At 37.7% G+C, this 1153433-nt stretch overlaps 1 protein-coding gene and 1 pseudogene across 1 annotated transcript; one reads left to right on the top strand and one right to left on the bottom strand.

Annotated features, from left to right (window-relative positions):
* Positions 1–435530: 435530 nt before the first annotated feature.
* On the bottom strand, positions 435531–435802 carry LOC123834539 (small ubiquitin-related modifier 2-like; annotated as a pseudogene).
* Positions 435803–474328: 38526 nt separating this feature from the next.
* Positions 474329–1132452, top strand: LSAMP (limbic system associated membrane protein). The gene is made up of 7 exons (XM_045902916.3): positions 474329–474937; positions 817451–817683; positions 894276–894401; positions 1082753–1082887; positions 1092309–1092429; positions 1092802–1092950; positions 1124607–1132452. Exons 1-7 carry the CDS (start codon positions 474783–474785, stop codon positions 1124702–1124704), a joined length of 1017 nt encoding a protein of 338 aa, XP_045758872.1. The 5' UTR covers positions 474329–474782; the 3' UTR covers positions 1124705–1132452.
* The last annotated feature ends 20981 nt before the right edge of the window (positions 1132453–1153433 follow it).

Below are 1153433 nucleotides of genomic sequence, written 5' to 3'. Positions count from 1 at the left end.
ATTGTGGAAGTAAACTGTGCCCGCTGGAGCCAAACAAAGCTAGACACTGCCTTTCCGATTTCATGTTGATACTTAATACCGTGGAATTGGGGCGAAGTTTATCAAGCTAATCGAATAATGTGAACGGTGCTGTTCACATTATTTAAAACCATCACTCTTCCCAAAGCCATCAAACAAAGGAAAGAGAAACTGCGCATGTGTCCAAACAAATCCCAGTAAGCATGGCTTTGTTATCTTCTCCTCCTCTTCACCTCTGCAAGAGTCACCCACATTCCTCTCCTCTGCCTTCACATATCGCAGAGCGCGTGGGTGGTGAGCAATCTGTTGCGGTGCCCGAGGGCCGAAGCTGCATCAGATGGGGCCCTGAGAGTGGTGGAAAGAGGCCAGCATCGGAAATGTGGCAGGAGCATTTCACAGGGTGTTTGAAGTCCGGAGCTTTTATTGTCCTTTGCAAAAAGAATAAAAGGTTTCATCCCTGCAGGCATATTGAGCTGTCCTCACATAAAATCTAAATCCAAGTTTGAACGCACACCCTCCTTGTCTCTCTCCCGCCCCAACCCATCCTCCATTTTATTTTGCCATGCTTTATAAAATCTCTTGTCCCCCTTGTTTTATAGACTGCCTCCTAACCAGGGACATCTCCTTTCCTTTTTGAACCAAATACGTTCCAGTGCTTCACTGAATCAGCCTTCTTGTCTGACTTTGGGCAGCACAAATACTGCCTGTGGCTATTGTAAGCTTCCTGGATCCCTGGCTTCTCACTCATGACAGGATGAAAAGACAGGGTAGAAAAAGCTCCTTTTTTTTTTTTTTTTTTTTTTTAAGATGTATTTATTTATTTGAGAGAGAGGAGGCATGAGCAGAGGGAGGAGCAAAGGGAGAGGGAGAGAAATCCTCAAGTAGACACCCCCCACCCAGTGTGGAGCCTCGATGTGGGGCTCAATCCCAGGAGCCTGAGATCATGACCTGAGCTGAAATCAAGAGTCAGATGGTTAACAGACTGAGCCACCTAGGCACCCCAGAAACAGTTCCTTTAACTGAGAAACCCACCATGCTAAAAATAAAGCAGCTAACATGTAATAATATTCTTCGCAACAGTCTTCGCAACAGTCTCCGCAACAGGCTGATGACGGACAGCCTGTTTTCATGTTGTTGTTGTTGTGGGTTTTTTAACTTTTTATTTTTCAGTCTCTGAAATTGTTGCAACTTATGAAAATTAGTCTGTATTCTGTCCTTGTTTAGTGCCTAGCAGGTAGGTTGCTTAAGGCCCTGGAGTTAATGGAATCACATTTTCAGTATGTTTTTATAAAAGAAAATGAAACAGAAGACAAAGGAGAGATAAACTCTTTTAAGACACAATGTATGCTTTGGTCCTTTAGCACTTTAGCAATGATTAGAACAGAAATTACTAGAATAACATGAATAGTAAGCAAGAGGCACTTACCTATTTAGGATTCATGAAAACAAAACAAAAAACATCATAGAAACACCTGTCCTGGCATATCCTTTTTAGAAGAAGAAGCCTCATTTTAAATGGAGCTTTATAAGTAAGTATGAAATTCCTCACAGAATCAATTCTTCAATAAATATTTCACTATGAACATTGGCATAGAGTTTCTATAGAAAACGGCTGTGTTTTTGAAGTAGGCCATCTTAAATCATGAAAAGAAGTGGCCAAGAAAATAGAACCATGGCCAGAATTGAAAAGAGACCACTTTTTGTTCTTTACCAGACATTGCCAAATAGTAAAAAACAAAACAAAACAATAACAAAACAAAACAAAGCAAAACAATGACAAAAAATAAAGTAGAACAAACAAAAACACTAGGAGAGACAAAGGAGATGATGGAGAATAACTTTTTTCTGCTACTATTATTTGTTCCAACACTAAAATACTATCAGATAGTTGGTAGAAGAAGACACCTCAGTAAGATACGGTGTTAAAGCAAAAGTAGTTTTATTTCTTTGGATGGACTTATAGTGTTGAATTAGTGAAGTGTCTGTTTTAATTATTTTACTTTAATAATCATTTGTTTTAATTTATAATTAGTTAAGATCATTCTTATACTCTCTCCGAAGTTCCTGAATATTTGAAATTTGGGGACCTACTTGTTTTGGAAGGAAAAAAAAAAAAAGATTAATGTGAAGAGAATAATGATGAGCCAGTCTTTCTCTCTGCTGAGAATTAAGGATCTAGGTTCCCTACAATATAAGAACATTAAGGGACAGCTTCTTGACAAGAAGAAGACCCTGGTGTAGGTGACTAATCAAGGGGATCATGGGGCCTTTCTCCATGGAGTTCTCTACCAATAGGAACGAGAAGCAAATTGCTAGGGCACCTGATGATGTCAGCTCCCTGCTGACTAAAGCACCTTTGACTCTCAGACCCGGTGCTGGTCAGGTGTTATCTTGGTGGTGGTCGGAAGACTGGCCAGAGGTCTCTCCCCTTGTGTACCGATTGAAGATCTGATTGAAGATCCTCAAAGAGAAAATATTTCTGGAACTATCCTGTGCCCTTTATGGTTCTATTTTTGCTTTTCTTCAGTAAGGAGGGAGAGTGAATTTCTGGGCCACCTTTATTTACCTGGTAACTTTGCATTTCCTTGCTAATGGGGAGGTGAGAAAGGCTGGCTTTCTGAAGGACTTTCAATCAGCAACTGAATGGATGCATTCTGCTACGGTGTACACCCTCTATCTAGCACTTGGCTTTTAATTTTCACATCTGAATTATGAAATGCTACCTCTACTAGCTACTGCCAGGAGCTGGGAACACTAATATTGATGTCCAGAAAGGTTGGAAGCACAGCCACAGGATGATTTAAAGATGAGAACTATCAGAGATAGCATCGGAGTAAATAAATCCACTATCCAGTGTGCTTACCTTTTCACTCCAAATTTTGAAGGGAATTTTTCTAAAAGAAGGAGAAAAATCAACATATGATCTGAGCCCACTAAGTCTAGCACAGAAATGTCTCCCTTTTCTCTTCCCAGCCACACTCATCTCTTACTATCAACATGCATGATTGGCATGGGCTGACTGCAGCAAGGTGTATCTTGCAGCAGCAAATGATATAAATAGAAAATACGGAGGAACAGGAGAGAAGGGCAGATTTGGCCAGTATATGAGTTCCCTTGCAGTTTCATACTCCGTTATAACCACATCAATGTACAGAAGGCAAACTGATGCCTGTGATGTTTGGGAACCATCTGCTGAGCCTAAGGCAAATTTCACATTAAAACCCAATTTCAGTTGTGACCTAAAAATGAGGGGAAATGCTGTGGTTCTGAGTGAATTCCACTTTGAGTGTCTTATCTCTGCTCCTAGCATTATGCAGTGAGACTCGTAAGGCGGGTACCTAAATGAAACAAAAGCCAAGGGAAGCAAACACAGCTCCCAGTCCCCGGTCGCCGCTCCAGGATTTGTACAGCTGTGGTCATGTCCACAAACCAGGCTCAAGAACTGATGTGAGGAGCCCCCGCTCAGTGGAACAGAGCATTGCTTCTTTTCCATTTTCCACCATGACTCCACTTCACATGGTTTTATTTTCCATCAGGGGCAAAAGTTAGGAATCCTCATGTAATTATGGGCAATCCAAGAATACTTTTTTTTTTTTTTTTTTTTTTTTTTTTTTTTAAGGAAAACCAAAAACAAGCACCAAGAAATGAGGGCCAATGTAGACTCGGTTCTAAATTCTCTTTTAATACCTATTTTTCTTCAGGCCACTTCCCTTCTCCTTTTGGGACTAAATAAAGGTAGATTACAATGCTCCTGACTTTGAAGGCTTCTATCATGTTGAGGAGATAAATACAAAGCAATAGAAACTATATAAACATACTGTAACACTATAGCTTGAATAAATTGGTGCTTAGATGTAGACATGCAAAAGTCTTTAGAATGGAGGTTGAGAGGCACCTGAGTGGCTCAGTGGGTTAAGCATCTGCCTTTTGCTCAGGTCATGATCCCAGGGTCCTGAGATCAAGCCCCACATCAGGCTCCCTGCTCAGCGGGGAACCTCCTTCTCCCTCTCCTCCCTGCTCATGCTCTCTCTCATCTCTCTCTCTCTCAAATAAGTAAATGGAATCTTAAAAAAAAAAAAAAAAGATTGGCAGTTGAATCAGAAATACCTTCCTAGAGAAGGTGAGCATTTTTTTGTTGTTGGTTTTTTTAGAGGGGGGAAGGGCAGAGGGAGAGGGAGAGAGAGAATCTTAAGTAGGCTCCATGACCAGTGCAGAGCCCAGTGCAGGACTCGATCTCACAACCCTGAGATCATGACCTGAGCCAAAATCAAGAGTCTGACACTTAACCAACTGAGCCACTCAGGCACCCCAAGAAGGTGAGTATCTTAAAGAATGCAGTGGGGGTGGCTGGTGGCTCAGTCGGTTAAGCGTCTGCCTTCAGCTCAGGTCATGATCTCGGGGTCCTGGGATCGAACCCCATGTCTGGCTCCTTGCTCAGCAGGGAGTCTGCTTCTCCCTCTCCCTCTCCCTCCACCCCCCGGCTTGTGCTTACTCTCCTTCTCTCTCTGTCTCAAATGGATAAATAAAATCTTAAAAAAAAAAAAGAAAGAAAGCAATGAATACAATTTAATGACACAAAATGGAAGACTTGAGCATCATGTGTGAACCCACCATCACTACCAAAATTTCTTTGCACTTGCATCGCCGCAGTGCATGGAAGAAAGTTGCAGAGCCCTAGCTCAGTCTCTCATTCACCTAGACTCCAGAGTAGCAACAAAATCAAATAGTTGAAATGATTGTAGATCTTTCTATTAGTAGTTCATCACAATCTACTTTAGTACTTGCAGGAAGAACCTTGCCAGATCCCCCTATAAACCATTGCTTTCCAAACTTGACTGACTATGCGAGTTACCGGGGAATCCTGTTAAAAAGCAGATTCTGATTCACTAGGTTTGGGGTAGGGACTGGGCGTCCGCATTTCTAATAAGCTGCCAGGTGATGCTGATACTGCTGGTCTGTAGATCACCCTTTGAAAAGAAAAATATAGGGCAAACAATGAATCCCTTTATGTATATATACATAGAAAACTTCCACAGTGGGTTGTGTGTGTGTGTGTGTTTGCGCACGCATGCACATATGCATGTGTTAAGCTGGTGATGGTGATGGGGGTACTAAAATTGTTGAGCTGGAAGTCTTCTGAAAGCATGCTCTGGCTTGGGAGCACTGTACATGGAGTCTACAGCATTTGGCATTCCAGTTCCCTTATTAAACAATGTCATTTCATTTTGGTCAAAGCCTGGAAGTCTTGTACGGGGGTATCTGTGACACTTTCATTATTATTTTCCCCCCTAAAATCTCAATAGAGGAAAAACTGGGATTGCATTATTAGATGAATTATGACTAAAAATTCTATTTCCTCTTCTGTAGAAATAAAAATGTGTTCAAAACCCCTTCAGAATTCACTGCTGTGTGTCCGGTGCAGTTTCTGCAAAGCTACTTCAGGGTCTTTCACAAATCTATATAGACTTAATCGCAAGGGATTCTGTTTTGACAGCTCTTTCAGTCTGGCTGCTAAGCTTTTACAGGACTTTATTTCACAGTATAGCATTTTTGTCGCCTTTCTACCAGTTTAGCATTCCGTGGTTAAACAGAACTTTTTGAACACCTATTTTGTGCAAAAAAGCTGCCGGGGACTAGAAAGATGCATAAAACCTGGTCAGGCAGACCTAGGTTCAAATTCCAGTTCTAGCATGTACAAACCGCGTGACTTTGGGCACATGTACATAGCCAAGGTCTCAATTGCTTCATCTGTAAAGTAGGAATAATGATGCTTATTTAGAGTGGGGAGATGCATTAAATAGGTGATGGGGATTACGGAGCGCACCTGTAATGAACAAAGGGTGATGTATGGAACTGTCAACTTACAATATTGTACACTTGAAACTAATATAACACTGTATGTTAACTAACGAATTAAAATAAAAACTTAAAAAAATAATAATGCCTATATATGTAAGGATCACACAAGATAATTTATATAAAGTCCTTAGCATGGGATCTGTAAGGACTAGTGATGGTGACAATTATATTATTATGTACCTACACTGAAAAATGTCAAATCCTAGCCCTAAGATCCCGAATACTCTGTTACAATATCTCATTGTATAGAACATATTCTGAGATATAAATAATCCACTTTATAGAGTGTATGCATGAGTGTGTGTATGTGTGTCTTTTCTATAGTCTATAGAAGCTGACACATAGTGTTATAACTTTGGTTAATATTCAGTGGAAGAATTTTACTTGAGAAGAAAAATGATGGGGAAGGGTAAGGCTTAGATTTATGAAATAATTATTGTGCTAAAAAGAGCTCCTAGAAACTTGGAACCTTTATATTACTGAAGTCTTACTTCATTATTTCTTTCTATAATTAGACAAAAAGTGTTGATTTTCAAGTAGTAAATGTTTATTTTGGTTTTATTAACCTAAACTAATTAAAGAAAAGAGAATTCCCGAGGTGAGGTGTGAAACCTGGTGAACTAGCCTAAGAGAACAGGGACCGTGTTGTTTGTTCAGCCTTATTATCTCTAACATCTAACATATGGTACCAGAACCATATTTATTGAAATGAGTTAAACTAGATTTTTCACTCATGGTTAAAACATTTATTTTATGTGCTTGTGTGTGTATGTGTGTGGGTTGCGGGGAGACCTGTATTTCTCCATATAACCTTTGAAATGATTTAAAGCTAGAATAAATCTTAAGACCCAGCTGAGAAAGCTTAGTTGGGTTTTATGACATACCAGCACTTTTGCCATGGGAGGGATGGATTAAAATGGGGCAAATGAGTAGACCAGGGCTGTTTGAAACCTGCTTTTTATGATAAGACCATGGAAGAATATTTGTGGACTAAATGAGTTAGCATGGTCAGAAATTGCTTATGAAACAAAAGCAATAATATACTCTTCTAGAAAAGTTCCTCCACTTGATGTGTGCACTTGGACAAACTAGTTCACCTTTTCAGGCTTCAGTTTTTCTGTGTGTTAAATGAGAGGACTGTACTAAAATATACACAATTTGGGGCACCTGGGTGACTCAGTTGGTTAAGCAGCTGACTTCTGATTTCGGCTCAGGTCATGATCTCAGGCTCGTGAGATCGAGCCCTATGTTGGGCTCCACGCTCAGCAGGGTGTCTGCTTGAGATTCTCTCTTTCCCTTTCCCTCCCCCTACAAAAGAATAATGAAATAAAGTATACACAATTTATTTCTATCTCTACCATTAGACAGTTAACATTTTTTATCTTTTTTTTTTAAAGATTTTATTTATCTATTTGACAGAGAGAGACACAGTGAGAGAGGGAACACAAGCAGGGGGAGTGGGAGAGGGAGAAGCAGGCTTCCCGCGGAGCAGGGAGCCCAACGCGGGGCTCGATCCCAGGACCCTGGGACCATGACCTGAGCTGAAGGCAGACGCTTAACGACTGAGCCACCCAGGTGCCCCCATTTTTTATCTTCTATTGAGCAAGGCAATTTGACATTTAAACTTCTGTCCTTGAACTATTTTTTTGAATCTTAAATGCAGTAACTGTCAAAGACAGTTAATCACACTTGTGGATACTATTATTGTTTTTCCATTTTACGGAGGAGGAAACACAAATAGGTAAGATAAGTTGTCCAAGGTTATATATGTATAAAGGGGTGAAGTCAGAATTTGAATGTGAGGTGGTTTGCTTTAGACAATACACTTTGAATCTGTGTGCGGCGCGGACATCTTCAAAGTTTTTCATGGTGATGGGTGGGCAAGCCAAGACAAGAAAACATGCTTTAGCCCAATGTGTTCCAGAGATGCCAAGTAGATCTACTTGATCTCTGTAGAATAGAGGTGTTAGGATATGAGGAGAAATGGTAGAGTGATGCCAAAGAGAATGATGACAACTATTGGAGCGAGAACATGGTGGAAAGAGTTGAAGTTTATCATGAGACAGAACTGAACTCTAAATACTAGTTTTGCTGCTTTCCAGATATAGGCTCTTTTAATGGCCATTTAACTGCATCTCAATTCTCTATCTGTAAAACAGTCATAATATTATAAACTTCTCAGGATTCTTGCCAGGGTTCAGTGAGATTTTAGACATATAGTGTCTAGTGCCTCTACACTGGGGACAGGGGGAGGTCATGGGAGAATCATGAAGATTCACAAGGGTAGAAATTAGATGTTCAAAATGGTTGTTAATGCAGTATCTTAGAACACATTTGTTGTTGTTATTCTTTGGATGTGTGATCTAAGAGAGCTTCCTCTCCCCATCTGTATTATAAACACCTTGAAGACAAAGGCAGGTCTTTCATGACCTTTGTCTGTCTTTCTGTGACCCCACAAAAGCCAGGTGGTACCAGGTTCGTGGTGGCAAGAACTTAATGAATGCTTCGTGAGTGGTATTTGGAGGGTATCCTCATAGCTCTGTGTATCGGAATAGATTAGAGAGAGAGTAGGAAATGGGAGATTAGCTGGGAGGCTGCTGTGAACGAGAGCGACATTTCCATTTTAAACCTACCGAGTCAGCAGTTCAGGGTGTGTATTGATTTGCTTTTTAAAAAGAATATTAATTTCCCTTTTAAAATGTGGGTGAAAGACTAAACAAATTGGGCCTTGCGTTTATTTACTAAGATGCAGTCCCTGATTATTCTCCCCTTTAAATCATCCCACTGCCATACTGCAGGCCCTTCCAAACATTAATATTAATGTTGCCTTGCTTCTGGTAGAGGCTGGTGAATGTGGAATTTCATAATTCAGATGTAGACATGAAAAGGGTCTCACAATTTCAACTCCAGTGTCTGCACTGTGCCATGAGAAGGAAAGGAAAATTGGAGTATACAAAAAGGATTTGAAAATTGATATGTTTTAAAGATGATTAATGTTCTAGATTTCTACTTGTCAAAAGAATGTTTAATATCCAGTTTCTGTTCTGATCACACTTGTGTTATGTGTGGACTTGCCTGTTTTGGTTGAATTTATCCTTTTGTTCATTCATTCAACAGGTATTTATTGAGTGCCTGGTACTCACCAAACTGAAGATGGTCATGAACCCAGCAAAGCCCCTGTCCTCAGGCACAACTTGGAATCTATTTCTCTCAGTCCCATAGAAACCAGCAATACAAGGTCAAACTGTAATTAATTCATCGAACTGATGATTGTTAAGCACCGACATAAATCAGGTGCTGTGCTGAGTGCTGGAGCTATCTGACAATGAATGACACTGAGTCTCTCTGAGGGAGCTATCAGTCTCATGGAAGCAATAGACACACAGAAAGAACACAGAGGGTGATAAAGGGTGTACTGGAGGGTAGCAGCAGTTAGCTAGGGGTAAGGAAGGGAAGGGAAGGGTGGGGAAGGGGGAAGAGTGTGGAGAGTGCCAACAGAATGAAAATAGAAATGAGTATATGAGCCTGAGAGTGGAATGTGGAAGTCAAAGGCAAGTGATGCAGGAGGTTGGAAAGATGAGCAAGATTCTGGAATGTGCAAACCTGATATGCCCCATCACAAAACTGGGTCTTGATCCCTAACTGCAGGATCCTTGAGGAATCAAGCTCATCCTGCTTTCTTTCTGCACCCTCAGTGCCTAGTGGAGGCTAAATAAGTATTCAGGGAAGGAATGGATAAGCTGGTGTGTGAGGGAGGGGGATGGTGATGGCCTGAGCTGGTTTTTCATTCAGAAAAAGTACTCTGGCTCATAGGGAACAAGGCTGGGGCCAGTGAGCTTATTAGTGGACCAGTGCATTAATCCCAGAAAGAAAATATGGTGGTTTGAGCTAGGATGGTGACAGTGAGAATGGGGTTTTCTGCCAGTCAGGAATAGGAACACTTTTTTGCAATCTTCTGTGTAGTTTCCATATGTTTATATTTTTTGTTTTTGATTTTTGTTTGCTTTTTGGTTGGTTGGTCTTTTGCAGAGTTCTCAAATTTGTATTTCCTTTTTTCTCCTGTCTCCATAAAGAGTTCCCCGCCCCCCTTTCAAAATGTACTTGCTTGGTCCCAATATCGATGTCAAGCACCCAGCAGACACTCTAAAGACAAGTTGTGTTTTAGTAATTGAGCATCATCTTGAATATTAATTTTCCTTTTAAAATGTGGGTGAGGGCGCCTGGGTGGCTCAGTCGTTAAGCGTCTGCCTTCGGCTCAGGTCATGATCCCAGGGTCCTAGGATCAAGCCCCGCATCGGGCTCCCTGCTCCGCGGGAAGCCTGCTTCTCCCTCTCCCCCTCCCCCTGCTTGTGTTCCTGCTCTCGCTCTCTCTCTGTCAAATAAATAAATAAAATCTTTAAAAAAAAAAATGTGGGTGAAAGACTAAACAAATTGGGCCTTGCGTTTATTTACTAAGATGCAGTCCCTGATTATTCTCCCCTTTAAATCATCCCACTGCCATACTGCAGGCCCTTCCAAACATTAATATTAATGTTGCCTTGCTTCTGGTAGAGGCTGGTGAATGTGGAATTTCATAATTCAGATGTAGACATGAAAAGGGTCTCACAATTTCAACTCCAATGTCTGCACTATTCGATTCCACAAACATTCCCCTCTTAATGTATCTCGTTTAGATAATCACTATTAGTTTGATATTGAGTGTGTTTCAGAAGTACTTGCTAACCCTACGATCTTTAAGTCCCAAATCTATATGGGCAAAACTCTTCATTAGGCCCTGCTTTTCTCCAATATGGTCTGTTTCCTAGCTGCAGAACCGATTGAGTGGCAGGACACCTCCCTACACTCCTAATGTCCTGCTTCTGTCTTCTCTTTGTTGACATATTTCCCATTGATAAAACGAGCATTCTTAATACTCTCTAGTAATGACAGTGGAATTTCAAACCCCTTGCAGTGGGAAGTTATTTCCAAGCCAACAAAAATTTCCACATTTCAGATTGCCATGAAGTTTCCAATGCAAACCATTTACAAAATGTTTCTGCGGGCGCCTGCGTAGCTCAGTTGGTTAATAGTCTGCCTTCAACTCAGGTCATGATTCCAGGGTCCTGGGAATGAGTCCTGCTTCTGGCTCCCCGTTCCCTCTCCCTCTGCCCCCCACCCCCGGCTTGTGCTCTCTCTCTCAAATAAATAAATAAAATCTTTAAAAAAAAAATTCTGGAGACAGCTGAAGCAAACTATTAGTGCCATGAAGGGGGGGAAAGTTCTATGGGGGATTAACAGAGTCTTGAAAGTATCTCCCTCAAATGATTTTTATCTCTCCCCAAAATTAAATATTTATGCAGATGTATCTATAATGAGGCCATGCTAATTCCTGCTGTGAGCTTATGAGCTTTCTTTAAGCATGGAGAGAAGTCATAAGACACCACAAAAAAGTATTTCTTTCTTCCCTCAGTGGCTACTCTAGAGGTCTGACCAATTCCGTCTCCCATTGTCATTGGATGGCTTCCCCAAGAGGAGAGGCCAGGTCTGTGTCTGGGTTACAGACAGGAGGAGGGCAGAAGAGAGGGAAAAGGCTGAGGATGGGAGTATGACTGGTGGGCAGTGCCACTCAGCCTATTGAGACGACATCCGCCTTGTCACTGAGTGGCAGAGGCCAACAATTTGCACGCCATGATTAGTACAGGAAAGCAAATTAAATAGTTATTAAAGGGAGGCAATGAATTGGTACCTGGCAGTAGGCTGTGAGAAGATCTGTCAGTCTTATTTATTAATTGAAAAAAAAATGCCTTCAGGGGAACCTTTTCTAAGCATGTTTACTTAGTTACACTGAAGGCCCAGTGTCTTAGTAAGTAACCTATCATTATTATTAGCAGTAACAATAATAATAATATAAATAACAAATATTATTTTCTCTGGAATGGTAAATCTTGGAGGGTATTACTATTATTACTATTATTATTGCTTATTAGTGTGAGAAATGTGTCTCTCTCAGGCTGGGCTCTAATTACCATTTTTATGAGTACTATATATTCTTACACTTAGGCAAACAGATTTGTTTATGAAGGGCCTTTCCCCCGCCCTGCATCACTACTCTGAAGCTTAACTATTTATGAGGCAAGCATGCCAGACTGAGGAGAGGGTGATACATGTCATCAGTGGAATTTTACTTTCTCAAATAATGAGAAGGTAGCTGCAATGTCACTGAATGCTCAACAGCATATAAGCATGGATTTTGAGTTTTCTTTCATCTATTTCACCCAAGCATAAGGTAGGCAATGATTAGCTGTACTGTGGCAGGGATATCAGTGTCAGATAAGAAAATGGACTGTCCTTTATGGTTCCCTCTAACTCTGAAAATCAACAATTCTGTGTTTGATGATGCCATACGAAGAATGCCCAAATGATCAAGAGAAACCTGGGCCACTTCTGGAAAAATAGCACTGCTGGATTCCTGCTTCAATAATTATAAGGAGAACTTCTTTTACTGAGCTTCCTAACCCTTGGCCAGTGAGGGCAATGTCAGGAGCACTCCATCAAGCCTAATGTTTGGGTTAAGGAAAAAAGTTAAGGATTATTTTCTTGTTACTTAGGATGTTCTGTGAACATCTCAGGTAGAATACAGACATGAGATATGCCCATTAGTCACCTAGGAGTAACTAGGTGAGCAACTATAGCAGCTGAGAGTCAGAGTGGACTGAAAAGTCAGGGGTGTTTGCGTCTGTCTGTCTTTTCATCTTATCTCTTCTTTCTCTTTTGTGTGCACACACACACCCACACCCACACGCACACACAGAATTCTCTATTTTCTACTCTTTTTTCCCTATTTGTTCCCAAGGGAGAGTTTCTTTACCCTAATTTGTACACAACTTCCTTTCTTGTCCTTTGTCAATAAAGGGAAGCACCTACTAGGCCAGTGCTTCTGTTTTATTTCAACATTAGTGTGTCTCTGAATCACTGGGGATTTTGTTAAAATGCAGGTTCTAATGTAATACATCTTGAGCGGACTTGACATTTCAAATTTCTAGCAAATCCTTAGGAGATGGAGATGCCCTATCAAAGCACATTTGGAGTGAGAAGGCTCTAAACCAGCCTACTTATATTGTTTACTTTGTCCTTTCTAAAAAGTGACTAAGGAATAACATAATCTTCTTCCTGTCTCTCCTGGCCTCCACCGGAAGTGGAGTAAGAGGGGTAGCTACATGGGTGAGTATAAATGATTCACAACAGAAGGAGACAACAGTCAACTAGGGCACCAGCTCTCTTCTCTTGCCTGACAGGTATGGTGACTCCCATTGGCCAAAGGCAGTGAACGATTCAGAATCATATTGGTCCAGTAGCCAAAACTGTTAGTAAAAGTAGATTAAAGCTCTAAAGTCTTTAGATCCTATAGACTCACATAACCTGAAAAGCCATATTGCTCAAAGATCTCAAAGCATATGTTTTCTTATGCAATTAAGAAGCAATCTTTTGTAACACACACTACCAACTTATAAGAATTTTGACAGTAATTGGTATGTTCTGCCCTATAATTTTATTTTTTTATCATCTTAATGTTCTTCCTTGCAAGGTACTCTAAAGAACTGTGCAAAAATGGAGAAAGAAAGATGGAAAGAGAAGAGAAAAGTTGCGCCATTTAATTTAAATTACCACTCTCAGTGGTGAGAGGGAAGGGTAAGGGGTCCAGTGTCAGACTCTAGAAACTCGGGGATGGCACTTCTATGGTTTATAGTGAAAATCTATGAAGGGGGAACTCAGGAAAAAGAAGATGGAAATAAGGAAAACGCAGGGTTGGAGAAAGTTCATAGAGAGGTAGAATTGAAGGCATATTCTAAAGGGGATGATGGAGAAGGGAGCAATCCAAAGGAGAGTACCAGGTGCTTTGCCTGATGGTGGTCAATTCGATAACCTCCCTGGTAAAAGAGAGTGACCAGGCTAAAGAAATGAGTTTCTATTTTGAATGGTATCTTTCTACATGTAAAATTCTGTTTCTGCAAAATATATTGAGGGCAAGAACTTCATCTTATATTAATCTCTGAGTCTTTCTCTCTGACTTTAAGAGAGAGAGCCCACCATGATATTAGAGCCTAGTGTGGTACTTGACATGTAATAGATGCTGAATAAGTGTTTGTTGAATGTAAGGATGGATAAATGGATGGTAAAATAGCATCAAAATTCTTAGTTGTTATCAAATCTCAATGTATTAAGTATTATTTAAAAGAGATTTTGAGCTGGTACTTACTGTTTTAGATAGATAGATGATAGATAGATAGATAGATAGATAGATAGATAGATAGATAATTACTCTCTGTAATGAAAGAGAATTTAATCTATGTCTTGATTTGATAAGAGTGGGAGTGAGTGGGAGAATAAGGATAAGGCATAGATGATGTGGTTTAAAGAAAAACAGATACTCATATTAAATGTTCTTACCATATACAAACAACAATAACAACAATGACAAAAAAAAAAAAAAACAACAGCAGGAAGCTTTCGGAGATGATGGGTATTTTTTTACCTTAATTGTAGTAATGATTTTACAGGTATATGCATGTCTCCAAACTCATTGAATTGTATGCAATAAATATGCATGATCTTTTTTGTATATCAACTATACTTCAGTAAATCTTTTAAAAAAAAATGATAGAGGAGACTGAAGAATTCAAACCAAGAAAATAAAAAGTACTTGTCTCTCCCATACACACCAAAACAAACAAACAAACAAACTCCGGTACTAATCCCTTTAATATCAGTGCTTTATTAATGACCACCATCATTGAGGAGGTAGAAAAGAGAATTCTTACATTCCTTGGAAATAACAAGGAAGGAGACAACATTTGGCCCTCTACTCCTCCATTTTCAAAGAAGATAAACTACAGTTGTCTACTAAGCATCCCTCCAAAGACTTTTTGACATTCTAGAATCCTGACATAAGATTGTGGGATAGGGAAATTTCATGAATATTCTTTGAATTAAGGTGGTGAAATCAGTCCAGAAAGATTCTTGCTAACTCTATCTCTCCTGCGCACCTTCCCATCCCAAATAAGAACAAGGAGGCAGCAAAGGCATCACTCAGTAAAGAACACTAGTGGGAGCTGGGACAGAGCTCAGTGTATCCCTATTTACTGGGACTCTCAGTGCCTCCTTGCATCTCAGCCACAAAAATACAATGCATTTCAGCATAAACTTGTAACGGAGATCAACCATTATCAACCGAATGACAGTTGTGAGAGGGACCAAAGGAGGGACTCCTGGGGAGATATTCCAGATCTCCCCTGAGACATCAGATTTGGGTTTATATCCTGAAAGAAGATGCAGGTGCTTTTCTTTATGACCAAAATAATCTTTGTAATATTCCACATGCTGTCTGTTATCTTCTAAGTTTCTATGTTTTCATATTCTTTTGCATCTCCTACTAAGAAAACTTATTGAATACCATTTCAGTGATCCCTCCAACAACCTTGTTTTCCTAATCTGCCCAATTAGTGATATACATAAAGGTATTTTTGAGAAGAAAGCCCACATCTTCCTGACTGCCACCTTTCATACTTCAACGTTAGGCCAGTATAGGTCATCAGCACAGTACCCCCTCTGAGGTGGCTTTGAGTGAGGCCCCAGCAAGCCCATTTGATTGCTTAAGGTAACAGAGTTAATTGCCAGACTCAATGCTTACACGGAGAGACAGGCAAGCATGCCTTGCCAGCTTACAAATACATGAAAATCATATTACCCAGCTAACCGGCTAGATGTGGTTTGGATTTGTATCCTTTTTCTAATGCATACCCACAGGTGGAAGTGTTAAAGATGTGACAGTTGGCTCACACTGAACATATCCTTTTTTATTCTAGAGTGTTTTTAGCTTCATCTTTAAAATTTGTTGTTTATTTCATTTTCTTTGTTTGCAGGCTTGGGAAATTCATCATTTTCTCAGAGAAAATCAGATAGTGAACATAAATCATTTGATCTCTAGGTCATTCATTTTAAACCATCTCAAAGTTCTCACTTCCCAAAGTTCTTATCATCTACTGACTGAGGAAAGAATAGATGGCTACACTTTTCTTGCAGATAGATGGTTATTCACATAATCTAAAACCCCACCAGACAAGTAATTATACATCATCTTCCCCTTGATGCCTTCTACCAAGAAGGCAGAGACAGAGGATGTTTCAGGTGAGATGGTGAAAAGGGCCAGAGTCCTACACTGAGAGCTATGTCCTGCTGTCTTTACTTACAAAGGAAAAAAGTGCTTTCATCAGAGACTTTCCTTAGCAAGTGGGCACTATATCTGAACAGAAGGAATAGATAATATATTCATTTCTCCTTAAAACACAGTTCTAAAACAAAGTAGCAAAAAGCATAAAATAGTAGGAATGTACATCAACTAGTTGAAAATTAGAATAATTTAATTACCATGGCATCTACGAAAGTCATATAACCTCTTTAGGCCAAATATTAAGTCTTTTTCATTAGTAGAGTGGAGAAAATAATAATTCTGTTCTCCAAGTTTTTTTTTTTTTTAATTTTTTGAGGTGGGGGGAACTAAATGATATTAGCTCAGTAACTTGAATATAAAAGTACTTACTAAACATTAATCATTGTTATTTTATTTTTGTAAAGTTTTGAACTAGAATATGGATTCAACCTTTCATTACTGAGTATTTGTGGGGTCTTTTTTTTTTAAAGGTTTTATTTACTTATTTGAGGGGGGAGGGAGAGCACAGAGGGAGAGTGAGAGGAAAAAGCAGACTCCCTACTGAGCAGAGAGTCAGATGTGGGACTTGATCCCAGGACGCTGAAGTCATGACCTAAGCTGAGGGCAGATGCTTAACTGACTGAACCACTCAGGCCCCCGTGGTTTTTTTGGTTGGTTTGTTTTTGTTTTTGTTTTTAATCAAGGCCCTATGTTTGAGAATATTTTCATACCAGACATACTGTATTAATCACGTAATAATTAAATTGCCTCCTATTTTTAACTGTTTCAAGACAGAGCTATCAATTACAGCTTCAGATGTTTGTGATAATAAGTGTTAACGTGGAGTTCATATTCCAATTCAAGGTAAAGAGGATGATATTTTAACTAAAACATGTTAAACTATGTAGTCTTATCTTAGATGAATATGAGCTGATTAGTGAAATACATGTATATATATGTATATATCAAGGACCTAGGTGTTCAGAGTACCTGGTCAAGAATGCATGTCTGCAAAGTCATTTTTATAACTAAAGCTCTATGATCCTGTGGTTGAAGATTCTTGGCTGCTATGTAGAACCAAGCTAAAGATATATGATGTAATTTCAGAGACATTGGAGGGTATTTATACCCCTTCCCAAATTGCATCAATTGAATGGCATCTGTAATTTAGCTGTATCTTCAGAAACAGGATCACAGTTAATGCAAGAATAATAGGAGAAGCAATATTTTAATCGGCTATTCAGTTAACATTTATTGTAGGCTAACTGTATGAAGCCATTAGCATATATTATAAATGAAATATTTGAGCTAGGGCAGAAAAAAGGTGAGCAAAAAGATCTTTAAGCAGTGTATGCCTGAGTGGTAAAGGACAATGAAGAAAAACACAAAACGAGGATGGAACATTGCGCCAATTTCCTTGCAAGTGACCAAGGTTCAAGACGTAGGGATTGAGTCATTAGGGATTTGTTTTATGAGTAGGAATTTGTACTTGGGGCTGATTTTGTCAAAATGGTCTTTCTGTAATCTGTGTGTACAGGACATTTTAAGAAGTGTCCTCGTCTGCTTTTCAAAACACTGCATGCCACTTCACCATACCGGGCCACATAGGTACGGCAGAGTTCCTGTGCTCCAGTCGATGGGGCAGGGCAACAAGACCGACTCCAGCATTTTCTCTACTTCAAAACCCCCAAAGGTCCTGGAGCTGATGCAGCTCTGCAGCATGGGGAGTAGGAGCAAACAAGGAGGAAGTGGCCCCTACTTCTTGTCTCTGTTCACAGTAGGAGCTGTGGATAGAATGGTGGAACATGGAGTTTATTCCCTGACTGTCACTGGTAGCAGGCACAGCTCTTCTTGTGACTGGTGCACTCTTAGGTGCCTGTCATTGGATGAAGAGGTGAGCCTCAAACCCCCACTCCTGTGTGGTGGAGCCATCGGCTGGTGCACAAAATAATGAATCAAGAGTTCTAAGTCCAATCAAAATATGTTCTTGAAAGAGTCCAGACACATAGATTAGCTGCGTTTGAGAGAAAAAGCTTCCACACATCTATCTACTCATGCCTTTTGTAGGTTCTCAAGAACAGGTTTGTGGGGTTTTTTTGTATTGTTTTGTTTTGTTTTTGGTTCTTGCTTTTTTTAAGAAATCCTTCCTTCTTTCCTTCCTTCCTTCCTTCCTTCTTTCCTCCCCACCTCACTCCCTCCCTCGCTCCTTCCCTCCCATCCTTCCAGCTTTTGAGTGCTTTATTTCCAAACATCCAGAAAACATTTCAAAGCTCTGTATACTGACTTAAATATGGTGATAGAAGCATGAATAAGAACGCAATCCTGCCTTTCACCACTTTCTCTGCTTTCACCATTTCCTAGGAGAAGTACACTCACATCAGCATACTGTTAGATTGATGTGAAGCACTCCCAATACGTTATGTGCAAAGTACAGAGGAGGAGAGGATTATTAACTCTCCCAGAGTGCCCAGTAGTCAGGAAATATGTCAGGGAGGAGGTGTTCTCTGAAAAGAGGCTGAGCAGAGGTTTCCAGGGAAGATGAAGAGAGGTGGCAAAGGTAGAGCATCTAGACGCATGGAGTATTTGCGGAACTTCTAGTAATCTGGCATGCTTCCACTGTGTGCTGCTTATGGTAATACTTCAGAAGGCCAATTCTGTCAAAGAGGTGTGGATCTGGTTGGGAAAGACTTTGTATATGGTGTTGTCTACTTGTGTTATCCAAATGATAAAGTAGGACCGGTATGGGCTGAATTGTGTCCCCCCTCAAATTCTACTTTGAAGCCTTAACCCCAGGTACTTCGGAATGTGACTATATAATGGGAGGAGGGCCTTTAAAGAGGTGAATAAGTGAAAATGAGGCCATTAGGGTGGGTCCTAATCCAATCTGACTGGTATCCTTCTAAGAAAAGGAGGTTAGGAAACACAAGGAGACACCAGGAATGTGTGTGCACAAAGGGAAGACCATGTGAAGACACAGGGAGAAGGCAACCGGCTGCAAGTTCAGGAGAGAGGCCCCATAAGACACCAGACCTTTGTCCTCAACTTGTATCCCCCAGAACTGTGAAGAAGTCACCCAGTCTGTGTGTGACTGTAGTTTTGTTATTACAGCCCTAGCCAATTAATACAAGGGCCTTTATCAACAAAAGAGGCATTTTCGAACAGGGGATAGGTAGGTTCAAGTAGGGCCTTTAGAAGCCTTTAGAAGTTGCTCCTGCGATCCTTTAATTATCTTAATAATCTGAAGTTGTTTCGCTTACCAATCTCTTTTTTGGACTGTCACAAAAGAGAACTTATTCTGCTATTTTAACCAAGAAATCAAGCGATCTAGAAAGTGAAACCCAGCATACTCAAACCAGTTAGAGCCACATTTATTCAGTAGACCATGCAATATTCCCCAAGGGGGAGAGATGTGATTTTCCTCTGGCAAGAGGAAGAGAACTATCAAATCTGTAATAAATAGAAATCCTTTTACCTTTCACATATTTTCATAATTTCCCTTGCTGCTCCAGCTAATTAATTATCAATGCTATTTGTGTTTAGACAAGGAGGTTTGTCTCCTTCACAGCCCATCTGCTTCTTGGTAACCTTGCTGTGAAGTCACTGCAAAGTAGAGTTGCTGATAAAACTATCATCTCCATGGCAACCTGCTGCTATGTCACAAACACAGGAGTGTGACCTCACTGAAGTTAAAAGGAGAAATCAAACTGGTGTCTGTTGTGTGAAGCGATAAGAGTTTTTAATCAGACACACAGTTTAGTTATTTATTTATTTTTCGGAAATGCAGGAGAGAAGGATCCTTCTAGAGGAATGTTACTGCAATAACCTTGCTGCTAATTACCAAGTATTAAATGGATGCTTTCATAGTAGGAGGTGCAATCTAAATGTGCAGCTGCTTATACTTGGGTGAAATGTTCTATGTAAATATGCTGATTCAGAGAGATCTGTTCTGGTCCCTAAAATACGGATTTCTCCCTTCGTCAGTTGCCTTTGCACGTATTTCACTTGGCTTCTTAATAATGGCAATTCACTACTTAATGACTTGCCAGATCCAATAACCCATGGTATAGGCATCGTCGTCTCTATTTTATACATGATGGAACTGAGGCTTAGCAAGGTGGAGGGACTTGTCCAAGGGCACACACCCTAGGTGGAGTGGTGGAGCTCAGCGTGGAGCCCTGAGCTATGCCTACTAACCCAGGCTCTTCCCCACTGTGCTGGATGCCTGGCTATGTGCCATTTACCCCTCAACATAGGCTTTGCAATAGATTCTTCTTGCTGGAAAGAGTTTCCAGTATGACAATTTAGTTCCATCAAATCTTACCAGTTGTTAGACTGATGAAATTTTAGTAATAAAAGAATTGCAGGATATCAGAATTGAGTTTGTCTAATTCAGTTTTATAGATGAGAAAACTTAGTTATATAGTAAAGGACTTTTACCCAAAGCAACTCAAGGATTATCTGCTGCCCCTTTGACCATTTAGAGTAACAATTATAAGCTGTTCATGTGAAAGTCTGTGTCCATCCCACTTTCTCTAGCAGGTGGAAATGACAGTGGTAGTGGGCTCTCCATCAGAATGTTCCTGGCGGGTCACCCCAAATGCCCAAACAAGGCACTTGTTCTCAGAAATCTGCAAGATAAAACCTCAGTTCTAACCAGATGGCCTCTTGAAATCCCTTCCTATGTAGACAATCTGGAGCCTGCAACAGGAAAAGCAATGCAAACAAACAAAAAACCAGCAGCAGAAAAGTATAGATATGGTTTTCAGTACCAGTTTTGTGATTCCATTTACTTCCTTGACATGGTAATTTACAAGGAGTCAGGGTTCTTTAAAAAATCAGCTTGAACTTTTTCCTTAAGGAAAAGTAGTACTTCATCTATTTTATTAACTGGGATTAACTGAGTATAAATTAAATTAAGTATGGGCCTAATTCAGTGATTTTTCTTTTGTTTACCTCCATGGTTCTAAACAGATTAGTTTCTCTAACATCCAACTAACGAGACCTTTATTTATCCAGCAAGCATCCTATGACTGTCTTGTTATACATCTCCTAGCAAAGATGACACTCCTTGTATGATATTTATCAAGTTGAGAAAGTAAGCAACTTCTTCCTGGCTTACTGCACCCATGTGTAGCGCAGCAGGTACACTGAAAGGGAATTTTGACATGTAGCCACAGAGTGTATCTCCAAAGAGAAAGAGCTAACGCACGAGTGAGAAGGTGAATCTTGAAATCGACCCACAGGAACTGTTACCATAAGTTCTGATCAGCCTGCTATTTTCTTCCTTGGATGGCTGCTCAACTAGTTACTCAGTTGAACAACGCAGGCAGTAAATATTGTAACCTGGAAGTGCTGCATCTCTCCAGCTGTCAGAGGGCTAAAGCAACAACATTCATTGGGCATTTGTTGTGTGTGCATTTACCAGACACTGGTAAGAGGAGACCAAGAGAAGAGTGTGCCCAGCCAGGATACTGTAGTTCTTTACAATATTATGGGAGATAAGCAGGACCCAACAGAATCCTAACAGCACAAAGGGACACAGAGTCAAAGGTTACACTAGTTGGCATGGTTTGGTGTTGATATAAGTGCTAGGTGTTGTAATAAAATACATCAGACAAACCCTGTATTAGGTAGTGACTTTTTTTTATTATTATTTTTTTAAGTTAACATTTTTTTTTTAAAAAAGATTTTATTTATTTATTTGACAGAGAGAGAGCACAAGCAGGGGGAGCGGCAGGCAGAGGGAGAGGGAGAAGCAGGCTCACCAAGCAGGGAGCCCGATGCGGGGCTTGATCCCAGGACCCTGGGATCATGACCTGAGCCAAAGGCAGATACTCAATGACTGAGCTACCCAGCCTCCCCATAGGTAGTGATTTTTAAACAGATGATTGGAGAGGGGTCTGGGTGGCTCAGTCAGTTAAGCATCTGACTCTTGATTTCAGCTCAGGTCATGATCTTGGGTCCTGGAACCAAACCCTGCATCAGGCTCCGCACTCAGTGGGAAGTCTTCTTGAGATTCTCTTTCTCTCCCTCTCTCCCTCTCTCTCTCTCCCTCTACCCCTCCCCCCTTGCTCTTTTTAAAAGATTTATCTTTTAAAAAATTGGAACATGTTGGAAAGAATATAAAAAAATGCATATTCTGAGCATTTAGTATGTGTCAGACACCACACTAAGCATCTTACATTCTTCTATCATTTAATCCCTTCAACAAACCTAGGACATGGGCTTTCCAGTTTACCTATGAGAGGACTGAGGTTTGAGGGGTTAGGTGACTTATGCAGACCAGTAGGCAATACATTGGTAAATCTCAGAACCTGTGTATTTCAGAACCTACCAGTTTATGACAAATTTATGTCTCCTGGAAAGATCCAATAGGAAAATGGCAAAGATACAGCACAGAGATGAGAATAAGTAGCATCCTATAAAGGATGGTTCAAATCCCCTTTATTCCATTCCCCTCATTTGGATTGACCTAGGCATAGCAGGATGAACTGACCCCTACAGTTTTACCGTGATTCTTTTTTTTTTTTTTTTTTTGGTAATACTAGAGAAAGATGCCAGCACGGGTTGCTTGAAAGTATTCTCCCTCTTGGAGTCTTTCACCTTTGACACACTTGCCTTTTAGAAATTAACTGAATTGTATAGAAAAACTCAGCAGGATTACTATATCGATAGAATTGATAGATTGTATTTTTTACCTACATACCTGGGTCCTTAAAGCTGCAGTTATTTATAAGCTGTTGTTTAGACATCTTTTCCATTTTATAACATTTATCGATCTAGAACACTCCTATGTTTTCCATTATAAATAATTCACTCAGTCTACTTGCTTGTACTATTGTGTTCTCATTTATCTCTGGCAACATTAAAGAGAGAAAGAAAAAAAAAAAAAGGACAGTTAGGAGACTTCAACCAGGTATCCTTGTAGCTGGATGAGTTAGATTTGGAAAAATGGGAGCAGAGATTACTGGTTGGCCTTAAAGTTCAGATTATAAATTGGAGGCAACTAGAGGCTCCCAAACATTGGAGGGAAGGGTACCCTCTTGGGTGTATAAACATCGGAGTGCATTTGCCCCTTCAAATCAGTATTTTTGTATCCTTTGGGTAATACCTAGTAGTGCAATTGCTTGATCATAGAGTAGTTCTATTTTTAACTTTTTGAGGACGCTTCATACTGTTTCCTAGAGTGGCTGCACCAGCTTGCAATCCCACCACCAATATCAGGGATATTGTATGAACTAAAAGAAGTGGTATTTAGCTTTACTTTAACTATATAAGCTCATAAATAATTTCTATTTCTAAGAGAAAAAAGCAGAAATGGGGGTGAATTATATATATGCAGTGTTGTGTAATTTGGTTTTTTCACACAACACTGCAGCTAAGACATTAAGTATACATTACAAATAAATTTATTTCATTCATTTTAATCACAGCATAGTGATTTACTCACTTTATTTTTATGGATGTAGATTATTTCTAGGTTTTGTTTTGTTTTGTTGGTGTGGTTTGTTCTGTTTTGTTTTGCTACTACAATGTTACAGTGGACCTCTTAATACATTATTTTGCCAAATTGGTGAATACCTCTGTAGAATAAATATCTAGAAGTCCAAATGTCAGGTCAAAAGATAGGTAGGTTTACATTTTTATAGATATTGCCAAAGGCTATACAAAGAGCATCAATTTAAACCTCCACCAAGATGTATCTAGTGTTTTAATATAGCTCTCTTCAGCATAAGGTGATATCAATGTTTTAAATTTTTACCATTTAGATGTAAAAAAAAAAATTAGGTTAAATTTCTTTAATTGTGAGTGAGTTTGAACATTTTCTTATATTGAGCATTGGGGTTTTGTGTTTCTGTGCATTGTTAGTTCATGTCATTTTCTCATTTTCTTATCAAATAGTTTGAAGATTTTATCTATACAATTGTTTTAATATTGAAAATATTAGTCCCTAGAAGATCATATGGGCTAGACATAGTTTTCCCAGTTATCACTTGTCTTTTGACTTAGTTTAAGACAATTTGGGGAGTGGGTAGGAGTTTTAAATTTATAGAAATTTATCATTTTTTTAGATAATTTTTTGGTTTTAATTCTCAACCTCAGGAATTTAAGGGGAAAAAATCACATATTTTCCTTCTGTCCGTATGTAATATCGTTCTTCTTTTGTTTATATATTTATTGATCCTTCTATGTAGGATTTATTTTAATGTGAGATATAAGAAAGTGATCTATTTTTTTAAGCCACTAGCCAGTTGTCCCAACAACATTGCTATATAATTTACCTTTTGTTCACCTTTATCATGGAGTAAATTCCCGTAACCATTTATCTCTGTATATGATTTCTCTTTGCATTGTTCTTCCGGTAATCTGGGCCAGTACAAACTATTTTAAATATTATAGCTTAGTATGTTTTAGTAGTGTCAGTTTCCCTTCATTGTTATTTTTCATAGTTATCCTAACTTTTCTTTTCTCTTTTAAAGATTTTATTTATTTATTTGACAGAGAGAGACAGCGAGAGGGGGAACACAAGTAGGGGGAGTGGGAGAGGGAGAAGCAGGCTTCCTGCTGACCAGGGAGCCTGATGCGGGGCTCCATCCCAGGACCCTGGGATCATGACCTGAGCTGAAGGCAGACGCTTAACAACTGAGCCACCCAGGTGCCCCATCCTAACTTTTCTGCATGCATTCATTTTCCATATAAAATTTGATATCATCCTGGTGCTTGGATTGAGATTGTGCTAATTTTATAGATTAATTTAGTGGGAAATGCTATCATTTCAATGTTGAGTCTTTACGTAAGCATAAATTATGCATTTCCATTTATTCATCTTTAATTCTGTGAGGTGACTAAAAATAGTACCTTTTTAATATATTCCTTTCTTATTTTCTTCATAACCTCTATAAATATTTAGAGAAAACTATGTTGTTCACCTAATGTCTAATGTGTTTTGCTTTTCATTACTCATTCCGTTTTCCTGATATCACTGTTTTATCTTCTCATTTAACCTTGGAAATATCAAAATTTCCAGCAGTGAATTAATTCTTCCTAATTCTGGAGAGCCTTTTAGCTGTGGAAGGTGAATGACACAGTATTTGAATAGTGGCTAATATTATCAGCGGCGTGGAGTGGCTGTCTCTCATTGCTTTTTACTAGTGTACAATCATTACTAGTGCAGGATTGAGTGACTTGGATGAAGTTTACTTAAGGATCACTGTCATTATATATTTATGAATAACTGCAAACTCTATTTAGGATAAGCCATTCCCTGAGAATTGACATGCCACATCAGGGACTGGATGATAGAATTCCTAGGCCTGTGTTTATGGCACTAACAATCTGTTTCATAAGCCAGCTTGTGCAAGCTAATGATCACAGTCACTAACCATTCTATTCTCATTTTAATAAAAATTGCAAAGAGAGGAAAGAATAATAAGAGAAAAAAGGTGATGGGCGTACTGTGTAGGCTATCTGTAAACAAATAAAATCCATTTAGCCTTGTTTGGAGTAACAGAAAAACGTGCAAACCTCTAGTAGCAGTAGCAAGACATTGCCATTTACACTCATATGGTTCCCTGTATTCTGTCCCTTTTTTTCCAAAAGAGGGTAAAATGGTATTCCTGCACAGAGTTGGTGGTGGTGGTGTGTTTTAAGGAGAAGGGTGGGGCACAATCCCTAAGGCCTTCTGAAGCTATTCAAATACCCTAGTGTTCTTCTCCATTATGAGACTGTTTATTTTGTCAGGTAACAATTTTAGTTACAGTGGAAGGTACTCTGATTTTTGGGGGCACACAGAGAAACAAAGGATTAACTTAGAACTATTGTCACTGACCAGGCTATACAGCTTTCTAAGGGTTAGAAACCAACAATCTCTCTGCTCCCCCGACCCCATCTTACTCTTCCTCAATCTTACCTTTTGTTCCTGTGCCTGTTCCCTACTATCAAGTTCAGCATTGCCAACCTTGACACGTTACAGTATTGTAATTTATAAGAAATATATATATGGTCATTTAGATGACCAATTATGTATTTCTCTTCTGTATATGATCCTCTCCAAGGTTCCTAGCTCACAGCTCCTAAAACTGTTGGAAATTCCTGTGATACGGCACCAAAGGTATCTTTTGTTATGTTAATGAAGGGGACTTTCGGGCCTCACCTGAGTGCTAAGACTGGTTGCCAGGACAACCACTTGATTAAAGGGTCAGAGGGGCTGGAGGTTGAATTAGCCAGCGGCCAATGACTTGTCAGTTATGACTCACCATGAAGCCTCACATAAAACCTAAAAGTACTGGGTGTGGAGAACTTCTGGGTTGATGAACCTGTAGAGATTGGAGAGTGGCTTGCCCTTTTCCTATACCGTATATGTCTCTTCTTCTGAGTGTTCAATGCATATCCTTTATTGTGTGCTTTAATAAGCTGGTAAACCCAAGTGTTTTCCTGAGTTATATAAGCCACTCTAGCAAATTAAAAGGATCTAAGGAGGAGGTTGTTGGAACCTCGAATCTATAGCCAGTTGGTCAGAAGCACAGGTAACAGCCTAGGGCTTGCAAATGGCATCTATAGTGGGGGGAGGGGCAATCTTATAGAACTGAACCCTTAACCTTTGGAATCTGATGCTATCTCCAGCTAGATAGTGTCAGATTTGAGTTGAATTCTGTGACACCAAAAGGGTGTCCAAGAATTGCTTGGTGTTGCTGGGGGGTCCCCCCACACATTGGGATTGGGTCTGGGAACCCTTAAAAGACAGGCTGATAAGTGGGTTTAGTCTTAGAACAAGATGAATGGAATTCTTTTTGGTTATTTGTTGGGAGTCTGATGTGTCTTAAATCTTTATATTTCCACTAAACAAAGCCAGAGCTGGGTAAAAGTCTGATGACTTTTATTATCTGAAACATTATGATGTAATATCACCTACTAAATGGTTCTGTTGGTGTTGCCTTAGGACACAGGGATTGGGAAGCCTGAAGAGATAAGTATCAATGGATATGTCCCATCCAACCGTTTCTTGTTTTGCTAATGTAGGATCACCGCAGTGCCAGGGTGGGAGGAAGTTGGGGGCCAGGGATACTGATAGGGTGCCCTAACACTACACAAGAACAATGACATTCTAAATCAGAATGTTTGTGGGCTTCCTGGTGCTCAATATGGTAAGGAATCATTTCTTAAATGATGGCTATGTAGTTTTCAGATGCTAATTAGCAGGAATGGGTATCTCTCATAGAATTTGTATAGTTTCTCAGGAATAATGAAGAGACATGCATTTAATTAAAAATGGGAGAAAATACAGATCTATCATAACAGCCCAGAATGAATTACCAGAATAATTTGGGAGTTTCCAGTTCTCTCTTTTGGACATATGGACAAGTATTAGGCAATCTTATAAAGAATGTTCCTGGAGAACATATAGCTGTTTTTCCTCTCACCTGGCAGAGCTGTGAGTCTGCTGTCTGGGAATCCTGTAGGACCTAAGACTGTCCTTCAGCTGTCTAAATCTATTTCAATAACAGAAATAATGCAGAAATAAACAATCAGAACAATAGCTTCTGATTGTCCCCCAGCACCATTTCAGATAAGTCCCATGATAATATCCTACAGAGATGAGACATTCAAGGAAAGTTAGGTTTAGCAGTCCACAGCAGAATCCAGAATAACAATAAAGCTATTACATCACTTTTTAATTCTCTGTACAGTCTGACTCTAGAAAAAATATGCCTCATATCTTTCCTTTCTCACATGAAAGGTGATTGGTAAGTAAATCTAATCATGCTACTAAGGTCCCATCCATGTTTTTCTTGGCTCTTAGAATAATGGAACGTCTTAACTGGGCCAAAAGAGTCTTCCATAGTCAGGTCTTTACCAGTATCTCCAATCTCATCTCCTCCAGGCTCTTCTTTACTTTCTGGTATCCAGCTGCACTTGCTTCTTTAGCCTCATATAGTCATGTTACTTCTTATCATTGTAAGGCATTTCATGTGACATGTCCTCTACCTTTCCTTCTTCTGCTTTTTACACTGAGACACAATTTAGATCTTGGGCTAAGCATTGATTTTTTGGGAAGGCCCTTGAATGTGGCTGAATAGATCAAAAGCATTATAGATTTGCAGAACACCGAATAGTTTTCTATGGTGGCACTTCTCACTGTTGCATTTTCATATTTATTTGTATGGTTTGATCCTTGTCTACTTACCCCTAGACTCTAAACAAATTTGAGAAGAGAAAATGTTTCTGTGTTGTTCACTATTGTATTGTTGGTGCCTATGATGGTTATTAGAATGTAGTAGGTGCCCCAAAAAAGGTGTCAAATGAACATTGACTTTTAACTCATGTCTGTATCTCCATCGAAAATGCTTAGGGTCTTTAGGGAGCAAGAAAGAACTCCTGCAGAAATATATCACTGGCTTGGCTGCAGCAATATAGGATGTGGGTGTTCTCTTTTGCTCTTAATGTACACCATCCACAGAGCTGAATGAGAGATGCTGAATTCAAGAGTGGTGACTCGGCACAAAAAGAAGCAGCATAATCTAACAATTGCTTAGGTAACACTTGAAAAGAGCAACAAAATAAACTTATCAAAGAATCATAGAAGGAAGGAATGTTCAGTATTATATAAGAATTATCTGCCTCCTTTAAAAAATGAGAAGGTAGAAGCCTAGCAGTGGAGAATTAGGACAAGAATCAAAGGTTCTTTACATGTAATGCATACTTTCTTTGTCACACCATTCTGTTTTTCTAAAAAAAAATAGTTGCTCTCTGAGATACTTAATCCTTAAAAAAGAAATTGGGGGAAAAAAGTCAATGCAATTCATATTCTGTAAAAAGATAATCTCTGTAGCCCTGTTTTTCTCTTGCCATACAAATGCAAAAATAATAATAATAACTGAATATTATCTCTGAAACATAATATGTGGAGAATGGCAGTCACCCAAAAAAGCTTTTACTGTTTCTAGAGTATTTGTTTGGATACATTAAAACTTTTTTTTTTTTTTAATGTAAAAGGCATTTCCTCTCTCTGCTCCCTCTAAATGAGAGAGGATGGACAGGATTTATAAATCAGGACCCCATTCAGAAGCTAGCCAGTCACCTAGTCAGGGATCCCCTGGACCTGATGGAAAGTTTCACTTTTGCAGGAATCCAGTTTCAGAAGTTCATTTCTGCCAAGGTTTTCAGCTTACACATCTGAATATAGTTCTTGAAAATATAGTAATCTGATGTCCCAAACTCTAAAGCTGTATTGTTTCTTTAATAAAACCCAAAACATTAACATTGAACTTTATTATAGAATGAAGTCCCTCCTAGGAAATGAAAAATACATTTAAAAACATGTGTGAACAATATAAAAATAGAGAGAAGAAAAAATAAATCATCTAAATCTTCTATAAGAATAAGGCAACATCTGAAAAAGGGACTGTGTTATGTATATAACTTGGATGATTGGGTTAAATGCACCTCTCCCACACACACACATGCATACACATACCTTTGAAAAAGACAGAAGGAAAAAGAGTAACATGATTCTTGTGGATGTTCTTTGTATCTCTGTATTCTCCAAATTTATTTCTTATTAATTATTTTATAATTAAAATTACTTTTTTCACTATGTCATTTAACATGGCAAAAGAAACTAGAATGAAATCCCCTTCCCATTTCAAACTTTCCATCGCAAATCTACTAATCCAGGTTTGATAGTTTTGTTCTAAGCTAAACCCCAATTCAACCAGGGAAGTTTGGGTAAGATATTGCAGGGATAGTGCCCAGAGAAAGCATTCAAAAAGCAAAGCATGTTTATCATAAATTCCTCTTAACCAGAGGTGAATTTATTGTCAGGCTTATGATGCATAAGCTCCTCATCCCCCTGGAAGGGATGTTAGTAATGTTGTATTCCTAATATTGAATTAATTTTCTAAAAGACCCTCTTCCCCCAATGTATAAGTGTTATGTTCCACAAAATGTCATTCTGATCCTGCTTTTAATCACGAAAAAGAAAGTATAGGAAACTCTATCTGGTAATTCCTTTTGGCCATTAACATGAATCTCAGTGAATGAATATCCTGTGTCTCATACTTTTGACACTTTCAGCCTTGAGTATCCTGAATAAGTCCATGTCTGACTGTTCTCTTAGGTTATCTGTTAAGTACCATCCGCATATGGTCCAGCCAGTAATGGATTGCTCTGTAATGAATTGATTTATCCCTAGAAATATGTTTCTTGGATTTCCTCTTATTTCCCCCAAGTAGTTGATATGTTTATGTCTATTTTTTTTTCTTTTTAGGCCACATGTATGAATTCTTGCTCATGTTTACCTACAAAGGAATGCTCCCCTTCTATATCTATGGCTTCTGGCTTTAGGCAACAATCTGCTCAGTTTACCAATGCTGCCCTCAGTGATAATAAATCTGAGGGCAATATCTCAGTATGAAAGCAAGTTGGTAACCTCTCTACCCTCATGTTTCATAATGGCTTTCTAGAAGACAAAAAAAAAAAAAAAATCAATTTCTGACTCCTAATGGGAGGTCCTTTTATCTTTCTCATGTCCTCATTGTCTGTTTCTTTTGTCAAAGCTCAAGAGGGGTAGCAGCAGATGAGGAGAAGTTCTGTATTACATTGACTCTCTGGCTCTGTCTTGGGTCAACTTCAAAGGTGCCATATCTCTAGGGAAACGTGAAAAGAATTCTCTATTAAGAAAGAAAGAAAGAAAGAAAGAAAGAAAGAAAGAAAGAAAGAAAGAGAGAGAGAGAGAGAGAGAGAGAGAGAGAGAAAGAAAGAAAGAAAGAAAGAAAGAAAGAAAGAAAGAAAGAAAGAAAGAAAAGAAAGAAAAGAAAGAAAAGAAAGAAAAGAAAGAAAAGAAAGAAAAGAAAGAAAGAAAGAAAAGACTTTACAAAGGCAGCCTTTAGTGGAGATGGCAAATGGTCCCTGGAAGAGTCTCCAAAGGTTAATTCTTAAATTGAACTTGACATCTACTTGACACTGAAAGATGAAAATGGCGCTAGTGAGACACTTTCTTGCCAGAGAGATGCCACTGTCTTGGCACAGTTTCTAATGAGAGGCCACATTTAAAGCAGAAATTTCTGTCTATACGAACTGGCAAGACAAAATGTTCATGTAGCAATGTGGCCAGTGGAAGCCATTCCCCCAAGGGAGCCAGACCTCTCTGTCCAAGGAGCTAGAAACGAGTAGGACAATTCTTTTGGATACATTCTTCTTCTTTTTTTTTTTTTTTTGTTATTCCCTAAATTCAAGGAGAAAGGACTTGAGGTTCTTTATTATTTTGAATCTTCCTATACCTTCCTGCCAGGCATAGTAATTCCGTGATAATATCTCAACATAAATGGATCTAACAACGAAACTACTCTGATAAAGGTATGTATTAGATCTTGAATACTTATTATGTGTCTCTGGTCCTGTTTCTGTGGAGATTATATATATTGAGATTTTATATATATGTATATATATGTATATGTATACTTATATATTTATATATATTTTTATATACATATATATACTTAATATATATTATACATTATATATATTAATATATAAATATATATATTTTTAAAAGTATATGATCTCCATGCAATTTCCATTTACTTTTCACACTAACTCCATGAGGCAAATATTGTCCTTTCCAGTTTTTCCAGCTGAAGAAACTGAAGCTTAGGGAAGTTATACAACTTGTTTAAGATTTATCTAGTAAGTGGTAGATCTGGGATCAAAATGTGACCCAAGCACATGTCCCATAATGCAAGTGAGATTTGTTTTCTTTGCCACCAGATAACAGCAATTTTCAGGGCATGCTTATTGGTAGAGAAAGTATCAGTCATATTATGTCCATACTACACTCACAGAAACCAGTTAACAGAAGTAAACCATGAGAGTCATGCAAGATTATGCAAGAATCATGCTGGAGAACTAGATGCTCCAAATGTTAGTGCGGTGTTAGCACACAGAGAGATCGAGTTTCATAATCAGAGCACTCCTATGCAAAGATTACATCTTCTCATTGCAACCCAAATCTACCTTTGCTATTGAGAATTTCTGTTCTTGCTAATGGAAGTAATGTATGGGGCTTCTGAAAGAAAAGGAGAGGGAAGGAGAGATGGGATATTCTATCTAGATTCAAAATCAGAGTGTATTGTGACAGGAATTGACCTGAAGGTATTGTACCAATTAGTGACAATAAATAAGAGTGACTGGGGACAAAGTTAAAGCCTACTAAGTTACATTTTACATGCTGTATGGGGAACCTGGGAAAGACAGGTGTGAGCAGATTATGGCTAGCTCAGCAGGTTCTTAGAAGATGGTGGATTCAGAAAACTTCAGACTTGCAGTTATGCCTTGAGCTGTATCTAATGGACACTGCATTTGCAATCTTTGGGCTGAGCAGATGAAAAGCGGTGGGTGTCAGAAATGGGTTCAGTATTTGCTTTCATGCCTCTTTGCATAGCTCTTAACCTGTTGCAGATCATGTTTGAAAATGAAGGACAAAGGTGTAACAGTAGTTCCCTAACAAATGAGAATATTTGTTTCTGTATGCATGTTCAACTCTAAGTTCATTTCTATGACAAATTCCCTAAAATGCAGTAAATAATTTACAGTGTAGTATCACAGCAACAGCAGGTCTGTGTGAGTTGGTTGTCGATTTATATCTGAAATAAATGGCAACTTTCAGAATGAAGGATGGGCGCGGCAAGATGTGTGGGTCCATGTGCTCACTGTTCCCAGGCTGTGTTTCTGTGCCAGCCTGGCTTCGCAGACACGCTTGACTAAGCCTCCAGCAAGCACGGTATGTGTCCGTGCCTGGTCTGTTCATGAAGTCATTTCAAAAAGTGCATGCGGTGTGACCTTACACACCACACCCACCTGCTCACACCTCACAGAAGGGTGGGGGGACATGCCAGGATAGCATTTCTAGAATGGAAATCCTCTGTTCTATCTCTTCCAGAGAATAAGCCATCTGTTGGTTTTTGTTGTGTTTTGTCCTTGGTTTTATTGTTGTTGTTTGCAGGGGGTGTAGAGGAGGGACAGGCATTCCTTAAACATAACTGGGAGGGAATTGGAAGTTATAGTGACTTCTTAAACAAATTTTTTTAAAAAATCCTCCTGTTTCAGCTCTATTTTTACCTCCCTTCCTGTGTTTCCAGGTGCAAAAATACCGAGTCCTTGAAGTGGGGGGAGTTGTTTCTACAGGGCAAATTTGGTGTCCTCTTAGATTTCTGCTCTTTTAGTTAGAATTTGGCCTTCTCAGCTCAGTTTGTATCAATTACTGCTAGGCATTCTGCTTTACAGTTTCCCAAGTTTTGCTGAACTCATTGCCTCATTTTTTCTTTGTGACCTTTATGCCTTTATTTATGATTTTTTATTTATTTGAGAGAGAGAGAGAGCATCTGTGCATGTGCATGCAAGTGCAAAAGCTGGAGGAGGCATCGCAGAGAGAGAAGCAGGCTCCCCGCTGAGCAGGGACCCTGATTCAGGCTCCATCCCAAGACCCTGAGATCATGACCTGAGCCAAAGTCAGATTCTTCAACTGGCTGAGCTGAGCCACCCAGGTGCCCCATCTTTATGCCTTTAAAATATCTTTTTCTCTTTGTGTCATTTTAGTGAGGTTTTGGACATAAGCAGAGGTGATTTTGTGTTCAACTTGCCATCTTTAATAATTTATTCTTTAGCATGTATTTCTTAAATCTTAATTTTTCTTTGGGGACCCTGCTATTATACTGTAATATAAATCGCCCTGAATTTTAGTGATACGACAGAGATGGGTTAGATGAGTTTTTGAAAATGCATTTAATTCCTCACTGGCCAGCTAGGTACAGCCACTGAGAAGCTGCCAATGAAGTAGAAACTGCTGATTACCTCACCCTTCAACAGACCAAAATTTCTGGAGCTAGACCTGGGACTGGGAATTGTCTTTATTCTCAAAAATATATGCATCCCTTATTACTAGGCTAGGAGATGTAATGGATCATTTTAAAAATGATTGTTCTCATTCACTTTGCTATCCATGTCCTCAACTGTACAGAAAGTATTGATGTCATTGCTTTGATCCTGAGGATAGTTTAATTGTATTGTGTGCCTAGATCTTTTGCTTATTATATAAAGAACACTCATTGGTAAATTTAAAGAAATACAACTGACTCCCAAAAAATTAGAGTTGTAGAAATAATGTAAACCAAATTACACATAGTGAAGTTTGTGATAGACACTGACTCAAGGACAATATCTTATGGGAATACTAAAAATTGAAAAAATTGATCTGAGAAAAATTACACACATGAGAAACAAATGGCACAAAATATAACTGAGAGCAGCTAAAACTGTATATAGTAATATCTCTTATTGACTAAAAATTGCTAGAAAAATAAAATATTCTTGACAAAATTTAGATAGATCTGCCAAAATGACTGAAAAAAATTGGATTTGGTAGAATTAACAAACACACATGAAGCACAAAAACCCTACATGTAAAACGCAGAAACTATAATTGATGAAATTCAATATGAACAAAAGACCTCTTTCAATTATTCATTGTACAATTTACATAGAAAAACATCAGTCACAATAAACACAATTTTAACAAAGTGAAAATGAGAATGAAAAATGATGGAAAAGGTTTAAAAGCATCATATAGAATATTGATCAAAAAATGTAAATGATAAATGGAATTTTGTTCAGCAAATACTATCTCTGTAAAAAGTCAAGTGTTCATAGAATCTTGATTTAAAATGTTTGTGTGTATAACAAGGTTTTAAACGTCCTTGCTATCAAAATCTCACTTGTCCTTAACACATTCTCAAGCTAGCATTCATGGCTAGAATATTTTTTTTCTATAAAGAATGTGGTATGAAGGCATAGGCAGAAAAGTACAAGAGTATGTGGTCAAATTCAGTGCCTGGCATTGAAGCTCACCATAAGCTAGAAATTGTGCCAAATCCAGCCAAGATCCTGGCTCTCTCAGCAATCTGACTCAGTTTGAGAGAGACATGGCTGGGATAATGTTTGGCATACAATAGGACTTCAGTAGTGTTTGTTGAATTATGTTTTACTGGATTATCGCAATAGGGTATGTTCAGTCCTTGAGCACAATTTGTTTGTGGCCAAGATCATTGTTCTCTGTTTCTTGACATGTTTGTATGTTCCCCAGTTCTGATTACTCCTACTTTCAGCCAGTGCTGACGTTCCTCCCCCTGCGATCTGACCCATGGATATCTCCTGATTCACGGCAGCTCCTTAGGCCAGATGATGTCTGTCCCCTTTAACTCCCAGTTTAACCTCTTTGTTTAAGAAATCTGCCTCGAGACTTGTTTTACTTTTTATCTTTTTTTCTGTCCATCATCCCTTGTATAGTATCCAACTTTGTGCTAGATACTAGACAGGCTATGAGTTGCATGCAAATGTATGATAAGAGATAAATCTTAAATCTATAAGTAGCAATAAATAATAAAATAAAAGCAATTTCACAGCCCTAAAGGGAAATTAGGAGGTGAATAGTCAGAGCAAATCATAGTAAGATGTATTGCCTATGCTCAAGAGTGAAATGGCCTACACAAAGGCAGACATTTTGGGCAGCAAAACTATGTTTCTTGGGCAAGCTTTCAATGTGGCTTCATTTTTTGTTTGAGATGCAATCCCAGGACACAAAGGACACCTGTGTGCAAAAGCAAGTATATAAACATATCCTATGCCAAATATCAGTTATTTGAACAGTGTCATTGTGGATTATACTCATTGTGTTGTCCTTCCATTCATGTGAATCTTTGAAGATTGGATCTTGTTAAAACTTCTTTAATCTTGCTATAAATATGTACATATTAAGGAAACCTTATGAAAAGAGAAGGCATTCCTAATATGGATATTTATGACTGCTTTGTAAACAAGTGTGGGTTTAAAAAAAGAAAATATTGTTTGTGAGAATGTTTGTACTGTGTTGTTAGCAGAAGGAAATTAAAAAAAAAAAAACCTGTAATGTTTTTAAACAGTCAATTCACAGTTCAAGAAAAATACAATACATAAATTAAAAAGCATTACATTCTACCAGATAGAGATACTTATAAGAAAAGTAGAACTTATGACTTAAAAAAGCATTAGAGATCATTTAGAATAATTTTCCTATGTTAAAATGAATGAATTGAGACCCAAATAGGTAAGAGGGCTTACCCAAGCCCAGGAAGCTTATGAATAATTGTCTATTTTCTAGGACAAACATATTGCACATAATAATCACTTTCACTTAAAATAGATGTTATTGGTAATTCACCTTCTGTTACCTAAAACAACATAAAGTATTTAGTTGATGAGTCATCTCAGAAGCTGGATGAATTTGGGAGACAGAGGAAGGCAGGTAATCAACTGAATGAACAAATAATATATGGTAGGCATTGTGCTAAGTTCTTTATTGGAGCTTGTAGAGACTTGTGCAACAATGGAAAAATTCATATCTTCATATACTTATTGATGAGAGGGTTCCGTGTTGAGAAAGTCCTGAAATAAATATTGGAGTTAGGATTTGAACCTAGATCTCTGCCTCCAAAGTGCATTCCACTAAACCACAGTGCTGGGAGATAATTCTCCATAATTCTGGCATTTCCATGTCTTCTGAGCCACTGGAAGGACTTTTGTTTTACAAACAACTTTGGAAGCCAGAATCAGTGTCTTTTTAAAGACAGAGATCCTGTAGACCTTCAAAGATAGTAAAGTCTCCCACCTTTCCCCAGGGAATATTTGCTTACTTTCTAGGGGGAAAAACAAAATAAAACAAACAAACAAACAAAAAATACTAATCTTTCTCTCCAGAGGGGAGAGACAGGTTTGCCAACATCCCCTTGTAAAATTAGCAATTTCTTGAACTCAGTGCTTCCAGGCTGTGAAACAGCCCTGAGTGTGCAACAGTTGCCTGGGTTCATTCTGCATAGCTCCCAGGGAACTTGGGGGGCAAGGGAAAGCGATGTGAACATACTGTGTCATGAGTAAGAAATTGTCCAATTTCATGTTGGTTCATTGTCTTCTTACCGAACAAACTTATGGAAGTGTGGTGAGCAACTTTTAGGAGCTGCTTGACCACTTGACACACACTATTCTAAACCATAAATCTGTCTGCCAAATTTGAGGAAAGAGATCTCATTTATTACTTGACAAAATCTGCTCACTCAGACAAATCATTTAATTGTGAAAAAATATATGACATTTCTTAGGCCCATTGGTTATAGCTTAGATTCCATGAAACTCATTAAAAGCCAAGGGAGACAAAATAACAAGCATTAATGAGATACACTAACAAGAGAACAGCAGTTATTTGCTAATTTAATTTAGTTAATTTGCAATTTAGTTAATTTCTAAAAAGCTCTAATTTTCTTTATGATTTTATGTCATTTGTTATCATATAAGAGATTATTCCCTAAGCATTTCTCTTGTACTCCCAATCAGGAAGGTGGCAAAGATTTCTAATCAAATGTCCATCTTTTGCCAACTTTGTTCTTTTTTATGCTACCCCTTCCCAGCCTTCTTAACCAAACAAAAAATCCACTTCTATTTATACTTTCAATTATTGGTAAAGGGTAATCATCTCTATCACATGACCCAGGTGACAGCTAACTAAGATGAATATATTAAAAATTATTTAATCTTTCCTCATTAACAAAATAATTCTCTTCTCATATTACAGTTGTCTTTTGGTGAATTCCTTTTTATTGAATAGAATCTACCAGCATTATAGTCTCTAAATCTGAAAATATAAATGCATATATATGCTACTCAGTGTAAGCCTTGGCCCTTTTGGCTGCCAACTCACATAGTTCTGTTGAGTACTGTCTGTTCTTCTCCATGAATATGTGCCTACTCTGCCCAAACCTGTCACTCCCCCACTGCTACCCTGAATCTGATGAGTATGTGTCCCCCCACTTGCCTGACCTATCCTTGGGGAGCTGTACCCTCTGGAGCAACGGTTTGTGAGGAGAATGGAAAGAAAAAAAAAATCTTTAAACAGATGAGTGAAATGCAATTCTCCAGTTTTTTCAACAACGACTATGATAAAAGGAAGATGAATATGAGGGGCAGGGAGAATTGTTTATGTCTGAACGAGAGTTTGTAGTTAATTTCTTCTCACTGAAAAAGTCTCTGGCATGAATCAGACCATGGCAAACTGAAGCACTCTATTTCTACTCCATGTCAAGATAATTAGCTAGTTTTTCACTATGGTGAAATTAAAAAAAAAAAAAAAAAGTCAAGACATGGGAAATGAAACAGCCAGGTATTCTTTCTTTGTACTTTGTTTATACCTTTGTGCCAAGGGGTGAAGCAAATTAAAGATGAGGTCATTGATTTCCATGGTATCCTTTCAAGGGAGGACAATGGAAACTATTTATTTATTTATTTATCTATCTATCTATCTATTTATTTATTTATTGTGTGTGTGAGAGAGAGCACTTGTGAGCCCACATGTGAGGGAGGGCAGAGGGAGAGGGAGAGAGAGAATCTAAGCAGGCTCCATGCCCAGCACAGAGCCTGATGTGGAGCTCTGTCTCACAACCCTGCGATCATGACCTGAGCTGAAATCAAGAGTTGAACACCTAACTGACTGAGCCACCCAGGGACCCCAGAAACTAATTATTTTATAGATGTTGTTGGGGAGAAAAATTTTCCTCTACCCTTCAAGATCCTCTGGCTGGTCTAAGAATTAAATTGACATGGGATAGACTAACTGGAAAAAATCAAATTTAATTTCTTAGCCAAAATAAGGTATATGTCATCCTGAACTAATAAAAGGGTAGAGGCATGGGACTTCAAAGGGAAAGGAAGCCATTCACAAGAAGATAAAAAACAGTAAATGTTTGGTAAACAATTATTTGCTGAGCCATACAGAAACAATGGGACATAAGGAAATGATTTTAACAAACAGACTTTGCTAAAGTTCCTCCCTGTGTACCATATCTAGTTCATATTATACTATAGTTATCTATGGTGTTAACTCCCTTCCTGGATGGAGCAGGTCATCTATCTAAATTCTTTTAGGCAGTTAAGGGGAAGGTTAAAGTTTTTCCTGAGTCTTTTGGAACTTGATCATTTTTAGCTCAAAATAACCTACATGCCAAAGGTGCACATCTTGGGACAATTTTTTCTGAACCCCTACAATATTGAGAGAAGTAAAGAGACCTCTCTGTAGCCTGCATAATTCATTGGTGGTGGAACCCCAAACTTCAATTTAAGTTTACAGTTGCTCATGGGTTTAAGTCAAGTCCTACAGGAGACCTGTTTCAGGAAGGGAGCATGTCATTGAGCACACTTTGATGCATTGGTGTTTTTGGTGTTTTGTGATTCTTTCTTAGTTTCACCAAGATTTCCAAAGAGGCATGGCAAGGTCTAAGCAAAACAAATAAATAAACAAACGAACAAATGGAAAGGGATTCTCACTGGAATAAAGTGCTATTGTCAGTGCCTGATATTTTCAAGTTTTTAGAAATATCACAAAAAAGAGCCTTTCCAAACCTATCAGTTTCTTGTTTGATAAAGTGGGAAAGTGCCCTACAGTGTCTGTTAGAACTACCATGCTTGTCATCACCTCACCAAATTCTCTCCATCTTCCTTGAAATCTTCCTTGGAATGCAGTTCCTTGTCAGGATCAGGGGAGAGAGGAGGCAAAGAAATTGGACATAAGGCTGTAAATAAAACTAAGAATCATGCTAGGTGATTTTAAAATTGTGTAAGTGAATTTTACTTCATAGAGTTCCAGAAATAGAGAACCACAAAAGGTGCACAGTCTAGCAGGATACCTCAAGTAAGTCCCAAAGAGCATATAAGTGGATACAACAGTTGACGATAAGCAATATGCCAAAAATAAATAAATAAAAACATCTCTCCCTTCCAAAGGTAAAATGGTCAGAAGAATTAAAGTAGGAAAAAAAAAGTTGAGCCAAAAATACTAAAGAAGTCCCAGCTCTAGTATTGCTGTCTACTGTGCTTTGATGTAGTCTGGGCATGTATACTAGAACTCCTTCTGGGTTAAACACACACACACACACACACACACACACGGAAATGTGTATAAAATTCTGTCCCTGCCAAGTTCACCCAAAAAGCATACTGGATAAACAGCTAATTATGAGCACATGAAACCCTCTTAGGATGGAGCATTCAACAAGCCCTGCATCAGAGCCAGCAGAGAAGTCAGCAGCAAGACCCAGTAATGAGAACTGGAGAGTGGAAAACCCTTTGCACCGAGGACTCAATAATTAATCAAAGCAAATAATTCTAACGAAGGCAGCAGCCACAGCAGAACACAAAGGAAGCATTTATGGAGCTAGGTTAAATGTAAGAGAAAGGAAAGAAGAAAGAAGCTCAAAAGCCATATTGCCTGTGAATGAGAATGTTAGATGGCTAAATATTTGACTTTTCAAGGTTCCTGAGAGCTCGGAGGAACAGAAATTCATGCTACACATGAACTATGTTAACCTTCTCTTTTCTTCAATACACATGTATACAGAGCTTAGGAGTTGGATGTGGTGGGGATTTAATGCTCAATGACCCCAAGGCCTGAATGCTATTTAATGAGAGCTGGCATGACAGCCCAGCCAAGAACCAGCCTAAGGTGGGCTTTTTATCACTTACCTCCTGTCACCTAGTGATTCTTGGTTTTCTATATAACAATACAAGCAAAGCACACATGCATTTATATTGTATTCATATATTCACTCATTAATCAATAATTGAGGAACTACTATGTGTGAAACCAAGGCCAGCATTGTATAGACAAGAGACAGAAGTGTACATCAGAGTCTCAGCTCCTAAAGAAGATATACAATATCAGATTGAGTTTAATGCCATGAGAGAATTGGACATAAAGTGACATGAAAATTCAGAAGAAGGCAAAATCAATTCTTGTTTGGGAGAAACCAGAAAAGGCTCAAGGGAGGATGTGGCATTGAAGTTGAAACTCAAAGAATGTTTGGAATTCTCTAAGGAAGCTCTGATAACTTCAACAAAACTCAACAGAAAAAAGGAGAAGTTAAGTATGGTTATGTTGTCTTCAGTCATGTGAGGCTGTTCTCCTCCTATCTCCTCCTATCTCTCTCCTATCTATCCTGTATAGCCACATTTATTCCCCACAGCATTGTAAAATAATCTGAAGCCACCGAACAAGTAACAATACGTGAATTGTATGTTTCAACAGAGAATGACTACTGGGAAAAGCGGAAGGGAAAACTGGGGAGCACTTTTATTTTGTTAGAGTAAGTGTTTTTTGACAAACTTTGAGTTTGTCACTGAGTATGCAAAGAAGTGGAAGACCCCTTTTGATGGCCACTTGGTTACTTAAATGGCCGTAAAACCACTTGAAACTGTCTTTGGGGGCCGACTGTCCTGAATTAGTTCTTCACAGATGACATAAAATAGCAATTTCTCCTCTAAGAACTTGCATTTTGAGGGAAGACATATGTATTTGCGTGTGTCTGTGTATGTGTTCACAGATGTAAATTAACACCGAATATATTCAACTGGTGGATATCACTTTACAGGTTGTAAAGGGTTTTCACAACATCTTATTCAAGTCTCATAATAGTTCTATGAAATAGGCTGGGCAAATATTATCATTATCTTCATTTAAATAAGGTCAAGGAGAGGGAACTGTCTAAAGTCAGGCAGCTAGCAATGTAACCACTCCAAATATATTCATATTGGTTTGAGTTGTTTTTAGCAATAACCAGTAGGAGTTACTCCGCTGTTATTTCATTTCCAACCATGTTATGTAGCCATCTCAAAGTGTCTATTTTTGACCAGATCTTGGCATGGCTGATGTGTATAACAAAATCTACATTCTGATTAGACAATGGTTGCTTTTCAGATTTTTGTCTCAAAAGTCTTAATAATACTTCACACCCAGATATGCTCTCCAGAGGTGGCAAATTAAGAATTCTTCAATGGTAATTTGGTCTACATAGCCCAAACGCTTCCTTTCCAACTCCCCCCCCCCCCCCCCCCCCCAGGCAGGACTGTAGTAGAAACAATTTGAGATATCTGTAAGAGGGCTATGGAAGACATTACACACATACATTAAAGTGTTGGCTGTTTTCTTTTTTTTTTTTTTTTTAAGATTTTATTTATTTATTTGACAGAGAGATAGTGAGAGCAGGAACCCAAGCAGGGGCAGTGGGAGAGGGAGAAGCAGGCTTCCCACCAAGCAAGGAGCCTGATGTGGGGCTCGATCCCAGGACCCTGGGATCATGACCTGAGCTGGAAGCAGACGCTTAACGACCAGCCACCCAGGCGCTCCTATTAGCTGTTTTTTTTTTTTTTTTTTAAGATTTTATTTATTCATTTGACAGAGATAGATAAGTGAGAGAGGGAACACAGGCAGGGGGAGTGGGAGAGGGAGAAGGAGGCTTCCTGTGGAGCAGGGAGCCCAATGCAGGGCTCGATCCCAGGACCCTGGGATCATGACCTGAGCTGGAGGCAGATGCTTAACGTCTGAGCCACCCAGGCACCCCTGTTTTCTATATGTGTGCCCAGACCATACTTTAGCCTGCTAGTATGTATTGCAATTACCTTTGGCATGGAGCCTGGAAAAGGAATCAAACCTAGAGTGTCCTCACCTCCAATTCCATCAAAGTCCCCTTGAAGTTACTGGTGACAGTGCTGCATCCTTGATCTTGGATTCTCAAAACCCATGCAGAATGTATCACCGCATGTACTTGCAGAGCATGCTGACTTGTGGTAGCCCCCACACATGTTCAGCAGAACCTGTGGTTCTGTATTGTAAAAACCTATCTGTTGGGGTATATCTAAATTGCCACAGGCATGTTATGATGCTCTCTGATGTGGCTTTTTTCTCTAGTTGTGAAGAAACAACCAGATGTCCTTTCTTTTTTCTTTTCTTTTCTTTTCTTTTCTTTTCTTTTCTTTTCTTTTCTTTTCTTTTCTTTTCTTTTCTTTTCTTTTCTTTTCTTTTCTTCCTTCCTTCCTTCCTTCCTTCCTTCCTTCCTTCCTTCCTTCCTTCCTTCCTTTCCTTTCCTTCCTTCCTTCCTTCCTTCCTTCCTTCCTTCCTTCCTTCCTTCCTTCCTTCCTTCCTTCCTTCCTTCCTTCCTTCCTTCCTTCCTTCCTTCCTTCCTTCCTTCCTTCCTTCCTTCCTTCCTTCCTTCTTTCTTTCTTTTTTTGGATGCCTCCAGTTCTTCCAGAAGCCCAGGGAAGTTCCAAAGGCCTCTGAGTCCTTGCGGAGACTCTGGGGTAAGAGCTCAGTGAGAGCTTTTCCTTTCATGAACTAATCAGAGGGCAGAGGGCTAGCATGGGTCTCTCTCCCCATGCTGGGTGCCTGTGGGGATTTATTTTGGGAGTAGGACCACCTAGTGGGCAGTCTGGCCAGTCATTTTTCTTGGACTGAAAGGTTTGGTAGCTGCAAAAGTACAACCCATGGGAGTAACAATTTCTGAAAGGGGAAAAAATAATGTGTTTCTCAGGAATCTTGAAAAAGATTCTGAATCCTATCCCAATCCTGGAAGAAAACCCTCCCACTTTCAACACTTTGCAATATTGATCAACACATGCTGTGAAAATTTAACAGAAGTTAGGGTCACAGGAATTATTTGAATGATTATGCAATTCTACTTCTCTAAAAAAACCTTTAAAAGTCAGCAGAGAGGGGTTTCCCTCCTAAGAATGATAAAGCTACTCTTCAGTTATGAAAATCACACATCGTTCTCTACCTGTCACAAAGGATTAGCATCAAACTGGAGAAAGATTTAAAAAAGAACAACAACAACAAAACCATTTTTCTCTTTCTCCCCATTAGTCAGCCTCTTCCACATATTTACTTTTCTTTCTTTCTTTCTTTTTTTTTTTTTAACTCAAGTTCCTATTTTGAACCTGGGGCATGCCTTGTGAGATAATGGAGCCTCCCTACAGGGTGCAGTTGGGGATAGATCTCACTGCCTTGCTCTCTTTCATTTTCCTTTCCTGGTAATCTCTAGACTATGGATTACACATCAGAGATCATTTTTCATAATAAAGCTTTCTCTAGGGCAGTTTATCTTTTACCCCTTTCCCTTAAAATTCTATGGTTGATTGTGCTTCTGATGGAAAATATTCAAGCTGTTAGCTTTTCAAAAGATGAATTTAAGGGATTAAATTAGAGAGAGGAGGAAGGAAGATACAGTGTAATTGATAATTAGGTGAACTTCACTCTAGCCTCCTCAGGATAACTCTCTGGGCTTTGAGGTAGATTTTGGAGAGTAATGAGTTTTTATCCGAAGCCCACTTTGTAGCCAGTTGGAGGCTTGTTCTCTCCTCTCAGTGTGAGCTGTCTTTCGTAAAAGGCTTATCAGTGGTAATGGGCCAGGCATTCACCCCTACTCCCCACACTGCTGCTGACTGCTGACCCAGACCGTGCACTGCCATTGAATAATGAGGCACGGATCAAATAGAATTTGGTCTTATCAACCCACATAAAGCCAAGAATGGGAACATTTTCACAAATTATTCAGGGACAGCACCTGAATTGCTGTCAGCCAACTGGATAAATTAGGGGAAGGAGAAGGATAATGTCCCCTCTCCTCAATTATTCAGGTAGTCTTTTCTGGTCTTAACTCCTTTTGTAGAGATACAGCCTAAAATCCTATATAACCTTAATTAAATTTAAGATAATATTTTGGCTTATTTTGAATGCTGGGCAAGGATTCTCCTGATTATATCATTACACAATCAGGCCACATCTCCTGTGGCCAAATACAGTGAGAAATGACAACCGTAAGGCCCTTGGAGCTATATGAGGGAAGATCTTAAGTGTATTTTACCATTTTGACCATGATTTTTCTTGAAACACAATAAAATCCATAACTACATAGATTTTAACAGTAACATGGCCTGCTGTTTAGCTAGTGTTTAAAAAGCATAGACTGGGGCGCCTGGGTGGCTCAGTTGGTTAAGCGACTGCCTTCAGCTCAGGTCATGATCCTGGAGTCCCGGGATCGAGTCCCGCATCGGGCTCCCTGCTCGGCGGGGAGTCTGCTTCTCCCTCTGACCCTCCCCCTCTCATGCTCTCTCTCTCTCTCATTCTCGCTCTCAAATAAATAAATAAAATCTTAAAAAAAAATAAATAATAAATAAAAAGCATAGACTGTAGCTAGATCATTTGGCTTCAAAACCTGCCCTGGCCATTTTTGGCTATGTAGTCTGAAGCAAGTTACTTTACCTCTTGGAGCTTCAGTTCCCTCATTTGCAAAATGAACATAAAAAGAATACTTCCTTAGGTTGGTTACTGTGAGGACAGACTGAGATAGGACTGAAGTGACCAGATCTGGTTCACTCACTAGATTTTTCTGTCGATATGGTCTTTAATGAAAGAGTCATGCATGGTCTTATGTTCTATTCCCAAGTACTTGACTAAAAATTTTATAGCACAAACTTAATGATCTTGATACTGCAATTATCATTCCTAGTTAAGACAGAGTGATCTGTGATTCCAGGGGTTTACTGTGGGAAGTGGGTATCATATGCTTTTGCTATCAATATAAACATCAGTTATGCTGTTTTCAATACAAGATTGAAATGTGTTTCTAGGCAGCAGTTCTGGGGAAACTTTTAGCTAGGAAACACTAGGACTGCAAAATTCTTGAGGTATAGAAGATAGGGAACACTGCTCACATCAGTGCATTCTTTAGAAGCTCTCTTGTACTACTCCGAAAGTACCTTCTAGGTCCCAATACTTTTAGGATTCATAGTCATTAGTATTGAATCCCTTACTCTGAGCCATACTGAAATCTAATTCTCTCCAAACCAATGATCATCCTCATCTCCTGATCCAGGACTTACTCTCCCATCACCCCCTCCTCCACCCTTCAGACTTTGGAATTAGTTCCATAGATAGGAACAACTTTTCTTCCCCAAATGCTCCATAGATTCTCTTTGTAGAGTCACTGTCTTAAACACAATTCATAAACTAATTATCCAGCCCCTGGAACACTATGCCTAATATTTCTCTATGTGAACATTATTTCCTTTGAGTTTGCTTTGACCCCTTTAAGGATATAATACTTAATATTGATATAGGTCTATCTAGCCCTTTGTGTAAGTCTCTTAGTTCTATACTTACCTCAGGTCAACTGAACTGAGGTGCTTGCTTCTTGTCCATGTTCTGTAGGGTAACTTACTGTTCACTTGCTTGCTTGCTTGCTTGCTTGTTTGTGGGAGAGTGGCCTCTCTTTCAGCTTGGTTCCTCTGAGTATCCCAACATAAATACTTGTATCAGTTATGAGAAACTAGGTTATACTACATTAACAAATGACTCCCCAGATCCTAATTTCTTAGAGTAATGAAGTATTACTTCAACTCACTCAGCATGTTTAACAAGGGTCTGTTGTGATTCTATTCCATATCACCCTCACCTCAGGACTCCAGCTGATGGAATAACTTCTCTCTGGAACGTTGCCAACATTTGGTTGAGAAAACCAAATCATGTGGCCCTGTCTTACTTTAACTAGACGGGAGTGTATAATCCTCCCATAAAGAGGGGGCATTCTGGGCAGGTTACCAAAGATGAATGAACAATAATGTGAGTTGCCACTGTACTGAAGCAGGTTGTTATAACTATAGGAAAGACTCTACTGCAGACTTGAAATTCTTCAGATTCCTAACACAGGAAGCTCAAATTCTGGCTTTTCATATTTCCAAATGACACGAAAAATGGTAAAATCCAGTGATACATAAATTGTAGTTTTTAAGTTAATAGGGAGCTTACATCTTATTTTTAAAAGAATCCTTATTTTAGAATTTCTTTGAAAAAGGATAGTGACTATTAGAGGAAAATTACACACAATTGCCCCTCATTTTACCTCCTGCTTCATCCAACTACAAAAGATCAGAAAAAGCAAATCAAGGTCATTCTCTAAATCGTAGATCTTTTTGATATTATATAAAAAACTGGTGTAAATACACCATCAAAAGCTGAGCTTGGTTGTAAAGAGAAAGCACATATCCAATGAATTTATTCAGATCAAATGGGTATGGTGAAAGCTTTAAATAAATAACTGATGAGAAGGAAATACTTAAAGTAGCTAAAACAATGAGAGTAAAATCTCATGTGAACCCATGGGAAATATAATGTTATAGTAGGAGAAATGACAACAAAATTAAACTAATAAATGAGAAGTACATAGTATATCAATTCAGTAACTGCAGTGAATGTACTATTTTACTTTCCCAATAAAGTGGCTTATGTGTTATCATTTTTTTTAGAAACAGGAATAAATATTGAGATTTTTAAAAGCCAGAGCTTTTTCAAATTTTTTCAAAGAAATCAGAGCGATGTAATTGACTTTTCAGGGACCATAGAATATTTGTTTATTAAAGATTTTGTAGAAACGAAGGTGTTTCCAGCTCAGATACTGGTTAGTTTCAGTGAACTGCAAGAACACTGAATAATTTGGACCTTGGTGAGACAAGACTGTATTCCAGTGAGAAAGAAAAATAATCAATTTCTATCTCTAAACCTCTTTAGACATTCAAAGGCTTTGTTATTATGTCATATTTGTAGTTTAGTATGCATGAGAGATTAGTACTTAGTGTATAATTTGCCACTGCAAATAAAATAAGACACAATAAATAGTTCACAAATTGTGGCAGTCAATGGCAAATGGTTTACATAAGGAATCACAAATCTCTAAGTTCAATAGTAGACAAGGGAAGTAGGAAAATCATCAGAATAGATGATGGGATGTGTGAGTTCACCTGTATTTGTGTTTTACCCTTGCCCAGGAAAGTAGAATACCCTTTTTAACTAATTATCCATCAAATATTCCTAGGAGCAAGTTGCTATGACAGATGTTTCTAACTCTGTTTTGCATACGGGAAAAATGAAGAAGTGAGTTAGGAAGAAGTTGAGATATAAAAACAAGTTGACCAACAAAGTCTAAAAGCTCATCTGTTTAACTCTGGCTTAATCCACCCAGCAGTCCAAATTCACCTCCATTAAACATAACCCAAGAGTGACTGGTAAAGTCTACCTTACTTATCTACAGTCTCCAAACTGAATCATCTTAATAATGCAATTGCTGATGGAGGATTAGCAACCCTAAATCTCTTGAAGTTGGTGAGCTGTCATGCGGCAAAAGGCTAATTAGAGGGGCCTTGATAGACTTCAGAGGGAAGTGTGGCCACACTTGTAATACCTCTGTGGCAGATCTGGAGTTCCAAGCGCCTTAGAGATATTCTGAAATGTTTTGCCATTTGGGAAATTAAAATTTACAGTGACAAAATGGCATACGTTAAAAAAAAAAAGGCAAAAGAATGACTTCAATTAATGGGTCAGCCTAGGGAAATGGATTTTTTATTTGTTAAGAAACAAGGGACTGAATAAAGATCCATCAGTATACAGTACCAGGTAATTCTAATTAACTACTGTAAGCAAGGAGTTTGTCTCAGTTTAGGAGCATGTGGGAAAAAGCACTTTCTTCTTTATGCACAAGCATTATCTAACATTCTGCAAAGGAGAGAATCTTATCTTACCTGGAAATCTTTGGTGGTTCTTCTCCAGCTAATATTTTCATTAATCAGGTATTTGATCAGGTATTTTCATTTTCAAAATACTTTAAAATCTTAGATTTTATTAAAAAAATAAAACTTCCTTGATCATTATCACTTTCTTCTTAACAAAGCATGAGTAACATAGAAGGAAGCCAGAACTTGGGAAGGTAAAGAATTGGCATGAGATCAATTTGGAGCTTCACATTGTGTAGGAATTTAAAGACAACTGTGTCACCTGATGGCCCGTTTCATCTACCAAATTTGTATCTTCTGTCAACTTTTAGTCTTTTTATTGAAATGGCAATTAATTGAAAACTAAATTTTGAAAATTTAATAAGTAATCATTTAATTAAGTTTAAAAACTGCCCTCTACATTTCATTCAAATTAGAGACATATTGAAATACTCCAAAAGATGACTCTTAGCATCTATTTTATAAGTTTCACTTCACATATCAAATATTTTACCATTTGTCTAAATACTGATCAGTTTATTGGCTATGTCACATTTTGTTGTGTTAACACATTATAATTTATTGACCTCTTCATTAATGTGAAATACTCAGTTTATAGTTTATTTTTTTCAATATTATCAATAACACAGCAATAGCCATCTTTATTTGCATGCTAAATTATTTCCTTAAGATAAAATCTAGGAGAGAAATTATTGAATCAAAAGATATGACTATCCCTGAAGCCTTTTTGCTACATATTTTTATTTTTATTTATATAAGAATTGACCAATTTATAATGCCAATGGCAATGAGTTAGTGTATCATCTTCACTACAACCTTGCTAACAATGGGAGTTCTGTTAAAAACTTGGTACTTTTTTAAATGCAATATAATGTTTCAGGTTCACTTAAATTTCCATTTCTCTGGCAATTAAAGAGTGATAGTAAAGCTAATTAAAGCCACTGGAACCATTAAAGTGGTATGGGTTGTTTTTGGGTTTTGATTCTTTAAGTTTAAAATTTAGTTACAGATGGATGAGTGTAAAATTTAGTTTCAGGAAATCCATGAATAGAACTTGTTATACAGTGGCATATCACTAAATAAAATTATTTATAAGGTTGAACTGCCTCAGTCTCATATAAAAAGTACCAAAAGAATCTTGTTAAAGGAATGATCTCATTTTAAAAAGGCTTGAAATGAATCCATTATGACAAGGCATGGACCCTGAGGGCATGACTGCAGTATTTTAAATTTTATTTGTCTTTGATTGAAAACTTGATTTTTTTTTAAAGAATTTTTTATTTATTCATTTTAGACAGAGAGATACAGAGTAGGAGCAGTGGGGAGAGGTGGAGGGAGAGGGAGAAGCAGACTCCCCACTGAGCAGGGAGCCTGATGTGGGGCTCGATCCCAGGACCTGGAGATCATGACCCGAGCCGAAGGCAGACGCTTAACGACTGAGCCACCCAGGTGCCCCTGAAAACTTGATTTATTAATAGCATTTCACTGATTATTTTATCCATGTGCATAGGGTAATTCATTTTCATCTTTCTTTCCAAAAGACCACTGGAATAAAAGCTTATTCATTCATTTGTTTGTTTGTTTGATCTTTCCCTGGTTTCAGAATTTATTGATCTCTGTGTAAGAAATTAAAGAAAAAAAATTAAATACTAGGATAAACTCTGTGATAGGCACTTTAGGCAGAGCTCAAAACTCAGAGTTGGGTCACTTATTTTGTAACAGTGATATCTCACAGTTTTGAGGGGACCATTAGATCACTAATGGGACCGAGGATTGAATCCCCTCTGAAGTATTTTTGTTCAGTGATCACAGAACCCATGCAGAAACATCTCTGTGAAGTAGGGCTCATTGTCCTTTGGTAGTTTTTACCTATTGATTCTTTGCATATTCAACTTCATTTCATCTATCCCGTCACCCTCATTTAAAACATAAATGATAGTCAGAAATGCTGCATAACCACACCACAGGTATATATTCATATTAGTATGGAGTTTTTGGTCATATCTGACCCCTAATGCCTAATCAGTTGAATTTATGTCATGTTGCTTCTTGTCTTTGACAGCATACATTACAAATCAAAATGTGCTTTCTCCTGACAGATTCTCATATATTTGAAGGCACGCATGCTGTCTTCCATGAACCTCAATACCTATAAGGTGAAATATTACCACACTGTTCAACTCTGCCTCATCTGACATTTTTTTGAACCTCTTTTCCACCCTGATTTCACATCAGTTTGCCAATTATCCTCTTAAATAATATGTAATATAATAATAGCAGATTCTTATTACTGTAAACCATGTGGAGTGCTAAAGTCCTTTACTATGATAAATATCTTATATCCATTTTACAGATAAAGAAAGTTGGGTATAGGGATTTTAAAACACACAATATTACAAAACCAGGAATTGACAGGCCTGGGATTCTGGCCTAGGACCATCGAGCTCCAAAGCTCAAGTTTTTAACTACTGTCCATTTTGAGATCTCTGGGCCTAGTGTCAGCAGTACACCTCATTCTAGGTACTACTATTCTATTGTGCCATCCAAAATTTCCTTCAGAACTTTTTACAGTTCCATTATTTGTAGGTTCATGCTAGGCTTACTATTGCCTGAATTTGCCAAATCCTATTTGTTTAGTGTTATTTTCCACATTTTTTCCCCATTAAACTAAGTCCTCTACGCTTTGTATCTGATATGAATGAAAGAGTTCTCCTTTATCTCACTTTATATATGAAGGTATCTGGGGTTAATATAATTAGAGACACCCAGAGCCTGTCACTAAGCTTGAAATCAGATGCAAAAATCGTGGGACACTCCTGTCATGGAGAAGATGAACAGTTTTAAATATATTCTCCAATAAATTGAAATTCTTGATTGAAATCAAAGTGTAGATAACTAGCATTTTCCCTTGTCAGCAATTGAAACTGGTTAGTTGACTAGTTTCTTAGATACTGTGATGATGGGTATTGAAAAATATAGTATTAAACAGAGGATTTTGTAGTACAAAAGTAAAAATCAAAAATTTAAGATGATGCTTTATGTATATTAAGGAAGATCTGGTGTTTACAGGCGGCCTCAGTCTTACTAATTTTTCAAAATTTTGCTCTCTGTATTTGTGTACTTGGGGTCTTTTCTTCACCTTATATTTTTCTAAGTCTTTTGATAACAATACTAATTAAATGTTTTTCATGTGTAATTCCTTCACAAGTTGGGAGAACATATGTGAAGCAGTTTGTCACATACCAGCATAAACACTAGTGGCAGTCCTAGTTTGATAATATTACAGGAAGTAGTAATAGTAGTATCTTGTGACTCCATCGGTAATTTACAGGACTTCCAGTTCACACCTGCAAGAGTCCTGAAGCAGATCTGGCCACTGCATCTACCATCTTGTGATCTCTCCCTTAGCCTCTGGACCAAAGCATTTTTTCTCAAAACCACAGCACCTTAATTCTATATGTAGATGAGTTTATATTGCCTTGATTTTTTTTTGTTTATTTGTTTATTTATTTGTGTTTGTTTTGTAGATTTTATGCTGAGAGTGAGAAGGGTAGCAGTTGGATTTGAGCCAAACAAAAGCCATGAAGAAATTATAAAATGCCCTAGGGTGTGTCAACCAGGGTTATGTAGTGTAATTGGGAATTGACAATGGATTACAGTTTATACTGAAAACCAAAATGCACAGTGGCACACATCTGTATGGCTACATGGTCTTCTTTAGCAGGATTTAGCAGTCCTGGTGTAGAAATAGAAAATGTTTTTGTGGAATTGGTACATAGATAGGAATTTACATAGAGGTACAAACTAGGGGACAAGGCATAAAAAATGCTCCAAGGAATGAATCCAGGTGGTAGAAAGGATTGAAATTGGGAGAAAGCCGACAACAAGAAAATTAAGTTGTCAAAAGATTAGAAGTCTCAACAAGATCAAATAGTAGATCTAGGGAGGCTGAGGAAAAGCCCGAGGGGTATGGGTAAAAAATAGAAGACTGAGATGTGTGACTTTGAGGTGGAGTGAAAGAGTGGATGGAGATCATGAGAAAGCCCAGAGTGAAGCTCTAAGGGTACTTTGCTAAGATAGAGAGGATGGAAGACACTCAGATACTCCAGAGGCCATACTATTGAACAAGTAGAGATGGGAAATAGACTATTACCTGAGTAGGGAATGACATTGTCTAGATTAGAAGGCAGGGAAATGCAAAGATTTGGAAATGGCCAGAAAACAGAAGACACATATATTCATTTAATGGGAACAGACAACCCTTATCAATAAATTTTATACAATCCTACCCTCCTCCTCCTCCCTCCTCCTTTTTTCTCCTCCCTCCTCCTCCTCCTTCCTCTTTTCTTCTGAATCTTTTGACTGTCAGTTGTATGAGAAAATAGCAATTCTGATTTTAAGGCCAGATAAGGCTCATGAATTTACAACACAGCTTCCTAAACAAAGATGGGGCAGGTTAAAATACAGGGCTGAGTATTGCTATTAATGCTTTTAAAATGGCATTGTGTGATTGGTTGTTCAATTGTATACATTCCCCAAAGTCACTTTGTACAGAGAATACTTAACGGAAAAAATGATTCCCACTCTCAAAGAATAGCTTATCTATTACCTTTCTTCCCATTTGGTCAATATAGTAGAGTTCAAGAATCGTAATTTTAGTATATTACAAAGAAAAATTATTATAATTTCTAATTTGCTAATCTAATGCTTTTCCCATGATGTTTTTAAATGAATATAAATTTATTAGGTGACAACTGATGTTTGTTCTCCATGGCCATAGAAAAGAAGAAAATTCAGATAATTCACCAGATACTCCTTCTTGTTTTATTCTCATATCTATACATCTATATATCTATGTCTATATAGCTACCTATGATTTATAAAATTTATAAAATACAATTGTATTTAATTATGCATAATTAAATATAAATAGCAATTATTAATTTTATGGAATATAGTTATGTTTTTATGATATAAAATATATATAATATATATAACTGATGGAATTTTTACTGGATTTAGGCTACCAGCATTATTGTATCTTCCCGGAATCATAAAATCTGCCAGTGTAATGTTAGATTTTATTTTAGATATTATTTTCTTGAAGTTTCATATTACTAATTTTGTTCTGTTCTTTAGTTTTCTTCAGGAATAGCATTACTCATTTCTTCCCTTAGGAACAGAATAAGCTATAGAAATGTTCAAATCTACCGCCTTCTACCCACAATGGTAACATATGTGCATACATGTGTATAAGCTTTGGGGTTCCAGTTCACCACTGGAAGTCCCCAGGAATGGCTTCGCTGAAAATGAATTGGCATTTCAATTTGGCCCAACTTTCACCCTAAAGTTAACAATTCTGTGCTCACATTTCAAAAAGGTTTAAAGGACTGCTGAAGATGGAGTCTGATAAGCAAATTTTAGTATAGTTCTGCTTGCTTTCTCATTTCTCTTTTTCTCTTTTCATTTTAAATAATGAAGGAGATAAGGCTGGAAAGGTCAAATGCTTTAGGTTTTGTCAGGCAGTTTGGGATTTCTCCAGTGAAGAATACATCCCAATTCCCTGGAATGTCAAATCAGCAGCTTAGTCGGTCACTAGAATCAGGACAGATGGGATCCCCCAGGAGGGTTTGCCCCCTCCCCTTCTTAGCTCACACAATTAAAACTTGAAACCATAGATTTCTTTGACCTCACATTTGTTTAAAAAAAAAAAAAAACTATTCTTTTTCACCTTCAAGAGAATTCAAGCCAAAGATCTGAAAACTGTTCCTCTAGAGAAAGATCAAGAAGGGAAGCAGATGAAGCAGATGTGGAATATGATATTTTTATACAGGTTATTTAATTCAGAAGTTGTAAATAAATGTCCATTGTGTAGAAAATTGCATGTTAAAAAAAAAAGGAAATTGCATGTGGTTGATCAATAATGTCATTGCTGATATTGGGATCTGATGATTGGCCTGAAAAATGTGGCTTGGATACCCTAGGCTATTACCCTGACTTGCTATAAGATTTTTTTGTATTGAAAAGTTTCACGAGACTTAGTGTTTTTTTCTTCTCTAAAATGTAGAGATAAATGGGAGCATAACATGATTTTAGAAATAGCTTATGAAGACAGGTTCTTGTCTGATTGGCTCATGACAGTGCCCAGCATCATACTCGATACATAAAAGTTCTCAGTAAGTGCTTATTAAACAAAAGAATGGATGAGTTAGTTGATTTTTGGTTAGAAGTCTCCAGTTTTGTCATAGACAAGCCAAATGGTTTTGTGCAAATTATTTAATTCCCTTTGTGTAGCTTCTTCCTCTTAGAGTTTCTATGGATATTAGGAAGATTAATAAGGTATTGACCCAAAGAATGTTATTAATTCACTTAGGAACACAGTATTTTAATCGTGTTAATATTATTTATCTGTGTATTACAATTATTGATCATTTTTGGAGTCCTGACTGTGTCTATCATACTGCCATCTCCAGTTTCAACCAAGACATCTCAACACAGAATTTTTTGAAAAATGTTCTAATAATAGTATCATTTGTATTGCTGTTGCTGTTGTATTGTGGCATAAAGTCATGACTTACATATATTTCTAGCAGCACAAAAATTATTCAAGTTCCAAGTATGTACTGAATACCTATAGCATTCTAATTACTGTTTGAATCACTGCGGATATAACAATAAACCATAGACAAATCTCTGAATTTACATTCTAGTTGGGGATGGTGGTGTGTAAAAAGATAAGAAGGAAGAGAAAAAAAGAAAAATATAAAAGGAAGGGCTTAGAAAAGATAAATAGAGTAAATGTGACAGAAAGTGATGGAGGGTGAATTATTTTAGATTGGGTGTTCAGAAAGATCTCTCAGAAAAGGCATTTGAGCTGAGCCTGGAGGTATGTAAAGGAACCAGGGCAAACATCTTAATAGAGAATGAATCTGGAAGGTTCTAGGAACAGCAATAAATTTATTATCACTGGAACACAGAAAACAGATGGATAATAATATATGTATGTCTGGATTTAATGCACAAATGAAAAGGTACTGAATTTTTCCTGTGTCCCTTTGTAAAGCTGTAGAAGAAGTAAAAGCTGTACGGAAGAAGTAAAAAAAACTAAAATAAAATCTGAGTTTCGGAATTTATTTCCAGTACAGTGTTCCAGTCTACTTCTTGGATATGCTGGGGCCTCAATAGACCAGTCCCACTGGGCAGTGGGCAGTAGTCTGACAGCACATAAGCATGTGGACATACTCTGCCTTTATAATTAGAAAGTGTTCTGAGAGAGGATTGAGTTTGGCTTGTCTTTTGTGCTCTTTCTCTCAAAGTAAAAGGAAGGTGAGGCTGTAGCAGGGGTTGCTAAGAATGGGAAAGTGGACTGTGAGTACCTTGGTATGTCTCTGAAGATGAAAACATGTTCTTAAATATGCTTGGTTGTCTTAAAATACTGTAAGGGTAAAAATAAATGCATTTCCCATAAAAGAAAAGGAAATGCAGTTGGGATTCAAATACATCATTAAATGCTAGCTCAACTATTAAGGGGAAAATATAAAATGTAAATTTACATTTTTTATCATGGAAATTACAAAACATAAAGAAAAAATAGTGTAGTGAGCCTGTATGTCCCTACTACCTACTTCAGCATTCATTAGTCTTTCTCCTATGTCCTTTCACCTAACCCTCAACTCCAGTTTTTGTCAGAACACTGGAAGGCAAAATCCTAGATATGACATAATTTCACACATATACTTCATTATGCTTCAACATGCTTTAATGCACAAGGGCATACTTTTAAAAATATTACCACAATGACATTATCACACCTAACAAAAGTAAAGATATTTTGTTCATATCATTTAATAACCGCACCATATTCAACTCCCTAATCATCTTAGGTGTGTCTTTTTGTAGTTGTTGTGTTCGAACCAGGATCCAAAAAAAAAAAACCCCACAAGGTCCACACTTTGAATTTGGTTGTAGTCTTTCTTAAATCTAGTCTATAATAGACCCTCTTCTCTAAATTTTCATTTGTTTCAGAAATTGGGCCATTTATCTTGTGAAATAGCCCATATTCTGGATCTGTTTGATTGTTTCTTTGTGCTGTTGTTTAAATTATTTCTCTGTTCTACTTATCTCCCCTAGTTAGAGCTTGATTAGACTCAGAATCAATGATTTTTTTCAAGAATATTTTATAGCAGTGATTAGTGTATCTGCATCACATGTGAAAGCAAGCACTAAATAGCTGGTCATCACACTTTTAGTGATGCTAAGATCAATCAATGGGTTCATGTACTGCTGGCCTGGTCCCATCTATTATAATGGTTCACATCAATATTTTACCTAATAGTCTTAGTATTCACTAATGAGCATTGTCTAGGCCATTATTTCATTAGAGGGTTATAAAACAGTGTTTTTCAATTGTATGATTCTATTTTCCATCTAGAATTCTCCTATAAAGAAGAATTTTTCGGGGCACCTGGGTAGCTCAATTGGTTAAGCATCTGCCTTAGGCTCAGGTCATGATCTCAAGATCCTGAGATCAACCCCACCCACACTCCCCCCACCCCTGTGTAGGGCTCCCTGCTCAGTGGGGGAGTCTGCTTCTCCCTCTCCCTCTGCCTCCCCCGCCTCATACTCTCTCTCTCTCTCAAATAAATAAATAAATCTTAAAAAAAGAAGAAATTTCCTCATCAATTATTTGGTTACCGTGAATTATGCTATAGTATTTTAAACTATCATTCATGGAGTAAAACAAGCCAGATGAGCAGTGTAGTAGATACAGAATAGTGATCTATCTATTTATTTTAAGATGCTTCCTCTGGCTGAGAACTTAGGGAGGCTTTACAGAGAAGCTGGTGTTTGAGTTGACTTTTTCTTTCTCTCTCTCTTTCTCCCTCCCTCCCTCTTTTCCTTTCTCCCTCCTTACCTCCCTCTTTTCCTTTCTTTCTCCCTTCCTCTCTTCCTCTCTCACCAGTATTTAGAATGGCCAGATTTTTTTGTGATGATGATGGTGGTTTTTAAATTTGGGCATTTCTTGTGTTTATATAGGGGCATCTTCTTGTGTTTTAAATTTTTGTTTCTACAGTGGCTAATGGTGTTTAAGCATCATTTCATGTGCCATTAACCATTCATATCTTTTCAAATCTTTTATTCATTTCTTGTTGAATTGTTTGCCTTCTTAAAATTAACTTCAAAAGTTCTTTTCATATTCTAGATATAAGTTCTTTGATATATATGAATATATTCTACCAATCTGTGGCTTGCCTTTTGTTACTTAATGGTGTCTTTGGAGATCAGAAGCTTTTAAAATGGACAAAGTTTAATTTATTATTTTCTTGTATGGCTCATGCTATTATGTTCTGAGAAATTTTATCTACCCCTCAATCACAAAGATTTTCTCCTAGGAGTTTTAGGTTTTACATTGAAGACTGTAATCCAATTTGAGATAATTTTTGTATATGGTGTAAAGTAAGGGTAGATGTTCACAGTTTTTCTATACAGGTATTTGTTTATTGGAAAGTCTTTTCTTATTGCATTACCTTGGCATCTTCGTAAAAAATCTATTCACATATGAATTTGTTTATTTCTGAAGTCTCTTTTCTCTTCCATTGATCTACGTCTGTCTTTTTGAAAATACCCAAACTCTCTTGATTACTATAGCTTTATCTTTTATAGTAAGTCTTAAAATAAGGTGGAGTAGATCTTCCAACTTTGTTCTTCTTATTAAAAATGGCTTTGATTATTCTAGATTATTTGCATTTCTGTACAGATTTTAAAATCAACATCAGTTTATATATATAAAAAAAAGGAACAAGCCTGCTAGAATTTTGATCAGGATTAGATTGAATCCATACTTCAATTTGGGAAAACAATGCTATATTTAATAGTAATATTGAGTCTGACCAATTAGTTATTGGCAAAGGCACTATGTTAATCAAATAGAAGAAAGAAAGTATTTTTAACCGATGGTTCTGGAACAATTATATACTCACATTGGGGGGAAATGACTTCTATATCTACCTTATTCCATGCCCCCAAATTAATTTGAAATGATAATACTTTTAAATATGAAACCAAGAACTGTAAGGTCTTTTGAAGAAAATAAAAGCAAGTAACTTTGTTACCTTGTAAAAGGCAAAGATTTCTTACATGAACTCAAAAGGTACAAACTATAATAGGGAATAAAAATCTTGATAAGTTAGAGATCATCAGAATTAAAAACATCTGCTAATCAAAAGACATCATTAAGAAAATGAGTAAGCAAGTCACAGCCTAGAAGAAAATATTCAAAATGAATTTCATGCAAATAAATAATACCAAGAATATAGAAAGGACTCCTAAAAATCAATAATAAAAAGACAAACAATCTAATTAAAAATGAGCAGAAGTATTGAACAGATAATTTACAAAGGAAGATATATGAATGACCAGTAAACATGTGAATAGGTGCTTAACATCATTAGTCATCCTGGAAATGCAAATTGAAAACTCAATGAAGAATGCAAATTGAAACTCCAATGAGATACCATTTCCCACCTGCTAGAATAGCTGAAATCATAGAAAAAAAAGACAATGTAAAATGACACTGAGGATGGATCAACTTTACCATGTGCTGGGAATGTGTAAAATTGTACAAGCATTTCTTGAGAACTGTTCGGCTATTTCTTATAAAGTGAAATATACCTCTATCCTGGAGTGCCATTTTAATTCTTATCTCTGCCTCCTATTGGTAAGAGAGGCAGCCCAGGGCCTTGACATTGTTCAGGGCTATGCATAAACCTGGCTGTATCTTTTATTACCAGGAGCTGATTAATGCGCCTCTCTTTTCACACAGTTCCAGGGCCTCAGTTAAGATTGGGAAGCAGGAGACATTAGTACCCACCTATAGAACTATGCCAAAATATGCTCAGCTTCTACCTAATTGAGCCTCCTGAGACAGAGAAGATTCTCAACATATAAGGTAGACTGACTTCCGGGTCATTTTTTAGCTGTAGTTCAGAATGACTCATGTTCTTTCTTTATTTACCATGTTTGCCATGAGGCTGAGGACTAACCAGGTGACTGCTGTAGGCAGCAGAAGGCCTGAAACAAGTTGAAGAAAACAGGGGTTGAAGAAGGAGAATGATGAGAGAAAGGAATAAAAGGGGTAAAAAAGAGAAGGCCATGTTGTCCTGGTAGGCAAGGGTTCATGCATTTTAAATATTTTAAGAATAAAATAAAAAGAAAAAAAAAACTAGGTTTAATTAGTACTTGGCCTAATTTATGCTTAGCGTGTGATCTGTTTAGTTGAATACAGGGTATTTTCCTGTAGAATTCCCATTTCTGCAATTGTGCCACTTTTATTTTTTTAATATCATGATTCCCACTGGTTCCTGTTAGCTTCATTTTGTTGATTTCTGATTACTTCTTCAATTTAACAATGTCATGTTGAATTCCAATACCATCCTCTGGAGTACTGCCCTCCCTGAACCTTCCTAGGATTCATTTGCAAGTTTGGGAATAAACTCTATTACCATTTCATGGTTGAAAATATTAAATATGTAGTTTGAAATGCATAATAAAATTCCCTAAACTATTTCAAAGCTTCACAAACATTAAGAATGATCAAATCCATAGTGCCCTCATGATTTAAGGCTTAGAATTTTTATTTTGTACTAAAACATCAGACCCTGATATTATATAAATTGTTATTTACACAGCTAGAAGGAATTCTGGAATTCAGTGTCATTCCAGTCTAAAACTCACATTAGGGAGTCAGCATCACTTGCTAATTAGGGAATATGAGTAGAGCTATACCTTCAAATCAAATTTACACAGAGATGTTTGTTAAATAACAAATCAAAACTGCCAAGCTAAAGATTTTACCTTATTGCAACATGTAAACAGATTTTATGAATTATAGTCTATTTGAAATATGTGAAACATTTTAATTCACATCTGATGTTTAAAATATTTTCTCAGCGAGGAACAGGTGTCCATTGCACTTAAGCTAGCAGCTCCATTTGTTAAATCTGACAACAGTTTTAAATAAAAAGGGAGATTGTCTCATTCACCTCAAATTTTATAGTGACATGCTGAAAGTCTTCTCCCAGTCTTGCTTCATCTGCTATTAAGACACATAATACTTTCCCATTCTTCCCCTCCAGTGTAATTTGGAGTCTTTTCAAAGGCTGCTTTGCCACATGAGGCTCCAGTGTCTCCTGATGGAAGAAGCGAGTCATGCGATGCCAGGATTCCTGGTTATTTTCAGTTGGCCAAAAGCTGAATGCATAACTTGTTCAAGTTGAAATCTCTGAACACCTTTTTTAAAAATCCGGTGTGCTACACATTTTCTAAATTCTCTTCTCATGAACTGTGTTCCTTGATTCACTAATCATTATCCTGCTTTTCAAAAATGCAATGAATTATTATTCCTTAATACACAAAGCACTACTAGAATATCACTCATTACCAATAAAGAAGATACATAGAGGGTCTGACACTCTTCCTGATGATGATGATGTTGATGATGATGATATAATAGCTAAGATTTATTGAATGTTATGTGCTTGGCACTACTCTAAGTGACAGGCATATTCATGTAATCTCACACTAAATCTCATTTACAGTACAGTAAGCTGAGCAGAGAGGTTAAATATCTGTCTAAGTAAGTAGGTGACAGAGTAGAGCACTAAACCTCACCATCTGAAGCTGGAGTTCATGTACGACTACACACCTTGCCTCTGGATGATATGGACTATGGGTCCTAAATTGGGAAAGGTACTTTCTGGTATCTTAAAGTTGAGAGAACAAGGAGCCTAAGTTAAGTAAAAATCTTTCATATCACTTGAGTCTAAAAGTTGTAGGCATCACATTGGCATTTGTGAGGAAAGATAGGTGGATTGGAAGAAGGACAGGCTGGAAGTATTTAGGGAAGGCTATTTATACCTATTTCCTTATGAGGCATACAATTGTCAAGTGAGAAATAGAAGTAAGTATGAAGTTAGATTTCATGAGTCCAGTAAGTTACATCTGGATTTTGTAAATATCTATATGATCTCTTAGCTACAGTTGAAAGGTACATAAAATGAGAAAGAAAAGTGGATGCTTTTTATATACATGTGGGAACATGTGCTCTTCTGTTATTTTTGTTAAATATAATTTTAATTACCTTATGATATTTCATTGAACAGATATACCAATACTGAGAAATTTTCTTTCTGTAAGATGTTTAGGTCCTTCTAATTTTTTACTATTATAAATAATGAAGTTAATGAACATCTTAATCTATAAGTCCTTTGTTTGGATTCATAGAAATGCATTTGTTTGATCAAAGTTTATAGCACTTCCTAAGGCTCTTGATACATTTTATAAGATGCACTTTGTTATTTTCCTGCTGGAAATAAAATAGTAGCAATGGGTAAAGCATTAGCTAGTGGGCTAGGTTCAGGAGTCCTGTGATGCTTTTCAGATGTTACTTGGCATAAGAAAGTTATCTCCCACTGTCCTTTCGAAGTGAGATTCAGTGATCAGGCTCATATTTTTGCCAGGAAAGATTACCTGGGGAAATCCAATACAAAACTTTAAACAAACGTCTGAGAAACCTATTATTACTGTCTAGCCTCTGACATTGTATCTTCTCATGGAGAGTTGGGTATAGTAATTACTTATGCTCTTTCTTCAGGTATCTATTTGAAATTTGTCCAAAAATTGCACAGCGTCTGTGTAAATTTAAAAAGTAATTTGTGTCAATACTGCCCAAAATTCTTTTTGACCCTTATAGGAGCTTCAGCTATTGAAAATAATATTGTATCATATGATGTCAGCTTTTATAATTGGATAAAGTTATACCATTTTATAGATTAGAAATAAATGAGTTAGGTTAATACATATGTCATTTATTTATATTTTGCTATAAAGACAGTAGATTTTGAAAGTATTTTATAAATTAAAAATAATATAATATCCCTAAAAAAGTTTGATTGTTTTATATCCCTTCTTTTTCCAGTATGTGGGACTGAGTTTTCCATGACTAAGTGACTTGCCCAAAGGGCACCAAGTTCTACCAGACTTCAGCATTTGGTTTGGCTGATTTTTAAACCTACTCATTTAACCTCAGAATCTTCCTTATTTCATGACTATGTGTGAGTAGCTAAATTAAATTTCATGTTCCAAAGGGAAGTACAATGTTTTTTGAACTAAGAAAAACCCTTTTAAGAGAGATGATAGTTTAGTTTCTTTGAGTCATCTTTATGTTATTGCAAAGCAGGAAGTTAACTTGCCCTAAAAGTCAAAACGGCTCTTCCTTTCCAAATTTAAATACAGCACTCACATAAAAATGAGTTCAGAGACCAAAGAGAAGTTACATTATTAGATATAGACTTGAACTTTCAGGATGTATAAAGTAGGGAACATTGGTTTTATGGAACTTGAAAATAAACATATATGAAAAATTGAGATTGACAAATATTGGTAAAATGATCTTTGCAAACTAGACCTATTGGTTGTTTTAAATAGGGAAGGATGCCTCAGCTCCTAACACCATAAAAGTATATATTGGAGGTGTTACGTACTGAATGTTTTTTCCCAAAAAAATTCCCATGCTGAGGGTTTACCCCCAGTGTGTATGTGTTTGGAGATGGTGTCCTTAAGGAAGTTATTAAGATTAAATGAGGTCGTAAGGATGGGGTCCTGGTGTGCCTGGGTGGTTCATTCTGTTAAGTGCCTGCCTTTGGCTCAGGTCATGGTCCCGGAGTCCTGGGATGAAGCCCTTCATCAGGTTCCCAGCTCGGCGGGGAGCCTGCTTCTCTTTCTCCCTCTGCCACTCCCCACCTGCTTGTTTTCTCTCTCTGTCAAATAAATAAATAAAATCTTAAAAAAAATAAGGATAGTGTCCTGATCTGATAGGATTAGTATCCTTATAAGAAAAGACACCAGAAAGCTTGCACTCTCTCTCTTCTGTGCACACCAAGGAAAGAACATGTGAGGACAAATCAAGAAGGGGGCCATCTACAAGCAAGGAAGAGAGTTATTTACCAAAAATCCAATTGGCTGGGTCCTTGATCAGGAGCCTCTAGTCTCCAGAACTGTAAGGAAACAAATTTCTATTTTTTAAGCTACCATGTGTGTGACATTTTGTTATGGCAAAAGAAACAGACCAATATAGGAGGTTCCAGAGCAGAGGAGAGTCTGTGGTTTGGGTTAGAGCTGTGGGGTTCTTAAAGTAGGTGAGTTATGTTCTATTAGAACTTCCTTGTATCCTTACATATTGTTTATAGTTTTGTGTTATTGTTTAATACTCTTAAGAACCCTTTTGTTTAACACCTAGTGCTCCATTCAGTACGTGCCCTCTGGGTGTTATGCGCAAACAATGAATCATGGAACACTACATCAAAAACTAATGATGTAATGTATGGTGATTAACATAACACTAAAAAAAAAAGAACGCTTTTGTCTTTTTCTTCCTGAGTAGTCCATGAGAATAAAAGGAAAGAGATTAACATTTATCAGACACTTAACGTGTGCCAGGCACCATCGCACATGTGTTTTCTCATTTAATTCTTAGAAACATCTTGCAACTTAAGTATTATTATTCCAATAATTATACTTAAAGAAATGAAATAACTTTCCCCCACTGACACTTATCTAGTTCATGGGCAGATTTGGGATCCAATCTCATCATTTTTTTTCTCCTATGAAACCATAGTATTTCCATTATGTAATATCCAGGATCCAGTGAGAAAATAGAAACCACCCTGGTATTTCTAATGGAGGGGATTGAATGTACTGGGAATAGAAGAATTGAAAGCCCAAATAGAAGGTGATGAAGCTGCCCAGAGAGTAACACAAGCAAGGCATGGCTGCTACTGCCTGTGAGCTGGAGGATCTAAGGGAGTAAGCGGTACTGCTGGAGCCCAGGAGCTTCCTAGTGGAAGCTGTTCTGTGACAGTTGGGACCATGGAGGAGAAGTTGTTTAACAAGAGCTCCAGCTTCTGCTCTGGACACTACCCAAGCCGACTGAGAGGGAGGAAGTTGTCCTGGCTTTTCTGCTCTCTGCCCTCCGGTCTTCTGTCAGTGCTTCTCAGTAGCCACACCTCCAGGATTCCAGAAAACAAAGGGCTCAGGAAATATGATCTGGACAAGGGCAGAGAAGGAGCAGATAACAGATCTGAAAGCAAAGCAAATGGCCAAGACAGGCTACGTCACATTGCCATCTAAGTGAGAGGGTCTTAGATCATATATCTATTTTGTATTCCTCTCAAATCCCAGTGAAGAGCTATGCTTATGGGTTTCCCAGTGGTACAGACATGGGCATACAAGGGAATCTGCCTCTAGTAGTTAGATATTCACTTTTGGGCAGGCATGGTGCCTCAATCCCATCTGAGTATGTACCATCCTGAAAGAGGTCTAGCACTAATAGTAGTAATTCTGTGATTGAAAAAATAAATTGTTACATGCTTTTCAAAAAAAAAAAAAAGAGCTATGCTTATATTCATGTCTTTACACCCGAAAGGGTCTCACTACTTGTGTAGACTTTCATTTTACACATTTCAATACCATGGTCCAAAGAAAGTAAATTTATTTAGTAAAAGTCAAATAGCAAGTAAATAGCAAAGACAGAACCAAATCCAACAATTCTAAAACCAAGTACAGTTTCTTCCCATTTCACCATGAAGAGCTCAATAAGCACTTGTCAAGTTGGATTGAAATAAATGGAGTCAACTGAGGTAATTATGGTAAAAGAGAAGTCTTTTGGTAAACAAAGTCTTATGGTAAAAGAAGAAAACTTCCAAAAGCACAGCCATGTGTTGCCAGGTATAGTCCTATAAACACACTGTACAGGTAAAGAATATTCCTGGCGAAACCATCATCCTGAACCTTTCTTTCCTTAAATTATTGCTCATCTTTTTGATATTTTTTCTCTATATAGTTTTAATCTTGTCCTTCAATCAGTGGAAACACAATATTATCTTTATTTTTATTGTTGCTTGATTTGCTTAAACATATCTATTCTAAAGTTGGTGATCCTCAAAAGTATTAATATAAAATGGGAGACATTCCATAAACCAACCACATGTAGGCAACATTGATTTTTTGTTCTTTTTTAAGATTTTATTTATTTATTTGAGAGAGAGAGAGAGAATATGAGTGGGAGGTGAAGAGAGGGAGAGAGAGAAGCAGACTCCCCGCTGAGGAGGGAGCCCGATGTGGGACTTGATCCCAGGACCCTGTGATCCTGACCTGAGTCAAAGGCAGACGCTCAACCTACTGAGCCATCCAGGTGCCCCTGTTCGTTTTCCTTAAATGAATATGATTTGAGCATCGTCCTTAGCTAATCACATCTGAGACTAATCTCCCCTTCTCCCCAGCCTCCCAAAATATAGAGATTGTAACACCCACCCAAAAGTCCCTTTAACCCAGAGGATAAATATGTTTATTTCACTTCATAAAAATTCATAGTGATTTCTTCTTGGCATTCTTGCTATATTTCTCAGTAAATATGGAAGGGAGGGGGTTATATTTGTGTTTTCTCAGCACTGGCCCTGGCAAAAGAAAAGAAAAATGAGAGTTTATTTTGTACTCTTTGTGTTCTCTTAGCCCACCAGCCCACAATCTCCCAAAGCACAGAATATCAGTTACCTCAGGTATGGAACTCTAAATAGATTGTCAACTACAACTGGTATATTAAAATAAACCCCAATCTAAGACTTCCTTCTGACTTCCTCTCTCTGTCTCTTTCTCTGCTGAGAGAACACCCATATATTGCTATCAGTTCTGTCCTGAAATTATAGTTTGGAATACAGATAATCTTGATAAACCATCATGCTGGGTCTGTGATGTAAGTCTACTGTAAGAAGCCAGTATCTTCTCCCTGCCCTCACTCTCTCATAGCTCATGAGCTCTTCTCCTCATTTCTTTGTGGCAGTACAGCATCATCCCTGTTGTCCTCCACAGAGAGAGCTACTCTTTCTATTGTCCAAAGATTTAGGAATATCCGTCTTCTGACTCACTCCCATCATCATATATATACACACACAATTCTTTAGCCCTTTCTCATATTAAATAGTGGCTACGGTCCATTTATATGCAGAGAAAGAAATATGTGACTAAAGAGAGTGAGTCCACTGGTTCTCTATATGGTAAATTCCAGGGGTTACCAGTCATAGAATGGTCTATGTGAACTGCATCCCCATAGAGTTGTGCAGTACACAGCCATTTGCATAAACTACAATGAGAATATCTACTCCCAGGATTTGTGCCAAAGGATATCAATTTATGGGTATAAGTGGTCTTAGGAAGTTAAGTGAAATGTAAACAAAATCAATAAAGCTTTGTTTAGCTTACAGGACAGGTATAACTGAGATCTCTGTCTGTATGCCAACACCTAATTTCCAAGTTCTGCCTAAGGTCCAGATCCTGTCTGCCAGGCATCTTGAAAGTCCATGTTTTTTCTTTGTATCCAACTTCTCTCTCTCGTTTCATTCAAGATGTATTACCCTTTGGCAGCTAGTCCTAAGCTTGCTGACTCCTCTTTGTTCTCTAACTGTCCTCTACCTCCCACTGAGCCACCTGAGTTCATCTTCCATCTATTATTCCCACCACATAGAAATATACATTATATCCAGAAAGAGACAAAGGTCCTTCTTGCTTATCAGCTATCTACTAACCATTGCTCATATAAGTAATTACATGACAGGAAAATGAGTATACCAAATATATATATATATATGAAAGTCAGTTGCTAGCATTTAACAAAGTTTATTTTTCGTGAGAATCTGTAGGAACAATTTTTATTAATCAAGTGTACAAGGTATCTACCCTTTAAATTATTAATAGAGAACTTAGAAGGCATTAACTAACTGGTAAGGTCCCACGGGTACCTGCTTGTGTTGAAAACAATTATAATTATTCTCTTTGTAGAAAAAAAAATAAAAGGAAAGAATTAACTAGCATTTATCTTCACAATAGTTCATTCAGAACTGTTCACAGTGGTATGAATTATCCTGCCCTTTCAATCTGCCTTTCCAAGAAATTGAAACTGAAGGGACTATCTGAGTATATGGGCCTGCAGCAATTTAAGGGAGGTGCCTAGGTCTCAGGGTCATAAGTTCAAGCCCCACATTAGGCATGGAGCCTGCTAAAAAACAAAACAAAACAAAACCAAAACCAACCAAACAAAAAAACCCAGGTGTGTTTAGTAAACCTACTCACCTTTGGTATATAATCTGCCTGATAACAGTGATCTGTTGAAGTGTCCTACCAGTGACATAACTTTTTAGTTCTTGAGCAACACCTACAGCATTTTATATGAATCTCCATACAGAATACTTGTTATGGTCTATCTATAAGCATTTTACTTTGCGGTTGGATACTAATACTATCTTAGATGTTTTCATCTTCCAGCATCTTTATGAGAAGCTTTGTTTGTTTTTTGTTGATGTTTGTTTGTTTTTGAAGAAATGGGGAAAGTGAGACCATTTTCATAATGAAGTGATTTCTTTTTTTTTTTTTTTTTTAAGACTTCGGGGGGAACAACTAAGGTAACTACAATAAAGATGCTGGGCAGTTAGCTAGGTTCACTCGTTGACCATGCTATTTACTACTGTTGATCAATTTATGTCACAATTTTATAACTCAACAATATTAAAACATTTTATACATCAGGGAATTTCAAGTTCATTTGTGAATTGCCAAAACTGCAAATGTTAAATTCATAAATGCTTCAAGTTTATTGGTTTTGAGGAGGTTTCGAATGTATCTGGCATTCACCTGAAATGGCCACATCTAGCCTTTTCCCCATTACATTCTTAATGTCTCTAAGGTGAGTAACTCCAGGCCTCTGTGCTACTCAGGCCATTTATGACCTAGAGCAACAGGAGGAAAATTCTCCCTTCTCAGCAATAGCTATTCTTCCTTGTTCTGGGGTTCTTAAAACAAAAACAAAAAAATAGGAAGGAAAAAAAAGAAGAAAAGGAAGAAAGAAAGAAACCTACCGTGGGGAAGCCTGAAGCTGCAACACAAATAATGATTATTCCTGTCAAGGTTTAGCTGTGGTTGCTAAGTTACTGGACTGCTCTGAAAAACCTTAAAGTATGGGACACATTAGGAGCTCGTTAAGGTCCTGGTGACTTGTGGTAAATGTACAATTTGTCTCTGTGCTAAACACACTTCAAAAATAACAATAAAGAAACCCACATGGCTTAAAATTTGTGACCTTTCTTTTTCTTATTTCATTTCTCCTCCCCCTCACCCAACATCTCATAGTCTGGTGTTCTTACAAAAGCAGCATTACTGGAAAAATAAACAGAAGCATTTTGCAATGGATGGGAGCAAGATATATTAGCTTAAAGGCCTTGACATTTAATGAAGGTGTTAACAGAGAGAATCTTATGAAGGGCTGAGAAAAACTACACGTGAGATTCCATACTAATTGTTGACAGTACAAGCTGCAGGGCCATCAGCTCACTTTGGGAGAGTGCCTATAGTGTGTCTGCACTAGGCTACAAAACCTCTTGGGGATATGAGGCATTTTACTGTATTATCTTATACTTGTATCCATTTTCTGTTTATCCCATTAACATTGTTTTTCCAGTTCGTAGATCTTGGAGTAAACCTAGAGACTTCTAGTTGCAGTTCAAAATTATGATATGTGGGAAATATCACATTCTTGGCAGCGCAAACTTGATTATAGTTTTAGTTTACTAAACCATTTCCATGACTGGTTGGGCTTCCTTTTCTCCCTTTACTGCAGCCATGTTTCCACTCGCACTATTAATGATGCCTTTTGCTGCAGGTCTCAACTTCCTCATGTTTTGACAAGATCGTGTTAGTGAGGACAAACTAACTGAAGGAGTGCAGTTGCAGGAAATGGGTAGGAGAGAACAGGGTAAGCAGGGATAAAATGTGGGGCCAGAAGAAAAGGGGAAGAGGAAGAAAAGAGGAGGTGCCAGAGGATCTTTGGGCATTCTCTAGCTGTTGCAAAGCTGGTCAATTGCAAAGATAGGAAGTAACCATTGTGGATTTTCCTGTGAATACCCAAATAATTTAAATTATACCCTACTAGCATTTGGGAATTGGCTCTAAGAACTGAAAGTAAGACTTACAAAGGAGAATCAATCACATTTCCTGTGCTAACTTTATAAACCTACTTTAATCTTTAGTTGTATTGGTCTGCAGTCAAGGATATGATTTGGCTCTGAGAAAACATTATAAGATGTTTAAATCTGAACTGCTTTAAAAGGAGAATCTTTTCATTCTTGTGCCAGTAATCAATGGGAAATCAAACAGCATTAAAAAAAAAAAGCTCAAATCAAAGATAACTCTGGATGAAATTCTTACCTCATTGTTTTCATATATATATATATACATACATATATGTGTGTGTGTGTATATATATATGCATTTGTGCATGCATACATACATCTTTTTCTTTCTTAATAAAGTTACTTTTATAAGTTACTGCCACACATAGCCATTAAAATCACTTTGATTTTCTTTTTTTTTTTGGCCCCAAATAATGATCTGGATTCTCTCAAAGCATTGTGCTATTCTTTTCAGATAAGCCACATTCCAAAATAACTCTCCCATTACCCTATAGTTCTTCAAAAATCATGCCTTCATCTGTGACATGTCCTTACATTAAACAAAGTTTCCAATGAGAAAAGAATATCCACATCAACTCTCATTCCCCTTAGTGAGAAAAACAAAATAAAACAGAATGTATCCTCTGGAAGGTGAAAGATTCCATGTACCATCAAGAACAGACCCTAATTCCTTTCTCAGTTTTCCAGCTGTATCTGTTATTACAACATAATGTTCTCATAACTAGTGGGATTTTCTGTTGGTTGGTTGGTTTTAGAAAGTATTCATGATTGTAATGGACTGGGTTAATTTATTTATGATATTTGTCTGTCCAGCACACCATGTGTTCTGTTAATAGACATCATTGCCTAGCCACAGGTATAGACCTGTAACTTAGATGTGATGGTTACCATTCAAACAGAATCATACAGAATTCTTTCTGGAGTTAATATGCGAATGTTGAGAGAAGAAATTTCTCTCTTTCCACTGGATTTGCTAAATTGGGAGGATGTGAATCTGGTTAATGGTCACCATCTTGGAGAAAACCTTCTGCTCCAGCATAAAGCCCAACAGAGACGAGCAGTAATGAAAGGCAAGCAGTGTGACTCCTGGCCGCACAGGATCAAGATTCCAGTACCTGAAGCTCTGATTTCACCAACTCTCTATCCTGCTTCATCAGTTTCCCCACTCCACATTCCCACCAGCATAGAGATATGATATAATACTTTTCATCTTAAAATCAGGGCAAATAATAATAATAATAATAATAATAATTTTATAGCACCCCCAACCACTAGCCCACTTCCCTACATACTCTTCAAAAAAGTTGTCTCTGACCACTGACTCCAATTGTATCCCCTTTTTCTTTGTAAGTTTTAATTATGTTATCTTTGGTTCATTCATAAGACTATATGCAACACATCTTACATGATGAAGGACAATAATCTAACTTAAGAAATACAACATCACCACTTTTGTTTCATATGCCCCTGTGTTCCTTTATATCCCATTCCATTGCCTTCCCTAGAGAAAAAGTTACCGCCATCTTAAATTTTGTGTATGTCATTCCTTTTTAATTATTAACAGCTTTATCCACATAGTTTTCCATAAACAACATACCATTTCCCTTGACATATTTGTCAGACTTTTGTGTTTATCTCTTCACTGACACTGCTGTTGGTCTGGTCACCAGCCATCTTCATATTGCCAAATTCAAAAGAAAGCCCTCGGTCATCACTATCTTGACCTATCAAGAGCTCTTGACATGCTTTATTGTTCCCTCTCTTTTGAATATTTGCTTTGACTTCTCGGGAAGCACCCTGTGTGGTCATCAACTTCTTCACTGAGGGATCCTTCTCAGTCTCTTTTGCTGGATGCTCCCCATTTTTCTAACTTCTCTGTTAGAGTCCTAGGGCTTAGACTTATTTTTCTATACTCACTTCCTGGGTGATCTCATCCAGACCATAGCTGTAGAGTTAATGACTTCAAAATATAAGTCTCCAGTTGTAAACTCTTTCCTAAATTATAGGTTTGTTTATCCAACTGACAGGTCTGTCTCACTGGGAAGTTCAGTATCATATCAAACTTATTATGTATAAAATCAAGCTCTTTATCTCATTCTTCCTCTGTTATTTCATTTCATTTTTTTAGTTGCTCAATAAAAATCTCTGAATCAAACTTAACTCCTCTCTTTCCTTCACACTCACAGCACACATTCTAACCATTAGCAAATCCTATTTTCTTTGCCTCAAATGTATCCAGAATACAACTTCTTTCTACCACTCTATTGTTACCGTTCTGGTGCAAATTACCATCTTCTCCTTATTACTCAGGATTCTCTAGAAAGAGAACCAAGAGAATGTAGATATAGATACATAGAGACATGGACATAGGTGTATATGTGAGATTTATTATAGGAAGTGGTTCTTGCAGTTATAGAGGTCGAGAATTTCTGTGATCTGCTATCTGCGTACTGAAGAAACAGGAGAGCCGGTGTTGTAATTCAGTCTGAGTCCAAAGGCCTGAGAAGGGGGGGGTGGGCGGCGGGGCGGGGTGGGCAGATGATGTAAGTCCCAGTGTGAGTCCAAAAGCCAAAGAATTGGGAACACTGATGTCCAATGACCAAAGATGGGTATCTCAGCTCAAGCAGAGAGAAAGAATTCACCGTCCTTCTGCCTTTTTGTTCTAGTCAAGACCTCAAGGGGTTGGATGATACTCACCTGCATTGATGAGGGCAATCTTCTTTCCTTAGACTACTGATTGAAATGCCAATGTCTTCTGGAGACCTACTCACACACACATACACACAAACACCCAGCAATAATGTTTACCAGCTAGCTGAGCATCATGTCTCCCTTGGGTTATTGCAGTTACCGAACCTTAATTTTCTCTTTGCTACTCTCTATAGTCTTTTCTCCATATAATAGACAGAGTGATCTTTTAAAAACATAAGTCACCCCATATCCCTTCTCTGCTCAAAACCCTTCACTGCTTGCCATTTTGCTCAGAAAAACAAATTAAAATCCTTAACACAATCTAGTGCCTGATTCCATTTCCATATCTGCCTTCATCTCCTGCACTTCCCTTCATATCTTCTGTTCTAATTATTCAAACCTACGTGTTATTTCTCAAACAAGCTGAACCTATTCCTGTCTCATGCCCTTGGAACTTATTATTCCTCCTGCATGACAGGCTACTTCTGGACTACCTCATGACTCTGCCTCATTTCATTCATATCTCTCTTATTATGTGGCAACTCTTTCTAAAGAGTCATTCTTCATTCTCTTTCTGTCCTGCATTATTTACATTATAGCACTTATCAACTTTGCATATTTCTGTCTCTATCTATCTCTATATATAACTTATTTGTTTATTGTCTAACATGAGGTTCTCAGTCAAGACACTATTGGCATATTGGCCTGAATAACAGTCATGGTGGCCTTACCTGTACATTATGGATGTTTAACAGTGTCCCTGGCTATATTCACTAGATGCAGTAGCAACAGATGTGACAATCATCTGAACATTGCCAAATATCTTTTAGGGGATAAAATCACCCCAGTTGAGTACCACTGTTCAAAACCCAAGTGAGTATAAGCTTCAAGAAAGCAAAGACTTTGCATCTGTATTATTGATTGCTATATGACCAATTCACAAGTGCTCAAAAATATTCATTAAGTGAATGGAAGTATGGATTCTATGAGTTATCTCAATATTCTTCCCATCAATATGAACCAACAAGTACCCTTTTGCCTATTTTTAAAATTTTATTTTATTTAAATTCAATTAATTAACATAGAGTGTATTTTTAGTTTCAGAGGTAGAGTTCTGTGATTCATCAGTTGCATGTAACATCCAATGCTCATTACATCACATGCCTCCTTAATGCCCAACACCCAGTTACCCCATCCCCCCACCTCGCCTCCAGCAACCCTCAGTTTGTTTCCTATAGTTAAGAGTTTCTTACGGTTTGTCTCCCTCTCTGATTTCATCTTATTTTATTTTTCCCTCCCTTCCCCTATGATCCTCTGTTTTGCTTAATTTTATTTAAAATGGCTTTTGTCTTGTACAACCGAAAGATTTGTCAGAATATTTGGAAAATATAGAAAGAAAATACATGGCAGTGAAAAGGAGTAAATTTTCAAGATGACAAAGATCAATTGTTTAAGAAAGCCAGATTTGTATGTTAATGCACTGGGATAAAAGTGGTCTTGGGTAATAAGCTTCAAAAGGGCAAATTTTCTACGGTTAAAATAGTTGATTCTTCAATGTGTACTGTGTGGAAACAGACATGTCACTCATTACACTTCTCTTAGTAAATACCTTTTGTAACCTACTAATCAGATTCGTCTCTGGGCATCACTATGTTGGAAAACAGTCCATCTTCCACTCCTTCTCTAATCCTGTGCTTAAACACTGTTATAGTACATTTTTTTTCTAAAGTATCCTTGGAATATGTACATGACTAAGTCAGCAACTTTGATTTTGAGATGTTCATAGTTTAGCAATAGAGACACAGGTACACAAATAGTTAAAATCAACTGTGGGAGATGTTTTACTAAAGATGTGTATCTATCTCCATAAATCTCTATCTGTATGTGTATCTATATTCCTGTCTGTAAGTGGAAGCTCACAGGACAAAGCTGTTAACTGCACCTGGGAAGATGAGCAGGCATGTTCAGAGAGGAGACATTTGCCCTGGGGTTTTATGCAATGAATAGGTAAATGATGAAAAGATGTTCACTTGGTGAAAAAAGGAAGTAGACTATTCATGACAGAGAGAATGGCATGTAAAAAGGATTGGAAATGTGATGAAATTTGATATGTAAAGGGAATCCTGAGTGATTATGTGTAGCTGGAGTATACAATGTGTGAGGGGGGAGGCCTGAGAAAAGAAGGTGAGATGAAGGAGACCAGTTCTTAAGGGCCTTGTAAGTACCATTCACATGCATGGATTTTTATCCTATAGGTGAGTTGTATCCACCCCACATTTGTGGGGAAGAGAGTCATATGTTAAGATATGTATTTCTGGAAGACCACTCTTCATCTCTGCAGTTAGTATATGGTGGGGAATACATGACAGGAAGGATGTCCAGTTAAATCTTCCTTCTAAGGAAGGAAGATAAATAATCAAACTAAACCAGGAGAAATGGGGATTGAGAGGTGAGGGTAGATTTGAGTAATATTTATATGTGTGAATCCACAAGTCTAGGCGATTGAGAAAGCGCGAGAGAGAAGAAAAAGAGTAAAAGTTGTCCCTGAGGGTTCTATCTTGGGTAATTTGAGAATGAAGATATTGTGGCAGTGGTCACATGGAGAAAAAGAAAGGCAACCTACCCATGATCCCTTCATGATTAGGGCAATGCTTGGTGTTCAGATATTTCCTAGTTGCCATGAATACTGATCACTACTATTCAAATGGGAAATTCAGATGGAGCAGGAAAAAAAATATTAAACATCTGGGGTATCTCTGTACCAGTGTCATATTGTAAAAGACAGTGTGACTTTGAAATCTTGATCCTGAAATCACAAGGCAGACTCTTAAAATATCAACTGTCTTTGGCTGAACCCTTTTAAAGAAATGACTCCCAGCTTTCCATGTTTATGAACTCCTTCATGGACAGTCACGGCAACTTATTTTCTTGGCTTCAGCCCGTCTCTTTGAGTTCACCACTTTTATGTGTGTCTCACTCAATCTACATTATACATGTGACTTGGCAAGTCTTAGGTATGTGACTGTTAGTGAGTTAACACTGCCACCTAGCATCTGAAAGGAATCTTTGTCTTCTAACAAGAGAATCCCTGTCTCTCCTCCAGGCGTCGTTGCCGGAACTCCTACCTTGAAAAGAGCTTGCTTACGATTAATTAGCATTGCAGGTGAAGAGCTTCTAGTTTTTACATCAACATTTCAGCATGCTGTGCTAAATGTCTGGAGTGTCCGTCACTGAAAAGTGCCAGAGAGAAGTCAGGACAGCTGTGTGTTTGTATGTATACTGTGTATGCACCTATGTTCCACTTCAGGATGGAAAGAGGGAAGAAAAAAGCGCAGCTGGACCTGTGCAGGAGGCAACAACAAATCACCAAAGAAAGGCATAGGTGTCAGGAACGGAACAGGGGTTGGTGAGGCAGAGAGGGTGTAAGGAAATGGATGAAGGGGCAGGAGGGGAAATGGCTTACGCAGGAAGAGGAAAGAAAAATGTAAATATTTTGAGTCCTAGAAGAAGGAAGAACATTTTCCAGATCTTTCCTTATTCTCTCCTCTCTCTGCCTTCCTCCTCCTCCTTTTTCTGTACCTCCCCTTTTTCTCATCATTCTTTTTTGGCTGAAGGCAAGGGCTCATTGCAGACTTGCTGGTCATACTACATAGAACCACAATTTCTTGGTCAAGACCTGGCTTTTTTTTTTTTTTTTCTTTTATTGATGTCTATTTCTTGGATTTGAATACAGTGTTTTGTGTGCTTTATTAATTTCTATGTGTGTAATGCATGAACGGAAGATAGTTGTTCAGGTCAGTCTAAAGGTACCTGAAGGTTCTGAACTCCAAGCAGAGAGTATTTGTTGTTAGGATTTTACAGAGATCACAGAAATATGCCCCTTATGCATCTAGGTGTCTTTGCAAAGACTTTTCTGAAAGCAGATTCTTCATGTACTCTGAGCTGGGTTTAAGAACATTATTTCTCCCTGCTGCCCTCTGCCGTGACAGTTTGATGTTCAAAGTCTTTAAAGGTTTGCTTTAGGAAAATGTTTATACCTCTGAAAGAAAGTATCCAGGTCCTGATTCCTATGGTGTTTTCTTACCAGCAACAAACCCGCGCCAAACTCCCAATTTGTCACTGTCTGGCTTACTTCCTGGGTGGCCACCTTTTTCCTTTTCCTGCTTTTCTCCTTTTTACACTTTCTACAGGGTAAACAACCTATTAGTTTAATCACCTAACATTCATATTCCCTGTTTCTCATAACGTATGTGTTTGTAAGTGTATGTCTGTGTGTCTCTCTTGGGCCACCATGAAGGAAGAACTGATTCTACTCCAAAGACCTGGCAAATTCCCATAGTAAGAGACCAGTCAGGGATAGAATTCAGGCTGTTTCCTACACTGACCATTTCTACCCTTTTTCCTTCTGTGACTGTCCTTGGGCCTTTCCACCTGTCTCCATGGCATACTGTGTTTTCATTTCCCCCCCAAACTAGCTCAGCACGTGACCCTCCTAATGCTTGAGAAAACCATTAATGAAATCAAGTCCAGAACGTTCCTTTGCATCAAGCCATCCCATATTATTCCAAACACCATTTTCTTTCTTAAATAGTCTCCTATATGTATGTTACTTTTTTTTTTTTAAATAACATTCAATCAGGCTTCTGTTCTTGGGCTACATCAACCCCCTTATCACCTTGTGGTCATGGAATACTCAGAAGTCAAACTGTATGTGTCATGCTTATTGCCCTACAGTGTTACCTTAATTGTACTCCATGGGCAGCAAGCTTTTTTCCACACTGGCCTCCCCCTGCCATCCCTGTAATCTCCATATGAAAATTTCACAAGAACCTAAGCTCCTATAACCGGGGCTGCAGCAAAACCAGCTGACAACAGAGTTGCATTGGGCAGTCTAACAATAAGAATTAAAATCATTCGTCTTCTTTCTTCCCATTGGCAGCCAGGGGAGAGCTGGGGGGAAAGGTTATGAATTGCAGCATTTCCAAGGCAACCAGAGAGAAAAGGTAGAAGGTTGAGGACTTAGGAAGGTAGTGACACAAGTTAAGGAATGGGTCAGGGGTCTCCTATTTTGCATGGCAATTCTGCACTTGAGTAATTTATGCTTCATTCAGATAAATGTATTACATGCTTTGGGTTTGGTATTATAGTGACATAGTTTGCTTTGTGATAGTGCTGCATCGATTTAACCCTTTATGATACCACTTGGACTCCTCTGTTCTGATTGGATCTAGTGGCATATTGATTAACTTAAGAAACATCTTTCTTAATGGTTTGGGGAAATCCATTAATTTAAATTACAGTTTCAGATTTTCAAATAGATTTTTAGCATTGTGGATTTGGGGGGGGGGCATGACAACAACTATCCCTCTCTCTTTTCTTCCCCCACCCTCTATTGATCCTGTGAGAATTCTAAACAGCATATGTCTCAGTGTCTACAAATCGCTCAGACAATAAAATGTTTATAGTTGAACTCCACTCAATGAAGTGTGTCTGTTATGAAAAAAAGATTGTTAGTTGGAGCTGGAAATATACAACAGACACCCACAGGAAGGCATACAAGCACAAATCACATGACGGCATACAGTTTTTCATACTGAATTGCTGCAATGAGCCGTTTAGAATGATCAGGATCTGAAGACAATACAGGGGCGCCTGGGTGGCTCAGATGGTTAAGCATCTGCCTTCGACTCAGGTCATGATCCCAGGGTCCTGGGATCGAGTCCCGCATCGGGCTCTCTGCTCCTTGGGAGCCTGCTTCTCCCTCTGCCTCTCTCTCTCTCTCTGTCTCTCATGAATAAATAAATAAAAATCTTAAAAAAAAAAAATGAAGACAATACAGAATTCATAGAGAAAGGCCTTCAAAGATTATTTTGTACATGACACTAAAGCCAAAGGTTAATTTTTCTCCTCAACTTCATCCAGACATTAGGGTCTATCCTGAAACATGAAAATGGAGAGGCTTTGCAGTGTTTATTTTATAATGTCTTTCTTTTTTCTTATTTATTTGTTACACACCCTTAAAGAAGAAAGCTTTAAGTATAGAACATAAAATTGGGTATAATTTAAACATCAGGGGTAAAGAGTGGGTTTCTTCTTTATTTAAGCTTCTTAATGCTCCTGAGATTCCTTTTCCTAATCTATGAAATGGAATGAGGGTGCTTTCAAATCTTTAGTTACAAATGAAATTATAGATAGTTATACTCTTTTCTGCAGTTTAGTAGTTTCCCACATCACCCTTATCCTCTATAGCATATGCATACATAGCATTTTTTGAATGCAGATGGCACAGTCTCTAGAGCTATAGAATGAAGGTAGTATTTATCTCAGAATTTCTATAGCTCTGATTACCTAAATATACTAATAGAAAAATTAGGCTAAGAAAAAACAGTAACTAAGCAAGATGTTCTCCTACTCATAGAGGGTATTGAAACTTCAGAAAACGTATCAACCAACCTACAATTACTTGGGGAAAGGCAAAAGGAAACTGGGTGTAGACAATTATATTTACATATTTTAGTCTTTTGCCATGACATTCGCAAATGGTGAATTTCTGAAAACAGGAAGATATACCAGACTTAGTTTATAAGCCACCTCAGATATACATTTTCCCTGTTTTCAGGCTGAGGCAGGATTAGAGGACATTATCCATGGGTCTCTCACAATTCTGCAAGTCTTATAGGCAGAGGTTCCTTGGTTCCACAGATAAAGGTAGTTTCTCCCTTCAGAGCAGGAAGCAGGTTTGCTTAATGTCTGTTTTAATAAAGATCATGTCTGTCTCCAGGGCAAAGGTCAGGCAGGCTTACTGTCCATTATAGAAGATTTGAGTTCACTAAGCTCTGAGTTATGCTCCTAAAATGGGACCTACTGTGTATTCAAGTATAACCTGACCCCCTTACTGACCCTGCAGGAATTGGGGCTCAGGGATGCAGGAATGCTGACATCCTGGCTAATGATATCATTGCCAGTAATAAAGTCCTTCCTCTCTTGCCGAGTGGCCCCATGTCTTCTGCCAACATTTATGAAACTGAGGCAGGCTAATTTGTTAGCTGGCAAGAAGAGTGAAATATCAGACCTGTCATAGTTCTTGAGCAGCAGCTTGTACTTTTCCCTTAGTCCTAGGTCCAGGTCTCTACAGCTGCTGACCTCACCATCACGGTCTATGAGGTCTATGTGGTGCCGGCTCAGAGCCCACACTTTGGCAGCTTACTGGCTAGCCTGGACCTGCAGAAGGACATGCTTGGAGACACCAAGTGACAAAGTTCAGAAGTGCAAGAAAGTTAATGCTCCTTGAGGTGAACTTTGCTGCAAGGGAGAGAAGGGACAGGGAGGGAGCCTACAGATAAATGTATCTCCCTATCTCCTCTTGCAGGTACTCTTCGGAGATGTATTTTTCTCTTATCACCTTTCTAAAGGTAGTTCGTATGGCCAGCTCACTAATGTCCTTCTTTATATTTGTCCTTCTTCCTTCCTTCCCTTGCTCCTTTCCTCTTCATTTCTGCTTTCCTGGGATTAGATTCTTTAACAAATAGTAGCATGTAAGTTTTTGCCACTGGTTTTGTTTTCTAGAGAACCCTGGTTAAGAGAGAGATTTAGGATACTTGTACTCCAGTGCCTAAATTTTTGCAATTAAAGTAACTATGAAACAAAATTATTTTAATAGAAGGCAAATATGTGTGCAAATTGGCTAGCTCTCCATGCAAGCTTTTTAAACATGAGAAATCTGGCAGAGTCTAAAAGGTGGCCTTCTCTTAGGCACAGCACCAGGGCCAGCCTTCTTAAAGACTGTGTTGTTCATCTTCCTATGATAAAAACACTGCCAAATAATATTCTTAGTTGATCACTCTCTGCAGCTTTAGAAATCAAGATTTGATGTAGTCCATTATTATTATGATCGTTATCATAGTTTTTTACAATGTGTCTAACCAATAAGATAGTATGAGCTTCTGAATTATTTAGGGGAAATCTTCAATTCTGGATTCCAAGAAGATTCAGATGTCTTGGTTTTAGGTCTGTATTCGTATTGTCTGTGACATGGATGAGATTTGAAAATTGATGCCCAAGATGTAGATCATCAGAAGAGGGATGAGAAGACCTATATAGATCAGGGGTTAAAAGATGGACTTGCTGTTTGATAAGCTTGAGTTCAAATGGTACTTTCACCTCTTCCTACCTGTCAGTATTTATCAAACACCTTCATGTGCTGTTATGTGTTTGATTATATCCCCCCAAAATTTCATATGTTGAAGTTCTAACTCCCAGTACCTCAGAATGTGACCTTATTTAGAAATAGGCTTGTTGCAGATGTAATTAGTTAAATTAAGATGAGCTCATTAAGATGAGGCCTAATCCAATATGACTGGTATCCTTATAAAAAGAAAACACTCCAGGGGTGCCTGGGTGCTCAGTCAGTTGAGTATCCGACTCCGGATTTCAGCTCAGGTCATGATCTCAGGGTCCTGGGATGGAGCCCCATGTTGGGCTCTGCACTCAGCAGGGAGTCTGCTTGAGGATTCTTCCTCTCCTTCTCCCTCTGGCCCCTCCCCCATTCCTTCTCTCTCTGTCTCTCTCTCTCTCAAAAAAACAAAAACAAAAACAAAAACAAAGAAAAAGAAAACACTCCAACATAGATATATACAGAGGGGGACTGTCATATGAAGATGAAGGCAGGGATGAGGATGATTCTTCTACAAGCCAAGAAAAGCCAAATTGCAAGAAAACTATGAAGTTAGTAGAAAAACTAAGAAGCTAGGGGAGAGGCATAGAACAGATTCTTCCTCACAGCTCTCAGAAGGAACCAACCCTGCCAATACCTTGATCTTGGACTTTTAGCCTCCAGAACTGTGAGACAATAGATGTCTGATGTTTAAGTCACTAACTTTGTGGTACTTTGTTATTGCATTCCTAGTAAACTCATACATGGGCTTTCCATCATGCTCAAAGCAAGACATATAGAAGTGAACAAAATATAGTTATAGTACCTGCTCTCATGGAACTTACAATCTAGTATGAAATAATAAATAGATAAACACAATATAATTATACAATATAAGTATAAATTGTGATGTATTAGGAGAGAAAGAAAAGGGATACTGTGGGGGAAAATTGGTGTTAGGGACCAGTGGTTACTACCTTAGATGGAAAGTCAGTAGTGGTTTTTCTCAGGATGTAACCTCTAGGTAGAGAACTTCCATTTAAAGAGACTGGGGGTTAAAGAGGTTAAAGTGAGAGAGGTAACCACATGTGAAAGCCTGGAGACCAGTGAGAGCTTAGAATACACCAGAAATTAAAAAAGCAAAATATTTCTATTCTCTATCCTGTTGTGTGAAGGAAGAAGGGCAAAAAATAAATAGAAGTATACCAAGGTCGCATCACTTAGGTTATCCAGTTGGAAACCATTCGAGGACTATTTATTTATTTACACACCAATATTTTATGGCATACTATATTATTATACCCCAAACTAAACTGATGTTATAACGAAGCATGATTTATGCATACAATCTCAAAGTATCATGGTGCTTTATTATTTGGCATTCCTTTTCTCCCTAAGTAACATCAGTATACAGAAAAGACTGGCAAAAACACCAGTTCTGTGTGAAATATGTGATACCTGTTAAGTTTAACATAAAACATGACACTTAAAAGCAAATTGGTGACAAATTCCTGAGGCTGTTTGTTCATTCCCATTTAAACCAAGTTACCTGCTCCATTTGAGGACTTTAAACAAGGGAGTGGCAGAATCCGTTGTATGGGTAAAGCCTTATTCTGGCTTTTGTTCAGAGGACAGATGGAGAAGACAAGAAGGAAAGAGAGTAGGTCAGTTGAAAATCCATCCCAGCAGGCTAAATGAGAGATCAGGGTGGCCTTCACTAAGGTAAATGCATGGGAGATGGAGAAAAATGGGCAGTTGGAAGATTTAGTATGAAAGAAAAACCAATAGAACTTGGTAATTATTTGGGTTAGGGGAATGAAGGAGAAGGAAAAAATCAAGATAATGTCTAGGTGGCTGGCTTGAGCAGATGGTTGGACGAATGGCAATGTTATTTGCTGAGAGAGAAAATGGAGGAAAAAACAAGTTTGTATTCTTGTGTGTAAAAGAAGTTGAGATAAGACAGAGGAGAAGAATCAGGAATTTAGTATTATAAAGTTGAAGCCCCTTGAGATAAATAGAAATGCCAAGTGGGCAGATAGTATACAAGTTTTGACTTCAATGTAAAGGTCTGGCCTAGAGATAATAATTTGTTTTTCATCAGCCTATAAATGGTGCTTAACATATGGGAATGGCTAGGAAGAAAGTGTAGAGGTAGAAGACAGAATGTACACTTAGGCCTTGAAGTAGATTTTAGGCAGATTATTTAACCCCTTTGAAACTTAATTGTCACCTATAAATGGGAATAACATTACATACTCTTAAAGATATGTGTGGGTTAAATGAAATCATATTTATCTGAAAATGCAATGCAAATCATAAGAACTGAATGTATGGTGGTTATTATTATAATCACGTTATTATTTCTGTTTGGTACTAAAAAGATAGAAAAGATGAAAGTAGAGACTAAACAACAGAAAAAATGTCTTTTGAGAAACTTCAATAAATAAGAGAAATTAACTCATTTAACTCTAAAATGCATATCAGAAGCAAATGAGGATGGGCCCTGAGATGTGGCCCACTGTATTTGGCTATCAGGCCATTCCAGAGAACTACTTTGCCACCATGGCAGAAATCAAATGCATACAAAGGAATGAATTTGAGTAGTTTTTAGAAAGAGCAGAAGGCAGTTCAAGTGAAGATTTTTCAAATGAAAGGCTTGTGTGTATTATGAAAGGGGGAGAAAAAAAGGTAACTTAAAGGGGAAATTGAAGGTGTTAAATGATGTACTTAAAGTCTGATTTAATTGCTGCAAAAGATATTGACATAGGAACCAGAGACCCTCCACCGGGACTGAATTTGGACTCATATCCTGAGAGGCTGTTGGTCTCTAGCACTGATAGTTATGATGGCCACATTGAGGAGAGAGTAGTTTGAAAATGGGTAGCTGGGTTCCTTGTGAGTGTGGGAAGGCAAGAACTTTAAGGATGGTAGAAAGGAAAGAATAAGACTAACCATTGAAGTAGGTGGTAAAGAAGGAATACTTTATGCCTAGGAAGGACTTGAAGGCCTGAGTAAAATGGATGAGACCGACAATTGTAAAAAGGTTAAATTTTAGTAGGAGAAGAGGCAGGTAAGAAAAGAAACAGATTTTGGACCCCAAATTCTTATAATAATGGTGTGCAAATTCCTGGGTGAGTGAGGTCAGCAGAAATAAATGAAAGCTTGAACAGTCATGAGATGACATTGCTACTTAGATCAATCACATTGGTATTGAAATTGGAATTATAGTAGTAGGGACAGATAACTTTGTAGTTATTCAGATAAAATTAGTCCAGATGAAAGGTATACTTAACTAAGATAATGCATGGGAGAGCTTAAAGCATGGGTTTAAGCAGGTAGAAGGCAACTCTTCATGTAAGTGTGAGTGCACACTGAATTAGAAGGGACCAATAGGATCACTCATTCATGTGAACTTCAAATTACATGAAGTTGAAGGAAGTTTATGACTCAGTGGTTTTTAATTATTTACATGGTATAGAAGAAGCAAACTGACTCTGTTCAAAGACTATATCTTCTTTTTATTTTTTAATCCCTACAGTCTCCTATTAATGTTAGGTACATGACAAATAATGATTTTGGTATGAATGAAAGAATACATGTCTGGCCTAATGCCCTATCTGTGGATGAGCTCAAGCACAGACTAGCCAACCACTGGTCCCATACTGTAGAGGGAATTTAAATATCAGATGAAAGAACAGTGGGGCCTCTAACCAGTAAGATAAAATTCTCAGACACTTTGAATCTAAGAATTAGTAGATCAAGGCCAAAACTAAGAGTGTATTTTATCTGTCACAAAGACCCCAGATATTAAAAAAAAAAACATGTCTAGACCCAAATGGATGTGTCCTTTATTTCCCTCCAAAACCTACCTAAGAAAGCAAGTTTCCCATCATAAACTAAAGCATTTCCTTAAGAAAGTTTTGCTTTCTCAGGGAATTTTTTTTTTAATTAAAAGGATTATCTTTTTAGAGCTTTCCATGAGAGAACACTTTTTTTAGAAAGGGGTGTTAAAAAAAATCTAAAATTCTATTTATATTTGAGGCATTTTCTTGAAACATGCTTTAAAGGATACATATCTCTTTTGAAAGGGACAGGAAACTCAGGTATAAAAACACTAATAAAACTCTTCTCTGCTTAAAGAGCATTTCCTAAATAATATACTTTTTTTTCGAGGGACCATTGCAATGCTGAGCATTCATGGCACTGTTTCAGACCCAGGAAGTTAGTGATATTTTCCTGGTGAAATGTCAAATGTGAAACATCAGTCTGTTTTATAGAAAAACAAATTAAGTGTATTATTTAAGTTTAAGTGAAATGAGTTAGAATCTTATATTCTTCTACAGCAGTGTTTTCTTTGCCAACTCCTACTTTCTGTGATCTCCTAGCTATAAGAAAAAATGCTATATTAATACAATAAAAATGGTATTGAAATTAAAATAGCAGTAACTAACATTTGTATTATACTTTATAGCTATCAAGTCATACTATCACATCTCATTTATTAGCTATCTTGTGAGCCAGTATCATGATTTTCATTTTCATTTTACAATATGGAGGCTCAGAAAGTTTAGAGTTGCCAGAAGCATATAGTAAGTAAAGAAACTGGGACTATGAACTTTTCTGGGTATAATTTTTTTTGATGTTTCCCCTGTAGCTGTTCATAATTATACCTCTAAATTGGATACCTTTGGTCCTTTCTTTAGACTGCCAAGGCAGAAAACAGTTTCTCCTTATCTGAGCTATAAAGTGTCACCAGAAGAAAAGTTAGAAGATAAGTCCTTGAATCTCTGGTAATACAGTAACATTTTATTTTAGGGATATTTTGGGGCATACAGAGGGCTAGACAGATTTTTATTCCCTTAAAACCTTTAAGCAAAGGTTTTGGGAAGAGATCACCAGGAAGCATCAAACATACTCATTTGTCAAACCTACAGTGTCTTCTGTTTCCAGGAAACAGAACTTGGTAATTCTGTCCTTTCTGGAGTACTATGAATAGTGAAATGAGTACAAACTTAGGAAACAGACAAAACTGAGTTCATATCCCATTTCCTCCATTTATTATCTGCGTGGTCTTGGAAAAATTCTGTCACTGAATCTCAGCTACTCATTAGTATAATGGATGATGGAATTTCCTTGAATTAGAGATTTCCTTCCTCTTGGATTACAGGTAGTATGTATAAAGAGACCATCATAGGGACTTCCCAGAATGCTATTCAGAACATAGTGATTGCTGGCATTTCTGCCACAGGTCTTGATAATCACCCTCTTGTTGTTCGTGGCTTTTTAATAGCCAGCCCTAAAAATGGGTGGATATTAGCATTAGAGACAGCAGTCCACAGACTCCAAGAAGGATCCCTTCATTTCCCTAGTTGTCGACCCAATGCTTGTCCCCTCTCTCACCCCCACCACAGTAACAGTGGCAAACTAAGGGCCACTATACTGTTTTGTAACCCTTACATGTGTCAGTATAAGTGCTTTTATGTGATCTGGTAACTCCTTATTACTGTAAGAGCATCCCCCAGAAATTTCAGGACCATCAGGAGGCTCACGTGGTGCAGTAAAGGCCTTTCTTCATATCTGATGACTCCAGTGATCAGAAGATTTTTCTGATGTGCTGAAATCAAATGAATATAACTTGGACTACCTGAACCAAAAAGTAAATAATTCTTTGTGTGCGTTGTCTGTAGCACCATGGCATCATAAAGCAGAAAGAAAAGAAATGAGCCTTGAGATAATTTGTATTGTTTCTGGGTCTTTTCCATTCATGAGGTACCTGTGATCATCAGCTGTGCCTGAGAGACACAGGTATCCTCAGAGCATAGGGCACAGGCATCACACTGCATAATAAAAAGAGGATCCTAGCAACGGCATCAAAGCAGATGTGTTTTTGATTTACTTTAAAAAATGTTTTTACTATAGTTTTTTTTTTCTTTTCTTTTTTTTTTTTTTGTAAAGATGAAAGCTAATAGAATGGCTCCCCCGAAATACATATATTAATGGAACTAATCAGGCACCATGAATTCTAACGTGTATTTTATACTGATTTTGTTAAAAATATTGGATATCACAGAAACCAGTGTAAGGTGTACCCAGAGCTTCTCAGTAGCAGTCTTATTCATTGTAGGGAGGAAGAGTTTAGTAGATCAGAGTCTGGGTTTGGGAGTAGACTGCATTGTACTGACTGTGTAACTGTGGGCAGGTCACAGCCCTCCCTCAGTCTCAGTTTCTACATGTGCAAAATGGGGATAATTATGGAGCTGTTATCTGAATTCAATAAGATAATGTATGTAAATAGCTTAATAAAGACAGGCATATTGTACGGGCTCAATTAGCAAATGTCAGCTGCTGTTATCTCAGCCATTTATTTCCTCAAAAGGTATTTATTGTATTCCATTTATGAATAAAATTTGAAACAAAAATGAGACAGTAAGCCCTTGATCTCAAGTAGCCCACCCTCAAATCCTAAATGCCCAAATAGAGGAAGGCATGCCCAGAGTTTGGAGGCAAAAAGAATAAGGGAAAGCTCGCAGTCCCAGGGTGGCAGGGGAGGCTTCCAATCATCCAGTATTTTCTTAGTGGGGAGAGAGATAGGGAATCACCTATAGCAGGGGTTGGCAAACCTTTTCTTCAAAGGACCAAATAGCAAATATTTTCAGTTTTGTGGGTCATTTGATATCTCTGTTGCCACTACTTAACTCTGCCATTATAGTGAGAAAGCAGCCATAGATCATACATAAATGAATGGAAGTGGCTGTATTCCAGTAAAATTCTATTTGCAGAACAGGTCTTTATTAGTCAGGGTTCTCCAGAGAAACAGAACCACTTTATTTTATTTTATTTTTTTATTATGTTACGTTAATCATAACATAATAAACATGTTACATCATTACATTACATCATTAGTTTTTGATGTAGTGTTCCATGATTCATTGTTTGCGTGTAACACCCAGTGCTCCATGCAGTACATTCCCTCTTTAATATCCATCACCAGGCTAACCCATCCTCCCACCCCCCTCCCCTCTAGAATCCTCAGTTTGTTTCTCAGAGTCCATAGTCTCTCATGGTTTGTCTCCCCCTTCGATTTCCCCCCCTTTCATTCTTCCCTTCCTGCTATCTTCTTTTTTTTTTTTTTTAACATATAATGTATTATTTGTTTCAGAGGTACAGATCTGTGATTCAACAGTCTTACACAATTCACAGTGCTTATGATAACACTTTATTTTAAAGTATAAGCTCATGTAGTTATGGAGCCTGGCAAGTCCAAAGTCTATAGGGTAGATGGATAAGCTGAAGATCCAGAAAATGCTGGGTTCACTACTGCAGTTCAAATCCAAGAGCTGACAAACTGGACACCCTAGGAAAAGAGCCAATGTGCAGTTCAAGTCCAAAAACCATATGCTACAGAATCTTCCTATTGCCTTTTGTTCTCTTCACATTAGGGAGGGCAATATGCTTTACTTAGTCTACTAATTTAAATGCAAATCTCTCCCCAAAACCTCCTTCAAGTTGACACATAAAATTAACCATCACACGGCCTCAGCCAGATTTGACCCACTATAGTTTGCCTACTTTTGATCTAGAGAGAGAATTCTTTCTGATCAGACTAAAGTGGGAGGAGACCTTTTTCCCAAAAGCAATGGCATCTGATCCCCAGTTACTATTAATTAGTCATTGAGTGCTTTGCCACACCTCAAGGCTTAAAACCTGAACAGGGTGACTAGAATGGTCTGAAATGGGATTTAGTTACCTCCAGATAACTTCTTCCCATTACTGAGAATGGAAGGGCCACTTGGCCTGAGCTTCATATTCAAACAGGAGAGAGTGGGGAGAAAGAAGCCAGAACTCATTATGGGGCACTGCATTCTCCTCTGGTAATGGGACTTTGGACAGTGAAGGGAGGCTAGCAGAAGGAAAGGATGATGTAGCCACCTTCCCAAATGGAGTAAAGAAAGTTGTGTGGGAAAAGGAGCTTCTCTCCTTAATTCCAACCTCACATTGATTTCTTCAGAATAATACAGAAAGACTCATCATGTTTGGGTGGGAGTCTGAGAAGATGAGAATGTTGGTGAGGTAAGAAAAGTAAAAGATAACAAAGCAGAAATGAGAGCAAGGGAGAAGAGAGGAGGGATGTAAAGTGAGGTGGGACACCATGGAAAATAAGGGAAAGGGGAGAAAAGGTGATCTTTTACTTCACTTTTTAAACTTAAAACCGACTATCTTCCTTGGATTTTCTATTTCAAAAACAAGTCTTCTCTAGCTCAAAGGGTGTTAGAGGGCTTAATTCATTTAAATTGCAAAGCATTTCAAGACTCTCAGATGAAAAGTATTATTGAAGTACAAAGCTCAGGTCCATTATTAATGAAAGCAGTCCTTCATAGCACAGTCTGCTTCAAACTTGCTCTCTGAGAATGCCTAAGGTTAGTGGTAGATGGCCCTCATCTAACAAAAGAATCAGACAAATGGAGGTATGGGTCTATTATAATCACTGTATGAGAGCTTTGTCACAATTGTGTCCAACACTAGCTTGAAGAAAATGTCTTGGTATGGAGGTAGATGCTGTGCATCAAAGTTGTCCTGAAGAGTTGAATGAGTGGAACTGGTATAAAGCAAAGCACATGTTCAATACCCTGTAGAAGTTTACGTTATTCAGCCCTATGCCAACCAAAAAGCTGTGGAGATTGGGGTGTCTGATATTTTTCTAAGTAAATACAAGGAGAAGGGAGAGAAGGGAAATTCCATGTCAGTGTGTTTTCACAAACACAGGATGATTTATACCACTGCCCTTTCATTCATTTTTAACAAATTTACTGAAGAAATTAAGGAAAGCCTATAGTAAATTTGAAGTTAAGCTATAACCTTTCTGCTGATTTATGATTGAAGTATTTTTTTATACTGATTTTCCTTCTGTCCAGCCCATCTATACTGTATAAGTATTATTTGTACAAAATATTTCTATGACTTATTTGCATGAAATTCTTTGTAGGATAACATGAGATGCAAATAAGCATAATATAAATAATATTTATGTAGGAAATAAGAGGAAAACCAGCAGCTGCCAATCCACAAGAGCAAGCCTTGGTGAATATTTGAGGCAGTATCAAAAAAACAACAACAACCAAAAACAAAACAAAACAAAACACAAAAAGCAACAATTCACTGTCTTCAATCTTTCTGGGAAATTTCCTTCGTATTATCTATGAATGTTTGGTGTTCCTTTGTGATCTCTGATTATTCCTTTCTTACAGCATCTTGATCCTACTTCATAGACTCAATAGGCTAACTTACATCTGTGACACTAAGCATTTTTTTCTTTATTGCCCTCTGTTTCCTTCAAGTTTGTGTTTTCTTTTTCTTCCCTTTTTGTTTTGTTTTGTTTTGTTTCTCAGTTTTGATCTGTATCTTTCAGGTCAGTCTTCCTCAATATCTACTGATCCATTGCTGTCCATTCATATTTAAGAACAAGGTATCACAATTCTGATTGGAAACTGTAGTCTTTACCTTAGAGTGGTCAGCTGAAGGAGACTCCTACTGTTGGAATCCATAGGTCTTTTCTCCCAGACAACATTTTCCCTAGGGGGAAGACTCTGATCTACTGCCTGGAGGGTATAAAGCAAAATGTCAGGTTTCTCAGAGTTGAGCTGGGTGAGCAAAGAGGACTAAGGGATTCTCATAATTCAAGATGTAGATCTCATAGTTCAGTGTGCAGATACTCATTTAATTCTTATGATTTACTATTTTATCTCACCTTCAGCTTTTTCTGATATTTTACAGCAGGGCTTCTCAGTTTCTGCCTTATTGATGCTTAGGGATCAGATAATTCTTTGTTGTTTAGACCATCCTGTGAATTGTAGGATACTAGCAGCATCCCTGACCTCTACCCGCTAGACCTCAGTAACATAATCCTCCCAGATTCCCAATTTGGACAAACAGAAATGTTCTCTGGGAGGCAAACTGAACCTCTTTGAGAACCACTATTCTGAAGGAAGCCCTCTTATTCAAACACTCTGGAAAATAAGTGTTTTTTTTTTTTTTTCTAGTATGTATCTGTGTTTGGGTGGAAGACTGGGCAGAGGGTGTAATGGTCATACTATGAAGTGTGGATCTAGGGATCTAACCATATATACACTTTCAATCAATCTTTATGTCTTTATCCAAATTGAATCTTTAGAGATAACTGCTGCCTATTATTCCAGAAAATTTCCTGGGTTCTGTAACAGGTATCACCTGTTTCTTGGATTCCATCTTAAAGATTCCTACTCCTCTTTCATCTGCTAAGTCAGTAAAGAATTGTCCATCTGCTTCTAGCTTCCAATTTTTTAAATATGTCTTAACTGTGGTCATTTCCTCTCCTATTAGTCTCTTCATTTTTGATGGTTGAGAGCGGGTTTTTCCCTCCTTTTAACCTCTTTCTTCTAATTCTTGTAAGTTTGAAGAAGGAAAAATTATGTGTGCTCACTGTCATGTTTCTGCATGAATTTTCAATATTCAAAGGCAGACCTTAAAATGTTTGTGTTTATAGCAGGCCACTTTGGGTTATACCCAAAGAACCTATGAAGTGCATTTTGCTTTTCTCTGGGCATTATTACTAATAGAGGGACAAGAATCCATTGTATGTGCATGAGCAGGGGTGCTATAGACTGAATGTTCGAATCTATCCAAAATTCATGTTAAAACTTAATCCCCTATGAGATGGTATTTGGAAGCCTTTGGGGGTGATTAGATCATGAGTAATCCCATAGAATGGGATTACTGCCTTATTATAAAAGAGACCCCAGAGAGATACTTTACCCCTTCTACCATGTGGGGGCACAGGGAAAAGGAGGACATCTATGAACTAGGAAGTGGGCTCTCACCAGACTCTGAATCTCCTGCACCTTGGTCTTGGACTTATCATCTTCTGGGAACTGTGAGAAATAAATCTGTTTATAAGCTACCAGGTCTATGGTAGTCTGTTAGAGTAGCCTCACAACAACTTCTCGAGGTAGGGCTCTGAGCTGGATTGCAGAAGCTGAAACTAGAATCTCTATTGTCAAAGAGTACGTTCTTCTGAAAGTATTAGACTCACCCTTTCATGAGAAAGAAATTATAATTAAGTCTTTAGGAGTAAGAGAATCTCAAAGACCCATGCTGTTCCCATTAGGTGGTGAACATGGTGCTACATATGAATTCATATTTCAGAAATCAAATTCATGCATTTTGCTTATTAGTTTAAAATTCAATTAGTTGATCTTAAATGTCTAGCTCAAGTCAGGATCCATAATTTTAAATGCCAATTTGGCCACCTGGACGACTCCACAATTTCCTCACAGAAATTTAGAAAACTCTTTTTTTTTTTGCCTGTATTGGTGAGGTTTTGCTGCATTAACAAACCACTTCAAAACTTAGTAGCTTAAAACAGCAATCATTTTTTTTTTTTAGCTCAATATCCTGCTGGTTGATAATTTAGCCTTTGCTAAACTGTGCAGTTCTGATCTGGGAGGGTGCAGCTGATTTCATTATTGTGGCTAAAATTATCTGGGGGTGACCAGTTTAGAATGAAATTTGTTGGTGTGGTAGACTAAATAATGCCTCCTGTTTATAATAATGTGAAGATGTCCACATCCTGGTTCCTGGAACCTGTGACTATATTATATAGGCTAAGGGATTTTGTGGATGTGATCAAGTTAAAAATCTATGGAGATGGAGAAATTATCCTGGGTATCTTGGGTTAGCCAGGTATGCCCAATGATGAAATAATGAATATCCTTATAAGGGGGAGGCAGACATGCAGAAGAATGAAAATGGACCGTTTCCTTACACCACACACAAAAATAGACTCAGAATGGATGAAAGACCTAAATGTGAGACAGGAATCCATCAGAATCCTAGAGGAGAACACAGGCAGCAACCTCTTTGATCTCAGCCTCAGCAACTTCTTCCTAGAAACATTGCCAAAGGCAAGGGAAGCAAGGGCAAAAATGAACTATTGGGACTTCATCAAGATAAAAAGCTTTTGCACAGCAAAGGAAACAATCAACAAAACCAAAAGACAACCAACAGAATAGGAGAAGATATTTGCAAATGACATATCAGATAAAGGGCTAGTATCCAAAATCTGTAAAGAACTTATTAAACTCAACACCCAAAGAACAACTAATCCAATCAAGAAATGGGCAGAAGACATGAACAGACATTTTTCCAAAGAAGACATCCAAATGGCCAACAGACACATGAAAAAGTGCTCAGCAGCGCTCAGCATCAGGGAAATCCAAATCAAAACCTCAATGAGATACCACCTCACACCAGTCAGAATGGCTAAAATTAACAAGCCAGGAAACGACAGATGTTGGCAAGGATGCAAAGAAAGGGGAACCCTCCTACACTGTTGGTGGGAATGCAAGGCGGTGCAGCCACTCTGGAAAACAGTATGGAGGTTCCTCAAAAGGTTGAAAATAGAGCTACCCTGTGACCCAGCAATTGCTCTACTGGGTATTTACCCCAAAGATACAAATGTAGGGATCCGAAGAGGTACATGCACCCCGATGTTTATAGCAGCAATGTCCACAATAGCTAAACTATGGAAAGAGCCAAGATGTCCATCAACAGATGAATGGATAAAGAAGATGTGGTATATATATACAATGGAATATTATGCAGCCATCAAAAGGAATGAAATCTGGCCATTTGCAACAATGTGGATGGAACTAGAGGGTATTATGCTGAGTGAAATAAGTCAATCAGAGAAAGACCAGTATCATATGATCTCACTGATATGAGGAATTCTTAATCTCAGGAAACAAACTGAGGGTTGCTGGAGTGGTGGGGGGTGGGAGGGATGGGATGGCTGGGTGATAGACATTGGGGAGGGTATGTGCTATGGTGAGTGCTGTGAGTTGTATAAGACTGATGAATCACAGACCTGTACCTCTGAAACAAATACATTATATGTTAAAAAAAAAAAAAAAAAAAAAAAGAAGATAGTAGGAAGGGAAAAATGAAGGGAAGGAAATTGGAGGGGAGACAAACCATGAGAGACGATGGACTCTGAGAAACAAACAGGGTTCTAGAGGGGAGGGGGCTGGGGGGATGGGTTAGCCTGGTGATGGGTATTAAGGAGAGCATGTATTGAATGGAGCACTGGGTGTTATATGCAAACAATGAATCATGGAACACTACATCAAAAACTAATGATGTAATGTATGGTGACTAACATAACATAATAAAATTAAATTAAAAAAAAATAAGGGGGAGACAGAAGGAGGTGCTACTACAGAACAAGGGAAGGTAATATGATGGTAGAAGCAGAGATTTCAGTTATGAGCTTTGGAGACAGAGGGAAATGCTATAAGACATGGCATACAGGCAGACATTAGAAGCTAAAAAAGGTAAATCAATAGACTATCCCCTCAGAGCTTCAAGAAGAAACCAGATCTGCTGATACCTTGATTTTAGCTCAGTGATTCTGATTTTAAACTTCTGACCTTCAGAATTATAAGAGAATAAATTTATATTGTTCTAAGCTACTACATTTGTAGTAATTTATTACAGCAGCAAAAGGAAACTAATATAGCTGAGATGTGTGGAATGACCAGGATCTCTCTCCAAATACACTTCCTTCCTTCCTTCCTTCCTTCCTTCCTTCCTTCCTTCCTTTCTTCCCTCCTGCCTCCCTCCTCCCTCCCTCCCTTCCTTTCTTCCTCCCTCCCTCCCTCCCTTTCTTCCTTCCTTCCTTTTTTCATCAGTTCTTTCCTCCCTCATTCTCGTCTCAATATACATCCTATCCTCTAGGCCTACTGAACTACTAACAGATCCTATAGCATTGCCATAAAATCTAGAAACATAGATAAGAGTATTTTTTCAGGGGCGCCTGGGTGGCTCAGTTTGTTAAGCATCTGCCTTCGGCTCAGGTCATGATCCCAGGGTACTGGGATCGAGCCCCACATTGGGCTCCCTGCTCCTCGGGAAGCCTGCTTCTCCTCCTCCCACTCCCCCTGCTTGTGTTCCCTCTCTCGCTGTCTCTCTCTCTGTCAAATAAATAAATAAAATCTTTAAAAAAAGAGTAGTTTTTCATTACTTATATTTATTTCTGAACACCCTGGCTTATTTTTTATGAGGTATGTTAAATGTGATTTATTCAGTGAAAATCAGGAGTGTAATTCATCTAAGGCAATGATCATAGATGCATATGCAAGGATTGATAGAAACATTTCATTAATGCAGCACATTCATTGCAATTTTGTATAGCCCATTTAACCGCACCATTAGTAAGGTGTATCACACTGAACATTCCATGTGGTTTTTTCGAATATGTATGTATTTTGATGTAATATCAAGAATCCATTTGTAAACATATGTATATTCATTTATGTTTAAAGATATTATAAATACCATGTAAAATATGCATAATGCTTCCCTGTGTGAAATGCGCTATCCCTTCTTGATAGCTTTTCTATATCCTAGTTATTCTTCAGGACTCAGATCAAATACTAATTTCTTTATGAAACACTTTCTTATCGCTCAGTCTCAGTGACTACAGCATCATCATCTTGCCCTATTCCCTTGACCTTTTGAATTTCAGCAAGTGGAAATTGAAACCTCTTCTATGAAGGATTAGTAGCTCATGATACATATATTAAACAGAATTTAACTGCAGCATCATAGATGCTAATGTCTCAGGAAAAGTAAAGTCTAATTGGGAGTAAATAAGCAGGAAAGCTAGTCCTTTGAGAGTTAAATTTTCCACACCAGGCAGATAAGTTCCTCTCAGATAATAGAGAATTGCAGAAGTTAAATCATATGCATGAGAGAAGCTCTCAGTCAAGTCCATCACCTGGTTAAAAATAAGCCTAGGATGCCATCATTATACATTTATTTTTTATCTAGGATCTTCCCTTTCCCATTTAAAATCATTCTCCAAATCTTACAATTTCTATGAAGTCTTCACTTACTAAAATGCATCTCTGTTCAATGTTCACAATTATCTGTACTTTATCCATTTTTTTCTTTTTATTCATAATCATTTGGAGGCAGAGACTTACATTATGATATATTCAGATAGTGCAGGGTGTATCCACAAAGCTTCATGTATAATCATAATAACAATAATCTGTATCACAGATGACAGATACAGAATTGCTGTTCCAGACCTCAAAGTTTCAAATCAGAATAAATAAAGCTCTATGCATTTCATTAAAACATTTCTCTCAGATCTGGTTTGTGGAGCATAGATAACAATCTGCCTATTTCTGCAGTGATTTTTTTCATTGAAAATATGTCTAGCAATTTCTAATGCATGATCCCACAAACTTAGTTTGCATTTAGTAAATAAAGTCAGATGTTTTATAAAAACAGTGAATTAGTTTTATGGTACATGAGCTTGATGGAATATTACATAGCCATTAAAATGATGAATGTGCAGACTACCCAGATACATGGAAAACTATATACTGTGAGAAAAGTAATACACAGAATGATTATATGATCATTGCTACTGTGTACATTATTTGTTATATGTACAGGTTGGAAGAGGCCACAGAGCAATATAAATGCTTCTTTTCTTAGGGAGTTATGATATTTTTTACATATTTGAATTTGTTTTTAAAGCAAGAGGTTTGGGGCACCTGGGTGACTCAGTCAGTTAAGCGTCTGCCTTCAGCTCAGATCATGATCCTGGGGTCCTGCAATCGAGCCCCACATCTGGCTCTCTGCTCAGTGGGGAGTCTGCTTGTCCCTCTCCCTCTGCCAGCCTCTCTGCCTACTTCTGATCTCTCTCTCTCTCTGTCAAATAAATTAATAAAATCTTTTTAAAATAAACAAAGCAAGAGAATTTAAGTAGTATTTATTGAAATAATCTATAATCTTCTTGGTCATATAGATAATTATAATTTATGCTATGTCCATAGAAGTAAAAAGAGACATTTTTTGGTTTGTTTGTTTGTTTATAAGTAGGCTCCAATGCAGAGCTTGAACTCACTATCCTGAGATCAAAATCTGAGCTGAGATCAAGAGTCAGACACTTAACCAACTGAGCCACCCAGTCACTTCTAAAAAGAGAAGTTTAAAGGCACTTTCTTACCTGTAAGATAAGGACATTGGTTAAGATCATCTCTGAGGTTTCTTTGATCATTCAGTATCAGCCATTCATTGCAATGGGAAAGAAGTTTTCCCCTTTATTTTCATGACTGTAAGGGTAAATTATAAACACTGTTTTTGAAGTCAGACCACTGGTTTCATATTATCCCTCTACCACCCCATAGCCACTAAATATCTGATCCAGGAAAAGTTACTTACCCTTCTTAAATCTTGGTTTCCTCACCTAAAAGTGGAGGTAATAAAACTTTACCTTATAATATTGTTGAAAGGAATAAATGAAAAAAAGCTTATAAAGTGAGGGTTTTGCACAGAACCTAGTACATATTAAGCTTTTAATAAAAAGTAGTTATAAACACATAGCCCAAGGCCACAACTGATTTACCAATACTTTTTTCCCCAAAGAAAAACTAAAGAAAGAATATTCCTAGGAATAATATTCTGCAATGTTTAGGCAACTCTAGGTGAAATGTCAACCAACAAGTTTCTTTTATTTCCTTAAAAGAGTTGTTTTCATGTATTCAAACTTAATTCATAATGAAAGCAGATTTTTGCATGATGGCTGTAGTAGGTGACTTTTCTGATGGTAGGGCTTTGTGATAAAGTTGCAGACACCGTGAGAACTCATTGAACATTTTGTGTAAATGGCACTTTTTGGTAAAAGGCACTGGAATTTGGGACTAAATGTCTTCAGATGGAATGTCAATCATAATGCATTCAATATTAAATATTTGAATGGGTCATCTGTTGGAGTTTGTCATTCTATTCTCCATCCCTCTTCTATAGAGCATATCTAAAATACTGGGCCTGTATTTTGAGTATGCTTTATGTCCACATTCTGACTGTGGTTTAGTAGGAGGGTACAGTAAAGGAAACAAACAGGTAATCAAAAGACTACTTAAAATATGGTCATATTTCTACACAGTTTTATGCTTTACACATCTGTCTTATTAGCCTCATTGTCTATATATAGTTTAGAAAAGTCCTCCAACTTACTAAAAGGATGCAATTAAGGACCTTCTGAAACCATGCAAGGGAAAGATTGTTTTCTCTTTCTTACTGAAAAGGTTTCCAGCTCAATGTCTTCTGGGGCAAGATTTGATCTTTCCTTACCTCTGTAAGGCCCAGTTAGAGAATAGGCAAGCATTCTGAATGGGGAGCTCTCCCTCTCCAGAGCTGGCATTCTCAGATATGTGAGGAATAATTAAAAAGCCTAGGAAAGTTGAATAGGAATAAATCATTTTGGCTTATTAAATCATGAGGCAGAGAACATAGACAGGTCCAGACCAGCCAAAGCTGGAAATAGCTTCTTAAAGTTTGTAACAGCTGAATTTAGGACAAAGGAAAGGCGGTTCTGCAACTTTTCTCATCGGCCCCCTCTCTTCAGGCTAGGTTACTGCCCTCTTCAATGCCCATCATTCACTGTATTATAACAATCTGTCTGCAGACCACAATGAATTTCTTGAGATTAAGGACCAAAGGCTTTTTATTCATCTTTGTTTACCTAGTATCTACTTCCTAGGGAAATTAACCATAAACACTTGACTACCTCAAGAGGTAAAGGAGTCAAAAATTTAATTAGGTTTAAAATATAATGATTCATCTGTAATGGCTTGAGAACATAGCCCTTTAGAAGTTGATGGTTTGGACTATTAACATGATTTGAAAAAAAAAAAAAAAATCCTTTATGCTTCTGTCAGAAACAGAACTGGGCTGAATGGTGTTCTTTTGTGCCCCGGTACTCTTTTCTGATCTATGACTTTAAGTAGTTATTTAGGTTGATTTCCAGTAGCTTGGGATATTTGTGTAAAATACAGCACTTACCTAGCCTGCACACTAATTAGCATACGCTTAATTTTTCTGGACCTCAATTCAGTCACCTATAAATTGAGGCCCCAGGATCAGATTGTCTTAAAGATAGGATTTCACTCTCCAAATGTTTTTCCCTGGTGATCCAAAGGTTAGATTTTTAGGCCATGTGCTGTTTTTTTGTTTTGTTTTGTTTTGTTTCCTTTAATAATAGTAGGTTCCCCTGCCCCACTCACATTATAACACCTGGACTTTAGCATCCAGCTCAAAACAAAAATAAGCAGTGAAGAAAGAAGATGTTTTCTAACTCAGTACTAAAATAACAGGGGCAAGGCTGAAAATAAGTATCTAAGAAAATTGCTTTTTGTGTTTGTATAATTGTTTTTCAAGTTTGCCTATTGTAACCCTTTTTCATTTTTAAGAAAATGTTATAAAATTAGAAGGCTTTCTATTTCCTTCTGGCTGCTTTTTTTTTTCCCCTCCCATCTCATGCCAGAAACTGTATTGAAAGCAATTTTAACAGACGTAACTAATGAAGGGCTAAATATGTGTACATGATGTATTGTAATTTTATAACCAGGAGTTCTTCTGGATCTCTAGTCAGCTCTCTCCTGGATGGCTATAGAGTTTGATCACTCTGTATTATATTAGTTTCCCCATTTGCAAAATGGACAGGGATGTATTTATATATAATATATATATATATATATATATATATATAATACTATATATATGTAATATATGCTATTGTGATATATGCCATAAGTAATCAATACTTGTCCAACATATTAACATCCCTTCACAAAGGCACAGCAACATACAGTATTGTTGCATTGCCTCTTTGTGTCCCTGTGGCTGATTTGCCTTCAGCAGCTGGGGAAGTAGTCTTAATTCTGATTTGCTTTGCTGTGGACAGATGGACCTCATCTTTCTTACTTTACTTGAACTAGATTGCCCTCTCGGGAACTTTTTCTTTATCTTTGAAAATCCCCAAACCTCAAATCTCACCACTCAGATATAAGTGATAACAAAATAAGCAAGCAAACAAAAAAGGTTTAATTTAAAAGACAAAATCAATAATAGCTTATCAATGTGAACAGATTATATTATTTGGCAATGTTACCTATCACAACAACATGTAAAGAATAAACTACACACTTACTACCATGTCATTAACACTGTCTACTCGCCCTCTTTGAGATGCAGGTAACAACTAATTGAATATTAACAGCAGCGCATTCCAACAGGGTGGACAATATGGAGCAAATCAGTTCTCCCAGTCATCTAATTCTGTCCATTGCTGTGGCCACTTATTGTTCAAGGTGTTTAATAGGCTTACTGAAGCAAATAAAAATGAATGACATCGATTTATCATTCTTTAATTTTTACTAAATACTTCTTGAATGTATGATATGCCAGGAACAGTCCCAATAGAATACTGGGGTCTTTAAGGAACTTTGGAAAAAAGGAAAACACAACTTGTTTTCTTCCTATCTTTATAAAGGTGGAAAATCTTGGTGGGGCAGTTTATAAAACATGAAACTTAGGATATAGAGTAATTTAAGAGCATGGGATTTTTTTAATCAGACAGACCAAGGTCTGAACTCTACCAATGATTTTCCCAGGTAACTTTGGACTGAGTTATATAATCTCTTGAAACTTCATTATCTTCATTTGTGTATAAAATTCCATTTAGTAGTCCAAAATTAGTTAAATGTTGACAAACTAATGCATGACTCAACTAGTAAAAGGATGTTTATAAGATGGTGTGGGGAAGACACGATTAAAATTTAGAGAACTTGCCCAATAGCAGAATTGGTTAAAATCCAAACATAGTACTCTTTCTACTATACTCATGTTATAATAGGATGATAGTCAAGCAAAGGAAGAGTTTCCCTATACATTGCTAAAGAAAGTGTAAATTGATAATATCTCTATAGAAAATTTTGGCAATATTTATCAATATTAAAAATTCATGTATTTGTTGACTCAGAAATCCCACTTTTGAAAATTGATGCTACAAATCTTAAGTATACACGTATGATGTAATAATGGACATACTTAGGTGTTAGGGCTGAGAAATGGTTGGATGTGTGACAGGTATAGAGGAAGGTTACCTTATAAAATGTAGCTTTGTAAATGTCAAAAAATTTAGCCAGGTGAATATGTTTCATGTTCAAAATATATTAAAGACTCTGTTCCAGTTTTTGATAACTTACGTTAGTGTATTCACATGGAAATAATAACTTATGGTTCCATAGAAAAAAATATACCAAGAGTATATGTACATGTCTGAGGATGTATGTATGTCATGTATTTTATAAAATTATTTCTGAATATCACTGATATTAAAATATTTATTTTAGGAAGACTTAGGGAAATCCCAATAAGAGAGGGAAGGAGGCAAATAACCTGAATTGGGAAATGGGTGTTAGGACTAGTTCTTTTTCCTAACTTTGTCTATATCTGTGCTGCTCTCACAGCCTGTTTAGATATACCCTGGTGAGCTTCAGTACTCCAGCAGAAAAAGGAGTTCTCCAAACTAGTGCCTACATAGCGAACATGGAACCAATTTAAAGTGTTCAGCACCCCATCAGCTAAGATTTAAAGCTACCATTAATGAATTTACTGACCATATGTGTGTCCAAAGGTTGGGGCTTCTTGGACAAATGAGGTGCAACAGCAGACACATCAAATTGGGAAATGGTATGTCTATCATTCTGACATTTCCTACCCCTGTCTTGATCACATCCACTGGCATCTGTTGCCTTCATTCAGACACATACTTCTGCAGTATCAGACCTACTTCCATAATCCACACATAGGTGTCTTATAAAATATGAAGATCAAGATGGCAGAATCTATAAGCATTCAAATAGGTTTTTCATACTTGCTATCCTACAATAGACCATACCACACCAGAGGCAGTTTGCTATTATTTTGACTGTGATTATTGATAAATATAATATTGATTCTTGATTGTGCTTCATATTGTCTTTGAAGTCTTTTGATTCTATGTTAGAGTCTTGATTCTGTAGCAAAATTCCCTGCCTATTGGACTTAGTCATTTTTAGATCAACCTGATCAAAACTGCATTTCTGACTAAAAAAATGCAATGATGTAAATCATTTGGTGTTCTTATTCTTACACAAGCTACTTTCCCTTCCAGGTAGTTAAAGATAAATACAGTGGAGCAGAATTATGTGTACAATTTTTCTTAGGTTGTCCAGATTTTAGTGTCTGTCTTCTTATAAGGTGGAACTTCATGTTTCATTTATTCCTAATATCAACAAATATATCTATTAAAATGTGTTAAAGTTAAGGAGGCATACTATTTAAAATATATATATATATATGCTGTAAACCTTCCAGAAATCTCTCTACTATTCAGTCCTAGAGATGTAATGGTATCTTACTGGCACAAATAGTTCAAATGTCTAGAGATCTGGCTAGACTTTTATTCTTTCCTTTCATAAGAAATACCATACTAGATTGTATTCCATCAACCATAAATGTACTTTATGAATGGATTAATTTTAACTTTACGAGAGTTTTCCTGCCTACTTTAGAACATAACCCCATAAAAGAAGTGATCCTATTGTATACAATGTGGCATCTTGACAGATTCAGGCATGTTTATCAGAGACCATATGCCAGGATGACCTACCCATCATTAAAGGACATCCATGTCTCAACACAGCCATTTGCTGCCAGTGTCATAACTCAACAACTTTGTGTCATATGGTGTTTTAAGACTTGTATATGCAGTTAGAAGAAATAAAGTTTCTATTCAGTATTTTGTGGACATATGTGTTCTTATATTACTTAAAATATTACACAAAGGCATTGACTCAAAAAATAAACCACATGTTAAAATAGTCAAAACTCTCTATCAAAAGTGCTATATGACATCTTTTAATGACCTGCAGATGAAATTCCATAGTGTATGAATTTTGATACAACTGTAGTCAACATCGCAGTCTGTGCCTATGGGATTCCACAGTAAAGACCAAAAAAAAGGAAAGCTAAATGGTACACACATATATTTTTATAATCTTAAGACATACAAATCATTAGCTAGTTTAGATGTTTGATTTTATTATACCTGGATTTTTGCCAAACCATCTGTAGTTACGAGTTCCAGTTGATTGGTTTTCACAGAAACTTTCTTGTTCGAGGGCAGATACTGCTCAGTTTTGCCTACTTATTTGAACATATAGCTCACATATGATTTTCCCCTGAAAAGAGTCTCCACTATTACAGGATGATTATTGCTTAGTCAGCTATTCAGATTCTCCTGAAATTAGTTGTTATGGGAAGAGGAGTGGGTGGAAGATAGATAGACTCTAAGGAACTCTTTAAGGAAAAAGTTGAAGCAATCTTCAGTGGGAAAAGGAGGAAATATTACAAAGAAATTCTTTCTGGAATAGATCAATAACCAGAAAATTACCCTTTGAACCTATTGTCATAGGAAATCTATTTAATAATATTTTCTCTCCAGAAGACTAATTTTTAAATGGACTTATATTATCTATTTTTCTTTTCTTTTTTTTTTTTAAGATTTTATTTATTTATTTGACAGAGAGAGAGAGACAGCGAGAGCAGGAACACAAGCAGGGGCAGAGAGAGAGGGACAAGCAGGCTCCCCGCTGAACAGAGAGCCCGATGCGGGGCTCGATCCCAGGACCCTGGGATCATGACCTGAGCTGAAGGCAGCCACTTAACCGACTGAGCCACCCAGGCGCCTCTTGACTTATATTATCTAATGCAACTTTTTCACACAAGTAAAAACAAGCCCACAAAACATCATGCCAAAGAAAAGAAGAAACAATGGTTTTCTTGATTTTTAGGGAGAAAAAATACACACACATGCACACACCTTATAGGAAAAAAATGAAATCCCCATTTATTTATTATATTCAGAATTAAGGTTTAATCTTATGTAGTATACTTATATTTACATAAATGGAAGATAAATTAAGGAAAAGATAGTATGAAATAGAGGAAATTATAAAGTGTAGCAAAAATTAACTATATACTACTTACATTTAATAACAAGAGTTAAGAAATCTAAGAATACTGTAGTTATCAGGGAATATATTTTTTGGCAATTTCAGGCATCTAAATATATCTATTTAAAAGCACATCTTTATTTCTCAGTGTCTTTAAACTCAACCTTATTGAGGTTTATTTTATATACAATAAAATTCACTAATTTTAACTGTACATTTTGGTTAGTTTTCATAAATGTATACAGTTGTATCTTCTCAACTGGAATCATGATATAGACCATTTCCATTAACCTAAGAGTTGCCTTATACCCTTTTGTATACAAACCACTTCCCTCACCCCTAGTTCCTGGCAAGAACTGATATTCCCATCACTATTGTTTTTGCCTTTTCTAGAATTTCATATGAATTGAATAATACAACATATTCTGTTTTTTGGCTATCCTCTTTAACATAGTGTAATGCTTTAGAGAGTCAACTATGTTGTTCCGTTTGTCAGTAGTTAGAATATTTAATTCCTGAAAGCTATCCCACTGTATGGATATACCACAAATTGTTTATCAATTCATCAGTTGTTGGACATTTTGGGTTTTTCTAGTACTTTGCCTGTTATAAATAAAGCACCTATGAAAATTCAAGTACAAATCTTTTTGTGATCATATGTTTTCACTTTTCTGGTGTAAATGCTTAGAAGTGGAATTACTGGATCATATGATAAATATATGTTTATAAGAAACTAGTTTTTGCCAGAATGGCAAAACCATTTTGCATTTTCACCAGCAGTGTCTGAGCATCCCTGTTGCTCCACATTCTCACCGATATCCTATGTAGTTCTTGATCAGTGCACTCTTTTAACCGTGAACCACAACAGTAAGAATTTCATATTACATTATAGACCATGATGCATACACACACCTGAAATGTTTTAGGAAACAATATTTTGGTTTACTACAAAGAAGGTAATCTGAATTTTATTTTCTATTTTATTATATCTTGCTAAAAAATAAAGATGCATGTCTTAACTACTAAACTAATTATACAACTTACCAATAGTTTGACCAATAGTTTAGCATAGCTCATAATTTTGACACACTAATACATAGCCACACAAATATCTAATTTTAGGTTGTCATCTTATTTTTATAATGAGACTATAGATAATATAAATGGTTTTTTCCACCAAGGATCTGTTGCTTGAGATTAGAAGGGAAAGCTGACTGAAGGATTAGTCTAGGTTTGGGATTTTTCCAAATAGATGAGATTGACATAAAACAAGGCAGGAGATTGACAGAAGGCGGTTGAACTTTACATTGAATCAGGGCTGGTGTGTTAGTGGTAACAATCCTGTACCACAAGATGGACCACACTGGCCACGGTTTAGAGCCATTATCCAGCCATCACCCTCAGCCACCAAAGTGACTATCTTTTCTTTTCACCTTTTCAAACGACTTTGCCTCAGAACCTGTGTCAATAAAAGGATGGGTTTAGAAAAAAAAGTTATTACAATGGTTAAAATTTATTTAGAAAAAAGACTGAAATTATTATCTAAAACTATTAGGTTTAGCCATTTTAGTTATTCATACATTGCCCTTAATCTGTTTTTCATGTTTTTTCAGGAATTAATTATAGTAAGGTGATCAGTGACTGAAATTCAAGAGGCTAAAGATATTAAATGAGGTTGTATTAGAATGATATTCAGTTTTAAGACAATGGATTCATAAAAGGTAAAAAATATATATTTTCCTGCATAACTCATGAATTTTGTTTCATTTTTTAAAATTTGCACTGACCTCTGCTTTTCCTCTTAAAATTTACCAACATTGTTTCTTCCACTAATGAATATTCAGCTAAAAACTGGTCTTTTTAAGGTCTTATATTAAAGTAAACTGTATAAAGTTGCAGAAATCATTAGTACACTGATTCAACATTTCAGATTAGCAAAGGAACATGGTCCAAGGTCACTGAATAAATTATACTGTATCACAAAATGAAAATTACACCCTGACATAGTATGATTTTAATAAAAAATGAAAATGGGATTTATGACCCCCTTTCTTCGGGCTACTAATGTTCATTGCCAAAAGATGAATCCCTTCTGTGACATTAAATGTGAGATGGGCTACAGAAAATGTTGTGGACTAATTTACTTGCCAAGAAAAGAAGCAAAGTGTATATACATGCATGTGTTTTTATACCCATCTGCTATCATGGTGGAGCCAAATATATTTGAGGCAAACAAATCAGGCCAAATAAGTTCATTTTTCTTCAGTACAATAATGGAAAACTAATGAATAAATGAGATGCAGGTCTCACAAAATTAACAGAAGGAGAGTAACTAAGCTGGTTAGGAAGACCTGACAGCCATGTGAACTGCACCATGGAAAAATAATTGAACATAGCCCTTCTAGGAATCAGTGGTAGCCCATGGTCAGTCTGGAGGGACATGTATTGAGTCTCTAATAAGAAACCTCCAAATATAATATTAATAAATACTGTCATTAATAACTCATAGAAGCAAATAAAGGAATATGAAAAGCATAATTTAAAGATGGAACAAGTGTAAGGGCACTGTAACATTATCTGAGTTTGGATCAGCATACATTATACCCTGATTAAATTTGAGAAATTGGTTAAAATGAAGATGATGAAATCCATTTAATACAAATGTAAAGTAGCTTGGTGATGGCAGATATTAACAACAGATGCCCTCATTCAGAATGACAAAAACTGAGACAGACTCTGTAGGATGGTTGGATGCATAGCTTAATGAAGCTGTTAATGAGATAAATTTTACTAAACATGTCATGGAGGAATATGTTCTCTGGCAGTTAGTATTTTTATTTTGTCCTAAGGAGAAAACATTAGTTTACAAACTCTAAAATTTCTAGATGCTGCTCGTTAATTGCTTTATTAAAACCCTTATTGACAAAGAAAGATATTGCAAAGCACAATTAATAAAGAGCATCCTTCTACCAAAGCACCCTTTGCCTTTTTTAGGATAACCTTTCCTTAATACAATGTTTGCTTGGCACTGCTCCATCTTTACAACTCCTGTTTATAAAGATTGTCTTTTCTGCTGCAACCCATTGGGCCTTGATCTATACCTCTGTTTCCATTTCCAGCCTACTTACTTTCTGAAGCCCCTATATCCAAACTATTTCTGCATTTTGATAAAATATTTCACTTTCAAGATAATAAAAATGTCCCTCCTGTCTATGCAGTGTCTTTTCCTAAGACTTCATTTTCCTTTGAACATGTGGCGTCAGTGGCCCTCCTCGTCTTCTTTAAAATGCTGTTCTCTTTTACTTCTGCATGCATATCCTTTCTCCTCTCTCTTCCCAACTCTGACCCTTCCTTCCTGGTCTTTTTAAGAGCCTCTTCTTTTTTTCTACCTACTAACAATGATGTTTCCCAAATCTGTGTCCTCAAATATCTTCTTTCCTCTATACGCTCAATCTATTGTTGCCTTTACTCTTCAGGAATAGAGCTAACACGCTGTCATTATCTAATGCTCCAATCTACATCTCCAGCCTTGAACTTTTTACCATAGTCTTAATTTAGTAACTTATTCCCCTAGCTTAAAATATATATTTATTTGAATTTCCATATTTCAAATTTAATACTTTCCCTAGAAGCAGGATTCTGTTTGTAATCATTTTCGTACTTACTTATATGAATAGAACCACTATGCTCCCTCTCTGCTGCTCTTGACTCTTTCATTTCCCATTCCCCTCATTTATTCCTATCAAGTCCCTCAGATTAGACCATGTCTCTCCAGGTTCTGTGTGGTCCCTGTGCTCCATGCACTTCTTACACAGCAGCCAATTCCTAGGAAGTCTTTCTACATAGTCTCAGTGTCTTAACTATGTCCAATCCCCATCCAGCCTGCACTCTGCTGCTCACACAAATCTCCTTAATATACAATTTCTACCATATCACTTTTCTGATTAAGAACTTTCCATGGTTTCCCCAAACTCAATGTATCAAATCAAAGATCCTCTGACTATAGTTCAGTGTCTCACAGTTTGTCCCCTTGTTACCAGAACAATGTAATTCCCCACTCATCTCCAATGTAGAATGTCTGATTTAATTATGCCATCTTCATGTTTATTACTACCTTATGCTTTAGTCATGATGCTTTTCTCATCTGACATAACAATAATTTCAAACCAAGATTTACTTATAATTATCTGATAGCCTGTGATTTATCCCCAAAATGTAAGCCCTTTTTTTTGTTTGTTTCAGAAGAAAGGGTGAACGATGCCCAGTTCCATAGACATTTTTTTCTTTAATTTTTAGTTTACTAAAGTCACTACAAAATGGTCAAGTTATTCAGAGTTACTATAATTTTAATTCCTAAGCAAAAATGAGAAAATATAGTTTGCTGAAGATACATAGTATTTTGTATCATTTTATTATTGCTTTTATTAAGAATGCTATATGTGCCAACATCATAAAGCTCCTACTTCACATGAAACAGAGGATTGGTATGCATAGAATATTACAGAAGGATTTGGTGGTAGTTGTTATAGGTACAACATCAATGTTATTTTTTCATTTTTCATTTTTAGTTACAGAAAGTTTTGCTTTTACTTCCAAATCAGTGTTTAGCTTCATCATGTATCATTTAGTTTGTTGTGAGAGGATTGATTAATCCTACAGTATGTATTGATGTATATTGTTATTAAAAAAATGTTGTCTGATAATTATTGTATTACTGGACTTTAAGACATATATAGGTTGCAGTTAAAATATGAATCCATGGGGCGCCTGGGTGGCTCAGTTGGTTAAGCGACTGCCTTCGGATCAGGTCATGATCCTGGAGTCCTGGGATCGAGTCCCGTATCGGGCACCCTGCTTGGCAGGGAGTCTGCTTCTCCCTCTGACCCTCCTCCCTCTCATGCTCTCTGTCTCTCATTCTCTCTCTCTCAAATAAATAAATAAAATCTTAAAAAAATATATGAATCCATATACCCCTATTTCCAAGTGCATACAAAATTTAAAAACTGTATATTGGTACAACATTGTTTTCCCCCACAAAAGGGGTAACAGGTGGAGTAGGCCTTTTGCCCTGTGTAAAAATAATTTCAGAAGCATTGATTTAAAAGATCTAACCAGATTTTCTTGTTTAATAGTTCCTCCTACCCCAAAGCTTGTTCACAAATCTCTTATAAAGTATATGTTCTAGGCTAAACTTGTTCTTCCTTTCATTTTAAATATAGTTTTTGCTTATTATTTAGTCTTTTGGATTTGATGAGGGCAATAGAGCATACTAGCAAAAAGCAATGTCTTTGTAGCCTAACCTAGTATGATGTTAGGCTCTTCTGTTGTCTAGTGTAAAACTGAGAACATTACTTATGGTCCCAGTTTTCTCATATCTAATATGGGATATTGCTTACATGTGTGATCATTTGGGAGCACTAAATGAAGCAGTGTGTAGCATAAAGTAAGTCCTCAATAAACATTGCTATCAATATGTTTTTCCTATTGAGCCCACCAGTGCCTGGGACTAAATATTCAGTTCACCTTCATTCTTGCATAAGTCAACTTTATTTGGTCTGTAGGTTCAGAAACTCAGTTAAACAAGGACGAGGTATTAGAAGTATACAACAATATTTCACACAGGTGGGAAAATATCCTGTGAGGAGGAAAAAAAAAAATGGGCCCAGGGATTTGATAGCTCTCAATTTTCTTTTCCTGTCATTCATTTTTTTGCTTTATTATTTGTATTCACTTTATTATTCACATTCACTTTATTATTCTTCCTGTTTTCAGGCTGAGTTTCTTTGCTTCTGAGTCTACAGAGTGAAAAATATGGCTACAATAGCTTGTGAGTTTTCTGGTTCCCAGTCTGCTCAACCAGACAAAGAAAGATGACATACAAACCTAGTTCAGAGCAGCCAGTTGGTCCAACTAGAGGAAGAGAGGATTGTCCTAGTTCGAATATTGGGCCCACCCTGAATCTATCATTTGTGGTAGGGGAGAATACTTTTACATGGACATGGCTGCTTCTGCTATAACCACATATATGGAACATTTCCCAGAAAATGGGGCCTTTTTCAGAAAGGAAATCATGAAAGCTGGCTAAATGACTTAATAGATGTCTTTATTGTTATCAATTCTTGCTCACTCTTCATTCCCAAGCCCAGATCATAGCTACAAAGGCCCATCTTTTCCTGGGAGGAGAGGTTAGGTATCAAATTATTTACCTTTTTCTACGTATCCAAATTCTATTCATTCTTAAGATCCAGCTCACTTAACAATCATCCTCCATTAACACTTTAAGATTATTTACTGTCTAATATCTTTTCAAAAACCTCTGAATATAGAAGTAGGTTAATAGAGTTCATAGAACATATAACACTAATTTACTCTCTTATAATTTCAAGTCTTTGGGCTATTTTCTTTCTATTGTATTATCTGTCTTTGTTATAATGATATATAAGATACATTTTGTGTATTCTGTATACGAGTCTGGGGTAGTTTAAATAAATGACCACAAAATTCATTCCCTCCTATCTTGAGGTGAGGTCTTTGTCTTCTACCCTTGATTCTGGGTGAGCCTATAATGGCTTTGACCAGTACAGTATGATAAAAATAAAACCATGTGACTTCTGATACTAGGTTATAAATGACAATATAGCTTCTACTTTGTCTCCTGAAACATTTGTGCTGAAGTCCTGAGCCACTATGTAGGAAGTTCTACTATCTGCATCATGCTATAGAGGACATTAAGCACTGAGAGGTCATATTTAAGCTTTATAGTTCCAATCCAGGCACCAGGCACATGAGTAAAGGAATCTCCAGATGATTCTAGTCTCTACCATCAAGTCACTCTCTGCTTTTGTGTCTGCTCCCCTATGGGGCACACTCTGAGGATCAGGGACAAGCCACCCCCACTGTGTCACTTGCAGATTTCTAACAATCAAATGCATTAGTATACTAAAATAATTGTTTAATGCCTTTAAATTATGGGATAATTTCTTGCACAACTATAGCAACTACAACAGTGTACTTTGTCAGTTAGATGAACTGTCACGCCTTATAGCTTGCCTTTTTTGTTTTCTTTCTTTTTTAAGTTTTTATATTTCACATACAATATTGTGTAAGTTGAAGGTGTACAACATATTGATTCAATACATTTGTATGGCAGTATGATTGCCATAACAGCGTTAGTTAACACCTCTAACACCATTTTATTCTTTTAATGATAGCTCTTGATGAAGACAAGTCTAATATTCAGTATTATTATTATAAAGATTAATGTTATAGTTGTTCTGTTTGATAAATGCCTTCCTACCGCAAGGTCAAGAAGATATTTTCTTATATTAACTGTTAGAAGCTTTATTGTTTTACTTTTATTTTTAATCTGCAATCCAATTGAAATTAATTTTTGTATATTGTGTAAGAGTGAAGATTGATTTCTTTTTTCTTAAAATTTTATTTATTTGTCAGAGAGAGACAGAGAGAGAGTGCATGAGCCCACACAAGCAGGGGGGGATGGCAGGCTGAGGGAAAAGCAGGCAGAGGGAGAAGCAGGCTCCCCACTGAGCAATGAGTAGGCTGTGGGACTCCATCCCAGGGCCCTGGGATCATGCCCTGAGCTGAAGGCAGATGCTTGACCGACTGAGCCACCCAGACGTCCCAAGATTAATTTATTTTTGCTTATGAACATCCAATTGACCCGATATTGTTTATTTAAAAATAATCTTTTTCATTTATATTTGAGTTTATTTCTGAATTACCTATTTTCTTCCAGTGGTATACTTATCTTTCCATCTTACTGTATCTTTATGTCTTTATATATGATTGCATAGTTTCTTTGACTTTATTTTTTTTCTGAGAAATTCTAGTTCTTGACTATTTTGGGCTTTATATTTCATATGAAATTTTAAATCAGCCTTTTGCTTTGCACAAACATACACATACAAACACTTGTTAGGATTTTTATGGCAGTTGCATCAAGCCTATGGATCAATTTTGGGAAAATTTATATCTTTACAGTATTGGCTTTTTCAATTCATAAACAAGATTTATTTCTCTATTGGGGTATTTTTAGTTTCACTCAATAATGATAATAGGATTTTCTGTGTAGAGGTATTACATAACTTTTGTAAGAGTATGCCTAGATATTTGACTTTTATATTATTTTTTAGAATTTTTATTTATTTTTTAAACTCCAGTATAATCAACATACAGCATTATATCAATATATTCCATGCTCATGGATTGGGAGAAGAAATATCATTAAAATGTCCATACTACCCAAAGCAATCTACAGATTTAATCCAACCCTTATCAAAATACCAACTGCATTTTTCACAGAACCAGAACAAATAATCCTAAAGTTTGTGTGGAACCACAAAAGACCCCAAGTAGCCAAAGCAATCTTGAAATAGAAGAACAAAACTGGAGGTATTTTTCATTTTTAAAGAGTGTTTCATTTTCTATTTTATTCTGATGGATTGCCTTTTTTGTTTTGTGTATGTTTGCATGTATTGATCTTGTACAGTGAGTTTGTTAAATTTGCATATTTAAAGTAATTTTATTCCAAGATGCTTTTAGATTTTCTTCATATACAATTGCATTGTTTAAAAATCATAATGCTGGGACACCTGGGTGACTCAGTGGTTTAAGCATCTGCCTTCGGCTTGGGTCATGATCCCAGGGTCCTGGGATGGAGTCCCACATCCTGCTCCTTGCTCAGTGGGGAGCCTGCTTCTCCTTCTACCTGCTGCTCACCCTGTTTTCTTTCTGTCTCTCTCCCTCTCTGACAAATAAATAAAATCTTTAAAAATTTTTTGAAAAATAAAATAAAAATCATAATGCTTTTATTTCTTTTTTTCTAATTTTTTAAGTTTATTTTTCAGCCCTAACTAGGACTTTTGTTCCAATATTTAATAGAAATCGTGATATTATTATGTTAGTCACATACAGTACATCATTAGTTTTTGATGTAGTGTTCCATGATTTCATTTTCCTTTCTTGAATTGCCTTGTCATATATACATATTTAGTGATCATTTCTCCTGAGGCTCCTCTTAGTTGTGACAATTTCTTGAATTTTCCTTGTTTTTGATGACTTTGATAGTTTTCAGTATTATAGATTAAGTATTTTGGAGAATAGCCCTTGTGTGGGAGTTTCCTATTTTTTCCATGCTTGGACTGAGATAGTATGTTTGAGGGAAGAAGACCACAGAGGTAAAGTGCCATTCTCATTACATCATGTGAAAGGTACATACTATCAATGTGATTTATCACTGTTGGTGTTAACCTTGATCACCTGGCCTGAGGCAGTGTTTGTTAGGTGTATTCTTGGCAAACTTACTCTTGTTTTCCTCCCTTAACATGTTGTACTTTCTGAAGAAAGTCACTATGTGCAGTCCATACTTAAGACCTATGGATTTATACTCCTTAAAGGTGGAATATCTACATAAGTTGGAATTGTTCTGCACAGGAGATTTGTCTATTCTCCCCATTTATTTATTTGTTTAATCATTTATTTATTTTGGTATGGTCCCCATCCATAGTTATTTTATACTTTGGGTTATAATACAATATTTATTTGTTGCTCAAATTGTTCCATCTTTGACTCTTGGGAACTCTTTCAGTTGGATCCTATATCACTTTGACACACTAACATCATTGTGAGGGTTTTTGTTGTTGTTTTTGTTGTTTATTTGTGTTCTGAGCACTATAACATAGTCCAGGCTCATCTTGCATATTCCCTTCCCCTGTCCTCCACTTAAAAAGATTTTCCAAGGAAACTTGCTTTCTTTTATTGGAGAATGGTATTAGAAACCAAGAATAGGTTGTTAGGTGTGTTCTCTCATATCATTTTTGATAAATTATATTTTTCTAGGTATTTTACCTTTTGCCCATGTTATCAAATTATTGGAACAAACTTGTTTGTAATATGTTCATATAATGTCATGTGATCTGTAGTGATGTCACTTTTATAATTTGATATTATTTGTACAATTTTCTTTTCCTTGAATAGCTTTCATAAGGTATATAAATGTTATCTGTGCCAAAGAAACAAATTATGGCTTTATTGAATCTCTCAATCATATGTCTATTTTCTATTTTTTTTTTTCTTAAACTTTTGGTTATTACCTTCTCCTTGTTTCTTTCACTTTGATTTTCTATTCCTTTTAAATAACTTTTTGAGACAGATAAGAATATAATTAGTATTAGTTTTTCTGTTTCTAATAAGTGGGCTTAATTTAAGTTTATACATTTTTCTCAGAGCAGAATTTTAGCCATACTTCACAAGTTCTGGTATGTTATACTTTCATTATTTGTTACTTTAAAATGTTCTCTAAATTTCAATGTAATTTTTTTATCTATGGGTTATTTAGAAATACATTGATAAATATCAAATGTATGAGGATTTTTTATTATCTTTTCATTGATTTTTAGCTTAAGTTCACTATAATCACAGACAGTAATTTCTATGATTTTTAATAATTTGATATTAGGTTTGTGTGGCCCATTTGCTTTATAGCCCAGGATGTGGCCCATGGGTTATACATATAAACATATGTATTGTGCAGTTTGTTACAGTGTTATATATATATGTCAGATTAAGTTTATTAACTGAGGTAATATAGACAAAATTGTTTTAGAAAAATGGTAGGTATATCACATCAGAAATATAGCAACACCACCTGCTTTCTACATTTTTGTAACTTATAACTTTAACCTCTTAAAGGAACTGTGAAGCTTTCTAGGCTTGCTATCAGAATTTGGCCAAGTGCTATTAAGGCAGTAATGTTAGTCATTGCATACAAATTAATTGAGACTCTAGGAGGGCCAAGCAAAGTGGGGAAACTAGAAAAAATTCTTCTAAACTGACAATACTTTATTTTCATGCATGGTTTTATAGATCTGACTGTTAAAATGTTGCTTACGTGTTTATCGTGACTTCCATTAAAAAATATTATTGCAACATAGAGACTAACCACCTCCAAACAGGAATGAGAACTAATATTTGTAAGCAATTACAGATGTCACAAATTTCATTGTGTTATTCTATTTTAATCATTCTAGCAATTGCAGAGGTATGTGCAATTATTTCCAAATATAGCTAAGGAAATATAAGGACTTTAATTTCTTGTCCAAGATAATAGATCTAGTCAATGGCAGAGCTGGGATTTTAACTAAGGGTTCTGTTCCCAGAACTTTTATTCTTTGGACTATATTACATCTGTACTGAAAAAGGGATTAAGAAAATATACAACCCATCTATGTAGTATGGAAATAATTCAAATAGCAGGAAGCAATCCTGAAAAGATGTGTTGATCTCATCCACTTTACTTGTTTCTCTCATTTTTTCCCTCTTTTCTTTCAGTCATAAAATTTTAAAAATATGAAATCAGGGCTGAAGATAAACTTATCAAAGAATATTTTGTTAACACTTTAACACTTGGTGAGTTAAGAATATTAATAATATAAGCAGCACTTAAAATCTGTTGATAAAGATACATGAATGTAACTTCAAAATTTTTTTTTTAATTTCATGCTCTATTTGCCAGAAAGGGTATCAGTTTAGTTATTCAATTTTAAAAATGAGATCTATCTCTTCAAGAATGAGTATATAATGGAAAGCCATATTTTTAAATGCCCTCCATCAAATGACAAGGGAACTTCATCCTACAAATTCCTGAAACACAGACCAATGAAGAGAACTGAATGAAAAGTGAGAGATTGTGAAAGCAAGTTCAAAACACAAGGATACAGGGGTGCCTGGGTGGCTCAGTTGTTAAGCATCTGCCTTCGGCTCAGGTCATGATCCCAGGGTCCTGGGATTGAGCCCCACATCAGGCTCCCTGCTCTGTGGGAAGCCTGCTTCTCCCTCCCCCACTCTCCCTGCTTATGTTCCCTCTCTCGCTGTGTCTCTGTCAAATGGATAAATAAAATCTTAAAAAAAAAAACCACACACACACACAAGGATAGAGACATTAAAGAATGAAAAAATATATATATTCAAATAACAAAAAAGGAAAGAAGAAATTAAGAAGAGGGGAAAAAGAAAAGAAAGAAGAAAAACAGAGAGCTAAGGTAAAAAGTCCCAATCCTCAGTGAATCAACATCTTCCCTTCCCTTCACCTTATTTCTCTTTGCCCACTCTCATAGTTACCAAAGGTTATTTTTTAAAGTGTAGATATTGTGCTGACTGTTATATGGACTAAGTATACTGGTTCTGTCCCTTGTCCTCTTGGGGTTTCCAAGCCAAATAGCAAGTTTTAAATATTCTTACATTTTATGTAGGTGACTGTTCAGATGCAATTCAGATGTAAGTCCAAAGTCTATTATGACCTACTAGTATATGAAGTGCAATTGGTAGTCTAAAAAAAAAAAAAAAGAATGGAAGAGATGTGAGAAGTGGAGTAAGGATGGACATAATACCATGAGATGAAGTTTGGAGGTAAGAAAGGAGAGGACACTGAATATATTTGCAGGAAATTAAATGAAATAAGTTACTTTAAAATCGAGTTAGGAGTCTGGAGAGTCCAGGGCAACCCCAGTCATTGCCCATCTGGGGGAAGAAAATGGGAGGTATCAATGTAATTCAATGCAAGGGTAAGTAAGAGAGAGTGAGTGATGTGTGAGGTCCATGGGAGGGAGGAAGAGTTGTGAGTCAGGAAAAGAGGGGAAAAGGGTGAAAAAATTGTGAAAACACAAGTAACTAGTAAATTAAAAAAATAGTCCTTAAGCCTGTGATTTTCTGAATAACTGCTAAATTCAAGGAAAATTATATGAGGAAGATCAGAAGAATTTACCTTTCTCCTCAGGCTATGTCCTGTTTTGTTTTCAATTTACTGATCTTTCACTTGAAGAACTTGTAAAGCAAAAAGTTCCTTTTGAGCACAAAGCTTGTGAAAATGTGCTACAGTCAGAAAGAGGGACGAGAATATACATGCTTTAAATGTGCCCCTAAATGGTGTTCAGAAGCAATTTCTTTACTCAACTATAAGACCAGAACAGTTTCTGACTTTAAAAAGTCAAACAGCTGAAAGAGACAGCATGAATGGGCTGACACATGCTTAGCCTCTAATGAATGAATGATTCAGGTATTTCAGGAACAAAGATGGTGTTTCCAATGGTTGTTCTAAGAAAAATTATTTTTAATAGAAACAAAACTTCAGGAGTATTTAATCTTTTGACTTTTCAATTCTATGTATTTATGATTGCACCCTCTATACCCATACACTGTAATCGATAATTTGCCAGATGGGATCTTCGTCCTTTGAGATGAGTTTCTGTGTTGGAATTTTGAGGTATGTGTTGTGGGGGTGGGTGTATGTTTGTGCATTTGTGCACTTTGTCATGCAGTTTGGGAGCTGAAGCTGTGACATTTTTATTTTCTTGTTTTGCAAAGCTGTCTTTATGCAGGCAAAAGCCTAATGACTTTTATGCTATTATTGTTTTCAATTAATTAGAAATATCCCCCACTTTGTCCATTGCAACGTTTCTCACTCTTATTCCCTGGAGATTAATGGGGGCAGATCAGCAAATGCAGATGATTCTGCAGCAGGGATGCCAGATTCATTTTCAGTATTCAGTTTTGAGCCAGCATATTGGTTCTACCTGCTGCTTGGTGTTACAGTCATTACTGAATTTAGCAGATGGAGGGGGAGAGTTTTAAACTTGAGAACACAGATGGAGAGCAGACTTCAGAGAGAGGATTATTGTAGAGTTTAGTTAAAGGTTGTCTCCATCCAAAACAAATCCTTAGAACTGGAGTGATTAAGGTCCTTTGCCTAAGCATAGAGACAATGTAACAATTAAAAACAGTCAACCATCTGAGAAACATGTTCCAGTCAATGGTTTCAGGTTATCCATCAAGAATTAACCAAACCTAAAAAACTGGTCTAGCTTTTTTTTTTAAGTTTCAAAAATGTGTCTTTAAAACTTTTCCTAGCAGTAACATTACACGTAATTTTATTTTTTATAGCTAATGGGGATTGAGAGGAACAAGGTAACATGGGAAAAGGTATTGGCTGCTTCTTAAAGGTCTTTTAGATTGGTATTAACGTAGGGAGTTTACAACTGCTTATAATATGGCTAAAAGTCCAGCAGATCCAGAAACCTCATCTCCCAAGAAATAACTCACATTAATTAAACTCATAAGAGAATGAGATATGAAGCCAAAAATGACAGTTTACAAGTACAGGATTTTTTTCTACACAGAGAAATTTTGTCCCTGGGAAAAATTTCTTGGACATTTGTGGAGTAAATTTCATAGCTATTTCCACAATAAGGATGACCTTGCTGATAGAACTGGACTGTTAAAATCTGTCGGAACTATGGAGTAGAATAGTCATGTAGCTAGTGGATTCTGGAGAGCCAGACTGCCTGGGTTTGAGTTCAGCTCTGCCATTTACTAGCTGCATGATTTAGATTAGATTAGATTAGATTAGATTAGATTAGATTAGATTAATATTGTATTAAAAGAGAGCCTATTCAAACACTGTTATTTATATATTAAGTTACATTATATATGTTATATATATATGTATATGTGAGATATACTCTAAAGATATATATATCCTATAGATTATAGATGTGAAATATATAGAGATTATAAAATATTATAATTATAATGTTATATAACTATATATGTATAACTATATATAGTATACATATATACTATATCATTATAGTTATATATACATAACTATATATAAGTTATATAAACTATACCATCATTATAATTATGCATATAATACATTATTATAATGTATTATAATTATAGGATATATCATAATATATTACATTATTATAATATTTTATAATCTCTAGATATTCTAAAGTTATTGCCTTATTTCAAGATTTAAAGCCTTGCTCTATCATTTAATTGGACAAGGCCTTGGAAAAGATCTCTCTAGCCCACTTTTCACACTTCTAAGTAAGAATATGAGCAAGAGTACCTACCTCAGAGAGTTGTTTTGAAGGTAGGATGACTTATGCATCTGAAGCACTAGGAAAGTGTCTGGCACATAGTAGTTGTCCAAGAAATATGAATAATTATTATTGTTCTCCCCCTAGACTATATTTAGAAATACATATCCATTGTTTTTCTTTTCTAATTCTAAGTTTTCAGAAGGTATCTACCAATTCTATTACCTTCTTTTGCTCTTTCAGTAGATAACCTGTAGACATTAAAGACACTTAGACTTCAGATTTTCCTCTCAGTTATCGCTTGCTCATATGGACAAGTTTCTAACATTTATAGAGCTTTATCTGCATGTGTGCATGACGTTGTTTTAAAGTTTCTTCATCCATAAACTCATTTCATCAGCATGTATCTCTGTGATAGAAGTACTGCCTCATACTTACTTAATGGATAGGAATTTAAGAATTGAAGGAGATAAGTAATTTGACTAAACACTTTCAGCTAGGATTCACACCCACAACTTTCAGATCCAGACATCTTTGTTAATACCTACCACACTATGGTGGGAAGCTTCACAGGATCTTCAATGTACTGGTGATAGGAACATGCAGTAAAAAGTACTCCAAAATGTGGAAGAATTAAATGGTAGTGAATACAAATCAAGAATTGCAGATGAAATAAACTTCATAAAAGCAAGTTGAGGTTCAAATAAGTATAAAGTCCAAATTGAAAAAAAAAATTTAATTCCAGTTAAATCAATACAAGTATTTCAATCTAAGATAAAAGCTCTAGCACATATTATGAAAATGTGGCCCATTCATGAATAAAAGTATACCGTTCACAGCAGACCTATATAGTGTCATAAACAATAAACATAAATGAGTTTTTTTCACACAGGTAATTACATTTTAGTATTCAAGATAGATTTAATTCATTACATAAAGTAATAGTATCTTGCATTATTATATATTTTAAATTAGTCCAGTCTATTCATTTCAATTCAGTTCAATTAAATTTAATTCAATTTTATCTGATTCAATTCTATTTGATTCAATTAAAGTCAATATGTATTTATGGAATACTATTACATACAGGTATTGTGCATGGCTAAACCTATGGGTTAAAGTAAGGCACATGCAAAAGAAAAGAATAAAGCATTTTGTTTCATTGGTTTTGTTTTATAAAAAATATTAAAAATTTTAATCACACACTTTTTTTACCAATTTGAAATATAAAGCCTTCTGAAATAAAGTACCTTATAAATATGTTTCTGTTTTATATTATCACCTCCTACAGGAGACAGTAAATGATGAGGAAAGAAGGTGAAAACACATGGAGTTAGGCACACATTACTGCAACCAGTGGTGAGCTAGTAACGAGCTCTCCCTGATAAAAAAAAAAAAAAATGTCCTGGATTTGTAATGTTTGCTGATTTCCCTTTCACCATGGCCAGTTGCAATCAACTACTGGTCTGACAATCAGCTTTTGAAGTACCTGAATATTTCACAAATGGCTTTCAGGAGCCATTTCAAGTAAGAATAGGTTCCAGCACACCACTACTGTACTTTGTGTTTCCTTGATGGAGGCAGATTTGGCCATTATCCTCTGTCTTCTCCATTAGACTGTAAAATGCCAATGATAGTATTTGAGTCTACTGTGCATAGGTTGCAGTTCTCCATACCTGGCCCAATGCCTGGGATAGATTAGGCTCAGCATGTTTTTTAAATGAATTGTGTCTACACTCTGGCCCCCTACACCAGAGAATTCATATCCCAATCCTCTTCAGGAAAGAAGCCTAACTACATTAATCTTTCATTCTCTGGGTATCTGGTATTAAAAAGAATCCTGATGATCACTGGTACTAACTTCCTCCTACATTTATTTATTCAACATACTTTAATTTATGTACCTCCCCAATATGGCAAGAATAATGATAAATTCTACATAAGGAGATGAAAGCTATCAAGCTCTCATGAAGAAATTCAGTCCAGCCAGAAGGAAAGACAAGCAGTGACAGGTAGGGCTATGCCCATGAGAGAAGCATGCACACGGGGCTATGGAAACAGCTGGCTCTAGCCCAACCTCTGCAGGATGATCCCAACTTGTTTCATTTAGTTCCTTTTATGCCGTCCCATGCCTAGTACTGTGCTTTCCTGTATGTGCTGGGTTAATATTCACAGATTAAATGACTGACTTTTCACCCACTTTTTGTCTCAACAAGGATTCCTCTCTTTCAAAAATTTATTAAAAAACATAAAATCTCTAATGTCAGGGAGTCAAAAATATACTTTCTTATATCTATGGACTCAGCTCTTGTTGGAAAATTATTTAAAGTCCCGAAAAAAAAAAATGATTAGCCTACTCACACCATCTAGCTTTACCAAGTACTACAGCTGATCCCCAAACAAAATGATTGCCATTCTTGAAAGAACAAGGCACTGTTATGGTTATCAAATAAAAAAGGACTTTATTAGCATCTAAATATGTGGATATTAGCTCCACAATTTAGAACTAAACGAAAAGCTTGACACGTTTTCCTCCTCTCTTACAAGCAAGATGAGGGAAATGTCAAGCCCATCCTAGAATAAATTTTTATAAGCAGAGCATTTCTAATGTTCCCCATATTTGCAATAATATCAGGGCTCTTGTCCACATCTCATTCCACATTTAGCACCTGTAAAATGGGGCTTGTAGTTTATTTAATTAATGCCTTTTTTTTTTTTGTCTAGCTGGAGGCAAAATGATTTTTAACTTTCAACCAGAGCTATATTAATTATGCTCTTACCTGCTGGTGGAATTGTGCTAAGTGAAGTACCAGTTAGTCTGAGGTGGCTCTTCCTCTTAGAAGAAATGGAGCCTCCTCTCCATTCAGGCCTGCACTTTCCCCCACTGTCTAAATCAGCATCCGCCGAGGCCCCTAGTTATCTGTGTGCGTGCCATATTTCGGCCTCATCTCATTGACTTTCCCATTGGCTGCGCGTGGCCAGATGCAAGAACAATTTCATTCCCACTTGCTTAAAAACAGGGTTTTGACTGTAGCCGCTACAGTCAGATATGATGTGCACTTTATCCCTATTCTGCTCTAAAATTCTACTCAACCATCACAGAATTTATCAAAGATGGGCAAAGGAAAAGGCGAACTTGACAAACCAAGCTGGAGAAGCAAAAAGACCTGAATCCTATAACTACTATTGTTACGGGGATAACCAAAGATAGAACATTCCTTTTAAACCAGGCATTGGGGCTAATGGCTTAACACTACAAACTCTCAGCCCATGGATGAGGATCAAGCTGACTCATAAAATGCATTCTGTTCAGTTTGCAGCCCTGTTGTTTCTCAAATGGCCTTCCCTGGCAGGAACTGAGCCTGGGAAGGGAAGCCACATGTGAACACTGCACGGGGTGGGCAGAATAAGCCTGCATGTGAGCAGCTGCAAACAATCCATTTTAATTCCAAGTCAGTGTTTAAGGACCCTGGGTGTTATGGTTAGAGAGGTGGAAGGGGGGGCGCGGTTTGAAGTAAAAGTGGAATTGGATTTGGCAGGCATGTATTTTCCTACGGACTGTGCTCAATTCTTCTAATCACAGTTATTATGAATGTTTCTCTCCAATTTATTCCTCATGTCACTTTGTGCTTTCATGTTCTCCCCACCATCTGCTAGTCTAGGCTATGGAGAGTAGTTTTTGATCCTACAAATAATAAATTGGAAAGGTGATTACTCTTAAGCCATATAAACACACACACTTGAATATCCCTGGCTTCTGCCCACAGGGCTAAACAACTGGGGACATCTGACAAAGGTTAGAATTATCTGAAGTGTGCAGTGACCTTGGTCATAATCATGTAATTTTCCAAATACAAATGTCTGAGTTTATCATAGAATTATCTATAGCTACGTGACCCTGGGCACTTGCCTCCATTCTCTGGGCCCCAGTCTCTCCTTCAACAAACCAGGCATAATCCCTAAGGTCTTCTCCAGGTATGCCATGATCATTTGCATTGTTAACTTGTTAGCAGGCCATTTTGACAATGGGGATGAAGTACAGAAATACAGAAGGATATTTGATTAATTTAATTTGGACCATTTTCCTGCAACCTCTATTCTATGTGTTAATCCACTAATTCTAGCCACCTTTCCTTGCTTTGTTCTTTACTTCACTGCCCAGAGCCTAGTCTTTGTGTTCCCTCCATTCTCAACCTCTGGAAGCCTGTGTGTGTTTTTGATTGGGGTGCACCATGATTAAAATTGATGTGGTGACAGGGACCATTTCATTTGTCTTTTAGTCTCTGAAAACTGTTTTAGCTGAGATAATAAAATGCAATTCTGATATGAATGAGTTTTTAAAACTTTAGAAAAAGTTTCCCAATGCAAAGCATATTAGCTCTGGTATCCTGGCCAAAATCCAAATGAATAATTGCATTGCTCCCTACTAAATCTTTCCTGTAGTTTTAATTGGAGATGACATTCTTTCTTTCTTTACCTCAACTAGTGTCTATTGTTCTTGAGCATCTGTTAAAACTTTGCTGCGTTTCATGCCGGTGGAGAATTCTTTGCAGTAGTTATCCTAGTATTAAATGGCCTCTTTAAATACACCCTATTTGCAGTTTGTGTGTGGGCGTGAGCAGGTGTGGGTAGAGACTTAAATACAATGATTTATAAAGTGCCTTTGGATCCTGGATAGAAAGGGCAATTTAGACCTGGGTTATCAGCATTATGTGAAAAACATACTTCTGTAAACCAGTTACTAATTACACAATTACCTTTGGTGGCACAAGTAAAAAATGATGTGATGCTTTTCAGCAAATTCTAGTTTTAAGTAAGTAATTCTTGGTGACAAATGATTAATTGTATTAAGTGGTCTTTACTAGATGCAATTTAGAGTAAGTCATTTTCTAAAACACACACACAAACTAAAACATGATAAAGTAATTGTAATCTATAATAAATTTGTCTCCCTAGAAGGAATTTTATACAGGGCAAAAAAAAAAAAATACTTGATTATTATTTTCCTTTTTAGAAAAGCATTAGAGTATTTTAGCTGTATAAGGAAGGTGTAGAGGGAAAGATGTTACATACTAATGAGGTCGAGTGAAGTTTCTCACAGTGAAGTGATATTCTCCTGAATCTTATAAACAAAGATACTCCTCATAGGGGCTAATCTGGGAACTGATAATAGTTCTGATTTGAGAACAGCTGCACCTAAGGGACAAGTAAAGGCATATGTCACTACTGTCATGAAGCAGTTCTTCCTGGCATGATAAAACCAAACTGTGACTTCAGTTTTGGGAGTCTAAATTTGTACAGTGATACCCCAGCCCATAGATCTACTGATTAATTCTTATAAGTGCCCAACGGTCCTTCAGAACAGAGACACAGTAGAGACCATGGAGGATGCAGTTGACTCTGCTAAGTTTAAGGGATTCGGGGTTGTGATTTTTCCCCCCTAGCTCTCAATTAAGGGATATAAGAGAAAGAAATCACTAGTTCCCTCTCTCCAATGGGAGAGATGAATATTGGTGCTTATTTTCTTGTACCAAAGAGGCAGTAATACGTTTATATGGGGAACATTTTATTCTGGTTTTAAAAGAGATTTAAAGATGCCCTATAAGATCATCTTTCTCTGGCAGAATAAGGTATCTATTCACCTTAGTGAGCCCATATGGCAATTAGACAATCTGGTGAAATAAATCCCCAAGTCCTTTCCTCAGTGGAGATTATCATATTCATAGTTTACAGAGAACAGGGAGCCTGTGGCTCTATTTTTTAAAAAATGAATGATGTCTACCTCATCTTACCAATCAATACATATCATAAAATGATGAATTGGACTGTAGTGACCAGGACTGATTGTCCTGAAATTAATGGATTAGCTATATCCCAGCTCAATGTGCTCTTCAGTGTAGGGTCTAATATAATGTCCAGAACACTGTGAACGTTCATAGTGGCGTTGTTTTATAACTAAAATTGAAAATATGAGTTGCTAGTGGGGAGGGAGAGTAGACAATGTCTTTGGTAGAGTTAGATGCACCCTCACTAGGCATCTAGTAAAAATAAATTCAATTCAAGTATTTATCCATTGACTTTCTCCAAGATGTCAAGGTGTTGAAAGCCCCAGCTACATGGCCTATCCCATGAAAAACATTTTTGTATTTGCATAATATTTTCAGAGATGTTCAACTCATCCTGAGCCTGAAGGGATACGGATGTTCTCTGAATATTTTATGTTGCTTTCATTTTCTACAAAGACTTGATCTAAATTGCAAGATGGAAATGGATGTGCAGTGGATGTTTGTCATGGGCAGTTAGCAGATCTTTCTGTGATGAATAAAGTAGGAAAATCCCAAATGTAACTTTTCTTATTTGAATTATAATGATCTTGAAAATGATCAATGTTTGAATTGCAGAAGGAATTTTCTTTTTTTGTGTGTGTTCCTTCTAGACCATTTGACTTATTCTTTATTTATAGATAATTGAATATAAAGAGATTCTTCACATTTCATACAGAGCTTTATTCCAATTTTTTTTATACTTGAGTTGATTGTTAATAGGTCAGTCAATATTAAGCTTTAAGTTCCTTCTATGGTCTCTTCAAATCTCACTTGTCTTCTTACTACTGATTTATTCATTTATTCATTCAGCAAATATTCATCCTATGCTTGAGAGGTACCAGAGACATATGGTACCAAGAAAAATAAAGCATAATCTCTATTCTCAATTGTGTTTCTGTTCATATCCTGTTTGGTATTGGTATTTTAGAAGGCCATCACTTTAAAAAACAAACTTTTCTTATGGGATGTTAAAGTAATTCAATTAACTATTTTTTCATGAATTATTTCTGAACTAGGGCTCAAATAGAGCGTTAGGGGGTAATTCAAGGTATTTTTCCTTCAAATGAAATGTAAAATCCATGGTAATCATTTATGACCATTTAAGATTCCATGATACTTGGCTTTGCAATGATAGTCTCCTACCAGTTCCCTTTGGGAAATTATATTTCTCTTTTCTCTATTTCCTTGCAGGTTCAATTTGTGAGAAAACCTTGAATTTCTACTTTTTCCTATTGTACAGAGATGCTCTTGTTGACTGTTGTTATAATGTATCCATGATGTCTAACATTTCAGTTACCAATAAAGGATCCTGGTGGTATACTAATTATGATGAACTGAGGGCATAACTCTCTGCTTGTAAATAGATTCAGTATAGTTCATTCTCCTGATTTCAGAAACAAAATATGAGATGTATCAAGTCTTCAAACACTGACATCATTACACCAGTTTAACATGGGGTATCTATTCCAGATCAATGTAAATTCCTCAACCCAGCAGTTGAGTTACTTACTCATATTTACTCTTGATCCTGTACATCCCATGTGGAAGTTAATATGGCCTTTGCCTTTCACAACACTGTATCCATCTATATATTAGCCTAAAATGCTTTCTTTAATTTTCTCTACCTATTTAATTTCATTTTTTTTTTTTTGGGGGGGTAAGACCCAGCTCTAATCTCATCTATTCTAAGAAGTCTTTCCTTAATTATCTTATGCCACAGTGATCTTTCCCTTATGGTCAATTCTCTCAGTAGTCTGACCCCATCAGCCTAGAAAAACAAAACAAAATGACAAAAAAAAACAAACTCCTTTATACTTGGGCCTTTGGAACTATTCTCTAGCTACTTTATAGTCACTTTCACCCATCCATCATCCATCCATCCATCCATCCATCCATCCATCCATCCATCCATCTATCCATCCATCCATCCATCCATCCATCCAACATCCAATGAATGCTTAGCATGTGCCAGACTTTCTGCTAGGTTCTGGTGAAACAGTGCAAGGGGAGAACCTAGCCTATGCTCTAAAGAACTATATAGTCTAATAGGAAACATAGAAAGTAAATATTCACACCCTGCCCCTGTCTCAGCTCCCAACTCACCCAAAAGATTGAAAACAATTCCATCAGTAACAGTAGCTCTTCATGGTAAAGATCCTCAGGGATGATTAAATGTATTGGGGCTTAGAAATGAAAAAAAATATATATTCTCTCTTGCCCCATAGTCCTGAAGTTATAGGATAATAGGGGAGTTACCAAGAGCCATTACTCTGGGGTATTTGGGGTACACGTGTGGCTTAAACTAGTTCCTCATATTATTCTGGATGGTTGTGGAAGTTGGATGGGGCTTGTTACTAAAGAAAGGGACATGCAAAAAGGAAGGTACATATTATTAGAGTTACATATGATTTCCTTTCTCCATTGGAATAAAAGAAAAATGATATTGAGATATTTATAAAGTTCTTTGGAAACATATAGAAGGAGCAATTATCTCAACCTGGGGGAGTGATGTATCTTGATATTGGGGAAGAGTGATCATTTGAGCTGACTCCTGAAGAATGCATAGGAGCTCACCAAGTAGATAAGAGGAAGGGAGAGAGCTAAAGGGGAAGCCATTACAGGTAGAAGTATTATCAGTAGTAGAAGCTTGATTGCTGTTGCATTAAAGGGATTGCAAATCATTGCTTATGACCTGAGAACAGGATGTAAGTTAAAAAATGACAGAAGAGCCAAATTAGGGAACAATTATGAAAGGCTTAAATGTTTTGCAAAGGATTTGGGGATTATTTAGAAAGTCACTGAAAAATTCTGAACACAGGTCAGCCATGAATTTTGGAGAGATCTTCTGGCAGCAGAATAGGGCATGGATTAAGAGTGAGGGCAGGGAAACCAGGTGAGATGCTCTTACAGTTATCCCATTATTTCCTGCTGAGCTGAACTAAGTAGAGAGTCTTGGAATAGGGAGAAGGGGGTGGGTTTAGAAGATAAATGGTCATTGGTGACTTATTGGGCATGAGCATGAGGTGAGAAAGGAGTGTGGGATAATTCGCAGGGTTTCCTCTTGTTCCTCACAGGTCTGTGAGTGGTGCCATTAAGTAAGACAGACATTTCACAAACAGGAGATTTTTTGGGTGATTTGGGGGCAAGTAGTCTTTCCCCAACTAGAATGTACTATTCTCAAGGTCACTGACCTTTTCTTTACTTTTTTTTAAAGATTTTATTTATTTATTTGACACAGAGAGAGACAGCTAGAGAGGGAATACAAGCAGGGGGAGCAGGAGAGGGAGAAGCTAGCTCCTGGCTAAGCTGGGAGCCCAATGGGGGCTCGATCCCAGGACCCGGGGACCATGACCTGAACTGAAGGCAGACACTTAATGACTGAGACACCCAGGCGCCCCAGGGACTTTTTCTTTCATTTCTTTTTTTCTAGCCATTGTGTAGTACCCAGAAATTGTATTAACAATTAATTGCTGAATAGAATAAAGAAGCACAGATGAACCATTAGCATTTTACTAAGGGGCACACTGAAGCATAGGAAATAGTTAAGAGAACCACATGCACATTTGCATTAAATATGCATTACATTTGCATACAATTTGAGTAAATCTGTCAAAATAGTTTCATTTTTCATGTGCATTTTAAATATTCAAAATATGTTGTTGATGCCTTTTAAAGAAGCGGATACTAATATTAGACAAAACTTCAGTAGCAGGTTTCAGACAAGAAGGGGCAAACCTACTACTTATTTACTCATAACCAGATGGCCCCAAAGGGTTATTCAATCTTCTTTCTAATGACTGTTTGTTACATTTGTGATTAACACAACATTGGTTGGAATTTAGCAGTGATCTGGCAAAATTCTCTTTCTCTTGTCTCCGACAACCTCCATTATATAGATTAGTAGCAGTACAGTTCAGTTACTGGCAACCTACTCATGGGAGGGCTTGAAGAGAGTTTGTCTTGCAAGGAGAATATAAGATTGTACCCTCCTCTCAAACTGTGGGGATCTTACTCTTTTGTCATTATTTGAATCTCTTTAAAAGGAGATGGACAACTATTGGGAGGATTCTTTGCACTGAGTGGAAGGTAAAATAGATGGGTCGTTCCCAACAGCAAGTTCTCCAACTGCTTGCCAGTCTGGCTATGTTAGCATCACCCAAAGACTTACCAAAAGACAGATTCACACTCCTCATCCCTAGAGATCACTTCTTGATAGAGCTGATGTAGGATTTTGACATGTAGTTTAAATGCTCTTCAGATAATTCTGAGGTAGTGCCAAGATTGGAAATCATTAAAAATAGATGAACTCAGAGGGCTCTTCAGATTTAATGGTTTCAGGATACTTCTCAACACCTGCCTCCAACAGAGCAGTAAAGAGACCTGGCTGTGTCTCCCACTCCTCCCAAAACCTGAGAAAGGCTCTAAGGCAGAAACACGTTGAAGTATAATTTAGATTGCTCACTGAACCACTGTGATTCAGAGAGCATCATCCCAGGTTCCATAAACTCAAGGACCCTCTCTCTGACTATGGTAACACTAGTTAGGTATCTTGAGTCTGTTGAGCCAAGCTTGGGCCTTATCTCTGACCAGGCTACTGTATACAATATACTTATACTCATCTAATAATGTTTGAGCTCTTTTCACATAACTGCCAAATATTTATTCCATTTCTTCCATCCTCCCTACCTTATTTTTCCCCTTCTTCCTAATATTTCCTTTCTTCTGTCAGTAGAAAATTAAGAGTGTCACTTGATATGAGTAGTTTATTGAGCAAAAAATAAATTATTGGAGAACAAGGAGACTTTCAACCAAAAGTGGGTAAGAAGCTCAGTTTAAAAAGTATGAATGAGGGGAGGGGGAAAGATGGCAGAGGAGTAGGGGACTCTATTTCAACTGGTCCCCGGAATTGAGCCGGATATCTACCAGACCACTCTGAGCACCCATGAAACCAGCCTGAGATGTAAGAAGATCTGGATCTTGACAAACGGAATATTGCAGGTGGTTGGTTTTGAGGTATGAAGCGGAGAGCCATGATTCTGCCGGCAGATATTGGAGGATAAACGGCAGTGGGAGGGTGCCTGGACGTGGGGATCCTACACCGCCGGTGAGTGACAGCCTCGCGTGCTGTGGACGGGGCACAGACTCGCAGACCGGTAGCATTGGGAAAGGACTTTAGGGCAGCCCCCGGGGTGGAAAACCAGACCGGCGGGGTCGCACGCACGCGAACCGCAGCCCCCTGGACAGAATCCGGAGTGAAGGTTGCACGCACGCGAACTGCAGCCTCCGAGACAGAAACCTGGTGTGCCAGGGTCCTGCCGGTGAACTGCAACCCCCAGGGTGGAAACCCCAAGCGGCAGGGTCCCGCGCACATGAACTGCAGTCCCCGGAACAGAACTCCAAGTGGCGGAGCCCCGCGCGCACGCGAATTGGGAGCAGCTGGGGTTTTAGAAGCACAAAGGGCAGAGACGTGCCCCGACCTGAAGGCAGGACTGGGAGCGCTGCTGAGGCTCGCACAACCCAGGACGCTGCAGTTTATAGCAGCACGGACAGAAACGGAGACGGTGTGGCCTGGAGAGCTCACTGAAGAACAGACTGCAGTCTCTCTGCTCTGAGGCAGAGGGTTGGAAAAGGTCTCTTCTGCTCTGACTCGGGGAGGAGACGCAGAAAGCCACCAGGGAAAGGCACCAGAGAACAAAATCCCCAAAGACTGATTCCCACTGAGCCCATCCCCCGCCACAGGGGTGCAGGGCAACTCTGCCCAAACAGGGTTGCCTGAGTAATAGCACAGCAGGCCCCTCCCACAGAAGACAGGCTGGGAAAACAAGAGGCCAGCAACCCTAAGGTCCTAAGAAAACAGGTGCATCTTGCTTGGGTTCCGGTCAATAATTTCAACTCTATACATTCCCTCAAACACCCATCAACAGAATGACTAGGAGGAGGAGCCCCCAAAACAGAAAAGACTCAGAGATTATGGCTTATGCTGCAGATTTACAAATGGATGCAGATATAACCAAGATGTCGGAGATGGAATTCAGGCTAGCAATTGTGAAGACAATGGCTAGAATGGAGAAATCGATTAATGGCAACATAGAGTCTCTAAGGGCAGAAATGAAAGGTGAATTGGCAGAACTTAAAAATGCTATCAATGAGATCCAATCCAATCTAGATAATCTAACAGCTAGGATAACTGAGACAGAAGAGAGAATAAGCAATCTGGAAGACAGTATAATAGATAAAAAGGGAAAAGAGGAGGCCAGGGAAAAACAACTCAGAATCCATGAAAATAGAATCAGAGAAATAAGTGACACCATGAGGTGTTCCAATGTGAGAATAATTGGAATCCTGGAGGGGGGGGCGGAGAGGACTAGAAGATGTATTTGAGCAAATCGTAGCTGAGAACTTCCCTAATCTGGGGAATGAAACAAACATTCAAGTCCTAGAGGCAGAGAGGACCCCTCCTAAGATCAAGGAAAACAGGCCAACACCCCAGCATGTAATAGTAAAACTTGCAAATCTTAGAACCAAGGAAACCATATTAAGGGCAGTTAGGGGGAAGAGATTCCTTATGTACAGAGGAAGGAACATCAGAATAACGTCAGACCTATCCACAGAGACCTGGCAAGCCAGAAAGGCCTGGCAAGACATATTCAGGGTACTAAATGAGAGGAACATGCAGCTAAGAATACTTTATCTGGCAAGGCTTTCATTTAGAATGGATGGAGAGATGCAGAGCTTCCACGACCGGCAGAAGTTGAAAGAATATGTGACCACTAAGCCGGCCCTGCAAGAAATATTAAGGGGGATTCTATAAAAGGAGAAATACCCCAAGAGTGAAATTTACAGGAACAATCTATAAAAACAACGTCTTCACAGGCAACATGATGACAATTAATTCATATCTTTCAATAATCACTCTCAATGTGAATGGCCTAAACACTCCCATAAAACGGCACAGGGTTGCAGATTGGATAAAAAGACAGGACCCATCCGTATGCTGTCTACAAGAGACTCATTTTGAACCTAAAGATACATCCAGACTGAAAGTGAAGGGATGGCGATCTATCTTCCATGCCAGCAGACCTCAAAAGAAAGCTGGGGTAGCAATTCTTATATCAGACAAATTAGATTTTAAACTAAAGTCTGTAATAAGCGACACAGAAGGACACTATATCATTCTTAAAGGGTCTATCCAACAAGAAGATCTAACAATTGTAAATATCTATGCCCCCAACATGGGAGCAGCCATATACATAAGCCAGCTGTGAACCAAAATAGTCATATTGATAACAATACGTTAATTGTAGGAGACCTCAATACTCCACTCTCAGCAATGGACAGATCATCTAAGCAGAAAATCAACAAGGAAACAAGAGCTTTGAATGATACATTGGACCAGATGGACCTCATAGATATTTACAGAACATTCCACCCTAAAACAACAGAATACTCATTCTTCTTGAGCGCACATGGAACTTTCTCCAGAATAGACCATATACTGGGTCACAAATCAGGTCTCAACCGGTACCAAAAGATTGAGATTATTCCCTGCATATTCTCAGACCACAATGCTCTAAAACTGGAACTCAATCATAAGAAAAAATTTGGCAGAAATTCAAACACTTGGAAGCTAAAGTCCACTTTGCTCAAGAATGTTTGGGTCAACCAAGAAATCAAAGAAGAACTTAAACAATTCATGGAAACCAATGAGAACAAAAACACATCAGTCCAAAACCTATGGGATACTGCAAAGGCGGTCCTAAGGGGGAAATACATAGCCATCCAAGCCTCACTCAAAAAAATAGAAAAATCCCAAATTCACCAACTAAGTCTACACCTTAAAGAACTAGAGAAAAAGCAACAAACGACACCTAAGCCATGCATTAGAAGAGAAATAATTAAAATTAGAGCAGAAATCAATGAATTAGAAACCAGAAACACAGTAGATCAGATCAATGAAACTAGAAGTTGGTTCTTTGAAAGAATTAATAAGATTGATAAACCACTGGCCAGACTTATCCAAAAAAAGAGAGAAAGGACCCAAATTAATAAAATTATGAATGAAAGGGGAGAGATCACAACTAACACCAAGGAAATAGAAACAATTATTAGAAATTATTATCAACAACTATATGCCAATAAACTGAGCAATCTGAATGAAATGGAGGCCTTCCTGGAAACCTATAAGCTACCAAGTCTGAAACAGGAAGAAATTGACAACCTGAATAGGCCAATAACCAGTAACGAGATTGAAGCAGTGATCAAAAACCTCCCAAAAAACAAGAGTCCAGGGCCTGATGGATTCCCTGGGGAATTCTACCAAACATTCAAAAAAGAAATAATACCTATTCTACTGAAGCTGTTCCAAAAAATAGAAACAGAAGGAAAACTTCCAAACTCATTCTATGAGGCCAGCATTACCTTAATCCCCCAACCAGGCAAAGACCCCATCAAAAAGGAGAATTTCAGACCGGTATCCCTGATGAATATGGATTCCAAAATCCTCAAGAAAATCCTAGCTAATAGGATCCAACAATACATTAAAAGGATCATCCACCACGACCAACTGGGATTTATCCCCGGGATGCAAGGGTGGTTCAACATTCGCAAATCAATCAATGTGATAGAACACATTAATAAGAGGAGGGAGAAGAACCATATGGTCCTCTCAATTGATGCAGAAAAAGCATTTGACAAAATACAACATCCTTTCCTGATTAAAACTCTCCAGAGTATAGGGATAGAGGGAACATTCCTCAAGCTCATAAAATCCATCTATGAAAAACCCACAGCGAATATCTTCCTCAATGGGGAAAAGCTGAGAGCCTTTCCCTTAAGATCAGGAACACGTCAAGGGTGCCCACTCTCACCATTGTTGTTCAACATAGTACTAGAAGTCCTAGCAACAGCAATCAGACAACAAAAAGAAATAAAAGGTATTCAAATTGGCAAAGAAGAAATCAAACTCTCTCTTTTCACAGACGACATGATACTTTATGTGGAAAATCCAAAAGACTCCACCCCCAAATTACTAGAACTCATCCAGCAATTCAGTAATGTGGCAGGATACAAAATCAATGCACAGAAATCAGCTGCTTTCTTATACACTAACAACGCAACTGTAGAAAGAGAAATTAAACAAACGATTCCTTTTACAATAGCACCAAAAACCATAAGATACCTTGGAATAAACCTAACCAAAGAGGTAAAGGATCTATACTCTAGGAACTACAAAACACTCATGAAAGAAATTGAAGAAGACACAAAAAGATGGAAAAATATTCCATGCTCATGGATCGGAAGAATAAACATTGTTAAAATGTCTATTCTACCCAGAGCAATCTATACCTTCCATGGCATCCCAATCAAAATTCCAATGACATTTTTCAAGGTGCTGGAACAAACAATCCTAAAATTTATATGGAATCAGAAAAGACCCCAAATTGCCAAGGAGATGTTGAAAAAGAAAAACAAAGCTGGGGGCATCACCTTGCCCGATTTCAAGCTATATTACAAAGCTGTGATCACCAAGACAGCATGGTACGGGCACAAAAACAGACATACAGAGCAATGGAACAGAATAGAGAACCCAGATATGGACCCTCTACTCTATGGTCAAATAATCTTTGACAAAGCAGGAAAAAACATGCAATGGAAAAAAGACAGTCTCTTCAATAAATGGTGCTGGGAAAATTGGACAGCCACATGCAGAAGAATGAAACTCGACCATTCTCTAACACCACTCACAAAGATAAACTCAAAGTGGATGAAAGACCTCAATGTGAGACAGGAATCCATCCAAATCCTAGAGGAGAACATAGGCAGTAACCTCTGACATCAGCCACAGCAACTTCTTTCAAGATACATCTCCAAAAGCTAGTGAAACAAAAGCAAAAATGAACTTTTGGGACTTCATCAAGATAAAAAGCTTCTGCACAGCAAAGAAAACAGTCAACAAAACAAAGAGGCAACCCACAGAATGGGAGAAGATATTTGCAAATGACACTACAGATAAAGCGCTGGTATCCAAGATCTATAAAGAACTTCGGAAACTCAACACCCAAAAAACAAATAATCAAGTCAAAAAGTGGGCAGAAGAGATGAACAGACACTTCTCTGAAGAAGACATACAAATGGCTAACAGACACATGAAAAAATGTTCATCATCATTAGCCATCAGGGAAATCCAAATCAAAACCACACTGAGATACCACCTTACACCAGTTAGAATGGCCAAAATGGACAGGGAAAGAAACAACAAATGTTGGAGAGGTTGTGGAGAAAGGGGAACCCTCTTACACTGTTGGTGGGAATGCAAGTTGGTACAGCCACTTTGGAAAACAGTGTGGAGGTTCCTCAAAAATTTAAAAATAGAGCTACCCTATGACCCAGCAATTGCACTCCTGGGTTTTTACCCCAAAGACACAGATGTAGTGAAAAGAAGGGCCATATGCACCCCAATGTTCATAGCAGCAATGTCCACAATAGCCAAACTGTGGAAAGAGCCGAGATGCCCTTCAACAGATGAATGGATAAAGAAGATGTGGTCCATATATACAATGGAATATTACTCAGCCATCAGAAAAGATGAATACCCAACTTTTACATCAACATGGATGGGACTGGAGGAGATGATGCTAAGTGAAATAAGTCAAGCAGAGAAAGTCAATTATCATATGGTTTCACTTATTTATGGAACATACGGAATAACATGGAGGACATTAGGAGAAGGAAGGGAAAAATGGGGGGGGGGGGAATTGGAGGGAGAGATGAACCATGAGAGACTATGGACCTGAGAAACAAACAGGGTTTTAGAGGGGAGGGGGGAGGGGGCATGGGTTAGCCTGGTGATGGGTATTAAGGAGGGCACATACTGCATGGAGCACTGGGTGTTATACGAAAACAATGGATAGTGGATCACTACATCAAAAACTAATGATGTATGGTGACTAACATAACATAATAAAATTTAAAAAATAATAAAATAAAATAAAATAAAATAAATAAAAAGTATAAGTATGTTGTTTTGTTTCTGTTTTAATTGTGATTGGTTACTAGAATCTTATATTTCTTGTTATTGAATAAGCTTACTTGCTTGTAGTTGATTGGCTAGGAAGGTGTAGGATTGCACTGACATGAAGAAAGCTTGTTTTGTGTGAGGTCAGAGCCAGCATTTCAGGGAAATCAAGGCAGTTTAAATTTTGGTTACTTGACTGTGTTTGGTCTAAGGGTGTATTTCAAACTGTGGCCTCTGTTCTGGTTTTTCTTGAATACTTCCTTAACAATGGGGAGCAAAATATTGAGTTAATCATATATCTCAAGTCTGGCCCACTTTCAGCTTTGCCCTGTGCATGGCCTTCTCTTTTACTTATATTTTCCCTCACTCTATTCTCTTATTCCTATCCAACCATAATCACCCATGCTAATATGTTAGATATGTATTCTTAAGTATATGTTTTTGTATAATAAATAATGCTATTTCTGTGGGTCATGTTACATAAATTACATTCTGCTATGAAGTCTCTACTTCTTATTTTTCCCCTTAGTACAGTTTTTAGGATCTATTCATTTCAGGGTATTTACATTTAATTTATTTCTTCTCATAACTGCATGGTATTCTACTGGATAACTCCAACACAGTTTTCTTATCATATTGATGAACATATAGATCAGCTTCAATTTTTTACTAACATAAGCAGTACTGAGACAAACATTCTTGTTCAGATCCCCTCTTAGATCTTTGAAAAAGTTTCTCTAGATATATGTCCAGGAGTTGCTGTGTTGGGGGCAGCAGGTTTAATGAATCTCTCTAAGTACTTCCAAGTTGCTCTCCACTACACTGTGGAGTTTATACTCCTACCAGCAATGCTAAGGGTTCCCTATTTCCACCTCCTGCCTGACACTTGGAACTATTCAAACTTAAATTTTGCCAATCTTATCAGTGCTAATTGGTGGCTCAGGCCTGCAATTTTCATTTTTCTCATTATGATGGAGTTTGAATGTGTCTTCATATATTTTTTAACCTCATTCATTTGTCTTATGGGCTCCCTGTCTTTCTTTTCATTGGTTTTAAAGATTTCCTTGGGTAACCAAACTATTAATCATGTGCCATTTTATATAGAACAAGTGTCTCCTCCAAATCTTTCTCTCTTCATTAAATGAAAGTTTAAAAAAATTGTTGTATTCAAAACCATTCATTTTCTATTTTATAGTTTTGCTTTTTGGATCTTATTTGGGAAGTATTTCTCCATCCTGAAAACACAGAGATATTCCCCTCCATTTTCTTCCTTAAGCTTTATCTTTTTTTATTTAGGACTTTAACTCATTTTGAGTTCACTTTTCAACATGATTTGGGGAAGGGATTAAGGTTTATTTTTCTCCATTATTGTGAGCCAGTTTTCTCAATACCATCTACTAAAATGAGATCTCTTCCCATTGATATATAGTGCTATCTTTATAAAATTTCACATTACCATACTTAGGAACATGCTTTTCCATTGCAGAGATGTATCTGTTTCTTCATTGGTTCAGTATTTTTTTTTTTTCATTGCTCTTTATTATCTGATGGGATAATGTCCCTCCTACTTTTCATTGTCAAAATTGGCCTTATTTGTTTTGTTTATATATATTTATTTATGTATATTTTTTCTCTGGGTTTATATGTATGAATGTTTGTTGGGTCCTGCAAAATACCACGTTGGGATTTTTGTTGGGACCTCATTTAATTTATGGGCCAATTTTAGGAAAAAATAATATCTACATAATAGAAATTTATGCTATTTTTAACATTAATTGATACCTTTATTCAATTATTACTTTTTTAGGGGGGGGAGGGGCAGAGGGAGAGGGAGAGAGAAAATCTTAAGTTGGCTCTACACCCAGTGTGGAGCCTGACACAGAGCTCAATCTCAAAATCCTGAGATTGTGACCTGAGCTGAAATCAAGAGTTGGGTACTTAACAGACTGAGCTACCCAGGCACCCCTATTCAATTACTACTTTATGTTCTTTAAGAGATTTTTAAATTAACTCCTTAAATGTCTCATGATCTTAGTTAATATGTTTCTAAGTATTCAGCATAAAGTTTCTGTAAGTTTCTGAGATACATTATTCTTCATACTAAGGATGTTCTCTATTTTCAATTTCCCAAGCTTTTTTTAAAAAGATTTTATTTATTTATTTGAGAGAGAGAGACAGAGATAGTGACAGAGAGCATGAGCTGGGAGGAGAGGAAGGGAGGAGGGAGCCCTACCCAGAGCTTGATCCCAGGACCCTATCATGACCTGAGCTGAAGGCAGATGCTTAACTGGCTGAGCCACCCAGGTACCCCTCAATTTTCCAAATCTTAACCGATAGATTATATTTGCAAATAATTTTGCGTCATATTTTGAGATAGCTATGTGGTTATTTTCCTTTGCCCATCAATGTAATGAATTACACTGTTACCTCACTGATGTTAAATCATCCTTAACTTCAAGGATAAATATTTTATTTTTTATTTTTATTTTTATTTTTGGGGGGATAAATACTTTCTAGTCAGAATAAATATTGTTAACATACTCACAATTTTGATTAGCTTATAGTATTTAGAGTTTATTTATGAGTGTTCAAAATGTAAATGTAATTTTCATTTCTTGTACTGTTTTCTTTTAACTTTTTATTTAAATTCCAGTTAGTTAACATACAGGGTTATATTAGTTTCAGGTATACAATATAGTGATTCAACACATCCATACATCACCCAGTGCTCTTTATGACAAGTGCCTTCCTTAATCCCCATCACCTATATAATGTTTTTATTTGATTCTTTGAATTTGAATAAACCAAGTTACTATTTTTTCCATTTTTTAAAATACTTGTAAAATCTAAGAATTATCTGTTCCTTGAAATTTTATTAGTATTCATCTGTGAAATCACCTGGACTTAGGTTCATTTTTTAATTTTGTTCTATTTTTTGATTTTTTAAGAAAGAACATTTTGATTACCATGTCATTTAACTATTTATCTATTAAAGTTTTCTATTTTTTTCTTGATCTGATTTGGAAATTTTCTACTTTTCTGATATTATACTTTTTGTTTAGATTTGGAAATTTATTATTATATCGTAGTCCTTTATAGACATTTTATTACTTTCCTCATTCTCTTGTGTCTGTTTCTCACTTTCTATCAATGACAGTCCCTCCTTTCCTCTCCCACACTCTCCCTCTCTCTCTCTTTCTCTTACCCCAGGCCTCCTTCTCCCTCTCTCCTATGTCTATCTGCTTTTGTCTCCCTTGCTCTCCCTGGAGCTTGCTCCTTGCTAGTATTTGTGCTCAAGTGCTCTCTCTCTTTCTCTTTCTCTCTCTCTCTGTCTCTTCTATTTGTGAAGTTTCTCTATTTTATTAATTTTCTCAGAAAACCAACTTTTTTTATTAATTATATTTCTTTTCACTTCAGTAATTTCTTATAATTATTTGTTCATTTTTATGTTTTTGGATTTACTAAATTCTTGAGTTTAAATGTTTAGTTTATTTGTTTTTCAATTTGTTTTTGTTTTCAGATAAAAGCACTTAGAGCTACAAATTCCTTTTTATGTTACAAGTTATTTTTGCCTACCCATTTTTGAATGTACTGTTTCAAATCCCACTTAAGCATTTTCTGTTTTGTTTAAATAATGTTTTTAATATATTCCATATCTTTTTTTTTCTTTTTTTCTGCTTATTCTGTTGATTTCTGGGAAGTGTGTTTAAATCTCTAAATACATAGTTGATTTATGTCATTCTCCTCTTAGTTCTGTTAGCTGTTGGTTCATATATTTTGGGGCTATGTGGTTAGATGCATGTACGTTTATGCTTGTTTTATCTCTCTAGTGTGTTTTTTTTTTTTTTTTTAAGATTTTTATTTATTTATTATTTGACAGAGAGAGACAGTGAGAGAGGGAACACAAGCAGGGGGAGTGGGAGAGGGAGAATCGGGCTTCCTGCTGAGCAGGGAGCCCAATGTGGGGCTCGATCCCAGGATCCTGGATCAGGGCCTGAGCTGAAGGCAGATGCTTTAATGACTGAGCCACCCAGACATCCCTCTACTGTGTTTTATATAATATTTCTTTTTCTTCATAATTATATCTTGAATAGGCTCATATGTTCATTGGCATAGAATCCCTGGATCTCCAAAGTCAGGAGCCTTCATTATCCTTTTGTCCCTCCTCACCCCTACTGTGATCACAGTTTCATAGCCATATATTAACAAAGCCAACCAGAGAAGCACCTTTATGAATAACTCTTCCTAACTTTTCTTCCACCATTGCCCAGTGTTCATGTGCTTCCTAAGTCAAGGAATAAATTATGCATATGTGTATGAAGAAATGAATATTGAATTGCCACCACTAATAAGCACCTCACTCCTCCATTCTGAGTGGAGAAGAGATTTTTTTCCCCCAATGGTAAATGGCAAAATATGCTAACACCTGAAATGTCTCATTGTTTGCAGCGGAGTGTAGGACATGGGCTGATTGATATGAAGGATAAACTCAGGCATATGGCATGTTACCTCACTTTTTCTACACCTTTTCCAAAGTAGGTGTCATTTTTCTCCATTTTACAAATAAAGGAAAAGGTTCCTTGAAGAAATTTTATTTGCCCGTTGCCACAGAACCAGTAAGTGATGGAAGTGAAAGAGGAGCATAGGTCATTTTGACTCTGAATTTCACATTCTTTGAACTAGGCCAAACTGCCATTTTCTCTCCTATATCAAGGGAATTTGAGGTAAGGGAGTCCCTTTATGTCAGGATTTTTGAGAGGTTGGAAGTCAGAGTGAAAAGACTTTGTTTTTACCCTTTGGTTTGTAAGTAGCTAGGGTAACTCTGTACAAAGAAATACAGAGAAGATAGGATTGCCTAAAAGCCAGAATTGATGACTAGCCTAGCACTGCATTACTGAATGCCTTTCAAGGTTTTTCTAAAAAAAAAAAAAAAAAAAAAAAAAAAAAAAGCAAGAGAGAAATTCAAATTGTTAAAGTTAATTGCAGGATTAAATTGCCATTTGTCAATAGGAATGTAATTTGTATTATAAATTACAGGACTGTAGCTTTCAGGCATATTTTATCAATATGTTTCCAATGATTTAATAACAGTATTTCTCAAAATAAGCCAAGCCACTTTTTTCCTCTTTTTAAATGAACATGTTCAGAGGGTTTTCATCAGTGTGCTAGCCAGCTCTGCAAAATTTCTAGTAAATAAATTATCACCAGGAGGCTCAAAATCCATTACCATAAAAAAAGCCATTTTTCCCTCCCTAATCGATTGCCCACTGTGCGACTGCTAATGGGACCATACACACATGTTGTGCAGAGGGAATTCATTTTCAGGTTCTCTCTCTTTTTTAGAATTTATTTTACAAAGAATTTCTCACTAAACTCATAAATTAGTCATTACATAAAATGAACACTTCAGCTTCCAGCAGGAAAAACGTTAAGGTTGTGCACCTAGAGATATTTCCAAGCTGGTTCCCAAGGAAATTGAGCTTACACTAGGTGCTTTGCAAACACGATGGCACCTGCCTGGGAGAGCCAGCCCTTTTCTTGCTCCCAGAACGACAGTTTACCTGCTTACATGTCCCTGCAGGCACACACATTTCTTATATGTGCTGATAGTCTATCTGACAAGTGCACTGAGCAATGCTGACCTTTGAACTTAGAAGTTTTAAAGTAATCTTGGGGCAGATCGATCTATTTTACCAAGTTATCTCCATTGGTTTCCACAATCTCATCTTTTGCCTACAATCCCATTCTTGTATCTTTCACACATGATCTTGTAGTTGAGTAAATCCCAGTTTATAGTCCTCTATAAACTGAGAGCCTGGGCTACCAAATCAGCCCTGCCCATGCACAGAATGGCTGATCTTAGGGACTAAAATAAGGTGAGTAGCATGGAAAAGGCCTCTCTCCCCAATTTATTCCGACTGAGAGCTGTTAAATCTGAGATTTTATTTAGAAGTTATTTCTTCTAGCCTCTCCACTTCCTTCTCTTAACAACTTAGAATTCTAAAGCTAGTAGCAGATGTAAATTCAATTATTTAATCATCTTTAGTTCACAGATGGTTTGTCTTGATAAAGGTGATACTCTAATAAGAGGTAGAGTCTGGAATTTAATCTACATTTAGTAATTCTTTATTTTTGAATGAAATTGTTCATTTTTGGGGGGAACATTTAACTATTAGTGGAGTTAAGCCAGCCTAAGAAGGGATGCCTACAAAAATGGGTGTGAGGTGAAGCTAAGTAAGAGAAAGTGGGCCAGGGACAGGAGGAAAAGAAACATTTAAAGGGGTTTAAGGGATGGAAAATCATAGTCGACACATAGTAGACTTAGGCAATTTCTCTGTGTGTACAGACTTGGCTCTGCCTGTCAACATATGCCTTGCTTCTCTTAAAATGTTTTAACCATTTGCTTATAATAACCTATTTTTTTTTCTCATTTTTTCCTTAGGTAAGTTGCTGTTCCTGCTTTTAAAAACAGTATTGCCCCAGAAAAAGTCAGATATATGGGCCGGGTAACTACTATATCATGGCTTCTCTACTCTCCATCTTTGGGTAACTGCTTTTTTTGTCTATTTTTTTCTTAGCTCGAGACTTAATTGCACAGAAGTCAGGGTTTGATGGCATAATCCTTATATGAGCCAAATGGTCATTTATAGACTGTTATACAAGGACTACAATGTTCGTTCGCATATTTATGTTTACTATCCAGTTTCTTGTGAGTTTCTCACTGGGTATTGTCTGACAGATCTTGATGAGGTCTCAAAAACCAAATGACGCTCCTTCCAACACTTAGCCATACAAAATGGTGGTATTCAGATTTTATAGTGGAGTAAAACAGTTTATTTTTCTGTACCAAAGTTACACAGCTAATGTCTTAGATGTATGTTGATTAATCAGGAATTCTTTGTATGGTTATGGTCTGGCATAAACACTCATGATATATTTGAGAAATTCTTTTGCCTTTTCTTTGCAATTCTTTAGTTATGTTACCCTTTCTGATAGCCTCCTGTTTATTTTACTGTTCTGATAGACGTAAGATTCAGTGATTGATGATAGATAGATAGATAGATAGATAGATAGATAGATAGATAGATAGATAAAGGAAGAACACCTGTTTACTTGAATGACTACTAAGGAATAAAACTGTGACTATTATTGAAATATCACAAAAATCATAAAGATTTGTAAAGGATGGAGATTTATAATTGGTAGGGATTTTTTTTTTTAGCAATGGAGATATTTAATGTCCTGTGATTCTGTTCTGATGTGTCATACCCAAAACAAACTAAAACATTCACTGCAGCTTTTCTAAGTACAAAACTCCCCAAACATATTTTGTTACCAATGTGTGCGTGTGTGTGTGTGTGTATTGAGCCTGGATCCAATCAAATCAGAATTTTAAATGGAGTCAACCAAACAATTTCTAGATTGCCAAAATGGTCGGCCTAAAACAGGAAATACAAATGTAAATCACTGAGTCCTGAAAATAGCCACAGATCCTTAACAGTTTGAAAATAAATAGCTGTAGTGGGATTTATGGTATTAAAGCTTTGGTCTAATTACAAACATTAATTTTCTTTAGTAGCATTGCTATAGCAACTCTATAGCTAGAGGGTCTCAGGCAAGACCCAAATTATATATCTTAGAAATCCTTTCCTCAGTTATTAACACCTTGCATTATTGAAACTTTAAGGTATTTTACATTCAAATGGGCTTTCATCAAGTATATAATTTGTTTTCTCTTTTAAAAAGTTTTTAACCTAATTTAGATAGAAAATATTTCCATGTTTAGGTTTCACTTTATTCCCTATTTCTCAAATACTACCTCGTTTCCTTTGTGTTTAGGCTTTTAACACCACAGGAGAACAAATTTTAAAATATATATTTCATTGATATTTTCAGAAAAAAGAATTATGTTTGCTTTGGGAACTTTAACAGAGAGTTTTCTGACTCCTGTGTAATTATAATCTCAGTCTTAATGATACATTAGCATATTTTTGCATCTAATCTATAAACAAATGCAAAACGCTATAATAACATAGTCTTGAGTGGCAAATCTAAAACCATGGAAGTTAGGTAACCCTTAAACATAAGAAATAAGAGTGAAATATATCTCTCTCTACATATAACATACATACATGCATATGAGGAAGAATAGCTGAAATTGTCAATGACTAACATTATTTTAAGTTGTTAAATAAACAAATATAATTATCCCTCTTTACATAGTACTGGTGAAATTGCACATTAAAAATAAACTTCACTGTAGACTATCTTTTTATCAGGGATGTCCAATTCAATAATTATTTTAAAAGTATCTCTTTATTATTGGGAGCTATGCTAAATACTCGAGAACAGATAAATGTAAAAATAAAGATGTCGTTCCCAAGTAGTTCTTAACAGAGTGGTAGAGAAAAGCAAGGTCTATACATAAAAATAATATATGCATATATTACATACTAGCTACATACTATATGCGTATATAATGTAAATTAGATTATATATTTTATATGTATGTTATATGTTATATTATATATACATATGTTTATTACATATTCGTATATGTGAAGCATAAGCAGAGTGTTGTAAGTACAAAGAGAAAAATAATATTTTGGACTGGAAAATAGGAGAAAATTTATGAAATGATGCCTTGTGAGCCTTGTGATAGGAAGATGGATAGAAATTTAAGGTAGTTTAGAATCATACTAAGGTAGTTTAGAATCATACTAGATAGAAAACCCCATGAGCAAGACCCAGAAGAGGAAAGGGCATTTTTGGGAAACCAGATGAGTTCTAAAAAGAGATTGTTAGGAGATGTAATTGCCTTAAAAAAGAAAGAGAGAGAGGGAAAGAAATTAGATGACATAATTCTTAAATTCCCAGAATTAATTAGGTATTTTTGATGCATATGGCCTTAAGGTTATAAGAAACTTAATTTCATGGCATTCTCCTCTTTTTGATTTAATACTTTACCCTTCATAAGAATCAATACACATTTGACAGTGAGTTAATTATCCCCACTAGAATATAAGTTCCTCCATTGGTTTATAAAATCACTGAGAAAGAGATTGTACAGTTGAGGAAAAAGCCATTCATCTTCGTATATCTGTTTTTAGCTAAATTCTTTTTATGTAGTTTACCTTAAATAACATTGGTTCATTGTCTTGCAAAGACTTTTTTTCACTGTCTTGACTTCTTCTTCTACCAAGCCACACCTTACACTTTCCTCCCTGGGTTCCCAAACTATTTGACCATGTGCCCTAGACCAAAACATGGAACCTTGCAAATTCCTGCCCCAAAGCAATGGTGCAAAGAACAAAAACTCTGAAATTGGCCTATCATTGAAACACTTCACCATTACCCTGCAGTGTAACTCTGAATAAGTTCTGTAATATCTCTGTCCTTCAGTTTCCTTGTATATAAGATGGGGATAAAAAATTTACAGTTGTTTTGAAAGTAGAAATTAATATATCTAAATAGATTGAAATATGCCTGGCTCATAATAGCTATGTAAGTGCTTGCTATTTTCCTCTTTGAATGCTAAAGTATTCAAAACACAGCTTTTGTTCAAATATAGTAGAGGGTCTTTTTAAACATTAAATATAATTAAATATAATAATTCCTTGGAATTAGTTAATAAGTGAAATTTATAATACATACGATATTCCTGTCTCAACAATCACTGAGCCTACATATATACAGAAACATTTCATTTTAAGTAGAAATGTGTCTGAAGTAGTTTTCAAAGAATAAAGCTAAGCCAGAGCAATTTTAGATGCTGTACCTTATGCAGCATGTCTTTGCCTACAGCTCAGTGTTTTATTCTTAGCTAATGTGCTGTATATTTGTTCTTCTGGCCAGAAATTGTACTAAGGAGGTCAGACCTATCTTTAATTCTCTTCTGGTGCCTCTCATTTATACTTATATTGCCATTCCTAACAAACAATCCTGTGTCACTCAGCTTTTTTAGTATTTCATTCTGCAATGATAACTGAGAAGTATATTTGGTAATAACAGGTATTGCTGCTTTCATTTGTCTCAAGTGCTATTTCCGTTGTCATCTATTGCAGTTTAATGACCCAAACCTTGATAGTACTCTGGGATGAGCTGTGTGGTAGGCAACACTTGAGTGAAAAGGAGAGTCTGATCAGTCACTCAATGAGAGAACATGGAGGTGGGAGGTACTTTAGAGCAAGATTTCCAGAAGACAAGGACTCTAATGGGGATGTTTTCAATATTGTTTCCCTGCTCCACTACAAATAGCAGGAAAATATTGAATAATACAGTTCACTAAAGGTTCATATATTTTATAAGCAATTTTATCAGAAGTGATGTTATTTCTCTAAAGAGCATTCTTATTAGTCTTTGGATTGTGCCAGAAAACCGTGAATATGTCAAAAATGACACAATCACTTTCACTTATAGTGCAGGGTGCACCAAATCAAATACTGAACCAGAGGTAAAGTACACAGAGTGATTGCATTTAATGAAGTTCAGCTGCCTTTCCCTTTACTTTGGAAAGTGAGAGAAGAATGTTCTTGAAGCAGTATCTGCTTGAAGAAGTAAAATAGCAGAATATAATTTAGAACCAAGAGTAAGGGTTACCATAGAAAAATTCTAGGTGTCAATATGGATGAGATGACCACTGGAGAAGCAGTGTAGCAAATAATAAGCATAGAATTCAACCTCCCCCCCACCCCCTAGTTCCTAATTGAATAATGTGTAGCGGTAGAGTTTCATTATAATACTTCAAACTTGGGATTGATTTCCTTGGGGAAAATAGCTATAGAAAGCTTTCTGGGTTATAGATAATTTTGTATACACACAAAAATATTTTGTAGAATTTGTTATTTGAATTTAATAGTGACATTCACCAAAATTTTTCAATTCATGATGTTACAGTCCTTTTAAGACTATACCCTGGCTGTATTTCAAAGTGCATAGTGTGTATGTATGCATTTATTTACAGTAGATACAGAGATGGATAGATAGATGATAGACAGACAGATAGATAGATAGATAATATATAAATCAATTGGTCCTTTTGTCTCAAATTCATTTCCTACATTTCCCCCTGCTCTGCTCTGTATCACTTGTACCTGACCCTACCAGCTACATTTTTCTGCTTGATTTCTTCTATGTTTAGCCAATGGAAGGCACTGGTGAAGGTTGGCAGTGAGAACAAATGAGCCGGGCTATTACTGTCCATCTTGGTGGCTCTGCATCTCTTCCACAGTCCTAGCTCTCATAGGACAGCCTCTATTGTGATTGCAGTTTTCTTTGGGTGGCCTGACTCTCAGGCCCTGGTAACAACTGCTTCTCCCTTGGATTCCGGGGATGGCAATATCTTTCTTCTGTTGCTCATCTCTCATTTATTTTATCATCTTCTGTTTTGTTTTTAGCCCTTCCTTCATCATTGTAACTTCTTCCCTGGATTAAATTTCCTCTAGTGAATTCCATTTTCTTGATTATGCTTATACTGATTCTATTTGTTGATCTTAGAATTTGGAGGCTCTGTATAAGTTTAATCCATAGCCATTTCACAATTTAAATGGATAGTCAGCCTTCATGCAGGTCCCAGCATGTCCAACTTACTCTCCTTAGATCTTTCTGTTATAAGGCATAACTTCACCTGTGATACCTCCACATTAGCCTTGCACCTTTTCAAGCATACCCAGTAATGCTTTTATTCTATTATTTCTCACTGCAGAAGCCAACCTGATTGGAGAAGCAATTTGCTAATGTGCTTTAAGCCATTAAAGAAAAAAAAAATGTTCCAAAGAATGTGATACTGAGAAACTCATAGAAGTTTAAAGAGTAAAAAAAGATTTGGAAAAAAAGAGGATTTGACTTTTTTTTTTTTTTTTTAATGGAGAAGAGTAAGCTTCATTTACACCAGAAAGGTTGGTAAAGCATGGATGCACTGATAGGAAATGGCCTTCTGGATAGAAAAAGAACATGAGAAAATGAGTATGTAATAAACATAGGGAGCCATAAAGTTCTGAGACTGAGTAAAACAGACTGTGAGTGTGGGAGCCTAGGGGAATAATGGTGGTTAACTGGAAGGAAGCACTGTGAAATGTATATAAAAGAGCTCAAAATGGCAGGTCTCCAACTTCCACTGAAAAAGTAGAGCAGTTCTGATGGAGTGAAAATGGCTGGAATGCAGAGTGACTGGAAATTCATGGAATGAGGAGTAAGTTTCTAGTTATTGCTGAGGGGTTGGTTGATCATTAGGTAATGAACCACAGAATTGACATCCAGAAAGTTAAGGTGAGGATGGCCAGAATTAACCTCTGTTGGGCCAGGTAGAGTGCATTTTCCTCTAAAAACTCATTTTTTGAAGTATTGTATAATATCTTATGCTCTAATGAACACCATAAGATCCTATAGGTTTTGGAAAATAGACTCCATGGCATGTGTTAGTTTATTGAAAGATGAAATAATGACATTTTTTTCAGATTTTTAATATAACATATCCAATACATATTATTTATTTTAGATGAAAGACATATTTACCAATACCAAAGCATCAATTTAGATACTGCACAGCCAGTGGTAGGGGTTATTGTTCTCCTTAAATAACAACTATTTGCAGTCTGATGTACCTTAAAAAATATTTTTTTCTTATAAACTCTTCAAATCTTCGAAGTTTCTGATTATAAAGTAACACTTGGTAGAAGTATCCTGAAAGCATTAAGTCAAGATCAGAAAGATTTGCATGAACCTGACACTTCTGATCACTTGTGGATGATAATACCAGATAAATTCAAATTTAAAATGAGCAGTAGACTCAGTGCATTTTCTTTTCAAGTTGCATTATAGTACAAACTAAAATTTAAAAAAGCTTATGAACTACTTCATAAACTTTTTATAAATATTATGTTCATATGTTATGAACATATGGTCATACTTATGAACATTAGTCCAATGTTAGGACTAATATATTTATTACTCTTTTTATATCATTTTGTTTTATTTTTGTTTTCATCATGATAAGTGCACTCTTTAATCTCCATCCCCTATTTCCCCCATCTCCTCATTCAACTCCCCTTTGGTAACCTTCAGTTTGTTCTCTGTAGTTAAGAGTGTTTCTTAGTTTTTTCTCTTTTTTTTTTCTTTTGCTCATTTGCTAAGTTTCTTAAATTCCACATATGAGTGAGATCATACAATATTTGTCTTTCTCTGGTTGACTTATTTCTCTTAACATTACACTTTATAGCTCTATCCACGCTGTTGCAAATGGCAAAATTTCATTCTATTTTATGGCTGAATAGTATTCCATAATATTATATATATATATATATTACATCTTCTTTATCCATTCTTTTATCAATGGACACTTGGGATGCTTCCATAATTTGGCTATTATAAATAATGCTGCAATAAATATAGGGGGTGAATATATCCCTTTGAATTAATGTTTTTATATTTTGGGGGTAAATACCCAGTGATGCATTTCCTGGTCTACAGGGTAGTTCTATTTTTAACTTTTTGAGAAATCTCCGTACTAATTTCCAGAGTAACTGCACCAGTTTGCGTTCTCACCAAGAGTACCGGAGAGTTCCTTTTTCTCCACATTCTTACTAACACTTGTTGTTTCTTGTGTTGTTGATTTTAACCATACTGACAGGTGTGAGGTGATACCTCATTGTGGTTTTGATTTGCATTTCCCTGATGCTGAGAGGTATTGAGCATCTTTTCATGTATCTGTTGGCCAACTGTATGTCTTCTTTGGAGAAATGTCTATTCATGTCTTCTGCCCATTTTTAATTGGATTATTTGGTTTTGGGGTATTGAGTTGTATCAGTTCTTTAAATATTTTGATACTAATCCTTTATCAGATTATTCTTCTTAGAAATTCATAATGAATCTTAGAGGCCAAGTAAAGGGCTAATTTCCTTTAAAGATCACTATATAAATTATTTAATTTTAGATGCCAGTTTTTTCTCTGAAGTCTGTTAAGCCATTATGTTTATGAATTTGATGGTCTCCATTACTTCCTTTGGCTTCTTTAGCTTGACCTTCAAACTATTAGTTTTAAGACTAGAATCTCTTCAAGAGATAGATATTAGAGATTCTTTCATCCTTCTGTCTTCCTTCCTTCATACAACAGAAAACTACTTCTGAATACTAATAGGAAAATTTTAGCCCTAACAAAGTGTCTTGTTTTATCCATCCATCCAATAAAAACAAAAACTCAAATCTCAGCAATTCCACTTATTAGCTGTGTGACTCTAAGCAGATCACGACTTGGGAATCAAAATCTCCTCAAATTTAAAATATGCAAAATGTTGTCTACTTTTTAGGGTTGCAGGAGGATTAAATGAATATTGCAGATGACAATGCTTTATGGACTTTAGAAAAATATATCAATATTAAGAAATATATCAATAATACTTTTAAAAATTAGTTTCTACTATATGAAAAGTATGGGTTAGGCTCTGTTGGGGAAGGTAGAAAATAGGACATGACTTCTCACCTCAAAAAGTTGATAATACAGTTAAGTTGAGCTAGTCAATTTGCTTTATTTGGTTGATAAAGCCAAATGAATCCCTGGGAAGTAGTGTTTTAGGAGGCTAACACTTGTCTTAAAAACTAGGGTTGCTCTTTGATTGTTCATCTAGGTAACAGTTTGAAATCACATTTTTAAATTTATGGAAATCACATAATATCAGGGTTGAAGCAAATTCTAGCAAGCTTTAGTCCAACATCTTCATTATAACAAATGATAAAACTATAACCTAAGTAAATGAAGATATGTGTCCACAGTCACTCAGCAAAGTAGTTGATGAGTCAGGAATAGAATTCAGTTCTCTTAATTTTAAGCACAGAAAAATAGGATTAATCATTTTACTTTTACTCATTCCAAATTCTATTGATCTGTACTTTTTATATTCTCTTATGTGGCAACTTTGAAGATGTATCAAATGTATCAAAAGAAAAATGTATAGAAGAAAAGAGGACTGATAAACCTAATGGTCCTTTGTTGTAGGACTTACTGAGAAACATAATCCCTCTTCAGAATTGACCATTAGAAAAAATAGGTCAAACATACTAAATTGAGAAGTATTCAGTTTTTAGGAAAGCTTAATATAAGTAAATGATTAGTATTATATGACTGTTGTGTGCAGGACTTGAGTATATTTAAGGATAGGCAAAATATGTGACTTTGAATTATAAATGGTCATTCCATTGGCTTGAAAATCCTGGGAATTATATACTGGTGAGTACCATACTGGTAGAGAAATTAGGATAATAGGCAATAGAAGGGTATATCCAAAGTAAATATCTCACCTTAATTTCCAAATAACCCTTACTTCTATATCTCCAGGTATGTATAAGATACTACTAAGTTTATATCAAAAATTTCCATTACTGTGCAGAATTAATAAATGTTAAACATTGTCATATTTACTTCTGGTTGTTTTTATAAATAAAGTATTACAAATTGTGTAATGTTCTTTTTCTGATTCCCTTTAACAATTTATTTGTAGCCCCATGTGTGTTTCTATAAACCTAAATGTTTATAGTTTCTACTATTTGCTGGACATACAACAGATGCTTAACAAGCTTCTTGATTCTAATTTGAGAGAACACGTTACTTTTCTGATGCCTTTTAAAAAATTACCTTTCTGATTTTTGTGTTGTTTCATATTTCATCTAACTTTTAATATCCAGGATTCTAAATTATATTGAGAAAGAAAAATAAAATTAGAGGCACTGGAAGACAAGGTACTTTTCCCATTTTACAGATTCTTACTTAAATAGCTTCATTTTCCCTTCGTCTCATACCTTATTATAACTATTCTTTATACAACCCTTACTTGAAGATGATGGGGATAATGATGATGATGATAATTATAGTTGTCATGCCTGGATTATTTCTGGGAATTTGAGGAGAAACCAGAAGAGGAGAATCGGACCTGAATTGCTTTGGTGGTGTCTTATCCACAAAGGCAACTCTTAAATTTTAAGTTTTTCTGAAGTAAGGAAGATGTGTCCTTATAATGAATTTCCTAAACTCAATTTTAGGGATAATTGAACAGAAAAATATTGGAATCATGGTGAACTACATATGAGAGAAACCCCCTTAACATGTTTTTGGTCATTGTTGAAATAATCAGACAAGTGTTCTGATTTTTAATGTTATAGCAGGCAAAAAGAAAATGATACAATGACTTCTTTGTATCTTCATGTTGAAAGCTGGAAAACAGTCTAGTTTCAGTTTGACATGAAATGTAGGCCAAGTTCTTGAATATAGATTGTGCCCTAGTTATTTATACTTCTTTTTGGGGGCGGTGGGGGGGGGCAATGGCTGTATGACTATAATGGGTTGGCCTCATGACATCTTCAAAGGCCAGTAGGAAGCTGGGGAGCCAAAGCAGGATAGAAGCATCTGGACTAGTCTGTAATAAAAGATCAAATAGCACATGTGTTTATATGTGTTTGTTTACCAACTCCCAAATTAGTACAACTCAAGATATTGATGGGTCTGAAAAGGCATCTACAGTGTATGCATCAACAGAGCCAGAAGAAAACAAATCACAGAGAGCATCCTGTGGTTCTATTATTTTAGTTTTCCTTAAATCTATGTTAACTAACTGCTTTGATTTTGTTCCTGCAGGTACTCTGTTCTGTTAACCTAATACAATGCTATTATAAAAAACAAACTTAAAAACCAGGCTATAGTGTTACCATTGAGCTATCTGCCCACCCACTCAAGTAATGGAATATTTGGTTCTGTTAGAACATGCTTTTATTGAAGAGTCACAATGCTCTTTACAAATATTAACTCATTAATTTGCTTAGGCATCCCTCCGTGGCTCCTAGAAAGTATTATTTTTCTCAGTATTTATGTGTCTGTTCTTGGATGAGAACCATTGAAACACACTCGTAAAGACCCCCTTCCTTTTCAGCATCTCTCCTTTGTGCCCTCCACATCGACTCATCCACTAAGCACAATGTTGCAATGCCTACATGCACTGGTTGATGACCGAGAGTGAGACTGAAAATTGGAAAGAACGTTGCCACTCCACTCCCAACCTTACCTTCCTCCAAATTTTTCCCTGGCATCCAAAGATGAATGCCAAGGGCATCCTGTTATTCTCTGTGTAGCAATGGCATTCTGAAAGGTCACAGAGTAAGAGGAGGAGCGTTTCTTGCTGTGAATTACTCTTGAGATGAAAACTGCGTTTTAATCTAAATCTGTGGTTGTATAGCTATTCAGTTGGTGACTATTTGGGATGGCTTTGGCATCGCTTCTCGGCCTTTTGGCTAAGATCAAGTGTGGGATAGCTTTGACTGGAGTGGTAGCAGGAATCCAATTCTGTGAGTCTGAGAATGGACTCCCATCTTGCTATAATTGACTGCCATAATGAAAGGAGGAAGGGAAAATACCACAAGTGTTTAATATCTAAGCAAAGTGTTTTCAGATCTGCTTTTTTTTCCCATCAAACATCAGACATACACATGCTAGGAAATATAATAGTTGCTATTCAGTTTAGATCACTTTAACCAATTTTTTTCATTTTTCAAGCTTAATTCATGCTGTAGTTTTTCCATTTACTGCAACAAATACTTTATCTGCTTTCAAAATAAGGTAAACAGCATCAGCTGGTGGAGGCATTGGGTTTATTCTTCATTACATCTCCCCAAGGCAGAAAAAAATAAAAGACTTTAAGTAGATGTAAATGCTATTTACAAGGCTGACAGATGCTGAAACTTTCTTCCCATTTGTCCTGCTGGAAAATAGAAGGTTGAAGTTAATACATCTGACAGGGTCTTTCTCAGTCCTGTGTTTTGGCCATTCACCACGTCCTATTGTCTTTCTCTCCCATTATGTAGTAAGGCAGGCAGACCAGTTATTGTAGGAACACATTAGCTCAATGTATATGTGTTTGGGCAGGTTGTAAACACATCCCAAGTCAGAATGACTTGTGGAAAAGACAATGCCAAGTGAGTGGGATCATCAGCAAATTTCAAAAGGAGAGGTTTATTCCTTGTTCCATTCCATCTTTCATTTTCTTACTCAATAAAAACTGAATACCATAGAGTGAATATAAAGAAAAATTCTAAAACTTTGAACCCTTCTAATAACCCTCAGCCTTTCATAGGAGACATATAAGAAATAAAACAATGATCTCTGTGTAGTGTTCGATGGGAATTCACATGTTTTAAAGGCAAAGAGGAAGGAACCCTGACTATGTCTGAGGAGAGCTGAAGGATTTCCTCAGAGGTAGAAACATGTGTAGAAAGTCTCAAAGCATGAACTCATGCAGTAGATTAAGAAAAAGGAGTCTTTCTAGACAGCAGGATATACAAATTCACGGATGTGTAAGGGAGCATGTTGTGTCTCAGGCAAATAGTTTGGTGTGAGTGTGATTAAGGACTACATACACCTGAGAGAGTGGCAAAAAGTGTAGTTTGCGAGCTATGGAGAGGTAACCTTTAAAAGTCCTTGGATGTCTTGTGAAGGAGTTGGATTTCAGTTGTGATGAGAGGTGATCTGGAGAAGTTTTTAGGTTGAGACAATTTCAAAAGCTCTAGTATCTGATGGATATGAGTAGCAGCTAGTAACTATTCCTTTCTTCAACTTCTGGTTAAGCTGAGGTTGAGACACCCCGTTTCCAGAACCTGGTTGGGATGGATATGATTCATCTGCCTCACTTTGCTGAAGGAGCAGACTCGACCAAATGGAAAAATATAAAAAGCACTTCATAATCTTTAAAGAAATCTTATGAGCTGGACTAAGGCTATCGCAGTAGGGCTAGAGAAGGGAGAAGCTGGAGGGGAGTGGTAAGGGGAAAGAAGTGGCAGTACTTTGACCATGACTCAGTGAACCATGCAGGTTCAATGAAGATGAGTAGATGATTATTCTGAGAAATGTAAGTTGGGATACAGAAGGTAGCATTTCCCGCTCTGGAAAAGAGCAGACTTGTAGAAAAACTGTGGTAGGAGAGAAACAGCTTAGAATCCTACATTCAACTGAAGTTGATGGCTCACACATAGTTCAAAGTATCTAATTGTCCTTGATGTTTCTATAGCAGCTTCATGATAGGTTTTAAATGACTTTACTTCAGTAATAATGTTAAATGGGGCTTAGGTAACTCTTTCAGTTCCTTAGAATTGTAAGACACACTGTGGGAACAAGAGCAAGGGGGCCTCTAAGTTTATGCTAATAATAAACATAATTTATAAATAAATATTAATAATATAAGTAACAATGTAATGAAATATAATAAGCTTGTGTTAAGCATATTACATATATTATCTCATTTAATCCTCTCAATGATAGGAGGGAGGTAGTCTCATAATGACCATTTTATGGAAAAAAGATCTAAGAACCAGTAAGGTGGGATGATTGCCCCGGGGTCTCAGACTATCAAGTGGAATAAATGGGATTTAGACCCAGACTTGGTTAAAAAAAAAATAGAGTGGAGGTGTGCAAGGCTGACTTGTGTATCGATAATAACCCACAGTGCATCAGGCAGCCTATCATCATGAAGCTCCCAAATAAAAAGGCTTTTTTTTTCTAAATTGTTTCTTTAAGAAGTCTAAACTTATTAAGCCAGAGACAGAGACAGAAAGAGAGAGAGAGAGAGAAGGAGGAGATGCAAGGAATTTGTTTAATATATAAAGACTTCAAAAACTACCATCTGATTAGAGTATATCCCATCATTCTATCACAGGTTGTAAGGAGAGTATTAATTAGTAGTTTGGAAGATAGAGCCGCCCTTGAAGCAACCCTTAAGGAAATAGCTCAGGTCATTCTGCCAGAGCTTCTACTAATGAGCTGCCCTTGCTCACTGGAGATGTACCTAAAAGTGGCCTCCAGGCTATTCCCATAGGCATTGCCACTAACATCCCGGTGCCAAACAGAAAAGCTGTCTGTAACCTGCTACATGAACTCTCCTCACTAAGGAGAGCTGGGGGATGGTACCTACTATCTATCTGTTTATCTATCTGTCTGAACACATAATTTTTGGCATCTTGGTTTCACTAATAGTAGAAAGTGAGTTTTTTTAAGGTATATTTGACAGTGAGCTTTCAGGTATGATGTCAAAATCTATCCTGTCTTCTTCTTCCCAGTGGTTCTTTTCCTAAGACTTATGGTGAGAAAAGAAATGTGCTCTAATATCTTGGCTTAAATCCAAGCCAGGAAATTCTGTTAAGCCTCGAAAATTAATTTCTCCAACACTTTCAATTAGTTAAGAAATTCTTCTTCCTTCCCTTCTTTAGGAAAGTGGAAGTGCCTGTCCTACTATCTTCCTTTGAATTCAGAGGCAAAAATGCACTTGTTGAGAAATACATTTGACAGCGGGGGGATTGAAAGAGTCTGCAGAGATGTGAGGTTACTGCCGTATTTCTGTGAAAATCTATAGCCTAACCTCTGGCCTTTTAGGGGAAAAATAACATGCTCTTTCTACAATCAAAGTATCCAGTGGTGCCATTACTCCCAACACAAGGAAGTAAACACATAAATAAAATATTAGTAGTGATTATAACAGCATGTTCTATTTATTTTAAGTCTGTTATCATTTTCAGTAGCTTGAACAAGGCATCCTGAAATTCACCAAGGCATTTGTGCATACCTTTTTCTGCAGGAAATTTGTACTCATTGATCTAATTAAGACTAAAAGCAGTTGAGCTCTACTCAGCTATCATTATGGAATATCTGCCTTATGTTATGTATAAGAAATTTACTTTTTCTGACTTTCCTACCCCCTCTTCCTTTTTTCTCACCCTTAAACAGGGATATTTGTGAAAAGGGATGTGTTTTGAGAGAAATTAAAAGTGATAATGGAGAGAAAGGATGCCCAGTACCTGAGCAGGAAAGACATGCAGAAGGGAAGCAGTAATGGAGGAGGATTATGAGAAAATTAAACAGATAAATTTACAGAAACACCAAATAATTCTTTCCATGAATTTCTGTGTCTCTTCCCATTATTCTCTTTGAAGATCATGAGCCCTGTAATTCCTCTCTGTCTTTCTTGTTCTCCACTGAATCTCCACAACTTCTAAAACAAATCAAATCAAGAATTAACCTTTTAAGCATGAAATATATCTCTTTGCTATGCCAGACATGTCCTCTCTAAATCATTCTGTGGAAGAAGTCTGGGAGATCTGCACAGCTCCAATCCTCACGTGCGGATTCAACTCAGGAAGTGCTAGCAGTGGCCCCCCTCATTTACCATGATGGCCTTTCTCTGGCTGAAATACTGTTTTCCTACAGCCTTAAGTAGGAACGAGTGCTTCAGATAACTTCCTCATGCACTGTACAACAACACCACAATTATAAACCTAGCACAGTAGCAAGGTTATAGGCCCAGAGGAAAGAATGGTAAAACATAATTATTTGTGAGTAACAAAGTAATTCCATGGCCTGAAGCTGTTGAATTATGCTAAAGCTAAAAATCACAAGGGAAAATATCAAGGAGGCAAGACAATCCCAGGTTCTTAGAACCTTTCCCATCTAGCTTTGCCAAGGCTGCTCCCCGTACAGAACTCAGAGCTGCTGGTTCCTCGCCATCTCATCACCCCCTGCCACAACAGTCATGAAAATAACAATGGCAACCATGTACTACGTGCCTAATCTATGCTAGGCAAGGGACACTGTTCCCACTAATCCTTCCCTTAGCCCTGCAGAGTTGGTACATAGATAGCTGGTATCACTGTACAAAGGCTTTGAATAGCATGTCCAAGGTCACAGAGGGAGGGGTTGGAACACTCAGGAATCAAACAGGGCATCCTGACTCAAACTCTGCTCTTGCCTTGACTCAAAAGGAGAGTGTAGCCAACCCACAGGTCTTTGATATCTTCCCATTCTCTGTAAGTAGCTTTGCTCTAAATGCATGTGCTTCTAGAAAAGGAGAACCTAAGGCATGGGGAGAGGATTTTCCTCTACACTAATATACTGTGTGTGTGTGTATGTATATATGTATATATGTGTGTGTGTGTGTATATGTGTGTATATATATATATTTTTTTTATATATATATATAATGGCCCATTAGAAGACTGCAAATCAAAACAAATCAAATCAAGAATTAACAAGTTAATGTCAAATTTCTAAATAAGTGTGATATAATTCTTAAATATATATTTATGCCAATATTTTGTGATTTGATGGTTTATACAATGTCTTATTTGTATAAAAGTACATTTTCATAGATCAGATTTGTATAAAGTGGAGAATAACCATAACCAAAAACAAAGTAAGACTTGGGATTTTATTGAAGCGTGTTTGGCCCTGGCTCTTTATCCTCTGCTTGGCAGTTGCATGATCTTGTACCAGTAGTCTTTGAATATCTGTTCTGAGTTTCAGGTTCCTGGGCTATAAAAGGTGAGAGAGTCCATCTGCCTCAGAGAGCTATTGTGAAGCTTAGGTATATAATAATGTAAAAACATCCAAACCAATACCTGGTGTATAGTGGGTGCTTAATAAAGGCTAATTCAATCTTATAATACCTAAGACTGTTTTTATCCCCTTGGGATTCATAATGACCCTGTTGAAAATGTAGTGCTAAAGTGACAGTGGTCGAAGCTCTCCTTTTATTCAGAGCACCCAAAAGTGACCACAAAGGTCTTCCTCCTCCTACTCACCTGGTAGGTGAAATGAATTATGAGAAAATCTCATTGGTGGACCCCCACAGTGGATGGACTTAATAAAGAAAGGCAATGCTTCAGAGAATCCTGAGCACTTGCAGACTCCGAGGTTGGGAACATCTAATGTCAGAGAAAGCAGAGCAAGCAATGATAGAGTTGTATGATCAAACCCATTGCCAGACATTAATCGTGGTTTTTTTTGTAATTGTCAATTAATCTATAATTTGATAGTAGAACCCAGGATTTAATAATAAACCTTAGACTGAACTATCCAATTAAGAATATAGAGGCTCAAAGGAATGCAAACACATGACTGGATTTACTGAGAGACTAAGATGATTTTTAGCAGAGGGACCAATTAAAATATCCTGGAAAGTGGAAAGAGATTTAGATTTAGATTGAATTAGCCTTTATTAAGCACCCACTATACACCAGGTATTGGTTTGGATGTTTTTACATTATCATATACCTAAGCTTCACAATAGCTCTCTGAGGCAGATGGACTCTCTCACCTTTTATAGCCCAGGAACCTGAAACTCAGAACAGATATTCAAAGACTACTGGTACAAGATCATGCAACTGCCAAGCAGAGGATAAAGAGCCAGGGCCAAACACGCTTCAATAAAATCCCAAGTCTTACTTTGTTTTTGGTTATGGTTATTCTCCACTTTATACAAATCTGATCTATGAAAATGTACTTTTATACAAATAAGACATTGTATAAACCATCAAATCACAAAATATTGGCATAAATATATATTTAAGAATTGTATCACACTTATTTAGAAATTTGACATTAACTTGTATTGTTGATACTTTTTAAATGAAGAACTTTAGAAAGCCATATATTTTAAAGGTATCTATGAACTGCTGACTGGCAAGGAAAGATGATTTTTTATTCTTTTGCCAAGCCTCTTCTATTCTCTTAATTTCTTTTTCCCTTATCTAAAACTGTCACAGATCAAAACTCAGAACAAAGGAGCAGAATATAAATTACTGTGCTTGGGTGTGGGATCTAAGCTAATAAGAATCTGTCTTAAATTGACTATAACATGCAAAATTTGGGAAGAATAATCCTAAGCATCTCTGCTCATTGCTCATTCCATGGAGAGCAATACACTATGCTTGGTTTTTCTTTCTTTTTTTTTTTTTTAAAGATTTTATTTATTTATTTGACAGAGACAGAGATAGCGAGAGCAGGAACACAAGCAGCGGGAGTGGGAGAGGGAGAAGCAGGCTTCCCCCCAAGGAGGGAGCCCGATGTGGGACTCGATCCCAGGACCCTGGGATCATGACCTGAGCCGAAGGCAGACGCTTAATGACTGAGCCACCCAGGCACCCTATGCTTGGTTTTTCTTAACTCTTCCTATCCTGACTAACCATCATGAAGAGTAGTTGATTAGAAAAGCAGAGTTGATTCATTTGGTAAATAATTAAGAAGTAACTAAGATGCACCAGGCTTGTGCTAGACTCCGGCTAGGCAGACACATGTTAATTAGACAAGGATCACTGCCCTCAAGGAGCTATAGTATAGGTCAAATTAAACAAGAGGTACAAATTAAACAACCAAACAAAAAAACAAGTCCATGAATATCTATATTCATCATGACTTCTGTGGCGAAGAGCCCTGATTGTTGATGGGAACTTGGCCATGAGAAAAGAAGGAAGATGGGCTGAAGCCTTAAGAAACAAGTAGGCTCTGCAGAGGAATGGGCTTGAATATTTGAGGAAAGAAAGGAGGCAAAAGTGTCTGAAGTGCAGTGGGCAAAGGGAAAGCAGCATGAGAGGCTAGAGAATCCAGGAGGGCCGACTCTGGCAGACCACCTAGGCCACCATAGAGATGGGATCTTATTCTAAGAACTATGAGCAATCTTTAAAAGCGTGTAAGCCAGAGAATAGCAGGGCCTGCTTTATATATTTAGAAGCTCACTTTGGCTGATTGAATCTGGAGAATAAGACAATATGGATATCCATAAATGGTCTATCATATTGTATTATCCAGACACAATGGCTGGATTGGCTATACCAGTAGCCAAAGCAAATGAAAACAACTCAGGGCCCAATTTTCAATAGTGTGAGGGGGCAGTTCCTGACAGCTATAACTGGCGAGGGAGAAAATATCTAGGACCACTGTAATCACTCTAAGGCCGGCCTGTAATTGAGCAGACCCCACCTTTACCAGAATAAAATTAGCATGTGACTGCCCATCTGCTAGTTCTTTCTGGCTGCATGTATTCTTTGTGATTTTCTTTCCCTTAAAAATAGCCTTAAGTGTTTTGTTTTTTGTTGTTGTTTTTTTTCCAGGGAAAAAAAACAAAACAAAACTCCTGTATGTATCTAGGATAGAGTTGGAGGAGAGTTATATAGATGTTGATTTGCCCTGTGGCTATTTCTTCATCAACAATATTCCTAAGTTATATGATAAGATGATTTTTTTAAATTTTGTTTTATTATGTTATGTTAATCACCATACATTACATCATTAGTTTTTGATATAGTGTTCCATGATTCATTGTTTTCATATAATACCCAGTGCTCCATTCAATATGATAAGATGATTTTTAAAAACAAAACAATACAATGTACTTGACTTCTCTGACCACAGAATCTTAACCTAAAGAATAAAAAATCCTGCCCTACGAAACTAGGAAAAATAATAGGAGAGATGAATTTTACAGCTTGTCAACTGAAATATAAACACTGGTATGCTACATGTGTTTTTGCTCATTGGTGCACATAGTGTGTTTGCTAATAGGTGCATCTGGCAGAACTATACTGAGAAAGCAAAGGGATGAAGCAGATGACAACTCTTGGGACAGAATATTTCCTGCTTCTGCTGGGGTCTCAAACTGTACTTTCTGGGCAACAGCCCGTGGTGCAGCCTTCACCTTGACCCATCTCCAATGTGATGGCTTCTTCTGCGTTCCACTCTAGCTAAGCAGTGGTAATATTAGAAAACAACCTGATACACCACCTTTTAAATCACTAAGGGGGCATTTCTAGCCTACAGTGTGACTCCTGCAGGGATTCTGCATTATGACAGAAGACTCCTAGAGCCCAGACCCTTACCCTAATAAATAGAAACTTCTAGTGTTGAAGCATCTCAGGGAGAGACTAGTGAGAATGTTTTCTGGGGGCAGCTAACTTGTGAGCTGCTCTCCTCTGATCAGATTGCAGAGCCAAATGGTTGTTCCATATGCCTGGGAGGCCAGTCCTGCTGCTCGGGGTTCTAGATGGTTTGTTTTCTGCTCTTGCTTGTGTGCTCAGAGATGACAGCAGCCTGTCAGCACTGGAAACGGGCCAACAGTCAGTCAACTGGCAAGTATTTATTAAACACCCTAGAGTGCATTGCCCTCTTGAGGCCTGGTCTGGTTGTAGCTTCTGTACTTTTCTGTGAGCCATACTTTTCCTGGCATGACTTAGCTCAGGGAGGTTTTCCATTTTGAATGCAAATGTTTATGGGTTAAAAGCTTATTTAAGTGTCCCCTGGGTAGGTTGGGTGGGAGACCAGCATTGCCTCCTTGTCACACATACTCTATCCAGAGCCAGTTAAAGACCGGAAAAATTGCTTGAGGAAGCAAATGGAAATTTAAGAGGTAGAAAGCAATCAAGGCAACATTTTCTGAGAATAGTGTTAAAATCATGATTGGGAATAGAAATAAATATGAATCAGTCTCTTTTTCCTTATAAAATCATCAATATAATTTCCTGACTATCTGGGATGGTTTGGGGGATGGGTGGGATAAGTTACCATGTTAAGAGACATGTTTTGTATTTTTTCCAATGTCATGGAATTGTTCTTCTCACAGTGAGTGGATCTAGCTGATGCCTGACATCTGAAGTATATTAGGAACAGAGAAGACTCAAAATAAAAAGTAGTGCTTAGGAGTCCATGGTGAGGGACCCCTGGGTGGCTCAGTCAGTTAAGCAGCTGCTTTCGGCTCAGGGATCGAGTCCCACACGGGGCTCCTTGCTCAGCAGGAAGACTGCTGCTCCCTCTGCTTGCTGCTCCCCCTGTTTGTGTGCTCAATCTCTCTCTCTCTCTGATAATAAATAAATAAAATCTTTAAAAAAAAGAGTCTATGGTGATATTGGCAGGACACGCCTTCCTGAACCACTAAGCTTGTGGATGTAGGGCTGATGGCTGAACATCACAGTGCATTGTCCCTTGGAGGCAGAGAGCTCCCTGGCACTGCTGATATGAGTGCAGAGGAGATGACATTTCTTAGCAAGGATACTGACCTGAGATGCTATGACACTAGGGTCTTCCTAGCTCAAAGGAGAGAAGGCATTCTGTGATTGATTGGGTAAGCACGTGTGTGTGTGTGTATGTGTGTGCATGTGGGTACATGTGGGTGTGTGTTTCATGGTAGCTGGAAAGAGTCTGAGTAGACATCTAACTAAAAATCCTGCCTAGGCAAAGAAGTGCTGACAAAGATGTTCCTCCATTGACTTGATTCAGTTTTATTCAAAGTTCCCCATGTTTTTCCTTAATGTTAAAGTTGCCTGCAAAATATTTGTAGGATATGTAAATGTCTCTCATATTTACTTTCTCTTCCATTTATTCAGGTCCACATACGGAAGAATTTTTACCTTAACATCTTCCAATCTGTTCTTTTCTCTTAGTCCCTGATGCTTTAGCTCAGCTCTGGTAGTTTCTTATCTAGACAATTTTAATAGCCTTCCAACTAATTTCCTCACCACCTGTGTCACCTCTCTCCACCTTATCCTTCTACTACTGCCCAAGTGATTATTCTAAATCCCAGATCTTGTTGAATCACTTTCTGCTTAAAATCACTAAACGGTTCCTAATAGCTTTAGCTATTATCTAATAGCTAACAATAATATCCTTTGTCGAGACCGACCCATGTCGTAAGACATTATGCTAGACATTTTCACAGGAATTCATGTGTTGAAACCCGCCATTTCCTTGTTTTAGATGCTAGGATTAATTTGCAAACTTCAACATAGGGAGTTAGTGGTAAGATTCAGAATACCAGGAGACAAAAATCAATCAAATGGTGTTCTAGTACCTTTACTTTCAATCCAAAACAGTATTAAACAAATATCAAGATATTACCCATGTAATAGGCTGAGACCTATTGTCATTTACCACATATCTGAGTCTAGGTATGGGATGACTTCCTAAGGGGAATTGCTCAATAAAAGGGTTTGTATGATTTTTCAAATCAGAACCATATATCCAGATTGCCTTCCCTAGAGGTTTCCAGTTTATATTCACACCAGCCATGTGCAAGTACCCTTTCACTCCTCTCCTAGTGTTCATCAACTACTTGATTTTTGCCTCTCTGATAAATGAAAAATAGCATCACCCTGTAGTTTTAATTTGTGTTTCTCATTACTTGAGGGAGGTTATATAAAAGGGGGAACCTGGCCAATGATCTCCCCGAGCAGTTGTGAGAGAAGTGCTACTATTATTTAGCTTTTTATAGGGAGGAAATTGAGTCAAGACACTCTGTAGCTTAATTCTTTAATCTGCTATCATTTACTAATTTAGTGAACTTCTAATGCTTACCTATTATATTCAGAGTTGTATTCAATACTGAATCACGTGGGCTTCAATATTCCCCACCTCCATATCTTGACACTTGCTGCCCTATCTGAAATGGCCCCCCATTTCCCAATCAGCTAATTTATCCTTATCCTCCCAAGTCCTTGTGTAAGCATCAACTTCCCCAGGAAGACTTCCCTGACTTGCATCATTCTTCTCTATGCCCCCATAACACCCTTTTCTGGCCTCAAGTCCATCTCTTAGCACCCTGCATTATAGTCTTATTTTACCGTAAGATCCTTGGTGGCAAGACTACCTATTATTTGGCTTTGTTTCCCAAATACTTGGCCCAAGGTCTGGCACATAATAAGTGCTAAATATGTGTTTGTAGAATCAGGGGAAAGAATAGATGAGACACTAATTGAAAGTTCAAAGAATGAAAAATAAAACATAAATTTCGAATATTACTTCTTTCCTCTCAAGATGATGCAGCACCACTTAATTGTGAACATAATTTTATTTTCTCAAAGACTATACTTTTTAGAAGCTGTCACTTAAGGTATTCAGGCTTATTCTTTATTTAAACAGAAAACAGAAAAGGTCTTATATTTCAAGAGTTTTCAATTGTCTTAGGGACTTGAGGAGCCCTCTGAAGTGCCCTGAAAGAGACAGTGGATTTGGGGGGTTCTACTTGCCCTCCACACCCCCATCCCCTCATACTCACCTCATCTCTTTAAACAAAGTGTCGTCTGTTTTTCATCTTGGATTCCTGTGTAAACTTTTTTAATAGAAAGAGTTCTGTGTTTCTAAGATGTCTAATAGTCTTTAGAAGAGAAGAAAGCCCAGGTCTTTAAAACAGGGAATTTGGGTTGTAGTCCTGCCTCTGTCTTTGGCTAGCTTTGTGGCCACTCTAGCCGTTTACTCATCTGAGGCCTAGTATCTTAATCTGTGAGCCGAATCCTCTAGAACAATGTGTCTGTTTATATCCATATAGTATACCTAAAGATCTAAACCTTCTCTTGTTTTGAATGCTGTAATTAAAATTTTCTTTTTTATTTACCACTTTGTAAAACCCTGCAAATGTTTCCATCTTTTAAAACACCATTAGTTTCCAGTGCCTAATATATTAAGAACCGTTTGTGTGTGTGTGTGTGTGTGTGTGTTGTTTTGTTTGTCCTCACCTTCAAAACCCCTAACAGGTGACTCTGTACCAAGCCACACCTTTTATCTCCTTGGTCCTCTTGTGTGCCTGTTCATCACACTGGTATTCAGTCACTCAGACTTCCTTTTTTTTTTTTTTTTTTACTTGCTTTGTTAGACCTGGAAATTCTTTGCTTTTACTTCATTTATTTATTTTTATTTTAAAACACTCTACCATTTAGACATGGTCCATGAAATCAACTCCATCTGACTCATTAAAGGACAATGTGTATCACTTCATTGTTGTTTTACTCATAGGTCAAAACACCCTATCATGATAGACCTCAATACAAAAAAAAAATTCTATTGTTAGCATTTACTTTTTATGGAAAAATCTCTTTATTGTTTAGGTCATATTGATCATAGATCACAAGCTCCTTGAGGACTAAATTTATGTTTTAAATGCTGCATAAAGTACACATAAAACACTTACGTGCATGTGTGTATTTATAGCTTCCTGTGTCTATAAGGACTCAGATGTAAACTACAAGGGCTAGAGGATTCCTTGTTTGGAATTAGGGATACTTTGAAAGTAAAATACAATTTAAAAATTATTCTTAAATATAGGTTTCTTAGTTCTTTTCTATTATATCTCTTCCCCTGTAAAGGAAGAACATCTGTAATTTAGTGAATATCAGTAATGTATTTTCAGAAGAAGTTCCCTCTACATAGTGATAATATCCTGGAAAGGGGAAGTAGTTTGTGGAGTAGAAGGAAAACCCACTTCTGCCATTTCCTTTGTTCATCTGTCATTGTTAAAAAAAAGTCTGTCTCAAGGACACTTTTCACTACTCCTTCTCCAAATTTTAATCTTTTTTGCTATACTTGAAAAACACTGACCTAAGTTCTGAAACAGTCCTAGATGGCCAGGCCTCTGATGTGACAGGTCCCTATTAATAAGCCAGGGTGGCCCCAAGAGGCAGGCTGACTTCCTCTCTGGGGGCCCAAGTACTTCTACAGTGGTTCAAGTAGCTCTTCGTCTGTCCCCCACCTCCATCTAATGAGCTGGCTCTTCTCTTTATCTGGGACACCTCAAAGGCTTCACTTCCCCTGGGCCACCATGGCGAATGGCTTTTTTTGCTATCATTTTTTCCAGTGAGGGTGACACCTCTACCTCCTATGGGGCAAATTACTCTCTCAACTGCAGTGTCTGTCAGTTTCTATGGCTCCCTTTCTATGTCTCAGAGAGCAGCAGCTGTCCCTTACTCACTGGGATCCATACTGTGTGTCACCACCTCTTATAAAGCCGAGAATCCCTCCTCTTGTCTTACTACTCACCAGCAGGTTAAATTTCTGTCCTGGAAAATTTCAGTAACACATCAGCTGTGAGTAGGCTAGACAACATAGTCTAGCAATGCAGTGAAAAGAAACTTTTTCAGTAGGAAATCACCCTCTTTAATCATTTAGTCCTAAGAGTGTAGCCCAACACAAAATGACCTAGCAGACTGAATAAATACCCAGAGCCCTGTATGCTCACCCCTGGCATTCTTCTACTCTGCCTGACATTGGATCACCAATAGATGGAATGAGCCCTAAGGTCCTGGGCTCAACGTCCTGAATGCTGAATCGAGCAACAGGAGGCAGAACATCGGTAACCCTAACCACTCACCACCGTCCTTTCACTATCCTCATGTGAGGGATCCCTCTGATTTTATGGCTTAATTTATTCTACAAGTTTCTTTTCATTGATAAATCAGAAAAGGCAATACTATTCTACACACATTTCCTAAATAACAGTATTAACTGAGCCAGATTCTTAATGCCATTATGTGGGTCTGCAGAGTTGTGATTGCAAAGATGGTGTGACGTGTGGAGGAGAGGTGGGCAGAAAAGAAGGAGGGGGAGGAGAACGGAGAGAGACAGACACAGAGACACATGTGCATGCCATACACACATAGAGGGCCATGTCACTGGAGACCTTTAGAAAGCTTGGGGAGTATGGAGGCGGGGGTATCACTGGGAATTGATTTGGATTTGGATTCACTTGTTTGAAATATGTTTGCATAGAGACAAAACATAAGACAGGAAGAAAAATAGTTACTTTTAATATTTTCTTACCTGTTATGGACAGGAGATTGACCTATATCACAGACACAGGTTATAGTTTTAATTTGTTTTGTTTGTTTTCCTTTTCTTTATAGCAGTCAATCTACTTACTTGCGTCTGCTTCAAGAAGTGCTCATATTATAGGTAGTTCATCATCTGTAGGGTTTAGCACTGCTTCCTTCTTCCTGGTTGCCATGTTTTATTTTGCCCAAATTGTGATCAAGACAAAACTCAGGAAGACTTTCCGTGTTTGATGCAGAATCAAACTGAATTTTTCTCTGGCTATTGCAGTTACTCACATACATCTCTCCACATTTCTTATGTACCAAAAACATCCTGTGAGATGTTGTTTGATACGTGCAAGGAAACATTTAAAGGCGCTTCTCCAATATTCACTGTGACACCGAGGGTCCCAACTGACCTGTGTGTGGTAAATTCTTAAGATGCTGAGGTTTAAATTACCTGTAGGCAGTGAAATATCAAAGCTTTGTTTCGTTCCAAATCAGAAAACTCCCAGAAGCTCCTCATTACTAATATTTGGTTGAGGTTTTAAGATGTTAATTACAAATAAAGGCACATATAAATCATAATTTGGGTCTCTATGCCACTCTAATCATAATAGTACAATTTTAATTCTTAATACTCAAAACACTTAGATGGAAGTCAGCAAGTCACTCTACAAAATATTTTCTACCCTAATCACCACCCCCACCCTCCATAAAGAATTGTTAACCTTAACAGCAAACATATATAGAATTGAGGGCAAATAAAATTGGGGAACTTATCACTTGAGTTAATACTCAAAATTACATGCAAAATACAGTTGATTCTCATTATTTGGATTTGTTATATTCTATAAAATTGCCATGAACTATGAATTAGCAAATACTGAACTATCGCTCATGGGGTAAATATAAAATTAGGTTCCTACGAGCCTTAGGTCACAAGTGTTATGTCAAATTATGAATACATAACTTAGTTTTATGTGTGTTTCTGTTTAAAGACCGCTTGTTAAATATATGTTGTTGATTCACTAACACTAAACTTACACCAACAGCACTGTAACTCATGTATGAATGAAATTTATCTAACTCACATTCTGTAGGCAGATCACATCTTCTTGCAGAACAATAGCAGCCCTTCAGCACTACACTTGGGTGCCATTGTAAACAGCAAAATCACCACCACCAACAACAAAAAAAACACAAGAAAGTGAAAAATGCAGCACTAAGCAGACTACAAAAAAGACTTTTGTTTATAGGATGAGTGCTGAATCAAAAAGGCAACTTAGCTGGGAACACTCATGTGTGTTGGTCATCTCAAATTTTTCACTATTCTGCATATGTCTACAAATGATCATAAAAGCAGTGTGTGTTGAGTTGGGGATAACAAATAAATTCTAATGAGTAGGCCAATTCACAAATAATGGAGTCCCCAAATAATGAGGATCAACTATAACTTACAATTGAGACTGAAGGCCGTGCAGCGCCTAGACAGTTCCCACCCCAAAGACCTCCATGATCTGGTCAATCTCCTTCATCTTCCAGAAAACCCTTCCCTGGAACAGAGGCTTCTCCGGATAGCTATGGGCTAATAAATAAAATTCACAAGTACTACAGATAGCCGATACCTATAACTACCCATCATTCTATAGATGCTTTTGACTCAACCCAATTCTTATAACATTCAGCTTTTTAAAATTTTCTTTTTTTCTACTTAACGGTTTAAAATTTTGCTTATCATTGCATTTCAGACCTTGCCTATTTCTGTCTTACACCTGCTTTTCCTTCCTACCTGAAATAATCAATAACCACCTTATCGCTTATGGCTCTCTAGAAGGGTGCCCTTCCCAGCCACCTGAGCCAAATGCAGAGCTTCACTTTTTCTCAAGGTATTTTAAAGTGAAAAGTATGTTATAAGTACACACACACACACACACACACCTTATAAGCATATATGTACATATATACATATATACATAATGAAGAAGGGAGTTATATTTATAAGAAATAGCTGAGAGATTTGAATTTACTTCAGTATTTCATTTTAAAATAAGAAAACATATAAAATCTAGGCTGTGTAATGTAAGTTCTTTTTCCTCATGTTAGTAGCTGAAATTGATGTTTAAAAATCAAAAACACTAAAAAAGATGATAGACTAGAGTTCTATCCAATAATTCTTGGGTAAAGTGCAGAGTTCTTCTTGACTCTGCCAAATGAGACTCCAGAGAAGGCAGAGAGAACAGTCAGAGAGGACAAATTAGATAGGTAATCTCACTGAAACTTCTTTAAGAAGAGTGACTCACTTTTTTTTTCTCAAAAGATGGAATTGTTTCATTAAACTTGTCTCTGTTTTCCAGTAGCTGTATGGCTTAAGGGGACTTTTATAAAGATTTCAGACATCCCGATATAATTATTTTCATACTTTTAACCTCTCCTGATATTTCTTCTGAGTGACCTGAACAAAAAAACGTCACTTTCTTGATGCCACTGGTCTTATTAAACTGTGTCTGTGACTTCCTGTCTCTCATACATTTACTGCTTGGAATTCTAGCTCTTATTCCACCTGGTCAGGGTTATTTCCTCTAACAGAGCAGTTCTCAAACTTGAGTGAGCATCAGGATCACCTGAGAGCTTTGTTAAATGCAGATTCCTAGGCCCCAACCCCAGATTTTCTGATAAGTCTTCTGGAGTGGGACCTGAGAATTTGTATTTGTAACAGTTTCCAGGTCCTGCCAACACTCCTGGCCCAGGGACACCACACTTTAAGAACCACTAACCCTAATACACCCTGTTCACTCAGATGTTTTAGTACAATGCCTACCACATTGTAAATACTCAATAAATGCTTGCTGTATACTAGTTCAAGTTTCCTACTATCCAATAAATATGTCATTTTCAATCCTGTCTTTGTTTAGTTGCCCACACTTTATAAATAGCCTATTTTCACCAAATCTTTGCCTGCTGGGTGGGATCCATCAAGATCCATCCCAATCAATTTTCTTAAAAACTTTGAAGTCATCACTAACTCTTTCTTTCCTGAATATACATTGATCCATGCCATTTGCTTAATTTTTTATTATATATTGGCATAAATGCACCCTAATTTGTGTACTTGGTAAAATATTTTTTTCATCTCAATGAGGAGGCTGAGGCCCTATCTGGCACCTGTTCTATCCCATCACAGGGTCCAAAAGAACTATTGAATGGACAGCATGGATTCTTTGCTTTTAGGTGCTGAAATATGCAACTACTTTGAAGGCTGTAAAGAAACTGGTAAAGCTATGTATTTGTCTAACGAGAAAATAGAGGGTGAAAGTAAAAAAACATTCAATGTCTCTTAAAGTACCAAAGGAAGACTTAAAAAAACTTCAAAACTCTCTTGTCAAATTAAAATCTGCTCTTTACCTGTTTCTTATTGAAAACTTTGAACGTTTTGAATCTCAAATCCTACTGCAGAGCTGAACCTCTTGTCTTCACTGTAAATGTTTAGCATATATATATATATATATATATATATACACACCGCATGTGAGGTAACGCTAGTGATACACATGTATATATGACTTACATGTTTTAGAGGCTCTGTTTGCTTTCCTTGAATTCTTTATCTGTGTCTCACTATCAAAATCAAGCAAAGGGTGTGGAGAAAGGCAATTTCAAGGAGACAACTATTGCTGTTTCCATGACTAAGGATTGAAGTATGTACTGTTAGGATTTGTGGGCACCAAGCAGTATTTTATAAAGTTCTCCATAGTTTTTTTCAAGAATACTGAGAGTTTCTAGTAAAGAGACTTCTCAACCTTTTTCTCATGTTTTGAACCCTCTCCTTTCAAAAGAACCATACAAACAATTACCCTTTGCATTAAGCAATTGCTCTTCAGCAAAGTGCTAATTCCTATGCATTTAGATGGCTGACTGGTAGTTAATTTGGCATATAAGGGAATTACTTAAACAACATTAAACTTATCAGATACCTCCCTAGAAAGTAACTTTGGTTTAGCAGAAACTGTAAATTAATTCATTTATTAATTCATTCAGTAAATATTTACTGAGTGCCTATTGGTGCCAGGCATTGTATTAAATGTTTTGGAGGATAAAAAGATAGATTAGATATAGATTCTACTTTCAGTCAGCTTAGAGCTGGTAGAAAATATATGTTCATAAAGACCTACATTTTAAGGTAGAAAGAATTAAGTGTCATAAGAGAACTAGATGTGATGCATATTGAAAAAGAGTTCAGAGTCTCTAGAGGACCTTAGGAAAACTTGACAACAGAAACTATATTTAGCTTGGATCAGCAAGGATGCACATAGATGTGTGGAGGTAGGGAGATGAGCTGCCTTTACTAAACCGGGTCACTCTTCATCCCAATTGAATTCTAGAGAGAGGGATCTGCCCAGGGGTCAAGTGGAAGGATATGAATGTGGAAACCCCCTGGTTCAGTTTTCCTAGAATTCAAGGGGCAGCAGAAAGATTGGAAGAGCTGGCTGGTGCCAATTCAAAGAGGGCTGACACTGTTAGGCCAGGGACAATGAGGTTATGCTATGCATGATGGGAAGGGTGAGTGAAATGTATCGATCTGTGCTTTAACAAGATTCCTCTGGCGATAGAGTATAAATGGAATTGTCTATATTCTCACTTCTGGTATCAAACCTATGATTTTGATTAATCAGTCTCTTTATGGACCTTTACCCCTTCTGGATCTTGAGACTTGCAGGGATTTCTTGGGCAGTGTTGTTTTCCTCAGTAAGAGAGGGTCCTAGGATCCATGACCACCTTAGGAAACAGATTTTTCTAGAGGGTTACAAAGTAGATTGAATAGACAAACCTCCTGAAAGAAATAGATGAACCTCCTGTGACTCAGTTGTATGTACACTTTATGATTCAAGGGGTATACCATGGACTTTCAAAAAAACACTGAAAGAGAAAAATCAAGAGAAAAATCAAACACATTGTTTCCAGTAGCAGAGGTGATTTTTATCAAGCCCAAGTTGCTCCAGATTGTAGTCTGGAACTGAACCTGAAAATGGAGGAAGCCATACATGCACTAGGTAAATACTGATATCGTGCAAGTGACCTTTAACTCTCCTGTAGGGAAGGAGTCCAGCAAATACATATTTTAGGTGTTTTACATTATAAAGTTATTAGTGAGATCTAACAAGTTGCTGTTTTCACTTTATAGTAATGAATTATGAATGGTCAGGGTATTCATTCAAAGTGAGAAAAAATACATCCTCCTAGAAGACACTATGATTTTCCTTTCAACGTTATTTTGTACTTAAAATAAGATGAGAAATTAATCACAAAACTAATACAGTTGCTATCAATGTATTACTGGGCTGAGAAACTCAAAATCAGCATTCTAGTTTTGTTTTGTTTTTTAATTGATGCAGATTTGTGGAAGTTAGATATTACAAATTATAGAAAATAAATGTTTGTTAAACCTACCCGCACACATGAACAAAATGGAAAGTTATCCTGTTTGTTCTATAACCCTAATACACTTCAGCGAACAAAAGCTCTTGAGTCTTATTCATGAAATATCATTTTTTCCATGCTTCTCAAAACTCTTGGGGGCTGCTCTGTGTTGCAGCATTTAGATTTTCTTGCCCACTCTCCCCTGCTTCCAGACTACCTTTTTATCCCGGTGTTCCCTCCCTGCAGATGGCTTAGTGGACTCCTTTTTTCCAAAGGCATTAGGAGGGCTGTATCTGCAAAAGCAAATCAATCGCGCCCTCAGCTGGCCAAAGAAGTGGTTACATAGTGGTTACACGTTGCGATTCCCTGAGCTTGAGCATAGCAAGTGAGAATCTATTTTGAGATATGAAGATGTGCCTTCTTGTGAATTCTAAAGTTTAGCAATTTCCCAAGGCACACTCATTACTGTAGATATTATTACCCCTTCCATGGTATTTCTGGAATTATCAAGGAAGAAACGACGAATACACGCTGAGCTCCCCAAGGAATACAACTTATCACAGGCATTTTCCAGGCTGCCCGCTAAATGGAGTCAACAGAGGTTTAAGTTTTTACTAGGCCTATTGCAGGCCCATGATAAAAATCTCTGGAAGGGATAAGTGAGTGACTCAACTATTTCCCATTTGTCTCTCTAATTCACCTGTCTGCTTTTTTTGGCGGGGGGAGGGGGGGTGAAATCAGCATTAAACTGATTTAGTACCTTCTAAATCTACAGACAGAAATAAGCATTTGATGCTTACTGCCATTCCCCGACTGAATGGAAAGAAAGGAAATAATTTCCCACTACCCAAGAGGGATGCTTAGCACGCTGACCATGGATAAGAAGGGTGGGGGTTCTCCCTGCAGCCTAAGGCACCCCAAGTAACCAATCCAGCCCCTTCCACTGAGGAGGAGAGTGGTATTATTCCCAAGAGGACTCAGAATGTGCAATGACAGTGGGAGCAACCAGATCTCTGCCTGTGGCCTCAGGCTGCTTTGGAAAGAGAATCATGGACACATTCTTTACGGGCTAACAGGTTATAACTGGGCTGTCACTAAGAGCAGCCAGATATTCATAATCTCAATTACTCACATCACGTAGTCTATCATTTGCTATTTTTGTTTTCCAAAAGCCATTCACAATTTTAGCTTTCAAATGTTGCACTTTATACCTTAATTCAAACTGTTAAGTTGTGATGCCTACAATGTCTTCAACTAATTTAGGCAAAAACCTAGTGACCAAAGGAGAAATGTGGTGGTAAAGAGAGATAGGTCCCCAATTAAAGTTGTTTCCCTAGCAAGACAAATACTTATATTGACACTCTATAATTGGTCCTGAGGTTTGATAACAAGAAATCTCTGAAGAGTTAGTACCACCAGCCCTGACTTTCCCTCAAACTCACAACTGCCTCTTGGCCTTCTTTTTTTTTTCTTTTAATTGACCCTCTGTTACCTGAAATTCAACACTTTAAAAATGAAAATAAACATTTAAAAAATGAACAACATAGCCTTGTCCCTTATCCCTCCTCATCTTCCTAGCAAATTAACTTTGCCTGCTGACTTGTCTTTTCCCTCTGTGATGGCATCATTTTCTTCCATTGACTCTTCCCAAATTTTATTCCTTTCATCCTTCTTCCATTCATATCCCACCAACTCCACTCCCTCCACCCCCAAATCCCATCCAGACTCAACTAGGTATAAAACAGCTTTGCAGCTCAGTTTCCAGCTCTGGTCCCTGCATTCTAGCTGAATGCTCACTCCCTACTGAAAGAGAGTCAGTACTCTTATGTGGCTTTCAGTGCGTCCCAGATTTGGAACTCTGGTCTTCGCTGCAGAAGCTCCTACTCCATGATCACACCTTTGTGTGAGCCTGTCCCTCATGTAGGTTCTGTGTTACCTGGATTCTAGACTTTTGCCATGCAGTTCTCTCTACCAGAAATGCCCTCCCCTTCCTTTCATTTACTAAAACTATATCCCTCTTTCAAGAATGAGCTTACATCCTACTCTTTTCTGATAACTTCTCTGAATACCATGCCAAAAAAGAGATCCCATGATCACCTCATCTAGCCTTCCAGACCAAAAAAAAAAAAAAATTGCCACACCACACACCACACACACGGTACATATTATCCCTTGAACCTAACTCTCATTTATTTTCCTACATTTTATGCTATTTGAGGTCAGAGGCGATGACTCATTCATCTTTATATTCCATCAAACATCTAAACATTGAATGTTCTGTAAATCTGAAATAACTATTTCTGTTAGTAATTTAAACATATGTTTTTAGGAGAAAAATGCACTTATAAAGAAAATGCTAGGGACGCCTAGGTGGCTCAGTCCGTTAAGCGTCTGCCTTTGGCTCTAGTCATGATCCCAGCGTCGTCCTGGGATTGAGCTGCACAGCAGGCTCCCTGCTCAGTGGGGAATCTGCTTTTTCCTCTCCCTGCTCTTGTGCTCTCTCTCTCTCCCTCCTTCTCCCTCTCAAATAAATAAATAAAATGTTCTCTTTCTTGACTGGCTAGTGGTTTAATGGATATTTGCTCTGGGATCATTCATTCAGCTGCTCATTTATGTAATAAGCATTGCTTCATCAGTAAAACATTTTAAGAGAAAAAAAATTTAAAAAAAAGAAAGTGCTCTATGTTAATGTTTCCTTTCTGTAAATCAAGAGTTTCAAGTAAATACCTTGCTAAAAGAAAAACATACTAGCATCTTACACAGAAACAGGTTTTAAAGAGTGCTCTAATGCAATTATTTAGGGTGATTGCTTCAGTGAACAGTTTAAAATCAAACATAGTTTGATAAATATTGATCTCACTTATATGTAAATAGATACTTTTTTAAATAACAATTGGAATTTTCTTCCCTTGATTGTTTTTCAACTTGCATTCTAAAACTCATTAGGAGTAGCCAGGTAAGCTGAGCAAACCCTTTCTTTATAAACACTCCACCTAGCCCATATCCAAACACATATTTTGGAATATTGCATAACAAAAGAATGAAATTCTTCTGTATTACTTAACCCACCTGAACTGGGGTCTCCTTGATACGTCTGAATGGAACTGTGGTGAGATACTTGTCATTCACTAAATATTTACTGAGCAACCAATAGGTGTCTGGCACTAGTGAAATGGGGGTTAGCAAAACAGACAAGGTCCTTGTCCTCATTTTAAGCTTTATGATAGGAATATGCTTATTTTATTTTCTGTCAGAAATATCATTTTAGGAACCTAAATAATTGTTTAAGAAACAAATGAGGAATGTAAGCTAGTTAGCAACATTTCCCTTCTCTGCCTACTTCCTTCTAACTTAAAACATGACCAAGAACATATAATGAAAATTTAGTTTCACAGCAGGAAAAAATAACTGAAAAAAAAAAAAAAAGCTTATTATTAATGTTACCAGAGGACATTGGCTGAGTACATGTAATTCTATTTCTCTTCTTCTTCCTTCTCTCTTCGAATCATATAACATACCAATAATGCATATCCTAGATAGATGGAGAAACTAAGCAGAAAGCTTTATAAAAATAGAAATTTAGAGTTGAGAGGGGCCTTTGAGAGCATCTAGTCCAACCATGTCATTTTTCCATAAAGGAAAAGAAAACTCTGACAAAAAATGACTTCCTCAAGTGTTTGCAGTGAATTAGGAGCAGATTCCAGACCAGAAAAAGTCTTCAGATAACCAGTTCCGTTCATCTTTCTATAAACTACATTGTTCCTGACAGCTGCTTTTTTTTTTTTTTTTTTTTTCTTCATTCCATGCAAGCATTGTGTTGTTGGTTTTTTTTTTCTACTATGTCTAGCATACCTTTGAAGTCACTGTACATTAAGTAACAAAAATCTAGTCCATGCTATTACAAACCTCACAGCCTGCAGAGGGAGACTGGTGCAATTGGGCAGTTTGATAAATGTTGTAATGGAAGATTGCATAGGTTTATTTGGGGACCAACTAGAAGAACATTTGACACACTGTGGGAGGGCAGCTAGAGAAGGCTCTGTGAAAGAGATGAAACCCACACTGAGTCTTAGAAAAGGTGGATAAATTATAATTATTCACATGAAAATAAAGCCATAGGATGATACTCCGGGCAGAGGTAACAAATATACAAAGGCTCAGAGTATGAAATTGCATGGCAAAGTGCAGAGGATGTAGGGTCTGATGGGCAGAGTGAAAGAGAAAACACAAAATGTAGGTGGGGCTGTATCACCAAGGGTCTTACATGCTTTTATGAAGTTTTATTATTTTTTTTAATGGTGATAAAAAGTTTTTAAATTTTTTTCAGTAGTGAGTAGTGGGTATTAAATGATTAAATCTTTGTTTTCAAGAGATCATTACTGAGGCAGTGTAGAGGATAAGGGTTGGTGGGACTGCAGACAGAGAGATCAGGTAGGAGATTGTTTTAGTAATTCAAATGATGATAAACATGGTCTAAATCTCACCTTTATTACTTGTGTTGACTCAAAGTTAAGATGTGGGCATCGGACATGCAATCTGCCACAGTATAAACCTACAGATCCTTAATCTATGAATGAGCTTCAGAAATACGTAAGTCCCTGAAAGTCAAGACACATTTGATGCATATGGATATGTACATTTTACTGGGAAGACAAATATAGCATATTCTTACATACAGCATGAGAACCCCAAATTTTTAACAGCTGCTACACTAGGGGCCTGAAAGACTTGAAGTAGTTTCTTTCATGCCTAACACCCCACTTAGGGAAACCTAGTCTTCCTGGATAATTAGGTCAGGGTATTACATAGAAGAGAAATGGTTTTTGGAGACATGTATCTTCTGGCTGAAATCGATGTAGTAGATTTGTAACTGCAGAAGCAGTGATAATTATCATGACTCTCCCAGCAGAATTTGAGCTTCAATTTACAAAATTTCAGAGATAGAGTTTTTGGTGGTGGAGGTGAGAAAGCATTGAAAAATGTACATTTAGTTAGCATCCCTTGGTATAATCAGGAGTAGGTGGAATTTCTGAGACACAAATAGTAGCAGAGTCCAGTTTATCTTAACTCTTAATTTAGATTATTGGGATATATTATATATATATATATATATTTTTTTTTTTAATTGTGAGGAACCAGAATGTTTTGTGTTTCAGAAAACAGTAAAGAAAGTCAACAGTCTCAAAACAGTATGATAGCTTAACCTGGAGTATGAAATACTGCTGCATAAATGGCTTGTAATATAAACTGATAGGAATATTTTATGTCAACATCTAAATTGCCTGATCCTTAATCAGGGAAAAAACACTGAAGTGAGTATTTCTTTGGTATTGTACTGTGTTGCACATTGGATACTCTAGACATTTAGGAAAAGATGTCAACTGAGTGATACCAAACACAGATTGGGGCATAACTGCTACCTTCCAGATGCAGTGTGCATATTGATTGATTACTTCCTATACCATAAATCCTCAGTTATTGGGAATTATGACTATGTGTTTTAAACATATCTCATTTTCATATTTTGGAGAAATAACACATTTTAATGCTGAGACTTTTATTTTGTTTTAACTTTTGTTTAAATAATATTTTATGGTTACATACACATATATACACATATATATAATGTGCATGTGATATGTGTATATAAATATATATCCATAAAATATTATTTTATATATATATGCATATATATAATGACAAAGTAAAAATTTATAATAACCAACCTAAGGACTGGGATATTGCCCAAATTTGCATCTACCAGTATGTTCCTTTCTTATTTCATCCCCTTTCCTCTCCCCAGAGGTAGGTAATAATTATCCTAAATTTTGTATTTACTTTTTGATAAAATGGTTATGTATATACCAGATATATGTAAAATAGCAATATATACACACATATATCATATAATGTGTGCATACATATATATGCTGAAATAATAAATTACTTTGTTCTACTTGTTCTTAAGTTTTATAAAATAATGTTAAATATACATTGTTTTGTAGGACTTTCTCTTTTCACTCAGAATTATATGTTTATTCCTTATCAGTGTATAATATCCTATTGAGCAAATATTCTACAATCTTTTTATCCTTTTTTTTTTTGTTGCTGGACATTAAAATTGCAATGTTTCCAGTATAAATGCTATAAAAATGTTTTAATCCCATTTTTGCAGATAATTTATTACTATCATTTTCTTCATCTAAAATGGCAGTGTCTAGACTGTGAGTCTACTCTCTGTAGGTATAGATACTGACACTGTTTAATCTCAGGATTAATTCTAAGTTTTGTTTTGTTTTGTTTTAAGATTTTATTTATTTATTTGAGAGAGAAAGAGAGAGCACAAGCAGTTGTGGGGACAGAGGGAGAGGGATAAGCAGGTTTCCTGCTGAACAAGAAGCCTGATGTGGGGCTCAATCCCAGGACTCAGAGATCATGACCTGAGCCAAAGGCACATGCTTAACCAACTGAGCCACCAAGACACCCCTGACTCTAAGTTTTGACCTATTATTTTCTTCCTGGAAATATTTCTGTTGTCAGCTGACTTTTCTGTCATTCACTCATTTCCCATATTTGTACGATAAAGAAAGATCAGCTATAGTACACCTTTGGTGGTGCATAGGGCAGCCTTTCTAGAGAATGATGTATTAAGTCAAAGGCCAAAGCATCTTTCTTTCAAGAGATATTTTTGTGATCTAGAAAAAATATCCTTTACCGGTTGGGCAGCAATAGTCCTTTGTCAACAGTATGGAAATATTTTACCATCTCTAAATCTACAGAGCAGAGGTAGGGGCTTCCCCTCCTTCTTCTGTCTCATTTGCTTGGAGATTGTCAATTGGATGTGAAAGAAAAGTGCCCTTCAATACATTGGTCATTTTTTTGAATGTTTGGAAAAATGTTTATTCTGAGCTTATATCATATTTATAATCATCACTAACAATAAATCTTCAGCATCATCACTATTGCCACCCTCATCAGAATTATCTGTAAACATGAGACCTAGATAGTTTTTCTGTTCATAAACTGATCCTTAATTTTCAACTTTAAATAGAATTCTAGACATTAAGCAACACTCAAAGTTGAATCTTCAATGACATCACAACTCTTGCACTGTGAAATTGTATTTGTAAAAATATCAGATATTTTGAACAATACCTTGGTCCTCTGATTAATTTAAGGAGATGATATTATCAAACATAAAAATGTATAAACTTTAACAATGACCAACTCCACTGCCACACTGTATTACAAGCAAAAGCATGACTTTGTTCTTTTTGAGTAAATTGATGGTAATCACAAATTAAGAAAAATTGAACAAACCTGGGAAAAAAGGATCTTTGTTCATTCATGAATACACTCTATAAGCAGAAATTATTACATTATGATTACATTTTCTAGGTACTGAAATTTTGTTTTCTGAAATATCAGCACATTATACACACACACACACACACACATGCACAGACACTGTATACTATTATTTTGCTTAGACCAAGGGGCGGTATAGTTAACTGGCACCTACTTGAAATAGAATCTAATAATATTCCTGAAAGAGACCCTGACATAGTGCTGGGAAACTGCTCAGGGGATAGACTGAACTCAGATAAATATTCTGAAAAGCTCAGAAAACTTTTCTGCATTGTAGCTGCTAAATATTTCATAACATTTATTATATATTTTTTTTCTTTTTAGTGCTATATCTTTTTTTTTTTAAGATTTTATTTGACAGAGAGAGAGAGAGACAGTGAGAGAGGGAACACAAGCAGGGGGAGTGGGAGAGTGAGAAGTAGGCTTCCCGCAGAGTAGGGAGCCTGATGTGGGGCTCGATCCCAGGACCCTGGGATCATGATCTGAGCTGAAGGCAGACGCTTAACGACTGAGCCACCCAGGTGCCCCAGTGCTGTATCTTTTGATAACATGCTAAAACCCAGGTTCTGAAATGACACACGCATCCCAGACTCTTAACATTTCCAGTATGTTTATTTTGCTTTTTTGCATGGCATTGAATCTATATATTGGAGATATTGGCATGTGCTTTCATGAGAAAATACAGTGCTAATCCAAGCAGGGTTCTCCCTAAGTGTAACCAACTACAAGTGAGCTCGCTCCTCACTGAGTTCCAGGTAGAAACCACACCAGGTAGAGCTGTCAAAGAAAGGGAACTTTATTTGCAGCAAATAAGGAGACCATGGAGAATAATTTCCAAAACCATGACTCCCCAAGTCGGGGTGAGTGGGTTGCTTTTATTTAGGGTTAAGATGAATATTCAGAAAGGGGAGTTCTGTCATGGCGTGTAGAGTACCTAGGAAACATGCCTGTACATGCATGGCGTGATATGTTGATAAATTTTGTGCTCCTCTTGGGGAAAAGATTTTCACATTCTAATGAGGTGTCCAGGTAACTGTAGGACACTCTGTGGTCCATCTGCACAGGTATGAGTCGGTGGTAGAGCTCAAACTGGTCTGGATCCCCAGGAGCTCTTTCTATCATTTGCCTCTAAAGATAGGGTTAACATTCTGGTGAATAACAAGGGGGGTTAGTGGGGATCTTGCTGGTGACAGTTTTAACCTCATTAACCCTATGGGGCACAGTTTCAATCCTGCAAAAACAACTCAAGAATGTGTGTTAGGTCAATCTTTACTTTTGAAACAGCCCTGGGAGTTTTATACATTGATTTATTGTCTCTGATATGATTAGGCTATTTCCTGGTCTGGTGGAGATTGTTAGTTTTTGCATTCCCTTTGTTCCCTTAAAATCCTTAACTCCTGAGGTTTTTGCATTTCTTTGTTCTAACTCCGGCTAGGAAGTTCTGCGAGAGGTGTGCTCTGGCAAATCAGGCACAGATTAGAGAAAAGGGCTGGGAGCCTAAAATGACTTCTCTTGTGTCAGGAAAGATGTCTCATCTTTTTCTTCCCTGGGGACCTCTCACTCTTTCTGCTTACATACGGAAAATACAAGCTAGCGAATGGGACAGCTCTCCTTGCCTGCCTTCCCATTACATCATCTACAAATGTGCCTTCTCCTGCAATTAGATTATTTCTCTCCTCCCTGGTTATTACTGAGGAAGCAACCTTCCTCCTACCAAAAGTGCATCTCTCCAAATTTTTGGAATGTTTATCTGCTTCTCTATCTGAGAGACACAATTCCATCAGTTATTACACAAACATACATGCACATGCACACATATATACAATCTCCTAAGTCTCTTTTTACTTTACGTTACCGTTATTCTTTTTTTACTATATTATTTCATTAGCAATTATATAAATTCTAACAAGGCAAATAAACACAAAGCCTTGATTGCAAAGCTATGCCCTCAGTTCTACCTCTTCATTGCCCTTCACAGACACCCATGCTGTCCCCATCTCTCACTTCTATTCTCTATTGTCCATGTGTTTTTTATAGTATTTTAAATTTAAATTATGAATGATGTTCTCCCTTCTCTCATTTGTCCCTCTCCAACTTGGCTTCTACCCACCACCATCCCATTGACGTGTTTCTTGCTAAATTCACCAGCGACCAACATATGGCCAAATTCAACACTTTTCAAAACTCATTTTGTTTGACCTCCAAGCAGTTTTCAGCCCAGTTACTTCCGCCTTTCTTCTGGTGACATTGTCTTTCATAGATTGCATTCCATTGGATTCCATGACACGGGGTTATTATGATTTTATTCCCATATTTCTGTCTGCATCTCAATTTCCTTTGCTGGGTCCTTTGTCTCCTCCTAATTTCTACATGTTGGAATCCCTCAGACCTCAATTTAGGATACTCTTTCCTTTCCATACTATCTTGTGTTATCAAAGCCATCTTACCCATTTGTCTGGTTTTATGGACCATGTGTAAGCCAAGACACTGCATTTTCTCCTTCACCTCCCTTCTGAGCTCAAAATTTGTACTTCCAGTTTTTATGTGATATGTCTGCTTGGAAACAGAGGCTCAGCTGTACTTTACAAGTAAAATCCCTGTAATATCTACCCCTATCACAAAGGACATGAGTTTCAGTGCTCAGAACTGGTGGATAATGAAAGAGTCCTACTGTAAGTAGATGGCTAGAAGCTCTATGTAATTCTGAGAGTAAATAGCAACGACTTTGAGAGGAAATAAAGGGAGAATGTTTCCTCCTTGGTGCAACTCTACCATTTTCCTTCTTCCTTTTCATAATACTTAACAATGATGCTGATAGAATCTCATAGTTCATAAAGAACCAATAATGGTGTCTCTCTTGTATGTTCATACCCTTTCTTTCCTAATTAGCAGAGATTGTTGTCTAAGAGTTCTGGTATTTTATTCATGACTGTTCAGATTCATGAGAGAGACAGACAGACAGACAGACAGACAGACATAAAATAAAGAAAATAATGAATGAAGTTGGGAGGGCAAAACCCAGAGATGGAAAATAGCATAACAGTGAAAAGACCAGTGTGAGTCTGAGTCAAACATGGATATGAGATGCCATCTTTTTATTCTTTTCTCTGTGCCCCAGCTTACAACCAGTCTTGTCTTTTCCTTCCTTTCTTTTTTTTTTTTTTTTGAGATTTTGTTTTTTTAAACTTATAACCCTGATATCAAGAGTTGCGTGCTCCACTAACTGAGCCAGCCAGATGCCCCAGACCCAGTCTTTTCAAATTCATTGCTATGTAGCAGGCATTTCATCCTGCCTTGTCAATACTAACCTTGGGCCTTGGCGTGGCTCTTAGACTGGCTTTATGTTCTCAGCTTTGCTCTGTCAGCCATGCCCTTTATCCTGCCCAGATCTTTGAAGTATTGACAATTTCTTATGGCAGATATTCTTGTGGGGTGGCTGGCCCCTTCCTCGATTCTCTGGGTCCCAAGTCTTATCCTTGTTAGGGTGAGAAGGAAGTGAGGAAGATACTTTGTGACTTCTGTGCAGTGATAAAATGCCAGAAAATATAATAGTTTCCAGCCAAGCAAGGTTACTAGGTAGATACATCAGAAGAGACACATAGTCAATCTACACAAGTACAGCTAGGTGAAGACTTAGATGGATATTAGTAGTGACTGTCGGCTTGAATCCTTTTCCTCTTTATCGGGATCCATATATAAAGCATGTCTGTGCTGAAATTCTAAATGTGGCAGATGTCTGACTCAATTGTTCTCTTTTAGTTATTACATGTGACTAAGAAAAACAAATATAAAAACTCAAAGAGCTGTAAGGTGAAAGATAATAGGGAGTGAATGGCAGAAAATCATTACAATAGTCGATTCTTTCCCCCAACCCCACCTCCAGTGCCACCATTTTTAAACCAAACCTTAGTAACTTATATACATTCAAATTATCTTGACACCCTAGGGCCTCTGCTGGTTTGTTTCAGAATCTTGCTTTTAACACAATCATGCACTTGTACCTGGGTTAAAAAAATATTTTAAGGAAAGATGCTCTGTTGAGTTCAATTAAATTCAACAAATATGGATTGTGTGTCTGCTGTATATTAGGCATTGTAATAAGTACCAGGGATGCCTCAGAGATCAAAACTAATACCAACCCTACCTTTATGAAGCTTGTGGTCCAATCTACAAGATAGCATTTAACATGTAATTTCTAGAGACATTTATGTTAGCAAGGGAGAAAATCCAACTCAAGTGAGATGAACTGTAAAATAAAGATGGCTCTGGGATTTATTAAATTAATAACTATTATATACTTTGACCTCTCCTGGAGAGTCATAATTCATATTATCATGTTTGAAGCTCCAAGGAAAGAAACTATCTTAGTCCATCCAGGCTGCTATAGCAAAACTATCACATACTGAGTGGCTTAAATAACAAACATTTATTTCTCACAGTTCTGGAAACTGGGAAGTCCAAGGTCAAGGTGCTGGCCAAGTTAGTGTCTGGTGAGAACTCATTTCTGGCTCATAAAGCCATCTTCTTGCTGTGTTCTTACATGTTAAAAGGGGTGAGGAAGCTCTCTGAGGGCTCTTTTCTAAGGGCACTGATCCCATTCATGAGAGCTCCACCCTCATGACCTAATCACCTCCCAAAGACCTCACCTCCTAATATCATCGCATCGGGGCTTAGGATATTAATGTATGAATTTTGGGGGACATAAACATTCAGTCCATAGCAAAAACCTATTTAATGTGTTAAAGGCTTTTGTGGATAAAGAGTTATTCGGAGTCTGCATCTTAAGTTTTATTTAGTTTTTGTTATTATTTTGTTTTATTTTTAGAGTATATTGATACAGGGTGCATTTCTAAAGTGCAGTTCATGTTATATCTTAAAATTACTAGGAATGAAATATGTATCATACTTACATGCCATGCTTTTGATTACTCCAAACATTATAAACTCCCAAGCCTCAGTGGCAACACACTAATCCAGAGATTTCTTGTTTCTCTCTCATGGATTTAGTTGTATTTGGTGCTATTTGTTCAAGGCAGGTTAAGAGAATGAACTGTGTTCTCTAGGTTCAAGTGAGTCTTAGTCTCACGTATTTACTTCTCTATGTGGGTACGCAATGCTCTTTGTTGTGGAATAAAATACTCCAAAAGGGAGAAACATTTACAATAAGGTATATGGATTAACAATAGAGTATATGTTGAACTCTCAGCATGAAAGGTAAAAAATGAAAAAGTAGCACCATTATAGTGTATTAAAAGGTTGAGAGAAGGGAGTGGGAAAAAAAAAAGATGTGGCATAGAAAAAGAAGCATGTGTTCAATGGCAGGCTGTCCTGGATGGGGAGTACATGTATTTTATACTTCACAAAGGGGAAGGTGGAGACCAAGATAGATGGCTAAAGATTATTTCAATAAGCATCTATTGAGCGATTACAATGAGCATTACTAGGGATGCCTCGGAGCAGGAGCGGAGACAGTGGCAGGAAACAGACCTTTTCTCCTCCGTGTGTTCCTGGAAGGAAAGAAACCTGCAGCATTGTCTCATTCATTTTTACAGCCTATGTTTCTAGCATATTGACTTGTCAGAGAAGATACCAAATAGATATTTTCATTTGGGTAGACATTATCAGTATTAAGACAAATTCAACTCTGTTTTAGTTACTGTGAGTCACATGTTTCTAGTTAAATCCATTGACCTAACCACAAGAGGAAGTCAGAGAATGAACATGAAATGAGCATTTATTAACTACTTAGACGATCATGTTCTGCCATGTCAAAAAAAAATATGTATATATTGACATATATTTCTCTTTTTTAAGATTTTATTTGTTTGGCAGCCAGATAGAGAGCACAAGCAAGAGGAGCTGCAGAGGGAGAGGGAGAAGCTGGCTCCCCTCTGAGCAGGGAGCCCGATTCGGGACTCGATCCCAGGACTCTGGGATCATGACCTGAGCTGAAGGCAGAGGCTTAACCGACTGAGCCACCCAGGCACCTGACATCTGTTTCTTTTTAATTCTCATGAACCTAGGAAATCCTATTATTTTCTTTATTTTCTAAAATCAAGAAACCAAGGCTCTAAGAAGTTAATTAATTTACCTAAGGTAATACAAATAGTAAGTGTACAAACCGTGCTTTCAGTCTAGTAAGTGGAAAATTGTAATTTGACCCTGGGTCAGTATAACATAAAAACTCAACCCTTAAACTTTACAATCTAGTTAGAGAAATAAGAAAACAAAACAAAACTAACCTAGACATCTACAGTGAGCAACAGAGAATAAATCCTATTCGTAATAGATTGTTGCATTCTAGACTTTCAGAGAAGAGTGGTCTGTGTGCGCATTAATTAGACATTATCCTTGGTGCTCACTTCATTGGCCACAATCATACACTAAGCACAAGGAATTAGCTACTCAAAGCAGGTTAGAACTCACATTTGCAACTAACCATAGGTCCAGTAGAGGGAGCCTCCATCTCACAATTAAGTCTCCAACCACAGAAGGTGCAAAATCCTCTTTTCTAAGGGAACCCAGTGAGGTCCAGGAAAATAAATTATCTCTAAGTGTATTGGGGAAGAATTGCTCCAGTTTTAAAGCAGTTCACTGACTAGATGCAAATACATAACATTATTTGCTCATTACCTAAATTAAAGTTACTGAACTCCAATGGAGTGTCAGATGTTGCCTCTGATTCATTGTATTTTTCAAAGGCTAGAAATGGCCACTGTGGTCCTGGCCATTATTGAGGCTTTTTATTTCCTGAGGCTGTGCTGTGGCATCTCCTGGCCTCATTAATATAGTGACTAATGATACCAACTAACCTTCAATGGGTCTTCTTCTCCCATAATCTTATTTCATTGGATTCCTGAAGGAGAGAGTTAGATCAGGAGAAAGGATACAATAAGAAATAAATATGCATGTTTATGTGGATACATCCCTATTGTATGGAAATTTGGAAATAAAGAAATATCCTAAGGTAAGGTAGAAAAAGCAAATCTTAGTTTATTTTTTTAGTTGCATATTACCTAACAAATTCTCTTCTAAGTGAAAGGAGGGACTAGAAGACGGGGGGGTGCGGGGGGTGGCAGGTGGCAACATATGTTCTTTTTAGCCCGTATTTTAAGAGATTGCTATTATTACTACTATCATTATTATTTAGCTGTTTTCAAAGAATTTATTTCTTTGTGATATGCTCCCATTTTTTCCTCTGATTTTGTCTTTGTTTTCTCTCTGTTCCTTTATCCCATTTTCTCTTCCCCATCTTCTTTTCTCTTCTAAGACATCTATTATTTCTTATTTTCTTTTTCCAACTGCTTCATGTTCTTTAAGGCATTCTGCCACTTCTCATGCAAATTAACTTAGCTTTTCTAAACCAGCTGTCAGTTTTCTGAAAGTCTCCCCATTGTACTGCATCAGTTCCTTATGATTTGAAATTGTGTAAGGAAGAACACACCCAAATCCCACTTCTTGTTCCAAATGAGAAGATGATCTCTAAGAGGGCATAGTAGCTTCTGAGCTCAGGTTGGAGACCAAATGCTGACTGTGTCATTTGTCTTGTCTCTGATTGGGTAAAGTGGGAAGTAGGCACTGTTGTGCTGGGATTTTATATACATGAAATTTTGCTTCCAGGACAGTAAGAAAGGCTAAAAGAATTAAGGAGGAAAGATGAAAAGAATGTAGGTAAATGGTATTTAGTGGAGAAAAAATCTGGTAGTAGGGGCGCCTGGGTGGCTCAGTTGGTTAAGCGACTGCCTTCGGCTCGGGTCATGATCCCAGGGTCCTGGGATCGAGTCCCACATCGGGCTCACTGCTTGGCGGGAAGCCTGCTTCTCCTTCTACCCCTCCCCCTGCTGGTGTTCCCTCTCTCGCTCTGTCAAAAAAAAAAAAAAAAAAAAAAAAATCTGGTAGTAGAGGTAAAGCTAATATAAGAATACGAACTCTCTGACTAGCTGTGCTATTTGGTTCACAAAGCCTCAGTTTCCTTATCTATAAAATGGGAATAAAAATCTTCACCCACCCCACCATCACAAGTTTGCCTTGAGGATAAAATGAGCAATGCATATAAAATTGCTCATTAAGGAATGTAGATATAACCAAGAGTATGATTTTGCAAAACAATGTGATTACATGGTGAGTGCATAAGGCCTTGAAATCTGAGGTCCCGGTACCTTCTGCAGCACTTTCCAGACACATAACCTCCAGCAGAATTTCGAGGCAGACGCAAAGCTTTCAAACTCAAGTTCTGCTTCTGACCTGCTATGTGATCTTGGATAAGCCATGTAAACTTTTGAGCTTCTATTTCTATATCTGGAAGATGAGCATAAATAGTGCCTATTCTAAAGTTGACAAGATGGAATATGATGATCCATGCGGAAAACTGCTGCACTCAGAAAGGCAGGCCGCTTGTCACCCCTTTTATTCTCCAGCACGGCAAAGCCTTTTCACCCCTCCTGTAGGGATCTCAGTTCCTTGACCCCGACATACACCCTGCTCCTTGTACTGAGAGCTCTTCAAAATCTCCTGTCTATGCTATCCCCTGTTCTAGTTGAACGTTCCTTCATTGATCTTCTGCTGTACACAATGTACCAATGCCCAAGCCTGTCACAAATGGCTCTCCTGGTTCTAAATCCCAGTGTATCCTAGAAGAAGATGCAAACACTATCATCCTCCTGGCTCACCACAAAATCATTCTGGCCCTACGGCCGGTGAGGCACCTTTTTTTTTTTTATTATTTAATTTAATTTAATTTAATTTAATTTTATTTTATTTTATTTGGTTTACTGTTTTTTTAATTTTAATTTTTATTGTTATGTTAATCACCATACATTACATCATTAGTTTTTGATGTAGTGTTCCATGATTCATTGTTTGCATATAATACCCAGTGCTCCATGCAGAACGTGCCCTCTTTAATACCCATCACCAGGCTAAGCCATCCCCCCACCCACTCCCCTCTAGAACCCTCAGTTTCTCAGAGTCCATTGTCTCTCATGGTTCATCTCCCCCTCCGATTTCCCCCGCTTCATTCTTCCCCTCCTGCTATCTTCTTTTTTTTTTTTTCCTTAACATATATTGCATTACTTGTTTCAGAGGTACAGATTCTGATTCAAGTCTTGCACAATTCACAGAGCTCACCATAGGACATACCCTCCCCAGTGTCTATCACCCAGCCACCCCGAGAGGCTGGGAGGCACCCTTTTAATAGATGTTCTAGAACACTGACTGCAAAGACTATTGCAGAACTTTCTTGTCAGTGTTCCAGTAAGCACCACTTTGAACTGATTTAGCTTCTGGCTTCACTGAAATGATGGGGGCGATCTGGTGCGACTACCCCTTCTTTCTAAAATTCCTCAACCTTTGTTTCTGATGTGTATACTTTTCTTTCTTTTTTTTCATTTTATTTTATTAGGTTATGTTAATCTGTTTGCAACCTAATCTTTCACCATTTCTTCTCTGTCTCCTTAATTCTTTGTTATTTTCCCATTGCTGAAATGTGAACATTCCAAAGACTTACTCCTGAGTACTTCTATTCTCCTAGCTTTACTCAAATGTTTTAGTAAGTGCATCTATTTTTTTTTACTTTTTTATTGTTATGTTAATCACCATACATTACATCATTAGTTTTTGAGGTAGTGTTCCATGATTCATTGTTTGTGCATAACACCCAGTGCTCCATGCAGAACGTACCCTCTTTAATACCCATCAACAGCTAACCAGTCCTCCCCCCTCCCCTCTAGAACCCTCAATTTGTTTTTCAGAGTCCATCGTCTCTCATGGTTCGTCTCCCCCTCTGATTTCCCCCTTCATTTTTCCCCTCCTACTATCTTCTTTTTTTTTTTCTTACATTTATTGCATTGTTTCAGAGGTACAGATCTGTGATTCAACAATCTTACACAATTCACAGCACTCACCATAGCACATACCCTCCCCAATGTCTTTCTCTGATTGACTTATTTCGTTCAGCATAACACCCTCCAGTTCCATCCACGTCGTTGCAAATGGCAAGATCTCATTCCTTTTGATGGCTGCATAATATTCCATTATATATATATCACATCTTCTTTACCCATTCATCTGTCGATGGACATCTCAGCTCTTTCCACAGTTTTTCTATTGTGGAAATTGCTGCTATAAACATCGGGGTGCACGTACCCCTTCGGATCCCTACATTTGTATCTTTGGGGTAAATACCGAGTAGTGCAATTGCTGGATCGTATGGTAGCTCTATTTTCAACTTTTTGAGGAACCTCCATACTGTTTTCCAGAGTGGCTGCACCACCTTGCATTCCCACCAACAGTGTAGGAGGGTTCCCCTTTCTCCGCATCCCCACCAACATCTGTCATTTCCTGACTTGTTAACTGTCGCCATTCTGACTGGTGTTAGGTGGTATCTCATTGAGGTTTTGATTTGGATTTCCCTGATGCCGAACAATGTTGAGCACTTTTTCATGTGTCTGTTGGCCATTTGGATGTCTTCTTTGGAAAAATGTCTGTTCATGTCTTCTGCCCATTTCTTGATTGGATCATTTGTTCTTTGAGTGTTGAGTTTGATAAGTTCTTTATAGATTTTGGATACTAGCCCTTTATCTGATATGTCATTTGCAAATATCTTCTCCCATTCTGTCGGTTGTCTTTTGGTTTTGTTGACTGTTTCTTTTGCTGTGCAAAAGTTTTTTATCTTGATGAAGTCCCAATAGTTCATTTTTGCCCTTGCTTCCTTTGCCTTTGGCGATGATTCTAGAAGGAAGTTGCTGCAGCTGAGGTTGAAGAGTTTGCTGCCTGTGTTCTCCTCAAGGATTTTGATGGACTCCTGTCTCACATTTAGGTCTTTCAACCATTTGGAGTCTATTTTTGTGTGTGGTGTAAGGAAATGGTCCAGTTTCATTCTTCTGCATGTGGCTATCCAATTTTCCCAACACCATTTGTTGAAGAGACTGTCTTTTTTCCATTAGATATTCTTTCCTGCTTTGTCAAAGATTAGTTGACCATAGAGTTGAGGGTCCATTTCTGGGCTCTCTATTCTGTTCCACTGATCTATGTGTCTGTTTTTGTGCCAGTACCATAACTGTCTTGATGATGACAGCTTTGTAATAGAGCTGGAAGTCCAGAATTGTGATGCCACCAGCTTTGCTTTTCTTTTTCAACATTCCTCTGGCTATTCGGGGTCTTTTCTGGTTCCATACAAATTTTAGGATTATTTGTTCCATTTCTTTGAAAAAAGTGGATGGTATTTTGATGGGGATTGCATTGAATGTGTAGATTGCTCTAGGTAGCATTGACATCTTCACAATATTTGTTCTTCCAATCCATGAGCGTGGAACGTTTTTCCATTTCTTTGTGTCTTCCTCAATTTCTTTCATGAGTATTTTATAGTTTTCTTAGTACAGATCCTTTGCCTCTTTGGTTAGATTTATTCCTAGGTAGCTTATGGTTTTGGGTGCAATTGTCAATGGGATCAACTCCTTAATTTCTCTTTCTTCTGTCTTGTTGTTGGTGTATAAGAATGCCACTGATTTCTGTGCATTGATTTTATATCCTGCCACTTTACTGAATTCCTGTATGCGTTCCAGCAGTTTTGGGGTGGAGTCTTTTGGGTTTTCCACATAAAGTATCATATCATCTGCAAAGACTGAGAGTTTGACTTCTTCTTTGCCGATTTGGATGCCTTTGATTTCTTTTTGTTGTCTGATTGCTGTGGCTAGGACTTCTAATACTTTGTTGAATAGCAGTGGTGATAGTGGACATCCCTGCCGCGTTCCTGACCTTAGGGGGAAAGCTCTCAGTTTTTCCCCATTGAGAATGATATTCGCTGTGGGTTTTTCATCAATGGCTTTTATGATATTGAGGTATGTACCCTCTATGCCTATAGTCTGAAGAGTTTTGATCAAGAAAGGATGCTGTACTTTGTCAAATGCTTTTTCTGCATCTATTGAGAGGATCATATGATTCTTGTTCTTTCTTTTGTTAATGTATTGTATCACGTTGATTGATTCATGGATGTTGAACCAACCTTGCAGCCCAGGGATAAATCCCACTTGGTCATGGTGAATAATCCTTTTAATGTACTGTTGGATCCTATTGGCTAGTATTTTGGTGAGAATTTTTGCATCCATGTTCATCAAGGATATTGGTCTGTAATTCTCCTTTTTGATAGGGTCTTTATCTGGTTTTGGGATCAAGGTAATGGTGGCCTCATAAAATGAGTTTGGAAGTTTTCCTTCCATTTCTATTTTTTGGAAGAGTTTCAGAAGAATAAGTATTAATTCTTCTTTAAATGTTTGGTAGAATTCCCCTGGGAAGCCATATGGCCCTGGGCTTTTGTTTGTTGGTAGATTTTTGATGACTGCTTCAATTTCCTTAGTGGTTATAGGTCTGGTCAGGTTTTCTATTTCTTCCTGGTTCTGTTTTGCTGGTTGATACATCTCTAGGAATGCATCCATTTCTTCCAGGTTATCTAATTTGCTGGCATATGGTTGCTCATATGTTTTTATAATTGTTTGTATTTCTTTGGTGTTGGTTGTGATCTCTCCTCTTTCATTCATGATTTTGTTGATGTGAGTCATTTCTCTTTTCTTTTTGATAAGTCTGGCCAGGGGTTTATCAATCTTGTTAATTCTTTCAAAGAACCAGCTCCTAGTTTTGTTGATCTGTTCTACTGTTCTTTTGGTTTCTATTTCATTGATTTCTGCTCTGATCTTTATTATTTCTCTTCTCCTGCTGGGTTTAGGCTCCATTTGCTGTTCTTTCTCCAGCTCCTTTAGGTGTAGGGTTAGGTTGTGTACTTGAGACATTTCTTGTTTCTTGAGAAAGGCTGTATTGCTATATACTTTCCTCTTAGGACTGCCTTTGCTGAATCCCAAAGATTTTGAACAGCTGTGTTTTCATTTTCATTGGTTTCCATGAATTTTTTAAATTCTTCTTTAAATTCCTGGTTGACGCATTCATTCTTTAGTAGGATGCTCTTTAGCCTCCATGTATTTGAGTTCTTTCCGACTTTCCTCTTGTGATTGAGTTTTAGTTTCAAAGCATTGTGGTCCGAAAATATGCAGGGTATGATCCCAATCTTTTGGTACTGGTTGAGACCTGATTTGTGACCTAGGATGTGATGTATTCTGGAGAATGTTCCATGGGCACTAGAGAAGAATGTGTATTCCGTTGCTTTGGGGTGGAATGTTCTGAATATGTCTGTGAAGTCCATTTGGTCCAGTGTGTCATTTAAAGTTTTTATTTCCTTGTTGATCTTTTGCTTAGATGATCTGTCCATTTCAGTGAGGGGGGGGTGTTAAAGTCCCCCACTATTATTGTATTATTGTCAATGTATTTCTTTGCTTTTGTTATTAATTGGCTTATATAATTGGCTGCTCCCCTGTTAGGGGCAAAGATAGTTATAATTGTTAGCTTTTCTTGTTGGATAGACCCTTTAAGTAGGATATAGAGTCCTTCCTCATCTCTTATTACAGTCTTTGGTTTAAAATCTAATTTGTCTGATATAAGGATTGCCACCCCAGCTTTCTTTTGGTGTCCCTTAGCATGGTAAATGGTTTTCCACCCCCTCACTTTCAATCTGGGGGTGTCTTTGGGTCTAAAATGAGTCTCTTGCAGACAGCATATCGATGGGTCTTGTTTTTTAATCCAGTCTGATAGCCTGTGTCTTTTGATTGGGACATTTAGCCCATTTACATTCAGGGTAACTATTGAAAGATATGAATTTAGTGCCATTGTATTGTCTGTAAGGTGACTGTTACTGTATATTGTCTGTGTTTCTTTCTGGTCTATGTTACTTTTAGGCTCTCTCTTTGCTTAGAGGACCCCTTTCAATAGTTCTTGTAGTGCTGGTTTCATGTTTGCAAATTCCTTTAGTTTTTATTTGTCCTGGAAGCTTTTTATCTCTCCTTCAATTTTCAATGACAGCCTAGCTGGATATAGTATTCTTGGCTGCATATTTTTCTCATTTAGTGCTCTGAATATATCCTGCCAGTCCTTTCTGGCCTGCCAGGTCTCTGTGGTTAGGTCTATTGCCAATCTAATGTTTCTACCATTGTGGGTTACAGATCTCTTCTCCCGAGTTGCTTTCAGGATTTTCTCTTTGTCTCTGAGACTCATAAGTTTTACGATTAGATGTTGGAGTGTTGACCTATTTTTATTGATTTTGAGAGGGGTTCCTTGTGCCTCCTGGATTTTGATGCCTGTTTCCTTCCCCAAATTAGGGAAGTTCTCTGCTATAATTTGCTCCATTATACCTTCTGCCCCTCTCTCTCTTTCTTCTTCTTCTGGGATCCCAATTATTCTAACGTTGTTTTGTCTTATGGTATCGCTTATCTCTCGAATTCTGCCCTCATGATCCAGTAGTTGTTTATCTCTCTTCTTCTCAGCTTCTTGATTTTCCATCATTTGGTGTTCTATATCACTGATTCTCTCTTCTGCCTCATTTATCCTAGCAGTTAGCACCCCCATTTTTGATTGCACCTCATTAATAGCCTTTTTGATTTTGACTTAGATTTTAGTTCTTTTATTTCTCCAGAAAGCGTTTCTCTAATAACTTCCATGGCTTTTTCAAGCCCAGCTAATATCTTTAAAGTCATGATTCTGAACTCTAGATCTGACATTGTACTAATGTCCGTATTGAGTAGTCCCTGGCAGTTGGTACTACCTCTTGTTCTTTTGAGGTGATTTTTTCTGTCTTGTCATTTTGTCCAGAAGAGAATAGATGAATGAGAGAACAAAATGCTAACAGGGTAACAATGTCCCCAGAAAATATACTCTAAACAAATCAGAAAAGACCTGAAGCCAGGGGGAAAGAAAGGGAAAGAAAAAAAAAGAAAAAGAAAAAAAAAAGGAAAAGAAAAAGATAAAAACAAACAAAAATGGAACAAAACAAAAAAAACAGAATATGATCAAATATGATCAAGCTGGTGAACAGATCAGTGCCACACACTAGATTTTGGGCGTATTTTGGTCTGTTAGAAGAAAGTGCCTCCCAAAATTTTAAAGAAAGAAAAACTTATATATGTACAAAAATAAGGGTTGATATGATGAAGGGATGGAATATGACTGTAAAGATGAAAATTATAAAAAATTTTATAAAAGGAATTGATAAGAAGTTGTTTGAAAAAAGAAAGAAGAGGATTAAAAAAAGGGGAGAGAATGTGATCAGGCAGGAAAGTAGAACAAGCCATACACTAGAGATTTACGGTATATTTTGATCTGTTAGAAGAAACTGTATCTCAAAATTTTAAAGAGAGAACAACTTATATATATATGCCAAAAATAAGGGTAACTACTATGAAGGGATAGAATATGACTCTAAAAATGAAAAATAAAAATGTTTTTTAAAAAAGGGATTGATAAGATGTTGGTTGAAAAAGGGAAAAAGAAAAATTAAAAAAATAAAAGACAGTTAAAAAAAATTAACTCTGAAAGACTAAAGAGTCATGGTAAAAAAGCGATGGATTCTATGTGCATTATTCCCCTAGCGCTGGAGTTCTGCCATTCTCATTGATCGGTAAACTTGGTCTTGGCTGGCTGTTCTTGCTGATCTTCTGGGGGAGGGGCCTGTTCCCGTGGTTCTCAAATGTCTTTGCCGGAGGCAGAGTTGCCCCGCCCTTGCCCCCTCCCGGCTAAGTAATCTGCTCAGGTTTGCTCTCCAGGGCTTCTGTTCCCTGCGAGCTTTCCGTACAGGTTTGGAGGCGGAGAGTGAAAATGGCGGCCTCCCAATCTCCGCCCTGGAGGAGCTGAGAACTCGGGGCCCCGCTCCTCAGTGAGCCCCCAGAGAAAAGCAGTCAATCACTCCCGTCTCCCCAGTCTCCGGCCACACTCCGTGCTCACCCGGCCTGTGACCCACCATTTCTGTCTGGCACCTGACCCCGTGTGGAGTCTCCAAACCCAGCAGATCCCTGCACTGTGCTCCCGCGCCGCTCCTCCCGGGGGAGGAAGGGGAGTCTCCCCAGATCTGCCACTTGTTGGGTCCCTGCTGGAGGAGCAGTGGCCCCACTGTGCCGCGGATCATGGTTTATGGCAACCCCGAGCTGAGAGCCCGCTTCTCGGCTCTGTCTCTGCAGCCGGCTTCCCTGCTCCGATCCCTGGGAGCTCTGCCGCACTCAGGCACCCCTGGTCTTTCTGTGACCCCGAGGGTCCTGAGACCACACTGTCACATGCTTAGCCACTGGAGCGACATCCCTCAGTGGAGCCAACTTCTAGAAGTTCCGATTTTGTGCTTCTCAGCTCTATCACTTGCCAGAAGCAGTGGACAGAGGCGCCCTACCCCGCCGTCTATCTTCCCGAATATCGCCTCGGATTCACTTCTCCGTACGTCCTACCTTCCAGAAAATGGTCGCTTTTCTGTTCAGAGAGTTGTTGCTATTCTTTTCTTCGACCTCCTGTTGAGTTTGTAGGTGTTCAGAATGGTTTGATCCCTATCCAGCTGAATTCCTGGGACCAGACAAAATCCAGGTCTCCTACTCCTCTGCCATCTTGCTCTGCCCCTAAGTGCATCTATTTTTATACAGTCGACAATTGCTTTTGTCTAGATGACTTAAAGTCAGTATCTCCACTTTATTCTGTCTTATGAGCTCCAGTTTTTTATGTCCAGCTGCCCTCTGGACATTTCAAGATTACTCTCTATTGGTTACAATATAGTTTAGGAAAACAAGAAATGCATTATTCTGTTCTTAGAGAGTGCATTATTTTTCCATTGCTGCTGTAACAAACTCAACAGCTTAAAATTACACAAATTTATTATCTCACAGTTCTGTAGGTAAGAGATTCGGCACAGCATGGCTGAGAGTATACTGCTCAGAGTCATACCATGCTGTAATCAAGGTATCTGCTGCGCTGTGGTTCTCATCTGGGGCTTAGGGGACTTCTTTCAAGTTCACTGGCTGTGGAAAATTCATTTCCTTCTATGCTTTCCGTGTGGCCTTCTTCATCTTCAAACTAGCAATGATATGTAGAGTTCTTCCTATAATGCTCATCTCTGATTTCTTCTTCTGCTATTAAAGGTCCGTGTGACTACATTGGGTCTAACTGGATAATCCAGGATAATCACCCTGTTTTATGGTCTCCTTGCTAGTGACGTTAATGACATTTTCAAAGTTCTTTTTGCCATGCAATGTATCATAGTCCCAACTCCAGGGATTGAGTATGGATTGTTATTGGGGCCATAATTTTTCCTATGGAAAACATCACTGAAGACATGTCCTTTGCCTTTTACATAGAAGATTGGACCTGAAAAGAATACCAGGGATCACCTGAACCAACCTCTATTTTCTAGGTAAGGAAAGTTGATAAATAGACTGGCTGAGGTTGCACAGCGTTTAGTGACAACACCAGTGCTGTTCCCACTACTTTCCAAGTGTATCCCTTCCATCCATTAACTTAACCTATTAGAAGTCTCGCCATTTTTTATCCTGTTGAAATGATATTCAATCATGAGTTTTCATCTATTATAATAACTATCCATCTCAGCTTTGCATTTTTATTGAGTGGAACTTCTGATAAGAATACTAACAAAAGGGGCACCTGGGTGGCTCAGTTGGTTGAGTGTCTGCCTTCGGCTCGGATCATGATCCCAGGGTCCTGGGATTGAGCCCCATGTCTGGCTCCCTGCTCTGCAGGAAGCCCACTTGTCCCTCTGCTCCCCACTTGTACTCTCTCACTGTCTCTCCTTCTCTCTCTGTCAAATAAATAAATAAAATCTTTAAAAAAAAAAGAATACTAACAACATAGTTTTTTGAAAGATTCAAAAAGACCTGAATAAAGCAGCTAGAGGGAAATGGTTATGCAGCATGTAAATAGTAGTATCCTTATACACACAGGGGATGCAGAGCCCAGGAGAATTTAGCTGACACAAAGGAAGTCAGGAAAGTCTTCCTGCAGATGGGTTTTGAAGGCAGATAAAAACATATTGTCAGAAAGTGAAGAAGGTGCTGTTATGAAGGAAGAAGACACAGATGTGGGAGTTAACAAGTTAAGAGCATCAAGCAGATTGGATTTCATTTCCTGGAATGGAAAGACTCTTTTGAAGAATAAGACAGGGGTGATTCTGGGTCAATAAGAAGGAGGCATTTGCTAGAAGGCTTCAGATCTGAGTCCATAGGAAGGCATGCAGAGTGGTTTTTGGAAAAGCAAATTGAACAATATGTTCTAGCTGGCCATCTGTCATCTATGGGTAGGATGGAGAGATCCCGGAGAGAACAAGCCAGGAAATGGTTACAGGAATCCAGACGTGAATTAAGAAATGTGGGAATACTTTGGAAATGAAAAGAATGGACAAATCAGGGGAACATGGGGGAAAGCCTGGAAGGGTCTGTGTACTGATTCAATGTGGTGCACAAAGGAAAGAAAAGATTTCAAGTACAGGATTTTGAACCCTGCAGGGTTCTGGAGCATGCGTATGTCATCATCAGAGATGGGGGAATTTGAAAGATGGCTAAACTTTCTTTAGTATATGTATATGACCTCATTCCAAAGTTATTATATGTAAACTTGAAAGACATGATACAAGGTATCATTTTCATTCTCTTTTTTCCACTTTGTTTCCCACAATAAGAACAACTATTAAATAAATAAATACATAATAAAAATAAATAAAAATTAAAGAATAAAAGGATTATTTGGACTTTGTATAGGTAAGGAGGTTTCTGATATATATGAAATTGGAGTTTGAAAAACTTTTACAGAAAAATGGAAAATAGGGATGCCTGTGTGGCTCAATCAGTTAAGCGTCTGCTTTTATCCCAAGTCATGATCTCAGGGCCTGAGATCGAGTCCTGCATTGGGATCCTTGCTCAGCAGGGAGCCTGCTTCTCCTTGTGCTCTCTCTCTCTCTCTCCCCACCAACAAATAAATAAATAATTAAATCTTTAAAAAAAAAAAAAAGAAAAATGGAAAATACTTTTTATTTTATTTTTTTAAGCTCTATTTATTTATTAGAGAGAGTGCTCTTGTGAACTTGTGAATGGGGCGAGGGGCAGAAGGAGAGGGCGAGAGAATCTCAAGCAGACTCTCCGCTGAATGTGGAGTCCCCACACGGAGCTGTATCTCAGGACCCTGAGACCATGACCTGAGCCAGAATCAAGAGTCAGATGCTTAACCAACTGAGCCACACAGGTGCCCCAGAAGATATTTTTTTAAAGGCAGAGAATAAGGTTTGACCTTCCAGATGTATTATTGAGTTCTAATTTGTAGAAGTTTCTCTTAAATTCTTTTCTAATTGCTGCTCTTCAACTTCCACATTTCCACTCCAAGCAATGCCTATGCTTTCCTTCTTCATCAGTATCATAGTTGCATTTCCATAGGATTAGCGAGTGTATCTCGCCAGAGTTCTCCGGAGAAATAGAAACAATATTTATGCATTCATATGTTTGTTTATCTCTTTATTTATATTTATTATGAGGAATTGGCTCATACAATTATGGAGGCTCACAATCTGCTCTCTGTAAGCTGGAGATCCAGAAAGGCAGTCCTAAAGCCTAGGAACTGGGGGACCCAATCAATGGTTTAAATCCCCATCTGAGGACAAAAGAAGAAAAGATGAGATATCTCTGCTCAAACAGTAAGGCCAAAAAAAAAGAAAAGAGGGACAAATTCCTCCTTCTTCTGCCTCTGCTTCTTGTTCCATTTAAGCCCTCAATGGATTGGATGGTGCCAACCCAAGTTGCGTAGAATCATCTACCCTATGGAGTCCACTGATTGAAATGTTAGCCTCAACTGGAATTTTCTTCACAGACACATTCAGATATAATATCCAATCTGGGCACTTCATGGCCAGCCTAGTTGACATAAAATGAACTACCACAGCCAATGAACTGGGATAAACTGACTTCCTCTACTATTTTTAATAATCTGGCAAAAACTACAAAAATGTGAACGACTGGAGACACAAATGTTTATAAGGTAGGAAAAAGGTTAATGCCTATTTATATTCACATTCACTGGGTTATTATAATATACTAATCTCCTCCCCTCTGGTTTCCACCTCCATTCTTTTAAATGAATTTTCCTACAATCCCACTTCAATAATATGACTTTGTTAAAAATCAAACAAACAACTTTTTAAATTGCTCCTCATTATCTTAAGTACCTAACTCCCGTTCTTGATGTGACCAACTTTCTGAGATAGTTTTGTTTTTTTCTCCCAAAATGCTCTTACCATTCCATTTCTTCTTTAGAGCAAGTAGTCAGGCCCTGTCCTCTCTTGTCTCCGAGGAGGAGGTCTGAGGCAGTGCGATCAGAAGTTGCCCTCAAGGGATGTCTTCCCCTGGCTTTTGTTTTCTAAAAGTCAGAGAAGTGTAGTCTAAACATCCAGAGGAAGGAAAGAAAAAGCTAAAAAGTATCAAGTATGGATAACACTTAGGGATTTTGACCAATGTTGAAATCAGTGGGAAGTTGGGTGTATTGTGGAATGCATTCATTCTTGTGTACTTAAAAATCACTTCTGCCCAGATGACTATAAGTCAGTATCTTCAGTTTTGCTTTCTTTAACAAGCACCTGTTCTTCATATCCAGCTGCCCACTGGACATTTTGGGGGTGGGGGGAGAGGGCTAGATATCCTTGAACAAGTTTAGGAAGTTTCCTTCTCTTACCAACTGGCTTAAAATTTTTGTTATGGAATATTTAATTTTATCATAATGCTTTTTCTGTGTTTATTGAGATAATTACATATTTGTTGTCCCTTTATCTGTGAATGTAATAAATTAAATTTATAGATTTTCTTATAATGTACTACCCTTTGACACCTAAGATAAAATCAACTAGGCTATAGTTATCTTTACCACATACTTCTGAATTTTTTTTATTAGTATTTGGTTTAGAAGTTTTAAATCCAAGTTTTTTGAGATTGGTTTATATTTTTCATTTCTAATATGATCCTCACTTGCTTTTGGTATCAATGTTATCCTATGTTAATGAAATCTGGCAAATTTCCTCTTTTTCTATTCTCCAGAAAAAAAAAATGAGATTAAAATGAACTTTTTCTTGAAAATTTGATAGAACCTTCTATAAAACTAAGCTAATTTTTTTTCTTTGTAGGAAGATTTTTTTTTAACTGCTCACTCTGTATTTTAATTATTGGATATAGGATTCTTCAGACTCTCTAGTTCTTCTTGAATCAGTTCTGATATGTTGCATTTGTGCCAGATGTGTCTGATTTTCTTAAATTTTCAAGTTTATTGGCATAAAAGTGCTCAGATACTTTTATTATTATTACTATTATTATTAAAGATTTTATTTATTTATATATTTGAGAGAGAGAGAGAGAGAGAGAAACAGCATGAGAGGGGAGAGGGTCAGACGGAGAAGCAGGCTCCCCGCTGAGCAGGGAGCCGGATGCGGGACTCGATCCCAGGACTCCAGGACCATGATCTGAGCTGAAGGCAGTTGCTTAACCAACAGAGCCACCCAGGCGCCCTACTTTTATTATTATCATTTTAATCCCTGAATGCCTATTTTCTCTCTTTTTCTTGATTAGTTCTGACAAAGTTTTATCTGTTTTTTTTTTAGTCTTTACATAGGAATATATCTTACTTTGAGTAAATGTCTCAAATTTATGAGTTGGGTTGAATGTCTTTATTTTAGCATTATTTGCTTTTTTTATTAATTTATTCTACTATATTTTAAATCTTTTTTTCTATTTTGGGGGGTTTATTCTGATGCTATTTTTCTGTACTTTAAACTGGTCATTTAGCTCACATTTTAAAAAGTACCCTTGTAATTTACCTGGAATATAGTTGTATTATCATAGATGGGTCTTTCAAAGTATCTTTTTTGCCATACTGCCCCAAATGGAAGTCCTGGAAGTATAATTTCTTGAGCAACTAAAGCAAGAGAATAGCTATACTGAAGCGTATCTGTCCACACCTGAATATTACATTTAGTTCTCTTTACATAATTAAATGAGACAGTAACAAATGTCAATGCACAGTGATAAAAGTAAGTAGGGTGATGGGAGGTCTGAAATTCATGACATATGAGGAAATACTGAAATAACTATTGATTATTTAACCTGGATTATAATGGAGGAGGGGATGAGGAAGTTTTCAAAATCTTGAAGTGCTGTAGCGTGAAAGAGAGACTGAATGCTATTTTTAAAAAATCTTAAATGACAAAAATTAGTTTACCAGATAAAATTCAGAAACTAAATTTTGAATCAAGAAATAAATGACTATCAATAAGCTACCAGATGGTCAAAAATCCATTATCACAGGAATTGTTCAGAGGCTAGTCCACTATATAACTGAATATTGTGGTAGAATATCATGCATGATTTAGAGAGTGGAATTTGATACCTCTAAAGTTCCTTTCCAAACTTGGGATTTTATGATTTTTAATCTCAGTGATCATCAAAAAGAGACCCTGTATCACCTTTTGTTTCTACTACAGTTTCTAAAACTCCCTAAATGAGCTCTTATGGATACTGAAAATGAATGTATAAATAAATGAATGATTGAATGAGTTAATCAGTCATAACAGCAGCAAGTATATTAGTGGTCTCTCACCTTTCCCACCTTGTCTATAGTTACTGTGGCCATACACTTCAAAAGACGTGTGTGCGTGCGTGCATGCGTGTGTGTGTGTGTGTGTGTGTGTGTGTTAGACAAGTGGGAGAAGATCATCTGTTAAAATTGAGGCACTGGAAGTGATTTCTTATTCAGGGTGAGTAAAACCCTCTAATACTTCAATTCAGTGACACCCTGGGAATGTTTTATGAGTCAGGTTTCATCACCTGTTAGCAGTGGGACTGAAAGGCTGAACTCCTTTTGATGGATGACCCTTCAGATTCTGTCTTTAAGATAGTACCCTTGGCTCGCCCCTTCTTAACTACTCCCTTTGTGCAGTGTTCTGATAATCTCCCTTTTGCTGGCTCCTGAGTCATTGTACAACATCTGCTTTCTCTAGTAAACTGTCTGCCTCCTTACCTTCACTGTAAACTAATAGGACCAATCATTCTGCCCATTCTCAGTTTGGGGAGAATTTTCTCATATGTACTTTACCTTCTCTTGTCAACTAGTCTCCTTGCTTCCAGTTCACCCCTCTCACCTCCAATCTAATTCCCACTCAGCATCCAGGTGATCTTTCAACAACAAAAATGTTAGTGATGCAACATCCTTGTTTTCCCTTGTGCAGTGGTTGTGCATTACCTGATAAAGTCCCATATCCTTAGCATAGCCTAAGAGAGGCAACACAATCTGGACCCTCCCTACCACTCCCATGCCTTTCCTCACCAAACCCTATCTGTACAGGCTCTAAAACATATTCTTCTTTGATACCAATCATTCTTTCTGTCTTTTATCTAGGTCTTTCATAAGTCATTGCCTTTGCCTGGAATCCTCCCTGGTACTGCCAAATGAGTTTAATTTCGCAAAAAGAATTTGAAATAATGGAGAAACATATGGCAAGGGTAAATTTTAGTCAATAAAGCATATAAAAGATACAAAAGATGACTCCATTAAATGAACTTAATCTCCACTCCAGGCCATAGTCTTGCCACCTTCATCAGAATTCTTCCAGCACCTCAGTCATCCTGCTAGCTGGCTTCTCTGATTCCATTATACTATATAATACATTCTCTATATTTCCCCAAGAACATTTTTTTCTGGGTTTCCAATTTGGTTAAGGTATTTCCATGTTTAGATCCTTTGATACTATCTATAGTCAATAGGATAAAATATGTTGTAGACTGCCTGTTGTGTTCTCAAGATTCATCTTTCCCTTGTTCCTGGAACACTGACTACTTAACAACAGTACTTTTCCCAGCATCCCTTGAAGCTGCATCTAGCCCTTTGACTAAGCTCCAGGCAGTGGGATAATGAATGGAAGTGATGTCTGCAAGTCAAAGTTATCTCCAAGTACAGAGATTTTACTCTGTAATCTGGCCTGTTTACCTGTCTATTCTCATATTTTGCACTTTCTGAAACTTTACTGTGATTCCCAGTTGTGTTGTGTTATTGCATGCTTATAAATTTTTATTCCTCTGCTCACCTAATATGAAATACCCTTTGTGCCTTTCATCATCTTCAACATTTAGAGCTTCATCTCCTCCAAGAAGTCTTCTTTGTCTTCCTCTACTATTTCTTTTCTAGTCTTGGTTAGATGCCACCCTTGTGAGCTTCCACCCTACCATGCATACTAACATTTCTTATTTCTATATGTAGGATTTTAACTGGGCTAAAAGTTCCTTGAGAAAGCTGCTGTGTTGTATCCATGTCTATAGCTTTAATGCCTAGCAGGGGAAGTGATATTCAGTCAATGCTTAACTGAACTACTTCTCTTATTGACTTTGATATTACAAGTATTCTGGTGATGAAAGGAACAGAAACATCATGATGATTGAAAGTATGTGGTAAGGAGTTAGGAAAAAGTAACACTCTTCAAGAGACACCAATGTCTGCTTAACTTGGAGATCTAGAAGAAATCATTTTCCATTGCAAGAGAAAAGAATCTTTGATTATATATTTCTTTCTGCACTGGACTTCCCCAGTTGCATTCTGTCACCCACATTCCTTGCCTCCATTTTGCTCTTTGCCCACATTATGTTCATTCAGGCTTTTTCATAGCATGTTGTCATCACACTTAAAATTTTGGTGATCCCATTTCACAAAGTGCCACAATCCCATTGGGCCAAAGAAAGCAATATGATTCTATTTTTGTTTCCCCTCAAGCACAGAGGAGTGACCAGATTTGAGGTGAGGCGTGGCTGAGAACCGGTGGGGGAGAAATGTTTTGGAGGACAGATTCCTTTTATGGCACAGTGCCATAATGTCATATGTCATAATCATCACATGACAATCCATTTTCTTTTATATCAGATATTTATGAATCAAAATTTCTGACTAAGTGACTCGGATTGTTAGTAATCCATCAGTCCTCCTGGACACTGAGTTAAGATTAGCGTCTAAAACTTGTCCTCCGTGTTGCCTTCCAGAGAGCAGGGGAGTTTTAATCCTTAGTTTTTTATCTCCTCAAATATGGGGAATGATTTTTAGTGATAGTTACCATACCTCTAGTAGTTTTGGAATCTAAGGCCCTTCTGCTTCTTCTTCACACCATAGACATTGCACAAATATAACTTTCCTACACACAAATTTTAGCAAGAAAGCTACTCAATCGGGCGCCTGGGTGGCTCAGTTGGTTAAGCGACTGCCTTCGGCTCAGGTCATGATCCTGGAGTCCCGGGATCGAGTCCCACATCGGGCTCCCTGCTCGGCGGGGAGCCTGCTTCTCCCTCTGACCCTCCCCCCTCTCGTGTGCTCTCTGTCTCTCTCATTCTCAAATAAATAAATAAAATCTTTCAAAAAAAAAAAAAAAGAAAGCTACTCAATCATGCAAAATCGGTTGACCCTTGAACAACAAAGTTTTGAACCACAGGAGTTCACTTATATGAGGATTTTTTTCGATAAATACAGTACAGTACTATAAATGTATTTTCTCTTCCTTGTGATTTTCTTACTAACATTTTCTTCTCTCTAGCTTGCTTTATTGTAAGAATACAATAGATAATACCTGAAACATATAAAATATGTATTAATCAGCTGTTTATGTTATCAGTAAGGCTTCTAGTCAACAGTAGGCTGTTAGCAGTTAAGTTTTTGAGGAGTCAAAAGTTGTATGGAGATTTTCAACTGTGTGGGGCCAGCATCCCCATCGCAACATTGTTCAAGGGCCAACTATATCTGTATTGAGCACCTTCTCACTTTGTGCCTTGACCAATGTCTTAAATTCTTATTTTTCCTCTCCCCAACTTCCCTGTTGTTTTGACATTCTTGCCTGGAAGTTTCCAGCCCTCCCCAGAGTTCCTCCTAAAGTCTCTAGAGCCCTCTTTCCTTTTACTCATCAGGAGGCTCTTGGTTTTTTACTTCCACATTCAGGTCTAACTTACTGTGAAGATACTCCCTACCCAGGATTCAGGGGATACCCTTTGTCTTAGTGGAGACTACAGAGGTTTATTCCTTCCATTCAAGATTCGATTTAACTCTCAGGGTCTGAGGTTTGCCTTTCAAAGACACCAGGCCTAACAGAGCCTCCAATGCTGACCAGGCTGTGAGGCTATGGAGAACATTTCCCTCTTTCCTGCCTGCCTTGAGATAAAACTCCCTTCTGTCCTTTTATTCCCTTGCCTTCCCTCTTGTGTGGGTCTGTAATAATTGCTGGAGTGCTGGGAATTCATGCTAATAATGAGTTCTCAAGAGCGACTTTCCTTTCTCTCTCTCTCTCTCTTTCTCAAGTGGTTAGCTCTGAAAAGAATAATTTATCAAATCATTTTTATTCAACTTTGGAGGAAGAAAAAAGAGGAAAAGAGGTGGGGGTAAAAGCCCTTTTGCGGTTTTAATTGCTTTGCAGTGTCTGCAGGAGGCTCTGCTCCGCTTATCAAAGCCCACACAGCCGAGGCCCTGGGCTTCTGGCTCAGCACTGCCTCGCTGGAGCGCCTGGCTCCGCTGATGGACCAGATAGTGCCTTAGCTATCTGATGGCTGCAGTGCTTAGGAGGTTAATTCAAGTCATGAATTGAAAAATTTGGGAGGGTGCAAGGAAGGGGATAGGGGCTGTTTTTCAGAATTTTAAAAATTAAGATGAAAAAATGAAGTCTTATTTCTCCCTTTCTGCTTCCCAGGACTTGATGAATTTGTGTATTTAAGGGAGAAAATAATTTTTCATGCTAAGATCATAATATGAATTTGAGTATATTGTTTGATTTACCGTCATCTTTTTCTACTACTCGGGAACATCTCTGCAATATATGTCTCATGGAGGGAGCAGGAAATCCACGGGGGCATTTTAACTTGCAGAAGAGAAGGCTGAGGCACAAGGAAGTATTCCAATTAAGACATATAATGGGTTGTTTTAATGATATGTTGACAGGATGGTCACAATCTCTAGGAAAGCAGAATCGAAAAACATATAGTCACGTTTACTGTGAGAGAAATAGATGAGCTGTTAGATGGACTTATAAAAACAAGTGTTTTATAAAAGTGGCTTGGGAGCAGCTTATGGAATCATTATCAGTAGAAAGAATCAAAATTTGATATTTTAAACACTGATCTGTTTTACAGGTGGGAATGGGAATCAAAATTAGCTCGTGATTTTTTGTTTCCTTTCAAGATCTTATGTTATCTTGAGGTGGTACCAAAGTGCTTTGTGGGAAGGCATATAACTAATCAAGCACCAACAGAGAGAAGATATAAACTTGTCCATTCACTGTGCTTCACAACACTCTTCGTCTTCTTCCATAGTGGTTGAGAGAACCCACTTTGAAGCCAAGCAGCCTGCTTCACAATCTAATTCTACCACTTAATAGCTGTGGGATCTTAAGTATGTTACATAACCTCTCTGTGCTTCAGAGTTCTAATCTGTGAACTTGGGATAATTATGATCACTGCATCATACTGTTGTCATGGAAATTAGATGGGTTAGTGTTGTAAAGTGCTTGGAATGTCACCTGGAATCAAGCTATGCCCATGTCATGACAATCCATTGTCACAGTACAAAATAGACTGGCTCTCCCTCATTTAACTCTGCTATGATGTAGGTATTAGGCCCCCAAACTTCTTACCTTCTTGCATATTGATACCATACCAGTTCATTGTTATCAGTGTTACAAAGCTTTTGCATATAATCCTGATCATCATCATTATTACTACCATCTGCCCTTAGTGGGTATACATTCTTTTTTTTTTTTTTTAAAGATTTTATTTATTTATTTGACAGAGAGAGAGACACAGCGAAAGAGGGAACACAAGCAGGGGGAGTGGGAGAGGGAGAAGCAGGCTTCCCACAGAGCAGGGAGCCTGATGCGGGGCTCGATCCCAGGACCCTGGGACCATGACCTGAGCTGAAGGCAGACGCTTAACGACTGAGCCACCCAGGTGCCCCAGTGGGTATACATTCTTGAGTCAGATCAAGTACAGGAAGACAGGCCAGGAGCTAAAGGGTGTAATAGAAAGTGCATGGATTTTAGGATCACTTGGACCTGGCTATGTTCAATCTCAGCTTCTTTTCTCTGACTGTGAGTGATTTATTTAACCTTTGTAAGCCCCAGTTTCCTCAATGTAGGAAAACTACTTTGAGGATAAAGAGGATGATGAAGATGATTCAAAATGCAATCACAGCCATATCAGACTCCCTTTCAGAGGAAAATCAGACAATACTACTTATTACTGCAGAGTCTGGTATTATAGGTAGCCATTAAGAGAAAGGGCTTGTGTGAAAAAAAATTTTAAATAATATGTTTAAATATCTTTTGAATAAGATCATTTTTAGGTTTTATGTTTGTCAACCCAGTTAATATATATTTCACATTTTAAAAATTAAGGAACACTCTAACTACTATTCCGATTAAATTGTTTAATTGGAGGCAGAATGCAGGCTTATTGCTTGTCACTTATATCTGATAAAGAACCTGTGTTTTCTGGTTAATTCAATTTAAAATAAATCCCATCACTTTAAATATATTAGGAAAAGGGGGAAAAAGCCTTTCTCTCTTGAAAGCAACAATGGAGGAATCTATTATTAAATGTAGAAAACGATGCTAATACAACCTGATAGCTGAGATTTTACAACACAAAAATCAGGAAATTCAGAGTTCTGTTTCCCACAGCAACCATAACTTTTCTCCCCTTGAGCATATGTAACATTTCATATTACCAAATATGCACTTAACTCTAAATTATTATATATGCACAATGGGGCCAAATTATAGTTACCATGGGCACCAGAAATGTGAAATTCCTGATATTTGTGTACTTATGAATTTAAGTTTCAGTGGTGCTTTTCTTTCCTTCTTTTTATTTTATTTTATATTAGTTTTTTGTTTTGGTTTGTTTTGTTTTTTAAGAATCCTCTTTTGAAATACTGAAAATGTTGTCATAGCCTTCAACCTTGAGCTCCTTATTTGATTCAATAGCTATGTCAGAAAGACTACAGTAATTAAATCTTTCTGTGCATGAATTGGGGACATACTATAGGCAAAACCCAATTCTGTGCTCTTCAATTGAAAATTTATGCTCATTGCTCAATTCCTGCAGTTTGCAACTTCCTTCTTGGCCCTTAAAAACCATCAATCAACATTGATTAAGTTCAATGCCACAGTCAACAGTTTTTCTGTTTGAAAGTGGTATTTGGAGGAGCTCACCTTCAAGTTTCTATCATTAATATTCATTCACCGTCCATGTCCTGTCCTAATGTACTTATTTGATTAAGAAAGACACAAGTAGCCCTTTTACATTAAATTAGTTTAAGATATACATTTCAGCACCTCTAATCTCTCTTCATTCCATGTAATTAAGATCCAAAACACAAAAAAAGAACCGTAATAAACAGTATTAGTCACTATAAAAACCAGTTTTCTAATGGTGTTATTTCAGATGAGTTCTTTGGTACTAGAAAATAATACGCAGGGACATCTGGCCATAGTCTTTTGCCATCAATGACCCAGAGGGAAAGGAAGTTACTAAAATAGTCAGGCACTTAGATTCTAAAAATCTTATGGATCATTGGATTAGAAGTTGTGCTTCATGGAATTTGTCCAAAGCATCTAATCAGACAAGGGCACCAAGATATATGGTGCACAAGCAAGCATCACAGCATAGACTGTAATGTAAAAAAAAAAAAAAGAAAGAAAAGAAAAGAAAGAAACAAATGGGGATGTACAAAATATCTATAATAAAATAATACAGACTGGTTAACTAAATATTGACACAACACTGTAATAACCATCATTTAACAAGGAAAATATATACATATGCATGCATATATGTATATAACAAGGATAATACATACATATGTGCGTGTATATATTTATATATATGTATTTATGTATATATATAAAATTTGTCATGAGAAGAGTTCCATAATACATTGTTAAATAAGAAGTACAAATTTTGAAGCCTAAATACATTATGTAATCTAATTTGGAAATATGGGTATGTATATAATTATATGTATATGGTCACATTTGTATAGAACTTGAAAAAATGTCTGAAAAATGTCTATAAAATGTTGACAGTGATTATCTCTGGATGGTGAAATTTGGGGTATCTATTTTTCTCATTGTACTTTATCTGTACAGATGGAATTTTTCTAATAACCATATATTGCTTTCATTATCAAAAAAATAAGTCTGTGTATATGTAATACATAAGTATGTATACATAGATATGTATGCCTAATTTGATGTCTTTCACTATACTAGAGCAAATACACAGCAACCGCAGACTATGATATGGTCAGAGCTCATGTAATTTAACACTTGAGCCTTTGCTTTCTGACCAGGTGGTGACAGTTAATTGGCCTCAAGTAAAAATAGAATCCTACCTAAAGTCACATGGGTAGGTATCCAGGGATCATATACCTAAGGTTCACATTTTCAAGATGTTACACTTTTAGAAGAGGCTGGGTAAGAGCGGGTCCTGGAAGAGCCTGAGCATTTATTCACAACTTGAGTAAAAGGGCATTGGGAGCATGTAGGGTGGGAATATGTCGTAACGGGTGCTGGTTAAAAAGCCGATATAAGTGGATGAGATAGATATGAGCTGAGGGAAGCATTTTAGAGGGACTTGCATATGGTGGAAGATAAGCACAGATTTTAAAGATACGATTCAGATTGATTAGCAGAAGAGTGGCTGTCAAAAGCCTAGACTTACAGTTCAGTCAGTATTTATTGAATGCTTATTTACCACAAAGCCAGCCAAGCACTGAAGCAGAAATTTAGCAATCAGGAGTGAGAAAAGGAAGACATTTTGATGAAATGAAGAGATCGAGTATAATGAATGAGCATTGAGCCCATGCCTAGAACACCAAAAGGCAAGACTGAGCCACCTCAGCAGAAAATCTTCCAATGAAATTTTGCATGCTATCTTTCTTTCTTTCCCTCTTAGTGTTATTACCCTAATCTGAGCTGTTATTTTTCTTCTTAACTCACTTATGCAAAAGTTTTGTGTATCTACCATTTATCAGACATTGTGGCAAATATTTATTTGCATTATGATGACAAATAATATACAGCCCTGACTTAGAAGCTTACAATCTGAGGGGAGAGTTAGAGAAGTAAGCAGGTGCTCTTCAAGCATTTTAGCTGTAATGATGTGGAGAGATGCAATGGTAGCTATTAATTCAAACTGGTGGATTGAGATAGTTTTTTTTTTTTTTTCTCTATCTTATTTCTAGATTCCTTCAGTGGTTTCCTAATTGTAGGACCTCGCCTTCGTTCCATATGAAGCCTCTTAATGCTGATATTAGATTCAAATGTTCTAAAAAAAGAAATTTAAGTCTGTCACTTCCTGTTCATGAACTTATAATAACTATATTCCCATATACATTTTAAATTGAGTTCTTCATTCATTCATTTTTTTTTAAGACTTTATTTATTTGACAGAGAGAGACACAGTGAGAGAGGGAACACAAGCAGGGGGAGTGGGAGAGGGAGAAGCAGGCTTCCCGCTGATCAGGGAGCCCAATGCGGGGCTCGATCCCAGGACCCTGAGATCATGACCTGAGCCAAAGGCAGACGCTTAACAACTGAGCCACCCAGGCGCCCCTTCATTCTTCCATTTATTTAGCTAAGGTAGCTGTACCCCCCCACCCTGCACTATAAGCAGCACAGAGTTTGCAAAGATGAGTAATATATGGCCCCTGTTATCTAAGAACTTATGGCCTAGTAAAATGATAATAAAAATATACAAAAATGAGTACAATAAATGTATGATGCTATGATAGAGTGTATAGGGGACACAGTATAAAGGAAGAAATTTCAATTTCTGAGAATAAAACTAACAGAAAAGTCAGAGTTTAAGCTAAATCTTAAAATCAAGTTGGAGCTTACAAATTAAAGAACGGCTTTCTCTGCTGAAGGGTGAACACGAGTAAGAGTTTGGATAAATGAAGCAACCTGTAACTTGAAAGAGAGGTTGACATTGAGGTTGAGCTCAAGATACATGGGAAAATTAGTCAGTGGAGATGAGTAGAGGCTAAATCATGATAGGGTGTCTTTATGATACTAAGTAGTTTGTAATCACTGATCTCCACTAAATGTTTCTAAGAGAGTGACATGACCAGATCTGAGTATTTTGGGCAGTGTGGAACAGAGATCACTGGGAGGTGAGACCAGAAACAAGAAGACCAATTAAAAGCCTACTGTATTAATTTGGACAAGGGTACCGTAGAAAAGCTTCTAAGACATGTTAGTAAAGGGAGGACACAGAAGCAAGAGCACTTAAGGATCTAGCAATAAGAATCTGTGGGATAATTTCAGGATTTTTCATTTAGTATCTGGATGGATGGTTGATAATCACCATAGAAGAGATTACATAAGATTATAGGAGGCAGAGGGGATGATGAAGAGATGTGGGGAGGCAAGATAATGAATTCAGTCTTAGGTATGCTGAGTTTGAGATGTTTTGGGGTGATTCAAACAGACAGTTGAATATATAAATTTTAAGCTTAGGAAAGAGTTCTAGGCTAGAGGAACAAATCAGAAACCATATAAAAATTGCAACTGAAATCATGGAAGTTGATCTATTTACTCAAGAAATATTTAGTGGAAGTAAATTATAGGCCATAGATTCTTCTAGGTGCTGAGGATTTAGAACTGAGCAAAATACAAAACAATTTCAACTTCTTGTAGAACTGACATTCTTGCAGGAAGAGCCAAATGGTAATAAATAGGTAAAATTATATCAATGAGCGATAAATTGAGTGTGAGTGAGGGAATAGAGAGTGCAGAGGTGGTAATCATGGAAAGGTGTGCGATTTCTGAAAGGTCAGTCAAGGAAGACCTCACCGAGAAGGTGGCGTTTAAGCAAAGACAAAAAGAGAGGCAGTTGCTGCCATAGTCATGGGTAGAAAGTGTAAGCAAAACTGAATATGTAAGTTTTCAGATCTCTTTTGAACTTAAATGTTTGAAGATCTTTTTATGTAGTTGCAGTATATGTTTGGTGATGTTTTAATATGGAAGTATCATCGGAAAAATATTTATGCCTTAAGTGGAAATTATAGATTACTTTCTGGAATAGAGGAAATTACCAGAAATTTGAGAGGTTTACTTAAACAGTGAGAAAGGATATCTGAAAGTGAGGTGTTTTAGAAAACCATTCTTTTATGGTTTCTATCTATAAATCTAAATACAGATCTTTCTATCTCTATATATCTTCAAGTAACTGAATCATGTCTTGAAGTTCATATGTTTGGGCTCTAAACAAGTTTGCAATGGCCCTTTACCATGGTTAGGCTGTAATATTAGGAAACCTTATATTCTACAAGGGCTGAGATGGAAAGATCATAGAAGAGATGCCTAGAAACTTCTAAAACACACTTCTCCAATGCCTTAATGGTTTCTGTGTGTGTGTGTGCGTGCGTGTGTGTTTTATCACAAACCTTGATTGTAGATATTTTAAATTTACTAAAAAACTGTACAGATGTAGTTTAATATTTTCTTCCCAGTAACAAGAAAAACAAAATTTGTGATCATTTGTGATTAATTTCCAAAGAACTGGGGGAAAGTGTTAATCTTTTCTAACTATTTACATGATTATTTTGCATTTTTCTAAAGAAAACAGTAAGATTATGAGTGCCCAGCTTGGAATTATTCAAATATGCCCACATACTATATCTCCTGTCCTAACTGGACAAGTTAATTTCTAGGTGTAAGAGATGTTTTTCCAGAGATCTTTGTCATTTTTACCTGAAAGCATTAATTATATGTTATTTATTCTTGTTGACTAAATTGTTCTTTTACTAATATCTACATATTTATCATCATTTAATTTGGAAGTCACAGTTTCCTTACAACATTTGCAATGCATAATCATTGAGTATGAGCACAGTTATAAATCTCATACATTCGCATATATAGAAAAGATTAGCTGCTCATCATCTTTATGACTCCCAGAGACAATATCAAATTTGCTCCAGGCCAAGTGTGCTCCCTAAAGCCCAGCTTACACAGCCCACTTACACTCTTTCTCCATAGGACTGTCATTATGATGGAAATCCAGAAATCTCAAATTTTCCATTAACATCAGATATAAATCTCTTACTTAGCTATTTATTTCCTTCTATTAACCGGATTATTTGTGTGTTGATCTCAGTTATCATTGTTCCTTAAGAAAATAATTATCAAATACTCATCTAAAACTCTCCTTATGTTTAAATTTCCTTTTGCTGTTTCTCTCTCTTCTTTTCACATAGCACTTTTTTTTTCTCTCTCTCTCTCTCTACTTAGTGGAAGTGGACAGTTGGACACATTACATAACAACCAGTTTCACTGGCATAAATACCTCTCTTCATTATACTTATAGGGTGTAGGGAAAATTTTGATTTTTTAAAAAACTTTTTCATTCTTGCCTGTCAACTTTTCCCTTCAGCTCAACTCTGCATTATTATCCATGTGGGGGGTACATATGTATTTTCGTTATGCACATTTCCAGTGTACACTGGGCATAGTTGTTTTTTTTTTAACTACAAAGCCATAGTAGATGGACACTCCTGGAGTCCACAAAATGAGTTCATTGTGGGCCATGACTTGAGTTAAGCTGCACAGAGTTTTTGAGCTACACTATTAGCCACACCAATCCTACCCTTCAGTGGTGTGGAAAAATCAAGTGTTAACTGTATTTCGTTTTTGAATATTGTTATCATAAATCTCTCCATGTTCCTGGACTTCTCACACAGTATAGGGTGCTTCATCTGGCAAAGTAACTGTGGCTTTACCCTTTATTAAAGACTTCTTGATTTTAGGCATGAGGGAACCAAAGATAGTTGGTAGCCTACAAGCTCAGGATAAGCTATACCATAAATGCACAGCAAATATCTCACAAAGATACAGTAATTACCCAACAAATACCTCTTTGCTAAGCAATGAATTATAGAGCCCAATATCCTGTAATTACAAACCATTTATATTATCTGTTTAAATTACTGTGGATGCCACTTAGCGTAATCACTTTGGTGATTAATCAAACATTATGTGTGGTATGGAATGCTTCAGAGTTCACAGGTGTGCATATTTTTCAAACGCTTGCCCTAAAGTATCAAACCATAAAGTTGCTAGCATTTTCTTTTCCCCATATTTTGCAAAAATTTCTCTTATCCCACATTTTTCTTAAACCATAGCTGTATGTTGGCTTTGGAGACATTTAGGAATATACCACCTAGGTTTCAATGGTTAAAAAGCTTTGTTTTAGTAAGGACAGTTTTCAGAACCCCAACATGCACACACTTTGGGAGGTTAAACCAGAAATAAATTCCTCTTGCCAAATGTTTGTTTTGAAGTGAAGCTTTAGTGGCATGTTCAGCTTCTGTTCTCTTGTGTGAGACCTTTAACAACATTGTCACAGTGCATTCAAGAAATTGGGCCAAGTGCCTACCAAGGTGTTCCTTGGGCAGGGTACAGATCTGTCCTAAGGCCGTGAATGACAGGGATTAGTCTAGGACTATTGGTCTGAGCTCTTGCATTTTTGGCTGCCAAAGACTTTAGTTTAATCTTCCTGGCAACAGTAAGTAAGGGTCAAATCAGATTATTCTAAATTATGAGAATAATTTGAGAACAATAGCTGGCTAGGGAGAGAGCATCATGCAACTGAATTACAGTAAATTTTACAGAGTCTTGCCTTGGAAAGAATAATTTGATCACAAGACCTGCAAGTGACAATTATTACTGATTGCAGCAGGCCCCTCAGCAGTTCATATGGAAGTCTCCTTAGGCAATAAGCTACCTGATCCCCTTGGTTTGCACATGATTCAAATATGTGGATCTGCCAATGTTTAATTATATAGGAACAATAGCTAACATTTACTATGTGCCAGGCTTTATCGTAAGTGTTTTACTTATATTAACTGAATTGATCTTCACAATAACTTCATAGGACCCATACTTTCATTGCCCCATTTCACAGATGTGGAAACTGAGCGTGGATCTTTTAAGTAACTGGCTCATGTCAACTAAGTCGCAGAACTGGCTTTTCAATCCAGGCAGCCTGACTTCTAACTCCGTGCTTCTAAAAGTCTCTCCTTAAAGTCTCTCCTTAAAGTCTAAAATGAGCCCTGCTTGAAGTTATACTATCGATTGTAATGGTATGTTGCATCTCAACTGTATTCAATCTCAGAAGTCACATTCTTCCTGCCAAAGCTTTTGCAAAGCTCTCATTTGTGCAACCATGCAGGAGTGTCTTAGAGCCCCTAAATTTTATTACCTAGTGGTTTGGACCCAACTAACACCACTGTGTGCTATGACAGAATAGATCAGGGGATAAATAACTGGCAGTGAAACTCATTGGTAATTTACTGTCCCAGCTATCAGGTAATTTACTGGCAGCGTGACTCTGTGCTGCTGCATCTAGCAATTGCTTGCTTCCTCTTTTTGTCGTTGTCTTCTTCTTCTTCTTCTTCTTCTTCTTCTTCTTCTTCTTCTTCTTCTTCTTCTTCTTCCTTCTTCTTCTTCTTCTTCTTCTTCTTCTTCTTCTTCTTCTTCTTCTTCTTCTTCTTCTTCCTTCTCCTTCTCCTTCTCCTTCTTCTTCTTTCATCAAGAAAAAAGCACCACCCTTAGACTGTAAAAATTACAAAGTTGAACTTCAGACATTAGCAGTTTTCTTCCCCAGACTTAAAAAGGCAAGAATCCAAACCTGAAAAGCAACAAACTATTTGAGGAGAAATTTGATAGGAAAATGTTGCAGAAATCCTGGAACATAAAAATAACTAGTAGAGACAAGGAAGGTAAACTGTGGGGATGGAGGCAGTTAAAAACAAAAATATCTTTATTGGCACCAGGAAAAGAAAAGCATTTTTTGTTCAAATGAATTTGCTCTTACATATCTGCTTTTGGCAAGTGTAATAATAAGGCACATTTGACTTTAGGAATATAAACGTATGTACTGGGTCATGATGGACTGGCTTTTTATCCAAGGCTGAGGTGACAAGTACAGAGTTATGCTCAGGGGACAAAAGTAGAGAGAAGGAATTATAAAGTACTAATTATTAGAAAAGCAGAAAGTTAGGAAGCATGGGAAATCTGTGGAGGGACAGTGGAATCATTTTATTATTTTTGAGAAAGTAGGAAAGGAAGAAATTAACTAGTAAATTGATATGTCTTGAAAGTGGAGAGAAGCCTCTTAAAGGGACTTTTTTTCAGGTCAGACAGGTCCTAGAAAATAGACTGAACAAATTGATTAAAAGGTTTGCTGGAAACTCTTGACACCAACTTGAAGCTTAAGGTGTACAGTTAAAGCAATCCAACTCATTCCTGCATTCACTGAAACATGTTTACTGAAAATTAATACCACATAAGATACTGTGTTAACCACAGCCCCTATTCTCCACAGATCAGAATTTAGTGAAGGCAAGAGGAATATCCTCAACTAGTAGTGTTTTAAAATTACTATGTTAGAACACAAACACACGCACATGCACACGCACACACACACATACACACACACTGCCAAGAGAATATTGATATTGCAAGGAAGAGATAAAAGATGGTTGGGAAAGATTTAATGACAGAGGTAACATTATACTGGTCTGGCAGGTATACCTTTGCAGGCAAAAGGGAAGAGTCTAGTGCAACCTGTTGAGGACCAAGTGTGACCCTTTGGATATGTACAGGATCAACAGTGCTTAGTACTGCTTCCCTTCTGCCAATAAATATGGAGTCATTCAAGATATTTTTTGGTGGGCGCCTGGGTGGCTCAGTTGGTTAAGCGACGGCCTTCGGCTCAGGTCATGATCCTGGAGTCCCAGGATCGAGTCCCGCATCGGGCTCCCTGCTCAGCAGGGAGTCTGCTTCTCCCTCTGACCCTCCCCCCTCTCATGCTCTCTCTAGCTCATTCTCTCTCAAATAAATGAATAAAATCTTTAAAAAAAAAAAAGATATTTTTTTGGTAATTAGTAATGGATCAGGCCTTATGCAGGCTACTCAGGATACCAAGAAGATGCTGTCTCTGTTTTAAAAGGTTATGAACATAGTTGGAGTAAGATAATAGACGAGTAAACAGATAAATTGTGATACCACCAAATATGACTGATAAATGCAGTCAGAGCATTAGGGAGTAAAACTCTGCCTAGAGGTGACATTTGAACAAGTCTTAAACTGATGATGGCGAGTGAAGGAAAATATTCTAGAGTGAGAGAACAGTATGTGGAAAGGCCTGGAGTTTTGCTTTGTAAACCATAGTAACATGTAGATCCCACACCCAACTGCCACTGTTGGTTTTCCTTACACGGGCTTTATTCCAATACTGAAGGTCTCTGAGGAGAAATTATGCCTATTTGTCCTATCTTCTGTTGATTCCTTTTCTCCTAAATTAGAAAGTGGTACTCCATGTAGTGGACCTATGATCAGAATCTTCATTTTTTGCAGAATTATATTCCACTGCACCTCTCATTAAACTATAATTTTACATCATTTAAGATAATAATTTTGAAGTCAACCCAAGGCATCCTATGTCATATACTCCATCCCTTTAGCTCTATATTGAAATATTTTCCCTCCTTTCTTTGAGCTGTCAGCCTGCATCTTATTCCATGGTTGTATGTGTGTGTGTGAGAGAGAGAGAGGGAGAGAGGGAGAAAGTCTGCATTATGTATTTTTAACCTCAAATAAACATTTTGTTATAGAAAATTTCAAACATATTAAAAAGTAGATGGAATGTTATAAAGAACACTGCATTATTATCAACAAATTTCAATAATTACCAATTCATGAGTAATTTTGTTTCATATATATTCCCACCCCATCTCTCTTCTACTAATTTTGAAGTAAATCTTCATCATATCACTTCATCTGGAGATAGTTTAGTACATATCTCTAAAAGATAGATATGTTTTTATTTTTTTATTTTTATTTTTATTTTTTAGAGGGGCAAGGGGGAGAGAGAGAGAGAGAGAATCTTTAGCAGGCTCCATGCCCAGTGTGGAGCCTGTCACAGGGCTCAGTCTCACAATCCTGAGATCATGACCTGAGTCAAAATCAAGAGTTGGACTTAACCGACTGAGCCACACAGGCACCTCTAAAAGATAGGAATGTTTTAAAACATAACCACAATACTACTGTCAATCTGTAAATTAGTGTGAATAATGAATATTAAATATTCATTAGTATTCACATTCCTCTAATTTGTACATAGGTAGGTAGATAATCACAGTTGTTTTGTCTGAATCAAGTTCGAGGTCATTTCAGTTTCTTTGTGCTTAATTAATAACATTTCTTCATTTCTTTGGGTCAGTAAATGATAGCCTGTGAACCAGCTACAGCTTACAACCTGCTTTTATAAATAAAGGTTTATTGACACACAACTATATTCATTAATTTACATGTTTTCTGTGGCTGATTTCATGATAAGACTTTAGTGTTGAGTAGTTGTGACGAAGATTGTATTGTCCACAATGCTCAAATTACTATCTGTCTATCCCTGGACAGAAAGTTTGCTGACTCTTAATCTGTGGTTCCCCCCAACTCATTTTAATCTCACTTGAAATGAAAAATTATTCAGTATAAATGTCATATATACTTTGAGTACCAAACCTGGCTGTAGAAAGAATGTGCCCCACCTTTTAAAAACAATATAGCATCCTACAAACTACATATTCTTTTGAAGGTATATAGAAGAGAAACAGAAATAAGAAGGAGACAGCTTGGCTCAGGTCTTCACAAAGTGGAAGTAACTTGCAAAGGTTACTCTCTCAGGTCCCCAACATTATTCGTACTTGACTTTGCCAACCTACTCAAAGGTTATCAAGTCTTGGGGACTAACTCCCTTGTTTCTAACTCAGCTTCTTATCAGCAGTGATAAGATTTAATATTTAATTTGGAATTCAAGTGTATTTCTAGCACTGCTCTAAATACTTTACATGTATTAATTAATTTAATTCGTTCACACACTGTTATTAACTCCACTTTATAGAAGTGGAAATTAAGGCATAGAGAAGTTAATGGAAGTGCCAAGCTGACCAAAAATTCATGTCAGCTTGCCCCTGTATTTCCTCTTCTGTTAGAAAATCTACATGGGAAACCAGATATTATCATCAGAAGGTTGCTTGCTGAGCACTGATCAAGAGCAATGCAATTTAGGTAGATTTTCTTAGTGGTGAAATACGTCAAGATATACTGGTATAATCTGTACTCCATTCCATCAGAAGACATAAATGTGCCAACAAGAGATCCATATTTGCTCACCAAAGAACTCTCTGGCCTGGATAATGCTGAAGATACACTGACATCATTTCCTTGCCCTTTGGCTTCCTTTATGAACCTATGCAAACCATTCTTTCCTGTTCTTCAGGTTGGTTAAATAATGTGATTGAGTTTCACCTTTCATTTTCCAGTCCTGCTTCTGTAAGCTTTTGCCCAAGTCATCTTACTTAAACTTGAGCATTTCCAAATCTGCTTAGCTTCACATTTTATAAACTCTCTCTGGCACTTCTACAGATGACTAATCTCTTCCAGTCTGTGTTGCTTCTTACTAATTTCACTCTCAGTGGATAAACTGATTTCCATATTCTTGGAAGCACTTTACATCACCTCTATCTACTTACTAAACTCTTGAGAGGATCAACTCTGTCAGAAGGATTTTTAAAGATAGTTTATTTAATTTCTGAGTCCATAATAGTGTACATGAGCATAGTCAGAATTGGCCTTTTATTATCTACTCCAGAAAAAAGGGCAAGAGTTATTTTAAAAGTTCACAGATGCTCTTAAGTCTGAGTGCCAAATTTCCAAGACAGGACAGATCAAGGATGCTAGAAAGACAACTTGTACTTCCAGTGTTGGTATGAGTCCTGACATGGACAGTTTCTGCCTCTGTGCTTGTCAGGTTTCTCTGTCTTCAACAGGTGCAGCTAAAGTATAAACTATAGGACCATCCTGGCACCACATGGCCACCCAGACATTATTAGCAACTTTGTAGTCATTGCTATTTTCCTATTTTACTTCTCTGTGGACATGAAATGGGAATATGTGAGGGAAATTTGAAAGGTAGGTTTAGGAACTCAGCTACATGGTAAGGTCAAAGGAGTTTAGAATGATAACCAGTGAGAAATTCAACGTAGTGGTTATTACCTAAGAAGCATTTTAGAATTAAGTTATATGCTGTAATGTGTAGCAAAGTGACATCTTCTCCCACCTCAGTTGCTACCCCTGGGTCTAATATCTTACTACCTTGTGAAAGTGAAGTCTTAGGTGTCATGGAAAAGGGTCTATGTTCCATGGTTAAGTCTCTGTGGGACAAAGAGATATGAAGAGTCAAAGGAAGCAAAACAAGCAAGAGACTGAGAAAGCAGGACATGGGGTAGAGGGTTATGATCATGAGAAGAGCAGGTCCATGGATTCATGGGAATGTTGAAGAACATCAGTGGAACTTCCCATACATGATAGAATAGGTTCTGAGCCAATGTTATTTGGATTGAAAATTCAATACTGGATTATTTGAGCACTAAAATATGAAAATCAGGCAGTGGGTTTATGAAAGTTGGAGAGAGGACTGTTCATTAGCATATCTGAAAGAGTAATCTATTCTGGCCCAACATGGAGTCTTCTGATACCCTCCTATATGTCCTGTCTTTACATACTGGGATGGACTCATTCTACTTAAGGGGCTTCTTTTAATGATTTGAAGAAAATTCTTAAACATTGTGTCTTCAAATGCTGAAAGTTCAAGTGGAATTGTTTTCTATTGATTCTTGTGGATGTTTACACTGTACAATATTCTGCAAAATGCCGGTTGTCTACATTACTTAACATCTCAGGAATAACTTGTTTTTGCTTACTTCTCCCTAAAGATCCCCAGCAAACTTTCATCATTCCTTCTTATCCATATTTCTACCTTGCTACAAAAAAACCTTAATTTTTTTTTATTGGAATGCAAAATAAATACAAATCCTTCCCTCTCTCCCTCTAGCCCATCCCCACAGTGTAGAAATATGGATGCCATGATACTTCCTGTGTTAAAACTTTAAGTGTCATTCTTCGATCAAGGGTGAGAGATTTATAATTTCATACTCAATTCTGAGTTTTTATTTTCATTTTGACTACTGGGTACTTGGTGCTTTTGAGAACTGCTTTGTATAGGGAAAAAGATGATCACAGCTTTTACTTATTTCTAAAATGTTCTTACCCATTTATTGTATAGCTGTCAGATACTACAATAAGACTTCTATTTTTGCAGTTTCAACAGAAATGACCACTTCCTTTTAGTGAGACTTTTTAAACCATATCAAGTTGGTGGGGTTATGTGTCTTATTATAGGTAGGTTTGATAACACAATTACTCTGAAGGCACAGCTACATGAGGAAAATGCTTGGATTTTTTGTATATCAGGATGAGGGACCAGGCTATAATGGCAGGACAGAGCAGGAAGCTCCATGGAGGTTTCTATATTGTGCTTTCTTCCAGTGGAGAGCTGGAGAAAAATAAACCATTTGCCTGTTGCCTTAACGACCAGCATTGCTTGTGACCTTCATTGAATGTCTCTGCATTTTTTAGCAACATTGCTGAGTAGGAGGAATCTCCATGGATTGGAGAAGCATATTCTTGGAGACTATTGCACACAACCTAAATAACCATCATAATGCATAAGTGTAGAAAAAACACAAAGCTGCCTAATTGTAAGATTTGAGTTGAAAGAGAAATCTGGTGGTATCAACTGGGGCCTTTGGCTCTGGGGTTGTTGAAAAGGTTTTGTGTAGGAAGCACTGATTGGCATGATTATGGGTCCAGGAACCAAGCTGCCAGCTGTGGGCTGTGGCTATGGATATGAAGTGCTTCTGCCATCTTACCTGGGCTCTCAGAATGGGGATCAAATCGATGCTGGGGACTAGGAAATGCACTCAGTTTCATAGACCTTGAAGCAGAATAGGAAAATATCTAGATCAAAAAATAAAACAAAACAGTGGCTGAAACATTGCCTAATTATAGCTTCCTAGAGTCCTACGGCTTCACCTCCCCAAGTCACACAGCACTGAAATGGTTGAGGAACAGGTGAGGTGTCCCTGTATACAAATGGACTTGGTCTGACCCTGGCCAATGGCATGTAGCAAGACAGTTATCCTTCCATTCTTTACTCTTGCTCTCTTCCATTTGGCAGTGCTTTAGTCTCTGTCTGAATGTATGAAAGAATGATTTCTAAGTTAAACCAGAGAATCCTGTGACTAGAAGTAATGGAAGTGAACATACTAGGCAGTATTCTCATATGGGTTTCCTCACCCATACAGGGAACACTTGATATATTTCTTGGAAAATTGTGACAAAATTATTACAAAATATGACCCTACCTATATTACTCACTTTGAGCTTAGATGCTTGACTGTTTTAAGACATCTTTTTAAAGAAACAATTCCAGTGTGCACAAAACTACTGCCTTACTTTCTTCTTTGAAGGAGAACTCATACTTATAAAACACTGTGGCTTGCAGACAGAAATATTTCTACTTTTAGGAGTTGACACATAAGCACATGAGTGTATTCAGTTGAAAAGGGAATCTGAAATTAGAAATAAGAGTGCGGTAGGAACAGGACACAGGAACCAAGCTTCACATGAGTGAGGGGAGGGTGACTAAGTCACAAGCTTCCTTATGATCTGACGAATCTGCCTTTCCTCTGAGCCCACCATGGGTCCGGAACTCTTGGTCAGCTATAGATCTCAGAGGGCAAAAACTTTATTAGGAAACTAATTTTACTGTTTTGATTCCTTTCAATAATCACCAACTTTGGTAATCCTTGGATCCTGGTGAAGAAGCTATGAGTCAACATTATTCAACGTGGAATCCGTCTCGTATTCATTTCTTTAACAAATAACTGTTTGTGGTAGAAAGAAGATTACAAAATGGTTAAAAAGCAGACATGATTCCTACACTCTTGGAGTTTAGAGTCTAGTCAAAGAGGTAGACATTAAACAAGTGAGCACATAAAATAAGTACATAATTGTCAATTATATTAATTGTACAAAATATACATTTGTATCAATTGCACACTAATATGGTTTTTATAAGATACCATAGGACAAATCCAACCATTCTTTAGAGCAAAAAATGGTTATGTGTAGCATTAACTGCTAGTTGTTTTTCGCTGTCTAGTCTTCCCTTCTTTTGAAGTAATAGGGTTTTTCACTGGTTATGTGGCCACCCAGATAAAGAATACATTTCCAAGCCTTCCTTTCAGAAAAGTATGGCCCAGTGACTTAGTTCTGTCTAATAGAATGTAAGTAGGAATGTTGTATTCAAGTTTTGGGCTGTTTCTTTTATTATTATTATTTTTTTTATTATTATGTTATGTTAATCACCATACATTACATCATTAGTTTTTGATGTAGTGTTCCATGATTCATTGTTTGCGTATAACACCCAGTGCTCCATTTAGTACATGCCCTCTTTAATACCCATCACCAGGCTAACCCACCCCCTCCCCCCTCCCCTCTAGAACCCTCAGTTTGTTTCTCAGAGTCCATCATCTCTCATGGTTCATCTCCCCCTCCAATTCCCCCCCCATTTTTCCCTTCCTGCTATCTTCTTCTTCTTTTTTTTTTTTTTAACATATAATGTATTATTTGTTTCAGAGGTACAGATCTGTGATTCAACAGTCTTGCACAATTCACAGCCTCACCATAGCACATAACCTCCCCAATGTCTATCACCCAGCCACCCCATCCCTCCCAACCCCCACCACTCCAGCAACTCTCAGTTTGTTTCCTGAGATTAAGAATTCCTCATATCAGTGAGGTCATATGATACTTGTCTTTCTCTGATTGCCTTATTTCACTCAGCATAATACCTTCCAGTTCCATCCACATCGTTGCAAATGGCCAGATTTCATTCCTTTTGATGGCTGCATAATATTCCATTGTATATATATACCACATCTTCTTTATCCATTCATCTGTCAATGGACATGTTGGCTCTTTCCACAGTTTGGCTATTGTGGACATTGCTGCTATAAACATCGGGGTGCACGTACCCCTTCGGATCCCTACATTTGTATCTTTGGGGTAAATACCCAGGAGTGCAATTGCTGGGTTGTAGGGTAGCTCTATTTTCAACTTTCTGAGGACCCTCCATACTGTTTTCCAGAGTGGCTGCAACACCTTGCATTCCCACCAACAGCGTAGGAGGGTTCCCCTTTCTCCGCATTCCCACCAACATCTGTCATTTCCTGACTTGTTAATTGTCGCCATTCTGACTGGTGTTAGGTGGTATCTCATTGAGGTTTTGATTTGGATTTCCCTGATGCCTAGCGATATTGAGCACTTTTTCATGTGTCTGTTGACCATTTGGATGTCTTCTTTGGAAAAATGTCTGTGCATGTTTTCTGCCCATTTCTTGATTGGATCATTTGTTCTTTGGGTGTTGAGTTTAATAAGTTCTTTATAGATTTTGGATACTATGGGCTGTTTCCATAAAAGGAAGAGACAATGCCCTTCCCTTCTCCTTCTTCCTGACTGAATATGTTTATAATGATGGGACATAAAGAACATCTTGGACCATGAGATGGAAGCCACACTTTGAGAATTGAAGACTGACAAGACCCAACACTGTCAAACCACCATACCATACCCAAATCATCTACCTGAACTTTAATGTGAGAAAGAAACAAATGCTGTTGTACTTATCAATGTATAACCTGTATCCTAACTAATATAATATTCCTCTTCTCCTAATGCACTGATAATCAGTTTTCATTTGAAAAATCTTCATTGCACGAAAACAAAATGGCCATTTTGGAGGCATTTTTCCTAGTGAAATTGTCTAGGATATTCTTACATTTCTAAATTTATATTTCTCACCAAAATTACAACACTCAATAATGTGAATAAAACCCATATAATTTCATTTGCACAAAGCTCAAAAACAGGCAAAACAAATCTATGGTGTTAGGGGCCGTAATAAAGGAAGTTAACAATTCAAAGACAGCTCCATATTCTAAAGATCTTGGAGAACAGGGAATCATATGTCTTTGGGAAAAGAGCTGAAGAATCAAGAGATGGAGGATGAGATGCTAGAGAGCTGAGCTTAGACATCACATAATCAGGTTGCTTAGATTTGTGAGATGGTGAAAGAACTTTAAGTAATGGCACCCAAGAAGAAATCTCAGAAGCCTCTACATTATATAAAAATGTTTCATCTCTTTTATTCCATTCTAGAGAGAATTAACTCACTGGATATACTTAGAAGCATTAACTCAATTTAATCTTCATAAAATTACATTCTCAAATAAATTCTAAGAATTTTCAAATTCATGTGAAAGGTATTTCATATGTTCCTAGTCAACTGCATAAATGCTTAATTATATTTTTACATTAATTATTTAAAAGGAAATGATATGGGGATAGAATGAGAATTTCTTGATGCATTTAGCAAACCAGTTTGAATGATACTCCAGATGACAAATAATGGATTAAGTGTCACACATGCGATATATGTCCTTTCCATCTATAGTTCCCAAGAGTTTATTTGACTACTAATATCATGAGAGAGATTGTGTCCACTAAGGAAAATAAACTAAGGATAGAATCTACCATATTTATCTACCCCATGTATTTATTGTTTAAAATATTTTATAAAGTTCAGTAAGAAAATAGATTAATGACACAAATTTCATTGCTGAGGTCTGAGCACCTTAGTCACACAGCCATTAGAAAGTCCTGTACCTACATCAGAGGAGACAGTAAACTTGAAGTTCCATTTGTAAACTTTAAGTGAATTTAATGTACTTTTTCTCATAGCCTTGCCATCGTTAATGAAGGATGGCCACGTCCTTATGTCATCCGCTCTCTCCCATACTTTTATTCTTGTTCTAACCATCTAATTCCTCTCTTTCTATTGCTGTCTATTCCGAATTCATCTTTCTATTCCTGTCAACATGTTCCTCTTTGTGTTCTGGAATGTTAAACCAATGATAATTTAATTTTCAAACATACTCAACTCCTTCCCTTCACCACTTGCTCTAATTAAAGCCTGATTCACTCCCAAGGATATTGCTTACACAGGAAACCCTATAAGAAGTAGAGAATGATCATTTTGCCCGTGGATTTAGATTATCTTTGATGGTTATTGTTTATTCTCAACCAATATTCTCTGATCTCAAAACAAAACAAAACAGATCTCCCTTCAGTTCTCATGCCATCTATCTATTTTCTACTATTCTTGGTCTCTATCCTTCCAGCTAGTTTATTTCTCATTGCTCCACCTAAATCCTGTCATCATCCTATGTTGTTTTTTTTTTAAGGTTCCATGTGGCTGGTCAGTGCAACATTCTAATTTCCTAATTTTTTGGCTTTTTTGACTCTTATAAGTTTCAATTCAACCTCACTGCAGTTCTCAGTACTCACATTAATAATGGATTCAAATTTGTCATCTCTTAAAATGTTCATTTCTTAAATATTACATTTCAAAACTCCATTTCCTAACCACAACCACAACCTTCAACTTTCTTATTTCCTTACTCCAACTATCTTATTTTGATCTCATTTTACCCTCTGGTCCCTTAACTTATCCATTTCTCTCTTTAGATCTTCTATTTTAAAGATGGAATGAGGAATTAAGAACCCCAAGGTAAGCATATTAAGACTGAGGATTCCTGGTAAAAATTCAAGTATAGATATACATAGGCAGTTCAGAGCTCACAGGATAAATCTGGGTTGGAGTTATAATTTGGGAATATTCAGGATAGACATGACATTTAAAGACATAAGTCTGGATGAGATCAGCAGGGAGAAGTGTTGATAGAAAAAATGGGCTTGGGAGGAATACTGAAATACTTCATATTTTTAAGTCTGATGGAGGAGAAGTCAGCAAAGATGTCTGAGAATAAAAGAACAATGAGCTGGAAAGACACCAGGGGGGTGTGTACCATCACAGAAGTCTAGAGGAGAGAGTATTTGAGGAGGGAGAGTGTAATCTATTGTGTGGAATGCTGACTATGATAGAATAAGAACTTATTCTTGGAATATGGAACATGGAAGTTATTAGAAGGAAAAAAAAAGTTTGTTGAAATATGAAGTTGGAAACCAGATTAGAGTGAGCAAAAAGATGAGGGGTGCCTGGGTGGCTCAGTCAGTAAAGAGTCTGCCTTTAGCTAAGGTCATGATCTCAGGGTCCTGGGATTGAGTCCCCATCAGGCTCCCAGCTCAGCGGGGAGTGTGCTTCTCCCTCTCCCTCTGTCCCTCCTGCTCCCTCTGCTTGTACTTTCTTGCTCTGTCAAATGAATAAATAAAATCTTTTAAAAAAAAGATGAATAAAAGATGAGGAAGTTAGGGTATGAAAGAGAACAGGAAAACAGTAAGGGAGCCGAGGGAGATGATAAGTTAGAGGAGCTTCCTTCCTTCCTTCCTTCCTTCCTTCCTTCCTTCCTTCCTTCCTTCCTTCCTTCCTTCCTTCCTTCCTTCCTTCCCTCCTTCTCTCCCTCCTTCCCTCCTTCTCTCCTTCCTTCCTTTCTCCCTACCTCCCTTCTCCTTACATATGAGAGATACTGACAAGTTTGAGTATGAGTATGTTTGAATTTCATATGGGAATGATTTAGTGGTAAAGGAAGGGTTTACCAAGCAGTTAAGAAAGAAAAGATGAAGGAACAAAGTCCTTGAGAAATTATTTGAAGATAGAACTTGGTCTGCAAGTGGAGAGATTTTCTCTTTTCTAGGAGAAAGAATGTTTTTTATAATGAATTAGGAAGGCTAAAGATACAAGTTGGTTTTTTCTAATTTGTTACTGAGTGTGTAAAAAAAATTACCTCCAGTAGTTCATTTTATTAATGAAGTATAAGACAGGTCACCAACTTAGAGTGAGGAGAGGAGTGGGAATGGGAGGTTTGAGGAAAGTTAAGAGTTATGAAATAATATATTCAGAGAGGGGGGAAGCATATTTCTTGAAGAAAGTAATAGGATTTTGGCAGTGGTCAGGGTCCAAATGAGTTTATGGTCATGAATTAAAGTGAAACCAGTCAGGCTGGTTGTATGTTCTTGTTTCTCCCCTCCCCCAGCACCACTTAGCTGCTCCTGTACAGGCAAGGCAAAGGAGAGGATGGTTTCAGCAAGGTGGGGCATGGCGGGGAAGTAAATCAAGTGTGATGGAGAGGAAGAGAGAGAACGGAGTTAAGGCCGATCATAATGACTGACCAATGGAATTCAAGACAGATTACTAGTTGGACAAACAAAACTCCTGTTCCCAACCTATTTTTTATTTGCTTCTTTAGTCTATCAGTTTTTTGTTTTGTTTTGTTTTGTTTTTTTACTGTTTTCAGAACCTTTTCATGACTTTCAGACTTATTTAACACAAGTCTTCCTTGCAGAAAGATACCACATCCTATTTCACTTTTGTTTCATCATAAGAATAGGCATACTGTAGGTGCTCAATAAAGTGTACTGAATCAGTGAATAGACCATGGGGGCCCAACTCATCAAAAGTTTTACATTAAAATTATTATCCCACTGCCAGAAACTTATCACAAGAAATATTTGTTTAGTGTGAGTATTTACAGATACAGTAATTTTAGTGGGATTTTAATTTAGGTTTCATGTATATTCCCAATCCATCTGTTAATTGCACTGATTACATCCTCTGGCTGATTACACTGAAAATTGCTATCCATGCCTCAGGTCAGGCAATGAGAAAGTTGTGGGTTGAGTTGTGAGGGAGGATAAATCGGTGTGAATTGAAGTAACAAGCAACTGAAAATAAAGGCAGGGATGTTTGGAGAGAGTGTGCTGATTAGTAACCATGCTAAGCATTTCACCTTCAACAAAATCTAACTCAGTTAGATTTCATTCAGTGGGCTGAATGAAAGCCTAAATTGCTGACTTACTGCAATAACACATTGTTTCTTATAGTAAACTTAACAACTCTCTAATTTTTTTTTATTTTATTCAAGTATAGGGAACACACCCCTAAGTCCATCCATGAGGATTCTTACTGCAATAGTTGGTCACCAATTGTTTAAATTCCCCAAATGAGAGTCACTTAACTCTTTAATCTGACTCCTTGAATGTCCAGTGAACTTGTCTGTATTCTGCGAAGCAGTATAGCGTAGTCCAAGACATGCAAGGTTAAGAGCAAGTCCTAGTTAGCCTTGAGTATTACCTTACTTGAGTATTTTCTTGAGTATTAATCTTATCTTTAGGGAAGGAGGAAATTGGAAGGAAGGGTGAGAAACTAATAATCTAAGTGAAGATTCTCTTAGGTCTGGTGTGTTCTCCCAAATACAAGAGCCTTGCTTAAGGCCAGTAAATGAAACAGGAGAGAGAGAGAGAGAGGAATGTTAAGCTAATCTGTATTTGGCTGAGGAAATACGCTGAAAGTCACTATTAACCTGCATTTACACCTGCTTTGGGCCTTTTTGTATTTGATATTTTTAGCAGTGACTTGGATAACAAAATAGAGGGCCTGCTTATTAAATTTTCAAAAGTCTAATTTGCGAGGGATATCTCATATTCTGAATAACAAAATAAAACTTCAAGACTGTCAGCTTAAACAGGTGAGCTAAAACTAACAAGTTGAAAATCAGCGGGAATAAATGTGAAGTCCCACGCTTAGATTAAAACTTCCATTGCACAAGACAGGTTGGGGGAAATGTAACTTAATATCAGTTTATATAAAAACATTTATAAAATGACTTTTGATGCAATTTATGATAAAGAGTAGAGTGATCTTACACTGAGTTCAGAGATGTATAACATCCAGATTTGGGGAGGTAAAAATCAAAACATACTCTGCACCAACTCGATTACATCTGGAGCCTTATGTTTAGCCAATATATGTTAAAGGACCCATTGAAAACTGGATAGTAATTGGATGGTTAAAAAAAATAAATAAATCTGTATACTACCATATGAGTTGCCTAAACTAAGAGCAGGATATTTCATGGGGGCATGAGAGGCATCCTTTTATTTCAAGAGATCTTTTTTTTTTTTTTTTTAAGATTTTATTTATTTATGAGAGAGAGAGCGGGAGAGAAAGCATGAGTGGGGGTGTGGGGAGAAAGAGAAGCAGGGTCCCCACTGAGCGGGACCTGATGCTGGGCTTAATCCCAGGACCCTGGGATCATGACTTGAGCCAAAGGCAGACGCTTAACCAACTGAGCCACCCAGGCGTCCCTATTTCAAGAAGGCTTGAGTGGAAGTGAAATTAAACTTGTTCTCCAAAGGCCAAAACCGTCTTCATAAATTAGACTTAACTTTTGGCTCCAATTTAAGGAAGTTCTTTTGTTTGTTTGTTTGTGTTTCCCCCAGTAATTAAAGTGTGTTCGAGAATGAAAGTTCTGTGAAACAGGGATCACCCTGCTAGGATGGAGCCTAGAAGGCAGGCTGGTAGGATGAACAAGAAGGGCACACTGGTGTTGGGGGATGGAGGGTGGGGAAGGGGGTTTGGCCTGAATGTGGGTGGTCTTTAACCTCCCTATGATTCCAGGAGAGGCTATTAGGTTTAGAAAGTTAAATCTCGGTAGTGAAAATGTGTTACTTGGTATTAGCCATCCAGGCTGCTGAGTAGTGCACATAGGCTCTGTTTGCTGTTCGATTAGCTCATCCTTGTCTGATGGACAGGTGTTGTTCTCAGTGAAGCTGGCTCGGCTCTCTTTGTTTTGGTTGCTTTGAAGCAGAGGGACTAATCCCCTCTGGAGATATTTGCTTGTTTTTGCTGTCAAAGCAATCACACTTTTCCCTTTGTATCTCTTGGCTTGTTTTTTTGAAGTTTAGCTTCACAGAAAAATAGGCCTTGTGTTTCCTTGGTGATTCACTGGGTCAGGACGGCCCCTCCTCCACCCCTCAGAACAGCAGCTGATGGGTTCTTCATCTGGGTTTGCGTCTTAGCCTTCAGGAAGAAGAACGAAAGACCACATTTTGGGCCAAAACTTAAAAATTCCTTGCAAAAATATCTCTCAGATGTCAAGACAGGCTGGAGCCACTTTTTTTTTTTTTCCCCTGTATCCTTTCTTTCTCTTTCTTTCTTTCTCCTTCTTTCTTTCTACCTTTTTTTGAGGCGTCTTCTATATGAAAAAAGGAGGAAATGTTAAATGTCAATTTCTATTACAGGAATTAATGCTTTTATCAGAAAAAATATAGCAACTCCACATTAACCTTATTTGTAAAGCATCAGTGATCTACATGTGAGGCTTTTGCCATTACGGTTATGGCAAATTGACTCTTCTGGCTGTTCTTCTACAGGGCTCTGTAGGATAAGATTATTATTAGGGCGTGGACTTAGAAACATATTTATAAAAATTGAGCTTGAATTAAAAGAAGGAAAATGTTATAAAATCTTAATGTAAATGAAACTACAAATAAATGTGCCTGTTTTTTTCTTTTTTTCTTTTCTTTTCTTTTCTTTTTTTTTTTTTTTTGAGAGCGAGAGCCTGTGCAGGTGCATGAGGGCTAGGCAGAGGGAGAGTGAGAGAATCTTCAGCAGGCTCCATGTCCACCGCAGAGCCCAACTCCAGGCTGGATCTCACAACCATGCGATCATGAGATCATGATGTGAGCCGTAATCAGCTGTAATCTGATGCTTAACTAACTGAGCCACCCAGGTGCCCCATGTGCCTGCTTTATTACCTGAATGCATTCTGTTAATACCATATGAAATGAAGAATTTCATTTCAAATATAAATTTTCTCAGAAATGTACAAGGCTAGTCTGTAGCCATTTTTTTACTGCTATGTCATACAGCTAGAATGAAAATGTCCTATAGAATCTTGCTATTCTAAATGTAGTACATGGACCAATAGCAACAGCCTAATCTGGGAACTTATTAGAAATTCAACATCTCAGGCCCTGGTCCAGACTTATTGTATCAAAACAGCATGTTAACAGGATTCCCAAGTGATTCATATATATGTTAAAGTTTGAGACATACTGCTCTAGAACATATACACTCAAAAACTTGAAGTCATCTAACACCTAACAGGCAGAACTGACTTTAAAGTAGATGTCACTATTTTAATGAGAGCATCTCAGAAATGTTGTCATACCAAAACCATCCCTTGCTAAATTCTTTGTATTTAGGATAAATCCCATAGTTTTTAGAGTGAAGACCAATGTTTCCCCACCCCCAACTTCCTTATACTCCCCTAAAGAGTTTTATATGTTCTATATCAAGGGCACACATTTGTGCAAAGGTCCACAAATTTCAGGATGAAGAGAAAATTTTCTAAGAGCTCTTAGGTCTACAAGGAAGATTCTCCTGATTTAGGGGAGATCTTTTGTTCTCACTGGAATACTTACTTTGGGATTGATTCTTTTACTTCTTCCCCAATATACATTATGGTATAGGTACTTTGGGGTTTCCTAATGGGTAAGAAATGTGTCCTTCTTTCCAGCAATAATTCAGAAAAAACTAATAGGAAATCATTTTGTGGACCAGGGAAAGGAAGCATGACACAGAGAATATAGTTCAGACTCTTATTTATGCAGAAGTGTCTTTACAACTCATACATATCCCAGACCAGTTCATCAATGGGGATTTGGACCCAAAGCTCTAGTTAGAAACAATAACGTTCATACCTGGATTATTCTCTAAGGAGATCTCCATCAGAAACCGCACATGTGGTAGGTGGCTAAAAGGATTCACAACATGGAACCAATCAACAAAACACAAACAACATCTCTTAGTACATTTGAACAGCATCTCTTTAAAAAATTTGATTCATGTTATACAACTAATATTCTTGGAAGGCGTGGGGTACCGTATTATGTGGATCTCAACAGTTTGCTTTAATGAATGATCTGAGGGCTGCAGCTGACAGAATGAGGGAGTCAAGGCATGATGGAGCCCATCATCCAAGGGAAGAGAATAACCAAATAGGAATCATTTTCACACCAGGTCATCTATAGCATTAAAAGATTACTTACACAATTTTCCTCAGGTAATACTTCATAATCAATCTATTCCAGCAAAGAACAGCAAGAGAACAGGTAGGATGAGGACTGTTGCTTTCAACATAACTCCAAATACTTCTTCTAGATTGTGAGTGAGCGTAATCTACACTGTATTGGAAATCTGGAAGATAGAGTGTTGTGAGAGCAAACAGATTATTAACTCAAGGTTATGCATGTTTTGCATGTGATTTCCCCATTTGCCTCGACACCTATGAAGAAGGAAACTCCAGCTTTTTCTTATTTAAGATTAATTGGCAAGGTCATAAGGTCATTCTGTTAATTTAATGAGATAATGCATATGGAAGCACTTGGTAAACTAAACAAGACAGCACAGATATTATATGTGTACATGCAAACAGATTGCCATTTTTCAATGTAAGTCCACCCTGATTGCAACCTAAAAGCATGAGGTGCAAGCTGTTCTCTTTAGACTTCACTTTGTTATTTATCAGAACCTGCAACTGAGCAAACACCCCCCTCTTAGGAAATCTGTCCCAGTTCTTCAAATCTGTTCTTTTACTCTGCTTACTTTGTAGACCATCCTAAAAAGTTCCCTCTCCTCTCTTGGTATTTACATTTCTTCAAACACTTGTAGACAGTTATCATACAGCACCTCAGTTGTTGCTTTGCCAAGCTATACAGATTTTGTCCTTTTCATCTTTCCTCATAAGTCAGTGCTTCCATCTCTTTAATCATTTTTCTTGCTGTTCTCTGAAATCCATCCAATTTGTTGATATCTTTTGGGCATGGAGGTGCCAAGAACGGAGTGTACGGTGTGATTAAGGAGCCATGTCCATCACTTCTCAGCCAGATGGGACGGTTGTTACTTTAGAGGACATGTTGAATGTATATCGGGGCTTGAGAAAAAGGGAAAGGAAACAGTAAATCTTGAAAAAGTAATTCTACAATCCATTGTCCCTAGGGAAAATAAAATAAGCATTTAATTAAAAGATGTGTTTCTAGTTTTGTGACTAGCAGATGCTGTTTGGGTGAGAAAGGCAGAAAATGGCATCATTTAATAAGATAAGGAAATACTGTAGCATAATGTCATAAATTAGACTCTTTCTCACATTTGGGAGAAACAATGGTAAACTCTGAACAATATTATCTTGAGAAATGCTTTTCGTTATTTTACTCAATATGAAAGCAGAAGGGAAATTTGAATCAAGTCATTTAAAATATTTAACACACTTCTTCTACCATGCTAATGCAGATAATACCCGATTCATAAAATGTGCCCCACAAAAGAGATGAGTTCTGTAAATTTATATAGAGTTTCCATTAAAGGTTTTAGGTATGTTTTAAGATTTAGGTTTAGGTTTACTTGCAGGATGAATGAGAGATAAAAGTATGAATATTTGTTCTCTGGAAGGCCCATAGTTAATACTCAACAGCCAGTATTTTCTAGTGTATTAGACTGAAGTTGAATATAGATATTTCAGCCAGATGCTTTATTGAAGCTGAGTTTCACTGCAGCCCTAATTTATCTTCAGCATTTTGCTTTATGCTTATGTTTAAAGTCTTTACTGTACTCATTGAACTGTGCTTGATCATTAATAATGGCAGCTATCTTTAATGAGATGCATGTCACCCTATAGCAGGTGGTATGGTCTAATAGTCTGAGCATTGAATTATGAGTCAGAAAGGAAATACTTCTTATATAGGACGATATTGTAGAATGAGAAAAATACAAGTGTCTTAAAAATGGAATAACATTTGAAATGGCAACATGAAAAAAAAACAAGCAAGTTTTCCTGAATGATAATTATGCCCCCTTAGTTCCTAAAAAGAGAAATCGTAATTCACATATTGCTGTTATGAAATCCAGTAGAAGTTTGGTCAATAAAGTGCTGATATTTTTAGTTGAGATAGCCCATCTGTTACTTTGTGCTGTAAGGAAGAGGGAAAAAGATGGTTACTTCATAGCACATGCATTGTCTAGCATGAGAGCTGCCAGAGTAAGTTTGTGTGTCCTTATTTCTTAGAACTCTGAGAATATTTCTGAGGTTGTGTTGTCATACATACTATCCACATTTCACCAATGGTGATTCTTAGATAAAGGCCTTGTTAAAGTGATTATTCTTAATTATTAATTCATATCTTCCCTTTGATATTTTAACCTAAAATAAGGGTTTGAGAGATGGGAATGTAAAATCAAAATTGGGCACCTAGGTGTCTGAGTCTATTGCGCAAACTGGGCAAATTGGGCACCTGGGCCAATTGAGCACCTGGGTGGCTCAGTTGATTGGGTATCTGTCTTCAGCTCAGGTCGTGATCCTGGGGTCCTGGGATTGAGTCCAGCATCGGGCTCCCTGCTCTGTGGAGAGCCTTCTTCTCCTTCTCCCTCTGCCTCCCTCTCTCTCTCTGTCTCTCATGAATAAATAAAGAAAATCTTAAAAGAAAAAAAGATTGATGGGCAAATTAACAAAGCTCCATTATTGGATTCAAAGGAATTAAGGTCTGGGTTCAGTTCACCCAGCAATGGGAACTTAGGAAATGCTTGGAGTCTTTAGATAGAGTAATTATCCATGTTCTCTTTAACTCTCAGGGTAGATGGGAATACAGGAATACCCAGGGGAGAATAGCATGGGATGATAGTATGGAAACTGCTATACAGAAAAGCACAATATGTACTATTGTTTTTCATTGTGTGGTAAAGATAATCATATCTCCTTACATTTCTTTCATCTTCAAGGTTCATTCCTAGAATATGTTGCTTTAGAAACAGGATTCAACTCTGCAAGCATGTCAGTGTTGCTAGTAAGATTCAGAGGAGACAATGAGAAAATTGCTTGTATTGCGTAAAAAGTAGTACTTACATTCAGATATAATATTTGGAATTTTTAAAATTTAGTAGATAAATAAGGGACAGAAAATTAATCTAAACCCAGCTGGGGCTCTGTTATCTCATTGTATGACAACTGTATGGTTACCATCATTTTTCTGAACACTTTTTTTTTTTTTTTTCCTGATCACTTCTTAATGTATCTGGGACAGGAGGGATTTGTGCCACCTCCTCTCCTGCTTCTTCATCTCAGCTGTCTTTTCTGCTTAGTATTTTCTCTGTTTTGTCATATTTTGCTGTGCCGTGGCTCACTGCACACTTGTTGCCGGTGGGTCAGAGAGGCCCTGGGTGGCAGACACTTTTGTGTAAAGCTGAGACCCATTCTTCCACAGAGAAGGAGGAGAACGCAGGAGTAGGTCTTCTTTTATTCTCTTGCCAATTACTCTCCCCAACAATAGTACTTGAAAAATTATATGTGCATATATATCATACCACTAAAACATTAGGAAACTATTTTAAAATTAAAAATGTGGAGAAAATTTTAACTTGTATACTAGAGCATTCATTGTTTAAGAGAAACTACATCAAAAACTAATGATGTACTGTATGGTGACTAACATAACATAATTAAATTAAATTAAATTAAAAAATATGCATATATAATTTTCATTAAAAAAAAGAAGTGCTCAAGAAGTTAGCATTGGCTTGGGATATATCTGTGTGTACAGTCTGGTTTATAACATTACTGCCTTAGTCCTTGATCTTTCTACTTTTAAGAGGGGCTTTTCTTGTTTAAACCATTGGCACACATCTCCACCATATGCAGGGCACTTCATCCTCTATCCACAGGAACTAATCTTAGCCATCTTCCTACTCCTAGCAGGATATTTCTCTGTCTTTAATGTGGAATCTATTTCTAGAGAAGCAGCCTAGAATAGACTTGGGTAGCTTTTGTCTAACAGAACAATCTATGGTATCATCGGAACTCCATTTTGTTTCCCATGAGATCATAGATTATTTCATCAATATGTCCCTCCACCCCCTGCCACTCCTTTTTTTAGTGTCTAGAAGTTACTTGCTAAATCAGATACACACAAACATATACACACAGATACATACTCTGCTTGCTCAAGAAGGAAACATTAATTCTCAGAAACAGATCTTTCTGAATGCAAGTACTCAAACTAGTATTCCCCTATCCAAATTCATTCCACAACTATATATTTTATTGGCCTATACAGTTTTTGTTTACTTTAAGAATTGAAGATAGCATTAAAAACTGGCACATTTCATAGAAAGTTCAAGATTTATGGCTTTGCTTAAAAAAAACATAAGATTTAGATACACTAGACCAATGAGTATACATAACAAAATTTGGCTAAACTCAGTAAGCACTGCCTCCTTTAGACAGGAACTGTGGTCTTCTTTCAACCATAGTCTCTATTAAGTTCCTGTTACCACTCCCAACATGGAGGCCACGCTAGTTGTTCTTCATCACTTCATTGTCATTGTTGTTGTTTTTCCTGATCCACTTCGCTTAATTGACATTTAATTTAATTGACAATCTTAACTGTTCCATTATAGGCCATGGTCAAAACCCATAATTTTGAGTCAGGGAAAATCAGTAAAATGTTCTAATTTCTGGCTAAACCTGTTCAGTGGCAGTAATTACAGCTCAAATTTGTCATGTTTTCATCTATAACAAACCTACATCTATAGCAAACTTACATTTTTGAAACTTAAAGTGGAAATAATGAGTGAAACTAAAAAATCTAACCTGATCAAAATAATAATTTTAAAAATAAAGAAGGGGTAAAGATGTAGAAAGGTTTATCTAGAGGCGTCTGGGTGGCTCAGTTGGTTAAGTGTCTGCCTTCGGTTCAGGTCCGGATCCCAGCATCCTGGGATCCAGCCCTGTGTTGGGCTCCCTGTTCAGCGGGGAGTCTACTTCTCCCACTTCCTCTGCCTCTCTCCCTGCTTGTGCTCTCCATCTTGCTCACTCTGTCTCTCTCTCCCAAATAAATAAATAACATCTTTAAAAAAATTATCTAATGAACAGGGGATCACCATTGAAAACAATCTTAACTGTTCATGTGAGTAGGAAGGACAAACATATTCCATTTTTTCCCCAATTCATAATGTCCTTGAGTAGGCTCTACAGACAAATATATAACAATTCTAAAAATGCATGAGATTCCTTGAGGAGAGAGAAAGCAAGGTAAAATTCACATTTTCTCAATTCTTAAAATGTGAGCTACCTGGTTATGGTTGAGGGAAAAGAAATCATAGAATATTAGCTCTGGAATGGCCCTTGCTAACATTTACCTTCTTCCACACCTCAGAAACTACAGATAAAGAAAGCAAGAATCAAATGTTGAATGACTGGCCCATGGTCACACTACTTACCTTTTTGCAAGGTCTGGAATACAAGATCTTTGGCCAAGACATGGTACTGCCCTTGATCATTAGAAATTATCTCAGCACATGCAATCGGCTAAGATCTTTTATAATCTTTTATATCTGCAGGCTGCAAGATGTACTTTTTTTTTTTTTCAGTAAGACTTAAGTTGGTCAAAGGGCAGGGAAGATGGTCACATCATGGACTAGAGACAATCAAATTAACATGTTTTTGATTAGTATAGAATGCTTCACCTCTGAACTTGTTAAGCCATGAGACTAATGAACTGAGTATAATCCATTGCTCCTTTTACCAAAGCAACATGGTAGACAGAATGGAAACCTGGTAATAGCTCAGATTTAAGTTCAAGCTCTATGTAGTGTTTAACTTTAAAACTATGTCCAGGAAATTTAATCTTTCTGATTTTAGCCACTTTAACAGTACCGTGAAGAGAATGCTACCCAGCTTGGGGGACTGCTCATTTAGTCATTGAACAAGTATATATTCAACCCCTACTATGAGTCAGGCCTTCTTCTTAGTGCTAGTAGTGAGCCAGAAAACAAATGCTCTACCTTACCTTACCTTCCAGAGGGCAAGATAGGTGTATGAAATAAATAAATATCGACGGTGGTTCCTGGCATAAGGGCATGCTCAATAATACACATTTTTCATTCTCTACCCTATTTTCTCCAAAACAATGCCCCAAATCAGGAGACTCTCTGCTCCTGAGCTTCAGTATAGATTGGGAAAGAAAAGCATATAAATTGCCAGGGACAGAACTTTGTGAAAGCCAGCCAGAATCTAAAATAAGTATATTCCTACATGCCCAGCCAGCACGAGGCAGGTGTTATAACACAGTAAGGGTTAAGTGCATAAGTACCTCAGACTACATACTTCCCCATGACAACATGTGCAGTCTCTTCCTTATAAAATACAGAAGCAACCCCAATATTACTTGTATTTCAGAATTTTTCTGTTGTTCTTAGAGAGATATCACAGATACTTTGCTTTGTCATTGTTTCTTTGCATAACCGTTATAAGGCAGAGAAAGCGTCTCACACCTCTAAGATTGGGGGTGGGGGATTAATCAAGAAAAAACATCTTATAGCTTCTTTTGATCATCATCTGTGAAAAAGAGAATGAAGTTTAAACAGAATTAGGATGTTGGGAAGAGATCTTGAAGGCATCCAGGAAGACTAATGAGAGAACCATTTATATTTTTTTCCCCAAAGAAAATGATCTGTTGGTAATTGGGGAAAGAAATGAGAATCAGTTCTTTGGTAAGCCTCTTACATCTGTTATTTCATTTAATTCTCACAACAGGCAACCCAATAACATAAAATATAAATAATACAGCTGGCAAAATAAAACACCCATAATTTCTGTATAATTTTGGGTTATGCATGTTTTACCCCTGTTTGATTAGGAAGCCTATATTCCTCCACTGTATCATGAGTGTGATTCCCCAAAGACCATTAGCCATTGTTATATTGGTCTGAAAGTATTTGCCTGAGTTCTGTTTAATTTCACTCCAAAGTATACTTTCTTTAGTGTGATGTAGAGCTGTTTGATATGGTGAGGAATGTTGAGAATATTGGGTGAATGTCATCAGACATCTATTTCAGGCATGCTGCTAACTGCTGCATGGCGTGGCTTGAGGAAGCCCCTTGATCTCACTGAGCCATGGTTTCCCCACCTATGAAACAACATGAGATTAGAAGAGATTACCTGTAACAGACTTGCAACTCAACAAAGCCAGATCCTCAAGGAGTGTGTATGTGTGTTTAAATTAGTTTTACTTGAAGACATCTGACTGCCCCCACTCTTTCAGAATACTGGAAATATTCTGAATTATCACAAAAGCAGGGTTCCAATCTTTGCTCAGAGATATATATTTATTATTAATTCTAAAATTCCCCCCATACATACCTGTCATTGACACCAGCTCCAGGTAAAATGATGGACTAGGAAACAGGAGCCTATAGTTATGCATCTCTTGTTTCAGAACCCCAGATCCTCAACTACGAGAATGCTGTCTATTCCCCAGTATCTTCGTTGTTCTCATCTCCACTTTATCACTAAGCTTACCTTCTCTCAGCTATCTGATGGCTAACTCAGGCTAAATTATTTCTGAAAAATGTGCCATTATACTTTACATTCCTATATTGTAATAGTAGAAATCAAGGACTAAGTTTCAATTGCAATTTCAAGCTGTAGTGAAAGTGAGGGTTGTGGGGGGATGGGGAAGAAATTTCAGTGTATTTGAGCTTTCTGAATGGCCTCTATCAGACGACAGCAACAAACACTGATGGATTTAATTAATGTAAAGTCCCAAGAGAATGCCTGACACGTAGTAGGAGTTCAACAAATAGTAGATCTTCTTATTCTTGCTCTGCAAGTCAGCTTCACATATTATATAATCTACCCAGATTCCTGGTAGGTTTGTCCTCTTTTAAAATTCCCTGATTTCTTTGAAACCTGGGACAATGTTTTAGAGTTTAATGTATCAATTCTACAAATGAACTACTTTTCTCTTGTGCTTTCTTTTATCTTCGTCTGGCTCTTGCTAATCTTTTATTTTATTCTTCATTCCCGTGTTTTCTCTCATTTTTCTTTTGAATTTGTACCTTTTACATTTCCAGAATTGCTATCCCCTAATATTCTTATTATCCAGTCCACCTTGCTTGTGGCCATGGGGCAAAGTATATTCTCTTGCTCAGGAGAAAGTCTGGTAATGTGCAAAAGCACGATACCTGAGGCTAGGGGCAAGTTTAATACATTTTCTAATCTCTTCTCCTGTGCCCCTCCTCTGTCTTCCCTTGTATTAAAGTACTCAGAGTCAGGCTTTTTTTTTTTTTTTTTCCTGTTTTCTTTTCTCCTGCCTTGTTTTATTTTGTTTTGCTTTCTGTCGGCTTGTGGAAGACAGAGAACCAGGGATGTCTGATGAGCGAGCCTGATAATATGCGAGCAGGAAAACAGCCGAGGGGCGGGCAAGTACTGAGGAGCCTGCTGCTGCATTCATGCAGACCACGTGCAGTCACCCACTGAAATGAGATGTATTCACTTCTTTAAAAGTGCAGTCAGCTGCCTGGGGTTTGATTGCCCTCCTCCCCAGGTCTTTGGCTTTCTCATGCCCGGTGCTTATTCTCCCCTTGTGCTTTTCTTCCACTCCTCTTCTTTTCCTAGATAATTGTCCTCCCTCTGGATAGGTGGCAGTTGTAACTGGTGGTGGCAGTACTTCACTTGTTGGTCACAAACTCCATCATCTTAATTCCTGCATGAGAGCTCGGCATGCTTTTTCCTGTGAGGATTCCCATTTCACAGATGTTGACCCTGAAGCAGGCAATGGCAAACACCTTCTGCCTGCACTGCCCTTGTCAAAGTGATGAAGACCGAGGCCCTTTGGAATGCATAGCACACTCACTTTCACAAATGTGGACCCCTCATGTGAGCCACAGCAGTGTTTACCCAGGGGTAAACCTCAGATGTTTAGAACATCACTCTACAGATCTGGGTAAGCTGATTGCCAATGTGTTATACTACTCTTGCCTTCTGGGTAATATGATATTTATTTAATTCCTTTACTCTTTTTTTAGCTTCTTTTTTTTTCCTGGCAGAAAGGGTAGAAGGGGAAGGTAAAGAGCTGGCTTGGATGTTTTCCTTCTAGTAGGAGGAGTAGCTCTTAAGAGAGGAAACAGGTGTTGAAGTGCCTCTTCTCTTCCTTACCCTTACCCTACTTCTTATTTTCTCCCCTGTCTTCCTAGTTGGCAAGAGAGTCTGGCTTGTATGATTAAGATTTACAGGAAATGTTTCTTCCTCAGCTGAAGAAATATTTAGACAGCAGCAGAGACAGACTTGAACCCCCCACCAGTGGCAGAACTTCTGGTCCGATCCAGTCTTTCTCATGGGAGAACTGAAGCATGAAGGACGTGTCTCAGAAGTTTTAAAATTACTTTTAATCATCACAGTACTCTCCTCTTTGGAGGCTGGCAGTTGGGGTTTTTTGGTTTGTGTGTTTGTTTTTGTTCTTTGTTTTTTGTTTTTTTGTTTCCTCTTCACTGGCTTAATTTTTGCAGAATTCTGTCATTTACTCTCCTTTTTTCGAGGGTAGGTAAGAAGTCTTACTCTAGGTTATCAGGCAAGTGGCAAAAGATGCCATGCCTGCTCCATAGTCTAACTGGGGACCAGTGTTAAAGGAAAGGATCGTTTCAGGACATTGCGTTTATTCTTTGTCCAAAAACCAGGCCAGTAGATAAGGTAGCAGACATAATAAGGGACAAAAAAAACAAGTGAAATGCTTTACAGAGAAACAAAATTCTTTCCCATAAAAGAGAACATGAAGGAAACCTGGAGGCAGGTGTGCTGTGCAGGTATATTGTGGTGGTTTGAGCTTTCTCAAACACCAGAAGAGTGCTCCTCTTGGTACTCAGAGCACGTTCCTCGGCTAAGTGGCATATCCCCAGAGCTTGGTAGAAAGCACCTCCTCAGATCTTCTGATTCAGAATCTGCATTTGACAAAAGAGCCGGGCAACTTTGGGGCACGGCTAAAAGCAAATGGTACTTATTCTTCCTCTTTCTGCCTTTTTGTGCCTGGCCTTTTTGCCTGTACCTGCCCCTTTATTTCAGCACGTCCTTACTGAGGATTTTCATCTGACTTCTTAGCTTCTGGATCTAACAGTCTGTTTGAAATAAATTGCATAATACCAAGAGGGAATCAGTATTTAGCTGACAGAACACAATTGTGATGTCAGGCTAAGTATCTCTGGGGGTGCTGGTTGTGTATGCTGCTGGGTGCTCTGTGGTTAATATATACTTTCATTCTTGAAAGGCAGAAATTAGATCAATGTTTCTTCATTTCCTTGGGTTTAAGAGTAACACACGCCAGGATTAATAGGTCTCAATTTTTTTTCAAAACATTAAAATTTGTTCTATGTTGTCAGAACAATAAATCATTTACTCTGAGTTCTTCATGCTCAAGGAATAGTGAAACAATTACTAACTCTGGTTATAAGATTAAATCTTCAAAACAGCATTTGCTGATATATTCTTCGCCAGGAAGTATCACCATTTTCTTTGCTGGTTACCATGGGTTAGTAATGAACTCCTACAACTTGACCTATTGTTTGTTATTGCTTTATGCCAAGAAGACACAATGAAAGCATCCAGAAAATTCTCACCAGCTGTTTTCCCCAAGTGCCATGACACCATGTTTGTTCTGCATATTACCATATAATTAGGACTCTAACCTGCTTTGGCCCCTGAGTGTGTTGCTGTGGTGTTGAGGTCTTTCTAGCATATTATACTCAGTATAATAACTCAGAATATAACTCAGTATTCAGTCCTAGGGACTATTTGTTGAAGGTCTTACTCCCATTTGATATTAGCATAAGAAACATTTAGGATGCTTTTTCCTCCATAATTGAATACAGAGCCAAAATGAACTGGTATATTAACTGGTGAATTGGGATGGTATATGATTCAAGTCAGAATAAAAATCCATTTGGCTAAGTAGGTTCAACTCTGGGAGAATTAAAATTTCTTTCATTCTGTCATGTCTAACACTGTGACTGGATTAGCTGTGGTGTTTGTAGTTCAATATTTTAAACTTTTAGTCATTAATTGTACAGCAGAGGATTTGATCAACCTAGCAGAAATTTGATTTGATTTTTAATAGAATAAAAAAAAAATACCTCTTTCTCTATGTCAGGGGAACTCCATGAACACAGTAGGTACTCAAAAACACTGTTCTATTTCCTAGATTAACAATAAAGATATTGAAAGTCCACCCTGTTCATTAGTTATGCCTAAAATCAAAGTAATAGAATACAAGGGGAATTGTTTCTTTTCCTTAATATTAAAGATAATGCATCATGCTAGAAGAAAAATTCTAACATCAATAGTTCATTAATCCATTTCTAAGAGATAGGCCTTTGCCTGGAGCTATGTTGATTGACCTTCAGGGTAATTTTAAACCCCAAGCACCACATCTGAATTGGATTCAAAACACACATCTTTCTTGCTGAGCACAATATTCTTTTCAATTCAACAAGAATTTATCATGTGCCCAGCATTATGGTAGGCAAGGGAAATGCTAAAGATAGAAAATACGGTCCCTCCTCTCAAGACAACATATGCTATTTCATAAAGGAATTAGAGAGAATCTGAAAGAATACATAAAACTGAGACTTGTAAATAGAGATTAAGTCATTATCTGTGTCCAGTGAGCTGGCTCTGCTTCTACATGTCCTCTTTTGCAAAGCAGAACTCAAGCTACCTGAGCCTCAAATTCAGATTTCACCTGAACTCCACCGTTTCTCTTCTCACTTTATCCCATCAGTCATCAAGTCCAGCTGAATCTACTTTCTTACTATTTCTTGATTCAATATCATTCTCCCCATCTCTTAATGCTGCTACTTTAGACTCGTCTGCATTACCTTTGGCTTGGACCATCACAATAGCCTTTTACCTTTGTAACTGGTCTCTCTGACTCTGACTTACTACCAAAGCAGTTTCCTAAAACATACATCTAAAGTTGATGCTGTTGTTATTAATATGACCTATCACTCACAAGGTAAAATTCAGACCTTACGTTCTGGACTTAGACCTTCAGTTTCTTCTCTGTCAACATGCATACTAACACCCCTACATTCCCCCCCAAAACATATGTACCTGTTTCAGCATCTGAAGTTTTTCTCATCCTACTCCCCTGCCTGTAGTGATCTTTCTTCTCGTCTTTTTTTCCACTGGACAACTAACAAAACACCTTTCAAATTTCTATTTGAGAAAGTACCTGCCAATCATTTTCCTAAGCGGAACTGACCTTCTTTCTTTTGGACCCCACGCATAGGCTGGGCACAGTTCTGTCCTTATCCCTATCATGTCTTCCCATTCAGTTTGAAGACAGGATCCAGATGTTTGTCTTGCCAGCTCCAAGAAGAAGGAGAAGGATATAACAGGGGCCAATACAAGGCACAGGAGAGGATGAATGACAAATGAGTGCCAAGAAAACAAATGGTCAAAACATGATATTTCTGTGGAAGGATATGTGAGAAGAGGCTCACCTAGAGTATTACTTTCCAGTTGCTGCTGTAACAAATCACCAGAAACTTGGTGGCTTAAAACCACATGAATATATTATCTTCTGTTTCTGGAGGTCAGAAGTCTTACATGGTTCAACAGGGCTGCATCTCTCCTGGAGGCTCCAGAGGAGAATCTTTCCTTGCCTTTTCCAGCTTCCAGAAGCTATGTGTTTTGGTTTGGCCTTTTGCTGGCCTCTACTTCTGTTGTTACATCTCCTTTTCTAAGTGGTATACCACCCTCTTCCACCTTTAGTGGAATTTGTGATTATATTGGGCCCACCAATGTAATTCATGATAATCTCCCCATCTCAAGGTCTTATTTAATCACGCCTACAAATTTGCCATGTGAAGTAACATATTCAGATTCCAGGGATTAGGATGTGGACATTTGGGGGGGGAGGTGGCATTCTGCCTTCTATACCCAGGATTAAACCATTTCTTGGAAGTTGAAAATACTTTCTAGGCCCATTGCACTGAAAGGAAAATGGAAAGTAACCTTGCAGGTAGGAGACGACTGGTGTAAAATAAATTATAAATAAAACAAAAAACAAAGACCACCTGGGGTTCACAGGTAAATTTATGGGCTGATACACATGCCTACATATGCCTGATACCCAGTGAGCATGGATATATGCCTGCAGACACTTACACATACAATCATTCCTGATCCATCTCCAAGTCAAGGCCTTTCACTAATACTCCCTGGACTCCACTTTGTCCTTGTACTTTTTCCAAATTGTTTTCTTAAGATGAACCTTAGCTTGATTTCATGTGTTATGGTGTGCAATGGAGGTGATTTTCCCCAGTTGCCTCCACCCTAAAAAGGATTCAGGCTGGTAAAATTTTCTATTTCTGCAAGCTCACTTCAGTCTTCTCAACACAGCAAGGGATAGTCAGCTCTGTCTTATTCAAAAGTTCCTTCAGAAGTTGGTTGGAGCACTTGAGGGAAAAATGTGAATCTCTTTAGTTTGAGGTGGTTATGATTTTCCAAAGAGTTACTTGCTTTGTTATTCCTTTGAAAAACCTCAGGAAAACTTTCAATTGAATCCAAGCATCCTCATGGTCTGAAATTCAATTTGCTCATTGATATACATCTACCTTTAAGATTCTCCATCTCTCCTCTAAGGTCACAAGTTGTTTGGCCTGACTTTATTTTTTTATTTTATTTATTTTTTATTTTTTAATTTGTTCAGTTAGCCAGCATACAGTACATCATAAGTTTTTGTTTTGGTGTTCAATGATCCATTAGTTGCATATAACACCCAGTGCTCATCCCAACGCATGCCCTCCTTAAATACAGCTTTGTTTGTGCATGGTTGAAAGCTCCTCTGATGCTATTGCACACCTCCATCCTTGGCTGATAGATAATTGTTAGTCAGTCCGACAGTTGTTTAATTTCTCTGCTTCTATTCCCTTGAGGCCTGATGGCCCTCCCTGTCCCTATTAATCAGCCCTCTCTATATCGTGACTCTGAATTCTCTAAATGTGTGTTTGTGCACTCGTGTGTGTGTGTGTGTGTGTGTGTGTGGGTTGGTATGCTGAGAGCTAAATGTCTTTTCTTTTTCCACTTAAAAAGTGGATTCAGAATATAATAAGACTATGTTCTGAAATATCAACACTAATCCTCTTGCCTTGAAGGAAATGGTGTTTGGAATCTTGAAAGTCCTTTATCAGACTAAACTCTATTTCTCTATAACTGGGAATCTCCTTATATCATAAATACTTGTCATGCACATGTCTTCAACTGACAGGGCAATGCTTATCAATCATAAAATTTCCAAGATATGCAGATGTCTCCTTCTATTCTGTTTGTTCTGTCATGTGCATAGTGCACAGAAAGTTGGAAGCATAGAAGTGAGAAACCTGACTGGGTCACTCCCCCTATATCCTTGAAAAAACAAAGACATGTTTCTCACTGCTTTTAAGTAACAGATTGTTACTCATGCAAAATCAGTTAATAGTAATTATACACTCATTTTATTATGGGACATTGGGTGAGCGGAAAAGTGGCATGAGGTAACTTTCTAGCAAACTCAAATTCTGAAGTGTTGACTGAACTTGATTTTTGTAGAATGGCTAACAACCCGAGGGCATTATCCAGAGCTGCCAGTTATATATCAAGAAGCTCTCTGAATTTGGCTAAGCTTATTAGGGATAGCATTATCATTTATAAGAAAATTCCGTGAGGTTTTTTAAGTACTTGGAGTCCTCAAGCAATATGAAAAACACACACAGTGAACTAAGAGATAGGCAGTGCTTGGTCTCTGGAGAATGACAGGTTGTCTTGACCCAGGCTGGATTTGAAGCTGAGGTTCGAGATATTGCAGAGCTGAGTTTTAGATCACTGAGTAATCCCCTCTGGCTCATCTTTCTGCTTAGTCTGTGTCAATTTTTTTTAAAGTACCTGAATTACATTTTTATGTTGCTCTATAAATAAAGTGATTGTGACATTTTTAATACATTTACAGTTCCTGTAAGTCATTGCTCCTTTCACTTAATTGAAAGGCGGGTTGGATCATTTGAATTTGGTAATATGGTAACAAATGATGTTCAAATCCAACTCAGAAATAAACAAGCTCCTTCAAATTTAAGTACAAATGAAACATTAGGGCTGTTCGTCATAATTCAAAAGCATCTTTATTCAAGGAACTTACATCATTATATAAACTATCAGAGAAATCCACAAACAAATATAATAAACAGTTAGCTCTTTGAAAGTAGTCAGCCCATTTTATTTTTCTTTGTTATTCAGGAGCCCAATAGATTGGCATGCATTTAATTATGCATTCAACAAACATTAATATATGTCTATTATATGCCAGGGCTATTCCAGGGCTTAGAGATAAATAAATATCATAGTTCCTTTTTTATTATGAGCTATATAGAAAAAGCTGGGACAAGGTAGGATAGTGCCTTTGCCCAGCTTGGGGAATGACGAAAGATTTCCTAGAAGAGACGATTCCTAAGCTGAGTCTTGCAGGGGAGGAGAAGGTAGCCAAGCCAAGGACTGGGCATTCGAGAGTGGCCATTATGAGAAGTAGGAAAGCTTAACAGGAATGGAGTTTTCAGTGTGTGGAATAGGAGTGTCAAGAGATAGTTGTTAAGAGGTGGCAACGGAAGAATCTGAAGAGCCTGGGATAGCACATTGGTAGTTTGGCTCCTAACCTGAAATTCATAGGTAGGTGTTAGAGAGTTTAAAGAAGTAACAAAACGTGATGTGTTTTGAGTTTTAGGAAGATGACTCTGACAACGTTATGGAAAATAGATTGGTGTTGGAAGACAGTGCAAAACTGGAAGTAAGGAGATTAATAAGATATGTTTCAGAATCGAGAAGGTGGCTATCTAATCTAGAGAAGGAAAGGTAGGAATGTGGGGTGCAAAGGAAAGAGAAAAGTCAAGGATAACTTTTTTATTTTATTTTATTATTTATTTTATTTTATTATTTTATTATTTTATTTTATTATTATTTTATTTTATTTATTGTTTGCCTGAACATTTGAGTGGATGGCAACGGTATTAGCCAAGAGAGGGAGCAGTGGAAAAACAGTAGTGCTTAGGGAAGGAAAAGAGGTAAGAGAAGAGGAATGCCTTGGAGATTAGGATGATGTCACACAAGAACATGATAAATAAAATATTCTCAAACAGCAGGGCATTGCCTTTTTCTTTTAGCAGTCCATAACTTTCAACTCCTTCTAAATGAAATATACTTTAACCATACCATATTAACATGATAAACTCCTGTGCCTTTCTCGGTTATGTCCCTCTTAGCACATTTTTTTTCTCTTCTTTGTAATGTCCACATTTTTGCTTTCCTTTCTGATGTAACTGACACGCTACTTACCTCTCACGTCTTAGTATCCCTTGTATTCCTACAAGGCTAAATATTAGCATTAGAAATTCACCTGCAGTCTCCTTCCACCTCAATCTCTTATTCTATGAGTCTTTGGTGCAACTTATCAATACAGACCTTCTGTTTACAAATAATTTGATATGCCTTGGTCAGTATTAAGCTGACTACAGGAAGGGTCCAACAGGGGTGGGAGCATCTAAGCCTGAACAAGTTGCCCAAAGAAAATAACTACCCCCCAATTCTGCTTATGTATTTCCTTTATAAAGTTTAAGAGACGGAACCTTAATGAGCCATGGGGCAGAAAGAACAGTGAATATTCAGACTCCTCAACCTGTTTCTGGATCATGAACCATGTGAGTACCTTGAATTGTGCTAAAAATCATGGTTTTCTGGGCTCCTGAGTGGCTCAGTTGGTTAAGCAACTGCCTTCAGCTCAGGTCATGATCCCAGAGTCCTGGGATCGAGTCCCACATCGGGCTCCTGGCTCAGCGGGGAGCCTGCTTCTCCCTCTGACCCTGTCCCTTCTCATGCTGTTTCTCTCTCCCTCCCTCTCTAATAAATAAATAAAATCTTAAAAAAAATAAAAATAAAAATAAATAAATAAATAAATAAATAAATAAATAAATAAAAATCACGGTTTTCTGATAATTTTGCAACAAATGTCTTGATCATTACACAGTGGAATCAATCCCATGACAGATCTACCCAAATATTTTAATATCCTCATTATAAAAGAATGAGTAATAGAGGTACAGTGAGGAAAAATGAATTGTCCGGAAAGAAAAGAGGAGATCTACAAGTTTAAGAAGAGCAGGTAAACTTTGAAAATATAACTTTTGCTCCTCACTCAAAACTCTCTGCCATAAATAACATAGTATGAACAGAGATGTGCTTTTTAAGTGCACAGATGAAATCAAAGATGAGATATGATATCTGAGTCCCTCTGCACATATCCACTTGGCTGCCTCCCTTACCTCCTTGCAGTCTTTACTTAGATAATATCTTCTTAGTAAGGGTTTCATGGCCCTTTATTTAAAATAATTGTGTAAGACTGTTGAATCACAGACCTGTACCTCTGAAACAAATAATACATTATATGTTTAAAAAAAAAAAAAAGGGGAGGGCGCCTGGGTGGCTCAGTTGGTTAAGCGACTGCCTTCGGCTCAGGTCATGATCCCAGGGTCCTGGGATCGAGTCCCGCATCGGGCTCCCTGCTCTGAGGGAAGCCTGCTTCTCCCTCTCTCACTTCCCCTGCTTGTGTTCCTGCTCTCGCTGTCTCTGTCTCTGTCAAATAAATAAATAAAATCTTTAAAAAAAAAAAAAAAAGGGGAGAAGATAGCAGGAAGGGAAGAATGAAGCGGGGGAAATTGGAGGGGGAGATGAACCATGAGAGACAAACGGAGGGCTCTAGAGGGGAGGGTGGTGGGGGATGGGCTAGCCTGGTGATGGGTATTAAAGAGGGCACGTATTGAATGGAGCACTGGGTGTTATATGCAAACAATGAATCATGGAACACTACATCAAAAACTAATGAGGTAATGTATGGTGATAAACATAACATAATAAAAAAATAAATAAACTAACCCATTCAGCCTCCCCATTTCCTTTCCTTGCTTCATTTGGCTCCATTGCACATCTTTTTTAACTTTTTAATTTTGTTATATGCCCACGTCCCCCTGCCCAACTAGAATGTAAGTGCCTTGAGGCATGAATACGTGTCTCTTTTGTTCACTGCTATATCTGCAGCTCCTAGAGCAACACCTGACATTTGGTAGACACTCAATAAATATTTGCTTAATGAGTGGTCAATTGTTTTAGAGTTATTTGTATCTCTTAACATTTTTTCTAAGTTACTTGTGATTATTTTCTTCTTACATTTTAAAAAATGAACTAAAATTCATATATAACCAGGGTACCTCAGTGGCTCAGTTGGTTAAGTGTTGGACTCTTGATTTCTGCTCAGGTCGTGAGATCTTGGGGAAGTGAGATCAAGACCCTGTCAGTCTCTGTGCTCAGCTAGGAGTCTCCTGGAGATTCTCTCTCTCCTTTTCCCTCTGCCCCTCCCCCTGCTCATGCTTGCTCATTTGCTCTCTCTTTCATAAATAAATCTTTTTTAAAAGATTTTATTTATTTATTTGAGTGAGAGAGAGAGAGAGAATGAGTAGGGGGGAGGAGCCGAGGAAGAGGGAGAAGCAGATCTCCCTTCCAGCAGGTGATGCGGGGCTTGATCCCAGGACCCAGAGATCATGACCAGAGCTGAAGGCAGATACTTAACCCACTGAGCCACCCAGGCGCTCCTCTCATAAATACATCTTTAAAAAATAAAATAAAATTCATATATAACCATAAAATTAGGAATAGAAGGGTGATTGTAGTAAGAAAGATGAAAAATACGTTAACTAATTGATCTTAGAGGGTCTCCATCCATTTTTTTTTAAAGGGAGAAATGTGTTTCAAATAAATTTACGTTAATGTAACTCTCGTGATTCTTGACATTAGAAAAATGGATTTTTAAAGGATTTTCAACAAAATTCTTTAGATTTCTTGTGAAGTGTGTTCTGCAAATATGCATATAATGACTTAGTTCAGTGGAGAGGGAGTGTGGATCTTGTGAATATTTTGCTTCGGTTTTTGGAAGCTTTTTATTCTCATTTAAGTCATTTGGATAATAGTCTCACAGTTGTTCCCCACTGTCTGTTAGATTTAGAGCTTTTGGAGGAAGCCCAGAAAGAAATGAATGAGTAGGCAGAGTGTTAATTGATTACACATATAAGCAGAATATTGTCAATTTATTAATTTCTGGTTCATGCCAGTTTTTCAAGGGGTGGGGTGTAAAGGCATGCTGTGACCCAGATGGGCTGATTAGGCAGAAGAGGCCCAATGCCTTCTCCTACTGTGTCTTGCTCAATCTGAGCATTCACACAGATTTGATCATTAACTGCAAAACCATAAGACTGAATCAGAGAAGGAGGGAGAATAAAGAGAGGAGACTTAGTCTTTAGATACCTCTTACACATGTTTTCAATTTTGATATGTCTGTGTGTTCATTCATTTATTCAATGAACACTTTTGGATTGCTTGCTCTGTATCAGGCACTGTGCTCTACCTAGGTAGTAGAGGACTTCATTCGTTATTGGAAAAAATTGTTTTGAGCCCCTATCAGTGCCAAGCTCTGTTCCAAGCACTAATGATAGAGAAGTGAATGCATCAAAGTCTCTGCTTCTGCTGAGCTCACGTAATATGAACAGAGAATGACAATAAGCAAGTAAACTAAAATAAAAACACACAAATATCATCAGATGCTGGCAAGTGATACGATGAAAAATAAAGCTGGGAAAGTGGAATTGAGTGAGGGTATGGAGATAAATTTGAGAGGAAACAAATGGTGATATTATTTTTAGGGGTGGTTTTGTACTTGAGAAAGAGCTCTATTGATAAATGTGAGGGCCAGTTTGGATAGTGGTGAGATGGGGCTGGGGTTTAGGTATCATTGTAATTGTACCAGGCTGAGGTGGCAGTGGCTGGGTTGGGGGTGACTGTGAGATACAGAACAGTCTATATCAATATATAGATCTATATATGTATATGGATATATATGTATGTATATTTACCTATATATCATATACATGCATGTATATAGATCAATATAGAAGATAGATGATCAATAGGTAGATAAAAGATTGATATAGAGAGAATAAATATACAAAGAGGGTATAAGCTTTAAAAGTAAACTAATTAGGCCTCAGTCATTCTTTAAATCTTTATTGAACAGCTGCTTGATTTGGCCCATGCACTAGACACTCAGACGTATGGTACATGTGTGTAGATACACAAGAATTTATGTAGGGAGGTCTGTTGTGTAGAAAACAACATGGACTGTGTCTGCCGCAGAGAATACTTAGCAAATTCATGAATTTTGCCTGTCATGTTCTCTGTGTCTTCTCAAAAAAGATAATTCCTTTTTAGAGTGTGTTAGTAAAGGAAAATGTATTTTCATTTTAGAGTCATGTTTGTATTATATAAGCAAGTTTCCTTTTCTGGGCAGGACACAAAGCATGGTCAGCCCTACTTTTCCTCATAAAACCATCAGACTTTCAGTAAAGAAATTGCCTTGAGGATGTGAAGTGTTAGCTTATATATAATTCAAAAATTTACTGATTGTTTCCCTCCCACACTACCCTGTCAACAATTTAGCCACCAAATACACACACACACACACACAATAATCTTTTAAAAGGGTTCTTTAGTAGTGATGAGTTTCACTTCAAAATACTTTCTCTTCCCTTTAGATTGGATTACTGAGCCGAAGAGTAGAGAGTTTGTCCCTTTCTGACCAGGACATTGATGAGCCTCATAAATTAAAATTTATGTCTTCCCTTGTTACTGATGTGCCACCTGGCTCTTTTGAATTATCACAGCCACCAGATGAATTTTATACTCCATTGGGGGCTGTCCATGCTTGTTAAGGTGATATTTCCATCTCCGGCGTAGCATGGAATCTCATCTCCTCCTTGGTGAATAATCACAGTGCCCCATCAGCTATCTTTTGCTTCTTGCAGTGGTCCGTAAGTTTTGTATCCTCTACTTCTTAGAAGGCCAGTCGATCAAACCCTAACAGCCCTGTTGATTATCTCTATTTTGTATCATCTTCAGACAACATAAACCTCTGGTTTAGTGACATATATTCCCTAGATGAATTCTTTTTTTTTTTTTTAAAGATTTTATTTATTTATTTGACAGAGAGAGAGATAGCGAGAGCAGGAACACAAGCAGGGGGAGTGGGAGAGGGAGAAGCAGGCTTCCCGCGGAGCAGGGAGCCCGATGTGGGACTCGATCCCAGGACCCTGGGATCATGACCTGAGCCGAAGGCAGACGCTTAATGACTGAGCCACCCAGGCGCCCTCCCTAGATGAATTCTATTCCCATTTGGCTTTACCCTATTTCTATTCTTTTTTTTTTTTTTTTACCAGTTTCTATTATTTTCTATTTCTCTTTCTTCCCTCATTCTATTAAAGTCACTTAGGTTCACTCTGCTGGGAGATTTGCCTACATCATCACATTTAATTCTTTCAAGATAGGTATTTCTTTTCCTAGATTATAGATACAAGAAGGTTGTTCAAGGTCATACAGTTAATAGGAGAAAAGGCCAGAATTCAACTTGTATTATAGGATTCCCAAGGCCGTTTTTCCATACTGATACTGCTTCTTAGGAAAGCCCTCATTCTTCTAAACCTCCCTGTAGCATCTCAGCATCTCACAGCAAACTCTCCTGGGAGAAGAGAACACACCACAATTAACTTCAATGTCTTTCCAGCAACTTTCTTCTAAGTCGTGAAAGCAATATGGGAAGATAAAGAACATAAAATTTTGACTTAGGAAATTTGGTTTTGAGTATAAAGTTTTGAGTATGTTTTGAGTATAATTCTGGCACTAACTAGGTGAGGCAAATTCCTCTCAAGTTAAATGACATAGTACCAACACTGTCTTGGAGTTGTGAATGGACTGAAATGAGCCTACTTAGAGATGTCCATGGCAGTCTGACTGACTGACCCAAAGGCATAAAATGGCTGAAGATCAATAGTTTGAAATCTCCTGGAAGTTTCTGCAAATCAAATCCTCAGAAATACCAGGGACCCTGTCTTTCCTAAGCCATGTTTATACAAACCACTCAGTATATTGTTTTAAAGTAGGCTTCTCCCCTAACATATACCAAAATCAAGTTTTGTTGTTTACAACCCAGGGAATCTGACTAATACAAAACCCAACTTTCAATTCCCCATGAGTCTGATTCCCATGGTATCTCAGTGAGACAAGATTCAAGACTGCTACTATTCTGAAGCCAAAATGGCTAAACTGAGAAGATCATAGGCAAGGGGTTGCTTGTGAAACTATATGGTGGTCTCATCTCGTTGGGTTCCGGAGATATCATATTCTGTCCTTCTCTTGTGGCCTGACGTTACTAGATTGGTCATAAAGCTGGCATAAAGCTCAGTAGAGGGAACCCTGGGGCCAGCAGTAAATCAGACCGGGAGTAGATTCTGAGGGACATCTTTGTGTGATAAGCATCCCCTGAGGTTTCCTAGCTCCATGGGATGCCCACACTCAAGGAACAGAGAATGACAGTAAGTTCTAAGGTTGGTTGCTAACTGAAAGCCACTTTGATCCTCAGCAGTGTTGCCTTTTTTGAAAAGGAGAGTTAGAGGTACATATTCTAACTACTAGGCATCAGGCAAATCTGGGTAGGCAGAGGTAAAGCGTAACTCATTTTAATGCAACAGTTACTGCCAATTTGTGACTAAAGCCTGTAAGTCTCTACCCTTAAAGAGCTTCAAGCTCTAGCAACTGAGTAAAACAGGGAAGAAAGAGGTAAAGATTCTCCAAGAAATTTACCTTTCCTCTCTAGCACAATTTGCCTCATGAGGAATTTTTAAAAATACTTATTATAAATATCATTTTCTTAAGGTAAGCCTCAAATTTTGGATTGGTTTGGGTTTGTTGGTTTTTTTTGTTTTGTTTTGTTTTGGAAAAAAAAAACAAAGGGAGGTGTGTGTTTGTATGTGTGTGTGTGATGGCTTTGGTTCTGGTGTGTGATTGAAGTAAAATTGAAATTCTGAATTTGGTTGGGAAATGACTGGAGACTGTCTGATTTCCCAGCAATCGGTGTCACTATTCAACTGTTTTTTGAGTAGATCTCTTTTTTATTACTTCATGCAGCATAAGCAGTATACATGAGGCTGTCCCATATATGAAGAAATGGACATTCCCTTCATTTACAGAGATACTCGGTCTATTAAGGGTGCAATGATTTTTTGGATAATACATAAAGTCAAGATCCAGATGGCTTGCCAATATTAAAGATCTATTTTAGGCATATAATTTTCAGGTCTTAACTCATGGCCCCTTAGCCAAATCCAAATGCAAGTTAATTATTGTCTTTTTCTCTAAATTCCCTCAAATAATTTCACTTGGATACAGCACTCTTCCCTGTTGCTGGGTGGTAGTTCTGTTACTGCTGTTAAACATTTGCTAGGGCCTATCTGAAGGGTGAGTTAATGGATCCTAACCATTACTCACTTACCTCATCAGTTATGTGAGACTTGGATAATTCATATTTTGAAAAAAAAATAAATGAAAGATGTTTATGTCACTTAATTAAAAGATGGCATAAAAATCTAGCATTTCATAATTTGCTTAAAGAAAAAAAAATACAGATATAAGAAGGAAGTTAAATGGAGGAAGGGTCAAGTGAGTATTCCATTCAGGTCCATAGACTACATGGCTCTCATTTATGGCTGCATATTAGAGTTGCCTTCAATACTTTTAAAAAGACCAATACCCTGGTCACCATCTAGACCATTTAAATGAGAATCTCTGCAGTTGGAGCTTGAATATTGATATTTAAAATAGCTTCTTAGGTGACTCTAGTCCATAATCAGAACTGAGTACACTCACAGAATTCCTCTCTCAAGTGACTCAATGATTGGTATCACATCTTCCCCCCATTTTAAATCATTAGCCATAGAGAAGATAATGCCTAAATTATACATGCAAACTGTGCAAGTAAGCCTAACCTAAAAATTCATCACCATGCAATAATGTTAAGTTTCCTCCAAAATATTCTTACCTTCTTTTTGTACATAAAATAATCAGGACTCAGGTTGTTTCTATGCTGCATTTCTTTTCTTTTGTAAGAACTAATATAATTGCCAGCTATTTTAAATCTTGTCATAATAGTTAATCCTACTTTCAGTTCTTTTGGATGACTGCACAGCCACCTGGAAAGAAAACAACATATTAATTGATGAGACAAATCAGAGTTCAAAATGTCTCTTGAGTCAGAAGCTTCTGAGGACTTTGAAAGAGATCAAATGCCTGTGAATTTCTCCAATGAAATTAGGATTAGGGACACAGCCAATCAGTTCTGCCATGTCCTAGTGGCAGCAATGTCTGTATAATCCTCTATATCTCACCAAGCAAGCTTTTACTCATTTGATCCTTATTATAACTCTCTGATGTAGGACAGAATGAGGATCACTGTACCCATTTTATTGATAGGGAAACTGAACCTTAAATGTGGTTAATAGCTTTTCAAGTATAATTCTACTGCACTGTTATCTGCAACACAATGCCCCTGCAAATGGGATGCTTTCTTTCTTTACATTTATACTGGCATCTGCTTATATGTAGAAAAGCTATTGGTTTTTATACGTTGACTTTGCACAGACTCTTGTCAAACTTCTCTTATTGTTTTAATGCTTTTGCAGTTTTTTTCTCTGATTTTATAGATATATAAATATGGTTTATCTAAATAATGACAGTGTTGCTTCTGCTTTACATACCTATTTCTTTATCTTGTCTATTTATAGTGATCTCTAATCACAGAACAGTGTTAAATATTTGTGATACCAAATATTCTTTTCTTGGTACTAACTTTAATAGGAATGCAATTAAATGTTTTACATCTAAACATGATACTGGTTTTTATTTTGAGAGAAAGAAATTGTATGTGTATTTATTATATATGAGCTTGTAAGACATATGCATGTATAAAATGCAATATTAGCAAGAATCCAACTCTTATAACTCAACAACTAAAACACAAACTGCCCAATTAAAAAAATGGGCAAAGGACTTGAATAGACATTTCTCCAAAGATACACAAATGGCTAATAAGCAAATGAAAAGATTTTCAATGTTATTAAGAAAATGCATGAAGGAAATGGAAATCAAAACCACAATGAGATACTGCTTCATACCTACTGGAATGACTGTATTATATATATATATATATTTTTTTTTTTGGAAAATAAGAAGCATTGGTGAGGATATGGAGAAATTGGAGCCCTCATATTACTGGTGGAACTGTAATATATGCAGTTATATGTAATATATGCAATATAATAACTGCAGCCACCATGGAAAACATTTTGGTGGTTCCTCAAAAAGTTAAATATAAAATTACCATAGTCCCCAAAGTTGTTGTTGATATGACTACATTGTAACTATACTGGGAGATAGGGACTTTAAAGAGGTAATTCAAGTTAACTGAGGTCATAAGGATATGGCCCTAATCCAAAATGACTGGTGTCCTTATAAGAAGAAAGAGATTCCAAGATTGTAGGCTCACAGAGAAAAGGCCATGTGAGGACACAGTGAGAAGGCAGCCATTTGCAAATCAAGGAGAAAAACCTAAGGAAAAACCAACCCTGCTGCAACCTTGATCCTGGTCTTCAGGCTCCAGAACTATAAGGAAAAAAAAAAATCCTGTCACTTTTTTCCACCCAATCTACGGTATTTTTGTTATGACAGTCTTAGCAGACTAATACAGATATTTAAACAAAGACTTGTATGTGATATTTACAGCAGCAGTACTCACAATAGCCAAAATGTAAAAACAATGCAAATGTCCAACAATTAATAAATGGATAAACAAAATGTTGAATCTCCATACAATGGAATGTTATTCAGCCATAAAAAGGAACAAAGTACTACATACTACAATATGGGCAAACTGTGAAAACATTACACTAAGTGAAAGAAGTCAGACAGAAAGGGTCACTTACTGCATGATTCCATTTATATACAAAATCCACAATAGGCAAATCCATAGAAATAGCAGATAAACAAAAACAAAAAGATCATGTATTTTATTCAGATTTATTTGCCTAATGAGAAAGGTATGTGTTTTCTGAATATATGTTTAACATTTTTCAACATATTTTTATACATGATCTCTCTAAAAAAAAAGATTTATTTCTTTATTTGAGAGAGAGAGAGCACGAGCAGGGAGAAGGGGTGAAGAGAGAGGGAGTTGCAGACTCCCTGCTGAGCATGGATCACAATGAGGAGCTCGATCCCAGGACCCAGAGATCATGACCTCAGCCCAAGGCAGATGCTTAACCAACTGAGCCACCCAGGCGTCCCTATACTTGATCTCTTAATACAGTGAACAGTATTAATAGATTTACTCATTGGACCACCCTTGCAATCTTATAGACTCCAATTCATGTTCTACTGCATGCTGCTGGTAATATTTTATTTAGTATTTTGCATCTGTATCTATAAAATATATATATGATTTCTCTCTTTTGGTTTGGGACTAATTTGACATGTGTAAATATCAATGTTTTGCTAGCTTTGTAAATAGAACTTGAAAGTGCCCCCCTCATTTATGCTCAAAAGCAATTAAATAGTACCAGAAAGATTTTTCCCTAAGTGGCAAAGACTGGAAGTGTTTTTTTGTTTTTTGTTTTTGTTTTGGTAGTGGTGGGGGTGGTCCATGAGAAAAAGAGGGCAGTTTTTTAAACAAATTTTTCAATTTTTTTTAAAGATTTATTTATGTATTTTAGAGGGAGAGAGAGAGAGAGAGCACAGGAGCAGGGGGAGGAGCAGAGGGAGGGGGAGAAAGAGAATCTCAAGCAGACTCCCAGGTGAGTGCAGAGCCCCACGGGGCTCAATCTCGACTCTGAGATCATGACCTGAGCCAAAATTAAGACTCCGATGCTCAACCAACTGAGCCACCCAGGAGCCCCGATTTTTTTTCTTAATAGTGCACATCTTGCTAGGTTCTCCAGCTCTTCCAGGCCCCTTAAAAAAACAAAAACAAAAACAAAAAAAACCCTTAAAGAACCACTCAATGAATTTTCACTGAACATAACTTTGTAACCAGAATACAGATATTGAACAGAATTTTACCAGTGTCCAGAAGCCCTTTGGTACCCACTCCATTTGCTACCCCGCTCCCAGGGGTAACCTCTTTTCTTACTTCTGTCATCATATATTAGTTCTGCCTATTTTTGTTCTTCATATAAATGGAATTATACACTAAATACCTCTTGCCTGAATTCCTTCTCTTGACATTGCCTGAATTTTTTCTCTTGACATTAAAGTTGTGAGATTAATTCATATGACTACATTGTTTATTTATTCTTATTACTGTATAGTTTTCCATTATGTGAATTGTGAACATACCACAATATACTTTTTCATTCTTAGGTTGATAAACATTTTGAGTAGTTTTTAGTTAGATGCTTTATGAATATTTCTGTTCTTCACATTCTAGCATATGTCTTTCTTTAAGTTATGAGTGTATATCTATAGAATATATACCTAGAAATAGAATTGCTGAGTGGTAGAAAATGTGTACTCAGGTGTAGTAGATACGGCAAAACAGTCTTCCAAATGGCTATACAAATTTATATTTCTGCCAGTAGAAATGGGGGCTTCTAATTCTCTACTAACCCTTGGTAATTTCTATCTTTTTAATTTTAGTAATTCTGTTATGTGGATATTGCTGTGTATTGTGGTTTTAATGTGCATTTTTGTAAAGACTAATGAAATTGAACACTTTTAATGTATTTATTGGCCATTTGGGTAGCCTTTTCTGTCAAATTTTATTAAATCATTTGGTCAAATCTTCTATTGGCTTGTCTTTTTCATATTGATTATTTGAGTTATTTATGTCTTATAATTATGATCTCTGAGCCCTTTATTATATTACAAATATCTTCTCCTAGTCTCTGGGTTGCTATTTTATCCTCTTTTTGATGGCACTATATATATTTTTTCCTTTATGTTACCACTTTATTCTGGCTCAATTTTGTTTTGCACCCAAATTTTGTGAATATCGGTATACATTTAAGAAAAAAAGTATCTTAGGCTTCTTGTGCATTTTTCTGTGAATAGTTCCCCATTCTTATTTCTAATTTTGAGTTTCTGAGGGTTTTTTCTCTTATTTTATTGGCTAGGTTCACTAGTATTTTATTAGCCTTTTTTTTTCTTCCCAAACAAGTACATTTGGATATATTTATTGGTTTTATAGTTTTTAATTTGTTAATTTTTATTTGGCTTTTATCTTCATTAATACATTTTTTGTTTCTGTTAATTGTATTTTGTTGCTCTAATTTCTTCAGTTGAATAATTAATCCATGTATTTTTGTTCTTTCTTTTTAAGAGATATAAGAATTTAATTATATAAATGTTCTTTCAGGCACAGCTTTCTTTATATCCCTTCGATAGGATACATAATGTTTTCATCATTATTATTTTATAAAGTAACTATATGTTTAAAATAGTGACCAGAATAATTTAGGAAAGCAGAATCTTCAGCTCTGGTAAGTTGTCTGAGAATATTTTTCTCTTCACATTCAGCAAATTCTCTACCACTGTGACATGTTCATTCTGTTGGGTTCTGCCTTTCTGATCAGTAAGAGTTGCACAGGCTCCCAATCAGCTCAGCGCAGGTATAGTCTTCTGTGGTGGTTTAGCATTTACCCACCTGTTTTTACCTGCTTCTTCTCCATCTTTTTTCTGTCCACATTCCACCCTGAAAGCCATCCTACCTGCCTCCTAAAGTGATGGCATATACCAAGCCCCTCAGTGCTGTCTGCCCTCTTTTTGTTCTCTTCATCCCCAAGGAAGGAGGCCTCAGGATGCTCCTGTGGCCCATGTGTGAGGTATTCCAGTGAGAGATTGCTTTTTTGATCTACACATTAATGAAACATTCTTCATAAGTTTTGATCCAAAATTGTTGGTATCTACTAGTTACACAGAAGATGGGGTTTCCTTCTCCACTTTTCATTTACCTGCCAGCTTTCTGTGGGCTCCATGGGGAGCAGATAATTGTCCCTATCCTGCCATCTTCACCCAGACTTCTGCAAGTGTGTTTTACAGGTAAATTTTATAAATACTGTTTTTGTCAGAAAACACAGCATGATTATTTTAAGTGAGCGATGGTAAAAGATGTTTTCTGTCTCTATTATGATTTAATGAGGTGATCTTTCTCTCTCTCTCTGTACCTCTTTGTAAAGCAAGGTTAAAACAATAAATATATGTGTTCTTATGCAAACTTTTAATGAGGTGACAAAATAAATTTTGATTATACAAATGCTCCATGACAGCATCCAATTCTAAGCAAACCCCATATATTTAAATCTTCCCCAAACCACCTAATAGAAGCCTGGTTCCTATAACAAGTCCTTTCTGACACCTTCTTACTAAGACACTCCACAGTTCCTCATGGCTTTATTCTTTTGTTGCAATGAATTAGAAAACCTAATTTTTTTTTCCTAGTGTAGATGTTGCTGGTGAGTTTTAGCAGTGGGATGTTGACAAGTAATATATTTCTCTTTAATTCATAAATCTCTTCAGGACTATTAATTGAGCACATATTATTTGATATAAAATAAATTAATAGTAGTTAATATTGTTACATAGTACACATAGTTAACAATAAGAGCTAATTATAATAATATGTGAAGTTTATAGACCATTTTTACATATGTATTTTAATCCTCAACTACTCTTTAAGGTAACATTGTCTTTCATTTATAGGTACAATGGTTGAAGCTCAGCAATATTAATTGGAAGTTATAATATTAAATTGTTAATCTATGGATTTTATGCCCTAATATAGATACCTCTGAAATAGTTATTAATCATTTTAAGAAAGCAGTGAGGAAACTGAGGTTCAGAAAGCCTAGGTGTATTTCTAGTGGTTGCATACTTAGTAAGGGGCAAATCCAGGGCTCATCTCTAAAACTCACTGTTCCCCACTCCTCAGCTTTATTGAGATGCAATTGACATATAACACTGTGTAAGTTTAAGGTGCACAAGTACAACCTGTTGATTTGATACATCTATATTTTGCAAAATGACAGGCACCTTAGCTTTAGTGAACACCTGCATCACATCACATAATTACTATTTCTTGGGGTGAAAACATCTAGGTTTTACTCTCAGTAACTTTCAAGTATTTAATACAGTATTATCAACTGAAATCACTATGTTGTACGTTAGAGCCCCAGAACTTACTCATCTTCTAACAGGAAGTTCTCTTTGACCAGCATCTCCCTCTCCCCCACCCCCCAGCACCTGTTAACCACCCTTCTAGTCTCTGTTTCCATGAGTTCAGCTTTTTTAGATTCCACATATAATTGATATTATACAGTATTTATCTTCCTCTGTCTGACTTGTTGTATTTAGCCTAATGCCTTCAAGTTCCATCCATGTTGTTGCAAAAGACAGGATTTTTTTCTTCTCATGGCTGAATATATATATGTCGCATCTTCTTTATCCATTTATCCAGTGATTAACACTTAGGTTGTTCCCATGACTTGGCTATCCTGATAAATGCTACAATGAATATGGGAGTTCAGATATTTCTACAAGATCCTGTTTTCATTTCCTTTGGATATATATACAGAAGATTGCTAGATCATATGGTATTTCCATTTTTAATTTTTTGAGGAACAACCATTCTGTTTTACATAGGGGCTGAACCAATTACATTCTCACCAACAGTGTGCAAGGGTTCCTTCTTCACATCCTCACAAACATCTTATCTTTCGGTGATGGTGTTTCTAGCAGATGTGAGGTGATATCTCATAGTGGTTTTGATTTGTATTTCTCTAATAATTAGTGATGTTGAGCACCTTTCATGTACCTGTTGACTATTTGTATGTCTTCTTTGGATAAACATCATCATTTTCAGTGGCACACTAATAAATGCTGAGAGGGGAAGAGTGTTTCAAGCAAAAAAAAAAAAGACTACGTGGTGTTTTTGAGGATATAGGATACATATATTACTGCTTGAGTATAAGATTAGTGAAAGAGAAACTAGGAATGGGGCTGGGGAAATGAGCAGAGCAATAGTGTGTATGTATATTGTGGAGGATGGGGTGATATTGGACTACATCTGAAATAAAGTGACAAGATACTAAAAACTCACAAAGAAGGATGCCATGTGAAATTGTATATTTTTGAAATACTGCTCTGACTGCAAAGTAGAAAATGTATTTGAGGAGAGTAACATCAGTGATGAAGAGACCAATTAGGAGAGTATTTTAGTGCTTTGAGAGAAATATGATATTGCCTTGAATGACAGTGGTGACAGTGACAATGGAGAGAAATAGAAAGATTTGAGAGATTTATGAGCTAGATTCCATGGGATTCCATTATTGATTGGATTGAGGGGGTGGCAGAGTGAATGGAGTCAAGAATAACAACTAAATATCAGACTTAAGCAACTACTGGGATATGATAAATAGAAGTAAATTTGTTGGGGGACAGAATTTTAGCTTTGACATGCTGATTTTCAGAAGTCTCTGTGTAGAAGCACTTAATTATGTAGTTGGATATTCATGTGTAGAGCTCAGGAGACATCTGGGGTGTGTGTGGGGGGGGGTAGTCATCTGTATATATTTGGCAATTGATGCCATGAGATTAGAAAGAACTATCCTGTGAAGTTTCTAAGGCTGAGAAAAACAGAAGAACCAGGACCACACTTTGAGAAATACCAGTATTTATATAGTAAATACAGGAAGCAGAGCATGCACAGGAGATTGAAAAAGAGCATCCATAAAGGGTGAAGCCATGGGAAACCAGGAAGTTGGAGTAGTTCAAGCTAAGACATAGACCCAGATAACAATGCAGAATGGCATTGAGTTTTGTAGAGAGACTCAAGGATGTTGAAAAATTTTCCCTTCCTGTTCTTTTAATTTTTTCAATTGAGACAAAGGGCGTCTACAGTGTCTTCTTGGATCTCCCTTTCTTTTTATACTTTTCAAGTTTTTCTTGGTCCTTTGATTTTGTTCCCAATTCTGCCAATGGGTACTGGCTCCATCCAACAAAGCATACCCCATGGTTTTTGTGGTCATAAGACTGTCCTGGAAGGGAGTATCAAGTGTTTATTATGCATCTTCAGCAGATATTTCTGAAAGATCTAATCCTCAGAGCAGTGCATCTATGGCCAAAAACATCTTTCACTTGATAATATTGGTCAACTCACATAGCATTGCTTTCATGAGTTATTATGAGGAAAAATGTCTGGTTCCTATTCTTATCAAAGACACCTGTTCCTCTAGGAGTAAAGAGGAAGGACACAAGGAAATAAAGAGAAAAGGAAATTCTATATTGTCACTCTGAACATATATGGAGAGCCTATAGAGGAAATGGATCTTGTGGTTAGATCTGATTATTCATAGGGTGAGAGAGCTCATGGATGTTACCATACTCCCATCTAATCCCATTACATTTTCAGGCACCCCCTTGAAATTGCACTTTTAAGTAAACATCGCTTGTTACATATTAAGCTAAAGGAAATATATTTTTGTTATTATTATTGGTGGTAGTAGTAGTAGTTGTAGTAGTAGTAGAGTAGTAGTAGTCACAGTGGTAGTAGTAGTGATAATAATCGTTGTTGTCACACTGGAAGTTTTTGCTCCCAAAAGGTAGATTGAAGCCAGTTCTATGTAATTTTTTAACTTCTAGCTTAATTTTATAGACATTCAATTTTAACACTTTACCCAAAAATGGTGATCTTTAACAAAGTAGCATGGCTATTGGTATTGTTCTCTCTCCTAATCTATGTCCCACCCCACTTAATTTTTTGTTTGTTTGTTTTTGCTTCCCCTCACCTTATGATCCTTAGCTATTCTGATAGTTTGTATATATGAAGGAGGAGGGGGTGGATGGTATTGTTACTTTTTCCTTTTCTGGATCCTGATTATTTCTCATTTTATTTTTTCACTTCATTACCATGTTTTTCCTCCTCCTACTCCATCTCACAAAAGAGAGAAGGAGAGAGAGAGAGTGAGCAAGAGCTTTTTAATATGTTAAAAAAAAGAAAAACCTTTGAAATGATACCATCTCTGTCACTTCACTCTCACTTTTTAAATTATAAACTAAAATAAAATTTGGCATACTGATAAAAGTTTCCAAAGCTGCTGCCTCTGCTTCCTGGTGATTAGGTATGAGAAGTTTGCCTTTCTCAGTTCAGAGAAAAAATATGCAAATGATGATATTTAAACCAAAATGACAGTGTAGTAAAGGAGGGAGGGGCACATTTTTCCCCCTTTCTTCCTCACTCTTTCTCTTTTGTATGGCTATCTAGGGAACAACTGTTCCTAGATATATAACTTCTTGGATGAGGAGTTGACAATTAAGGAAAAGTTAATACACAACTGCACAGCAGTTCTCCACCTTGGAAAGAAAACATTACTGACCTTGACTCATCTATTCTAAATGTTCCTTTTTTATTCAGATGTTGCCTTAGGCCTGTGACTTTTCTGCATGGGCAGGAATCTAACATGTTTTTAGTACTTGTTATGGGCCACCCTTTATGTTGGATATTTAAATATAACTTTTCACTCAATCCATACAATAATCCTCTAAAATAGGCATCCTTATCCTTGTTTTCACACATGAAGAAACTAAAACATACTGATATGACATATTCAACATTAACATATCAAAGATTACTCACTAATAAGTGAGAGGTGAAGGATTGGGTCTCTTTGGCTTTAAGTTATATACTATTATCTTTTTTTAAAAAAGATGATTGATTGATTGATTGAAGAAAGAGAGAGTGCAAGCAGGGGGAGGGGCAGAGAGAGAGGGAGAGAAACTCAAGTAGACTCCCTGATGAGCATGGAGCCTGATGCAGGGCTCAATTCCAGAACCCTGAGATCCTGACCTGAGCTGAAAACAAGAGTTGGAAACTCAACTGACTGAGCCACTCAGGCACCCCTGTACTATTTTCATTATACAAGAAAAGAGATATGCTCAGGGTGGAAACTAAGGAATGGTCAATGTCTTCGTGCATTAATTTGTGTCTGAGCAAAACTGAACACTAAAAACAGATGTCATATCTATTTCAGTGACTCCCAATCATCAACATGGATGCTATCCAGAGGAGATGCATACATCTTGCACAGAGACTGGAGGGCATGTAGAGATAGCTTCTAACTGGCATATGTAGAGATTCCGTGGCCACTCTCTAGAATCTGAATCTGAGCTTTGAATTTCCATCATATACTCTGACATATTTATAGTCACAGTCAATTTAACTTGTCACCCAATAAACTGATGCAGTCATAAGTTTTAATATGTATACAGGCCAGGGATTGGGGTTTTCTGGTGTAAATAAGAATCTAGGAACTGTGACTTCACAAATATTGTGAATGTTTTGAAACTTAATGGGTAAAGGAGTAGAGTGTGAATGTAGTTTACTACACCTTGGCTGGATGTGATGTGTGAATTTGTCTGCATGTATCTAGAAGTGTAGTTCTCTGCACAGAAAAAAGCTGAAAGAAGAACTGGAAAAATGGAATGGGTAAATTTTCCAAACAATAGCTGTACTTGTTGAGTGAAAGCCTCTCAGACTGCTCAAATTCTAAATTTCCATTTTTAGGATGCATTTAGTCTTAAAGTGACACTAACTGAGATTGTAAGGATAATTCAGCCCTTAGGATACAAGCAATTTCCCTTTGAAACACTCATATGCAGTCCCTGCTGGATCCAGGAGCAGGCAGGGAAACTCATTTTCTCACTGAATAAAAGCTAATACTAACTGACCAAGGATTAAATTTTCTCATAGTCCTGATATCGCTTAAATATTATATATTTAATTAAAACTTTAGAGGAAGAGGGAGAAAGAAAGAACAAGGTATAGCCAAAGGATCTGGTGTCTGCTCCTTTGGGCTGCTCCTTTGGGCGTATGGCTGAATGGCTACAGCACTGATACTTCTGATGATGTTTAAAGGGCCACATGTCCTGTTCATATCTCATGGCCTCATTACTCAGCAGCTTCTAACGAAACTGTCTTTTTTGTTATTTTCTCACAAAAGTTCAGTCCTTCAAATGGAGGGAGGTAGCAGTCTATCTCTGTAGTTTAAAAGAAAATATTTGAGTAAAATTGGACATCTGTGTCTTTCATTTTATTATGTGGAAGAGACAAAACAAGGAAGAGACAGGAGGTATGGTTAGCTGGCACTTGGCCTGTTGTGAAGACGATGGGAACCCCAGCAGCTTCCTCTAGAGACAATGCATCTCTTTATTCTTTTATCAAAGAGAATTCATCATGTTGAAAGTCTAAATTCCTCTATAAAAGAGAGAGACCTGATGGCGCTTTTTTGTCTCTCATCACTCACTACTGTTTGATGTACGAGCCTTTTGAGAAGTAGGTAGCATTAGACCAGGAACCTAATACCATGACCGCCCCTGCCCCCACCTGTTTCCCTTCCTCCACTTCACCCACAGGCTATGGGCAGAATGAGAATGAAATCTTGTGAATTTGGAATATGATTCAGCAGGTTTTATATGAGGGAGAAAATGGAAGTGGTCATCAGGTATCAAGTATGGTTTCATGTTATAGGCTGTAGAAACTCTGTGAGATACAAATGAGATTCTTTATTAGACAAACTTGACCCAGAATTTGCTCAACATATTTCTAATGCTTGTACTTACACAAGTAATCATTTTGAGGACTCAAAGAGCAACAAGATTATAAAGGTGCCATGGAACTCTTTTTCCTTACAATTCACTTAAGGTCAGAGAAACCACCAAATTCATCGGTAGTCATGTCTTTAACCCCAAATTTGTGAGGATTTACCAGTCTTATGTCAATCAACAAAAGTGCCCCTTCAACATATGTGCTAAAGGTTACATGAAAAAATGGTTCCCGGTTCCTTTCAGCATTAGTTTTTTTTTTAATTTAATTTAATTTTATTATGTTATGTTAGTCACCATACAGTACATCATTAGTTTTTTGACGTAGTGATCCACGATTCATTGTTTTCGTAAAACACCCAGTACGTGCCCTCCTTAATACCCATCACCGGGCTAACTCATTCACCCAACCCTCGCCCCTCTAAAACCCTCAGTTTGTTTCTTGGAGTCCATAGTCTCTTATGGTTTGTCTCCCCCTCCAATTTCACCCCCTTCCTTTCCCTTCCTTCTAGTGTCAGCCATGCTATTCCTTATGTTCCACAAATAAGTGAAACCATATGATAATTGACTTTCTCTGCTTGACTTATTTCACTTAACATAATCTCCTCCAGTCCCACCCATGTTGATGTAAAAGTTGGATATTCATCTGTTCTGATGGCTGAGCAATATTCCATTGTATATATGGACCATATCTTTATCCATTCATCTGTTGAAGGGCATCTCCGCTCTTTCCACAGCTTGGCTATTGCAGACATTGCTGCTGTGAACATTGGGGTGCATATGGCCCATTTCACTACATCTGTGGCTTTGGGGTAAATACCCAGTAGCACAATTGCTGGGTCATTGCTAGCTCTATTTTTAATTTTTTGAGGCACCTCCACACTGTTTTCCAAAGTGGCTGTACCAACTTGCATTCCACCAACAGTGTAAGAGGGTTCCCCTTTCCCACAACCTCTCCAACATTTGTTGTTTCTTGCCTTGTCAATTTTTGCCATTCTAACTGGTGTAAGGTGTTATCTCAATGTGGTTTTGATTCAAATTTCCCTGATGGCTAATGATGAACATTTTTCATGTGTCTGTTAGCCATTTGTATGCCTTCTTTTTTTTTTTTTTAAGATTTTATTTATTTATTTGACAGAAAGAGACACAGCAAGAGAGGAAACACACACATGGGGGAGCGGGAGAGGGAGAATCAGGCTTCCCACTGAGCAGGGAGCCTGATGCGGCGCTTGATCCTTGGACCTCGGGACCATGACCCGAGCCGAAGTCAGGCGCTCAACGACTGAGCCACTCAGGCGCCCCTGTATGCCTTCTTTTGAAAAGTGTCTGTTCATGTCTTCTGCTCATTTTTTTTACTTGATTGTTTTTTGGGTGTTGAATTTGAGAAGTTCTTTATAGATATTGGATATCAGCCCTTTGTCTGTAGTGTCATTTGCAAATATTTTCTCCCATTCTGTAGGTTGCCTCTTTGTTTCGTTCACTGTTTTCTTTGCTGTGCAGAAGCTTTTTATCTTGATGAAGTCCCAAAAGTTCATTTTTGCTTTTGTTTCACTTGCCTTTGGAGATGTATTTTGAAAGAAGTTGCTGTGGTCAATGTTGAAGAGGTTACTGCCTTTGTTCTCCTCTAGGATTTTGATGGATTCCTGTCTCACATTGAGGTCTTTCATCCATTTTGAGTTTATCTTTGTGTACGGTCAAGTTTCATTCTTCTGTATACAGCTGTCCAATTTTCCCAGCACCAATTATTGAAGAGACTGTCTTTTTTCCATTGCATATTTTTTCCTGCTTTGTTGAAGATTATTTGACCATAGAGTTGAGGGTCCATATCTTGGCTCTCTATTCTGTTCCATTGGTCTATATGTCTGTTTTTGTGCCAGTACCATGCTGTCTTGATGATCACTGCTTTGTAACATAGCTTGAAATTGGGCAACATGATCCCACAGCTTTGTTTTTCTTTTTCAACATTTCCTTGGTGATTTGGGGTCTTTTCTGATTCCATATAAATTTAGGATTGTTTGTTCCAGCACTTTGAAAAATGTCATTGGAATTTTGATTGGGATGGCATTGAAGGTATAGATGGCTCTGGGTAGCATAGACATTTTAACAATGTTTATTCTTCTGATCCATGAGCATGGAATGTTTTTCTATCTTTTTGTGTCTTCTTCAATTTCTTTCATGAGTGTTCTGTAGTTCCTAGATTATAGATCCTTTACCTCTTTGGTTAGGTTTATTCCAAGGTATCTTATGGGTTTTGGTGCTATTGTAAATGGAATCGTTTCTCTAATTTCTTTTTCTACAGTTGCATCGTTAGTGTATAAGAAAGCAACTGATTTCTGTGCATTGATTTTGTATCCTGTCACATTACTGAATTGCTGTATGAGTTCTAGTAATTTGGGGGTGGAGTCTTTTGGATTTCCCACATAAAGTATCATGTCATCTGCAAAGAGAAAGAGTTTGACTTCTTCTTTGCCAATTTGAATACATTTTCTTTCTTTTTGTTGTCTGATTGCTGTTGCTAGGACTTCTAGTACTTTGTTGAACAATAGTGGCGAGAGTGGGCATCCTTGACGTGTTCCTGATCTTAAGGGAAAGGCTCTCAGCTTTTCCCCATTGAGGGTGATATCTGGTGTGGGTTTTTCATAGATGGCTTTTATGAACTTGAGGAATGTCCCCTCTATCCCTATACTCTGAAGAGTTTTAATCAGGAAAGGATGCTGTATTTTGTCAAATGCTTTTTCTGCATCAATTGAGAGGACCATATGGTTCTTCTCTCTCCTCTTATTAATGTGTTCTATCACACTGATTGATTTGCAAATGTTGAACCACCCTTGTATCCCGGGAATATATCCCACTTGGTTGTGGTGGATGGTCCTTTTAATGTATTGTTGGATCCTATTAGCTAGGATTTTGTTGAGAATTTTGGAGTCCATATTCATCAGGGATATCAGTCTGAAATTGTCCTTTTTGATGGGGTCTTTGTCTGGTTTGGGGATTAAGGTAATGCTGGCCTCATAGAATGAGTCTGGAAGCTTTCCTTCTGTTTCTATTTTTGGAAACAGCTACAGGAGAATAGGTATCAAGTATGGTTTTATGTTATTTCTTCTTTGAATGTTGAATCCCACGGAATCCATCAGGGCCCGGACTCTTGTTTTTTGGGAGGTTTTTGATCACTGCTTCAATCTAGTTACTGGTTAATTGGCCCATTCGGGTTGTCAATTTCTTCCTGTTTCAGTCTTGGTAGTTTATAGGTTTCCAGGAAGGCGTCCATTTCTTCCAGGTTGCTTAATTTATTGGTATATAGTTAGATAATTGTTGATAATAATTTCTAATAATTGTTTCTATTTCCTTGTGTTAGTCGTGATCTCTCCCCTTTCATTCATAATTTTATTAATTTGAGTCCTTTCTCTTTTCTTTTGGATAAGTCTGTCCAGTGGTTTATTGATCTTAATAATTCTTTCAAAGAACCAGCTTGTAGTTTCATTGATTTGATCTACTGTTTCTGGTTTCTAATTCATTGATCTCTGCTCTAATCTTTTTTTTTTTTTTTAAGATTTTATTTATTTATATGAGAGAGAGAATGAGATAGAGAGCATGAGAGGGGGGAGAGTCAGAAAGAGAGGCAGACTCCCTGCTGAGCAGGGAGCCCGACGTGGGACTCCAGGATCCTGGGACTCCAGGATCATGACCTGAGCCGAAGGCAGTCGCTTAACCAACTGAGCCACCCAGGCACCCGATCTCTGCTCTAATCTTAATTATTTCTCTTCTAATGCATGGTTTAGGCATCTTTTGTTGCTTTTTCTCTAGTTCTTTAAGGTGTAGAGTTAGTTGGTGAATTCGGGATTTTTTTTTTTTTTTGAGTGAGGCTTGGATGGCTATGTATTTCCCCCTTAGGACCACCTTTGCAGTATGCCATAGATTTTGGACCAATGTGTTTTCATTCTCATTGGGTTCCATGAATTGTTTAAGTTCTTCTTTGATTTCCTGGTTGACCCAAACATTCTTGATCAGAGTGGTCTTTAGCTCCCAAGTTTTTGAGTTTCCGCCAAATTTTTTCTTGTGATTGAGTTCCAGTTTTAAAGCATTATGGCCTGAGAATATGCAGGGAATAATCTCAGTCTTTTGGTAATGGTTGAGACCTGATTTGTGACCCAGTATGTGGTCTCTTCTGGAGAAAGTTCCATGTGCGCTCAAGAAGAATGAGTATTCTGTTGTTTTAGGGTGGAATGTCCTGTATATATCTATGAGGTCTATCTGGTCCAGTGTGTCATTCAAAGCTCTTGTTTCTTTGTTGATTTTCTGCTTAGATGATTTGTCTATTGCTGACAGTGGAATATTGAGGTCTCCTACAATTAATGTATTGTTATCAATATGACTTTTTATTTTGGTTAACAGTTATCTTATGTAGTTGGCTGCTCCCATGTTAGGGGTGTAGATATTTACAGTTGTTAGATCTTGTTGGATAGACTCTTTAAGAATGATATAGTATCCTTCTGTGTCTCTAACTACAGTCTTTAGCATAAAATCTAATTTGGGGGCGCCTGGGTGGCTCAGTTGGTTAAGCGACTGCCTTCGGCTCAGGTCATGATCCTGGAGTCCCTGGATCGAGTCCCGCATCGGGCTTCCTGCTCAGCAGGGGGTCTGCTTCTCCCTCTGACCCTCCCCCCTCTCATGTGCTCTCTGTCTCACATAAATAAATAAAATCTTTAAAAAAAAATTAAAAAAAAATAAAATCGAATTTGTCTGATATAAGAATTGCTACCCCAGCTTTCTTTTGAGGTCCATTGTCATGGGAGACGGATCTCCATCCCTTCACTTTCAGTCTGGATGTATCTTCAGGTTCAAAATGAGTCTCTTGTAGATAGCATATGGATGGGTCCTGTCTTTTTATCCAATCTGCAGCCCTGTGCCATTTTATGGGAGCATTCAGGCCATTCACGTTAGAGTCATTATTGAAAGATATGAATTTATTGTCATCATGTTGCCATTATTGTCATCATCCTGTGAAGACGTTGTTTTTATAGATTATCCCTGTAAATTTCTGTTGTAGATCACTCTTGGGGTCTTTCTCCTTTTATAGAACCCCCCTTAATATTTCTTGCAGGACCAGCTTAGTGGTCACATATTCTTTCAACTTCTGCCGGTCATGGAAGCTCTGCATCTCTCCATCCATTCTAAATGAAAGCCTTGCCAGATAAAGTATTCTTGGCTGCATGTTCTCATTTAGTACTCTGAATATGCCTTGCCAGGCCTTTCTGGCTTGCCAGGTCTCTGTGGATAGGTCTGACGTTATTCTGATGTTCCTCCCTCTGTACATAAGGAATCTCTTCCCCCTAACTGCCCTTAAGATGGTTTTCTTGGTTCTAAGATTTGCAAGTTTTACTATTACATGCTGGTGTGTTGGCCAGTTTTCCTTGATCTTAGGAGGGGTCCTCTCTGCCTCTAGGACATGAATGTTTGTTTCATTCCTCAGATTAGGGAAGTTCTCAGCTACGATTTGCTCAAATATATCTTCTAGTCCTCACTCTCTCTCCACCCCCTCAGGGATCCCAATAATTCTGACATTGGAACATTTCATGGTGTCACTTATTTCTCTGATTCTGTTTTCATGGATTTTGAGTTGTTTCTCCCTGGCCTCCTCTTTTTCCTTCTTTTCTATCAATTGGTCTTCTATATCACTAATTCATTCTTCTGCCTCGCTTACCCTAGTTTTTAGATTATCTAGATTAGATTGGATCTTATTGATAGCATTTTTAAGTTCTGCCAGTTCAGCTTTCATTTCTGCCCTTAGAGACTCTATGTTGCCATTAATCGATTTCTCCATTCTAAATATTGTCTTCATAACTGTTATCCTGAAGTCCATTTCCAAAATCTTGGTTGTATCTATATCCATTTGTAAATCTGTGGCATAAGTCACAGTCTCTGAGTCTTTCCTATTTTGGGGGTTCCTCCTCCTAGTCATTCTGTTGAGGTGGAATGTACAGAGTACAAATTATTGCCCACAACCCAAGCAAGAGGCACCTGTTTTATAGGGACCTTAAGGTTTTTGGCCTCTTGTTCTCCCAGCCTGTCTTCTGGGGGAGGGGCCTGCCATGGTGTTACTTGGGCAACCCTATTTGGGCAGAGCTGCCCTGCCCCCTGTGCGGAGGGGGGAGTGGAGATGGGCTCAGTGAAAACCGGTTTTTTGGGGATTTTGTTTTCTGGCAGCTTTCCCTGGTGGCTTTCTGCGTCTCTTCTGAGAGTCAGAGCAGAAGAGATTATTTCCAACCCTCTGCCTCAGAGCAGAGAGATCGCAGTCTGTTCTCCAGTGAGCTCTCCAGGCCACACTCTCCTTTTCTGTCTGTGCTGCTAAAAACTGCAGTGTCCCAGGTTGTGCACCCCTCAGCTTCCAGGTCGGGCACATCTCTGCCCTTTGTGCTTCTAAAACTGCCAGCTGCCCCTAGTTTGCATGAGCGGCCTGCCACTCCAGGTTTCAGCCCAGGGAGCTGCCCTAAAGTCCTTTCCCCACTGCTACCAGTCTGCGAGTCAGTGCCCTGTCCCAAGCGCAGGCTATCGCCACTGGCAGTGCAGGATCCTGACGGCTCCCTCCCCCCCTCTGTTTATCTTCAGATATCTGCCTGCAGAATCATGGCTCCCTGCTTCATACCTCAAAACCAACCGCCTGTGATATTCTGTTTGTAGAGATCCAGATCTATCTTCTTACACCTCAGGCTGATTTCATGGATGTTCAGAGTGGTCTGGTAGATATCCAGATCCATTCAAGGGAATGGTTGGAATAGGGTACCCTACTCCTCTGCCATCTTTTCCTCCTCCCCCCTCCCAGTTCTTTTTAGCATTAGTTATTTCTGGTCTCACACAAGCAAATAATATTTATTCTGACATCGACTGGTATACTGCAATTCAATTCTGGCACTAAAAAGTCAGAGTTAGTGTGAAACTCCACAGGTTTAAGGATATGGTTCCCACCAGGACTTGCTCTTACTTCAGATGCCAGCTGCATGTTGGGAGTCTGCAGGCCACTGGCACTTCCAACTGAGAGACTTCAAATTCATGGGCTCTTATGATACACCTAGATTCAGTAATTTACTATAATATCACATAGAACTCAGGAAAGTGCTGTATTTATAATTCGAATTTTATTGTAAAGGATAAAAATCAGGACCAGCCAAATGAAGGGATATATAGGTGAGATTTGGGAGGGCTCAAAACTCAGAGCTTCCATGACTTCCCCTCATGAAATTAGGGCGGGTCACCCTCCTAGCACATCAGTGCATCACTAACCAGGAAGCTCCATCAAGCCTGTGTCTAGAGGCTGTCTTGGAGTTTCATTACACAGGCATAACTGATTAAATCATCGGCCACATGTTCAACTCAGTTTCTAGCTTCATTCCCCTCTCCAGAGTTCAGGCTGCCTCAAAGTCCAACTCTGATCAAGGGGTTGGTCTGTCTGGTGACCAGGCCCCAGGCTGTAACTATCTGGGGGCCCACTGTAAGTCTCATTAGTGTAGTCTCATTTGTGAGCTAAGGGGTTCATGAATAACAAACACTTTACTATGGAAATTCAAGGGTTTCAGAAGCTCTGTGCTGGGAACCTGGGACAAAGACTAAACAATTTATTTATTATTATTATTACACAACAATGTTAGATCTAGATAGATCTTAAATATTTTGCAATTATAAGAGTGATTGTTGACCCTTGATTACAAAACCTGTGTGGCAGAAACAGAATGAGCCCTAGAACTGGGCTCTGTGCCTTCCTGCCATGTCTTCTGCTCCCCATGTCTCTCATTTCATTAGCTTATAGTAAAATGCCCTCCTAGAACTCTCTATCACATTCACATAGAAATGGCTGATTTGAAATTAAGCACAAAGTAATTCAACATGTGGTAGGGGTTTCTCTCTTCCTCTCTCCCTTCCTATGCTACAGCCAGAAGCCCCTTTATCTCATCAAAATAGAGAGATGGTTTCTTAAAGATAAGCATTTTGAGGGGAAAAAAGCTATTGAAGCATATGTAATATATGTGTTTTTTTTGTTGTTGTTGTTGTTTTTTTGGAAAAGGTAGCCCAACTTTCTAGAAACTGTAGCCAACTTTTCTGACAAGTTAAGTTTTTGAAAGACCCTTGACAGTTTCTGCCATTTTTCATTTTGTGATGTTCTTATTCAAACCAGTAATCCCTACATAAAATCCTGCATATGATTTGATTTTCAAGAGGATATAGAGAAAATGGCTTGTCCTTGATGATACACAGTTTAGGTCCATTTTATCTTACCCATCATTCTTTGAGGGAGAAAGACCAACACTTTCCATTTTCTGAGAATCCATCAATCTCATCTAAATGCCTAGATGGAAATGGTACTTAACTTGTGCTTTATGAACCTCTCTCTTGTCCTCAATGAGAAGAAAAAAAAAAAAATCTTCTTCTCTCTCTGCTGATCTAACCACAGAAGACACTTATGAACCAGCCTTGGTGTTTGCTTTCATAAACACATATGATCATATTTACACATTATTAGGATTATGAGGTTCCTACTGATCATTTGTGCTTGAAGAAAATTGTGGTTTTATTCATGGTCTATTTCTCTTTTGGCTTGTCTTAGATTGTTTCTACTTGCCTGCTCTCTTTGAGATGCTAAGCTTTCTTTTTATTTCTCTTCATCACCCATTCATCTTTCCTTCTTCTACTTTCCATCATCCCAAATATTGAAAGTATAGTGAGAGACTGTAGCTTTCAATATTATTAAAACATCAAAATCTTCACTCTTATTCTACAAAAAACTGCTACCTACTTTTATTGAAATATAATTGACATACAATATCACATTAGTTTTAGGTATACAACATAGTGATTGGACCTTTGTATACAATGCAAAATGGTCACTTCAATAACTCTAGTTATAATCCATCACCATACAAAATAAAGACAATATATTTTTTTAATATTTTATTTATGTATTTGGCAGACAGGGAGAGCACAAGCAGGGGGAGCAACAGGCAGAGGGAGAAGTAGGCTCCCTGCTGAGCAAAGAGCCCGATGCAGGACTCAATCCCAGGACCCTGGGATCATGACCTGAGCTGAAGGCAAAGGCTTAACCAGCTGAGCCACCCAGGCATCCCTTAAGACAATATTATTGACTATATTCCCCATGCTGTATATTACATCTAATGACTTATTTTATAATTGGAAGTTTGTACTTCTTAATTTTCACACATTTTGTGCCACCCCCCTGCTGTGCAACTACCAATCTTTTTTCTGTATCTATGAATCTGGGTTTTGTTTTGTATTGTTTTTTAGATTCCACCTTTAAGTGAAATCATGCAGTATTTATCAATTTACAGTCCCACCAGCCATGCACAAGGGTTCATTTTTCTCTACATCTTCACTAACAGTTGTTATTTCTTGTCTTTCTGATAACAGCCATTCTGATAAGTATAAGGTGATATCCCATTGTGGTTTTGATTTGCATTTCCCTGATGATTGGTGACGTTCAGCATCTTTTAATGTGCCTGTTGGCTATCTTTACGTCTTATTTAGAAAGAATATCTATTCAGATCTTATGCCTATTTTTTAATCAAAAATTTTTTATTAAGTTAATTGGGTTTTTTATATATTTTGGATATTATCCCTAATCAGATATCATTTGCAAATATCTTCTTCCACTGGGTAGGTTGTTTTTTTCATATTTTGATGGTTTCTTTCACTGTGCAAAAGCTTTTTAATTTAATGTAATCTCCTTTATTTTTGCCTTTGTTGCCCTTATCTTTGGAGTCAGATCCAAAAAAACAAAAACAACAACAACAAAAAACCCACAAATAAACAAACAAAAACAGAAACAAAACACACTGCTAAGACTGATGTCAAGGAGCTTACTGTCTATGTTCTTCCAGGAGTTTTATGATTTCAGGTCTTACATTCAAGTCTTTAATCCATTTTCAGTTAATTTTTTGTATGGTGTAAGATAGTGGTCTAGTTTCATTCTTTGACATGTAACAGTCCAGTTTTCCTAACACCCTTATTGAAGAGACTGTCCTTTCCCCTTTGTATATTCTTGCCTCCTTTGTTATTGATTAATTAACCATATATGCATGATTTTATTTCTGAGCTCTTTCTTCTGTTCTACCAGTTTTTATGCCAATACCATACTGTTTTGATTACTATAACTTTGTTTTTTGTTTGTTTGTTTTATACCTTTGTAGTATAGTTTAACATCCAAGAAAGTGATACCTCCAACATTTTTATTCATTCTCAAGATTGTTTTGGGTCTTTGGGGTCTTATGTGATTCCATACAAATTTTAGAATTATTCATTCTAGTTGTTTGAAAAATGACATTGGAATTTTGATAAAAAATTACATTGAATTTGTAGATTGCTTTGGGTAGTATGAACATTTTAACAATATTAATTGTTCCAATCCATAAATAGAATATCTTTCCATTTATTTGTATCTTCTTCAATTTCTTTCATTGATGTTTTATAGTTTTCCGTGTAGAGGTCTTTCATTTCCTTGGTTAAACTTATTCCTACATATTTTATTATTTTTGATGCAATTATAAATGAGATTGTTGTCTTGATTTCACTTTTTGATAATTCATTATTAGTGTATAGAAACACAACAGATTCTTTTGTATATTAATTTTGTGTCATGCAACTTTACTGAATTCATTTGTTCTAACAGTTTTTTAGTAGGGCCTTTAAGGTTTTATTTATATATAGTATTATGCCACCTGCTGTTAGGGACAGTTTTACCCTATCCTTTCCAATATGTATGCCTTTTATTTTTCTTGCCTAATTGCTATGGCTAGGACTAAAATGCTGTGCTGAATAAAAATAAAGAGAGTGGACATCCTTGTCTTGTTCCTGATCTTAGAGGAAAAGCTTTCAGCGTTTTACCATTGAGCACACTATGACTGTGGATTTGTCATAGTCTTTATTATATTGAGGTGCATTCCCTCTATATCCACTTTGTTGAGAGTTTTTATCTGAAATTGATGTGGAATTTTATCAAAGGTATTTTCTGCATGTATTAAGATGATCATTTGATTTCTATCTTTAATATTGTTAATGTGGTGTATCACGTTGGTTGATTTGCAGATGTTGGGCCATCCTTGCTATCCCTGTGGATAAATGCCACTTGGTCATGGTTGGTGTATGATCCCTTTAATGTATTGTTGAATTTGGTTTGCTACTAGTTTGTTGAGGATTTTTGCACCTATGTTCATCAGAGATACTGGCCCGTATTTTTTTTTTTCTTTTTTTTGTGGTGTCTTGTTTGGGTATCAGGTTAGTGCTGGACCCACAGAATGAATGTGGAGATGTTCCCCCCCCCTTTTTTTTTTTTCAGTTTTTTAGAAGAGTTTGAAAAGAAAAGATATTAAAACTTTTTTTTTTTTTTTGAATGTTTGGTAGAATTCACCAGTAAAGCCGTCTGGTCCTGGACTTTTATTTGTTGGAAGGATTTTATTTCTGATTCACTCTTCTTACTTGTAATTGGTCTTCAGATTTTCTGTTTCTTCTTGATTCTCATGGGTGACTTATATTTCTAGGATTTATTCGTTTCTTCTAGGTTGTCCAATCTGTTGTCCAATTTGTTGGTGTATATTCATATAGTAGTCTCATAAAACTTTGTATTTCTGTGGTATCACTTGCAACTTTTCTTTAATTTTTGGTTTTATTTATTTGAACCTTCTATTTATTTTTCTTGTCATATCTAGCTAAAGGTTTGACAATTTTGTTTATCTTTTCAAAGAACCAACTCTTACTTTCATTGATCTTTTCTATTGATTTTGTTGTTTGTCTCTATTTCACTTATTTCCACTCTGATCTTTACTATTTCCTTCCTTCTAATGTTGGGCTTCATTTGTTCTTTTTCTAGTTCCTTGAGGTGTAATGTTAAATTGTTTACTTGAGATTTTTCTTGTTTCTTGAGGCAGGCCTGTATTGCTAGGAACTTCTTTCAAGAACAGCTTTTGCTGCATCTCCTAAATTTTGGTATGCCATATTTCTGCTTTCATTTGTCTCTAGGTATTTTTTTTTAATTTATTCTTTGATTTCATTGATGACCCAGTGGTTGTTCAGTAGCATATTGTTTAATCTTCACACATTTGTGTTTTTTTTTTTTCAGTTTTCTTCTTTAGTTGATTTTTAGTTTCATACCATTGTAGTCAGAACAGATGCTTGAAAAGATTTCTTTTTTAATTTATTCAGACTTGTTTTGTGGCCTAGCATATGATCTATCCTGGGGAATGGCCCATGTCACTTGAAAGGACCGTGTATTCTGTTGCTTTTTATTTGTTTCAGAGAGGGGGAAAATGTGTGCACACACAAGTGGGGGAGGAGCAGAGTTAGAGGGAGAGAGAGAGAGAGAGAATCTTAAGCAGGCTCCACATTCAGTGCAGAGCCCAATGTGGGCTCAATCTCATGACCCTGAGATTATGATCTGAGCCAAAATCAAGAGTCAGACACTTAACTGAATCACCTGGGTGCCCCTATTCTGTTGCTTTTGAATGGGATGTTCTTATATATCTATTAAGTATTTCTAATTTAATGTATTGTTTAAGGCCAGTGTTTTCTTATTGATTTTTCTGTCTGGATGATTTATCCACTGATGCTAGTCAGGTGTTGAAGTCCGCTGTTATTACTGTATTGCTTTTGATGCCCCCCTTTATGTCTGTTAATATTTGCTTCATTTATTTTGGTGCTCCTATGTTGGGAGCATATATATTTATAAATGTTATATCTTCTTGCTGGATTGAGCCCTTTATTATTATGTAATGCCTTTCTTTGTCTTTTATTACAATCTGTTTTAAAATCTATTTCATCTAATAGGAGTATAGCTACACCAGCTTTCTCTTTTTTCCATTTGGATGTAATATCTTTTTCCACCCCTTTACTTTCAGTCTGTGTGTGTCCTTACTTCTGAAGTGAGTCTCCTATGAACAGCCTATAGATGAGTCTTATTTATTAATCCATTCAACACTATGTGTCTTTTACTTGGATTATGTAGTCCATTTACATTTAAAGTAATTATTGATAGGAATGTACTTATTGCCATTTTATTAATTGTTTTCAGGCTGTTTTTGTAGTCCCTTCCTTTCCCTTCCCTTCTCTTTTAGAGTTATGTTTATATTTCTTTCTCATTTTCCTCTGTGTGCTTACTATAAGTTTTTGCTGTGTGGTTACCATGAAGTTGACATATATATCCTATGTGTATATTTTAGGATGATAGCAACTTCCTAACTCTACATTTTTTTTTAATCTCTCACCCATGTTTTATGTTTTAGATGTCACATTTTACCACTTTTTATTTATGTACCCCTTAACTATTGTAGTTTTAATTTTACTTTTTATTTTTTAATCTTCATACTAGCTTTATAAGTTATTTACCCACTACCCTTACTACATATTCACCTTTTCCAGTGAGATTTTTATTTTCATATATTTTCTTGTTAATTAGTGCCATTTCTTTTCAGCTTAAAAAAGTCCCTTTAACATTTCTTGTAGGGCCAGTTTAGTGGTGATGGACTCCTTTAGGTTTTGGTTATCTGAAAAACTTTTCATCTCTCCAATTCTGAATGATAACCTTACCAGGTATTCTTGAAGTTCTTGTTGTTGTTTTCCTTTCAGCACTTTAAATATGTCATGCCACTCTCTTCTGGCCTGCAAAGTTTCTGCTGAAAAATCTGCTTACAGCCTTTCCTGGTACATAACAAGTTGCTTTTCTCTTGCTGCTTTTAAGATTCTCTTTTTATCTTTAACTTTTGACATTGTAATTATTATGTGTCTCGGTTTGGATCTCCTTGTGTTCATCAAATTTGGAACTCTCTAGGATTCTTGGACTTGGATGTCTGTTTCTTTCTCTTGGTTAGAGGAATTTTCAGCCATTATTTCTTCAAATAAGTTTTCTGCCCCTTTAAGTCTCTCTTCTCCTTCTAGGACAATTTGAATGTTGTTCTATTGGTCTCAAGTTATCTTCACTTTTTCAAAATTCTTTATTCCATTTGTGCTGCTCTGTCTTGGTGAGCTCCAATGCTTTGTCTTCCAGCTCCTTGATCTGTTCTTCTCTTTCATCCAGTCTGTGGTTGAACCCCTGTAGTGAATTTTTCAGTTCAATTATTGTATTCCTCAGTTCTTTGACTTCTGTTTGGTACTTTATTAAAGTTTCTAGGGTTTTTTTGTTTGTTTGTTTGCTTGTTTTTTGAAGTCCTCCCTATGTTCATCCGTTTTTTTGTTTTGTTTTGTTTTGTTTTCCTGAGTTCAGTGAGCATATTTATGATGACTACTTTGAATTCATTATCAAGCAGATTATTTATCTCCATATCATTAAGGTTTTTTTTCTTGAGGTTTGGTTTTTTCCTTCATTTGGATAATATTTCTGTTTCCTCATTTTGCTTGACTCTCTGTATTTGTTTGCATTTATTAGGTGAAATAGCTACCTCTTGCAGTCTTGAAGGAGTGGTCTTGTGCAGGTGATACGACTTCTCATTCACTTTTGTCCTAGTTCTTGTTTGTCTGTTGAACATTTATGATTCTCTAAACAGCCTGATTTATATTTGATATGTCCCCATTGTTGAGGGTGTGCCAAGACCTATCAGTGTTCTGAGGTAAGGAATCTCATTTAACACATTTTTCAAGCTGATTGGAAGCCAGACCCTCAGGCATCATCTTTTAAAATATGAAAATATATACAGTCCTGTGGGGCTACAATCAAACCCTGCTGGCCTCCATCTTGGGAAATCTGGTAGTATCCCTTGGGCAACAATTGCAAAAATTGGGGCTGCAGATGAATGTATTTGTTCCTTTCCAGGAGGCCTTTTTGAGCTGTAGTAAAGACAAGAGAGTGTGCAAGGATGGTGTATCCCTGATTACATTCCCTAAGAGTGTCTCCATAGCCTCTAGATGTGTGGAAAACCTAAAGCCTGTCCCTCAGGCTGAAGCTCTATGATAGGTAAATAGGCCTTTTTCACAGGAAGACTAGGGAGAGGTACGTCTGTCTGCTGTATGTACAGTACCATAGGGGAGTTGGCCTGCCAAATAACTTATTCTGTTTGTTTTAGTTCCTTGGAGCTCAGTAACACCAGCCGCTTGGGCCACCATAGCCAGGCAAATAAGAGGCATCCCCAAGTGGTTTTCACACACTCAGTGTCTTTAGCAGAGCCACTGTAAAGTGTAGGGGACAGGACACACTCATGTGAAAGACAGCAAGAAAATGTCTTGTCTGGGTGTACTCATGATCTTCAGTGATGCGGCAGGAGAGTGCCCTGTCTGTGTATGCCCAGAAGACTCAGGTTGGGGCAGGAAGATGCTGTGACCATCTGCACTTGCTAGCCCCAACAGGGTGCTGGGGAGTTTGAAACTGCCCTTACTGACTTGAGCAAGGGAGTGAAAAATGCCATGACCATTCACACTCCCCTACCTCAGCCAGGGAGCAGGAGATCACTACAACTATATGCATTCTCTAGCCTCAGCAAGGCAGTAAGAGGGTGCCATGCTGAAACCTGCCTGTCTGTGCTAATGAGGTAGGTGGAGAGCACACAAATGGCATCTTCCAGCATCACACATCTCCAGAGAGCCCCACCTGTCCTCTGTCCTTCCAGCAGATACCCCTAAACTAGCAAATGAATCTCCTTCACATACATTCCAGGTGCTTTTTTTTTAATTATTATTATGTTAATCCCCATACATTACATCATGAGTTTTAGATGAAGTGTTCCATGATTCATTGTTTGTACATAACAGCCAGTGCTCCACGCAGAATGTGCCCTCCTCAATACCCACCACCAGGCTAACCCATCCTCCCACCCCCCTCCCCTCTAGAACCCTGTTTGTTTTTCAGAGTCCATCGTCTCTCAAGGTTCGTCTACCCCTCCGATTTCCCCCGCTTCATTCTTCCCCTCCTGCTACCTTCTTCTTCTTCTTTTTTTTTTTTCTTAACATATATTGCATGATTTGTTTCAGAGGTACAGATCTGAGATTCAACAGTCTTGCACAATTCACAGTGCTTACCAGACCACATACCCTCCCCAGTGTCTATCACCCAGTCACCCCATCCCTCCCACCCCACCCCCCACTCCAACAACCCTCAGTTTGTTTCCTGCGATTAAGAATTCCTCATATCAGTGAGATCATATGATACATGTCTTTCTCTGTTTGACTTATTTCACTCAACATAATACCCTCCAGTTCCATCCACGTCGTTGCAAATGGCAAGATCTCATTCATTTTGATGGCTGCATAATATTCCATTGTATACATATACCACATCTTCTTTATCCATTCATCTGTCGATGGACATCTTGGCTCTTTCCACAATTTGGCTATTGTGGACATTGCTGCTATAAACATCGGGGTGCACGTACCCCTTCGGATCCCTACTTTTGTATCTTTGGGGTAAATACCCAGTAGTGCAATTGCTGGATCATATGGTAGCTCTATTTTCAACTTTTTGAGGAACCTCCATACAGTTTTCCAGAGTGGCTGCACCAGCTTGCATTCCCACCGACAGTGTAGGAGGGTTCCCCTTTCTCCGCATCCCCGCCAACATCTGTCATTTCCTGACTTGTTAATTTTAGCCATTCTGACTGGTGTGAGGTTTTGAGGTTTTGAGGTTTTGATTTGGATTTCCCTGATGCTGAGCAATATTGAGCACTTTTTCATGTGTCTGTTGGCCATTTGGATGTCTTCTTTGGAAAAATGTCTGTTCATGTCTTCTGCCCATTTCTTGATTGGATTCTTTGTTCTTTGGGTATTGAGTTTGATGAGTGCTTTATAGATTTTGGATACTAGCCCTTTATCTGATATGTCATTTGCAAATATCTTCTCCCATTCTGTCGGTTGTCTTTTGGTTTTGTTGACTGTTTCCTTTGCTTTGCAAAAGCTTTTTATCTTGATGAAGTCCCAATAGTTCATTTTTGCCCTTGCTTCCCTTGCCTTTGGCGATGTTTCTAGGAAGAAGTTGCTGCGGCTGAGGTCAAAGAGGTTGCTGCCTGTGTTCTCCTTTAGGATTTTGATGGACTCCTGTCTCACATTGAGGTCTTTCATCCATTTGGAGCCTATTTTTGTGTGTGGTGTAAGGAAATGTTCCAGTTTCATTCTTCTGCATGTGGCTATCCAATTTTCCCAACACCATTTGTTGAAGAGACTGTCTTTTTTCCGTTGGACATTCTTTCCTGCTTTGTCAAAGATTAGTTGACCATAGAGTTGAGGGTCCATTTCTGGGCTCTCTATTCTGTTCCACTGATCTATGTGTCTGTTTTTGTGCCAGTACCATGCTGTCTTGATGATGACAGCTTTGTAATAGAGCTGGAAGTCCGGAATTGTGATGCCGCCAGCTTTGCTTTTCTTTTTCAACATTCCTCTGGCTATGCGGGGTCTTTTCTGGTTCCATACAAATTTTAGGATTATTTGTTCCATTTATTTGAAAAAAGTGGATGGTATTTTGATGGGGATTGCAATGAATGTGTAGATTGCTCTAGGTAGCATTGACATCTTCACAATATTTGTTCTTCCAATCCATGAGCATGGAACGTTTTTCCATTTCTTTGTGTCTTCCTCAATTTCTTTCATGAATATTTTATAGTTTTTGGAGTACAGATCCTTTGCCTCTTTGGTTAGATTTATTCCTAGGTATCTTATGGTTTTGGGTGCAATTGTAAATGGGATCGACTCTTTAATTTCTCTTTCTTGTGTCTTGTTGGTGTATAGGAATGCCACTGACTTCTGTGCATTGATTTTATATCCTGCCACTTTACTGAATTCCTGTATGAGTTCTAGCAGTTTTGGGGTGGAGTCTTTGGGGTTTTCCACATAAAGTATCATATTATCTGCAAAGAGTGAGAGTTTGACTTCTTCTTTGCCGATTTGGATGCCTTTGATTTCTTTTTGTTGTCTGATTGCTGTGCCTAGGAGTTCCAATACTATGTTGAATAGCAGTGGTGATAGTGGACATCCCTGCCACGTTCCTGACCTTAGGGGGAAAGCTCTCAGTTTTTCCCCATTGAGAATAATATTCGCTGTAGGTTTTTCATAGATGGCTTTTATGCTATTGAGGTATGTACCCTCTATCCCTATACTCTGAAGAGTTTTGATCAAGAAAGGATGCTGTACTTTGTCAAAAGCTATTTCTGCATCTATTGAGAGGATCATATGATTCTTGTTCTTTCTTTTGTTAATGTATTGTATCACATTGATTGATTTGCGGATGTTGAACCAACCTTGCAGCCCAGGGATAAATCCCACTTGGTCATGGTGAATAATCCTTTTAATGTACTGTTGGATCCTATTGGCTAGTATTTTGGTGAGAATTTTTGCATCCATGTTCATCAAGGATATTGGTCTGTAATTCTCCTTTTTGATGGGGTCTTTGTCTGGTTTTGGGATCAAGGTAATGCTGGCCTCATAAAATGAGTTTGGAAGTTTTCCTTCCATTTCTATTTTTTGGAACAGTTTCAGAAGAATAGGTATTAATTCTTCTTGAAATGTTTGGTAGAATTCCCCTGGGAAGCCATCTGGCCCTGGGCTTTTGTTTTTTAGGAGATTTTTGATGACTGCTTCAATTTCCTTAATGGTTATAGGTCTGTTCAGGTTTTCTATTTCATCCTGGTTCAGTTTTGGTAGTTGATACATCTCTAGGAATGCATCCATCTCTTCCAGGTTATCTAATTTGCTGGCATAGAGTTGCTCATAATATGTTCTTATAATTGTTTGTATTTCTTTGGTGTTGGTTGTGATCTCTCCTCTTTCATTCATGATTTTGTTGATTTGAGTCATTTCTCTTCTCTTTTTGATAAGTCTGGCCAGGGGTTTATCAATCTTGTTAATTCTTTCAAAGAACCAGCTCCTAGTTTCGTTGATCTGTTCTACTGTTCTTTTAGTTTCTATTTCATTGATTTCTGCTCTGATCTTTATTATTTCTCTTCACCTGCTGGGTTTAGGCTTTATTTGCTGTTCTTTCTCCAGCTCCTTTAGGTGTAGGGTTAGGTTGTGTACTTGAGACCTTTCTTGTTTCTTGAGAAAGGCTTGTATTGCTATATACTTTCCTCTTAGGACTGCCTTTGCTGCATCCAAAAGATTTTGAACAGTTGTGTTTTCATTTTCATTGGTTTCCATGTATTTTTTTAATTCTTCTTTAATTTCCTGGTTGACCCATTCATTCTTCAGTAGGATGCTCTTTAGCCTCCATGTATTTGAGTTCTTTCCGACTTTCCTCTCTGTGGATAGGTCTGTTGCCAATCTAATGTTTCTACCCTTGTAGGTTACATATCTCTTCTCCCTACCTGCTTTCAGGATTTTCTCTTTGTCTATGAGACTCGTAAGTTTTACTATTAGATGTCGGGGAGTTGACCTATTTTTATTGATTTTGAGAGGGGTTCTCTGTGCTTCCTGGATTTTCATGCCTGTTTCTTTCCCTAAATTAGGGAAGTCCTCTGCTGTAATTTGCTCCATTATACCTTCTGCCCCTCTCTCTCTTTCTTCTTCTTCTGGGATCCCAATTATTCTAATGTTGTTTCGTCTTATGGTATCGCTTATCTCTCGAATTCTGCCCTCATGATCCAGTAGTTGTTTATCTCTCTTTTTCTCAGCTTCCTTATTTTCCATCATTTCATCTTCTATATTACTGATTCTCTCTTCTGCCTCATTTATTCTAGCACTTAGCACCCCCATTTTTGATTGCACCTCATTAATAGCCTTTTTGATTTCTACTTGGTTGGATTTTAGCTCTTTTACTTCTCCAGAAAGGGTTTCTCTAATAACTTCCATATTTTTTTCAAGCCCAGCTAGTATCTTTAAAGTGATGATTCTGAACTCTAGATCTGACATCGTACTAATGTCCGTATTGAGTAGGTCCCTGGCAGTCAGTACTACCTCTTGTTCTTTTTGTTGAGGTGATTTTTTCCGTCTTGTCATTTTTTGCAGAGGAGAATAGATTAATGAGAGAACAAAATGCTAGTAGAGTAACCACGTCCCCAGAAAATATACTCTAAACAAATCAGAAAAGACCTGAAGCAGTGGGATAAGAAAGGGAAAGGGAGAAAAAAAGAAAAAGAAAAAAAAAGAAAAAGAAAAAGATAAAGATAAAAACAAAAACAAACAAAACAAAACAACAACAACAACAACAAAAAAAACAGAATGTGATCAAATATGATCAGGCTGGTATATAGATCAGTGCCACACACTAGATTTGGGGTGTATTTTGGTCTGTTAGAAGAAAGTGCCTCCCAAAATTTTAAAGAAAGAAAAACTTATATATGTACAAAAATAAGGGTTGATATGATGAAGGGATGGAATATGACTGTAAAGATGGAAATTATAAAAAATTTTATAAAAGGAATTGATAAGAAGTTGTTTGAAAAAAGAAAGAAGAGGATTTAAAAAAAGAAAAAAGGAAAAGAAAAAAAAAAGAGAGGATGTGATCAGGCAGGGGAATAGAAAACACCATATACTAGAGATTTAGGGTATATTTTAATCTGTTAGAAGAAACTATCTCAAAATTTTAAAGAGAGAACAACTTATATATATAAGCCAAAAATATGGGTAACTACTATGAAGGGATAGAATATGACTCTAAAAATGAAAAATAATTTTTTTTTTTTAAAAAAAGGGATTGATAAGATGTTGGTTGAAAAAGGGAAAAAGAAAAATTCAAAAAGAAATAAAAAGACAAAAAGACAGTTAAAAAAAAATTAACTTTAAAAGACTAAAGAATCATGGTAAAAAAGCCGTGAATTCTATGTGCAGTACTCCCCTAGTGCTGGAGTTCTGCCGTTCTCATTGATCGGTAAACTTGGTCTTGGCTGGCTGTTCTCGCTGATCTTCTGGGGGAGGGGCCTATTGCCGTGGTTTCCAAATGTCTCTGCCGGAGGCGGAATTGCCCCGCCCTTGCCCCCTCCCGGCTAAGTAATCTGCTCGGGTTTGCTCTCGGGGCTTCTGTTCCCTGCGAGCTTTCCGTACAGCTTTGGAGGCGGGGAGTGAAAATGGCGGCCTCCCAATCTGCCCCGGAGGAGCCGAGAACTCGGGGCCCCGCTCCTCAGTGAGCCCCCAGAGAAAAGCCGTCAGTCACTCCCGTCTCCCCAGTCTCCGGCCGCACTCCGTGCTCACCCAGCCTGTGACCGCGCGTTTCTATCTCTGGCACCCGACCCCGTGGAGTCTCCAAACCCAGCAGATCCCTGCAGTGCACTCCGCGCGGCTCCTCCCGGGGAAGGAAGGTGAGTCTCCCTGGATCTGCCGTTTGTTGGGTCCCTGCTGGAGGAGCAGGGGCCCGACTGTGCCGCGGATCACGGTTTATGGCCACCCCGAGCTGAGAGCCCGCGCCTGGGCTCCGCCTCTGCAGCCGGCTTCCCTGCTCCATTACCTGGGAGCTCTGCCACACTCAGGCACCCCCGGTCTTTCTGTGACCCCGAGGGTCCTGAGACCACACTGTCCCGGAGGGTTCCACCCCCCGCTTAGCCACCAGAGTGACGTCCCTCGGCAGAGCAGACTTTTAAAAGTTCCGATTTTGTGCTCCGTGGTTCTATCACTTGCCAGAAGCGGCCGACGGAGGCCCCTCCCCCGCTGTCTATCCTCCCGAATATCTCCTCGGATTCACTTCTCCGCACGTCCTACCTTCCAGAAAGTGGTCGCTTTTCTGATGAGAGAGTTGTTGCTCTTCTTTTCTTCAATCTCCTGTTGAGTTTGTAGGTGTTCAGAATGGTTTGATCCCTATCCAGCTGAATTCCTGAGAGGAGACGAAATCCAGGTCTCCTACTCCTCCGCCATCTTGCTCCGCCCCCCCAGATGCTTTTTAAATTGGTACTTTTGTGCTATATCCCAGAGCAAGTGGGACATCATGCTAGCCCTTTAAAAAGAGAATCTCATTATTTTATAGCATTTTGGCCATCAGTTCTGTTGGTTTTTTAAGCCAGGAAGCTTCTCTCTCTGGTGTAGACCGCAAGGGTTGGGGTGTCTGATGTGAGGTACTCACCCCTTCCTCCTCCAGGAGAATTTCCAGAGTGATGAGATCCCTCCCTATTGTGTGTCACTATACGAGGGGTGGGGATTTTGGTGAGACTGTGTCTCCACTTCTCCTACCCCTCTTGATGTGATCCTTTTATCCTGTGTAATCCAGAACCTATTCATCTAGTTTTCAGATCTATTTCAGAAGGAAATGATCCATATGTAGCTGTAGATTCACTGTGTCCATGGGAGTTCAGAATTCTTCCTGCATTGCCATCTTGGACCCCTCTTCCTGCTACTTTTTTTTTTTTTTTTTCATAAACATCACCAATCATGTCACTGCTTTCAAAAATCTTTTATGTTATCCTCCATTAACTTTAAAATGAAGTACAGATTTAGTCTGGCATTCAAGGTCTTTCATAACAAGATTTCTCTTTAATCTTATACTATCATATATATAATCTGCCTCTAAACTGACCTATAAAGTGTTTCCTGGGTCCCTGTCAATGTTTTGCCAGTTGCTTTTATTTCCACTGTCTAAAATAACATCTCCTCAACTGATAAAATTTCATCATCTTTCAAGATCCAACACAAATATCTCTGCCAGAAAATCATTTATCCTGTCCATCTGAACTTCTTTTCTTCTTTTCATGGACAATAGACTTTTATTAATGACCCACTATATGTTAGGAAGAACATTAGTTACTAGAAATACAATTGTGAATAATTTAGCAGTAGGATTTTTTTTTTCCTTCAGTATTTTTAAGCCCAATGAGAGGCAAAAGAGAAGCATAATATTGTGCAAAGAATGCTATGATGGAAGATCCACAAAGTTCTATGGGGATACATAAAAAGGGAATTTGGCCCAGTCTTGAGCCATGAAAGAAGGATTCTATGAAACAGTGACATCTATGCCAAGACTGGGAATCAGAATTTACCACATGTAGGGATGATGAATAAGGATGAGGGAAGAAGGTTCCATACAGATGGAAAACATGTGTTAAGGCCCAAACATTTAAAAAAAAAAAAAAAGGCACAGAATATTTGAGGAATGGAGAGAATTTTTAAATAATCTGAGCACAAAACAAATTTAAAAAGTGATGAAAGCTGACAGTGGGAGGAAGTAAAAGTTTATAACAGTTGTTATCAAACTACGATAGGAAAGTTTATCCAGTGAGAAAGTGGTGTACAGAACAAGAAAGGAGAGAGCTAATTTGAAAAAATTTAGGTCTGAGAATCTTCAGTATACTGATGGTTACTAACTCAACAGCAGAGTATGATATGACTCAAGATTAGTATGAAGGAGTGTAGACCTAAAACATGAAGTTGAAGAATACCAATATTTAAGGAATGGTCAAGGAGTCTAAGCAGAAATGGCCAAAAGCAGGAGGAGAAACAGAGTGTGTGATGACACATCAGGAAGAAATACGGCTGATCAATAGAGCTAAATACTCCTAAGGACTTGTGTAAGATAAAGAATGAGAAGTGCCTGTTAAATTTACCCAAAAAGGAATCAATGGGAGCTCTGGAAAAAGCATGTTCAGTAGAACTAAGGGGTTAGAGCAAGACCGCCCTGGGTTGAGATGTGAGTGGGAGTAAGATGGTGGCACCGCAATTGAGAGCTGTTATAGGCAGACTGGCTGTGAAGAAGTGAAAAGGACATTGGCAACTAAAGGTAAATATGGGTTGAAAAGAGGATATTTTAAGTTATGAAAGAGACAGTATGTTTACATAACTACAGAGAAAGGTCCGGTAGAAAGTCGAAATTCAAAATACAGAAGAGAGGGAAAATTCTTATGAGTCTCAGAATAAAAGGTAAAGCAAGCAAAGTATTAGCCTTAAACAGGAAGCTAATTGATTATTTGTAACAACAGCAAAGGCAGGAAGTTAGGTGTGAATTCCCAGTAATGTGCAGGTTTGGGGGGCAAGGAGTGGGGAAAGTCTCTTTCTGATGACTTATATCCTCTCCAAATTTCCATTATATTTCACTTATGGCCCCTTCTAGCACTTGATACCTGTCCCATAAGGTTTGGGTTTACTTGTTCTATATCAACCAGATTATAGATCAGTGATGTCCAAAATATATATAAAGCAAGCCACTAATGTGAGCATATATGTAATTTTAAATTTTCTTGTAGCCAGATTTAAAAGGCTAAAAAAAGGAAATTATTTTTTTTTACTTTCTGAAAAAAATGCAGTTTATTTGTTAAAGCAGTTTTGGATTCACAGAAAAATTGAGCAGAATGTACAGAGATTTCCCATATATCCCCTGCCCCCAAACATGCATAGCCTCCCCATTATCAACATCCCCTATCGGAATGGTACCTTTGTTAGAATTAATGAACCTACATTGATATATCGGTATCACCCAAAGTCCATAGCATTTACATTAGGGTTTAAGGAGGTAATTAATTTTAATATGTTTTATTTAACTCAATGTATACAAAATATTATCATTCAACATATAATCTACATAACAATGGACATATTTCACATTCTGGTTTTTTTGTACCACATATTTGAAACCTGATGTGTATTTAACATTATATTAAATCTCAAAATAGACCAGCCCCCTTTCAAGTGCTCAGTAGGCAGATGTAGCTAGTGACTACTATATAGGACAGTACAGATAAAGATGGTAGGTACCATGAGAACAGATACTGTTACTTTCCTCTCCCTTTAATCTCTTTTGTTCACTCAATGGTTGTTGAATTGGAATTTCATAAAATGAGAACATCTATCAAAGTAGTCATAGGGCATTCAAGAATTTATTTTTTTTTAATTTTATTTATTTTTTGACAGAGAGAGAGAGACAGAGAGAGCAGGAACACAAGCAGGGGGAGTGGGAGAGAGAGAAGCAGGCTTCCCGCAGAGCAGGGAGCCTGACGCAGGGCTCGATTCCAGGACCCTGGGATTGTGACCTGAGCCAAAGGCAGACGCTTAACCGACTGAGCCACCCAGGCGCCCCTCATTTAAGAATTTCTTGAAGAATACTTAATTGATCCAGTAAATAAAAATCAGCAGTGCCTATGTAGTGTTTGTCAGCTTTTCTGCCAGAAAAGTTTTTTTTTTTTTCCTCTTCAAAGACATTTGGAAAACTGAGTTTATCTTCATGAAGGGAAATGATGCTATGTGCAGTTGTGTAATATAGATGGGATTAGGAAGCTTTGTGACTAAATCAGTCTCGGTTGCTCTACCCCAGGCTTTCAAACTTACGCCTTTCCAGAAGAGATTCTGATTCAGTCAGTATACATTAATACAGAATTCATCTGATTTGATATTAGAGCAGTTTTTCTTCTTTTCAGTAAACTACCATCTCCCTCACAGGTGGATGGTTTGGATGAGTGGAGGATGCGGGGATTGCAGGCTCCTTGCTACTGGCTAACGACATGCAAGAAGCAAATAAGCATCGAAGTTTCCTCTTCTCCAAGTAGTCCTTGTGCAGATGGAAGACTACTTCTCCTAGAGATACAGACTCTGGTACTGCCAATGTGCTACATGAGTGAATGAGTGACAGAATCATAAAATGTTGGAGTTAGCAGTGCCCTTAAAGATCATCTTACTGACACTTCTACACCCTCTTCTCCCAAGTGCTTATTTTATAAGGAAGTAGACGTACTACTGAATTTCTTCTGATACCGAAAGCAGAATTGAGGACTTGCATTGAGATTTTCCCTAGAATCACATTTTGTTTAAAAGTGTGGTCAGAGCAGACTGAATGCATGCTACACCCTACAGAATAATTCTGGGACATGTGGCTTATATATTTGCAACTGACAAAAAAAATCACTGACAGATTCTCTTCCTCTAAATAGTTAAGCTTTGTGTATTCTTGAAGCATCAAATGTGTCCCTTTAAATGGATTCTCCCATTTATTTTAAATTTCCTAAAATAAAAAAAGATCCCCGCTATGTATGGACTTCTTTGTCAGTTCCTGCCACTGTACTCCCAGCTGTGGCTACTGAAGAGCTCCCAACAGATTGCTCAGCTTTGCCTAATTCTTGAATCATTAAGATTCAGGCCTGGTGGTATATTAGAAACTAATTCTCTACCAGCAGGAATAAGAAAATTAGTCTGTAGCCCTATGCCAGGTGTCCCTTTTCTCCCAAGGACTGCATCAGCACCAAGCTGAGCTTTCTTTCTCTAATCACTACCCCTCCCCTTCCCTGTGCATTTCCATTCTATTCTCCTGAGCTGCCTGTCCTTCAGGGCCTCTTGCAACAAACCCCAAGTCCAGGCCCAGTTGTGTAGGCCTCTAGCCCCCTTCTCACTCCTGCAGATGTCCCCCTTCAGGGTCTAGATCCTATTCCCTGCATCGTCCGTTACTGCTGCGGTCCTGCTTAAACCCAGGTGGCACTCCCTGACAGCAGGGCTCAGTACCCTCACCTACTGCTGGGTATCAAGCCAATCCCTCCTTGGCCTCCCTTATTTCTCTTTCTTTAAATCAGACCTTTTGGAAAATCCAGCCTACACCTAAAGGATTCACTGTGTTATTTTGGATCTAGCAATTTGGCCTTCAGACTCTTCCCTTGGAGTATCATCACAGCTATCCTAGGATAACTCCTCAGAGCCTAGATTTCCTTGTTTCCAGAGAGTTTCCTCCTCCCAGCTCCTCTGCTGCAAGGTACAGCATGGCTCAGGCTGAAGTTAGGCAAAACTATCAAATCCTGGCCAATTCTTAGAAACAAAATAATAAATACTTGTTTGTGTTCTAGTATCTCATTTCAATGGTCACTAGGAGTCTTCCTGCAGGATTATTTTACTTTTAGTGTCTTTGATGGCTTCCTTACCAAGAAAAATCAATCATCTATTTTAAACATCTAGTTTAAAAGGCACTATCAAAACTTTGGCTTTTGTATAAGGCCCCATAAAGATCAGAAAAGAGATTCTAATACTGTGAGTTCTGTTTATGTAGAAATTACAGATACTCAGGGTTGGTTGAGTAAGAATGGAAACACACATGTGTGGTACTACTCTTGATTTTTTTTTTTTTCTTCTGCTTTCACCTTTTTTTTTTTTCCTTTTTCTTTTGAAATGGTAAGAAGAAACCCACTGTACAAAGTCAGGATAGATTTTTTTAGGTATAGAAATCTCAATTATCAGGACTATGCACACTAGAACACACCCTGACATCATATATTAGCCTGCAGAGACTTCATCATATATTAGGCTGCAGCAAAGAATGTGTTTATATAGCCATCTTGAAAATTGTCAGACAATATATCACTTGAAGGCTGTCATATAAAGTAAAACATTAAGAAGAATATTTATGGGTTTTTTGTGCTGTCCTAGTATTACAGCCCAATAAATCATTCTGCAGCATGTACCCCTCTTTCCTTTCTGCCTTTGTAAAAGTTGTGCAGTCGAACAGTTGGTTGGAACTTGGAAAGTCACAAGCTTCATAGAAACCTGAATTGGAGAGTGGTGATTAAAATGCCATCCTGGTGGGATGTTACTCCCTAGCCTGTGAGCACCAACCTGCACATTTCCCCTGTGTACACGTTGCACGCTCCTTGCATGAAATTAAAACTAGTTTGTTATGGGGAGATGGCTGCATAATATAAAAAGCATTCCAATTCCCAAATAGCCCTAGAAAACTGCAAATTAAAAAGATATCAAGTGGTACCAGTCATTTTGACAATGTACTGACATTGAACAGTTAGAGATGTCACTCTAGTAGTTTGGGTTTAAGAAGTGTTATTAAGGGGGCGCCTGGGTGGCTCAGTTGGTTAAGCGACTGCCTTCGGCTCAGGTCATGATCCTGGAGTCCCGGGATCGAGTCCCGCATCGGGCTCCCTGCTCGGCAGGGAGTCTGCTTCGTCCTCTGACCCTATCCCCTCTCATGTGTTCTCTCTCTCTCAAATAAATAAATAAAATCTTAAAAAAAAAAAAAAAAAAGAAGTGTTATTAAGTAAGTAAAGAGTTTATGTTAGAGCAGCTGTGAAGTGCTCTTGCCCTTTTGGGTGTTTTCTAGGTCTGTGTTGATTCCTGTGTCAGGCTCCATGCTGCCCTTGCTGAGTGGTAGGAAGTCTAAGCAAAAGTCAGCAGCTTTCATTCTGACAGACACCACCTTTTCAGGAGCAATAAAATAGTGAATAGTATTTCTTGGTGCAGTTTCTGACATTCCATCCATGTGAGCAATATTGTTGACTTGGCATTCAAAAGTAGCTTTTTTATGTTTTACGTTTTACTTTAAATATAATGTGAGGTTCCTGGGGGTACTCATTCAGCCAGAGATGCTAATGTATTCACAACTTAGAAGGAAGAGAGAAGGAAATAGAGTTGGGTTTTGAGCACCATTAATATTCAAACCAGAGCTTTCACAATAGGGACCCCTGGCTGACATGACAGGCAGATGCGTGGGGCAGCCACGAATTCTGGAGAGGAGAGTGCTACTCAGGTCCCCATCTTCATCTACATTTTGTCTCTGTACAGTAAGCCTTGCAAAAGAGAAACTGGTAAGTACCTCCAGGCTTTCATTTTCTTTCTCTTCCATGTGTAGTTGTTCATTTTTAAGGGATGGGAACTGATGTCCTTCTCTCATTTGAAAATCTCATATCTTTTCATCAAGGCTGCTAGTAATAACGTACAAAATACAAAATGCTACCACAGGACTAAAAGAAAGAAATTAGCACCACATGTAAAAGCTAGCTAAATATGACACAAATTTTCATATCTTATATTTTACTCTATTGTTTAAGAAGCCATACATAAATAAATAGAATTTTTCTGAAATGTCATGAATGAACATTGTGAAATTCAAGCTACAGGCTTGCAATGAAGACCTAGTATGACTAATCCATAATTCAATAGTGAGCATGATCCATGTTTCTATGATCCTACATGAAAATTGGGCATATATTTGTAATTGTTGGTTAATATGCTCACTTCCTTTAATTCCTATTTCCTTTAATTCTCCCAAGGAATTAAAACATGTTCCTTAGGTTTCCAAATCTTCTCTATCTAAAGGTTGTTCCTTTAAAAAAAAAAGAAAACACCGGGCACCTGGGTGGCTCAGTCGGTTAAGTGTCTGCCTTTGGCTCAGGTCATGATCCCAGGGTCCTGGGATCGAGCCCCGCATCAGACTCCCTGCTCGGCTGGAAGCCTGCTTCTCCCTCTCCCACTCCCCCTTCTTGTGTTCCCTCTCTCGCTGTGTCTCTCTCTGTCAAATAAACACATAAAATCTTTAAAAAAAAAAAAATACCGCGTATTTCAAGCCAACTTCCTTAATTAACTTGTAAATTTAGGTAAGTGAATAATATTGATAACAATTGTCAACATTTACCTTTAAAACCAAATCAGTACAACACAATTTGCATATGTAATATAAAACTTCATAAAATCAGAGTTTACATGCTTTTAGTAATTTGTGTATTACTCACAAACGGCATAGAAATGGAGAGAGTGCATGTGTTACCTAGGAATGGAGCTGAAGATAAAAGGTCATTTATTTAGGGCCTCCCAACACACAGGTCAAATTTGTGATCTTAGAGTTTTGTTTTCATTTTTGTTTACTGAGTTTGTGTTTGTAAAATAAATATCTGGTAACAACACAAGTGTTGTTACTCCCATATTATTATAGAAAATTGTGCAAAGAAGCTGGCTAAATCATTGTATCATCTCATCATCCTCAGAGTCTCCTATTAGCCTGTGAGATTCTTTTTTTTTTTTTTTTAAGATTTTATTTATTTATTTGACAGAGAGAGACAGGAGAGAGGAAACACAAGCAGTGGGAGCAGGAGAGGGAGAAGCACAGGGAGCTGATGCAGGGCTCTATCCTAGGACCCTGGGATCATGACCTGAGCCAAAGACAGACACTTAACAACTGAGCCACCCAGGTGCCCCAGCCTGTGAGATTCTTGAAGACAAAGACCATGGCTATATATTCTCTGTAATGTAATGTAGTGATTGGCATATAGTAGGTACTCAATGAGTTTTATTTATTTAAGAACGCAAGCCCCTTGGCTTTGGAGTCATACAGATCTAACATCAGAAATGGGTTATGTCATATGATTCAGGTGACCTTGAGCAAGTTATTCATCATGTATTGGTTTTAACATCTGAAAAAAAAAAATAAGAGAAAAAAAGAGAGCTACTTCTTAAGGGAATTTTAAACTTTAAGTAAAAATAATTTACATTAAAAGAGCTGGCACATTTTCTGAGCTCAAAATATGTAACTTCTTTCTCCCCTCCCAACCCTCTACATTGATATGGTAGGAACTGGAATTCAAATCTAAAACAAGAGAAACTTGCTAATACCATTGACCCTTGAACAACAGGTCTGGACTGTGTGGGTCCACTTATACGTGGATATATTTTGATAAATATATTGGGAATTTTTTTGGAGGTTTGTTAACAGTTTGAACAAACTTGTAGACAAACTGTGTAGCCTAAATATATATATATATATAGAAAAAGTTAGGTATTATTGTAGGAATATAATATATAATACATGTACAAAATATGTGTTAATCAACTGTTTATGTTATCAGTAAGGCATCAAGTCAACAGTAGGCTATTAGTAGTTAAGATTTTGAGGAGTCAGAAGTTATATGCAGATTTTTCACTGTGGGGGTTGGCATCCCTAATCCCTACATTGTTCAAGGGTCAACTGTACAAGGCTCTCCAATCTTTCCAGCAAACGGCCTTTCTTTCCTTTGATATATATAAGATATAAAGAGAATTTGTCTGGAATCAGGAAAAGTGAGTAGGCAGAGGAGAGGAAAGAAAGAAGGAAAAATGTTGATTTGGCCTTTGGAAATTTGATGGGTTGTTGGAGATGCTTATTTTAAAATGCCAGTGATAAGTACCGTGGATATCGGGCACAGCTGTGAAGCAGGTTGTTATGTGTCCCTGCACTACTCACTACTTTGCCTCTTCATAAATGAGTCTTGACAGTGGTGGGTGGATGTTATTCTAGCTATTTGGGTCTTTGAGGAGCTGAAAACTCTCAAGACAGTATTCTTTCTCATTTAAAATGAAAATAGCCAGGTACCTGGCTGGCTCAGCTGGAAGAGCATGTGACTCTTCATCTCAGGGTTGTGAATTCAAGACCCATGTTGGGTGTAGAGATTACTAAGAACTAAAATAAACTTGAAAAAAATAAAATGTAAATGCATAATCCAGGAGGAAAAGGTAAAAAAAGTATTTTTTAAAAATATAAATAAATAAAATGAAAATAGCTTTATTTACTTTTTCTCATCATTAAGGCAATCCATACATATACAGGTATGGATTAGGTACAGGGAGAAAAAAAGATAAAATAATCACTTATAAGACTCCTTTTCTGAGACAACCCACATTTAACACTTTGGTTTATATCATGTTTCAATATTTTTCTTTGCTAATATGGAAGAAAACTGAGCTATATGCTATAACACATTTTACTCTCTCCTTTTTCAATAAATATATTATGGAGAGGTTTCTATGTCAGCAAGAATAGACCTACATAACTATTTTTAATGGCCACATAGAATTCTATTGTATATTAAAATCATTATTTGTTTTTTTTAAGGATTTTATTTATTTATTTGAGAGAGAGAGAGCACATGAGAGGGGGGAGGGTCAGAGGGAGAAGCAGACTCCCCGCTGAGTGGGGAGCCCGATGCGGGACTCGATCCTGGGACTCCAGGATCATGACCTGAGCCAAAGGCAGTTGCTTAACCAACTGAGCCACCCAGGTGCCCAAAATCATTATTTGTTTAATCACCTCCTTATTAATGAACATTCTGGTTATTTCAAGTTTTACATTCTTGTAAACAATGCTTGTAAATCTTAAAAATACAATTTTGATATTAATTGATTATATTTTGTTATATAATTTTGGATTACATTCTCAGTTGAATTGTTGGTAGTGAGAGAGTACAAATTTGGGGGGCGCCTGGGTGGCTCGGTCGGTTAAGCATGTGACTCTTGATTTCAGCTCAGGTCATGTTCTCTGGGTTATGAGATTAAGCCCCATATTCCGTTCTGCATTGGCTGTGGAGCCTGCTTAAGATTCTCCCTCTCCCTCTGCCCCTCCCACCCCCACCCTGTTGTTCTTGCTCTCTCTCTCTAAAAAAAAAAAAAGAAAAAAAAAGAGAGAGAGTACAAATTTTAAATTATGATTCATTTTGCCAGACTGTCCAATGTTTCAGCCATTTTTCCTTTCCACTAGGGGAATGCTTAATAGATCCAGGTGCTGACATATATACATGGTAATAATGAAACACTCTTTGGTGTTTGTGAAATGTTTTCATATTCAGTGAATCATTTGGCCCTTGTAACTATCCTGTGAGGTAGGCAGGGCAGCTATAATATACCCTTGAGTAAATTGAGGCAAGCTAGTACATGTACTTCCTTGATGGTCCAACAAATGCTGCTTGAAGTTTGTCTTTCATTATCATCTCTTCATGGAAGTAGAATGATAGTTTAGTATATTTATAGTTCAGATCTATTATTTAAAAATCTGTGATCTCTGCTAAAGGGAAATAGCGGGTGCCAATTGGCCTTTCATTTGCATGTCATTTGCATCTAGTGTTTTGGGTGTCATTTTTACAGATATCCTCTTAGTCCTTACTAGAAAGAAAAAAACCAAAAAACACTTTTTTGGGTAAAAGTAACACTCAGACTTAAGTCCCATGCTGTTGAGGTACTTAATTACTGAGAAAGAAGGGCTGAAGCTTCTTGGTGAAATTTATTCCTAGTTATATTATTCTTCCTGGTGCAATTGTAAATGGGATTGTTTTATTAACTTCTTTCTGCTACTTTGTTATTAGTGTATAGAAATGCAACAGATTTTTGTATATTAATTTTTTCTCCTGCAACTTTACTGAATTCACTTATTCTAAAATAAGTCAGAGATGAAAAGGATAGCATAGGGAATATAGTCAATAAAATTTTAATAATGTTGTATGATGACAGATGGTAATTATACTTATCCTGGTGAGCATTGTGTAATGTATAGAATTGTCAAATCACTATGTTGTGCAACGGAAACTTTTATAACATTGTGTATCCACTATACTTGAATAATAGAAAAGAAAAGAAAAGAAAAGAAAGAAAAGAGAAGCTGAACCATGCAATGCCACTTTGCCTCTGTAGGCCAACTTCCCCATGGATTTTCTTACTAATAATGTCATCATTTCAAAAATGCTTATAAGACTTGATTTCCCTGTAAATACCCTGGCCGTAACCTGGATAAATAACCCTTCACTTAATACCCATTCCATAGCTGAGACAAGTCCGGAATATTCAAGCAACATCTTAGTAAGGGAAAGTGAACAGAGGATGTTTTGTTGTGCTGTTATAGACATTTGAAAATCTAACATAAATCACAGGTTCTCTTACTGATTAAACTATGCATAAACACTCATGCAGGAAGTCTGTATATTAATAAAATTCATGGATTCTTTAGTGTCCATATATGGGCCACAAATAATAATCTCTGTTGGGGATAATCTGATTTGAAAAACCATATCTTACTTTCTTAGGTTACTGCTGATTTCTTTATAAAAAATTGTTCTTTCTTGAGTGTTGCTAAGTAGCTAGCACCCTCCATTATATTCCTATATACCTAGACTCTCCAAAGTACAGATCAGGAGAAGCCAACATGTATTAGTAACTAAATTCAGGCCCCCTCTCCAACAGTTGACAATTTCTTCCCTGACCTCATCTAACAATCAATGTCCTGGTTCTACACAGACATCAGAAGAACAGCCATGTTTCTATATAATACAGCCATCCTAACACGCATACAACAAAAAGAGATAAATCCATACAGAGCTTAGAGGGGGAATACCTTCCATTCCTACTCTGGTTTTCAGTTTCCCTCAACCTCTTCCTATGTTTGATGTTGTTTCCTTTTTATTTGCTGAAAGAATTTAAAGTTCTACTTTATTGTGTTCTAAGGATTCTAGGATTTGAAAAATTCTTCCTCTCTGTATCTTAAACAGTTGCTAGGAGACACCAGCTAAACAACCTCTAAATCAATAAACCTGTGGCCTTATGTTTTGTGGAAGTAGAGGGATAGTGTGCCCCTATGGCAGGAGAGAATATACTAGAGATTGCTAAGCAAACTACTCAGAGACAAGAATTCCTAGTTCTTAGCAGAGGATGAGAGAACAGAATAATAAAGATGATTTTCTGAAGAAGGAACTTCTGAGATGAGATAGAAAACTGGGATTTGAGACAGAACTTAAGATGAGGGTTGGTATTAAAAGAAAGAAATTGCTTTCTGTAAAACCATGTAAAATTTCACAAGGGGACGAGTGAGGTTTGAGGTTTAGAGCATCTTACGAAGATGCTTTGCAGTCCAAATTGTGGCACTGAAGAAAGAAAGGAGTGTCTCTGTCTCATTTAGCAGTTTAGCAGAACAGCTTTCCCCATTTTTTCTATGTTTAAGTCTAGTGAAAGTTTGTTTATCTTCTACCCCTCAAAAAATACATCATGTTCACCGGGGCTTATAACATGGGTTCCCTTTTTAATGCTTCATAGTTTTAGGACAAAGCTACTGTAGGGTTTTGCTTTATTGTGTGATTTGAGTAGCAATAAAAAGACTGTCCCTCACTTTTTTGTGTTCACTCATCTGTCTATGCCTCAGTTTTCTCAATTATAGATTTTATTTCCTTGCCTATTAAAAGACTGTGACATATTAAGCACACACTATTTGGAAAGAAGGAAGGAAGGAAAGAAAAGGAAGGAACGAAGGGAGGGAGGGCAGGGGAGGAGAGGGGAGGGAGGACCCACTAAAAGATGATACTTCAGTTTTATCAGCAAATCCCATAGAGAAATTAGTTGCTATAGTTGAGCAGGAGCCTCAGCAAGATGAATGTTTGGATGAAGGTTGAAACCCTGAGAGGGGAAATAGGTTACTTCATCAGTTTTGCCAGAGGTCAATCAGGTCAGACCTCTAAGGATCATACAAATTCAGAGAGACCAAAAAGGAAATTAAAATATCCGACTTGGGAGGCCAATTTGGACTGTTCACTTATTCCAGCACAGCATTAGTGCTTTGTAGCTCTGGTCTCCACAGGCACATTCCACCTCAGTGACCCCCTAGTTACTAACGTTTTTAAAACTCCATGCTTTTTCACTAATTTAGGCTCCTGAATAGCATCTTTTCCAAAACCACACTGTAGAAAACCCCAATGCCATACAAACAGTAACGACCATAGCATTTTTTCACAATCATCTTGATACAAAAGATGACTGCTTTGTCTTCCATAAAGTTTTAGTGTCAGTTCATAAAAGGCTGCCTGGGCTTGCTGATTCCCACTGACCTCAGCTTCAGGACTTACTTAACCCGCAGCCCCAGGAAATCTCCAGATTGCTCTCCAGAGTTAGGTATCAGACTATGGTGTTAAATGTTGCAGCCTTGGGAGAGAGCTGGATTCCAACTGTGATGATGCACTGTCTAACATTTTAACTTTGGCAGGTAACTTCCCTGGTCTGGGACTAAGTTGCTCCATTTGTATAAGGAGGATTCATTCATTCTTATCAAGCAGTCGCTTACTAAGAACCTACTGTGTGTTGGGCACTGTGAATCTAGATAACCTTTGACTTCCTTTTTGATCTGTAATCCTCAGGCTTTGTCTTTCAGCCTATAACAGGTCTCATCACTGAGTCCAGTTTGCTACTGCTGATCATGATATGGTCTTTCTATCCAGTTAAAATAATCCTTATTTCCCAATGAGTATTTGAGGTTCTATATCCAACCTTCTCAAAGACCGGATGTTCTCTATTTAATTTCTAGTCTCCCCATGATCATTACTGCCATACTCCTACCTCCTAGCCCTTGCTTATTAGCTAGTATTGGAAACTCTAATCTTGTTTGTCCTTTTTCTGTTTAAAAGGATACTTTGGCCTCTAGCTCAACGTTCTTGAGATTTGCACCCTTTTTTTTCCCTGTAGTTGGTCAGAGTCTTGATCCCTGAATGACCATCCTTCCTCTAATCGACCTGGCCTTACTTTCATGCCACAGACTGGCACCACTGGGGGCATACTTGGTGCTGGCTTTCCCTCAGTGGAATGATTCTGCCACATTCTAATCCCAGTTCTGACAACATCCTGATTAAATATACCAACCAAAAAATGGAAAATGCTTATGGCAAATATTCAGGCAAATACAGCATACTTGGGTTGGTTTGTTCTTGCTGCTTATTTACATAGAAACGCCAAACAACAAGCACTCCCCATTCTAAAGGTAACAAACCAAAGAGAAGTGCCACATTTCTGTTTTCTCATTGTCCCCTTTTCTCTGCTTTTTTTTTTTGATTCTGTGTCAAATATCTGTGCATAGCCTTTTTAGCCTCCTAAGTACTGACTCTCTTTGGAGCTGTGGTTTTAGAAACATGCACACATATATATATGCAATTAAATGCAGGCTTTGACTTTTCGCCTGGGAAACTGGAAGGATAAGGTGAGCTAAGCTTTTAATTACAAGTACCCATTCTGGGAGGCAGGGAGTTTGAGCTTCTGACAGCTACTGCTGCTTAGCCTAATCCCATCTTTCAGGGAAGAAAAAGAAAAAGCCCACATGTATCTATCTACAAAAATGTTGACTTAATATATTCGACATTTCTTTTTATATTTGCTAAAGTAAACTCTGCTTGAAAACCAGAGAAAAAATACTACTGTTGTTGTTAAGGTAAAGGTTTAATGTACCTATGATTCTTTGATTCATCTTAGATTATTGCATTGTTCTATTTCTGTTTTCTTTAAGATTGTCTCATGATATACAGACATGCTAGTATTTTGCACTTTTATAACTGCTTTCATCCAATATCCCAAATCTCTTTACAAACACTAATTACTGTGATCTAATGTCACTGGAAATTGTTAAATATGCTCCAAAGAGGTTAAACACTTTAAATCCCGATTTACAAATTAAAAACTAGAATGTGGAAAAGCTAAGCTGCATTTGGGGATTTAAATAGGGTTTTGGTTGAAACAACTGGAAATGACAGCTGTCAACCCAATCCCCTAATCCTTGAACTCATTTGATATCCTACACTTCTTGAATTATTATACATGTAGGAAGACAGATTGCCATTGTGAATTCAGACACTGAAGATCTTTTTTTTTTTCTCTCCAAATAATATATAACACCTAAAAATATCATTGTGGAGTTGTGCCATCTCTCCAGGTCAAACTTTAAGATATTTCTTTCTTATGGAAGTCATGTTTCTTAAACCATGGATTGTAATCGTGAAATTATTTGTTACTTCTTTAGCAATTTCTAGACATCTGCTAACTGGATTCAGTTTTGTAAGTTTAAAAAAGATACACATACACACACATACATATATACACACATATAAGTATGTGTATATGTCTGGGTGTGTATAGGTACGTGCATATATCATATGTATTCATATATGTCATATAAATATATACACACAGAGAAAATAAGACAAAAAGATTCCCACTTAAGATCTTGATGTAAGGGACTAGTAGATGAGAATTTCTTATGTGTTATGCAACCATGTGTCAATATATTTCTAGCATCGCCTTCTTATTTCTAAAGACTTCTCTGTAGAGTTTTGGTGAAGCAGGAAGACATAACGTCTATACACACGAGCCCATAGTCTAACTTCATCCCAGTATTACCTTATTGTTTTCCTCTCAGCAAGAGGTGCTGCAGAGGCCAAACTCTAAGTAGGTATGCATAGACTAGAAAGGGTGTCTAAACAGTGAGACTGATCTGAGAATAGGTAAGGGGTGGCAAGGAATTTTTTAGGACTTTCCTAGGCTTGAAGTAAATAGATATGCCATTAGGAGATGTCTAAGTAGATATTTGGAGAATGAGAGTAAGAACATGAGGTATGTTTGGCTGTGTATAGATGGGGAAGTTAAAAGGCTGCCAATGGCACAAATACTGTGTGAGATTGCAAAGAAACCTTGCCAGTGCAATGTGCAAATGGTGCCTCATTTCCTCCTGAGCATTAGATCTTTTGTGTCTGAATCCATGGGACATGTTTTCCTACCTGGATGTAAATCGAACAATATTTTTAGATGGAAGTGGGTGACATTAGGTAGAAGACATAATGGTTGGTCACGCTTAAGAGGCCAATAAAACAATTTATTTAGCTACCAGAACACTCTTTATGCTTGTCAAATAATTGGAACAATTTATTTCCTATTCATGAACATCCTTTTATTAGAATCTTTTATTAATTTTTAAGTCTTATCAAGTACCCTTCCAGCATAAAGTGATGACTATAGCCTAATATCTCTCTAATAACAATGATTTCCCTCAAAATTTCCTTTGGGTTAAAAGATGATCTCAGATTTCATGATCTCAAATTCCACGTGTAGAATGCTATTCTGTAGGCTGAACTGATTCCTGCCCTAGTCTAATGTGAGGAAAATCCTAAAAGGTTTGTTCCAATTCTATGCTAAGTTTTGTCACATGATTACAGGCATAAATATCCCCAAGCCTGGAATGTGTGAACTCCAGTGTTCAGGTTTTCTGGATTGTGTCTAATAATTGGATGATTTGGACATAGATTATATGTGAGAATTAACATGAGTTTGAGTTATGTATGGCTTATGTCTGTATTTATATATACCCATCTCCCTGTATTTATCTTTATTATAGGAGCTAATGAAAGTAAAGTACATAAGAGTCCCTGGCCCACTGTAGCTCTTCAGTAACTATCACTGCTGTTTTTGTTACTGTTGTTTCATTTATCATTTTGTTGTAGTCATCATGTGACATAAAAACCTTCACAGGGAGGTATGAACTGTAATTGAAGAATACCTGCATGATTAGCAACCCTTAATATTGGCGTATCACACACCAACAGACACGCCCTAACTAACTTGTTCCCAGACAACAGTGCTTCATCTCACTTCAAATCTTGGCATCTTCCACTCTAGAAGATCCCTTCGTGACCGATAGCTCTATTTCTCAGTCTGTCTCCTGGGAAGGAGCTATAGGGCATTCAGAATGTGAGCCAATATGTATGACCCTCTAGTGATCTTTGAGTAACCAGTCTCTGTGGAAGGTGCATTTTTAGTCTGGCCAGTTATTAGCAGGATTCAGAGAGTCCAGGCTACCAATGACTCTCACTGGGGGCTTTTTCTTTGGCTTGACGAAGCCCAAAGGATTCCCACAAGCTGGTCCTGGAGATTCTGGTACTGTCTCACAGCTGCAGGTCCACATGAAAGCAGGCCCATGTCTCAAGTTACCCACTTTCTGATTGATGCCTAGGGGAAATGAAATTATATCTGGTGTGGAACTCAGCTTTGTACCAGAATGAATTCTGAGTCATATTCCATAAGCCCAGAGTTGTTTTCTATTATCACACACGGGAAGAACTTTCCTATCTTGTCACCGCCTATACAGCATCTTCTCTAATTTTTCTCATGACTGCAGTTCATCTCTCCAGTCTCCAAACTACCTTAAGACCTGCTACCATCATCATCTGTCCTAAGAATGTATATTGTTAACAGTTAGATTACATCTGCCAGATTCCTTAGCTCTCCACCAATTAATAGTGTTTCATGGCTATTTAGATCATGGACTTTGGAATCAATCCAACTCACTTCACATCTCTTCTCTAATTTGCTGGTGGTTGATATTGGGCAGATTATTTAACTTCTCTGAGTCTTCCTTTTATGGCTTGTAAAATGGTGATATTAATAACTGCAATTTAAGGAGTTTCTATGAGGACTGAAAACAATGGTATATGTAAAGTGCTTGGCACTAGCTAGCAGTTGTTTTATTATATGAGATGAGTATGCAGACACTTAATGTAATATTTTGGCATGGATAGGCACTCAATATCTCTGAGCTAAATATGTGCTTTAGGCCTTTTTTCCTTAGTCCCTTCTTCAACCTCTCTCTCCCTCTTCTAGGCTCTTTAGGATAGAAGAATGAGGGATCATCTCTGTCTTCTCTTCCAGCTGTTGGGGGCAGGAAAGTGTCAGGTTAGAAAGAAGAGAAGTATAAACAAATTATTATAGGAATTCTGAGGAGGGAGAAACTGATTCTGACTAGGAAGGGAGGTGTCAAAGAGGCTTCATACTACAGGTAACATTTGAGGTGACTCTTGAACGACTAAATGTGATTGCTTAATGACATAAAAAAAAAAGGAAGGAGGAAGACAGGAAATGTGATCACAGTCAAATACATTTGACATACTATAACTTGTCAGGTAGTAAGAGTGAGGTCAGCAAAGCAGCGACTATGTGCTGAGACTGTGGGTATAAGGGAAGCATTTGCTCAGAAGGATTTGGTTAAATATTCATTTACTGTTTCTTTCTTGACTCTGGAAGAGACCTCAAAGTCAGCAAGCAGAAGCCTAGCAGTTAAATTCATATTTTTGTTGTTGTTTTTAGGCATTTATAAAATCTGTTATGACATGGATTTTTCTCTCAAGAGGTACATTTTTCTAAGGCAGAGATAAGGTGGTTTGCAGTCTTATTTTCAAGGCACCCCACCCCAGTCCCTCACCACAAAAACAAATCTATCCACATTCAATATATTTGTTGAATCATAAATGAAAATAACAATGAAAGCATAAACATTCCTCTTTCCAAATATTAATCATGACTAACCATAAGTTGTTTGGGTTTTTTAAAGACATAACTAAGAAAAAACAAATCCTTCTTGACAATACAGTTGCTTGTTCTTGCACAAATGCCATTTCAAAGAGCATTATAAGAGCCACAGCAGTTGGTGTGAGAGAGGAGAGATTAGCAGGACTCCATTCCAGGAAAATCGTTATGGTGATCACTTATCACTTGTCATTACATATAAATCCTATTGGTCTTTTTGCCTCAGTTTCAGCTTGGACTTAACTTACACTTGAGAAATCACTCTTTATCTTCTCCTCTTCTAGAACTTACTTTATTCATCTGACTGGCTGCCAATTTGCCCTGACTATCCTATCACCTCCCTTCGGCTTCTCTCTCATTCTCTTCCCTAAAGCCAAAAGAAATAATAGTTTTGCACTTATGTTTGACAGCACATACACTATTATGTTGAACAGGATACCTTATATGATGCAAGGCATAAACAAGGTACTCGGGATAGCCTGCAGTAAACAAAATGTCATTGAATCACTCCTAAAAATGTTGTATTGATAGAATATTTAGAAATTCTGTAATCAATTATGGCAAAATCTGGCCTCCCCAAAATTTGTACTTGGATTTTGGAATAAAACTCTAACGTGGATATTATCTTAGGGAACAGATGTTGTCCCTTTCCTTTTTCATTATTTTCTTGCTCCCATATGTATCTTTTAAAGTGTATATATATATATTCTTGCCATACTCTCAAAATTGATTCCTTTTTTGGCTATCATGTACAGGTTTTTCTCCCTATATATAACTATTCCACCTCATACACACATCTATTCCTTAATGGAACTTTGGCCTGTAAAATAGCTGTAGGAGAAAAAAATCTCCAACATCAAGCTCAGCATTGGACATATAATGAGATCTCATTGTTGATTAAATGAATAAATGAATGAATGAAAATTAATAGCCAGGGATGCTGGGACCTATGAAAAGTGGAATTACAATAGAGTCTCTACTTTTCTTATATCCTTTATACATACTATATAGTAATAACCTGTTTTTTTTAGCAGTGTCTTAAAGACACTACTAAATTATTTTCATTAATGCATTAGTAAGTTTACCAGTACAGACATAGGAATAAACCTAGAATTTCAGGACAAAGTGAATAAACTGCTACGGACCATTGAACTTACTTTCAAAATGGCTATAGAATACAGTTTTATATTTGAAACACAACTACCACTGCTTCATTAAAATATATATATATGCACACATACACACACACATATATATATCTATAGATGATGATAGATAGATAGATAGATAGATAGATAGATAGATAGATAGATAGATAGATAGATAATGTTCCATTGAGATGCACCCCTAGCTCTCTAGGTACTATCACTGACAAAGGCCATATTCTTTCATAAAGTTCTGCAGCAGAAAGTTTCCTGTGCTAGTTTGCCCCAGAGAGCTGTAATTCCACCTTTCAGCTAAGGAATTATCCCCTGATCAAAATATTAAGAGGAGCGGCACTAGCTCCTATGATCAGGTCTTAACAGCTTAGCCTAGATCTATTTAGAATAACCTGGGATTTCCTTCCAACCAGGGAAGACAAGAGACAAACTTCAGTGGGTAGATGTATGAAAAGACAGGTTAAGGGTTTTGTATTTAAGTACAAATGGACCAGAATCAAACTTGAAGGCAGGCCTGGATGTGGAAATGCACACTCAGCGTTGGTTAGATCAGTGGATGATGGGTTTGGTGACCCAAAGGGTGAAGAAGTCCTGGAATGGCTGGAGTTATGAAGATACCCATTTTGTCTAGGGCTGAACATAAACACTTCAGTCAGGTGAATTACACTTGTATGTACATATTAATAAGATAAATATGTTCTCACTGCAAATGATAGCTTGTTGAAAATGAATAATATCTTCTTCTAGGCAGTAATTTATACTGATTTACTATTAAGACAGCATTCCTGAGTAAGTGTGATTTGTATCCTACATGACAGATAATCTTCCCTTTCTGTCTCTAAGAATATACATAGCATTCTTTACAAAAATAGAGTCAAATAGAGCAGGACTTCTGAAATCTTTGAGATCTCTGCTAATATTTAATGCTTCCTTAATTGAAATAAACTTAGTACTCTTTTTCAATTCTGCTGATTTTTTCTTAATATTTTCTAACCACCTAAAATAAAGAAGCCTTTTAAACCATGTTAGGAGGAATGATTTTACTTTGTTATGGAACTTTTATCATAACCTTGATGTCAAATGACAGGTAATTATTGAGCATCTAGTGTATACCTGGGCATTGGCTAAATCACACTTTGTAATTTACCAGCTTTAAGTAGGCAAAAAGTAAAGACCAGAGAATAGTCTACTTATTTTATAATAAATATAGAATGACTACAGAGAAGAGCTCTATTAAACAATTCATAATTAGAGCACCAATGATGGCCCTTTGTAATGGTGTAATGATTCTTATGCGTAGGCCGCTTCTGCTTTTTGGTGGTCCTGCAATCACATTCCACTTTTGCCCTAAGAGTTTCCTTATCTTTTTTCAGTATCCTTAATGTACACACTGCTTTCTACACAATCAGACCATTATTAGTCAGACTGTCCATGACCCATCCTCTCTCCTTAACCCACCCTCCACCCTCTGCTCAGTATTATTTTATTTCCCACATGCCCAAACACATGTTTTCTCCTTGTACTCATTTAGGTCTTTCTTGGCTCTTGTCCCCAAGAGCCCCAGGGTTCTATCATTTCTTTTTTCTTTTAATATTTTATTTATTTATTTGAGAGAGAGAGAGAGAGCATGAGCAGGGGAGTGGGGGAGAGCCAGAGGGAGAAGCAGACTCCCTCCTTGCTCAGCTCAGCCAGGAGCCTGACGTGGGGCTTGATCCCAAGACCCTGGGATCATGACCTGAGCCAAAGACAGATGCTTAACCGACTGAGCCACCCAGGTGTCCCTATCATTTCATTAATGACATCAAACCACAAGACTAAGAAGTCCATGAGGTTAGAAGTTCCTGTTTTAAATATTTTCCCATCCCTTTGTCTTCACATTGGGCTGTGCTTTTTTTTTCTTCATTTATTCTAAATTAAACTCTTTAGGCATGGATTTTACAAGAATTCCTCTGCTTCCTAAATCCCTAAATCTACTTTCTTTCCCAAATCTATAAGCCAAGTGTTACTTGTCAGGTCATTGATTCTGGCTTGAGAGCGGAGAAAGGAAAAGCCACCCACCAGATAACTTTCTGTTCCACTTTTTCCCTTTGTGAAAAAAGACGTATCTTGTGTCAGATTTTTTTTTAAGTAGAACTGTTCCTAAGGATAAAGACTTGGAAAGAAAGTGAACTTCTTAGAAGAATTATGCCACATGAAAGATGCCACCAAGTGCATTTTTGAGGGGCTTATAATGCATGTGCTAGATCTTTTCATCACAGTTCACAATAATTGGCATGAAAAATCAAATCAATGACTCTAGCTAAAGTAGATTCATTATTAAAATATATAAAGCTGGGGTGCCTGGGTGGCTCAGTTGGTTAACTGTCTACCTTCAGCTCAGGCAGGTTATGATCCCAGAATCCTAGGATCAAGCCCTGAGTCAGGCTCCCTGCTCAGTGGGGTGTCTGCTTCTTCCTCTCCCTCTGCCCCTCCCCCCTGTTTGTGCACTCTCCCCCCCTTCTCTCTCAAATAAATAAATAAAATCTTAATATATTATAAAATACCATTACATTTATCGAATGAAATAATGCAAGTACAGCTCAGATCAGTGCTGGGCATATAGAAAAAACTTAGTAAATGTTAGCTTTCCTTCTCATTTTCATAGATGTGGCTTTTCTACACCCTCAGCGTCTGGGTGTGTGTGTGTGTGTGTATTTAAAATATACCTAAGTATTTGTTTGTGAGGTATTATAGTAATTTTTCTTGAAATCTGATGATACTTAATGACCAGCATATGATATGACTTTATGAATTTCTTCAAACTTAGAGGTGCAGATCAGTACATTATGACCTAGATTGCATTAAAATAAAACTATGTAATGGGTACATTACATGAATGAAATATGTAATGGGTAGCGATAAGGCCCATACATTCAGTTCCTGTAATGCACAATAATTTCCAGTAACAATTTTGCCTTAGAAGCTAGTAGATATAGACCTTTCTTCTACATGCTTTTTGACTTTAGAATTAAGGACAGCCACAGATAGAACTTACATTAGCGTAGTGGTTGGCAAGTCACTCAGCCCAGCCCTCTTTTTGGTAAGCTTCCTTCTAATTTTAAACTGTTCAAAATTATATGTTTCAGCAACTACTTCTTGCCTCCTACTATATTTACAGAGTTTCTAATTCAATCCTTACAACTTCTAGGCTAGCATTTATTTTTGGTTGTTGAATAAACTAGAAGGCTATGAAATAATTGCTTTTGTTTAGATGCTTTCACAGCATTTCTATAAAATGTTTTCATAATACCCTTTACCTTCTTTATCAAATCCCAGTTTCATATCTTTATCTTTGAAATCTATCATCTCCCTAAGAGCGCTTTCCTTTATTTTAATCTCTATATTTGTTTTGCCCATTTATTTTGCTCATTATGAAGTAAAACTAAGGTTACAATAGCACACTTCTTGCTAAGTTCTCAAAGAAAAAACATGGATTAGCTACACTGCAAGAGTCAGAATTTAATTTAGAGAATTAAAATAATACATAATTATTTATAAAAGAAAGCTCTAAATAGACTTCAATGTACTTTCTATTAAGATCCAAAATGTTTTATTTCACTAAAATTAGCATTATTATATTATTCTTCTATGAACATAAATACAACTTGGATGAATTAAAAAAATAAAACACATTTTCTCAGTAGCCCCACATGCTTCACAACTTCCTAATTCATTAGAACACAATTAACAGGTCTCTTACAACACTGAATACCATCACATGCCAGGCTATGGTGAAGCAATGTGGTTCTCTAACTAGAATACTTGCAACTGTGTATAAATTTAGCTTATTCAAACTTATAGACTTTGACTACTACCTGACTCAAACTTTTGCAAAACTCTAGATGTCCCATTATTAATTCCATTTTTATATACTTATATTTTCATTTATCCCATCTGTTCCTTGGCCATGCATTCTAACTTTTCCAGATTTCATGACTTATTTAAGGCTTAAATGAAATTATTTATGTTGAAGTAATATTTACTGAAAAATATATTTCATTAAAATAAAACTATGTAATGGGTACATTACATGAATGAAATATGTAATGGGTAGCGATTTTCTAGATATTGGGAATGAAGAAGTTTAAGTAAAAAGTCCCTGCTCTCACTAATAAGCACTTATTCTACTTAGGGGAGATAATTGGTAAAAACTAAATAGATAAATTACATAGTAAGTAGGATGGTGTTAACTGCTGCAGAGAAAAATAAAGCAACTAAGAGGAATGGGGATTCTGATGGTGGTGGTGTTGTATAGATATGTGTATGTGAAGTGTATGTGTGTGAGGTTATTTTTACTAGGGTTGGCAGGAAAGGTTTTATGGTAAGATGACATTTGGGCAGACACTAAAGGAAGCAGTGGAAAAAAAAAACTGTGAAGCTCTGGAGATGGGTTTTCTATAAGAAGAGAACAGCAGGTATGAAGGCCCTGGGGGTGAGTCTGGTTGGTATGTTCAAGGAAAGTAAGGAGGCCAGGGTGTCTGAAACAGAGTGAAGGAAGGGAGTGTGGTAAGAGATGAGGTCTGAAAGTAACAGGGGGGGTCTGAGGGAAGGAAGATTATGTTCGGACCTCTAAGGCTTTTGTATACATGCTGACTTTCTTATAGGACTACATGATCTCCTTTGTTGTTTTTTTTAATTATTATTATTTTCTTTCTTGTAACTTAATGAAACAAATTTACCACAATAAAATGCACTAGTCTTAAATTTTCAGCACTAGGAGTCTTGACAATTACATAGTTGTGTATATCCATGTAACCAGTGCCCCCAATAAAATAGAGAACATTCATATCACACCAAGAAGTTCCCTCATGCCCTTTCCATTTAGTTCTTCCTTTTTTTTTTTTGTTCTTGAACTTACATAAATAGAACCATATAGAACATATAGTATGTACCCTTTTGTGTCTGGCATCTCTTGCTCAACATAATGTCTATGAGAGCCATACTTGTTACATAAATTAATAGTCCATTTCGTTTTATTGCTGTATAGCATTCTAATGTTTATTTGTTTATATTTTTTATGCATCCCTTTTCCTGTTGATGTAATTTGGGCTGTTTCCAGTTTGTGCTTGTTATGAGTAAGGTTGCTATGATGTCTTTTTGAGGATGTATGCTTTTATTTATTTGGAGTATATACCTAGCTGGGCCATAGAGTAGATGCATGTTCAACTTTATAGTAAACTTACAAACAGTTCTCCAAAGTGTTTTTCATTTTATACTCCCACTAACATTGTATAAGGGTTGTGGTTGTTTTCCACTGATATTGCTAGTAATTTTTTTTTTTTATTCATACAAGTGGGCGTGAAATGGCTTTTGTTGTTTTAATTTGCATTTCTCTTTCGGCTAATGATGATGAACACCATTCCTGCATTTAGTGATCATTCCTAAATCTTCCTTGTGACATGCTGGTTCATGGGCTTTCTCTGTTTTGTAAATGAGTCTCTTGTCTTTGTATTGTTGATTTGTGGAAATTCTTTGTATATGTACTCACAAAAGTACTTTTTTCAGATATATATATATATATATATATATATATTCTAAATATTTTTCCCAGTGTGTAGTTTGCCTATTTCATTTTCTTAATGGAAATCTTTTGATAAACATAAATTTTTACTTTTGATGAAATCTCATTAATCATTTTTGTTCTTTTCAGATCAGTACTTTATGTGTCTTGTTTAATATGTTTTCAAAGTTCACTAAGCTATTTTCTATTTTCATCTAAAAGTTTTATAATATTAGCTTTTACATTCAGTTTATGATGTACCTCATATAAATTTTTGTATATAAAGTGAAGTAGGGATTGAGGAGGGTTTTTGTTTTTTTGTTTTGTTTTGTTTTCCATAGAGATCATATCTTTCTAGACTTTCCTTTCCCCATGTTGTTAGCTCAGTGTTTTGGTTGAACATCAATTGATCATATATGCCTTACATTTTAAAAAGACTACCAGTTCCTGTGTTGACAATATGCCCTGGGAGATACAGGAAGGGAAGAAGCAAAGTTAACTCTGAAAAGACTTTTGAAATATTCTGAGTGATAAGCTTGGACAATAATGGCAGCAGATCTAATTTGGGACATGTTTTGAAGGCAAAAGAAGAAGATTTGTTAATAGACTGGATGTGGTTTGTGAGAGAAGAGACGACATCAAGGACACTACAAGTTTTTTGACCTGAGAAAAACAGTAAAAATATGGAGAGATAAAGTTGCTATTTATTAAGATGAGGAAGACTCTAAACAGTGGCAAAATCTAGAGATATACCTATGCCTGGACATGCTCATAGATGTGAACACTAATCATTACATTTTTTTAAAAACATTTGTGATTTGACCATTAGGTAAGTTTTTTTTTTTTTTCCTTTTTACTTTTCCTCAGGAATCTTTATGGTCATCTAGATTCTTATATCCAACTGCCTACTAGGTAGGAATGCATTCAAGTACCTCAAGATCGTTATGATTAAAACCAGATGAACCAACTAACCCCACCCTTGCTCTCTGCAATTTTTTTATTGGCTGGATGATGTTTAAGTCAAACAAAAATTGGAATTATTCCAGATGCTTAGCTTCCCTCTCCCTTACTATTATATCTAAATCTTATAATTTACCAAGCCCTAGAAAAAATAGAAAAATTAAAAATATATGAGAAAAAATAACCTTCATTTATATTTCCCTTATAGGTCTTGCCTAAGAATTTTTGAGACCACATTCATAAAAATCCACACTAACTTCTACCCCTTTGGTTTTGCTCACTAAGAAAGTCTGGCTCTGCTGAAGAGTAGTAAATGCAGCACATATTTGGATGGCCTGAGTTAGAATCAGAACTTGGTTAGAATTATTTTTCTACTTCTTCCTAGCTGTAGGACCCTGAGACAAATTAGGAACTGTCTTTGTAAAGTGAAGATAACATTGGTAATGACCTCAGATTAAGTTAGGAGCTATGCTTCCCAGTCTGGGGCAATATTCCTCCCAGGGGTATTAGGAAATGTTGAAACCATATTTAATTGTACAGCTGCAGGAATGAGGAAAGGGGAGTACTACTGGCATCTAGTGGAGGTAGAGACCAGGGCTGCTGCTGAATATTTTATAATGTACAAAGAATTACTCAGTTCAGAATGCCAATAATGTCAAAGTTGTGAAACCCTGGTTTAGATCTATAATTATATTTGGTAAAACATATTTATTTTATTTTTTTTAATTTTACTTATTTTATGTATATATCTTCCCCATTAGACTATATACCCTCCATAAGGAAAGACTGAGTTGATTTTATTCACCAATATATTCCCACTGCCTAGACTAGTGCTTGTACATAGTAGATGCTCGATAGAAAAGTTGATTGATTTCCATATATTTTATTCATGTGTCTGTTTCTCCACTGGATTGCACTCTCACTGAGGGCAAACCAACTATATTTCCATCAGTGAGCAGCAGCATAAAGCAGAGTGCCTGACATATGGCAGATGAGCCATAATATTTTTTCAGGTAATGAAAAATTATGCAGATTCTCTGGAATTTGAAAAAGGATGAAATGTGAAGTTAACACATACTCTTTTCTCGTCCAAAAATATTCTTCTAATGCAATTTTTTTCTACATTCTTAGACCAAACAAACAGCCCACAGGAGTAATTTGTGTGTAGTATAATTAGTCCAAGACTAAAAGATTTTGTTTTAGGGCAGAAAAGAAAAATAATTTTATTTCTCTATAAAATAATACTTTTCAGTCTAATTAGTCACATCTAAACAATAGAAGGAGGTGGTATTCTAAGTTTCAGAGAAGGCGCTCTCTTTCTCAGTGATCTTTTTCATGCTAAGAATTCACAATTTAGGAGTAACGATAAACATACAGATAATCATAATATGATGAGAAAGAAAAGAGACTGTGCCGTTGAGTTCTCAATGCCTAAAATATTGCCTGGTTTAGAGTAGGTACTGGCTAGCTGAAATTAAAAGAACCTGGTATAAGCCTGACAATAATAAAGTTCAATAAATGGCCACTTTAACTTTGCTCCTAATGGGTGAGAACTCAATGTGTATAAGCTTTTTGTGTATATATCCTTAGCATTTCTACCAGGTTTTTCATAAAGGACCTGGTTATGTTTACTGGGATATTAAGGGATCACCATGGTTTTAACTTTAATTTTTTTTATTTTTATTTTTTTTAATTTAATTTAATTTTATTATGTTATGTTAGTCACCATACAATACATCATTAGTTTTTGATGTAGTGATCCACGATTCATTGTTTTCTTATAACACCCAGTGCTCCATGCAGTACCTGCCCTCCTTAATACCCATCACCGAGCTAACCCATCCTCCCACCCCCCTCCCCTCTAAAACCCTCAGTTTGTTTCTCAGAGTCCATAGTCTCTCATGGTTCGTCTCTCCCTCCGATTTCCCCCCCTTCATTTTTCCCTTCCTTCTTCTAATGTCCTCCATGCTATTCCTTATGTTCCACAAATAAGTGAAACCATGTGATAATTGACTTTCTCTGCTTGACTTATTTCACTTAGCATAATCTCCTCCATGTTTTGAAGCTTTGCTGAGGATCAGTATGAATTCTGGGGAGGAAAGACAATGAAAGGAAATATACTTTCATTGGTTTTCTTCCCATATTCTCATAGATAAACACTATCCTTATCCAAACTAGACCAACTTTAATTGCCAGACCCTATCCCTTGGGGCTTCAGCTCCATATATTCTCTCCTCATGAAATTATTTTCCTCTCTCCTCACCTATCAAAATCCCACTTGCCTCTTACTATCCAACTCAAAAGTTACTTCTGCCATGAAGCCCAGTAGATCTCTCCCTCCTTGAACATCAATAGCATTCCATACTCCACTCTTTTTGAAGGTAGTCACAATGTACAGCCCACACTTAAAAAGTGGGGAGTTATACTCTCCCTCCTTAAGGGTAGGGTATCTAAATACTATTTGGAATTGCTCTACATGGGAAATTTCAGGGCTCTCCCAGAGAAGCAGAACCAGTAGGAGATAGATAGATGATTGATAGATAGATAGATAGATAGATAGATAGATAGATAGATAGATAGATATGATTTACATGCTTCTGGAGGCTGGCAAATCTAAAATCTGTGTAGAGTAGGTTAACACATTAGATATTCTAGAGCTGATGCTCCAGTCCAGAGAATCCAGACGTGGAACAACTTCTTCCAAGAAATGCTAGTTTTGCTCTCAAGGTCCTTCAACTGATGGGATTATTATCATCCAATCCATTATTATCATTGGATCATATTATCAATAATAATCTCTTTTGCTTAAAGCCAACTAATTGTAGATGTTAACCATATCTATAAAATATCTGCATAGCAGCACCTAGATTAGTGTTTAACTGAATAACTGGGCATTATGGCTTGACCAAGTTGACATAGAAAATTAACCATCAAAATCTTGTCTCTCTTATTTATTTATTTATTTATTGAATTATTTATTTATATCAGCATGGATTCATGGACGTTTCTTTTATACATCTGGTTATAATCCAACACTATTTTGTTTATGATATTGCTCAAATTGTTCCAGCTTTGACCAATGGTAGCTTTTTCAGTTTGCTAGCGTGTGCCTTTGACAAAATGTCACCATTTGTGTGTGCATGTGTACATGTGTGTGTGTCCATATGTGTGAGTATTTAGCACCTTCTTACTTTTAGGCACTACAAAATGCTTATCTTACATATTCCCTGCCCCAGTCCTAGGATTAGCCATTTATCCAAGGAGCCCTGGTTCCTTTTATTGGAGAGTGTTATTAAAAACCAGATTTAGATGTTAGATGTGCCTGTTGTTATTGGAATGTATTGTTTCTAACCCTCTCAACTCACAGAGCAAGGAAATATATGTGTATCTACTAACCCATACACACACACACACACACACACACACACCCCTATAGGTATTTCTATATGCTTCCACCTTAATCCATTACTACATGGATCATCCTAGCTTCTGACCCTAGCTTATCTGGAGACCCCCCGCCCCCGACTCGAACAGTAAGAAAGCTGGCTTCTACAATCTATCATCCACTTACTAATTTCAATTTCATTATACTTATATAGTGGTTTGAGAATTGTTAACCTGTACCCCCGTGGGAAGCAACTTTATCAACTTCCAAAGTAAGGTCATCACCTTTTCCCCAACCCTCTTCAGTGAGGTTGTTTCATACATTTGTAATACAGTTAGATTATTTTTTTTCACATTCTTTATTCCATCTGGGATCCTTAACCTTATAAATGATTTTTTAAGAATTTACATACATTAAAGTTCACTGTTTGTGCTACAAAGTTCTGTGACTTTTAATAAATTCATAGTGCCATGTATCCATTATTACAATATCATACAGAATAGTTTCATCACCCTAAAAAAAACAAAAACAAAAAACATGCTTCACCTATTCACCTCCCTGCCCCATCCTGGAATCCCTGGGAACCACTGATCTTTTTACTGTTTCTATAGTTTTGCCTTTTCCAGAATATTACATAACTGGAATTATACATTATGTAACCTTTCAGTTAAGCTTCTTTCACTTCACATTATGCATTTAACATTCATCCATTTCTTTTTGTGACTTTATTATACATTCCTTTTTATTGCTGAGTAATACTCCCTTGTGTGACCATAATACGGTTTTGTTTGTTTGTTTTTAACCTATTCACTTACTGAAGCAATATCTTTTGCATCTAATTTTGGGCACAGTGATATTTGATCAATAAAAGAATGGAGTATGGGATCGAGTGAGCAAAACAGTGTCTTTAGAACTTGAAGATTTAGAAAAGGGGAAGAACTTAACTCCTTTTATTTATTTTAACCTTCACTTCCTTCATGCTTATTCCTTCCTTTCCATCACCATGCCTACTTAACTGAGAATTTATTTCCAGCTGTTCATCAGTGAGGAGTGTAGCTTTTGAAGCTAAAAGAAAATTTTGTAGAATTGTTATACATAGCCTGAAATTAATCTGAAATTCAAGAACAAAGAAGGATACATTATCATACCCTTTGCAAGGAGAATGTATGGACAAAGCTCATTGACATAAAAAGGAAAAATGAACCAAACATATAGCCATCATGAATAATTGCAAGAAGATTACAATTATTATATTTTAAGATGCTGCAGTTAAAATCCCCATTTCCGGACTCTCATGGACCAGGACTTTAAAATATGAAAGTTGAAATAGATGGACAGGAGATAAAACACAGAAAGATGATAATTATATCTAAGCATTTATCTTTAACAGGAAATTGATGAAAATTGCACATACTGTGTTTTTTTGTTTGTTAATTCTGTGCTCAGAGAGCCTTAAAATCTCTCCAGGTTGGAAGGCAATACCCTTTATATATTGGAAACAGAATTTGTATTGGGGCACCATCTCTGAAGCAGGAAAGAAAACACACCATCCTCACTGAAGCATGCCAATTCCAAGGCTGATTCACATTCCAAATTGAGTTGTTTTGCCTTTTTTAGCTTTCCTTTGAATCTGTTTCCAAGCTATAATCTGTAGACAACTGTTCGCCCACATACCTGTGGTTAGGCATTGTGAGACAGCTTTACCTTTATTCCATATTAAATGTAAAAATTACTTTAATGCAGCACTGAAGTAAAAATGCTGTAGGCACTCCAGAAAATAAAAGCCAGAAATTTCTAACTTAATGGTCCTGCAGAACAAAAATCTCAGCTTCATTGTGTGTCCTATGCATTATCAAAATGTACATTTGACATAAAGCTGAAAGATAAATAAGATAAACCACTTTCATCTTACTACTTATTATGAAGGATTTGAAAAAATATATCAAGGGCAAGCCAGGGTCTTACTCTTTCCACGGTTTTGCTGGTGTGTATCTCTCTGGGCAGGGAGTTCTTAAGTCAGATTTCCGAAATGAGCACAGGAGGAAGGCAGAGATGAGAACTTTGCTCAAATGTACAATCTGGTTGAATGTGTCTTTTTCAGTTGTATAAATTATCAATATACTTTTATAGTAATTTTTAATACTTTTTTTTAATTGTGGAAGGTACTTTCATTGATTAACAATTGTTTATTGAAAGCCTACTTTGGTGGTGTCTGGCTGGCTCAGTAAGTAGAGCATGCAACTCTTGATCTTGGGTTTCTGAGTTCAAGCCCCACAGTGGGTGTAAAGATTACTTAAGAAATAAAATCTTGGGCACCTGGGTGGCTCAGTCGGTTAAGCGACTGCCTTCGGCTCAGGTCATGATCCTGGAGTCCCAGGATCGAGTCCCGCATCGGGGTCCCTGCTCAGCAGGGAGTCTCCTTCTCCCTCTGACCCTCCTCCCTCTCATGCTCTCTGTCTCTCATTCTCTCTCTCGCAAATAAATAAAATCTTAAAAAAAAAAATTAAAAAAAAAAGAAATAAAATCTTAAAAAATAAAATAAAATAAAAAAAAAAAGAAAATGAAAAGAAAGCCTACTTTGGCCATGAATGCTGATAAGTCCTGTACAGACACCAAAATTCTAGGTAGATAGGCCAGATGTAGTACTTACTTGGAGAAAATAGACTTATAAGATGTTAACAATAAGACAAGATATGATTAAGTGTCTGATAAATAGTACAGACCAGTTGTTCTCATGAAAAAGACAGTGGTAACATTGCACGAGAAAATAACAGGATCTCCTGGAACTATTGGTACAGTCAGAATATCATTAAGAACTCAGAACAGAAAAAACACCACCACCAAAAAAAAACAAAACAAAACAAAAAAAACAACCTCAGAAAAGAGAGAGAGAGCATCATGGGCCAGAGTATTTAAGAAGGCATCAAAAAGAAGGCAACTAAACCAAGGTATTATTAGATTGTGATTCATAACAAAGCCCACCAAAACTTAGTGGTTTAAAACAACTAATGTATTTAGTTTGTGACTTTGTGGATGGCAGGTGATTGTTCTAGTCCAGGCTGGTTTTGCTGATTTCTACGGGGTTTTTCATGCATATGTGAGCAGCCGGTGGTTTGGCTGATGGCTGGTAATTCAGGATGGCCTCATTCCCGTGTCCACTGATTTTATACTGTCAGCCAAGGTATTCCTCCATCATGCTAGCTTAGGCTCATTAATATTGTGAGCTCAAGATTCCCAGTGCAACAAGAGTGGGCAAGCCTTAATGCAAAACCACTTTTCAAGTCTCTGATCAAGTTATGTGTGCTATTGTCCCATTGGCCAAAGCTAGTCAAAAGACAAACTGGAGAAATAGATGACACATTTTGACCGAAAGAACTACAATTTCACTTTGCAAAGTGGTATTCAGGTGAGGATGGGGAAAGTCTATGGCCCTTTTTTTCAGTATAACACAGTATATCAAGCAGTGATCAAAGATGTAGCTTCAGTGGAGTAGAGTTAATGTTGAAAAGAAATGAAGAAACATAGTTGTTTGCCCTTGAATGAGCCACTGCAGGGTTTTGCTAGGGAATGAAGAGATGATTAGATTAACATTTTATGAATATTAATCTAAAAGTTGGGTTGACTATAGTTTGGAGGAGAGAGAATTTAGAGAAACATTCAATGCTTGTGAAAGCAGCTAGCAGTATCTGGCACCTATCGGTTGCTTACTAAATGATCCCTGTAACTTAATCTGAATCCAGATGTGAAGTAATTAGGGCATGCACTCTGGTAATGGTATGAATGTGATGCAAGTGCCAGATGTAAGAAACAATTTTGAATGAATTATTAGCATGCCTTGATTACTGATAGACTTGGGGGTTAGGGGAGAGAAGTAGAAGGAAATTAAAAAGAAAAAGATATCTTCAAGGTTTCAATCCTTGATGACAGAGGAAGATTGGTAATATATTAACAGATACAGAGAAGGAAGGAAGAATTCACTGGAATACATTTTTGTCTAGACACGTTAAATTTTAGTGGATGGTAGCATATCCCATTGATCATGTTCAGTGGGGCATTGGAAATATGAGTGCAAAGCTTGAGAAAGAGTCAGGGATATATGAATAAATATTATTTTCCATCTTCTACATAAGGATGATTAGAAAATGTAATAGTTGGATGAGGTACTCGAGACAGAATACAGAGAGAAAAACAGAGCATGGAGATAATCATTGGAGGAAAAAAAGAGAAAAGAAATCCAAAAATGATTATTCAAAAAAAAAAAAAAAACAGAGGGAGGAGTGGTCAAAGGATTGGGGTTTGGGGGTGGGGAACCATGTCATATAATGTCAGAGAGGGCAAAATAGGGAAGAGCACAAAACAATTTCCTGAGTTTTTATCAGGAATATTAGAAAATAGAAATTAAATTTTGTTGTTTCAATAAGAACAACAGTAACAGACAAAAGAGGTTGGCATGAGGTTGTCAGCAATGCAAAAGAACAGTCTAGAAAGATAACAGGCCAAACTCCCACTTGCAAGATACCTCTCCTGGATCAAGGAGAAGATCTAATCACTAACCTGTGTTTCAGTTCATCAACTTTGCTTATAATTGCACCATGTGAAACAGAGCAATTTGACATGATGAAAAGAAAATTTTCTGACCCAGGCAGATACATGGGCAGAGTCAATATTTTCTTCATTCATTTTCTTCTCATTTTCTCCTTTTTAAAATGATACCAAAGTTTGTTATTTACTAATGTTGCATGTATGTCCAATGTCTGCTCAGCCACTTGTTGATTATGAGCTACAAAGTCAGTGAAAGCAGACAGATTGTTAGGGCTCACTGTTTATGTTGTGGTCATTGTGGATAAGGTCCCTTAGAGTTGCACAACACAAAATGCATGTGACCACTTACAACAGCTTACGATGGAAGGAAGTCATCTCTGAATGATTTACACTCTATTGTGGAGGAAAGGCAGGCAGAAAGAAACACACACATACACACAGCCATTGGAAGATCCCAAAATATTGATTTTACAGAAAGATCAGGCGAAGGAATCAGCGACAGAGAGTTGTGCAAGAGATTCTGGGATGTTTTTGTTTGGAGGAGAGTAAGTAAAGAAGATACCCTGAAAGAAAGCTCATGTTAGAGAGAAGTAGATGACAAGGTCAGAAAACCAAATATGTGGGTCTCCCAATACCAGATTCCATAGTTTGGATATCATCCCTAGGCTATATAGAAATTTGAGGGATAGGAACATTTTCAGAAGAACTCAGAGTGAAGGGAAGCAGTTAGGGGATGCTTTCAGACAGAATAATTACCTTTTTTTTTAATCTTGAGAGTTTTACACATATATACATTTATACAGTTTATACATATATACATATAGAGAGAGTTTTATACTTATATACAGCATAAACTCATCTGCTTAGCCTGGGTAAGAATGCTGAGATGAAGTAGATCTAGGTGATATGTGCTTCACATTTATTTTACAATTTATTTCTGGATTCCTAGGGACATCTTGTAAATTGAATATTTTTCACATGAATCCTTGTTTTTCATCTTTGTAATGTAAGAAAACTTAAGTACATACGTTGTACAAAACTCAACAGTTATTAAAAATGAATTGACAGTGATCAGTGTCCAGCATATTGTCCTAGCATATTCTTATTCTTCTACTTCAGATTACATGATATAAGCTAAGACTGTCATAATCTTGTTGACTTGTTTAATTTGAAAAGCAGAGTTGTCATTGAATTGATATGAATGAATCAATAGCTAATCAGTTTAAATAGCAATTATTACTGAACATATTTATGGGAACTTAATTACTGTACAGTAGTGCCATGTCAAGTGTGAAAAAGCATTAAAATATACTAGAATGTGTCAACAGGCAATGTCAGAAAGTGCAACGGACTATGAACCCATTAAACTTTTATATTTTTATGCACTTTACTTGGACAAATCATCAAATCTCAGTGATAACTTGCAAAATATGCAAATTAGTAATATTGCACTTCCAAGCAAGCCACAACACATTCTTGGCCTATTTGTACATTCACTGTATTTAACACAACTTACCATCAGGGTTGCTGTTGTTGAGTACAGATTCGAGAGTATTTCATCTAAAATTCTGGTGATGATCTAGGCAGGTGGTGAAAACTATACCTATTTAAGCAATTCCATCTACATCAATCTTATTTCCTTGCCATATTTTGTACTTCATAAGCTAGTTTATTTTATTAGACAAACTTGCCTTAGAAAATAGGAACAATACACATGAGACAATGGAAAGGCAAATGTTCATGCAAAGGTTTGGAACTCTGTAGAGTGTTTAGCATGGCTGGGAAAGATTGGGTCTGAAGACTGAAATGGGGGCTCTGTGAGCAATGAAGAGAAGAAGAAAGTTCCTGTAGTAGAGATTATGAAAGTAATGCAAGGAGAAATATCCCTACTTCAGAGTTCTGAAATGATTTTAGAATCAGAAATCACAAGCATAGTCATGATAAGAAGGAAACATGAGAGATGTTTTCACAGCTCTCGGTTTTATCTATCTCTCTCCTGTGTCTCAGATGCAGACAGACACACATACCCCAAACAATGTGAGGATGCACACACTCCCAGACACACCCACATACAGAAAAGTACACATCCTCTTTTCTTTATAATTAAAGGCCAAAAAACCTTATTGCTACTCTTCTCTTTTCACTACCCCTCTCCCCAGAGTCTTCTGTTGACCTTTTATTAAAAACTCCATTCCAGGGACACCTGGGTGGCTCAGTTGGTTAAGCAGCTGCCTTCGGCCCAGGGCCATGATCCCAGGGTCCTGGGATCGAGTCCCACATTGGGCTCCTTGCTCAGCAGGGAGCCTGCTTCTCCTTCTCTCTCCCTCTCCTTGTGCTCTCTCTGTCAAATAAATAAAATCTTTAAAAAAACTCCATTCCAAATCCAGATCATCAGTTAGGAGGGAAAAAAGTCTTCTTCTATTAAATAGAATCTTTGTCTCCTATTTTGAATCAAAGGTGAAATAGGAAATAAAAGCAATCTGTTTCTTTAAATCATATTTTTATATTATAGTCTTGAGAGCTTATTGACAAGAACACTTGTGTCTTGAGGGCATTTATTTTGCATCCATTCTCTCCATAGTTTCTATAAGAGGTATGATATTTCTATATATTTCCGCCCTAATTAAAATGGTGCTTAGAAAATGGGAGGAGGAGTATGGAAAAGGTAAGGAAAGTTCATTTTAATCAGAAAATAAAATTTTAAAAGGGAAACAAATTGACTTGGCAAGAGAGGCAAAAATCAGAACACTTGGTGATTAGGAAAACCAGAAGGAAATAAAATAAGGTAGATAAGTTTTGGCCAAAAGCTAAAGGGCAACTCTGACTGATGCAGGTTTTCTCTGTTCGTGTCTCAGCTGCTCCGATGTTCACTCGGAGGTTTCATATCTTTTTTATTCCTCTAAAAAAAAAATGAACAACCTCTTGATGGATTGATTGCTGGAACAATTGCACATGTAATACAAAATGCTTCTCTCCAAAGTTTGAGCATTCTAGGGCCATGGAGATGCAAATGGTTGGGGATTACTGGCTCACAGTCAAAGTTAAATTCCCCCAGGCTCCTGAAAAATGGAAATTTACACCATCTGATCTGTACACTCAGTTTTTGGGAAAATATATACAATTCTGTGTCTATGTGCTCACATGATCTGTAACCCAAGAGTTTAGCTTATCATGTATTCCCCCCTTGACTCAAACATTTCCAAGATCCAGGCTTATAGTAACACTGTAGGGACAAGGATGTATTAGTTCTACTAACATACTTACACACACACACACACACACACACACACACATAAAAGGGAAGGAATTGTGAGAGAGTGCAATCACCAAGTTGGCAGTACTCAGAGTCTTAACTTTTAGAGTTACTGGACAAACACAAAAGTTTCTTTAAAATTTTCTTCCATCAAAAATATATATAATGATATCCACATAAATATTCATGTTGAAATATGCGATCAGGTAAGTAAAGAAAAAAGAAAAGCATTCTGCTAAATTCAAAGAAAATGTGTTCCAGAGACTGGAGGATATTATAAATAACATTTCTTTTACTATTTTGCACTGACAAAGTGAAGAGTAGGGCTTAAGTAGCTGGCTATTGAAAGTTGTTGATGATAAAGCTCTGAATTGTCCATGCTAACTCTCTAATGAATCAGATTCCCTGGAAAATCGTTCTTTTCTTTCTTCCACTTTACCCTAAAGATCTGATTCTTGTGTTTTGTCCATTTCATAGATAAGCATCTCATTCAAAGGGAAACAAGCTGACCTTAAAAATTGCAGCCTTGTTGGAATCAGTCTCCACTGAAAGGAGCTACTGCTGTCTCTGAGATCAAAAGTAGAACATGAAATCCATACAGGCTCATTAAAATCCTAGACTTCTTCAGGACCATCTGTAATGATGACAAGTAGTAATCAATGTGATTGCAATGTGTACTTAATGTTTCTTATATCAACACATGCATACATGTAGCATGGTTTAGAAAGTTTGGAAGTATTTCAAGACTATTTTGCTCTCAAAATTTCATGGTTTCTATTACGCGACATAATTGAAACGCATGATGATCTAGGTAGGAGAGGAGAAGCTGCTATTGTGACTTTTTCCCCATTGTGGGCTTTTTGGGTTTCAGCAGCCCAACACTCTAAGGCCCCAATGTGATACCCCAAGATACTAAACATAAGCTAAACCACTGTCTAGTGTTAACACCCAGAGATGATACACTAGCAAATGTTTCCTCTGGGAAGCCTCTGAAGATCCCAATTACTCTGAATCAAGAGAGAAGTCAGTCAGGCTTGAAGTAAGGGGCTTGCATTTAAAATCAGCAGAAAGGGAAAAGTGTGATGAACGGATGAAGTTTCTTGGCTTGTCAGAGCTGCTAAAAACTATTATTGTCAAACTTACCACCTCCTTTCTACCCCTCATTCTTTACGGTATTGATATGAAATACAATCAGATCCATTCTTCATCTTGCTGCAGGAACATGAGGTTGTTTATTGACAGTCTCTAAATTTCAATCCAAGATGTTATTTTTCAAGATAGAATTCTGGAGAAGCCCCTATGTCCCTCCTTATTCAGAATTTAAACCCAGAAGGTGGTTCCCAGGGAAAAGGGGAAAAAAAAGGAATGTCTACAGCTGTTTGCTGCCAAGGGACTTAATGAAAGATTGCAGGTACAACATCCTCTTTAATTGAATTTCAGCTTGTTTCACACATGGGAGTCCAGTTGTCACAAGGGAATTCTAAACGAACACGTCGTCCTTCGTGCTATGGAGGCCAGTGTAGTGGAGGATGAGAAGAGCATTATTCATGGAGATTGTCCATGCCTCCTTAGAAGGGGTCAGATGTCTGGAGTCCTAGAGCAGGGAAGCACTGGAGCTTTGCTTCCAGGATGCATTTGAGAACCTAGCCCGCCAAATGTTACTCATTCTTTAAACAGAACTCCTAGTGGCTGTAGTAAGAAAGTGTATGCATTAAGGAGGGCCCGTCACCTGGGTGGCTCAGATGGTTAAGCCTCTGCCTTTGGCTCAGGTCACGATCCCAGAGTCCTGGGATCAGTCCGGGGATCGAGTCCCGCATCGGGCTCCCTGCTCAGTGGGGAGCCTGCTTCTCCCTCTGCTGCTGCCTCTCTCTATCTCTCTCTCTGACTCTCATGAATAAATAAAACATTTAAAAAAGAAAATAAAAAGGAGGGCCCGTGATGTGATGAGTGCCTGGTGTTATACGCAACTGATAAATTACTGAACTCTACCTCTGAAACTAATGATGTACTATAAGTTGGCTATTTGAATTTAAATTTAAAAAAAGAAAGTGTATGGACATTCCGAGTAAATAATTTCTTCCCTGGCTTCTAAAACCAGCTGTCCATCAGTATCTTTAACATATTTAGATATCTTTGGTCAAGTAACTTTATTATAGATTGTTTTCATTTTTTAATAATGAAAAAATTTTTAACTATGATATAAAACATGTAACATAGAATTTACCATTTTTACCATTTTTAAAGGTACAGTTCAGTAGTGTTAAAGATGTTCACACTGCTGTATAACAGATTTCTAGAACTTTTTTTGTCTTCCAAAATTGAAACTCTCTACCCATTGAACAACAACTTCCCACATCCCTCTACCTCCAGTCCCTGGCAACCACCACTGTTTTGTTTCCATGAGTTTGACTATTTTCAATGCCTCGGGTAAGATGAGTCATGTATTTGTCCATGTTTTTTGTTTTTATCCAAGTAGTTGACATATAGTTAACACTGGCTTAGCATTAATTCCACAAAAAGTGAGTTATACTGTTGTAGCAACTTTAGTAAGTCCTAAGAAAGAAGTACCAGTCCTCATGAAACTCGCAATCTAGTGGAGGAAACTAATATTTGAATAGTCCCTACAGTGCAGTGCCATGTATACCATAACAGCGATATGTACACATAGTAATAGCACTTCAATTAACAATCTTAAATGTTTTTACCAAGATACTTTCTACCATGATTCCGGATCAGGAAATTTCTCTCACATTTTCATATTCTCACCCCAGGTCTTATTCCCTGAAAACTAAGATCATATTTATATCTTTCTATTAAAAGTCCAAGACTGCTTTTAATTTTCTACTCTTTATGTATTGATCAATAGTCATAAGTATTGTTTGTCACTTTTTAGTGTTGGAGAATCACAGTGAAAAGCACCCCCCATTCTACTTTCTCTATCAACTCAGCAGTTCTTTGTTCTAGCTGGTGTTATGTGAGCATTTTTCTTCATTCTCTTAAGATTTCATGTCTTCTGCCAGGCATTCTTCCCCACTCTTTGAGAAGTACTGTATAGTTTCTAGAAATCCCTCTGTTTGGTATTAAAAGTTGCTTCTTGACATTTTTTTTTCCTTTGAAACAACCATAGATTAATCTTCACTTTAAATAGCTACATTCAAAAATCTCTTCCAGAATACTAACCTTTAAATGTAGATGGAGATGCACTTGTACCCATAATTGCTACTCAGATTTTTAAATCATAGAGCTGAGGATCTTGAAGGAACACTCAACATGATTGGCATCAATGCTCTAATTTTGAAAATGAGGAAAATGAATCCTAGGAATAGGAAATGACTTATCCAAGGTCAAAGTCTCTAAAGATACATTCCAGGTTTCTTCTGGCTCAACCATTTGTTCCCACTTGGATCAACAGTGTGGGTAGCAAATGGTGAGTTTGATGAGTCTTGGGAGGCACAGCATCACCCCTTGTATAAGTGCTCTGGGAAAATAATAAACCTCTCAATCAGCCTTGGCAATGTACATAAAGATGGTTCTGTAAGTGATTGTGCTCATATCTTCCTCCTAAGGTCTGTGATAAGATGCCTTGAATTTATTAGTGCCAATAAATCCTCTTTAATATAATGTGGCTCATGGGAAGTAGCTGCTTCTTCAATTGCTATGAGAAGAGACATATAATAGCTTTATTTTAGGTAATACAGATTTTTTTTCCTATTGTCTATGTCATGTTCTTCGTCTAAAACACTGAATCTCCTTTACCCATTCATTCATCATTCCACAAGAGATCACTGAGCTCCTGATGCATTTCTGCCATTTCATTTGGCATTGGGCATAAAACAGTGAATAAGATAGACTTGGTCTCTACCTTTATGTCTCTGCTTTCAGAACTGTCTAGCAAAATTATTTGTGTTTTCTACCTGTATTGTTTCTTCTAGAAAGCCTTAGGGATTCCTTGTTTTGTTTTTTTTTTTTTAATAAATGTAAGTTTAGACGAATATTCCTCAAGCTTTTTTTACTGTGGCCATGCATAATTGGGATATCACATGTAAGAAAACTAATGTGACAGAGGCCTTGTAAGACACTGAAATAAGTTCCTTGTCCATTTCCTAAGATTGCATATTAAACCAAAGTTCTCTGCTCTAGAAATTACCAGTGTGAATTGTAAGGGTCAGTTGTTTGTTTGTTTGTTTGTTTCCCCCTAGACCTGTTCACTTGTGGGGTACTCATATATTCAGCAGTCAGAAGCTAGTTACATGGGCTGTAGGTAGTAACATGTCTATCTATGTATCCATAGTGCCTAAAACAGTGCCTGGAACATAGTAAATATTCCACAAATATTGTAGAATAAGTGAAATGAGCTTCAGAAAAGTGCTGGTTGTAGGCTGGCTAGTCATTTTTCTTTCTCACTCCCAGAACCGCCATTAACCTGAAAAGGGGTTACTAATTTGTACTAATTTGCATGAACTTTGCTGTAGTTATAGCCTTGTTAAGGAGTTTGTTGTTTTGTTTTTTTTTCCCCCTACAATATTCAATAATGTTTCTTCCACATCCTACTGCTTCCTTTCCTCAGCCTCTTTTCCTAGAGGTGGTTGCCATCCTAGAAGCCCGGACATGTGCCCCAGTTGAGTGAGACCACCTCAAGGCATCTCAGCAAGACTTGCTTTGGGGCAGGAGTTGGAATTCGCAAGAGAGGGCTGGGGCTTTCATAGTATAGCAAAGACCCACAACCTAGCACATATTCTCACTTTGTGTTTTATTTCTTTGCCTGACTGATGGACTAATTTAGAAAAGGTATGAGGCAGTGAATTAAAAAAATGCATTGAATTATTTTTTTTTTTTTTTCATTTAGTAATTACTGCACTGCAGCAAACAGAGCTGGGTCTGAGTGAATGCTGACATCTAATTTTCAGGTCTTGAATTGCTTGGAGAAAAGCAAGTCTCTGTTTTCATCTACTAACTTCTCTTTGTGAGGTAATTATGCAGAACAGAGTATGGTCCTGGGCGATGTTTAACATAGGCAGGTCATGACTAGACAGAAAATGGACACTTGCTTTTAAGATAGGAATAATTAAAGGCTCATAATTTTGGAAGAGCAGTGATGATGTCATTTAATAGATACATACTTGCAAGGAATTGCATGCTTAAAAGGCATGTGTTTTTCCACTTTAGATCATTCATAAACTGTCAACCTAATTTGGAAGCAAAGCTTATTTTCTCTCTTCATCCTGTTGTTGGTGGAGCATTTCTATCTCCAAGAGAAAGACTGTGGTTTATGCCATTCTATTGATTTTGTTTATTTGTAAATGTAGATAGATATATATTCCAATAGGTTGTTTTCCTCAGGTTCCAAATGAACCAAGAAGTTGGGAAAATGAGAATCTAAATGGAAAATAGCATGGAATCATGGATTTGGAATTTTAGGGGTATAAAGAAGTTTAAAGATCATATTTTAATTCCTTTTTTATACAAACTATATACTGCAAGAGTTAGGCAAATTTAACAGTGTGAGGAAACAGTCATGATACTACCATCACTGAAGACACCAGCCACAGTACAAGGGTCCTCAAGGTTACTCTCATTTCACATCAGCTGGCTGCAAGCTCAGGGGTTCCTACAACCAGTCTTAAGTTTGATAACTTGCTAGAATAACTCACAGAACTCAAGGAGGTGTTATATTTATGATTTCAGTTTTATTATAATGCAAGAATATGTTAGAACCACCCAAAGGAAGAAAGGCATAAGGAGTAATGTGAGAGGTTTCAAAACTTGAAGTTTTCATCATCCTCAGGGACACATTACCCTCCCAGCATCAACACATAGCAATACATGGAGTACGTCCCACCAAGGATGTTCACCTGAGCTCTAATGTCTAGAGTTTTTATTAAGGTTTTATTGCATAGGCATGATTAATTGAATTATTGCATTCTGTCTCTAGCCTCCCATTCCCACCTTCTGAACACCAACCATTTAATCACATGGTTGGCCTTGCTGGAGTGGCAGCCTTCATCCTGAGTCATCTTCTTAGCTATAAACTATCTAGGAACCCACTATGAGTCACCTCGTTAGCATAAACTGTCAGGCATGGTAGAGGGGCTCACCATTAATAACAAAACACACCTATCACTCAGAAAATTCCATAGGTTTGGAGGTTGCCTCCCAGGGGCTATGACAATGGCTAAATCTCTTTTTGGGTGAAGACAAATACCTTACCACACAAATGTACACATCCCAGCTTGCTTATTTGGTTTAAGGAAGTTCAAATACATCAGAGGAAAGACCTAGGTATCAAGGAAAGATCTCCTAACTCTTTGTCCAGAATTTTCTTCCCTATGCCCCAAAATGTTTACTAGAATATGAAATCTACTCTATAGCAGCTTTTACAGGAAACTATCTTGAAAAATGCTAATTATATAAAGCAATGGAGGGGTGATTATTGATTTTAGACTTGAAGGTTTAATTTGCATACTATGACCTCCAAGTGAGAATGGGAGCCTAATAAATCAAGACAAATCTGTTAGTAAAGAGAAAGGGGTAAAAAATGGAGAGAAGGTTCTATGGAAGGTAGCTGGCTTTCTGTTTTGGGACTCAAGAGGAACAAAGCAGGATAGCATTGTTTGGGTAAAGGTTAAAAAAACGGTGGTCATGGAAATTAGGGAAGACCATTGCTTTAATGAAACTAGGGATTTTGAACAAGTGTAGTTAAAGATGAAACTAAAGAATAACATACAGTCTGTTTATCTAAGTATTAAGAAAATAATCTACAAATATACTAGAGTTGAGTAACTGGATAGAAGACTTCAGAATTAAAGAATAGGTCCATAAGAACCCTCCTCACCTTGTTTTTATCCATTGAATGCAGACAGTGGGTACAGTGTAAAAATACTTGCATGATTGTAGGATCTTTTCTTTCTTATTGGTTGGTTACTATAAAAGCATATATATCACATGCTAAATTTTGTGTAAGAAAAGGGAAATAATAAAATATGCATGTACCTGCTTACTTTTACAAAGGAAGTATAGTAGATACAAACCAAGTAACTAAAGGAATTATTTATAATTATAAGGCATTGGCAGGGGAAACAAAGTATAAGGGGTAGGTAGGAGAGAATGTGAAACTTCTCTGATTTTTTGTACAGTTTGGACTTTTGAAAGTTTTTTGGTGTTCCTTATGTTCAAAAATATTAGAACAGGAAAAAGAAAACCAGTAACTGGCTACAGCCAGAAATAAACAATGTCACTTGTCTTTTAAATGAAGAGCATAGCCACATGTAAAGGAAAAAATAAAGAACTAATCCAAATTTTTAATATAATTATATATTTATTAAGATATAACTTACATTCAATAAAGTTCACCAGTTTTAAGTGTCCACAACTATCTTTCAAACACAGTGCCTTGACTGCATGCCCTCAATCTAGAGAGAAAAACTACAAACAAATCTTAAACTCTTATTTATCATTTTATTTGTTTGTTTTGGGTTGTGATGTGGATATAACAGTTTTGAAAGTACTTTGTGTGCACGGTAGGACTGAACAAAAGAGTAAATGTAGTGATGTTGGGGAAGTCAGAGAATATGGAATATGGAGTGAAGGAAGGCAAAGAAGAACCTGATGAGGTTAGATTGGAATTGGAGATACAGATTTCCTGTGTTTGTTGAAAGTGCAAGAAGCAATGATGCCTCAGGAATAATAAGCATAATTAAAGCCTAGATGTTGGTTTCTAAATGTAATTGTCCACTAAAAGGAACTAGGGCTATTGAGAGATATGGCTGAGTCCAGGAAGGAGGCAGGGAAGGTATAAGATGAACCTGTATTGTGGAATATTATGCAGCCATCAAAAAAACCAAAATCTTGCCATTTGCAACGACGTGGATATAACTAGAGGGCATTATGCTGAGCGAAATAAGTCAATCAGAGAAAGACACGTATCATATGATTTCACTGATATGAGGAATTCTTAATCTCAGGAAACAAACTGAGGGTTGCTGGAGTGGTGGGGGGTGGGAGGGATGGGGTGGCTGGGTGATAGACATTGGGGAGGGTATGCGCTATGGTGAGCGCTGTGAATTGTGTAAGACTGTTGAATCACAGACCTGTACCTCTGAAACAAATAATACATTATATGTTAAAAAAAAAAAAAAAGTAGGAAGGGAAAAATGAAGGGGGGGAAATCGGAGTGCAAGACGAACCATGAGAGACTATGGACTCTGAGAAACAAACTGAGGATTCTAGAGGGGAGGGGGGTGGGGGGATGGGTTAACCTGGTGATGGGTATTAAAGAAGGCACGTATTGAATGGAGCACTGGGTGTTATATGCAAACAATGAATCATGGAACACTATATCAAAAAAAAAAAAAAAGATGAACCTGTATCATTTGATTGTTTAGGAGGTGCTACTGAAAAAAAAAAAAGGCAAGCGTGTTAAAAGGACAGGAGCCAGCTTGAAGGGACTTCTATTGTACATATCTGGAGCAATTTCAATATTTGGAAGCATAATGAATTAATAACACACTGAATAAAATAGGAATCTATGAATGCATGCTGATCAATAATAGGTAAACAAACAAATAATGGGGAGGAAAGGAAAGCTCTTCCTAACTGATGACAACTGATCAATGTGGAGAAATAGTGAATTTGGAAAAATACTATTTGCAACAATCACAGAAAAAAATTGTTTTAGGCAAGGATTTTTAGGAAGAAAATTTTGGTGAGAAACAGAATATTTGCATAATCCCAAATCCTCCAAGGGGAAAAATAGTTATTATACAGTGAAGAAATTACACAACACTGTGACCTGGTGATCAAAATTAACATCACCAATGAGTGACAGATGGATAAGATGCCTTTAGATAGGATACCCAGGAAGGACACGTCCCTTATATAATACTCCAACTGGGCATATATTACCTAAAATGAAATTAAGAGGAAATATCAGATGTGACAACTAAATGCAATAAATAAGCCATGAACTGCTGGATCTTCACTGAAGGAGAAATATGCTAAAAAGGGCATAATTGAGTCATTTGATAAAATTGGAATATAGGCTGTAGATTAGATAAGTATTGTTAAATTTTGTGAATTTAAAACATACATATATACATTTATATACATATATATTATACATGCATATATAATATATATCAATATAAAATTATTTAATGAGAGAACAAAAGTGGCAAAGTAATACAAATTGGTAAAACTCGGAAATGTTGTACAGAGGTTCTCTATGCTAATTTTGCAAACTTCTGTAAGCTTGAAATTATTTTAAAATAGAATTTTATTTTATTTTTAAAGATTGTATCTGTTTATTTGAGAGAGAGAGGGAGAGCAAGCATGAGAGAGAGAGAGAGAGCACATGCACCAGTGGGGGGAGATACAGAGGGAGAAGGAGAGGCAGGCTCCCCGCTGAGCAGGGAGCCAGACATGGGGCTCAATCCCAGGATCCTGGGATCATGACCCAAGCCAAAGGCAGTCACTTAACCAACTGAGCCACCCAGGCACCCCTAAAATACAATTTTAAAAAGGAATAGAAAGGCTAAATTTCCAAGAAATGAACCCTAAAATTCTTGGCTATGGCAAAGTTAGGAAAAGTTTCTTATATCACTACCTTAAGATCCCTTTTTGAATAAACCCCTTTAAAAATCTTTCCTTTTCATATCAGACCAGCTGCCTTTCATGGATCTTGTCTTTTAATTTGTTCTTTCCTTCTAGTTTGGTGTTCCTATGAGTAATGCATGCGCTTCTTCTTTTGCTTCCCTTGCATTGTTATAATCCAAGGGAGGCTCCCACAAGAGCACAAGTGGGCATGTGAACAAATGCCTCAAGAGACTTAGGCAGATTCCCAGGTCATTCTTTCCACCAGGAACCCTTTCTCTTTCAGCTTCAAATCCAACTTTTCACTCAAGGTAAGCAACCAGATGGCTCTTTGCTTCCAACAGGCTCCAAGTAATAGGAACACACTTTACATCTTATATAGCTGTTGAGAATTAACAATCCTGCCTGGCCAAACTACATATCACCTCACATTTGGGATGCCACCAGCGGCTAAGAGAACTTTAGAGACATCATTTCATTGACTCTCCTATGGTCTTTGAGCAGTAGATAAGGAACAAGTATCACACGCCCCATCCTGCAGAAGAAAGAACCTACACTCAGATCTATTATGTACACTATTCATAGGCCCAGCAGAGCCTTCTCTTCAGAAAAGAAATATTTTGCCTATTTGACAACAATGTTTTGCTTTGAAAAATGCTTTTGAAGTTGTAAGATAAAATAAGAATTAAAAGGAAACAATTAAACATATTATTATAATGCATTTAATTCATGTCACCATGGATGGAATACCCTTATAGGGTATATCTGAGTCTTCATGTGTACATAGGTGTACATACGACCTCCAGGGTGTGATGCTGTGTGTGTATGTTTCAATTGTCCGCTAGACTATAATGTATTTGATTTAGCTGTGTCTCAAGTTCCTCTCAGCTCCACATTTCATTCTAGCAGGATCCTTTTTACATGGATATTATATTCTTCCCTATTATATTAGAGATCGAAAAGACAGTGGGAACACAATATAGAAAGGGGGTTCATCACCAATATCAGTATGTTTAGTAATAACAAATTATGTTTTTCTACATACATCACTGGAGGTCTTGAACATTGTTAACTCAAATTTTTTGATTCTTCTTTTTGTTCATGACTTATTAATAATGTTGATTTTCTGTCTGCCCTCTTGGCTTCACTTCCTTCTTTCACCCTTTCTTCAGCTTGATCCAGTTGCCACCCAGTTTTCTTCTAAAACACTTTGAGAGTTATTTGAGCCTCTGTATCTTCCTGAATTTTCCTCTGTATCTGCTTTTCTTCCTTTAGGCTTAAGACTGAATCTTTGAATCCGACCCTAAGGTCTAGTCTTTCTTCCTCAACTAACAGTTACTAGATATAACAAGGATACTGTGATCTCGGAGCAACTTCAGGGTTATTTCCAAGTTGTTTAGAATGGTTATTTTAACAGGGCTTTAATACAGTGGTCCTTAAACAGTTTTCCCCTGTAGGGAAATCTTATTTTGTGGCCCACAATTTTTACACTGAGATTTATTAAAGGAGTGATTATGAGATATTTGTTAATGATGCTCAAAAGCTAATTTCCCTTTCATGTAGCACACAACCACCATGTGCATGCTGAAGCTTGAGCTCTGGGTTTTGGTAGGCAAAAATAACTGAGACAGGTTTTGGTACAATTTCCCCCTTAACATTACTCCACATAATGTAGTGTTGCATACGGCCAACCTCATACAACAGTAATTCAGGGAAATTATTGATCTTTCAGTGCTAGACATTGAACTGATTGTGTCAACCAGTTTGCTACTCTATTTGACAAACATGTATTGAGCACTAAAATGAAGAGGCATTGTTTTAGCTAGAAACTAGATGTGGGGGATACAGTGGTTAATGAAATACTGCTCTCAAGAAGCTTGGACCTCATAGGAAAAGACAAATAATACACTGAACAGACAATGAATAGGGCAGCTTCAGGTAGTAATAAATTTTATGAAGAAAAACAGCAAAAACGGAGTGTTTTGTGTGATAAAGTGAGGGATTAAGGGACTATAAGGGAAGTATTAGATTGGGTATTCAAGGAAGTTCTCTCAGAGAAAGTATCCTCTGAATTGAGAATTGGATAATAAGGGGACTGCCATGGAGAATATAAATACAAAGTCCTAGTTGGTGCATTTGAAGAACAGAAAGTAGGCCAGGGTACCGAAGGCAGCAGTGAGAGAGAGGTGCAAGGTGATGTCAGAAAGGTTGGTAGGGCCAGCATGTGTTAGACATGGTAGACTGACATGAGGATTCCTGCCATTTGTGATTTCATGCTTATTTTGTATCTATGACAAACAGATACATTGGAAGAAAGTAAGTAATTGTACAGTGGGGATGAGACAAGGTAAGTTATTGATGTAAGAACATAGCTGTGCCATTTACTCTTAGGACAACATGAATTTTTACTCAGGCCCTTTAGCTAAAACATCTAGAGCCACTAAAGGAGGAATTGTGGGATCATTTTGGGGAGAGTTGGGCTGGGTTTGAAGATGTTGTGTCACCATATCCGGCTCTTGATGGTCTTTCAACAGGCTAAATTCCAACAGGCTACCATACCCTTACCCACAAGGAGTATACACTGGTAGTGGGAAGACTCCAATTTTACACAAAGACCAGAAATTGCATCTACTCTCCATTTCTTAATTAGCACAGAATGAGTTTTCCTGAAGCTTCCTCAGAGTAAAAACAGTTTACTTCAATAAAGTTTCATTCACCATGCTTTTGGAGAGGAACAGTGGTAGTGTGTTAGGAAAGAAAAATTCTTCCTCTACCCTTCAAGCTCTTCTAGCTGGACTAAGAATTAAATTTATATGAGACAGATTAACAGGAGGAAAAAAAAAAAAAAACAACTCAGTTTTACTACATGCTCACAGAGTCCCAATAATGAAATTGAGACCTAAACAAATGACCAAGGCAGATGGTTTTTATACATTTTACACAAAGAGACAATAAATTTATAAGGAATTGACAGAAATAGATAGATGATAGGTAAGTAGATAGATAGATAGATAGATAGATAGATAGATAGATAGATAGATAGATAGATAGCAGGGATGCCTGGGTGGCTCAGTTGGTTATTAAGCGTCTGACTCTTGATTTCAGCTCATGTCATGATCTCAGGGTCCTGAGATCAAGCTCCGCTGATAATGGAGCCTGCTTAAGATTCTCTCTCCCTCCCCCTCTGCCTTTCCCGCCAACAGTTTCTCACTCTCTCTCTCTCTCTAAAAACAAACAAGCAAAAACAAAACAAAAAAACAAACAAAAAAAGCAGATGTTTGGGAGCTTTAATTAGTAAGGAATTCTAAGCAAAATTTGGGCTGAGGTAATAGATTAGTGAAAAAGTAACAAGGTTTGTTTCTATAGCATTCTTGGATTTAAAATCCCTATCACTGGTGATAAGCATATACTTTTTTTTATTTTTTTATTTATTTTTTTTTACTTCTTAGTACAGGGAGGGTACTTTCTTATATGGGAGATTTGTTTCTGGCTTTCAGGGGGCCAGAGGAGAGTCTGAGTGTCCTTGAACCAGCTGTTTCTTAAATAACTTTTATTTAAAATAATTAGTATGCCAAAATAAAATAATCAGTATGCCAAAGTGGCACATTTTGGGGTGGTGACCCTTGGCCCCTATAGTAATGATAATCCCAAATGGCAACTAATAAACAATTTCATCTATATTTGGTTCTTAACTGTATTATATTGGTTTGGCATTGAGTTTTACTTTTTCATCATCTAGTAGCTATATCACTACTAGCCCAGTCACTTAACCTCCCCAAATCTCATTTTCCTCTTCTGTATAAATAGAGTAATAATAGTACTTTACCTGACAGGATTGTTGTGAGAATTATATCAAGTGAGATAATATATGAAGAGCCCTCAGCACAGTGCCTTTTACCTAATGACCAGACCACACAGTTAAAGAAGTTAGCAATAATAATAACCATTCACATTTGCATAATGCTTAAACTTTACAAGACATCTTCATATGCATGATGTCATTGGATGCTCACAATAAGTCTGTAAGGTTACAGTTCTTGCTCAAGTTCATGCAACTTTAAGTGGTTCAAAGCTGATTTTAAAATAAATCCCTATTCCTGAAGAGTAGGCATTTATTAGGAGGAAGGAGACAAGGGAAGGAAGAAATATGTAATGACTTAGAGCCCAACTAAGTAGTAAGGGGCTTCAGCGTAGGGTTAACATTTTTTTTATAGGTAATGTACAGAATAATGTTTTATGCATTGGTAATAAAATGATCAATCTATTTTGTGTGTTAATTAAATGTCATTAATGCAATACCTTTCATTCTCTTGGAAAAATCATGTTAAAGATTCATAGCTAAATTGTGTTCCAAATTAGATTCACACACCATTCATTAAGTGATGCAGATGATCTGGTATATTTCTATTTCAGACTTATTTTTCTGACACCCAGCCAGTTCTAGGAAACAACATGGCCCCTCTTCAACAGATATACAGCTACTTAAATGCTTCACACAGGAATGGAAGAAGGGTCTAATGCCCACTTCAAATGGCACAGAGGTTTGGAATGACATCACCAGCAGAAATGTATAATTAATGTGCTTCTGTGTAGTGCTTGGAGTACTCTTAATAAACCCTGTGAGTTGTTAAGCATTCAAACTGGGATTTGGCTAATGCTCTGGAACATTCCTCTTCCAGCAAAACTGTTTTCTCTCTTAGGATAGGAAGAGAGCCAAGTGGACCAGAAGTGGTGCTAAATAGATTGATAGAGAAATGTCTGTGGCAGAGATATTTTCCTGTGTTACAGTTATGTTGCCTTCATTCTCATCACCCTACCTTCAGACATTTTCTCTTTTATTCAAGGAACAGGAGAGACACCATCCTTAACAGCCTTGTTATGCCTTCAGGTCAATGCCAGACATTCAAGGGTCACTGACTTACAAAGGGAAGAACCAAATCTTTTGCTGCCTCAGGCGAAATATAGGACTGGAATGGCTCAGTGATCTACCTTTGTGTTTTTTCTTAGCCTGAGTTAACCTTAGGCAAAACTGTAAAATAGTTGAAGTCTGAAGTTGATCTCCGGTTTCTACCTTTCTATACCCCATTCCTCTTGTTTAGGGTATCTCCTGTTACTTAGGGCCTACACTGCAAGATACTTTGGGGAAGATTATAGAAGATAAAGAAAGTTATAAAGCACAGTCCTTCTCCAAAGAAACTTTTGTGACTGAAATAGCTAATGATACCATTGATGCAGGCTAGCTGGGTCCAGGAACCCAGAGGGGGTCCTACAGGACCAGCCAAGAGGATCTTTGGCTTTATGTAGCATAGAAATCAAAGACAAGCCTACAGGAAGTGGGAGCAGAGTTTGGTAAAGATCTAGAGAGATTGTAGATATGGATAGAGTGTCCAAGAGCCTCCAAAAAGGAAGGGGAATAAGTTTTGTCTTTCCTTGGAGCCTAGGGTTTTTATTGAGGATGATGGTCTAGTAATCCAGTAACAAGGACCAGTAGTTGGGGGTTCTCCATAAGTCACTTATGACCAGGAGCCAGGGGTCTTGATGAGTCAGTGGTCTTGGGATTCATGACTGCCCCACCCAGTCACTCCTTAGATGTTATCTATTGTGACAAAAGACTCCAAAGAAATTGTTAACTCCTTAACCTTTATAAGGAGGACATATATTATCTGTTCTATAAGGTGTGTATAAGGCGGGGGAGGGGTATAGGTCCTAGAAGGAACAGAATCAGGAAAAGGAGAGAAAAAAAAAAAAACAGTTTTCTTGAGGTCCCTTTGGTTTCCCTGTCTTACTATCATTTCTGGCACGGAGAAGGAGGGTCTCTTTACAATAGGAGAGTATTTTCCAAATTATATGCAGCTGACGACCACCAGCCCTGCCTAGGAGTGAGAGAAGGAAATGACCATAAATGACATGGCCTATGGTGATTTGTCTTTGAAAGAGCCACTGGGTTGACATATCATGCTGAATGTCCTTAGACCATTACTTACTTGTCTCTGGGGTAAAGTACAGGTATTATAATCAAGAATCATGGGCATGACAGAATTACCTAGCTTACAGCCCCTGACTGCTGCTCAAAATAAATGTTCTCTAATATGTGTTTATGATTTTGGTCACAAATAATAGAAAATTCTAACATAATTTGCTGTACCTCAGTTTGATTTATTTATACATTCATGTAAACTAGCTCTCTGAGCTGCTTCCCAGAATTCAATAGTGTAGTTACCTTCCCCAATAGCAAATAATGGCCAAAAGGAAAGGAAACTGAGAAATATGGAGCATACTTTTCAGCTCGAGTTATAAATGAGATATAGAGTCAATAGAGTTTTCAGTACTGCTGCAATGACTAGTGGGTTCACACATGCAAGAGGTCACACTGCTGAAAAGTAAGAGCATAAAACCACTAAGACTCACAGACAGTGACATCCCAGAGCTCAAACTTAAGAACCACTCATACAGGTACACACACACACATACACACACACACACACACACACCCCCCACTCACACCCCCTACCTAGATTCCAACCTTCTTATTTCAGTCTATCTTACATGAAAGTTGCATTACCTACAAGTTTGGAGTAGGCAAAATTTTTCACTACTGGTGTTGAAGTCTGGACTACATTCTTGTTTCCATTCCTCTTTGACCCACGTGCAGTGCATTCTAGAGAAAAAACAGACCTGGAATCAGAAAACTTGAGCTTTAGTCTTGACTTAGCCTTTTATTAGCTCTGTGTCCTTTAAAACATTACTTGTCACCTCTGAGCCTTAGTTTCTTTTGCTCAGAAAAAGCAGTTAATTATAGCTTGCAAAAATATTATTAAATAAACAATCTGCAAGTATATAATGCATATCAGAAAACTCCCTATAAACTACAACTCAAATGTTTATGTAATTGTATTAAGTTGAATGGAATTCAGAGGCTGTTTTTGTGACTCTCTTGGCTTGTGGTAAATGTTTTCACCTGGTGATTAGAATGGTTGAATGGTATGAGAGAAAATGAAGTCCATGTATCAGTTCAGTGTGTTCAGTTGCAAGTAACAAAAAAAAAATTTTCTTTGTAGTGATTTTTAAAATAAGGATTTATTTTTCTCATAAATCAAGAAGGCCAGATGAAGAGGGCTGCAGCTGTTAGTTCAATATCTTATTGTTGCCTTAGCTTATATATCAGCAATATTCTTAGACTTTCCTTTATGATTGTAACATGATGGCCTCAGGTCCAGATACTGGGTTCTATTCAGGCAGAAAGAAGAGTGGAGGTATGCCAGCCACAAATATACTTTCTTTCATCAGTAAAACAAAGACTTTCCCAGGAACCTCCAGCAGATAGCTACTTCCACTTCATTGACTAGAAAGAAGATACTGTGGCTACCTCTTTGTTCAAAGGGGACTGAAAGGAGTCCGTTTTCACCTATGCACAATGCTGCTCTGAGCCTAACGTGGGCTTTCTTGCAAGGTAAGGATAGAAAAAAGAAATTAGACAGTTGACTCATGGTATCTGTCACAAACTAAAACTTCAGTGAAATGTTTTAAAATTGAACTATTTTCCCCACCCAAGCACCAATATTGTCTTTACCTTGAGACTTCAGTCACCAACATCCAATGATCCAAATATCCCAGCTCTCAGACAGGATGACTGCCTTTGGTGTTAAACTTGCTTTTCTAATTACTTACTCTAATTGAGGAACATTTAGCTTCTTGGCACAGAAACCATCCAAACCATGTTGTTTTCTGATATGTCTGTAACTACAGAAATCAGCAAATAGGAAGAACGAGATTAGCAAGGCTTTGACTTGTGCAAACATCTAAGTTTACCAACAGTAGCTAATTAGTAGTTGTATCTGGATAAATAATAAATGGTGAAAGCATGGCAAATTAGCAACTGTGACTCCCATGCAGGCAGCTGATTTTAGTTGCATCTGTAAATATGGCAAGAACCAGTAATGTGCTTCCTATAAGTTCGGAGAAAAAGATGCATGCTGATGTGTGCATAAAAACTTTCTGGACATTTGATGGAGGTCATAGAGTCATAACCTTCATATCTCACCATGTTTACCCATGAGTTTGACAGTGCCTTTCTGTATCCATAGAGAAAAATGCAATAGCATCTATGTGGTAAGTTTATAGTACTCGTGTGCTAAGGATTCTGTTCTAGTCATATACTTTAAAAGGTGATTTCAAGGAAGAGCTAGTATTCAAAGGAGAAGGCAGTCTGGGAGGAAAAAGAAAGTGTAGAGAGATGTCTGGAACAGGAAAAATCATCTATCTATATTATTCAAAGGTCTAAGATGTATTTCTTTAGTTCCCTTCATCAGTCTTCTACATAGGTACAGAAATATGAGTAATACTGAATGCAGCTTGAGCTTTGGAACTACAAAGAAATTAGACTATGATATGCACATTTTTAGAGTTCTTAGTAAGGAGTATAGACCTGCATGGTCCACTTATCTCAAAATATTTAGATATTTATCCCTATGAAAATTAAACTATCTCTCAGCAATTTGATTTATAAATAAGAAACACGTCAAAATTTTCTCAAAGCTGAAGACACGTAATATTGAACAACTTTAGCTTTTCATTTTAATCACTAACATCAAAGTAACATCTGGCTGGCTTAGTCTAGTGCATTGATTTGATTGAAATCACGTCCTGTATTGGACATTGTAAGAAATCCTGGTTAGCATCCTTATAGACTTTTGTAGGATATCATCAGTCAGAAACTCATGGAATAATAGAATGGTTTTGACTACAGTTTACTCTGTGATTTCATTCCTAAATTCTAAACTACAGGAAAATAGGACTAATCCACTTTGCTTATTCACTTAAAAAAAATCCAGAGACTTTTAGAAGATCTGGAAAACTGTAGCTCCCCTACAAGTTGCCTCAAAAAACTCACCAAGGCTACTTGATAGGTTTTTGTGTAGCCCAGCCTGCCTTGTCCCCCTGATTACTAAAGTGGAACACAGACACAATAGACCCATTAGTATGCTAGTACTTACACCACTGTACTGCGAGCCACAAGAAGTTTTGAGGACAACACCAGAACACATCCCCTGTGCAGTTGGAAAACTCTAGCTCAGGAAGATTATGAAAAGCATTATAAGCCCTGGAGACATTTCCCCCTGGGGACTCTGTAGATAAAAAGCTTCTTTAGTAGTGTCCATGCACCAAACATGAAAACAAGCCACCCGCTTCAATGCTTAACTGAAGGAAATGGAGGTTGTACACTAATCTGCATCGGAGAAAACCAATACAAAGCATAGTTTCCATTTGAAATACAAAACCAGCCTGAGTGTGGGACAGTGAAAAATTGATTGGCCATGACCAGTAAAGTGAAATATAATTTATTTTTTGCCTGTCAACCATCCCTTTATTTGAGTAATCATCATGTCCTGTTCTCTTGTAACTCTGCTTGCCTGTATAGGCCCAGGAGAAAGTATCAGACTCAGAGCTGGCCAATTAGAACACCTCACCCCCTACCCTGACCATAGGGATTGCTTCAGGAGTGGTCATGTGACCCACCTGATGCCTTGGTGTCCTCGCCAGGCCATTCATGAAAGTTACAGGGCTGAAATGCTTCTTAGAGCTGTGTGTAACAAACTTCCCCTCTATATGGAAAGAAAATATGCCTGAGAGTGAAACCAGTAGAGAGAAAAACAAAGCTGAGAGACGAAGGGAGGGAGAAGGAGTGAAACAGAGACAGGGAGAGAGATTGATTATTAATAATTTGTGGAACTGGACCCAGATGTGTAGTAGAAACTAAATCTATATTTGGACTTTTATTGCCAAGATTTTTTTTTTCTCAAGCTAGTTTGAATTAAGATTCTCTCACCTGAAATTTTGAGTATATATTGTCAAATACACAAAATTGAAATTAACAATGAGTTCCAGAAAGCAGCTTGTAGATTCAAGAGGTTTTTAGAATACCAAAATGTCATCACATAGCAAGCGAAACCAGAGTCTGGCTTAGCTGTGGCCTGGCTAAGTGGGATATGGAATCTGGACCTGCTGATCTATCCTACCTGGCTCTTTCAGTGATCTCATCACTATTATTCCAGGTCAGACCTGCAGCAGTATCTGCCCTCATTGGCACCAGGCTCTAAAATAACTGACAGAATATTTGTTATGATGATTTGAACTCAGAGCCCAGAACAGTGGTAACATTTGAATACTCAATAGGAATGAGCAAGACTACATCTGTAGCTAGAGAATGAAATTACTTTTGCTAGAAGTAGTGAGAATTGAAGTTATTGTTATAAAAAAAAATCAATGAACATGAGTTTAGTGCTGTCAGTTTACGTGCTGCACTAAAATTTCGCGGTATCTCCTGATCTAAGGCAGGAAATTGTCCTATGTTTATCCTGAGGACTACAGATTGCAAGGAGTAGGTCTTTTGCAAAATTTTACTTAGGGTCCTAAAGTTGAGGGGCCCATTGCTTCTCTACTCCCAACCATTTAACCATAAGCAGTACTGGGTATAAGGGCTTCTATATAAATAGCATGAGATAAATGTGAATCCTGAATTGCGAATATAAAACAAAACCTAAGGAAAACCAAAACTGTCTACTTAGTTGAAAAAGAGATGACTTGCAGTGCTTATCTGTCAAAGCTTTTAACTAAAAAGCCACAGGACACAAAGGAAAGGGACGCTGCAGACCAGAGGTGAAAACCCTTTCCAGATCAGTTTCCCTTTGTACCTAGCCACTTGCTATGCATTAGTCCAGTGGTTTTTCTACTTAATAAGCATGTTGTGGGACTCATCTGGAAACCAGAGTCTTGTACACATTGGCTTTTTAACAGCTCCATGAGGGAATTGATCACAGATACTCTCTGGTTTTAACCTCAGAGCATGGGGTGGGCTTAGTTAAGTGCACTCACTGTCAATATTTCTCCCCCATACATAATGCAGAGCACATGCTCCAAGTGCTAACTGGGTAATTCAGAGTTCAGTACTTAGGAGAGTGAGAGAAGGAAAATCTCACGTTATGCTTTATAACCGTTGCTGTTTAACACTTAGATCAAAATCTTTAAGGCAATCACAACTTTGGTACATTTTACTTTTGCAAGAGTTGCTAGGAGTATTTTATTTTATTATAACTTACTCCCTATGGAAAAAGTAGTAGATGTCATTGGTGAATGCATTAAGTGTCATACTCTACATAATGGTTGTGGACCTAGTGGTGGTAGGGACAGAAGGTGCCTGTTGGTCTGTGGCATTCTTAATCACACACTGCTATAGATAGTGTCTATACATTCTGATTTGGCATCCACAGATAATTTTGTCACTGTTTTTCTTCTTTTAACCATAATATGTATACACATATATTCTCTGCTATATACATAGCAGAAAGGACTTAGATTATTTAGCAAGCTATGTTGATAGCCGCGCTGTGTTCAATACAGCACAAATAGTTGGGGGGTCAATTAGGAAACTACCAATCAAGCAGTCCTTTACCGGAAGTGAGTCTCATGCTTTAGGGCATCACCTGATTGTCTTCCAGAGTCAAAGCTTTATGTTATTTTGGGGAAGGGGGGCTCTTTCCAAAGGTAAGCAGATGGTGCTACTGGTGAAGCAATGCATGCCTGGGGTAGACCCAGTTGTGGTCCTGGGGGCCTCTTGTCTCCAGAGCAGCTCCCATGAAACAGAAAGCCAGGGATTTAGGTATCAGCAAAGGGTATCTCAGCACAGATCCAAGCCCTAGAGGTATGAGGGGAGCTTATTCTCTGCTTAGAATATATTCAGTTTAACCTCTTCAGGATCTCTGAGCACTTCATTGAGTCTAGCAATGCTCAAGGATTAGTTTGAAATCTTGCATGTAAGCAACAATTGCAAAGTCCCACAGATCTGGGTATTTTGCCAACTCTGTGAGTCAGAATTATTTGGACATATTTCAGACAGTCTACTAGTCTAGTTTCACAGAGATGTTCGTCACAATAAGCCAGGTATAAATTATAAATGTACTTTTTAAAGCAACTGTGAAGTAAGTGAGGTCTTTATTTCTTGATCTCTACCTTGTCCTTTTAAAGAGAGAGAGAACAGAAGAAAGAGTCAGGATATAGGATTAGAGCCAGAATCACTGCATTCAATCCCTGTGAACTTAATCACTGGGTGTAACGACCCAGTTATTAATATTCTGAGTCTTAGTTTCCTTTCAAATGAAAAATAATAAAAGTTTACATTTGATCTTGGGCTAGGGGTCAGACACTGTGACAACTAAATCTTCTGCTTACCTTAATTACAGCCCCGTAAGGTAGGCACTATCATTGTTCCTGCTACACAGATAAGGGCACTGGGACACAGAAGTTAAATTTTCTGTCTGAATTCACGAAGGTAGAAAGTGGTGAAACAGGGATTTCAACCCAGGAAAATCTGACCCTAGAGCCATTTTTATTTATTTATTTTTTTTTGCTAATTTTTATACTCTACTTCTAATACTACTAATTTCTTTATGAGGATGGTCACAAGCATAAAATTAAGAGTGTTCATGAGAATATTTTGTTAACTGGAAGGTGATGCATAGATATAGCCAACATACTATTTTTAGTAAAATCCAGAAGTCTCTCCTCCTACTCCTCAGTGATCTGCTGTTCCCTCCCTGCTAGAGCTCCTATTGTAATGACTCATTCCAGATGTTTCCACTGCCTATAGTTCTGAAATAGTTCTTCCCGATTTCAGTCTCTCAGAATTCTGCCCCTGTTTGAAGTCTAGCTAAGTGTCGTCTATGCTCAGAATATTGACCATCCCCGATATATTCGGTATATTTATTTTTCAGGTTAATATAATCATATTTTAATAGATAGTGCCACCCCAATATCTCAGTAAAAATGGTTTTCTTTTTTTTTATTTTTTTTAAAGATTTTATTTATTTATTTGAGAGAGAGAGAATGAGAGAGAGCACATGAGAGGGCGGAGGGTCAGAGGGAGAAGCAGACTCCCCGCCAAGCAGGGAGCCCCATGCAGGACTCGATCCAGGGACTCCAGGATCATGACCTGAGCCGAAGGCAGTCGCTTAACCAACTGAGCCACCCAGGCACTCAAAAATGGTTTTCTATTGGATAACATGATAAGCCTAAGTGAGGGGGAAGATATCTTTAAGTTAGTGGGGTTCTTCCATAAACTTCCTATAGAGAAATCAACTCTGTAAGCCAAGACTTCCCAGGATCTGGCCTACAGACCACTTACATCTGAATCATCCGGCATATATAATCAAAATTCAGACTCCCAGGCCCACTTAAGAATTCTGATTTAGTTGCTCTACCAATATTCTAAGTTGACTCTTAAGCGTACTGTGGCTTGATGCTCATTGCTCTATGTTAATTATAGATCCCATTCAATACTATCGTACAGATAGTTTTATATACTAGTAGGTATCTCCCTTGAGGGGTATCAGGGACAGGTTGCTCAGAAGAGTGTTGACTTTCAAGGATCAGCATAACATCAACTTGAAAAAGTCTGTGTGCAGCTTGTATGAAGGAGTACAGGAGTTGTAAAACACATAGAGTGCTTTATTCATTAAGAGGGCTCTTTTCCTAGTCAAGGGTCAAACAATATTTTCTTGTCTTAGTTTATATAACACCTTTCCTGGAATCAACCAATAAAGCAAACAAACCCAGCCGCTTTACTTAACTTTGTTTGTTCAATGGGTAGTTAAATCACTTGCAACTTTGTTTTCAAATTACTTTCATTTTCCCTGAAAAAAATTTAATAAATATGCAGAGATATGTATTTTATTTTTTTAAAGATTTATTTATTTACTTGAGTGGGGGAAGGGCAGAAGAAGAGGGAGAGAGTCTTAAACAGATTCTAAGCACAGAGCCTAACGTCGGGCTCGATCTCATGATCCCAAAATCACAACCTGAGCTGAAACCAAGAGTTGGTCACTTAACCGACTGTGCCACCCATGCGCCCCCAGAGATATTATTTTAAAAAGTAGACTTTTCCGATGTTCCTCCTGCATGCCATATGAGAGACAAGAGAGATGATAGAAACCTTCTTCTAGGTCTGACTAGATTCCAAACAACCAATGAGCAGGAGGGAAGGGGTCATTGCAGGTGTATCTCTCTGACATGGCACTGAATTGTAACACAGGAACTTTTCCTGTGACTAAAAGGGCAGGAAAAAAAAAAATCAACTGTCCTAGGAACATTGAGGTCTACCAAACTGTGTACTCTAAGCAGCTAGAAAAATCTGAAGTCTCTCACTTCAAAGGTGTTGAAAATTCTTCAAATGTAAATGCCAGAAAGTCAGGACCCAGAGCTGAAAGAGAAGAGCATGGTTTTTGTTTTTATTTTCAAAGGAGAATAATGTCTTCTGGAACCACCGTGAATATATTATTTTAAGTGGAGTTTCTATTTAAGGGTCTCTGAAGCCAAGACAAAATACATAAGGTTGATTGTGACACTCGAAAGCACTCTCATTCCCGAGGGTCTGCCAGTCATCATATGCCATGCCCATTCTCTCCCAGCTGTAAAAATCGGCCCCAGGGTGCAGTATTTGACACAGAAAGCTTCAGTCTCAGAATATTTCTCTCAACCCAATTTTCCTTGAAATTGGTCTGGCCATTAAGTTAGAAGACAGAAAATATAACCTTAGTGAGGGAGATACATTCACAGGGACATCTGCCACTCAAAGCCACTATATTTCCACAGGCAAGTCTGTCGTCCTTAAAGCACTGAAAGGCTCGTGTCCATAGAAGAGCATATGAAACATCAAATTTTGGCAACTGTTAGGAGATGAGTTCATGGAATTTGCTATAGATTTCTTTGTTTGAACAAATTGGGAGCTGCTCCCCTGAGAACCCACTAATAGCATTTTAAAGTTTTCACTGAGTTACAAAAACAAAGGGAATGATCTTGTGGTTCAGAGGCTACTATTCAATCATTTATTTACAGAGGCTTACTACAAAAAGTGCTTAAAAGCCCATAAAATATAAATAGCATAAAATAGTTCACACCTTTTGGAAATCTGTACATACACTTGATTCTCTACTAATGGACACACTTGGGCAGCTTCGAGGTTTTTAGCAGCTCTTCCTCCCTTTTGGTAGATGTTTACACACCAGAGGAACTGTTCTGTATCATAGCTGGTGTTCTGAGTACAGACAGGAAATCTTCAGGAACATATTGAAAATGGAAATCTGTTATTAAAATGAAATTGTTTTTCAAATTTCTGACTGAATGACCTTGGGAATGGTTCTAGAAAAACATTTTCTATGATCTGACAGAGCCCCTTGTTTAGCCCAAGTTCATCAGCCAATTGCATTATTAGAATGTTTGATGCTTACTTTTTCCCCATTTGAGCTGTAGAGGTATTTTAAGATTTTATTATTGTAAGGTATGTCTATGAGTTTTCACTGGATAGTTAGTGGTTTGTTTCCAGATTCCATGCACATGGGCTCAACAGAGACTACATTCCTCTGTTACTATCTACAGGGATCTGGCATCTTTCTATTAGCTACCCCTTAATGCTAGGGATATGATGGTAATGGGGAGGGTGCCAGGGCTCATATCTGAATAAAGTATCAGAGACAGCCTTTCATTTAACAAGGATTTTATGAGTGTCTAATGGGTGTCAAGCACACTTCTGGATGTGGGGGTACAATTGTGACCCAAAGCAGCAAAGCTCCTCCTCTAAGGGGGCTTACATTCTAGTTGAAGTAGAAAGATAATGAGCAGTTAAACTACTAGATATATAGTATACCACAGGGTGATATGGAGGAAAAACAAATTGGACATAAAAAGTGATGATATGAAAGAGAGCAGGTAGAGTTATATTACTATATTTTGTCAAACAAAGACATGAGCAATTGCAAATATGCACCTATATTTATATACCAATAAAAAGGAAAGAAAGCATCCAGTTATAATTGTAAGATGCCATCAGTTGTAAGATGCATCCAATTCTCAGAGATGTTCAACTTAAAAACAGAAAAGGTTATCTTAAAGAAATAATGTATATAGTGGGTTGGCAGGAAAGGCTGTACTGATAAAATGATATTTAAGCAGAGACCCAAGGGACTGGAGGCTGAATGATGTATGACTATTAGAAGGAGAGCATTTAAACAGTGAGACCAGCAGGTACAAAGTCCCTGAGGTGGGGACGTGCTGTGAATGCTCATGTTTGAGGTGTAACAGCAGGCTGCTGTGGCTGGCTGTAGGGAAGTAGACAAGGACCAGAGCCTGTAGGGCCTTCTAGGCCATAGTAAGAAATTTAGATCTTACTTTGAGTGAGAAGGAAAGCCAGAGGGGGTTTTGAGTAGATGAGGATGCAATCTGGTTTAGGACACCAAAGCATTACTCTAGCTGCTCTCCACTCTGGAGAATGGGCAATGGTGGAGAGCAACATGGTGGGAAGCTATTGAAATCATCCATACACAAGACGATGGTGGCTTTGACTAATGGGTACAGTGTTGCCATGAAGTTATAAGTGATCAGATTCTTGGTATATCTCAGAGTTACAGTCCTTGAGAACAGGAAGTTATGTATGACCCAATTTTTAAGAGGTATTATTCTCTAGGGATGCCAATCATGCTTGTTACACAGTTGAACGGATATCTACGGGCACTTCTTAGAAAGATAAAATTGATGGAATTCCATGAAGTAGTAGAATTTAGAAATAGAAAGTGATGTCCATGACATCTGGTGGAGTTCTGAGGGATCCCCCATCTCGGCATAGATGCTAGCTTAGAACTAGGGATTAAGAAGCAGAATTTCTCTGGAAAATGAGAACAGCCTGTGTGCCTAAGTAGTGAATACACTGCAGAAAAATAGAACCAGTTGAGATTGGATAAGGAAAAGTCCTGAGATTCTGTAAACTAGTATTTTTATCCAGCCTCATTGGTGATCCCAGTCCATATTGTTCTATGAACTCTATGCCAGGCAAATCGATCTTTTTTTATCTATTTTTATGTTTGCTTTATTTTTTTTAAAGATTTTATTTATTGATTTGACAGAGAGAGACACAGCGAGAGAGGAAACACAAGCAGGGGGAGTGGGAGAGGGAGAAGCAGACTTCCCACTGAGCAGGGAGCCCGACATGGGGCTTGATCCCAGGACCTGTGGATCATGACCTGAGCTGAAGGCAGACGCTTAATAACTGAGCTACCCAGGCGCCCCTATGTTTGCTTTAAAGAGTATGCTGCTTAGTAAAATTCCACTTTTTTTATTACTGAAACATAAGGGGTAATAGCGGGTGAGTGAAACAAATTTAACATTGGGGTCCACATACCTGGCCTGAGAGTCAGATTGCAACCTCTTGTGTACCTGGGCTTGGGAAATTTATCTAACCTTTCTGTACTCTCAGTGCCAACCTCTGGGAAATGATGCTAAGGATAATACCTTTGTCATGAGATCGATGTGAGGATGAAAGGAGATCACATAGTTTTGGCACCTAGCACAGTTGGTGAACATAGTAAGCTTTCAAGAAATAGCTATCATTATTGTTTGTACCATAAATGCATAAGAATATAAAGGACAACAATGCCCAGGAGACCAACATGGTAGCAGCAGTCATCCTCCCAGTTCGAGAACCAAGAGGAAATCTTCTGGTCTCTTACAGAGAGACACATCTAACTCCAAAGTGAATAGACAAGGATGAGTTCAAATTGTGGCTCTTCTCCTGCCTGAGTTTTCTTTTTCTTTTCTTTTTTTTTTTTTTTTAAAGATTTTATTTATTTATTTGACAGAGAGAGACACAGCGAGAGAGGAAACACAAGCAGGGGGAGTGGGAGAGGGAGAAGTAGGCTTCCCGCTGAGCAGGGAGCCCTATGCAGGGCTCAATCCCAGGACCCCAGGATCATGACCCGAGCCGAAGGCAGACGCTTAACGACTGAGCCACCCAGGTGCCCCTGAGTTTTCTTAACCTCTCACAACACTGTGATTTACATGGCAACCTTGGTTCTCAATCTAGTGTCGCCTTGAGTTCTGTGTCTCACGGAATCTCAATGTTAGCTGGTGAGAGTCTTTGAGTTAGTTATGGAACCAGGTGGGAAACCTAGAGAAATAACAGAAGACTTGCTATTGTGGGGCCCTTAGAGGATCTCTTTAGTGGTCACCTGAGGATCATTCCTTGTTTTAATTGTGCACAGTTGGTGGCATCTCAGAGAATCCCTGCTGAATTCGGCTATGTTGAATTTGTTGAATTAAACTCTTTGAATTCCATTTGGTGTCTCTCCTGTTCTGCCTTTGACTCTTGCTTTCTTCCTTCTGTTGCCTGCCTGAAGCATCATCTGGTTCCTCTCTTGCCTCTCTCCCTTTCATTTTCCATCTGTCTCTCATTTTCCCCCATATCGTTTGTCTCTACACATTCATATGGCACCTTTCACCAAAGATCTGCAGAGTTCAACATAGTTGTTACTTAGTAGGTTTTGTAGAGCATTCATCATTGTTTCCATCATAGGACCAATTAACTCCCCGCTGCCCTTCACCAACCTGTAGCAAGGAGCCATGCTCTTCCTAGTTAGTTTAAGGCTGCAGGGAACTAATTGTTCCCTTAGTCAGTGTGGTGGTAAACTCTTTTTATGATGTTCACAGGTTCACACCCTGCTCTTAAAAGAACCTATTTTTACTAACTTCTTGACTGATTACCACCCTGCCTGTAATCCACTCTTATGGCAGGAAAGGTACTGTCAAGGCAGCTCCAGGCAAAGTGGGATAATACAGGGTTTTGACACCTTTCAGTGTGAGCTCGGGCTCCCTTAAGTAACGGAGACAGCCTGCATCATTATTTTTAAGGAGAAAGATGTCACTGTGTGTGTTTGTGTTCACTAGTGTGCAGATTTGGGAGGCCATCATTTTCTATTTTCCTTGGATGCATTGTCAAGAGATGGGTAGAACAGAGTGGGCCCTGCCTCACATTTAATGCTACAGGGCCTTGAAAAATGTAGGCATTCCACAAAGGCTACAATTTACAATGTGTTCATGCCCACCTGTGCATTTGTTAGCTGTAGTTAACACCTGTATGCATTGTGAATATTAGAAATATTCACAAGAAATGCTAAGTGTAGGCAGGGCAACACATATTTCCAAAATATCTCTGCAACACCTGTAGGAAAAAAATCTCACGCTTTTGATATTACGGAAGCAAATATGCACAGTAAAAATGTTATCTTGTCCATAAAGCCCAATTATTGATTAGCACCTGCTTGTTCTCCCTGCACAACATACATCCTAAGATACTGCCAACAATGAGAAAGGCAGATTTGCCTACCAGTACCCAATATACTGTGGACGTACAATACATATTAAGCCACTACTGCTGCAGTAATTGAAATACAACAGAAATGTAGTAGAATTGATTTCCTGACACTATTTATGAGTATGTTGATTCTTTTAGGTGAATCACCACACACACACACACACACACATACACAGGCACAATCATTTCCTTTTCTACCTAACTCTCCTCCTCTATGTCCTAACCCTCTCCCTCCTCCTAACCCACCTTTGCCTCCATTTCTAACAGCTGTCTTTTCCCTTGGCCCTTTAATGTTTCTTTTACATTAAGTTATTTCAAATAGCGAATTTGAGATTGTCTTAATAACTTCCAATCAGTCCCTTGCTTCAGTTCTCTCTCCGTCTCTCTCAAATTCATCGCCATCTCTGATCCCACCGCCTCTACCGTAGGGCTCCATTGGCTTTGAGTTGCTGACCTCAGTCTCTCCTACAAACCGTTCATCCTTCTTAAGCTTCTGGACAGTCTTTTCTTTGTTGCTCTACCCCACACCACCAGTATGGTCCCTAAAGGCCTGAGTCACATTTTCACTCCAAGCCCAGGACTCAAAACCCTCTGTCACCTGCCCACACCATTCTTTCCCAGGGACATCACTTGTCACCCTTGCTTTGTGTCTCCCCTATTCCAGCCAAGCCCCGTTGCCTCACATCCCCTCACACTGACATGTATCTCCTTCATGGTGTCGCAGAGTCCTTGTACAGATTGTCCTGCCAGCACCCTGCCAATGCATGGGCTTCATTTCCTTTGGAGTGGCTCAAAGCTCTCACCTTCCTGGAAGTGTTTCCGGAGATTGTCATGTATCTCTATGTATGTTCTTCTGCTTTGCGTCATTGCGTTTTAGGTATTAACATGGCGGGCAGCTGGCTTTCATTTGTCGTACTGTTACCTAGCAGCCTTTCTCAAGGAATTCTAAATGTGCATTTTCTTTCTTTCCTGTGAAATTATAAATGATGCTTATCACTGACCTTGTTTACAAAACGTTCTGCATTTTGCTATGTGTGATATAGAATTACATACATAATAGGAACTAGATGAATGTTTCTTACCTAATTCTTCTCTTACTTCCTTACTGATAATATTCTTTGTGCTACTCTTTCTTTTCAGGTGGGTGTAAAAAAAAATCTCCCTGGCTAGATTATAAACCCCCTGAAATTGTACATTTTTAACTCTTTTATGGAGCTCTACACCCAATGAGTAATCAAAATTGTCTTGACAGACTAAATAATGAAATTAATGATTTCTTCCATTATTTATAAAAAATAATGAAATTAATGATTTCTTCCATTATTTATTTATAAAAAATATATTCTTCCACTATTCTTTTTTTTTTTCTTTTTGCTACTGCTTCTGTAATGTGTATTTCTGTCTTTTCCAAGGATTTCGGCCACTAATATTATCTTTCAAAGAAAGTGTTTAGCTCCTCGAGGGCAGGACTGACTTCTGTACCTGTGTCTTCACAGTGCACAACAATGAAAAAGTTGAGCTGAAAAAGTAGCAGTTACTAAGTAATAACTTGCTGATTAGACCTTAAAAGAGACAAGACTCTTGTTCTATTCAGTAAACAGCCTAACAAAGTCAGCAGTTAGGAACATGGACTTCGGAGCGAACTGCTGGAGTCTGAATCTGAATTCTACCCCGATAAGCTGTGTGACTTGGCCAAGTTACTAAACTTCTCTGTGCCTCAGTTCACATATTTGTAAATGGAAATTGCAATACATCCTGATTCACAGGGATATCATGAAGATTATATTGAGCTAATGCATGTAAAACACTTATTAGAATAAAAGCTTGGTGTGTAATAATTGCAAAAAAGTTATTTGCTATTCTATCTTGCCCTCAAGCACGATAGTCCAGTAGGTAGTTTTCAACTTAACTTTAATCTTTGATGACTAAGATAATCAGACTCTGCTGTGGAGCCCTTCTTATGAATAAATATTGTAAAGAAATAACAGTACTGTCTCATGATCCTTTTTCTGTACAGTGGTATTAATGATTGATCCTATTAATATAAGCAGTGCCAGGAATGCTAGTCCATAAATTAACCAAAAAATGAACAGTAAGGTTATAAAAGATCTTCAGAGAACATACAGAAAATACACCTTCAAAGTGCAAGTGAAACTAGCATTTAAATTGCCACTGCAGTATTCAGAACTCTCCATGAGAAGGGTGTATATAAGCAGACATTGGTATTTTCGGGATGGTGGCTCTGGAGAGAGGTGCTTTTCTAGAGTTCTCCTTGGGAAATTGTTATTTGAACTTATGCCCAGCATGGCTGGGTCACTAATGATATATCTACCCTCAGCCCAGAATTCCTTCCTCCTCCTATAACCATATCAGGCCTCCACCCACCAGACAAACTCTTATTCATATTTCAAAACTTAACTCATGTATCATTTTCTGTTTGTCCCTCTACCTCCATAAAAACAGTTCTCAAAGCTTCTTCCACAACTTACTCATGTTCGTATCATTATATTTGTTGCCTGTATGCTAACGTATTTGTTTACATGGGTGTCTTCTTTTAGCTTAGTTACTTTATGGACGGGGCTTTAGAAAGTCCTCTATCCTGAGTTGCCAGCCTAATTTCTAGTACACTTTAACTGTCCAAACAAAGTTTTTGTTTGTTTATTGTTTCATGCAATTTTAAAACCCTATATAAAAATGTTGTGGAGTTGTTGGATGGGAAATCAAAACAGAGAACCACTAGTGTAAATCAGTATTAATACGAAAAAAACTCTAACAGTAAATTAGAAAAGGAAAAAAAAAACAAACACATAAAGGAAAGATCCTTCAATGAAGAATGTGTCCTGAAAGAGACATATAAAACACTCTAGTAAAGGTCTATTTTCTTTTTTTTTTTTTTTTTAAGATTTTATTTATTTTTATCTGAGAGAGAGAGAATGAGAGAGAGGGAGTACATGAGAGGGGGGAGGGTCAGAGGGAGAAGCAGACTCCCCGCCGAGCAGGGAGCCCGATGCGGGACTCGATCCAGGGACTCCAGGATCATGACCCGAGCCGAAGGCAGTCGCTTAACCAACTGAGCCACCCAGGCGCCCGTAAAGGTCTATTTTCTATAAAAGAGTTGGAATGTCACAAAGCAGAAAAATCTTCAACTATGTTTGCTCATAAAAAAACTAGAGACTTAAAAGCAGAAGTCACAGAGCATTAAATGGGCAGAGTGTCTGGGGCAGGGGGCAATATAGGAATGAGCTTTAGGGTCTGATAGACTTGGTTTCGAACTCCAGGTCCAGCAACTCCTCATGTGACTTTGGGAAACTAATTCTAAATCCTAAATTAATCCTAAATTTCTTAGTCTTCGTTTCTGTCTGTGGAAAATGAAACCTACCTCTGAGGGCTGCTGTGAGTCTTTAGTATCCCAAGCTCAAATGCTTGGCTTCTGTAACTGCCAAATAAATGTTAACTATTGTCATCATTAGTGTAGATAAGATCCAAGTTTATCAGTGGAAGAAATGTAACATGACTATTATCTTAGTTCAAATTAGCAAAATTCTTGAGGAATACATCCACAGAACTTTATTAAAAAAGATTCACATAGATGTGCTGCTAGAAATGTTAATACCTGATATTCATATACTTACACACTCAGTGTTCATATATATATACCTTCATTTTCAGGCCAATTTATTATTACATACAATTTGTTGGTTTTTTTTTTTTTTAAGTAGCATATTTAGCACTGAAAAAAATAAGTCAGAGTGACTTAATGGTACAATAAATGATGAACTGTCTTTTCAATGAAATTAGATATAAGAAGTAGATAGTTTTAAATTTTATTAATTTTTTTAAAGGTTTTATTTATTTATTTGAGAGAGAGAGTGAGCACAAGTGGGGGCAGGGGCAGAGGGAGAGGGACAAGCAGAGTCCCCGCTGAGCAGGGAGCTCGACTGGGAAGCAGGGCTCCATCCCTGGACCTGGAGATCATGACCTGAACCGAAGACTGACACTTAATCATCTGAGCCACCCAGGCGCAGGCACCCCACAAGGTTATTTTTTTTAAGATTTTATTTATTTGAGAGAGAGCACAGTTGTGGGGGGAGGTGCAGAGGGCGAGGGAGAAGCAGACTCCCCACTGAGCAGGGAGCCAGACTCAGGGCTCGATCCCAGAACCCCAGGATCATGACCTGAGCCAAAGGCAGATGTTTAACTGACTGAACCACCCAGGGGCCCCATAACGTTTATTTTTAAGGGAAGAAAATTTAGTTTGTAACATGGTTTCATTAGCAATCTTATTGGTAAGGTCAAGGGACTAGCAACCTAGCAAAAACAGAATAAATTGTTTACCTCTTCCATCATTATAAATGTCCACTAGACCAAGAAGGTTGGGTCAACTCCAAGCCTGATGTATTGTGGAAACCTGATTGAAACAGTCTGTATCTGTTATGGAGATCTTCCTCCACACAATATGAGAATAAAATGTCACACAGTCTTTAGCATGACTGCATATTATTTTTACATTAGATTATTGTTATATGTTTTTTCAGAGCACCTCTTCTGAGATAGGTTTCACTTCCATTTTTAGAAAAATCTATATAGCAAACTTAGTAACTTTCCCAAAGTCACAAGAGAGCCAAGCAGAGAAAAATTCAGTGGACAAGGGTCAGAGTGTAACCTGAAACATTGTAAATTTTCTAGTAATTAGCTGAGAGGTAATCCTTAAAAGATAAAAGAAATGTGTGCCCACATATATAAGGATTAGGAGATATTTGGAAGCTTGAAACCTCCTTAGTAATGTATTTCTTTGTGGACACATTTATTTGTACATTATATCTCCTTCTTCATCCTCCCCCACCCTTTATTACAAAGGGTCTCCAAACAAAGTATCCCCATAAAAACATGACCTGTGCCCCTCACACTATTCTCCTGCTTATACACTCACTGCCTTCGTTTGACTGCCAAATCAATTGTTACCAGGCTCCTCCTGGCACTGACACAGAGGCCCTTTCAGTTGGCAGAAGACAAAAAAAAAAAAAAAAAAAGAAAAGAAAAAAATTATAAATAATTGTTTTAGTAGATTAATACTTCATTCATTAATACTCCTCCCTCCCCCACTTGGGAATAGAATAAGGTCAGACTTCCAACTAACAAAAATTTCCTAAATTTCCCACTGGCATAAAAAATATTAAAACTTTCTCGAAATGTTATAATACAGTAATGCCTTTTATTTCTACCTAATGCAGTTGTCTATGTTGAAATAATCCAAAGCAGTTTAATGATTTAAAAAATAAATATTATTTCTCATCTGTCCTTTTCTATATAACCTTCATTATATAAGATAATCACTACTGATATTCTGAAATAGAGCTAGCTCTAATGTTTCCTATGACCGTTTTCTTAAGATTGGTGCTCCCTCCCTTTAAATCTCACCAGAGACAACTTCCCCCTCTTAGGAGCAAAAAATAAATTCTCCCAGGAGGACTTATGAAAGACATCTGCTACAATTCCAACTTTCTCCAGTATCTATGGGGATCTTGAAAGCCCCAAATAGTCATAGGTCCTGGATATCTTGGAGCTGAATGCAATCTGCAAGAGATGTCCCAAACTAAAGACCATAAAGAAAGAGACTGTCTTGGGGCACCTGGGTGGCTCAGTCATTAAGCGTCTGCCTTCAGCTCAGGTCCTGATCCCAGGGTCCTGGGATCGAGCCCCACATCGGGCTCCCTGCTCCGTGGGAAGCCTGTTTCTCCCTCTCCCACTCCCCCTGCTTGTGTTCCCTCTCTCGCTGTCTCTCTCTCTGTGTCAAAATAAATATATAAAATATTAAAAAAAAAAAAAAAAAAAAAGACCGTCTTTATGATAGGTAGAGTTGTGGACAGAGAGGTTCTTACAACCTTGGGTGGGCCATTGGATTTAACATGAACTGCACTCTCAGATCCAGCAAGAGGTAAATAGTATTACTAATAACTCCTCTAAATTCATAATGTGTGCCTCTATATCCTTGGTGGACCAAAATAGATATCAGAGTTCTTATAATAGCCTGGTTTGTTTTGAGGTTGTTTTCACATAGTCTTTACTTCTCAGTAGCAGAGATTTCAAGGATGAGGAAAAAACTGGGGCACTGCTCACTTCATTTTGTCACTATGCCAAATCCTCACCAGCATGGAAGCCCTTCTGAGATTCTCACTGTCCAGAATACCTAAGTATGAGAGCTTTGTGTCTCTCTCCTCAGTCCGGAAGCAAAAATAGTCATATACCACACACAAAAAGTTGGCAGCTGCATATTTTGTAACAGAGTGTGATTTTTTTCTATTTAGTTTAGAGATGCCTAACAGAATGGGAAAGAAAAGTAGACAAAAATGCAATAGAAGTTGATTTAGAAGGTTAACTTGACATACTTAAAGCAGGTGCTTAGTTGGATATACTAGTGTTAGTTTCTACAGTTATAAAAGTATTCTTAAAGTGAAAAAGGTAGCAGGTATTGCAAATATTACCTAAATCCCTAAATATTCAAAATATAACAATTAGATAATCAGATAAGTTACTCACTGAGATGTGCAGATTTTACTTTATCAGTTTGAATTCAGAAAAAAGGAAAAAAGAAAATTGATATTTTATAATTGCACTCAACAATGTTAAATAACACTTGGATTATGTGTTGGTATTGGTATTGGTATTGGAGTGGTATTGGTATTGGTGGTATTGGTAGTGAAGTGATCACAACTACTATACCAGTGGTAGGGATTCATTAATTTGCCGTAGAAATATTTAATGTATCAATTTAAATCACTTCTGTCTTTTATGGGAAGGGGAAATAGAGTAGTTTCCCAGGGCACTGATAAGGAGAAACATGCAGCCTTCCACCCCCTGTCAAAACTAGTGATGAAACTGAGATTGTACCTGCTTAGTTTTTAATTGAACCAGGACACTGGCTAAAATTGCACTCCCCACTGTAAGGCTTTCCAAGACATCTCTTTCCTTCTCTTCCATCATCTCCTTCTCTTCCCTTGAAACCCACCTACTGCCCTTTCTCTTGGCTTATCAAAGAATGAATGTAGGCAAATACTCAGGAAGTGCCTATATAAGAACAGGGAAGGTGGTAAATGCCCGTCTAGGAATTTTCTCAATTATAAAAAAAAAAAAAAAAAAAAAAAAAAAAAGATACTTACTCCTCCTTCTTAACCACAGCCTTTTCATTAGCTTTCATTAGCTTCAAAGCTAAAGTGGATTTGAGCACCAGTCTTCTCTACATCACTAGCGCTCGTTGCCAATGCTGTAAAGGAAGAATGATCTCAGACACTCTCTGGACATTAGGAAAAACCTCCCAGGAATATCATAGTATTTTCTGAAGAATCCCCAAACTATTTGAAAGAAAAGAATAAATACATCACCAAAGAACTGCTGGGGGACAGTGACATTATTTGAAATAGATCTATATAGAAATATTAATATTATGCGATTTGTTAGAGAATTTCAGGACATTGAAATCATTATTCGCCTTGTGTCTCAGAGAAATGTACATATGCTTTACATATTCAGGATTTAAAGAGAAACTCATCTTTTTTTGCAAGAAAATTCAGTCTGGGTGGTTTGCATTCTGTCCTTCCTCCTTTGGGTTTTTGTGCTTATACATTTGAAACATAAATAGGAGAGAAATGCTTTTTAAAACTAATTTTTTTATGCTGTTATTTAACAAAACACATTTTCAGTGATGTTATCTATTTGATGACTTGTGATCAATTTTATTCTACTGTATCATAATTTCAAAATAACCACAATACTGATCTTATTAATCATTATTGCAATTTGAATTATTTTGACTTCTTTGTCAACCCACGATGTCTAATCTACCAACCAACCGCTGCCATTTCTCTGCTTTCTCCATCCTTTCTGTTTTTCTCTCTATAAAGGACGCCCTCTCCAGAGATCTGAATCATCACAAAGGCACCTAACCCATCTCTTTCCCCTTTCTGTGAGGTTTTCAATCTGCCCTACTCTCCACAGTTAAATGGCATTTAAAAAAGACATTTTGATGGTAATTCCCCATCTTTTAAAGCTTTTCAGGAGATCCTTTCTTTCAGTGGAATGCTTTAACCTGACAGTTAAGGCCAAAATTTATTGACCATAGCCAATTTTCCCATCTTTTCATGCTATTAATTTTCCATGAGTCCCTCTTTCTGGATAGAGTGTGGTGTACTGTCTACAGAGCATCGTCACCCCCTGTCTTTTGGATTCTACTCATACTGTGCTCAAAGTCTAAATTCCTGCCTCTTCCCCTTTGCTTATAAACATTGAACATAAGCCCCTCTTCCTCTTCCATGAAGCCTACTCTACCAGAACTTCTCAGAGTAATCCCATAACTCATGCCTTCATCATTCTCTCTGTCAGCTAATTTTCTCTCAGATTATTATGTAAATATTTGCCCTGTATACCATCTAAACTAAAAACTCTCAGCATTTCCCTTTCTTTGAATTCCCAAATCACCTAGAAAAATTCTAAGGGGTAATGGAGCGAATGCATAGATGAAACATATTATTAAAAAATATTTGATAATGAGATACCCTGATTTCCATTAAAATTGTATTTTAGTCCCAATAAACTACATTCATTGTTAAGATGTTAAGCATTCAAAGCAATGCATCAGTATCAGGAGTAAGCATTTGGTCATTTGTAGTTTTAAGGTAAAAAAAAAAAAGTGATATCGGTTCACATCTGTGTATTTCTCTTGTCAAATGTATCATTTAATAAACTGTGACACTATGTTTAAATGCCCCATTGTCATAACCCTATAGTCACTGCTTTCTATCATTTCTTTCCTTTGTACTATTTCTGGGTCATTTCAAGGTATAGTGGTAGTAAATTACTTTAGGCTGGTCACTTTGTGTTCCCCATCTATAACTATTCTAGCCCTATTTTCCATTCTATTATATAGCCTGCAAGTCCTAGACCCTCCCTTGGTCCTCAAACATATAATTTAACCTTTCTATGTAAAGATAAATATTTTCCTTGTCAAGGAAGATAATATAATCCATGTAAACCACTTGCTTACTAATGTCTATATTGGAAAAGTGAAAAGCCAGTTATTTTAAACCTACCTGTATTGATATGAAAAAGACTAATGGAACTTATGGTTGGAATGTAGGATGGTACAGCCACTGTGAAAACAGTTTAGTGGTTCCTGAAAAAGGTGAACACAGAATTATATATGACCTAATAATTCCACTAGGTATATACCCAAAAGAATTGAAAACAAGTATTCAAATAAAAACTTGGACGTGAGGGGCACCTGGGTGGCTCAGTCGTTAAGCGTCTGCCTTTGGCTCAGGTCATGATCCTGGGATCCTGGGATCGAGCCCCTCATCGGGCTCCCTGCTCGGCGGGAAACCTGCTTCTCTTTCTCCCACTCCCCTGCTTGTGTTCCCTCTCTCGCTGTCTCGCTCTCTGTCAAAAAATAAATAAAAATTAAAAAAAAAAAGTGTACGTGAATGTTCATAGCACAATTTTTAATATACAAAAGATGGAAACAACACAAATATTATCAATAGATGAATAGCTGAACAGATATCATTTATCCATACAGTGAATATGATTGGTCCATAGAAAGGAATGAAGTACTGATTGATATGCGCTACAATGTAGATGAACTTTGCGAGCATGTTAACTGAAAAAGCCAGTCACAAAATTACACATATTGTGTGATTCCATTTATATGGCATATCCACAATAGGTACTACTATAAAGACAGAAAGTTGATTAGTGATCACTTAATGCTTGGGGTAGGAAATTGGAGACAGAGACGTGATAGCTAAAGGTTATAGCGTTTCTCTTTGTGGTGATGATGAAAGTTCTAAAATTGTGGTGATGGCTACACACATCTATGCATATACTAAAACCTACTCAATTTTATATTTTAAGTGAGTGGATTATATGGTATATATTGTATGCTATATAAAAAACACTTTTAAGATGGAGCTTAGAACAAATTATTTTCTGTTTAGATAAATAGCTATTTACATTGAGGCATTTACTCACAAATAATGGAGGAGTAAAAAAACACAAGCAAGTTTCAGTGCTGCCTCCTGACATCCTAAGCCCATTGGAAAGGAAGTAGAAGAATCCCTGCCTTAATTCACATGAAGTGTTACAGTTTCTTTCCAGTTTAGGGAAACACGTGCTAATGTTAAAGAAGCCAAGTGTCCCAGAGAATTATATCCTTTGACCACATGTCAGAGGAAAGACAGGAGGTCTGTAAGGTCCCAGGCGAACAGAGTAGCAATAGCATGGTCCAAGTATGCATCTATCTACTGCAAATTGTATTGGAGAGAACCCATCAAGTCTCCCCTTTTTTTTAATGTTAGGAGGGTAGAGTCTGATACTTATTGCCAAAGGACAGCACTTGAGTGTCAGACAACCTAGTCACTTGGATGGTGACCAACTGTTTAGAGATGCTGGATGCTCAGAACTCTCAAGATGATAGCATCCTAAGTAAAAAACAAAACAAACAAAAAACCTCACTAGTCTTTTCAAAATATATAATGTTGTGCCTAAATTCAAGTTATTACATTCCAAAAATTTGTTTTTACTCCTCAATATTTTATTCCACTAGCCAGATTTATTTCTATGACTTGTAGCCTTTATTTCACAGAATGACCTATGATCAACAAAGAAAGTCACATTACACATGGTATTTACTTAAGAGGAAGAAGCTCTAGAGTGGGCCAGTTCCAGGGACTGTTGACCAAAGCATTGCACTATTGCCCCCACCCTTCTAGTTTCTGCCCCTGAATGATCTCATTTCACCAGTGAGCAGGATGATTTTTCTGCAATTGCATTTCACATGTCCAGGGAGGATGCCATAAATGATAATCTGGGGCTGCAACTGTTCCTGATGCTTCTTCCCTTTGATTCCATTCTCAAACGTGAAAAATAAGGAAATTATAAATGTAAACACCACCTGTCCTCAGTTGCAAATCATTCCCTCCCACAAGAGACTTTTTTCTGAAAACACAAATTCTCCATATTACACTTTTTAATTAAAAAAAATAGTTAAAGGTAATATTAAAGAGCTCTAGATCCTGATTTACTTTGTTGATTTCCCACTATTGTTTAATACATAAGATTATTAACATAAAGGCTAATGAAGCTTTCTGATGACTTTCATAGTATATACCCACAAGTGACATGACTTTCCTTTCCTTTCACCCACCCAAATTAGAGTAAAATATTAGCACACCAAAGAAGATTTTCTCAGTAAATATAAAAAGTGCCATCTACCTTTTCCAATGTTAAAAACTAAATAATTTAATAGTGTAACCAAAATATGTCACATGAGTCATATACTAATGTTATTACCAAGTACACTGGTAGCATCTATATAGGTCTGCATCTTCTAAATGAAAAATAGGGGCAAATATATACACAGGGCAGTTGGTACAAAACACTGCCCTGCTCAGAAATGCAGCTGTAGTAAAATTTCAAAACCATATACACACTGTATAAATTTTCAAATCTCTCCCTTTCCCTCTCTCAATCTCATCTCTAAGTTTCCACCACCCCTTCCACTCATGGTGTATTTAATGTAATGTTGATGTTCTGGTGTAAATATGTGTGGTGCTTGCGAATGCTTATGATTAGCCACAGTTGTTCAATCATACCCCTCCTGATACTCCTACACAGTCCACTATGGAATATTTGTGTGTGTGTGTGTGTTTCTTGGCAGTCATAGCATATGACTGCAAAATTGCTGGTTGGACAAATGACTTTATATTTATCTTGGGCAAAATTTAAAAAATAAAAAAATAAACAGCAAAACACAGAAATGTGCTCACATTCAAGCTCCTTCCATCTTCTGTCTCCTTCTCCACACACCCTGCACTATTGAATGGTGTCTTTGATTAGAGTACATGAACCAGAACAGAAGAATGGGCTCTTGCTGAAGTGAAGAAAATCTCGTTGATAATTCTTGCATTGTTTGCTCACTTACCTGGAAATGGCTCAAAGTACCTCAATATTAAAAGGAATGTGGAATTTTTCTCCTGTGCTTCCCAAGGTAGGAGTTAGGGAATACCAGGTTTCTGTAATCCTGATATGTAAAACTGTTGAAGTTTGCCCAGACTGAGATTAAATCAAGAGTAAAACATATGTTCCAGACCTAGCATAATTATCGGTGGTCAGCTCACTGAGAAATATGCCAACAGGCTGAGAGTTACTAGGTTTCCCCTTTATATTGAATCTTTTCTCATTTTATCCTTTTTTCATTGTTAGCTTTTGGAGGTTTATAAATTTGCTAGTCCACTGATGTTTTTTGTACCCCGCCCCGGAGTAAACTGTTACTATTCCCTTGTAATGAAAGAAGTTCATATTGTCATTTTATTTCACCAAATCTCCCAACCCCACAAAAGTCCCAGAGTGAATCAATCCTTCGTCCCTCTTCACTGTAAAAGAAAAGACAGTCCAATGTTCCACTGTGTTTTTTAACAATAGAACAAAATCTTTATGGTGGTAATCATTAGAGCACTGTGCATCATTTTGTTCTACAAAGAGGGGTGCCCTAGGATCAGGAAAGGCTCAGAGAGGCGTGAACGACACTACTATTTTGGGCATACAAATTGGGTCTTTATTATAGACTCAGAGGGTACCTTCCTGGTTATATAAGTACTTGAATGTATTTTATTCAATTTACTGGACTTGGAGGATTGAGTTAATCGTAGGAAATGTTGCTATAGATCAGACTTGATATTCACAAAAGAAATATCCCAAGATTTCATATTGTGGACATGTTGCCTAGCAGTTCTCTCATTGCCCTCTGCCACTCTCCCCAGTCAAGTGTAACAGCTACGGTAGAATACTTAGATAGGAGTGTGAGTTCCTGGGTTGCAGACATTTATATGGTGTTATTAATTCTGGTTGGAGCTAAATCCCTTCCCAAGTAGACCAGATTAGGGCTATGGATTCCCGCTACTCACAACTCCGGGAGAGCAGAGAACTATCTTTTCCTTCTCATCATGCAGAACACAAACTTATTTTTTTTAATTTAAGCTGATTTGCTGGAATTTAAGGGAATTTAAAAGGTTTTTCATTTCCCTTCCTTACCCTGACTTTTCCTCCCACCTCAGGGTGAAATTGTATTGCCATTTTGTGATGGAAATGTGATTGGATGTTATGTAAACTTTTTGTCCCTTATCTGGGAAGACTAAATTAGTGTCAGCCATAAACACATTAGTTCACAATAGCGGATTAGATTTCTGATAAAGAGAAAATCCCCAAAGAGTGGAGAAAAAAGATAATGATCTTGAACTACTGCAGTGGTGGCTGAAGCAGCAGGCCAACAAAGGAGTTGGGGAAAGAAAAGGAAACTATGAAGGCCTTGGATGCCCGTTGGTACAAAGTCTGGCTGCAAAGGGAGCAGGGAAAACAGATGTGACCTACTTTTTAATTATACCTCAGGAAGGCATCCTTGGGACTTAGTTCTGAGAAATTTAGAAACTTGAAACTTTTTTTTTAAAGATTTTATTTATTCATTTGAGAGAGACAGGGAGAGAGTGGGGGGGGGGCGGGGCAGAGGGAGAGAGACAAGCAGATTCTGTGCTGAGTGTGGAGCCCACGCTGGGCTCCTTCCCATGACCCTGAGATCATGACCTGAACGGAAAGCAAGAGTCAGAGGCTTAAGCGTCTGAGCCACCCAGGCACCCCAAAACTTGAAACTTTTATTATAAGGTTTTTATAGTAAATATTGGGGAGAAAACATGAGTCAAAGAAAAACTTTATATATGTATGTATATGTTATATGTATATACACTCATATATATGCATACATGCAAAGGTATTGGGTGGTTCAAAATATTTTTCTTTGTATAGGTCAGGTTTTGACTAAAAGTAAATGATAATATGAAGAGAAACAATTCTTGATTAAACAAAGATTTTCTATATAGAAGCAAAGTGACTCGCAGTCAAAATCAACCATTTCAGGCCAGCTACTACATAAACATAGATAAACAAGTGAATCAATTAACCAAACAACTATCTTTCATCCTTGGAGTTTGGAGTTCTCCAAAGACCTTGTGACTTTTGGGGGGGGGGGAGTTATTTTTGAGTTCTGATGCTAGTTACTTGGCATTCTATTCCCAGAATAAGAGTCCAAGTCAATTTTTACCTTCATTATTCATTAGAAACCACGTATAGCAATATATGTGTTCCAAAAGCATTTATTGTGAGCCTACTGTGGGCAAGGCAATGAATGTTACTAATGTACACATGAATTGCACAAATTTCCTGCCTTCCAAACCTTATTGTATTAGAGGGCAGATGTGTGAACACATATATAAAATAAATAACTGTAATCATCTATGCCTTGCTTGCTGTGTGCCAGATCCTGTTTTATGCACTCTATATCTCCCTCCCCCCTTCTATATATGTATGTACTTACAATCCTCAGAGCAGCTTTGTGAGGAAGACAATATGATTATCCCATTTCACAGTTAGGAAATTTGGGCATAGAGAGATTAAGTTAACTTGTCCAAGGTCACACAGCAATTAAATGGTCGAGTCAGGATTTGTACCTAGGCAGTTTAGCTCCTGAGTTCGTATTTGTAACCACAGTGCTATGATGGGAAAAAACATAAGGGATATAAATGTGGAAAGTTGTTGATGGGAAGAAAAGGTGTCCTCGAGAGAGATAAACATAAATCAATTCTTTACAAAAATATGTAAGAATGAGGGTGAGGAATGAGGGAAAAGTCAGGGATTTACTCTCCTGGTAGAGTCGTTTTTATTAATGATTTCTCATTTTGCAAAACAAGGCTTCTGTACATTACTAAACAAGGCTACTTCCATTCAGTCAACTGCACTTCAATTAAGAATAAAGGGAAAAATTGGTTTTCCTAATATTCCATGCTTAAATAAATTCAGTAGTGTGATGGAGGGAAAAAAAAATAGATACCCTGGTTGATCAATTACATGAGGTGGAGTGAGGTAGGGGCATCATTTGATTTGATGTACCATAGAAGTGATAAGAAAACATCTACCTGAGCTAAAATGTCTCCACTACTTATGCTTTGGTGGTACAGCATTTAAGGCAGCAGATGCTATCTGGAAGGGATAAGCCCTTTGGTGGTCATTAACACATTAGCTAACATTATGTTTATCAGCTCCCTAGCAGAGAGCAGAAAGCCAGAACGCTAGGCAAGTGAGGCAGAGGACAAATTGGATATGCCTGGTGGGATTCAAGAATTTGAAGAGGAGAAGAAAACTGGAAAGAATGGTCTAGGCCTTACGGGCTATAGCAGGCCCAGACAGACAACGATGACCAGGGCAGCGGAGCGTGGGCAAGGGCAATACTGAAGTCTCAGTTGTGTAAACAAATGTTGCACTCACATGCCCAGTAGTGTTTATCCTGGAAACGTGGTTTAAGGAGGAAAGGGGTAGTTTTTTTCCTTTTCCCATGTATGGGGAGCTGCAACATTCATCAGAAGGAATGGTATATGAGGAAACAAAGCAGTCTTTGGACACAAATTTCTTCCTTGACTGATTATATGTATAGTAGAGAAGTTAACACAATAGCACTAAGAGAACATCCAATTCTCTCTGAAGTTTGAAATCCAGGATTATTCGTGTAAATTCAGTCATCCCCCAATTAATGGTGTAACTGTCACACTTTTGCTGCTCTTGATGCCAGACATTATCTGGAAAGCTCTGATAATTTTCCCAAGAGTACATTGCACCTTGCAGGAACATGCTGACACTGAGTGGAACAGGTACCTCTATACTCCCTCTTCTCTTTCATGAAGAATGCCTTGCCCTTTCATTGCTTTATTCCCTCTCAAGGATAGACGGATGGATCCAGAGAATATATATGGCAAGAGTTGTCAGGCTTTGTAAACAAAAATAGAGAACATCCAGTTAAATTTGAATGTTGGATTATGATACATTTTTGGTATAAGTATATTCCATGTGAGACTTGAGATATACTTATGCTAAAAATATTTAGCATCTGAAAATCAAGTTTGATGGCATGGCCTGTATTTTATCTGGCAACCCTATTTATGGCAGATTACATACAGCATAGGCCTTTGGTGTTTAACAGAAGAGGAAATCAAATCCCAATGCTGCTCCCTAGGAGATGTATGTCTTTAGGGAATTTACTTAGTCTCTCTGAGCCTGTTGCTTCCTTTGAACAATAGATATAATACTAAATCTATCAAAGGGTTGGTGAGAAAATTAAATAAGCCAATACATGAACTCTGGTAGAAGCCTACAAATTGAAGTCTTATAAATGATGGCTCAACCTGGGGCCATAACAGCATTCAGAGGGTACTATAAAAACTAGTATTAATTATTAATGATGGAGTTTCATTTTTTTTTTACCTTCTGAAAGGGTTTTCACTATCTAGATGCATAATCAATATGTAATTTCTATGTAAATTCTAATATTTTTTAAAAACTGAAGGATTTTAGGGAGGTTTTTTTTTTTTAAGATTTTATTTATTTGAGAGAGAGAATGAGATAGAGAGAGCAAGAGAGGGAGGAGGGTCAGAGGGAGAAGCAGACTCCCCGCTGAGTGGGGACCCCAATGCGGGACTCGATCCCGGGACTCCAGGATCATGACCTGAGCCGAAGGCAGTCGCTCAACCAACTGAGCCACCCAGGCGCCCTAGGGAGTTTTTTTATGTAAAATATTTCAAATTCTAACTGAAAGCAATTAGTGCCAACTTTTGCAAATTCATCCTCTAAAAATTTGCTTGTTGCATGCCTGTTTGATCCCCAAAGTTGTACTGTCACTCTAACAATTACCACTCTCTTTATATCCTATCAGTGCATGTGAATTCTGCAGTACTGAAACTCCTGCCTCTTTATCTGTCTCTATGTGTCTCTGCCTCTGTGTCAGTGTCTCTGTTTATCTTTCTCTGTCTCTTACACACACACACACACACACCTGCCCTTGCTTGGGGAAAAAAAGAGCCCATTTGTCTGTCTCAAAGAGAATAGGGTAGGTGTTCTAGAGATTTTAAGTGCATTTTCTATTTCAAGAGGAGAGAGAGAAAGAAGGAAGGAGAGAGATAACCCCCAAGAAAGTCAAACTATCTATTTATTTAGTTATGTGTTTTGGGTTGCATTTTGCATTAATCGTCACCACACACAGAAGCCCTGCAATTTATTATTGGTGATAAGTGTGGACAGTAGCTATTATTTTCTCTCCCTGTTCTAAAATGCGGCAGAGTGGGACACTTAGATTTATGGAACATGCATAATTCAAAACTCTAGTTCTGGGATGGCTCAGCAGGAAGACTCCCGGTTATTTCCATATCCTTTCTTCAAAATTCTTCTTTACTTGCTTTCTTTGTTTCCATATCAGGGTATTAGAAATCACTCAAAACTCAGAAGTGGGAGAATCCATCATGGAAATCTAGCAGTACAGTATCTTTCACAAATGGGAATAACTATAAACCCCCTATTCTACAAAATCCACAGGAAAGCCCTGGAGGAAGAAAGTAGATTTTCATTGGAAGTAATGAGATAAGCACCCAATTCTCTAGCAAATCCCTTAAGTGTTAAAGACCCAAATGATGTAGTATCATTTTTGTTTTGTACCCCCCAACCCCAACTTGAGTGTGCCAGTAGCCAGGAATTATTCATCATCAATCATTTAAAGGTATTGTTTTTCACTCAATATCCTAGTTTTTCACACTTATGCAAGATACTTGAAAAGAAGAAAAACAAAACAGGAATCTAAGAAGAATATAAAAATACAAAATATAAAAATACAAAAATAATTAAGAAATGGAAAATAAAGTGTACATACCTAATATGCTGTATATATTAACACTGATGTATGTAATGAATGAATTTACAAATGAATTTATAAATATAAACCATTTAGAATTTTCAGAGTTCAATACTTCTAATTGCTACTAGTAATAGTTATCATTGTATTATGTAATTTTACAAGGGGCTCTATATAAATGAGAATGAAGTACGATTAAAAGATATTTAGCTTTTTGAGCATAAGAAATCCATTTAAAATGACTCTGGACTAATATAAGAGGTGGAAGCTCTCACAAGTTTGAGTTGGAACACCCACCATTGGGAGAACTCTGTAAATGTCATTTGGATGCCATGGTAACCTATGAAGAATCAATAGGATAATGTAATCTTTGGCTATAAACAATACAGAAGAGAGATAATATAGAGGTGTGGTTAGTAACCTGAGCTCAAGACTGCAGCTGTATAGTTCTGATTCTATTTGACAATTATTTCTCTAGCTTTTAAAAGGTTAGTTCTCCATCTGACTTTATTCAGATTTGTGAGACTTTTGAGTTTCTTAAGGGCAGAAGCCATCTTCTCATTCTGTGGCTCTTAAATGCTCAACTTTGTGCCATCATCCATACACTCATTTGTGTTTGTGTATGCCAAATAACCATTTACAGACACTTTATTATATGTCAGCCACCATGCTATATCTATCTATCCATCTGTCGATCAATCTATCTACAAGATCTTAGTAAATTCTCACATCACCTTGAAATTTTTTTAATTACTATTATTATCCCCATTTTTATATATGTTGAAAAGGTGGGGAAAAGCTTGGTTGCTCAATTCTTAAGGAATTTCTCAATATTGAAATAAGAGAAAATGAGGCTTTGGTTCACTGAAACCAGCAATTACCTGAGAGTGTTGCATGCTTTACTACAGTTCTCTTGACTGGAGGCTTCTGGGAATAACCAGAAATGAAAGTACTATCCAGTGGGTTCAGGCTGGATCCAAGTTCTGCCATGTGAGCTGGGCCCCTTCCCAGGCCCACTTCGGTATAGCATAGTGGTTAAAGACTGGGACCAGACTGTTTGGGGTTAAATTCCAGTTATGCTATTTATTAAAATATAGCCTTGAGAAGGTTACTCAGGTAGGAAGAGAGACAGTAGCCATGTCATGGGTTTGTTGTGAGGATTAAATGAAAAAATAACTATGTGGCACTTAAAGCAGTGCCTGGCACATAGTGAATGCTATGTAAGGTTTAGTTATTTTCACTATCTGCATTCTTGTATCCTGGGTAAATTGAGACTTCAGGATTTTCTCCATTGGGAATAAGCAGGCACTTTTAGACAGTGCAAGGGAGGATCCTGGGCTCTGTTAAATAGGGGTGCAGAGATATGATACAACCTTGCCTCTCCATTCCTGTCTTCTCGGGGCAGTTCACAATTTGCTAAGGAAAACAGGGATGACAATTCAGACTATTTTAATATCTATGATTCTACTTGGAGAAAATGAGAACATGCTACAAGTCAGATATAAAACAAAATCCAAGGTGACCTCCTAAGTGGCAATCTTCTGAAAAGAGCCTCTTCCAAGAGTTGCAATTTTGTCCTTCTATGGCCTATCACATTGTGGAATATTTTGCTCATCAAGGTAGGAAACAACTTTAAAACAGAACTCCTTCCTTTATGTCCTCCTTGATCGGTGTGTATGGATGGGTAGTTTGGGAAAAGTAAGGATTGGTAGAGAAAGAAAACAGAACAATTAGAAGCATTCTGAGAATGTTACCTCAATTGTTCCATGTTTGTATTAGAATTCCAGGTGAGATTAAGACCTCTGAGGTCAGTATTGGGTTAAGGAAGGTGGCAAATTAGTGGGTTGAAGCACCTGTTTGCAAAAAACTCAAGAAAAGTTATTGTCTGACCTGTGACCTATTTAAGAATAAGCTTAAATTAACATTAAAGCATAAATGAGTTTTTAGTTAGTGGAAAAAAAAGAATTGATGGGCTAGTTAGAAGTAGCATTTTAAAAATATAACTTGTTTTTCTGCTCACACTAGTAATTCATGTTCATTGATGCATATATAAAATATGCATCTAATCTCAACAACCAGATATAACCAATCTTAACATTGTGGTGCATAGTTTCTAACCTTTTTTCTTTGACTATATCCATCAGTTATATTAATATTATTTAACAATCACTGTGGCAATACAAACTAATATATAAATCAATATATAAATCCCAAAATTTTAAATTCCACTTAATTTTCTACACATATTCAGTTGCATGTATTACTGATGTGTTTACCAAGTGATACAAGCGGTGGTGAAATTTTTTCATTAACTCATTCTAATCATTTCCAGATCAGTTGTCTTTTAGAGATAACTGGTGCCCTCTGCTCTCCCAGGTGTGATCTTTTATTTGATACTACTGCCGACAAGGAAGTGATGCTCCAATGTGCATCATGACTTGACACAGCAAACCCTGTCAAACTCTCCTAGTGATGTTTTCACTGAAGTGATAATCATTGGGTGATTGGGGGTACCATTAATTGGAAAGTTTCTCTTACCATCCATTATATCGCCAATGGTACTTAATCTACTTGCAGTTTCTGCCAGCTAACAGAAATCACAATAAAAATATTCTTGCCCTTAACATACTGTTTGCTATGTTAAAAATATAGTAAATAGCTTTATTATTGACTCAATCATAAGCATCATTTATTGGAAAGTTATATTTGAATAGGTGGACTCCTCTTTCAGTCCAGATAAGTAGTGCAGGGGGGGCAATAAGAACTGAGATCTGTTGCTAGGTTTCTCGGACTGAAATTCTTGCTGTGCTACTTAAGTTTTAAAAAATGCTTTTTGTCTCCATTTCCTCATCTATAAAATGAATATTATATTCAACAGGGATGCTAAAAAGGATACTCCCACATGAGGCTTCCACTGGATCCCAGTGGAATAGACTCTCACTTGTCCTATCTATCCCTTAAGCTTCCTTTCTGTCTTTGGAATGTTGCCCATCAGTGTCTAAGACACAAGGTCAGTACAAGGTCAGTGCCTATAGCAGCTCCAGGTGGTTTTTTTTTGGTTTTTTGTTTTTTGTTTTTGTTTTGTTTTTACCTCTTCTCCCTTATTTCTTGGGTTTTCCAGAGCCCAAGTCCTTCAGAGATGAACCAGATGAGCATCAAACCCTTGCCCACCAGGACACTAGCCACCCACAGGAGTGCTATTGCTCCTATCAGCAACTGGCTGACAGGAGCGATTAATAAGCAACAATGTGGCGCACAGGAAGTCTAGACACAGGACTCCTGGGCAGGGATGTTGCATTTAAGAATCTTAGAACAGTTGTTATTTACCCTCTATATGGAAATATCATGATATTTTAGCAACTGCTAGGACGGTATTGGTGTGCTTATTGAATATCAGCCCTGTATACATGTATATATGAGCGACCATACTTCTATTAATATATAACACTATATGGTAAACCTTTTGTATAAAGCCATCTTATTTTGAATGATAAAAATGCCCTGAATAAAATTTGGGCCTTCTTTAATTTTCTGTCTTTTCAGTCCTATTCAGAGATGTGGATTTGGTCTTTTGAATTCTGGTGTCAAAGGAGTAAGTCATCAAAAAACATTTTTGGGGAAAAAAAAAACTATTCTTAAGTTTATCAGGCACTTTTTTTTTTGAGACATGAAGACTTATTAGAAGTCAATATGCAGTTAGAGAGAAGTATGAACAACTGACTTTGCAGAAAACACCATAATAACCAAAAAAGAACAGTAAACAGAAGAAAAGATGCTGTGAGTATTGGGCTTTTCAGAGTTCTCTTGGTTTATATTTGTGTTTTAAATAGAGAGATATTGTCATTGCCTGGACTTATGGTATGCAAATGTTATGCTATATCATTCATTTGCTTTCAACTAATTGGTCATGAATATGGATGCCATTTACCCTGTAATTAAAACATAGTCTAGTAATTTACACCTGAATTCAATTACAGCCTTAAAATAGGTTCTCCACTGAGATCTTACAAAGTAACTCTAAGTTATATTGCTCTTTTTCTCGTGCTGAGTAATAATATTGGCAAAGTCTTGTCCTACCAGCCATCCAATTCTCTTGCTATTGCACACAGATACTCCTGGAGGCTTCTTTCCATGTTTCAGCCTCATTAACCCTAGTTTGATTACACATTATGCTAGGAGAACATATATGCTACTTCCTAACTCATTAAAAAAAAAAAAGACAAAGTAAATATATATATATATATATGTTTATATTTCTATACTACATTTGCCATACTTCTGTTGATACTCATCAATGTTCAACCTATTTTACTGCATCTCTCCCCCCATAATATATAGGACTCTAGTGAACAGATATTTGTCCCATTTGTGTTGGCATCACTGTGCCAAGCATGGTGGCTTATGCATAGTAAGTACTTAAAAAAATGGGTTAATGTATGAATGGAGTGAACGAGAAAGGCATGCAATATAACAAATGCCACAGTGGATAAAATTATTATCTCAGTGCTTATTTTGAATGGTTGTTTTAGAAAAGATAGGAGGTATGTACTTAGGTAGAAGTATATAATTATTGTCTTTACTTATGTTTGCTTCAAAGTGTGAAAGATGTACTCTACATGCCTGTAACTCCCTCTTAAAAACACTTTACGAATCTGTCATTCATTATTTATCTAAACTTTTTTCTCCATCCTATGTCTTGTAGGAAAATAAGTTGGGATGTTTACTATTACCTTTGTAAAATAGCACTTCCTTTGATTAGTTCAAAGACAAACTACTTCAAGCCTCAAAGGGGATGTTCTGTTTTATTATTCTAGAATTTTGTGGACAAGGTCACTTTCATCTTATCCATAACTTGCATTGGTTTAGGGCTCATATTCCTCAGCAACCTCATCATGGCAGTAGGAAGCATTTTTAGAGTATGCGTCTACCGTCACAACACATGCACATCACTACTTGCTTCCATTCCTTTGCTAATTTTAAACACCCAGGTGTGTGTTTTATTTTTTGAGAAAAGATAACAAAAAATATGTATGCCATTTTAAGTGGGAAGGAGTATTATTCTGTTATAAGTACAATTATAATTTGGATTTTATTTCTAATCCCCTTCCTAACAAACAATAGTCTCCTACTGCTTATCTTTTTATCCTACAGGAACACTAACCCAGATTTTTCAAGGATTAATCAAAAGAGTTTCTAATATTCCTTTCAAGGTTATATCTACTAGGCCTGCACTTAATGAAAGGGGCATACTGTCCTTCTGAACATTTTTTTTAAGGTATTTGAACATGGGCAAGTAGAAGTTATTTAACCACTGTGTGTATGTGTGTGTGTGTGTGTGTGTGTGTGTGTGTGTGAAATCAAGAGAGCCTTTAAGGTATTTTTGCATTTTAATGTACATTGAAGAACTTAGAGTAACCTAAAACCCTAAAATTTTCCCATATTCCAAAATTTATAAAAACAGTAGTTTTAAAACAAGAAACAACAAAGATACCTGGGTATGTTCTCTATACTTTTTCACCCAAATGTATACTGATTGGTTTGTTTGCTATTAGTTTTACCTATACCTGCCTCCTTTCATCATTATTCCATTTTGTTATTGTTGTTGATGGTTAACAACCTTCAATTAACTAACAGTTGTTATAAGAGGCTTTAAGAAAATCTATAGAAATAATTGTTACCAATTTTTCTTTAATCACGTAATATTTACCTTCTTTTGGGAACCCTAGTTAATTAATGAGCACATGCCTACTGTTCAGTAGATACTATATTCGGAATATGTCTTAGTGTTCTCTGTCTCTTTTTAATTAGAACTAGAAGAAATATTTTAGAATGAAGTATGACCCCTAATAAAGAAAATAATTTTAAAAGAACAACAGCTAGCATCTATTGTGTGTTTCCTACGTATTATTTTAAGTGTTTTCTAAGCACTTTAAATGTTTTAAATCATAAAATCCTTTTAAACTTCACTGAAGCCCAGAAAGGTTGAGTAACTTTCCACGGGTCTCACAGTTAATGAATGGTAGAGCCAGGATTCAAACCCAGAAAGTCTGGATTTAGAGCCTGAGATTTTTTGTTTGTTTGTTTGGTTGAGAGAGATATAGATGGTGGGAAGAGGGAGAGAGAGAGAGAGAGAGAGAGAGAATCTTAAGCAGGCTCCACACCCAGCACAGACCCGATGCAGGCTGACACAGGGCCCACATGGAGCTCATACAGGGTTCAATCTCACAACCCTGAGATCATGACCTGAGCCAAAATCAAGAGTCGGACGCTTAACTGACTGAGCCACCCAGGTGTCTCTAGAACCTCGACTTTTAACCATTTGACGACCCTGGCTCTCAACTCATTTTCTTGTGGTGGATTTGAGACTATACTCTTCATATATATATCTTTGAGTGATATAAGAAGAATCCATTTTTTTCCACTTGAGAAGAAGTGAATCCCTTATCACTGTTTCTAACTTTGTTGCTAGATTGTTAAGTCCCAGAGAAATGTTTCTATGTGATAAATTTCCAAGGGTTCTATTTATAAAGTACTTATCATCAAGTAATAGTTACAATATTTGCTCTAACAGATTTTTTTCAGTGAATAACACATAGCAAAACCAAAATACCTTAACATGAAGAATATTTTGATTATACTTTCTCTTGGGTCTTCATAATTGTTACTCTTGGATTTTTTTCTGACTCTAATTCAGAGATGCCTCTCGGGGTCTTTTGTATACAGTAGTCATTCAAGAGTATTGCCAGGAATGAATGAATTGCATAAGTGACAGATAAATTTTTGAATTTTCTCAGTGATATTCAGTTTTAGAAATCTATCTCCTTTGCCCCTCAGATAATACAACTGTTGTTGCAACATCAGTGTGTACATTTAGCTCAGCATAATTTAAAAAAAAAAAAAAACATCCTTCGTAATCAGATAGATGTAGATTCAAAGCTCCAGCTGGCATAGTAATTACTTCAAATGGTCATAGTAGTTACTTCAGAGAGTTGAGAATTAAATGAGATAATCTACATGAGGTACTCAATACATTACCCACACATAGTAAGCATGACATTAATAGTATGTAACTACTACTCTTGAGCAATAGTAACAAGAACTGCTTTCAGATACTGTTGCTTAATTTTTCCCCTTTCAGTTAGTATGCTCTTAAAATATATTTCTCTTAACTAAATTTGCATAATGTTAACTGTAAATATTTTCTCTGGTATAGTCTTTTGTTATGCATCAGTTCATTGACCAGAGCGTCTTGCAGAGAATATAGTTCTGGATACCATTAGGTTTATGATGTATGTGTTTATTTTTTTTTATGATTAAGCATAGAAAATGGTAGAATACATATACTATGTGAGAAAATGAATGTTTTCCTTGGTCTGTGTGTCTTCCCCTGAAGGATCTGTTGCTATGGAGGATCTATCTGTCCCCATTCAGTCCCACATTGTCTTTGTGAACTCCACCAATTCTTCCTCACTCCTCCGAGATTGAAGGGCTATCATCATCATTCTAATACTTGCATAATGCATGTCCAATCTGCCAGTCTAAATGTGGAGAGCTGACATTCTGACATGTTCATGTGTTTATTCCAGCCAGTCCTCTAAACCCTGCAGGCACCTCTCAGCACCTCACCCTTGAGGAATCCATAAAGAGCTGTGAGTCAAAATTAGGTGGGCCAAAGAAGTAGGGGTATGAGACAAAGGAATGCTTACACGGGGTTCTTAACTCAAATGCTTAGGTTTCAGGTTCAGGAAATTACAAGAAATGCTTGGATAAAGATTATGCTTTTTCTATTCCCAAACATAGTACTGATTTGGCGGTCAAAATAATCATAAAAAGGTTGAGGTAGTATTTGCCACAAAACATTATAAGAATGGAGTGGAAGCAAGAATTGAACATTTGTTAAACTCTATGACAATCCAGATAATGAGCAAAGTATCTCTATACACGTTATTACATTTAAATCTCACACTAGTTCTACAAGGCAAAGAGCATTTAATCCATTTTGGAGATGAGATTTCTGGCCCACAGATGTTAAGGAGTTCATATAGCTGAAATCTGAAAAAAGGAGTATTTCTGATTCTAAAGCCCACAAATGCTTCTAATGCATAGTACTGCTTCTACAGGAACTTTGTGGATAAGGACATATGTCAACAATTAGGGACATAATTAAAGTCTTCAGGAAAGATACAGGGAGAAATTGTAAATTTCTATTATTTAGATGGTTCTAGGATCTCAGCAGAATGAGCTTACTCTTCCCACTGCAGTCTTCAAGAAAGAGAGGTTGATCTGTGAGTCATGATGAAAGGGAAAGGAAATGGTTGAGCAGTGGTTAGGAAAGAAATTTGGTCCACTTGACCTTGTATTGAAAGTTCTTACCTTGAAGTTGTCCCAAGTCTGCCTGAATAATGAGGGCTGTCATGAAGGAGACTGATAAAGACTGAATGTCTGACATTGACAACAATAACATTTCATCATTGGTAAAAATGTTCCACAAGGGGCTGATAATATACCTTGGGATCATGCATGACTTATTCACATAATGGCAGTGGCTCCCATTCAGAACAGCCTCTGAAGACAATGGGATATGGGCTGGCAAAACTTTTCTACTCCATCAGCAAAGACATCTTTGTCCAGCAGAGAAGCTGATGAAATAACACTACTTGAATCCTCTTTTGTGTATATCAGAAGTTAGAAAGATGAAAGTTTAAGGCAATGGTCCTATGTACTATATATATTGGTACATGAAATAGACTTTCAGAAGCAAAAAGAAGATAAAGGTCCTTTGGTATTCTAGAACTGATTGTACATCTCAGGCCATGTGTGGTATCCTTCGAAAATTAGCATAACCACCTGTGGATTTTGTAGAGTTCAAGTATGCAATGCAGTAGACATTTTTATCTGAAGATTTGGCTTTACTTTAAACTTTGTATAGAAGACATACAAGAAGACAGTCTCTTAGATTTATTTGATTGTCCAATGTATTCCTAAACATGCAATGATATGGAGAAGTGGGCATTTCTTTTATATGGGTAAAAATGTAAATTGGTACAATCATTTTTTTTAAATTTTTTTTTAAAGATTTTATTTATTTGAGAGAGAGAATGAGATAGAGAGCATGAGAGGGGGGAGGGTCAGAGAGAGAAGCAGACTCCCTGCTGAGCAGGGAGCCCGATGTGGGACTCGATCCCGGGACTCCAGGATCATGACCTGAGCCGAAGGCAGTCGCTTAACCAACTGAGCCACCCAGGTGCCCCGGTACAATCATTTTTGAAAGCAAGTTAAATATACTTATTAAAATTTAAATTTTTTCATTGATTCAGCAATTCCTATTATACAACATCCACACAGAAATAGTCATATAACTACACAAAGATACACATACACATATTCATTCCAGTGTTCATCACAATGGCAAAATAATTGTGAATGATCTCAATTAATAAGGGATTAATTAGATAAATTTTGGAAGATACATATACTAGATTATTAAACAGTTGATGTATAAAGAACAAGATCTATGTCTAGATATAGATAAATATCCACGACATATTGTCAAGTGAAAAAAAGCAAACTAAGAACAGTATAGTCTTATCTTATAAAATTAAAAAAGATGTGTGTGTGATTTTTTACAAAAACAGAAAATAGAGGTTAAATGAAAAAAAATTAAGAGGTCTATACTAAATAATTATTAGAGAATTATAATTATTATAGGGGATTTGAATTTACCCCATTATACGTTTCTCTGTCATCTTATTTTTCATAATAAATAAGTGCATATATATAAAACATATTCATATATATGATTTTTATAATCAGAAAAATAGATATGTATTTGTAAACAAATACTATAGAGTAAACAAAGGAAAAAGAGCAGAAACCTAGGCCTCGGGAAGCTTTTAAAGCTATTGACTGTGGCAGAAGTACATGGGTAATGATGTTAGGGTCTCCGGTGTGTACTAAGGAAAACACCATAAAACCTCAAAAGCACAAGTCAAAAATACCTAAGATTTACAGTTCTTTGACATTTCCCAGTTCTTCCTAAATAATTTTCTGAGCGTCTTCATATTTCTCTGTCCTCTATGTTTCTTGCTGACTGGTGTTCCTACCTGGCTCTTAATGGATCAGAGGATAAGCAGAAAAATCTCCTATAAGAAGAAAGTAAAACTCAATAGTTAGCAGAGAAACATTTGAGGTTTTGATGTCTGTAGCCTTGAAATTGAGGGAGGTAGGACTTGATGTCACTGCACATTTCTAGATAAATTATGAAGTATAGTATTCTTAGCAATGTCTGTTTTTGAGCTATTGTATGGCCAATGTTAAGAGAAATTTTTGGGGCGCCTGGGTGGCTCAGTCGTTAAGCTTCTGCCTTCGGCTCAGGTCATGATCCCAGGGTCCTGGGATCAAGCCCCACATCGGGCTCCCTGCTCGGCGGGAAGCCTGCTTCTCCCTCTCCCACTGCCCCTGCTTGTGGTCCCCCTCTTGTGTTGTCTCTCTCTGTCAAATAAATAAATAAAATCTTTAAAAAAAAAAGAGAGAAATTTTTAAGAATTAGTAAGAAAGAGGGACACCTGGATGGTTCAGTCAGTTAAGCGCCCGACTCTTTGTTTTGGCTCAGGTCATGATCTCAGGGTCATGAAATCAAGCCCCACATTGGGCTCCAAGCTGGGCGGGGAGCCTGCTTAAGATTCTCTCTCTGCCCCTCCTCCCTGTGCTTGTGTGCATGCTCTCTCTCAAAAAAAAAAAAAAAATTGTAAAAAGAAATACACATTTGTATTATTATTCTTTTTAAAAGGCTAGTTATAAAGAATTATCTGCTTAGAACCTTACATTTGGCTTCCATTTTTATTTTTTTAAATAAAATATATATTTGATTTCTAAAAAAAGAAATGATGCCACAACATTTGGGTGAGCTTCTCTAGAAATTGTTTCTTGAGAACCTAGAAATACACTCTGACCATTTCCAGAGAACCTGGAACTTCATACAGTACCTGTCTTTCTCTAAATTACCTTGCTTAGCATAATATTTTCAAGATCCATCCATATTGTCACAAATGGGAAGATAGCTTCTTTTCTCATGGCTGAATAATATTTCATTGTATATATGTATAACATTTTTTATCCATTCATCCATCAATGGGCATTTGAGTTGTTCCATATCTTCACTATTGTGAATAATGCTGTGATAAACATAGGAGTGCACATATCTCATAGAAATCTTGTTCTCATTTCCTTTGTTTATAAACCCAGAAGTGGAATTGCTGGATTGTGGGATTTAATTTTTTGAGGAACCTCCATCCCTGTCAACAATATATAAAGTTTCCCTTTCACCACACCCTCACCAGTACCTGTTTTCTCTTGACTTATTGATGATAGCCATTTTGAGAGTTGTTAGATGTTGTTAAACATCCATGATTTTGATTTGCATTTCCCTGATGATTAGTGATGTTGAGCATCTTTTCATGGTTGACCATTTTAATGTCTTCTTTGGAGAAATCTTTATATAGTTCTTCTGCCATTTTTTTTCCCTTGGATTGTTTTTTGTTATTGAGTTGACTGAATTATGTATATATTTTGGATATTAATGCCTTATCTGATGTATGGTTTTGAATTTTTTTTCCCATTCTGTAGTTTGTTTTTTCCTTGTGTTAATTGTTTCTTTTGCTGTATAGGAGCTTTTTTTAAATTTAAATTCAATTAGCCACATATAGTACATCATTAATTTTTGATATACTGTTCAATGATACATTAGTTGTGTATAACACCCAGGGTTCATCACATCGCGTGTGTAGAAGCTTTTGAATTTTATGTGGTCCCATTTATTTTTGTTGTTTGTGCTTTTGACACCAGGCCCTCAAGATTATCACCAAGAACAATATTGATGAGGCTTTTCTTCTAGAAGTTTTATGGCATCAGGTCTTATGTTTAAGTCTTTGATTCATATTTAGTTAATTTTTGTGAATGGTGTGAGATAAAGGTCCAATTCCATTGTACAACGTGGGTTTCTACAGTTTCCCCAGAAGCACTTATTGAAGAGACTATCCTTTCCCCAGTGGGTATTCGTGGCTCCCTTGTCAAGTATTAGTTGACAGTATATGCTAAGGTTTAAATCTGGGATCTCTATTCTGTACCATTGGTTGATGTGTCCATTTTTTTGTGCCAGTACCATACTGTTTCTTTGTAGTATAGTTTGAAATCTAGAGGTATATTACCTCCAGCTTTGTTCTTTTTTCTCAGGATTGCTTTGGCTATGTGGGGTCTTTTGTGGTTCTGCAGAATTTTTAGGATTGTTTCTTCTATTTCTATGAATAACATAGCATTTTGATGGGGACTGTAATGAATCTGTCGATGGCTTTGGGGAGTATAGCCATTTTTCTTTTTTTAAAGATTTTATTTATTTATTTGAGAGAGAGAGAATGAGAGACAGAGAGCATGAGAGGGAGGAGGGTCAGAGGGAGAAGCAGACTCCCTACCGAGCAGGGAGCCCGATGCAGGACTCGATCCCGGGACTCCAGGATCATGACCTGAGCCGAAGGCAGTCGCTTAACCAACTGAGCCACCCAGGCGCCCTACTATAGCCATTTTAACAATATTAATTTTTCCAACCCATGAACCTCAGTTGTCTTTCCATTTGTTTTTGTCATCTTCAGTTTCTTCCAGCAAAGTTTCATAGTTTTCATTGTATAAATCTTTCACTTCCTTGGCTAAATCTTTTTTAAGTATTTTATTATTTTTGATGCTATTGTGAATGGGATGGTTTTATTTCTTTTTCAGATGCTTCATCATTAGTGTAAAGGAATGCAATTGATTGCTGTATGTTAATATCCTATATTCTGTATGTTTTGTATCCTGCTACTTTACTGAAATTTTTATTAATTCCAACAGGTTTTGTTTTTTTTTTTAACTAATTCTTTGGGATTTTCTATGTATAGGATCATATCAGATAATGATTTTACTTCTTCCTTTCTGATTTGAATGCCCTTTATTTCTTTGTCTTGCTTAATTGTTCTAGCTAGAACTTAGCTAGAACTTCCAATATTAGGGAATGGTGAGGATGGGTATCCTTGCCTTATTCCTGCTCTTAGGGGAAACACTTTTCTCCCCATTGAGTATAATGTTAGCTATAGATCTGTCATATATGGCCTTTATTATGCAGAAAAGGCATTCTATATCCACTCTTTTAAGGGTTTTCATCATGAAAGAATGTTATCAAATGTCTTTTCTGCATCTTTTAGGACGTGATTTTTATCTTTAATTTACTGATGGGATGCATTACATTTATTAAAAGTAATGCTGGCTTATAGAATGAGTTTGGAAGTATTCCCTCCTCTCTGATATTTTGGATGAGTTTGAAGGAATTGGTGCTACTTCCTTAAAATGTTTGGTAAAATTCTCCAGTGAAGCTGTTGGCTCTGGAGTTTTCTGTGTTGGTAGTTTCTTTTGTTGTTACTGTTGCTGTTTTACTAATTCATTATCTGTACTTGTTATTGGTCTATTTGGATTTTATATTTCTTCTTGATTCAGTCTTGGTAGGTTCTGTGTTTCTAAAAATGTATCTATTTCTTCCAGGTTGTGTAATTCCTTGGCCTATAATTGTTCATAGTAGTTTCATGATTTTATGTATTTCTGCAGCATCTGTTATGTCTTCTTTTTCATTTCTAATTTTGTCTTTTTCTTAGTCTAGCTAAAGGTTTGTCAATTCTACCTTTTTCAAAATGAGTTTCATTGATCCTTTCTATTATTTTTCTGGTCTCTATTTCATTTACTTCTGCAAAAGTTTCTTATTTCCTTCCTCCTGCTAAATTTGGGTTTATTTTTTTAGTTCCTTGAAGTGTTAAGTTAGGTGGTTTGAGATCTTTCTAATTTCTAAATATAAGGGTTTGTTGCTATAAACTTTCCTCTCAGTATTGTTTTTTGCTGCATCGTACAATATTTGGTAAATTGTGTTTTCATTTCCATTTGTTCTGAGATCATTTTTTTTTAATTTCCCTTTTGATATTTTCTTTGACTCGATAGTTGTTTAGAAGTGTGCAGTTTAGTTTCAACATATTTGTAGAACATCTTATTTATTATTGATTTCTAGTTTCATGCTATTGTGGTCAAAAAAGATAGTGGATATGATTTCAGTCTTTTTTTTTTTGAGAGAGAGAGTGCAAGTGGGGCTAGGGGAGGGTCAGAGGAAGAGGGAAAGAGAGAATTCCAAGCAGGCTTCTTACCCAGCTAGAAGCTTGATCTCAGGACCCTGAGATCATGACCTGAGCTGAAATCAAGAGTCAGCTAGCTGCTCAACTGACTGAGCCACCCAGGCACCCCTGATAGGATTTCAATTTTAAATTTGCTACAGTTTGTTTTGTGCCCTATCATATTATCTATTCTGGAGAATGTTCCTTATGCATTTGCGAAGAATGCGTATTTTGCTGCTGTTGGATGGAATGTTCTGTATATGTCTATTAAGTTCATTTGTCCTAAGGTGTGGTTCAGTTCCGACATTCCCTTGTTTTTGTCTGATCTATCCATTGCTTATAATGGAGTACTGAAGTCCCTTACAATTATTGTATTGTTATTTCTCCCTTAAGATCTATTATTAATTGCCTAATATATTTCAGTGCTCAGTTGGGAGTGTATATATTTAGAAGTGTTATTTCTTCTTGATGTATTTACCTAAGGCTGGGACCCTGTGCTTGAAGTCTGTTTTGTGTGATATAAGTATGGCTACACCCACCTCCTTTTGGTTTCTTTTTGCTTTGAATAACATCTTTCATCCAGTTACTTTGAGCCTATGTGTGTGTTGTAAGCAGCATATAGTCGATTCTTTTTTTAAATCCATCCAGTCACTCTATGCCTCTTGATTGGTGAGTTCAAATCATTTACCTTTCAGGTGATTACTGATATGTAAGGATTTACTACTGCCATTTAATCTTTTGCCTTCTGGTTATTTTGTCTCTTCATTGTTTCTTTGTCCTTCTGTTTCTGCCTACCTTCCTAAGCTGTTTTTTTCCATGGTGATTTGCTCAGTCTTTTGGTTTTTTGTTGTTCTTATGTTTTGTGTTTCTTTTTTTTTTTTTTTAAAGATTTTATTTATTTATTTGAGACAGAGAGAATGAGAGAGAGAGAGAGCGCACATGAGAGGGGGGAGGGTCAGAGGGAGAAGCAGGCTCCCTGCTCAGCAGGGAGCCCGATGTGGGACTCGATCCAGGGACTCCAGGATCATGACCTGAGCCGAAGGCAGTTGCTTAACCAACTGAGCCACCCAGGCGCCCATGTTTTGTGTTTCTATTCTAGGTTTTTGCTTCGTGGTTACCTTAAGGTTTACATCAAATATCTAATAGATATAATAGTCCTTTTTCTGCTGATACCAGTTTATCTTCATTTTCCTGTAAAGTTTCCATTCTTTTACTCTTCCCCTTTTATACTTTTGATATCACAAATTACCTCTTTTTATGCTGTGATTTTTACTAAGATTAGAAGCTATAACCTTTATGCTATTGTCAAGAGTTTAGTATTCTAAAAAAAATTACAGTATTCTATCACCTAATCAGAGTTTTGTGTACTCTCATCTTTTCATTTCAGCTTGAAGAGCTCCTTTCAACCTTTCTTATAAATCAGGTCTAGTGGTGGTGAACTCCCTCAAATTTTGTTTGGGAAAGCCTTTATTTCTCCCTCATATCTGAAAGATAACTGCTGGATTGAGTATTCTTGGCTAGCAGTTTTTATCTTTCAATATTTTAATATGTTACTCCACTCTCTCCTGGACTGTAGAGTTTCTGCTAAGAAATCTGCTGATTAGCTTAATGGGTGTAATTTTGTAGATTATTGTATCCCCCTCCCCCCAAGGCTGCTTGACTTTTGACAGCTTTAAGATAATGTGTCTTGGAGAAGGTGATTCAGCATTGAGATAATAAGGTATTCTATTAGCTTTGTGGACTTGTATATCCAGTTCCTTCCCCAGGTATGGGAAGTTCTCAGCTTTTATATTTTTAAATATGTTTTCCACTCCCTTCTCCCTCTCTTCTCCTTTTGGGACATCCATTATCCTTATGTTGACTTTCTAACGGAGTTAAACAGTTTTCATAAGGTTTCTTCACTTTTTAAAAATCTCAGTTCTTTCCCTTCTTCCCCTTAATCATTTCTATATTTCTATCCCTGAGCCTACTAATTCTCTCTTCCATATGATCCGCTGTATTCCCAGGGCATTCTAAGGCATTCTTTATCTCATTTATTGAGTTCTTCAGCTTTAGAATTTGTTTGATTCCTTTTTAGAGTTTCAATCTCTTTGGTAAAGTACTCCTTCTGTTCATTAATTTTATTCCTGAGTTTATTTTATCACCTTAGGTTTTTTTTGTGTTTTTTTAATTTTTGTTTTTTTTGGTAGCTCATTGGTTTTCTTCATAATGGCTATTTTAAATCTTTATCAGCTAGATTGCATTCTCCCACATCTTTGGGTTCAGTTGCTGGAAAATTGTCAGTTTCTTTTTGTGATACCATATTACCATGACTTTTTATGGTGTTTGATGAGAGGTGCCTCTGGCATTTGAAGTAGCAAAGACCTTTCTTGTTGAGGCAATGCTTTGTTTATTTTAATTCTAACAGGGGCGCCTGGGTGGCTCAGACGGTTGGGCTCTGCCTTCGGCTCCGATTGTGATCCTGGGATCAAGCCCCGCATCGGGCTCCCTGCTGGGCAGGGAGCCTGCTTCTCCCTCTCCCTCTGCCTCCCGCTCCCCTGCTTGTGCTCAATCTCTAAAAAAAAAAAAAAAAAAAAAAATCAGTTCAACAGGTTGGTAGTAGGCACCTTCCTTTTGTCTTCCAGAAGGTGGTGCTATAGCACCAATTTTTAGTTTCCTTTAGCTGACCTAACCCTAAGGCCAGGACCCTATGCATATATATTTAAAAAACAAAACAAAACAAGTCTTGGTGGCAGAGTGGGGGCCAGTGTGTACTTAGCACTTGGGGCTCTGGGTATGCCCACAGCCTGGTGGAGAAATCCTCAAGTGGGTGGAAGAGAACCCCAGAGGTCCACGGGCAGTCCCTAGTACTTCCCAGGGAGACGCTTTCCAACAGTTCTCTTTGCCTACTTCCCTTTCCTTTCCTTTCCCCCCAGGCTCTGGGGTCTCTCTTCAGAGGGAGCAACTGGTACCTCCAGTTGCAGGACACGTGCCTGGGCATGTCTCCACTCACCATCTTCTCCCCCCACCTCTGTCAGAAAGGTCATGACAGCTTGCTGATGAGCCTGCCACTGCCTTCTCTGTGGTCACCAGCTCCACTGCCACAAGGTCCACTGCCCCTTCCCTTGCTCTGCCATCTCTGTAGTCCAGTCCGACCTCTTTCAGGTGCACAGATGCATGGATATCCATGGTATCTTTGTATGCTGTACACAGGCTTTGATTTTTTTTGTTTTTGGTTTTGGATGTCCAATTAGCTATAAATCAAAGGGGAGAGAAAAAGGGAACAGCTCATGCTGCCATGATGTTGACATCACTCTGAGGTATTTCTCCTTATTACTCCAACTCCTTTGTTTGAAAACTAGTATTTATATACTTATTTTGAGATCTTAAAAGGAGGTAACCATTTCCACTTCAGGCTAGATAAATATTAGGAACTCTTAAATTTTATCAAGGGACCCCAGAAGTAAACAACCCTGGGTAAGTGTTCTGCCCAATGTGTAAATCCAATAGTTAGCCAAATGATTCCTGAAAACAGGTCTAAAAACTGACCCCATATCTATTTTGAAATTAAATGGTTTTAGAATATGTATTTAACTTCTTAAAACACAGAAAACCCTATTTTTGTGGGGAAGATATGATCCTTTCCTAGATATCTGGAAATGACGTTGGTGGAGCAGAACTTCTTCTAATCGAAATGTTGTGCTATGGTTTGAGTTCCTGACACTATCAGTCTTGGACCCCAGGTGAGACTCTCTAAATGAAGATCATGACGTAGTTTTGGCTGAATGTGTAATAGAGAGCTTTACCCAATCTTTCTACATCTAAGTGCCATGTCAGAAACTTGTTAGGGAGAATGATTTTGTTGTAAGGCTGCAGGGCTTGTGGTAGTTTTGAATTCATTTTTGTGCAAACAGGGTGAGACAAGTTGTTATATCTGTACTAGCCAGAGAGATGTTGAAAGGGACTTATCAATTACTATACTGACAGGACCATATCATTTTGAGCACAGCCATAGCTAGGCCAGCTCAACCACAGTTAAGGTAGTAAATATATCTGCTTTTAAAATATTGCATCCCCAAATTTTGGACTGACAGAAATAATACTTGATGCTGTATAAATAACAGTGTAGGTCATGTACTACATATCCTCACTCTGGCACTACTCTTATTATTCTTGTCTCTTTGCTTGTCATTCTCCCAGGTAGTTTGTAAGCATCTTGAGGGTAGAGATCATGTATTTTTCATCTTTGTATCCCCAGGGTGTAACTTAATGCCTGGCACAAAGTAGGCTTTCATGTTTTTTGAATGAATTCAAAAACTGTATTAAAAGGCTACAACTAAAGACACAATCAGTAAGTATGGATGGACTGTGGATATATGATTTATTATTCACGTTTAAAATCTCTACATAATTTTATATACTAACTGGTTAGAACTACCAAGGAGGAACTGAAAGTTAAGTATTCTTTCTTGGAAGATATTGGGACAGTTATGTAGATCTTTCATAGATTTCATTTTATTGAATTATATCATCTCCCTAATCTCTTTGGGGGGAAACTCCAAATAAATTGTAACCTCAGTAAAGGTAGATCCCATACATATTTTGCCAACCATTTTATCTGCAGTGCCAACAATGGTGCCTGGCATATAATAGGTATTTAACATATAATTGTTGAATTATCACTGAGCATTTTTGTTGATTTACACCCAGTATCATTCTAAAACTAATAAGGGAACCCTTTCATAAATAGATACAAGTAGAAAATAAATGTATAAAAATTGGAGCAAAGGGAAATTGGATACAAAGAATAAGACAAATATATGAAAATACAAGAAATAATAGTCTTGTACAGTTGTTAAATATGAGCTTTTATTTTTTACTTTATGAATGTCAAAAAAAAACCCACAAAAGAAAAAACAAAAAAAGCAAAATACCCAAATCAGTAACACTGTAGCAGATGCTGTCAGTCCTCTGCACGTGTTGCCTAAGACTTTCAGTGTGTTCCCGCTAGTATTCAGGTGACCATTCCTGCATCTTTGCCTAGGACTCCTTACCCCAAAACTTTAGGAAGCAAATGAAAGTGCTGAGAACTTAACACCACAGAGTAGCCTCAATTGAAGACTAGCAAGAGTTGGTATACAAATATCCCTATCCCCCTATCACTTAGAAGTGACCCTTCTAAGGCACACGTTTTCTGGTTGTTGTTTCTTTAAATCATTTCCCACAATCTCTCTGTGGAAGTAAGCTTCAGTAGCCCACTCTGGTAGCTTTTTCATTTCCTTCAATTTTCTGTAATACCTCACTACTTCTTTGCAGTGTTCCCTGCTCTTTCCAAAAAAATTACTTTTATTCTAATCTTTGTCTTAGAGTGTGATTCTTGTTAAAACCAAAATAAGACCTATAAATGAAAATTATATTCCAAAGGTGACAAGGACAAAATAAGCCATATTGTCAGGAAGAACACTTTTCTGGGGAAAAAAAAAAATCTGCTTCATGGACACTCCTAGAGTGGGCAGTGGCTGATGTATGCAACAACATCTTTGATGATATTGATCAGGCAATGTCTCTGTCTCCTATGATCATGATGTCTTCTCATTATGAGAAGAATTTGAGGAAGGGAAAAGAACATTTGGTCCAGCTGCAGAAAGCAGAAATCTTTATTCTGGATTCTCTATAAACTGGTATTAGGATTATTCTATCTTTGCTCACTTGACTACCATTCCATTTTCAGCCCATTCCTCAAGTACTTTTTTCACTTTGGTTTTACTCATTTGAAGGCTGCTGTTCATTAGCTACTAGTTACAGCTTTGGCTGACATACTGCTCACTTTCAAAACCAGCCATCTGGTGTCACATGTTTTCCTTGCAAATTTACCTTCCAGAATAAAAGTTGTCATGCATGGTCCCTATGGAGATGAGCAGCCTTTCCTTTGTTTTCTCCTGGGGAAAGAAAAAGGAAAAGCTGATGTGCTGACACATCGAATATTTAAGCCAAACACTTCATTAATGTATCTATAATTTTTTTATCAAGAGTCTGATGGGCAGTGGTAGTCCATTGCATGCTTGCTGGTCTTAGACACAAGTAGTTGTCATGTCTCCTAAGCATCTGCCATACAATTCTAGCAAGTAATTCTGCTTGACTTTTTTAATACCCCTGTTTCTTTTGTCATCCCCTAACTCAACAAAAAGCAGAAAACAAGGTTCCAGGAAAGCAAGAGTTAATAAAGAATTGATTGAAGTGAGAGATTCAGACCATGCTTAGATAACTGAAAGTAAGCAGATTGTGCCATAGTTGGTCTAATTATTTTAGCTTCTTTGACATCTTGTTCAGAGTACCATAGTCTAGCTATGATTAATTGTTTGGCTATCACTTGTTAATATGGCAGGGTAAAAAAAGGAAAAACAAACAAAAAACAACTATGCTACTGAAGACTAGGCATGTCCTATAAACATAGTAAAAAACTTCAAAATGAAATATATTGGTGAATAATTAAGTGGTGACTAATCAGTGCAAACCACAAGTATGGAAAATTCAGCATTTTTCAATGCCTGTCACCCTCCCTACTCTCCCTTCCCCAGCTCTCCCTTCTCCTTTTCACACAACTGAATATGTGCTATCTTCGGTAGGTACCAAAGCTGTCAGTTTGTTTATATATGGTAAACGCTATAGCTAAATGTTAATGGAGGAACAACACTTGCCTCTGTCTAATTTAGGTAAGACAATATCACTCTGGATCTTAGAAAACAGATTAAAAGAATATAGGTCCCTGGGGGTGGAGGTCAGCACAGAGTTGGAGAGTAGGAGGACTATTTTAGGGGATTTTATTAATAATAAACATTTGCTGAAAACTCATTTAGTGCTAAACTCACTACTAAACCCCCTTTATGCTAGTCTGTGTTTAATCCTGACAATAATTTTGAGTTAAGAACTACAATGGTCCCTCCTTAACAAATGAAGGAATTGAGGCAGAGAAATTAGTTGTCTGAGAGTAAATGTTAGAGTTGGAATATTTACTCAGACTGATTCCAGAATCAACAGTCTCAAAGGAACCCCAATACTCAGGGAGCCACGTGAATGAGGCGATGGGTAGCTCATTGCAAAATGAAAGAAAAAAGAAATGAGAGAAGAGCATGAAGAATCTAGAAATCTTCAGTAGCTGGGTATGAGAAGAGAAAGATGTTAGGTTCCAGCACTTTCAGAAATTCCAACAATACCAAAGAAGAGATTTCCCAGGAACCCAAGACATTGAATACGGGATCAGGTCTAGGCATCGAAGTTGGATATTCAAGAAAACATTATTATCAACTAAGTAAAAAAATAATGTCTATACAAACTTGTTTAGTGTCATATGAATACATTTCCTGGATGTCATTAGCAACTTAAGAATAACTCCTTCATTGAGACCAGGTGTGTTGCCTTCCTCAACACTTGTTTCTGAGTTGTAGACTCACTTCTAGGAGGGTAAGAAAACTGAGGAGCAGGGCTAGCCATCCAGACCATGCTTACACAACATGGGGCAGCAAGTCAATTGCTCTTTACCAGGTTTTATATTAAATTTACTTCAAAGATTGTTTCAGATCTCAACTGTAATCTGTCCATGTTGGTAAGAACAGAACAATAACAATAACAAAATTTTATTTTGCTACATAATCCAGGTACTGTAGAGGAGGTGAAGAAGAATAGGAATAATATTTTTGAATGGAGTAATACTGAGTAATGAGCAGAGACCATTATCATAAGTTAATGGACAGGAGTAAAATAGGTTAATTTATGTATTGTAACTTTTACAGATGCTTTGTATGAAAAAGAAAGGTTCAAGAAATCCTAATGTGCTTTTCTTCTTTTAGTTTTTTTCATTGTATATTTACATATAAAAGTCCTGAAAACTCCTTCAGTAGAGAAATCCTACTAATTTTGTTTAACTTTCTGTTTCCCAAACATAATTCACCCATAGAATCTATTTTTTCAGAGAATGCCTTTTAATATCTAACTGGTGAATCTTAGATACAATTTTGGGAAAAATTTCTATGGTTAAATAACTTCATTTTAGAAAGAAATTAAGAGGTAATTCATATAGGTATAGCTATAAATATAAACATTTATTGAGTCCTCACCATATGGCAAGCAAGTATTCTAGGTCATTGGTAATAACAAAAATCCCTGTCCTTTTAAAGTGTCATGTTGCCTGTGACAAGTTGTCTTCTCTAGAACAGAACAGTCTCATTGATAAGAGACTTCAGTTGGTAATTTTCAGAGCATTCCCAAGAATCAAACTGATATTTCAAAGAAATTAAAAACTGAAGGGAACTTTTGATATCTCTTCAAATCTGAGACTTCAGATTTAATGAAGGCTGTATCAGGATGAGATATGATTCAGATATTGAGTTACATTTATGTAATCCAATATAGCCTTATAAATTAGTCACATTTAATAAACATTTATCTTGTTTTAATTGTCACTTTGTGTGTTTCAGTGGTCTCAACTCTAGTTCACTTCAATATTTAATAGATATGATTTTCATTTCTAAAGTAATCTGTACATTTTTGTTTTATTTTTACAATTCAAATTTACTTTGCCTACTTCTGCAAGATTTAAAGATTATGTTTTGGTTTTTTTTTAAGATTTTATTTATTTATTTGACAGAGAGAGATAGCGAGAGCAGGAACACAAGCAGGGGGAGGGACAGAGGGAGAAGCAAGCTTCCTGCTGAGCAGGGAGCCCAATGTGGGGCTTGATCCCAGAACCCTGGGATCATGACCTGAGCTGAAGTCAGACACTTAAAGACTAAGCCACCCAGGTGCCCTTAAAGATTATGTTTTGATCCCTAATTTTGAAATATTAATTCCTACATTTTCACAATTAAATCATTACTAAGTGACATAATTCTCTTCACATAACCCCCTCCCCCAAGTCTAGATACCCAGATGTGGACAGGAGCCAGCTTAAACTCTCTCCACCTAACTTGCTAACACTGCACCCTGCCTCCGCATTCTCCTACACATCTGCCCCATCCAACCTGCTTACTCAGCAGAAGTTCCTCCACAGTGGCTCCTGACACATCTTATTCTACAAACAGCCCAGAGAGTGACCTGTGCCAATTCCTGTCCTGGATAGAGGGGACAATAACCACATTCACCAGTTTGACTACAGCTCCAGCAATAGGCTGAGGGTAGACATTTGCTCTAATTGCTAGTCCGTCCACCAACAAAAATCTCACAGAGAACAGCACAAGTAGAGAGCTCTATACCTCATGGTCACTACAACCCCAACAGATGAACTGGGGGTAGCATCTGGTCTGACTGCAGGTCCTGTCCACCAACAAAAGCCTCCCAAGGTACAGTGCAGGGATAGTGCCCTGCAGTTTTCTGTGACTGTAGCACCAGCAAATGGGTGGAGGGCAGGCCTGGTCTGATGTAACTACAAACACAAGGCAGCCCCAGAATGGCCCCTTCATTGTTCAGGGACTAAACCCTGCCCACATCAGGCAAAGTGGGCCATTGTAGTTTATTGGACTAACAGCAAACACAGCTCAGCCACAATAGTAGAGCACACAAAACACACATAAGAGACACTCCTGAAGTGCCTGGTTCTGGTGAATAGAGGGCATTGCACTACAGGGCACCACAGGACCTCTTCTTCATAAGACTACTATTTTCAAGATCAGGAGACACAGCTGACTTTCCTAATACTAGAAAAAAACACAGAGTTTACAGAAAATCAGGAGACAGAGGAAGATGTCCCAAATGAAAAAATAAAATGAAATTGCAGCAAAAGAATTAAATGAAATGGAGATAAGTAACATGTCTAATAGAGAATTCAAAGTACTGGTCATAAAGATACTTACTGGACTTGAGGAAAGAGTGGAGAATCTGACACCTTCAAGAGAGAGATAAAATTTAAAAAAACAATCAGAGGTGAAGAACTTAATAACTGAAATTAAAAGTAGAGTAGAGGGAATCAGTACTATATTAGAGGAAGTAGAAGAACAGATCACCAAGCTGGAAGACAGAGTAATGGAAAGCAACCAAACTGAACAGGAAAAAAGAATGATTAAAAAAATGAGAATAGGTTAAGGAAACTCAGCAACACCATTAAGTGTAATAACATTTGCTTTATAGAGATCTCAGAGGGAGAAGAGAGAGAAAAGGGGGCAGAAATTTTGAGTAATAACTGAAAACTTCCCATACCTGGTGAAAGAAACAGACATCCAAATCCAAGACATACAGAGAACCCCCAGAAAAATCAACCCAAGGAGGTCCACACCAAAAAACACAATAATTAATATAGCAGAAAGTAATGATAAAGAGAGAATTTAAAAAAACAGCAGGAGAAAACAGTTACATACAAGGGAAATCCCATAAAGCTATCAGCTGTTTTTTGTTTTTTGTTTTTTGTTTTTCAGCGAAAACTGCAGGCCAGGAAGGAGTAGCATGATGTATTCTAGGTGCTGAAAGGAAAAAAACAGAAAAACAAAAAACCTGCACCAAGAATACTATATCCAGCAAGGTTAACTTTAGGAAAGAAGGAGAGATAAAGAGTTTCCTAGACAGAAACAAAAACAAAACAACAATAACAACAAAAACTTAAAAGTTCATCACCATTAAGGCAGCCTTACAAGAAACATTATAGAGAATTCTTCAAGTAGAATGTAAAGGCCATAATCAGGAGTAAGAAAATTAGGAAAAGAAAAAAAACGCACAGGTAAATACAAATGTAATATGACTAGATTAATCACTTATAAAACCAATACGGAGGTTAAAACACAAAAAGAGTAAAAATCAATTATATCTATAATTAATCAGTACAGGGACTCACAAAATAAAAGAATGTGAATTATGATGTCATGCACATAAAACATGGGGGAGGGGTAAAAATCCAGTGCTTTTAGAATGGGTTCAAACTTAAGCAACCATCAACTTAATATGGAATGCTATATATATAGGTGTTACATATGAACTTAATGGTAACCCCAGATCAAAAACCTGTAATGGATATACAAAAAGTAAAGAGAAAGGAATCCAAGCATACCATTAAAGAAAGCCATCAAACCACAAGAGAGGACAGTAAAAGAAGAACTGCAAAAACAACTGTAAAACAAGTAACAAAATGGCAATATGTACATACCTATCAATAATTACTTTGAATGTATATGGACTAAATGCAACAATCAAAAGACATAGGGTGATAGAATGGATAAAAAACAAGGTCCAAATAGAAGAAACTTACCTGACACCTAAAGACACTTGCAGAATGAAAGTGAAAGGATGGAAAGACATTAATCATGCAAACAGAAGAAAGCTGGGGTAGCACTTCTTATATTGGACAAAATGAAATTTAAAACAAAGATTGTTCAAGAAACAAAAAGGAGAGTGCATAATCATAAAGGGAATAATCTGATAAGAAGATATAATAATTGTAAATATTTATGCACCCAATCATGGGAACGCTGAAATACATAAAGCAGCTATTAAGAAATCGATAGTAATAAAATAGTATTAGGGAACTTTAACACTCCGCCTATATCAATGGGTACATCATCCAGACAAAATCAACAAGGAAAGAGTGTCTTTGAATGACACATTGGACCAGATAGATCTAACATATATTCAGAATATTCCATTCTAAAACAGTGGAACACATTCTTTTCAAGTGCACATGGAATATTCTCTAGAATAGAGTACATGTTAGGCCACAAAACAAGCCTCAATGAATTAAAAGACTGAAGTTATACCATGCATCTTTTCTGACCACTAGTTATGTTATGAAATGTTATGAAACTAGAAATCACAGGAAAAAAATCTGGAAAACAAATACACAGAGACTAAATGACATGCTACTAAACAATGAATGGGGGTGCCTGGTGCCTTCACCTCAGGTCATGATCTCAGGGTCCTGGGACTGAGTCCCGCATCAGGCTCCCTGCTCAGCGGGGAGTCTGCTTCTCCCCCTCCCACTGCTCCTCCCTCCTGCTCCTGCTCTCTCTCCCACTCTCTCAGTCAAATAAGTGCATAAAATCCTAAAAAAACAAAAACAAAAACAAAAACAAATGACAAAAATGAATGGGTCAACCAAGAAATCAGAGGAAATTAAAAAAAAAAAAAATACATGGAGTCAAATGACAGTGAAAACATGATGGTCCAAAATCTTTGGGATGAAGCAAAAGCCTATTCTAAGAGGAAAGATTATAGCAATATAGGCCTACCTTAAGAAGCAAGAAAACATCGCAAACAAACAACCTAACCTTAAAGCAGAAATAAATGAAAAAAGACCAAGAAAACAAGAGAACAGATCAATTAAATGTAGAAGCTGGTTCTTTGAAAAGATAAAGTTGATAAAGCTTTAGCCAGACTCATCAAAAAAACAAAACAAAAACAGAAGACTCAAATAAAATCAGAAATGGAGAAGAAATAACAACAAAAAACACAGAAATACTAAGGATTAAAGAGAATATTATGAAAAATTATATGCCAATAACTTGAACAACCTAGAAGAAATGGATAAGTTCCTAGAAACATACAACTTTCCAAAACTGAATCAGGAAAACAACAGAAAATTTGAACAGACTGATTACCAGCAATGAAATTGAATCAGTAATCAAAAAACTTCCAACAAACTAAAGTACAGAACCAGATGGCTTCACAGGTGAATTCTACCAAATATTTATTTATTTATTTATTTATTTATTTATTTATTTATTTATTTTAAAGATTTTATTTATTTATTTGAGAGAGAGAGTGAGAGAGAGAAAGAGCACAAGAGGGGGGAGCGGGAGAGGGAGAAGCAGACTCCCTGCCAAGCAGGGAGCCCGATGCGGGACTCGATCCCGGGACTCCAGGATCATGACCTGAGCCGAAGGCAGTCGCTTAACCAACTGAGCCACCCAGGTGCCCTCTACCAAATATTTAAAGAAAAGTTAGTACCAATTCTTCTCAAATGATTCCAAAAGACAGAAGAGGAAGAAAAGCTTCCTATAATTGATTCTATGAGGCCAGCATTACCTTGATACCAAAACCAGATAAAGACACTACAAAAAAAAAGAAGAAAGAAAGAAAGAAAGAAAGAAAGAAAGAAAGAAAGAAAGAAAGAAAGAAAGAAAGAGAAGAAAGAAAAGGAAGGGGAGGGGAGGGGAGGGAAGGGAAGGGAAGGGAAGGGAAGGGAAGGGAAGGGAAAGGAAGGGAAGGGAAGAGAGGGGAGGGGAAGGGAAAGGACGGGAAGGGAAGGGGGAAAGAGAGAGAAAGAAAAGAACTATAGGCCAATATCTCTAATGAACACAGATGCAAAAATCTTCAACAAAATATTAGCAAACCAAATCCAATGATATGTTTAAAAAAATCATTCACCATGATCAAGTGGAATTTATTCCAGGGATGCAGGGGTGATTCAATATTCACAGATCAATCAACATGATACATTACATTGACAAGAGAAAGGATAAAAACCACATGATTACCTCAGTAGATGCAGAAAAAGCTTTCAACAAAGTACAACATCCATTTATGACAAAAACTCTCAACAAGGTAGGTTTAGAGGGAACATACCTCAATATACTAAAGGCTATATCTGAAAAACCCACAGTTAACACCTTACTCAATAGTGAAAAACAGAACTTTTCCTCTAAGATCAGGAATAAGACAAAGATGTTCACTCTCACCAGTTTTATTCAACATAGTACTGTAAGTCCTAGCCACAGCAATCAAGGAAAAAATAAAAGGCATCCAAACTGGAAAGGAAGAAATAAAACTTTCACTATTTGCAGGAGACATGAGACTATTATAGAAAACCCTGAAGACTCCACCGGAAAACTACTAGAACTGATAAATGAATTTGGTAAAATCACAGGACACAAAATTAATATACAGAAATATGTTGTATTTCTATATACTAATAACTAGCAGAAATAGAAATTAAGAAAAAATCCCATTTACTATTATAAATGGTAATTTACAATTCTAGGAAATGTAAGAATAAAATTAACCAAGGAGGTGAAAGACTTGTTAAAATGTCCATACTACCCATAGCAATCTGCAGTTTTAAAGCCATTCATATCAGAATACCAACTACATTTTCTTATACCTATAACAAATAATCCTAAAATTTGTACAGAACCATAAAAGACCCAGAAGAGCCAAAATAATCTTGAAAAAAGAAAAGTAAATTGGATGTTATCAATCCAAGATTTCAAAGCTTTATTAATCAAAACAGTATGGTACTAGGACAAAAATTGAAACAAAGATCAATGGAATGTAATAGAGTCCAGAAATAAACCACACTTTTATGTTCAATTAATCTCCAACAAAAGAGGCAAGAATATGAAATAGGAAAAAGTCTCTTCAACAAATGGTATTGGGAAAACTGGACAGCTACATGCAAAAGAATGAAACTGGACCCTTTTCTTACAATATACACAAAAATAAGTTCAAAATTGATTAAAGACCTAAATGTGAGATCTGAAACCATGAAAATCCTAGAAGAAAACATAGGCAGTAATTTCTTTGACATTGGCTGTAGAAACATTTTTCTAGATATGTCTCCTCTGCCAAGGGAAACAAAAGCAAAATTAAACTGTTGGGACTACACCAAAATAAAAAGCTTCTGCACAGCAAAGGAAACCATCAACAAAACAAAAGGCAACCTACTGAGTGGGAGAAGATATTTGCAAATGATATACAATAAGGGTTTAAAATCCAAAATATATAAAGAACTTATACAACGCAACACCCCCCAAATAAAATAATCAAATTAAAAATGGGTGGAGGTCACAAACAGACATTTTTCCAAGGAAGACAAATAGATGGCCAACAGACATGTGAAAAGATACTCACCATCGCTAATCATAAGGAGAATGCAAATCAAAACAATGAAATATCACCTCACATCTGTCAGAATGGCTAAAATAGGAAAAAAAAAAAAACAGGAAATTGTTAAGTGTTGACAAGGATATGGAGAAAAAGGAACCCTCAGGTACTGTTGGTGAGAATGCAAACTGGTACAATCACTGTGGAAAACAGTACGGAGGTTCCTCAAAAAATTAAAAAAGGAACTACCCAATGATCCAGTAATTGCACAACTGGGTATTTACCCAAAGATTATGAAAACACCAATTCAAAAAAAATACATGCACCCCTAGATTTATTGCAGCATTATTTACAATAGTCATGATATGGAAGCAATTCAAGTATTCATCCATAGATGAATGGATAAAGAAGATGTGGCATATACACACAAGGATATTACTCAGCCATAAAAAAAGATGAAAACTTGCCATCTGCAACATGGATTTATCTAGATGGTATAATGCTAAATGAAATAAGTTAGCCAGAGAAAGACAAATGCCATATATCTCACTCATTTATGGAATTTAAGAAGCAAAACAAATGAACAACAACAACAAAAGACCAAAAAATATACTCTTAGATGTAGAAAACAAATTGGTGGTTGCTTAGGGGAGGTGTGTATGGGGGGATGGATGACATAGGTAAAGGGGATTAAGAGTACATTTATCATGATGAGCACTGATTAATGTATAGAATTGTTAAATTGTTATACTGTATGCCTGAAATAATATAACACTTAATTATACTTGAATAAAAAATAAGTTTTCAAAGTTAAAATGATCTTGTGGGAGTTATGCCTCCCAATATTAAAAAAAAAAAGTATATAACATAATCATTTAGAAAGAAATGTAATCAACAGAAACATTTTCTATTATATTTTTGATACAATTCTCAGGTTTTAATTAGTAAATGAAAATACTAATTTTGAAGAGTGTCATTATTCTAGGAGTCTAAGTAAAAAGAGCATTTTAAGGTTTGGATTCTGCAGCACTTTTGAATTCCATTCTGGTTGAGAATTTTGTTATTTTGTACTGAAATATGTTGGGTTTTCATTATTTCTGGAGCACTGATATGTTAGGAATATTAGAAAATGAGTAGTCATTGTGAAGTGAAATCAAATTTATTCTGAACCATAGTCTTTGCATGAGATGAATAAGCTCTCTGAGGACAAATTCTGAATCAACTTTACATTCTTCCAGAGCCAGGCAATTTGTAAGAAGGGTTTTAATAAATATTTGTCAAATGAATGAATGAATAAATGAATTATTGAACCAATGAATGCAATCGCAAATCCTGGCCACCTTTAATAACACTTCCCCAAAGTGCCAGAATTACAAGTTTACAAAGTTCAGAATTAAGTTTAGGACATGAGATTGATTCAGTACTTTAATTGCCTGGTGCAAAGAAAAGTAGCTAATGATGTGGAGGAACATTTTGTTATAACTATAGCCCAGAAAATAGCCATTTCCATAGCAGAGACAAGGTCTGAGATCTTATAAATACCATTTCATTCATTCAGGCATTGTTCTAGGTATTGTGGATATAGTAAATTAAATTCTTTAAAGAGTTTGTGGAGTTTAAATAAAATGTCATGTAGTAAAAAATGGTATGAATACAAAAGTGGAATAAGGGAGAGTGTGAAGCATATTTAAAATATGCTTTTAAGTTATTACATTTAATTGATATTTATATTTAAAATAAGATATTCAGGGAAAGACAGTTTTATAGATTATATGAATTGAGATCTGAAGAAAGTAAAGAAGCAAGCCATTCAAGATGCCTAGGAAGAGTTTTCTAGGGAGAGAAAATAGTAGGTAGTAGGTAGAATTGCCTTGAGGCAGAAGGTAAAGACTAGCAAAGAGGCAGTGTGCCAGGAAGACAGTAAGTGAAAAAAAATAATAATAGGAAATGAGGTCAGAGAAAGGTAGCAGGTGGTGGATAATGTGGGAGTTTGATAAGGGAAACCACTTTAAAAAAGTGAGTAGTTTTAAACAGTGATGAGACCTGACATATTTTGAAAGGATTACTCTGGTTATTGAGTGGAAAATAGTTTCTATGCTAGAGAATATTGTGTAGAAGGAGAAATGCCAGTTGGAATTATTGCAGTAATCCAGATAATAATCCAAATAAGATAATGTCTGGGACCACCTGGTGGTTATAAGGTCAGTTTTGGGATATATTTTGAGAGAGAAGACAAGATCTGTCCATGGGTTCAGTGTAGGTATAAAAGTAAGATATGACTCTAGAATCATTCCATGATTTTTGACATAAGCAACTAGAAGAACGGGAATGTTGAAAAACATTTAACATGATGGGAAAAACTAGGTAAAGATCAGGTTGAGTGTGTCAGGGGTTGAAATGGAGAGTTCTGTTTGGAACATGTTACTTTTGAAATACCTGTTAGACAAAAAATATAGAGATGCCAGTTAGGCAGCTATAGGATTCTGGATAAAGGAAGAGGTGTTGTGTAAATATACATTGGGGTCCACTGGGTAGTATTTAAAGCCTGAAGACTACATGAAGTTACTTGAGGTTTAAGAATAGATAAAAAAGAGAAGTAGTGCAACACTAGGTCCTAGGTTATGTCAAATGATGAAGAAATTAAAATGAACAATTAGATACATGAAACAATTAATACTCAAGTGCAGGGGAAATATTAGAAGGACGCTGTATAGAAATTTCAAGGAAATAGAGTTACAGCCTAATTGGCTGGGTCAGACCTCAAAAGGTAATCCCAATGCCTTCCTTAGGGAGAAAAATTGTATCACTGGATGTGTTGTCTTTGTTCTTAAAAAATTTATATTTTGTTTCTCTAGTGTTAACTGTTTTTGTTATAGTTCTAAGAACTCTTAAGAACTAAAATACTGAGGCGCCTGGGTGGCTCAGTCGGTTAAGCGACTGCCTTCGGCTCAGGTCATGATCCTGGAGTCCCGGGATCAAGTCCCACGTCTGGCTCCCTGCTCGGCAGGGAGTCTGCTTCTCCCTCTGACCCTCCTCCCTCTCATGCTCTCTGTCTCTCATTCTCTCTGTCTCAAATAAATAAATAAAATCTTTAAAAAAATTTTTAAAAATAAATAAATAAATAAAAGAACTAAAATATAAGCTCTTCTTGAGATATTGAAGCTATATAGAACACTGGATCCAAAATCAGATATGCAGCCTGTTGATCATTGTGAAGTTTGAGGATCACAGCTCTTGATTGTTCAGCATCCTAAGGAACTAAGAGTCTTGATTGCTGGCAGAGTCAAGGAACCCCACGCTCCACCACATCTTCATAAGGCAGTATATGACTTCCTTCATATACCCAAAAGGGAGAAACAAGTCTCTCTGACTTTTCTCCTCTCCTCCTACAGGATGGGACACACTATGAAAATCATATCTAGCCCAAAGTATTAATTCTAACTATATGCTGGCTTTACTAAGAAAGAACATGAAAAAAACAGGCTTTCAGAATTGAGTTGAATTCAAGGAAGAGTGCTCAACAACAAGGGTTGTTACCCTGCTGAAATACATTATCATTTTCTAAAAATGTTAAACATTTGAAGAGGTTGTAGGCCTCCATTTTTCTTCGTACAAGACTTTCAAAATCACAAAGTATTTCTAGTCCAGAAATGTTTTAGGTGTAATTTGGATTGAAGGGCAGTGACCATTCTAAATTAATATCTTCCAAGGTCTCATCCAGTACATGGTTTTATTATTTTGTTTCCTTGGGCAGTTTAACCTCATTTACCTTTGCTGTGGCAGAAGCTTTTTTCCCCTTTCATCGTATTTTCCAGATGACTGTGCAACCATTAGAGAGATGCATGGTATAAAGAATAAGAAGGGGGAAAAAAAAAACACAGCAAGGAAAGTCCACAAGGGAATAAACCAAGTTAAACAAATAGATTTTATTTCATGTTATGAAAATCAAACCACTGTCTCTTTATCATAGCTGGTGGGGAGGCTAGGGATTTCTGTGGAAAATTACCTGTCCCCTGATCTTCTAAATCTAGATACAATTAGTTATAATTTGTTTATTTGTTTGTTTTTTGTTCTGTTACAATATAAAAGGAAAATAAAATTACAAATGCTAAGGTACTTAGAACCCAAAGTATGCAAATATTACAGATTTAAACCTTGGAAATATACTCAGAATGTAGAATAACTCACAGTGCATCACTGATAAGATAACAGTGCTGCTTTATGTGATTATGAATCATAAAAGCATGGCTAGTCAAAGAAAGTTCTATATTACAGAGAAAGTATTTCATTACTTGAAACAAATGGAAATGCCTAAACAAGGATTGTCTTCCAGGATTTCAAATTCTCTGAACCCAACTCAAACTTGTGAAATTTAGTTTTAAAGAAACATTTACTAAGTTAGCAGATTGCCACTGTTGCTCACCCTCGTTGTATGTGGCTTTGTTAAACATAAGAGCTATTCTAACCCTATGGTTTTCTCCTTTTCTTTAAAAGATGATTCTTTTTGCCAGAGTCTCTAAGGTTTTCTTCTGCCTCATTACTTATTGCATCCAAGCTTCCCTAAGAACTTACAAATAACAAATATTTACTATGTTTGTTGCACCTCATTCCAATTTCAGTTTTCATTCAGTTTTCTTGGTGTATCATCCTACTCTTCAGTTGTCCAAGCCAACATCTCAGAATTTGCAAAATTTGCCAAGGGATTCTGTGCTTGTCCTACAATTAATCATTGACATTAACTGACATAAGGAAATAGGCATTATCTTCTCTATGTACACATAGCATAGTCAGAGGGTATTCTAGGCATACAGTGGAGCTGTTTAAAGTATAAGTTATAGACTAGCTTTCTAGATCCATCTATCCACTCTTGCATGGATAGATGGGTCCACTCTTTCCACTCTATCCACTCTTTCTAGATCCATCTATCCACTCTTGCATGGATAGATGGGTCCACTCTTTCCACTCTATCCACTCTTTCTAGATCCATCTGTCCACTCTTGCATGGATAGATGGGTCCACTCTTTCCACTCTATCCACTCTTTCTAGATCCAACTGTCCACTCTTGCATGGATAGATGGGTCCACTCTTTCCACTCTATCCACTCTTTCTAGATCCAACTGTCCACTCTTGCATGGATAGATGGGTCCACTCTTTCCACTCTATCCACTCTTTCTAGATACATCTGTCCACTCTTGCATGGATAGATGGGTCCACTCTTTCCACTCTATCCACTCTTTCTAGATACATCTGTCCACTCTTGCATGGATAGATGGGTCCACTCTTTCCACTCTATCCACTCTTTCTAGATACATCTGTCCACTCTTGCATGGATAGATGGGTCCACTCTTTCCACTCTATCCACTCTTTCTAGATACATCTGTCCACTCTTGCATGGATAGATGGGTCCACTCTTTCCACTCTATCCACTCTTTCTAGATACATCTGTCCACTCTTGCATGGATAGATGGGTCCACTCTTTCCACTCTATCCACTCTTTCTAGATACATCTGTCCACTCTTGCATAAGTCCTGAACTACTAAATTTGAAGCAGCAGAGTCTCTTGGAAACACAGAAGAGTCATCACAGAGAGGCTATTTGTGCAACATCATGGGTAGTAGAGATCTAATACCTAAAACGTTTCATAGTCTCTTTTACCTTCCCTGTTTTCCATCTATCTTCTTCCTTTATTTCCTTTCTCTTTCTTTCTATGATATCTTTATATATCTAGGTATAATGTATCTATCCTGTGTAGAGTGTATTAGGTAAGTAAGTCTGGGAACCCAACAAATGTGGCATTATCTTTGGTACAGGATCTACAGAGGTAAGGCAATTGAATCCCTGAAGATTGTCCCATAGAGCCCTGTGTGTTTGAGTGTGTGTGTGTGTGTGTGTGTGTGTGTGAGAGAGAGAGAGAGAGAGAGAGAGAGAGAAAAGAGAGGAAAGCAAGAGAAGAGATGAAAGCAAAAGGAGAGGAGAGCGAGAGTTGAGAGTACTTCAGCTTTTCTTCAGCCTTTTTACTTCATGTGAGGCCTCAGGGACTTCAATATCAAAGGTATTTCACATAACTTTGAGGTGTAGGCCTCCCTAGAAGTCATCAAGAGACTTCATTTTACAGATAAAGAATTCAGGGCCTGGACAGTTCAGGGGACACTACCCATTAATAGCCGAGCTTGCATCTTATACGCACACTCCCCGATCTTTCAATCAATCACAATCCTTTCCCTCCACCCTAACTTAAATCTAAAATGTTCTTCCTCTATTAAGAGAAACATAAATCAAATATGAATGACTATAAAGTGCAGAAATATTAAAAGGGAGGAAAGATGAAGGGCAAGTACAAGTACAATTTAAAAGTTACCCAGGTTTCCTTATTTTTTTTTTATCTTTAACATTTTTAACTCTTTTATGAAGAAAAGCAAGATAAAAAAGCACATTTGGTATGGTTAATGAGTTGAACCTATTAATCAACAGTTATAGGATATACTGCCTATCACAGTAGAATATTTTCAAAACATGTTGAAAGTCCTTTAAAAACTGGTTGAGAGGGCGCCTGGGTGGCTCAGATGGTTAAGCGTCTGCCTTCGGCTCAGGTCATGATCTCAGGGTCCTGGGATCGAGTCCCGCATCGGGCTCCCTGCTAGGCGGGGAGCCTGCTTCTCCCTCTGCCTTTCTCTTTTGCTCTGTCTCTCATGAATAAAAAAAAAAAAAAAAAAAACTGGTTGAGAAAGTCACCTAATATGCAAAGATTAATGCAATAATACCTATAATTTCATGACTACCATCAGTGTGTAGGCCCTAGGATAACCACAGGAGGATGTGATGGTTTTTCCTCAGTACTGAATAAATGGTGTTTACATTAATTTGTATAAGTTTTTGATCTTAAACAGCTGTCACCATTTTTTCATCCACATGTGTCACTTTATAGCCAAGGTTAAAATGCCTTGTGAGGTGACCAACATTTAGCCAATCTTAGGGTCATGACTGTGGAATTGCTGTTTTTTATAAAATAATGAGAAGCTTCCTCCCTAGTTCCCAAACTATATTAACATGGGAACCTCTAAGGGGTCATGTCCAAGTGCGCCTATGATTCCTTATGGGCCTGTGGAGCAAGTTCTTTCACATAGAATCAAGCAGACATACAGTCTCAATACTCCCAGATTACCAGGAGGTACTTGAGGCACACGTGGGCCAATCCCCCTGTACATAAAAGAAAATAAACTTTGATGAAGGTAGTTGTAGAAAAAAGACCTCTAGACAAGGTGCCTTAGTTTCCTTTACTAAGGACACTTGCAGGCTTTCCTTCCACCAATTTTGAAGTTTTAAATTTAAAACTTTCCTATTTTTCACAAATTAGTTAACACAACAATCTGTCATTATTTATAATCTCACAGTCTTGGCCTTGACAGTATTTGATGGATAGGAAAGCCTATTATGTCAGAAATGAATACATTTTAGTTTATAATTTTGTTGAGACTTACAAACTAATTTTTTAAATTTTATTTTAATTCCAGTATAGTTAACATATCGTGTTAAATTAGTTTCAGGTGTACAATATAGTGATCCAATAATTCTCTATATTACTCAGTGCTTATGATAAGTGTACTCTTAATCCCTTTCACCTATTTCACCCATCCCCCACCCACCTCCCTTCTGGTAACCATCTGTTCTCTACAGTTAAGAGAACTGTAACTCTACTGTTATTTGGTCTTTTTTTGTTGTTGTTGTTCGTTTATTTCGTTTCTTAAATTCTACATATGGGTGAAATCATATGGTATTTATCTTTCTCTATTTGACCTATTTCACTTAGCATTATACTCTAGACCTATCCATGCTGATGCAAATGGAAAGATTTCACTTTTTTATGGCTGAATGATATTCCACTGTGTGTGTGTGTGTGTGTGTGTATACCACGTCGTCTTTATCCATTCATCTATCGATGGACACTTGTCTGCTTCCATAATTTGGCTGTTGTAAATAATTCTGCAATAAACATAGGGGTGCATTATAACCTTTCAAATTAGTGTTTTCGTATTCTTTGGATAAATACCCAGTTAGTGCAATTACTGAATCATATGGTAATTCTATTTTTTAATTTTCTGAGGAACCTCCATACTGTTTTCCACAGTGGCTATACCAGTTTGCATTCCCACCAACAGTGCATGAAGTTTCCTTTTTCTCCACATCCTTGCCAACACTTGTTGTTTACTATAAATTAATTTTATCATTAATTCCCAAAGAGTTAAACTCAGCAAAAAGTTCAAATATCTATAGGAAATAGTATTCGTGATTGCTTTCCTTGCCAAGTTTTTTAAAGTTAGTGAACAATTTCATGACCATAGGTCACTTAAAGGGCTTTCTTTCAGAGGAGCTGTAAAACCAAATACCATAACACATTTCTTTATGTAAAATAAGTGTATCTGAACTAAATTATTTTTCATTGTGCTAAAAAGTAGAGGATTCATTTTCTTGGTTCATTTTTTAAACAAAAATTAGATGATGTGTGACATTGTTATTAAAATCTCAACCACTATTATTTGCTTTAGACGGGAAGGAAAACCATAGCCCATGGGCCAAATCCAGTGCACCACCTGTTTTTGTAAATAAAGTTTAATTGGAATACAGCTAGGCTCATCCATTTATATATTGTACATGGCTAATTGTGCACTGCCACAGCAGAGTGGCATAGTTGGGATGGAGATCTTACGTCCTGCAAAGTCAAAAATATTTACTTTCTGAACTTCTATTAAAAAAAAAGTTTTCCCAGAATAGCCTCAAGCTGTGATTCGATGGGAAGATAGCTTCTATAAATCCCCTAGTAGTTTCTTTTTTTTTTTTTAAGATTTTATTTATTTATTTGAGACACAGAGATAGAGAGAGAGAGAGCATGAGCAGGGAGAGAGGCAGAGGGAGAGGGAGAAGCAGGCTCCCCGCCGAGCCAGGAGCCCGATGCAGGGCTCGATCCCAGGACCCTGGGATCATGACCTGAGCCGAAGGCAGACGCTTAATTATCTGAGCCACCCAGGCGCCCCTCCCCTAGTAGTTTCTGGTTACATATCGTGGTAAAAAAAATGTGATTCTTGAGATTTCAAAAACCAAGAGATCTGAAATCCTAACCAAATTTTGAAAGGCCATGATATATGTGGAGAAGTATTCTCTCTTGAATCCAACATTATTATACAGAGTCAGAGTGCCCATCTTTAAAAAAAGATTTAATGTGAATTTTATCTTCATTTCTGTGAGGATATGTCATTTATTTGTAGTTGTTTTTTCCACCACGCTTTCTGTTCCTACCATAGTACTTATACAAGTTATCTATGGTTTACGTGAGAGACAGAACATGTTTATAAGATGAAAGAAGGAGTGCCTGGGTGGCTCAGTTGGTTAAGCGACTGCCTTCAGCTCAGGTCATGATCCCGGAGTCCCAGGATCAAGCTCCTCATCGAGCTCGGCATCAGGCTCCCTGCTCAGCGGGGAGTCTCCTTCTCCCTCTGACCCTCCCCCATCTCATGCTCTCTCTCTCTCTATCTCATTCTCTCTCTCAAATAAATAAATAAAATCTTATAAGATGAAAGACATTTTTTTCTTGATTAATTTTTAATGCATCTGTTTCTTTGCTTACCCTGAAAACTATCCCTACTTTTAATCCATAGCAGCACACTTTAATAGGGCATCATTCGAGATTTCATTGTTATTACTATGTGTTATCTTCTACTTTACTCTTCAATTCACAGTCACTTTCTTTTTCCATGTCACACATGGTCTTCCCCAATACAGTGATGTTTATTCTTTGCATAGTTAATTCCATTTGAGTAGAAGAGATAAGACATAGCAGTCCTGGTCCGTGAGCGAATTGTCTTGCAGTTCTCCTGGACTTCATAAAAAAAAATTCTCTTAATTGGTCTCTAGAGCTTTGACTTTTATTAACTATTTTAAACAAGCCTTTTCTATAGAAAGGAGACCCAGAAACAAAGTACAATATTGGTCATTTCAATAATATTAATCATTGTAAATATCAAGCCAGTTCCAACTGGACCTGTCATTGGATAATCAGACACTAGTGATAAGCTAAGGGATGATGTAGGTAAATAGGGAACAATCATCATAGTTAAAGAAATCTTGCCGAATCTGAGACATGGTAAAAGAGGTATCAAAATCTATAGCAGCTATTAGGGAGACACATGTACAAATGTCCCAAATAGAGGATTATAAGCTTCTTGAGGGAATGAAGCTAATGTATCAATCCCTTCTGATTCTCTTAGTAATAAACTAAGTTCACTTACTAAAAATGCAGTAAATGCTAAGAGTTGACTGATGGAAATCCTGTAGGACACTATGTCTTTCTCAGTAGCTGAACAAAAAAAATTAAAAGCCTTATTTCAAGTCCTTTGAAAATATTGTTGAACACTCATTCTTTTTTCCAGTGCTGAGAGTACCTTGCCTGTTTAATTTTAAGAAAAAGTAAATGGTCAGTGATTTTTCTAATCTCTAATGATGAAAACTTAGAGAAATTGAGCAATCTTAAATTCGCCTTCTTATAGAAAAGTATACCTTTTTAGGTAAAAGTCATTATGGAGCAAGAAACATAACAAAAGATGAGAATATGAAATATATTTAAAATCACAATAAATGTCTACTAAAGAGTAGAAAGATAAAGTTCCATCTGGTCACCGGTCTAACCTGTTACATTGCACTGTCACATGAGTCATATAGTGTATATTTCATGGACATTCAAAGTTAGATCATTAGAGCAACATGAGAAATAGATGGCATGTTTGTCTACAACAGTTTTAGTCACCCTATAGAAAGATTCATTTTCACATAGCTCTTACTACAATAGAGAAATGAACACAGATTTTCATTTTCTGGAGAGTCACCCACTCGATTCAATTCCAACTTTCAATTAAATTCTTAATAACTATCAGGTGGCAAACACCATATCTTAGGCACAATTGGAGATTACAAAAATCTATTCATTCATTCAATAAATGTCTTTAAGTATCTCTCATTTGTAATTTTCCAGGGTCAAATACGAGAAATGAAAGTCACAACTTTCCAGTAACTTGTAAACCAAGTTGAAGAAATAAAACAAATGCACTAAAAAAATGTGGTACAAGGCAACATGTGACAAACATTATTCAAATAATATAATTAGAAAAAATTTAAAAAAACACTGAAAGAAGTCATTTCTAGCTGTAGGGACAAGAGATAGTCCTGAAGGAGATGGCACTGTGTTTTAAAGAAAGTGTAAAAAACTGAAAGAAAGTCATTTCTAGCTGTAGGGACAAGAGACAGTCCTGAAGGAGATGGCACTGTGTTTTAAAGAAAGTGTAAAAATTTAACAGATATAGATGTGAGGAAAGAAACTGGCGTTCCAGGCGAAGGGAATGGCATAAGCAAGGACATGAACTTAGGAAATGTGAATGTGTATTAATGGAATCAAGTGTATTAAGAGAATGTGGCAAAGGTGAAAGTATATTAATAGGTCAGTCTGTATCTTGGGAAAGGGTACAGGTGAGGTAAGAAATAAAAAAGAAAAATGTAAGGTAGGGTCAGATTATGGAGGACCTTGAATGGCAGGTGTAAGTGTTTGATCTTCCAGAGGCAATGGAAGCATTTTAAACAAGGGATTTAGCTTCATATATTAATCTGGCAACACTTGTTAGGAGAGAATGTAAGGGGGAAAGAGATGCCATCCAGGGGCTGGCTGCTATGTTAACAGAGTAGTGAAGAACAGAGCTTATAATATAAAGCCAACACAGTGAATAGACTGTAAGAGAAAGATACTCAAAAAAGAAGTTAGTTCAAGTAAGTGAATCTAAAAGCCCTCATTTTATCCATTTTATATTCATTTAAATGTGCTGACAAGTGTGAGGAGAGGTAGAGAAAATGTGTTAAGAGAGCTCATGAGATAAGAAAGAATTTATCCAAGGATGACAGGGAATTTTTCTTTGGCTACAAAATGTTTTACCAAGAAGAAATCATCATTTTTCTAAATTTTAAAATGGGTTTTGATGTAATATTTGTTGAATTCAATATTATATATATGCACATATGCATTATCATATACATATATACATTTATATATGTCTATTATACAACACACATATAATTTGGGACTCTAATAAATTTGCCTGTAGTACTAAAATTTTTATATTAAGTTAGTGTCTTATTTTAGGGTGCTATAACAAAATATGACAGAATGATTGGCTTATAAACAACAGGTATTTATTTCTTATAGTTCTGGATGGTGGAAATTCTAGATCAGGGTGCCAGCATGGTTGGAGTCTTGTGAGAGCCCTCTTTTGGGCTGCACACTGCTAACTTCTCCATGTATCCTCACATGGAAGAAAGAGGGCCAGAGAGCTAATGACCTAACTACTTCCAAGGCCCCACCTCTTAATGCAATCATATTGGGGGTTAGGATTTTCAACACATGAATTTGAGGGGGACATGAACAGTTAGTCCATAACAGTGTTAAAAAAATGAAGTACATGTTTTCAGTAACCCACTGTTTTTTGTTAGTACTTATTATTTATTGCCCATTATGGTGACCTAATTATCAATTTAAATAAGAGATGATTGAACGTGTATAGATCTGTGTTTGTTATAGGTCTTTAGACTTCATTAAGTAGCTTCTAAATCAGCCTTAATTGTTCGCCACACGTTAGTTCTTCAATAAAATGACACAGTTCTAGCTGAAGTTTGTGAATCACGAACTTTAGTCTTAATGAATCTCTCTTCCTTAGAGCATTATCTCTTTGCCCCATCTTCTTAAACACCATCAGTTCATTTGCAGCACATTCTAATGCATAATATAAACCAAAAGGGTCAGTCTACAGTGCCCAGGTTTTAACTGCAGAAAAATGAGGATTGCTTCTTTTTCCTGGGGCCTTGCCCTCAGCAATGTCTTACTTTTGCCCCCATACTCTATATCCCAGTGACTCTTCACCTTTCTATTGGGTGACTTCTATATGTCTTCAGTAAGTTTTGGAAATATTCAGAAAGACCTCCCTTCCTTGGTTCTTTGGGTACTCTCTGTCCAGATCAAATTTCCCTCTCTGTCCAGATTCTGCCATATCTGAATTTTGGGGGCCCAGTGATCCCCTTACATATCAGAGATAGTGTGTGGAAAAATAAAGTTTTCTCAGCATTTAAATAAATTTGATTAGGCTTTACTTGAATTGAAAAATATGTTTAAATAAAAAAAATAAGGGCAATGGATGGATTTAAAGAACAAAGATTTCAGATCTGAATGATTACCTAAAAATAGACTTAGCTTGGCTTAGGAAGCTGTTGATTTCCCTCATCCCAAATATCAAAGACTTTAATGTAGAGGAATACACAGTTGACCAGAACACTCAAATAGCAACTCCAAGGTTTGTTTGGTTTAAGAATAAGGATTTTGGTCTTCAGCCTCTCTCATAACCTATGTTAGATTTTTATCTACAGGCAGAGATCCTAGAGTTGTTCCTTTCACACCAGGTTAGGTAGAAGTTTGTACTTTGCGTGGCCTTGACCTTAGTGATCTTTATTTCTCTAAAACCAAACTATCTGCTCTTCTATGTTTCTCTATACTTGGAACCCTAACTCATTGTTCTTTTTCCTATTTGATTTACCTAATCACCAGTGGGACTGATCCTACTCCACAGAGTAGCCAGAGGCAATTACCTCTACTTTGTCTGTAAGAGCCCTGCAAGATGTCTCTAAGTGGCCTGCAAGATGGATCAACTTCCTTTCTTGAGGGTAAATCCGCCTCACCTCATCTTCTCATCTTCCCACCCTTCCTTCTGTTACTAAGTTCCTATTCAATGTAAGAATTTGACTCCTACAAACCAGATATTAAGACCACATGCATAACTAATGTGTGGCACCCTGCCCGCAAGGTATTTATAATACAATGCGGAAAATCACTGAGTAGTTAAAATTACTGGTTTTGGGCGCCTGGGTGGCTCAGTTGGTTGGGTGGCTGCCTTCGGCTCAGGTCATGATCCTGCAGTCCCAGGATCGAGTCCCGCGTTGGGCTCCCTGCTCAGCAGAGAGTCTGCTTCTCCCTCTGACCCTCCCCCCCTCATGTTCTCTCTCTCTATCTCATTCTCTCTCTCAAATAAATAAATAAAATCTTAAAAAAAATAAAATAAAATTACTGGTTTTATATCTTTCTGACCGCCATGTTTTAGTGTCCTATCTGAATAGTCCCTATATCCTTCTTCACCAACAAAGCAGAAATGATTGACATTTTTGTCCAATTAATCATTAGGTCTTTCTTGGCCCAGGTTACCTGCTCCTAATACTTCTCAGCAAAGATTCTCTTTACTGAATCTGCTCTCAATTATCTCTAGTGGTGTGACTCTCCAGTATCCCATAACCCTATATGTACAGTATCAAAATTATTTTACACCTAAACTCTAGGTCCTAGAGGAATAATGGGAGTCAAAAATTTTCATGTGAGGAAAAGTAAGGTCATAAAACAGAGGATCCTAGAATTACTGACAAAATTTTAACATGCTTATATTTTAAAGTAAATATTAGCCACCTTTGCACAGGAAGAAGAAAAATTTCAGGATATGAAATTGAACCAATAGTAAAAAGGCATTGTTATCCCTGATCATTTTTGAATATTGTTCTCTTTCTGAAACAGTCAAAATTTTCACTTATTTCCCATCAAAGTAGTCTTAAAGATATGAAGTTTTATGTCATTTCTAACCCAGGGGTTGATTGTCCTCTGTCCTATCCTTTCAAGGACTGCTTTTATTTTCTGTTTTAATCTCAATATTATATTTCCATTCCATACATATTCTGAAAGGTCATAAGGCACCAACACCTTTTATGCAAATCAAATAAAAATATACAGGATGTTTGGTTTTTATTTTCAAAAGTGGATTCACATGTGCTCCTTGCATGCAGATGCTTAAAAAGTCCAGTCCTTTGGCCTTGGCATCCTAACTCCAGTGGGGATCTTTTTTTTCTTTAGAAGTCAGAGGCCACATTATCTTACTTTATTATATTTAACAATAAATAACCACAGGGTGGTGGTTTCTCAGAACCCAGGGTTGCTCCTACATTTTGGCACCTATATTTTGAAGATTTGGTATGTCTTTAGTTAAGGAAGCAATGCAAAGGTTTTTCAATATTGCCCCTTTGGACATCTTCCTGAATTTCACAGAAGTTCTTATATGCAGATACTTAAGCACCAACATTTTATTACTATTTAGGATTCATTCATCAGATTTAAGATTCTTTAGCCAAGTCCCTCACCCCTTTTCCTACCCATAATTAATGTTTCTCTATGCTCAAAGTATTTGAAAGGCTTATTTTTCATCCCAACACCTAGAAAATAACTCCTAGATAGTTTATCCACAGAATATACAATAAAGCATGGTGGTCAAGAGCATGGTTTTGGGAGACAGATAGACTGGATTGAAAACTTACCACTGTTCTCTACAAAATATGTGAGCAAGCCATTTGACTTGGGCAAGCCATTTGACTTCTCCAGTTTCTTCCTTGATAGCACCATCTCACGTGTTTATTATTTATATTAACTAAGATGATGATTATAAAAACACTTAGGGCTTGGTACTTGTTAGGTGCTAATACATAATAACTATACTTATTACTAATCACAGCCAGAATCATAGTCTCAAAACATGCTCCCCACAGCTCTCCTTACTACCTAAATTATCTCCTTTTATAACAACTCCTAGTATTAAGACACTGTCTTGAGAAAGACACTGAATAGTAATACAACACCACCCAACTAGTTTGGTTTAATTTGTTATAATAGCTGATTTTACCTCACTTTCAAACATGGCCACACAATAATGACAAAAGGCACAGAAACATTTTGATAAAAAGATGAAGTTGAAGGATATCGAAAATCTAGAACATGGAGTAAGGATGGAAGAGAATAGGACTTGGAGGCAATCTACCAATTAAATTCTGGAAACCCAGCAACGCCAGGGTACCTGCAATGCAGAGTTACTTTTCTTCCTATTTTTTACTCCATCTACTTCTGAAATCCAAATAGTATTGCCTAATCCAAAATACTCTTATATGAAACACAGGAGGCAGATGTTTCTAAATTACAGTAAAATTTAATCAGTATATTGATGGCAATAATTTAAAAATAGTACATGTAAATATGCATACATTATTATGTTAACAATAGATATTATTATTTTCATTTTATAGATAAGTTCAAAGGATTACCTACCACGTTCCCATAAGCAGTAAAATTTGGATGACATAGGCCCCAAAATGAGAAATAGAGAAATAGTTAACTCTAATTCTGTCTCAGCCAAATATCTGCAATAAAACCCAAGGATGGTGAAACAGCCTCAGTAGTTTCTCACTGTAAAATGTTGATAGCATAGTTTTTCTGTTGCAGGGTTTTATGAAATTGTGCATATGAAAGTACAAGATTGTGGGGCGCCTGGGTGGCTCAGTTGTTAAGTGTCTGCCTTCGGCTCAGGTCATGGTCCCAGAGTCCTGGGATCGAGCCCCACATCAGGCTTGCTGCTCAGCAGGAAGCCTGCTTCTCCCTCTCCTACTCCTCCTGCTTGTGTTTCCTGTCTCGCTGTGTCTCTCTCTGTCAAATAAATAAATAAAACCTTAAAAAAAAAAAAAAAAAGAAAATGTAAGAAGAAACAGTCAACCCACCAATGGATTCTAAAATGTTTTCTACATTTAAGAAATATAATTCAACTAAAGTGGTATATGTCATAGGGAGGACATCTTAGACTGTAAGAGCAGATACCTAAGTTTCAATAGCTTAACACAATAGATATGCTTGGATAGGTATTCAGGGGATCAGAAAAATTCTCCTAGTGGTCATTAAGGGATCAGGTTCCATCTTATTGTTCCACCATCCCACAGAGCCATGTCATAATGAATATCCAGCCAGAGAACTAGTAAGAAGCAATCATGGGGGAGACACACAACATTTCATCATAGCCTTGGTCTAACAGTGAGCATATCACATTTGCTCATACCTATTGGCAAGACATAGTCATAGACACAGCTCGCTACAAGGGAGGTGCCTAGTTACCATCCTATTACTGGAGGAGAAAGCGTAATAGAATTCACTGAACAGTGAGAGATCACTGCTACAATGTATCAAAGAAAAGCTATATTTCAACAGTATTTTTGTTTACTCTAAAACAACAACTTGCTAGTCTACTGATATTTATCCCATTTTGCTGAGGAATCCCTCAAGGAATAGTAATTTATTCTGCCTCTTCCCCAATGGATTACATGTTACTTGGGATTGTGGGTGGCATTAGTTGAAGGGGGATGATCTTTCTTAATGTAATTTTAAATAACAAACCCAATTTAGTGCAGCACCAGCAAAGTATTCAATTAAAAACACATTATTAAAATAAAAATTAATGTTCTGTTGCTGAACTGCTTGACTGAATGCACCAATTAAAAGTTTTCTTATCTTCCCGACCTCCTCTCCAATCTCTTTGGGAAAGAGAAAAGACATACACACAAACACACACAACTTTCTGACCAAATAAATTGAGGCTAGTGATGAACTTTGTCCCTGAAATACTGTAATCTCAAAATTACCTACAACATTTGACACGTGTTGTATGGCAAATAATTGTTTAAAACACACACACACACACACACACACACAATGCAAATCCCCAGAAGAAATCCTCATGCAGGTAGGCTTTCTCTGGCTCAAGTGCTGTGTGGGTTGATGCTTGTCCTCACCTAGGCCTGCAGGTCACGTGAACCCTCCACAGTGCCTGCTTCCCACGGACCTTGTCCTTCCATTTCTGGATCTTCTTCACCTGCCCACATGCTCAAGAGGTATGGCCTGAAGCTGATCCTCAGGCAGTCTTCTGCTGGTCCCAGTGTTACACATCCTTCCTAGGATTACAGACCTTAATCCACAGAAAATGACCCTGGAGCCAGTCGATTGACTTGTCCAGATAGAACATGAGGATGAGCTCCATAATCAGGCTCAGGTCCAGCTACTTGGTCATCTTTTCAGGGAAGCGCAGCTGGGAGAATTCCAGGATCATCCAGTCCTCTGAGGGCTACTTGAGTGCAGAGTTCTTCTTGGAGCTCAGGTAGGCTTGGCAGAGATGTTGTCCTTCAGCTGCACATGATAAATGCCTCTGGACTGGGCAGACATCATGGGGAAGCAGTAATTAAGGTTCTGTTGCATTTTCTCTATTTAAACATTTTCTTCTCCACTTTTTGTTTGCAAGATATTTCATATCTAGGTTCCCCTGATATCACCTGCATATAAATTTGCTCTACCAATTTCCTTTCACCTCTTGGGAATCCTACTACAGAGGGTGTGTTTTAGTGTTCATCCACCTTCAGGCAGTTTCTTTCCCCTCAAGATCTATTTGCAGATATAAGAAATACGGGATCCTGTAAAGCAACAAGTTTTCCAGGTAGATCCAGCTGCTGCTTCCCTTCTTCCTTTAATCTTTTATCTTTCAGGGAGTTAGTCTTTCTAGTCTAATGGAAAATTCTGTCAAGCCTATCTGTAAAGCTTTATATTCAGATGAACAGTGCGTGTACCCCCACTACCACAGAGCAGTGAGAATACACAGATGATCACAGCAATTGTAGTGGAGTTGCAAACTAGCTTTTTCGTTTGTGTGTATTTGCACGTACTGATTGATAAATGTTTTGTGAATGCACTGAAGTCAAGTCTCCCTGGTTTTAAAAGAACTCTAGGTCCTCCAAAAACCAGATGACCAGAATGGTACCTGTTTGAACTGGTTTTATAATGTGGCAAGTGGAGTCAATCTCTAAACTAACCCTATTTGATGCACTTTTGATGGGGTCTCAGGAGGTGAGAAAATAGTTATTAAAATTTTTTTAAATGACTGATGCAGACAGCTATCAGGAATGGTCTCTTTTCACCTCTCAGTTTGGAAAAAAAGCCATAGGTTCATAGAGAATTTTGTCTGGAAAGAGCCAATGATAATATGCATAAACAAAGGTGCATGTACAAACATACATGCCCTATATACAAAGTCAATATATACCCACCTGGATACAAAGACACCTGCATACTAAGACATACCGCACATCTATATGCTCCAATTAGAAAGAAATTGGGAAGAAAACTAGAGGGAGTGGTCTTCATGGGTAATCTTGAGGCTATATTCTGAAGCTGCTTCATTTTTCCAGACTTTCAAAATTGGGCAGATGTCTCCTGGACAGTAATTTTCATTGAGGCCACAGCCTAGAGAACATCATCTTTCATTCTAAGAAACGCGTACATTTGGTGCAGAAGTAACATTCTGTTACCAGAAGCTTCTGGGCCACCAGAGGTGAGGAACGCTTCCTAGTCAGTCTCCCTGGCACCACGGGACACCTCTCAGTCCCTAAACAAATTTACTCATCCTGGATCAATGGTTTCAACAGCATTCAGTTTCTCTACTTGGCCGTTTGTAAAGAGTTAAATTATGCCTTGTCTCAGGAGGTGACTCAATTATTTAACTCAAAATTGAATTACCTGAAGTGAATGTACCTTACTCCTAATACTTAAAATTTAAAAAGAAAAACTCCATATAAAGGTTTTAATTATGAAGATTTTATTTTTGAATATGCTTTCTATTATACTGTGGATAAATAATAACTCTTTAAAAAAAAAAGGGGGCTGTATGAACAGATTGCTCTCCCAGTGGGAATGAACTCCAAATATAAGGGAGAGGGATGACCTAGAATCTTGAAAAGCTGAAACATTCCCAGGAGGAGGCAGCCTCTCAGGTATTTTTCTTCTAGTCTTTGCATAGCTTCTCATCCCTGAGAAGTGCACAGTAATGAAATAGGTCAGCATGTGGAGAGATATTAAAGAGGTGTTATCTACCCTGTGAATCATGTCATTCACTGCTTTATGTTCCCCTAGAAATGGAGGAGAAGCAAGAACTCATTAGAGCAAATCAGGCCCAAATTTACAAGCATGTTTTGACTCTCTTGTGATGGATTCAGCCTGGAGCTCTGCTTTAGGTTGGCAGGATGATAGAGGTCAAGGCTGGGGAATGGCTAAGGGGAATCAGCATGCACCTGCTCTTTTTTAATGTTGTTTATAATTCACCCACGCTTCAGATGTCTGTCTTTTCATTATACATAATATTGGGTAAGTGTTGTCTGGGATAAAATCAAGCCTGAGTTACAGGTACTGTTTTCCAGGAGCTGGCAGTCAGGAAGGGACAAGGAGAAATGTTAATGTCCATACTTAATTTGAAGGCATATGTGAGTTATAGTTGTGTATATATCTGACTCAGCCTGTGACATTTATCCAAGGGCTTACTTTATGAGGCACTGGGCATGGATTATCTCATTTCATTCTCACAAAAATCCAACAAAATGATTATATTCTTGGTTCCATTTTGCAGATAAGGAAGCTGAAGTAATGAGCTCAGGGTCACATACTTGCTGCATGTAATCTCTTCAAACTTTTATGTGTTTTGCACGCAAATGCCAGAGAAATCTTCCTAATGCAGCTTTGATTTATATTTAACTCCTTATTGACTTTTCCCAGTGATCCCTACTGCCTACATAATAGAGCGATGGAGGATTTGAGACCTTAGTGTCAGAGCCCTACTTTGTTACTTTATTGGCCTCTGCTCTCACAGGAACCAACTGATTTTGCCTTCTTCTCTTGCTATTTCTCCACATAACTTAACACTTGCTGGTGTCTGAGCCTTTGCTCCCACCTTGTGAATTCCTTGATTTCTGGGAACTTGGGATCTAATCTTCTGCCTGCCACAGGGAAGAAAGGTCAGTCAGCATGGCTGTGTCTCTGCCATGGCATTTGCCGTTTGCTCAGCTTTTATACCAAGTTGTCCTTTTCTTCTTTTTTTTTTTTAAAGATTTTACTTATTTATTTGAGAGAGAATGAGAGAGAGCACACGAGAGGGGGGAGGGTCAGAGGGAGAAGCAGACTCCCTGCCGAGTAGGGAGCCCGATGCGGGACTCGATCCCGGGACTCCAGGATCATGACCTGAGCCGAAGGCAGTCGCTTAACCAACTGAGCCACCCAGGCGCCCCCAGGTTGTCCTTTTCTGACGTCTGTACTGCACTAGTTGTCCACAAGCTATCTTCTGGAGCTGGCTGCCTATGTTAGTTTTCTAGGGATGCCATAACAAAGTACCACAAACTAAGTGGCTTGAATATATTGTCTTACAGATTTGAAGGCTAGAACCAGGAGATCAGAGTGTCAGCAGGGTTGGTTCCTTCTAATGGCTGTGAGGGAGAAGCTGCCCTTCCTCCCCCCTAGCTTCTGGTGGTTTGCTGGAAGTCTTTGGCATTCCTTGGCTTGTAGATGCATCACCTTGATCACTGCCTTCATCTTCACATGATGATACTTTTGTGTGTATGTGTAAATCAAATGCCTCCTTTTTCTAAGGATTCCTATGTAGGAGTGCTGAAAACAATGACTCCATCTTTGACCCTCCATCTTGTTCATGCCTGAGAAATGACCTGCCTCGTAGCTACATGTTCCAGGCTCCCAGGAGGTTAACGTATGTCCTGACCTGAATGTGGGATGGTTCGTTCTGATCTTCCCTAAAGTGGCATACAGAAGGCTCCACTGTAGATAAGCAGTAGAAATGACTGGTGCACAGAAGGCCCCACTCGATATCCTAGTAGAGATCCTCTGGCTCACAAATGATGCCACTTTAGATAACTACCCTTTGACCTCACCTCTCATTCTATAAAAGCTGGGGATTAAGGTCTGGACTGGGCAGAGAATGGGGGCAGAAAGAAAGTATGCTGCTGCCATGAATAGTGCTTTGCCTGAGTCTCCTTGTTAGTAAGTTACCCTGACTAAAACTCTGTAAATAGTATGCAGTGGCTTGTGTCCTTTTTCAATCTCAAATTGCCTTCTCAGCCTGTAATACTTTACTGTCCCTTCTCCACCTTCTAACAACCTGTCATGTTGGATAATCCAATGACCTATCTAACTAATTACATCTGCAATGACCCTATTCACAAATAAGGTTACATCTAAAGTATTGGGGGTTAGACCTTCAACATATGAATTTTGGGGGACACATTTCCACTCATAACGCTGGCCCATTATTTATGCAGTGGTCGGTTATGGCTCCCTTTGATTTACTCTGCAACCACTGAGTCCTACATTTTTATACCTTTGTTACCATATGCAACATCTGGTAACCTCTGAATCATGGTAGGCATTTGGGAGACGAAAGCAGTTAGAAAAGATCCTAGTGTGAGTCAAGTCTGATAGTCCCCATCCAGGGAACTGCTTCACAACTCAGAGCTCAGTAGAGAACAGAGAGCATTTCAAGTCAATTATTGGGAAAGGAGTACTTTGCAAAATTATTTTTTGGTTGTTGTTGGAGGGTTTTTGGTTTTTTTTTTTTTTTTTTTGCATCTTAATTATGAACTTGATGCATTGGGCCCTGTAACTGTCTGCAGAGTTACAGCTTAATCATATACGATGAGGTACGGCTGAATAGTAGAGCTGGAACCAAGGAAAATGTCATTAAATCCTTCCAAATGTCATCAAGACAGTTTTTTGGATCAAATTAGATGGATTAAATGTTTCCTTCCTGCATCTGGAACAAAAGTACAAAATATAGCTTATCAGTGTCTCTTTGAATTACCATGTAATTCTACAAACACATCACTTTACCCATGTAACCCATCATAGGGCATTCACAATAACATTAGGACTTCGTAGGGACTACAAATTTGGCCTGTTAAACCAATGAGATATTTTTAGCTTTTGACGGATGTCACTGTGGCTGTGTTTAAGAATCGCTTTGTCCTTTTACATTTCAAACCATTTTTTTAAAGGTTAAATAGAGAAAAACCTATTTTTGAGCCAAGGTTCAGAAAACATTTTAAAAGATTGCTTTGAGGATTTGTAGCTAAGTTGTACAAATCTGCTCTGATCCTTATTCCAAAAGGAAATTCCTTCAGTATTTACTAGCAATTAAAAAGAAAGAGAATATTTTAAAATGCCAAAGGAATAAGAAACAGAGGAGGGAATGAGAGTTTTGTCTTTCGAGTAAGTATACTAAGATTAGAAAGTAAAAGTCAAAAGTTTGTAGGTAATTGGTAGAGAATAAGGACTAAGTAGGCTTTTAACTACTTTTTAAATTCTAATCTTTTCTATTTTATTTCCCTGCTCTGTTATTTTCTATGGAACTACGGAAAATACTTGAACTTTTAGGATAGCCTAGTCAAGCCAATCCCCCCATTCACCTGTAGAAAGTCACTAAAATTTTTGGTCAAAGTACTAAGAAGGACTAACTAACTTGTTTTGAACATAATATACAAAGTCAGGCCTATGTTTTGAAATAGCCAGTATCTTGGATTTAGACCCCATTAATATCATTTTTTTCCATGGGTGCCAATTGTTTTAATCAGAACTGCCCAATACTTCATTAAATTTAGCTGAAGTTGGTCTACAGTGCAGTTTGGGAGATTTTGACATCTGCTGTCAGAGATTTAAGGTGTCACTATGACAGGGACATGAAAAGTTGGCAACACAGAAATAGGCAGTGGCTTTTAAGCTTTTGTGTCAAAAGAAACCAGGCTAATAATATTGGAAAATAATGGGTATGAGAAGAGGATTAGGAGAAGGGAGCTCATAGCTAAGTAGATAAAGACACCATGGAAAAATGACAAAGGGCACAGGGAGCCTCCACAGAACAAGACAGGACAGAAGTCTTAGAAGAATGCAAAATGAGATAGCATGGGGCTTTATGAAAAACGACTGAGAATGTTATAATTTTAAAACTTTTCATACATTTAATTAATAATGAAAATATTAGAGGACTATTTACAATTGTAGAAAAGTAAGTAAGTAGTCCTTTTTTTTGTATCCAAACTAGTATAACATACTATATTTCTCCCAAGAGGCAAAGGGTCTCTTTAGAATATAGAGATGGGCTGCTCAGCAGTCATTTAAAGCTTTTCAACTGCAGAAAAGAAGAGAGAAAACAAGGAGAAAATCAGGATTGGTAAATGCCAAGAGGGAGATGAAGACAAGGAAATAAAAATTTCCCAAAGGCATGTTTTAGTCAGGGAAAAAAGTCACGTCCTTTAAACAACTTTTCATAAGTTTTAACTACAGTGCATGATTTTAAAATAATTGTTAATTATTGAAGGTTCTTCTGGGCAGATTTTGTGTCTTTTCTATCAAATTGCATTATCTTATATTTTGTACTAAATATTTAACAAGTCAAGTTCTTTAACATTGATTTTCCTTAGATTTCTCACCTATAAATGTAGATACTACTAGTAATTAGCTGTTAGTGTTGATGGAATGGATTGTTAAAGAAGCTTCAACTCACTAAATACTCATTGAGGAACAGGAATAGCTGTTACTATACATAACAATGAAATAATTTTTATGTGAATTAAACAAAAAATATTGCCACTATCTTCCAAATTGAATGTGTGTGTGTGTGGGGGGGGGGGCATCATTTGTATTTTGGGTTGTCGGAGGATGCAATGAAGACATTTTAAATCTATACTTTAAAATTGCATGCAGGGCGCCTGGGTGGCTCAGTCGTTAAGCATCTGCCTTCGGCTCAGGTCATGATCCCAGGGTCTTGGGATCGAGCCCCGCGTTGGGCTCCCTGCTCTGCAGGAAGCCTGCTTCTCCCTCTCCCACTCCCCCTGCTTGTGTTCCCTCTCTCCCTGTGTCTCTCTCTGTCAAATAAATAAATAAAATCTTAAAAATAAATAAATAAAAATAAAAAAAATAAAACTGCATGCAATATCTTGTCTAAAAATTATTTTCTGTCATCTGTTGTTTATTTTAAAGGCTATTTTAGAATGCAGTTTATATTAAAGATAGTTTTAAAAAGCCTCTGTAGGCATATGATACTAAGAGAAATGTAAGGCCATATACACATGCACACTCATAGACACACATATGTGCACACACAGCCTAGAAACTATTTAGTAAAATATCTCACCATTAAAAATGTCCTTTTACCTTTAAATATTTTTTAATCTATTTTGAAAACATCTCTTTGAACAGTGGGAAAAATTCACTCTTTCGATTGGCAAAGGCAGTCATGTTTGTTGTGTCCAAACGGTTTGAAATAGAATTTTTGATTCTGAGCTCCTATAAGACAAGGATTAGGTGTTACTCATCTAGTATACTCCCTGGCTCATTGTAGGCATTAAATACATATTTATAAATCAATGTATGAACCAATCAATACATGAATGGAAGAATCAAAAGCAAAAAGCTAGAAGCAGAAAACCACAAAAGGAACAGAACAGTGACCATACATATCCCAATTTTCCCCCAGTTGTTTTTCTGTTTACTACTTTCACAGGGAGATCCTGGGGACCTATTTTTAGAATGCTGAGAAACTGTTTCTTAAGCAAGAAGCTTGTCACTCTGAAGACCGTAGTGGTAGTTGGCAGCTTCGAAGCTTCGTGTGCTTTGATAACTTGAATCAAGGGCACTGAAAAGTAAATCTAAGCCCACACTCACAGACCAAAGGGTTGTAAGAGGACTTAATAAAGGAAAAAAAGCACACATTCAATTCTTAAAAAAAATTAGATGATATATTTAAAAATATAGACTATATATGTAAATCTTAGAATATAAACCCCCGGGTAGCAGGGAGATTCTTCACCCTTCTGTTCTTTGGCACCTACGTAGCATCTTGCGTGTTTTTGTTTTTGTTTTTGTTTCTACTTCAGTAAGTTTTTGTGGAAATGAGTTAATGAATGAATTAATGATAATACAAAATGTTAAAATGTTAAGAAGTTATGAGTATCAGCTGATAGGGAAAAGGATTGACAAAAGTTAATTTCAAACCTTACACAAAAAGAAAGGCATTTGGACGAATATGAAGGAAGAGTGATAAGAAGAGGTTACAGATTCCAAGAGAAAATGAGCAGCATGGGGTATGGAAAGGGGTCTTTGGGTAGAGGTTTGGCCATATTGAGGCTTATTTTCTCTAACCAAAAAGTGATTAAGCAATTTGGGAGAAAGGCAAAATTTAAAAATCACAACGAAAGCAAGTTATGTATTATGTTCCTCTGCAGACCTCATAAAAGAGCAATTTACTCTTGCATGTTCTCTAAATGTTTCTAAGAGAGAATGTTTTATGGGCATACAGATTTTAGACTCTGTCCCATCTCTGAATCTTAACTAATTCACTTAAAAAACAAGATAGCTTTGTGTACCTGGCAAACTAAAACGCCTTTTCTGCAACGGAGGTCTCTTGATTTGGGGATTTGAGATCTGGTTGGTCACTCAAAATTAACATGACTGAGAAAGCCATTTAAAAAAAAAAAGGAATTAGAATTCAAATAAAGGCTAGACTAGTCAGATCTCATTTTCTGTAAACTCTCAGCTTAACTCACTAGAAAAGGCTCAATGGCAATACCACACACTGGCAAGTTATGACAATTACCATGTTATGGTCAAGAAATTAGGGCTGTCTCCTTCTGTGATGCCCAGTTTTCCCCCTCAAGTTTACAGCTTCACAATAAATAAATGATATCACCATTAGTGTGTGTAATAAGAATAAAAACCAATAAAGATAAGGGCTTAAAAGGATATTGGACTGACACCTTTGTTTTGCAGGTAAGTATAATAAGGATAAATGGCTTATTCAAGGTCACAAAGATAGTCAAGGACAGAAATGTGAAAAAAACTCAGGACTCCTGATTTCTTTTTGTAACACACTTTCACTATATTATGTACAGAAACAATAGTTAAGTATGTGGACAACAAAGAGAAGGATTTAGTTGAGGTAAGTCCTTGAATGGCCTAAAAAAGTCCATTTATTGGATTTTCTAACTTTACGAGAACAGTCTTGTTCATCACTATATCTCCAAAGAATTGCACAGAATCTGGCACTGGTCAATATACATATTTTGAGATGCAATTTAAATATAATAATTTGTACAGGTCTTAAGCATTCGGCTTAATGAATTTTAGCCATTTTATTTAACCTTGTACAGAATGTAACCATGTATAGAAAACATATATTCTGTATATGAGTCCTTTGTCAGATGTATGTATTATGAAAACTTTTTCTCAGTCTGTGTCTTGCCTATTCTTTTTCTTATTAACGTCATCTACACTACCCCAGAAAATTCCCTCTTGTCATTTTAAGGTCAATCTCCGCTTTGTTCTCTCCACCCACAGAGGTGACCACTTTCTGATTTCAATTGCCGTAGATTAGTTTTATCTATTCTTGGAAATAATATAAAGTAATTGAGTCATCTTTTTGTGGCTGGTTTTTCACTCCTCATAATGTTTTTGCCTTTATCAGTAGTTTCTCCTTTTCTATAGTAGCATCTTATTGCATGACTATAACATATTTTGCTTATTCATTCTGTTGGTGGATATTTGTGTAATTATGAATATGAAAGTCGCTGTAAACATTCTTTTACAAGCTTTTTTTGGACTTTTTTTGGACATTTTGAGCACATTTGCACACACTTGTTGGCCATTTGTATTTCTTTGTGAAGTATGTATTCATTTACCATTTTGTAATTGGGTGCACCTTTTTATTATCTGTCCTTTTCTTATTGTATTATAGGATTTCTCTAATATTCTGGATATGAGTTCTTTGTCAAATAGACGTATTATGAAAACTTTCTCCCAGTCTGTTTTTTGCCTATTAATTTGCTTAATATTTCTTTTAATGAGATGTAAATTTTAATTTTGATAAAGTTCAATTTATCTATTTTTTTCTTTTAGAGTTACTGATTTTTTTCTTTTAGAGTTATTGATTTTGTGTTGAAATCATCTTTGCCTACTCCCAAGTTTACAAAGATATTATTCTTATTTTTTGCTGTGCTTTATGAATTTAAATCTAAGATTCACCTCAAATTAATATTTTATTTATGGAGTATAAGGGTTGAGTTGATTCAATATCATTTAAGATTTTTCTTTCTTCCATTGAATGAACTTGGTGCCTTATCTGAAGATCAGTTGACTTTATATGTGTGGGTCTATTTCCATTGATCTATATGTTAATTCTTTAAGTCAATTATTCCAGTCTGTTGTTTATTGTAGCTTTGTAATAAGTCTTGAGGTAGATAATGTTAAGTCCTTTAACTTTCTTTAAAAGATTGTTTTGGCTATTCCCAATCCTTCTTATTTCTACCCAAATTTTAGAATAAGTTTGTCAATATCTTCAAAATAGCCTGTTGGAAATTTGATAGATATTACATTAAGTCTATAGATCAATTAAGAGAGAAAAACACATCCTTAAAATATTAAATTTTGTCAGTAAACATAGGCATAGCTCTTCACTATTTGAGTCTTAAATTTCTCAACAGTGTTTTATAGTTTCAGTGTGGACATCTTGCATCTTTTTCAGTAGATTGTTTATATATTCAATATTTTTAATGATATTGTATATAATTTTACTTTTTTTCTAATTTCTGTTTGCTTGTATATAGAAACTCTAGATTTTTTGTGAATTTGAATTCTACAGTTTCACTGAATTTACTTAGTCCTAGTCCTTTTATAGATTCTGTGAAGGTTTTCTATATTTACAATTATTTTGCCTGCAAATAGCACAGCTTTAATTATTCTTTTAGATTGTTAGGCTTTTATTTATTTTCCCTGCCCCATTGTACAGCAGGGAAACTCCAGGAAAATATAAAATAGAAATGATGAGAGAGGGCATTCTTCTTTGGGAGAGTAATAGGAAAGCCATATTTCTACATCGATTGAGATGATTATATGGGGGTTTTGTTGTTGTTGTTTTCTCTTTTTTCTGTTAGTATGGTGAATTATATATATTTTTTAAATGTTGAAGCACTTTTGCATACCTGGGATAAAATCCATCTGTTGTGATGCATCACTGTGTGTGACTCTGGCTTGTTGTACTCAGGTTGTTTCTGTGTTTTTAAGATTTTGCATCTGTGATCATAATAGATATCAGTCTATAGTTTTTTTCTTATATTTGCCAGGTTTTAGTATCAGACCATATTTTTTGAATAGTATTTCTTCCTCCTTCCGTCTTTGAAAGAACTTATGTAGAATTGGCATTATACCTTACTTAAATACTTGATAAAATTCCAGTGAAGCCATTTGAGCCTGAAATAACTCTGGGGGAAAGTTTTTGATTATGAACTCAATTTATTTTATATTCATGGGGCTATTTAGATTGCCTATTTCTTATTACATCAGTTTAAGTAAGTGTATTGTTCAAGGAATGTGTCCATTTCATTTAATTTGTAGAATTTATTTGCATAAAGTGTTTTTTTTATGCTTTTATTTTTTGCAGTCTGTAGTAATGTCCCTTTTCATTCTTGATGTCATTGTATTTTCTCTTTCTCCTTGATAAATCTTACTAGAAATTTGTCAAGCTTATTAATCTTTTTAATGATTCCACTTTCAACATTTTGATTACCTGTTTTTGGTTTTATATTTTGTTGATTTATATTTTTGTCTCCATTATTTCTTCTATTTACTTTAGGCTTAATTTGTTCTGTTTTGTCTAGCTTCTAAAATAGAAGTTTTAGTTACTTATTTTTAAGTTATTCCTCTTTTCTACTATAAACATTTAAACTCTAAATGTTCTTCTAATGCAGCTTTAGCTGAATCATACAGATTTTTATATACTATGTTTTTATTGTCATTCATTTTGTAGTCTTTTCTAATTTTCCTTTTGCTTTCTTCTTGACTATGGGTTATTTAGAAATTTGTTGTGAAATCCCAAACACTTTAGGATTTTTTATATAGCTTTTAAAAATCAATCTCTAATTTGATACCATTATATCCAAAGACTATATTCTATATGATTTTAATTCTTTAATATTTTTGAGACTTTTTATAGCCTAGTTGGTAGTCTGTTTTGGTGGATAATTCATGTGCACATGCAAAGACTATGTGCAGTGGTGGGGGTAGAATTATACATATACAGTTGTTGGGGGATGGTTATGTAAAATCTCTGACCACAAATGTGGACTTGTCCACGTCTTCGTTTAATCTGTCAAGTTTTGCTTCATGCATTTTGAAATCTTGTTATTGGGTACATACACTTTTAGAATTGTTATAACTTCTTGATGAATCAACCCCTTTATAATTATGAAATGTTTCTTTATTTCTCCAGTAATATTATTTCCCTTGAAATCACCTTAGTCTGATATTAAGATAGCCAACCAATTTTTTTAAAAATTTTTTTAATGTTTTATTTATTTATTCATGAGAGTCAGAGAGAGAGAGAGTGGGGCAGAGGCAGAGGGAGAAGCAGGCTCCCCGCCTAGCAGGGAACCCGACATGGGACTCGATCCCGGGACTCCAGGATCATGACCTGAGCCAAAGGCAGATGCTTAACCATCTGAGCCACCCAGGCGCCCGCCAACCAATTTCTTAATCTTAGTGTTTCAGTGGTACTTTTTTTACACATTTACTTTCAACTGCTCTGCCTTTACACATAAAATCTATAGAGTTATGTCTTTTTTTATATAATCTTATTATCTCTGACTTTTACATGGAATGTTTTGTTTAATAACATTTAATGTAATTATTGATATAGTTCTATTTTAATCTCCTATCTTCATATTTGGTTTTTATTTATCTCATTTATTAAACATGTCTCTTTTTTTTTTTTCTGCCTTCTTTGAGGTAAATCACATTTTTTTTTTGTATTCCATTTCTACTCCTACTTTTGGTATTTAGATTTGTATCTTTGTGTTATATTTTTATGCTTTATCTAGAGCAGTGATGTCTGAAATAACTGGAAATCTTCTATATCTGCTCAGTCCAATATGATGGCCACTACAGATATATAGTTACTAGCACTTGAAATGTGGCTAGTGTAACTTAGGAACTGAATTTTTAATTTTACTTAATTTTGATTAATTTTTACTTAAATTGAAATATCAACATGTAGCTATTGATTACCCTATTGGACAGTATAGGTTCAGAGTTTACAATATGAATCTTAGATTCATTATAGCCTAACTTCAAATAATATTATGCTATATTACAAACAGTTTAGTGGGTTTTTTTGCCATCTTTATGCACTTCATTTCTTATATTTTAGTTCTACATATGCTAAAAATCCCTAAATACATTTGATATATTATTATTATTTTCTTTTAAATGCTCGGCAGTCTTTTAAAAAAATATATAAGATATAAATACAGATATAGGTTGAAAGGTCTTTTATATTTTCCCAGATATTTATTTTATGACTTTCGTTCATTCCTGCAGATCTGGGGTTTCATTTGGCATCATTTCTCTTCATTTCTGAAGAACTACTTTTAGTGTGTCTTATAGTAAGGGCTGCTGGAGGCAAATTCCCTGCAGTTTTGTTCTCTGAAATGACTTTATTTGCCCTCTCTTTTAAAGGAGAGATAGATAGATCTATATATAATATTCCTAGGTTGACTTTTGTTTTTAGCACTTTATATTATTGCTTTGTCCAATAATATATTCTCTAATTATTTTTAGTGGTAAATCAACTATCATGCATATTGTACTAATGAAGATAATGTGTCTATTTTTGCTGGCTGCTTTTAAATTATTAAATTTTGTTTCCAGCAATTTAACTATGAAGAGTTTAGGCGTGTTTTGTTTTGTAGTGCTCTGCATGGGGTCCACTGAATATCAGATATGTGTTAGCATCTTTCAATCATTTGGAATCATTTTCTGCTATATTTCTTTAAATATATTTTTTTACCCTATTCGCTATCTTCTTTCTCTACACTCATGGTGGGTTTGATATTGTCCTACAGATCTCAAACACTTCTCTCTCTCTCTTTTATTTTTTACTATTTTTTTTTTTTTGGCTTTAGTTTGGATGCCTTCTATTGATTTGTTTTGTTCATTTTAAACAAGAATTTTATTTAAACAACAAGATACTTGAATTGAAAAATATCTAGGAATCTTCTTTTAGATTAATTTATTCCTACTTAAGATAGATCATCCTACATGTTACAGCTGTGTACAAAAAAAGTTATAAAATTGTCCTTGGTTTTATAGTGATAAATGAAAAGCATTGAAATTCTCCAATCAAACAAAATATGCAAGGATTTTTATGTTGTTCTTTTTTGTTTTGTTTTGAGAGCAAAATAACTCACTGAGATATAAAGATAGGAGCTGAATGCCACAAATGGAGAAAGGGGTATTTTCATAAAATCAATATTTTTCCCTATCTCATCTCCATTTGGTACTGATCAAACCATATCACTGGCCATTTAGTTAAAAAATGCAATATGCTTGCGTATATACACCAGTTACTTTATGTGCAATAAAGGAATGGGGAAAGGGAAAATGAAAGAATTGAGAGAACTCTACTGTAGTAATCAGGATGTGGTGGAAGCAAATTGCAGTTTTCTAATTTAGGTTGTCCTTTTGATCTGGAGAAACAGAGTTCTGGAGTAAAGTAGCAGGCTCCCTGTCTAGTAAACACCTCCTGTTTGCTGCTGGAACACATCAACTGTATCTTCATACTCTATCTCCAACTATGCAGGAATGTCTGTTTCATTGATTGGCTGCTCATCCCTTTGGCATCTGATTTGCCTCATTGACAAGCCTATTGTTCACAATAGGCTTTCATTAGTTAACTAAGTGCTGTGTGCCTCTTAATCTTAAATGGCACTACAGAACCATCCAGACCCAATAGATCCTTGTTCCCAATCTTGACTCCTTCCTTGGGCTTGTCATCTGCCATGGTATGAGCCGCATTAGCCTCAGCTGCTGCTTCACAAAAAGGTCCAAGCCCTCACTTGAACCAGTGCACACAAGCAGCACCAGGAGCTCTACTGACCTGTCTTCTAGGATACTTATTCTTTTCAGATTCCAATCTGCTGTTAAGTCCATCTAATGAGTCCTTCATTTATGATATTGCATCTTTTCTGGAATCTTCTTCAATAGATTTTTGTTTAATATGTTCTGCTAAAATCCCCCATCTCTTTACTCACATTGCCTACTTTTTCTACTTGCTCCTTTAGATTTTTGATTATACATATTTTATTTAAAATCTCTAATAATTCCAACATGTGGGTCATCTCTGCTTCTCTCCATATATTCTCTTTTGGCCATGATTTATATATCTTATTTGTCATGCAAATTTTATGGCACTAAGGATATTTTGTGTAAGGAAACAATACAAAAAATGGATGTAAATCATATTTATTTCTAGAAAAGATCTACAGTGGAGAGCTAAATAAATCTGGTCTCTAGTTGAGATGTGTTTGGGATTTGTTGCAGCTTTAGTTTGACCACAGGCTTTAAATGTTTTGGAAGTGGAATTAGAATGAAACCCTGCAGACTTTGGGTCTGAGCAGTAGTGAGATCCATAGGTGTCTATGCTTCTCTGCCCAGCACTAGCTTTTTAAAACATGAAGATTTCCGCTTTTATAGCACTTCCAGCTCTTCGTATTTCTAGGAAGTTTTCTTTGCTCTCTTCCAGCCATACTAAGACTTTGTATGCCCAGGAAGATCTTTCTCTTCCCAGAATGCCTCAAAGCAGTCCCTCTCAGAACGCTGTCTCCAGCTCTTCTTAGAAGCTGAAATCTTGAGTTGAAATTGATCCCTCTCAATTCTCCTCCCCTGCCTTCTAGCCTGTGGAGAACTGCCCCTAAATAGGAAAGACACAGGCAGTAGAATTGGTGAGTGAGTGCAGATTTACTCTGTAACTTCACTAGAGTCTCAGAATTCCAATCTTTCTTGGCCACCCACATACAGGCTTTAAAATTTTGTTAAAGATTCTGCTGATTTTCGGTCTGTGGAGAAAGTTTTATTTTCCTGCTAGTCAGCCAAGGAGAGTAGCTTTGTATGTCTTTTCTCCTATGAAGTAATCATCACTGGAGTTTAGCTTATTTAAAGTCTTTCAATGTCGCTTTTCTCAGGGGTTTAGGAAAATTAATTTAGTACCTCACGTGATTTGATTTGCTTGTTATGGTGAGAGTTACACTCTCTTATAACTTCCTACTTCATAATATTGAGTTCCCACGAGCTATGGGAACTCAATACATTTGTTGATGGAACGAAGGGTTGCAGAAGAGCAGGCTGTCCTGTGTTAAGTTTTCAAATTCTAGGTCTGTTCCTAATTTGCTCCTTTATATATTTTTAAGCAAGTTTTTTTTAACCTTCTGTTTCCTGACATGTAAAAAAGGGATAGTAATGATACCCAATTTGTAAATTTTTTTGAAGGTTACATGAGTTATATAAAGCATTTAGAGTGATGCCTAAAACAATAAAAAATTATATGAATGCCTGTTACCTTTATTTTTTTATTTGTAATAGAGTTTTCTTCAGAAAATGTAGAATGTGTTCAAAAATCTCAGCAAGCTAGAGGATCAAGATAATTACCCCCACACACACACACATGTTGAGGAGGGTGGAGTTAAAAACCACTACCAATTATTAAAACAAAAGGTATTTCCATAAATAGAGTAGTGTTTAATCAACCTAAATAACACTTCCAAAGTTACTGGTGAGTTAGATGCTTCATCAGTAGAATTAGGCACTTAGTTGAGTGGGGGAGAAAATATGCTGTTACATAAATTAAGACAATTGAAGGGGTAATCAGCCTCTCTGGCACTGAGATATACACTATCATTGCTGGTCTGTATACCTCCTGGAGTTTATGAAATACCCTACAGGGCAATGCACAGCTGATTCTCTTACTGTTCTTTATGCCATTCCTCAAGCAGCACTGGCTGACTGTGCCTTGTTCTCGGCTCCTGAGATTGTCTATAAATGAAAGAAAGAAGCTGCAGAAACCAGATGGAACATCTTTTTTAGCCTCCAGTTTTTCTCTCTTCTTAATCTCTCTCTTTAAAGTCTTTCCCTCTTCAAAATCTGTCCTCTTACATTTTATTACCATTGTGGTATCTTCCAGTTATCTTCCCATGTTCCCCTCTCCCTTGTTCTCATGTACCTCAAGTCAAAATAACAATTATTACTTATAGATTAGGAAGATGAATGCATGGTATGCTTCAATAAGTGTATCTTTTTATTAACAATTATTCAAAACTCCAAAACTGTGTGAAAAAATTAGAAGTGGAAAAGGGTCTTTAAAAATTAAAAGCAAAACCAAACCAAAACCCCAGAATCATCTAAGTCAGGTCTAGCCTGTCAAAATGGCAATCTGGAAAAACTGTGACTCTGATCCACAAACTATGTTTTCTCAGGCTATCCAGGGTCTCTCCGATTACTAAAAATGTGGTCAGCAGCAAGGTTAACATGTTTCCTACCACTGGGAGTATTGAAATACTCCATTTCTCTCAGCTTCATTCCCTCGAACACCCCCAAACAATATATACAACTCTGTCTAGCACTCTCAATCTCTCTTTCACATACATAAACACACACACATGTACACACACAATACTGAAAATAATACATCTATTCTGATGCACTTTCAGATTCTGTGACTGCTGGTTCAGGGAGGTATTTTTAGACGAGGGGCTCTTCCAGTATAAACAACAATTTACATGTAAGTCTGGCTCCATTCCTAATAATTTGCTGAGAAACAAGAGTTTTCAGAATACAGTATGTACATTTTCTGAAGGAAAAATTAAAAGTGGGCAACCTGTACTCCCTCCCATCTGCTCCTGTGCACTCTGCTAGGCAAGCAACCAATACCGGTCACAAGGTCTGCTCCACCCACCCTGCTGATGGATTGTTTTCTCTTTGCCTTGTTTTCAAGGTTGATACTTTCCGAGCCAAACAGGCAAGCAGCTGCGGCAGACAGGAGCACAACTCTGGAATCCTGTAGATAATTGCCAAAGGCAGCTGAGTTCAGGAGCCCCACCTGTTAATGAGCAGCCAATTATTTATATGCTTATAAATCACCTTTTAAATACTAACAAGCACTAATAAACTTTGGCTACTTGTTACCATGGTAACTGACTATGTCACAAAGGAGAAGAAGACTAGTGATATATGAACAGTGGGTCAATGGTCCAGTATGTCCTGGGACTGCCATTTGTACTCCTTCACATTAAACTGTTATGTCTTGGGGCGCCTGGGTGGCTCAGTCATTAAGCGTCTGCCTTCGGCTAGGGTCGTGATCCCAGGGCCCCACATCAGGCTCTCTGCTCGGCGGGAAGCCTGCTTCTCCCTCTTCCACACCCCCAGCTTGTGTTCCCTCTCTCGCTGTCTCTCTCTCTGTCAAATAAATAAATAAAAGAAAAGAAAAAAGAAAAAGGAAAGAAAAGAAAAAAGAAACTGTTATGTCTTAGAACAACTTAAAATCACATAATTAAGGAGGCATTGGACATGATGAAATGCTTGTTTTTCCTCTATAGCCCAGAGAGTCTAAAGGGAGTAGAATGTGTCCAACTCCCCATGAGCTATGGGAACAAGCTGCCCTAACTTGTTAAGTGGCAGTTCCTATGTATAGCCATACAGCTGGTCTACTTAAGCCACCTGCTGTCAGATATTTATTCCCCAAAGCTTCCTAAGCTGCTGGGTTCCACCAGTCTGAAGAGGTTTTCCTAATACATTCAGTTTACTGTTGCAGATAGGTAAGACAATAGGCTACTTGTGGGATGCTCAGTAATATTTAGTGAGATGCAAGGAATGGTTTCAGATGAAAAAGAACATATTTTTGCTCCCAGCAAACGGACGGCACTTTCTCTCTTCTTTTAAAAACACAGTGAGAAGGCAACCACCCGTGACCCAAAACTCTTTTTATAGTAGAGAAAGAAAACCACCTTCTGCCTTGAACTGGCTTTCCAAACTAGATATAGGGAAGCTCACCACAAGTGGTATGGGGTATGAAATGAGAGCTCAAAGAATCTGATGGCTTCAGGGCATTAGTGAATAGTGACTTAATCAAGCAATAGAGAAATGTGATTATAATCATTTTGCCATGACTGACCCAGGAATGGCTTTTTACCCTGATTTCTGAAATATACTAGTTTTCAATAGAAAACTGAATTGCTCATACTATAGAGAAGTTCCTTATCCTTCAGCAGGTGTTCAGATTGATACCTATAACCTCCCTGCTACCTACTCTAGGGCAAAGGGCATGAGCTTTAGATTAGGATTTATTAGTATCACTACCATTTATATGCCTCCCCTCAGCTGGAGGATCAAGGAAATGGATGTAGCTCTTCACAAATATATTGCTCCTTCTAACTTGGGGTGTCCTCCGTTCTCTGCATCCTTTATGTTATGGAGCGGTTCAGGAGCTGCATGAGATTTATTTTATATACTATATATCTTTTACATATCTAACTGAATATATCTACATGTTATGTTGGAGTTATGCATATGCCACTGCTAGGAAATTTGCCTTCTTCTGCCATTGTTACTTTTTGTGAAGGAGCATCTACTTCATGTTTGGCTACTAGTCCTTCTTCCAATGTCCTATGCTTGTTAGACTGAATATTCAGATAAGGATTTAGAGTCTCTACAAAGGGACAAAGATAAAATCAAGTCCTGGATAGTATATTACAGAGGGTTGTTCCCCAAATGAGATATCCCGGTATGAGTAGGGTGACTATGTGAATAAAAATCCAGTGGAAGAAAAAATATAGGACTGATGAGAGGTCAAAGAGGATCAGTTATGTTGAAAACATTGTCAAAATTTAAACAATGCTTAGATGAAAGGGCAATCAACCATGTGGATTGTAGGGAAAAGTTTATGAAGGAACTTATGGCCCTTTGGTCTTGCTCCAGCAGGTTGGTGGTGAGGTTGGCAAGGTGAAGGAGTAATTTGTAAGTGTATGCATGACTGATTTAATAAGAACCAAGTCATTTGAAATGTCAAGGAAAAGCAGGCTAATAGCCCATGAGTAGGAATTTAACACAACCCCCCAACCCCACCCCAAACCTTCTCTTCATTTGGAATACTCAAGTGGAAAGAGTGGAAACTGGAAAACAGGACTCCAACCCTACTTGTGCTTCTGAATAGCTGTGAGCCAATGGGCAAGTTGTTTCTAGGTCTTAGTTTTCATACCTCTTACTGTGTACTTTATAAGGGTATATGAGTTCATACCAATATAATTAATGTGTGAATCTATGAAAGGTGAATGTCTCTAAAAAAATATTATCCATGTGGGAGACAATAATATTACTAATGATAATAATGACCCCTCCAGTATTTTGGCAGTAGGCTAATATTCTCAGAATTGATGAGAAAAAAGATATTCAATAAAATACATAGAGAAACTAAAACAAGATGCTCTAGATAAAACTATAAAGTGCCAAAGGAAGAAAGAGTGGGAAATTTTTCTAAAGAGAATAAATAGATGCTAATAGGATAGAAAAAAAGAATTAGAAGAGTCAGATATAGAATGGCAGAAATACTTACTAGGTGAAGATTCTGGATATCTGGTTCTAAGCTGGTTCTGTCATTAGCTGAGTGATCTGAAACAAGTTGCTGAATCTCTCTCAGACTAGAACTTCTCATCCACTAACAAAAAGATCTTTTATCAAATGAAATTGAAAGTGGAGCCTCAGTGTCTAAAAGCAGCTTAAAGTCTTAAAGTCTTGTTTTGAAACCTTTCTTGGCATTCTCTTGCCCCCATTCCTCACAGTGGCCTTGGATCATCTGTTTAAAAATCAAAGATTTTTGAGGATCATACCCTGAAAACCAGGGAAGTGGATGGCATCTGATGGGTTACTTTTGAGATTAAAACAGTCCTAGAAACATTTGAAATCCTTTGAGAGGGGAATTGATATGGATGTTAAAGATCAATTGGAAAAGGTAGCTGATTGTTGACTAAGCTTATTGTTGACTGACTGGTGTGCAAACAAACATCTACAAACAGAATTCACCATAAAAGAAAGATGAGTTCATGGAGAAGTAATGTCCCCCAAATCAATATTTTTCTAAGAAACATATAAGTATACAGTTGACTCTTGAACAACATGGGCTTGAACGGAGCAGGTACACTGATACACAAATTTTTTTTGGTAAATACAGTACAGTGCTATAAATGTATTTTTCCTTTCTTGTGATTTTCTTAATAACATTTTTTCTTTAGCTTACTTTTTTGTAAGAATACAGTATATAATACATATAACATACAAAATATGTGTTAATCGACTGTTTATGTTATTGGTAAGGATTTCATTCAACAGTAGGCTATTAAGTTTTAGGGGAGTCAAAAGTTACGTACAGCTTTTCAACTGTTTGAAAACACCACAACACCAGTGTTGTTCAAGGATCAACTGTAGTAGGAAGAGGAGCCATGAAAATACTCCTGGAAATAACTTGGATCAGAAGACTGAACTCTGCATATTCATTAATAATCAATGCAGTCTGATTAAATTTGTGACTCAGAGGGATGAAATGACCCAACACGTCCCAACAAAATGTTGTTAGGGATATAATCTCTGCCAGTTCTTGTCCACTCACGCTTCTTTTTTCCATTCTTTCCCCCTTTGCCTAACAATTCAGTGAAGTTCTCATAGGGAAATATTGAATGTGGTGGTCCACTCCTAGCAAGAGGAAGCTGGACAGACATCTAACCAGGTCTGTTCAGTCTTTTGCAACCGTGAGTAGAGGAGGATTTGGACGGTGGGTGGGGAAGGAGCTACCTACCTTTTCAGTGAAGTCATCATTTTTTCCCAAAGATTTTTGTAAAATGCTAATCAACAGTGCTTTATACAAAAAGTTCCCACAGCTCTTGCCTGAATTTCAGAATAGGATTGCTACTGTTTGGGGGTTTTAAAGCTAGTGGGAAATTCTGAACATTTTCACCTTTTCTTCAAGGCTGAAATTTCAATTTCCAAGTTTGAATTCACCCAGTGGTCTATATACTTCCAGATGGGCTACAGAGTTGAGAGAGGAAATGAAGAAATAGAGCTTTGGATGGGAAAACACATTTATATGCTAGTCTTCTGACAGCTCTCATCTGTATATTGTTGATTCAGTAACAAGCCCGTGAAACTAGATGTTAAAATAAATGTATTTTTAATCTTGAGAGGTATTTTAAATATTCTGAATTTTAAAAGTCTACTCAAATATTTCGAGTTTCTGTAACACCTAGTTTTGTTGGTTTTCAGATCAGATGCTTTCACTAAGGATTATAAATCAGACATTTGGCTGAAATTTCACTTGGTATGCCTCATGATCTTGGAAAGTCAGGTTACTTTATGGCTAATATCAGAAGGGGAAAATGAGTAAAAGGAACTGGCATTCTCTTTCTTTATTGAGGTATAATTGACATACAATATTATACTACTTTCAGGTACACAACATAGTGATTTAACATTTGTATACATTGTGAAACGATCACCACAGTAATTCTAGTTATCACCTGTCACCATACAAAGTTAATACAATATTATTGACTATATTCCTCATGCTGTTCATAACATTCCCATGACTTACTGATTTTATAATTGGCAGTTTGTATTTTTTGATCCACTTCACCCATTTCACCTTCCCCCACTCTCTTCCTTCTGGCAACTACCAACCTGTTCTCTGTATCTATGAATCTGGGTTTTATTTTGTTTGTTTTGTTTTTTTACATTCCACATGTAAGTGAAATCATGCAGTCTTTGTCTTTCTCTGTTTGATTTATTTCACTTAGTGTAATACCCCCTAGGTCCATCCCTAGGTCACTAATGTCAAGGTTCCATTCTTTTTTTTATGGCTGAGTAGGGCCATAGATAGATTGATGATAGATAGATAGATAGATAGATAGATAGATAGATAGATAGATAGATAGATAGAAGATAGATAGGTAGATCTCACCACATTTTCTTTATTCATTCATCCATTGTTAGACACTTAGGTTACTTCCTTATCTTGGCTATTGTAAATAATGCCGCAGTTAACACAGGGGTACATATACCTTTTCAAATTAGTGTTTTCATTTTCTTCAGATAGATACCCAGTAGCGGAATTGCTGGATTATATAGTAGTTCTATTTTCAATTTTTTTGAGGAAATTCCATACTGTTTTCCATAGTGGCTCCACCAGTTTACAACACTACCAACAGTGTACAAGGGTTCCCTTTTTTTCCACATCCTCACCAACACTTGTTATTTCTTCTCCCTTTTCTTTGATAATAGCTATTCTGACAGGTTTAAGGTGATATCTCATTGTAGTTTTGATTTGCTTTTGACTAGTGATTTGTAATACTAGTAATGTTGAGCATCTTTTCATTTGCCTGCCATAGTATGTCTTCTTTGGAAAGAATGTCTATTCATATCCTCTGGCCATTTTTAATTGGAATATTTTTTGTTACTGTTATTGAGTTGTATGAGTTTTCTTATATATTTTGGACATTAACTCATTATTGGATATATGATTTGCAGATATCTTCTTTCATTCAGAAGGTTGCCTTTGCATTTTGTTGATGGATTCCTTCACTGTGCAAAAGCTTTTTAGTTTGATGTAGTCCCATTTTAAAAAATTTTTGCTTTTGTGGCCCTTGCTTTTGGAGTCAGATGCAAACAAAACAAAAGAAGTTCACTCATGTGGCTGTTCAGGTTTTCCAAAACCATTTATTGAAGAGACTGTCCTTTCCCCACTGTATGTTCTTACTTCCTTTGTCATAAATTAATTGACCATATATGCACAAGTTTATATTTCAGCCTTCTATTTTGTTTCTTGACTTATGTGTCTGTTTTTATGCCAGTATCATGCTGTTTTGATTATTATAGCTTTGTAGCATAGTTTGAAATCAGGTGTATAATACCTCTGGCTTTGTTCTTCTTTCTCAAGATTGTTTTGGTTATTTGTGGTTCCATATAAATATTACTATTACTTGCTCTAGTTCTGTGAAAAATACCATTGGAATTTTGATAAAAATTTCATTGACTCTGTAGATGGCTTTGGGTAGTGTGGACATTTTAACGTATTCTTTCAGCCCATGAACACAGAAAATCTTTGCATTTATTTGTACGTCTTCAATTTCTTTCATCAATGTCATAGTTTTCAGTGTACAGGTCTTTTACCTCCTTGGCTAAATTTATTCCTAAGTATTCTTTCTGATGCAACTGTAAATGGGATTGGTTTCTTTATTTCTATTTCTGGTAGTTTGTTATTAGTGTACAGAAATCCAACAGATTTCTATATATTAATTTGGTATTCTGCCACTTCACTGAGTTAATTTATTAGTTCTGACAGCTTTTTGGTGGAGTCTTTATGGTTTTCTATATAATATCATGTCATCTATACATAGTGACAGGTTTACTTCTTTCTTTCTAATTTTTATCCTTTTTATTTCTTTTTCTTGCCTAATTGTTGTGGCTAGGACTTCCAATACTATGTTGAGTAAAAGTGACAACAGTGGATATCCTTGTCTTCTTCCTGATCTTACAGAAAAAGCTTTTATCTTTTTACCATTGATTGATTACTTCAATGACCCAGTTGTTGTTCAGTAACATGTTCTTTAATCTCCACATATTTCTAGTTTTTCCAGTTTCCTTCTTGTAATTGTTTCCTGATTTCAAATCAGTGTGGTTGGAAAAGGTGTTTGATATGATTTCAAACTTCTTGAATTTATTGAGATTTATTTTATGGCCTAACTGGTGATCTGTCTTGGAGAATGCTATATGTGCATCTGAAAAGACTGTGTGTTCTGCTTTTGGATAGAACGTCCAGTGTATATCTATTTAGTTTATCTGGTCTAAAGTGTTGCTTAAAGCCAATGTTTTCTTCTTGATTTTCTGTTTGGATGATCTGTCTATTGATATAAGTGGGGTGTTAAAGTCCCCTACTGTTATATTGCTGTCAACAACTTTTTTATGTCCATTAATATATGCTTTTTTGTATTTTGGTGCTCTTAAACTGGGTGCATATATATTTATAAATGTTTTATCTTCTTGCTGGATTGACCCCTTTATCACTATGTAGTGGTACTCTGTCTTTTATTATAGTCTTTGTTTTAAAATCTATTTCGTCTGATGTGAGTATAGCTCTACCAACTTTTATTATTTGTTTGTTTCCATTTGCATGATCTTTTTTCATCCCTTCACTTTCAGTATGTGTGTCCTTACTTTTGAAGTGAGTCTCTTGTAGTAGACAGTATATAGATGTATTTTGTTTTTGTTTTTTTTTAATCCATTCAGCTACTCTATGTCATTTGACTGGGGAATTTAATTCATTTGTATTTAAAGTATTTATTGATAGGTATGTGTTTATTGCCATTCTGTTAATTGTTTCATGGCTGTTTTTATAGTTCCTCTTTGTTCCTTTGTTATTAGATAAACTTCCCATTTTCCCTTTGTGTATTTGCTCCAAGTTTTTGCTTTGGGCTACCATGAGGTTTATATATATATCATCCTATTATAAAATTGTCTGTTTTAAGTTGATAGCAACTTAAATTTGAACACATTACAAAACTACATTTTTACTCCCTGTTTTATATTTTGATATCATATTTTGCATCTTTTTTATTTTATGTATCCCTTAAATAATTATTTTATTTTTAGTCAATTGTACTTTTCTTTTTTAATCTTCACAGTAGCTTTATAATTAATTAATCCACCACTTTTATTACATATTTACCTTTTCTAGTGAGATTTTTACTTTTGCATGTTTTTCTTTTTATTAATTAGTGACTTATTTTCAATTTAAAGAAATACCTTTAACTTTTCTCGTAAGGTCAGTTTAGTAGCGATGAACTCCTTTAGGTTTTGTGTGTCTGGAAAACTGTTTATCTCTCCTTCAATTCTGAATGATAACTTTGCTGGGTAGAGTATTCTTCATTGGAAATTTTGTTTGATTGTTCTGTGGTTTTTGTTTTGTTTTGTTTTGTTTTTCAGCATTTCAAATATATCATGCCTGCCTCTCTCTTCTGGCCTGCAGAGTTTCTGCTGATAAATCTGCTCATAGCTCTATGGGGTTTCCCTCATATGTACCAATCTGTTTTTCTCTTGTGCTTTTTAAGATTCTCTTTTTATCTTTAACTTTTGACATCTTAATTATTGTGTCTTGATGTGGCTCTCTTTGGGTTCATCTTATTTGGAACTCTCTGGGCTTCCTGGACCTGTATGTCTGTTTCCTTCCTTAGGTTTGAGAAGCTTTTAGTCATCATTTTGTCAAATAATTTTGTGCCCCTTTATCTCTTCTCCTTCTGAGACCTTTATGTTGAGAATGTTATTCCACTTGATGTTGTTCCATAGGTCCCTTATGTAATCTTTTTAAAATATGCTTGTTTATTTTTGCTGCTCTTTTGGATGAATTTTATTGCTTTGTCTTCCAGCTTGCTGATCTATTCTTCTCCTTCACCCAGTCTGCTGTTGAATACCTTGAGTGTATTTTTTAGTTCAATCATTGTATTCTTTGACTCTGTACTTATATTTGGTACTTTATAGTTTCTATCTCTTTGTTGAAGTTCTCACTGTGTATTCTTCTCCTGAGTTTGGTGAGCATCCTTATGACCATTTCTCTGAATTTTTATCAGAGCAGATTACTTTTCTCCATATCATTAAGGTCTTTTTCTAAGGTTTTGTCTTGTTGTTTTTTTTTTTTTTTCCATTTGAAACATATTTCTACATTTCCTAATTTTGCTTGACTCTCTGTGGTTTTTGTATATATTAGTCAGAACTGCTACATCTCTCAGTCTTGGAGAAGTGGCTTTGTGAAGGTAATGAAACATTCAATCTTACCCTAGCTCTGTTTTGTCTCAAAGCTGTGTAATTGTCTGAACAGTCTGCTTTATTCTTGATATATTGCCGTTGTTGAGGGTGTGCCAAGACCTGTTGGTGTTCCAAAGGGGGTGGGAGGATCTCTTTTAGCACCTAGTCTTGGCTGATTGGAAGCTGGACCCTCAAGCAGCAGTTTTTAAAATATGCAAATATATACTGTCCTGTGGGACTGCAGTCATATCCCTACTGGTCCCTGGACCAGAATATCTGTAGGTGTTCTCTGGATAACAGTTGCAAAAATCAGGACTCCAGATGCGTATATAAGCTACTTTCTGGGAGGTTTTGTGGAGCTATAGTGAGACAAAGTTGTGTGCAAGGATGGTGTCTCCCTGCTTACGTTCCCTAGTAGCTCCTCCTTAGCCTCTGGATGTATGGGAAATCTGAAGTCTGTCCCTTAGGTTGAAGCTCCAGGATAACTAAATAGGTTTTTTGGGTTTTTTTTGTTTTTTGGGGTTTTTTTTTCCACAGGAAGACTATTTTATGTTTCAGTCTGTTTTCTGTGCAGTCCCCTGGGGGTGGTGGCCTTCCAAGAACTGTCTTCTTGATTGTTACATTTCCATGGAGCTCACGAATCCCAGCCACTAGGGCAAAGTGATCAAAGAGTATCCCCTGTGTGAACTGCATATGTCTGCTGGCTTTATCAGGGCAAAGGCAGAATGTGGTGGGTGGGCCATGGTTACTGGCTTCAGAAAGGCAACTGGGGGGGAAATGTCTTGACTGGGTGTGCCCACAGGTGTGAGGAGTACAGCATGTGTGCCATCTTTAGGCCAGGAGTAGGAAAATGCCATGACTGCTCATGTTCTCCAGCCCCAACCAGGGAGTTGAGGGAATATTGCAACCACCATACTCCTGCTTAAGCAAGGCAGCAGCAGAGTGCCACAACTGCTTGCTCCTACCTGTCTTTGCTAGGGGGCAAAAGGGTGCTGCATCAGAGCTTGCCCAACTGTGCTAGCTGGGTGGGTGGAGAGTTTAAAAATGGCCTCCACCAGTGCCTTCATCTCTAGGGAGTTTCAACTGTCCTCTGCTTCTCTAGCATATACTTTTAGATTAGCAAATGAACTTCCTTCACATATAGTCCAGGTGCTTTTCAAACTGCTGTTCCCCCGCCCCCACACTGGGCTCTGAGGCAAGTGGGAGCATATACAAGCTATTTAAAAGGGGAATGTCAGTTTCTTATTAGCACTTTGGGTTCCTTGGACATCAGCCCCATTGGTTTTTTAAGCCAGACGTAGAGGAGCTTGTCTCCCTAGTGCAGATCCTACGGGTTGGGTTGGGGTCATTGATGTGGGATACCCACCACTTGCTCCTCCAGGAAAAGTGCCAGACTGGTAAGATATCTTCCTATTATGCATCACTATACCAGGTATGGGGTTTTTAGTAAGACTGTGTCTCTGCCTCTCCTACCAGTCTTGTTGTGGTCCTTTTATTTATTGTTGTGGAGAAGCAATTCATTTGTTTTCAGAGGGAAATGATACATATGTAACTGTAGACTTGGTATGTCCATGGGAGGAGGTGAGTTTAAGATCTTCCTACACTGCCATCTTGGGAATCTCTCAACCTGTCATTCTAATATGTTTCAGCTCTTTCTTGCCTAAGCAGTTGAAGACCTCACTTCTAGTCCCCTCTCTTTTTTTCCTGTCCTCCCCCCACTGCTTTTTTGGTCTCTCTCTAACTTTCCTAATTCTCCCTGCAAATGTGTTTATGTGAGTGTGCACATGTTTGTGTGCATGTGAATGGTTTGAAGAGGAATAGGAGAAAAAAATATGTATTAGGTTTAGCAATTTGGGGAGAAAATAGAAGGAAATATGTTTAGTATGTGTAGAGTGTGTGCAATAAATCAGTGTGAAGCTACAGAAGAAGTGTGGCCATATAATTGTATATGTTGTCCTATAACATCTTCACTCTCTTCCTATTTGGGTGCTAGTAGGAGTCAGTGCAAGTCCTCTATTACTTGACTCCTGTGTGCCTCTCTAGAACTCCTACTAATAGTCTTTTTCTAGACATACTAAACAGCTTGCAGTACCAAATGAATGGTATACTATGTGACTTTCTTCCCACTCTTCCCTCTTCTCAATTAAAAGAAATGTATTTAGCTTTGGCATCCTTTTAACCATTGAATTTTCCTTGAATTTTTTTGCTCTGTTCCAGAATCTTGAGAACGCTTAATCAGTCTCACTTTTGTGCCTGCAGTCTTCCTCCTGCAAATGTCTATCGTAACATCTTGAATTTCTAGTATGCTAATGTGCTAGTTTGCATGACATTCCCTGTTCTACTAAACTATGGAGGTATAGTATATGTAATTCTTCCTTATATTCCCAGTATCTGACAAAGTACCTGGCACCTAGAAGTTATTTATATACATATATAATATTATAGTAACATTACTTAATATACCATCTATGTTTTAAATAATATTATAATACCTCATAATTAATATGTTATAACCAGCATATAATTATATAATTAAAACATAATTAATATATATTTTATATAATATTATATATAGTATATTATAGCAATATACATACCTCTGTATACTACACACACATACACAATATCATGAGAAATCTCATTCTTGGAGAAGGCTCAGAAAATCTAGTTACTCTCCAATTATTTGCGTTCTGCCTTGATATGCTGGATTTTAGGACTGGCTTGCTATGAAGGCTACTTCTGGAAGAACAAAGCTGGGAGTAGAGAGAACATTATAGGAGGCAGAACCTATGGCTGGGTTACTGAGTCTAGAGGGTGAAGGAATGGCAATAAAGACCACTGATCACATCCTGCCTTTGCTGAGATGGTGTCAAGGAATGAAGCAAGACTGGAATTCTGCAAGGGGGCTGACAGAGGATTGAAATGCCTGGGGCTGATTAAAGCAGTGTAAAGAAAATGAAGTTGTGGTGACATTCATGGTTTGAAAACATTAACTTTACAGAGCTATTTTCCTAAGACCTTTGGGCAGATTCTAATTTGATCCAGCACCAATATCTGCTTGGCTCCAAACTGTTGGGCATCTGCTAATTTTTCTAACAGCTTTAATCATTTTTGGGGCTCTGCTTTAGAACCTCTCCAAATCTCCTCCTTCTCACTAAAGTCTCAAGTCTTCAAAGTGTATGCCAATTTTAATAAAGGTCTAAAAGGATTACCTTATGTTCCCAATTTAGTATTTCTGTTTAATATTCCATTCTTTGTCTCATGTAATATATCAAAATGCAGAGTGAGAATCCTTGAATTTCTGTGAGCCAATGACTTACAGAACAAAAATTTGAAATTCAGTCTCAGGTCACACATAAGCAGAAAGTAATTTGTGTGTCTGCCTTACCCACTACAGTATAATGTTCTTGAGGACAAGGACTTTGTCTTTCTCAAAAATGTTCCCCAGTACTTTGTATAGTACCTATCTCCTTTTTTTGTTTCTTTGTCAAACATAAATATTCAGGGTAAGTTTAGTATTTTCATTTTCAAACACTCCTTATCAAGAGTGCTTGGTAACTGAAAACCAAATAGGAAATTAAGAAGAGAAACACAAAATGTTGTCAGTATATATATTAGATCATTTTTAAACCTGTGACTCCTTTTTTTATGGCCCAGTGTGAGACATGGGGTAAATGGTGAGGTTAAAGTTAAAAAAAGAGATAGTCCTAAAAAAGATAAAGGGGTGCAAAGAAGGGAAATTTTGGGAATAGGAACTAAACTGAATATGAATCAGAAGAGTAGGGAAGCTTAAGGAGGGCATGCATTGCATGGAACACTGGATGTTATATGCAAACAATGAATCATGGAACACTACATCAAAAACTAATGATGTACTGTGTGGTGACTAACATAACATAATAAAAAAATTTTTTTAAAAAGAAGAGTAGGGAAGCTGAAAAAGTGAAAACAGAAGCAGAGGGCAAAGACAAAGATGTTACATGCTAAAATAGAACAAACACTGTGTAAGTGACCCTCCCCCCTGCCACCCAATTTCCCCAGTGATCAAAATCTGTCATATTTCAGCCTGTCAAGGTCTGGACATACAGCCGAGGTTAAATGATCTTCCAAAATCTGTCATTGCAGACATAGCTGAACTAGATGGCTGACCCTTCTTTGTCTTGTCCTCAAAGATCTCATTCACACATTCTGAAATTGTAGCCTTCTCTAAATAATCTATTTTTAGTCTTATAGGAATAGATTTTATAGTTCAGATATTCCCCAATGGCAAATCTTCAGGCTAGTGAACAGATCATTAACTGAAGCATCACCCACTTAAGACGAGGCCTGAAATTTTAGGTTGTCTCTGATGATTTTAACCAAATAGCTATAAATGGCTGGGAAATATCACACAGGGAGATAGAAGATTTCAATAGATCTGGAGAAGTTATAGGTAATATTTCTTTAGAATAAGACTTAACAAGAAACGTAGGTACCAGTGTTGTTTCTGTCCTTTAGGGATGTGGTCTGTTTCATCTAGGTTATCAAATTTGTGGGCAAAGACCAACATTGCTTCTGAAAAACAATACCTGGTCCCCAGTCCCTGCATCCCACAAAGTACTCATTAAAGTTAGGTCCTTATTATACTTTCTAAATATTTCAGAGGAATCAAAATAAAATGCAATGTGATGCCTACACAGTACAGGTATAAGTCTTACACTAATTACTCTGAAGAGTAGGGTTTTTGCTCAGTTGGTCTAAATGAAATTAAGCCTTTTCTACAAATCCCTTCGGAGCACTCACCATCACCAAGCACCATGCACATCATGCATTCAAAGGCAAGGCATTCCAACTCCTGTCCTTAAGGGGTTTACGATGCAGTGATACTAGTTTATAATCTATTCCAGTGAAATAGACATAAATGTTTGCAAAGAACTCTGATATGTTTGACAGCTGTGCTACCAAAACGTTTCAGGTGCTTTTTAGGAGGTTAAATCAGTGGGCAGGAAGAGATGGTTTTGAACTGGGTTTTGATTAAGGAGTAAGAATTTGCTGCTTAAAGAAAAGTTGAAGTGACAAAGTTGGGGGAGGGGGAAGGGATATTCTACCCAAGAAAACACATCAAGCAAAGGAACACACACTCATACACAAACAAACACACACTTGTGCACACACTCATGTGTCCTGGAAGTCAGCATATTTCAATCGGAGTTCTGAACTGAGTATTAAGAAGAAATGCTAAATAAAGAAGAAGAAGAAGAAGAAGGTAGCAGGAGGGGAAGAATGAAGCAGGGGAAATCGGAGGGGTAGACGAACCATGAGAGACGATGGACTCTGAAAAACAAACTGAGGGTTCTAGAGGGGAGGGGGGTTGGGGGATGGGTTAGTCCGGTGATGGGTATTAAAGAGGGCACATATTGAATGGAGCACTGGGTGTTATACGCAAACAATGAATCATGGAACACTACATCTAAAACTAATGATGTAATGTATGGGGATTAACATAAGAATAAAAAAAATTTTTTTTAAAAAAGAGAAGAAATGCTTTCTGGGACTAGCTTTGCTGGATCCATTGTATGACCTTGAGCTAGACTTTTAAAGTCTCTGGATCTCAGTTATTCCATTTATAAAATGAAAAGGCTAGATTCTATGATAGCTAGAGCTCCATCCAATGAAAAAAACTGGGAAATATAGTTAAAACCTGTTTGATCTAAAACTCATGATTTAGGGGATCCAAGAATAGTTCATTAGAAGTGATCCAAGCTAGCTGATTTTTAAATTTCATATAAGGGAAAACATTTTTGACTCTCACTAGTAGGAAAAATAATTGCAAATTTAAAATTTCTTCACTCCCAATTTCTTTACTATTTGGTAATGCATATATCTTAGGATATAAATGTAACATTTTTCTTTAAAAATTAAGAACACTTCCCCCTCACCCTCCAAACTTCAGATAAGAAAAGGCACTGCTAAGACTTAGGACATTGACATATAGTACATTATAACCCTCTGTCTGGCTCTGCCTAGGCAAGTGGACATGATAAAGAATCAGTGCCGTGCACAGCTTGAAGTTCCAGGTGACAGCGAGAATTGAACGGCTGGAAATACAGTGGGGATGTACCACATCTTCTGCTCATATCTGAATATCTGTAGGATTTGCATTTGTCAAATACGAAAACTTGAGTTCAGAACTACATAAAATACCAAAGATAGCAGCAGACATATTATCCTTCCTCTGCAAACATCTCTCCAAGATTTGGAGCTCAAGGTTTCATCTTCAGTTCTCTGGTACTTCATTTGCCCCATCTGGAAGCAATGTGAACACAGCTAAGAAGCAAACTTGAAATTTAAACTCTGCCAATTACACTGTTAGGTTTTAGATGAATTAACAATGAGTTAATGAATAAAAATTAACTGGTTAGTACATCACTAACTGTCCAGCTTTTTCATATATTTGTGGTGGACATATTTTTGCACATATACCTCTGTGTGTGTTCTATATCTTTTCATATTAGATTTAAAATGTTTCTTTGGGAAAAAAACGAGAATTTAGTACTGGTTACCGAAGGTATTTTTTTCGTTTGTAAAATGCTTGGATAACATCAGAATTTGAAACTGCAATTACAAATTGGAATAACTTATAAAATGGCATTTTAGGGAACGGATTCCATTTCATTTGTTTACTAGAAAAACACATTAAACGTGTGTTTAAGCTGCTCTCTTCTTAAAGGGCCATCACCTGCTAATGATGAAGTTATGGCCTGTGATGTTAGAATTTCTCTTGGAAACAGGGAAGTCCCGTTATACATGTAGCAATCATCTCTCTATTCATCTGTTGATGAATCTCTCTACTCATCTGTTGAATTAATGACAGGCCTAATGAAACTTTGAATAAGACAGAAAAGCATATTTGGAGAGGAGACCACCCCTCGCCTTCAGTGAGTTTATCATTCTATTGCATACATTGGGATGTCCTAAGTTTTCTCTACCCTGGGTTCTCATTGTCCTTTGATATTGATCCAGACCACTTAGTGATGAATACAGGCAGCACTCTCTTTCTATTTAAAGGTCTTGAGTATCTATTATTGTTTTTATGTTTATTATCTAAACACCTGACATTTATAACATCTTTCTTCCAAAGAACTCTCTGGAGTGCAATAGGGTACCAAGTGAAGACAAATGAACGCTGAAGCACTTTGTGCTCTACAGATGAAAGGAGATTCACTCTGGATCTGCTGCTTTCCAGGACAACTTCTCTTACTTCTTGTTTTCTTGCTCCAACATGGCAAGCCCTACCCATGGTGCAGTTCTCAGACTCTGCTCTTCTTTATCTTCTTTTACTCTATCAAACACGCACAAACACACACACACACACACACACGTTTCAACTCTCATCTTTATCCTGATGACTCCCCAATCTGTATTTCACTACTGGATCATTTCTTAAAACCCTGCTTCACATTTATAACTATCTTTTGTAAATTTCTTCTTTAATATTTAAACAAATCTAACATTCCCAGCATAACGCTCATTATTTATTTATCATTAGAAAAACTATCTTTTAACTTTATTTGATATTCCAAATGCATTTTGAAATGTACAGAATTAAAAAAACTGGCCTGGCCCCAGTTAGAAATAGATTATAATAAAGAAAGGTATAAGAAGCTCAAGGGTAGAGGATTATAATGAACAAACAAGTTCAGTGAGCATAGCTTGGGATATTTTGGACTCTAAGAGTTTGAGGATGAGATCTAGTGAGCACGAGTTAAAAAAAAATCTAGGGTTATATTAGATAGAAATTTAGGATAATCAACCTTTAGTGAGTAAGGCTCACTTTAGCCCAGATGTTACATATATTTTAGATATTTTTTATGTGTATCACATTTTTAGAGAGTGGATATTAGAGAATAACTAATGCTATTTTATTTATGAGTAATTATAAATGTAAGCATGAATACTGAAAGGATCATATGGTTTCTTCTGGGAATTTTTTTTCTTTCTTAATTATGCACATCTGGGAAATTCATACCAGTTGAGCTAATGCAGCCAAATCCATTAACAAGCATACCCCCTCCAGTAAGTGTAGCTAACCATATGGCAGGGCTGCTGCTTAGCGGAAATTAGTTCCTCACCCTCCCCCATCCCCAGGATACTACACTTTGCCTTTTAAACTCCTTGATCTCTAGCAGTGATGACCCCATTCTCCAGACACCCAGAGGGGATTCTTAGGACTCATTTTGGATACCTTCCTCTTAACCCATTTCATGTATCCAGTTAGTCAACAATTCCTTTGACTCTTCCTTTATGTCTCTGACATTTATCCTTCTTCTCCACCCTCACTGTAAGTCATTACCTTTCAAGCCTGAGTTACTGAGATAGTATCCTAATTGGGCCCTATGTTTTATACAACTATTATACCGATTGACACTTTCAAGACCTTGCCCAAGGAAATAAAACACTTCTTGTGTGCTAATGTAGTAAGTTTAGATTTCTCCCATCCTGACTTCTAAGACTGTAATTCACCTCCTCTCTCCTCGTCCAAATGAGTTTCATACTACTCTCCAGCAGAGGTCCTTTCTGGTCAAGGGCACTTTCTTCCTTGCCCCATTGCCTTGCTCCAGGATGTTGACTCCTAACTTGGTATTCATCCCTCTGGTTTGCCCTCCTGAACTTTATTCCACACTCATTTCCAACTGTTAACATCCCAAACATCCTTAAGGACCCAGTCCTCAGGTGAATTCTCCTTTAGGATACAACTCCGTGACCATCTCTTTCAGAAAAGCTTCCCTCCAGTCTGGATTAGGTGGTCTTCTTTATGGGACACAGTACCATGTAAGCATTTGTCCAGTTCATACTTAGTGTCATTGTCCAACCATTTGTAATCTCTTTTCAAAGCTAAGAGCAGGGGTCTTTCCGTGTGCTTCTTGTGATCTCAGTGCCTAGTATCTTGACTGATATGTAAAAGGTTGAAGTGAACTCTACATGTTTGAATTTCTTTGCATTTAGGGCAACTTTTCTCAAAATTTCAGACTTAATTGTATACTGTTTTTGAATCACTCACCAATCTATTTGTTGATCTTCATTTCCTAACAAGATTGAAATTTGTTTTTATTACCGAGGGACCTTATCATAGAGCTCATAGTGAATGGTTCCCACAGATCTTTCAGAATACTTACTTACACAAAAGTGATCATTAAATTCTTGTTATTTAAGTAATCAAACTATTTTAAAGTAATTGTTTTATTAAAATACACATACAGAAAAGTATACAGATCAGAAGCATACATCTTGATGAATGTAACCTATGTACCTCAAACCCAAATGAAGACTAAAACATTATCAGCGCCCCCAAGCCTCCTACCATGGTCCTGACTCCTCTTTTTTTTTTTGTAGTTTTTAATTTTATTATATTATGTTAGTCACCATACAATACATCATTAGTTTTTGATGTAGTGATCCACTATCCATTATTTTCGTATAACACCCAGTGCTCCATGCAGTACGTGCCCTCCTTAATACCCATCACCGGGCTAACCAATCCCCCCTCCCCCCTCCCCTTTAGAACCCTGTTTGTTTCTCACGTCCAGAGTCTCTCATGGTTCATCTCTCCCTCCAATTCCCCCCCCCATTTTTCCCTTCCTTCTCCTAATGTCCTCCATGTTATTCCTTATGTTCCACAAATAAGTGAAACCATATGATAATTGACTTTCTCTGCTTGACTTATTTCGCTTAGCATAATCTCCTCCAGTTCCATCCATGTTGATGTAAAAGTTGGGTATTCATCTTTTCTGATGGCTGAGTAATATTCCATTGTATATATGGACCACATCTTCTTTATCCATTCATCTGTTGAAGGGCATCTCAGCTCTTTCCACAGTTTGCTATTGTGGACATTGCTGCTATGAACATTGGGGTGCATATGGCCCTTCTTTTTACTACATCTGTGTCTTTGGGGTAAATACCCAGGAGTGCAATTGCTGGGTCATAGGGTAGCTCTATTTTTAAATTTTTGAGGAACATCCACACTGTTTTCCAAAGTGGCTATACCAACTTGCATTCCCACCAACAGTGTAAGAGTGTTCCCCTTTCTCCACAACCTCTCCAACATTTGTTGTTTCTTTCCCTGTCCATTTTGGCCATTCTAACTGGTGTAAGGTGGTATTTCAGTGTGGTTTTGATTTGGATTTCCCTGATGGCTAATGATGATGAACATTTTTTCATGTGTCTGTTAGCCATTTGTATGTCTTCTTCAGAGAAGTGTCTGTTCATCTCTTCTGCCCACTTTTTGACTTCATTATTTGTTTTTTGGGTGTTGAGTTTGAGAAGTTCTTTATAGATCTTGGATACCAGCCCTTTATCTGTAGTGTCATTTGCAAATATCTTCTCCCATTCTGTGGGTTGCCTCTTTGTTTTGTTGACTGTTTCCTTTGCTGTGCAGAAGCTTTTTATCTTGATGAAGTCCCAAAAGTTCATTTTTGCTTTTGTTTCACTAGCTTTTGGAGATGTATCTTGAAAGAAGTTGCTGTGGCCAATGTCAAAGAGGTTACTGCCTATGTTCTCCTCTAGGATTTGGATGGATTCCTGTCTCACGTTGAGGTCTTTCATCCACTTTGAGTTTATCTTTGTGAGTGGTGTTAGAGAATGGTCGAGTTTCATTCTTCTGCATGTGGCTGTCCAATTTTCCCAGCACCATTTATTGAAGAGACTGTCTTTTTTCCATTGCATGTTTTTTCCTGCTTTGTCAAAGATTATTTGACCATAGAGTTGAGGGTCCATATCTGGGTTCTCTATTCTGTTCCATTGGTCTGTATGTCGGTTTTTGTGCCAGTACCATGCTGTCTTGGTGATCACTGCTTTGTAATATAGCTTGAAATTGGGCAACGTGATGCCCCCAGCTTTGTTTTTCTTTTTCAACATCTCCTTGGCGATTCAGGGTCTTTTCTGATTCCATACAAATTTTAGGATTGTTTGTTCCAGCACTTTGAAAAATGTCATTGGAATTTTGATTGGGATGGCATTGAAGGTATAGATGGCTCTGGGTAGCATAGACATTTTAACAATGTTTATTCTTCCGATCCATGAGCATGGAATATTTTTCCATCTTTTTGTGTCTTCTTCAATTTCTTTCATGAGTGTTTTGTAGTTCCTAGAGTATAGATCCTTTACCTCTTTGGTTAGGTCTATTCCGAGGTATCTTATGGTTTTTGGTGCTACTGTAAATGGAATCATTTCTTTAATTTCTCTTTCTACAGTTGCATTGTTAGTGTATAAGAAAGCAACTGATTTCTGTGCATTGATTTTGTATCCTGCCACATTACTGAATTGCTGGATGAGTTCTAGTAATTTGGGGGTGGAGTCTTTTGGATTTTCCACATAAAGTATCATATCGTCTGTGAAAAGAGAGAGTTTGACTTCTTCTTTGCCAATTTGAATACCTTTTATTTCTTTTTGTTGTCAGATTGCTCTTGCTAGGACTTCTAGTACTATGTTGAACAACAGTGGTGAGAGTGGGCACCCTTGACGTGTTCCTGATCTTAAGGGAAAGGCTCTCAGCTTTTCCCCATTGAGGATGATATTTGCTGTGGGTTTTTCATAGATGGATTTTATGAGCTTGATCTCTATCCTATACTCTGGAGAGTTTTAATCAGGAAAGGATGTTGTATTTTGTCAAATGCTTTTTCTGCATCAATTGAGAGGACCATATCATTATTCTCCCTCCTCTTATTAATGTGTTCTATCACATTGATTGATTTGCAAATGTTGAACCACCCTTGCATTCTGGGGATAAATCCCAGTTGGTTTTAATGGATGATCCTTTTAATGTATTGTTGGATCCTATTAGCTAGGATTTTGTTGAGGATTTTGGAATCCATATTCATCAGGGATATCGGTCTGAAATTCTCCTTTTTGATGGGGTCTTTGCCTGGTTGGGGGATTAAGGTAATGCTGGCCTCATAGAATGAGTTTGGAAGTTTTCCTTCTGTTTCTATTTTTTGAAACAGCTTCAGTAGAATAGGTATTATTTCTTCTTTGAATGTTTGGTAGAATTCCCCACGGAATCCATCAGGCCCTGGACTCTTGTTTTTTGGGAGGTTTTTGATCACTGCTTCAATCTCATTACTGGTTATTGGCCTATTCAGGTTGTCAATTTCTTCCTGTTTCAGTCTTGGCAGCTTATAGGTTTCCAGGAAGGCCTCCATTTCATCCAGATTGCTCAGTTTATTGGCATATAGCTGTTGATAATAATTTCTAATAATTGTTTCTATTTCCTTGGTGTTAGTTGTGATCTCTCTCCTTTCATTCATAATTTTATTAATTTGGGTCCTTTCTCTCTTCTTTTGGATAAGTCTGGCCAGTGGTTTATCAATCTTATTAATTCTTTCAAAGAACCAACTTCTAGTTTCGTTGATCTGATCTACTGTGTTTCTGATTTCTAATTCATTGATTTCTGCTCTAATTTTAATTATTTCTCTTCTAATGCATGGCTTAGGTGTCGTTTGTTGTTTTTTCTCTAGTTCTTTAAGGTGTAGAGTTAGTTGGTGAATTCGGGATTTTTCTATTTTTTTGAGTGAGGCTTGGATGGCTATCTATTTCCCCCTTCGGAATGCCTTTGCAGTATCCCATAGGTTTTGGACCGATGTGTTTTCATTCTCATTGATTTCCATGAATTGTTTAAGGTCTTCTTTGATTTCTTGGTTAACCCAAACATTCTTTTTTTTTTTTTTTAAAGATTTTATTTATTTATTTGAAAGAGACAGAGAGAACAAGCAGGGGGAGCTGCAGGCAGAGGGAGAGGGAGAAGCAGGATCCCCACCAAGCAGGGAGCCCAATGTGGGGCTTGATCCCAGGACCCTGGGATCATGACCTGAGCCGAAGGCAGACGCTTAACCAACTGAGCCACCCAGGCGCCCCAACCCAAACATTCTTGATCAGAGTGGTCTTTAGCTTCCAAGTGTTTGAATTTCTGCCAAATTTTTTCTTGTGATTGAGTTCCAGTTTTAGAGCATTGTGGTCTGAGAATATGCAGGGAATAATCTCAATCTTTTGGTATTGGTTGAGACCTGATTTGTGACCCAGTATATGGTCTATTCTGGAGAAAGTTCCATGTGCGCTCAAGAAGAATGAGTATTCTGTTGTTTTAGGGTGGAATGTTCTGTAAATATCTATGAGGTCCATCTGGTCCAATGTATTATTCAAAGCTCTTGTTTCCTTATTGATTTTCTGCTTAGATGATCTGTCCATTGCTGAGAGTGGAGTATTGAGGTCTCCTACAATTAACGTATTGTTATCAATATGACTCTTTATTTTGGTTAACAGCTGGCTTATGTAGATGGCTGCTCCCATGTTGGGGGCATAGATATTTACAATTGTTAGATCTTCTTGTTGGATAGACTCTTTAAGAATGATATAGTGTCCTTCTGTGTCTCTTATTACAGACTTTAGTTTAAAATCGAATTTGTCTGATATAAGAATTGCTACCCCAGCTTTCTTTTGAGGTCCACTGGCATGGAAGATGGATCTCCATCCCTTCACTTTCAGTCTGGATGTATCTTTAGGTTCAAAATGAGTCTCTTGTAGACAGCGTATGGATGGGTCCTGTCTTTTTATCCAATCTGCAACCCTGTGCCGTTTTATGGGAGCGTTTAGGCTATTCACATTGAGAGTGATTATTGAAAGATATGAATTAATTGTCATCATGTAGCCTGTGAAGACATTGTTTTTATAGATTGTCCCTGTAAATTTCTGTTGTAGATCACTCTTGGGGTCTTTCTCCTTTTATAGAACCCCCCTTAATATTTCTTGCAGGGCCGGCTTAGTGGTCACATATTGTTTCAACTTCTGCCGGTCGTGGAAGCTCTGCATCTCTCCATCCATTCTAAATGAAAGCCTTGCCGGATAAAGTATTCTTGGCTGCATGTTCTTCTCACTTAGCCAGGTCTCTGTGGATAGGTCTGACGTTATTCTGATGTTCCCCCCTCTGTACATAAGGAATCTCTTCCCCCTAACTGCCCTTAAGATGGTTTCCTTGGTTCTAAGATTTGCAAATTTGATTTTCTGCTTAGATGATCTGTCCATTGCTGAGAGTGGAGTATTGAGGTCTCCTACAATTAACGTATTTTTATCAATATAACTCTTTATTTTGGTTAACAGCTGGCTTATGTATATGGCTGCTCCCATGTTGGGGACACCCAAACAGGGTGTTGGCCTGTTTTCCTTGATCTTAGGAGGGGTCCTCTCTGCCTCTAGGACTCGAATGTTTGTTTCATTCCCCAGATTAGGGAAGTTCTCAGCTACGATTTGCTCAAATACATCTTCTAGCCCTCTCTCTCTCTCCACTCCCTCCGGATTCCAATTATTCTGACATTGGAACTCCTCATGGTGTCACTTATTTCTCTGATTCTATTTTCATGGATTCTGAGTTGTTTTTCCCTGGCCTCCTCTTTTCCCTTTTTATCTATTATACTGTCTTCCAGATCACTTATTCTCTCTTCTGTCTCAGTTACCCTAGCTGTTAGATTATCTAGCTTGGACTGGATCTCATTGATAGCATTTTTAAGTTCTGCCAATTCACCTTTTATTTCTGCCCTTAGAGACTCTATGTTGCCATTAATTGATTTCTCCATTCTAGCCATTGTCTTCACAATTGCTACCCTGAATTCCATCTCTGACATCTTGGTTTTGTCTGCATCCATTTGTAAATCTGCAGCATTAGTCATAATCTCTGAGTCTTTTCTGTTTTGGGGGCTCCTCCTCCTAGTCATTCTGTTGATGGGTGTTTGAGGGAATGTATACAGTCGAAATTATTGACCAGAACCCAAGCAAGATGCACCTGTTTTCTTGGGACCTTAGGATTGCTGGCCTCTTGTTTTCCCAGCCTGTCTTCTGCGGGAGGGGCTGGCCACACTATTACTCAGGCAACCCTATTTGGGCGGAGTTGCCCTGCGCCCCTGTGGTGGGGGATGGGCTCAGTGGGAATCAGTTTTAGGGGCTTTTGTTCTCTGGCGGCTTTCCCTGGTGGCTTTCTGCGTCTCTTCCGCGAGTCAGAGCAGAAGAGACCGTTTTCGGGGCGCCTGGGTGGCTCAGTCATTAAGCGTCTGCCTTCGGCTCAGGTCATGATCCCGGGGTCCTGGGATCGAGCCCCGCATCGGGCTCCCTGCTCCGCGGGAAGCCTGTTTCTCCCTCTCCCTCTCCCCCTGCTTGTGATCCTGCTCTCACTGTGTCTCTCTCTGTCAAATAAATAAATAAATAAATAAATAAATAAATAAATAAATAAATAAAAGAGACTGTTTTCAACCCTCTGCCTCAGAGCAGAGAGACCGCAGTCTGTTCTTCAGTGAGCTCTCCAGGCCACACCATCTCCGTTTCTGTCCGTGCTGCTATAAGCTGCAGTGTCCTGGGTTGTGCACCCCTCCGCAGCGCTCCCAGTCCTGCCTCCAGGTCAGGGCACGTCTCTGCCCTTTGTGCTTCTAAAACCGCCAGCCGCTCCCAATTCGCGCCTGCGGACTCCGCCGCTTAGGGTTTCCACCCCCCGGGGTTGCAGTTCACCGGCTGGACCCTGGCGCACCGGGTTTCCGTCTCGGAGGCTGCTGTTCGCGTGCGCGCGACCGGTCGCTCCAGTTTCTGTCCGGGGGGGCTGCAGTTCGCATGTGCGCGACCCCGCCGGCCTGGTTCTACCCCCCTCCCCTGGAACTGCCCTAAAGTTCTTTCCCGACGCTGCCGGTCTGCGAGTCTGTGTCCCATCCGCAGCGCGGGAGGCTGTCCCTCACTGGCGGTGTAGGATCCCCACATCCAGGCACCCTCCCGCCGCCGTTTAGCCTCCAATATCTGCCCGCACGATCACGGCTCTCCACTTCGTACCTCGAAACCAACTGCCTGCGATATTCTGTTTGTAGAGATCCAGATCTTCTTACATCTCAGGCTGGTTTCGTGGGTGCTCAGAGTGGTCTGGTAGTTATCCAGCTCAATTCCGGGGACCAGTTGAAATAGGGTCCCCTACTCCTCCACCATCTTTCCCCTCCTCCAATCAAACTATTAATAATATGACAAACCAAAAATATCATAAGCCAAATTCGTAGGAGTGGAAAGAAGTTGCAAACCATCATTTAGTATTGTTTCTTAATAACAAAGTGGTCATTTTTGTCCCAAGAAAAATAATTTTACTCATTGGCTATATGCATTAAAATAAGTACCAATATTAGACTGCCTCACATTAGCTGATGAATAAAAATGATCTATTTTAAGAAATAATAGAGCACATTACAAGTTTCCCTTCACTTATTATCTTCCTCTCTCATTGCCCCTGTTGTCTTATACTCCCTCTTGTTCACTCAGTGCTTTCAGATCTGCATCTTCACACCTGCTTATCATTTTCTCTATCCTCCTATTTCCCCAAACTGTCTAGTCCTTATATCTAAGCTAGATATTTTCTACATCAAAGCTCTAACTATAACCTATTTTTCCTGAAACAGCAAGTATTCCTCATATCAGCTCATTCTCATTGCTTCCAAACATCACAAAAGGCTTCTAAAACCACTTACCAACCTGATTCTAGCTTAAGATCAATACTCTGTCATGCTTTCTTGCAAGAGAAAAAGAGAACACCACTAAAGAAAAGGACTCTAATTTTGATTTTGCTACTGGAAAAAAGTCTGTGTGAGAAGTTTAACTGATAAATTGTTGTTGGATATGGGTATTAGAAATATTTACCAAGTGTATTGGATATAGTCTATGTTTTGGAATTGTCTATATTGTGTATATTTGTTTCTATCTGTGTATATATATTATAAAATTTCACTGGTATTTCTCTATTCCTGACCAATATGTATCATCTGTATAAAACCTTTTTTTTCATAGACACAATATATTGAGTTGATGACCTAAGCTTTCTTCTGTGTGAGGGGATATTATGATTTAATGGGTTAAGATGATGTAAATTCCTTTTTTAATTTTAATTTTAGATCTCTTAAGTTACTTTCATAGTTTGACTCAAAGGTTCTTATCTCTTGTCAGTAAAAAACAAGAGTTACTAAAGGACTTTCCCATTTGAAAACAGACAAACAAAAAAACTTCTCTATTTATTTTACCAAATAAAGATTTACTGGGTTTAGGAAACTCCCCTTGTATAATATTCACATCCCTTCAAAAGTTGGAATTTACCACTCACACACAAGTATACATAATTTTAATTGGATTTTTTTTTTTTTTTCTGCCAAGAGAAAATAGGAATATCCATTAAGAATGGAGATGACTTTGGGGACACCTGGGTGACTTAGTCAGTTAAGCATCTGCCTTCAGCTCAGGTCACCATCCTAGGGTCCTAGGATCAAGTCCCATGTTGGGCTCCTTGCTCAGCTGAGAGCCTGCTTCTCCCTCTGCCTGATTCTCCCCCTGTTTGTGCTCTCTCTCTCTCTGACAAATAAATAAATACAATCTTAAAAAAAAAAAGAAAAAGATTGGAGATGACTTTGGAGAATAGGATATTGAGTGAGTAGCCAGAGAGCTGTAGTACACTGTCTTTGGAGAGGATATAAGGAAGAAGAAAAGAGTGCTCCAGGTGGTTAGAGGGTGAGGAATTCCACCCCAGTTCTTCTGCTGACACAATCGATAATGCCCTGGCATCTCTGAAAATTATCTCAAGCCTTGCCTATGGTTTTAGAGCCCCAAGGCTGGACAGACCGCAAATCTATTCAAACAGGTAATTGGGGATTGGTGTTTGCCTTATTATCTATTTGTTCAATTGATGTACCTGCCTTTTGTTTTTTGTTTGTTTGTTTCTTACTTGCTTGTAAGTTTAACATAGGTATGGACTGTTCTGATGCTCTGTAGATCTAGCCTTAGAGAAATGGACATTCCTAAACTATAGTCCAGCCTACTTGTGTAAATGTTTCATCTGTGGCATAAAGGATTAATATCCTGACAGTATTAGGCAGACAGCTTGGTACAATAGAAAGAGTACTGTTTTGAGAGTTGTACTCTGAATACTGTCAGTGATCTGAAATAACTGTAAACTCTAGGCTTCCATGTTTCAGCTGTAAAATGGAGGAATTGAACAAGGAGATCTTCTGGGTCTTTACCAGCTTTAACCAGTATGCAATTCTTTTAATTACATATACTTCCTGATTTTCCTCTGATTTCTTTAATCTATTAATGAGAACTTAATGGGTTGGAGTCAAAGTGTTTTTCTGACAAATGGGCTGATAATACTTGCATTGTTTATCTCAAAGTGTTACAGTGAAGATAAAATGTAAAATTATGTGTGTCACTATGCATTTTGAACTGCAAAGTCCCATACTTGTGCATAACAAATTATTATTGTCTTTCTTTCTATTATAAAAGACCCATGATACTTCAGTGTGCAACCAGCAGAGGGAGACAGGTTCAGATTATATTTCTTCTTCAAACACAGCAGTTAATTGCTATGTGCACATGCATTTTTTAAAAATTAAAATGAGGCTCATATTATTGGCAAATATATCACCAGCTCAATGCACTATTTGTATGTTAAAGTTACAGAAACAAATGAGAGAAAGAAAACACGAGAAAAAATTGGGGGGGGAGTGTTTGATTTCTGGGCTTACTTTATTACAGAATTCAGAGATAGCTTTCCTACGAAGCATGTCATATTCCTGTGACAATTCCTAAGCATGTCCATCTGGAGGTACAGACTATTTGAGTACCAATTTAGGAACCAATTCAGAATTCTAAAAGTAGAATTTCCAAATTTCCTCTGAAACTAGTTTCTTAACTCTACTTTCTCATTTTATCAGCCTGGACTTGAAGAATTTAAAAAAAAATACACACACACACACAGGGGGGTGGGGGTGGGGGAAAGAATGAAATCTTCTGTATCCAGTTAGTTGACAAGTCCTGTAAGTCCTTCTCTGAAATGCCTCCAAAAGTCTTCACCCCTTTTTTCTTTCCACTATCCTTGTCCTGTGACCTGCTTTTACCATCTCTTGCCTGTTCTATTGCAGAAAGGTTATAACTGGTCTTCCGTGAGTTTGACTTGCCCCAGTCCATCTCCCACTCCATTGCCAGTTAGTTATCTTCTTTTTTTTTCATTTTTAAAAATTTTATTATGTTATGTTAATTACCATACATTACGTCATTTGTTTTTGGTGTAGTGTTCCATGATTCATTGTTTGCGTATAACACCCAGTGCTCCATGCAGAACGTGCCCTCTTTAATATCCATCACCAGGCTAACCCATCCTCCCACCCCCTCCTCTCTAGAACCCTCAGTTTGTTTCTCAGAGTCCATAGTCTCCCATGGTTCATCTCCCCCTCCGATTTCCCCCCTTTCATTTTTCCCTTCCTACTATCTTCTTCTTTTTTTTTTAACATATAATGTATTACTTGTTTCAGAGGTACAGGTCTGTGATTCAACAGTCTTACACAATTCACAGCGCTCACCATAGCACATACCCTCCCCACTGTCTATCTTCTTAAAACACAAGTCTGATGATGTCACTTGCTTAAAGCCTTTCTTTAATGGCTTCCTTTTGCATACAGAATAAAGACAAACTCATTAACTTGCCTGCAGAGACCCTCACTGAACCCAACTTACAAAAATCACACATTTTCCATTTTAACTTTTTCCATCTCTAAGTCCACATCCTTTCCTACAACTTACCTTGCTCACTAACATAAAGTCTCTGAAGGAAGGTCTTCATTCGTCCTCATTATTACAAAGCAATAATGTATACAATGAATAATGCTTATTCCCTTTCTCCTTTGTCACCAGCAGCTTTATTAGTCTTCTAACTAGTTTCTCTACTTCATCTTCCTTCTAAACTCTAATTTCTCATTGCCAGAATAATCTCCCTAAGATGCCCATATCTCATCTCACTGCTTCACAATTTAAAGTAGGCTTCCAAATTGGAGGTGATGAGGTGAAGTGTGATTCTTCATTCAGGCATCCAGGATTCTCCCTTATGTAGCTTCTCTCCTCAGCCTTCACTCTCTCCTCCCTGCTGCTAGTCAGATAAGTCTTCCTCTAGTTCCATTATTTGTTTCGGGATGGTTCTCATGGCCATCTTTTGCATCCTTTGCATAAGGTGTTGCCTTCCTCCAGTCTCCTTTTACACATCTTCCAAAGGTTACCTAATATACCATTTTCTCCAAGAAGCCTCTTTCTCGATTACCTTTTCTGAAGTACCATTGTGTTTTGATTCCATTCCCTTCTAATTTAGTACTCCATTGTTCGCTGGCTATCTTATTCTCTGTTTCATATGTCTTTACTTAATTTCTCCATCTGTGTTGTCATCCCTGAATTTTATTATTTTGCAGTACTGCTCAGTACCAGAGAGGACTGGGCATATATGTTGATTAATTTTGGTCCTGTTGTGTAATGGAGAGCAGCTGGGAGAGGATTACCTTATAATTGTACAAAGATGATGTTTGGTACCTCTCTAGGAGGGGGTTTGAATGGGGGTTTGGATTCCCCTCATTAGTTTCCATGAAGGCAGGGTGTCAGTTGTGTACATTATTTTTTCTCCAGAGTTTAGCACAGTAGTTATATGGTAGGTCTCAAAAAAATTGCTCATTTTAGTGAACTTTTTTTTTTTTTTTTTTTTGCATAGCAACACCACTGATGAGACACATCTTGTGAATCCTCTTCCTCTCCCAAATTCATTGCTAACAGGAGAGAGGGCTGAGAATGTGATTTACAGATAGGAAAGGAAGATACTTTTAAGCAGGCAAACTTCTGGGACTTTTTGAATAAGATAATGACCTAACACTAGACTTGCCCTGCAGCTCAATATTGTCAGTAAACTCTTGAGAGAACATATTAGTGTTATTTACATGATTTATAGCCTTAAGATATTTAAATAGGCATTCCATTTAGATTTAGCAGGATAACTACTGCCTGTTAAATAAATACAGATATATAAGAAAATATTTAGTAAAGTTTAACAATTAAGTGGCATTGGCTCATCTTGTTAGGTACTTCTTAATCTGTAGCAAAGCACTTTCTTATACTGCCATTTAGTTAATATATAATAACCATAGTAAGGCTAAGCAAAGTTTATACCAGAAGAAAAGCACCAACTGGGACACAGTTTTGTTTTTGTTTTCTTGACTAGCTGGTATGAATTACAGTCTACTTGGCATTCTGTCAGTTCTTATTTGATGAGTGGTGACTTCCTGTAAGGGAACACCAGAATTGAACCAGTACAGTAGTATGAGGGAAATATTGATCATTTGCGATTGAACATGGCCTTTTGGGGGAGGGTCTTCCCATCATGAGCAGGTCTAGTTAACTCAATCTTTCTTCCATTTCTTTGCTACCCCCCAGTTCAAGCCAGTTGCCGCCAGATGACAAAGATTTACTTTCATTTGTCTCCTTGCTTCCACTATTGCTCTTCTACAATCCATTCTCCATGTGATATTTGGAGCAATCTTCCTCTCAATACCTGGCTTAAAATCTTTTACAAATAATACATTATATGTTAAAAAAAAAAAGAAGAAGAAGATAGTAGGAAGGGAAAAATGAAGAGGGGGAAATCGGAGGGGGAGATGAACCATGAGAGACTATGGACTCTGAGAAACAAACTGAGGGGAGGGGGGTGGGGGGATGGGTTAGCCTGGTGATGGGCATTAAGGAGGGCACATACTGCATGGAGCACTGGATATTATATGCAAACAATGAATCATGGAACACTACATCAAAAACTAATGAGGTATTGTATGGTAATTAACATAACATAATAAAATAAAATTAAAAAAAAAATCTTTTACTGATCCTTCAAGTCACTAGAATAAATTCTAAATTCTTACCTTGGAATCTTTTCATTATGACCCCTCTTCAATTTCTAATCTCATCTGCTTTATCTAGCTACCTCCCACAGCCTACATATAGGCCACATTCCTGGGTCACTGTTCTTGTTTTGTTTTCTTGTTTATGGTGTATCTGCCCCTGCCTCAGAACCTCTGCACATGCCATTTCTTTTATCTGGAAGTCTTCTTGCAGATATTTGCATGTCTGCTTCCTTAGATTTCAGGGCATACATTCCCCTCACCACACCTCTAGGCCATTTTCTCTGTATCACACATATTTTTCTCCATAGCATTTACTCTCCAACATAATCTTAATATGTATTTACTTGTTTATTGTCTATTTCTCCATTAAGGATATAAGTTCTGTGAGAACTGAGTCTTGGTCTGTCTTGTGTAACTATCATATCAATAAACACTGAATGAATGAATGAATGAATGAATGAATGAATGAATGACTCATAAACCTACTGGGCATGTCAGAGTACAGAACGGCATACCTGCCTCCACTCTTTCTCATTTCTCCTTGGCCTATTTCCTGAGTATAGGTATCCAAGTCACTACGGTATCCACAAATAGAGGATATAATTGTCTGATTACCTGCTTGTACTAACATCTTGCTACACTGAAGATGCTGCTACCACCATCTTTCCAAATGTTGCAGTGTTCTCCCCTATGGGAGGGATAGATAAAAGAACAGTAGCAATGCAGATGCAGCATTACTTGGCAATTGCCACCTCTTTGTCCATGGGGGCAGACTGGACAATCCAGAAAAAAGGAAGATCTTAGGGATGGTACGTACATGTCTGTGAAATAATAAGACATATATATGAGAGTAAGTTTGCTGGTGTGGGAGGATCCAAACAGCAGCTCAAGAACCTCAAAGACCTTATGAAAACTTAGATCCAAGTACTGATACTTACCAAAACAGAATGAATGAACGAAGAAGCAGAAGACTGATATGGTAACAATATACTGCAAAAGCATGAACGAAAATCAAACCATGAAAGAATAATTTATTTGTGCAGACTACAGATTGAGTGAGAGTTCTGTAGTAAGGATTTGAACAACATTTAACTGACTTGAAGCTGATCGATTTTGTTAGGCAGTGAGGCACATGTGGATAAGCTACCGTATTCAAAGGAGCCAGATTCTGAAGGAAATTCACACGAGATGGTGCCATGCTTATGAACATAAACTGAGATACTTGAATATTGCTAAATTATGATGAAATCATTGAAAATGTCATAGCAGGAATCCTAAGGAGAAGTATTAACACTTCTGCATTTCTAGTTCATATGGAAATGCTAATTCCACTTATGAAAGTAAAGTACAGGCATGGCGTTATTATGATTAAGACCTTACAACTGTAGAAACGTAGAGTGGTACATTAATAATATTATAGACATGTTTAGCATAAAATGCAAGCAATGTAACTAAATTAGTTGTACATTCCAGGCTGCATCTGGATTTCCTGTGAGCCTGTTACGTTACAAAGCTAAACAGAAGAATAAACCTTTCATGTTTCTTAGGGTGCTCAGACATTAGCCAGTTTTTGTTTTTCCTGCAGCATTTGTCCCTGGAGAGTGCCAGAATCTTCTAAAGCCTCTTTTAGAAGGCAGTGTGTTATTTTAGAGTAGTAGTTAAGATCATCTTACTTGGGTGATGATGGCTGTTTCACATGGCTAACAACCATACTTGCCTCACAAATAACCCGAAAGTATATTCATTTTTGCTGCCCTCTTGGAAGAATGCATCTAGTGGTGTACAGAAAAATAGCTTGCATAAATTTCAGTAACTCATCTATGTGTTTCCTTCTTTACATTTCTTAAGAAAGCAAGCAGAGGAGTTCATTTTGGAATACATTTGGGGGAGTGACCATTAGGATGAGATAAGTTTCTCAGTATATATACATATAGACTATTGGATTTATTAGAATTTATTAGATCTTAGTGAGAGATCCTGGAGGCAAGAAAACCAGAAGGAGTCCACAAGGGAGTAAGAAGAGGAAAAACTCCAAGAGAACATAAAGTTGAAATGCAAGTCAGTGGTACACTCACGAATAGATTTATTACTTTATAAATGATGGGATAAGCCACGTGAGTGGGCTTAGGCATTCAGTCATTCCTCTGTTCTCACATTCATCAATTATAGAGTGCTGCCCCTGTGCCAAACACTTAAGAATTAACTTATATGTTAAACTTCATTTTTGGGGAATTCTTCAGAAATCCGGTATAAATTATCAGTCTAAATTAGAGAATTTTTTAAAAAGTAGTCTTCTTAAAAAAATAAATAAAATAAAATGTAGTCTTTTTGTGTTTTACTTCCAGGGAAAAGAGTAAGTCAATTTAGTTTAACAAAAGTGACCAATAAATGGACTTTAATGAAAATATTTAAAAAAAACCTTTTAATTATATTATATCATTTCTTTCTATGTAAATATGTACTTATGATTTTATCTTCTTAGGCATGTCTATTCCATTTCTGATTACAATCCTGATTAACTTAATACATCCTTTTCTCAGAATGATAGTGACAAACTCCAGATTTGATTGATTTGCTACAAATTCCACATTCCTGTTACTTTGGTGTGAATTATTTTGAACCCCAGTCAATCTTTATGTTTCATCTTAGAAGACTGGACAAGTCCTCTTGGTAATTTGAGATTACTTGTATAGACATTAGTCAGCAACCCTTATACAGCATCTCCTGCAAATCATATGCTACCACCCCACCTTACTTCCTTCTTGCCCTGGAAAAAAACCTCTTCATTTCTTCATTCAAAGTGTAGCCCACTGATACAAGAGGATACTGATACTCTAGTTCCCATGGGGAGAGAATGGGGTCTCATACCATTCTCCTGGCCTCATCAATGGAAATAGATTTTCCAGTGGCCCCAGGCCTTTGGGTCTTTATTTCTTCCTCCTGACATTGGAGAAACACCACTCACACAAAGAAGAGGTTCTATCTAAGACTATCCTTCATTTCTAAAAGCTCAGAGGAAGCCCACTGGGGGTGAGGGTGGGTGCTCTTTTCCCTGCAATCTTTGCGTAGAGTTATGTAATCCATGCATCTCCATTTGGCACTTGAAGTTCATTTTCCCATTGATACTGGGAACCAAGGGTTATGGGTTTTGTAGTTCACCTAACCACTTGACTTAATCATTTCTTGTGGCAAAAGAGGTTCCAAGTTTTAAACAGCTGAGTTAAAAATTAGGGGTGAAATATCACTGGTTTATTATCTGGGCCCTGCTTATCAGCACCAACATAGTACAAAACACTTAAAAACCACAATTTTTTTCCTTATTTTCCTCACATAATCTGTAAGAGTGTACCTCCTTTCAAATTGAAAAAGTTCAGCAGATAAATTCTTTGAATTCTGGGGGGACAAGACAGGTGTCAGCACAGAAAATGCCTCCTTAGGGCTTGTACTCTGATGGGACTTGATAAGAATTCCTAAACATATTCTCCCTCCCACCCCATGCCCTTGGCTAATCCTTTGTGTAACTAAGAGCAGTGGACATAATATGCGTGCGTATTTACTTGTATATACTTGAAGATTTAGGGAACGTTGTATAAGAAACTGGAAATACTTGTTGCCTCCAAACAGGAGCAATGGTTGCCTAAAGACAGGAGTAGGAAAGATAATTACAATTCTCTCTGCAGCATTCTGTACCACTGGATTTTTGCACCATGTCAGTGCCTTAACTATTCAAATAAATAAACACAATTTTAAAACAAACAAACAAAAAAGTCCTTGGCTGGTCCACCCCTATCTTTTATCCTCAGCATCTGGGGTGAGGGAGATATCTAATAGTGTGGGGCTGTCACATGAGTGACTAACAGTGTTAGCCCCTGTGGTCCTTCTCACTTGGCTTGACTCCTGGAGTAGAAGGAATGACAAAGGATGGTAACCTGTCTGCCATTCGCGGGAGTGCTCTACATAGCCTCAGTGTGGTCCTGTAAATGACAAGCTTTCTGATATACCAATCTCTTCCTTACATATGAACATTTTGAGAAACAGTGGCAGTAGCAAGCTAGGCAGCAACAGCAACATGATATTTAGACAGTGATCCTCAGTACCATTCCTCACGTGTGGGACTGAGAGAGGGTTTCCTGGAGAGTGAGGTTGATTTAGGGACTGGGAATCAGCTGCTGAGGCTGGCACTTGGAAAAGACAAACCAGGCATTCACACTCCAGACCACTCAATACCAGCATTGTCTCCGATCCATCTTTCATAAGGGGGCTCCGAGAGGGGGAGGGGATAAAGGAAGGAGAGAAAAGAAACCTTTTTAATCCTGTAAAAGAAAGTGCAGGAGAGAGGAAAGAATGAACAAGAGGTGAGTATGGAAAGCCAGTGGCCAGGAATATTTAGTTTTGAAATCAACTTTGGCTTTTAATCTTAGCCTCCCCTGTCAAGTTTCTTCTCTGTTCTACATGCCCCATCCCATCTTTGGGCACCGGGACCCCTCCACTCCCCATGCTTTCTTACCCTTCTCTGGTTCACTCCCTTCATCTGTCCCCGCTTGCCTTCTCTCCTTCCCGGCTCCTTTTCCTTCTTTCCCCCCCCTTTCTCCGGCCCTTTCCCACACTCTTTCTCCTGTGCTTTTACAGCCCGAGTCCCTCTCCTTCTCCCTTTTCTCTTGCACAGCGCATCCAAGCTCCATTCCCTCTTCTTAAGGAAATCAGCCAGGCCTCAGATGGAGCTGTTGTCCTGACAACCTAAAGGCGCATCAGGCTTTCACTGAGGCTGGCGGCTGCTGAAGGGGGCAGTTGTGCAAAGCGAGGGGCCAGGCCAGAGGGAGGGCGGAGGGGATGACGTGGAGGGGCTGTTGAAATCCGCGGGGGGCGGGGGAAGTGCGAGCGGAGGGGAGGGACTGGAGGGAGAAACAGGAAAGGGCGGGGGAGAGGCTCTGGGCTGCTGCCGCGGCTGTGTGGGTTTCTTTACGCTCCCTGGCAGGCTGGGTGCCGGCTTCCTCGCCTGCCTGCCCGCCCGCCTGGGAAAGTGGGTTAGGGAGGGAAGGAGCTCAGCTCAGACACTGGCAAAGGAGCATCCAGCCACAGAGAGACCAGAGAAGAACACCTTCCTTTTGCAGCTTTCTCTTCATCTTTTCTGGAGGGTTTTATATTTGTACTCTCTCTTTTTAAATTGTGCTCCTTTGGCTATCCACCCCCCCCCCCCCCCCCCGCTTGGGTTTTATGAGGGCTTTGTTAAGTCTTAGGGGAAGAGAGACTGAGCCGGGAAAAGAGAGGCAAAGTGGAAAGGAGCACAAACTGGGAAAGCCCGTTCTGCCTCGGCTGTTGATGAAAGCCCTGTGTTTGTAAAGCCCTCTCGGCGTGAGCAGCACGCACACACCCTCCAGAGTACACCCGGACCTGCACCTCGGCGTGGCCACGATGGTCGGCAGAGTTCAGCCCGATCGGAAACAGTTGCCGCTAGTCCTACTGAGATTGCTCTGCCTTCTCCCCACAGGACTGCCTGTTCGCAGCGTGGATTTTAACCGAGGCACGGACAACATCACCGTGAGGCAGGGGGACACAGCCATCCTCAGGTAGGGCTTTCGGGCAACTTTTCTGCTGTGCGCGAGACGGGTTGTGTGTGTGTATGTGTGTGTGTGTTTGTGTGTATGTGATCTTCAACTCCAGCTTCTGATGCTGCAGGCGTGTGTGTGTGTGTGTGTGTGTGTGCCGTGCATGCACACGCGCCTTTTACTGAGTGGCCCAACAATTTTCAAGGGAATTCTGTTTCCCGTCAAGGACCAGCAATGTTGGTTAAATGTTGTTTGGTTTCTTAGGACCTTGTTTCTCTTACCAAGAAAGCCTAACTTCACCTATGGTATTAGTGACATTTGGGCAGGATTCTTCCTTTGGTAATTTCAGATGCTTTACACTTAAGAGTTTTGTTGGGGTTCTTTAAATGGGAAAGAAGAGTTGTTGAATTATGGCACTCAGAGAGTGGTACACAGTACTGCATTCTCTATGGTGTGTGTGTGTGTGAGATAGAGAGAGAGAGAGAGAGAGAATATATGTGCATCAAGGCTCTTGCTCTGCCCCAGCAGTAGTTCCGACTGGAGACTTTCTGTAAGGATCATCTAATTGACATCGAGGGCAATAAATCAATCTTAGAACTTCGGTTGGTTACTGAGCCTTTTCTGGAATGTGGATAGACATCAACACATGAAAGTAGAGAAGAAAAAAAAAAAAGGAACTTGCCAAATTGCTGATATTTAAGAATAGGAGTATTCAGCGCAAAGGTTAGGCAAGAATTAACCTGGTGTAAAATGGGTATTTCAAATTGATTATTGACCTTAAAGTCCTATCTCTGTGTGGCTCTGCCAAACTCTGAAATATAATTTGGGATTGAAATTTGGGCAGGGAGAGTCCCAGTCCTTGGGAGTTTGACCCCTATAAGGGAGAGTGAGCTGGAGAAACTCAGAAGGAACCTAGCCATAATTCTATTTCTAAAAAAGCTTCAAGCTTCTTTTCCTATGTTTCTCTTCTCTCTTCCCCTCCTCCACCCACTGCACATACCCCTAGTCTTTTTTTCTAGCTTTCTTAAATTTCTATCAGATACCAAAAAAAAAAAAAAAAAAAAGAGTGGAAAAAAAATGTTTTCCTTGGAGATCCTTTAAAATCTCATTTTGTCCAAATAAAATGGCAGTGTCAGTCTGTCCATACAGTTAATATTGCTTGTTGCGGCAATAAAAAACAGTAAACTATAGAAAGTAAACCTCTAATCTGTGTGCAAGGAGCTGATAGTGCATAAACCCTGGGGCATCAGGGAGCAGTTCTCTAGCAGAGCTGCCTACAGCAGCAAAGTTTTCTTTCCTTTCCTCAGAAATAAATTTGGTTGGCTGTCACAGTGTCCTGCTTTGGGATCTCTAGCTTTGTTAGAGAGGACTGTGTATGTGTTGTGTGTTGTGTTGTGTGTGTGTGTTGCTACAGATTGTAAAAACTAAGAAAAACCTCCTTTCTTCGTTTCTTGAGTGATTCTGAATCCCAAAGATCCTACTATCCAAAGCAGATTTTCCCTACCAGATTTCCAGCCCTGTAAACCTGCATGTGTGATTTATCCACATGGAGTAATAAGATTTATAGAGTAATTTTTCTGTTTGCAAAGGGATTTGGATATGATGCAGAAAATGTTTTTTGCAAACACTTAAGCATGCCATCTCAACCGCTCACATTCATACTCCCTAACATCATTAACCCTTTACTAGTGAAGCACTCTACATAAATTTATGCTATCCCCAAGAAGATTGTGTTTGCTGATTGTGAGACTGAATATGGGGAAAGTGAATACCCTGAATGTGTGAGTTTTTATTTAAATGCCCATGAACTTGGTAAGTCAGCATCACCCGTATCTTAAGCTACAGTTATTAAAGAGTTAGGTAAACATTTAAATGTTAATTCAGAAGAAAAGGATATTCTTATATTCTCATATAGCATATGCATAAAAGTCTATGTCTATGAGAGGTATCTTACTACATAAATATCTACATATGATATCGATGTGCTTTCATGTGTCTCTGGCTTAAAACAAATGGAGTTTTTAAGCATTACACTTTAGTAGACATTACGGTGTGGAAATGGAGGGAGTGAGAAATGAGAATAAATATAGAAGCAGTTATTCACTGGGAAAGAGTAGACAAACAGAGCTTGTGGAGAAGTCACCTGTGAGAGTCTGTTGCTTTTCCAGACCTCACCTAATGTGCCCTCTTTTTTTCAAATATCCTTTGCCTTGGACAAGGCTTTTATTTCTGGGTTGATGGAGCTCTATCAGAAGTAACTATGGAGAGAGTTCCCTTTGTTTTCTTAGCTGACCTTCCTCTCAATCTCTTTAACTGAGCCCAGTAAGCTTTGTGGGTCAGTTTCCCGGTAAAGAATGGTTTTCTTGCTTTCTGTTTACAAGTCTAGCCTGAGAAATACTTGCTTCTACTTTATTTGTGACATTTTACTGGGAGCATGAGCTTCCAGGGGAGGAGAGGAAGGAGAACTTGATTCATTGGAAGCCACAGTAGATGTTTGGCACTGAGAAAGTGAAATGGCAAGGAGAAAAAAAAAAAAAAAATTCTCTCAGTGAATCTGTGGCCCCGAATAATCTGAAATGGCAAAAGGAGACAAGGAAGGTTTTATAATTCTGGTGGTCCAGTGACAGGAGTTTGGCTGACCATCCTCAAAACATTTACCTTGACTGCCTTACTCCCATGGAAAGAAAAAGTATATTTTTGGGGAACTGGTGCTTATTTTTGTATAATTATGATAGGAGATGAATACTAGTCTTGGGGTCTTACTTTGTAATTTCTATCTTTTGGGGGAAAAAAACAACAAAAGACTATAGAATGAAGGTGATAGAACAGGATGGAAAGAGAAATACTCTCATGTATACCAACCTCACCCTGGTGTTTCCCAGACAAGAATCTAGATCTCAAGAGGTTCTTTATGAGATCCTTAAAGAGCTAAAGGAAACCACACACCATCTTCTATCTTAGGGCATAGAGTCAAAGTATGATCCAGAGACCAGTGGCAGCAGCTGCACATGGGTTTCTTCCTAGATACTGAACCAGAATCCTTATTTATATTTGTATGCACGGTAAAGTGTAGGACATACCCACAGGACTTGACTTACGGGAGTGCCTCAGGTGTTTTTCTGAACAGAGCCCACCTGCCTCACTGCCACCCCCAACAGGTGCAGGAGTTCATCAATTACTAGACACGTTTCTAGCACTGGTTTTTCTAACTTTCTACCCCTGCACACAGGCTCCCAAAGAGATTCATCTCCTGGTTAATCTTGGCAGGTTGAAATCATGTGGCTCTCTTGATAAGTCAAAGGAAAAATGGAAATAGATAGTGTTCTAATCTAGCCTTTAAATTTTCATTTTTAACAGTCCCACTGACTATATTTTTAATATCAGTAGCATATGTCTAGAAAGATAATTATAAAATAATTGATCCTAATGTATCTGTTCAAAAGGTAACTTTGTAAAAATGATATATATACGCATATTTTTACGTGTTGTGTAAGTGCATATATGATAAAATGCAGAGGTTTCATACTATTGTGGATTTAAATATTTTAAATTTGAGGTATTGAAATTTTATCTGTTTCACAATTCTGACCCTATTTGATGTTTGGAAGATACTATAATACTTTCTATGGTGATAGCATTTTTCCCATTTAAATGTGAATGTACTTAATAAGAGTTAGGTATAAGAAATTAAGTATCTAAGTTCAGTATAGCTAAGTTTTTAATTTATCAAAATTCTGGGTCTTTATTCCCTTGTCTTTACACTAGGAGAAAAAGAGGAAACAACACAAAAGAAATGATTATTTGACAGTGCAGTGTGAGAATTTTGTGCAAATTTCAAGGGAAAAAAGGCTTCTCTTCTATAAGGCATCTGGAACACCTACATTTACAAAGAGAGTGTCAACACTCAAACATATTTCTGACACAATATGTGATTTTTCTACCACTTGTAATTCACTATTTGAAAACAAACTTTGTGGGCATGGGTCTTTGGGGAAAGTTTGTGACAATTATGAAGGTTTCCTTCTCTGTGGCTAAATCACTAATCAACATTTATTGGTTATTACTGATACTTTAAGGACCGTTGATTTCACATTAAATCCTTGATCAAATACATTTGATAAATGATAGAGTATAGCACACTATATCTTGTCTAGGAATATGGCATATTAGCTACACTTATTAACATTGATGTACCTGTGAATTGTATCATTTGTTGTTATTTATGGACAGAGGAACACAGCAGCCAAGTCCCATGTGACAAATGCAAATTGTGATCATTTGTGTTTTTATAAATATGAAACACATAAGTATGTAAACACCCCCCCCCACACACACATATTAAGGTGGTTTTTCCATTCTATGTCATCTGACTTTGAATGAATTATTTGTAGAATTGTGGGGTGAACAACCAAAGTTGACTGACTTACCCACTTAATTAGTTGGGTGAGGGCTAACCATTTGTGTTTCTTGAAGTTGGTTCTACATAAGAGCAAACTCAGGCAAAAAGAGGATTAGTGCGTATTTTGCTTTGGTCTGAGAGCTCCAGGTACAAATGTCTGTAACTCATGTGATAAGAAGTTACCTGTGTGCTGATAACCCTTACTGTCATTGCTTGCTTGGACCTTAGAGAGCCCTTCTCTTCAGGCTATTACTTATGGCTTACAGCCATTTGCCCTGTTTTCAGAATGTCCTGCTTGTTAGTTTGTACGACTCAGTAGACCTGGGCTCTAATTTTGGTTCCGTCCTTGTATGCTACATGACTTTGAACAAATCCCTTAAATATTTGAGCTTCAGTTTCATTTATAAAATGCTGAAACTGCCTTTTTTTAGTTACTGTAGTTACTGTACAGAGTTGTTTTAAGAAGCTCAGAAGAGATAAAGTTCAATTGTGAACTGCCTCATAAGTATAAAAATACTAGTCATTTTCCAACCACATTCAACTGGTTGTTCTGACTTTAGAAAGCTCTTTTGCTTAGACCAGTGTTTCTCAAACTTGAAGGTGTATCAGAAGGTGTACCAGGAGTGCTTGTTATCACACAGATTGCTTGGCTTCTACCTACAGAGTTTCTGATTCAGTAGGTCTCTGGTAGGGTCTGAGGTTCGCATTTCTAACAAGTTCTTGACGATGTTAATGAGCAAGACTGGGCCACACTTTGAGAACCACTGACTCTTGCTATTACAAGTGTGTTCTGCAGATGAGTACTTTAGGTATCACACAGTTGCTTTTTAAAATCCAAAATCTCAGGGTCTATCCCAGACCTAACAGAACAGAATCTGCATTTTAACAAGATCCCCTAGTGATTCACAAGCACCTTAAAGTTGGAGAAGTGCTGCTTGAGATGGTTCACAACCATGGCTGTACATTACAGTCAACTGGAGACCTTTCAAAAAATACTGAAGCCACATATTTTCTACTTCCAGAAATTCTTATTTAATTAGTTTTGGTAGGGCCTGGCATAGATATATATATATATTTTTAAATGATTCTGATATGTATATAGAGTTGAGAACCACTGCTTTATCAGTTGAGGAATCTCTTTTACAAAACACCTTTGGGGCAGTGCTTAATGGCTATGTAGTAAAAAATTAAAGTCATTCATGTTGTATGGCTTGAGAAATATGTCAACAGCAGAGATGTACAAATTGAATTGGGAGAGAAGAATGAGACCATCATAGATCTATTTCTTTACCACACGATCCCATAACTACAGTGTCATAGAAAATGGAGTGACTTTATTTTAAAATGGATCCACTTTACATAGTATCTATTGAAATAGCATTAAAACTTGGTTTTTGAAAGGTTATTGTCTCGTGTTCTCACTTTCATTTATATTAGGCAAGACACAAAACAGTTCTACTATGTTTTTTCAGTGCTATCTCTAAGAGAGAAAAGAGATAATATTTGGGTAAGGAAAATGTCTTCAGTGATTACTTATTCAAACAGGCTTAATTGTGTGCACTTACGTTGCCATATACACAAATATATGATTTACAATATGATAGTTATCTGTTTGTGGACTTAATCTCAGTTTTACATGGTGATCAATCTTTAGCTGAAACTTAGGGTCAAGTCTTTGTGTCATAGGTAAAGACTCTCAAGGGGGTAATTAGTTCAGAATGCCCTAACAAGTACTCAGAAGACCTAGATCTAAGTAGCTTGAAATCGTCTGATCTATTAAATGAGAATAACTGACACTTACTTGGCTTACTACACAAATTATTTTTATGATGATCAAATGACCTACTATGTATTAGAGTGTTTTATAAACTGAAAAATTGCATAAAATATAAGCTCTTAATAAAATCACTGTCATTATATTCATAGTAGGAAATAACCTTTAGAACAGTAGGAAATTTGATAAAATGAGCTTTTTGTTTTTATATCTATGGTCAGGATGGCCATCTGCTCCATGTTTGTATCATTTTTCCCCCTTTAAAGTCATTTAAAGTTACATGTATCTTAGAATATTAGTTGAGTTTCTTATCAGGAGTACAGGGTGAGTGAACACTTTTTTGTAGTCACTTGTAATCAAAACATAACCTCAAGTTAATGAGTGATTAACCTTCACAAAAGAAAACACTTTCCCTCAGATTTTGTTAATTACTATAGGATAAACCTGTGGCAATCTAGAATAGGAAAGGCCTTGGAGATTAGGCAATCCACCATCTCATTTCTTTTATTATTCATTTATTTATTTATTTTTATATATTTATTTACTTAGAGAGAGAGACAGAGATAGAGACAGAGTGTGCAAGCAGGGGGAGGGGGCAGAAGGAGAGGGATAAGGGAAGCAGACTCCCCAGTGAGATCATGACCTAAGATGAGTACCACCCAAGCACCCCCACCATCTCATTTTAAAGTGATGTAACTGAGGAGGTGCCTGGGTGGCTCAGTGTCTGCTTTCGGCTCAGGTCATGATCCCAGGGTCCTGGGATCGAGCCCCGCGTCGGGCTCCATGCTCAGCAAGGAGTCTGCTTCTCCCCCCAGCTTATGCTCTCTCTCTCTCTCTCTCAAATAAAAAATAATAATAAATTGATATAACTGAGAAGAGAAAAATTTAGTTGGTTGTCTAAAGATGCGAGTGATTAGAACTAGAATTCATGTCTCCTATTTCTCATTCAGAGATTTTTATTCCACAGTAGCACTGAAGTTATCTTCCTGGTTTTCATGCTATCTCATGATATGCTCTTTAAAATTACGCCAAAAGTGTCTTTCCCTTTCCCTTTCTCTGCCTTCTTTCCTCCCCTCTCTATCTTTCCCCTCCCCTCCACTTGCCTCCTCTCCTGCCTCTTCCTTTTTCCATGCTTCTCTCCCCTTCTTTCTCTATCTCTCATCTCTCCTCCTTTCCCCTCTTCTTCCTTTCCTGTTTTCTCTCTCTCATCCCTGAAAATCAAAGCTGAGCTTTCCTATGAATGATCCTCCAGCTAGTGCTGGTCAAGGAGGAAGTTTTCAGTAAATATTTTACTGTTTACATGTCTACTATCATCTCTCTTAACCACATAGGTTTTATTTCTTCACTTGCAGCTTCCATCTTATCATATTTGCAAAGCCAGTCTTGTACTTTGCAGAATCTATATAACATTTTTTTAAGTTTTGTTTTATTTTCCTTTTTGTTTCTGATACTCTGCCCATTATTCAGATTTCTTATCTGAATTCTTACTCTTTACCCCAGTATTTGACTTGGGTTCCTCAGCCCTACTACCTCCTTATTGTTACTTATGACTTTCTACCTGGTTAAGTCTCTTATTACTTGTCCCTCTTAGAGATCCTGATGAGGATGACTGCACAGTGAGATCATGGTCCAAGCCTCTGCTTTCAGTTTGTAGGCTATCCTTTACACAACTTCAAGGGGTGCTCTACCCATTGTAGTCATTGTAGATTACACTTAAAATTCTTTGAGGAAGGTAAAATTTATTTCCTAATTTGTACAGAATTTATTTTGGGCTAACAGTGGGGCTGATGGTGGTCACTGGGAGGAACTGGACATAGATATAGACCAGTTTCCTGGGATGGTGGAGGCACTGGATACTGAGTTCTACTACAAGTGCCTAGGGGGTTTCTTGTGTGTCATGTAGAACAAGGTTTCATGAAGCTTTTTTAGCAGGGGAGCCAACGGAGGTCCAACATGTTACACCAAAAAAAGGACAAAGCACAGTAAGGGGAAAATAACAGGTTAGCAAGTCAGAGTGACCCCTACAGGTAGGCAGACAGGTGTCACAGTGAGGTATGTCCGCTCAGCTCGTACAGAGACTTAGCCACAAGGCAGAGGCTCAGAGCAGAACAAAGTCCATGGGATAAGGGCTGGCTTACACATGACAGAGCCCTCAGTAATAAGGGACTTACACCCCAGACATACTACCAAGATAGCTAACTTGGTCAAGGATACAACTGAAGCTCTGTATCAAAGCTGTTGTAACCAAGGGGTAACACGAAGATAAATCTCAGAGCACTGAACTCCATCTTTTTAAACTTGTTTGGGATCATAAAACGTGGTCTAATGAGGTGGGGAAAAGATAGAGATAGAGGTCTGAAATGAGGTAAGAATTAACACTACTTGCTTCTGCCTGACTTAGGCAACTTTGCTAGATTACATCTTTATTCTGCTTAATCCTTTCAGACCCCATGTAGTTGGCAGAATCATGGATCTGACCTCGCCTGACTATCCCAGGCCTATTGTTTTCCAGTATAAATCTGGAAATATCACCAGATCCTTCAAAGTCTTCTCATTATCTACAACATAAAGTCAGAGGTCCTTAGCTTGGATAACTCTCCATGCCCTGCTACCTCATTGCATCTACTAATTCCGAACCACTTACATTCTCTGTTCATGAGCATGTGAATGTGTGTTCACACACACTTACGTCTCTTACCTTTGTTCATGAAACTCTCTCTACCTAGAACCTTCTCTCCCCCCCCCCACTCCACTCTTTCCAACCATATTTCTTTGCTAGGTTACCTCCTTGCTGCTTCCAGGCTCAAGGCTAGTTTTGGTGATATCTCATTCAGGAATCTTTTATTCTCCCAGACCGGACTAAGTACTCTATTATTGGTGATAGCCTCTCTGAATATCTGGTTTTTTCTCTCCTAGCTTTATTGAGGTACAATTGATAAATAAAATTTTATATATTTAAGCTGTACAGTGTGATGATTTTATACACACACACACACACATTATAAATGATTAGTACAATCAAGTTAATTAACACATCTATCACTTCACTTAGCTACCTTTCTTTGTGTGTGATAAGAACACCCAGGATCCACTCTCTTGCAAATTTCACATTACAACACAGCATTATGAACCATTGTCACCATCATGTACATTAGATCTCCAGAATGTATTCATCTTATAGCTGGAAGTTTACGCTTTGACCAATATCTCCCCATTTCCACCACCTTCCAGTCCCTGGCAACTACCATTCTATTCTCTGTTTTTATGACTTAGACCTTTTTTATTTTTATTTATTTTATTTATTTTATTTTATTTTTTTATTTATTTATTCATGAGAGTCAGAGAGAGAGAGAGAGAGGCAGAGGCAGAGGGAGAAGCAGGCTTCCCACGGAGCAGGGAGCCCGATGCGGGACTTGATCCAGGACCCTGGGATCATGACCTGAGCCGAAGGCAGACGCTTAACCATCTGAGCCACCCAGGCGCCCTGACTTAGACCTTTTTTAGATTCCATATATAATTGAGATTGTACAGTATTTGCTTTTATCTACCTTTTTTTCATTTAGCGTAATACCCCCCAGGTTTACCCATGCTGTTGCAAATGGCAAGATTTAAAACATTTTTATAGCTAAATAACATTCCAGTGTGTGTGTGTGTGTGTGTGTGTGTGTGTGTAGGCAGAGATAGATAGATATAAATGATGTAGATATAGATACATCTCATGTTTTCTATTTCCATTTATTCATCTATGAATGCTTGGGTTATTTCCATATCCTGGCTATTGTGAGTAATGCTGTAGTGAATATGGGACTACAGATACTTCTTTAGGACACTGATTTCCTTCAGATATATGCCTAGAAGTGGGATTGCTGGGTATATGCATACCTCAACTTAGCATTTACTCACTTTAAAGGCACTCTTTTCTTGTCTCAAATGTACTATCAGTCCTTCAAAGACAGATGTCTCATCTACTTTAATTTTCCATCCAAGAATTTAGCTTAGTACCTGTAGGTGCTCAGATAAGCATTTATTCACTGAATTAAACAGAGGGGGTAGTCATACTGTAAATCAAGCAGATCAGAAATTGGTTTATGGAAGAAGAAATAAGTTTGAAGGAGACAGGGATGAAGCAAGATATGTTAGTGATACAACCAACCACTACTAGGGAAGTTATAAATGTGTGGTTGAAGAAGGTTAAGTAGTAAAATCAGAGATGGATTATTTTCTGATCATTGGTTAGGGGGATAAGGGGCTTGGCTAGAAACACCCCCAACATTTCCCATCGCAGCTACTCTTTTTAAGCACAGCTTTCTAGAGTATGAGAAAGGCATATAGGAGCATTTTAGGGGAACCCAAAACTTTAGTCACAGGTGCCCAGATAAAGTATGCTCCATTCACTGATGGATGAGCTTTTGACAAAACTAGGAGTCACTCAGTGCTCCTGAGGTGAGTCATGTCCAATGTCCGTGAAGAGCTCAGAATCTCCGGTAGTTTTAGAGAAGGAATATACCTTCTGATAACTGTTGAGGCTTTCTCCCTCTAGAGGTGGCTGTGAACTTTTAGGGACTAAGTTGAGGATTTGGGAGTTACTTACGGTTGGCAGGATTGTTGTGCAACAGGTATAGTCACCTCATCTGTTCTATTTTCTTGTGAAATGAGACAAAGTACAGATCACTTGCACTCATTTGACTCAAAGTAATTATTCATACTGAACAATGATGCTGACTTGGGTTTTGCAGTGTTGAGCTCTTTACTCACTCCTGGTGAAATTCAAACTTGAATGTACAGTGGACTATTTTTTTTTTTTTTTTTTAGATTTTATTTACCTATTTGAGAGAGAGAGAGACAGATAGTGACAGAGATAGAGAGAGAGAGTGCAAGCAGGGACGAGAGGGAGAAGCAGGCTCCCCCTGAGCAGGGAGCCGGATGTGGGGCTCAATCCCAGGACCCTGGGATCACGACCTGAGCAGAAAGCAGACGCTTAACTGAATGAGCCACCCAGGCACCCCTACAGTGGACTTTTTAATAATCCCAAATTCTCTCTGTATGTTTTGCCATAAGGCACAAAGGCATTATTTATATGAGGTCAGAGGACAAGCCTATAACTGAGGAAAATGAAACCCAGCTTCTCATACAATAATGCATTACTATTTATTCCATTATAATTTTTTTGGCAATGCATTTCTATATTGAGTTTCTATATTTTGAAATTATCAAAAGTTAATAGTATCTTTCCTAAAATAGTGCTTTAGTCACGCTACTATTTGCCACACTTCTCTGCTAGGAACAATATAGACAAAACTGAGTCATGCAGTTCAGCACCAAGTCATGCATAGCCAAATGTATACATGTAAAATATTGATTGGGAAAATTACTTGGTTTCCTAATTTCTAATTTTTGTGCTTCTTCAGTCATACTTCACTCTAGCACATCTATATCAGACCTGTTTGTTTTATGGGGTTTGAGTCACCTGTGGTTGCCAATTTTTAGCTGATCCTTGTCTTGAGATAACTAAGATGGTTGTCATCTTATGCATGTTCATGATGTAATTATAAGAGCATATCTTAAGATCAGCATTTTTTATTGCAGAATCATTGACTTAGCAGATGGATTTTTCTTTGACTTTCTGACCTTTATTCTATATTTTTAAATGCATTTTAAAAATATTTATTTATTTAGAGAGGGGGGAGAGAGAGAGAGTGTGTGAGCAAGGGGAGGGGCAAAGGGAGAGGGAGAGAGAGAATCTCAAGCACACTCCTTGCTGAGCACGGAGCCCAACTTGTGGCTTGATCTAATTTCCCTGAGATCATGACCTGAGCCAAAATCAAGAGTTGGATGTTCAATCCACTGAGCCACCCAGGAGTCCCTCTTCTATCTTTTGTTACTCTAATATAATGAGCTAATTATATCTAAAATCATCAGCACCTCAAGGAACTGCCTAAAGTCTATAGATCAGATAAACCTCTAGATTGAACACCAAGGGATTTAGGCTTTAGTTCTGCAAAACCTTAACTGTAGAAAGTTGGGAATTAGCTTTTATTGTTTTAACTCCAAAATGGGTATAATTCCTACTTACCTCTTAAACAAAGATGTTGGTCTAGTCTGACATTAGTTTTTGAATATGATTGAGTTCATTAGAAGAAATGTGTGATGTCATAAGTGGGACAGTGATATGCTCAAATAAAAAAAAAATAAACTGTATTATCTTATAAATGTCATGGCATAGGAAACTTAAAAATATTTTTGCATTAATGCCTTAATATTTGTATAAAAACAAAACAACTCAAAATCTAGTTCTTCTAAAAATAAAAGTATGTATTTATATAGAATGTGTTATGATGTGTAAATAAATTACGTCATAAATGTACTTAATTAAATTGTATGGATTTTTTGAACACAGATTTAAAAAAACATTTAGTTTATTTTGCTTATAATAATATATAAAAAGCAAAAGCATACATGTGCTTTTTTATATGTGCAATAAATTTACATACATATAATATGAATCTGAATATTATTGTTAACTTGGGTCATAGTATACTTTAATAGGAATCTAATTTAATTTGATGCACCCATGTGGAGAAGTTTATTGCAGAAAAATAATTTTCCAGGTTATCAAGTATATTAATAGGTACAATATATAAGAAGCATCATGTGATGTCTTTTTAAATTTGTTTTAATGTGTTTTATTTTTTAATTAATCATTATGCACGTGCCAAAATTATTTTGTAAGAGAAGTCAGACTTAATGTTTCTTTTTTTTTCCAGACTTAATGTTTATTTCATTCTATCTTGGTTAACATACTTATTAGTCCCTAAGGAGTAACATAAGATCAGATAACATTTCTTTTATTTGGATTATAGGATAGACATTAATGATGTATTAGCTAAGTGAGAAACAACTTAAAAAAAGTGAAGTCAATTCTTCATATTTCTCATCGCAATTCTAGACTAAATTTCCATTTTCTTTCATTCTAAGTCACCAAGAGATCTTGTGATCTGTTAACAGGCATGCTTGCTGAAATAAGAGACTAGCCACTGAAGGAGAAGAATAAGAATTTTAATTAAATTTCAATTTGTTTATCAAGTAAAATTACCATAGTTATGCTTTTATGCCCTTTTCAATATTAAAGATTCAAGGCAAGTGAAGAAATGATTAGAATAATAGAAATAAATTTGGGTGTAAGACTCAGATACATTATATCCAGAGCAATAAAACAACTCAGTAGTATGATTATAGACATACTATTGCTAACATTTGAAACCCTGTAGAAAACAGAAACCATTTCACAATATTGGTGACATATAATATTGTCCTAGTTAAAAGGGGGAAATGATATTAAATCAATAACAACAACAAAAGCCTAAATACTAGAGCATTTTAAAAAGGAAGCAGTGACCACTAGGAGCCAATATGGGTTCCTTGGGCACAAACTGTAATATGGTAAATAGATTTCTTTAAAACAAACAAAATTCTGGACTGGTAGATCAGGGAAATGTCATTTACTCTGAGTATCTGTATTTTGACAAGTTTCTCCTGATAGACATATAAACAGATTATTGGTCTATAATGAGCTAGATTTTTTCAGTTAATTGGATAATCATGCCAAAGAAATACTGACTGACGGTGGTGAAGGATTCTCTCAGTCTGTCTTTGGCCATGTTCAATATTTGGATAAAAAACATGGGAAGCAAACTTGCTGCCACATGTATAACACAAAAATAAGAGGATAGCTTTGTGTCATACTATGTGTATAATACCCTCTTACCGCAGGAGGCTAGTATAAGAATGAAATAAGAAGGACCTGTAAAATAAGGATCTGTAATTATATATCTATATCTATATCTGGGTGTGGGTATATTTATTTTATAAATGTCCCTTGCTATTCTACCAAGTGGAATAGGTTTCCTTGCAGAGTCCAGGTAACCGCAATTAAGAAATGTTATTTAAAAAGGACCAAAACCCAAAAACCTTTATGTAGTAGAAGGTTGAAATGGATGATTTCTCATATACTACCACTAATGTTCCTTCATTCTCTGATATTCTGTGTTTCTACTCTAATTTATTTTGTGTGTGTTTATTTATTTATTTTATTTTCCTGGCATCCGTTATAACTTTGATTGCTTATGAAGAATTTCATTCAGAAATATATTATCTAATCATTTTTCAGTGGGTTTTAATATTCATACCTCTACTACTTTCTTGCCACTGGAGAATTTGCAAACATGTTAAGAGAGAGGGATTGTGTTTCATTAAAATGGAAGATCTATTTAGGCCTTTCATCTTCCTATGTAGATCAATATTTTTTTTTAAAGATTTTATTTATTTATTTATTTGAGAGAGAGAATGAGAGAGAGAGAGAGAGCATGAGATGGGGGAGGGTCAGAGGGAGAAGCAGACTCCCCGCTGAGCAGGGAGCCCAATGTGGGACTCGATCCCGGGACTCCAGGATCATGACCTGAGCCTAAGGCAGTCACTTAACCAACTGAGCCACCCAGGCGCCCCCTATGTAGATCAATATTAAGACAAATCTAGTCTTAGAAAGATACTTTTATATTCATGCAGTTTCATAGAGATAGATAAGATTGATTCGGTCAAATGGGGGACTCATTTCTTACACTGTTCAATATGGCTCAAATTGTTACTTTGTTTACTCCCCCAATGAGTAAAACATGATACTGTCTCCAAATTCATGCTTCCTATTGGTTCTCTTTCTACTCTGAGGACTGAAATATCCTAGGCCTTGAACCCTCCAGTCCTGGCTCCCTCTGAGCCCTGACAGGACTAAGTATCCCCAGCTATTTGATATAAGAACTTCCGGCTGACTCCCTCAGTATCATCAGAGGTCATCTCCAGTAAAATGGGAGTGGAGTAGCAGTGTCCATGGGCTTTACCTGTGGGTAAATCTGCTATTCCTAAATTGCTTTGTTTGTACCACTTCCTTACTTTTTGTATCACCTACCTTTCCCAGAAATAATGAAGTAAAAGAACTTGAATGTCTGATTTGCTGTGCTTACAATTCAGATAATCTCTGCTGCCACTAAATATGAGGTCAAGTAATGAATGGCATCCCTCAATATATCTAGGTAAATCATTATTTCCCAATCTTGCTGAACCCAGTCTCTTTCACCAACTTCAGCATTTTTGCTTTATTTTTTATATGCATGTTTCCTTATTTTATTTTTTATAAAATGACTTTAATTTACCTGAAAGTTCAACTGTTAAAATTTGTAAACAGCAATTATCAGAATATTAAACCAGTCTCTTTCCTGTTGAGTTGACAGGTTCTTAGCCAATAACCTCGTCATTACCTTAGCTATATTCATACTGAAAGAATCACTGATGCACAGCTTTGCCTATGGAACTGGGTGACTTTTAAATACATAATGTAGCATTTTGGGTAATAGTTTTGAAAGAGCTCAGAAAGTTCAAGCAATCAAAAGTGAGAATTTGAAGGGAGAAATGAAAAGACAGAGACAGGTTAGGGCCAAGCAGATTAGGAAAGGACCAGATGTCAGCATGTCAGTAAAACACGCATAGCCCCATTCCAAAGTGGGGTATCTGTGTGTAAAGCTGAAAATATTCCCACGAATGTCAGTTCCCCAATGGAAAATCGATGGATGCTAAAATAAAAATAGAACTTGTTAAAAGATAATGACAAGGAATCCTAAGAATTACCTAACAAAGTCCTAAATATGTCAGAGTTAGTTCCTTGTGGATAATGTCTCAGTTTCATTCAATATTAGTCCCAAGAGAAAAGAGTTAGGCAATCAGTTCTCAAGTCCTAGTCTCTTGGGCAAACACAGAATTTTTGCAAAGTTTCCAAACTTCCATATGAACCTTAAGCATTATCTGTAGACATTATATATCTCACATGTAAATAAATTATTGCTTTTCTTTTTTTTTAATTTTTAATTTTTTTAAAGATTTTTTTTTTTTTTTTTGAGAGAGAGAATGAGATAGAGAGAGCATGAGAGGGGGGAGGGTCAGAGGGAGAAGCAGACTCCCTGCTGAGCAGGGAGCCCGATGCGGGACTCGATCCAGGGCTCCAGGATCATGACCTGAGCCGAAGGCAGTTGCCTAACCAACTGAGCCACCCAGGCGCCCAAATTATTGCTTTTCAAACCTAGAGGAGGTAAGGATAGTTTCAATTAGAATATTGGTTGGAAATGGAAATGAGAAGGCTGGCAGAATGACAAAAAAGAGGGAGAGTCCTAAGTAAACAAGGTAAAGTATTACTGGAAATATAGATATGGGGAGGCTAGGAACAAATATGAAAGGATATGTGGAATTAAATAGATTTTCAAACTAAGATTAAGTTGGTTGGTTAAATTGAGTTTGAGGGGTTGTGAGGTATTCAGGTAAAGTTGCTCATTGGCAAGTGAATCTGAGAACTCTGGCCTTCAGAAAAAGAACTGCGTGACTGAGGATTGTAGAATATTTCCCTATTAGGGGATAGTTTTATCTATAGTTTAGATGAAATTGCTAAGGGAAAGAATGTAACATGGGTAGTTAGTATGCAAAGCCCTGTGCTGGACATTCTATGGGGATTAAATAAATGTCCGACAGAAGTAGATTTACAGTGAAGCTTAAGCTTTGGGGCTCTTCACTTGCATGGACCAGCTATTCCAAAGCTTTGTCTCTAATTTTTAATTTACAATTTTGTATTTTTTAAAAGAAAGACTCCACACTGTATAAATTTCAGGATCCACAAAAATCTGGATCCATACTTGTTCTAGTTCCTCAGGAACTTATACAAATGAAAAATTAAGTGACAATGAAAGCAATATATTCCTAATGATGGTTCAGATGGCTTTTCAAAAACTGCTGTGGGTTGATGTGGTACCGTGGACATTTTTAATGAAAGAGCTGAATCTTAAGGGTTGTGGTGAAACTTGAATGGGGGTAGAGAGAAAAAGTAGAAAGCCAGGCATTTCAGTAAAGAAGTGAGGGTATAATACATAGAGTAACCCAATCTCAGGTTGTGTACTACCAGTAAAACACCAGATCTTTCTCTCAAACTTCTTGGCACACCTCTTCACCTTGAGGCAGATTAGTAATTCTAATTACACCCCACCATACTGTAGACTACTTTGGCTTATCATTCTTTACCATGAAATGCAGCCTCACTCCGCTGTTGACGGCTCTATGTTGCTTCAAAGTTAGGAAATATGTTGATAATGGTTTCAGGGTTCAGGACAAAGAGAGACACAGGACAGTCACAGAAGATATATAGTCCTATTTCAGATTTGATTTCCCAATTGTGCCACAGTGCTATTACAGTTTTTATTATTTATATTATTATTGATATTATTTTGCTTTTATTTTTCTTTATACTTAGTAATTTTAATGAGCTGTCACTGCGTAATGGAATTCCTTTATTCCCACTGCTATCACTCTATTCCAAACCCTTATCAGTGCATGACTGACTTCAGTCTTTCCATGTATTGAGTACTTTATGCTAGTCACTGGACTGAGTACTGGCAATGAGCAGTTAGTAATATGGAGATTATAGTCTAAACTTCTAGATTTTCACCACTGTTTAGATTCTTCTGCAAACACAGCTTCTCATCAGTTCTTTTCCATGCTTAATAAACTATAATTGGCCTCCAGTCTGGGTCCCATCAGCCTCAATTTCTAAGCACCATCAGGCCTTAATATGTCTCTCTGTAATATCCATCCTCTCTTTTTGTCAGGAATGTTTCCTGATACCCCATACCCACATTTCTTTTTTTTAAATATTAATGTTTTATCTTCCTTCAGAGTATATGGTTCATTTTTTCCTTCTCCATTTACCTAGATTCTATTCACTTTAATTCCTTCTTCCTGTGAGAAACCATTAATTATTCCAACTTCAATTTATTTTTTTTTAAGATTTTATTTATTTATTTGACAGAAAGAGAGAGCATGAGTCGGGTGGGGAGGGGCAGAGGGAGAGGGAGAAGCAGACTCCCCTCTGAACAGGGAGCCTGATGCAATGCAGGGCTAGATCCCAGGATCCTGGGATCATGACCTGAGCTGAAGGCAGACACTTAACTGACTGAACCACCCAGATACCCCAATTATTCCATCCTCAATTTATTATTTTTCCTTATTTGTTTATTTATTTTTTATTTTTGGACTTCTAGGCAATACCAAACAATTTAGTGCTTAAGTATTTGCAAATGGTTTCATTCATTTTAGCTTTGTGTCCTCAACAAGGATGCAAACTCCCTAAATTACAGAATCAAGGAAGGTTGGAGACCACAAAATACTTTGGTCTGGGTAACTCTCCATCAATACTTGTACTGATACACTTACTCAAGTATATCATCTATCTGCATTTTAAAGAGGAAGAAAAAAAACTCTAGGGGAAAAAAATGACTTCCCTATGGTCAAACAACTAGTTATTAACAGATCCTAGTCTACATCACTACTGTTTTCATGAAACCTTGTTTTCTCTGCCCCACATATTGCCTAGAACAGAGCTGGACAAATGGCAGGTGCTCAATAATTTCCTTTAATGGTAGGCACAGAGTGAAGTGTGTTTGTTGCTATGTTCTATTCTATGGATCATATATGGCCAGAGGTATGGAGTGACAATAGGACATTTGTTTTTCCTTTGTCAGAATTAAATATGGGGTGATGAAATCTTTAGGGGTAGTGAAAATACCAAAGGTGAACAATTCTTTTGAAATTATTTTCATGCTGATTTTGTGTGATAATCACATTCCCAGAGTGGATGACTTGGCAAAATCTTTATGACTTAGAAATCTAATATTGCCACCAGATCTAAATGCCCAGCCCCCTCACAGTAGGCAATGCATTTGGCTTGGCAGACTCCTCTTTTTTTTTCATTAGTGAAGTTGGCCTCTTGGGGATGGCATTTTTAAGAGTAATGCAAATACCTCCTTTCCTATCAATAAAGCTGTGATTTACAGTATTTAATCTAGTTGAAGGGCAAGAAAAATGGAATTCTGCATACAGGGGAAATGAAATTATAATAAAATGGCACACTCCCCAAAGTTTTCTTAATATGTAGAGTATTAACCTGGCACCCAGCCTTATTTGCTGCATACAGAGCTCCATCCATCAGAAGAATGGAAAGCCTGGCTTTCCAAGACTCTTATTAAAGCATTTGACTTGGGGCGCCTGGGTGGCTCAGTCATTAAGCATCTGCCTTCAGCTCAGGTCATGATCCCAGGGTCCTGGGATCGAGCACGCATCGGGCTCCCTGCTCCACGGGAGGCCTGCTTCTCCCTCTCCCACTCCCCCTGCTTGTGTTCCCTCTCTCTCTATGTCTCTGTCAAATAAGTAAATAAAATCTTAAAAAAAAAAAAAAAAGCATTTGACTTACTAGGGTCTGTAGATTTTATTGGGTAAATAACATGATATTTAATCCACAATATCTCCTCTATCATCTTTTGTAAGACTGAGTCTCTGTATAAAACCTAGAGATACTCCTTATAATTTCTACCCTGTAGTTATCTGAGTTCTACCTTTTATCCACATACCACTATACTCTGTATTATCCTATGACCCTCACTTGGTTATAAAACATTCAGCTTTCATTAGTAAGAGCTTTCTCTGATTCCCCCTGCCCCCACTTGCCCCTTGGAGAAGGTAGGGCTATGGAAAAGTAGTAGTGTTTTTTCACTAGCTTAGAAATGCTGGAATGAAATTTAAATCTTTCCCCAGTGAACTATAAACTGCTCTCTATTGCTCAGCCTCAAAGCTTGAGTGTGATTTAATGTTTATTCAGCACCAACAATATACAGGCACTTCAAAAAAGCATTCTGTTTATCTAGCACTCTAAAGTTCTAAAGACATGTCACATACTTTGCCTAATTAGTACTCACCAGACCCTAGTGAAGAAGGAAAGGAGGACGTGCACATTATCCCCACCACATACACTGAAAATAAAGCTCAGACTTTTCAGCAAGATAACTGCAGTCAGTGGCCACAGGACATGAATGGAACACAGTTCCCTGGTTCATTTTGAACTAACCAATAAATTATATTACTTATTTTTCTCCACTTTCCCTTTTTAAATCTCCTGTTTCCACCACCTGTTTTAGAATCAAGTTCATTCTTGTCTTAAATTTGTAAGAAAACAGATATTTTTATCTTGCTATATTCTTCTCCCCTTTGTGAGGTGTTATCAGTCCATTCCCTTTTCCCTTTCTTCTTTCACTTATGATTGCATTTAAACTCATTATTGTAAGAGACATCACCAGAGGGATAGATGGTGAAGACATTAAGATGTTCTCTCTCTCCCTCTCTCTCCTCTTGTTCCTGGTGCTGTGTTCAGTGCAGGCTCTCTGTTCTCATTGAGGCTGCAGTTTCTTTGCTGAATCACTGCTTTGTATTCAGCCAGGGACCATGGAGTATTCCCAGTGTATTTATTTTCTGTTCCTGAGCTGAATGCTGGGTGCTTCTTTGTCCTGATGCCTTCTGCAAAGGAGTTTAGGAGGTGGGGGATGGAGGGGAAAAAAGGAGGAGGAGGGGTAAGAATGCCAATAAAGCTTTCTCTATCCTCCAGAGGAATATGTGCAAATGTCTTTAACATTGCTTCACTCAATGTTCTCCTCTCTGCTGCCCTTGCTCTTAATTGGATCTAGACCCTGGAGAAAATCACTTTGTTAATAGGATGGTTAAAGAAAAAGAGAGGTGAAGTTGGCTATGCTCAGTTCTGGCAACTTGTCCTCTCTGGGAATAAGAGTCTCAGATGCCTAATCTGGGGAAGGGGTTCTGCTTTCTTGATCATGAGGAAATACCATTTCCCTTCTGTTGTGTTTTTTTCCCTCTCAAAATGGATTATTTTCTGTGTCTCCTAAAAATACATAAAAATAATTTGCTTAGAAAATATGAGTCATCCATTCCTGCAGGCATTTATGTATATATTCATTTATTTATTTATTCATATATTTGACAAATGGCTGCTAAACATGGTTTGTTTTTTTGTTTGTTTGTTTGTTTTTTGTGCCTGCTACTGTTCTGAGAATAAAGTGGTAAATGAGAGAAATAAAGTACCTGCCCTAATGGGGCTTACATTCCATTGAGAAAGAAAATAAACAAATATTCCAATACATACAGAATAGTTATAGCTTGTGATAGTGCTATACTTGGAAATCAAAAGGATGTAATAATAGAAACTATGGAGGGGGTACTTTGGATAAAGCTTCCAGATATAGCCCCTCTGAAGAGGTGATATTGAAGCTGAGACATAACAGCGTTTACGTAAGCTTATCAGCACTGTTATTTATTTATAGCAGTTTTAATGAGGTATAACTTACATATCATAAAATTTACCCATGTAAAATGTTCAGTTCAATGATTATTAGTAAATGTACAGAGTTGTGCAACTATTACCACAATCCAGTTTTAGAAGATTTTCATAATCTCCAAACGATTCCTTAAACCCATTTTAGTCAACCCCATTCCCACCCAGACAATGGTCACTCACCAATCTGTCTCTGTATATTTGCTTCTCCTTAACATTTTATATAAATCGAATTATGCAATATGTGTGTGGTCTTTTACATCTGTCTTCTTTCACTTAGCATAATGTTTTTGAAGGTCCATCCATACTGTAGCATGCAGCATAGTTTTTTTTTTTTTCCTTTTTTTTTGGAGAGAGAGATAGAGGACGGAGAGATAGAGAGAAGGTTGGGGGAGGGGCAGAGGGGAGAGAGAATCTTAAGCAGTCTCCATGCTGGGCATAGAGCATGATATGGGGCTCAATCTCACAACCCTGAGATCATGACCTGAGTCAAAATCAAGAGGCAGATGCTTAACCAACTGAGCCACACAGGTGCCCCAGGTTTTTTTTCATTTTATGACAGAATACTATTCCATTATATGGATATGCCATATTATATTTAATCACTCACCAGTTGATGGACACTTTGGTGCTATTATGGACAATGTCGCTATGAACACTTGTCATAGCATACATTCTCATTTATTTTCTGTAGATACCTAGGATTGCAATTGCTAGATTGTATGGCAAATTTATATTTAACTTTTAAGAAGTCGCCACATTGTTTCTCAGTATACCTACACCATTTTACATTCTCATCAGCAATGTATGAAGACGGCGTGCTTCTCTACATCCTTGCCAACTTTTACTGATGTTTTCCTTTTGATATAGCCTTTGGAGTGGATGTGTGTATTGGTATTTTACTGTGGTTTTAATTTGCACTTACTTAATACCTAATGTTGAATATCTTTTCCAGTGCCTGTTAATCACTTGCATATCTTTTTTGATAATATGTAGTTCATATATTTTGCCCATTTTTAGTTGGTGGGTTCATCTTATTGAATTGTAATAATTTTTAAATTTATTCTATATATAATTCCTTTATCAGATATATAAATTTACAAATATTTTCTTAGAGTCAGTGGCTCATCTTTTTATTTTATTTTGAAGTACAAAAGTGTTTTTTTTTTTTTTTTAAAGATTTTATTTATTTATTTGACAGAGAGAGACACAGCGAGAGAGGGAACACAAGCAGGGGGAGTGGGAGAGGGAGAAGCAGGCTTCCCGCAGAGCAGGGAGCCCGATGCGGGACTCGATCCCAGGACCCCGGGACCATGACCTGAGCCGAAGGCAGTCGCTTAACCAACTGAGCCACCCAGGCGCCCTGAAGTACAAAAGTTTTTAATTTTGATAAAGCCAATTTATCAAGTTTTTCTCTCATGATTTGTGCTTTTGGTATCAGACCTAAGAACTTTTTGTTTAGCCCAAAGTTACAAAGATTAATCTAAGTATTTTTCTTAATTTTTTTATAGTTTTAGCTCTTACATTTGGGTCTCTGATTCACTTTTCATTCCTTTCTGTGTATGGTGTGAGGTAGATTCTAAATGCATTTTTTTTTTTCAATCTGCATATCCAGTTGGTTCAGAATCATTTGTTGAAAAGACTATCTTATCCTGTAGATTTTATTTGTCACCTTTGCCAATATATTTATTTTTAAATTGCTCTATTTCCGAAGAGAATAGTGCCCTATGGAGCTGACATCTCTTATTTTGTCCCTAGACCGGTCATTGCCATACAATGCCTGAAATGTATAGTACTCCCTCTCTGTTACTGCCTAGTTTTCTAAACGATATACAAGAAATAGTCCTTACATTAAGTACCTACTGTATTAGGCACAGTGAGATATGAGTTCTCTCTCTCTTTTTTTTTTTTTTTGCTTTCAAAATTTTTTGATGTGTATGCCTTAACATACATATCAATAAGAGTAGGTACAGTGTCACTTTTAAATATTATAAAGAGCAAAATGAAGCAGTGGGAATTTTTAAGTCAAAAGAAGCTGTTATATGAAAGTCATCTTAGGGGCGCCTGGGTGGCTCAGTCGTTAAGCGTATGCCTTCGGCTCAGGTCGTGATCCCAGGGTCCTGGGATCGAGCCCCACATCGGACTCCCTGCTCTGCGGGAAGCCTGCGTCTCCCTCTCCTGCTCCCTCTGCTTGTGTTCCCTCTCTCGTGTGTCTCTCTCTGTCAAATAAATAAATAAATAAAATCTTAAAAAAAAAAAAGTCATCTTAATGAAAGACACTATGAAAAATATATGACTGGTTGTTTAGTTGCGTATCCAGAATGTTGGCTATAAGTTTCTAAGTAGCCAGTACAGGTAAAAGAATACCAAGAATTATCTCCATCACTATGTTAAACAATAATTAAGTTACCCTAACTTTTCTGGTCCACAGTGTCTATTTTTGCCTTTATTTTGTTTGTCTACACCCTATTAATTTACACACCTGCGTTTCCACCAGTCTGCCTTGCTCCTGTTGATGCCCATTTTGCATTGTTTAAAGATTACTCTTTTATCCCCAAATAATTGTCTTTAAAATCTTGCTTGTCGGGCGCCTGGGTGGCTCAGTTGGTTGAGCGACTGCCTTCGGCTCAGGTCATGATCCTGGAGTCCCGGGATCGAGTCCCGCATCGGGCTCCCTGCTCGGCAGGGAGTCTGCTTCTCCCTCTGACCCTCCCCACTCTCATGCTCTCTGTCTCTCATTCTCTCTGTCTCAAATAAATAAATAAAATTTTAAAAAAAAAAAAAAAAAAAAAAAAAATCTTGCTTGTCTTCATACTCTGAATTTGTCCCACTTTGCCCCATTTTACTCCTTTTCTATTTTTTTTTTCTAGGACCATTGTCTTGACTTAAACTCTAGCACACCAATTTTCTAGAAAAGAAATTATTCTAAAACCAGTATTTCTTAAAATCTCATTAACCTACTCCCCAAACTTTCCAGAAACAAAGGAAATTATCTAATTGCTATAAATTCCAAATACAAGCAGTAAATGATTTGCTGAATAAGAATTTAGGGAATTTAAAAAGCGAGAAGTCACTCGTAATGGGCATGGTCAAGGAAAGCTTTGAAGATATATGGCAAATGAAGATCCTTGAAGGATGTTAAGATTAAGTTTGTAGAGATGTGGGAAGAATAGAAAAATAGGCAACTCCAGACAGTATAGTTTCATTTGTTTATTCATACATCCATTCATTCATCATCGGGTATAATGCTAGAGAAAAAGAAAGCATTTGGTGCTTTTGGAGAATATGTGTGAGTCATCTACACAGAGTGGGAGAGAAGGGGAAACACATCTAGAAAGATGACATCGATATTGACTGTTTAACATTCAAGTAAGAGTTAATCTATAATGGTTAGAAGGAAGAAGAACATATGTTTCAGGATGAGGAAATAACATGTGCAAAGGTAGAGACACTTAGAGGTGTATGGAGAATTCAGGGACTTGAGAGTGGGTTGGTATGGTTGAAGCATAGTATGCATGTGAGCATGAGCAATTGAGATTCAACTGGGGAAGCTCAAGGTGATTTTAGGAAAATGGTGGATCTTTACTGGGCAAATATGAAGATTGCAAAGAGAATCAAAGTAGAAATATCTGAAAATTTAGAATGGATCAGTTATGAGTAACCTTAAATACCAGGTTTAGGAGTCTGAATTTAATTTTTTTTTTTATTTGTGTATTTTTTTTCAGGCAAAGGGACATGATTTGGTAACTCACATTGCTATAGTTGTGGCCTATGAGATAGTTTGAAGGTGAGGAAAGGCTAGCAACAGGAGCATCTTCTAGAAGCTTATTGCAATAGCATGTGTTTGATGTTGAAGAGATAAGTGACAGTGGTGAGAAGGAACTGAAATAAATAAAAAGATATGAACAAATATCTTGAAAAAATGATCAACAAACATTTGTGGACTTACATGTCAAGGATGAGTGAGCGGTCAAAAATGTCAATGAAGTTTCAAGCTTGCAAATAATAAAGAATTAAGGAACGGGAGCATTTTTGGTGAGGAAAACTGATGAATTGAGTTTTTAGATCTGCTGATTTTTGAGATAGCATTAAGATATCTGAAACTTTTCTGCTAGCCAACTAAGATAAATGACTAAATCTCATGAGCGACATCGGTGCTGAAGATTGGATTAGGAAGTTTTACAGGATAGTGGAAAAGAGAGTAGTAGTTTAAAATAAACACAAATGGCATAAAAATTCATCCATTGTGGTTGTACAGGAAAATGACCATGTGAAAGTCCAGGTACCAGTGAGAGGGAGTGAAAAAGAATAAATGCATATTAATGAAACAAATGCCCTAAAGATGGTACAACTTTTAAAGATTGCATCAGTGATATATCAAGGGAGTTTAGGTTATTAAAGTAACTGTGATTAGACTCAACCCTGTCACTTCTGTCTCTCTAGGGGGCAATTTTTTCCTCTGCAATGTACAGAAGTGCCATGGAGCCTTGCTGTGACCTCTCCAACAGGAAATCCATGAGGTCCACAGGACTTGGGTCCTGGTACTTAGAGACAAAAAGCAAAACTTTTTTTTCCTTTTTCTTTTCTTTTCTTTTTTTCTCTCTTTTTTCTTTCTTTCTTTTCTCTCTTTTTTTTTTTTTTTTTTTACTAATGGAATCTCAAAGAAATACAAAAGAGTTGTGTTGACCTCTTGTTCTCATTTATCATAATCAAGACTGACAAGTGAAACAAAGAGTCTCATTCCCTTAAAGCAACAGGGAACTAATCCAGTTCATTAAACAAAACACACACACACACACACACACAACTCACAAAAAAACAAAACCAGAAAGACCAGGACATAAGCCAAACTCTCCCTTCCTTTCTAATCCCCTTGTCCTATTTCTGATTTGTTTTCCTGTCAGCATTTTCTCCACAGATCGATTCCTCTTCAGCTAGTCCCAGTGATTTTTAAGCAAAGAGAGAAGCTTACTCTTTGCAGGTGAGAGATAATCAAATTGAATATTACACAGCCCCTGAAGTGTAGGCAGCTGATAACAAGAGCCAAACTCAATATCCTGACAGATGTTGTCTTGGATTGATTAATCTCTGCTCTCACTCCAGTATAGCCATCCTCCAGCATGGACAGCACAGCCCCTTGGCCCCCTCCCAAATGGGTTTTTGCGTGGCTGGGGCTGGCTCAGAGAAACAATCCTGTTAAGAGTGCAATAGAATCCCTTCCTTTTGAGGAGGAGGAAATTAAACCCCAGTGTGCCTACCTCTGTTTTGAAATCCATTGTAGTGGAAGACCAGATTCTGGGCTTACTTAATGGTGTTCACAATAAAGGAATAAAGTTATCTCTCCCCTGAGTTTTTAGTTAAGCCAAAAAAAAAAAAAAAAAGTTGTTGCCTCTTGAACTTCAAGAATTGAGGGATGCACATTTTTGTGGTGAAAAAAAACCCAGGAGATTAGAACAAAAAAGAGTAAAATAAGGTAAAAAGTGAAAGTAGAAAAGCAAAATTTGCATCCAAAAGTGAGAGAGAAAAAAAGAGATTTATTCTTTCTTTCATTTCTGTTCTTGCCTTATCCTTTTCTTTCTTTCCTTTTGCCTTTTCCCTCTCCACCATTGCCTTTCTTTCCTGCCTGTCTCTTCTTCCTTTTTTCTAATCTTCTTATTTGATTCTGTCTAACAATATGTTTTATTAAGATACTCTCTAAATGCTGAGAATACAAAGAGGCCCCCCCACAAAAAAAAGTCTCTGTCATCATGGACATGCCTTCAACTTAGCAGAGGAACCAGGAAGCAGATAAATCACAAAACAGCAATGTTAGAAGCCTGTAACAGAGTACCATGTGCTGTGGGAGCAAGAGAAAATTGAGGGAGTCTTCATGTAAGAGAACAGATTTGTCCTGGGCCTTGAAAGATGGCTAGGTATCCATCAAAAGGATAAGGAGAAGGAAGCATGTGCAGAAAGAACATGATGTATTTCAGGTACTGTGTGAGCTATATACCAGCACCACTAAAGAGCAGTCTCTAAGTAAACATGTATTCCACCTTGAAAACTACAGCAGATTTGCCACCACCTGCCTGAGACAGTCACTTAACTTCATTGTTTTCTTATCCCCATTTTGCTTCTATACCTCATTCTTATTCCAAATGTAGGATTTCAAACTTGTGAGCTAGTGTTTAATTTCTCCAGCTCTAATCCTGATGCTCCCTTAATACCCCCTATTTAGCATGTCAATATAACTATAAGCAAAAAAATGCTTCTTTTCCAGGCCTGGTACAAAACACATGTTGGCACCTACCAGGGAGGGATTCTGCATCATTTGGAGAGTGAGCAGTTAAGTGGCTTGAAACTGGAAAAGGTAGTGAGAGTAGCCCAGGATGGATCTTGAGAAGGAGATGAACTAAGAAATATGTTTGGGCTTGGAGTAGAAAACGCTAGAAGTAGAAACAATATATAGAACAAGTAAGAATATGAGTTCCTTGAGACTTGTCCTGTCCAGCTTTGTGGTCCCAGCATTGGCACAGTTCCTGTCATATAGAAGTGCTCAATTGGTGAATCATTTATTTCAATAATGCTGACTGAAGGCAAATGGCCCAGAACCATTTCCCACTCTACCTTGGTTTTATAGAATAAAGTAATGTTTTAATCTCTGGAAATAAAACCCATGTGAATGATAATTCTGCTTCTTTGAATTTATGTATGATTTCTATGCTTAGAATTGTAAGAATATACAGTGAAGCCTTTGTGAATGTCATCGCTTTAAGGGAAGTGTTTGAATTGGAATAAACATTTTACTTTAAAATTTATAAAATTTCTAGAATACATTTGCCCCAGCCCTGTTCCTTTCATTCCCATCCCCCATTAGACCACCTGTCTTTCCCCTTCTAGCTGCTTCTCATTCCATCCTTTGCCCAAAGCCCTGTTGACATATTACAGAGCTTTCATTTGCATTTTCTGCAAGGGCCTATGTTAATTTGACATCAGCGGCATTACAATGCACATGAAGGGTAAAGCATTATTATTATTTATTATGATGCTTTGAGTTTACACTTTACCTGTGGGAAGTTTCAAATGCCTGCATCATTCCAGTCTGCAGTAATCATCTATACATATAATTTGAGAACATGTCAGCTCTCTCTCCAAGAGAGAAGAAAATGAAGACAATCTGGGTAACTCTTCCTGCCACAGTTCCAGGAAGTAGTCCCCTACCCTAATCATTTTGCTGTACATATTGAAAAGTACCAAGGAACCTGTTTCTTGGTCTCAAGCTCATTGACTTACCTATATATTTTTTTTTAAGATTTATTTATTTATTTATTAGAGAGAGAGAGCATGAGAGGGGGGAAGGGCAGAGGGAGAAGCAGACTCCCCGCCGAGCAAGGAGCCCGATGCGGGACTCGATCCGGGACTCCAGGATCATGACCTGAGCCGAAGGCAGTCGCCTAACCAACCGAGCCACCCAGGCGCCCGACTTACCTATATTTATTATAGCAGATTTAACTTGGTCCTCTGACCTTTGTCAGATTGGGCTGTTGTAGCTATAGCCCACCTTCAGCAATATTGTGAAGTAGGAAATATTTTTCTTTATTTTGTCAAGTAACTATTTTTAGACACATCTCTATAAACCCTTACTCCTATAATTTATTACCTCAGTTGACCTCATGTGGCCTCAAGCCACCTCTGTGAGCCTCACTTTCTTCATCTGTGAAATGGTCATAATAATAATGACCGTCAAATAAATATAAATCTGCCCTTAGATATGGGAGACTTTAATTAGAAAACAAGACTATCACAATAGGGAGAGCACTGTGATCTCAGAAATCTTCAAGTTTCTCAAAATCAAACAGAAAAAAAAAGTGTTATTTGATAGGCTAAAGGAGAGGTAAGCAGAGATAAACAGAATCTTTAGAGGGTAATTTAGACAAACAAGGGTAAACGACCACTGGGGTATGGTCGGGAAGTATTTCTCTGTGGTCGGCTGATTCCCAGGAGAAACTGATAAGGGGGCACAGTTTGCTTTTTTAGTGCTTGGTCAAGCTTGGTGGTAAGCAGAGTTTAGGGGCCTGTAAGAAAGACAGAAGCTTGACTGAAGTTTGGTCAGAAAAAGACAAAGTAAAGTTAAAAAATAGGTCGTTATGAACTGTGAAAACTTGATCACTGCTGCTTGGGATTTTTGTGGAAATTAAATGGCAGTGCATATGCAAAAAGTTGAGCATGGTGATTGAGCAGACCATAGAGTAGAACTCAAGGAACTCATTAAAGTTCTGTGAGCCAGTAAAGATAGGATCCAACAAAAGTAGTGTGATTCCTTCCAGACTCCAATTCCTTCTAGCACCTCAAGGCACTCTAAAGAGTCTACTTAGGCTTTCTTATGAATTAGATGATTTTTAGCTGAAATATAATTCCCACTGAGATGAGAAGGACCCAGGGTTGGATGATTGCTCTGTTTGCTCTAAATTGTTGAGATATAAGATTGTTTAGATCAGGCATATGTTAATACATGTTGGGTGAATGGATGAGTAAATAAATGAATGAACTATCTTGAAGGACAAGGCAGGCAGGATTGTGATATGCTGAAGGAATTGTGCAATAAACCACAGAGGTTGGATGTATTATTGAAATCCACTGTACTGCAAGATAGAGCATTTTGAGAAACTCGCTACTGAAGCAATGGTGAATGTTTTAGGGAAAAATAAAGATTCTAGTGCCTTTTTTTTCTGTAGTGAATACTTCTGTCATTTCTGCTTCCAGAGTGCCCATTGAACAGTGATAATAGTTCCTAGATAAGCTCTAAAATTTACCCTCCAAAAATATAAATTCCCTAAAATGAAAATTGGTATGATCTGACAGTGTACAAGGCCACTTTAAAATGAAGGGGGAGAGTAATGTCACCAAGACGGGCACATAGGTTGTTAGTGACTTTACTTCTAGTCATAAGAGGAATTAACAACTATTTAAGGAACAACATACCTCAAGAGAATCCTAGAACACAAGAGTGAGGCTGAAGCACCCCACTCCCCACCAGCACCACTGAGACCAAGACAGAATGCATTAGAAGAATAAGAGAAGAAGCTACACTTTGACTGCATTGCCCTTTCCGCACACCAGCATTGCACCATGCAGAAAGGTCTTCTCTGAACCTCTGGTTCTTCCACTGGGAAAAGAGAATCCAGGAGGGACAACAGGCTTCCCCCCTGTATTGTGGGTCACTTTGTGGGAGGCACTAATATGATCTCATACCATAGGGATTGCAGTGGAATCTGTGGGTCTCAACTATTGGGAATCTGACTGGGATGGAGGAGGGGGAGGTCTTGCAACAACCAACACACAGACCTTGGCAAACCAAGTTCATACCTGCAGTGCCCAAGTGTTAATCCCTATCAACAATTTTGCTCATCTGTGGAACCAAGGAGAGGGCTTATTTTGACCAGAGAACTCAGTGGGGTGCAGATCTGCCTGATTTTATGGGCCCTAGAGCCTGTTTGCCCTTGTCCAAGCAAGGAACTAAATCACAGCCCCACCCACCTGTTGAGAGTATCTTCTGGCCCCACCGGACCAGAAGGGCTATGGAAAACTCCTTGAAGCCGTGTGGCCCAGTGGCATTTGAGCCAAGAGGTGGGCAGACAGAGATGATCACAACCATAGTGTTTCAGGATTTCTTTTCCTTTAGTGCCTGCAGTTCTTGGTCACACAACTTCAAACAATGGAGCGATAGACCACGCAAAGAGCGGTGGGCAGCAAAGCAAAGTTTATTGAATGATAGTACAAAGCTCCCGTAGAGGGAGGGGGCCCAAGAGGGTTGCCGTTGGAGTTTCTAAGTCTAAGGGTTTTTATGAGAATGTTGGTGGGTTGTTTTAATCTGATTAACCCTCCACCTGTCACCCAATCAGGTTTTTCTCCATGTGCTTATCTACCTATCAAGTATTCACGTGCGAGGGGGTGGAGGGCTCCTTCCAGGGTGACGTAAAATAATAAGATGGGGTCTTTTTCCTTTTAAGGGTAGTTTCCTCTTAGGATGGGGGCCCCTTGCCTTGCCTTTCTTCCAACTATCTTCCATTAATAGCAAAGCCAGTACAGGGTGTGGAGAGTTCCTGTGTTACACACGGGCAGGGAGGATTAAATCATAGCCAGGGCTGAGAATCCTGGCCTACCAGCCAGAGAGCCTATTTGGGGAACTGGGATTAGCCTGAAGTGGGCCGTCACCCTTCTTCCCAGGCAAGGGAGCTGAGACCCAGCCCCCCAACCCCCCCCCCCACACACACACTATGGAGAGTATTTTCTGGCCACATCTGACAGAAGGGCTAGAGAGAACTTTTGGAAGCTGTGTGGTTCACCAACACTTGAGCTGAGAGTCATGTAGGCAAAGCTGATAGTTTACAGAATAAAGCCAATGGTCCTGTTCAATCAGGGCACTTGGGTTGTGGGTCAACTTGAGTTAATACAACAAACAAAGAGCCTTACTGGCTTTAGAGCTGCTTCTTTCGCTGCACCTTGGTAGGAAATCCAATTGATCGCCCCACTAATTACTGAATATAGCCTTCAGCCTCTTGGACCAGGAACCTAAACAGAGCACATGGGAAGCTGCATCACCCATTCAACATCCCTATGTACAGTGGCATTTGAACAGAGAGCATAGCCTGTGGCTTCCCCAATCTGCAGAGCAAAACCAATGGCCTCACCTGACCAGGGAATTCAGTGTACACTCTGGTCTGATTTGGGTCCCCAGACAATGAGTTGTATGGGCTCTGAGTCCCATCCTGATGCCCTACCAGGGCAAGGAAGCTAATTCATAGCCTCATCTACTACTGAATATAGTACCCAGTCCCTACAATTTAGTAAGTCTGACTGGAGAATCTAGGCAATGGTGGAGCCAATACTACAGCCTCACTTGGATAAGGAAGTAAGCCAGCAATTCTATCCAACCATTCTCAGCCAGTGGCGCATCCACCCATTCCTCTCCTCAGAGCTTGAACAATTGCCTCACCCAAAAATAGACCATAACAGCAGGCCCACCTGCCCAAGGACATGGCCAGCAGACACAGCCAGAAACCCAAACTGAGCTGTTTCATGAAGAATTGTCTCTGCTAAAACAAACCTGTCAAGTCTGGAAGAAGAGCCCAATTACTCAAATGCTCAGAGTCCATTGTAAGGAATCAAGGATCACAAAAAATCATGTAAATATGACACATGAAAATAGACTAGTAAAGCTCCAGTAACTGACCCTAAAGAAATGGAGATATATGAACTGTCAAAGAATTCATTTTATTTTATTTTTTTTAAAGATTTTATTTATTTATTTATTTATTTATTTGACAGAGAGAGAGAGTGAGAGAGCACAGGCAGGGGGAGCAGCAGAGGGAAAGGGAGAAGCAGGCTCTCTGCTGAGCAGGGAGCCCGATGTGGGGCTCGATCCCAGGACCCTGGCATCATGACCCGAGCCAAAGGCAGATGCTTAACCAACTGAGCCAGCCAGGTGCCCCAAAGAATTCATTTAAAAAAGAAAAAGAAAGAAGTTTAACGAACTACAAGAAAATCCAGACAGATAACTAACAAAATTAGGAATACAATGTATGAGTGAGAAAAGAACAAGTTTGGCAAGGAAATAGTAAACGTAAAACAACAACAACAATAACAAAACCACCACCAACAACAAAAAAACCCAAGAAACCAACCAAACCAAAATCCCCCCAGAAATCCTATGGTTGAAAAAATACAATAACTGAAGTGAAGAATTCAATAGAGCATTTTCAAAAGTAGACCCAACCATGCAGAAGAAAGAATCAGTGACCTGGAGGATAGGACATTAGAAATTACCCAGTCAGAGGAACAAAAAGAAAAAAAGAATGAAAAAGAATGAAGAAAGCCTATGGGAGTTATGGGACATAATGAAAAGAAACTGTATTTGCATTATGAGAATTTCAGAAGGAAAATAGAAGGAGAAAGGGACAGAGAGTATTTAAAGCAATAATTGAAGAAAACATTCTGAACCTGGAAGAGAAATGATTATCCAGATCCATAAGCCCAAAGAAATCCAAATAGGTTAAACCAGAATAGGGCCACAGAGAGACACATTATAATTAAATTATCAAAATTCAATATCAAAGAAAAGTCAAAGAAAAAGAATTTTAAGAACAGTGAGAGAAAACAGAGAAGTTACACATGAGGGAACCTCCATAAACTGTGGGCAGATTTTTCAACAAAGACTTTTTAGGCCAGGAGAGAATGAAGTGACATATTCAAAATATTGAAAGAAAATACTTGTCAACCAGTGACATACCCAATGAAGCTGTCCTTTGGAAACAATGAAGGTACAAAGGCTTTCCTGAACAAATAAAAACTGAGGGAGTTCATTACCACCAGACCTACTTTACAAGAAATGCTAAAGGGAGGTGTTTGTTTTGTTTTGTTTTGTTTTGTTTTTTTAGTAGGAGTAAAAGAATGCTAATTAAAATTAAAAACAAAAACAAAAACAAAAAGATAGTATAAATGTTACTGGCATTGGTAAATATATAGTCATAGTTAAATTCCACAATATGGTAATGGTGGTATGTAACTCATTTACAAATCTAATCTGAAAGTTGAAGAAATGAATGTAGCAAAAAAAATTGTAACTCTAATGATCTATTATTAGTTAATATAAAAAACATGTACATTGTAATAAAAATAAAATGTGAGAAGTAAAAGTGTAGAGTTAACAAATTCTATTGAGATTAACTTTTTATCAGCTTACAAATTTAAAATATTTTATGTTAGCTTAATAGTAACCCAAAGGAAAATCTTGTAGTAATTACACAAAAGAATATGATAAAGAAATCAAAGATACCAATACCAAAAGACATCAAATCACAACAAAAGACAATAGGATAAGAAACAGGGGACAAGGAAGCTACAGTACAATCAAAACAATTAACAAAATGGCAATAGTAAGCCCTGACCTATCAATAATTACTTTAAATGTAAATAGATTAAATTCTATAATTAAAGACAAAGAATGGCTGAATGGATTAAAACAAACAAACTTAAATCCAACAATATGCTGCCCACAAGAGACTCACTTTAGCCTTAAAGACACACACAGACTGAGAGTGAGGAGACAGAAAAAGACATTTCAAGCAAATAGTAACCAAATAAATGCAGTAGTTGTATCAGGCAAAATAGACTTTAAACTAAAAATGGTAAAAAAGGGATAGAAAAAATAGAAAAGATTGACCAAACTAAGAAATGGTTCTATGAAAAGACAAACAAAATTGACAAACCCTTAGCTATACTAACCAAGGATAAAGGGAAAGTACCCAAATCAACAAAATTATAAATGGGAAAGGAGACACTCTAATGGATATCACAGAAATTCAAAGGATCATACCAGGCTACTATGAACAACTCTATGCTAATAAACTGGACAACCTGAAAGAAACAGAAAAAAATCTTACAAATATATGGATTACCAAGACTGAATCAGGAAGAAATAGAAAATCTGAATAGATCAATTACTAGTAAGGAGATTGAATCAGTAATCAAAAATCTGCCATGGAAGTAAAGCCCAGGAGCAGATGGCCTCATTGGTGAATTTTACCAAACATATAAAGAATTAACACCAATCCTCAAATTCTTCCAAAAGATCTAACAGAAGGGAACACTCCCAAATTCAGTTGACAGTGCCAGCAGTATTCTGATACTAAAACCAGAAAAGGAAACTACTTGAAGAGAAAATTATATGCCAATATCCCTGATGACTATAGATGTAAAAATTATCAATAAAATACTAGCAGACTAAATTCAGCAATGCAATAAAAGGATCTTACACCATGATCAAGTGGGATTTATCCCTGGGATGCAAGATGGTTCAACAAATATGCAAATCAATTAGTGTGATACATCGTATTAAGAGAATGAAAGAAAAGAGTCATAATCATCTCAATAGGCACACAGAAAGCATTTGAGAAAATTCAACACCCTTCCATGATAAAAATATTTAACAAATTATGCATAGAAGAAACATATCTCAACATAATAAAGCCCATATATTTTAAGTTTTTTTTTAACTTATATTTTATATATTTTAAGTCAACAACCAACATCATACTCAATGTTGAAAGACTGAACAAGACAAGGGTGCCTATTCCATTCCTGTTCAACATAGTACTAGAAGTCCTGGATAGAGCAATCAAACAAGGAAAAGATATAAAAGGTATCAGGACTCTAAAGAAAGAAGTAAAATTGTTTCTGTTTACAGATGACATGATTTCATATACAGAAAATCTTAGAGATTCAAGTAAAAAACTAAGATATAATGAATTTAGTAAATTTGCAGGATACAAAATTAACATACAAAAATCAGTAGTGTTTCTACACACTAACAACAAATTTTTTGAAAAAGAAAGAAATCTGGGATGCCTGGGTGGCTCAGTTGTTAAGCGTCTGCCTTCGGCTCAGATCATGATCCCAGGGTCCTGGGATCGAGCCCCACATCAGGCTCTCTGCTCAGCAGGAAGCCTGCTTCTCCCTCTCTCTCTCCCCCTGCTTGTGTTCCCTCTCTTGCTGTCTCTTTGACCACTTCCCCTGCTTGTGTTCCCTCTCTTGCTGTCTCTCTGTCTGTCAAAATAAATAAAATCTTAAAAAAAGAAAGAAAGAAATCTTTCCCATTTACAATAGCGTAAAAAACAAAAAAGTACTTAGGAATAAATTTAACTAAGTGAAAGATCTCTACTCTGGAAAGTACATGATATTAATGAAAGTTATTGAAGAAGACATAAATAGATGGAAAGGTATTCTGTGTTCATGGATTGGAAGAATTAATATTGTTGAAAGGTCAGTACTACCAAAAGTCATCTATAGATTTAAGGCAATGCCAATCAAGATACCAATGGCATTTTTTTTACAGAAGTAGAAAAAACACTTCTAAGTTTTGTATGGAACCACGGAAGACCTTGAATAACAACAACAACAACAACAAAAAAATCCTGAGAAAGAAGAAATAGCAGGGAGCCTCATATTTTCTGATTTCAAGCTATGCTATAAAGTTACAGTCATCAAGACAGTATAGTACTGACATAAAAACAAACAGATCATAGGAACAGAATCAAGAGACCAGAAATAAACCTAAGCATGTATAGTCAACTAATATTTGACAGGGGAACCAAAAATATTCAATGGAGAAAAGACAATCTTTTCAATAAATGATGCTGGGGTAATTGGATATTTACATGTTAAAGAATAAAACTTAACCCTTATTTTACACCACACACAAAAAATAACTCAAATTGAATTAAAAAGTTAAATGTAAGGCCTGAAATTATGAAACTTCTGAAAGAAAACATAGGAATAAATCTCCTCAACACAGGCCTTAGTAATGATTTTTTGGATATGACACCTAAAGCACAAGCAACAAAATAAAAAATGAATAAGTGGGACTACATCCAACTAAAAAGATTCTGCACAGCAGAAAAAAACATCAACAAGGTAAAAAGAAACTTACAGAATGGGAAAACATTTGCAAACCATATATCTAATAATGAGTTAATATCCAAAATATATAAAGAATTCATGTAACTCAACAGCAAACAAACAAAAACAAAACAAATAACCCAATTGAAAAATGGACAAAAGGCCTGAATAGAAATTTTCCAAGGAAGATACATGAAAACCAACAGGTACATGAAAATATGCTCAACATCACTAGTCATTAAGGAAATGCAAATTAAAACCACAATGAGATAACACCTCATGTTTTTTAGAGAATGGTCATCATCAAAAAGACAAGCGATTTTGTCACAGATGTGGAGAAAAGGGAAACTTGTGCACTGTGGAATTGTTTATAATTTATTGGCACAACTATGGAAAACAGTATGGAGGGCTTTCAAAAATTAACAGTATATGTGATCTAACAATTCTATCTCTGGGAATACATCCAAAGGAAATGAAAATGCTAACTCAAAAAGATATCTGCACCCCCATCTTCGTAGCACCATATATTTACAATAGCCAAGACATGGAAACAACCTAAGTGTCCATTAATGGATGCATGGATAAAGAAGCCTTAAAAAAAGAGAGAATCCTATTACTTGTGACATGGATAGATCTTAAAGCATTATGCTAAATGAAATAAGTTAGAGAAAGGCAAATACTGCATGATCTCAGGTACATGTAGAATCTTAAAAAAAAAAAAAAGCAAAAATAAACTCATAGAAAAATCAGGCTTAGGGTGGTCAGAAGTGGAGGGTTGGGGAAGGGGATATTGGAGGTAGGTGGTCAACAGGTAAAATCTTCAAGTTATAAGATAAATAAGTACTAGGGATGTGATGTACAACATGGTGACTCTAGCTAACACTCAGTGTGATATATAGGAAAGTTGTTAAGAAAGAAAATCCTATGAGTTTTCATCAATGAATCTTTTTCTTTTTTTTCTTTTTACTATATCTATATGAAAAGATGAATGTTGCCTGACCCTGTTGTAATCATTTCACAATATACGTAAATCAAACAAAAATAAAGGCAATAACTTTTTTCAGACAACTATGTTAAAAAAATGAAGAAATTTCTCTTTAAAAAGAATAATGTACATTCTTTTACTGGATCATTTTTTTACCCCACCCCCTTCCCTAACTGCTTTCTTTTTCACCTCTTTTAGAACTGTGTAAGTGTTAGTGACATGCATGTTGTATAAAGGCACAAAAAGAACTACTTTCTAAAATGTTTCCTATGTTTTTTTTTCTTTTCCCTTTTCCCTTTTTTTTTTTTTCCTTGAGATTAAGCAAGTAACTGTTTTCTTGAATCAGCCTGTGCAGACTGGAGCCACGAGTTTGCTATGGAGGACTTTGCCTCTTTCATTGGGCATCCTCTTGAATTTTACTGTGCTTACTTACCAAGGATACCCTCAACTGCAATTGATGTCTGAAACTTTTTCTGTGGATAATTTGTACTTAGACTCTTCATTGCAGAGTGGCCTCTCTCTTACTTGTTAAATGGATATGGGAAGCAGGAGAGGAGAAAATGCAGGATATCAGTGTTGATCCAGTTTAAAGTATAGTAACTTTGTTAATGGTTTCAGCTCAGGTCGTGATCTGATGGGTGGTGAGATTGAACCCATGTCCAGCTCTGTGCTTAAGGAGGAATCTGCTTGAAAATGATCTCCCTCTGCCCCTACCCCCCCCCACATGCTCTCTCTCTCTTTTTATCAAATAAATAAATATTTTAAAAAATTTTTAGAAGCTTGTTTCTTATTGAGACAGGTCCTTGGCTTCTCAAAACATTTCCTATGAAGGAGGATGAGAGTTCAAGTGAGTTGCCAGAGATGTGGAAACACATCAGTAAAGCAAGTATTTGCAATGCCCTTAATGTGGGAGACTGCAGTATGAGGACTGATAGTATATCCTAAGGGAGTTCTAGGCAGGCAGAGCCAAGAGAATCCTCTGTGACTTTTCCTAGAGAGTGGATTCTTTTTAACTTAATATAATCTATCATGTTGCTTCCCTGTTCATTTCATGATTTCATCTCCATTCTGGCTGTTGGGCAGTATGATCATGCATGAACAATTGGGGCTTCTAGCTGTGTCCAACCAAGTCCCTCTGAAGGAATAGTTCCAGGGGAGCAGATTTAGTGGTAATAACAGTTTCAGTAAAACCTCACAGCCAGACACCTATGGCCTGGAAGGATAAAATCTGCTATAGGGGAGGGGGAGCCACTGCTAGAAGGAAGGTGATAAATTGAAAAAGTCGTTATAAAACCTTTGCTGCTCACACTTCAGAAGTTCAGGTTAGACCAGGGAAGAGAAGGCTTGAGAAAACTACATCTCTCCAGGCAGGGTGACCAACCTTGGAGGATAGAGAATAAAGAAAGGAGAGCTGATGTGAAATGGGGAATTGGCACAGAATTCCTCAGATGGGCCAAACAACAACTTGTGTTGTGCACTTGTCTGATCACATTTTATTTTGCTGTGACGTGAATTTTGCTCTAAGTTTTGGTATGAAAAGCAGTTAAGGAAAGTGTTTTAAAAACAGAAGCTAGAAATAGAAGAAAGCAAAGGAAGTTTGTTCCAAGATCAGAAAGACTAATTTGGTTATTCTACAAAGATTTTACACACCAGCAGTTTCAGAGGTGAATTCCAGCAGGTGATGGATGAAAGTTCAAGGGGCTTCCTCTAACACTAATTCTCCTGCTCTGCAGTGTCCTTCAGCTTTGCCAGAGTCCACTGGAATAACATGACACTGAAAGTCTTTGTGTGAAGTTCCCTTTTAAAATCTCCTCTTGGTAATTCAATATTTAAGTTAGCCTCTGTTGGTGGGGGCTAAGAAGCAAGGGTCTTATTAAGAAGAAAAGATCTGTTCTTTCCATTCAGTGTAACGGTCTATGAAGAGGGCTAAGAATCCTATTACTTAGAGTTATAATTTTGGTGTTATATGGAGATTTAGCAACAGAAGCAGAAGAAATTGGTCTCAGTGTGATGAAAATTGTATCCTAATAATGAAAACTCAGGAAATATTGGAAAGTGAGATTCACCTGAGGTCCACTCAGAGACTATTCTTGAAAGAGACTATTTAAAGAATCCATGAGTCCTCTTCCCCTTGGCACCAGCCTTAGTGAGAAATGCCCTGGCAGAGAAGGCAGAGAGAGCTGAGGATCTGTGCAGATATGTACATGAGAGCTGGCTTTAAACACACCAATAGCTCTCTTTTTTATTCAGAATAGGTCTGTAAATAAGTGTGCTTCTCCTTCCATTCAGCTCTTCCAAAGCATTCACAGCTCCTTAATTAGACATATGTCCGCTATTTATTACCATTTAAAAGGCCAAGATGTTAATGTTCCATTGTTGAAAATTCCAAGTAATTAATAATTAACTAAATAAGCACAGTTTTTCTCTACCTACCTCATCTTTGGTTGTCTCCCTGTATTTATAAATTAATATGGAGTAATTAAATGATGGCAGGGAAAGTGTTTCAGAGCTGGCATCGGCATAACAGTGGATCTATTGCTCATCCTTCCAGTCTTAATTAATGCTAATTCTAACAGGTAGAATGGAGAGGGCTGATTCTACTTGTTGCCTTTACTTTTACTTTACTTTACCAGGGCAATTTCCCATAGGTATAAATTGGAGCAGGTGACTTTTACTTTCTTCTCTTTTTTTTTTTTTTAAGATTTTTATTTATTTATTTGAGAGAGAGAATGAGATAGAGAGAGCATGAGAGGGGGGAGGGTCAGAGGGAGAAGCAGACCCCCTGCTGAGCAGGGAGCCCGATGCGGGACTCGATCCCGGGACTCCAGGATCATGACCTGAGCCGAAGGCAGTCGCTTAACCAACTGAGCTACCCAGGTGCCCTACTTTCATCTTTAAAAGGGAGGCATGATGAATGAAAACTACAGACCCCAGCATGCAAAGCAGCTTCATGGTGCTGACTTAAAAAAAAAAAAATACATAATGAGTTGTTTCATTTCCCTGAGATATTGCTCATCAGTAAAGGGGAAGATGGCCGAGGTCACTGTAAAGTACCTTTATACCAAATTTGGCCTGAACACTATGCTTTGTCCATACCTGTCTTATATTGTGCCTGAAGGATCCAGAGGGAAAATGCTTAAACAAACAGCTGGTGGTTAAGCTTTTACTGTGTCTTGTAACAATGTCAGTGATAACCTAAAGCTTTGTACTTAAAAGCATCTCTCATCCAAGAAACCTGAAGTGCTTTACACATGATAACTCATCAGAGCTCCCAACACATCTCCAAGGGAACTACGAGGCACATATGATCTCTCGTGTGCAGATGGAGAAACCAATGTGGAAGAATGGCAAAATACGTTTATTTTTCCCATTTCTACAATGGGAAATGACTCAGTACCAGTCCTGGGAATAGAATGTATGTCTCCTGGCTATGGTCTGTCTATGTAGTCACTGGACCACATACCTAAGGAGGAATTCTCTGTGAAAAAGACTCTATTTACAACTAAAGCAAAGAAGGATTTATGTTTCTATAGGCATTACATATCTGAGAATCAGTAAGCTAACTTATAACCCGTTGTTATGCTTTAATACAGTTATGCTCCTGGTGTGATGGACGTTGACTTTGGAGTCAGATTGACTCAGCCACTTAACTAGCTGTGAGATACTTTACAATCTCTCTAACCTCTCTGAGCCCATAAACTGGGGAAAATAATATCTATCATGCATCATGGCTGTGAGGATTATATGCCTATTTTTGCTACGCCTATTTTTGCAATGCCCAACTTCAAGATAGGATGTTTCTCAGTATGTTGAACATTAATGTAAAGCCTGTATTAGTCATTCAGGTGTGATTGAATTCATAGGGAGAAAAACCCAATGCCCACTGCTTTTTCTCAATATAAAATATCAAAAAAAAAAAAGATGCCAAATATCCTTTCCCAGTCAGATTTCATTTTTGGAAGTTACACATTGTAGGGTTGTCTATGTTAAATAAACTTTTAGTTTAGTGAATTTCTCCAAAGGAAAAAAATCATTCAGCATTTGTAGAACAAACACATATATTGATGTCTCATCCATCCATTTATTGACTTACATTATTGGTTACCATTTTACAAGTGTAACTTTTTATATAGATCACATTTTCCAATGATAAACAGTATATACTCATTATGTAAAATTTAAATGATGCAGATATGTGTAAAGAAAGCATGAATAGTATTTGGTATTTTTCTTTAAGATTTCTTCCAAGAATGTATTTCTCGGAGTGCATGCTTTATCTCTAATTAGTTTATAAGAAGTATTATAACAAGAAGTTTGTGTGATGGTTACCTCAAAGGTTACTCCTCAATAAATTTACATCAGGCTCTGATCTTTACCTTCTTATCTACCATGGCTCATATAATAGTATGTTTTAATACTACATAAAATATTTTTAAAAAAGACTTGTTTATAATCTAATTGTGTTCCTAGAAGTTTATGGTTTAGGAGCATGTCACTAGAATGGGTTTCCCTGTTGAATGATAGTTGTATCTGGAGTTAAGAACAAATACCATCCATGGTCACCTGGGAAGCTGGGCTTAGTAGGCACTGGCCTCTGGATTGCTCCTGTCATGCTCAATTTATAGATCCTAGCATGCAAACTTATCAAATTACATGGCAGAGCAAATCAAGCATGCAAATCATGTACCACAGTAATGAGTACTACATGAACAATAAATAACAATATCTTAAGATTGAACAACCCAGACTTGCCTTCACAAGTCACCATTTGCTTTCCTGCAAATCCTTAGGCTATAGTTACACCTTTGTCATAATGTAAGCATCTGTTGCAAAAGCCTGAATATAGAGAATATAAACTTGTTGTATCCCTCCTGGGAAAACAAAACAAAACCAATAAGTAGCATAGGGATTCCTCAAAGGCTTGCTACCACTGAGAATCAATATTTAAGATTTACAGTATTCAGTATTGAGCTTCAACTAAGGGTCATCAGTTGTTGTAGACTAAGGTCTTTTAAATTTGACTTTAATTTTAGTTACTTTCATATTTCTGCATCAAATAGCAAAGCTATTTCTGCTTCGTTCAAAATAGTCTCCCCTCTTTATCTGCTTCACATAGGTGTTTGATGGATGCATGGTTGGGAAGGCACATACATAAATAATGAACCGGTGTAGACAAGTTAGATGGAAGATGAATAGGGAGAGGGATACATGAATGGATGATGAACTGATGGGAATGTACTATGTGTTCCCTTTACGGAGAGATATGCTTGGCTATTTTTTTTTAATCTGTCTTTTTAAAGAACTTGAAATTTAAATAAAAAAATCAATTAGTTAAGGCAGGAAGTTAATTTTTTTCATACTCTCACAGCAGATACTTTGAGAATCAAAGGTGACTTAAGAATTACAAAAAAGAGCCATCACTTGTCTTTTTATTTCTGTACATCCTTTTTTTCCCCATAATTTCTTATAACTGTCTTTCCCCTTTTTACCTCTTTCTAATCTTCATCTTGCTTTTCTTTACACTTATATATTCTACTGTTCTATTTGTTAATCTTCACTCTCAGTCTCCCTGTTTTCTCTTTTTTATTTCACCTAATGTCTATCAAACAATGATCATTTATTTTAGTTTTCGCTCTTTATTATAGGGGTGCAGAGTAGAAGAAAACAGCAGGAGGTAGGCCTTTAAAGAAGAAAAATGAATGTTTTTTAATTTCCCATTTTTCCTCTCTTACTGTAGTGGACATTTTCTACCCAACTCTTAATCAAAGAATGGGAAGAAGATGCAGAGAAATGGGAAGATAAAGTGGAATAATTTAATTTAAATATCAATAACAAATAGGAAAGGCAGGAAGTAAATGTATGCCAGTAGAGTAATAGGGGGGTTAGTGAGGCATAATCAAGAAGGAAATAGCAAAAAAGGATTCATAATATCATTCATCCTGAAAGAAAGCCATGCCTCCCAGAATTTAAAACTAATAACTCTTTGATGCCACTTATTCATTCTAGGCTATAGTTTATATTATTTACTTTAACCTGGGTGTATAGTGTGAGTTCCAAGGCATAGAAAGAGTTGAGTGTTTGCATACATCTCTTTGTCTGTTAATTTATTCATCATTGGTATTCGTGGCCTCTATATCTTCATTCATGCAGTACATCTCCAGAATCCCCTAAACTGTAAGTAAATGATTATTCCAAAAAGGAAAGAATTTTGGACACCATGTCCTTTGTTGACCTCTCATTTTCTTGGTAGATGTATATTTTCAGATTTTAGCCAGAACTGCAAGTATAAAAAGAGAGAAAAATTTAACTGCTGTGGGAAAATCATATTTGGATTAGCAGCAAAGTGAATGTAGGGCAAATCCAGAAGTCTCATAAAGTTTTTGCCTGAGGATCCAGATAATTTTCTAGACTAGGACACCAATAATAAATTTTAATTTTAATTGTTTCTAGTTTTCCAACTTCATGTAGTTCTTTCTGGTCTCCACACACATCCCTCCTGACAGATCAGAAGAGTGGATTCTACTCCTTCTCAGTTATTAACTACATTATCTTGTATAGGTTTCAATATCTGTGGATTTAGTATCTTCACTTGAGGGGGATGGAAATGATTAATCTATGTCACTTCTTCTGCGCCTTATAGATATAAATATTTGAGACTCATTAAAAGTTTTCCTCTTTCTTATATTATACTTAGCACTCTTATTAATCACAAAAAATGCTCATTTAGTGGAGTTGTTTTGCTTGTTCTTTATTTGTTCATTTAAAGTCAAGATGTAGGGCGCCTCGGTGGCTCAGTTGGTTAAGCGACTGCCTTCGGCTCAGGTCATGATCCTGGAGTCCCGGGATCGAGTCCCGCATCGGGCTCCCTGCTCAGCAGGGAGTCTGCTTCTCCCTCTGACCCTCCTCCCTCTCATGCTCTCTGTCTCTCATTCTCTCTCTCTCAAATAAATAAATAAAATCTTTAAAAATAAATAAATAAATAAAAAATAAAGTCAAGATGTAACACCTCCTCTCCAATTATTTATCCTATTGGAAACATTTCATATTGCTGATGTGTTTGTTACTATCAGTGTGTCAGTCAGATAAGACATCTCAAAAGAGTGGCACTTTTGCAATCTAGACAGAGAAGTCCCCTGTCTGTCTCCCAGACAGTCCCCACCTATCATCTGCCCATATCAGGACGATAAGTAAATGGCTTATCTTCCCCATACAAATAATTTAGTAGCTTGTCTGTCTAGAAGGTAATGGCATAGCATCTGCAATTCCTGCAATTTTGATAGGGTAATATAATAGGATATAAGACACCCCCAAACTGCAACCCAGACAGCCCTGTTGTTAAGATTGGGAAATTACTCTGGCCTCCCATTCACAGAAATTTTGTAGTCAGCACCACTTGCCTATGCTTGTTCTTTGAGTCTTTTTGAGCTACCTACCTCTAGGAAGTAAATCCATTTTTTTTTCTACTACCTGTCTCATTGATAGCTCTGAATAAAATGATCTGGATCTGTTTTTATTGCCATTTCCCAATAATAAATCTTTGTTTTTGTACAATGTTATATCTAAATTTTTTAAAATAAATCTTTGTTTTTGTACAGTGTTATATCTAAAGTCCTGAGTTGCATTATTACACCAGCCTTGGATACTAGAGGATGAGACATTTAAAGGGAGAGAAATAGATTTTCCATATGTTTGAGTACTGTACACAAGACAACAAGAAGAAAATTTCTAGGAAAAAGAATGAGCTATATTTCTCCTTTTATTTTAAGCATGGCTTTTGATATTTAATCCAACAAAGACAAGTTTGTTTCATCCTTGGAATCATGATCTGTCTGAGGTCAGCTGATGAGAGGAAAAAATTATATTTTATTCAATTAAATTAGAGTATTTCTTCTGTGATCTATAGAGATACAGTGTGATTATCATCATAGTCATTATCATCATTATCGTTATCTTTGTAATAATAATGAAAGCATGTTTTCCGTCACCTGCACAACTTATTTGTATTTATCCACCCATTATTCATCCATCCATGCATTCATCCATCAATTAATATCACATGTTTTCTATGCATACGTATTGTAAGGCACAATGCAAGGAACCAGGAACTGTCCTCAAGGAGTTTAAAATGACCACCTATTCAAGCCAATTAAGTTTAGTTATAATTGGGCATAATTTTACTTTATTAGAAACCAGTAGGGCAGGCAGAAATTAATGTTATCTGAGACATTAAAAATAGAATTTCAGCTTTCACTATTACATCATAAGAATGAGATACTTAAATTTGATTTTGTAGAAACTGAATCTAAAACTTATAATCAATACAATCATGGAACTCATAGAATATTCATATCCATTCATGGTATTAAAAATCTACAGTAACATTTCAAATAGTGAATTCTGTACCATTTGTTTGTTTTTTGAACTGTGAATTAAAACTGTTAGGGGGAAAACACTTTTTTCATAAATCTCTTATTTTTAACATGTAAATGATTCTAAGCCAAACTTAAATTTTGACACTTTTCATGTTGTTAACTAATCACGTTTGAGAGACATTCACCATGTTAATCTTTAGAAAATACGTAAAATAATAAGCCTATATGTATTCAACCCATAAATTTTTGAGAGCACATGGAATTATTTCAATTAGACTTTTAGCTAAATTTTTAATGTGGACTTGGTTAATGCATGTTCTCCAGGTTGTAAGTTGATTTGATTTATACCAAGGAATTTTTTTTTTAAAGATTTGTTTATTATTAGAGAGAGACCACAGGAGCAAGAAGGGCAGAAGGAGAGGGAGAGAGAATCTCAAGCAGACTCCACACTGAGCACAGAGCCCCTTGTGGGGTTCGATCTCACGACCCTGAGATCATGACCTGAGCCAAAAGGAGGAGCCATTCGCTTAACTGAATGTGCCACCCAAGTGACCCCCAGGGAGTTTTTTGAATAGCCTTTGAAAATAATGTTTTCTAGATTAATCTAGCCTTATTGGTAAATATTTATTCAATAACCATGTATTATAAAAGGAAATTCTAGGGTGCATAACTAGGTGTCTCAATGTATTTTTAGTGATTTTTTTTATAGAAATAAAATCCATTATTCCTTGTTTCCAACTACTCATCATCTTTTTTACCAGTCCTTCATCTCAACCCCACTGCCCTGTGGCTCTTAAGTGGCTGTCCTGACTGTTTTAGGTATAGACTCCCTTTTATGTACTTATTTATTTATTTATTTATTTATTTATTTATAAAATGTATATGAATGGAGCCCCAGTTGGTATTTTTTAATTGGGACTTTTAATATCTTTTTGTTCAAATTCCTATGATTTTTATTAGAATTATTTCATAGACTTTCTCCCCTGAAATATATATATTGAAAAAAATATATATGTTTTAAGATTATTTTTATGACAGTAGCACATAAAGAACAAAGCACAGGACTGAAAAAGCAGCATAGACTCCCTTTTAAATAAGAAATTGCTCCCCATGCATAACCCACCTGGCTTCCCCTGCTGCTAACATTCATTCAAGGATAGTTCTCCAGTCCTTATTTCTACTTTCTCTGACAGCAGTTATTAAGATGGAAATGGTGTCTGTCATCATGAAGATTTCATTCTCTTAGATGTTTTATGTCTCTAAAACGTTCCTAAAAAACTATTCCTTAGATGAAATGTCTTTCACCTTTCAAATGAGCATTATTACCTCTAGGAGACTAGTTGTTCTTGTTATAATTTTTTTAAAGATTTTATTTATTTATTTATTTGAGAGAGAGAGTGAAAGAGGGAGGGAGATCACAGAGGGAGAATCAGACTAGACTCCTCACTGAGCAGAGAGCCCAATGTGGTGCTTGTTCACACAACCCTGAGATCATGACGTGAGCTGAAGGCAGACGCTTAACCAACTGAGCCACCCAGGCACCCCTGTTCTTGTTATGATTTTATAATAATTCACATATGGACGTAGTTAATGCCTACAGAAGTGTGGGTATTTGGGGGCATTAAAATTTTATAATGAAAATTTACCCATTGGTATACATGTATAGAAATTATTGGGTTCTTATCCATTTTTGTCATTACAAAGGAAACTCATTAGAGGCAGACCATGAAATGCTTAATTGCATTTATTTACCCATTATTAATTTTAGAAGAATTTATTAAATTTTCATTGGATGAAGGATATAGGAAGTGTATCAAGTTTTCCTTAAAGGAGATATACATTTCTCTTAGAATGAGTATATGAATAATATGAAAGAATAAAATCATAATTTAGAGTAATGTAGAAGAGATGTTACATCTATAAAAAGAAATGGAAGGAAAGACAATAACCTGAATTATATGCCTACTTGTAAATATTTTAGGCCTTTGTATAAGTAATTTAACCTGTGTGGCCTCAGTCTCCTCACCTATAAAATAAGGGACTTGAGTTAGATGTCCTACAATTCATCATTTATTCAGAGATATGCAGGTAAGAAAACCCAACTCTTACTAGCTTGAGAAAAAATAGTCTCTACAGATACGAATGAAAAACACCTCAGGATGCAGTTCAATTTAATTTTCGAACTTGTGTGCACTTATTTTTTCTTTATCCATCCCCTATTTCTACCTTTTCTCATTTCTGGCTTCTTTCTTCTGTGCTGCTCATTGGCTTTTCTCACATATTAGAGGACTACAGTGTTACTGGCAGTGCTGGGCTTGCATCCATAATTATAGAGTTATAACCATAAAGGAAACACCAACACCATCTAGAAAATCTCTTGGAAGGTTATCAGTCTTTGTTTATTGTCCAGGAAACTGTAAGCCTCTTGTCTCAGTGTAACTATTAATAACACCCTTTCACACTCAGTAGTCTAGTTTGGGCAATAAATTATTTAATCACCCTACCTTGGAGAAGACTGATTAACTTAGTTTAGGTTTTATGCCGTCTCTGGGGCAATCACTGTGATCAGAGGAATGAGATACAGTGGTTGTCCATTTCTGGATCATATGCTAACAGTTAAGGCAAGAGACTTGGGGTAATGGAATTGGGGGCTTCCATTCAAAACATAGGTGGATGAGGGGTGCCTGGGTGGCACAGTCAATTGGGCATCTAACTCTTGGTTTTGGCTTAGATTGTGATCTCAGGGTTGGGGGATTAAGCCCTGCATCAGGCTCTGTGTTCAACGTGGAGTCTGCTTAAGACTCTCTCTCTCCCTCTGCCCTTCCCCCCTGGCATTGTCTGTCTCTTTCTCTCTCTCTCTCTTTAAAATAAAATAAATAAATCTTTAAAAACAAAACAAAAACAAAAAACGTAGGTGGATGATCAGACAGTAGTCCCAGCAGGTAAAAGTGGTTTCAACCAGATGAATGAAAAGCATGAAGATGTACTTACTACATAGGAGAAGCACACATATGTCTACTAGGTCATGACAGAGTGCAGCATATATACAAGGAATGCTGAATAGAGGCACAATCAGCATTAGATGGGGTTTTATAGCATCTAGTCTTACACATAGTGGATTTATTTTTTTTAGTTGAAGGTAATCGTAGTGCATACTTTAAATAAATCATCTCAGTTTTATGTGTATATGTGTCTAATGATGTATATATATATGTGTACACACACATACACATATAAATATGTAAACATGCATACATATACCTATATATTCACATACATATGTATATGTATACATATATATATTCAGCTTTAATTTTGTTTAATGTCCATGAATAGTAATTTAATTATCAGAAAACTAATTTAGTATTATGATTATGTTATTTCTATAAACAATTAAAATGACTTTTTGTTTAAACAAAGATCTTGGAGTATTTGTGTGCGTGTGTGTGTGTGTGTGTGTGTGAAATTTCTTTACTTCTGATCATTGAGATATTGAGATAAGCTGATTTTAAATTAAAGTTGTATAAGTAACGTGCACACATTTGCTTTTCCTAGTCAGTCCTAACCTCAGTCAGCATTTTAATAGGATGACAGTTTTTAGGGAGAGTCAAGATCTTTCTTAAATGAGAAGTGATTATTCATCATAATAGAATTGCAACCAGTACCTTAATGAGTGGATGTGCTAATGTCTATTCGTTCTTTAGACATATTTTTAGTTTGTTTTTAGCCCTAACATGAGAAATCACAAATAAAATACATAATTATCTCTTTAAAATAGCATCGTATCAGCTGTTTTTACAATATATTTAGACTATGAGTCACCAAATGTTTTCCACAATGAAGAGAGTGAAGTGTATTATTGAAAAATGACAGTGGTTGAATTTTCTATTTTGGTTTTCTATACTGGGCAATGGAAGCATGAAATAAGATTCTTCATGGAGAAGCAAGTGGTTTAGTTCTTTTCATAAAAAAAAATTAACTACCTCCTGTACATCAGGTATAGTACTAGGTGGTAAGGATGCAAAAACAGTAAGACCAAGCCTCTGATCTCAAGATTACAATCTATAGAGTGAACAGACTTGCACAGCTTAATAAATGTGTATAATAAATGTGTGTATACATACACCTACACATCTACACACACACACACACATATATATACACATGTGTGGTATTATATGGCAGAACATATGTAGCCTTCACTTGTCCATTTTTCATGAATAGTGAATTAATTATTAGTATGAACTGCTGTGCTCTGAGCTATTCAGAGGAAGGAAAACCTAATTTTGCATAAAGGAAGAATCAGGGGCCTGGTTAGGTATGCTTTGCAAGAAACGATTGCAAATGAATCTTGAAGGATTGGAAGGGATGATCAAGTCAGCAAGGGAGGGTGTATGATATAAAGAAATCACTCCAGATATAGAGTATAACCCAACAAGCTTTTACCTATCCAGTTTTTCCTGGACGTTATATGGAAGCTCTGAAATACTCAGTATGTGGCAAAGTACAGAAAAATATTAAGTAACCAGTAATTTCTTTTTTTTTTTTCTGCTACATACATTTAATTACATAGCCATAACTTCCACTCTCCCAGATTTCTTGCTGCACCACAAACCAGCCCAAAACTGGCTTAAAACAATCACCATTATATTTGTTCACAAGTCTATGGGTGTGCGATTTGGGCTGAGTTCAGCAGGATTCTTCTTCTGCGCGTCTCACCTGCAGTCATTCATGTGGTTGTACTCCTTTGGTAGCTTAACTGGGAGCTGCCTGTTCTAAGGAGACCTCATTTGGGACAGTTCCTCTCTGTTCTACATAGTCTTCATCCTGTAGCAGCCAAAGGTTCAGCAAGCATTTTCTGTGAAGAGTCAGATAGTATTTTTGGCTTTGTAGGGCTTCCAGTTGCTGATGTAACTACTCAACTTTACTGTTGTAGTGTAAACCAGTCGGAGACCATACATAAACAAATGGACATGGCTGTGTTCCAATAAAACTTTATTTACAAAAAAGGTGGTAGAGTGGAATTGGCCCATGGGCCATATCATGGGACTGCACCTTTCCAAAGAGTTAAGGCAGAAACTACAAGGCCTCTTGAGATCTAGGCTCAGAAATCATACCGAGTCCTTTCTGCTGCGTTCTACTGCTCAAAGCAAGTCACCAGGTGATACTCTACACTAAGGGTAGGGCTATAGACTTCACCTCCTGAAGGAAAGCTCTGCAACATCATATTGCAAAGGGATATGCATTCAAGGAGGGGAGGAATGTTGGGGTCCATCTTTACCAACAGTTTGCCCTCCACCCCAAATCTGTTTGATTTCAGAGCCCTCTACATTTAACTACCACACTGTACTCACTCTCTCTATCTCCTCATGTACCTGGTTCAGGGATGAGGTCAGGAAGGTAGGCAGTTGTTGGCTGCCTTAGATCAATACAGTCCCAAATCGGAACAAGGTCTTTGCTGCTACAGGTAATGAGATTTCCATGTGTTAGATATCAACTTTAGAAATGGAGGCTTAGAGACCCAGAGAGTTCTCTAGTCCACTCAGTTACCCCTTATATGAAAGAATCCCTTGTATAAACTGCCCAGCAAATGACTGAGCTTCTGCTTGATGAACCCTTGAGACAGGAAGGTCACTATTCCAGTCCTTCTCCCTCAAGTCATTCATATGTCTCATTCCTCCTTCCATTCATCGAATCATTCAGTCAAGTGTTCAGCGCCTGTATACCAGTTCCCGAGTTAAGTGATGTACAAATAAACCCAGTAGCTTCTTTCATGGAGCTTACAATCAGTTCCTGTTCTGCATGACACCTGTTTTCAATTTTCTTCTTGGTCACATAGCTCTTTGTTCTTTATGGTCTTTTTTTTTTTATTCTTATGTTAATCCCTTACATTACATCATTAGTTTTAGATGTAGTGTTCCATGATTCATTGTTTGTGCATAACACCCAGTGCTCCATGCAGAATGTGCCCTCCTCAATACCCACCACCAGGCTAACCCATCCTCCCACCCCCCTCCCCTCTAGAACCCTCAGTTTGTTTTTCAGAGTCCATCGTCTCTCATGGTTCGTCTACCCCTCCCAATTTCCCCCGCTTCATTCTTCCCCTCCTGCTACCTTCAAGTAACCAGTAATTTCTTAGAAGCCCTTACCATTTTCATGTTTCAGATGCCTGGCAGCCAGGTTTGGCCTAGGAAAATACAAGGCCGGAGCAGAACTATAGCATTACCATCAGTGGGCCTTCTTTTGGGGGATCTGTAGTTGTGTTATTCCTTTCTAAAGGTGAGGGTGTAGAGATGGGACACTATTTGCTTGTAGGTCCATCCCACGGCACTTAGTTCATAAGCGCAGGTGACTGAACAGTAGGATCAAACCATTACAGAGACCTAAAGAAAAGTTAATAAAATTACTAAAGAAGGAATCAAAGTCGAGTATGAAAAAAAATGCACTCAGGAAAAAAAAGTGCTACCTACAAGGAACAAGTTCAGAAGTAGCTGGAAGTGGTACTGACATTGGCAAGCCAGAGGTGGAAGAGCACCTGACTTTTGGGAAGCTTAGTGACAATGCCACCACATTTCTTATGACTCGCTGTTTTTTTTTTCCCTCCACAATGACAAAGTCTCTGTTTTTTCACCCGTCCTCAACTGGAGTTTTGCTAGAATGCCAATTTCTAGTGCTACTACTCTCTGATTCTAACCCATTTGCTTCATTACATTTTCTTCTCTTTTCCAGAGTTTTCTGCAGTGAGTTCCTGTCAATTTCATTTCTTCAACATTTCTCAAATTTATCCCTTTATTTTCCTTCCCTGTCATCACTACCCATACTCAGGCCTATGTTATTTCTTGCTTGTGTCATCGAAATAACCTCCCACTGGCTTCACTGCTTGGTGTTGTACCTCCAATCTATTCTACAGACTGTAGGCAGAGCTTTCTAAATGTGATTCTACTTTAATTATGTCATTGCTTTTCTTATAATACTTCAGTGGCTCTCCATTATTTTTAGAATAAAATTAAAATTTCTTCCAAAAGCAAACAAACTTTTTGTAATCTTGCCACTACTTATAGACTTCCCAGTCTCATTTAAAATTATTTTCTGCCTACCTTCTCTTCCCCTCTCTGCCTTTCTCTGGCTTTCAGTTCATTTGAAATTGAACTACACTGATCTTCTTCTGTGTCTTCCAGTGTGTCATTTTTTCTTTCACAGATCTTTTTAAAGCACTTCTTCTGTCTAATTCCAGCTGTTCCTTCAGTCTTTATCTCAATTTTCATTCCTGGGACACCTTCCCTGAACCACCGGTGGTCTTGGTTAGGTAACCCTTATATGCCCAACACTGTTGGGTTCATTTATTCCTTTATGTTTCCCTCCTCCAGAGATTGCCAGCTCCTTGAGCATAGTGATGTTTTATTTATTTCTAGCATCTAGTGCACAGGCTGTTACATATAGGTATTAAAACTTGATTAGTCCCTTTTATATTGAGATAATATTCAAGATGCTTACCTTCTAAATTAAAAATCTTATCTAAGATTCTAACATTACCAAATATTCTTCACCCTCCTTAAATACACATTTTTAAAGTTTCTCCAAACACATTCCGTATTTGGGTAATTTTCTCATGTAGTCTAAGGATTACATGGTTCAAGGACCATCTCTTTCTTTATTCATTAAAATAAACAAAAAATCTTAAAACTGTATCTCTCATGGAGTTTTATGAGATAATGAGTCAAATTAATAAGACACACAGTCATCTCATAACATCTTCCTTCTCCTCATTTCTTCCCTCCTCAATGAGCACTCACTCTCAACAGTAAGTTATATATGTTTTTTTATAAACTATCTTTTTGCTCAGTGAACATTTATTGAGCAAATACTATAGACAAGGCAGTGTTACTATATTGAGGACATAATTGTCAAGCTTGAAATTATAATGCAGTATTATAAAGGCTAATTATGTCTTTATTTTATGTTTTAAATTTATGGTTCATAAATCTTTACTTGTTTTTCTACATCAGAATGTAAAGTTTGGGATGATAAGTCCTATTTTATTTACCAATTTTGTATCATAAATCTGCTACTGGATATAGAATGTTGTGTAAAAGAGATATTTAACTCTATTTTAGAAGTTAAATATTCATAGAAAAGACAGCATGAGAAAAATTTATACAACAATACACAAAGGACTCAGGTCAAAGACGGGCATCATAACAAATTTACTCTCCAAGACAAGGAGAATATCAGTCCTTTCCTGGGATTATGTGGGTAATGAGTGAATGAGTTTGGCCTGGAGTCAACCACTCTTAGCCATGGTGGAAACACAACTATCCATGACAGTGGAGAAATGTGCTTTCTTTCTTTCTTTTTTTTTTTTTTTTTAAGATTTTATTTATTTATTTGACAGAGAGAGACACAGCGAGAGACGGAACACAAGCAAGGGGGAGTGGGAGAGGGAGAAGCGGGCTTCCCGCCGAGCAGGGAGCCTGATGCGGGGCTCGATCCCAGGACCCTGGGATCATGACCTGAGCCGAAGGCAGATGCCTAACCGACTGAGCCACCCAGGCGCCCCGAGAAATGTGCTTTCTTTGAGTAGTGCCTGTCTTAAAGATTTTGTTCAGAGCAATTCCCATTTATCTTATACTGTACTCATTTAGTAAGAACTCAGGCATTTAGCAGGACTATATTGCCTGCCTGTTTACTCATTCATTCATATACCATCAAGATAATTATTGAGCATCTACTTCTTGCCTAGTGATATTCTAGCACTGTGCAATAGAGCAGTGAACAAAACATACAAAAATCCCTGCCCACCAGAAGTTAATATATTCCAGTGGAGGGAGACAGATAATAAAAGAAATAAATAAGTAAACATTTTAGTATGGTTAGTATGTTTAGATAGTGATAAGTATATGGAGAACAAAACTTAGTTGGAAGGGGATATCCAAAGGTGTATTGCCAAAGGTGTATGTGGGTATATTTAAACAGAAAAACACTCCAAGCTGAAGGAACAGCAAGTGAAAAGGCCCTTAGCCAGGAGTTTACATGGAATAGTTGAGGAATAGGCAGGAGACTTGTGTGCAGGAGTGAGGTGAATGGTGGAAAAAGGAAATGAAGTCAGAGAAATGGTGGAATGTCTCTAGGGTTTTGTAGATCACTGTTAAGATGTTAACACTACCCTATTAAGACATTTTGTTGAGATTTTGTATTTATTTATTTGACAGAGAGAGAGAGAGAGCAAGCACAAGCAGTGGTGGTGGCAGAGGGAGAGGGAAAAGCAGGCTCCCCACTGAGCAGGGAGCTTGACGTGGAGCTCTGGAATGATGACCCGAGCCGAAGGCAGTTTCTTAACTGACCGAGCCACCCAGGCGCCCCTACCCTATTAAGACTTTAACACTAACTCCTAAATGTGAGGCCATTGAAGGGATTTGGGAAGATAAGTGACATGATCTGACTTATGTTTTCAAAGGACCTCTTGGCTCCTATGTTGGAAATGGATTGCAGAGTGCAGGATGGAAGGATGGAGACTGATTAGCATATTTAATATTTAATAGTATTATAATAGGAAAGAGATGATGATGGCTTGGCAAAAATGATAGCAATGGAAATAGAAGAAGTGGTCATATTTTAGATTTGTTCTGATGATAGAAATGAGATAATTTCAAGATAAATGAGACATGGAGTATCACAGAAAGCTGAATCCAAGGTATTTTGGCATGAACAACTAGAAAGATGGAACTTCCAAGAATTGAAATAATGAAAACAATGTGCAGGGTAGATTGTAGAGGGAAAAGATTGAGATTTTTGTTTTGAATGTAGTTAAGCTTAATTGCCTATTACATTTCTAAGGGGTGATGTTGAGTAGACAGATGGATAAAGAAGTCTAGAGTCCAAGAGAAATGTCCAGGATGGAGATATGTTGGATGTAATGATAAATCCTACAGGAGATAGATGGTAACTCTAAAATACCACCTGTGCTTTTTAGAAATGTATAATTTACTGGCTGAACATGATAGACACACAAAAGTAATAAGCAATGCAAAGCAGGAGATGTAGTACCGAAATGAATGCTGGAGAACACAGGTGCAGTGACACCTCAGAGAAGGGAGATGTACATTCAGGAAAGGGTCCAAAGAGAAAACACGATTTGAAATAGCCTATCAGTAAGTGTTGAATTTCAGTAGTTGCAAAAGGGAGAGGTATCCCAGGCCTAGGAGACAGGGAATGAGAACATAAAACTCTTGAAACACAAATGAGATCTTCCCATCTGTCTAGGAATGTATGTATGGAAGACTCAAATTAGATTATAAAATATAGAATTGCTTAAGAAATTATATGAACTTGATCTGGTCAAAAAGTATCCTTAGAGCTTTTTGACTTAGTGAATAACATATGTAACGCATTGTTTTCCATAAATGAATCTGATGACCACATTGAATTTTACTCAGTTGTGCAAATCCAGCTTTAGTACTTCCTCCAAAATATTGTCCATCATAGCACTGAAGTCTAATCGATAAAGGGACAAAAATGTCTAATTCCATAGCTTTGAAATACTTCCTCTACTTTAAAATATAAACAGATGTAACAAAGTTATATAAATACTGTTTATATAAAATTATTATCATGTCTCAAGTTCATACTTGTGACCATTAGGCAGCAGTCATATTAATGCTGTAAATTTGGATAGTCTGGGGCAATATATATCTTTTTGCTCTAGGCTGTTTTTGGCAATTTTCCAGTGACCAGTAAAAACCATCCTGCAGAAGAGGAAAGTAACAGTAGGAACTAAAGAGGTTGAAATACTTCAAACCTCAAAATATGTTTGCCTTCCATGAAGTGGCTGCCCTTGCCCTGTTTCTAGTCACACCTTAAGTTTTCCAAGCAGACTGTATCATCTGAGTCTTTCTCTGGAGGTAATACAGGGTGCAAGCCCCTTCAAAGAAGGGATCTGTGCTTGCTGGCAGCTCCCAGAGCTCTGTTCTGTCTAGTAGTTAAGATCTCCAGAGTGTCTTATGGGCTTTGTGTAATTTCTATCTGCACCCAGACAGCCGGACGTCATTTCATTTTATTTGCATTTAATAATAAGCTGCCTTTCCTTAGCTGTTAAATTGTGAATTATCAAACACTATCAAGTCCTCCTTCCCATATTCTGAATACACTTACTTTGAAACAGACCTATTGGTAACATGCTGGTTCCAGGGAAAAGCTGGGCTTTGTGCCATGTATTTCAGGGTGGGAACTACTCTGATATATTTGTTTTGCGGCTAAAAAATGCCATTTCTGATCTAATATGAACACTGGGAATGGCAGAGCGAGCTTTGTGGTGGATTCATCTTTAATTATTGAAACCGGAGAGATCATTCATGCTTCTTTGAAGTTCTTATTTTATTTTCAGGAAAGGAAATGAATGTACTAGTCAATACATGTGAAGCGGGGTAGATAGTGATGGTAAAAAGAAAAAAAAAGGGACAAATAACAGAAGGAATAGAAAATAAAGGGGAATAGTGATTACAAAGAGGAAAGGAATTGTAGAAATGAGAACAAAGGACAGAGTTGGCCTGATTGGTAGGAAGCTAGTGCAGGGCTCTCAATAATATTTGGAAATAAGTAGATTTGAGATCTTTTTGCAGAGTCTCTGTCAGCCAACGTAAATACAACTGTATGTTGGCAGCCACTGGGCTTATAAGAGCTAGTGATGAAGGAAAGGATGAGGGATGAGGGGGAAAGATTTTACGTATTACAACTTCTTGAGGAATTATGTCCTCTTGCTAGCGATTTGGGAGGAAAACCACATATTAGTTCAAAAAAACTGGGGAAGCTAGAACAGAGTGAGGAATTGTGAGGAAGAAGGAGTCACAACCACAATAAAAAGTCACTCTACATTGAGCACCAGAGATCTTAGTGTGTGGTTGTTCTTCCTGTCTAAAACTGTCCAGTCCTAGGGGCGCCTGGGTGGCTCAGTTGTTGGGCGGCTGCCTTCAGCTCAGGTCATGATTCCAGGGTCCTGAGATCGGGCCCCGCATCAGGCTCCCTGCTCTGGGGGATGCCTGCTTCTCCCTCTCCCCCTCCCCCTGCTTGTGTTCCCTCTCTTGCTGTGTCTCTCTCTCTCTGTCAAATAAATAAATAAAAATCTTAAAAAATAAAAAAATAAATAAATAAATAAAATTGTCCAGTCCTAGTAATTAGAAATTGAGCATAATGTGGGGGCTGGTCTGAGTCATGCTTTAATGAATCAAAATTACAGCAGGCTGGTATCCATTACATGGAAGCATTGTGTGTGTAGTAGGGGTTGGGGGAGCAAGGTGTCATTTTTCAGGAGAAAAGATTACTAAAGCTCAAGGTGTGTTGAAAGAACTTGTCATGGGCCTAGGCTAGGAGTAGCAGAGGGACATGGGATTGAGGTGCATTAATGGACTCTATGACTGTTATTCTCAATGTTGCTATAATCATGGATGATGTTATATACATATATCAAAAACTAATTATCATTTAGTTGCTTCTCATGCTTGAGGAATTTGAGCCTTTTCTGGCTTACAATGAAATAACCATAAGATAAAGAATAGGTTGGGACTAGAACAATGTTGCTGATGTACATAGAACCTGGATGTTTGCCACTGTAATAAGGTTCCCCCTTATTTGATTGTCCTCTAACCTGACGTATGTGGAACTGAAATGAATTTTCTCTAATGAAGAGAGAAATACGGGAAGGAAAAAAAAAAGCGTTTGCATAATGGGTGCCTTAGACGCAGAGAGCCCTATGCACCTATGCATCAGATTCACTGATCCTCCAGCCATAATATCATCAGTTCCAACCCCGGACGATGCCCATGAAATGGTGCTCCAATGCAAATGATACAACTAAAGCCTTGCTTCCTTACTGTTCCACATAAATGTGTAAATGTATAATTTCATCTATTCTTAATGCTACCACCTTGCAATACACCACAAGCTGATTACAAACATTTCTCATTTCATCATGGCTTTCTATTTAGTTTATCAATGAAACATTTTCTCTACAGATTCACTTTATTAGCTCACAGCCATGAGTTCAAAGGCTATCTTAGATTGGACTCCCCCAAAAAAGTGGACCCTGAAATGAGGAGTTGTGTCTAACTGATTTATCAGGCATCATTCCAAGGAAAAACCAGAGATGAGTAGGAAAGTGGGTATTGAAGGGGAAAAAAATCATAAGCAAGAGTAAAATATCAGGTGGACTACCACAGATGGTCAAGGCATACTTCAAAGTTGTCCCCTAACTGAAGCAAGGGGGCCTGAGTATCATACCTTCAATCATTGGGTAAGGGCTTTATTGGAGGAACACAAATTTGAGGGCGCTTCTAGTGCTCCAGATGTTTAGGCAAAGCAAACTCTAGCAGCCTGAGGGCAGCCCACTGACAAAGAGCCTCACTTGCTGGCTTTTCTGTTGAACCTCAGTGGGAGACAGTATACATGAAAATGGCAGAGGATTTGAGGGGATATGGGCAGAGCGCTGACCAAATCTACTGCAAAGGTTATGGCACTTCGTAGGCTCCATATTGCCTGCAAAATATGGATATTGTCATTACTTCTTAGTATAACCCTTGATTTTTCTTTAATTGCCCCCCCCCCCCCCCCGCCCTCAACCCATTCCTTCCAGCTTTTCAAATGCACCACCTTGTTATGTGTTTACTTGCTTTGGTACATGGCTTTCTTTCTCTGACATTCCCTTAACTAATCTCTTCCCTTTGATTGGCTGATGCACTCTTACACCATCCTTGATGTCCTACTTAAGCTTTACCTTCTACACGAAAATTTCTTTAATTGAACCTGGAATAATTGACACTTGTTCTATCATAAAACTGTAACACCTTTAGTCACTAACATAGGACATATCATACTGCATTGTTTTGTTTTGTGTTTTTAAGATTTTATTTATTTATTTGAGAGAGAGAATGAGAGAGAGAGAGCACATGAGAGGGCGGAGGGTCAGAGGGCGAAGCAGACTCCCCGCTGAGTAGGGAGCCCGATGTGGGACTCAATCCAGGGACTCCAAGATCATGACCTGAGCCGAAGGCAGTCGCCCAACCAAGTGAGCCACCCAGGCACCCTATCATACTGCATTGTAATTTTTCACTTCAGTGACTGTTTCCTTTGGCTATAGTGTCTATGTTTTTATTTATCTTTGAAAACTTAGAACCCTTGATCCATGTCTGGCACATAGTATCAGTGAATCTTGCTGAATGTAACTGAATGTATAAAAAAAAAAATTGAATGTAGGAGACATTGAGGTTTTTACTTGGAGGATCCTTTTGAGTTAATGAAGTCTAAGCTCCCACCCAGTGTAGAAATCTCTGTCCATTTCATCTGCAACCAGTGGGATATTTGGTCTGTTTATTTTAAATAATTTTCCTACCCAAACTGTCACCTTTAACTCCGTGTCCTGCAGCAGTAACAATGGTGGGAGTGTTTGCTCCTTGGATCCACACCTCCACACTCTTCTCTTAGTAATTAGAATTTATACTATGCCCCAAATTCCTTTTTAGTATTTTAAATAAAATTTTCACAGAAATAGTATTAGTGTATTCACAGCCAACACTTTATAAGTTGAGAAGTCAATAGAGAATATCAACATGGATTATATATTAATATCATGCTCAAAACTGACACTGTCCAATCCCTGGATATTTCATGGACGTGCAGTCTTGTTTGTGTCTTTTCCCCTGATTATGTCAAGGGAAGGATCTCCTCTTGCTGAGTCTTTTTCTATGACCTTTTAAATCATGTGACCAAACTTTAACAATGCAGTTTATGTCTTTCAAGTTGTTTGATATGAAGAGGAAATGAAATCTAAATAATAACTGAACAATGTTTTGTCATCATCAGAGGGACAGAGAATGCAGAAGATACAGGCCTGTTGGGGCACCTGGGTGGCTCAGTCAGTTAAGCATCTGCCTTCAGCTGAGGTCATGAACCCAGGGTCCTGGGACTGAGCCACACATTGGGCTCCCTGCTCAGCAGGGGGTCTGCTTATCCCTTGTCCTCTGCCCCTCCTCCTTGCTTGTGCTCTCTCTCTCTCTCAAATAAATAAATAAATAAAATCTTAAAAAAAAAAAAAAGATACAGGCCTGTTTATAGAGGCAGAAATCATGGTGATCCAGGAGAGTTATGAGGTATAACTGATATAAAAGTGATCGCAATGTGAATTTATCCAGCATCGCTGTAACCAAAGAAATCCCTCCCTGCCTATTATTTTTCACTGTTAGAAAGTATCTTTTCTGTTCTTTAAACAACTCTCCTGTACCCACTAGGACCTTTATCATCCCTTGCCTATCCTACCATAGCTGGAAGTTGGCTAGCTTTTGGAATAGACACTAGAGAGCCTATGTTTGCATTTTTTTTCTCTACACCATCTGTTCACAGAATGGATTACAGTTGCCTCCAGTTAAAAAGCAGATTGTCTTGGCCCAAGGTCAGGAGAGAAGTCTCAGCATCCTGTTTGATTCTTGAAAACTTCTTCCCTATCCCTGCAAGACAGGAATGTAACATGTGCAGTTAGAACCTGGGTGCCTTGACTGGTTCCTCTGGCTATTGCTTAGCAACTCTCAATTGGAAATTCACAAAAACACCTCCTCCTTCTCTGGCCTGGCCTCCTATTTCTTCATTTCAATGTGTTTTCTATTAGGCTCTTTTTTTTTTTAATTTTAAGATGCCTGCTGTCAGCCTTGATTTACCTTCAAATGTGCTTATGCTCAGAACTCTCAGAGCTGTGGTCCCAATATACATTAGGGCTGGTGAAAAGCCCTACAGTCGTCTTTTGCCAAATCACTTTGGCATCATGTTCAAAAGAAAATTTTGTATGTTTCTGTCTCTTTACTTTGTTTATTGGAGATCAGGATCAGAGAAAGAGAAGGTAGTGAATCTGAACATTAGAATCTTCCACAGATTGCTAGGCCACCACTTTGAAAGAGAGGTAAAAAGGTATTTCATATATATATTTATTTTCTATCTACCTCCTTCTCCAGAGCTTTCTGTTGGCATCTAGTGAAAGAATTTTCCATATCTCAGAGTCCTTATTTTCATTTTATTTTATTTATTTTTAAAGATTTTATTTATTTATTTATTTATTTATTTATTTATTTATTTATTTATTTATTTATTTGAGAGAGAGAGAGGGAGTGCATATGCATGGAGGGGAGGGGGAAAGGGGCGGGACAGAGGGAAGGGAGAGGGACAAGCAGACTCTGAGCTCAGCATGGAGCCTAAGGCGGGGCTTGATCCCATAACCCTGAGATCATGACTCAGGCCAAAATCAAGAGTCGGAAACCCAACCGACTAAGCTACCCAGGCACCCCCCCTTATTTTCATTTTAAAAAAGATTTACAAAAGTAGAAAAATCCTTTTGTTAGATACAGTCAATTGCAGAGTTATATGCCTTTTGGGGGATAGAGAAAGCTGTTGGTATAAATTGTCCAGAGCTGTAAAATGGCAAGAGTAATTGAGAATGAAAGGTAAATGAAAAAATACTCAGTATCTGTCCTTTCACCTTTACCTTCAGGAGCATTGACCAAACAGTTACTTGAAATCTTAAAAAGTAGGGTCAGTGTATGCATCTTCCTAAGGATTTCCTAATTTCTTAGTCAAGTGGCCTGACTTGTTTTCTCAGTGCTTCTGCAACATTCACTCTGCTACAATGTCCTCTTCTTCATACCCATCCTTCTCAGATGTTCACCTCCCTTCCTCCAAAGGCCCAACTTCTACCTGTCAAAATTCAAGTTATCCTTCAAGATCCAGCAAAAATGTTATTTTTTTTCATCAAGACTTCCCTGAATGCATTAGCTGGAGGCTCCAGGATGGAAGAGGGCATTTTAGATAAATGGAAAAGAACATGAGTCATAGATTGTATTAGGAATACTATGGAGGGTTTGTGATCATTAAGAGGGGCAACATAGATTATAACCAGGTGGCAGATCACCTTGAACGTCTCCCCAAAATAGTTAAATGTAAGAGATAAGAGATGTAAAGTCATGAAGATTTTTATTTATCAGAACAGAACATCAAGAAGATTAACTCTATGGCTAAATAGAAAATTTATTGGAGAAAACCCTCTCAGATACTCTCTTTACTCCAAGTTCTATCATAATCATCATGCCAAACTAACTACTGTGATATTGGTACTTACTGTGTGCTGGGAACTTTAGGCTATTCAAACAGATCTGGATTATAAAACTGTCATTACTGCTTTACTAACTGTGTAACCCTGGGCCAATCTAATAAGAGTTAATTTCCTTGTCTATAAAATGAGGAAAATAATATTTAAAATTTCACTAAGTTCTGGGCACCTGGGTGGCTCAGTTGGTTAAGCGACTGCCTTTGGCTCAGGTCATGATCCTGGAGTTCCGGGATCGAGTCCCGCATCGGGCTCCCTGCTCGGCGGGGAGTTTACTTCTCCCTGTGACCTTCCCCCCTCTCATGTGCTCTCACTCTCTCAAATAAATGAATAAATAAAATCTTTAAAAAAAAAATTTCACTAAGTTCTTTTGAGCATTAAAGAAAATAATGTATGTAAGGTAATTAGTATAGTTTCCAGCCTATAGTAAGTATTCAATAATTGGTATCTATTTGTAGTATTATTAGCATTAATATCAATAATAATAATTATTCCTTGCTTGATTTCTTCAATTCACATTTCAACAAGATTGTTGTACACATACCTACTAAAATCACCTGTGGCTAAGGCTCTCTTCACATATAGAAAATGCTCTTTGTTCTGGGCTAAATTGTACCCTAATACCCCCGCTCCTCCAAAAAACACAAAACAGAAACTCTGTGAGGTCCTAACCCCCAGAATTTTAGGATGCAACCTTATTTAGATATAAGGTTTTTACAGAGATAATCAAGTTAAAATGTGGTCATTAGGGTGGGCCCTAATCCAGTATGAAAGGTATCCTTATAAGAAGAGGAAATTTGGATACAGGTATGTACAGAGGGAAGATGATATGAAGACACAAAGAGAAGATGACCATTCACGAGCCAAGGAGAGAGACCTAGAACAGATCCTTCCCTCCCACAGCCCTCAAAAGAACCAACCCTGGTGGCACCTTGACCTCAGATTTTTAGTCTCAAGAACTGAGAAAGAAAATTTCTGTTGTTTAAGTCAAATAGTTTGTGGTACTTTGTTACAGCAGCCCTGGTAAACTAATTTTATACCCCTAAACAGTTCCCAAAGCATTCATTATCTTTTAAATTACTTGCTCCCTGCAGTGTCCCAAATGATAACTAGAGAGGTTAGATATTTTAAAATAGGCAACCATATTAAGTAAAGGCATTCCTATAAAACGTAGAGAGACTTAATGAGAGTCTCTTAACAATCACGGGAGACAGAGCCTGAGATCCTTGTGAATCCTTAATTTGTAAAGATGACTAAAGAAAGGAAATGCCCCACTGATGCCCAGGTGGATAGGTTTATAGTTTGCCTACAGCACGGCCTCTTTGGACTTAAGATTCAACTTGTCCCTGGTCAAGTTGCATTTTATTGTATTCCTTGTACCTTTAGGAGTACTCTCAAATAATGGGAACTATAAAAATAAACATTTGAATGCCAAAGATCTACCTAACATTGCTGAAGTCTGCTTATGTGTACCCTACTATTTGGGACTCTAAGAAGTTATTTCATAAAATCATAATATTTTACTGCTTGCAGAGAATTAAAGGATTTTAGTCAACTTTCTCATATAACAGATATGGAAACTGAATCCAGAAGATGGAAAGTATCTTGGTCAGGGTTATGGAGCTAATTTCAATCTTTCATTTTAAACTCTTGGAGAGAAAGGGTCAGGTAAACACAGTATTTCCCCCTCACCTTCTTTCTCTTTGTTTTTGTCTTTTATTTCCTCCTTCTCGAGGTTCCTGTGGTAATAAACTAGATTCTGACCCTGTGACTGAGTGGAGCTCAATGACTTACATGCACCCCTGCTTGTGCTATAATCCAACTAGCCTTGGAGACTGCTTAGCTCCTAGCATCTCAATAATTCATTTCACACATTCTAGTCAGTGTTGTTTTGACATACAGCTTTTGAAAGTGAAGGGAAGGAGAGGGAGGGTGAAGGGAGCTTTGCCTTGGGTATCCATGCTGGACTTCTTTGAATTAGGAAAACATAATCACTCAAAAAATAGTGTGAGAGAATTGTACCTTCAAAAATATATTACTCAAAATTAAATGTGTTTTCTGTGTAGGAGGACAGGTGGTGATATGCAAGAAAAGGGAAAAAAAAAATCACAAAACACCCCCTCAAAATTACCTTTTCTCTGCCTAGGATTTTTAGATTGTTCACATGTACTCAGCACAGTGCACCATCTGTCATCAATATTGGGGATAATCCAACTGATCTATTAACTTTATCACTCTATATATCCCACATTAACCAATATTCCACATTAATGGGCCTAAACATATATTTAAAGATGCAATAACTCCCAACCCCCACTGTGCATCAGACTCACCTTTCTCAGCTTAACACAAATAAATTAACATAGATGCCCATGTCCCACTTTCAGAAATTCTGAGTTATTTGGGCTGTAATTTGGATCATATGGCAGTTATTTCTTTGAAATCTTTCCAGGTGATTCTACTGTACACACTCTTGAGGGCAAATGATTTAGTGGTTCCGTAAGCCAAGGCAATTGATATGTGAAGTGGATGAAATACAAGAATATTCCTCAGAATAAAGACAATAAAGTGAGAGGCACGCTCTGCCTGAGTTGAGATCTGAGATAGCAGAAGCCTAGGAAGTAACCAGAGAAAGTCTGGAGGATGCTGCTGTAATCTTTTGTTCTTCCCCAAAATACATGACATGTTATTTTAATCAGAAGAAGATGGCAGATTACTGTGCATTGCCTAACAGAGATGAGCCAAATAATTCTCTGGGTTGATGAATGAATTTCTTCCTTCATTTATTTAATGAAACAGATTTGTACTTATTTAACAGAGTCTTTTTATATGGCTTGGTCTGAGGTCAGTAGGTTTATATCTCAGATGAAGGAGGAAAGTGCTAGTTAGAATGCAGCTATTAGACACCAATATACTAATGAGCGAACTATGGCATGTCATCAATGTGTGAAAAATGGATAATTGTCATTAATACCCTGCTAATGTGTTCATAATGATCTGTCAAAGTACTAGAGCTAATTATTGTCATGGCAGTTTGGCCCAACTTCCCTGGGATAATCCTGGCATTGGTGAACAAGAACATGCATTGCCAATTTGTTACCCACTTTAAGTCTTTTTTCCTCCTTGTATAGAGATGCTATATCTCATTTTCTATATACTTTTAAATATGTATTTACATACACCATTTTCCTTTTATTTTCTTGTTTTCCAAGCTCTGTGTTTCATCTTTCTTCCCCCATTTCCTTTTTCTTTTTATGATGGACTCAAATAGCTGTACGATCTCATCTTAGTTGTACTACAAGGGCAAGTCATTTCATCTCCCTGAGCTTTTTTTCCTTAAGTATAGGAATAATGTAACTAGATAAGCAGTAATGCCCTTCTTACTTTAAAATAATAGACTTCTAGGGGTGCCTGGGTGGCTCAGTCATTAAGCATCTGTCTTCTGCTGGGGTCATGATCCCAGGTTCCTGGGATCGAGCCCACCGTCGGGCTCCCTGCTTAGTGGGAAGTCTGCTTCTCCCTCTCCCACTCCCCCTGCTTGTGTTCCCTCTCTCTCTATGTCTCTCTCTGTCAAATAAATAAAATCTTTAAAAAAATAATAAAATAATAGACTTCTAGAATGCAAGACTTCTTGCATGTCTGCTCTATGTCTGTATCCATAGAATGATTTCTATCCAGTTTATTTATCACCATGATGACTCATTTTTGAACCATAGGTTGTACAGCAAGCAAGGTGCCTACTATTAGTAGTCAATGGCATAGGAAGTGAAGTTCACTTGCTATAGAGATGTAGAGGAGGGAGAAGAAAATAACTTTTAAATATTAAAACATACTTCCAAGTACATTGCAAGGTGACATTGCCATCTCCAAATTTTCTCCTAGAATAGTTATTTTGTGGAATAATTTTTCATTAATATTCTCTTAAATAATAAATTATTGTAGCAGTGCCTAGGATCTGTATAGCATCTAGTGAAGAGATCAGATTTCTTCTCATTTCAGTTTATAATATCCCTGAGAGATAGTTGGGGCAGATAATAATTATCCCTTCTTTTTTGGTAGGAAGAAAGATTTGGCCCTTGAACCATAGTTTGCCAACCCCTGCCTTAGAGTCATGCCCATATTGTGTGGTCCTGAGACACTTAGGCCAATAGGTACACTGATGTTCACATTCCGGTGCTCATAACAAGGGATATTAATGTATCAAGATGTATTAAAGTGACATTTAAGAGGTGATCTCTGTGCTATTCAACTTGATGACCATTCAAAGCAAGACTCATTTCTTGGAAGGGATAAATTTTCCAATAAGCAACATGAAATCTTGAATAAGAGATTTCCCAATTCTGTTCAAAACTCATTGGGCTCCAGATATAGGTTGTTGTCAGAGTATTTCTAGCTTATACAACTAATGTGTTTCTGAAAAACAATGCTAAAGTTGAAAATCTGTGAGGTGATTTTTTTTCTCTTTTCTTTACCATATAACTTCATCTGTGACTTCCCCTGGGGGGGAAGAATATTGTGAGACATAATGAAGAGTGTGTCTTTTATAATACTAATATTCCCTTCATTTTTGATAATGAACAATTTGTGTTCACTTCATTCTCCTCTACAGTCCTCAATGAGAAAAGTTTGTGAAAAGATAACCAGTATGCATGATCTTTCATATACATATAATGCACATATTCATATGCCTACATACCCACACAGTACTAGATATGTCAGTTAATTAATACCTGTTTCACTGGGCATTCTGAATGACCCTTAGAACTTGTATATTTGCAATAGAGAGTCCTTAGTTGAGAAAGAAAGATAAATGCTTTCTAGGAAAGAACTCACCAGTTTATTAATATTCTTCACTTGTTTGGATCTGATGCAACAAAAAGGAGTAACACTAGAAACATCAGACAAAACTGTCTTCCAAAATAGCGAGAAGACAGGGGGAGGGGAAGAGGGAGAAAATCTTCAAGCAGACTCCCTGCTGACTGCAGAGTCTGGTGTGGAGCTCAATTTCATGACCCATGAGATCACGACCCTGAGAACCAAGATTTGGATGCTTAACTGACTGAGCTGCCCAGGTGCCCCTACATTTTTCTCTTTTAAAAGAGAGAGAGAGAGCATGTGCATGCAAATGGGGGAAGGGGCAGAGGGAGAGGGAGAGAGAATCTCCAGCAGACTCCCTGATGAACACAGAGGCTGACTGGACTCAATCCCAGGACCCCAAGATCATGACCTGAGCTGAAATCAAGAGTCGGACATTTAACTGACTGGGCCACCCAGGCACCACTCTCCTCCCCCTTTTAAGTTGTGTTATTTCCATTTTGTCAGAGCATGTACTATGTGTGTATTGTTCTTACTCTTTTATACCTACCGTTGTTGTATTTTAGATTTTTAATTAAATTTATCCAATGCTTTAGGGCAAAAAAAAAAAAAAAAAGGAGTAACAAACAAAAGGAGTAAATAGCTCTTTTAAAATCAAGCAAGCATTTCTTTCTATATGAGTGCCAATGAAGACTGAAAACCTAAGTACATTTTGTCAGAATTCAGTTCAATATGCATAGTTTTGCTCTGTACAATAAAGAACATAGGGTAAGAAGCAGCCTTTGATTTAGCATTCTGACTTTGCTGACTTAATCCTATTAGTAATAAGATTATAAGTCCACACTGTTTTTACTATAGCAATAGCTATAATAGGCAAAAACTATAATCAATCCAAATATTCATCAATAAGAGAATGCTTAAAGATATTATGATATATTCATATTATGAAATAGTTTGCAATCACTGATAAGAATGACTTAGATCTGAATCTGTTGATGTGGAAGAATGTCCATGACTCATTAAATCATGGAGTCATTTAAATAGTGTGGCCCCCACTTTGTAAAACAACCCCCATGATATGTGTATAGATTTAGATGAGCGTGAAGAAATATGAAAACAAATACACATCCAGGTTGTTAAAATTGGTTGCCTCTGGAAGATACCAAAGGGGGAGGTAGGCAAAGATGTGTAGAGATTGTGAAATTTTACTTATTCATCAAGTTAACAAAGAAAATAAAGACAGGAGAAAGCATGCAAATAAAGGAAATATAGGGCATAATTACATAAATGTATCCTTAATCTTAAACAGATAATACCAGTTAATGAGGTGAGGTATACATCAATTATATGCCAACCAAAATATAAGAAAACAATTAATTTTAATAATCATAGATTATATTACATTCATTTGATATATAATAATAATAGCTACGGGTGCCTGGGTGGCTCCATGGTTAAGCTTCTGACTTTTGATTTTGGCTCAGGTCATGATCTTAGGGTTGTGAGAGTGAGCCCCATGTTAGGCTCTGCACTCAGTGTGGGGTCTGCTTGAGATTCTCCCTCTTCCTCTATCTCTGCCCCTCCCCCCACTTGGGTTTTCTCTCTCTCTTTCTCAAAAATAAATAAAAATAAAATCTTTAAAAAAATAATAATATTAGCCAAAACCATAATTTTAAATGTAATGATCCAAGTACTGTGCTCAGCACTTTATATGAATTATCTTTTTTTGCTACCCACAGCTGCAACTGATAACTCCATTTTACAAATGAGACGACCGTGATTGAATCAGTTGTTCATACTCCTATGGGCTGAAAGAGGTTGTATTGAATTTTCAACCCCAATCTGCCTAAATCTAAAGCCATTGTTTTCAGCAATGTGTTGCAATCACACAAAAGGTATGGTAGTGTCCAGAAAGACTCCAGGTATATAGAGTTTTACACATGGGAAAACCAGTGATTATAGAATGCTGAATCAGAAATTCTGAACACAGAAAGGAATCTGGGTGAGACCCACAGTTTATGACAATGACTAACTTTCCATCCTTCAATTCTACATTTGCCTGCAAGTAGGTGTTTTCCTTTATGACATTATCCATGGTTATCCACGTTAGTCTAATTTCCTTTCTTGTCAAGTTATTTTTTTTAATCCTGCTTCTTCTGTTTACCACAGATCTTTTTGACTGTGCTGATTCATACAGCTTCTACTTCTGGTCAGACAATTTTTTCCCTTCCTAAGCCCTCTAATTTCCTATAAATATTTTATTTATTTATTGAGAGATAGAGAGAATGATAGAGAGTGAGCACATGAGAGGGGGAGGGTCAGAGGGAGAAGCAAACTCCCCGCTGAGCAGGGAGCCCGATGCGGGACTCGATCCTGGGACTCCAGGATCATGACCTGAGCCGAAGGCAGTCGCTTAACCAACTGAGCCACCCAGGCGCCCTCTAATTTCCTATAAATAATTCTTCTGTATCATTTCCAGTTAGACCAACTTTTACTTCCATTCTACATGCCCACTTGATCCCGAGAGATTTTGATTTGAACAGTTTTCTAAAAATGTCAGTTATATCATGTCGCTTATCTGCTTAGGATTCTTTAACATCTTTCCAGAGTTTTACAAATAAAATACAAATTCCTATCCCATCCTACAAAGGCCACATATGGTCTAGCCTTTTTCTAACTTCCAATAACATGTACTCTACTTTCCATGACTCAGGCTAGCTATATTCTCTTGTTGACATGCCCAACCCTGGATCTCTGAGTCTGGGTCCTTGTTGTCTTTTTCACCTCAGAGAATTTGCTCTGGCTACCCAATCACTTTCTATACCAGCAAACTGTTTTAATTCTCAGTATAACTCTGAGAACATATAAGGATATATTCTTGGTTATATAGGTGAAAAATTATCATCTTTGTTTATTTTTAATTAATATAGCAATAAAATTTATAGTCAATAATACAGTTAAATTCTTCACGGTTGCTTTTATGTCCTTAAAATGTACCTGAAATAAAAACAACATTCAGAATACCTGCAAACACACAAATGCTTTTAATAAGAATGAACTTGTTTATATCTGGTAGGTCCTACTATTTTTTGACTAAGCAATCACAGATAGTAAAAGAACAAACCAAGTTTAAGTCCTATTTCATGTGTTACTTCTACCACCTAGGACTATCTGACCTTGGCCAAGGTTAATTTAACTTTGTCAAGTTCAATCAGCTGTAAACTTAAAATGATACTATTTATCATATAGCCATATCTAAAACACAAACTAGGTGAGGTGGTTCTCAAATTGAGGGATGAGGGGATGGGGTTCTCATGTCAACCTTATTGCAGTGTTTACAGTTGTAACTAACATTTATTTGTATAATTACCTTATTTGTTGTCTACACCACTGGACTGTAAATCTCATGATGTCAGGGATAATATCTATCTTGTAAGTCTGTGAGTCTTCAGCATCTAATTCGGTGCCAAAACATAGAAGACCCTCAATAAATATTTATTGCACTAATCAATTAAATTCTTATGAGGATCAAATAAGATGATATGTGTGGTATCTTTTTATAAATTCTAAAATACACTATAAATGTATAGTAGTAAATTATTCTCTTTGCTACTATAACTTCTTATTCTTCATATCACAGGAGAAAGGTCACCTCTAGGATGAGTGAGTTTCTGGAAAATATTTTTTGTAGAGGCCTCTATCTATGTGAATTTAAAAAGTTCCACAAATTAGTATGTTTGCACCATTCTGGTAGCCCAATGTCATGTGGTCCCTTGGAAGAAATACCACATCAGCCACCAGGAGCAATCTACTAACTTAGCCACCCACAAGGAACTGGGCCTGGCCATGGGACCTCAGGTTGACTCCATAGTCATGAGTCTTGGCAAACTCCTGAGGACATTTGGTTGACTCCACATAGAGAAGAGCTTTAGAGTGCACTATGAAGAAGAGAAACAGTTGTGCCTGGCTTTTGGCCCTAGAGGGAAACAGAAATTTTGAGAAAGGCATTCTAAAGTTTAGGCCCCCTTGAGGCAAAGGGACAAGGTCATGGCTTTTCTTTCTTGGGTCAGGGGTGGAAGAGGGGTGCTGACACCTGGGACATGGTACACTCAGAGACATGTGCTAAACTAATTTGCTGGTTCTAATTCTGGCTCCCAATTAACTGGTTATTTTCAAGCCAGCTGCGTTCTCTGTTTCCTTATTGGTTAAAGGGGACCAGTGATGTTTTTCTATTCTCTCTCAATAGTCTATGTGTATTTTTGTGTGTCATAGACACATATATTCTTTATGAAAAAAGAAAGGGTTCTATGGAATTTAAATATTATTAACAGTCACGGAAATAAAAGGTGAAGTGACTATGACTTTGAAGAAAGTGTAGGATATTGGTCATTAAATTCAATAGTGAGGTTTTATGTGATAGGGGAAATAGTATTTGAACTGGTAAGGTGAAGAAAGGAGGGAATACAAAGTAAAAGGTTTAAAAATATTTGTCTTGGAAATAGTTAACATAGATAAGACAAATTCTGTTGATGGCTATCTTAAAATATGGAGCTAAAGAGTTGGATTTTATTTAATATCTGTGGAGAGGTTATTGAACATGGAACTGATTGACAAAAAACGTTTTAGAAATATTGATTTGGCCTTAAGTAATGGATTATATAAATATTTATAGGTGTTAATTGACCCCACAGGGGCATCTTTGAAATGTGTTCTCCTTCTTCAACTTCCTTTAAATTTTGTTTTGGCATCAGTAAAAATACCTAGTCTGTGGATATCCAATATGTAAATCAAAATAGTGCTCTTACTAGTTAGATATAAAAACTGCTCTAAGGAAAAATGCTCAAAGACAGATTGGCAAATAGTACAGAAATGTTCTTTCTTTTGCTAAACCCAAAGAACCATTAACGATAAAAATTAAACTATGGCTTTCATGAAGTATTTGTGTAGTTTCAAGTATAAACTCCAATCTCACTATAATTGCCTGATATTAAATGTGTTGTTGTTATTGTTTTGTCTTTTGTTTTGGAAACATTAGGTCAAACTGTAGTTTGGCTTGTGAAGATAAAACATTTGTTACTGTAATAAGAAGGAATTATTTTTCATCACACATTTTAACCTACAATGAGAGACACAAGGTTTTTCTATTTGAGAAATAGATGATTAGAAGCAAGAATACCTCATCATCAGTATTTAAAATTAATTCACCCACTGGGTGTTTTACCTTATTATGATTGTATTTATCAGAATTCAAAGAGTCTTCCTTGTAAGGAATTTATAAGACATACAACATTTAATTGCAGTACCTCTCCAACTGAGATTGTGTTCCAAAAGTTTCTTGGCAAGCATTATTCTAACTAATTATTTTAAAGTTCTGAAAAGTAAATCCTGCTATATTAATAATAAAACTCACTGAATATTAATGAATTTAGTGTATTGTTGGAGTCAAATAAAAATTATAAAAAGTAAATTATATATATAGTAAAAATATGCACAATAGTTATTATCCTACAAAGAAAGTAGTCATAAATGATAAGCAGTTCATATAAATGTTTACATTTTGAAGTATTTTTATATAAAAGGAGATTTTATAGAAAAGTATGTTGGGATTTTAATCATGAAAATACTCTCAGATTCAGTGACTAAAGTAATAATCTAGAATGCTCTTAAAGTGAATGTGTTGATTACATTCAGTTTCTTTACCATACTTAATTTCAGGATGATCATTTGAGTCTCAACTATAAAAGTCAAGACAATCCCTTATAGATATTACAAATGAAATCTACCATTAAGCACTGTTGTTATTACAAATAACAAAAAATACTTTTGTTGAAAAATGAAGAGAAAGGAAAGATGCAGCATTTTATGTATACTATGTTATGCACAATATAAAACAAAAATCAAACTAGTGCATTAAAAAATCTTACAGAAAAAATATTAAATGTTAGTAGTGTTTATCATTAGATGGTAAGATGAAGGGAGTTTATTTTTATTATTTTTATTTTTAAGTGTATTATGAATTTCCTAAATTTGATCAATGCATTTTCTTTAAAAAACATTTTAAAATTTGTTTATTTTTAATGATGAAAGTGTTTATTTATTTATTCATTCATTCATTCATTCATTTATTCATTCAAATACTATCCCAGCAACAAACAGCAGCTCAAAACTATTTAGCATGGAACACAGCTTAGAATCCTTTTCCTCACCAGTGGTTAAAATAGCCTCTTTTTCTTCTCTCAGTAATAATATAATGATGATCATAATAGTGATGATAGACAAAGAAGACAAAGCATGTATTTGAAAAGCATTACATGCATTTCAAAGCAATTTTCACATAGATTTACACATTTGTTTCTCATGATATCAACTCTGTAGTAAATGACTTATTTACCAAAGGAAATCAGTCCTTTTCTTGGCTAGGTCCAAGGCAGAAGGATTAAAGGAGCTATACAATTGGCAAGGAGGCATCTTGCATCTTGGCTGAGCCATTATTTATTTACCCAGGGAGTATATTCATCACCACTTCCTTGTTCTCAGAACTTCCATTGGTAATAATTCATACTTTGGGATCCTAGAAGACCTGTGACCTTCAGTTCCCAAGTCTAGATTCAGTTTCATAACTTGAAGAAAAAGTTTGGGTGATAACAAAAATGCATCAGCAAAGAAGTATTAACAGTTATAGTGGCTTCCAAAAGCGAGAAGTGATAGTCAACAACAGGGATTTTTCTGATCATCCTATGTTGCAATTTGTTGTTCTTGTTGAAATTTGATGCATTTCAGGAATAATAGAGCAAGGTAATAACCAAAAATTTAATAGCTAAGGTGTAGATGACAAGATGTTTGGTTTTCATCGCTACAGTTGACTTGTTTAGTGACATGGGGTCAGACACTTCATCACTCATTTCATTTCTAGTAAAATATATTTAATGTAATAATACTTGTTAAGCTTATTGAAACTTTTAGAAGGTAGGTACTAAGTGTCAGGTGGCATTATACCCATAAAATGACCAACACTTCCCAGTTTCCTCAAAGCTTTCCATGAAAATAGAATGTCTCCATGCAAAAAATAAGTATCCTCTTGAATACATTACAAACCAGCTTATTTTATTACAACTTTATGTACTTCTATTGAAAATGACTAGAGAACCATTGCACTCCTCAGCAGAATAGAGAAATTTTCATTATCTTGCAAGGTAGTAATCATGTTTTTTTTTTTTTTTTTTCCTTACATGGTCATAAACGAATGCCATAGTCTAATCTCTTTACTGTTAATCTGTCTCATCATATAAGTTGAGTACTATGTAGATGACTCTTTCATGTATGACATTAATAATGGGACATTGAACTAGACATGAAATGGAGGATTGAAGAGGTTACTATAATACAATGTAAGAATTCTTATTTGTTTTGTGTCACCAGACTAGGATTTTTAAGTTTTGTAGATTATTGTCTTTGATCACATTGTTCTATTCAACCTAGAATGTTCTTCATCACCTTTGATATGTGAGAAACCAGTTATTGGTTTGTCAGCTTCCCAGGTGTAAACTGAAACTGGCCCTGGTACATGGAGGGCATGGAGAGACTGAAGAAAGAGGCAGACCATTCCAGATTGGTACATGGTGGTTTTAATGAACAAGGGAATTAACATAGGAGAGTTGCCGTGGGCAACTGCTAAGACAGGTAGGCCTCTGCACCTGCCCACCAAATCTTAAAAGTTTATAGGAAGGCTTTAACTGAGTTCAGTCATGTTTACTGCTAGATGATCTCAACACCACATCACTATCTCAAGGTTGTGTCCTCGGAGCAGCCTCTGGGGGTGAGGAAGGCAAGAAGAATGCACCTTCCAAGGATGGGGAAGGAGGTAAGGAGACTGTGTTGCCGGGGTTGAGCTGATGGATTAACTGGCAGTCATGTCTTTTTGATGGCCTCTCCCAACACCAATCCAAAGTCAACTACCCCATGAGACATGGATATTGATTATAGAATCTCATTTTACATTATGTGATAATGTAGATGCTCCCCATTTATCCAGATTATTGGAATCCCTTTTTCTTCAATATGCAAAATTGTTTAACACAAATTTCATTTAATGAAAGAAGTTCAGAAGTCTTCCTCACATTTCTGAAAATATCTAGGGTGTTATTTGGGGATGGTATGGTGGGGGGTAGTTGGGAGATTATGTGAACTTCAGTAACTTTTGTCACAATTTTTTATTGTGGTAAAATACACTTAACATAAAATTTAATATCTTAACCATTTTTAAGTGTATGGTTGAGTGATATTAAGTACATTCATATTGTTGTACAACCATCACCATCATCTATCTCCAGAACTCTTTTATTTTGTAAACTGAAACTCTATATACATTAAGCCATAACTCCTCATTCCTTCTCTCCCAGCTCCTGACAACCACCATTCTATGTTCTGTCTCTATGATTTTGACTACTCTCAGTACTTCATGTAAGTGAAATCATACAGTATTTGTCTTTTTGTGACTGGCTTATTTCACTTAGCGTAATGTCTTCAAGGCTTATCTGTGTTTTAGGATATGCCAGAACTTACTTCCATTTTAAGGTAGAATAATATTCCACTGTATGTGTATCCATTATTGCTTATCCATTCATCTGTCAGTAGACACTTGGGTTTCTTCCACATTTTATCTATTGTGAATAATGCTGCTAAGAACATGAGTATGCAAATATCTATTCAAGACCCTGATTCTTTTGCGTATATACTGAGAAGTGAAATTGTTGGCCCACATGGTAATTCTATTTTTAATGTTTTGATGAATTTCCATATGTTTTCCAAAGTGGCTGCACCATTTTACATTCCCACCAACAGTGTGCAAGGGCTTCAATTTCTCCATATCCTCACCAGCACTTGGTATTTTCTGTTCTTTTGATAATAGCCATTCTAGTAGGCATGAAGTGGTGTCTCATTGTAGTTTTGACTGCATTCTTGTAATGATTAGTGATCTTAAGCATCTTTTCCTATGCTTATTGGTAATTTGTATATCTGAGAAATGTCTATTTAAGACCTTTGCCCATTTTTGAGTTGGGTTTTTTTATTTTTTGTTCCAAAGTTTTACGAGTTCGCTACATGTTCTGGATATTTATCTCTTACCAGATATATGATTTAGAAATATTTTATCCCATTCTGTGGATTACTTTTTTACCCTTTTGATGGTATTTTTTAATGTATGAATCTTTAAAATTTTCATGAAGTTCAATTTGTCTATTTTTTTTTTCTTTTGCCTATGCCTTTGTTGTTGAATCCAAGAAATCATTACCAAATCCAATGTGGTGAAGCTTTTGCCCTATGTTTTCTCTAAAGAGTTTTATAATTTTATATCTCACATTTAGGTCATGGATCTATTTTTTTTTCTTTTTTCTTTTTTTAATTTAAATTCAATTAGCCAACATATAGTATATACTTTGTTTCATATGTAGAGTTCAGTAATTCATCAGTTGCATGTAACACCCAGTGCTCATCATATCTTGTTCCCTCCTTAATGTCCGTCACCCAGTTACCCCATCCCTTCACCCAGCCCCCCTACAGCAACCCTCAGTTTGTTTTCAGGAGTTAAGAGTCTCTCATGGTTTATCTCCTTCTCTGATTTCTCCCCATTCAGTTTTCTCTCCCTTCCCCTACGATCCTCTGCACTGTTTCTTATGTCCCACATATGAGTGAAACCATATGGTAACTGTCTTTCTCTGATTGACTTATTTCACTCTGCATAATATCCTCCATTCCATCCATGTCAATGTAAATGGTAAGATTTCATCCTTTCTGATGGCTGAGTAATATTCCATTATATATATTTATACCACATCTTCTTTATGCATTCCTCTGTTGATGGAAATCTGGGCTCTTTCCATAGTTTGGCTATTGTGGACATTGCTGCTATACACACATTGGGGTGCAGGTGCCCCTTTGGATCACTACATTTGTATCTTTGGGGTAAATCCCTAGTAGTGTAATTGCTGAGTCGTAGAGTAGCTCTATTTTTAGCTTCTTGAAGAACCTCCATACTGTTTTTCAGAGCAGCTATACCAGCTTGCATTCCTACTAACAGTGTAAGAGGGTTCCCCTTTCTCTACAGGTCGTGGATCTATTTTAAGTTAATTTTTGTAGATGGTGTTAGGTAAAGATCCAACTTAGTTTTTTTGCATGTGAATATTCAGTTTTCCCAGCACCTTTTTTTTTTTTTTTTGAGACAGAGAAAGCACGCACATGTGAGTGGGGGCAGAAAGAAGGAGGGGGAGAGAATCTTAAGCAAGCACCACACCCAGCACGAGCCCATCTTGGGGCTTGATCCCACGACCCTGACATCATGACCTGAGCCAAAGCCAAGAGTTGGAGGCTTAACCAACTGAGCCACCCAGGTCCCTCCCCCAGCCCCAGCATCCTTTTTTTAAAAACAATTGTCATTTCCCCCATTTAATGGTCTGGCACCCTTGTCAAAAATCATTTGGTCATGTATATAAGGATTAATTTCTGGACTCTCTATTCTGTTGAGCTGTATGTCTGTCTTTACACTGGTACCATACTGTTTTGATTACTGTATCTTTGTAGCAGGTTTTGAAATCAGGAAGTTTGAATTCTCCAGCTTTATTCTTCCTTTTCAGAATTTTTTTTTCTGTCTTTTCATGGTCTTTTGAGATTCCATCTGCATTTTAGGATGGGTTTTTCTATATCTGCAAAAACAGTATTTGGGATTTTGTTAGGGATTGCATAAATGTGTAAATTGTTTTTGATAGTATTGACATCTTAACAATATCAAATCTTCTAATCCCTGAACAGAAATGTCTTCCCATTTATTTTTGTCTTTTTAAATTTCTTTCAAAAATGTCTTGTGGTTTTCATTGCATAAGTTTTTTACCTCCTTGGTCTATTCCTAAGCATTTTACATTTTTTTGATGTGACTGTAAATGGAATTTTTTTTTTTTAATTTCCTTTTTGGATTGTTCATTGTTAAGGTATAGAAATGAAACTGATTTTTTGTTGACTTTGTGTCCTCCTACTTTGCTGAATTCATGTATTCTAACTTTTTTTTTTTTGGTGGAATCTTTAGAATTTTTTATATATAAGATCATATCATCTACAAATAGAGATAATTATACCTCTTTTGTTTTGGATGTCTTTTATCTATTTTTTCTCGATAATGTCTCTGGCTACAACTTCCAGTACTATGTTGAATAGAAGTGGTGAAAGCACGTGTCTTTGCTGTCTTCCTGATTTTAGAGGAAACACTTTCAGTCTTTCACCTTTGAGTATGATGTTTGCAGTAGGCTTTTCATATATGGTTTTATTATGTTTAGGTAGTTTCCTTCTATTCCTAATTTGTTGAGTGTTTTTATCATTAAAGTGTTATATTTTGTCAATTTTTTTCCCTGAATCAATTGAGATTTCATGTGGATTTTTTTCTTTTTTCTTTTCCTTCATTCTGTTAATGTAGTTTGTAACAGCGATTAAGTTTATGTTGAACCACCCTTGGATTTCAGTGGTAAATCTTACATGTGCCATTGTGTATAATCTTTTTAATGTGATACTGAATTTGATGATGCTTCATTGAGGATTTTTGCATCAATGTTTTTTTGTAGTGTCTTTGTCTGACATTCGTATCAGGGTAATACTGCCTTCATACAATAAGTTAGAGAGTCCACCATTCTCTGTATATTTTGGGAAAAATTTAAGAAGTGTTGGTGTCAGTTCTTCCTTAAATGTTTAGTAGAATTTACTGTTGAAGCTATCAGGTCCAGGGCTTTTCTTTGCTGGGAGATTCTGCTTACCGATTCTATCTTCTTACTAGTTATAGGTCTCTTCTCATTTTCTATTTTCCATTGTTTGGTCTTGGTAGGTTTTGTGTTTTTAGGAATGTGTTCATATCATTTAGGTTATCCAGTTTGTTGGTGTACAATTGCTCATAATACTCTCTTATAATCTTTTATTTTCTATAGAATTGATTGTACTATCCCCACTTCCATTTCTAGTTTTAGTAATTTGAGTCTCCTCTCTTTTTTCCTTAGTCCATCTAGTTAAGATTTGTCAATTTTGTTGATCTTTTTGATAACCAACTTCTTTTTTTTAATTTTCTTCATTATTTTTCTAGTCTTTATTCCACTTAATCTCTGTACTAATCTTTATTATTTCCTTCCTTTTGATAGTTTTGGCTTCTTCTTTTTCTAGTTCCTTAAGTGATAAAATTAGATTGTTGGTTTGAAATTTCTTTTGTTTTTTTTATGTAACCTTTTTTTATAGCTCTAATTTTCCCCTGTAGTGCTGCTTTCACTGTAATTTATAAGTATTGATATGTTTTGTTTTCATTTTCATTCATTTCTACATATTCTCTAATGTCCCTTGTGATTTTTTCTTTGATCTGTTAATTAAGAATGTGTTCTTTTTAATTTCCACAAATTTGTGAATTTTTTAGTTTTACTTCTGTTATTAATTTCTAACTTCATCCTGTATCCTTGGTAGATATCTAACTGTTGTGACTTAATTTGTGACCAAATATATCATCTTTCCTGGAAAATGTCCCATGTGCACTTGACGAATATGTATTCTGTTGTTGGTGGGTAAAGTGTTTTATATACACCTGTTGGAGATCTAGTTGCTTTGTTGTGTTGTTCATGTCCTCTACTTCATTACTTATCTTCTGTATGGTTTTCTATACATTATTAGGAGTGGGATATTGAAGTCTCCAACAGTTATTGTAGAACTGGCTTCCCCCCTCCAATTCTTTCAATTTTTGCTTCATATTTTGATGGATTATTATTAGTTGTATAAATGTTTATAATTGTTATATCTTCTTGCCATATTGAACTTTTTATTAATATATGTCCTTTTTTTTGTCTTACAGACTTTTTGAGTTGAATTTTATTTTGTCTGATTTTAGCATAGTTTTCTCTGCTCTCCTTTAGTTACTATTTGCATGGAATATTGCTTTCCATCCTTTACTTTAATCTGTTTGTGATTTCAATCTAAGGTGAGTCTCTTATAGACAGCTTATAGTTGGATCGTGGGTGTTTTTTTTTTTTTTCCCCATTCTACTAATCTTTGTCTTTTGATTAGACAGTTTTTATAATTAACATAGACTGCCTCTGCCAGAGTATGAACCTGAGGGAAAAATTTACATTATTCTCAGGTCCTTTCTGCACATGTGTCTTCCTGTGGGCTTGTTCAGTGACTCTCTCATTTCCTTGGTATATGTGGTTACTCTTAAATATCTTAGTCTTCAATATCTGGCTCCCAAAAGAGGAATAAAAATGAGGGGAAAGAAGATGCCAACCCTTTAATCCTCTGGAATTTACTTTAGCCAAAGGGGCAGGAGTTTGCAATAAGGAGAGGAGGTGCAAGAACAATGGCCTCCTCCTCTTTCTCTTCACATCTCTGATTGCTAGCAGCAATATCTGATATTTGGAGGACAGGGTCCTTTTTGCCCATCGTGGCTTCCACAAACTGTGTGCAAGCTGTTCCATGAACATGTATATCTTTTCCTGCCATGGGCTGAGGTGGGGGTTGGGGGGATGGGTAATTGCTGTTGTGTTAAGAGCTGAAATTGACCAAAATTTATCATCCAAGCCTTCCTCTGGAAATTGCAAGTTTTCAATAGACTCCAGAGTTCTAAAATAGTTACATCAGCTAGATTCTGCCAGGGCAATTGTTGTCTAGGTCAGGAAGACAGATTTCTGATGTTTCCTACTCCACCATCTTTCCAGAATCCTCCTGGTTTTCTGATAACTTTTATGCTAAATTCTTGCTCTTGTTGAATTCTTAATTGTGTATTTATAGACTCCCTTATTTTAGCTGATGTCTCGTCTCTGCCTTGAATTCCCTCCTACACCACTTCTCTTCTATTCTTCAAAACACTACAACCACAAAATTGTTAGATGAATAGAGTTTTTTAAAGGCTTGATTATAAGAAAGGGACATAGAATATAGCACACAATAAAACAATTTAAAATTATAGTTTTTCTATTATAATATTCTTCTTTCTTCCTGACTTCACTAGTTCTTTGTATTAGTTTACTAGAGCTACCATAACAAGATGCCATAGACTTAGTTGTCTTAAACAATTGATATTTATTATCTAACAATTCTAGAATTTCAAGATCAAGGTGCCAGCTCTTCCCTTATGTAAGGACACTAGTCACATTAGTTTAGGGGCCTGCTCTAAATGTCTCATTTTGAAATGTTCACCTCTTTAAAGGTTTTATCTCCAAAAGTGATTACATTCTGATGTCCTGGATTAACCTATGGATTTTGGATGGACAAAATTTAACCCATAACAATCTATTTCCCCTAAGATCCCAGACTCCCTTTATGTTCTTCAGGTAACCCTTCTCCTCCTCTTCTCCAGATTCCTATGCCAATCCATAAGACAATTCATCATTCTTGAGCTACAATAGGGCAAGCCCACCTTCCTGTACTTTATTACTTCTTGGTCTCTCTTTTTTTTGATAGACCTACCAGGGTGGGAAGAGGGAACATAACTAAAGAGTACCAAAAACATGTTTTCTAGAAGGTAAGAGTAATTCTCTTCTTGGAATAAATTCTTCCATCATTGTGACTCAGATTACAGCAATAACATTTTTCTTCTGAATACTCTACATGTATCACATTCAGTCTTTTATTAAAACTATTTGCTGCATCTGTCTGCCTCAACCTGTAGGTTGTAAGGTCTTTGTAGGCAGAGGCTATGTCTTATTTATTGTATTGCTCACAACTTCTGTCTAAAGACCTTTATATCATAGGATCTTTCTTCTTTTTTCTAGCTTTCTTCTTTACACTCGTGGAAAAGCTGTGAATTCCTTTCAATGTTATGGACTTAATAAAATTATTTCTTCTTTAAAATTTCAGGCTAAACTTTCACACATTTAGTCTTAAGCTTTGTTTTTGAATTTGTCCTTACATTTTACTTAATGTACTTCCATTAGCACAAATTACCTTATACCAGCTCCAGAATATTTACTTGTTAATTTCATAGCTCCCTCAGTTTATTAAAAATAAGCATTCTTTTCTGATGAGGTAAAATTCTAGTTTATTGGCCATGAATTTATGTTCCATCTTTTAAAATACTGCCTGTTTTTGAAATATTATATGGGGAAGATTTATAACCACTTTTGGGTTTTTCTTCAGTTAAACTACATATATTCACACACATATATACATATATGCATACATTTATGTGTATACATATGTGTATATACATGTGTATATGTATGTATATACATGCATACATATAATTATACATGCATATTATATAGGCCTTGAAAATATAAATATTTTTCCTAGGAATAATTGCAATTCTTATATTCTGACTCTGTGATGATAGAGGCTTTCCTCACTGCTCTGAAAAATAACTCTACAATTAATAGAAGTACTGACTTCTATTATGGCCTTTTTCTTTTCTTTTTTTAAGATTTTATTTATTTATTTATTTGACCGAGAGAGAGAGAGAGAGAGAGAGAGAGAGCACAAGTAGGGGGAGGGGAAGAGGGAGAAGCAGGCTCCCCTCTGAGCAGGGAGCCCGACACAGGGCTCAATTCCAGGACCCTGGGATCATGACCTGAGCCGAAGGAAGTCGCTTAAGCAACTGAGCCACCCAGGCACCCCTATTGTAGCCTGTCTTGATGGAACATTCAGTCACTAGTTCTTCCTTTACCATGTCATATTCATAGTAAATCTTAGCAAAAGTGTTCAATAAAATTGTTGACATTACTTTTCCTTTGAGTTTGAGAGCTAAGAAGTGTATTTGGCTACAGTCAGCTTCTTCAAGCTAGCCATCCTTTAGGAGGCTTATAAAGTAGATTCAGAGACAGGCTTTTCCAAACACTATTCACTTAACCTTGAGCATGTTTTATTGAACAAATCTAAATTCTTTTTCTTTCAGTTGAACCCTTACTTTGTTTAGAATCTGAATAATCACTGTCAGTTATGGAGATTTGTTAGAACTTTTCACTTGGTGCTTTTCTATATTGAGAAATATGTATGTCTTCTGACATACAAGCGGACTACATAGGTATTAACAGAAGTATTTTGTAGGGCTTACAGAAGAGTTAACATGACTCCTGTCCTACTCTTGGCAATCACCTGTTTTGGAGTTATGAGTGCAGAGTTGTTTTCAGTCCTGTTTCACTGTATATTAGCATAGTTTTAACTTGTCAGGGGATGTTCTCCACCTCCTCTATGCACAGCTGCTGAAGAACACTATGGGCATCCTTCTGAGCGTTTACCAGTGCTCTTCTCACATTATTAATTAAATGAGGAATATTATTACAGCATTTAAAAGAACTTATCAGGCAGCTAACATTTTCTACCCACCTACATTTACCAGAAGCAATTTTGCTCCCACTCACTCACCTGCCACTCATGTCCTTAGGTTAGGAGAATATTTGTTTGTGCTTGCAGACCCACATATTCCGAGATGGCATATAGTCACAGTCATTATGCCTGGAAGAAATGTGTGGGGAAACAAAGATAAGAGAACCAGGGAATAATTGCTCTTGCTTGTAAGCAGTGGGTTTTATATGAAATAAAAAGAAAGGCAAGAAAATGAATAATTGTACAAAGAGAGAGAAATACCCTGTTCAGAGATGAAGAAACTTAGGTCAGAAAGAAGTACATTTAATAGGAAGTGGGGAAATAAAAGGGATACAAATCATAAGATATATTTGCCTCCTAATATCTTTATAATGGATGGCTGCCTGATCCTTCTTTTTATGTTTTATGAAGTATTTAGCACACACAAACTCCATCCCCAGCTTAAGAAATAGATCAGTGACTCTGTTTTGAAGATGGCAGTCAGTTGTGGTTTCTTTAATTTAAGGCCTCAGATACACATATTCAAAAAATATAGGCTATATCCATACCTTTGACTCTTCCTAATGAAAGGATCCAATTATCTTAGTATTAATCTAATCAACTGCTGTTGTACAAGTTATTAATGTCTAATGAGCCAATTGGAATTATTTAGCAAGGTGTGGCAGTAATTGTTTCAGGTCCAACATATGTCAGCGCCTTATTCCCAAAGTCTGGCAAATCAAATCAATCCACCCCTCCCCCATCATTCATATTTGTAAAGGGCTAGGCAATGCAGATATCAGGAAAGTGACTCCGAAAGATAGGAAGACTGTGTGTGTGTGTGTGTGTGTGTGTGTGTTTGATAAGGAAATTCAAAAAAGATTACAATGTGGCAGAATAAATGGGTCTTTGGTTCTGGTACCTAGAACATTCCCTAATACTCTTTTAAGGCAAAGTAGAGAAGATAACTCTGAAGAGCACAGAATTGATCTACCATTTCTGAATTCCCAGCCCTTAACACCAAGTAGTTATTCAGTAAAATGATTTTCTAAAACCATAAATGAACAAATATGCATTATTTCTCAAGAACTTCCTCCATACCTCCTTGGGGACTGTATAACTGGACTTCTTTGATCCTTTGAAACTTTTCTCCATGTTCCTTGAAACTTTATTCATTTATATAAAAATATGTGTGGGGAGGATCTTGAGTAATAGTTGTTTGTTTGTTTGTTTTTTTGAATGACCATGTAAAGACACAAACAGTGATGAATAGTCTGAGTAGTTAATGTCAAAAACTATTGTTGTGGGTGTAAAAACACACTGATTCTCATTGCTTATCAGTCCTGGTCTTCACTTTTATGAAAAGTTGATGAGTCTTGGAAGGAGATACTTTTGATAGAAGTAAGATATTGGCCTCAAGGGAATCGAGTCTCTCCTGGCCCATTTCACTCAAAGTTTACTTTGAGTAAACTGCAGTTTATTGTCAAGGATATTGTTTTAGAACTCACCGTCCTAAGGATTAAACCTAAGGACATTCTTGTTGATTTCCTACCTTTAAGCTCTTTTCTCTGGTGTTTTCTTTTCCTAAGGGCTGAGTAGTAAAGTCCCCTCACTGGCACCACCCCCGCCAAAAAAGCTGCGGAAGGGCCTAGGCTGTGCAAAATTTACACAATATAGGTACGAAGAGCTGGGCTGACCTTTGACACCTATTCTGTGTTACCAGACCCGACGACTGGTTTGATACGTGTGATGCCACGGTGCTGTGTTGAAGACAGGCCAAGTCTATGTCTTTATTATTTTTGCCATTTTAAAACCTTCAGTATCTTGATCCTGTTTATTTGAATCACACCAAAAACATTTTATTCTTTCAGCAACTACTGAGTCAAGGGGAAATTATCTTTTTTAAAAAAGATTTATTTATTTATGTATTTGAGAGAGAGAGAGAGGGAGAGAACGCACGTAAGCGGGGGAGGGACAGAGGGAGAGGTAGAAGCAGACCCCCCACCGAGCAGGGAACTCAACTGGGGGGTGTGGAGCTGGTTCTCAGGACCCCAGGATCATGACCTGAGCCAAAGGCAGATGCTTAACCGACTGAGCCACTTGGGTGCCCCAAGGGGAAATGATCTTTACACATTAATAAATGGATTAATTGGGCGCCTGGGTGGCTCAGTTGGTTAAGCGACTGCCTTGGGCTCAGGTCATGATCCTGAAGTCCCAGGATCGAGTCCCATGTCAGGCTCCCTGCTCAGTGGGGAGTCTGCTTCTCCCTCTGACCCTTTCCCCTCTCATGCTCTCTCTCACTCTCTCTCTCTCCAATAAATAAATAAAAGCTTTAAAAAAATAAATAAATAAAATAAATAAATGGATTAATTAATGAATTTAAAATATACACGTAGTATAAATGTACCTCAGCTTAGAAGAGAGCTGAACTCAAAGTAATATATATCACAGCCTATGTTCTCAATAAGTTTAAAAGATAATCTGAAATATATTTAATAGTAATCAAAATTCAGAAGTTCAAATATACCAAAATTTCTTCCATGGAAGCTAGATTTTCCTTCCTCTAGTTTAGTATGGCAAAAGCAATATTATTCATGGTAAAGATACCAAAGACAGAGAGGCAGATATTTAAATGCAGTCCAGAGTTTATAACTGGACTATTTACTTATTTACATCCTACATAACTCCAAAAATGCTTTTTGTTGGAGAGAAATACTTACCAAATACATTATTCAAATCTGTATTTGTTCTGTTAATAATTCTTAGCTTTTTATTTGTACATATTACTATTTTTAAAAAAAAATCATTAAAATCAGCACCTTTCATTAAAGAATAATGTTTGAATATCTCACATTTTTATTTCATAGTAGGGACTTTGATTTGGCCAACATTTTTATATAGAAACAGGTGTGCATAAAGACAGAATGTCTTTCATCTAATACATCAATCATATCTAAAGTATTAAAAATGCATTCCAACTGGTGAATTTATTATTGTATTTCAGTAATGAGCGAGTATATCTAATGGCCTTTTTTTTTTTTTTTTAATTCTTCCATCAGATGTAACTTGGCATACATAACAAAGCTTTTCTTCCTCCCAAATGTGAGCAAGCTGTTAGGCTTTTGTGCCAGTCCCTCTTATGTGTCCTTGCAATTGAGGTTAGTTCCTTCTTCTCAAGATATTTAGACTGTTGCCGTCCAACAACTTCCCTATATTCACATATCCTGATACATTAGCTCACTACTGAAGTCCAATGAATGCCTACATTGAATGAAGGGATTTGGCCTGCCAGAATCCCTTTTCCTTTATTCCTGAAAAAGCAACTACATTTTCCTTTGGGGAACTGCCACTCTTGCATTCCACCTGGTGGGGTTGTCCACCATGAAGCCTTCTTTACCTTAATTAGGGCGACTAGACTAAACAGCTCTTCTCAGTAGTTTTAATATGGATTATGCTCATGTGAAGATGGAAAGCAATTGGAACTCATCCTCAAGATGAAACCTAAGGAGACTCTTAGTGAGTTCTTGCCTCCAAGCTCTCTGAAGTTTCCCTGGTGTTCTACTTCTTAGACCCTGTGTATTCAACTCTCTTTTTAATTCAGTCTTACCTTGTGAAGCCAGTCAAATCAATTTTTTTTTGTCCTTATATTAGTCTCAGTGGAAATTTTCTGTTGCTTTCGATGAAGAACATAAACTGATATAAATTTTTCTTAGACTCTGTTTTCAGGTTTTATTTATTATTTATCATTATTAGCTTTGGAACAAGATAATTGGACCCAATGGTTGTAAACCTTACCTAAAATCCATTTAGGATATACATAAAATTGGCCTTAAAATAATTCAGTTTGCATGCTTGACCATTTCTTTGAGGACTGTACTCTATATATAAACATTTCTTTTTATTGTCTTATAATGTACTGGGTGAATTATGGTTTCAAATCTCCTAGACTCAGTCTTCTGGGAATAATTTAGTTACCACTGTGCATGATTTTGGATTATCTACTTTTACCTTTAAACCGATAGATGTCATCCATTGTCAATATTTGGGATAATCCTAGCAGGATACTCATTGCCTTTTTTGAACTTGAAGAGACTTTGGTCCCATAAAATCTCCAGTAATTTCACAAAAGATTCATATTTGTCAAAGAAAATTCTGGTAATTTACTTCTCAGGGTAAATGTTGAAAGTGATTACTTTTGAATGAATATAACATTTTTTTGCATTTAATTACATAGAGATTAATTAAATGAGTGAAATCTGCTTTTATCTTATTATAAAATTACAGTTTTCAGCATTGACTTTAAAAAGTAATATTGGGGTAGTCAGGCCTAGTGATCTTGTTTGGCAATTTGCTGATCTTGCTGTAAGGTTAAATAAAGGCCTAACTCTTGATTAGGTCTATAATTATTAGAAACTGACTTCTTATAGGAAAAAATTAAAAAGATATTTTCATATGGTAAATCCTAATCAGCAGGAATGCTCGTCTTTTGAAAAAGAATTATCTTAAAAGAAAATTCACAGCAGACTATGTGAATTTGCTTGTTTTCTCCTTATTGCAGTTATTATTCAAATCTTAAAATTCAGAGTATGTATGGACATATAAATGTGGAAAACAAATATATGTTCTGAACCAGTTATCTTTATGTAGTGGATTTCATTTTATAGAATCAATAGCTTAATAGAGTCAGCTACTTATTCAAATTAATATAAAAACCAATTGTATATTATCATATAAGAAAAAAGCAACATCTGTAGTGGAATCCCAGAGAATTAGTCATGCCATTTAGATGTAAGTGTTGTATGTATTCATCCAGTCTTCTAAGTCCTCTCTTCCTCAAGGAAATAAAACACACACACACACACACACACACATCATTTTTCTGCAGCCTTAGAAGCCTTTAATGGCTTTTTCCATCTTCCTGTATGGAACTACAAAACATTGGTGATGCCCCCAGTGTCTATCCTGGTTTCTATTTCCTTTGAGAATACATAGGTAGTAGATATATGTTGGTCTTTCCTCTGACAGACTAAGGGAACTTATCATAAAATGTTGCATTTACATGCGATGCCCAATTCAGCTTTAAAATTGAAGGATTTTTTCAGTCCCTCTGAACTCTGAAATTTTTATGATTCTGGGATTCTGGGTACAAGAAAATATTGGAGCTCCTTCATTGCCAAGGAAAAGCCACTAGAGCTGTGATTCTACAAATTCAGCAAAGACAAAGCAAGATTTTTGGTAATTATCAAAGCCATGGCTCAGACAGTGGTGGGAACAGTCAAGCCTGGAATGGCTGACTTGGTGGTCAAGGTATTTCTAAGAAGGTGGTTTAAATAGGATACAGACAGAGAAGTAAAGAGCATCAGCAAGGTCTGCAGTTTGCAAAGTACCTGATCTTGGAAATGCCTGCTTTGGATTTTGATTCAGGGATGGTCTTAGAAAGGATCAGGGATATATGGCTGCAAGGGATAGGTCATCCAATCCCATTCAGGATTTCTGTCTGAAGATAAACCAAACTAACAATTTTATTTATTTAAATGTTCCCTGATCAGGGTTAAATGTATATGTTGGTGGTAAGTGGCTCTAGCTTCAAAGGTTGAAAGAAAAGGGTGAGAAGAGTTCTAGCAGATCCTGATATCTTTTTGGCCAAACTCTATTAGTGTTACTCTAGCTGTCAAGTACCAAAAAGAAACAAAAACAAAAAACACATTGGATGGCATTGAATGAATATGAGGTTATCTTAGAAAATCTTCTACAATGATTTTCATGAACTTTATCTTAATTGAATCCTTTAGTTGATAGATTCAAGGTGATTATTTCCTGAAGTGGGTCTCATAATGTATAATCAAGTGTTTGTATGAATATGCTTATACCTGTACATAACTAAGGCATTCCATTATATTAAAATATGGGATAGAGAATAAATTATATGACTTTTATTACACAATTTCCCAATACTCATACCTATACACTTTTCCTCTTCTCCCATTTTTGTTTGTCACTGAGTTAGATAGGAGCAGAAAGAAGATTATACTATCCTAAATTTCAACTTAGTTGTAAAGATTCTTATATAACAATTCAATTCAGTACAGAATTATGGAGTGTTCTCTACGTGCACTGGTTTATCTGGGGAGCTGTGGAGAAATCAAATTAGGTGGAAAGACTTGATCCCTGCCTTCAAGGCGTGTACAGTCCTGTTAAGGAAATAAAACTTGTGAACATGAAGCAATTAAATAACAATACCAAGACAGTTTATAATAAAGTATTAAATTAAATATCATCAAGCACCATAATTATATGGTTCAAACTGTAATTCTTATAGGCAGAACTCGCCAGAGTTAATTGATCATTTTGAATAATTCAGCAAGAGTAGAGGGCTATAATTTATCTTTGTCTTAATTTTCCCAGTTAGGTCACCCAACCCTTTTTATAACTTAGTCACATCCCTAGGCATGCGGCATTATTAACCCTTGTTTCTTCTTGATTTGCCTACAGCTGTATCTCTGTCTCATGATCCTTATGTTTTTGCTTAAGTATGATACCCAGATTAACTAGAGGTTCAACTATAGTTAATCACTACCATCCAGAATGTATTCTAAACACCAGAACAAGTAGAGATGACTCTGAGGTTACAGATTCCAACTGAATGAGTTTTAGAAGAGGGTGAACTATACTTGTGTTCTTAACCAGGTTGGATATGAAATTCAAATCCTGTATAAAGAAGTAAGCCCTTCTGTGTACAGGCAACTAATGACAAAGGGGAAGAACTAAAGAGCTATAACCTTGGACAGGATCTGAGGCATTCCACATTGGGGCAAATAACCTAAGTACATATACTATGAGATCCCAAAAAAGTCTTTTACTGCCTTATACAATGCAGTAAAATAATTAATTGATGCTTGTTGAAATGGAATACACATGAATTAAATAAAATAAATGATTGATGTATTTTATAATTTAGTTACAAGAAAAACTGTTAAAACGAAAGCAATGTTTCAGAGATTAAAGAGATAACCTTCAGTTATTATAATGTTTTACTTTGAGGCATACCGCATTTTTTGGAGAGAACGATGTAAAGGAACTATTACTGCATCTTTAACAGAATATTTCCATATTAGAGCTCAAAACTTGAAAGGAGATTTATTTAATTCTCTAGCTGACACTGTAAAGTAAACAAGACTGCTTTGCCTTTTCTCATTCCTATGTCCCCCTGCAACTTCTCTTGCTTCTCTTCTGATTGTCTTTGTACTGCTCTCCATGTGAGGCCCCTAGCTCCCTACTAAAATGCTCCCATTCCAGTTGGCCCCCACTGGCAAGTTCCACGCTTCGGATCTGTCTTGTCTTTTTCTTTCCCATCCCAGTTCTCTTCTCATATACATCTCAGGGCCCCGTTCTCTTCTAGGTGCCTTGATAACCAACTCCCCATTAATTAAATGGGTATTAATGAGTGATGTGTGGTTTTTAAAGGATCCTTTCTGTTGGCAATTTGCCTTAATGGTGGCAGTGTCAGAGAACTCAGGCAGTATTTTTAAGACAAGTGGAACTTCCTGCTTAAATACCTGGAGTAGATGTCTGCTTCTTCAGTTTCTACATATGGTGAAGCCTGATTAACCTTTTAACCAAATTACAGAGCTGACAAAAAATCATGTCACAACAACTGAGGAGTTAGCCGAAATTACCTCTGACATCATTGCTGACATTTTCACACTGTTACCTGAAAAATACCTGAAAGAAGATAATATTCCCATGTGGATGATATTGGCTTATTTAAATAGGGAGCTAGTTGGTGTTTGTCCCTGAGAAGAAATGAGATAACACCTTTGTTTGGCTTCTAGTTAACACTGTTCTTGGACATTTCAAGAGCTTCAAATGTATTTACCCAAAGCGTGTGTGAACCCGAGAAGCCAGTTTGAAGGGAGAGCAAGAACATCTTTCCCATTGTCAGCAGCAATCCCGACGAACAGACAATGGCTTTTGGGACTGTGATTTTATTTATTAAATTAGTTCATCGCTGCCATTTATTATGTAGTTAGAGTATTCTTCTCGTCATTAGAAAGAGCGTTTAGTCCAGGCGGACAAGTTCTGCCTTTATTCAGTTAAGAAAGAACATAACCACGTGCTGCTAAGGGTGGATGGCTACCTATGTGGATATGCTGCTGACTCTGGAAGAGTCTTGAGAATCCTTTCCTAACAGAGCAAAGGCCAACCCTCTCTGCCACTTCCCTGTCAGCTGCTGAAGCCACCTTTCCATTATCCAGGGATTGATGTTGCTGAGGTGTTCTCATTCTGTTTCTCCTCCCTTCAGATGTTTAGCTTTTGATCTTTTTTTTTTTCTTTGCTTAACAGCACCTCCAGTGAAACGTAGTGTGTAGAGAAGAGACAAAGGCAAAATTCAAACGAATCAGTTGTATTGTGTGTAGGACACAGCACGTGTGCTGCCTTTGCTGTCAACAATGCAGTCCTTCCCTTCTCCTCCCCCAGACCCAAACTCCCAAATCCCTCCTTCCTTCGTGTAAACTGTTTCAACAGACTTTCAGGCAGCCGTCAGGCTTATAAGAGGAAACTTCGTTACAAAAAGTACTGAGGTAAATCTATCCATAAATCCCCTGAGATAAGTCAGTATAGAGTACGTAATGTCATCAATTAAAACTTTTGTTTCTTTGGGGCGCCTGGGTGGCTCAGTCGTTAAGCGTCTGCCTTCGGCTCAGGTCGTGATCCCAGGGTCCTGGGATCGAGCCCCGCGTCGGGCTCCCTGCTCGGCGGGAAGCCTGCTTCTCCCTCTCCTACTCCCCCTGCTTGTGTTCCCTCTCTCGCTATGTCTCTCTCTGTCAAATAAATAAATAAAATCTTAAAAAAAAAAAACAAAAAAAACCTTTTGTTTCTTTAAGCAACATTTAACCTCTGCAGGCCTCAGTTACCTTATCTGCCAAACCCTGGAGAGTACTTGAGCGATACAAAAACACATTTATATTTTAGGTCCGCCAGTATTTATTGAGCACCTACCATGTGCCGTGATAGGAAATTTATTAATCTGATGTTTAGTCATTTTTTTAAATCTCTCATTTCTTTTTTTAAAAATTTATTTGCTCTAATTTTCTTAATCAATTAGTGTCAAAAATAACATTTGCACCAATAAAAAATCTATAAAGAAGACAGTAATAACCTCCCTCAATCTTGTTTCCTTTTGATCTCTATCTTCCCTGAAGTATTCGTTTAGTACCTTAGTATATTCTCTTTTTCACATTACCTCATGTTCATAAAAATATACAAATACATGCACATAATCAGAAAACATAGAACTATACTTCACCTTTTTACCTCTTTTAGGATTCTGCTTTATTAGGATTAGTCTTTTTTTTTTTCCCCTGAGAGACCTGTCCTAACCACCCCAATTTAAATTTAGGATCCCACCAACCACCACTGCCTCCTTAGGAACTCTCTATGTGCAACTATACTACTTCATTTTTTTTTTCTATTATAGCATTTATCACTATTGGATATACTGTATATTTTACTTAATTATTTGTTTTTTGGGGGGATTCCCTGTCCCCTAGAATATAAGCTCCTCAAGGGCCAAATTTTGTGTCTGTTTTTCTTATTGCTGTAATTCAGTGCTGTAATACATTTGACAGTTAGTGCTCAACAATTATTTGTAGGATGAATATAAATATATATAAAGACAACATTTCTTTGGGGATGGTAATTTTGCTTTTTAAAAAGTGGGATTATACTGAGCAAATAGGATCTGTAGTTTGTTTTTTGTACTGAGCAATCCCGCAAAGACAATAGATACACAACTATCTCATTTAAACATTTTTTAATGTATATAATATTCCACAATATGGATTGTACATTATATGTAACCATTGTCATATTGATGGACATACAGTTTTTACATTGGGAAACAAAATAACGTATTTTCAATGTTATCCAGTCTTATCCTTATGAAAGCTGGTACTTTCATTTCTAATACGTAATAATAACAGCTAAGTTGCTGATTGTGTTTAGGCCTGGACTTTCTTAAGCATGTTACCTGCATTAACTCATTTAATTTTTCCCGTAGTCCTATACAGTAGGTTTAGTTTTTATTTCCATACAGTGGGATACAACAGAGGGAACTGAGATTCAGGGAGTTTTAAGATACTTGCCCAGAACCACACTTCTAAGAAACTGAGCTAGGATTCAAACCATGGCAGTCTGCATCCAGAGCCTGCTCTCTTAACCATTATGCTGATTACAGAAGTGGGGTGGGTTTATTAAGGATAAACCTGTTTTAAATGTAATACTTAATGCCAGTCAATTACCAAGCAAGTTGTAGAATTCATACTGTCACCAGCAGTAAATAAGTGTCTGTTTCCCTTTATACTCATCAATAAATTTTTGATGTTTTATGTCATTTTATTAATTTTTAAAATTTTACAAAAGTAATGGATTAAAAGAAAAGCTGTTTTTGAAAATAGCTTCTAGTGAGGATTGATCCTGTGGTTAGGTTGTGGTTATGTTGTTTTACCAGTGAAAATGCCTGCAGCAAATGCCTTCAGTGAAATGGGAGTGAAGGCCAATTGCTACTGGTTACACAATCATGTACCTTTAATTTACTACTAGGGATACAGGGATTTGGAAATGCCTAATCCTAGTAATAGAGGTATTTCTAACTGCCACTGCCCTTTCCTTTACATAGGATAGGATGAACCAAACCTTGAATGTCAGGTGCTTTGTTGAAGATGCAGGAAGTTGAACTCATGGTAGTTGAGTCATAATGCTAAGTACACTTGGGCTGTTGGTGTGTTGGTCCTGGGCTAGGGATTCACTTAGTTCATTGTCAAGAGGTTTCCAATAATGCAGTTTAGCTGAGTTTATTCTAACTAGGATCAAATCCATTGTATTCAGGCATGAAGAGAATATGCTCTTTTAGTGAATGAGTCTATATTATAAACAATGGGCTATGAATGAGAAATGAAATAAAATTTATTCACTTGTCATATGGCCAACCTATTGTGAGTAATTTCCATCCTTTGGGTAACCATATAATTTGTTTGAACTGTGAAACTTTGGAGAATAGAGGGAGTGCTACCACTAGTTATGCTGGGTAACAGGTGTACACCAAGATTTTTCCATGCAAGCCGAAATGTATGGCCACTCTATGTATCCCAGACTTTCATTTTTTACTTTTTCCACATATATGTTTCAAAGTCTACTTATGAAAAAATATGGAAAAAGTGATGGGCAGTATTATTTTCCATCTCATTTACTTCATGTCTGCCATTTTCTGTCCCTCTTTCCTTCTCTCATTTGTTATTTTTCCATCTTTCCACATTGTCATATTCCTCCATCCTCAACAAAAAATATTTCTTCTTCCAGTTGTTAAGATTATAGATAGGAGAAAAAGACCTGAAGCCTGCCATGAGTTTCTTGGGTTGTAGTACAGATGGACTATGGAGCAATGGTCCTGTCCTCTTGGTTTGGACTCTGCTTGCCCTTTTTTGTACTGTCTCACTACCTACAGTTTGCATTTTAAAAACCCTGGTGATGGGTATTAAAGACATCCTACAAATAATTGTTGAGCACTAACTGTCATATTGCATGGAGCACTGGGTGTTATACACAAACAATGAATCGTGGAACACTACATCAAAAACTAATGATGTATGGTGATTAACTTAACAATAAATTTTTTAAAAAAGGAAAAAATCCATTGTATAGCTTATTTCTAGAATAGGAAGTCTTCAATCCATGAAAACAAACATATCCAAATATTTTAAAGGCACAGAGAAAGAGAGAGATAGAGAGGGGGAGACAGAAATAGGCAGAGAGAGAGAGAAAGAGAGAGAAAGAGACTGAAATAATAGTGAAAAGGAGAAAAGGTATCCTAATAGAAGGGGTCACATCCTTCAACTATAGTTAGTGTCAGTCCTCTACACACGTCATTACTGCCTGACCATGTTAAACTAGACCTAAATGAATCTGCCTATATGTTTAAAGAGAACCAATATTTGTTTTCTGAAGCAATTATTTGGCTGACCTATCAGCTGTAAGAATGTTTTTTTTAAGTTAAGGGCAAGCCTAGGGAAGAAGAGGCAAGTTCTGTACACAACATCCAAAGATTGACCTTCATCATCAAAGCTCATTTCATAAAGATTGAATAGAAGGAGATACTGTTCTTATTATGACTTTGTTCTATCTTGCGTGCATAAAATTATCAGCACTTTAGTGCTCAATGCAGAGCTCCAAGCAAAATTAGAAAATGTACTTGTTCTATATTCCTCTAGCAGTACTCTGGATTACCCAAGCCTTTGTGGAAAGTTGATTTTCTCTGTTATTTTTTCAACATAAATTAAAAGTACCACTTGGCTATTTCTCAAAACCATACATAAATAAATCATTTTTATTTGTTTATCAAGTTTGGGAACTGATCTTAGGTATAGAGGGACTTGTATAACAGTCTATTCTGGTGAGTAAAATGAACATATAGATTTAAAGGTTTTGGGGAAGGGAAGGAGACACTTGAGAATATGTCAGGAGACGACTGTTATAGGATATATGTACAACAAAAACCAACATGTAGTAGGTATTTAATGAATGTTTGTTGAATGTTAAATTCCCAGACATGCCTGAAATACCTGTGTGACGTGTGTTAACACATATGACCTCTCTGGTTCTCATTATCGTCGTGTGCAAAATGAAGGTATTGGACAATAATCTGTAAGGATCATTTCATCTCTAAAATTGTGTGATTCCATAATGATTATTAATAACAATCAAAATAATAGTGGGAGCTATCTTCAAAGGCCTACAGATGCTCATGAAATCTATAGACAGTTATTAGAGCTCTAATAAGATATAACTAACCCTTAGGAAATAAATAACCTGTTCTGGTTTTAGTGGGGGTGGAGTGGGAACTCTGGGCATACATGTGCACATAAAATTTAAAAATCTCCTTAATAGGAACATCTAACAATGCAAAGTAGCACCCATCTCCATGAAATGCTTGTCTGTGGAGATACAGTTATTTGCAATTAAAAGGTAATTTTCTTTTTCTAAATTTTTGACTAAGGTTCCAGAGTCTAAGCTTTCTAGGATGTGTGTTATTTTTAATAATTTATGCTCAGACCTTTTAATTCACAGAATACTTCTGGTTTCTCCCTTCATTTCACTTCAAAATTCATTCTTCCTTTAGATTATGTATATGCATATCATATTTATTTATTCACCAAGTATGGCATTCATAATAAAGGAACATTCCCGTAGGAAGCAATCAGTAGTTATTACTATCCCCAATTTTGTTTTTCCTTCTCTGTTTTATTTTGCATTTTGCTTTTTCATCATATAGTTATACCAGCTCCTTCAGGCTTGGTAGTGGACCAGCAACTGACAACTACCATGCCAAAGTTTAGGGAACACTTGCTGGTCTTCCTGGGCTAGGTACCTATGTATTAACAAAACATTTTTTCTTTTCCCTTAGATCAATCAAAAGAGAAAAAAAAACCCAGAAGTTCTAAAAAAAAAAATAACATTTGGAAATGGGGTGGATTAAAGATCTAGAAACTAAAATTATGGAAATTAATGAAATTGTGAGTACAGTTTTATTATTCAGTGTAACTGAATATCCATCCCAGTTAGCCTGTTCCTGGAATTCACTGGAGACATCACATTTCAATAATTGTCATTCACATAAGGTGGTTATTTCTCTGTTCATTTACAGAAAAGAGAAGATTGACATACCCTGAGTCTTGAACCTTGGGTCAGGTGTTCACTTATTCTCATTTCTCCAGGTGACCCCTGCTCTGAGGGTTGGCAGTCCTGCAGAATTCTAATTTCTTCAATTTTACAGTAATAAAAATTATTTCATAACTATAATAATAATGATGATGCCAATGGTATTACAAGGTTGATCTCTCACATATAGTTGATCCCTTAAGTAGCTGCATATATCTCTTTATAAATCCCAGACTTCTCCATACTTTAATGCATTGTGTTTTTTTTGTTTTTTGTTTGTTTGTTTGACTTTGACTGCTTTTCGGTTTTATTATTTTTTTTAATTTATCATTAGGCCTATCAAGTTTTTTTTTTAAAGATTTTATTTATTTATTTGTCAGAGAGACAGCGAGAGAGGGAACACAAGCGGGGGAGTGGGAGAGGGAGAAGCAGGCTTCCCGCTGAGTAGGGAGCCCAATGTGGCTCGATCCCAGGACTCTGGGATCATGACCTGAGCTGAAGGCAGACGCTTAATGACTGAGCCACCCAGGCGCCCCTGCTCTTTGGTTTTAAATAATCTTGCCTCATCAAACAGAGCAGGCAGATAGAGGAGAGACTATGCCTATGGTTTTATCCATAATACTTGGCACAGTGCCTAGCACAGAATTATGTGTACAGCGGATATCTGTTGAACAAATAAAATACATAAGTGCGTGTGTGGGCCACACACACTCAGATACAGGTATCACAATCTATTTGCTTATAGCCTAAAAGAAAATTAAAGTAAGTTTTAAGAAATGCCTACAGTGAATGATATAGGAATCAGAGAGTGAGGCCTAAATGATTTTAAGGAAATCTATTTATCTCTTGTCATTGTTTCTCTGGTAAAAACTTTAGAGTTAGTTAGACTTGGCTTTGAACTTTGAGTGCTAAACTGACTATATAAATATTTATCCTTCCAGTTTCTTCTTCTTTAACATCAGAATAATAACACTTATCTCTTAGAGTTGTATATGGATTAAATATACTTATGAAGCCCTTGACACCTTTTGTATCCAGATAAATAGTTATTGTTCAATTGCATGAAATTTAGATTTGGGATCATCTGGGATGGGTTTTCTAGATGTTAGCATTAGATGAGTTTCAGAAGTGACAGTTATAGGAAATGGAATGGAAGAGGCTGGAGGTAGGTATTTCTGTAGTAAAGATGGTATGGTTAATTTAGATTTATAGGTATAATAAAATTTTCTCTGTTGACGGGTTTCTCAGATCTTTCTGCAAGCCTACATTGAGTTGCAGTATGTTTCCTCCCTCTATTTCACTTTGGCTATCAGTCAGTTATTATACTTTGCATTTGGACTTACGTTGTCCCACAAGCCACACGTGACTAGGGATATGCTGGGTTATTTGCTTTTCCTTTTACAATTATAATCTTTTATTTATTTATTCATTTTAAGATTTTATTTATTTGACAGAGAGAGACACAGTGAGAGAGGGAACACAAGCAGGGGGAGTGGGAGAGGGAGAAGCAGGCTTCCCACGGAGCAGGGAGCCCGATGCGGGGCTCAATCCCAGGACCCTGGGATCATGACCTGAGCCGAAGGCAGATGCTTAACGACCGGGCCACCCAGGCACCCCTACAATTATAATCTTTCTTTCACTCAGATCTTTATGCATGTCTCTTGTCTGTATCTCTGAAACCACAGCTGACTTCGACTAAGAGCAAAAGTTCAGCACACTTATGGCATACTTGTAGCCAATCCATATGGCAAAACTACCTGGCATTGAATGAGGGATGGTGGTCCCATTACTCAAATGTGGTCACAAGATCCTCCTAATTTTTTGTTTGCTTGTTTTTGGTACCTACATGATGAGCTTATCATTCTACAGTTCAAATCCTTATATTTCTTGAAATGTTACTTTTTTGCACAACTATTACCTTAAAATTGTGGCAAAGAGATTTACACATATTATAGATTCTTTCTTACTCATGAATAATCAATTTACATTCTCAGTGTCTATACAGTGATGCTGTAATTGAAAACTGTCCAGGTTTATGTGGAGAACTAAGGTGGCTGAAGAATCCCTACCTATATACGGTTGAAACCAAAACAGACTGCAGGCCGGCTCATTTTGCGTATCTCTGTATTTCAGAGTGACCTGCATCCTGTCTTTGACTTCTGTGGTGTTGACCCAGGCTGTGCCTCTTGGAAGCTAAGATAATTTATGAGACATGGCTAAAATAGTTTTTATGTTTGGCTACTACTAATCAACACAGAAAGCCATGCTATCGGTAAACCCTGAGTGACCTGAATCCATCATAAAAACTGCCTTTGGCCAACAGTACAGGCCATTTTATACACAGGACAATACATTTTACTGACTGTGTTTGGCTAAACTGGCTGAGTCAGGTGATGGTGTTTGTTTCCATTAAAGTACTTGTCTTAGGAAATTACCTGAAACCTAAGAAGCTCTTTTCTTTACCATTAGAATATAAATAACAAGTGGACCCTGGTGATTATTACATTGCTTTCACATTCCCCATCAATCCCTTCAGGCCAGTCAGTGGCAGATCTAGAGTGGGTTTTTGCTCTGCCTGCACTGCCTACTCTCAGGGTCACAAACCTGTCCTCTCTGTAACTTAGGGGCTCTTTAGTGACCCATGTTTCACTGTGTTTGCTCTACAGCAGATGTCTGACTCTTTAAAGTTTCCCCTGAGCAAGATACCCTGTCTTTCCAAATACATCACAAGTAGGTGCAGGAATTTCACATTTTCCTCCCTTCCACTGCAGGGATCAGTGATGAATGGTCACTGCAATCTTTCCCCCCCCCTTTTGTTTGCTAACCCATGCAACTTTATCACTCACTTTGCTTCCAAATTGTATCTCCCTTGTATTCTAAACACTTAACGTATAATTGAACAACTTTTCATCTCTCTTTCACCTTCTTTCTCACATTTTCATTTTGGAAAGAATTCATTAATATTGACGCTTGAATCATGAAAATGATCCTCAGTCATTGAATTATAGAGTCATAGAATGTTGGAGCTAGAAGGGAGCTAAGTTATATTTCTCTTATATCTATGCTTCCAATAGAGCATGTCCTGGCTTGTTGTAGCTGCATGAAAATTTCCCCCACGTAGTTTCATATGTCATAAAGCATGTCACATGCACTTGATGTTTGGAGTTTTAATGCAAAACCCCAAACATCTATTAAATTGAGCCCATTCAGTCTCTAAGACTATGCTGCAGCTATTTTAGCAGCTTGAAATGCTGCAAGAGGCACTTCCAAATACAAGCATTTGCCACTTGAAAGCTTAGAGAATGTGATTTGAAGGGCACAGAGATGGTCCATATCAAAACATATTCCTCGGGCGCCTGGGTGGCTCAGTCGTTAAGCGTCTGCCTTCGGCTCAGGTCATGATCCCAGGGTCCTGGGATCGAGTCCCACATCGGGCTCCCTGCTCGGCAGGAAGCCTGCTTCTCGCTCTCCCACTCCCCCTGCTTGTGTTCCTGCTCTCGCTATCTCTCTCTCTGTCAAATAAATAAATAAAATTAAAAAAAAAAAATCATTACTTTAAAAAAAAAAACATATTCCTCATCTTTTGGATAGAGACCTTTTTTGTGGGAAAAATATGTTGTTATGCATGTATTAGAGAAATATATTAAGCTGTTCTCTCACAGACTAGCATCTTAGTATAAATTGGTTCAGAGCCTCCATTTTTTTTTTTTTTTTTTTTTTTACTGTTCGACTTAGGAGAGAGCTCCTAGAGACGGATAAGCAAAAGCAAAATTTGATGTGGGTTCTGGAAACAAGGCAAAGCAGATTACCTTTTGACTGAAGAATAGGGTAATGGAGGCTAGTGTTAAGAAAAGCACTAAAACCATATACACAAAATTTAACTGTTCCCAGTAACAAATCCCAGCAGTTCAAGTTTCTCTACCATGAGATTGAGAAGAGAGGACCTGTCCGGTGCTTTCCAGCAGCATAACAACCAAAAGGACTATTGTCATTCTAGCTGATGTCCGGAAGTGATGTCAAACATCAGCCATGTACGAAGGCTACGCCATCTCCTCTTACACACTTTCCCATGGCATCTTAATACTGTTTCTATTATTTTACATTTATATAGCCCTTCCTCCGGAGGAAAATTACAACTTTCAAATGCTGACTTACTGCCACCCTTGCCCTCTTTGTCATTGCTTATCCAGGCAATATATATTTAGCTCCTTTAATCTTCCCCCGTAAAATGCATCATTCCATTTCTTTAATCATTTCAGTGCTATCCTCTGCGCTTAGTTCTATTTCTCCACACATTGCAAATATCGGGAAGCCTGACAGTAGTTTAGCCTAACCAGAGTCAAGGAAGGTGGGAGTCATTTCTCTATATTTTTGCTCTGTCCCAACATAATGGATCATCGTATTCAGTTCAAAACGGCATCAGCCCCTTTGGCAGCCATATTACTTTGCAAACTGATAATCTAATTTGTCCTCCATTATCAGCTCCAGGTCTCTGTCAGTGTTACTACTCTCCAGGTTTCTCCTGCCCACTGAATTATTTTGAGGAAAATGTATTGATTTTTATTTTTCTAAGCTGAATTTCATTTTGTTATTTTTGACTCATATCACTACCCTCTCTGGGTCCATTTATATAACATCTTAGGAGCTTCACCGGTGCCTGCCATACGTCTTATCGCCTGCAAGTTCCATTAATGAGCTATTTTCACTCTTTCCTTACCTAAGGGATCATTAACATAATGAAAATAACTCTTCTTCCAGGGCATTTTTAGAGAGATTTATTAGGACCTGAGCTAAGAATATCCCCAAAAGAAAAATATTGTGTAGCACTATTTTCATACATAACAAGAATATTATTTCGACACCTTTCCATTTTGAATTAGGTGAATTAGTGGGAATTATTTTGTTAATAGAGTTTTTGAGAGTTTTCTAATACTTATATATTGTCATAGAGACTACATTTTACCTATGCGTGATTTGGAGTTGTTAAAACAAAAATCACTGTTGAAAGTGTTTAAATGTCATTATCTCAGTTACTTGGAGGCCATTTGGATCCCTCAAAGGATCATTTAGCTTCCCTTTCCTCCGTATGCCACACAAATAATCATACCAGCTTCTCTTATAGGAACTGATGGTGATATGTACAGAGCTTATCAGAAATATTTCCCTTCTATTAAGAGCCAAAGAAAACTACAAAACATGTTTCTAATTGGGTGTGGTTACATAGTATCACTTTTGGAGAGTTTAGATGTGGCAAGTTGGAAAGAGACACTGACTTGTGATAAGAATTCCAAGGTTGTGAGTTTTGCTGAGCAGTGAAGACATTTGTTCTAATAGAGCTTTGGATCTATATTTTGAGAGTACTGTCTGTAGGCTGTGTGACAGGTATAAACTGCTATTTTTATATGTATATAGAAGTTATGGGTTAGTAACAAAACATGTCTTTTTTTTCTAAAGTAAATGTTATCATATGAGTGTCCACTGTTCTTATTTGCTTTCTTAACATTAAAAAAGTCCTTATGTTGGAAAATGTTTCATTCACTGTTCTGGAAAAAATATTTCAACATAGTGTCTCATCTGTATAAGGGGTATGTTGGGAAGGACAGATTCTGAAATTCTCTTTTCACCATAAAATTTATTTGCCTTGACTTGGATGTATTCTCTTTCTTTCCCTCAATCATAAGGGGTAATGGCTTTGATCACCACTGAGATACTTAGAGATCTTTGATAATTAGTTACAACAGTGTCAACAATAATAATAAAAAAGATAACAGCAATAATTATTGAATTTTCACTATGTTACAGGCACTGTGTCAGGCACATTCTTATACATTACCTCTTTTAACCTTTACTATAATCCTGAGATCTACTTTTCTCTCCAGGCTACATATTAGGAATATGATCTTCTGAGAACATGAGTAAATTACCCAAAGTCACACAGGTTTTAATTGAGTGACAAGGATAATTGAATGACAAAGCTAGGACTATTAGATTCTATAATCCTTGCTCTGACCACAGTGCCTTGAATGATTTCTGGCCCTGATGTATGTTCTGCCCTACAACTTGTCCCTGTAAAACAACTATTATGCCCAAGACTCTGTGGATCAGGAATTTGGGAAGGGCCTAATAAAGATAGCTTGGTTTGGGGGGAGGGTTGTTTGTTTGTTTTTGTTTTTGTGTTTTTTTTTTAAGAAGGGAGAGGGTGGGGGATGGGGTAACCAGGTGATGGGTATTAAGGAGGGCATGTGTTGTGATGAGCACTGGGTGTTATACACAACTAATGAATCATTGAACACTACATCAAAAACTTAAGATGTACTATATGCTGGCTAACTGAACATAATAATAATAATAATAATAATAATAATAATAATAATAAAAGATAGCTCATTTTTGCTTCACAATATCTGGGACTTCAACTGGGAAGAACCAAAGCTGGGGGTGACTTGATGGCTTGGAGTGACACGACAGTACAGAGCTCATAATATCTGGGGGCATCTTCACTTAGATATATGGCCATTGATGCTGGCTCTTGGCTGGTTCCTCAGCTGGGAGAGTTAGCCAAAATACCTATAATTAGTTATGCCTTTATGTGGAGCATGGTAGCCTAAGACTTCTCACCTGGTGGATCAAGGCTTTGAAGACAAGTATCCTAAGAGAATCAGGCAGAAGCTGTATCATCTTTTAGGATCTACACTTGGAAATCATTTAGTATCACTTCCTCTGTACTCTATTTAGTCAGCTGTTCCCTAAATTTAGCCCAGGTTCAAGGGGGAGGGGATGTAGACCCCACTTCCTCATGGGAAAATGTCAATTTTCAGACATGTTTAAAACCTCTGTAATTCAAGTATTGATGTGGGTTCTTGAACTCTCTTATGGCTTTGATTTATTTACTATGGCTCTCAATCATGACTGCAATTCATCACCACTGGGGAGCATGATAAACCTATCAAGTTCCAGACTCCACTCCAAATATTCTGCAACAAAATTACTAGGAAGGGAGCTTGGGAACTTGTAGTCTTATCAAGCTCCTGGTGATTCTTAGACAGCCAGTCTAACCTAAGCACTAAGTTTTACTTACACTTCTTCTACAGGAAAAGATGTTCTTAAAAGCCTGTAGCCGGGCCCACTCTTGGTAGGATTGCCCCAGTCTGGTAAACTCCTTTGTGTCTTTTATTAAGCCTGCTTGTCTGTCATCTCTACCTCTTCTTCCTGCCTTGGAGAGGCACTGGAAGCTTTACAAAACACCACCTCTACATCTGCAAGAGGAATCTGCAAGGGGAAGGGAGCTCCCTTCCCCATCTCATCATGGATGGATGGCAGGACTTTAAGTAAAATATCTGCTGAAGCTATCACAGTAGGGGGTGTACCAGCTTAAAGCTGTCAGTTGATAATCACTCTACTGTGAATGGTTGGGCTAGTGGCAACCAGTGACTCAATTTGCATATTTATAACTTGATGTGTGCACAGAAGTGTCACTTTGGGGTACCATTGCTGCAGCTCCACTCCAATGAAAACATCTTCAAAGAGACTTGTCAGCTTCCTTCAGCATTTTTTCTGAGGTTTAGAACCAGAGGAGGGTGGCAGTCCACACCTCAAGAGGAATGGCTGATAAAATCTATTAACTCTTTTCTCCTCTTAGACATCATCTCTCACATCTGCATCCGCAATCAGTCCCCCCTCAATGGGAATTGGAGCACTACTTAAATTAAACATAAAAGAGAAAGGATGCTTCTATTTCACCTGCCTGGGTTCCAGTCTTCAGGTTATCAGGAGTTTCACAAGTCCTAGTATCCATGCATGGAGCGGGAGAGAAGAGACTATAAAGGATCATCTCGGGAGGGTGAAGAGGTTGGAGGAAAATGCTTACAGTAGGAAGAGCTTTCTGTAGCTTTGAGGCTGGTGACCAAGGGACAAGTTACTAAGGAAATTGTCCTGCAATTCAATAAGAGAGGCTATAAAGAGAACCCTACTACATTCATCCACTGGTCAGGAAGGTCAAACTCTGCCTGCTAAACTTACTGGACTATAGTCCTCCCAAATCTCAGCCACTGTTGCATCACTCTCTCTGTCAGAGACTAAAGAGATGACAATCAGTAAGAATCATGTTCTCCAAATCATCCACAGAGGTAAGAGTCTTTGGGAAAAGTAGATAAAAACAAGCAAAACCCAATGAAAACCATGTCATATTCTTTGTAGGACTTGGAGTGAGGTTGTGTAGGGCAAGAAAGCAAGAAGGTAACATTTTCTCTTCCTTTCTCTCCTCTTTGGTGATTTCAGACTGGGTCCAGCTAAGTGCATCTTCAAAAGTGTATTTCTTGAACAGTCTGCATCAGAATCTCTTATGAGTTTTATGAAAAATGAAGATGTCTAGAAACCACCTTAGATCTATTTAATCAGCAACTATGGAGATGGGACCATAGAATGAGGAGTTGCCCAGTGACTTGGAAACACACTCTAATTGAAGAAGCATTAACCTAGATCCCATCATTGCCAGTGTTAGGGTGCCAGGAATAGTGTTGCTAAAGGTCTCTATTAACATGCACACACTTTTTCTCTGTCCTTGTCCCACGGCACTAGGAGCGTCTTTTGAAGTTTGATGGTGTTAAATGGTTGACCTTTATGAAGTAGTTAGAGTCTTCTTTGATATTAATTAGTCATTAGGTCAGCAAACATTCTAAAGGACAGGGCTACCTACAGTGCAAAATACAGTAAAAATGACTCTTTGGTTGTTGAATAAAAGTTAGAGATTATTTTCTATATTTGAACCCAGTAAAATTGCATGTCCCAGTGACTACTAATTTTCCCCAGCCCTGGAAGAGCCAGTGGAAGCTGTGTAACATTCAAATCAAAGTCCCAACAGATATCAAATATCAATGTGCTTTAATAAATGGACACTATACAGAGATCATGTGGGTTAATTGCCCTATTTGACTAATTTTCTTAGAAGAGTGACGTAGAAAAGAGAAATGGAAAGTAGTAATTATTCAGCAACTTATATATGCAAGACTCTGTAGTCTTTGGTATCCAAAATTTCACTGAATTCAATGCAAGTGGGCTTTGTATTTATATATCGAAAGTATCATTTTAAATAAGTTAAGATTCTTTTTTAATAAGTTAAGATTCTTATTGCTTATTTATTATGCGTGGCACTAATTGCCCGCCTCGAGCCCACTGATAATAAATCACTAAAAATAAAATGGATTGGAAATACAATAAACTGATTGGAAAAACAAAATTTAGATGTAATGCCATCTAACATTAGAAGTGCAGTTAAATGGTACATTTGTTCTAGTCCAGTCTTTATCATTATATAATAAAGTCCTCCTCCATAATATTTGGAAAATGTATGAACACCTGGTATTGGCAGAATTACTGTTGAATTTTGAAAATTTGGACATCCCACCCTTTGTGACTTTTTTGATAGCTAAGGATTTGCATATGTAGCCTCAAGGAAATTTAGATTTGGCTAAAACATTTACTATTTAGATGAAGAAGCCAAAGTACAAAAATCATATTTATTAATTTTTTTTTCCTGCTAACAATTTTCAGTCTTATTCTTAATAGGGGAATCTAATTTCAAAGAATTTCATAAAACAGAAACAAACAACTAGAATTCTTTTGGTTGAACAATTTTAATAGAAAATAATTTAATTGAATGTTAAAAGACATTGTGTGTGGATTTCTCCACTTACAGCTGATGCGCCTTGGGCTTTAGTTTCTTTAACCCTAAATGGGGATAAAAGATGGATCAAGTTCATTGGGCTGTTTTAAGAACTAAATTAGAAAATGTACATTCAGTGCTTAGAATAGAGCTTATTAAAATTCGATACATGTTTCCAATTATTATTTAAAAAAGTAAGTTTATAACATGTATTAAATTCTACCTACATGCAGTAGTCTATTCTTATTAGAAACTACCCTATAATTCATACGTTCAAGCCAAAAGTGCCTTACCCTACATGACTCTGAATTGGGTGACATTTTACCTTGTTCATAATTACAAAACATTCTTGATGATAATGAAATTCTGAATTATAAAGATCTGGAAATTCAAATTCCTTTGTTTTTATTTCTACATATATCAAGCTGTAATCTTAAATTGTAGAGTCATGGAGGTTTATTTCAATGTTAAATAGTAAAAATTATTTACCCTTAATTTTCTACAAAAAGCATATAGAAAAATATACATGTTTTTAAATAACTTAATCAGATAAAAATGGGCCATCTTTGAAAAAAGATAATTACCTTATTTTCATTGGCCATGTATAACAGCACCATCTCTTTCCCATTTTGCTTTGGTAAATGTCAGTGTACAGAAGGGCCTTCTTTGTTGACAAGGTAGTAATGACGATGCCCCTATCACTCTTCAGCTGTTCTCATTAGCGCCTAACCACCTTCATTTATTACTACTGATTCCCTCATGTTCAGTGTATTAAATGTTAATAAATGGTTCTCATTTTACATGACAATTCTAATAATTAATGATTATAGAAGCATATTAGATACATAATGCCAAAATATATTACCTGTAATGTTAATCTCTAATTTGAGTTCCCTTCATATGTTGGAAATAGAATATGCTTTTTAGAGGTCAGAGTAGGAAAACAAATGTATCTCTACACCTCTTCTTCTCAATCTTAGGTCTATTAATTTAAGTCAGTGAAGAATTCTAAATCTAATTTTCCATTAGCAGTGTCAGGCTTGCAGGAAAGATCTCTGAGGCCCAGAGAAGAATAGCTGAAATTCGTAATAGAAAGAGATTGAATGTGATGAAGGAAAATATTCTTGGCCTGACATCTCTTTAGTGCCCAAGTGACTATGGGAGACCATTTCCTTTGCATGATGGATTACTGCTCTTCCTCCTCTCCAGCATTGGGAAAGGAGGATGAAAGCAAAGGAGCAAACCTAGACCCTTGAGTACTCAGCTAATGAGCACCAAGAGGGCCATAGACAAAACATTGGAAAGGAAAATACAAGAGGAAGGGAGATGAGGGAATCAGTGCTTCCAAAGTAGGGAACAGAACTGAGTTAACTGATGGAGGGTGGTTGCACACCCATACCCCAAGTGTCCTGACCTTTGTAATGTCTCAGCACAAATTAGGATGGGTGTGAGAGAGACTCACTGATGTCCTCAAGGCACATGTCACACAGACTCCAACCTAATTTACTCTGCCTGTTATAATTTTTTAAAGATTTATTTTCTGGTTATTTTTATTTTTATTTATTTATTTTTTAACATCTATCACAGTCACATTCTTTGCCGAGTGTGTTATTTCATAGTAAGAAGCATAATAAGCTGTTAGTAAGGAATGACATTCTACCTGATTCTGAACTGCCTGATCAGCCAGGTATGAGTCTAGAATTCATCATGCTCTTTATATACTACTTAGTTGAACAAATATTTACAAAGTGCTCTAGTATGCCACGAAGTGTGTCAGGAGCTGGGAAAATAGAAAATCAGATGGCATTTTTGTCCTTGATAACTTCAGGGTCTAATGAGACTAAATAGCCACATAAATTTAAACCTTGATATGAAGGTATTGTCGAAAGGACAACAGTGCAGCAACTAAGATTGGAGGTTTCCAGGATAAAATCCTGGGGAAAATAATCTTTTGGCAGAGTCCGAAAGAGATGTAAAAAAGAATATTCTAAGCATAGAAATTAAGATGAGCTAAAGTACAGAGGAAGAAAACCACTAGAGTGTTCTTGGAAACAGCAGTTTGGTCTTACTAGAAGAGAAGGTACAGGAACACTGGTAGGATATATGGTAGGAGAGGAAGGTAACAAATCATAGAGAGTCATTTAGGACTTGTTACTCGAAGTGTTATCCACAGCCCTCAGCATTGGCCTTGGCTGGAACTTGTTGGAAATGCAACTCCTTTGGCCAGATATTCTACGTCAGAATTTGGATTTTAACAAGATCCCCAGGTGATTTGTTTGCACAATAAAGCACAAATAGCACTGGGATAGTAGTGTTGGACAGATCTGAGGAAGACTTAATTGGAAGCTGAGGGACCAGAAGTTTTCCTCAACTAGTCTCTATCTTTCTCTTTTCCTTGCTCACCAAGAACAGACTCCTCAGAGTAGCTTCAAGTTTAATTTGGGCCTTGAACTCCTGCTTTCTGTTGCTTGATTTCAGTGACACCTAACCCCCACCCCCAATCCCTACCATTGCAAACCTGGCATGGAAAGCCTTGGGTATATGAGGATAAAAGGAAGGTAGCAGGGACACTTTGAAAAATCTTGAAGGCTAATGTTAACAACTTAATATTCTGCTACTGAATAATGGTTGTCAGTTTTTCATATATATTTTCCTCACTTCAGCCCGGTGAGATCATGATCAGTCTCCTCATTGTGCAGATGAAATAATTGAGACAAGTGATGTCAGTTGTTGAAAGTCACATGGCTGAGGGACAAGTAAAAAAAAAAAGGAAAGAAAGAAATAAAAGGAAAAGACACTAAATTAGCTTTTCTAATACGAAGTTCAATGCTGTTTCATCTTCTCTAAGTTGCCCTCCTAACTCATGAGCTTGTGGAACCCTGACCTGGATAGACCCTGTTGCTACATTGTATTGTACTACCATTTTTCTTAATATTTTATTTTTTTAAGTAATCTCTATACCCAACATGGGACTTGAACACACAACCCCAAGATCAAGAGTCCCCTGCTCCACCTACTGAGCCACCCAGGCGCCCCAAGCATCATTTTGGAATGGAGGATTTGAGGACACTGGGAATTGGGAGACACTCAGAGCAGAGGTCCACCAGGGGATGGCTGTGTTACCCATTCAAGGAGTTGGGATTCAGTGAAATGTTAAAGCAATATAATTCTTTTTACTCTTTAAGCAGTTACAAAGGGAGGCAGAACAGAGCCAGGACAAAAATTTAAGTTAATTTTAGATTAACTCTAAATAAGAATAGGGATCAAATCCTGACATAAGTCGCCTAGCTTGCCTTTTTCACTGCTCAAGAGTATGAAAGACCATGACTGCAGACCACTGCATAATGACCAGTTTAAAGTTTAGAACTCATCTTAATGATTGAATTAAAATGTCTACGTAGATAATCTGATTGATTAAATAGAAACTGGTCATTACTTATATAGTTAAGTTGGAAATAAAGATTCCATTGAGAAATGTCCAATTTGGAAATATGAGTAGAATAAAATTTCCCACTCCTTAAGTATTTGTTCTTTGATAATCAGTTGAAAATGGTGATAAGGGACCTGTGGAAAAATCATGAATAGATATGTTTGTGCTTTCTTCACTCTTATTTTCTTTGAGGGTTTGGGGTCCTAATCCTTACTTTGGCTGGTGGAGAGAAAATGGGATTTTTTTCATCATCAAAATAGGAGGGCTTCTCTGCTCTGGTGGTTCCCAAATAATACTTTGGTCATTGAAGGCTCAAAATGGCTCTGTATTCAGTTCTTTGGCAACTTCAGCTCAGAGGCAAATAGTGTTGCTTAACACCTACACCCTGAAAGTCTGCATATTGTTAAAAATTCAGAGAACAGAAATCACAGAGAGAAAGGATAATATTTAAGAGATGAGGTTAAGAAAGTAGAAGTATGATGCTTAGACCGTCTGTTTGTTCCTATTGTATAAAAGATGTATTTTCTAGCTTTGGAAATTCCACCTCCTACTGGAAATAAAAATCTTGATTTATCTCAAGATTTGAGGGACCTCAATGCCTTCACTGAAATCAAGGATGTTAGCTTTTAAGGGCAATATGTGACTTTCCCTTGTCATTCACATCATAAGAATAGGAACACCAGTAATGTAGGGGATAAGAGTGTGTGAGTAGAAGGAGATTTGATTAGAGCAGAGGGCAGCTGGAAGAGAGAAGTACTGACTTCTTGTCAAATAAATAAATAAACAAATAATGTGTGTATTTAAAAATATGTAAAATTTTATAACATATACAAAATATATATAATTAATTTTAAAAACATATTTTTATTTAATATATATATTTAAACCATCTGGATAATGTGTTAACAGATCTGTGGTCAGATCTTCTACAGATGGCCAAGAAACATTAAAAAAAATGTTACCATCTTGGAATATGGTGTGTGAGAGGGAGGTGAGAGGCTGAGGGACCCAATCTAACCCTGGAAGGGCAAAAATAAAATCACAGTCCATGTAGCCTCTGAAAAAAAGAGGCAGTTAAGATGGAATGTAAATGACTATAAAGTCTTAAATATTACAGTTAATGCCAAGACACACTGGTTGTTGTGGCCCAGCTTAGAGAAGATAAACTGCAGAAAAGAAAAAAATAATTTCTGGGGTGCCTGGGTGGTTCAGTCGTTAAGCGTCTACCTTCCGCTCAGGTCATGATCCCAGGGTCCTGGGATGGAGCCCCGCATCTGGCTCCCTTACTCAGTGGGAAGCCTGCTTCTCCTTCTTCCACTCCCCCTGCTTGTGTTCCCTCTCTCACTGTGTCTCTCCCTATGGACTCTGAGAAACAAACTGAGGGTTCTAGAAGGGAGGGGGGTGGGGGGATGGGTTAGCCTGGTGATGGGTATTAAGGAGGGCACGTATTGAATGGAGCACTGGGTGTTATACACAAACAAGGAATCTTGGAACACTACATCGAAAACTAATTATGTAATGTATGGTGATTAACATAACATAAAATAAAAAATATATGACAAAAAATTATGCAAAAATAAATAAAAAATAAAGAAAGAAAAAGAAAAAACAATTTCTCTCACTCAAGAAGAAATGCTTTTCACACAGGAGCTATGGGCACCAAACATGACTTGCAAAAAGATGAATTTAAGGAAATCAAGAGCAGAGCATCTGGGGGAAAAAGAAAGCCTTGTTTGTTGTGACTCAGGTGTCTAAGAGCTCAGAATGAATAGACTGTGACACTAGTATTATTAATGAAAATAAAAGTTTTATTGACTACATAGTGTGTCGATGTCTATATAGGTCTCGCTAGGTAATCTAAAATAGTCAGACTTCTAGGGTCTGAGTCTGAAGTAAAAACAAAGATGGATAATTTGTGTAATACCTCTGTCTGCTTAATTCCAAAGGCAAAACTCAAGGTTTAGAAAGAGTTTTTATAGCCTGAATATCCCAGAGACAGAATTAAGAAGGAAATGCTGCTTCAGCTCAGAGCTATGAGTGTCTGGTGAGATGTCCCCCATCCCAACTTTAGCAGATAAAAAGAATAAATCAGATGAATTTTATACTTTGATTTGACTCATGTATAACTATTACAAAAAAGGGAAAAGCTCTGTAATATGAGCTGTGGCATCAGTTTGTTGATCACTGCCTTTATTCATTTGTTCATTCATTAATTTATTCATTCATATGTTCACTCATTCCATAAATGATACTTGAATGCCTAGGAAAGGATCAGGGAATATTCTGAGTGCTAGAGCTACAGCTGTCAACACAGAGACCTCATCTTCATGCTCATAGAGCTTATAGACCAGCAGAGAAAGACAGATAAAGACAAAAACAAATGCTAAACAAGATGACTTTAATGATAACATTACTATGAAGGAAGAAAATAAGATGGCATTATGGAGATCCATTGCTTAAATAAAATGAGGATAGACTGCTTATATACAATAGTCTGGGAAGTCCTCTTTTAGGTGTCATTTAAATTGAGACCCATGGTGAGAAGAAACCAGGCTACATCAGCAATATACATATATTTAGCAGAATACAGAGGATATCGAATTTATTTCAGAATAGGCAGATCAGAGATTAAAGAATAATTTGCTAAGATGTAGAGTCCTTAAATTTTTTAAGGGGAAGAATCTCTCTCCCTCTTTCTCTTTCTAATTATTTCTCTTTATTTCTCTCAAAAGTGGAAGCTAGCAATTCTTTATGTGTCCATGAAGTTCATGTGTTTCTGTCTTAAGCACAACAAGCACATCTAGACTTTTATAGTTCTTAAAAAAAAAAAACTGGTTTCAGTCCATCGAAGTTCAAAGAATTGTCTTTAATACAGTGTTGTGTGCATGGTTGTTGCTCAATAAAGACTAATTTAGGGAATGGAATTTTGTTTAAAGATGGTAGTTGCTAAATATATACTTTTTGGTTAAAGAATGAAATTAAATTTAATGAGATCATATTCTCTTTCTATGATTCTTTTCTAAACACTCTAAAATGCTTTATTACTCATTCCACAAGTAACTGCCATTCACTTGACTAAATCAGGTATACGTATATTAATCCTGAGAATAGTAATCCTGAGTAGTGATTCTTAGTGTTGTTTCAAAGATGAGATTCGACTGAAAGCAAGGCTTCTGTCCTTATCACTAAAATGTTACTTAGATAAATAACAATATAAGAGAAAACACACAATGAGGTATCACCTTACACCTGTCAGAATGGATAAAATTTTTAAAAAGACAAGAAATAGGGATGCCTGGGTGGCTCAGTTGGTTAGTATCTGCCTTCGGCTCAGGTCATGATCCCGGGATCCTGGGATCGAGTCCCGCATGGGTCTCCTTGCTCAGTGGGGAGCCTACTTCTCCCTCTGCCTGCTTCTCCCTCTGCTTGTGAGCTCCCATGCTCTCTCTCTCTCTCTCTGACAAAGAAATAAACAATATCTTTTTAAAAAAAAGAAATAAAAACTGTTGGTGAGGATGTGGAGAAAAAGGAACCCTCATGCAACTGGTGGTGGGAATGTAAATTGGTATAGCCATTACAGAAAACAGTATGGAGTTTCCTCCAAAGATTAAAAATAGAAATACCATAAGATCCAATAATTTCACGATGGGATATTTACCCCCCAAAAAACACTAATTTGAAAAGATGTATGTACCCCTGTTTATTGCAGCATTATGTACAATAGCCAAGATATGGAAGTAACCTAAATGTCATCAATAGATAAATGGAAAAGGAAGATGTGGTATGTATATATATATATATATATATATAAATAGATTATTATACAGCCATGAAAAAGGATGAGATCTTGCCATTTGTGACAACATGGATGAACCTGGATGGCATTACGCTAAGTGAAATAAGTCAGAATGAGAAAGACAAATACCATTTGATTTCACTCATATGTGGAATCTAAAAAAACAAAACAAATGAATAAAGAAATAAAAAAGCAGAATCAGATGTATAAATACAGAGAATAAACTGATGGTTGCCAGAAGAAGGGTGGTAGAGGGATAGGCAAAATGGATGAAGGCAAGTGGGAGATACAGGCCTCCAGTTATGGAATGAATAGGTCATGGGGATAAAAGGCACAGCATAGGGAATATAGTCAATGATATTGTAATAGAGGTGTATGGTGAGTAGACTTGTGGATGGTAGCTACACTTGCGGTGAGCATAGCATAACATATAGAGAAGTTGAATCACTATGTTGTACACCTGAAAACTAATGTAACATTGTGTGTCAACTATACTCAAATAAAAATAAATAAATTAAATTAAATTAAATAGAATAAAATAATAAAATAAATGATGGACTTTGGAGACTTCAAGCTAATAAAAGAGAGAACATATTTTTTATATATGTTTTTTGTTTTCTGACTAGATTGTAAAATACATAAAGATAGCAGACAATGATTTATGCCTCTTTAGAACCCTAATTTCTAGCATGTACAAATGATGGATGTTAACTAATCTTTAAGGCTGTGTGGTGAACTGCAAAAACTGTGTTTAGAGCCAAACTGTTTGGAATCCTGGTCTGCAATTTGCCAGTTCTTTGAGGTTGAGCTAATTGATATGTCAACTGAGCCTCACTTTTTTTCACCTATAGAATAGAGATCCCACTACCTTTCAAGATGGATTTGGGGATTAGTGATACTTTAGGCAAAATAACTATGGAATAGCTATTAATATTTAAAAACGAGAAGAAAAACAGGCAGACTATGCTATTAAGTTCTGTGAGGGCAGGAATGGAACTGTATCTTTATGTATCCACAACTCTTGGTTCTTAGGAGTGGATACTCAACAGGTATTTGCTGAATGAGTGAATAAATGAATATTATGTTTGATGATTTGAGATGGGTAAGAAGGTAAGAAATACAGAGAATTGAAGAATTTAAAGACTGCATTAGATATCACGGCACCTGCACATTTCTTATTGCCTCTAGGAGGAATACTGTTACATTATCTCTAGAAAGAAAACTATCCCTTTTATTCATAAAGTACTTCAAAAGAAGCATTTTCAATTATTCTTACTTTCCTAAAGCAATTCCCCACAAGTCAGACGTACAAAAAATTTAATCAAATAAACAAACCAAAACACTTCCTCAAATGTTACTTGCAGGAGTTACCATGCAATGATTCTTTGAACAATTGCAGTTTGGCCCAGGGAAGAAGAGTCGAAGATTGCTTGGGGTCTTTAGTTCTTAAATCTTCATGGGGAGTAAGTGAAGAAGTTTAATGAAGTTGAGAAATTGTTCTAAATGAGGCAGTTGAGTGGTCTCTGTGCTTAGAAAGCAGGACAGTATGTTCTAAGAATTTCTGAGGGCCATGATGAAAATCTGCAGGTTAGACTATATACTTGTTGGAAGAGTTAGTATCAACATAAAGAGATGGAAGATTCTGCTTTTCCAAGGACCTGAGAATCTGAGATAAAAGGCTGTTTTATACTGATGGTAGAAATAAGGAGAGTTACCAAGGAAGAAGAGAATTTATCTAGGCACAGAAATATCTGGACCAGATAATATGAAAAATAGGGTGGTATAAAGAATACTGCTTATAGGGGCACCTGGGTGGCTCAGCTGGTTAAGCATCTACCTTTGGCTCAGGTCATGATCTCAGGGTCCTGGGATGGAGTCCTGTGTCTGGCTCTCTGCTCAGCAGGAAGTCGGCTTCTGCCTCTCCCTCTGCCCCTGATCCCCCCCCTCCCCCGCTCCTGCTCCTGCTCATGCTCTCTCTCTCTCAAATAAATTTTTTTAAAAAAGAATACTGCTTATAATGCCTCAATTGGACATTTTCATTATGGTGCCTGCAGTGAAAGCCCTCTTGGAAAGAAATTGTCTCACCCTTCACCTATAGCCTCTGTTGGGAAAATATCTGTGTTATCATGCTTTTGCCATCCTGCCTCCTCCTGCTCAAACTATTCTCACTTCATCCCTACCGCAATTCACTGGAGTGGGTGTTTGCCAACTGGGAATTGAATCTATAAACTGGTCAATGCAAAATGATAAAATGGGCTAAAGAAATTTGTTCTGGATTTTGAAGTGGAGGTATTACTACAATATGGCTTAGTTAGCAAAGGAAATTGAAGCTGAATTGTGCAGCGAACTCATGAGTTAATGGTCTTAAGAAGCTCGAGTTATGAGAAAACAAGCTGTGACTAATCAGAAGTTATGAAGTTGAGAAAAGGTAAGCAAAGGTAAGAGGAAGGGATTCCCAGTGCAGGCGGCACTAGGAAGAGAAGTGCACATCCAGAGACGGAGATTGGTAGAGAGTAGCTGAGTCATATTTATGATCAACAGATATTAACCATCTCCTGTTCTTCCTGCAGCCTTGCTCTTATATAATTCCTGCTCTTCCTGAGTTTGGAGTTTTCAGTTTTTTTCCTGGCTCTCTGGACAGCATATGTTCACAGTAAGACCCTATTCTTTGTGGTAAACCTATTTTATAACCGAACTATCCAAATTAAAACTTGTATGACAACTAAGCAGCCAGTTTGCCTTGGCACATTTTCAATTTTATATATATTTGTCCCAATGTTCACACACAACTAGCAAAGTTGGTTTCTGTTAATGGTTTGGAAAACTATGGTTGCTGTATTCTTAGTTGGCCTAATCTAGTTTGTAGAGAAGTAGAGAGGGGAGAGAGAAGGAAGAAGGAAAGAAGGTTGGGAAGCAGAGGAGGGAGGGTGGAAGGGATAGAAGGAGAAAAGTATGGGGAAAAAAAAGACTGAAAGAAGTAAGGAATGAAAAGATTGAAAGATTTGGATAGGAAGAATATGATCCGATAAGTGGCTAGCAAATCCCCTTAAGTGAGTTTGGAGTTTAAGGAGATTTGTTCACCAGGGCACTTGGGTGGCTCAGTCAGTTGAGTGTCTGACTCTTAGTTTCAGCTCAGGTTATGATCTCAGGGTCCTGGGATCGAGCCCTTCAACAGACTCCACATTCAATCGGGTTCTGCTTGAGGATTCTCTCTCTCCCTCTCCCCACCCCCCCCCCCCCAGCTCACACTCTCTTTCTCACTCTCTCTCTAAAATAAATAATTAAAAAAAAATTGTTCACCTATAATAAGTCTTTTAAAGTTACCATCTGTCAAAAGGAATAAGACAGTCAATTTTGAAAATTTTGCATGCCTAATACATAAGTCCTAAATCTGGGTAAACAATATGCCTCCAAGTATAATGTAAAATAAGCAGACTCAAATAATGTTAAGAGAGAGGTGGTGTTTGCATGTGACTTGTGTATCAAGAGTCCATGTACTACTAATACTGTCTTTAAAAAAATGTGTTAAGCCTCCTTACGGAGCCCAAAAATATATTAAAGAAAAATGTCTGGATGTCCCTGTTGAGTTCACATAAAGGAGGCAGGCATATTTCCATATAACAACTCAATGGAATAGTTATAGCCATTTCAATAATATAATACAACAAAATTTATTTTTTTATTGGGTCATAAAATTACTATACCAGAAGTGGTCAACAGTTTATCAGTTCTCAAAATGGCTAGTGTAGGATGTGACTGAGAAAGGTGTAAAATCCCTCAAATGTGTCTAATTATCCCAAACTGTATGCCCAAGGGAAATATTCTCCTAACCCTTTTTGTTGATCAGTTTATGTTATAAAACATATGGGTTGATGACCCTTACAACATAGTTTGCTTCAGTGGATAATGTAACTACAGATCTCTTTTATTGTCCTGTAAATACTCTGTCTTCCCTTGAAATAGTATTGCATTTTTCGTGTCTTTCTCAAATTATTTTCTCATGTCATTATTTCACATAATAACTGAACATTGCTAAGCCCTATATAGAATGAGTGAATTTTGGAAAAGAACAATTGAAAATGACTTAGGCTTTAGAGCATGGAAGTTTGTTGAAAATAACTGGGACCACATTTAAATTCCAAACCCTGTCTCACCAGCAGTCCCAGATTTGACCCAATTAGTTGGTTTTGGAGGAGAAGGAGAGGTTTAGAAACCATTTACTCCTTTCTTTTCAGACTCTAAGAATGAGTGTGTGTATGCGTGCGTGCATGTGTGTGTGTGTGTGTGTGTGTGTGTATGTGAAAGAGAGCAGCTCTGAAATAACACTGAGATGAAAGAATGAAAGTCAAGGGTACTTAAATTTGAACCCAGGATCCATCACTTACCAGCTACTGTATGATCTTAGCTAATTAATCCTTCAACTCCATTTTCTCAGCAGTTAAGTTTCAATAACAGCACCTTCCTCAGAGAGTTGTTGTGAAGGTCAGTGAGGAAGAGCCTGAAATGCCCCTCACGTGGTACTTGGCATCTAGTAAGCAACTAGTAAAGGTGAACTGCTAAAAATGACAATAGCTATTCTTGATATAACCTGTTCCTGTTTGTAGAGAGAGGGATTTCCTTTGGATTTCCATGGAAAGATATCCTCACAAAGAAATCATTGAGAGAGGTAAGGGGCCGGTTTGGCTCAGAAAGCTCTTGCATAAGAGAAGGTTGGAAGAAAAATGCATAGCCCAGATGCCCTCCCAATGATCCTAAAGGCTGGAGGAGAAAACTCTGAAGGCAGATGAAAGAACGAATGTGGAGTAAGTGTATCCAAGTGTGATACTCTGTTCACTGCTTGCTTATGATATTCCTGCAGGTGCTATGGCTGCCACTGTAATGAAGACTGGATTTGGGGTAGTAAATGGTGAGAGGGAAAGAAAAACCATCCTTTTTTCTTTTCTCATTGAGATATAATTGACATATAATACTGTCTTAGTTTTAGGTATAGGACATAATGATTTGATATATGTACATGTTGCAAAATGATTACCACAATAAGCTTAGTTAACATTCAGTATCAAGAGGACAGTAGACAAAAGAAGCAGAAAACAGGGTGGAGAGAAGCAGGTGAGAGTGAGGATAATTGAGATTTAAGCTTTGTCTCAGTATTTGATTCCTGACCCATTCTGACTGTGATTTCTGAACAACACAATCAGCTAGATGCCACAGCACCCGCAGAGAATCTAGTACTTCTGGCTTGTGCCAACTGTCATGCGTGCTGACACAGCTCTACAAAGGGAGAAATGGATGCAAGTTTGACTGGTGGTACAGATTGATGCCTCGTCAGCGCTATTAATTACTGCCATTGTTTCCAGGGGCTGCCACACTGGAAACACAATAGCAGTTTTCTCACACATTTACCTGAAAGGCTAGTGTCTGACATCATTTCAGAGGAGTAAAGGTTGGGGGTTATAAACATAACGTATTGTTTTGCTGACATATGCAAATGTTTGGAAAGTCTTCCAATTTTAAAGGAGGTAAAAAAAATATAACATAAATTGTAGTCAAAGAAAAAACAATAATAACAAAAAAACTCACGTTGTTTGGTTTTCCATCTTCCCTGGGGAGCAGCTGCTGATTTCACTCTAATTTTAGCTGCTATTGCTTTGAGCTAAACTTTCCATTTTTATTAAAAAAAAAAAAAAACTTTGAGTCTAGAGGATTACAAGCTCCTGTGCTTTTGATTTTTAATAAAAAGCAAGCATTTACCTCTGAACAGTAGCAGCAAGAAAGGGAATTAAACCTGAGGCTAGTGAGCTGACCTTTAGAGGGGTGCCGATCCAGAGGGAGATGAGAAATTTAACACACATCCCTTTTCTTTCTCATGTACGCACTCTCCAGCTAATATTCTTCTTTTTATATTTATTTAAATGGGAGAAATCATTTGATTTTTTAAAAAAATCTTAGTTCACTAATGTTTGTGTTTCATGAATTGGCTAAGTGAATGCAAGTCCTTCCAAAGGCTATGCCTACTGGTATGGTTGGATTTTCGTATATAATATGAAATGAGTGGTGATGGTGCTGATAAGATACAGAATAGAAAGAGAAATCACATATCCATCTCTATACAAGACTCTACTGAGTGGGGAATCTGGGGTGATGCATGACATAGTGAAACTAATCGCTCCAACACGGCTGACAAAATACTACTTGCAACTGGGAATATGTATACCCAAATTGCTGGGGAATCTCATTCTTTAATCTGCTCGCTTTTTTATAGAGGAAAGGAAGCATAGTAAATTTAGTCTAATTTGCATATGACTTTTCTGTAAAACAAGTGTATTCCTGTGACATTAAATGAATACCACTTTTTAAAGAAAAATAGGCCATGATCCATGAACTCAGTTTACAAATTACTGTTTGCATTCTTCCCCAGTCCTTCCCCACCACCGATTCTGTGCAACAGTATTTTGTCTCCGTAAAGGAGCTCACCTAGAACTAGCTTAGGATACAAAATGTTGAGCCTCAAACTCAGTCTTCTACTTCTTTTGCTTTCTTTGTTCTGCATTTCTCCTACATCTTACGGAAAGGGTCTCAGCCCGGTAGAGTAAAGCTTGGGAGTTTGCATTTCTATTTGAAATCATTCATAGCTTTAATTCTGTCAATGGATCACTACTTTTACAGAATTTAGTTCTTTTTATCATCCAAAAATGCTTTGCTTTCAGAGAAAATATTTAAAGATGTACTTGTTAGAGTATCCAAACATAATATATTGCACTGAATTTTGTTTTCATGAATTTTGCCTTCATGTGGGTATTGGCGTTAATTAGATGTGTACATTGAACGCTATCTGCATTATGTTTAATTACTTTCGTTATTTAACTTTTCTTAAAATTTTAAGTTAGCTGAAATTATACCATGGAATAATAGAAACCTCTCATGGAGTTAATTAGACAAGGACGGATCATTTATAAAGGTCAGGCTGGCAGTTGGCGTAGGTGAAGAAGGAAGTTCACTGGGTAGAGAATAGCAGTGAGGAGACAATCTGCACAGAGTTAGAGAATCTCAGACTGGAAGAGCTTCAGAGATGGTCATGCCCAAACTCTTCCTTCTCCTGGGATAGAGACTAAGTGGAAACAAGGTTCTACATCTGCCTATGACTTGCTATGAATTCTTTAGATGAATAATTTAATTTTTCAATGTCTTGTTCATACAATCTATTATTAAAACCCCAGCTTTTGATTAGTGCCATGTAGGTTGTCCAAGGGACACAAAGGATTTGATGCAACTTTGCTGCCATAAGTGGTAAGTATGAGTGTTTTGTTTTGTTTTAAGATTTATTTATTTGAGAGAAAGAGCGTGAGTGAGTGCATGGGGGGAGGAGGGGCAGAGGGAAAGAAAGAATCCCAAGCAGACTCCCCACTGAGCGCAGAGCCCTACATGGGGCTTGATCTCAGGACCCTGAGACAATGACCCCAGCTGAAATCAAGAGCCAGACACGGAACCTACTGAGCCACCCAGACACCCCATGAGTGTTTTATTACTGAATTATGGAAGACACTTGGATTCGCAGTTTAAATGAAGAGACTTCTGACTTCTTAAATGGATTCTTGATCCAGTTGTTCACTTACAGACCTTTTTTCCTGCTACTAATTAAAAACAGAAATCACGTACTGTATCTGTGTTTGGCTTTTAACATCATGCAGACTAGGTTGTGCTCTTTTCATCACAAGAATAGTACCCATGAAAATCACTCAAACATCCCTCCAGCCAAATCGAATGTTCCTCTTTTCTACTTTCATTCTCTTTACTTCATTTTGATATTATCCCTTATTAACTCATACTTACCACCTCATTTTTGAATCATACATATTTTACTTGCCTTTCCATACTGCCCCACCCTATTTTCTCCCAGATATCTTTTCCTACATTCATTTATGTTCACCTACAGCTTGCCAAGGATTTTGCTGGGCATGGAGGGTAATGATGAATAATAAATGATTCCTAAAACAATCTAAAAAATATAACAAGGAGAGAATTTTGTAGAGAATATAGGATTATGTGATACAGTATGAAATCCTACTCACAAATAAATCCCAGTGATCCGTAGTTTCAGTCCAGCATCCTACTGCTTCACTAGGACCAATGATGGTTCCTTATTACTTGAATGATCACATCTCAAATTATGATCAAGGTCCTATATCAAGTACTCTAGGGTCAAATAAGGACTAACAGGTGAAAAAAAGGACACTTGATACAGTGCAGTACTTTAAACTATGAATCCAAGTGTCTTCCGTAGAGATAATAATAGTTTCTACCTCCTGGAGTTCTGGACAGAATCAAAGGAGGAAATAGGTAGGTAGGTAGGTAGATGACAGAAAAATAGAGATATTCCTTCGTCACTTAGAACAGTTCTTGGAACAATAAACACTCAGCAAAATGTCAGATGCCATTATTATTTTATATTTACATTTGTAAATAACTATTCTCTGGGTATATGTCTTATATCTTTAAGCATAAAAATTTTAAAGGTAGTATCTCTATATTTTATTTCTTCTGGAGCCAAGGGAGAGGTGTCTATGGTGGTTGTCATATAACAGACACTAAAATTGACTGATTGTGTTGTTTAACAGCTATTTTTTTTTTCCTTTGGCTCTGTCTCTGCCCCCAATATGGTTTCATGGATTTCCTGCCTCTACTTTTTAAAAACGTATGCTATCTGCTATGGTTCTCAGTTTAAGAGGCTATCTAAAACAAGTATAGGACAAGAAAAAGAAAGCATAGATGAGACTGGGCCTCTGTTACATCAGGGGAAATTTTTGATTCCTTAAGGTAGCTTCAGGAAAGAGTAAGCATCTGAGTGAATCTCAGAGGCTTCAGTCCCTAGAATCTGAGACATAGACATTAGGATATGGGTCAAATCAACCCAGATGGAGGAGCTGGAATGAGCAAAGTCTGGAAGGCCAGAAAGCATGGAGACAGGTTTAGGAAAATTGCAAATCATTCAGTTTAGTGGGTAAACCACAGTACCAGAGAAAAAAATTAGAAAATAGGGGTGAAACACTGATTTGGGGAGTCAGTTTTTTAAAGCTTGAATGATATTTTTATCTGATTTATATTTTTTATTTTATTTTTATTTTTTTAAAGATTTTATTTATTTATTTGCCAGAGAGAGAGAGACTGCTAGAGAAGGAACACAAGCAAGGGGAGTGGGAGAGGGAGAAGCAGACTCCCCGCCAAGCAGGGAGCCTGATGTGGGGCTCGATCCTAGGACCCTGGTATCATGACCTGAGCTGAAGGCAGACGCTCACACTACTGAGCCACCCAGTTACCCTGATTTATATTTTTTGAATACTACCATTGTTCAGTAGATTAAACAAAAACTTAGAAATTGATTTTGCTTTCTGTTTTCTGAGAATTGTGAGACTTTTATTTTTAAGGGAAAATGATTCATTCTTAGGCCTTATATATGACATGTTTGAATCAAGAGTTCAGTTTTATATAAATGTTGACAGCTCTAAAAACAGCAGTACTAATGGTCAAGCTAAGCTCTCCATACAGCAACCCCAGAGGGCTTCCAGAAGCAGGCAGGGGAGTTCTGAGTAAAAAATGGCCCCTGGAACTACCTTATCTGTTTTTACCAGTTAAACTCATAACTATTTTCTGGCACAGCCAGTTTCCATAGATACCATTGTGAGTTTTGTTTTCCTTTTATTAAGGTAGACTCATTTCACATTTTACAGGATGGGATGTGCTAGGTAGGGATTCTCCTTTGAGCTCCCACTGCATTTCCTTTTTAACTTTATTTTAGTATTTGGAATGTTGTGGTGTAATGTATCTGTTTATATGTCTGTCTTCCCCACCAGCCTGTGAGCTCTGTCAGGAGTTTCTTGAAATCTTTGCCATGTTTCAGGCATTGTACTAAGGGTTTTACATGGATAATTTATTCACCTTCATAACAATTCTGTGAAGTGGATACTATTGTTCATCTCATTTTATACATAGAGAACTGATGTGTATAGAGGGTAAGAAAATTTCCAGCTTGTATAATTAATAGATGTTAGAGTTAGGATTTGAACTCAGTATAATTCCAGAGCCTGGCTCTTAAATATCTTCCATGCAGAAATGTATAAATGGAACAAATGTCATTATGCACATTTTGGTAAAAAAAAATTGTTGGGTAGGGAACTAGGAAACCTGATCTCTAGTCCCAGGTCTGCTTCAAACCAGCTGGGTGACCTTGGGCAATTATCTTAACTTCTTTGAGCCTCATTTCTTTACTCAGTTATTGTGAGAATTAAGTTATATGACATGTGTGAAAGTGTTTAACGAAAGGTCTGGTACATTCTAAGTTTTTATAAATGCTAGTTTTTCTTTCTTTCTCACCCTTCTTTGCCCTGAGAGGCCTGTGAACCAAACTTGACTTTTCTAAAGCACATGACATCCTGTCTCAGTCTATGTCCAACCCCCATGGACCAGAAGGTCTTTGCCCTTACTAGAAGGAGGGAGAATATGGGCAGCACCAGATGATTATTGAGAGAGCAGAACTCACTGAGGTTATTACAGCTGCCACTTCAATGACCGATGATGGCAAGGGGCCACCACATCAGTGCAGGGCCCCATGTGTCCGTGCTGGGTGTACCCGCCTCAAGTCACTCTGGATCTCTAATGTGAGTTACACATGTAATTATCCAGGCAGCAGGCTAAAATATCTCCACAGATAGCAAAGTTTCATCAGCAGAAGGGCACATTTTGTTTCATGTGACTCCAGCAGAGCACTGCCAAGTGTTATAAAGCTGTGGTGATTAATTGAAGGACAAGTTAGAAAGTCATGGAATAATATGTTGTCCCCATGCCCAGGCCTCCATGGGTTAAGCAAAGCAGGAGGTTAAGGAATACACCTGAGCCTGTCAGAAAAAAGATACCCCTAAAATCATTTTTAGCTATGGGGTCCTCACTAGAATATGCTTTTCTTCCAAAAAGCTCAGAGTCTGTATTTTTGTTACTGAGTCCTTAATATTGACTAAAACTATCACTGCAAAATAAGGAGAGATCACATTTTATTGTTTCTTTATTTTATTTTTAAATATTTATTTATTTATTAGAGAGAGAGTGTGCGTACATGGTGGGCAGGCAGAGGGAGAGGGAGAGATCAGCATGGAGCTCAACACTGGCCAATCCCATGACCCTGAGATCATGACCCATGCCAAAACCAGGAGTTGGATGCCCAACCAACTGCACCAACCAGGTACCCTGGAAACCATATTGTGGATAAAATTTTGTCGGGGAGCAATGGCATAAGTGAAATGCACATATTCTGTGAGTTAGTTGCGTGCCTACAGAGCAAAAGAAACACACATATACGTATTTGCAAAGACACACTTTAAAAAAAATCATATGAACAAATACCTTATTACTGTCTTATTGTGTTATTATTCTTACTTCCATTATCCTTACAGTTGACCTCAAGCTCCTGACAGGAATCTTCTATGGTGTGTAAGAGGCTAGAGACCATACTTCTTGTAAGGACTATAGACAGCTGCTAAGTCCTAGGTGACCTTGTGCACCTAAGAACTATTTGTGAGAATTGTGGATAGGTTAAAAGGCATAGAAAATGGAAGAAAAAAACAAGGAAAAGGGAAAATGAAATAGATTATGAAAAAAATTCAAGGAAGAAGGAAGTCTGCAAATAAAGAATTCAGTATGGAAAAGAGGGAAAGAGAAGGAAGTGAGCATAGTTAGGAGGGGTATGTGCCACCAGCAGTCATCTATGGTGCTACATAGTGACTGACTCTGGCAAAGATTCCTAGACTGACTCTTTGGATATTAATGCTTATATTAGGCTTAGAATATTTATGTCATATTCTCTAGACAGGTCAAAGCGAAGTCCAAAGGCCATCAGGGTTGCTGAGCCAACATTTTTAAAAAAGATTTATTTAGTTTTTTGAGAGAGAGTGCAAGTTGGGGGAGGGGCAGAGAAAGAGGGAGAGAGAGAATCTCAAGCAGACTTCCTGCTGATGTGGGGCTGGATCCCATGATCCCAAGATCATGACCTGAGCTGAAACCAAGAGTTGGATGCTCAACCAACTGAGCCACTCAGGCACCCTACTGAGCCAACATTTTTAAGGAGGACTTTCTACCTGACCCACTCCCCTTACTGCTATCTGTACCCAATGCCCACATAAATACATTGTTTATGACCTGGCACAATGTTTTTATTTTTGTTTTAATTTTTGCCTTTTTTGGGGGGAGCTGGTAAGGAGAGAGAAATAGGAATGTCCAGGGGCATTTTGAGTGATGTAGTAAAAGGGTTGAGATGCACAGATCTAGACCACCTTTTACCTGCTTATTTACAGAATACAACTGAATCAAAGTTATTATTTGTTGATAGATTGCATCTACTGTTTCCCTTTCCTTCATGGTCACTCTGAGATGAAGATTAAATAAATAACTTGGTACCATTTACTCCTCATACAGGCATTAGTTGTTGCTCAGAGCTTTATTTCTTCTAGATTAAATAGATTGTTTTAATTTGTTCCTTAATTTAATCAAAAGGTATTTATTAAACCAGTACTGCTAACATGACCACTACTACTGCTATTAATACCACTCTCTCTACCACTATAACCACGAGTTAGCATTTATTTAAAACCCATATTATTATGGTGTACCTGCTTGACACATCATCTTATTCATATTTTACAACAAACTTTTAATGTATATACAATTACACGAGCAACCAGGGCTCACCTAAGTTTTGTAATTTGCTAAAATCATGGAGTTATTAATGGCAGGGCTAGAATTCAAGCTGAGATATGTCTGGCTCTAAATCATTGTCTAGATCACTATGCAAGAAATAGGGCTGAGTCCATACCAAAAGCAGTATCCTCAATTTAAAATTTACTGGATGAAAAGACATATACATAAATAACTCTAATTCATTGTAAATGGTGTTGAATGTTCTGGGCAGTGATTTTCAAATGATGCATCAGAATCCCTTGGGAATTTATTAATAATGTAGATTCCAGAATGCAACCAAAAAACCCTGGGTTGGGACCCAGGAATCCATAATATAAAAAGAAAAATGTGTGAAAATCTCTGCTGATTCCAAAGCCCAGCCAATTTTGAGAACTGCAGTTAATCCTTAATAGTCAAGGCAATATATTATCCCTTCTAATAAGAAGGCGTAGAGGGTAGGGATGCCTGAGTGGCTCAGTCAGTTAAGCGTCTGCCTTCAGCTCAGGTCATGATCCCACGGTCCTGGGATAGCCCCGCAGGCTCCCTGCTCAGTAGGGAGCCTGCTTCTCCCTCTCTCGCTACCCCTGCTTGTGCTCTCTCTCTCCGTCCAATAAATAAATAAAATCTTAAAAAAAAAAGATGGGATAAAGGGTAAAACAGATCCAAGAAGAAGAAGTAGAGATTGTGGAAGGCTGTTTGAGGTTGTTTAGTTGACTTAATAATTTCCAGGGTTATCTAAGTCTTAGAAATCACATCATGATTTTTGGAAAATAGTTGTCAGTAGCTTTAGACTAGCATCTACCAGTTCTATAAATGACTATCCTTAACCCTTGCTGTCTTGAATAGATCTATGGTTTAAAGTGCACTTAAATTATTGTACTTTGCTACCATAATTTGATGTTCTAACTTTTCAGTTTACTTAGTCTAGTAATCTAGTTACCATACATGGAAACAAAACAAAACAAAAGTTTATCATCATCATCATCATCATCATCATCATCAAGTTATAACTGTCAACACTTTTGCTTAGACATTATTTGTATATGATCAAGGCAGTTCACCTCTCTGGGCTTAGACTTCCCATCTGTGTAATGAGGAAGTTGGACTAAATAAACTTAAAGTTGTGAAAATAAATGGAATTAAGATCATGGGCCATCTTTCCTCAGTACGCTCTTATCTTAAGACATTTTTCTTTCCAATTAAGAAACTTCTTCACAATTCAGTAAATATAGAATGACTATTTCAAAGGCCAGTTCTGGAATAACTAGGACTCATTCTGGGCAGACTCGAGGCTTGTGTCTGAAAGCTATATATACAGAAAGCCTAGAGGATCGAAATAGTCCAGAACATTTTAGGACTGGACAGCTGATGAGTGGGTAAAGGTTGCCTGTGCCTCACTCTGTCAGCTTGTCATTTTAATGAATATCAGAATCACCCACACATCAAATCGAGAAGCCCAGGACCTCATCTTAGCTGAGAATGAGCCCCTCCCAGGACCTGGTTTAGTTCTGTGAAACAGTTTCAGCAGCTAAAAGTTCCATTCCCACCAGCCACTGCAAGGACTCCTATTGCAGGAATTCTGCGACCTCTCTTGTCCTTGATTATAATATAGGCGAAAAACTGCCTTGAAAAGATAAAGATATTTTACATGATTTACAGTCTGACCTTAAGATGCTCTTGACGGTATGTCTGAAGGAAAAGAAGGAACGGCTGTTCCCAGACAGGTTGAGTTCTTTCCTTATCAGAAGGGTTAAAATAAATATTCTTTCTCCTCTGTGCCTTCCCAGTGTTTCTCTGGCTGATAAAAGGGGAGATCTGTGTGTAGGACTTAGAGTTATGGGGAAGCAAATCTGAAGAGATGGGACAAACTTTTTTTTTCTTTGCCAGTGCACATTAAGTGTGAGTTTGCAGAAAAAAGAGAAAGAATGACTTATCAATCAGAAAGGGGGTTGGCCAGGAAAAGGAGAGTCACTAAAGCAAGGGCAATAGTGGCCACCAAAGCAATAGCCAAGGAAAGTCTTGGCTGGCTGACTCAGTAGTCTAGCAATAAGACTGGTTTGTTTTGTTGGCCAGATTATTGTAAGCAGGTGCCATGAAACGTTTGACTCATCCATTCATTCTCCTTGTTCTGATTCTGTGCCCTCTAAACCAAGCTCAGATCATAATGTTTTTCCAATGAGGAAAAGACACCATGCTGAAAGTCTGTGTGGGATTTTTTTTCCCCATTATAAAATAATAAACTGCCATTCTTTTTTTTGAGTGTTTAAGTGTTCATTTGACTAATGAGCAAATGCTCATGCTAAATACAGTGACTAGTTAAAACTGTACTGTTTAATACAATAAGTAGCCACTAGCCAAATGTAGCTATTTAAATTTAAATTCACTAACATTAAATTTAAAATTAAACTCCTTGGTCATACAAACCACATTTCAAGTGCTGAAAGCCACATATGGTTAGTGGCTACCATACTGAATAGTGCAGATTATCAAACATTTCCATTATCGCAGAAAGTTCTGTTGGGCAGTTCTGGATTAGAAAGGAATTCTCAATACCTTTGTCAGATCATTCTTGGTAATATGCAATAATACACATAGACTTAGCTGTGCCTCAGTTTTCCTATGAAATATGAGAAGGATGCTGTCAACCAAACAGGTATTATGTGGGCATTTTTAATGTAATTGCTAATTGATGCTTTATAAATAGAACAAAGAAGAGTGTTTGTATATTTAAATATTAATGTGAATAATACTCCTCATTTTCATTGTGTTCCATAGGAACTCTATTTAACAGTTTTAAACCTCTCCATCTTTCTAATAGCTTCTTCGTAAAATGAGGTGGAGGGAAATACTGAAAGGTTGTCCTTAATCTTGTCAAAGAATTATAGGCTACTGTAAATTTGTAAAAGAGTCTAATAGTGAATGTGAACTTCTGAATGAGGAAAGCTTTACCAGCAAAATAACTAATGATGATACTTTATATTTGTATGCTGCCTTTCCAAAATGCTCTCGTATGCATTCTTTAATTGATACTTAAAATAACCCTGTGAAGTAGATTGGGGGGGGGGGGGGGCAGGGTGTGTATTTTCAGCCCTATTTTACATGTCCAAAGAAGTTAAGTTACTTGCTCAAGGTCATATGGTTTGAATGTCAGCAATAGAACTTTTGACTTCTAAGTTCATTTTTTATTCTATTTTACCATGCTGTTCGGTTATCAGGACAAGTATTACATTTTAGAAAAGGCAACAATAGAAAGAGAATAGAAATGTTGAGGGTTTGGAGTCATGAAATATGGGCTGAAAATATTCCCCATTCTTCCTCCGGGCCGAAGAAATACACCTGAACCTTTGGAAGTCACAGGAGAAGAAACTGCTTTTCATCTTTCCTTTCTATCTGCTTCAGTCATAGAACTTAGCTTGCATTCATTTCATTCATTAATCCAGTGGGAATGGGCACTTTTCCTATGCCAAGCACTTGCTAAGCTGTGGGAAATACAAAGAGCAAGACATGCCACTAATATTGAGGGGCCTACATTCTGATGGGGAAAGGGATATACATTAATTACCATCCTGTAGCATAGATACTAGGATAGCGTTTATTACAAAATGTTCTGACGGTGCAAAGGAAAGGGTGATTAATTCTTTTTTTTTTTTGAAGATTATTTATTTATTTATTTGAGAGAGAGAACAGAGCTATCGAGAGAGAAAACGAGTGTGGGGTTTGGGGGGGAGGCAGAGGGAGAGGGAGAAGCAGACTCCCCCTTCCCCCAACTCTGAGCAGGGAGCCCATGCGGGGCTCAATCCCAGGATCCTGGGATCATGACCTGAGCCAAAGGCAGATGCTTAATGACTGAGCCAGCCAGTCACCCCAGGGTGGGATGAATTCTGTCTAGAGGTGGGTGGTCATAAGAAAAAAACTCCATATTCTTTTTAGACAAAATGTTAGCTGGACCTCAGAGGGCAAATAGGAGCTAATAGGTAAAATTCAAAAGGAGAAGTGGAATAAATACCATGAGCAAAATTATTTGATTTAGAGCAAATAAAAACAGTATTCTGTATTGTACTTACTCTATTCCTGGCATTTTGTAAATACATTAAACATCTCTTCATCTTTAGAGCAACAATATGAGATAGGCACTGCTATTATCTGCATTTACAAATAAAGAAACTGAGGCTCAGAAAGGTGAACTAATTTACTCTAGGTCAAATATCTCATAACTGATATAATCAGGAATCAAATGTACTTAGCCAGATTCCAGCAATTGTGCTCTTAACCATGTAGTGGTGATAATAATGCAGTCAGTTTTATAACCTGATTTTTCTTCCCTTTTATGGTATATCATAAGCTCTTTCCCAAGTCATTAGAATTCTTTATATGTTATTTTAATAGTATAAGAACCCATCTTACTGATGTATTCTAATTTGTTTAACTAGTCCTTTATTGTTGGACATTAAGTTGTCTCCAATTTTTTACTATTTTGAATAACAGAGCATGACTATTTTTGTGATTCAGAATTTTCTTCACAGACTCACAGAAAGCCCCAGAGATTTCCTTTGTATTCAAACCATAGTGAATGTGCTCTATTACAGATTATTCTTTTGGGGAATTGTCTTTCTAAAGATGTGGGTATTTCCAGACCTCTGCTACCTAGGTAGAATATTCTGAATGGGGGCATCTGGATGGCTCAGTCGGTTAGGCGGCTGCCTTCAGCTTGGGTCACGATCCCGGGGTCCTGGGATTGAGCCCCGCATCAGGCTCCTTGCTCGGCGGAGAGCCTGCTTCTCCCTCTCCCTCTGCCTGCCGCTCCCCCTGCTTGTGCTCTCTCTCTCTCTCTGTGGCAGATAAGTAAAATCTTTAAAAAAAAAAAAAGAATATTCTGAATGATTACAAATTAGTTTTAATATTAACCTAAAAAAATATAATTAAGAAAGCAAATCAGTTGAAAATGTTATTACAAACCCAAATAGAGGTGATCTTTGGATTATCTGCTCTTCTGAATTACTTATTACAGTGTTCTGTCCTTTTAAGTGAGTGCTGGCCATTTTTAATTGCTTTGCCCTAAGTCAAATTTGGCCGAGAGAAATGTGAAGGTTTAGGTTAAGATGTGAGATTTTTTTTCCCTAAATGGATGCAATTAAAATTACTAAGCTTCACTTGACCCATACTGATTGTACGTCTCTTTTCTTGCTTGGTGATGGAATCCATTTTAAGGGAGAAACCTAGAAATGCTGAGGGAAGAACATACACCCTTCATTTCCGAAAGGTTCATTTCCCACTCCTGCTTTAGATTGACAATGAGTTGTAGTTCAAACGCTGCCCTGCAGGGAAGCTCATATACCCTATAATTTAGAGGGCCTGAGACGCCTCATGGGAAACTTGGTAAAACATTCTATTTAGAGACATGCCTGCTAATATGACACATATTTTTATAGTTACACCTCTTTATTGCTGGGACATAAAAACTGTTTTCACTCAAAATGTGCCTGCTTTCAGAAAATAGAATAAGAGACATGCAGAAAACAATGATCCTATTATCATGTATTATAACTTTCATTTTATAGTTCTCTTCTGCAACTCATCTCTTTGCCCTGGAGCTGTGGAGTCTGGACAGGAAAATCTACACATTTCTTCGCTAAACACAGGGATGAATCCCAGGTTGTAGACTAGTAATACCTGCTTTGAAGGACACTTCTGTAGCCCTCATTAACTTTTGACCAGTCAGGCCTTCTGAGTACAAGTGCAACAGGGTCATTCACTCAATTCTTCATTCCCATTAAAAAGCCATCTACACAATCATCATTTCAGAAGTACCGGTATGTGCTAAGAATTGTTCCACTTGTTGCCAAGAATATGCATATGAGTAGAAAATTCTGACCCTCTCCATCTCTCAGCAAATGATCATCCCTTGTAGATTTTTTCATATGGAACATTTTCCACTTCCTAATTAACATTCTAATCTGACTATACCTTCACCTATCCCTTCAACCACACACCTGCTGTTACAATGGAGTGGGGGAAAGGGAGGGTGTGGTATGCTTCTATCTAAGGATAATCCCTTCACTTCCCCCTCCCCCACCAACCTCCCCACCATTTCAGTCTCTTTGGAGGTTAGGGATGGCACCTGCATTTATGTACCATTTGCTTTTCAGGGTCAGGCACAATTCTGGGTACATGATAGTCTCTCAATAAATATTCATTGAATAAATAAATAAGTGAATTTTACTCTAAAAGACTGATAGCCTAATGTGGAAAATTAAACATGTGCTGGGCACAGAATAAAACCTCAAAATATTAATTGAAGAAAAATAAATATATGATTAAAACCATGAGGAAATAAGTTCAATCCCAGAGGCAGAGGGAAAATAGATTCCTTCAAACTGGGAGACGAGCATTTTTTTTTTTTTTAATTTGTGATCGTACTTCAAAATATGCTAACTTCTGGAAAGCCATTTCTTCTATTATATTCACTAGGTTAGATAATTTCATTTTTCAGTATCCTATTAAAAAATTAGTCTTAGGAGGACACTCAGGATACACACAGAATTGTGATGAATATAAATAATTATTTTTGTGAAATTAATAAGCATTTTTCATTGTTTTTTAATATATTTTTAAAATTTTATTTATTTATCTGAGAGACAGAGAGAGAGAGAGAGAGAGAGAGAGAGAGACTGAGTGTGGGGGAGGGGCAAAGGGAGAGGGAGAAGCAGGCTGCCTACTGAGCAGGGAGCCCGATTCGGGGCTTGATCCCAGGACCCTGGGATCATGACCTGAGCCAAAGGCAGATGCTTAACTGACTGAGCCACCCAGGCCCTCCCACTGGGTTTTGATGTTTGTACTTTCATAACAATGTTACATATTTCTTTACCTTACCCTTTTTTTAGTTTTTTTTGAGCTAGCTCATAAATTATTTTACCTGAAGAAGATGAAGGATAAGAAGGAAATGGAAATAAGACTAGAGGTAGTAGATTGTGCTTGAGTCAGATTTGTTTTTTACTGTTATTAAGTTTTTAATTTTAATTCCAGTATAGTTAACATACAGTGTTATATTAGTTTCAGGTGTGCAAAACATTGATTGGACAATTCTATACATTACTCAGTGCCCATCATGATAAGTGTACTCCTAAATCACTTTCACCTATTTCACCCATCCTCCCACCCACTACTCCTCTGGTAACCATCAGTTAGTTCTCTATAGTTAAGAGTCTGTTTCTTGGTTTGTCTCTCTTTCTCTCTCTTGTTTTTTTCCTTTGCTCATTTGTTTTTTAAATTCCACATATGAGTGAAATCATACTGTATTTGTCTTTGACAGGCTTATTTCGCTTAGCATTATACTCTCTAGAACCATCTATGTTGTTGAAAATGGCAAGATTTTTTATGGCTGGATAATATTACACACGCACACACACATACATATACATACATACACACCACACCTTCTTTATCTGTTCATCTGTCAATATACACTTGGACTGCTACCAAAGTTTGGCTATTGTAAATAATGCTGCAGTAAACATAGTGATGCATGTATCCCTTGAATTAGTGTGTGTTTTTTTTTTTTTAATTTTGAGGATAAGTACCCAGCAGTACAATTACTGGATTGTAGGGTAGTTCTATTTTTAGTTTTTGAGGAACCTCCATACTGTTTTCCAGAATGGTTGCATCAGTTTGCATTCCCACCAATAGTGCACAAGGGTTCCCTTTCCTCCACTTCCTTACCAATACCTGTGTTGTTGATAGTTGCCATTCTGACAAGTGTAGAGTAATATCTCATTATGGTTTTGATTTGTATTTCCCAGGGTGCCTGGGTGGCTCAGTTGGTTAAGCAACTGCCTTCAGCTCAGGTCGTGATCCTAAAGTCCCAGGATCGAGTCCCACATCGGGCTCCCTGCTCAGCAGGGAGTCTGCTTCTCCCTCTGACCCTCCCCCCTCTCATGCTCTCTCTCTCTCAAGTAAATAAATAAAATCTTAAAAAAAAAATGATTTGTATTTCCCTGATGATGAGTGATGGTGAACATCTTTTCATGTGTCTGTTGGCCATCTGTATGTCTTCTTTGCAAAATTGTCTGTTCATGTCTTCTGCCCATTTTTTAATTGAATTACTTAGTTTTGGGGTGTTGAGTTATATCAGTTCTTTATATATTTTGGACACTAACCCTTTATCAGATATGTCATTTGCAAATATCTTCTCCCATTCAGTAGGTTGCTTTTTTAGTTTTGTTGATTGTTTCCTTTGCTGTGCAGAAGGTTTTTATTTTGATGAGGCCCCAATAGTTTATTTTTGCTTTTATTTCCCTTGCCTCAGGAGACATATCTAGAAAAATGTTGCTATGGTCGATGTCAGAGAAATTAGTGCTATGCTGTCTTCTAGAGTTTTTTATGGTTTTAGGTCTCACATTTAGGTCTTTAACCCATTTTGAGTTTATTTTTGTGTATGGTGTAAGGAAGTGGTCCAATTTCATTCTTTTGCATGTAGCTGTCCAATTTTCCCAACACCATTTGTTGAAGAGACTTTTTCCCATTATGTATTCTTACTTTGTAGAAGATTAATTGACCATATAACTGTGGGTTTATTTCTGGGTTTTCTATTCCGTTCCATTGATCTGTGTGTCTATACTGTTTTGATTACTACAGCTTCATAATGTAACTTGAAGTCTAGAATTGTGATACCTACAGTTTTGTTTTTCTTTTTCAAGATTGCTTTGACTATTTGGGGTCTTTTGTGGTTCCATAGAAAGTTTAGGATTGTTTGTTCTAGTTCTGTGAAAAATGCTGTTGGCATTTTGATAGGGATAGCACTAAATCTATAGATTGCTTTGGGTAGTATAGAGATTTTAACAAAACAATAGTTGTTCTTCTAATCCATGAGCATAGAATACCTTTCCATTTCTTTGTATCTTCTTCAATTTCTTTATCAGTGTTTAATTTTTTTCAGAGTACAGGTCTTTCACCTCCTTGGTTAAATCAGATTCTTTTTGATTTAAGGGCATCTTGGCTCAGGCTTTAGGGTTTTCTAGGACTTCTTTATTCAAGATGAAATGAGTTGATGTAGGGTAGACCATATAATGCTGTGGTCCGTTATGGCCTTCCTCTTCCTCTTAATCACTTTTCTTAACCCAAGAATTCTGTTTTCTTTTATTGGCTTGTGTAAAATAACTCATCCTAAAGTGAAATATTTCTCCTGTTACAAAAAATACGGTAAACTATAATTGGGATATATTATGATTTTGAGGGAACTATAATATAATTATGTACAGGCTGTATCACCATCTGTAATTCATTGGCCTTTTGATTGAAATAGGGAAGGACATTGGAACTATGTGCTTAAGTGAAAGTGCTGCTATGTCCTTGATCTTTATTTAGAAGACAAACTGTTATGGGTGCCTGGGTGGCTCAGTTAAGCGACTGCCTTCGGCTCAGGTCATGATCCTGGAGTCCCTGGATCGAGTCCCGCATCGGGCTTCCTGCTCGGCAGGGAGTCTGCTTCTCCCTCTGACCCTCCCCTGTAGCTCAGCTTGTGACTTTCTTCCCCTTCTCCATAAGGAAATCATTCAGAAACGTAAGCAGTGACCTTCTTGCATAAATTTCCATTCATTCTACTTCCCCATGCACATTCCTTTTAGGTACCATCAACACCATTGCCTTACTCTAAGTCCTTATCAGCAATCACCAGGACTATTGTAATAGGGTCCATAATATATTCCATACCCAAGACTTGCACCAAAATTCATTTCCCCTGACTGATTCTAGAGAACTCTTTCTAAAATCTACATCTGACTTTCTCATTCACCTGCTAAAAATCCTTTGTTTCGTCTTTATTTTAGACAATTACAAGCATGTCATACAGACCCATACCTTCCTGCTCAGTTTCTTCTCCCCATAGCTCCCTCTCTCACCCCAAACTCATCCTTCATGCTTTGAACTTCAACAAGTGTGTCTCGTTTGATTCCTAATGGACTGCATGTGGTTTCACAGCGTTAGCCCTGTAGGTTTTTTTTGTCTGTAACAACTTCTTCATGTCTGAATGTCCAACTGTCTTTCACCTACTAAGAGAAGCCTCCCTGATTATGAATGTTTCTTTCAATTCCAGGTTCCATGTTATCATTTACCCCTTCATCTGTGTATTCCTTTATCTTACCTGGTTTTCCATGGTTATAATAAGTATATTGGAATGAACTATTTGCATGTCTCCTTCCTTCCAATTAACTCTTGACTCTCTGAGGCAGAGGTTGTCTCTTACTGGTTCTCAGGTCCTCAGGATTGGCACATAGCAGTGTAGTTTAATGTATTTGTAGAAATGTGTAGAACATTCTACCAGATATTCAGACAGAGCTGAGTTAGCACAGCCAGCAAGAGAACATATTAATAACCATGCTCCATTTAGTAAGGTAAAAGTTATTCATGAGCTGTTCATGATTATTCTTGAGAGGTTTTATAATGCTTTGCCCCTAATCTCACTTCTCCATGGGTATTACCCCAGCCCTGTCATTTGATACCCTTTTATTTACCTTTAAGTGATGTGTCCCTTAAATTTGTTTGACTGTTCTAACACTTTCATCATTTCACATTTGCTTTTCACAGTGATATAAGAGATAGCAACCCAAAATCACACACCATATAAAAGATTGCTCTGTGCATCCACTTGTTAAATCTGTTGTGCTCTGGGTATGCTCATGCCAGTCTGCACATACAGATTATTCGCTTGCAGGGTTAGTGACTGTAACATTTTTTTTTTTTAAGATTTATTTATTTGAGAGAGTGAGAATGAGAGAGAGAGAGAGAGAGAGAGAGAGAGTACATGACGGGGGGAGGGTTAGAGGGAGAAGCAGGCTCCTCGCTGAGCAGGGAGCCCGATACGGGACTCGATCCAGGGACTCCAGGATCATGACCTGAACCGAAGGCAGTCGCTTAACCAACTGAGCCACCCAGGTGCCCCAGTGACTGTAACATTTTTGATTAACCTCTTTGTACACTTCACAAGCACTTACTCTGGGCCCTGTTCAGATTATGAAGATACCCCCAATCACTGAGATGTTGCTGGATATCTGTTGACATAGTTTTACCAGTGTGGAATAATTCAGTGTTCCTCAAATTTAAGGAGAGTCAAATAGCATATTTTTCTAGTTTTGTTCATTTCCATCTCAGACATAATGGACAATGAATTACAAACCAAGAAGAAGGAGAAGGAGAAGAAGAAGAAGAAAAGAAAGAGAAAGAATCTATTACAGATTCCTTACCTTATGCCTCCATACCAAAATTTGTCTGTTCATAGACACACTTTCAAATCTTCAATGTTTTTATCTTGAAATAAGCAGAATGATGCATATCTTTCATATATTTTCCAAGCTTTAATGACATATGGCAATTTTCTCAAAATCTTTATTTCTCCCAAATATCTTCTACAGGACATAAGACTTCTGTAGTTTGCTTAATTCAACTCAGAGACAACTTGACATTTCAGTTACTATTTACCCTCCTTCAAGATGAAGCTAGGCATTTGCAAGAGATTGAGAAGGCCTCTCTAGTTGTTTCATTTTCCAATGTTCATGGGCACACGTTAATTTCAGAGCTCATTAAAAAATAAAAACAAAAACAAAGTCAGTATATATCTAATTTAGAACTATGAGCCACTTACAGCCAAATGCCAAAATAGTTTAGAATTCTAGATTTTCTAATTTAGAAAAATTGTATATTTATTTGGTAGAATGACAAATACATATATGACTAACTTGTAAGACTAGTTTTCGCATCTAGTGTATCCTAATGGAAAAAGTTATTTTGGAGCTTAGAAAGATGAAGGCTGAGGACTAGATAATGGAAGGAGGAGCCAGTAAAATGAGCATACTTACAAAGGGATAGGGAATTATAGGGGGGGAAGTTACTCATATATAATTTTGCCTAGGGCTATCCTAGGTGTATGTATCTGGGAAGGAATATTTTCTGAAAATGTGCTATGGTAAACAAAATGAGCACATCATGTAAATTGCCACTGGGAATTACAAAACCTGTGAACCCTTTCTGTTTTATTGTTGGGTCACAATTATTATTGCCTTCATTTTGGAACACATTCTTCCTTCTTGACAGAATGCCATGATCTCTATAGTAAATGAGTATAGTTTAATATCTGGAGCCATTGAGCAGTGGTATCTGTAACAAAGAAGAGACCTGAGCTGGAGAATCTACCATTCCTTACCAAGCAGAGTTGCTCTGGATGGTGGAAATGTGGGTGAATTTTGACTATGTTCACACAGCTGCAATTGACCATTTTTCTATAGGAGATTTTTTCATTGGGGTGGAGGGAAGAACTACCAATTAGGATCAAATTGCCAGTTCTGTCTTGATGGTTTTGTGTCAAGGAAATATTTTGCTTGCTATCTGTCTTTATAATATCTAAAATCATAATTTTACACTTTCATTAATTTTTTTCATTTACCTTATAAAGCCTTAATTTCATGGTTTAATAGGAATACTTTTTTTACTATGAATATATGTATGAGAAATGAGGCTCAGTCATGTCTCCAGTGACTCATCCAATGAAATGCATAAATCTCAGGCCATTATTGGAAATACCTCTCAGTCCCTTCATGGTGGACAGCTTTCTCAAGAAACCATTTTGAGGAAGAGATATAGTCTTGGAAATCAGCAGTTTACCTCTTTCTAGGACAAGAGAATATTAAAAAAAAAAATGTTATTGACACAATCTTCTATCATCTTCCTTCACCTGCATCACTGGATTGTGTTTGTTATGGTCTCCCTCATTGGTCTTATTTTATTTCTTTTTGTTTGTTTGTTTGTTTTGACCTCAGGTACAGGAGGTTGAGTGAATCTTCTCCTGAGTTCTGTGTCAGTTGTCATCAAAATCAGTTTGGTTGTCAGAGGGTCATATTTTCAGCTGCAGCCTACAAGTACTTTGATATTCTGTCTTTTGGCCTTGTTGAAATACTTTAAGTCTCAAGCATATAAGTGTGGCTTTTTAATTGCATATTTCCATTCCTGGATTTTCATTTCAATAGACATATTTATACCGATATGATCCTAGTTATAGGTGATATCAAATTTTTTTCTTTCCATTTCCAAATATTAAAGATAATTGTTTTAATTCCCCAAATATGTGAGAAGTGTACTCAATATATTAACTTCTGTTATTTTTAAGTGAAATAGTATTCTGAGGCATTAGGTCAGTAACCACATTTTAAAAGGTTATTTATTGTTTTGGGTTTTTTGTTTTGTTTTTGTGAAGACAGACACAAATGACCTGAAAGAGTTAAGTCATTTCCCCAGAATGAATACCCTATTTCCAGAAGTTAGATTGGTCTTATCTTATGAATATCACCTGCAATCTTATGTGATGAGATAGAGTTAGACAAGACAGATCATTGCTATAAGTTTTTTTTTTTTTTCTTAAAGATTTTTATTTATTTATTTGACAGAGACACAGCGAGAGAGGGGAACACCAGCAGGGGGAGCAGGAGAGGGAGAAGCAGGCTTCCCGCTGAGCAGGGTGCCCGATGTGGGGCTCGATCCCAGGACCCTGGGATCATGACCCAAGCTGAAGGCAGACGCTTAACGACTGAGCCACCCAGGTGCCCCCATTGCTGTAAGTTTAAGTGGCTCTATTTATGATACAAATCAAGTCAATGGGAGAGCAGAGAATAAATTCCAAGACTCCCGAGTACTTGCCCAGAGCTCCCTCCATGTGTTCTCAGGTCCTATGTTCTCTGGGTTCAAACCCTTGGGGACTGAAGCCAATCTCTTTTCATTGCTTTCTTTCTTTCTTTCTTTCTTTTTTATTATGTTACATTAATCACCATACATTACATCATTAGTTTTTGATGTGGTGTTCCATGATTCGTTGTTTGCGTATAACACCCAGTGCTCCATTCAGTACGTGCCCTCTTTAATACCCATCACCAGGCTAACCCATCCCCCACGCCCCTCCCCTTTAGAACCCTCAGTTTGTTTCTCAGAGTCCATAGTCTCTCGTGGTTCGTCTCCCCCTCTGATTCCCCCCCCCTTCATTTTCATTGCTTTATAAGATGGCTTTGCCTGAGCAAGGGGACGGATGACTGAGTGCTGCCGCACAGCCAGCCTGCTTCTTCACCTCTCTGTTAAATGGATGTGGTCAAACTGTGCCTTAGACACGGGAGCCTAAATAATGGGGCTGCGTTTCCTTGTGGAACTCAGTAATATTTACTGAGCCCAACAGCTTCATTTTCCTTGGTATCTGCTGCATTAATGGCTGGCTTCAGGGTGGGAGGTGAGAAGGGAGGGAGTGAAGAATTGCTGAGAGGGACTCAGGCGACGCGGTTAACGGATGGCCTTATTAGAGACACTCTCCCTAGGCCTAAGTGAAGCCTTTTTGTCTGAGTCGGCAAGAAGTGGGTCATTTTCTTGAGCTGTCAGGCTCAGTGCTTACTTGACTTGTGGCTGTAGCTGCAACAAGCTATGGGTTTCCCTACTGGCTTTGGTGTCCTGAGATGTGCTATGAAGGCCCTGTCTCTCTAGGTCTTCCTAGAGCAGGACAAGACTTCTACACAGACCATTTGTTTGTTTTCTGGACCGTAGGCGGCCTCATAACTCAGCATGCCTCATGCACAACCAGCCACAGGGAGGGATCTCTGAATCTCTAACCCTGTTCTGAGCTGGTGCAATGGTCCAGTGGTTCCAGATACCTGGACAGGAAGGAAAATACTGTGGAGTCTCAAAATCATATGCATACCGAGAAACATCTGTATGTAGGATAAAGAGCAATCCTAACTCATCATAAATTCATTTAAAATATTTCTGAATTTGTAGCAACTTCCCATCACTATGCAATTTTCAATCCGATGCTTATTGAAAGAATGAGCAAGGTTCCGTGTGGTTCTATACTGTTTTTTTTATAATGTTTTCATAATATTTGCTAAGAATTTGCATCTCCATCAATACTATTTCCAGTATGTGACTGCGGTCCCCTGTAGGCCCTACCTATCACAGATTATACATCAATGACCTTTTAGCAAGTCAATAGTAATCCTTCCCCACCCACAGCTGCTGTTTAGAAGGATTCAGTCATTGTGTTTCTACTTCTCCCACTCCACCAGTTTAGGGCCTTATGGGTGGTCATTCCCTAGGGATATTGAAAGGGCAGAATACTTAGACGATCAAAACAAAAGGCAATCTACAGTCTATTACTTAGCAAGACTCTGAACTCTGTGTCATTTGCAGTAGTCGGTATTCCCCTCTCACTCCTGCTGTTTTTTGGTTTGGGGTTTTGGGTTTTGTGGGTTTTTAAAAAAAAATTTGGTTTCATTGTCTCCCCACTCCCTACACACCTTTCTTCCAAAGTCCTTAAGTGATTGACATACGTACACTAAATATCAGGGTAGGCACTGCTCAATTTAATACATACACTATATATAAGGGTAGGCACCGCTCAATTTAAAAAACCTCTACAAAGGCAGGTTGTACCTGTTTCTGATTCTTGCACCAAAAATGTGGCACAAGAGGGGAAACTATAATGTACCAGCAAATAAACCAGTATCACTCTACAGTCTCTTGCATATTTAAAAGTCATAAGTTCTTAGTTAAGCCTGACTTGAAAATTATTTCCATCTCCAGCATGAAGAAGAATAGAAAATAAAGTGAAGGGTGGGAGGATGGGTTAGCCTGGTGATGGGTATTAAAGAGGGCACATTCTGCATGGAGCACTGGGTGTTATGCACAAACAATGAATCATGGAACACTACATCAAAAACTAATGATGTAATGTATGGTGATTAACATAACAATAATTTTTTTTTAAAAAAAGCAAAAAAAAAAAGAAAAGAAAGTGAAACTGTGCCTTGAAACTACTTCTCAAAACATATATAACATACTTAAATTGATAGATAAGGAAATAATTTTATGGAGCTATTTTTTCCCCAAAGCCACAGATTAATGACTGCCTCTTTATACATTGAGAAGACAGCACTTAAATACATTTTCTATTGAACAATACTGCCCAGATTTATTTGTGCCTCAGTACTCTCCCCCTTATTCCCTCTCTTCTCTAGCAAACTCCAGAAATCAGAGAAAAACTTCCGAACTTCCAGGTTTTTTTTCACTTCTGAACACATACATCTTTCAAACACATTTAAACATGTTGGAGCCAGATGATATAAAGCTGCTGGTTTTAAGTCCATGATTTATTTGCTAAAACTGGGCATGATTTTGGGTAGAAAATTAGAAAGGGGAACAGAAGGAGGGTTTCTCCCTTCTGTCCATGGCTCTGCAGGGATTTCTGTTGGAACCAGAAGAGAAGAATCAGACAGAAGGTTTCTTTAGCTTCCAAGAGATAGTAAGTCAATTGTTACATTATATTTTAGGTGTCCGTGTCTGCAACAAAAGCACAATGGATAGCTAGATGGATTTATAGATAGATACCTAGATGGATGATAAAGAGAAATAGAACATGCGTTGAAGAATTGTGTCACAGAATGCCTTTTGGAAGATTATTTGGCTGCCAGAGATGCCACACATAAAGAAGATAAAGGAGAGCCAATAAGCAGGAAATCTATTATGACTACAGAGTTGGTGAATTCTGGAAGAAGAGAAGGGGTGGTCGTGGGAGTATCACAGAAGAAGAATAATGAAGATAAAATTAGAAAACATGAGCAAAACCGAAATACTATGCTTTTTTTTTTTTCTCCTGTGAGCTCCAAGGATAAACAATTACTTTTTCTAAAAAAGATAATTTTCAGCTAGTTTATTCTTATCATATATGAAGAAGCCAATGTACAGAGAAGTTCGTTGACTTTAACAGTTTGCTTAGTGTATCTTACAATAATCTTGAGATTTCTACTCTCAGTCTATCCAGAAAGACATTTCTGAAGACAAGAATGGAGGCAAAGGTATTGAAATGTAGCATGCTCTTTGATCATTGTCAAACTTAGCACTTAGATTTTAGGGAAATCAATAGATACTATGGTATTATATATCATTACTTATAGAAGAAACATTCTTGTTTTTGTCCCCCCAGAGAATAGCATGAAGGTCTCATTTGTCAAATAGAAAATAGAATATATATATATATATATATATATATACACACATATATTTATTTTTTAAATATCAGGCAGTATCTTTTTAGCACACAGAATATTATATCATTGACTCTGCTCTCAGTTAGAGGTCTCATTGCCCTTTGTTATCTAGAGCAAATTTCTTGGACCCCACCAATGATGTCAGATCCCGGGGAAGTTCGCTGGTCTCCCCGAGATTTTAGTGATTCCGATTAGAAGAATATTAATAACCCCTGTGGACTTCAGTCTTACAGCTTTGTTTGCCTCTGTATCTTCTATCTGTATGTTTCATCTCTTTTTCACCCATTTTCAATTTAGATACAGAATTCAGTCTCTTCACTAGGATCCAAAAAAAAAAAAAAAAATCCAGTCACATTTTGTTTTGTTTGTAGACCTTGCAAAAAATTGGAAAGAACATACTACATGGTGCTTAGAATCCTTCCTGTACTTTTTACCTCCACAAACGGAGGCAATAGATACTAGGAAAAGAATTATTTGAGGGCATTCAGGACATGTGGCTTTCAGTTCAAGTCTGCCCTTACTGACTGTGTGATTGGGGGCTTGTCATTTAAGTTCTCTGGACTCTTGTCATTTGCGTTTCTTATCTGTAAAATGAGGAACTTGAACTATTTTTCCAGGTGTTTTCATGGTTATAGATTCCAAGGGCCTCCATGGCATAAGGGCTATGTCTTCAACTTCTTCAAATCCCCCACAATAATTGGTTTGATGTATTACCCATGGGAAAGGATTCTCAGTAGATATTTGGAATTTCTTAAAAAAAAAAGAAAGAAAGAAAGAAAGAAAGAAAGAAAGAAAGAAAGAAAGAAAGAAAGAAAGAAAGAAAGAAAGAAAGAAAGAAAGAAAGAAAGAAAGAAAGAAAAGAAAGAAAGAAAGAAAGAAAGAAAGAAATCCTTATTCTGGGATAGGCCTAACACCTGAAGAACTCACATGGACATGTAACTGGACATGAAACTACCTCACTTAGACAAAGCAAACACTGCTTTAGTCAAACAGTATAGTTTTAAGCTATTCTCACAAAATCTCTTTTAGTGCAAGTTGTTTTTAGGATATCTCTTAAAGTAAGTAAAGCTCTTATGATTTAAATAATCCACAAAATGTGTCAGTTTTGTCTTGTTCAATACTTAAGAAAAGAGTCTTCTTTATATTCAAAGTTCAGTAGGGAATTAACAAAGGGAATAGATTAGCAGCTGTAATATATTTTCATCTCATGCTCTTTAGCGATTGATTTAGTTTGTCTGTATATGATTTGGCTGCAGTGACCATACTAATACTCATACTCATTGCATTATGTGGCCAAATGGTTCAGAGCATCTGGCACACACAGATATGGATCTTGTATACTCAGTGGAAATGGGTGCTTTATTCTAAATTACATCTTAATGTCCTTTTCAAGTTTATGTAAGCAAGTATGTAGGTTTTCTACTGTGCTATCCTAAGGCATGAAAAAATGCTTTATCCCCCTTGTTAATCTGAATTTTGAAACTTTAGGAGTGTATTTCCTCACACAGTGTCTCATCAATTCAACTATTTTCATAACAAAATACTCAGACTCTTCCTTTTGGGGGCTTAAGGGAGGAATCAATATATAATACCCATTTGTTGCCCTTCTGAGTTCTGATCCAGTTAATAAGACACAGAAGACAGTCCTCTTCTGATATGATGAGATGGTGATTTCTTTATTACTGATAATGCTAACTGGAGCTAAACCTATAGAACTGTGACTAAAATGATGTGCTAACACTTTCAAATTTCCTTTGTCCCTGGGGGCTAGCCCTTGGTACTGACCACAAAATAGAAGGTTTAACTCTACAGGATAGGCACACTTAATTAGACTTATAGCTTTATGTTTTTCAAGGTGGAGAAAAAATAAGTAAATTCCTGTAGCATGCAACTGTTAAATGGAGGTCAGCTCTATCTAGTCAAGAAATGTGGATCCATGATGTCACCTGATAGCTAAATAACTCAATCTTAGAGAGTCAGAAGGTCAAGGCATTACTGTACTGAAAGTCCTTCAAGGTGGAAAACAGAAATCAGGAAAAGGATGCTCCCCCTCAGCATTAATTTTATTCAGAATTCAAAATTTCTTAGTGTTGGCCAGATGTGTATGACTCCCCAAGAGCAGGACAATTGTGTGATGTCGATTGTGGACACTTTCTTTTTCCCTCAACTATGAAGATAATGGTTTTCATGTCCTCTGTTATCACTCTCTTCCCAGTAGTATTCCATCAGTCTTAGGTGTTCCACACAGGGCCATTCTTATACCCCTAAGGCCAGGAGATAAAACTTGTCCTATTAGTTTCCTATTTCTTGCTCCCTTGCCAATGAGTTTTAATTGCGTTTCAGGAAACGATTGCAGGAAGAACTGCACAACTTACAGTTTCTTCAATCTGGCCTGTAGTCAGCATAAATGTTGTAAGTTCTGTTGGCAACAAATTGAATTTCTACACCCTCTGTCACCCTCCCTCACTACCCCCTATGTCCAATCACTGTGGGCTTGAAAGTTAAGTGCAGGTTACTTTTGCTTTTGATGTTAATGGTGCAATGGCTGACCCTATAATATCCCACATCAGGTGTTATCCATACACCATATAAATTAACCTTTGGTTCATAACATTTCTTAATATTTAAATTTAAATAACAATTTAAGCTTGTAACATTGTATGTTGCTTTTAATACCTTGAAGGACAATAGGAAACGCTGATTACTATAATGCTGAATCTGTATGAATAGTATTTAAAAATCACTGCCGCTATGGTAACCAAAGGAAAAAATTCCTTACTCTTTATTATAGTCTGTTAAATGTTTTCTTTTAACTTCAGATTGATTTCCACATGCTTTTATTCATTTCATGTAAAATGACTTTTCTGAAATAGAAGTGATTATTTGTTTTGCTTCTTATTTCTGGATCTTAGAATATTCAAACGCTTTAGTAGACTGTAGTAAGATTCAGCAATCAACCTTTGAAATAACTATAGTAAAATCAGGACTCAAAAATCACATAGAAATATTGTTCACAAAACATTGTCCTCCCAGCCTATTCTATGAAATTCAACCATAGTTGAATAGTTGATAATCTTGACTGAAGAATCTGCTCTATGGACTGATTATAACCAGTGTTCAATGTCAAGTGGTTTTTCTTCAGCTACCTACAATGGGTTTGGGTTCTTATGCTCTAGTGTTAGTAAGTACATGTGCAGAAGGTATAGATGCAAGATGATGGCAATGATGATGATTATTCCTTCTTTCATGTATTCAGTTATTCATTAATTCAACCCCTCAGCTAGACAACTCAACAACCAAAGAAGTAAACAACTAGTATCTACTGAGGACATTTTTATGTTGTAGATCACCTGGAAGGATAAAAAGTATGTTTTCTAGTGTATACATGCACATGGCTAAAAACATTAAAGTACAGAACAGTCTCCTACCTTACCTCCCCCCAAATCCTACTTCCCAATTTATTGTTTGTTTTGTTATATTGAATAGCTCCATATATTTCACTGTAACACTTATAATGATGTTACTAGACTTATCAGTTTTAGATATTATCTGTTGACTTTATGTTATAACAATTTGACCCATTCAAACCATCTGCTCATTTTCTCAACCCAATATGATTGTAAATATATTCTTAATTATCTTACTAGTTACTTCCAATTTCTGCTCCATGAACCATAGACAATAGTTCTTATCCCTGTCTTGTAAGTTAAGAACATTTAAATTTCTGCCTGTTCCTCTAGCTTGTTTCTCACCTTTCAAAAGAATTTTTTAATGGAAGTAGGAAATAAAGTGTTATTCTATATTTCTATATGCTTCCTAGTTTATAGAATTTTCAGGCTTGGGGGCTAATCTTCAGGGCTACTGATATCCTCTAACCAAATTTAAAATGAAGAGGTATCCATATATGGATATTAGCCATATCCCTCATAAAGTTCCCTGATATAATTACGATCTAGATATGGTACTGTGTATTGAGTCCTGTGAAAGAGAAATCATCTCGGTGGCAGTGACAGTAACAGGGGACATCCAAAAGTATTGCGGCCACACAGGAAAAAGCAAAAAATAGAAGATGAACAGTCTTTGAAGAAAATGGTGGTGGGTCTAAGAAAATGAAGGTGGTACAAGTGAAGGCCTTTGGGTTGGTATTCATTCATAACAAAGAAAGAACATAAATGGAGAAGGAAATAGTTTTTGCTTTCTTCTGTTAAGGTTGACACAAGAATGTTCAAGAGGTAATTCTCCATAGGATTTGGACTTAAAAAGGTTAATGTGATAGCCTTTGGGTTATTGCACATTGATATGATTCTGAGCTTTACCCTTACTTGCTCTTAGGTTCACTATCTCGTAAATGAACACTTTCAGGAAAACAGAGACACTATGCGAGCAAACCATTTAAACTTGTGAGCTTCAGTTATCTTTCCTGGAAAATAAAGGTGGGGAACAAGATCATTTATGAAGTCATTTTTTGGTGTTAAATTTTATACTGTGGATCAGAAGTCAGAAGGCTAGACCAAGATAAGCTGAGGTTGAGTAAAAGATCTTTAAACAATTTCTTACATTCGTAAAGCACACTACAAATTATAAACTCAAATGTTCACCTTGCTGTATTGATTTCTCAGGACAACTTTAGGATATGCATTGGGTGTATTTGCCTAAGATCTTATAGTTAAATAATGGCTGAGTCTAGATTACAAAACTGATTTCCTTCTACTTAGTAGAATTTTTTCTCACTTATCTTGTGAGGTAGACAGCACATAAGCACACAATATCTTTTATCCATATTCACAATTTATGTCCATCACATACACACAATTGGTGTCTTATAATCACCATTTGAGAAGCTATGGTTGACCTCATCTTTTTATTCTTGTATGCTGCTTTTGCATAGTGAGACTCAGGATTAAAGGTGAGTTGACTTGATGCACTGACAGTATCTTGGGGGGAGATTAGGAACCTTGTCAGTGTGATACTCTTTACTACTTGTATTTAATTATAAAATGTATATTCAATTCAAGCTGCAGAAATGAAATAAAAGAAGTACAGGAGATTATAAAAGGTAAATTTTAAATTAACTCACTCTAGATCAGGAGAGAAAATACCTTCTTCTGTACATCTTTTGTGAGGGGTGTCATTTTACATGGATGGTGTTCCCAGAAAGAGTATGTTTCAAAAGGTAACAAACTATAAGTCTTTCTAGGATTTTATTTATTTATTTATTTTTGGCTAGAATTGTTACACAATTTACTTTGAAAATGATTGCTGAGTGGTGACCTTAGAGCTGGGGAATTTTGTAGGGATATAGAAGAGAATATGAAGAGAGATAAAGAGAAAAAATCCAAAGAGTTGTTGCCTGGCAGATTGTTCCATAACAATGGGAGCTCTGCCAGGCACTTTTATGTGTGAGTCAAGGACTGTTTTTTCCCAAGAAAGCTGTAGATTAAATGCAACTTCTGAAGTCTGGTCTGTAAGCGGATGTGTCTATTTCATAACTGGGGAGCTCTGCCAAAGTTTCAAGCACCAAGAGTTTATCTGAAGCCCTGGTGAGCACAGGAAGTTGCAGTGGAGCATGAGAAATACCTGGGCTTTGGAGAAGGAAGGGAGGAAGCCACCAAAGCTTGATTGTATATCTGAAATGAGCCTTGCATAAATCCTATCCCCCAATTCTAACCCAGGTCATTTCCCAACCTAATATTAGTTGTGGCAAACCACTGAAGCCAACTTCTATTAGAATGAAGACATTCATCATGACATCTTAGAATGTGAGGAATTGAAAACACTCCAGGTATCATCTAGGTCAAAGCACTCATTTTGCAGATGAAGAAACTGAAATCCAAGGAGGTTAAGTGTCTTGCCCAACTTGTTAGTACTGTACTTGAGATTAGAGCCCAGATCTCATGACTCCTATGCTAGTGCTTTTGGTTAGATTCAATATAGTCTGTCCATAAGGCCAAGTCTCCCAAGTCCATATGCCAAAGTCCTCAATTCCTAGTTCTGCCACACAAAATCTAATCTAAGGTTAGATTCAATATAGTCTGTCCATAAGGCCAAGTCTCCTGAGTCCATATGACAGAGTCCTCAATTCCTAGTTCTGCCACAGAAAATCAAGGTCATTGTTTTCTTTTTAATTCTGTTTCCAATTCACCTACCCATATGTGTCAACTCTAACTAGTAAGGCACAGGCTTATAATTTAGAGCATTTATGTGCCAACAAGTAGACAGATTAGATTAGGGTAAGGAAGCAAAGATGTCCAGCAGAGAGAATAACCTAAGAAAAGACATAAATATGAGAATTTGGCTGGTATCCTTAGCAACTAGTACAAAGACTAACAGTTTCCTGTTGGACAGAAGGGGAACATAAATTTAAAGATATAGTTCAGGGGCACCTGGGTGGCTCAGTTGGTTAAGCAACTGCCTTCGGCTCAGGTCATGATCCTGGCGTCCCGGGATTAAGCCCTGCACCGGGCTCCCTGCTCAGCAGGGAGTCTGCTTCTCCCTCTGACCCTCCACCCTCTTATGTTCTCTCTCTCTCATTCTTTCTCTCAAATAAATAGATAAAATCTTTAAAAAAAATAAAGATATAGTTCAGGATCAAGATATCTAGAGTCTTCAGTGAAATTTCAGAGTTTGGATGGGATCTCGGGTACAAGGAAGGATACTGGAGATTTTTTTAAAACAGTGGCTTGTCCTAACTGTTCTCAATTAGACTAATGCAATAACAAAAAGTAGAATTGATTATATCAAGGAGATTTTAGAGGCACAAAGACCAAGTAAGAAAGTAGTTTTATGTCTAGATTATTTTTACATGTTTTTTGGGGAATATGGGAGGAAATTCTTCAACATACAGATTCCGATTTTTAATGTCCACTTCTTCTTGAATATGGTACAGCACAGATAGTGAAATTTACATCAGGGTAGCCAGGGTCAATGTACAGGGACATGCCATATAAGGATATTGCCACATACAATGTCTCTTATGAACTAAAATGCCACTAATCCATTACCTTCTCATGGAAGTCATTACAGGCTGCTCAAACGAAAGCCTTTATGAATGCAAGAGGGAGTTGTACACCCAACCCTAAGAGTCCATGAGATCAATTGATACAAAGAGCTCTGTCCAATAGGGTAACTAATGATTTGCTAATCCATCAGAGTAGCTGCCTCTGGTATTTGTCCTAGGAAATATGAGAGGATGGACCAACAGGTAATGAAAAGAGAAGACAAAAAAAATCCAAAGAGAGAGAGAAATGAGGAAAGTAACTAGTTGATACAGTTGCCTTGTGCTGTGATAGATTTTTAGTCCAGGTTTAGCTTTAGGCTATACGTCTTCACAATAAATCCTGTTTTCTTAAGGTGGCCTGACTAAGTCTCTGTTCTTTGCAGCAAACTGATGACTATCTTGAGCTAATTTTTGATATTGCCAGTTGATAATTAAAAAACTTAATAAGTGAGGTTTGTGTTGGAGACAGTGGAATAAGATTTCCATCAGACGGTGCCACCGAGTGACTACCAGATGGTGTATTTGACTTCAAAGGATATTGTCATTGAGCTACTTTGAATTAAAAAAAGTCAAATAGAACATATCTTCTGAACATGCAGTTGGGAAATGACATGCATAAAAGAAACGGAGTTAGAAAGATAGGAAAAATTGATTACAAAGTCAATGGATCTTCAGTAGCCTTTGCTGCATCATTTGGCTATTGACCTAACCAACCATTTCCTTAAATGAGTTGTGACAAACTAGGGAATCCCGTAACTGTTAGTGGGTATTCCATGTTTCTGGAAAAAAAAGTCTGTTCTGAGTTAAATATAGGCAGGGATTGCTGTTTAAACAGGTTAGCCAAATTAAACAGGTTTGGGGAAATGGACTTTTCAGAGACTGTTATATGTTATAGTGCATTGTGAATAACTAAAAAGTAGTTGTTTTCAAATATTTGACAAAAAAGTCCCTACCGTCAATTTTTGAGAACTGTTTATTCATATTGCAGGAGAATACCAGTCTTGATTTGCCCCTCTTTCTTATAAATTGGTGTGTTCTCTCTTGTGTTAGGCTTTCTCTGATTGCTGTCAGTGCTAATGATTGTTTGTTTCTTCATGGAATTTTATAAAACAGATAAACAGAAACTCTGGGTTCTTTCTATGAGTTTAGTTTCCATCTCTAAGCATGCACTGTATTTTAGAGTAAATCATTTCAAGCCAACCTAATAAACCAGGATTTAAGACTGAAAAAGCACGGATCTGTTTTTACTGTGTGTGAAATGGCTTAAACATTTATAGAGATTTGAACTTAACTTCATTTATTCTCAAATGAATTGGCCTACTATTTGCTTGTTTGTCTCTTCTTGGTTTTGACATGTTTTAAATACTAGGGCAGTTAATGCAAGAGCCCAGCTCTTGTTGGAGGTCCCCATATGAAAAATATTCTACCGGGTGGAGCAAAAGCCATTTCTCACTGCCTTATGCCAGGAAAATGAATAGTGCTGTGTTGAAGACCCAAGAGATCAGAGTGGGTTGAAAAAAATTCAGCCAGTGCATCTTATGAGGAAGTCAGCAAATGGAAACTCTCAGTACTTTTAGGGGCTCATCACAGAAAACCTTTGTGGGAGAGACTTTGTGAGAGAAAGCACAACAAAAGGGAGTGAAGTTTTCCATTTTTTTTTAAAGTTTAAAGAGTTAGAAATTTCACAAACCTTCACTCTACAGGTCCCAATGAAGAATCAACAATGTGAGAATAATCCCATGTGCACCAATGAATATATATTTTAACTCACTGCTTGTAATGGTCAGTGGTGGGGAGGAGGGCACAAGCTAACTGGCAGTTCTGCCTTGGTTTGCACTTTTTTCTTGCTTCTTCCCTCATTCCCTCCACCTCATTTAGACAACAGCATGAAAGACACCAGGATGGTCAGCTCTGCCTTCTTCCCCCTAAAATAAAGAAAAGAAACATACCCTGTCCTCTTTTACATGGTCATAGTATCCTACAAAATTTTTTTCTGCCTCTCTTCTGGGGAAGCAGCATTGTCTATTCTTTCCAAGGTCAAAGTTATTAGAAATGAAGAGGAAGTATGCTTCCTGAGTCTAAGCCAGCTGGTTTGGAATTACATAAATTCTGAGGCTTGTGCAGTGTTCTTAGCCAGGGAGGCGGCCCATTAACGCTTGTGGTTGAGGGCAAACTAAGAGCTCTCTTGAATAAGAGCAGGCAGAGAAATCTGCATTGTGGGGTTAGCTATTGGAGCATGAGACGATCAGAATGGAGGTGGGGCTTTGGGACATGCTGGTGCTGAGAATGGGAAAGTTAGATAAATGGCCATCGCTTTCAGTTTTCATCTTTTTCATCTGATAAGAAAGAAACATTTTAAAATTTATTCCCTTTCCAACACTGATTTTTTTTTTCAGGTTTATTTTTCTAGTGCATTTTGCTTTCAGAGTCCTTAATATTTTACATCTTTACCTTTAGTCTTTGAAAAATGCTAAATCCATCAAGCTGCAGTAAGTGATGGAGCCAGATACAATACACACAAAAGGAAATAAACATTTCACAGGCAGCCTCTCTCCACCAATGTGGACATGCACACAGGTACTGTACCAGAGCCTGATGATTATGCCCTCAACCCACTTTGACAGAGGGATTTGTTGGATTACAAATTAAAGCTTCGGGGCGCCTGGGTGGCTCAGTTGGTTAAGCAACTGCCTTCGGCTCAGGTCATGATCCTAGAGTCCCTGGATCGAGTCCAGCATCTGGCTTCCTGCTCGGCAGGGAGTCTGCTTCTCCCTCTGACCCTCCCCTCTCTCCTGTGCTCTCTCTCATTCTCTCTCTCAAATAAATAAATAAAACCTTAAAAAAAAAAGAAACAAACAAATTAAAGCTTCGTGCTTGGGAGTGCATCTTCTCCTATTACAGGGTCATGTTGTGAGGGCTGTAGGTGAGAAAATCACAGAGGAGTGCTCAAGAGTTCTGACCTCACCTCCACAAGGCAAACAACACCACACCAATATCTAATCTGCAAAGGGGAATTTATGGCTCTCTGCATGTGATAGCATCTCCATTTCCCCCCTGGGTGCTTGCACGCACACACATGCACAAACACACTCCCATCAATCCATAAACAGTTAACTTTTTACAAACAAGTTACACATAAACATCTAAGAAAACGTTACAAACTTCAGCTGATTCTGGTTATATCTGCAAATGTCTATTATGAAGCAAGCAGTGGAGACTGGAGGGGAATATTCTGTCTTTATCTAGATGGGCATAGATAGAAAAGAATAAGCTAGTGATGACAGTGTCTTTTTATACACCTATTAGGCCATAGTTACCCATAAGTTTTTAACTGACAGGCATGGTATCAAAGTAGGAAATGCAAAACTGGGACCTGGGAACTGGGAACTGCCAGTCTCTGGCATTAATATTCAGCATTAGGTTCTTGTACTGATAAAAACTAGCTAGATGCACACTTTCTTTCACCCCAGACCCTGTTTTTGCATGATACAGATGATTTATGTAACTTTTGGTTTAAATAGCTTAAAAATCTCTAGTCCTCATTGAAAATATGATAGCAATTCTTCTGCTAATCAAGGTAAATGAACCATAGTCAGATAGATGGAAAGATAGACCAAAAAATGAAAGGGAGGGGGGAAAAAAAAGGAACTGAAGGGGGTGAGTTAGAGGAAGAGAAGTGATTAAGACCACAGAAGCCTCATCTGAGGACATGAGCCTGAAAGAGAACAGCATCACTCTGAGACTGAGTTACTGTAAGAGCTGTGGCTTTCTGTCATTTTTAATGGAATGTTATTAAAGACAAATCTGGAGTAGTGAACCCTTCAGTGCTTTCTTTTAATTTATTTATTTCTACAGAAGGAAACCCTGTTAACCCCAGCAGATAATGTATTCAACAGCTTGTATCCATGGCAAGGTTGTTTTCTAAAAATTTTATGGGATAAATCTAGTTCAACATTTGCACATATTTACTCATGAGGTCTCCATTTCAAGGTCTTTGGCTTAAGTAAGAAAGTCATCCCAAGGCAGGATGTCTGCCAGGACTGCAGAGTATATTCCATATGCATCGTAAAGCTCCCCCGTTTCCTAGAACATGAAGAGGACATTGCTTCCAGTGACCTCTTCTCCTCTTGGGACTTCAAAGTGTAGGCTAGGACTGCTGCGAACCCCACAGGTCACTTGCTACAGTGAAGCCCTCTGGGTCATGTCTCAGGCCTAGATTGGCTCCCCTACAGTCTTTGCCTTCCTTTTTGTAAGCCCTAGAGATGAAACCTGCTTTCCTTTTCTCTTTAGAAGAGCTCTACCCCCACTGTATGTTAACTAACTGGAATTAAAACAAAAACTTAAAGAGCTCTGCCCCTTCTAGCCTTTTACCCTGAAGGAACTACTCTGGAGAGGCACATAACCATCCTGTCTCTCAGATTGTCACTGCATCTGTACAAGCTTTTTCCCTTTTCTCTTATAAGGGTTTTATAGCTAATATTAGTGTAGGGAAGGGAGAGGTAGCAAGAGAGGACATTCATTTTTACCTTCTGTTGACATCTAATAAGCACCTGACTTGACCCTATTTTAGTTACAGGGGATGCTATGGTCTAGAAGCAAACTCACGATTTCCATGACTCTTATATTCTAGTGAGAGAAAACAATAAATACCATGACCTGATTTTTACATAAATTCTAGAGGAAAAAAACTGAAGCAGGGTAGGGCTTTGGGATGGGGAATATTTTGGAAAGTATATTCTGCTTTTTAAAAAATATACATTTCTCAGGAGCAGTTACATTAGAGCAGAGTCCTAAAAGAAGAGGAAATGAGCCATACAAAATATGGAGGCAAAGCATTCCAGGGAGAAGAAATGGGAATGGCACCAATAAGTTTGGACTACTTGAGAATTGACAGGGTCGCCAAGGTATCTAGAAGAGCAAGAATAAAGCAGGGTTTGGTGGTAGATGAGGATAACCTCCTTTAGGGTCATCAGTAAGAAGTTGGGATTTTATCTCCTTTGTGATGGGAAGACAATTCAGGAGATTAGCATGAGATGATTTACATTTTAAAAGGTCACATGGTACAAACAAGAATCAGGAAATTGAAGGGAGTACCCCAAACACTTAGTCGATTTGGGGCCAAGCCAACTCTGAAGTTCAAGCTTCAAATAAGACCTACTCAGAGATTGTGGATTTTAGTCTCAGCTTTGTGATCAAGACCTTTACTTTCTTTGCTCCTTTGAGTATTTATCCTTGAAAGTAGCAAGGCCATTCAACTATTTACTAAGCAAAGATACTTTATTACAGTGTGAGGAACTCTTGGGATATATACTTGTCCCAGTTTATTTTGTTTTCATAATTGTATCATAGTTTATGTTTCTTCAAATAGCATTAATGAGCAGATAATTTAGAATTATGGGTGAATTTGGTCATTTCAGAAATCGTCTTTTAATTTTGTATGCAATTGATCAATTTAGGAGGATTCTGAAGTTTGGAAACTGTCCTATGGTTCTTTGGATTGAGAGTCCCTGAGAAAGAAGTGACGTTACTGATGGGCTGTCCTATATACAGCAGGGTGACAGCCATGGAGGAGTTAACCTCAGTAGTTATCCTTTCTTCAGTACCAAAGTAGCAGTGCCCTGTGCTGGAGTGAAGAATGAAATAAAAAGGGGCGCCTGGGTGGCTCAGTCGTTAAGCGTCTGCCTTCAGCTCAGGTCATGATCCCAGGATCCTGGAATTGAGCCCCACATCGGGCTCCCAGCTCCGCGGGAAGCCTGCTTCTCCCTCTCCCATTCCCCATGCTTGTGTTCCCTCTCTCACTGTGTCTCTCTCTGTCACATAAATAAATAAAATCTTAAAAAAAAATGAAATAAAAATATCTCACTTGGTGGCAGGAAGGAAGATAGGATGAATATGTCAGAAATGGTCCACAGCTTCTGTAACATACTAGCCGTAGAGAAGATAAAATTTAATTTTAAATTTGAACAGAATCATGCAAATGCATTATTAGCAAATTGCATGCTTTCTAGGTCCTTTTGAGTGCTGAAGAACATATATGTTTTCTCCTAGGAAAAAATATTTAAAAAAATCTTAAAACTATATACTGATAGCTCTGTAAGATCGATACATAACAAATGATCATTTGGGGGGCACAGAACTCTGAATCAGAGAATCTAGGTAGTGAAATACTCCACAAGAGGAAACATAACAATACAGAAGCAATTTCAGGCATGAAACAAAATGATCTTTACAGTGATTTTTCATCTTTATTTTTAGAAGACATGAGTAATGAAAGTGTTTTCCACACACTTGTCCCATTATTCCAACTGTTCCTGACCACATATAAAATCACAAACCTATATATAAATAAATGTCTTGAGTGAGTTGGGACCATCCTAATGGGGAGCGAAATACGAACTATAGAAGATGGAGAAGAGGGAAGTGTGATTTTTTTCATTGGGTAGACTCCTCAGACCATCACACCCTCTATCTGGACTTTGAAAAAGCAAGTCTTAAGGGCTTCATTATAAATCATCTTTGTTTTTTTATTCTCAGTATCTCTTTAAAATTTGTTCACTGGGGTATTTTCCCCCTTTCTTTGACCAGACCTTTGCTGATCACTCAGATAATACAAAGTCCTAAGCTTTAAGTACAAAGCATAGATTTGATTTAAAAGTAAACTGTTGGGGCTCCTGGGTGGCTCAGTTGGTTAAACGACTGCCTTCGGCTCAGGCCATGATCCTGGAGTCCCGGGATCAAGTCCCGCATCGGGCTCTCTGCTCTGCAAGGGGTCTGCTTCTCCCTCTGACCCTCTTCCCTCTCGTGCTCTCTGTCTCTCATTCTCTCTCTCTCAAATAAATAAATAAAATCGAAAAAAAAATTTAAAAAATAAAAGTAAACTGTTAAGCCCTGTTTGTTAGTCAACAGTTTTGCCTTTATTCCAAGGTTCTTCCCCCATCTCAGGATAAGGTCTACTTCAGTTGGGAAAAGAGGATACCAGCTTCCTTTCTCTTTCCTTCCTCTTAGTAACTATTCTTTTTTTTTTTTTACTTTTATTTTATTTTATTTTATTTTTTTTTAATTTGTGTAGAGTCGGGGCTCTGGGGAGAGAGAAAGGATAAGGAGAACAGGAAACATCTTACCTTATTGGTACTATCATAAGACAATTTTACATTCTCTAATCCTGGAAAAAGTTTAAGCTGACTCTTTCTCTAGTGGACACCTTCAAGGATTCTTAGGAGACCCCATTCATCTCTGGAAAGCACTCACCTGTAGCTCTTTTGATCACACTGAATGCATCCCTCTTCCTGTGATGACTGGCTTCTTCTAAAGCCCTATAGGAATCGAGTTCTAGAACTTCAGTTGATCTTTGCTTAACCCTGCTTTTCTCTATAGTTTGCCCTTTTGAAAAGGACCTAAGAAGACTTCATCCTGGCTCTCTGCCATGCGGGGCATATATCTCATGCAGAGGAAATACCCAAAGATTCTTGGAGATACTGGGGAGTGAAGACGATAGAGTATAATCACTTCATTGTAGCTCCACTTTGAACCCATCTCTTACACTTCTGAATGCTCAGGTGGAAGTCAGATACAAGTCCACGTAACCCTCATTGCCTGTAAAACTCTCAGAGAGTCTTGTTGAAACCTCTCTTGAGGTGACTGGGGAGCTGTCAATCAATTGGGAAAATGGCTCTAGCACAGCTTATTCCAGAGTTTCTCTTTTTTATATCCTTTAGCTTTCAAACCTTTTATTTTATTTTTTTTATGTTGGTGGGAAGTTTAAAAGTGTTCTAACCTACCACTGTTGTTTTTTTTTTTCCTAAAATGAATCTCACAACTCCCTTTGATATTTGATATTTCTCTCCACCAAAGCTTATGTTGTAACATTCTCAGTACCTCGTTTAATATAGGGAGGGTTGTATGGTCATTAAAATCACCTCAGTAATTGTCCTTCTTATTGCTTCATTTATTGAGGAACCTCTTGAGCAAGTATTCTAATTTAAGCTTAATTTTTACCAAAGTGTATACTTGGAATTTATTTCACCCGGTCTACTGGATGGGTAACCTGAGTGTGCATGGCTTCATTGATAGGCAGCTTGTCTCTGTGGCATAATTTAATGCCTCAGAAGACCTTTATGCCTTTTAATAATAGTCTTCCTCTATCTCCATCTCTATCAATAACTTGTAGGGTTTTTGAAATTCCAAAAGAAGAAAAGAGGGCATTTGCTTTGAGTTAGAGTCAGAAAACCTGAGTTTAAAACATTTCCATTTCCCTACTCAACACCCATAGGATTTTATTGCTGGTAGTACAAGATAGAACTCTCTGAATTTTAATTTACTCATTTGTGAATTGTGGTCAGAAATACCCTCTTACCCAGTCCTGTCGTATTGATTAAATAAGATGATGAACATTTAAGGACAACACAGGATTGAAATATTCACCAAATGTGATTTGTCATGATTACTGCTGCACTTGCTATTGTTACTACTACAACATCTACTGCTGCACTCCACTCATGAGAGGGAGAGATGCCTTCACAGGGGGCCGACTGTCAAGGAAGGGCACATTGTTACAGAGTACTGACAGGGCCAAGATGGTCAAAAGCAGGATGAGGGCAATAAGCAGCGTATTAGAAGAGAAGTAGAAGAGAGAGTAGAGGCATTGAAAAGGAAACAGGCAAGGGGTCCAAACCAAACATTTCCATGAGTTTGCCTCAGGTTTGTCTTGCCTAGAAGAAAGACATTGGATTGGCTTCAGTTTAGGTCTCAATGTCAGCTGTGAAGTGGACTATGCATATATACTCCTCATATTTCCTTCATAAGAATATCACTGCAATTCCTGAGTTAGTGGAAGATCTTCTGTTTGGCAAAAAGAAATGTCACAACATCCTTGGCTTAGTTACATTCCAGAACATTTTTGTTGTTGTTCTGTACGGTCTGCTTAGGGGATAGTTAGAATTCATATATCAGAAAATGTAAGTTTCAAAGACTGGAGGCATACTTATGTACAGATTAAAGAGTATGGGGACAGGGTTCATAGCATAGCTTTGAACTTCCATCATATCCATATGATATATGTATGATATGTGTAAGATGTAACTTGCATCCCTGCTATACTGAAACCATTTAAGGAAGTTATACTGTATGGTGATTAACATAACATAATAAAATTTAAAAAAAATGTTACATGTGCTCTTCAAAAAGAAATAAGGAAGTTATTTTGTAATTTCCTATTTCATAAGGAAGTACTCATGAGGAAAGGGCATGTTAAGAGAAAAAAAAATGTTACAATGACATACAGATACCAATTAAGTTAGTTTTAAGAAGAGTTTAGCGACCACTGGCTAAAACAAGAGATTGTGTGTGTGTGTGTGTGCATACGTGTGTGTGCACATGTGCACAAATTCCCAAACTATAGGTTGTTTCCAGGGACTGACTCTCCAAGAAATATTTTGTAATTACATGGTGTTCTTGCTCTTGTAAATCAGGGATGGGAGAAACCAGAGGAATAACTGGCTCTGAGAGGGTTACCTCTATAGCTTATCCTCTCTCCCTACTTACATCAAGCTAAGTTGTCATTACTTCAGTTAAGTGCTGCCCAACATGAGCCTAGTCCATGTTCTGAGCATGGAAATTTATCAAAATTATCCTCCTTTTTAGTAAAGAGTGAAGATGATTTTAAAGAGCATCTTGATTTTCTTATAGAAAATAAACAAAGCATCAGCACATGCATAATCACTTACATAGCATCCCTTTCCATAATAGCAACTTACATAGCATCCCTTTCCATATTGGCAGTGTCAGAAGGTAATTAAGGAGGCTGTTAATGTGAAGAAGGATGTTTTCATTTAAGATCAACACCTCTCAAGACATAAGTATAACTAACATTTATTGATTAATACCAAAAGATGACATAGACAATATGAGGAGATTCCCAATAGCCATAGAAAATTCAAAGTCAAATCCTGGGGGGAAATGTGCTCCAGATCGTTGTGGTACTCTAAATGAAATAATCTTCCTATCAAAAGATGTAACTAGTATCTTTAGATTTAACAGTGCACCTAGCCAACATAAAGAGATAAATGCTTGGATTTGCATTCATGCTAAAAGTAATGTAGTAATAGCATTTTATTATTTGTGTAGTGTTTTATATTTTACAAAATGGTTTCATGTTCAAATTTAGTCCTCACAAGAGTCCCATAAGGTAGTGTTATTGGGCCTGTTTTTCAGATGGCAGTTTAATGCAGGCTCTAACTGCCATGTGTGAAACTGGCCACTGTAGAGATAAAGTATGGCTCTTCTGTGTGCATTTATCAGTTATGATAGATGTCATGCTTTCTTATCTAATTACAAAATGAGTCATTGTCACGAACACTAAAGGAAAGGGACTCTCTCACCAACTTTCCTAATAAGTACTTCTCTTTGCAAACAGCAAGATGTCAGTTCGTGTGAAGCTTGAAAAATAGATCGTTAAGAGTTCCAGAAGTACAAGATGTCCTCCCCTGCCTCTCCTCTACTCCATTCCATGCATCTTTAATGTCCTTCTTTTTTCCCCTCTTCAAAACTCCTCAAAATTCTTCACAAAGCTCTTCATTCTAACTTCCTATACTTCTTGTCTTTCCTTGTTTCAGGAATCTCACACGTCTCAGGTCTGTATGGTTTCAACGCTTGTGGCTGCTGGTTTTTCTTTCATATTTATTCTACCACCTGCATTTCCTTTACCCTTTCCTTACCCTTTCATTTTCATTTGTGAGCTCCGTGTCTTCCAGTTTCTTGAGGATGGAATAATTTAATTTACTTATTAGATGGGTATATGTCAGGGGAAAAAAAATCACATTTCTTGGGTTTTCATAAGAGGCAGCATGTCATTCTCATTCTACTCTTTAAATTTGTACCGAGTGATTGCTTCCCCTGGTTAGAGGGAAATTAACAGAATCATGAAGGAGGGAAGCAAGACTATTGGAAAGAAAGAGGAGCTATAGGACAGAAGCCTAGCGAATCCTGTCAGTTGCCCCCTCCTGTAAATGAACTACACTCTCAGAAGATGCTTATTTTCAGAGCTATACAAGTTTGTGTAGAAGCTCCAGCTGCTAAGCATCATCCAATAAGACAGCATTTTAAAAACTTCCTGGCCAGCATCATGGAAATGGATGCCAGTACTAGGTCTCTTTTCTCAGTCAATTGAATCCCGACCTGCAGCCAAGCTACTTTAAGAAAGGAGAACAAAGTAGCACATATAAATTGGAAGTTCCAGTCACCAAGTCCCTGAAATTCCTCCTCTTTCCTGTTTAGTACAGGGAATAAAGCAGAGGACTGGGGCTCTGGAACCTAGGTCCTGTTCCCTTCAGGTTCACTCACTGGCCATGGGACCCTGAGATGCTTCACTTCCCAGAGCATCTCTGTGATGAGTGTCTTCATTTCTAAAGTAAAAATATCTGCCATGCTTTCCTCACTCAGTTGTCATGGCAGGGAGCCAATATGACTTAGGTGAAATATGTCAAGGTTAAAAAGTTGTTATATACTGATCTAATACTATTATCACTTTTTATTGTTTTGTCTTCTATGGTGTAAATATTTCATTACACCAAAACAAAAATTTCACAAAAACCATCAGTAATTGGAACCACTAGAGTTTTGTTCTTCATTTTTTTTAAAGATTTTTATCTATTTATTTATTTGACAGAAAGAGAGAGAGAGGACAAGCAGGGGGAGCAGCAGAGGAAGAGGGAGAAGCAGACTCCCTGCTGAGCAGGGAGCAGGATGTGGGGCTAGATCCCAGGACTCTGGGATCATGACCTGAGCCAATGGCAGATGCTTAACCGACTGAGCCACCCAGGCACCCCTGTTTTGTTCTTTAAATATAAAAGATCCCTTGTAAATGCATATATTACAGAGTCCATATTTAGCCCAAACTCAGATTTCTGAATTATTATTTTCCTAAATAGGACTGGCCATAAATAATGATAAGTGTTTGGAATGTATCCCTAAAATTTCTGACATGTACCAGAACAGGTGATATTGGAAAAAAGGGTAAATTTGGCTAATCTATCATAGTATATGGAAAACTCATTTACAACAGGGCACAATAATCATTAACTTATGGAATTTGGGGAAAATGTGTCTCCAGAAATGCTTAGCATTTTAGATGAAATTTTCATGTACTGTATAACAGATTTCCAAAATTCAATACAGTTAATATATGCTCAGCAGTCAGCAATATACAAGTAACAGTGTTATTGAACATAATTTTATTTCTTTAATAATTACAAGCAATAAAATACAATAACCAAGAATATTTTTTCTTTAGGCAAGCACATAATTCTTTTTAAAAATGTGAAAAATTTATATAACTTTCCAAGATTTGAGACTAACACAAGCAAAAATCAGCACAGAGAATCCTTCACATGACACAGCCACAGTTACCAATGGGCTCCCTCTTTCTTCTAAAGATGTTTTTGGGCAGAGACTATAGTTAAACTCAAGAAGAGGTATTTATCTAGGAAGAGAAGTATACTTTCTGGGGAGCCAAGAAAGCTCGTATCAGGGATGTCATCATTGTGGAAAGATGCTGTTGGAAATCAGGCCCTTTGTGAGAAGGTGCTTTAGGCAGTGCTCATGTGTCATTCTTTCTCCTCTGGAAGACAGACTTCTTGTGACTATTAATTTACTAAGGTGAGACATGTGTATGTTTGAGAGAAGACTCTGCTCTCTCACAGTTTCCTCTATACATCTTTTTTTACAGGGACACATACAATTTAATATAATTTGAAAATATAGGACAGGCGCGCCTGAGTGGCTCAGTCAGTTAAGTGTCTGACTCTTGATTTCGGCTCAGGTCATATCTCAGGGTTGTGAGATCGAGCCCCATGTTGCGCTCCCCGCTGGGTGTGGGGCCTGCTTGGGATTCTCTCTCTGCTCCTCCCCCTCTGCTCTCTCTCTCTCTCTCTCTCGCTAAAAAAATTTTTAAAACGTTTAAAAAAATAAAATATAGGACAAAAATGGTGAATGCATTCCTGTGACTCATGTCCAAATTTTATTCAAGTGGCAAGTACTAGCAAAAAGATTCTTTATGAAAACTCCCCTATGGTAAAAGCAAACACCAGATACAAAGACTTGCTGGCAGTTTTGTAGAATGAAGCATTACGTACACTCTCCCAGGGCTCTGGCAGAATAAGGGTTTTCTCCATTGTCTCTCGAGGCTGACCATAGGCCAGAAGAGCCACCCATCTTGTGTGAGGCAGATGAGTTAATACAAGGGGATTACCAAAGCATTCAATTTGGGAGATACATATTCTAATTCATAATATATATTTTTCAAATATCTATTCAACAAAAATATATTGAGCGACAACCATGAGCCATGCTAGGGGTTGGGTGTTGAGTTATGACCTGATTAGAATCAAGCATGGACAACTTTGTCATCCTAGGAGCTAATTTTGGTAGGTATGTGTCCAACAGAAAAGGGATCTCTTACTTTATCCATGGCCACAATTATGTCACAGTAGAAGTAATTCTCAGCTACTTGAAACATAGGTAGTTAAATCATCAACTTAGAGGTGAAAAGAGCCATACGTGTACCCATGTCTCCCCAGAGACTCCTCTCTTCCTGGCCTTTTATGCTTTATAAATCCTTCCATTCCTCTTGTTTATTTCCCCCCACTGAATTCATGTTCCTGTTTGGTTGCTTTGCAGGTGAGTATGATATGCATTAAGTGTAATAACTTCAGGTGGAGAATAAGCAGTAAAAAAAAAAAAAATCAGCTAATAGTTTCATTCAAATGTCCTCAGTAGTAAAGAGCAGGAAGAGGAAACCTAAATAATATATAATCTAGGAGCTGAATTATTTTCAAATGGAATAATTTTCAGAGTTCCACAGAGTGACAATAGCTCTTAAATCACGTGAAGGGAAAAGCTTATTTCAGCTTCTGGGTATGTGTGACTTTTTTTGCTCCCCAAAGCTAGAATTGCTCTGATAATCAGCACACAGAAGGGTTGTCCTGCTGGGACTAAATTATAAATAAGAGAAGCATTCAGCACCCTCAAAGGATTTTACCTGTGGTAATAGTGCTTTCCATCTTTAATATACTTTACTTTTATTATAGGATTATTACTTTCAGCCTCTCTCCTAAATGTGTCATTTTGTCAGCACAGTATCTCATATAGATAAATAGCATTAAATAGGGTTACAGTAATTATGAAACATTACAGTGACATCTTGTACATCACAGTACTGATATCAGGTGAGTGTCCAAAAGATAGGATGACTTCTTAAAATAAGCAAGAAACACGACTTTCTTCTTGTGTATGATGAAGGTAAGAATAGGCTAAGTCCATCATGTCTTTCTAAATATTTGGTGTATTTATCCTGGGGCATTTACAACTTTATACCAGGTGACTATTAAAACTCTTAACATATGTAGACATGGGTAGAAAGATTTTGATCCACAGTCTTTTGCAGATGTGTAAAAACCGGAACAAGAGGAACAAATGAATTGTCATGTTAAAAGCAAATGTTGAAGCACCAGGAAAAAATATCCCTGGACATTCTTATCTACAGTGATGCTACATACTCGCAAAGTTCAGTATATTATCTGAAGTAGCAAGTATTGACTGTTAATATTAGCCACATGAAGGGCGCCTGGATGGCTCAGTTGGTTAAGCGACTGCCTTCGGCTCAGGTCATGATCCTGGAGTCCCAGGATCGAGTCCCGCATCGGGCTCCCTGCTCAGCGGGGGGTCTGCTTCTCCCTCTGCCCTCTTCCCTCTCGTGCTCTCTGTCTCTCATCCTCTCTCGCAAATAAATAAAGTCTTAAAAAATATATATATATTAGCCACGTGAATATTAGCCACATGCTGATGACATGTAACTTCCTCCCAGAGTATTATGATTCACTTCTGTTTATAGACCTAATGTTGCTTGGTCTCTTGTCAGGGACCACATTCTATTGCCTGTTGTTTGATGATCATTCAAGTGTTTACTGACGTGTAGACAAAGCGTTCAACACTCGCAAGCCCTACTGCTACTACCACCTTTCTTTTCTTTTCTTTTCTTTTTTTTTTTTTAAAGATTTTATTTATTTATTTGAGAGAGAGAATGAGATAGAGAGCATGAGAGGGGGGAGGGTCAGAAGGAGAAGCAGACTCCCTGCTGAGCAGGGAGCCCGATGCGGGACTCGATCCCGGGACTCCAGGATCATGACCTGAGCTGAAGGCAGTCGCTTAACCAACTGAGCCACCCAGGCGCCCCCGCCTTTCTTTTCAATTCACTTGTCTTTTGCTCCATGTGTGTGAACCTGTGGGTGTCAGCATCTGCCACAACCATGCCTGTGAATGAATATGAAGAACATGAGTGCACTGGAGTCCTTTTCATTCCAGCGTTCACCCTTGGTGACCATTGGTGGTCAGCTCATTCAATAATGGACACAGCTTGGCTGCCTCTCTTGGCAGGTTGTGTAGAATGTTCTCAGTAAGAACTGCTCCACCAGGCCAGCTCCATGTGTTTGTTCTTATATTCTTTTTCTCATGGGATTTGTTTACAGACTTCAGTCTTTAAGCTTAGTATCTACCACAAAGACCCTCTTCTCTTAATAATACCTTGTATATCTGTTGCCCATGAAACTTCTTAATTCTTTTTTTTGAACTGCATTTATTTTCAGCCTAAACTAACTCTTAAAATAATCCTTACATCCTGTGTTGACTAATCATGCATAATGTTTTTTATTTCAAATATATCTTTTTGAGAGCTTTAAAGGTGCATCCAACCCTAATATGAAGGAAGCAGGTGGGTGCATTTACTTTCTTTCTAATCCAAATATTTCCTAGTTATAGATAACACTTTCTTTGCACCACCTTCTCTCAAGATTTAAAAAAAAAAAAAAAGTCCTAAACTATAGAGCACTCAGTATATTTAAAGAAATATTTTCCTGGGGATATTCATCACATATTTACAAGGAAAATCTTTTTGAATCCATCAAATCAATTAGCTCTAATATTAAAACATAGCCCCTTCTAAGTCTGATTGCCCTTAAAATATATAGTCTTGAGGTTTTTTTGTTTTTTCTTTTCTCTCCTTGTGTGAGTGCGTATGTATAGATCACATATTTTCAACTTTGTGCTTTTTCCTGATTTGGTCTTCTTCAGTTAAGTGTCGAATGATACTACCATTATTATAGCTTTCTTCTGTTTGTCCATTATGAGAATAAAATTAATTGTTATATAGGTCTCAGTTTAGAAGAATGCAGGGAATAAAAGATGTAATATAAGGGAATTGAGAGGGAAAGGTAGGCCACCTCATACACCTCATTATTACTAATGATGTTTAATCCTCTTAAGAAACAGATTTTGAACTTTTACCCACAATCCCTCTTTCAAAAATCAGGGAAGACTATTAATTTTCCTTGATGATATTTCTACATTAGTCTGAATGTCTAAAAATCGGGTTAAAAAAAGAAAATGCAGTTATATCCTATACGATTTCTTTTCTTTTGTTGTCAAGCTTGAGTTAGATAAAGAACATTTATTTAATTTGTAGATGCCCCATCCCCATCACCACCACCTACAGATACACATTGGATTTTTCCACAAAAATGACTGAGATGGTTAAACATAGATGTTTTTCAGATTTCATTTTTTTTCTTTTTTTTTTAAAGATTTCATTTATTCATTTGAGACACAGAGATACAGAGAGAGAGAGAAAGCATGAGCAGGGAGAGAGGCAGAGGCAGAGGGAGAAGCAGGCTCCTCGCTGAGCCAGGAGCCCGACGTGGGGCTCGATCCCAGGACCCTGGGATCATGACCTGAGCTGAAGGCAGACGCTTAACCATCTGAGCCACCCAGGCGCCCCTCAGATTTCATTTTATGAAGAAGAGACGGAACAGAAATTTGTGACCATGTTTACAAGAGAGCCAACAAATGTTTTAAGCAGTTCAAAAATAAAAGCCTATGCTGCGGGTATTAGTTTTTTGGATGTTACTACTTAATGCTATTCTTATCAATTATGGAAATACTCTATGAATGTTGTTCCCTTTATATTCCCAGTTCTTAACAGCCCCTGACATTTATTTATTCTTATATTACATAAATCCTAGTAATAGGAACAGCAAGATAATGCGAAAAAATACAAGTACAAAATACAGAATACAATAACAACTTATTTTAAAACATATTCCAGTACAAACTACATGTCTTCCAAATTCTAATACATGGACTCTAATACACGGAAACTCTGAGAGGGAAATTCAAAGGCTGATTAGAAAGGGAAATGCAAATTTTTAAAGTAATATACTAAGTGTGAGACAGACCAGGAAGGAAAACTCTACTGAGGTGATACACAATGAAGAGGTGCAGTTTAGTGGGAAAACAGAAAGGATGTAGATAGAAAATAACAGATTGGAGCCAGAGGAGAAACTTAAACTTAGGAGGAATCTTAGTGGTCACCTGGGGCTAGTGTTCTGGCCCATGGTGAAACACCTTTACAGAGGTAATAGGTGGTCATTCAGGCTCTTCTGGACACACACACACACACACACACACACACATACACACACACACTAAGCGAGACAGAAAAAGCACATTATACATATCTGTAATTCACAATAATTGTAATTCTTTTTTTTTTTCAAAGATTTTTATTTATTTATTTGAGAGAGAGAGAATGAGAGACAGCACGAGAGGGAAGAGGGCCGAGGGAGAAGCAGACCCCCTGCTGAGCAGGGAGCCCGATGTGGGACTCGATTCCGGGACTCCAGGATCACGACCTGAGCCGAAGGCAGTCGCTTAACCAACTGAGCCACCCAGGCGCCCCAACAATAATTGTAATTCTGAAATAGATTCCTCAAGAGAGCATTAATTAATTTCTATCTGAGACTGAAACTACAAACCCAAAAGAATTTTTGGCGTTAATGTTTTCTGTATTATAGACCAGGGTGCCTGTTATCACTCCTAGAATACATTTTATAAGAATATTCTACTTCTGTCAGTTGCCTTTGCGTATTAAGATGGACTAGTTTTCCATCTGTGACTGAGGTCAGAGTTTACAGAGCAAATCAATTTAGAAGCCAGGATGAGAATGGAAAATCAAGGAGTCCTTATCCAGTACTGTGTTAGTCAAGGATAGGGTGAGGTAGAGATAGGATTGATAGGGACAGAAGTTTGGCTGATGTAGCAGGTCACACATGAACTCACATTTGATATACAGATAAGGTCTTCTGTCCTGCTTATCTCTTTCTAAAATTATTAAGTGCTTTGATGACCTTTTGGGGAACTGTGAGCAATTCTAAGTAGTGTTCAAACAATGAATGACAGCACTTAATAACACCAGAAGGACTCAGGAAATCCAAGGGAACACATTAGCATATCATAAAGTCCTAGAAATAATTTACCTGATTCTGAGAGGTTATTTATACTCAAAGTGCTGCTTCCATGAAAGAGTAGAAAATTAAACAACAAGAAAGTTAGTTTGTTATAGCTAGGACATTTAAAGCAAATAGCAAACCAAAATTTCTGGATTATTTTTTTCATGTTAATAGACTTTTCTACCATGTATTTAGAATAGATTCCTACACATAATGGATGACATTATTTCTATATGCCCTGAATCTGTGGAAGCCAAAAATCATGCAAAAAATAATGGATTCACCAGGAGATGAATAGTTATTCCTATTGTCTTTGAATCAAAACAAAGCAAAAACAAGAAAATACTATGATCGGCAGAAACAGAACATCAATGTAGTTCAAAGACTTTGCTTCAAAATATAGAACCAAGACAAATTAGGTTAATTCTTTATTAAGAAAATGTATCTCCTCATTAACCAGTGGGCCAGCATATGACAAATTTGAGGATGTGTGCTGAACTGCTACCTCCAGCTATTATCAAATAGTTAGCTTGAGAATAATCATTTAATGAGTGCAAAAAGACCGTTCTAAATGGTCTTTGTATCAAACAGCCAGACATATCTTGCCAAGTGAAGGAATCCTAATTCAAAGTCTTAGTGTTGTAGGTTTGTGTTTTTTGTTTTATAGTATTATTTTTGCCTTTCTCCAAATACTTAATTAGAGGTTTCCATTCCATGATATAACAGGACTCATAAGTTCTGTCCATGCACAAATGCATACCAGACAGAAGTTTTATTAATATATATATGGTCCCTGTCTTTGTTACATTCACGTTTAGTTGTTTATGGTTCTGTGACTCATAAGACATATGCATAAATAAGTGGTCAATGCTATCACAGACAAAGACAGTAAAAGGGCTTCACTAATGCCTCTTATTTTACATTCATCTCCTCTTTCATTCTGCTTGCTTTTCTGAAATCCCATTTCCATTTCATCACTGTTTTTATTTTTTTCTCTTTTCACAATTGCATCTTGCCCATCTTTTATTCCCCCCATACTCAATTCAAATAGATTATATAAGAATATACTCATTGTACTTTCTTACTTCTCTCCTTAGTGTTTCTAGCTATCCTTCCCTGTAGCAGAAAAGAGCCCAAGAATGAGTTTGGGTATCATTATTGGATTACTCCTCTACAAGACTGTAATAAAAGTCCAGCTTCTCTTTTAGATTAACTACAACTTGGCTCATTATCCCTCAGCAAATTGTATTTTATGCTCTATCCACAAAGTAGATTATACTTCTATGATGTAAGATAAGAAACTCGAAGGAAAAATGTTTCCATTGTTTTCATACTGTTAGTAAAGTAGGATGTTCTTGTTCCGTAATCCTAGAACACCTAGCCCCAACTGTTTATTAGCACAGGCAGTTTTGTTATTATTTCCACCTGAAGATATTTAAAATATGATTAGCTAACTGGGAGTTAGCAAATCTGGACTATTTCAAGTTTTGCAAACTCAAAGAAGATATTTAACTTCTTTAGGTCTCTTTCCTCTTCAATTAAGTTATGTATTAGAGATTATTTTCACACTGAAAAACATATTATAGTAGTAATAACAATAACTGATACCCTATGTATAGATACTGAAAATAATCTGTATTATGTCAAAGGCTGAATTCTGTTTTTATTGGCTTAACTCTAGTTAATTCTCTTCTTGGTCACCAACTCTTTACAGTAGAACCACGGAATATCATTCCATCATCCTATAACACCCTAGGTTTCTATCTATTTAAGGCTTCAAAGAATCACTTCTAAAATGTTAGTTATGAAAGGAATCTAGAGGATATATGGTCCAAACTTCTACTTTTACATATGAAGTAATTGAAGTCTGGAGAAGTAAACAGGCTTTGTCAAGATCTCAGAGCTAATAACTAACACAACCTGCACTTTAAATTTTCCTGACTTTAAGTTATGGTATTGTTATAGCTTATTATATACTGCTATTCAAGTGGGATGTTTGGGTGGGTGTGGAAGGGCTAAGAAACATGTTAAGATGTTACTTAAAATCTTCTGTAAAGTGACATTCTGTGTTCACAGCTCAAACAGGATAAACAGGGAGCCCTCACAAAAGTCACAGCTGAAAGTTCTTCTGAAACCTTCCAACATATGTTAAACATTAAAACTCCCTCAGCAGGTCAAAGTTATCCAGGGTTTAGCAATTACAGTGCCCAAGTGCTTTCAGGAATACATTTTTCTTAGACCTAACTGAGAGCAACTTAACCAATGTTTCATTTCATGATTAGCCACTAAAGGACCAAGGCTACTGATGGCATTCTGACAAACTCAAATGCTAACATAATCATAATCAAGATCTCAAATACAACAAAGAACCTTTGTGGTTCATCTTACCCCACAACCTCAATTACAGACAATTTGAGTTTCATGGGACAGAAGGATGTTAATTCTTTGGCCACTCTTGGAAATGGGGTGCTAACTTGAAGGGAAATTGCTCTTTCACCTTGCTTAATGACAATCCTCTGCCATTTTTGTCTATCACTCCAGTAAGTTGACAACTTTCATCACAGTAAAGGTCCCAGATGACTAATTGATCATTACATATTATTAGGACATGTTTCATATAAGACTCTGGGGTAAAACTGTATCATGCTTTGGAAAACTCACTATAAAACTAAACAAAACAAGCTTTAATTTATAAGCAAATAAATTGGATATCAGGGTTCATGGTGGGAGGGTTGATTATTCAAATTTTAGAATTTATCTCTTTAACAATGATTCAATACCAAGATTCTTTAGAGAGTGCCCTCATGAAAATGTATATGTCCTTTCATTTATTAAAATCCAATAAACATAGTTGTTAGGGAAGCAATCTGTTGCACAGAGGAAGGCACACTTGTACAATGTTTCAGCAGTTCTCTTGGCTTAAACATTGAGAACACTGAACCTATGCATGCTTTTACAATTACAAATTCATCCTCAATCCTGACCCAAGGGATCAAGGAAAGAGTCATGTGCTTCTTGAGAAGGTGATCATATATATGTCCCTATTTGCCCAGGACAGTCTCAGTTTATACCAGTTGTCCTGTAGTAATTATTAATAGTGCTCCCCTTTTGTTCTCAAAAATGTCCTGGTTTGAAATATGTGGCCGCCCTATTGACAAGAGTAGCTGCATAATGGAATAAGCTCAATGTTACTCAATGTTATCTTGGATATAAAATAGTATTACACAAATAAAACTTAGCAAGGACTCAGAACACTGCCATTAAGACATTCATTCATTAGTTCATGATATATTATTCAAACTTTAGTGAAAGTTTTTTGAGCACTGTGTGTCAATAAATATTTTAGAGCAATTTACTGAGCATTGTGTGTGGGATGCTAGAGATTCAAACATGAACTGTAAATGGACAACGTATATAACATGCATGTTGTATATCTCATTTAACATTTAATAAGAGGTTGCAATTTACATTGTATAAGTGAGGAAACATGGTTGCAGGGCTTTCATATCTAATTCTCCCACAGTTCATGCATAGAAAAGTTGAAATTTATAGCTACTCATTATTAAAATTTTGTTCTTGTCCTTCCATTATTTCACCTTTAGGCTTAGTTGAGAGATGCATTAAAGAACCTTGTGCTTAGTATATGGGAGGGAATGGACTGAGATAATGATGAAAAAGGAATGGGTAGAGCTCTATTCAAAACAGCAGCTTTCTGAGCTATAGGGACCATTCAACGGAGGGCTTATCTAGCCCTACCAAGGCAACTCATGACCCATGTGGATACACTAACAGGGACAGCATGGCTATCCAGCCCATTGAATGATCTCATGTTATATAGATTCTCCCATCTGGTTGGGCTGCCATTTCATTTGCTATTTAAATCCCAAGAAAAGTTACTTCCTTTTTTTTTTTTATGCCACAGAATTTTCTGCCCTCTTACCAGCCCTGTCTTCATTGTCTTCATCCTTCAAAAAAATATTTCTTTCAATGTACCACAGTTTCTAAAATAAAGAGTAAAGTCCAAAAGAAACAAAAGTTAAAGAAATAAAACAGAAAAGAGAGTTAAAGTGAGAGTGTTTGAGCAAGAAGAAATGAAAGAACTTTAGAAATCCTGAAACACACACAAAATATTGAGGTCAAATAAAAAATGGAAGGATTCTATGCTTAAGTTTTTCCAAGGAGCAATGATTTTTTCTGATGCCCTCACAGATTGCAGTGCCTTAAGGATGTTAGAGAGGTGCCAGGAACCTTTAGGCTCCCATCCAGCAGCAGCATATAAAGAAGCTCATCCTCTGCTTCCAAACCCCCTCAGCCCACATGAATTCCTCAGATATGGCTAAGAAAGAAAGAAGAGGGGGGAAAAAGTCATGCCTTATATGAAGGATAGAGTATGGAGTTACAACGAATCTTTGAATGGCAAGGGAAAGGAATTTTGGTCAGCCAGTCAAGGGAGGCATTCATAGCTGACATGACTACTATGTTTACCAAAAGGAGTACCCCTTCTTATAAACAAGAAGGGGTGTTTGTGTTTTATCTACCACAAAGAAAAAAAAATAGCTATTTGTATTAGTCTAGGAATAGTAAGAAGAAATTAGGAAAAGGATGTTATTAGTCAAAGTTAGATTTAGTTGCATATTCCAGAAAGCCCAAATAAAGTGGCTTAAACAAATGAGGCCTTTTAGTTTTCTTTAATGTAAGATTGTCCAGAAGAGATATCTGGAAATGAAATTATGTCACAACTATCCTGAGCCTATAGTTTGACTCTGTCATCTTTAATGTGTGGCTTCCATCCTCAAGGCTCAAGGAAGTTTTTGGAGGTCCAGCCTTTACATTTTCATCTCCACTTCAGAGAACATCCCTGGAGCCTCTGTCCATTAATATTCATACGTTTCATGGGCCACTCCATCTACAAGAGAGGCTGCAAAATGAAGGTTATTTTAGCTGGGCTCATTGCCAATAATACAGATACTCTCTTATGGTTGGAGAAGGGAAGAATAAATATTGGGGTGAACACAGATGGAAATAACATTTTATATTGAAATGCACATGATATGCACATGATGGCAGGAAAACAGAAGCTCCTAACCTAATAAGCAGTCCACTAGGGGAGTTGCTGTCCTAGGGACAGTATCTCTGCCAACTCTGGGATTCCTAAAGGGGCAGAGATGGCCAGTGTCTTCTCCCCTTTGAAAGTAAAGAATTTTCCTATAAATTCTGACTGTTGCTTTTCTTCTTTCAGTTGATAATAAGACTTAAGGAGAAAGGAGAAAGACTTAAGTGAAACACCAGCGGGAGCACATGAAGAAGTGTTGTAAAAACACACTGGGGGGACAGCGAAATTAAATTATTCGTTACGCTAATTCTGTTGCTTCAAAATGTGTTCCTTAATAGAGTTTAAGTACTAGATCCCAAATACATGGTGGTGGCAAGGTCAACTCAGGAAAGGGATGGATCTCTTCAAAGCTAATTTACATTGCTAACATTCCATTGTTAATTTCCACTTAAATGAGTACCTATTATATTCTGGATGAAGGGAGTATGTACACTAAAAAATGCAGCATTCACCTTGCATTCCAGTTCATTAGGCACTGTGGGAATTCATTCTTCCTGGTGTATTGCAAAAGTTCTTAGTTTTAAATCTCTATTTTGAGATAATGGTCAGAGACACAGCTTCAGAACCCTACATTGACCTTATAGTCTTCTCTAGGATGGGAGATCTGTAAGATAATGCATGTAAAGTGCTCAGCAGGTGCCTGCCTCCCAGAAAAGGAATGCCCAGTAGGTGTTGTTTATCATTATTGTGAACGTTAGTGTTAACTATCTTCTTGCTCCTTGCTAATAACCCTCCTTATTCTGTTTGTAACACTTTTCTCACAATCAGACAAGAGTGGTTATATATACTTATTCTTTCCCTTTTCCCTTTCTCATCATATCCTCTTTTTTCCTCTATCCACTTCTCTGCATGCCCAAGACCTCACTCTGCATGAAATGTCAATCTTTTTTAGGCTGTTTGGGGGGACTTTTGAACAACTATGCTCAAATCTGTGGATACAAGTAGTTAATCAATAGTTCACTTTCAATATGCTCATCTTCCATCACTGGGCCCACCAGAAATAATAATGAGACTTCCTGATTTATTGAACACTCTCTGCCATGTGCTCTACACATCCCATGGTTTTCCTATAAAACCTGATCCTCAGATTTGTCTCTTGGTTTCAACTCAGGTGTTGCTCTCTCTCAGTGATTTTGTTGCTTATCCTTTCTGCCCTTTCCCAAAGTTCTTGGCTTGTAAGTGGCATAATAAATCCCCATCTCATCATCATTAACTGTCAACTGGAAATCTGCAGCCAGGTGAACGGTAGAATAGGAACCCATGTCTTGTCAGTAAAGCATGCTGGAGCTCTAATAGCTCATTAGCATACCATACACAAGCATCCTGCTTTTAATTAGTTACGTGGTGTGATAATTAAGTAGTATTTTTCTGCAATTTCCCCTCATGTGGGGAAAAAGGGGGGAGAAAAGAGGTTGGCTAGTGATGGAAAGGGGTGTTAAAGCTAAGTATAAAGTTTTAAATAATTGTGACCCTGGAGACAAAGCAGCTAGCAAACTCTCAAGGGGAGAAAATAAAATACTTCCCTTATGTTAAAAAAAAAAAAAAATGAAGAGATAAAAACCTCCCTGTTTCCATTCTTGTTGGTAGTAATTTGAAGGAAAAAGCTTTTTAAAAATTTAAACCAAAGATAAAAACATATATTGTCTTTGATTTTGATATGAGAGCACAACTTGTGTTACAGTGCTAGCCCAGGTCGGGAGAAGAGGACAAGGGGAAGACAACTGCCCAAATCATCAGTTGACTAAGGAACTCTAATGAGTCCTTGATTATTCAGCACCAGAAACATTTCAGGAGCCTGTATGTGAGCTCCAAAGAATGACCATGATAATTACACTGTATATAATTTCTTCCCAGTTGTAGGAAAAATGATGCACCATTTCTCTGGATGGTTGTCACGGCATTGGTCTGAGGCAAGGCATTGAGGGAGAAATTTCTCCTCTTAAAAATTCCATCACTTTAGGGGTGTCTGCGTGGCTCAGTTGGTTAAGCATCTGACTTCAGCTCAGGTCATGATCTCCAGGTCCTGGGATCGAGTCCCATGTCAGACTCTGCACCCAGCAGAGAATCTGGTTTTCCCTCTGCCCCTCTCCCCCACTCATGCTTGCATGTGCTCTCTCTCTCAAATAAATAAATAAATAAATCTTTAAAAAAATAGAATATAATTCCATCACTTTGGAACAATTATTTAGATTACTATGGCCAGAGCAGCAGGACATATAAACCAAAGCCATATTCTGGCAGAATATAAACTACTGGGTTTCCTCTGATGAGGAAACAGATGGCAGAGCTATGAGCCCTCTATATGTGGATTTGAAAAGTTATCATATCATCAAAAAAGGACAGATGTAAACCTGTTAGGATATAAAGTACCAAATGCAGTTCCACACTGAACCTTAATAGTAATACAGTCCTGTAATCTCTTGGAAATTATCTACACCTCAAACAAGTGCCAAATTTCCAATTAAAAAAAAAAAATTCCAACATGAACTTTAGCTTTTCTCCAAGTGACCTTCCCTCAGGAGGGGAAGAATTGACAACTCTGGTGCTCTTGAGAACATGGTTTTCATGCCGAAGATGATTTTCGGTAAAATATGTGCAGCATTATAAATCTGTTTCAAATTAGAGACTAATCTCTAACCAACCTCCTTCAACTAAAAGTTAATATAAAGAGAATAATATAGAGTAGCACATGGACATTAGAAAACAGTTGCCAAATCACTAGGGACATTGTCAAAGAAAGAGACAACCCTAATATAGAGACTTGGAAAATAAGTGGCTTAACAATAGAGTAGGGCTGATGAGTATAATGTTTACCCATCCCTGCCACCATCTTCTCTAGCTCTTCTTTATCCCTTCCCTCTCCTGTTCTCTTGGTATTCACCACAAAGCAGAAACACCGAACAATCTCCCTTAGCTCCTGTGAGTCTCCCAGAGAGTCTGACCTCAGAAGCTGAGCTGTACCAGCATTCACCTGGCATGCAGGGGAGCCATGATTTGGTGTGTTGAAAGCCACTCTTTTCCAGTATATGGAAAATATCACAAGACCATTTCATTGCCCAAGGCTCTCAACTCCAGGTAACTCCACCTTGGTCCAATGTGAAGTGCAGATTAAGAATCCGATCTGAAAGAAGAACAGAGGGAGAACTTTCTTATCTCTTCATCCCAGAAGAGTAAATTTTTAGGGTTCTATCTGCTACAAAGGGAGAGACCAAGGAGATGGCAGAAAGTGCTCTGAAGGATTAGCAGATGACTTAATATTAAAAGGTGATATTTCCCTTTAGTGGGACAGGCATGTGTTAACAGCAAAGTGCAAGCTGATATGTAGACATGTTCCATTGCTATCCTGCCTGGTAGAAACATACCATCATTTTCAGAAGGAGCTTCTCAGAACTGATCTGTATTTTCCTCTGTACTTACTTCTTATTGTCCCAAGAGGCTGAGTATGTCCCATTGCCATCTAAGGGAAGAACCCACAAGTGACTTTCTTCCACTCTGAGTAAAAATCTTGGCCTCAAAACCGTGCTGCCATATTTCCCTTAGAAGTCAATGGATGCAACAAAGAGAATACGTTTTTTATGTAGATTAAAATTAGTGATGTTAGTGGATCTAGTCATTAATTGTTAGAATGTAGTCTTATAAATACAAGGTCATATTTCTAGAATTCTCTGTACTTCAAGACATAAAACTGTTGATCTAATAAGAAAATTATACAAAAACTATAATCTTTAGATCTATATATATAATCTATATATATAATCTATATATGCTTATGAAAGTATGCCTCACATTATAGAAGTGAAGCTGAAAATATTATTTAAACATGGTACTTAATATACAGTTTCTTACCAAATATGTCACTATAAAAATATCTATCCTTTTATATAGTAGATTAATTAATTCCTGCAATTAAAGTATACATAGTTCATTATGATCACCTTTCTATCTCTGTCCTGTTCACATTCTTTGTTATCTTTGCCATTCATAAATTAAACAGATGGCCTTTTACCATTTTTTTCTTCCTCTCCTCCAGAGTGTCATCTTCTCTATGTCTATTGGAGAGCAGCTAGGTTTCCCTAGTGAGGATGGGTGGAATGACAGAGCTCAACCCATAGAATATCCCCCTAAACAAGCCATTGCTTTAAGAGCTGACAAAACAAAATCACTGCACTTTCTACTCACTGGGCACCCAGCAAACCAGTTTCTCTGTGTCTATCCGAACCTCTTAGTCCCTGCACCTACTTCATGAGGGACCTAGAAGAAGGTTCCAAGCACAGAAAACTGCATGCTATATGGCTTGCTTTGACTTTGATGATTTCATGCTTCCCCAGTAAATTCTTTTTCCTTCTTCTTGCTACCCTCTTAAGAACATTGTATCCTTCTGAACATTTTCCCTGCTCCCTTAGCAAGATGTGCTAAATGATTTATGACTAGAAATTTACTGCATTCTTTTCTGTGCAATGGTAGCTTTACAGATACAGTAGTCTGAGGTCTAAAGAAGTTTTAGTAATTCTGTTTTGCATGTACCAAAAGGTATCTGCCATCTATCTGGTACTCACAGAGAACATCAGAGTGAATAGAATGTCACATGCCTATAGCGCAAAAGCTCAGAATCTCAGAGAGGACATTGAACATTTTGATGAGTCAAAAATGTTCAAAACATCAACACCAAAAAAATGCACTTATGGGTGGAGTCAAGACGTCAATGCAGAGTCAGGGAGGAAATTTATCAACATGTGTATCACTTATCACCTAAAATCTAAGCCCAAGAAGACTAAAATTTCACAGCATGATCTAGGATCTATGGTGTATGATTTCTAATTCCCATTGAGTTAAAATTAAATTTCAGGTTTAATATTAACAACTCAAAGACTCAACAACAGGTCCTAACTATTAATTCTGTTTGTATAGCCCATAGAAGAAATGCTTCTCTCTCTCTCTTTTGTTTTCAAGATTAATTTATTTATTTTAGACCAAGGGAGGGAGAGGGAGAGAGAGAGCGAGCATGTGAGAGGGAGGGGCAGAGGGAGAGGGAGAGAAAGTCCCAAGCAGACTCCACACAGAGCGGAGCCCGACTTGGGTCCAGATATCACTACCCTGAGATCACAACCTGAGCTGAAACCAAGAGTTGGGCGCTTAACCTACTGTGCCACACAGGCGCCTGAGATGCTTCTCTTTTAACACAACAGTCAGGTGACAAACATCTAAAATGGCAAATAAAATATGAGTAGTGTATTTCTACCTCAATTTGGGTCAGAAAAATAATAAGAAAATGGTAAGGAAGAGGATCCATTAGGCTCATTAGGGAAGTAATTTAGTATTTATTATATTCTCAAATTGTTCTTCTATTGTATACATCCACCACATAGAGTATTAAGATATTTGCTCAATCCTGTCTTACTTTAATTTAGGAAAAAGATGGGAATGTAGATATGCATACCCAGATGGAGAAACACAACACATTCTAGTGGCAAAGAGACTGATCCAAATTAGAGAGCATTTAAGAAAGGAGAGTTCCAAGATCAGTACATTCTGCATACCTGTCCACAGTTGGCTAAGAATTTTCTGAGGAACCTAGCCTTCAGAAAGCTTGGATGCTAAATGACTGTGCTAATTTCCTAGAGAGGCAATTGTTTCCTAAACAGGAAATGGTGGAAACCACAGATCACTTCAAGCAAAGCAAAACTAGCAGGAAAAAAAAAAAAAAAAGAAATTCAAAGCTATGAGAAAGACTGAACTAAAGTGGAAGGATGCCATGAAGAAGAATCAGATGACAGCTTTCTAAATAGCAAGGTGACATGCTGATAACTCAATGTGATGCTAAGATAATAAAAATTCATGAGAATATTAGCTTCTTAAACAGACACATGCTATCATAGGACAGGGAAGCTGTAGCCATAGCTCCTATTTATTCGGTAAGGGGAGACTCTATCTGGCATTCCCCTCATAAGTCTGAGTGCCCCAGGATCAGAAAGATACTGATAACTGGAAATGAAAGAAGAAACCAACAACAAAAATGATTAAAGAACTTTAGGACGAATGAAGAAAGATTACAAGAATAAAATAGCTCTAGTTTCACTGTGATAACTAGGAAGGAATATGCATGATCACTATCTACAAGTGCTATATCAGAAAGTTGTAAACACTAAGGAGGCAAAGAAATAATTTATAATACTCTGATGCCAAGGTGTATGTGGCTAAGGGTAATAGGATAGAATTACACTATGCAAAACATAATTTGAAAGCTCTGGAATATACTTCAGAAAAGTTAATTGTGCACAAACTGTTTCACATGCTAGGAATGTTAATCAGCTGCATCCTCCCCCAGGTGATGCGCTGTCTTTGCCTACACCTCTACCCCCATCAACAAACACTCAAGGAGAAGCACGTCACTGAAGGCCAGATCTCCCGCAGGAAATGCTGCCTTGGACTTTGGGCCTTGGGCCCAGGTTCTCCCTCCCCAAGGCACAGATGCACGATGCACACTAATTGGCTTCTGTTTCTCTAAGCCTCACAAATATTGATCTGGCTCAGGCCAGAGAAAATGGGACTGGAGATGGGAACCTAGAAGTTATGCTACTATAGCAATACAAATGTTCCACCCCAACCCCACCTGGGAGCCCCCCCAGGTGATAAGCACTCCCTCTAGGTGTCCCAGTGCAGTTGCTAATGACCTGGTAGATCATGCAGTGGTCTCAAAGAGGGTCCCAAGAGTATGCACTGAGGTCTTGAAGAAATGATTAGAAACTCTATATTTCTATCTCATTTTTATTTTTGTATAAACTACATTTTTAATATATTAGTATGGCTTATGTTAGTAAAGCAGTTCATGCATATTATTTAAAAATAAGCACATATACATAGATTGATGTCATGTGCTTTAATACAATTTTTTTTTTTTTAATTTATGTATTACTGGATAGGACAGAGACTCCTAGAGGTCAGAGTCCTACCTACCACCAGGGGCCTCAGTAATATCAAATGAAATAAAATGTGTTTAAGCCCTTTGAAAACTTAAATGTGCTTATACAAATGTAAAAAGGGATCTTTATTAAAAGATTAAAAGGAAGGAAAATTTATCATCCCTTTCCTTAGAGAAAGAGAACATCTTCCTGAATGCAAACCAGAGATTTGACCCTATTTGTGAGACAAATACTTAAACTTGGAAATGTACCCTTTCAAGCAACAACCCATACCTGGGAAATTGCATGTAGAACATTGTGGAAAAAATTTAGGAAAAAGGGGAGTATTTTGAGATTAAATAAAATGAGAACAAAGAAGCGAGAGTGCATAGCAATGATATTGCAGAGGGTCGGGCTGGTTGTTTTGATGGCAGGGAGTGAGGAAGTGGGAGAATCTCTCTTATCTGAGGGTATTTGTTACCAAAAGAATTCTCAGTCATCTTCACACTCAACCAACAGGAGATTACAAGCAATCCTACCACCAGCATCACCACTGCACATATTTATGTGCTGCTTTCTAAATAAAAACTAGTTCCATTCACTTCACATCATCTTGGCTTCTAGTTGTAATAGAAAAGTAATCAAAGTGTCTATAAGCCTTAAAATAGGAAAGCACAGGGGCGCCTGGGTGGCTCAGTAGGTTGAGCATCTGACTCTTCATTTTGGCTGGCATCATGATATTGGGGTCCTGGGATCGAGCCCCTCATCTGGCACCCTGCTCAGCAGGGAGTCTCCTTCTCTCCCTCTCCCTCTGCCCTCCCCACCATGCACGTGCACGTACTCTCTCGCGCGCGCTCTCTCTCAAACAAATAAATAAATCTTTTTTTTAAAATAGGAAAACACATATAATTATAAGAAACAATGAACATAAGAAAAAACTTGGGCAAAATTTTTTCCAGTTTTCATTTATGAAAATGAACCAGTCTAAATTCTTCACCATTTGTGAGCAAAGTATAACAATTGAATACTGTCTTATACCCATAGAGCAATATTAGACCATGCAAACCACATTTTGTTAGTGTGTTTCTAACTACTACCTGTGGCCCAGTGTATCATGAATAAGGTAAGATAAATGTTTTTGAGTACATACAATTAATTGACTTGAGGTCTATGCATTGTTGTTGGCAAGAGATCATTGGCATTTTCAACAACAAAAAATGAAATCTTGCTATTTGCAATGATGTGGATGGAACTAGAGGGTATTATGCTAAGTGAAATAAGTCAATCAGAGAAAGACAATTATATGATTTCACTCATATATGGAATTTAAGAAACAAAACAGAGGATCACAGGGGAAGGGAGGGAAAAATAAATAAGACAAAATCAGAGAGGGAGACAAACCATAAGAGACTTACTCATAGGAAACAAACTTAGGGTTTGTTGGAGGGGAGGTGGGTGAAGGGATGGGGTAACTGGGTGATGGGCATTAAGGAGGGCACGTGATATGATGAACACTGGGTGTTATATAAGACTGATGAATCACTGACCTCTACCTCTGAAACTAATAATACACTAGATGTTAACTTATTGCATTCAAATTTAAAGAAAAAGAAAAAAATAAAGGCTAATGAATATGAAAAAAAAAGATCATTGACATTTTAATGTCCACATGTTATTGGATAGCTAAATGTATATTGTGAAAATTTATCAGCTAAATGCATAGCAACTGAACAATTCTGCAGAATTTTGAATTTCTGTTGTCCTAATTACCAAATATGTTGAACAGTGTTAGAGTACCAATGAGCTAATATGTTTTAGTAAAAAAAAAAAAAAAAAGACAATCCTTGTGTAGGGTCAAGCCAAATTCAAGAGTAGATTCAGTGTAGTAAGGACATGTATGGGATTTTTTTTAATGAAATTTAAAAGATATACCTGCTCAGAGTTCATCTACATCCCCTTCTTGGTCAGGACCCCCTCTCAGCTGTTGAGCCAACCACTGTCTACAGTATTGCTAAAACAACCAGAGACACTGACAGATGAGAGTCTCAGCAGCTTGGTAGCCTCATGCCCTGACCTCACTTATTCCTAGCTATAGCTTCCATCTCAGGGGACATTTCAAGGAACATCAGTACAGCAGCCAAGTTTCTTGAGGCCGGGGCTGCCATGAGTAGAGGTGGCTGGCACTGGGACCAGAATTGGGATTGTGTTTGGGAGCCTCATCATTGCTTCTGCCAGGGACCCTTCTCTGAAGCAACAGCTCTTCTCCTCCGCCCTTTGCCTTCTCAGGGGTCAGGGAGCCCTTTAGACTAATGGGGGCCTTTTTCATCCTCTGCCTTGTAAAGGAGCCATCTCCACCTCCCATACATAGGTCTTTCTCCCATGTCTCATCTGTCCTGTTATGTTCTTTTTACTATACTTCCTCAGGCAGCCTGGGGAAAGTAGTTAACTCAGGGTTTGACAGTGGGATGACAGTGGGAAGACAAATAAATGCTGTATTAATAAGATTTTTTTTAATGAAATTTTTGTTGATAGAAAATATCATTCCAATAATTTTCAAGAGTGTTACACATAAACCATTTGCTAAGAAATTGCACATTTATACATAAATGTGTTTCTGTATTTCTCTTTCATGTTCCTATTGAGTAGTCACTTTACTTTATTATACATGCAAAAAGGGATCACTCTAGAAGCATATGCTCACCTGAAAGTAACAACTCTGTTTTACTGTTAGGCAGTTGTGTTTCCTTCAGGAAGCAGAGTTAACATGTGATATTTTCCTGTTGGTGATTGTTGCTTCCTTAATTCAAACTATGGACCTCGGTGTTACTTAGAATATAATAACTTCCTATAGAAGAGATTTCCATCGCCTAATTATAATACAAGATGTTTTTAAATGTTGCTTTTTTCTAGAAGTCTGTTAAATTTTAGTAAAATGGAAAACCTTGAAAAATTGTCCCTGACACTGTGTTCAGTACTTTTTAAAGATTAAAGTTTTCAAATATACTAATCTTTAAAATGGAGAAGATTCTTAATGAAAAAAAAAAAAAAAGAATGAGGTAAAGCTTCCATATTTAACTACGTTATTGTTTTGGGGTTTTTTTGGTAGTCATTCTGTTTTTAATGTTATATATATTTAGCAGTGAAAAAACCCTTTTTATGATGTAAACACATAGAAATGCAAGTGTACAATATACAATGACACACCCTGTGGATAGCACCAGATCAAGAAACACAATGCGAGCAGCCCTCCCGGTCACTCCCCCCGGTCACTCCCCAACTGCAAAGTAACTACCATGTGTGCGACCCCGCGGTTGTGTCGTCACATTTCCCGTGAACAGAATCCCGCAGTGTGCACTCTGCCAGCTTCGGCCTTTTACGCTCCCCGTGATGTGTGTGAGATACATTCGTGATGCGGGATATAGTAGGAGTATGTGTGCATGTTTCTTTCAAGTATCTTTATTGCTGTGAAATGTTCTGTTGTATACATAAACCACAATTTGTCCATCCCCCTATTGGTGGACATAGGAGCTGTTTCCAGGTGGAGGATGGTACAAGCAGAAATACCAAGAACATTCTTGCCCGTGATTTTGTGTGGCTCTAGGCACTCATCTGTCTTTTTTTTTTCTTAAATTTATGTTATTATGTTATGTTAGTCACCATACAATACATCATTAGTTTTTGATGCAGTGATCCATGATTCATTGTTTTTGAATAATACCCAGTGCTCCATGCAGTATGTGCCCTCCTTAATACCCATCACAGGGCTAACCCATCTGCCCACCCCCCTCCCCTCTAAAACCCTCAGATTGTTTCTCAGAGACCATAGTCTCTCATGGTTCATCTCTCCCTCTGATTTCCCCCCCTTCATTTTCCCCTTCCTTCTCCTAATGTCCTCTATGCTATTCCTTATGTTCCACAAATAAGTGAAACCATATAATTGACTTTCTCTGCTTATTTCACTTAGCATAATCTCCTCCAGTCCCATCCATGTTGATGTAAAAGTTGGGTATTCATCCTTTCTGATGGCTGAGTAATATTCTATTGTATATATGGACCACATCTTCTTTATCCATTCATCTGTTGAAGGGCATCTTGGCTCTTTCCACAGTTTGGCTATTGTGGACCTTGCTGCTATGAACATTGGGGTGCATATGGCCCTTCTTTTCACTACATCTGTGTCTTTGGGGTAAATACCCAGGAGTGCAATTGCTGGGTCATAGGGTAGCTCTATTTTTAATTTTTTGAGGCACCTCCACACTGTTTTCCAAAGTGGCTGTACCAATTTGCATTCCCACCAACAGTGTAAGAGGGTTCCCCTTTTTCCACAACCTCTCCAATATTTGTTGTTTCTTGCCTTGTCAATTTTTGCCATTCTAAATGGTATAAGGTGGTATCTCAATGTGGTTATGATTTGAATTTCCCTGATGGCTAATGATGATGAACATTTTTTCATGTGTCTGTTAGCCATTTGTATGTCTACTTTGGAGAAGTGTCTGTTAATCTCTTCTGCCCACTTTTTGACTTCATTATTTGTTTTTTGGGTGTTGAGTTTGAGAAGTTCTTTATAGATCTTGGATACCAACCCTTTATCTGTAGTGTCATTTGCAAATATCTTCTCCCATTCTGTGGGTTGCCTCTTTGTTTTGTTGACTGTTTCCTTTGCTGTGCAGAAGCTTTTTATCTTGATGAAGTCCCAAAAGTTCATTTTTGCTTTTGTTTCACTAGCCTTTGGAGATGTATATTGAAAGAAGTTGCTGTGGCCAGTGTCAAAGAGGTTACTACCTATGTTCTCCTATAGGATTTTGATGGATTCCTGTCTCACATTGAGGTCTTTCATCCACTTTGAGTTTATCTTTGTGTACGGTGTTAGAGAATGGTCAAGTGTCACTCTTCTGCATGTGGCTGTCCAATTATCCCAGCACCATTTATTGAAGAGACTGTCTTTTCCATTGCATATTTTTTCCTGCTTTGTTGAAGATTATTTGACCATAGAGTTGAGGGTCCATATTTGGGCTCTCTACTCTGTTCCATTGGTCTATATGTCTGTTTTTGTGCCAGTACCATGCTGTCTTGGTGATCACAGCTTTGTAATATAGCTTGAAATCAGGCAATTTGATGCCCCCATCTTTGTTTTTCTTTTTCAACATTTCCTTGGAAATTCAGGGTCTTTTCTGATTCCATGCATATTTTAGGATTGTTTGTTCCAGCACTTTGAAAAATGTCATTGGAATTTTGATTAGGATGGCATTAAGTTATAGATTGCTCTGGGTAGCATAGACATTTTAACAATGTTTATTCTTCCGATCCATGAGCATTGAATATTTTTCCATCTGTTCGTGTCTTCTTCAATTTCTTTCATGAGTGTTCCGTAGTTCCTAGTGTATAAATCCTTTACCTTTTTGGTTAGGTTTATTCTGAGGTATCTTATGGTTTTTGATCTTATAGTAAATGGAATCGTTTCTTTAATTTCTCTTTCTACAGTTGCGTTGTTAGTGTATAAGAAAGCAACTGATTTCTGTGCATTGATTTTTGTATCCTGCCACATTACTGAATTGCTGTATGAGTTCTAGTAATTTGGGGTGGAGTCTTTTGGGTTTTCCACATAAAGTATCAGGTCATCTGTGAAAAGAGAGATTTTGACTTCTTTGCCAGTCTGAATAACTTTTATTTCTTTTTGTTGTCTGATTGCTGTTGCTAGGACTTCTAGTGCTTTGTTGAACAATAGTGGCGAGAGTGGGCATCCTTGACGTGTTTCTGATCTTAAAGGAAAGGCTCTCAGCTTTTCCCCATTGAGGATGATATTTGTTGTGGGTTTTTCATAGATGGATTTTATGAACTTGAGGAATGTTCTCTCATCCCTATACTCTGAAGAGTTTTAATCAGGAAAGGATGCTGTATTTTGTTAAATGCTTTTTCTGCATCAATTGAGAAGACCATATGCTTCTTCTCTCTCCTCTTATTAATGTGTTCTATCACATGATTGATTTGAGAATGTTGAACCACCCTTGCATCCCAGGGATAAATCCCACTTGGTTGTGGTGGATGATCCTTTTAATGTATTGTTGGATCCTATTAGCTAGGATTTTGTTGAGGATTTTGGAATCCATATTCATCAGGGATATTGGTCTGAAATTCTCCTTTTTGATGGGGTCTTTGCCTGGTTGGGGGATTAAGGTAATGCTGGCCTCATAGAATGAGTTTGGAAGCTTTCCTTCCCTTTCTATTTTTTGAAACAGCTTCAGTAAAATAGGTATTATTTCTTCTTTGAATGTTTGGTAGAATTCCCCAGGGAATCCATCAGGCCCTGGAGTCTTGATTTTTGGGAGGTTTTTGATCACTGCTTCAATCTTGTTACTGGCTATTGGCCTATTCAGCTTGTCAATTTCTTCCTGTTTCAGTCTTGGCAGTTTATAGGTTTCCAGGAAGGCATCCATTTCATCCAGATTGCTCAATTTATTGGCATATAGTTGTTGATAATAATTTCTAATAATTGTTTCTATTTCCTTGGTGTTAGTCATGATCTCTCCCCTTTCATTCATAATTTTATTCATTTGAGTTCTTTCTCTTTTCTTTTGGATAAGTCTGGCCAGTGGTTTATTGATCTTATTAATTCTTTCAAAGAACAAGCTTCTAGTTTCGTTGATCTGATCTACTGTGTTTCTGGTTTCTAATTCATTGATCTCTGCTCTAACTTTAATTATTTCTCTTCTAATGTGTGGCTTAGGCATCGTTTGTTGCTTTTTCTCTAGTTCTTTAAGGTGTAGAGTTGGTTGGTGAATTCGGAATTTTTCTATTTTTTTGAGTGAGGCTTGGATGGCTATGTATTTATCCCTTAGGACCATCTTTGCAGTATCCCATAGGTTTTGGACTGATGTGTTTTCATTCTCATTGGTTTCCATGAATTGTTTAAGTTCTTTTTTGATTTCTTGGCTGACCCAAACATTCTTGAGCAGAGTGGTCTTTAGCTTCCAAGTGTTTGAATTTCTTCCAAATTTTTTCTTCTGATTGAGTTCCAGTTTTAAAGCATTATGGTCTGAGAATATGCACGGAATACTCTCAATGTTTTGGTATCAGTTGAGACCTGATTTGTGACCCAGTATGTGGTCTATTCTGGACAAAGTTCCATGTGCGCTCAAGAAGAATGAGTATTCTGTTGTTTTAGGCTGGAATGTTCTGTATATATCTATGAGGTCCATCTGGTCCAGTGTGTTATTCAAAGTTCTTGTTTCTTTGTTGATTTTCTGCTTAGATGATCTGTCCATTGCTGAGAGTGGAGTTTTGAGGACTCCTACAATTAACGTATTGTTATCAATATGACTCTATTTTGGTTAACAGTTGGCTTATGTAGATGGCTGTTCCCATTTTGGGGGCGTAGATATTAACAATTGTTAGATCTTCATGTTGGATGGACCCTTTAAGAATGATATAGTGTTCTTCTGTGTCTCTAGCTACAGTCTTTAGCTTAAAACCTATTTTGTCTGATATAAGAATTGCTACCCAGCTTTCTTCTGAGGGGTCCATTGGCATGGAAGATGGATCTCCATCCCTTCACTTTCAGTCTGGATGTATCTTTAGGTTCAAAATGAGTCTCTTATAGACAGCATATGGATAGGTCCTGTCTTTTTATCCAATCTGCAACCCTGTGCCATTTTATGGGAGCATTTAGGGCGTTCACATTGACAGTGATTATTGAAAGACATGAATTAATTGTCATCATGTTGCCTGTGAGAACCTTGTTTTTATAGATTGTCCCTGTAAATTTCTTTTCTATATCACTCTTGGGGTCTTTCTCCTTTTATAGAACCCCCCTTAATATTTCTTCCAGGGCCGGCTTAGTGGTCACATGTTCTTTCAGTTTCTGCTGGTCTTGGAAGCTCTGCATCTCTCCATCCATTCTAAATGACAACCTTCTTGGATAAAGTATTCTTGGCTGCATGTTCTTCTCATTTAGTACCCCAAATATGTCTTTCCAGCCCTTTCTGGCTTGCCAGGTCTCTATGGACAGGTCTGACATTTTCCTGATGTTCCACCCTCTGTACATAAGCAATCTCTTCCCCCTAACTGCCCTTAAGATGGTTTCCTTGGTTCTAAGATTTGCAAGTTTTACTATTACATGCCGGGGTGTTGGCCTGTTTTCCTTGATCTTGGTAGGGGTCCTCTCTGCCTCTAGGACACAAATGTTTGTTTCATTCCCCAGATTAGAGACGTTCTCCGCTATGATTTGCTGAAATATATTTTCTAGTCCTCTCTCTCTCCACCCCCTCAGGGATTCCAGTAATTTTGACATTGGGACGTTTCATGGTGTTACTTATTTCTCTGATTCTGTTTTCATGGATTTTGACTTGTTTTTCCCTGGCCTCCTCTTTTCCCTTTTTATCTATTAAATTGTCTTCCAGGTCACTAATTCATTCTTCTGCCTCGCTTACCGTAGCTATTAGATTACCTAGATTAGATTGGATCTCATTGATAGCATTTTTACGTTCTGCCAATTCAGCTTTCATTTCTGCCCTTAGAGACTCTATGTTGCCATTACTCAATTTCTCCATTCCAGCTATTGTCTTCACAATTGCTAGCCTGAATTCCATCTCCAACATCTTGGTTGTATCTGAATCCATTTCTGAGTCTGTGGCATAAGTCATAATCTCTGAGTCTTTCCTATTTGGGGGGTTCCTCTTCCTAGTCATTCTGTTTATGGGTGGTTGAGGGAATGTATAGAGTCTAAATTATTGACCACAACCCAAGCAAGATGCACCTGTTTTCTAGGGACCTTAGGGTTGCTGGCCTCTTGTTCTCCCAGCCTGTCTTCTGGGGGAGGGGCCTTCCACACTATTACTCAGGCAACCTTGTTTGGGCAGAATTGCCCTGCCCCCTGTGGTGGGGGATGGGCTCAGTAAAAACCGGTTTTGGGGGCTTTTTTCCTCTGGTGGCTTTCTGCATCTCTCCCGAGAGTCAGAGCAGAAGAGACTGTTTCCAACCCTCTGCCTTAGAGCAGCAAGATCGCATTCTGTTCTTCAGTGAGCTCTCCTGGCCACACTATCTCTGTGTCTGTCTGTACTATTATAAACTGCGGTGTCCTGGGTTGTGCGTCCCTCTGCAGGGCTCCCAGTCCTCGCCTCCTGGTCAGGGCACGTCTCTGCCCTTTGTGCTTCTAAAACTGCCAGCCGCCCCCATTTCGCACATGCAGCACCACCACTTCAGTTTCCATCAGGGTGCTGCCCTAAAGTCCTTTCCCCACTGCTACAGGTCTACAAGTCTGTGCCCCATCTCCAGTATGGGAGGCTGTCGCTCACTAGCGGTGTTCGATCCCCATGGCTAGGCTCCCTCCTGCTGCTGTTTGTCCTCCAATATCTGCCCGCAGAATCATGGCTCCCTGCTTCATACCTCGAAACCAACCACCTGTGATATTCTGTTTGTAGAGATCCAGATATATCTTCTTACATCTCAGGCTGATTTTGTGGGTGTTCGGAGTGGTCTGGTAGATATCCAGCTCAATTCCGGGGACTGGTTGGAATGGGGTCCCCTACTCCTCCGCCATCTTTCTCCCTCCTCTCGCACTCCTTAGCTATGTTATTGTTAATGCTCAGCTAATAAAAGATATTTTAAAAGCTACTGAAAATTCAAAAGAGACCTATACAAATGATAAGAAAGATTAAAATGAGGGTTGGAAAACAATTTGGGAGAAGATAGATTCATCCTTAGATTACTCATTAATTTTGTAGAAAGGCAACCGTATTAAATTTAGTTCAGGAGGCCATAGAATTGCACATTCTTTATTCTTTTATGAGAATGAGATTAAGGACAAGAAAACAAGCTGGAATCAAAGAATCAGTCAAACAAAGTGGGTTGACAATTAGGGTCAATGAGGATCAGCTTTAATTCCTCCCATTTTACCTGATAATTGTCAGGTTATTAATTTTATAGTGTTAATTAATATTACTTATTTAATGAGACACTACAAAATTCTGAGCCATTAAGGAAAGTCCAAGTATGTTTCTGTGTTTGCTGAGGAAGCACAGAAATACCTTAAAAAAAATCAATAAAAGAGTTGGAACAAGGAAAAAACACAGCAAATAACATTCACTTAACCATTTATTGATTTAACTAATATTTATGAAGTAGCTACTATGTATAAAAATTCTAGGTAATGAGGTTACAGTGATAATAAGCAAGACTAAAAATGTCCCTAATGTTCATGGAACTTAAATTCAAACGATCAGAAAAATTACATCGTTCAGTACAATTTTTTTTTTATTTTATTATGTTATGTTAATCACCATACATTACATCATTAGTTTTTGATGTAGTGTTCCATGATCCATTGTTTGCATATAACACCCAGTGCTCCATTCAGTACGTGCCCTCTTTAACACCCATCACCAGGCTAACCCATCCCCCCACCCCCCTCCCCTCTAGAACCCTCAGTTTGTTTCTCAGAGTCCCTAGTCTCTCATGGTTCATCCCCCCCTCTGATTTCCCCCGCTTCATTTTTCCCTTCCTGCTATCTTCTTCTTCTTCTTTTTTTTTTTTAACATATAATGTATTATTTGTTTCGGAAGTATAGGTCTGTGATTCAACAGTCTTACACAATTCACAGTGCTCACCATAGCACATACCCTCCCCAATGCCTATCATACAGCCACCCCATTCCTCCCACCCCCTGCCACTCCAGCAACCCTCAGTTTGTTTCCTGAGATTAAGAATTCCTCATATCAGTGAGGTCATATGATACATGTCTTTCCCTGATTGACTTATTTCGCTCAGCATAATACCCTCCAGTTCCATCCACATCGTTGCAAATGGCAAGATTTCGTTCCTTTTGATGGCTGCATAATATTCCATTGTATATATATACCACATCTTCTTTATCCATTCATCTGTTGAGGGACATCTTGGCTCTTTTCATAGTTTGGCTATTGTGGACATTGCTGCTATAAACGTCGGGGTGCACATACACCTTTGGATCACTACATTTGTATCTTTGGGGTAAATACCCAGTAGTGCAATTGCTGGGTCATAGGGCAGCTCTATTTTCAACTTTTTCAGGAACCTCCGTACTGTTTCCAGAGTGGCTGTACCACCTTGCATTCCCACCAACAGTGTAAGAGGGTTCCCCTTTGTCCTCATCCCTGCCAACATCTGTCATTTCCTGACTTGTTAATTTTAGCCATTCTGACTGGTGTGAGGTGGTATTTCATTGAGGTTTTGATTTGGATTTCCCTGATGCCAAGCGATGTTGAGCACTTTTTCATGTGTCTGTTGGCCATTTGGATGTCTTCTTTGGAAAAATGTCTATTCATGTCTTTTGCCCATTTCTTGATTGGATCATTTGTTCTTGGGTGTTGAGTTTGATAAGTTCTATATAGATTTTGGATACTAGTCCTTTATCTGATATGTCATTTGCAAATATCTTCTCCCATTCTGTTGGTTGTCTTTTAGTTTTGTTGACTGTATCTTTTGCTGTGCAAAAGCTTTTATCTTGATGAAGTCTCAATAGTTCATTTTTGCCCTTGCTTCCCTTGCCTTTGGTGATGTTTCTAGGAAGAAGTTGATGCACCTGAGGTCGAAGAAATTGCTGCCTGTGTTCTCCTTTAGGATGTTGATGGACTCCTGTCTCACATTTAGGTCTTTCAACAATTTGGAGTCTATTTTTGTGTGTGGTGTAAGGAAATGGTCCAGTTTCATTCTTCTGCATGTGGCTGTCCAATCTTCCCAACACCATTTGTTGAAGAGACTGTCTTTTTTCCATTGGACATTCTTTTCTGCTTTGTTGAAGATTAGTTGACCATAGAGTTGAGGGTCCATTTCTGGGCTCTCTATTCTGTTCCATTGATTCAGTACAATTCTTAACCAGATATCTAAACTGATTCCATGTTCTGTTATTGCTTTTGTTTATTTTACAATTAGCAGCAAATATTTAGAAAAAAAATCCTATGATTTTATATAGGATGTACAATAACACCTTTTATATAATCCAAATTTGTTACATAACATAGTCATACTGTACTACTCTTTTAATACTTATAAATTGAACCTTGCATGACTACTCAACAAATTATCCAAAGAATGTTGGAAAGCCAAAAAGACAGTAAAGAAAAAAAAAGAGGACTAATGAAAAAGAAGAAAAGAGTGAGAATCTGTTCTGGACTGAATGTTTGTGTCCTCTTCAAATTTATGTTGTGATCCTAACCCTCAATGTGATGGTATTGAAGTAGGACCTTTATGAGGTGATTAGGTCATGAAGGTGGGGCCCTCCTGAATGGGATTGGTGTCCTTATACAAGAGATCTTGGAGAGTTCTCTTGCTTCTTCTGTCATATTGAGGACACAGTGAGAAAATGACCATCTATGAACCAGGAAGCAGGCTCTCTTCAGACACCATATCTGCTTGTGCCTTGATCTTGAACTTCCCAGCCACTAGGACTATAAGAAATAAATGTTCATTGTTTAAGTCACCCAGTCTGTGGTCTTTTTTTTTTTTTTTAAAGCAGTTCAGACACAGTTCCTATGATAGAAGAAGAATGCTTATATATTATTTAGAGCCTACCACTCCTTCTCCCCACCCCACCTCAGGTTTCTGATGGATAGAGTATATATGCATAGGTTGGATCTCCTCCAATTGTAAATGTGTACCAATTTTATTCATCTGTGCAAGTTCCCTGTAACTCCAATGCTTGGTTCTCTGCTGTAGGGGACATTAGGGAACATGACTTGGACGCTGAGGGGCAACCTCTGACCTCCCATCCTAAGTTTAGGACTTAGGACCTCCACACTGAGGGTGCCTTCTTTGAAGAGCACAACTTTGCTATGGAAACCATGCCCTGGGCTTTGCCCAGAGGGGCCCCAACAGTGGGATTTGGAAACAGATGACCTGAAGCATGGTAGCTCCAGATGTGGAAAAGCAGGCAAGAAGTGCTTGCTGCACCTGAGCACAGGCAGTTGGAAAAAGGTAAAATGGGGCTTGTTTCCTGATACTGAAGAACAGCCATTTGTGCCACTCATAAATAGTGACCTAATGGATGTCAGGATCTGATCCATCAGATTCATTTTTTTCTCTCCTTCCTCGTCACTTGGACTGGAGAAAGGGTATGAAATAGGTCAAATTACTCGACTTCATAAGAAAATGAGATGATGAGGACACAGAAGAGAAAAGAAAGAAAGTACCAGGCGCAGAAGAAGTGCGTAAGTTTTATTAGAGATTTAGGTAAAATCAGGTATTTTGAACAGCTTTTACATACTAAACTGTGTAGGTAAGTTATATATATAATTACAGCTGAAGGCATATTATATATTAATCATGTCATCAGTATACTGTTCTGTTATTCCCTCCAACCAATTCTTCACCTTCACTCAAGCTGCAAATCACACCATCAAAAATTAAACGATGGAAAACACCTGTGAGGTCATAGCTTGTCCCTTCTCTTGAGCAGTGTAAGGAAAACCAGTGTTTTCCTCAGTATTTTGTAAAAGTGATTTTCTATCTTCTCACGCTGGTGTGCACAAAGGTCTGCCTTGGTGGTTGGTTTTGCACAGAGACAGGTTTTAAACATACTAGGGAAAGTAGCTCTTGCTAAATGTTTTATAACGTGTCAGGAAACCTTTATCGAACATTTAATCCAAAACCTGGCTTTGAACCAGGGAGGCATACAATTCCGTAATTAATTTTTTTTACCTTCTTTTGCTAATCACTGATAAAAAGCTTAATTCTATTAACAACTTGACTTGACAAATTGCACCGCTCAACGGAAGCGTTTAGAAATTAATTATGCATTTTATTGCATTAGATTGGATAAACAGGGAAGCACCAGCCAGAAAAAGGAAAACTGGGACAGAAGGAAAATGGTCACAAATATAAACAATCCGTTGGTGTCTGACCCTTTCCATTGTGACTCAGGGTGTCACTTAAAAAATAAAACAAACACACAACCTTCTTATATGGCACCTCCTATTTAAGTATGGTTTCTCTTCTAGGCCATGTTAATAATATAAATTTCTTCTTCTTTTTCCTGAAAGCATACATTTTTTCCCCCACAAACCCAAGCTGATTTGGATTCCTAAAGGGACTTCTCATCTAATTGTTATGGAAGCTCAATCCTTCCCCTCCTTAGATCCTTCAACTTCTAGTCTTAGGAATCTCAGAGGTGGCCTTCAGGGATTTAACTAAGAGCAGCAAATTGTAACAGTAGGTGTAATATTGTAGCACCAAAGTATTAAAAAACTAGGAGAAAGATTAAGTTGGCTTCCACTTCACTTCTGTAGTTAAAGTTAAGTGCTCAAGCAGTCAAAAGACCATATGCAATTTTTATGACTCTCTTCGTCTATAAATATACATGTTTCAAAGTGGCTGTTGAAAGAGACTTCTGGCACGTAATCAAATTGTGCTAACATGTGGACTTCTACACTGTGTCTGCTCCAACCAAAGACGTTTACCCAGTAGCAAACTTGTCAGTAAATTCAGGTTTAAAACATCATACTTTTTCTCTCTGGTACTCCTTTGCATCTCTCTGACCAATCTTCCTTTTCTTAACTTATGTGCTAAAATATAATTCTGCTTTGAGATTTTCTTCTAAAATCTAATGCACTCAATTATTCATTTTTTTTTCATTTTCAGTTTCATAATTTCTATGTCAGGACATAACCATGTTATTGAAATGAATATCACCCTCAGTGACGGTGGGCAGATCAGGAGAAGAGGCTCTGGCTTATAAAATCTAGAACTGTTCTTTGAAATGAGATGGAAATGTAGATAAAATGTCATGTCACATGGGCACAGGAGAAAGGTGCTTTTCTGATGTCCAACTTCAGTAATTGGTAAAGAGCTCCCCTCCAGTCTGAAGAAGGATGAGGGTAAATTTCTTATCAGAAACCCTCTCCAGGGAAACAGAAGAGATATTGAGAGATTGGCCAATACCCAATGCAAAAGTGAATATTCTTAGCAAATTTGTAAGTTTTTAACCAGGGAGGTTTGTGGGAAAATACATTATGGGATGATTTTTGGGTTCTGGGAAATTTCTTGGGAAATAGTTCTAATCATTAGAGTTTTTTCTAAAGAGATTAAACTGATGAGTTCAACCACTACACAGATTGTAGTCAGAGTTTTGTATAAAAATCGCTTTTCGGCCTTTTGGCTAAGATCAAGTGCAGAGTTTTGTATAAAGCCACATGCTAGCTTGTTCTAGTCCTGGTGAAGTCAGTGGCACTTGCTTCAAGTTTGAGTCTCAATGGGATCTGTCTGTGACATTGTTGAGAAGAGAAGGTGTTCACAGAGGAACTGGTTTTGATTATTCGTGAGAAGCAGAAATAGAGTAAACCAGGCTAACAGTCATCTCTACCATGGCATGTTGGGTTCCCTCTTTTAATCTCTCTCTGTTTTAAATAATCCATTCCCTTCTCATTCTTGGTCTGGCCACATTATGCCATTGTCCTTTTCTGAAATGCAAGTAGGCAGTAGTGAGTGAAATCTGTATAAATCTATTTGTTGCATGAATGAATATAAGAACTGTCAAATCCCAATCTAATTTTTGGACAGACTGCTGGTTATAAAATGGATACAGAAGGTTTTATCATCAACAGATAATTTTTTACCTTCTTCTCTGTGTGGGATGACAGAGGGGTTTTGGATACTATGAGATATATCATGGTCTCTGTCTTTAGAGAATATTCCATGTATATACAGGGTATGTTAACAGAGAAACTACTCTGTGGGTTATCATAGTAAATGTTCCCCATGAAGGATGTGTACAGTCAGTGCTGCTGGATTTTAGAGGATTTTGGCCCATCATGGAACTCTAGGGAAAGGCAGTAATGGGAAGAAGCCCACGGTATTTAAATTGGGAAGAACTTGATGATTTAAAATGTGTATGCACTTACAAAATGTTATGGTGATTGGAGAATGAGAATGATCTTGTTGGGCCCTTTTGAGAAAGAAGAGTTATTGCTATGATCCTTACAGCCGCTTGAATCCTACCACTCCACTTTGGTTTCTTGACATTGCCCTCCACTCTTAAATTTCAAACTCTGTTTTATCTCTTTATTTTCTTTTTCCACTTTAAAACTTGGAGTTTACTGAAGCACAGCAGCTGCTAATGTCCAATGTACAACAAATGAGAAATTTCCATACTTCTAAAAAGGAATACACATAGACTAGCTTCAGCTGTATGAACAACAAAGAGAAATCTTAAGGTTTAGTACACTTAATGTTATCTAGTGCTCTCTTTTTCCCTTGCCTCTGCAGTCTTATTTTGGGCTGCTGTGAATTGTCATCTGCAAAGATATGTGAAAGATAAAAGACAAATAATAGTAGTAAAAACATGCTATATGTATTACATATATGCAATGTTCTAGAAAAATATGTTTGTCCGGGGAGTTTACCTGATGTTTACAACCACCACAGAAACTCTTTGTTCAGAGATTGGATCTTGCTAATGGAAAATACCACCTCCCATTTTCTGTCTTTCCATGGATGACATCTGATTACTGAAAATCATGTTATATAGCTGGTCGGTATGTGCAGATGGTGAAGGGTGTTTTATTTCTGTATTTGTTCAGTTTGCAAAATGTATCCATTTTTTAGATTCCTTTGCAATAGTAATATATCAAGAAGATCCTTAGCTCTCTCTTTAGGAAGAAAGAAGAGGGAAAGAGTGAGACCATGTGCTGTGCTCCATAGCTCTGATAATTCTCCAAATCCGGAATAGTTCTGGGACAACAGGTTTAGCTGAAGAGCATATTGACCAAAAAACCCTAGAAAGGGATAAACTTACTCAAAATTTAGTGGGTCCCCCCACCGCTCCGGCATTGGTCAGGACATTTAAACCAAAGAGGCCTCTGTCTTTGATTAGGACTTACATCTCCTACTCCCCTAATTCTTAATGATGGGTGTTGTGGAATTGGCCTTCTTGGAGGCTGTTACAAATCAGAAAGAAAGGTTAACTTTATGGTGACATTTGTGAAGTCAAGTAGACATTTATTGCAGGAAAGTTTTCCTTGAATTATTCACATTCATAATGCTAAAAATATTTTCTTTGCAGAGAAAAATCTAAGGCATGCATTAAAAATCTACTTAGAGTCACAGGGACTCATGGTTACAAGTGCCTCTAGAGAGATTTTTCAAATGAACCAACCACCTACTATCCCTAGAGTGCGCCCTCTGGTTTCCCCCACAAATTATTGAGGGAAGCGGCATGGAAAAACAACAGTGATGAAATTCTCTAATTACTCCAAAGGCTGAATAAGAATCTTCATCTTGCAGGTCACAGGTTACCTAAAGCCACTTCCCTTATGGCTAACTTTTAAATGGATGACTTGAAAAGTCTCATTTTGTCTGTATCGATTTCATGAGGGTTTCTTCTTGGTGTGAAACTACTGGGTTCTCTCTCTCTCTAGCACCTCCCAATTGTTGCCAGTGGAGGCAGAACGCTCTGAACTGCCCTAACCTTCTAAGTGTGTACTATTGGGGTGGCCCTCACATTTGTCTCTTTGTGTTTATTGACTGCATGTACACTTGTAGACATTTGGCCCAGGATTGGCTGTGTATACAGAGGCTCCCCAAACCCCCATGTGTTTAAGAACAGCGAATGTTAATGTTGTTCCTAGCCCTCAGTGAGAGGAGCAGAGACATTCCTAACGAGCTGACACGAGGAGAAATACTGGCTTTTTGTCTCTCTTGTATGTTAAACAATTCATGAGGTTTGGGTTTGAGTGAGACATTTAATAAACATTGACCGGTTGGGCTGCCTACAGCTGGTGATTTGTCACTATTGGTCAAATGTATGAGAAGCAGAATGAGTTTTTCAGCTTTGAGGACTTAAGGCTTAACAAATAGTGCTCTTTACCATCCATTTAAATTTGAAGGCACAACATGATTGAAGTGATAAGCACTGAATTTTGGTCTATCTAAATAAGAAAGGCTTCCTTAAAATGAAATTAAAGTATTTGCAAATTGAAATCTTTCATAGGATCTTAGCACTGGGATTGTTTTTAGATGTCATTCAACCTCAGCTCCTATCCTGTTACAGCAATCCCTCCTGAGGAATGGGTCAGCTATCTATTCTTGCTGAAATACTTTGCTTAACCTAGTTCAGTTTCTTTAAAGGAGCTGCCCTCTATAGTCTTGATATTAAAGAAGTGACCCACCAGATTGAAACTATCTTACCTTGCCTGCCTATATATGTATTTGTGTACATATGTGTATTCTCTTTTGCTAAGGAATTCACCTTCTTTCAGTGTGATTAACCTTATGGGTAAAGCACCTGCTGGGTGGTTTTGGCCCCCATGACCGACTTCTGTTAGAAATGTTTTCTTGGTATTAAGGTGTTTGCTGCTTCTTTCCCATCTCTACCTTTTATACAAACCATGCCATCTGCAAAATATTAACACTAAGTTTTGTGGCTGAATTAGTAATGTTAGATTATAGAGTTTATGAAATTCTAATGAGGATTTCATCAGAAAAATCATAAGTCAAATAGAGGCTCAAGCCAGATGTTTCTACCTTAAATTAATAATAATTTGCTCCAGCAGAATACTGTTGCAACTGATCTGTGTAAATGGCAGGGATATGTTTTATAAAAATGCAAACTGTTGCTTGGGGCAGCATGTCTTTGCAAGTGGGCAGCGTGTCCCAGCAAGTAGGGGTCTGAACACAAGGCAACAAGATGAAGGTGGGCACATGGACAGCTAACCTTCTGTCCCTCGAGGAAATCCCTCCTAAAGAATGATCCAGTCATCCATTCTCTGCTTGCATATTTTGTTCCACCTCTGAGAGGGAGGTGGGCACATGGACAGCAGTGATTCCTTTTCCTTTTCTTACCTTGTATAGCTTTTCTTTCTTTTTTATTTTCCCTTTTTCATCACAATTTTGAACATTTGAAGGAGGAGGTAGGAAATATGTGCTCCACTGTGGGTAATGATTTATGTTTAGTTTCTGTATAGATAGGGTTCTTTCATGGATATATATTTTTTTATAAGGATGAATTGAAAAATGAACGGATAGGATGCCGTAGGTGGCTCAGTTGGTTAAGCATCTGCCTTCGGCCCAGGTTATGATCTCAGGGTCCTGGGATTGAGTCCCTCATCGGGCTCCCCACTCAGTGGGGAGTCTCCTTCTCCTTCTCTCTTTGTCCCTCCCCCTGACTCATGCTCTCTCTCTCTCTGTCTCTCTCAAATAAATAAATAAGATCTTAAAAAAAAAAAAAAAAGAAAAATGAATGGAAGTCAGGGTGAAGGAAACAGCCCTTTAAAAAGGGAAGTGTATGGGGCACCTGGGTGGCTCAGTCAGTTAAACATCCGACTCTTGATTTTGGCTCAGGTCATAATCTCAGGGTAGTGACATGGAGCTCCATATTGGGCTCTGCACTGGGTGTAGAGCCTGCTTAAAATTCTTTCTCTCCCTCTGCCTCTCCCCCACTACCCTCACTCACACACTGTCTCTCTAAAAATAAATTAATCAAAAAATTAAAAAAAATAATAAAAAGGGAAGTGTTACCAAATGCATAGTCAATAGTAGTGTGTATTTTTTTAGATTAGATAGAAAGTTCCAGAAACTCCTGATACTATGGATTTTACATCATGTCTCAGGCAGCAAAGAAGATGTCCTCTCACTTTAACCAAGTATTCATAGGGAAAATAACAATACCATCTTCAAACTAAAATTGGGAAGGAAATACAGTATGAGTATTACTGTCAAGCACTCTGTTATTCATTTTATTGAGTCTGAGTCTGTTTGGCACAGATCATTCCGGGGCAATAAAAAGCATAGGATTCAGAAGATCTGGGTTCTTCTCTGGCACTGCTGTCAAATAAGTGGGTGATCTAGGGCAAGTCAATTATTTCTCTGGATCTCAGGCTCCTTATTTATAAAATGGTATACATAGTAATGTTTATTTTAGGGTTCATGGGAAGCTTAAATGAGATAGTGCACTTGAAAGCACTTTGTGAATTATAAATGCTCATTTTAGGAGCCTGGTTATTGGTAATATGATATTGTCATTGGTGAAACTATAACCATAATAATAGTAAATTTATGCTACAAAGTAGTACTGGCTTGTAACTCTGGCTAAGTGTTATCTAAAGGGGCTTTCTGGAGCAGTATTTTCTGGGACTTTCCTAGGTAGGCAGTTCCCAGAAGACTAGATATTAAAGGGTCTTCTCTAGTTTCCAGAAACATCTGAGAACTACTAGTTCCCCAGGATTAGGCAGACAACTTTGCCAGGCACCAAGGCAAAAAGAGTATCAGATAAAGCGACTAGATGACTTATTAATCCTGAAATCAGGGGATATTATTTTGGACACACCTTAGATCAACACATACTCTGACTCTTACAATCTCAAAAGCGTTATTAAACTCTAATAGTGCCTTTTATTTATTTTATTTTATTTTTTATTTTTAAAGATTTTATTTATTTATTCATGAGAGACAGAGAGAGAGACAGAGGCAGAGGGAGAAGCAGGCTCCCCGCGGAGCAGGGAGCCTGATGCGGGACTCGATCCCAGGACCCTGGGATCATGACCTGAGCTGAAGGCAGACGCTTAACCAACTGAGCCACCCAGGCGTCCCTCTAATAGTGCATTTTAAAGACTCTTCTGATGGGGATTTTATCATCCTTAAGAACAGAATCCAGTTTTTCACACATAAGGCCATAGAGACCTTTGGGTGTACTCATATCTACATATACGCACGGGCATCTTTGGCCTGGTGTCTTGCTCAAGGAACCTCAATAAGGCATGAGCAGGGCAGGGTAGAGAGTTCAAGGCCAAAAGGGTCCAAAGGAGCTGACCTGAAAATTGAGCAGCTTGGCCATGACATAGAAGAGAGCCTTGTTCCCTTTGCCTGACTTTTTGCCAAGTCAAGGTAATGTTTGCAGAACGGAGGGTATGGACTAAGGGGTTTATTCTTCCCCATAGGTCTTGTCCAAACATCACAACTGCTTGGAATGGCCTTTTCTCCTTTTCTAGCTGTCAAAATCCCACTCATCTTTCAAGGCTCTGGAAGCTAAAATTCCGTTTCCTTTCTAGAGTCATTTCTAACTTACCCCGGGAGGCAGGCCTGCCTCCTTGTTCTAAGTAAATTAGTTATGTGTGCATCAATCTTTCCTTCTAATATTTGAACTTCTAGAGTAGGATATCTGTCTGCTTCATCTTTGTATCTCTAGAACCAAGCACATTACCTGGCACTGAATTTGGTAACTGTCACTACCCAGGTGACAAATAGTATCACTTTTAAAGAATATGTCCTTGAGAATATGTCCTCAAGGTCACCACCCTTTTCATTACTCTCCTGTGATTTTTCTACTATAACACATGAATGCAAACCCATCGTGTTCTATAATTCTCTAGATGCAAATATGCTGATTCATTGTCATTTGAGGGAAGTTGTAAGTAATTGCATAAACTTTCTCAGATAGGTCAGTTTGGCATGGCAAAGATGTTGGTTGGTTTTCATGATCACTTTAGGTTTAATTACATTATTTCACCTGTACTTTAAGAAGTCAAAGACCAGAGATAGACCTCAGTTGCTAAAGTCTCTTATTTTGGATTACATGCTTGATGCTAGGCCACAATTCAGCTTGATATTCTACCCACAGAAACTCTTCTCCCTTGAGTGTACCCATAAGGTTACCTTAGTACTAAAACTTCTTCCTTTCCAAAATGTTATTATATACTTTGCTCCCACCATTTCCCCAAAAATGTCTCCAAATATCTCCATAATTTTATTTTCCTATGTCATATTTGTGGGACTTTTATTTCTCAAATCAGCAAAATACATCTTGACATGTTAGCTTTCTTAAATGCTTATCCAATCTGTGTATTAGGGTCTTAGAGGATAATACTGATGCCATATAATGATTTGTTTTATTTATATGCTAAGAAATTGTGTGATAGATATATCCCTAAAACGTCTACAAATTCTGGAATATATATGGAAAGTTCTTTGTGGAATAGAACAAGGTAATGACTTTCCTATCATGGATTATGGACAAACAGAAGCCAGCTAAATACAGAGGTAGGGAAATTACAGGAGCAATTTAAATATTAGATAATGGTCACTTCCAGACTTAGAGTTCTCTTGACCTTCACATCACTTTATTGAGATTAGAGTTCCATGACCTCACTTTTATGTCTTACTAAAAATGGTATATAAGCCCTGCATGAATTGTTAATACCATACGTTTCTATATAATTTTACCAGCTTGCCTCCTAATTACATACCCATTTTCTGACCGTGTATTCATTAGTGAGAGAATGACCAAAGTCCCTAAAAAAATTGAGGACAAGAAAGCTAGTATTAAGCTTGTTGATTTCAGATGTTCTAAAATGAACATCACCCCCCATCCCTATTCCACTTCTGTCCTATCATCACCACTACCAGGACGTTTGCAAAGTAGTAGAGAATCTGTCCTGTTGCTGTTTTGGTGTTTCTAGGACTGTCATCCCATTCTTTACTCCAAGTGTTCACTTCTTGACTCTCCCTTCGCCCGCCCTGCTATATGCATCCTTTCTGATGTGACATAGGGGGACCTCATCCCCTCCCCTCTCCTACCCTGAGGTGCTTGTGGAGCTCAGAGAATAATGTGCAGTTGGGTTGTTTATCACCATGCTGAAAAATGGAAGGATGGCATCGCTACAGGAGCAGATGGCACTGCACGCTTGGCATAATTTTCTCAGACAAACTAGGACTAGGGCTGCGAATACTGGCATTTGCCTGCTATAGTCATTCATATCAAAGCGTAACAATAAAAATAAGGTATTTTGCAGAGAAGGTATAGAGGATTATTTTTTTCAGAGATTTAAAATAACATGTGTTTAGGTATCATAGGCTTCTGTTGTATGCATACAACATGTTTGCACTCCTAACATTTCTTTATCAAATGAAATTTTGTGTACAATGTTTTTGTTTTTGTTTGTTTTGGGGTTTTTTTGTATTTATCTTTCTGTGTATTCTCCTAAATGTACTTAGGCAGTGATATATCAGAAAATTGCATTTAAGCTTGTAGAATGTGTTTGGAACATAGAAATAAAAATGATAGTAGAAAGAACAAGAATGTGTTTTAATTCTAGGAACTAGCAAATGTCTAAAAGAAAAATTTGATGTGTGAAGGGATCATTAATCTTTGTTTTAGAAAACTCAAAGTTCTACTACTTATTAAATGAGTGATTTTCAGCAAATCAAACCTATTGATGTATAATTTTTCTCATTGGCAAAGTGAAGAGTTTGGACTGGATGACTGTGAAGATTTCTTCTAATGTTCTTTGATTTGATATTTCTATGAACTAATGAAACAGTAATTCAGACCCCCTACTTTTTGACCTCTGTGTGTGTGTGTGTGTGTGTGTTCGTTTTCTTTTTTCTCTCCTCCTCCTCCTTGTTTTTCTTCTTAAGAACCATGGAGTGAAAGAATGCATTTCATTTCTGAAGTATATTCCACTTTTCTCCCCCCGCCCCCTTTCTTCCTTCTCTCTTCCCTTAGAATCAATCCTTCTCTGTCTCAATTTTGATTTCCTTTGAGAAAATGAAAAACTCCCAAGAAAATGGGTATAGTCTCCCATGTGTTTGAATTAACAAATATATGTATTCATCCATTCAGCAAATTCTGTTGCAGGCAGGTGTTGGGCTACAGGGATACAGTGATGGTTAAGATATGTTCCCTGCCTTACAGGAATTGACAGTCCAGCGGGAGACATACTGCCTACATATATATGTAGTGTGATGTAGTAAGTGCTAAAGTAAAACACAAGGGACAGAACTGATTTTGTTAAGATATGGGAAAAATGTCACAAAAGATGTTACATTGGGTTTTAGAGGAATTGTTATGATGAAGAAAGAAAAAACACTGTATGCAGAGAGAACAGTATATACTAGAACTAAGGGTCTGATATATTTGGACAAAAGTGAAAAATTTTATACACCTTGAATATAATGTATAGATGGAAAAGGTAGGAATAAAGGCTAAGAAGAAAATATGGGGGGGTGCCTGGGTAGCTCAGTTGGTTAAGTGTCTGCCTTCCAACTCAGGTCATGGTCTTAGGGTCCTGGGATCAAGCCCCACGTCAGGTTCCCTGCTCTTGTTTTTTTTTTGTTTTTGTTTTTGTTTTAATCCATCCTGATAGGTGTCAGGTGATATCTCATTGTGGGTTTGATTTGCATTTCCCTGATAATTAATGATGTTGAGCATCTTTTAATGTGTCTGTTGGCCATTTGTATGTCTTCTTTCAAAACAGTGTCTATTCATGTCTTCTGCCCATTTTTAATTGGGTTATTTGTGACTTTTTTGGTGTTGAGTTGTATGAATTCTTTATATATTTTGGATATTAACCCCTTATCAGATATATCATTTACAAATCTTTTCCCATTTGGTGGGTTGTCTTTTTGTTTTGTTGGTGGTTTCCTTCATTGTGCAAAAGCTCTTTTATTTTGATTTAGTCCCAATGGTTTAATTTTGCTTTTGTTTCTCTTGCCCCAGGGCAGCTGTTTTAAGTTGGTGTAGTTAAGTAAGTCTCGCTGAGGCAAAAAAGAAAATGATAGTTAAAATCCAAACACACAATGATTAGTAAGAGGAAGAATATTCTAGACACACAGATGGATTCTTGTTTTGGAATTTAGATAGATTAAAATGACGGGAACAGACAATGTTTGGAAGAGAAGATAAGGACATATTAGGTATTAGAACATGGATTTTCCTGGTAGGGAATTGGAAATATATCTGGCTACATGAAAGGAGATTAGATCATTGAAATGAATTTGGGAATAAACAAAGTTAGAGGAAATTTGAAGTTAAATGATTGAGGCTGAAAAAGAGATAAAGTAGCAAATTCCAAAGAAGAACCTAACTGACATAACCAGAGGAGTTGAGAGGATAGTTGCTAAGACCCAAGGTAGAATAGGACTCCAGTGTGAAGGAATGGAGTAGTTCCTCTGTGATAGGGATTAAGTAAAGGTCAATAAATCTAGAAGTGTTAAAGTAGCAGGAGAGGAAATTGAGGAAGACCTTATCTAGAGGACTTTATTTTGAATATGTTTGAGATGTGGACTATAAAGCAGAGTGGTAAGAGTTTAGGGCACCCATGACAGGGAGTGCATAAGAGAACTTCCAAGGACAAATAAAAGATTTGCCAAGCAGCATAGGACATTCTGCTGAAATGACTACCCTATTCTGCTCTTTCTGCCACTCACCAGATTTATAATACAGAAATACAAATTTCGTAATTGTAAGTCTTCAGATCATTTATAATAGATTAAGTATGGTCTTCAAATAAAAAAGTACTTGTCATAAATTTCACTTCCATTTACTCCTCCATATCTTCTTCCTATATCACTGTACACATTGGGCTTGGTAGTGGCAAATGACTTATGAAATAAGTAAAAGTCATGACTGCACAGACACACTATCTTTTCCTAGTCCTGATTCTCCCCAAATTGTATGGATACAGAGGGAAAATTTTGTCTGGAAGCATAGGAGTTCTTGAACCTTCGCTGTTTCAGTGTGGCTAGTTCAAATTTAAAACATTTCATTGAATAGTTAAAACTTCAAGGACTTAGAAATTTCAAAATAGTTCAGATGTTAGGTCTCATAGGTAATTGCATTCTGTTTGACCTAGGCATTGACAATTTGCTAACATATGAGAAATGAAAAATGAAAAAATAGAATAATCCATTTCTTTGCTATGCTGAAGAGGTAGAGTGTGCTGGCCCTATGGCAGTTGCTTCTTAAATCCAGTCCTCACACTGTTCTTTTCCTCTCTTTGTAGCAGGAGTTTGACGTCTGCAGGCTTTTTGGTTCCAAGACACCCCCGTTAAGCTGAGACCTCTGCAGACTTTTCAGTTCCAAGACGCCCCCGTTGAGCTGACCTTCTTGCTGGGCTCAGGCATTGGAAGGCATGGTGGGAAACTGGGAGCAGGAGAGAGGGAACAGCTAGAGTATTTCTCTCTCTTTTCCAGTTGGTATCTTGGACAACCTGCTGAGTTTCTCTTGTGATTCCAGATGCCAGGACAGACCTGCATAGTTCCAGTTTTTCCTCCTGGGTTTAAGCAATCCCATCTCCTCTGTCTAGTTGAAGGAAGGAGCAGCTTTCTGCTGCTGCTAATCACTTTTTGGCCTCAGTGTCTGCTGGATGACTTCTCATCCTCTTCTAACATCTGTTTATCAAGTTCCTATATTAATTTCCTTTCCTTTTAAAGACTCGTGAAAGATTGTGTTTTTTGCTTATACCTTGACTAACACAGTAAAATTAAGAACTTATTTCAAGGTAAGAGATTCTGATATTTTAATTCACAATGGAATAGAATTCAATAACTATTTGAATTCAATAACTAACTACAATGCAGAACAGAGCAAAATGCTGGAAATATTCCTTAGAAGCCAACTCTTAATAGATTTTTTTTTTCATGTTAAAATTTAAGTTAGATAGGTTGAACATGTTTGGGCTGCAAAGATCAGTACACAAGGAAAGCATATTTATAAGTTAAACCAAAGCAGGAAGAGAAAAAGTATTTGGGGAAACATGTTAGAAATAATAATGGGGCAGCAGAGGGGAAAAAAAAGTCCAAAACACAAGGAAAAGTGGGAAACCAGAGGATTTGGAGAAGAAAAAAAGGCAGTCTTTTACAGAAGCAAAGAGATGAAGCTGACACAGAACATGCCCACACTGATGCTGTCCCACTTCTTCTGGATCACCGGGCCTGCTTGGAGTATCCAAGAAGCTTTTTAATTTCGGTTCATGACCAGCCCTTTCCTCCCCCTACCATCAACCTGCTAATGCTTTTCTAATAATTACCATTTTTGAAACTATTTTGGCTGTTAAAAATGTTTCTTTTTAATAAGCTGATTAAAAGAGGCTTCTTATTAGCATAAGCTCTTTGTTGTTCAGCCCTCTTCCTAATTAAAAGCACTCATCTGTGGAGACCTCGGTTTTTCCTTCTCTCTGTGATGAATTTTTGGATATTTTTCCTCGGCAATTTGTTTTATTTTGCTTTTCTTTATTTTTGTAGTTTTCTGCTCCTGTTTTCCACAGAGATAGAAGCTACTGAGCAAGATAACACAGGGGAGGTGATGTGCAGTCTGAATATCTGAGAGAGGACTGAAAGAGTCAGCCAATGAGGTGAAGTTGGGTCTAAAGAGAAAGTCCTACTTTTATGGTGGTTGTGTAGTTGTGTCTAATTTCCAGGATCATGAGTTGCCAAAAGTCATATGTAGAGATGAAAGGTGATAAATCCAAATCTGTTGTTCTTTGCAAAGGATTATATCCACAATATCAATAGATATGCCCTTGAAAACATTCCTTTTCTCAGTGTTGAGAGCAAATATTTGAAAGCTTCCTCATGATGACCTAGGACATGGGGATATGCAGTGGATGATATTCACTGAGTATAGATGCACCCACTCCTCAGAAATTGGCCTTAAATATGTGATTAGGGAACTTGGGAAGTGATTAGACTCCAAATGGTGTGATTGGCATCATAATTTTATATATATTTTATGAGCAGAAATTTTTCATACAAAGAAAAGTATACATTTAGAAATCATCTGCATAAAGAATAAATTAACAGAAAGGGTGGTCTGCAAGAAACCTGGAACAAAGGGAGTGAAAGAGAAAAATGTGTATGTCTCAAGTTGTTGAAGGAAGAGAAATTTCTGTATAGATGACATGAGATTTCTTGTTCACTTGGCATGGCATATTATTTAAAGCTTAACATTGTCTGTTTTCTGGACCCTCTTGAGAATCTGATGAAACTGTTGCCTTCTCAGTCCTGAAAAACAGACATTTGCATATAAATACACTTCTATTTTTCTTGCAATATCTTGAGTTTCCCAGATGCCTTAAAGCCCAAGAGTCCATAGACATGAGTTAAAAATACTTGATACAACTTCTGTAATTGGTGCTGCTAGCTATAGAGATCATTTTTCATTTTGGCTTTACTCTAATCTCATCCTCATCAAGTGAACTCCTAATTTCAATTTTCTTTCTTCTGTAGTGTTTTCTGTAGGGGAGAGATTGTGCCAACTAGAGCTAGTATAAATGTTTTGCTTCACTTGGCAGACATATTCATCAATGAAAATTAATAGTATTGCATTCTTGCTTAATATACATCATTTTTGAATCTGGCTACTATGGATTGCCCTTCTGAGTCTCTTTAACCCTAAGCTATGTGGAAAAGTTTTCCTTTGATACTCAAAAAGCAAAAGATCCAGGTCCAGTGATGTGGTTTTCCTCAAAAAATCTTATGGAAGAACTTACGGAATTTTATGGGTTTTATGGAAGCTCCAAGAGACCTGGCCTCCACATATCTTATAAATTGCATTTATGAGAAGTATTGTTATGTCCAATCAAGCATTCATATCATGAATATCTTCTTTGTAAAGGGAAGATGAAAGGATATTTGTTTCTGTAAAGCTTCTTGACTTAATCTCAGAATCACACTTCCTTATAACAGCCATTAATTATGCAATTTGGGGATATTTTCTATATTATGAAGATTTTGTAAAACCATGAAGAAATAATCCCTCACATTATTTTTATGTATTTTAACAAACTGATTCTAAAGTTTATATGAAGAAGCAAAAGATCCTAGAATAGCCAGTAAACTATTGAAGGAGAAGAACAGATTTGGAAGACTGACACAACTCAACTTTAACTTACTATAAAGCTACAGTAATCAGAAAAAGTGATATTGGCAAAAGAATAGACAAATAGATCAATGGAACAGAATAATAATAGACACACATAAATAAAGTCAACTGATCTTTAAATGAGGAGCAAAAAAAATACAATGGAGCAAAAGTAGTCCTTTCAACAAAAGGTCCTGGAACAACTGGATATCCATATGCAAAAAAATGAATCTATATATATAGACCTCTCATGATTCACAAAAATTAACTCCAAATGGATGTGGATCTAAGTGTAAAATGCAAACTATAAAACTCCTAGAGGATAACATAGAAGAAAAACCTAGGTGGACTTTGGTGTGGTGATGCCTTTTTACACCAAAGACACAATCCATGAAAGAAATAATCGATAATTAAATAAAAAACTCAGGGGTGCCTGGGTGGCTCATTCTGTTAAGGATCCAACTCTTGGTTTCAGCTCAGGTCATGATCTCAGGTTCCTGAGATAGAGGCCTGTGTTGGGCTCCACATTCAGTGAGGAGTCTGCTTATCCCTCTCCCTCTGCTCTTCCCCCTGTACTCTCTCTCTCGTTCTATCAGATAAATAAATAAATTTTTTTTTAAAAATTAAAAACTTATGGGCGCCTGGGTGGCTCAGTTGGTTGAGCGACTGCCTTCGGCTCAGGTCATGATCCTGGAGTCCCGGGATCAAGTCCCGCATCGGGCTCCCTGCTCGGCAGGGAGTCTGCTTCTCCCTCTGACCCTCCCCCCTCTCATGTGCTCTCTCTCATTCTGTCTCTCTCAAATAAATAAATAAAATCTTTAAAAAAAAATTAAAAACTTAGGGGCATCTGGGTAGCACAGTTGGTTGAGCTTCTGACTCTTGGTTTTGGCTCAGGTCATGATCTTGGGGTTGTGAGATCAACCCCACATCAGACTCCACACTCAGCACTGGGTCTGCTTAAAAAAAAAAAAAAAAGACTCTCTCCTTCTCCCTTTGCCCCTCCCCCCTCTCTCAAATAAATAAATCTTTAAAAAATAATTAAAAATAAAATTAAAAACTCAAAAAAATTAAATACTTCTACTCTGCTAAACATAATGCCAAGATACTTAGAGGATAAGCCACAGACTGGGAGAAAATATTTGCAAAAGACACTTCTGATAAGGGACTTCTATCCTCATATACAAAGAACTCTAAGAACTCAACAATAATAAAACAAACAACCTAATTAAAAGATGGTCCAAAGATCATAACATATACTTCACCAAAGAAGATATACAGATGGCAAATAAGCATATAAAAGATGCTCCACATCATCAGTCATCAGAGAAATGCAAATTAAAACAATGAGATACCACTATACCCCTATTAGAATGGCCAAAGTCCAGAACACAGACAACAACAAATGCTGCCGAGGATGTGGAAGAAATTTTTTATACATTGCTGGTGGCAATGCAAAATAATACAGCCATTTTGGAAGATAGTTTGGTACTTTCTTATAAAACTAAACATAAAATCCAGCTGTTGCACTCCTTGATGTTTACCCAAAGGAGTTAAAAACTCATGCCCACACAAAAACCTGCCAACAAATGTTTATAACACCTTTCATCATAATTGTCAAAACTTGGAAACAACCAAGATATCCTTCAGGAGGTTAATGGTTAAATAAACAGGGTACATTCAGACAATGGAATATTATTCAGTGCTAAAAAGAAAATGAGCTATCAAGCCATGAAAAGACATGAAGGAAACATAAATGCATATTGCTAAGGGAAAGAAGGCAATATGAGAAGGCTACATACTGTATGATTCCAACCATATGACATTCTAGAAAAGGCAAAACTATGGGGACAATAAAAATGGGGTGGGAAGATGAATAGGCAGAGCACAGAGGATGTTTAGGGCTGCAAAAATACTCTGTATGATAATATAATGATATATATATATCCTTATATATTTGTCCCAGTCCATAGAAAGTGTAACGCCAAGAGTGAACCCTAAGGTAAACTATGAACTTTGAATGATTATGATGTGTCAGTGTAGGTTCATCCTTGGTTTAGAAAGGAAGAAGAAAGAAAGAGAAAGAAAGAAAAAGAAAGAAAGAAAGAAAGAAAGAAAGAAAGAAAGAAAGAAAGAAAGAAAGAAAGAAAGAAAGAAAGAAAGAAGAAAGAAGGAAAGAAAAGAAAGGAAGGAAGGAAGGAAGGAAGGAAGGAAGGAAGGAAGAAAGGAAGGAAGGAAGGAAGGAAGGAAGAAAGGAAGAAAGGAAGAGAAAGTAAATTACCATTGTCGTGAGTGATGTTGATAATGGAGGATGCCATGCATTTGTGGGAGTGGGGGGGCATATAGGAAATCTGTCTACTTTCTTCTCAGTTTTGTTGTAAACCAAAACTGCTCTAAAAAATGTCTTTAAAAAAATGAAGAAATATTTATATAATACTGAATGGCTTATAAATGACTAAATATATATATAGTATGTCACAAAAGTGAAAAAAAAAAGGAGAAGAGCAATAGCAGCTAGATTACATTCAATTAAGGGGCTTCAAGTGGTAGAATTTATAGATCATACACTTGTTAATACAAGGAATCATGAAATGTAACCTAAGTGGTTAATAATTGGTTAAATCTAATGTAGAGAAGAGAATGCAGACATGACTGTCTCCAAATTCGTGAAGGACTGACATAAGAAGGAGTACAGTTATTCTGAATCGATCCAAGCATCAGAACTAGGCTAGTGAGTATGAGATATATGGAGGGGGTTAGGTAGAAAGAAACCAGATTAATATCAGGATGACTTAAAGCAAATAGATCCATCCAACAGAAGAATATTGGATTTTTTAAATAGGGAGCTCTCTATCCCTGGAAGAGTTCAAGCAGAGGTTAGACAACCATGCATCAGGAAACCTCTTAAAAGTATTCTAAGAATTATATTTTAAAAATTATTCTAAATCTAAAACCTATGAATTCTTATATAATTGTTATATACTTGTATTCCACCACTAGTTGGAAACTCTATTTTTTTTTTTTTTTTGTACTTCGGTGCTTCTTATTGTTTTGCAAGTTAATTTATCTTCTCTGCTTCAATAATTTAACAATTTAAATCATTTTTTATTTAGGTAGTGGTAATTTATTCAATAAGTCAAATAACATATTTCCTAATATAGTATTTTGTCTTAAATTTAATTAGGATTTTAAGAATAGGATTCCTGGCTTTCAGTAGATCTTGATTTCACCAATCTTTTTTTTTTTTCTTTTTCTTTTTCTTTAAACATATGTTCTGGATTCTGTATTCTAGGATTTGTGGAACTCAAGTTATAATTCCTAAGCTTAGAGAGCCAGGAAGTCACTTCAGTTTTCTATAGTTTAGCAAGTGAACTTTGTCAAGACAGAGACATATGGCTCTGTGTGCATGTGTGTTTCCACTTGAACATTCATTCGGCAGTATATCATGATTGGGACCCCAAGTCATCCACTTTATTCTCCCAATGGAGAACTATATATCTATTTCATAGTCCTGTGGTGAGGTCAGCAACCCTCACAGAAGAAGAGCTGGAGTAGATTCTTTTTATTCTAGACTTAGACTATCACAGGTGACATGACACAAATGCAAGGCTACTACTCATAGTTTCTAAAAGCATAGCTATCCTCAGCCACATAGGGAGAACTAAGCTGAATTCACTCTCACCTTGTGAATCATCAAAACCTTGTCAGTTGGGTTATGGTTATAGGATGTCCTGTTGATGATGCATGTGGTGAGGGGAAAAATAAAAGCACAAAACTCCATCTTAAAAACTTCATGTTTTTAAGGCTGCAGGCAGACTGGCTTAGTATCACTACTCTCCAAAACAAAACAAAAGATAACCATGTTATCATTTCATTTTTATTTTAAGCACATTTTCTGCTGAAGTCAGCAAATGCCAATACATATGATTGCCTTGATATCAGGCTTATATTTTCTTAGCTAATTTTAGAGGAGGAGCTGGTGGACTGTAATCTCATAAGCTGATTTTACTGGGCACAAGGAGGAGAGATGACTACCATGACATGGAACTGATGGTGACACTGACATGACAACATAGGAAAGGGTCCATCCATTAAATAGGTTTTGTAGAAAGGCATTAGGTTTAGTTATCTTATTCCTCTTTTTCATTCCTTCCCTTCCTAGATACCTTGCACCTGAGCTGTGAGCCATGGGGAACTCACAGACTTAGAAAATGTTGTCTGCTTAGTCATGGTCCCACATATAAGTAACCCCCTGCAGCAGTCAGGACAGGTACAGATTTTCCTCAACTTATGTTGGGGTTACATCCTGATAAACCCATCATAAATTGAAAATATTGTAGGTTGAAAATGCATGTAATACGCCTAAGCTACCAAATGTCGTAACTTAGCCTCGCCTACCTTAAAATTGATTCCATTAGCCAATTGTTTGACCCAATTATCTAAACAAACCCTATTTTATGATAAAGTATTGAATGTCTGGTGTCATTTATTGAACACTGTACTGAAAGTGAAAAACAGAACGGTGGTGTGGGTCCAGAGTGGTTGTAAATGCATTGGTTGTTCACCCTCATGATCACCCGGCTGACTGGGAGCTGCAGCTCACTGCTGTTGCCCAGCATCACGAGAGTAGCCTACCACATATCACTAGACCATGGAAAGACTAAAATTCAAACTCCAAAGTATGTTTTTCACTGAATATGTATTGCTTTTGTACCATCATAAAGTCAAAAAAGCATTAAGTCGAACCATCTTTTTATTTTATTTTATTTTATTATGTTATGTTAGTCACCATACAATGCATCATCAGTTTTCGATGCAGTGATCCATGATTCATTGTTTTCATACAACACCCAGTGCTCCATGCAGTACGTGCCCTCCTTAATACCCATCACCGGGCTAACCCATCCCCCCACCCATAAGAACCATCTTAAGTCAGGGCCCATCTGTGTTGGAGCAGATCACAATTATGCAGGATAGTAAAAAATTCAGAAAAATGTTTTCAAAATTACAGCTATTTTATGCTTCTGTTCTAGAATCTTAACCATTTTTTAAAAATGTCAGGCACGATCAAAATAATGTTGCTATGATCAAAAGAGCTTGATTAGCTTAGTGAAGGCCAAAAACATTATGCTGTTTAGTGAACCTTTGAGCTAGCCAATCCCTTGGTAGGAGAGAACTAGAAGATCCAGGCCCCAGAAGTCCAGTTATAAGTATCAGACCCCTGCGGGGATCACTTACTCAGGTGGTCATAGTAAAGGCGTAATTCCCCTAGAACCTGGGGCTGTTTTGCCCCCCAGGAAATAGTTGGTGATGTCTAGAACCAGTTCTGGTTGTTACGTCTTGGTGGCGGAAGTGCTGGATGCCAAGGCATCTAGTGAGTACAAGCTAGAGATGCTGTTAATTATCCTATAATGTGCATGGCTGTCTTTCACAAGGAAGTATTATTCATCTTAAAATGTCAATAGTGCCGGGCGCCTGGGTGGCTCAGTTGGTTAAGCGACTGCCTTTGGCTCGGGTCATGATCCTGGAGTCCCGGGATCCAGTCCCGCATCGGGCTCCCTGCTCGGCGGGGGGTCTGCTTCTCCCTCTGACCCTCCTGACCCTCCCCCCTCTCATGCTCTCTCTCTGTCTCTCTCTCTCAAATAAATAAATAGAATCTTTAGAAAAAAAACATGTCAGTAGTGCCAAGGCTGAGAAACCTTGCTTGAGGAATTTATTTGGATTGGTCTTTAAATGTGAACCACCTGATACCCTGTCGCTCCATCAATCCTAAGACACACATGAGAACTTGGTTTAGTATGTCATGGAATTATGCAGCGATAAAAGCGTGGGCTTCACAGTTAAATGATCTGGGTTTGAGTCCTGGTCAGTGAGTTGTGTGACCTCTGGCCACTTACTGTCCTCTTTGAACTTCAGCTTCTTCATATATAAAATAGGGCTAACAATGTCTCTAGGGTTTCTTGTGAGGACTAAATGCTAGTGTATTTAGTAAATGATGGCAAAAAATAAATGAAGGGAATAGAAGTGGATATCCTGTAGTTACAATACCTGTATGTTAATTAGGTCAGGAGACATGTATGAAGCTCATGTACTTGGTGCTGTGCTAAGTGTTCCATTCCATACTTCATCACCGTGTACCGATGGCAAAGCTTCTGGCTCTCCTTTTATTTTTCCTGCTTTGTTCAATGATTATCAACAGTTATTAGCATTGCCACCATAGAAGCTAAGCAAAAGAGGGAGAAAACAAAGAGTAAAATTTACCAAACCACTACGGATTTGGATGTTTCAGTACACTGAAAAAGAGTTACACATATGAAGACAAAAGGAACATGCTACTTACTGGATGTACATGTTTCTACTCATATTGCTGTTAGGCTCACCTTTGCTTGAATCTTTGTTAGGAAGAGTGGAGGATGGGTTTTTTCTAAAGATTTTATTTATTTTTTGAGAGAGAGAGCGAGTGAGAGAGAGAGAGAGCATGAGCAGAGTGAGGGGCAAAGGGGGAAGCAGACTCCCCACTGAGCAGGGAGAAAGATTCCAGAGCTCGATCCTGGGACTCTGGGATCATGACCTGAGCCAAAGGCAGGTGCTTGGAGAGTGGATTTAATAACATGTTAAGATAGGACTGGGCCTTGTATTCTTTTTTTTTTTTTTTTTAAGATTTTATTTATTTATCTGAGAGAGAGAGAGAGAGAGAAAGAGCACAAGAGGGGGGAGCGGGAGAGGGAGAAGCAGACTCCCCGCTGAGCAGGGAGCCCGATGCGGGACTCGATCCCGGGACTCCAGGATCATGACCTGAGCTGAAGGCAGTCGCTTAACCAACTGAGCCACCCAGGCGCCCTGGGCCTTGTATTCTTACTAAATTTTATTCACGTAGGCCTGTTTTTGACGTTACCATCAGAAAGCAGTTTCAGTGTCTGCAGTTTTTACATTCTAGATTTTGAAATGGCAAATGTTATGTCTGAAAAAATACTTATTATTTAAATTGTAGAGGCATAGCATTTTTGAAAAAGGAAATGACCTTGTAAATCATCTAGTATAGCTCTTTTGTTTTACAAATAAAGAATCTAAGGCTCATGTAGGTGAAGTACATACTAAAAGTGTAGCTCAAAGGAAAATTTTTCTGAATATTTCTTGAATTCATATATTGTTTCTCATTCAAATATATAAAGATAAAAAACTTTAAAAAATGGAACTTTTCCAAATACTATAACGTTAAAGGAAATGTATGAGCCCCAAAGATGTTAACTAAGCATTTAAATAGCATTCAGTAGCTTGTTCAATTACAATCATGCATTTGCTATCATCTTATGATCTTGGGGGATGTTTTTTATCTTACCCATTTAATAACTGGGGGCTATGAAAAAGACATTACTTAATGTTATGTGGTTTAGCATTTCACAAATGAAATCAAGGTGGGCCCCAGTACTGAAGTGAGGGTCAAAATGAGGGTCAGCATTGGGAGTAAGGGTCATGGAGAATCATTTTTTTTTTCTTTTAGTATATAGTATTCTTTTCTTTTAGATTTGATGTGAATTTCAAAACATAGATATACGAAACAATAAAGCTTAGCCTTTATACTATACATTAATGGGCTGGGAATGAATCCTTTTCCCAACCTTCTGACTAGTATGACTTGGGTCATTTGTATGTGTCTGTGTTTTAAAGAAAATGCACAGCAGATTTAAAATCACAAATTAATAACATTCAAAAAATCTAATTCTAGACCAAATATTAAAAAGTAAAAGTATTTTTAAAGGGAAATAAAATGGAAAAAAAAGTAATGTTTCACTAAAAAGCAAATCTTTCTTTTTTCTAGTTACCAGTGAACTGGGCTCCACTTGTCCTTAGTTTTTTGATAATGATCAGTATAGAGTGGAGAAATACAAGTGGTGTGCAGATACACTAGTAATTTTTTTTTTAAAGATTTTTAAATTTCTTTATTTGAGAGAGAGACACAGCGAGAGAGGGAACACAAGCAAGGGAAGTGGGAGAGGGAGAAGCAGGCTTCCCGCTGAGCAGGGAGCCCAATGCGGGGCTCGATCCCAGCACCCTGGGATCATGACCTGAGCCGCAGGCAGATGCTTAACAACTGAGCCACCCAGGTGCCCCTACACTAGTAATTTTAATAATAGAAAGCACCACAGACATTTACTGAATGCGTCCTATGTTCCTATTGGCGTTTTCAGATATGTTGACTCATGTGTAAAAGAGTGGTGTTTGGAGGTGAAATCTAAATGCTGGAAAGGAAGACACATTTTAGTCTAAATCCCATCACAGTATCTGGATTAAAATAATTCATACAGGATTTATTCTTCAGTCCTTTATTTAATTTAAATGTAAAATCAGAATATCGACATCACAGGAAATATGGAGATACACTACTGTCTACATAGTAAGGCCACATCTAGGATTTATTCTGATCTCTTCAGAGAAAAAGATGATTTTGTAATAAATATTCTAGCAACTTCATGAAATACCATATGTAATGTACCTTTTAAAAGTGAGTGATACATAGTATATCTTCAAATGTCATTTCCTTTTTCTTTATTGATACACATTATTGTTGTATAAAATAACAAAGATTTGGAGACTAAGTTATTTAAAGCTTAGGGCAAAATTAATCTGTCTCTCTCTCTCTGCTTTCTGTCTCTGTCTCTGAGTCTCTTTCTCTCTCTCTCTCTCCCTCACTCCCTTCCTCCTCCTCCCTTTCTCCTTTTATCTTTTCCTCTCTGTGCATTCATGCATGTGCATGTATGATTTTTAAAGGTAATAAGGACACGCTTTGACGAGAAAGCAAAAACTTGAATGTTGGCCTACTTGAGTGGTCAGTCTGTGTCCTTTCACTATAATGGCATGGCATGTCCCAAGACATGTCTCTTAGAATATTTGTTCTGCAGAAACATAATTGTGTTCCATTAAAAAATATATTTATGTTCTTGATGAGAAAGTTTGCTGGATACCAATTAAAAGTCTTTTTTCTACAGGACAACTCAGAGCCTTCAGTATGTTTGCATGGACTATGAATTTCCAAAGAATATATTATTATCTAAAATATCGCAAACATTTCCCAAAGAACCCACATGTTCCATGAAACGTAATTTTGGGATGTGTATTACACTTCAGAGTTGAAAGTGATAGAAAAAAGTTCTGCAAAAAATAGCTGTTTCCATTTTCAATATCAAGAAATCCAAGTACTTGTGTCCTCAACTCAAGAGCAGAGAATTAAAAATTGGGATGTGGAAGAAAAGATAAATTTCATTTTTCAGAAGAGGCCTTGTTTTTGTTATCTTTCGGTTAACACAGAATAAAATTTCTCTCTTTTCTAGTAACCTGCTCCATCAGGACTAATGCAGTCAGCTCTGATGGTAATTCTGTGGTTGAGTTTTAAACAAGAAACCATTTTCTTTTGATGGAATGGGATTTCTTATTTAAATGAATGAATGAACAAATGAATGAAGTCTTAAAGCTGGCCACATGTCTTTCACCATGTTTGTTTTTTTGACAAGTTCCATCTTTTTATCTTATCAGGCAGCATTTGGTCATTTCATGTATTATTCTCTGTGTATGCCCTTTCATTCTTTCTTCTTTCTCCTCACATTCATGCCCCAAGAGAAATTCAAGTGAAAAATGAATGAGCCTATATTCTGCAATCCATGGGATCTGTGATCAGACCTGTAAATACCTAAGAAAAGCCCCTGTTCAACATACACAACAGAAGAAGACTGAACTGTCGCAGAAAGTGTGCATAGAGATGGTTTGTGTCCAGCTCTCAGATCTCTCATTTCCCTGCATCTGTTTCTAAGAACCAAGCCCTAAAGTATCCCAGCCAGCAGCTTGTGTAGGTGCCAGCTGCCAGTCAGCACTTCTTTGCTCGAACCAGACTGTAAGTCCAGCACTTCGAGTGGAGAATCTACAAACAGTCAGTGGGAGAATTTTCTGCTGCTCACAGAGCATGTTGCTATGACTTCTGGAACAAGGAGGGGAGAATCAAGTAAACCACGTGACCATTACAAAGTGAACTGCAACATGGACTTCACAGAGGTCACAGGATATCAGCAATTCACCTTAAACTAGTAATGTAGTATAATTTCTGTTCTGGCCCATTTTTCCCCATACTGCTTTGTTACACCAAGGTCCATCTTTTCTTGTCATAAATATAATCTAGTCCATAATTTCTTAATTAAAATGTGGCTGCACATTTTTTTCTTGCAAGCTCTCAGATGTTCTAAATGGCGGTTTTCCTTTCTACAAGGTTCTAAGGAATGTTTAGAGAAGGCTAGGAAAAGAATCAGCTGTGTACTTTACCTTTTGTGAATGCCACACAAGTTGACAGTGGCCAATACATCAGAAAGGCAGGTGGGATAAACAGATGTCCTTTGCTTTTTAATTTTTTGCTCATGTAGCAAAAGGATCCTTCCAGTTTGTACAGGCCTCTCCCTGGTTTGAGTCGTTCAGCAGGTGCTCTGAGGCCACCTGACATCCATCAAAGGCCCACTACTTTCATTTAACCTAACAACTCTATTTCCTTAGTGTTTAAGACCTGTGTTCATCTGAGACTCAGGACCTTCCTTGCCTCAGGGTAGCACATCTACTCTGCTGCTTAAGAAAAGAAAAAGAAGGGAAAAGAAAAGAAAAGGAAAAAAAGCTCTTCAGACTGTCTCTTTCTCTAGCTAAACTAGCTGGACCTATGATCAATTTTTCTCACTTGGAAATTAGATGCTCCACCAAGCCAAGACCTTTATAAAGCATCTGGGCAGCTTCTATAGGACTCAACAGATTGTCAGCAGGCTTTACATCTAGATATTGAATGGACCAAGTGAATATTTTTTCTCTAAACATCTTTGGTTGAAGGGACTTTTACAAATTCCATTTGCACAAATACAGATGGCTTCACTAAGAGAATGTCAACTTCGTTCTTAAGTCTAAAGAATCTAATTTTACAATCTGTAACAGACGTTGAAGGAGTAAGTCATATGGTCACGCTTACTACCAATTTCTTGGAAAGCTGTTACCTGGCAATGCTAGTGAAATGGGCCCAAACTTGGGATGACTGTGGAATTGGGGGACTATATGTAGTACTTATGAGCGATGATCTGAAGGCTCTCCAGCAGCTCTTCTTGTACTAATTTCAAAACTCATGCAGAGAGCTGTTGGCTCAATGTATATTTCTCTAAATGTGCTTAGTTCATGCACCAAAACTAGGGCCCTAACCTTGAAAGTTGAACCATATAATGATTTCCATCTACAAACTGTGTTTCTGGCTGAAAATGTAAGGAAGGCGTATCAGAGACCGAAGGCTTGAAAGGGTAGAATATTCAAAGTGTGACAATCTACAGAACACCAAACAGAACCAAAGGAGTCTTTTACATATTGTTAGAATACAAAAGTCTCCCAGAGTGCTTGGGAAATACCAGGATCATTTACCTGCTGACATGTTTTTTCCTCTCTTGACCGATGACTGAGATATATAGAAATTATATGTTCTCGGCTGTGGTAAAAGTTCTTTCCTCCTTAACTGTGTCCTTTTTTCTACTTTTTTTCCCTCTTTGGTTCATTCTCTCCATGAAGTCACTACTGACTTCTTCAGACCAATATGCCCGTTCTCTTTAGATAGACTTGCATATCACTCAGAGTGTCAGAGCCTTTAGCCTTTCATTGTGTGCTCGTAAGTAGTTGATGCAACTTAGTTTTTGGTTTTCTAGTGAGTTTATCAGTTCTTGGAAGACACAGGTAATGTTTTTCACTCTTTCTGCATGCCCTGTATCAAGAGAGCGGAAAATGCAGAACTTGTCTCTCACCAGGGCTATGCTTCAGGATGGGAAGGAGTCCCTTTTCTCACTCATGCTCTGCTATAATCAGTGATTGAGTCTGTCAGGACTTTGTCCTGTAAAAAGACGCAGACCTGAGATTTTCACTGCATCAAGTGTTAAAAAAAATCAAGCATCAGATCTAATTAATAATAATAATATAAAAGCCAATTTTACAGCCCATTACTTCAAACAGACCAATATGGGAAAATAGAAGAGGGACTTGAACAAACATGGGCGTTCATATTTGTGGTCTTCAGAGTGACCCACATTCAAGTAGAGGAAAAGTGGAACTTCCTCGTATTCCCTCCCCAGCTGATAGTTTTTGGCTCCATTAACCCAGACTGTAATGCAAAGGAAAAAGAATCAGGAGAAAATTTCAAGCCCAGCCTCCTCAGTTTGCTTCATTAATAAGGCTACAAACTCTTTGTCAGTTTCTTCCTCCCTTTACCCCTCCCTTTCTCTTTCCGTTTCGTTTAACTGAAGGCAATTCATCTCATTTTAATTAATTTTTACTTGAAGCATTATCACCCTGAGTATAAAGGCAGAAAGTTTTTTTTTTTTTTAATTACAAAGCTAACGGCATTAATTACTAGTATAGTGAATGCATCAGCGCACGCAAGCCGAGTGGGTTCCAAGGAGCTGAGGCAGCAATTGGTGAACATCTCAACAGCTGGAAAAGGCTTAGTCACAACGGAGAAACCTTTTTTTTTTTTTTAAAGATTTTATTTATTTATTTGACAGAGAGAGACACAGCAAGAGAGGGAACACAAGCAGGGGGAGTGGGAGAGGGAAAAGCAGGCTCCCCACAGAGCAGGGAGCCCGATGTGGGACTCGATCCCAGGACCCTGGGATCATGACCTGAGCCGAAGGCAATCGCTCAACCGACTGAGCCACCCAGGCACCCAAGGAGAAACCTTTCTATGGTAACAATACGAAGGCTGTCTTCACACTGATTGAGCCACTGTTTAATTGAAGGTGACACAGCCTATAGACTAGGGACAGCACTATTGCATTACAGGGAAAAGGTTATTCATAGAGTCTCTCTGGATTTCCCACTAGGTCTACCATTTGATAGGAAACTCAGAAATCAAACAAATTTTGAAATATATGAAAAGAACTGCAATAGCATAGCACTACAGTATATGTGAATATAATATCAAGTGTCCTTTTCCGCACCATTTGGTTTTTGTCCTATTAATTAAGAAGCAGTCTCATCATGTGCTAAAAAGCTAAAGCCCAATACCTAATTCATGGCTAGAGAGGACTGGCTAATACTGAATGTTTGTAAGATCAGAAGTTTTGCATATTAACCTGGTAAAGATAAGCAAAAGTGTTCTACCCACAAGCTTGAAAGGCTCAATAAGTATACCAGAGCAGAAACTTCTTTCTTTCTTTCTTTCTTTCTTTTTTTTATTATTATGTTGTGTTAATCACCATACCTTCAGAGCAGAAACTTCTAAGTGTTTTTCTTCATGCAATGTGTGTGCGTTCTCTATTTGTCAACCAAAATGTCATGAAGCAACATCCCTGCCACTTTGTAGACAGCTCATAGAACAAGTAGACCCCTATTTCTACCCCCAAACTTCCTTAATTTGCTGCCAAAAGATTATACACAATTCTGCATCTCTATCATTCTCTGCATGCAGTTCAAAAGTTTCATCCCAGGCAATCTCCTTTGATTCCAGAAATTCCTACATTCTTATTTAAAATTTCCTCCCCATACCACACCCCCATTACCTTGTAAATTGATTACCCTATTTCTCTCTCCATTACATTTTTTAGTCAATACTTGATAATATTTAAATATGGTTCTGAAAATCTACCTGTACGATCTGTAAGATATGAAATTATTTAGAGAAAGAGAGAATCTTGCCTAGTAAACTCTGAAGTCCTTGAAGATGCCCTTATTTATGCTTTCTTCGGAAACTCTACCAAAGATAGCCCAGCTCTCTTTCCTTTTAAGTTTTACCATCATTACTCTAATACGTACAATTTTAAATAAACATAAAATAATACTTTTTATTTCAATTTAGACTTTTATCTTATTATTGAAAAATTATATATTAATTAGTTTTTGTAAATGTAAAATACTTCAAAATGATTTTATATAAAAGTAACATTTGTAGCCTTACATATGAACTTAACCACAAATTATGAAAGTGTTTCTATGGCAGAAATGTGTTGCCAGTTCTAAAAGACTGAATTATAAATGAAATTTTGGGATGCATACTTTGTATATTGGCATTTGCTGGTAGTTATTGGTAATCAGGAGTGTAACTTAGTGATATCCATATAGCAATTTATCTCTAGCCTAACAAAAGTTAGAATAAGCAGGAATTTCCAGCTAATTTTACCTCTGTGGTATTAACATTGATCCGAATTTAGATTTTATTTGTAACTACTCTGAGAATATATTATAACTTTTAGATCTCCTCTGTTTTCCTTAAATAAGTAAATGAATCTTATGTTCTTACTTGAGGATGTGAGAGAAAGGAAAATGTTTCTGTTGATTTTTCTCTGAATATCTTAATCTTGCAGAAAAAGACTATAATTCCCCCCAAGAAAATACTTTCAAAAGAAGGTTTAATATCCTTTGTTTGTGAAATTTCCATGAGAAAGCTTACAAAGCATAGTAAAAATTTTAGAGGAAATTAATTGCTAAATTTATTCAATTTTTTATGAAACATGACGTCTATTTGGATTTGAATTTTCAAACATTTTTATTACTTTCTTTTTTTTTTAAAGATTTTATTTATATATTTGAGAGAGAGAATGAGATAGAGCATGAGAGTGGGGAGGGTCAGAGGGAGAAGCAGACTCCCTGCTGAGCAGGGAGCCCGATGTGGGACTCGATCCCAGGACTCCAGGATCATGACCTGAGCCGAAGGCAGTCGCTTAACCAACTGAGCCACCCAGGCGCCCCATTTTTATTACTTTCTTAATCCAGATGGTTTCACTAATCCCTGAAGCAACATGATGGAGCTGATACTTCCCAAGTTGTTCCTCAATTTATCATTTGAAAGAGTCTGTAGGAGATCCTGGATGGGCCACTGAATAGCTGCTTGTCCAAATGCCCCCAGCTTCCTTCATGAGTAAAGAGGGAATTAATGTTAATCTCTTTTTGAGAGGCCAGACCAGTTTTCTTATGGTACCGACATTGGCTTTACTTGATGTGTTTTCTGTTTGACAGCACTTAGAAATGACCTCCCTTATTTTGCACATTCTTTTCACACTTCACAAGAACAAAGCGATCGCCGCTGCAACCACAGCAACATGGCAATACATACGAGAATCACAGTAATAATAGTAGCTATCATTTCACTGAATACTCACTCTTCATACTTATCCTGTACTGGACTAATAAATTTTGGGGCCCATTCAATCACCCTAACATTACCCTCATTTTACATATAAAGATTGTAGGCTTGGAGAGCTCAGGACTTTGCCCAAAGGGACAGATTAGTAAGGAGAAAACTTCACTCAACCCAGATCCATCTGATTCCAGCACCTGAGTTGTAACTATTCTAATGATTAATGTATTATTAGCCTTGGCAACACTGATTTCGTCATCAAATACCATCACAGCTGCTTTTCTGAAGGGATGTCTTCTCTAGTACTTTGCAACCTCTTCAAGAAGAGTTTTGTTGAGTAGGAAAAACTATGGCTTAAAGAGAATTAAAACCACAATAACAACAATACAGAAAGAGAAGAAGGGGGAAATCCTGTTATGAAAGAAAAATAGCTTGGGCCTAAAATATATATATCAGACATCAGTTAAGCAGGATAAAGCTGGGCTTTGAATGTACTATAATCATTCATTTAACACATACTTATTAACCATATGTATGTGGTATATCTGGTGCTGTAGTGTATCTAGGTTTATGGTAATGAAGAAAATAGACATGGATCTTTGAGCCAAGTAGGCAAAGTAAATTTCAACCCACAAATACTGTATAAGTGCATAATCTGGTTAGTGGTATGATAAAAATATGCCTGGGAGATGTGCCTTAGATTGTGTGGTCAGGTAAGACCACTCCAAGGAGTAGTTAAATTGAGACCAGGAAGATGAGAAGACTTGACCTGTGTGAAGAGCAGGGCAAGAGACGCTACATAAGCGTAATTTACAAGCAGGTGTGTAGGTTATACTTGAAGACATTGATATGTGAAGTAACTTCATGAATCCTAAACAAGTGATTTGGTGATGATTTAGATACCTCAGTATGAAGGGGAATTGGTTTTAGATGAATTTGAAGCAGAATGGCAAACCCAAGTTTCCTTTTCAAGGAGTACCCTTTTAATTCCTTTATAATTGTGATAGAAGTTATCAGGGTACAACATTGGTTGCATGTTTCTGGAAAAAATAATCCATGACTTAAATTTGTTACAGAATGGAAGGGGAAGGAAGGAACGGCTGCCAAAGACAAATCGGTGGTGGTGTAGTATGATAGGATAGGGTGGGAAGGGGGAATTTGTGGAGCCTGATTCCTCAGCATCTACCGCAGGACAGGCAGGAAGAAGTTGTCTTCCTATTATAATAATACCAGCCATGCACTTTATGAAGCTCATCTGTGATATGTCTACATTACACACACAAAACAGAGAGAATAACCCTTAAAGGGAATAAGCCATCTAATGTATAATTCTGCAAGGATATGGGCCATAATAAGATGAAGAACAGCTTATGCTAGATGTCACTCTCTCTAGACAAGGGAGTACCCATGATGGTACTGGGGCCTTGAGTGATCAAAAGGTAAGTTCTGTTGGCCAGAAGATGGTGTCACTGAAAGACAATTATGAGAACAGTTTCTGGTGATAACATAGAGCAAATGGACAGCTCTGTCCCTCTAGTAAAGATCAGCAACGGGATGAGAGAGAACCAAGGAATACCGGAAAGAAAATTTGATTTGCTGGGATCACCTTGTAGTAGAAGTGAAGTAAATGGCAATTTGTCAAACTTTGGTCTCACCCCTCTGAGTTAGACAATCAGCTCTGTTCAGAAGCTGAGGAGACAGGCTATCACCAGAGGAGGGGACTTGACCATGAAGCATGAGAACAACCACCAGCTTAGCACCTAATGTTTAGGGGAAGGCGGAGGGTGTGGAGATTTGTAGTGGCTGTTTTGTACAACAGTTTGTGAAGTTTTGGGGAAGAATTAGAGATAGAATTTAGGAGAAACCTATTGATTGTTCACTGGTTAAATCAATGATTTTAACCTGAGAAAAAGAAAAATTTGAAGAGGGACCATGAAGAGCGTTCAATTTGATTTTGAAAGCTGGACAGCTAGATGCATAGAGCAGAGTTGTGAAAAGATTCAATAAGCCAGTCACATGGCATAGAAGGAAAAATTATGGAGATTAGAGCTTTTCTTTTATACATTGGAAGATGATTTGTAAAATTGAGTGTCTATTTTGGAGAACAGATTGTTATTTTAAAGAACTAAACATCATGATATAAGACAGCTTGAGGAAGTGTTTACTTTCAGCATTTTATTTATTATTTTCAAATACACAGGAAATAATAGAATAATAGAGTAAATACTCAAATATTCAATTCCTGGATTCTACAATTATTATCATTTTGTCACATCATCTATATTTGAATGATGTATTTTAAGGTCAATTAAAGATAACCTATATTTCATCCCTAAATAATGAAGCTTTTAACTTCAAAATCTGTTCCTAGCCTCAGTACCATTATTACACCTAACACAAATAGCAATAATTCCTTTCTTTCTTAATACCCTCTATTGTAAGGACTATATTAGTTTTCTAAAGCTCCCACAACAAGTTACCATAAAGTAGGTGGCTTAAGACAATAGAAATTTATTCTCTCAAACTTCTGAGGACCAGAAGTCCAAAATCAAGGTGTAGTAGGGATGCACTTCCTCTGAAGGCTCTAAAGGAGAATCTTCCTTTGCGTCTTCCAGCTTCTGTTAGTTTGAGGAGTCCCTCGGCTTCTGGAGGCATAGCTCCAATCTCTGTCTCTGTCTGCAGATGGCCTTCTTAACTGTGTGGTTTATTTTTCTCTCTGTGTCTTCTCTTTTAAGAACACTAGTCACTGGCCACCTAAAGGATGATCTCATCTTGAGGTTCTTAATTATATCCGCAAAGAACCTATTTTCTTATAAGGTCACATTCACAAGTACTGGGAATTAGGACTTGGGCATATCTTTTTGGGGGCCATTAGTATATTCACTACATGTACATATTTGAGTTTACCCCAGATATTTTCTAAAATACTCTTTGTAGCCAATTTGTTCAAATTACTATCAAAGTCTATTCATTGGGCAAAGTATTTAAATTACAAGCTGAGAAAAATCTGTTTGTGATCCATAAATCAAAAGTACTGTAGATTCATTCATTTAACAAATACAGGTCAATACTAAGCACTTACTGTAGGCAAGATACACTATCGTAGGTGCTGGGTGTATGGTGGTAAACAAAGTAGACAGTAAGTTACTAGGAATCAATCATTCTAGAGCCAGCAGCACTATCACCGAGCAACACGACCTCACAAGTGTCCTTCAAGCCAGATAGGCTGAAGGAGGGTGGCTCTCACACAGGGATAAAAGGTTGCCTTTTCCTTTGTGCCTTTTGACTTCTGTAAGGTTGACGAGGCTTTTGCTTAGCTCTCAGAATTTCTGTCACATGTTGCTTCATTGATTACATGTTTGTAGGTACTTTATAGATCAGGATGATCAATGAGGAACACGAAAGTGTATAGGCTATGAAGATTTTCAGAAGAAAAGGAGTATTTTTGGATCCAGAAAAATACATCCTCTTTATCTGTTTGCCTCCCCCCCACCAAATCAAATGTTTATTGTGTTATCTAATTCTGGGTTCTATATTCTTTCATCAGATTCCATTGGAATCTTCAAATAAGTTGAAAAGTTATAAGAAGGAAAGGAAGGAAGCAAGGATGAGTGTATACAATTTTCTTAAAGAAGCCCTTAGAAATATGATTTTTAATATTGCTCACCTGTTTCTTGGATGTGTTATGCAAATGACTGATAAAGAAATCTTGTAAAATGCTTGGATATCCTCGGGTGAAGGGTCTAATTAAGTGAGCATTACTATTTTTATTATTTTCTGGGTATGGTTTAAAATAATTATGATGGAATAACATGAATAGTTGTTCCTTGGAATAGCTAACTTGGCAGCCTTGTAGGGAGGTTATGATCTTGGACTTGTAAGCCTAGGTGAGTCATTAAATAACAGAGAGAACAATCTAATTAAATTTGACATCCTCACATGGGGAATCATACCCACGGGTGGTACTACAGCATGAAACTTCAGGAAGGATTTTTTTTTTTTTTTTAAGAAACTTCATTAGAAAGGGACTGAGGGGAAAAGTTTGAAAATGAAAATTTATGAAATCAGCAAAGGAGCCACTTTTAAATATCCCCCTGGAGAAAAAATTAGAGCTGGAAGTATCAGCAGTTTCCAAAGGGTTATACAATCTTCTGTGCAGTTGGTACACACATAGGGTCAGACCTCAGGCAGCCACATTGTGGGACTGGAGTCACCGAGAAACTTAAGGAGCCTCTTATGTAGTTAAATGCCATTACATTTACACAAAGTGTAATTAGGGAATGAGGCCCCTTTTTATTGTTAAACAAAGGTACTATAATATCAATATTAAACACCATCTTCAAAAGGATCATGCACGACATCACCACTTTAATGAAAACTGTTTTACTTTCTAAAATATTTCCTTCAAATCAATGTCCATGTGAACATATATATCACATGGTTGAGATGCTAGTGGGCAAGTTTGCTTTTTTTTTTTTTTTTTTTTTTTTTTAAGTAATCTCTACACCCACTCTGGGGCTCAAACTCACAACCCCGAGATCAAGAGTCAGATGTTCTACTGACTGAGCCTGCCAGGCACCCCTATGGTTTGCTTTTTTATTTAACATGATTGCCTAAACATTTTCAGTAGTTTTCATATTTTCATATGTTTTAATGTAAAGTGCCTTCATACTATTTGAATAAATTGATGTGCCACACTAGATCAATCTTTTATTTTTTGACATTTAGATTGGTTCTAATTTTTGATTATTATAGATAAATTTCAATTAATTTTTGACTGATTTAAACAGTTCTTGATATAATGGAAGTGCTTAATAAATATTTGGTGAAGGGATGAATGCAATTATTTTGTCCTTTCTTGGCTAATATTACTAGGGGTGTCATTCTGATTTTGGAATTTCTATTACTTGTCCAAAGGGTTAGCTATTTTACAGTGTCACCAAATTGAATGTATACCTTTTATTCTCAGTCTGTCCAGTATTTGTTGTCTATTACACATCTAAAGACAAATCTAGGGGCACGTGGGTGGCTCAGTCAGTTAAGCATCTGACTCTTGATTTCAGCTCAGGTCATGATCTGGGGGTCCTGAGGTTGGTCTCCATACCAGGCATAGAGCCTGCTTCAGATTCTCTCTCTCCCGGTCCCTCTGCCTCTTACCCCCCATGTGCATGTACTCTCCCTCTCTCTTTCAAAATAAAAATAAATAAATAAATAAAAATCTAGGCTAATAGTTCCTTTAGTTTGTGGGCATTGCCTTGGGTCTATTACACTAAAGAAAACTATTCTACCCTTTATGCAGTTTATTTTGAAAAGAGGATTTTTATCTACAGAAGTCTATTCAAAAATGGGTGAGTAGATGAAAAGTGAGAAAAAAGAGCAAGAGAGGTAATGAAGATGTTAAATTCCTCCACAGAGTCCATCCCTGGCTTCTATAAAATGATGTACATTGTCCTTTCTTCTCCTTGATTCATGCCCCAATACATACTAGTCATAGCACAAAACTCTCAATCAAATATAGCTCTTATTGCAGAGGCTTCACACCCAGACCTAAAGTCCAACCAATAAAATTAGAATGGAAAATTATGACCTTAAGGCTTTTCCTACCTCACATTTAAATAGCTAGATACAGGGATGCCTGGGTGGCTCAGTCGGTGAAGTGTCTGCCTTCGGCTCAGGTCATGATCCCAGGATCCTGGGATCTAGTCCCACATCAGGCTCCTTGCTCAGCAGGGAGCCTGCTTCTCCCTCTGCCTGTCACTCCCCCTGCTTGTGCTCTCACCCTCTCTCTCTCTGACAAATAAATAAAATCTTTAAAAAATAAAAATAAATAAATAAATAAATAAATAAATAGCTAGATACAGAAATGTGTTTATTCTTCAAAGGAGATACTTTACAAATTTAAAGCAAACACCAAGCAAGTAGTTATTAAAAAGTAATTTCATCCATGGCAGGCAACTGTATGCCCATAGGATGCAGCACTATGGAAATAGAAAAGTTATCTATTTGTTTTTTTTGAACTCATAAAATAAGCATAACATCATAGAATGTCACAGCTGGAAGGGGTCTTAAGGACCACCTTTATTTTATAAATGCCAAGAGAGTGAGAAGGATTCCAAAATCCCACAGCTTAGTGTTAGAGCTGAGACTGGAACCCCCATCAGTGAGTTTGTACAACTCCATCTTTATGGATCTCTCTTCCAGAAGGAGGAGCAGTCTCCAATTCCAAGTGATGGAGGTGAGCCCAATGAGGTGAGACAGGCTCCTCAGATACCCCATATAATAGATGCTTAATAATTGTCTTTTGAATGAATTCCCACACTGTGAAACTGTGAACAAAATGTCATTTGAGGAAGAGCAATAAAAAAAGGCATCGCTCAATGTGTTTACCACCCCCCGTACACACACCTACACAAACACATACTTGTTTACACAGTGTTACACAGAGGTTTTCAAACTGTTTTCTGCAAAGTTACAAGTGACCCTTAGCATCTCTTCAGGGTCACAGTGGGGATGGAGGGGTGAGGCACCAGGGCCTTTACTGGTCTTAATCAGCACACCTCTGTCGGTGTCTGTTACATACAGCAAAAATCTGTACTATTTTGTGATGGTGATGGTTCTGCCTTCACACACAGGTTTGGAAAGCATGGGTCTACCTGAGCTCTCTCATTTCACATGCAAACTGGTGGAGGCTCAAACAGGTGGAACGGCTGAGTCACCTCCCCAGCTTATCGGAGATGAGGTGGGAGAGTGGAAAGGGCTGTAATTTGGAATTGTTACCTGTGGCCGAGTCCGCTTTGTGTGAATGGGAGTTCTCGTTTCTTGGATTCCCCATGAAAGATTTACGTGAGGATCCGCGCTCCAATACAGACAGCCGGAAGGAAGGTAGCAAGCACAAAGCAGTTTATTGAGGACAGTACACCCTCAAGGTGCGAGAGTGGGCAGGCCCAGCGGTGGCAAGTGCACCGGGCTTAGGGGTGTCTTGCTTTTTAGGTTTGCAGAGGTTATGAGTCATAGGGTGGTTTCCTGCCAACTGAGGTTGTTTCCAGTCTTCTAGAGACTCCTCCTACTGGTTAGGAGGGGGAACTTTTGGTCCTACAAGGTTCTGGCAGGGCCTGTCTGTGCCATCTCAGTGGGAGGGTGGGAGTTGTCAAAATCATGATGTAAATATATTGTAATGAAGCTCTAGGTTACCCTGGGGCAGAGATTGCTGAGGAGAACGCTTGCTGGGCACCCGTGGCTCTAGGTCTGTCAGCCCAGGGGTGTTGGAAGCCTTAAGGCCAGGGTGTTAAGAGCCAGGAAGTCAGGATGTTGTGCCCTCAGGCTTCTAACGCATCAGCTATTTATCACTGCCTTTGCCTCCAGCTCTTGTCTAAGGAACTGCCTACTCTTATCAGAATCCTGAGGTTCCTGGTCCAAAACCTGCCTCTGTGAGTTTATCAGATTTGTTAACTTGGCCAAGTTAACTTGCTGAGCCTCAATTTTCTTGTTTATAAACTAGGATAATTACATTTTTTATATAGGCCAGTTCTAAGGTAAAATGAAGCAGTTTGTGTAAAGAAGCAGTTTTCAGTATTTTAAATAAATGTTCAGATTTTTTTTCTTTTTTTCCCTGCTTGTTTCACTTCTTCTTCATCTCAGGGTCAGGACTGGGACCATGCATCCTGAATCCCATTTAATACACTTTTGAATACAGAATGGCTGCTTATTTTGCCCATGTCAGAATTGTTTTCCTATCTATCATGCTTGATTACAGCAGTAGATAAGTGGCCCCCAAATCCCTTATCTCATTCTTCAGTTCCAGTTTGATAAATATAAATCCTGAAACTCCTAAAGATATGATGCCTGAGAATCCATAATGGTTGCTTCATGACACAACCAATCCTGATACCTGATGTGAATAAGAAATTGGTGTTTTGAACTGTCCACCCTTTCTAATGCTGGGCAGCACAAAATGTCCCAAAGTCCCAATACTCTCTTTTCCAGTCACTGATAAATTATGCTTTATTATACATTTTCCCACATTTAGCTTCTGTTCCAATATCAGCTCCATCTCTTCTCATTGTCCCTCTCTCTCTGGTTCTTCATTCCTTTTAGAGCTATCTTTTAAAAAAAAAAAAAAAAAGATTTTATTTATTTATTTGAGAGAGAGAGAATGAGAGCGAGCATGTGAGAGGGGGGAGGGTCAGAGGGAGAAGCAGGCTCCCCGCCGAGCAGGGAGCCCGATGCAGGACTCGATCCCGGGACTCCAGGATCATGACCTGAGCCGAAGGCAGTCGCTTAACCAACTGAGCCACCCAGGCGCCCTAGAGCTATCTTTTGTGTGTATGTGTGTGTATATATATGTCATACACATAATGCACAGTATATATACATATTATGCATACACCTGTACACATACATATACACATATGCATGCATATATGCAAATGACAGAGCAAAAGGGCAAGACACTTTATTAAAATGTATGTAGTTCTTTTGCTACTAGGGCTCAAGGGCAGAAGCATAAACTGTTACCAATAAAAAATTTGAGTCCACGCAGAATAAAGTTAAAAAGCTGAGGGCTGATTACACGGTATTGAAAATGAAAGCGGAAGGGGGGATCCACAGCCACTTGGGAAGCTATCCATGAACTCCATGCAAGTACTGCTGGGCACAGAGAAGACCTCAGTGCTGTAACATTGTTTGGCAAACTGTTGGCTGGTAGGGACATGGTGGTGGGACAAGGGAGGTGCGTTGCAGCAAGTTAAACAGTAAAATGGTGAGTATATTCTGGTGACTGATAACCAGGAGAAACTGCTTCTGTACCTTCTAAAGCAGAGTTCATCAAATACAGCCTGTTATGATCTACTACACTCCATAGGTACTATGTTGACATTTGATCCCTGTTGTTTTCTTCTGGGATTGATTACATCATTAATCTGCATCTTCTTTCTCCTAAATCCAGTCTGTAAGTCTGCCTTTTCTAGCATCTAATGGGCCCTACTACTCTTGGAAGGTGACTACCTGAAAGGAAGGATTTCCACTCACGTTGCTCGTTTCCTTCCCAATTTCCTGCAGTTGCCTCCCACTCCTGAGTACCAGGACCACACGATCCCAATCCCTATTCTTTCTCACGTTGTTAGATTGCTCAGTAGCATCTTCCCATGCTCAAAGAGTTCAAGACTGGACATGCTATTCACCCAGTTTTAAAATGTGCTCTCCTGGGGCACCTGGGTGGCTCAGTCAGGTAAGCATCTGCCTTCAGCTCAGGTCATGATCCCAGTGTCCTCCCTGCTCAACGAGGGGCCTGCTTCTCCCACTCCCTCTGCAGCTCCCCCTGCTTGTGCTGTGCTATTGTGTACACACTCTATCTCTGTCAAATAAAGAAATAAAATCTTAAAAAAAAAATTTTTTTTTTTTTGAAGTGCGCTCTTCTTTCACCTGAACCACTATGGAAATAAAAGCCTCTGCCAAACCCTGTGAACAAAATATTATTACTCCCTGGGTTATGGCCTGGTGTGGGAGCTCCTCAGGGGTTCCTCCAGTCCCTTCTCGTTCCCCACCTAGCACTTAGGCAGATATAAGTAGCGTGGTGCAGAGGCTGGGAACAGAAGCACCAGGCTTAGAAATACCTGATTTCAAGTATTAACCTGGGCATATTACTTAAACTTTCTAATCCTCAGTTTTGTCATTGTAATCAAAGATACTAGTAACTTCATAGAGCTTCTGTGCAAAATAAATAAGCAAATACTGTATAAAATGTTTAGCACAGTCCTTGGCACATGGAAACCCTTTAAAACAAGTAAGGAGAACACTGTAATCCAATGTGCTTCTTCCCGCTGGGCTGTAAACTCTCTGGAGCTGAGCCTTGTCTTCATAGCTGTGCAGAACATAGTAGGCACTTAATCACTGTGAAGTAATGAGTGCAAGACTGCATGCGTTTACGAACAAAATCTAAAATGAGAGCTCAGATTAAATAACTCGCCCAAAGACACCCATTGTTCGAAGAGCTGGAATTTGAAGCCAGATCTATTTTGTTATATGCTGCCAGTCAGTCTTCTGTAACATAAATGCTTTCTTTAGTTTCTTCACTTGGTGGAGGGTTAGCTCTTGCTTTTTCAAGCACAATTCCTTGAACTGCACAGGCTTGGTGATGAAAACAGCCATAAATCCTTGAGACTCAATTTTAAAATGTTTTGGCTCAATTACCTGCATGAATTTATCTATCTGTTTGGTGAAGGTGTGGGCTCATACCATAACAGCCACCAGCAGTGAGAATTAATCTTCTGAGTCTTAATTAAAACAGTCTTTGGAGAATACAACTGCCTCAGGAAGTGCCAGAAATCTCATTTGAAAGCTTCCTGATTGTGATATTTCCAATGTCATATCACAGATTCAAGAAACTTGGGGGTTTGGAATAAGCTTCGGATAAGAACAGCCTCACTTTAAGTGCTTATCTGAACCACCATACCATCTGTTCCTCTCCCATCACGGTTCTGAACAGTACAGAGAAACAAACGTTCCTCTCTCTGTCCCACTTTGCATCTGAACATGATCTCCTTCCAAAGTAGTTTATTTATCATCTCCTTTCCCCATCAAGTAAAGCAGAAACTAGCTGTGAACATTTCAACAGCACTGAAAAAAATCTCTATCTTTTCCTAATACCTCCTCCCCAACACTCCTTCCCAAATCCCCTGTTTTAAACTCATAGTTATTTCAGTGAAGTTTTCTACTTTTTCAAATTTATTTAATTATTTTTTTTTTACTATTCACATCCAATGCATGAGTACACCTACTATTTTTTTTCCTAAACTATTTCTTGTATTTCTCCCTTCCTCTTCACTTCATGCGTTAGATTATTACCAAAATCTTTTTTTTTTTCTGTTTCTCTTCTTCTAGAATCTCCCATGCTCATGCCCTCTCAGACAAGATGTAAGGGTAATTGGTTTTAGATAATAAAGGAGGGCTACCAGATAAAAGAAACAAAAAATCTAAAAAAAAAAATAATAATTTAATCTTATTCTCAGTTATAAGACATACAGTGCCCAGAACAAGAACAGTGGATATCACTTTTCTTCTCTGTCCTCATCAGGACGTACCTACAGTAGTACATTCAATTCTGGGCACATCTGAAGAATATCAACAAACTGAAAAAGAGCATTACAGAGTGATCTAGACAGCAGTGGGCTTGGAAGTCCTGAGAGGTAAGGGGCAAGTTAAAAACCCCTGAGGAAGTTTATCTGAAAATAAAGAGGCTAAAGGGAGACCTGACAAACTAAGATTTAAAGGGATGTTATATAATAAGAGGATTAAACTTATTTTTTTGTCACTTTTAAAGATAAAACTTGAACTTAGTCTCCTTAGAGACTAGGGAGAGGTGGCTTTCAGATCTATCTAAAGAAGAATCTTCTCATGGTTGATCTTAATAAAAAGAGAGAAGCACCTTTGTGAGGTAGTGACTTTCCTATACAAGAAGCTGTTGCATGGCTACTTATTCCAAATTTTGTAGGAAATAAACATGTACAGAAAAGGGAAATACACCACATGACCTCGTTAGCTGTCAGCAGTGCTGAATGACTGGAATTCTTCAATCATCTGATCCTTGTTCGTCACCATTTTCTTTTTTTTTTTTTCCATTTGTTTTAAACAGCCTTGTTGAGGCATAACTTACATATAGAAATCACTCAATTTAAATGAACATTTTGAGCTTTTTGAGACTTTATTTTTTAGAGGAGTTTTAGTCACACCAAAATTGAGAGGAAGGTACAGAGATTTTCCATATAACCACCGCCCCCACAGGTGTACAGCCATTATGAGCATCCCTCACTGGAGTGATGCATTTGTCACAGTTGATGAATCTACACTGACATATCATTATCACCCAAAGTCTGTAGTTTATCTGAGGGTTCACTCTTGGTGGTGTACTTTCTATGCATTTAGATAAATGTATAATGACTGTATCCATCATTACAGTATCATGCTCTGTGCTCTGCCTGCCCATCCTCACCTTCCAGTCCTGGCAACGACTGATCTTTTTACCATCTCCATAGTTTTGCCTTTTCCAGAATGTCATATAGTTGGACTCACAATAGTAGCCTTTTGTTATTGGCTTCTTTCACTTAATAATATCCATTTAAGTTTCCTCCATGTCTTTTCATGGCTTGATGGCTCATTTCTTTCTTTTTTTTAAAGATTTCATTTATTTATTTGACAGACAGAGAGAGACAGCGAGAGAGGGAACACAAGCAGGGGGAGTGGGAGAGGGAGAAGCAGGCTTCCCGCCGAGCAGGGAGCCCGATGTGGGGCTCGATCCCAGGACCCTGGGATCATGACCTGAGCTGAAGGCAGATGCTTAACGACTGAGCCACACAGATGCCCCAGCTCATTTCTTTCTAATGCTGAATAATATTCCATTGTCTGGATATACCCTAGTTTATTTGCTTATCTATCCATTCGCCTACTGAAGAAAATCTTTGTTGCTATTTACCACTTTCTTGGTGAACCCCCTTTCTTTAATCAACTTAATTATCCCATCTATTATGGATTATCCTGATCCTGATCACTGTGTCACTGCATATATATATATATATATATATATATATATATATATATATATATATATATATCTGAGCAGGGAACCCGATTGGGCCTCAATCTTAGGATCCCTGGATCATGACCTGAGCCACAGGCACGCCCTCAATGGACTGAGACACCCAGGCACCCCAAGGTTTTGTCCTTTAAAATAAATGTCCCACAGTTCTTATGAAAGGAGAATTGGTAATAGTGAAGTCTCACAGTCTTTGAATATGGTTTTAAAATACACAAATTACAATATGATACTGTGAAAATTCTCATATTACTAGACCTTTTCACTTACTAATAAGATCTAAGGTCTTTATATTTTCACACAGGTTACAGTAGTGCAACACAGCTTGGTGCTTAAAGAGACAGATAAGTCAGGTTCCCTGCAACCTGCTGCTCCCCAGTATATGTACACAGGGTTACCTTCACCCACGTGATGAAGAGGAAAGAATGCTACAAGGAACTAACACTTGCATAAACCGAAAACTCTATAATGTTTTCCTGATTTTTGTAAGCTTTAAACATTAGTTAGATGGTCATTAAATGCTTAAACATTTATTATATCTAGTCAACTCAGAAGGGTGTCTTTGAAGTTAATTTTACTTCTGTAGTTTCTTCGAAGTTTTATTTTGTCTCTAAACAAAATTCTCTACATTAAATCTCTGCCTTAATAGGATAAATGCTAAAAGTGAGATTGAATAGTAAATATGCTCAGAAGAATGCCAGTCTATGGATTAGTTTCTCAGTTACTTCCATCTCTATGCTGTTTAAAATTGGCTTTTCCTTTCATTCTGATGCTTATCAGGAAATATTATGGTACTGCCATAAATGGAAAAAGCTTCACCTTTAGCATCTTTAAAATTTGCTTGGAGGATAAGTTTTTCATCACTACTGGGTCATTTTGTACCTAGAACTAAACTTTGTGCATTGTTTCAATTGGCTGATCATAAGCATTCCCTCAATTCCAACTTCCATTTATTTGATATCACAGTCCACATGGTTCATTATTTTTCAGAAGTACCAGACTGTGAATTGGCTTGTGGCTGCTCAACAAACTGTGGCAAGCAATAAAATCCTGTGTCACTGGATTGGGTAAAAGCCTTTAGCATTCTGTTCATGGCCTTTATCACGATCAGAATCCAATTGTAACCTGACTTCTCTCTTCTATTACATATTAGGAAGCACAGTCAGAATACTGACACAAGCTTTAACCCGTAATACCAAAGTCTCCTGCTACGATCTCTCTCCTGGGCATCCCTCATTTTTTGTATGCATCTGATAATAGAGGCTGATAGATGGCAGAGTCCTCATTAAACAAGAGGTATTTGAGCCTCTTCCTTTAACATACATTATGATCTGAAATTATTTGTCATTGTTTTATTAGATTGACTATTTCTTTTAAATCCAAGACCCAAATCTGAGTCTCTAATAAGAATTCAGTCATATACACATAAAGTCAGCACATTGCTGCCCACCACCGTATTTAAGGTGTGAATGATGGGTCACTCTACTTTATCCTGTTTTTAGATTCTCAGTATTTATTCTAAATACCCTAAAAACCTTTGGCTTCCCCATCTTTCTGGGTTGACAAAGTGTAAAGTCACAGTCGCTAAATACAATCTTGGTTACTGCCTTTGGTCAGATGTCTCTGACTTTTTATTTAGTCATTCAGTATTAGAAGTTTTCCCTACTACTGGCCTATAATATGTATTTATGTTTCCAAATCATCATCATCATCATCATCATCATCATCATCATCAAGAACATCATCATCACAAATAAAACCTGGGACACGAAAGCCAGACAGATATATGTTATTTATTTATAAACAGTTTCCTCTTAAGTGAACACTCAAAAAAATCCAAAATCTGCTTGTTCAATTTTAAACTCTCAACTAAGGACTAAATCTGAGCTCATTGATCACTGTTTGCATTACTTCGGGCTCCCCCTTAACTCTTCTTGGTTCTCCAAAATCAAAGTCCCCTCCCCACCAACCACATATGAACATACATACACTGAAATCAAAGTACATGCAAGAGATATTTTAGTTTGAACTGTTTGGGCTTACATTATCATGCATGTATGAAAAATTTGGAAAACTATATGCATCAGGGAAAAAATACACATACTTCTAAAAACAGATTGGAATTTAGGGAGGGTATTTATGTAAAAAAAAAGCATTTGATAAAATCTTATATACATTCATAATAAACACATTTAGTAAATTAGGATTAAAGGGAACCTTTTTTTTTTTTTACCTCATAAAAGAAATCTAGAAAAATATACGGAAATACTGATGAAATTAAATATTGCCTTGAAAATTAGTAATGAGACCAAGATGTTCAATATCACAACATCACACTGAAAGTCTCATAGCCAGTGTAGCAAGACAAGAAAGGGAATAAAAGGCACAAAGATCGGAAAGCAAGAAATAAAGCTCTTATTTTTTGTAGAAAATATGATTGTCTACATGAAACAAGAGGATTTATATACTATTAGAACTACAAAATAGTTTAGGAAAGTGGTTGGATACAAAATGAACATACAAAAATCAATTGTGTTTTGTATACTTTAGCAACAAAGAACACATTTATATATTTCTCCTTCTCAGGTAACTTTAGTGGTATGCACATACAGTGATTGGGACCTGGATGCATAACTTGCAAAGAGACGGGGAGTCCCAGGAAAAAAGGCGGAAGTTACAGCACCCTAGGGGAGTTTATTTAGGAGAAGGAAACGCTTTCTGGAGCAGGGCTTACTGAAATGCTGGATGCTGGTAAGAATGAGGAAGGGATGTGGATGGGTGGGACCAGGGTAGTCTTGGCTGGAGTGAAATGTGATATAGAGATGGAGGCTAGGGCAAACACAGCATTGCAAATGTTGGAGAATAAATCAGAGACCTCAGGGGAGGAGATGAGTTTATCATCTTTCCAGGCAACACCAGTGAAGAAATTCATTGAGTAGTTCACTGAAGGGGAAATGCTAGGGGTTTCTAAGTAATGGAAGGTGAGAATTCTTGGTGTTTGTGCCAATTAAGGATGAAAAGCTAGTACCCTGGATAGGATAGGATGAGTCAATTGGTCTCAATACAGTTGGTTAAAGCAAGTCCCACTTTTCATTGGTCAGGAAAGATCTGGGGATGAGGTTTGGGGATGGAGGGAAAAGAGTCCCTCAAAACTCACGGTGCTTGAACAACTTCCGCTGGTTAGAGAAGTTGCATTTCTTTTCTGTATCTCCTGGGCAAATGCCTTAGTAAATGAAACATTTTCCTTTTATAAAAGTAATATGGGGTGACTGGATATAGATTAGAGGCCATTTTTAAGGGCTCTGTTAACCTGTAGGCAACAGGAAGCTACGAAGTACTCAAGAACAGAATGGCACAGACAGATTTCTGCCCTGGGGGCTGAGGACACCCTGGCAGCCATTCAGAGGATGGTCCTGATGGAAATCACAGAGAGGAGTTGACTGTCCATGACTCTTCCGAAGAGAAATCAATTTGGTTTTATGAAAAGACACTACAGCACAAAGATGAGGAAGGCACAGTCCCTGCCTTCCCGAGAAGTGTTAACATTTTGAATGTTTGGATGATCTTGGTGTAAAGAGGCAAGGCTGTTTTAAAATCTGTACTGGCTGGTGCCGCCTGCTCTTTACCCGGGCCTGAAGGAGGCTCTGCTGGGAATGACCATTAACAGTCTAGGCACATGCTAGGAGCCAATGCATGCAAATGAGAAACAAACAAACCTGAAGGTGGGATGGAGAGAAGGAGGTGCAGGGGGAGGCACAGAGAACAGATGAAACAGCGAACCCACCCATCCGATGAATTCATCTCTGCTCTCGTTTCCAAACTGCACAGGCTCGGCTGAGCGTGCACCTCACTTGTTAATCTCTTTTTTGCATCCCTGTTTTTGTGGCTGTCAGAACTCCATATTATGCAAATTGGGTTTAAGCAATTAAGGCAATAATGTTTCCCTTGAAGAGTTTGACAAGGTGGTAGGAGCTAGGACTGAATTTTGCAGACAGGAGCTTGGGTGCTTATTTACCTACAAATAGAAGAGGAACAAGAAAAGGGAAAACACTGCAGTACCAGGCTTACCTGAGCTGTGCTGCCGATTTTCTTGCTTTTCCTTGGTGCTTCATAGGAGAACAAAGGAACTAATTCCACAGAATTAGTGGGTGGTAAGTTTAAAACAAATGAACACTTTTCACAAGATGCAGCTTTAACCTGTTGAATTCACCGTTGCAGAAGGACACCAAATCAAATAGTGTTCTGGCAGGATTTTAAAGAAGACTGGGCAATTTCATGATAAATAACATTTGAAGTCACTGGGCTTGGGTCTCTGTTTGGGGCCATGAGCTGATTGTCTTGCATCTGGAGAAAAGCAAGTCCAGAGAGCTGGACTTTGTCTTCAAATTGCACAGTAGATGAAAATGGCACATTTATCTTCCTTTGAAAAATCTACTGTCATTAGGAAACCAGATATGATATATCAGACTCTTAATTGGGAATGGCATATTCCACATTTCTATACTTAGGGGAACAGTACCCAAATGACGCTGTCTTCAACTTGAGCATGTGGCCAGAAAAAAAAAAAAAAAAAAAAAAACCAAAAAAAAACCCTCTTACAGTTTGCCAGAAATAGTTTTTAAAATATTTACTAAACTTCCAATATATGATTGTGAATATTCCTCTTCCTCCAATAGTGTGGTTGAAGCTTCCCGAAATGTCAGAGTATCAGTAGAAAATGGTGCCCTCTCTCCTGCCTGGCATTTAACTGTTCAACCTCTCATTAATCTATCAACAGATAGAAAATGCCTGCTATGCATTTAGCTGTGTGTGTGTGTGTATGTGTGTGTGTGAGAGAGAGCCACACAGAGAAGCAGAGAGATAGAGATATGAAAAGTGAGATTGTAAACGATAAAATTATAAAGTGTCTTTCTCTTTGTTCTTAAGTATTTTATTACTATATTCCTCACTCCTGGTTTCTAATACACACCCTTTCAGTTTACATCATATGCAAATCATTTGCCAAGCTTCCCGTTCCAAAAATATAATCCCTGTCACCCAATATCAAGATCTATACTCTCCCTTTCTCTTAAACTCTCTTTTCCTGATATAGTCAATTGTTGGTGGAACTACCTCCTGTCTTTCATAAATTCATCAAAAAACTGAATTCTGACTTCTGTTCCCTGAGATAATCTTCTTTTTAGGAAATCCAATTAAATATCATTTCCTTAATCTAATCAAGTCCTTCTTCTGACCTCACTCTACTTGACTGCTCTGCAGCATTTCACAGCTAGCCTTCTTGAAATTTTGACTTGCTTTCAACCAATCTTTTTGATAAATCTCTGTGTCACTGTTCTTCATTCTATTAATTCATTCACTCATTCATTCATTTATTCTAGTAGTCATGTAATAAATAGACTTATCTGTGCTAAGAACCACGATATGTTAAAGTTCTCATCTTTTTCCTTTAACCTAAGGACACATTGGTCACCAGCTTCTGCAGATTCTTCCTCCCTAAAGAGCATCAGATCGACTTTGTCCTTTCTCGTTCTGTAGCCATGATCTTCATCATATCTCATTATGAATAGTGACAACTTCCTGATCTCCTTGAATTTAGTCTCACGGAAATCCTTACAAAAGAAAGTCCATGCATTTTTTTTTTTAAGATTTTATTCCCTACCTTTACCTTTTCAACACCATCTTTCCTTATTCTTTTATTCCTGCCTTGTACTTCTCCCATTCCAGACTGTTCCTGCTTACCTGAGTAAGTCATTTTTGTCTATATCTGTGTGCTATTTCTCAAAGTGTTCCTTATTGTGCCTCTCCCCTTTCTCTGACTGGTGAAATTTTATTTATTCTTCACATCTCAGTTTAAATGCCACCTTCCTATAATTCTCTATAGTTCCTTTTAGGCAGATAGACAGATACGTAGGTAGGTAGGTATATCTATTATATATATATATATATATATATATATATATATATGTCTATATATATATGTATGTATGTCTATTTATACATATATAAAAACAATAGCCTACATCATGTTATAATAAAGTTAGCTATACATGTGTCTGCCCACTAGACTGTATCTATTTGGGAACAAGGACTGGGTCTTATGCTAGTGTTCAGTAGATGCCTGGAGAACATCTACAGAGTTAAAGTGTGGTTCCCTGGACTCAGTTTCCCAATGTTCTTCTGAAGAAACAGAGGTTCTTCTTATTAAGAATAATGGAAAACAGATGATTTAATATTGGAAGAGAGGAATTAAGACTGTTTTGAGAGGAAAAGAGAACAATCCAAATGACTGGGTTACAAAATCTGCTGTCCTGCCTAGAAAGTTAAATAGGGAAAGCTTTGAAGAGTTGGCACAGAGCTTTAAGCAATCTTTAACTTAATACGCTGAGTCTGTAGAGTTGTAACTTATCCAATCTAGCTGAGTAAGGTGAGTCTGTATACTTCATACTACTTTGTAAACCATGATTGCCTGGCACTGTAGTTTAAAAAAATGATGTTGTCTGCATCTTGAAGCAGCTGGCTCTATGTGAATATTGAAGGTGAGCCGTTTGGAGGGAGGAGTGACAAGGACACAGTTATAAATTCCATACCTAGAGTCTGCATTCGTGTAGCCCTTCTGCATCTCTCCCAAACCCATTCTGGTCTTTCCAGGATAAAAAGGGCAAACAGAAACAAAGGTAGCGTCAGGAGGTGGGAGATGGAACCCAGACAAAGCGTGTGTGTGTGTGTGTGTGTGTGTGTTCGTGAGGGGTAGTTACTTTTGTTTCAGGGCTGGCCAGAGGATCTATTTAATCAGAGACTGCTGTTTAAAAACTCTTGTTATTTGGAAGAGAGAGATTTTGAATGGCCTCTAATACCCCTTAATCTAGTGGACCTTTTAGGAGATGCAGAACACTTGGCCTCCAGGTGAAGAGAGCAACAGATTGAGAGACAATGACAATAAAAAACCCAGGCCTTGGGAGGCAGTGGGAGGCTTTTGGGAGTTAATCAGCATTAGCAGGGATGTGGCCACAAACAATGTGGGAGTACAAGAAGGAGGTGATTTTTTGAATGAAGGAGTGCTTGGAAAGAAGGTGATCCAAAGCAGACTGCAGGAAAGAAGGAAGGGAGAAAACAGGTGAGACTGTAAAAGAAAGATCCACTTCACCCCTTCTCTGGTTTTACCCAAGGTAGGCCCTGGCTTGGTATTTTGACTAGGCATGATAAAGCAGATTTCTAAGAGGGAAAAATTCCTGCTATATTTTTCCCCTAAATTCTTCTCCTCTTGCAATACAATTTTCATAGAAATTGAAATTTTATCTTGGCAACAATGGCTGAAATACAAATCCTTAAAAATGAACATGATGGCTTAGGTAGTATATTGGAGAGAAGTAAAATCAATACTATATTAATTATGATCTACTGAGATAGGACTCAAATGTTTTCATCTGCCCACTGGTAAATTGGCGTGAAATGAAAGGGTTTAGTGAAGCTGTTGTTAATTCAATTAATTTCAACAAATACTTACTGATAGTCAGACACTGTATTAGCTTCTGTGAATAAGGAGATGATAAGACAGTATCATAACCAAATGTTTACTTACTAGACCTAGGACTTACTAGAGCTAGAAACTGTTCTACTTGTTGTAATAAGATGGAGCCTTATGTCACCATAACTGCAGATCAAACTTTGTCCTCTTGACTACTTAATTATCATCTTAATCAAAATCATAGCATAATTCAGTTAAAGATCCCTGCATGTCAAAATTCAGCTGAAGATTGCCAGCAGTCCTGAGAAGACCAGTAAGAAGATGAGGTGAAGGGACTGACCATTATCTCTGTGTTTGTTATGGGAAAAAAAAGTTTTTACATTTCCGAAATATGTGTGTTGTTCCAACTATCAAATTATTACTTCCTCAGTCATTTCTGATCACCAATAGTATTCTATTTTCCTTTTTAGGGCAATGGCCCTCAAAATTTAATGCATATAAAAAAAACCACTAAATGTGTTTTTTGTTTTTTTGGTTTGTTTGTTTGTTTTACTGGATGTGTTTTTTAAATAGATTTCTGGATTCCATCCACCAAAGATTCTAATTAATAGATCTAGGAACAATTTATTGTTAACAAGCAGCCTGAATGATTCTGATATAGTTGGTCTATGAACAATACTTTGAGAAACATTGCTGTATAGAGAGAACTTTCTTTGAAAAATTGTCCCCATTTTCTCTCCTAAAAGCCTTTCTCATGGAACAGTTTTTTAAAAAAAAATCCATTCATTTATTTTTGGACATCCATCTATGCCAAAAAGTCCTATGTATTATTTCAGCTTTCTTTCTGCTGATTTATTTTGCACCTTGCTCATGCTCCAGATGATAGTGATTGTGGTAGATTACATACTGATGTTGATTCATTGTCATACCAATTTAGGAGAAAATTTAGCAAAACTGGAGATAAAGTTAGATTGTATATATTGGCTACATTATCATGAATATGACACAATGATTTAATCAGAAATATTAAAACAGATTTTAATACTAGAAAGTCTGAAAAATGATTTTTGAGTCAGTGAAGGTACAATCAGGAAAATATAAATTACAGGGTATTTAAATAAAATAAATTCAAAAAAATTTTTTTACACAGGAAATGGAATTGTGAGAAGCCAATCAGAGGGCATCCTGGCAAAACCAAGATTAGCATCAACTACAGAGACAGTGGGAAGGATTAGGGTACCAGAGCCAAGGGATTAATCTCCAGATTATAGCCATAGCCAAAGATGGTGACCAGGGACAAGGGGAGAGAAATACCCTGGAGAAATACCATATCTTATGGCCCTGTCCTCTAATTTTCTGCCAGTTCTTCTTACTAAATGAACTCAGTTGACAGGGGAGCCTGTGAAATGCAGTGTGTACCAGTCAGCTCCACAGTGATTCAAGGGAAGGTGGGGGGATAAGGAATGGCTGCTAAGGTTGTTAAAAGATAAACTTTTATTTAAAAAGTTTATATTAAACTTTATTAAAAATTTAAGAATTTATTTGAGCAAAAATCAATTGGAATCAGGCATGACAAACCAGGAGTGGTTAGAAGCCTTCAGTCTAATGCAGCTGGGAAAAACTTAGAGAAAAAGGGGAAGCAAAGCAAGGAAATTATCAATTGGCTATAGCTTAAAACCTAGTTGGCTGTTTGTGATTGGTTGTCCTTAGTTTTCAGTTTTGTAACCTTGAAGTATTTACATGCTTAGATTTTGGTTTGCCAGCAAACCAAACTCTAATGTCAGGGCATTATGGCCTATATAGCTTATATGGCCTCCTTGTTTAATTAATAAGACAGAGTAATAGAGCCCAGGACCAGCAGAGAGGGGAATATATCCCCAAATTGACCTTAATGATTCTCCCGGATCTACTTTAATGCTGAGAACTTTGTCTCCGATATTCTTTATAAGTCCCTTCTTGTATTGTACCCAGCCTGAACCTTCAATCATGATTTGCCTGAGCATAGGCAAGGTTGGAGGGGTGAGAGGGAGGGGTCATTTAAGAACGCTCCATCTCACCACTACAGTTTGCTTCCTTGGGAGTGTAGTGCTTGAGATCCACAGAAGTTGAAAAAGAAAACCCGCTTTTCTCTGCAGGTGTCTTCCACTGCTGACATTGTTCCTAGATTGCTCTCTGCTTTTCTCTCTAGGGTCTCACATGGTGGCCGTGTGCATTTGGCCATCTTCCGCTTGATATATTCTGATTTTTGCAGAAAGATCTTGTATCCATTTCCTAACAGCTATCATCACTTCTCAGCCCTGATCCCTCTTGCTTCCTCCACCTCTTCCCAGTGTGATGTGTTTTTTTATGTTGACTTCTTTCTTTCCTGGGGAAGGGGGCTTGCTTTAGGAATGGGGCCAGTTCCAATTGCAGCTTGAATGCAGCTCCAAAAGGTTGTCAGCTCTCTGTCTGAAACTCAGCATGACTTAGCTATAAAAGGAAACACTGCACGTACTAAAACAGCGGCTGGAGGACTGAACCGGGGTCAGCTAAGAGAAGACTGGAGCTGGGGATAGTGTGGCATTTGATTCAGTTCCTAAAGAGTATTACAGTTAATATTTTATTGTTTAGCCAGGGCTTTAATGTTTTGCTTTCATGGTTTTGTATTCTTCATTTTGCTTTAATGTTTAGTTGGATGGTGTGGGCTGAAGGATGGGAAGGTTTAGGTGTATTTTCCTACATTCTGGTGGCCAACCGTTCAAGGCTTCTCCAGCTTCTATTCTTAACATGAATTTGAGGCAGTTCCAACCCCGAAATGAAGTATGTTGTTGCAAAATGGGATTAGACTTTGTCTAGCACAGTGTCTGGCTTGCAGTAGCATTATTTTATTTTGTTTTTGTAAATATATAAATTTTTTTTACAAGGTTCAGTTCTTTTAGATGAGGGCATTTTCATTTAAATCTGAGCAATCCTCACATTACAAGACAAATGATACCTTGCTTTTCCAAAAACAAATGCCTTGATGAACTCTTTCTCTACCATGAATTAATGATTTTATGGGGCTGAAGCTCATGTCTATTGTGACAAATAACACCAAGGATGGAAACTTTGAGAAGACTGTCTGAGTTCAAATCCTCCAGTTATCTGAACAACAGAGGAGAAATTGAAACAATCAAAAGTCAATTTACCTTCTTTTATGGAAGATGGGAGACAGTCTTATATAGTTCCTGGTCAACCTTGAACAAAACAAATGATTTCCAGATCAGCACTCTCATTTGTAAAAGATAGTAACTGCGTATAGCTCATGATTTTAGTGAGGATGTAGTGAGTTCATGTGTGTGAAAGTGCTTTATAAATACTGAAGCATTATAAAAGTAAAGGATATTGATTAACCTCACCCTCATCCTCATTTCTAATTGTACAAGAAACTAATCATCTACCTTGGGGTTGTTCTGTCAGTGCAGTGGTTAGCATATCATTACAAAAGTTATCTAATTAAATGGCAGTGAAAGTACCTCTAGTACTGGTGTAATCCAATTACATTTACCAGGTAAAAGAAATTAGACTGAAAATTTAATCTCTGGCTTGGACAGCTCCCTGTTTGTCAGCCAGCCTTTCAGAGCTGGAAAGCTGCTTTAGTGATCATCTATTCCAATATCTTAATTGGTTCATGAGAAAAGCCACTGAAAACCAGGGGAGAAAACCACTAACCATTACCAAAGTTGTAGCAGTAATGATGGGGAAAGGGAGGGGTCAGAAACGCTATCCATTTGCCTATATTTGTTGATCTCATCCACCTAATTCTTTAATTTTCCATTTTTCCAGATGTCACTTACTGATAACATTTTGCCATGCCTTCATATTCTCCCACTTGTTCTCTCTAATTCCATTCCCCTAGCACATTGGGAAATAAAGGAGAAAAGAGTTGGATTGGGAAAGGAAAAGATACACACAGAGAGAAGGAAAAAAAATTGGAGAAATTTCGGAAACCATGGAATGCAAAAAGGTGATGAGGATGGCTGGGCAGACAGGCAAGTGATTAAAAAGAGGTAGATAGAGTGCTAAGGTTTAGAAGGGATGTCTGATATTTCCTGATCTTATTCCATTTCCTTCCTGATCATGTTTACTCCTGTGTCACCACCACAGCATATGGTGGTTCTCAAGCCACTTCTCACTGACAGGAACAATCAGAAAGTCTCTATTAAAGCCTTTGTTTGGCTCATGAATTATTATATTAATACCTCATACAATAGTCATCTGTTCTCTTGGATTTAACAATCATCAGGCCACACAAGCCACACTAACTTGTGTTGCAAAAATAATACTTTGTTGTAATAGGGTATTTTAAACAATTTTTAAAAGTTAGTTTATGTCTGTTATCTCATTTTTCCTCACAGTAATTCAGAAATTTAGATATATATTTTTAACTGTGTTTTACAGATGAGAAAGTTGAGACCTGTGGGTGTTAAGTAACCTACTGGATTTCACACATTGAGTTAATAATGTATATCTAAGTGATGCAGGAGTTAAATCTGATTCCTGAATGAAATAATCAGGATATGGTTGAACAGGAACTAGAGATGTTATTTGGATGTTTTTAATATTTACCGTTCTTTCTAAAAACTTTTATACTTTAGAAAACATGGCTTTAGAGGGCCTTTAAAAGCCCTGAAATATGTCATTGGTTAATTGAGGGAATTTGGGATCAATAAGACAGCACAGAAAACCAGATTCCGACCAGAGTAGCTAAACGAGAAATCAGACCAGCAGAGGAAATGAGTTCCATTTCTCCAGACAAGCTTCCAGGTGGACTTTGAAACTCAATGAGGCTGATTGGGATCCAGAAGTTGAGTGGAATCCTCAGCTGTTTAAAATCATCTTTTCTCCCCAAGGTTCTTATCCTTCTTTGAATTGCAGACCCATTTGGGAATCCTGAGAAAAACGCATAGTTGTAAGAGCTCACAAATGATGATTTCATTCAGTATCAGACATTCACAGATTTCCCAAAACCTGTCTATAGACTGTGTTTCTCCATGTACACACACCCCTTGGACCACTTCAACAGAATCTCCTCGAATGCTTGCTTCTTAAAATGCAAATTCCTTATTCCCATCCCAAACCATTAAAACAGCGTATGTGTATGGTGGAGGCTAGCAATTTGTGTTTTTAACAAGTCCTCTAACAGATTCTTATCCAGTGTAACATTTGAGAACTTATATTACAAGTATCCATTGACCCCAAAAACCCATCTGTCTTAGAAAAATAAATCTGAGACTGCCCCACAAACTCAGCCTTCCCTGTTCCAACATTAAACAATGTTTCTATGTAGCCCATGTTAATGCTAAGATGAACACTGGCTCCAGGAAGTCCAGTGATACTCAGTTCTTGTGTTTTTCTCCACTGAAGGTGCCAAAGATGGGAGGTCATCTAACTTAATGTATAAGCCTCAGAGGGCATCTAAGGGAGTGTTTCCGCATTTCTTGACACCATCTGAAACTGTATTCTAAGCTGCTAAGTTCTGTTTACAGAATGTTATTCCAAAACTCCACCCATAGTAACAGCAAATATTACTTCCTTGTAGTTTTCCGTTACCCATGACACATGTACTTTTTACTGTATCCCTCTGGTTTGGAAATGTGAAGCCAGTGTAGTAAAAAAGTGAATGAGCCAGTCTGTTTATTTCCATTAAAATGCAGGTACACACTGTTTGTTTATCTCCCTCTGGGAACAAGCTGGGAAACTGTTAGTGTTGGGGAAAATAATAATAAAAAAAAAAAAGTCTTAAGTGTTGACTCCACATTTTCAGGGCTTGATAAGTCCTTCTGAGTGTGGCACTCCATCACTTTTCTCAGCAGGGTATAATTACTCATAACTTGAAGGTTTTATCTCTGGGCTGCTTCTAATAAAAAAGGGGGGAAGAAGGCATATCTGTCACTCACTGGAAGTATAGATGTTTAATTAAGTACACATATAATTGTTTCAGTCTCTTGTGTGACAATTGCACAGTCCAGGAGTTTGGGGTGGGGGTAGGGAGATCATCTAGCAGATTTATGAGGATTTATGAAGTAGGGATTTTTTAATGCATCCTGTGTGTGTGCGCATGGATGTATGCACGTGTATGCTTCTACTACTGCATCTGAGGCTCATCCTGTTGTTTGGTCTTTGAGTCTTAAGTTGCTTGATACTCATTTGCATTCTCTCTGGGTACCCTTCTCGGTATTTTTAAACTGTGAAGTAATTATTTCCTCCTCTGTTCCACGTCTTTATGTTCTCTTGTCCCGGCCGTGGTCTCTTGTATTTAGTGTTTACATGTGGTGTATCTGATGTAACACCACAGGACAAAAAGTAGAGCAGGCGAACTGGGGTTCTGCATTGATAAAAAGCTGGGGAGATGGGGATCATGGCTCCTTACAAGATAGTCCAGACCATTTAAAGCCTAAGTAGACCTTCTCTTTTGGTTCCTTTCACCCTGGACCTAAACAGCTTTAGAAGTTTCCAGGCACTGTGGTTACAGGGTTGAAGCCCTGGGACTGTCCATCTCTGTTGGAGATCTTCTTTGGAACAAAGATGGTTTTGGAGGTTTGAGAAGTACGCTTTTTCTTTGGATCTCTGGAAATGCCCGGAGAGCATATTTCCTGAAACCCTGATTTGTAGTGTTTGCTAATTTCCATGATGTAAAGACTCCCATTATGGCCAACTGAGGGGCTCTGCTGTATCTGTTCAGGGTTTCTTCATGCTCCTCAAACTGTCAACATCATTCTCGCCCCAGAACTTTTGCTATAGTTATTCCTTATACCAGGAAAATTCTTCCCTTAGATCATCATCTAGCTTTCTCTACCTTACTTCATTTAGGTCTCTACTGTTATGTCACCTCCTCAGAGAGGCCTTCACTGACTGCACATTAATTTTTTTCCACCTTTTCTTCATAGCACTCATCATGACCTGAAACTCAAATGTTTACATGTTTATTTTCCATTTTTTCAGTTGGTTTTTTTCATTATTGTATTTCCAGTCCCAAAATAAAGCTGGCATATAGTAGGTACTCAGAAATAATTCTTGAATCAAGAAATAAAATATATGATTAATCAATAGCCATGAGATGAAGACTGCAAAGGCTTTGTACACTTTTGGAATACTTTCAACTTTCAGTATAATGGGAACTATCCATTTTACTATGCCTTCCATAGCCCCCATTCATCTTCCTATCATAAAATCTATTGAGTATACAGTGATTTTTTTTTTTTTCTGTTAGACTAGGAGCTTCTTGGAGGAAAGCATTATTTCTCATTTACTCTTAAATTCCTCATATCTGGAATCTAGTAGAAGCTCAGTAAATACAGGGAGACTGAGGATGAACGTGCCACATTTTCTGTTTTTCTTATTTCCTATGTTTCAGAGATGGTTAGCAATAAATCCATAGGTTAGTATAAAAGGGGTCTGTGTGCATCTATCCGGGCTAGCAAGAACTTGAGAGCCAATAAAGAGACCATATTTTTGCACCACAAACAGGCTGGAGGGAGGCAAGGACATCCAGGGATGGAGTGAGTTTTGGCAGCTGCCAGTGGGAAGCATCTAAAATCCCCAGGGTCTCAGGGCATGAAGAAGAAACTCTGAGGCTAAACAAATTAATGGCTTCCAGGGGAGCCCCAAGACATATGCAGATGCCAGACATTGCTAAATGTGGTATAAGATGTTGTATTAGACCTCTAATCAACTGAACATCCTATGATAGTCTCAAAGTTAACTATTCCTGGGGAGTCTACCAGAAAAAGGCATGACAGGAGGATCTACTGAGGCAATGGATTTTCCACATCTGCTTTTCCTTGTACCTAGCTGGATCACTAAATGAGGCAAAGAACTCCTCCTAACAAGTGTTCAGGATAGGGAGAGCATTTAAGGACATGTAGGTATGGCATTGGGCATTAGCAAGGAGATCCAACAAACTTATAATGAGCCTATTGTTTTTATGTATTAGGATGATTTGCATAGAAAGATGTGTACAAAGGTAAAATATGCCTTCTGTAACTATGTAAAAAAAATTCAGGTGTGATGTACCTTTGGTGTGGGCGAGTATTGAGGGGAAGCTGTGTCCTGGGAAAAGAAGGATGTTGAATGAATCAAAGGGAAGTTTTAGAACTCAATAACTTTCTGTATAATAACAATGGAGAAGAATCTCCTCTCAAGAGGGAAAAGAACAGGAATAATACAAAGCTTTCATGTTGTGCTGAGTACTTGATACTTCGAAGAATATACAGCTGACGTTCTGAGGCAATAGAAAGATTACAGCAATTGAGAAAGAGGAGTGGCGGGGGGGCGCCTAGGGAGCAGGCAAAGAAGGAAGGAAAGGTGGCTTCCCCCACCCCCAGTTCTTAGAGAAAGAACTGAAAATCACTTTAAAAGTTCTGAAATCTAACCTCTTCATTTTACTTCATTTTTCTGGTCCAGGTTTCCCATCTGTAATTTGCTTAAAGCTGCACAGATGGACATTGACAGGGATTGAATCCAAGAAGTCTTCAGTTTCCCCTTAAGACAGTCCACTTTTGCATTGTACTTTACTAGGATGTCCAGTTAAACTGATGCCATACTACTTACATACTAAGTATATATGGAAAAAAAATCTAAAATGAGTTGATGTAGATCTAGAAGATAAGAGAGTTGAAATCACTGAGAAGAACTATGAAAACCAGAGAGGTCAGGGTAAGGGCATGATGCACTCTCTGTTGTGGTTTTCTTTGTCCCAGAGAACATGGTCATTATTACCTATAACCCTGACCACCAGGGTGCCCCCCAACCCCCCAGAAGTAGTCTTGTGGGCAGGTTCTTTCTCTGTTACTAACCCAACTCTGTTCAAAGCCATGGCTTTGAATATACTCAGAGGCATGTCCAGCTGAAGCAAACCCTGCTGGTCGAATAGTTTTTCCAGACAGAGGGATGGAGTCAAATACCAAGAAAGAGAAGGCAGGGGTAGAGATGGTAATTGAGGTCTTCTGAGACTAAAGAGAGAGATTATATGGTATACAAAGCAAGAGTGTGAAGAAATGGATTGTAGTCCTGTAATTTCATTGGACTAATTGTGAGTCCTTGAAGCTCCATTTCCTATTTATAAGATGAGGGGATTTGTCATGATGTCCTAATGGTGCCAATGTGATGTAATTAAGTCTGTTCAAGAAATAATCCTTATCTTGATTAGGTAAATAGGACTTGATTAATTCCACTCTGATTAACCACTGCTTCTCAAAATGTCCTAGAGGCTTCTACCCATCCTACCCAGCAACTCACTGTGTTCTCCTAGCAGAAATGAAAAAATGCCCCAGTATCCCTCATGATAGAGATCAAGCCAAGATCCAAATGCTTTAAAACATAAAACACTTCCACAGATGGTTGTGGTTTGCTTTGCAAGCCAGATGGTATTGGTGGAGATGAGATGATGAGGGGAAAATGGGAGGGGGAGGTATAAAGGAGAGGTCCTTTAAAACATCAAGAAGACTTTATACGTCTTTTCTGCCCTTTCATAAAGACTTCATCTGGCAGCCAGATTGCCTTAATGGTCTCCCTAAAAGGGCCCACCCTGGCCTGACAGAGCCAGGCACACACTCGCCAGCTTTGCTTTGCTTCTTTGATACTGTCACATGTCCTTCATTTTCTACGTTTCATTCATTCTCTGCCTTTAAGCTATGAGGATAAAAGTGCCTGGCATTAAAAAACATCAGCTTACATTTTTTAAAGGGGTAGACACTTCATGCAACCTTTGATTTTTTTCTAGGAAAAAAAATGTGAATTTAAGGAGAAACTAGAGAGATTTTTCTGCTTTCTTTTCCCCCTTTGCACATTTCACCCCGAATCTCCCGTTTTCAGCAGTAAGACACAGCAGTGGGTTTAGTACAGGAAAGGGCAGGGGAATGATTGTCTCTTAGAAAGCATTTAAACCACTACAGTGAATAAAAAAAGCCTGAACATTCATTGACTGCTTAACAATGACAAAAGATAATTAGAATGTTTGAAAACACTGCGCTATATTCAACATCTGTTAAACATTGGTTGAGATAGCTGTTTTTAAAATTGGGTGGTGTTGAGGAGGAAAGGTAACCAGCAGAGTAGCTTATAGCCTTCACAATCTATATGAGGGGTACATAGAGATGTCTGAAACCTTGTATATGAAGGAGGGTGTAAACAGTAAAAACCTTATAGCAGAAGGAAACACTATATGATAGAATACCCATGTGTGGAAACACTCACTTAAATAACAAAATGTGGCCATAGGAATATTCTCTAGATTATCTCTCCAAAATAATGAGCATGATCTTAAAATATGGAGGGACACAGAGAATCTGTAAAAAAAAAAAAAAAAAAAAGGACAAGTAGCAATACTAAGGAATGAGAATTGGCCAGAAATGGAGTGCGAATATACAGATGGGGGGGAGGCTGGAATAGGAAATGGTAAGATTTCCTGATAGATAAATGATGCCTACAACAGGTGTTTAGAACCCAAATGAAAAGGAAATGCCAAGGTAATCCTGAGATTTGAATAAGAGCTGATGCTGCAGATATGTATAAATGTGTACAAACCAAACCAAACCACACAATTCTAGAGGGAGAGGAAACAGTGAAGAAATCTATCACCCAGCTATTAAACTCCAGGAGAGAAAACTGTGCCAAAATGTGGGAATTGAAAAAAAAATTAAGAAGACTGCAAAGTTAAGTAAACCACAAGGAACCTGGAAATTCAGGTTAAATGCTTTTTGAGGATCAAACAGACCAAGGGCTGGTGAAAGAAAACAAAACTGTCTGAATAACCAGCAAAGTCAAAGAATCTTTCACTGGAAGAAACCAAAAAAGACATCTTTGGGAGAGAGAAAAACAATTAAGAACTGGAAAATCAACCAACCAGCGCAAGCACCAAGCCCACAAGAAATCCACATAAGAGGATCCTGTGAGAGATACTCAAAATATAATACTAAAAGTGGCTTTCAATCAGGTAGCCAAGTCTTCCTTAGGAACTTGCATGAAGCTCAACTAGGCCCACACTTCAAGGGACAGAATTCTTGGGGAATTTGCAGCACCATTTGATGGTCAGTGTATGAAGAATGGGCTTAGGAGAAAAAAGGAAAATCAGAGAAGCTTATTTAAATATTGACTTCCTTTAGTTATAAAATAGGTCCATAAGTTCCAGTTAGCCAATATTCCATTCAGAGCAATTAGGTAAAATAATGACAAAAATAATTGACTTTCTTACTTCCATACTGGTTTTACCAGTGGCATGCATGATGAAAAGAAGACTCAATCAATGCTCATAAATCGTCCTTTGTTGAGAGAAAGATAGCACAGCTCCTCTAAGTAGAAGTAACATAATAAAACTATTAAGACTCTAAGTTTTCTACATTTAAAAATGATTTCTTAAAAAGCCATATGGGGAAGGGGCACCTGGGTAGCTCAGTCAGTTACCCATCTGACTTTTGATTTTGCCTCAGGTCATGATCTTGGGGTCGTGAGATAGAAGCCGGAGTTGGGCTCCATGTTGAGCATGGAACCTGCTTAAGATTCTCTCTCACTCCCTCTCCTCCTCCCCCCAAATAAAAACCCCAAAATCCATATTGGGAAATATTTTGCTCTTTAAATATGGACCAGGATCTTAACTTAAAAACAGGAAATCAAACATAAAGATAACACACAAAATATTGGCCCAATACAAATGTATACACATTATACTTTTTGTGAGAAAGCCAAAAAGGGAATAATTAGCAATGTCTTCCAAATGATGCCATCATTTTGGGGGTTGTGAAATGCCAGCTCAATGGGAATAAATTGAAATAATCTCCTAAAAGAGACTGTAACTGATCAGAGAAGGGGTAGGTTAGACCCAATATAGGCAAGTCTATGGGGTCAACAAAAGTATAACGAAGGATCTGGAAGCTATTATATGTCATTTTTATACTGATACCATCTGGATTTGATATCAGTAAAGTTATCCAAATTTGGGTATCATCAGATGGGCATTCATAACTAAACACAACAGGGGGGCCTGGGTGGCTCAGTCAGTCAGCATCCAACTCTTGGTTTCAGCTCGGGTTATGATCCCGGGGTCTGTAGGATCAAGCCCTGCATCAGGCTCCACACTCAGTGTTGAGTCTGCTTGTCCCTCTCCCTCTGCTCTCCCCCTCCACTGCAAATAAATAAATAAATAAAATGTTAAAAAAAAAAAAAAAACCAACTAGACAAAACAGAACCTTGCTTTTGTTTAGCTGAACTGCATGTGACAAAATAGAGCTATACAGAAAGTGGAGAGTGAGTTAAAGGGCCAAAGGAATGGGAACGCAGCTGTATGGAGACCAACCACATGGAGAGAATGAGACTCATTAGTTAGAATAGAGGAAAGCTGAGCTGAGATGGAACCATGATGGAAGTGTTTAGTGAGAACACCACTTTTAATAGAGCATGGTACACCAGCATTATGGGACACCCCTGAAAATATGAAAAAGGTAATTTTAGGACAAGTAAAAATAAGCTACATTGTATATGATATATTTTAAATCTTCAAGTGGTAAATACTAAATATATGAACAATGTAGTAAAGGATGTGTATGATTTCAAGGATGCTAGTTCCAAAATTGGTTTTTAGTGGCAGGAAGAGGGAAAATGTGAATGTTCAACTTTAAAATTGAAAATTACACCCTTTCACATTTGATTCCTTGGCATCTCTGTCAACCAAAGGATATTCTCTACTGGGTTGGGATTTCACTTTTGGTTTGTTGTTTCAGGGCTTGAATTCCCAAAGGATTATGGGGAAAATATCAAGAGGTCAGATGACCAATACTATGAAGCTTCAAATATACTTTTTGGTGAAGCTGATGAGGGACTCCATTAACAAATAACAATATTTTATGTATTTTCTCCTGTCCTATGGCAGCCCCTTCTCTAGTCTCCAGCCTTTAAATTATGCTATATCCCATTACACAATCATTTTGTTCATCTCCCTACCTGTTTAGTGACTGGAAAGACAACTAAAACATGAAAAATGATACAATTTGGGGCGCCTGAGTGGCTCAGTCATTAAGCGTCTGTCTTTGGCTTAGGTCATGGTCCCAGGGTCCTGGGATTGAGCCCCGCATTGGGCTCCCTGCTCCGCGGGAAGCCTGCTTCTCCCTCTCCCACTCCCGCTGCTTGTGTTCCCTCTCTCGCTGTGTCTCTCTCTGTCAAATAAATAAAATCTTTAAAAAAAAAAAGATATAATTTTTCCATAACTTAATAAAAGTGATGTTGCAATATATATTTGATAGAACATAGAAGAGGGAAGAAAAAAAAGAAAGAGGAAGAAGAGGAAGAGAGGGAGATGATAGATGGATCTATCGTAAGGTTACATAGTTAACAGGTGGTATTCCAGGCAATATATAGAGCTAACAGAAAAAAAGGATTTTTGGGAACCAAAATGCTATTGACTCAGCTCTGTATGATTATTTTTGGATTGGTATGTTCATAATCCAAATTTCTAATCAATTTCTCTCTCTCCCATCATGTTCCAGCCTCTGTCCTTAACTTCCTCCCTGTTTTCCTACACATAGATCCATATTTCAAAATACTTCCAAGTGCTGCACATTTACATCTACATGGATGCCTCTGCACGTACATACAACACATTCCTCAATCTTTCCTACTTATTGGCAATAGACTCTATTGCCCCAAATCCCAATTACCTCAGTTCAGAATGTCTGAGATATTTTTGACTTCCCCCTTTTTCCTAGTTTTCATATCCCATTCAGTTACCTAGTATATTGATTCTATCATCTTGAAACTACCCTTTATATCTCTTCTCCATTTTCCTCTCAGATTCAGTGTAATGTGGTGATCAAGAGTGCAAGCTCTGGAGTTCACTGGTACATATCCTTGTATTTCATAGCCTGGTCTTCCCACTTATTGCATCTGTCATCTTGGGCAAGTGACTGAACGCTTTGCCTCAGTTGTCAAAAATGTAAACTGAAACATAGTGATAAACCATCTCATAGGATTATGTTCAAGTTTAAATTAGTTAATACATGCAATGCTTGATAAATTTAGTTATAATTGCGGTGGTGTGGTTGTAGTAGTGATGATGATGATGATGATGATGATGATGGTGGTGATGATGAAGATAATGATGATTTCAGAGTCATCTAATCTTTCACAAGACCCAATTTTCTAATGGGTCCCCAGATACCGCTTTTTGTTCTCTCAAGTCTGGCCTTCATGCTTCTACCAGAGTTGGAATCCTACAGCACATCTGATAATGTTTTTCCTCCTGCTCAAAGCCTTATTGTTATAGGAAGGCTCCCATGTCTATTAACATGGTATTTAAGGTCCTATTTTACTGAGACTCAGTATCCTACTATACTTTCCTTTTGCTCAGATGGCCATTTTCCTCCCTACCCCCACATGCCCTACTTGTTCTTTTCCAAATGTGTCCTAAGTAATCATATCTATTTTTCTTTTTAATATTCTGATTATTAGGGATCTCTTTCTATCCAGGCTTTGCCTGTTATAATCCTTTCCAGGTCTTCAGATCAAAGATGTTATCCATTCCTAACATCTAAATATCAATACTAAATATTACTAAGTTTTAATACTAAAATCAACAACTGTCATTTATTAATTGAATGTTAACAGTGTACCGGGAATTCTGTACCATTAGGTAAGCACTATTTCCTTTAGAGATAGGAAACTTATACTCTACAGTGTAAAGTAACTTAGTCAAAAATCACCCAACCAGAAAGTTGGGAAGACCTGGATGTTTCTGAGTCCAGAACCAATATGCTCTTACTAACCCATTACACTGCCCTGACTTCTGTGCAAGTGTTTATTTCCCATTCAACATTCTTCGCCATTTCCCCAAATTAAAAATCTCTCTAAGCTCTGTTGTACCTGGACATATCTCCAGCAGCCCATGCTGTGCTTTCAGTACAATAAACAAACAATCATGGTAAATTGAGTTGACTTTCCCTGGTGTAGCCAAAAGTGTGTATGGCCATGATAGAGGTGTGGGATGCTATATTAGCTTTACCCCCATGCTTCATTCATTCTGTCCCTAGAGGTCAAATATAGATAGTCCCTAATTTCAAAATATATCAAAACTAACAGCCCACATCTACCTTAGTCTTGAGTTCTATCATGGAGTCAAATTTGGAAACTCAAAGATACTGAAAAGAGGTGTAATGTTTTATGTGGATATAAACATTCAGAGACCAACAATCAGACAATAGTGACTATTAACCCACCCCACCCCATGTTTCTTGTCTGTTACAGATCTCTCTCATTAAATAGTCAAAAGTTATTGTGATGATAAGGTCTAAGTCTCTTCATCTTTGTCTTACCAATGTATAGCACAATGCCTGGCATATAGTTAAAAACTTAAGACATATATTTTAAACTTAGAATATATAGGGGTGCCTGGGTGGCTCAGTGAGTTAAGCTTCCAATTCTTGGTTTCAGCTAAGGTTGTGATCTCATGGGTTATTAGGTTGATGCTCTGCATTGGGCTCTGCCTCAGCAGGGAGTCTGCTTGAAAGAGTCTCTCCCTCTGCCCCACCCCCCACTTGTTCTCCCCCCCCTTTAAAATAAGTAAATCTTTTTTAAAAATTAGAATATATAAAAATATACATTACCATGCTCAACTCCCCCTCCCAAAACTTAGATTCTGTAGGTCTAGTGTGGGGCTCAAGCATCTCTATCAAAAAACAGACAACAACAAAAACCCAGGTGACTCTTCAGTGCCTTTTATCCTCATTCTATTTAGAAATGATATTAGGATGGGCACCTGGGTGGCTCAGTAGGTTAAAAGTCTGCCTTCAGCTCAGGTATGATCCCAGAGTCCCAGGATCAAGACCTGCATCGGGTTCCCTGCTCAGACGGGAGTCTGCTTCTCCCTCTGCCCCTCACCCTGTTCTCATGCTCTCTCTCTCTCAAATAAATAAGTTAAAAAAGAAATGATATTAGGCAAGATTTGCTCTAGACAGTCTTGTTGTCTTCCCTTACCTTTCCTTACTCTCTCTTCACACACATGCAGACACCTACACTGAAACCATCCGGTGCCATCTAGAGGCATTTCCATAGCATCCTGTCATAGCACTTACAGTACTTTCTTCTAACTGCTTATTGTAACTGGCATATTCTTCCATTAGACTACAGGGTTCATGAGGGCAAAGACCATTTTCATTTTTTTCAGTGTCTTATCTTTGGTGTCCTGCACAGTGCCGAACTATACATGAAGTCCAATATATATTCAGTATAAAATGGAATATTTTAATGAACAGAAAAATGAAGTAATGAATTGCTAGAATGCGTTATCTATTTTCCTGTAGAAAATATATATATATATTTTTTTTTTATGAAAAGAACTGTAGGAATGGCTGAAGTAGTATCTCACAGCACCGGTTATTTGGCTGCATCATTGGCCTCAGAGGTTTCATGAATGTTCTTGGAGTTGACCAGTATCTACCAGTTTATTTCCATGGGAAAATGATTTCCAGCTCCTTTAAATTAAAAGAACTTTCAAACATGACACATTGAGGGCCTACCTGTATAGAGCAGGCAGGCGATTCTCACTGAAGCTGAAATATAACATGTTCTACTCATCTTTAATAAAGTTGGTATCTCATCATCTCTGAATTTCCTTCCACAAGTGTTGTGTAACAATGGCCCTAAAAGCAATCATTACATAGAATGAAATGCAGTTGCCTGGGAAAACTTTACACAAATACAGATTCCTGAGTTACACAGGAGATTTTCATTTGGAAAATCTGTGGTAGGATTTGTAAATTAAATTTTTAGACCTCCTCCTGAGGAAAATAGATGCATGGACAGGCAATCAGAGTCTTGGGTCACAGTGGCTATGAGGTTGAGAGTCTGGTGTTTGAGAAACATGGCTCTCTACTTCAGGATATTGTGATGAATGATAAAAACAATTGAAAGGGCTTTGGGAAAGTAAGGGGGCATGCAAATGCCAAGCATTTAGGAGTATGGTAATATTTTTACTTTGTATCAGTTACACTGATGTCATTATGCAATATTTGCAAGGGCTTTTGATATTGTGAGTGATGGGCATGCTTAGGGAACTGAGGTGCACTTGGGATGTCCTAAGTTGTTATAGACATAAACTTTCTCTGTAGATATGAAATCAGATATTTTTACAACAATTACACCAGTTCAAAACTCATTATCAGTGTCCCTCACATTAACTTTTACATTTGAGCCCAACAACTGGCAAACTATGTATTGAATAGCACCTTTCACTGTGGTTTGGAAATCTGTCCTTTGTTACTGTGTTAGTACAACTTTCGTGAAGAGAAGAATAAGAAAGTTAAATAATGAACCAGATAAGACTACTTGAATTATTGTGCAGTGTTTTAATTTTTAAAGATAAATTATAACTGGATACAGCAGGCTAACTAGGAAACTTCTGCATAAATGAAAGACTAAGGACTTAAAGAATTACTTGAAGTACAAAACACTTTGAAAATCATCTTGGACTATTCTTGGCTCATTTTCAGCAGCACCGATTTGCTTTTTTGGGGGGGGGCGCTGGGGAGAGAGAGTGTGCAGATGAATGGGAGAGGGTCAGAAGGAGAGAATCCCAAGCAGACTTCCCCCTGAGCGCAGAGCCCACGTGGGGCTCAATGTCACGACCCCAAGATCATGACTTGAGCCGAAAGCAAGAGTAGGTCGCTCAACTGACTGAGCCACCCAGATGTCCCTTTTTTTTTCTTTTTAAGATTTTATTTAGAGAGAGAGTTCAAGATGGGGGGAAGGGGTAGAGGGAAAGAGACAGAGAGAACCCTAAGCAGACTCTGCACTGAGCACAAAGCCCAATGCAGACTCAATCTCATGACCCTGAGATCATGACCGAGGTCAAAAATCAAGAGTCAGATGCTTAACTGACTGAGCCACCCAGGTGCTCCTACTGTCTTTTTCTTGAGCAGATCTCTCAGTATTCTACAAACCATATTCATGGATCACTTAACCCACCTTCAGATGCAGCCATGTTCAAGGTAAAGAGTAATAGCTACATCATAGCACTGGCCCACAAAACACCACATCAAGATATTATTCTTTCCTCACACGGTTAAAGGGATTTGTAATAATGACAAAAATGATAGCTATGCATTTTATTATGCTGTTGCTTTGCCCTACTTACAGACCAGAGGTGTGATTTGGTAACAAAAACATAACTTTTTTAAGTATCAAAAGAATTAGCTCATAAAACTACTGATCATCAAATCCAGTCATATCTCATATTTACTCCTTCTTAACTTCCTCAGCCATGAAGATGAGTAATTTATTACATCTTAAGGGGATTTTCTGATCACTATAATAACCAAAAGCAGTCTCAAGTGAGCTATCCATGTTCTTCATCTTCCCAGAAGTCTTCTTGATGGGACAGCTCTTCTCAGCCATGACAGGTACTTAACTAATTTAGCACCATCTCTAATCTTTGGGTTTAAAAATATATATATAGTACAAAACATCTGGAACAAGAAACCTAAATCTTCAAACCTTCATATCTTCAGGTTCTGGTAATGCACTCTCATAGCATCATGTATTTTGCCTATCTTTTCCTTATCACAATTGTAATCAAGTGTTCATCTGAGCAGTTAACCTGCTCGATATCTGTCAGCTGCCTCAAGTGAGCTCTAAGTTCCTTGAGGGCAGGGACAATGTCTATCTAATCCAGGGGTACATCCCCAACACAAAGCACGGTACCTGACATTTGTTCATTGTACCTAACCCCTCTGATGTCCTGGGGACTAAGTATTTGGTTATAATCTTTAAAACATTTGTCATATGAAAAAAATTATTGACTGAAAATGAGTGAACATCTCCAGACCTGCGCCCAAGCTGTTTGTTATAATACTATTAAAAATATGCTAGATCGATCTAGAACAAGTACAAGAATGCTATTAAAAAAATTAAATAAAGAGACTGAGAAGTCAAAAAAGTATTTCTTTCCAGCAGCAATTGGTTAGGTATAATTTTATTACATTTTTCTGACATTAATTTCATTGGGGACTATCAAACGTGCTCATTAATCATTTGTCCCCTCCTCCATCTTTTTGAAATTCATCTTCCAATGCGCAGGTATCAAGCATAGACGGGGTTTCTCATGGAAGGTGCTTGAGTACAGAAATTATGCCCCCAGTGATGTTACTAGTGTATCTCTTTTGTAGAGCTGAGGAACTGGATAGGAGGAAATGACCGTAGATTAAACTGCTTCCAGGAAATGTCTGCAAAGGTTTTTGTGGTCATAGCCTAGAGCAGCAGGAGCAGACAGGAGGTAGCCTTGGTCTGGAAGTCCTTATTTTCAATCTGTTTGACTATAGTCTTGGAGAAATGTAAGCTATGATGCAATCATAGGGATCATTCTTCAGGAAGTGGGAGGAGGCCACTGCTGTCAAGAGGCTTTTTTTTTTTTTTTAAGGATTAAAAACTGGGTAGCTGAGACCCTTGCTTAGGCACCAGAATACAACACCTTTTCATGAACTAGAAAGTGATTAAAACTTGATTTGATAGATTCCCAAGGATTCAGACTGCTTCAGGAGACGGGGGCAGTGGGAAGAAAAGACCAGGAGACCAGATAGCACTTAAAGGAGCTTTGGGTAGGAAGTTTTTACCAAGAAAGAACTGATAGTTTTGTCAAAAAATGCCCCCTTAGTATCTCCTTTATCTGTTTAATTTTAAAATTTAACTGTTTTATCATTATGTATTTTGGAGGCTAAAATAGTCAGGTGAGAAATGGACTTGGTTTATTTTGGACTCCCAAGTGCCAAGAATGTGTTCCTTTTTTCATTGGTAGCCTTTTTTGGGGGGAGCAAAATATCTGTTACCCACATATCTTAATTCATCCTACTTCTTCTTAGTATTTATAACAAGCACCCCCTCATCCATCCTGCCCTTCCCACTCTCTCTACCATCTCCCTGGTTTACGTAATAAGGCTGAAATTAATTATAAACGCCCCTTATCTGATCTGTTTTAAGTCTCTTCCTTTTTGCATGCATGTGTGTGCACATGCAAGCATGTACAAGTATGCATGCCCACACACACATACACATATACTCAGGACAGTCAGTACGACTGCCCTTAAAGACAGATGTGATTATGTACGAACCCTGCTTTCAGTGTTTTCTCATTTAAAATCTAAACTTCTCTCCTACTTTTAAGACTCTCCATTGATTTTCCTTCCAGTATAAACTCTGATAGAATTTAACATGATCTGCCACATATCCTAGCAGCTTGTTATGGAAGCATTATCCTCTCTATCTAGATTGTGAACTCCCACAAGTCAGAGACCATGTTTTATTGATTTCTGCATCTCTATAATAACTAAGATGTGATTTTCACATAGTAGGTGCTCAGTAGATGGATGACTGTTTTCAGCGATTTTTGAGGGTGATCTCATCTAGGCCATTAGAAGAATCTGATAAAATTATCCCCCTTTTCTTCCCTGTGAGATGAATTTTTACAAAAACCTTCAATAAGATTTATTACAGTTCTCATCCCTGGACCGTTCTTAAGGAACTGTTTTTATTTATTACAATTTTTTTTTTCTATTTACACTCTCCCGTGATCTTGCTCACATGGGGACATTTCCCATTGTAAAATGCACACAAAAACCCTTTCACTACATTATAAAAACTTCCTGACCCATTTTATAATTATTGAATCTCAAGAGGGCTATATCATGCCTGCCTTGTGGGAGATTTCTTATGTATTCATATACTCTATAGTACATGGATTCTTATTTACTTTGATCAGAGTGAAGTGTTTCCCCCTTTGATTCTGGTCTAGTTTCTCTTGTCACTTATAAAACGTGGGATCCAAAAATCCCTTATTCTAAATCTCTGAGACATACTACAATTCAGAAATGTCAGCCTCAGGAATTACTCTGCAGTCAGTGTTGCATATAAAGCTGCAATCCAAATACACAAACACTGCACTTTAGAGCTGCAATGCACTTCTTGAGTCTTTCAGAGTAGTGGTTTTAAACTATATCCCCATGACTGTTAGCATTCTTGAAAGACTTCTGAAGATGTTACCTCAGAAGAGCTGCAACTTTTGCCAACTTTGCTTTTATCTATCTTGTATAACTTGGGTTCCAAGTAAGATTTTACTTTGGAAAACAGCATCCACAACAACATTTCCAAAGCTTTAAAAACAATGAAATCAACTATATCAGAGGATAAGAACAAAGGGATGGAAACCGGATACTAACCGTAAACAGTCCTTCAAATATCAGAAGCTTTTTAACACCCATTTCTAATTTTTCTTAACACCCATCCCACCTGTAAGTCACTTACGGAGGCAGAATGTTATTGCTTTCTTTCACACCCACTTCCCCCTCCTAAAATGGTTCAAGATTCTATGAGTATTTTCTGAGTACCTCTATGTGCCAGACATTAGATATATTGCTAGTTATAACTAGTTCAAACAAACAAACAAAAATTAGATAGGTCCCTGCTATAGCCTGAATATTTGCATTTTCCCAAAATTTGTATGTTAAATTTGAATTCACAAAGGTGATGATATTAGTAGACGGGGCCTTTGGGAGGTGATTAGGTCACTGGGACAGAACCCTCATGAATGGGACTAGTGCCCTTGTAAAAGAAGCCTCAAGACAGATCCCTTTTCTCTTCCACACTGTGGGGATACAGGAAGTCTGCAACCGGGAAGAGGGCCCTCACCTGACTATTCTGACACCCTGATCTTGGACTTTCAGCCTCCAGAACCATGAGAAATAAATTTCTGTTGTTTATATGCCACCAGTTTCTGGTATTTTGTTATAGCAGCCTGAACCTGATTGGACTAAGACAGTTCCCTAACCACATGTACCTTTTTATTTAGTGAATATTACTTTTTGATAGCCATTATTTCTGATACTAAGGAAGAACCTTTGGTTGCTTGGTTGATTGGTTAGTTGTTTGCTTGTTTGGTTGGTTGGTGCATCCATTTATTAATTTGACAAGTAAGATTGTGTCAGTGGTTACATTGAGACTGGGCAAGATCATGAAATGCTGTTAATTGTTCTTAGATATTTAACACTCTGTCAATGATGTACTATACTCCGATTTTAACATGGGGTGGTTACTTCCACATTAGCCCTGCACTTAGCATTTCCTTTTCATTTTTCTTTTGTGTCTCTTTTTCTGCAGACTTATACCTTCTTGCCTCTTTTGAGGGCCAAAATTATTTCTCATCCATCTATGAATTGCTCCATTCCCTACTGTTTCTAGTGCAATTATTTGCATGTATAGGGTACTCAATGATATGTCTGAAAATACCAGTTATTATATGTCTGCATTTCTGACTCTCCCAGTGAGGAAGATGATTGAAATATTGCAGGGTTTTTTTGTGCCCCTGCCAAGCTCTGTCAAGGTGGAGAATTATTTTTAGCAAGAATATTATATCATGAATTCCTGTATCAAACAAAGGGTTAAAACTGAGTGACCTCCAAAGCTTCTTCCACCTCTTAATTTTTATGATTCTGTGTTATTGCACAAGGGTGCAATTTTATAAACAGAAAAATAAGTTTGCCTTTGGGTGTTGGCTTTCACATCCTTCAATTTGAGTTTTCATTGGATTTACTATAACCATTAGCACAATGTTCTTTGCATTGTCCTGAAAGTCAGGAAACTTGGCTCTGCCTCTTAGCACAGTAGTGCCTTCATTATGAGCCATCCTGCAAAGATGCCTGCTTGCACCTTTATGACATCCACTTTGACCCAGTCTTTTGTTGTTGTTGTTGTTTGTTTTTGCTTTTTCCAGAAAAAAAGGGAATCATTCTAAGATGTGTGTATATGTGATTCTATTTGTGTATGCACACGTGCTGCCACAGGTCTGTTTCCTCTTCATATTCCTCAGGCATATACCTCTTATATACTCATTTAATCCATGTTTATTTAGTACTTCCTGGATTCCTATATTGTTCTAGATGCTTTGGTAAAGCCAAAGAAATAAGAGGACATGTCCTAGGCTTTGCAGAGCATAGTCTAATTAGAAAGACCTAAAAATACTAGAGAATGAGAATCTCAGATGTTTTGAGACAAGTTGGATATACCATGAGAAAGGATCACTACATAGGCTAAAGAATGGTTCCAGTGGTGAATTATTTATTAAGGAAGAACTCTTGGAGTCTAGACTTGTCATATTGATGGAGAGGCCATTTATGAAGGTGGGTAGTAGAGGAATGACAATAGCCAACACAAAAAAGTGAGATACCAAAAGAATAAGGCCAGGTGATGGGAAATGGGTTGAAACAAAGGATAACCCACATAGTCTAGTTCCAAGACAAGAATGGAAAAGAGAGTGGAGATGGGAAAAACAAAGGTGATTTTGAAAGAAGATTAGTAGAGCTTGTATACAATGTGATTGACAACAGGAATCCATTCGACATGATATGGGTTAAGTAAATATTGTATTTGAGATAGACTTAGCTATATGTAGAGGAGCAGAAAGATAAGAAAGCCATCTGAAAGTTGGACACAAAAATCTCCCCGTGGCTCATTATCATGGTTGTGGAAATGAAAGAGGGGGGGCAAATATGGTTGTGGAAGTGACGGAGACAGGATAAATATGAGATATGACTGGATTTGATGACCAATAATTTTATAAGCTAATTCTTTTAGTGCTTTTTAGCAAAGTTATGTTTTCTTAGTGCATACTGCCTCTGGTCTATGAGTAGGGCAAAAGAATGAGCATAATAAAAGACATAGCTATTATGATTGCTATTATTATAAAATCCCCTTGAAGATTTGAAGAGAGAATAAAAGTCTTAATGTGATGTTTTATGGGCCAGTACTATGTTAAACAGCTATTACTTTTTACCCTAAGGTGGCTGCATACTGAAGATGGGTGAAGTGATACCCAAAGATATGGCTTGTTAGAATGTGTAGGGATCAGCTCAAATTAAAGACACCATATTAATGCAAGGTGTCATTACCAATAGTCATAACCGTATTGGTTGTTTTTGTTGTCTTGGGAAGTTTATAAGAACTAATTGCAATGGTTGCTCATACTGTAGCCATAAGCTGTAAGAAATAATCTTTTGAGTCATAATATTAAGTATGTCCAAAGGCAGCTAAACAGCCTTTGGAAATAAATGAGACTGCTTTGATTTTTACCTGTGACAATGCACAAATCTGGCATTTTCTGATTTGGAAAAGTTCTGAGTCTGGAAATTAAACTGTCAGACTTGAAAAGTATGAGAATGTGAGGACCAAAAGCTGTTTAATCAAAGTGCTAGATACTTTTTCAAAAGGGGTAGGAAATAGATTGTCCAATAACAATGTAACCGTGCAAAGTGCATCTTTTGAACAAGGAAAGATGGAAGAAGAAGAAGGGTAGAGAAATAGTAGAATGCTTTTCCAATGGTTAAGAAAGAGAAAATGTTTCTTTCTCCTTTTCACCTATTATGCCAGAATATCAACTGTTAAATAAACTCTATCTTTACCTTCAATTAAAATACCTGCCTTTAAAATTCTTTTTTAATCCAATAATGCAAGTTTGGGGTTTTAAAAATATTCGATGGGAGATCAAAAACATATTATATACATCATAAAAAGATAGAGATAGACGGATTTCATCTTTAAGTTTAAATAGTTCTATTCCTGCTGTAAAGAAAGTAATGACAGATTTACATATCTTTCAAGTCCTGAATTATTAGTGGTACTGGATTGTGAGTTCTAGAGTTACTATTAATGTTTTTCTAGTAGATCTTTGTTATCCACAAGTTGATCAGTGTGTAGCCACTTAACTGACAGACTGAAAAGGTCACAGTACATATCATGCTCTATTATTTCAATAAGGTTTGGGAGGAGTGAGAGAAATGCAGTAGGATTTACTACAAATAGGGGCTTCCTCTACTTAACCAGTGTTTGGGACAGCTAACCTGGCTCTTTTAACTAACAAAATTCATGCATGTTGAAATAAGTAGATATTAAGATTTTTGAGAATTTAGTAGATGGCATTATCGACAGTTTACTTGACTCTTTAGGTCTTACTTGAGAAGATAGAACTCTCTTCTCTCCTTTCAATCATTCCTCTTCCTATTTTCCAGTAGTCACTGTAAGTGTGGAGACTTTATTCTGTTTCCTATATGGGGGTGGGGGGAGACACTTCACTCAGCAATGCCAGTGTAAACAAACTGATCCTCACTTTTAGGTTATAGAGCAAAGCTTCAATCCTGACACACCACATCGATAACACTGATGATTCTGGAAGCAAGCCTTCTTGAGAGAATATTTGAGAGCAACTACATGCTTACATTTCTATCCCATATCCTCTTTACAATATTGCTAGCAACTTCCTTGGGAGTTTTCAAATGCTCTTAAACCTAGGTTTGCAGTTGTCTTTATCTTCACTGCATTTTCTCATCTCTAGTACAAGTTTAAACAAAAAATATCAGTTTTTGGTAAGCCCCAGTAACAAATTCCAGATATTTGTATCTGGTCCCTATGGATATTTTTATATCTATGGAAGTGAGAGATGCTGATAATTAAGGTAGAAGAACTTAAAGACTTTTGACAAAATTTGAAAGAAAAAACCTTAAGACAATGGAATTGCTAAATACCCACTTTTACTTCTCACTTATTCTGCCTGGTGAAATTTTAACTCTTTTTGCCACCAAATTATGGAGGGTAGTGAACACACAAACAGGCAGCTACAATCACTATATCCTCAGAGGTCCTATGTTTATTCACCAACCCATAACGAAATACTTGCCCAGTATCTGACAGGATATAGATCAATTAATACTTATAGAATAAATTTGGAGGGAGAGTGTAATCTACCTATTCTGCATCTTTATTGTGTTGATGGTTACATAACTGAATGCATTTTTCAAAATTAATAGAACCATACACCAAATTAATTTATTGTATGTAAATGTTTTTGTTGAGTACACACTCACCTCTTAAAGGATCCATGCTTGTTCATTCACTCCTTTATTCATCAGACATTTCTTGAGGAACCACAGTGCACTGGGCACTGTGTTCAATTCTAAGGAGATACAGATAAATAATCTCTTCCCCTCCCCCCAGGACTTTGTCTCCTTCTCCACTTAGTTTTTATAGTCCTTTCTCTCGTAGTTCCATTTTGTTGTTGACCTTACCTCACTGGAGCCCAAGGATCTTTGTTCCTTAGAGGACAAGAGGGCTCAAATGTTCTGAATCTTGAGCTCAGATGCTACAGCAGACTTCAGATGACTCAAGACTAGAATATAGTCCTATTTCAGTGATATCATGGTTGACAAGTAGTTTTACACATATATTTAAAAAAAATACTTGCTGACAAAAGTATGTTTCATATTCAAAATAATAGATAAAAAATAAAATCATCAGGTAGTGTTCCCTGTAGTTCAGTCAGTAGATCTTCATTTTGGGAGAAAGGTAATGTGGTGATGTTATTAAGTAAAATACGGATAGAAAGAGTGTTAGTACTTTGAGTGTGGTGATCAGACTTGGTTGCCTACCTGATGTAATTCAGTTTTGTTAAAATTTCCATTCACCCACATGATTCAGTGAAAAGTGACCTTTCCTCTAGCTCATAAACTGTGATTAATTTAACCAATTCCTCTTCTCAGTGATTGGTTTTCTGAACCACTATTTCATTCTGCACATGACCCAATTCTGGCCAATGAGATGTGAGAAAAAAAAAAAACTGCTGGGAATTTTTTTAGAGAGTATTCTTACACTTGAGTATTGAACTCACACAGAAAGGAGGAAATTGCTGGGAACCACAGAGAAGCAAAGCCAACAATCTGACACATCCCTCTGGAGCCTATCCCACCTTTTTATGTCTTGTTACATGAGATAATAAGCATCCTTTTTATCTAAATCCTATATCAGGATTTTCTCTTGTTTTACAGTCAAAAGCATCCAAGCACTTATTAATATATTGAATGCTAATCCCACTCCTCATCACATAGCAAGTATGTTACCTATATTATTTTATGTAAATCTCACAACTTAAAATAGGTTTTATTATACCCCTATCCAGACTGAAGGTTAGAGAGACTAACTAATTTGCCACAATCATACAGCACGTTAAGAGTCAGAGGCCAGTATACTGGACTCTGGAGCCCATGTTCTTAAACACCCTGCATGACTGTCTTTCCCAATCACAAAATTATTCCATTATAATAATCCATTTATCCAATGTCTGTAACACAAAGCAAGTTTTACCTTTTGTAATAGGAAATCCACAAATAGAGAAAGATAGTTCTATCCCTATCTCTATCAAGCCTTAAGTCAAACAGTAGACATATAGCAAGTGCATTACACTATCTATCTTATGCCACTAAGCAATTAGATTGAATCAAAAATACGCGTCTCATCTGACTGATTTCAGTTAGAAATGTTAAGGCAATTAATAGCAAAAATGTTGACATTTTTCGTACTTTTTCTTTGCTTTTAATGCAGGTTGAAAATTATTTCCAAATTGAATTTTATTTAGTTATGCTTACTCATATGGCTAGTCTCATATATATGTATATATGATATAAGTATATATATGATATATATATATATATTTATTACATTGCCTTATTGCAGAGGAAGATGAAAGATTTTGATGCCTGAAAAATGTAAATATTATGGTGAAAGCACACATGCAAACAGAAGAAACATAAGAAATGGATTGAAGTCTAACAGGAGAGCTGGCTGTATGATCATGATTTCTCACAGATGAGGCATAAGCCCATCGATTATCAATAGCTGTGGGCTTTGGCTAAGTAAGTCGTCAGTGCCCACCATTGGTGTTTACAGCCTGTATGTAACAAAAGGCACAAGCTTTACTCAAACTCACACCCATTTATTTTAAAAATGTACTGATCAGGCGGCAAGCATTAGATGAGTCTAGTTTCACAAGACCCATTGACAGTAATCAACAGCATGCGTAGGGAGAAAAACAAATCAAATTTTTAAAACCTTTCAGCTGAAATCATCAGTAATTCTTCTGATCCTACAAATAATGGGATGAGTTTAAAGAAACAGAGTTATCATTTGGGGGTTTGCTTTTAAAATGAAGAACAAGGCTACCAAAAGAACTTTAATTTCTGGAGGTCCTTTCTCCTAAAGCAGTGATGGCTTTCTCTGCAGAGAGTGGAGAGCATTGCTGCGCTCCAGACTTCCTGGAAACACGCAAAGGACTGTGTTATTCACTGCTACACCTCTTGTGGTGGGAAGCAGAGAAAGAGAAGGGTGTGCACTGGGAGTGAAGCAGGCTCTGGGAGGTTAATATATGGCAAATGCCTCAGGCCCTGTGCTCAGACCTCGCCTGAGCCTGTCTTTCTCATTCTGTTTTCTGGTTGGAATGTAAACTGGAATATAGAAAAGGGTCTTTAAGAACAATTGTTGCACTCCTAGATTCGCTACAGGCAGTTTAGGGGAAAAAACAATTGAAGTTTGGGTGTTTCTTGCCTTTTCCGTTTTTCTCCTATGCATTTTCCTGACTGGTTAAGTGTAGGGAGTAAAACTATTTGGTCAACAAATCAGTTTTAAAGTCTTCTATATCTGTTCCCTTTAAGAGAGTTCCATTCTAGAAAAAGATACCAGTAAGACAGCAGAATTAGATTTAGTGTTTAGAAGTGTATAATGAGTCGTATAGTGCTTTTTGGTAATTAAATTAAGAAACTGAACGTACAAATATCTTAGCTAATCCATAATGGCTCCTTGATTTCCTCTAACTTATTAATCACTAGTGCTGGAATTTTAGGCATCAGTGGGGGAGATGTTCGGGTCATTGAGACTGCCCCCTGCCCTGTCAACTTACACCACAGGGGTGAGAAGGTATTGCATAGCCAGGGGTATCCCAATTAGTCTTGTCAGGATTCAGTAAGTTAATGCTCAGAGATCAGGTATACGCAGGAAAAAAATGCCTCCCTCCACATGACTTTTGGGGGACCTTCTTAGAACTGGTAAACATCAAAATCATCTCATTAAGATTTTACATCCTGGTTCTGGGACGAATGTCTATCAGAGGTTTACTTGGCAGTCATGGTGAGGCATGGATTGATTGGAACAAAACTGACAATAAAATGATGGATTTTTTTTCCTTCATTTCACATGTAAATTAATGTCCTTTGATTCTTGGGAAATGCAGCCACAGTTCTGCCACTCCCTGTGGCACAGAGAGAGCTGCCCTCTGGGGGTATCATCTCCTGTGCTCTAATAGACCCATTGGTCAAAAGAGAAAGAAAACTCTCAGGGCGTCTTCCCCAGTACAAGCACAGGGGTGATGGGCTGGTGGAGTCTTTGTGTTCCTTAGAAAAAGAAATACTTTGAACAACTTCTTTATTTCCCCTGATATATCTTAAAACACTTGAAAAAATACTTTCAGATGAACAGTCCCACTTGTCGTGGGTACATGGGATCAAACTGCTGAGTCCGTTGGGATGAAGTTGTCATTCCTTCTTTGATTCTACCTCTTCCCCAGCTTCCCCTACTTCACTCCTGGCTTCATACCCCCACCCTCCCCTCACTGCTCCTTTGGCCATTACCCCATGCTTCTCTTCCTGATGGCGCTGCCTCTGTTCCTGCTCTCCCTTTGGTCTTCACACTCACACACAGATTTTTCTCTGTCTTCTTTACAATTGGCACTGCATAAAAACCCCACATATGGGATGAGGGCCAGGGAGTGTTGAGAACAATACATGCCAGAATGTATCTCCATGGGAGCTGGGGCAGTATCTGCCTTGGTCACTGCTTACATCACTGGCAGCCATGGGCTTAGAGCAGACATTTGATGAATGGATGGGTGGATGGATAGAGAGACATATGGACCAGGTACAAAGGCTGTACATGCTTCATAAGATCCTGAGGCCATTTCAATTTACTGTAGAGTTTTACACACACACACACACACACACGCACACACACACACATCTTTCTCTCCACCTTTTTGAACAGTGGATTTGTGTAACAATCTCTCAGGCCAAATGATGCTGTGAAGAAATATGTCTTCTTTTATATACAAAAGTATAACTGCATAGATTGCTTAAGATCTAAGCTGAATATGTTTGACCATGTGACTTCAGGTCACAGGACTCTGCAGATGGACTCCTGAGTATCTACATTAGATTTTTTTTCTGGCAGCAATGACTGTTCTAGTAGCCTGTGGTCCAGTGCAATTACAACACACAACACACACACACACACTCACACGCTGGGCCTTTTGATGTTATTGTTGTCTTATTTGTGCAGTTTCTTATGATAATGATGTAAGTTGAGAGTTGATCTAATACAGTCTTGAGGAGCATAGACTGAAGTCATTCTGGCATAAGTCTAAACACTCCTTCTGCCTCTTGGTAACTCTGTGAACATGGGAAAGTCGCAGAAGTGTTCTGTGTTCCCTCTGCTTCAGTTTCCTCATCTAAAAAATTAGGGATAATAATAGGGCTTGCCCCCTCAAGTTTTTGTGAGGATTAAATATGTTAGTGTGTAAAGAACTTAGAACAGGACTTGGCAGGTGGTGAGTGCTTTGTAAAGGGCAGTTCTGATAGGATCCATTGGGGGATTGTTACAATAGCAAAAACTGCTGGAAATATTTTTTTTTTCCTGAGTAACTATCACCTCAATATAGTATTCATTCATTGATTCCGCATGTCATTGAGTGATGGCATGTGATGGGTATTATCTAGTCACTGGGACTTCATAGGGAATAAAATAGACAAATTCTCTGTCCCCACTGAACTTACCTCATAGTGAGAGAAACAAATTTTTTTTTTTATTTTAAAGATTTTATTTATTCATTTGAGACACAGAGATACAGAGAGAGAGAGAGAGAAAGCATGAGCAGGGAGAGAGGCAGAGACAGAGGGAGGAGCAGGCTCCTCGCTGAGCCAGGAGCCCGATGTGGGGCTCGATCCCAGGACCCTGGGATCATGACCTGAGCTGAAGGCAGACGCTTAACCATCTGAGCCACCCAGGCGCCCCAGAAACAAATTTTTAATAAAAGGAAATGCATAGATAGATAGATAGATAGATAGATAGATAGATAGATAGATATAGAGATAGGTAAAGATTATCTATCTATCTATCTATCTATCTATCTATCTATCTATCTAAGTACAAGCTGACTTCAGATGGTAAAGGCTCTAGAGATTATGCAACAGGGCTAAAGGGCTCAGGAGAGCCTGGGTGGGGTGGGAAGGCAACTGAGAACTAGTGGTAGGAAGCTAATCGTGCATAGAGTGGGGGAAGACATTAAAGGGATCAGCAGTGCAGGGCCCCTAGTGATAAGGAGCTTGGCATTTTTGCTGCATGGAAGCTGGACAGGGGGACCGGGGTCACAGCAGATGAGGCCTGTGGGGTCAAGTAGGGCTAGCCTGTTCTGCTCACATTTCCCTCATAACTAAAAATGACCTATCTGGACCACTCTTAAATTTCCAAGGCACAGATAGAACCCAAATTTTCCTTAATTATCATTTCCTGTCTAGTAGATTTTTGGGGAGGGGAGGGTGTACACACACATACACACACACAAAGACAAAAGGCATGTACCTATCTTTATTCGGGCTTCTGATTAATCCAGTTTTAATCCATCTACCTAATTGTGCTTTGCTATTTTCTCTTTCTTTATCCTCCAATTGCTCCACTGGGTGGGGGGTCTGAAGGGCAAACACATTCATTATGTTGCCAGCAAATAAGATAGGAATCGCACTGCAGGGGACAAAATTAAATTTACAGCTTTCCCTTGTACATGTCATAAACTATTGATTTAACACAAGAGGAGAGAGCTGCAATGATGGGGCAAAATGACAGTGTGGAGCCAGGTTCTGGCCAAGGAGATGTTAGTGGTGACTGCAGTTAAAGCTCTGGCTTCTGAGACCAGCCCCCATCCCCAGCCAAAGGGCAAAAGGTAGGTAGACTTGGTTTATGTGCTGAATGTACAAAATTTCAACCTGGGGCCATTCCCTGCTTGGAAATACCAATTTTATGCCTGAACAAAGCATTAGTGATCAGTATGGGAAAGTAGGATTCAGTGAATATTTCCATCTCCCATCCCTGGTATATTAGAGCTGCATGGGGTATTTTTTAGAGTTATAAGTGAAGAGTCAGGCTCTAGTTTATAAAGACCACCCACTTTTAAGTAATAGAATTAATTCTTTTCCTATAGGAAGCCTTCACTGAGACCTCAGTACTAGGCAGGGCTGGTTCTGCATGTTCCCCTACTACTATAATACATGGCAATTATATTGCTCCCTGTTCCTGTCTTCACTAAGCTGGAGGCTCCAGGGCAGAGAAGGCTTCATGTGCATGCTTATATCTGAAGTGATGAGAAGAGATCTGAAACATAAAGGTACTTGGTATCTATTAGTTGAATTAACAACCCCATGTTGATTTCATATGCGACAAGATTAATTGCAATAAAATATCCTCTCCACGTGGAGATCTTCACCTCAAAACCTCTTCCTTGTCCTCATTTTCTTTACTATTTGGCACAATTCTTAGGAGATGGAATCGAAGGGGAAGGAGAATGGGCTAGAATTTCAAAGTATTTAACTACATTGTCTGTTGCTCTATCCGTCCTAATAGGGCATTGTTGGGTGTTAAATCTAACAATGGAAACCAGATGCTTGTTGTTAACTGCATTTTGCGTAAGTAAACAGAACAGGAATTCAAGAAGCAAGATGAGTGGTTGAGTTAAAAAACACTATTATCCAACATTTGTACAAATATTCAGCATATTCATGATTCAAAGGACCCAACTCAAGCTGAGAATTTAGTGGGAACAGGGTTAAAATGCAAAACAAAAGTCAGTAATACTTAACAACCTTTTCTGGCAAGCTTTAGCCTCAACTATGAATCTGTCTAGACAATTCAGACTCCCTGGGATGCATGTATGATTCTTATTTCCAAATGGAAAGCATTTGAAAACCGTAAACTGCATGTGTGTGGCCTTCTTCATTTTTCTTTTCTTCTCATGTTGTTTTCCCTCTTCTCCAAGCTCCTTCCCTTTTTCCACAGACCCAGGAACTTCCAATTACCTGTTGATCCCAGTGGAGTCAGTGAGCAAGAAGTCCAGGGACAGGAAACAAGGAGGCTGACGGCCAAGCCATGGCAGCCATAATGAAATCTGTGCAGGGAGCATCACCAGAGAGAGAACAAAGCCTAGAATTGCTGCCAGAACAGTAGGTCACAGAGATTTATCAAGGCTACGACATCTTGTAAAATTAAAGCTTTAGAATGCAAAGTATATATACACACATACATACCTATACACCTGTGTAGACAAAAAGACAGAATTGTTAGTGCAAAAGTAACACAAACAGCCAGGTAATGCCAATCTTTTTATTTCTTTTAAATTAAATCTGTAAACTTCTGCTAAATTCTATAGAAACATAGTATTAAGATAGGGAGTAGTACAGTATCATAAAATGTGCCTGAGATTAAACATCAGAAAACCAGAATTTAAATCCCAAATGAACCATTGGCTTATCATATGACATTATATGAACATCCACTTTTGCACCTATAAAATTGTGACAGTCAGAGTTGTTGAGCCCACAAAGCATTACTCACAAAAGGAAACTGAGATGTGTCGTATAGAGGATAGCTTTTTAAACATTACACTAGGGAATCATTTCCCAACTCTGATTACAAAGAGAGTCTTAAAGAAAGAATTTATGAACCAACCGAGCCCTCACTATATCCTGACTTCATTGGGGAAAGATTTAGAGACATTGGCTACAGAATCCATCCCTCCCCCTGTTTTCTGGCCAGTACCAATTTTCTAGGAGAGGTTCTCCCAGGAACCAGGCCACTTCACCACATTGCACAGGTCATGAAATATTGCCAACACAAACTCATACACAAAATATGTGTACTGTCAATCACCAAATTTCTGAAAACAATTCTCTAAGACCACTTATTGCCAGCCACATAGTCTAAGATTTCAGTTAGGAGAGCAGTAATTTGTTATAGACTAGCATCAGAATTCATTTTCATATGCCAAAATGCTAATGTGAATGGTGCAGAAAGAACCTTTGTCTCTAGGGGCAAAGGAGGTGGATCCATTAATGTTTTTTTTGTTTTTTTCTGCCCTACTTCCCTTTTATTTTATTCTCTGCTTGGGGGTGAGTTATTTTGACATGATTATGCACACTCATTCCAGCCTCCAAATCCACTATTCCCCACCCTCGCCTGCCAAACTCCATCTATTTAGCCAGTGTGTGTGTGTGTGTGTGTGTGTGTGTGTGCACGTGCATACATACGCACATTTTTTAGCTTTTCTATCTAAATGCTGTTTTCAGAACAGGTCCAATAAAGATAAAGCTTCACATCTCTGCTAAGTCTGGCATAGGAATTCACCAATATTTGAAGGAGAATCTGCTACATTGTCTCTTTTTGTTGCATAAATACTAGCCCCTGATGCTTTTTGATTTAGAATATTTTTTTGGCACTAAACTCATCCATGAGATAGCTTGGAATCTCCATTTGTTCCCTTGTGACTTTCTTGGCATTCAGCATTGCTGGTGTTTGCTTAGGAAGGAGAGGTCTATGGATTTGGGGAGCTCCTCAAGCCCATAGTGTAGCCCTTTCTAACACCTCATCAAGGCTTATTTGCCTGACTTGATTAGCCACAGGCAGAATAGTCATGAAGCTTACTGATGGGATTGCCCCAAGGTCCAACAACATACCCACTGTATGGTGCTCATTCATTTTAAGAACAAATAAATGGAGATAACCATAGATCGTTCATTAGGTCACCCTATATATGGCATAACTTGCTATTTACAGACTAGGATAGGAATAAAAATGTTTATTCTGATAATACACACTTCTATATGCACTGATGGATTGAATGGAAGCATCCTACAGAAAATGTTATTTCATGCTACTCCTACTGAGATCTATTATCCCTTGCTTCCTCACTGTAGTGGGTACAATGCAAAGGAAAAGTGATGCTCCTGTCCCCAAACAAAGTGTATTCTAAAGCTCAACTCTCCAGTATCACATGTGGCTATTTAAATTTAAAATAATCAAAATTAAGTAAAATTGAAAATTCAGTTCCTTACCTACACTAGCTGCTTTTTAAGTACTCAACAACCACATGCAGCTAGGGACTATCTCATTGAAAAACACATAGATAGAGCATTTCCCTCACTGAGGAAAGTTCTATTGGAGAGCACTGTAATTTCTCCAAATGCAGTCTGTACAGTTGTTCTTTCTGCTTATTAAAACCACAAATTTCTGGCACCATTCAAGGCCTGCTAAATCAAAATCTCTGGGGTGCAGTCTTTAAATCTGCATGTTAACAAACTTCTCAAATATTCTGTTTCTGCAGTGAAGTTTGAGAGCACTTCAAGGTGTATGTCCTCACAGCCATTACACATTCAGCTCCCAGTCACCAAAATGTTGCCAAATATATTTTATTTAAAATAGTTCTCCCTTGCTCATTTTCTTCTCTCTCCTTTTCTCTCCTTCCCTCTCTCTCTCTCTCTTTCACTGAGTTACATTTTCCCCATATATTTTGGGTCATACTATAATTCCTATTGGGAGAGTAATTACTAAATTGTTTTTGTTGAATTGATGACCAAGAATCTTTATATCTTCTCTTTGCCAGTGATCGCATAAGCAAACATCAGCAGAGAATAAAGTATAGAAAGTAGGAGCACCGGGGCGCCTGGGTGGCTCAGTCATTAAGCGTCTGCCTTCAGCTCAGGTCATGGTCCCAGGGTCCTGGGATCGAGCCCCACATCGGGCTCCCTGCTCGGCAGGAAACCTGCTTCTCCCTCTCCCACTCCCGCTGCTTGTGTTCCCTCTCTCGCTGTATCTCTCTCTGTCAAATTAAAAAAAAAAAAAATCTTTAAAAAAAAAAAAAAGAAAGAAAGTAGGAGCACCTAAAGAAATCAAAACTTCTCACCGAAAAACCTCATAAATCATAAAGTTTTTCAAATCTTCAGTGACGCCTTTCTCCTTCTGCCAGTTCTTTGATTATTACTATCTCTAGCAGTTATGCAGAAAGGTAGAATCAGGATCTCGGGGATGAATCTCACCACTGGTTTTATATATTTATATATCAAATGAGATAAAATAAGGATAAGGATAACCAGCATTCCTTCCTCCAACCCCACCCCAAATTAGAAGGGTGTTATGTGACCTTCTTTTACTCAACTTTAAGGTTTTTGAGCAGGGATATCTGTTGCCTTCTGTGACAGTACTAACCAATCTGATCATACAAGTCAGTCCTAGAGGTCTCTTTTCCCCTTCTTTCATCTTCTTTCCTGCAGTGTAGGATTATAGGTTTGCCACCCCCTGCCTGGGAACTCTGAATGAGACCTAAAGAAAACTGGAATTTTCACCAGTGTCCTAAATCACCATTATTAAGTCCGAAGAGCACATCCTGTACAGGAAAATTGCAGCAGCATATGGGCAGCCCTCCGCACTTCATATGTTATCCATCACATTACAGAGCCCCTGCCACATGTTCCTGAAGCAGCCAGGGAAGAACTTGGCTCCGTGCTTGCTGAGTAGGGCCTCTTAATCTGTTTTACCGCAAACAGTTTTGCCATTACTGTGGGCATCATGGACCCCGCTGATATTTGAGCTTTGTTCTGACAAATCTATAGCAAATAAACATATGACACAAAAATAATCCACTGAAATCAATGGAAAAAGGAACTAGAGAAATAGAGAAAGGGTTTATTGGTTACAAAGAGAGAAGGAGAAGAAAGCTCACCCTTTGAAGAGCTTTTATTTTGACAAATTTATTTATGTATACACACAGACATATACGTTTCAAATATATGGGTATATGTTAATGTTTCAAACGTATACTACATATTTCATTTTTATTTTTATTTTTTTAAAGATTTTATTTATTTATTTGACAGAGTGAGACACAGTGAGAGAGAGAACACAAGCAGGGGGAGTGGGAGAGGGAGAAGCAGGCTCCCCGTGGAGCAGGGAGCCCGATGCGGGACTTGATCCCAGGACCCTGGGATCATGACCTGAGCCGAAGGCAGGCGCTTAACTGACTGAGCTACCCAGGCGCCCCCGTATACTACATATTTCAAATATGTATACATTTATATGCTCCATATACACACAGTCACACGTACCTCTCTGTGTTCATTAAATATTTATCAAGCCCTGACTATAAGTCAGACAACATGCTAGGCATTATGAAAGAAAAAAAGGTGATCAAATATGGACCTCGGTGCCTGCCCTCATTAGAGTCTAGTGAATGAAAACAGACATTAATTAAATAGTCTCAGAGATAAATGTAAAATTATAACTACCCTTTTGCTTCGCAGAAGTGTATCGTGCTATGAGTCTACAGGGAGTTTTTGTCTTAGTCTGATTGATAAAGGAAGGCATTCATAATGAGGTAAACAGTTGAGCTATTGGGATATTTGTGATGAGGTTACATGAAGAGGTAACAGTTGAGGCAGCGGCCTGTAAACAATTGTTTTATATCATATGCTCCAGATATGCATTTATTATGTATAAATTACCTATATATGTTCCTGCCTGTGGATATTTCAGTATTTAAAAGCGTAACTTACCTTTAAGTTTAGGTAAAAATAAATAGAAATAAAAGCTTTCCCCTCCCCACCCCCACCCCCCTTCCCAGGGCCCAGAGGACTGACTGTCTTGCATTCCCCACAGGGCACATACATTCTACTTTGGGTCTCATCTTTGAGGATGTCATTATGTGGACCAAACAAAATGAGTAGGGATCGGGAAGAGGAAGGAGGGAGCAACATAGGCCTGAAAAGCTGAAAGGGGCCCAGTATGGATGGGAGAGAGAACGGACAGTTAGGTAAACCTCAAGAAGACCTTAGCTCCCAGACCAAGCATGGCTTTGTCAAACCCAGTGATGTCTTAAGTCACCAACCTAAGACCAATGGGAAGCTGTGAACTGTTTTATCACTGAGTAAGAAGATTCCATTCGAATTTTCAGACAATCATTTTCAATAATTGTGGAGAATGAGTTTTACCAGAGCATATTAAACCTTGAGCAACTGATTTTGTCAATGAATGGGTCGCTTAAGACAAATTAAATTTTATGAGAATACTCTTTGTGTTCCAAGCGTTGTTATTAAAAGTGCCTTTCTAAATTAGTCAAGGTACATAATGTACCAAGTGGCATAACAAATCTAATTGAATCTTTGGTCTTGTAGTTCCTCAAGGTAGGCCAATATATATTTGTGATTGAAAAGTATCATGACCGTGCTCATCATCGTCATCATTCTGAATCACATTTTCCTTTGGCAAATTGCTTTATTGTGTGAAAGTATGTAACCGAACAGGAAGTAAGTGCTTTCCTTGCATTAGCTTTGTTAATCCTCGCAAACACACTATGAGGTAGGTAGGCCCAGGAAAACCACTAGGCTGCTTATGTTATAGGTTATCATTGCAGGTTATTCCATGATATTACCTATTTTGGTAGATTTGTCCAATCTTTTGAATAAGTAAACACAGATTTAGAATGTTTACTTTGCTAGAGTTCTAGTTGGTTGGTTGGTTTTGATGCTCTAAAAACAAGGATTGGACAACAATTTTGTATAAGATTTCTCTTGGGTTTCCTTTCTCTTATTTACAGAGTAAATCTACCAGATCTTGTTAACCAATGGAATGAATGAGTAGTTGTTAGGCACTGTAAATGTCACAATTTAGACTAGATTTTAGTTAAAGGCAAATTGTTAAAACTATTCCTAAAGAAATCTTATGAGATTGAATGAAGAGGTTTCTAGGCCAAGTGCCCCTTTGCCCCTGGAACTTATTCTCAGCCTTAAGCAAAGGCTGAGAGATAGATGATCTAATTGACCCAATGCCAATTCTCCTCCAAATAATATGACAACTCACTCATAGTTTTCTGTGAATTTGTAACAACATTATTATTATCATCTTATAAAACTCTTATTGTTCTGAATTAAATCCACTCTTGGTTTTATATACTACCATAAGTCTATACAAAAATAAAAAATAATTTTATGCACACTGCTGCATTAAAGTTGGAATAATTGTCTGTAGTCCATTTAGTAAAATGGAACAATTTGAGAGTTCCAGGTTGATCTTTTTTTTTTCCTTAATTACTGGAATCATTATTGGAAATATGTGTGGCCTTTCCAGCACCAAAGCTGTTTTCATTTTTGTTGAGTTCTTTTGCCTAGTCCATTTAGTAAAGAGATAGCACAGTTTGATAAGTCATCTCTTCTTAGGAGAAAGCAGGCCTTCCATAGCATGTGGCATAATTTACAGCCATTATTCAGGGGAAACCCTGCAGAGCTTAGCTCCTAAATATGGAATTGCTCTCATTTTCCTATAGTTGAGTTGAGTCATTAGCTAAGTCATGTAGGTACAGTCTGAGAAATCCCTTTGTGTTCTCAAATGGTCTGGAGTGGCCAAAAGCTAACAGAGGGGCTTCAGCTTTAGAGGAACTTGAAAAGAGCATGAAATCAAACTCCAAGGAATTTTGGAACAGTGCATGTAGTGGTTTGAAACATTCAAAAAAAAATTTTTTTTGAAAAGATTCTTTTTTCAGTTTAAATACTTTTTTTCTGACTATTTGTGTGTTTTTTTTTAAGATTTTATTTATTTATTTGACAGAGAGAGACACAGCAAGACAGGGAGCACAAGCAGGGGGAGTGGGAGAGGGAGAAGCAGGCTCCCCACCAAGCAGGGAGCCTGATGTGGGGCTCGATCCCAGCACCCTGGGGTCATGACCTGAGCCGAAGGCAGACGCCCAACGACTGAGCCACCCAGGCGCCCCTATTTGTGTATTTTTAATGTAGGCCCTTTTTTAAGTAAAAAAGACAGTTTAAAAAACATTATCCACAATATCATGGAAAAGTAAACACTGATAATATTTTGGCAAATTTACTTCTAATCGTTTTTCAAGCATTTATTTGTAGAACTGAGACGATGCTCAGAGGCTCTTCTTTAATATAGGAAATGTTTATGTGCTTTTTAGTCTATAATTTACAAAACCAGTAGGATGGAATACAGGTACTGGATTCTAGTCCACACTTTTCTAATGATATGTTTATAACTTCAGGTAAGTTGTGTGTGTGTGTACTTAGAATGAATTTTATTTTGGGTTTTTTTGTTTGTTTTGCTAAATAAGTAAATTGGACTTGATCTCTGGATCTCCTACAGCTTCCACTTCACATGATCTTCTGTAATTTACATTACACCATTAGAATTCAATGTATATAAGAATATCAACCACATGATTTCTCTGCCTGTGTATCTAGATGCCCCAAACAGTGAGTCTAGCACATAGATGTTGCTCATTCAATATTTGTTGATCAATTGGTTTTTACAATAAAGTACTTAAGTGGAGTTGCAATCAATAGCTTTTCTAAGTGAGACAAGCTCAGTTTAGTACAACTGAAGCACAATACAGCAAAGTGGTCAAGCAGTGCAGGGTCATGCCAAAAAAGGCAAACTCTGAAGGCAGATTGCCTGGATGTACACACCAGCTCCTCCATTTACTAGCTATGACCTTCTACACATTCCTAATGACCTTCTACACATACCTAATGACCTTCTACACGTTCCTCATGACCTTCTACACATTCCTAGTGACCTTCTACACGTTCCAAGTGACCTTCTTTCTACACGTTCCTAATGACCTTCTACACATTCCTAATGACCTTCTACACATTCCTAAGCTTTAAAGTTACTGATTGAATCACAGAATATGGGTAACAGTTGCAGGTAAATTATAGTGTGGTTATTAGGAATAAATTAGTATGCATGGGAAGCTGTTAGAAGGGTATCTGCCACATAGTAAAGCCCTCAAGAGATGTTTGCTATTAATCATGGAGTGTATTGCAAGAATGGGAATGAGAATAAGCCCAAAGAATGTCTTGGCATTTAACATTTTTAAAACATAATAAAATTAAAACAACTTTTGTACCTAGAGGTTTTATCACACTTGATCTGGGGCCAGAACTAAACAAGCCTGGTGAGGAAGAATGGTCCAAGAATTTTGTTTAGACTAAAGGTAAGGGATAGGTAGGTAGGTCTGAGGTCAGGCCCAGAATAGTCAGATAATCTAAAAAGAAGAAAACACTGAACAGAACTATAAGAAATTCTTAATCCTTTGTTCCCCAATGAATTGCTGGTCTTACGGCTATAGTCTTGTGTCAATTCTGGGTGCCTCATTTAAAAAGAAACATGCACCTATTCAGCCCTCTCCACGTATCTAGAAGCAAGTGGTCAGCAGAGTTTGTGGTGTGGGGAGGTGAAGGGAGTTCTTTGATCTGTGTGTTCAAGAACTGGTGAAGTTGAGTGACCTGCTCCTTCCCAGCAGAGTTCATCGAGTTCCTGGAGTTTGGTCTCCATGGGCAGCACTGGCACATGGCAGTCACTGTGTCCAGTCTGCACAGTTCAACAGCAAAGCCTGATTTTCCTGTCCCTCCCCTCCACCTTAACTGAACATCTTGAGGAAAGAAACTGAACTGATACACAGAAGAGGCATAATAGATATTTTTTTTTTTTAAAGTGTATTTAAAGATGGAGTGGACACTGGCTTCTGCATTTAGAGTTACAGTGAATTTTATGTGGTCCCCAATCAAACCAATGTCCCTCTGGTCTCCAGACCTCTGAAGATATCATTGCCTTCCCTTGGAATGCCCATTTCTGCTCCTTATACTTGCTTAACTCCCACACATCTTTAAAAACTCAACTGACATGTGACTATCCTTAGGAAACCCATTCTTACTATGTCCCCTCCACCTCAGTTCAGGCTGAGATGAATAAATGCCCTCCTTTGTAACCCAATCACACCCTATACGTATGCATGTTTCTCTCATGATCTAATGCAACATTCATAAATTCTACTATTACTTTTCTGTCTCCCTCATTAAATTACAAGGTTCTTGATGCCTACAGACTTTGAATTGCAGCTCAATATCCTCAGGGCCTACCTTTGCTCAATGTACGGAAGGATTTTTGAAATAATAGGGTTTAAAATGGACTGTGTCAAGAAGAAGCTCTATACTAGTTAAGGGTGGAATAGAGCCTATGTCTATATGCCCTGCCTCAACCGAGATTCTATGGAATGACTTTCCCCATCCTTACAGGGGATCCAGTAGGACACTACCTGGAAATACTTTATGAGCCAAAGATAGTTCACATATGCTAAAGTAGTGAAATTGCTTTTCTTTAGTACATTTAGCAATTTAGATTTTTACCTGTTCAGCAGGTTTCTCTTCTCCAAATTAGTAGTTTGTATTATACCAACATATCTTCATATTTTTCTTTGTATTTTAAAACTTGCTTCTCACATATTCAGGTCGAATTAAAAACTGCTTGTTCCCTCTCTCAAGGGCTCATTTTCTAGCCCTTGAGATAGTTAGCTATGTGCCTCTTTTTATCACATCCTTAACCATTATGGCTTCTGTAAGCTTGCATCACTCAGCATCAAATACATTTCCTTGGCCCTCAGCCCAATGCAGTCTTCTGCCCTTTCTGTCCATCTCCATTTCTAGCTTTTCTTTGACCAGTTTTTTTTTTGTTTGTTTGTTTTGTTTGTTTGTTTTTTAAGAGAGAAAGAGTGCAGGGGGAGGGGTAGAGAGAGAGAGAGGGAGAGAGAAAATCTTAGGTTCTATGTTCAGTGTAGAGCCTGACACCGGGCTCGATCTCACAACCCTGAGATCATGACCTGAGCCAAAACCAAGAGTTGAATGCTTAATGGACTGAGCCACCTGGGCGCCCCTTGCCAGTCTTTATTGGTAATAGAAATGCCATTTTTCACTTTTCTTTCTGCTACCATGTAGTTGGTATTTGAATTATTTCAACTAATGCATCCATTTGCAATTTTTAAAAAAGTCATAATAGTCCTCCTAAAAAATACCTCCTTATTCTTGAGGCTTTCAAAAGTTTCTTTAAGCTAAATGTCTAAGGATATTTAAGTTGACAGGTGAAGACATTAGACTCAATTATCAAACAATAGCTAGAGTCCACAATAAAGGAGAATAATTAGCTATTTTATGAATTAGAGATCTATTTGTACATTGGGAATTTAAAAAAAAATTTGTTGACTTAAATAACCTTCAGGCCTTGATTTCTTGTGTTAGTTTAATTGAAAATGATGACTAAGCTCAGGACTCTGCTGTGAAAAGCAAGTGTGTGAAATTCTAACACATTCTTGAGATCAGGAGAGTATAATTTACTAATTAAAGCATGCTAAATGATTTTAATAAAGTCCATCTACTTTCGAATCAGCTTTATACATTCGGTTCAACATTGTATTAAGTCATCTAATAATTGAACATGTTAATTGCAATCAGATTAATGAAGGTCATTATTGCTTTTTCATATATACCGTGAGTAATATTCAGAGCTATAATAGGCAGATATTTGCTGTTTCAACCATATATATATATATATATATATATATATATATATATATATATATATATATTTTGGTAGAGATGTCAATATACAGGGCGTTTTCATGTATCTCTCAGCTGCTGAAGTCAGTATGTGGATGAGAAATGTTTCCAGTCACTCAGAGCCCCCCTTTTAAAAAAATGATATTTATTCAAGAGCTTCATCAAAAAAGAAGTGCATCACCACCACAACAGTCTCCTTCCCTGAGATCTTGCAGAGTAACCGTACATATTCAGATAAATGGACCACTGAATGCTGTCTGTAATAGCAATAGCTGGTACCTCTCAGATAACGCTGAGCTGCCCAGCCCCCATAGATGAGAAAACAGGCAACAACTAAGTCGAATTTTTATAGATCTGAAGTCTGCTGAATACCCATTGAAAGAGAGCAAAATGTGCATTCGACCTTACTGACAAATGCCCAAGTTTCAATCTCTCAAACAGTTTTGCAGACCAACAAAAAACAGGAGTGAAAAGGATTATCTCCATCCTCAAATTTTCAACATGGTCAAAGGGACTGTAAAATCCTTCTGGTGAGCAAGCCAGATTTAATGGTCGGGAACAAATGCTTCTTTAGTCACAGGCCAAGCCTTTTGGATTTGTTGTAATTTCCTGTTAGGGGCAGCAAAGGCAATGTGCAACCTCTTCTCCTACCCCACCCTGCCCTGCAGTCCCCTTAGCCATTCTGTTTTTCTCTTCCTCTTTCCTTTCTCTTTCTTCCAGCACAATTCAAGCTATACTGCGGGTTCTCCTGGAGGCTGCACTTGGAGAGCGGGAGGGCCATATTGTGATCCATTCACCACAATTCTGCACCTAAACCCACTCTCCAGAGAAGTAAATATGTACCCGAACTGCTAACTGTAAATATAATTGGTGCCTAGTGGAAGGTTGAACAGAGCACTAACAACAGATCATTAGGGGCTGAATAGATGATCTTATGCAATCAGTTGCTCTGTGACTGTGCCTTAGCATAGCAATGGGCCCCTACTATAATTAGTCTTTTCGTGGTCTGTGCCATTTTCTCTATTGATGTCTGTGATTGTGGAGAGCAGAAAGTAGGTGCTGTTGTCCAAAATCAGTAGTTTGCTATATGCATATACTACTGCAAACTGCTGTCATTCTTTTGAAACATAATGGGGACTATTGTTCAATATCAGTTACTCATTTTTTCTGAGTCTGGAATAGACAGACCTCTTTCTGTTTACCAGTCGCATGTTAAATTACTCTGACAGATGCATTTTTAAAGGCAAGTAAATTCAGTTCCTGAGATTAAATGGATCAAAGATGTTGGATGGCTTGTCATTATCTTCTGGTGTCGTTAACTCACTAGGACTTACATATCCAAGAATTTCCCACACAGCTAGAAACTGCCTTGACTTATTAGCGGCTCCATATCTACCTCGAACACTGGTTTGTGCTCCAAACAACTTCTTTTATTTGGAATTGGGTGTAATTACAAAGGTAAAATGACCAAAGCCCTTTATGTTGTAGCAACATATAAGGTTTTTGCTTCAAAATATAGGAGAACAAGGTAAATTTCTTTCATTGCTCCTCACTGGACTAACTTGAGGTCTTCCTAATAATCATAATCCAGAGAAGGTGAGCAGGAACTACCTATGTGACATTTTCTAAACATTAATCCATGTCTGCAAAATAACTCTCTGTTCCATAGAAAAGGATATTGGCTAACTGGTCAATTTGTGTGAGTAAATAATCAACAAATCCAACACAGTTCCTTATTTGTTGTTGATGTTCTTGTTTAGCTCTGAGGGTACACATGCAAACTGCATACCATTCCTTATGAACAGAAGAAGCATACATTTTTGTAGAAAAAAAAAATCAAGGGTTAGGACATGATGAAGGAAAAAATGCTTTAAAAATGCCACAAATCTCCAAGAAGAGTGTTTGGAAATCTTAAAATTAGAATTAGGTGAACTGCAGGAAAAATGTGTAAGGACAAAAAATTATATATTAGTTTCATTCAAATTAGGGGAAAGAATAAAGAAGAGCTAGGTTCAGATAAAAAGGAAAGAATAGAGCCACTCTTTTCCAATTTTGAAATTGTCATTTAGGTAATGAAGAAAGATTTTTAAACTGGAAAAGATGAAGCTCAAAACATGCAGAAATACAGAGAGCATCTAACTAACTTATGTGACTTTCGTTGTCCTTGATCATATGAAATATGCCCCAGTGCCTGCTGATAAGATCAATAAAACTGATTTGGGATTTTTGAAAAATAAAAGATAATGGACCAGAAGACCAGAGATGAGAAAAACTGGGTCCCATTTTTTTTAAAGAGTGAGGATTAGGTGTCTTCAACCATACAATGTAGGACCTGTTACCAATTCTTGAAAAATATTACAGACAAATTACTAACTTAATTGTGAGAAAAGAAAATGGTTGTTACTCTGAGCTGGGATGGGGTCACTGAAAATCAGGTAATGTCAGACTGACCTCATGTGCTTTTCTGACCATTTTACAAAACTGTTTATCAGAAGACGAGAATATGTAGCATAGATGAATATTAGCAAAACATGAGAAGATATATGCCCTGATACCATTGGTGACAGAATGGAGAAAAATGAGTCGAATTTTTAACCAACTGAGCCACCCAGGCGCCCCTTAAAAAAATGAGTAGAATTTTTAAAAACTGAGCTCACCCAGAGGGAATTTCTTAAGGTAAGGATCAACATTACTTTTAATGGATCCTATGAGGAGATAGAGCACAGAGATTAGGCGTGTAATAAGAATGTGGTTGAACACATAACATGCTGAAGAGCAGACCTGGAGTTTTAAAAGTTTTCAGGAATTTGGAATAATAATACAATCTCAGAAAATAAGACTGCAAGAATATATGCCAAGTTGAACATTTAGATATATGGAAAAAAAAAAAAACAACAACTCTGCTGTCAAGTTGACTGCAGTTTCAATTCAAATCAATAGTCTGACAAAGTTATACCAAAAATAAAGAGAACCTTAGGTTACATTAGAATCAAGGGGAATAATGACCCACCTTTACCTCTAACCATGAGATACTAATTACACAGTTTTCATCTTGCCCAATTTTTTTTATGATTCATATTAATTCCTTCAACAATACCTGTAAGTTGTGTTTCAGCCTCCTCATACCACAAAAATGGGGCATTCTATTTTTATATAGTTAAAATTGTCCTAAATGTCTTCTTTTAGGCCCAAACTGATTTGCCTGTAACTTTTATCAAATAGATATAATTCTGTTCACTTGAATCACACAGAAAAGTCTTAATCCATCTTCTATCTGACAACTCTTTAGGTATCTAAGAATTTCTTTCATTACCCTTGTCAGATTGTATTTCCCTTTTGAAATATACACTATCATGCCAACATCTCCTCTTTTGTTAGTGTTGCTGTTCATTCATACAACATATAGTTACTATTCCAATTGATGTGCTAGTAACTGGTGATGGAAAGAAAAATAAGACTTTCTCTGCACTCAAGGAGGCATTTTGTCTAAAAGGAAACAACATACTATTGACTTATATTGGGCTCTTTGTCAGCTAAGATCTCTAAGGCTTCTTTTGTTTCTAAAGTAATAGCAGCTATTCAGTCATGTCTCACCTGTTTTACCCATGTACCTAGTGCAGTGCCAAGCCCACTGAAAAAGAGATGCTTCATGGTCTGATAATATTAAATTGTCTTAAATTTGTAAATTCAAAGCCACCAGCTTATATTAGGGATCAGTTACATTCCAAGTACAACTCCTGCTCTTAAGACCACCAGCCTAGTGGTAGATGAAGAAATATAAACCAAGAATCACATTATAATGTTATATATTTTAGAACAGAGACATGTAATGAATGGTACTGGAATACAGAATAAAAAGCAGAAACTATTTTGCTGTTTGCTATTTCAGTGAAAAAGATTCATTCACAATTGCCCATATGGCACTTTTTTTAAAAGACAGTTGGCATATGAGATTTTATTTTTTAAGAACTGGAGCTATTTACCTGGGGAAGACTAGAGGAAGATCTGAATGCTATCACCCAAATCATTGAAAGGCTAATATATAGAGATAGATATAGATATTTGGCTCTGGTTCTCTGAAGAACCCTGACTCAAACAGAATGAGAATTCCAAAACAGGCCTAATAGGAGTTTCAGAAAAAGAGAGTACAGGTATACCTCAGAAATATTGCAGGTTTGGTTTCAGGCCACCACAATAAAGCAAATGTCACAATAAAGCAAGTCAGAGGATTTTGTTTGTTTGTTTCCCATTGTATATAAAAGTTATGTTTATACTATACTGTAATTTATTAAGTATGCAATAATAGCATTATGTCTAAAAATACACATATACCTTAATTACAAATATTTTATCACTAAAAATGCTAACCATCATTTGAGCTTTCCGTGAGTTATCTTTTTGTGGGTGCAGGGTCTTGCCTCTATGTTGAGGGCTGCTGACTGATCAGAGTGATGGTTGCTGAAGATTGGGCTGGCTGTGGCCATTTCTTAAAATAAGACAACAATGAAGTTTGCCCCATCAATTGATTCTTCCTTTCATGAAAGATTTCTTTGTAGCATGAGATTCTGTTTGGTAGCATTTTGTATACAGTGGAACCTCATTCAAAATCGGAGTCAATCCTCTCAAGCCCTGCCACTGCTTTATCAACTAAGTTTATGTCAAATCCTAAATCCTTTGTTGTCATTTCAACAGTCTTCACAGCATCTTCACTAGGAGTAGATTCCATCTCAAGAAACCACTTTCTTTTTTTTTTTTTTAAAGATTTTATTTATTTATTTGAGAGAGAGAAAGAGCACAAGAGGGGGGAGCGGGAGAGGGAGAAGCAGACTGCCTGCTCAGCAGGGAGCCGGATGCGGGACTCGATCCCGGGACTCCAGGATCATGACCTGAGCCGAAGGCAGTCGCTTAACCAACTGAGCCACCCAGGCGCCCCAAGAAACCACTTTCTTTGCTGACCCATTAGGATGCAACTGCTCTTCCATTAACATTTCATCATGAGATTACATCCATTCAGTCACATCTTTGGGCTGTAATTCTAGTTCTCTTTCTATCTCCACCACATCTTCAGTTAACTGCAGTCAAATCTTGAAGCTTCAAAGTCATCAGTGATGGTTGGTATCAACTTCTTTCAAACTCCTGTTAATGTTGATCATTTGACCTCTTCCCATGAATCATGAAAGCTCTTAATGGCATCTAGAATGGTGAATCCTTTCCAGAAGATTTTCAATTTCCTTTACCTAGATCTATAGAAATATCACCATCCATGGCAGTTATAGCCTTACAAAATGTATTTCTTAAATAATGAGACTTAAAAGTTGAAATTACTCCTCACTCTATGGGCTGCAGAATGGATGTTGTGTCAGCAGGGATGAAAACAACATTGATCTCATTGTACATCTCCATCAGAACTCCTGGATGACAAGTTGCATTATCAATGAGCAGTAATGTTTTAGAAGAAATATTTTCTTTTTTCTGAGCGCTAGGTCTCAATAGTGGGTGTGCTTAAAATATTCAGTAAACCATGTTGTAAACAGATGTGCTGTCATCCAGGCTTTGTTGTTCCATTAATAGAGCACAGGCAAAGTAGATTCAGCATAATTATTAAAGGCCCTATGATTTTTGGAATGGTACATGAGGACTGGCTTCAACTTTAAGTTACCAGCTGCCTTAGTCTGTAATAAGAGAGTCAGCCTGTCCTCAGAAGCTTTGAAGCCAGGCATTGCCTTCTCCTCTATGAAAGTCCTAGATGGCATCTTCTTCCAATAGAAGGCTTTTTCATCTACATTGGAAATCTCTTGTTTAGTGTAGCCATGTTTATTAATGATCTGAGCTAGATCTTCTGGAGAACTTGCTGCAGCTTCTCCATCAGCACCTGCTGCTTCCTCTTGCACTTTCATGTTATGGAGACGGCTTCTTTCCTTAAACCTCATGAACTAACCTCTGCTAGCTTTCAACTTTTCTTCTGCAGCTTCCTTACTTCTCAGCCTTTACAGAATTGAAGAGAGTTAGGACCTTGTTCTAGATTAGGCTTTGGCTTAAGACAATGTATGGTTGATTTGATCCTTTATCCAGACCACTGAAACTTTCTCCACATTAGCAATAAGGCTGTTTCACTTTTTTATCATCTGTGTGTTTACTGGAGTAGCACTTTTAATTTCCTTCAAGCACTTATTCTTTGGCATTCACAACCTGGCTACCTGGCTAACTGTTTGGTGCAAGAGGCCTAGCTTTTGACCTATCTCAGCTTTCGAAGAGTCTTTCTCACTAAACTTAATCATGTCTAGCTTTTGACTTAAAGTAGAGATGTGTGACTCTTCCTTTCACTTGAACACTTAGAGGCCATTGTAGGGTTATTAATTGGCCAAATTTCAATATTGTTCTGTCTCAGGAAATAGGGTACCACAGGAAGGGGAGACAGATGGGGAACAGCCAGTTGCTGGAGCATTTCAGAATACACACATTCATGGATTACGTTCACCATCTTATATGGCGTGGCAGTGGCACACCTAAACTAGAACAGTAACATCAAAGATCAGAGATCACTGACCCTAGGTCACAATAGCAAATATAATGATAATGAAAAGTTTGAAATACTGTGAGAATTACCAAGATGTGACAGAGACACAAAGTGAGCAAATGCTGTTAGGAGAAGTGAGCAAACACACCAATAGACTTGCTCATTGCAGGATCACCACAAACGTTCAATTTGCACAAAATGCAATCTGCAAGGTGCAATAAAGCAAAGTGGGATAAAATAAGGTATGCCTATTTATAAGATGGGGAAGAAGAAATATTCAAATGGGATAATAGAGAAGGTGAATAAATTCAAAAGCTCATTATTTTGAAAAGGCTAATAAAATAAAGTCTATGCAACGTTTGATCAAGTAAAAAAAGAGAAGGCAGAAAAATCATTGGTATGTATAAAAGGCTGCATCATTAAGATATAGTAGAAATGTTTATATCATAAGAGCAATAAATAAACATTTTTAAGCCAACACACTAGAAAACTTAGATAAAGTGCATATTTTTAGAAAAAAATAAATGATAAAACTTATATAAGAGGAAATGAAAAATTGTTTTTTAACCTTTTTTTTTTTTCCATTATTCGCTTTGGTGAGGAGAACTAATAGATGTTCTAAAGAGGATGACTTAAGTTGATAAGCAATGTTAAGGAGTCATTCCTTTCCTTGCCTTGTTCTGTAATTTAACTTGGGATTTGGGGAAGTTATTAGTGAGAATAGGGAGGTATAGAAGTAGTAATGAGAATAGGGGGCATAATGGAAACAGAGGAAGGAAGAGGAGAAGGTGAAATAGAAGGCTGAGAGTGTGCTACTTCTTTTTCCAGCTAGAATTATTTTTTCACCCTTCTTTACTAATGTACAACATTCTGAAGTATCCCTCCCTCCATTTCTTCTCACCCTTCTCCTAAACCCCTTCTATTCATCTATCTTCTACCTTCCCGTATGTAGAAACAGTAGGAAGTAGTTGAATGGTATGTAACGGGGAGAATTCTGTTTATAATGAGGTGGTCTACACGTATGTCATAGTTCTGCCACTTACTGTAAATAAATTTTAATATAAAATATAATGGTTTCAAATAAACTATAGAATTTCAGTCACCTTGGCAGTGAGTTATTTGAGACATTTTAGTAGAAATGAATGGAACTTAAGCCATCAACTCTAACCAGTTGGGCAATGGCATCCTCCTAACTATAATATGTACAATATATATATAAATCCATATATAACTATATATGAATTTTATTTTTGTGATTATTCCATTCAGGCCAAGGTAAATCCCTTTTAGTTATCAAACTCCAAGCCTACAGAGAAAACCACGGATCATTTTTCACTTCTCCCTCTTCTTCCTATGCTTTCCAGTAACCTGAATTTCCCATTTTATTTGGATTAGTTGAAACATTCCCCCTCTATAGTTTCACTTTCTTGAAATTATGACCATTTCAGCAAATGAATCCCAAGTATGTATTTTATCTACATTAGTAAATATAAGCACTTAAGATCTATCTTTTGGGCAAAATTACATGAATGTTATTCTGCTATAAACCTGTTGCTATCTATTGCCTTAAAGTCTCAGTGTTTTTGTGTCTTGTTGCCATCATGTAAAAAATATGAATTACGTTCCGTACCTTCTTTAGTTTAATTTAGCTGATCTGATTTTCAGAGGAATTGCTGAGAATTAGCTTTTCAAACTGCTTACCAGTTTTCTAAGATGATCCAGTCATTCTGACCTATCCAGCACTAGAGTAACCTTCCATCACTGTCCCTTGGGTGTGTGATCTCATCACATTTAAATAATTGTAATTAGGAAAAGAAATTCAGTTAGTGGTTTGACTTACTATTTAAAAACAATCATGTGATTTTTCATTCACCTGTCAAAATGTGGTCCCATCTACAAAAACAGGTCCCGGTGCTCTCGAATCAGATTAATTTTAGAAACACTGTCACCTGGTGGTATATTCAAGTGATTGCACTTGGCTTTTTCTCAAGTTTTTTCAGTGTCCATGTCTACAGGAGAAATGAATCAACCTCTAAAAAATTAAACAAAACATCTTAATTTACCAAGTGTAGTTCAGAGTGAGAACTACACAGACCCTTTCCATCATGCTATGCGACTTCAATTCAAAGACTGAAGATCATTCCTCATTCTGAAAAGTCCAACCTAGTGTTCAGGGATCCTTTGGTCTCCCCTCCATGTCTGTAATCACATGTATTTGTAACTTGTAGAAACTTGAAGAAATCGTGGTAACATTTTGGGCTGATAAAACCATCTCTCTTTTATTGTGCCTCTTTGCTTATTTGGAAGAGTAGAACATGTATTCCATAAGAACCACAGGCAAGATACTGTACCCCAAAGAAAACTCTGTCTGCAGGCACAATGCTCTTCTCTCTATACTGAAATGAGTCATACAGTGCACAGCTGGTGAAAGAACAGAAAACAGTGTTGTCTTTTGCTACATCTTCCCCATTCTTCCAAATATAGGAACCATGAGAAGCATTATAGGTCTAAACGTATGTCTCCTGTGTGCTGTAATGAACTGGTCTGGGCTGACATTTAAGGAGGAATATAAAGGTGCATAGGTTGACAGTGAATGATTTTTTTTTTTTTTTTTTTTAAGATTTTATTTATTTATTCATGAGAGACAGAGAGAGAGAGAGAGAAGCAGGCTCCCAAGGAGCAGGGAGCCCGATGTGGGGCTCGATCCCAGGACCCTGGGATCATGACCTGAGCCGAAGGCAGACGCTTAACCATCTGAGCCACCCAGGCGCCCCGACAGTGAATGATTTAAGCAATACAGTTGTACCTAAAATCTGGCAGCAGACATTTGGCAATTAGCTAGCTTATTTGATCAATGAAAATAGCAAAGCCAAATATTTCATCCATCATGTCAGCTTTGAGGGTGAAGAGATAAACTTTTTGAAGACAGAATCTATCTTTACCTTATGTTATGAGATTTGCTTATGGTAGTTAAAATAGCCATTTGCCATGTTCTTTGATATCGTGATGGAGGACTCCAGGTTGGCCTCAGAACTCTCAGTCCACAAACTGGAGAAGAATTCTGTTTAATATCAGAACTAAATATTTTTGTGATCTTGAATGCTTCTGATCAATATAAATTTATTTTATTTTATTTTTTAAAATGTGAACAGTTGCCCTTTGAAAATCGGGCCCTGATATCAGGCCATGTTTGTGATGGTGACAGTAAATAGTTGCACCATTTACTGGGTAAAATTCAAGATACTGCAACTTCCTTTGAGTCTTCAGCCCTGAAGAAGATCGGGAAGTTACTACTACCTTCCGCAGCGGGAGTATGAGCAGATTCCTCATAGGGCAAGTTTCCCAGGACCTTAAAGACCCTCCTGAAAATGTATATTACACACACACACACACACACACATAATGATCAATATATATCTTCAGTTGACAGTGCAAATATCTAAACAACTATTATGATCAGAATAGTCTTTGGTGGATTCTCATTCAAACTGACTCAACAAATTGCCTTGGCTGGTACCTGCCCATGAAATCCCCACTTTTAACCCAAACCAACATGAAAAAAGAGACACAATTGCATAAGTTTAGTCTTCAGCAGCCAGGGCCATTACTCTCTAGCATATCTTTTTAGCAAGGCATAGAATTAAATTAAATAAAAAACAAGAACCTATTGATTTTTCTATAAATTAAATACTTTGTTCTGTGCATGTTTTATTACCTCTTCGTGAGTCATTCCTGCTCATTGCTGCCTCTGCTTCTAGCCTGGAACCCATAGCACAATTCTGATGACTCCGAAAATCTGAGCAAGAGTTGTTACGCTATCTCCCTGAAAATAATCTTTAGCAGTCTCACTGCTGGTGAGGGGTATCTTTTAGAATAGAGACCAATTACATCAATTTTTTTTTTAAAGATTTTATTTATTTATTCATGAGAGACAGAGAAAGAGAGGCAGAGGGAGAAGCAGGCTCCCAAGAAGCAGGGAGCCCGATGTGGGACTCGATCCCAGGACCCTGGGATCATGACCTGAGCCGAAGGCAGACGCTTAACCATCTGAGCCACCCAGGCACCCTAATTACATCAAGTCTTATGAAAAAGGTAAATGTAGGTTAACTTTTTTTGCCAATTTATAAAATATTTTATTTCCATTATTTCCCTAGTTTCGTTTGAAAATGAAAGTAGTTGCCAAATGTTATACCTGAAAAAAAGAAATCCACAATTGGCTGAGAGAGAAACTCTTGAGGGCATGGATTATATTTCATTTATCTTTGTATTTACCAGAAATGACTGCTACAGAATAAGAGCCCAGCAAATGTCTGCTGAATGATCTAAAGCCTTATAATCTTTAGCCTATGTGGCATAATAATTTGCCAGCCCTGTTAGAATAACTTGATCCTCTATAACCTTTGTACTCAAAGTGTGGTCCTTGGTCATTATCAGAACTTGTTAGAAATACAGACCCTTAGGACCTACCACTGACTGGAATCTGCATTCTAACAAGAGCCCCTTGGTTTTTTGTATGTGAAAACACTGCTTCTCTATATGTCTATCCCTTTATTAGGATGGTCAAGCTTGTTTTCCTAAGCTGTTGCCCTATGAATGTATTTCTCAGTTCTATGTTGATTCCTGTGGGATTTTTCATTGAAAAGGACAGAGAGGATCTGTTTCTATCTATTGCCTATAGACACAAACATGCCTCTCCCATTCTTTTGGGTATTCTTTATCCTTTATAAGGGCATCATTATCTAGTTTAATATGAGAGTGATCCTCTTTACATAGAACACTACATCAAAAACTAGTGATGTAATGTATGGTGATTAACATAACATAATAAAAAAAGAGAAAAAAACCACAATAGTTTCTTCTATAGAATATGGAATATTTTATAAGTATTCAAGATTTTTCTGTCCTGTATCACATTCTTCTGAAGATTAATCAGTAATTCCAAAATAAACTGATTCACTAGGGCAGCTATAAAAAAAAATCCATTTTTAAAACTTGCCATATATAGGGCACCTGGGTGGCTCAGTCGGTTAAGCATCAACCTTCAGCTCAGGTCATGATCCCGGAGTCCCAGGATCCAGCCCCACATCGGGCTCCCTGCTTCCTCACCCCGCTTGTGCTCTCTCTCTCTTGCTCTCACTCTCGCTCTTTCTTTCAAATAAATAAATAAAATCTTAAAAAAAAAAACTTGCCATACATATATTTACTATAGAAGACTGACCATTTATTTTTTTTAAAGATTTATTTACTTATTTTAGAGAGAGAGAGAGCAGGGTAGGCGAGGGACAGAGGGAGAGAGTCTTAAGCTAAGCGGAGAGTCCAAGGGAGGGCTCAATCTCATGATCCTTAGATCACAACCCTGAGATCACAACCTGAGCCAAAACCGAGAGTTGGATGCCTTTAACTGACCGTGCCACCCAGACGCCCCAAGGACTGACCATTTCTTAAAGGATGTATGTTTACCTCCGTGGAAGGATGAGAAAAGTAATTAGTGCCCGTAGTTTTTTGACTCCCGTGTCATTAGCCATATTTTTTACTTGTGGTTAGTCTTAGAATATATTATTATTCTATTATTATTGCCAAATAAAATGTATGTTACTTGTTAAAAAAGGAGAAAGATATACCCTCAGTATATTTTAATTAATTAAATTAAATATCTATAAATGACTATAGTGAGTTCAGTGGTGACCTGTTCAAAGATAATGTCTAAAATCCTCAAAATGTAAACCTATTTGGAATAAGGAACTTTATAGATATATTTAAGATAAGGATCTCCAAATGAGATTATTTTAGATTAGGGAGGGTGCTGAATCTAATGAGGAATATGTCTGTGGTGTTGAACCTAATGAGGAACGCGTCTGTAAAAGAAGAAAAGACAGTGAGAGACAAAGGGAAGAAGGCTATGCAAAGAAGGAAGCAGAGATTAGAGTAAAACCTAATGCTCTGTAAAACCAAAGAATACCAACCATTGCCAGCAATCACCAGAAGATGGAAGAAGCTGGAAAGGGTTCTTCTGGGGCCTTTGGAGCTTTGCTGACACCTTGATTTTGGACATCTGGCCTCCAGAACTGTGAGAAAATAAATTTCTGTTGTTTTAAGTCACTAAATTTGTGATAACTTATTACAGGAACCATGGGAAATTGATATAAGAGGCTAAATAAATTGTTTGGTGATATACTGACTGAGTGAGTGGCTTTGACATTATAACCCCCCTGCCCAACGTCATCACACCCCTACTTCTATGTCCTCTTCTGATTCCGTTTCTTCACATGAAGAGACACACATATGCACAGGAGGCAGGACACATGCACGGATGGATAAAGATTGATAAAACAGTAATAGCGGACCAGAAGAAATGATGGTGGCAAGAATGGGAAAATTGGCAGGAAAAGAGAAAGGCAAAGTAAGCTTTTTAAAGCAACTTTTAAAACTGCAAGGCAGAGATTTAAAAAAAAAAAAAAAAAAAAAAACCAAAGATCTAGGACAACTGTGTTTATAAAGGGCCCTAACCTTTGGCTGATGATATTCCCATTACATAAAGAAATTACTAAATAACTTTTACCCTCTAATTCAACAATCACAATTTAATGGGGGGCAGGGTGGGGGAGGGAGGGGCTTTGGAGTTACTATAGTTGTAACATTGTGTTTTGTTATTATCTCTGGACTGACCTCTGTGTATGTGTGAGTGCCTTGCCTGCATGTGTGTGACTAGTAGGAGGGGTTTGGAAACACACTCTTACCTTCTAGGAAGTGTGCCCTGCACTCTTTCACGACTAGTGTGGATAGGGCAATAGTCATTGGTCTGGTTGAATGAATAGCTGTGTGGTTTATTCTACGCATGCTCGAATCCCTTGCCAAAGCTGCATGATCCAATAGGGTGTTAAAACTATTGATATATTAGGTGTGTGAAAGAAATGGGTGGTTTTTAAATAGTTTGCTCCATCTGTGTCACTAATGTGGGTCTTGCCACCTTGTAGCCTCACAAATCAATATCCAAATTCAATGACAAACTCTTTCAAAAACATAACTCATTAAGCTTTAGTGCTACTTAAGACAAGGACCTTGCCTGTGTGAGGCCATCAAACACCGATATTGACTCCTAGGACATTTTTAAGGCTATTTATATCACAATAAAGGCACTTTATTAGCCTCATCAATCCAAAGAGTGCAAATTCCACCCTGGAATCAGTTCTGCCTAAGCCTGTGGAACGGGGAAGGGTGAGAAATTATGGGATGCATTATCCTCAATCTCATTTGAAACATCCTAATTGAAACAACGGACGAGCACAGTTCATTGCTTATAAAATAAATGAAGGAGGTACCACTATTATAATAATGAAGGTTTAGGCCTGTGGTGGTTTTTCCTCTACTTGACAGAGAGCTGGTGGTCAGCCCGCAGAGTGATTCCTGGTTTCCACAGTTAGAGACACAGTGCATCTGTCATTTGACCAAGATGAATGCACTGGTCATTCATCTTGCAGTAGGGCTGCGTGTGGCTTGTAGCACAGGCCTGGACTGGCGGTCCCTGTCATCTGTGACTTGGCAAGTCATACTGCCTTTCCCTGGATCGGGGAGATATTACCCCAGAATAGTTACCAGTTCAGTCTCAGGAGTCAGACAAGATCTGATCTGTTTGAGCCAAATTTTTCTCATGGAAACAAGGGACCTGCGTCTTAGGGTTGGTGTGAGAATTAACATAGATAATACCCAATGTATAGTAAGCACTTCAGAATTGCTTTCTAGTAACGGATTCGTTGGGACAGGTTCTCACTTCTTTTTTTTTTTTTTTAAAGATTTTTTTTTTTTAATTTATTTGACAGAGAGAGACACAGCGAGAGAGGGAGCACAAGCAGGGGGAGTGGGAGAGGGAGAAGCAGGCTTCCCGCCAAGCAGGGAGCCCGATGCGGGGCTCGATCCCAGGACCCTGGGATCATGACCTGAGCCGAAGGCAGTCGCTTAACCAGCTGAGCCACCCAGGTGCCCCAGGTTCTCACTTCTGTTTGGGTATCCAGGACAGATATGAAAGTGTCTGATTGGTGGTGATGTTTGAGAGTTGAAGAACACCAGTCTTAATGTCGGACAGAGTTAGATTTGAATCCTAGCTCTGCCACACATGAACTGTGAATTCTTGGCTAATAAACATATTTTCTCTGGGTCTTAGTTCCCTAAGTTGTAAATGGGTTCTGAACATAATAATGCCACCCTGTCAAAGTTGTTGTGAAGACCAAATGAAAAATGCATGTTGGTAATGTATGTTGAGTGCTTTCTAAATGCCTTTAGTGCCTCATACACCATAAGTGTTCCATAAATAACCTTTTTATATGATTATTGAGAGCCTGGAAAAATTTTAGAAAGAAATATCAATGTGCATGCCCAGAGAGTTATTTAATTTTGTAGATTTTATACATTTGCTTAACAAATATTTATTGTCTCTTATAGCTAGACAATGGGGATACAGAGGAGAACAAGACAGTAAAGTCTCTGCTTATGGATCTTATAATCTGCATGGGGAAGATGAATTAGTACCCTTATGAAATAACTAACAGGGTGCTAAGCAGGCACCCCAATATTCACTATATTCTGGACACCAACCCCAAAACAGCAGCCCAATATTCTTTTACTGCTGAGTCCAAATATAAAGATGAACAAACTTTCAAGAGGGTGATGTGAAGAGAGTGATGGGGGATGGGAAAAGGTGATTGGTCAGCACTGGCCCCTGTCCAACAAAGCATTTGTACTAGGAAAGAGTAAGCAGTGCAAATATAGGAAGGGAAGATGAACCCATTTTAAGCCAAAGTTAAAATTAACATTACAGGATAACTCAAGAAAGTATATTTGGAGAGGCACATAGCCTAAGGCCAAAATAAACTATGAACTGATTCACTGAATCATACCAAGTCATTAATTATTACTCGATTGAAATTTTTGTTGTCATTCCAGTTGAAGAGAAATAAAAGTACTAGACTACTATAAGAGCTGTAAGGGAGAGAACTAAGGGAAGAAAGGAGAGGGGAAAAAAAGGGGACAGTTGTAGAAATACCAAATGATACAAACTATTGCCTGAGGGTTTTTTCTCTTAAAAATTTGGGGACTTTTTCGGTCATGAGAAGTTCATGAGAAACACGTTATGTACTGGAAGATTGTATTCTTTTTTTTTCAAGTTCTTATAGTCCCTATTTCACAAAGGAAATATGAACAACCGTGTCTTATTACGAATAATCCATCAGGTGTGCAGCAGGGAGGAGAAGACAGTGTGAACTTCTGCATTCTCTTCATCCTGATCCTTATTGCCAAGTGGTGCTGGCTAGGGCTTACCCCACCTACTGGGTGTCCTGTGGGGAATGATATGTGTTAGCAGGTTAAAGATGCTTGCCTGTGAAGGCCCCAAGGGACATTAATACTGAGGCATTTGGACTATTTTCTTTATTATATAGCTCTATTGGTAACTTGCTATTAAGCTGCAAAGGATTAGAGCAGTATTTCTCAATGTATGAGCAACAATTGCTCAAAGAGATTCTTGGACTTGAAAATGTGGGAGTTACTTGTATAAGACTCAGTCTCTGTCTACCTGTTTGGCATTGTTTATAGGGTGGGTTTATCATTAAGGAATTTTTGGTTTCAAGACACAGAATACTTGACTTAAACTGGCTTCAGCAATGAGGGAGTTTATTGGTTCACAAAAGTGAGAAACACAGTGGAAAGGCTAGCTACGCTTATCAGTTGACTACTTTTTCTATGCCTTGCTTTACTTACTTCCCTGTTAACTGTATTCCTGAATATGTATTCTTCTCATGGTCATAAAATAGCTGTAGAGCACCAGACCTTGTATCCTCTACATATTGAATCCCTTGGAGGAAGCAGCAGTCAATTAAAATCCTAAACCACCTCATTCTATTTTACTGGTTCTAACTGGGTCACATTCCTATTTCTGAACCAATAACAGATCTAGAGCTTGACCTAGCCCTAGGTACCATCCCTACTGTCGGCAAGTGGGTCTCAGCCAACTTACAAAGGTGGAGAGATAAACATGTGTATCCTTAAATGGATCCTTAAGTAAAGTGAATGAAGCCTGAGTGACTAAAGAATGATACGTGTTCATTAGAGCAAGATTGACTAAAAGAAGTAGAAGGATTTGAAGAGAAAGTGAAGGATGGACGATGGAGAAGAGGAAAGGAGGGGGAGTATCTACACAGACATGATCTGTACTTAGAAGTAGGTTTAGAATTTCTCGGTAGCTAAGTGATTTTTTAATTTATGTGGAAGAATCTGTGCTATACTACATATATTTTATTTAAAAACTTTTAATGATAAAATGTTTAAAAAGTGAAAATAAAAAAGTAAGAATAAGAATAAAACATTTTTGAGTTTCATCATTATCATCAAAAAGATGCCCCCTTCAAATTATATTTTTAACATACTCACTCAACAATGTATCGAAAAAATACAAGTATCTTTTCACAACTCTGAAGCCTTATCTTTAAAATGGCAATATTTATCATCCATGTTTTCATATTAGATACTTATTATTTTTTTCAGTCAGGCATTGGATGACTGAACTATGTTTGAAAGGACAAGCCAGCTCATGTTAGAATTTTTCCTACCTACATTTGTACCTACACAGTTGAGATTTCATCAGCCCAAATATTCTATCCATAAGCTGATGGCTTTCGTATACTAAATCACCCTACCAGCTTGTAGGATTCTTGATCAGCCAAATAACCTTCCAAGGGATTCCATGGAACATAGAAAACAGTTTTATAATTAAGAGAAACAGGTAACAAGGTGGGTAGGAGGCAGTGACAGATAAATGAAATGAAGGAAAAAAAGAAAGTTGGCTAGATAGAACAGCCATGAGATGGGCTAGAAACCATGGTTTTTAGTACAGTTACCCAGAGCATTTGTCTCCTTAAAATATTGTCTTTAAAACTACTGAGAGTGTTCCCTGATATGCTTGGGAAAGCTTGTTCATCTTTATATTTGGACTCAGCAATAAAGGAATATTGGGCTGCTGTTTTGGGGTTGGTGTCCAGAATATAGTGAATATTGGGGTGCCTGGGTGGCTCAATCGGTTAAGTGTCTGCTTTCAGCTCTGGTCATGATCCCAGGGTTCTGGGATCGAGCCCCGCATCAGGCTCCCTGCTCAGCAGGGAACCTGCTTCTGCCTGCCACTCTGTCTACTTATGCTCTCTCTCTGTCTCTCTGTCAAATAAATAAATAAAATCTTAAAAAAAAATACAGTGAATGTTGAAAGTGAGATTGATAACCCAATTCCTCTAATTACCCTCCAGATAAACACCTAGAATCTGGAGTCCAGTGCATCTCTCAAGGCTTTACTTTCTACTGGGCTGCCCCCAAGAAAGAGATCTCATATCCCTGCAGGGCTGTATGCATCCCTAGGGCCGGTCAGGCAGAAAAAGTAGAATTTCCATGGAAACCTTGGATATGCTCACATGAGCACATCTCCACCTGGCTTTTGTCCTTCTAGTGACCAAGCCAAATGAGGCAATTTGTGTTGTGGCCACTGGAAGCAGGGCTTGCTTCATTAACACCATATCGTGCTAGCTGGATTATAGGGAAAGGGGTTTGGGCTTCCTTTAGGGAAAGTGATTTCTACTGGGCCCTTGCCAAAGGTCATACTGACTATGTTTGGAGACAAGCTGGGCCATACCCTTCACATAACTGCTGTGTGCTTTGTGGCCAGAGTTCCTTTTTGTAAATAAAATCCAATATATCAGAGACCTACTTACCTTGGGAAAGGGGGATGCTATTTACTCAAGGTAGGAAATTGGTACTATATTATCAGAGGGTATATTCTGAGCAAATATTTAATCAGAGCCTCTCCTGTTTGTCTTTTTTGGCCTGAGGATGTTCTGTGAAGTGCAATGCATTTCCACTCTATGTTCAAGATTTACTCAGAGCTTTGCCATAAGCTGTTGTGTATGCAAAAAGAAAGTACAGGATTTTTAATTACATTATGTAACTAGTCTGTTATTTGACCCTTCTGTGTTGTCAAGTAAATTTTTATCAGTATTTCTTATTGCCACCTATCAAGGTCTTGTGAAGCCATATTTTGTTAAGTTTTTCAAGGGATATCATGGATGTAATATAATCACGTAGTCTTACACACTTTTGCTGTACTGTGGACATCTATGAACTTCTTGAATCCATTCTCCTTGTAATTTTATATTTTTCAGTAGCCTGAACATTTGTTTTTGACCAATACCCAGGAATGTTGTCACATTGCTGAAAGGTTTTTAGTTAACTCAGGTGACATATGATTGGCATTGAGCAAAAATATTAGTGACTTGTTTTAATGTTCTTTTTCTTTGTGGAGGTCACATGGAAGTGAGAATTAAAAATTTCCCTCTTTTCTGCATTGTGTTCTTATTCTACTTATTAATCTTAGTTAATGAAGTATGTTGTCTGGATCTTTTCTCTAAGTCACCTTACCATACAGTGTGAGTAATGTCTTATTCAATTATAGTGATGGGACAGACCTCACATATAGTGATAATGATCACTTAAATGATATTATACTTTGAAATGTTGAAATGTGTCCCAATGTACAATCCAAATAGGTGGCAGCACAGCTGTTTCCTAAACTTTGTCTATTATAGATGCAGATCACAGTACAATTATGGGAGCTATGGCTGTGAGAATGTGCTCTGAGGGGGAATAACATGAACAAAACCAGTTAACTTCTCACCCATGGACATGATGGGAATGTGTGCATTCACTAAAGAATAGTGGGGGGAAACTGCTCCACCAGTTTCCAGAAACATCATTTAGTGGGAAAGAAGTATGGCTTTGGAGCCAGAAACTCAGGTGTATGATGAATTCCACTACTTTTCTATCCAGCTGCATGAAATTGGCCAACTTGTCTGAGATCTTCATTCTTTTCATGGGAGAAATAAATGAACAGATCTCTATAAAAAGGGCTCTGATTGGCCATAATTATCCAATCAATATGACTCTTCTTCCACTATGCTATGATCTTGTCAGGGCAACAATTATATCTTCACTCCTGATATCCACCAAACGTAGGGCATTCCCTGAGAAAACATTCCATAAATGTTTATTAAATGACTGAGTGAATGTTAACCTTTGATAGATGCAGACAATCACACCAGAGATTCTAATTAAAAACTAAAATGAGCCAATAAAAGCACCCAATGGGCCTGGATCACCCCGTGCTTTGTGGTGAAAGCACCTGGCCTAGTGGTGATAATGAAAATAAAACTAAGACTTGAGGAACCGGCTGAGCACCTGACAGTAAACCTTTGAAAACTTCTATTAGAGATGCTAAGCAGTATGATGTATGAAGTTGACCCTTAACAATAGTAGTTTTAGAGGAAATATATGTTGCTTAAAATTAATTCTCCTAATAAATAAAAAACAGCAATAAAGAAATGCTTCATTTTTTAGTTTGTCTCCATTGTAAAGTCAAAGGGTTTCACTATTTGCCTCATGAGATGTTGCTACAAGAACCATCCACAAACACTGAAAAGAAAATATTTGCTTACTCAGCATTTAGACTGTCTAGAGACACTAATTCCCTTTGTGAGAAGGTGTATTAAAGGAACTTTTTTCCCTCAAGTTTTATTTTTAAATATGGTACTTTTGTACTTGTGAATTTGCACATCTCCTAAAAATGATTCAAGACTTGCAAACGTATTCTGATAGTATTAATTTGAACATGTGTTTCTCTTCTTTTTTGCCTTTTATCCACCTGTTGGAAAAAAGAACATTAGTTGAATTTGACTAAGGTGGGGCTCATAGATGCAAAGGAATGGGAAGGATATATCTGTATCTTCTGACCAATGCACATATGTGTCAGTTGGATGTGATTATCAACAGCCACAGAAAATTGTTCAAACAATCGTATCAGTGACTATGTAATTCAACATATAAACCAAACTTGTTTGGTATCTAAATTAATTGAACTTTCATGTGATAAATTAAATAATACAAGCATATGAATTTTCATTTTATTAGTAGGCAGTTCCTAGCAAATCTTGGAGATACCTGCTATATCATTTTAATTATTCCTTATAAATGAATCAAAATACATGAATCCAGACATCTGAGAAGTTTACAGAAATGACTAGTTAGGACCTAAACGGGAATTCTCATTTTACCTAGATTTCTATTTCATAGAATGCCTTGAATTTCCCCAGAGCAAGGAAGAGATAGGATCCAGACAAATCTCATGTGCAAGTAGTAGGATTTATTGACAGATTTTTATCAGCTCTCCAGCTAAATTCTTATCTCAGTAAGATCTATTCATATCTGCAAGCACCCAACATAGTGCTCTGACTCTTGACTTGTATGCTTAACAAGTATAAATAAAGGACATAATCCATGATATTATTTTCTATTATTCATTAGACCTTGATTCAACTCTGCCTTCCTTCCAACAAAAATTTGGCAGAGGGATTGATGTCCTTTGGGCATGTCCCATTGATAATGCTCTTGAGAGGGGCTTGTCTTCTAACATTCTGCCTCCATAGATCCTCAGATTTCACCAGTTACACTGAGGCAGCTAGATGGGTCATAACTCCTATTGACTGGCTGAGATTCAAGTTGAGTTTTCACATTGCCAAACAGAAAATCCAGATGTGTTAGCTGCTTGTTTCAGTTTCCTTGTTTTTATTATGATTTTTCATTTCATATAGAAGCTTCCGATCAATATATTCAAAGTTCACAGCCATGTTTATTTCAGTTTTTCAATCTTCTAACCCCCAATTCAAAAAAAAAAAAAAAAAGCCAAAATCAAAAACAAAAACAAAAACAGAAAACACCACCACCAACAAAAAGCCTTTTCTCTTCATCCACGGTATCTACAGAAGAAACCTGCCTGCAAATGGATATAAAATGGAGTTAGAGAGTCAGAGTTCAGATTCTATTATCCACATTTTCCCCACAGTTATAGATCTCTTAGTGTGTAAAAGAATATCATTTACCTTGAAAAAGCAATGAGCTCCGGTACAACCAAAGATCCTAATTCCCTAACCCTTACTGTCTTTTCACTTTTGGTTACTAATTAAAAGTCATTTCCAGTTTTCATTGTTGCCAGACAAAATACCACCAAGTACACTCTTCCAAATTTTTATTTGTTTGTTCGTTTGTTTGTTTTAAGACTGCCCTAGTTTATAAAGCTCATTATGAGTAGTGGATTGAAAGTGAGTTCAGAATACAACTCCTCTAATGTACAAAATGCTCCTCCATTTCATTGTTTTCCAACTGAAATAGAGCAGCAAATAAATGCAATCAATCTGTGGAAATAAATTCTGTTGAGTATAGGACAGGCTAGTTGAGGGGAGTTAAAGAAAAGCGTTGGGGAGAGTGTTGGAAAAGCAGAGAAGAGAGTCAAAGCAGTGAAGGAGGATACATGAAGGGAAGAATGCCCCTGGTTGAAAATTCAACCAAGAAAGAAGGATCACAAGAAAGAACATAGACACCAAGAAAAGATAAAGGGACCTGCTGAACAAAAGAGAAAAGTAGGAGGAAGAAAAAAGAAACTGCAGTAAGTAATTAACAACTATGAAATGGAGAGAAGTAGAGAAAGGAAAAGCAAACAGAATATCCCCAAAAGATGGCATCTCTTGATTATTGTTGGGGAAAAATACATATGAAACAAATGAAGTCTCATTTTGTTCTCATAAAAGCTTCATTACATGATGATATTTCAGAGCTGGCTTTAGATATGGAAATGAGTTTGTCACTGTCTTGCTCCCTATAACAGAAACCATTCTCTGCTTTCAAGTGGGAAAGAGACAACAGGAGCTAGGACATCACACAATGGGAGGACATCAGGCTAAGCCAGAGGTCCCTGGGAAATAAATGACCCTGAAATGCTACAGAGAGGAATTTCTTTTTCTAACTCTCCCCTTTTGAAACCCAAAATATCAGCATCCTTCAAGACACTGCTATCCTCCTTGTACTCCTCAAATTAGCAAAAGCCAATCAGTTTTTTGCTGTGCAAAATTCAAAGTGATGTTTTCAAATGAAAACAGTAATTGTTCACATGTGTAAAATGAATATTTTTGTAAAACTTCCAAATATTTGTGACCCCAATTGTATTTTCTTCTTTGAGTGCGTGCATGACTATCTCCATGTCTACAAGCAGTCTCTAACTGCTATAAACAACTTAATTTCTTTACTTAGCTCCTAACTCCACACATTCTGTAGTTTTAAAGTTGAATGAAGAATATTTACTATCTTTTTTATTTTCCTCACATTTTTACACTTTTATTTTGTGTTTTCACATCTCTCTTGGCCAGAAACTTGTACCCAACTGTAATATGCTTTTATAAATATGGTTAGTGGTAAATAGACTCTAAAATGTTGTCAAAGTTATTTACATTTTAATTAACTTAAAATGCTTAAATGTTAAGGATATATATTTAGATTTTTTTTTCTAAATAATTTAATCTGAATAGGCTTTTTAAGGCTTGAGACAAAGACTGCACCTGAATGGTTTCCTGAAGACTGGAATAGTTTGGGAATGTAATACTCTGGTATAACTCTGGAGCAACTCAAAAGGCTTCAGAGCCCACAAATAATGATCATGTGTGAGAAGAAATGATGTCTTTGATTATCTGAGGGTATAGGAGTGGTAGGTCTTTATTCAAACTGTAAAAGTTTCAGTGATAAACTTTTTGGGTCTTTCTCCATTCAAGTTGCTCAGTTACTTCTTATTTTTGAACATCAGTGGACGATGCTGAGTGTTATCATTGTTCTTTCTGGATGAGAAGTTAGTCTTCCACCAGACATATGAAAAAATTTCATATTTGTTGATTTTATGCCTGGTGGTCCAACCATGTTAGGTAGTAAGGAATCTTTGCTTCATATTTAGATTCTTTTTTTATTAAGTTTTTTAAATTTTAATTCCATTATTGTTAAAATACAGTATTATATTAGTTTTGGTATACAATATAGTGATTCAACATTTCTATACATTACTCAGTGATCATAATGATAAGTGTAATCTTTAATCCCCATCACTTATTTCACCCATCCTCCCACCCACTACTCCTCTGGTAACCAAACCCATAGTTATATTCTTATAGTTTCTGAGTGTATAGATCTTGTTCTCTAAATCATATCTTGCTGGGAAAGAAGGCATGTGGCCCCTTGTTCTGGAGTTGTATTCCTGTAGTTCCTTAATGAATAGACCTTTTCTCTAAATCATACCTTGTGTTATCTGACTTAAGTCATCTCAAAATTTATGGGACTATTGTACAGCATTAAAGGCAAGGCATTTAGGACATACTCCAAGGATGGGTTGTGTAAACCTGACGAATATCTGCTATGCTAACAAAGTTTCAGAGCAAATGGAGATTTTTTTTTTTCTTTTTTCCATTAATCAGACCTACTATCCTGGGTACACTTATTCATTTAAAATAAAAACATAATCCAATAAAACACTTTTGATTCACAATGGTTTTAATGAGAGGTAAAGAAGAGAGTGTAGCAGCTAAAGCAGAATGGTTTTTGTTCTTCAAGTTCCGTGGTAAATTAATAATTGTTATTACTCTTTCAATTTTCTTCTACATCATAATATTTTCCATGTGTTACAGCTTTGCCTATTATTGGAATGTCACTGAAGTTGAAAAACCTAGGCTTTCCTTGTTATTTCTTTCCATAGGCTTTGTCAGAGTTACAAGTTAAATTTAGAATATATGCAGAGGGTAAACTATATCTCTGAGAAAAATGCTTCAGCTATGGCCCTTGGCTGCAGGAGGTGTCACGGACCACTTTCTCAAAGCTCCTATTAGGACACAATCACTCTTACCCAAATGAGAAAGCAGCTCCCTCTACCTTTGGTTATATCTATCTATAAATGGGCAGAGGAGACCTGATCAAACACTAATAATTTACTACTGTTTTCCTACTATTGATTTCTCCATGGGAATTGCTTTTGTAATTTTTTGAAAAATTTAAAAAACAAGTGAGCTATTTTGGCTTCTCCTGTTTGGAAAGTAACTCAAGTTAGTCTTTCTTCTGAGTGCCTTTGGTTGATATTTACTCTTGTGTATCCCTTATTATGATAGAGTTATTTGTTTAAAAGTCTTTCAAACCCACTGGATGTAACTTTCTAAGGGCAGGGAACATCTCCTCCATGTCTCCCATGGTTACGATAGGCCAGCATGAACCAGTTACATGTGGAGATAAGTGGAAGGAAAAAATCAGTGAGCTTCCTTTAGTTAAATTTGAGGTTGAGATTTGCTGTGGTAAAATGACATGTTATAAGAGTATGTTAAATGGTAGATATATCATTTATTCATTTGTTATTTGTTCACTCATTATTCAGTAACTATTTACAGAGCACTCACACAACTTTCTAAATCATGGGAATATACAGAAGTGAACAAGAGGGATGTGGTATTCATACTTGGAGATTACTTACAGCGTAAATGATAGACAATAAAAACATATAAAAAGTACTAATAAAATGTAATATTGAAGCGTGATGATATAATTCTTATCATATAGAGATATAAAGAGAGTACCTAAGTGTCTCCTTCAGACTACTAGGGCATCGGGGAAAGCCTCTCTGATAAGGTGACATTTGAACTAAGCTCTAAAAAACAAAAAGAAGCCAGCTGTGCAAAGATCAGAAGAGTGTTCTTGAGAAAATAAATGAAAACTACCTATTTACCCACTACTTGGTAATCATCATAATTAACTTTGTACTACTTGGTAATCATCATAATTAACATTTTGATATATATCCTTTGTATGTGTGAGTGTCTGTGTGGGTATTATGGGTGTATGTATAAATAGGTTTTACTATAGAGCATATTTGCTTTATTCATTCAAGAATATATTGTGAATATTTTTTCCAGCCCACTAAATTTATTTCTACAATCTATATCTGAATGACAGCAAAAATTCAACCAAATTCAAGTAATAATATTGAATCAGTTTTCTCTGTTGTTTCCACTTTTATCTTATTTGCAATGTTTTGATATTTTAATTTTTATATTTGCACAGTTAAGAAGGGGGTATATCGAAATAATGAAAAGTGCAGGCTTTGAAAGCAACCTGCCTGAATTTTGACCTGCCTCTGCCATTTAAGGTTATACAGCTTAGGCAAATTGCTTAACCTATCAGTTTTTTCATCTCTAAAGTGGTTATAATAATAGCACCTACCTCATAGCATTGCTGGTAGAAAGTTTCATTGAGATGATACTCATGTTGTATACAGAGGAATGTTTGGCACCACCTGAGAATCTCACTAAATGTGAGCTACCATTTATAGGTTCTAGAGAACTTGGCAGAGAATGAAGTATACTGTATCAACCAAACATTGTCAGTTATTATCCTAATTGTGAGAGAAGTTTGTGATTCATTTTTAAAAATCTGTAAGAAAGTTTAGGTAAAGTCAAAATTGTGCAGATTAAAAAATAGTGCATGATATCCCCCAGGAACTGACTCAAGAATAAATAAATTTTTATGACCCGTAGAAGTTTGTGGTTGTTTTTCCTGGGAAGGTCAGAAAAGTGGCAAACTTGTTGCTGGGCTCAATATTTGTACATTGACGAAGTACTTATCTTTTACTCACTGAGGTCTCAATGCTAAACAAGAATGCAGTATTTCAGTTTTTAGCTGTATGTCTTACAGTAAGCAACTATTATTGGGTGAAAAGGTCTGCAGAAAGGCCAGTGAGTTCAAGTAATGAGGAAAGTGCACACAAATGAAACGTGATTGGGATGAAAAATTTGAAGATGTTGTGACCTTCGTGACTCTAGATCATCACATTGCCCCTAGCTTGAGTGTTCTTAACCTGAAGTTCCTGTAATGGGCTTCATGGAATCTGTCATCCACCTGAAATTGTTGATATTCTGTAATCAGAAGGTTATTTGATGAGCATACAATTAAAGTAAAGGGAGTTACCAAGAATATCTAAATGGTTCCCAACCTCAAGTTATGATGCTAGCCTGATGCATCCATCAAATTTAGCTTGCTTTTTGTGTTTTTATTTCTGTTTTATAAACTCAGAGTCCAGGGAAAGCTTAAAAAGGTCTGTGATAGTCTTAAAACCCCTGAGCCCAAACCAAAACTTTATATGTGTGTGTACATCTGAAGCTTTTCTAAGTAGAAGTTAAATACCTTAGTCAAATTTTCAAAAGTATCTGGGAACCAAAACTGGTTAAGGGCCATTCATCTAGCCTGCTAGATTGCTCCAGAAGCTGGCCTCAGCTTCCTGTGAACCTCACTTTGGTAACTGTCCTTACATTGGCTTTTCAGAAGCTTGGGTCCCTGACTTCTGCAGCAAGTAAAGAGTTACTGGGCTCCTATATTGTCTCTAGTCTCACTCCTGAACGTCTGTCTCCCAGGGACTGGTTTCCACACACTTGCTGCCAGAATTCTCTAACTGCAAAAATGTTCTCCTTCTTTCTTTTCTTTTCTGTTGTACTTGTTTTCATATCTACTGACCACAGTGCAGAACCTACTTAGATTGAGATTGTGTATTCTTAGAGATTTGCCAACATGTAATATACATTTGTTCAGGCATGTTTTTATTTCTTACTCCATAAACCAGTCTACACCCCCCACTATTCCTCTTCTTGAGTTAATTTCTTCCTCATTTGGGCTACCAGCATACCTTGTACTTCTATTAAACACATCTTAGTTGAAATTTCTTAATCTATCCCTAGGACTGTGAGCTCCTTTAAAAAGTGTGTCATTTTGTCTCTCCATCCCTAACACCCAAAGGCATGCCTGAAAAACTTTTTATTATCTGGGTTGCCTTCTAAGACAGATATTATAAGGCTGTCCTTGACAGTGTTGTATGGAACATTACATGGCCTCCTCTTTATAAAGGTAAAGTAAAAAAAATTGTCTTTTTAGCCAAAGTGACTTATGTAAATGATTGTGTATTTATCCACTTTTGCACTAACTACCAAGAGCTATATTTATGATACCCCTATCATTAATGTGCAGAAGTCACAACACATATTGTGTTCTAACCTCAACATTTGTTCTATTTTATCTTTCTTATTGTCATTTTCCCTTTGCTTTGATTCCCTTGCTTCTTTTAGTAAATACTACTTTCATGCATAGGTAAGCCACTTTAAATCAGTTTGATATAATTTATAAAGTATGATACACACACACACACACACACGTAGTCATGTAATCATTTCTACTCCCAGCCATTTATCTTATGGATGGAATCTAGTTCCCACTGAAATGAATACATAAATACATACACACACACACGCACAGACACACATGCTTTGTTTTGTTTTGTTTTCTTAAAAGCCGGCTGTACCCTCACATTATATCCTATGTCTTTATTCAACTGGTAGGTAGACCTGAGCTCCTAGTTCTTTCTTTACCCAGGACAACTCACTATCTGCTACCAAGTCCTGACTTTGACAAAATTTTTATGCAAATAGTACCTCTACAATAGAAATAAGATGTGTAATGACATTTTACAATGCCAGAATATATAGTGCCATTACTAAACATCCTTGCTTACATGTTTGTGGTCCTTGGACCAGCAGAGACTCAGCCCTGCCCAGACTTATTGAATCAGAATCTACATTTTAAGAGATCCTCAGGGCATTTGTATGCACATAAAAATTTGAAACGCACTGATCTGCATGATCTTATGGATGAAAAATTCCAATTTAAATGTTGAAAGTACAAACTTTATAATTGATGTGGGGTGGAAGTTTAGTGTAATGTAAAAAATAAAAATTAACTTGGATTTAGATTTGTATTTGAGTCCTGGCTCTGCTTCCTATTTTCATTTATAGAAATTCAGATTAACTCCTACTCTTTATCAGGCACATGTGTGGGTGATGGGGGACACAAAAATAAGTAAGACAGAGCCTCTGGTCTCACAGAGCTAACTCTGTAATCCTAAACAAATCTGCGAAAAGATGGTGGATTGAACACACCCAGACTGTACGATACCTACTATAAAGGAATTCTTCTTCCCTAAAGACATACATACAGGGGAGGTGGGGAGAACAAGACAAGAGAGCATAGCAAAAGCAATTTTGGGAGCTGTAAAGCACAGGGATGAGTGAAAGTGAGTTAGCAGACAGGAAAATTCTGAAGTCTAAGCCAGTAACAAGGAGAGCTGAAAACCAAACTAGTTCTTCCTATGAACTGTTCAGGAATTGGCAGTATTATATACCATTGGAAGTTGGGGAAAGGTCAAGATTAGGATGGGGGAGCAACTAAAATAAGAGAAGTTGTTTGATGCTTAAAAGTGAATTAAATCCCTAAATCTTTTCTCTCTATGCTCCTGGCTGATTCTTCTTAGCTAAACCAAGCAACATAATTTAGGTTCATTCTCCTGGAGAAAGTAAAACAGTGTCTCTGTACTGGGGATACCAGATACAGTTAAGAGTAGGGTACATGATATTTCTATAGTAAATATGAACATACCCTTCATAATAAGAGATAATGTAAATGGCATTTACCCCTGTGGTTTCCTCCCAAAGACCCATAACTCCAGTCTAATTAAAAGACAAACATCAGATAAATTTTATTAGAGGATCCTATAAAATACCAAACCACTATCCTCAAGACTATCAAAGTCATCAAAAACAGGGAAAATCTGAGAAAATGTCACAGCCAAGAGGAGCCTAAGGAGACTTGACAACTAATGTGGAATCCTGGAAGTGATCCTGGAAGAGAAAAAGGACATTAGGCAAAAACTAAGGAAATATGAATAATCTATGAATTTTAGTTAATAATAATTATGTATTAATGTTAGCCCATAAATTGTGACAAATGTACCGTACTAAGGTAAGTTGTTAATAATAGGGGGAAATTGTTTAGGGTTTATGGGAACTTTGTACTGTCTTTGCAATTTTTCTATAAATCTAAAACTGTTCTACAAGTTTACTTAAAAATAAATAAATAATGGGGAAAATGCTATGCTGTTTCTCAGAGGAATATTGCTCTTGGAGTCAAGTTCTTAGTCAAGGAGTCCCACCCATACATTAGAGTTTTAGTCACCATTTCTTTGATCATTATAACAAGATGCATTTATTTTAATTTACCAGTATTTTGGACATCACTTTTCCATGTTAGTACATATAAATCTAGTGTTTTGATTATCCCTTGTTGCACTAAAAATTACCCAGATCTTAGTGGCTTAAACAACCACCATTTTATTTTTTCTCAACATTCAGGAATTTACACAAGGCTTGACTAGCTGATATGGTGTTGACAGAAGTTGCTCCATGGTTATTCAGCCCACAGTTGGGCTGGTCTGGAGGGTTCAGATGGGCTTCACTCAATTGTCTGTCACCTTGACAGCATGCCTAGACAGGGGGGCTCAGCTAGAATTCTTGGCCCGAGTACTTAATATTGATGGACTTTCCAGCATGGCAGCCTCATGGTGGTTAAACTTCTGAGATGGCTCCTAGAGAAAGTCTTCCAATAACTCACATTTTATTACCCATTTTAAATATGAATAGCATATGAAGATTACCAGATACCTATGGAATGACTGAAAGAATATGAAAGAAAGAAACAAAAATAAACAATAATAGCAACTTGAAGAAAAGAGAGAGGGTTTGAACAGAAAAAAAACTTTTAAATATCATTAATATTCTTGACAAGAGAAAATATTGGAGATTGAAAAGAGGTCTTGGAAATTTATAACATAAGGGTAGAAAGGAAAACTCAGTAGATATGTTGACATTAAAAGCTGAGAAAATCTCCTAGGAACTGGAGGCAAAAGAAAAAAAAAAAAAAAAAGGTGGCAAACAGAAGAAAAAGAAAAAAAAGATTGCATTACAGGACAAATCTAGAAGACCTACCATCCAAATAATAGTAATTACAAAAACAGAAAGTTGAGGTAAAGGAAGGGAGGAAATCACTAATGAAATCATTCCATAAAGACTTCCTAAACTGAAAACTATGAATTTCTAGATTGAAATGATTGAAAGCACATGGTGAGTAGACCCACCTTAAGGCACTTCACCTTGAAATTTCAGAACACTGGGACAAACACAAGAACCAGTGAACATCCAAGTGGGGAAAAAAAAATGGAAAAGCAAGTCACATTCAAAGGATCAGATGTTAAGTGATTTTGGACTTTTCAGTAGCAAAACTGGGGTTTAGAATTCAATGGAGAATATCATCAAAATTTAGGAGGAAAATAATTTCCAACCTAGCATTCTCTACTCAACAAAGTTGTTTTTGTTTTTGTTTTTTTTACCCTCACACTTGGTTGATAGACATCAAATTCATCACATAATTTACATGCCACACATCTTAATCATGAAGTTCTTAAAAGATGTGTTCTACCAAAATGACTAAATAAATAAAAAAGAGAAAGATATGAACTAGAGAAAAAATAAGAGATTGAGCCCAGGACAGAGGCAAAGAGAAATAATAGGATTATAGCTCTGCAAGAAAGGTAGGAAGCAAACAGTTGAGAGTGGACCAGATTCTATTCCCAACTCCACCATTTATTAACTAAGATTCCTGGAGCAATGTAATTGACCTATCTGTGACTCACTTTCTTTCTGTAAAATGGGGATAGAGTACCCAAAATATATAAAAAATATAAATATATCTGAGTAATGCCTGGCACAGAATAGATGCTCAACAAATATTGGCCTTTACCATTTATTACTAACTCCCCTCCCTGTTTTGCCCCCCCCCTTCAGTCCTTATTAAAAGTAACATAAATATATTGGCTTATTTTAAGAAAAATAAGTCCCCCAAATGCATGCCACATTGTTTCCACTTTATCAGGCCATAAAATCTGAGCTAGACTAAGGATTCCATTTAAAGTGTTTCCAAAAACCTTTAAAACCTTCAAACAATTATAAAGAGATGAATAATAAGCAAAACAATTCCTTCCACTTCATAAAACACTATTGAAAAGCATCTACATTTGCCAGATATCCTGGATACTAAAAGTGGTGATATTCGACTGCTAACCCAATGGCATAAAATAAAAGGAAAACGTAATAAAATGTAGGGACTCTGCACCCTGCTGACATAATAACAAAACTGAATAGACAAAGAATGCCAAATTCCTAACTTTATGACCCACATGGAAGGATGTTCCAAAGCATATGCAGATCATCAGAGTCTAAAATCTACCTGAGGGGTTCACTTTCAGTATTTTCATTATGTGACTTATTCGGTGAGTATCACAAGATTATAAATGCTGAGAGTATTACTGTTAATGTTTTATAAAAGCAAAGTTACTGTTTCTCTTAAATATGTGAGTGTAAAAAGTGGTACTACTGCTTGCTTAAGTGTCTGTTTTATTACATTTCAGGATTTCATTATACCCAGGGATCTCCTGTTTTCTAATAGCAGACCCTAAGGCACCAGAAAAAAATGTATTTCTGGAATGCATATATTTTGTGAAATAAGGGATAATATAATGAACAGGTTCACACTCAAATAGGAATAACAATTCCCCTTTCTACCCTCATCTACCATCCCATGCACTGTCCAGGATTGTTCTGGGCACTGCTCCCAGCCTATGTTTCCGAAGGGCAACCCAGCACAGAGAACATTGTGACACATGCAAAAAACAAAAGGCCAGACCATTTACAGATATGTTATTCAGGCTGTTGCAGTAGGAAGGAAGGAAGCTTGGGGTTTGATAGGGGTGGGGAGTTATCAGACTCTTATGGAAGTCATGAGGAAGAATGAAGACGAGCCTTACCTCATATTATGTGAGGGCACTGGGGTCCTTTGCAGTTAGCCATTTCCTGGAACACAGAGTGGGGAGATTTTCTAACCATTCCTGCTTTCCCGGAATGGGAACACAGGGTTTAGATAAAGTTCATTGTTTTCCACGTGGTCTTCTACTATTTCCTCTCTTCCCATTCAGAAGTTCTGCTAAATTATATCTCAATCAGGGTTTTCCTCATAGTGGACATTTTTGGGACCCTCCTTAATCCTCTTGTATCTTAACAATTATTGACCCACTTGATTCATTTTTAAAAAATGTCTCCCATCTCATCTTTCCTCATTCCATGTTTGTGGCTGTAAATAATAGCAATGGTACTGATAAGACAACGACAATATCAACAGTTCTACGTAAAAATTACTGATAATTTTCCATATGCCAGGTGCTACTCTAAGGTCTTTACATGTAGTGATTTATTAAGTCCAAAAACAATCCAGTGAAGAAACAGACTTAAAGAGGTGAAATAATTTGCCTAAATTATTGTAGCTGATATGTTGTGGAGCCGAGAGTTGAACTTCCTCAGTCTGCTTGCTCCAATTACACTACTCTAATTTCAGATTCCCACACCACACAGCAACAAATGTACCTGGGAACACAGCCCAGTGTTAGCTAGAGACAGTGTAGAAATCACTTACAAATCCTGAGAGTGTTAGTGAGGGAGAGCCTTTGCAGCTTAGAGAAACAACTTCTCCAGCTAAGGTTTATTTTACTGAGCACAGTGAGTTACATTAAAGTCTACTCTCATACCTGACATACTACATAGGTGTCAATGTTGGTTGTCTCAGAATTTCTATTCTGTGGGAACACCTTCTAGAGCTACTGGTAAGTAGGTAAGAGGAAAGTATATTATTCAGTGATTAACACACACTACTTGTCTAACAGAATCATTTTTAAAATCATTTTCAAAGTTATGTACATGTATAAGGGTATAATTTATAAATTATAAGCTCAGTATGATTCCAATTAAATTTAAGTGTGGCTGTATAACTTTAAATATAAATCATCAGAGATAAGCATTGTTAATCTTCTGATGGTTTTTGTTTTATCTGTATTTTTCCATCTTTTCTGAATTTTTGATGCAGAACAGGTGCTTTTCATAATCATAAAACATACAGTGAAAACATTTCTAAATTTCTAGACTTCTCTTCCCTACATCATTTACCGATCTTTCAGGTTTGCTCTTTTACAGGGGAATGGGAGAAAGGGTGTGGGACTTGAGATGAAAAGAGGGAGAGCGTGACCTAACATTTCCATATGCAGATATTGTTATTTCTCTTTTCTGTACCTTCTACTAAAAGAAAAGTCATTCTGAACATCTATTCTAGAATTTCTTTTGGCTTTTCATATCAGCTTTTTTATCTGATTCTCCAATAGTTTGTCTGCAGCATCTCTCTCTCTCTCTCCCTTTCTCTCTCTTCACTTTCTCATTCTGTTTCTCACACTGAGTTTATATATGAATCTTTCTCTCTCTGCCTCACACTCTCTTATGCTTCCCTTATTTATTATTTTTTTGTTGATACTTCTCTGGTTTTCTCCATCTGCCTGAATATACTAAAACAAAATAAAATAAAACAAAACATAAAGTATCTGAACACTGGAATTCCAAAAGTTTAAACTCACTAGTACTTAGGAAAATATTTCAGAATCTCCTCTCAGAGCCACATAATTTTCAAGAATATATATGTGAAACTCAGATTTAAAATTTCAAAGGCTAAAATCATGGCAGTTTTTAGGTAATGATTGATTAAATTGTAAAAAGACTATTTTAGTTAAATCAACTATTGGTGAATCCAATAGATTGCAAATAGCCTATTATTGAAATAGCCTAGTGTGGGGTAAAAGTGAAATAAAGGTATAGATATTGATGTAGATATTGTAGGGTGAGTTTGCTCAGGAAGTTGAAAGAAGATTCCCTGGAGAGACAGCATAATTATCTCCCCTGATAGATCTCCTTTCAAAGCAAACTCTTTCCTGCCTTCCTTCTCAAAGTACTAACAGTTACCAGGAGTTCCTAAACCTGCATTGTAGATTCTGCCAGATCCATTCCTTCCAACTGCAGACTTCCTGGGCTGGTTCCTATGTTTCAAAAAACCGCAAGATATTATAAGCTATGGATCAAAAGATCCATCTATTAAAATACTAAACGGTTGAGTAGAGGTTGTAATATTTAACTATTTAACAGATTGTGAGCCATTCTAATTCCTAGAGTTTTTATTCGTTTTCTTCTCATAGTCATTTGGAAGCTTCTGTCCATCCCTACACCTCTCCTTTGAGTTCTAAGGAGAGAATGGACTGGCTGTTTTAGACTGTGTAGACAAGCTGAATTCTGTTCTTCTCTCCCATTCTGCCCTCCATCATACATTTGAGACCTTTTGTTAAGGTGCACATATCTACATACTCTCTATCACTAAAGGAACGATTGGTTTTCATCAATTGTGATCCCAGCATCCACATTTCTAAGGGGTATCCCTGTCTTGATCTTGAACTCTCTTGTTAAAAACATTTGTAGAGGGCGCCTGGGTGGCTCAGTTGGTTAAGCGACTGCCTTCGGCTCAGGTCATGATCCTGGAGTCCCGGAATCGAGTCCCGCATCGGGCTCCCTGCTCGGCAGGGAGTCTGCTTCTCCCTCTGACCCTCCTCCCTCTCATGCTCTCTGTATCTCATTCTCTCTGTCTCAAATAAATAAATAAAATCTTAAAAAAAAAAAAAAAACATTTGTAGAGCTCCAATTTCTCTATTAGAGCTATTTGGCATTTCAGGTTAGAATGCAACTTTCTGTTTTGTAATCCAGCTAGAAAGTCTTATCCTTGCAAGAAAGCAGGCCTCATCAAGAGCACATGGCTTCTGTCCAGGTAAATCCCACTGAGTAATTATCTTTCACATACTGGAGGAGAAGCTGTCTTATGCTATCCAAACCCTTCTTTTTATCTCCCTATTCTTGCCTTTGAAAATTCAGGGCTAGTTAACAGAAGCACAGTGGCTTTCACATGCTGCCAACTTGTTGCTAGAGTCCCCTTGATTTTGCACCAACATCCATTATAGAGACCACCTCAGCCTCACTGAAAGCACATTTTAAAGCATACAGCCAACATTAAAAAAAAAAAAAAAAAAGGTGATTGATTTTGAAAAAAATAAAACATACAGCCAACATTGGAAGACTCATATCAGGAGAGTAGTAAAAAGGGAGTGAATTACCCAAATTAATTGATAAATTAGCAGAATTAATGAAACAGAAAAAAAAACAGCCTTACAAATCTGTGTGAATAACACACTTAACAAATATTTCACAACCTATGGCAAAAAAAAAAAAAACCCAAAACTGTGTGTTAAAGGGGGAGAAGGGAGGAAAAGACAAAGAACTATATTACTTTGTGAAGACCTGCTTTTACATAGGGTGTTATAGGTCCAAGCTTCAAAGTAGGGACATTTTGAAATCAACATTTATTAAGTGATTCTAAATAAGGTCTTTGGACACTCTCATGCCATTGATGAACATGAATAATTAACTCCTGTCCCAGTGCAAATTCATGAAGCCACACATGTCAAGAATTGCTTTCTACTAATCAGAGGGAATAAACTTTATTGGTCAAAGGAAGACACAACTACTACATGCAACCATTTCTCAATGGCAGTGCCTGGTTGGCTGCACACAATCCTACAGTTGGCTCCCAAACTCTTTCTACTGAGAGATGTGCCTGACAGTCCGTAGATTGCATGAGAAGCTGGGAGGTCTTTGTAGCAGTTAGTCCTCTCACACTGTGCTTCTACCGTGGCTGGAACAGAGTCTTGAAGGATTGGCTGGAAGTGCTTATTTCCTTATTCTGTACTGTGTATCACCAGCTGTGGGGAAAAAAAAAAAATTCTAGGCAAACTGAAAAATATCTCTTCACTAGCAAAGAGCCCTGTAAATGCCTTCAACATGCTAACTATCCCACACCCCAAACTTTCAAAAGGCTTTTAGAGAGTAGATGGTTCTTCTGGGCTTGTGCATGTTGATGCTCAAGCCCATATCCTGCACTGTTTATAATACTGGAGTAGGCTATGAAAGCACCTGGGACATCCAAGGAATAGCTCTAATTCTAAACTCCTACTATAGCTGTATGTAGTACGTTTCAGGAGGTTGGCAAATGAAAGTGTGTTAAGTCAAGTATGATTCTGGCCTATAGCATATTCTTACTAGCTTTTCATCTGACATTGAGAAGGAATGGTATAGCTATGAGGTCTTTTGGGAAGATTTTGGCATGATCTCACACCCAGCATCACCAACTGGAGAGGTAGGGTGAACAGGTTTAGTATTTAAAAGTAAGATGAGGGGCGCCTGGGTGGCTCAGTTAAGCATCTGCCTTCGGCTCAGGTCATGATCCCGGGGTCCTGGGATCGAGCCCCGCATTGGGCTCCCTGCTCAGCGGGAAGCCTGCTTCTCCCTCTCCCACTCCCCCTGCTTGTGTTCCCTCTCTCACTGTATCTCTCACTGTCAAATAAATAAAATCTTAAAAAAATAAATAAATAAAATAAAATAAAATAAATAAAAGTAAGATGAAAGAGTTAATTGTGTTTTCTGATTTTAGAGAAATTTGCCCTGGTTCACTAGTGGGTGGTCTGCAAAGGATTACATTGTAACAAGCATATTTTTTTCTACAATATCTTCGTCTTGTGCAATATCTGATCTTTTATGCTATTTAAAAATGAAGAATTTAGGCAAAAATAATATAATAGAAAAGATTAATAGCTCATGTAAGATTGTTAATCTCTTCTAATCTTACTTGTAAAATAATACTTGATATCCTACATGATGGACAAAGACTGGGTGAACTATATGGAAGAACAGAAAATGCAGGTCTGGTTTGCTTTTATTGTTGGCTTGTTGATTTTTTTTTTTTTAACGTTGCCTCTGGCAGATTTGCATCTAGCATTAGCCTCCCAGAAACATACTTTACTACACTGTGGAGAATGTTCTCCACTTATTTGTTGCTTAGGGCTAACAGGCTGAGCTGTTTTGCATTGAATATGTATCTTTTGATCTTATTTTATTTCCTTCTTGCTCTTTTGTTGCTTCTAAAAGCTGATGATTAGGAGAAATCTGTAAGTGAAAACTGCTAAAGGGTTTTGAAATGATGAGATTGGACTCACTGGTCAGTGCTCAGAGTTCTATGGTGACCACAGAGGGCCTGTGTAGAACTCAGTGACTGGGAAAGAAAATCAGTTTAGATTCACTTAGAGGAGCATCTACTTAATGAACAGTATATTCTTTGCTCTTTTGTCCTTTGATTCTGGCCTCTAAGTACAGATTTTCTAAAGTTCCTATTTTGTTACACTCAATCATAGTATTCTGTGATTAGATGTTATACAGAGGTAGAGTAATCCATAGGAAATTGTATATTTGAAATTTCCTTCATTGTTAGAGAATTTTTTATTGAATACCCACAGATTTTCATTCACTCAAATCATTTCTGCACTGATATACTTAGAGAAATTAGGGACTCTGACTTCCTTAATTTTATAGTTTAGCAGAAGTATAATTTTAATGTGAAGCATCATGTGACATAGTAGGAAGTCTTATCTAGACAAAAGAATGTTCATAAAGATTAAGGGACTCATATTACATAAGAGCAAAAGGTAAAGACATATAAATAAGCCATTTTCTTTGATTCATGGTCTCAGTTGTAAAGAGTATGGCAGAAAAGAGATGGAATGAGAGAAGTGACACATAAAATATGAACAAAAATATATGATTTATATCATAGCTATAGATCACCACATTCTAGTCTCAAGACTGAATAAATATAGTGATTAATGTTTAATAATTAGTAAAGAAACTAAATATTCCACTTCTGAATAAGGCCATCCACACCACCATTCCTGAAGTTTGAATAGGAGGACATATCTTAACTATAGTAGTTCCTTTAATAGAGTTCTTTGGGAGAATACTGTGATTCAGGGTAACAGAATAGGAACTCTAGGAAATCTTCTCTTAAAGGACAAAAAGAGAGCAAGATATAAATCATTAAAAATATTTTGTTAATGCTTATTCTTATCTCATTCTGTATTTTGGGGAAGTTTTGCATGATTCTAATGACTGATTTGGAGGCTGACATCCAAAATGAAAAGATTATATCTTGTAATAATCAGAGTAAAGAAATGTACCAAATTTACTAATATTAAAGAATGGACATAGTTTTATCTGAATAATAATAGTGTCCCATATTGACTGGAAGACTCTAGAATGTCTAAATTCAGTAGCTTCGCAGACAAGAAAGTATCAGTGAAGAAAATCTCACTTTATCTACCTTTTTATCACCTTTCCTGGTTGTCTTCTTGGTCATATTATTATCTTGAAGGGGAAAGTAAGTGCTAATTTTACAATGAAATATAGTGAGGAAAGAAAAATTTTTAAAGTTTTGTGAGATCAAATTAACCTATTTCACTAGAGATGAAGAGTGAAATTATTGGGTATGACTTAGTCAGAGACCCACTATAAACTCATAGAGATTGGGTTATGTAGCTGGAGGTGGTTAGTCCTCAGTGTGACATCTGAATACTGATAAAAAATGTTAATATCTATCCTTAAATATGAACCTCTAAGGCAGGAGACACCAGTAGGATAATATCAAGGATAGTATTCGAGTCCACCAGACAAGAAGAGGGACACTGGTGACTTTGAAAACATGTTTTCACCATACAGCATATTTTTAGAAATTTTTTTGAGTTAAGTTTCCACCGTACATGGTATTTCTTTTAAAAAAAAAAATTGTTTTTATGAATATATTATAATGTATCATAGGTATATCATTAAAAAAATAGTATAAGGGCACTAAGATGGCTCAGTCGCTTGAACATCCATCTCTTGATTTCAGATCAGGTCATGATCTCAGGGTCGTGAGATCAAGCCCCGCATCAGGCTTCACACTCAGTGCAGAGTCTGCTTGAGATTTTCTCTCTCCCTCTGCCCCTCCACACTCATTCGTACTTTCTCTCTCTCTCTCTCTAAAATAAATAAAGGAATAAAATATTTTTATAAATAAATAAATAAGTAGATAAATAGATAGTATCATCTCTTCCAGGCGAAGAGAGACAGAGAAAATGGTAGCATCAAGTGAAGAGAAATAAAATGGCTAGATTAGAAAAGACAAAGGGCTTTGTCCTGCCATACTTTTCTTTCGAAACCATTGGATATAGTAAGATTTTTCCATCTTCAAGATTGTATTAGGATGCAGAAATCTCTAAGAATGTGAAATGAGAGGAGAAAGATTCTTGGTATATTCATTCATCCATTGAATAATTATTAAGGGATTTTGTGTCAGGCATTTTGTGAGACAATAGAGATGCAAAGATCAAGAAGACATAGTCATGCTTCACTCTTAAAATAGTAATGAGAGGCAGAGAAAGAATTAGAATGCTACCACGAGCAAGGGAGCAACTACGGAATTAAAGAATGCATCACAAGGGAAGGCACACCAGAGATGGGTTGTGTAGTAAATAGGAACTTGCCAAATGAAAGAATAAGGTTCATAGCAGGGAGGGAGTGTAAGTCAGGAGATCAGGCTGGAAAGGTAGGTTGAGCTGACATTTGTTATGCTAATCTCTTTGAACTGTTAAAAGTAAAAAGACCAAGTACATTTAAATAAGAGGTTTACATGATCACCTTCATGTATGTTCTATATGAAGGATGAATGGGTAAGGGATGCAACGTCAGAGGCCAGAACACCAGTTGGAAGGTGATAACATGAGTTGGAAGTGATGTTGACAATAGATGAGAAGGTTCTGAACAATGGTAGTAACAGTATGGATGGAGATTAGAGGTCAATCTTAGGGGAAAAAATGTAAAAAAATATATATATATATTTTTAAAGATTTTATTTATTTATTTGAGAGGCAGAGACTGAGAGAGAGAGCACATGAGAGGGGGGAGGGTCGGGAGGGTCAGAGGGAGAAGCAGACTCCCTGCCGAGCAGGGAGCCCAATGCAGGGCTCGATCCAGGGACTCCAGGATCATGACCTGAGCCGAAGGCAGTCGCTTAACCAACTGAGCCACCCAGGTGCCCCAAAAATATATTTGATTATATAAATGACTTGAAGGAGAAGGAAACAAGGACAGCTCTGGGGCTACTAGTTTGGATTAATAGATGGATTATGGTTCTATTAACCAAAACTGGGAATTTAGAATGAGTTTAAGAATAAGATGGAAGATAATGAGTTTAGGTTCAAAACATGCTGAATTTGAGGTGCCTTCAGATATCTATGTGGAACAGCTGAGTATGCTGTTTTAGATTTCAATATGATGAAAGCCAAAAAGTCTGATGAAATGTATGAGGACTATTCCATGAAGCCAGGAGGTGAGTGGAGAAAGAGGAGCCGATTATAGAAATTGAGAAATAGTGGGAGTTAGGAAGAGAGACAAGAAAATGAAGAATGAGTGGCAAATTGTGTTGAAAGCTATATAGAGATGAAGTAGGACAAATACTTAAATCCACTGGATTTGGCTGTTAGTGGATTACCAACATCCTTCTAAAAGTGTTCTTTGATAGAGCCAGGTGAAGGTGACTGGTCCTTAGGGGAGAGTGGACATTAATTAGTCAACATAATATTGACTACTACTATCAACATTATGACTAATAACACAATATCAACATTATGAGGACTGTTAATTAGTCAACATAATTCTTGCTGCTACTCAGATCAGGTTCCTGAACATATACAGAGAATTCGACAGAGTTCCTGGTACCATGTCAAAAGATCACAACCACAAATGGTGATATAAGTAATCCAGAAGAAAGAGAGGAATGATTTCAAAACAATGTCTTATTAATCTCCATTTAGATTTAGTTCTTTCTCTCACTCTGCCTGTCTTTTCATTTAATAGCCAGATTTTGAGAGTTGCTGTGAGAGAAGATGCCCCTTCTGCAATGCAATCTCCAAGGTAGAATGCCCTAGGGACAGAGAGGGTGGGAAAGTGAAATACAAATGCTCTCATGGTAAAGAGATGGCACTTTTGAATCATGTGACTCTTCCTAGAACTCAGAACGTGACCTTCACCTTGAAGTATCTGCAGCTCTCTCTTTAACGGAGGCTGGCTATGAAATTTTAGAATTAATTATGTGGCAGATGTGGTAGTACAAAGGGTGACTGACCTTTAACTTCCTCTCTCTGCCAAGTCCAGACACCACTTACTTCCTCTCACCCCCATCGCCCTCCCAGGGTCAGGGTTCTGTGTAAGTTGGGGATTACAGTGGCAGGTATAATTCTCCAGTTTGAGTAAACCAAGTTCAGTAGAGTAGCTCACAGATGGGTTTTCATCCCAAACTCATCAGGTCTTGCTTTCATGCCCATTCTCTTGGTAATTTCTGAAGCTCTTTTTGATTACTTAATCCTGAGTCCCATTCATGTCCTGATCGTTGATATGGTCAAGACAGGCAGACCTTCAAGGAAGGGTTTGGTAAGGAAAAAAAAAAAATGATGGAGAGAGAAAGAAGAAAAACCACAAGAATTGGCTATCACACAAGGATGAAGACCTCCTCACATCATTGTCCTTTAGAAGAAAGTGATAAGAAAAAAAAAATACTTCTGGAGATAGGAAACAAAGGAAGCGAGGTGGGGTAGAATGTGGGTGATGGAAAAGTGAACGTGGAAGTCAGAAAAATCCCTATGATTACAGTTCTCCATGTGAGAACAGTCCTTGTGATTTATAAGCATTCAGTGATCTATTGGCTTCTTGTCAGTGTGGGGAGGGGACCACTACATTTCCTTCAGCTAAGATGGATCTGTTTGATAATATGTGCTCTTTCAATTTGCAGCTACCAGAGTCCCCTATTTCACATCTGTATCCACCAAGTACATTTAAAAAATAGACTTCTTTTGCTCTTTGTATTTATCTGCCTTTATTTCTGCTACCTCTAATAAGGTAGGCAAACTAGACAGCAGAACCCTGTGTAACGGTAGTTCTGATAGACAGTCTCATTACTTATTTATTTACTTATATGCTTACTGTATGTTAACTCTGTTATATCATACATGCTGTATGTATTAATTGCGATGTCTTAGAGGGCATGATTTGATACAAATTATATCCAAATGCATGTAATGAGGAGTCATGTTATAACGTGGTTCTGCTCCGATGATAACATTTATATAATGCTGTGTATGATAAGACTATAAAGTAGGGGGCTGGGTTTTCAAGTGAGACTTGTGGAAAATAGTCTCCTGACTTTATGGCCAAGTCTCATACAACAGAATGCTCATCCTAAATGCGTTATAATTTATTGTGAGCACTTTTATTTCTCCCTACTGCCGGAATGAGATAAAGAGTAAACTGCATAGTATAGAGCAATATAGAGGACATTTTTTTTACTTCTAGAATATAGCATACTTTTGATATTTACTTTGTAGTGACTCAGAAGGTAACAGAATTTTCTTTAAATAGCTGTGGAATTGTTTTTAATTGCATAGTGAGTAAAAATTTTAACTAGAAATCTGAGCCAGGATTCTAAGACTCATTTTATTCTTTCAAAGGTACAACTAAAGGCAGCTTCCCACCCCCCCTCTAAATGAGAGAGATTTTTCACAGAGAACAGAGACTCATAGCAAGAATCAAAACAAATCAAGGTTTAAAATTGCTTCTCACCCTCACTCAACCAAGTAGTAAGGAAAGAGGAGAATCCATAATTTAAAGGAGAGGAAAGAGTTATAGATACTTGCTGTTTCGGTGAGAGGATAATGGCCACTCATACAGAGAAGGAGAAAAGATAAGCCTTGTTCTTGCAACCTGAGGGTCCATAAGGCAAAGACTGTGACTCATCCAGTCCAGGAGGAACCCCAATTTCACCAAGCAGATTTCAGCAGATCACAATGTACAGCATTGACCAACTGTCCTCTGTTCAAGCTGCCTTGGAGAGAGAGCCATGTGTGGACTCTAACTGGATCCGATTGAAAGTGGTAAGGCATTTAAGACCTAAGCTGCCTCTGCACAGGTATGCCAAAAAAACCCTTAAAAATGTTCAGAGATGGCATTAGAACCTCAGTTTACACTGTTGCACCACAATCATACTGCATCATCTTGCTTTCAATTTAACACCTGTCGGCTTTAGGGGCACAACTACTGATTAGAGGGGCCAGAGGGTATCAGATGCAAAAGAACCCAGGCCTGCAGAAGGAGATTTCCCAGAAATGGCTGTTAATAAGGAAGGAATTGGATTAAACACTTTCTGGACGTTGCTGGATTTAGCCCAACAATGGGATTTATGCAGAGTGAAATGCCTAAGACTCAAATTATGAAAAGCGTTGGGGACAAGATTTTATTAGGCTCTTCCGAAGCTTACTGGGTATTCTAAATACTTTAGCCCATTTAATAATCACAATCATATGATAAGAAAATCATTATCCATGTTTTGCTGAAGAAAAACACCGAAGCTCTTTGGTAATAATGAACCCTTTTAGGGCTCATTTAAACATTACAGCTATCCACTGAAGTAGAAACTATCATTCTTCATTTTACAGATGAGGAACCCTAGGCACAAAGAAGTTAAGCAAATATCCTGAGAGCACAGAGCAAGTATGTGATGGTGCTAGAAAGCAGAGCAGGAAACTGGCTCCTGCTCTTCAACCTGAACACGGAAACACGCCCGGTGCTGTGTTTCTCTGCTAAGTAACTTGCCAGAAGCTACTAAACTATGGAACCCATGACTTTTCCACTTCACTTCTTACAAATAAATTGAGGATCTTGAATTACGGTGTGACTAAGAACATAACGATTTGTTTTCTAGACTGATCGAGACTATTGGAAAGAACCTAGAAGAGCTATTTCCAACCGCTTATAAACATTCCTGGGATTGATCTTAGCAGTGACTGAGATAGCACTCTGTTCTCTCCTGGCCTCAGTCTCCATTCTGATCTCTTTTTAGAATTTCTTTCTTCCTCTTTTCCATTCATTTCTTCTATGTGAATGTAGAGACGACACAATTGATGTGAAAAGCAGAGGAGCACAGATTGTCCTAGAATTGAGAAGTTGTTGCGACGTACTCAGTACCTAATTTGGTGGATAATTTCTGCTCCTTCTCTACTTGCTTTCCTCAACTGTGCCACCTGCATGGATATGCGTTAATTCTTCTTCTTAAAGAAAGTGAGCCTGAAAATATAGCAATACATGTGTCATATCATGCTTATATAAGGATGCATGAAAAAAATAAATAAAAATTTAAAAAAGGATGCATGTGGCTGGACAAGTACTCCCTACTGATAAAAGAGATAAAAAGCATGTCTAGGGAGGACTTTTCATTGCTTCAGAAATGACACAAACTCCCCTGGCTTTACCAGTTGCCATGTGGATTCTTTTTTGCTCTTATAGGTGATGAATAATCCTAGTAGAGAGTAACCCAATCACAGAAAGTGTGCTTTGTCAGCACAGTGCATGCAAATAACTACTGCAAATTGAATATTTAAAGAAATACATGATTGATCAGAGAGTCTGGGAAATAATACATATTTAGTGTCATCACACTCTGTGAAGAGATAAACTTTTTGAATGGCCTAGGGAAATCAGTGTTTTTCCTTCCTATCCACCCCTACATATAACTATTTTCTTCTTATCTACCATGAGAGAGTATGAATATGAGCACAGATATTGTTTTACATCTTATAAAATGTTTCCGTGTACATCACCTCATTTTATGCATGGAGTAGCTCTAGGAAGTTGGGTAAAGTATCATTAGCTTAATTTTACTTATGAAAAACTAAGATACAGAGAGGCTAAGTGACTTATCTGTGTTCTGAAGAACAGAACTAAAATCAGTTATCCTGTAGGAACTAAACAGTATGTCTTTTATCCTAACATTCCATCAGAAGAGTACAGATTCCTAAATAGTTATGCCCAGTAATAGAATCACATGAATCTGGTTCCTGTGGTTTGCTACCTCTCCATTCTCACCTTCTGTGGAACATCTGTCACTACTTCTCTGTGTGTTTATATGCATGTGTGCATGCGGGCACTTGTGCATGAATGTGTGCGAAGCAGCTGGGGTGAGGGGAGATCATCATACCATGTAGATAACTGTACTGGTGTTAATTGGAGTAAAATTCAGTAGGAATATAGAAAAATAAATTATCATCAAACTAAGATCAGTTCAAAAGTTTCAAGAGGATCATGATTAAGAGAGCATACATGCATAAGAACAACAGAATGAGGCCAACAGAGTAGGCAGGGTTCAAAGCCATAAGTCAAGTCTGGAAGGCGGTAGAAATGGGAGCAAGACAGCTAGAGAGCTGAGGCTTCTTGCTGTAGACAAGGCTAGCAGGAGCACCTAAGGGTCACCAGTGCCCACAATTCTTTTATTTCTGAGTTTAATCTTATAGCATGGTAATGAAACAGAGATGACCCAAAATGTTTAATAATTCAAAAATATTTAAATTGGTTTTTTAACTGATTTGGCATGTATTGTTTTTAATGTCTTTGCACAGTGCTGTTGGAATTCATTATACTTAAAATAATATGATAAAATGAGACTAAGGACCTCTGACTCAAGAGAGCCTACTTTATTCCATCGTCTACTTTTCCTGATTTCACGCACTAATACTGGGAATGTACAGCCTTACCTCTCAGACAGAGACTCTTTCCTTCTACATTCTATGATAGTTTTGATGATTCACTAAGGATTTTGTTTGTAGGGTTAAAGTACAATGCAAACAACATTAAAATCAAGGGCAAACATATTCTTGAAGACTTCTTTTCCATTCACATCTTGAATCATTACACATCTTACAAAAGAGGGAGAGTCCAAATGTGAAAAATAATAAAAGTTAATTTAAAAATAGCTTTCCATTTATTTTCTTTTCTTTTAATTTTTAATTTTTTTTTATTAAAGTTTAATAATTTCCTTAAAAGTGAAATTGATCTAATTGAGTTGATTCTTCCTTATCTGTTCTGGATTCAATGGGTCCATTTATATAGAGAGAAAAAAAGAAAAAGACTAAATTTAAATGATTTCTCCAGCATTAAATTAGGAAGTAACCAAGTTATAGCTTTCCTATTCACCATCAGTAGTGTACAGATCTTCCTTGACTCATGATGGGGTTACATCCCAATAAACCCATCATAAGTTGAAAACATCATAAATCAAAAATGCCTAACCTACCAAACATCATAGCTTAGCCTAGCGTACCTTAAATGTGCTCAGAACACTTACATTAGGTTACACTTGGGCAGAATCATCTAACACAAAACTTAACTTTATAATAAAATATTGAATGTTTCATGTAATTTATTGAATACTGAAAGTGAAAAACAGAATGGTTGTGTAGGTACAGAATGGTTGTAAGTGTATCAGTTGTTCACCCTCGTGACGGCCTGGCTGACGGGGAGCTGTGACTCACTACCACTGCCCAGCATCATGAGGGAGTATCTTAACCACATATCAGTACCTTGGGAAAAGATCCATATTCAAAATGCAGAGTATGGTTTCTACTAAAAGTGTATTGTTTTCATACTGTTGTAAAAGTTGAGAAATTATAAGTCAAATCATTGTAAGCTGGGGACTGTCTGTACAAGACTATATTGATGTATAATTATAATACTAAAATGAAACAGCAAAGGGGCAGTGTTTCATTTACTACTAACTTATGACCAGAGCATGACTAGACTTCCTTGTAGTGATTCTGTCATGACCATGACTTATAATTCAGGAACTTTGCTAGTGGCAATTAAGTATCTGTAAATTAAGAAGCATATGCTTATGAAAAAAAAACACCATTGCACTATAGATGTTTGCCCTATGCTTCCAGATATTTAAACCAAGAGACCAAGTTCTGACTCAGGGATTTTCAGCTCAGCCATGTCGACATGTGGGATATCTTTATTGTGGAGGTTGTCCTTTATGTTGTAGGATGTTTAGCAGCATCCTTGGCCTCTACCCACTAGATGCCAGCAACAACCTCCCCACTTCAGGTTGTGACAATGAAAAAAATGTCTCCAGATAGTGCCACATATCATCTGCATGCACGAATTGCCCCCACTTGAGAACCACTAATCTCACGTTCTTTCTTAATTTTAAAAACAAATCTCTTACCTATCCATTTCCACTGCCCTGGTCCTTATAGTTGAGAAGTATGAGGATAGGTAACTGGTGAGAGATTGAGTAAAATGTACTTACTTGTGATAAATGAGTAAATACCAGATTGCATTCCTGAGAAAGAAAGGAAAGTTTAGATAAATTCTAATGCTAAATCAAAACATTTTTAGCAGCAAGTAATGTTTGTTAAATACGAAGAGATATGTCTGTAGCAATTGAACAGGCTTAATATCTGGTAGATCTGTATCACTTATATCATGGATATACTGTCAGTAAATATGCTATTAAGCAATCTATTGCTATAGACTGAATTTAGCATGTCTTTTCTGCCTCCAATTATACTCATCGTTTTAGGAGCAGACTTAGGCGGTATGAGTAGAATTGTCGATGTACCTCTTTGTATAAATGTGCATAATATGCTTGGTGTAAAGTGTTTGCAGAGATCCAATGCTTGAGATTTTTATGGGTGCATTGATTTTTTGTGACAGTTTTATGGCTGCAGATATACTGAACAGGGAAGATAAAAATTTGTTTGCTTTCCTTTCCTGTAATTTTTTTAAAAGCTGATTTTAAAAAAAAATCATAGGCCCATAGTTAAGGTAAGTAACCCACCTGATATTTGTGGGTTAGTGGTTAGAGAGGGCAACCCACTAAACATTTTTCTAGTGCTTTATGTTTCTTTCACTTTTTCACATGTGACACAGATTATGTAATTCCCAGACATGATGTTTCTTTATAATGAAAGCACTGAGCACATATTTTTCTCTCCTTTACTTTCATGTTACTACCACACTCAATAATTCTCTTTTAAAATTTCCCATTGTATCAGATGCTTTTAATTATTTCTTAAGAAATGTTAAAATAGTTACCCATTTATTCTGCACCTCTTAGATAATTAACAAATATTTGATGTTTGACCTAATAGTAATGTATTAAATTAAATTCAGTTTATGTATTCTACATCTCAGTTAGTGCCTACTGTGTACATGGTGGTTGTGTGCTGTTAGGCCCTGTTAGGGCTCCATAGGTAAACTCCAGGAGGGCCACTGTCGTTAATAAGCTTATGAGGAAAGGTAAATACAGATAATGCTATTGCGATATAGAGTATGATGAGGTCATAAGAAAGATCCATGAAAAGGAATGGTATACTAATAATAGATGATTTCCTAGAGAACAGTAACCCCATGTTCTCAGCTGCCTGCCAGAAAATCCCACCTGAAGTAGGACATTCTCTTCCTCTCTTCTTGGCACCAACACCCACTCTCTTTAAGGAACAGTCCTTTCTAAATCCAGGAATGATTTGCAATGTCGTGAGCTCCTGGAGAAAACATTCTATTAAATCTAAACAACACATAACACTTACAGATTTTTAAAATACATCTCACCCTCTCATACTGGTCAGAATAGCTAAAATTAACAACTCAGGAAACAAATGTTGGTGAGGATACAGAGAAAGGGCTAACCCTCTTACACTGTTGGTGGGAATGCAAACTGGGGCAGCCACTGTGGAAAACAGTATGGATTTTCCTCAGAAAGTTAAAAATAGAACTACCCTGCAACCCAGCAATTGAACTACTAGGTATTTATCCAAAGGATATAAACATAGTGATTTGAAGGGGCACACGCACCCCAATGTTTATAACAGCAATGTCCACAATAGCTAAAATATGGAAAGAGCCCAGATGTCCATTGACAGATGAATGGATAAAAAAGATGTGCTATATAGCACACACATATATATAGCCCACATACACACACACACACACACACACACACACACACTGGAATATCACTCAGCCATCAAAAAGAATGAAATCTTGCCATTTGCAATGACATGGATGGAACTAGAGGGTATTATGCTAAGTGAAATAAGTTAGTCAGGGAAAGAAAAATACCATATGATTGCACTCATATGTGGAATTTAAGGAACAAAACAGATGAACATAGGGGAAGGAAAGGAAAAATAAAATAAGATAAAAACAGAGAGGGATGCAAACCATAAGAGACTTAACTCTAGGAAACAAACAGAGGGTTGCTGGAGGGGAGGTGAGTGGGGTGATGGGGTAACTGGGTGATGGGCATTAAGGAAGGCACTTGATGTAAGGACCACAGTGTGTTATATGCAACTAATGAATCACTAAATTCTACCCCTGAAACTAATAATACTATATGTTAGCTAAACTGAATTTAAATAGAAAAATAAAATATTTTATTAATAAAATACATCTCTTCACACTTTTCCAGCTTTAGCCTCAGCTGATATTGAAAATAAAGTCATTAGGTATCCAGTTCTGAACTGGATTGTCTGGTATTGAAGCAGTATTCTGAATAGGGGGTAATTCATTATTATATTATGATGGCATGTCATGAGAATACTCATTTACTCTACCGGAATGCCTACTGCAAAATTAAGCCAACTTACCTCCTAGATGAAAGCTCATGATGCTTGCTGGTCAGTCAGTGCATTCTGGGAACCTGGGTCTGCATTAAATCAGCATTTCCTCATTTTTGAATAACTAGGTGTTCTGTGACTACCCTGTGTGACTGGTTGTTTTCATTGAACAACCATAAGCTCTACAAATTGAGATTATTTTGACTCTTACCATCTTTTTTTTTTTAAAGATATTATTTATTTGATTAACAGAGAGACACACAGCGAGAGAGGGAACACAAGCAGGAGGAGTGGGAGAGGGAGAAGCAGGCTTCCCGCTGAGCAGGGAGCCCGATGCGGGGCTCGATCCCAGGACCCTGGGATCATGACCTGAGCCGAAGGCAGTCGCTTAACAACTGAGCCACCCAGGCGCCCCGACTCTTACCATCTTTTACTTATGTGCACTTCTTATGGCTTGAAATGGTTGCCACCTTAAATCAAGATATCAAAATTTTAAAAAATTAAATTAGTTCTGAAACTGTATTATTTTTGCCATTTTTCAGTATGAAAGTTTTAGTCATGTTGTGGAAAGATTATTTTCTAGTTTATAGAGTCAATATATTTACTTTGGAACTACTGACTACAGAAAAAAGAACCCTTAACTATCTGAAGGAGTGCTTATCCTTTTAAAAATACTACATTGTTGGGGCACCTGGCTGGCTCAGTCAGTAGAGCATGTGACTCTTGATCTCAGGGTTTTGAGCTCAAGCTCCATGTTGGGTGCGGAGGTTACTTAAAGTAAAAATTAAAAAAAGAAAAGTACCACATTGTGCTCTGCTTAGCTACTTGGCTAACCATACTAAGTAAAAAGTGTGAGTGTATATGTATGTGTATATATTCTAATATGCCTTTCATTTACTTGTAAGTAAAAGATAAATTTTAAAAATAAATATAAGACAAAACACAATGTAAGAATAAGATGTTATGTAGATTGTCATAGCAAAATTTCCACATAATGTATTGTTTCAGTAGTTACATTTTTGTGGGTCTGGCAATTTTGCTGAAATAATCAATTATGTCTTTAGGTAAGATAAATCTGAACACTCTCTGAGAATAATTTGGAATAATGATCTATGTGATAAGTTTAACTTTTCCATGGACAAAAAATTGCTAAAATGTCCAAAGGACCCTAAACACCTGACTTAGAAACTCTACCTCATGCTGATAAGGAAATTTGTCCAGTTCATTAGTTGATGTTGTAGGGTTTGGGATGGAGAAGTGGGAAATAGGTAACCATATATCCTCTTCTCTGTAAGGGTGACACTGTCAGTTTTGCAGCAGGCATTTACTAAGTACCTACTTTCCATAAGATTAATTTTTGGAGGTACCTAAATGAAGAGAACAAAATATCTGTCTTTAATTGATTTGTAAGCCATATTAATGTAAAATAGATTATATAGTATTTTTTTTCCAAAATGAACATATTAGGAGCATATTTTTGGCTAGACATTATTCAGAATACATCTCTATGATGCAGCATATCTGTTTGCTGCTGTGTTGAACTGCATAGAGGAGAAAAGTGCAAGGAGATATATGATAGAAGATTTAAAATGCATTTGTAGAGGCAAATTTCCATTCTTCTCTGTAGAAAAGAAAAACACAGTAAATCTACATCAGTGACTTGGTTTATGTTCTAGAAAGCAGCAAACAGCCTATTAACTCCTAAATGATTCTCAGTTGAGAAGGGCCACAAATATCATGAAGGACAGAGAAACAATGACACAAAATAATAAAACAGGAAAAGTCAAATCAAGTCTGGAAAGAAGAAGCAAGTATCCATGAAGTTAGCTTTGTACTCCCTCGTGGAGAAGTTCTAAATTATCAAACATATAATTAATCCCAACAATATCTCCATGGCAGAGAAACGCATACGGACTAATAGAGACACTAAATGATGACTTCATCTACTTATGTTCTTGAAAATAAATAGGTAGAGAAGAGAGACCTGCGGATCATGGAACTCAAGTAATTAAATAAAGTTCTCATGTTAAATAAAATATTCAGTTCACGGGTGCCTGGGTGGCTCAGTTGGTTAAGCGACTGCCTTCGGCTCAGGTCATGATCCTGGAGTCCCAGGATCGAGTCCCACATCGGGCTCCCTGCTCAGCGGGGAGTCTGCTTCTCCCTCTGACCCTCCCCCCTCTCATGTGTGCTCTCTCTCTCTCTCTCTCAAATAAATGAATAAAATCTTTAAAAAAAATATTCAGTTCACTTAAAAATAATGGGATTAGGAGGTCTTTTGAACCATAGGTGAGGTATTTTAAAAGGATTCAGCTTTTCTCCTTTTAAGACTGAGTTAGCCTCTGTATACCTACTGTAGACAGCCTGTAGATAATGCATTAATTTCCTGTCTAAGCGTGGGTGCAGAATCTCTATGACTTTTTTGACTGGAGAGAAAACCTGGATTTGACTTAGTTTGGAGAATCCAGAACATGGTATTTTAATTGTTCTGCTGTCATGCTCCTGGCTTCTTCTCCCCATCCCTCATGCCCCAGAGTGCTGAGCAGATGGCTCTACAGTTGTGAACAGGGTCTGGCACAATCTCCCTGTGGGGCAGACATAAATCTTGCCAAAGGGATACAGAGAGAAGTTTGTTTGTTTGTTTTTTGCTCGATTTTTCCATTTCCAGATTCTCAGTGTAATTGAAGGAGAAAACTTCATTCACCACGAAGTAGCTACCCCTTACCCATTAATCTGTATTCTTTGCCTCTTTCTTGCAAATTTCAGAAAGAGATCCTTTTAGGTTTTTAAAATAAGTAGTCATTCAAATAAACGTTTTTCCTTCATCTTTTTTGGAATACAAACTATGAAATTGGTTACTTCATCTCCCATAAAATATTGAATTCATTCTGATGCGCCAGAAATGCTGGTTGTAAGCCGTCTTGCCAGCAGACATCATACTGCCCTCAGCAGCTGGAACCAGACTTAGGCATGATGATGCTGGCTCTGACTTCTTTGACATAACACCTGTCTACTTACCTTTGTATCTATTCACACACTTGTCACTCCTGGGAGAAGGCATTCCAAACTTCTAAGAACCTGAAGCAAACTCTGAAATCTGGTCTAATTCCTACAGCACTGGGGCATAAATTGTATCTACCATCACATAGGACTTTAGGAAATACTTGTGGAAGAATTAATACAATTCAAAACTCATTAAATGTGCCACATTATCACTTGTCAAATTCTCAGGTACTTAAACAGATGGAGTTCTGTGTGAATGACCTTTTCCTAGACAAGAAGAAGATAATCCAGTGAGAAGTCAATACCTATTTAATTTTATTTGCCTGCATTTTTCATACTGATTGTTTATTGCCAAATTGAGTCTAATATAATGACATCCATCCATTGGATGGTAATTAGGAGAAATAGTGACAATACTTAGGACTCTAAAAAATGGCATGGCAATTATTCATCCTGCATATAATTATTGTTCTTGATTGGTCTTGTTGAGGCCAATCATGTGGAGAATGAATGCAGATGCAGGTAGGACTGAGGTTCTAATGTTGTTATTCTGCTCTGCCAGGTGTGTTGTAGAAGACAAGAACTCGAAGGTGGCCTGGTTGAACCGTTCTGGCATCATTTTTGCTGGGCATGACAAGTGGTCTCTGGACCCTCGGGTTGAGCTGGAGAAACGCCATTCTCTGGAATACAGCCTCCGAATCCAGAAGGTGGATGTCTATGATGAGGGTTCCTATACTTGCTCAGTTCAGACACAGCATGAGCCCAAGACCTCCCAAGTTTACTTGATCGTGCAAGGTAAGAAAAGGTGGGATAGATGGGTGGTAAGGGAGAGGTGAGAAGCAGAAAATAAACATGTACAAAATATTTGCAAAATCCTTTCTGAAGGAAAAAAAACCTTTCAAATGCATTATTGCATTTAAATGTCTATTTTCTCTCGGAAAGGATAGACTTAAAATAAGAGGACTAAGGAGAATATAAAAAGTGCCACTGTGAGCCAATACCCTTGATGAGAATATTCTCTCTTAGCCCTGAATATAAAAGCACATAGCAAAGCCCCTATCTATTGAAGAGGTTGGAACAGGGTAACAAGAACACACAGAATGCTTAGAACCATGTGAGGTGCACTTTATCCGCTGTTAGGTACTGGATGCTTTGCTGAAAGCTTGATTTTTATCTTCAGCATAAAGAATGTTACTAATTATCTGTTTTTATGATAGTAAGTGTTATTTGGAAAAATAAAATTTCCAGAGGCCTTGACATCCTCTCAGCTGGCCAGTTTTCTTTTCTTTTCTTTTTTTTTAAATTTTATTTTATTATGTTATGTTAATCACCATACATTACATCATTGGTTCTTGATGTAGTGTTCCATGAGTCATTGCCAGCTTTCTTTTTAAATTGTATCTCCATTTAATGGTACGTTATTTGTGAGCAGATCCAGTGACCAGGATCTGCAAAGTCATTGGGGACAATCTGCTTCTAGATTGGGGTTCCCAAGGTCACATCTGAGTCATGGTTTTATAGGCTGAAAACCCTAAGTGGCATACACATGCCCCAAACTATAGCTCTCATGAGTCCCTTCCCCCATAATTGCAGGATGAGAACAAAGCTGATCAGCTGCACAATTTTATTGCAAGGGAAGTTAAACCACAAGCAGTATCAATCCATCTATCAGGAAAGATCTAAGCACTAACAAATATTAGGGCTGTTTTCATGTATTCTTGATTTACAATTTTATGTAAATTTAATGGAAATTAGGCATGGTCTTAGGGCTCCTGTCAGGATTCCAATGCAGTCAGTGGTATGGGAAAGTTTCACTGTAGCTTCTATTAATGTGTAATGGAATTGATTATTGCAGCATTTAAATTATTGCTCTCCCAACTCCTCTGATTAATAGATTGAAACTGGAGTAAAATACATCAGAGACTGTCCGGTCCAGAGGTGGTTTAGTCATGTGACCTCTATCTCAGTCCATTTGCAATGGTGACAGCTTCATTTTATTGAATGTTAAAGGCATGTCTACTGACTTGCAAAGTTCCAGTCACAGTCCAGACATAGAATGTTTTCCTTGTAGTTGAGTACAGAGTGGTAGAGCTCCATAACATGATACTTCAGGGGTTGGATCTCAGGCAGTCCATTATAAATGTATAAACATAACCAGAGATGTATAAATATGCAATTGGGTTAATTTACCAGCTCCCTCAAAAACACAAGTACGACATACATTCTCTCTCTCTTTCTCTCTCTCTCTCTCTCACACACATACACACACACCTTCTTCAAAACAAAAGAAGTTCTATCCCATGCAATGGCAGAAGGAGGGGAGGTAACTAGTTTTCTTAAAGCCCCTTATCTAATGACCAGCTCCATATTATATTATAGATTCCTACACAATTTTTTTTTAACAAGAATGAGAATTCTCTTTTTTTTTAAGGTTTTATTTATTTATGTGAGAGAGAGTGAGAGTGAGAGAGGGAGCACCAGCGGGGTGAAGGGCAGAGGGAGAAGCAACCTGTTTCTAGGTGAGGAAACAGAAGTTCATTAAATTTAGGTTACATGCTCAAGGTCACATGAAGAGTTGAAGGAGTGAGTAGTTTGGAGCCAAGCAGACCAAGATTCAAATCTGAAGCGTTTTCTACTGGAAGGGAAATTTGTTGTTATGACTTTAAAAACTACCATATTTATATTTAAGTCAGCTCTTAGCACCAGATGCCCCAAGCCCTCTCCCCTTTTTTTTTCTTATTTATCTATGTACATTTTAGTTATGAACTAAATGTACTAATCCTGAGAGGGTTAGAGCTAGAAATAAGTTAGATCATACTTGCATATATTTTCATGCCATGTTGGCGCAAGTGAAATTAACTTAAATTTAACTAACATGAAGTTAAATTTAATAACTTCATATTAAGTGAAATTTAATAAATGAATATTAAGTGATGGAGAAGAAACTACTAAGTGCCAGGTACTGTTTATTCTATTGCAAAACCTTCAAGTTTCTTCTAACTGGTCTAAGAATTGAATTGACATAAAATAGATTAATAGGAGAAAAATCACATTTAATTTCATATATATGGGGATCCACATAGACATGAGATTCCAAAAACAGGCAAAATGAGGTATATATATCACCCTGAACTAAAGAGAAAAGGCTGCTGGTCTGGGACTTCAAAGGAAAAGGAAAGCAATTCACAGGAAAATGAAAAAGAGTAAATGTTTGGGAAGCAAATGTTGCTGAGCCATCCAGAAACAAGGGGACATAGGGAGGACTTTGATTAAACAGTGCTTGCAAGGGTCCTCCTTATCTACTGCCCCTGGTTCATATTATAATGTAGTTATTTATGGTGATAACTCTCTTGCTGGAGCAGGTCCTCTATCTAAATTCTTTTAAGCAGTTAGAGGGAAGGTCAACATTTCTTCCTGAGTCTTTGGGCCTTGATTATTTTTAGCTCTAAATAATCTGCATGCCAAAAGTACAAATCTTGGGGCAACTCTTTCTGAACCCCTACAGTTCATTTTCCCATTGATTCTAATAATATTATTATTTAGGTATTCATAACTTTATTATAAATAGGCAAAAGCTTAAAGTTCAGATACAATGAGGAGCCTGCCCAAGGCTGCCTGTTGGCCTAGGATAGGGTTTCAAACCCATATCTGTGTGATTCAAGATACTATTGTATTTTTTTTTAATCACATTGCTATGGAAGAAAAAATGAGCAACAAATCCTATACTTGTAAGAGAGGTGAAGAAAGGATCTTCTCCTCCTTGAGCCTAAGTCATGAAGGGGGATTTTTTTTGACAATTATGTGGATGTTGGCATTTTATATCTAGCACCAGTTGGCTGATCCACTGCCCCTTAGGACATTAAACCTTATGATTATATCAGTGATCATCCTGTTTTGTTCATACTGCTTCCTACTCATGCTTCAACCATGTGTTTTCACCATATCAAAGATGCTGTTTCTAAGAATGGCTGCCATCCTTCTTCCTTCCACAGCACCTTCCTTCAAAATATGAGTCTTTTGAATTTTTCAAATTCTACTTTCCTCTCCCTTCACAGTTTCTGTTCATCCCATTTAACTAGTCATTAAATAAATACTGTATTCTTTTTTTCTTGCCTAATGGTGAAGCCACCTTTAGCTCCAAGATGCTATGAGATATCAGGAAAGAATAGCAGTTGAGAACGTGGGCCTTGAAGTCACACTGCCTGCTTCAAATTTCAGTTTTCTTTCTTCCCTACTTAAATAAATTTGGTGGTAAACTGCTTAATTTCTTTAAGGCTCAGTTTTGTCATATATAAAACAGATAAAATTCAAATTTTAAATCCTCCCAAATTTATTGTAGGGGTTAAACTAGATAATCTATGTAAGCCCCTAGTCCAGTGTCTGAATATCATGTGTTTTCACCCAATAAGATGATGATGGTGGTGATGGTGGTGATGGTGATGATGATGGTGGTGGTGATATGATGATGATGACAACCAACTATGATGCTGCTGCTCCCGAATCTGTCACAAGGCTTACTTTGGCCCTAGGGCTATTGCCCAGAGTCTAACAACTGCTTCCGCTTCTTGCCTGTTACCCTTGTGGTGGACTCTTTCAGCTTTTATTTTAGATCCTTCCTGTCCATTTTCTTCAGTGGTCCCTTTTCTTAGCATTCAGTCTTTAGCTTTACTTCTTAGGATTTTGATGGGCTTCTTAGACCAGCATCACTTTAAAGTTCTTAGTTCCCTTTATTAAGCATATTGAGGAGAAAATGCAGCATGCTTCACAGCAACACTTAGAGGGTTTGTTAAGTTTTAGATTGGTGGGAACTTCCCAGAATTTCTGATGAAGTAGATCTGGAGGCTGGGGCTGAGAATATGCATTTCTAACACACTTGAAGGTGATAGTGATTCCACCGATGCAAAGACCACACCTTGAGAACCACTGCTCTAAAAGAATTGGGTACCTTAGGAACATCAGAAGAAATATTCCTGTATAATTTCATTAATTTCAGATAGTGTCACACCCCCAAATACACCTAAAACTAATCTCACTGGACATGAGACAGGGAACAGGTAGATTGAAAATACCTTAAATTTAATGGTAACATCTTAGGCCCTCTGAGATTACTTACCTAGCCTAGTCCTGTGGAAAGAAAATCTCCTCTCTTCCCAAACTGTCCATTTTCAGGTATCAAAGCTGAAAAAAAAAAAAAAATGGTTGAGACACAAAACTGTTCTAGGCTTCAAAAATCTGACCTGTATACATTTTTAAGTATTTGTACCCCTTCATGTTTTTCATGTTTCACTTTCCCTGGAAGCCTCCTTTCCTTTTATATGTATTCCCACCACATTAGTGATCATTTAACATCTCCAATATTTTCTCTCTGTTTTTGTCAGTTTGTGAGGGTCATTACACATAAAATATCCTGTGTTGAAATAAATGTGCTACATGGTTCACTAAACTCAATCTTTAGTTAAATGACATCTCTACACACCTTCCCCATGAGGTACACAAGTGAAAGTTTTGCATCAGCAAATACACAAATCAATAATGATCTCTGGGTTGACTTGTGATTAGTGGTATTAAATGTTGCATCTGTGGAACCCAAAGCTATTCAAATATGAACATGCTTTGAGATACTTAATGATGGGACTCATTTCTAAAGCCAGATATTTTGGTTCCCATACCACCTTCTTTACAGATTCTGAGACAAAAGACTAAAAAACACCATCCTTAACTTTAATAAACAGAGTACTTTGACATCCTTCCTATTAATAATGTCCATTTCTTCTCCAGAGGTTATCCTCCTATGATCGTTTTTTCTGATCATGCCACAGATGGAGGCACTTGCTTTACAACTGTGTTTCTCTTTATGTGATCCTTGCATAACCTGCAACAAAGTCAACATTTTGGTTTATTGTACTTGTCAAAATGTAGATTCCTGAGAACCACTCCCAGAACAATTGGACCAAAGTCCCTGGGAATACAGCCAAAATTTGCAAATACACTGTGTTCTCAAGCCAATTCAGATACATGTGAAAAACCAAGAACTCCTGTTGTAGGGATCTAAACAGTTAGTGGGAGGAATTTGCTCCTACCTGCCTGTTCATTTTCCTGTAAGACACAGCATCAAATTGTATCTAATGCCCTGTGGAGCAGGTACTAGAGCCTTATAATAGAAAAATAAAAAATAAAATAAAATAAAATAAAATAAACCGATGTCCTTATTGAAAACAGATGTTTTGAGTGCTGGGAATAGTGGCCTCAAAAATGAGATTTTTTTTAAACTATAACATTAAGAATCTCCATGTGTATATGAATACGAAGGACACCCTAACATGACAGAATTTTTTAAAAGTGAACCTTATTTTAAAATATCTTATGCAGGAGCACCTGGGCGGCTCAGTCAGTTAACCACCGGATTCTTGGTTTCAGCTCAGGTCATGATCTCAGGGTCATGAGATCGAGCCCTGTATCAGGCTCCGCACTGAGTGTGAAGTCTGCTTTAGATTCTCTCCCTCCCCCCTCTGTCCGTACCCCCCCACTTGCACTCTCTCTCAAATAGATAAATAAATAGATAAAATCTTTATAAATAAATAAATATCTTATTCACCATTCCTTGCAACATTTATATTTTCAAAATTTTATTACATTACTTTTGTGCCCAGTACCCATACTAGAATGGTCATTTCCATGTGGAGTCTTTTGTTCTCTTTTTATTCTATTCTAATTTGGTTACCATTGTTGTAGAAATGACCTAATCTGCTTATAATAACATTGGAGAATTTTAAGAAAACATTTTTGGTTTTTGAAATGTATTTCTAAATTAATATTTAAATTTCACTATAATATTAAAGAGAACCCCAGACATTTTTCTCACCACTGTGATACAAGTCATATGCATAGATTCTGAGAATCTAGTACAAGTAAGGAAATTTATTGCATAATTACCTTAATTAAACCAATATAATTATGGAAAAAATATGAAAGTGGGACTTCTTGTAAGAGCATTTGTGGCCTTTTTTTTTTTTTCAAATCTATATGCCTAAAAAGCCAGATTTCCTGTACCTCATAATTTTAGAATATCCATATTGACCTACAATTGTAATTCTATAGATTCCCTTCTTATTTAAAAATTGAAAACTCAAATGTTAGGAAATACAAATGTAATTTTTTTCATGAATACTGTCTAGAACTTATTGTTTCTAGGATTTAAATTCTTAGAAGCATTTTAAATCCTATTAATCATTCCTAATTCTGACCGGAATGTATTACCCAGAACTCCAAGCAGGTGTCTCTTTTATCTCTCTTAATCTGTCTTTTCTTTCCTTCTTTCATTACTGTATTTCCCTTTTATCCCATTTTGTTTTCCACAGTTTTAGTTACCCACAGTCAACTGTGGTTTGGAAATATATAGTCAGAAGGGCAATAATAGCCTAACATCACAATGCCTATGTCATTCACCTCACTTCATCTCATCACATAGGCATTTTATCATCTCATATTATCACAAGAAAAAGGGTGAGTACAATACAATAGGATACTTTGAGAGAGAGAGACCACATTCACATAGCTTTTATTACAATATATTGTTATAATTGTTCTTTTTTATTATTAGTTATTGTTTTTAATCTCTTACTATACCTAATTTATTTATTAAACTTTATCATAGGTATGTATGTATGTATAGGAAAAAACACAACTCATATAAGGTTTGGCACTATCCATGGTTCCAGGCATCCACCAGGGGTCTTAAAACGTATCTCCTGCAGATAAAGAAGGGGGCTACTATACTTCCTTTATTCCCCTTTCCCTTTCATCTTTCTTCTTTCCCTTCTTTAATCAGCATCATGTTGCATTGATTATCTTCTCAGTAACTTAACATTGCTTACAAAATTTCATATAAAATATTTGTCAGTGCTTCTAACTGAACTTAGCCTGGAGTTCTTCACATATTTAACACAATAAAATAAAGAATTTTAAAGCTTCCTTAGTTGGATTTGATCTAGGGTTAATTCTGTTGATTATTGAAAATCCTAATGATTAGCTGGAATTCTCATTTGGAGTTCATATGCTGAAATCTACTAATTTTCCTACTCTTCAGCTTAATTTTTCAGACAATAGTCTCTTGATTCTCTATTAAAAAGCCATGTTCTGACTGTAAGGACATCACTATCCACATCAGCAATCAGACAGCTAGTGTAATGGGAAGAAGTGACTCTTTGGGACTAAACTATTTGAGATTATTTTGTTGGAGAGGAAAAATTTTTATGTATCCTTCAAAGTTCTTCTTGAGATTCTTCAAAGAATCATATTGACATGAGACAAATTAGCAGGAGAAAAACAAACAAAACTTTAATAACATGTATACCTTCTGTATACATGTGAGAGACCCAGGAATACTGAGTAACTCCCCAAAATGGCCAAAGCCATCACCTTAAATACCATCTTCAGCTAAAGATAAAAGATGTTGGAGGTGGGGAGTCAGTTGTGGGAGCTTACCAGGAAAAGCACAGTAAACAAGAGTTAAGGTTGTTGTACAGAGCTAAGTCATTACTTTCTCCACTGACAAGAGTTTCTAGAGATTTAGAATCAACCCCCTCTCCCTGGTACAGTAAGGGAGACACCCTCACAAATGGACATTTTCCTTATAAATGTAAATGTCTTTTACAAAAGGATAACTTCTCAGTTTTCAGAGATTGTGTTATGTTTGCAGTTTTAAGTTGATATTCCACTTGTGGGAAGGACTTCAAATTTTATCTAAATCAAGCTCATCCCCCCAAAATTAATTACTATCTCCAAGCTTTCTATATGTATCTGCAGTCCACCCTTTAGCTATCAAAATAAATCAACTATTTATGTCCACATACTTTCTATTCTAACTTGCATTTGTCCTTCTTGAAGATGACAAAAAATAAGGGACCAGAGACAGTTATTTTAGAACCCAGAGTTGGCTCAGTGTAAAAATCCAGACTCCATGAAAAGAAGAAAGCTACCTGAAGACAGAGACCAATTAATGATCAGCTATATTCAAATCTTAAATCATTACCATTACATCAATTTTAACACATTATGGTCAGAATTTTGATGGTGATCAGGAAGAATTTGGGAATGGGGATTTCTTCCATTTTGGAACTGCATATGCTAGATGGTTTAGCTGTATCCAGTCTATACTACAGATTGTTTTCCTTACACTTACATATCATATGTGACAACTGACAGATGGGCTAGTTTTTACACAGGTATTTTACCTATCAAGGTAAGGATAGCTACCTTTCTAGTATTTTTAAATAATACTGTAAGATACTCTAAATTGTCATCATCTATAGCATTTATGTTTTCTATACATTACCAAGAACAAATAAACAACCCCCCAAAAAGAAACCTGTGTACTCTTAAAAATATTAAAGGCAACTTTTTGAAGTCATATATTTAACAGTCAAGAAAGATATGAAATGTATATTAAATGTATATGAAAAAATATATAAATATATATGCCAATATACAAGTACTTTCATTGTTTTCAGTTTTCTCTAAATAGGTAACATTTATTTTTGGACAATGAGATGATTTGGGTTGTCTTTAAAATTTGTCTTAGGTCTGCTTCAGTGACAAAGTATACAAAACATAGTAAGGCCCCTTTCCTTGTTCTCAGTCAAAAAGCTAATAGGCAAGCTCAAGTGTAGTGGAAAAGCAGCCCAGTCTGTATCCCAAATGGAACACAAACACTACAGGGACCAGGGCTCACAAAAGAAGGACATCTGAGTAAGGAGGCAGTCACGGAGGATTAGGACCTTCGCTACATTCAAGAAAATTGAGAAAGTAAATATATTGAGGTTAATGATAACCAATTTTTCATTGCTGGGGAAGAGAAGTATAAATATGGAAAGGGGATAGCTAAAATGAACTGAATGGTATTGGATCAAAATTGGAGTTACTCGTGTTTATTCATGAGTCTTAACAGAAGATAGATAGATGATAGATAGATGATAGATAGATAGATGATAGATAGATAGATAGATAGATAGATAGATTAGATTAGACAGATGTATGCATATGTGTATATTTTCTAACCTTGCCTACTGAGAGGGCCTCAGAGCACTTATAACTCAGTAGCAGTGAGCATAGCTAGCATCCAGATGTTGATTTTAGAATATCATTCTTAACATAGGCAGTAATTTCTTTGACATCAACCATAGCAACATTTTTCTAGGTATGTCTCCTAAGGCAAGGGAAACAAAAGCAAAAATAAACTATTGGGACTACATTAAAACAAAAAGCTTTTACACAGCAAGGAAAACCATCAACAAATCAAAAAGGTAACCTACTGAACCAGAGAAGATATTTGCAAATGATATCCAAAATATATGAACAACATATACAACACAACACCCAAAAAACAAATAATTCAATTTAAAATGGACAGGGAAACTGAATAGACATTTTTCTAAAGAAGATGGCCAACAGACATGAAAAGATGTTCATCACCCATCATCAGGGAAATGCAAATTAAAACCACAATGAGATATGACTTAACATCTGTCAGAGTGACTGTTTTCAAAAAGACAAGAAATAACAAGTGTTGATGATGATATGGAGAAAAAGGATCCCTCGTACTGTTAGTACAGTACCTTGTAAATTGGTACAGCCACTGTGGAAAACAGTATGAAGTTTCCTCCAAAATTTTAATATAGAAATACCATATGACCCAATAATTCTATTACTGGGTATTTACCCAAAGAAAATGAAAACACTAATTTGAGAAGATATGTGTAGCCTTAGGTTTATTACAGCATTATTTACAATAGCTAAAATATGGAAGCAGCCTAAGCATCCATCAATAGGCAAATGGATAAGAAATATGTGAGATATATATATATATAATATTATATATTATATATATAATATTATACAGCCATAAAAAAGGATGAGATCTTACCATTTGTGACAACATGAATGGACCTAGATGGTATTATACTAAGTGAAATAAGTCAGACTGAGAAAGACAAATACCAATTGTTTTATTGGGGCAGGAAAACTCTTGTACTGTTAGATGCTAACATATTTTGTAAAGATAAAATTATCAAAACACTGTATTTTTGGTTTAAGGATGACCAAATCTTGGATATAGATGAAATGTGTAAAACACTATCCCATGTAATTAGAATGTACATGATCTAGATTTATTTAAAATCATGGAGAAGGTATGATTATTCAACAGATGGTTTTGAATAACTAATTAAAGAAAAAATAGAATTGTATTTTTACTGAAAAACCACTCATGAAAATTAATACCACATTTTTTAAAGACTTAAAAGTAGAAAATAAAGGAAAAGCCTGGGGGAACCATCAATAAATATGTACCGTAACAGAGTGAGGAGGGCTTTCTTAATATAAAAGCAAGTGCAAAGAACACAAAGAAAAAAAATGAATAAATTTGTCTAGGTATATATAAACGTATAAAATTAAGGGAAGTGATAAAGTGATTTAAAAACAAAATATGTAAAAAATAATGCTTTAATGTCATTGGTATATGATTACATGTCAATAGGTCAATAAAGGGAGAAAAAATATCAGTACAGAAAATAGGACTAAAATTTGTCTAAGGGCATAAAATCAGTTTACAAAAGGACTCGTGGATATAGCAAACATATGAAAAACTGTGAAAACCTCACTAATAATCAAGGAAATGCAAAGTAAAACAGCAATAAATTGTTATTTTTTAGACCAGTAATACTGGGAAAGGGTTAACAAAATGTGGCTAGGCTGAATTGGCAAGTCAGTATGAAAACTGACACTTTTCTATCTCCCTGTTGAGAGTGTAAATTACTGGAAACTTTGCTAGGGTATTGTGGGGATGTCTATCAAAGTTTTAAAACATATTTGTATCATTTGACCCAATAATTCCACTTCCATGAAAATCCTTTGAAATGCAAACAGATTTTTGTACGAAGTGGTCATCACCAAATTATTTTTAAAGAAAAGTATGAAAACCCCCTAAATATTCAGAATAAGGAATGAGGAGATTAAATTAAGGTCATTTCCTAAGCAGAAATACCACTAGCATGGACATGAGAGTAGCTGCCAGCACCAACCTCTCCCCTATGTGTAGAACCTTTATCTTTTCAATACTGGGGTACAGACATAACCCCCCAGTGTAAAAGCAGAAATCAAATGCAAACACCCTCAAAACTATGGCTCGGACAGGAGATCCAGGCCTTGAAACTTGTACCTGCCAAAGACTTGGAATTATTAATAGATATTATTGATACAAGAAACTTGAGACCAAAAGAGTCTATTTGGGTAATTGGTGGCACTAGTGAAAGTGAGTTTATATATGACAATACCTCTATTACTGAGGTTTCACTAAGGCCTGGATTGAGAGCCATGTTGGTAATAGTGAAAGCTATAGCACCTCATGTTCAGATTTACCAGCAGTCATGCTCCCCTCATGATCTTTTGGCACTATTCTGGTTTTGCAGGCTTCCCAGTGATACTGTGAGTTGCAGTGAGTTCCTCCTCTGCACAAGACAGCCAGAGATGTTTTCTCTTTCTTCCAACTTAAAACTCTGAGTCACACAACTAAGCAGCCAGCCATTGACTATCATGCTTTATAAAACATATTATTACATGATAAATGTTTGCTGTACATGGTTAAGTGAAATGGTAGGTTACAAAAAAGTATAATCCGTAACCTGAATTTTGTTAACTATAATAAATACACATACCATATGCACTCATATATCCACTGGAAAAAAAGAAAGAATGAAATATACCAAAAATGTTTTAAAGTTTTTTGAGTGTTTTCTTTATAGGTAAATTTTTATGTTATTTAGTTTCCAATTGTGTTTGTGTGTGTGTGTGTGCATGTGTATCATGTTTGGAGAATAGCTTAAAAATTGTTAAAATAATAATTATGATTATTGAAAGGACAGACTTTTAGAAAAATTTTCAGAGAGCACAATTTCTCTTTGGTGCCTTCTACCTCCATTTTGTTGTTGTTGTTGTTGTTTTCTCCGTCTTTCCATCATTCCCTTTCCTGAGTGTTTCTCTATTTTTTTTCTTTTTTCCAGAGTAGAAGCAAACTCATAAAATCACCTATTCTAAAAATGATAAGGCCTTAATTTCATATGTCTTGCAAAGATACATTCTTTCTAAAGAGATATTATAAAGATAATGCTAAACACACACACATGCACGCACGCACACGCACACACACACACACACACATTACAATATCTTATAGAGGAGGAACAAAAACAGAGATTTCATGTGAAAAGACCTTGTCAGTCCTCTCAAATTGAGTACAACTGTAGAATAAACAAGTTTTTGTATAAATTTCTAAGTCCCATCTTTTTTTTAAAAAAAAGATTTTATTTATTTATTTGAGAGAGAGAATGAAATAGAGAGAGAGAGCATGAGAGTGGGGAGGGTCAGAGGGAGAAGCAGACTCCCCGCTGACCGGGGAGCCCGATGTGGGACTCGATCCCGGGACTCCAGGATCATGACCTGAGCCGAAGGCAGTCGCTTAACCAACTGAGCCACCCAGGCGCCCTTTAAGTCCCATCTTGATTTCAAAACAAAACAACAACAACAAAAAATAAAAACCTCTCTAGATTTTTTTAGATGCTGCTTTAATATTGAATTCATTTGCCTGTCTATCCAAGCTGGAGCCCACAGTCTCACATTTAAGTGGTCTCCTTCCTGGCACACTAAATTCAAGTCTATTTGATTTTATCTTGTTTTGACCTCTTCTGTCCCTAGCCATGGGGTAACTCCATATTCTTTTTCTCTATTTTATCTAAAGGTTGCTAGGAAATAGGATATTGTAATATTTTATTGAGTACCCTACGAAGTCATGCTAACCTCAGCTGAGTCCTCATGCTTTCTAGAAATCTCTGTTCATCACTGGTGGATTTTCAACTAAATTGCCTAAAACATTTTTTCCTAGTCTTCCTTATTCTAAGTTTACAACCTTCCACTGTTCCTCTCTTTTTAAAGTGCCAATCTGTTTAGAATTTTTTCTATTTATGCTCTTTAAAAAAAAGTCTATTAGATACACTGCTAATAATTCTCTCTCTCTCTCTTTTTTTTGCAATCCCTTTTCTTCTTATGTCCTGAAATAATGCCCTTAGTGTTCTCTCAGACTATGTCAACTTGAAATTTTTTAGTTGTATGATCTTATTTCTGTATGTTTCATCAGAACCGTCTGTGCTTCTCTTTCCTGTTCAAATTCTGTCCATTGATGACCTCATCTTTAATGTAACATCTGTACAGTTTTATTCCAAGGCTTTGTTGCCAGCCTTTCCATTGGGGGTGGTGGTGGAGTAGAGAATCCTAGTCCAGAAATATTTCATGAGCATTTTTTTTTCTCTCTACTAGCCACTCCATGTTTATTGTGCTCAAGTCAAAATTAACCACTCCCTCCAAAGCATCTCCCCCTCTTCCTTCTGATTTCCTTTTTTTAAAAGATTTTATTTATTTGTTTGAGAGAGAGAGAGAGGTTGAGAGAATTAGTGGGAGGAGGGGCAGAGGGAGAAGCAGACTCCCTGAGGAGCAGGGAGCCCGATGCGGGACTCCATCCCAGCACCCTGGGATCATGACCTGAGCCGAAGGCAGACACCTAACCGACTGAGCCACCCAGGCGCCCTTCCTTTTTGTCAATAATGGCACAATTGATCTCCCTGAAAGAAGAGCTATTTCTAACTTTTCATTCCCATCTATCCCAATCTATTTCTTCCATTCAATCAGTCACACGTTTTTGTGAATCACGTTTTCTACATTCTCTAATTTAGTCCCTCATTACCTCTTTCTCATACTTTTTTCAAGAAAAGTGGTATCTCTTCCTCTTATCTTTCTGTATTCTAAATTGGCCTGAATATCACTTCCAAATATTTGTCAAATATAGCTCTGATATTAACATTCCTTATCTAAAAACTTTCAACTTCTCATAACTGTGCACAGAATAGTCTAGTTCTGAGTGATTTTTCCTCAACATATTGTTCAAAACTACCTTCTTCGTACGTGCATACTCTGTAACCTAGATAATTAAACTCTTCCCCAAAATTGTGAAAGTAGAGTTAGCCAGGCATGTAATGTGAGAAAGAGGATTCCAGGTGGAATAAGGCATGTGGCCAGTAGGCTGGAACATGGTGAGCAAGGAGGGATGGGAGACAAGAGGAGGCTGCAAAGATACACAGATCCTTGCAGGGTATGTTAGGGTTTTATTTTGCTTTGGTTTTTGGAGGATGTGTTTGGGTATTCTAAGTGTGGGGATGCAAATCAATTGAAAATTTTAAGCAGGGGAGTAACATGTTCCCATTGAAGTTTAAAAAAAAAAATCACTCTACACATTCTGTAGAGTTGTTTCTCTATCATGACTTATTTAATTGTACCATCCACAAGCAAGCTCTCTCTTCTGTAATACTAGAAGCACTTTATCTTTCTCTGAACACATACCACTTTCTACTGTGTCACATGGCTATTTGAATACACATACTATCTCTTCTACTAGGATAAGCTCCTAGCATGCACAGACTATGTCTTGTTTCTCTTTGAAACCACACAGAACTTCAGAAAATAGTAAGTTCAGAAAATACTGGATGAAGGATCAGTAGTCTTACTTTCTAACAGTAACATCCAGGTTCTTAGTGGAGGGTGAAATCATATAAGGAATGTTCACAGTTGATGAAATCTTAGTCTATACTCATTGTGATTCAGCATCACCCTAACTTTGTATGGAAGGAGCAAATCTTTCTAATTGTCTGTATCCTATTCCCTCTATCTTTCAAACAGCAATAAATCTCATCAACTTCTTTACAATGGTTTAGCAAACATCACCCAACTAATAATTACTGAATATTTTAAGTTTTCCCAAGAAAAGTAGCAGTTTTCTCTTTTAATATTTGCTACAATGAGAAAAATATTAAATCTGAAAGATAAATTACTATTTTCTACTACATATCCAGTCGCAAGAGCCATACCAGGCCTATGAGTTAACAAAAATGAGAGCATTTCAGAAGGCTCCAAAACAGAAAAGAGGAGTGGATATCTCTTTCCTGAATGGTGATTGGTTGCTGAACAAATAATGATTTGTGGCACATTTTAATTATTCTTCTGGATGGAATGGTAAATGGAAGGGGGAAATGAGATTACTCTTTAACATACTGAAGCATCTAAAAACTTATGCAACTTTTATTGATCTACTCTCTGCTGGATAATCCTGCTATTTAAAATCGATGACATATTAACTTCTCTCAGAATGCCTCTATGGTTGTAAACCATTCTTCATTTTTTGTTGAGAAGTAAATTTCTTATTCATCCCCCTCCCATTAAACAAGTTTCCATAGATTTTGGGAATACCACAAATTTGTCAGTATCACTCTTATTTTTTCATCCTTCTCCCCATTTCACTTCCATTTTTTTTTTAAAGATTTTTTAATTTATTTATTTGACAGAGACAGAGAGAGCAGGAACACAAGCAGGGGGAGTGGGAGAGGGAGAAGCAGGCTTCCCGCTGAGCCGGGAGCCCGATGTGGGACTCGATCCCAGGACCCTGGGATCATGACCTGAGTCGAAGGCAGTCGCTTAACCAACTGAGCCACCCAGGCGCCCTCACTTCCATTTTATAATCATGTTTGATAACTTGAGAGTGTAGAGTTTTTTGGGACAGAGTAGTCTTCAAGAGTCTCTGAAAAAAAGATGAATAAACTACCAATCTCTGCGCATGGTTCATTACCCATATCCCAGCAGAATCTTTCCTAAAAGTTCCTTAATAAAGAGAAACAAAACATTAGCTTGATGTTTCTGTTTGTTTTGTTTGACAGGGGATGGAGGGGACAGTTTAGATTTTTTAAATAGCAACATACAGGAAAGGATATGTCCAGAGAACAATAAACTCCCTGTATCTCTGACTCAGATCAAATTTCATAGCAGCTTATTTCATCACCTTAAAAGAAAAGTTATTTGAGTTACACTGCATTAAGAGGGGGAGAAAAACCTGTTCAAGAATGCAGCCTGGCCAAATGGCCCTTGATTGATGGGGCAGCAACAACCAGGGGGTATTTGCCAACTCACCATTGCCAAGTCCTCAGAGTGATTTTGCTGCTGTGACAGCTGGTGTTCTCTATTGGAAGGCTGTGTCTGTATACATCTATGATTTGCATATTTATATACCTCGGCTGCTGTATGAGGTCTGCATTTCACAGCAGTGTGCGTAAGCTGTGCAGCCTTACTGCTTGAGAGCCTCGGGGCATGGGATGGTAGAATTGGTTTGGGTAAAATTAGAATTTTAAGGTTTTGCAGGTTACCGAGTAATACCACATTTTTTTTCATCTCCCTCTTCATCAACTTTCAGTAATTTTTGAAGCATCTCTGCATGGGCTACCATTTGAGGCAGACACATTATATGCTCTCTAGGAAGGTACAAGCTCAGACATTAAGACATCATACACAGATAGAAAGGATGACATCAAAGGAATATATTTAGTCAAGTTGAAGCCTAAAGAGGGAATTGTGGGACTTATACACTGAAGGGAGTTACTGATGCTTTTCCCTAAGTTGATATAAGAAGGTAAGAATTTCTCTGTAAGGCAGATATGAACTCAGCTAAGGCTTCTCTTTCTAAATAGTAATACCACAGAGTTCCTGGAATAGGTGGGATTTCCCCTGTTATTTGGAAGATCAGTTATGAAATGTGGAAAAAAATGGGGAAGGCTCTGGAGGAAGAGTACAAAAGCTTGAAGAAAACAAGAGTTGGATAAAACAAAAAATGACAATGTGGAAATGAAGTGATTTTAAGAACCAAGAGAGTGGTAGATTAGGAAGAAATATATTAGGGTGGAGGGTGTCATACAAAGAATTTTGAAGGTAATTGATATGAATATTAATCTTTGCTCCCTGTGAGATTGCAAGTCTCTTAAGGTCAAAAAGCATTATTTGGGTAAAAATGATGGATGGGATCTCCAGTGATGGAAAGATAATCAATCTGAAGTAGGATATTTTTGAAGTCAGTTTCCAGAAAATAGTATCAGAAAGAAGATATCCAGATTACAATTCTAATGGATGAAGAGAATGGGGCAATGTTTTTAAACAGCTAAAGACTGTAATGTTTGGCAAAAATATTCAAATTGTGTCAGAAAACAATACAGAGTTTAAAAGTTAACTTAAGCTTTCTTCTAAGCATGTTTCCACTCGAGTGGTGTGGAGTGTCATGGTAAGGCAATAGTTCTCATTTTGAAGAATCTACCATATGTGTCAGACATTCATACACCTACGAACTTCACACAAACCCTCTAGAGTGAGCATTAAGAGCCTGGTTAAAGATGAGATAATGGGGGCAGAGAAAATTAAATAACTCACCCAGTTTCACACAATTAATATGTAGTAGTACTATGATTCAGACTCAGGTCTGTCTGATTCCAGAAGTCATTTGCTTATTTGTTTGCTTGTTTTCCTAACATGCTGCTTCCTTGGACACAGAGGAGGAATATAAAGAAAAAAAGAGCGAACAGTTCTCTAGGGAATATTTCATTTGAGTTAGCAGGGAAATGGCCATCTGGAGATGTTCCTTATACAAAGTACTTGCTGGGTTTGTTCTATGCATACCTGTGAAATATGCGGTGTTAGGTACTACTGTCCCTATTTGAGGAATGGTATGGATAAATGACTTGATTATGTTAAGAAAACTAGCTCATGTCAATGGTGTTGCTGAAAGTGAGTGTGATCCACATGCCCTATCTGCGTTTATTCCAAGTTACCACCTACTAGTACGATACCAGTCACTGGAACAGCATTTTAATTGCCCTACACAGCTACAGCAAACAACAATGATCACAACTACCAACCAAATATAGAAAACAAAACTGAATATATAGTTCTAAAAAAAACTAGAGATATAACTGCTTTTGAGGTATTACTATGTCATGAAATAATAAATATCATATTTTTTTAAGTTTTTATTTAAATGCCAGTTAGTTAACATACAGTGTAATACTAGTTTCAGGTGTACGAATCTAATTGTTTTTTAATCATCATTATTTCTCTTCTTATTTGGATTGGTATGGGCAAAGTTTGGACCCACTTTCAGCATACTGGTTGTATAGTCCAAGTGAACAGCTGTTGACAGAATCCTTTGCTGGCTCAGTCACAAGCTGCAAACTGAATGCTATCCACCCATCTATAGGAGACATTGTTTTGTTTTGTTTTTTTCTGGATGTGTTGTCTTTTAAGAACTATCTATCAAGGTACTGATGCTGAATCTTATTCTTATGCATCAGGTAAAAGTCTATCTGAAAACCAGCTCATATATGGTAACTTTTTAAAAAATATTTTATTTTTAAAATTTTTATTTTATATTATCTTAAAACTGACATTTAGACTATCAGACTAAGGATCTGCCAAAATGCCATATGTAGCCATAAAGATTAAGTGCATAGTGGCTTAAAAGCGTAGGTTCTAAGGTCTGAATGTATGGCTGATATTCCAGTCTGATTCATTTGCTAGCTATGTGATTTGGTGCAAATTATGTTCTCTTTTGTGATTGCGTTCCATTTTCTGTAAAAAGTGAATGTAACAGTAGCACTCATACTTGCATGTATGTGTGTGTGCACATTGAGAAAAAATGTAATCTAAAGTCTTTTTCACATTACCTGATATATAGTAGATGTTCAATTAATATTAGTTATTTTTTTAATTTTATTTACTTTACAAACAAGTTAGCGACACCTGGGCTATTCTGTGCTACTTTTTCATATTAAGAAAAATATTTTAAATAACTCATAACCTGGATTTCCATAGGGAAAAAAGGTACAAATTTATATTCTGTGTTTCTGAAATTTTTCATATTTATCTTGTGTAGGAAATGCCAAGTGCTTATGACATTGAAGAGGAAGAAATTATGCCTTTAGGAATTATGAATGAAGTTTGATTTATCAAATTATTGATTTTTATTAGAACATTCTTCTTCTGAGACCAAACCCTAAAAAGGAAGAAAATATGACTATAATCCACTGGCTTACTCTTCTACATCAACATTCATTTGTTGCATTTGCCTAGAATTTGGCCAAGGAAATAGCAAAAAGCAAAACAAATAACATCAGATTAAAGGATGCTTCAAATTATGAGGGAAAAATCATATGCCTGGAGGAAAGGGAGAGTTAGAAGAAACATAGCTGTTTTGATAGAATGCCATGCCTTCTGAAGAAAAACGGGTATTCTTTTTTTTCAATAGACACTTCTATAAGGTCTGTATTAAAATTAATCTTTATTTTATTTTTTTTCATATACTTACATTATTTAAAACATTTTCATTTCCTAATTGATCTTTGATTTTGCATTCATATCTTCAGTGCAATGTTAGGCTTTTATAGAGCAAGATACACAGCTATTCTGTTTATTTTTCCTGTAGGATCAATGAGTCAATCCTTTGGAAACATGTTATAAATTAAGTTGCTTTTGACAATGGATGAGAATAATTTTTTTCCCCATTTAAAAGAAAAGTGGTTTAGACTGTGTTTTGTGTGTTTTGCCACTTCAGTGTGTTCTAGCAGCTTAATTGATTAAAAAAATCTACTGTGTAGTTCAGAAGGAGTACTAGAAACTGTGTAGCAATTTCAGTTGTAAAATGCTTAATGAGGTTTGTCAAATCCAAAGATTAGGACGCTATAAACAGATATCCACATTTAGAGTTTAGATTAAATTAGACAAATTCACTCTAATTTCTAGGTGGTTATTTGTACACACACACACATACACACTGCAAACATAAATAAACATGTACAGACACAATGAGTATTACAAAAATAACAAGGTTAATTTATAAATAATATAAGTTGTTATAAATTCAAACTATTTTTATCCTTCAAAATAGTCCACTCTATTTGAGTGGTATACTCTTTTTGAAAGTTGTAATCTGTTCACCTTTTTGGAAAATTTCTTGTTTACTGGTAAATTTATGAACAATAAGAATTTTTATTGGGGCACCTGGTTGTCTCAGTCAGTCAGTAGAGCGTGGGATTCTTGATCCCAGGGTTGTGAGTTCAAGCCCCACATTGGGTGCAGAGATTACTTTTTAAGAATTTAAATAACAAGGAAGAATTTTTGCTACTTTACGAATACTTACTTTTTAAATTTCTTTACTGAGCACAGTATTACTCAGCTCAATCACACTCTTTAATTATTAATGTTAGGATTTAGTCTTGGTGAATAAATATTTGTTGCCTTAGTACCAGGGTACCAAGATCTTAGGAATCACTTCCCAAAATAATTTCTAGAAATAATTTGAACAATAATTACATTATTGAAGTAAGGATATATTTTTCTAAAATAAAATTCCTGAAAAGCTCATAGATAACCATGCTATACTAGTATTTTATTAAAAAATAAAAGTAGCTAAAAGAAGAAAGTCATTCTGTGAGCATAATGTAAACATACTAGATATGTCTGTGTCAACTCACAATCAGACATACACACAAATTATATCCATGTACCATAATGAAATAAGTCCCATTTTATGGTCTCTATATTTAAAAAAAAGATAATATTATTGATGATATTCTACCATTTCAATTCAGTTAGATAAGAGACGTGAAAACAGTGGCTGTTAATAAAGCTATAAACCATTATTGATGTTGTACAGCCTGTCTCACCCTTTGGGCTGAATGTTCTTATTCCTTGGTAGTTACCCACAGGGGGCACAAGCTGAACACATACGTCTAAGATGGAGTTTTTCAAGGTAATCCAAACCATTCATCAGGAAAATATATATTTAAGAGTCATAACTAACAGGGTAATCTCCAGATGCCAAAAATTAAGGGAAAACACACTTAGGTGAACAGAAGTTAAAAGTAGAAGTCCACAGTAGTAGCACCACTGGTCAAGTGCCAAGACACCCTATGAAGAGTGGAATTGATAGACTGGTCTTCACACTTAAAACTAGGAGCTAGGGAAGATCTGTCACTAAGAAAACTAGCTGTGGAGTAATTCCACCTCCCTGTTCAAGGACCTAAAATAGAAATAGTTCTGAATAACATCTGGAGCTGAGACTAGAAATCTATCCATATCTGCATAGGTCTTTCTTATTTTCAAACACAGAAATAATTTAAAAGTAAATAGATATTGGGCTCAGGATTACCACATGTTGTTATTGTTTATTCAAGTGTACATAACAAATATACATTCAAAACTAATGATTATCATATATCTCCAGCAAAAACAATCATGAGACGGACGCATTGGGCTCCCTGCTCAGCGGGGACCCTGCTTCTCCCTCTCCTTCTCCCTCTGCCTTTCCCTCTGACTTGTGCTCTTACTCTCTCTCTCTCTCTCTCTCTCTCTCTCTCTCAAATAAATAAATAAAACCTTAAAAAAAAATCATGAGACTACCCCATAGGGGATATCTTTGACCTAGCACTTCTTTCAGGTAATAATTTCCATTCAAGATGAGTTTGCAGATTTAAAATGTATAAAGCTCATGAGAAAATTTGATGCCATTAAATATATTGTCAAAGTCCAGTATATAGGAGTATTATACTTGCTGATTGTAGAATGATCTAAAAAGGACTTTAAAATTACTATGCTTAAATTTTTAAATAGGTTATCCATTAGGCATGAACAGGTTATCATGAGAAAAGAACAAGTACATTAAAAAAACAAAAACAAAACCTTCCACGAAAGAGTTAAGTTCTAGGTTATACATAGCAGGATTGTTAAGAAATTGGAATCTAGATCAAAATGAATCACCCAGGATGAATCCCTGTTGATAAACATATGGAACATCTGAAAAAATGTTATGAGATCTGAAAAATTGAATAAATCGCAAAATAACGTCTAATAGCTGTTTTGGGGAGAATAGAAAGAATTGAGGAGAGATATTAATTGAACTAGGTTTGAAAAAGTTTTCAAGAACTTAAAACATAAATCACAGATTAAAGAATCATATTCAAGCAGTACAAAGAATAAAAATATTTACAAATTGATACGTGTTATGATGTAACTGAAACACATGGAAAACTAAGGAGAAAAATCCTAGAACATTCATAATAAAAACAGATTGCCTATAAAGGAGTAACAGGCTGATTGAAAACCATCCTTCAGTGACAGTACATTCCAGGAAATAATGGAATAATTGTTTTTAAAGAGTTGAGGGAAAATAACTGTAAGCTACCTAAAAATCAACCCAGGTAAAAACATTACTCAAGATTGAAGGCAAAATAAAAATAGTTTCAAACCAATAAAGACTGCAAGGCTATAACACTCACAGACCTCACTGATATATCTCCTTGGGGGTAAAAATGTTTTTCATAAATGAAAAGGTATATGTAGAAAGAAGAAGTAAAATACAGGAAGAAATAGTGAACAAAGATATTAACAAACATTTTGGTAATTATGTATAGGCATTGAATTAAAAATAATGGCTAATTTGCAGTCATATCACTAGAGACATTCAAACTACAAACCAGGATAATCTGTGAGACTGTCACTCTATCTGAAAATGCTTTGTGCCTGACATCTAGAAATCTTCTTGATTGGCTGCCCTCAGAACTCAGAGACTGGGATTATATTCTGCTCCAGTCATTAACTGTTGTATTTCTATTGTTTCCATAGATATGCTTTTATTAAATACTTGCTTGTTTGCTTGCTTGCTTATATAATAAATGCCTAACTGTGGGGGCCCATCTGCATCACCCACCTCCTGAAGTGAGACACAACTGTTTAATTGCACTGACCTATTCCGAGACTGAGACTGGCCCACCGAGATACAGAGCAATCCATCAGTTGAGCTGCTGGATTGTGAAACTTCTTATTTGAAGTTTCAAAAGTGGAACTGAAGGGGAGCAGATTTTGCCACCACAAAATATGTTTCTTTGCAAAAGAATTATTTTGAGCTAAAGGCAATCAAAACCCAGCAGATTTAAGAAAAGCTCTTTACCTCCCCCTCAACTGCCTAAATTTACATTGGTGAGGGGACCTGTACCCAGAAGAGAGCTATTAGCAGAGATAAATTTTTACCTAAGAAACTTATCTGTATAACAGGGTAACTTTATTTTCCAAACCTCTCCTCTGTATTCCTGTGAATGGCTTTCCTCCCCTTTTCCTCCCTAGAGCTCAACCCCTTTCCTTAGCTCAGGGTGTTACATAAGCTTCAGTTACCTGTCTGCCTTCTGGGTCTTCATATCTTTATTGGGCTCCACTACGTACATAATTTTGTTTGATTTTCTCCTGTTAATCTGTCTTCTGTCAATTTGATTATTAAGCCAGCCAAAAACCGAGAAGGGTAGAAGGAAACTTTTTCTGCCCCTGCAGTACAATTTTTCTTTTTCCACACTTACTGCACATCTGAAGTGGGGTGAAAGGGAGCATCAGTGTCACCTTGCTGGTGTTGACCTAGCTTTGCCTTGTGAATAGATATAAAGCTGTAGTTCTTGGCAAAAGATGACCCCAAAGAGAAAATGAACTGCTGTGAGGGTTATGGCAAGGAGGAAGATATGAAAGAGTCTAAGAAGGAAAATGAAAGCTTCATGAGAAAATCATATGCTGCACTTGTGTCATCAAACCTTTAGATTCAACACCCAAAGAATCAAGGGCAGAGACTCCTATGTTAATAAACCCATGTTTGTAGCAGCATTATTCACAATAGCCAAAGGTGAAAACAACCCAAGTGTCCGTTAGCAGATGAATGGATAAACAAAATGCAGTATATTCATGCAATGGAATATTATCCAGCCTTAAAACGGAAGGAAATGCTGATGCTACAAATAAAGATGAGCCTTGAAGATGCTATGGTCATGCTAAATGAACTAAGCCAGTCACAAAAGAACTGGTATTGTATGATTTCAGGTATACCTAGCCCAGGTCCTCAAAGTCCTAGAGACAATGTAGAATAGGGATTACTAGGGGGTGGGGCAGGGAGAAATTGGGAGTTATTTTTTAATGGGTACAGTGTTTCAGTGTGGGATGAGGGAAAAGCTCTGGAAATGGATAGCAGTGATGGTTGCACAACACTGTGAATATACTTAAGGTCACTAAATTGTACACCTAAAAATAGTTAAAGTGGTAAAATGTTATGTATATTTTACCACAATTTTTTAATAAATGGAAAAACATCTTGAGATTCACAAAAATAAGTAAATACATAAAAATAAAAATGATAGCTAATTTGAGAATAAAAAATAAGAGGAAACTATAATACAATACAATGTCAAAGGAGATAAAGCCTGAGGAACTGTTAGTTAAAGCTATCTAAGATCCTTGAGTTATTTGGGAGGAGGGATTTCAGGCTTCATACCACATACCAGACATCTCTAGTCTGCCCCTGAGGAAGGAGCAACAGCAATAGATTTAGGCACTTTCACAGGATCAGTCTGTGTCTAAGGAAGAAGCCAAACAAACAAACAAACAAACAAATCTTCCTACACTTCACAGATTATAAATTATTGGCCATCTGCAATTAAGGAAAGGAGAGGAACACTGAACTCCATCCCCCTACTCCAAGAAGAAAGAATACAATTCCTACCTAAGTAGGGGCAGGGCAGAAGAACTGAGAAAAACGCCTCTTGCACTTCAGATCTTAAATTAAAACCAAGACATGTCAGTCTATCACTGGAAGAATTTATTCTTAGTGATGTAATATAGGTAACTGAAACAACACAGCCGAAATTCAGATCAACTCTACTTTGACCCCATCCTCAGCATTGACAGTCCAGAAATAGGAGAGATGGGCCTTTGTCTAAGTGGAAATACATTATTTATCTCAGTCTCTATTCTATTATACAGTTTGGGGCATGTGGTAAAATTTTATGGGGCTATATAAGCAAGAAAATAGAATCTGTCATTAAGAGATAATATAGTCAATAGAAACAAATTCAGACATAACCCTAATATTAGAAATATTAAAAAAAGATGTCAACACTATGATAAATATGTTAAAGGATTTAATGAGAAAGATCAGCAACATGCATGAAGAGATGAAGAACTTCAACACAGAGATGGGACCTATAAAAAATAACCAAGAGAAATATTAAAAATGGAAAACACATCAGGATAAAGAATTAATTTGATGACCTTATCAGCAGACCAGACACAAGAGAGAAAAGAATCAGTGAATATTAAGACAGATCATAGGAATTATCCAAAATGAACATATGCAAAATAAAAGGTTGAGAAACATGGAACAAAGCACCCTAGTTCTATGTGAGACCATGAAATGGTAAAAATCCCAGAAGGAAAAGAGAAAATAAGACAAGAAATATTTGAAGTGATAATAGTCAAAAATTTTCCAAAATGAGTCAAATACACAAATCTCTGATCCAAGAAATCTAGAATTGAGATCAAATTAGAGAAACAAATAATAGATAGATATAGACACACATACATATATATGCTTCGTATAGTATATGTGCTTAGTAAGAGTTAGCTATCAGTAAGTACAGTTGACCCTTGAACAACACAGGTTTGAACTATGCAGGCCCACTTATATACAGATTTTTTTTTGATAAATACAGTACTATAAGTGTATTTTCTCTTTCTTATGGTTTTCTTAATAACATTTCCTTTTCTCTAATTTATTTTATTGTAAGAATACAGAATATAATACATATAACCTACAAAATAACATACAAAATAGGTGTTAATTGACTATTTGTTATGAGTAAGGCTTCTGGCCAACAGTAAGCTATTAGTAGTTAAGTTTTTGGGGAGTCAGAAGTTATAGGCAGATTTTCAACTGGGTGTGTGTTGGGGGGATGGGGTCAGTGCCCTTAACCCTCCATGTTGTTCAAGGGTTAAGTGTACTTAGTAATCACCACCACCTGACTCTGCCTCTTACACAGACTGGGCTGTGTCACATAAGCACCTTAGCTATGCATGGAGGAAAATTAAGACCTGGCCATGGCAGGCTGCTCCCTCAACCCCCTGAGGAAAAGGGACCTAAAGAGTTTATCATAGTTAATTACATAGTTTTATTTTTTAACATATTCCATTAAGTGATTTATGCATGGTTCTCTTTTCTGTGTGACATGCTAGAAAGAGCATGAGCTTTGGAACCAAGAAACCAAGATTCAAATCCTGACTGCTAATTACCAGCTACATACTTAATATAGGACAGCTTCTGTTTACCGATTTGCCAAATAGAAATATTACTATTAAAATTTCTTATGAGAATATAATAAGCATTATTACTACAATGAAGTATGGTAAGTGCCCATGCCCTCTCCTAGTCCCTGGCTCTACTCTATTCTCTTTCATTTTCCTTACAACTTGTGATTGAGTAGTCTCATGTCCTCTATATACCTCTTTATACTAGGAAGTAAACTTCTAAGTGGTAGAAATTTATTATTTTTAAAATTTTTCATTGTGGTATTTTATTTTTATTTTGGTATGCCTCATAGTCCTGTGCCTTGGATATTAAAGGCATTAAAATTTTGTGAAATGAATGATTTTTTTAAAAGAAAGAGTGCAGTTGAGGGCAGTGTAGGGGCACAGGTAGAGTTAGAGAGAGAATCCCAGTCAGGCTCCACACCCAAACCAGTGTAGTCTACACTGGCCAGCCAATCTCATGACCCCAAGATCATTCATGACCTGAGCCAAAAAAAAGAGTCTGAGGCTTACCTGACTGAGCCAGCCAGGTGCCCCTGAATGTGTTGGGGTTTTTTTTAAGTACTTTTTAGAGTTTCCATCTCTCAGATTTTGAAACAACCAATTCATTAACACTTAGGTTTTCTTAGCTATGAAACTCATTTGCATTATTTCTTTAAAGCAGATTTGATGTATTTGTGTGTTTTCCCACCTTTGTACTTTGATTTGAAAGGAAAGAGAAGAATTCACAATCAACTTTTATTTTGCTACCTTCATAGCTCTGCTAGTACAGAAGTGTATTGCTGGAAAGAGTTAGGCAAGAGAGAAGTGGACAGGAGAAAGAGAAGAGGGGGTGAAAGCAGAGGGAAGGAAAAAAGCAGAGAAAAACCCAAAGAAAGCTTTTGCATTTTCGCAGTCCCCCATCTCAGTACTTACTGGCAGCATTTTCTGCCTGGAGGCATTGCTTTGTCACATAAATCACAGAATGGCTGTGCTCAGTCAGGAATGGAGGGCTCAGGGAGAACTGCAAGCAGTGTGGCAAGCCAGCCATTCTTCCAGCAGGAGGGCAGCATGCTCCTCCATTGGGTCAGTGAGGACTCCTTATTACCCTTCCTCATGATTCACACAAACCCCCATATGCCAGGGCAAGGGATTTCATCAGAGAGATTTCAGGTGACTTTTCATCCTCTAAAATTGAACTGAAGCCAAGTCAACCAATAGAAATCCAGACACCTAATTAAGAGACCTCATTTACGTCCGTTTGGCTACTTGTGTGTACAAGACCTTTAGGTTATCACAGCTGAGATTTGGATGAAAATTCCTATGTTAGAAGACACCAGCTCAGCCCATTGACTCCTCTGGAACTCTACTGTGCCTTTCCCTAGGTGAACTATAATGTTTGATAAGATATGCTGGAGGAAGAAGGAAAATAGCTCAGAAAAGTAGAACAAAGGTGCTAATTGTCAGAATTCTCAGGAGCTAGATATCTTCTCCCACAACTCTTTCACTTTGATAAGCAAAATACCAAGAGGGATCCAAAATAAGCAGAACTGAAGAAACACAGTATTTTCCAAATTGTGTTACTTTTAGTCCCTTTAAAAATGTGAGTGGCTGAAGAGTAAGAAATATTACTATTAAAAGTTCTTATGAGAATATATGTAAGGCATGTAAGGCAAAAGGCCAGTACTTCTTCAGATGCCTTATCTCTGCAGGAGGCTAAACATCCTCTAACAAAAATAATTTACCTCTTTAATCCAGCAAAAAAAAGTAAAATAAGATTTTAGGGTGAAACCTAAATCACTTAAAATTTCATCAAACCAGGTGCTAAATGAGCTGCACTTTTGTTCAGACATAACAAATTTAATCGCTGGAATTTAGCATTTGCAGCTGTATCTGTGTTTAAGCTCATGTCTGTTCTTAACTGGATGGGGAACATGTACAGTGGTCTGCCTTGGTGTTCAGGACAGAGGAGACCTAGAACCATTGTTTGTTGGTAATGAAGGAAATAAAACAAACAAAAACATTTTTTTTTTGAACACCATTCATCTGTGTTTGGTTTCTCTCCTAGGGGCTAAGAGGCTGAAGACTTGTATGTGTCTTAGAAACACATAAATCATTGATCTTTAGTCATCTTTTTCAGCCTTCTTAGTTTATCTTTTATGTCATAGTGCTATAAATTGGGTTAATGCTTTCCCTATTCCTTAAGGGTTCTGAATCTGAGTATCTAAAACACTCATTTGAACTCTCAAACTAAGTTTTCTTTTTTAACTGTTGTAACCATACTTCACAAAGGTAAAGATTCTGAGTATTCAAATGTGACCACTGGCTTGGATTAAATAAAAGCAATTACAGAAGATGGTTATTTTTTTCAAGTAGCAATACTGTATTTCTGGTAGAAAATTTAATTTGGAGATTAGCTTCAAAGAGTGTTAAAAGCATAAGGGACTTAGGGATCCTCAAGCCCAATGGTTTTATACTTTTTTCCCCCAAATTTTAAATGACAGAAGTGCTTTAGTTAAAAGCTGAAATTCAAGCTTAGTATGTTAACACATGACATGGAAGGCATAGGCACATTACATCGACACAGTGTTCCCTTTTCACCAAAACAGATCCATTTTGCCAAATCAATTCTTTTATTTAATTCAGCTCATATGTGTATGTGCATATGTATATGTGCATGGATGTGTGTATGTGTGCATGTTCAAACCATAGCCATAGTTTTAATTTTTTAGGGTGAATAAATCAACAGCAAAACTCATATCAAAATAGGTTAAGTAGAAAGGAGAAGGTATGGTTCATGTAACTGGAAAATACAAGGGTGGTTTAATTTCAGGCATGGTTGGATCCAGTAGTTCAAATGATGTCATAAGGATTCCATTTTTCTCCATACCTCTTGGCTATGATTTCTTCTTCTATGTTAACCTTATTCTCAGTCAGGATTTCTACATACAATGGGAAAGGTGACCCTGAAAGAGAAAAGATCAACCTCTCTCTAAATCAACCTCTTCTCCTCCCTCTCATCTTTCCTCTCCCCCTCCCTTTTCTTTCTCCAGCCGTTATAGCCCATGAAAAGAAAGACTCTGATTGGCCCTGCTTCAGTCACATGCTCATTGATTAACCAACCACTCCTTCTAAGGGGAACAGTATTCTGATTGGCTAGCATGAGTCAGATGACCAGCACTGTATCAGTGGAGCTTGAGTCAGATGATCAGCCCTGTACCAGTTGTATGATAGCCCCACCAGGTGGATAAAAAGTAACAAAGAACTCTAAAGGAAGATAAATCTCCTGTGCACGTAAAGTGAAAAATGTCAAAAGAGACTTTTACATACTGAAGTTCTCTCCCCTATAATCTAGTTACCTGGGTGACAGATTTGTGTTTCTTATCTGTCTCATCTTTGCTTTATTGGTAAAGGCACCAATAACCAAAGCCAAATTCAAAGTGAGGGTTTTAGGAGCCAGTGAGTCTGCAGCATCCACAAACAAAATAGTATGTTACTGGATCTTGAATTTCAGTGGAAAATCTGTTCAGAAGAGATCTCAGCAGGGTTAAGCTTTGGTGTGAATGATGTGTGCTAACTTTATAGAGGCTGCAACCGGAATTCTTCATAGCTCATTTTTATTATGCATTCCTTTATATTGTACATCAGGCTAAGTCTCTGTCATTCACTTTATGAATGCATGGCATACTATTCAGCACATAGTAAGTTCTCATTAAAGATTTATTTAGTGAATCCACAAATTAGTGAGTAAAAACTTCTCAAGGGATGGTGTATCTAGATCCGTAATGCCTTGGTGAGGATTTGTTTCTTGTTTACCTTTTTTCTAATAACAGAAAAGAAAAGTCTGTTGTAAGTACTTGGGGTCTCCAGCAGATGAAGGAGATGTTGACAAGAAAGAAAATACGGAAAGTGGAGGCAAGGGCACTGAAATCATATTTTTTAAGCTGCATCTCTGAACTTGAAGATGAATTTGCTATTTAAAAATAATAGTTATGCTCACAGAGTTAATTAGAACTATCCTTCCAAGAATTCTTATTTCTAATATCATTGTATAATATGTTGTGCTCTTTGCTTTCTATTAATAATAAGTACACTTATGATATATCTGAGTCAGTTTATCTATTGGAATCATTTTTAGTTATGGGTTATATTCCAACATGAATTAGTTATGAGGTCTATACCAGATTTCACTATTGCTCAAACTAGTTCAACATGTATATTTGGTCATGGAATAGAATGGAAAGAAATGTGAATGATCAATTTGATCCATACCCAATCAGAAAAAGACAGCATAATGACTATCATTCATTCAAGTAGGCATTCTGTGTTAATATGCAAAACATTATAATATTACTACATGATAATTCTATTCCCTAGTTTGTACTCCCAGAGGTACATCCCAGAGATGAAAATAAATAAATAAAATCATCATCAGAGTAAGAATTGATAACTAGTGTAATCCTGGAATAAGAAATGTTATTTTATAAAAGGCAAGTCTCCAAGCTTAATGTAGCTGCTGCCTCATAGTCCTGTGAAATCAAAGAATCCTGTGAAAATACTCACACAGACACACACACATAAAACAGGGGCCTTTTTCCATCTTTTAGTCCAACTGCAAACTCTTTGAAAATAGTGATGATGTAAGAAGAGGCAGAATTTCAGAATCTATATGGAATTTGCAACCTTAGCTTGAAAAATCCTCTCTTGACATGTAGACTAAGGAGATTTGCTATATAAGTGATTTTAAAAAGAAGCATATGGAATTCACTGTCACTTTTCTCCAGTAACTCATTACTTCTTCTACATACTTTTGAAGAAAGACATATATGACTGATCCTAGAATAGGTCCCAGAGTGAGCCAGGACTAAGAAACATGGTCTCCAGTGAACTCCAGAGAGCCCTGTCCCTCTCCATTAGTTACCTGTGAGCTGAAGGCATTGCCAATTGCAGTTGTGTTCATTTACATATGAGGTAGGTCAGTATCTTTCAAGGGATGGGGAAGGAGACCTCACCCCTGAACCCTGACTTCCAGAGAATGCTTGCCTACATCATTCTAAATAGACTCCTCAAATCATCATTCAACTACCAAATAAGGTAAGTGAACACACAATGTCTGTACCTCTTATGGCAATGATCTGAGTAATTCTTACCCACTCTGGGCTTCAGGCCATGTGTTATTTTCATTGTATCCCTAGTGCAGAACCACACATGACAAATAGCCCATGGTTAATGAGTGGATAGTAACCTCCATTATTTTTGAACTTTATTCAAAGGACTTTCTCATACACTATCTCTTTTCATCCCACATCTCCATAATATACCTAAAGCCAATATTTTTTTAACTCTTCAGTTAAACAACTCTTTCAGTTTAACACACTGGAAAATTAAGACATTATAGTATTACTAATCTGGTCATAATCGTATAACGAATTAGGGACAATCACGGTGTTTCTCTGAATTCAAGGCTAAGCATCTTTGTACTACATTCTTATATCATCTATACTTTTACTTCAGAATATATTTTCATGTACGTAGAACATGAAAAATATAATAGAAAATAAGAAAAAATAAGTAAACCTTCCAAAGTCTTAAGCCCTAGAAAGGAATAACCTAAATACAAGACACTGTTATTCTGCAATCTTGCGTTAGGACATTACCACATGGTGGTAAATGTGACTATAAATGTCAGACTGGCTCTTTGTTGCTAATTTTTCAGGCAAAAGCAAAAGAATAATCTCAGTTTTCCAAATGTTTAATCCATTTTTTTGCAAAAAAATATTTTTCTTCCTTTCCCTTGACATTAAGTGGATATAATCTTTTGTACTCGTTAAATCTTTGTTCAGTGTTGATCAGCATTGTTCATGCAAACAGTTTGAATATGTAGGTGGGGCAGAAAAATCCTAACTGAAGCCCTTTCCTCCTGGACTATTTTGATTTGCCTGTGAGAAATCTCCAAATAGGGCAGTTTCACTCGTGGAAATCCAGGGCAGGTCTTCAGGAGTATGTACTTGGAGCGTCACACTCCACCCTCTCCTTTTAAAATTTATACTCTGACCTAAGAATGTCTGTGGTAGACAGAATAAAGCCTGCACTCTGATGATGTTCACGTTGTGATACGGGGTTCCTGTGATATGTTATCTTACATGGCAAAAAGTACTTTTCGGATATGATTAAGGTAAGGACTTTGAGATAAGACTATCCTGGATTATCCAAGTCAGCCCAGTATAGTCACAAGGGTCCCTAAATGAGCCCAAGAAGGAGATGTGATAATGAAAGCAGAGTGGCAGAGAAGAGAGATTTGATGATGCCATGCTTCTGGCATTGAAGATGGAGGGGAACCAGGAGCCCAGGAATGCAGGCAGCCTTTAGAAACTGGAAAAGGCAAGGAATGGATTCTCCTCTAAAGCCTCTAGAAGGACCACAGCCTTGCCAACACCTTCATTTTAGCCCAGTGAGAACCATTTTGGACTTCTGACCTCTAAAACTGTAAGATAATATGTTTGTGCTACTACCACCAAGTCTATGGTAATTTGTTACAGCAGCAATAGGAAACCAACACAATGTAAAATGAAACATTAAGTGTATAGGATTTAAAGAAAAGCAGATTTAGCAGTTGTCTCCAATCTAAAGCCTTCTATTATTTGTCTTTCAAAAACACACCAGTGTCTTACTGTTCATGCAAAATCACTTGAATGGCTCCACATTGTATACTAATACCTACTAATAAAGTACCACAGTTTAGCCTGACCTTCATTGTTCCCATAAATTTTTTATAACCTTCATTCAAACCATGTGTCTTTTTACATTGACTTACATTTCCCATGTTTCAGTCATATCAAATTACTTGTCAATTCCTAGAAAACTCAAGAATTTTATGACCTTTGACCCTTTATACATAAGGTTCCTCAGCCTAGAATTTCCTCTTTATCCCTTCAGTATTCTGAAATATTCCTGTTCATCTTAAATGCTATCCCCTCAAAGAGACTTTTCCAGCATTCATGAATGATCTCTCCTTCCTCAAAACTCTTTTGTTGTTTTTATTCTACAGTGTGACCCATATCTTTGCGCTATGCTTGTCCATATGCCTATCTCCTCCTCTGGATGGTAAGAACACTGAGGGTAGGAAAAAATTAGTAGTAAATTTCCTGTTGTTTTCTGCAAAATGCCTTGAGCTAGGAGCTCAATAACCTGATCTAACTGAATTGAACACCTGATATTTGCAGTTGGGGCTATAGGTCTAGGACTGGGATATATAGTTCTTAAATAAAAATGGAGATCAATACTTAAAGTTATAAATTAAGAATTTTTACTTTTGGTAACAGTGAGCAACAGATGATGGACAGTGCCACCGGGCTCCAGGATCCTCCCTTCCCTTCCACTAACTCAGAGCCAGGCTGACTTGTAAATTAGAGATACTTTACCCTGATCTCATTTCCAGTCTTTTGACTCTGCATTCCATTCTGCTTCTTTTAATGAAACTGAGTTTTGCTTCAGAACTGGTTGATTCTCTCTCCCAGGTTAGAGAGGCCAAAGAGCATGTACAATCACACCCCATCCAGCTAAGCAATGAGATGTGAAATAGGTTTGGGAGCCCATCAGCACCTTGAATGACACCACACTGACTTGTTTGCTACCAGAATGCATAAGGGTGGGAAGTGTCCTGGGTAATGGAGCCCAGATGCCTGGGAAGTAGTAGCGGGTGAATAATTTCTTCTTAATGGGAGTTCAAACACCAGAACTCTTTTGCAGAATGTCTTGCCTTGTTGCCCCTCATCCTTTAACATTGAACTTCTTGGCCTCACTGACACAGTGTCCACCTATCAGGGACCTAGAAGCATAATGCCCTCCAGGAGTTTTCTGTGCAACATCTTGGAGGGAAGCAATTCTTATAATAAATTTATACAGAAAGTATAAATTCTATATGATTGTTTTCTTAATTTAAAATAAGTATTTATTTGTGAAAGTTACAACCCAAGATGTTCAATGGATTAAGAGGGAAATAAAAGCCACACATAATCTTTCTTCTATGTTCCTTGAAGTTCTCTCTATCCCTCCCCGCTCCCCCCCTCTGTCTGTCTCCCTCTCTGTCTTGCTCTTCTCTTTGTCTTCTCCTTCTTCTCTCATCATCCTTCTTCTTCTCTCCTTTCTCTTGGTTACAAGCTCTATATACAGAGGATTTTGTCCACAATCATAAACTATCAGTCGTGGTACCCTTGTGACGCATCCATGGTTGAACTGCTATCCACAGTCCTGAAGTACTTGGATAACTGACCATCCTGGTGGCATGACAATTCTTCACCCCATGGCTCCTTTCCCTACCACTATTTTTTCTTCTTTTAAATTCAAACTTCCTCTCTTTTCTTTATCTTACTCCACATCTTAACACTTCTTGTTTTTCTGTGCTTTGCTCAACATTTAAAGATTAATGGGTGCAAGGAAGTTCTGAAGCAGTTGGTGGTAGGATGACAGCTGTTCCACTTGTGTTCCCCCAGGAAGCAATTTTACTCCATCAGGAGAGGAAATTGAATTGCCCCCTTCCCCAGCCCCCTGCACCATTCCAGTGATCAGCACCTGCCAGTGCCTCTCGACTGGCAGCCCTAATATGAATGGGGCCTTCATCGAGTTCTGTGCAAGCACCCAAACTAGAAGTGATACCCTGTGACTCTGCTGGCAGCCAGAGCTGGTCAAGAAGCCATTATTCACAACTTTCTATGAAGAAGAGGCTGGATTCTTTGCTAAAGGCCAGTGGGAAAGAAGACCAGGTTAGTGGCTTTATGAGAAATTGTCCAAAGAAAATTCTTAAGTTAAGACTGTTGAAGCTAGAAGGTGATCTTCATTAAAAAAAAAAAAAAAAAAAAAAGGATTCCCAAGCAAATTTCAGTCATTTGAAGGGGAGAATGATGCTGCCTTTCCCAGCAAGTTCTGCCTTTTCAAAGGGAGATTTGTGCTGCAAGAAGCAGCTTTTGGAAGTCATCTCAGGAGAAGATCCTCTTTTTTTGCCTCACTAATCAGCCCTTTTGTGCTGTCTGGGTCCAGTGATGAGTCACATGGAACCTTCAGGAAAGCTATTTTAAACCCTTGTTTTTCGTGCCAAATGTATAGGAGGCTAAAACCTGACAAGGGAGGTCACTGTCGTTCACCTTGCTGCTCCTGGGCTGGCCTTGATGATTCACAGCCCTTAGCTGTGCCAGGTGCCAAAGCTCTTTCATTTTCTTTTCAATTGCATATTCCATACCTCTGGAGGGGAAAATGAGTTTCCCAAATATGTCCCTTGCTGCTCCTGCCACCAGCTTTCTTCTGGAGGCAGTCTTGGAAGAAGATTTCATTATATCACCATTTCAAATATTTTGTGCTTCTTTTATTATTATTATTATTATTATTATTATTATTAAACACTTTCCTGGTATTTCTGGAATTGTTGCAAGGAGCCATGTTGGACTTTTGGACTCTAATGTGCCCTGCACTGTGTCCTCCTAAGGCATAATTTATCTTTCATTGATCATACTGCTGATACAAATGAATTTTATGGTTGTTAGAAAAAAGACAGCATTTCATAGCAACTCATTTTGGATCTTTTTAAAAAGAAGTCATTTAGAAGTAACTGGGAAATATGCCTTTGGCCTGGGGAGAGCATAGCTGACTCCAAACCTTTTATTTTGCTGTTAAAACCTTGGCTGGGAAGCATGTTTCAGTGGGTGAATGTGAGCCACATTATAACGGCCAGTGTCTGGCATGGGAAATTCATCTGGTTTCCTAGTGTTTGTCTAGGCTAAACCACCTTTTTTTTTATTATGTTATATTAATCACCATACATTACATCATTAGTTTTTGATGTAGTGTTCCATGTTTCATTGTTTGTGTATAACACCCAGTGCTCCATGCAGTACGTGCCCTCTTTAATACCCATCACCCATTTTTGACCCTGTGACTTAGTGGATGCATTTTTTTTCTAATTTCCCTAAGAACCACATTCAGGCTTCAGAATAAAGGTAAATCTAGGTTACAGGGCTTTATCAGTCAAGGTCCCTGCAGGAAACAGATGGCACACTCAAATTGGATAATTTCAAAGAAGTTTAATAGAGAATATTTTTTTTAAATATTTGGGCAAGATGGGTGCCTGGGTGGCTCAGTTGGTTAAGCGACTGCCTTCGGCTCAGGTCATGATCCTGGAGTCCCGGGATCGAGTCCCGCATCGGGCTCCCTGCTCGGCGGGGAGCCTGCTTCTCCCTCTGACCCTCGCCCCTCTCATGTGCTCTCTCTCTGAAATAAATAAATAAAATCTTAAAATAAATAAATAAATAAATAAATAAATAAATATTTGGGCAAGAGGCAGGGGGTAAGGAAATCACAGGGGATAGTGCACCGCCTTGGGGCTGGTAACTCCAGGGAGCTGTTATCCCCTCTAGGTCTGAAGAGGGTAATGGGAGGGAACAGTGACTAGGAGCCAGTAAAGGAGAGAGCTGTGTGCAGAGAGCATCTGACAAGAGCAGGGTCGTGTAGTGGGAGACTGCTGCCAGCCCATGGAGACCCTGGTGCAGAGGCTAGACCGCACTCTGCTCTGTCCTCCAAATCTCTCAGCAGTGTTCCTCACTGGCAGAAGCCAGTTCCTCAACTGGAAGCCAGAAGCAAAGATGTCACTGACATAATTCATATGGTCAGCTTTCCAGGGCACAGAGTGAGGGGAATCTGGGAAGGGACGTGGTGTACAAATGGAAGCTATCCAGCAAAAGAATAATCCCTGGGTTGTGTGCAACCCTTTACTTTCTCTTTAAAAGAGACAGATTCTCTTTTAAGTAAGATAAATAAGCAAAGACCTTTGACTTTCCTTCAAAAAACAAACAAACAAACAAAAAAACATGTATAGAACCCAACTCTACATTGCTGTCTGTTTTGGTTCAGCAATTAATGTTGATTAAGATATACATGAAATAGAAAATCGGAGGGGTAGACGAACCATGAGAGACGATGGACTCTGAAAAACAAACTGAGGGTTCTAGAGGGGAAGGGGGGGATGGGTTAGCCTGGTAATGGGTATTAAAGAGGGTACGTACTGCATGGAGCACTGGGTGTTATAAGCAAACAATGAATCATGGAACACTACATCTAAAACTAATGATGTAATGTATGGGGATTAACATAAGAATAATAAATAAATAAATAAATAATAAAAAAGTATAACAGAATATACAAAAAAAAGATATACATGAAATAGAAATATAAAGTGAAAACACTGGTGTATTTTATCTAATTTCTGAAGGCTGATCAGTGATGTTAAAAATGTATTTTTATGCATTCAAAATTGCCCTTCTCCGGAAAAAAATGGTTAATTGATTCATGAAAATAAAAGTTAGGAAATGCATGAAGCACCCAGAGGCCCCTCAACTCCAGTCCAAAAAAATGGGGGAAAAGGCAGCTTATGAGTGGTCAGTGAAGGTGATTAGATCAGAAACGATCCTGTTATTAACTTGTAACTACTGTACAGTTATAGAACTTAAGACAGAGTTTAAAAGGCAAATACCTTTTTCTGGGAGCAGGTGGAGGAGAAAGAGGTGGCAGATGCCACCAACACCTTGCTATAAATTACCGGAATGTTTCAAATATTTTCTTTCCTGGCTAATGGTCACTGGGAAGAGTGGAACACTGAGGAGCATAGAGAAGATGAACTGCCTACTCCCTGGTCTTGCTGCAGGCTGGCCCTGAATTGAGCTTTACTGTCCATAAATTCTACTAACAGCCACTTAGGTAGCCAAAAAATGCTCCCAAATTCCTAACACTGATGCCTTCTGATTCTGTTTGGCAGAAAGCAGAGATAGCAAAGCCTGATCAATCCCATTAAAGCTAGGACAGATGGACACCCCTGGCTTCAAGCTCTAGTGGGGCACTGCAAGCCTCCATTACACAAGCACTGTATCTCTCCGCCTATTAATCATCATCTGAGAGTGAATCAAGGAGAGGTTCTGTGCTCAGCTGACCTTCTATAGCATCCGCTCTCATACGAGTTACAGCAGTGAATCCCAGCGTACTCATTCCTGCACAGCCTTTCCCCTCTTCTATTTCAGTAGTGCCCTGGTCCTCTTTATTTTCAATTCCTGTGTCTTCTCTGTGTCCTAGTTTATTTTGTCTCCTACCAAATGGAGAAAGGAAGCAGAAAGTTATTACGTAAGAAAGGAGAAAGAAGTGAAAGGAGTCACAGCCTTGAAACTAGAAGTCTTGTCTGATTTTGGTACTACAGCTTCAGATCTGTGATGGGGATGAGTTGTATAATTTCATTAAACCACAGTTCCTAACCTTTTAAACGAGGATAATACCTTGTCTAAAATAACATAAAAGGACTCGATATAGTGTGTGATATATCATAAGTGCTAAATAAATACTTTGATTCTCCCCTCTCTGGTCATTAAGGTAGTATAGAAGAAAAAGAAGCTCAGGGGAAAGACTGTTGTTACATATCTATTCATTTACCTACTCGCAGTGAAGTTATGTGACTCTGTTTATTTTATATTTCTTCTGGTGGACCTAATTCATGGTCCATAGACAAATCATGCTAATCTGAGGTATGCTTTTGTAGGTACCTTATGCATTATCTTTTGTCACCCCATTTAACTTCATCGTTTTTCAGGGTCTTGGATATAATTCACCATAACTTGATCCCCAGAACTGTACTACACAAAATATTCCTTCTTTGGTAGACTGGTGACATTCCAGGACATCGCGTTTGGTGATTCTTTCTTTGCCATTTTATGTAAAGACTGTACAGTCATGACCAAGTTTTCCTATATGGAGATAATTGTCAGCTCTACCAAGGGAAAGATACTTGGTCATTCAGAAGTCCTATCACTGATACTGTTCACTCCATCACCTGCTACCAAGATAGTATATTCAGTGGTGAGGTTTATTCATAGATTCATCCCTTTGACAAACATTTATTAAGGGCCTACCATATGCCAAGCACTGTGCCAGATATTGGAAGTTCAAAGATGGCTAAAAATAATAACATAGCCCTGCCCTCAAGGTCTAAATATGTTTGGATGCTGAGGAGGTAAGTTAAGAAGGAAGACTAGAAATGCAAACAAACAAACAAAAAATACATATATGTATATATTTCACAAAATCTGTGGAAATATGAACAAAGTCTAACTGGCACACAGAGAGGGAATGACTCTCTGGAATATGAGAAACTTTTCACTGAGGAGGAGGGGTGAGCAAGGATTTGAAGAGTAAGTCAGAGTTGTTCAGGTAGTCAAAGGGAAATAGGATTCAAAAGAAAGACATGGATTGGCTAGGATGTTCAGGAAGTAGCAAGTAGCTTGTTTTAAATGGAGTAAGAGGAATTTGAGGAGATGAAGCTGGAATAATCACTTGACACCAGAATATGATGGCTTTGAACACCTTGCAGAGGATATTTGACTTTACCCCTTGTGGGGTTGGGTAAGTAAGGATTTTGGGAGGGGAATGAAATGATGAGAGGCATATTTTATAAAGGATGTCAGGCATAGTGAGGAAAGATTGAGTCCATATCACCGATAGAAATATTTGCCTGTATGTAAGAGTTTTCTCTTTTGGACTGAGACGCAGTCTTTTCTTTCACCAGTTTATTTGAAAGGCATAACATTGTACTGCTTCTGAAAGAGGATCATAATCTTTTAAATGTATTTGTTGGGGGAGTAGTCATCAGTATAGACCAGCTCGTAGGGGATTTCCTTGAGGGCATCAAGATGATTTTTTTTACTTGCTCAACTGCAAAACATGTCCCAAAGGATAGGAACTGCATTTTGGCATGAGTTAAGTATTTAGAATGGCTGCATAAGAAAACATAAATAAATTGGGACTTATTCTCAGCCCTTTGCCCTGGGAGATGATTTGGCCAAGTCTGACCTGACCAGCATTCTGTCACCTGCCTGAATGGTATATGAGTGAGCCCTGGAATCATCACTGCATGCTAATGTCGGACATACAAGAAGGGATGAGACTTGGGGAGAGAGAGAAGGAGCATCTATAGGGCTTGTCTTTATTTCATGTGTGTTTTGGCCTCTGTTCGCGTCTGGAGCACCTTTGTTTTGCCCTTGGAAGTTCAGACAACACTGATTATTTGGGCAAATGCCTGAAAGGATCCGAATACTATGCACAACTTTCACGGCTTCCCAGTCATTACCGTTTCTTTTCAGGGTTTCTGCAGCAGAAGTATCTGATATTGCTGGGGTGCTGGCAGAACTCTATCTGTTGTCGTTCCTCCGTCTGCTCCAGGCTCCCAAACCAGGGCCTTTGAGCTCTGCTCCCCATCTAATCTGCACCTCCCTACCTAACGACATCCACTAATGTGCACTAACAGATGTCTGAGGGAAAATTAGCTGTGGTGTCCAAATCAATTAGACCAGAGTTGCTGTGCAGGACAATTGCTCTGTAGGCTGTGTGGGCTGTTTTGTTTTTTTTTTTCCCTGTTTCTTTTTTCCAAAGGTGAAGTCATGTAGCTCAAGCTTCCCCACTCCATATTTTCCACTTCCAGGCAGTCTACCTCAGTGCTTAATGGGTTCTGATTGGACCACCAGATGGAGATGCCTCTACCAGGTGCAGGCTCCCAGCAACCAAGTTAAGAACAGGGGGGCTGTATTCACCCCAAAGGCAATGCAGCCCAGAAAAAGAGCCATGTGAGCTTCAAAAATACAGTTTTGGTATGTGTTTTAAATTCTAAGATAGGTTATGTTAATGGAGTTGCCTTATATGACTCTTTAGAGAAAGATTGACAATTACATGGATGGAGAATGGCTTGAGTAGCAAACACACCTATTTTAGTCCATCAAAAGGGATTTTTCTTTCCCATCTCCTAATGCAAGGGCCAAATCCATCAAGAGCATGAGTAAGTAGAGAAAAAGAGCTTCTACTCTGAAGTTAAGCAGGCCTAGACTCTGACTCTGTAGGCTCTGAGACTTTGGGAAGCCCTAAACTTGAGCCTTGGTTTTTGCCTTCTGACAGTGATGCTGTTTACTTTGCAGCATGGTTAATCTCTGAACCTCAGTTTAATTATGTGTAAAGTGGGTATAATAATAATCTGCATTGCAAGAACAATCTGATAATTAAATATGACATTCTTAGAACAAGACTTACTATTATATACATGCTTGATAAATGATAGCTATGTAAGCATCAATCTTTCCATTCCGCTTCTCAGAAACACTTAGGGAATATTCCATTTGTGAAGAATTCCCATCTTTTGTACTGTTTTTAAAAACCTCCTCCCCAAGAACAAGCATTCTGAACTGTCCATGGTTTTACACTTTCTTCTTTTGTTTTATTCTATTATCATATTCTCCCAGGTGTGCCATCTCTTCCCAAACTATGGTCACCAAATCACTTCCACTGCTACCTTCAGTCTCTACTTGTTTCCTGCCAGTGTCCTCCTCAGAGATACTCATTGTGATTGTCTGTGTACTTTTGTGTTGTGTAAATGGACACTGGTTCCCAAAATAGAATCAAATCTCATAATAAAAATTAATAAAGAAGTCCTAAAGAGAATGGAGGGCACTGTTTGGAGGCAGTTGTAGAAAGAAGTTCAATTTTCTCTCTTTTATTCTATGGGCTCATATTTGGAGTTTTATCTTGCTTAGGCTAGAAAATTCTCTATCATAATTAATAACTGCCTTTATGCTGCTCATAATCTTTCTATATTACCTCACTTATTTATGTATTCCATTTCAAAACTAGCAAACTTTGTAAAGCCCTCTTCAGGCAATCTATGTAAATGGAATGATCCCATATCCAGGAATCTCTGACATTTACTCTGAAGCTTTTTCAGAATTTGGCAGCCTGTCTTCCACAACCCCTCCCAATCTGGGAATGTAATCACCACAAGGCATTTAGTCTTTCAGAGACAATTTCCACTGTTAGAGGGAAACAGAGAGAAATGCAGGCTGAGCCCTGAAGGTTCACCTCCTTTCCTATACACCCAGGTTTTCTTCGCATTCCCTGCCCGTGCATCTTTCTGGATCTGACCAACCAGAGCTATGAGAACTGAGAATTCTGAAAAGTGAATAACCTCTTGGTCAGAAAGTAGCGGGGTTTGTTTTATCTTTATAAAAATCTGCTTGTTTTGTTTTATTTGGGATTAGGGTTTGTTTGTTGTTGTTTTTTAAGTACAATTACATTTCTACTTTACGTTACTAGCTGTGGCTCAGAAATAGAGACCTGCCAGACTCCCCATCTCAGTCTGTCCCCATTTTGTGCATGAAGCAGTTCCCCATGAACACACAAATATCACACTCAGCTCTGAAAGATCAGCTTCATGGCCACATTTATCAAAATTATCCCAGAGTCCCTTGCAGAAGCGAATATTAATAAGGTTCATTTAAAACCAAGAGTGTTACTAATGCTTTTTTCTATGTGCTAAATGGGAGGAAACAAGAATTACACAAACAACAACAACAAAAAAAAGCAGGGTTGTTAGAATAGTTAATAAGGCGAGGTGAAATCTTTGGGCAAGGGGAAATAACGCTGAGCTTTCAGAAATCTTGATACATCAATTTACATATTATTATTCCCATTGCTTTCCATCCAGAAAACAGAGCAGCATTTCTGTCAGTACACAACATACTGCCAGGTAGTCAGCCCTGAGCATTTCCCCTGAGAACATTCTGTCTGTCCATGTATCTAAAGAATTCTTACTTTGTAATACTGAATTATAAGGAGAATAGTGTTACCTTTGCCTTAAGTTAATAAAGAAAGATCCGGGAAGTAGAGTAGAGGAACCTCTGGAAAGGTAAGTGGAAAGACATGCAGAATGGATTATTCCCATTTTCTGTCCAATCATACAGTGCCATTTGCACACAGGCCAGGTGTTACTGGCAGGCCTGCTTCACATAGCAGCAAGCTAACATAGTGGTGTTCCTGGTAAGTTTTGTTGGATAGTATTTCACACGGTGATGCTGCTTCGGTGCCCAGGAAATGCCATTTTGTCGCCTTGTGCTGATGTGACATCTGCTCTGAGTTAGGTAGATAGTGACATCACTCCTCCCTCAAGCAGAGGAGAGAATCAGAAGCAAGCTTTTCATGTCTATTGGCATTAAACTGACCTCTGGTAATTATGTATATTAGCCTGCCAGAACCATCATGGCTCATTTCTAAATGGAAAAAAGTAAATAGGGTGCTGTCGTAGATCCTTCGGCAAACACCTAAATTAGAAGGTTTTTAATTAATTTGTTTATTAATTAGTTTTTAAAAAGGGATACAGTATCTAGATATGAATGTTTAAAAAGTAATGGTAATGGGTTAAACCATCCTTTATCACTTTTTAATTAACTGAAGCAACATTACAAGGAATGAAATTAATATGCTTTTTGGAGCTGCTTAAGAACCTGATTCCATAGTTAATTTTACTCTCTCGCACTAGAGACAGAAGAGTAATTTATTTCAGGTCCAAACTCTCTATTGTGGAAACTGCCATTATCTAATGAGAAAAATGGGTCATGCCATCTATATTTACCGGTAACCTGGTAAGTCATTGTCCATCCTTAGTCTATCCAACACAACCCTCTAGAGCAGCGATTCCCAACCATGGGTGGTTTTGCCCCTAGGGATATTTGGTAATATCTGAAGATATTTTTGGTTGTCACAACTGGCCAAGGGATGGGGGAAGGAAGAGCTACTAGTATCTGCTGGAGAGTGACCGGAGCTGTTGCCTAGCATTCTCTCTCTCTCTCTCTCTCTCTCTATATATATATATATGACAATTTCTCTCTATATATATAGAGAGAGAGAGGACAGTTCCCACAAAAGGTTTATCCAGCCCATAATGTGAGTAGTGCCAAGGTCGGGAAGCCCTACACTGGAAAGATGTGTAGAAAGGTATAAAATTTCCAAACAGATCAGGGATAGACTGAGAAAAAAGACATTGGCTCATTACTGTCCCATTGTTTCTAGCAGGAGAACATAGCTATTTCTCTAACTGAAGGATTATCTTTCTTGTTTTATAAGATCATCCTTTGGTACCAAGCATGGATCTTTGAGAGACACACAGACAGAGTGGATGAGAAAGAGAGAGAACATATTGTCAGGTTAATTGACTCAGAGTTTATTAATAGACTGACAGATGCCTATAGAGAATATAGGATCAGTGTTAAGAGTACAGAGTCTTAAAATAAATAGAAATTAGCAAACCTAGGAGTCTAACCCAGTCTAACTATGTAACACACTTCCCTCATCTATAAAATGGAACTATTAATGGTACTTTTCTCCTAGAAAGGTAAAGATGATTCATTGAATTAATGTATGCAAAATACTTAGCAAGTAATTGATAAATATTACATATTGTTATCATATCCTTTAACATTTTCTCATAGTGAGAACATGAGATTAGGTAATCCTAGTGAGGCCTGAAACCATAAAAATCCTAGAAGGAAACACAGGCAGTAATTTCTCTGAGATCACCCATAGCAACATTTTTCTAGATATGTCTCCTAAGGCAAGAGAAACACAAGCAAAAACAAACTATTGGGACTACATCAAAATTAAAAGTTTTTGCACAGCAAAGGAAATCATCAGGAAAGCAGAATGACAACCTACTGACTGGGGAGAAGATATTTGCAAATGATACATCCGATAAGGGGTTAATATCCAAAATAACTACAGAATCTGTACAACTCAATACCAAAAAGATAAATAAATAAACAATCTGATTAAAAAACTGGGCAGAGGACTTGAATAGACATTTTCCCAAAGAAGACATACAGACGGCCAACAGACACATGAAAAGAGGTTCAGCATCACTAATCATCAGGGAAATGCAAACCAAAACCACAATGAGATATCATCTTAAACCTGTTAGAATGGCTAAAATCAAGAAGATAAGAAACAAGTATTGGTGAGGATGTGAAGAAAAAGGACCCCTGTGCACTGTTGGTGTGAATGTAAATTGGTACAGCAACTATGGAAAACAGCTTGGAAGTTCCTCAAAAACTTAAAAAACAGAAATACCATATGATCCAATAATTCTACGAGTGGGTATTTACCCAGGAAAAACACGAACTCAAAAAGATATATGCACCCCTATGCTTATTGCAGCATTAATTAAAATAGCTGAGCCATGAAAGCAACCTAAGTGTCTATCGATGGACAAATGGATAAGGAAATCACACGCACACACACACACACACACACACACACACAGGAATATTACACAGTCATGAAAAGGATGAGATTGTGCCATTTGAGACAACGTGGATGGATCTAGAGGGTATTATGCTAAGGAAAATAGATTAGACAGGAAAAGACAAATACCATATGATTCTACTCATAAATGGACTCTTTAAAAAATGAATAAACAAACAAAAAGCAGACTCAGAACTATAAATATAAAGAACAAACTGATCATTGCCCGAGGGGAGGGGAGTGGGGTTTGAGCAAAATGGGTGAAGGAGAGAGGGATCAAAAAATAGGTAATCCTAAACTTGAGTCACACATGCTTCAGAGTGGTAGACAAACTTTTCAGGTAGTGAAGACCCTGTTCATCATCAAACATTGTTCATAAACTTAATATACAATTAACTTCAATCATGTCTACATAAATTGTGTACATACATACATACGTTGCTCCACTCTAGCAGCGTGTTAGAGGTCTACAGCAAGAAAAAGCAAATCATGTAGTTTACTTCAAGTACAAATTAATGCTCCAATATATTCAAGTACAATAAACAGAGAGAAAATGTTCCCATATTCAAGAAGTTTTCAAAACAGGTTGTATACAGGGGCGCCTGGGTGGCTCAGTCAATTAAGCGTCTGCCTTCAGCTCGGGTCATGATGCCAGGGTCCTGGCTCCCTGCTCAGTGGAGCCTCCACCCCACCCCACTCATGCTGTCTCTCTCATGCGTTCTCTCTCTATCTCTATCTCAAATGAATAAATAAAATCTTTAAAAAAAAACAGGTTGTATACAGAATGATGTATTCTATTTGGAAGTCAGGGTTTACTTTTGTGTTATTCACAGCATATGCATGACTTTGTTTCCTTCTTGCTGAATTAAAATGAAATGATATCTCAGGAGCTGTATCTGTTGAGAATAGGAGAGGTTTTTTGTTGGTATCAAGCATTAACTTCTACTGCCATCTCTACTGGTTCATTCTTTGTGGTACACACCTTGATAGCCTGATGAATGATTTGAAAAGTGAAAATATCTAAGTTTTACCCCTTCTTCTTCTACTGTACAAACAGGCAGAAGAGGCCCCATTCCAGGGGACACTCAAAATGTAGTCACTCATTTGCAAGCCAACTGAATTTTGAATAGGAATTATAATTACTTGCTTAAACTCAGAACCTCTGATTTCACAAAAGGGAGAGACAATTTTGAGACAGAGGTGTTCCATCGATTTTTAGCTAAACTTAGGACAAACATGTTTGATACATTGATATTTATTACCAGAAAACTGTACAATTAAAAAATCACTTACTGTTATATGCTCTGCTTTTGATTGTTTTTTTTAGGATCAGTTTACTGCTTTGTTGACAGAGAAGGCCTTAAAAGCCATGTGACCCTCAGGGCACTTGAGTGGCTCTGTCGATTGAGCATCTGACTGGATTTCTGCTCAGGTGGTGATCTCCAGGTCGTGAGATCAAGCCCCACCTTGGGCTCTGTGCCCTGCACAAAGTCTGCTTGAGATTCTCTCCTTCTGTCTCTGTTCCTCCCCCTGCTCGTGCGTGTGCTCTCTCTAAAATACATACATACATAAAATCTTAAAAGAAAAAACAAACATGTGCCCATCAAAAAGACAAGAAATTAGTGCTGGCCCGGTGGGGAACAGTGTCATGTGCACTGTTGGTGAGATTTTAAATGGTAGCGTCGCTACAGAAAACAGTACAGAAGTTCCTCAAATAATTAAAAATAGGACTTTTATCTTTTTTGCTATGCCCTGAATAGGACAGTGCTAGAAACTTAAAAAATTCATTGAAATGATAAAAGCAAAAACAAAACACCATGTGACCTATTTCACTCCAGACACTTGAGAGTCCCTAAAATGAAGTCTCATAGAAGATCCTACTATGATCTTTTCCATCTGCACCAAAGGTGTTCAAAAGAGTATGATTATGATGATTAGCTGATTTGAGCACCCTCATGGCCTTTTGAGGAATTTCTCAGATAGTTAATAATGATAGAAACACAGGTGAAGAACCAATCAATATAATAAGAATGGTGGATACAAAAATAAACAAGTGTTGGCATGTATGTCATGTACATTTCAAGGTTAGGTGCGCTTGTCTGTGAGGGGGAAATGAATGGATGTTTTTTTGTCCAGATGAGCTATACCCAGAAAGCAGTCATTTCTCCTTGCTTATCTGAGGCAGGGAGTTGGAAGACAGATTGCTCTCATCAGCCTCTCTCTTCTGAATTCTTTTCCTCTGATCTGCATCTCTTAAGTCCCATCCTGGCAGTGGGGAAAAAGGCTTTGAATTCCCTGCTATCTGTAGAAATGCTAGAGTGGGGTTAGAATCACCGTGCTCTGCCCGAGCTCCCCTCTCCTTGGTTTGAGTTTCCAAAGGTAAGACAAAGCCATCCATACCCAACACACATTTGCTTTCTCTTTGGGCATGTTGTTCCACTGTGCTAGCTTCAGCATTTTCCATTGCCTCCTTTTTAATTCTACTCCCAGTAAGCAGAGAAAGGGACCAGGACATTTTTTTTTTTTTCCAAAAAGAAACAGGGTAAAGATTTGCTGTTACCTGGAGCATAGGGACTCAAGATGAGGCAGAGCTTTGGTGATGTACATTGAGGACAAAAGGGAGGACTTTGAAAGGTGAACCTTACAGAGACAAGCTGGTCATTGAAAACTAAATTGCCAACTTGCCTCCAATGAACAAATGCACCTGCCATTCGTACTGAAGCCAATTTGCTGTTTCTACTTTTATCTGTCTCATGCAGCAGGCTCCAAACTCTCAAAGGTTTTCTTGTGCCTCTTTTTGTGATGCTCAAACCAGCAGGACTGTTAGATAGAGGCTTCTGTGTATGCATTTTATTCCTACCTTCTCTCCCACTCATCGTGTTAAAATAAATTGAGACAGTAATATTCATAAAAGTAAAGTTCTAAGGGGCAACAGCTCTTCCTCCAAACCGTAATGCTATGGAAACTGTCCAGCTTTTCAGGACGGTGCATGGTATCTACATAAAATGCAAGCACTGGAACCTAGCCACCAAGGGAGAGATGCTCTGTGCTGTGAATACATTACTTAGGCGTGAAGTAATGCTTTCAATCCCACTCTCCAATAGTGAATAATGGCTTCTGGAGAAAGACCTCCTTTGAAGGATGAAATTTCACAAGCAAGGTCTCAGCCTCAAAACATTATTTTTTCCATGTGCGGAAATGTTTGATAATGAATGATCATCAGGTGACTATTTTTAATTACCTAAACGGGAGGGAGAAACACCATCTTTCCATAAAAAGCATTCAGAATGACAAATGTAGATTTGCTTATTTGAAAACATCCAGTTCAGTCATTTCCAAAAGGATTTAATTATTTCAACATGTATTGTCGAGCTTCCACAATAGCTTACATTGCTTAACCCCAAAAGATGCTTCCAGTTACAGACTTCTAATTCTCTCTGACGGCTTCTCTGAAGGCACCTCTATACATTTAAATATAGGCCATTTCAAACCCTGGCAGGAAAGAAAGACAGACCTTGGAACTGCATCAAATTAAGGTTTTGTGTTTTTTTCCCCTCTTTCATGGAAACCTGAATATGTGAAATATTCTAATGTTGCCTTAAGGTTGGGTATTTTAATTGCATAAAAGAGAAGTTATTCATTTATGGTTTTTCCAATCAACTGTAACTCTAATCCAGCATGAGGGAAGATCTCAGTCATTAGTCTTAGGGTATAGAGAAAATGACAAGCATGTGGGTAAAAGTGCTGTTCTGGTGCCCTACCCTCCCTTGCCTTTCTGACTTGCATTTCCGTATCTTTACTTTAGACCAACCAAATGAATTACCTTCAATTAAAAGTGGCAGTGCTGAGCAACTGTAGTATACATTTCAGAAGGGTAGCTGGGCTTCAACTGAGAGCCAAGACATTAGAAATAGAAAGAAAGCATTTAGTGTTATCACACTGTTGAAGAAATAAATATTTTATAGATGCTTTAGTCTACTCTATTCAGAGAAATCACAGATTAAAGTAGATAGAAGTTACTGGTCGTTGTTACCTCCCCAAAGTATATTTCCAGAGAGTAGTCTTCTGTCTTCCACTGATTCATTCATTCATTCTTTAATTGATTTATTCATTCATTCATTCCCTCTTGTGTTCCAAAAAGTATCTTAAACCACGGTCCCCAATATCCCAGTTAGGTGCCACTAAAATGTTCCACGATCAACATTTATTATAAGCACGTACTACATATTCCAGGCATCCAGTTAAATATTTTGCACACACTAATTATCTTGTTTAATACTTGACAATCTTATGAGATAGGTTAAGTCTCTCATTCTGCAGAGAAAACTGAGTCAAAGTTTTCCCCAAGATTTAACAGCTACTACATTAAGGAACTGGGATTGGAGCCTTGCCTGGGTTCAGAACCCAGTGTCCAGCCACTAAGTTATACTCTGTAAATATATATTGAAAGAGAGGGCTCCTACCCTTGTATGTCTTCAAACAGTTATTCCTTTCATCAGAGCATTCATCACACTACACTTCTGACTTTAGACCCTTTACCTTTATATTCAGGGGAACAGGGAAGCATTAGCTATAGGGCTGTGTTGCCCAACTCAAGGAACAGCCCTCCAGATTGACTTCCAAAGCTGTCTTCTCAATAGAATAAGCTTAAACCACTGAGGTTGAGTAGAATCTTTTTATATAGGATATTGTTGACCTATATACAAACTCTAAAGATGAATTCCTAAGTCCCTAACATGTGCTAGCCCAAGCATAATCATGAGGTCATCGGATGTAATATAGAGCCTTTTTTTTTTTTTTTTTCCCAGCACTTCGAACAGCACCAGACATTGTTCAGGGGCTGGGAAATACTTGTCGAATAACTGGGAATGAATGAAACGTGGAGGTTCCTGAAAACCCCTGCAGGCTCCTGGCAGAGCTCCCCCTTTCCCTTGTGAGGCCTTATTTGAGTGATTTTCAACCTCCAAACAATCTGATCTTATATAAAACTTGAATATATAAATAAAAATGTTTTTAATGACTAAGTCCCAGGATGTAGCCTTCCCTTGTTTTACAGCTAGTTGATAACTCTGAAGGTGTTGTGTGACCGACAGTCTGAAAGTCAGGACTCTGGGTGACGGCTGCAGTCCTATAGCTGCCTCGAGTCCCATTTCTTTCTGTCTTCTCTTTTGCTTGTCCAATACGGTAGCAAGAAAATACTGGTTCATATAAGAGTAGTTCGCCTCGCAACCCCTGGACACTCCTCAATGGAACTGATTCAGAAGCTTGCAAGGGCTAGTAGAAAATGATTCAAAGTTGAATCATTAATCATTTTCATGTGGGCATGAAAATCAGTCATGTTACTCTACAATCCTGAGTCAATTTTATCTTCCTTTTTTGCTTTATGAAAAAAGAAAGTCACTTAAAAGAATATATCCTAAGCATATACCCAGTATACTTCCCTAACAATTCAGTTAGTCCTTACATTTGTCCTGGAATCTAGAAAATTGGCATCTGTTATTTTTAGAAATGAATACACTGAGGTATAGAGAGATTTTTGTGGCCTGAAGGAGCCCTACTGGGAGTGAGAGGAAGTATGGGACTCAAAATCTAGGTCCCCTTGAAGCCTCGTATTTAGTGAATGGGGCTGCTTTTAGATAACTCTGTTTACTTATGTGGGTCAGATCTTATTTTCTATTCAGAGTCACACATTTTCAGTATGTTCTTCTCACTATTATCCTGAAATTCTCCCTGGTTGGCCTTAAAAATAACTCGTGTACTAGAAATATATTCACTGAAATTCCTTTATGTTTTTCTTATGAAGGAATGATGGTGTAATAATGAGGCCTGCAGAATGCCAAATATAGAACCCTTCCTCTATGGGAAAGCTAAGGACAGACTCCACCCTGGTTAGAAACCTTATTTGTTCTGATAAAGTATGATTTTGTATTTAAGTAAGGGAATAATACAGAGGTCTCTGAGTCCTTGCATTGATTATGTAACACAGTTTCCATAAATCTATCCTGGGGCATTGTCCTCCTCCTCTAGCTGTGGGGAGGGGTGGGGGGGGGGAGGAAAAAAAACACAAAACCCTGCAGGTATAAAAGATACCAAGACAGAGGGAAAGCCAAAAATATAACCCAAGACTCATGTATTTCCAGGCAGCATGCTATTTACTAGCAAGCATATGCAAATGGAGGGAAATTTGGTTATAGTACCTGGAGTACAAAATAAGCATTTTTAGTACAATATTTCCTCAGGCAATTTCTAGAAATATCTTGTACTGTTTCATTATCTCTATAGTTGTGAATAGAGGTTGTGACTCACTTGATGGGAAATGCCATTTTGCTAATTCAAATAATATTCCTTTACACTGTATTTGCTTAGATTTTACAGAGCATTTGCTTTTCACACTGTGAATCTTATATAAGATTATAAAATTCACACTTGAGACCTCCAAATTTCTAGGATATATGACTTATAGATCAGGGGTCTGGAAGCAGGTATGTCCCAGTTCTTAACACCAAAGGCTTATAAGCAGAAGTAGGTGTGCAGGTAGGAAAGATCTGATAGGTGGCAAAGACAAAAGCAAGGTCCAGAATTAGGCAGACCTCCCTTTCTGACTGCGCTATGGCTTCAATACCACAGAACAGAGGAGAGTTTCCTATAGGGTCTTATAGAAGAGGGCCAGTATATGGTAGGAGGCTACAGTTGGTCAGAAAATAAAAAAGAAATGGATGAGTAGGCTGGAAGACGTGCAGATTAATTATGTAGTCATTAGCCATGGCTAATCTAAGTCTTCACTGAATGGAGAAGAGGATATTTGTTCAATAGTCATGATTCACAAAATATGAAAGAGAGCATCTGAAGGGGGGGGGGAATCAGAGGGGGAGATGAACCATAAGAGACTATGGACTCTGATAAACAAACTGAGGGTTCTAGAGAGGAGGGGGTGGGAGGATGGGTGAGCCTGGTGATGGGTATTAAGGAGGGCACGTTCTGCATGGAGCACTGGGTGTTATATGCAAACAATGAATCGTGGAACACTACATCAAAAACTAATGATGTAATGTATGGTGATTAACATAATAAAAAAATAATAAATTTTAAGAATAAAAAAATTAAAAAAAAAGAAAGAGAGCATCATATCATTTCCAACTTTAGGCTAGTTTACTTCTAAATAAGGTTGTATAGTTTGTTCTTCTTAATGATGTTTTGATCGGAGAAATCCATGCTAGCCACCACAGTAGATATTGCTGAACTCTTGTGGCTTTTTCTTTTTCTTACTAATAAAGCCCAGTTCAGGTCAGGCAGCCCCCTGCTACATAGCAACTATGCCATCTGGACACATGGCCCCACAGTTGCCATCACAAGATGGGAAAGGGCTGGAGTGACCTGCTGACAATTTTTAGGGGCCTTGATGTGGCTGCCTCACTTTCCTCAACATTTTATTGGCCCACGCCCAGTTTTATGGTCCCAAACTAACCACAGCAGGTTGGAAAATGTAGAGAAGCACAGCTACTTGGTGAGCGTTAATAGCCTCCTCCACAACCTCCAAGGAATTACTAGACAATGATTGGGGAATACCATTCTGAAGAGCTCTGAACACTACTAGCACACGAGCACACACATCCATCCCTCCAGGGGCCAGATGCACTAAAGGATGAGCTCCATGCTGCCCTGACAGCGGTGTGAACACAACTAATGTAAGACGTGTCTGGGCAGACAGCTAGTTCGGAAGCCACGGATCAAATGGTAATGTGTTTGTCTTTTAGTTTTGCATTGTGATATGGAGAATGTGTGGCATTTCACATATTTTAATAAAGGTTATTAAATAGAAAAGGATAGGGGTGCCTGGGTGGCTCAGTCGTTAAGCGTCTGCCTTCGGCTCAGGTCGTGATCCCAGGGTCCTGGGATCGAGCCCCACATCGGGCTCCCTGCTTCGCGGGAAGCCTGCTTCTCCTTCTCCCACACCCCTTGCTTGTGTTCCCTCTCACTGTGTCTCCCTCTGTCAAAAAACAAATAAAATCTTTAAAAAATAAATAAATAGAAAAGGATAAATCTGCACTGGGAAATACACACATACTTCCATGTAAAGTATCTCTTCATTTCCCCACCGCCTTTTCTTTCCTTTGACTAACTGTCACCATTTTAATGAAGCAGTTTGAAGTTCCCTTCATTCTAGTATAAGTGAAATGTTCCTATTAGTCTCATTAGGATCTATAAACTAAGGTGTACTTTGAGTTGAACAGTTTAGCATCTGATTTAATGAGAAAGAAAGGTTATAAAGTTTTTAATGTGTGAATGCTAGATTCAGGTGTCAGAAATAGAGTATATAACAGTTATACACATGAATGTCCTACTCCCTAACGATGCTATCAACTACGAGCATAGCGGATTTCTGTTTGGTTGATAATTTTTCTTTTTTACGGTGTTTTAAGACACTTCTAAAAACATTTGTAATAATTTACTCTACTTTGTAATTAGATTTAGTAATTAGAATCTTGCTCACTTATATAGCTGTTTTCCTTTAAATGAATGGCACCAGCTGGCTTATAGCTGAAACCTGATCTGACTCTCAAAACTAGCAGAGGGGCCGGCATAAGGCAAAGCCCGATGTGTTCTGGAGCTTCATGAAAAGTTAACAGAGGGAGATGTTTTACATTCTTTTATATATTCCTTATATATTTTTTTATATTTCTAACAACATATGTATATATGCATATGTTAAATATATTGAAGAGTTTAATTTTAAACGTAAACCTTAGCTACTCTGGGCATACATTCAACTTACAGGACATGGAAAGCGGCCGACATTGCCTTCTCTCACACAGCCTCTAATTATTAGAGGAAAGAAGCTAAAAATTTGCAGTTTGGACTTGAGCTGCTTGTGCTCTTTTACCATCAAGTGTGATGGCTGTATAATTAATAGAAGAAAGCAATATTAAAATGCTAAGAGAGCAGAGTAATCACAAGTGGCTCTGAGTATTGTTTCCATGTAATTTTACACATGATATTGAAGATTCAGTCAAGTTACTAATTCACTCCTTTTACCGTTAGTGAGAAGCCACATCACGCTAGGCACTGTGTTTTCAGGTCTGTGTGACAGGTATGAGTGAGTCTGACTCACGGAAATCAGAGATCCTCAATGGCCAGTCTCCCAGGCCCAAATCATTTGCCAAATGAGGCTAAGTGACTTGCCCGAGGCCAGAGGGAGGACAGTTAGAGTAACAGAGAGTGTACTTGCCCTTTCCCCAGGGATTGAAAAAAGGAGTATTGTGGACTGAGAATCAAGAATACTTCCAGTGGCCAAGAGGCTGGTTCTCAGTCCATCTGGAGCTGTTTAGAACCAATAAAAACCCAAGAATCCCATTCACAGCTACAGCAGGGGTGTCTGCCTCCTGTGCCCCCAGGTTTGTTGAGAACAAAAACCCCCATCGCGTCAGTTGCCTTCAGACAGTTGAATGGTGGTGGATAGCAGGACTGACCAGACCAGTGTGCATCCAATCGCATGACCACTGTGACCACCCCATCCTAATTCCTGCTCCACAACCTGCCTCTTGTGCTTGTGAAGGACACAGGCAAAGAACAGGCTATGCGTGCTGCTTACTTTCCCCTCCCATGCTCACACTTTCCATAGAGTCTATAGAAACTCGAATGAATTTCCAGCGTTTTCTGGCCTAGGCCCTATGGATGAGCTGCTAGCCCTGCTGGCCACCCGGGTGCTATGAAATTCAGAGCTGATGCTGAGCCAAGCAGGAGCTCTTCCTCCCGCGCCCCTCGCTGACATGCGGCAGATGCACGCCTGTACTCAGTCACGTGGGCATTATTTTCTCCCCCTGCCTTACCGTCTTTTCCCAGCATTTTTTATTGATATGAACCCAGAGTTGAACTCGCAGTTTAAACCACCTCTTGTTGGCAGACAGGGTCGGCAGACACACTGTGTTATCTGAGCACAAGCACTGTGAGAGGGAGATGGACACAGTCACGGAGGGCCCCGCCGCCTCCGAAATCCCTGGCCTGAGCGCTCCCGCCTCACAGCACGTTACCTGGAGACCGCTCTTGGCGAGAATTGATCCGCTCCCCTAAACACAGGTGTTGTGCATGTTTATGTGTGAGACTGGGAGCCAGGTGGAGGATTTTGATAGCCAGTGTTTATTTCCTTAGGACATAGAAGTTTGAATAAAACATCATGGCAGGGTGCAGAAGCAAGAGAAGAGAAATCTTTGACATTTTTCTCCATAACTTGCCTAGGGCTCTGAACAAACAGTGGGGACCCGAGGTGCCTCCATGTCTAACTTCACATTTAGCTCAAGATTAATGAGACTAGCCCCCTTCAGGATTCATTTGTGGAAGCAGGGACAGAACATTCCTTCTCACCACCACCACCTGCCCCCTCTTGAGTTTTAAGAAGAGGAGGGAGAGTGAAGACAAACCCCCAGTTTGCATTGGCCAAATCGAGGGAGAGGAAATGCGATATAGGCGGTAAATAAGGCCTGTGAGGATGTCTCTAGTTTCCACTGTAAAATTGTTCAAGCTTTCCAAATTACAGATAAGAATGTAATCAGCATTATTTTTTAAAATACCTCAAATCCAGAAAGCCAAATTCTCAACCATGTCATATTAATTGAACTAAAAAATTGAACTGAATAATGCAGAGAAAACAGATTTAAGTAAACCAAACTTCCAGGGCCTCTACACAATCAGTGGCATTTCCATCACTGTATGAAGCACAAGTACCCACCTACCCAGACTTCCCCATCTCTAGTTGTGTCCTGGTTACTTCGCAGCTCTCTAATTCAATCAACACTGTACCATCTCACATCTTAACAGTAGCTATCTAGTCTTGAAATACCAAGGTCTTCCTAGATCTTCTCAACACAATCAGACGAGCTGGTTATGAACTTTGCACTTTCACTTTCTAGCTTCATGACCTTAGCCATGGGAATGAACCTCACTGAGCTTCAGTTATTCAAACAATATGTAGGTGGGAGATGGCAGTAATAAAACTTGCCCAAGCCATCACATTGGGATAGGGTGTAGATCAAATAAGGCAAGGCACTTATTAGCATTTCATAAATTGTATAATACCATACTACCTCAGATATTGTTATTATTAATTATCTTTATTATTTTTATTATTTCTCCTTTTTGCTTGCTTATGTCTTTTTTCATTGTTTAATGTTCCTTTGTCCCTCTAACTGAGGGCAAGGAAAGATAAAATGGAGATCTAACTCATATTCATCAACTCCAGGCTTTGTTTTTTATATTTCCTTCCTCCGACAAATGCTGCATACCTACTTACCTCTCTGGAATTTTTAAGCCTACTTAGAATGGCAGAAAGTATGCTGTTTCTCCTAGTTATATTTAACATTTGCAACAATTACTGTGTCTTCTACCATTACATATAATTTTTAAAAAATTATAATTGGCATGAATGTATTAATTAATTCACTGTGGTGACTCTGTTTAGAAGGAAATAATGAGAATACTCCACATTCAGTTCATGATGGTTCATAGTAAGCTTTGAACAAGGGCAATGCAAAAAAAGAAATTCTAAAAACCTCCTGTCAATCCTATTATTTGTCTAGATATTCTATCTTCTGGGCCCTTGAGCAGTGGCAGGAAACAACTTTTATTATTTTCCTTGTATTCAAGACATGCTTTAGTTCACCCTAGTTGGTTCCTATTAGAATCTACCTTCTTCCCTATACACAAAGAACACTATATGCCTTAAGCAACTAAAAAAATAGAATTTAGGCTAGTGATATGGGCATGAAATCTTTAAGTTTAAGGGATTCTTACAAGTACCGTAGTGATTTCTACGTATATCTGATTCCCCAAATGGAATGAAGAAACAAGATGAACAGAAAAGCATTTTTAAAAATGTTAGAGTAAGTATTCTTATTATTTTTGTGGCAACCTTTTATTGGCACTTTTGTTGAAACAATAAAAAGTGGCTGATCTAGATCATATATTTCAGTGTTTTATCTCCACCTCACCTCTGGCTATGGCTAGCACAGTGCCTATACATGTTATAGGCTCTCAGTACATTTGTATTATTTCTGAATATAATAGATGGAAGATTAGTCTCTGAACCCTTTATACTTCTGTTCTGTTAACTTATCATTTATTTCTCTTTGATTTAAAATTCTGTCCTCTTTTGGGGCACCTGGCAGCCTCAGTCGGATGAGCATGCAACTCTTGATCTCAGGGTTGTGAGTTTGAGCCCCACTTTGGGGGGTAGAAATTACTAAAAACAATTAAAAATAAAAACTTTAAAATTCTGTCCTCTCAATATAAGAACTTGTCTATAATATTCTCTTAATAACTAAAGAATTCATCCATGGGATACAGGTAACTTTTTCTCACTTTTTCTCACTTTTTTTTTTTTTAAGAAAACTAATGGAAACACAGAAAGAAAATGTTTTGGCGACCCATAATGTATTTTGTAGCTTTTAAGATATGTCATGGTTTAGGGCTAAATCTTTGCAGGCTTTTCATGGAATAAGGAGTAGGTTTTTAGCAGATGCCAGGAATACAGCCTGAGTTTTAATATATTCTAAGAATTATACTGAACAACTCCTTTAAACATAGAAAAATTCAGTTTTGAGTGCAAAGAGAGAAAAGATGCACTTCTCTTTTCTCTGCTGAAGTCTGTGGGTACCATTTCTGAGCCCTTGGAATTTACCCAGTTGCTATTTGCTACCTATCCTAGGTAGCCTGATATTTTTGAGCTTCCCTCCGCACGATACCCCCACTTCTGCCAGATAGCAAAACCATCTGCTGCTTTAGGTGGTATCTAGACTATTCTGTAAGTACCAGAAATGATACAGCTATTTTGTCTAGGTAAAGAGAAGATAGCAGATTTATTCCTCCCATCTATTGATTAAATCAGCTTCTGGATGTTTTCCCAGATTAGCAAAAACAAATATCCAAACAGCTGGAATAAGGGTCTGGGAATGTGAGATTTTAGAGAAGCTGCTGACTTGTTGAGTAACTGCAGCCTCAGTGAACAGAGTCAGAATAGTTCCATTTGCTCTTATTTAGCCAGGCAATGACCCGTACATGAGAACAGCCATTTGACATCCCACAGAGTATACATATTGCTGAAGCAGCAATAATGGATGCCCTTAGCTGATCATGACTGCAAATGTTGGTGCCTGAATAATTTGTCCCCTTTCTAACCCAGCCCACACACTTAGATTCCAGGGTAATTCTGAACATTTAATAAATATAGAAAAATTCCAATTTAATGTGCTTTCTTTGTAGGTAGACTGGGGGCCTCAGTCAGATGCAGATATCCACGCCACACCTGCATCACCCTAAGTACACATCTGCCATGGGGTGGTATATAAGGGAGCACATAGCATTTCCTTGTACCATGGCTACTGTGTTTGAGTTATTGAAAACAGTCTGACCCAAATTAACCCTCCTTTGTGATGTTGGCTGCTGTCTGGATGAGTCTGTAGGGACTATTCTGGTTTAAGTCTGACTATCTGAGACAGTGCCAGGAACTCATAGGGCCACTTGAGAATGTGATAATAATGTAGGGTTCAGAGGCCAAGAGGACGTCTTACCTAGCTTACACCTTTGGCCAACACAGTAAAATACCAGCTGCAGCTCAGAGGAGTATGTTAAGTGAGGCTTTAGGCACTAACTCATAGTTACATGTATAATTCAGAAATTGCTCCTTTCCGATTACAAAAGGATGGCTTTTTCTTGACTGCATGTTGTCTCAATATGTCATTTTCATGAGCTTCCTCGTTCCCGTTTCCCTGACTATACCACGTTACCACTCATATGGCATTGGCTTTGTTTTATATATACATTTTATCTTTTCCTCTGAATTGTTAGTCTATTATCTCTAGTTTCCTTAAGTTACTTTGTTCATCATCTAATGCATGCGGAAGTGCAGCATTTGTAATCACTCCTGGCAAAGAAATATGAGTAACTGATATGTATAATGAGTTTCTTCTACTTTCAGATTCATCTGACACGCAAAGATTATCTATAGTTTCCATATTTCCCTACTCACCCATGAAATTTTTGTTTAAAAGGAATCATGTTCCTGAAGCGTGCTCCTTTTCACATACCTACTTCAGAGGCAGATGTTTCTGGCTTTATAAATGGATTCTTGTAAGAGTGAGAACTAATATTAGCAAAGAAATGATCATTGCTGGTTGTTTTATTCTGCCAGAGTTAAGGCTGCAGAGACTGAAATTACAGTCACAAAGCCCCTGGCAACCTCTGTTGTCTATGAGAACAACAAATAAAAGAAGACCTCCCTTTTACTGAGACTTACATTACAAATTATGTAATGGTGATCACATTTTATTTGGAGAACTTTTCCTTGGGAGCCCAAGAGTTAAACTTCTAAAACTTATTTCATTTATGATTGTACATTCCCACATCTTCGTGTCACTTTTTAATATTGGTATAAAATGTCTAGACATTGACTAAAGGGCTGAACATATTGGCATAACTCTGTCCATTAGTAGAACTGGATACATACTTCTGGGGTGATTTTTTTGTTAATGCCAATATTAATGATTAATTATGAATTATAGTAATCACCTAAACCTTCTGGCAATGATGGTGTCTGCAAAAATATAACGAGAATGCCATTAGCCATAGAAATGCATCAACTATTTTTTATGTTATCTTAGGAAGTGTTAAGCCAGCAGTGCTTTATTAGCTAGTTTTAGCATGTAATAAATAATAGCTCCACTTAGAGAACTCCTTCCAGTTTACAAAACAAGGTTATATGAATTATTTTATTTGGCTCTAATAGCAATCCTGTAATATTATTATTAACTTTACACATTACTTTCAATTACCAGATGAGGAAACTAAGTCTCAGGGAGATTTAAACATTTGTCATTAATTTGTCTATTCATTCAAAATTTGTTAAACACCTACAATGTACCTGATGAGGAAGATTCAAAAACAAATATCAGAGAATATGTGGTTGCCTTGTGAGCCCGTGTCAGGGCAGGATCAAAATCCCTAGCTCTCAAAGTAGTATACTGTGGTATATTCTCCAATCTTACCATCCCTCCCGGAAACTACCACACCATGCAGCAAAACATGCTTCATTGGCATTTTCAGAAGCAAAATTCCAGATTAGATGGATGTCTGATGTTTCATAAGATAGCAGTAATGTGTTATATTGTATATTTTTATTCTTAGTGTTGAATTCTTGGATCATGCTTATTAAACCCAAGGCCTGCCTAAAAAACATGCTGTAGATTTCTGAACCCAACTCTTACATAGACATGCCATAATTTTCCAGTCTGTTACATGTGCAAAAGCTAGGGTTTAAGCTTCTCTAGCCACATGAAAGAGAGGTGAAAAATCAGGAAGTGATAGTGTTGTGGTTTTAAGAGCCCCTCACCACCGCACACGCAGTGTGCCGCACAGTAGCTGCACCTTGCTCAAACTTCAAATAAATGATAACTGATGAGACCAATTTCTTAATAATTTGCATAATTACGAAGAGCATTTTGAATTGAACACAAGTTATAACTGCTAATTATTTGAGGTTAGAGAAGTGAGCCCACTCTTCTCCCTTACTCCAGAACTGATTTATTGTCCTTCTGCCGGCTGGTCAGTTAGGGACTACAGATAAAGGTACTTAAACATTCACAGCTAGAATTAGATGGTCTTGCAGACCTAGGATTATTTTTAAAGCAATGTGTACTGACAGATAAGAACCAATGCTAGACATGCGGCTAAGTTGGTTTTGTGGAAAGCCAAAGGAGTACCTAAACATAGATGACAATTTACCTGTATGAAAAGGTTCCTCTTCAAATTTTTTCATTATTATGACTACTTCCCAATTTGTAACAATTAGGATTCTTTGGTTTAAGCAACAGAAATTGACCAGCTAATTTGATGTAAAAAGAGGGCAGTTCCTTGGAAGAAAATGGAATAGCTCACAGAATCAAAGGAAAAGCAGAAAATATTGCCTTGGAAAGCACAGAAGCCATGCATCTCTAGGGAGGCAAGTTGCAGACAGTAGTGAAAAATAATAGTCCTTTTAGGTGGCTGCCCTTTCATGATATGTGTTAACTAACTATTGCTGCTGAACAAACCATTCCAAAATTCAGGGGCATAAAACAATAGTTATTTTTTATTTCTCACAAGTGTGCAAGTCAGCAGGTCCAGGCTGGGCTTCACTACAGGTGACTCTGGTCTTTGAATTGTCAGATACACCAAATAAAAATATAGGATGCCCAGTTAAATTCGTAGTTTCCATAACAAATAATTTTTTAGTATAGGTATGTCCCATGTAATATTTGGAACATGCTATACTAAAAGAAGTATTTGTTGTTTATCTAAAATTCATATTTGACAGGATGCCCTGTATTTTGTTTGGCAATCCTATTTGCCATTTCCCATCCTCCTTCTCCTGGGACCAACAGGTTCAGCTGGGCATGTTCTTCACATGCAACTGACAGGGCACAAGACTAACTGAGTCCGATTGTGCCAACACTTCTCAAGACTCTGCTTATATTCCCTATGTTTATATTCTTGGTCAAAACAAGTAACATGGTCCAGGGATGGAAAAGCATGTGCCACCCACTGAAGGAGGGCATGGGCATGGCAAAAGGTGTGGATACAGGAAAGAGTGGAGAATTGGGGCCATTAACACAGTCTACCACTGGTTGAATCAGTTTTGACCTCTCTTGAGTCATTCCTTATAAAAACCAGGTTCCAGGGAGGGAAAGTCCAAGTAGCCCAGCTTAGGTCTCACACCCACTCCTTGGCCAAGGGAGAATAGGTCACTTGATTGGTGGTCTCAACAAATCAGTGACAGTTGGTGAGAGGTGTTTTCCCCAAAGGAAAACCAGGGTTGTCTTTCCAGACAGAAGATGGCATAGATTTGGGCAGTTAAAATAATATATGTCCATTCCATTTATGTTCCTGACTTTGCCTGCATTTCCACTTTTGGTCAAACAAAAGAGATGTTAGTTTTATGCAAAAGAGAAGGAAGGCATAGGAACCTAGAGAACTATACAAACATGTGCAGGCAGGCCTAGGTTCCCACAGGCCGGGGCAGCCCCTGCAGGTCTGGTGGAGACAGTGGGTAAAGAAATTACAAGAAGGATGAAGAGGGGCAATAAAAGCATGAGTGGCAGAGGCAGATTGACTGTGTCATAATCCTACTTACTGCTGCTTCATTGCACAGCTGAAGGAAGCCATGTGTACAAATGTACTTAGATGTTAACATTATTTTAGAAACTGTAATTGACTTTGCACTACATGGACAAAATGTACATTCCTTAAAACAGAATTTAGGTAGATTTCAATGAAAGAATATCACCTACTTAGTAATTCACATTTAAAAACTACAACTACGGGGCGCCTGGGTGGCTCAGTTGGTTAAGTGACTGCCTTTGGCTCGGGTCATGATCCTGGAGTCCCGGGATCGAGTCCCACATCGGGCTCCCTGATCAGCAGGGAGTCTGCTTCTCCCTCTGACCCTCCCCCCTCTCGTGCTCTCTCTCATTCTCTCTCTCACAAATAAAAAAAATAAATAAAAAATAAAAAAATAAAAAAAATAAAAACTACAACTATTAGGTGTGGCATATTCATTTTGTATTTTTTTTTTTTACACTGGAAACCTTGAGAATTCCTCTGAATAATGAATTTCACTGGTGTCCTGAAAGAGGGGTATCTACGTTATGTTTTTCACTCAACATTTTAGGAAGTGTTCATCTAATAAACAACTGATTTGGGGACTAGCAACACATAATAATAGTATGGTGTCCAAAAGATTAATGACATATTTTATTATTTATTTATTTATTTATTTATTTATTTATTTATTTATTTATTATGTTATGTTAATCACCATACATTACATCATTAGTTTTTGATGTAGTATTCCATGATTCATTATTTGCGTATAACACCCAGTGCTCCATTCAGTACGTGCCCTCTTTAATACCCATCACGAGGCTAACCCATCCCCCGAACCCCTCCCCTCTAGAACCCTCAGTTTGTTTCTCAGAGTCCATAGTCTCCCCCTCCGATTTCCCCCCTTCATTTTTCCCTTCTTGCTATCTTCTTCTTTTTTTTTTCTTAACATATTATGTATTATTTGTTTCAGAGGTACAGATCTGTGATTCAACAGTCTTACACAATTCACAGCACTAACCATACATAGCACATACCCTCCCCAATGTCTATCACCCAGCCACCCCATCCCTCCCACCCCCCACCACTCCAGCAACCCTCAGTTTGTTTCCTGAGATTAAGAATTCCTCAAATCAGTGAGGTCATATGATACATGTCTTTCTCTGATTGACTTATTTCGTTCAGCATAACACCCTCCAGTTCCATCCACATCGTTGCAAATGGCAAGATTTCATTCCTTTTGATGGCTGCATAATATCCCATTGTATATTTATATACCACATCTTCTTTATCCATTCATCTGTCAATGGACATCTTCGCTCTTTCCATAGTTGGCTATTGTGGACATTGCTGCTATAAACATCGGAGTGAACATACCTCTTCGGATCCCTACATTTGTATCTTTGGGGTAAATACCCAGTAGTGCAATTGCTGGGTCATAGGGCAGCTCTATTTTCAACTTTTTGAGGAACCTCCATACTATTTTCCAGAGTGGCTGCACCACCTTGCATCCCCACCAACAGTGTAGGAGGGTTCCCCTTTCTCTGCATCCTTGCCAACATCTGTCATTTCCTGACTTGTTAATTTTAGCCATTCTGACTGGTGTGAGGTGGTGTCTCATTGAGGTTTTGATTTGGATTTCCCTGATGCCGAGTGTTGTTGAGCACTTTTTCATGTGTCTGTTGGCCATTTGGATGTCTTCTTTGGAAAAATGTCTGTTCATGTCTTCTGCCCATTTCTTGATTGGATTCCTTGTTCTTTCGGTGTTGAGTTTGGTAAGTTCTTTATAGATTTTGGATACTAGCCCTTAATCTGATGTGTCATTTGCAAATATCTTCTCCCATTCTGTCGGTTGTCTTTCGGTTTTATTGACTGTATCTTTTGCTGTGCAAAAGCTTTTTATCTTGATGAAGTCCCAATAGTTCATTTTTGCCCTTACTTCCCTTGCCTTTGGTGATGTTTCTAGGAAGAAGTTGCTGTGGCTAAGGTCGAAGAGGTTGCTGCCTGTGTTCTCCTTTAGGATTTTGATGGACTCCTGTCTCACATTTAGGTCTTTCAACCCTTTGGAGTCTATTTTTGTGTGTGGTGTAAGGAAATGGTCCAGTTTCATTCTTCTGCATGTGGTGTCCAATTTTCCCAAAACCATTTGTTGAAGAGACTGTCTTTTTTTCCATTGGACATTCTTTCCTGCTTTGTCAAAGATTAGTTGACCATAGAGTTCAGGGTCCATTTCTGGGCTCTCTATTCTGTTCCATTGATTTATGTGTCTGTTTTTGTGCCAGTACCATACTGTCTTGATGATTACAGCTTTGTAATAGAGCTGGAAGTCTGGAATTGTGATGTCACCAGCTTTGCTTTTCTTTTTCAACATTCCTCTGGCTATTTGGGGTCTTTTCTGGTTCCATACAAATTTTAGGATTATTTGTTCCATTTCTTTGAAAAAAGTGGATGGTATTTTGATAGGGATTGCATTGAATGTGTAGATTGCTCTAGGTAGCATTGACATCTTCACAATATTTGTTCTTCCAATCCATGAGCATGGAACGTTTTTCCATTTCTTTGTGTCTTCCTCAATTTCTTTCATGAGTCTTTTATAGTTTTCTGAGTACAGATCCTTTGCCTCTTTGGTTAGATTTATTCTTAGGTATCTGATGGTTTGGGGTGCAATTGTAAATGGGATCGACTCCTTATTTTCTCTTTCTTCTGTCTTGTTGGTGTATAGGAATGCCACTGATTTCTTTGTATTGATTTTATATCCTGCCACTTTACTGAATTCCTGTATGAGTTCTAGCAGTTTTGGGGTGGAGTCTTTTGGGTTTTCTACATAAAGTATCATATCATCTGCAAACAGTGAGAGTTTGACTTCTTCTTTGCTGATTTGGATGCCTTTTCTTTCTTTTTGTTGTCTGATTGCTGTGGCTAGGACCTCTAATACTATGTTGAATAGCAGTGGTGATACCATTTACCATGCTAATGGACAACAAAGGAAAGCTGGGGTGGCAATCCTTATATCAGACAAATTAGATTTTAAACCAAAGAGTATAATAAGAGATGAGGAAGGACACTATATCATACTCAAAGGGTCTATCCAACAAGAAGATCTAACAATTATAAATATCTATGCCCCTAACATGGGAGCAGCCAATTATATAAGTCAATTAATAACAAAAGCAAAGAAACACATCAACAACAATACAATAATAGTAGGGGCCTTTAACACTCCCCTCACTGAAATGAACAGATCATCTAAGCAAAAGATCAACAAGGAAATAAAGACTTTAAATGACACACTGGACCAAATGGACTTCACAGGTATATTCAGAACATTCCATCCCAAAGCAACAGAATACACATTCTTCTCTAGTGCCCATGGAACAGTCTCCAGAATAGATCACATCCTAGGTCACAAATCAGGTCTCAACCAGTACCAAAAGATTGGGATCATTCCCTGACTATTTTCAGACCACAATGCTTTGAAACTAGAACTCAATCACAAGAGGAAAGTTGGAAAGAATTCAAATACATGGAGGCTAAAGAGTATCCTACTAAAGAATGAATGGGTCAACGAGGAAATTAAGGAAGAATTTAAAAAATTCATGGAAACCAATGAAAATGAAAACACAGCTGTTCAAAATCTTTGGGATGCAGCAAACGTGGTCCTAAGAAGAAAGTATATAGCAATACAAGCCTTTCTCAAGAAACAAGAAAGGTCTCAAATACACAACCTAACCCTACACGTAAAGGAGCTGGTGAAAGAATAGCAAATAAAGCCTAAACCCAGCAGGAGAAGAGAAATAATAAAGATCAGAGCAGAAATCAATGAAATAGAAACCAAAAGAACAGTAGAACAGATCAACGAAACTAGGAGCTAGTTCTTTGAAAGCATTAATAAGATTGATAAACCCCTGGCCAGACTTATCAAAAAGAAAAGAGAAATGACCCAAATCAACAAAATCATGAATGAAAGAGGAGAGATCACAACCAACACCAAAGAAATACAAACAATTATAAGAATATATTACAAGCAACTATATGCCAGCAAATTAGATAACCTGGAAGAAATGGATGCATTCCTAGAGATGTATCAACTACCAAAACTGAACCAGGAAGAAATAGAAAACCTGAACAGACCTATAACCACTAAGGAAATTGAAGCAGTCATCAAAAATCTCCCAAAAAACAAAAGCCCAGGGCCAGATGGCTTCCCAGGGGAATTCTACCAAACATTTCAAGAAGAATTAATACCTATTCTTCTGAAACTGTTCCAAAAAATAGAAATGGAAGGAAAACTTCCAAACTCATTTTATGAGGCCAGCATTACCTTGATCCCCAAACCAGACAAAGACCCCATCAAAAAGGAGAATTACAGACCAATATCCCTTATGAACATGGATGCAAAAATTCTCACCAAAATGCTAGCCAATAGGATCCAACAGTATGTCAAAAAGATTATTCACCACGACCAAGTGGGATTTATTCCTGGGTAGCAAGGTTGGTTCAACATCCACAAATCAATCAATGTGATACAATACATTAACAAAAGAAAGAACAAGAACCATATGATCCTCTCAATAGATGCAGAAAAAGCATTTGACAAAGTACAGCATCCTTTCTTGATCAAAACTCTTCAGAGTATAGGGATAGAGGGTACATACCTCAATATCATAAAAGCCATCTATGAAAAACCCACAGTGAATATCATTCTCAATGGGGAAAAACTGAGAGCTTTCCCCCTAAGGTCAGGAACATGGCAGGGATGTCCATGATCACCACTGCTATTCAACAGAGTATTAGAAGTCCTAGCCACAGCAATGACATATTTTTAAGTATTTTGATACAATTACTTGGCATGGCAAGTAAGGTTTATATTTATATATTTCCCAGAAATACTGCTCTGGTCAGGTTGGTAGCTCTATGTAGGGTAATTCTGAAAACCAAAACAATGTATACCTTTTATATAACTTAACCAGTCATAGTGGGGAAATTAACTAAAATATCATGAGGGGAAAAAAAACCTAGTTACAGCTCAGGCCATGAATAAATTCCAGATGATTAAAGAGGACAATAAAAAAAATTGAATGAAAAAGAAGAAATAGTCATAAGTATTTAACAATTTTATGTTAGGAAAGTACCTTCTATGCACAAAAGCAATGGAAGAAATTATAAAAAAGCTCAACAAAGAAATTTAAAACTTCTGCAAAGCAAAAATGGTTATAAAATTAAGAAGTTGGGAATGAATTGATGAAATTGCAAATAATATGACAACAAAAGGTCAATTCCCTAACATATAAGAAGCTCTCATTAATCGGTAAGAAAAACAAAATAATCCAGACAAATTGGAGAGATCACTGAAACTGAATAGGTTGTAAACATCAAATAAATGGTTCATGGCATTACATTTAGGAAAATATAATAAGGCACGCTAATATCCTGTGAATAAAAATTATTAGGCAATATTCCAGAAGAAAACAAAATACCCAGAATATGTGATGACCCATGAGCATAAATCAGTATTATAGTGGTTTTGATAAATAAACAACATATGTTTACTGATGAAAATAAGATTATCTTGTTAAAACTATTTCCTATAGTCATCCTGACTGAGAATTAAAATAGAGCAAAAATCCTATTTGGAACCACTATTGTAAAAGTGAATATTATCTAGAGGAAGAGTTAAGTGTGGGAGATCTATAAACCTTAAGTTTTGATACTAGCTTTATAATTACTTAGCTGTGTGAAATCTACCCATTTTGTCCCTATGTCCACATCTGTAAAATGGCAATAATGAGAATACTTTTTACTTCCCAGAATCTTTATAAAGATTTTACGAGGTAATAGAATAAAAACCTTGCATTGCCACTTTCATGTTATATTATCAGTGACAGTGTAAATGTAGACTGCATGAAGTGCTGGGGGAAGCTAGGAAGGAACTATTAAACCATTAAACTAAAAAAAGTTATATATATTTATATACATACATACAATTATGTATGAATGACTTCTTGTAGAAAAGAAAAAAACAAACTCTGAAAATGTCTATAATTCAGGAAGTTGGACACCAAGTTTATCTTGCTTCTTATGTTCCTAACATACACAAACATTTCTGGGCCCCATGGTTAATTTTTTCTTTATTATTAAGAGCTAAAAAAGTTGATAGTGAACAAGATTGTTAGAGGGGTAGCTAAAGAAATATTGATAAAAGCTGTATTTTACAGGTTCAGAATAGAAGTTTGCGCCTTTCTTACAAAAACTCAATGAATGACTTCCTTGAGTTCAGAAGATTTGGGGCAGGGTAGTGGGGGTGGGGGTGCATTTTCATTAATTTCTTTTTTCAAACATTCTGTGAGAACCTGCCATGTTCCAAGTGCTATGGTCTGTAAGGTTCATTGGTCAAGAAAACAAAGGCCCTTTCATCTGCCTCTTTCCATTTAGTGATAGGCACAGGTAAGTAATCTAGCAATGATGACTCAGGGCTATGGTGAAGAAAGAGAGGGCTCAGTGTGAGAATACAGGAGGAATGCTTCACCCAATATGAAGTCAGGAGTGGGGTCAGGGTGGGGTTAGGGATGAGGATGGTAAATGGCAAGATAGTCTTCCTGGAAAAAGTGAGAAAATAGGCTGACAAGCTAAAAGCTGAAGGGAGAAAGGAGCTGACTACATGAAGGGTTGGAAGAAAAATATTCCATGTAGAAAAAATAGAGTGTTAAATACCTGAGAGTAAACAAGCATAGTATCTTCCAGGAACCAAAAGGTGTTTGATCTGACTAGATGATACAATGAAAAGGGAGTAGGACTTATGACTAGAGAGATAACCAGGGGCCAATCATGAATGGTGTATTAATTCATATTGGGAAGTTTGAATTTTATCTTGAGGGCAATGAGATTAATCAGGGAATATTATACTCACGTTTGCAATTTGAGGGGGCAGGGAACTTCTTGCTGTGTGATGAATGAATGACAGTGAGCCGGAGGAAAGGAAGGCTAGAGGCAAAGAAATTCATTGTAAGTACTCTTGCAGAATTCAGGCAAAAAAAAGAAATGCTTATGGATGGTGGGAGTAGGGATTGGGAATAATGAATGAATCTGAGAGAGATTTAAAAGGCATAAACCACAGAATTTGGGACCCTTTTTATATGGGGGCAGTAAAGGAAAGAGAGCAGTCAAGGGAGATAACTTTTTTTGCTTGAGCAACTGTTTGCATGACATCATTCCCTGAGATAGTGAATAAGACTACAAGTGTTCTGTAGGAAGGAAGATAATGATTTCTGTTCTGAGTATGTTGGATCTTGAGTATCTGCGAGGTATCTGACAAAAATGTAGAAGAGTCAATTGGAAAATAGGTGTAAAAGTCATGAGAAAAATCTGGGCTGCAGATACTGATTTGGGAGTTATCAATAATACGGCCTTAGCTTCTAAAGCTAGAGAGTAGATGAGATCATTCACAGTGAATGATATGAAGGAAGAGGACAGTGATCAACCTTTCAGAAATACAGATATTTAAGGAATAGATCAAAATAAGTCCACAAGTTAAAATGGGAAGGCTAGCCAGAGGGGTAAGACAAAAAACAGTTGAGTTTAGCATCTTAGAAACCAAGAATAGAAAGGACTGGAAGAAGGAAGATGCAGTCAACAGAGCCAAATACTTCAGAGAAAAATGGGATAATAACAAAATTGTTCACAGGACCTAGAAACAATATGGTTCAAATTGGTGAGCTTCCTGAGATCAGTTTCTTGGGATGTTAAGGAGAGATCCAGATTGCACCAAAGGTTAAAGTGTGAATGGGAGAAGAAGATGTGATGTAGAACAATTTCTACAAGAAATTTGGAGACAGAGAGTTTGAAAGTAAGAGGATAACATGGAATTTAGGGAAGGATTTATTTCTAAAACAAATGACTGCATCAGATATAAATACTGTGGGAAGAAACTGGTACAAAGTACAAGGATGTAGAAGATAGGCAGTGAATGAGACTCAATGGTATTGACCCAGAGGAGGGTGAGATACAATGTTTACCTGAGTAAATTTCCAATTATTGAACACAAACACTCTAAATCTCCAGTATCTGAGATCCAGGACTTGGGTATATTGTCCTTAATTAAAAGAAACAATATGGTTTGATGGTCAAAACATAGCCCTGTACTCAGTTATTCTAGGTTTTATTCTTAACTTTATTATCACCTGTCTATGTAACATTGAACAAGTGGTTCAACTTGCATACCATATAAAAGCAAAGTCCTTAGATATATATCCCCTTTATAAAAAGAGAGGTAAATATGAGTAAATTTTATCATAGGTAATAATTCACTGGGAACTTGACAACTAGAGATCCTTCTCTGTTTTGCAAATTTGCATATTTTTATATTAGGAATATGGAGTCTCCCCCTCTACACATTTTTTAAAATCCAAACACATCTTTATTTCTTCTTTCTATTCTGTGGCCTGTCTTGCAACTCAGAATTAATTACAAACTGAGTAATATGAGCTCTTATAATTATTACATAGCTTCCTGTTGCAGATTTTAGATTATTAAGGAAGATGCCTAGGATGTCTAAATCTTATTCTTTTTTTTTTCTTAAGATTTTATTTATTTATTTGAGAGAGCGAATGAGAGACAGAGAGCATGAGAGGGAGGAGGGTCAGAGGGAGAAGCAGACTCCCTGCTGAGCAGGGAGCCCAATGCGGGACTCGATCCCGGGACTCCAGGATCATGACCTGAGCCGAAGGCAGTCGCTTAACCAACTGAGCCACCCAGGCACCCCCTAAATCTTATTCTTGAACACCACAATAGATTTTTAGTTTATTGTAGTGTTTTGGAGATGTTCAGAACACTGGCTTATTTACCTAGGAATTAAAAATGATGAATCTTAAACAACAGAACAATTGGACATTCAGGAGCCCTGAATTCTAAGCCCAGCCAATTTCGTGATGGGATTGCCCTTGACAAGTCATTATTTCTCTCTGTGCCTCACCTTCTTCCTTAAAAAATAGGTATAACTCTTTAGGTCCTCATTGTAAAAGCCTGGGAGGGTATATTGCAAGTCAATGTGCAAAAATGAAAAAAAGACCCATAACCCCAATAGATAAAAGGGAAATAGAGGGGGGCAGAGCAAGATGGCGGAGGAGTAGGAGACCTGGATTTCATCTGGTCTCAGTAATTCAGCTGGATAGGGATCAAACCATTCTGAACACCTACGAACTCAACAGGAGATCGAAGAAAAGAATAGCAACAACTCTCTGAACAGAAAAGCAACCACTTTCTGGAAGGTAGGATGTGCGGAGAAGTGAATCCGAGGCGATATTCGGGAGGATAGACGGCGGGGGAGGGGGCCTCCATTGGCTGCTTCTGGCAAGTGATAGAGCAGTGGAGCACAAAATTGGAACTTTTAGAAGTTGGCTGCACTGAGGGGCATCACTCCAGTGTCTAAGCAGGGGGTGGAAACTTCGTGGGACAGTGTGGTCTCAGGACCCTCGGGGTCACAGAAAGACCGGGGGTGGCTGAGTGCGGCAGAGCTCCCAGGTATTGGAGCGGGGAAGCTGGCTGCAGAGATGGAGCCGAGGCATGGGCTCTCAGCTCAGGGTTGCCATAAACCATGATCTGCAGCACACTCGGGCCACTGCTCTTCCAGCAGGGACCCAACAAGCGGCAGATCCGGGGAGACTCCCCTTTCTCCCCCAGGAGGAGTGGCACAGGAGCACACCTCAGGGATCTGCTGGGTTTGGAGACTCCACACCGAGTCGGGTGCCAGAGATAGAAACATTTGGTCACAAGCCAGGTGAGCAGGGGGAGACGGAGACCGCAGAGACGGGAGCGATTGACTGCTTTTCTCTTGATCAAAAATCTTCAGAGTATAAGGACAGAGGGTACATACCTCAATATCATAAAAGCCATCTATGAAAAACCTACAGCGAATATCATTCTCAATGGGGAAAGACAGAGCTTTTCCCCTAAGGTCAGGAACACGGCAGGGATGTCCACAATCACCACTGCTCTTCAACATAGTATTAGAACTCCTAGCCACAGCAATCAGACAACAAAAAGAAAGAAAAGGCATCCAAATCAGCAAAGAAGAAGTCAAACTCTCACTGTTTGCAGATGATATGATACTTTATGTGGAAAACGCCAAAGACTCCACCCCAAAACTGCTAGAACTCATACAGGAATTCAGTAAAGTGGCAGGATATAAAATCAATGCACAGAAGTCAGTGGCATTCCTATACACCAACAACAAGACAGAAGAAAGAGAAATTAAGGAGTCGATCCCATTTACAATTGCACCCCAAACCATCAGATACCTAAGAATAAATCTAACCAAAGAGGCAAAGGATCTGTACTCAGAAAACTATAAAAGACTCATGAAAGAAATTGAGGAAGACACAAAGAAATGGAAAAACGTTCCATGCTCATGGATTGGAAGAACAAATATTGTGAAGATGTCAATGCTACCTAGAGCAATCTACACATTCAATGCAATCCCTATCAAAATACCATCCACTTTTTTCAAAGAAATGGAACAAATAATCCTAAAATTTGTATGGAACCAGAAAAGACCCCAAATAGCCAGAGGAATGTTGAAAAAGAAAAGCAAAGCTGGTGACATCACAATTCCAGACTTCCAGCTCTATTACAAAGCTGTAATCATCAAGACAGTATGGTACTGGCACAAAAACAGACACATAAATCAATGGAACAGAATAGAGAGCCCAGAAATGGACCCTCAACTCTATGGTCAACTAATCTTTGACAAAGCAGGAAAGAATGTCCAACGGAAAAAAGACAGTCTCTTCAACAAATGGTTTTGGGAAAATTGGACAGCCACATGCAGAAGAATGAAACTGGACCATTTCCTTACACCACACACAAAAATAGACTCCAAATGGTTGAAAGACCTAAATGTGAGACAGGAGTCCATCAAAATCCTAAAAGAGAACACAGGCAGCAACCTCTTCGACCTCAGCCGCAGCAACTTCTTCCTAGAAACATCTCCAAAGGCAAGGGAAGCAAGGGCAAAAATGAACTATTGGGACTTCATCAAGATAAAAAGCTTTTGCACAGCAAAAGAAACAGTCAACAAAACCGAAAGACAACTGACAGAATGGGAGAAGATATTTGCAAATGACACATCAGATTAAGGGCTAGTATCCAAAATCTATAAAGAACTTACCAAACTCAACACCGAAAGAACAAGGAATCCAATCAAGAAATGGGCAGAAGACATGAACAGACATTTTTCCAAAGAAGACATCCAAATGGCCAACAGACACATGAAAAAGTGCTCAACAACACTCGGCATCAGGGAAATCCAAATCAAAACCTCAATGAGACACCACCTCACACCAGTCAGAATGGCTAAAATTAACAAGTCAGGAAATGACAGATGTTGGCAGGGATGAGGACAAAGGGGAACCCTCCTACACTGTTGGTGGGAATGCAAGGTGGTGCAGCCACTCTGGAAAATAGTATGGAGGTTCCTCAAAAAGTTGAAAATAGAGCTACCATATGACCCAGCAATTGCACTACTGGGTATTTACCCCAAAGATACAAATGTAGGGATCCAAAGGGGTACGTGCACGGTGATGTTTATAGCAGCAATGTCCACAATAGCCAAACTGTGGAAACAGCCAAGATGTCCCTCGACAGATGAATGGAGAAAGAAGAAGTGGTATATATATACAATGGAATATTATGCAGCCATCAAAAGGAATGAGACCTTGCCATTTGCAATGACGTGGGTGGAACTGGAGGGTGTTATGCTGAGCGAAATAAGTCAATCAGAGAAAGACATGTATCATATGACCTCACTGATATGAGGAATTCTTAATCTCAGGAAACAAACTGAGGGTTGCTGGAGTGGTGGGGGGTGGGAGGGATGGGGTGGCTGGGTGATAGACATTGGGGAGGGTATGTGCTATGGTGACCGCTGTGAATTGTGCAAGACTGTTGAATCTCAGATCTGTACCTCTGAAACAAATAATGCAATATATGTTAAGAAAAAAAAAGAAGAAGATAGCAGGAGGGGAACAATGAAGGGGGGAAATCATAGGGGAGATGAACCATGAGAGACAATGGACTCTGAGAAACAAACTGAGGGTTCTAGAGGGGAGGGGGTTCAGAGGATGGGTTATCCTGGTGATGGGTATTGGGAAGGGCATGTTCTGCATGGAGCACTGGGTGTTATGCACAAACAATGAATCATGGAACACTACATCAAAAACTAATGATGTAATGTATGGTGATTAATATAACAATAAATAATTTTAAAAAAGGGAAATAGAAGCCCTATAGATAGATACTGCTAAATAACAGGAATCAACTATATTCCATATCTGCCACTGGGTTTGATTTAGAATTTCTGGTTTCTACCCACCAGCCTGTAAGATGTCATTGTAAGAGAGATGCTAAGGTCAAGAGTCCTCCTCCCACTTCCTCCTTCCTCCACTCTGACCTGGTCGGTTGTCCAAGTACCATTTGTGTCTCCTAACAGAGATTTGCAGGAATCATATGGTTGTCAGACAGCTGTCTCTACAGGCAGAAAATATTTCTGTTTTATTCGTCACTACAGGGCAGGAAGAGTGAGAAAAAATGAGTCTTATTATTGAACTCCTTTATGCTGTCTTGTTCTCCTCTCTCCCCATGACACATACTTGCTCAGGAATAGTATAAGCAACTAAGATTTAAGAAAAAAAAAAAAAAAAGGAAAATCACAGTCAAACCATAAATGCTGCTATTTGTAATCAGTGTATAACCTCTGTGATGAAATTTGTGAGTAATTCACTTTCCACTTAAGCCTACCAATATGAGATCTAATGTTGCCGCCCTGAACACTAATGAAGGAAGTCAGACGGCAGAACAGCTAGCCCTCAGGGACTCATTTCTCACACCACCAAAAAGTAATTTCCTTCATTTTCAGCCATCTGGTAGCCTGGATTGTGAAGATGAAGCTTCATTTAAGTATTGCTTAAGAGTGTGGGCCCTGGAGTCTTCTTGGATTCAAATCTGTTTTCTGCTTCTCACCTTGCTCCATCCATACCTCAGTTTCCCACCTATAAATAAAATCCTCATAGGATATCATTTCTTTATTATAAGGAGTTACTGATATAATACTTATAAAGTACTCTACATAGGATCTTACATATAGTAAGTGCCTAAAGTTAGCCATTATTAAATTGTTAATAATAGTGGCAGTGAGGGGCACCTGGGTGGCTCCAGTAGGTTAAGTGGCCAACTCTTGGTTTCGTCTCAAGTCACGATCTCAGGGTCATGAGATTGAGTCCCACAGGGGGGTTCCTCCTCAACAGGAAGTCTGCTTGAGATTCTCTCTCCTTCTCCCTCTTCCCCCCACCCCTCCCCCTGCTCACACACTCACTCCCTCTCTCTCAAATAAATATAAAATCTTTAAAAAAATAATAGTGGTGGTTAAAGTATTAGGAGTAATAGTATTATTTTTGTGATGTCTGTGACATAGGTCTTATTAATTCAGTTTTTAAGCTCTAAAGTGTATCATCTAGTCTGTCACATAGCAAGGTGATATTTAGAGCCTTTCTATTAGGATTTACAGATGGTAGCCTTATGTGGCTAGATTATAAGTAAACAGGTATTACCACATCTTAAGAACACAATTATTCAACTCATACTAAATAACAGTGTTTTTCTTTTCCTGGCATTTGGAGGAAAGATTGGACTGTATTCCTTTTATATACATAAGAAAATAAATATAGATACCATGTAGTGATAAGAAAAATGTATTAATATATATAACTCTGAATGCTCTCTAATATCCAGATAAGGTCTATCCTAATGAGAAAAGAGCTAAGACATTTTCATTATACTCCTCTGTGAAATTCCTACACTACTTGGTCATAGAGGAGAGATTCTCTTTATAGTAAGACCATGCTTTTTATCTGCCAAGTCTGTAAGGAGGTCCTAAGCAGTCTGGCTTCTTAATACAAAACTTCAAATGGTTTAAGTCACAAAAGAATTTAGCTAAGATTTGCTATTTCCAGTGACATGGACCAATGCTGCAAAGCTGGTTTTATGGGCATGGTTACATATTCCATTTGCTTTTGTCTTTACAGTTCCACCAAAGATCTCCAACATCTCTTCGGATGTCACTGTGAATGAGGGCAGCAATGTAACCCTGGTCTGCATGGCCAATGGCCGTCCTGAACCTGTGATCACCTGGAGACACCTTACGCCAACTGGTAAGCAACCACCTAGTCTTCAAAATACCACACATCATTTAAGATATCTTCATGCTTTTGGATCAGAAAGGCAAACCTGTATCTGGTTATTAAAACACTAATACAATTGCAACTTAGGACTTACCTTGGTTCTCCCTGGTCTTTGCTAATATGTTCATCTCTATAAAGTCTACAACCAGTTCTTATTTCATTTTCAAATAGAACATCACCTCAAGGCAACAAATACAGAAGAATTAAATGCATTAAATGACCTAGTATTATGTCTAAAATGTATGCCAGTTTTGTGCTTGAGTGTCCTGGAGTAGTGTTTTGTATGAATTAAATTTACCTAGTTCTTTGTATTTTTTTTTTTGTTTGGTTTGCTTTGCTTTTTAACTACAGTTTCCTAATATGTAGCACCTTGTGAAGAAACCTTTCAGGAATAATACAAAATTGTTAGTGACTTCTGATGGCCTTGGTATCTGGGTCTGTGGAGGGTCATCAGGCATGGACTAAGCTGCATGAGCTCATGATGGGTCCCTAGCTATTGATACAAATTAATTACAAGTCAGAAAATCCTTTACCAGGAATGTCTTCTGCATCCTCCCTTCCCCCTTCTCAGCACCGCCACCATAACTGAATTCTCAGGCCCTGCTGCTTTTTGAACTTCACTTAAATATTGTTATCAAATTACTTGGGTTGACTGCCTACATGCTCTCCTGCTCTACAGATTATATTTTCTTATAAGCAACACCATGCTTTTACAAATGGCATAGTCTTTGTAGAATAAGGCCCGCTATGGGGCGCCTGGGTGGCTCAGTCGTTAAGCATCTGCCTTCGGCTCAGGTCATGATCCCAGGGTCCTGGGATCGAGCCCCGCATTAGGCTCCCTGCTCCGCGGGAAGCCTGCTTCTCCCTCTCCCACTCCTCCTGCTTGTGTTCCCTCTTTCGCTGTCTCTCTATCTGTCAGATAAATAAATAAAATCTTAAAAAAAAAAAAAAAAGAATAAGGCCCGCTATTTGATTTCTCAGAAAGAAAGGTTGTGGACCAATTATTCTTATAAAATGTCATTTATTTTGGTAGATAGCCCTCAATTTTTAATTGATTTATATATGATATTATCTTAAAATTGCCTTATAGAAGGATTTAGAGATTTGATTAACAATATAGTCATTTTGGAATGAACACCATACAAAATTGTTATGCAAAGTGAGACATATATGGAAGTTATCCTGGAGTATTTCTAAAAAGCCAAGGTAGCGTTTGCTTAAAAATCTTTAAAATCTGTATTTTATGGTTGAGAATAGGGGCCTTCATGTCATGTTAACTCTCAAATTAATTTTTCAGGTGAATTTGGACCAGCCTATAGAATGGTCTCTTATTTTGGCAGCTACTCTTATTAAAGGCTTCTATTTTCTTAAGAGAGTGTCTCTCAGAACCCATCCTAATTTTTAATGCATGCAACTTGTCATTTATTGACAATATATAAGAGCAATAAATGAGGCACTTATTTGGAAGATCAATCTCAAACTCATTTCCTCTCAGAGCCGTTTTATACTTCACATGGAAAAAAATTGCATATGGAAGATTGTCTGAAGTGTGAACCTCTGGATATCACACACCCTTCCCATGGGTTAAATTAAACATCCAGAGCACATTCTGCCTGGATGGAATTATATTATCCCCCAATCCCACACCTACTCCTTTCCAATGTAGAATTGTTTTTACTGAATGACTATTTGGTATAAAAGCTATTGGCCCATATTTAAAGATGTTATAAAAATATCCTTTAAAATCATTGCATTTACTATAATGTTTTGAGAGATTGTTAATTTTATTACAGTTTCCTTTTGAAAATACCTTTTGAGAAAATTCCTCTGTTTTCAGTATTTCTACTGCCCTTTTCTAAGCAATGGTTTGGTTTTTTATGAATGAACTCAGTGAATTTTTATAAATGATTATGACTCCATGGAATTCACTATTACCTTAGAGCCAAATTTATTGCCCATTTGTAAAAGAATGTAGGAAATCATATATAAAATACACGTTAATAAAATGGATTTTAAACATTTAAACTCTGTGTCATTTTATGGCATCAAATTCATATAGAGACTATGCTCTTGCTTTCCTCTTGTTTTCTTGCTATTATTTTTTATGTTGTCTCACCTTTTCTAATTAATTTAAGCATCTATATAAATATATTATTTATAATCTCATTTCTTTTGTGGAACAAGTGGTAGAGAGAAGAAGGGAAGAAGGAAGGAAGATAGATTATAGTCAATTTATAAACAAGGAATGAATTAAATTAATAAAAAGACTGTTCCTTTTGGTATACTACTAACTATTAAGTAGTTGGGTTTTTTTAATTTTTTATTATTTTTTTTTTCAGGGAGAAATGCTATTAATGACCTGTACCCAAAGATATATTCATTATCCTTTGGGTTCAGAAAAATAATAAGATAGAATCACAGTTTCAAGATTTTTCCAGGCTGGACCTAGGAGTTTAGATGTCCATAGCTAACTTTTTAATGATAATGAATATCTGATTTGAATTCTGAATAACCTGGTATCCATGGTGTTTTAAAGTCAACAAGAGACCGTATCTTCCAGAGTAAAGGTAGCATTTACATACTCAGAGAATGCCAGACACTTCAAAATCAACTTGAAAAATCAGTATACTCACAGGGATTTCTAATAGGAAGCCCAGGGGGTCAGCAAACTACAGTCTGTGGGCCAAATCCAGCCTGTCCCACTTTTGTACTGCCCACAAGCTAAAAGTGGTTCTTAAATGATTAAGTGGTTGGAAAAATCAAAGGAAGAATTTTATTTTTTGACATGCAAAAAATTTGATGTTCATATTTGAGTGTCCATAAATAAAGTTTTATTGAAACACACCCATACTTATTCATTTTTGTGTTGTCCATGGCTGCTTTTGTTCTAAAACAGGAGAGTTTAGTAAGTAGTTGCAACAAAGATGGCTTGGCTCACAAGACCTAAAATATTTTCTATCTGGCCCTTTAGAAAAGTTTACAGACCATTGCTCAAGACTATGGCTTGGGGCACAGATAAGGATTTTCTGCACTCATCTATGACCCCAGGAGGCTCTGGGGATATCTTCCATTAAGTTCCTAAATACATCTCAAGGGAAAGAACTTTATTCTTCTATAATCCTCTAGCTAGGCCCTCTCTGTGGGTCAAATTCTATTCTGTCACATGCAAAACTAGCTCCATGCTGCATTCACAAACTCAAGGGCAAACTCTAATTTGCCTTCCAAAAGGTATTAATTCCCAGGCCCATTCTTTCTTCTCTTTCGCATCTGACCTAAATAACCACCTGATCATAATCACATTCCTGGTAACAGGAGAGAAAATTTGCCTTTACTGTTCTATAAGGGAAACTAGGTTTATCGTGGAGGTTTTGTGGGGTTTTTTTGGTCTTACGTGGGTTTTTTCCCTTCTTTTCCAAATTTGGAAACAGGCAGTGATCCTTTTCAGTCTATAACATGAAATCTTTCTTGGAGGCACTCAAGGAGGAGACTCTGCTCCCTGTGTGACAGCAAAACTGCCTGCAACCCATGGCCATGTGAGCAAAAACACCCAGCTAGCTTTGTTCAATTATTAATTGTGCCTTCAACAGTATAGAGTGTGACTGCCTTGCAGAGGAAATGTACCTGTAATTAGCTTGACCCCACAGGGGCATGGAGTCATGAAAGGGGGAAGATTCTATGCAGGGTTCACACGTACCCGATTACCTGTTATTTGATGACAAGGGGGGAAAAAGGAAAGAGGGTGCAAGGTGTATTTTTATAAGAAGAATATTTACTATCTCTTAATTTGGTTTTTAAAAAAAAAATTGGTTGTGCCATTTTGTTTCTATTTTGACATTTGAAATTTATTTTTTCAAATATATTGCAAGAGTTTTTAAAGAGGAAAATTTTAATAATGGTAAATCTTTTCATATATACATAATCAAAACATACACCTGACTTAGGAGGAAAAGAGATTGATGAATTCCATGGTTGCTTTTCTTATATTTCTGATTTCTTAATTTTTCTCTTCTCTCCAGTTATTCTGTATAGTCAAAATGATATGTCACATATGTGGTTGTTAAATGTGACCTATTTTCTCCCTTAATTAAGTTAGACTTTCATAATCCTGTAACTCCCAGAGGGCAATTGCACCGTAACATGTATTTTCTATGGAGTGTTTGATCTTCCTTCTGTGAGCAATGCTGCTCCTATCTTCATTTAACTTTGTTTCTCCATCTTTCTTTTCACATGCCAGAGGAAGTCCCTTTCTCAAGTGTGCCTCACATAGTATCAGGATTGCCCAGGGTTACAGAAGGAGTTTCTATGCATCTTGTTTCTACAAAGGTTTTTTGCATCCTCAGTAGCTTTCTATACCTGAAAAACTCAGGCACACTGAGGACTTAGCCCTTTAGGCTGAGAACAACTTAGCAGGTGCTGTAAAATTCTCTTGTCCAAGGAAAAAGCTAGATTTGACATCAATATGAAATATAAAAATATCACTTGAGAACTATTTTGTGTTTTAATAGGGTAGGTGGGAAAACATTGTTCTGGAAGGAGCTAAGAGGACTGCTGGGCGTCTGGAATCCCATTTCTCATTGGATGTTGGGTTTTAATCATTTGGTCAGAGATTCCCTTTCAGTTCTTTTCCAAATTTGAATCCTTGCCTGATGATACTCTTGAATTCCATTAATGCTAAGGCCTATCTGTCTTACTTCTAATATTATAAATTAACCAATTATTAATATATGTAGCCTAGACTCGGCTCTCATGGGTTTGGGAAAAATACATAATTTTAAATGTAATTTCTTTAAGTTGATTTCCAGAGGTATGTGTTGCAGGTAACTAACATCAGCTATTGTTAGTTAGCATGTTAGAATCAGTATGACTTCATGTTCCACACAGAGAACATATGATCTGCAGTTCAAGTTTGAGGAAATTCTTTCTCTAGAGTTTTCTTGTATGGACCTTCCAGAAGGTTCTTTGAGTTAATCTTGGTCATATATGGATGTGGAAGAATCAAACTGGTGACTTTACAGGTAAATGCTCTTGACCATATGGTAATAATTTAAGCAAGAATAATGATTCAACCTGTTATGTTGATTGTTTTCATTTGTTTCTTGCATTTGAAAAAAATTCCATTTTCCTTTTACAAAAACCAGAAAAATAAATAAAAAATCTTGCTCTGTTTTCTTTTCAATATCTTACTTGAATGGGTTTTAAAATATGTCATCCACCAATACAGAATAATATTCAGATTAATCTTGATCTCCATCTCCCAGTTTGTTCTTTTGGCAAAAAGATATATATATATTCATAAATTCTCGCTTTGTTAAAGGACGAAATGAAAAGAAAGATAGACATGGTCCCTGCACAAATGGAGTTTATAGTTCAACAAGAAAGCAGAGCATTGAACTAAAATTGCATGAATAACCACTTAATTAGATTTATACAGCATAAAGAAAAATTATAGCATTCAATAAGACCATAAAACAGGGCCATATAGCAAAATCTGCAAGGCCAGCAAAGCTCCCCTGAGGGGAGCTTATGCTGAGACCTTAAGGATGAATATGACCTGGCCAAGAAAAAAAAGAGAGTGAAAAGTATCCTAGGCAGAGAAGAGAGCATTTTTAGGAATACAGGCAAGCATCTTTATGTGAAACCATGATGTTAGTGTTTTTTTTAATACTAACCTTTTATTCTTTAAGCACATATTATTTATTTTTATTTTTTAAAATATTCCTGTTTTCCCTTTCAAAGAGTGGAAAAAATAAAAAGTTATCTTGCTATATCTTCTTTTCAGTATCTTACTTGTGCATTCGTTTTAAATATACAAAGTAATATATACTAGTGTATACACCACAATACATACTGGGATATATACATGTTCCCAATGTAGCAGGCATATAGGCAGTTATTTATGTGTGTGAATATCTTAAATTTAAGTCAGAAACATAGTCTTTGCCTATACAGGTGATTCCATAATAACCTAATCAAGTAAATACAAATTCTTTTTTCAGTAGCCTTCTTTTTAAAACAATTGGGTAATTTAGATAATGAACACGATAAAATTTAACAACATGATCACTGGCCTCCAAACCTTAAAATCCTAGAGAGACTCACCATAACTGACACTGCAACCTTCAAGCCATGGGAAGAGCTCCACAACCTGTGTTGGACCACATGTTCCAAATGGTTGACCATATAAACCAAATGATAGTGTTGGACAAATGCTCTCCTGCCACCTTAGTACCCCACTCTTACCCTACCCAGATTTGTCATCAGATGCCCAGGGTACTCTTCCTGAAGAAAAATGAACCACCCAAGATGTGTCCCTGGGGTACTATTTTGGATTTGAGAGCTCCAGGACATTTTGGAAGCTTGGGTTAGGAAGGGACAATATAGCTTAATTACAAGCTTTGTCCATGACCTAGGAGAACAGAAATACAGAGTCCACATCTCTCAGAATCTCACCATTTCAAATATGTGTTGCCATTATTCCAAATAGTCTATATTTTACAATTTAACAGATATAAAGATAGAATTTGTTGAAAGTTATCATGAGAATTAAGGTAAAGTTCTTAATACAGTATTAGATAGTATTGATACTATTTTTATTTATTTTTATTATTAGTTATCCATATATCAGCTTTATATAGTGATAATTTGGGGGGAGACTGATAATTTGATTGAAAACAACCCAATGTCATCTTTATCCATCCCATACAACAACCAGGGAGATTTTTTAAATGCTCTCTCTCATCAAAACTAATCTTAGTATTTTATGTCTCAAATTATGTTACATTATATTGCATCAACGTACCCACTTGAGGTGTTCCTTTTTTCAAAAGGGCATGATGACAACATATTATTAGGGCAAGATTTTCTAGCATGCCTTATCAATGTGTTCATTCTCCTACGGGGCAGTCTCAGAGTCTGGCTGTTTAACAGCAAATACCTTATTTACTGTAGCTATATAGAACCTATAGGTTGTAAATTCCAATGCTTATTATTTTTTTTACAAAATTGGTGTTCTAGGCGATAATTAGACTATTACACCAAAAAAAAAAAAAAATGATCGGCAGTGTTCAGGAGCAAGCCATTGAACATAACAGAAGGGCTGCACAATAAAAACAAAACAAAAAGAAAGCGGTAAATTATAGAGCTTTTTTGGAGAAGCATATTAAAAAGGTCAAAGTAATCATAGAATTGTTGCAATGGACAGATATTAGTACAATGAAATTCATCAAGACAAGTGCAGGTTGGTTTACCTGAGAGCCAAACGAACTGCTATAGAAGAGGAGACAATAGGACTCACATTGTATTTGATAAGGCTTACTTATACAAGAAAAAGTCAGGCTAGGTTGTATAACTCTGTGAACCACCACAAATAACTTTGGAATCTTGACTGTGGATGTCAGCTAGGGTCTATCCTAAGATCCTTCAGGAGATGCCAGAGTAGGACTGATTTAGTCCTTGCTAAGATGGGCCATCCTGGGTCCCATGAATCAAGGCATTTACCCAAGGTGGTCAGAAGCAAGGGTTAGAGGACAAGTTCCAAGAGATTGTAAAGGGAGGAGATACAAATCGTCTAAGCCAGAAACTTGATAGTGATCCTAGCCTCTTTTGCTTCCTTTTCCCCATCAATAACTCATTTGATACATTGTCTTGATTCTACATCCTTACTGGCTATCAGTCTATTCCTCTTTCCCCATCGTCATGATGTTGGTACACCAACATTTTTCTCACCTGTATTTCAGTAGTTCTCCAGTTGAACCCCTTGCTACTAGGTATTTCCCTCTCCTACAAAAACACTATTTCTTAATATAAAATTGGTCAAACCCTGACTAATTTCCCAATTTTCCAATGCCTTTGGGATAAAGTTCAAACTACTTCATATGGCCTTAAAGCCCTTCATTCAACTTCTTCTCCTATGCATAAACCCCTAACCACTCAGCTTTATGCACTGAGTAAATTATACTACTTATATTTCAAGAATATGCCTTGTCCCCATGCTTTTGAGCCTTCACACATCCTGTTTTTTTGTCCTAAAACATGATTTCCATCTATATCATAATTTTGCCAACATAACTTCTTGCAAGATCTTCAAAATGACACTTCCTCCTAGAAGCCATACAATAGAACTAACAAAATTACGTTTTAATTATGTGTAATCTATAGATTATAAGACCTGTAAAAATGCAGAAACTATGTCCTACTCATATGGGTATTCTTAGCACATTGTACTCAACCAGTCAATCAATTAATTGAGTTATTTAGGTAAGGGCTTTTAAAAGGGTTGCTGGAGTGGTGGGGGGTGGGAGGGATGGGGTGCCTGGGTGATAGACATTGGGGAGGGTATGTGTTATGGTGAGCAGTGTGAATTGTGTAAGACTGTTGAATCACAGACCTGTACCTCTGAAACAAATAATACATTATATGTTGAAAAAAAAAGAAGATAGCAGGAAGGGAAAAATGAAGGGGGGGAAATCGGACGGGGAGATGAACCATGAGAGACTATGGACTCTGAGAAACAAACTGAGGGTTCTAGAGGGGAGGGGGGTGGGGGGATGGGTTAGCCTGGTGATGGGTATTAAAGAGGGCACATACTGAATGGAGCACTGGGTGTTATACGCAAACAATGAATCATGGAACACTACATCAAAAACTAATGATGTAATGTATGGTGATTAATGTAACATAATAAAAATAAATAAATAAAATTAAAAAATAAAAACAGTATTATTGGGAAATAACGCACAGCATGAAGTGTAAACTAAATACACATTAATAAGTGATTAAAGCATGAATGAATGGAAAACAAACTTCAAAGAATACAATAGAATTATAGAACTAAAGCTATCTAATAGTTTTATTAATTTCTTACTGAGAAGATTTTGGAAATTTCAAGAAAGTTCTCTGTCTAGGTCCTATTCATATCCTTTTTTTCCCTGTGTTGTCTCGATGTTCTGATCTGCTTCTGACTCTTGTTATTCACTAGGCTCCATAGAATGCTCTGAAATCTTCAAATTTTCGTATCAGATCCTTGAAGAGTTTCTATATCACCCAATTATTTTCAGCAATTGTTCATTTCCTTCTGAGCAGTTATCACACAGAGTAATTGTCTTAAACATTTGTTTACTTTTTTACTGTCTATTTTCCTCATGAAATCAGACCCCTACATATCCTTAGTTCTCATTATAGTGCCTGGCACAATAAGCATTAACTAAATACTTATTGAATGAATTAATGAATTACTTTTTCCAGATAAAAGTCAGACTCTGTATTAGAAACTACTTACAGTTTAGATTTTAAGAACAGAATGTTCATAAACTATAGTTTTGCTTTACTATATCATATGCATCTCAAATATATGGGACAGTTTTCTTTCCGTAGGATACTGTGAAATGTCTACTGCAGATTTCTGTATCTGGGAAAGAATTATATATAGTGAACTAGTGCTATATATAGTGAACTAGTGCTATATATAGTGAACTAGTGTGTGTGTGTGTGTGTGTGTGTAGTTAACTATATATATGTATACATATATATAGTGAACTAGTGCTATAGTGGGGGTTGGGAGTTTGATGACAGGAGTTCAGGCCTACCCTAGTTTTGATAGTAGAAAATAGTAGAGAACAGGTTGAGTCAACCTGAAAAAGGATCCTCCACTGCAGAGCTGTGAGTTTTAAAATACCTCCTATGATTCATTGTTATAAACCATCCCTTACAGGAGTAGCCACCTGTGGCATAATTTTCATCTCCACTATTAGAAATCAACTGGATTTCCAAACCTGGTTAATCATCAGAATTACCTGGAGACAAAAGTTTTTAAAATTACAGATTCCCTGGTTCAGCCCACACATAAAGCCTCTCTTTTGGTGAAATTCTGGGATTCTGTGGAAATAAAGCCTTCCGGTGAGTCTGGTGACCAGCAGAATGATGACTTTGTAAGCCCAGGAGGGCAAGATCTAAAGGAGTGTTTCTCCAACTTTATTGTGCTGGAAAGTCATCTGGAGGATCTTGTTAAAATGCAAATTCTGATTCACTGGGCCTGGGATGGGGCCTGAAATTCTGCCTTTCTAACAAACACCCAGGTGTAATATGGGTGCTGCAAGTACATGGACCACATTTTAAGCATCATCTTGGATCTCTCAAGAGATCAGAATAGGTTGGAAGATAGTGGGATATATAAATAGCTTAGCACAGAGAAACCTAAGTAAGTCCCACAATGTACACAAATATTGTTACAGTGTTTTATATTTTAATTTCTCCGTTCCACCCCCAGAAACCCAGAAATGATTCAGAGAATAATAAAAATCATTGTAGTTTTGAGAAATAAGATTGATCCTTGCCTATCAAGGTTGGACCATAAGCAACAGAATTTGCATCACCTTGGAGCTTTATAGAAATGCAGAATATTGGAACCCATTCCAGACCCACTGAATCAGAGTCTACATTTTACCAAGATCCCCTGGTGGTTTGTATGCACATTCAACTTTGAGAAGCCCTGGACTAGGTAGGGGTGAAGAGTCTTTCTTTGTATGCAGAGAAAGCTACTTTCCTAGGAACTTAAAGTGTAGAAATGAAAGAACTTTGCCCACTTTCCTGCTAACTAGTAACCCTAAACTTCACGCCTTTCTCCCTTCCCTCCAAATGTATTTCTACCAAGAAACCAGAAAAAAAAATGGTGTAGGGGCGAGGGTAGGGTTACAATATTGAACCATTGAATATTTATCACTTGGAAAGGAGAGTATCTAATGCTTTACCTATTCTATCAGATGCTGCTAAATATTGCAGGAAAATTTAGCCTAGCATATGAAGAAATACTGCCTGAATGACAGGAACCACTTTTCTCATCATCTTTTATAATGGCTTTATCTGCAAAATGTAGACAATATTATGTGCCCTACCTGCCTCACGTTCTTGCTCTGAGGGATCAAATGAGATAATGAATATGTAAATAGTTTGAAAAGTGTAAGGCTCTCCACAAATGTAAGCAATTAAGAGAAAGAGTAAGTTGGTAGAATACAGAGTTTAGAGCAAGAAAACCCAGGTTCAATTCTCTGTTCTCTACCATTTACCTTTTTGGGGGGTTTTGGGGTAAGTCCTTTAAGCTCTCTGATTTTCATCCATAAAATATGAATATAATGCCTGCTCACTGCCAGGATTCCTGTGTTGTCTCCAGTGATATAATGTATATGAAAATGATTTATTAATGATAAAGCATTATTCAGGTGCTGTTATTACTATTATCTTAGATTCTGCAAGGCAAAAGATGGACTTTAATTACAGTAGTCATTTTTGTTACTATTTGGGTAGTAGAAAGGACTAACTGCAAGACTATAAAGCTCTCCATTTGACCAAAATAAGTAATAAAACCAGAGTCTTTAGATAGTGTAAAGTAGTGGTTCTTGGAGTGTGTTCCCTAAACCAGCAGCGTCAGCATCACGTAGGAACTTGTTAGAACTGCAAATTATCAGACCCCAACACCAGATCTACATGAGTCAGAAACTCTAAGCCCCATGATTTGTAGCGTAACAAGCCCTCCAGGTGATTCTGATGCACAATAAATTTAGAGAACCCCTACCCTAAAAAAAACTTCTTTTGAGATAGTCAGGATTGTGTGCTATTTTTACCAAGCATGAGTATAGGAACACTTGAGATTCTTTCTGTATAATAATAAATCAATAGAAAATGTTTTGATGACCTGGGGTGTGTGGGTGTGGCATGTGTGGTATGTATGTTTAAAACTATTTGATATATAAAAGCACTATCACATCTCTGTGGTTAGAATTTTTATCACTTTAGATGAAGAGGTTTAGAAGCAACAACTGTACAGAAATCCCTACTTTGTCTTTTTCCATCTACAGTCTAATGATATTTGAGGCTAACATCACTTAAAATGTGCACACAGTTCTGAAGTCCTCATCCTTCTCTAATACTCATTTTCAAGTCTCCCAGTACACTGAGACTGCAGTTAATTCTAAGAAAACAAAGAAACCTCAATAGGTAACTCATATGCAGTGGCTCTGCCTACAGAAGACATGCCAGTAAAATGACCCCATGTCATTTAAGAAACATTAGAGAGAAGCAGACTCCTTTACAAAAACCACCTGGCCATTTGCTTCCTATGTCTTCATCCTCCTACCTTCATTTTATGGATCAAATCAGGTATTTTTCTCAAGTAATCCCAGAACACTCTGTGAAATCATCTGAGTGTTAAATTGTGACTTAGACTGCAGTTGACTAAAGTGTTAAAATCTGATGAAGAGAAGAGAAAAGGGGAAAAAAAACAACTTGAATAATTCAGTTGGCAAATATCAATGCAAATCAGATATAATTCTTCAAGGTATTCTAGTAATAAAAACGGAAATGTCAGTCTTTGAATGACATCAGTCCTTTTTTTTTTTTTTTTTAATATTTTTGGGGCCTGGTCACTGAGGCTTTATGCTATTTTGACTGTGGAAAGATAGGTCCAGATCAGGGAATGAGAGATTTGAAAGGCAGACAGGAAAATAGTTACTGAAAGTTAGTCTTCATAAAGCAATCCAGGAGATACTTTGCATTTTTAAAAATTCCTCCCACCTGATAGATGATGATAAATAGATAGATGATAGATAGATGATTGATAGATGATAGATAGATAGATAGATAGATAGATAGATAGATAGATGATAGATAGATGACAGCTAGCTAGCTAGCTAGCTAGATGATAGATAGATGGATAGAGTGAGTGAACTAGCCATGGGAAAATTGCTTCAAATTGCAATAAATTACAAATTCCAAAATTTCACCTTAGAACAAAAGTATTCTAAATATAACATATGGTACTGAGGACCTGGCTTGCCCATAGCTTAGAGTCACTTGGTATGGATACAGAGATGGGCAATTTTTGGGGTAACTCTGGAATTTAGACAGCATACTTTAGTAGCCATCTGGGAGAAGATAGATGAATTCATCTGGTTCCTTGAAGAGAGAAGAGGTGGACATCGTTTATTTTCTAGCAAAGTAATTAATTTGCTGACTAACTATGCTCGTCATACCTGTAATGACTCTTATAAGCTCACTTACTTAAAATAGTTAAATAAGGCCACTTATTTTTTTTTAACTGTCACTATAGTGTATTAGTCAGCTTAGGCTGCCATAACAAAAGTGCTTAAACAACAGAGATTTAGTTTCTCACAATTCTGGATGTTAGAAGTCCATGATTCAGGGACAACATGGTCAGGTTCTGGTGGGAGCTCTCTTCCTAGATAGTTGATGGCCAGCATTTCCCTGTGTTCTCACCAGATCTCTTCCCACAGAGAGGGAGAGCAAGCAGACTCTTTGGTGTCTCTTATTATAAGGGCCCTAGTCCCACCAAGAGGGCCCCACCGTCATGACCTCAGCAACACCTAATTACTTCCCAAAGACCCCATTTCCAAATATCATCACATTGGGGGTTAGGGCTTCAAATAAGAATTTGGGGGAAACACTAGTCAGTCCATAGCATGTAGTATCTGTTCTCACATTGCTGACCACCTGGACTCCTGGCTTACTTGTCTTTCTCTGAGCTCCTGAGCGCCGGAGACTTGCCATGGCTCTGTTGTCACATTTCTTTAAGACTGGATAGATCCCAGCATTAAATCCTCTCTTAAACTTAGGATATGCAGCCCTCATCCAGAGACCAAATGGGAATGACATTACTACTCTATTGCTTGCTCCCCTCCCTGAATCCAAATGTCCTGTCAAGGTGTCTTCTCCATAATGCCAGAGAACCAGTAGGAGACGCAAAGCATGCCCCATTCAGTTATCCCTATAACACCCCCAGGCCAGGCTGACAGGAAAATTTGTTTTAATAGTGTGAGCAGCTGTAACTACCAATGGCAGTTCTGTTGCTGGAAGAGGTGATTCCCCCAGAACATTTAAGCACTCTAAGGTCCCCACAGGAGGCTGACTCAGTTGCTGGGTGTCAGAGTGGATCAGGGGCTGTGCTGAGGCTAATGTGCTAAGCCTTTAAGAATGTATGGGGAAAAAAAAAAAAAGAGAATGTATGGGGATTCCTCACTCGGGTCTGTTTCTTGTCCATGGTGTGGTTCTGCCAAGAAAATGTCTGGCAGCAGCAGTAACCCATAATCTTATTTTACCAGGCTGTCTAAGGGTGGGTGATTGGGTGACTACAGGAGGTATGAAGGGCTGCTTTACCATGGCCAGCCTGTAACCACCACACCTCACTTCTGACCTGATCCTAATAGAATCCTCTTACAGAGATAGGCTAAGAGTTGTTTTAGCAGATCCAGAAATCCATTTGGGATCTCAGCTGCTTAAGGTGGTACCTTTCTGAGTTTGAACAGATTCTCAATATCTACCAAAACACCAAGATAAGGAGCTCATTCCTTATCTTTCTTTGGAGTTTCTATGAGTGAGTTCCATGAGATTTGTATAAACAAAAATGATTATTCAGGTCTTTTCTCACCACATGTACCTTTACTGTTACTATTATTACTGCTACCTCTGCCACCACTAGTAATAACCTTACAAATATGAACTACCATTGTCAGTGATGGAATGCCTACCTGCCAGTCATGTTAACATCCTGCATTTGTAATTGCCAATTTTTATTGCAGCTACTGGCCAATCATCCATGAATAATTCCATGAATCTTCAGAACCCATTCCCAACCCAAGCCCAGAGGCAATCATTTACAAATTAAGAACTGGGCCTGAGACCATTGCCGGGCCATTTGTAAGAATTTGTCCCCCTGTTGGCCTTTCATAGGAAACCAATCAAACATGTAACAAGTGATATAAAGATTACTTATACATTTATTCTTACATTTATACATGTATGTATACACATTTGCTTATATTATTTGTGTGAATTTGATATCATTGTACCTTTTAGACTTTTAAAAATAAATATTTCAATACTTTGGGGTTTCTCAGTTTATATCAGTAAGAAACTAAGGTACAAACCTGCATTCATATGACCCAGTTGTAGTCACAAATCATGCAGTTTTCCCTAGTAATGTTCATCAAACTATTCTGATACCTGCACCATTAAAATACATCTATGTATTAGTTTTCTAGGGCTACCACAGCAAATTATCACCAGCATAGTGGCTTAAAAGAACAGAAGAGTATTTCTATCATTGTTCTGGAGGCTAGAAGTGTAATCAGGATGCCAAAAGGGCAACAATCTCTCTGAAGGCTCTAGGGAAGGATCCTTCCTTGCCTCTCCCAGCTTCTCGTGGCTCCTGGCATTCCTTGGCTTGTGGCAGCATAGCTTCAATCTCTGTCTGTGTCCTCACATGGTCTTTCCCTGCATGTCTTTGTGTCCAGGTGTCTCAGCTCTCCCTTTCCATTCTCTTATAAGGTCGCCAGTCACTGGATTTAAGTTTCACCCTAAATCCAGGATGATCTCATTTCAAGATCCTTAAATTAAATACCTCTGCAAAGATTCTTTTTCTGGATAAGTTCACACTTATTGGTTCTGGGGGTTAGGGTTTGGACAAATTTTCTTGGGGGCCACCATTCAACTTACTACAATCTGCTCTGAAAAGAAAAAAATAACTTAGAGAATAATGAGATTCAAGCGGAACAAACCCAAATGACTTTTGAAAGGCAAAGTGTGGGAAGCTCCAGGTATTGCCATATTCAAATCAAATGTAATTAGATCTTGCCTTTATTATCAAGTGAGCTGAAGAGATTTTATATACTTCACAGTTCTCTGAGTTTGCCTATAAAGACCAAGATTTTTATAGAAAAACATAAAAGAAGTACACATTGCTAAGAGGATAAAATTAGGAAGTAGGCCAACCTGGTTTGGAGTTCTAGATATGATTTGCTAACTGTGTGACCATGGCAAAACATCTTCCTTCAGCCACATAATGATCTACAAAGTGGGGGTGGGGAATAAAACTTTCCCGTTATTGTTGTGGGAATTAAAGAGACAGTGTTCATGAAGCACTTCCCACAGTACCTGACCTATTAAGCTCTTAATAAAAATAGCTACTGTTATTGCTGTTCCACTGAAAAATGGGAAAAAGTGTGGTCTGTGTGCAAAGGCACCAATCTGTAAGTGACCCTGCTCTAAAGAGGATCACCCCCCCAACAAAATGGCCAGCTAACAATGACACATTTTCATCTTTCCTTCACCCCAGTGCTTTAGCTGTAAAGGAATTTTTGCATGCTTTAACTGGGCCTGAACACAGTGAAATGATGGACCTTGTTCCTTCAAACATCGCTTATAATAGATCTGTCAGGTGTCCTATTTAAACCCTAATGGTTTTGCAAATAGCAGGGCTTACGAAACACCCAAATTTGAGGTAAAAAAGAAATACCCAACATAATTCAGAGGCAAGCATTCAGTGTGAGTTTGGGGTAAAAGGTTAGCAGAGAGAACATTTGTCTACAGCTGAGAAATAGAAGGGCCATCTGGCTCGACCTGTGTGAACTTTCTTCCTATCTGAACATCTTGTCCACATAGGGGTAACTTCCAGTAGCCCTTGGCTAGTGTCTCTTTCCTAAGCTCAGTCATACTTTCCCTTATCCTCTGGGTGCACTGGGATGTTTTTTTCCAAGGGATGCTTTCCTGTTTCTGTAACAAAGTGCAGAGGGAAATAAGGTGCATGGTGTAGCTGGGCAGGCAGCCAAACCTACACATTCAAAAGGCCTGTCAGATGGCATCCAAAGTTTCTTTCGGCTTGGCTTTCTGCCTCCTCATTTCTCCTTCCTAATCTCCTTTTGTGTTCTCCACTCTCTGGCACCAGGAAAATATTCTCCATCATTTTCTTTCTTCCTTTTATGCTCTAACTTCAAGCTGTTCTAATACCCTAAGTCAAAGCTTTAGGAAACAGAAGTTTAAGTAACTCCCATCATTGGTGCATAAGTACACATGGTGCAGCAATTGTCAGCTTAGCCCTTCTCTTTCTGGCCTGGACCCCTTGGTTCAATATTAGTAGAGGCTCTGTATGAAGTTACTTTCTTCAATCTCATGAACTTCAGTTTTCATTTCAGGATCACCCTACTCCTCATATATGAAAAGGGACCATTGCTTCCAGATATTGGAAGCCAACAAGAAAAGTCAGAGGAGGAGAACATTATGATGCATGAGTTTTTGTTTAGGAAGTGTGGTAGGCAGAATAATATTCCCATGAGGTGTTTACATTCTGATCTCCAGAACCTGTGAATATGCTACCCTATGTGGCAAAAGGAATTTTGCAGATGTGATTAAATTAAGATTTTGGAGATGGGGAGAGTATTCTGGATTACCTGGGTGAGCCCAATATAATCACAAATGTCCTTATCAGTGGAAGGCAAAGGATCAGAGTGAGGTAGGAGATATGATCACAAAAGCAGGGGTTACAATCCAAGAGAGATTTGGAGATGCCACACTGCCTGCTTGAAGATAGAGGAGGGGCCACGGGCCAGAGAAGGCAGGCAGCTTCCAGAAGCTGGAAAAAGGCAAGGAAACTGATTCTCACCTAACACCTCCAGAAGGAATGCAGCTGTGCTGACAGTTCAATTTTAAGCCCTGTGAGACCCATTTTGGATTTTCCACCTTATTGTTTTAAGCCACTAAATTTGTAGCAGTTAGTTAAGCAGTAATGGGAAACTAATACAAGGAGTGACCCTTTGCCGTTGTTCATAGACAGACATATATGTAAAATTAGTTTGAACTGTTTTGGGGGAAAATAAGATACTGAACATGTCTGTACAGAATTACTTGTTTTGGCATTATGGGTAATTGAAATGCTCTGATCAATGTATCATCACATATTTTATTACTGGTGGCTAATATTCAAAGAATTGTATTTTGATAAAATATAATATAAAAATATACTAAAGGAAACTTCTTTCTTTTTTCTTTTCCTTTTTTTCTTTTTAAAGTGATCCACAAAGCACTGCCTCAGGGTAATCTTTGTGATCATCAATTATCATTGTACCATTGAAGCGCCTGCTAGTGGTAACATTTCCAGGTGATGAACATCAGATAAACTATCATTTATTATGATCCAGTGCCTCAACTATGTCTGTTAAACTACAGCTTTGGGAATATTGCCTGCTTCAGAATTAAAATGTACTCATTTTCAGTATTTCCCTTGAAATTTCCTAGAGATTGATAGGATGAGAGATAAAAGAAGGTCTCGTGGTTACGATTAAGTGCAACTTTTAAAATACTGAAACTAGAACTCACCATCTGCTAGAACAGGGGTTAGGTAAGCAGTTGTTTTGTTTTAGTCTTCTTTGATGAGCATGTGGGATGTCCTTGGTTCCTGGTGTTTTGAACCTGCTATACAGACACATTATTTTTCTTCCTAACACTTGATAAAATGTGAGTTATTTGAGGGAAGAGCCAGTATCTTCTTTTTTCATTCCCCTTCTCCATATGTTATACCTAATGACACTTTATAGAATAGAACCAAGTTCTCAGCAAGTGCTCAATAATAAATAAGTTGATTCCAAATTCCTTAAGTAAGAAGAGCTGCCATTGGTGCAGCACTCAGGGTACAACGAGCTTCCCCACCCCTGCTCTAATTGACGACCCAGACACAGCACAAGGTGAGCATCCTCCTTTGAGGAGGCACAATGCTAATGAATGAGGCCCCTGGAGCTGGGCAGCCTCTGTGGTTGTAGAGGAGATTTACCTCAGCTTCTCATACCTCAGTTTCCTTGTCTCCAAAAAATAAGGTAAGACTAGTTCCTATCTTGCTGGGTTATTGTGAAGATTAAGAGAGGTAGTACCTACAACATGCTCTAGCCTGGGGCCCGGCACATACTAAGGATTCTAGAAATCATAGATTGCTGCTATTCTCAGTTGGTGGAGAAGGAAAAGGAAGACCAAAGGCATAAAATGACTTCCTCAAAGTCCCTAATAACAAAATGGAAGATCTGGCTCAAATCTTACTTTCTTCCTTCTATAATGTATCAATATCTGAGTGTTCAGAATCTGTTTTTTAACCTCTCTTCTTTTTTCTTTGTTGTCTCTTCCCAGCACTCTCTCTCTCTCTCTCTCTCTCTCTCTCCACAACCGCCCCCCCCCCCACACACACACCTGCATCACTGCCCAGCTTCGATGGCTGTGGAGAAGCACTGGGGAACTCCACATGTCCCTGTCATGAACCTGCTAATGGCAGATGACAGCTGTGCAATGACAGAAGCTGTGTGCTTCAGGGGCCAGTCCCCTGCAGAGAGGAACAGTTTCACATCCAGCCCTAAAAAAGCACGCGGCTTTATCCTCTTTCCTGTGTGAGCCTATAGCCATCTCCCTGCCCACCAACCACTGTGCTCATACAGCGGTTGGTTTACCTGCCCTTTATAAACTCCACTAACTCCAGGAAATCAGAAAACCCCCTCGGCAGAAAGTGGCTCACCAAATTACTCCCGAGCTATGAAGGAGGCAAGGTGCCCTCACACTTCCAAGCCTCAGAGACAGAGATCGGTATCTTGTCAAGTGAAAGGCAGCCTTGAGGATTTGAATCACTTTTCTTATCCTTCTCTCCCCTCAAGCTCATCCTCCAAAGCAGGCTCTCTAATTTATGATATGATGGGGACCACATATTGGGATAAGCACAGCATATTAGCTCTGCAGGAGCTGCCAAATAGGACAGTAGCTATTTCGCAACTTAGGTTTTGAGGAGAAGAGAATTTGACAAATGGTCCATCTCCCTGGAGGGTGAGAAAGTGGCAAGTTGGCTAGCCAGAGAAGAGGATGATAAAGACAAGGGGAGCACAGACTGATACTCGGTTTCCCAAAATCTCTCTTTATATGGAGGGAAAAGAAACATGGTTCAAGTTGCAAATCCTGCTGCCTGTGATCTGGAAGATTCCTGTCACTGAATGTGCAGCCAAACAGCTCTCTACACAGGGGCTGATCTCAAAGCCTTCTCATCGTTGCCCACACCCCAATCCTGGCATCACTTTGCAAGGGATTTGTTTTGTATTTGCAGTGTTAACACTCTGAGCAGGGGAAAGATGCCAGCCCTGTGAGCAACAACAACACAGCTTGATAATTGGTTTTTAAATGCTTTTTTGCTTTAAATTGATACCATGGATCTTTCATTCTTCCTCCCTGGAGGAATTTCAATCTTTTATTTTTTGAAGGGTGACTTTTCCTTGTCCTATGAGAATTAAGGGACAAACTTGCTATTTCTGGTTGAGAAAGGACTCTAACAGGAAATACACATTATCCCACTGAGCCAGGTGCTCGGGAGGATCTGGAAGCAGGGAACGGAAAGCTGAGTTCCAATTCTGACTGCCCCTGACTCCCTGTGACCTCAAACAGACCACTCTTCCTCTCAGAATATCTCAGACTTTTACATACAGAGCAATCACCTGGGGGATTTTATTAAATTGCAGATTCTGATTCAGCATGTCTGGGGCAGGGCTTGGGGTGTTGCATCTAAGCTCCCTGGTGATGATCATGCTGCTGGTCCATGGATCCCATTTTGAGTAGCAAGGGTGGAGAATGTTATTTCTCCAAGTGTGGTCTAATGACCACCAGAAGTCCTGCCAAAGTGCCTTCCAATATATATTCTGACTCCATCATTGTCTCACTAAATACTTTCAATCCCATTATGTTTCTACTGGACTACTGCAGTTGTCCCAACTTACATTTTCCACCCCTCTGTTCCCTACCCAGTCATCAGAGCGTTCTTTTAAAAACATGAACAGATTATATCACTCCCTCAGCCCCACTTAAAACTCTCCAATGATTTTCAAAATCTCTTGGAATAAAATCCAAGGATTATTATGGCCCTACGTGATTTAGCCACTCTCTAATATCCCCATCTCCTACCATTCTCCTTCTCCCACTAGCTCTATCCTAGTGGTTCTCAACTAGGGTCAATTTTGCCCCCCAGCAGACATTTGGCATGGCTGGAGATATTTTTCATTGTCACAACTGGGTGGATGTAACTAGCATCTAGTGGGTAAAGACCAGGGAAGCTAGTGGAATCCTACAATATACAGGAAAGCCCCAAACAACAAAGAATTATTTAGCTAAAAGATCACTAGTTCTACTGTGGAGAAACCCTGCTCTGACCACACTGCCCTGCTTTCTATTACTCAAGATTACCAAGCTTCTTCTTATTTCACAGGGCCTTTGCACTTGCGATACATCTTATGCCTCAGACTATATGTATATATACATACACATGCACATATACATATATATATCTATACACACATATGCATACACACACACACACACACACAATCATTTTAAAGCCTCAGTTTGAATAAAGCATCCTAAGGAAAGCCATCCCAGATACCCTTAGCTAAAATAGCACACACTCCCTGCTACTTTTTTGCCACTGTGCTATTTTATTTCCTTGTAGTGCTGTCACTATTTGAAAATTTATTATTTATTTATTTATGAGATTTTTTGATCTGTGGCCCCATAGTAGAATATAAGTCCCATGACGATATGCACTTTGTTCATCTTATTCACTGCCATATCCTTGGTGACACTGCTGTACCCTACAAGGGCGCCCAGGGTTCATTTCCTGCTCAAAAATATATGTAGAATTAATATTAACAAATAAGTAAACATACAACTAAATCTACTTGGGTGTTTATTTTTAAAAATGTAGAATTCTAAGCCCTATTGCAGACTTACTGAAGCACAATCTCTTAGGTGTGGGGTCCAGGAATCCACATTTTAACAAACTTTCCTTGTGATTTCTAAACACACTGGAGTGTGAGTTCCACTGGGCTAGATAATAACAAATAACTAACTTTTATGACTCACAGTGAGTTGCTCACTTGCCAGCCTGCACATGAATCTTGCCAGCAGACCTACTTTTCTGTCCTGCTGGAAAAAGGCCAGGAATCCTGTCTTTGGTTTTATCTCTGTGGGTGGAAGATGGAAAGGAAACTCCAGAGCATGACTGACCCAGAACCCCATCCATCCTGACCTTGAGATTGACTAAACCTGGTTTATTTTTCTTGGAGATTGAAAGGACAATGAGGAAAGGGAAGGAAATAACACTTCCTGAGAAAATAGTAATAAAGTGAGAAATGAATAAAAAATAAACAAAAAAAATGTGAAATTATCCTTGAGATATTCATATCATGAGGACTTCCAAAAATTGGTGGGAATGTTTTTGCCCACAGCCCTACCAGTGACTGTGAGATCACAGTCAACCAAAAAGCTTGTGATCTCACACACAAGGATAATGACCCATCTATTTCCCATCTTGAATGTACATCATCTTTTTTAATAGGAGGAAAAGACTACATTTATCCCTGTTACATGCAATCTTAGTAGGTTTGCTTTATTTTTGAAGTATCGTAACAAGGCAGTGATCTTGAATTCATTACAACAGTCTAAACAAAACATCAACACCTTTTATCAAGATAAAAGGTGATGGGGGATTAGCTGCATATGTCAGTTCAGAAGTGGAGCTTACCCTTCAGATACTATTCTACCATCTAACTACTTCTAACATGTAGTAAAATTCAATGTGTGATCATTATTATTACTGTTATTCTGTAGTTTAGCTATTTTAGTCTGTTTAGTTATAATCAGTAAAGTTGACTATCATGTTCTTTCCTAGATCCTTCAAAGTGACATCAGTCCTTTAATTCTTTGGGAAATTTTTTCAATCAGTTATGAATCCTCTTTACCATAATCCAGTCCACACATTCCATGTTGCTTACAAAAATAGGTTCTAACACATATTTTGCTTACATTCTAATATTTCTCAAGTATTCCTTTAACCAGGTGTTTGGTAATCATAACCTAGGTATTTATTCAATCTAGAGTCTTGATTGTTAATATATTGTGTCTCAAGCTAAGCTTTCTGTGATGACCACTTATATGTCCCCAGAGACAAATCATCAATGCTTCCTGGAAAATTTAAAAATATACAGGTTTCCCCACCAGATCCTAATAAATACTCATTAATTTTGTGGGAAAATTTGATCTTGGGGTAAGTCATTGGTGATCGACTATAACGTTTATTGCTTTTCTCAATTTTGCATTGAATGACTCTTCTGTCCTAAGAGTAACATGTAAAGTCAAGTGAACTAATATACCTCCCTATTTTATTATTTTCTCCTCACCTCCATCAATCTAGTACAACACTGGTCATTAAATAGGTGATTGGAAAAAAAAATGTCTGAATCTGTTTCTAAAACCATCTATCTTCTGAACACCCTCTATAATATATATAATTCCTTTAATTTACTAACAACAAAAACATAAAACCAGTGATTGAGAATTTTGGTGTCTTTTAATCAGAGAAGGCCCTAATGGTTTGTGATATGGATGGTGATAATCACCATTGTCATTAACAAATATTCCCTGAGTAGCCTGTATCATGTGCCAAGCAGTCAACTAGGTCCTGAATGCTGTGTGGAGGAAGGGCACTAAATTAAACAAAAGGACCAAGGTCCCCTTTATCTGGGATCAGCGCTGACCTCCACCATGAAGAGGCATTTTTGGGTGAAGTGGATAACAAAGCTCTGGAAAAAGCAAGCTATCAATCATGTGTACCATTAATTACCTGGGTATTGACAGGAATAATGGTAGCATCACACAGAAAAAGGGATAGCTCTGAGAGGGCAGAATAGTCTTCTTCCCTTATTTTTTAAAATAATTTATGGAAAAGTCCTTTAATGGATTCTATGTGGGGAAAGTTAAACTTAAACCAGCAAGACCAACAATGGTAGGTATACAAAGGACATTTCTAGGAATGTTTTGCATAAACTTTTATTTGTACCTGTCTCAGGAAATATGGGCATTATTCCATGCCCAGGCATCCACATTCTCACTTACACCTGTATCACACTTGGTACTTCTGTTTCAAGGAGGGATGAGGGGAAAGATTTTCTCCAGTAGATGATCACCTCAGCCTCTCCATGAAAATGCCTACTATTAACCAAATTCCAATCAGTGTAGAATGCAAAGACTTAATAGCTAAAGTTGACTGCAGTTCCCTTCGGTACCACAGATTGAAGCTAAAGGAAGTGTGGGGTCACCTCTGGCCAAATTTCATTTTAGATTCTAGTATAAAGCAAGACTTTCAAAAGGAGAATTCAATCTTCATGACTAAGTTGATGTTGTTTCTCTTCTCCATAGAAATTCCCAAAGCATTTCACTACCGGTATGTAGGGATCACTTATTTTAGGCTGAACTTAAGCTGCCTTTCAGCAGTTGAACCTGGCCACTGTGATTATCATTCAACAGCACAACACATCAGTTACAGACAAGGACTAAAAAATATTAAGAGAAAGTAAGCCTTATGAAAGGGTCACAGGATCCTGACACTTTTATAATTCAATAATTTTATAACTGATATGACTCACTCCTAAGTTGAGTTACCAAATAAAGTTGCATTTTAGGTGGTGGCAGTTAGTTGTTTTTATCATAATGACTAGCACACCCTTCTTGCCTGCAGTGAGAGTATCCTTTATCCTCTTTAGAGTCACTTCTCATGAATCCCCAGGTGGTAAACTCATGAAATTCCACCTGGTTCCTCCCTCCTTCTCTGAAGCTGATTGTTTGTTTTTCTGAATATGCCAGCATTAAGAGCAGGAGATCTGATGTTCCAGACTTTCTGTCTCCAGTTTGCTGTTGCCACTGCTGCAATGCTGAGTTGCCGCTGGTCATTTCCAATGGCCAGGTTCAAATCACAGGGGTGGGGGAAAAATAAAAGGCTTTTTTGTCCCAACTTCCACCATATGGAAGCTCCAGGACCTGTACTCCTAATTTTTAGACTCTCAAAACAGAACTCAAACCTGGAAAGCAATCTTTGCTTTTTTTTCCCCTAAGAGTATGCACTCATAAGGACCCATCAGCCCTGTTCTTTTCCGGTATATCATGCCAATGCTGAGATAAATCAGCATTTGCATCTTGAGTCTTTCATTTGTCAAGAGTAAAAATATTGCATACCAATAAGAAAGGGAAAGAGATGGGGAAAACATAATCATTTTACATTTCACAGAGGTACTTCATTTTTTACATTAAAAATTTAAAAATACTACCATTGCAGAAGTGTCACAATTTTCAGGGCAAAATGTGAAGAATGTATGTTCAGATCTGCAGTGAAAAATAAAATCTGTCCCTTTAAGAACATAGGGGAAACAATCATGAAAATAAATAATCAAATTAGCATGAAGTGTCATGACTTAGAAAACTTTCAAGAGACAAGTTATTAACAAATTTCAAAAGAGAAATAGGTGAATTTAGTTTACATAATCATTAAATGTTAATAGGATTATCTTAACCTGTGTAATACAGTCAGAAATTTAGAGGAATTGATTCCTTTATGGAATATTAAATTTCTTACATCTCCTAGATGCACCGCAGATCAGAGGAAACCATGGTCATAGGTAGCACAGCGGTTGGAATGAAAACCAAAAGATGAGTTTTTCCTAACATCTTCAAGGCTGTCAAAAGATAAGTGTTGGATTTTACAATGGAGCTGAGCTCAGGTTTATGTCATATTCAAACTGCTGCTGGAAAACTTTAAGGGGTTGTTGTTTGTTTCTTTTTCTAAGCCTTTATTTATCACCCTGTCTCAAGAACCTTTGTGCTTTACAAATATTGACTTATAAATAATAAAAAATAACCCTATATGGTGTGTAAGGGAAATTTAAAATTATTCCCTGCTTATATAGGGTAAAACGCTGAGGCATAGATAGCTTTGAGGCCAGATATTTGCATGCTCTATCAAGCTTTAGAAACCTGAAAACAAGTGCACCAATATCAGCCAGGTAGAGAGGAAGAAGAAGGAGAGAAGAGGGCTCTACCAACTTCTCAAAGTCCTCTGACTGAGGAGGCAGAGAGCCCTGAGGGAGGTCAGTGTTATCCTGACATACAGCACTAATCTGGGCAGCAGATAAATTTGTACATAGTCGTGTCATGGCAACTTCCTAATTATCCATCTCAAGATAGCTTTAATTTGTCGAAATTTACTTTTACTTTGATGTATTCCATTGTTACTCTAGTCATTTTTATGAACTATGTCAACATGACATCATAGATCTCCACAAAGGAAGGCTATCAATTCAAAAAAAAATGCATTTTTGAAAAGTTTTCATAAAGAAAAGAATTTACAAAATAAATCTTACTTTTATTTTTATTTGCATTATATGAGAAGACATCTCTGAGGTTTCAAATGATCAGAGTCAGTGGGATCATCTGATTTGCATGCTTACTGCACTCCTGATAATAGAGGAAGGAGGGTGGCTCTGACCATCTCACCTGTAGGAGCCCAAACGTGTATTTTTTAAACTATAAAGTGAAAAGACCAGCAGCTACAGCAGCAAAAAGATTTTTGACCCTGGGGATAGTTGCAATTCTGTGAATCATTACTACATCACCCTCACCTACCCTCTGGCCCTCATTAACTACGGCTGTCATTGCAAATGAGGGCGTAGGCAGCCATTTTGATTGGGTCCCCATCTGTATGTGTCACATAGGCTGATGCTGGTGCAAAGTTAGAGATAGGGGCTGAGGACATCTAATCTGGGAAAAATAAATGTTATCCTTCGGCTAACATACATACTTTGTAGGGTATGTCATAACAAAATTGTGTGTGTTGCACATTTTCTTCTCAAACTATACTAATGGCAAAGAAAATAACTTAGTTCCTGAAGCCATGCTATCCACCTGTCCCCTTTCAGAACAAGACAATGGGCTAATTGTGGGGGGAAAAATCATAGCATATGCACGAACAAACATGAGTGGGGAAAAGGAGACAGTTCCAGATGATCTGCTTTACCCCAGAGCATGGCATTGCCTTATTCCTGCCATCTGAGCTTGCAAAGGTATTGCTGGGCATGGGCCAACCTCAGCACATCTAGCCACCTGCAATGCAGTCCCAGGGCATTCCTTCCAGTGCTTCAGCCTATCTGTCTTTAAATGGCATTCTTTCTTTCTCGGGTCAGTTCTACTTTTACTCTACCTATAAGGAAGACTAGGCTAGAGAGAGTGGCTAGAAGCCATTTTACTTTGCCCAGATAGACAAAGATATTTGAGGATGTTAATATTTCTCTGTAGTCCCTTGATGATTACAACAAAGATATAAGATCACTCTGGGTCAAGTATTCTATATATACATACATATATACATGTAAATAATTGTGTTTAATTGTAAGATATATATTACTATCCCTATTTTACAGAGGAGGATACTGAGCATTAGAGGGTTAAATAACTAAAATCTTGTAAGTGCTATAGATGGTACTTGAATCCACATCACATGATCAAACCACTATACTGTGCATTATAACCTTGGCAAAGAGGAAAGGTTTTCCAGAGTCTAATCTCTCTTCATTTTTATTTTTTTAATTTATTTTTTTTTTAAGATTTTATTTATTTATTTGACAGAAAGAGACAGAGTGAGAGAGGGAATACAAGCAGGGGGAGTGGAAGAGGGAGAAGCAGGCTTCCTGCTGATCAGGGAGCCCGATGTGGGGCTTGATCCCAGGACCCTGAAATCATGACCTGAGCCGAAGGCAGACGCTTAACGACTGAGCCACCCAGGCACCCCTCTCTTCATTTTTAAAATCATGCTATGAGACACAAAACTTTGAGTTTTTTACCTTCTTTTTTTCCCCAAAGAAATAAATGCACTCAAACATTCATTTACAAAATACTTTAGAAAAGCAATTGTTTAGTTTAGAGGAAATGGAAGCATAGGCAAAAAAAAAAAAAAAATGAAGAAGAAAGAAAGGAAGGAAAACCATTTTATCAGTGCTTTTAGATAAAATGTGGAGATGGCTTTACCTATAGTAGCCAATCTACCAGTAATTGGCCTTATACAATATTTCTCAAAATGTGATTCAGGGCTACTCATATCAAAATCACTAGGATTCTTATTAAATGGAGTTTCCTGGAACCACCTAAGACATATTAAGTAAGAGCCTCTGTGGATAAGCCCCAAGAACCTCCTGATGTCCACCAAAGATTGAGAACAAATGCCGTAAGATCTTTTTGTTGTTTCTCATCATGTTAGTGTGACGAGTTATTGGAGAATGCTGTTGATGATAGGCAAATGGTAAGTTTTAGTTGTACTAGCTTGTGACTTTCCCAGTATCACTTAATGCAATGGTAGAACTTGTTTTGGAAGTTCTAGTGCATTATCACCGGCCAATTAGATCTAACCTACATTTGGAATTACTGAGGAACTGGAAGCCTATTGGTGTTTTCAGGCTGTTATAATGGATGACTAGGAAGAGAATAAGCATTTTGGAGAAAACTTCTCTCACATGGTGACCTTGTTTTCAAGCCAACGTGCCTACTACTAGGTCACAGAGTTTATTTAAAAGAAATGAGCATTTTGCCAAAGGTTTTGCAACGTGTGCTAATCAGAAGCTGCCTGTCAATTTGAAGTAGCATCAAGAGGCTCAGAATAAGGGCTCTTGGGCGTTAAATGGTTCCTACCAAATACCAAACCTATTATCATGATTGACTGTTATAGCCCTCTAAACGGCAAAATGATTAAATTGGTCATTATGAAACCCTAAAGATGCATAATTATGACAAATAAGACTCAAGTGCAAGGAGATTTTTTATCTCACTGACTGGATTACATTTCAAGGAGGAATCAATGAAGGAATGTTTTTTAAAATCTCTGTCTCCTGCATGGAAGCTGCTTAGTTAGGAACTGGATTCTCTTGATCTTTGGGGAAACCTCTTTGTGAGTCATCGTAACACACTCAGTTCAGAAACCTTTCCAGATCTTAATACTGATCCTAGATGTCCATTCTATACAATGACTGGTCTCCATTTACATTATAGCCCTGAATTATACATGGAATGCTCTTTCTGATAATTTTGCTGAATATCAGATGCCTCTGACAGGATCCTGCACTTATTCTGAGTCACTCGAACTTGCTCTAAGTCAAGTCCCCAGCCTAGATTTGATCCACTTATCGTTACCAGTAGTAATGGCTAAAAACCAGGGCTACAAAATAAGCTGGTTCTGTGCAGTCTATTCTATATCTAAGAATCGAAGGAAAAAAATTGGTGACAAAATACCTCACAAAAAAAATGATTCCGTCCTGGAAACAGACATACTACAAACCCTTATAACATATGCCTGGGTCACTGACAATCAGAATATACTAGGTTGTAACCAGAAATTCTAGCACACACAGTTTTTTTTTTTTCTTTAGAACTATGGAGAAGACTAATCATATGAATCCAGTGTCTTGATAGAATACTTTTTAACTAACTATTTAATTTAATTAAATACTTTTTAATACTTATTGACAGATGGACAGAGAGAACATGGAAAAAGAACTCAAACAAGAAGATTTACATGAACTTTTGGATTTAGCAGCCAGATATAATACTAATATAGTGTCCAGTACCAAGCTGCATTTGAGATTTGTCATCAGTACAAACTAAAAATACTATTTATTGAATAGTGATATTTGTCAAATTACTAGTGGTTTCTTGGGAAGAAGTCCCTTCTAAATACCAAACTATCTGAGGTATGATGCAAACTATAATTGTAGTGGTTGATGTTTTCTAGAAACAGGAAATCACCAGGAAGGTAACCAAGATTGATTCTCTGTTCATTTATATCATATACAGAAAATAAACTATTCACTCCCCCCTTTTCTTTTTTCTTCTCTACTTATGAATTTCTTTCACTTTCTTCAGTTCTATTTACCACATACCTTGAACTGTAGTCTCATCCTCAGAACAACTCATTTAGTGTGAAAGTTGAATGCCCTTTAAGAAATTGTCAGTAGTTGATATCACTGTGCTCCTCTCATTTAAAGAAATGCTATAGTTTTATTGGAGAGGAGAACACAGCAAGAGAAAGGGAATCAAAACATCCTGAAGCGTGAAAGAGTTTTAATTGTTTTCAAATACATTTTTAGACAGTCATAACAACACAGGAAACAGAACAAAATAGATGATATTGATGAAAATAAGCAAAGGCATCTGGATGACTTTTTTTGTAACTCAACTGCAAGAACCTTTATCAACTCAGAGCTTACAAACTATCAGCTATGTTGATAATCAAAAATATGTTTTCCTAGTAAAAAGGAAGGAAATCAGAAAAGTATATAAAGAAGTCAATACATGTTTAAATTTGTATTTCTCTAATTTTCAAATGAGATTTCAGATTCTACTCTTCACAGTTAATCATTATCAAGGATATCTTACCCTGTGGCCACTCTATTCTCTGCTTTGATAGCCAATTTTAACTTGTCCCAGAAGCAAGTTTGGGAAAGCACTCATGCCTTGCTATTACTCTTTTAGGTGCAAATGGACCCAAATTAAATGCTATCTAAAGATAATTAACTAGTCATTTTAAGTGAAATATAGTAGCTCATGATGAAAATAAGATATCCGTATAATATTTGGGACATTTGAAGTTAAAAATTTCATGTTATTTTGTTATTACTAAATTAAGGAATAAAGAAATCACCCATTTATAGTGGTTTACATTTATCTGGTTTCCATGTTGTTAGAAAGCTTTGGGATGAGATGGATCTTCATTACCATAGAGGCTTTATCAATCGTACTTCCTAACTTACTGGATTCTGAGTAATGATCATATAGTAAATGTTTATTAAATGCAAATAAGCAAATATATGAATTAATTGGCAAGGATCATTCCTTCTTCTTTCTATCGTTACCATAAAGGTAAGCTACCTAATCTCATCGTACCTATAGTAGACATTCAATAAATGTTTAACAATTGTAAAATGGATGAACATGGCTCATTCTTCTAATTGTAACTGTTCTCCCTGAATGATAAAATTTATTTACATCTCTATTTATATTCTATACCTTCTAAAAATTTAACTCCAGTCCAGATCCCTACCCTGAGTGTTAGGCCCATATAGCTAACTCTTTGATAAAAATGTCCATTTGTAATTCCCAAAATGAACTTGAATTCAGTATGTACAAAATTAAATTCATCATGTTTTCCATTCATACCAATTTTTACTCTTGAATTTTCTTTCTTTGTGAGTGGCGCCACCATTCACTCAAACCAGAAGCTTGAGTGTACTCCCAGACTCTTCCTAAATAGGAAGTGTTCTGCACACCCAATTTGTCATTAAGTTTGTGACTTAAATATCTCTTGTTCTTATTTCTTGGATTTTTCAAATTCTTATCATGTTTTGTGAAGAATGCCACAAGAACCTCCTAACTGGTTTCCCTACTTCCTGTCCGACATTCCTCCAATTTATTTTCTACACTGATATAAAAATGATTATTTTACAAAATAAATTAAGCCTGTGCCATTTTTGTTTAAATACCATCAATAGTTTCTCTTTACTTTTATGTTAATATTATTACTTTTTTTGAAGTTCAAAATACATGTACTTTTAAATATGTATATTTAAATTCAATTTAATTAACATATGGTGTGCTATTAGTTTCAGAAGTAGAATTTAGTGATTCCTCAGTTGCATATAACACCAAGTGCTCATTACATCAAATGCCTCCTTAACGTCCATCACCCAGTTACTCCATGCCCCCACGTACCTCCCCTCCAGCAACTCTCACTTTGTCTCCTATAGTTAAGAGTCTCTTATGGTTTCTCTCCCTCTCTGTTTTCATCTTATTTTATTTTTCCTTCCCTTCCCCTATGTTCATCTGTTTTGTTTCTTAAATTCCACATATGAGTGAAATCAGATGGTATTTGTCTTTCTCTGACTGACCTATTTCACTTAGCATAATACCCTCTAGTTCCATCCACATTGTTGCAAATGGCAAGATTTCATTCTTTTTGGTGGCTGAGTAATATTTCATTGTATTTATATATCATGTCTTCTTTTTTTTAATTTTATTTTATTATGTTAGTCACCATATAATAGATCGTTAGTTTTTGATGTAGTGATCCATGATTCATTGTTTTCGTATAACACCTAGTGTTCCATGCAGTATGTGCCCTCCTTAGTACCCATCACCAGGCTAACCTATCCCCCACCCCCCTCCCCTCGAAAACCCTCAGTTTGTCCATAGTCTCTCATGGTTCATCTCTCCCTCCGATTCCCCCCTTTCATTTTTCCCTTCCTTCTCCTAATGTCCTCCATGCTATTCCTTATGTTCCACAAATAAGTGAAACCAGATGATAATTGACTTTCTCTGCTTGAATTATTTCACTTAGCATCATCTCCTCCAGTCCCACCCATGTTGATGTAAAAGTTGGGTATTCATCCTTTCTGATGGCTGAGTAATATTCCATTGTATATACCACAACTTCTTTATCCATTCATCTGTCTGTGGACATCTGGGCTCTTCCCATATTTTGGCTATTGTGGACATTGCTGCTATAAACATTTGGGTGCATGTGCCCCTTCAAATCACTGCATTTGTATCCTTTGGATAAATACTTAGTAGTGCAATTTCTGGGTTTTAGGGTAGCTTTGTTTTTTAACTTTTTGAGGAACCTCCATACTGTTTTCCAGAGTGGCTGCACTGTTTGCATTCCCACCAACAGTGTAAGAGGGCTCCCCTTTCTCCTCATCCTTGCCAACATCTGTTGTTCCCTGAGTTGTTAATTTTAGCCATTCTGACTGTTAAAATCATTACTTTTGTGCTGACATAGAGAACACCCTATGGCTCTACCCTTGACTATCTGAAGACACATGTCTTGCCTCTTATTTTTCTCCCTGTAGGGCACAAATGTGGGAGCCATACCTAACTAACCTAATAATTTATTGTCCTTAGAAGATACTATCCTCTCATGAAGAATGCTGTTCCTTCTATATGTCTCTTTCTCTGACAAAATGTTAAGTACTTATTCTGGACAATCCTCCCTATAGGCAGCACTCTCTGTAAATGTGTGTTGGCTGAATGCATGATTATCAAAAATCTTAACACTGAAAAGCACAAAACCTAAAATCAGAATGTATTTTGTAATTTACCTATTAATTAATTTACTTATACTCCTAAATGTTACCTTAAATGTTGGGACTGTCCTATAATGACTGAGGTGATGCATCTCTGTTTTCTTTTTGTGTCTTAGAAAGCCAGGTTTTTAGTTTGGTTTTAGCAAGAACAGCAAGAAAATGATATAAAAAGTTTGGTTTTCCATAGCTTCATTTTTAAATAGAATCTCAAATGACCTTCCTGTATACTATTCAAACTCTGTCTTAGACTAGATTAAAAAAATGCCTCCATGAGCAATGATTGGTTAAGACAGAGAAAAGAGATAACGATTCGCCCATGGGAGGAGGCTGAAGCAAGCAAAGACAGTGACAAGCAGATAAACAGAAAAAGAGGAAGCCGTTGAAAATTAAAAAAATAAATAAAAATAAATAAATCTTGAGTACTTGAAAAGCCTTGGCTGAGACAGTGGGGGAGATAAAAAGAGAAAAAGGAGAAATACAATCAGCCCTGCTAGTAATTGGAGAGGTTGGAGGAATGGTGGGGTGGAGGCTCAGAGGGAGAAAGAAAAGCAATGAGACAGAATGAACAATAACGGGGGCGGGGGTGCGGGGAACGGACATAGGAAGAAGTTGAAAAAATGAGAAACCAGTCAAAGAGGATAGAAAATGGGAACCTCTGGGTCTCACTTCTCAGTTGTTTCATTAACTTCTTACCACAAGAATCATGTGTAATTTGGAGGATTTTCCCCCCTTTCATTTAAAATAAATAAATATTTAAGTAAGGAACATCTGCCTTATGAGACAGAGTTCAAAATCAGGGTGAACTAACAATATGTATTCAGATGATTTTGAAGCTCAATTCCTGATATAGGAAGTTAGAGAACTTTGCGAGTGTACCTCTGGACACGAGTCATACTGTCTGCATTTCCTGCATTTGCCTCCCATTCCTGATACTCTGTCTATAAATGTTTTCTTCTTTATACAGTTCATCTTTGCCCATCTACCAGTTGCATAAGATGTTACTTCCTCTCGTTCACCAATAACAATTGATGAAAGCCTGAGAATGTTTCAACCCTCTTCCTTCTCTATCTGCAGAATGGGTAGAGTGATAATTCAGTTTTATTCTATAGCTCCTCCTTCCTTCAAAGATGAATACAATGTGAAGGCATTGATGTTTCCAAATTACCTTTCTTTACTAGAGAAAAAAAAACTTTACCAAGAGCCCACAAGTGGTTGAGATGGGTACACTTTAGATCTGCAGTTCACACTTTTCCATTGTTAGTGACATCTTCACCGTTAGACACTTCATGACACATAGGTAGGTTTCCTTAACTATCTATGCAAAGGTTTTCTTGTGTGACTATTTAAAGGAAGGTGCCTTAAAAAGAATAATGTAATTTCCATAGTTGGAGTTCTGCTCAAATCTGGTGGATTTGAGGGGTTTTTGTTGTTGTTAAATAATGCTCTCAAAAATCAGGTCTGCAAGAGAACAAGGGACAACATTGACTAAAGCACAAAACAATTCAGCAAGTGACCTTCATGCTTCTAAGCAACTAGCCAATCAGAATTCATGGCAAGCACGTATCATCCAATCAGTATTCACTTCACATGATTAGTAACCAGCTGATGTGAGAAAATGGATGAAAGGCAGCATTCAGGTATGTAATGATTATAAAATAATGGATCAGAATGTAATTCTATAAAGCTGCAGGGTTAACAGGCTTGGAAAATGTATTTTGCAGCTTTGGAAGAGATGCCATTTTTTTATAAGATCTTAATATCAATAGTAGAAAATAATAAAAAAAAAACCCAAAACAAAAATAAATTTATAACATAATACCTGTTGCTTTCTATTTGTTGCAAAAAACCTCAACTTTAGATAAATGTCTAATGACTTGCCTAAGGAAAAAAAATATTTCTATCAAGCTGTGGTGGGTGTTAATTTCCCAATATCTTTCCAAGAACTCAGCTTTGGAAGGCAGAATCTTTTAGACTATCTTAATTTCCATTCTGTTTGATCAGAAAGCTCACTTCTTTTCTTCTTTCTAAATATTTTCTGTGATAAAAAAATTTCATATGAAACAACTTTTATTTCTCCCCAGGAATACCATGCCATTGTTGGATTATAGTTTATGGAGTTAAAATGGGAAGAGAACTCAGTCTGGGATAATGGCATTTTGACCCAGCAATGAAAACAACTCTCAGAGGTACTCCCCAAAGCTCTGGTTATCACCAGTGAAATAACAATTCACCTCTCTGTTTTCTTTTACTGAAACTGACACTGTAAGTAACAAAATATAGTGAGGTTTCAAAGAAAGGAAAATGACCTTTAAATTTTCTGAAGCATAAAGGCCACTTCATGCAACAGAGAACAGCAAGAGATACGTGGCCTTAGGAGGTGAGTGAGATGACTCAGATTAGGGAATAAAAAGGGAACACAGCTGGGACCTTTGGGCTTGTCCTTTCTGAAGGCACAAGGACCAAGGTCTCCTTTAAATGGAAAATAGAGATGGATGAGCCTCAAAAGACTTGGTACAGATAATAACCAAAGGTCTCAATAATTATTCAAGGTATCTAAGAGTTCCAAAATGGGTTAGTTAACTTGCTGTATTCCAGTATTTTCCATTATGCTTTTATAAAACCAGGATTGAAGGGAATATATGTGAAAATTAATATGGAAATATTTCCTACTCTCTATAGTCTCAAACTAAAAATTAACACAATTTTTTTACACTAAGTGAAAGACAAATTCCAAACTGAGGGATATCTATAGGACTTATTTTTCTTTGATATAGAAAAAAGTTGAAGAATTGCAAACATGATCTCTTCAGAAGGTCTGAGAACTGTGGCAATTTTCCAAATTATAAAGAGACGATTTTAGCAGCTAAATTCAATAGGAGAAAAATAGTCTCCTTTTTTTAGTATCATTATGAAACTCCAAATAATAACAAATGTACAGTTTAAATGAAATGATTATTTCTTAAAAGGGAAGTGAATTTGGCAAGGATGAACAATCTGAAAACTTAAAAGAATGTTTTTCTACATATCAAAATCTCTCCCAATTCTAGGATAAAGTCTAAATCTTGGAATCTAACATGGAGTCACATATTTTATATGACAAGCTTAACTTAAAATAAGATGCAGTGAATTGCAGGTACTATATCTTACTGAAGTTGAAATACAAGTTGGTTTTACAGCCAAAGAATATGTGAATTTAATTTAATAGAATATGTAAGAAAAATAGTGAAACAAATATGCTAATGATGAAAGGACAGCCTTAGGCAGAAAGATCATAACCTCATCAAAGGTCCTTCAATCTCTCCAAAGCTTATTTGCACTTAGAATTATTTAGCAAACATTTATTAAAAACCTATTGTATGCAGAGATTAATATTTAAACTAATGGAAAATATACCATGATCAAAAAGAATAATCTCTGTCCTTTCTTTGTCTACTTAGAGGAGAGTAATCTGATAAATGGTGATCAAAATTACTCATGGAATGGCAGTACTCAAAGAAACTTCATTGTTCATTCTATCCTTGGAGATTTTAGAAAATGACATTTGTTAATCTCCCTTTGAAGCTCATTCCAAGGTTATGTCAAAAAACTATGTACTAAACCTCTAATGAGGATAATAGCTACTGTCTAATTCCTGTTTATATTCCCAGGCCCCAAGGTACTTGTAAAGAAAATCATAGAACCATCAAAGCCATGCTTTCTAACATCAACTGAATCCTTGCTGTGGCTAGGAAATACTTGTATCTAACTCTTTCTGAATAACTCATATACATTCCATAATAACCATAACAAGAGTTTTCCATTCTTTTCAAGTTTTTAAGTTTGACAGTATTTTTAGCTTCTCAGTTTCTTCTGCCAGATAAACTAGAACCTTGGGTATTAACATTTTCATCTTCCCTTTTCTCTTCTTCAAACTATCTCTCCTAAAACAAATATTAGTACAAGCTAAATATTATTCTAGGTTCGATGGAGAAGCTCCAGTAAGACCAACTACCCTAGTCTTTTCTTTCCTCTCTCTCCATCTGTGAACTCTTTTTTCTATCTTCCAAATAGTCTACTTCGTCAACCCTCATATATTGATCTTATTTTGCCTTAACTTCTTTCTGTTCATTCTTAGCTCTCTGCCTTAAATGTGTAAGACTGTTTTATTGATTTTTTTCTAATTTACAATGTCATCCCTCTTTACCAATAAATAAATTTCTTCTTCATTTCAGTCAAATTTCTGAAAACAATAGATCTCATCTTTGTAGTCACCTCCTTCATTTTCAGTTAAATTTGGCCACCACCAGGTTCTTCCTAATTGCACAATCAAATGGTCTTGCCATCACCTTAATGCTCCTTGTTTCACAGCAGCACCCAGTCTCTCAACAATTCCTTCCTCTTAAAACCTAAGCCTCCATCAGTAAGGTCACTGCTAGGCCCTATTTCTTTCTTTTTTCCTTTCCTTTCCTTTTCCTTTTATCTTTTTTTTTTTTCTTTATCCTTTCTGACCTCTCCTCTTTTTCATTGCAAACTTATTTTCATTTTCCCATCTGTGAAATGGAATGACATTTGTTTGTTTGTTCCCTTGGATGAGATCATCAATAATGGAGTTTGTTTACTTAGTAGTAATACAATTAATAATACTGTGTTTCTATGCTTATTTCCCCCCTGTAATTTGTCTCTATCATAAAAGGAAAAAATGTGTTTGCTGCCTTGCTTTTCAAAAATTCATAGTAAATTACTGGGGAATCATTTTTGATATGGTAGAAAGACTACTAGATTAGAATATTAAAGATTGTAGTAACTTAGCCTCACTGACTTTGAGTTTTCTTATCTGCAAATGAGGATTACAATGTCTGTCTACATCATTGTTGTAATAATCAGATGACACATTGTACATAAAAGCACCTTGTGAATATTAAAGCACTATTTTGATCCATCATATATTCTTACTGGGAACCAATGTTCAATATTCATTTATTTATTTAAGTAATCTCTAGACCCAATGTGGGGCTCCAACTCATGACCCCGAGATCAAGAGTCACATGTTCTAACTGAGCCAGCTAGGTCCCCCCCGATGTTAAATAGATCCATTTATTGCCACAGTTGTCCTCCAGTTTTCTCTTTTATAGGCGACATTGCTTTTGCTTCAGCCATATGAAGGAGATGACTATATTCCTTGCCTTAAGAAACGATTATACCCCTTCAAATTCCTTCCAATTCCTAGAGCTATGGCCTTGGAGATTTTACCTTCCATGACCATTCAAAAATAATAGCTATTGAGTCTGTCATAACATAACAGAAATATCAATTTCTTAAATAACCTAGGGTGAATTTAATTCATTCAACTCTTAAGGCTGTGAAACAATATCTTCTTTCTATTTTAGTTTGGCCCTCTTTTTCTTCCTTCATAACCAAAACCACTGAAACTTGCCCCTGTCAACTATTCATATTTAAACTTGAAAGGGAGTGGGGGTAGGGAGAGAGAGAGAGAGGGACAGAGGGAGGGAGGGAAGGGGGAAGGGGGGAGGAAGGAAAGGAAGAAAAATGGAGGAAGGGAAAAAAGAGAAAGAAAAGAAAGAAAGGGCAAGAGGGAGGGAGGAAGAAAGGTTATAAGACAAAGATTTTCAGTGTTCTGTTATGTTCACTGGTGCTCTGTTATTTAAAAACATACCTTGGGGCACCTCCGTGGCTCAGTCAGTTGAGCTTGGGACTCTTGATTTTATTTCAGGTCATGATGTCAGGGTCGTGAGATTGAGCCCCATGGTGTGGCAGGCTCCGTGCTCAGAGGGGAGTCTGCTGAAGATTCTCTCTCTCTACCCCTACCCCCTGCACGAGTGTGTGTGTGTGTGTGTGTGTGTGTGTGTGTGTGTGTGTGAGAGAGAGAGAGAGAGAGAGAGAGAGAGAGTGGGTATGTGTGTGAGAGTGTGTGTGTGTGTGCACATGTGCTCTCTCTCTCTCTCAAAACATCATACCTAGTTTAGAAAACAAGGAGAAGATATTTAAGTTGAGAGACATTTAGTAAGGAGGAATAATCAAGATTGGATATATATTAGCAGGTACAATTCCAGCTGGTAGAGTATGTCAGTCAAAAAGCATTTCAGGAAAGGGACAAAACTGGGGGGGAAATTCAGTTGGTAAGGTGTAAAAATAAGAGATTCTGAGTAATCATGTCTGGCAGAACCTACAGTAACATTAGCAGGATTGGGCTGAATCTGCTTTAGAAAGATAGAATCCTGGATACTATGGTTTGGAATACACTCTAGATATCATGTGGCTCAACACTCTTTTCTTGACATTTGAATTAATGCTATAATATTCCTTCTGAGTGGCTACTTATTCAGAATAAATCTAAAAATTACAATGACAGAAAACCCACTCTTTTCTGAAGCAACCTAATCTACCTTTTGACAGCACTGACTATGAAAATCTTTCATCAGTGAGCATAAATCTATCTTCTTTTCACCTATAGGTGTTAATGTGCTTGACTGGGCCATGCTATACAAGTTAAATTACTTATCTTTTTAATCATCCCTTACATATTTAAAGACACCTCGGGTCCTGCTAAATATTTTCATTTTCAAGCAAAACATTAACAGTTCCTTCATTAAAATCTCAAATAATGTGAAATAATATTTCATATAACAATGAATATAACCTGGACTTTAATAGCATGAAATCCATATCCTTTACTCAGTATTATGCTCACTCTCCTAAGCATGTTCTCTAATTTTTCTAATATTCATCCTATAGGGTCCTACCTATTACTGAAATTTTCACTATGAATCCGATCAAATAGGATAAAATAATACCATATTATCCATCTCCTAAAGATCATCTTTTTCTAGTATCTCCTGAAATATTTTCCTTCAAAGAGAAGTCTCCTCTACTGTAATGACCTTTCTTTTTTTTTTTTTTTTTTTTAAAGATTTTATTTATTTACTTGACAGAGAGAGATACAGCGAGAGAGGGAACACAAGCAGGGGGAGCAGGAGAGGGAGAAGCAGGCCTCCCGCCGAGCAGGGAGCCCGATGTGGGGCTCGATCCCAGGACCCTGGGATCATGACCTGAGCCGAAGGCAGATGCTTAACAACTGAGCCACCCAGGGGCCCCTGTAATGACCTTTCTTATTTGCTGATTTTGCTCAGCCACTTTTGATCAGATTGAGTCTTTTTTCTTGTATATATTATGTCTTCAATAAAATTAGTTGACTTAGTTTTATAGCTGCTAACCTAGTTTCTTCCTTCAATTCCCCTTCCCTTACCATTTCCCCTTACCTTGTCCTTGTGTACTTAATTGTTTTGAACCAAAATAAAGGAGTTTTTATTCCCTCTGACAAACTGGAGCTATTTTATGAAGAATATTTATTGAAAGACTAATAAATTTGCATTTAATCAAATAGACAGTGAGAAGCCACTGAAGTTTTTGATCCAAAAAAAAAAAATTAAGTAGACTAATATGGCAGCCATAAGTAGAACTGATTGAAATGAGGAGAAACTGGGGTATAGTTTGGAGAAGACTGCATTATTGCTCCCTAGAGTGGTGTGAAAAGAAATAGAATAGAGTATTTGTCATGGTGACAGAGCTGTAGAACTTATTAATGATTAATATGAGAGAGGGGAAAATCAAAGTTCCTTGTAAGATTTCAAACAGTGGTGATGGTATATTAGTTAGGGTTCTCCAGCAAAAGAGAACCAAAGAATTGCATTTATATAAAGAACTGACTTATACAGTTAAGGAGGCTAAGTCCCAAAATCTACAGTCAGCAAGACTGGAGATCCAGGAAAACAAGCAATGTAGTTCTAGTCTGAGTCTGAAGGCCTGATACACCAAGTGAGTTGATGTTGTAAATCTCAGTTGGAGGAAAAGAGAAAACTGATGTTCCAGCTCAGGCAGAACAAGTTCTCTCTTCTCCATCTTTTTGTTCTATTGAGGTCTTCAGTTGAGGTCCATCTTCATTAGGGAGGATGAACTGCTTTATGCAGTCTACCAATTTAAATGTTAATCTCATCCAGAAACACCCTTACAGAGACACCAAGAATAATGTTCAAAACATAAAATTAACATTGAGAGAACTGTGAAATGATGAAGCCAAAAGAGAAGTTCCTTTAGCAAGAAAGTACTATTGGTACATGCTGAGTTTGAGTTTGTGAAGACATGTGAAGATGACTATATAGATGGTTATAAATGATAGGCTAGGACTTGGGAAAGGTAAGGATTTGAAATATAGATTCGTGCTTTATTTACATAAAGGGTATTAGTGAAGGACTTTTAAGAAGTTAATAGCATAGGATACTGCTAAGAGATTACTTAGGATGATGATCAAGAAAAAGTCAACAGTTGGGTGGTTTTAGAAATCTCTATGGCCAGAAAAGTAGGAGGATAACTGGTGGGCACAGAAATACAGAAGCCAAGAAAGTAGCTATTCTTGAGTAAGTCATCTCTCTTCACTGTCTCTACACTATCACCTTCCTTCTCTTTTACTGTCTTGAATTTTCATTAATCAGGCTCCTGACTTTATAGATTTACTGAAGTTGATTTCTCAGTTACATTATATTCTGTGTTTCATTGGCTTTCTCATTTTGTCTTGTAAATGCAAGAATCCTCCAAAGCTCTAACCTCTACTTTAGTCATCTCTATAAATCAGAAAAATGCAAGACTATATCCCAATTGCTTTCATTAGTTTCAGACCTGTATTTACAATAAACTGGCCAAAAAGCCCATCAGGATATCCATGTTTGTATCTCAAACACAAAGTATCCTAAATAGAACCAATAAAATCCAATAAAATCTCTAATGGCTCAGGAACACTCCAAGATGCCCAAGTTCAAAATCTCAAGGACAACTTTGGTTTGTTTCTCTATGTTGCCCCTTGCTATCCTCCATTTCCATGGCCAAATCCTATCAATTTTACCTAGAAAACATGCTCCATATTCATACCTTTTGCATTATTACTGTTACCACCACCACCATTCAAATTCAAGACCTCATTGTCACTTACATGTGGTCTTAGTCTCCTATACAAACTTTCTATATCTAGCCATTCTCACCTCTACTCTGTCCTTATCGATTGCTGCCAAATTAATCTTCCTAAAGTACCACTTAAATCATGTCATGCTACTAATCCAAAATGTTTAAGTGTTTTTATTACTCATTGAATAAAATCCAAACTCCTTAAAATAACATTTAACACCATCTACCATCTGGTAATATCCCACATTTCTAGATGTATCTTCCTTTTCTCCCTGTCTGAGATTCAGTACTGCACTCAAACCACATGTCCTTTTCCTGTATGTCCCAGTCAGTTTGTTCATTCTATTTTCCTTGCCAGTAATGTCCTTTCTACTCATTCTCATCTGTGAAGCCTTTCCAATTGCCCCAGTAGAAGGTAATGTATGATTCAAATGTTTGGGGCTGTATGTTAAGTGTATTATAGACATTATCATCATAAATTCTCACAATAACCCTGTCATATATTTACTCTTTTCTAAATTTTACCATTGAATAAGCTGGTATTTATATAGGTTTTTTAAATTAGCCCAAAGTAACATAAAATACTCAGTTTTCCATATTGTCTGATATCAAAATCAGTTCTCTTAACCTTAATCCAAATATTGTTAATTTTAGCATCACCCCTTCTGGTACAGTTATTAGTCCCATGGTTTCACTGAAGCCACAGTAATGGGAGAAAAATTTTAATAATGACATATTAAATACTTATAAAAATGCTTTTTTCTTAGTCTGGTTTATAGAAGTATGATTTACATACAGTACAATTCATCCTTTTTAGTGTACAGTTCTATTTCTTTTTAAAGATTTTATTTATTTATTTGTCAGAGAGAGAGAGAGCACAAGCAGGGGGAGTGGCAGGCAGAAGCAAAAGGAGAAGCAGACTCCCCACTGAGCAAGGAGCTCAACGTGGGACTCCATCCCAGGACCCCGGGATCATGACCTGAGCTGAAGGCAGACGCTTAACCAACTGAACCACCCAGGTGTCCCTAGTGTACAGTTCTATTAATTTGGCATTTTTACCTTTATTTTTCCAAGGTTCTCCCTTTAGAATCAGGTGATATAGTTTTACAGTTTACCTTACTAGTTTGATTTAGTTTTAACAACTTTTGGCTTTCCTTTTGCCCTACATTTCTTTGGAAATGCTGGATGTTGTCAACATTGTTTCTAGTAACTCGTCAACACTTCTTTATGAACAGGTAGAACTTGCTCATAAAATGAGAAGCTAAGTAGTATATAATCATAGGCAGAATTCATGGATATTCTCCCATTAGATCTTTCCTATTACTGTCCTACACCTAATGAAATTTATACTCTTCAAAATTATTTTCTTCATCTTTATCTAGTGGATGTATAGAATTTGTAGAATGTATATGGTTATACAACCACAAAATATCTAGAAAACTTATCTTCTCAAATGATAGTTCAAAGCACTTTAGAAAGAAATCATAGGGGAAAATGTGGGCATTTTTTCAAAAGATACATTTCCACTAAATCTATGCAGATGATTTGTCCATACATTCTTTTCTCCAATAAACATTTATTGAGGACCTTTTTCTATGTGAAAATCATGAAATTTTCCCTTACACAGCCTACCATCTAATAGGTATTCTAATAGACTGGTTTCATATATAGTATGTAAAGGAAATCCCCAGGGTAATAATGACTGACAAGAATTAATGGCTAAGTTAATTAAGTGTTGTAGTCACCAACGGAGTAGAGAAACTTTATAATTTTTATTAACTTTTAAGAAGAACAAAGAAGATAATATCTAGCATATTATTCATGCTCAGGAGCAGTGAAATAATAATAATTAAGAAAAGAAGACTTGATGCAAGAATGGTTTTAAAGCTTTATGGTATTAGGTCAACCAGTGCATCAGAAATAAGAGAACTAGTTTTCACGTAAAAACAAGAGTCCTTTCAGTAATGTGAAAGCAAATGAGAAGTATTCCCCGATAAGGCTTGTGAAGATAAGACAAAGCCCTTTTAAAGAGCTTTATCATGAAATTCTAACAATAGTTTTCCTGCCATTAGAGTCTAAACAGATCATTGCCCTAGTTTAGAAAATCATCTTGGATTTTGACCTCTCTGTTTATTATTAAATTTTTGAAAAAAACGAACAAAAACATGTACAGGCACAATTCATCATAATATACCTCTCATGGACATTGTACAGGCATAATTTTGAACTTTTCTTTTTCTGTTGAGAGAGAGCACAGGTGCACAAGCAGGAGTTTGGGGGGCTGGAGGGAGGGACAAAGGGAGAGGGAGAGAGAGAATCCTCAGCAGGCTCCATGCCCAGCAGGAAGGCTGAGCCTGGCCTGATCTCAGCACCCTGAGATCATTAAAAGTGCCGAAATCAAGAGTCAGCCACTTAACTGACTGAGCCACCATGATGCTCCGAATTTTGAACTTTTAAAATGAAGAGTTAAGAAACCTGTTTTGCAGCCCTTTTCTGACTCCAGGTCCACCGCTCCACAGCTTCCCTTCCAGTAATATTCACTGCCTATCCATCATGGAATTAATTCTCATGCCCCAGAATTTTCTGCACACCCTTTGATTTCCTAGCCCTACACGCCTTGGAGAAGTTGAATGAACTATTTCCATTACTCTGTCTGTCTCCTTTCTGTCTTCTATTTGCAACTCCCATAACATCATTAAAATAAAAAAGATAGATTAAATGAATTATCATGTACAGTCATTGCTACAAAAACCACATAATACATATATACAATAGAGCTCATGACAACACATACATCACAGAATTTAGAGGAGAAAGGGTTCTCTCACATACTCCACCTGCTAACCAGCAGTACCAAAATTATCTCTTTTTAATAAGTAGGTAAATATCCTATTTTTAAAGATTTTTTGCGAGTACGAAGTGTCGTATTCCCACCCTAACAATCTGAGTTTTCACACCCCATAGAAATTTCTACATAGATTCGTGATACATACATTCAAATGCACAGCTAAAATATTCAAATATACAAAATAAGTCAAAGCAAGAACTTTTTTTGTTTTGACCTAAAAGTACCTCATTAGCGCAGATGTCCAAGATAGCCCCAAATACACTGAGGTCCAAGGGCATGAAAGAGCCCTTACTTCTGTAGTCTAACAAATGGATTCATGCAAATTAATGTGTGAACTTGAAGATATTATTGTGACAAACTGATTGGTATACACACACTGCCAAGGGGAAAACACCAGCCAGGCAGCATTATTATTGCCACTGCCATAATTATTGCCAAAACCATGAGACCTTAAAGCTTTCTGGATGAAAGGCTTTTGAGAGAAAAACAATCTATCCTAGGGTTTGCTCTGTGGACATGAAATTACTTTTCAACCTTTTCTTCTTATTTATCCAACTCATTTCAGAAGATGAAACACCTATTCCAAGGTGAAGAAAGAGGCTTCTGGGGAAAAGAAAAAATAAATTCTTTAGGATGGTCTTATTATTTTCTGTTCGTTCTCCTGATCCTTTTTTCCCCTGCCTATTTCCCTGATTTTAATTTGTCTTACTCCTTTTCTATCCTTTTGCCCTCAAATTTTCAACATGTCCTGCGTGTTTTCTCTCAGTGTCTCATCTTCCAAACTCCCAGAAGTATTGCCAGTAATCAGTGATATCTTCACTACATTCTTTCTTTTTGTTACTTCTTTAAAGCATCTCTATGAATATTGCTTCAGAGAAACCATGGTACCAATTATTATGCCTGAAGCAGTGATAGTAGAAGTAGACATATTTGAAATGAGGGCTATGAAGAAGCAGTATGATGGTTAAGAGTACACATTTTGGAAACAGGTGGGGTTTGCATTTGAACCCACGCACTCCCATTTACTAGCTATGACAAGGCCAGTTTGTTCATTCACTACTCTGAGCTGAACTTCAAGCAGATCTTATAAAGAGTTAGTAACATCTAGCTCATGGGATTGTTGAGGATTGTTGAGATAATAAAGCATTCAGTAAACTCTCAGGAACCTAAGAGACAATACAAAGTAACAACATTGAGATGGTGGTGAAGATGATAGCTATGGTGGAGACAGTTGTGATGTGGTGATTATAGACTGAGTTTGCAGAGTCTCTTTGTCAATAGGGGCAGTTACCTTTGTCCATTTGAACTGCAGGTCCTTGATAATCATTTGCATATTTAAAAGCAGGGAAAGAAGTGCTCTGCCATAGTAGTTGTGCTTTAGTGTTGCGGTCAGAGTTAAATCGCTTCATGTTTCCAGAGATAGATTTACTTCACACATGCCTCAAAAGTCCAAGCACTACTTTGTCCACACTACTGTTTTCCCCGCTCTTTTTTTAAAGATTTTATTTATTTATTTGAGAGAGAGAGAATGAGAGAGAGCACGAGAGGGGGAAGGGTCAGAGGGAGAAGCAGACTCCCTGCTGAGCAGGGAGCCCGATGCAGACTCGAACCTGGGACTCCAGGATCATGACCTGAGGCGAAGGCAGTCGCTTAACAAACTGAGCCACCCAGGCACCCTGTTTTTCCCACTGTTATCATAAATCTTTTTACACATTCAAAAGAATATTTACACATATCTAAGTTTAAAATAAAAATAATAAAATTAATATCCTTGTACTTAGCACCAAGCATAAAAAGGTATATAAGGTTATGAATATTTTAAAGCCCCCCTGTAGCTCTGATTGCAGCCTCTCTCCTTCCCACATCAGAGGTAATGACTATCCTAAATTTGAATTTATCATTCCATTGCATTAACTTATAAATTGTATAGATGGATGTATCCCTAAATAATATATTAAGTTTCCTTATTGTTGAATTTTTATAAATTATATCATGCTGGTAGATTCTTTAGAGATTGAGTTTATTCCTAGCCATTCTCCTATCTATGAGCTTAAGGGTTATCTCCAATATTTAGTTTTAGAATCATGTTATTATGAATATTTTTGTACATGCTTCCGGTGCACATAAGAATGTGGTGCTTAAAAGCATATACTTAGAAAAATGTAGGATATGCACATCTTCAACTTTATGGGATAATGCCAAATTTTTTCCTAATGAGGTTGTATTGGTTAGGATTAGGTTAGGATGCTGTGAATAATAAAAAATTAAAAATCATAATAGTTTAAAGTCATGCATGTCTGTCTCAGGTTCAAGAAGTTTGGAGGCAACCAGTCCAGAGATGGTAAGATACTTCACAGTATTGAAGACACAGGATCCTTCTGTTGTACAGGTCACTTCATATGTATAGTTTTCATTCACAAGTTCACCCAAGGTCCAAAATGGCTTCTGAAGCTTCAGCCAATATATACAATTTTGGCTGGCCAGAAAGAGAAAAAAACAAGAAGTGTATAGCCCTTTCCCCAAAGATGCACACAGCACTTTTTTCTTGTATCCCCTTGGCTGGAACTTACATGGCCATGTCTGGCTGCAAGGGAAAGCAGAAAATCAAGTCTTTATTCTACCTGGCCATGGATCCAGTTAAAATAAAATTGCTAATGAGAAGGAAAAGAAAGACAAATATTGGGAGATAACTAGCAGTTTCTACCCGTATTAAGTTGTACATTCATCGGAAGATTAAGACAGTTTTTGTTTCCCCGCATACTTGCCACACTTAAAATTATCAGACTTCAAAATTTCAAGATTACATTAAATATTATACCATTTAAAAAATTGTACCTGATTAATACTAAAGTTTCATTTTTCATGTTTATTAGTCATTTGTATTTCCTTGTCTATGAACTGCCTATTCATATCTGTCCCATATTTGTGTAGTTTACCTTATTCTTACTGATTTTATGAGTTTTGAATTTATTCTGAATAATAACCCTTTATCAGCTATATAAATTGCAATTGCAAGAAAAAATATCTTGTTAGTGTCTTAGCTTTTTATTTCTTCAAAATGTTTGATGAAACGTTTTTTTAAAAAAGCTTAATATAGTTGAATTTATCAGTCTTTTCCATTATCATTTAAAATTTTTGTATCTTATTTAAGAAATCTCTCCTCACTTCATGGTCATCAGACATTCCTACAATTTTTTTTAAAAGTTTTGAAGTTTTTATCTTTGCATATATGCATTTCAATGGATTAGAATTGGTATTTTTTATGTGTTGCTGGGTAGAGCTATAATTTCATTTATTTCCCTCTGAATAAATAATATAGTCTTAAAATGATTATAAGAGTTTAATTTTTTCTCACTAATTGGAAATGCCAGCTTGATCATATGCAAGGTCTCTTACAGAGATTTGTTTCTGATAACTAGTTCTCTATTCCCATGTCTAGTTATACTTTCTCTGTATATTTAAATATCTATATCTATATTTGTCTAATATTTATAAATAGACTTGCTACTGAATAAATAAGGACCCTCTCTACATCTTTTTTTTATGTTTAGGAATTTATTTTTTTATGTGTTTCTTTTATTAAGTAAACTCTACACCCGATACGGGGCTCAAACTCAGGACCCCAGGAGATCAAGAGTTGCGTCCTCTACCGAGACAGCCACGTGCCCCTGTTTAGGTATTTCTTAATTGCTCTAGGCTCTTTGTCCTTGCACATAAATTTTAGAACCAGATTGTCAAGTTGAACAAGAACAAAAAAACAGTTCACACTTGATAGTCTTACATTAAATCTCATTTGTCAATTTGAGAACTGACATTTTTATAATATGGGGTATTCTTATTCATGAATATGGCATACTTTTCATTTGTTTATTTATCTTTTTAGAAATATCGTTTTTAAGGGTGCCTGCCTGGCTCCAACTCTTGGTTTTGACTAAGGTCATGATCTCAGTCAGGGTTGTGAGATCAAACCCCACGTGGACTCAGTGCTCAGTGCAGTCTGCTTAGGATTCTCTCTCCCTCTTCCTTTGCCCCTCCCCCACTCACATACTTGCCCGCTCATTCTCTCTCTCTCTCTCAAATAAAATAAATAAATAAAATCTTTAAAATAAAAAAAGAGCCTTTTTCAAGCTGATTTTTGAATGGGATCTGAAATGCAGTTGACTTTTGTTTCATCATTCTATAGCCATCCAATTTTCTAAATTCTCTTAATTCCAAAATTGTATAAATTTTATTGGGTTTCTATATTGACATTTTTTTCCAGTTTTATTGTGAAATAATTGATACACATCACTGTATATGTTTCAGGTGTACAGAAGATGATTTGATTTACATATTTTGTGAAATGTTTATCAGAGTAAGTTCAGCTAATATCGCTCTTCTCATATAAGTACAATAAAAAGAAAAGAGAAAAAAAGAAAAAAGGAAAAAATGTTCTTGTGATAAAAATTCTTAGAATTTACTGTCTTAAAAACTTTCTTATATGTCATAAAGCAATGTTAGCTAGTCATTGTGCTCGACATTATATCCCTAGTACTTAATTTTTTTTAATAACAAGAAGAAGTTTGTATTTTTAGATCACCTTCCTCCAATTCCCCTTCCCCCTCCCTTTGCATCTGGTAACCACAAGTTATCTCTTTTCTATGAGTTTTTTATGTTTGTTTTTTGGGGGGGATTTGTTTTTGTTATTGTTAGAGATTCCACATATAAGTGAGATCATATAGAATTTGTCTTTCTCTGTCTGATTTCATATATCACTTAACATAATGCATTCAAGGTCCATCCATGTTGTCGCAAATGTTAGGATTTCCTCATTTCTTATGGCTGAATAATATTCTAGAGTGTGTGTGTGTGTGTGTGTATCACAATTCTTTTTACATTCATCCATTGATGGACACTTGGCTATTATAAGTAATGCTGCTATGAACATGAGGGTACAGATATTTTTTCAAGTTAATTTTTCATTTCCTTTGGATATAATCCCAGAAGTGGAATTTCTGGATCATATGGTAGTTCTGTTTAAAAATTTTTAATGACCTTCCATACTGTATTCGATAATGACTGTATGAATTTACAATCCTACCAACGGTGCATAAGGGTTCCCTTTTATTCACCTCCATACCAGCATTTGTTGTCTCTTGGCTTTTAATGATGGCCATTGTAACAACCATGATGTGATATCTCATTGTAGTTTCAATTTGCATTTCCCTAATGACTAGTGATGTTGAGCATCTTTTCATGTTGGCCTTTTGAATATCTGCTTTGGAGAAATGTCTATTTAGGTACTTTGCCTATTTTTAAATTGGGTCATTTGGTTTTGTATGTGTGTGTTTTATTGTTGTTTGGTGGGTTTTTTTGTTTTGTTGGGGTTTTTTGGGGGTTTTTTTGCTCTTCAAGTTTCTTTATAGTTTGGATATTAACTCCTTATCAAATACATGATTTGCAAATATCATTTGCCCATTTTGCAGGTTATAGGTTGCGTTTTTCACCTTGTCGGTTTCTTTTGCTGTGCAAAAGCATTTTTTTGTTTGATGTAGCCCCACCTGTTTATTTTTTATTTTGTTCCTTGTGCTATAGGTGTCATAACCAAAAGATCCTAACAAAGACCCATGTCAAGGAGTTGTGCTCCTGTGTTTTCTCCTAGGAGTTTCATGGTTTCAAGTCTTACATTTAAGTCTTTAATCTATTTCTATTAATTTTTGTGAGTGATGTAAGATATGGGTCCAGTTTCATTCTTTTACATATGAATTTTCATTTATCCCAGCACCATTTATTGAAAAGACTGTCTTTTCTCCATTGAGCATTCTTAGCTCCCTGGTCAAATATTAATTGACTGTATATGCTTGAGTTTACTTCTGGGCTCTTGATTATGTTCTTTTGGTCTATTTGTGTGTTTTTATGCCAGTACCATACAGTTTTGATGACTGTAGCTTTATAGTATAGCTTGAAATCAGGAGTGTGAAACCTTCTGCTTTGTTCTTCTTTCTCAGAATTTCTTTGACTATTTGGGGTCTTTTATGGTTCCATACAATTTTAGAGGAGTGTTTTCTCTACTTCTTTAAAAAATGCATTGGAATCTTGAAAGGGATTGCATTGAATCTATGGAAGGTTTTTTGTTTGTTTGTTTGTTTTTTATTTGACAGAGAGAGAGCACAAGTAGGCAGAGCATCAGGCAGAGGAAGAGGGAGAAGCAGACTCCCCACTGAGCAGAGAGCCCAATGTGGGGCTCGATCCCAGAACCCTGAGATCATGACCTGAGCTGAAGGCAAACCCTTAACCAACTGAGCCATGCAGGCACCCCATATGGAAGGTTTTTAATAGTATTAACATTTTAGCAATATTAATTCTTCTAATCCATGAACAGAGTACACCTTTCCATTTTTTGTATCTTCTTTGATTTACTTCATCAGTGTCTTACAGTTTTAAGAGCAGATATGTTTCACCTTCTTAGTTAAATGTATTCCTAAATATTTTATTGTTTTGATGCTATTATAAATGGGATAGTTTTCTTTATTTCTATTTTAGAAAATTTTTTGTTAGTGTATAGTAATGCTTCTGGTTTTTGTATGTTAATTTTGTATCCTGCAACTATACTGAATTCTTTGACTAAATCTGACGGGTTTTTGGTTGAGTTTAGGATTTTCTATGTATAAATCATGTCATCTGCAAATAGAGACAATTTTACTTCTTCCTTTCCAATTCTGATACTTTTTTTTTTATTTTTCTTACCTGATTACTCTACCAAGAACTTCTATGTCTGTGTTGAATAGGAATGGGGAGAGTGGGCACCCTTGTCTTGCTCCTGATCTTAGAGAAAAAGCTTTCAGTCTTTCACCATTGAGTATGATGTTAGCTGTGGGCTTAAAGTATATGGCCTTTATTATGTTGAGATATGTTCCTTCTATGCCTAATTTGTTTTTATTGTGAATGAATATCGAGTTTTATTAAATGTTTTTTCTGCATCTATTGAAATGACCGTATAATTATTTTCTTTCATTTTATTAATGTGATGTATCATGTTGATTTTCGTATGTTGGACCATCCTTGTATTCCAGGAATAAATCCCATTTGATCATGTGTAAATGATCCTTCTAATGTGCTGCTTAATTCAGTTTGCTAGCATTTATTAAAAATTTTTGCATCTATATTCATCAGGAATATTGGCTTGTAGTTTTCTTTCTCTGGTAGTGTCCCTTTCTGGATTTTATGTCAGAATTATGCTGGCTTCATAAAATGAGTTTGGGAGTATTCCATCCTCTTTGATTTTTTGAAAGGGCTTGAGAAGGATTAGTGTTAATTCTTTAAATGTTTGGTAAAATTCATTAGTGAAACCATCTGGTCCTGGGTTTTTCTTTGTTGGGAGATTTTTGATTACTAATTGAGCATCCTCACCTGAAATTGCTCTTCAGATTTTCTATTTCTTCTGATTCTGTCTTGTTAAATTGTATATTTCTAAGAGATTTTTTTCATTTCTTCTAGGGTATCCAGTTTGTGGGCATATAGTTGTTCATAGTAACCTCTTATGAATTTGCGTGAATTTCCGTGTATCCATTGTAATGTTTCTTTTTTCACTTAAAATTTTGTTGTTTTTCCTTTTTCTTCTTTCCTTGATTAGTCTAGCCAAGGATTTGTCAATTTTGCTTCTTTTCAGAGAACCAATTCTTAGTTTGGTTAATCTTTTCTATTTGTTCTCTATTTCATTTATTTCTGCAATAATATTTATTATTTCCCTTCTGCTAACTTTGGGTTCAGTTTGTTTGTTTTCTAATTCCTTAAAGAGTAAAGTTAGATTGTTTATTTGGGATCTTTCTTGATTATAAATGTAGGAATTTATTGCTATGAACTTCCCTCTTAGAATTGATTTTGCTGCACCCCATAAGTTCTGGTATGTTATGTTTCCATTTTCATTTGTCTCAAGAAACTTTTTCATTTCCCCTTTAATTAATTTTTATTCCAATAGTTGTTGGGAGAGTATTGTTTAATTTCCATGTGTTCATGAATTTCCAACTTTCCTCTTGTTGATTCCTGGTTTCACACCATGGTGGTCAAAGAAGATATTTGGAATTATTTCAATCTTCTTGAATTTTCTAAGACTTGTTTTGTGGCCTAACTAATGGCCTATCCTAGCAAATGTTCCATGTGTGTTTTAGAAAAATGTGTATTCTGCTATTGTTAGATAGAATATTCTTTATGTATTTGTTAGGTTCATTTGCTCTATATAGTATTCAAATCTGCTGTTTCCTTACTGATTCTCTGTGTGGATGATCTATTTATTGTTGAGAGTGGAACATAAAAATCCCCAACTATTCTTGTATTACTACTTATTTCTCCTTTTAGCTCTCTTATTTTTTGTTTTATATATTTAGGTGCTTCAATGTTGAGTGCATAAATGCTTACAATTGTTATAACTTCTTAATGTAGTAATACTTTTATCATTATATGATAGCCTTCTTTGTCTCTTTTTACCACTTTTAGTTTAAAAACTGTTTTGTCTGATAGAAATATAGTTATTCCTATTTTTTTTTTGTTACCATTTGGTTGAAATGTCTTTTTCCATCCCTTCATTCTCAGTCTATGTGTGTTTTTAAGGCTAAATTGAATCTCTTGTAGGTAGCATATTGTTGGATTTTGTGTGTGTGTTTTTAACCCATTCAATATTCTTTTAATTAGACAATTTAATCCATTCATGTTTAAAGAATCATTGATAGGTTATATTATATAAAATATTAAGGACTTAATATTGCCATTTCAATTGTTTTCTAGTTGTTTTGTAGATCTATTTTTCTTTGTTTCTTATCTGCTGTCTTTTGTTATGTTTTGATGTCTTCTGGTCTGCTGTCTTTTGTTATGTTTTAATGTGTACTGATACTTTGACTCTTCATTGTGTTCTTCTGTATAATTACTACAAGATTCTCTCTTGTTACAATGAGGCTTACATAAGGTATCTTAAACTAATAACACCCTATTTTAAATTGATAACAACTTAACCTCAATAGAATTTGTAAACTTTAGGTGCACCTGGGTGGCTCAGTCGTTGAGCTACCCTTCTCATGATCACGGGGTCCTGGGATCGAGCCCCACATTGGGCTCACTCACTTCCCACAAGCAGTGGGAAGCCTGCTTCTCCCTCTCCTACTCCCCCTGCTTGTGTTACCTCTCTTGCTGTCTCTCTCTCTCTCTGTCAAATAAACAAGTAAAAATCTTAAAAAAAAAAAGAATTTGTAAACTTTACATTTTTATTCCTCCCCCCACCCCAACCTCACATTTTAGGTATTGCTGCTACAATTTACATGTTTCTTATATTGTGTAATAACAGATTATTGTAGTTATGGTTAGTTTTGCTACATTCATTCTTTTTTAACTTTTAAATTAGAGTTGTAAATGAATTATGTACCACAGTTACCATATTGCAGAATCTAACTATGACTATATATTTGCCATTACTAGTGAGATTTATGCTAACTTTTTATGTTTTTATAACATTAATTAGCCTTCTTTTACTTCCAGTCAAAGAACTCCCTTTACCATTTCTCATAAGGCACTTGTAATGGTCATGAACTCACTCAGCTTTTGTTTTTATGGGAAAGTCTTTATCCCTCCTTCATTTCTGAAGGACAGCTTCACCAGGTATAGAATTCTCAATTGATAGTTATTTCTTTGAATATTTTGAATATGACATCCCATTCTCTCCTGGCCTGAAATGTTTCTGTTGAGAAATCCACTGATTTCCCTTGTATGTAACCTCTCTTTTCTCTTTCTGCTCTCAAAATTCTGTCTTCATCTTTTACTTTTGATAATTTAATTATAATGTGTCTTGGTGTAGCCTAGTTGGGGTTCAATCTACTTTGGATTCTCTGGGCCTCCTGGATATGGATGTCCGTTTCTCTTTCCAGGTTTGGGAAGTTCTCAGTCATTATTGTTTTAAAGATACTTTCTGTCCCATTCTCTACCTCTTCTTCTGGATTTCCCATAGTACAATTTTTTTACATTCTCATAATTCCTATAAACGTTCTTCACTCTTTTTCATTCTGTTTTCTTTTTGCTCCTATGTAATTTCTAATATCCTATCCTCTAGTTACTGATTCTTTTTTCTACACAGTTGAATCTACTTTTGAAACTCTATGTTGCATTCTTTAGTCCAGTTATTGTATTTTAAACTTTAAGATTTTTGGGGGGGCATAGTTGCCATTTTCTTGTCAAACCTCTCATTTTGTTCATGCATTGTTTTAGTAATTTTGTTTAGTTGTCTGTCTGGGTTTTCTTGTCCACTTAACTTCTTTAATAGGGTTATTCTGAATTATTTGTCTAACATTTCATACATAGATCTTGAGGTCTTTAGGGTCACTTATTGAAGCTTTATTAGTTTATTTTGGTGGTATCATATTTACCTGATTTTTTGTGATCCTTGATTCCTTACATTGGTATCTGCACATTTGAGTAATTGGGCTCCTCTTCCAGACTTTATAGGTTTGCTTAGTCAGAGACAGTTCTTCACCAGTCAGCTCAGCTTGGGTTTCTGGATGTGTTTCCTGGTAATGTCTTTGGGCAGGTGGGGCCTGCTATTATGCTCTATTTTGAGGTGAGGTAACTGTTTGACCTCTGAGGATGGGGATGAAGGGTTGTGCCTGAGAACATTTGGATAGGACTGCTGGCTTAGTTCCTTACCCAAGTGAGGTTGTAGGATGGGCTCCATGGTTGTCTGGATTCTTGGGTGAGGCCGACTAGATGATTGGAACTGGGTACTGTATTTAGTAATAGTTTGGGCTATGAATTAGCTTCCCTGCCCTAGCAGGGAAGGGCAGGGCAACAGGATGGGGTCTAGGGCCTATGCAGCTTGTTTGAGGACCCAAGTCAGGATAGCGTATTCACTGAATTCCCTGGTCAGGTGAGGCCACCAGGTTTGTTCTGCAGGCAAAGGAAGCCATGGCTGTACTCTCTCTTCAAGTGCCATTGTACGTAGAGATGTTGAATGGGCTATAAGTCTTCCTGTGTGTTCTTGTTAGGTTCTCTAGTTGGACAGGCTGAACACTGTATTTAGCGATGAGTGGGGCTACAGATTAGATTCCCTGCTTGGCTACAGTGGAAAAAGCAGCTCTAAAGCCAGCAAAGTTCTTTGCTTCTTGTCTTAATTCAAACCAACCCACTCCCCAAGTTTCCTAGCCAAACAGGGCCACTAGCTTTGCTTTGCAAACTATCACCTCTGCCTGCCTTTCTCCCAGCTCAAGCACCACTGAACTGCACAGCTTCCAGGTGTGTGTGTATATATATATATATATATATATATATATATATATATATATATATATATATATATACATACCTTGACCTTCTGGTCAGATGGAGCCAAAAGACTCTTCACAATAGGTGGGGGCTATGTCTCAGATCCTTTGCCTGGGAAGGTGGTCTAGAGGGGCCACTCTACACTACCCTCAATTTCTCAAACAGGCTCTTCAGTTGGGAGTTCCTCAGCACTACCCTCAGCCTTAGCTGTGAATGTAACCCCCTGCCTGTGGGTAGCAGGGGAACCCTCCATGCCTGGTACTGGCTTTGCTCTGGGGGCGATCAGCACTGCCCACCCTTCTCTGGTCTCTGACGCCACTGGGCCACTCAGCTTCCTGGGGTTGTTACCAGCCCTTCTGGTCAGATGTGATCAGAAGACACTCTCCACAGTGAGTGGTGCTGTGACTCTTCCTTTCCTAGGCATGGACAGACTGGGCTCTAGGGCTGGCAAAACTTTTCATTTGAGGATCTGAATCAGGCAGATCTGCACCCCACCAAGTTTCCTGGTCAGAGTGCACCCCCCCCCCCAGCGTAATTCTTTGGATAAGAAAAGCTGCTAGTTGGAATTACTACTTGGACACTGCATGTATGAACTCAGTCTGCCAAGGTCCATATGGCTCCTTCTCTATTACAGTCAGATTCCCAGTAGTTGATCGCTGCAGATTCCCCTGCAGTCTTTGTGGTATGAGATCAAAATGGGGCTCCAGCAAAGCAACCCCAATTCTGGGTTCTCTTTTTCTCTTGGAGGAACTGGGAGCTCAGGGGAGACCTTTCCACGTGGTGGTGCACTAGCCTGGGAGAAAGGTAATGTTGTCAGTATATAGCCACTTTCTTACCCTTCCAATGCCATCTGTCTTGGTCTCTGTTGTACAGGGGGTTGTTTCGGCCTCTAAAATTCTCAGTGGTGTCTTGTTCTTGAATAGCTGTTAGTTGTTCTCCTAATGAGTGAAGTCAAAACCGTTCTCATTATCAGGGTGCATCGGTATACAGACAATTTTGTCATCTGTGCATAACGGATACTTTCATTTCTTTCCTTCTAGTCTTTATACTTCTTTTTTTTTTTCTTAAGATTTTATTCGTTCATTTGAGACAGAGAGATACAGAGAGAGAACATGAGCAGAGTGAGAGACAGAAGGAGAGGGAGAAGCAGACTCCCCGCTGAGCCGGGGAGCCCGACGTGGGGCTCGATCCCAGGACCTGGAGATCGTGACCCGAGCTGAAGGCAGATGCTTAACCATCTGAGCCACTCAGGCGCCCCTAGTCTTTATACTTCTTGTCCTGTGGTACTGCCTGGGATCGACATCATAATGGTGAACAGAAGTGGTGATAGAAGTCATTTTTGTATTGTTCTAATTTTAAAGGAAATACTTTTTAACCTTGTTTTTCTTTTAATTTCAGTGAGGTTAACATACAATGTTATATTAGTTTCAGGTGTACAATATAGTGATTCAGCAATTCCATATATCCCTGGGTGCCCATCGTGACAGTGCACTCCTTAATCACCATTTCAACCATCCCCTGAGCCACCTCTCCTCTGATAATCATCTGTTTGTTCACTATAATTAAGAGTCTGTTTCTTGGTTTGTCTCTCTCTCTCTCTCTCTTTTTTCCTTTTGCTCATTTGTTTTGTTTCTTAAATTCTACATATAAGTGAAATCATATCATATTTGTCTTTCTCTGACTATTTCAGTTAGCATTATACTCTCTAGTTCATCCATGTCATTGCAAATGGCAATATTTCATTTATTTTTATAGCTAATATTCCATTGTGTGTGTGTATATATGTGTATCACATATATATATCACATATATCACATCTTCTTTATTAAAGGAAATACTTTTTAACATTTCACCATTAAGAGTGATATTTTATGTATGTAAATTAGGTACTTACTTGGATGTCTTTCTGTATGTACAGTTACTACACATGTGTATGTATGTGTATACAGATATGTGTGTGTATATACTGCCTATACTGTATATATATAGAGAGAGACTGCTTCATAACTCAGTAAACTACTATTAATTGAGGAAATACAATGTACAAAGCTTAGTTTAGTTATGTGAGATTCAAAGAAGAGACACAAATCCTACCCCCCCAAAATTTACTACCTATAAGAAGTGATGAGAAGTGTATAAAACCAAACACAATAAAACACAGAAAGCAATAAGTTCCATAAGAAAGGTGCAAGTCAGGTACAATGAAAGCTCAAAGAGCACAGTAAAAATTTTCAGTTGGAGACTTATCAGGAAAATCTTTGTAAATGAGATGGTGTATAAGGTGAACATTGAAGAATGGGTAGGGTTTGAATCGGAAAAAAAAAATTCTAGATAAATGAACAGCATGAGAAAAGGCCTCCTTCTCCTGCACCTAGACTATGATTGAAGTTAAAAGCCAAATGCCTCTTAAACAGATTCAAACTAGATGTATCCAGTGTATCCTCAAGCCAAACCAATCTTATACTGGAACTCAAGTCTAATACCCAGAGTTTTGTTCTAGCACTATCAGTCTTTTCATACAAGCATATAGGTGATAAGACGGGTCCTTCAAGTGATGACAAATAGGATTATTCTGCTTGATCACCTACCTTCATAACCAGAGTAGATCCAAACATCTTTTAATTGCCTCCAAATTCAAATCTACCCTCAGATGATATTTTGCTACCCCTGGAAGGTTCAAATGAATAAATGAGTAGGTGAGAGCAATTCTCAGAGGATTCCCTAATTTTTAGCAATTTTGGTATTATTAAACAATTGCAAATATCCACAAAGTGATTGTTTTAAAGCAAGCAACCATTTGGATGAATTATACATTGTTAAAATTCCAATCACATTATTTAATGGTTGTACTTATGTGTTATTTCTGGACCCCTTCTTACACTGAACCATGGGAATCTATGGTCCTTCACAACCAAGGTGTTCAGAATCTTTCTAGGATGGAAAACAATAAAAAAAAATTAAGAAAAGAAAGCTTTAAATACATAGGTAACCTGAGTCCTCCCCTTATCATATTGCTCAGTAGGAATTTAGTCACTGGCTAATGTATTACTCATTAATTTATTGCAGATTTATTAAACCTCGGTAGCTCAGAAACCTAGTGGCTTTAGGGATGATTCTCTAATTAGTGGAATCAGAGGATGATACTGTTTCTTTTGATTAATTGGCACATGTGGAGACTGGGTGCCCTCTGAGGCCTTTCATTTGCATATTAAGTTACCACATATCCATGTGCTGAAATCCGAAGGGCTGGGGGCTCCATCTACCCATGTGAAGGCAATGTCCTGTGGATCTAATTAAATCACTATGTGCTTGCCCTTTTCCCTTTTTTACCCACTTTAGCATAATTTTCCAAGAAGTAACTTAAAAATTAAAAAAAAAGAATAAACAATTTATGTGTAACAATTTACCATTTACAAATTCTTTTCATATACATTATCCCATTGAACCCTCTTAGCAACCCTCGAGGACATACAGATTTACTCCATTTTATAAACAGTGAGATTGATAGGCCTCCCAATTTATATGGTAGTAATTGAGCAAGCTGGGACTCACACATGTATCTTCGTCTTCCAAGGTCAGAGCTATTTTCATTAAGCCAAGTTGCATCGTTAGAGAATTATCCCAAATTGTATAATAAAAGACATGAAGAAAATGTCACTCTTCAAACATTGGTCATGTTCAGTACAAACAACCATTATACTCATGGTCTTTGGGGAAAGGGATAGGCTAAATGGAATTAGTAAAAGAGAATATAAGCATACTAAGGGGGAAAATGGTATTCCCCCTTAGTTGAAAGTTGTGACTTCTATATTCTTCATCCCAGGATTTCAAGCCAAGACTGGATGGCCGCTTGGTTGCAATTCTAATTCAAATGTCAGCTGTGTGGTTGAGCAAGTGGATCATTAAGGTTACTTTGCTGAGTTTCTGTGGTTTTAAAAAAAAACATAATACACCATATTACTGGGTCAAGGAAATTTGCAGGCCAATGCGTTTCCGAGGCATTTGTCAGAGCCTGGACACAAATAAGGGAGTTATTTTAGACAGTGGGTAGTTCCAGTAGCCAAAAGCTATGCAGCCATCTTCTGGGCACATGTCACAAAGCATATTTTCTTTGCTGGAGAGAAGCAAGAGAGTATATTTGGAAAGATTTAATAAAGGTTCTGAAGGACTCTATTGGTATAAATGCCTATTATTGTTGTCAGTGTTATTTAAGAACAGCAGGAAGGAGGCATTTCAAATGGAAGTTCAGCTTCTATTCCAAGAAGGCCCTCCAGATGCAGACTGCTGCAGTCTGTAAGCAATCTGTGAAACTGGCCCCAGGAGGGGAGTGAAGGGGAAGGCTGAGCTGCCCCCCATGGTATTCTCCTTGCTAGCACAAGGAATTGGTTAGGGGGCTGTTTCTGTGTGTAATTACTGAGTTGCTTCTCATTTTGGTCCCACTGCCAGAGGTGAGGCCCCCTTTAATGGCAGCTTGGGGGAGCAAGCTAGATCAGCTCCCCTAGTGGTGATATACACCGTGAATGTGCTTCAAACCAGACTGGTCTCAGAGAGCAAAAAGAAAATGTGTACTTTTCTTAAAGTGTTTCTTGCTGTGAATTCTAAAGGAAGCCCGGACCTGAATCTGTAGTCCATCTTGGGAGGACACAGATCTCAAGTCTTTAAGAGATGCATGAAGAAAAACTGGCATAGGGTCCCCCAGTCTCTCCATAAGATAAAATTATGTGAGGGTGGCCAGCTTGCTCTGATTTGGTGCTTCCTAACTCATCTTCCACTGCCTATGCTGACATTAGGAGATTTGAAAACCACATATCTGCGTAGAAATGACAATATGAGAAGACCTTAGCAGAAAAACTCTGTTCCTTAATGGCCTATATCCAGCTTTTCTCCACGGCGGCTCCTCCCTCAGCTCCTCTCTGTCCTCCTAAAACAGCCTTTGCCTCTTGGTGATGCCTGCTCCCTCACCTCGTTAAGCTGCTGCTGCAAAGGAGACTGGGGATTGATGGCAGACAAGTTTAATGTGGCTCACACAGAGCAGTCAAGTTTGGCATGTGGGAGGCTGCTGGGGAGATATTGCCACAGGCTCGGGCACACCAGCTGATTGAAGTTGCTGTGAATTGACAGCTAATGGGGGAGCTTTTTTTTTTTGATAGCTGTTTCATTTGGGGTACAGCTGGATTTAAAAAAAAAATTTTTTTTGATGGGAAAATATTTAATGATTTTTGCCTTTTGTTAACAGTTGATTTCAAGATATTCCAGAGGCATTATCTTGGCAGGCATTATATTATCTGGTGAAAACCTCGACTGATAAACTCTTTAAGCCCTAACTCTCAGTGGTGAATATGCCAGGCCCCAGGGTGCAGCTGAGGTGCCAGCCACGTGCTGGAGATACCATTATAAAGACTCTGAAAGGATAGAAGTGGCAGAGAATACCAGATAAAAAGCTGGCTGAAATATGTTGGCTGAAAAAATTAAATGCTGATTTGGGGGGGGTTGCCTTAAAGATCCCAATGTGTACCAGGAAAAATATGTTTTTGCGTTTTACTTAGGAAAAAGGAAGAGTAGAACTGGAATTCCAGGGAGTACTAGCCCCCCACTTGTTTCTCTACATTTGGATTGGTAAAGGAAAGCTACCTTTCCGAATTAAACTAAACTATGAAATCTCCAAGATTTTCTAGGGCTGCCATAGTGGCTTAAACAACAGAAGTTAATTCTCTCCAGTTCTGGAGGTTGGACATATGAGATCAAGGTGTCAGGAGTGATGGTTCCTTCTGAAAGCTGTTGCAGGCCTCTCTCCTGGTTTTAGAGTCACCTTCTCTCTGTCACTTCACATTGTCTTCCCTCTGTATACTCAGTGTCCAAATTTTCTCTTCTTATAAGGACACCAGTCATATTAGATTAGGGCCCACCCTAATGACCTCATTTTAACTGAATTAGCTCTGTAAAGACCCTATTTCCAAACACAGTCACATTTTGAGGTATTAGGCATAGAGCTTCAACACAGGAATTTGGTGGTGATGACAGGGACACGACACAATTCAACCCATAACAAAGGACCTAAGTAAGAGACACAAATCTTCAGCTTGTCATGGGGCAAGTTCAGCCAGTCAGCATGGCCCAGACCCTGAAATACCATCTCCCCTTGGACTCTCTCATTCTGTTGCCACCAGAACATTCATGCTCTCTTTTCATGAGTGGGGGACCTATCACTCACAGTTAGATCATTAAAGTCCCACTGCATTCTCCCTAAATTCAAGCTAGAATAAATTAATGAATCCTATTTGTTTGAATAGATCTAATAATAACCGCAAAAGTAATGGTAATATCAATGATAAAGTTATAACAGCCGCTGTCTCTTAGTGAGTGTTTACTAGTGTGCCCGTCTCAGTGCTAAGTACTTCCACATATTATCTCATTTGGCCTCGTTACAAATCTTTGAGGTAGACACAATTATTACCCCATTATTACAGATAATGAATCTAAAGCACAGGGGTCCAAGTTCAAAGGATTATTTAGATGCAGAGCTATACTCAACTAAAGCCGATGTCCATACTCTATACTACTATAATTTATTGTATAGAACCAACCATTTCCTAAATCAGGCTTCTAAAACTATCTTTTAGTTACAAAACCCTCTATTTTTCCAATGAAACTCTTACATTAAACTATATTACACAGCACAGACATATAGCATATAAATTGAAAAGAGGAGTACAGAACCCTGTCCGTGCAGTCTCCCCAATTCCTCTCATTGGACTGTCCTCCAATTTGAAAGCCACAGCCCTAAATTATGCCTAAAGTCTTTGCACTTTTGGACTCTGCCTTGGAAGGCTTGGACCCTGAGTCCTCTGCTCTCATTTCCTTCTCCTCCCTCATTTGGCCTCATTACAAACCTGTGAGGTAGATACAATTATTACCCCATTATAACCCCTATATTCTGTCTCCTGCTCAAGAAAGAATCTGGGGCTAAAATCTATAATTACTTGTCCAATGTTTTGTATGAAACCTTTGGATTAGATTATTAGTGACATCTACTCATTTATATTGATAAAGAAATAGATAGGTCATATTAAGAGTATAAAATATAGATTATTGCTAAGGAGAATAGGAGCATCTAGACCGGGAGACACTTCTAGAACCTGTGTCCTAAATACAGGATATGGTTTGCTGAGGAAGGAGAGGGAATGGCAATTATAGGCACCCCTCCAGGTATAATGGAGTGCTCTGCATGGGACTTATCATTATTCCCGTCACAGCCTGTGGGGAGATCTGCACGCTTCCTGACCTCACTTCCACTAGCTTCCCCTGACAATAGGAACACCCAGAAATTGATCTCATTCAAGGGGAAAAGTTGTAGCATTTGGAGACAAAAATAAGAAAAGCGCTTAATGCTTCACTTACTGAATCCTCTGGAAAAAAAAAAAAAACACAGCCTTTGCAGCCACCCGTCTGCAGGAACAAATCCTGCCATGGAATATTATCTTCTCATCCTCTCTGCCATATGTTCAGGCAATCTGTGTTGCACAGTCTATATTAATGCACTGAGTCAGAGACAGTGGGGTTCAGTGGGCTAAGCAACAGCCTGGAAAATGGAGGGGTGTGAGTTCTAATTCCGTCCTTCCCCCAGCTTGCTGGCTGACCTTCAGGGAAGTTATATCAACTTTGCATTGCCCTCCATTTTCTCCTCACATATCACACATGGTTTACAATGAGCAAATTGAAGAGGAATACTAACAATGTTGGCATAGAATTTCACAAACCTCTTCAAAGCTTCTAAATGCCTACCATTTAGAAAATACTGTTCTAGGGTGCCTGGGTGGCTCAGTCGGTTAAGCAACTGATTCTTGATTTCAGCTCAAATCATGATCTTATGGTCCTGGGATTGAACCCCGCATCGGGCTCCCCACTCAGTGGGGAGTCTGCTTCTCTCCCTCTCCCTTTTGCTCCTCTCCCTGCTCTCTCTCTCTCTTTCTCTCTCAAAAATAAATCTTTCAAAAAAAGTTCTGAGCTTATCAAAGATCCTTAAAGAAATGATTTCCTATCCTTTGGTCATTTGTAATCTAGTTAGAAAATAAAACATATATTTATAAGATCTGTTAAAATCAACATCTCAGTACTTACAGATTCTCATTTTCCCTCTCAAAAATTAAAGTTCTATTAAGACACTGAATAACAATGTATTTATGCAACACCTCAAATCCTTCATAAAAATGAGCCAAAATATGAGTGTACACACATATATATATGAATAAATAAACCAAAATAATTATTTTCATCTCAAAAAATATAATAGGCTCAGAAATGGTTATTACCACAATCTTGGCAATCAGAATTTTTCCTACCCCCTTCAGGGACCAGAGGAGCTTCCTTCCTGTCTCAGTCCACTCTTGGGAAACATGAGCAATACACACCTGAAAATGTTGGACAAAAGATGGAGGAGACATAGAGGTTGTAGACAAGGACCTTCCATAACAAGATGATAATTCAGTTACAATTGAAAATCATATGGTTTAGGATATTGTTTTTGAAAGCTATTCTGCATAAGAGGACCACAATGCCTTCCAGAAAAAGGTACAAAATGATCTTTGAAATAAAAGCAAATGAATCATTAAGTTCATTGAAATTACACTACACAGGCATTTGATGCTGACATGGAAAATGCAAATTTCCCAGCTCTTTGTCCTGACACAGAACTCATAGCAATGACATACTTGTCATGTAATATCAAGAAACCTGGTGAATTAGTCCTTGTCCCCAGTGCCTGTTTGAGGGTTAGGTGGTTCTATCCAGTTGCCACAGATGTATTGTTGTTTTAAGTCTTCCCAAAGAAGAGATTAAAAATAAAAAGTAAATATATTAGTGATGAGGACTCCAGATGCTCAAGATGCAGTTTGGCGTCAGGATAGAATTGACAAAGGAACACTGAATATTAGATTGGTCTATGGCCAAAAGTATTTGAGTTAGTTTCCCAAACAAATAGGCACTTTTTTCCAACATAAGGCATATGTGTAGTGGTTGTGGCCCTTGGGAATAGATGTGGTATGGAATAGACTCCTACATCTATCATCAGTGGAGCTTTCTGGTTGTCTGCTATGAAGTTTGACCTCTATGGGTACTAGACTTCTTCAAATAAAAATGTCAGACTGCTCATGGGTATCTTTACCCCACATAAATTATTCAGCTAATTTAAGCTAACCTTCTCTAAGATATTCACAATGAGGAACAGAAATAGCACCAGGGTACTCTCAAAACAAAATCAGGCAAATGTAAATGTTTGAGGTATTAATTTTGACCATAAATGGTTGTGAGAGTACATTTGGACTGGGCTTCTCAAAAAGCTGAATGAAAGTAGGCTTTCAAGCTCTAGAAGGCTTATGGCATTTGAAGGATAATGGACTGACCTTCAAGAAGTCTATAAGAGGGGATTAGGGCTAAAGGGATGAATATATTAAATCCAAGACCTCTGAATAGTCTGAATGTGCTAGTGTTGAATCTAGACTGATATCTTTTATAGGGAAGTAGTTAAAAAAACTGTAAAAGTTTTAACTATAAGTCCCCCAATTTTTCTTTCCCTTTTTGCCTTTTGGATTTATTCCATCATGGAAGCAAGCTGACATGGACCTAAATCCAAATCTTTAATGAATTATTTTCTACATGATAAGTATACCTGTCTCCACTTTCATGGAGGATATTTTTAGAATGTGGATATCTTCTACCAAAAAATAGGTCCTATCTAGGAATAGAGGTGGGCAACCAGCTGAGTGTAAAGAGTCAATTAAAGTCCATGGTTCAGAAATAGTGTATTTAGTGGGGTAGATACTCAATTGTGTCAATCTGGCAAGCTAGAGTATTTCTCCTCTGTGTATTAAGATCATTTGGAAGTGACTAGTAGAACTACAATATTTGAACTTCTCCCTTTTAGGCTGTTTTTCCAGAATGATGTAGATTGACTCATACTGGGATGGGGGGCCTACTAGATTAGGTCTGTCCTACAGAACTCCATGTGCAGGTTCAGGTCCCAATCCCCTGATCAGATACCCACCTTAGTGCTTTGCCAAGTCTTCCCCTCCTGTCAAATTTTCCAATATAACTACATGGAGATAATCATCATGGAAGAGGTCACAGGTTCTTCCTAAAAGTTATCATAGAGGGTAGTGTGTCTCCAGGAGAAGTTCTGGGCAAGAAAGTGTATCATGGTAGCCTACATTTGAACTGGGTTACACCCCTGGTAACCCTCTTATATGGCTCAGTTTAAGTTTTTCTCTTTGACAGCAGCTTGAATTTTTTAATAAAACTCTTAGAAAAAAGATCTGATACTGGCCTAATGAGAGCTTTAGGGTTATTTATGTACAGAACATCACTCCTTTTACCTGCCCAAATAGTTGAGTGAAGGAAACTACTGACTTTTCCAGGATCAGTAGCATTCTTGTTGGCAGTTTTTGTTAGTGGCAACTCCAGAAACATATGATCTCCGTAGCCAGCCACATAGGCAGAATGTGGATGCTATGAGAGCAGCAAGCAGAGAGAGGTTTTTTTGTTGGTGTACATTCAGAGTGCCTGGCTAATTCTGACTATTTCTCAGAACCCAACTTGGATTGCATTTCATCCAGAAAATTTTTATCTAGTAACACGCACATACACACAAAGCTACCTGCTGGGTTAGCACCCCTCCTTTTCCCATTGGTAGTTATTACAATGACTTGTTTAAATGCCTGTCTCCCTGAACCATGAGAGACTATGGATTCCGAGAAACAAACTGAGGGTTTTAGAGGGGAGGTGGGTGGGGGGATAGGTTAGCCCGGTGATGGGTATTAAGGAGCACATGTATTGCATGGAGTACTGGGTGTTATACACAAACAATGAATCATGGAACACTGCATCAAAAACTAATGATGTACTGTATGGTGACTAACATAACATAATAAAATAAAAATAAATAAATAAATGCCTGTCTCCCATAACTGTAAGTTCCTTGAGAGCAAGTACCAAGCTGATTTTATTTACTGTTGTATCCTTAGCACTTAGGAAAGTATCTAGCATACAGTAGATGCTTGATAAATATTTGTAAATGAATGGATTAAAAGAATGAGTAAAGTCTGGTAACACTTCTTTTTTCATGGGATGGGAGCATGGTCTGCTGAGATATTTTAGGAAAGAAGTTATCAGGACTAAACCAGGAGCATGGGTAGAACAATTCTAATTTTAGAGAAGTAACAAGAAAACACAGAAATCCTATTCAGGATGCAAGGGATGAGCATGTGGTCAAGATGTACCAAGCTATAAGATAAAATATCAGAAACATTCAGAAGCAAACAGAAGAGTGATGCCAAAGTACATAAGGCCTAGCATAAATTATCATGGACTAAATGAACCCACAGGATCAGGAACCAGCAGAAACCAATCTGGTAACAGGATATGGTACAATTAAGAGAAAATAATTATGGAGCTACTTTAAGAAACCGGCCCAATGGGGTGCCTGGGTGGCTCAGTCATTAAGCGTCTGCCTTCGGCTCAGGTCGTGATCTCAGGGTCCTGGGATCGAGCTCCGCATCCGGCTCCCTGCTCGGCGGGAAGCCTGCTTCTCCCTCTCCCACTCCCCCTGCTTGTGTTCCCTCTCTCACTGTGTCTCCCTCTGTCAAATAAATAAATAAAATCTAAAAAAAAAAAAAAAAGAGACCAGCCCACTGTCTTATTCTTTGATCAGAGCCTATCCTAATGGTAGAGCTACTAAATGCTAGGCTCTGGAAAGAGAATGCTTTTTTCTTTGCCAACCATCTAAAATAATTTGTTTGGTTAAAAACTCTTATTCTAGTCTATATTTGGCCCTGACATGGAGAGAGCTCAGCCACAGTGCAATTCAGTTTTCTATGTCAGTGTCCCAGCTGATGCATCCAAAAGAAATATGTTAGAACTTTGCATTTTTCCAGTCTTCTTTCTCTCTGCATTTGTCATGTTCAGGTCAACTTCTCTGGCCCCTTACTAAAATTGTAACTTGATTACTTCTGCACACTCAGAACTTGTTTTTTCTTGCTCCTCATGGTGGTATCCCTGTACCTGGATATCTAGCGAAGCAGGCAGGTCAATTTCATCCCATCAGCAGAAGCTTACAGAGCTAAGTACATGAATGCCCAAAGGTGGGGGAGTGGAAGCAGGACGCTCTTTTTCACCAAAGGCCCAATGTGAACTGTCTGCAGGAAAAAGTGTGCTCCTGTCTTGCAGCCCAGATGCCAGAGATGGATGTGGGAAAGTTGCAGATGCTACAAATAAGCAGGCTCAGAAAATAAAGTAAGTAAACAAGCAAACAAACAAATAAACCTTCAAAAATATTCATCAAGTATCTTATGAACATACATGCCAGCTGGAAATAAGGAAGAAGCATTAGAGGATAAGGCTGAAAACAAACAATTAAAAAGCAAATGAAAGATATAGTCTTAGATTATTATATGTGATACAAAAGAAGTAAAATAACTAGGTGATATAAGTAAAATAACTAGGTGAGATCAAGGGTGCAAGGGCAATTGCTTTAGCAAAGGACTCAGGAATGGCCTATCACAGAAGCAGCCATTTCACCTGAGACCTAAAGGGTAAGAAGCAACCAACCATGGGAAGAAATGGGCAAAGGGCATTCCATACAGAGGAATCAAGAGGACCAAAGGCCCTAATGCAGGCAAGGACTAAAGGAATAGAGCACTGGACAGTGTGGATAAAGCACAGAAGGAGAAAGACACCTTGTCATAAGACATTAGAAAGGTGGGTAGATGCTAGATTCTGCAGGGATTTGATGGCCATGGTAAGGAAATTTGCATATTTCCAGGCCTTTCTATTTTATTAGGATTCCTTAAAAACTTACTCTTTTAATTTCTAATTTTTCTTTAGGTCATGTTTAGGGTATCTAGATTGATGAGCTTTGTTATCCTGATAAGGAAAAAATTGGGGAACAGGAAAGCATGACTGGATATTGTATTGCAGAAAACTCAAAAATTGCTGATCCAAGAGAAATTTATATTTGGCTTATCATAGATTCATGTATAATATATAAAAATAGACTACATTTTTTTTTACTCCATTAAATTTCTATCACTGATCAGTTTTGCTAATTAACATTGGTTTGATCCCACTACATATATACATATGTGGCTGGGATGTTAAGAAAATGGCTCAGGATGAAAATTTGCCATGGAAAATCAACCCAATAATCAAAATTTGATTGCGCTACTTTATCCAAAAATAAAATAAAACAAAACACGTGTGTACAAAGAAAAAAGTCAAGAATTGGATAACGGGATTTGAGATGCAATCACAAAGAACATGCCCCTAGGACCATTTCTACTGGAAGATGGGTGAGATGTAATGGCTGAAAAGTGGCTCTGAATCATACCGAAAAAAGACTAAATCCCAGCTCTACCAGTTGCCAACTATTTCTACAACTTTGGATAACCTCTAAACCTCACTTTCCTCATCTGTAACTTGGGGCTAACAATGCCTTTTGCATAGTGTTTTTGTCAAGAATAAATTAAATAATAAAGCACACAGAGAGTATATGATAAGCATTCAGTAGTGGCTTCTACTATTACAATAATTTTCTTTATATTTCGAATTTATTTTACCTGTTGTTCTTTGCTTCTATATATCTTGTCATCTTATCTTCTTCCTAAATCTGGTCCACAAGAGATCAAGCCCTAAACAAGTTTATTGAACTGGAGAGAACACCAGAACTTTTTGAATAAGCAAGGAAGAAGGGAAGCAGAAATGAACTGGAAGCCAAATGAATGAAATCTACATTCAATAATATCTTGTCTTAATACCATATGATTTCATTCATATGGAATTTAAGAAACAAAACAGATGAACATAGGGGAAGGAAGAAAGGAAAAAAAGAGAGAGAAAGAGGCAAACCATAAGAGACTCTTAACCACAGAGAACAAACTGAGGGTTGCTGGAGGGAGGTGGGTGGGGGATGGGCTAAATGGGTGATAGGTATTAAGGAGGGCACTTGTGATGAGCACTGGATGCTGTATATAAGTGATGAATTACTAAATTCTACTCCTGAAACCAATATTACATTATATGTTAACTAGAATTTAAATAAAAACTTGAAATAAAACAAAACCAAAATCTTATCTTTGTAATACGACTTATTACTTATGAGGAAAAGTGTATTTGGAAATTCACAACTTTTCAACTACAGCATTTTTACTGTTGCAGAAGAGACTGAAATTTTCTTCAACATGACTATCTGTCCCCAAGATTTTCTCTATTTCATACTTAAGTGCTGTAATAAAATGGATATCATTTTTCTGCATAGCTCAGTCAAGACTCCACCTATACATAGATGTGCTTTCCATCTAAGCTTTCTATCCTTAACACTCTCCTAAATGTGCAGTTCTGGAATAGATTGCTGAAAGTGGCCCTCCTCTCAGCCAATAAGATGCCTAAGTAAGCTGTTACATGACAAGAATGCACAGGAACATAGCTGGTAATATGTCACCTGTAAGACTGGCTCATTCCAAGTTTATTACTTTCTCAGTTTATTCTACTCTCCCACACCAGTTCATTCACAAACTTGTATCGCACTTAATTGCCAACTTACTGATTTGAATCTAAGAATCTAAGAGTATTAAAGGCATGGGTTATCAGGCAATTATTTTTTTAATTATTTTTATAAACTTTTAAATTAAATTATAATGTGCATACAGAAGAGATTAAAAGTTTCATACATTTTGATGACTTTCCACAAAGTGAACACACTAGTATTATATCTCATTTTAAGAAATGAAACATAACCAGAAACCTAGATGACTCCCTTGTGCCTTTCCCAAAAGTAACCATATCATGACTACTACTTTCCCAAAAGTAACCACAATCATGACCACTTCTTTTACTGCAGATAGGTTTTCCTTTTCTGTTTTGTTTTTGTTTTGTTTTGTTTTTTAATATAAATATGGTCCCATAATATGTACTCTTTCTTGTTTGGCATCTCTTACTATTATGTGTATATGCCATCTGTACCATCATGTCATTTGCAATTAATGACAACCTTACTTTTACTTTATAGTTCTAATAACTTTCATTATTTTTCTTGCCTTATTGCATTATTTTCAGTGTTTATACCAATTCATCAGTGAAGCACCTGCAGTTTACTCTGTGGGAAGATTTTAATGGGAATTTAATTCCTTCAATAGTTATTAAGCTACCTAGATTTTTCAATACATCTTGTACCAATTGTGGTAAATTGTTTTTTAAGAGATACATTATTTCCAGGTGCCTGGGTGGCTCAGTTGGTTAAGCAACTGCCTTCGGCTCAGGTCATGATCCTGGAGTCCCAGGATCGAGTCCCGCATCGGGCTCCCTGCTCGGCAGGGAGTCTGCTTCTCCCTCTGACCCTCCTCCCTCTCATGCTCTCTGTCTCTCATTCTCCCTGTCTCAAATAAATAAATAAAATCTTTAAAAAAAAAAAGATACATTATTTCCATCCAAGTTTTCAAATTTATTGCTACTAACTTGTTCACGTCTAATTTTTATATTTTTATTGTCTATAAGTTCTGTAGTATTGTACACCTTTCACTCCTGTTATATTCAGAAGTTTGGGTGGTTTTCTTTTTGCTAATAATCTCACATAGGGTTTATCAATTTTATTAGTCTCTTCAAAAAACTAATATTTAGCTTTAATTTTTAATAATATATTTGCCTTCTGTTTTATTAATTTCTATTTTTTATTATTTATTTTCTTTATTTTATTGGGGTTTAATTTGTCATTGATTTTATAGTTTCTTGAAATAAATTTTTATACCATTATTTTCAGCCTTTTTTATTTTCTACTATATTTAAAGATATAAGTTTACTTCAAATACTTATTTAACTACATCCCTTAAGTTTTGATATGTCTTGTTTCATTGTTACACTGTTTGAAATATTTCTAATTTCCACTGTAATTTCTTTTCTTGACTGTGCCTTATTTGTAAAAGTGTTAATTTGACATACCTGGGCTTTTCTAGTTTTTTTTCCATTATTGATTCTTAGCTTAATTTCACTGTGGTCAGAAAACATACTCTCTGAAAGATTTCAATCCTTTGAAAGTTATTGAGTTTTACTTTATGGCACAGGATATAGTAAATTTTGGTAAATGTCCAGGTGCACTTGGAAAACAAACAAACATGTTTTATGCTGTGGTTGTGTGGAGTGTTTTATATAGATCAATTACATCATTATGTTTTTCAAATTTTCCATATACTTATTGTTTTTTTGTCTGTTCATTTATCAGCTACCAAAAAACATATGTTGAAATATTATACTTGTGGATTTTTCTATTTTTCCTTTTGGGTCTGATGATTCTTGTTTTATATATTTTGAGACTTTGCAATTAGTTATATCAAAAATACAGGATTGGGGTGCCTGGGTGGCTCAGATGGTTAAGCGACTGCCTTCGGCTCAGGTCATGATCCTAGGGTCCTGGGATCGAGTCCCACATCGGGCTCCCTGCTCAGCAGGGAGCCTGCTTCTCCCTCTGCCTCTCTCTCTCTCTCTCTGTGACTCTCATGAATAAATAAATAAAACATTTTAAAAATAAAAAAAATACAGGATTATATATATTCTATTACTTTATTATTATGAAATATTCTTCCTTATTTCTAGTAGTAATCCCTGCCTTATTTTTTCTTCTTTAATTCTGATATAGCTAGATGAACTTTATACTTCTATTTAGAGTTTGCATGGCAGGACTTTTTTTTTTTTTTAAGATTTTATTTATTTATTTGACAGAGAGACACAGCAAGAGAAGGAACACAAGCAGGGGGAGTGCGAGAGGGAGAAGCTGGCTTCCCACTGAGCGGGGAGCCCGATGTGGGGCTCGATCCCAGGAGCCTGGGACCATGACCTGAGCCAAAGGCAGACGCTTAACGGCTGAGCCACCCAAGCTCCTCAGGCCTTTTTTTTTTTAACTTTCAGCCTTTTTGTGTTTTTATATCTAAGCGTATTTCTTTGAAGCAGTATATAGTTTGATATTCAGTATGACAATTTATATTTTTAATTGCAGTATTCCATGTATTTATACTTAATATAATTATTGACATTTGTATACCATGATATTATTACTTTTCTCTTGGTCCCATCTATTTTTGTATCTTTTTTCATCCTTACCTTCATTTGGATTAGTCACATATTTTAAAAATTATTCCATATTTGCTAGTTTGTTCATTATACACTTTTAAATATTATTCTCCGAATGAAGACTGCAACTTGCATCCTTGACTTATTAGAGTCTAAATCAGTACTTTCACCACTTCCAAGATGAGGCAAACTTTCAAATCTATTTACCTACCTCTCACCTTTATTCTATAGTATATTTTAGTGCAACCTATGTCTTAAACACTGCAAGATGTTCTTATTGTTTTAAACTGTAGATATCCAATTAGATTGACCACACATTTGTCCTCTAGGGTACTCACTTCTTCTACATTACTGTGCTTCTATAGGGAATCATTTGCTTTGTGCCTGAAGAACTCCTGTTTGTTATTCTTTTAAAGTTTCATGTAGTTCTCCTGCTAATAAATTTTCTGTTTAATTTGAAAAAGGTATGGTATTTTGCCTTCATTTTTCAGTAGATTTCAGATTGATAGATATTTTTCTTTGGTGTTTTAAAAGTGCCATTCCATTGTCTTTTGCTTCCACATTTTCTGTTTAAAATTCATCTGTCAGTCTTATTGTTGCTCCTTTGAAGGTAATGTGTCTTTCCCTACAAGGTGTTTTAAAACTTTCAATTTCCCTTTGATTTTCAGTAGTTATAGTATGATAAACTTAGGTGTTTTTGTTTTTTTTTAAATACAGCCTTCTTAATGTTTATAGAGCTTCTCGGATTTGTAGCTCAATATCATTTGTTAGTTTGGAAAATTTCTGGTTAAGTATCTCTTTAAATATTGCTTCTGCCTGATTTTCCTCTCTTCTCTGCTTTTAAAATTCTAATTGCACTTGTTGCAAACTTTCTATTATGTTCCATATATCTGATATACCATTTCTGTATTTCCTTTTATTGAAAAAAATCTCTAAGGTTAAATCTGGGTGGGTCAAACTGTCATCTATGACTCTACTTACTGTTAAATCTATTTTTTGAGTATTATTTCAAATTCTGAGGTTTCTAATGTATTGTTTTTAGAGATTTCATTTATTTTTAAAGTTGTCCAAGTTGTCCTCTATTTTCTTAGACATATTAATTATGAGATGTTAAAATCTGCATCTGATAACATCAATACCTGTATCACCTATGGGTCTGTTTTGTGCGTGTATGCATGTATTTTCTCCTAGTCTCTGGTTATTGAATCCTATTTCTGGGGCAGGTTAGATAATGTTTTAGTGAATACCAGAAATTGTATTAAACAATATTCATTAGAGACCCAGCTGATGCTATCTTTTTCCAGAAGGATTTGTTTCCTCATTCTCAGGCAGTTAGAGCATGTGCAGATCAATTTGACCCAGTCAAAGCTGGTCTATTTTAGCTGTATTAAACTTGAGGCATATAGTCTTTCAAAGGTCTCTGCTGAAAGCCTATGCTGTTTTACCAGGCCCCTAAGCAAATTTAACTTCAGTTTTTATTGCTCAGTACTATGAAAATGACAACATTTCTGCTTAGATTTTCTAGCCTCTTAGCAACTGTTTTTTCCCTGGTTCCTTGGCATCTTGCCCCCTCCCCCCCATGCATATACATCTTGGAATATGACATACACCTTGAGGGGAAATTTCTTGTAGATCCCAGGATCGTGGCCCCTCTTGTCCTCACTGCATTGGTAGCACTATGTATGTATGCACGTATGTATGCATGTATGTATATATGTATGCATGTATGTATGTCTCCCCAGTTCAAGAACTGCTCCTTTCTTTTGGCCTCTGTGCCCCATACTTTGAATCAACAAATGTTCCAAAGGAAAACAAAACAAAATAGCTGCAAATAATGAGACTTACTTCAGTGGTTACCCTTCCTTTTTGGGATCTTGGTCTCCCAAATCCAGCTGTCTTAGTTGCTTTCTGATGAATCTGAAGAGTTTGGTGGGGGTTTTTAAATCCAACTTTTATAATTTTTCTCAACAGAAGAGTTAATATAATACCAATTACTTTGTCATATTTAGAAATGGGAAGGAAGTCCCATGACATTCATTTTTATATTGACTGTGATGATTTGTTCAATCAAACTGTATTAAATATGTGAGTAGAGTTTTCAGAGAATGTTCTACTTAAGAGTTCGACTTTAAAATAGTCTTTCCTTCCTCTCACTGTCTCTCTCTGTCAAAATAAATAAATAAAATCTTTAAAAAAAATAAAAATAAAATAAAATAAAATAGTCTTTCCTTCAAACTCTTTTTGTATTTAAAAACTTTAGAAGAAGAATATACTAAAGGAGCCTTAACAAAGGATTTAACTGATTTGAGTAGGTGATAATGTCAATAATAACTCAAAATTATTCACAGATGACCCATCTGTGAATAATTGAGAGGTGTCTACTTGAGCAAAGAATTTCTAAGACAGTAAAGACTCTTTAAAACTGTTTTTAAACTGTTTTTAAAAAGCTGTTAAATAACTTAATTTCTTAAAGCTTAGGTCTGATTTCTTCTAATGTTTCTAGTTAAATTTTAAGGGAAAAGTTGCTGGACTCTAAGACCAGAAAAATTGATAGCAAGGTATTTGAAATGTCACTTGTGGTTCCGTTTGTGTCAGTATGATGTAGTAAAAAGAATGTTGCACTAGTATGAAGGTAATATGAATCACAGTTCAATGGCTCTGAAGTTTCAAATTCATGTGACCTTTGGTAAGTACTTCCACCTGCTTCTCATCCCTCACACTTTTATAATTTCTGAATCCCAGCACAGCCTACAAACTTATACCACAACCCTTAGTCTTGTACTTGGGAGACAGAGACCCATGATCCCAGACCCCCATATGTGAATACCTAATAGGACATGTTGGTCCTTAGTCTGAGACCTGATTCAGATTAATCCTAGAAATACTTCTAGCAAATAACATTTCATAAATGTTTTACTGAGTATCTGCCATATGGAAAATGTTTGATTAAGACTTTTAAGGGTGTACATGAGCCATAATTTGAGAATTTATGGTTAAGTAGCCAAGTAGACAAGACAAAATAAGAGCCATAACAGTTATAAAGAAGCTGCTGAGAATACTCCAAAAATGGAGCCCATGTCTGGTTAGAGGACTGTAGCAAAGAGAAAAAGAGGATTAGGATAGGCTTCATAGAGAAGATCATATTTGGGTCAGCACTGAAGAAATACATAGACTTTTGACAGATATAGGGAAGGAAGGGAATGCAGATAGGGAAACTATTCAGGTGGCAGAAATCATCTGAGCAAATGTATAGTGAGAGGAAATGTGGATGGTCCCAGTAGACTGGAGAGAGGCCCTATACTATGGAGATTAAAAACTCTGGCTATGAAGTCAGATAGTCTTGGATTCAAATTCTGGCACTTGGAAAATATGTGACGTTGAACAATATCTTAACTCTGGGTCTCAATTTCCTTAATTGCAAGATGTGGATATTGATAGTAACATACAGAGCTATTGCAATTATTAACTGAGAAAATTTGTAAAGTATTTGCCACAGTGTCAAGCACTCCTTAAGTGGTAGCTAAGATTACTTCAGTATTGGCAGAACAAGGCACACTGTGGTCTCAGAGCCTTTGGAACCTAACATTTGTATTTGTTTCCATCAGGAACAATTAAACTATATGGAGGTGGAGTCGCAGGTTGCTGAAACTTAGATGATGAAGTCTTTAAAGTTTTGAATTGACAATCACGCAAGGGTTCAGTGTGAAACATAGGGCTGAATTTCTTAGGCAAAACTGTCATGTTATTGATAACAATGCACATATCCAAAGAGATTGTCTTTAATAGCCTAGGGTCGATAAGTTCTTGCTTTCAATGAGAGCTAATACCTCACCTTCAGTTCTTCACCTCCTCAGCAGCACTAGCAAGGACATTCCTACTGAAAAGGGTTTAGCACAAATTCTAAATGCCTCATCTAGCAGCAGCTTCCTTCCCCAGAAGGTCCCTGGCAAGAGTATACAGGCAGAAATTTATCATTACCACCAGCCATCATCCTCATTAAGTACTGTGGGAAAACTACATTAATGATTGTTTTTAATTTGGACTGGAAATCTGTGGGTTTGGTTATGTATCATTTTCTTCTTAAGGAATCTTAGGTTGTGAGCCACCAGAAGGATAGCTTCAGGGAAATTGTTCTTAACTAAGCCTGTTACAAGGAGATGCATTCTCCCTTAGGGAGAGAGAGAAGCAGTTACAAGCAGTTGGGAATTTCCCCAAAGGCTTATTTGAGGACTGGTTCAGATATTATTGGCCAAGTTGGATCCTCTAAACATCCTGCTAAAGGCCTTCTGAGGGCTGCAGTGAGGGCAGATGAAGAAACTCTAATCTTGGTATGTGTAGTTTAGTTCCTCTTTCAGATTAGACCTGATAAGGTAAAGTAGTATCTCTCTAGCAAATGCCTAGTTAAGTGAGAACAGCTTTATCAAGATATGCAGCTATTACTTAAGGAAAATCTCCTCAGTGGAAGCTTAAGGAGGTAAAATCCCAGGGAGTTAAGAGCAGACGGCTTGTCTCATGATTTTAGGGGATAATAATCAGTCTAACAATAGCAGCAGAAAAGGAAGAAACCAACATTCAACATATTCTTTCATTGAGGGTGGACACCCTGACTGCGGGAAATGCAGCTCGTTTTGACTTCCAGGGAAAAAGGGAGCGTCTAAACGTTATAGACAGGTGGGTACGCTGGTCCAGGAAGTCCAAAAAGAGCCAATCTGGATGAAGTATTCTGAAGAGAAGCCAGAGCCAAATCAAGGAAGAATGAGAGTTAACCCATAATCTAAGTCTTAACCCAGTGGACATCCCTGAATTTTCTTCCCAGTATACTCTGACATGCATTTGGTGTTCCTGCCTCACTGGCTCACTTGCTTCACCACAGTGGAACCTTCTTCCGAGTGTGTTTTCTTGACTTGTTCCATTACTGAAATGCTTTTCTCCCTTATATAAATGCTCATCTTTCAAATCTCATTTCAAATGAATTCATCTCTTGAACCTTACATCTGAAAATGGTATTTTCTTCCTCTGAGCTCTTCTTATGTCATTCATCCATGCAATTCATTGAGTACTTTTTTATTGCTTTGTTGTTTGCATTATGCTTATTTGAGTTTATGCTCATCTCCTTTCACTAGACTATGAAATCAATCTGTGAAAGCACTAATGTTGACAACTATGTACAAGAAGACTGTTAAAGCCATGGATGCTAGTTTGGTTCTATTTTCACCTTTAACATAAACCCAAAAGTTCAAGATAGGTCTTTATCCAGTGTTTCCAAAATGTGGCTACAAATCACTTGCATGAAAATTTACTGGAGTGCCTTTAAAATACTCATTCCTAGGCTTCACCACAGATCTACTGAATCGAAATCTTTGGTGGGGGGATCTGGAAATATGCATTTTAACAAGCACATCAAGAGTTTTTAGTATATACTAAAACTTGAGATGAGGGAATCATCGTGTTTATGGTTATTAGATGAAGCAAAAACAAATGATGTGAGTGAAACTAGAAACATTACAGTTCAAATTTTGTATACAAAAGATTGGAACACTTCCTCATGTTGCACTCTTTTAAAGTACATATTCTCCAGTGCCCAATTGTTTTGTAATAGTGTGAGATAATTATCAGCTTACAGAGGAGAAATGGACTCAATCATCATGGTTTAGCTTTGTCTGAGTTTTTACAAGCAGACTATTTTACTCCTTCATATGCCAATAGAATTATTACTCACGGTGATGGGAAATGCTTGCACTTTTATAAGGGAGTCAGGTTCTCATATAAAGAAGAAAGTAATAACACACACTTGATGCTGGACAACATTTATGATGGAATTCAAAGAGACACTAAATTTGTTTGCAAACCTATTTCCTTATTCTCTTTCCTTAGCCTAGCCTTCCTTTTCTGTCTTTGTATTGCATGACTCTGCTATTTCTTCCTTTATCAACTAGTCAGAGTACTGGTTCTCCTTTTCAGTATATCCATTTTAGTAGAACTTATTAAATAATGTCAAGTTATTATAGGGAAAATGTAATGAAAAAATAACAATAGGTTTTAAAAAGAAGTAAAACATTATCCTTTAGGAAGCAATCTGATATAGTGAAAAATTCTGAGATGAGGTCAAGGTCTACTTGTTTTATTTTATTTTAAGATTTTATTTATTTATTTGACAGAGAGACACAGCGAGAGAGGGAACACAAGCAGGGGGAGTGGGAGAGGGAGAAGCAGGCTTCCTGCAGAGCAGGAAGCTCCACGCAAGGCTCCATCCCAGGACCCTGGGATCATGACCTGAGCCAAAGGCAGACACACAATGACTAAGCCACCCAGGCGCCCCTGTTCTATTTTAGGTTATATATTTCCCCTCACTTTTTTTATTAAGAAGACATATCTTCTTAAGATGGAGAATCTTAAGACCTCAACGCTAAATTAATTTTATTATTTGTGAGAACCCAGATTTTCATTAATAGAAATCTCTATTCACATACAAAACTAATTTTGTGACCAGCATTAAGTCATTTTGTGACCCCCAGTACTTGCTTTTAAGGTCAAAGAGCATTCCCTTTGTTATTTTTGCTTCTATATATACCAAAAGTCATAGATTCAGAATCTGAAAGTCAATGAAGCAGAAAGAACAAAAACTATTAAGTTTTGTGTTCTTAAATTAATATTTACCGAATACCTGCTATCTAGGCTCTATGAGTTCAAATATAATTAGACAAAGTACTGAAATAAATGAATTCAGTGTTTTGTTCACAGAAACAAAAAATATATTTCAGTTTGGAGGTTGGTGCAGATGTTTGTTTTGGTAGCCTTATATAACTGCAGTCGTTCACATACTGAAAATCACTATTAATCCTTCATATTGACATGTCACCATTTAATAAGGTGTACCTAGACAATTAAGTTTTTGTGTTTTATGAGTCTTCTTTTGAATACACATTTTATGTAAATATTTCTTAAAAATTCCTATAATTCAAAACTCACATTTTTCAGGATTAATTCTACCAAAGACAGTGTGGATTGATGTTTTGCTTAGCTAAAGTGGTGCCTCCATTTTGTAAGAGCATAAATATAGTTTACAGTTTATTCAACATGCTATCTCTGATAAAAGTTATTGACTTTCTGTTAAATATTTTGGGAGATAGTCATTACAGAAGGAAATTGCTATAATAGGAAATCTAAATGGTTAGGTATTGGAAAAGTCAGTTCAAACATGGAAATCATAAAAAATATATATCCCATAAGCATTTCAATATTTCAGTGTACACAAGTGAGTGTACATTCATATCGTCATCGCTTGACTTAGGATTATAGTAATTTTTGTGAGTCTGCTCATTAGAATTCAGTATCATTTTTCTCTCATAAGCTATGCCCATAATAATTATCTTCAGTTTCCTGTCTTAGATTCTTTTAAGTGCAATGACTTTGGAAAAACAACCTGAGTGCAGTATTTTTGCAGTTGCTTTCATTCTTTTACAGTTGTCTTACACACATCCAGTACAATAGTACTGTTTAAGCAACTTTTCTTTAATAACTATTTCCAATGTATTGAATAGAGTTTAAATAAAAACCTTTTCTTTCACACATATATTGCAGTAATGTACACAATATTAAATTAAATTACTTAATTACAATTAATAGTACAACTGTGAGAAACAGATTTGATAATAAACAACCATATCAGAGTAAGCAACTTAACTGTGGAAGAAGTATATAGCCATACATAATTAGCCAATGCCATTCAGCATGCTGTGGACATCCATTTTAACAGAGGAACAGAATGTTAAGTAAGGCAGGTGTGGTAAAGTGAAGGCTGATTAAAAGATTAACCATTGTATTTAAAAATTTGTATATAACACAAGACATTACATTTTTATGCCACCGTATGTCATTTTTTTAAAATTACAGTTCACATAAAGCACTATTGCATTGAGCTATATTCCCTGTACATTGTTGCCTAAAATTCCAGAAACTGACATCAGGTGCTGCTATCAATGATTTGGCAGATAAAATGGTAGGTTCTCCTCGAAGAAAAATTGTATGTTAAAAAACACTAAAATAAGTAGGTCAATAGATATAGGATACATGTTTTCAGGTTAAATTATGCTTTGTGATCTAAAAATTCTTAAAGATGAATATTATTTTAATGGCATACTTAGTATAATTCATGAGTATATGAAAGAGATACAATGTGGAGGAAAATTAAAATTAATTAAAATACTTGAGTATAGTTTATGTACTTAACTAAATGACAGCAACTATTGATTGCAGCTTATCTAAGACAAGTTTCTCAGGTTTAATATGCACATTTTCCCAAACTTTTTTCCCTGGGGTCAGAATTCCTGGGAATTTAGCTAACTTCAGCATGGGAACTGTACTATATACTCTGTTAAATGTATATCCTGCATCTAGAACTGTACCATAATATTATAGGACTTTAACCTAATAATTTTAAACGAATAGGTTGAATAAATTAACTTTGGATATAACTTTTCTCCATGACTTAAAGACCCCAAAAACTAGGTTTTTAGATTGCTCCTTTCCATTATCACCTAGAAGTCTCACTTTTCCTCCTTAACTCTAGATGATAGTGGTAGGTCTTTGTCAATTCCCTGAAAGGCCAGAGTGAAAATGACCTTCTGAACTTCTATCATCACTTCCAATTCTCTGTCAAGAAAAAGAGTCTGTCAAACATATCACTTGTCATTTTTCTAATCACTTGGCCTCAATCAGGAAAATATTATTATTTTGGCAATAATATTATTGTGGTCATAATATTGCCACTGTTTCAAGCAAACTAAACATTTAAAACACACTTGAATAGAAAGAACAAAACAGTTGTACATTTAATGATTTTTCTCTTAGTAGGACATCATTTAATGACCAATGTGTAATTATGAGAGGGAGAATTGATCATGTAATGTGCCAGGTATTATGTGCCGGTGATAGACATGTACTGAAATAAGGAGCCCAGGTAGGATCAAATAATTTATCCAGCGTCCCATGACCATTATATGACCAATCCAGGATTCTCTTTCTATGACAACTCAGTCTTTCTATGTTTTCAAGATGGATTAACACATAGTAAAGGGGGAAAAAAAGAACATCAAATTAATAAAAACATGAAGTACTCAGACTGAAGGGCTCATTTTGTTCTGATTTCCAAAGTGCTAGTAGCAGCAACTCCAATCTATGCCGCGCTGATCTTTACTTGCAATTTAAATCAGACCAACACAGTCTTTGTCAGGACCCCCTCTCCTGACTCGAGTAAAGATCCACATGAAATCTAGTCTCTTAGCTATCCCAGCTACCATGTAACATTGCTCTCTAAAGCGAACCTGAGATATTTTAAGTAGCAAAGCACTGAAAGATACTGGAAGTGTTACAAGAAAGTATGGCTCTTTCAGACTTCCAGTTCAATTTGCTTGTTTAGAGAGGTTTGGATGTGACTTACAGAGAAGGTTAAAGACCTTGCCTGGTGGGTGTTCAATAAATGTTAATTGAACTGAATTGAATTGAGACCCAAGTTCAAATCCAATTTAATACCAAAATAGTGAAAGTTTGGTCAGATCACAAAGTCACAACTGATGGGATTGCCTGGGACAGGTATTACAGCATGTGTGGTGGGAAGAAAGGAGAGGAGACTGGCAGGACACCTTAAATACACTTTGGGTTCTGAAAGAGTGCTATTTACAGCCAAGAGGTGTCATGACACCTTGCTAGCTTTTACAGATACTAAAACATTTTGCTATTTCTTGAAATTATCTGATGTGAAAAATCCTTGTCTTTTCTTCCCCTACACCCCCAAAGACATCCCCATCCTGCCACTCTGAGATAGGAGTCTTCTCATAAAATACAGCAGGTGCAGAGCTATATCTCAAAATCAGAAAGAAATAAAGTGGCAACTACCCAACCAGCTCTGAATAAGGTAGACCTTTTGAAATCATGTCCCAAAGCAGTAGAGAAGGGGATGATGAGCTAACTTGGTAGAAAACAGCAGAGCCACCTGTCTTAGTCCATTCAGGCTGCTATAACAAAATGCCATGGTCCAGGTCACTTATGAACAGCAGACATTTATTACTGTGTATTAAGGAGGGCACTTGTGATGAGCACTGGATAATGTATGGAATTATTGAATTACTATATTATATACATGAAACTAACATAGCACTCACTGTATTTTAGCTAACTGGAATTAAAGTAAAAACTTAAAAAGCAAACAAAATAAAACAAAACAAAGCAAAACAAACATTTATTTCTCACAGTTCTAGAGGCTGGGAAATCGAAGATCAAGGTCCTGGTAGATTTGGTGTCTGATGAGAATTCATTTCTTACTTGGCTGTCTTCACCACAACTTCACATGGCAGAGGGGCAAGGGAATTCTGTAGGACCTCTATATAAGGGTACTAATCACATTAACTAGGGCAGATCTATGGCCTAACCACCTCCCAAAGATCCCGCCTCCAAATACTACCACCTTCAGGGGTTAGGATTTTAAAATATGAATTTGATTGGGGGAGTTATGCAAACATTCAGACCGTGGCACCACCTATGCCTAATGGACTTCCATTCTGCTGGGACCAGCATCATGTGAAGTAGAGCTTACACTCTGTCTGCCTCCCTGAAGACCATGAAGGCAAGATTGTGGTTTGCCATAGTGTGCAATCCTTTCCACTTGACTTTCTCAAGGGGCTCTTTATCCTACATCACTTTCTCAGAAAGCGGAGAAGTCACATCTCTCAGGGCCTCTTATGTCTCCAGTTGATTGATCATCTTGGAATCAAGACTTCCATCTGAAACTGAACACGGTGCAAAATCGCCTGCATTAAGTGAGCTTTACTTCCTCAGTTCCCTTCCTCCTTCTCTCCTCTCCTTTCTCATTTTGCAAACAGGATGCAGCCAAAGAGACTGTCAAGTGTCTGGCACGATGAGTGCCCCTAGCACAGGGTTTATTGTTCATTAAACCAAAAGAAAACCTGTGTCTAGGAGTACAATATGACCACATAAAAATTGTGCTTCCATATTTTATTTCTCAAGCTAAACTTTCTTTTTATTTTCTTTTTCAAGATTATATCTAACATTCCAGAAACTATCATTCTCTTTTTTTCCCCCTTATTGGTGAATTTTGTGTATTTGGTCTCATTCATGTCTTGCCCTTTTTCCAAATAAAATAATTCAGTGCTCACTTCTTGATTTTTTTTTTTCTTAAAGCTTGATCAGTTTTCTAATTCTACTCATCACATGTACCTAATGTTTTCAAAACCCTCCCCAAATATAGGGAATTTAGGTAGGGAATACATATAACACATTTTAGCTGGCATCTGTTTAAGAGATCATCATGTCTGGAATATTTATTTTTAGAAAATGGTGTGGAGGCCTAGACAAGCCAATTAATTTGTCCTAGCCTGCAGAGCTGGTCAGTGACACACCCAGGACCGTTACGTACACAAGTTTTCTACATATAGAAGCAGAGCCGGATATAAGTAATCTGTGCAGAAAAGAAAATAAATTGTCTGACTTAATAATGTGAAACAGAGGCTTTGTCTGCTTAAACCGTTAGTTCATCAACTACTGCTATCTTACATAATACATTATCCAATTTCTCATGGTCCACATGTTCAAATAAAATATAGTATATTTGTATTTTATGTAGGACTTTTATTCAATTCAATAATACTTTTAAGACACAGTATAAACTATACATTTAAGGAAACCATTTGAAGGAACTATTTTAGGGTAAATAAATTTAAGCTCTTGAGTTCGAAGGCCATATCTAAAATAGAATTTTGTTTTCCATTGTAAAAATCTTCCCTAATTCCTCAAGCCACTACTCTTTCTCCTTTCCTCTCAGTGCCAACATTGTGAGAAAAATGGATTATAGTTATTGCCTCTGCTACCTTGGCATATATTAATTCTACTTGCTGACTTCTGTCCCAAACACTCTACTGTTTTCTCCCCAGAAAGTTAACAACACTAAATGGCACATCCTCATTTATAGTAGTGCAGCTTTTGACACAGTTGACTCTCCTCTCCTTGTCCTGTAACACTTTACCAAGGTTCTACTAACTCTTTAGATGGCTGCTCAATCCTTGTCACCTGAATATAGAAATACTCTTCATTTTTCTGCCCCTGATGTTCTCTCTATATACACATTTTCAGGGCTGCTCTTCTGCCTATGTAGACCAGAGCTTAAAAGCAGGCTGTAATGAACTCTCAGCCTGAATTTCCATGCCTACTGATCATTTTATTTGGATGTCTTAGATACTTCAATTTCAACATGGTCAATAGATCTTTTTAACAATGACTAATTTATCTTAATGTTAGTAGTTGTTTCCTTATTTATCTAGCACTGTCTTCTTTTTTCTCTTTTGTTAGAGAACAAAATTTAGTCATTCACAAAGCCTGTTGATCTCTCTGTAACATCTGATAAATTGATAAAATAGCATACCTAAAGATGATCTATAGAACCATTCCATGTGTTGTCTTTTTTCCTTCAAATTGACCACTCTATGACTTTTCTAATGTATAAGTTGTATTATATGTGCAAAACAAAATTTAGGCAATCATTTTTTTATGCTTTAGCTTTAGCAGTGAACTGTCTCTCCTCTCTATCCATAACTGACTCTTCAGTGATTCTGGAATCTATCCTGCTATCTTATTGCACATCTGAGTTTTTGTGCACATTTTCCCCACTACCTGGAATGACCTGAGCCCCCCTTCCTCCACCAAAAAAAAAAAAAAAACTCTTTTCTTATTTAAAAAAAAAAAAGTATCCAGAGAGTAGGGAGCCCGATGTGGGGCTCAATCCCAGTACCCTGGGATCATGACCTGAGCTGAAGGCAGACACTTAACCAACTGATCCACCCAAGCACCCCTGTCTTTCAATAATTTAAGTTCATCTCTGTTCCATCTTTGCATCCAATTCAGTGCTATGTATATATTACTGGCTATGTCTTAGAGTTTGAACTAATAAATTTTGGAGACAGATAACACTGGTATAAAATCTCCACTCTGCTATTTACTAGCACTCTCTTTTGGGGCAAGTTACTCAGCATTTCTGAGACTCAGTTTCTCATTTAATAAACTTGGAGTGATAATAGTTTTTACCTCATGGGATTATTATTATTAAATAAGGTAATGATGACTAATACAAGAATTTGTGGAGGATGAGCTAGGTGCTCAAAAGAATAGCTATACAGTAGATATTCCACAAATCTTTCTTGAAATCAGTGCAGATATTTTCATGGGAGATCTTTTCCACAAGTTTAAAGGTGAGTCATGACAAGGAGAAAGGAGAGACATGGTGCAGGGAGGGTGCTCTCAACAGTACCCTCTCTGGTCCAAGAGCTCATTTGTACCTACAGTCTCACCCTATGCCTCAGAGCATAAGAATCACTTTGATCCAAACCCCTGACATCTGATTTCATTCTTCTCTTTGTGAAACAATCTCATTAGAGAAATTGTGCTGCTGAGAAAGCAGGTCACTCAGCTGGGGGCAGGCAAAGAAAGTTTGCTCGGCTTAGTCATGACCTCCATGAAAAGTGAGGTGTTAGTGAGGAGCCCTGGGATTTGCAGTGTGCCATGACCAAGTTTTCACCAGAGGCCACTGGGAGTTTGGGCAGAAGGAAAAGTAATGAAGCGGTTGACTGAACTGCTGCTGTGTGTGTTAGCATCAGTTCTCCCCTCCTGGTTAGTAATGAGCTCTTTCCCCATCTGATGGGAAATCCTGGATGGAAGGAGGAAGTAGGGTGCTGCCAAGGGTGATATTGGCAGTGATATATTTAGAATAAACACCCAACTGGGTTGCTCATCATCTGTAGTCAACATTGACCTTATCATAGCTTTTGTAAGAACAGAAATGTTCATTAAAGAACCTAGGGCTAGCTTCAGTTTAAGACTATTTCTTTTTAACTAATGTATAAAATTCTTTATCTTGTTATCTTTATAAAATGCAATAGCAAATAATAATAATAAAATGCAACAACAAAACACGCTGTTAAGATTTTCAGGCTCATATCCTCATCTCATGTATCCAGACATGGGGGAGGAGATGACCTCCCTAAAACAAGCCAGGAAAAGCCTCCATGGTATCAGGGTGTTTAGAGCCAGAAACTTCCGCAAACAGATATCACTGTTAATTTCCTCTCATCTTTCAAAGTGGAAAACGCAAAGGTTAGCATCTAAGCTGCAAATGAAATATTTTGCTACACTTTAAAGCCTTGCAAACTGAAAGATTCACAAAAGTTCATTGGATCATGGGATGTAAAGTGACACAAAGTTAAGAAGTAAAGATAGAAAATGCAAGTCCCATTCAGTTGGAGTAGGTTTTCTTCTTTCATGTCTCTCTCCTTTTACTTACTATAGACTGAGTTTCCCAACTGGATCTCCCTCAGGATGTACTGACTAGGAGACAGTCCTACCTAAGAAAACTCTACTTTTAGCATATTAGCCACATAAAAACCCTATTGTTACCCTTCAGTCTCTCCGTATCCCTCCTAGAGGAGGTGTTCAAATAATAAAAGTGAAAACAAAACACCCAACACTGCCAGACCCATAATAGCTACATAATAGGTGCTTATTCTTTTCTTTTAGCTGTAGTGCCACAAGGTACAAAGGCAGCATTCTCACTCTCAAAAAATAAATCTGTAACTTTAACTGAATGAGGCTTTTTCTTAATTCAACACGCATCAAGCCCAACTGTAAAAATGGATGGAGCTGGTGTTGGAGTCCTACTCCGAGCCATGGGTTATGAAGTTAACTATCTAAGTGACCCTTTTCTCCATTCTGAATTCTGTACCCATAGGTCTCCATACTTCACAAGACCTATTTTACACGTCACTCAAAAAAGGATCTGGTAAATTTATAGCCCTAGGGTATAAACGTTCATTGTGTGTACCTTTTATGCGTCAGGCACTATTTCTTTCAGGAATTCTGGTGTTTTTAAGGTGACCGCAGCAATAAAACTACACTTAATCACTAAACACTGAAACTAAGGGTAGAATTTCAAGAATCTAAAGGATGCAGAAGTGGGAGGGAACCACTTAGCCCTTTCAAGTTATCTTGAAACTTGCTACTTTTACTACCAAGTCATAGACACAGCCCTGTATATCTTAGGAGGGACTCTTTTTTGCCTTCATGATAGTATTTTCCTTTATACAACAAATTCAGAATTTCATAGCACTTTTGAGTAGGAAAGGAATTTGTAATCCACCTATTTAACATGTAAAATTTACTAATCTAATATTACACAACTGGTTAATGGCTGGGCTTCTGCAGCACACCAAATTCTTGACTCCCTGTGAAGGTATTTTATAAACTCCACCATGCTTGACATTCTGTGTGCATTTTCAGCTACCTGCTCAGTAGATCCGGAATATTTCCTCTTCAGAGCCACCGCCAATAAACTAAAGGAGAGGATTTCTTCATATTCTCAGCCACTCCACTAATATATAGAATATATAGTTTGTTAAATATCACCAATTTGAGGACTGAGGACTGAGGTTTGAGATAATGTCACAAGTAGAGTCCCACATGGCCTCTTTAGCTTTGCCCAGGTTTATAGCTCTCACCAATCCTTAAGACCCTTCTTGGCTCTTAAAATGTCTGTGCCCTCTCCTCCTGACTCTTTGGGTTAAGGTGTTTTGTTTTTGCTTCACTACTGTGCCATACATTCTACTCTTTATTCCTGAGTTAATCAATCAATCACCTTAATTTCTCCCTGTAAGGTATTGCTTTCCAGTTAGGGGCTAGGACACCTCTTTAATTATATTCATGATCTACAATACTCAGCCAAGATTCCCATGAATATTATTATAGCTAAGGGGTACCTAACAAGCCATGTTCAACTTCTTATAGTGTACACACAATAAATCATAAGTCATATAGGGAACAGAAGGCACATGAACATCCCATTATTTGTGACATTAGTCTTCTTCCATGTAAATCCTTGCCTCTGTATTCCTCTTTCTGCCCTTCACATCTCAAATGAAAATAGCTTAACATTCTCCCAGGATTCTCATTTTCTTGCCATTTCCTTTCATTGGGCTGTGACCTGAGATGCATGATTACAGAGTCTAATTTCCATATGTTGGGATCAAGTATCCTGAATATTCTGGACCTATGATCTTCTTTCTCTCATTCTTCTTCTGTGTGCCTCCTCTTCACCAATCCCTCCTCCAACCTCTCCCTGCCCCCAACAATCACTCTGTTGCACTCTGCCTTTCCTGCCACGGTCATCTCACTTGGATAAATTCAACAAATATAACACAAATCCAACGATTCACATAAGCACTTAATATTTTAAAGGCAGCTCCCTATCTTCCCCCCAAATCCCTGATTTCCATGAAGTAATTAAGACAATTACATTTTTGCATTTACATGCTAGCAAAGGAAATGTGGGGTAAGCACTTTTCATAATAATCCACAGTCCTTAGGCAGAGGACATTTTTATCAATGTGTTCTCTTCATATCTGCATTGTGAAGTACTTGGGACTGCCCTCTCTTGCTTTTGCCTCCTTCAAGAACCTGGTGAGGTGTTCTATACAAAGTGATGTTAAATAAATGCTTTTCGAGTAAAGTAATCATTGAAGAGGAGAAACAGATGTGAATGCAAGGTGAAATCTGAAGTCAAAGGACCAGTGGTTCCCAAGTTTTTTCATTGGAATGAGAATTGTTTGTGAACTCTTTACTGGATTTTTAAAAATTTTAATATATCACTCATTTATTTTGTCATTTTGTAAATATTATTGAACAGATACTATGTGCAAGGTACTTTTCAGCTCATGGGGAATACAATCTGAAACAAAACAAGTTTTTCACTGCCTTCATGAACACTCTGGTACGAAGATGTGTTGTGGGAAGACAGATAATTAAACGTAATAAATAAATTTTTTTTGTAGTTTTAAATTTTATTATGTTAGTCACCATACAATACATCATTAGTTTTTGATGTAGTGATCCACGATCCATTGTTTTCGTATAACACCCAGTGCTCCATGTAGTACGTGCCCTCCTTAATACCCATCACCAGGCTAACCAATCCCCCCTCCCCCCTCCCCTCTAAAACCCTGTTTGTTTCTCAGGTCCATAGTCTCTCATGGTTCATCTCTCCCTCCAATTCCCCCCGCCCATTTTTCCCTTCCTTCTCCTAATATCCTCCATGTTATTCCTTATGTTCCACAAATAAGTGAAATCATATGATAATTGACTTTCTCTGCTTGAATTATTTCACTTAGCATCATCTCCTCCAGTCCCATCCATGTTGATGTAAAAGTTGGGTATTCATTTTTTCTGATGGCTGAGTAATATTCCATTGTATATATGGACCACATCTTCTTATCCATTCATCTGTTGAAGGGCATCTCGGCTCTTTGCACAGTTTGGCTATTGTGGACCTTGCTGCTATGAACATTGGGGTGCATATGGCCCTTCTTTTCACTACATCTGTGTCTTTGGGGTAAATACCCAGTAGTGCAATTGCTGGGTCATAGGGTAGCTCTATTTTTAACTTTTTGAGGAACCTCCACACTGTTTTCCAGAGTGGCTGTACCAACTTGCATTCCCACCAACAGTGTAAGAGGGTTCCCTTTTCTCCACAACCTCTCCAACATTTGTTGTTTCTTTCCCTGTCCATTTTGGCCATTCTAACTGGTGTAAGGTGGTATCTCAGTGTGGTTTTGATTTGGATTTCCCTGATGGCTAATGATGATGAACATTTTTTCATGTGTCTGTTAGCCATTTGTACGTCTACTTTGGAGAAGTGTCTGTTCATCTCTTCTGCCCACTTTTTGACTTGATTATTTGTTTTTTGGGTGTTGAGTTTGAGAAATTCTTTATAGATCTTGGATACCAGCCCTTTATCTGTAGTGTCATTTGCAAATATCTTCTCCCAGTCTGTGGGTTGCCTCTTTGTTTTGTTGACTGTTTCCTTTGCTGTGCAGAAGATTTTATCTTGATGAAGTCCCAAAAATTCATTTTTGCTTTTGTTTCACTAGCTTTTGGAGATGTATCTTGAAAGAAGTTGCTGTGGCCAATGTCAAAGAGGTTACTGCCTATGTTCTCCTCTAGGATTTGGATGGATTCCTGTCTCACATTGAGGTCTTTCATCCACTTTGAGTTTATCTTTGTGAGTGGTGTTAGAGAATGGTCGAGTTTCATTCTTCTGCATGTGGCTGTCCAATTTTCCCAGCACCATTTATTGAAGAGACTGTCTTTTTTCCATTGCATGTTTTTTCCTGCTTTGTCAAAGATTATTTGACCATAGAGTTGAGGGTCCATATCTGGGTTCTCTATTCTGTTCCATTGCTCTGTATGTCTGTTTTTGTGCCAGTACCATGCTGTCTTGGTGATCACTGCTTTGTAATATAGCTTGAAATCGGGCAATGTGATGCCCCCCACTTTGTTTTTCTTTTTCAACATTTCCTTGGCGATTCGGGGTGTTTTCTGATTCCATACAAATTTTAGGATTGTTTGTTCCAGCACTTTGAAAAATGTCATTGAAATTTTGATCGGGATGGCATTGAAGATATAGATTGCTCTGGGTAGCATAGACATTTTAACAATGTTTATTCTTCCAATCCATGAGCATGGAATATTTTTCCATCTTTTTGTGTCTTCTTCAATTTCTTTCATGAGTGTTCTGTAGTTCCTAGAGTATAGATCCTTTACCTCTTTGGTTAGGTTTATTCCTAGGTATCTTATGGTTTTTGGTGCTACTGTAAATGGAATTCGTTTCTTTAATTTCTCTTTCTACAGTTGCGTTGTTAGTGTATAAGAAAGCAACTGATTTCTGTGCATTGATTTTGTATCCTGCCACATTACTGAATTGCTGGATGAGTTCTAGTAATTTGGGGTGGAGTCTTTTGGGTTTTCCACATAAAGTATCATGTCATCTGCGAAAAGAGAGAGTTTGACTTCTTTGCCAATTTGAATACCTTTTATTTCTTTTTGTTGTCGGATTGCTGTTGCTAGGACTTCTAGTACTATGTTGAACAACAGTGGTGAGAGTGGGCATGCTTGACGTGTTCCTGATCTTAAGGGAAAGGCTCTCAGCTTTTCCCCATTGAGGATGATATTCGCTGTGGGTTTTTCATAGATGGCTTTTATGAGCTTGAGGAATGTTCCCTCTATCCCTATACTCTGGAGAGTTTTAATCAGGAAAGGATGTTGTATTTTGTCAAATGCTTTTTCTGTATCAATTGAGAGGACCATATGGTTCTTCTCCCTCCTTTTATTAATGTGTTCTATCACATTGATTGATTTGCGAATGTTGAACCACCCTTGCATCCCGGGGATAAATCCCACTTGGTCGTGGTGGATGATCCTTTTAATGTATTGTTGGATCCTATTAGCTAGGATTTTGTTGAGGATTTTGGAATCCATATTCATCAGGGATATCAGTCTGAAATTCTCCTTTTTGATGGGGTCTTTGCCTGCTTTGGGGATTAAGGTAATGCTGGCCTCATAGAATGAGTTTGGAAGTTTTCCTTCTGTTTCTATTTTTTGGAACAGCTTCAGTAGAATAGGTATTATTTCTTCTTTGAATGTTTGGTAGAATTCCCCAGGGAATCCATCAGGCCCTGGACTCTTGTTTTTTGGGAGGTTTTTGATCACTGCTTCAATCTCATTACTGGTTATTGGCCTATTCAGGTTGTCAATTTCTTCCTGTTTCAGTCTTGGCAGCTTATAGGTTTCCAGGAAGGCCTCCATTTCATCCAGATTGCTCAGTTTATTGGCATATAGTTGTTGATAATAATTTCTATAATTGTTTCTATTTCCTTGGTGTTAGTCGTGATCTCTCCCCTTTCATTGATAACTTTATTAATTTGGGTCCTTTCTCTCTTCTTTTGGATAAGTCTGGCCAGTGGTTTATCAATCTTATTAATTCTTTCAAAGAACCAACTTCTAGTTTCGTTGATCTGATCTACTGTGTTTCTGGTTTGTAATTCATTGATTTCTGCTCTAATTTTAATTATTTCTCTTCTAATGCGTGGCTTAGACGTCATTTGTTGCTTTCTCTCTAGTTCTTTAAGATGTAGAGTTAGTTGGTGAATTCGGGATTTTTCTATTTTTTTGAGTGAGGCTTGGATGGCTATGTATTTCCCCCTTAGGACCGCCTTTGCAGTATCCCATAGGTTTTGGACCGATGTGTTTTCATTCTCATTGATTTCCATGAATTGTTTAAGGTCTTCTTTGATTTCTTGGTTAACCCAAACATTCTTGAGCAGAGTGGTCTTTAGCTTCCAAGTGTTTGAATTTCTGCCAAATTTTTTCTTGTGATTGAGTTCCAGTTTTAGAGCATTGTGGTCTGAGAATATGCAGGGAATAATCTCAATCTTTTGGTATCAGTTGAGACCTGATTTGTGACCCAGTATATGGTCTATTCTGGAGAAAGTTCCATGTGCGCTCAAGAAGAATGAGTATTCTGTTGTTTTAGGGTGAAATGTTCTGTAAATATCTATGAGGTCCATCTGGTCCAATGTATCATTCAAAGCTCTTGTTTCCTTGTTGATTTTCTGCTTAGATGATCTGTCCATTGCTGAGAGTGGAGTATTGAGGTCTCCTACAATTAACGTATTGTTATCAATATGACTCTTTATTTTGGTTAACAGTTATCTTATGTAGTTGGCTGCTCCCATGTTGGGGGCATAGATATTTAGAATTGTTAGATCTTCTTGTTGGATAGACCCTTTAAGAATGATATAGTGTCCTTCTGTGTCTCTTATTACAGACTTTAGTTTAAAATCGAATTTGTCTGATATAAGAATTGCTACCCCAGCTTTCTTTTGAGGTCCACTGGCATGGAAGATGGATCTCCATCCCTTCACTTTCAGTCTGGATGTATCTTTAGGTTCAAAATGAGTCTCTTGTAGACAGCATATGGATGGGTCCTATCTTTTTTATCCAATCTGCAACCTTGTGCCATTTTATGGGAGCGTTTAGGCCATTCACGTTGAGAGTGATTATTGAAAGATATGAATTAATTGTCATCATGTTGCCTGTGAAGACATTGTTTTTATAGATTGTCCCTGTAAATTTCTGTTGTAGATCACTCCTGGGGTCTTTCTCCTTTTATAGAACCCCCCTTAATATTTCTTGCAGGGCCGGCTTAGTGTTCACATATTCTTTCAGTTTCTGCCGGTCGTGGAAGCTCTGCATCTCTCCATTCATTCTAAATGAAAGCCTTGCCAGATAAAGTATTCTTGGCTCCATGTTCTTCTCATTTAGTACCCTGAATATGTCTTGCCAGGCCTTTCTGGCTTGCCAGGTCTCTGTGGATAGGTCTGACGTTATTCTGATGTTCCTCCCTCTGTACATAAGGACTCTCTTCCCCCTAACTGCCCTTAAGATGGTTTCCTTGGTTCTAAGATTTGCAAGTTTTACTATTACATGCCGGGGTGTTGGCCTGTTTTCCTTGATCTTCAGAGGGGTCCTCTCTGCCTCTAGGACTCGAATGTTTGTTTCATTCCCCAGATTAGGGAAGTTTGAGCTATGATTTGCTCAAATACATCTTCTAGCCCTCTCTCCTTTCCACTCCCTCTGGGATTCCAATTATTCTGACATTGGAACGCCTCATGGTGTCACTTATTTCTCTGATTCTATTTTCATGGATTCTGGGTTGTTTTTCCCTGGCCTCTTCTTTTCCCTTTTTATCTATTATACTGTCTTCCAGATCGCTTATTCTCTCTTCTGTCTCAGTTACCCTAGCTGTTAGATTATCTAGATTGGATTGGATCTCATTGATAGCATTTTTAAGTTCTGCCAAATCACCTTTTATTTCTGCCCTTAGAGACTCTATGTTGCCATTAATCGATTTCTCCATTCTAGCCATTGTCTTCACAATTGCTAGCCTGAATTCCATCTCTGACATCTTGGTTATATCTGCATCCATTTGTAAATCTGCAGCATAAGTCATAATCTCTGAGTCTTTTCTGTTTTGGGGGCTCCTCCTCCTAGTCATTATGTTGATGGGTGTTTGAGGGAATGTATAGAGTCAAAATTATTGACCAGAATCCAAGCAAGATGCACCTGTTTTCTTGGGACCTTAGGGTTGCTGGCCTCTTGTTTTCCCGCGCTGTTACTCAGGCAACCCTGTTTGGGCAGAGTTGCCCTGCACCCCTGTGGCGGGGGATGGGCTCAGCGGGAATCAGTCTTTGGGGCTTTTGTTCTCTGGCGTCTTTCCCTGGCGGCTTTCTGTTTCTCTTCCCCAAGTCAGAGCAGAAGAGACCGTTTCCAACCCTCTGCCTCAGAGCAGAGAGACCTCAGTCTGTTCTTCAATGAACTCTCCAGGCCACACCATCTCCATTTCTGTCCGTGCTGCTATAAACTGCAGCGTCCTGGGTTGTGTGCCCCTCCACAGCACCCCCAGTCCTGCCTGCAGGTCGGGACACGTCTCTGCCCTTTGTGCTTCTAAAACCGCAGCCGCTCCCAATTTGCACGTGCGCGCTCGGCTCCACCGCTTGGGGTTCTGTCCCGGGGACTGCAGTTCACGTGCGCGCAACTCTGCTGCTTGGGGTTTCCACCCGGGGGTTGCAGTTCACTGGCGCGTCCCCAGCGCACCGGGTTCCTGTCTTGTAGGCTGGAGTTCACGTGCGCGTGACCATGGCTCCGGTTTCTGTCGGGGGGGCTGCAGTTCATGTGCACGCGACCCCGCCCGTCTGGTTTTCCACCCTGGGGGCTGCCCTAAAGTTCTTTCCCACTGCTACTGGACTGCGAGTCTGTGCCCGTCCCCAGTGCGCGAGGCTGTCACTCACCGGCGGTGTAGGATCCCCACGTCCAGGCACCCTCCTGCTGCCGTTTATCCTCCGATATCTCAATAAATAAAATTTAAAAGCACATTATCATGTAATAAATACATGGAACAATGAAAATCATGGAGCAGGATATTGGTCTCAGAAGTATGTGGAAAAGACAAGGTTGCTGATTTAAACAGGGTTGTCAAAATGAGACTCACTTTGACAGAAGTGAGATTTGAGCAAAGACTTGAAGCAAGGGAGGGAAGGAATTAAGGAATTAAGTGGCCTTCTGGAGGAAGACCTTTCCAGGCAGAGAGTATGGCCACTGCAAAGCCTGGGGCATTGGGGAATGCCTGGGGGTATGTCTGGTGTGTTTAAAGAAGAGCGGGAAGGTCAGCATGGCTTAAGTAGAGTGAGCAAGGGCAGAAGTAGCAGGGGACAAAAGAGGGGAGAAGAGAGAGTTAAGAGAAGGAAGATCCTTTTCTTCAGGAATGAAATAAAATATGACCATGGTTTGATGGGGGTGGGGCTCATTCTCTCTTTGGGAAAGAAGAAGGACTTTCTGGGAGTGGATGGCCAGGCAGCAAGCTGCTGTGTGTGGGAGGCAGGTAGGAGGAGAAAGTCATAGAAAGCAGCAGGTTACAAATGCTCACACAGATCCCTCCATGCACATCTGTTATTTCAGAACGTGGTGAATATTTCAACAAGTCAGCTACCATAGCCAACTTCTCAGCAAGCTGTTTCACTCCAGTGCTCTCTAGTTCCTTCTTAATTATGCTGTCTTTTATGCCAACTCTCCCCTCATCTTCTTTACCATCCCCTATCTATTCTCTGTGGCTGGGAAGAAACTTCTGAGATCAGCCCTCCATAGGATGATTTCCCCTAAAGCATCCTCAAATAATGGGGTCAGCTAGCCTCTGCTTGAACATCTTCCCCATAAGGGGTGGAGGACCTTCAATTTGCCAATTAAACCATCAATAAATCAATAAGCACTCATTCATACATTTATCTGTACATTAATTTAACAAATATTTGTTGAGCATTTATGATTTCCCAGGCCTTATTCTAAACAGTGGATATGCAGCAGAGAATAAGACAAAGTCACTGTCCTCGTGGAACCTATATTGTAGTGGCAAAGAGACCAATAAACAGATAAACAGAATTTCAAATAAGGGGTAACTACAAAGAAAAGAAAGAAGGCAAAGCAAAAGAAAGTGTTGTTAGATGGACCTATTTTAAATTGGAGTGAAGTGAGTGAGCAAAACTTTTAGAAGTCTGGAGAATAATGGTCTAGGCAGAATGTGAAGGTCCAGAGTCAAGAAATTAATAAGCTTTTAGCCTATGTCAGGCCTTGTATTTCACAGTAGGGTAATGTTTCTCAACTCCTGATGCACATCAACATCCCTATAACATAGTTCAGGACTCCAGAAGACCATGCCCCTGTAAGACCTCCTAAATCCAAATCTCTGATGATGGTAGCTAAGTATGCTTTTTTTTTTTTTTCTCAAAAGGCTCCACCAGATGTTCAGCCAAGTTTGAGAACCACTACACTAGTGAGACAGCCATGAACTCAGCAAATATGTGCTCTGTCTTAGCGAACTGTATAGGTGATCTCACAATACTAGAAGCTTGTTTATGGATATATTTGTTCAAAACCCATTTCCCTGTGACTTCCTCTCCTTTGCTCTGTCCTCTGGGACTACAAAGAATTTCAGTTGAATTTGAATGTAGCAGTCCTTATTTGAAGACAGCACTTTTTCAAATGATGTTCCTTTGATCCCTTTGTATAAGTGATGTCAGACTCTTTACCATCCCTGTCACTCTCATGTAGACATGCTCCAAGTGCCCACATTTCTGTTTTAGTGCAATGCCCAGAATTAACACAGAATTGCCCATGATCATGGAGGCAGCATCTCCTCATCTGCAGGCACCTGTTTTCCACATTTCCTCATACATCTCACACAATAGTTCAACACACTCCCTTGGATGTACTGTGATGCTTCTCTGTTATTTTCTTTTGTATCTTATGTCTTTAACATTTATGTTGTTCAGTTCTCTTTCACAATTTGGCCTTTGGACACAAAGTTTTCCTCAAATACCATGGCTAAATGCATCTTATTTGCCTTATAAAACCCCTCCCTTTAAAACAAACAAACAAACAAGCCTTCCTTTGGTTAAGCCTCTTTTTCCTGTTTTTATGCAAAGCAACATCTTCTACCCATTCATAAATAATATTATTCAGGAAATGTTGATTGATCCAATTAACTGGAACACTCAATCAGTGGCATTTCATTTTTAGAATAAAAAGGGAAATTTTAAATACATGAGCCAATAACTGAGAGTTTAATAAAGAAAAAATTTCAAAGTATGTCTTAGGGTCAGTTCATATTAGCTAGCTACATTCCAAAAGTGTTTGTAATGTTTCTGATCCAAATTGTACAGGTTACAACTATCAAATCTAGTTTTTTTCATGGTATGTAATACTTACCAAGTAAGCAGGCCTTCTCCTAATGTTTGTGGGTCCCAGAACAAAAGTGCAAATGGAAGCCCATAACCTAATAGATACATATTTTAAAGCTACAGGGGAAGGGAGGGAAAACTGAATGGGAAGAAATAAGAGAGGAAGACAAACCATGAGAGACTCTGGACTGAGGGTTACAGAGGGCGGGGGTGGAGGGATGGGGTAACCAGGTGATGGGTATTAAGGAGGGCACATGTGATGAGCACTCAGTGTTATACGCAACTAATGAATCATTGAACACTACCTCAAAATGATGTACTATATGCTGGCTAACTGAACATAATAAAAAAAATAAAGCTACAAATCAAGCTTTAAAAAATTATATCCTGTAATTTACAAAATTATTTTTAAAATGGCATGGAAACCAAGTTTGAATGAAAATTCTTGCGTACCTCAGAGTTCTGTGCCAGAATGTGCTGGTGTTAAGAGCTGAATCCTGTATCCTGGGTTGTAGCCCATCCTCTCCTCTTTCCACACTTGGTTTTGTCTCATAGCACAAGCAATTTGGCGAACAGGTGTGTGGCACTCTGGCCCATGTATTTAAAGATCCATACACACTCTCTGTAAACAGTTGTCCCTTATCTATCCCCTGGGCCTAGGGATTCACACACCTAGGATATAGCTTACCCTCCAAAGAATGGACTGGGAAGGAATCCCAGGCAAAGGCTTGGAGCAGACCAATTGCCATTTAGGCAAGGGATTTGGGAGTTTCATATACCTAGAGCATATATGTAGATGCTGGCTGTGGCTGGGCATGTGCCCTTAGTCCCATAGGTTCCTTGTTTCATGAGAAGGATAATGACAGGAGAAAGGGCAGAATAAGGTCTGCTGTGTAGCACCCACATCAAGGGATTCCCTAGCATGAGTCTAAGCATAGCATAGTACTAACAGAAGAAGTAAGCCTTTATGTTTTAGAAGGATTTTAGTTGCAAAGACTGAAGTAAAATGAGTTTCTAGTTAACATTAATTTCACCCAACATCTATTTATGCATAATTTCTAATGTGGTTTTTAAAAGGAGTATTATATTCCCTTATAGTACCTTCCTAAGAGACTTAATAAAGAATTCTTCAGGACAACAATAACAAAAATTTGTCCCCTTTCGTCAGCCTAGGTAATGTTCAATGAACATTATGTTCAATGAAATCATCATTCATAATCATCATTCAAAATTGCCTTTTACCCAAACCCACAATGGGGCAATGTCTTCACTGTTTCTAAAAGGCTGAGTGACTTTAGATAAGTTGTTTTACCACTTAGTGAATGAGAGGGCAATGTTTGGGCTGTCTGTAAGGCTTCTTTCAATTTCAACATTGTCTCTGCTGTGTGTATGCATTCACTATTCTAGAACCATATAGAACAAGCCCATTGACATTTCATTTTTGCTGAGAATTTTAGTCAAGGCCAAAAATTTCAAATTAGGAAAAAGCAAAACTTATCTTATGCTAATGTGAAACTGAATTAGGTTCCTAGGGATTTAGAGAAAGCAGCATAGCTAGGCTATACAATTCAATTGGTATGCATTTAATAACCACCTCAAGCCAGTCCCCTTGCGAGGTACTAGACAGAAAACAGAAGACAGGTGTCAGGAATAGGAACACATCAATTTAGGTAGTACTCCTCACCTGAAGAAGTTTAGAGACAGATAATGCTAAACCTATTATAATACAATACGATACAGGTTCTAATGTAAAAATGAAAAAAAAATGCTATGAGTATTATAGAGGGGGAATTTTTCTCTGGTGACTCACAATGAACTTGACACTCAGGCTTCTTCTAGAAAGCTAAGTAGGAGTTCGCTGAGTGGAAAAGGAAGGAAAGGCCATTCAAGACGGAAGAGACAATATAAGACATGGAAGCATGCGTGTTCAGAAAATAATATAAATTTTCAGTAAAGGCAAACATTGTTGATAATAGTAATAGCTAATGGGATATATTGAGCATATACTATATACTAGGAAATGTGCCCCAGCACTTTATACAGATTATCTCAGTTAAGACTGCCAGAAGAATGATATCAGCAAGATGGTGGAATAAGAACTTCCAGGCCTTGTTGCCCCATAGAAACACCCAATTTAACAATGATATATGGACCAAAATACCTTTATGAGAATTCTAGAATCCAGCTAAGAAGTTTCAGTAGTCCAGGTTAGCATAAAGCCAAGAACAGTTGTGTTGAAACAGGTAGAAGAACAATTTCACATTTTCTGCATCAGTTCTTTCCCCAAGCTGACACAGCTCAGAATGGGGAGAAATGCACAACTTTACAACTTTTCCCTCAGGGGAATAAGAAGAGGGGAGTATGTGTCCATTGTTCCAGCTTTTTGGAGGGCTGCCTGAGGGACTGGGTTTTGTCTTGCTTCACCTGGACTGCTGATGGAACAAACATAGTTTGGATGCCTGTGGGCTGCTACAATCAAATAATATTCAGGGGATGGCTTGCTGTGGCTGGCACAATTCATCATTATCAGGAGAAAGCATATAACTTGAGGCTTCTTCTATGGGAGAGAAGGAGAGGAGTGGGGGTGGGTGTCCGCATTGTAGCTTTTCAGACTCCTCATGGAACTGATATCTATCTCTCTTGACTCTGGGTGCTGATAGGGAACCAGCTGACTTTGGATGCCTGGTGGCTGCTGAAAACAAGGAAAAATAAGACAACTTGCTACAGTTCAAACAGGGAATTTATAGTGCCACAGGTAGACACCAGAGGGAGCAAGAGATTAAAAGGTCCTGAAAAAGGAACTAGCATGCCTCTCTGAGAAATTAAAGGCACAAACTCAGAAAAATATCATCATCCAAAAAAAGTTTTCAGAAGCCTCAGAATCTTTAGCTAGGCTGATTGGTGAGGGCCTTCCCTTATATGAAGCCAGTTCATAAAGACTAGAAGAGGTGTTATTTTTTTTTTCAAATGTGCAGACCCCAGCACAAAGTTATGAGGCACACAAGTAAGCAGGAAAACATGCTCCAAAGAAAAGAACAAAATAAATTTCTAGAAAATGGTCCTAAAGAAATGGGATATATGAATTACCTTGTAAAGAATTCAAAATTACCATCATAGAGATGCTCTACAGGCTCAAGAAAACAATGCATGAACAATATGAGAATACCATCAAAGAGATAGAAACATAAAAAATAAATAAACATAAATTTCAGAGCTGAAGAATGATTGAAGTGAATAATTCACTAGAGGAATTCCAACAACAAATTTGATCAAACAGAAGAAAGAATCAGCGGACTCAAAGGTCACTTGAAATTATCCAGTTAGAGGGGAAAAGGATTGGAGGGAATGAAAGAAAAAGAATGAAGAAAGCCTAAAGGACTTATGGGATCCTATCAAGCCAACTAATATATGCATTAGGAGAAACCCAGAAGGAGAAGAGAAAAAAGATCAGAAAGCTTATTTAAAGAAATGGTGGCTGAAAACTTCCCAAATTCAAGGAAGAAAGTATACATTCAGATTTAAGAAATCTAGCAGACTCTACCTAGGAGGAATCAAAAATTCTATATCAAGGCACATTACAATCAAATTGTCAAAAGTCAAACAAAATTTTGAAAGCAGCAATATAAAAGCAATTGGTCATGTACAGGGAAGCCCCTCTCCCCCATAAGAATATAAGTGGATTTCTCAACATAAACTTTGCACACCAAGAGGGAATAGGATGATATATTCAAAATACTGAAAGCAAAAAACTGCCAACCAAGAATATTATGTCTGGCAAAACTACCCTTCAAAGACAAAAGAGAAATAAAGACTTTCCCAGAAAAACAAAAACTGAAGGTGTTCATCACCACTAGACTTGTAAGAAATGCTAAAAGGAGTCATTCCAGATGAAATGAAAGAACACCGAATGGCAACACAAATGTATATAGAAGTAAAAAGTTTGCTGGAAAAGGTAAATATATACATAAATGCAGAATATTTTAATACTGTAACAGTAGTGCCTAAATCACTTTTACTTCTAGTATAGGAGGTAAAAGGCAAAAGTAATGGATACACAATATTAAAAGATGCTATTTGTGACATCAATTATATAACATGTATGTGGAGGGGGAGAAGCAAAAATGTAAAGGATTTATGTGCAATTGAAGTTAAATTGTTATCAACTAAAATAGATTGTTATAACTGTAAGAGATTTTATGTAAACTTCATGGTAACCACAAAGAAAATGCCCAGGGAAGATATACAAAGAAAGTGAGATAGTAATCAAAGTATATCATTATAAAAATAATAAATGAAACACAAAGGAAGACAACAAGAGAGTAAAAGAGGGACAAAAAAAGGTACAAGACAGAAAACAATTAACAAAATATCAATAATAAGTTCTTCCCTATCAATAATTACTTTAAATGTAAATAAATTAAGTTCTCCAATTAAAAGATGTAGAGTAGCTTGATGGATAAAAAAATCAAGAGTAAACTATATGCTATCTAAGAGAGACTCACTTTAGATTTAAGCACACACATAGGCTAAAAGTGAAAGTATGGGAAATATATTTCATGCAAATGATAACTAGAGAGCAAAAGTACCATACTTATATCAGACAAATAGACTTTAAGTAAAAAACTATCAAAGAGACAAAGAGGAACATTATATAATTATGAAAGGGTCAATTCTCCAGGAAGATAAATTATTATAAGTACCAACACCCAACATCAGAACACCCAGATATATGAAACAAACATTGACAGAACTGAACAGAGAAATAGCAAAACGGTAATAGTAGAGAATCTCAATAACCTATATTCAATAATAGATAAAATATCCAGACAAAAGATCAGTAGGGAAATAGAAGATTTGAACAACATTATAGACCAAATGATCTAACAGACATATACAGAACATTTCACCCAACGCAGCAGAATACACATTCTTCTCATGTGCACAAAGAACATTATCCAAAATAGTTTATGCATTAGATTACAAAACAAGTCTTAACAAATTTAAGAAGACTGCACTAAATAAATAATAATAATAATAAATAAATAAATAATAAATAACCTAATTAAAAATGGGCATATCTCCAAAGAAGACATACAAAAGGCCTGCAGGTATATGAAAAGATGTTCAACATCATTAATCACCAGGGAAATGCAAATCAAACCACAATGAAGTATTACTTCACACCCATTAGGATGGCTACCATGCACAAAACAAGACAAAACAGAAAATAGCGAGTGTTAGGGTGTGGATAAATTGGAAGGTAACTTTTCTGCACTATTGGTGGGAATATAAAATGTTGTAGTCACTATGGAAAACAGTTTGGAAGTTCCTCAAAAAAGTAAAAAACGAACTGCCATATGATCCAGTAATCCCACTTCTGGGTATTTATCCAAAAGAATCGAAATCAAGATCTCTAAGAGATAAGTGCTACTATATTCATTGCAGCAATATTCATAATAGACAAGAGAAGGAAACAACCTAAATGTCCATTGATGATTTGATAATTTTTTTAAATGTGATACATGTAATAGAATATTATTCAGCCATAAAAAAGAAGAAAATCCTGTCATATGCTGCAACATGATAGTACCTTAAAGACATTATGCTAAGTGAAATAATCCAGTCACAGAAAGACAAATACTGTATGACTCCACTTAAAGGAGGTATCTAAAGTAATCAAATCCATACAAACAGAAAGCAGAATGATCATTGCCAGGGGCTAGAGAAAGGGAGAAATGGGGAACATAGAGTTTCAGTCATGCAAAATGAAAAGGTTCTAGAGATCTGCTTTACAACAGTGTGCTTACAGTTAATACTTTACTGTACACTTAAAAATTTGTTAAGAGGGTAGATCTCATTTTGTGTTTTTTACCATGAAATTAAAAAATAAAAGACTTACAATGACCCTACAAATAACTATCACGATCTAATTTTGCAGATGGGAATCCTGAGGTTTAGGCCAACTTTATAAAATGTCTCACAGCTTTAAAAAAAAAAAAAAAAAGTCTCACAGCTAGCAAGTGATAAAGTTGAGATCTAAGTCCAGTCCAGTTAGTCTCCAGATGCTCTAGACCACCATGCTATTTTCTTCTTTTTCCTTTGAGTGAGTTTAAATAAGTATGCTATAAAACATCTCCTTGCTAAGGAATTGGCATTTTTCAAGAATAATTGAATCTTCAGGTTGAAGCAAACCTAACCAAAACACATACTCTCCTCTCTCTCTCATATATATATATATATATATATATATATATATATATATATATATATGTTCCAATATAGATTGAAGTACAGTACATTATACATAATATATATATGAGACATTTTTCTTTTTCAAGGATAAATGATTATAGTACACTCAGTTTTTTAATCCCAGATTTGGCCACTCCAGAGAATCCACCAAATTTAATCTATATCAGAGCCTATCTCTTGCAACCTGGGGTTTCTATAGAAACTGAGCAATTAGGGGAAAAAATAGCAAAACATGTTTTGTAGCATTTTCAGATGTGGGAAAGGAAGAAGTAAACGATGGAGATGCTAACTCTTCACATCTCAAACAGCCCATTCACGCTCATTCATGGATATACACTACACAACACACACACACCCCCCTTTAGAATTCACATTCACATTCTCATACACATTTCACATCCAGACCCAACCCATAATGGCCCTGTAGATTTGTAGTGAAAAGCAAAGCATTAGCCAGCAGAACTCTGGCCTGTTTTGAGGCAGTTACAGCCTTTCTTAGCTGGTCTGGTCAAGCTACTTTAACTATATGTATTTTTAAGTCTAGTAAGCACAAGAAAGAAAGGTCACCTGCAACTTCTTCCCTCAGGGCTAAACAAACCAAGATGTATAGAAACAGGATTCTGAATGGATCATGTTGGCATTTAATTTCTAGATTCACAAAGCTAAATTTAGAATGTCCTATTGACAACTCAGCATCCAGCAGGACAGTCAGGGGGAAGAAAAGCAGAATTTTTCAAGTATTGTGTGGAATGTCCTATAGGAAGTAGACAAGCATCAACTCCTCTAACAGCAGATAACTCATCTGTCTTCACCTATCCCAGAGACAGTGCAGATCGTGTTCAGATTATGGATTAAATAAGATAGTGCATGTAAGGAGTTTAACACAAAGTTGGCATATAAAAAACACTAAATAATTGGTATTTATTACCTAATCTGGTTGAGTTATCATTCTAAACTACTTCAGAGGCAGTTGAGAGTATCCCCCATCCCTTTGAGCTATATGCACGGTGGAAGTAGAAACAAAATACTATCTTTCTGGATCTTGTCCCTAATCTAAAAATAAAGCCATCTGGGGATTTACTCTGAGCAAAGAAGCCACTGAGAGCAGCAGTTCATCACTAAGCCAAAGACACAGTCAGGGTCAGACTAATTGAGCTGACTGGGGGCTATTCTGTACCTTTCATCATAGCTGTGCCAGTAAGAGACTAACGTAGGTATGAGTCTTGGCCACAGACAAAATAAAAAGCTCCCCCCACCCTCACCTCAAAATTTAGCTAGCTATCCTAAGAGGTTATCATGATCTCAAAAGTGTTGCTCGAATGAGTAAATCTGAATTTGTTTTACTGAGGGAATACAATGTCATGCCAGATAACATCATTCATTTCTCAGTTTTGGGAGAAATTTTTGAGCATTTGATTTCACTTGGTGATTTTTGCCATGGTCAGGAAGAATAATCCTTAACCTTTGTATTGTTTGGAATAATATGATCTTATCTTAGACTTATGCTAGTAATCTTCCTATGTAAGTATCTACCAATAGACCTGCGGTCTTAATGGCACTCAAAGAATAAAACCAATTCTTTTGTCCTTTGCTAGAGTCAGTGACCACTGACCTGAATGATCAGAGAGCCAGAGAGAAATCAGTAGATAGAAATATATAGTTGAGCTAAGCAAAACAAGTAAATCAGAGAAAAACAATTATATGATTTCACTCATACGTGGAATTTAAGAAACAAAACAGGATCATAGGAGAAGGGATGGAAAAATAAAATAAGATGAAATCTGAGAGAAAGACAAACCGTAAGAGACTCAACTATAGGAGACAAACTGAGGGTTGCTGGAGGGGTGGTGGGTGGGGGGATGTGGTAACTGGGTGATGGGCATTAAGGAGGACATGCGATGTCATGAGCACTGGGGATTATATGCAATTGATGAATCACTAAACTCTACCTCTGAAGCTAATAATACACTATATGTTAATTAGTTGAATTTAAATTAAAAAAAAAATGTAAAAAAAAAGTTGAACCTGACCATTGCCTGTAGCCACAGCATTGGCCCTGGGTTCTACTTTGCTTCTCACGCAGCTGTTACTGAAAAGCACTTGCATTTTGAAAACTGCATCAACTTAGAACAGGAGGTGCACTTAAGAAATAATAATATATAATTAAAATCTCTCTGATGAAGAGAGATTTATTTTTATATTCAGAGAAGTTGCTGAGTCAGCAGATTTTTAGTCATTAGTGTATTTGCAAGGTTAACGTACTATACTTAATAAAGCAAATAAAGTATTTTATAATTTTTTAGGCAAATAGTAAAAATGGGAAAAGTGAAGAACATTCTATTCCATTTTGAATATCCAATATACACCAAATTAACCCTTTTTCCTACTGGTGATACTATTCTTACCCAAAGCAAGCTTTCAGATATCTAGAAGTTATGATAAACTTGATAAAGGTGTTCATTAACTTAAAAGAGTATTTGATAGAATGAGGAGGAATGGAATAAATGGATAAGAGAATATGAAAAATAATAATGACCTTTAAAGATGGTACAAAACAAGGGCGCCTGGGTGGCTCAGTTGTTAAGTGTCTGCCTTCGGCTCAGGTCATAATCCCAGGGTCCTGGGATCGAGCCCTGCATTGGGCTCCTTGCTCTGCCAGGAGCCTACTTCTCCCTCACCCTCTGCTTGCCTCTCTGCCTACTTGTGCTCTCCCTCTCTCTCTCTTTGTCAAATAAATAAATAAAATCTTTAAAAAAAAAAGATGGTACAAAACAGAGAAATGGGTTATACAATTCTTGAGGAAGAGAAAAAGATAAAAGGAAATGCATTTTAGAAGTATCAGCAAAGAAGAGAGGGTGGTAATAGCAATACTTTGAGAGCTACCTATGTAAAAGTGATAAGAAAAAATCACCAAGAGACTAGTCCTGTTTCTATAGAGGTTCTATGATCCTTGGATTGGAACATTTTATTTCAGAAGGCAGCAACAATGTATGAGCAAAGACAAGTAATAAACAATCAGTTAAAGTGGTGGGACCAAAGGGTTAGTTGCAAGTTAGAAGTATGAAGCAAGTGTCCAGGGATTGCCCAGGGCTACTGAGCACTTTTTAATATCCTATTTCAACACTCACCTTAATATTTTATTTTTCCCTTAAGTTTCCCAACCTAGGAAATATCTGAAACCATCCACGTAAGTGACTGTGTGCCTTGGGATGCAATCATTTTCTTCTTCTCAGCTGCAAGCCTAAGGCAAGTTTCAAGAAATCATTAGCAGAGGCCCTGTTCCTCTACTCAGTACTTTGCAGAACTGTGTGTCTCTTACTTGGATTTTTTAATAATATACACATTGGGATCTCATTCATAGGAAAGTGAAGCTATCCTTTATACAGAGAATGTTACCACTTCTTTTTTATCCCACTATTTTCTATCCTTCCCCCATCTCCAGAAATATAAAGGCATTTATGTAATGTGTATAATTCTTTGATGACAGACGGACAGACAGACCTGGATGTAGTTTCTGACCTTGGACAAGAGACTTATAATCTCAGAGCTTTAGTTTTTACATCTACAATATGAGAATAGTATCTAATGAGGAATTCTTAATTGCAGGAAACAAACTGAGGGTTGCTGGAGTGGGGGGTGGGGTGGGAGGGATGGGGTGACTGAGTGATAGACACTGGGGAGGGTATGTGCTCTGGTAAGCGCTGTGAATTGTGCAAGACTGTTGAATCTCAGATCTGTACCTCTGAAACAAATAATGCAATATATGTTAAGAAAAAAAAAAGAAGAAGAAGGTAGCGGGAGGGGAAGAATGAAGCGGGGGAAATCGGAGGGGTAGACGAACCATGAGAGAAAATGGACTCTGAAAAACAAACTGAGGGTTCTAGAGGGGAGGGAGGTGGGAGGATGGGTTAGCCTGGTGGTGGGTATTGAGGAGGGCACGTTCTACATGGAGCACTGTGTGTTATGCACAAACAATGAATCATGGAACACTTCATCTAAAACTAATGATGTAATGTATGGGGATTAACATAAGAATAAAAAAAATAAATAAATAGATTCCAGGAATTAAAAAAAAAAAAAGAATAGTATCTATTTCATCAGATTGTTGTCATGAAAAATAAAATGAATTACATTCATCTGTATCCTCATCCTAGAAATACTTTCAAGCTCCTACTATCAACTAAAATGCCTGGAAAGCTGGATTTGAAAAGAATCAATGAATGAGAAAAATTAGTGTAAGAGAATGAAACTTGCTAAGAGACTTGATCTTAAATGTTCTCACCATAACAGCAATAGCAAAATGGTAATTATGTAAGGTGAAGTATGTATTAACTCACCTTATTGTGGTAATCATTTCACAATATATGTATCACATTATCACAATATGTACCTTAAACTTATGAAATGTTATACATCAACTATATCTCAGTATAAAATGGGGGGGAAGTATGTAAAAAAAAATTAGTGTAAGAGAAGATAAAGATTGCCACTAAACACAATAGAAATTTTCCTTAGTTTAATACATCTTATACTCCAATATTATACATGACTGAATGGCTTTTATGTTCTTGATCTGAGCTTTACAGAACAATTAAGATCTGTTAAGTAATGGGAATTTACACTTAAGAGGAAGAGTTAATATTTGACAGGTATGTTATAGAAAGCTAAATTTCCTGCTTGCTTATTGTATATTTTAGATATTTTGCCTTTGATATCCCATAGTGTAAACAGATGTTTACTTTGTAGCTTGACTGCTGAGCCCCTCGAAGCTCCGCATTTTTTCCCATTCTGAATCCCTAATAGTTCACGCATGAGCTGGTTAAGCAGTGGACTTTGAAGAGAAGAGGGAAGTGGGAGGCATCCCCTTAAGGAAGGCCAAGTATCCTCTGTGGCCTCCTCTGTCTGCTTGCATCTACTTCTCTCTTGGATAACTGGTGTTGGACCTTAAACTTTAATATTCTATATTTCAGATGTGCTTCATTCCTCCATAAAGTGAACAAATGAACAAACAAAACAATCTCATTCATGCTCTGCCACATGAAAATGACTGGAAACAGGGTGGTCTACCCAAGGCATTTCTGGTGACCTATAGATGACTTGTGTGTTGACTATCCTTGTTAGAAGGTGGAGGGGGGACTATAAAGTATCCTCCAAACTGAGAAGGCACTTTGAGACCAAAAAATGAAGCAGGCAGCTCCACACAGTTCACAGAGTTTTATTCAGGGAACTTACTGACAGGGAGGATTGGGAAGGCAAGGATCTGGATGCTGTGCAGCTATGCTCTGCCAAGTCTGGACCTTAGTATACAGATTGTATAGAGTGAGGAGATGTGCAAAGGGCATCGTGGTGACGTCAGAGGGTCTGCATACACTTAATTGATAGCTAACACTTAACAGACCTCATGGCTCCATCTGTGTGTCAGGAGATGGAGGGGAAACTATGTTACCTGTACTAGTTATTTAAACAAGAACAGCCTCCTCACATTCTGGTCAGGTCATGCATTAACTTCTAAGAGGCCTGGAACACATAGCCCCCAAGGGAGGTCATAGCACTGACGTGAATAAGATAGAGGGCCAAAGATGGAGTCAGAATTGGCACCACACCTACACTCCTTCCCCAATATTTTCATGGCCTGTACATTCTTTACATGTCAGTCTTCCACAATAACTCTAGAGCCAGATCCTGGCAGGTAACTTGCATTCCTATGCCACAGCACCAAAATAAGCAGCAACATGAGGTTAATATACCTAGAAGATAAAAGAAAATACTTAGAACTATAGATTCCAAGCAACCCAGTAAAGAGGTGAGCCATCTAGTGACGGCATCAGCAAGAGATACACCTTCTGCATGTGGGACATTAAGTCAGTAACATTACTGTCATAGGAAGGTGTATATGAACAACAGTCATGTCCTGGAAGGGCACAGGTCCCTATTGGAGCACCAGTTAAAATATCCAGAGCCATGCCATTTTATAAAACCACCTTTCTCATTTGAACACTTTCTTGATTGAGTGGAGAAATGCTTTGGTAAGAATTATTTAACACAGAGACTATAAATTTAGCCAAGGCCTGAATTTCTAATTTTGCACTAAGACTGGCATATTGAGATGGGAAACCAGATGCTGGCCATTCCCACCAGACTAGACTTCAGCTCCATCAAGACCTTAGGGCTGGTAAGTTATGGGCATCCCAGAAAGGGTGTCATATTTGTGCTCAGGTAAGTGCGAGAAAACTAGGGTGCATTGCCCTGTCCATCCATAAGGCAGATATAACCATAAGTTACTTCCACATATCCAAATTCTGTTTTGGGGGGTACAGAAAGCCACCACCTTTATAGATTTATTTTCCCATCCTGTCCAGTCTGTATCTAATATTTTATGTATCTTTTGATACGGAGAGTAGGGCAACCATCCCATATGTCAAGGGATGGCAGAGGTATAATTAATCCACTCAATTCATAGAGGGGCTGTTAGTCTTAATATGCCATGCTCTGCTCATAGACATTCCAGGCCATCCCAGATGTGGTAGTTAGTAATAATATTGGAGTCATTAGTTCCCTGCCAAGTTATATTATAAATGTATGCCTTAGTGGAAAGTAAGTCAAAAGTAGGGGATGTCTGATTTTTTCTCTGCAGGGTGCCTAGCATATCATGGCAGGGGAGGGGTTTACTAGACTTAACCACCATTCTAACTCCATGATATTGAAAGGTATCACTGTCCATGGTATCCTTTCTGAGCTGGATAGTGATAGCATTCCACAAATCCCATAGTCACAGCAAATGTGAGCTTCAGCATAAGTGGTAGCCCATGATAGGTGTTTCCCACAACAACAGGGAGGGACAGCAGCAGTATGAGTCTAAAGGCAATAAGACAAATGTTATACAGGCAATAAATATGACAAATCTCCATTTAGCAACAACACGGTAGCTGTTTGGTCCACATGAGCAAATACCCCCCTGGTTTAGGTATTTTTCCTGGAGGAATGATACCAATTATTTTGTCTCTTAATATCATTAGAGGGTGTGTCTATATTGTACATAGGTGTTTAGGTTGCCACCCATAATAAAAATGCCACTTCAGTACCAAACATCAGACGTCCAGAAGCAGTTCTTCATTTGTGTGTGTTGGGCCTGACTAATATAGAACGAGAAGTTAATGACAATACCAGATGTGAGCCCTTGGCCCCAAGGGGTTAGGATGCCATGCCACCTTGGGGGCGGGGGTGCACTCCAAGCCAGCTTCCAATGAACTAGAGTTTTACCAGGTGGGAGGACTTGTGGCAAAATGAAATGAGTCCTTTATAGGGCTTAAACCTCCCGACTGTATCTGCACCTGCAGCACTTGAACCAGGCATGCTGTTTGGTAGGCATTCATGTGCTGATGTCTGTCTGTCTCGCTGTGGGCTCGCATTTAAGAGCTGAATCTCTTCTGTTAGTTCTGGAGGCCATCCTTCAAGGAAGCTGGCTGGTGATAATGTCTTTAACATGTTTTTTATTAGTCCATTCATCCTTTCTTTCTTTTTTTTAAATTTTTTATTGTTATGTTAATCCCCATACATTACATCATTAGTTTTAGATGTAGTGTTCCATGATTCATTGTTTGTGCATAACACCCAGTGCTCCATGCAGAATGTGCCCTCCTCAATACCCACCACCAGGCTAACCCATCCTCCCACCCCCCTCCCCTCTAGAACCCTCAGTTTGTTTTTCAGAGTCCATCGTCTCTCATGGTTCATCTACTCCTCTGATTCCCCCCCTTCCTTCTTCCCCTCCTGCTATCTTCTTCTTCTTTTTTCTTTCTTAACATATATTGCATTATTTGTTTCAGAGGTACAGATCTGAGATTCAACAGTCTTGCACAATTCACAGTGCTTACCAGAGCACATACCCTCTCCAGTGTCTATCACCCAGTCACCCCATCCCTCCCACCCCACCCCCCACTCCAGCAACCCTCAGTTTGTTTCCTGAGATTAAGAATTCCTCATATCCAGCACCTGGGTGGCTCAGTTGGTTAAGCGACTGCCTTCAGCTCAGGTCATGATCCTGGAGTCCCAGGATCGAGTCCCGCATCGGGCTCCCTGCTCGGCAGGGAGTCTGCTTCTCCCTCTGACCCTCCTCCCTCTCATGCTCTCTGTCTCTCATTCTCTCTCTCTCAAATAAATAAATAAAATCTTTAAAAAAAAAAAGAATTCCTCATATCAGCGAGGTCATATGATACATGTCTTTCTCTGTTTGACTTATTTCACTCAGCATAATACCCTCCAGTTCCATCCACGTCGTTGCAAATGGCAAGATCTCATTCCTTTTGATGGCTGCATAATATTCCATTGTATATATATATATATATATATATATATATATATATATATATATATACCACATCTTCTTTATCCATTCATCTGTCGATGGACATCTTGGCTCTTTCCACAGTTTGGCTATTGTGGACATTGCTGCTATAAATATCGGGGTGCACATAACCTTTCGGATCCTTACTTTTGTATCTTTGGGGTAAATACCCAGTAGTGCAATTGCTGGATCATATGGTAGCTCTATTTTCAACTTTTTGAGGAACCTCCATGCAGTTTTCCAGAGTGGCTGCACCAGCTTGCATTCCCACCAACAGTGTAGGAGGGTTCCCCTTTCTCCGCATCCCCACCAACATCTGTCATTTCCTGACTTGTTAATTTTAGCCATTCTGACTGGTGTGAGGTGGTATCTCATTAACGTTTTGATTTGGCTTTTTTTTTTTTATTCTTATCTTAATCCCCATACATTACATCATTAGTTTTAGATGAAGTGTTCCATGATTCATTGTTTGTGCATAACACCCAGTACTCCATGCAGAACGTGCCCTCCTCAATACCCACCACCAGGCTAACCCATCCTCCCACCACCCTCCCCTCTAGAACCCTGTTTGTTTTTCAGAGTCCACCGTCTCTCATGGTTCATCTACCCCTCCGATTTCCCCCGCTTCATTCTTCCCCTCCCGCTACCTTCTTCTTCTTCTTTTTTTTTCTTAACATATATTGCATTATTTGTTTCAGAGGTACAGATCTCAGATTCAACAGTCTTGCACAATTCACAGCGCTTACCAGAGCACATACCCTTCCCAGTGTCTATCACCCAATCACCCCATCCCTCCCACCCCACCCCCCACTCCAGCAACCCTCAGTTTGTTTCCTGCAATTAAGAATTCCTCATATCAGTGAGATCATATGATACATGTCTTTCTCTGTTTGACTTATTTCACTCAACATAATACACTCCAGTTCCATCCACGTCGTTGGAAATGGCCAAGATCTCATTCCTTTTGATGGCTGCATAATATTCCATTGTATATATATATATATACCACATCTTCTTTATCCATTCATCTGTCGATGGACATCTTGGCTCTTTCCACAGTTTGGCTATTGTGGACATTGCTGCTATAAACATCGGGGTGCACGTACCCCTCCGGATCCCTACTTTTGTATCTTTGGGGAAAATACCCAGTAGTGCAATTGCTGGATCATATGGTAGCTCTATTTTCAACTTTTTGAGGAACCTCCATACAGTTTTCCAGAGTGGCTGCACCAGCTTGCATTCCCACCAACAGTGTAGGAGGGTTCCCCTTTCTCTGCATCCCTACCAACATCTGTCGTTTCCTGACTTGTTAATTTTAGCCATTCTGACTGGTGTGAGGTGGCGTCTCATTGAGGTTTTGATTTGGATTTCCCTGATGCCGAGCGATATTGAGCACTTTTTAATGTGTCTGTTGGCCATTTGGATGTCGTCTTTGGAAAAATGTCTGTTCATGTCTTCTGCCCATTTCTTGATTGGATTCTTTGTTCTTTGGGTGTTGAGTTTGATGAGTTCTTTATAGATTTTGGATACTAGCCCTTAATCTGATGTGTCATTTGCAAATATCTTCTCCCATTCTGTCAGTTGTCTTTTGGTTTTGTTGACTGTTTCTTTTACTGTGCAAAAGTTTTTTATCTTGATGAAGTCCCAATAGTTCATGTTTGCCCTTGCTTCCCTTGCCTTTGGTGATGTTTCTAGGAAGAAGTTGCTGCGGCTGAGGTCGAAGAGGTTGCTGCCTGTGTTCTCCTTTAGGATTTTGATGGACTCCTGTCTCACATTGAGGTTTTTCAACCATTTGGAGTCTATTTTTGTGTGTGGTGTAAGGAAATGGTCCAGTTTCATTCTTCTGCATGTGGCTGTCCAATGTTCCCAACACCATTTGTTGAAGAGACTGTCTTTTTTCCGTTGGACATTCTTTCCTGCTTTGTCAAAGATTAGTTGACCATAGAGTTGAGGGTCCATTTCTGGGCTCTCTATTCTGTTCCATTGATCTATGTGTCTGTTTTTGTGCCAGTACCATGCTGTCTTGATGATGACAACTTTGTAGTAGAGCTGGAAGTCTGGAATTGTGATGCCGCCGGCTTTGCTTTTCTTTTTCAACATTCCTCTGGCTATGCGGGGTCTTTTCTGGGTCCATACAAATTTTAGGATTATTTGTTCCATTTCTTTGAAAAAAGTGGATGGTATTTTGATGGGGATTGCATTGAATGTGTAGATTGCTCTAGGTAGCATTGACATCTTCACAATATTTGTTCTTCCAATCCATGAGCATGGAACGTTTTTCCATTTCTTTGTGTCTTCCTCAATTTCTTTCATGAGTATTTTATAGTTTTTGGAGTACAGATCCTTTGCCTCTTTGGTTAGATTTATGCCTAAGTATCTTATGGTTTTGGGTGCAATTGTCAATGGGATCGACTCCTTAATTTCTCTTTCTTCTGTTTTGTTGTTTGTGTATAGGAATGCCACTGACTTCTGTGCATTGATTTTATATCCTGCCACTTTACTGAATTCCTGTATGAGTTCTAGCAGTTTTGGGGTGGAGTCTTTTGGGTTTTCCACATAAAGTATCATATCATCTGCAAACAGTGAGAGTTTGACTTCTTCTTTGCCAGTTTGGATGCCTTTGATTTCTTTTTGTTGTCTGATTGCTGTGGCTAGGACTTCTAATACTATGTTGAATAGCAGTGGTGATAGTGGACATCCCTGCCATGTTCCTGACCTTAGGGGGAAAGATCTGTTTTTCCCCATTGAGAAGAATACTCGCCGTAGGTTTTTCATAGATGGCTTTTATGATATTGAGGTATGTACCGTCTATGCCTATACTCTGAAGAGTTTTGATCAAGAAAGGATGCTGTACTTTGTCAAATGCTTTTTCTGCATCTATTGAGAGGATCATATGATTCTCGTTCTTTCTTTTGTTAATGTATTGTATCACGTTGATTGATTTGCGGATGTTGAACCAACCTTGCAGCCCAGGGATAAATCCCACTTGGTCGTGGTGAATAATCCTTTAATGTACTGTTGGATCCTATTGGCTAGTATTTTGGTGAGGATTTTTGCATCCATGTTCATCAGGGATATTGGTGTGTAGTTCTCCTTTTTGATGGAGTCTTTGTCTGGTTTGGGGATCAAGGTAATGGTGGCCTCATAAAATGAGTTTGGAAGTTTTCCTTCCATTTCTATTTTTTGGAACAGTTTCAGAAGAATAGGTATTAATTCTTCTTGAAATGTTTCGTAGAATTCCCCTGGGAAGCCCTCTGGCCCTGGGCTTTTGTTTGTTGGGAGATTTTTGATGACTGCTTCAATTTCCTTAGTGGTTATAGGTCTGTTCAGGTTTTCTATTTCTTCCTGGTTCAGTTTTGGTAGTTGATACATCTCTAGGGATGTATCCATTTCTTCCAGGTTATCTAATTTGCTGGCATAGAGTTGCTTATAATATGTTCTTATAATTGTTTGTATTTCTTTGGTGTTGGTTGTGATCTCTCCTCTTTCATTCATGATTTTGTTGATGTGGGTCATTTCTCTTTTCTTTTTGATAAGTCTGGCCAGGGGGTTATCAATTTTGTTAATTCTTTCAAAGAACCAGCTCCTAGTTTCGTTGATCTGTTCTACTGTTCTTTTGGTTTCTATTTCATTGATTTCTGCTCTGATCTTTATTATTTCTCTTCTCCTGCTGGGTTTAGGCTTTATTTGCTGTTCTTTCTCCAGCTCCTTTAGGTGTAGGGTTAGGTTGTGTACTTGAGACCTTTCCTGTTTCTTCAGAAAGGCTTGTATTGCTATATACTTTCCTCTTAGGACTGCCTTTGCTGCATCCCAAAGATTTTGAATAGTTGTGTTTTCATTATCATTGGTTTCCATGAATTTTTTAAATTCTTCTTTAATTTCCTGGTTGACCCATTCATTCTTTAGTAGGATGCTCTTTAGCCTCCATGTATTTGAGTTCTTTCCAACTTTCCTCTTGTGATTGAGTTCTAGTTTCAAAGCATTGTGGTCTGAAAATAGGCAGGGAATGATCCCAATCTTTTGGTACTGGTTGAGACCTGACTTATGACCTAGGATGTGATCTATTCTGGAGAATGTTCCATGGGCACTAGAGAAGAATATGTATTCCATTGCTTTGGGATGGAATGTTCTGAATATGTCTGTGAAGTCCATTTGGTCCATTGTGTCATTTAAGGTCTTTATTTCCTTGTTGATCTTTTGCTTAGACGATCTGTCCATTTCATTGAGGGGGGTGTTAAAGTCCCCCACTATTATTGTATTGTTGTTGATGTGTTTCTTTGCTTTTGTTATTAATTGCCTTATATAATTGGCTGCTCCCATGTTAGGGGCATAGATATTTACAATTGTTAGATCTTAAGTACGATATAGTGTCCTTCCTCATCTCTTATTACAGTCTTTGGTTTAAAATCTAATTTGTCTGATATAAGGATTGCCACCCCAGCTTTCTTTTGGTGTCCATTAGCATGGTAAATGGTTTTCCACCCCCTCACTTTCAATCTGGGTGTGTCTTTGGGTCTAAAATGAGTCTCTTGCAGACAGCATATCGATGGGTCTTGTTTTTTAATCCAATCTGATAGCCTGTGTCTTTTGATTGGGGCATTTAGCCCATTTACATTCAGGGTAACTATTGAAAGATAGGAATTTAGTGCCATTGTATTGCCTGTGAGGTGACTGTTACTGTATATTGTCTGTGTTCCTTTCTGGTCTATGTTGCTTTTAGGCTCTCTCTTTGCTTAGAGGACCCCTTTCAATATTTCTTGTAGGGCTGGTTTCATGTTTGCAAATTCCTTTAGTTTTTGTTTGTCCTGGAAGCTTTTTATCTCTCCTTCTATTGTCAATGACAGCCTAGCTGGATAGAGTATTCTTGGCTGCATATTTTTCTCATTTAGTGCTCTGAATATATCCTGCCAGTCCTTTCTGGCCTGCCAGGTCTCTGTGGATAGGTCTGTTGCCAATCTAATGTTTCTACCATTGTAGGTTACATATCTCTTCTCCCGAGCTACTTTCAGGATTTTCTCTTTGTCTCTGAGACTCATAAGTTTTACTATTAGATGTCGGGGTGTTGACCTATTTTTATTGATTTTGAGAAGGGTTCTCTGTGCTTCCTGGATTTTGATGCCTGTTTCCTTCCCCAAATTAGGGAAGTTCTCTGCTATAATTTGCTCCAGTATACCTTCTGCCCCACTCTCTCTTTCTTCTTCTTCTGGGATCCCAATTATTCTAATGTTGTTTTGTCTTATGGTATCATTTATCTCTCGAATTCTGCCCTCATGATCCAGTAGTTGTTTATCTCTCTTTTTCTCAGCTTCTTGATTTTCCATCATTTGGTCTTCTATATCACTGATTCTCTCTTCTGCCTCATTTATCCTAGCAGTTAGTGCCCCCATATTTGATTGCACCTCATTAATAGCCTTTTTGATTTCTACTTCGTTAGATTTTAGTTCTTTTACTTCTCCAGAAAGGGCTTCTCTAATAACTTCCATGCTTTTTTCAAGCCCAGCTAGTATCTTTAAAGTTATGATTCTGAACTCTAGATCCGACATCGTACTAATGTCTATATTGAGTAGGTCCCTGGCAGTCGGTACTACCTCTTGTTCTTTTTGTTGAGGTGATTTTTTCCATCTTGTCATTTTGTCCAGAGGAGAATAGATTAATGAGAGAACAAAATGCTAACAGAGTAACAACGTTCCCAGAAAATATACTCTAAACAAATCAGAAAAGACCTGAAGCAGTGGGAAAAGAAAGGGAAAGAGAGAAAAAGAAAAAGAAAAAGATAAAGATAAAAACAAACAAAAACAGAACAAAAAAAAAAAAAAAAAACCAGAATGTGATCAAATATGATCAGGCTGGTATATAGATCAGTGCCACACACTAGATTTTGGGTGTATTTTGGTCTGTTAGAAGAAAGTGCCTCCCAAAATTTTAAAGAAAGAAAAACTTATATATGTACAAAAATAAGGGTTGATATGATGAAGGGATGGAATATGACTGTAAAGATGGAAATTATAAAAAAATTTATAAAAGGAATTGATAAGAAGTTGTTTGAAAAAAGAAAGAAGAGGATTAAAAAAAAGAAAAAAGAAAAAAAAGGGAGAGAATGTGATCAGGCAGGGGAGTAGAAAAAAAACATACACTAGAGATTTAGGATATATTTTGATCTGTTAGAAGAAACTATCTCAAAATTTTAAAGAGAGAACAACTTATATATATATGCCAAAAATATGGGTAACTACTATGAAGGGATAGAATATGACTCTAAAAATGAAAAATAGAAATGAAAAATAAAAAAATTTTTTTTAAAAAAAAGGGATTGATAAGATGTTAGTTGAAAAAGGGAAAAAGAAAAATTCAAAAAAAAAGTTAAAAAAAATTAACTTTGAAAGACTAAAGAATCATGGTAAAAAAAACATGAATTCTATGTGCATTATTCCCCTAGTGCTGGAGTTCTGCTGTTCTCATTGATCGGTAAACTTGGTCTTGGCTGGCTGTTCTCGCTGATCTTCTGGGGGAGGGGCCTGTTGCCGTGGTTTCCAAAAGTTTTTGCCGGAAACGGAATTGCCCCGCCCTTGCCCCCTTCCGGGCTAAGTAATCTGCTCAGGTTTGCTCTCGGGAGCTTTTGTTCCCTGCAAGCTTTCCGGACAGCTTTAGAGGCCAAGAGTGAAAATGGCAGCCTCCCAATCTCCGCGTCAGAGGAGCTGAGAACTTGGGGCCCCCCTCCTCAGTGAGTCCCCAGAGAAAAGCAGTCAGTCACTCCTGTCTCCCCGGTCTCCGGCCGCATTCCGTGCTTACCCGGCCTGTGACCGCACATTTCTATCTCTGGCACCCGACCCCGTGTGGAGTCTCCAAACCCAGCAGATCCCTGCAGTGCACTCCCGCACCTCTCCTCCCTGGGGAAGAAAGGGAGTCTCCCTGGATCTGCCACTTGTTGAGTTCCTGCTGGAGGAGCAGGGGCCCGACTGTGCCGCGGGTCACGGTTTATGGCAACCCCGAGCTGAGAGCCCACGCCTGGGCTCCGTCTCTGCAGCCAGCTTCCCCGCTCCGATACCTGGGAGCTCTGCCGCACTCAGCCACCCCCGGTCTTTCTGTGACCCCGAGGGTCCTGAGACCCCACTGTCCCGCGAGGGTTCCACCCCCCGCTTAGCCACCGGAGTGATGTCCCTCAGCGGAGCAGACTTCTAAAAGTTCCAATTTTGTGCTCCATGGATCTATCACTTGCCAGAAGCGGCCAACAGAGGCCCCTCCCCTGCCGTCTATCCTCCTGAATATCGCCTCAGATTCACTTCTCTGGACGTCCTACCTTCCAGAAAGTGGTCGCTTTTCTGTTCAGAGAGTTGCTGCTCTTCTTTTCTTCGATCTCCTGTTGAGTTTGTAGGTGTTCAGAATGGTTTGATCCCTATCCAGCTGAATTCCTGAGAAGAGACGAAATCCAGATCTCCTACTCCTCCGCCATCTTGCTCCGCCTCCCCATTAAATCCTTTCAATTAGACCTTCAGCAGTGGGACTGTATGGCAGGTGCAAAGTCCATACTATATCCCAGTCCTCTGCCCATTCTTGGCCTTTATGGCAGGGAAAATGTGTCCCTTGATCACTATCTGAGTTGGTGTTTGTACGTGCCCTCCAGTTTTGTTACTCCTTTTATAGTTGCGGCCTGATTGGCTGTCTTATAGGCAAAGGCTTGTACCAAGTCCTGTGGAAATGTCTGCACAGGTCAGTGCATTTTTGTGCCCTTTTGATACTGGCGAAGGGCCTATAGAGTTGGCCTTGAGAAGCAGGGCATGTAGTCCACCTGGTATGCCCCAGTATATGGTGCAACAGGCATCGCCTGTGGTGGCATTGGAGGCGGTCCTTGTCAGCAACTCATAGATCAGACTATTTTAAAAGTAAATGTAATCTTTTTACTATTTCCCAAGTAGTTTTGGGACCTCAGTGTCACAATTTACTGTGGACCCATTCTGCCACATCAGACAGGTCAGCTCTTCCTTCAGCAGAAGGGCTCCCACCAGGACTAGAGCCTCTGCCTCCATGATTACCTGGCAATGTGGATGGGGAGTGAGCGGATACACACCATACATGGATGCCTACATTAGGTTTAGTACATACTCCCCAAATATCTTTCCATAGTTCCACTCCCCACAGGGGTCTGTTTAACATAGTATCCATGTTGTTCACCCTTTCCACACTGCTCAGCTTTCAGTGGGAAAATTGATGGGCATGGGTTCATACATCAACACTGTCCATACCACTCTCAACTCTGCCCAATGACTACTTTGTTTAGTTTTGTCTTCGAACCAAAATACATCAGAATCCAGCTGGATGGCAGAGAAGGGCCAAGTAGGTGGGTCTCCCTGGCAACTGCCATAAGTGTACCATGTGTCTAGGCATACCCCTTTCTTTACTTGGGGGAGAGGAGACATAATGTCAGTGACTTCTGGAAGTTGAGCTGCATAGACAAAGGTGACCAGCCCCAGTAACAAGTGCAGTTCATGAGACAGCAAGCTGGTATTACAAGTGCTCCTTTGCTATAGCATGGTAAGCATGCCATTTCTGTAAGTTACTTCCCTGGGCACAGGCACTGTAAGATTTGCTGAACATGTCTTTAATCCATCTTCCTACCAACAGACAGATTCATATCATCACAGGCAAGTCAGCAGTTAATCCTTCCCTCTGTTCCAATGCAAGATATACAGCTAATAGTTGTTTCTCAATGGGACCGTACCTGGTTTCTGTTCCCTTCCATCACTGGGACCAGAATCCTAACAAGATTTGTTTCCAGTTATGTCGTTGCCATAAGTCCCAGCCAAATCCTTCTGGATATAAACTTATATCTAATTCATAATTCACGTCTGGCACTAATGCCCCCAGGGCTTGTACTTGTTTTACTGCCATTTTTGCCTTTGAGAATGCCTCTTGTTGGTTAACATTCCAATCCCATCGACTCCCCTTCTTAACCAGGTATATAAAAGTCTTAATATCTGTGCCAGATGGGGAATAAAAGGTCTCTAGTTACCCAATAAACCAACAAAAGCTTATAATTCCTTTACCATTTTAGTGATTGGGAAGGCTTATATTTTATCAGTGACCACCTCTGCGGTCACTTTTGTCTTACTGACCATATGATGCCCAAGCATTTTACTGATTGACCAGGTTCTTGGATCTTGTGGCTATTTACCTCCTATCCTCATGACTTTAAGTACTCTTGTAATGATGCAGCTGCTTGAGACAGAGAGGATAAATCATCCCAAGTTAATATAATGTCATGTATATAAGGATAAAGCATAGTTTTTCTCTGGCAGTATCCATTTTTCCAAATCTCTGGCTACCATCCTATGACAAACTGTGCGACTATGGAGATAACCTTGGGGCAATGCCTGGAAGGTCCATTTTTTCTCATTCCACATAAAGGCGAATTGGTCTTGTAATTCAAGCTCTCGTGGAATGCTGAAAAAAGCATCAGACAGGTCCAGTACACAATGATAGGTCTTAATAGATGCCATGATTTTCTCAAACAATAAGGCTATATTAGGCACCGTGGTATGAATGGGCAGAATAACTTTACTGAGTTCCTTATAATTTATTATTGTTCACCAGGCCCCATTAGATTTCTTTACAGGACGAACCAGGCTATTGAATGGGCTTTGAGCAGGCCTGATTACCTCTACGTTTTCTAATTCTTTAATGGTGGTGGTAATCTCATTATGCCCCCCACCCCAGGTAGCTTACATTGTTTTATGTTTATTACTCTCCGGGGAACCAGCAGCTGTATAGGTTCCCATTTTGCCTGACCCACAACAACAGGTTTTACTACTTGGATGCACAGTCTGAATTCACCTGTCTTTGTAGTTAGGTCCATATCCTATAAAACATCTATGCCCAAAATATACTCAGGAATGGAGGAAATATGTACTAGAAAACAGCAGGGAGGGAACCTGTCAATCTGTAGACAGAGACTAGTTTTTCTGACCTTGATCATTTGCTACCCATAACCATCAATAGCCTTTATTGCTCCCCCCAAATTTTGAGGGGTTACTATGTATAAGGGTGAATTCAGTTCTAGTGCCTATTAGAACTGGTACAGTCTGTTTGTTAGTGCAAAACCAATAAATGATTATTTCAACCTGGGGCCTCTGGTCACCCCCTATCGCACGTGAGCTAGTGAACAATGTTAGCCTGACCCATAATCTTTGAAGGTAGCAAGTATCCACCCCTGAAATTCCTGTTAGCAGAGGAGCACAGTAATACACCTGGCTTTTTTGAGCCTTCCTTCAAGGGAGTAAACTACTTTTCTTTAGGTAATACCTTCCACAGCCTCATCAAGACCAAATTGAGTTGTCTAGATTTCCTCTTGGAGTCCCAGATAATACTAAATTTTGCCATAATTGTTTATGAAACATCTTGATGGTCACCCTTGCTGCAATCTTATTGTTGCCAGGATCCTTTGTCTTTGTTTTTTAACCTGTTTATTTCCTTTATGACCAGATTCTTTCAGTCTTACTTAAGTCAGCCACCACAGCAGCTATTGTAGGAATGGGTCAATTAACCATAGACACAAAGACAGATACCAAAGTCGCATGCCATGCCCGGAGTGCTGACTGTAAGGTACGGTCTTTCATACCAGCAGTAAATAATTCTTCATCTGGGCCTCTAAAATGCTAGGTGTAAATGGCACGTTTTAGTCCCAGTTCACGTATAATTTTTGTAATTTTTCCATAAAGGTTCAGCATAATGGAAGGGAGGTAACATTTCCTTCATTAGGCCGGGTCATCTTAATGCCAGCATTTATCCAATCAATCAGTTTAGCTAAGTGCCCACCATTCTCACCCATGCCTGCAGCATATAATCTTTGTCAAAAGGCAGGTTAAGCAGTGTGACTAAGGCCATTTTTGACATCTCTGACCCATTTAACATAATACCATCTCCCCCAATATCCCACCGCCATAACACCCAAGCTGCCACACTTTCTCAGCCCTTTTGCTTAAAGTGGCTTATTAGCTCTACCAATTCAGTGGCAGAATATTCCCTCATGGTTGTTTTCTGACTGGTGGGAATTTCTTCAGTCATTCTCAGGCTCATGAGTGGCCTGGGTTTTTATTTAAATCAAAGGTCATGCCTGTAAATCATTTTCCTCCTCTATGATAATATCCTCCTCATCAGCAGAGTTATTATCTCAGGGATCCCATACTTTAGGGTCTCAGTTCTCTTAAGATATAGTAGTTCTGACTTTACTGTGCGGTCATCGTGCCCATGCATCTTTGGCATCCTATGTGCCATAATCTCTAAGCATCCCTCCTGCTGTTGGATTCTTTCGGACAAGATGTCCTCATGAGAGGAACATTCAGCTTACATGTTTTTCTGAAGTCAATGCTTCTCCAGTCTATTCTCATTCTTTCCTCACTTGTAATTACCTTTCCATGGTGTCTCGTAATGCACAGAGCAATGGCTAAGCTACTGCAGCAATAGCTTCTTCCCAATCCTCTTCCATTTCCTCCTGTCTGTCATTTTGGATAGGATATCTAACAATCCCTCGGACGTTCTCAGGGTGTCTCCATACTCACCTGCGGGTCTGAAATGCTCAGAAAACCTGGCCAAGTCTCCCCACATCGAGGTCGCTGGCCAGCCTGGAATTTCCCTCACAAATGATGGCTTTTCCCCCATGGACAACAGGCTTTTTTCTGGCATTCCCTCTGTACCCATGCTTGTTTCATTTTCAGTCTCATCCTGGCTGGCTCGCCAATTGTTAGGTGATGGTGGGGGGGACTATAAAGTATCCTCCAAACTGAGAAGGCACTTTGAGACCAAAAAATGAAGCAGGCAGCTCCACACAGTTTACACAGAGTTTTATTCAGGTTAACTTACTGACAGGGAAGATTGGGTAGGCAAGGATCTGGATGCTGAGTAGCTATTCTCTGCTAAGTCTGGACCTCAGTGTACAGATTGTATAGAGTGAGGAGATGTGCGAAGGGCATCGTGGTGAGGTCAGAGGGTCTGCATACACTTAAATGATAGCCGGCACTTAACAGACCTCATTCCACTATCTGTATGTCAGGAGATGGAGGGGAAATTATGTTGCCTGTACTAGTTATCTAAACAAATTTAGGGAAGACCAGAACAGCCTCCTCACATTCTGGTCAGGTCATACATTAACCTCCAAAGGGCCTGGAACACACAGCCTTGAAGGAAGTTATTGCACTGACATGAATAAGATGGAAGGCCAAAGATGGAGTCAGTATTGTCAGCACTCCTATAGCCTTCCTTTCTGGGCTAAAGTTAGCATAATATTCTGGGGTTGTGTGTAGTACAGGGTATTATCATCCCCAGATCACTTCCCCAACCTAACATTTAAAGGCTGCAACAAGGTAATCTCAGGAATTTTTATATACAGTGATGGGGGGGGAAAAAAGCTAAAAATGAGAAAATATAGATTCAAGATCTACCCCAGCAATTAATTAGCTGGGTGATCTAAGCCATATCATTTCACTTCTCTAAAATTCTTTTTACTCATCCATAAAATAGGAGGAGTTGACCTAGTTGATCTCAAAGGTCTTTTCCAACAACAAAATTCTGTAGTCAGCAAGTCACCTCTTACAACTGGGCAAGCAGACACTAGAGAAACCCCATCTTATTTCTCCACTTCTTAATTTATCACTTCAGTTGTCAACAAGATATTGCCCAATATAAGGGAGCTGAGTTAGGCATATTTAATAGCATGGGAGTTTTCTCAGTCAAGTTAGTAATGTCAGACTTTCACTCAGGTGTTTGGTCACAGTTGAAGAAAACCAGAGAATGGAGGGCTGCAGCAAATCCTGAGTGTCCCAATTTTGGCTTAACTTGCATAATAGCGTGGAAAGGGTAAGAGGGTATCCTTTTTCAGACAGTTTCTATATCACAGCAAGGCTCCAGCTTCTCACTGCCTTCTGGCTTCCTGATAAATAAAAGAAGTAAACAGCCCCCATCTTCTGCACCCCACCCACTTTTAAGGTGATTGTTCTCTCACCCCCCTTTGCAGTCCGATCCAGGATACAGTCTTTTCAAGTATAAAAATGTATTTCCAAGTCCCAACTTCCCAGCAGTGCAGAAGAATCCTAAGAGGTTAAGAAGAATGAAGAAGCTTCTAAAATCTGTGTGCCTGAGAGTACTTAGTGCCCCATTCTTCCTGACACAATAGGTCTGGTTTTATGTGGTATACAGCTAAAAAGGACACATCTAGAAGTAGCAGTGAGCAGTTCCATCTGCCTATAAGAGAGATGCTTATCTGTCTAGTTTTTCTAACTCTTAGAGGTAATAGAAGGAAATATAGAAAGAGGAGGAGAAAAGAAGCTGCCCATCAAGTCCTCCTCTAGATTTAGAGTCTGTTAAAGAAAAAATTATTCTGACATTTGTTAAAATGGTAAGGAAAACTTTATTCAGAACTGTTGTGATGCAGGTTGAGACCATCCCAGTAAGGGAGAGAGATTGAGCTTAATTCCTAGTATAAGAACAAATGGGGATTTATAGCCAAGAACCAGATTGGGTCAGGAGATTGCATTGTGGGAGAAGATGTTGGCAGATCAAAATTACTAAGAAAAGACATCAAAGATTAAGAGGGATTTCTTACTGAACCGTCCTAACAAGATTCTTGCTAATGGCAGGCCAAGACAATTAGATATTAAGGGTGGGATAGTAGGGGATAGAGAATTTGATCAGATGTTGAGGGTGATCAAAGTAAGAGGATTCTCTCTAAACTGACTTAGCAAGATTTGGGGGAAAACCAGGCTCTGCAGTTCCAACAACAGAGGCCAAGACTGAGATCTAGTCAGAAAGATGGCTCAGAGGTTTGGTCAAGGAGAGAGTGACAAAGATTCTTTCCTTGACCAAACTTTGGTCAAACTCTTCTGAGCTCTCTTTTTGACAAGGTCTTGACTTTGGGGCTTCCATGTTTGTCTCTGCATTGTTCAGTTTTGGCAAGAATTCTGCTAAATCATTTTAGCCAGAATATCTCACCCTTGAGATCTAGTCACCCTCAATAGATGGACATCCTCCACCATCTCTCAGGTGATGTCCAATCACCCTGGCCTGCCTTCAGCAAGACTCCTGTTAGGTTGGTAGTCAGAATCCCTCCCCCTTTACCCCGATGTCTCCTTTTAGTAATTTTCCATCCACTGACCCCCACCCCACTCTTTCCTTGGCTATAAATTCCCACTTTTCTTTGTTGTATTCAGAGTTGGGCCCAATCTCTTCCCCCTACTGTAAAATCCCATTGTGGTGATCTCTATACTTGTCTTGATGGTCTTGAAAAAACTTGGCCTTACTGTCTCACAAGTATCATGAACAATTTATTCATTAATGGGTCTACCAGTTCTCTGAATCTTCCATGTTTGGGGGGCTGCTTCCTCCCCCTTTCTTCTTTTTAATCACCCTAACTCTTATATTTGCAGAGCTGCCTTTGTCACACAGTGATCTTATAAAACTTACTGATTTAATGGTCTTCTGTTTCTGTATCTTTTTCCCTTTCTTCCCCTCTTTCCTCCTTTCATTCTTTCTTTAAGTTTGTTCTTTCTTTTCTGAAATGTTTATGCTCTGGATTTGTGGAGTTCAGTTCTCTGAACATTCTCTTCTCAAGGTCCACTTGGGGCTTTCACATGATTGTGGCTCAGTGTGACATAGAAGGATTTTAGCCTTTACCCTGTGCCAGGCACCATGCTAGAAGACATATATGAAAAAGACACAGGTCCTGTCCTTATGAAAAAAAATCTCTTTTCCTTATGGAAAAACTGATGTTTTATGGCAGAGCCCGCATAAATGCATGACTCTGTTTTATCTTCCATTTCCATGTCAGAGAGATTCTTCATCAGTGGAAAGGGAATTTACTGTTTTTGTTTGTTTGTTTTTTTCCTTTTCTCAAGACAATACTCAAAAAGCTTTGTTGAAGAAAGGCATTTTCAGGACAATTTTTTTTTTTAACCTGAAACACCTGTGCACCCTTCAGCTATCTGACAGTCCTTGCCCTGGGGAAGCTGAAGGCCAAAGGACACTGACTGTTGCTAGCCTGCTAAGCACCCAGCACAAGCCTCTGCCCTTGGGGGCATTCAATAAATATTTGTAGACTGACAGAAACCTGCAGGTCAGTAAAGATGTGGCTTTGTCATGCTTCCAGGTGAGCTGGAGATATCAATAGAACAATTGAATGGAATGGAGAGGAATCTCTGGAAAATTAGTTGGTACACGTCTAGAGGAATATGAAGGAAGAGAAAAAAATGGTATCAATTATATTTTCTCCCTTCCCTTAGAGGCCACTTATTGGGTAGATTACACAACTGATGAAGATGAGTTTTTTCCTCTCTTTTTTAAATCATCAACATGAAAATCCTGTAATTTATTGAAGCATCTGTCCTCCTTATAGCCTTGTGCTATGGACTTTGAAGAGCATATTAAAATAACACAGCTTGCCTGCCAGAATAAACATGACATTTTCTAGACCATCAAGTTTTACTTAAAAATCAAATTGGGGAACATCCGCTTCTGGAAAGACAGAGTAGACATACTTATCCCTATTTTTCCAGAAAAGTGCAATTATAAAACCCAGCATATTACATATAAAACAAACATAGAAGACTCTGTAAGTTGGAGAGAAGAGATGTTCTAGGTGGGGACCTCAGGATATGAGGAAGAAACATGGTCATAACTTCCCTGGGTTTTGGTTTTGGGGGTTATTTTTGTTTTTTGGTTTTTGTTTGTATGTTTGTTTTTGCTTTTTTGCTTGTTTTATATATCCCAGATTTGGAGTTGCAGAAGCTGGTAACCTGGAAATGCCAATAGACATAGACAAAAAAGTCCCAACAAAAGCCTGCTCTCTCTAACCAAAAGACCAAGAAAGAGGCAAAATATCAAGACAACTAGACAATAACTGCTCTACTCTAGCTAAATACCACAGGAAATACTGGCTCCAACCCACTCATGCCAGCAAATGCCAAGTAGAGAGCCTGGAGAAGGCCAGGTAGGGAGCTGAGATTTTCATCCCCACTGGCCAGTAATGTGCCCCCCACCCACTCACTGGGTGCAAATGGAGTCCACGTAGAGAGCCTGAAGTTCCATACCCACCCAGTAGTAATGAGACCATCCTCACCTTCACAGATAGGTTGGTGTCAGACAAATGGGACAAGTGGTATTGTAACTGTTGGACATCCACGGGTAAAAAAGAAGAACTGAGCATCAACCTAAGTCTAACATATTATACAAAAATTAATTCAAAATGGATCACAGACCTAAATGTAAAATTTAAAACCATAAAACTTTTAGAAAAAAAATCTTCATGATCTAGGTCTAGGCAAAATGTTCTTAGACTTGACACCAAAAGCATGATCCATAAAAAGAAAAAAATTGATGTTTGACCTCATCAAAATTAGCAAATTCTACTTTGGGAAGGATCCTGTGAAAAAGATTAAAAGACATATTAGAGAGTGAGAAAAACCACTTATTTAACAAAGGACTGATATCTAGAATATATAAAGGACTCTCAATACTCAACAGTAAAAAAATAAACAAAAAAATTCTATTAAAAATGGAGAAAAGAAATGAACAGATATTTTAGTGAATAGGATTTATAGATAGCAAATAAACATGAAAAGATGTTCTATATCATTAGTCATTAGGGAAATGCAAGTTAAAGCCACAATAAGGTATCACTACACATGTATCAAAACAGCTAAAATAAAAAATATTGCAACACCAAATGATGGCAAAAATGTAAAGAAACTATTTACTCATGCATTGTTGGTGGGAATGTAAAATCATATAGCCACTATAGGAAAAAGTTCAGCATTTTCTTAAAAACACAATTAAACATATAGCTACCATATGCCCTAGTGATTGTACTTCTAGGCATTTATCCCAGAGAAGTGAAAAGTTATATTCATACAAAAACCTGTTCACTAGTGTTTATAGCAGCTTCATTCATAGTAGCCAAAACCAGAAACAACTATTCAATGGGTGAATAAACTGTGGTATATCCATTCCATGGACTACTACTCAGCAAAGAGAGGAATAAACTACTGATACACACAGTAAACTGGACAATTCTCCTATGACTTATGCTGAGTGAAAAAAAACAATATCAAAAATACCAGAATTACTCTGTAATTCTGTTTATATAACACTTTTTAAAGGACAAAATTATAGGGGCGCCTGGGTGGCTCAGTTGGTTAAGCAACTGCCTTCGGCTCAGGTCATGATCCTGGAGTCCTGGGATCGAGTCCCACATCAGGCTCCCTGCTCAGCAGGGAGTCTGCTTCTCCCTCTGACCCTCATGATCTCTCTATCTCATTCTCTCTCTCAAATAAATAAAAAAATCTTAAAAAAAAAAAAAGGACAAAATTATAGAAATGAAGAACATACTAGTGGTCCCCAGAGCTAAAGAAGGGGTGGCAATGGGAGGGCAGTATTGCGGCTATAAAAGAGCAACATGAGGGATCATTGTGGTGATGGAAATGTTCCATATTTTAACTATATCAATGTTGATATCCTGATTGTGCTATTATGCTATAGGTTTACCACTGGAGGAAACTGGGTGGAAGGTTCACAGGGATTTCTGTATTATTTCTTACAGCTACTTGTGAATTTATAATGAACTCAAAATAAAAAATAATAATTTTAAAAATCAGGAAAGAGGAGACATTGCTTACATTCAAATACACTTAAATATAAGGGTAGAATACAAATTTTCCTTGAATTTTTAATAAAACATGAAACATCAAAGACATTTTACATTTGAAATAAAATTTTGAGATTGTATTGCAGACCCCTAGGAACAAGCATTTGCGTAACTCTGTTTCCCAGTGTACCTGGGTGAAAAGCCTTGAGGAGTGTTGGGTGGAAAGAAGGGAGGATTTAGAGAAATACCTGGATTCTACTTTTTATTAGCCATGGGACTTTGGACATCTTACTTAATTTCTCTGGGCTTCTGTCCCCTCCTCTGTAAACTGGGAATACTAAAAATATGTTCTTTCTTCCTTCCCAGGGTTATTATAAGAATCAAATGAGAGAAAATGTGTCTGTAACTTGAGAAAGTGTTGTTATTACTAAGGTAAACACTGATATGAACAATGTATCAAGGATTTAGATATGTTTTAACAAGCAAAAAATAACTAACCTAAACATATTAGGGCAAAGAGTAGGATAAGTATATTTGTGTTGGCTTTTTAGAAGAGGGAAACACAGGTACTATAAATTTATGTAGAATGAGCTAGGCTAAAGCAAAATTACCTACTCTCTAATAAAGCAAACATCTCATTAAAGTCTATTTATCTTTACTAGTCTCACTACTTTTCACCCAAAACTGATGGAATGCAGATGATCACTTTATTGATTTAGAACATTTTAAATTTTACCTTTGTGGCACCATCTCCTAAAAATCAAATAGAAGAGACTGAACTGATTCCTATTGAACTGATACTGCTCATTCTAATAAGTGATGCACTTCTTGATTAAAAAAAAAACGTTAGGAAATAGAAACCTACAGACTGAGCCAACACCTAGGAATAGGAGTATCCAAGGTATATTTATGGGGGATGTGGGAGTGGTGGGAATCTTCTATTGCTCCTAAAGAAAAGACAAGTAGTAATGTAAGCTAGGTGAATAACTATACCAAGGGAGCAAGAATAAACACCTAGGCATTTGACACTTGAATCATTCATTTAATGAGAGCTTTCAACTGCTTCTTTATACTCATAAGTCATGACAGAATCAAGCAAGAAAGAATTATTTGCATGATTGTGCAGACTAAGAGAAGCCAAGATGGGGAACTAGCAGAAATATAGGATCTGGCAGGTGGGCAGAGAATCAGAAATCTAGAACCAAAACTTGGAATTCCAGAAGGCATTTGCATCAGAAATCTGTGTCATTAGGATGATAAAAAAGAGAGGAAGATTAAGGAAGGATGAGAGGAGAAGAATGTCTAGAAAGAGATCACTCCCCAGTCCTAGACAGATATTGAACCTAGATAGGCCATTAGGACAGGAAAAGTACGTATAGGAACAACACAGGAATCCTTTATCAGAATTAGGGTCTAAGGTGAAACTTTGAGAAAAAAGCAAAAGTAATACTATTTAAATTTAATTACAAAGTCATGGGAGACAAAACAAACAGCAAGGATGACTTGGTTTGCAATCCTGAAGAATGAATGAGCACCTTATGTCACTTGACTTAGGAGGGAAGGAAAGAAGTCAGTGCCTGGGGCGAGGTTGATCACCTAGGTAGGTTGGACATGAAGACAGGCAAGCCGTAAGTGGAGGGGACTTCAGAAAAGGCTCTGATGTAGATTTATTTTCTGCAAATTCCATGTCTAAGATGACTCAAAAACAATACTTTTTGCACTCCTAAAGGAGATACAATATTAACAGTAATCAGAGTAAAATCACTACTTCTGGTCCTTTTATTTTTACATTTCTTTTTTGTGCTATGTTCATAGTAGAAATAAGTTCTATATAAATACCAGGGGATGCATATCTGAAAAATCATAGAAAAAATGTCATGCTATGAGCAACTTCAAAATCAGGCTTATGGAGGATCTAAACAGGAGTCTACCCCAACCTTCACTTTGTTAAATACCAAGATAGGCTCATGCATTTGGGTTTTTGCCAATCTGGTCATCTGCACTGTTTTATTCTGAGCCTTACAGACAGAGAAATATTAGTAATTTCATATTAGCAAAGTAATAGTAACATAAGTGATGATAAGTCTACACTTGAATAAGCTTGGTGAAACATGATCTTGTAAGATATGGAGTGAACTAAAATCATTCAATCAGATGTTGGGGATAGGTTTATAGTGCTAGTTAGGTGATCTTTTCCCTGAGAAAATATAAGGGATATTTTCTTATCTTCCCCTTATGGTTACATACGCTGGCTTCAAATCTCATGAATTAAGTGCAGGTTGCTAACACTTTTAACATTAAAGATCCACGATAGACGGTTGAAGTCAGCAGTGACATGAGATGAGGCTACGTTGTTTGATTCAAAACTGCCCAGCAAATGTCAATGGTGATCTTCAGGATAAGAGGGCTTTGAGTAGTCCCCAAATGGTGTCATGTGTTATTCAGCAGTAGCTGGGACATACATCTTTCTTTTTCTTTGGCAAAATGCTTCAGATACAAATCGGTGATTTTGCTTTGATTACAAGCTAAATCATTTCATCAAAAAACTTCACTATTGAGTTTGTACTGTACTCACAAACCAGTTCCCAAGTACTGGGGTGCTACCTTTTGCTATTTTATTGTTTCTAAGTGAATTTTCTTTCGTGTGGTCAAGCAGATCTGACTGGGGAAGTAGACTTGTGGTGAGCTTGAGGAAGACCGGAAAGTCAGAAGATAAGGAAGATTAGGAATGGAAACTGGAGCCGATGTCAGAAACTAAAAAGGAACTATATTCAGCTGGGAGCAATAAGACCTGAGGGTGACTGTAACAAATAACATTGGGTGTTGGAGTAGTTTAATGGTATAGGGCTGAAATAGGAAACCAACTCCTGGTGTAGTTTTTGTAGGAAAAGAAGTTTGTTTTTAATATTCAAATTATTCTGATATTGTGCTAATATGAAATTATTAGGATTATTGTTTACCTCTTTACTTGGGTTTTTTTTTTTTTTTATGTAGAACCTAGCTAAGAATTTAAATAAACCTCAAAGTTATTTTGCTCACTCTTTGAAATCAAACTAACAAAGCCATAATTAGTCTCCTCTAATGCAGTTTAATATGTAATACCTGATTATTGGACCACATCTTATGTCTGAGCTCTCTTGGAAAAGCATGTCTAAAATAAGGAATAGAACTTAACATGCAATGAGCACCTGCTGTGTGCCAAAAACTGTGCCAAACTCTTTATACATAGTAATTTATTTAAAGCCTTCAGCAAACAAAGCTATTAGCTTTACTTTACAGATGAATAAATTAAGGCTTTGATGGTTGCAGTAACTTTCTCCTGTATACACAGCTAGTAGGGGAGAGAAATGGGATTCCAAAGTTAATGCTCTTTCTGCTCTTCCATGCTGCTCCCCCTCTTTGGATTACTGTGAACTGCCTGCTCTTTGAAGTTTACTCTTTAGATAGCTATATGTTGCAATAACTATGATAACAACTAAAACTAAAGTTGGTCTCATAGCAATACCTACACCCAGACAACATCTGATGCATTTAAGTCATTTGCTCTCAAGAGCAATATTATTTTCCTCAAGACTTACATGCAAAACAACAAAAGAAAACTGAGGGGAAATAAAGCATAATCTCAGTACCATGCTTAATAAATGCCAGTCTCAGATAGATGAAATGGAATAAATAAAAGTAACTTCACTTAGTTGCCTCTGTTCTCCCAAAGACAAAGTGACACATGTTATAAATGGCAGAGCTCCATCACTGAATGCATTTCTGGCATAATACTGAAGAAGAGAGCCACAGAGCAAAATTCCCTGGGCTGGTAACCTCATCAGCTCTTTCTTCCTTTTGGCATTGGCAAAAGCCTGTAATCTGGATGGGAGCTCTAATTGCTTGCCATAAGGTTCCAGCACCTGTTTCCAGGGTCCAGTGGTCAGATGAACAGACTGAATGCCAAAAGTCGTGTTTGCTATTTCTAGTTCTGCCATAGCCTCGTGACCTGAGCATTGTGGCTGTCCCTGACCTTATTCCACCTCCCCAGCATTCCATAAATCTAGAATGCCTAGTATTTTCCCACTCCCAAAGCTCCCTCACAAAATATCCTTCAGGCTTTTGACTTCCTGACACCCTATAATGGAAGATGCTCCTGAGATGAGGGACCACCAGAATGAGACCTATTTCTTTGGAAACTGCAAGTGCCAGTTCAAGTGAAGGCAATGAACATCTTGGCATCTTTTGCTGGGTTCTCAATGCTGAGCCTCTGATGTATTATAAATATGTGACTTCTCTGTGGAAGGCTCTATTTTCCATAGCACATGTTGCCAGGTATGCTCTATACAGCTGCACAGCCTGTGACTTTAATAACTCTCAAAGCTTTTTCCTAGTTTTGTGTTACTGACTCAATAGCAAAGGATCAATTTATATTAAAGACCAAATATTAAAAATTCTAGGGAGGACTCTGGGGTATCTATTTTGGAATTTAATTGAAATCAGTGTAATGTTGTTCACAGATGAAAAACTGAACAGGTATATTTTGAGGCTTGTAACAATAGCTCTGTATTGTGAAATGAAACCCAGCAGGGAGGAAAGTAAAACATTGATTTTTTTCAGGATGCCATGTGTCCGTGCACTAAAGGATGCTTCCCAATTTCATCACTATCTCATATTAGAGCAACTGTGAGTTTCCTGTCTTTTGAAGTACCTAGGAGAGAAAGATGATGCTTTTATTGTCTCCCTATTTTGAGAAACTTTTTAAAGGTAATAAAGATATATCCCAACCTAGAAATGAATTGTATTCCAAAAGTGCATTTTTGGTTGTTCTTTGTACCCTAGAATGTATTTTCTCACAAAAGTAAGATTCTACTTGATGATTAAGTTACCAGAAAAGCTATAAACAAAACAAAACAAAACAAAAAACACTTCTTCCATGATATGCCTGAAGTATGGTATGTATCCACCATGTGCCAGGCATATTCTGGGCCCTGAAGACCCACAAATAAATTTCCTCAAGGAATTCACATTAATGTGAGAAAGACACACTGTGATAGTAAGCAGGATTCAGTATGGTGGGATAGGTGCTCTGAAGATTTGCAAAAGTGCTCTGGGAGTCCAAAGGAGGGACCGACTAAATCTAGTTTTGAAAGACAAGAATATGAAGTCAAAGCATATGTGAGTGAAGAAGCAGAGAAGTGCAGTAGCATGGCATCTTTGGAAAACTGCAATAGTTACACTTGGGAGTGGTGAATGATGAGGATGGCAAGGTATGCAGGGCACGGATGAGATTGTCGAGGAAAGGTTTATCCTAGTGGTAATGAGGGACCACTGAAACAGTGTCCCCAGTGAACTGGAGTGATCAGATTTGCATTTTAGAAAGATCACACTGATAATGAAGTGAGAGAGGAGACTAGGACACAGATTAGGAAGTGTTGCAAAGTTTTGCTAGCCCAATAAAATTAATTGTGAAGTATTTCCTGTGCAGGAAATAATATAAATATACATAATAAAAATATGAATTCAGGAGTAATATGGTAAATTTGAATTGTTTTTATTTTATTCTTAAATGTTGAGTGGAACTCTCCTACAATTTTATCTGATCGGGTGTTTTCTTTATGGAAAGACTGAAATCTACCAGATAAATGTCTAAAATGGTTACAAACTATATTTTCTCTTTCTTCTTGAATCAGTTTTGCAAATTTATGTTATTTTAATATCTAAAATTTTTAACTATTTGACATGTTTTGTAATTTTCCAATAGATAATTCCTAAAATAAGTATAATAGTGCCTCATTTTTAATCTGTAATGACATCCAATTTTTGACTAGCATCTATAGAAATAACCACTTTTTTATTCCTAATATTTGTTTCTCTCTTTTTTCTTTTTTGATCACTCTTGACAGCTAATTTTTAATCTTTTTAAAGAACAAATTTTAGTTCCGTTGATATTTTCTATTATTTGTTTCCTACTTTTTCCTTTTCCAATAGTTGGGCTCCTATTTCCTTCCTACTTTCCAAGATTATTATGTTTTGTTTTGTTTTGTTTTTGTAACTTCTAAAAATACATGCTGGGAGTCCATTTCATAGATTATTTCTTTATAACATAAACAATGTTATAGGTTACCTTTTAAGAATTGCTTTAAATGAAACTCACTGGAAATGCTTTGTGGTATTATTTATTATTGTTCATTCTTATTTTATTATGATTTATACTGTTGTTTTTGATTTATTTAGAATTTCTAAATGGAGATTTATTTAGAATTTCTAAATAGTTAAATTTTATTACTGATTTCTAATTTAATTGCATTTTGACCAGAGATTGTGATTGATCTATAGATACCAGTCCCATTTACTGAGATTTGCTTTTTCATTCTTGAATGTGTTCAATTTTTGTAATAATTTTATGCTTTAAGGAGAATTTATATTCTCTGCTTGTTAGGTAGCATATTCTGTATATGCCCAGAAATTAATTTTAGTTGCCTCTTTGATATAATACAATGTGTTGAACTAAGGTCATGATAATGGAGAAGGGAGAGGATGTATTGAGGATGTATTTGATAAATTTTATTTGATTTTTGTAATTAATGGGATGTTGATATAGAAATTGAAAATCTAAGATGATCTAACAATATTTTGACTTATGTTATTGAGTGAATTTAGATGCTGTACATAAAAATAGGGAATACAGGGGGATAAGCTGGTTTTGTGGGAATGGGATGAAAAGTTGGGTTTTGATGTGTTGCTTTTGAAATGCTGGCATGACATCCAGTAAATATGTGTAGGAGATAGTTGGAAAGATGTACCCATGGGAGGAGTTAAGATGGTGGAGAAGTAGGGGGACCCTAGGCTTTCCTCGACCCTTGAACACAGCTGTATTGAGGTCAGATCACTTGAAGCACCCAGGACATCGATCTGAGTACTGGAAGAAGGATCTCCACCACAGTTGGAGGGAGGCAGTGTGACAGGTGCAAGGTGCATGGAAGTAAACTGGGGGAGAGAAAAAAAGCCTGTGCCATGGAGGGGAGGGAATCCTTTCTGCAGGGAGAGAAAAGTGAAAAAAAGAGAGGGGTTGAGAGAGTATGCTGTTGGGTCCACACAAGAAAACCTCTCCGCACCACAGACTGGTGAGTGAGTGGATCCGAGTGTCGCAGGTTTTTTGCAAACGGTGTGTGGAGCTCAAACTCTGAGGTTTTGGAAATAGGTACCCATAGCTCAACAGAGAGACCTGGCCTTGAAACACTATTTTGGGAGGCATCCATATCAAGGGGGTAATTGTAGCCCAAGTAAAGTAAGTAGAACGAGAAGAGAAGGCAACCAAGGATACACTTTGAAACCCATAAAAATGTATTATTTTACATATGCCTTCCTGTCTAGTATTTTGCAGCTAAATTGGCTAAAGGCAGCAATTATGTAAGTTGCTGTTGGCTGCCATTACTGACAGTTCAAACCCAGACCTGGAATGTTTCTAGTGGCAGAGCCGCCGAAGGTTTGTCCAGAGTAGCTAAAAGCAGTGAATGCATCAGATAAATGCACTCCTGCTGTTTTAGCTTCTTTTACTAAGTTTATATAGATGAGCCTGCTACTCACAACTAAAGTGAAGTTGAACACAGAAGGGTGGAAAATATGTATGGGTTAAGAAATAGAATTTTTTTTTTTGCCTTGTCAAAATTGAGAAGGGAGAAGGTAAACATCTCAGCAAGGAAGAATTCCAAATAAATAAGAAAATAGTTTATACTACAGAAGACATTTTTGACTCAGGGATCTATCTATAGCCATAAGCCATAATCAACTGTTTTCATCTTGATGCAAAATCCACTGTAGTAGTGTCATGGGCCCAGGAAGCCACCCAAAAAGAGAATAGCATTTTTTCCAATTCACCATTGTTATTTCACTTCCAGCTTTTCCTTTGATGCCAAACACAAAGAAAAGAAATCAAATCAATGGGGACAGCAAACCTCTTCTTTTGGTTTTGTACCTGCTCATTTACCCTTCCATCCTATCATGATACAGAAAAGCAGCAAATGTAGATGATCCTCAAACCCCTGGTCTTTGAGCCTTACAGTCTGAGCTTGTGGGAAAACCTGGCTGTGGTATCAAATAGCAATTTGAGTTTAGGTGAAGCTCTTATTTTTGCCCTGCCTCAGTTTTCTCATCTGTAGAATTTAGGCTTAGAAAGAGGCATCTCTAAGGTTACAACCCACACTGAAATTCTCTAATCCGTTGAATTTAGGGAAGACTAGTAATGAAACAGATATCCTAGGAATAGATAAATATAATTCTACATCCAAATTATTTATCATGCTTAGAGCACCACTGTGAGGAAACAAAGAACTGTAATCTCTAGAGATCCTTTATCATCTTTCTACCTCTCGCATCTTAAGAAAATAGGACATTCCTAGTGGTCATCAGGAAGACCATATTTCGGTATGGAAGCTGGGTCTCTCCCTCTGAAGTAAATTAGATGTGAATAAATATAGACTTTGATGCCATTTTTAGAGAATTCTGTTGTCGACGGTAAGCATAACTTCAAGTGGAGCCAGATGCCATGTCCCCTTTTCAGGATGTTTGAAGAATCTAGATTGTTGCTGACTGTACAAAGTTGATGTTTGGACTATGTATAGAGATAGATACCAAATCATTCTAATCAATAGAGTAAAACAGTATAACATTTAGATTTCATGGTAATTTGACAGATAAGATTTAGTGGATGTGCAGGAGTTATTGAAATTGTTCAGTTACACCTTTTATTGAATACTCATTGTGTTCCAAGGACATGGTTTAAAAATAGACATCAGACAGTTATGCATGCAAGGGTAATCACAGCTCTCCTAATAATAATCTTTAAAAATTACCTCTCTCTTATTCACCAAAGAAAGTAGACTCAGTGATTTATAGGAACTGTAAATGCTCTGCCTGTTCTTTCCAAAGTGAGGCATCCTTCCTTTATGTAATTCATTTTCTGGAATGCTTCCTAGGAAGGCAGTGCCCTCTGAAACAAACAGGTGTTGAAGTAAATCTGATGCAAATAAGAACTCCTGCTGTCACAGAGACACATGCTTTGTACCTATATAAACGCATTTCTCAGAAAGTTCTCACTGTTGAGAAAAACCATTTGAAAGGAAGCCGAGCTAGCTAAAAATGTTATTCTTTGTACCCTGAATACATCTGCTTCTGCTTCAGATTGGCTGCCTTAGTTGTGTGTGTGTGTATGTGTGTGTGTGTTTAACATATTAAAATGAGGATTCTTCTATCTTTTTCTATGATTTCAGCACAATTCTTTCCTTTGGGTTCTAGATCCTGAACTAATTTGTCTATACTATACTGTGGTGCCATCTGAGATGCCCATGGCTAACTGCATTGATATGAGGCTTCACATGACCTTTACCCCTTGGCATCTGCAGCCCACACTGAGAGTGACCAAAGGAAACTTCACACACACTAGTTCCTCTCTTGCCTTGCTCGAGCTTCTTGTGTGGCTATTTAGTAGGGTGATCACCACTACAGATTTCCCACAATCTTCAAATGAGGAAAAGCCCTTAGAGTTTTCTACTAAGTGAGGGCCCCCTGATTCAAGCATAGCAGGGAAGGATGGATCATTGTCTGGTCAGTAGGTGGGTCTCAATCTAAATGTATCTTGGTAAGCTCAAAGAAGTCTCTTTTGGATGCCTGAATGTATTCATCAACCTACTAACTCTAGGACTTGTTTGGAGAATCATATATTGGTACTAAAGTGGTCTGAGATGCAATCTAAATAGCTTATTCAGGGGCGCCTGGGTAGATTAGTCATTGAGCGTCTACCTTTGGTTCAGGTCATGATCCCAGGGTCCTGGAATCGAGCCCTACATCCAGCTCCCTGCTCAGCGTGAAGCCTGCTTCTCCGTCTCCCATTCCCCGCTGCTTGTGTTCCCTGTCTCCCTATCTCTCTCTCTCTGTCAAATAAATAAATAAATAAAATCTTTAAATAAATAAATAACTTATTCAGACTTTGAGAGAATCTTCAACTCCATTATCTTGGCTTATCTGAGAATTCAGCTCCCTCAAAAAATCCTTAAGAAGCCCAAGTCAAAAACAAAACTCTGTGGGTGACCCCAGAGCAGTATATCCCAAATTATGTCTCAAAGCTTGTCCTACAGGGCGCCTGGGTGGCTCAGTCATTAAGCGTCTGCCTTCGGCTCAGGTCATGATCCCAGAGTCCTGGGATCAAGCCCCACATCCAGCTCCCTGCTCAGCGTGAAGCCTGCTTCTCCCTCTCCCACTCCCCCCTGCTTGTGTTCCCTGTCTCGCTGTCTCTCTCTCTGTCAAAAAAATAAATAAAATCTTTAAATAAATAAATAACTTATTCAGACTTTGAGAGAATCTTCAACTCCATTTTCTTGGCTTATCTGAGAATTCAGCTCCCTCAAAAAATCCTTAAGAAACCCAAGTCAAAAACAAAACTCTGTGGGTGACCCCAGAACAGTATATCCCAAATTATGTCTCAAAGCTTGTCCTACGTAGGGCGCCTGGGTGGCTCAGTCATTAAGCGTCTGCTTTCAGCTCAGGTCATGATCCCAGAGTCCTGGGATCGAGCCCCACATCGGGCTCCCTGCTTGGCGGAAAGCCTGCTTCTCCCTCTCCTACTCCCCCCTGCTTGTGTTCCTGTTCTCTCTCTCTCTAAATAAAATCTTTAAAAAAAAAAAAAAAGCTTGTCCTGCTAAATACTCTGGAAAAGTTACATAGTCAAAGAAATTTGGGGAACACAGTGCCTTTTATGTATTGGAAATTTACAGCACATGTTGACATAAAATGTTTCAGGAACTCCTACAATTAAAAATAATCTATTAATTTTTTTAATCTGATGTTTCCCAAACTTATTTTGGGAAACTTTCTTATTTAGAAACTTTTTTTTTTTTTGCAAAGCATTTATCATCATCCAAAATTTGGGGCAATGCTGCCTCTGAACATCCTTGAAGACTCACAGAAGGAGTCAAGAGCTCCCCCTTGTTCCAGGTTCTTGAATGTAAGTCCTTAAGCTGGTGGTCTTCCTTAAACTTATCTAAACCCCTAGGACATCCTCAGGAGGAATATGATGGACCAGAAATTTATATCTGGAGTGAGCTTCGATCTAGGGTGGAAGGTCAAGCTGATCAGAGTTGGACACTCACAAACTGCTCCCACGTGAAGTGGCATTTTGCCTACCAGCATCGCTTCCTGACATTATTCTCATAAACCAAATTTGTCCTCCCAATTTAATTAACATAAGAAATTGGAGGTGGAAAAGCCAGTGATTTTTGCCAGAGGCACTTCGGAATCTATTCTAGCAGGCAGTGAATCAGTGCTCATCTTTTCATTTTAAAGAAAGTCCAGACACTTTTAAAATGTGTTCTATTTTTAACAAAACACTATTAAACTGTCACAGACCCTTCTTTCTGTTTTCTTCTCCACTGCTGCTGATGGTGACCAAGATATTTGTATGGGAATAAAAGCTGTCTCCTTTATATTCAACTGACATCTTTACTTCCCTGATATTATTATTTTGCATTTCTATAGACTTTATCTTTCCAAAGGCTTTACAATCATTCATTAGTTATTCCTCACAGCCTCCCTATTAGGTAGAACACTATGATTTGCCACTTTTACATTTCATTTTCCTCTACTCCGTCCCTCCCCTCTTCTCTTCTTGGAGAAAAGGGAAAGGTAAATAACTCAGAGCCTACTATGTGTCAAGCTTTTTTTTATCATGTAATTACCATAATCCTCTGAGAGTAATAAGATTTCTAGATGGGATTTAATTAGATTCATGCTGCTCTACCTCCTCCCTCCAAGTTTTCTGTAAAGAAAATTATATGCAATAACAATGGCCAAATGAGGGGACAAATTATTGGCTTTAATAATAGCTGGACAAGCATCTGAGGAATACCCCTCTACCACCCCTTGTCCCTGCCACGCATACCATAGTGCAACCCTATTCAGTTTAGGGTTTCTCTGCCAAGAGGCACCAGTGGGAAACTTAGGCTTAGAATCATAAATGAGTCTTTTTATTTACCCCCCACCCCCACCCTACCCTCTATATCTAAAAGTCTATGTCTGCATTTACCCAACCAGTGGCAGAAGCAAGGAGTGGGAATAGAAGCAGACGTGGAGATCCAACCCCAAGGACAGGCCTTGCTCAGAATGTGTTTCCAGGGAATGCAAAACACACCCCCACCACCCATGCATGAGCAGAGAAGTGCAGGTAGAACTTAGAAACCTACCTTCAAGGCATGGAAACTTTGCATTTATAAATCATGACCATAAAGAATTGAGGTTCTGTTCTATCAAATTAGAAAGTTTCTTCCATTGAGGCTAGTGAGGTGTGGATTACATGGAAAATAGTGGATGCTGCATCCCATATGGCCAGTTTAGAAAAATAAAGAGGACAGCAGAAATAATCCTCACTTCCCAAAAGTGGTATTCATTATCAACATCATTTCACAAATGAGAAAACCAAGGCATAAGGTGATTAAATGAATAGTACAAAGTTGCATAAGCCAGTGAGTGGCAGATTAGATAATCTCTTTATACTGTTTCTGACAGGGCAGGATGGTCAGTGTCCAGTGACTCTTGGACCCAGCACCACCAGCCCTGCAACTACTGCTCCCATTTTTTTCTACCTTCATGCAATTTTTATCTCAGGCACCACTGTATGTATCCAGAGGGAGTATATTACATCTCACTTATCTACCTGGAAGATATTAAGCACCCACCTTATAACCATGCCTACTGGAACTAGCTAGCAGTCAATTTGAGTATAATATCTATGTGGCAACTATTTTGATAGCTTACGGTCATTTTTCTTTAAAGCTATAATGCACTTTCTTAGTAGGAGACCTCATTAGGACCTTAATATGGGGCTCTTTTTAAATTTCACAGTCCTAAGAACTGAATTTAATGCTTTGCTGTCTTATATTTAAACCTTAGGAGATAAGGAGAAACAAATTCAAGGGAGAAAGAATTTTGGAAAAATTAGAAAAGAGCAATAATAACAGTTAATAGCCTGACCATGAGAACACAGAAACAACAAGAACAGATGTGAAAATTTAAAACTCAGGGCAGAATAGAGATATTTAGTGAAAGGGCATATAGTCCAACAGATCCCTCAATGAATTTCAAAGACATCAAAAGCTATTACAATAATAGATGGTCATACTTATAACCTTGGCTCTTTATGGAGAGAAGTTGAATTAATAGCAGTGTTTTCTGTTTAAAATGGCAAGAATATATGTGTGACACATTTAAGAAAGATTTTCATTCAAAAAAGTTAAAATGTAAAATGTTTTCCTGCTTAAAGACGAACCCCTCAGCTATTAAGAAACAAACAAACAAACAAAAAACTTGGCTCACCAGAATGAATCATTTCCAAAGAGTCTTGGATAAATATGGTCTTACAGATATATTTTTATTCTGCTAGGAAAAAATATACTCAAAGGGAATTACAAATTTGTCATATGTCCTTTTATGTATTAAACACATGCATCCCTCCTCAAACTACTTCCATTCACCTGCTCCTCTGCTCCTCTCACATTTCAGGGATCCACTCAAAGAAATGCATTCCCTCTTGATGCACTCCCAGAAAAGGAGTTTTATATTAAAAATAATCTGTTGTTTATCTGTAATTCAAATTTAGCTGGGCATCCTGTATTTTTATTTGCTAAATCTGGAAGCTGCACTCAGGAAGTTCTAATCATCAGCCAGTTTGTGCAACCGATGAAGGTTCTACTATCTCTGCAGAGACACCTTACACCCAGTACTAGAACTTGCTGGGAGTCACCTGACACCATCTGCCTGATCCCCTGATGAGTATTTGGTCTCAGCTGTTTGTAAAAGAGATTTGACTGACAACATGAAAATGATGCATGCCTAATGTTCTTAGGGATGGTCTACCCAGCCCTTAGGACCTTGTAATTCACAGTCAAGAGATTGAATTGTTCTGATGTCAAGAGCTGTAGTTTGTGAAGTAGAAAAAAAAGGCACATAGAAATACAATCTGATAGTTAAAGAACAAAAGCCTGTATTTATACCTGATGATTCTGGTAATTGTCATTGGGAAGGAAGCATAGCACAGATTTTTTTTTTAAAGGCCATGAATAAACATAGTTCTCCATTTTTTTACATTTGTTTGAATTTAGCAAGGTGTATTAACCCTTAATTTGCCCTCCTTTTCATTCTCCTTTTTTATTCATCTGCATTTAGTTCTCTTGAGAATAATGAAAGGAAATCAAAGTGCCTTTGTGAATTTTGACAGCCAAGTGCAAATAGATTGATTAAAAACATGGTGTTTCTTTTTAAAATTTAAATAGAGGAAAGATTTGTGGGTAATATGCATAATGTGTGTTCACTGGCAACAAGCTAGCAGTGGGAAGAGGGAGAAAATATGGAGGCACCATCAATGTTCTGCTTTTAAGCATGAGATTGATTTTAAATTTTTCTTGCATGTCAGTTTCATTACAGGCAAATTAATCCTTCTTTCAGTGGCCTGAGACTTTTATCTCAACTCCTTGTAGGAAAAAATATGTGTCACTGGTTTTCATTTTTCATGAACATTGACTTAAATTTGAATGCTGAGTTAGTGGTCTTAACTCAGAATATGGTAGTTTTAAATAAGATGGTCAAGAAGTCTTTTATTTTTGCCTTATTGTGTTCTCTATCTCCCCAATTTCCAGCATAAATGTATAAAGCTTAGAATGAGCTCATTCTCTTTCCTTACTCATACAGAATTTCAATATGAAGATATTCCTTCATCCAGGGAACAGTGAGGGTCTCGGACAAGCTCATGTACAGTTAGCACACGCTTCATTTCTCCACTTCTCATTTCTGTCCTTAAGTGCTGCATGAAAATAGGGACAAAGTAGGAGTATGGAAGGAGGTAGTAAAGTACAGACAATGTCCAGAGGCAAGAAAATTGTAGACAGTGAGGAAAATGTTAGAGCTCTGCTGGATGAATCAGAGATCTGGGCAAGATTGCCCTAGATGAAGTAGGTGCATCGTAGACCTTTGTCCAGTTACACTAAAAGAGAGATGTCTGAATTCTTGGGCAAGGGCTGTTGCAATGAAGAAGTATCCACTCATACTTCTTTAATTCAGATTATAATGTAGAATGGGACGGTCAAAATTAAGAGCAAGAAAGAATAAAAAGGAGAAATTGGAAGTAGGAAAGGAGAAAAGAAGGCCTGATATATAGCATAGGAAGAATCAGAAGGTGGGAGGGCCTTTGAATGGATGACAGCCTGTCTGACAGGAGATAGCTCTGCAATTAGGGCACATTCCAGCTGTGGAATATATGCATGGTGATTCCCAGTATCAGCAAATGTGTTCTTTGGGGCCTGAAACTTCTATAATTTGGGAATCCTCTTGAAAAAAATAATTTGGGTATAATTTGGGTATAAAAGTCAATTTTTTAAAGTAAAAATAGAAGTCACAGTAAATTATAGACTGTAAAAACTGGTACATACCATAAACAACAAAATTGAGAGAATATCAGTATTTATGAATTAACTTCTGATATACATCTAATACTTTATCCCTACTTTTTTTTGGTTGTATATATTTTGCTGGATTCTTTATAAGAGTATACTTTTGTAATATTTTCCATAGAATAAATAGAAAGAGTTCAATTTTTCCCCTACTGCAGATGATTAGTTTGTATTACATTATTGACAGTTTAAGAAGTTTTCTTTTTTGAGGTTCACAACTGTTATTGGCAATATCATGCAAATGTTTAGGAATATTGTCAGTTTGGGGAAAAAAAAATCTCTGTTGGGATTCTTTCATCTTTGAACTATAAGATACAAGGACATTCCAGCAGTGCCTGGGTGGCTCAGTTGTTAAGTGTCTGCCTCCGGCTCAGGTCCTGATGCCAGGGTTCCAGGATCAAGCCCCACATCCGGCTCCCTGCTCAGTGGGAAGCCTGCTTCTCCCTCTCCCACTCCCCCTGCTTGTGCTCCCTCTCTCGCTGTCTCTCTCTCTCTCTGTCAAATAAACAAGTAAAATCTTTTTTAAAAAAAAAGATACAAAGACATTCCAAATTTTCTTATACAGTGACACGGAGTTGACAACGGCCTTTAACCAGTGTGTTGCCAATGTTTTCATTCCTAGTGGCAAACTAAAAGCTTTATATATCATCGTTGTTGGTTTTAGTATTTTGTGTAAAGTTGACAATAAATTTAAGTATTTCTTGATTCAATGATATGGCGGGGTTTTACCTACAAATTCCTATACTGCCATACCCAATATTTGTAGTAATGTGACAGACTACTTCCCTAAAAAGAGGAATGCCAATAAATGTCATTTCACACAGTTTACATAAATATATAAATAGTATATAACATTTATATATAATTTTATAATTATATACACTGTCATCAAATATATTCATGAAAGAAAAGGTTTTTCCATTTTGATAATAGCTGAATCCTGTTTATAATTTTTCAAATATTTCATTGAAGGATATACATATTGAAAAATGCACATTTCATATTTGTATGGTTCAATGAACTTTCACAAATATGCTTCCATGAAATAGGTATTAAGATCAAGAAATAGAGCACTGTTAGCCACCTGTGGCCCCCTCTGGCCTTCTTCCAACCACTACCTCCCACAAGAGTAGCCACTATTTGCCTGCTTTTATACTTTACATAAGTGGAATTTAATAAATCTACCTCTGGTTCCCAGTCTTCCCTACACATACAACTAGGAGTATCTTTAGGAGTAAGCTAAATTTGGTTGAGTAAAGTCTACAGAGGGCACACCTGTGGTATAGTTTGCACCACAATGGAAACCCCTCTTCCCCATCCAAAAAAGTCCACCTTCTTCCTAACGAGCTTTCCACAAATACTTTTCACATTAAAGGATGCGTGGAAAGATGATGACATCTTTATAGCATAATGGACTGGGATGCTCATCATGAGGGGAAAATTACTGAATCCTCTACGGACTGAGGGGCTCACTATTTTTGTACACATGGAACCAATTCCTGTCATTTCTGTGTGATCCAGCATGCTAGTTGGGAAGGTCTTCATTGGGAGGACTGCAGCTGGCTGCTCAGGCTTTCACCACTGGATCCGCATCCCTTTGTTGTGAGAAAATGTTTCCATATGGAAGCACCTCTGGGAGGATATAATACAATAAGCCTCATCAGTCATTTACACAGGAGTACCTAAAAGCTTAATCATTACATCTTTTACTGAGATTTCATTTTCAGTTGTTGTTTTCTGGAAAAGAGAAAAACTAGACATGTGAAAGCTTTACACAGGAAAGAACAGGAGGTAGGCTTTGGAAAAGTAGAAAAGAAAGTATAGATAGTAAATCAGAAAGCTTAAGAATGCAAACTCCCCTCAAAATCCAGCTTCAACCTCTGCCACCTGTGAAAATATCTTATCCTTGACTGGAAAAGTGAAGAGTGTCCTCATGCCTAACATGTCCTGGGAGAGAAGCCTAACCTAAACTACTCGTGCCATATTGTTTCATAGAGGGTTTAGATATAGTAAGGAAGTAAATTGTTCTTGTTGGATAACCATGTAGAATTATATGACTGTTAGTCTGGAAAGTCATTAAAAATTTTAGCTGGTTTTTGCTCTAGTACCCACCCTATAAGTTCAGGGTGGGTGAAATGTGAAATGTCCCAGAGATAGCACATTAACATTTTCTGTATTGAACTTGCCTATAGAGCTGTGGATGCTTTTGAGATTTAGGAATTCAGGTAGAATCTTATTCTAACCAACTTGTTAGTTCTAAATCTCATTAAAATGGAAGTTTACTGCTACAGAGTAAGAAGGGATATACTGTTTATTGAGTTTTTTATTTGTTTACATAAAACAAGTGTTAGGTATGCACTGTGTCTGCAAACAATAACAAATGGGAGAGACGAAAAAGAGGATGTTCTTGCCAGTTCTGAGGGAATACTTAAAATTATCTCTTCCACTGTAACTATATTTAAATGCAATATAACATGCTTTTAATATGATTTATATGTTTTTCACATTGTTTTAGAAGTGATGGAAGTACAGACAGGGTTTCTTTTATACTATTCAAATTTTAGGGTTCCATGTCGTAGGCAATAGCCTGGTAGAGATGCCTAAATCAAATTACTAGGGTGATACTGTTTGTAAGCAGTTCAGATATAATAAGGAAGTAAATTATTTTTGTAAGATTATCATATAGAATTATAGAATATTAATCTGTGAAGCCATTGCCAGTTTTCACTCCTGTTTCACTCTCTAAGGTCTTTTTTTTTTTTCTTAAGGATCCACACTGGGCTTGAACTCACGACCCTGAGATCAAGACCTGAGCTGAGATCAAGAGTTGGAAACTTAACCCACTGAGCCACCCAGGTGCCCCTAAGGCCAATTCATTGAGACTTGAATGCCACCTTCTCCATTTATGAGTTACACCTAACTGGAGGTCAAATCAGAGCAGAAAACTAGGGCTTCTAAGACTTAATTCAGTGATGTGTTCATATTAGAAACATCAGTTTTGTTTGCAGTTGGATCTACCCCCAGGCTTTATAGCTTGTCTTCCTCCAAAGTTCCTAGAACTCATCTAAATATAACCCCAGTTTGAGTACCAAACTCCCAAGTTTCATTCCTTAGTGATTCCCCCCACCTCCCTGCCACACACACCCCTAGTAGTGCATCTGATTCTGAAAGTTCACCAACACAACATCTGGCATTAAGAATAATTATATTATACAGATGTTCAAGCTCAGATTTTACACTCAGTTCTAAGAAACTCAGATTGTTAGTGCTCAGAAGGCTGGTATGCAGTAACTGTCTTATTCTTCCAAATTTACTTCCTCCAGCCATAGACTTAGTGTATATGGGGCTTCCATTCTAAATATTCTTAACAATCCCATTTTGCCACATAGTTGATGTCCATCTTTTCTAAATGTATCATACCTCCAAACAGTCTGAGAAAAGGGTGGTAGAGGGGGAAGGGACTGTAGAGAAATAGAAATCTGTTCAACCTAGGCATTCTTTGTCAGAATTTTTCAAAACACTAAAAAGAAAGGTTGTGAGCTTCAAGAGACCAGGCAGTAAGCATGGAAGTCTGGTTCTCAAGGAGAGTAGGGTTTCAGTGAAACAATGGATCGTGGATTGGATTGGACTAGGGACAGTTTGGGTATATCCCCCTCTTCTATTTAAATGTATTAGGAAGATACTGATTTGAGAGAGAAAATGGGGAGACTTGGAACTCTGAACAACAGAAGGGGTGATTTATACCAGAAGACAGTGTGATGTAGGGTCAGATGCAGTGTAGAGTAGCAGAGAGGTATTAAAGAGGTAATTAACAACTACATTCTAAATAAAAGCTAGGTATGGGAACAGATGGGACTAGAAGCTGAAGTAAAGGCCTGGGATGGTAATAGGAAGATAAACACAAATGTATTCAAAGTAGATTTTAGTACAGCTAAGTCAATGACAAGATAATTAACTGGCACTTAAGAGCTTTTCCTTCTTTTAAATTTTGCTGTGGTTTTTTATGGTTTATGGGGAAAAAATGAAATAGCAACTTCTATGCTGCTTTCCAAATCAACTGAATTGTGTGTATAAATAGCCATACACAGATCCTACATACATATGTATTTTAAATGAGAATATGAAAGGATAAATTTTTCCTTTCTTATTCATCATTGCCTGATCTAAATCCAATCAAATGACAGAGTGAATGTCACTGTACTTTCCTAAAAGAATGTCTATTTAGCCAATGATTGCTTTAGGCTATTCAGGCTTAATACTTGCAGCAGTCAGTTTTTGTCACAGTAATGCTGTGTAACAAATCACCTTCAAACTGTACTCTCAAAAATAAGCATTCACCCTCCTATTCATAGATTTTCAAGTTAACTGTGTCTCAACTGATCTAGGCTGGCCTCAGCTGTGTGATTATGCCTCAGGATTCAAGTCAGTTGGGCTTGGCTTCAGGCTGCACTTTGGGTTCAGGTTGACTTTACATTTGTTCATGCTGGAGCCCAGGCTTCAAGAGCAATACATGTTATTCTCATGGCAAGATGACAGAGCCCAGGAGAGTCAGCTGAAATATGTAAAGACCACATGAATAAAGGTGCTTAGAGTTCTGCACAGCATAGATTAAGCAGAGCAAGGGCTCTTTATAAGTATAATATTTGGTACTTACTTTAAATTCTCAATAGGATTGACTGTATGTTTTTCATATTTACACTTTCAATCTGAATATAGGAGTATAGAATTTCTTTGATCCATCAAACTAACTACTACTCACCATACTGATTTCCAATCCGCTATAATGATTTTTTCTGAGTTTGGTACAGTCAGCTAACAAACCATGAGGATTCATGGCCTTTCATCTCAGATAAAATTTTCAGCAATAGTGAAGAGTGGTCAATATCTTTTACCTCATCACAGCCCCTTTAGTATCAGATGGCCTCAACTGTAAGTAAAAGGGACTCCAGAAAAATTCTGATCCATGGAACCTTGAAGCCTCAGGTATTTTCCCCTCATAAAGTGAAGACCCTTGAGACATAGGAGATGAGGCTTCCCTTACTGGCCATGATATAGGTCCGGATTTTAAATTCCGTGGCAAAAGCATATCTTAAGATACTTATTATCGATTGAAATATCCACTGATACTTCACTCTGTGGCTTCTGAGCATGATTATGTTTACTGTAGCCAGGTGAAGTAGATCCTAGTTTACCTATGATTCACAAAGACAGTATGTAATTCACTGATCTCCCTAAGGTCACCTACTCTAAATTCCTACTTATTTCCTACCCACTCTCTCTTTTGTCACTTAAAATATCATGGATATGTGTAGATATCAGATGTCTGCTGAATTGATAATTCATTAAATGACAAAGTGATCCCAGCTTCTTCTTGTGGCTCAAAAAAACCCAACCCATCCTATCCTTGTCCCCCAAAATTAACTCCAATTTGGAGAAATGGGTTATATGTATTTAAAATATTCATCTTCCTACATTAATTCATTTAATATAATTGTTCTACCTAATGGAAAACCAAAACAGCAACATCTGAGTTAAATGAAATTATTAAATGGCAGAAACTTGTTAAAACATTCCATTCATTTTATCAAGAGCAGTAAAGTGGTCTTAATATAGGCAGAACTTTGTTTTTTGCTATTTATTAAAATAAAATCCATCTTTACCTTGATTTGTATTACTTTGATTTATATTCTAAGATAAAAATCAGCAAGCTGTTCTTAGTTTCTGATACTTGTGTAAATATATGGACATAATAAAATTATACAAATAATATACATAAAGGTAAGGAGAAAGGCAGCTCTCATATAGTCACTCCTCTAATCATAATCAGCTCCACATTAGAGTATTTATTTAATATTAGAAAAGTATTAACAACCATTTAAAAACTAATTGAATTTGCTGAAAGTTCTATAAAACATTATTTGAATTCCTGTGAAAGCCATTCCTGTTTATGTAGGCTATTACTTTGCCCCATGTTTTAAGGGCAAGATGGTTCAAAAAAAATCTGTTGTTCTAATATCAAGAACACATAAAATTTCTTGTATGTTAATTATTGCTGATGCTGGTTTGGCATTTGTATTAGGCCTCTGTCACAGGAGAATGGTTTTTAAAAAATGATTAAAGTTGAGCATATTTATCCGAGGGAACATTATTGCTGAACTCTGTTTACAGAGGCAGCAATGAAACATTCAGCAGTTTGAGCAGAAAAGTTGACTTACTATCTAAAGGTGGTTTCCAATTTCCAAAATACATAAGAAAGGACAACACATTGTTAACCTGCAAATGACATCCCATCCTCAGAGACAACCGCTCCATTTCATCTTGGGTCACAAGTGAGGTAAGTTTGTGGAGATGAAGCTCTAGCCTATTCAGCTAGCCCCATTTGCCCACTTTGTTTCTGACAACCACTCAAGAAGGGATTAGGAATAGATTACCTTGAGACACTAAAAGTCGAAACTGAAAGCAGCATTAACAAATTTGTTTAGGGAATATCCAGAAACAAAATGTCACTAGTATTGCAAGCCAGAGGGAAAAAATGCAGAATTTAGAGTTGAATTTTTGGCTTTTAGTCCTTGGGCATAGCATTTTTCCATTCTGTAAATATCTCTGGCTGTTCACATTTCAAATGGTGCATGTTGTCCTTTATATTACTACTACTCAAAGTATGGTCTACAGACTGGTACTAGTTGGTAAAATGTTAACTGTTTATGAATATGTATTATACATATATAAATATGTATATATTTATGACATAAATATAGAAATTGATAGTTAATGTTTGGATAAGCATACTTACCTGATGAACCAGTAAAAAAAGTTCACAGACCATATTTTGAATAGTAGTGGTGTTTAGCATGTAATGTAAGAAAAAACTGCAAAGCAATAGGTGTCAGAAGATTTAAATTTTAATTGGAGTCACTGTCAACTACTAACTTCACCTTTCTGGTCTCAGTTACCTCAAATGTAAAATGAGGAATTAAATTAAATCTCTAAGGTTCCTTCCATAATTAACATTCTATGATTCTATTACATATGCTTTTGACTTTTGAATATACTTTTGTAATATTTCACCTTAACTTTTCCTCATTCATTTATTCTTACTAACCTTTAAAATTAATGCCTGCAAGAAATTGCAAAATATCATATCATAGATAGCAAACATCTGAATCACCAACATTTTGCCTAGAATTTGTTAAAATAAGACTCCCCTTTAACTTTCATTTTGTTTTATAGGGTAGAAATTTAAAAATTACTTTATCATTTTCATTTTGGTATTTTTATATATGGACATAGTAAAATTATAAAATATGCAATAAAAATAAGGAAGGAATGAACAGATCTTATATATATATGCCCTGCTATTCATGTTCAACAGTAACTCCATAGTCTTCTTAAATAGTTCCTCTACCAAGAGGGACTGAGTCAAAGAAGATTTAGAGAGAATCTGTGCTCTCAAAGAATAAATCTCCACCAAAGACTAGCACACTTAAAGAAGAAATCTCTGACAAAGATTTAAAGAAACCAGTCCTCCATTAAAAGCCATGTTTGGGTAGAAAAAGCCCTGTTACTGATGAAAACTCCAAAGTTACTCTTTATTGGGTGCTTTAAGAATTCAAGTGCTTACTTTATACTTGATAGGGAACTATATGGGGATGACAAGTCAACCTTGTCTTCCCACCCTCTGGCATACTGGGAGCTCTCCATGGTACTGCTTCAGATCCTAACAGCATCAGCCTGCATGATTCTTGGTTCTAACTTCAGTCTTGCTTTTCTAAGTTGCTTCCAGTATCCTGTTTGATAAAAAGTATCTAAGTGAGATGCATTAAGTGGCAGATAGTTGCCCCTTCCCTTAAAATGTTTTGCTTTCCAAATTTGACCTGTTTTGGTCACAGCATGACTCCTTTACGAGTCCAGCCTTAATTTTGACAAGGGGCTCATGTCTATAGCTGATATTAAACCTATTCACCCTTATTCTTTTCTTGGTTGATATAGCCTCACTTTCCCTCTAGTCTTCTAGTCTTTTCTTCAGAACTGAAAATCATAGAATTATAACATACAGAAGGGAATTGAAAACATCTCACTGACCCACTTAATTTCATAATTATAATGGATCTTGAATCTTTGCTCACTCCACTTTCCTGTTCACTGTACCACACTTAAAACTCTCAAAATTCTTTTTTTTTTAAGATTTTTTTCATTGATTTATTTGACAGAGAGAGAGCACAAGCAGGGGAAGCAGCAGGCAGAGGAAGAAGTAGGCTCCCCACAGAGCAGGGAGTCTGATGCAGGACTCTGTCCCAGGACTCTGGGATCATGACCTGGGCCAAAGGCAGATGCTTAAATGACTGAGTCCCAGGCACCACACAACTCTCAAAATTCTTAAATACAGGTCTGGTTCTATTGTATATAAATCTCTGTCCCAAAGAAGGATAAAACCCTGCAGGGCAGGAATAGACCAATGCAAATCTTGCCCCCCCCCCTTTTTTTTTTTCCAGAACACCAAGCACATTACATTGCACATAGTAGATGTTAAATTTGAGTACTTGTTGAATTCTTACAGCTTCTCTACCTCATTAACTTTTGCCCTTCTTTTCTGTAAGCTTCCTCGGTTTTTATATTTGGGTCATAAAGATAATCAATTTAATTTTGCATGTTTAATATACTTTCTTCTGTGAGAGTCTTGCTTAGTATTTTGCACGTACTAGGTGTTAAATGACATTTCTTTTTTATTCAATTTGTCTCTCTTGTATCTACAGGCATCTCTCTGACCTTTGAAGAGTGCTTCTTTACACTCAGAATCTAAAGGAACAGTTCTTTTGTTTATATTTGCTGGACTCAGAATATACCTGTGTTTCTTATAATCATTCATGCTTGTTCTTTTTTCAGTGTTGCTGATTTCCAGGTTCATCTTCTTATTGAATATGTGTATCTGTTAGGTTATTTTCTCCTCTGCTACAGCATTTATTTTTTCAAGCTCAATCATATTTTAGATGCTTTTGGTTCATATTTGAAAATGTGTTGGGATTCCTTCATTATTTTCGTTCTCTGACATTTGCAATATCTTTAAGTCAAGTGCCACCTGCAACTTCTTCATAGTCATTCTGGTATACAGTGATGAAGCTTATAATACTCCCAACTTAAGAGATCACCAGAACTAGCTCTTAAGTCATTCATGATAAATCCTTACTAATTAACAACCTAATAGGATTAATTTCAGGTTGAATTTGAATCTAACTAGAGTATTTATTATCTATTTCATACTTATTGAAACTCGACTATATGAGTTATCCTGTATTGACTTTTATTCCTTGTTTATAATTATGTCCATCATAAAGCTATCAGAAATGATGTCCACCATTTGTTCTTCTTGAGATAATATTGTTTACCTATCACCTTGATATTTAAGATTGTTCTGTATGAACATCTGTTCCTTTTTAAAACAGCTTTAGTCAGTCTCCAAAATAATTCTCTTTACCTAATATGAAGATTATTTCCATTCACCTATTATTACTACATTTTTAAAATATACATAGAGCTGTCTCTTTTGTTCATAATTTTGCAAAAATCAAATTCAGTCACTGTGACATCCAACTATCAAGTCAATTGTAGGCATCACATACTCAGAGTCACTGATTTGTTAATGTTCAAATTTTCCAATTACTCCATTCTCTGCTTTTAGGAGCCACTTTTGCAGAAACTTAATTATATCCTAATCATACACAATAATTGTTTTCTTATTAAAACAAGATTTAAGAAATTAGTTGAGTCTCTCAGCCATTTGGACTTACCATTAATGTCACGTCCCTCATTTATTTTTGACTCCATTCACTCAGTTATGTTCTCATAAAACCTCATAAGGTTTTAAAAAAATACTTCTTTTCTAGTTTTAATCATTTGTGCCAACCCTAACTCATTCTTCTTTTGTAGACTTTTTCTTTTTTTTTCACTTCTAAGTTAAAATACCCTACCATTTCTTTATGGAACCTGTGGCTTAATAGTGAATAAATAGAAAATAGCCAGAATTACTACCCCACACTTGATTCAGATCCAAGATTCCTACGGAACCCCAAATGAAGACTCAATGCTTGCTCAGGAACCCCATCAGCTACATTTGGGGTCAATTTCTATTCACTCACTGTCTGTGTACACTCTCTATGTGATGCACACTGTAGGCCCAATTATATACCCATCCCCTCCAGTGCAGGGAGTACCCACACAATCTTTTTTTTTAAGATTTATTTTTTTTTATTTTAGAGAGCTAGAGAGAGAGAACATAGTGGGAGAGGGAGATGCAGAGGGAGAAGGAGAGAGAAACTCAAGCAGAGTCCACGCTGAGTACAGAGCCTGATTCAGAACTTGATCTCATGACCCCCTGAGATCACGACCTGAGCCAAAATCAAGAGTGGGATGCTTAACCGACTGGGCCACCCAGGCGACTGGGTCACCCCCCTGCCCCCACAGTCTTGTTATTATTTCCCAGCTCTCGTTCCACCAAAGTACAGGCATACCAGGAATCTCTTAACCCAACCACTTTTTCTTCTATTTACCTTTCTACTTACCTTCTTGCCTCCTGACCTTAAAATTTCTCATCTTTTTAAATCACTTCTCTTTTCTCTTACCCAGATATGTTCTAATAGACCACAGTGTAACAAAATCTTCTGTTTATTCAAGATATTCCCAAACTGTAGTCAGTGGTCTACTTTTTCCAGAAGCAATTGATGAAAGAGGACTTTAGAAACTGAAAAAGAAAAGAATTAAATAATCCTTTGGAATTTAGTGTAATAGGAGTTCACATCTATTTCTTTTTCTCTTTCAGTCTTATCTGCCTTATTATCCCTATATCACACAAATTCTTGCATATAGCCATCCACCCACATGCCCAGCATGAGAAAGGAAGGAAACAGAGCTGGATTTGATCAGCATAAGGTAAACTCAGCAGGATGAGAGCACTGGGGCCAGAATATCACAACCATAAAAACAGAAATGGGAGTGCAAAAGTAAGAATGGCGAGTGAGGGAGGGTAGGGGGTTGGGGAGAAGCCACCAGCAAATTCCTTTGGTATTAATACTACCCAGTAAATCAGTACTTATTTCATATTAATGTGATATACAGAAATTAAAATTTCAAAGTAGAGTAACTTCGTGATTATTCAATTTATGAAAGGATTAACAATAATTTTTTTAATAGCATACTCCTCTATGCTATTTCAAATATGACTCTATTTACAGAAACTTTATTACATAACTTTTTAAGAACATGGCTCTTGAATAAAATAAGGTGTATCAAGCATGTATGGATTTAGGGAAAAAAAATAGGAAATTGTGAATCAAGAAAATCATTTATAGGGCCAGCAATTATTGGACCAGAATATGTCTGGAGAAATCCAGAAAAAAATAAAAATAAACCCCAAGAATTTGGGGGGAAGAGCTAATATCTTACTCAAATTTTTATTCCTAGTATCTGGAACAAAGTAGATGATTGTCTTAGGGCAGGTTCCTTAGACACAGAGCCTGAGACAGGGATATAGGGGTTTGTGATTTATTGAGAAGTGTTCCTCAGGAAAAACTTGTAAGTGGGAGAAAAGTGGAATAGAGAAGGGGAAAGGGCTTAAAGAAATAGTACCTCAAGAAAATTCTCACCTTGTCCTGGTCCATGGTAAGGCTCTCATTTATACATAGCACTGCAGCATTATTCCACCATGAGACAGAAGGGCTGTGGGCTTTTTGGATCCTGAATCAGTCCATTATTACTCATTTGGGAACAGGTAAGTTGTAACCTAGGAATTCATGGACATTTTTGCTCCCATTTGCCAAAAATTCTCCAGAGAAGGCCACAGGTATGAACTACTAATGGTAGTTTTCATGTAAGCCAGGAAATAGGTATACCTTCTGGAAAGGGAATCCAGACTGGCTACCTAAAGCATCAACTGCAGTTACCCATAAATATTTATTAGATGAGTGAAGAGGTAAGTATGTCCTAATCTGACTCTAAACCAACGTCACATTTTATAGGGCTTGGGTATTTTCTGATTTTTTAAATATTTATGTATTTATTTTAGAAAGACAGAGAAATAGCATGGGGGAGTGGGGAAGGGGATAGGAAGAATCCTTGAGCAGACTCCCTACTGAGTGGGAAGCCCAAGGAGGGGCCCAATTGCAGGACCCTGAGATCATGACCTGAGCCGAAATCAAGAGTCTGCTGCTTAAACGACTGAACCACCCAGGCTCCCCTATTTTCTGATTTTTTGTTATGACCATGAATTTTATTCAGCATACTGCACATGTCCTATCTGGCTTAATCAGTGTCATTTTGGAACTCACATTTAAATAACAAGTGAATATAAACAACAACCAAGTCCAGAAACACAACCGGTCAAGAAACAATAAAAGAAGGTTTGCTCTGTATAGCTTTCATTGACAGGGTAAAAGCAACAAGGTTCATAAGCAGCTGGATGCATGAGACCATAAGTAAGGTGAGCAGAACATACACTAGAAGAGCACATCAAAGCAAGGACCCAAACAATGCAGAATGGCTCTATAATCCTGGGCAAAAAGAATAATTGGAAATACAGGGTAGGAAAGTGACACCCAAACATGAATTGCTCTTTCTAAATAGGCCTAACATAGGTCCTCAAATGGTAGAAGGCACAGGGATAACTTATTTTACTGATCCTGGGGAAGTTTTCAAGCGCACAGGCTAACAAAGAGCAATGGTTATGTGTTAACTCTTTACCTGAACACAGGTAGATCGCCACTTTTAGTAGCAACATCTGTGAATGCAAATGGCGAGACTATTAAAATGTTACTTGTTCATTTAGAGCATTAATAACTTTAGGTGTAAGGATAATATAATCTCCCTGGAAATGGCACTTAAAGTACTGTGTACATTATTTTGACACAGCAGATTTTGAATACTTAGGCTTCAATCCAACCATGGTCTTTTAGTCTGATTTTCTAACTCATTAAAAATATTCTCCATTTGCTACTAAGTGATTACATAAATTTTACTCATAATCCTGAACTTAGATTTTTCTGAATGATTTGGAAGTGTTGGTAAGTAAACAGAACTTTCAGTGTGGCCCTTTATTTTGTAGAGACTTTGAGTATCTCAAGGGGAAAAAGTTGGTTGTCAAGTATTTATCTCTGTTAATGATATCCTTTGGTGGTAAGCAACAGAAACTAACTGACCTAGCATAGGGAAAAGCAGAGAATTTATTAGAAATTTGCAGGAATAAATCATTGACTTGAAGGAAAAGCTGAACAGTATGTCTTTGTTAAGGGAAAAATAAGACAACTCTTACTCAGGAGATGTTTGGGGTCTTTTTCTGTAGCATGATGCTATTAATGAAACTCATAATGTGAGACTTTCCATTTAAGTTTCACATTTCCAAGAGAGAGTTTTATTAGTATAGCTTAAGTTGTTTTTCCCCTGGAATCAGCTAGCCTGTCCAGAGGCAAGTAACACAGAAATGGTCACCAGAGAAATCACTGATGTCCAAGCATCCATTCATTTTATGTTGGCTTCAGCCTTAGAGTTTGTTCCTTGATGTCTATGATCATCAGTGTGTTCAAATCTGTGAGAGTTTTAAAATTTATTTTTATTTATGTGTTTCTTTAATGGGTCTTAATGTTTACACATAATTAGAACATTTTTAATGTGGAATTAAATGAATTTAGATTCATAGGTACTAAGATTATATTTAATGCTAGCATTTTAAAATCAAATAAGCATTTGATCTGTCAATCAAGGGTTGCCATAAAAACTTTTTTTTAAGTGAAGGATTGGGAGAAAAAAGACTGTATTTGTGGTACTCAGTGCTCACAGGCATGGCTTTTAGTTTTACCTGGGCTTCCTTTTTGAAAATCTTAATGAGATGCCATTATTTCTCATCTACACATTGGCTTACCCAATCAGCCAATTCTCAAATGTTCAAGGCTTGCTGTCTAATTTTAAAATTGTCACTCAAGTGTGAGCCCCTGAAGAGCCTTCCATCTATGTAGTCCCATGCTTAGTGGAGTATATTACAGGCACTAATGACATGTTTGTTGAATGGGTGAGAAAACAAATGACTACATCTCTTCTTCCTATCTTCTAACATCAGCTTTTCATTTATTATTAACAATATAAACTAGTGTATACAAACTCTGAAGAGACACATAAAACCCAGATTGGTCAGAGTTTACACCCAATAGTAACTAATAAATGCTTCAGTGATGAAGGTGGAATTTGAAATTCTTTAGCAGTATAAAGTTTGAGCTTTATCTTTGGGTTCCATTTACTCATTTATGAGTAAGTATCCAATGGCTTAGGTAATTTAAAATTGACAATTTCATTAATTTTATTAAACCCACACACTTATGGACCTGTGTCAGGGGTAGACTAGTGTGTCTCCACAATAAATCTGAACCCATTTACCTGCTTGGCTGGACTTGTACTTCTTAGATCATAAAATTTGTCCTTTGTAAGCCCAAGGAATGGTAATAATGATGCAAACTTGACTGAACTTGCATCCCCAAAGGCATGAAAGTGGTTATTTAGGACCTATCATAAATTCACTGTCATGTAGCTTTTGTCAAAATTTTGAGATGTGGATACTACAGGTCTGGAGTAATGTATTCAATTTGCAGATGGTGCAAATAACAGGGCTTCAGAAGCATCAGGATCAACTACTCAATTTGACCCCGTATTTCACCAAAACTAATTATTCACCAAATCCTTTTCAGCTGCCACATATGAGGATCCATTCCCAAGTAATTCTCACTTATTTCTGGAGTTGTTTACATGTGGTATCATTGTTATTATTATTATTACACTTCTATTATAGAATAGCACCTCCTTAAAATACCAAATAAATTTTTCATTGGTTAATTTCTAAAGCAGATGCATTCTTTTACTTTGTCACTCTTTATAACTGGCACAAAAATGCTTCATCCTTTTTTTTTTAATACAAAGTTATATCTTATAACCAGTGGTAATAGGCTTGGCGCAAAGTACCCTCCATCACCTTTCCCTTACTCCTCTTCCACCTAGATTGTCTCATGCTGAAACACACTACTTGTTTGGAGAGGACACTGATGAAAAGTCTCACTTCCCTGTGAAAGTCTCCCTTCTAAGTCATGATTAACTCTCCATGACTCTGTGGATGCTGAGAACTCTCATTTTAGTCATTGGCAGCCACCTGCATCATAAGTGTTACAGAGCAGTTGTGCCTCTGGGTATGGCTCAGGGAGATGGGGCTCATTGGCCTGATGGCATGCATCCTACCCCATTGTATTTAAAGATGCTATTTATTTATTTATTTGTCAGAGAGAGAGAGAGAAAACACACAAGCAGGGGGAGCAGCAGGCAGAGGGAGAGGGAGAGACAGGTTCCCCGCTGAAGAAGGAGCCCGATGTGGGACTCAGTCCCAGGACCCTGGGATCATGACCTGAGCCGAAGGCAGATGCTTAACCAACAGAGCCACCCGAGTGTCCCCCTACCCCATTGTGTTTAAATACCTGAATTGTAGCAAAAGATCAAAACATCTCTTTCAGCACTTATTACTGCACATCATCATCATTTGTTTGCTTAGCTATCTCTCCAGTCGCCTGTGATCTGCCTAAGAGTGGGAGCGACATTTTATTTATGTTTGCAGCCCCCTCCTCAAAATAGCACAGTGCCTGGTAATAGTGATGTTTCAACTGACCAAAGGATTCCCTTGCTGAAGTACACACAGAGATGACCATATGATTGGGAGCATCAACCACAAAGTCACGCATTTGTGGCAGCAAAGTGAAAATAAAACAAAACTGCAAAATGAGAGAAGGGAGAAGGATGTGTTAAAAATCTAGACTTTCCTCTACTGCCAGTCAGGAATTGATGGCTTTTATGGAACGAAATACTGAACTCTGGGCTTGTGTTCTTGATGGGATCGGCACATAATACTGATAAGATCTGAGCTACATTGTCATTCATTTCTTAGTTTTTATAGACATTGCATTCATGTATAAATGTTTGAAAAAAACTACTCATTTTGAAATGTTATGTCTGTGAATAAAATATGTACATGTATTTGAGACTCGGTCTGACACCACAACAGTATATTTAAGATAAACTATTTATCTTCCACAAACACATTTCAGTGTTTTAACACATCCATTTGTTTTCTGGAATGAAGGCAGAGGCATGAGGATGGGAGGAAGGGAGGGTGAGAGGGAGGCAGGAAGGAGAAGGAAACAGTCAGGGAGCTTTGTGTTTTGATATTTCAGCTTTCCTCTTGATGGCAAAATCCTAACTGGAATATGGTTTTGTTATCCCGGATGTCAGTTCACAAATCATGAATTAAGCAGCTCAAGCCAAGTGGCACCTAGCAGTAAAACTGGCATTTCTCAAAATATTGGCAGATCGAGCGAGCAACTGTTGATTTTAAATGTTTAATGAGCAATATGTTACTTATTCCGGTAATATTGTTGTGTTTGCCTAACCTTTCTCAGACTGCCTCCTTCTGCTTTATTGCTGGCAGGCTTCCAAAAAGGAAGGGTTGAGTTAGAGGGGGGAGAGAGTATGGACAGAATGAGGAAAACCGTAAGAAGAAAAAGCTAATTAAAACTGCTCTCCTGATAATGGAGAATTAGCCATGTCTTGTTGGAATCATAACTTGAGGACTTATATGGTGTTATGGAATCCCAACATGTTGTTCTTCACATGTTTATGATCACAGTGAGCGAAAAAAGAATAGAGGAAGAAAAAAAATGGACTGGAAAGAGGATAAAACTGCGAGCTGGTGGTTGAAATGAGCAGCACAGGGTACCTGGGAAGTCCTGAGTGAGATCTTCAAAGTGAGATCATGATTACAGGCATCTGGGCGGAGCGACTCTGCACATGATTAAGATGAAGGAGTCTTGGTCCAAAGAATGAACCCATGGCAGGATTACAACAGAAATAAATCAACAGAGTAAAGAGTAAGGGGAAATCAATAGTACCTTCATACTCTGTGGCAGAAAGCACTTGGCTTTTTGGTTCCCCTTACAGATAAACGCTACAGAAACATGCTCTCATTCCTTCGCAGTCCTGATTGGTGAGCCCGAACACATCATTGGTCGGTCTGTGTGAAATACCTGACGGAAATTAAAACTTCATCAAGGTTAAGTTAATGAGTGCTATACAAACCATGGGTATGATTTGTTGCTCCAAAAAACAATTTGTTTTCTTTATCAGAACCATTTCTTTTAGCAAATGTGAATGCAGAACTCGAGGAATTACTGAGTAAGTTTGAAATCCTCTACAGGTCTAATGCAAATAATTCATGCAGAAGATCTGGATCAGTAGGGGCATTAAAGTAGAGATAACCATATGACTGATTAGCATAAAAAATTAGCTACAGAGACAAATCTCCCAAACAGAGCCCTCATTATAGTTTGGAACAGAAAGGAATTCCTCAGTGCTCTAAGAATTAAAACGAGAGGAGAAAAAAAATCAATTCTCTGTTTGTGGAAGTTAGGAGAGGATTTTACCTTTATAGAAATACACCATCAACCTGGTGTAAGTAGCATAACAATGTTACTTACAGAATTAGGAATTTTGTTCCTACACTTCAGAAGGAAAACATTGTGCAGAAGCTCATCTATGGTCGAATTTTGTAAAGTTACTTCAAAATATATGCCTATTTGCGCTCTTCTGTGATTATGCTCCTGTAGAGAGGAACTGTGATTTTCCTTAATGCAGTCATAGGTCTGTTTTTGGTATTGAGTTCAAGAACCCTGGGAGTGATGCTAATGAGGTCAGAAAAACAAGGACAGTCTCCATAATCTAGAGAGCTTCACTTTATCCTTTGACCACAGTCTTTAACCCTGGCAGCGACCCCTCAAATGAATATTCAACACAATAGCAGTGGCTAGTCAAAAAAATAATTTCAGATTCATCATTAAGAAGTCATCACTTATTGAGTATCTACTATGTGATAGGCACAGTGTATAGTGGTATTTGGGATAATATAATTATTCTGTACCCTTTAGTAATAGGTTTCTATTTATAGAGATATGGCTACAGTGCAGCAAATTTGATAACCCATCACATTTGTTAAAATGAAATGCAGTAACCACTTATAAAACCCCTACTCTAATCTCTCGCTCAATTAAATATTTCAGTGCAGAAATGAGTGAGGGTATTAAAAAAAATCTTATTTGAGAAACGAAGATAAAGAATACAATTGAAACAAATAAATTCAAACAATAGATTAAGGTTACTTGGTTTGCTTCCTCTGATAGGAAAAAAAGATGATATCTCTTCTGAGAAAAATATTTGGATGAGGATCTCTAGAATAATTTGTGACTTGGACTGAAAGTAAACAGTTTGTGTTATATTTCATTCACGGTCTAATTTCTAATCTATTTTTTGAAGTTGTTATAAAAAATAAGACAAACAATATTCTTTCATATGGTTGTTGTGAGAATTACCTGAAATAATATAGATGTGTATAGAAAACGCCCTATAAATAATAGCTATTTCTGTTAACATTTTTCTCTTTTATTTGAAGAAACACTTCATTTATTGTGTTTTATTTTGTTTTGTTTAAGCACCTACTATGTTCTGTGAACTCCTTCCTTGTTAATAAAATACTTATCCTTAAGATCTCCATTTACATGGTTTTTTCTTGGGTGATCTTGCCTTCTTAGCATCAAACAGGGTTGTAACTTAGACTTACCCAAATTATTTCTCTCTCTCACACACACACACAAAGAGACACACACACCACAACCTCTACCCTCCTCACACACATACACATTTGAGATGGCAAGCTTCATAAAAGTGAAAATGGGTTGATTTTGTTTACTGCTGTGTCTTCAGCACCTAGCACGGTGTCTGGCATGTAGTGGACAATCAATCATATATTTAGTTGAATGTAAGTATAAATAAATATACAAGTCAATAAATGAAGAGGGGAATATAAAGATAAATAGGCCTGGAGACCTAACTTTGTGAATTTCATAGTCTGGCTGGGGAGACAGAAATGTATACAAATGATGTCAGTGCAACCTGACCTAGGTCACCATAACTGTATGAACAAAATTATTGGAGCATAGGGAGAATTAAAAAAAAAAAAAAACTGGAGGCTAACAATAGGGGTAGTTTCAAGCAGGGATTAGGAGGAGGAGCAGAAGGGAACATGCTGAGAAAGACTTCATAAAAGAGATGTCACTTGGACTCGTTTTTGAAGGTTGAGTAGAAAAAGCACAGAAAGGAGAAGAATGTCTTTCTGGAGGAAAATGGACAGCAAGTATTGTTTGCATTAATCTGTACAATGAAATCTAAAAGCTCCAAATCCATTATGTCAAACAAAACAAATTGATGTTTTGCAATAGTCACAGGCAATATTCAAGGCTTGATTAGATTTAAATTTGCAATACAAATTCTGCAAATGCTCCAGGAGGGAAGAATAAACGTATGAGATGGCAGAAGCTCAGCATGTAAAATACTCCTAAGTGCTTGGGAACTCTGGCATCCCGCAAATGGGTAGTGGTTGGTTCCTTTGGGTATGCACTTTCATGGACTGACTCCTAGGGGACGATCAAACCCTGGGGTGGTCTGCAGAGGGGGCAAAGGAGGAGCAAGACAGAGGTTCTCTAGCAGTCTAAGGCAAAAGTGCTGTGAAGTTTAACTGTGAGCATTTATTTACATATATGTAGTGTTTGCTAATTGGCGCACGTTACCTATTTTGAACTTCTTAACCATCTTATAAGGCCATCAAGAAAGGGACTGACCTCTCTTTTACAGATGAGGAAAGTGAATTTTGGAGATTTTTAATGACTTGCCTGAAGTTAATGGGAAAACTGTAAACTCAGGTCCCTAAATCCAGTTTCAAGGCTGTTATACTATTCAACATTACTTATTTTGTAAAATAAAATGAAACAAACAGTAAAATAAGGTAGAATGATCAGGAAAATCAAATGTAAATGCTAGAGTAAATTTTCTGAATCTTTTGCTATATCAAAAAGTTTTCAAATCTAATCTAATTAGACTTTAATCACCAAATATCTCATATTTTAGGATACATGCCTCTTTTTTCCTCGATTTCTTCCATCTCGAGCTACAGATCTCCTTTCATTCTAGTCCCTTTTCCATATTTCTGAAATAGAACTTCTTTTTTTTTTTTAAAGATTTTATTTATTTATTGGACAGAGAGAGACACAGTGAGAGAGGGAACACCAGCAGGGGAGAGAGAGAGGGAGAAGCAGGCTCCCTGCAGAGCAGGGAGCCTGATGTGGGACTTGATCCCAGGACCCTGGGATCATGACCTGAGCCGAAGGCAGTCGCTTAACCGACTGAGCCACCCACGCGCCCCTGAAATAGAACTTCTGCTATAGTTTAAAAAGCATGGACTTTAGAGCTAGACCAAGCAGAATGCAAATCCTGATTCTGCCACTTACTAGCTTTATTTTTTTTTAATTTTTTTAAAGATTTTATTTATTTATTTGAGAGAGAGAGAAAGATTTTATTTATCTGAGAGCGAGACAGCACGTGCATGTGAGCTGAAGAGCTAAAAAGAGAACAGGAGCACTGGAGCCTGTGGCCGGGGGGAGGGGCAGAGGGAGGGCAGGGGCCTGGGGAGAAGCAGACTCCCCTGAGCAGGGAGTCCAACCTGGGCCTCCATCTCAGGACCCTGAGATCATGACCTGAGCCGAAGACAGACACTTAGAGGACTGAGCCACCCAGGCGCCTCTACCACTTACTAGCTTTATAATCTTGAAAAACGAATTCAGATCCTTGGTCCTCACCCACACTATAACTATATTGTGATGCTATAGTTCCTGAATTAACAAGTTTGTGTGGAATTGCTTAGCACATGCCTGATTTACAGTAAGCTCTCAATAAATATTTATTTGGTGAAGCAGTGTTCAGTTCTCTTCTCCTTCCCCACTATCTGTGTGATCTTAGGCCAAATACTTAATAACTCTGAACTTCAGTTTCCTCATCTTTAGAGGTAATAATGCTTTTATTACAGAGCTTTCAAGAAGGTTAAGTAATATAATTCATGTGGCATTCTTAGCACATAGTTTTCACTCAATAAATGCTTATGGTTCTTTCTCTTCCTTATTTTCATTCTGCACTCCATTTAAACTCTTCTATCCATGTTTCATCTTCAAGAATCTCAGGTCTATTTTCTTCCCTACCTCCTATTGTTATCCTTCTCCTGGCACTCATACCCCTTCTCTTTTCCAGATCCTACTTCTGATTTTCTCTTGTATTCCCCTCACTATTACCCTCTTCTTCATCCCTAATGCCTTTCCTCTTGTCTGTGCCAACTTTCAAGAGCTAAAGTAGAAACCAGGTAATGTCTAAAGGTGACAGATGGAGAAATCCCACCTGCCCAGAGGACTTTTCAAGCTGATCCAAACACTGAAGGATAAATGATTTAGATGTCTTTGATTTGGGAGCATAGAGACAACAAAATGTATTGAACAATAGAGATCCTCTTGACTCCTGCCTTCCATATGTGCATGTACACACACACACACACACATGCATACACACACACACATAAGCTTGCCCCAAAATTATGCATGTGATCACTTCCTCACTCATTCTTGTGAGTCCTTTTATCTTTGTATTTATATTTACTTTTCTTCACTCATTTTCAGAACTTCAGAAATAACAGAATATATAAATCAATAAAAATCTAAGAAGAAAGAAAAAAGGACATAAAAAGGGAGATGCTGAGATATGAATGACAACTTGGCATGTATGTTTTAATTCTTTTAGAACAAGCAGCATCCTCTTAACACTACTAGACAAGCTGTACACTTGTTCTGAGCAGCTTGTAACTTTCTTCTTTCTCACAAGGCACTCTGCTACATGGTATAAGGATGTTTCTGAGTCCAGCTGGTGATCACATTATGTCCTGAGGCAAAATGATTGATGGTATGTACCATACTTTTTCTAGCTTGTATAAAGCAGATGCTATTCCTGCTCTGCTCATTCACATAGGTGTTTAAATTTTCCTAGACTCTTACAAAACTTCAACAGTACCCCTGGAAAGTCAGGCAATAGGGCAACTTCATCCGAGATATAGAAAAAAAATGTAGGGGAGTAGGAACTTGGAGGTACTTTCTCTCTCCCTCTCTCTTTCTTTCTTTCTTCCTCTCCCGCCTTTCTCAATCTCTTTCTCTCTCTCACACACACACATACATACACACTACTTTCATGTTGGTTTTCTTTGGGTGGAGTTGCTCTTTGTACACTGGAATCATTTAAGCAGGGGTATCCTGTGTTTGGTATCTCTTTTATTCCAGCACTGAACAGCTAATATTGTTTTCCTTTAAGTCTCTGCCTTTCCTGAGACCTTCTAGGGCTTTGGAATCTTCAATAGTAAGGTTGATTTCCCAGGGCTACACCTTTCTAAGGATGATTGTCTTCCGATTTCCTATAGCCATTTTTTCTCTGACCCTGCTGAATGCACTTACTCTTAGTCTTGAGCATTGACCCAGGGCAAAGAGGAAAATGTAAAATAAGTTTGTGGGCGGGGGGGTATCTCTATGTTTCAGCGTCTAAACTTGTGGCCATTCCAAGCTGCCAGTCACTATGAGAATGTCATGCCATTTTTTCTGTGGTCCATCAATTTTAAGAACTCCCAGGCAGCATAAAATAAGAAAAAGTTTTAATGTCAATTTGGGATACTACTACTCTCAGAGGGTAAAACTTTTCAACTCTTGGAAATATGATTTTTAGTTTCATAATTTGAAAGCTCCATGACTTATTCTTGTGCATTTCTCTCCCATCTTATTGTTGAGCATTTGTGTGTGATTTCATATAATGGTTTTTCTCTGCTGTGGGTACCAAATGCTGTGCACCGTACAGGTTTGTGATCACCATCTTTCCAGCAGGCAAAAGAAATGCATGGGACCTTTTCAGCTTTTTTAGAAAGAAACAAGTATAAGGCTATTAGTCTGATTCTAACTTTTACGGCATTTCTCTTGGGAGCAACTCCACAGCAAGTGCTGCAATCTCTTCCCTAGAAAATAGTTCATCTCATACCCACAGTCAGAGCTTTGAAAGCTTTCCTTACGTGGTGGCTAGTTTATTGAGGCCGGGGCACAGGAACTGGTGAGTCAGGGTGCCTTGGTGAAGCTTTTGTACTCAAAATGTACATCAGCATCACCCCCACGGCGTTAAAATGCAGATCCCTAGGGCTCCCCATAAACCTACTAGACTAGAACTTCTGGAGCTGAGCCTAAGAGCCTTCCTTTTTAAAAGACATTCCCCTGTTGATTTTTCCTAGTTTGTGAGCCACTGCTTTCGATCGATATTTAGGGTGACCTAAAATGAAAGTTGACTCTTGGGTGTTGACACTACAATTATTTGAAAATAATTGCTTAAATCCTAGATCATAGAATGATCTCTCTGAAATACATTTTTGTTGTTACTTACTATATTACCTGATTTAAACACAACAGCCCAATAAAAAATGCAATTCTTCAGACTTGCATGTTAGAGTCTATTCCTTTATACCATCCAAATTAATGAATATTCACAGGAAAAGCAAGTTCAAGTTATTGATGACATGTTATCAATAAAATGGTTCCCTAAATAGTTATGTCCCCTTTCCGTTTTAGTGTTGTCTTATTATGCTTTGTTGTATCTTCCCAGCACAGTGCTGGGTGTGTAATAATTGTCAAATTAAATTCTCTAATATGCTTTCTATTCTGAGGAGCTGGTACTCCTCAAAGATTACAAAGGGAGAGCTACACTTCCTGTATTTCTCTCTCATCTCTTTCATTCTCTCTCTCGCTCTCTCTCTAGCATGAGAGAGAGGGTTCATCTTTATGAGGAACCCAAGGATGTCAAATAATCTCCTGACCATATTTGGTTTTTCATTTATGGCTATCAAAGTTTGGACTATCAGGAGTTGATCTACCATCCCTATCATTGCTTGATTTTAGTTTATTCCTTGAACATAATTGCACTGATGTGTCCTTTGGAAACTATTTCAATGGTTTTCAAACTATTGGCTAAGGAACACTGGTGTTCCAGAAACTAAACTTAGTGGTTCTGCTGCTAAATGGAATATTGGCATTCTTTTACTGATTCATAGAATTCATAGAATTCTGCTGAACAGAATTTTATTGATTGAAGGTTGTCCCAAGAAACATTCTTAAATTTTTTGATGTTTACAACATTTTTTTTTCTGAATTAAAATTTAATGGTGTCCAATTTGGATAAGCACAAAATCACATAATCAAATATTTAGCTTTTTGTATTTGGATTTCTTGTTAGACAAAGACTACTATGATTTTTGGAGTGCTCTGCTACCTGAAAAATTTGAGAACCTGTATCCTGAATTGTAATTTGGAAAAGTTATAAAAAAGTATCTTTTCCAGCAAATGGAGATTAAATCTATATGATTAAATTTTGTGAAATTACTTTTAAACTTTCTTTCTATCAAACTTCATTTTAAATGTGCCTCAAGTTTCTTATTTTTGACCCTTTAGTAAAGACTATATTCTTGCTAATTTGGAGAATAATTCCACATTCCTGCTAACCCAAATTCAGTCACTTACCTTTCTCCAGCTTTCCCTGAATGTATTTTACTCTCTTTCTCTCTCTCTCTCTTTCTTCTCATTTTCTTCCGAATATCTCTCATCCTTAAGTTGCCTTATGATATTCCAACTTTGACTTCTTAATGGAGAGAAGAACAGATTACTAAATGGCCAGTGCTTGGATAGGGGAAGGAGGAGGTCAAGCATCTGACTATTTTGGAACTGCATCTTCTTTTGATTAATGTGGTTGCAACCTAAACATGCTCTACCTAAGGTTTAACTAGTCTCACTGGAGCCCGTGCAGTTCATGGCAATGGCCAATAACTCTCATCCATGACAGCACTTGACAGCTCTCTGGGTAAACATTCCATTAGATAAGAATTGAATATAGGAACAAAACTTTCATTATCTCTGCTGTGCAGAGAAAGCCTTGGTAACCTACTCAAGCCTAAACCTAAAGCCCTTGGACCACCTGGAATGATATCAGGACCAGGGATATTGTTTTCAAAAAATTATTTGGGCCTCCAGTCCTGTAAAGAGGACTGAAGGTTATCACTATGTTGTCGGGAATGACCACTCCAAACTTTTGTGACTCTTAAGCTTTCCTAACCCAGCCACCTTTGCAATCATGTGCTCATGTATTCACTTACTCTCAGATGTGTAGAATGACAGGTAATCACTTCTTAGCATGGTTATTTTTTTTTTAAGATTTTATTTATTTATTTGACAGAGAGACACAGCGAGATAGGGAACACAAGCAGGGGGAGGGGGAGAGGGAGAAGCAGGCTCCCCGCAGAGCAGGGAGCCCGATGCGGGACTCGATCCTGGGACTCCAGGATCATGACCTGAGCCGAAGGCAGTCGCTTAACCGACTGAGCCACCCAGGTGGCCTTAGCATGGTTATTTTTATGTCATATCCAAATGAAGTCTTTCTGTGAGCAGGCCTAGGGTCAACCAACCTCTGTCAATAAACCTCTGTCTGCCCTGACTGCCAACAGGCTGATTTTGTTGGTATCTATAAGTCTACTGTAGGCTGCAACGGTCCAGTACTATTTTCTCCCTGCTCTTATGCTTCCCCATGGTCTGCTTCACTTGATTTCTTTCTATGACCTCCCTGTACCTTCTTGTTTGCTGAAGGAACTTCCCTCTCATTTTTCTTCCTTCACATCTTCCCTGTGATCTCCTCTGTGGCTGACCACAGCCAGTCAGTAGCTAAGTTTGCCTTCAGGTAAAACCATCTGTGCAAAGAGGGTGATTTGAAGTGCTTCACTTATTTCACCTTGAAATTTTAAGGTTTTCTTTTCAGGCCAGGAACCTAAAATTTCATCAGTAAATGTTGCATTGAGATCCTGATATAATCAGGTTTAGCCTTTAGGAAACCAACAGTATTTTAGAATAGCATACAAGGAAGGGAATACTGAGGAAATTTGAAAGCCTAGGATTTATTGAAGGTATTCCAAGACCTTCTACTGAGAATTTACCCAACTATCTTCTGAAGAACTGGCAATTAATTGTTCTCATCAAGATATGAATCAGCAAGTTTAAAAAACCACCTAGCATGACCTCAAATGGACCTGAAGATTTTTAATATGTTTTATATCTATTCCAGGACTGACTTATTTGGGGGTATATACGACATGTATAGACACGTCCTCTTTATCCATATCTGCACCTAATTTCATATCAAGATTTAGATATTAATAAGAATGATTTTCTGTCTCAGTATTTACTGCTTCTTTCTTAGTTACCTCAAACATTTAGATATGCGAAGCCAGAATTGTGTAAAATGTGATATCCGAACTGTGACCACCCCCCATCCCTAGCAGTGTCCTCTTCTTCCATTCTAGTCCTTGTAGTTCCCCAGAACCCATTCCCGCAAGTACCTATCCTGATTGCCTGCATTCTGACAAGTCCCTTAGGTGTTAATTGAGAATTAAGACGTTAACTGATAAAAGGTATAACCACTTGCATTAATATTTGCATCGCACAAAGAGTCTTAATGGGAAAATAATTAAGCTTTAAAGTTTGATTTCTTTGAGGCAATTTATCCTGCCTGGCAACCTGTCAAATCTCTCCAGGCAGGCAGCCCCCGCTTTGCATCACCTAATCTGCCTACACCTCATGCTGGCCACATATAATTTCAGTGTAACTCTGCAACCAGACTATCAGAGTGTGGAGGGGGATAGCTCGGAATCTTATGTAACATGATCCAAAGAAATTAAATCTCTCATCTGTTTATAAATTAATTTACTCCTAGAGGATCTTCCAATACTTGATAAGGTCAATAGCCATCCACCTGTCATTCTGCAAGTTCACAGTTAGTTTATCCACTGATCAAAGAAGATTTTGTAACAAAATTCATGTGTAATGGAGGTAAGAAAGGCAATTTGCGATTTGTTGCCCAACTTTGCGTATAAATGACCTATTCTTTGTTACTTTTACAATTTGAAAATCTAGTGGCCATGCCCAGCAAAACGTGGTGAATTGCAGGACAGAAAGGATAGGACAACAGATAATTGGGAATTGGGAGCCAGGCTTTGTTTAGAGTTCTAGGCAGGCCAGCAGGTAGTCAGCATTGGCTTTTGTCAGGAAGCTAGTGTCTCAAACTGGTAGGCAAGATGGAGATTAGTACCAGGAAGAGAGCTAAAACTTTTAAGATATGGTATAATGGTTAAAACACCAGAGTCACACAGACATCGTGGCTTTGCCCTTTACTATCTATGTGATGTTGGGAAAGTTCTTTTTAACTTTGCTAACCCTAAGCAACATCAGTTGTAAAGAAAGAGAAAAGAATATGCCTATATAGATAAATGAACTAGCACATGTGAGCATCTCTGTGTGACACAAAATGGTAACAACAAATGGAGGTTTGAATTGTTAGCTCAGGACAGGGAATTGAATGTCACGTTCAATGCAGAATGTTGGTTCTTCTGATGAGTTCTTAACTTTTCTCCTTCAGTCTCCCCTTACCTAAAAATTGGATTGAGCCCTTTGGCCATGATCAGGATCATGGGCCAAAGCTAAACTTGTCAGCTAAAGTTAATTGAAGTCCCTTGAGAGAAGAAAAGGGCCGTGCCCCTGAATGACAGACTACTAAAATCAGGTGGCTGGTTCCCAAATGTAGGTGTGCCCAGGGATCACTTAGGGAGCTTTATAAACACATGGATTCCTGGGCCTCACCTCTGCTGGTTCTGATTCAGTAAGTCTTTGAAATGACCCAGTGATCCACATATATATAATAAGCTCGCAGTGGGATTCTTATATAGGTGGTCCGTGGATCACACTTTGAGAAACAATAGAGTAGATGCTGACAGGAACCGGAGATAAGCTGATTACCACAGCTGGGCACGATATTAGCATAATTTTTCTAAAGTGAAAGCAAAAGAAAAAAATACATTGATTCACATAGCTACTTTTTTTTTTTTAAGATTTTATTTATTTATTTGAGAGAGAGAGAATGAGAGACAGAGAGCATGAGAGGGAGGAGGGTCAGAGGGAGAAGCAGACTCCCCGCCGAGCAGGGAGCCCGATGCGGGACTCGATCCCGGGACTCCAGGATCATGACCTGAGCCGAAGGCAGTCGCTTAACCAACTGAGCCACCCAGGTGCCCACACATAGCTACTTTTTTATTTTAAAAACAGTGGCAAGAGTTTAAAAATCCATCTGAGGAAATATTTTCTGCAAATATCTGATGCATGGAGGGCATTTATAAAGAGTATTGAGTAATGTATTAGACAATATATTTGCCTGAAGTTTATGAAATACATAGAAAGTATGTTCAAAAGGGTAATTTTTTTTAGTCTTTATAGAAAAGCCTGTGGTCTCACTTCAGTGAAGCCATTTCTAGGAAGTGCAGAAATAATGATGGTCCAACTGGTTTGCTTTCTAAATACGTGATCCTTTGATAGACTCCAGAGGCTCTTAAATAAATGGATGGTAGCATGCTGAGTAGATATGCTGTCTCCATCAGTTTGGGCTGCTATAACAAAGTACCATAGAGTGGGTGGCTTACACAACAGACATTTATTTCTCATAGTTCTGGAGGCTGAGAAGTCCAACATCAAGGCGCCGGCAGGTTCAGTATCTAGTGAGAGCTCACTTCTTGGTTCATAGATGGGTGTCTTCTTCCTGTCCTCACATAGAAGAAGGGGTCAAGAGAGCTTTCTGGAGTCCTTTCTTAAAGGGCACTATTCCCATTCATGAGAACCCCACCCTCATGACTTAGTCACTTCCCAAAGGCCCCACATCTTAATACTACCACTTTGGGAGTGGGATTTCAATACGCTTTGTGGTTATCAAGGGTCTAAAACAAGCATTTGACAGATCCTAGGTTGAAATCCATTAGAGCAACTGAATCTCTGAATAGTTATTCTGGTGGTTACAGTGAGATCCTTATAAGGTAGCTGTGAGAAGTGAGGGGGACAAACCTTTAAACAGAGTGATGACGAAATGACTTCAATACAAGACTGGAAAGTTGTCAGTTATGAACAAATGCTTGAGTACATTTCAGTGCTTGGTTGAGATAGAAAGTCTGTGCTGTATAATGTGGAAAAAAGGACTGAGCCTCATATTTTTGTATGACAGGTATTTGTTATAACGTGCTCTCTCCATCCAGAAAGGTCTCCACATGGACCCTATAAATGGTATATTTTTAAGGAGATAATTGTATAATTTTTGCCTGTTAGCTGCTGCAGGACCTAAACCACTAGCAAACTTTAAAGTTCCCAGTGAGAAAGAGAGATAGCTGAGTTTTGCCTGCTGAAGAAGTATAAAAGAAGAAGCAAACTAGGACAAAGGATGGGTTCTTTCTACTCACATCTCAGACCTCTTTTCCTTTCCTGGAAGACTTATATTCATATCATTAAGGAGACAGCTTGGGATCATTCTCAGGATATTCAGGTCCAAGGTCTATGACCATAGTGGGGCACAGAGATTTATGGGTAATGGTACTGCATCTAGGTTAGCAGGCTATTAGTCAGTGACAGACATACAATCAGAAGCATCCAGTCTTGGAGGAAGGGAGACATCGGCAACTAGATTATGATGGGCCAAGTTCATGGTTTGGTCCCACATTAGCCCCAGCTGGGGACTGGAGTGCAATCTGAGCACCAGTGACAAGGACAGAAGACTCAAGCAAACTGGCACTCAGAGTGGAGAATTGGTAGGGAAAAGGTATCTGAGTGTGCATTTGGGTACCCGCCGCCTTCAGGGCCAGCACTGCTGTCCAAAGCCCTCTGAGTAGTGAGGAAAGAACTTCTAAGGAAGACCAGGCTTGCATCTCAGTGCTTCAGGACAGAGTGGGCTGGCCCTGCAGGTCGCAGTTCTTTACTAGCAACAGTCAGACAGTATAGAGGGTAGGGGAGAACCGACGTGCGCGCATACAGTCACTAAAACTCTTTCTTGTCCAGCTAATTAGAGAACTGTTCTGTTTTTCTATAAATTGACGTCCTTGCTGGTATTCCTCCTGTCATTTGGTATTGGTGTCTTATTTCCATATTAATTCTTCTGTCTTTAGGCCAGAAATAGAAATCTCAGAGATTTTCTTTTTCATTATGAGAAACCTACCCTGAGGAGACAGCCAAAAGGGTGAATATATCTTTCCCCTATACTGGAATTCTTAAAACCAATTCCATTTTCAAAAAACTTTTAATATAAAAGTAACATATGCTTTATGTCAAAAATTCAAGCAATATAGGAGGACATAAAATGAAGGGAAATTCCCTGACTACACACTTCTGGCCCTCCAGACTCCATAATCCAGAAGACCACCACCAATATTATGTAGACATTGTATGCATACAAGCAAATGTGTTAAAAAGCATATATATGAATGTATGTATTTATGTGTGAATACAACTTATCTAACACAAACAAGATAAACTATAACTAGTATTCTGTAATCAATATATCTTAAATAGCATTACATGAATTAAATTTTCTTAATTAGGTGAATACATTTATATAAAAAGCATGACACAGTAAGCAGTTAATAAATACTAATAAATAATTCAAATATTTTGTGATAATCCTCTCCTCGCTTCGTTTTATAATTTTACAACTATACAGCATTTCGGAAAACCGTAGATCAGTTTTGCTTGTCTGCCATTTTCATATGAGGAGATTTATGCTGTATTTATTCTGTTTTATTTATTTTACATAACATTATGTTTGGGAGATTACCCATATTGCCACTTACAGCTGTCATCTATTCATTTTCTTTGTTGTATGGTATTTTATTTTATGAATATGCAACAATTTATTTACTTTTTACACAATATGGGTGTTTCCAGTGCTGCTTGGAACATTGCTGAACATGGTAGTGGAATTGCTGGGTCGTATGCATGTGCTCAGCTTTAGGAGATATTGTCACACAGATTCCCCAGATAGTCAAACCAGCCTACTGACTTCAAATGTTCAACTTTGGAAGAAATGTGGCCCTTTTATGTCCTTTTTATTTAAATACATTTTTTATCTTTTCCTTTATGTATTTATTTTGTTGATGAAGGGTTTGTACTACAGAAAATACTACAGAAAATACTTTTTGTACTACATAAAAATATTTTCTATGTGGTCAGACTCATCTCTTTTTTATGGCTCTGTGTTTCATGACTTGCTTAGACGGTTTTCCCTCTTCAATATTATCAAATTCTTGTCTATTCTTTTTGTATTCATATAGTTTAATTTTAAATTTTGAATTATTTGTCACATCTGAATTTGTTTTGGTGAATAATATAAGGAAGCTTTTTTTTTTTTTCTCAACAAGGGAGAGCCTGTTGTTTTGACACCATTTAGCAACAATAAAAGAGAAATATCATTCATTAGGGAGTTGGTTATAGTATTGATATATAAAACTATGTTTTTTTTAATATGGCTAATACCAGTTAGGTAATAGCAAAAAAGGACCCTATTCACTAGAAATAAGAAAATATAAAATAGAATAAGCTTAATGCAAAATTCTCATGACTTAAGAAGAAAAAAAAATTGATGGATGAATAAAAAAGACTTAAATGTGATACCTATTCTTAAACAGAATCAAGATTATAAACCTATATCTCTGTAAATAAACCTATAAATCTGATACAAAACCAATCAAAAAGCTGAATATTTATTTTTGGTTTGATTTAGAAAATAATTCTAAAGTTCATCTGAAAAAGATATATGGAACCAATCATGAAAATTTTAAGAAATGACTATCCATATCTGTAATTAAAATGTATTAAAAGCTATGGTAGGGGGGTAGCCAGGGTTCAGCTGGGAGAGTGTGCAATTCTTGATCTCAGGGTTGTAAGTTCGAGCCCTGAATATGCAACAATTTATTTAATTGGTTGGACATAGAGTTTACTTAAAAAAAAAAAAAAAAAGCTATGGTAATTCAACAGGTATAAATTTAACAGGTATAAAAACTCATTTTTATTACCCACTCTCCCCCAACATAGATTAAAAGTTAAAAAATAAAATAGTAGGCGACTAGGCCAAGAATAGACAAAAAGAGTAAAAAGACAACAGAATCAAGAAATAAACCAAATTGTAAATAGGAGTAGCATTTAAAATCATTGACAAAAATATGATTAATAGTTTTTAACAGAAACTGGTTCACATATAATTTCCAAAACCTTTAATCCATTTCCCACTCATGTGAAATAAAGTCAAGGCCTCCAGAACTGTTTAATTGTATTTATCCCTGATGAGAATGTAAGTTCCATAAGAGTGAGAACAATATCTTTCTTCTACTTCCTATTTCTTATAATTACTGTTTATAATTGTACTTCAGAAGCCATGCTCTGCTATTCAGACCACACCCCACTTGCATATATGTTTTTAAGTATTTAGGCCTTTTATACTAAAAATTTGTATTTTGAATTATTCATCTTATTCAGCATGTGGAGGCACCCATCTGTATCCCCTTTTTCCCCTAAATGGTTAGTTCCTTATTTTTGTCTATAGTTATCTTCCTTGGTTTATAAAGATCTAAGAAAATAAATGAATAAGGAAATGAAGAGTAAAAAAATAAGTTAGTTTTACTCTTCATTTATATCCAGTTGTTTTGAAGGGATCTCCACTTGAATACCCTTTTGGGATTCAAATTCAACAGGTATAAAAACTAAATTTTATTACCCATTTCTCTATTTCTCCCCAACTTAAAATGTCATCCAGTCCACAAATCAGTCAAACCAAGAAATTCCGGGTCATCCCTTTCCTTCCCTCGCCACTTTAATTAAGGGGAATTTGTGGAAGTAGCGCCTTCCCATCGGGCTGGGCCAGTCTGGTGGGCTTTCTTCATTTCATCCCTCTAAACCTCTGTGGTGGCCTTTTTCTCTGCCTTTGTTTTTATTTAAAAAGAAGTGGAGGAAACATCCTCATGCGGTGCTTTTTAAATGAAGTGACTTGTCAAGTCGGAGACTGTGGCAGTAATCTGAAAAGCAGTAAATTTAGCGACCCTCACTTGCACTGCCAGCCTGCCACGCGCTTGAAACATAAAGAGCAGTGGAGACAAATCGTTGCTGTTTTCCTATTAAGCTTTGGCCCACTAGCCTCGTAGCCTTCCAGGAGCGCGTGGGCCCGGCCGGCGACAGCCACCGCTTTCCAGAGCAGGTGCGGCTTGCTCCTGGCCCCGCTCCGCCTCGACGCCAGCGCTCCCGGCACTCCCGCTGCGATCCATCTGCTTCCCAGAAAGGCCAAAAACCCGGGGCCAGGGTGGAGGGGTGCTGTACACACAGGGCTGCAACCCAAGCCGAGTGCTGATAGGGGTACTTCCTAGTTCCTACGTTTGGGGCCCAGAGCAAGAAGCAAATTGCCAGACTCCTCAGGATTATTCTCGTGGAGCCCGGAGCTGCCCGCCTTATGTTAAACGGGAACATTCTAAGAACATCAATTTAGTTCATGCTTAAACCATTTCCTTTTCTGACCTACCCCCACTCTTTACTCCTCTTTTCTCTTCATTACTTATTTATTGACTTTAAGCAAGAACAGTTCTCTAAATTGGATCGAACAGCTCACTTAGCAGCGAGGCTAGCCGGAGAAGTGAGGCGAGGATTTGGGGGTGAGCCCAGATGAGGTCACTGCAACATGGGGGCCTGGAATGAAAGGGCAGAGGGCCAGATGGGGTTATTGCCTGCTTTGTTTTAATTACCTTTCAGAGGCTTCTGTGGCAGTCACAAAACTACGCCTAGCGATCCTTCCACAGTGCAATTGCCCTGCTGAGTTTAACACATTCACTTACAAAATGCCGATTGATTTATGTGACTCTTGAGAACAGCAACCGCTGTTCCTCACCTCTCTGGATATTTCATCCTCAACCATGGCAGAAGCTAATGACAGGTCACGTGACACCCCCGACAGCTCTGATGGCAATGGTGAGAGATCATGGTTCTTGCTGCCTATGACCAGTTCTAATCTCTACGTCACCCCCTTCTTATGAAATCATCCAGGAAACAGACACCTGCTGGAATTTTTATTTTTATTTTATTCCAAAGGACTTTTCCAAGGTTTTTGGTTTGTTTTTTTGTTTTTGTTTTTGTTTTTGTTTCTGGTTTTACCTCCTTGCCTCTTCTTCCCCACACCTTTAGGAAAATAAAAATTAAGTAAGACAGTGAGTCCCCACTTTAGGACATCATGCTATGTCATACAAATGTTCTGCAGTCTCTACTACAGTGGTTTGAATTCCCACCAATGTCTATTATTACACATTTAATCCACACGTAGCCCCAGTCTCTTAATAACTCCGTATTTCTGGGTGCTTGAGGAACGTACTCTCCAGGATGTTCCAAGAAAACCTGATACCAACCATGTGAAGAATGAAACTCATTATCTTCACTCCAGATTAAGCGCTTCTTCCTAATTTCCCAAGTGGTGCCAACTGCATTCAAACCCAGGAGGTCCTTAACTTTCAACATACGTGCTGCATTGGAATACAGTTCATACTGAAGAAAACTCAAATGGACTACAGGAGGACCCAGGGCAAGTGAAAGTCCAAGTATGTGGCACACATTCCCTTCTTCGGCTCTCACAGACATTGCCACTCTTTTCCACTGAGCCCAGACTCTGCCTCAGATTCCTTCTCAATATTATCCTCCCAGCAGCCACTGCCAATTAGTCAGGATTGATGATGACTATTTGACATCCTTGAAGAACCATCTCCACTTTCAACAGCAGTTCACAGGGCAGCTTAGCACAACAGAATGTAGGATTTAGCACCAAGAAGCTGGTACTGAGTATAAGTGGTGTTGATATAAAAAGGACTTTATTTTTTTAAAGATTATTTATTTATTTATTTAGAGAGCTGGAGCAGGGGAAGGGGTAGCGGGAGAGGGAGAAAAAGAATCTCAAGCAGACTCTGCGCTCAGAGCAGAGCCCAATGTGGAGCTTGATCTCATGCCCCTGAGATAGTGAACTGAGCCGAAATCAAAAGTCAGACGCTTAACCGACTGAGCCGCCCAGGTGCCCAAAAGGATTTTAAACAAGGAATTCTGTGCTTATACACTGTGTTTTCTCCAGAAATGAAAGACAGAGTGGGAGGTAGAGAAGGAAGGAAAGAAGGGAGTGAGGGAAAAAGAGAGAGGGAAGAAGAGAGAGGAGAAGGAAAGAAGGAAGGAAGGAAGGAAGGAAGGAAGGAAGGAAGGAAGGAAGGAAGGAAGGAAGGAAGGAAGGAAGGAAGGAAGGAAAAAACATTATAAAAAAATGCTATTTTACTCAGTACCTTGTGGGTGCTGGAAGGCTCCATTTGTACCTTCATTGAGATGCAGAGGTACTAAACACAGTAAATTCAGAGTCTTCACACCACGCCTCACATCATGCTGCTCATTTCTCCTATATGGAAAACTCTGTTTCAAGCAGGCTAGCCAGATTGCCACACCCTTTCACAATTTGCCAGCTCTGATTTTCTGCACTTGTGTTTTTCAGCTTCCTCAAAACTCACTCCTCCCAGTTACTCTTTCCTAATATAAGAAGTCCATTCTACACTGCTCCTGTTGGCATCTGTGTGCACCAGTGTCTTCGGTGGGGCTTCTATAAATAAGTAGGTGGTGCTAAACTTCTAAACTATCAGCTTTTTTTTTTTTTCTCATATATTGCTTCATTTGGTTCTTTCAATAAGAAAGTTAAGTGGACAAACCTTATAAAACCTGAAGGCTGTTTCTTACTTTCTTTATCTATAACTGAGCCACATTGTTTTGGAAATTCCCCATTTCCCATTCTCAAACTCCCATTTTATACTCAGTAGACAGAAATAGAGCAGATTCTGAGAGCTAAGAGACCAGCTAACCATAGCATCTCAGGGCACTGAGTGATAAAAGCGGACATGCTTCATTGGGAACCTGGGCTCCAAAAGCCCACAGACTGGTTCAAACTTCAGCTCTCCTTAATAACCTTATATACCTGGGCAAGTTCCTTTAAGGTCTTCTCTAAACCTGGATTCCCATGTTTCCTCATCTGTAAGCACTCGAACGCAGTATTGTGCATTAAATGAGATAATATCTGAGTCACCTAGCACAGTGCCTAGTACGCGTTTATTAAGTGGTAGCTCCATCAGCAGTCACCCTGCAATATTTCTGGAGCACCCCAGCATCCAGCATCATGCTGCACACCCTGGTGCGGAGGGGAGGGGTCCAATGATGAGCAACACAAGATATGGTCCCTACAATGGAAGATTCGCTATTATCGATACAATTCCCCTTGTAAAAAACGGAACATAGGGGCACCTGGGTGGCTCAGTGGGTTAAGCGTCTGCCTTCAGCTCAGGTCATGATCCCAGGGTCTTGGGATCGAGCCCCAATCGGGCTCCCTGCTCAGTGAGAAGCGTGCTTCTCCCTCTCCCACTCCCCCTGCTTGTGTTCCCTCTCTCGTTGTGTCTCTCTCTGTCAAATAAATAAATAAAATCTTTAAAAAAAAAAAAAAAAAGGAACATAGGGAATCCTGATTTCAAGCCTAGCATTTAGAAGGGCAGAACAGTTTCTAAAAACTGACACCAGATAGGAGGTAATGGTTAAGTATGAGTACAATAACAGAATGTCATGCCCCAGGAATAAAAAGGATGTGTAGATGGCAGCTTCCGGTTGGATGCTGAGCTCAAACTGTCAGCTAGCTGATTTTTTGTATGTGAAAGCAAAAAATGCAAACCATAATGAATTGGATCTCTCTGGATGCCAAGAAAAATAATGCCAGGGCGTTCTTCTTCATTTGGCTCATGCTCATTCATAGAGCCAAAGCCAGTTGTGAATCTTTCCTGGCATTGTGCTTGCCTCTGGTTTCTGGGTACTAACTACACCCTTTGGGGCTGCAGAAGGCATGGGACCAATTTGCATAATCCACACCCTGTTGTGTCTTCCTATTCAAATGGGGAACATTTCTACAGCAGAGTAACCAAGCCCTTCCCTTCCATGTAGCTCAAATATCTCAATAGTCAAATGCCTCATTCTCTAGAGAACTCTCTCTTCTTTCATGTCCATCCCTCGAACTCTTCCTTAAAATCATCCCTATTGTATCACCATTGTATGTCTTCAATGCAGTGTTCCTCCCTGTGTCTCCTTATTCTCTTATGATTGCTACTAATGACAATTGTGTCTGCCCCCACCCCTGTCTTCCTTCAGTCATGGATCATTTACCTCCCCCCCAGCTCTCTCACGATGGGTGGTGAGATGTGGGGATGAGAAGTGGTTTCAACTTTTGGACAGAAACACTGTCAAATGCTAAAGGATCTCTCAGCTGGGATGTGAAGCTGAGAAACAAAACTTCAAAGATCTAGAGAGAAGCATGGCTGGAAATATAAACAGAACCCCATCACAGGCATATTTCTTTTTAGATTTCTTGTGTTTTTCCCCTCTTCCTTTTTTTTTTTTTTGCATGTTTGTGTAGAACGTGATGTGCCAATAATAATAAAAAAAAAAAGTAGGGAAGGAAGCAAAGAGAAGAACAGGTGAGTACGTCCTTAGGAAAAAAAAATAAAACATGAAATGTACTGTAAGAACAGAAACTTGTTACAGTATTTGAAGTTAGCACAGAAAACTTCAAATGGCATCATTGATTTGCAATCCTTTTTTCTTTTATTTTTAGAGGTAGAAGTTCATAGCTTGCTTTTGCGCACACTGTTCACTCTTCTTTCCAACCACAGGCCCACACAAACTGACACGCATACGAGCACACGTACCTTGCAAGGCAAGCTCCATTCTTTTGCTTTTCATTAATCTGTATGTGTGTTTGTGTTAAAGCTAATCTGTTTACATCCACTAGTAAATATTCAAATTTAGGAGAGTAAAGAGAATGTCAGTCCCATTTCAAACCCACCTTCCCTTCTGTGAGGGAATGATCTGCAGAGATATTATACTAAGACTCTTCTCAGAATAGGAGGAAAAAATGATTTCTCCCTGTCCTAACATGTATGAATCCTTGGAATTCTATATTTTTAAAGTCATAAAACGCTCAAATTTTAACAAGTTTTCTAAATGCTATTTCCTGTACCTCAAATAAAGAAAAAGAAAGATATCATAATGATTATTAGGGTAGTAGCCTTTTTTTTTTTTTTTTTTAATCTCAAATAGGGCACTTGTTGTCATCTCTGGGGAATTTTCAAGAATAGGCCTGTTCTGTTTAGTAAGCAAAATTTGGGTTTTAGTGAATTTGTATGCTGTTTCCTAAAAGTTCAAGTGAATGGTTAAATATAAATAAATCGCTATTTGTCTGTATGCACATGTGTAGGCGGGAAGGGGAAGGAGGGGGGTGGGAGCAAGAGAGAGGAAAGAGAGAAAGGAGGAGAGAGACCAGTGCCATGGGAACGTATTTAATTTCAAGTGGCTGCTTGCTTCCAAATGCCTGGTTGACTTTGGAAATCTGAATCAATCAACATTTCGGATGTGAACTCCACAAGTATCACCAAAGCACAATATTCTGAAGCTGCTAAGACTGTGGCACCTGGCATACTTTAATTGGCGTGATTCCTGGCTGATTTGCCTCTACGTTAGGGAACACCGAAGAGAACACTTTCCTCTTGCTGTTAGCTCTAGGCCTTTCTTTCTGACTTATGAAGAAATATTAAAAGAACTAATATGTACAATTTGAGTAAACAGTGACTATGAGGGGATATGCTAATTATGTGCAGGAGTTTGAAAGGTGCATCCACTGAGGAGGACGAGAAGTTATTTAGCCTGGTAGCTGAAAATTGCCAGGAGACACAAAAGCACATTAAGCAAAGGGAGATTTAAACTAAACACCAGATCCCAGAATAAATATAACACTCAGCGACGTGAGCAGGCTTGTGGAAATAGGTTGAGATGTTTAAAATACCAAAATATTGAAATTTGCATTTCGAGTAAACATTTATGCCAGGGCAGAAAATAATAGATAGGAACAAGAGAAAGGCCCACGTTGTAGCCAGGGGGCTTTATTCCAACCAGAGAACATCACAACAGGTTAAGTGTCACCCTCTGGCCTGAGAGCCCTCTTGAGGTTGAGAGAGTAGAGGGAAATGGGGACAGGACCCTTGGGTTGATAGCAGCTAGACAGAGTGAACTGAAAGAATGGAGGGGAAAAGTGCCCTGAGGGGGACAGATATACCAGGGCAAAGGGAGAGGAGCAAGAGAATCTGAGCGCATTTTAGAATTCTGACTCAAGGTGAACAACGTGTACTCCATGCTTTGAACAAAAAACTGCACTTGATCAGATAAAAGGTATGTCATGGTGACTGTTTCCACCTGGGGGCTTTGTTGGTATCACCACACCTTTTTTTTTAAAGATTTTATTTATTTATTTGAGAGAGAGAGAGCACCTGAGAGAGAGAGAGCACGAGTGGGGGAGGAGGGGTAGAGGGAGAAGCAGACTCTCTGCCAATGCGGGACTCGATTCCAGGACCCTGGGATCATGACCTGAGCTGAAGGCAGACACTTAACCGACTGAGCCATCTAGGCGCCCTCGACACACCTTTTTTTGAACCAACAACTCCACCCAGCAAATCCATCCTCAGGACACAGCCAGAGATGCCCTGTCCAGCTTTTCAACAGCAGAGGACTCAGCATACCCTTTCTCCCCCAGTGAATCGAAAAGAATACAGTGTTGTTGGCCATCTCTAAGAAGACCGCACTTGTTCTTAACGGACAGCTCAGTACCCACCCAGGAATGAGGTTGATGGAGGTGGGGGCCTGGCAGGGAAGAAATCCTACACCATCCAGAAATCATTTGGAACCCTTCTTTCTTTCTTTTTTAATTTTTTTAATTTTTTATTTATTTATTTGACAATGAGAGAGAGCACAAGCAGGGGGAGTGGCAGGTGGAGGGAGAGGGAGAAGCAGGCTCCCCGCAGAGCCGGGAGCCCGATTTAAAGATTTTATTTATTTATTTTAGAGATAGAGAGTGCACAAACAGGGGGAGGGGTTGGGGAAGGGGCATAGGGGTGCTCAGCATGGAACCTGATGTTGGGCTCCATCTCACGACCCTGAGATGATGACCTGAGCAGAAACCAAGAGTCAGACACTTAACTGAGCCACCTGAGCCACGCAGGTGCCCCAAACTCTTCTTTTGTTACAATATACCATTATTCTCAAAATCAGTAATGCTGTCTTACTGTCAATTCCACCGCTGCTCTCCAGATGTTTTTAAAGAATTTATTTATTTTTGTGAGAGAGAGAGAGAGAAAGAGAGAGCAGGCACATGGGGGGGGGCGGGCAGAGGGAGAAGCAGGTTCCCTGCTGACCAGGGAGCCCAATTTGATGCAGGGCTCAATCCCAGGACCCCGGGATCATGACCTGAGCCGAAGGCAGACACTTAACCATCTGAGCTACCCAGGCACCCGTGCACTCCAGATTTTTTAATGAGTTTACATCTATTTTGGCCTGGAGTTGTCAACTGCCATTTGTCTTCAGGGTATTTGCATTTAGCTACAAGATTTTAGCATCAATTAGTTGACATGACTCTCAGTCCACAGTTGCAAGTATGCAGGAAAGATTGTTTTTTTCCTCCAAGCCCAAATTCTTCCCAGCTCATCCAGTACAGCAGACTATTACCCTTCCTAAGATTTCTGTTTTCTTTCCTACAACATTCTACTTCTGCGGCATGTTAAGTCAGGTCTGTTTCCCTGAATGTGGAGAAGAAAAAAGGTGAAAACACAGACAAGGGAAAAAATTAATCTTTTATAGATAATATGCAGCTATTTACTTAATGGACTAATTCTAAAACATTTTTAGTAGAAACATGTGCTAGGTAATGTGCAGGACTCCAGAACCAGATAATTCTATATAACTACTGTCTTTTGTTGTTGGGATTGTGTAGTCTCCTCAACACTAGTGATAGTGACAATTGACAGAAGACTTGAAGCTTAGAATAGTCCTGACAGTTGTGTTATAGGATGCTATCAAAGAGGCCCTGTGTTCTACTGGGAGCCTAGTTAACAGGCTTGGCTGACATATTTAGACAGTGAATTTGTCTCTGTGCTAGCTGTCTGTTATGTTGATTTGGCCATTGGGGAATTTCCAGAAAAGGAAAATAGCTTGTGGCATTTGAGCAAAGCTATTAATTGGTACCATTTAGTGTGGGATGACCAAGAGCAAGATTTCTTCACGGGGCAGGACCGTGTCCTTTTGCACCCTCCCCAACTGCTTTATCCTAACCCAACAGCAATGGGGTTTTGTAATTTGTTCAATTTAGAGGGTTCAATTTTTTTTTAAAGATTTTATTTATTTATTAGAGAGAGACACAGTGAGAGAGGGAATACAAGCAGGAGGAGTGGGAGAGGGAGAAGCAGGCTTCCCGCAGGCTTCCCGCTGAGCAGGGAGCCCAATGCGGGGCTCGATCCCAGGACCCTGGGATCATGACCTGAGCCGAAGGCAGACGCTCAACGACTGAGCCACCCAGGCACCCCTAGAGGGTTCAATTTAGCTGGAGTTAAAGAGGGTTCAATTTAGCTGGAGTTAAAGAGGGTTCAATTTAGCTGGAGTTAAAGTCCATAGGCCTTTTTGACCAAGCTCTTCCCCTGCTCAATCCCCTTTCCTCTTCATCTTCTTTTCCCTCAGTTCCTTTTCCTCCCCTTCCACTTCCTATTCCTTCTCTCGCGACCCCTGCCCTCTCCAGGAAGAAAGTCATTTAATCAATTATACTCCACAGGAGGGGAATTAAACAAGCCTGCCTGTCTTGAAATTTCATTACTAAATGGACACATCCAACTTTGCGGAACTTTCCAAAAAGGACCTCCAGAGCGCTAATCCTAACTGATTAAGCCAATGATATTGAGCTCCCTACCACCTCCCCCCGCCCCATGTGACACAGTCTGTCACAAAGCACAGCATCAGCAGCACATCCTCATCTATCTGGTTCCTAGTCTGAAAGCCTCAATGATGAAGCAGTTTGACACCGAGCAAGGAAACCATAGCTACATGACAGGGTTTTAAACATGACCTTTGTAAACAGAATTCCACAGAATCTGAGGGAGAAGAATGAGTTTCTCAAAAGGAAACCACTTTTCCTAATAACAACTTTGGTCGGAAGCGTGTTTTGCCACATGGTGTAACTGATGGTAACAGTGCTTCGACAGTAGTCCCTCTGAGCCCTTACAGCTCTGTGCCCAATTCCCACTGTGTTCTGAGCCCTCAACCAGTGACTAATGGGTGTAGATGCATAAACACTCTAGCTTCTTGACCCTCAGTTAGGACAACTTTGAGTGGGACATGTGCTTTCCCCAGAGCTCCCTGATGGATTAAACCAAGTTACCCTGTGTGGGATGAGACCTGTACCCTCTCTTGGCTTCTTTCTCTTCCAGGTCCCACTTTCCTACTCACCTACTGGTTTTTCCTGAGAACGCTCCTTCCATAATCACGTTCACATGACTTTTTGTCTTGGGGTCTGCTTCTGTGGGACCTGACCTCAGACAAGTGCATTGTCAAATTATTAAAAAACCATGTGTATTTACTGCTTCTGAAAAGAAAACATAGATGTTCTACTGCATATTTTAAACCTAAAAAACAATCATGCAAATTTCTGTTTTTCAGGGAGAGAGTTTGAAGGAGAAGAAGAATATCTGGAGATCCTTGGCATCACCAGGGAGCAGTCAGGCAAATATGAGTGCAAAGCTGCCAATGAAGTCTCCTCGGCGGATGTTAGACAAGTGAAGGTCACTGTGAACTGTGAGTATAGCAAAAGCCAGCAGGTGCTGTGTGCCCAGGGCCCACGTCTACCACAAGCAAGCTCTAAAGATCCCATTAACAAAAGAACATCACATTTCAAGCAGATGCCTCTCTGGTCAGGGATGCACATTTATACATTGGACACATCCAAGGGCAGGACTTGGCCTTTGAACTAGATAAATCAACTCTACCAACTCTAAATATAACCCATAATGCATTTAACAATACAGTCTGTCTTTTACTCAGACTACAGAATTAAGAAAACATGATCAGACAGCCCTAGCATTTCTGGCAATCACTATTTTGGTCTTTGTGGAGAATAAGGTCACACCGCTTTGGAAAAAGAAACAACTCATATCTGCTTCAACTGGAATCTCTCTTATTGCATTGTTTATCAGAAGGCAATAACCCATCTTCTGCTATTTAACTAACTGGTCTTGAGAACAAATTCAAGTCACTTTGGTCAGGTTATGTGTCTCCAATGGCTACCAGGGATACTTGATAAATTAGTTTGGCTATTTGTCCCAAAGTATGGGCATTAGAAACGAAGATTTCACTAAGATGCATAGGTAATGGGCATACTTTGAACTTCGCAGATGAAAAGATCCTTAGATGTAGTTCAAAAGACAGGGGGCGGGGGTGGATCCATATGATGTATGTCACAGCAAAGGAATAAAGAGAATTAGTTTACCCTGTTCAGTTAGGAGTGACTTTTCACATCATTCAAATTCAAGTTCCCACATCAAACAATTGTGGCTAGTGACAGGGACAAAGGGACATCCTGACAGTTCTCCCTTTCTATGCATTTAGTGCACACACACATACAAATACATCCCCTACACACCCATATATACATATGCACATATAACACACATATATGCATGTACATAGGCACACAGAGACACATGCACAAACACGTTAACCCATATTTGAAAATGTACTCTAGACCATTGTAAATTACTTCTCATTATCTTAAGCCTTCCATGCAGTTACCTATGTACCAGCGATTTCTATATAAATTCTATATAAATTCCTTGTCATGGTAGGTAGAATTGACTCCATTTTAGGGTTTGAGACTCTGAAGCCCAAGGAAGTAAAATTGCTTTTCCAGTGTAGAAGAAAGTGTAAGAAAAGGGATTCAGACTCTGGCCCATTTGATTCTAAAGCCCATGTTCTCAGGAGAAAGAGGAAGAGAAGGTGTTTTTCAATCCTTAGTACCCAACATGGGCAGTACTGGACTAACGGAATTACATTTAATTCTCACAGTAAACTCATGAGATAAACATCATTAGTTATACTTCAAAAATTTGTAAACTGAGGCACAGAGAGCTGAGGAAACTTGCCTGAGGTGACCTGGTCTATGCCGGGCTGCACCATTTCCCATTACCCTGCTTTAGCCTTGCAGCTTTCCTAGACAGACAGTGCAATCTCCTTCACCCCAATATCTAGAAGAATCCAGTACATAGGACTCTGCCATTGACACTTATGGCAATCATTTCCAAGAAGCGAGGGGTACATTTGATGAGCTCTGAAGTGCTTTTGTCCTGGCGCTGTCTGCGATTTTTTTTTTAGTAATAGAGTTTTGAAATGCCAGTATTACTATTCTTTTTCAGGGCTGGCTGTGTATCAAAGACACATTAATGATCTCAATGTTATAAAATGCTTTAGGACCTTTTTTTCACATGAAAGGCAATTTCTCTGGGTGTTTATGTAAGTTTATAATTAGGTTAGTTAGGTTCTTTTATGTACACACAGCCATGCCATCATCTTCCACCTCTTCTCTGACTTTTAGAGTTAAGATTTCATTTTCTCTTAATTGACCTTCATCATAATTAGATTTCTGAAAGTCCAATCATGGAGTACATAGAAAATATTTATGCTTCCATTGTGTGAAACATCAAAGTGGCCCGCATTGCAGATGGTTCCCAAGATCAAAGCCAGCCGCCTGGGCCCTATTATTATTAGCGCAATTAGTCTGACATTGCTCCTTCTTGACTGTCCCCATAGTGTAACTTAGAGCAGAAGAAAATACTGATAATTTTTAAGAAAAGGCTTTTATGAAGATGTGAGCTTTTCCTAGTGATGAGTGAACCATGGAAGAATATAGACAGAACCTCAAGATTCTGAAAAGATATCTAATAACAAATTACATGGAGTTTTATAATGAGCTTAGTTAAACATACAGAATGTTATGTCCTAAACAACAGCACCTAGCACATACCTGACCTTATAAAAATTGCTCAGTGAATGTTGACTGAATGAGTAGGTAAAAACTCATAGGTAAAGTCTGCCCTCTTAACATTTCTTCAAACTCAGTCACAAATCAGGAAATACATTCTAATATCAATTTCCTTTGTAATCACCTTTTTTACCAACACTGCATAAGCTGTGTTTATATTACATTAAAACAACTAGCCATTGTACCTGTTGTACTGTTCATACAATATGTCCTCTTTAAATGTAGTTGTATTAAGTAGATGAAGTCTCCAGGATTGAATTACAGAACCAGGTCTGGCTAGAAAAACTTGGTCCTACAGAGAAATATCCAGTATTACCTGCATCACTTCATCTAAGCCTCTGTACTGTGAAAGTGTCCCATTATTTAAAGGATTCCTCTTCCTTTTCAAAACACAGGGTTTGGAATTAGTTCAGGGGATCAGGATGGCTAAGATAAATAATGACTAAATAGCTTATTGTAATGAAACAGACCCTGAGTACCACTGGAAAAAAAAAAATCCCAATGCTGGTAATTTTCTCCTACAAGCATTTCATTGATTCATTTACTCAGTTGCCAACAGATATTTGTTGCAGGACCCTGAGAAGCTAGAGTAGTAAATGAAAGATGTAGACACAACAGTTTCTCCTGTTTACGTCATAAGCTGGATTCTACGGTCTCTCCTTTTTACTTCTCTTGGATAATCCTTCTCCACAGTTGGTTTAGAGCATTGCATATAGCCATTTGACAAGCAAAATCTATTTTCTAAGTAGTGAGAGGTCTTGGAGTTTACAGAAGCTAAATTATTGACCTGAAATCTCTTCAACTAAATAAGCTTATTACTAGTACAATAGACAGGACTTCTGGTTTCTTGTATCTTACTTACAGTATAGCTGCTCATTTCTTCCAGATACCATCCCTAGGGACAACTGTGCTTTCCTTACAGATTCCCTCAATTTCAGTTCTCACAGTGTATTAAAAGTAGCTACTTGGGTTTACCTCATCCTAGTGCCCAGTATCCTGAGGATAATATCTAGTGCATAGTCAACATTCAATAAATGCAGACTGTTAAGTTTATCTGGATTCTCCTTAAACTGAACTCTTTTCCTGTTTCTGTAGAAATACTTCTCCAAAGCTGCCCCCAACTCTCAAGCAATCCCTCCATCCCATTAACCAGCTAATATTCCTACTTTCCACCTTTTCACAACGATGTCTCCAACTAGGTTCACACTACCAAGCTTCTTTCTCCTCTATTCGTCTCCCTTTGAACTCAGCTCTGCCTCCACATTGATGTCCAGAACTAACTCAACACAGATAGGGGGGACATGGACCCTGGCATTTCTAAGGCTCCTGCTTACATTTGATAGCCATTTATTAGAGGAGGTAGAGGTTACTTACCATAGAATCTACAACTGGGACTGGAGACATCCACTGTCTCCAGATAATATATATGCATTTTAACTGAACTCCTCAGTGCTTTGATTCAAAAATCACCTAATGATGAGACTTCAAGAAAATGACTGCTCATAATGGAACCAGAGTGGCTACTTTCTCTGGATATTCATAGCTACAGCTACGCATTCTCCATGCCAACCTTTAGTTTATTCTTATATTTGGCATGGTTTCAGTAAAGACATGTCCTAATGCTTATGACTCTATTATGGGACCTCCAGAGGAAATATCCAGTACGAATCCAGAGTATTAAAATCTTCTACCATAACTTTGCAATGTGAACAAGAACCATAATTTTCTGAATTCTTTCAGAGTACCAAGACTGTGCTAGAGGTTTTGTATGATTCACTGTAGTCATCACATTGACAGTGGCTAACCAAGGAGGGAGGTGTATTGGGCCTGAACTGCCCCAGCAAGGAGATATTTACTTTATCTGACATTATTTAGTATGTTAAGTTTAGTATTTCTGGGACATAGTGTTTAAAAAAAAAAAAGATTACTTTAAGTTAGTTCTATTATCTTTAAATTCTCGAAAGATAGTACTTTTCTTATTGCCTCTATTCTCTGCCCCTCCTCCGTTTGTCCACCATTGCACACTAACCCTGAAAGATAATCAAATCATCCGTCTACAGAGAGGACAAAAACAGAGCTCAGAGAATATAAGCATTGTTGGCCATAAAATCGAAGAACTTGTGAGTGGTAGGTAGAGTTGGGATTCTGACCCAGTTCTAACTCCACAGCCCTCTTTCTTTCCAAAACACCATGTGAATAATAGTAATACAAATAGTAAATGTAAAATAATAATAATAAAAGTAATCACCTCAGGTGTTAAACGTGCTCTCATATACATGATTTCGTTTGATCTTTAAATCAAACCTGTGAGACAGATCACAGGGGTCATCATCTCCATTTATAGGTGGGGGGGCCCAGGAAGTCAACATGTCACCCATAGGAGATGATCATCTAAGTGGCACAGGCAGAAATTGAACTCACAACTCCTGATTTCTAATGCAGGTTTATACCCCCTAGGTCACTGCATGCTGTGCCATTTTGGTACCCTTTAATAGCAGAAATAGAACATTTACCTTTTAAGCTACCAACATGTTCCCCTAAATGGTATTTTTCCCTATTAGGAATTCATTTCTCTTTAAAGGAAGAGTGTCATTCAAATGGAAGCCCAGAGAGGTTCAGAGCATGGGCTTCAAAACATGGTTCAGATCTAGACTCCATCAAGTGCTGGCTATGTGAATTTGGACAAGTTATTAACCCTCTGTAGATCTGTCTTCTCATTCATAAGCTAGGGTTAATAAGTCTTATCTCTGATAGCTATTATTTGGATGAAAAGAATACCTAAAGCCTAGTAGAGTGCTGACATGGTAAATGCCCACAAATTGAGACCTTTATTAAGAATTTTGTTCTTTTTATATTATTATTCCAAAAAATTAGGATGATTAAGTGAATGACATTTTGCTTGCTAGACCACTGTCGCTGTTATCCTATTCATTCTAATTGAAAAATTCTTGTTATTGGTGATATAAGACAAAGAAAGTCCTTATTAATATTTTCAGAACCCAGAATTTTGAAGTAATAAAGACTGGAAGAGTCCTTTGAAAATTGTAGGCTATTCCAAAATCACATAAAGAATAGCAATGAACTCGGGCGCCTGGGTGGCTCAGTTGGTTAAGTGACTGCCTTCGTCTCAGGTCATGATCCTGGAGTCCCTGGATCGAGTCCCGCATCGGGCTCCCTGTTCGGCAGGGAGTCTGCTTCGGCCTCTCCCACTCCCCGTTTGTGTTCCCTCTCTCGCTGTGTCTTTCTCTGTCAAATAAATAAATAAAATCTTTAAAAAAAAAAAAAAAGAATAGCAATGAACTCTGTGCAGCATTATTATTAAGCCACATTTTTATTATAACGATATTTTGAGCATGGACATCTATTATTTTAACTATACTAGGCATGCTGCAATGTGATTTGTAATAATTTTTCTTAGCCTCACCTATACAGAATTCATTACAAATGAATTTTGAAATGTTCATTCCAATAAGCCATGAGTGAACAGACCTGCACCACTGTGTCATCTGAGAAATATTAGGAACAATGACTTCTTTGTACATTTATCATTATCTGTGAATTTACCTTGGTAGGAGAAACTTCCTAGATTTTCAAGGAGAGAAGCAAGTGTTTGGCCTTTGTAAATGACCAGTGTCTTCCTATCCCCAAATTAATGCACCTAAAAGTGTTCAACCTTAATTTGCTGTCACATTTCCCATACTGGCATCTCTGAGGAGCTAATAAATAACTTACTACATAGTTATTCAGGCTCTAAACAAATGGAGAAATAAGTAAAGGAGATGTATGAGAGGCCCAACTGCCCCCATTATTAGAGATTAAGATGGATAGAGGTAGTACTTAGTGTGGGGGACTTATCTCTCCAATCATGGCAGCCCTGGAATGCAGCAGGCCTACTCACCTAAGAGCAGTAAGCAGAGAGCCTGAGTAAGACTTTAGTGTGAAGAAACAGAGGCAAACCCCCATTCCCTGCCAGAAGGTTGGTCCCAAAAGGAAGCAAGGAAAGAGATGGAACCAAAGAAACCTCATTTCTTCTTCCCAGACTTTTCAGTCAAAGTTATTCCTTCCTTGTGGGTCTCAGAGCAAGGAGGTATACTAAATAGAAGGTAGGTAAACTAAATAGAAGGTAGGTAAACTAAATAGAAGGAAACATCCAGAGTAAGGAGGAACTCTCCCACAAAACTGTACAGCTGGGACCTGCATTCCTGGTCCCATAGTGGAGGGGCTGGAAGCCACGTACCATGGCATTATTATGTTGAGATGCCACAGCCATGAGTGTGAGAGGTGGAGGTGATAGAAAGTGTGGAATTGGATCCAGGTTAGGGCTGGTTTAGCAAAAAGGCAGTCATCATTAAGGGTTTGTCACCCATAACCATGTGGCTCCAGAAATTCACAAACACTGGTTAAAACTCATTTTACAAACTGAGAAATTAAACAAGTCAATAGAATCACAAGCAAGATTATCTCTCTGGCCAGCATGCTACAAACTGTGGAGTCACTGGCAGCTTCAGAACCTGCTACAGTGAATAGGTGAGGATGGGAAACTGGTATTTGTTCATGGTCATCTCTTTCTCTTCTTACGTATCTTTTGGCAGAGGATGGCATCACTTAGATGCCCAACCCAGAAACCTGAGTGTTACCTTTGACACTCCTCCTTCTTACCCTCATCCATTACATCTATTCTTGTCAGTTCTGAGGCTTCGTATCTCTCAATTTCAATTCTGTCCCTCCCTTCCATTTTCTTTATCACAAACCTAGTGCAGGCTATCTTGGGTTCCTTCAGTACTCTCAAAGTGGACCTCCCTGCCTCTGGTTCCAGCTTTTTATAAATGAGGAAGGTGAGGCAATATGACTCTAGACAAAGCACTATCTTCTGTAATGAGGAAGGACAGTGAAGTATAGAGTCTGGATTTGAGCTCATGTCTATCAAACTTTAAATCCAAACTCTTAACCTCTGTTCAGTGCCCCATCTCTATACAAATACCTCCCCCGCCAACACCACTACCACCAATTATTCCATTATCTTTTGAACTAATGTGCTCTAATGATCCATATAGCAAATCACCAAATGAAAGAATTTTATGTGGAATCTTGGTGATCATTTTAAGTTAACTCCTTTTTTTTTTTTTCAAGATTTTATGTATGTATTTAATTGACAGAGAGAGAGAGAGACAGCACGAGAGGGAACACAAGCAGGGGGAGTGGGAAAGGGAGAAGCAGGCTTCCCACAGAGCAGGGAGCCCAATGTGGGGCTCGATTCCAGGACCCTGGGATCAGGACCTGAGCCGAAGGCAGTAGCTCAACCAACTGAGCCACTCAGGCGCCCCAACTCCTTCTTTTAAAAGAAGAGAAAGAAAAAGCTCAAACTGGTGCAGACACTTGGGCAGGCCATAGTTCTGGTTAAGAATTAAAATCTGACCTTAGGTTTCCTGTTTCTGGCTGTTAATCCTGACTCCTAACTCATAGAACAGATAAATAAGCTGTAATTTTGAAAGTTAGTAATTTAAGGGTTAAATGAGTTATGGGTATGAACATACACTTGGGTCCTAATGATACCAACTGCCCATTTGTGAAAGATGGGCAGTTTTGACTAGAATTGTTTTTTGTTTTTTGTTTTTTGTTTTAAAGCTGCAAGGGTTACCAGAGGTCATTAAAGTGTGGTTCCCTCACTTTATAGGTAATAAAACCAAGGCTCAGTAAGATAAATTGTGTGATGGGAGGTCCACACAACCAAACAGAAATTAAATTCCAGGACTCCTAGTTTCCACTCATCTGGCTACTTTTTTGTGTCTATACAAAAATGAGTAGATAGGTCTAAAATAAAACAGCCACCTCCACCACCCGCTTTGGCACATCTGTCTACACAAGGGCTGGTGATGCTTATCCAAATGTGCTTTAACTCCTCCTCTCTCTGGCAGTGATTTCAAGATGTCCACGCTGATGTAAAAATGAAATGGGGGATAAAACTGCAAACTAACCTCGTGGTTTTGTGCATCCTTTTAAACTAAGAAGGTCAGAGTCTTCTATAGGCAGGAAATTTGGAAAATAGTTTTGAATATGAAGACAAAAATCAAAAATGAGTGAGCCAAACCAAGTGCTGAAGAGCAGAGATTTAAATAAATTTTGTGTACTAGAGTTTACTTTGCTAATTTCTCTAAATAAACTTTCTCCTCTACAAAATCTAAACAGATTGTTTGGGTCTATTTTTGACTTGAGCACAGAGCCAACCTACCATTTTCTGGCAAATGACCTTTGGGCAGAAAAGTCCTTTTCTCCTTGAAGGTCCATAACCTGTACAAATACAGCATCGTCAAGCCAGGAGCTTGAGTCTACCATCCCAGCTCAGTCATGTGGACCTGTAAACGCTTGCTCCACCCTCTGTAGGATTGTTTGAAAGAATCATAGCAAATTAGAATATTAGATGTGTTTCTGAGCTCATTTCAAACCTGCTACAGTTTTGCAGGCCCAATTCTAAGCAGAACGTAAGTGTCCAACTGCCAGTGAGCGCAGAAAGCTCACACACCAGGCAGGCTTCTCTGAGGCGGGGTACACTTCAATTATACACTCACACACAAAAGCACAATTTACTTGGGTCATAGCAACAAGGAAACACTTAGAAAAAAAGGTAAATATCTAACACTAGTTTGTTTGTTTGTTTTTCTGAATTCCTGCAACGATATTAGGCTGAGCTTATGTTGGGAGAACTTTAATCCTCTATCACTTTCACCAGACTTCTTACTACCATCTCAAACTATAACAATAGAGATGATGATGATGATGAAAAAGAAAAATGTTGAAATTAGACATTTAAAATCCCAAGTCCTTTGGTATCACCACTTAATTTATAAAAAGAAAAAACTATGTAAATATTATAATCTATGGTTGAAATAATTGATGGTCTATTGGAGTAGGGAAAAAGAAATCCTAGATTCCATTGCCATAAAACCCTGTTAAGTGTCCCATTTAAGTAAAGCAAGTCTACGGTTTCATTAATCTCTTATTTTTATTTCATTTTCTAGTGATCAGTGCCATTCAGCTGATCACAAAATTCACGTAAATGAGGCTTGAAGACTATTTCTTTTGTGCAGCTCTCCGATCAGATGGTCCTTTCTGAGGCCTTCTTGCATGGAAATTCTGCAGCACCCTCTGACTCTCATGTCAATGGTGTGCCTGTCTTTCCTACAGATCCTCCCACTATCACAGAATCCAAGAGCAATGAAGCCACCACAGGGCGGAAAGCTTCACTCAAATGTGAGGCCTCGGCAGTGCCTGCGCCTGACTTTGAGTGGTACCGGGATGACACCAGGTATGTGCCAAATGTGCCAGGCCCCCTTTGCTCCACTATGTGGTCCTGGGGACAGAACCAAGCTCCGCTGTCATGATGTGGGTTTACGCTATTAAACTCTTCATTTTCTAAATCTCTTTACCAAGGGCTTTGGGGCCTGTAGCTCTTACCGCAAAGCCCAGTGAAACTCATCCATTCCTGAGTCTTCTCTATCAATGGACATTGATTCTGATGATACGGGGTTGAACGATTAAAATGAGGAATTGAGCAGGGACCCACAAGTTCTAACTACTACATTTCTTTCCATGTCCTCCAATATCATGATGAAAAAGGGATCACTGTGCCAAGTCTTCATCATTGTTTCTTTTTACTCTTCTATTTTTGAACTCTTAGGATAAACAGTGCTAATGGCCTTGAGATTAAGAGCACGGAGGGCCAGTCCTCACTGACGGTGACCAATGTCACTGAGGAGCACTACGGCAACTATACCTGCGTGGCAGCCAACAATCTGGGGGTCACCAATGCCAGCCTAGTCCTTTTCAGTAAGTATGCCAAAGCAGGGCCTGATGTGGGAGAACTCAGTCAACTAGTTCTCCGGTGGGAAACCTGAAAATCACCCCCTTACCTTATCATTTACCTTACCTAGTAAAGGTAAACTTACACAAAAATAAGAATATAGTCACTGAAACAGAAACACAGTCCCTCCATCCCTATGCATAAGGTGGGATTTACAAATGAAATAACTTCTCTCTCGATTTCCTGGTTTACTTATGATAACTACCTTGGTTGTGATTTTTTGTTGTTGCTGGGTTGTTTTTTCTTTTTTGTTTGTTTTTTTTGTTTTTTGTTTTGTTTTGTTTTGTTTCCTGGTTGATTTAACTGTAAGAATATTCAAAGAATAGAAATCTCCTTAAGGAACAGAGGTGATGTAAGATCCTGGAAAATGGATGGCAATACAAAAATGGCCCTAGTGAGAGTGATTGAGGAAGAAAAATTCCATGAGGATGGATAAGATGCTGGAAGAAGGGAGAGGCTGGGAAAAGAAAGTGTATTTTTTAACAACACAAGAGCAATGGTGGAATGAATGATTAAAACATGATCTAAAATCTAAAGAAGGAAAAATGGTTGCAGAAAAGTTTCCATATGACAGCAGGAAACATTACTTATCTGACATATTTTTGGAAGTGATAAAATAGTAGGAGAGAGGAGCATTTCCAAAGACCAGAGAAGATCCTAAGGCAGACTGAGGAGGACTCAGTTGTTTTAGCTTCCTGGTGTTAGTAGTAAGAGCCCACTTCAGAGCCTGGCTCTGTAGCAGCTATTAAGGTCAGCTATCTGACCCCCTGCCTTGCTGGCCCTGAGGCTATGAGCACAGACACAAATGCCCCCTGAGAAACAGAAGTATGACGGGTGAAATTAGGAGAAAATGATACATTTGGAATAGGAAAACAAGTTTACAGTTTCGTCAATCATCTCTTACTTTTATGTAGTTTTCTAGTGATCAGTCCCGTTCAACTGATCATAAAACTCGGAATAAGAAAATGGAATTTAGAATAGGAAAATGTTTGGAATGGGAAAATGTTTATCAGAATAAGTAAAACAAACAAAAGAGTTAGCACATGCTGGGCCAGAAAGTTCATTTGGACTAAAAGAGAAAGTCCAAAACCTTTACTATTATTATTTTGGAATAACAAGCTACTAGGAATTTTTTTCTGCACGTGTTCAGTTGAAAAAGCTAGAAATACTATGACCAGGAGAGATGTCTCCATCTTGCTTTACCCAATTTAGATGAGCCTACAAGAAAAAAAATATATTTTTAGGAGAAAAATCAATCTCATTGAGAGTTCTCTTGAGATGAAGTATTAAAGCCATTTTATAACTGTTCAAGATCCACCTCTGCTTATAAAAAACAATCACCACAAACTATTCTAAATTTGGGCTTCAGTTTCTCCCCCATAACTCCCATTGACTTCAATCTACAACAGTTTGATGGGATATAGTCATACAAATACTTGAAGTTTAAAATTCATATCCCTGTTTACTTGTCTCCAAAGACCAAACATCAGTGTTCTTTACTTCAGCTAGAGACACCAATATCTCAAGACACTTGAGAAGGTATTTATTAAGAAATGTAGTTACTTGTTTCATTGTTGACATCAGGGATTCCATAAATGGGGGCAAACAGCCTCAACTCTAAATTTGAGATTCTGACGTATCTAAGGTAACCTGCTTAAGTAGAACAACATACACTTAATAAGAGGTTCTGTAGGGACAGTAAGAGGTTTTATAAAGAAAGTGGGACAGCTGGGTTAGAAAAAGTGAGCAACTATAATTTGCATTAAAGTATCTTTTCCTTTTTTTAAATTTTTTTTATTAATATATAATGTATTATTTGTTTCAGGGGTACAGGTCTGTGATTCATCAGTCTTACACAATTCACAGTGCTCAACACAGCACATACCTTCCCCAATGTCCATCACCCAGCCACCCCATCCCTCCAACCCCCCACCACTCCAGCAACCCTCAGTTTGTTTCCTGAGATTAAGAATCTCTTATGGTTTGTCTCCCTCTCTGGTTTTATCTTGTTTCCTTTTTTCCTCCCTTCCCCTATGATCCTCTGTCTTGTTTCTCAAATTCTACATATCAGTGAGATCATATGAAAAGTATCTTTTCCTTGTATCCCACCCAGAAGAAGTGTGCTAATATATTTCAAATAATAAATAAAATAACACCTATAGACTGAGAGAGGAAAGTGAAGGAGGAGGGAAGGGTGGAATACTTGAGGAGGAGAAAGCAAGGGTGGGCTAGGTCAGAGATAATGGAGATCCGGCGAGTGTGCTGGTGGTGAGGAAGGGTAATCTCAAGCCCTGTAATACCATTGCCCTATTCATAAAAGTCCATTTAAAGGACCCACCCAGTAAAAGTAAGAAGTGCCAAGAATCTCACAGAATTTCTGTTTGTAAGCTGAGAATCACAGACTTGGACAAGTGTATCATCATCATATTGTGACTTCACTGAGGTCACCTGCAATTATACCCTTGAGAAGTGCACAGCGCCATGATTAATGGTGTGCTATTTCCACCATGGGCCCACACTGCCCTCTGCAGAACAGCCCTCCCAGGCACCAGCTCTGCATTTGGCAGCATGTGCATCAGCATTGGGTTTGTAACTGGTTCCCCACCTTATGGGGGGATGATGAAAATTAGAGGAATCATGATGAAAATTAGAGGAACTACTGCCCTCTTTAGACCTTAGACCCAAGACCCAAGTATGCACATTTTAAGGGGAAAGCTGTGCTTCTTACCTAACAGGAAGGCTGCTTCCACCATGCCCACCCCACAGTGACCATTTAGGGTTAGGAGGTCCCTTGTTACAGCCATGATAGCTGAATCCTTGGGAATACAGCTCTATGAAACCCTATTTCACACAGGCTAAAGAGAAAGAGGGAGGGAGAAGGTGGGGAAAGAGAAAGGGAAGAGAAGGGGGGAAAAAGGAAGTGCCTGTGTGAACAGATTGCCCATTACTTGGACTCAAAGTAGATGGGGTTGAATGGGAAGAAGGAAGACACTGCAGGTAGCGGTACTTTTCCACAGAACAGGGTCAGGAGGGGAGAGATGCTTGGGAGGGGCGGCTACAGCAGCCCTGACAGAGAGCACTGTGTAGGCAGTGGGGTGCTGTGCTGACCCAGCTGGTCCAGAGCAGATGAGGCAGCTGGTGAGCTGCTGCAAGCCAGAAAGAGGAAGCAAGGAGAACTGGAGAGCCAGAGCCCCTGAAGAGTTCGTGATTATCCATCTTCACTGGGGTGTCAGCACATTTTCAGCATCCACCTCAGTGACATGTGCTGACTTTTTACACAGTGTCAGTTTGTGGTCACTGATTCATCTTGTCCTCCACCACATACATACATATACTTCTCCTCTCTCTATGCAAATATTGATCTCCAAAGGGGTCAAAGTAATTGAATGAAAGTGCAAGAATACAATGTATTGATAGCAATTTTTCCTAAGCCAATGGAAGCGCTCCTTTCTCATTTGTCTCCCTCTCCACACATTCCAGCATTGTTTGTCAAGAATCTGTACTACCTCAGGCTATATTGTATCCAAGTTCATATATTTTTCTCCATCCTGGGGAAAGCATTACATTGTGCAATTTTTCTGAATGCATTAATCCAATGGTACAGCATGTACAGGCAAAGATTCAGCTCCTTAGTCTTTGTCAGCTGTGGAGATATGCACCACATGGAGGAAGATTTCTGTTGATGCCAAGAGAAGGTCCATCCTCAGCATATGGAACATCGCAGATTCTGTGTTCCCACACTGATGATTACAATGCACCCACAATGGAAACCTATCTTGTTTCCATGCTTATGTTGAGTTACTTTTAAAACAATGGATAGGAGGAAGAATAGGGTGATGATTTTAAGGTGGTCACTTCTGATCAAGTGAATTCTTACAAGGTACTCTGCACATGCGCTAAACACTTAACATTCATGATCTCATTTCATTGTCAAGACAACCCTAGTAGGTACTCCTACTTCTCCATTAGAAAAAGAGGTTAAGTAACTAGAGCAACCAAATAAAGCTGCTGGGATTTAAATTTGGGTAATCTGTTTCCAGAATCCAGGCTCTAGATCAATATGTTACCTGGGTTTGTATATGTGAAGAAAATGTTAGGAAATGTATCTTTTGTAGTTTGGAAGTGAAGAGACATATAATCTCTTTCTCATTTTTTCACTTAGTGAGGTCTGTCCATGACTAAATATTGTTGTATCCCTTCCCGCCTGAGACACTGTGTCTGCCACCTCCCATTTCCATTTCCATTAACCCCCACCAACATGGGTCCACTGGATTAGTTAGATCGTTGATTTATCTTTGGCACATGGAGATTCCTAACTAATATTCCAGCCTAGTGATCAGTTCTTGACCTCAGGAGGGGAATATTCCCACATGTTAAAGGAAACTCCTACTAATCAATTACCTTCTACTTTAGAGAAATGTGTGGGTTGATAAGGCATTTTGAAGCTATTAAGTACAAAAAAATAAAAATGCAAAGAAGTCTACACTGAGCCATACCACATCAGTGTGTAAGAGGTGTTCAAATTTTCTTTTTAATTTTAAAAGATCATTAACTTGTAAACCTATACTTGATTAAATTTCAAGTATTACCTAAGCAACCCAGCACTGGAGAGAGCCCTTAAAATGAGGGCCTCCCCCACTTGTTTAGAAACCATTTTAAGTTATTACCTTGGGGGCTCAGGGTTTAAATATATACCACTTGATGATACTAGTTAAGACTTGGCAAAGCCTCTTAACCAGCTACTTCTGGTCGCCACAGAATAAAACAGTGTGAGCAGCTATTGGAATACTATCCACATGTAGTTTGAAAGACTGGCTGCAAACTTTTTACAAGGGCTCTCTGTGGCTACAATAAGAAATAGATGGTCATTGGGACTTGATTTAGTTTCAAGATTAGATGTGGAATATGCTGACTTCCAGAAAGTTTACAGAACATCTGCATACCCATTGAAAAATAAAAAAAAAAATCATATCTGAGTTAATAAATTACCTCCATATATACACCTTATCATCAACTCTAGCCTTTGTCATTTGAGTGCTTTTAATTCAGAGGTTTTTCTTGTTAAGTGTTAATGCCCCATTTATCTCATGGTGTCCCAGCAGAATCAACCAATAACACACACACTCACCCATTTAGCAAATAAGAAACCGATGATCAAAGGATCTTGCTAAGAGCCACAGCATATATTTCTGGGGTCAATCTTAGGGCTCTGTTCCTAAAACCTTCCAATCAGCTGCTAAGCTCCGCTGACTTCCCCAAATGTTAGCAACCAAAAGACAAAGTGCATAGCAGCAAAGTTCCTGTACCCCCTACTTTTGAATTTCAAACGTTGAAGAATTTCTTTTTCATTTTAAGTGGTATCTCTTCACTTGACACTCTTACCAGAGCCCACAAACCCTGGCATAAATTATAAAATGCCGCAGAGTAATGGTGGAGAAATAAGGATAAAAAGCTGGGACGGGGAAGCATCTAAGGAATAAGTCAGTAAGGTGGAATTAGAAAATGAGAGTAACTGGTGGGGCATGATAGGGCTAAGATGATGAGAACAGGGTGGAGCTAAGATGATGATAGCAAGCTGAGAAACAGTTAAAAAGGCGATGAGAGGAGGGCGGCTGAAAAAATTTTAGCAGTATAAATGGTCTTGTGGAAATGAAGGCAGAGTGCATTTACCCAGCTGTGAACAGTGTGATGAGAAAATATTAAGCTGAGTCATTTAAACAGTCTGAATAATAATAGTAATAATAAAAATAAAATACAGTAGATAGAGTATCGTATGGGACAGTAGTCTCCAACTGCTACATAAATGCTGAAAGTAGTTTAGCTATTTATTTTCAAAGCTGGAAACTTAATACCAAATAACCAGTGGAGGTTTAAACCATTTTTCTACTTGTGTAACTAAGACACAATTTTTCACTGCGCTATTATTGACCTGTTCCCTCTTAATGCACTTAGGAAACTTTGGCATTTAAGCTACAACTTTCAGCCAAGCTAGAGAAAAGTTCACTCTGCAAGGAGACTGGGTTTTCTTGGCATCCAGATGTACTGAGTGCCCAAATTCCAGGCAAAATCTACTCTTTCTAAACTTAGGGTACGAGATGGCAGGCAGATTAAATTTGAATATGAACTTGATTTTTGTTTATTTCAATTTATCGTTAGTACCTATTTAACAAAACAGCTAGGAGGAATATAAAGTGTGGGTTAATTATATTGCACCATAGGGTTTCCGGGCAGTAAGTAATGTATCCTATCCCTAATAGACCATTTTGCCTCTCTGAAAGAGCCTCAGAGGAGGATTTAGAGTTAAACCTGTGGTTTTGATAAGATAAATAGAGGATACCTTAAAGCCTGAGCTCTGCCCGCACATTCAATTTATGATCAGTAGCTTGGGGTTAGGACCGTGAGGGACACATAAGCTAAAACTCAAATGTTCAAAAGAATGCTTCTTCTTACTCAACAGGATGTATCATCAAGTACATCTGATTGGTTGATCAAATTTCAGGTGAGATTGTATTATCACAAGAGGGTGGTATTAAAGAAAAGACAAAATAGAATTATATCATGCCAATTTACTTATTTCCTGGGCTTATTCTTGCACTTGTATTAGTAATATGGAAGTAAAAGCCTGAGGGAAAAGTTGAATTAGTATTTCCCAAAATAAATTTTCCACATACTTGGCTATAGCTGATATGAGCTGTAGGGCTCAGGGAGAGGAAAGGAGTCTCGCTATCATGGGTCCATCTGTCATGAGTTAAAGAGACCAGAACCAGGAGGAAGTCGCATGACTGAATGTGATCACTACTAATTTAAATACCCTCAACCCGGCCCTCCAAAAAAATCTGTAATTTTGGTAGTGAGTTTTTTTCAATGTAGGATAGGATCCTCTTTGTAGGGTTGCCACAATAAGATGTTGTTTCCTACTCTAGCTAAATTTTTTTAAAGGCTTTAGATTTAAAATTTTACTAATAGTTCTCTGATACTTTAGTGTTGGCAAGAAGAACAGACAAATGCTTCACGGGAGATATAATCCTATAAGCATGGAAATTCATCGGTTTTATAATTATCTGAATAGCTAAACATGAGTAATATATATATATATTTGGATATACACATATACAGAAAGAGATCTAGATCTATATAAACTCTCCATGATGTTTACTATTTTTCCCCTTTAGAGCGTGTTTCACCCACAATCCCTATTCCCATTCAAGGTCAGTATGATTTTTATGACTGTAGTTCTGTTGCTGGGTCATTCTCCATCATCTATAATGTGCAAAACATACAACGGGGGATACATATTCACAAAATTCACATACAATAGAAATCCTTTTTTTTTCTTTAAACCTTCAGAAGAAAGTCAATCAATTGTCCCCACACCAGTTGATAGGCCTGTAACAGGTCTGTCATCTGACTCAAGTTGGTCAGTTGTTGGCAAGATGATGCCAAGCTCAGAAAGCAATTTTCTCTTCAATTAATATGTATGACAGGTAACTGTGGATTCACACATTTGGAACACAGCCAGTTATGTTCTGCAGCTCATAAAAATACGAATCCTTTAACTGCCCACCCTCATGTTTGGAGGCTTACACAATCTGAATCTGAAGTCCTTGGTATTGTAAAAATGAATTTATCTAGTGCTGTCAAAGTTTGAACTCAACCAGATTACAAGGACATTCATTTTTCTTAAAATCTTGGCCAATTTGAGGGCTTTTCCTTTTAAACATAACTCTTTTAGAAAACACAAATGAAAAAATAAGGTAATCATTCCGTATTCCTTTTCATAAATCTTTCCACACACTCAAATTAAATTTCGCCTCCTACACCACATTTAGATGCAAGTTGCAGCCCCAGCCTTCTAGCTTAAGGCTATTTAAAGGCAAATTGGCAAATAAAATTAAAACAATAGAAAAAATCTGAAATGAAACCAACCTACCATTGAAATTAAATTCCAGAAAAGTGATTTGCAAATAACACTCAAAGACCTGAGAAAAAATGGAGGGTAGGCCATGCGGGGGCCTAGTGTGGAAAAAATAAATCTAATTAAACAAGATTATTGAATACACTATAAAAGAAGTGTGCTCAGAATTAAAGGTAGAAAGCTGCTGTTTTATAAGTTTGAAGACGGATCATGTATCATTAACACTCCTCCAAACTAAAAATTAGGTCAGAATTGGGTGAGGATACTCAGAATGTCAATAATGTTATGTTTTACATATGTATGTATTCACATATATGCAAACTTATTTTAATTATATTTGCAATGAGGATTGCAAGGTTTCAAGGATCAACTAGACAGCTTAATAAAAAAGTTATTCTTAAACTTTAAGAAGGGCCCAAACTATTTTTAGAAGAACTCTGTTGAATAAAATTGTTCCCTAAAACATTAATGAAATCTGTTTCTTACCCCAGCTACTAAAAATAAGACTTAAAATGTGCCTGTTTTTTAGGCTTGACGTGAAACTTAGTGTTCATGGAAAATATCCCATTTTGAATTCCTGACATGCCACAGTTATTTTAAGACATTTATCTTCTAGTGTTGCTGCAGAGATTGACACCATTTTATCATGTTGCCATCTTGCAAATATCTTGATGTGACAAACACATACATACACTTTTGTCCCAATGGATAACATTTTCACCGAAGAGGGCATGCTCCGTCCAAGATGAGCTTTGAACATTGTCACTATGCCTTTGTAAGAGCAGTTCTACAGCCACAAACTCAAATATTTATCTGATCATGCTTTATGATGTATATATAACATGGAACAAAATGAAGTCAGTCACGATTCACAAAGGACAGCTGTTGGATATTGAAAAACAATCTGGACCAGGAATGGAGCATGTTGGATTTTGTTGAACTCGATATTTTCCCACAAACTGAATTGTTGATTGGAGAATGACCCTAGTTTGATTTGACGTTGTAGATAGACTGTAGATAGCTTCTTTAGATCCAATAGTTCTAGAGAATATAGTTTATCTCACTACTAATACTTTGGGCTTCTGCTGGTAGAAATTGAAAAGCTGTTCGTGGAGACTTGGGATAGCTGATGTGTGAGGCTGGTAGAGAAAGATAATGCCCTCTTAAGTTCCCTGTTTCTTACAAGGACTTTAACTTTGTAGAGATCAAATCCTTTTTTTTTCTCTTCTGTCCAATCAAGATGGCAACCCGTGTGAAATGCAGTTTTCCGTGAACAAAAATTAACATATAGGATCCTTAATTCTTTTTATAGTTCCACTGGAGTACCAAAATATCTATGAAAAGTATGCCTACCTCACTCTGGTCATATTTATAGCACAAAACACCTTCATTTAATTAAATACTGTATATTGTCATCATCTAGGTAGAATCCTATGTCTCAACTCTGAAGTGCTTAAGGTGTCTATAAGCACTTGGTTGATGCAAAGGTCCTTTTCCATCCACCCATCATAAAAAAGAGAACTTTCCCTTCCCAGTAACAGAAATGCATGTTTAATTTCAGCTGCTTCATTGTTAATATCTTTCACTGGAGGGTCTCCCCACCCCCAGCCCCACTCTACATGGCTCATCAAGCTGACTGAGGATAAACATCAGAGTCACAGCAGGAACGCAGTCCTAAACCCCTTCAAGCTGTGATTAAACAAAAACAAGGCTCAATAAATCAAATGTATTTCTCCTGGGTTTCCTTCATCATATTGCTTGATTTTCTGCAGTGATAATAATAATACTGGAATTACACCAAAGGATAATTTGTATTGTCTGTGGCCAATCAGAAATTTTCAAATGTCCTTTCCTATTGGGCCAAAAACAAGACCAAAAAAAAAAAAAAAAAATCAGTGCTTCCCCGCTTAATTTAAAAGATACACATAAATAAATAAAATAGCGTTCCATCCTTGATCTGTTTCTGATAGGTGTTTTTTCCCCATTAATTTTAATTTAGGTTTATTTATTCTGAAATGAGTCCTGAATTGCATATATTTGCATAACTACCTCTGACTATATCGCTGCAGAAAATCCACTGAATTGTAAAATGAGGAAAGAATCAGCTCTAAGTGACTGAGGGAACTTTTCTCACTTTGTTAGGCTCAAATCATTTCCTGAGGCCTCTGAATCCTGGGAAGTGACGATACTGCTCTTGTCTCCTCCCCATGATCTCACTTGTGCATGGCCTTTCATGATGGAAAACTGCTAGAGATGCCTTCACATTTAGAAGGACCACAGGTTCAAAATGAGGTGACAAAACCATTGCAGAGCTTTAAAATGAAGTAAAAGGAGAGAAGGGACAAGGACAAATTACCACTGTGTTGTTTTTATCACCCTCAGGTGAGGAATCCCCTTGAGTGTGGGACTCTCTGGACTCAATCAGCCCATCTTTCTTACACCACTGCAACTTTAAAAAAAAAATTAATAACCCTGGAATGTGTCTCACTTGCTTGCCTCCCATCTCATTATTTATCCCAAGTGAACAGCCTTTCTATTCACTAACCTCGCGTGGCAAGTGGGTTTGGGAAATGCTGAGATTATCTTCCAGGCTCAGGCTTTGCACTGGGTTTGTTCACAGCTGCTTGCCATTCAGTTCCTGTTTTTCCATTGATAAAACACATTGCACATGGCTGGGTTTGCATGACTAATACAGCTGTCTAAAGCTTTCTCAGAAAACAAAACAAAACCCCCCAAAATTAAAGTTAAAAAAAAATTAAAATCCAACCCACAAACAAACCAGGCGTGCAGAAATCTGAGGTCCACCTGGCATGTTTCCTTCCAAAGGGAGCCTGGTGTTGTTATGGGTGGGCCTGGCTTCAGAACAGCCAGATTCCATCTCCAGTAGGAGGCCATATACCTGCCCCCACCTGGCACTCCCAGACCAGACTCCACTGGGATGGAAGGAAACTGGGAGAAAAATCCTAAAAATCAATGCATGCTGTAAAGATAACTAGACAATCCCTACAGCTTCATTTATTTTCTGTAGGATGTTATCCCAGGTATCAGTGAGAAAATACCTCTTTTCAGCTCCTTATTATAACAGCAGTGCCATCTCCTATAATAATAATGATAATAACAAAGCTAACATAGACAGTGGGCGTCTCATGTACCAATAGAGTTCTGAGGGGTTTTGCATGTATTAACTCAATTAATCCCCACAATCCTAAGAAACTAACATGCACCTTCTCCCGCACTTTTTAATGATCAAAGTACACCCAAATTCCAACCTACACCTCGCGGCATCCAGGCACATACATAAATCTATAGTGCATTATAAATAACAATTATGAATGCATTTGCGTTCATTAGATATGTATCTGTCTAATGAATGTTAAACACTCATCTAATTTATTTTGTGTATTATAATGCCTGTAATACACAATACTTTTACCTTAATATCCATACACTCTTACGAAGTCTATTTCCAGACCTACTCAACACAGAGACGTATGCCCGACTCACACAGATTTATATGAAAGCATTCATCTTTAAAAAACATGAGCAGAGCTCTCTGGCATTAGCACATCTAATTTTACACACTTACTCAGGCTGATTTACATATACACCTCTGTTAATCATGGATAATTACTAGCATTGTTCTCTTTAATTCAGTTTTTCCAACTGTGAAATGGGAAAGAAATTATATTTTTCATGCCTACAAGCTCAGAGTGTTTTTTAAACAATACACAAAAGAGAGCTTCAAGTTCCTAGAAAGAAAGCATATTGAATATAAAATAATCATGCTCAGATACACATACTTCTTATAATTTTTAAAAGTGCTGATATTTAAAGACACACTTGTATCAGATTGCCTGGGTATTAGCTCGCTACAATTTCAGTGTGGCTTCATTATAGTTTGATTCTAGGAATGTCTGAAATGCCCACTGCTAATAGGTTTAAATACGGAAGTATCCCAAGGCCAAATAAAAAACGTTATTATTTTTCACCAATCTCCTAATATTACACTTAGAGAAGCTTCACATTGCACTGTTCTCTGTTGTGTGGAGCACGCACACACACACACTCATACTTTCAGTGAGTGCTTATCGTGCACATTACCACCTGTCAGACTGATCCAACGTCATCACTTTACAGAACCCGCCCTTTTTTCTGGTCAAAGGTGTAAAGCACATCCCAGGGAAGGTTTTAGTTGTCAAATACGTTTCTCTTTTCCCACTAGCTGGTGGGGAAAAAGAGGGCCTTGCTTTTTTACTGATAGTACTTGGAAAGGAGTGTTAACACAAATTTACAGGAAAATCATGGGCCCAGACCAACACACATGAAGATCATTAAGAGCTGACATTAGTACCTGATGACCATCTCTGATTCCCTTACTGGGAGCAACAGGCTGACTTCCTCCTGATTTTCTTCAGAGTCTGGGAACCAAGTGGGATCGTTGTGCCAATACTTCACCTAGAATCCATACTTCGCCTGCCAACACAGTGATTCTGACCCACTTCTCCCTGTTGAATCCACTTCTGTGCCTTACTCTTCTCAGCTCTGCGTTCTTCTTTCCGCTGTGTTCCCTAAACAATTCTGGTCCTCTCCTTGCTCAAATTTGCCAGCAAGAATAAACCTGAAATGTATTCACACTGTCCCAACAGCTGCTTGGAAGTGTTACCTCTCTCAGAATTTATATTTGGCTTCAAGCTAAATGGCTAAAAATCCTACAGCATCAATTTAAAGGTAGGAGAATTTTTCGTACAGAGACTCTTCTCTAATACCTTTTCCTATTTTCCTAGTCTGTTTCTGCCTACACCAGTCAGACTTTCCAGGTGATCTTCCTGTACTTAGGCTTTGCTGTGCTATGTAGATTTCGAGAGCCAGCAGGGATTTGAAGATGAATTTTTTTTTTTTGAAAATCCTAGCTCCCACTAAATTTTAATTTGATGGACATATTTCTCTTCTATGAGCTTTATGGGAAAAAAAATCTTTCAAAGTAACAATTACATTTGGGGATTAAGTTTAAGTAATTGACAGTCTTGTCTTTTTAATTAAAAGGAATAAAGCTGCCTAAGAAGAGCTCAGTGAGATTTGCAGCAGAAAATGTTGGCATGATGCCCCAAAGGGTGAGAAGACCAGGATCTGGAATGGACAGAAAATGCTGATGCAGGTCTCTCTGGTCTCTCCAGTGCACCCCCAGCAGAGCTGGCCTTGGTGTTTGTATCCGTGTGCCATTTAGCAGGAGGGAAGCATGGTGTTGTGAGGAGCCTTGCTGGGTGTAGCCAGGAAGGAAGTCCTTTCTTTGGGGGCTTTGCTCTATGTTCAGAGACATTGTATGGAGCAAGAGGCCTTGAAGGAAGTGGCACTACTTAGAGTCAAAAAGAAAGAATACATACTCTTCCAGGAATTCAAACATTGACAGTGTCACCTCCTGACGAATGTCCTAGAATAGCCCCCCAAAGTATAAACTTGAATTTTAGTCTGCCCCTTGGTTCTCTTTCTTTTTTACCTGAAATTTGTATTCCTGCTCTCTGTACTTCTTGATTTTCTTTTTCTCTATATTTTATACTATATTCACCTCACATTACATATATACTTTTTCTTTGACATCCTTCAAATAAAACCAAAGAAAAAGTTTTGATAGTAATTCATTCACTTCCAAACACTGGTTAGCAGCCATGCAAGCAAAGCCATTATCCCATCTATCTGGAGGACACAGCTACTTCTGAAGAGGCAAGATACAAATTAACCTTAGTAACAACTTCCCTTATACAGTCGCTCTATCCTCACAGTGGTCTTTCATCATCACAAGTCATTTGTAGGTATTAAATTAAACGAGCACCTCCGTCAGGGGGGAAAAAATCAGCTTAAGTGGTCCCACCTTACATCTCCCCTTGTATACTGCTGTGAAGAAACACACCTGCCAAGTAAGAACACAGCATGACATAATGAGTTTGGAATTCCAATTTAAGGTGTTCATATGTACCCAGATGTATGATGGGAGTAGGCAGACCACTCACTAGGACTCCACTGAGAATTGTCAGCTTATATCCACCACAAATCAGTGGGGGGAGAGACTTTACAAGTCATTTATCATGCTTCCTAATTGGACCCTGGGGAGCCAAGCATCGCCATAGTTTACTACACTGTTTTGCTTATTACTATGCTGATTGTAGAAGAAAACACTTCCCACATCTCTGTAACACATATGTATGTTTTAACCCCTAGACATTACCACTAACAGTATCTTTATTATAAATCATAACTGTCAGTCCATTCTACTTTAACAGTTCCATGCTTGTAACAATGGTTCTAAATTAACCACTCACCTTGCGAACCTTGCAGTTTCAGTATGACTTTTTAAACTGCCTAAGAGACATTGTTTGGGGGCAACAGTAGCATCTTGTGGGTTGAAGAAAAAAAAAAAGGAAATAGCTGTGTCTTGGCTGACTGTCCATTCTCTGTACTATCCCATCCTCTTTAGCCCACAAAACACCAAGCATTCCCAGCCATGTTCTATGTTGGAAAGTTGCTTGGCCATTCTAAAATGTTTTCTCGATTATACATGTAGAGTTTTTATGACTTGGAAGCAGGGAATGTTTGGAGAACAGAAACAACTATATAAAAAAAGGAAGAAAGAGAAAGAGAGTAAGGGAGGGAGGGAGGAAGAAAGAAGGAAAGAAAGAGAGAAAGAGAGGAAAAAAGAAAGAAAAAGAAAAAGGGAAGGAAGGAAGGAGGGATGGAAGGAAGAAATCAAATGGTATCTTGTGTGTTGAATTGTAAGTTAGAAAGTAAATTGGGAGATTTGTTCTATTTTCCTCCCTGGAGTTCCAGAACACAGGTAAGTTCATCACTGAAAGCTGCTCATTGTTGCAATGCTGAGAAAGAGCAATTTCATTCATTGGAAGTTGGTTTTCCCTTAGAGAATCAACCCTCCTGTGCTAAATCGGTTAAATTAATAGTGTGACTTCTTGTTCTGTATTTACATGTACTCTCCACCTGCTTTTGCTTTGTAGAGTTTCTTTTAGAGTCCACGTTTTCTTTAGGAACGTTTTCTCTTGTAGGAACACAAGAAAGAGACTTCATTCTTGATGGGCAGTGCAGGTAATTTCTGGTCCAGCTTACCTGACAATGCACAATATGTTAATCACACCATTCATTCACTCGAAAAAATAACTATCCTAGGACCTTCTATGTGCCAGACTCTGAATGTCATCTTGGGAATGCCTGTGGAGAACAAGCTAGACACAGCCTCTGCACTAATAGAGCTTACAGACAAGATGGGGCAGTGGATGATGTGTTAAGCAGTCATAAAAAAGTTTGCTAAGTTTAGGACACCTGTGTAGTATTTGGGGCGCACAGGATAGGGACACCTTAGCTAGCCTGAACTGATCAGGGAAGGCCTCCAGGTGAAAGGGAAGTTTAAAAGGCAGAAAGGACAAAAGAGAGGAGCAAACATTCCAGCACATACCAAAGTCTAGAATTCAGAGAGAGTTGAACAATATTAAGCCTAATTAATTTTCAAAATTTGAAAAAATATAACTTTTCCCAAATAGTTTCTTACTTCTCCTATTTTGCATCTGGCTTGTTCTAAAAAGAAAAGACATGTGGTAAACCAGTGGGGTTAAAGGTAAGAGAATCTGCATTCCCACCTCTGTTACCGTCTTAGGACAAGAAAGTATCTGTTGGCTTTGTTGTATAGATATGTAGTGATCCTGCATACCGTGTGTTAGGTAGCACTATGCCGGATGAGTTTTCTGGAAAAAATGCTGAGTGCCTATTATCTGGCAGAACATCTAGAGAAAACGTTCAGCCTCTCAACAGGGAGATTAGCTGGTAAATTTTAATTGTAGTTGTAGGAATGGTCAGGTTGTAAGGAGCCATCAGTATTTTCAAGGACCTGCTCCAGAACCTCGTGGTGATGTTATATTTTGAGTCAATGACACAGCAGGAGTATGAATCACTGAGGCTTCTGGGCATTCTGAGTAATAAAGTCACTTGGGAGACGTCCAAAGCAGAACCGCCTTTACCAAGTTCTGGACTGTGGTGGTTAGTGCCATAGACATGGATCCAAGGGTAACTTAGAGCACACCACCGTTTTTAATCCCTTATCTTCTAATTTCCAAGAGCCTTAGAAGCCCTCGGAAATCTCACAAATTCATTTGTTATCTCTGCATCCAAATTCTGCAGGCCAGTTACCTTGTTTTATGGTACTTGAAAATTTTTTTTTTTTTTTGAAACATACAAAATGAAAACACACATTACATGGATTAAAGACAGTCTGGAATACCTTAGAATTTAAATCTAAAATGTATTCCAAAACAGATCTGCAATTCACAATTTAGGGCTGGGAGATGAAAAGAGAGGAAGAAAACCAGAAAGGATGAAAATCTCTAGAGACCTACCCATACCTGTGCTTTTAATCCTTTTTAGCAAGTCAAATAAATGAAGGCACAAAAGGCTTTAAAATATACATAAAATGTACGTTTTTTAAACATGGAAAATATAATCTGCTTTGTACCGACAGCTAAGTAGATTTGGGGCTGGGACATAGTTCTTTATTAAATGAGAAGACTAGTCTTTAATTCCGCAAGGGCAAAAGGCCAGGATGGTACCCACAGGTGCAAAGGGCACGCTCTAGATACAAGGGCAGAAACGCTTGTTTCTTCCGTAAGACAGAAACTGCACGCCTGGCCCTAATACCTTACTGACTGACAGCTGATTCAAATAAATTTACTTCTGGAGTTTGTCTAATCTTATATGTATTTTTAGGTGGAGTGGCCCAGGGAAACCCCTTTATTAAACTTAGACCCTTGGACATTCTCTAACATTTTAATTCATTGATTATTAAAAATTAAATTTCTGGGGCGCCTGGGTGGCTCAGTCGTTAAGTGTCTGCCTTCGGTTCAGGTCATGATCCCGGGGTCCTGGGATCGAGCCCCGCATCGGGCTCCTTGCTCAGCTGGGAGTCTGCTTCTCCCTCTCCCTCTCCCCCTGCTTGTGTTCCCTCTTTCGCTGTGTCTCTCTCTGTCAAATAAATAAATAAAAATTAAAAAAAAATTAAATTTCTCAGGCTAAATAAGAAGCCCATAGGATTTGAGGAAGCTGCCTTGCTGTAAGAGACTTAATGAAGCCCTCTCTTTATGGTGGGAGTGCTCAGCGAATCCCCACTTTCTGTAACAACCCATCTCACCATTGAGCAGAGCCCATAGAGGCTAAAGTTACATCACACACACACATAAAGTGCAATTATATCAAGCCTACGGTCAGAAGGACCTCATAAACCCCTATAATACATTTTTTATTGCATTGTCATTTCATGTTGTTAAGACTATGTTCCTTATAGAAACTCAGCCTTACCTATCTTAGCTTCTGTTTGGTTTTGCTCTATGATACCAGCCAACTAAAAGAGTGAGAAAAAAAAAATTTCAATCTCCTTGTAACGATGTCAACCCAAAGCCAAATATTATTTTCTTTTCCGTAGATTTAGAGGGTTTTTAAAAATGCATTGATTTGTTTTTATAAATACTTTTCTATTCTGATAATGAATGTTATGCATTCTCATTATGGAAGAACTTGAAAATACGTGAAACTATAAAGAAGAAAATAAAGATCAGATACAATCTCTCTCCTCAGAGATAACATCATTAATATGACATAAACAAATGTTTCATCTGAAGGTTTGAGCTTAAAAGAGTTAAGTTAGAACACCTAAGCCATTCTGTTTTCTGCCCTTTCTGAGGCTGGGCATGTGTCTGTGACTTGCCAAAGCTCACAGCCCAGGCAGGCCCGGGAGTAGCCCCCCTGCCCCGGGTCCGGGCTCTCTCCACAGCGACAGACACACTTGCAGCTCTTCCAGATCCCAGTCAAACCTGACTCCTCCTACCAGAGGTTTCCCTTGTGTCCCTTCCAGGATTTCCAGTGAGAGTTCCCCTTTTATAAGTTTGTCTCTTTTTAATGAAATGAGCATTTAAAACATTTTTTTCCTGATGCTCTTTACTGTAGAACACTTGGTTTCCAGGGGATTGGTCCATAAATTCACGAGAATAAACAGTGAGTCTCAAATATTTTCTTAGAAGACTTTATTTAGTTGAGAGAGAGAGAGAGCGTGCGCACGAGCAGGGGGAGGGGCAGAGGGAGAAGCAGATTCCCCGCTGAACAGGGAGCCCGATGTGGGGCTTGATCCCAGGACCCTCGTGGGGCTTGATCCCAGGACCCTCGGATCATTCCTGGGATCAGGACTTGAGCCGAAGGCAGACGCTTAACCGACTGAGCCAACCCAAGCGTCCCTGTGAGTCTCAGATATTTTATTCACATTATACATTAAGAAATTATGTCAGCATTAATTTTGTTTGGGCTTATTCTTTCTTTCAATTAGAAGTTATCACCATATGCCCAGAGTGACAAATATTTGGCTAAATCTTTCATGGCTCCAACTCACTCCTAAATAGCATCAAACACATGAAGTCCATTTTAGGCCAACTGTTAAGGGGAAAAGCCCTCAGAATTATTTGAAAGTAAAGTGTAAGATTCCTTTCATGACCTGAAGTTAGCTAAGGGAAGCCAACATCCTTCCTCAAATACTGATGACATGCTAAGACTTCTTAGTCTCCCCCAGCCAGTTTGAAATATTCTCTTAGTAGTTAGGATATTAGCCCACCTATAAACTAACTAAAAAAATTAGAAATCAGGATACCTGACTGGCTCTGTCTGCAAAGTATGTGACTCTTGATCTCAGGGACATGAGTTCAAGCCCCATGATGAGTGTAGAGGTTACTTTAAAAACAAACAAACAAAAAACACAGCAACAATAGGAAAAAAAAAAAAAACCAACACAAAACAAAGCAGGAATAGCCTTAAGGTTAAGGTTTAGACCTATTTCTCTCTTTTGGCTTTTTCCCCCTGAACTACGCCCAGAATGGTTACTGTGATTCTCAGAGAACATTACTCCAGAGGTATTAGGCATTAGGGTTTGTACAACATGAATATAGTAAGTAGGAGAAAATAAAAAAAACTCTAACAATCTAAACAGAAATCACAGGCATATCTTTTTGTATGTCAAAAAAACAATAATAATAATACTTGTAAGTAGAAGTTGCCTAAAGTCTCTGAGTGGAGAAACCTGCGAGAAAGAAATTAATAACTTTCTAAGCTTGAAAGCGGCTTTGAAAATTGAATTAATTAATGTCCTGCTTTTAAGCCACTATAATAATAAGGGTTTTGTTTTTCAAAACTGTGACCAAAAAATAAAAATAAAAGGCAGAGCACCTAAAACATAAATTCCCATCGAAGAACCTTAAAAATGTTATGCTTCAGGTCTTCATCATCAGTGAAAGAGGAAGAGGCAGCACGTCAAATCTTCTTCATTTCCTTTATTAAATTTTTTAAGGATTTTAACCCCATGCCTCTCTCCCTTGTTCCAGGCAACTGGAGGGTAAAATCCCCATTGAATTTGGACCTTCCCTCTCTTCTGAGCATACAGTCTTACTAGATCTCCCAGAAGGAAAAAAAAAAACAAAAAACAAAAAACAAAAAAACAGTGCAATTAATTATTTTAAAGTCCTCAAACTAACATGTCATTTTCAAAACCTAAAGTGCATCAGATGACTAGCCTTATACAAAGAGTTGTGCCGTACACAACGGAAGAGGGAATATTCCCTTGTTCAGATGGCGGTGGCAGATTAGAAAGTGAGCCATTCATGTTCAAGTAAACATGGAACTAGAACAACCATACACAAATGATATAGACCCCAAAGCTCTGTACATCTTACCTGGGGCAGGGAATGAGTGCTTAGAAGCAGGGAGTTCGAGGTAAGTGGTTAAGAGTCAAGAGTCAAAGCACTGAAAATCAATTCTCTTTATGGATTTGTTGTACCCTCATCTTGACTGTACCAGATAGAACTCAAAGAAGACAAAATGCCATAATTGCTCAGAAACATAGACTTGAACATTCCCTAGGGCAATAAGGGATTTTCCAAACTGTAAACTCTGTAGAGTTTCCAGAGATGCATTTCTCTCACTCTCATATCACTCACTTCAATTTCTGGGCAGAGAGAGAGGCAGAGAGAATGAATCACACCACATTGTGGAAGATGAGAGGTAAGAGGTCTTCTGGTCTTTGAACAATAAAAGAAGCTAGGGTTTCTATTTTCTAAGGTTTCAATTTTCATTAGTCAAGAGGATATTCTCTTTTTTATTTCTTTTTTCTTTTTTTAGAGAGGGAGAGATGGGAGCAAGGGGCAGAGGGAGAGGGAGAGAATCTTAAGCAGGTCCTACGCCCAGTGCGGAGCCCAACTTAGGCCTCAGTCTCACGACCCTGAGATCATGACCTGAGCTGAAATCAAGAGTCAGACACTTAACCAACTGAGACACCCAGGCGACCCCAGTCCAGAGGATATTCTTAAGTAAACCTCAACCACCCAGAAAATTTTCTACCTGACCGAATTTGGGGACTGATGAAAGGACTTCCTCATCCCATTTGGCTCTCCAAATGCCTGATTTCCCAGCAAAAATTTTGCCTTTCCACCAAGGCATGGTGTTTCCAAAAGAAGAACAGAATCTTCCTCTACCTAGAATCCTAGCTAGGATAGATCTTGAGGTCCTAAATGATTCAAGTGCTCTTTCATTTTTTCATTCCTTCATCCACTCATCTATGCATGGGCATTTATTCAGCAAATCTATTGGACACCTACTCCATGCTAGAGAAATCATGAGCTGAGACTACACTAGTGAACAAGGAAGACACGGTCTATGCCAACTGAGAGGCTGAATCAGCTCTTTCCGATGCTGCGTGTTTGTCTAACATGGATGGGTATAAAGAATCTGAAAGTTAAAAGTCAAAAGACAGGTTAGAATAAATGTGTCATGACACTTGCCTTTTCTAGTACTAAATTCTTTCCCCCATTGCCTCCTTGTACCCCATCAGCAGGAACTAAAGTCTAAGCATTTGGCAATAATGCTTCTAGAGAATTCTAGAACTTTCTGTGTACTAAACTCACCCACAAAGTTTTGTTCATTGTATTGCTACAGTAGATTTATCTTTTTATTCTTTGGACTTGCACTGCCATGCTTACTTGTTAAATGTATTTGCTAAAGCATGTACTTTTCGTACCTTTATACCTAAGAGGTATAAAAATCATAGGTTTCAACTGTATTCTAATGAGTGTGTCCAGTAAATCCCTACAGAAATAATATCCTTGCCAAGTCAGTTTTACTCAAGAATTTGGAATCACCTTAGCACTACAAAGGGAAGAATAATTCTCAGTTGCTTAAGGACAACAATTTTTTTTTTCTTTTCTGTAAGAATAGGAAAGACTCCTTTTGGAAATGTAGCATTTCGTGCTGGCTCTGACTGAAAAAAGTTTTTAATTTTCCCACTATTGCCACCTGGTGGACAAAGGCAATTTCTTTAGACAGCATATAGGAACATATCTTTGTATTACCACAAGATGGCAGCACACAACCAAGTTTTCAAAATGCCAGGCTCAAAACATTCAAGGTTTTGCTTCTCAAAACAGAATGTTCTATTCCAACAGAGAGGATGAATAGGAAATAATGGTACAAAATAAGCACTCTGTTTTGTTTTCCTAAAGATAAATGGAATTCCAAGTCTTGAGATCATTAGTGTTTCAATCAAAAAGAATGAAATGTTGCCATTTTCAACAACGTGGATGGGACTAGAGGGTATTAAGCTAAGCATAGTAAGTCAGTCGGAGAAAGACAAATATCATATGATTTCACTCGTATCTGGAATTTAAGAAACAAAACTGATGATCATAGGGGAAGGGAAGGAAAAATAAAATAAGATAAAAACAGAGAGGGAGGCAAACCATAAGAGACTCTTAGCTGTAGAGAACAAACTGAGGGTTGCTAGCGGAGGAGGGGGTGGGGGAGATTGGCTAGAGGGGTGATGGACATTAAGGAGCGCACTTGTTGGGATGAGCACTGGGTGTTGTATGTGGGTGATGAACCACTGGTTCTGCTCCTGAAACCCCAGTGCTGCACTGTTTGTTAACTAACCTGAATTAAAAAAAAAAAAAAAAAAAAAAAATCATTAGTGTTTCACAAACCGGTTTATTTATTGCAATAGGGAGGGCTTCCTAAAATTTAACTCATAACCTAGTTTGCTTTTAAAGTTATTTCAAGCAAATGCATATTTTTTATTTGATTTTTTGTGCTATTTTCTTCATAGAGTATAATATTTGGACAATGTTTTAAAATCCTTCTTTTAATGAACACTTTTTAATGAATTAGCAGGGGAGTTTCTATTCCCTAAGAGAAATATTTAGACATGTAGACTCTTATCCAGGCCAGTGTCACTGACTGGTTCACCCAGGCATATTGCTGGTTTTCTCCTGACCAAAATGCTGCCTGGTCAGTCTGCCTCCCTATCACTTCAGTGTGCTAACATCTCTTGATGTTTCGTTCATCCTTACTGCTGCAGTAGATTTTTTTGTTATTATTATTCTTTGGATCTGCACTGCCATAGCTTCCTTGTTAAGATATATTTTTCTCTTTTCCACCAAACTGACAGTCCTCTCTAAAGGGGATTTTACCACAAATCTGATAACAATAACTCTCATTCATTGAGCACTTACTATGTATCTAGCAGCATTCTGAGTACAGTATGATAATTAGTTTATCTAACCAGTAGCATGAATTTATAAGGAGCATGTTGATTAAATTTGTTTTACAGATAATGAAACTTAGGCAAAGAGAGGTTGAGTGATATTTTCTAGCTTAAGCAGAACCATTGGTCTTCCTGCCTGCCCAGGTTCCCGAACACTTGCTTGGAATTATTCCCATGAGGCCTGTGGATCAGGGATGGAGCAGGGGAAACCAAGTATTCTTGACATAAAGATGGTCCCGTTAGGGATCTAGGCCTCTTTGGGTGAAAAACAATCATTCCATGACCTTGTAGCACCCTTATAAATTCCAAAGAATGATAAATTGAAAGATTTGACCAAAGAAAGAAGGGAAATTGCCCTTTGCACAAGAGCAGAGCCAAACTGTCCCCAGTTGATACTGAATCATTGAAATATCCCAGCGAGAACCCTGAAGTTATATAGGCTATAGTTCCATAGCCTTACATTCCTAAAAACACCAGAGGGGCATTGTAGGATAGTGGAAAGGTTCTAGTTGGAGAAGTGAGAGCCCTAAATTTCAGTCTCAGCTTTACTCTGACCCTGGGTAACTGATCAGACAATTCTAAGTACGTTCTCTACAGTGCCTTTTCAACAATTTTTAAGGCAACATATTTATTTCAAAGAAAAGTAGTCAGAGTAGGTATTATGAAAGAAAATAAGTGGCAGTGTGTTTAATATACAATTGAAACATCAGTAGTCTGATGATCAGCATAGTCAATAGGTAGAGTTGTTTTATAAACAAAACAGTGATTTTTTTTTTTTTTATCTTGATGGAATCTGGCTTCACTTCTGGAGTAAGAGTGACATTGGTTTCTGGCTTCTGCTAAGAGAGGAACAGAATTCTCACTACATCCTTCTGTACAGGCTTCCACACAGAAGACTTCAATTACCTGTGCAAGGAACAGACTAACTCTTCAAAGACAGAAGAACAGGTTCCAGTGGCTTTGAGCATCTTCAGAAGTGCAGCTAGAGGCCCACCAGCAATCATCATACACAAGAACATTCACACTAGGATCCCCCAACCCACATCTAACCAGTTTAGGCAGACTGTCCTTATGTGTAGATACAGCTTGCTGTTGGGAGCAGCCTGGCTTACATGCTGTTTGAGGGCTTCTCCTTGTGACCTCCTTTGGATAGACAAATGGAAAATCTGTGAAGGAAATAGACTGCACCGAACCCCAGAAATTTTGCAGACCTAATTCTGAAGATCTTTGTGCTAAATCAGGTCATAAGTTAGCTACTCAGGCTCTTGTTGTTTTAACAGTCTCAGGCTCTGTTAGGAGGATGCTTGGCCTATATTTATTTTTCTCATATTTCAGTGATTCTAAATCTGCTCTGGCCCATTGTGCATTCAGAGTGCCTTCATGCATTGGCCATACTACAAGAGGGAACAGGAGCAGAGACAGCCCTGCTTCCTTGGAACTCACAGTCCAGTAGCGAAGACAAGCATTAATCAAAACATCAGACAAAGGTATTTAAAATTAAAACTGAGATGAGTGTCATGAAGGAGAGCAGAGCTTATAAGAAAGGGACTTAATTTTACTAAGGAGACTAAGGAAGACTTCCCTAACTTCTGAAGGATGAGTGGGATTTCTAGTAGTGATAACATTGGGCCATTAGCCCTACAACAACAACAAAAAACATGATCCCATGGAGAAGGAAGGAAGGCTTGTGGGCTGGGATGCAGAGATGATGAGGCTGGAGAGATAAGGGAGGAGAGCCATGGATGCCATGCTAAGGATTTGGGTCCTTATCCTGGAAGACGCAAGAAAGCATGAACAATTTTCAAGCAGGACAATGAGGTAACCAGATGTCCAATTCAAAAAGCTCTCTTTAGCTTCAGAGTTCAGTCACTTTACTTCCTTAGTGAAAGTGTGTTATTGGGGGTGCAAGGTCATGTCCTGATCACAGAGAAGACAATCCATATCCCACAGCCATGGTTTGGGCTCCTATATCTAACTTACCATTCAGTTGGTCCTGAAAATCAAAGTGGTAGCCTATGGAAATTTTCCACATTTACTTCTAAAGATCTAACAGTACTGTTGTTTAGTTGATAAAGTTACTCAAAAGGGAATTCATGTGTTTGACCACTATGAGCTCTTCCAACCCTGAGATTTATACATTTAACAAGTATTTATTGAACACATACTGCATGTCAGACTCTAATCTCGGCACAGAAATACAATGGTTGACAAGTCAGACGCCATTCCTGACCTCACAGAACATTTATTCTGATGGAGGAGATAAACTTTAACCAAGCAAATAAGTAAATTTATAAAATGATACCAACTAGTGATAAATGCTAAGAATATTAATAAAACAGGGTGGAGGAATAGAAAGTGACCTAGGGTACCATTTTGATAAGGTGATGGGAGAAGTTCTTCCTGAGTTGGTGTCCTTGCAGTAGAAATCTGAATGAAATGACTGTGTGGGCCATGCAGAGATCTGGGGAAGAAACATGGCAAGCACATAAAACAACAGGTGCACAACTTGTAAAGCTGGAAAGGGTTTAGTATGTTAGGAGAAAAGCAAGGTCTGCTGGCTTGAGTGGAGTAAACCAGGGGCAAAATGGCAGGAGGCGGTCCGAGGCCAGACACATTCTATCATCCCATTAAATTGCAGTCAAAAGTACTTCTACATGCCATTCTCAGGGTTCTTGTACTTGTCTATACACATAACACGTAGCATCAAGCGTTTGTAGTTGGAAATTATTTTTGCCCCCTCCAACTGAACAACATTTGTTCCAACAAAACAATCTCTTTCCGTGTGCCTTTCTTTCGATCTCTACCAGTACGTGTTCCTGTTAGAATGTTCTTTCCACCTTTTGTCCCATTCTCCTTTCAGTGGAGAGTACCAGATTACCTTTGTGCTTATTCTCAATTGATAAAAAAAAATTTATCTGTTTTTTTTGTTTTGTTTTGCTAAATGTTTCTTTTTTAGAGATTGGCACCACCGTGCACTTCAAGCAAAAAGGTATGGTTCTTATTTCTGATTACCTACTGTATGTTAAAATTAAGATTTCTTAGCCATATATTGGAGTCTTATACCCTTGAGTTTATTTCATCTCAATAATTTGTGATAATAATTTCCATAACATATTTGCCACTATGTTTCCCAGATTGTGAACTTTCTCAGTCACAAAAAGCCCTGATCCAACCTATGACCCCTATGTCACTTTTGACAGCTATTCCTTTTTAAATCTCTGGAACTGAACAAGTTATCCCCCTCCCACTTTCCATATCCTAAGTGGCCATGGTTAACCCTTGCTGAGCGGCACTTTTGGTAATGTTCCCTGCCCAGTGACTGGGCTCTCGTAAGAGACAGAGAGCCTACTTACTGTCCCTTGTTGGCTATTAAAATAGATACATTGCTAAAGGAAATAGAGTAGCATCTCCTAAAATGAAGCATTGAACAGTTAATATTCTCCCTGCCTCAGTCTTCTCACAGGTCTTCCTGTAACCTCCCCCTTCTGCAGTACACCCAGCTGCTGGGGTCTCCCAGGAACAGCACCACATGCATCCAAACAATGACCAATTCTGAGGTGCCCTCTTTACAAGTCCAACATAAATCCTTAACAGTATCTGTCCCCAGACCTGTATGGCCAGACAACAGCCTCCTTAAGTCCTCATGGCCACTCACTTGGATTGGTAATTGTCTCGTATGAAGATGTTTTCTTCTCTGGGCCCCAAAGGGGATGAGACAACCCAAGTCATTCTCAATTGTGAAAACCTATTCTTGTGGGACTTAGACCCTACCAGTGACCAGCATCCACAGAGATTATGTACACTTTGTTGCTTACTCCCAGGAAAGGGTCAGCACCTTGTTTATGGCCAGCTCTAGCAAGTCTTCACATAAGGCAGCAGAGACGAAGCCACCAGAAATACATACATTGAACCAAGATCATTTGAGGCAAGAAGGTGTAAACCCGTGTCCCTTTCAGCCCTTCTTCTCTCCCCAATGCCATGATTATCAATTACATGTGAATTTTAAGCGGCTAGTGTTAGTGGAACATATGAAATCTTAGGGTGTTGGAGAAATAGGGCGTAGGGTTTTATTTCAAAGACCACTGAGATAAATTCCTAGTGTCACCCAAAGGAATTCTTAGTATTGGCCTACAATTTCAAAATTTTGTATGCCAAATATATGATGCTGTTTTGTTGGAGAAGATGTGATGGACTTTACGGTGAGAATACTTTAGGCTTATTCAAGACTCACTTTATACAGAGGGGAGATAATACATAAAGAATTATGTAGGAGGAACCCAAATTTAATGCTAAGACATTGCTCAAATTAAACATCAATTTATCCCCTCTCCTATGCTCCAGCCTGGAGAATATAGGCTTTAATCCTCAATTCCATCCTGCAGAGGAAGCTGTACTGCTGAACATAGAGAGCAGGTGGCGCCAAAGTCAATCTTATCAGGCTTCCCTTTAAACATGGCTTTCCAGGACAAGGAAGGGCTTTAGCCTGCACATTTACATATTATCTAAGAGAGATTTTAGAAGATTGTTTTTCTCCTTTGCTTAACAATTGTTTTGTATTCGAGTTTTTGTTTTATTTTCAGTCACTCGGTCAGTCCTTAATAGTTCTAAGAAGAATTCAAATTAAACTTACCTGGTCTTTCTTCTTTCCTTGCATGGCTCAACTACATACAGGAATAAAATTATTATTGACCTTGATTCCTTAGTGGCTGAAAGGAATGCCCGAGGATCCCTAAAGCTGTGATTAATGTTTTGTTTTGTTTTAAGGATGATTATTTTGAATAAATCTAGTCCTAAATCTAGGAATGAGCCCTAAGTACTCAGGAGAAGCAACAGAAATGCATTGGCTAGATTCGAATGAATCACAAAGTGTCTCCAAGTGCATGCTCTCTAAAGCAGGTGCTGGAAAATCACATTGTACTTTCTTTGAGATTTTACTGAAAGACAATCAATTGGCTGCGCTGTGCATCTTGCATCAAATTCGTGTAGAGACTTGCTGAAAATTCTCATATCCCGCAATTTCAGGATGCTTTATCAACCTTGTCCTTAATCACAGATTCCCTTGTAAAAGCATTGTTGTGGCAAAGTGCAGTCCAACATTCACCTTGATACAGAGTCTCACTTATCATCCTGTCCCAAGGTTGAGAACCTTGACCTGGGTGTGTTGAGTCAAGATTCTCAATCTTGCGGGCGCCTGGGTGGCTCAGTTGGTGAAGCGACTGCCTTCGGCTCAGGTCATGATCCCAGGGTCCTGGGATGGAGTCCCACATCGGGCTCCCTGCTCGGCGGGAGGCCTGCTTCTCCCTCTCCCACTCCCCCTGCTTGTGTTCCTGCTCTCGCTGTCTCTGTCTCTGTCAAATAAATAAATAAAATCTTAAAAAAAAAAAAAAAAGATTCTCAATCTTGCAACAGCTGAATTTTGCCCCTTCGGGTCAAACTTTATTTTTTTTTTTTTTAAGATTTATTTATTTATTCATGAGAGACAGAGAGAGAGAGGCAGAGGGAGAAGCAGGCTCCCAAGGAGCAGGGAGCCCGATGTGGGACTCGATCCCAGGACCCTGGGATCATGACCTGAGCCGAAGGCAGACGCTTAACCATCTGAGCCACCCAGGTGCCCTCGGGTCAGACTTTAAAAGCCTTGACCCAATTCACAAGCTGATGCCTTTGATTCAGAGGTATTTCATGTTTTTCTGTAATCCAAGCTTCTATAGTTAATAGCAATGATGATGATGCTACCATTTATTGAATGTTTACTAGATACCACACATATAAGTGCTCACACACACACATAAACACATACAGAATGTGGCTAAATGCCAAGATATGATTTTTGTCTGTTGTATGAAAAACATGTAACAATTTTTGAATTGTGGTTCTATTTGCCCATCTATTCTTAAGGCTAATTTATGTTTACAGACTCTTGCTTTCATTATATCTGTCAGTATATAAAAGCACTTGCTGAGCCTGGCCATCTGGTGTGGGAAATAAGATTTATCATTTGCATTTCCACAAATAAGCAGAAATTTCATAACTATGAACTAAAACATAATTAATGATTTTGCTGATTATTCTTCCCTGAAATAGCCATTAACTGAAGTAGTCTCCTATGCAGTCCTATATATCTATAATTCCATACACACTTGTGATGATGTTCCAACTATCATTCATTTACCCTTGCATTTTTTTTCAAGCTATTTATTTACTCTCAAAACCAATTATGAAAAGAGCAAGTCATACAAGCACATCAAATAGCTATATGAGAGCACTTAATAAATAATAATTGATAGAAGTGAAGATATCCTTAACAGATCCATGAAATGCATTTCAAATATATAATAATAATTCTACTAAGGATAAAATTAAGATTATTAGCACAGTCATACTGGGATTCCCTACACATATCATATACTAGCATGTGAAAGTAACAGTTAATTCTCAATTGTATCTATTAAAAGGCCAATAATATGTGTGTACGTATATCATATTTGTATATATGAGTATGCATATAATATATACTTCTCTTTGTATCTGCGGATATATGTGTGTACATACATTAGCAAGAATGTTATATGTGAACATATTTATTTAGGTTCGTATATGTATATATTGTATTTTTCAATGATGGAATTTTTGCTTTCTCAAATACTTACTGCTCTTCAAATAAAATGATAAGACTAGGCTTTTTAGACTTCCCCGGGTACCACTCAACTCCAAGATGTCTGAAAGATAATCTAGCCTGTCCCAGCACTAAAAGTGAGGTTAAGGACAGAGGCAAAATTAGACTCTTTCTAAAAACGTTCTGTTTCACACTATCCCTAGGGCAAAACAAAAATCATTTTTGCTTGGTCCTGTGAGGCCTCAATCTGTGTGTAGTCTTTCTCTGTTTTGGAAGCTGTCCTGACCCACTAATCCAAGTAAATGCCATTTAAAGCATATAGAGGAATTAAAATGATAGGGAAATGCATTACCATCTGGCCAGAAGCCCCCGGGAGTTGCCACTGAGAGAACTTAAAGGTCACAAAGGCCAAAAAGGATGGTGGTGAAGGGTGTGAAGGGTGGGCTATGAAAAGCATGGAGCTGAGACTCTGAATACCTGTATTCTAGTGCTCGGTCAACAATTCCCATCAGGTGCTTTTTGCAGAATACATGATCTTCTTGAACCTAAATTCCTCATGAAAGGCATGAACCCGAAGGTAGCAGAAGTGTCTTTTATTAATACAATCCTATAGCCACTCAGAAACTTAAAGAATTGACTGATTGAATATTTAAATTGTTTACTCTGTATCTCCGTAGCTTTCCAGATAATAAAGCTCATTTTCTACCATTTCAAAGTTTGCATATATTCATATTTTTAGAGTAAATAATATTTTTAATATTCTCAAGAAGACATTCTAGTAAAATATATTCTATTGAAAATTGTTTTCAAAGATAATGGTTGCCTCCATGTCGTGTATTGTTTGTTCTGGCTATTGTTTTAAGCACACCCAAAATTCATTTGCTGAACGTTTCACTCCTTCACTGTGGAACTTCACCACATAGTGGTGACAGGCAAAGACTGGAGCCAGCCACCTGGGCCAAAACCCCAGCTCCTCTGCGTACTAGCTCTGTAAGTGTATGCAATGCCTCTTACTATCTCAGTGTAAAAAAGGGTTCATTATAATGCCCGTCTCATAGCATGGTTATATGCTTACATGCATAAAGCATCTGTGACAGTACCTTCTAGTAAGTGCTGTGTAAGTGTCGGTTTTATTTGGTTGTTGTTGCCATTATTTATATAAAACACAGATGAGGAGGACATTCTTGAATTCAACATTTTCCCTGTTATTTGACCTCTGATCTGATATGTTTGTAGACATTTTTGGAAACGTTCGCCTACCAGAGGACGCTTCCGTTGCACATGCAAACCATCATAGGTTTAAACACACACTCGCGCACACACGCACACGCACACTCACATGCACATTCATTCACACACATTGATCAGCATATGTGCCCTCAAAACTGCAAAGTGAACCAAAATTAGTCACATTGATTTATCTTTCGAACATCATTGTCTAAGCATACAGTCTTAAATCTAAAATCTTTGTTGTGAAAAAGACTAACATTTTCTTCTTGTAATGGATCTATATGAACAGAACTATACAGAAGGAGAAAATGGAGCAAGCAAAGCATAGGAGACAAGCTCTTGGGGCCTGCATTTTCTGCCCCAATTCTCTCCTTTCTGTCAACACACATATGCCTTCTCCACTTTCTTCTCCATTCCAGTCTGCTTCTTAGATCCACACCCACATGCCCAAATTGTGTCCACGTTGGGAAAACTAAGGTGGCAGTGGGAAACATAGAGGCTGCCACTCCTGGGGAAATTCCGGGCAAGTCCCAGCCTCAGTCCTGCTTCTGGTCTGGACCCGCCTCCTAACCTCCCTAGGTTTGGTTGTCGTCGTTGTTGTTGTCCCTGCTGCCTTTGCTTTTGATCTTTAAAGTTGTCACATGAAGAGTTGGGACCAGATGATTCCCAACTACCTCTTAAGACTCTACAAGGAGTTGGCTTATTTTCCACCTTGCAGCTCAGGGGCCATTCAGCCATAAGTGTTCCTTGGAAGCAATTCCCCTTCCCATTAACAAATAAATAATTACCTCTTCCCCTGAGAAATGAGAGTTTCAGACTGGTCCCATGTTTTATTGATGGAGACCCTGTGATGAATCAGCTGGAGGAGCCCGTGTCTGGCTGCTGAAGGACCCTCACCAATGCTTGGAATCTTAACGAGGGCCGACATCACAGTGCTATGCAGAGCAGAGCGTGTGAGAGGAGGCTGGGTGAAGAGGACCCCCTGCACCAGCACACACATCAGTGATCGCCTTCTCCAAGAGCATTTTATATTCAGAAGTGTTCAACCGCTGATAGCCCTTGAGATGCTTACAACTCAAGGAGAAGCACTTAGGAAAGGCTGGGAGCGCTTCTTGGGCTGTACATAAGCGCACTGACCTTGAGGTGCTGGTACCTGGCCCATTCTTACCTCTGGTACTGTCAGCTGTCAGCTGTAACCTAGAGTGAGGCTGGATGTAACTATTCTCTTTCCTTTCTCTTTTGCATTGCAGGGCCTGGGTCGGTGAGAGGAATAAATGGATCCATCAGTCTGGCCGTACCACTGTGGCTGCTGGCAGCATCTCTGCTCTGCCTTCTCAGCAAATGTTAATAGAATAAAAATTTAAAAATAATTTAAAAAAACACACAAAAATGCGTCACACAGGATACAGAGAGAGAGAGACAGAGAGAGCGAGATGGGGGGAGACTGTTTATTTTACAACTTTGTGTGTTTTTAAATGAAGGGGGAAATAAGAAAACGAAGAAGAAAATACACTTAAAACCATTTTAAAGTCCATCAATAAAAACTTAACTATAAATCAGGGTGGGAAAACTTCTACAAGGATATGTGAATATCGAAGCAAATGTATACTATATAAAGACTACATCGTGCTAAGGACACCCGGATGTTGTAAAAATAGGAGTGAAGAAGTGTCAGATGGATATTAACCCCCCCACACACACTTTATCCTTCCTTCATTCTTTTTCATCTGTGGAGAAAGAAAAAATAAGGTCTTGCCTTTGGTGTTTATATTTCCATCATCTTTTTATTTTGTTCTTCATTTGAGCTGATTCATAGCCATTTCAGACTATCAGTGGAATCCACGCTGGAATCCTGTGTTGAGCCTTTACCTGGCTTTCCTGCCTCCACTATCTCTCCAACTTTTAAGACCATCTCCTCCCCCTCCCGTGTGTTCTATCTCCCCCACATCCATCCCAGAGACTCCCTTTATACCCCCCCATCCCCATAGCTGCTGCTTCTCTTCACCCCCTACCACACCCCCCAGCACTAGTCATGCCGCAAACGCTAGGAAGTGCCATTTTAATTTTCTCCACTGTGCGCGCGTGCTCAAGTCTCTCGCTCTCACGTGGGTGTACATGTGTGTGAGCGTGTGTGTGTCTCTCTCTAAAGCATGCCAAGGGAATGGTCCATGTGTACATAGACTCATTGTGCTGTAGATACTGTCCCGCACTGTAATTGTGAGATGCGGCTGTGACAAGTTGCTGGGGGACATGGTGGGGAAGGAGGCATGGAGCAGAGTCCCCCAACCTCCCCCATGGCTGTCGCATGACATCAGTGTGTATCCACACCAAGCTGTGCCCCTTCTAAGGGCAGAACCTCATATTCCTCCTAGTCCAATCATCAGAACCCAGTCGAGAGTCACTCAGAATATCACTGTAAATGAAAGTGCCTACTATTGACGGGGTGAGCAAACAGTAGAAAGAATCAGTGACGTCAATGAGGTGACCTAGGAGAGAAGGTTTCTGATTTCACTCTTGTTTCATGAGTCTGAGGAATTCATGTATTTCCTGGCTTTTTGCAGGCTTGGACCTGCTCTGCTGCAGGAGTGAGTAGCGTGTGTTGAGTAAATCCCAAGAACCAGGAAGGTCTCCAAGTGTTAACTCCCAATGAAAGGTTGATGAGCCACATGGAGATCCTAAGCAGCCCTGTTGTGCCCCTTCCCTGATCTTCAAATAACACTGCATTTGGCCCATGGATTCCCTTGAGCAGAGATTGTTTCCTATTTCAGATAAAATATAGTGAGAGTGAGCAAGGCAGGAAAAGTAGACAGATGCGCAGGTCCCTACTCCTTTTGTAGAGATGTTGGCAGAGCTCTATACAAAGCATTGACCATAACAAGAAGGAATCCATTCCTTGTGCTCCTTTGCAGATTTTTGTCCTGGTGTTGTAAGATAATACTTTATTTGGTGGCCTGCACAATCTCCTTTTTTGCTCCACTGGTAATGTTTGCAGCACCATTGTTCGCAGTAGTCCATCATTATCCTAGGCCAGGCCGCTGGAATATATTCCACCTTCTCTGCTCACTTTTGGCTTCTGGTTCCTGAAAAAGATACTGTGGGGGGTATGATGTCTAAGTTTACATCGACAAGAGTCATCTGAAATGTGAGTTAGTTCCTTAATCAAAAGAACTGGGAAACTTGTAATAATTTAGGTCAAAGTTGTACGCACACCACAAAGCTTGGTATCGCCACAACACCAGGATTTTCTTAGGAAAGGTTTTGCAGAGAGAGCTGGCTCTCTGTAGATGTCTTTGTCAGGAAACCAACGAGTGCTTTCACTTAAACTATAGGAGGCATTGGAAGTGGCTCAGTTTATGAAAAGACAGAGGATTATTATTGAGGTCACAATTGAATGTATTTCAGAAGAGCCAAATATGGTACCTCCTTTAGTTTTGGAACCTGCAAAATAGCTGTCACAGAATATAAAACAGGAAACATCCTAACTGCAAATAGAAAAAGGAAGGAAGAGAGAAAGGAAGAGAAGAAGAGAGGGAAAAAGTGGAAAAGAGGGAAGGAAGGAAGGAAGGAAGGAAGGAAGGAAGGAAGGAAGGAAGGAAGGAAGGAAGGAAAGGAGGGAAGAAGAAAAGACAGACCTAAAATGTCTACTGATAGATTTCATTAATTGAAGGCTCTTTGCAATGAGCCTTGTCTTTGAGGGTAATGATCTCTTTGATAAGCAACATTTTAAATCTGTTCTAGGGGATTCTATTGTTTGTTCTAGAAAGCTTATTACCAGCCTTCTTTTATGATTGCAGTTTAGACATGAAACTGAAGGGCAAATTGGGCTTGGGGATGGATAAGAGTATTTGTGGCAGATCCTCGCATAGTACAGAAATTCTGATCCCAGAAAGTAGCTACTAAAATATAGGGAAGGTGAGCCATATTCCTATCCAGCATCAGTTTATTGACAATCGGGGTTTCTCTAACATTTTGGTCTTAGTACAGGAATAAAAGTTTATCATCATTGATGATAAATGTTTCCCACATATTGAAGAGCCAGTCACATCCTTAGGTGGAAGCTTTAGAGGAATGCATGCTAATTTAAAGATATATAAGAAAAGAAAAGTAGCAGGAGTTAATTTGGTTTAGTATCAGTTTCAGGAACAGATCCTTGTGGCATGTGACATATTTTAATCATACGCCTACATTTCGTATTGTCTCCACCCTATCATAACGACAAGGTCTTGATTTTATGGAAGGAGATTCTCCGCAGAAAGGAATGTCTGCCTTGTCAACACCATTTGTTCCCTGAGTTTTAATATAATGGACCATATATTAAACATAATTAAACATATATTGAATATTGTGGTGTTTGCATATATCTCTGGCAGGATCTGGGAATTTTAAAAAAATTGTCCTGGCTCCTGTTTCAGAGCAAACATTGGCCCCAGAAATCTTCTAGGTTTGAGAATGTCTCTAAGCAATGTGAAGAATGGAGGAGAACCTAATTTGGAGAAAGGTCAGGAAAAAGGTGGCAGCTGGAGGACTGACACCAAGAAATTGAGTCTGAACATGGGACTTCTTGGAATTTAGTTCATCATATTGCTATAAATCCCTTCAAGAATCTTGTCCATTGGTAATCAAAACTTGAAACCCTGCACTGAAAAGAACCAACTGGTTGGAAATAATACCCTGAGAGGAGTGAAATTCATGAATTAATCTGAATGGCTAATATATTTAATGTCCTCTGTATGCAAAACGGAACTCCACCATTCATAAAACAAAATCCTTAGAACCGACCTTCAGTTAACGAAAGCAGAAATGACCTTGACCAAGGGCACTTCCTGAAGAATGAGAACTACCCTAGGTTTTACAACTGCAGAATTATATCTTCTGTGCAATTAACTGTTCATCAGAAGGTGTTGCCTTGTTGGAGGAACAGTCTTACTTGTTTTGAGACATAAAATCCCTCTGCCCTAAAAGAACTAAGGCTTAGGGAAAAATTGTGTCTTCTGTTGGGGAAGAATTGTCCTATTGACCTTTGCCTTCTCTTCCAAGTCAGACAGACTTCTCCCTTGCCATGGGCATTTTTTTTACTACATATTCAGTCAACTGGGGCTATTCATAGAGACCTTGTAAAAGTACTCGTGATATTCATGTTCTTGGAGACAGAAACACAAATCTGTTTCTCCTCCAAAAATGGACTTACCTCCTTTGCACACAAAAACTAAACTCCTCAGCATGAAATTATTTCTGAGTTATTACCTACCAAGTTGTTAGCTTCTTAACTACTCCAGAGTCACAGTTTCCATCCCCAGGGTGGTTGCGGTTTGACTGTTTCTATTGGCTTGTCTCCCGGAATCTCTCCTTTTGCTTTTTGCAGGCCTTGAATTATTTGTGGAAAAATAATATATATGTGTATGTATTTTTTTTAATCTTATCTTTACAGATGCTATATTTACAATATTGTATGTATTATAAGACAAATCTAGAATAATGGTTAAAAGGAAGAAAAATACTGAATTTGGTTAAAAAAAAAAAGAGCTATGTTTCATTTAGAAAGATACGGAGCCCCATTTTTTCCACTTCGTAATTACTTGTTTAAGAGGAATTTTTTGTGGACCAAGTTCCATGGGATTAACCATGGCCTTATTTTTCTCTTCATCTTCATTAACTTTTTAGCCTGAATTTAGTCTTGGTTACAGGTAACTATCAATTTTTTATAGACATTTAAGTGCAGTGTTATATCTGACCTATAAAAACTATTAATATTTTGAAGACAAATGTTAAACATAGCACAAAAATGGTGAGATAGGACCCTAAATTAAAAAACTCAAATTCAGTTCAGGAAGGCTTCTTCTTTCTTCCGTACTTAAAATATTTCTCTTCCAAAGACTACATTTGCCCCAGTGATGTAAATTTTCCATCATGGTTGGCATAATATCTGTAAACATCTCACTAAATGCAAAATGGAGTTTACATTTATGTGCATACAAGTGGAAGAGAAGTAAACTATTCTCATTTGCATGTAGCTGTGTTGTCAAATGCGGCCAACTGAAATTCAAGAGAGAATTTGTTTTCCCCCAGCAATGTACATCACTTTCCTCTTGGCAAGGAAGCTGGTGTTAACGTTAGGTTTAGGTTTAACATTTACACCAGTGCAAATGTTTATGGATATTATGGAAAACTTATTTTAAAATCTTGATTTCCTTTCAGTGCATTTACATACTGTGTGCTGATTAATAAATTAGGCACCAATCATGTGTAAATCAATGTAAATCACTAGTTTATGTACATAATATAAACTATGTAAACTTCATTTTTCATGCAGTGCCCAGGTTCAGCTAAATCTATGAATCTTAAAGAAAAAAAAATCAAATAAAAACTAAAGCATTTCACAGGTCAGAATGGGAAGGAGTATGACTAATGTCCCGAACAAGAAGGTTGCCTCAGCAAAAGGAAGCAGACCCACAGGAACTATTAAAGGTGACATCCTGCTCAAGTCACAGGAGGCCACCTCTTTGTTCCTGAGGGACCTAAGTGGAGTTTCTCCCAACTGACAGCCACAGCTGTCTCACCTGACCCCAAAGCAAGGGAAATGAGAAGACAGGGAGGAAGGAGTTTTAAGGTCTCATGTATCTGTTGCATCAACTCCCAGTGTCTTCTTGTTACTTCTTACCCACCATCTAGGATGGCTTATTTAAATGGATCCAAGGAGGTCACCTACAGCTTGGTGAGCAAAATATTACTCAGTTTTTATCTTCCATCAGAGAAAGACATTGGGAAAGCTTCTTTTTCATCTTGGTTCTAAGAAATTGTAGGATATAAGAAATATGCTATATCCTTGAGAAATATCTTGCCAAGTTACCCTAGGAAATGATTACTTTTACTTAATCCGATAGACCTATATTTCTACATATCTATCCTGAATATTGCAAATGAGGACATAATTACTTTAATTGGGACTATCTCTCTCAGGCACCTTCTCTTGGAGTCTTTTTGAAGGGTCTGATGTGTTTAAAAGAGTGACATATATGTATTTTCTACAATCTGAACAGCCACAAAGAGCTATCAAAGAGATGACTTTGGGAATCACATGAACTTTCTGCATGGATTGTTATAGAAAGAAACTTAGGTCAAACTGACATTACACTTAAAGTACATTCCTCCACCCAAGATAAATGGCAACTTTAAGGTGAAGCAGAAAGTCAAGAGAATTGGATTCTGGCTAGGGTCTGCCCACAAACAAGCTAGGTGACCTTAAGCAAGTCATTTAACCTTCCTGAGACCTGGTTTTCTCCTACTGAAAGTAAGGAATTTGGATCACATCTCTAAGACCTCTGTCAACTCTAAACTCTGATTCTGAATAAGAATTTCACGCTCATGTAGCATGTGGCCAGCTGGTCATTCCAAGGAGCTGTTTGTCACCTTCAGTTTGGCCTCTGTACCACCTTCATTTCTCGGTACCATCATGCCATCATCTCCATTTCAAAAGCCAAAACGTCTAGAATACAGGGTCCCTGGACTGGTTCTAAAATCCTCTTCTGATCAAAACTTCTTAGCAATGTAGAGAAGGGACACATTCAGATGATATTGAAGGCATTGAAATAGCTGGAGTTGTTTCCTTATAATAAAAAATCAAACTGTTGCACTGTATTCTAATACTCTTTCATAGGAAGGAAAGTAGTCAGATTGAGTATTATGCATGCTGTGCATATGAAAGGAAACATCAGGTTGTTTTTGTTTTTGTTTTTTTCCTCATCCTGGGCCAAGTGCCTCATTTCAGTAAATGTGTGTCCTTGAAAATTCTGCTTGTGCTGATATGGCAGTAGGCATGTTGTCCCGGGCAGGTTCAAAAGGCTGTTCTGTGAGGAAAAAGGCAAGACAATACATTTTGTTTTGTAAGGAATTTCTCATGACATGAGTTTCCCTAAACTTGACTTAGAGGCTGTGAAGTCAAGCAAGTGGACAGAGAGAAAACAAGCCTCATTTTCAAAACGTACAGGTCGACATCATTTAAAGAGGACAAGTTAAAAATAGGACAAAAAGAAACACATTTCAGGAGGTGACAGAGTCGAATACAGTAAGAGTTGTTGTGAAGGCCAAGATCAAATGTGGAAGTTCAGTTCTCTGAGAAGAGGGGACACAGAAATGATGCTTCTCAGGCAGTTAATGAGGAATTACTTTCTTGTGCCATGTTCTGAAGGGATTGAGCACAGGCCCACTTGTTTTAACCCATCGAAGCGTAGCCCCACACTATCTTGGAGGCTCAAATTAGCTTTTTCAATCATTGCCTAGGAGAACAGAAACCATCTGAGTCTCCTGTGTACTGTAGAACAGGGATTATCCATAACTTCCCAGCGTTAGTATTACTTGATAAGGATGTGGGATGTGCTTAGAGCACTTACCAAGCTCTCTTTAAGTGGGAGAATGACCTGCCCATAAGACAACTCCCCATTTTCATGGTTATTTCAGAGGTGTCTCTTTGAGTGGTGCTCCTGGATCTACTCCTACAGCTACATTTTCCTCTGCACAAGCTTTCTCTATGTAAAGCCAGGCACAGTGTAAAAATCTGCTTCTTGCAAATGAAGAAAAAACATGGAGCTACTAGCTTCATGGCATGTGGCAGTAATTCTAAGATATCTGTGGCCTTTTCTGGACCCACTTCCCTAAGTCTTTGCTCTTCACCAGAGAATGTAAATGGTTCATTCTGGTGATTATGGCCAAGTCCTGCTCCCTAAGTATTCACTGGGTTTGAGGGAAGGTTAAAGGGAAAAAGATGCAGGGGGAGAGAAGCATGGGACAAAACCTCTGCCTTCTTTCCCCCCAACCTTGCCTCACCCCTTCCTTATCACCGCTCTACTGAAGGGTGTATAAATCCTGCTCTTGGTTAGAATTCTCCTTATTAACAGTGTTATATACATATAAATATATATATATATAAATATATTCCTTTTTTTCAGCCCTGTAGACATAAACAAAACTTTTCCTTGATGATACAAACACATGGCCATTTTTTATTTGGGTTTTTTTTTGTTGTTGTTCAAAGTTTATTGGATGGATTTTTTTCCCTGGACACTAGCTCTGTGAAGGAAAATAAAAAGCGCAATGTGTGTTTAAAAAAAAAATTAAAATTAAAAAAAGCTTTTTTTCTTTTCTTTTAAAATGTATTTAAATTCTGTTTCTCTCTTCTGTTACTTTACACGTATGAATGCTCTGCTCTTCTGTGATCTTAAAACAAAATGAAATAAATGTGAAAAGGAGACATGTCTTCATTGACCTGAGTCAGTGATCTTGTGGTTGACTGCACTGCCTCTTGGAGGTTGGTTTTCATGAATAAGATAGGAAACGAAGCCAATGATGAAAATAATGTGAAGAAGGGGTGGACAGAATGCCAGAGAATCTCTTGCAGGCTCTATCAGTATCTCTCCTATCACAGAAGGGAATGTGGCATTTATAATAATTGTCTTCAACTAAGCAAAGAGGTTCTCTGCAAGTTTTTTCTTTTTCCCCCTTAAGGGATCATAAGAAAGAGCATTAATTACCATTGGGAAGCTACAGGTAAAGCATTAAGAAGTTTCAGATTGTTATATTTGAATGAGACCTTAGGACATAATCCCCAAAAAAACATTAGGGAGTATACTCTTTCATTAAAGTCTCCATAGTAGGGGTATCTTTAAGGATTGGTTTTAATAAGATCCTACTTGATAGCAATAGAAGGAACAAAGTTACTTTCTAAAGCCACCTATTTTTTTTTTCTACTCGTGAAAAAGAAAGTGTTGTCTATTCTTACTGAGAGCCATTACCTTCACAAAATGCGTCCAGAATCTCTATAGAATTCCTATAGCATTGCACAGGACAGACAGGAGATAGCAGAAGAAAATGAGAAATAAGCAATTCACAATCTGAAGAGGTGAGGTTGGTTCGTTGTACGGGAGAAGTGATTGGGAGGGTCTGAAGTTTGACTCTTAGTAGCCAAATTAGATCAGGAAAAAAGAAGAGAACTGATGCTGAATCAGAGTGTGGCTGAGGGAGAGGGTGAGGAAGTAAGCACTCATGATCAAATCCAATAATCGGCAAAAGGTCTCAGACAGAAGCAAACCCCTGGTCCCCTCTGGTTTAAAGAGACCGTTTAAGGGCCTAATCTTCCCAAATTTGAATTTTATATAAAATTCTGAAAATGCCTTCCTTCAATGAGTTTAAAAGTTAAAGACATAGTTCTCAAACAAAATAGCCCTCACATCACAAATGAGGGTGGCTGGAGGTCCCTGAAATTGTGGCTCAGACATCCTTATGATTACAGTTTTATTATAGCAAAAAGATGCAAATCAGAACAGTTAAAGAGAGACACATAGGGCAAAGTGTGAGAGAATCCCAAACATGAAGTTTCCTCTGTCCTTAGCGCATGGAGTCAGGACACACTACCCTCCCAGCACACTGATGTGTGACAATGCCCAGTCTTTGGTGCACAGAGTTTTTATTAGAGTTTCGTCACTTAGGCATGATGGATTGAATCATTGGCAGAACAGCTGAACTCCTTCTCCAGGTCAGACTGATGTCACTACCACAAGACCCAAAGCCCCACTACTCTAACCACCTGGCTGGTCTTTCTGGCATGCTGGCCCCCATCCTGAATCATCCTGTTGTCATAAACTCTCTAGGGGCCACCAGAAGTCACCTCATTAGCATGAACTATCAGGTGTGACCCAAGGGCCCAACATGAAAAACAAAGAAAGTCCTACTACTTGGAAAATTCTAAGGACCTAAAAGTTACCTTCCAAGAACCTGGGGCAAAGGGTAGCCATATACCTCCCATTTCCAATCTTATATAAAAAACAAAACGAAACAAAACAAAAAGAAACCACTTGGGAGTCTCTAATAGCATTGTCCCCAAGTGGCTTGAGATTTTTTTTTCCTTTTAGCCACAAAAGCTACAGGGTTAGAAAGTTAACACCACCTTGAGGCTTTGCCTTCTGGGTGCCCCAGAAGAAATTCCTTGCTGTATATTCCACTTTCTACTCCCTTTATACCCATGTATTTAAAAGTATGTTCAAAGCAGCAACTGAGAGCTGGGAAGAAGGGAGTCTGTGAATCTAACCTCTTAATGAAAGGGCCATGTCTTTTTCACCTTTGTGATCCTTTCAGACCTAGCACAGTGAATGGCTAATAATTTAGCAAACATTTGTCAAAATAGAATTGAGTTGTGTTCAATGCAACCAACAAATGTACTTCATGTGGAATTATTTTCTACCAATCACTGTAACCTCACCACAGTGGCAGAAGACTTCTAAATTCAAGTCTATGGAACAAAAGGCAGAACCCTCCCTCACACACACACAAAATTGTTACACAAACATGGAACACTTGGCTGCCTGTAAGCCCGCGAGTGGAGACTTACTGGTCTTTGGTGTGAAGAGGAAAAGGCCCTTTCTCCACCCTCCCCGCCAAGTTCATTCTCTTCTACTCCTTAGACTGGGCCATTGGCGTAGACTTTCATCAGTTAAAGCTACTTCCTGGCCCGCAAATCTCAAACTGTTGAGGATCTTTAGAAAACCCTGGGAATTGTGTTTGAGAACAGAGAAGGGGAGGTCTTCTAACTTAATCACCTCTTACAGACCCAACCATTCTCAATGAAAAGGTGTGGGCTAACTTTTAAAACAAGTGCTTTTAAAACAAGACAGTTTTTTGGGCGCCTGGGTGGCTCAGTCGGTTAAGTGACTGCCTTCGGCTCAGGTCATGATCCTGGAGTCCCGGGATCGAGTCCCGCGTCGGGCTCCCTGCTCAGCGGGGAGTCTGCTTCTCCCTCTGACCCTCCTCCCTCTTGTGCTCTCTGTCTCTCATTCTCTCTCGCAAATAAATAAATAAAATCTTTAAAAAAAAAAAAAAAAGACAGTTTTTACTACATAAGGTCATGTGAAATTGGGACTGGCCACGTTCTCTCTCTACTTTGTGTCATTCTACTTGCTCACCCTGCCCCTGTCTGGCCTCCCAGATCAAATTCGAGATCTGTTGGTCCAAAGAACTTCTACCTCGGGTCTGTCGGCATGGAGAAGACAGTGGGCGCAGGCACCAGAGGTGGACCTCAAAACAGAAAAAGTTAGGGGTCCCCGGAAAAAGAAAGACAACTTTCAGGACACAAGTGATTTTAGTCCCCCAGCTATTTTTTTTTTTTTAAGCTTTTATTTATTTATTTGACAGAGACAGAGATAGCGAGAGCAGGAGCACAAGCAGAGGGAGTGGGAGAGAGAGAAGCAGGCTTCCCGCCGAGGAGGGAGCCTGATATGGGGCTCAATTCCAGAACCCTGGGATCATGACCTGAGCCGAAAGCAGGCGCTTAACGACTGAGCCACCCAGGCGCCCCTCCCCCAGCTATCTTTGTGACCTATGCCCCACCAGCTCTTCTTGCCCAAGCACACTTCCAGCAGAGTAAGTGTTAGAATTACAAATGCAAAAACCTCAGTAGTTGAGGATTTAAGGGAACAAATGGAATGCAAAAACTAACAGTCTCTATCAAGCCAGGAAATAGCCTAACCATACCAGAGACAATAAATCAATGGTGAAACTCCCAGTGCTGTTTCAGAAGTAAAGACTGACCCAACGTACATTCCTGAATTGTTTTTGCAGGATCGAAACCGTGCCCCATAGGGTTAATGAAGTTAAAACTAGCAGAAAACTTAAACCTTATTTTTTTCAGAGAACTATTTCTCCCCTAATCAGCTATTGTATCTTTTCAGACCCTACTCACAAATCCATTAGCTGTTCTTACAGAAGCCTGGACCCAAGGTCAACTGAAATTCCAGCCTCTGAACAGGCAAAACCCTGCATTCCTTACCCTGAGATAATAAGCCCAAGACCCTATCCAGTTTATACCGGCCTCTCGGAGCATGCCCAGAGCTCCTATCCCCAGTCGCCTCTGCTTCATTATAATGTCAAAGTCTCCGCCCTAGGAGGGGACACAAGCTTCATTAACATAACATAGAATGCCTAACTATGCCTGCGCAACTGCATGTTTGCCCTTTACGGGAGATGACAAAGCTCCCCTTGTGACTATCTGTCCTAAACCCTAAATAAAAAGAAGCCGCTCACCCCTGCTCAGGGAACCGCTGTTTGAAAGTTATTCTCCATGATCTCCTTATTTGCTGCAAATAAAGATTATTTTGTGTGACAACCCCTGCCCACCCCCCCCGGTAGTCTCTACCTGTTAACTCTAGGAGGGTTACAGACCCTGATCAAACCCTCAGGAATGGGGAAGGACACGGGTTAGGTCAAGAGAAATGGTGTGGTTATAGTCCCAAGCAGCTCCAGCTGAAGAGTCCAGAAGCTCCCAGGCAGCTGTCAATGAAAAAGGACCTGTATTACGGTTTGTACTACAGCAACCGCGAGCTCCATCCGCAGACCTCTACCGCATTAACATTTTGACTCCAAATCCCTGGACTCTGAACATACTTCTCTGTCCTTTTATTCTTTCCTGGCTCCTAGAGTATTAGCGTAACCTGTAGAGTTTTTTCCTTATTCTTTTTTTTTTAAGGTTTTATTTATTTAATTGACAGAGAGAGAGAGAGACAGGGAGAGCAGGAACACAAGCAGGGGGAGTGGGAGAGGGAGAAGCAGGCTTCCCGCTGAGCAGGGAGCCCGATGTGGGACTCGATCCCAGGACTCTGGGATCATGACCTGAGCCGAAGGCAGACGCCCCTTGCCTTATTCTTAATATGTAAATTCCCAGGCTCTATACCAACAGTCGAGATGGAATAGCTTTCAAGCAGCACCGATTCACCCAGATACGTTAATATTTCAGCAAATACTGAAAGATAGGAAAACAAAACAAAACCTCCCAGAACCAAGAGGATTCCCCAAGGAAAGGATTGAGAACCCCTCCGGAATGGAGACATTTCCTACTTGCTGGACATTTGGGTTGTGCACTGAAAAAGCTCCTCATAAACAGGGCCCACAAGTCTGGCCAACCCTTCCCTGCTTCACCTCTCACCAGCCCAGACCAGCTACAATACACTGCCCTGAACCGATTTCACCTGGCCTGGAGAGTTATGTAGCCGGACCAAGAAAGAAATGAGCCAGAAGGAGGCCTGAGTCATGGCCATTAAATACACATGGGCTTTCCCAAGACACACACATTCCTCTGCCCCTACATTCACTCAACATGCAGCCACATTCTAGGACTTGGAGAATCTGTCTCAGGGCACGCATGACCAGTGGTAAAATGTGAAAAGATACACAGCTCTCCCCCTGCATCTATTAGTCCTTGTTCGACAAACTCCATCTTCCAGCGAAAAAAGCCTGGCTCAGGCTTTCTCTTGTTGTTCTAGAAGGATCATATTCTTATCCCTAAGTAACAACATTCTGGTGTTTTTCCCTCTGGTGTTTTTCCCTCTTATCCCTAAGTAACAACATTCTGGTGTTTTTCCCTCTTTAATCCTAATTTGTGATAAAATAATGGTACTTTCAGGATGACAAGATATTTGGATATTAAGTAGTTGGACTGGCAAGGACCCCAATTACCTAATTCTGCCTCACATTCTAATTTTTTTCTTTTTTTATGAATTCTTTTAAATTAATATTTATGAAATGTAGTAATATACACCTGCATTTTTTTGTGTGTGAAAATAACACCCATACAGTCTTGGTATTATGTCTCTCCACTTTTTTGATAATATAATTATGCAATATTTATGTATAATATGCTTGTAGTCACTGTTCAGATTACTGTTTTGCATTGATTCACGTTGTAAGTTAATACTGAGAAGAAACAAGAGATAAAAACACAGGACAGTTAGTTTCCCAGTGGTTAGTGTTAACAACACAGGCCTGCAGCCCCAGGCCACCGTGAATTTTCACACCAGATCTTAATTGGAATGAACTGAGCTTTTCTTTCTCCCTCTCTCTCTCTCTTTTCTGTTTAAAGTACCCTAAAGAGGCACGAAGGTTTTCATCTTCCCAAAGTCCCTTTGAAAATAAAGAAGTAATAAAGCAGAGGTTAAAACAAAAATTCCTGGTGGATAGAGTCACTGTTGTCATTAACATTTTAAATGGTTATTTTTAATGGTACATTTAATTAAAGCTAACTTATCCATGGGAAGAGAATGTGGCCATTAAGATCGGCATCTGTTGAACAAACTGAGGCCCATGTTCAGTGATGCATGATTATAACAGCAAGAATATTATATGCTAAAAGCAGCCTCATTAGCATTAATTGCTGCATTTTGTCTCACTTAAAACCTCCTGTATATATAACATTTGCTAAATACCTTATTGTTTTTGAAATAAATACACCCTAAAATATTATCACACCAATAACAACGGAACTAATCCAAGATCGGCATGGGAGACATGATGATGAAAAGAAAAGAGAGAGAATGCTACCTCCGTGGCCTGACGGTGATTACACGGCCTGACGATGTCCACTTGAAAGGGACATAGAGGGGGGTGGTGCTGCAAAGGCAAGGTCACTTCTCACTGTTTAACGAGTTGTCCAGTGGGCATGGTGGGAAAAACCTCTGGGAAGGTGTGAATACACAGATGCCAATTACTGTGCATTCATTCATTCGCTTGTTCACTCACAAGGCTCCATGGAGAGACTAGTGTGGGCCAGGCACCATGCCTAATGACTCACCTGCTCCCCAAGGACAAGCTCTTGTCCTCCGGACTTTATGTCTATCTGGGCAGAGAGACTTTTGCTTTTGTTTTAAAGATTTATTCATTTATTTTAGAGAGAGAGAGCAAGAAAGAGAGAGAGAGAGAGGTGGGGGGAGGTGCAGAGGGAAAGGGAGAGAGAGAATCCTCAAGCAGACTGCCCGCTAAGCACGGAGCCCAACTTGAAGCTCAATGCAGGGTTCGATCCCAGGACCCTGAGATCATGACTGAGCCGACATCAAGAGTCGGCTGCTTGGCTGACTGAGCCACCCAGGTGCCCTGTTTTGAGGGTTTTTTTAAGATCTTATTTTTAAGTCATCTCTACATCCAATGTGGGGCTTGAACACACAACCCTAAGATCAAGAGTCGCACACACTACTGACTGAGCAAGCCAGGCGCCCCAGGAAGATAGACGTTTAACAAAGATTTATAAGTCAATCATTTCATGATGCAAATAAGGTATTTTAACAACCCTTTTAGAGTCCGGCCATTTGACCTATGCCTAGAGCTGTGTGTAGGTGAAATTGGGATCACTAAAAATGGGGCCGTGAACACCTTTTATGAATGGAGGGTGCAACTTTTCAGAACTCTTTACCACATGCAGTGTCCTAATTCCTCCTTTCCCTTTTAAACTATTTGATTCTGAAAGGTATTTCTGCTCTTCTCTCAGAATATGTCACACACACACACACACACACACACACATACACCTGCGTCCATAGCAATGTTTCCTCACAGCTGTCCTGCATCATGATTCCCCCTGGAATTTCCCCCATTTATGATCTGTCACTGAAAACAGGGTTAGTGTTTTGGCTACACCCTTGTCAACACACCATTCATTTCTTCATTCATTACCCGGTTATTTGTGGGTCCTTACTCTTTGCCGGGCTCTGTGCTAGGACCCGGGATGCCTTGCAAGTAAAGGTGACTGCTGTTTTTTGATCCTTATCTCTACCTGCTTACTCAAGATTCTGGTTGAGAAGATCATTTTGAAAGAGCGTTAAGTGAGGTGAAATTGTGGCAGAAAATCAGCATTGCACATTGAAAGAAATGGCTGTTATGCTCATGAGGGATGGCTGAGGGCTTGCTGTCCGGAGAGGAGGCGATGAGAATATGTGAAGGATGTGTGGAGGTGCACACCACTGAAAGCTGGCTTGGGGAAAGGAGGAAGAGGAGAGAGAACCTCCTGAAGAATAAATGGTCATGAGCACAAAAGAGTATCACAAAGATTAGGCAGGGAACCCAAATCAGGAGTAGGCCTGAGCTCCATTTGGAGGTTAAGGTCCTGTGGAAAAGGGCAAGGGAAAGACTTTACAGGAACAAACTATTGATAATGATGATAAACTATTTTCATGTCCTCAAATTTTTATGTATTATTTTTGTTAAGCTTCACATGAATTTGGGTGGTCTCTAATATTATTAGTCCTATTTTACATAAGAAGAAATTTTTCCAAAGTTAAATGATGGCCCAAAGGAAATCAATAGACTGGAATCCAAATTCAGATCTATATGCTTCCACAGGCATTGCTCTTAACCCCGGCACTAACTTCTAGCACAAAGAATTACCAGTCCAAAGATGCACCATAAAAATACTTTAAAGATTTAAAGCATCATGCATGAATAATGATGGAGAACTAGCAGGCCATGTTTCAAAGATAAGGAGACTGAGGCTCAGAAAATTAACTGTCCCAGTCACACAGCGAGTTGAATAGTGGGACCCCAGCACCCCATCCCTGGGCTGTGTGGGTCTAATAATGTTAGGGTTGTTTCTACCACAGACCTCTTTCTCTGTGGAACCCAAAAGAGGACTCCCAGTTGTCAGCTTCAGTAGCCCATGTGAATATGCTGAGAGAGGGTAATGGGCTGAATTGTGTTCCCTCAAAATTCACAGTTGAAGCTCTAAGCCCCTAGTACCTTAGAATGTGACTAAATTTGGAGATGGAGCCTGTAAAGAGATAATTAAGGTTAAATGAAGGTGGGGCCCTAATCCAATATGACTGGCACCCTTATAAGAAGGGGGAAGAGACACCAGGGAGGCACTTGCACAGAGAAAAGGCCATGTGAGGACACAGCAAGAAGGTCACTGTGATATTGTGACTTACTAGAAATATATATTTGCTCACTCAGATGACTAAAATATATTTCTTATCCATATATATTTGGTCTAAATTCATGGTTCTTGTTTCACAGCTCTCAAAACCGTTGGAATTTACTGAGTGATATGAGAAATAGGCACATCTTTTGTCATGACATTTGGTTTCTTGTCCTCAGTTCCTAAAATGGCTTCAGGACCATAAAGGTGAAATGGGTGTCTTTTTATTCATAACAAGTCCCTTTACACCACAACTGGGTCTATTTGAATAAGGTAACTTTTGGAAAGCACCTAAGGATGGGGGCTGGCTGCCAGGAGGGGATCAACCATGAATAGAGGGTTGGAACTTTCATTCATATCCCCCCATTTCTGGGCATGGGAGAGGGGCTGGAGGTTGAATTGATCACCAATAGCCAATGATTTAATCAATTATGCCTATGTAATGAGGCCTCCACAAAAACCCTAAAGGACTGGGTTCAGAGAGCTTTTGGGTTGGTAAGCATAGGGAGGTCTGTGTTCTCTGAGAGCAATGTGGAAGCTCTATGTCCTTTCCCCCACACCTTGCCCTGTGTACCTCTTCCATTCGGGCTGTTCCTGAGTTATGTCCTTTTATAATAAACTGGTGATCTAGTAAGTAAAATGTTTCTCTGAGTTCTGTGAGCTGCTCTAGCAAATTAATTGAACCCAAGGACAGGGGTTGCTCATAAGAGCTTCCAATCTGTAGCTTGTTGCTCAGAAGCAGGCGCAACACCCTGGGCTTGTGATTGGCATCTGAAGGGGAGGGGCGGTTGTGTGGACCTGTGCCTTTAACTGGTGGGATCTGACGCGACCTCCAGGTAGCTGGTGTGGGAACTGAATTGAATTGTAGGACACCCAGCTGGTGTGGGAGAATCGCTTGTTAGTGTGGGGACCCCCCTACACACACACACACACACACACACACACACACACACCCATTGGCAATCGGGTCTCAGAATCCCATTTAGTGGTCATTTGCAAGACAGAGAGAGAGACAGCTCCCGAGAAACCAACCCTGCCCCCATCTTGATCTTGCACCTCCAGCCTCCAGAACTGTGAGAAAATAAATTTCTATTAAATGAGCCACCAGTGTGTGCTGTTTTATGCAGTCCCAGAAATCCAATACAGAGAGCAAATTCATTGGTCCATGTGAAGTTTTGCTAAATGTTCTTACTTTTCAACCTTAGGGTGAAGTTACTACATAGGGACATGTATTTCTACTCTCACTCCACATCTAAAGTCAAACAAACCACTGAGTCCTATAAAGTAGTAAATCGTGTAGATAGGGGTAAAAAACAAAAGTTAGATGTGTGTATGTGTGTGGGAGGAGGGTAATGTGTATAAAATATTAGATTATATATATGTGTATATATATACACACACAGAGGGATGCATTTCAATTGATTTCTACCAATAGAAAAGACATTTAGAGAGGTTCCCACCCCACTCTGTAGTATAAATTCACAGATTCATCTGAATTCTTTGCCATGAGCTCTCTTTGAGGTACAGAAGCCAAGCATGGAACTGAGAAGCTCACTGATCACTATGGGAGACTAACCTTGCCACAGCTTTGGTAAAGCCCAATGAAAGTATGGGTTCTTTGGCTGAACCCTGATGAGGATCGTAAGAAAATATACTAAACAGATTCAAGCAGAAAGAGATATCAAGGAAGAGTGAAAGGAAAACAAGAAATAAAATGTAAATGTTGGACTGTTAGGGGATTAATTAAACAATTATTTAATGATTTGGAGATCCAGCGTTAATTGGTTTTGAAAAAACGGTGGCAACCATGCTTTTCTCCCAAGCATTGTTTCGCCCTGGCTCTGGGGAGCATCTTCTGACTTTGCAAAGCATGTCCACAACCATTATCTTTTTAACCTCACAACAACTTACTGAGACAAGAATAACGTAACTCTCCCTATTTGATAATAACCACGTTACAGAAAGGTTTTGCATTTTGAGGGACCAACGCATTTTTTCTCTTCCTATTACTTATCCGCATCACAGTCTGTTAATCACAGTAAGAAATGATTTCTCTCCAAACCACATTCCTTGAATGTCGAACACCGAGGATGTCCACTCTCCGGAGAGCTCCCTCTGAGTGACCCATCAGGTGCCCGTCCCCTCCATTCAATCATACAGATAGGCAACCACTTCTCATATGCCAAAATACACTGTATTGGCCAAAACATTTTCATAAAACCATTTGCTGTGGTAAGTGAGTTTGGGCATTACTGCCCACGCCCATATGCATTGATTCATCTCCTGCCAAAACAGTTTTTATCATCTTGTCCAGGCTTTCTAAATGTGACCCCCCTCCCTCAAATTTGGAACAAGATTGGGTGATGTTGGCAAAATAGTAACTGAGACTGAGATATGGAAAATCCCTTTCAACCTTTTTACCGCTTGTACCCAGCTATAGCTGGCACAGACCTTGCGCAATCTCCCTCTGTCTTTTGTTCTTCCAGAGATGAAAGCGATTAGGTCAGAAGCTACAAATGTGATTCAAAAGAACCCATTTTCGAGGCTCTATGTTGCCGCTGGGCTTTGCTTTGTTTGTTTGTTGATAGGTAGGTGGCAGAAGCCTTTGTGAGAGAGTCTGACACACACATTTGGATTCTGAGCAGCTACTGGTCTGTTTCCCAAAGGACAAGTCAGCCCATAGAGGTCAGTGGAGAGAGACCGTGGAAAACCTGGACCAGATAAGGAAAGCAGATGCGGCTGATGGCGCCGGGCGGCCGGGGGGGAGTAAGCCCGCGCGCACCCGGGGGTCTGTCAGACACACGGCATGTACGGCGTAGTTGTTTCTGCCTCTAAAGATCTAGTGATGGGGAGACACGCGCATATTAAAACGAGGCAGAAGAATGGAAACTCATTTCTAGCAGCTGCCAAACAAAATGGGATGTAAAACAGGGGAGAGGTATTCTGAGATGTTCACAAGGTTCACTTCACCAAAACGAAACTTCGCCCCTCACGGATGTCAAATCCTCCCTTCTCTTTCATGCAGAAGTCCCCTCCCATTTCCCATCAAACTGTTGCTCCCTGCCTTCTTTCTGCATCCTTTGCTGTCACTCTATTCCCTCATCACTGTCATTTTGCCTCTCTTGCTTCTTAATTTCCTTCATTTTTTTCCTGTTCCTTTCTCTCCTCTCCATTATCCTGTCACAAACACGCTCTTATAGCCGTTCTCCCCCTTTCTCGCTCTCCCTCTCCCTCACACACACACAACGCGCACGCACACGAACAGACACACACACACACACATACACCTCATTCATTAGTAATTAATCTGAGAACCACATCTACCCCCGGCAGTTGAATGGAGCCGTAAAAATGCTGTTTGAAAAACACCCAGAAGGGACGCCGCGGGGGCTGCGCGGGGGCGGCGGCGTGGGAGCTGCTGCGATGCCCGCACCCGCCGCGAGGGGGCAGAGGTGAGCGTTGGCGGGCTCCCGCCCCTGCGAAGCGCACCACGGGGCGCCGGGAAGGCGGGCTCGCCAGGTTGCTGGTTGGGTGTCACCCGTCACAGCGGCTGACAGCCCGCGTAAGGATTCTGCCCGCGTTCCGGGCGGGCGCGGAGGCCGCAGCGAATAAGCAAGCGATTCCTGATGCGTGCGGGAGGGTGAATTCCGCCTCGGGCTAGTACAGATACATCTTTTCCAGAAACAAAGGAGTGAGTCATGCCGCCTCTGATTAGGGAAGGAAAAGAGGCAAAGCTGGGCGAGCCCGCTGGGTTCCCCGCAGCCGTGCGTCTTCCCGACGCTCCTGCTCGCTGACCCCAGTCTTCGCCCCCGTGGTCCGCACAGCTCGGTGCGGCACCGGCCCCCGCGCCCGCTCGAGCTCAGCGTCGTCCCTCTCCCCTGGGAGTTGGGCCGGTCACCCCTGTCACCAGGTCAGGAGAAATCTAAAAGACAGCGTTGTTTGGCCACTTGGGGGACCGGCAGTTGTGCAGCCGGCCCGCAGAGTGTGTGCGCGTTGGGAGAAGGTTGATTTGCAGCCCAGAAAGGGGAGCCCGGCGAGCCGCCCTCCCCGGCGGGAGCGACGGTGAGCAGTGCCAGTTTGGCGGACTGGGCGGCAGGTGGCGCTACCGCGACCTGTCAACCTGCAACTTCTCCGTAGCTGGAATCGGAGCTCTCCGAACGTGTTTGTCATCGGTCAGCCTCCTTGAGGCCCCAACACACATTTATACACCGTGTGCGCGCGCACACACGGGGTCCTGGTGCCCCTCTAGGGTTCCACTCTTTCTAACATATTCCAAAATAGGGTGGAGAGGGGTAATAACACCAATATAATACTAATAATAAACGTTTATTCTGTGCTAACTATATGCCAGACATGTACTGTTTTTACATGATCAGTGATAAAATAATTATAATTAATAGCAATATGCCGAAGTAACGTTGCTTAAGATATTAACTGTATCTTATTTCCTTGGTTTCAGGTTGAGAGCATGAGAGGTATTTTTTCCTTTCTAAGAAAGTAGCTGGGTCTGGGGGTCCCTCTACATTCAGATGGGCAAGAAGCCTTATTCATTTCTTTATTTTTAGAAAAGGTAGGATTATTTGGCTACCTTTAGACAGGATTCAGCTCCAGATTGTTTTCCCCCACAATGTCTTTTTTATGGGAATTTTCTTGGAACTGTAACTGTTCAGACATATAACTTCCCTTGAACAAGCAGAACATCTGGAGACACTGGACCTAAAAGGCAATCATCGGTAGGAGCTGAGGAGCTGTTCCTACCATTAGAAGGGAGGAGTTTGCCACAGTACCCACTTCACCCTATTGTCTTACTCTCAGCTCTTTCTACTGTATGCCCCTGGGAGGCACCTGAGCCTGGGATTCCTGGGTACTAGGGGCTTATGGAGATGGAGGAGTGAACTACCAGAGAAGAAGAATTCTCCATGGGTTGAAGAGGAAGGGACTGGCTGATCGGAGCAAAGAGTTGAATTCAGGAGCCTGGCAAGAATAGCCTGAATAAAAGTGTCACCAATAGACCTGGTCTCTGCTTACACACAGCGCCCCTGGGTCGGGGGTGGCCAAACCTTGAGAAAGAAGGCTGTTGTGATATCTGGAGCCCCAGGAATGGGAGCTATGGTGAAGATCCCGTGGGCTCTTGTGATAGCACCGAAAGGGGGAACACCAGCAAAGCTTCCTGCCTTGGGACAAGCCATGTAGGCTTGATCAAGGAGACAAACAGGGATCACCTACAAGAACTTCTTTAGGGATGCTCCTGAGTCCTTGGGGTTCTTGCATGATCCCAAGGGAGGTGGAAGGGACCCCCCCCACCCCGCCCCTTACCATGACTGAGGTAAGTTTACCTGCCAATCCTGATATGTGGGAGCCAGACCATCATTCACTTTGCCTTAGACAAATAAAGAAGTGCAATTTTTTTTAGTATCCAAATGTTTGTAACACATTTATAGAGAACTTTTCAAGCTAAAAAGTGGACACCATTGTTATCTGCACTCTATATCTGAGGAAAATAAGACTTAGATAAATACTCATAATTATACAACTAGCAAATGGTGGAGCCAAGTCTCAAATGCAAGTATGTGTGTGACTCCAGTTCAGGGATCAGCAAATTTTTTCTGGAAAGGGCCAAACAGTAAATATGTTTTCAGCTTTGCTGGCCATATAGTCTCTGTTGCATCCACTCAAGTCTGTGTTATTGTATAAAATGATACATAAATAAATGAGAGTATCTGTGTCCAAATAAAACTTTATTTGTGAACACCAGAAGGTGAAATTTTTGTAATTTCTACTTGTCGCAAAGTATTATTCTTTAAATTTTTTCAACAATTACAAAATGTAAATACCATTCTTTTTTTTTTTTAAAGATTTTATTTATTTATTTGACAGAGAGAGACACAGCGAGAGAGGGAACACAAGCAGGGGGAGTGGGAGAGGGAGAAGCAGGCTCCCCGCTGAGGAGAGAGCCCTTGTGGGGCTCGATCCCAGGACCCTGGGATCATGACCTGAGCCGAAGGCAGACGCTCAACAACTGAGCCACCCAGGCGCCCTGTAAATACCATTCTTAACTTGGCTTTCACACTGTACAAAAACAGGCAGAAAAAAAAAAAAAAAAACCCACGACATGTGGAGGACCAGATTTGACTTGTGGGCTATAGTTTGTCAACTCCTGCCCCAGTGTCTACACTAATCTGTATAGTTTGTAGGTACATTCTGCTTCTGGACCTAAACGAGCCAGCCCTAGTAGAGAAAAATCAAAGACATTTTGCCTACTCCCATTTTAAGAGCTTTAAAAACTGTCCACTTCCTCAAGAAGTAGCTCTTCAACACCAAGCCATGATTACATCAAGATTATATTCCATGGGGACGCCTGGGTGGCTCAGTCGGTTAAGCGACTGCCTTCGGCTCAGGTCATGATCCTGGAGTCCCGGGATCGAGTCCCGCGTCGGGCTCCCTGCTCGGCGGGGAGTCTGCTTCTCCCGCTGACCCTCCCCCCTCTCATGCTCTATCTCATTCTCTCCCTCAAATAAATAAATAAATAAATAAAGATTATATTCCATGAGGGAGTATGACCTATTGGAAAGGGCAGTGGCCATTAGAAAAAGTGGCTTCCAGTTCCAAACTGTGTAACTTTGAGCAAATGACCCAGGTTGTCCGAGGTTCGGTGTCTTCATTTATCAATCACAATGCTTTCCTCGAAAGTTAACTATGGCATTAGATCAGACAAAGCACATAAACTATAAAGTATGGACAGGCAAGTTCAGAATTTGAGATGCTTAAACTTTATTCAACTTGGGGGACTTTGCCTAAGAAAAAGAATATAAAATTTTTATTAAAGAACTAACTGTTAAAAGTAAATATTTATTTAAAATGAGAAAGAAATCCCAACAAATACTGGAGCCTTAGAGATGCAAGTAGTTTTCTTACGATATTTCTCCAGGCAATTTACCAACAATGCTTACATGCAGAATTGTCCTGTTTATGACCATGTCCTCATCAAGGACATGCTAGAAGTCCCAGCAAAGCACAGCATTCATAGAGGTCCGTGCAAGTCAGGGCCCTGAAGCTTAGTGTAATGCTCTGGTAGCAGCAGTGAGAAGGTGGTAACATGGAGGGGAATTGATCAAATAAATACACATATTAAAGAAAATGGAAGCTAAGTTTCTCATTGTCAGAGAAGGAAGGTAGAAATATTGAAAATAAAATAAACTCTATAGGGTTGGGATAAAAGCAGAGGTATTGGTGTGAACTGTTAATTTCCAATACAGATGCAAATAAAGATGATAGATAATAGTGGGTATATGTAGATATCAATGTATGCACATACATATGTGTGCACACATACATAACCCAGCACTATCCACTAAGAGCAGCAACAACCCACAAGTAATGAGCTCCCTTAGTTCCCAGACCTTGTTTTCTAAATACCTAACTTGTTTTATTTCCTCTAAAAAAAAAGGAACCAGGAGCGCCTGGGTGGCTCAGTAGTTAAGCGTCTGCCTTCGGCTCAGGTCATGATCTCAGGGTCCTGGGATCAAGCCCCGCATTGGGCTCCCTGCTCAGTGGGAAGCCTGCTTCTCCCTCTCCCACCCCCCCTGCTTGTGTTCCCACTCTCGCTGTCTCTCTCTGTCAAATAAATAAATAAATAATCTTAAAAAAATAATAATAATAAAAAATAAAAAAATAAATTAAAAAAAGGAACCAGCGTCCTTGGACAAATGGCTGATTCCAGGGCTGGAAAAAAGAAAGTATAAATAAACCTGGAACATTTTATTGTGCCGAAAAGTAAAAAAAGAAAAAGAAAAAAGAGAAAGCTCAGAGAATGAGAGAGACACATGTGTCTCTTAGAAGCCAATTTAAAAGGGCTTTCACTGGCCAAATCTGGAATAATTTGAACATTAAGCTAAATCATAATAGCAATAGAATACCAATTGTTGAATAAAACAGGTGAGTCCATACTGATACAAATGAATGAATGAATGGATGGTTAATGAAGAAAGCGATATTTACATAGTTTCAGAATAATCCTCACCCCACCCCTAACACACACACACACACACACACACAGTGAATACCCATTAGATACAGACGGAACAGAGGAATATGCAATGGAGAAGGCTGGGAGACACTATTTTAATCAAGGGATCAAAGTGAACATTGTAAGAAATGGCGCAAATCAAAATCATGGGCACCTGATAGGATGCAGAGAGGAAAGCACAGCATTACTTCTGTAATGAACTGTTCCAGATTGAAGGAAACTTGAAGGGACATGATCACTAAATGCAACTCATGTTCTGAACTAAATCTTTTTGCTTTAAAAACCATTATTGCGATAATTGGTGAAATGATGGAAGTCGGGAAACAGAATAGGAGTAAATTATCAGTGTGAATTCCTGATTTTGATAATAGCTGTGATTTTGGGGGGAGGGGAATACAGTACACAATAAAGCACTCAGAGATGATGAAGCATTGTGTTGGTAACTTATTCTCAAATGGCTCAGGGGAAAAAAAAATATCTCTATGCTAAACTCTGAAATTTTCTGTAACCTTAAAATTATTTAAAAATTGAATATGCATAAAAAGAAAAGTAATAGATTATAAATTTCATAAGAACAGGAATCATGCCTTATATTTCTTTTGAATCCCTCATAGAAATTCATAGACCCAGACATATGTAGGTATTCGATAAATACTGTTGAATGGAAGCTTATTGAGAAGTGGGCAATGGGATAATACTTCAAGTGTCAGACTACCACAAAGATTGTCTCTATGATTTTTTTAAAGTCTAGGAGAACATTTATACAAGGCATACCATCTCTGCTATGCATGCATGCATGTATTAACAGAATCTGATGTTGAAAGCAAACAAAACATACAACAAGATTAATGTATCTGCACTTAATTATAAAATAAATATTTTGCTCCTTGGTAATCAGACATAGTAATAATGTGAGAAATACTAAAAAGTAACTGAAACACCCTTTTTATAATTATTTTGATCCATAGAAAATTTTAGGCCTAACCACGGAGCTAAAAGAGATGTGATTGGATATAGAAATCAGAATGGTAGTGGAAAAAATTAATATTCTTCTATACTGTATAGAAACCCTAGCTAGGCCATACCGCATTGCATATTTATAAGTTACGGTTTTATCAGAGAAGCAGAGCCACTGTGAATAATACAGAATCCGGAAGTTATTTTAGGAGTGATTGTTATTTCTCCCATATATGCAATTATGGGAATGGGTTAAGCAGTCTACGTAAGGCCACTGTCTCTGCATGTGCTCTTGGGCCTGAGTCAGCAGGGCCAGTAGTCAAGAAGGGATGATGAAATGGGTACAGGCTGTGGAATGGGTAGAACAAGAACAAACTGGGACCCTTGCGTGTTTCTTATGGCCTCCACGGGAGTGACTTATAGGATAAGCTGATCGGTTCACCCCAGAGCGGCCCACACATTGAGCTTCAGAGAAGCTGGCAGGAGCTGGTGGAGCCCTAGGCCAGCAAGATGAGCCAGCAGATCAGCATCAAGCTGAGTAAGTTGCAGCCACATTTGGTTCCATACCCAACTTCAAAGCATAAAGATGGCTGGTCCTTCTCTTCTGCTTTCCAAATCTCATACACGTCTCTCTGGTGACCAGCCCTAGCCTGGAAACAAAGGGAATTCTTGGAATATGGCTCCAGCTCAGCCAAGTAGACCTAGCACAAAGCCACCACATGTACACAGGAATCTCTAGATGAATGTAGCATAAAAGTCTCTGTATTATGTAAGAGAAAGCAGAGTATTTTGAGTATTAAAAAATAAATTATAGCTCTATAGACCCCGATAGTATCCTTTTAGATACTTATCAACTTTCCCAATTGGGGGGCCATGGAAATTCAATGGGATCATGATCAGGAAGGAGGAAAGTGCTGTGGGTGATTCTAGAACATGGACTCCAAGGGACATGGTAGGCCACCTTGGCTAGAGCCACATAGTCCAGGCCTTTGGACAGAAATTAAGACATAGAGGGATTCAGCAAGGTCCTACAAGATAAATAGAAAAGCAGCTTCAGGAGTTACAAAGAAAAATAAGGCACGAAGAAAAACTGCTTATTTCTATCTGTCTGGCATAAGTAGCAAATACAGAAAGTGCTCACTTAAATATCAATGCCCTTCCCTTCCCAGACCCATCGTTCTCTACCTTCTGTCCCCTCACTGACCACGGGAAGAGTCATCCTTGAGTCCTCTTTGATCTCCAGCCCCGTCCAGTTCAACAATCACTGACCATCTACATATTAGGAATTGTAGTACACATGGAGGACATATATGCTACAGGGCATGTGATACATTTTTCTAACGGAGCAGTCCCAAGGAACAGATGCCTGCATTTCTCGTTCCCTGGTTCAAACTTTACTGTTTTGACAAGGATCCCAGAGAACTCTAAGCTGATATGAGCTGATGTCCACGCTGTGGTGATCACAGACCTGCTGTTTCAGACTTGCTGATGCAAAATTAAACACATAAATAAAATACCACAATCCAATCTGTCTCCTAGGTTTCATACTAAATAAATGATAAAATAACGAGTGAGTGGTTTGAAAGCGTAACATGCTGAATAATGTAATGTGTTAGGGGACCAGGTCCTCATGAGGAAGTTAGAGTCAGAATTAGCCACAGACCCAAAACGGGAACTGCTCATCTATATAGATATAAAAACTATAATGCCCATTCATTGAGACTTCAATACCAATGGGCTCCAGACTTTAGATCATGTCCCCAGTCTTGAAAAACATCATTTGAGCATGTGCCCTCAAGTGTGTATATTTATTTATAAAGTATGTACTTGCATTTCTGTATGAATGTGTTACATATAATTAAAACCGTACACAAATAATAAATATTTTTAGAGGGTGAAATAAAAACATATGAATAGAAATCTAATATTTTCTTTTTGCACTCTATTGGATCATGGCCTACTTTAGAGACCACTGATTAAATGAACAGACCTATTTATTTTTCAAATATTTTAACAGATAAAAAGTTTAATCCCAAATGTTACAAAATATGCAATTAAACAAGTAAATTATCTTGGATTTTGGTACAACTAGGAGGAAGGATGGGAAAGGAACAGTGGATGTGTGACCTTTCACCCCATCCCCACCCCTATTACCCACCCCAGTTAATGGGGGCTGGGGCCGGGGGAAGTCCTGCAAAAAGGTAAGATAAGCAAAGACTGCACATAAATTCCCTTTGATATAAAGCACTTCCTCTTTATATAACTAGACAATGAAAAGGGATTCCAAGTTTGGAAAAATGGGCTAAGGACTGAGTTATGATAAAGTTTATATCAGTTAGGACTGATTAAACTTTGTGGCTTCTCCCACAGCTTTGGACTTAACCTGAAGCTACGGAGTATGGGGTCTGGCGTCTAGCAGCTGCTAAGCACCTGGGTAGCATGCACTGGAAGTGTGGAATCATTAATACTCTATGAGGCTAATTTTGACCAAGGACAGACAGAAGATGAAAGGTGCCAGCAGATAAATCTCTCTTCTTACCCCCAAGAGGCTAGTCTGAATTAGTTTGGACCAAGCTGCCCTGTCAAGAAGACATCCCTGATCTGGTCACATTTGGAACTTCCCCTCACAGCTCTTATGTTAAAGTATTCCACCTAAGATCTGTATCAAGTGTCCCCACAACTTTAGCCGTACTCTTTGGACCAAAGAACACTGTTTTTTTTTTTTTTAAAAAAAAGATTTCATTTATTTATTTATTTTAGAAAGAGAGAGACAGAGAGCATGAGCAGGGGAGGGGGAGAAGGGGAGGGAGAGGGAGAGAGAGAATCTCTCAAGCATTCTCCCGCCTGAGTGCGGAGCCTGACGCAGGCAGGCCTGATTTCATGACCCTGAGATTGTGACCCCCTCCGAAACCAAGAGTTGGACATTCAACCACCTGAGCCACCCAGGTGCCTCCTCCCACCCCCCATAGGACACTTTTGATTCTTTCTCCAACGCTGGACAGGTAGCTGCCTATGGTAGGTCAAAAAGAAAAGCTGGGTCAGGTTCCCTTCCTGGGAATTCAGGTTTGGGCCATTCAAGTGAACAATGTTTATTATCTGTGGTGCTAAGTTGTTAGTCCTGAGGGCTAAAGTGGATGTCATGGTGGCAAAGCCTCCCTAGTGGGAAGAAAATAGCTGACACAAAGTGCCAGAGGTGTAGAGATGCCAGAGTGAGTCCAGAGAGAGACAGATAAATCAGCTGCTTTTGCCTCTTTGCAGTTCCCAGACACATTTCCCCCAGAGCCCAGCTATTCTTTATTTCTCGTGTTTAAATTATGGGAGTCCTCTCTGTACATCTTTTCCTTGTACCGATATATGTGGTTCTCTGTTCCCTCCAAT

This window comes from Mirounga angustirostris, unplaced genomic scaffold (genome assembly GCF_029215605.1).
Source record: "Mirounga angustirostris isolate CCGP_5_RB_7025 unplaced genomic scaffold, mMirAng1.0.hap1 SCAF_1, whole genome shotgun sequence".
NCBI classification, from domain to species: Eukaryota; Metazoa; Chordata; class Mammalia; order Carnivora; family Phocidae; genus Mirounga; species Mirounga angustirostris.
Note: the sequence above shows the minus strand (reverse complement) of the source record. Positions and strands in the feature narration are given on the sequence as shown.

What these genes read in the sequence shown, in the direction of transcription:
- LSAMP (XM_045902916.3), top strand. Translation starts at nt 474,783, where the DNA reads ATGGTCGGCAGAGTTCAGCCCGATCGGAAACAGTTGCCGCTAGTCCTA. An exon ending in AGTGAAGGTCACTGTGAACT is followed by an intron (nt 1,082,888 to 1,092,308) that starts GTGAGTATAGCA and finishes TCTTTCCTACAG; the next exon opens with ATCCTCCCACTATCACAGAA. An exon ending in TGCCAGCCTAGTCCTTTTCA is followed by an intron (nt 1,092,951 to 1,124,606) that starts GTAAGTATGCCA and finishes TTTGCATTGCAG; the next exon opens with GGCCTGGGTCGGTGAGAGGA.